This window comes from Mus musculus, chromosome 15 (genome assembly GCF_000001635.26).
Source record: "Mus musculus strain C57BL/6J chromosome 15, GRCm38.p6 C57BL/6J".
NCBI classification, from domain to species: Eukaryota; Metazoa; Chordata; class Mammalia; order Rodentia; family Muridae; genus Mus; species Mus musculus.
In genome coordinates this window covers 32,703,596-33,857,028 of record NC_000081.6, presented here as the reverse complement: position 1 = coordinate 33,857,028, position 1,153,433 = coordinate 32,703,596, and the positions used below count along the sequence as shown (strand labels likewise).

At 39.7% G+C, this 1,153,433-nt stretch overlaps 3 protein-coding genes, 3 long non-coding RNA genes and 2 pseudogenes across 13 annotated transcripts; 5 read left to right on the top strand and 3 right to left on the bottom strand.

Moving 5' to 3' along the window:
- The first annotated feature begins 169,145 nt into the window (after positions 1 to 169,145).
- On the top strand, positions 169,146 to 173,154 carry Tspyl5 (testis-specific protein, Y-encoded-like 5). The gene has a single exon (NM_001085421.1). The coding sequence runs from the start codon at positions 169,232 to 169,234 to the stop codon at positions 170,450 to 170,452; it is 1,221 nt and encodes a 406-aa protein (NP_001078890.1). The 5' UTR covers positions 169,146 to 169,231; the 3' UTR covers positions 170,453 to 173,154.
- A 30,438-nt stretch (positions 173,155 to 203,592) lies between these two features.
- On the top strand, positions 203,593 to 263,148 carry 4930592A05Rik (RIKEN cDNA 4930592A05 gene). Its single transcript, NR_045070.1, has 6 exons — positions 203,593 to 203,736; positions 205,076 to 205,199; positions 212,087 to 212,204; positions 225,538 to 225,672; positions 235,774 to 235,885; positions 262,776 to 263,148. It is a non-coding gene; the product is annotated as an RIKEN cDNA 4930592A05 gene (long non-coding RNA).
- On the bottom strand, positions 262,477 to 773,900 carry Cpq (carboxypeptidase Q). Of its 2 annotated transcripts, NM_018755.2 has the most exons (9): positions 773,707 to 773,900; positions 702,781 to 702,870; positions 643,766 to 644,213; positions 606,896 to 607,103; positions 554,482 to 554,689; positions 475,582 to 475,693; positions 390,312 to 390,403; positions 359,665 to 359,866; positions 262,477 to 262,935 (listed from the first exon to the last, which is right to left on the bottom strand). In NM_018755.2, exons 3-9 carry the CDS (start codon positions 644,190 to 644,192, stop codon positions 262,772 to 262,774), a joined length of 1,413 nt encoding a protein of 470 aa, NP_061225.2. In that variant the 5' UTR covers positions 644,193 to 644,213; positions 702,781 to 702,870; positions 773,707 to 773,900; the 3' UTR covers positions 262,477 to 262,771. The 2 variants fall into 2 exon arrangements, with proteins under 2 accessions (NP_061225.2, NP_788262.1); NM_176073.4 differs by lacking the exon at positions 702,781 to 702,870.
- On the top strand, positions 451,090 to 451,820 carry 1700084J12Rik (RIKEN cDNA 1700084J12 gene; annotated as a pseudogene). Its single transcript, NR_033608.1, has one exon. The product of NR_033608.1 is annotated as an RIKEN cDNA 1700084J12 gene (transcript).
- Positions 773,901 to 786,997: 13,097 nt separating the features above from the next.
- Positions 786,998 to 810,455, top strand: Gm32764. Of its 5 annotated transcripts, none has more exons than XR_875112.2 (6): positions 786,998 to 787,138; positions 790,802 to 790,918; positions 791,229 to 791,347; positions 801,541 to 801,710; positions 808,829 to 808,974; positions 810,331 to 810,455. It is a non-coding gene; the product is annotated as a predicted gene, 32764 (long non-coding RNA). The 5 variants fall into 5 exon arrangements; XR_875111.1 differs by lacking the exon at positions 786,998 to 787,138 and adding an exon at positions 789,501 to 789,813; XR_875109.2 differs by lacking the exon at positions 786,998 to 787,138 and adding an exon at positions 790,009 to 790,119.
- An 11,852-nt stretch (positions 810,456 to 822,307) lies between these two features.
- Positions 822,308 to 936,306, bottom strand: Sdc2 (syndecan 2). Its single transcript, NM_008304.2, has 5 exons — positions 935,724 to 936,306; positions 839,816 to 839,927; positions 833,244 to 833,380; positions 828,847 to 828,982; positions 822,308 to 824,652 (listed from the first exon to the last, which is right to left on the bottom strand). Exons 1-5 carry the CDS (start codon positions 935,781 to 935,783, stop codon positions 824,489 to 824,491), a joined length of 609 nt encoding a protein of 202 aa, NP_032330.1. The 5' UTR covers positions 935,784 to 936,306; the 3' UTR covers positions 822,308 to 824,488.
- Positions 936,307 to 1,061,024: 124,718 nt separating this feature from the next.
- On the bottom strand, positions 1,061,025 to 1,078,082 carry Gm32618 (predicted gene, 32618; annotated as a pseudogene). The gene is made up of 2 exons (NR_166840.1): positions 1,077,599 to 1,078,082; positions 1,061,025 to 1,061,908 (listed from the first exon to the last, which is right to left on the bottom strand). The product of NR_166840.1 is annotated as a predicted gene, 32618 (transcript).
- Positions 1,078,083 to 1,083,876: 5,794 nt separating this feature from the next.
- Positions 1,083,877 to 1,099,606, top strand: Gm41289 (predicted gene, 41289). The gene is made up of 2 exons (NR_155440.1): positions 1,083,877 to 1,083,939; positions 1,099,241 to 1,099,606. It is a non-coding gene; the product is annotated as a predicted gene, 41289 (long non-coding RNA).
- The last annotated feature ends 53,827 nt before the right edge of the window (positions 1,099,607 to 1,153,433 follow it).

Here is a 1,153,433-nt window from a genome sequence, read left to right as displayed (position 1 = left end):
ATTTGTTGATTCTTGATTTCAGAGCATAGACCATTGGTGTTCTGTTCAGGAAAATTTCCCCTGTGCCCATATCTTCGAGGCTCTTTTCCACCTTCTTTTCTACTAGTTTCAGTGTATTTGGTTATATGTGGAGGTCCTTGATCCACTTAGATTTGAGCTTAGGACAAGATGATAAGAATGGGTCGATTTGCATTCTTCTACATGCTAACCGCCAGTTGAACCAGCACCATTTGTTGAAAATGCTGTCTTTTTTCCCACTGGATGATTTTAGCTCCTTTGTCAAATATAAAGTGACCACAGGTGTGGATTCATTTCTGGGTCTTCAACTCTATTCTGTTGATCTACCTTCCTGTCTCTGTACCAATCCCATGCAGTTTTTATCACTATTGCTTTGTAGTACAGCTTGAGGTCAAGAATGGTTATTCCCCCAGAAGTTCTTTCATTGTTGAGAATAGTTTTTGCTATTCTGAGTTTTTTGTTATTCTAAATGAATTTGCAAATTGCTCTTTGTAACTCTATGAAGAATTGATTTGGAATTTTGATGGGGATTGCATTGAATGTATAGAATGCTTTTGGCAAGATGGCTTTTTTTTTTTTTTTTTTTTTTTTTGTATTAATCCTGCCAATTCATGAGCATGGGAGATCTTTCCATCTTCTGATATATTTAATTTTTTTTTCAGAGACTTGAAGTTCTTGTCATATAGATCTTTCATTGGCTTGGTTAGAGTCATACCAAGGTATGTAATATTATTTTTGACTATTGTGAAGGGTGTTGTTTCCTAATTTCTTTCTCAGACTGTTTATCCTTTGAGTGGAGGAAGGCTACTGATTTGTTTGAGTTAATTTTATTTTATTTTACTTTTTATTATTTAGTTATTTACATTTTTGTTTTTCTGTGGAGCTCTGGATGTCCTAGAACTCATTGTGTAGACCAGGCTGGCTTTGAGCTCAGAAATCTGCCAGCCTCTGCCTCCGAAGTCCTGAGATTAAAGACATGCACCACCATTGCCCAGCTTGAGTTAATTTTATATCCAGCCATTTTGTTGAAGTTGTTTATCAACTTTAGGAATTCTCTAGTGGAATTTTTAGGGTGACTTAAGTATATGATCATATCATCTGCAAATAGTGATATTTTGGCTTGCTTCTTCCTTTCCAATTTGTATCCCTTTGACTTCCTTTTGTTGTCTAATTCTTCTGGTTTAAACTTCAAGTACTATATTGAATAGATAGGGAGAGAGTGGGCAGTCTTGATCATCCCTGATTTTAGTGGGTTTGCTTCAAGTTTTTCTCCATTAATTTGATGTTGGTTAGTGGTTTGCTGTATACTGCTTTTACTATGTTTAGTAGGGGCCTTGAATTCCTGATCCTTCCAAGACTTTTAACATGAATGGATACTGAATTTTATCAAATGCTTTCTCAGCATCTAATGAAATGATCATGTGTTTTTTTCTTTGAGTTTGCTTATGTAGTGTTGATGGATTTTCATATAGTGAACTGCATCCCTTGGATGAAGCCTACTGATTATGGTAAAAGATCATTTTGTTGTGTTCTTGGATTGGGTTGGTAAGAATTTTATTGAGTATTTTTGCATCAATGTTCATAAGGGGGATTGGTCTGAAGTTCTCTTTCTTTGATTGGTCTTTTTGAGGTTTTGGTATAAGCATAATTGTGGCTTTTTAGAATGAATTGGGTAGTATTCCCTCTGTTTCTATTTTGTGGAACACTTTGAAGAGTATTGGTATTAGGTATTCATTGATGGCCTGATAGAATTCTGCACTAAACCCTTCTGGTCCTGGGCCTTTTTTGGTGGGAGACTTTTAATGACTGCTTCTATTTCTTTAGGGGTTATGAGACTGTTTAGATGGTTTATTAGATCCTGATTTAATTTTGGTGCCTGGTATCTGTCTAGAAAATTGTCCTTTTCATTCAGATTTTCCAGTAGTGTTGAATATAGGCTTTTGTAGTAGAATCTGATGATTTTTACAGTTTCCTCAGTTTCCATTCTTATGTCTCACTTTTCATTTCTGATTTTATTAATTTGGATACTGTCTCTGTGTCCTCCATTTAGTCTGGCTAAGGGTCTATCTGTCTTGTTGATTGTCTTAAAGAACAAGCTCCTGGTTTTGTTGGTTCTTTTTGTTTCTATTTGGCTGATTCATCCCTGAGTTTGATTATTTCCTGCTGTCTACTCCTCTTAGGTCTATTTGCTTCTTCTTCTTCTTCTTTTTTTTTTTTTCTAGAGCTTTCAGGTATCCTGTCAAGCTGCTTGTGTAAGCTTTCTCCAGTTTCTTTTTGGAGGCACTTAGTTTTGAGTTTTCCTCTTTTCACTGCTTTCATTGTGTCCCATAAGTTTGGGTATGATATGCCTTCAGTTTCATTAAATTATAAAAAGTCTTTAATTTCTTTCTTTCTTTATCCTTGACGAAGTTATCATTGAGTAGGGCATTGTTCAGCTTCCATGTGTATGTGGGTTTTTGTTTTGTTGGTACTTAAGACCAGCCTTAGTCCATGCTGATTTCATAGGATGCATTGTGTTATTTCAATCATCTTATTTCAGTTGAGGCCTGCTTTTTTCTTTTTTTTATACATTGTTTAACATTCAGTTTATTTTAAAAAGATTATCAGTGTGTCTAGGGGAGAAATTATTTTATCAGTCAGTATATTTTAAAAATTTCTAAATAGCAAAAACTCTTTGAAGTTAAACATTAAGAAAATGTAATTTCAAGCAGAATAAGAAAAATTATCAATAATATTTCCATGATGTTTGTAGAATATGATTTTAATATATTCAACTATTAATATTTAACAAACAGAATAATTACTTTAGGATATATTTTGTTGTTATATCTACCTTTTCATTTCTGATTTTATTAATTTGGATCCTGTCTCTGTGCCCTCTAGTTAGTCTGGCTAAGGATTTATGTATCTTGTTGATTTTCTCAAAGATCCAGCTCTTAGTTTTGTTGATTCTTTGTATAGTTCTTTTTGTTTCTATTTGGTTGATAACAGCACTGAGTTTGATTATTTCCTGCTGTCTAATCCTTTTGTGTGTATTTGCTTCTTTTTGTTTTGGAGGTTTCATGTGTCCTGTCAAGCTGTTAGTGTAAGCTCTCTTCAGTTTCTTTCTGGAGGCACTCAGAGCTATGAGTTTTCCTCTTAGCACTGCTTTCATTGTGTCCCATAAGTTTTGGTATGATCTGCCTTCATTTTCATTAAATTCTGAAAAGTCTTTAACTTCTTCCTTCCTTCCTTCCTTCCTTCCTTCCTTCCTTCCTTCCTTCCTTCCTTCCTTCCTTTCTTTCTTTCTTTCTTTCTTTCTTTCTTTCTTTCTCTTTTGTTGGTATTCAGGACCAGCCTTAGTCCATGGTGATCTGATAGCATTATTTCAATTTTCTTGCATCTGTTGAGGCCTGTTTTGTGACCAATTATATGGTCAGTTTTGGAGAAGGTACCATGAGGTACTGAAAAGAAAATATATTCTTTTGCTTTAGGATTAAATGCTCTATAAATATCTGTTAGAGCCATTTGATACATAACTTCTGTTAGTTTCACTGTATCCCTGTTTAGTTTCTGTTTCCATGATCTGTCCATTGACAAGAGTGGGGTGTTGAAGTCTCCCACTATTACTGTGTGGGGTGCAATGTGTGCTGTGAGCTTTAGTAAAGTTTCTTTCTCTCTTCTACCTCTTGTGTTCTGTTTTTGATGATTGCACCTATGACTCCTGATCCTTTTCCTAGGGTTTCTATCTCCAGGGTTGTCTCTCTTTGTGATTTCATTATTGTTTCTATTTCCAATAAATCCTATAGATTTTGGATGGCGCTGTTCATTTTTTCACCTTTTTTATTGTTTTCCTGTAATTCTTTAAGGGATTTTTGCATTTCCTCTTTAAGGGCTTCTCGCTGTTTATCTATGTTCTCCTGTATATATTTTTAAGGGAGTTATTTATGTCCTTCTTAAAGTCTTCTATCAGCATCATCATGAGAAGTGGTTTTAGATCCCAATCTTGCTTATCCAGTGTGATGGTGTATCCAGGATTTGCTATGGTGGGAGAACTGGGTTCTGAGGATGCCAAGTAACCTTGGTTTCTATCGCTTATGTGCTTGCCTCTCACCATCTGGTTATCTCTAGTGCTACCTAACCTCACTGTCTCTGACTGGAATCTCTCACTCCCGTTATCCTAGTTGTGTCAGAACTGCTCAGAGTCTAGCTTTCTCTGTGCTTTTGTGCTTCTGTGATCCTGTGATCCTGAGATCCTGAGTGTTTCAGAGCTCCTGGGAGTCAAGCTGCCTCTGGGATCCTTAAATCCTGGGGTGACCAAGCTCTTAAAATTCTGTGATCCTGGGCATGTTAGAACACCTATGATCCTGGACATGTTACAGTGCCTGGGAGTGGAGCTTCTTCTGAATGCTGTGGCACTGGGTGCAGAGCTAGTGCCCAAGGTCTGCTCATGGCACTGACTCAGACCAGATGAGTTTATCTATCTTGTTGAGTTCTCAAAGAACCAATTCTTTGTTGATTTGTTTGTATTGTTCTCTGTTTCTATTTTATTGATTTCAGTTCTTGGTTTGAGTATTTCCTGCCTTATACTCCCTTTGGGTGTTTTTGCATCTTTTTTTTGTTCTAGAGCTTTGTTGTTATTGTGAGATCTCTCCAATATCTTTATGAAGGTGCTTAGTGCTATGAATTTTCCTCATAGCACTTCTTTCATTGTGTCAAATAAAGCTGGGTATGATGGGCATCCATTTATATTTAATTCTAGGAAGTCTTTAACTTTTGTCTTTCTCTCTGCCTTTAATCAGGAGTCATTTCATTGAGAGCTGTTCAATTTTCATGTTTTCCATGTTTGTATGTTTTCTGTTGTTCCCTATTGTTAAAATTCAGCTTTAATCCACGGTGGTCTGATAAGATATAGGGGGGTATTTAAATTCTCTGTATCTCTTGAAACTTTCTTTGTGAGCAAATATTTGGTCATTTTTTGAGAAGGTTTTGAAAATAAGGTATATACTTTGCATTTGGGTTCTGTAGATATCTTTAAGGTGTATCTGGTTCATAGCATCCGTTAACTCTATTATTTCTTTGTTTAGGCATTGTCTGGATGACCTGTCCATTGGTGAGGTCAGGTATTTACATCTCTCACTTTTAATATGTGGGGTATGATTTACACTTTAGTTATGTTTCTTTTGCAAATTTGGGTACCCTTGTATTTGGGACAAAGATGTTAGATGTTATCTTATGACTTTTTTCCTTTGATGAGTGTCTTTTCCCATCACTTGAGATGGATTTTTATCATCATTTTTTTATTGTTTCTTTGGAAATTTCACATCATGTACCACCATCCCATTCCTTCTATATCAACCCTTCACCCTTGTAACCTTCCTCCCAAAAGGAAATAAAAATTGAAAACCTCTCACTGATTCCTTTGACCATGACCTTCTCCTCCTTTACCAATTGCAGTCTTATATTGTACTGTCTCAGTGCTTGAGTCTCTAGTTCTGCCCTACTTGTACACTTTGTTTCTCCATCTTTCCCTAGTGGTGTTGGGAGCTGCAGTGTGTAATGTGTACCCTTTTGCCCAAACAACTTTACCTGTAAATATTTATTCCAATGAGTCATTGATCTGGTTCAAGGTCTCTGGTATCTACCATTCATCAATACTGGACTCTCACTGATACTCCTCTTAGATGTCCAACTGTTGCCCAGAATCATAGAGATCTTGTGGTCCCAGTTCTGGAGGACCAGCCCGTTAATGAGTTCTAGCAGCTCATGTATGGTGTAGAAGTTGGGGTGGGCCAACTTAAGGCCCTAGCTCTGAGCCTGGGTGGTAGCTGAGTTGGTTAGCCTGGGTTTCCTCCAGGCCTCTTCTCTTCCCAGCTAAGGGCAGGTCAGCTCTCTAATGCCCATGGCATTGCGATCAGCTCTTCTGTGTGGCCTTGGTCCAGGCAAGGGACAAAGGGGGCTGGTGCTTGTGTGCGGTGGGGTATGGGAGTGGGGTGCTATAGTCTCTTTTGAATAATTTTCACTAGAATCTATATTGTTAGATATTAAAACAGCTGTATCAACTTGTTTTTTAGGCTCCATTTGCTTAGAAAATCTTTTCCCAACCTTTTATTCTATGGTAATGCCTATCTTTCATGTTGAGGTGTGTTTATTCTATGCCTCAGAAAGATGGATCCTGTTTTTGTATCTATTCTGTTAGCCTGTGTCTTTTTATTGGGAAATTGAGTTCATTGATATTGAGAGATGATTGTTAATCCTGTTATTTTGTTGGAAGTGTGTGTGTTTGTGTGTGTCTATTCTTTTGGTTTTGCTGGTGTGAGAATATTTATTTTTTGTGTAGTTAACCTTGTTGGGTTGGATTTTTCTTTCTAGTACTTTCTGTAGTGCTGCATTTGTGGATAGATATTGTTTAAATTTGACTGTGTCATAGAAGATCTTGTTTTTCCCATCTATGGCGATTGAAACCATGTTCCAGTAGTCCAGCCTGGTATCCGTGGTCTCCTATAGTCTCTAAGACATCTGTCCAGGACTTTCTGATGTTTAGATTCTACACTAATAAATTAGGTGTTACCAATCAAAGAAATCACATGGTGATACTCCTGTCTCTAGTTGCATATGTAGCAGAAGATGGCCTAGTCGGTTATCAATGGGAGGAGAGGCCCTTGGTCCTGTTTAGATTCTATGCCCCAGTATAGGGAAATTTCAGGGTTAGGAGGGAAGAGTGGGTGAGTTGGGGAGCAGGGGTAGGGGGTAGGAGATTTTTGGAGGGGAAATTAGGAAAGGGGATAGCATTTGAAATGTAAGCAAAGAAAATATCTAATAAAAATAAAATGAAAAAACAAGGAAAAAAGAAATTGTGTGTTATTTTAATAGGTCTGCCTTTATCTGTTACTTGACTCTTTTCTCTTGTAGCTTTTAAATATTTTTTATTTGTTCTGCATGTGTAGTGTCTTGATTATTATATTTTTGGGAACTTTCTTTTCTGATCCAATCTATTTAGTATTCTGCAAACTTTCTCTCTCCTTTTTTTATTGGCATATCCTTCTTTAAAAAAAATCATGTTTGGGTTCCTGGATCCCACCGAGACTAGTCTGCGCAGGTGAGAGTGTGGACTATAGAAGCTAACAGCTTCTGGGACAGGCAAGAGCCACAGAGCTTCTGAGGTAGACCCTATTTCAGGCTCCAGACATATGGGCAACTACCCCGCCAGAGGAGAGGTATACGCCCTGCCTGCCCCTCCCTCGAAAGCTTTATCGGAGCATCTGGGGAAGCCATCTTGGTTCCCGGATCCTGCCAAGACTAGTTTGTGTAGGTGAGAGTGTGGATTACAGAAGCTAACAGCTTCGGGGACAGGCAGGAGCCACAGAGCTTCTGAGGCAGACCCTGTTTCAGGCTCCAGACATCCCCGCACCTTCCCTGCCAGAGAAGAGGTGTCCGCCTGACCTGGGAGGGCTTTGCCGAAGCATCTGGGGGAGCCATCTTGGTTCCCGGATCCTGCCGAGACTAGTCTGCGCAGGTGAGAGTGTGGACTAAAGAAACTAACAGCTTCAGAGACAGGCAGGAGCCACAGAGCTTCTGAGGCAGACCCTGTTTTGGCTCCAGACATTCCTGAATATAACAGCAATGGCTTGTGGTGTAAGATCAAGAATGACAAATGGGACCTCATAAAATTGCAAAGCTTCTGTAAGGCAAAAGACACCATCAATAAGACAAAAAGGCCACCAACAGATTGGGAAAGGATCTTTACCTATTCTAAATCAGATAGGGGACTAATATCCAATACATATAAAGAACTCAAGAAGATGGACTCCAGAAAATCAAATAACCCCATTAAAAATTATTGCTCAGAGCTAAACAAAGAATTCTCATCTGAGGAATACCGAATGGCTGAGAAGCACCTGAAAAAAATGTTCAGTATCCTTAATCATCAGGATAATGCAAATCAAAACAACCCTGAGATTCCACCTCACACCAGTCAGAATGGCTAAGATCAAAACGTCAGGAGACAGCAGATGCTGGCGAGGATGTGGAAAAACGAGGAACACTCCTTCGTTGTTGGGGATTGTAAGTGTCTACAACCACTGTGGAAATCCGTCTGGTGGTTCCTCAGAAAATTGGACATAGTACTACTGGAGGATCCTGCAATGCCTCTCCTGGGCATATATCCAGAAGATGTTCCAACTGGTAAAAAGGACACATGCTCCACTCTGTTCATAGCAGCCTTATTTATAATAGCCAGAAGCTAGAAAGAACCTAGATGCCCCTCAACAGAGGAATGGATACAGAAAATGTGGTACATTTTCACAATGGAGTACTATTCAGCTATTAAAAGGAATGAATTTATGAAATTCCTAGGCAAATGGATGAACCTGGAGGGCATCATCCTGAGTGAGGTAACCCAATCACAAAAGAACTCAAATGATATGTACTCACTGATAAGTGGATATTAGCCCAGAAACTTAGAATACACAAGATATAAGATACAATTTTCAAAACACATGAAACTCAAGAAGAATGAAGACCAAAGTATGGACACTTTGCCCCTTCTTAGAATTGGGAACAAAACATTCATGGAAGGAGTTACAGAGACAAAGTTTGGAGCTGAGACAAAAGGATGTACCATCTAGAGACTGCCATACCTGGGGATCCATCCCATAGTCAGCCACCAAATGCTGACACCATTGCATACACTAGCAAGATTTTGCTGAAAGGACCCTGATATAGCTGTCTCCTGTGAGACTATGCCGGGGCCTAGAAAACACAGAAGTGCATGCTCACAGTCAGCTATTGGATGAAACACAGGGCCCCCAATTGAGGAGCTAGAGAAAGTACCCAAGGAGCTAAAGGGATCTGCAACCCTATAGGTGGAACAATATGAACTAACTAGTACCTCCTGGAGCTCGTGTCTCTAGCTGCATATGTATCAGAAGATGGCTTTGGTTGGCCATCAGTGGAAAGAGAGAACCATTGGTCGTGCAAACTTTACATGCCTCAGTACAGGGGAATGCCAGGGCCAAGAAGTGGGAGTGGGTGGGTGGGGGAGTGGGTGGGTGGGGGAGTGGGTGGGTGGGGGAGTGGGTGGGTGGGGGAGTGGGTGGGGAGGGTGTGGGGGACTTTTGGGATAGCATTGGAAATGTAAATGGAGAAAATACCTAATAAAAAAAAGAAAAAAATCATGTGTACGTTTGATATTCTCTTTTCCATCTTTTGTATTCTGTTGGTGATGATTGCATCTGTAGTTTCTGTTTGCTTACTTAGATTTTTAATATCCAGAATTCCATTTGTTTTCTTTATTGTTTCTATTTTCATTTTTATGCTTTGAACAATTTTATTCATTTTTGTCACTAGTTTGGTTTTTCACCTTGGCTGCCTTTAAGGGATTTATTAATTTTTCTCCATTTTTTTGTTTGCGTTTTTCTGATTTCATTTTCTCTTTAAAAACCTCTGTTGTCCTCGTAGTCTTGTCTTTTCTTCTTCTTCTTCTTCTTCTTCTTCTTCTTCTTCTTCTTCTTCTTCTTCTTCTTCTTCTTCTTCTTCTTCTTCTTCTCCTTCTTCTCCTTCTTCCTTCTTCTTCCTTCGCCTTCTTCCTTTGCCTTCGCCTTCGCCTTCAACTTCCCCTTCCCCTTCCCCTTCCCCTTCCCCATCCCCTTCCCCTCCCCCCTCTTCCTCCTCCTCCTCCTTTTGAGACAGGGTTTCTTTGTGTAGCCCTGGCTGTCCTGGAACTCACTCTGTAGACCAGGGTGGCCTTGAATTCGGAAATCTGCCTGTCTCTGCCTCCCAAGTGCTGGGATTAAAGGCATGCGCCACCACTGCTTGGCCACTGCCATCTTCTTAAAGTTGGTTTTAAGGCAATTTTCTTGTGTTTCTGCTCTGTTGGAATATTATCTGGGCTCTGGTTGTACCATATTGTCCTGTTGTTGCTGATTTTGTTCTTTTTTTCTATTTATATTTACTTTTTCATTCATTCATTTATTAATTTATTCACTTTACATGCTGATTACAGCTTCCCTCTTCCAAGCTCTTCTCTAACACAGCCCCTCTCCTCATAACCTCTCTCCTTCTCCTTTAAGAAGAGGTAGGCTCTTTTTTTGGAGTCCAGTCATCTGGGTTTGGGATAAATAGAGGCCTAGGTGCATATTTCTGAGTTTTGTCTTTGTTGGATGGGTGTTTTGTTCCTCATTTTCTGTTTCCTCTTTGGTTTTCTGGTCTTTGTGGTCTGTATGTCTGGCAGCCCTTTTCCCCAGCAGTAGCTCTCTGTTTATCTGAGTGATGAGGCTTGCACCTGAGCAGCAGGTAACAGCTCCTGTAGGGGAGTTGACATGGTAGCAGGGTGGGTATGGTGGTGGGAAGGGATGTCAGTGGCTTGGGTCTTTTTGGCTCTAAATTGAGAGCATAAAAGCATATGGAGTGCAGATGTAGCTCTTATCTGTTCTGGCTGGCATAGCCTGCACCCAAGTAGTGAATACCTGCCCAAGGTGGGCATGGGGGCATAGCTGTGGGGCAGAAAGTGGTTTCAGTGTGGTAGGTGTTTGGGGGATGAACAAAGGCTGCTTCAAGGCTTTGAGGGCAGGTTGAGCTCTTACCTATTCTGTGTTTTTGGGTTTTATTTGAAAGCAGGTCTTACTAAATTACTCGATTCACTTGAACACACTTGGTAGCTCAGGCAGGTCTTTAACTTGTTTCTTCGTGTCTCAGTCTTCTGTAATTAAAGGCCAGTGGCCCTTATAATCAACCTTTAAATATAGTCAGTGAGCAGGATCATAACAACATATAAGCAATGTCATATAATGGTATATGATTTCAGCAATTTATTGATTAATTTGTTAAGCAATTACTAAGATTTACATGGGATAGGCATGTGGCTTAGGCTGGGAATATAGTGAGCAAATAGGGAAATGTAATAATTATTGAGTTGCATACACACAGCATTCACAATCATGTGATCTCCTTCTGACCCTTTGGAGCTATTGGATTGAAGCTCCAGCCATAATTGTTTATTTTTTCTTTGGCTATGTGATTTCATTATTTACTTTCTCCTTCTAATTTAGTTTGATGTTGCTAGTATGTAAGAAAGGCTTAGGACTCAAGCCCCGGGCTACCTTGCCAGCAGAGTCTTGCCCAACACCCGCAAGGACCCACACAGGACTCCCCACGGGATCCTAAGACCTCTGGTGAGTGGAACACAGCGCCTGCCCCAATCCAATCGCGCGGAACCTGAGACTGTGGTACATAGGGAAGCAGGCTACCCGGGCCTGATCTGGGGCACAAGCCCCTTCCGCTCCACTCGAGCCCCGGGCTTCCTTGCCAGCAGAGTTTCACCCAACACCCGCAAGGGCCCACACAGGATTCCCTATGGGATCCTAAGACCTCTGGTGAGTGGAACACAGCGCCTGCCCCAATCCAATCCCGCGGAACCTGAGACTGCGGTGCATAGGGAAGCAGGCTACCCGGGCTTGATCTGGGGCACAAACCCCTTCCGCTCCACTCGAGCCCCGGGCTACCTTGCCAGCGGAGTTGCCTGACACCCGCAAGGGCCCACACAGGATTCCACACCGGATCCTAAGACCTCTAGTGAGTGGAACACAACTTCTGCCAGGAGTCTGGTTCGAACACCAGATATCTGGGTACCTGCCCTGCAAGAAGAGAGCTTGCCTGCAGAGAATACTCTGCCCACAGAAACTAAGGAGAGTGCTACCCTCCAGGTCTGCTTATAGAGGCTAACAGAGTCACCTGAAGAACAAGCTCTTAACAGTGACAACTAAAACAGCTAGCTTCAGAGATTACCAGATGGCGAAAGGCAAACGTAACAATCCTACTAACAGAAATCAAGACCACTCACCATCATCAGAACGCAGCACTCCCACCCCACCTACTCCTGGGCACCCCAACACAACCGAAAATCTAGACTCAGATTTAAAAACATTTCTCATGATGATGATAGAGGACATCAAGAAGGACTTTCATAAGTCACTTAAAGAATTACAGGAGAGCACTGCTAAAGAGTTACAGGCCCTTAAAGAAAAGCAGGAAAACACAGCCAAACAGGTAGAAATCATTAAAGAAAAACAGGAAAACACATCCAAACAGGTGATGGAAATGAACAAAACCATACTAGAACTAAAAGGGGAAGTAGACACAATAAAGAAAACCCAAAGCGAGGCAACGCTGGAGATAGAAACCCTAGGAAAGAGATCTGGAACCATAGATGCGAGCATCAGCAACAGAATACAAGAAATGGAAGAGAGAATCTCAGGTGCAGAAGATTCCATAGAGAACATCGACACAACAGTCAAAGAAAATACAAAATGCAAAAGGATCCTAACTCAAAACATCCAGGAAATCCAGGACACAATGAGAAGACCAAACCTAAGGATAATAGGAATTGATGAGAATGAAGATTTTCAACTTAGAGGGCCAGCTAATATCTTCAACAAAATAATTGAAGAAAACTTCCCAAACATAAAGAAAGAGATGCCCATGATCATACAAGAAGCCTACAGAACTCCAAATAGACTGGACCAGAAAAGAAATTCCTCCCAACACATAATAATCAGAACAACAAATGCACTAAATAAAGATAGAATATTAAATGCAGTAAGGGAGAAAGGTCAAGTAACATATAAAGGAAGGCCTATCAGAATTACACCAGACTTTTCACCAGAGACTATGAAAGCCAGAAGAGCCTGGACAGATGTTATACAGACACTAAGAGAACACAAATGCCAGCCCAGGCTACTATACCCGGCCAAACTCTCAATTACCATAGATGGAGAAACCAAAGTATTCCACGACAAAACCAAATTCACACAATATCTTTCCACGAATCCAGCCCTTCAAAGGATAATAACAGAAAAGAAGCAATACAAGGACGGAAATCACCCCCTAGAACAAGCAAGAAAGTAATCCCTCAACAAACCAAAAAGAAGACTGCGACAAGAACAGAATGCCAACTCTAACAACAAAAATAAAAGGAAGCAACAATTACTTTTCCTTAATATCTCTTAATATCAATGGACTCAATTCCTCAATAAAAAGACATAGACTAACAGACTGGCTACAAAAACAGGACCCAACATTCTGCTGCTTACAGGAAACCCATCTCAGGGAAAAAGACAGACACTACCTCAGAGTGAAAGGCTGGAAAACAATTTTCCAAGCAAATGGACTGAAGAAACAAGCTGGAGTAGCCATTTTAATATCGGATAAAATCGACTTCCAACCCAAAGTTATCAAAAAAGACAAGGAGGGACACTTCATACTCATCAGAGGTAAAATCCTCCAAGAGGAACTCTCAATTCTGAATATCTATGCTCCAAATGCAAGGGCAGCCACATTCATTAGAGACACTTTAGTAAAGCTCAAAGCATACATTGCACCTCACACAATAATAGTGGGAGACTTCAACACACCACTTTCTTCAAAGGACAGATCGTGGAAACAGAAACTAAACAGGGACACAGTGAAACTAACAGAAGTTATGAAACAAATGGACCTGACAGATATCTACAGAACATTTTATCCTAAAACAAAAGGATATACCTTCTTCTCAGCACCTCACGGGACCTTCTCCAAAATTGACCATATAATTGGTCACAAAACAGGCCTCAATAGATACAAAAATATTGAAATTGTCCCATGTATCCTATCAGACCACCATGGCCTAAGACTGATCTTCAATAACAACATAAATAATGGAAAGCCAACATTCACGTGGAAACTGAATAACACTCTTCTCAATGATACCTTGGTCAAGGAAGGAATAAAGAAAGAAATTAAAGACTTTTTAGAGTTTAATGAAAATGAAGTCATAACGTACCCAAACCTATGGGACACAATGAAAGCATTTCTAAGAGGGAAACTCATAGCTCTGAGTGCCTCCAAGAAGAAACGGGAGAAAGCACATACTAGCAGCTTGACAACACATCTAAAAGCCCTAGAAAAAAAGGAAGCAAATTCACCCAAGAGGAGTAGACGGCAGGAAATAATCAAACTCAAGGGTGAAATCAACCAAGTGGAAACAAGAAGAACTATTCAAAGAATTAACCAAACGAGGAGTTGGTTCTTTGAGAAAATCAACAAGATAGATAAACCCTTAGCTAGACTCACTAAAGGGCACAGGGACAAAATCCTAATTAACAAAATCAGATATGAAAAGGGAGACATAACAACAGATCCTGAAGAAATCCAAAACACCATCAGATCCTTCTACAAAAGGCTATACTCAACAAAACTGGAAAACCTGGACGAAATGGACAAATTTCTGGACAGATACCAGGTACCAAAGTTGAATCAGGATCAAGTTGACCATCTAAACAGTCCCATATCACCTAAAGAAATAGAAGCAGTTATTAATAGTCTCCCAACCAAAAAAAGCCCAGGACCAGATGGGTTTAGTGCAGAGTTCTATCAGACCTTCAAAGAAGATCTAATTCCAGTTCTGCACAAACTATTTCACAAAATAGAAGTAGAAGGTACTCTACCCAACTCATTTTATGAAGCCACTATTACTCTGATACCTAAACCACAGAAAGACCCAACAAAGATAGAGAACTTCAGACCAATTTCTCTTATGAATATCGATGCAAAAATCCTCAATAAAATTCTCGCTAACCGAATCCAAGAACACATTAAAGCAATCATCCATCCTGACCAAGTAGGTTTTATTCCAGGGATGCAGGGATGGTTTAATATACGAAAATCCATCAATGTAATCCATTATATAAACAAACTCAAAGACAAAAACCACATGATCATCTCGTTAGATGCAGAAAAAGCATTTGATAAGATCCAACACGCATTCATGATAAAAGTTTTGGAAAGATCAGGAATTCAAGGCCCATACCTAAACATGATAAAAGCAATCTACAGCAAACCAGTAGCCAACATCAAAGTAAATGGAGAGAAGCTGGAAGCAATCCCACTAAAATCAGGGACTAGACAAGGCTGCCCACTTTCTCCCTACCTTTTCAACATAGTACTTGAAGTATTAGCCAGAGCAATTCGACAACAAAAGGAGATCAAGGGGATACAAATTGGAAAAGAGGAAGTCAAAATATCACTTTTTGCAGATGATATGATAGTATATATAAGTGACCCTAAAAATTCTACGAGAGAACTCCTAAACCTGATAAACAGCTTCGGTGAAGTAGCTGGATATAAAATAAACTCAAACAAGTCAATGGACTTTCTCTATACAAAGAATAAACAGGCTGAGAAAGAAATTAGGGAAACAACACCCTTCTCAATAGTCACAAATAATATAAAATATCTTGGCGTGACTCTAACTAAGGAAGTGAAAGATCTGTATGATAAAAACTTCAAATCTCTGAAGAAAGAAATTAAAGAAGATCTCAGAAGATAGAAAGATCTCCCATGCTCATGGATTGGCAGGATCAACATTGTAAAAATGGCTATCTTGCCAAAAGCAATCTACAGATTCAATGCAATCCCCATCAAAATTCCAACTCAATTCTTCAACGAATTGGAAGGAGCAATTTGCAAATTCATCTGGAATAACAAAAAACCTAGGATAGCAAAAAGTCTTCTCAAGGATAAAAGAACTTCTGGGGAAATCACTATGCCAGACCTAAAGCTTTACTACAGAGCAATTGTGATAAAAACTGCATGGTACTGGTATAGAGACAGACAAGTAGACCAATGGAATAGAATTGAAGACCCAGAAATGAACCCACAAGCCTATGGTCACTTGATCTTCGACAAGGGAGCTAAAACCATCCAGTGGAAGAAAGACAGCATTTTCAACAATTGGTGCTGGCACAACTGGTTGTTATCGTGTAGAAGAATGCGAATGGATCCATACTTATCTCCTTGTACTAAGGTCAAATCTAAGTGGATCAAGGAACTTCACATAAAACCAGAGACACTGAAACTTATAGAGGAGAAAGTGGGGAAAAGCCTTGAAGATATGGGCACAGGGGAAAAATTCCTGCACAGAACAGCAATGGCTTGCGCTGTAAGATCGAGAATTGACAAATGGGACCTAATGAAACTCCAAAGTTTCTGCAAGGCAAAAGACACCGTCAATAAGACAAAAAGACCACCAACAGATTGGGAAAGGATCTTTACCTATCCTAAATCAGATAGGGGACTAATATCCAACATATATAAAGAACTCAAGAAGGTGGACTTCAGAAAATCAAATAACCCCATTAAAAAATTGGGCTCAGAACTGAACAAAGAATTCTCACCTGAGGAATACCGAATGGCAGAGAAGCACCTGAGAAAATGTTCAACATCCTTAATCATCAGGGAAATGCAAATCAAAACAACCCTGAGATTCTACCTCACACTAGTCAGAATGGCTAAGATCAAAAATTCAGGTGACAGCAGATGCTGGCGTGGATGTGGAGAAAGAGGAACACTCCTCCATTGTTGGTGGGATTGCAGGCTTGTACAACCACTCTGGAAATCAGTCTGGCGGTTCCTCAGAAAATTGGACATAGTACTACCGGAGGATTCAGCAATACCTCTCCTGGGCATATATCCAGAAGATGCCCCAACAGGTAAGGAGGACACATGCTCCACTATGTTCATAGCAGCCTTATTTATAACAGCCAGAAGCTGGAAAGAACCCAGATGCCCCTCAACAGAGGAATGGATACAGAAAATGTGGTACATCTACACAATGGAGTACTACTCAGCTATTAAAAAGGATGAATTTATGAAATTCCTAGCCAAATGGATGGACCTGGAGGGCATCATCCTGAGTGAAGTAACACATTCACAAAGAAACTCACACAATATGTACTCACTGATAAGTGGATACTAGCCCCAAACCTAGGATACCCAAGATATAAGATACAATTTGCTAAACACATGAAACTCAAGAAGAATGAAGACTGAAGTGTGGACACTATGCCCCTCCTTAGAAGTGGGAACAAAACACCCATGGAAGGAGTTACAGAGACAAAGTTTGGAGCTGAGATGAAAGGATGGACCATGTAGAGACTGCCATATCCGGGGATCCACCCTATAATCAGCATCCAAACTCTGACACCATTGCATACACTAGCAAGATTTTATTGAAAGGACCCAGATGTAGCTGTCTCTTGTGAGACTATGCCGGGGCGTAGCAAACACAGAAGTGGATGCTCACAGTCAGCTAATGGATGGATCATAGGGCTCCCAATGGGGGAGCTAGAGAAAGTAGCCAAGGAGCTAAAGGGATCTGCAACCCTATAGGTGGAACAACATTATGAACTAACCTGTACCCCGGAGCTCTTGACTCTAGCTGCATATATATCAAAAGATGGCCTTGTCGGCCATCACTGGAAAGAGAGGCCCATTGGACTTGCAAACTTTATATGCCCCAGTACAGGGGAACACCAGGGCCAAAAAGGGGGAGTGGGTGGGCAGGGGAGTGGGGGTGGGTGGATATGGAGGACTTTTGGTATAGCATTGGAAATGTAAATGAGCTAAATACCTAATAAAAAATGGAAAAAAAATAAGAAAGGCTTAGATGTTGGGAGAGAGTTGGAAAGAGAAATGTGTATTCGGTATAAGATATTTGTGTGCACATCTGAGTTATTGATTTAATGAGATGGTATCAAGGTCTGCAAATTGAACAAGAAGGGAGACAGAAGGGATTTACAAACTGGCTGGGTAATTACAGATTTGTTTAATTGTCACTGGGATTCCATTTCATGGCTTTGGTTTTTATAATTAAAATTATTTCACCACCAGGTTAAAATTTCATATCTTAGATGTCACCCAAAACCACTTTGTGTGTGTGTGATTGAGTTGTTCTGAAAAACCATTGAAACACAAGGTTTACCAAGGAAGTAATGAAATATAGGTACAATAAATTCTGAAGGATAAACTCAATGTGATTGATTAATGTGTAAAAATTATTGCACAGTAAAATATGGAGTGATATAGTGGACATGCTTTATTCATAGAAAATTTAAAACAGAAGGTATTTTAAGATAAATAAAACACAGCTTTGATTAGTGTGTGCACTTAAGGCAATAAAATTCATTATCTCAAAAACATATTGGAGCCCATTTGAGGTTCAATGTATTTTAGTAGAGATTTTTCATTCAAAATTAGTGTTTAGTCTCAGCCAGAGAAAACTCCAAGATGTTTATTTCATTAGGCTGTGTATCTAACTAGAAGCTACAATTACAGAGCACTTTGCCATGCACTATGTGCTCTACCCCTATAGCATGAACTCTATCCTACTCAATAACTATCATTTGTTAAGGGGTTCTCTTGTGCCTGACCCCATGTTAACTACTTCACAAGTTCATTTAATCCCCAAGACAAGCCTTTAGGTGTCATTACATCTATCTTATAAATTGCAAGGATGCTACCAAGTAATGTTAATACAAATCTTGCCTGTGATCATGGAGAGGCCGAGCTTCCATCTTGGTCCATTATATCTGACTCCAAAACCTGGGCCTTTGATTACTGCATCCACATTGGGTACTGAGTGGGCCCTATTTGCTTGGATTTGAATGTTAACAAGATGTGGTGTGGGGGGAAAATACCTAGCAGTTCTTGCTTCACTAGCAGCAAGCATCTTTTTTTTTTTTTTTTTTTTTTTTGAAGTTGTATCAAGACCCCAATGTATTGAGAAAGGTCCAAGGTTTAAATGCACAAGCAAAGGGGGAAGTACAGATACTTATCAGTGGGAGGGGTAGGGCAATACAAGCAAAAGGGGAAGTAATTATCAGTGGGAGGGGGGCAATAGAATTGCACATTCTTAGGCAGTTACACGGGGAAGCAGGAACTTGGTGGTATCAGGGTGTGGTCAGGACATCAGTGATGACCTAGGGCTGGAACCTCCCATGGTTCTCGGAATCCATGTGTCGGTGGCCCGCTTTTGACCCTCTTTTCTTCTTGGGGGGAGAGGCCCAATTCAGAGATCAGGACAATAGCGTTGCCTTAATGGCTCCCAACATCTCCCCCGTTTTAATATTTTTATAAAGGCATATTGTATAATAAATTTGTAGCCACGTTTTTAAAGATCACCTAAACGTCTGTTTGCTCACCGGATGATTCTCTAAAACCAGGAAGGACACAAGGACAAGTCATCTATAAGGCTTGAATTAATGGTTCCAGTCTTTTGGATATAACTTGGGCTAGCCAAGGGAATTAGGAATGAAGCAAGCTCCGTGGGTAGAGGTAGAGGTCTGATCCCCAGTGTGTAATGTTAGGGGCCATGTACAGGATTGACTCTCAGGCCCACAGATCTTTACCCAGAGTAACCCTGACCTGCTCCTGTGCCGTTTTTTTCTGGGGAAAGGTCCCTGGGGCACTCAACCTTTATGCAATCAGACATGCCTCTCAGAGACTGTCCAACAGCTTCTAGACTAATCTCTGTGCAGTACTTAGTCTTACAACTCTCACGGGCGACGGCTTTAAGTTTTAATTTTTTGATGTGTCTAGCCTGGGATGACTGTTTAGTTTCCAATGTGGCGAGAACGTATATTACCATGTCGGAAAAGCACAGACTACGGCAATCTATAAATGATTTGTGGCATGAGACTGATGGCCGAATTTAGGGGGAGGTGAATGATCTTACTTAAGCATTTTATGGAAATTGAGTCTCTCTCCCCGAGAAGAGGGTGATGAAGCGGTATCCTCGTCTGCCTCTTCTCCAGTAACCTGCTTGTTATCACCATCTGCCTCTTCTCCAGTAACCTGCTTGTTATCACCAACGTCTAGCCAATGGTAATGAACTGAAACAAATGCGCTTGAAAGAGATGAATCAACTTGAGATTTAACAAATCAGGTCAATTTCTGAAATGCCCAAGGACCGAAGGAGATCAATAATAGGAATTCCAATAGGGGTCCCAAAAGGGAGGGCAACAAGGTCGAAAGCCAGGGGGAGGTTGAAAAACCAGTTTTGGTAGTCTACCTTCCCTCTAGGCCATTGTAAATACTTGTGTATGGGTGTAACTCAGCTATCTACAGTTCTAAGTATCTACTCTGGTTCCTCTTTAGGTCTTAAACTTCCTTTTTCCTAGTTGATGGTAAGTTCCTGTGTAAGGCAATGACCTAGCTTTTATTAAAGTGATAGTGTAATGCCAGAGGCAATTCTGAATGTCACTGAATTGTCAACTTTCTTCCTGAATTCTAAACCCATGGTCTGCTCAAGGACTTTCTAGGACAGTGGAACACCGGTCAAGGCTTGGCTATGTCTAAAATTTCTACCTTTCTAGCCTTAATGTATGTTATATCCTGTCTTCTTACTAAAACTACTACTTTAAGACATCTTTTGCCTCTAAATTTTTATCTATATAATATGTTGCTCTGACAAAGCTATGGAAATATCCCTATGCTTATCATTAACAAAATGGGCAGTATGTAGCTGCTGATCTAAAGCTGTGGTAGATACCTTTTAAAGTTTGCATTTTCAGATTTTTAAAACCAAGGATCATTTTCTAACTCTAATGGGCAGCAAAGCATAAGCAGGTCTCTAACAAAAACATAACAGTAGATTCCTTATCTAAATTAGGATCTACACAATTAGTTAATTGACAAGAATTACAATGAATATAAAAAGACTTGCCAAGATTGGCAATCTTAACTCTTAAAATTATCTAACAATAAGCATATAGGTAAGGTACACAAACTTTCATAGCTATAAGGAGCTGGCCTGAGTGGCCAAAAACAGTGTCTCTCTGACGAAAGCATCTTGTACATTCTCTGTACCAGTCTTTTTGCCTCACGAGTCAGCTTTTTTAGTTGTTTTTATTTTAAGTTGGCACCAGGTTGGTACTCCTTGCTGCAGCGCATGGTGGAGATACGAAGTTTCTTTATCTGTTTGTAAGTGGATGTTCTCCGATTTCTCCTCTTTTGTGCACTCAGCACAGCTTTTTGGTCACCACTGTCAGGCACTCACAGGTCACAGGTCAGCCTGTCACATTGGAAGCTAGCATGCTCTTGTAGCATTCTGTGGAAAAAACAGAAACATTCCCCCTTTTCCCCATATTAAGTATCTGAACAGGATCATGGCAAGTGCCAATAAGTGGATCCTTTTTATCTGCCCTAGACACTATTCTATCCAGTTTTTCCAAAACAAATATGTGATCCAAATAATGTGCACGGGGATATAATTTCTCTCCCCCTTCTTTGTTTTTAAAGAAGGTATAGTTTTTAAAGTTTTACAATACCTTGTCTTTGAGAATTATAAAATATCTCAGTAACATGTGTAACATTAAATTGTTGACAAAACATCTTTTGGAGGTTTTGAAAATAAAAATTTTGAAGCAAATAAATTTCTTTTTTAGATTTTCTGTAACTAAAATCCTAAATATTAAAAATATGTTGCCTCTAAATCTTATGGAGCAACGATTACTTTTTAGAACTTTAAACTTCTCTTTGGAGGCATTAGCTAATAGAATACTTTTTTTTTTTCACTTAGGAAACAATATACACTGAAAGATTTAAACTTTGTTTCTTGTATTGAAGCAGACAATAAAAATTTTATACATATTGTAAAGCTATGTTAGCCATACCTACAGGCAAAATTATCTAGTGATCACCAGTTCACTAAAAGTAAAACTCTTTGAATTTAAGCATTATTTTAAACATCTGAATAGATCTGTAACAAAGCTAAAAAGAACTTTTTTTGAACACAGGGAAAAACTTTCTTAGGCACTGTTTGCAAAATAAAAGAAGGCCACAATCTTCTCTGGGCTACATTAACTTAAACGTAGAATATTTTTTAATCTGAGCATCTTGGCCCTCCTGTAATAAGGACCAGTTTTAGAGGAACAATTTAACTGTCTATGCCTCTAATTTTTGATACTCTTTCTTAAGGATGATTACTCTTATAATTATCTTAATTACAATATACAGGTGAATTAAAGATCTTAAATTTGTAATCAAACTGCAAGCTGCAGTCAATGGAACACTAGCAATTTTAACCATAATTTTTAAGTTTTCGTTGTAATATTAGAATGTATCTATAACTTTTGGAAAGCAAGACCCAATTTTAAACAATTTATTTTCTTTAAAATCAATACTAGAAACATCACTATCACGTTACGAAGTTTGGCTGCTCATTCCTGAATGCATGACAGTGTGAATTTTAATGTTTTATTAAAGAGACATTGTTTTAAAATCTTATCTCTATAAGTCTATTTTTTAGGATAAGAATTACACAAAATTTTATCTCAATTTAGAAGTATCTTTAGAGGACTAGTTTTCTGGGCTGTTTTATGCCAGGTGCTTTTGTTTGAAAATGACTCTAGCCTTAAGTTATTACTTAAGCTAACTTTGTAACCAGTGTTATACCTTTTTAATCATACCCAAATAACTTATAAGCCAGTTCTCTATGACCAAGATATGTAGATCATATTTATACCTTTAAGACCAATCAAAAACCAAATGAAGTGGCTTCACGAATCTTATAAATTTAGATCAATTAAAGACTTTTACTTTTTATAGCTATACTTATAAGATAAAGACACACTTTGTCATTTGCTAAACACAATAATCACAAAATTGCAGAGAATTTTTTTTAGGAAAAAACAACTATCAGCTTATTTGCCTTAGAACTAAGAGGTTGTAGATTCTAAGTTTTTCAGCAGGACCTCTCCTGCTGTGCTTGATTTTGGCTAAAGGGAAGGGCCTCTCAGCCTCAGTTGTGCAAACTGAGAGTGATTCAGCAGGTAAAGTTTTAACCATTTTTTTTTCTTTTCTTTTTAACATGAAACATAAAACAGCCAGTCATTCAGACAACGAAACAGTCATTCAGACAACAAAACAGAAAACATACATGAATTGACACGTGATTGGTGCACCAACCAGACAATAGAAAGAGGGTAGAGAGCTTCTCCTGTAGGGGCCAGAGAGAATAAAACAGGGCGTCCCCCAATTTCTCTCTGTGCCTGGGAGAGTTCTAAAATCCATTTTCTTTTATTCCTTTCTTTCCTTTCCTGCTTGTAAGAAGAGGTAGCTTGTCAAACCAAGATTAAAATCCAAAATTTTCTAACAGTTTCTGGCAAGCATCTAAAACTTTTAATTTATTTAATCTGAGGGCAAATTTTTGAGAAAACACACAATCTCTATACACTAAATGTCTCAAATAGCCTAAAAGTTTACCATGCTAAATCTTTTTTGAAGCCATTATCAGTCCACACTTAGTTAAATATTTTATAGCCATCTGTAAAAACGCTCTCTATTTTCTGCAACCAACAAAAACACCATTGACAAAATGAATTATATGTGTTTTAGGAAATGATTTCTTAACTTCCAATAAAACCTAATCTATGAATTTTTTGACCTTTACGAAGTCTCTTTAAAACCCATTTTTATTTACTATAAATGTGTTATTGCAAATCTCTAGCAAGGGCCTCGAAGCATGCCTGGGCCCAACACACAACTTCTTACCCCAGAGAGTTCTGTCAAGGTAAGCTGAACTGACTCAAGGGGAAGCTGCCTAGCGTCTGAAAGCAGGGTAAAATTTTCAAATAAGGCTATGCCCTCATAAAAGTGCAGGGAAGCAGAAAAGCACATCCAACAATCTTCAGATTCTGACGCATTATCTCTTTGTGTCTTATGCAACAAGGCTAAAGCAGAAGCATTCAATATAGACCACAGTAAATCAGTGGAAGAGGGGGGCCTCCCCGCAGGGAGAGTGGGCTGAAACAGGGTCGTAGCACACCCTGGGGCAGGAACAGGGGGGCGGGTGCCTGGAAGTCCTATGGATCCTTTATGATTGTTAGGGATGGTTTTAAAGGTCAGGCCATTGTCATAGTTATCTTGATACAATCTTAGGCCCCAGGTGAGAGAGCGAGAACTTTCTCAAGCCTCTAAGTTCCTCCTCTTAGCAGTAAATTTTATGATCAGTGGATTACACCATCCCTTAGTGGGCTGTAAGGGCCAGGCTGCAGGCCAATGTGTTGAGGGAATTACTGTCACATCTGCCCTGGTATCTAGGAGCCCTTTGAACTGTTTGTCCTCTAGAAACAAAGTCGGCATGGGCCATGAATCGGTTATTTTCTGTGCCCAGTAGACTTCCGAGGATCCCAGGGAGGAAGGTCCTCGCTCCTCTTTCATAAGGGAAATGGCCGAATAGTGGGAGTGGTAAGGCTTGGGCTATGCGCTCTCTAGCCCTAAGGGTAAGTGGTTCCTGCGTGGCGGTGACTAAGATTTTTATCTCCCCATGGTAGTCGGTGTCAACCCCTGTAGGAGTCACCATTAGGCCTTGTAAAAGTCTGGACACTCGGCCGATGATGAGAAAAAACGTCTTTTGAGGAGGGGGCCCAAATTCACCTGTGTTAACCGCTGTTAATTGAGGCATATAATAATCAGGGGTGCCCCAGGCGGCATCTATACCCAATGTGAGGACACAGATGTCTACTTTTAACTTGGGCCAATGGGGCTTGACACCAATCTTGGAGCTGGAGTTAGAGCAGCCCCAATGGCCAGGTTAATAGACTTAGAAACTTGTTGAGAAAACACATCTACCTCATTACAAAGCTTGATCATACCATTTATATCTAAACTCTTGGTTTTACCTCTCAGAGCAGCCCTACATGCTGAATTGGCGTTTTCAAGAGCAAGTTGTCGGACTAACAGACCCTCAGGTCCCAAAATTTTCTCAGCTGCTTCCTGCAATCTGGCAACGAACTGCGCATAGGACTCTTGGGGCCCTTGTATAATCTTGGTTAGGGGCATAGTTAGTGCCCCTGTAGCAGGGACAGCGCGCCAAGCTCTCAGGGCCGCTTGTGCGGTCTGGGCGAGGACACCAGGGGAGAGCCCTAATTGTTTTATGTCTGCAGCGAAATTGCCTTAACAACAGATTTTGTCAGCAGTCCAGGAGGCTGTCTTCCACAAACTCTGACTTTCAAGTTAAATATTGGCCTCTAGTGAGGACAGACTGAATAACTTTATTTTATTTATTGGGTACCAAGTAGCCTTCTGCTAAACCTTCTAATAGAGATACTGTGCGCAGGCGGCTTAGTCTTGCTTTTGCGAGATGGCGATTGGGAGTTTTCTAAAAAATCTTCAGTAAGGGCAAAGAGGCGAGCACCTTTTCCGCCCTTTTCTGCCTGCTCAAGGAGATCTCTGATGATTCCCCAATAACTAAAAAAGGACTCATGGACATCTTCTCCTTGTTTTATTAAACTATTGATTTCTTTGCCTACTTTATTCTAAGTTTCAGAACCATTTAATACCAGCCATGGACATCTCTTGTCCACAAAACAAAAATATTTTATTAAATTCCCCTTTTTTAAAAAAACTCTTATCCCTCTCTCCTTAAGAGAACCCTTTATCTCTTCACTAAATGCCCCATGGTTAATGGGACAACAATTGAATGCCTAGGCTTACCTCCCGACGTCCGTACTCGACACTCGAGTGAAGTGTCGGTGGACTGTCCCACTGTTTCTCAGTCTGCGCGGTACCTCTTTAATCCTTAATCCGTTGTCCGGAGGGCAGTCGTACCTCGTGCTCCACGTCGGGCGCCACTTGACCCGTCCAGCAGGTCCAGTTATTCGAGGATCTCGAGGGGACCTCCTCCTAATAACCAAATGGGGGGTAGAGAGAGACGAGGGTCTTGTACGAATAACGACACGGAAACCGTTCTGAAGTTGTAACAAGACCCCCGCAGCAAGCATCTTCATCTCCTTTGAAATGGGGATCATGATTCCTACTACAAGGTTATTGCAGGACACAAGCAAGACTATTAGTAAGAAAAATCTTATATGCAGCTAGAGTCCATTCAATATAAACATCAATTATGTTCATTTTATTATGACAATGAAATTAACCAGTCAATTCTCAGAAATTCTGTGGCCATGAGCATTTTTCCCTATTTTCTAAGGAGGGAGAATATTTGGCTGCCTTTGTAAAGCAGGGTATGTTTAGGAGTAAAAATGTTGGGTTCACACTCTTTCTTCTTTTCTGAAGATTAAGTAGGGAGGTCCCATGTCCCTGGAGATAGAGATTTCTGTTTAAGTAAAAAGCAATTAGGTACCTGAAAAACATTCTTTGTTTTTGCCATAAATATGTTAGATCTCTAGTCTTTGGAAGAAGTGCCTACCATCACATATTCACATATAGTTTTTTCCTCTTTATACTTATAATGGCTGCAAGTTTTTAAATTTAAATTTTTGATTTTTTTCATTTTTAAGAGGAATATTTATTTGTTTGGAAACATCAATGCATCACTTATTGTAGTTGGAAGAGAGCATCTTAGGATTGTAGACACCATGCTGTAAAATACATAGTAGGTGGTATATCTAGAGTGAGTTAGTATGTTCAGACTGGTGGAGGGCCTTCCTTTAAAGAGGGTAAGGGGAATTTCATAAATTCATTCTTTTTAATAGCTGAGTAGTACTCCATTGTGTAAATGTACCACATTTTTTGTATCCATTCCTCTGTTGAGGGGCATCTGGGTTCTTTCCAGCTTCTGGCTATTATAAATAAGGCTGCTATGAACATAGTGGAGCATGTGTCCTTCTTACTGGTTGGGACATCTTCTGGATATATGCCCAGGAGAGGTATTGCGGGATCCTCTGGTAGTACTATGTCCAATTTTCTGAGGAACTAGGCAAATGGTTGGACCTGGAGGGCATCATCCTGAGTGAGGTAACACAATCACAAAAGAACTCAAATGATATGTACTCACCGATAAGTGGATATTAGCCCAGAAACTTAGTATAGCGAGATATAAGGTACAATTTGCAAAACACGTGAAACTGAAGAAGAACGAAGACCAAAGTGTGGACACTTTGCCCCTTCTTAGAATTGGAAACAATCACCCATGGAAGGAGTTACAGAGACAAAGTTTGGAGCTGAGACAAAAGGATGGACCATATAGAGACTGCCATATCCAGGGATCCATACCATAATTAGCCTCCAAACGATGACACCATTGCATACACTAGCAAGCGTTTGTTGCAAGGACCGTGATATAGCTGTCTCTTGTGAGACTAGGCCGGGGCCTAGCAAACACAGAAGTGGATGCTCACAGTCAACTATTGGATGGATCACAGGGCCCCCAATAGAGGAGCTAGAGAAAGTATCCAAAGAGCTAAAGAGATCTGCAACCCTGTAGGTGCAACATTATGAACTAACCAGTACCCTGGAGCTCTTGACTCTAGCTGCATATGTATCAAAAGATGGCCTAGTCGGCCATCACTGGAAAGAGGCCCATTGGACAGGCAAACTTTATATGCCCCAGTACAGGGGAACGCCAGGGCCAAAAAATGGGAATGGGTGGATAGGGGAGTGTGAGGGGGAGGGTGTGGGGGACTTTTGGGATAACATTGGAAATGTAATTGAGGAAAACACGTAATAAAAAAAAAAGAGGGTAAGGGGGCTGTGTAATGGTTTGTATATTCTTGCACCAGGGAGTGGCACCATTTGGAGGTGTGGCCTTGTTGGAATTGATGTGACCTGGTTGGAGTAGGTGTGTCACTGCAGGTGTAGGCATAAGATCCTTACCCTAGGTTCCTGGAAGTCAGTCTTCCACTAGCAGCCTTTGGATGAAGATGTAGAAATCTCAGCTCTGTCTGCCCCATGCCTGCCTGTGCCATGCCTGCCTGAATGCTGCCATGTTCCCACCTTGATGATAATGGACTGAACCTCTGAACCTGTAAGCCAGCCCCAATTAAATGTTTTGTTTTGTTTTGTTTTGTTTTTATATATATAAGACTTGCCTTGGTCATGGTATCTGCTCACAGCAGCAAAAACCTAACTAATACAGACTGCTATGACTTTCCTGGCTTTGATGCAAGAGTCAAGGTTAATGTTCTGAGGACAAAGACATTGAATGAGAGAGCGAGATCTATTCTGAGAAGCATCTGGATTTTTATATCAATTAAGCAACTGTTCACTAAGGTGTAATCACACCGGAAACACTGTTTTGGAGACTAGAGAAATGCAAAGATAACTTAGATTTTGTTTGCTTGGAAGATGTTTTTCTATTTTTAGGAAAGGAAAGACTTGAATACATGGAAGTATAGGTAGAATAAAGTAGGAGAGGATTCACATGTAACACCAGTGTATGCTAGATTTAGAGGGTGGGGAGAAGATCACATCATGAAAGAACCTTTAGGAAGTTGGGAAACTGAGAACAAAGAATCATTCAGCCTGCCTAGAGTGCTGGGTTACTGTATGTTTGGGGTGAAAAGGTTAGCAATTCAGGTGACACAGTAGATAATCTGCAACATTAGGCCCATGACAAAGACTGTAATAGAAACAAATCCCCAGGATCACCCCATATTCCACATAGATTCCTATTAGTGTTCTTGGTGTCAGAGCAAAAGTCTTGGCTTCAGGGATTGCCAATTGACTGTGTAGCTATCTGATCAGAAATACCAACCCAAGAGATATGCTGCACTACAGGCAGAGATGGAGCTTTATGGGCAGTGTAATCACAATGAGACTTATCTTCCAAGAGCTTACAGTAACGCATACAGTGTTACACAGGAGAGAGAAACAAAAGCAAGGAGTGGGGTTCCATGGGGGCAGCTCAGGCTGTGTTGGTCTAGCTATGGTCCTGTTGATTATCAACAAAGGGCATTGTCTTAGAATCAGCCATGTAGAGCTTTGTTTGTTTCAAAAGACTTCTTGTTGCTTCAGGAGAGTTTTAATCCTTAAGTTGTTCATCAAGTAGGACTGTCTCTGGGATCCAAAGTGACTATAGAGAAAGACTCAGGAGAATTCAAAAGGAAGGGAGTGAAATAAGATAGAGTTAGCTAGGTCAGTGACTGGGCTCTCTCTTAATAGCTAATAATTTTTAAAATGTATACATATTCAAGAGAGCTATGTAAAATATGAAATTCTAAAAAGACCAAATGGTTGGGGCTTAACCATGTTGTTGTTTTTTGTTTTTGTTTTGTTTTTGTTTTTTGTTTTAAATAAAATAAAGAGGAGTGAGAATGAGAGGCAACTTCATAGGGAAAGTAAATGATTTTTTACAAGAAACAAATGAGTCTAGAGAACAGATAGTAGTTTGTGTATGATTTTCTTTGGAAAGTATGTGTGGGCCTGTGTACTAGAGAGGATAGTGGAGATGGATTCTGGGTGTAGAGGGGTCTCAATACATGTTCAACATCCTTCGGGTGGACAGTTCTGGGTCCCTATAATTTTGTTGTGCCAGGTGTAGGTTTCCCTAGCATAGAATCTCCAGTGGTAGGTGTTAGGAAGGCTCAGAAGAGTCTGGGCAGTAGCAGAGTTAGCATGAAGAATGACAAAAACAGCCAAGAGAATAGAGGAGGGGGGGCAGGGGGGACATGGCCTGGGCAGCAGTCATCAGGTCATGGATGTCCTTCCAAGAGATCTTGTCCTTCTGGATGTGGTGTTTCCTCTGCTACCTTCTCTTCTTCTTCTATCCCTTATCTAAATAGAGTTTTAACTCAGTCTAGGGTTTTAATAATGTGTAAAGCATTCACAGTGTTGGGGGTGGAAAGGGATGGGAAAAAAAACAATCTTTTATGTCTATTGCTAATAGGGGACTATTGGCAGGGATGGCTGAGATATGGGGTCACCCTCTTTGTGGGGAACCCCAGACTCTCATAGTTTTGTTAATTGTCCTCAAATTTTGTAATAATCTCCACCCCTGAGCTTTTTTTTTTTTTTTTTGGCAAATACAGGGGTATTCCATGGACTGTGGGAGAGGCGGAGATGTTGTAGCAACAGCTGTTCTTTTACCATCTGTGTGAGGGCTCTAAGCTTCTCCCTTGATAGAGGCCACTGTAGGACCCAGATGGCTTCATTGGAGAGCCAATCAAGGCAGGGAGTAATAAATCTAACAGTGGCCTCTAGAATTGTGGGTGATTTGGAGGAGAGTTTTTAGGGTCTCCTTAAGTATTATTTTCTTTATAGGTAATGTCCTCTATTGTTATGTGGTCTCTTTCTGGTTGGGTGAAAAGAACCACCTCTAAGGCTTGTAAGATGTCTCTCCCTTGAAGATTGGTGGCTACTTGAGCCACCAGGGGCTGTATGTGGCCTGTAGTTCCATCTGGGTCTTCCTACCTGTTGGCTTTTTGGGTAATGAATGCATGAGTGTTACCCCATATGCCTAGGAGCTGGGGCCCAGAAATCAGCTTCCAGTCACATGGGATCTCTTGCTGTCTTAAAATAGTTCTGTCTGCTTCAGTATCGATAAGGCACTTGAATGGCTTATTATCTATCTTAATGGTTAATTTTGGATGGGCACCTTCTGAAATGTATACCCATAAGGCTTCTATGGGAGTAGTTGTCTCTGTTACTTTTGGAGCTGAGGGCTGGCTGCCCTGTCTGAAGTTTAAAGGCTCCAGTGGCTTACCATCCTTATCATTATACAGTGGTACAGTATTTCCTCCAGTGGAAACCTTTTCTGCAGTATGGGGCAGATTTTCTTACTGTAATTAGACTCTGCTATGGGGAGAGAGTTTTGTGGACATTCATCCCTCCAATGTCCTGCCTCTCCACATTTGAAGCAGATTCCTTCTGTTTTTACTGCTGCTACAAATGCCTGAGCCATGGATGTAATCTGGTTCCTATATCTTTGGTTGCCACAATCCACCTATCATGATGTTGCTCCTGGAGACCCTGACAAGCAAGTCTGGATTCAGAAGTCATGCCTTCCCATACAATGGTTTTGAAGGAGGTCTCTGGCTGTGGAGTTGGGAATTTTTCTTTCTAGGCTCATTTTGGTTCTGAGAATAAAATCAGATAGGGGTTGTCTGGGCTTTTGATGGAGAGAGAAAGCAGGGAGGAGGTGTGGTTTTGTGACCCTGAGGGTGGAGTGAGCCTATCCCAAGCTTGGGTTGCACAGAGGCAGACTTACTCATAGCACCCTGCTGGGTGAGTTGCCTAGTGTGCTCCAGTGGAAAAGTCTGCCTGGCCAAAGAGTTCATTAAAACCCCATGGGGAGTCGCATCTGCCCTGGTTTTGCCTGACTTGTTGACAGAATTCATCTCAAAATAAGGCTTCCCATTCCAAAAACATGGGGCCAGGGAGGGGAGAACAACAAATATCTCTCCAATCTTGCGGGGTATTTAAGTTGGCAATATGGCTCTGTAGGAGAGATTTTGTTCAGGGTGCATGGGTGCCATCTTCCTTCACTGCCTGCCTGAGTTCTTTTAAGTATGAAGCTTGGAGTGGATACCAGTTAAGTGGTCTATTTTGATTGGGGTTAATATTAACTGTGTATGCTTGGGCAGTTAGGTTTTCTAGTTTTGTCTCAGACTCCTGCATAGCATGGGAGACAGGTTTAGTTTTTGCAAGAGTCTGGAAAGTTACAAAGTTGTTGGGTGGTAGAAGGTTGGGGCTAAGGGTCTATGGAGTTAGATGGGGCTTTGTCTATGAGTTTGAAGGTATTTTGCTTTTATGGCTTGGAGAAGGGGGAGGAAAGATACCTCTCTCTGGTTGGGTGTGTGGGGTGGGGGGAGGTGAAGTGAGGGAAGAGGCAGGTGGTAGCTCCTTTGTTTTTTTTAATGGAGCCTTGGCCTAGAGTGGGAGAGGGAGGGACAGAAAGAGCAGACAGTTTATTTAGTGTTTCCTCCCAGGCATAAGGAGGCAGGGGTGGGTAGATGGATTTTATTTCTCTTATTAATTGGGTAAGGGCTGTGAGATCTGAAATAAAATGGTTTTTAGTGGTTTTGATATTTGGGTTTATCTGACTGAGGCGGGGTGGGGAGGGGGAGGTCAGGAGCTGTGTTGCTATCAGTCTATCCTGTTTTATAAGGCCCTATGCATTGCTGAACTGAAGCTAAGATCGGAAAAAAAATCACAGGAGGGTGTTTTTCCTTCTCGGGTATCTCTGTTTTTGATGGGAGAAGCTACTCAGATCCATGAGTCCGGGCTATAAATATTATCATTGGCCATGCATGGCACTATCTGAAGAACTTCCTCCTAAAACAAGGAGGCTTGCTTTTTGGCTATCTTTATCCCTCAGTGTTTTAGTAGGGCATGTATTTCCCTGGCCTGGGGTGATATTTTATGTGACAGTGATATGTGATACAAAAGAGGAGAAGCACTTGTCCAATGGGAACGTTCCCTTGGCCTGTTTGGCTTTGGAAGATTCCACAGAGGTCCAAAATGAGGACACATCAGCTGCTTTGCCAAAGCCATATTTCCAAAGGAAAGAGAAATGAGGACGGCCCTAGAATTGTGGGAGTACTTCCTCCTGGGACAGCATGTTCCACACCATTCCTTATCACATTTGGACACCATTTGTCCTGGTCTGAGTTCCCAACCATGATCTTTCTGGATTTCTGTTGAGAACGGTGGCTCAACAGTATATTTCATAAAGCTCACCTCATTTTCCCCAGAGAGAACAGTTTGGAATATAGTATAGTTATGAAAGAAAGTAATGAAATATCAGAGAGGGCAGGTGAGAAGCAAGTCACCAGCTAGTCCTGTTTTCAACCATGTTTTTGTTAAGTGGGTATACACTTTCTGTCTCAGCTCTTTTTAAAATTTATATGCTTCCCTCAGGGTTATACATCTAGTGAAGGCATTTGGGTCATCTAACCCATTCATACAGGCTCTATCTTTTCTAACAATACTTAGGACAGACTTGATGGATGCTCCAATTTATTCCATTTCCTGTTTCAACTCCAGTACAAACTCGGATATTTCAAGAAAACAAACTTTAAAAAAACATATGAAACAAAGCTACATATGGTATTTAATTCCACACATTTGGCAAAACCACACGAAGTTTTAAAATATTTTAGTATAGAGATGTAAATGTTCTGTGAATGTTGTCTTTCCCAGGATATGTGGTTGACTCGTTGTAAAATGAAGAGCCTTAAGTATAGTTCTGTTACTCATTAGCAGTAGTGCAGAAGAAGTGGGGGAATGCTCATTTTCAGGGTTCTGACCTTGATGTGGGTGTGGGTGGTAGAAACTGGTCCTACAAGGTGATGGAATAATACATTTGCTGATCTATTTGACATTACCACTGAGCCTCAGGGAAACTGAAATGCAGCTTCTCAGAAAGCAAGTGTAGAGGTCAAAGCATCCTTCTTCATGTCTTCTATTATCATCATGCAAAGTGACTTTTAGATCCAAATCTTGCTTTTTCTGGGGTGACGGTGTATCCAGGAGTTGCTACGGTTGGAGAATTGGGTTCTGAGAATGCTAAGTAACCTTTGTTTCTGCTGGTTATGTTCTTATGCTTGTTTCCCACTATCTGATTATCTCTAGTGCTACATGCCCTTGCTATATCTGATTGGAGCCTGTCCTTCCTATGATCTTGGTTGTGTCAGAACTCCTCAGAGTTCAGCTCTCTCTGTGTTCCTGTGATTCTGGGCTCTTGTGATCCTAGTTGTGTTAGAGTGTCTGGGAGTAGAGCTTCTTCTGGATATTGTAGGACCAAGGTCTGCTCAGGGCACCTCTGATCCTATGATCCTGTGCATATTAGAGTTCCTGGGAGTGGAGCTTCCTCTGTATGTTATGGGACTGGCTGCAGAGTTCATGTATATATATATATATATATATATATATATATATATATATATATATATATATATAGTCTGCTCAGGACACTGGCCCAGACTGAAAGAAACCTGTGCCCCCTGTTCGGGTGGAGTTCCTGGGTACCTTGGTCCCGCTGGTTCTTAACATTGTTTTCTTTTAATAGAATTAATTTATAATTGTTCATAGTTTAATATTATTGCAACTTTGAAGTTATATGTAGAAATTATTTGCGTTTTTTTTTGAGATCAGATATTACTGAGTAACCTAAGCATGTCTTAGGAACTCAAACAATCCTACTTAGCCTTCCTAGTATCTGATATACAGTCTTACACTACTATATCTGATGGAGTGTTTGTTATGATGATGAAAATATAAATTCATTTGAAAACACTGCAGGATTTAGAGGAGTATTTTGATCTATTATTTTTTTTTTCAGTGAATGTTGCCCTTTTCATTACTGTCATGTTGGAGTTGGACCACCCTGATTCAGACCTAAGAGGTACAGGAAGCATCACAGCTATGAACATTTCAGACCTTTCTCAAGACTAATTAGAAATCTCAGTAAGAGTGCCTGCAGACAAGTTTTGGCAGTAACCTTCCTCCTCTCTGTTGCTGATGTCCACCGGAATGAAAAGGATTCTTTCAGTACACATGGGGCTCAATATAATTGGGCACCATGGGTACTGAGCTTGACTCTGATTTAGTATAAGACTACATCAAGACCTAAATCTGGAGGTATTCTAAACTGCTTTCAGGTTAATAAATACCTACCCAGATGTTGAGAGTGACAAGGTTTGTGCTAATGTGGTTTGTCATATTTCCTGTGTTTGTGTAAGTGCATTTAATTTTAGCTAGAAAACTTTTATCAATGCTCTTTTCCCTCTGACTCAATTTCTCTTGGTCCTTCTCCTTCTCCTTCTCCTCCTTCTCCTTCTCCTTCTCCTTCTCCTTCTCCTTCTCCTTCTCCTTCTCCTTCTCCTTCTCCTCCTCCTCCTCCTCCTCCTCCTCCTCCTCCTCCTCCTCCTCCTCCTCCTTCTTTCTTTCTCTCTGTCTCTGTCTCTGTCTCTGTCTCTGTCTCTCTCTCTCTCTCTTTTGTTTTTAAAGACAATGTCTCTTTCATCAAACCTGGGGTCACCAATTTGGCCAGAATGTCTGAACAGTGACCTCAAGAGATTCACCTGCCTCTGCCTTCCAGCACTGAGGTTAGAAACTCATGCAAACTTGGTGTTGAGGATTCAAACTCAAGTCCTATAGTTTGACACTATATTACCTGAGCCTCCTAGTTCCCATCCATTTCTTAATCTCTGAAAATGAGAGATTTACATTTCTCCTAATTCTTAGAAACTGTCTGTACAGCTAGATATTATTTTAATTAGTTATTTTAAAAGTGCCAAGATATGTATAAAGCAACTTTCCTGAAACCATCCTTAGTGACAGACTAGAATTCATTCATTTTCACTAGGAAAACTATCTAATTAACAATTGAGTCAAATACTATGGAGCCACATAAAAAAATGCCAAGCTTCCCTAAAATGCCTTCCACACTTCCTTAGAGCCCTGCTTTAGAACTTCTGCAGTGGTCTTTAAAGACAGAGCGTGTTTGGAAAATCCACATTCATCACATGGCTTATGGGGCTAGGGACCACCTAGAAAAAATTAGTCTCTTCCCTAGTGTCTTACTTTGGGTTTCCATTTCTATGAAGAGACATCATGACGAAGGCAATGCTTATAAAGGACAACATTTAATTGGGGCTGGCTTGCTGTTTCAAAGATTCAGTCCATTTTCATCATGGTATGAAGCGTGGCAGTATCCAGGCAAACATGATGCTGGAGAAGGACCTATAGTTGTATATAGTATATATAGTTCTATATCTTGACTATAAGGCAGCTAGGAGGGAACTATCAAAGCCTACCCTGACAGGGACACACTTCTCCAACAAGGCCACACCCATTCCAACATGTCCACACCTTGTAATATTGCCACTCCTAGTGCAAAACATATTCAAACCACTCTACCTAGGGATCAGAAATGGAAGGAGCTGGGGAAAGCATACTTTAATCATGTAGAACATATATTCCTGAATACTTACTTACATGCCAGAACTTTGGAGAAGCAAATATGGAGGAGAAGGAATGTCTTGGCCTTCATTTTGTTTTGAAGGAGTCAGTCAGTTGCACGGATAATGATGACAGAGTAACATTAAAATTCAGGAGATTGCAGCAGGCATGACCAGTTGTTAGATGAGTGTTTATTTCTAGACTCCTTGCCTTCCACTTCATGGAAACCCAAAAAGCTAAATACATGACTTTATGGTTTCCCTTTTAGGAAAGTGTCCATATGAGTAGTATTGCTGGTAGAATATAGGAAAGAGAGGCAATATGGGAGAGATCTACTTTTCCTTTTGATAGTGGGGAAAGAAAGGAGCTGAGAATGTAGCTTGGTGGTGGATTCTGGCATGCAAGAATTGCATTTAATCCCTCACATTCTAAGAAAATGGAAGGAAGGTTATCATTCATGCTAGTTTCCTTTCTTTTTGTCATCACTAGAAAATTGTTATGTCATGGAATCAGCCATTGTTTTGCAAGCATTTAATGAGACATTTACAGAGATTCTAGATTTCACATGATCCATCTACTGAGTCAACATCAATGGTGTATTACCACTGTAAGATTTGAAAGTTAAACTTTGATTTAGAGCCTTATAAATTGCAATTGCCATTACTAAGTAGTTGTGTGCATTTTCAGAAGACATAAAGCGTATAAGAAGTATTTTGGGAAGAATCTCTACCTTTAGAGGCAAGAAGAATTAAGTCCTATTTAAAGGTATAGACTTAAGAGAGTTCTGATGCTTGTGAACTGTGAGAACTTGGATAAATCATATAACTTTTGTAGCTGCACTTTCTGAATTTGAGAAAAGTTAGGGGGAGGGGTGCATCAATTTCAGTGATGCAAAGATTAAATGAGGCTAGAAAGTATTTCCCATAGTGTCTATAATGTGAAAAATTCTTGACTGGCTCTATAATAAACATCCATTTTGAGACCTTAGCAAACTTGTGGAGAACATACACACACACACACACACACACACACACACATTTAACACACACACATATAGCAATTTCTGTGTTATATAACACTAATGTATATGTGTATGTGTGTGCATATGTATATGTATGTGCATATTTATATGTATATCTCACACATATATTTAAAAACATACATTTGTCTACTACATTTCAGATGCCCAGGGAAATTGTTTTGATGAAATAACCTAGCATCTAGTCAACAAGAATTTCTTAGCAGAGGCTAAGGATATATTTGATTCAGAACACAGGTCATGAATACCTCTTTGCAATAGATTCTACCCTCATCTTTTATTCAGGGATGAGATTCTTATTCCCCCGGTGCTGAAAGCTCTCACATGGCCTTTTTTTTTTTTTTTTTTTTTTTTTCAAATTGTTCTCAACCAAAGAAAAGCATCTCACTGGAGGTCAAGAGTCCCTTGCAGAGGGCAGTCTACACTCAGCGCTAGTCAGCACAAGGTTATACATAACAGACACCTACTGTATCTTGAGAGGTCTATAAAGGGCATACCAGTTGTAGAGATCTGGAAGTTTCCACTGAGGACTTTGTTGTGACTACTTCCAATTGCTTTCAGTCAAGTCCTGTTTCTCTTTCCCAGAGATGTTGATTCTGAAAGTACTTTCCAGTATTTTTGTTTTTGTTTGTTTGTTTGTTTTGTTTTTTGTTTTTTGTTTTTGTTTTTGCAGGGACATCACAAAGAAACTCTGAAATTTTTTGGTTCTATCTGTATCCTTGAAGATGAAATCAATATTTTATCTCTGGGCAAATTCCTGGCTTATGTGTACATATGCTTACATGACTGGCTTGTGTGACATCATTTCTTTCTTTTTTTTTTATTACATATTTTCCTCAATTACATTTCCAATGCTATCCCAAAAGCCCCCCATACCCTCCCCCCCCACTTCCCTACCCACCCATTCCCATTTTTTTTTTTGGCCCTGGCATTCCCCTGTACTGGGACATATACAGTTTGCAAGTCCAATGGGCCTCTCTTTCCAGCGATGGCCGACTAGGCCATCTTTTGATACATATGCAGCTAGAGTCAAGAGCTCCAGGGTACTGGTTAGTTCATAATGTTGTTCTACCTATAGGGTTGCAGATCCCTTTAGCTCCTTGGGTACTTTCTCTAGCTCCTCCATTGGGAGCCCTGTGATCCATCCATTAGCTGACTGTGAGCATCCACTTCTGTGTTTGCTAGGCCCCGGCATAGTCTCACAAGAGACAGCTACATCTGGGTCCTTTCGATAAAATCTTGCTAGTGTATGGAATGGTGTGACATCATTTCTAACTAAGATGAATCAGCTTATTCATTCCAGCAAAATATTTATAAGCTGGCCACATGGATCAAGCTCTGTGCCAATCTATGACCCATGAAGCTGTGGGCTTGTTGAGAAGACAGACATTGTTCAAACAAGCATATTTGGCTTTTAAGATACAACCATGACAAGTCTGTAAAGGAGAAATTCATGAGAAATTGAGTCTCAACAGAAGGGGCAGAAAAACATTCTAAGAACTGAGGGATGAGTAGAATGAACTAGCCAAAGAGTGAGGGAAGACCATTCCAGCCACTAGATACAGTCTTTACTAATTATTGGCAGGATGCAGTTAATGAGAACTTAAAGGGGGAGGGATACCCACAATTAAAACCTAGGCAGGGCTGTTTAACGAAGTCCTTCTCACTTATTGTCCTGTGTAGAGAAAACTTGATTAGCTGGGGGATTCAGTGTGGCCTGCTTTTACCAATCATTCCTCTACTTCGGAATGGACTACAAGTGACTGTAGGTGTCAGTAGGTAAAACCCAGAGTCTTCTGTTTCTTGTGGGGATGAAGCTGCCTGCAGTAAACTTGAATCCTTTGGTTTTCTGTGGGAGGCTATCTCTGTCTAGGTCAACAGTTCTTTTCCTGGGGAAAAGCAGTCTGCTAAGTTCTGGACTCAGATATTCACAGTGAAAAGAAATGGTCAAGTTCAGACAGAAAATGCAGTTAGATGACAGAAGTCATATTTTTTTTTTCAACCCACTTTGAGCACAAATCAGATTATGATCTCCATTGTCTGACTCCCTTCTCCTATTTCTCTATTGGCCAAAGCTTGGGTGAGGGAAAAAGATGTTATTTATGGAGCCCTCAAAGATCCCAGTGGGTATATATTGAGACCATATTGATCATCAGGGACCAAGCCATTCAGTGCCTTTTGGTCTTTACCAAGAGGTTTAGATTTCATCCTATAAGCGATGCAAACACTTGAAAAGTTCACAAGCAGGAACCCTGATCTAATGAACATTTTGGGATCCTTCTTGCTCTTGCAGAATGGGAAGGGAGATATTTAATCCTGGGAGGTTCTTTCTGTCTTTGCACTCCAAACAAATCTCAGGTCTTGACTTCTGGAGGTACAAAAGCTGGCAGACCCGCCACAGGACTTGATCTCATAGGGGGAAGCATCAGAAGCATCTCTTTGCCTCCATCTTCAGCCCACAGCAGAGGCCTAGTGTCTTGCTCTGGCAGCCTGGTCAAGTTCTGTGGCATGATGACATTGTACTCAGGGACACAGGACTTTCACCAGTGAGCAGTGACCTGTTGTTTTCAGTTAGTGATGCTGAAAAAAAAGAAAAGGTAAAACTCAAAAAGAGAAATATAGTTTGATTGTTAGAAGATAGACTGGCCACAGTTCTTTCTCTGAGTTATTTGGTGAGATGGGAAAGTTCTGAAGTCGGGTGGGGAGAAAGGAGGGTGGGGGGGGGGAAGCAGCAGCTTGGCTGTCTGGAAGCAGAAGCAGGAAATAGTGATCGGTTTTGGTAAAAGGGCTAGTTGGAAAGCAATGGGAGGGCTTACCCCATATAAGGAGACAGGCCTGTGGTTTGTAGGTAGAAAAAGGAGCTGGCAAATTTAGTGTAGTGAGGAAGTAAAGGACTAGATGTGAGCCTACAAGAGGCTATGGAGAGAGGCAAGACCAAGTCAACTCAAAGGGTCAGAGAGATAAAAAAAAAAAACAAAACAAAGAGCAAAACAAACAAAATCCTGCAAAGTAAAATGGGAACTGTTGGAACAACTGACCCAGCAAGAGAGGAGAGAGGCTGATCTTGTCAGAGCAGACAACATCTGAATTCAAGCTCAAGTAGAGATTCTTTAAGCTAGCACAAGAATGAAGCCATCCCAGAACTCATACTAGGGCCACTTAAGGGACATGGACATGGGAATGGACAGAATCTGGGATGGTCACATTTTTTAGAAAAATAAAAGGTTAAGTAACCTAGTCTTCAGCTTGCATTAAACTTTCTCATTTCATATTTTCTTTCTCCTTTTTTTTTCTTCACCAAAAAAAAAAAAAAAAAAAAAAAAAAGACCAAAGACCAGGTAATTTTATTTACTTCTCGTGCTATGAAAACCTTCAGTGTTAGGTCAGGTTTGGCAGAACATATCCAGAATGATCTCTGTGGGGAGCCGCACTCACATTTGCCATTATAAGATGGCGCTGACAGCTGTGTTCTAAGTGGTAAACATAATCTGCACACGTGCAGGGGCAGTTTTCCCGCCATGTGTTCTGCCTTTCTCGTGATGACAACTGGGCTGATGGGCTGCAGCCAATCAGGGAGTAATACGTCCTAGGCGGAGGATAATTCTCCTTAAAAGGGACGGGGTTTTGCCATTCTTTTTCTCTCTCTTGTTCTTGCTTTTTCTCTCTCTTGTTCTTGCTTTTTCTCTCTCTTGTTCTTGTTTTTTCTTTCTCTTGCTTTCTTGTTCTTGTTCTTTTTCTCTCTCTTGCTCTTGTTGTTCTTCTTGCTCTTGTTCTTATTCTCTCTCTTGCTTTTGCTCTTGCTCTCTGGCTCCTGAAGATGTAAGCAATAAAGCTTTGCCGCAGAAGATTCCGGTTTGTTGTGTTCTTCCTGGCCGGTCGCGTGAACGCGTGTAAGAGTTGGTGCCAAGAACGCGGGTAAGAGTTGGTGCTGAAAATCCGGGAAGAAAGAACCCGGGACGAAAAAACCCGGGACAAGAAAACCCGGGACGGGACGAGAAGACCCGGGACGAGAAGACCTGGGACGAGAAAACCTGGGACGGTTACCATCACTGGCGCAAGGAAGATCCCTCATTCCGGAACCAGAACTGCGGGTCACGGTCATAAAGGTTCCCATAAAACAGACTGTTGAGAAGGATCCGGTGTGGATTCAGAACTCTTCAGCTGGGGAACGGTGGTAATGAAGTGTTCCCGTAAAACAGACTGTTGAGAAGGATTCAACTGCGTGAATTCAGAACTCTTCAGCTGGGGAACGGTGGTAATGAAGTGTTCCCGCAACACAGACTGTTGAGAAGGATTCAACTGCGTGAATTCAGAACTCTTCAGCTGGGGAACAGGGTACCCGTAAGTATAGCTTTACAAGGTAAGTCTGGTTTTGAACTTTCTAACGAAATTCAAGACAGTCTATCAGAAGTAAAGTGGGAAATAGCTTTACAAGGTAAGTCTGGCCTTGAACTTTCTAACGAAATTCAAGACAGTCTATCAGAAGTAAAGTGGGAAATAGCTTTACAAGGTATGTTTGGCCTTGAACTTTCTCTAGTGTTAGGAGCCTTTTTGTTCCTTTTCACATGTTATCAAGTGGTTAAGATAGGGCTGAAAATTCTGGATGAAATTCAGGGCAATCTATCAGAAGTAAAGCGGGGAGAGAGAGTAGGAGCAAAGAGGAAATATGGTGCACAAAATAAGTATACAGGCCTTTCCACGGGTCTTGAACCTGAGGAAAAGTTAAGGTCAGGTAAGAATACCTGGGGAGAGATTAGAAGGAAGGAAAAGAAAAAAAGAAAAGAAAAAAGATCAATTAGCGGAGGTCTCTAGGAGAAGGAGCCTATACTCATCACTAGGTGAGCTCAAGGAGCCAGTTCTTAATAGTTCTGAATCAGATGAAAAGGCTATTAGGGCCTGGAAGGCGCTCTCCCGAGCAGGTGAGGCCACTGGACAACTAACAAAGATCGTCCAGAGACCACAGGAGTCATTCTCAGATTTTGTGGCCAGAATGACAGAGGCAGCAGAGCGTATTTTTGGAGATTCAGAGCAAGCCGCACCTTTGGTAGAATAGCTCATTTATGAGCAAGCCACGCAAGAATGCAGAGCGGCCATAGCCCCAAGAAAGAACAAAGGTTTACAAGACTGGCTCAGGGTTTGTCGGGAGCTTGGGGGACCTCTCATTATGCGTTACTTCTATTCAGTATGAGAAATTTACTAGGGCAGCTAATTTGTCAAAAAGTCTTTCTCAGTATATGTTACAGAATTGGACGGCTGAATTTGAACAGACCCTTCGGGAATTGAGAATTGCCATTATTCAGGTCAACTCCACGCGCTTGGACCTGTCCCTGATCAAAGGATTACCCAATTGGATCTCCTCAGCATTTTCCTTCTTTAAAGAATGGGTGGGATTGATATTATTTGGAGATACACTTTGCTGTGGATTAGTGTTGCTTCTCTGGTTGGTCTGTAAGCTTAAGGCCCAAACTAGGAGAGACAAGGTGGTTATTGCCCAGGCACTTGCAGCTCTAGAACATGGTGCTTCCCCTGATATATGGTTATCTATGCTTAAGCAATAGGTCACTGGCCATTCAGCTCTTGCACCCCACGAGGCTAGTCTCATTGCACGGGATAGAGTGAGTGTGCTTCAGCAGCCCGAGAGAGTTGCATGGCTAAGCACTGCAGTAGAAGGGCTCTGCGGCATATATGAGCCTATTCTAGGGAGACATGTCATCTTTCAAGAAGGTTGAGTGTCCAAGTGTCCTTCTCCCCAGGAAAAACGACACGGGAGCAGGTCAGGGTTGCTCTGGGTAAAAGCCTGTGAGCCTAAGAGCTAATCCTGTGCATGGCTCCTTTACCTGCACACTGGGGATTTGACCTCTATCTCCACTCTCATTAATATGGGTGGCCTATTGCTCTTATTAAAAGAAAAGGGGGATCTGTGGGGAGCCGCCCTCACATTCGCTGTTGCAAGATGGCGCTGACAGCTGTGTTCTAAGTAGTAAACATAATCTGCACACGTGCAGGGGCAGTTTTCCCGCCATGTGTTCTGCCTTTCTCGTGATGACAACTGGGCTGATGGGCTGCAGCCAATCAGGGAGTAATACGTCCTAGGCGGAGGATAATTCTCCTTAAAAGGGACGGGGTTTTGCCATTCTTTTTCTCTCTCTTGTTCTTGCTTTTTCTCTCTCTTGTTCTTGCTTTTTCTCTCTCTTGTTCTTGCTTTTTCTCTCTCTTGTTCTTGTTTTTTCTTTCTCTTGCTTTCTTGTTCTTGTTCTTTTTCTCTCTCTTGCTCTTGTTGTTCTTCTTGCTCTTGTTCTTATTCTCTCTCTTGCTTTTGCTCTTGCTCTCTGGCTCCTGAAGATGTAAGCAATAAAGCTTTGCCGCAGAAGATTCCGGTTTGTTGTGTTCTTCCTGGCCGGTCGCGTGAACGCGTGTAAGAGATCTCCCTAATATTTATTTTGTAGACTGTTTATTTGATGGGTATTTAAAGAGGCACAGAACACTAGTGGAGAGATGAGCTCATGCCTGGACATTGGTCTAGGCAGCAGTATGCTTGGAGAATTGCACTAAATCAACCCAGAATGAAAACTGGGACATAGTTTACACAGAGAATTCTAGAAGGACAAGTTCTAAATGAGTAAGACCAGAAATCAAGCATTTTTGTTTCAATGTGTGATTTTAAAAGGTCCTTGTTTTCTCTCTTTTACACTCTCAGGACAGTTTTTAGAGTTGTAATGATTACAGATAAACATCCATTAAGCCTGCTTTCCCATCATGCTTTCTCCAGTGCTAGTCTCGGTTGCCCTGAACAACTCAACATCCATGCCTGTCTCATGTCACTCACCCTTTCTTTTATAAGTCTCTCTCTGACGCTCTTCAGTCCTCCAAATCTCTCTTTAAACCCTTCCTACTCTGCCTTCCAGTTTCATTGACAGACTTTAGGAAAATCCCTCCAAATTCTGACTTATTTTCTGAACATTTTATTCATCCTCTTGCATTCTACTCAAATGGTGTGGAACTTTTGCCTCTCCTATCTTTTTCCTGTTGTGGGTATGCTGTTCCCCAGTGCCTTCCAGGCCTTTGTTCTTCCCACTTCTCCAGTGTTCTGATATCCATAGGGCTCTCCCACATCCTTTTGCTTCATCTACTTTCCTTCTCTGGATGTCCTCTTTTACTGATGATTTTCATACTTCATCTTACTATTTCTATCCCCATTCTTCTCATCATTTTCTGTATTTTGAATAGCCATGTGGATGATTGATCTAACCCTTGGCATAACCTAGGGCACCCTTTTGCTCCATGAATGAGCAATAGATTAAGTACTACTCATTCTTTCTCAGCTTACCATTACCAGTTTAGTTACACGTTTCCTCACCATCGTCTCCTTCACCTATCCCATTCCCTCTGGCACCTCTTGGACATCTCTCAGAGCTCTAGCCTGTAGTGTTGTGTTCACTTTCTGTTTCCTGCTTATCCAGGTGAGACCCCATGGACTGCTCTGTTTGTTTTGCTTGCTGACAGTGGACCTTCCTTGGTCATTCCTCTTCTGAGGTTGGTAAAACTCCAGCCACAGCTAAGTCTGACATGAAGTGGCTCTTAGTCATGCCTGAGAGCTGCTTTACTCATCCAGACAACTCATATCCTAGCTTCTTCGAGAACCATATCTGTCTTTGCTTTCTCTGCTTTTAGACCACCAGTGTTCTGCCCCTGACATTTACAGCCTTGTTCCTTACTTTATGAAGAAAATCAAAGCAATTTAAAGAGAATTCTAGTGGGCTTATCTAACATGCTACACCCATTCCTGTGACAGCTCTCCCTTTGTTGCTTAAGTAGAAGCTCTTCTACCTGAGACTGACTTTCCATATGGGTCACAGCAACTCTTACCTGCTCAAGGAGTTTCTCCCTGTAATCCATCTTACGCTTTCCTATATTACCCACATTTCTCTTCCATTTTAGGGACACACAAGTGTACTGCAGTGCCTCCTAATTTTTAACCTTACATCTTGCTCAGGCCAATTTTGTTCTTACCTTTATAGGTAGCTCATTGGAGCAGCTATCTCGGCTGGCTCTATCTGTTCCTTACTTTGTGTTCTCTGCTTAATACACTTCCATCATGCTTTGTTGCTCCACCTAAACTCCATGGCTACACTAATCTAATAAGAACTCCCCAGTTCTTCTAAAACCATCCAGTGGAAGAAAGACAGCATTTTCAACAATTGGTGCTGGCAAAACTGGTTGTTATCATGTAGAAGAATGCGAATCGATCCATACTTATCTCCTTGTACTAAGGTCAAATTTAAGTGGATCAAGGAACTTCACATAAAACCAGAGACACTGAAACTTATAGAGGAGAAAGTGGGAAAAAGCCTTGAAGATATGGGCACAGGGGAAAAATTCCTGAACAGAACAGCAATGGCTTGTGCTGTAAGATCGAGAATTGACAAGTGGGACCTAATGAAACTCCAAAGTTTCTGCAAGGCAAAAGACACCGTCAATAAGACAAAAAGACCACCAATATATTGGGAAAGGATCTTTACCTATCCTAAATCAGATAGGGGACTAATATCCAACATATATAAAGAACTCAAGAAGGTGAACTTCAGAAAAACAAATAACCCCATTTAAAAATGGGGCTCAGAACTGAACAAAGAATTCTCACCTGAGGAATACCGAATGGCAGAGAAGCACCTGAAAAAATGTTCAACATCCTTAATCATCAGGGAAATGCAAATCAAAACAACCCTGAGATTCCACCTCACACCAGTCAGAATGGCTAAGATCAAAAATTCAGGTGACAGCAGATGCTGGCGTGGATGTGGAGAAAGAGGAACACTCCTCCATTGTTGGTGGGATTGCAGGCTTGTACAACCACTCTGGAAATCAGTCTGGCGGTTCCTCAGAAAATTAGACATAGTACTACCGGAGGATCCAGCAATATCTCTCCTGGGCATATATCCAGAAGATGCCCCAACTGGTAAGAAGGACACATGCTCTACTATGTTCATAGCAGCCTTATTTATAATAGCCAGAAGCTGGAAAGAACCCAGATGCCCCTCAACAGAGGAATGGATACAGAAAATGTGGTACATCTACACAATGGAGTACTACTCAGCTATTAAAAAGAATGAATTTATGAAATTCCTAGCCAAATGGATGGACCTGGAGGGCATCATCCTGAGTGAGGTAACACATTCACAAAGGAACTCACACAATATGTACTCACTGATAAGTGGATACTAGCCCCAAACCTAGGATACCAAAGATATAAGATACAATTTGCTAAACACATGAAACTCAAGAAGAATGAAGACTGAAGTGTGGACACTATGCCCCTCCTTAGAATTGGGAACAAAACACCCATGGAAGGAGTTACAGAGACAAAGTTTAGAGCTGAGATGAAAGGATGGACCATGTAGAGACTGCCATATCCAGGGATCCACCCCATATTCAGCATCCAAACGCTGACACCATTGCATACACTAGCAAGATTTTATCGAAAGGACCCAGATGTAGCTGTCTCTTGTGAGACTATGCTGGGGCCTAGCAAACACAGAAGTGGATGCTCACAGTAAGCTAATGGATGGATCACAGGGCTCCCAATGGAGGAGCTAGAGAAAGTACCTAAGGAGCTAAAGGGATCTGCAACCCTATAGGCGGAACAACATAATGAACTAACCAGTATCCCGGAGCTCTTGACTCTAGCTGCATATGTATCAGAAGATGGCCTAGTCGGCCATCACTGGAAAGAGAGGCCCATTGGACATGCAGACTTTATATGCCCCAGTACAGGGGAACGCCAGGGCCAAAAAGGGGGAGTGGGTGGGTAGGGGAGTGGGGGTGGGTATGGGGGACTTTTGTAATAGCATTGGAAATGTAAATGAGCTAAATACCTAATAAAAATGGAAAAAAAAGAACTCCCCGGTTCTTATCTCAACTTTTCTGTAGCATTCATCTCCCTAAGAAAGGAGTTTCTTGGGGAACCTTCCCCTTAGTACATGGAAACCAAGTCTTGGCTTGCTTCTGACCTCACTGCCCATTCTTTCCTGGTTTCGCTTATCAACCTCTCTCTTCATACTGGATATCTGACAGTTGGGTCAGACTGGGGCTCCTCTTGAGCCTCTTATTTTCTTTAGTGTATACTCATTTTCTATGTTTATTATTCAACTTATTGCATTTTGGGTGGGATTCTATTGAGATGGATTGTCTCTATGTCACCTTGGCTGTCCTGGGACTCACTCTATAGAACAGATTAGCCACAAACTTAGAGATCTACTCTGGCACTGGCTCTGGGTCTGCCTCCTGAATGCTGGGATTAAAGGCATGAGCCAGCACTATCCACCCAAACAACTCATTGCTTTGAAGACTATCAAGACCTCTAGATTCTGAAAGCTTATGACTTTACATATCACTAAGGCATTATGACTCCCAGAAACCTTCTTTTTTCATTCTTTCTTAAAAATCAATTAACATTTGTCTGACAGTTTCATATGTATATGAAATTAATTTTAGTCATTTTCATCTTTATCACCCTCTTTCATCCCCTATTCACCTTTCACTGAAATATTTCACAAGTCCCTCTACTAATTTCATAATTTTGTATGTGTGTGTGTGTATGCATATTTGTGTGTGTGTGTGTGTGTGTGTGTGTGTGTGTGTGTGTGTGTATACTACTGAGTTTTACCTAGGTTATTTTCCTGACCATGGGTGAGTGGCTACATCACTGAAGAAAATTACCCCATCCCTTACTAACCATTAACTCGGACAGTCCTCCTTCAGGGAAGCACAGGGACTCATGAGCACCTCCTTGATCCATGATAAAACATTACCTGTTCTAATTTTGGGCAGCTCTTCTTTAGAAAACCATAGCTACAGTATTTTCATGAGTGCAAGCCATGTTATGCCAAAAAGACATCTTTTGTAGCCAACTTCTCCAGTCCCTTGTTCTTACATTCTTTTCCTTGATGTTCACTAAGCCTTGGAAGGAGTGGTATAGACATCCTATTTAGGGTCAAGTATGCCACCATTACTTGTTTTTGACATTTTGATAAGTTAAGATATGAGTCTCTCTCTATTACTCAAAATCAATATCAGTTACAGGCTTCTTTGAAGAAGGTTGTAAGAAACATTTTGCACACAGACAAACATTTGGGAGGCATTTTGGCAACATGTTCATTTAGAAAATCAGTATTAAGTAGATTCCCCACTGCATTTATGATTGCTATGAATTTATGTGTGCTATGGCATTATCTTGTCTGGAACATATTGTTTTGTTGAAGATATTTACTCCCTTTTGCTCTAACAATATTTTTGAGCCCTCTTCCAGAATATCCCTTAGGGGAAGAGGGTGGGATTCAGATGTCCCATTTAGAGCTGTAACAGAGTTGGATTCAGTTGTGTGACTTGATAAAAATCATATTACCACTCCCCTAAGAATCATATCATCGGATATACAGATGTAAACAAAAACTATCACTTCCTCCATAACATCAGCGCTCTAGGTTCAATATCCAAGTCTTTATTATCATATGCACTGACACCTATTTTTAGAAGTAGGAAGAATTTTAACTTTGTTTTCTGATTCATCATTAAAAAATCACATACACTATATCCATATGTACAGAAAGAATGCTGTTTTTAGGATATGTGTATCCTACTCGTTTTTTGTTAGCCAGTATTGATGGTCAGCCTTAGTCCATGGTGATCTGATAGGATGCATGAGATTATTTCAATATTTTTGTATCTGTTGAGGCCTGTTTTGTGACCAATTATATGGTCAAGTGCTGAGAAGGTATATCTTTTTGTTTTAGAATAAAATGTTCTATAGATATCTGTTAAATCCATTTGTTCCATAACTTCTGTTAGTTTCTCTGTGTCTCTGTTTAGTTTCTGTTTCTAGGATCTGTCCATTGCTGAGAGTGGGGTGTTGAAGTCTCCCACTATTATTGTATGTGGTGCAATGAGTGCTTTGAGCTTTACTAAAGTTTCTTTAATGAATGTGTATGCCCTTGCATTTGGAGCATAGATGTTCAGAATTGAGAGTTTATTTTGGTAGATTTTACCTTTAACGAGTATGAAGTGCTCCTCCTTGTCTTTTTTGATAACTTTTGGTTGAAAGTCGATTTTATTCGATATTAGAATGGCTACTCCAGCTTGTTTCTTCAGTCCATTTGCTTGGAAAATTGTTTTCCAGACTTTTACTCTGAGGTAGTGTCTGCCTTTGTCCCTGAGGTATGTTTCCTATATGCAGCAAAATGTTGGGTCCTGTTTATGTAGCCAGTCTGTTAGTCTATGTCTTTTTATTGGGGAATTGAGTCCATTGCTATTAAGAGATATTAAGGAAAAATAATTGTTGCTACTCCCCCCTTTTTCTTGTTAGAATTGGGTTCTGATCTTGTGGCTATCTTCTTTTAGGTTTGCTGAAGGATTACTTTTTTGCTTTCTCTAGGGTGTAGTTTCCCTCTGTGTGTTGGGGTTTTCCCTTTATTATCCTTTGGAAGGCTGGGTTCATAAAAAGATCTTGTGTGAATTTGGTTTTGTTATAGAATACTTTGGTTTCTCTATCTAAGGCAATTGAGAAATTTGCTGGGTATAGTAGCCTGGGCTGGCATTTGTGTTCTTTTCGGGTCTGTGTAACATCTGTTCATTATCTTCTGACTTTCATAGTCTCTGGTGAGAAGTCTGGTGCAACTCTAATAGGCCTGCCTTTAGACAGGCATTGACATTTTTCCTTTACTGCTTTTAATATTCTTTTTGTTGTTGTTGTTGTTGTTGTTGTTTAGTGCATTTGGTGCTTTGGTTATTATGTGACTGGAGGAATTTCTTTTCTGGTCTAGTCTATTTGGAGTTCTGTAGGCTTCTTGTATATTCATGGGTATCTCTTTCTTTATAGAAGTTTTCTTCTATAATTTTGTTGAAGATATTTACTGGCCTTTTAAGTTGATAATCTTCATTCTTATCTACACCTATTATCCTTAGGTTTGGTATTTTCATTGTGTCTTGTATTTCCTGGATGTTTTGAGTTAGCATCCTTTTGCATTTTGCATTTTCTTTGATTTTTATGTCCATGTGAATCTTCTGAACCTGAGATTCTCTTTTCCATCTCCTGTTTTTGTTGTTGATACATTTATGGCTCTTGATTTCTTTCCTAGGATTTCTGTCTCCAGTGTTGTCTCCCTTTATGATTTCTTTATTGTTTCTTCTTCCATTTTTAGATACTGGATGGTTTTGTTCAATTCCTTCACCTGTTTGGCTGTGTTTTCCTGTAATACTTTAAGGGATTTTAGTGTTTCTTCTTTAAGGTCTTCTACCTGTTTACCTGTGTTTTCCTCTATTTCCTTAAGGGATTTTTGTGTTTTCTCTTTAAGGAGTTCTGTATTTCTTTAAGGGAGTTATTAATGTCCTTCTTAAAATCATGTACCAGCATAATGAGATATGATTTTAAATCTGAATCTTGAGTGTTTTGGGGTAACCAGGACTCACTCTGGTGGGAGTAATGGGTTCTGATGATGCCAAGTAGTCTTGGTTTCTGTTAGTAAGATTCATATGTTTGCCTTTCACCATCTGGTTATCTTTGATGTTAGATGTTCTAGCTGTCTCTGGCAGGAGCTTGTTCCTCCTGTGAGTCTGTAAGCCTGTGTCAGCACTCCTGGGAGACCAGCTCTCTCCTGGCAAGACCAGTGTACAGAGGGCTATGGAACAGCCCCATATCCTGGCTGAGGATGAAGGCCTGTATTAGGACCATGTTTGAGAAGCTCTGTTGCTTCTGTGGCCTGAGCTCTCTTGCGGGGGACACACTGGAGAGAGACACTGGTGAGAAAATTGAGATCTCACCTGAGTCCCAGGGTCACAGCACTCCCTGGAGGCAAGCTGTCCTCTGGCAGGGAAGTTGCACAGAGGACTGAGGATCAGCTCCACCTCCTGACTGAGGATGAAGGCCCAGAGTAGGACCATATCTGATAAGCTCTGTTGCTTCTGCAGCTTGTGCTCTTCTGTGTTGTCCCACTTTAGAAAGACACAGTAAAGAAATGGCGATCTCACCTGATCCCTGGGGTCACAACACTCCAAAAGTGCTCTTTATTATAAACCTTTCACCTGTACTAGATTTTTCATATTTAAGTTTGTGACAATGTGATGGTTTAAAACACACCCATCCATGTCTCATTGAAGAGACACTTTGTCTTTGAATTTATTGAAAATTAAACATTTATATTAAGCTTTATATATTTATATTTTTACCCCATTAAAATTTTATAAAATTTTCTAATGTTTCATTTTACTTATTTTTGGCATTTTACTTTTACACATTTTTATAATCTTTCTTTCTTTCATTCTGTCTTATTTTCACCAAGAAGACAAGCCTGACTTGTTAGGAAGGTCATTAGTAAATATGACACATAGAGGCCAGAAGTGGACCTTGGCTCTCTGGAACTGGAGTTACAGGTGGCTGCATGTCTGACTTAGTCCCTTAATCTCTCCAGTCCCTTATGTGTTTTAGAATGACTTTATTATTACCTGTTCCAAGGACCTTGCATACAGCAGGCAACTTTTACTCTAAGCTTTGTTTTCACTTTTTATTTTAAGTCAGGGTATCACTTTCAGCCTGGTCTTGAATCATCTGCTGTCTAGTCAGTTCTTCCACTTGTGAGTCTGATATAGCTGTCTGTTGTGAGGCTATGCCGGTGCCTGGCAAACACAGAAGTGGATGCTCACAGTCAGCTATTTGATGGAACATAGGGCCCCCAGTGGAGGAGCTAGAGAAAGTACCCAAGGAGCTAAAGGGGTCTGCAATCCTATAGATGGAACAACAATATGAACTAACCAGTACCTCCAGAGCTTGTGTCTCTAGCTGCACATGTATCTGAAGATGGCCTAGTCGGCCATCATTGGGAAGAGAGGCCCCTTGGTCTTGCAAACTTTATATGCTTCAGTACAGCGGAACACCAGGGCCAAGAATTGGGATTGGTTGGTAGGGGAGTGGGGGGGGGGAGGAGGGTATGGGGGACTTTTGGGATAGCATTTGAAATGTAAATAAAGAAAATACATAATAAAAAATATTAAAAAGAAAATCAATTCTAAACATCTATGCCCTAAATGCAAGAGCACCCAAATTCATAAAAGAAACTTTACTAAAACCCAAAACACACATTGATTCCCATACAATAATTGTGGGAGATTTCAACACTCCACTCTCACAAATGGATAGGCCATTTAAACAGAAAATAAACAGAGACAGAATGTGAAACTAAGAGGTTATGAACCAAATGGATTTAAAAGATATATACAGAACATTTCATCCTAAAACAAAAGAACACACCTTAGCACCTCATGGTACTTTCTCCAAAATCGAACATATGCAAAACTACAGAAAGCCAACATACAAGTGGAAACTGAACAACTCTTTACTCAATGATAACTTGGTCAGGGAAGAAATAAAGAAAGAAATTAAAGACTTTCTGGAACTTAATGAAAATGTTGACACACTGTATCCAAACTTACGGGACACAATGAAAGCAGTGCTAAGAGGAAAGTTAATAGCACTAAGTGCCCTGGTAAAGAAACTGGAGAGATATTACATTAACACCTTAACAGCACACCTGAGAGCTCTAGGACAAAAAGAAGCAAACTCCAAGAGGAATAGAAGACAGGAAATAGCCAAACTCAGGGCCAAAATCAACCAAATGGAAACAAAGAGAACAATACAAAGAATAAACAAAACCAAAATACAATTCTTTAAGAGATAAACCCAACCAAAAGTAAGGAATGGACTACAAGGCAGTATGCAAGTTAATAAATCAGAAATGAAAGGGGAGACATAACAATAGAAATGGAGGAAATTAAAAAAAAATCATCAGATCCTATTATAAAAGCCTAAACTCAACAAAACTGGAAAATCTAGATAAAATGGATGGCTTTCTAGACAGAAGCCACATACCAAAGTTAAATCAAGGCCAGGTAAACTATCTAAACAGGCCAATACCACACAAGGAAATAGAAGATATCATTAAAAACCTCCCAATCCAAAAAAAAAAAAAAATTTCAGGACCAGATGGATTTAGTGTAGAATTCTACCAGACCTTCCAAGAAGACTTTATACCAATTCTCCTCAAACTATTCCATAAAATAGAAAGTGAAGGAACACTACCTAAGTAGTTCTATGAAGGCACAATTACTCTGACACCTAAACCACACAAGGACCCAACCCAAAAACATAACTTCAGACCAATCTCACTTATGAATATTGATGCAAAAATATTTAATAAAATTCTGGCAAACCGAATCCAAAACACATCCAAACCATTCTTCACTACGATCAAGTAGACATCATCCCAGGGATGCAAGGTTGTTTAATATTTGAAAATTCATTAACATAATCCACTATATAAAAAAAAAGCTTAAAGAAAAAAATATCACATGATCATCTTCCTAGATGCAGAAAAAGCATTTGAAAAAATACAACACCCCTTCATGTTAAAAGTATTGGAGAGATCAGCAATTCAAGGCCCATGCATAAACATAATAAAAACAATTTACTGCAAACCAACAGTCAATATCAAATTAAATGGAGACATACTTGAAGCAATCCCACTGAATTTGGAGAGAAGACAACGATGCCCACTCTCCTCATATCTATTTAATTTAGTATTCAAAGTATTAGCTGTAACAGTAAGACAACAAAAAGAGATCAAGGGGACACAAATCGGTAAAGAAGAAATAAAGGTGCCACTATTTGCAGATGATATGATAGTATACATAAGTTACCCCAAAAATTCTACCAGAGAACTTTTCTATCTGATAAACAACTTTCTGCAAAGTGGCTGGATATAAAATTAACTCAAACAAATTAGTAGCTTTTCTCTATACAAAGGATAAACAGGCTGAGAAAGAAATTAGGGAAACAATTACCTTCACAATAGCCACAGATAGTATAAAATATCTAGGGGTAACTCTAACCAAACAAGTGAAAGACCTGTATGACAATAACTTCAATTCTCTCAGGAAAGACATTGAAGTAGATCTCAGAAAATGGAGAGATCTCCCTTGCTCATGCATTGGCAGAATTACCATAGTTAAAATGGGCATCCTACCAAAGGCAATCTATAGATTCAATGCAATCCCCATCAAAATCCCAACACAATTCTTCAAAGACATGGAAAGAGCAATTCTCAAATTCATCTGAAAAGCAAAAAAACCCAGAATAGCAAAAACAATTCTTAACATTAAAAGAACAGCTGGGAGAATCACCATCCCTGACCTAATGCTTTACTACAGAGCAATAGTGATAAAAACTGCATGGTATAGGTACAGAGACAGACACATTTATTCGTGGAATAGAACTGAAGACCCAGAAATAAAAAGATACACTTATGGTCACTTAATCTTTGACAAAGATACCAAAAATATACAATGGAAAAATAAAGCATCTTCAATAAATTGTGTTGGTCTAACTGGCTGTCTGTATGCAGAAGAATGAAAATACACCTATATTTGTCACCTGGTACAAGACTCAAGTCCAAGTAGATCAAGGACCTCAACATAAAACCAGATAAACTTAATCTAATAGAAGATATAGTGGGAAAGAGCCTTGAACTCATTGTCACAGGGGGAAATTTCCTAAACAGAACTCCAATGGCTTATGCTCTAAGATCAAGAATTGATAAATGGAAAAGGCAATAAATTCCTAATCATTTCATCACACACACACACACACACACACACACACACACACACACACACACAAGAATTGATAAATGGGACCCCATGAAACTGGAAAACTTCTGTAGTCATAGAAGGACTACAAAGGACATAGTCAATAAGACAAATTGGCAATGTACAGATTGGGGAAAAAAAACTTCACTAACCCCATATCTGACAGAGGGCTAATATCCAAAATATATAAAAAACTCAAGAAGTTATTCACCACAAAACCAAATAACCCAATCAAAAAATGGGTATATAACTAAACCTGAATTCACAATTGAGGAATGTTGAATAGCTGAGAAGCACTTAAAGAAATGTTCAAAGTCCTTAGTGATGGGAGAAATGCAAATAAAAAGGAGCCTGAGATTCTAACTTACACTAATCAGAGTGGCTAACATCAAAACCTCAGGTGACAACATATTTTAGAGAGGATGTGGAGAAAGGGGAACACTCTTACATTGCTGGTGGGATTGCAAACTGGTACAACCACTCTGGAAATAAATCAGCAAGTAGCAGTATCTTGAAGAGAAACAGTGACAGTGGCTCAACAATAGAGTGATCTAGGGAAGAAGGCTCCACCCTAGATAATCTCCTTAGTGGCAGCTAGGTCAAGTTCTGGCTCAATCTGCTTCAGGCTTGTGGGAGGCTACATTTCTTCCCTGTTATTAATATTAAAAAAAGCTGGACTGAGGCATAAAATTTATTTATGCTTCATAGTCCTGCCTGGGAATTATGGTGGCTGGTGGCCGTGCCTGCCTTAGGATCTCAGATCCTCTCGAACCATCCAATTCTGTCATAGGAAGTTATATGCAGCTAGTTTGTGTTATAATTCACACAAACATGGCTCTGTGGTGTATCAACAGCCACGGCCTTTTGGCATGTATCCCTGTCTTAGATTGGTATGATCCGGGATCTGGTTGCCCGTCATTGACTAACCAGCCTCATAGCACACCTTATTCCCAAATCAGACCAAAGCCACAATATGTACTTAGAATTCTTCTTGATGAAAACTAATAACTGCCACCTGTGTGCTGCTGGGAGCAGGGATGCACACCTGCTGCAGTCAGACTGAAGGGCGTGGACTGACCTGCTTGAAAAACAAAGTTGAGACAGTGAAAGACACAGTACAAAAGCTTCCTTTGGGGAAGTCCAGGTACTCCATTCAATTGCAAATTAGCAATGATCAGGCTAGAATTAGAGCTCCCAGTGTGGGGGAGGTGACTTTGAGAATTACAGAAAGACTATAGGATTTTTAGTCATAATCAACGTTAGAGTCATACTTACTAGAAGATTCAGGATCTGTGTCCAGTTGACGGACTAATCTCTCAGGCAGCCATTGTGCTCCATCTTCTTTTTGTGAAAAAACACAGACCAAGCCCCTTCCCAAGATTAGGACTGGGTCTGGACCCTTTCATTCATTAGTAAATGGGTCCTGCCACTTTACCATGGTATAAGAACTAGAAGTAAAAGGATGCCAGTGGTGATCCACTGCAGACTGACCTTTAACATCAATTTGCAAAAAGTTTAGAACAAATAAAGTGAAAGCAAGGTGTGACTTTGGTGACCTTGGGGGATATAAATGCCCTTGCTTTTTTTTTTTTTTTTTAAATTGGGTATTTATTTCATTTATATTTTCCAATGCTATCCCAAGAGTCCCCCACATGATCCCCCACCTACTCTCCCACCCACCCACTCCCACTTCTTAGCACTGGCGTTACCCTGTACTGAGGCAGATAAAGTTTGCACGACCAATGGGCCTCTCTTTCCACTGATGGCCGACTAGGCCATCTTCTGATTCATATCCAGCTAGAGACATGAGCTCGGGGGGGGGGGGGATTGGCTAGTTTATATTGTTGTTTTACCTATAGGATTGCAGATCCCTTCAGCTCCTTGGGTACTTTCTCTAGCTCCTCCATTGGGGGCCCTGTGATCCATCCAAAAGCTGACTGTGAGCATCCACTTCGGTGTTTGTCAGGCCCCAGCATAGTCTCACAAGAGACAGTGAAATCTGGGTCCTTTCAGCAAAATCTTGCTAGTATATGCAATGGTGTCAGCGTTTGGAAGCTGATTATGGGATGGATCCCCAGATATGGCAGTCTCTAGATGGTCCATCCTTTCGTCTCAGCTCCAAACTTTGTCTCTGTAACTCCTTCCATGAATGTTTTGTTCCCAATTCTAAGAAGGGGCAAAGTGACCACACTTTGGTCTTCGTTCTTCTTGACTTTGATGCATTTAGGAAATTGTATCTAATATCTTGGGTATTCTAAGTTTCTGGGCTAATATCCACTTATCACTGAGTACATATTGTGCGAGTTCTTTTGTGCTTGGGTTACCTCACTCAGGATGATACCCTCCAGGTCCATCCATTTGCCTAGGAATTTCATAAATTCATTCTTTTTAATAGAAAGTAGTACTCCATTGTGTAAATGTACCATATTTTTTGTATCCATTCCTCTGTTGAGGGGCATCTGGGTTCTTTCCAGCTTCTGGCTATTATAAATAAGGCTGCTATGAACATAGTGGAGCATGTGTCCTTCTTATTGGTTGGAACACCTTCTGGATATATGCCCAGGAGAGGCATTGAGGGATCCTCTGGAATTACTATGTCCAATTTTCTGAGGAACCGCCAGACTGATTTCCAGAGTGGTTGTACAAACTTTCAATCCCACCAACAATGGAGGAGTGTTCCTCTTTCTCCACATCCTTGCCAGCATCTGCTGTCACCTGAATTTTTGATCTTAGCCATTCTGACTGGTGTGAGGTGGAATCTCAGGGTTGTTTTGATTTGCATTTCTCTGATGATTAAGGATGTTGAACATTTTTTCAGGTGCTTTTCAGCCATTCGGTATTCCTCAGGTGAGAATTCTTTGTTTAGCTCTGAGCCCCATTTTTAAATGGGGTTATTTGATTTTCTGGAGACCACCTTCCTGAGTTCTTTATATATATTGGATATTAGTCCCCTATCTGATTTAGGATAGGTAAAGATCCTTCCCCAATCTGTTGGTGGCCTTTTTGTCTTATTGACAGTATCTTTTGCCTTGCAGAAGCTTTGCAATTTTTTGAGGTCCCATTTGTCGATTCTCGATCTTCCCTACTTTCTCCGCAATAAGTTTCAGTGTCTCCGGTTTCATGTGGAGTTCCTTAATCCACTTAGATTTGACCTTAGTACATGGAGATAGGAATGGATCAATTTGCATTCTTCTACATGATAACCACCAGTTGTGCCAGCACCATTTGTTGAAAATGCTGTCTTTTTTCCACTGGATGGTTTTAGCTCCCTTGTCAAAGATCAAGTAACCATAGGTGTGTGGGTTTATTTCTGGATCTTCAATTCTATTCCATTGATCTACTTGTCTGTTGCTATACCAATACCATGCAGTTTTTATCACAATTGCTCTGTAGTACAGCTTTAGGTCAGGCATGGTGACTCCACCAGAGGTTCTTTCATCCTTGAGAAGAGTTTTTGCTATTCCCGGATTTTTGTTATTCCAGATGAATTTGCAGATTGCTCTTTCTAATTCGTTGAAGAATTGAGTTGGAATTTTGATGGGGAATGCATTGAATCTGTAGATTGCTTTTGGTAAGATAGCTATTTTTACTATATTGATCCTGCCAATCCATGAGCATGGGAGATTTTTCCATCTTCTGAGATCTTCTTTAATTTCTTTCTTCAGAGACTTGAAGTTCTTATCATACAGGTCTTTCACTTCCTTAGTTAGAGTCACACCAAGGTATTTTATAATATTTGTGACTGTTGAGAAGGTTGGTGCCCCCAGGTGCTCTGGCAAAGCCCTCCTGGGCGGGGCGGACACCTCTCCTCTGGCAGGGAAGGTGCCTGGATGTCTGGAGCCCGAAACGGGGTCTGCCTCAGAAGCTGTCCTCTAGGGACCTTAGGGGTGTCTGCCGACTCCACGCCTAGGTGACCCAGTGATGGCACTGACTGGAAGTGATTTGTGACCCTGGTCAGGCTGGCTTCTCTGCTTCCCTAATCTTGTCTCATGTCCCGTGTATTTGAATTGGAACAGAAGTTGTGTTCCACTCACCGGTGGTCCTATGATCGCATGGAGAGTCCTCTAGGGGACCTTGGGGGTGTCTGCTGACTCCACGCCCAAGGTGATCTGGTGCTGGCACTGACCAGAAGGGATTTGTGACCCTGGTCTGGCCGGCTTTTCAGCTTCCCTAATGCTGTCTCAGGTCCTGCGTGGTTGGATTGGAACAGAAGTTGTGTTCCACTCACTGATGGTCCAAAGATTGTGTGGAGAGTCCTCTAGGGAACCTTGGGGGTGTGCCCTGACTCCATGCCCAAGGTGACCTGGTGCTGGTGCTGACCGGAAGAGATCACCTTTTCAATAGCATCTTTTATGAGTGCCCAGAGGTAAAAGGTGAAATTATCTGCCTGAGTGATTTTCAAGTCTTTTCCAATTTTCTCCCACGTCTTGATATCTAAAGTTTCTTCTTCCTTGAACCCTGGGCAACAAGAATCTATCCTATCTAAAATATTTTCTCACAATTGTTCTTTGAGCCCTACTCCTCTTGCTCGAAGCAACTCTTAAAAATTGAGGACAATCGCCTGATTCATTTCTTTTTTCTTTAACCCGTTTCTTCTCGCCTGAGGCAGCTTTTAAAAGCTGCAGACAACCACCTGCTCAGTTCCTAGTTTCAATAATTCTGCTGTTGACCCAAGCGGATCCAGCGCTGGGTTAGCACTGAATCCAAACTTAGCCCATATCTTTCCACACCTGTAGCAACCCCTTAAAAAATGAAGTTTTAAACTAGCGCTAAAATGTGTACCTGTTGCTTCAGAGTCCGATACGACCTTTTCTTTTTCTTTTTCTTTTTCTTTTTCTTTTTCTTTTTCTTTTTCTTTTTCTTTTTCTTTTTCTTTTTCTTTTTCTTTTTCTTTTTCTTTTTCTTTTTCTTTCTCTCTCTCTCTCTCTCTCTCTCTCTCTCTCTCTCTCTCTCTTTCTCTTTTTCTTTTTCTTTTTCTTCCATGGAGCTCCACACAAAACAGCATTCCCTCAGTGTCCTCCTGAACTTCTTCAGGTCCCTGTTTGGGTGCCAAATTTTTTCTGAGTCGTCCAGCGGCTCACAAGGACAGGTACACCTGAATGGCAGGCCAGTGCTGAAAGAGAGGGAAACTAGGCGACAAGAGAAAGATGGAACCAAGACAGTGTTCTGATCAAGGTTCAAATTTTTAATGGTGGACACGCTTTATAAAGGAGGGGGGAGGCCCATTCCCACCAATTCATCCTTGTAGCCTGGAACCAGCTGCAGGTGATGACGTTTAGGATAGGGTGTAGTTTCCAGAATAGCTCCGGGGCCTCTCAGTATGCAGCAGTATCTTGAAGAGGAACAGCGACAGTGGCTCAACAATAGAGTGATCTAGGGAGGAAGGCTCCACCCTAGATAATTTCCTTAGTGGCAGCAAGGTCAAGTTCTGGCTCAGCCTGCTTCAGGCCTGTGGGAGGCTAGAGTATGTACTCACGAATAAGTGGATAGTAGGGGAAAAATCCAACTGAATATCCAAGATAAAGTCCACAGAACTCAAAAATTTCAACAAGATAAAGTCCCACTTGGGAGCAAGAAGAAAGCAATCACAAGTGGGGAGAGAGTAAGTGACCTGGGAGGGAATGTAGACAGGGCAGGTAGTGGGGGTGGGGAAGAAGAGGGGATCCTGATCTGCTATTGGTGAGGGAAAAGGACTGAATCCCTTAGGGCCAGCAGAAAGAATGGAAATAGGCAACCTTGGGAAATACGAGGTTGGAGGGACCTTACAGAATGCACCAGAGACCTGGGAGGTGAGAGATCTTAGGACACAAATGGAAGGACCTTAGATGAAATGCCTAACAGTAGGGAGAGGGAACTTATAGAGCCCACCTCCATCAGGAAAACAGGACATCAAGTGAGTGATGGGGTTGCCATCCCACAGTCACATCTCTGATCCATAATTCTTCCTGTCTGAAAGTATTACAAGGATGGAAATGTAGAGGATCCTGATAAAAAATGGTCAAGTCACAGACACAAAGTGGAACCCATCTCAAGGGGAGGCCCCAAGGCCTGACACTATTACTGAGGATATGGAGCACTCACAAAAAGGAACCTATCACGACTGCCCTCTGAAAGACCCAACAAGTAGCTGAAAGATTCAGATGCAGGAATTTGCACCCAACTAATGGACAGAAGTTGCTGACCCCTGTTATTGAATTAGGGAAGGCTGAAAGAAGCTGAGTAGGGTGATCCTGTAGGAAGACCAGCAGTCTCAATTAATATGGATCCCCCCAAGATCTCTCAAACACTGGACCACTGAACAGACAGTATAAATCGGCTGATATGAGGTCCCCAACACACATACCGTAGAGGACTTCCAGGTCTGTGTTCATTCAGTATGCATCTAATCCTCAAGAGACTAGAGGCCCCATAGAGTTTAGAGGTCATTTGGGGTGGGGGTGTATGTGAAGACATCCACGTAGAGACAGAGGGGTGACGAGGAAGTATAGGATGTGGAACGGTTGGAGGGTGAATTGGGAGGGGGATAAAATATGGAGTGTAAAAGAATAAATTAAATTAAAAAAAGTCACCCAACAAAAAAGCCCAGGGCCAGATGGTTTTAGTACAGAATTCTACTATACTTTCAAAGAAAAGCTAATGCTAACACTCCTCAAATTACTCCATAAAGTAGAAACAGAAAGAACACTGGCAAATTCCTTTTATAAGGCCACTGTCACTCTGATACACAAACCACAGAAACATTCAACAAAGAAAGAGCATTACACATCAATGTCCCTCATGAACATTAATCCAAAAATACTCAATTAAATACTCACAATCCAAATCCAAGAACACATCAAGAATGTTATCTACCTTGATCAAGTGGGCTTCATCCCAGAGATGCAGGGATTGCTCAACACAGAAAAACATGTCAATGTAATCCATCATATAAGCAAACTGAAAGAAAAAACCTCCCACATGATTATGTAATTAGATATTGAAAAATCCTTTGACAAAATCCAATATGCCTACATGATAAAAGTCAGGGGGACATTCAAGAGACAAAGCTAAACACAATAAAGGCTGTTTATAGTAAGCCTATAGCCCACGTAAAATTAAAATGAATCTCAAAGCAATTTCACTAAACTTAGAAACAAGACAAGGCTGCTGTCATAGTTTATATACTCCTGGCCCAGGGAATGGTGCTATTAGAAGGTGTGGCTCTGTTAGTGTATGTGTGGCCTTGTTGGAGTAGGTGTGTAACTGTGGGTGTGGGCTTTAAGACCCTCATCCTAGCTGCCTGGAAGCCAGTATTCTGCTAGCACTCTTCAGATGTAGATGTAGAACTCTCAGGTTCTCCTGTACCATGCCTGCCTAGATGCTGCCATGTTCCTGACTTGAGTATAATGGACTAAACCTCTGAACCTGTAAGCTAGCCCCAGTTAAATGTTGTCCTTTATAAGGCTTGCCTCAGTCATTGTGTTTGTTCACAGCAGTAAAACCCTAACTAAGATAGCTGCCCAATTGGTGTATATATATTCAATATAGAACTTGAGTTCTAGATAGAGCAATATGACAATTAAAGTTGATCAAGGGCAGACAATTTGAGAAGGAAGAAATCAAATTATAGTTGTGCCTCAGGCCCCGGCGGGAGCCTCCTTGGCTCTGGGTCTCCGCGGAGGGCAGGCTGCACAAGTGACAGTGTGGAATACAGAGGCCAGCCGTTTCTGGGACAGGCGAGAGCCACAGAGCTTCTGAGGCGGCACCATCTTCGGCTCCAGACAACCAGCCACCTTCCTGGCCAAAGCAACACAGCTTCTGGGAAAGATCCTGTTTTGAGCCTTCATCTTCAGCCAGGAGGAGGGCCAAACACCAGATAACTGTGCACCTTCCCTGAAAGAGGAGAGCTTGCCTGCAGAGACTGCTCTGACCACTGAAACTCAGAGGAGAGAGCTAGTCTCCCACGTCTGCTGATAGAGGAAACAAAATCAACAGAGGAACAATCTCTAAACAAAGACAACTATAACAACTAACTCCAGAGAGTGCCAGATGGCGAAAGGTAAACGTAGAAATCCTACTAACAGAAACCAGGACCACTCACCATCATCAGAACCAGAACGCCCACTTCGCCCAGTCCAGGGCACCCTAACACACCTGAAAAGGTAGACCTGAATTTAAAAGCATATCTCATGATGATGGTAGAGGACATAAAGAAGGAATTTAATAACTCACTTAAAGAAATACAGGAGAACACTGCTAAAGAGTTACAAGTCCTTAAAGAAAAACAGGAAAACACAACCAAACAGGTAGAAGTCCTTATAGAAAAACAGGAAAACACATCCAAACAGGTGATGGAAATGAACAAAACCATATTAGACCTAAAAAGGGAAGTAGGCACAATAAAGAAAACCCAAAGTGAGGCAACGCTGGAGATAGAAACCCTAGGAAAGAAATCTGGAACCATATATGCGAGCATCAGCAACAGAATACAAGAGATGGAAGAGAGAATCTCAGGTGCAGAAGATTCCATAGAGAACATCGGCACAACAATCAAAGAAAATGGAAAATGCAAAAAGATCCTAACTCAAAACATCCAGGAAATCCAGGACACAATGAGAAGACCAAACCTACGCATAATAGGAGTGGATGAGAATGAAGATTTTCAACTCAAAGGACCAGCAAACATCTTCAACAAAATTATTGAAGAAAACTTCCCAAATCTAAAGAAAGAAATGCCCATGAACATACAAGAAGCCTACAGAACCCCAAATAGACTGGACCAGAAAAGAAATTCCTCCCGACACATAATAATCAGAACATCAAATGCACTAAATAAAGATAGAATACTAAAAGCAGTAAGGGAAAAAGGTCAAGTAACATATAAAGGCAAGCTTATCAGAATTACACCAGATTTTTCACCAGAGACTATGAAAGCCAGAAGAGCCTGGACAGATGTTATACAGACACTAAGAGAACACAAATTCCAGCCCAGGCTACTATACCCAGCCAAACTCTCAATTACAATAGATGGAGAAACCAAAGTATTCCACGACAAAACCAAATTCACACAATATCTCTCCACAAATCCAGCCCTTCAAAGGATAATAACAGAAAAAAACCAATACAAGAACGGAAACAACACCCTAGAAAAAACAAGAAGATAATCCCTCAACAAAACTAAAAGAAGACAGCCACAAGAACAGAATGCCAACTTTAACAATAAAAATAACAGGAAGCAACAATTACTTTTCCTTAATATCTCTTAATATCAATGGTCTCAACTCCCCAATAAAAAGACATAGACTAACAAACTGGCTACTCAAACAAGACCCAACATTTTGCTGCACACAGGAAACTCATCTTAGAGAAAAAGATAGATACTACCTCAGAGTGAAAGGCTGGAAAACAATTTTCCAAGCAAATGGTCTGAAGAAACAAGCTGGAGTAGCCATCCTAATATCTGATAAGATTGACTTCCAACCCAAAGTCATCAAAAAAGACAAGGAGGGGCACTTCATACTCATCAAAGGTAAAATCCTACAAGAGGAACTCTCAATTCTGAATATCTATGCTCCAAATACAAGGGCAGCCACATTCATTAAAGAAACTTTAGTAAAGCTCAAAGCACATGTTGCACCTCACACAATAATAGTGGGAGACTTCAACACACCACTTTCAACAATGGACAGATCGTGGAAACAGAAACTAAACAGGGACACAGTGAAACTAACAGAAGTGATGAAACAAATGGACTTAACAGATATCTACAGAACATTTTATCCTAAAACAAAAGGATATACCTTCTTCTCAGCACCTCATGGTACCTTCTCTAAAATTGACCACATAAAACAAGCCTCAACATGTACAAAAATATTGAAATTGTTCCATGCATCCTATCAGATCACCATGGACTAAGGCTGATCTTCAATAACAAAATAAATAATAGAAAGCCAACATTCACGTGGAAACTGAACAACAGTCTTCTCAATGATACCTTGGTCAAGGAAGGAATAAAGAAAGAAATTAAGGACTTTTTGGAGTTTAATGAAAATGAAGCCACAACATACCCAAACTTATGGGACACAATGAAAGCATTCCTAAGAGGAAAACTCATAGCTCTGAGTGCCTCCAAAAAGAAACTAGAGAGAGCACACATTAGCAGCTTGACAACACACCTAAAAGGTCTAGAAGAAAAGGAAGCAAATTCACCCAAGAGGAGTAGAAGTCAGGAAATAATCAAACTCAGGGGTGAAATCAGCCAAGTGGAAACAAGAAGAACTATTCAAAGAATTAACCAAAACGAGGAGTTGGTTCTTTGAGAAAATCAACAAGATAGATAAACCCTTAGCTAGACTCACTAGAGGGCACAGGGACAAAATCCTAATTAACAAAATCAGAAATGAAAAGGGAGACATAACAACAGATCCTGAAGAAATCAAAACATCATCAGATCCTTCTACAAAAGGCTATACTCAACAAAACTGGAAAACATGGACGAAATGGACAAATTTCTAGACAGATACCAGGTACCAAATTTGAATCAAGGTGAAGTTGACCATCTAAACAGTCCCATATCCCCTAAAGAAATAGAAGCAGTTATTAATAGTCTCCCAGCCAAAAAAAAGCCCAGGACCAGATGGGTTTAGTGCAGAGTTCTATCAGACCTTCAAAGAAGACCTAATTCCAGTTCTTCACAAACTATTCCACAAAATAGAAACGGAAGGTACTCTACCCAACTCATTCTATGAAGCCACCATTACTTTGATACCTAAACCACGAAAAAGACCCAACAAAGATAGAGAACTTCAGACCAATTTCCCTTATGAATATCGATGCAAAAATCCTCAATAAAGTTCTTGCTAACCAAATCCAAGAACACATCAAAACAATCATCCATCCTGACCAAGTAGGTTTCATCCCAGGGATGCAGGGATGGTTTAATATATGGAAATCCATCAATGTAATCCAGTATATAAACAAACTCAAAGACAAAAACCACATGATCATCTTGTTAGATGCTGAGAAAGCATTTGACAAAATCCAACACCCATTCATGATAAAAGTCTTGGAAAGATCAGGAATTCAAGGCCCATACCTAAACATGATAACAGCAATCTACAGCAAACCAATAGCCAACATCAAAGTAAATGGTGAGAAGCTTGAAGCAATCCCACTAAAATCAAAAACTAGACAAGGCTGTCCACTCTCGCCCTACCTATTCAACATTGTACTTGAAGTCCTAGCCAGAGCAATTAGACAACAAAAGGAGATCAAGGGGATACAAATTGGAAAGGAAGAAGTCAAAATATCACTTTTTGCAGATGATATGATAGTATACATAAGTGACCCTAAAAATTCCACCAGAGAACTCCTAAGCCTGATAAAAGCTTCAATGAAGTAGCTGGATATAAAATTAACTCACACAAGTCAATGGCCTTTCTGTATACAAAGGATAAACAGGCTGAGAAAGAAATTAGGGAAACAACACCCTTCTCAATAGTCACAAATAATATAAAATACCTTGGCGTGACTCTAACTAAGGAAGTGAAAAATCTGTATGATAAGAACTTCAAGTCTCTAAAGAAAGAAATTAAAGAAGATCTCAGAAGATGGAAAGATCTCCCATGCTCATGGATTGGCAGGATCAACATTGTAAAAATGGCTATCTTGCCAAAAGCAATCTACAGATTTAATGCAATCCCCATCAAAATTCCAACTCAATTCTTCAACGAATTAGAAAGGGCAATCGGCAGATTCATCTGGAATAACAAAAAACCGAGGATAGCAAAAACTCTTCTCAAGGATAAAAGAAACTCTGGTGGAATCACCATGCCAGACCTAAAACTGTACTATAGAGCAATTGTGATCAAAACTGCATGGTACTGGTATAGTGACAGACCTGTAGACCAATGGAACAGAATTGAAGACCCAGAGATGAACCCACACACCTATGGTCACTTGATCTTTGACAAGGGAGCTAAAACCATCCAGTGGAAAAAAGACAGCATTTTCAACAAATGGTGCTGGCACAACTGGCGGTTATCATGTAGAAGAATGCGAATCCATCCATTCCTATCTCCTTGTACTAAGGTCAAATCTAAGTGGATTAAGGAACTCCACATATAACCAGAGACACTGAAACTTATAGAGGAGAAAGTAGGGAAAAGCCTTGAAGATGTGGGTACAGGGGAAAAATTCCTGAATAGAACATTAATAGCTTGTGCTGGAAGATCAAGAATCGATAAATGGGACCTCATAAAATTGCAAAGCTTCTGCAAAGCAACAGACACCGTCAATAAGACAAAAAGGCCACCAACAGATTGGGAAAGGATCTTTACCTATCCCAAATCAGATAGGGGACTAATATCCAATATATATAAAGAACTCAAGATGGTGGACTCCAGAAAATCAAATAACCCCATTAAAAAATGGGGCTCAGAACTGAACAAAGAATTCTCACCTGAGGAATACCGAATGGCAGAGAAGCACCTGAAAAAATATTTAACATCCTTAATCATCAGGGAAATGCAAATCAAAACAACACTGAGATTCCACTTCAGTCCAGTCAGAATGGCTAAGATCAAAAACTCAGGTGACAGCAGATGTTGGCGAGGATGTGGAGAAAGGGGAACACTCCTCCATTGTTGGTGGGATTGCAAGCTTGTACTACTACTCTGGAAATCAGTCTGGCGGTTCCTCAGAAAATTGGACATAGTACTACCGGAGGATCCCAAAATACCTCTCCTGGGCATATATCCAGAAGATGTCCCAACCGGTAAGAAGAACACATGCTCTACTATGTTCATAGCAGCCTTGTTTATAATAGCCAGAATCTGGAAAGAACCCAGATGCCCCTCAACAGAGGAATGGATACAGAAAATGTGGTACATCTACACAATGGAATACTACTCAGCTATTAAAAAAATGAATTTATGAAATTTCTAGGCAAATGGATGGACCTGGAGGGTATCATCCTGAGTGAAGTAACCCAATCACAAAGTAACTCGCACAATATGTACTCACTGATAAGTGGATAATAGCCCAGAAACTTAGGATACCCAAGATATAAGATACAACTTGCCAAATGCCCGAAATTCAAGAAGATCGAAGACCAAAGTGTGGACACTTTATCCTTTCTTAGAAATGGGAACAAAACACCCATAGAAGGAGTTACAGAGACAAAATGTGGAGCTGTGACGAAAGGATGGACCATCTAGTGACTGCCATATGCAGGGATCTATCCCATAATCAGCTTCCAAGTGCTGACACCATTGCATACACTAGCAAGATTTCGCTGAAAGGACCCAGTTATAGCTCTCTCTTGTGAGACTATGCCGGGGCCTAGCAAACACAGAAGTGGATGATCACAGTCAGCTATTGGATGGGTCACACGGCCCCTAATGGAGGAGCTAGAGAAATTACCCAAGGAGTTAAAGGGAACTGCAACCCTATAGGTGGAACAACAATATGAACTAACCAGTACCCGGGAGATCTTGTCTTTAGCTGCATATGTATCAAAAGATGGCCTAGTTGGCTATCACTGCAAAGAGAGGCCCATTGGACTTGCAAACTTTATATGCCCCAGTACAGGGGAACGCCAGGGCCAAAAAGGGGGAGTGGGTGGGTAGGGGATGGGGGGGTGGGTATGGGGGACCTTTGGGATAGCATTGAAAATGTAAATGAGGAAAATACCTAATTAAAAAAAACAAAAAAACAAAACAAAACAAACAAAAAAAGAACTCACATGATATGTACTTACTGATAAGTGGATATTAGAAAAAAAAGAAATCAAATTATAATTATTCACAGATGATAATGATAGTATGTATAAGCAACTCCCAAAAATTCTACCAGGGAACTCCTACGACTGAGAAACATATTCATCAAAATTGCTTGATACAAGATTAACTAAAACAAGCAAGCACACAAACAAACAACAAACAAACAAACAAACCTCCAAAACCAAAAACCAAACCAAACCAAACCAAACAAACCCTAAAAGTCAGTAATCCTCCTGTATACAAATCACAAATCAGGGAAACAACATCCTTTACAACTTCAAATAACCATGCAAATAAATGATCTGTATGATAACAACTTCAAATCTCTGAAGAAAGGAACTGAAGATGTCAGAAGATGGAAAGATCTGCCATGCTCCTGGATCATTAGGGTTAACATAGTTAAATGTCCATCTTATCAAAAGCAATTTATAAACTCACCACAACCCTCATCAAAATTCTAATACAACTCTTTACAGAAATCAAAGGAACTATACTGCATTTGGAAAAAAACAACTCAGGATAGTTAAAACAATCCTCTACAATAAAAGAGCTTCTGGAGGTATCACCATATTTGATTTCAAGCTATACTACAGACCTATAATAATAAATGCCTCATAGTATTGGTACATTAATACCATGTTGATCAATGGAATCGAATTGAAGAGACAGACCTAAGTCTATATGCCTATGGGCACCTGAGTTTTGATAAGGAATCCAGAAATAGACAATGTAAAAAAAAAAAAAAACATTTTCAACACATGGTGCTGGTATAACTGGATGGCAGCATGTACGAGAATGAAAATAGATACATATCTATGACCCTGCACAAAATTCCAAGTGGATCAAAGACCTCAATATAAAACCAGATAGAAGAACCTGATAGAAGAAAGAGGGGAATATCCACGAATGCATAGGCATAGGAGATAGCATCTTGAATTGAACACTAGTAGCACAAGCACTAAGATAAGCAATTAATAAACAGGACCTCACGAAACTGGATAGCTTCTGCAAGGCAAAGGATGCCATCTAAAGGACAAAGCAGCAGCCTATAGAATGGAAAAATAGTTTTACCAAGCCCACATCTGATAGAGGCTTAATATCTAAAATATATGAGGAGCTCAATAAAGTAAATATCAACAAGCCAAATAATTCAATTTAAAAATGGAGTATAGATCCACGTAGAGAGTTGTTAACATAGAAATATCAAAATCTGAGAAACATTTAGAGAAATGTTCAACATCATTAGAAATTAGGGAAATGCAAATCAAAATGACTCTGAGATTCTATTTAATACCTGTTAGAAGAGTATGATAGATCCAGGGCTCAAGTCCCTTCCGGCCCACTGCAGCACCGGGGTTCCTGGCCCGGGGAGTCTCCGGACACCTGCAAGGACCCACACAGGATCCACCACGGGAACCTAAGACCTCTGGTGAGTGGAACACAGTGCCTGCTCCAATCCAATCGCATGGGACTTGAGACTACATTAATTAAGGAAGCAGATAACCCGGCCTGATCCGGGGCTCAAGTCCCTTCTGGCCCACTGTAGCACCGGGGTCCCTGGTCTGGGGAGTCTCCGGACACCCGCAAGGACCCACACAGGATCTACCATGGGATCCTAAGACCTCTGGTGAGTGGAACACAACTTCTACCAGGAGGCAGGTTCAAACACCAGATATCTGGGCACCTTCCCTGCAAGAGGAGAGCTTGCCTGCAGAGAGTACTCTGACCACTGAAACTAAGGATAGAGCTAGTCTCCCAGGTCTGCTGATAGAGGCTAACATAATCACCTGAGGAACAAGCTCTAACCAGAGACAACTATAACAACTAGCTCCAGAGAATACCAGATGGCGAAAGGCAAACGTAAGAATCCTACTAACAGAACTCAAGACCGCTCACCATCATCAGAATGCAGCACTCCCACCCCACCTAGTCCTGGGCACCCCAACACAACCAAAAAGCTAGACCCGGATTTAAAAGCATATCTCATGATGATGGTAGAGGACATCAAGAAGGAATTTAATAACTCACTTAAAGAAATACAGGATCTTGCGCACAGGACTGGCCAGCAGTAACGACGCTGCAACAGGATCCTTCTGCACACATTTATTGGGAGAGCTTGATTGTAGAGGTGAAAAGACCCCAAGCCCAGAACTGGTGCTGCTTATATAGGCCTAGGAGAGGTGTGTTTCACACCCGATTGGTTATGCACTACGCCTCATTTGCATGTTCCTCATCTGATTGGCTACTCTCTCTCTGTACCTCACAGAGCCTCATTCTCATACCTCATTTGCATGTCTCACATCTGATTGGTTATACTCTCAAAGCCTCATTATCATGCCCAGGCCAGGCAGTGTCTCTGCAAAAAAACTTTACTGAATATGTACACATTGGTTGTTTGTCCAAACTTATGCGTGGTGGCCAGCAGTAGTCAGTGCCACTCTGCAACGGCACATGTGGCTTCCCACAACAGGAGAACACTGCTAAAGAGTTACAAGTCCTTAAAGAAAAACAGGAAAACACAACCAAACAGGTAGAAGTCATTATAGAAAAACAGGAAAACACATCCAAAAAGGTGATGGAAATGAAGAAAACCATACTAGACCTAAAAAGGGAAGTAGACACAATAAAGAAAACCCAAAGTGAGGCAAAGCTGGAGATAGAAACCCTAGGAAAGAAATCTGGAACCATATATGCGAGCATCAGCAACAGAATACAAGAGATGGAAGAGAGAATCTCAGGTGCAGAAGATTCCATAGAGAACATCGGCACAACAATCAAAGAAAATGGAAAATGCAAAATGCTCCTAACTCAAAACATCCAGGAAATCCAGGACACAATGAGAGGACCAAACCTAAGGATAATAGGAGTTGATGAGAATGAAGATTTTCAACTTAAAGGGCCAGCAAATATCTTCGACAAAATTATAGAAGAAAACTTCCCAAACCTAAAGAATGACATGCCCATGAACATACAAGAAGCCTACAGAACTCCAAATAGACTGGACCAGAAAAGAAATTCCTCCAGACACATAATAATCAGAACAACAAATGCACTAAATAAAGATAGAATACCCAGCCAAACTCTCAATTACCATAGATGGAGAAACCAAAGTATTCCACGACAAAACCAAATTCACACATTATCTTTCCACGAATCCAGCCCTTCAAAGGATAATAACAGAAAAGAAGCAATACAAAGATGGAAATCACATCCTAGAAAAAGCAAGAAAGTAATCCCTCAACAAACCAAAAAGAAGACAGCCACAAGAACAGAATGCCAACTCTAACAACAAAAATAACAGGAAGCAACAATTACTTTTCCTTAGTATCTCTTAATATCAATGGACTCAATTCCCCAATAAAAAGACATAGACTAACAGACTGGCTACACAAACAGGACCCAACATTCTGCTGCTTACAGGAAACCCATCTCACGGAAAAAGACAGATACTACCTCAGAGTGAAAGGCTGGAAAACAATTTTCCAAGCAAATGGTCTGAAGAAACAAGCTGGAGTAGCCATCCTAATATCTGATAAGATTGACTTCCAAACCAAAGTCATCAAAAAAGACAAGGAGGGGCACTTCATACTCATCAAAGGTAAAATCCTACAAGAGGAACTCTCAATTCTGAATATTTATGCTCCAAATGCAAGGGCAGCCACATTCATTAAAGAAACTTTAATAAAGCTCAAAGCACACACTGCACCTCACACGATAATAGTGGGAGGCTTCAACACACCACTTTCATCAATGGACAGATCGTGGAAACAGAAACTAAACAGGGACACAGTGAAACTAACAGAAGTTATGAAAAAAATGGATCTGACATATATCTACAGAACATTTTATCCTAAAACAAAAGGATATACCTTCTTCTCAGCACCTCATAGGATCTTCTCCAAAATTGACCATATAATTGGTCACAAAACAGGCCTCAACAGATACAAAAATATTGAAATTATCCCATGCATCCTATCAGACCACCATGGCCTAAGGCTGATCTTCAATAACAACATAAATAAGGGAAAGCCAACATTCACATGGAAACTGAACAACACTCTTCTCAATGATACCTTGGTCAAGGAAGGAATAAAGAAAGAAATTAAAGACTTTTTAAGTTTCATGAAAATGAAGCCAAAACATATCCAAACCTATGGGACACAATGAAAGCATTTCTAAGAGGGAAACTCATAGCTCTGAGTGCCTCCAAAAGAAACTGGAGAGAGCACACACTAGCAGCTTGACAACACATCTAAAAGCTCTAGAAAAAAAAAGGAAGAAAATTCACCCAAGAGGAATAGACGGCAGGAAATAATCAAACTCAGGGGTGAAATCAACCAAGTGGAAACAAGAAGAACTATTCAAAGAATTAACCAAATGAGGAGTTGGTTCTTTGAGAAAATCAACAAGATAGATAAACCCTTTGCTAGACTCACTAGAGGGCACAGGGACAGCATCCTAATTAACAAAATCAGAGATGAAAAGGGAGACATAACAACAGATCCTGAAGAAATCCAAAACATCATCAGATCCTTCTACAAAAGGCTATACTCAACAAAACTGGAAAACCTGGATGAAATGGACAAATTTCTAGACAGATACCAGGTACCAAAGTTAAATCAGGATCAAGATAACGATCTAAACAGTCTCATATCCCCTAAAGAAATAGAAGCAGTCATTAATAGTCTCCCAGCCAAAAAAAGTCCAGGACTAGATGGGTTTATTGCAGAGTTCTACCAGACCTTCAAAGAAGATCTAATTCCAGTTCTGTACAAACTATTTCACAAAATAGAAGTAGAGGGAACTCTTCCCAACTAATTTTATGAAGCCACAATTACTTTGATACCTAAACCACAGAAAGATCCAACAAAGATAGAGAACTTCAGACCAATTTCCCTTATGAATATCGATGCAAAAATACTCAATAAAATTCTCGCTAACTGAATCCAAGAACACATTAAAGCAATCATCCATCCTGACCAAGTAGGTTTTATTTCAGGGATGCAGGGATGGTTTACCATACGAAAATCCATCAATGTAATCCATTATATAAACAAACTCAAAGACAAAAACCACATGATCATCTCCTTAGATGCGGAGAAAGCATTTGACAAGATCCAACAGCCATTCATGATAAAAGTCCTGGAAAGATCAGGAATTAAAGGCCCATACCTAAACATGATAATGCAAACTACAGCAAACCAGTAGCCAACACAACATCAAAGTAAATGGAGAGAAGCTGGAAGCAATCCCACTAAAATCAGGGACTAGACAAGGCTGCCCACTTTCTCCCTACCTATTCAACATAGTACTTGAAGTCCTAGCCAGAGCAATTCGACAACAAAAGGAGATCAAGGGGATACAAATTGGAAAAGAGGAAGTCAAAATATCACTTTTTGCAGATGATATGATAGTATATATAAGTGACCCTAAAAATTCCACCAGAGAACTCCTAACCCTGATAAACAGCTTCTGTGAAGTAAGTGGATATAAAATTACCTCAAACAAGTCAATGGCCTTTCTCTACACAAAGAATAAACAGGCTGAGAAAGAAATTAGGGAAACAACACCCTTCTCAATAGTCACAAATAACATAAAGTGTCTTGGTGTGACTCTGACTAAGGAAGTGAAAGATCTGTATGATAAAAACTTCAAATCTCTGAAGAAAGAAATTAAAGAAGATCTCAGAAGATGGAATGATCTCCCATGCTCATGGATTGGCAGGATCAACATTGTAAAAATGGCTATCTTACCAAAAGCAATCTACAGATTCAATGTAATCCCCATCAAAATTCCAACTCAATTCTTCAACAAATTAGAAAGAGCAATCTGCAAATTCATCTGGAATAACAAAAAACCTAGGATAGCAAAAGCTCTTCTCAAGGATAAAAGTACCTCTGGTGGATTCACCATGCCTGACCTAAAGCTTTACTACAGAGCAATTGTGATAAAAACTGCATGGTACTGGTATAGTGACAGACAAGTAGACCAATGGAATAGAATTGAAAACCCAGAAATGAACACACACACCTATGGTCACTTGAGCTTCGACAAGGGAGCTAAATTATCCAGTGGAAGAAAGACAGCATTTTCAACAAATGGTGCTGGCAAGACTGTTGTTATCATATAGAATTATGCTAAGCGATCCATTCCTATCTTCTTGTACTAAGGTCAAATCTAAGTGGATCAAGGGACTTCACATAAAACCAGAGACACTGAAACTTATAGAGGAGAAAGTGGGGAAAAGTCTCGAAGCTATGGGCACAGGGGAAAAATTCCTGAACAGAACAGCAATGGGTTATGCTGTAAGATTGAGGATTGACAAATAGGACCTCATGAAACTGCAAAGCTTCTGCAAGGCAAAAGACACCGTCAATAAGACAAAAAGGCCACCAACAGATTGGGGAAGGATCTTTACCTATCTTAAATCAGATATGGGACTAATATCCAATATATATAAAGAACTCAAGAGGGTGGACTCCAGAAAATCAAATAACCCCCTTAAAAGATGGGGCTCAGAACTAAGCAAAGAATTCTCACCTGTGGAATACCGAATGGCTGAGAAACACCTGAAAAAATGTTCAACATCCTTAATCATCAGAGAAATGCAAATCAAAACAACCCTGAGATTCCATCTCACACCAGTCAGAATGGCTAAGATCAAAATTTAAGGTGACAGCAGATGCTGGCAAGGATGTGGAGAAAGAGGAACACTCCTCCATTGTTGTTGGGATTGCAAGCTTGTACAACCACTCTGGAAATCAGTCTGGCATTTCCTCAGAAAATTGGATATAGTACTACCGGAGGATCCTGCAATACCTCTCCTGGGCATATATCCAGAAGATGTCCCAACGGGTAAGAAAGACACATGCTCCACTATGTTCATAGCAGCCTTAATTATAATAGCCGGAACCTGGAAAGAACCCAGATGCCCCTCAACAGAGGAATTGATACAAAAAATGTGGTACATTTACACAATGGAGTACTACTCAGCTATTAAAAAGAATGAATTTATGAAATTCCTAGGCAAATGGTTGGACCTGGAAGGCATCATCCTGAGTGAGGAAACCAATCACAAAGGAACTCGCACAATATGTACTCACTGATAAGTGGATATTAGCCCAGAAACTTAGTATAGCGAGATATAAGGTACAATTTGTAAAACTCATGAAGCTGAAGAAGAATGAAGACCAAAGTGTGGACACTTTGCCCCTTCTTAGAATTGGAAACAATCACCCATGGAAGGAGTTACAGAGACAAAGTTTGGAGCTGAGACAAAAGGATGGATCATCTATAGACTGCCATATCCAGGGATCCATCCCATAATTAGCCTCCAAACGATGACACCATTGCATACACTAGCAAGCGTTTGTTGCAAGGACCGTGTTATAGCTGTCTCCTGTGAGAGTAGGCCGGGGCCTAGCAAACACAGAAGTGGATGCTCACAGTCAGCTATTGGATGGATCACAGGGCCCCCAATGCAGGAGCTAGAGAAAGTACCCAAGGAGCTAAAGAGATCTGCAACCCTATAGGTGGAACAACATTATGAACTAACCAGTATCCTAGAGCTCTTGACTCTAGCTGCATATGTATCAAAAGATGGCCTAGTTGGCCATCACTGGAAAGAGATGCCCATTGGACAGGCAAACTTTATATGCCCCAGTACAGGGGAATGCCAGGGCCAAAAAATGGGAATGGGTCGGTAGGGGAGTGGGGTGGGGGGAGGGTGTGGGGGACTTTTGGGATAGCATTGGAAATGTAATTGAGGAAAATATGTAAAAAAAAAAAAAGAAAAAAGAAAAAAAAAGAGTATAATCAAAACCACAATTGACAGCTAGTGCTGGAGAGGATGTAGAGCAAGAGGAACATTCCTCCATTGCCGAGTGCAAATTTGTACAGCCACGTTGGAAGCCAATTTGTCAGTTTCTCAGAAAATTGTGAATAGATCTACTTATATACCCATATATATCACTCCCTGGCATGCACCCAAGGGATGCTTCACTTTGCCAGAAGGAGACTTGCTCAATTATGTTCATAGAAGTTTTATTCATGGTATCCAGAAACTGGAAACAACCTAGATGTTCCTCAACTGTAGAATTGATAAAGAGAATGTGGTATATTTGTACAACTTTTGAAAAAATTTGAAGTGTTATTTAGCTGTTAAAAAATTAACATTATGAAATTCATTAATGTATGGAACAAGAAAAAAATTATCCTGAGCACAGTATCCTGGAAAAGGAAATAGAACAGATTTTCCAGGTAGAATGGGGATGGGTGAGTTTGGGAACAGGAGGAAGTGGGGGTGAAGGGAGATAGTACTGGGAGAGATGACTCTAATTGAGGGGCATTTCACGGTGAGGTAGAAACCTAGTGCAATGGAAAGTCCCAGGAATCTATGAGTGTGACCCTAACAAAAACTTGTAGTATTGGGGGATATGATGCCTGAAGCAGCCATCTTATGTAACCAGGCAAGACTTCCAGTATATTAAGTGTGACACCAGCCTAGTCCTAAAATCTTTGACCTACAATTTGTCCTGATTTTAAGATGGTCTGAGGTAAATGTGGTTCAGAACTTGTGAGAGTGCCCAACAAATGACTGGTCCAACCTGAGACCCATATCATGGAAGGGAAGCCACTTCTGATACTGCCAGGAGGGGCAGGAACCAGGGGCTAGATAACCCAGAAACCTAGGATAGAACCAAACACTACTGTCATAAAATAAAATAAAATAAAATAAAATAAAATAAAATAAAATAAAATAAAAGTTAATTGAAATGATTCCTAATGATAACTTTGGTATTTGTAGATCATAGACTAGCATAATCATCAACAGAAGTGTTTCACTCAACAACTGAATGGAGAAAATTCATGGCTAAACTTTCAATGAAGGTCAGGGAATCCTGTGGAAGAGGGGGAGAAAGGATTAGAGGAGCCAGAGGGGTCGAGGACACCACAAGAACATGGCCCACAGAATCAATTAACCAGGGCTCACAGGGACTCACAGAGGCTGAAGTGATGGTCAGGGAGACTGAGTCTGTAGAGGGAGGTCCTGAGATTAAAATCCCATTTTCCTATTGGATCTTGATTTGTCAATCAAGAAGGACAGGGGCCAATTGCTGGGAAGAAGATGTAGATGGGACTTCTGGGTCCCAGGAGGAAAAGGCAGATGCAAGGAAGGAGAGGGGGCTTTACTGTTTATATGATCCTGATTTAACCTAGGTACCTGGTATCTGTCTAGAAAATTGTCCATTTCATTCAGATTTTCCATTTTTTGTTGAGTATAGGCTTTTTGTAATAGGATCTGATTTTTTAAAAGGATTTTCTCAGTTTCTGTTGTTATGTCTCACTTTTCATTTCTGATTTTATTGATTTGGATACTGGCTCTGTGCCCTCTGGTTAGTTTGGCTAAGGGTTTATCGATCTTGCTGATTTTCTGGTTTGGTTAATTCTTTGTATAGTTCTTTTTGTTTCTACTTGGTTAATTTCAGCTCTGAGTTTGATTATTTTCTGCCTTCTACTCCTCTTGGGTCTATTTGATTCTCTCTCTCTCTCTCTTTTTTTCTAGAGCTTTCAGTTGTGCTGTCCAACTGCTAGTGTATGCTCTTTCCAGTTTCTTTTTTGAGGTACTCAGAGCTATGAGTCATTCTCTGAGTACTGCTCTCATTGTTTCCCATAAGGTTGGGTATGTTGTGGCTTAATTGCATTAAACTCTAAAAAATCTTTAATTTCTTTCTTTATTTCTTCCTTCCTTGCACTTTCTATTATTTTTGTTATTATTGAAGACCAGCCTTAGTCCATGGTTATCTGACCATATGCATGGGATTATTTCAATCTTCTTGTATCTGTTGAGGCCTGTTTTGTGATCAATTATATGGTCAGTTTTGGAGAAGGTACTGTGAGGTTCTGACAAGAAGGTATATTCTTTGTTTTAGGATAAAATGTTCTATAGATATGTGTTGAATCCATTTGTTCCATAGCTTCTGTTAGCTTCTCTGTGTCTGTCTTAGTCAGAGTTTCTATTCCTGCACAAACATCATGACCAAGAAGCAAGGTGGGGAGGAAAGGGTTTATTCAGCTTATATTTTCCACATTGCTGTTAATCACCAAAGTAAGTCAGGACTGGAACTCAAGCAGGTCAGGAAGCAGGAGCTGATGCAGAGGGCATGGAGGGATGTTCTTTACTGGCTTGCTTCCCCTGGCTTGCTCAGCCTACTCTCTTATAGAACCAAGACTACCAGCCCAGAGATCATACCACCCACAAAGGGACCTCCCCAATTGATCACTAATTGACAAATGCCTTACAGCTGGATCTCATGCTCCTTTCTCTGTGATAACTCTAGCCTGTGTCAAGTTGACACAAAAGTAGCTGGTACAATGTCTCTGTTTAGTTTCTGTTTCAATGATCTGTCCATTGATGAGAGTGGAGTGTTGACGTCTCCCACTATGATTGTGAGTTGTAATGTGTGCTTCAAGTTTTAGCAAAGTTTCTTTAATGAATGTGGGTACCCTTGCATTTGGAGCATAGATGTTCAGAATTGAGAGTTCATCTTTGTAGATTTCACCTTGGAGTATGAAGTGTCCCTCCTTTCTTTTTTGATAATTTTAGGTTGAAATTAGATTTTCTTTGATATTAGCAGGGCTACTCCAGCTTGTTTCTAAGGATCATTTGCTTGGAAAGTTGTTTTCCAGCCTTTTACCCTGAGGTAGTGTCTGCCTTGTCACTGAGGTGGGTTTCCTGTCCTGTTTACATATCCAGTCTGTTAGTCTATTTCTTTTTATTGCAAAATTGTGTCCATTGATATTAAGAGATATTAGGGAAAATGATTGTTGCTTCCTATTATTTTTATTGTTAGAGGTGGAATTATGATTATGTGACTATCTTCTTTTTGGTTTGTTAAAAGAACATTAATTTCTTGCTGTATCTAGGGTGTAGTTTTCTTCTTTGTGTTGGAGTTTTCCACTTATCATCCTTTGAAGGGCTGGATTTAATTGTGTAAATTTGGTTTTGTTATGTAATACCTTGGTTTCTCCATCTATGGAAATTGAAAGTTTTGCTGGGTATAGCGGCCTAGCCTGGCCTTTGTTTTTTGTTTTTGTTTTTTGTTTTGTTTTGTTTTTGTTTTTTAGGGTATGTATGACATCTGCCCAGTATCTTCTGGCTTTTATAGTCTCTTGTAAGAAGTCTGGTGTAATTCTGATAGGTCTACCTTTATATGTTACTTGACTTTTTTCCATTACTGCTTTTAATATTCTTTCTTTGTTTAGTGTATTTGGTGTTTTATTATGTGACAGGAGGAACTTCTGTTCTTGTACAATCTATTTGGGATTTAGTAGGCTTCTTTTATGTTTATGGGCATCTATTTCTTTAGGTTAGGGAGGTTTTCTTCTATAATTTTGTTGAAGATATTTACTAACCCTTTAATTTGGGAATCTTCACTCTCTTCTATTCCTACTATACTTAGGTTATGTCTTCTCATTGTTTCCTGGATTTCCTGGATGTTTTGGGTTAGGAGATTTTTGCATTTTATATTTTTTTTCGACTGTTGTGTCAATGTTTTCTATGGTATCTTCTGCACCTGGGATTCTTCTATCTATTGTTTTCTGTTGGTGATGCTTGCATCTGTGAACCCTGATCTCTTTCCTAGGTTGTCTTTCTTTGTGATTTCTTTATTGTTTCTACTTGCATTTTTAGATCCTATATGGGTTTGTTCAATTCTTTCACCTGCTTGGTTTTTTCCTGTAATTCTATATGGAATTTTTGTTTGTTTGTTTGTTTTCTCCTTAAGGGCTTCTAGCTATTTATCTGTGTTCTCCTCTATTTTTTTAAAGAGAGTTATTTATGTCCTTCTTAAAGTCCTCTATCAGCATCATGAGGTGTGATTTTAAATCCAAATCTTGCTTTTCTGGTGTATTGGGCTATGCAGAACTTGTTGTTTTGGGAGAACTGGGTTCTGATGATGTCATGTAGCCTTGGTTTTTGTTGGTAAGTTTCTTGTGCTTGCATTTTGCCATCTGGTTATCTCTGGTGTTAGTTGGTCTTGCTGTCTCTGGTTTGACTTTGTTCCTTCTATGAGCCTATAAGCCTGTGTCAGCACTCCCTGGAGACAGCTCTTTCCTGGCAGGATCCGTGCACAGAGGACTGCAGAACAATCCCAGTTCCTGGGTACAAATGGAGGCAAATGAAAGGACCCTGTCCCAGCTGTTCTACTGCTCCTTTGCCCTGTGTCCTCTTGGCTGGACCCACCTTAGACTGTCAGTGGAGAGAAAATGGCGATCTCACCCCCAAGCATGGGAGTCAGAGCACTCCCTGTAGACCAGGTCTCTCCTGGCCGGACTCGTGCACACAGGCTATCTTACACCACATAAATGGAGTCTTACAGCATTTGTATTTTCTGTTACTGGCTTATTTCACTTAGTACAGTTTCTTGAGAGTCATCAAAAGACACCATGTTACAGAATACTCATCCTTTAAAGATAAACTGATGTTATTACATGGATATATCACATTTTATCCTAATCGATCTGTCTATTCATTAATGAAGATTGGAATACTTCTTCCTTTTTGGCTATTGTGATTCTTCTATTACTCAAATCTGCTTTCGACTGTGTCTAGTGAAAATTTCATTTTAGCTATTATAATTTTCAGACTGAGAAATTCTCTTAAAACTTTCTATCTTATGGGTATTTTTTTAATTTTTAGACTTTTTAATGCATCCTCAGAATATATCCCCATTGGTAAGTGGTACATGAGATTATGCTGATTTATTGTTATTTTCTTTATCCATATCTTTGTTTAGTTTTGACAGCACCTTCAAAACAGCTAATTTTTGTCTAGGAGAGCTACCTTCATGTCTTCTGTGGGTCCCCTTTCTCTGTTTGGTTTTTTATTTTGTTGTTGTTGTTGTTGAAAATAGGTTAATTTAATTTAATACTTAAGTCTAATAATGGAAATCAGATTCTCCTTCCTAGATGTCTTAATCACTGTTTTGTATTTTTTTTTTCAATGAAGAACCACAAAGCTAAGGTAACTTTAATGTAGGAAAGCATTTCATTGAGTGTTACTTACAGTTTCAGGGACTTAGGCCATCATTATCATGGCAGGGAGCACAGAGACAGGCAAGCATAGTGCTGGAGCAATAGCTAAGGGCTACATCCTGATCCATAGGCTGGAGTGGGGGCTACTAGGAGGGGCATGAGCTTTTGAAACCTCAAAGCCCACACCCAGCGATACACTTTCTCCAAAAAGGCCATACCTACCAAGTAGTGCCACTTTCTGGTGATTAATCATTCAAATATATGAACCTGGGGGATTATTCTTATTCAAATCACCACACATGATACTTTCTCTGTCTCTGATTTTTTTTCTTGTCTCTTATTGTTTATCTTTGTGCTAAGATTTAGTCTGAATTATAAGCACAGTGTCTTCTCAGGTTTTCTCTTAGTCTGTTCCTTATCCATTATCACTTTTAAAACAAGATCTTCTTGTTTCAATATACTAAATTTCATTTCATTAAATGATTTTCACCTTTTATTGAAAACAGATTTTTCATACAGTATATCCTAATTACAGTTTTCCCTCCCTCTACTCCTTCCAGTTCCTCCCCATCTCCCTTCCCATCTTTATCCACTCTCTTTCTGTCACTCATTAGAAAGCTAAATAGACTTCTATGGGATTATAATATAATATAATATAATATAATCACAAAACAAAAACTAAGAAATCAGAATTTGAAAAAACAGAAAGAAAGCAGCTCTAGAGAAGCAACAAGAAACAGAGATCCACTCATTAGCACATAATGAGTGCTTATGAGGAATCCCATAAAAACACCAAATGGATGCTACAATATATAACAGAGGACCAGGTTTAGACCCATGCTAGCCCTTTGCATGCTGCCTCAGGCTCTGAGTTTACCTGAGCTTTGATTGTGTTGATTTTTTTTTCTGAATGCATTAAAGTACTACATATCTGGCTTTTAAATGGAAATTATTATTATTACTATCATTATTATTATTAATATTTTTATTAGATGTTTTCTTCATTTACATTCCAAATGCTATCCCCTTTCCTGGTTTCCTCTCCAAAAATCCCCTATCCTCTCTGCCTTCCCATTGCTCCCCTACCCACCTACTACCACTTCCTGGCCCTGGCATTCCCCTATACTTGGTCATAGAATCTTCTCAAGACCAAGGGCCTCTCCTCCCATTGATGGCTGACTAGGCCATCCCCTGCTACATATGCAGCTAGAGACAAGAGTCCCACCATGTGGTTTTTTGTTTTTTGATTTTTTTTTGATTGGTGGTTTAGTCCCAGGGAACTCTGGGGTACTGGTTAGTTCATATTGTTGTTCCTCCTATAGGGCTGTAGACCCCTTCAGCTCCTTTGGTACTTTTCCTAGCTCTTTCATTGAGGACCCTATGTTCCATCTAATAGATGACTGTGAGCATCCACTTTTGTATTTGCCAGGCACTGGCATAGCCTCACAGGAGACAGCTATATCAGGGTTTGGTGGTTGCTTATGGGATGGATCCTTGGGTAGGCAGTCTCTGGATGGTCCTTCCTTCAGACTCAGCTCTGAACTTTGTCTCTGTAACCCCTTCCATGGGTATTTTGTTACCCCTTCTAAGAAGGAACAAATATCCACACTTTGGTCTTCTTCTTGAGTTTCATGAGTTTTGCAAATTGTATCTTGGGTATTCTAAGTTTCTGGGCTAATATTCCCTTATCAGTGAGTACATATTATGTGTGTTCTTTTGTGAGTGGGTTACCTCACTCAGGATGATATCCTCCAGATCCATTCATTTGTCTAGGAATTTCATGAATTCATTGTTTTTAATAGTTAAGTAGTAGTCCATTGTGTAAATATACCACATTTTCTGTATCTATTCCTACGCTGAGGGGCATCTGGGTTCTTCCCAGCTTCTCGCTATTATAAATAAGGCTGCTTTGAACATAATGGAGCCTGTGTTCTTATTACCAGTTGGAACAACTTCTGGGTATATGCCCAGGAGTGGTATTGCTGGATCTTCCAGTAGTACTATGTCCAATTTTCCAAGGAACCACCAAACTGATTTCCAGAGTGGTTGTACTAGCTTGCAATCCCACCAGCAATGGAGGAGTGTTCCCCCTTTTCTACATACTTGCCAGCATCTGCTATCACTTGAATTTTTGATCTGAGCCATTCTGACTAGTGTGAGGTGGAAACTCAGGGTTGTTTTGATTTGCATTTTCCTGATTATTAAGGATGTTGAACATTTTTTTCAGGTGCTTCTCGGCCATTTAGTATTCCTCAGTTGAGACTTCTTTGTTCTGAACCACATTTTTAAAATAGGGTTATTTGGTTTTCTGGAATCCAATTTCTTGAGTTCTTTATATATTTTGGATATTAGTCCCCTATTGGATTTATGATGGGTAAAGATTTTTTCCCAATCTCTTGGTGGTCTTTTTGTCTTATCGACAGTGTTCTTTGCCTTACATAAGCTTTGCAATTTTATGAGGTCCATTTGTCAATTCTTGATCTTACAGCACATGCCATTGCTGTTCTGGTCAGGAAATTTCCCCCTGTGCCCATATCTTTGAGGCTATTTCCCACTTTCTTCTCTATAAGTTTCAGTGTGTCTGGTTTTATGTGGAGTTCCTTGATCCACTTAGACTTGAACTTTGTACAAGGAGATAAGAATGGATCAATGTGCATTCTTCTACATGATAACCACCAGTTGAGCCAACACTTTTTGTTGAAAATGCTGTCTGTTTTTCCACTGGATGTTTTTAGCTCCTTTGTCATAGATCAAGTGACCATAGGTTTGTGGATTAATTTCTGGGTCTCCAATTCTATTCCATTGATCTACCTGGCTGTCATTGTACCAGTACCATGCAGTTTTTATTACAATTGCTCTCTAGTACAGCTTGAGGTGAGGGATGGTAATTCCACCAGAGGTTCTTTTATTGCTGAGAATAGTTTTTGCTATCCTATGTTTTTTGTTATTCCAGATGAATTTGAAAATTGCCATTTCTAACTCTGTGAAGAATTGATTTGGAATTTTGATGGGGATCATTGAATCTGTAGATTGCTTTTGGCAAGATAGTTATTTTTAGTGTTGTCTTTAAAAGGCTTTGTCTTCTTGGTGTATTCCATCAACTCTTACTCTTATACCATTTTAATCTCCTCTTTTGAGGAGGAGAGACTTGATGGAGACATTCCTTTTAGGGCTGAGTGTTCCAACATCTCATTCTCTTCTCTGTATAATGTCTGGCTATGGGTTTGTATATTTGCTCCCGTCTGTAGTAGAAGGAATCTTCTCTAATGATGGCTGAGCAGGAACAGATCTATGAGTATAGCAGAAGGTCATTAGGAATTATTTTATTGCTATGTTCTTTTAGACCAGTAATATTTGGTTTTCCCTTAAGTTCCTGGGCTATCTAGTCTCTGGTTCTTGGTCACTCAAGTAGTGTCCAGTACAGATTCAAATTTGTGGAGTGGACCTTAAGTCAAACCAAATTGTTTGGTTACTGTAAATGAAATTATAAATTGTAGCCAGCACATATAAAAGACACACAGTCCAAGTATTTTCTTTACAAGCTGTAAGCCTGGACTGGTTAAATTTATGAGCTATTCTTACTTACATCCCAACCATGTATCCCTTTTTACTTGCTATTTCTCCTGGCCATGTGCTTAGGGCCTATCTCCTCTCATTGCAGGTCTTCCTTTTGGTCTTCCTCCCTTGGTCTCCTTTCTTTTTTCCCCATCTCTACCTGCAACCCCCAGCCAGGTAATTGAAACCTGCCTACCTCTGTCTACTGCCCAATCACAGGCTTTTATTGATCAATTAACTTTGGGAGCAAGGTTATGTAACATTACTCAAGGTGTGTGTGTGAAGATCTCCTTGTCAGGAGTCAACTAGATCTCAGGGGTCAGCATTTGAATATGTAGTAGCTCCAGACCAACCCAAACAGGTTACTCCCACAAGATTTTCTATTGATAGATGGTGTGGGGAAGGGTGATGGATCAAGTGGGGAAAGGGAAGGGAAATGGGGATGAGGGAGGGAATATGGGAAACAATAACTAAAATTAAGGGCTATTTGTGGGGTCATATGAAAGCCTAATATAGTAAAAACTTCTTAAAACACACATATATATGAAGTGAATCTAAATGAAATCACCAAATAATTGTGGAGCAGAGTCCCATTTGCCCATCTCTTATCACCAAATGAAGTTTCCAGTCCAGGGATTGGGTTACATCAATTGATTGGTTCCATAGGAACTCCCAAATAACCCACTCTTTTGCTACAATTATAAGTTGCTTTCAACAAAGAGTTGGCAAGGCCCCATTGTTGAAGATAACACTTCCACCACTCATTCTACCATGTTAAATGTGGAGAAATTGAGCTGGTGCCTGCATAGACCCTTCACCTCTATGTTTGAAAGTCATTGGTACACTGCCAACCTAGCCACAAACCCTCTATAATGGTATACTGCCTGCAAGATATCCTAATATTTAATTTCTCTCCCCTAAAGGGTTCTATGGCCTTTTAAATTTCCTGGAAATCACTGCAACAAGAGGAGGATGGGCTTACAACAACAGAAGGTTGGAAAATGGCAACATGTTTGTTTCTATGTTTTTTAAGAGAAAAAGTAATCATTGATCAATGTTTGGCAATATATGAAAGATTACTTTTAGTCTGTCTTGAATCCTGAAAGCTATGAGCAGGTTGTTACAAGAACCAAATAGCACTCCTATCAGGGGGTTAAGCATGGAGACAAATATTGGTTACTATGATAAGAACTTGTCTTGGGGATTCTGTTGATGTGACAAAAGATCATGACTAAAAACAACTTGGAGAGGAAAGAGTTTATTTGTCTGATATATCCTGAATTGTCATCCCTTGAGTCATTCAGGAGCCTGGAGGCAGAAGGTGGTAGTCATGTAGTACTGCTATTGGCATGCTCTCTATGGCTTGATCTTGATGTTTTCTTACAAAACCCAGGTGCAACAGCCTAGTATCTCCAACCAAAATGGACTGTGTCCTCCTGCATCAGTCACTAATTAAGATAGTGCCTAACAGGCTTGCCTGCTTATAGTCTGATCTTATGGAGGCATATATTTTGTTTGTCAATTGAAGTTCCCTTTTCCCAGATAACTTGTATCTAACTGTCAAAAAAAAAAAAAAAAAAAAAAAAAAAAAAAAGAAAGAAAGAAAGAAAGAAAGAAAGAAAGAAAGAGATAGCTAGGACAGATCTTAAATGAATTAAAACAGAGCCACAACATACACAAAGCTTCCTGTGGAAATTTCAAAACTTTGACCAACATTTCATAAAATAGTTATGCACCATGTAACTAGTTGGTTTTTTTTTAAAGATTGTTTGTTTTATGTATATGAGTACACTGTGGCTGTCTTTAGAAACACCAGAAGGGGGCATCAGATCCCATTCATTATAGATGGTTGTGAATCACCGTGTGGTTGCTGGGATTTGAACTCAGGAGCTCTGGAAGAGCAGCCTCTTGGTGATCCCAAAGGATATCAGGATATGGTTTTATAGGGAATGGCAAGCAAGCTAGGGAGTTTAAGCCAACAGGTGGATGCTTTGAAGCAAAACCATGAACAATGTAACCTTGTGAAGCAAAACCATGAACAATCACATATGATGTGAAGGTACATCTAAAACAATCAGACTAATCTTTGATTGACTGTTGCTAGGAAGTAGTTAGGGAGTGCCTCTGGTGTATGGGCCAAGGACAAGCCATGGGATCTTTCTTGGTACTTTGGTGGATCTTTCTAGTGGCTATGTCCAGTTCCCCCATCCCCTACTGCTACACACATCAGTTTAATTTTCTGACCTTCTGTACTTCTTCCAACTCCTCCCACACCTGATCCTGCTCCCCTTTCTCTCACCTCTTCTCTCCTTTCCAGTTCCCTTGCTCATTCTACATCCTGTGAATATTTTCTTCCCCCTTCTGAGTAGGGCTGAAGCATTTCCACACTTTGGTCTTTCTTCTTTTTGGGTTTCATATATATGATCCCTGAGTTGTATTTTGGGTATTCTGAGCCTTTTTTTTTTTTTTTTTTTTTGGCTAATATCTAATAGAAGGAAACCTTGAACACATTGGCACTGGGAAAAGTCCCCTGAACAAAACACCAATGGCTTGTACTCTAAGATCAACAATTGACAAATGGAACCTGTTATAATTAAAAAGCTTCTGTAAGGCAAAGGACCCTGACAATAGAACAACCAACAGATTAGGAAAAAATCTTTACCAATCCTACATCTAATAGAGGACTAATATCCAGAATATACAAAGAATTCAACAAGTTAGAATCCAGAGAACCAAATAACCCTATTAAAAATGGGATATAGAGCTAAACAAAGAATTATCAACTGAGGAATATTCAACATTCTTAGTCATCAAGGGAAATTCAAATCAAAACAACCTTGAAATTCCACCTCACACTAGTCAGAATGGCTAAGTTCAAAAACTCAGGTGACAGTAGATGCTGGCAAGGATATAGAGAAGGGCTCCTTCATTGCTGGTAGGATTGCAAGCTGGTACAACAACCACTCTGAAAATCAGTCTGGCAGTTCCTTAGAAATTTGGACATAGTACAATCTGAGGACCCAGCTATACCACTCTAGGGCATCTACCCAAAAAAAAATGCTCCAACATATAACAAGGACACATGCTCCACTATGTTCATAGCAGCCTTATTTATAATAGCAAGAAGCTAGAGAGAACCCAGATATCCCTCAACAGAGAAATAGATAGAAAAAATGTTGTACGTTTACACAATGGAGTACTACTTAGCTATTAAAAACAATGACTTCATGAAATTCACAGCCAAAGGGATGGAACTATAAAATACCATCCTGAGTGAGGTAACCCAGTCACAAAAGAAAACACATGGTACGTACTCACTGATAAGTGGATATTAGACATCCACAGCTTTGTCTCTATCTCATCTCTATCTCTATCACTCAGTAAACTGACACTGTCATACATTGCCTCACCTTAGCAGGTTTCTGTAACTTTGTGCAGCCTCCATGACCATTTCACTCTTATACTTTTCACACCTATAAAACCAGCACCATGAAGACAATTACAATTGTGCTGCCAGCTCTTTGATCAGAGCTATTTGCTGTTTCCCTACCAAAGCTGGGAAAAATGCCATTTCCAGCAGAGTACCATGAAGGCTCTGTATTTTTGTTTCTATGTGGGTAGAAAGTCTAATTGAATTTTTATTGGAAAAAGAGTTATCACCTCAAAGAGCAACAAATGAAGGATTAATAAGGAAACATTGTGTATTCATAGACAGATATAACTTCCAAAATATGTGTCACAGGAAGAATGTCAATTGTGCCCACTCCCCCACAGCACTAAAATATCAAGTGCTTTCCCATTTAATCTAATACTTCTGTGTTTCCACTAAAAGGAAATACAATAAAAGCACAGAAAAGTTTGTTTTGCAAAAGAAAATCCCAAAAGCCGAATAAGAGAGGAAATATAGAAATTGGTAAGTTATGTAGAACATTTTATATTATAATGGAATACATCTTCTTTTTTATTAGATATTTTCTTTATTTACATTTCAAATGTTATCCCCGTTTCTAGTTTCCCATCAGAAAATCCCCTATCCACTTTCCCCTCTCCCTGCTCCCCAAGGCACCCACTCCCATTCCTGGTCTTGGCATTCCCCTATACTGGGGCATAGAACCTTCAGAGGACTTAGGATCTCTCCTCCCATTGATGACCGACTAGGCCATCCTCTGCTACATATACAGCTAGAGGTACAAGTTCCACCATGTTTTTCTTTGATTGGTGGTTTAGTTACAAGGAGCTCTGAGGGTACTGGTTAGTTCATATTGATGCTCCTCCTATGGGACTTCAAACCCCTTCAACTCCTTGGGTACTTTCTCTAGCTCCTTCATTGGGGACCTTGTGCTCTGTCCAATGGATGATTGTGAGCATCCACTTCTGTATTTTCGAGGCACTGGCAGAGCCCCTCAGGAGACAGCTATATCAGGTTCCTGTCAGCAAGCTCTTGTTGGCATTTGCCATAGTGTCTCTGGTTTTGGTGGTCATTTAGGGGATGGATCCCCAAGTGGGGCAGTCTCTGGCTGGTCGTTCCTTCAGTCTCTTCTCTGAACTTTGTCTCTGTAACTCCTTCCCATGAGTATTTTGTTACCCTTTCAGAAGGATTCCGAGCTTCTTGGCTAATATCCACTTATCAGTGAATACATATCATATGTGTTCTTTTGTGATTGGGTTATCTCTCTTAGGATGTTATCTTACAAAACAGTAACGTCTGGTCTGGTTATAATTACTTAAATATCAAACAGATTTCTAGTTTTTTGTAAAAATGTCTGGAAGTTACTTATATTTAAATGGAATGAAGCTGTTACTACTTTTCTACAGCAGCAACTGCATACAGACTAGGCCACAGCAAGCGCAGTTTAGAATTATAGTTTCCCCCTAGATTCACTATGAAAAGAATGTAAGCAGTTGGTTTCATAAACATGAGTAGGGTTTTCTACTAGAGGAAATACACATAGAATAAAGAATGGAGATAGAAAAGGTTTATTTAAATTTATATTTTATATTTATTTGTTGTTGTGAAGAACATCATGACCAAAGCAACTTATCAAAAGAAACACTGGATTGGAGGCTTGATTACAGTTTTAGAGGATGAGTCCTTGACCACCATAGCCAGAAGGCATGGGACTGGAGAAATGGCTGAGAGAGAAGCAGTAGTGTCTAAGGAATGAAAGTGGACTGGAACAGGGACACTCAGAGATACATGGAGACAGAGAGAGACATAGAGACAAAGAGTTCAGGACAGAGAGACACAGAGAAAGGCAGAGAGGCAGAGACATCCAGAGGAAGACAGAGATAGAGATAAAGGGAAAGAGACTGAGCCTGCTGTTTACTTTTGAAACCTCAAAGTTGAGCCCCAGAGACACTAGTCCTTCAACAAGGCCACACCTCCTAATCCTTCCCCCAAAGAATTCCACCATCTAGGAAACAAGGATTCAAGAATGTGTGCCTATGGGGGCCCTTCTTATTTAAACCATCACATTTACTACGTGTGTGTACGCATACATGCGTGCATGTGCCATAGTATGTGTCTGGAACAACTTGGAGGAATCAGTTCTTTCCTTCTACTATGTGAGTTCTGGGGATTGAACTCAGATAAGTGGGCTTGTTGGGAACTGCCTTTAGCTGCCACACCATCCTTTCTGCCTGTGAAAGTTTTCCTGAAGTAATGAAGGATGGCATACTCAAAGCGTTCAATTTTTGGCATCCTCTACTCTATCAAATTCTTCTCCTGCACTTTCTGATGTCTAATATTTTCCCTAAGCAACTGCATTCATTGTATCAAGTTTTGCGATGAACTCATCAAAAGCTATTTCAGGCAGAATACAGGCAGGTAAGTCATGGGTCGTAAATTAGAAAAAAAAGTTTAGAACCATTCTCAGGTGTTAATATGTGTATATTTTATCTCTTTATAGATTATATCAAATGCCTCTTGATAAAGCTCCTTAGAAATTATCTATCATTTATTTTGATCATCATCACAAGCAACTTGAGTTAGGTACTAAAAACAATCTCCACTTTCATGTAGAAGACCTTACTTTCTGGGTTAGTTACACTGGTTAGTCAGTCTGAATTTCTATTGGCATTATGATCTTTAGTACCCCCACCATAATGGCCCATTAAGCTCTGCTTATGGCATTTCAAAGCTGTTTTGCAACTACAAACTCTTCTGCATTTCTTCCACCAATCAGTTCCAGAGGCCTGTTTTATCTTATTTTACTTTTATTATTATCCCATAGAAATCTGTTTGTTTTCTAATGAGAGACAGAAAGGGGATGGGTCCAGATGGGAGGTGAGATGAAGATGAACTAGGAGAAGTAGAGAGAGGAGAAACTGATCAGTATATAATATATGAGAAAAAATCTATTTTTTAAAGAGAAAAGGGGAAATAGAAAGGCAAGAAAAAGAAAAAAATGTGTGTGTGTGTGTGGGGGGGGGGCACGTGAGAAACACTGGCCATGCCAGGTTAGTATAGCTAAAGCAGAGATAACAATGAAGATAATGATAGCTGATAAGTAAAGGAAGGGGCCAGACAGGAGAAGCTTCCCAGCATGGTAAGGAATGGCACTGTCCTCTGAGAGCAATGGAAAACTCCAAAGGATTTAAAGTAGAGGAGTTTCAAGTTAACATGCTCACCTAGGATGCTGTAGAGAATAGACTTCAGGGTTGGAGACCAGAAACAAGAAGTTCATTCAGGAAGAAGCATGCTTCATGAGTAGATACCAGGAAGATGATCTCAGGAATACTGGGGAGTTATTAGTAACTGTGGTTGAGGAATGAAGAGGAAAAGAGGCCATAGTTATCTTCAAAGGAATGACTGGTACTCCCTTTGAGTGGCAAGAGACTATTTCCACTTCTAACTTGTGGCAAAAATCTGTACTCATTTTGCCAAGAAGTTTTCTTCTTGCTTCACTCTCAGTCTTAACATCATAATATATGCTATATATTTCTCTCTCTCTCTCTCTCTCTCTCTCTCTCTATATATATATATATATATATATATATATGAACGAAGTGACATGATCTCAAGATCCTCTCAAGATCCTCTTTAGAACTTGTGATTTTTGTCCACAGATAGATGATAGTTAAGACCTGTATATGAGGGTTTCTTAGAAGATGGGCTGAAATCAATGAAAGATGTGTCAGTAGCCCTTAGATTCCTGCAACTTGGAGGCAGGGCATCTACATCCAGTTTTCACCTTGTGTGATTTTGGGAGTCATGTGAGCTCCTTCTACAAATATCTTTAAATATCAACACTAAAAATTACAATGGTCCACATATGAATTATTTATACTTCCACAAGTTACAGTTCTTTTATAAAGTAAGGATTACCATCTATTAAAATATACCTTCATTGAATTAGACCACATGTATGCTTCATAAACAATCACATGAAAAACTGAACATGTCGGAACCCTGTGAGGCTGTGCTACTTGGTGAATGGAGTATAAGTGTAGCAAACAAGACAGATGAGTGCTTATGTCTTGATATTCTATAGCTGAGCTGTTGGCAAGTGAGGTGGAATGTCTGCAATGGTTGCCTAAGGTCTCTCTTCCTGATAGTGTCTCTTGTACAAGTGTGGAATAAAGCTTTTGTGTCTATGTGGGAGCAGCACTTAGAGACTACACCGAGTAGAAGATGGCAAACATAATCAGGCAAGCTTGCTCGTGCCCCCATTCTTCCATCTTTCTCACTTACTCATTTGTTTACTCTTATACTATTTGAGCCTGATGAAACAATCTACCATGTTGTGAGCTTCCCCACGTAAGGTTCATTTGGCTAGAAACTAGTAATGGCCTTTAACTGTGGACTTTCAGACCAATAGCCTAGAAAGAACTGAGTCCCAGTAACCATGTTTACTGGCTAGTTTTGTGTCAACTTGACACAGCTGGAGTTATCACAGAGAAAGGAGATTCAGTTGAAGAAATGCCTCCATGAGATACAACTGCAAGGCATTTTCTCAATTAGTGATCAAGGGGGAAAACCCATCTCTGGGCTGGTAGTCTTGGTTCTATAAGAGAGCAGGCTGAGCAAGCCAGGGGAAGCAAGCCAGTAAAGAACATCCCTCCATGGCCTCTGCATCAGCTCCTGCTTTCTGACCTGCTTGAGTTCCAGTCCTGACTTCCTTGGTGATGAACAGCAGTATGGAAGTGTAAGCTGAATAAACCCTTTCCTCCCCAACTTGCTTCTTGGTCATGATGTTTGTGCAGGAATAGAAACCCTGACTAAGACAAATTGGTACCAGCAGAGTGGGATATTCCTGTGACAACCTGACCATGTTTTGGGGAGGACTGTGGAAGGACTTTGGAACTTTGGGCTTGAAGATCCATTCATTGTTAAGAGCTCTGTCAGATGTTGTGTAGGATCTTGGGAGATAATGTTGAGAACAGTGCAGAAGATGGAGGTCTGGCTTATGAAATTTCAGAGGTAAAATTAAAGACTCTTTTCAGGGCCATTGCTGTTTTGATTGGGAAGATTCTGTGGTTCTGGTTAGCTGGGGCTGAAGAATCAGCTGTGATTAACAAGATACAAGAACTACTAAAGTGAAACTTTTGTATTACTGGGACTATAGATGCTGGTTAGCTGGAGCTAAGAAATTAACAGTGATTAAGAAGAGATCAGCATCGTTGAGGTGACATCTTCTGGGAAGTGTTTTCTGAAAGCAAAAAGAGGCTGTGTTCCAAAGATAACCAAGGTTGTACTCCTGCTGCAGCAGGACTTGGTAATGTGTAAGGGTCACCCAGGTGGTACTGGTTTTGAAGGCATGAAGGGTTCATGCAGAGCAGCTGAGGCTCGGCACTGTGAGAGGCCATGGAAGGACATTGGTGAAGGTGCAGCCTCAGTTGCAATTGACAGCCCAGTACTGAAGGGATCATGCAGTATTTTGGAGATGCCAGTACCATGAGATGACCACCAAGAGCAGCAGCAGTGGAGTACAGTCATCTGGAGCCTAGAGGACAACTCGTGTGCTACAAAGGGCATGGCTGGAGAAGTGACCCAAGCCTTTGGAGAAGCCCAGAAGATCGTGAGTTGGATCCCAGACATTGGATGGTTAGAGATTGATTTTTGCTTTTGATTGTGACTGTGCCCTGATATTTTCCCTCTTGAAGGAAGAAACTATTTTAGTGGAGCTCACAGTTAAGAAACTTTTACTTGTAAAAAGACTTTGGATTTTAAAAGAGATGGATATTTTAAAGAGATTGAAATTTTAAGAATTTGTAAAGACTGTGGAGCGTTTAAAGTTATTTAGACCTTGGGGATGAATAAGAATGTAAGAGTTGAGGCTTACTAGTGATGTGTTGGTGTGTCAAGTTGACCAGGGGTCAATTGTACTGGCTAATTTTGTGTCAGCTTGACACAGCTGGAGTTATCACAGAGAAAGGAGCTTCAGCTGAGGAAATGCCTCCATGAGATACAACTGCAAGGCATTTTCTCAATTAGTGATCAAGGGGGAAAGGCCCCTTGTGGGTAGGACCATCTCTGGGCTGGTAATCTTGGTTCTGTAAGAGAGCAGGCTGAGCAAGCCAGGGGAAGCAAGCCAGTAAAGAACATCCCTCCATGGCCTCTGCATCAGCTCCTGCTTTCTGACCTGCTTGAGTTCCAGTCCTGACTTCCTTGGTAATGAGCAGCAGTATGGAAATGTAAGCTGAATAAACCCTTTCCTCCCCAACTTGCTTCTTGGTCATGATGTTTGTGAAGGAATAGAAACCCTGACTAAGACACCATGTGAGTGTGAAAGTAGATTCTCTAAAGTTCTGCCATAAAAGGATGACTTTTTTTCCAACTGATACCTTGATTGAAGTCCTAAGAGTGACCATTGAGATTTCTGATTCACATAAACTGAGATAATGTCATTTTGACTTCTAAGTTTCATGGAAATTTGTTATGTAGTTATATATATATGTGTGTGTATATTGGTTTTTTGAGACAAGGTTTCTCTGTATAGCCCTGGCTATCCTGGAATTCAGTTTGTAGACCAGGCTGGACTCGAACTCAGAAATCTGCCTGTCTCTGCCTCCCAAGTGCTGGGATTAAAGGCATGCACCACCACTGCCCAGCTTTTTCTTTCTTTCTTTCTTTCTTTCTTTCTTTCTTTCTTTCTTTCTTTCTTTCTTTCTTTCTTTCTGTAGTAATATATTACTAATATATAAAGTTATTCAATTTTCTGTGCTGGTCTACAACACAGAATCCTTATATTTATATTGTATGGTTATAGTGAGACTACAGGGAAAGAATGCCAAATTTACAAATGATTGTTACTATCACATAAGAGGGGGCAAAGCCTAGGGATATTGAATCTACCACGTATTGAATGGTATCAACAGTAGACACACTGAGGTTAGGCACGTGACTTCCATAGGTGTCCAGTTATAGCAGAACTACATTATTGTAATGCGTTATATAGTCTTCTCTGTCCCGTCCAGCATAGTTATTCCGTGGGTCGAGGAGGACCAGGGCCTGAAAGAGAAATGAGCGGAGAAAGGGAAGTGAGACAAAGCAAAGCGTTGTCAAGGTCTGTTTAATGAAGGCTAGGAGCCTGATTATAAGCACACAGTGAGAGAAAATAGGGAGAGGTCGAGGAGGCATAATAAAATACAGAGAAAGGAATGGACATCTGGGGCAAATGCTGATTACAGGCTTCTAGTAGCTTATCTTGGAATGTTGGCCCCCTCACAGTCCGGGGCACCCTTCAAACATTCTGCAGTCTATCTTGGAGTGCCATAAACAGTCCCAGGCACCAAACAGAGACATGGAGGATGAGGTGAAGCTGCCTTAATCTAAGCAGTTCTAGGTGCCAAGTGAAGGAGGGAGTGAAGCTGGAAGTCTCAGGCTCCAGGTGGAGGCAATGAAGGAGGGGGTGACATAATTCCCTTCAAAGGGTCAGCTGGATCTTTACAGTGAGAGTAACTGCAGGACTTAGTTTCCCACAGTTTGGTCTCTCACACTTCTCCAGTTGACTATGAATTGAATGACCATGGCAGTGGAGGGATGTGGTGTATATTGCAATACCACTGTCCTAGTCAGTATTCTATTGCTGTGAAGAGACACCATGACCATGGTAATAAAAGAAAAAATTTAGTGTTTGCTTACAGTTTCAGAGGTTTAGTCTATTGTCAGCATGGTACCATACAGACAGACATGGTGCTGGAGTAGGAGCTGAGAGTTCTATATCTGGATTCACAGGTAGCAGAAAGAGAGAGAAAGAGAGATTCTGGGTCTGGCTTGGGCTTCTGAAACCTCCAACCCTAAAGACATACTTCCTCCAATAAGGCCATACTTCCTCCTACAAGGCCATGTATCCTAATTCTTTCAAACAGTGGTACTCCATATAAGCCACAATTTTCATTCAAGCCACAATAACCACTGATATTTTTTCTTTTATTACCATGGTCATGGTGTCTCTTCACAGCAATAGAACACTGCCATGGTCATTCAATTCATAGTCAACTGGAGAAGTGTGAGAGAGTGTCTTCAGTATCTCCCAAAGCAGTAGAGAATAGAAATGATGTTTCATTTGTGTATTTTGAAACCACAAAGAAACCACAAAGAAAAGATCAATCATTTTATTATTTATTTTAAAAAGTAATCAATGAGTTAATTAAATGCATGAATAATCAAATGAATGTGAAGACTGTCAAGAGGCCAACTCTGGTGGTGTGTTCAGTGATCTAAGGAGGAGATGTGGGGCTAGAAATTAATGTAAAGCAGGCATATACATACACCTGTTGAAGGAAGTAAGGCTCCAACACCTTTATTTTTTCTCCCATAGCTTATATTCCTCAACAAAATCTCTCAATCAGTATAAAAATATGTGATTACATTCTATTTTTTCTTTAATAGAATGATTACAATAAGTATACATGAAAAATAGCATGTTCCCCAATACCCTTACATGATTAAACTTTTCACATCTTAGAGTAAAAAAATCCAAATTATCCCTAAGGACTCATATATGTTCATGTTTAAAAAACTTGTTATAGATTAGCAAAGTGTAGGCAAGCAAAGTATTTTTCTCAGCCAGTTATTTTACTGGCAGGCTGAAATTTGTGGTTACAAAAAAAAAATAGGATCAATCGTTTTATTTTTATCTTAAAAAGTAATCTTATAAAAATCTTAAGAAAAATCACCAATGTAAACTTTTATATAAAAATAATCAGTTGTTTCTACTTTAAATCTTCAGGGTGCTTACCTACTCACTAACATTTTTTTTTATTGAATCATATTAGGAAGCTGAGGGTAAAATGGGTACAAAAAATTAATCATCACATTGATCACCAGCCCAGCTTTGGCAATAAAAGCACATCAGCCAGTCTGTCATCATTTTTGTTCCCTGACCTCAAAGAATCCCTTGCTCAACTATCAAGAGTGTGCCTTTCTGGGCTTTAAATTGTTCCCCAAGATTTTCTACATAAAAGCCTCTAACAAAACCATCTTAACTTAACTTTACTAACAATTGGTATCTCTAAGTTCTTCCTGAGGGTTGAATCATTTATCTGTTCCGTAAATAATACTTGCAAAAGGTCAATCACTATTATTGTAAGTGCCAATGGTGCTGCCTCGTGAGGGCCTGAAAGTCCCCTTAGAGCTTTCATACAAGTCATAGATTATGAGAGATGTGATGACCACGAGGACAACAAGCAGAGGGAATCTCCTACAACAGCAGAAAAAAGTCCTCAGGACACTCAGTCCTCTAGGCTCTGCCTTTCCAAGCCACACCCATGCCAGGTGTGCTAACCACTCAACAGCACTGCATGAGTTCTAAAGCTGTTTACCCTCCCCTTGCATGGGCCTGGGAAGAAGACCTTATCTTATTGCGTTATCTGGCACTTTTCCCAGGAGACTCGAGGGAGTAAAAGGAATTCCGGATACAGAGTAAGCAACCATCCCAGATGTTCGTTTGCAGATCCTCATCGCCTGTAACTCAGGCCAAAGGCTCATACTGCTCTGGCCTCAGTATTCTCATGTGCCAAACAGGAGTTATTGTCTTAATTATCTATTGAATTGCTATGAAGATCAATGATATCCTGAATATGAAGTACTTTGTAACTGAGAATGCCAAAATTGTTAGCTGTTAGAAATGTTGGTAGAAACTGGTTTAAAATACTTTCTCTTAATTATTATTAATTATTCATCCAGGAATTTTTTGATGTAACTCCAGTTCATAAAATATGTTTATGACATAAAATTCATGAATAAATTTCACGTAAAATCTATATTTCAACAAATTTTACTTTTAAAATTATCTGTAAAAAACAGTATTTTCACCTGCCCCCAAGAATATAATGCTTTATTTTTCTTGTGTCTCTATCGCCTTGGTAGCATTTTGCAGGTTTACAAATGGAAAACATGTACTTTTTTAGATGTACTTTCAGCAAGTAGGGACATTGTGCTTTTGTTTTTATACTATGTTGTTGCTTAGTTTTGGCTCCGTGAGTTTGTTTTGTAATCATTGAGATGGCAGTAAACATGTTTACTGGCTAAAGGAAACAGAGGCTCTTCAGAGGGATTCTGGTTGTGTATTCAGCTGTGTTAATTCCCAAGGAACCAGGTCTGCATCATGTGAAACACACTAGCAGGCTCTGGCCAGCAGCAATGTTGGCCTCACAAGAAGTAGAAGACAGGAAAGGACAAGATCAGTCTCTTTGGGGCTGCAAATGCTAAGACTCTATCCTACTGTACCTAGACCTTTCAAAACACATCCAAAATACATGATAGACATATGTTTTCTAGCCTTTTTCAAATTGAGTGCAGTGGGAGGGTCATTGGATTACCATGAATGGATTTACCATGTGCCATGACATGAGTTTAGAAAACATAGCTCACGTAGCTCTCAGGATATTGTAATGTCCTTGCTAAATAGCTAGCGTTAGCAGGACTTAGATAAAAATAAGGATCATCTACAGAACTATACCCTGGACCCCACCCCATATCTTTTTCATAACAGTTATATGAAGTAGAAATTTCTGGTTTCTTTGGAGACTCAGTTGTGTCATGTGATCTTTTTCTGGAAACTATCATATGATAGACATGTGGTGTTATTATGGAGGCAGCCTGGAAAAGGGGCATGTGATGTTTTGCTAGAGCAGACACTTGAGAGAACACATGATGTTTGATGAAGATATAAATATAACCCAACAGACAGTGGGTGATGCTGTGTGATATTGGTATGCCTTACCATTCTTTGCTGGTCATTGTCATGGCTTCATAGAGTGAAATGCCACCAAAGAACTTCTTGTGGTGTTTCAGGGGCTTCTTGCTGCTTCCTCTAACTTGGCCAATTGGTAGAGCCTTTGAAGTTCTTCTGGGTTGACCTGCTGTTGCTGATTCATGAATGATGTTTGCAAATGGTTGAGCTGCCTCTTCTAATTTGTGTAAACTCAACTGTTCATATCCTGACAATGCAGATTGGATTTGCTCCAAAGAACTATTTCTAAACAGCTCCACATCCTCCTTTGCTCTAGTAACCTTTCCTTTCTACTACCTCTGGTGGGTGATGGGCTAGAAGGAAGGTTTTGGAGTATTCTGCTAGCAGCCTTCAGATAAAGATGTAGAACCTTCAGCTCCTCCTGAACTATGCCTGCCTGGATGCTGCTATGTTCTCCACTTGGAGATAATGAATGGAACCTCTGAACTTTGAAAGCTTCTAAATGCGGCACACTGAATAATGTGGAGAAACATTACTACAGAAAAATATGAGACATACTTGAAGATTTTTGTTTCAAAGATATCAAATCAGTGGCACTTTATCATTGTCTCGTGGTGCCAAAGAAGCATATTGGAAGTTGCAAGGATCTAAACAAAGATCACATAGAAATGATTGAGAACATAGTAGCTGTTGGAAAAAAACCCATGCTTAAGAGGAATAATTTCACTGACTTCACAGATGTGAGAATGAGTTTCCATGTGGCTCTGTTCTGCTCTATCTCTCATCTGCACCTTCATGTGATAGCACTAGTCAAAGAGTTTGGTTTCTTATCAAAGCTGGTTCACAAGAAGGGTCATACAGTTTCTTAATTGCTCGAAAGCCTAAGAAAATAAAAATGTGAACCATGGATGAGTTTTCTTACCTTACTCAAAAAGCTATTGGTTTGCTCTTTTTGAAGGCTAATTGCAGTCTGAAGGTTTGCTGACTCATACATAACATTACCACTGACTAGCTTTACATTTTTTCTGGATATCTATTTTCTGACATATGTTCCTTCACCCACCAAACCACTTCCTCCTTCCTGCTCTTGATTCTCCTACACTGGGGCATCTATCCAGTCTTCATAGGACCAAGGACCTCTCCTCCCATTGATGCGTGACAAGGCCATCCTCTGCTACATATGCAGCTGGAGCCATGTGTACTCCTTTGTTGATGGCTTAGTCCCTGGGAGCTCCGGGAGGTCTGGTTGGTTGATATTGTTGTTCTTCCTATGGGGTTGAAAATCCCTTCAGCTCCTTCAGTCCTTTCTCTAACTCCTCTACTGGGGACTCTGCACTCAGTTCAGTGGTTGGTTGAGAGCATCTGCTTCTGTATTTGTAAGGCTCTGGCAGGGCGTTTCGGGTGAAAGTCATATCAGGCTCCTTTCAGCATGCACTTCTTGGCATCCACAATAGTGTTTGGGTTTGGTAACTATATATGGGATAAATCCCCAAGTGGAACAGTCTCTGGATGGCTTTCCCTTTAGTCTCTGCTCTTCACTTTATTGTCATATTTGCTCCTATGAGTATTTTGTTCTCCTTTTAAGAAGAACTGAAGCATCCACACTTTGGTCTTCCTTCTTCTTGAGCTTCATGTGGTCTGTGAATTGTATCTTGGTTATTTGGAGCTTTTGGGCTAATATCCACTTATCAGTGAGTGCATACCATGTGTGTTCTTTTGTGATTGGGTTACCTCACTCAGGATAATATTTTCTAGTTCTACCCATTTGCCTAAGAATTTCAAGAACTCATCATTTTTAAGAGCTGAGTAGTATTCCATTGTGTAAATGTATCACATTTCCTGTGTCCATTCCTCTGCTGAAGGACATCTGGATTCTTTCCAGCTCCTGGCTATTATAAATAAGGTAGCTATGCACATAGTGGAACATGTGTCCTTATTACATGTTGAAGCATCTTCTTGGTATACACCCAGAAGTGGTATAGCTGGGTCCTCAGTTAGTACTATGCCCAATTTTCTGAGGAACTGTCAAACTGATTTCCAGAATGGTTGTACCAGCTTGCAATCCCACCAGTAATGGAGGAGTATTCCTCTTTCTCCACATCCTCACCAGCAGCTGCTGTTATCTGAGTTTTTGATCTTAGCCATTCTGATTGGTGTGAGATGGAATCTCAGTGTTATTTTGATTTGCATTTACCTGTTGACTAAGGATGTTGAGCATTTCTTTGGGTGCTTTTCAGCCATTCAGTATTCCTCAGTTGAGATTCATTGTTTAGCTCAATACCCCATTTTTAATAGGGTTATTCATTTCTCTGGAGTCTAACTTCTTGAGTTCTTTGTATATACTGAATATTAGCCCTTTATGGGGTATAGGATTGGTTAAGATCTTTTCACAATCTGTTGGGTGCTGTTTTGTCCTATTGACAGTGTCTTTTGCCTTACAGAAGCTTTGCCCTTTTTTGAGGTTCTATTTGTCAATTCTTGATCTTAAAGCATAAGCCATTGGTGTTCTGTTCAGGAATTTTTCCCCTGTGCCCATGTGTTTGGGGCTCTTCTAAAAATAACCATCTTGCAGAAAGCAGTTTACAGATTCAATGCAATCCCCATCAAAATTCCAAATCAATTCTTCATAGAGTTAGAAAGAGCAATTTTCAAATTCATTTGGAATAACAAAAATCCCAGGAGAGCTAAAACTATTTTCAACAATAAAATTCTGGGGGAATCACCATAACTGACCTCAAGCTGTATTACAGAGCAATAGTGGTGAAAACTGCATGGTATTGTTACAGAGATAGGCAGCAAGATCAATGGAATAGAATTGAAGACCCAGAAATGAACCCACACCCCTGTGGTCATTTGATCTTTGACAAAGGAGCTAAAATTTTTCCAGTGGCAAAAAGACAGCTTTTTTTTTTTTTTTTTTTTTTTTTTTTAACAAATGGTGCTGGTCCAACTTTTAGTCAGAATGTGGAAAAATGCAAATGACCCATTATTATCTCCTTGTCCAAAGCTCAAGTCCAAGTGGAGCAGGACCTCCAAATAAAACCAGATACACTAAAACTAATAGAGGATAAAGTGGGGAATAGCCTCGAACACATGGGAACAGCGGAGAAATTCCTGAATAGTACACCAATGGCTTATATTACAAGTTATAACAGTAACAAAATTACAGTTATGAAGTAGCAACAAAAATACTTTTATGGTTGGCGGTCACCATAACATGAGGACCAAAGGGTTGAAGCATTAGGAAGGTTGAGAACCATTGCTCTACATAATTATTTTTTCCCAATCACTGCACAGTGTCATGTGAGTATGGTTCATTTAAGTGTTCATGCTAGAGCCAACTATTCTTCCACAAACATCATCAAAAAACATTTGTTTTTCTAGTGGCACTGAATTTGTTTACTGGAGGAAAGTAATTTAGAAACTGCTCATCTTAATTTGTAGCTAATGAGACAAAAATACACTGCCAATTTTAAATTGCCAATCGGATGATCACCTTGCAACAACACTGATGGTCTCTGGCTCCTTACCTACTTGTGCTATGCCTTAAATAATTGTGCCCACCCCATTCTCAAGCTGAGGGTGGAAGGTGATCCTTGGAGGCTTTACTGTTCTTCTAGCTTTATTAGATTTCAAGAACAATCACAAAAACATAGAAAGAAGGATTTAAACTCAGAGTGGTCCAAGAGTCAGAGCAACAAATGCTGGTATCTGTGTTAATTCTTCCTTTACTCTCAGAGAATCTCCATCATTTACAGTGCTCAGCTAAATGGATCTGGAATCCTTAAGGTGACATTTCAGAAAAATAATTATTGGCTCCTAGAACACAGCAATTGATGGTTAGAAAGACATGATGCTGGAGGAAGCCTAGGCTTAAGGTTTTCATTCTTTAGTGCTAGGTCTGGTTATATGTGAAAACATCATGTGTGTACCCATTCTTGGGGAGGGATTGGAATTCAGGTTTGCTTCACAAACTAGACAGGACATGGAAAGTTCAGGTTGTATCAGGGTCTGTTTTCTAAGATCCAAGTATCATTTGTTGTTGAAAGAAAACTATCATAGGTTATATGACAATAAGAGCCTTACAACTTGCATGGGGACCTCATCTAGGGGATGATGGTCTTTACAACAAGAGACACCTGTTAAATTGATAGTTACTGACAGGAATTTGTAAGGCATGCCAAAGTTAGAGAATAGGCTTTTCATAATTTTGGTAGTTTCTGACTACAGGATGGTGAGTAGTGCTGCAGCCAGGGAGCAAAATGTAGACCCAGAAACACTAAATGTCATAGAAGAAGTGAGGGATACAGGAGCTAAGGACAAAGTGCATTTTCAGATAAGCCAGACAGTGAATTCCTTAGGCAAACAAGTGAAGCACCAAATGTTTTAATGCTGACCTTATGATTGGAGTCTAAAGAGGCAAGGCAGAAAATCATTAGCACACATCTATCTCTTTCAACACTAAAAATTATATTGACTCACAAACCCAAAAGACCATGGAAGAAGCCAGAGGATTGATGTGGGGCCCAAGAATTTCTGAAAGGAGCTACTGTCCTATAAATAGAGAAGGATGGAGAGCTAATGGTCGGTCTAGATCAATAGACAACCTTCCTAAACCTATAACATTTTAATACAGTTCCTCATGTTGTAGTGACCCTCAACCATAAATTATTTTGTTGCTCCTTCATAACTGTAATTTTTTGCTACTGTTAAGAATCTTTTTATTAGATATTTTCTTTATTTACATTTCAAATGCTATCCCCTTTCCTAGATTCCTCTCTGGAAATCCCCTATCCTCTCTCCCCTCCCCCTGCTACCCAACTCACCTACTACCACTTCCTGGCCCTGGCATTCCCCTATACTGGGGCATAGAATCTTTGCAAGACCAAGGGCCTCTCCTCCCATTGATGGAGAGAGACTAGGCTATCCTCTGCTACATATGCAGCTAGAGACATGAGTCCCAACGTGTGTTTTCTTTGTTTGGTGGTTTAGTCCCAAGTTGCTCTGGGGGTGTACTGGTTAGTTCATATTGTTGTTCCTCCTATAGGGCTGCAGACCCTTTCAGCTCCTTGGGTACCTTCTCTAGCTCCTTCATTGGGGACCAATGGATGACTGTGAGCATCCACCTCTGTATTTGCCAGGCACTGGCATAGCCTCACAGGAGACAGCTATATCAGGGTCCTGTCAGCAAAATCTTATTGGTATCTGCAATAGTGTCTGGGTTTGGTGGTTGTTTATGGGATGGATTCCATGGTGGGGCAGTCTCTGGATGATCATTCCTTCAGTCTATGCTCTACTGTTAAAAATCTTAACTTAAATATCTGTTGGTCTTAGATGACCCCAGTAAAAGGGTCATTTAATTCCCAAAAAAGGGTCACAACCTACAGTTGAGAACTGTTATTCTAGAGGAAGGACTAATATGGGATTCTTCTAGACAAATGGAAAGAGGTCAAAAGTTTTAGGGGCCTTGTACCTACTCTTGAACAAAGTAAACTGTTGATCAGCTGCTGGCAATGCGAACTGTTTGGTTTAATTCCCCCAGGACCCTGTGAGTAGAGGAAAACACTGTGGATGCAGGTTGGGTCAAGGTTGGCAATATAGAGGACACAACCTGGCAACTGGCTAAGAAATGTCCACAATGTCTCTAAGTTTGGAGCCCAAGGAAGCTATAATGCCTGCAGTGGACACATCCTTAGGGGCCAGGAAAGAGAGCTTTCTCCTGGTGTCTAGGCATTATTCTTGTCACAAAGAACTCTGGTGATGATTCCCTTTCTATTCTGGAGGGTTGGGGCTTGGAGTACTGGAGGATGCTTAGGGCATCCTAAGTGAATTCATGGATAGAGTTGTTGTTTGGATCAGCATTAAGGTAAAGTGAGTGAGGTGGTAAGTATACATAAAGTGTAAGCAGGCATCTCTATTCAGGTTGTGTAAGTCGTCAGTTGGCTCTCACATTTATGGCATAGCTGGTGAGGTTACCTAACCAGCTGGATTTTGTTGAGTTTTCCTGTGCTAGCTTTGCATTTAGTAGTAAACCATGGCAATGGGAAGCTTTTTGCCCATTTGATATTTGAAATCCTGAGACCAGCTCTAGAAAACAACAAGGTAAAAACCAGGTTTTCTCTGTGTGTGTGTGTGTATGTGTGTGTGTGTGTGTGTGTGTGTGTGTGTGTGTGTGTGTGTATTTTCAAGTAACTCCACCACATCAAATGCCATTAAGAAAAGGCTATTAGAAGCCTGTTGCCTCATCTGTACAGCTGTTATTTCTTTGGGAAGGGAGAAGTAAGAAATAGAAAGATATTTAATTACTAAAAACGAAAAAGAATCCACAAAGGATCAGCCTTTAAAGGCAACTCAACTGTTCTTTTCTTGATCAGAGAAATAAAAAAGGAAAGTTTATTTTAGATAGAATTAGAAGATAAATGATAACATGCAATTCTGACTCCCCAAGTTACTCTCAATTGTCATGCTGGAAAGATATTCACATTTAATCATGTAGTCTATGTTGTGGCAGTGACAAAGATGATGATGATACTCATCACAATGAACAAGTATTGAACATTTATTTCTCTACATCAGGTGTTATGCTAAATGCTTTACATATGATTTCCAGTTTTGTCTAAGTTATTTCTCAAGATGGTCTCTTGATGACAGCAGTATTAACCATGGTTTCCAGGTATAACATGAAGCTTAGCCATGAGGTGTAATCTGACAAGGATTTACAAGATAAGGGCTGGGTATGCTTGATCCCACAGCCTGAGAGTAAGACAGTAGTGAAGGGTTCCCCCTCCTTTTACTGCTTCCACTCTCTTCCTTCTTTCCCATTCCCAGTCCACAAAGTGGCCCATAGTAAAAACACAACACCCCCTCCTGTTCTCAGGGTTTTTACTCTTCCAAAAGAGTACTGCAAACAGGAAGTGAAACACTAATCAACTTCTGCATGACATTGAACCTGTGCCACATAACTTGCAATTTTGAAAGACAGACTTGTTTTCTATCTTTACTTTGATTTTATAAATGGTTTTGAATACTTCTGATTCCCTGTAAAGTTCAGAGCTATGGAAAAGTCAAGGGCACATCAAAGAGGCTGGGACCCCTTAAGATCTAACATTGGGTCATGTCAATGAAAGCCAGATATGAGATAAAAAAATTCTGAATGAGAGTAAAGGTTGATTAGGTAATATCAGAAGAAAATATTAGTGAATTTGAAGCCACAACCATAGAAAAATGGAAAGGCTAGAGTTTTCTTTCCCATTCTGTCTTTTCAAAACCAGAATTTGTTCCCAAGATCCAAGGCTTTGATTTGGTTCAGTGCTGTTAAGATCTGTTTAGCACAGATGAGTCCTCTATATGACTTATCCTTGTTCAACTAAGTTCTTAACTATTATTTTAAACTCACATTTTTAGTGAAGAATGAAGTGCCAGTTAGCCTTATTTCTTCTTTTGAAAACTTAGCTCTCCATTAGAGAATTTGAGTATAGATTAAAGAGAAATTATTCAAAACTTGAAAGTGCAAATGGTAGCTACATGACCTTTCAGTGCTATCTAAGGTTGTGTTTCTGAATGTCTGACTTGCTAACACTGTCACCCAGGAACTTAGAAGTTCTTGGCACCCAAGACCAGATGAAGTAGAATTTCAGAGGGAAAGGCTCAGGAATCAATATTTTCCAACAGTTTTAGAAGCACTGAACTAGAGATGTTTGCTTAAGGGTCCTCTAACTCTCTAGAGAAATGCAGTGTAGTTTGTGCTGTTAATTTGGGCTCATGTTACAAAACTAATAAGATGGTGATGATTTTAATTTCTGTTCAGGTATGGAGACATTTCTGAATATTTTGGTTTTACACTTTCTTGGATATAAACTGGTTTTGTATCTGAATTTGTAATCTTACTTCATCATTCCTTTCTTCTCACAGAGCTCACCTAAGTTCTGTTTCCTCATTAAACTGGCTTTGTCATTCTTCTGGCTCCCTCAATAGTGAGTTGAATGAAATTTTGACATGCTCTTACATATCTATCTATATGAAAATTAGTTTTTAATATTTCAAGAACTATTCTGTAGCAGAGGGATAACCAAAAGAAGATAAGATTCATCTCCTTTTCAGACTTCTGGTTAAACACTGTCATCACATACACTCTGCCTCAATCAGGGTCTATTTGGTTACAAACAACAGGAGTCAATTCAAATTAGGTCATGCAAAAAAAAAATCACATGGGAAGTGTTAAAGGCATCTTGTATCTCAGGTCTCTCAGAGACTAGTCCATGCAGGAGAGCATGCAGACCACAGAAGCATCAGAGCTTCTTGGACAGTGTCCCTTTGGGCCTTCATTCTCAGCCAGGAGGCAGAGCTGAGACCCAGACCTCTGCAAACCTTCCCTACCAAGGAGAGTCAGTCTTCAGGTAGAACTCTGACCCTGGGACTCAGATGAGAGCACCATCTTGTATCCCAGGCCTCTCAGAGACCAGTCTGCGCAGGAGAGTATGCAGGCCGGAAAAGCAATAGAGCTTCTTGGACAGGGCCTCTTCAAGCCTTCATCTTTATCCAGGAGGCAGAGATGAGCTTCAGACCTCTGTGCTCCTTCTCTGCCAGAGGAGAGCTTGCCTTCAGAGAGTGCTTTGACCACTGGGATGCAGGATAGAGTTGGACTCCCAGGAGTGCTGACAGAGGCTAACAGAATCACAGCATGAAAAAGCTCCAGGCAGAGACTGCTAGAACATCTAACAGTAGAGATTACCAGATGGGGAATGGCAAACATAAGTATCTTACTAACAGAAACCAAGACCACTTGGTATCATTGGAACCAGTACTCCCACCATAGCAAGTCCTGGATGCTCCAACACTCCCGAAAGGCAAGATTCAGATTTAAAATCATATCTCATGATACTGGTAGAGGATTTTAAGAAGGGTATTAATAACTCACTTAAAGAAATACAGGAGAACACTGCTAAACAGGTAGAAGCCATTAAAAAGGAAGCACAAAAACCCCTTACAGAATTATAAGAAAACACTGCTAAACAGGTAGAAGTCCTTAAAGAGGAAACATAGAAATCCCTTAAAGAATTACAGGAAAACACAACCAAACAGGTGGTGGAATTGAACAAAACCATCTAAGATCTAAAAGTGGAAGTAGAAACAATAAAGAAAACCTAAAGGGAGACAACTCTGGAGATAGAAATCCTAGGAAAGAAATCAGGAACCATAGATGCAACAGAATGGAAGAGATGGAAGAGAGAATCTCAGGTGCAGAAGATTCCATAGAAAACATGGACACAACAATCAAAGAGAATACAAAATGCAAAAACATCTGAACTCAAAACATCCAGGAAATCTAGCACACAATGAGAAGACGAAACTTAAGGATAATAGGAGTAGATGAGAATGAAGATTTTCAACTTAAAGGGCCAGCAAATATCTTCAAAAAATTGTAGAAGAAAACTTCACATACTTAAAGAAATAGATGCCCACGAACATACAAGAATCCTAAAGAACTCCAAGTAAACTGGACCAGAAAAGAAATTCCTCCCAACACATAATAATCAGAACAACAAATGCACTAAATAAAGACAGACTATTAAAAGCGGTAAGGGAAAAAGGTAAGTAACATATAAAGGCAGACCTATCAGAATTACACCAGACTTCTGACCTGAGACTGTGAAAGCCAGAAGATCCTGGTCAGATGTTATACAGACCTTAAGAGAACACAAATGCCAGCACAGGCTACTATATCCAAAAAAACTCTCGATTACCATAGATGGAGATACCAAAGTATTCTATGACAAAACCAAATTCACAATATCTTTCCATGAACCCAGCCCTTCAAAGGATAATAAAGGGAAAACCCCAACACAAGGAGGGAAACCACACCCTAGAGAAAGCAAGAAAGTAATCCTTCAACAAACCTAAAAGAACAGAATCCCAAAGCAAACAACAAAAGTAACAGGAAGCAACAATTACTTTTCCTTAATATCTCTTAATATCAGTGGACTCAATTCCCCAATAAAGAGACATAGACTAACAGACTGGCTACATAAACAGGACCCAACATTTTGCTACACACATGAAACCAACCTCAGGGACAAAGGCAGACACTACCTCAGAGTGAAAGACTGGAAAACAATTTTCCAAGCAAATGGTCCTGAGAAACAAGCTGGAGTCACCATTCTAATATCAAATAAAATCGACTTCCAACCCAAAGTTATCAAAAAAGACAAGGAGGGGCACTTCATACTCCTCAAAGTAAAATCTTCCAAGATGACCGCTCAATTCTAGATATCTATGCTCCAAATGCAATGGCATCCACATTCATTAAGAAAACTTTAATAAAGTTCAAAGCACACATTGCACCACACACAATAATAGTAGGAGACTTTTTAACAGCCCACTCTCATCAATGGGCAGATCCTGGAAACAGAAACTAAACAGAGACACATGGAAACTGACAGAAGATATGAAGCAAATGGATTTAACAGATATGTGCAGAACATTTTATCCTAAAACAAAAGGATATACCTTTTTCTCAGCACCTCATGGTACCTTCTCCAAAATTGACCATATAATTGGTCACAAAACAGGCCTCAACAGATACAAAAATACTGAAATTATCCCACATAGCCTATCAGATCACCACAGACTAAGGCTGATCTTCAATAACAACATAAATAATAGAAAGACAATATTTACATGGAAGCTTAACAACACTTTACTCAATGATAAATTGGTCAAGGAAGATATATAGAACAAGAATAAAGACATTTTAGAGTTTAATGAAAACGAAGCCACAATATACCCAAATTTTTGGGAAACAATGAAAGCAGTCCTAAGAGAAAAACTCTGATTGCTGCCAAAAAGGAACTAGAGAGTACATACACTAGCAGCCTGACAGCACACCTAAAAGGTCTAGAACAAAAGGAAGCAAATTCACCCAAGAAGAGTAGGCAGCAGGAAATAATCAAACTCAGGGCTGAAATCAACCAACTGGAAACAAAAAGAACTATTCAAAGAATCTACCAAACTAGAAGCTGGTTCTTTAAGAAAATCAACAAGATAGATAACCCTTAGCCAGATTAACTATAGGGCACAGGGGCAGTATCCTAACTATCAAAATCAGAAATGAAAAAGGAGACATAACAACAGAACCTGAGGAAATCCAAAACATAATCAGATCCTACTACAAAAGGCTATACTCAACAAAACTGGAAAGCCTTGATGAAATGGACAATTTCCTAGACAGATACCAGGTACCAAAGTTAAATCAGGATCAGATTAACAATCTAAACAGTCCCATTTCCCCTAAAGAAATAGAAGCAGTCATTAATAGTCTCCCAACCAAAAAAGCAGAGGACCATATGAGTTTAGTGTAGAGTTCTATGAGACGCTCAAAGAAGACCTAATTCCAATTCTCCTCAAACTATTCCACAAAATAGGAACAGAAGGTACTTTACCCAACTCACTCTATGAAGCCACAATACTCTGATACTTAAATCACATAAAAACCCAACAAAAAAGAGAATTTCAGACTAATTTCTCTTATGGATATTGATGCAAAAATACTCAATAAAATTTTCACAAACTGAATCCAAGAATATATCAAAATGATTATCCATCATGATTAAGTAGGCTTCACCCCAGGGATGCAGGAATGGTTTACTATATGAAAATCCATCAATGTAATCCACTATATAAACAAACTCAAAGACAAAAACCACATGATCATCTTGTTAGATGCTGAGGAAGCATTTCACAAAATACAACACCCATTCATGATACAAGTTTTGGAAATATCAAGATTTCAAGGTCCATACCTAAACATAGTAAAATCAATATACAGCAAAGCAGTAGCCAACATCAAACTAAATGGAGAGAAACTTGAAGCAATCCCACTAAAATCAGGAACTAGACAAGCCTATCCACTTTCTCCCTACCTATTCAATATGGTACCTGAATTCCTACCCACAGCAATTAGACAACAAAAGGAGATCAAGGGGATAAAAATTGGAAAGGAAGAAGTTAAAATATCATTATTTTCAAATGATATGATAGTATATATAAGTGACCCTAAATATTCTACCTGAGAATTACTAAACTCAATAAACAGCTTCAGTGTAGTAGCAGGATATAAAATTACCTCAAATGTATCTGGGTTTTTTTCTACACAAAGGATAACCAGGCTAAGAAAGAAATTAGAGAAACAACACCCTTCACAATATTCACATTTAATATAAAATACCTTGGTGTGACTCGGACTAAGGAAGTGAAAGATCTGTATGATAAGACCTTCAAGTCTCTGAAGAAATAAATCAAAGAAGATCCCAGAAGATGGAAAGATCTTTCAAGCTCATTGATTGGCAGGATTAAAATAGTAAAAATAGCTATCTTGCCAAAAGCAATCTCCAGATTCAATGCAATCCCTTTCAAAATTCCAACTCAATTCTTCACTTAGGTAGAAAGGGCAATTTGCAAATTCATCTAGATTAAAAAAAAACTTAGGAAATCACAAACTATTCTCAACAAAAGAGACTCGAGCCCAGGGCTACCTTGCGAGCGGAGTCGCCCCACACCCGCAAGGGCCCACACAGGATTCCACACGGGATCCTAAGACCTCTAGTGAGGAGGCGGCCTAAGCCACAGCAGCAGCGGTCGCCATCTTGGTCCGGGACCCGCCGAACTTAGGAAATTAGTCTGAACAGGTGAGAGGGTGCGCCAGAGAACCTGACAGCTTCTGGAACAGGCGGAAGCACAGAGGCACTGAGGCAGCACCCTTTGTGGGCCGGGGACAGCCAGCCACCGTCTGGACCGGAGGACAGGTGCCCGCCCGGCTGGGGAGGCGGCCTAAGCCACAGCAGCAGCGGTCGCCATCTTGGTCCGGGACCCGCCGAACTTAGGAAATTAGTCTGAACAGGTGAGAGGGTGCGCCAGAGAACCTGACAGCCTCTGGAACAGGCAGAAGCACAGAGGGGCTGAGGCAGCACCCTGTGTGGGCCGGGGACAGCCGGCCACCTTCCGGACCGGAGGACAGGTGCCCGCCCGGCTGGGGAGGCGACCTAAGCCACAGCAGCAGCGGTCGCCATCTTGGTCCGGGACCCGCCGAACTTAGGAAATTAGTCTGAACAGGTGAGAGGGTGCGCCAGAGAACCTGACAGCTTCTGGAACAGGCGGAAGCACAGAGGCGCTGAGGCAGCACCCTTTGTGGGCCGGGGACAGCCAGCCACCGTCCGGACCGGAGGACAGGTGCCCGCCCGGCTGGGGAGGCGACCTAAGCCACAGCAGCAGCGGTCGCCATCTTGGTCCGGGACCCGCCGAACTTAGGAAATTAGTCTGAACAGGTGAGAGGGTGCGCCAGAGAACCTGACAGCTTCTGGAACAGGCAGAAGCACAGAGGCACTGAGGCAGCACCCTGTGTGGGCCGGGGACAGCCGGCCACCTTCCGGACCAGAGGACAGGTGCCCACCCGGCTGGGGAGGCGGCCTAAGCCACAGCAGCAGCGGTCGCCATCTTGGTCCCGGGACTCCAAGGAACTTAGGAATTTAGTCTGCTTAGGTGAGAGTCTGTACCACCTGGGAACTGCCAAGGCAACACAGTGTCTGAGAAAGGTCCTGTTTTGGGCCTTCTTCTTCGGCCAGGAGGAGGTCCAAATACAAGATATCTGCGCACCTTCCCTGTAAGAGAGCTTGCCAGCAGAGAGTGCTCTGAGCACTGAAACTCAGAGGAGAGAATCTGTCTCCCAGGTCTGCTGATAGACGGTAACAGAATCACCAGAAGAACAATCTCTAAACAGAGTCAACTATAACTACTAACTCCAGAGATTACCAGATGGCGAAAGGTAAACGGAGGAATCTTACTAACAGGAACCAAGACCACTCACCATCACCAGAACCCAGCACACCCACTTCGCCCAGTCCAGGGAACCCCAACACACCTGAGAACCTAGACCTAGATTTAAAAGCATATCTCATGATGATGGTAGAGGACATCAAGAAGGACTTTAATAAATCACTTAAAGAAATACAGGAGAACACTGCTAAAGAATTACAAGTCCTTAAAGAAAAACAGGAAAACACAATCAAACAGGTAGAAGTCCTTACAGAAAAAGAGGAAAAAACATACAAACAGGTGATGGAAATGAACAAAACCATACTAGACCTAAAAAGGGAAGTAGACACAATAAAGAAAACTCAAAGCGAGGCAACACTAGAGATAGAAACCCTAGGAAAGAAATCTGGAACCATAGATTTGAGCATCAGCAACAGAATACAAGAGATGGAAGAGAGAATCTCAGGTGCAGAAGATTCCATAGAGAACATCGGCACAACAATCAAAGAAAATGGAAAATGCAAAAAGATCCTAACTCAAAATATCCAGGAAATCCAGGACACAATAAGAAGACCAAACGTACGGATAATAGGAGTGGATGAGAATGAAGATTTTCAACTCAAAGGTCCAGCAAACATCTTCAACAAAATTATTGAAGAAAACTTCCCAAATCTAAAGAATGAGATGCATATGAACATACAAGAAGCCTACAGAACTCCAAATAGACTGGACCAGAAAAGAAATTCCTCCCGACACATAATAATCAGAACATCAAATGCACTAAATAAAGATAGAATACTAAAAGCAGTAAGGGAAAAAGGTCAAGTAACATATAAAGGCAAGCCTATCAGAATTACACCAGATTTTTCACCAGAGACTATGAAAGCCAGAAGAGCCTGGACAGATGTTATACAGACACTAAGAGAACACAAACTGCAGCCCAGGCTACTATACCCAGCCAAACTCTCAATTATCATAGAGGGAGAAACCAAAGTATTCCACGACAAAACCAAATTCACGCATTATCTCTCCACGAATCCAGCCCTTCAAAGGATAATAACAGAAAAAAACCAATACAAGAACGGGAACAACGCCCTAGAAAAAACAAGAAGGTAATCCCTCAACAAACCTAAAAGAAGACAGCCACAAGAACAGAATGCCACCTTTAACAACTAAAATAACAGGAAGCAACAATTACTTTTCCTTAATATCTCTTAACATCAATGGTCTCAACTCGCCAATAAAAAGACATAGACTAACAAACTGGCTACACAAACAAGACCCAACATTTTGCTGCTTACAGGAAACTCATCTCAGAGAAAAAGATAGACACTACCTCAGAATGAAAGGCTGGAAAACAATTTTCCAAGCAAATGGTATGAAGAAACAAGCAGGAGTAGCCATCCTAATATCTGATAAGATTGACTTCCAACCCAAAGTCATCAAAAAAGACAAGGAGGGACACTTCATTTTCATCAAAGGTAAAATCCTCCAAGAGGAACTCTCAATTCTGAATATCTATGCTCCAAATACAAGAGCAGCCACATTCACTAAAGAAACTTTAGTAAAGCTCAAAGCACACATTGCGCCTCACACAATAATAGTGGGAGACTTCAACACACCACTTTCACCAATGGACAGATCATGGAAACAGAAACTAAACAGGGACACACTGAAACTAACAGAAGTGATGAAACAAATGGATCTGACAGATATCTACAGAACATTTTATCCTAAAACAAAAGGATATACCTTCTTCTCAGCACCTCATGGTACCTTCTCCAAAATTGACCACATAATAGGTCACAAATCAGGCCTCAACAGATTCAAAAATATTGAAATTGTCCCATGTATCCTATCAGATCACCATGCACTAAGGCTGATCTTCAATAACAAAATAAATAACAGAAAGCCAACATTCACATGGAAACTGAACAACACTCTTCTCAATGATACCTTGGTCAAGGAAGGAATAAAGAAAGAAATTAAAGACTTTTTAGAGTTTAATGAAAATGAAGCCACAACGTACCCAAACCTTTGGGACACAATGAAAGCATTTCTAAGAGGGAAACTCATAGCTATGAGTGCCTTCAAGAAAAAACGGGAGAGAGCACATACTAGCAGCTTGACAACACATCTAAAAGCTCTAGAAAAAAAGGAAGCAAATTCACCCAAGAGAAGTAGACGGCAGGAAATAATCAAACTCAGGGGTGAAATCAACCAAGTGGAAACAAGAAAAACTATTCAAAGAATTAACCAAACGAGGAGTTGGTTATTTGAGAAAATCAACAAGATAGATAAACCCTTAGCTAGACTCACTAAAGGGCACAGGGACAAAATCCTAATTAACAAAATCAGAAATGAAAAGGGAGACATAACAACAGATCCTGAAGAAATCCAAAACACCATCAGATCCTTCTACAAAAGGCTATACTCAACAAAACTGGAAAACCTGGACGAAATGGACAAATTTCTGGACAGATACCAGGTACCAAAGTTGAATCAGGATCAAGTTGACCTTCTAAACAGTCCCATATCACCTAAAGAAATAGAAGCAGTTATTAATAGTCTCCCAGCCAAAAAAAGCCCAGGACCAGACGGGTTTAGTGCAGAGTTCTATCAGACCTTCAAAGAAGATCTAACTCCAGTTCTGCACAAACTTTTTCACAAGATAGAAGTAGAAGGTATTCTACCCAACTCATTTTATGAAGCCACTATTACTCTGATACCTAAACCACAGAAAGATCCAACAAAGATAGAGAACTTCAGACCAATTTCTCTTATGAACATCGATGCAAAAATTCTTAATAAAATTCTCGCTAACCGAATCCAAGAACACATTAAAGCAATCATCCATCCTGACCAAGTAGGTTTTATTCCAGGGATGCAGGGATGGTTTAATATACGAAAATCCATCAATGTAATCCATTATATAAACAAACTCAAAGACAAAAACCACATGATCATCTCGTTAGATGCAGAAAAAGCATTTGACAAGATCCAACACCCATTCATGATAAAAGTTCTGGAAAGATCAGGAATTCAAGGCCCATACCTAAACATGATAAAAGCAATCTACAGCAAACCAGTAGCCAACATCAAAGTAAATGGAGAGAAGCTGGAAGCAATCCCACTAAAATCAGGGACTAGACAAGGCTGCCCACTTTCTCCCTACCTTTTCAACATAGTACTTGAAGTATTAGCCAGAGCAATTCGACAACAAAAGGAGATCAAGGGGATACAAATTGGAAAAGAGGAAGTCAAAATATCACTTTTTGCAGATGATATGATAGTATATATAAGTGACCCTAAAAATTCCAACAGAGAACTCCTAAACCTGATAAACAGCTTCGGTGAAGTAGCTGGATATAAAATTAACTCAAACAAGTCAATGGCCTTTCTCTACACAAAGAATAAACAGGCTGAGAAAGAAATTAGGGAAACAACACCCTTCTCAATAGCCACAAATAATATAAAATATCTCGGCGTGACTCTAACGAAGGAAGTGAAAGATCTGTATGATAAAAACTTCAAGTCCCTGAAGAAAGAAATTAAAGAAGATCTCAGAAGATGGAAAGATCTCCCATGCTCATGGATTGGCAGGACCAACATTGTAAAAATGGCTATCTTGCCAAAAGCAATCTACAGATTCAATGCAATCCCCATTAAAATTCCAACTCAATTCTTCAACGAATTAGAAGGAGCAATTTGCAAATTCATCTGGAATAACAAAAAACCGAGGATAGCAAAAACTCTTCTCAAGGATAAAAGAACCTCTGGTGGAATCACCATGCCTGACCTAAAGCTTTACTACAGAGCAATTGTGATAAAAACTGCATGGTACTGGTATAGAGACAGACAAGTGGACCAATGGAATAGAATTGAAGACCCAGAAATGAACCCACACACCTATGGTCACTTGATCTTCGACAAGGGAGCCAAAACCATCCAGTGGAAGAAAGACAGCATTTTCAACAATTGGTGCTGGCACAACTGGTTGTTATCATGTAGAAGAATGCGAATCGATCCATACTTATCTCCTTGTACTAAGGTCAAATCTAAGTGGATCAAGGAACTTCACATAAAACCAGAGACACTGAAACTTATAGAGGAGAAAGTGGGGAAAAGCCTTGAAGATATGGGCACAGGGGAAAAATTCCTGAACAGAACAGCAATGGCTTGTGCTGTAAGATCGAGAATTGACAAATGGGACCTAATGAAACTCCAAAGTTTCTGCAAGGCAAAAGACACTGTCTATAAGACAAAAAGACCACCAACAGACTGGGAAAGGATCTTTACCTATCCTAAATCAGATAGGGGACTAATATCCAACATATATAAAGAACTCAAGAAGGTGGACCTCAGAAAATCAAATAACCCCCTTAAAAAATGGGGCTCAGAACTGAACAAAGAATTCTCACCTAGGGAATACCGAATGGCAGAGAAGCACCTGAAAAAATGTTCAACATCCTTAATCATCAGGGAAATGCAAATCAAAACAACCCTGAGATTCCACCTCACACCAGTGAGAATGGCTAAGATCAAAAATTCAGGTGACAGCAGATGCTGGCGAGGATGTGGAGAAAGAGGAACACTCCTCCATTGTTGGTGGGATTGCAGGCTTGTACAACCACTATGGAAATCAGTCTGGCGGTTCCTCAGAAAATTGGACATAGTACTACCGGAGGATCCAGCAATACCTCTCCTGGGCATATATCCAGAAGAAGCCCCAACTGGTAAGAAGGACACATGCTCCACTATGTTCATAGCAGCCTTATTTATAATAGCCAGAAACTGGAAAGAACCCAGATGCCCCTCAACAGAGGAATGGATACAGAAAATGTGGTACATCTACACAATGGAGTACTACTCAGCTATTAAAAAGAATGAATTTATGAAATTCCTAGCCAAATGGATGGACCTGGAGAGCATCATCCTGAGTGAGGTAACACAATCACAAAGGAACTCACACAATATGTACTCACTGATAAGTGGATACTAGCCCAAAACCTAGGATACCCACGATATAAGATACAATTTCCTAAACACATGAAACTCAAGAAAAATGAAAACTGAAGTGTGGACACTATGCCCCTCCTTAGAAGTGGGAACAAAACACCCTTGGAAGGAGTTACAGAAACAAAGTATGGAGCTGAGATGAAAGGATGGACCATGTAGAGACTGCCATATCCAGGGATCCACCCCATAATCAGCTTCCAAATGCTGACACCATTGCATACACTAGCAAGATTTTACTGAAAGGACCCAGATGTAGCTGTCTCTTGTGAGACTATGCCGGGGCCTAGCAAACACAGAAGTGGATGCTCACAGTCAGCTAATGGATGGATCACAGGGCTCCCAATGGAGGAGCTAGAGAAAGTACCCAAGGAGCTAAAGGGATCTTCAACCCTATAGGTGGAACAACATTATGAACTAACCAGTATCCCTGAGCTCTTGACTCTAGCTGCATATGTATCAAAAGATGGCCTAGTCGGCCATCACTGTAAAGAGAGGCCCATTGGACACGCAGACTTTGTGTGCCCCGGTACAGGGGAACGCCAGGGCCAAAGGGGGGGAGTGGGTGGGTAGGGGAGTGGGGGTGGGTGGGTAAGGGGGACTTTTGGTATAGCATTGGAAATGTAAATGAGCTAAATACCTAATAAAAAATGGAAAAAAAAAAAAAACAATAGATACAGAATCCCATTAAAAAAAAAAAAAAAAAAAAAAAGACCTCTAGTGAGTGTCACACAACTCCTGCCAGGAGTCCGGTTCGAACACCAGATATCTGGGTACCTTCCCTGTAAGAAGAGAGCTTGCCTGCAGAGAATACTCTGCCCACTGAAACTAAGGAGAGTGCTACCCTCCCAGGTCCGCTTATAGAGGCTAACAGGGTCACCTGAAGAACAAGCTCTTAACAGAGACAACTATAACAGCTAGCTTCAGAGATTACCAGATGACGAAAGGCAAACGTAAGAATCCTACAAACAGAAATCAAGACCACTCACCATCATCAGAACGCAGCACTCCCACCCCACCTAGTCCTGGGCACCCCAACACAACCGAAAATCTAGACACAGATTTAAAAACATTTCTCATGATGATGATAGAGGACATCAAGAAGGACTTTCATAAGTCACTTAAAGAATTACAGGAGAACACTGCTAAAGAGTTACAGGCCCTTAAAGAAAAGCAGGAAAACACAGCCAAACAGATAGAAGTCATTAAAGAAAAACAGGAAAACACATCCAAACAGGTAATGGAAATGAACAAAACCATACTAGAACTAAAAAGGGAAGTAGACACAATAAAGAAAACCCAAAGCGAGGCAACGCTGGAGATAGAAACCCTAGGAAAGAGATCTGGAACCATAGATGCGAGCATCAGCAACAGAATACAAGAAATGGAAGAGAGAATCTCAGGTGCAGAAGATTCCATAGAGAACATCGACACAACAGTCAAAGAAAATACAAAATGCAAAAGGATCCTAACTCAAAACATCCAGGAAATCCAGGACACAATGAGAAGACCAAACCTACGGATAATAGGAATTGATGAGAATGAAGATTTTCAACTTAAAGGGCCAGCTAATATCTTCAACAAAATAATAGAAGAAAACTTCCCAAACATAAAGAAAGAGATGCCCATGATCATACAAGAAGCCTACAGAACTCCAAATAGACTGGACCAGAAAAGAAATTCCTCCAGACACATAATAATCAGAACAACAAATGCACTAAATAAAGATAGAATATTAAAAGCAGTAAGGGAGAAAGGTCAAGTAACATATAAAGGAAGGCCTATCAGAATTACACCAGACTTTTCATCAGAGACTATGAAAGCCAGAAGAGCCTGGACAGATGTTATACAGACACTAAGAGAACACAAATACCAGCCCAGGCTACTATACCTGGCCAAACTCTCAATTACCATAGATGGAGAAACCAAAGTATTCCACGACAAAACCAAATTCACACAATATCTTATCACGAATCCAGCCCTTCAAAGGATAATAACAGAAAAGAAGCAATACAAGGACGGATATCACGTGCTAGAACAAGCAAGAAAGTAATCACTCAACAAACCAAAAAGAAGACAGCCACAAGAACAGAATGCCAACTCTAACAACAAAAATAAAAGGAAGCAACAATTACTTTTCCTTAATATCTCTTAATATCAATGGACTCAATTCCCCAATAAAAAGACATAGACTCACAGACTGGCTACACAAACAGGACCCAACATTCTGCTGCTTACAGGAAACCCATCTCAGGGAAAAAGACAGACACTACCTCAGAGTGAAAGGCTGGAAAACAATTTTCCAAGCAAATGGTCTGAAGAAACAAGCTGGAGTAGCCATTTTAATATCGGATAAAATCGACTTCCAACCCAAAGTTATCAAAAAAGACAAGGAGGGACACTTCATACTCATCAAAGGTAAAATCCTCCAAGAGGAACTCTCAATTCTGAATATCTATGCACCAAATGCAAGGGCAGCCACATTCATTAAAGACACTTTAGTAAAGCTCAAAGCACACATTGCACCTCACACAATAATAGTGGGAGACTTCAACACACCACTTTCATCAATGGACAGATCGTGGAAAAAAAACTAAACAGGGACACAGTGAAACTAACCGAAGTTATGAAACAAAAGGACCTGACACATATCTACAGAACATTTTATCCTAAAACAAAAGGATATACCTTCTTCTCAGCACCTCATAGGACCTTCTCCAAAATTGACCATATAATTGGTCACAAAACAGGCCTCAACAGATACAAAAATATTGAAATTGTCCCATGTATCCTATCAGACCACCATGGCCTAAGACTGATCTTCAATAACAACATAAATAATGGAAAGCCAACATTCACTTGGAAACTGAACAACACTCTTCTCAATGATACCTTGGTCAAGGAAGGAATAAAGAAAGAAATTAAAGACTTTTTAGAGTTTAATGAAAATGAAGCCACAACGTACCCAAACCTATGGGACACTATGAAAGCATTTCTAACAGGAAAACTCATAGCTCTGAGTGCCTCCAAGAAGAAACGGGAGACAGCACATACTAGCAGCTTGACAACACATCTAAAAGCTCTAGAAAAAAAGGAAGCAAATTCACCCAAGAGGAGTAGACGACAGGAAATAATCAAACTCAGGGCTGAAATCAACCAAGTGGAAACAAGAAGAACTATTCAATGAATTAACCAAATGAGGAGTTGGTTATTTGAGAAAATCAACAAGATAGATAAACCCTTAGCTAGACTCACTAAAGGGCACAGGGACAAAATCCTAATCAACAAAATCAGAAATGGAAAGGGAGACATAACATCTGATCCTGAAGAAATCCAAAACACCATCAGATCCTTCTACAAAAGGCTATACTCAACAAAACTGGAAAACATGGACGAAATGGACAAATTTCTGGACAGATACCAGGTACCAAAGTTGAATCAGGATCAAGTTGACCATCTAAACAGTCCCATATCACCTAAAGAAATAGAAGCAGTTATTAATAGTCTCCCAGCCAAAAAAAGCCCAGGACCAGACAGGTTTAGTGCAGAGTTCTATCAGACCTTCAAAGATCTAATTCCAGTTCTGCACAAACTATTTCACAAAATAGAAGTAGAAGGTACTCTACCCAACTCATTTTATGAAGCCACTATTACTCTGATACCTAAACCAGAGAAAGACCCAACAAAGATAGAGAACTTCAGACCAATTTCTCTTATGAATATCGATGCAAAAATCCTCAATAAAATTCTCGCTAACTGAATCCAAGAACACATTAAAGCAATCATCCATCCTGACCAAGTAGGTTTTATTCCAGGGATGCAGGGATGGTTTAATATATGAAAATCCATCAATGTAATCCATTATATAAACAAACTCAAAGACAAAAACCACATGATCGTCTCGTTAGATGCAGAAAAAGCATTTGACAAGATCCAACACCCATTCATGATAAAAGTTCTGGAAAGATCAGGAATTCAAGGCCCATACCTAAACATGATAAAAGCAATCTACAGCAAACCAGTAGCCAACATCAAAGTAAATGGAGAGAAGCTGGAAGCATCCCACTAAAATCAGGGACTGGACAAGGATGCCCACTTTCTCCCTACCTTTTCAACATAGTACTTGAAGTATCAGTCAGAGCAATTCGACAACAAAAGAAGATCAAGGGGATACAAATTGGAAAAGAGGAAGTCAAAATATCACTTTTTGCAGATGATATGATAGTATATATAAGTGACCCTAAAAATTCGACCAGAGAACTCCTAAACCTGATAAACAGCTTCGGTGAAGTAGCTGGATATAAAATAAACTCAAACAAGTCAATGGACTTTCTCTATACAAAGAATAAACAGGCTGAGAAAGAAATTAGGGAAACAACACCCTTCTCAATAGTCACAAATAATATAAAATATCTTGGCATGACTGTAACTAAGGAAGTGAAATATCTATATGATAAAAACTTCAAATCTCTGAAGAAAGAAATTAAAGAAGATCTCAGAAGATGGAAAGATCTCTCATGCTCATGGATTGGCAGGATCAACATTGTAAAAATGGCTATCTTGCCAAAAGCAATCTACAGATTCAACGCAATCCCCATCAAAATTCCAACTCAATTCTTCAACGAATTAGAAGGAGCAATTTGCAAATTCATCTGGAATAACAAAAAACCTAGGATAGCAAAAAGTCTTCTCAAGGATAAAAGAACCTCTGGTGGAATCACCATGCCTGATATAAAGCTTTACTACAGAGCAATTGTGATAAAAACTGCATGGTACTGGTATAAAGACAGAGCAGAGACCAATGGAATAGAATTGAAGACCCAGAAATGAACCCACACACCTATGGTCACTTGATCTTCCACAAGAGAGCTAAAACCATCCAGTGGAAGAAAGACAGCATTTTCAACAATTGGTGCTGGCACAACTGGTTTTTATCATGTAGAAGAATGCGAATCGATCCATACTTATCTCCTTGTACTAAGGTCAAATATAAGTGGATCAAGGAACTTCACATAAAACCAGAGACACTGAAACTTATAGAGGAGAAAGTGGGGAAAAGCCTTGAAGATATGGGCACAGGGGAAAAATTCCTGAACAGAACAGCAATGGCTTGTGCTGTAAGATCGAGAATTGACAAATGGGACCTAATGAAACTCCAAAGTTTCTGCAAGGCAAAAGACACCGTCAATAAGACAAAAAGACCACCAACAGATTGGGAAAGGATCTTTACCTATCCTAAATCAGATAGGGGACTAATATCCAACATATATAAAGAACTCAAGAGGTGGACTTCAGAAAATCAAATAACCCCATTAAAAATGGGGCTCAGAACTGAACAAAGAATTCTCACCTGAGGAATACCGAATGGCAGAGAAACACCTGAAAAAATGTTCAACATCCTTAATCATCAGGGAAATGCAAATCAAAACAACACTGAGATTCCACTTCACTCCAGTCAGAATGGCTAAGATCAAAAACTCAGGTGACAGCAGATGCTGGCATGGATGTGGAGAAAGAGGAACACACCTCCATTGTTGGTGGGATTGCAGGCTTGTACAACCACTCTGGAAATCAGTCTGGCGGTTCCTCAGAAAATTGGACATAGTACTACCGGAGGATCCAGCAATACCTCTCCTGGGCATATATCCAGAAGATGCCCCAACTGGTAAGAAGGACACTTGCTCCACTATGTTCATAGCAGCCTTATTTGTAATAGCCAGAAGCTGGAAAGAACCCAGATGCCCCTCAACAGAGGAATGGATACAGAAAATGTGGTACATCTACACAATGGAGTACTACTCAGCTATTAAAAAGAATGAATTTATGAAATTCCTAGAAAAATGGATGGACCTGGAGGGCATCATCCTGAGTGAGGTAACACATTCACAAAGGAACTCCCACAATATGTACTCACTGATAAGTGGATATTAGCCCAAAACCTAGGATACCCAAGATATAAGATACAATTTCCTAAACACATGAAACTCAAGAAAAATGAAGACTGAAGTGTGGACACTATGCCCCTCCTTAGAAGTGGGAACAAAACACCCTTGGAAGGAGTTACAGAGACAAAGCTTGGAGCTGAGATGAAAGGATGGTCTATGTAGAGACTGCCATATCCAGCGATCCACCCCATAACCAGCATCCAAACGCTGACACCATTGCATACACTAGCAAGATTTTATTGAAAGGACCCAGGTGTAGCTGTCTCTTGTGAGACTATGCCGGGGCCTAGCAAACACAGAAGTGGATGCTCACAGTCAGCTAATGGATGGATCACAGGGCTCCCAATGGAGGAGCTAGAGAAAGTACCCAAGGAGCTAAAGGGATCTGCAACCCTATAGGCGGAACAACATAATGAACTAACCAGTATCCCGGAGCTCTTGACTCTAGCTGCATATGTATCAAAAGATGGCCTAGTCGGCCATCACTGGAAAGAGAGGCCCATTGGTCATGCAAACTTTATATGCCCCAGTACAGGGTAACTCCAGGGCCAAAAAGGGGGAGTGGGTTGGTAGGGGAGTGGGGTTGGGTGGGTATGGGGGACTTTTGGTATAGCATTGGAAATGTAAATGAGCTAAATACCTAATTAAAAAAAAATAACGTTTTGCTGGTATTTAAAAAAAAAAAAACTTCAAATCTCTGAAGAAAGAAATTAAAGATGATCTCAGAAGATGGAATGATCTCCCATGCTCATGGATTGGCAGGATCAACATTGTAAAAATGGCTATCTTGCCAAAAGCAATCTACAGATTCAATGCAATCCCCATCAAAATTCCAACTCAATTCTTCAACGAATTAGAAGGAGCAATTTGCAAATTCATCTGGAATAACAAAAAACATAGGATAGCAAAAAGTCTTCTCAAGGATAAAAGTACCTCTGGTAGAATCACCATGCCTGACCTAAAGCTTTACTACAGAGCAATTGTGATAAAAACTGCATGGTATTGGTATAGAGACAGACAAGTAGACCAATGGAATAGAATTGAAGACCCAGAAATGAGCCCACACACCTATGGTCACTTGATCTTCGACAAGGGAGCTAAAACCATCCAGTGGAAGAAAGACAGCTTTTTCAACAATTGGTGCTGGCACAACTGGTTGTTATCGTGTAGAAGAACGCGAATCGATCCATATTTATCTCCTTGTACTAAGGTCAAATCTAAGTGGATCAAGGAACTTCACATAAAACCAGAGACACTGAAACTTATAGAGGAGAAAGTGGGGAAAAGCCTTGAAGATATGGGCACAGGGGAAAAATTCCTGAACAGAACATCAATGGCTTGTGCTGTAAGATCGAGAATTGACAAATGGGACCTAATGAAACTCCAAAGTTTCTGCAAGGCAAAAGACACAGTCAATAAGACAAAAAGACCACCAACAGACTGGGAAAGGATCTTTACCTATCCTAAATCAGATAGGGGACTAATATCCAACATATATAATGAACTCAAGAAGGTGGACTTCAGAAAATCAAATAACCCCATTAAAAAATGGGGCTCAGAGCTGAACAAAGAATTCTCACCTGAGGAATACCGAATGGCAGAGAAGCACCTGAGAAAATGTTCAGCATCCTTAATCATCAGGGAAATGCAAATCAAAACAACCCTGAGATTCCACCTCACACCAGTCAAAATGGCTAAGATCAAAAATTCAGGTGACAGCAGATGCTGGCGAGGATGTGGAGAAAGAGGAACACTCCTCCGTTGTTGGTGGGATTGCAAGCTTGCACAACCACTCTGGAAATCAGTCTGGAGGTTCCTCAGAAAATTGGACATAGTACTACCGGAGGATCCAGCAATACCTCTCCTGGGCTTATACCCAGAAGATGTCCCAAATGGTAATAAGGACACATGTTCCACTATGCTCATAGCAGTCTTATTTATAATAGCCAGAAGCTGGAAAGAACCCAGATGCCCCTCAACAGAGGAATGGATACAGAAAATGTGGTACATCTACACAATGGAGTACTACTCAGCTATTAAAAAGAATGAATTTATGAAATTCCTAGCCAAATAGATGGACCTGGAGGGCATCATCCTGAGTGAGGTAACACATTCACAAAGGAACTCACACAATATGTACTCACTGTTAAGTGGATATTAGCCCCAAACCTAGGATACCCAAGATATAAGATACAATTTGCTAAACACATGAAACTCAAGAAGAATGAAGACTGAAGTGTGGACACTATGCCCCTCCTTAGAATTGAGAACAAAACACCCATGGAAGGAGTTACAGAGACAAAGTTTGGAGCTGAGATGAAAGGATGGACCATGTAGAGACTGCCATATCCAGGGATCCACCCCATAATCAGCATCCAAACACTGACACCATTGCATACACCAGCAAGGTTTTATCGAAAGGACCCAGATGTAGCTGTCTCTTGTGAGACTATGCCGGGGCCTAGCAAACACAGAAGTGGATGCTCACAGTCAGCTAATGGATGGATCACAGGGCTCCCAATGGAGTAGCTAGAGAAAGTACCCAAGGAGCTAAAGGGAACTGCAACCCTATAGGTGGAACAACATTATGAACTAACCAGTTCCCCGGAGTTCTTGACTCTAGCTGCATATGTATCAAAAGATGGCCTAGTCGGCCATCACTGGAAAGAGAGGCCCATTGGACATGCAAACTTTATATGCCCCAGTACAGGGTAACGCCAGGGCCAAAAAGGGGGAGTGGGTGTGTAGGGGAGTGGGGGTGGTTGGGTATGGGGGACTTTTGGTATAGCATTGGAAATGTAAATGAGCTAAATACCTAATAAAAAATGGAAAAAAAACAAACAAACAATAAAAGAACTTCCGGTGGAATCACCATGCCTGACCTCAAGCTGTACTACAGAGAAATTTTGATAAATACTGGTACAGTGACAGGCAGATAGATCAATGGAATAGAATTGAAGACCCAGAAATGAACCCACACACCTATGGTCACTTTATCTTTGACAAAGTAGCTAAAACCATCCAGTGTAAAAAAGACAGCATTTTTCACCAATTGGTGCTGGCTAAACTGGTGGTTATCATGTAGAAGAATGCAAATTAATCCATTCTTATCTCCTGTACAAAGCTCAAGTCTAAGTGGATCAAGGAACTCCACATAAAACCAGAGACACTAAAACTTATAGGAGACACTAAAACTTAGAGGAGAAAGTGGGGAAAAGCCTTGAAGATATGGCCACATGAACAGAAAACAATGGTTTGTGTTGTAAGACCAAGAATTGACAAATGGGACCTCATAAAATTGCAAAGCTTTTGTAATGCAAAAGATACTGTCAATAAGACAAAAAGGCCACCAAGAGATTGGGAAAAGATTTTTACCAATCTTATATTAGATAGGGAACTAATATCCAATATATACAAACAACTCAAGAAGCTGGACTCCAACAAAGTCAAATAACCCCATTAAAAATGTGGTACAGATCTAAACCAGAATTATCAACTGAGGAATACCAAATGGATGAGAAGCACCTAAAAAATGTTCAACATCCTTAGTCATCAGGGCAATGCAAATCAAATGAACACTGAGATTGCACCTCACACAAGTCAGAATGGCTAAGATTAAAAATCCAGGTGACAGCAGATGCTGGCAAGGATGTAGAGAAAGAGGTACACTCCTCCATTGCTGGTGAGATTGCAAGCTGGTACAACCCACTTTGTAAATCAGTCTGGCAGTTCCTCAGAAAGTTGGACATAGCACTACCGGAGGATCCAGCAATACCTTTCCTGGGCATATATCTAGAAGATGTTTCAACTTCTAATAAGGACACATGCTACACGATGGTCATAGCAGCCTTATTTATAATAGCCAGAAGCTGAAAAGAATCCAAATGTCCCTCAACAGAGGAATAGTTACAGAGAATGTGGTACATTTACATAATGGAGTATTACTCAGCTATTAAAAACAGTGAATATATGAAATTCTTAGGCAAATGGATGGATCTGGAGGATATCATCCTGAGTGAGGTAACCCAATAACAAAAGAACTCATATGATATGCACTCACTGATAAGTGGATATTAGCCTATAAACTTAGAATCCTCAAGATACAATTTGCAAAACACATGAAACTCAAGAAGAAGGAAGACCAAAGTGTGGATACTTTGTTCCTCCTTAGAATGGGGAACAAAATACCCATGGAGGGAGTTACAGAGACAAAGTTTGGAGTTGAAGGGTCATCCAGAGACTACCTGCCCCTCGGGATTCATCCCATTAAAAAGCCACCAAACCCAGACACTATTTCCTGTGCCAGCAAGGTTTTTCTGACAGGACCCTGATATAACTGTCTCTTGTGAGGCTATGCCAGTGCCTGGCAAATACAGAAGTGAATGCTCACAGTCATCTATGGGATGGAACATAGGGCCCCCAATGGAGGAGCTAGAGAAAGTACCCAAGGAGCTGAAGGGGTCTGCAACCCTATAGGAGGAACCATAATATGAACTAACCAGTACCCCCAGGGTTTGTGTCTCTAGCTGCATATGTTGCATAAGATGGCCTATTCGGCCATCATTGGGAGGAGAGGCCCTTGATCTTGAGAAGATTGTATGCCACAGTGCAGGGGAATGCCAAGGCCAGGAAATGGGAGTGGTTCGGCTGGGGAGCAGTGCAGGGTGGGGGGGTGGCGGGGGTGCATAGGGGACTTCCGGGATAGCATTAGCATGTGAAATATAAATGAAGAAAATATCTAATAAAAAATAAATAAGACTACTTTGAACATAAAAAAAATGGGGTCCAGTGCTAAACAAAGAATTCTTAACAAAGGAATCTCTAATGTGTGAGAAGCACTTAAAGAAATGTTCAACATTCTTATTCATGGGGAAATGCAAATCAAAATCACCCTGAGATTCCACCTTACCCCAATCAGAGTGGCTAAGATAAAAAACTCAAGTGATAGCAGATGCTGGTGAGTATGTGGAGAAAGAGGAATACTTCCATTGTTGGTGGGATTTCATACTTTTACAACCACTCTGGAAATAAATCTGGCAGTTCCTCAGAAAACTGAAAATATTTGTACCGAAAGACCCACCTATACAGTTTTTGGGAATACACCCAAAAAGTTGCTCCACCATTTCAAAAGGACACATGCTCCATTATAGCCTTATCATTATAGCCAGAAGCTGAAAGCAATGTAGATGTCTATCAACCGAAAAATGGATCCAGAAAATGTTCATTTGCACAGTGGAATACTATTTAGTTGTTAAAAACAAGGGCATCATGGATTTTGCAGGCAAATGGATGGAACTAGAATATATCATCCTGAGTGAGGTAACCCAGACTTAAAAAGACATTCTATGTTCTCACTTATAAGTGGATATTAGCCCCAAAATACAGAATAGCCATGATATACTCCACAGACCCTAAGAAGCTAAGCAAGAAGGAAGGCCCAAGTATGGATGCTTCAATCACACTTAGAAGGGAGAACAGAATAATCATGGGAGGCAGATGTAGGGAGGAACCTAGGTGGGAGAGGGAAGTAGGTGGGAAAAGGGGGCAGGAACAGGTATGGGGGGGGCAGGAGTCAGGCCCAGAGGGCCAGCAGAATGAATGGAAATATGCAGCTGCCAGGGTTTGGAGTAGGGGGAACCTCTAGAAAGTTCCAGAGACCTGGAATGGGAGAGACTCACAGGACTCAATGTGGGTGACCTTAGCTGAAATGCCCAACAGTGGGGTATGGAAGCTAAAGAGACCATGTCCAATAGTCAGACAGGTCCTCCAGTGAAGGGATGGAACATCAATAACTTTTGACCCAAAATTGCTCCTGTCTAAAAGAAATGTAGGGAAAAAAAATAGACAAGAGGCTTATGGAATGGCTGACCAGTGACCCTTGTGATCCATTCCCTGGGCAGGCACCAATCCCTGACACTATTACCAATGCTATGTTGTGCTTGCAGATAGGAGCCTAGCATAGCTGCCCTCTGAGAGGCTGAACCAGCAGTTGGCTGAGATAGCTGGAGATACTCACAGCCAAGAATCGGACAGAGATCAGGAACCCCATGGAATAGTTAGGGGAAGGACTGAAGGAGCTGAAGGGAATTGGAACCACATTGGAAGAACAACAGTGTCAATCAACTATTCCAGACCCCTGGGAGCTCCCAGAGCCTGAGCCACCAACCAAAGAGCTTTTATGGGTTGGTCCAAGGCCCCAGCACATTTGTAGCAGCAGGCTGACTTGTCTGTCTTGTGGGAGAGGATGGGCCCAATCCAGTAGAGATTTAATGCCCCAGAGTGAGGGGTTGGGGGCTCTCAGAGGCAAAGGAGAGGGGGATGAGGGATCTGGTGGGTGGCAACATTTGGAATGTAAATAAAATAATTAACTAATTAAAAATAAAAAAATGTTTTCAAATAAATAATGATGCACTTTAGGGCCTTGCAAAAACAAGAATAAGCAAAGCAATACAAAATATAAAAAAAAAATCTATACACAGTAGATAAAATATAAAGACTAGTGTAGCAATAAATAAAATAGAGAAAACCAACAAAAAGTACATAGAATTGAAGAAACAAACTGTTGATTTGTGCTTTTCCCCCAGCCTTGAGCAGGCTAAACAGAACTTAATTTTTTGCCACAGTAGGTCTTACACCGATCTAGCTGACCTAGGGTGGAGTCTTCTGACCTAGGTGGAGGACTTCTAACTTGCTGCTTCTGTGGTTTCCTACAGGAGCAGACTGCCTGCTGAGCTTGCTTTGCAACATAATCCAGTTCAAACAAAGGATGGGGTGTGTGGGCTCTCCCTATAAATTCAATGCTGAATATTAAAATTTGAGCCTTGATCAAGAAAACTTTGATCTTGGCTTCATCCTTCTCTCACTCACCCTTCTTTTTCATTCCAGCCTCCCTTTCAGGTACCCAGCTCTCTGTGGCTGCTGGACAGCTACACTGATTCTTGAATCTGAGGAAAGAACTTAAGGGAGGGGCTATTGATAAGGGATATGGGTCAATGGAAAAACAGTAACCAGAATGTATTACATATATGTATTAAGTTGTTAAGGAATAAATTTAATAAATGAAAAGGTTCTTTTAAACGTTAAAAAAGATTGAAAAGTCCTTAACCAAACTTATCAAAAGAAAAGGGGAGAAGATGAAAGTTAATAAGACTAGAGACTAAAAAAGGACACATTACAAGATATTGATGCAGTTCAGAAAGCCATTGGGGCATTCCTCAAAATCCTGTATTTTAATAAGTTGTAAAATATAAAAGAAGTGAATTCATTTCTAGACATATCACCTACTGAAGTTTAGCTAAGTATTCAAACAACTTTAAAACTGTATAATAAGCAATAGAATTGAGGCAGTAATAAAAATATATTTGGAAAAATAAGAATCTAGCAGGCCCAGGTGGATTCAGAGCTTGAAAGGTATCAGACCTTTCAAGAATAAGTAATATGGATTGTTTATCAAACTCCTTCATAAACTAGAATTGGATATAATGCTACCATGATCTTTGTGAAACCAGTGTTAGTCTGTTACCTAAACTAGATAAAGGCACAATAAAGGGAACAAAATTGTAGGCTATTGTGATGGTTTGTATATACTTGGACCAGTGAGTGGCACCATTTGGAGGTGTGGCCTTGTTGGAATAGGTATAACCTGGTTGGAGTAGGGGTGTCACTGTGGGTGTAGGCTTAAGACTCTCACCCCAGTTGATTAGAAGTCAGTCTTCCACTAGTAGCCTTTGGTTGAAGATGTAGAACTCTTAGCTCTGCCTGCACCATGACAGCCTGGATGCTGCCATGCTCCCACATTGATGATAATGGACTGAATCTCTGAACCTGTAAGCTAGCCCCAATTAAATGTTTTTTTTTGTTTGTTTGTTTGTTTGTTTTTATAAGACTTGCCTTGGTCATGGTGTCTGTTCACAGCAGTAAAACCTTAACTAAGACAGCTATTAATGCACATAGATATAAAAATTCTCAATAATATCTTGAAAATTGAATTCAAGAATACATGAAAAATCATTCACCATGATTAAGTTGACTTTATTACTGGGATGCAATAACCAGTCAACATATGTAACTCAATAAATAGTACGTATTGTAAGTGAACTTATAGACAAAAATTACATGTCTTTCTAAATAGATACAGAAAAGACTATTGACAAAATTCAACATCCCTTCATGATAAAAGTCATGAATAAAGTAGGAATACAAAGAACATTTCTCAATATAATAAAGGGTATTTGTTATAAAACAGCAACCAAGATTATAATAATATTACTTAGAGGATTTCCACCATATTGAGAGTCCATCTTATCTTAATTAAAAAGACAATTATTATAAAACAAAGAATAACAAATGCTAGTGAGACTGTAGAAAAGGGATTCGTAGGTACTGTTGGTGGGAATGTAAACTGTTTCAGTCATTGTGAGGACCACTTGTGGGGGTTACTGCAAAGGACTAAAACTACATGTACCGTAAGACTTGACTGTGTCCTTCCTGAGCATTTACGTGAAAGACTCTTCAGTTAATTTAGCTGAGAGATTCTGCACATTAACTTATTGCAGTACTGTTCACAATAACTCAGTTATGGATTCAACCCAGGTGCCACTCAACAGTATAATGCATAAAGAAATGGTAGTACATAAGTACAGTGATTTTTTTTCAGTTACAAATAAGAATAAAAGTCATCCGAAGGAAAATGTCTGAACATAAAATTATCACACTAAGTGAATTGAGTTAGAATCAGTCAGGAAGATCAATTGTTTTGTCGTTTTAAGTATTTTTATAGGATATTGGCAAGTATTTTTATTTAGTATTTCAAAGAGGCCATGGATGCCATTGTTTTTATTGAATGGGTACTTAACTGCCAGAATCTCCTCATATTCAGAACTTAGGCATTAAGTATTCATATCCCTCCCACTTTGCCCAGTTCATTTTTTAATTGTTATTATTCCTTAATCTTTTTTTCCATTCCAGTCATTATCCTTCTCCAGGTCTGCCTTCTTACAGTTCCTCATCTCGTTCCTCCTTACCTGTCTCCAGAAGGATGTCCTCCCTCCGTACCCCACCAGACCTTCCCACTCCCTGGGGCCTCAAGTCTGTTGAGTTCGGTGCCTTTTCTCTCACTGAGGCCAAACCAGGCAGTCCTCTGCTGTATATGTGTCAGGAGCCTCATATCTACTAGTGTATGCTGCCTGGTTGGTGGCTCAGTGTCAGAGATTTCAGGAGCCCAGGTTAGTTGAGACTGCTGGTCTTCCTATGGGGTTGCTCTCCTCCTCAGCTAATTCCAGCCTTTTCCTAATTCAACCACAGGCTTCCCCAGCTTCTGTCCATTGGTTGGGGTTAAGTATCTGCATCTGACTCTTTCGGATACTTTTTGGACCTCTCAGAGGGCAGCCATGCTAGGTTCCTGTTGGTAAGTACACCATAACATCAGTAGCATTGTCAGGGCTTGGAACCTCCCATTGAGCTGGATCCCAACTTGGTTCTGTCACTCAGTCTCTTCTCCAGTTTTGTCCCTGAAGTTTGTTTAGAGAGGAACAATTGTAAGTCAGAGTTTTTGACTGTGGGGTGGCAACCCCATTCCTCCACTTTATGCCCTGTCTTTCTATTGGCGGTGGAGTCTACAAGTTCCCTCTCCCTACTGTTGGGCATTTCATTTAAGGTCCCTCCCTCTGAGTCCTGAGTGTGTTTCCCCTCCCAGGTCTCTCTCTCTCTCTCTTTGGTAGATTCTAGAGGGTCCCTCCACCTTACCTCCTGAGGTTGGCTGTTTCCATTCTTTCTGCTGGTTCTCGGAGCTTCAGTCCTGTTCTCCCAACCCCCAGTACCTGATCATGTTCCCTCTTTTTCCTCCCTATCCCCGATCCCACCCAGATAGCTCCCTCCCTCTGCCTTCCCATGATCGCTTTCTTTTCCCTCCCAAATGGGATTGAGGCATCCTCACTTGGGTCCTTTGGCTTGTTAACCTTCAGTTCTGTTGATTGTATCCTGGGTATTTTGTTTTTGGGGGGTTTTTGTTTGGTTGGATTTTGTTTTTGTTTTTGGTATTGCTAATATCCACTTATTAGTGAGTACATACAATGCATGTCCTTTTGGGTCATTCAGGATGATATTTTCTAATTCTATGCATTTGCCTGCAAAACTCATGGAATAGTATTTCATTGTGTAAATGAATCACATTTTCTGTATCCATTCTTCCATTGTGGGACATCTATGTTGTTTCCAGCTTCTGGATATCACAAATAAAGCTGCTATGAACATAGTGGAACACATGCCCCTGTGGTATGGTGGGGCATTTTTTTGGGCATATAACCAAGAGTCTCCAGGCTTGTACAGCAAGCTCCTTTACATACTGAGTCATCTTGCAAAGTTGAAATTGTAGAGATTAAAAACAGAGGCTTTGCCGGGTAGTGGTGGGGCATGCCTTTAATCCCAGCACTTGGGAGGCAGAGGCAGGTATATTTCTGAGTTCAAGGCTAGCCTGGTCTACAGAGTGAGTTCCAGGACAGCCAGGGCTACACAGAGAAACCCTGTCTTGAAAAAAAAAACCAAAAACCAAAACCAAATCCAAAACCAACCAACCAACCAACCAACCAACCAACCAACCAACCAAACAAACAACCAAACAAACAAAGAAACAAAATAAACAGAGGCTTTATCTTCTTCTTTTGGGAGGCTATCACAATGTTAGACCTTTATCACATTCCATGTTTCTTTACTCTGCTGTCTTTCCTTGTTGTACTTCAATTGTGTATCATCTATTGACATCATCCATTTCTAATAATTTGTTTTATTGTTACCAGTCTGCTACAATCTACCATTGTGTTCATATTTTTACTTATTGCATTTTTAAAGTGTAAAATCATTATTCCATATATTTATATGGGGTCCAGTTCTCTGGTGAAATTTTCTACTCTGTCATCTATTTTATTTTAAATCAAAGGTAATTATTTTAAATTCCCTTACATCACTTATTGGTCTGCTTTTACTGACTAATATTCCTCTTAATTTTTATTCATATAGTTCTTTCTTCTGGTCTCTCTTATTAAAGGTCAGAATATGTGCATGTGATTTTGGTTGATGCCTTTTTCCTTTTAAAGTTAGGAATATTTCTACCAGTTGTGAAAAAGGAATGACCTTATTGAACTGGAAATTATGGTTATTCAAAGCTAGAATTTTTTTTAATTAGGTATTTTCCTCGTTTACATTTTCAATGCTATCCCAAAGGTCCCCCATACGCCCCCCAATCCCCTACCCACCCACTGCCCCTTTTTGGCCCTGGTGTTCCCCTGTACTGGGGCATATAAAGTTTGCAAGTCCAATGGGCCTCTCTTTGCAGTGATGACCGACTAGGCCATCTTTTGATACATATGCAGCTAAAGACAAGAGCTCGCGGGTACTGGTTAGTTCATATTGTTGTTCCACCTATAGGGTTGCAGTTCCCTTTAGCTCCTTGGGTAATTTCTCTAGCTCCTCCATAAGAGGCCGTGTGACCCATCCAATAGCTGACTGTGATCATCCACTTCTGTGTTTGCTAGGCCCCGGCATAGTCTCATAAGAGAGAGCTATATCTGGGTCCTTTCAGCAAAATCTTGCTAGTGTATGCAATGGTGTCAGCATTTGGAAGCTGATTATGGGATGGATCCCTGCATATGGCAATCACTAGATGGTCCATCCTTTCGTCACAGCTCCAAATTTTGTCTCTGTAACTCCTTCTATGGGTGTTTTGTTCCCATTTCTAAGGAAGGGTAGAGTGTCCACACTTTGGTCTTCATTCTTCTTGAATTTCATGCGTTTGGCAAGTTGTATCTTATATCTTGGGTATCCTAAGTTTCTGGGCTAATATCCACTTATCAGTGAGTACATATTGTGCGAGTACCTTTGTGATTGGGTTACTTCACTCAGGATGATACCCTCCAGGTCCATCCATTTGCCTAGGAATTTCATAAATTCATTTTTTTAATAGCTGAGTAGTATTCCATTGTGTAAATGTACCACATTTTCTGTATCCATTCCTCTGTTGAGGGGCATCTGGGTTCTTTCCAGCTTCTGGCTATTATAAATAAGGCTGCTATGAACATAGTGGAGCATGTGTTCTTCTTACCAGTTGGGACATCTTCTGGATATATGCCCAGGAGAGGTATTGCGGGATCCTCCAGTAGTACTATGTCCAATTTTCTGAGGAACTGCCAGACTGATTTCCAGAGTGGTTGTACAAGCTTGCAACCCCACCAACAATGGAGGAGTGTTCCCCTTTCTCCACATCCTCACCAGCATCTGCTGTCACCTGAGTTTTTGATCTTAGCCATTCTGACTGGAGTGAAGTGGAATCTCAGTGTTGTTTTGATTTGCATTTCCCTGATGATTAAGGATGTTGAACATTTTTTCAGGTGCTTCTCTGCCATTCGGTATTCCTCAGGTGAGAATTCTTTGTTCAGCTCTGAGCCCCATTTTTTAATGGGGTTATTTGATTTTCTGGAGTCCACCTTCTTGAGTTCTTTATATATATTGGATATTAGTCCCCTATCCGATTTGGGACAGGTAAAGATCCTTTCCCAATCTGTAGGTGGCCTTTTTGTCTTATTGACGGTGTCTTTTGCTTTGCAGAAGCTTTGCAATTTTATGAGGTCCCATTTATCGATTCTTGATCTTACAGCACAAGCCATTGCTGTTCTATTCAGGAATTTTTCCCCTGTACCCATATCTTCAAGGCTTTTCCCTACTTTCTCCTCTATAAGTTTCAGTGTCTCTGGTTTTATGTGGAGTTCCTTAATCCACTTAGATTTGACCTTAGTACAAGGAGATAGAAATGGATCAATTTGCATTCTTCTACATGATAACCGCCAGTTGTGCCAGCACCATTTGTTGAAAATGCTGTCTTTCTTCCACTGGATGGTTTTAGCTCCCTTGTCAAAGATCAAGTGACCATAGGTGTGTGGATTCATCTCTGGGTCTTCAATTCTGTTCCATTGGTCTACTTGTCTGTCACTATACCAGTACCATGCAGTTTTGATCACAATTGCTCTGTAGTACAGTTTTAGGTCCGGCATGGTGATTCCACCAGAGGTTCTTTTATCCTTGAGAAGAGTTTTTGCTATCCTCGGTTTTTTGTTATTCCAGATGAATCTGCCGATTGCCCTTTCTAATTCGTTGAAGAATTGAGTTGGAATTTTGATGGGGATTGCATTGAATCTGTAGATTGCTTTTGGCAAGATAGCCATTTTTACAATGTTGATCCTGCCAATCCATGAGCATGGGAGATCTTTCTATCTTCTGAAATTCCACCAGAGAACTCCTAAGCCTGATAAACAGCTTCAGTGAAGTAGCTGGATATAAAATAAACTCAAACAAATCAATGGCCTTTCTCTACACAAAGAATAAACAGGCTGAGAAAGAAATTAGGGAAACAACACCCTTCTCAATAGTCACAAATAATATAAAATACCTTGGCGTGACTCTAACTAAGGAAGTGAAAGATCTGTATGATAAGAACTTCAAGTCTCTAAAGAAAGAAATCAAAGCTAGAATTTAACTTGGTGATAGATAATGTATTTTTATTCCAGACTTCTTCCCCAAATCAGCCTTTAAGGTTGCATCCATGCTTTCTGTGCATTATCCCAGCAGGTTCTAATGTTTGCTTTAAGTCCCCAGCACTGGTAGCATCCAAAGTGTACTGAATAGCATTTTCCTTCTGATTTGTATATGATACAGACTGAAAACCAGCAAATTCCCCATTAGAAAGGAATTTTAGACAGAAATTTGAGACCAACTTAGCCACTGTTTCTTTTGCAACAAGATCTAAGGAATTTTGGACACCTAAAAGTACAGTCCCCCCACCACTGTAGCCAAATGAAACTCCCAAAACTCTGAGAATTTACTTTCTTGTCAGACTTAACTGTGTACAGACTGGCAAAGAGGAGAGGTTCACAGAAATGCCCATCTTCTCTCACTGAGGTCTTAACCTGGCAACATTTGCATGCCCAGAGTGATTATTGCTATTTTTAATCAGTGGCATCTGCCTTAAGCAGCTGTTTCTCCTATTCAACACTGATCACCAGCTTAGAAGGATAGGTGGTCTGATGAAGGATGTCTCCTCATAGCTGGGGATAAAAGTTCTCTCTGATTTATGTGTAAAAGATGAAAATTTTCATTTATATTTGAAGGCTCAAATTGACAGTGAGTGACATATTTTTGATGTGTGCCTCTAGGCATGCCTACTTCAAATGTAATAACACAATGTGTCCAACAGGGTTCTCTTTGTTTCCTTGGGAATATAAAGACTACACAGAGTTTAATAATACTCAGAAAACAGCAGAGATAACTTTTCATCAGGAGACCATTTCATAAATTGCTTTGGGGAACACAAATGTACTGTACAGTTTGAACAGGTGTTCTGTAGAAAAAGATATTTTTCCTGGTTAAATTACTTTGGGAAATAATAGTTAAACAGAATTTCTTTACAATATCTCTGAGCATTGTGTATATTACATGCTATATAAGACTGCAAACAGAAATTATGTAGAATTTCCTAGAATTATCTAAAAAAAGAACCCTTTTAGGACTGACTCATGGGGCAAGTATTATTTTACATACTGTAGTTTGAAAAACACTGGTTTGAGATGAAAGGAGGCAGGCTGAATTTTACATGGCTGTTGGCCATCAAATTTATTACTCATGTGATGTGTAGTGGGACATCTCATCTCTGATAGTTTTCTCACTCATAAAACAAAGAGGCTGCTTTTGGGAAGTTCTAAAGTCCAAGCTTTTCTGTGATACCATGAAAGCTCTGATTGTATCACACCATGTTCTCCCTACTTGGATAAGCATCTTCTCTTTTAAATATAATGATGTCAACCTGAAGGGATGGTTTCAATCATGGAGAGACATTTTTTATCTCTGAATTTGGAAAAACATTAAATTGAAAAGATCATGTAGAAAAACATCTCCGACTCTCTAAAATATATAATGCTATAACTCTGAATCACAGAGGAATATGGTTTGCTTACTGAAGCCACTGTAGGGCTTAAGCTGTTTTTGCATACCTACTGATTTTGGTGAACTTAATCCTTTCTCATGCTTCATAGGAAGCAGGAGGTAAGAGAATAGAGTACTTAGTGGAGATTTAACAATAGGCTATGTCCAATTTTCTGAAGAACCACCAGACTGATTTCCAGAGGGGTTGTACCAGATTGCAATCCTACCAGCAATGGAGGAGTGTTCCTCTTTCTCCACATCCTGGCCAGCATCTGCTGTCACCTGAGTGACACCTGATCATAGCCATCCTGAATGGTGTGTGAGGTATATTCTCAGGGTTATTTTGATTTCCCTGTAGAATAAGGATGTTGAACATTTCTTTAGGTTCTTCTTGGCCATTCAAGTTTCCTCAGTTGAGAAGTCTCTGTTTAGCTCTATTACCCATTTTAAAAATAGGGTTATTAGTTTCTCTGGAGTCTAAGTCTTGAGTTCTTTGTATATATTGGATTTTAGCCCGCTATTAAATGTGTGATTGGTAAAGATCTTTCCCCAATCTGTTGTTTGCCATTTTGTCCTATTGACAGTGAGTGCCCTGTGCCTTACAGAAACTTTGCAGTTTTAGGAGGTTCCATTTTTCGAATCTTAATCTTAGAGAATAAGCCATTGGTGTCTTCTTCAGGAAGTTTTCCCCTCTGCCCACGTGTTCGAGATATTTTCCTACTTTCTCTTCTATTAGACTCAGTGTATCTGGTTTTATGTGGAGGTCCTTGATCTGCTTGAACTTTAGCAGAGAGATAAGAATGAATCAATTTGCATTCTTCTACATGTTTACTGCCAGTTGAGCCAGCACCATTTGTTGAAAATGCTGTCTTTTTTCCACTGGATGGCTTTAGCTCCTTTGTCAAAGATTAAGTGACCACGGGTATGTAGGTTTATTTCTGGGTCACTGTGCCAATACCGTGCAGTTGTTATCACTATTGCTCTGTGTGGTACAGCTTGAGATCAGGGATGCTGATTCCCACCAAAAGTTCTTTTATTTTTAAGAATAGTTTTTACTATTCAGAGTTTTTCATTATTCCAAATGAATTTGAGAATGGCTCTTTCTAACTCTATGAAGAATTGAGTTGGAATTTTGATGGGGATTGCAGTGAGTCTGTAGTTTGCTTTTAGTAAGATGGACATCTTAACTGTGTTAATCCTGCCAATCCATGAGCATGGGAGATCTTTCCATTTTCAGAGGTCTTCTTCCATTTCTTTCTTCAGAGACTTGACGTTCTTGTCATACAGATCTTTCATTTGTGTGGTTAGAGTAACACCAAGATATTTTATATTATTGTTTGTGACTAATGTGAAGAGTGTCAATTACTTAATTTCATTCTTAGCATGTTTATCCTTTGAGTATAGGAAGGCTACTGATTTGTTTGAGTTAATTTTATATCTGGCCACTTTTTTGAAGTTGTTTATCAGCTGTAGGAATTCTCTGGTGGAGTGTTTAGGGTCACTTAAGTATTCTATCATATCATCTGTAAATAGTGATATTTTGACTTCTTCCTTTCCAATTTGTATCCCTTTGACCTCCTTTTGTTTTCTAAGTGCTCTAGCTAGATCTTCAAGTACTATATTGAAAAGGTAGGGAGACAGTGGGCAGCCTTTTCTAGTCCCTGATTTTATGGGATTGCTTCAAGTTTCTCTCCATTTAGTTTGATGTTGGCTACTGGTTTGCCGTATATTGCTTTTACTAGATTTTGGTATGGGCCGTGAATTCCTGATCTTCCAAGTCTTTCATCATGAAAGGATATAGATATAGAATTTTGTCAAATGCTTTTTCAGCATCTAATAAAATGATCATATGGTTTTTTTTTTTTGAGTTTGTTTATGTAGTGGGTTATATTGATGGATTTCCATATATTGAACCATTCCTGTATCACTGGGATGAATCCTACTTGATCATGGTGAATGATTGTTTTGATGTGTTTTTGGATTCAGTTTGCAATAATTTTATTGAATATTTTTGCATTGATATTCGTAGGGGAAATATGCAGTACTCTTTCCTTGTTGGGTCTTTGTGAAGTTTTGATATCAGTGTAACTGTGGCTTCATAGAACGAATTGGGAAGTGTTTCTTCTGTTTGTATTTTGTGTAATAGTTTGAAGAGTATTGGTATTATGTCTTCTTTGAAGGTCTGATAGAATTCTGCACTAAAACCATATGGTCCTGGGCTTTTCCTCTTAGCACTGCTTTCACTGTGTCCCATAAGTTTGGGTATGCTGTGCCTTCATTTTCATTAAATTCTAAAAAGTCCTTAATTTCTTTTTTTCTTCCTTGACCAAGTTATCATTGAGTAGGGCATTGTTCAGCTTCCATGTGTATATGGGCTTTCTGCTGTTTTTGTAGTTATTGAAGACCATCCTTCGTCTGTGTTGATCTGACAGGATGCATGGGATTATTTCAATCTCTTTGTATCTGTGGAGGCTTGTTTTGTGACTGATTATGTGGTCAATTTTGGAGAAGGTATTATGAGGTACTGCTAAGAAGGTATATTCTTTTGTTTTAGGATGAAATGTTCTATAGATATCTGTTATATGCATTTGATCCATAACTTCTGTCAGTTTCACTGTGTCACTGTTTAGTTTGTGTTTCCATAATCTGCCCATTGATGAGAATGGGGTGTTGAAGTATCCCACTATTATTGTATGAGGTGCAATGTGTGCTTTGAGGTTTAGTAGAGTTTCTTTTATGAATGTGGGTACCCTTGCATTTGGAGCATAGATGTTCAGAATTGACAGTTCTTCTTGGTAGATTCTTGGCTTTTCCTTTGATGAGTATGAAGTGTCCTTCCTTATACTTTTTGATAACTTTTGGTCGAAAGTCGATTTTATTCAATAATAGAATGGCTACTCCAACTTATTTCTTGGGACCATTTACTTGGATAATTGTTTTCTAGCTCTTTACTTGGAGGTAGTATCCTTTTCATGACACTGAGGTGCATTTCTTGTATGCAGCAAAATGTTGGGTCCTGGTTATGTGGCCAGTTTGTTATTCTATATCTCTCTATTGGGAAATTGAGTCCATTGATTTTAAGAGATGTTAAGGAATAGTGATTGTTGCTTCCTGTTATTTTTGATGTTATTTTTATTTTTGTGTGGCTATGTTTTTTTGGGTTTGTTGAAAGATTACTTTTTTGCTTTTTCTAGGGTGTAGTTTCCCTCATTGTGTTGGGGTTTTCCATGTATTATCCTTTGTAGGGCTGTATTTGTAGAAAGATATTGTGTAAATTTGTTTTTGTCATGAAATATCTTGGTTTCTCCATCTATTGTAATTGAGAGTTTTGCTGAAAGTAGTAGCCAGGGCTGGCATTTGTGTTCTCTTAGGGTATGTATAACATTTGCCAAGGATCTTCTAGCTTTCATAGTCTCTGGTGAGAAATCTGGTATAATTCAGATAGGTCTGCCTTTATATGTTTTTTGACCTTTTTCTCTTACTGCTTTTAATATTCTTTCTTTGTTTTGATTATTATGTGATGGTAGGAATTTCTTTTCTGGTCCAATCTTTTTGGAGTTCTGTAGGCCTCTTGTATGTTATGGGCATCTCTTCCTTCAGAGTAGGGAAGTTTTCTTTTACAATTTTGTTGAAGATAATTACTGTTCCTTTAAGTTGAAAATCTTCATTCTCATCTATATCTATTATCCTTAGGTTTGGTCTTCTCATTGTGTCCTAGATTTCCTAGGTTAGGAGCTTTTTGAATTTTTCATTTTCTTTGACTGCTGTGTCAATGTTTTCTATGGTGTCTTCTGTACCTGAGATTCTGTCTTCTATCTCTTGTATTCTGTTTTTAATGCTTGCATCTATGACTCCTGATCTCTTACCTAGGTTATCTATCTCCAGGGTTGTCTCCCTTTGTGTCTTCTTGTTTCCATTTCCACTTTTTTTTAGATCATGGATGGTTTTGTTCAATTCATTCACCTGTTTGATTGTGTTTTCCTGCAATTCTTTAAGAGATTTTTGTGTTTCCTTTTAAGGGCTTCTACCTGTGTTCTCCTGTATTTCTTTAAGGGAGTTACCTATGTCTTTTTTAATGTCTTCTATCACTATCATGAGATGTGATTTTAAATAAGAGTCTTGCTTTTCTGGTGTGTTTCATTATCCAGGGCTTACTGGGGTAAGAGAACTGGGTTATAATGATGCCAAGTAGCCTTGGTTTCTGTTGCTTATGTTATTACCTTTGCCTTTTGCCATCTGGTTATCTCTGATCTTAGTTGTTCTTGCTGTCTGTGACTATGGCTTGTTCCTCCTGCAAGCTTGTGTGTCAGAACTCCTGGGAGTCCAGTTCTTTTTGGGATGAATTTTGGTATGGAGAGCTGTGGCACAGCGTCAGCACCGGGGTGCAGACAGAAACCAGAAGGGTTCTATCCCAGGCTGTTCCTTGTTTTTTGTGTGATAGCTCTGGGCGGGTCTCTCTTGGACCAGGAATTTTAACAGAAGTGTTGGTCTTACATGTGCTCATAGGTGGGTCAGCACTCCTGGGAGACCAGGTCTCTCCTGCAGGTAATTGGGTATGAAGTGCTTTGTACGGGATCAGCTCTGGGCATAGATGGAAAACAGAAGCCTTTTCCAGTGGTTTTCCCAGAGAGTGTCAAATCAGATTCCAGTCATTCAAGACTTTGTCAACTTTTCAAACCAAGCTTTCCCACTCTAAGGCTGTGGTAAAGTCTGTGATCTCAAATACTTTGGAATCAGGCTGACTGTCTTCAGCCATCTTGCGGAGTGGAGCATCAGCAAGTTTTTGATATCTCAACTATGATACATTGTGAAGCGGTTCTTTCTTGTTTCTTGTTAATTTCTGTATGTCTGTTTGTGTTCCTAAATGTTTCTTGTGCCCCTTCTTTTTATTTACTTATTTTTGTTTCTTTCTTTCATTTTGGAAAATTTCCAACCATAATTTTATTGAATAGATACTCTATGAACTTTAAGTTTTCTCTTTTGCTTTGCTTGTGTATTTGATACAGGGTCTTGCTGTATTCCTGGCCACCAATGACTCTCCTCCCTGTGTCTGCTGAGGGCTGGGATTATAGAAAATAGTCACTTCACACAGTGGCCTTTTGTTTTTATCTCATCTCCTTGTTGTATTGGGAGCTGGGATTATCTTTGGTCTCTTGATTTTATTTCTGAACTCCTGGACACTGCAGTCATTATTCAGTTTTGTTTGTGTGTTAATATTTGAATAAAATATTTCCTTAATCCTGTTTTCCATCTGTGATATTCTCTCTGTTGCTTGGTCAAGTGTGTTGGCAATATTTTCTAGTGTCTTTTTAAATTCAACCTGTGCCCCTGCTTGAGTTCCTGCCCTGGCTTCTCTCAATGATGACCCATGACCTGGAAGCGTGATTTGAAACAAATACTATTCTTCTCCAAGTTGCTTGGGTCATGGTGTTTAAGACAGCAACAGCAAAGCAAACTACACCCTCATCATAATAAATGTTGTATAAGGCAAATCATATAAAGGTTATATATGATAAACCAAAATAATATTAAATGGGGAGAAGCTGAAAGAATTTACTCTCATATCAGAGATAAGACAATGGTACCACTCTTACTAGTTCATTCAATATTATTGGAAGTATTAGTACAACAAGACAAGAGAAAGAAATAAGAGGGATACACAAGAGAAAGGAAGTCCTCATTTACAGATAACACGATGTCATACTTGAAAATATCCAAAGACCTCAACACATTTGCTGAACATGTTCATCAGAGTATCAGTATATAAACTCAGCATGTAAGATCAATAATCTTCATTGATGTCTCTTGTGCGCGCTCGACTGGCCAGGAAGAATGACGCTGCAACAGGATCCTTCTGCACACGTTTATTGGGAGAGCTTGATTGTAGAGGCGAAAAGACCCTGAGCCCAGAACTGGTGCTGCTTACATAGGCCTAGGAGAGGCGTGTCTCACATCTGATTGGTTAACTTGTCTTGGCAAAAGAACCTTCACTGCCTATGTATGTGTGGTGGCCAGCAGTAGCCAACTGCCACTCTACAACTGCCACTCTGCAACGGCTTCCCACATCTCCTCCTTTTTGTTTTAATAAAATGAGGCTGGTCTAGGCCTGTGCAATTATGTCCATCCACCGTGGCTCTTGTTTTAGGTCGTTCCTCTAATGTCACAGCCTTTCCCGTCATAGGGTAACCCTATCACCACTGGGCCCTGTGTCTTAGGTTGGTCTGTGCATGAGGAAAGTTGCCCGTCTCTGGATACCGCAGTACTGTGTGACAGTAACTGCTAAATGACCTAGGGCGAACTTATGGCCCACAAAGGTATACTTATCCCGGTCTCAATCATCAGGAGCAGGATCATCTTCGGATTCATCTTGATCTTTCACGGTCCTTGTCAGTCGCGTCGGAACCCAAAGTGGATTTTCTTCACCTGGTACCACCATTCCTCAGCTGAAGAGTTCTGAATCCATGCTGGATCCTTCTCAGCTGTCTGTTTTACGGGAACCTTTATTACCACCTGTTCCCCAGCTGAAGAGTTCTGAATCCATGCTGGATCCTTCTCAGCAGTCTGTTTTGCAGGAACACTTCATTACCACCATTCCCCAGCTGAAGAGTTCTGAATCCATGCTGGATCCTTCTCAGCAGTCTGTTTTACGGGAACCTTTATTAACCGCTCCTTCCCGTGATGCAGTTCTGAATCCTCCCTGTAGCAGGGGGTCTTCGCTCGTGCCTGAAGATGTTTCTTTTCCCAGGTTTTCGGCACCACTTCTTGCGCGCGCTCAACTGGCCAGGAAGAATGACACTGCAACAGGATCCTTCTGTCAATGATGTCAATGATGAATTTATTGAGATGAAAATCAAGATAAGCATCACATTCAAAATAGCTTCAAAAAGAATAAGATACCAAGGAAAAACTTAGCTCAAAAGGTGAAAGACCGCTACAATAAAAACTTTAAGACACTGAAGAGAAAAACCAAAGACATTAGAGGATGGAAATATCTCCCAAACTCATGCATTTGCAGAATTAATGTTATAAAATTATCTCTAGAGTCAATGCAATTTTATCAAAGTTTCACTGACATTTTTCACAGAATGGAATAAACCAGAGACACTGGAACTGACTTAGTTGATAAACTGCTTATAAGCATGAAAAACTGAAACTGATTCTCACCACTTACATATAAAATTGTGATAGAACATGCTTTTTTTTTTTTTTTTTTTTTTTTTTTATTTATTTATTTATTTTTTTTTTCCATTTTTTATTAGGTATTTAGCTCATTTACATTTCCAATGCTATACCAAAAGTCCCCCTTACCCACCCACCCCCACTCCCCTACCCACCCACTCCCCCCCTTTGGCCCTGGTGTTCCCCTGTACCGGGGCACACAAAGTCTGCGTGTCCAATGGGCCTCTCTTTCCAGTGATGGCCGACTAGGCCATCTTTTGATACATATGCAGCTAGAGTCAAGAGCTCAGGGGTACTGGTTAGTTCATAATGTTGTTCCACCTATAGGGTTGAAGATCCCTTTAGCTCCTTGGGTACATTCTCTAGCTCCTCCATTGGGAGCCCTGTGATCCATCCATTAGCTGACTGTGAGCATCCACTTCTGTGTTTGCTAGGCCCCGGCATAGTCTCACAAGAGACAGCTACATCTGGGTCCTTTCGATAAAATCTTGCTAGTATATGCAATGGTGTCAGCGTTTGGATGCTGATTATGGGGTGGATCCCTGGATATGGCAGTCTCTACATGGTCCATCCTTTCATCTCAGCTCCAAACTTTGTTTCTGTAACTCCTTCCATGGGTGTTTTGTTCCCACTTCTAAGGAGGGGCATAGTGTCCACACTTCAGTCTTCATTTTTCTTGAGTTTCATGTGTTTAGGAAATTGTATCTTATATCGTGGGTATCCTAGGTTTTGGGCTAGTATCCACTTATCAGTGAGTACATATTGTGTGAGTTCCTTTGTGATTGTGTTACCTCACTCAGGATGATGCTCTCCAGGTCCATCCATTTGGCTAGGAATTTCATAAATTCATTCTTTTTAATAGCTGAGTAGTACTCCATTGTGTAGATGTACCACATTTTCTGTATCCATTCCTCTGTTGAGGGGCATCTGGGTTCTTTCCAGTTTCTGGCTATTATAAATAAGGCTGCTATGAACATAGTGGAGCATGTGTCCTTCTTACCAGTTGGGGCTTCTTCTGGATATATGCCCAGGAGAGGTATTGCTGGATCCTCCGGTAGTACTATGTCCAATTTTCTGAGGAACCGCCAGACTGATTTCCAGAGTGGTTGTACAAGCCTGCAATTCCACCAACAATGGAGGAGTGTTCCTCTTTCTCCACATCCTCGCCAGCATCTGCTGTCACCTGAATTTTTGATCTTAGCCATTCTCACTGGTGTGAGGTGGAATCTGGAGGTACTGGTTAGTTCATATTATTGTTCCTCCTATAGGTTTACAGACCCCTTCAACTCTTTGGGTACTTTTTCTAGCTCCTTCATTGGGGGCCCTGTGTTCCATCCAATAGAAGACAATGAGCATTCACTTCTGTATTTGCCAGGCACTGGCATAGCCTCACAAGAGACAGCTATATCAGAGTCCTGTCAGCAAAATCTTGCTGGCATATGCACTAGTGTCTGCATTTGGTGGCTGATTATGGGACAGAGCTCCTGGTGGGGCAGTCTCTGGATGGTCCTTCCTTCTGTCTCAGCTCCAAACTTTGTCTCTGTAACTCCTTCCATGAGGATTTTGTTCCCCATTCTAAGGAGAAATAAAGTATCCACACTTTGGTCTTCCTTCTTTTTGAGTTTCATGTGTTTTGCAAATTGTGTCTTGGGTATTCTAAGTTTATGGGCTAATATCCACTTATCAATGACTGCATATCATGTGAGTTCTTTTGTGATTGGGTTTCCCTACTCAGTATGATATCCTCCAGATCCATCCATTTACCTAAGAATTTCATAAATTCATTGTTTTAAATAGCTGAGCAGTACTCCATTGTGCAAATGTATCACATTTTCTGTATCCATCCCTCCGTTGAGGGACATTTGGGTTCTTTCCAGCTTCTGGCTATTATAAATAAAGCTGCTGTGAACATAATGGAGCATGTGTCCTTATTACATGTTGGAGCATCTTCTGGGTATATGCCAAGAAGTGGTATTGCTGGATCTTCTGGTAGAACTATGTCCAATTTTCTGAGGAAACTTCATACTGAATTCCAGAGTGGTTTTCCCAGCTTAAAATTCCACCAGCAATGGTGGAGTGGTCCTCTTTCTCCATATCCTCGCCAGCATCTGCTGTCACCTGAATTTTAGATCTTAGCAATTCTGAATGGTATGAGTTAGAATATCAGGGTTGTTTTGATTTGCATTTCCCTGATGATTAAGGATGCTGAACATTTTTTTCAGGTGCTTCTCAGCCAATCAGTATTTCTCAGTTGAGAATTCTTTGTTTAGCTCTGTACCCCATTGTAAAAATAGGGTTATTTGGTTTTCTAGAATCCAATTTCTTGAGTTCTTCGTATATATTGGATATTAGTACCCTATCAAATTTAGGATTGGTAAAGATCTTTTCCCAACCTGTTGGTGGCATTTTCTTCTTAATGACAGTGTGCTTTGCCTTATAGAAGCTTTGCAATTTTATGAGGTCCCATTTGTCGATTCTTGATCTTACAGCACAAGCCAGGAATTTTTCCCTTGTGCCTATATCTTTGAGGCTCTTACCCACTTTCTCCTCTGTAAGTTTCAGTGACTCTGGTTTTATGTGGATCCTCTTAGACTTGAGATTTGTAGGAGATAAAAATGGATGAAATCGCATTCTTCTACATGATAACCTCCAGTTGAGCCAGCAACATTTGTTGAAAATGCTGTCTTTTTTCCACTGGATGGTTTTAGCTACTTTGTCAAAGATCAAGTAATCATTGGTGGGTGGGTTCATTTCTGAGTCTTCAATTCTATTCCATTGATCTAACTTTCTACCACTGTACCCATACCATGCAGTTTGGTTTGTTTGTTTGTTTGTTTAAATCACAATTACTCTGAAGTACAGCTTGAGGTCAGTGATGGTGATTCCACCAGAAGTTCTTTTATTGTTGAGAATAGGTTTTGCTGCCCTAGGTTTTTGTTATTCCAGAAGAATGTGCAAATTTTCTAACTTGGTGAAGAACTGAGTTAGAATATTGATTGGGATTCCATTGGATCTGTAGGTTGCTTTTGGCAAGATAGCCATTTTTACTATACTAATCCTGCCAATGCATGAGCATCAGAGATCTTTCTGAGATCTTTTTAGATTTCTTTTTTTCAAAGACTTGAACTTCTTATCATAGATCTTTCACTTCCTTGGTTAAAGTCACACCAAAGTATTTTATATTATTTGTGACTATTATGAAGGGTGTTGTTTCCCTAATTTCTTTCTCAGCCTGGTTATCCTTTGCATAGAGAAAGGCCACTGATTTGTTTGAGTTAATTTTATATCCAGCTACTGAACTGAAGCTGTTTATCAGGTTTAGGAGTTCTCTGGTGGAATTTTTAGGGTCACTTATATATACTATAATATCATCTGCAAAAAGTGATATTTTGACTTCTTCCTTTCCAATTTGTATCCCCTTGATCTCCTTATGTTGTCGAATTGCTCTGGCTAGGACTTCAAGTACAATGTTGAATAGGTAGGGAGAAAGTGGACAGCCTTTCCTAGTCCCTGATTTTAGTGGTTTGCTTCCAGCTTCTCACCATTTACTTTGATGTTGGCTACTGGTTTGCTGTATATTGCTTTTATTATGTTTAGGTACGGGCCTTGAAATCCTGATCTTTCTAAGACTTTTATCATGCATGTGTGTTGAATTTTGTCAAATGCTTTCTCAGCATCTAACAAGATGATCATGTAATTTTTGTCTTTGATTGAGTTAATATAGTGGATTACATTGATGGATTTCTGTATATCAAATCATCCTGAATCCCTGAGATGTAGCCTACTTGATCATGATACATAATCATTTTTATGTTTTCTTGGATGCTGTTTGTGAGAATTTTATTGAATAATTTTGCATTGCTATTCATAAGGGAAATTGGTCTGAAGTTCGCTTTCTTTTTTGGGTCATGTGTGGTTTAGGTATCAGAGTAATTGTGGCTTCATTGAGTGAATTGGGTAAAGTACCTTCTGTTTATGTTTTTTGGAATAGTTTGAGGGGAATTGGAATTAGGTTTTCTTTGAAGATCTGACAAAACTCTACACTAAACCCATCTGGTCCTGGGCTTTTTTTTGGTTGGGAGACTATTAATGACTGTTTCTATTTCTTTGGGGGAAATGGGACTGTTTAGATTGTTAATCTGATCCTGATTTAACTTTGGTACCTGGTATCTGTCTAGGAAATTGTCCATTTCATCCTGGCTTTCCAGTTTTGTTGAGTATAGCCTTTTGTAGTAGGATCTGATGATGTTTTGGATTTCCTCACATTCTTTTGTTCTGTCTTCCTTTTCATTTCTTATTTTGTTAATTAGGATACTGTCCCTGTGCCCTTTAATTAGTCTGGCTAAGGGTTTATCTATCTTGTTGATTTTCTCAAAGAACCAGCTCCTGGTTTGGTTGATTCTTTGAATAGTTCTTTTTGTTTCCCCTTGATTGACATCAGCCCTGAGTTTGATTGTTTCCTGCCATCTACTCCTCTTGGGTGAATTTGCTTCTTTTCATTCTAGAGTTTTTAGGTGTGCTGTCAAGCTGATTGTATATGCTCTCCCCAGTTTCTTTTTGGTGGCACTTGGAGTTATGAGTTTTCCTCTTAGGACTGCTTTCATTTTGTCCCATTATTTTGTGTATGTTGTGGCTTCATTTTCATGAAACTTTAGACAGTCTTTCTTTCTTTCTTTCTTTCTTTCTTTCTTTCTTTCTTTCTTTCTTTCTTTCTTTCTTTCTCTCTCTCTTTCTCTCTCCCTCTCTCTCTCTCTCTCTCTCTCTCTCCTTCCTTCTTTCTTTCCTTCTTTCTTTCTTTCTTTCTTTCTTTCTTTCTTTCTTTCTTTCTTTCTTTCTTTCTTTCTTTCTTTCTTTCTTTCTTCCTTGACCAAGATATCATTGAGTAGAGTGTTGTTCAGCTTCCATCTGTATGTTGGCTTTCTATTATTTATGTTTTTATTGAAGCTCAGCCCTAGTCCATGGTAATCTGATAGGATGCATGGGATTATTTCAATATTTTTGTATCTGTTGAGGTTTCTTTTGTGACCAATTATATGGTAAGTTTTGGACAAAGTACCATGAGGTGCTGAGAAGAAGATATATCCTTTTGTTTTAGGATAAATTATTCTATAGATAGCTGTTAAGTCCAATTGGTTTATAATTTCTATTAGTTTCTCTGTGTCCCTGTTTAGTTTCTATTTCCAGAATCTGTCCATTGAGGAAAGTGGGGTATTGAAGTCTCCCACTATTATTGTATGAGGTGCAAAGTGTGTTTTGCGCTTTACTGAAGTTTTGTTTTTTTTTTTTTTTAATGAATGTGGATGCCCTTGCATTTGGAACATAGATGTTCAGAATTGAGGGTTCATCTTGGTAGATTTTATCTTTTATGAGTATGACATACCTTTTTTGATAACTTTGGGTTGGAAGTTGATTTTATTCGATATTAGAATGGCTATTCCAGGTTTTTTCTTCAGACCATTTGTTTGGAAAATTGTTTTCCAGCCTTTTACTCTGAGGTAGTGTCTGTCTTTGTCCCTGAGGTGGGTTTCCTGTATGCAGCAAAATATTGGGTCTTATTTATGTAGCCAGTCTTGAGAAATTGAGTCCATTGATATTAAGAGAAATTAAAGAAAAGTAATGGTTGCTTTCTGTTATTTTTGTTGTTGGACTTGGGATTCTGTTCTTGTGGGTATCTTCTTTTAGGTTTGTTGAAGGATTACTTTGTTGTTTTTCCTAGGATGTGATTTCCTTTGTTGGACTTTTCCTTTTATTATCCTTTGAAGGGCTGGATTTGTGGAAAGATATTGTATGAATTTAGGTTTGTCATGGAATAGTTTCATATCTCCATTTATGGTAATTGAGGGTTTTTCTGGCTATAGTAGCCTGCACTGACATTTGTGTTCTCTTAGGGTCTGTATAGCATCTGTCGAAGATCTTTTGGCTTTCATAGTCTCTGGTGAGAAGTTTGGTGTAATTATAATAGGTCTGCCTTTATATGTTTCTTGACATGTTCCCCTTACTGCTTTTAATATGCTTTTTTAGTGCATTTGTTGTTCTGATTATTATGTGTTGGGAGGAATTTCTTTTCTGGTCCAGTCTATTTGGAGTTCTGTAGGCTTCTTGTATGTTCATGGGCATGTCATTCTTTAGGTTAGGGAAGTTTTCTTCTATAGTTTTGTTGAAGATATTTACTGGCCCTTTAAGTTGAAAATCTTCCTTCTCATCTACACCTATTATCCTTAGGTTTGATCTTGTCCTTGTGTCCTGGATTTCCTGGATGTTTTGAGTTAGGATCTTTTTGCATTTTGCATTTTCTTTGATTGTTGTGTCTATGTTTTCTATGAAATCTTCTGCACCTGAGATTCTTTCTTCCATCTCATCTATTCTGTTGGTGATGCTTGTATCTATGGCTCCTCCTTTCTTTCCCAGGATTTCTGTCTCCAGAGTTGTCTCCCTTATTTCTTTATTGTTTCTACTTCCATTTTAAGATCATGAGTGGTTTTGGTCAATTTCTTCACTTTTTTTTTTTTAATTCTTTAATTTTTGTGTTTCCCCTTTAAGGAGTTCTACCTGTTTAGCTGTGTTCTCCTGTATTTCTTTAAGGGAGCTATCAATGTCCATCTTAAAATCCTCTACCAGCATTATGAGATATGATTTTTAAATCTGAATCTTGCTTTTCCTGTGTGTTGGGGTATACAGGACTTGCTGTGGTGGGAGTACTGGGTTCTGATGATTTCAAGTATTCTTGGTTCCTCTTGCATTTGTCTTTCTCCATCTGGTAATCCCTGGTGTTAGATGTTCTAGCTGTCTCTGCCTGGAGCTTGTTCCTCTTGTGATTCTGTTAGTCTCTGTCAGCACTCCTTGGAGAACAGCTCTCTCCTGATTCTCAGGAGTTAGAGCACTCTCTGTAGGCAAGCTCTTCTCTGGTGGGGAAGGTGCACAGATTTTTGAGGATCAGCTCTGCCTCCTGGCTGAGGATGAATGCCCAAAGGGTCCCTGTCCAAGAAGCTCTGTTGTTTCTGTGACCTGTGTGAGCTCCTGTGTAGACCAGCCTCAGAGAGACCCCGGGGAGAAAATGGCAATCTCACTTGAGTCCTGTGGTCTGATCACTCCCTGTAAGTAAGCTCTCCTCTGGTGTGGAAGGTACACAGAAGTCTGAGGATCAGCTCTGCCTCCTGGCTGAGGATGAAGGCCCAAAGGGACCCTGTCCAAGAAGCTTTGTTGCTTCTGTGACCAGCTCGATCTCCTCAAGATTAGGATTTTAAAAACACAATTTTGTTTTCATTTTGAGGGATGAGACATCTACCGAGCTATGCAGTTTTCTTTTGTTCTAGCATTGACCAGTATTCCAAGATATTAATTGGAACATAACAAACAACTTCTCTAGATGTATTCTACAATATATCCCCAACTTCTAGCATAATGTCTGACTTTTAGATTATTTGATAAATATCTTCCTTTAAAGTGTTGAGATTTGGCCACAGAGCCTCACTCATCCTAAGCAAGAACTCTATCTCCCCAGCCTTAAATATTTCCTGATCAAACAAAAATTCATTTACATTAGGGTCATATCAACTTTAACCACATTGTGCATATTAGTTTTAATAAAAGATGATAGAATTGCAATACATGACATTATGAAGATTGAATGGCTTCTCCTCCAAACTGTAACAATGGTTTTTGTGTGTACCACTGAATAGCCAAGATTAGTACTTGAGCTATGGGTCAGTCATTTTGATGGTTCCTGTAAGTACAGTCCTTGCCAATTAGAAACTTCCCAATAAGACCAAAAGGGAAATAATGTATCCCTTCGATTCCTGACTATACAGAAAACCTAGATTTTTGGCCAAAGTAGGCATAAGAATAGTCATGTAGGTAGCTTCATTTTATGTAGCCATGTAATTTACACACACCTTCATTTTGGCATGCTCTAAGTTGAGCCTCAAGTTGGTTGGAGATTTTATGATTAGTATATTGCCTGCATTGTCTGTCAGAAACCAGGAACTTACACAATATAAAGAGGATAAATTGAACCTCTGCCCCAGATAGTGTGCTTTGGTTGAAAAGCCTAGAGTCCCGCATCTCTTAACAATGACTTAATTTGAAATATTTTTAATCCAGGAGATTAAAGATCAAGCCATCTATTAAGAAGCTAATCTATTTGCTTGATTTTCATTAGGAAGAAGTCTCTGTCTCCCTGTCTGTTTCACTGTGTCTGTCTGTCTGTGCATCTATCTGTCTGTCTCCCTGTCTATCTCCTCCATCTTCTCTTTTTTCCTCTCCCTCCCTCTCCCTTCCTCTTCCTCTTCCTCTCCCTCTCCCTCTCCCTCTTTTCTTCTCCTCCCCTCTCTCCCCCCACTTATGTGTGTGTCCTAATTTCCTCTGGATATAAACATTATCTCCTTTGTCCTCTGTGTAGTGATGTCATCATAGCTTTCAGAGACTGGAGTTGTGGGTACCAGCCATTGCTGATTCATCTCTGTGATTCATCTGCTTGAGTCCTGGGGCTAGGAAAGGAGTGGTGTTGTTGAATATCCTTTTCCTGGATGCCTCTTTAATTCTATGTGTGTTCATCTCAGGCTCGTTCAGGTGAGCTGTGTGCAAGTCTGGGAACTTATATAGCTTCCCAAAAGCTAGGCAATCCCAGTGTTGAAGTTCTTAACCTCATTCCCCATGAAGCCATGTATAGATTCAGGTAACCAGCAGGGGATTCATCTGGTCCATCCAAAGAAATCATAACCTTCTCAGCTATGCCACACCTCTCTGTTTTAAGGTCAGTTATTGTAAATTATTAAATTTGTGAAAATGTTCTTAATTCAACTGTGATATAAACCATGAGTCTGTTTCTTTGTAATTTTAACTCAGAAATATCCAGATAACAGGAGTCACTGTTTTTGATTATTTTTCCTCTCATTCTTCTCTTCTCTTCCAATACTACCTACTTCCAGTCCCTTACTTCTAACTTAACGGTTTCCAGCCGCGTATCATTTGCTTATAATTCCACCCCAGCCTTTCCTGTAATATTCAGTTGGACTCTTTCCAGGTCCCAGATGAGCCATTTATTTATGCCAAAGCATCTGGACTTTGATACAGCCCTGTCACTGCAACAAGGCAAACTTATGAAAAAGCTGACTGGCAACTGGCTGGCAGGCTGTATCATCCTGGAAGCCAGAGACACATTTATTTTAAAGGAGCATGAGGCAGGAAAAGGGATGGATCTGAGGTGCAGTGGGGCCTCACATGAAGCCAGAAGCTCATATTCTGCCAAGCTGTGGTTTTATGGCTGCTTATGAGTGCAATATCATGGGAGTATGAGGGTTGGGATGCTTTTAAAGCAGGGTATTAGTGCTTCAGAATTCAAATAACTCCCTAGTCTCCATTTGTCCATCTGAAACAGATGTATCAGTGAAGGCAAGGGGTGGCCAGTTTTCAACAATGGAGATGTGAACACCTGGGTCAGGAATTCAGGAGTTGTGTGGGACTAGGGACCAAAAATCCCAGTTCTGATCTGTGCTTTCTATCTGCTTTTTTCATGATCTTAGTTAAGCCGAGTTTGTGGGCTTCCAAATACTTTTCATGAAATAGAAAGATTTAATGATTTATGGGTTTCCAAGTCTTTTAACAGTTCAAGTCAAAGCCAAAGTAGAATCCTTAAGTAGAAATGTTGAGTAGGATTGTATGTATGTTCAACACTATTGTGAAAAGTTGTGTTAACTTGCAGAACAACCTTACTGTTGGCCACTCCAATTCATACTCAGACGACGGTACAGATATCAGACATGTGCTTTTCCTCAGTTCAATTATCCTGACTCAAGAGTCAGAGAACAAATCTCACCTTTTGACCTTTGCTCTTGTTCCTTCTGTACCTTTAATTGGCAGTTGGGCTTTCCTCTTCCTTTTGGCTTCTCCTCTCTATTTAGTCTGAATGAGCCATCCAGAATAAGGTTTTCTAGGTTTTAGGCAAGTCCCAGTGACGAAGGCAAAAGTATGTACCAGTGTGTGTTTCCCTTTGACCATTTTGGGAAACTTTTACTGAACACAGAGGGTTTCTTAGAAAATAGTTCAAGAAATATCAGATAAGGCACATTTACCACACCAAATATCTGAGTTCTGTGAATTATTTCAGGAAGCATGTTCTTCATGTAGACCAGAGTCTTAAAGGATTTGGGGGCTGAAGTGAACCTCTGAAGAGCACCACACCCCTCTTCTGTATGGAGCAGCTCCAAATCAATGCAGTTTCACTAGCTAGAAGAAATCTTCCTTGAAGAGCAGCTCAGCTCATAACTCAGGGAATGCACATGTTTTCAGGTGGCATACCTGTGTCTCTGTTGGAGTGTTAAATCACTTTAGGCATGAGGATAAAGGGAATTTTTCTGGATCTGAAAATCTCCACTTAGAAAGGTGACTTCCTATTCATAATCCCAGCTGGCCTGGAGGTGAGAGTTGCACAAGAAACACTCTCATCTCCTTGACTCTCTGTGGTGATTTTAGTGACAAGAGATCACTACTGTCCCATAATGTCAATAAGTACAAGGTTTAGAGCCATGGTAGAGTGTGGGGTTACTTTCAAATACTTGCTCTTCTGCATATTGAGGGACCAATTCCTTCTAGATACGTGGACATCAGGTCTTGTTATTGAGCTGATTGACTAATGAGGGGATGAACAGGTAGCCTCATTTGCTGAGTTGGAAATTATGGAGGCCTGGGTTGGATTGTTTAGGTACTGGCTCACAGTTACCTAAATTAGCCCCACCTATGGTCATTCTTTTCTGATACCCTTTCCATCCCATGTGATTCTACAAACACAGTCTCTTGAGAACAAAAGGAAATTTCTATTTTGAAATGATGTTTTGTTAACTGTATGTATAATTTACAGGGTGACGGTTGTGATTTTTTGCCACTGTTGAATGGTGAAATAAGGCCAAGAGGCTAGGCCCTCAGAGGACTCTGGATCACACTACATGATCCTTAGCATAACCTTTTCTCCCCCAGAAATCTCTTATGGTAAATGAGTTCTTTCACCATCCATAGAATGTCACATAAACTCTCTTGATGCTGAAAATAATTCATTTACTATAATAACACACTGGGCATATGGAGTTATTTATTATAAACATTGTTGGTTTGATTATAAATGGGGACAACGATTGTTGTTGCTTGCTTTTTTAGATAATTTAATTTATTTCTTTTTCTTTTTTTCTTTTTTTTTTACTTTAAAAATTTTTTTTCTTATTTATTTATTTATTTATTTTTTACTTTACAAATATTTATTTATTTTTTTAAGAAACAGGAGGGATGCTGTTATTTCGATTCCCAGGGGCATTTTGCTACATATCTGCTCTTCTCTCTGTGTGTGCTGGGAAGGATGCCTAGGGACTTCAGGAGTCTCTAATGTTCATAAGTCTGTAGAAGGCAGCTGGTGTCCACCATCACTTTTAGGACTGTTCCTGCTGCAATGGGTTCCTCTAGTGGTATGCAGGGACTTGAAGTTAAAAATGTACGTCACTGAGAGAAGCATAAGTGTCCTGTTTTTTCAAACTATAAATTATGTACTTAATCATATAATTGCAAAGTGGTACCAAAACAGTAGTTCTACTGCTTAACTTGCTTATATTCTCCTGAAAGTGTAGGATTAACGTGTGGAAAGAACATTTTCTACATGTTGATCAGATTTGTCCTTTCTTATTTGGGGCTTGTATTTCTAGGCTTTTCCCCACTTTCTCTGCTCCACATATATATTAGACTCAGAGCTAGAAAAGCTCTGCACCTCAGCGGTGTCCTGCCCTGAGTGACAGAAGGCAAGAAACAGGAGGGATGCTGTGCTATTGAGCAGTGGTCCTAGAGAAAGCTGTCCACTTAAGGTTCCAGTTCTTGCATTTTACACCCGTGGTATCTGTAAATCCCAGTCTCAGCACTGGTCACAGTGTTCTTGGGGTAGACTCCTGCAATTCCATATCAATCCAGAATTTGAGCTGGAAGCTCTCACAAATTTACTGCCACACCAATTCATTTGTATTCAATATTTTGTCTAAGCATAGTGTTAGACTCACTTTTCTCTAGACATTATGTGGATTAGTTCTGAATCATGCCCACGACCAGATGGAGCTTGCTTTTCCCAAGGAAGACAAAGCATGAAGTTTGCTTGTCTACATTATGAAAAACGCCGGCCTGAGCAATTACCTAGCTGGTATCCTAATTGTCTTAATCTGTGAATCAGAGGGACCATATGGCCCACCTGATCAATTATACAGGCATTGATTAAGTTGAGGAAGAAAAACATGTATCCAAAGAGGTATCATTAGTCACTCAGGCTGACACTTATGTCAGAAGCCTACTAGTTGCTCTGTAAACATTTGCAGATGTAGTTGCTGAGTACAGTTAAGGGGGCAGATGTTGTTGAGCTATCTTGAAAAGCTGTCATGCTGTATGGTAGAGAAAACATTTGTGGAGTCCACATTATTCATGGTAAGAAACCAGGGGTAGCTTGGAATCTTGTGTGTCGAAAGAAAACCTTTAGAAATAGAGGTTAGCCGGGCAGTGGTGGCGCATGCCTTTAATTCCAGCACCCTGGAGGCAGAGGCAGGCAGATTTCTGAGTTTGAGGCCAGCCTGGTCTACAGAGTGAGTTCCAGTACAGCCAGGGCTACATAGAGAAACCCTGTCTCAAAAAAACAAAAAACAAAACCAAACAAACAAAAAAATAGAGGTCATCTTTGAAATTAAAAATATTAATGGAGAGAAACTTTACTTGGCAATAAATAGGACTACTACTACAAAATAATTTCTTCTACAAATGTTCTCCAGGTACCACCAAGTCCCCATCTACTTTAATACCTAAGGCGGATCCCACCTGTGACTCCAGCATCATATTTGTTTTCAAAGGCATCACTAGAGTCTCTTCTTTCAAGCAATTCAAATAATATGCAGACATTTGTTAATGATTTCATGTGAAATTTCAGAAGAGTTCAGAACAGGGTTGTGAGGGGGCATCTGTAAGCTGAACTGGGTTGTTTGGTTCTCAGTGGATTTTACAAAATGAGAAAGTCCATGGGAAAATGGGGGATTTCTCTGTGGCAACAATCACTTAGGACAGAGTGGTACCTGCCAGTCTGAGCCATGTTATCCCTATACTCACTTTTACTTAAGGTCATGTGATAGGCCTTGTTCTCCCTCTTTGGCCCTGCCCTAGAACCCTAATTCTGATAATCACCTCTGACACAGTAGAGAAACAGAAGCACAGAGGAACTCTGGTAGGCATAAGAAGCTTTAACTTCACCAGGACTCAGTCTTAATTATAGCAGGGGAGGCCTTGGTAGAAAAAACAGTGTTTAAAACAACAGAAATAACTTCTTCAGACATAATTTTGTGAATACAAAAGGGGCAAAGGAAAAGAGGGAAGAAAACACGTGTCCCTCAGCAAAGCTCTGTGCCCCTCTGGCAGCAGGGGGCAGACAGAATGCTCTAGTTTACTCCTTGTGTGATGTCTACTGCAGCTAACACTCAGGCTCCAGGCTCTCGTCAGGGTGAAAAACCATCATAGATAAAGTGCATGCAGAGGTTAACTGTGTGTTCTTTAAAGTCTGTAACTCTTCCCTTTGGTTTGGTGAGTTTGGGTTTGGATCTGATCCACTATGGATTTGCTTTTACTGAATGCTGTCCTGCTCACTAGCCTATAATGCTGGGGCTTATAGGATATGGTCCATGGAGATGGAGATTGTTAGAATCTCACAAGGACTTCTCATCTTAATGCTCTTTGTGCTTAGGATAGCAAGTGGATGTGTTTTCTGTGAGAAGCTAATCTTGTCCTCCATCCCAACCAATAATACTAACATTATGAATGTTACTACCCATTGTGTCTTCTTTCTATGAGTGGATGAAAGGTCCGAATCAAGTTCATGACATATCATTAGGAAGAAGATGAGCACAAATGGAATGGATGTATTTGGGTTCTTCACCATGTTGTTTATTCTGGACTTCCAAGCTCTTGAATTTCATTTGTACTTTTGTTTGCCTATTAACTTTTAAGTGCTTTTTTAAAAAATGTCTTACTAGAGTAGGGTACTATACTGCAGAATGAATTACCAAATGAGCATTCCAAGGAGAATCTTAAGTTAAATTAGACCAAATAAACTAAAATGGAACAATGAACCCAAGCTTTAATGCAACAAAGAATATTTAGCCCCCAAATAATTGCTCATTAAATAAAACTCAGCATAATCTTATTATTATGAATTCTTCTATGTCTTTAATGTAAATCTCTAGTTCATTAGAGTCAAAGTGAAGTCTTCTAATGGACTGTTTCACCCTCATTATTTTCAGGCTGGTGTATAAAATGGGTAGGTTACCAAACAGAGTTCATTCCCAGTCCTTGCCCCATGACCTAACTTCTTTCAGGTTCCAGTCACTCTCTGCAGCATTATGCTTCCTTCTGTACTCTGAAAATCAGGTGTGACTCATGGAAGATGTCTACAGATATAAGGGAGAGGTTATTTCACTCTTTGCCAAAATTTCCTGGAATAGCCCAAGACATCTCAGGTACAGATCCCGATGAAATGTTTTCCTCCTATCATCCTATCAAGCAATGGTTTTACAACCTCACTTTCTTTTTTTCTGTAGCACATTTCTGTACTAATAATTGAGGTGTTGTAGTTGGGAAATGTCTTAGTTTCCATACTATTGCTGTGACAAAACACTATGAATAAAGTGACTTATAAAAGGAGACATTTAACTGGGGGCTTACAGTTTCAGAGGGCTAGTCCATGAACATCATGTTAAAATACATTCAAGTATTTTGCTGAATCAGTAGCTAAGAGCTAATATTCCAATCTTCAGGGGTGGGGACAGATGGAATTGGTCTGGCCTTTTGAAACTTCAAAATGCAGAGATGATTCCATGTGACACATCTTCTTCAACAATGTCACTCCCCCTAATAGCTAGACCAGACAGGAACAAGTATCCTAATATATGGATGCATATAATAATATATACTACTTAAGACTATAATACCAACAATCACTTTTGAGCAACATAAAAGGAGATGGAAAGGAAGGCAGAACCATGTCCTACTGTTTTTTGTCATAGACATCAGACAGTGTTGTTGACTGAGAACAAATTTATTTTAGTTTTGGCAATTGCTGAGAGTTGTTTGCTGCAGAAATAGCAATTCAGGGAAAGGTGTTGAGCTCTTACCCATAAGGAAAGTTTGGCTTTTATAAACTTCTGATCTCCCTGGAGACAATGCTTGCCTAGATAAGTTGAGAAGAATTCAAGAACAGGATAAATTAAAAAAAATTCATTCACAGTCAGCTAATGGATGGAACACAGGGCCCCCAATGGAGGAACTAGAGAAAATATCCAAGGAGCTAAAGGGGTCTGCAACCCTATTGGTGGAACAACAATATGAACTAACCAGTACCCCCAGAGCTCGTGTCTCTAGCTGCATATGTAGCAGAAGATGGCCTAGTCGGCCATCATTGGGAAGAAAGGCCCCTTGGTCTTGCAAACTTTATATGCCTCAGTACAGGGGAACACCAGGGCTAAGAAGCAGGAGTGGGTGGGTAAGAGAGTGGGGGGGGGAGGGTATGGGGGACTTTTGGGATAGCATTTGAAATGTAAAATAAGAAAATACCTAATAAAAAATGAAAAAAAAAAGCATTCATTAAAAGCAATAACCTTGCTAGGTCCAATATTTCAGGCCTTTACTCCCAGTTATTCTGAAAGATGAGGCAAGAGTATCACAAGTTCAGGTCCTGCCTGGACTACAGAGAAAGTTCAAGACTACTCTGGGCAACTTAGTGAGGCCCCTTATCTCAAGGTAAAAAGTAAAAATGAAAGGACAAGGGATACAGATTAGTGATAGAGTGCTTAGTTGGCATGCACAAGGCCTGGGACTTATACCTAATATGTTATTACCCTTATACCCTAATACCAATGAACAAATAAACAAACTATGCTCAGTAAGTAAGGGCTTCATGCCTATTCTTCTAAGCCCAGTCTATACCCAACAAATGTGAGACTTCCTTATAGAACACTTAGTTTTGTTTGAGCAGTAAAATTTACTTGGAATATACTATGTCTCTTCATATTTTCTTCCATCGTCATGTTTTTCTTGTTCGTGTGTGTGTGTGGGGGGGAGGTTAGGTGTATGTGAGTGCAAGTGCCCACTGAGATCCAGCAAACGAAGTTGCATCTCAAGGAGCTAGACTTAAAGCACCCATGAGCCTCTGACGTGAGTGAGAGGAGCTTAGATACTCTCAATTGCTGAACCATCTTCTCAGCCCCTTCCAAGCCTTCTTTGAATAGTTTTTGATAATATAAAAATTATAAATAGATTAGGTAGTAGGTATGGTCTAGGCAATAACATTGTAGTAAGCATGTATTTTCATAATTTCAATATTTACACAATTTGAGTAAACTTAAATTGGCAATTTAAGTGATTCAGATAGATATAAACTATGCAGTCATTTTGAATGGTCTTTATTTATTTTTATGACTCAGGGACTAAGAACTATCCATCATGTCACTAGTGAAAAGATCTGCTGTGTATTTCCTCTCTTTGATGGTCTCTGCTGGGTTCATCTGGACTGACTGGTCTTTGAAATCTCCTACTTCCATGTATATATTAATGAGACATGTCCCCTACAGAGTTCTTTATTGTTCTTTATTCTGGACCATCTGTGGGTACATTGCAAGACCCAATTAGACTATCAGATCATGGCCAAACTTTGTGGTTTTCTTGGTTCAAAGAATTTATGGCTGTTCTTCTCTCCCTTTCAGGGTTCTGAGGCATGTGAATAGGGTCAATAGTGGGCATGTCAGGCCATTTCAGAAGCCCATTTATTGATGTTCCCCCATATGCCCCATCACACTTCTTTGGCTTTCCTTTATTGGTGGGAAGCCCTTGGGTAGAATTTGTTTGAGCTCCATTTGTTGAGAATGATTTTTACTTAATCTCACATCTCTGTCTTATGGAGGAAACGTGGTGGAGCGGGCTTTGTTGACTCTTCAAGGGTTAGGACCCCTGGAGGGTCAGTGTGTGAATTCCTTTTTTGAGATTCTATTCCAGTTTGCCAGTCTCTGGATCTCCTCTAAGCTCTTTAACCTCAGACTGGATAAAGGTCTTTCTCTTTGTGCGATGAAGAAATAGCTCAATATTCACAACATGCTTTATTTTTTCTATTGTAAATGTTACAAATCTATGCACTTGCAGTTCATGAAGACAATTTATGATTTTCCATATATACACATATACATATTGTTCTAGTTATAGGTTACTATTGCTATGATAAAACATCATGACCAAAAGCAAGCTGGGGAGCAAAGAGTTTATTTGGTGTACACTTCTACATTCTAGTCCATCACTAAAGGAAGTCAGGATAGCAATTCAAAATCAGGGCAGGAACCTGAAGGCAGGAACTGATGCAGAGGCCATGGAGAGGTGTTGCTTACTGTCTTGCTTCACATGGCTTGCTCAGTCTGCTTTCTTACAGAACCCAGGAATACTAACTTATGGATGGCACCACCCACAATGGGCTCAGCCCTCCAACATCAATCACTAATTGAAAAAATGTTCTACAGCTGGATCTTATGAAAGCATTTTCTCAGCTGAGGTTCTCCCCTTTTAGATGGCTCTAGCATGTGTCAAGTTGTCATAAAACTAGCCATCACACACCACACACACACACAGAGACAGAGAGAGAGAGAGATTATTTATGTTGTAATAGCATTGAAACATAAACGTACATATATATGTATAATATGTATATATGCATATGCATATTTATATGTTTAAATGCTATTATGCTTTTCCTTCTCATGGTCCATTTTGGAATTCAAACTGATACATTTAGCTTAAAATTCTTTTTTTTCCCCAGATTTTTCTCCTTTTCTAGTTTAAAGAGTTTTTTTTTAAGTGTTGGTGTTACAGAATAAGAGATTCCAAGAAAAAAAAAACACACATGGAAATACTTTAAAATATTCTACAGCTGCTTATGTGAATGAACTGAGATAAGTTTGGTGGTCTACTATGGATTTTAGACTTTGGAGGATCTGAAAAAGCTATGAACATTGTTTAAGATTTTAAGTTCAGATAGTTTGGATATTTACCATAAGAGGTTAAATTTTTCTCTCCTTTTCTTGGCTTTGAAAATATTCTCTTGGCACTGCTTTCTTTTCCATGCCCTTCTAGAATCTGGAGGTTAGCTGGCAAAATTCCCCACAGCATGCAGTACTCACTGCCATCCAATGAGGCTGGAAGTGTCTCTTTAGGGAAGCAGAGAAAAACTCCATTGCTAAAAATGTCAAGTCTGGCATCCTGAAACTCTGCTAGTGAGACTGTGGGAAATGTTGTTCCCTTGCCTGGGGAATAGATTGGGCAGCTGGGATATCCTTTTCCAAATTCATTAATTTCTATGATTTGAGGAAAGTTGACTTTAAAAGGAACAGAAGGAACCAGACTTTCAAACAAAAGCAAAACCTAGTTATAGTATCTTGCCTTATTTTTAAGTTTCTAGTAAATATTTGCCAATAATAAAATACCATAATAATAAGAATTGTGTGCATGTAACTTAGGAAGAAGTTACAACATCTTTGATCCCTTGAGTACATGATAAATTTATATTTATCTAATGATAGTCAAAGAATGCTTACCACAAATAGAAAAGAAACAAAAGGGCTATGTTCCCCTTACTGGCTGTTGAGAATAAACTCATTCATGTTGATTATGGCAATGTCAAGAATATTGCCACAACATTTGATAAATTTATAACATTTGATAAGTACTTGCTGTATATATTATGTATATGTTAACCTATGCATGTAAATAGATATGCATGCATAGATATAATTTTGAAAATACTTGTTAAAGAGGAAAAGAGCAATTAAAGTACTGGAGCAATTAGATTTTCAAGCTGTAATTTGACACCATGGGCCACTAAGGAATAACATGATGTTGGAGTTGAAATGCCTTTGTGTGGGTGGATACTTCATTCCTCCTTAGAATAGGGAAGAAAATACCCATGAAAGGAGTTACAGAGACAAAGTTTGGAGCTAAGACAAAAGGATGGACTATCCAGACACTACTCCACCCAGGGATCCATCCCATAATCAGCCACCAAACCCAGACACTATTGCATATGCTAGCAAGATTTTGATGAAGGGACCCTGGTATAACTGTCTCATATGAGGCTATGCCAATGCCCAGCAAATACAGAAGTGGATACTCACAGTCATCTATAAGATGGAACACAGGGCCCCCAATGGAGCAGCTAGAGAAAATACCCAAGAGCTGAAGGGGTCTGCAACCTTACAGGTGGAACAACAATATGAACTAATCAGTACCCCCAGAGCTCATGTCTCTAGCTGCATATGTAGTAGAAGATGGCCTAGTCGGCCATCATTGGGAAAAGAGACCCCTTGGTATTGCAAACTTTATATGCCCCAGTACAGGGGAATGCCAGGGCCAAGAGTGGGTGGGTAGAAGAAGGGCGGGGGGAGGCTATAGGGAACTTTTGGGGTGGCATTTGAAATTTGAAATGTATATAAAGAAAATATCTAATTAAAAAAAAAGAAACATCAACAGAAAAAAAAAAAAAGAAATACCTTTGTGAAGAGCACTTTCTGGCTGTGTAACATTAGAGAAGCTACTGAACCAGTTTGTGTAGCAGTAACCCCATCTTTAAATGGGAGAAATAATTGTTTCTTCCCCATCAGGTAGCTATGGGGATTACATGAGTTAAGACTTGGCATTGTATAAAGTACAAGTAAACGTGAACTTTCATCACAATTACTAGCATGTGTAAAGCTCCATACTTGGGGCTTCAATAGATGAAAATAAAAAGATACATAGTCCCTTTTACACAGTTACCTATCTGAGTAGGAACCTAAGCTCCAATCACATAAAATTTGTTATTAATACTCATGAAGAAAAATCAGTTCATCACTGTAGACTAGCCTTTTAAATGCAAAAGGTACAGGGACTGGGGGACCCAGGTCAGAGCATTTCTGTACAGTGTGCTAGCTAGTGTCTCATTTGTCTCTACTTACCTGATGCTGATCTATGTGACAGTATGAGACAAGGCTCATGGTAGATTGTACACTAAACTGTGTTTGCACTGGCCTGGCTGCTGCTAATCCTGCAGTGGCTCAGCCTCTAGTGAGTTATACAATGCAGGTACTGATGTTGGATTATGACTCTTCACAACAGAGATGTCTTAAGCCTCAAGTGCTCACAGAAGTGCCCCAATTTGTAGAGGGATACCAGTTACTTCAACTCACTATTTATCTGAGATTTAGAGTCCAAACTATAATTATCCAGTTTAAGAAGCAATTCTGTGGTGTCTAACTGCTGAACAAATAGTACAGCGAGCCAGTACCCTGTGAGATCCAAGTCAGGACTGTTTACTGTAGTCTGAGCTGAGCAGGAAAAGCATGATGAAACATGGTTAGGAAAGGCCTTCAACAAGGATTTAAGGTGATCTTTGAACTAATTAATCCCTATTAGTCAAATAGCAATTCTCTCAACTCAAAATTTTCATCTGTCACTCCAGATTTTCACTTATACATTGCCCCTGAGGAGTCCTCTGCAACAAAAGAGAGTTTTAGTCAAATGTAGAGTTTAATATGTTCCCACAGATTGATTTAAGAAGATAGCTTTTACCAATAGCTTTGCTTCTGTGGAGAAAAGGGAGTATTTTGAATTTAACACCTCAATTATAGACTTTCTTTTAAAACTCTGCTGAAGTTGATCCTTTTGAATCAATGATTAAGTGTCATTTGTATGCAGAAACTGAAGATACGGTGAACATAACAGAGACCATTTGTTCATGGAGGTGACATTCTGGAGAGGAGACAAACAATAAACCATGGGTCCCTAAGATGACTCAGCTGTGCTAGCCTGACCACCTGAGTTCAACCCATGGAACACACATAAACACAAACAAACAAACAAACAAACAAACAATACCAGACACTCTGTGCAGTGTCTTGCACTGCATCTGCAATCTCAGTATGCCTATGGTGAGATGGGAGGCAGAGATAGGAGAAATGTCCAGAAACTCTGGAAAGACACAGAGTACACAGAGCAATAAAAACAATAAGAAAGACTCAAACTCAAGAGAGCCTACTCCCCAAAATTGTCTTCTGACTTCCACACCTGCACTGTTACAATTACACTAACACACACACACACACACACACACACACACACACACACACACACAAACTAAAAAAATGTGTATTCTTTAAAGTTTATATATAAAACCCCCAAACTACTGGCAGAGTGTAGGAAGTTGATAGGTATGATGGGAGACAAAAAAATAAAAAGCATAAATGGAAAAGAGTTGACCATTTCACACGTGTTGGCTTTAATAGTGAGAAATTTAAGTGTATAGGGCCTCAGACCACATGTGGTAGACTGAGCACTTGAAGGAAGCACCAGAATAAAGGTTCTGAGGCAGGAGACCAGAGTATTGGAGAAAGCATAGGACAGAAGGTTAGAGGGGAAACCTGTCAGAGCTGGAGCTTTGCAGGCAACTGCAGGCCTTTTGAGAAAGTTAGAACTCACATGTATTGGTTAGTTACAGTTATTACTTAGTTTCAGAGCAACCTCCCCAACCCCGGCTTCTACACTTAAAATTTAATGTGTATAAAAGCTGCCTAAGGAGCAAAATGCCCATGTAGGGAGATACAGAGATAAAGTATGGAGCAGAGACTGAAGGAAAGACAATCCAGAGACTGCCCCACCTGGGGATGCATCCCATATACAGTTACCAAATCTAGACACTATTGTGGATTCCAACAAGTACTTGCTGGCAGGAGCTCCATATATCTGAGAGGCTCTGCCAGTGCCTGACAAACACAGAGGTGGATGTTCTCAGCCAACTATTGGACTGAGCACAGGATCCACAATGAAGGAGCTAGGGAAAGTACCCAAGGAGCTGAAGGGGTTTGCAGCCCCATAGGAGGAACAACAATATGAACCAACCAGTACCCCCAGAGTTTCCAGGGACTAAACCACCAACCAAAGAGTATACATGGACAGACCCATGGCTCCAGCTGCATATGTAGCCGAGGATGGCCCTGTGGCATATCAATGGGAAGAGAGACCCTTGGTCCTGTGAAAATTCAATGCCCCAGTGTAGGGAAGAATTCAATGCCAGAATAGGGAAGCAGGAGTGGGTGGGCTGGTAAGCAGGTGGGTAGGAGGGATGGGATAGGGGGAAACAAGGAAAGGGTATAACATTTTAAATGTAAATAAAGAAAATATCTAAAATAAATAAAAATAAAAGCTGGCCGAGAGCTTGTTAACATTTAGTTGCTGATCTAGTAGTTCTTGTGCACCTTGAGCAAGCTTCCATATCCTGCCCAACGGCTAGGCTTACTTCTCTGTTTTTCACTGCAAGGGTGTTGTGGTGTTTGAACCTGGAAGATCCACTCAGAAAGTTTCTCTTCACATTTGTCATGCATTCCCTCAGTACTCATGGTGCTGTAGCCCTGCTATAGGATATGAGGTTTCTTTAGGAGTGCCAGACAGGTTTTCTGGCTGATTCTCTGTAGGCTATGAAAAATTTCTAGGGCTCCCTCCCTCACTACTCCTGTAAACCCTCTGTCTCAAAAATCTCACCTGGAAATCCTTCTCTACTCCTAGAATGGTATTTTTATTCTATGTGTGTCCTATCCCAATTACAGGAGCTTGGACTCAGGCCTGTTATTTCTGGCTCTGGACTGGGATTCACAGCGTTACTCTGTGTAGACCTGAGGCAGCTGGAGGATTTGTGCCTAGGCAAGGAGTTTGGAATTTGTTAACATGCTGAACAGCTTAGGAGTCACCATAGCCATTTGCAAAGGGCCAACAGATTATGGTAGCATGGTAACATAATTAGGCCAAGCCTTTTTCTCCTTCGCTGTATAGTCTCCAGAATGTTCCTTAGTATCCCTCTCCTCTCCACCTGCTCTTCCTCCTCCTCACTAAGGACTGAATCCTCCTCCTCACTAAGGACTGAATCCAGGACTTCCCACATGCTGAGTAACTGTTTTATCACTGAGATGTAACTAACACCAGCCCTCAGTTGCCATTTTATCAGGAAACTGGGAACAAGAATACCTCCTTCAAGAACAGAGATAATGTAAAATTAGTATTCAGTAAAATGCCTTGTATGTTACTTTTTTATTCTTTCTAAGTCATTTTACATAAATATTATGGTTCTGGCTTTCACATTCCCTAGAGTTGAATCGTTGGGACAAATCTTACAGTAGAATAATTATGTAATGAGACAGACATGCCGATGACCAATTAATTATGAGAGATGTCACAGAAAATAACAGAAGAGGAAAAATACTTAGAAAATTGATGGAGACGGTAGTGGGTGCCTTTACGATGTCACTGTAGGAGCAATGGCTCTGTCTTATGAACCCCTGGGGACACGCTTGCTATCAATGATAGGAGATGAGTCAGCAACACTACCAAGGCCAAGCACAGGTGGAAACTAACTTTCTAACTGCAAAATAAGACTAAGGGCGTGTAGCATGTGAGGGTGGGCTGGTACGCAGCCGCTGAGCGGAGCCAATCACTGGGTGCAGTGGGTCCTGCCGTGGTGACGTCACGGTTGCCATGGAGAGGCCAGCTTCGTAGAGACCCTGGGCTGGTAGCGGCTTTGAAACCTTGTTCTCTGGCACCATGAGCGGACGGAGTAGGGGTCGAAAGTCTTCCCGCGCCAAAGGCCGGGGCAAAGGCCGGGCCAGAGCCCGGGTCCGGGCCGCTGCGGAAGACGCCTGGCACGACGAAAAGCCACCACAGAGCCCGCGGCTCGGGGAGGACTCCGCGGCCGCGCAGGTGCAGGCCGGCGCAGCTCAAGGAGGCGCCGAACCAGCCGAGCTGCGGGAAGAGGCGGCCTGCCGCCTCCCGCTGGACTGCGGCCTGGCGTTGCGGGCTCGGGCTGCAGACGAGCGCGGGCTGGCGGCCCCTGATCCGGACCTGGAGAGGGCCCGTTCCCTCGCCGAGCGCCTGACCAGCGACACCAGCTTCGTGGGAACCGTGGGAGCCTTGGCGAAGCTGCGACGCGGCTCCCGCATTGGAAATCGGCGAGTCCCCGGGAGGAAGGCCCCAGATACTCGGAGCGCCACGGGGAGGGGACCTCAGGCCACAGTTAGTGGGAAGCCGAAGATGGCCTCTGCGGGGTTGTGCGCCGCTGCTCCAGTGGGGGAGGAAAAAAAGATGACAGAGAAGCATGCTGGGGCAGGGTCTCCCGCGACAGTGGGCAGCATGGATACCCTAGAGACGGTCCAGCTAAAGCTAGAGACCATGAATGCACAGGCTGACAGGGCATATCTCAGGCTTTCACGCAAGTTTGGCCAGTTGCGACTTCACCACTTAGAGCGCCGGAACCTCCTCATCCAGAGCATTCCGGGCTTCTGGGGGCAAGCTTTTCAGAACCATCCCCAGCTGTCAGCTTTTCTGAATACCAAAGATAAGGAGGTATTGAGCTATTTGAACAGACTGGAGGTGGAAGAACTTGGCCTTGCCAGGTTGGGCTACAAAATCAAGTTCTACTTTGGCCGAAACCCCTATTTCCAAAACAAGGTGCTCATTAAGGAATATGGCTGTGGTCCATCCGGTCAAGTGGTGTCTCGTTCAGCTCCAATCCAGTGGCTCCCAGGCCATGATCTACAATCCCTAAGCAAGGAAAACCCAGAAAACAATGGTAGCTTCTTTGGGTGGTTTTCAAATCACAGCTCTATTGAGTCTGACAAGATTGTTGAGATAATTAATGAGGACCTGTGGCCCAATCCTCTACAGTACTACCTGATCAGTGAAGAAGCCCGTGGAGAGAAAGGAAAGGAAGAAAGGCCAGGTCCAGCAAAACTGAGCCCTGCACCTGCAGTGAGGCAGCCCAACTGATCCGACACAGATCTCCCTACCACCTCTTGCTGGACCTGTTAGGCTGACCACGTGGGTTTGGTTGTCTGCCTTCTGTTCATACCATACATGGTAGCCACTTTGGACTTATCTTCAAGAATGTGACATTTGTGATAATATTCTCTGCTTCCCCATGACCTCACCTTGTCACAATAGTGTTGCATGTGTGACATTCTCACTGTTTGTGTATCAATCACTTCTGATATATGACTTTCTCTACACTATCCAGTCCCTGTTCTTGGCTCTGGCTCTTCCCACTTTCCTTTCACCTGGACATTCTGAGTCATTGTCCAGATGGATATTCAAGCTATGCTACTTCATGGCCAGTCAGCTGGGCTTTGTGTCCATTTTAAGCATGCATGTTATCAGTGGCAAGATTTTTCTATTGCTATCACAAAATGAAGCCAGTGCTTTTATTCTGTGGGTATGGAGACATCAACCAAGGTTCTTCCTATTTTGTTTCCCACTTCAGCCTAGGTCCAGCAGACTACTGGTGTGGATGAGGACAAGGGAAAACAAGAATATGTTCTGTTCACATCATACATCTCTTCTTGCCTCATAGACAGCCTGCTAGTGAACCCTCATCATGGTCTGGCTATGCCTGACTGCAGTCAGTCCATTGACTGTTGGCTAGGTGGGTGTTATTGGCTCCATCTTGCTTATCAAAGACCTCAAGAACTGCCTATGGACCCAGGTACCTTCCCAATGCATGAGCTACAAACCCACCTTCCCCAGACTTTAGAAAACCTACTGCTTGTCAGATTGGTGGGCAGCCTGGCATTTGTGAACATATGCTTGTTGCTCTCATGTTGTGAGCCCTGAGAAGGGTAGAGCTTTGGACCACATCTTTATCAACTGGGTATCTGTGCCATTTCTCTTATTCCTTATTCCTTGCTAAGAAGGGACAAGAAGGAATTTTGAGGAAGAGAGATTTTTCATTTCTATGCCCATGTTTACGTCACACCTTCATGCAACTTAGTCTCCTTCCCTATCAACCTACCTTGGGACTTCCTACTCTCCTTATGAACCCTCTCCCAGCCTTTTAAAATAGCATCACAGTGCAGACAAAAAAAAAATCATCAACCAGACTTTTCTACATACAGTTAGGGAGGCAGAAAGAGGCTTCCTTTGCACACTCATGTAGTAGGCTGAGATAGGATAAAGAAAAACCAAAAGGTCTCAAGAGAGTCTATGGTCAGACATAGGTCCTGAATCCTGGCTTTGTTCAGTAGTTCTAAAGTTGTATGCATCTGCTAGAATTAGAAACCCTAAGGCAGCAGTGTTGTGGTCTCTTGTGTCTTCTGTCTGTTTCTTTTTAAGTCCCAGGGGCTTCTTCCTTTTGTCTCATTTGATAGCCTATGCCACTGGGGTCCCCAGCCCCCAGCTTTCCCACTCAGTAGTGCTTTGCTATCTTTGTTTCTTAGCCCAAATGTACTCACTATGGAAGAATCCCAAGGTGTTACTGGGGACAGGACAGGCAGAACCTGTTCTAGATATTTCTGGTAAGTGTGCAGGCTGAGCTGGACCATCTCTACCAAAGTTTGTCTGTGTTCTGACTTATCTTCTTTGGAAAGTAGAACTCTGTAAGCCAGCCCCCATGCTGGTATGGAAGACTTCATTCTTACCTTTGTGAGGGGGTCCTTGAGAAAATAGGCAAGGGAATCAGGGCAAGATAGGTATGAACCTGGTATTGAGTGGGTCAGTAAAACTTGATAGAAATGCATTGTGATGCTGCAGAGATAGTTATCCTATCTCTTAGTGATGAAGGTGACAGAAGAGACCTTACTCAGGGTTGGGATGGGAGAGTTAAAGGTGTATGTAAACAAGATGCCAGGTCAAGGATGGATTCAGAGTTCTGGGCAGTCTTCATCATCGTTAGTTAATTTCTTTTTTTTTTTTTTTTTTTTGTAATTACAGAAACAAACCAAAAGTAATGTTACTATATTGGGTAGAAGTTACATCCTAAAGTGTGTAAGATTATGCTAAATGCTGAGTATTTGTCCTCTAAAATCTTACCACATTTTGTATTTTTGTCTAATGAGGAAAACAGAGCTGTATAAGTTTGCTTTTGCTATTTATTATGTAAATTTCCAAAAAATAAGAGTGAAGAAAGTGGTGCCTGGACCCTGTGTACCTTGTAGCTAGAAGCAATGAGTAACCTAATGTCATCTGTATCTTCTTCCTCCTGCATTTTTCGTGAAAGTCCAAGTGCATATACCAGTGCAGCTGGATCTACTTTGGGAGACTGGGGCATTGAGCTGAAATGTGCACTCTCATGATCACAATAACTCCACTAATGTGAATTTTGTGTGAACTGATGATATTTTTAGAAGTGGGACTCATAAATGAGTCTTCACAATTAGTGGAACTCAAAAGAGCATTGGTGAGGATATTCTGCCACAGATACAAAAGAAGAGACCATTATGTTGTAAATCTGCCTATGACCCTGATGTAAGGCACTTGAGACCCTTTTCTCCTTTGTAACATAGAGACTTGTATGGACTGTTAGGGTTGCTGTGTTCTGTGAAAATAATCAAATACAACATAATCTTTTCATTAGTTTCTGTAGTTGATAATTTGATATCCTGGTAATAATGTGATTATTTCCCTGTTCCTAAGTGGCATAAATACTTGCAAGTGTGCATGTACAATGGAAAAAAAATAAAAAAAATATTCTTGTGTCACCATTGTATTTAATATTACAAAGTAATAATTGGAGGGTTATGAGGCGGGAGCTGAGCAGAAGCAAGGAGTGAGTGGTGTATACTAGCCTAAGTAAGCAGGTCCCAGGCCTCAGGCCTTTGCCTGACCAGTTACACAAGAATACTTAAATCTTGCTCCCTAGACCCTTCCCAGAGCCTGATATTTTGTGTGGCTCTAGAGGAAACAACTAGTATTGCTTATAATGAGTTTTCCAGGCACTTCTCATGGGAATTCAATATTTCTAACATCTTGTAGTGAATTTGAATTACGTGGCGAATCCTGTTAAGTAGATTTTGATTTAGTAGTCAGGCAAGCTTCCAGGTGATTGCTTGCTGGCGACATAAGGACTGAACTTTGAGTTGCAACTGAGGTGACCCTAGAGGCCCTTCAAAGAAATAATAAAAAGAAAATTGAAAAAATATTTAAGTCCATTCAAACTAGAGTAATAGTGTTCAACCATGGTTGCATGTTAGAATTAATGGGGAGACTTAAAACATACCTCTCCTAGCTTCACATAAAGACCATCTAAGTCAGAATGAGGAAAGAGATTGGCCTAGTCACAAGTAACTCCAAAGGCTAACTCAATGTAGTGTCTTCAGAGTCAGGCTTTCTGATGCTGCTCCTTTCACACCCAGAGAAAGGATAATTTCCATCAGAAGCCATCCTCAGTAATGACCAAACACCACAGAAAATGATTAGAAAAAGAGCTTGGTTTTTAACTGACAAGAAAGTGTCATTTGAGGCTGTCATGGTAGCTCCATAGGAAAAGGTTCTTGCTAAGCCTAAGGACCTGAGTTTGATCCAACTCAGTGAAGTGGAGAACCAACTCTTGCAAGTTGTCTCATGCATATCTCGCGTCTCCTACAAGACCTTCACATGCATGCCACTGTGTACCCATCCCCCATACAGTAAATATAAGTGTGATAAGGAGATTAACTTGTATGAAGGTAAAGATGCTGCATACAAGGACAGGCAGTTTTTGGAACATAGTAGGTGCTGCAGTGTTGGATGGACAAATAAATGTTGGTAAGTGTATTAATTATTTTGATTGTTTTATATGTACATCTATATTAGTTTTCTTCCTGCACAAAGTACCACAGGCTAGAGGGTTCAAAGCTAAAGAAAGTAATCCCTCAGTTGATGCTCAAGATTAAGGGTTGCCAGGCTTTCTTCTGAGAGCAGATTTCCTTGGCTACAGATAGATTTCTTTGTGTGTTCACATGACCTTTTTTGGTATGTCTTATGTCATAACTCATCTTCCTAGGACTCAAGCCATATATTACTGTGGTCCACCCTAATGCCTTTAACTTCCATTACCCTTTAAAGAATAGTCTCTTGATAGTCTGAGGTGCTGGAATTAGGTCTTCTGTGTGAATGTGGTAGTGGTAGAAGAACATTATCTAGTGACACCATTGTACAATGTAAATGCTTTACATAGTATCCAAGGCTTCTTATCATGTTCCAGGTACTTTTACAGTAACTTTATGGGGTTTAGCTTAATTCTTTCCATATTTTTATAAGATATAAGGAGTTGGAATAAAAAGAAAACTTAGAAAATCATTTGGGCCAGATCCCAGCATTAAACATAGTCTGGTTGAAAAATCCACACCCATTCTTACAGCTCTTAAATGTAAGTCAGTTACCAGAATATGCTCTCACCCACTTTCAACTATTTATAGACAGATTTGGGAATAAAAATATTTTTCAATATAAGGATGACAAACCCAGACTGAGACCTTAAGAAATGAGGAGCTGGTGCCTGGGCTGGAAGTTAAGCTGGCTGTGTGTAGGTTAGGGGCAACAGCTCTGGGGCTCTAGCTGACTGTTTGCTTAGGAAAATGCAGGCCTCCTGTAGCTGTGTCTCCAAAGAGAAGTGGGGAATGAGAATCTTTTTGTGGATTTCCTGTACTTGAATATTTTCAGGTAATTAGAAAACACATTTGCTTATTTTGTGTGTATTCATGGTGTGAGTGTACCATACCAGGTGTAGTGGTCAGAATTGTCAAATTTGGCAGAATTGGGTCTCTCCTTCCACCACTTGTGTATTGGGGATTGAACTCAGGTTGTCAGGCTTGGTGGCAGGTGTCCTCACCATCTGAACTATCTCATCAGCTGTATAAAACCCAGAGTTTTTCTTTAAGCATTTTTAACATAAGTGTTGTGTTAGATTCTCCTCCAGTCTCACCGTCCCCACCACTGTCTTTCCAATCCTCCTGGTAAGTCCCTCAGAGTTTTCTCCTAATGTCTCATTTACCCTCTTGGTCCCCTTCAGCACCTCTTTTTATCTGATGCTCTCCTACCTAGATATTTTAGGTTTTATTCATATTTCTAGTCATCACTATGCATACCTGTATACAAACTAGGATCCATGGAAAAAAGAACTGGGTATGTTTTGTTCTTATGAGTCTGAATTACTCTGTATAATATATTTTTCATATCCATCTATTTTTTGCAAATTTCAGTTTTTTATGGTTGAATAAAATTCCATTGTGTATATGTACAAAATTTTCATTATCCATTCGTCTATTGAGGTATATCCAGATTAGTTCCTTTTCTGATTGTTGTAAACAGACCAGCAGGCAAATATCTCAGAGTTTTTTCTACTTGCCAATATGTAGAGTGTAGAATGAGGAGGCAGCTGCTTGTTTTTTTGTTTGTTTGTTTGTTTCTTTTCAGGCAGGAGCCTACAATTAGAATTTATGCTGAATCCTCGTGGCATTCCATTTGGGTCCCATCTAATTAGATTTATGTTCCTGCACAGTTGCAAAGCCTATATTTTCCAGCTGGTGCACTTAAAACATTCTGTTGATCAATTTTCTGTTACTATAGTGGAATATTTGAAGCCGGATACTGTTATAAGAGAAAAGGTTTGTTGCTTATAGTTTTGAAGGCTTTGGTTCAGGTCCTCCTGTCTGCTTCTCATTATGGCAGGTGACATCATGGGAGGTGTATGAGAGAGAAATCACATGATAAAATAGAAAGCTAGGGAGTTTCAGGAATCAGACATATCACAACTTTTTTTAATATCATTTTTTTAATTAACAAAGTTTTAAATTTTTATTGTTGGTATTTTTACCATAGTTTATAAAGCAATGTATACCTAATATAATGAGAAGAAAAGACAAAACAATAAATGATAAAAATAAAAAGACCTCAGGAATGTACATCTAATTGACATCTTATTGCATTAATCAATAGGTGTGTGTTTTGTAAACCGTGGCTATGACAGTCCTGAGCAGGAAATATTTTCTGTTTAAGCTGTAGTAACTTTTTTGATTATGGATCATCACTTTTTTTTCCTGTGACAGATTTTTTTATAATTATTTTAAATGTATTTGGAACGACTGTCTCAAAGTAACATGTAGCTTTCCGGAAAACAACTTCCCCCTCTCCCTCCCCCTCCCCCTCCTCTTCTTCCTCTTGTTCTTCTTCTGAGAGGAAAGAGTTTATTTCATCTTATATCTTACAGTACATTATGAATGGTAGGTAGTCAGGACAGGAAAACAAACATGAACTTGGAGGCAGGCACTGAAGAAGAGGTCATGAAGGAACAGAATTACTATCTTGTATAGACTGATTTCTTCTTCCAGTTGTTCAGGGATGGCACTTGCAATAGTAAATCATCAGTTAAGAAAATACTCAATGATCTTTTGCCTACTAGATAATCTGCTGGAGACTTTTTCTCAACTGAAGTTTCCTTTTTCAGTTTGACTCCTGTTAGACTATATTTGATTTAAAAAAAAAAAAACAAAAAACAAAGAACGAAAGGAAGGAAAAGAAGGAAAGAAGGAAGGAAGGAAGGAAGGAAGGAAGGAAGAAAGGAAGGAAGGAAGGAAGAAAAGGAACAAAAAAGACAAAAGAAAGGAAGGACAGAAATAATGGAGAGCAGGAGGGCAGGAAGAAAGGAAGGAAAGATTTTCTCAAAGAACCAGCTCCTGATTTTGTTGATTCTTTGTATAGTTCTTTTTGTTTCTACTTGGTTGATTTCTGCCCTGAGTTTGATTATTTCCTGCTGTCTACTCCACTTGGGTGAATTTGCTTCTTTTTGTTCTAGAGCTTTCAGGTGTGCTGTTAATCTGTGTATGCACACCTGAAGTAGTATATGCTCTCTCCAGTTTCTTTTTTGGAGGCACTCAGAGCTGTTAGTTTTTCTCTTAGCATTGCTCTCATTGTGTCCTATAAGTTTGGATATGTTATGCCTTCATTTTCATTATATTCTAAAAAGTCTTTAATTTCTTTCTTTATTTCTTCCTTGGCCAAATTATCATTGAATAGGGCATGGTTCAGCTTCCATGTATATGTGGGCTTTCTGTTGCTTTTGATGTTATTGAAGAACAGCCTTAGACCATGGTGATCTGATAGGATGCATGGGATTATTTCAATCTTCTTGTATCTACTGAGGCCTGTTTTGTACTGATTTTATGGTAAATTTTGGAGAAGGTACCTTGAGGTTCTGAGAAGAAGGTATATTCTTTTGTTTTAGGATGAAATGTTCTATAGATATCTGGTAAATCCATTTGGTCCATAGCTTCTGCTAGTTTTTCTGTGTCTCTGTTTAGTTTATGTATCCATGATCTGTCCATTGATGAGAATGGGGTGTTGAAGTCTCCCACTATTATTGTTTGAGATACAATGTGTGCTTTGAACTTTAGTGAAGTTTTTTTTAATGAATGACTGTGCACTTGCATTTGGAGCATTGATGTTCAGAACTGAGAGTTCCTCTTGGAAGATTTTAGCTTTGATGAGTATGAAGTGCCCCTCCTTGTCTTTTTTGATAACTTTGGGTTGGAAGTCCATTTTATTCGATATTAGAATGGTTACTCCAGCTTGTTTCTTGGGACCAATTGCTTGGAAACTTGTTTTCCAGCCCTTTACTCTGAGATAGTGTCTGTCTATGACACTGAGGTGCTTTTCCTGTATGCCGCAAAATGCTGGGTCCTGTTTACATATTCAGTCTTTTAGTCTACATCTTTTTATTGGGGAATTAAGTCCATTGGTGTTAAGAGATATTAAAGAATAGTGATTGTTCCTTCCTGTTTTTTTGTTTGTTTGTTTGTTTGTTTTGTTAAAGGTGGAATTATGTTTGTGTGGCTATCTTCTTTTGGGTTTGTTGAAAGAAGATTACTTTCTTACTTTTTCTATGGTGTAGTTTCCCTACTTGTATTGGAATTTTCCGTCTATTATCCTTTGTAGGGATGGATTTGTGGAAAGATATTGTGTAAATTTGGTTTTGTCATGTGTCTTAGTTAGGTTTTTAACTACTGTGAACAGACACCATAACCAAGGAAAGTCTTATAAAAACAACATTTAATTGGGGCTGGCTTACAGGTACAGAGGTTCAGAGGTTCAGTCCATTATCACCAAGGTGGGAGCATGGCAGTATCCAGGCAGGCATGGTGCAGGCAGAGCTGAGAGCTCTACCTCTTCATCCAAAGGCTGCTAGTGGAAGACTGACTTCCAGGCAACTAGGGTGAGGATCATATGCTCACACCCACAATGACACACCTACTCCAACCAGGTCACACATATTCCAAGGCCACACCTCCAAAGGTTGCCACTCCCTGGTCCATGAATATACAAACCATCACATCATGGAATATCTTGGTTTCTCCATCTATGGTAATTGCGAGTTTTGGTGGGTGTAGTAGTCTGGGCTTGCATTTGTGTTCTCCTAGGGTCTGTATGACACCTTTCCCAGGATCTTCTAGTTTTCATTGTCTCTGGTGACAAGTCTTGTGTAATTCTCCTTACTGCTTTTAATATTCTTTCTTTGTTTTGTAGATTTGGTGTTTTGACTATCATGTGATGGGAGGAATTTCTCTTCTGGTCCAATCTATCTGGAGTTATGTAGGCTTCTTGTATGTTCATGTGCTTCTCTTCCTAAGTTTGGGGAAGTTTTCTTCTCTAATTTTGTGGAAGATATTTACTGGCCCTTTCAGTTTGGAATCTTCACTCTCTTCTATACCTATTATCCTTAGGTTTGGTCTTCTCATTGTGTCCTGGATTTCCTGGATGTTTTGAAGTAAGAGGTTTTTGCATTTTGCATTTTCTTTGACGATTGTGTCAATGTTTTCTATGGAATCTTCTGCACCTGACATTCTCTCTTCTATCTCTTATATTCTGTTTTTGATGCTTGCATCTATGACTCCTGATCTTTTGCCTAGGTTTTCTATCTCCAGAGTTGTCTCCCTTTGTGATTTCTTTATTGTGTCTACTTCCAGGTTTAGATCCTGCATGGTCTTGTTCGATTCCTTCACCTGTTTAGTTGTGTTTTCGTGCAATTCTTTAAGGGATTTTTGTGTTTTCTCTTTCAGGGCTTCTACCTGTTTACCTGTTTTCTCCTGTATTTCTCTAAGGGGGTTATTTATGTCTGCCTTAAAGTCCTCTATCTTCATCATTAGATGTGATTTTTACATCAGAGTCTTGCTTTTCTGGTGATTTGAATATCCAGGGCTCACTGGGTTGCAAGAACCTAATGATGCCAAGTAGTGTTGGTTTCCGTTGCTTATGTTCTAGGCCTTGCCTCTCACCATCTGGTTATCTCTGGAGTTATCTGGTCTTGCTGTCTCTGACTGTTACTTGTCCCTCCTGCAAGCCTGTATGTCAATACTCCTGGACCAGATCTCTCCAGGAGGAAATGTGTATGGAGAGCTTTGGCACAGGGTCAGCTCTGGGGTGCAGATAGAAACCAGAAGGATCCTGTCCCAGGCTCTTGCTTGGTTCCTGTGTCCTGATGGCTTTGAGTGTCTCCCTCTTTTGGCCAGGAATTTGAGCAGAAGTGTTGGTCTTATCTGTGGTCCCAGGTTTGTCAGCACTCCTAAGAGACCAGCTCTTTCCTGGAGTTATTTGGTACAGAGAGCTGTCGCACAGGATCTGCTCTCTCTCTCTCTCTGTGTTTTTCTGTTCCAGTCTTTTCTGTCAGTATTTTCAATGTTCCCCAGGCCTAGTTGAATAAGGACTACTGTCTGAAGTTAGCATATAAAGAGAAGGTTCTGATGTACAGCCATCCCCTGTATTTCTCTTTTCTGCCTGTTCTAATAGTTGAGTAAAATGTTGTAGATCAAAGAAAAGAGTGTGGGAATGAAGACTGAAGAACCTGCTCACTATATAGCAGGCTGAGTCTGTGTTAAAATGTACTGACTTATGTGACCCAAACAAACTCAGTTGGAAATAGGAAGGAACAGTGAATATGGAATCTCCATTGCTCACCTGATTGAGTCACAGACCTTGAGAATGGTTGACTGCTAAGTGTTTTCCAATGTGAGGTTTACTACCTTCAGTGTGAGCAATAACAGAAGCTGCAGAGTGTGACAGCTAAGAGTTGCACTCAAACAGGTCCCGGATTGTAGTAATCTAGCATGTAGTGCTTTGGCAAGATATGGTTTCTCTACCTATAACAGGGGAGTAAAACTCAGATAGAAGTTATTCAAAAATAACTCAAAGTTAATTTGAGTTAAGACTCAAATTAGTGTAGTAAAAGGATTAAGTTATTTATGTTGGGAAGTGAAAAGTCCAGGACAATGAATTCAGATTTGCTTGATCCCAGGGTGGGTGCTTTTTCCTCATGGCAGTGTGACTTACTTGGTGCTGTATGTCCACAACTCATACCCTATCAGCAACCTCAATAAAGAAAACAAAAAGCTTATTTTTCTCTGCCAATACATGCATGTGCACTTTTGTGCTCGTGCACACACACACACACACACACACACACACACACACACACACACACACACTGAGAGAGAGAGAGAGAGAGAGAGAGAGAGAGAGAGAGAGAGAGAGAGAGAGCGCTGAGGTTGACTCTTTTGTCTCATCAGGTCATTATAAACACTTGATCTAAGTTAAGGCCTGGATCACTGCCCATCCCCAAAGCCAAGAGTAGGGTCAACCCCACCCAAGCTCCAAGGACTGATAATAAGAAAGGGGTGAAATCTTTTATAAATAAAAATAAACCACCATTCTACTGCTAGAGGGAGCTGGAAGATGCTGCAGTGGCCCAAATAATAGCTTCCCACTGAACAGAAGCTGCCCTTGTTATTAAGGAAGTGGGTAAGGGTAGGACCAAAACCCTGTTATTTATAAAGGGTCTGGATAGGTCTCAAGCATCAGACACTGCCAACTCTTTCCTCTGCCTTTCCCCACAGAGTGACAGTCTTTGTGTTGTAGGAGTTTGGTTGCTACTTTCATAACCCACACAGTCTAATCTTTATTTAATTATTGTTTTTCTCTAAAGATTTTGTACTTTCCCTTATTATTTTATTCTGGTGTTTCCTTTGGGAACAGATAATCCACAAACTAGCTTCTGTGTGGTAATGTGATAATGAAAAACAGAAGAAATGAGGGAGTGGATTCCTCTTACATATGATAAGGACATCTTCAGGAGGCAAAGACACGGGGCCATGTGCCATGTGCTAGTGCCTGAGAACTTGAAAATAGGATCTTCCACATACTGTCACCTATCACCATTCATGGAAAATTGGTTCCTAAACAATAAGGACACCAAAACTGGAGGATGCTGAAGAAGTTCCTTATGTAAAATAAAGAGGAGTTTGCATGTCATCTGCACACACATTCCTGTGTTCTTTTAATCATTCCAAGATTACTTACCACATATACCAGTGTGAATGCTATGTAAACATTTGCCACACAGTGTTGTTTAGAGAATATTGACTAGAAAATGCCCATATACATTCAGTATAGACACTGTCACTGTTGACCTAACCACAATTGGTAGTTTGGATTTCTGGAGCCCTGCTCTGCACATCCCATATTTATGGCAGGCTGCCTGTCAGTACTTCAGAGTTTAGGAGTTTCTCACTACTCATTTCCCAGGCTCTTGTCTTTTACTCCACCCTCCTCATGGTTCCTACTCTTCCTGCATGTTTGTAGTTCCTCCTTCCCTTCTCTGCAGTATTATCCAAATTTGGCAGCTTATGTGTCAATGGGTACTCCTCATAACTGTAGATGTAGAGGGTTTATGTATGGATGATTACCTTCCAACACTGGACAGTGATGGTTAAAAGAGGGATGTAAGCCTGGTCATAGTAACATAAAAGTTTCCAAGGCTCAGAGATATGACTGAGGTCACCTCAGGATGTAGAGCAGGAAGTAATCGCCTTGAATTTATAATATCATGAAATGGGCTGCTGATGTGTATTCCCTCCAAACATGAGAACATGAGTTGCCGGGCAGTGGTGCTGCATGCCTTTAATCCTATCACTTGGGAGGCAGAGGCAGGTGGATTTCTGAGTTTGAGGACAGCCTGGTCTACAGAGTGAGTTCCAGGACAGCCAGGGCTACACAGAGAAACCCTGTCTCGAAAACCAAAAAAAAAAAAAAAAGAAAAAAAAAAAAGAAAAAAAAAGAGAACATGAGTCAGAATGGGGACATCTGTTTCTGTTTCACACTCCTCCTCTGAAAGACTCAGGGGTTATTTTGGAGGGGGAGTGAAAAGATCTTAAGGTGGTGGACATCCTCAGGGAAGCAGCCAGTTTTTGCCAGACATGGCAGGGCTGTTGTGCACATCAACTCATAGTGACATGCATGAGCTCTGCATTAGATCAAGCCAGCAAAAACTGTCAGCATAGATGAGGACAAGCCCATGAAGTCCCACCCCAGTATGGATGATGATGGGCTCGTGAATTCCCACCCCTACATGAGAAACTATTGGCTATTGATGCCTGGTGAGTGTGATTGAGTGTGTAAGGGGGGGGTGTGCAGTCAGTTTTCTTCACTGGTGTGGCCCTCTGAGGCTACCTGTGTTCTTGAAGAAGATGGTCTTACACCCATAGAAACACAGACGATCCTACATGGACTCTGTAAGTTTAAACAAAACAAAAACACATGGAGTTTGGAGGGGAGGTTAGTAAGGAGAATAGGAGAGGAATTGGAGGTAGAGGAGATGAAAAACAAATTTGAGCTAAACGCACAAATGTGTGGAATTCTTAAACAATATCAAAAATTTTAAAATAGAGCATAGGTCTGAGAAAAGAATGTGTTCTTGGTGGGTTGTACCTGCTTCCCTCTGGACCTGGTTGTGATGAAGGAAGACACAAGAGAATTAACAGAATTTTAAAGTGTAGAGATTGATCCATGGAATCTGATGCCATCTCCTGGTATCTGTGGGCACTGGTACTCTCATGTGCACATGCTGCTGTCCACCCCCCCCCAATATACATAATTAAGAATAAAAATCTTAAAAAGAATGAGAATTTTAGACAAATTGTTCTGAAATGTGGTTTGTTTTTACTTTTTGGTTTTTTGTTTTGTTTGTTTGTGTTTTTTTTTTTTTTTAAGTACAAGGCAGGAAGAACAGTGCCAGTAGCAGGACAAAGAAGAGGCAGGGTGACTTGGATTGGGTAGATAAGATTTCAAGAGGTGACCTTGAGCCAAATAAAGAAGACCCAAACATAGGAAGGAGTACTGAGGCCAGAGAGAGAAAATGGAAAAAAGAGGACTTTGATCCTAGGATGAGGATAAGTGTCGAAGGAAATATATAGTATGCTAAAAGGATAGCCTTTCCTATCCCAAGGTGGTGCCCTGGGGCCAGGGCAAGTTGTCGCAGACCTTTGAGCTCATCTATGACTAAGTGAAGCTCTGTACAGAGCCAGCTGCGGGAGGATGGTGCCCCAGGAAGATTGCAGAAGGAGAACGCTGGCTGAGGGGACGCTGGAAGCTTCAACAGACCTTACTTTGCTCTGAGAAGCAGAAGGTAGAGTTTATTGGAGAACCAGCTTCCTGGAAGGCTCCTTCAGGAGAAGGGAAACCAACCTTGCTGGTGGGGGAAACCAACCTTGCTGGTGGGGGAAACCAACCTTGCTGGTGGTTCGGACAGGGCAGAGTTCGTTCTGCTGCCTGCGCGGCATTCCTCCCCTAAGCTACATCCACTCGGAAAAATGATAGTGTCCAGTCTCCAGCCCAATTTACAAGAAGGGGTCAGTTCACTTGAGCTTCATTCTGATTTCCATAACACTGGAAGAAAGTGAAGGAGGGGATATCTCAATCAAAAAGAAAACCATTTAATCTGCCAGGGAACTTGCTTCGGTTATTTGTGAAGGATGTACACTGGGGAGTGGCTAGCCAGTGGAGATGCTCATCCCTGGACAATCAAGGAAAAGTGAACCAAAAGGGCTTCAGATGGAAGATTCTCCACCAAAAATTAACTCCTAATGCTTTGACTCCTTTTTAAGCACATGAATAAGGACTTCCTCATGGACACGTTGGCAACTCCTTACCCTGTGAATGATTAGGGCAGCACTAGTAGGTGCACCTGGGAGAGAGAGGCCTCCATTGCAGTGTGCAGTCTTGGCAGAGCTTGGTTTCTCCCTGTCTTCTGTTTGTGGGCCTCTGCACTTGCATAGTCCTTGCTTTGACTCCACTGTCCCAGGGCTCTTGTGGACCTCAAGCTGTACTACAGAGCAATTGTGATAAAAACTGCATGGTACTGGTACAGTGACAGACAGGTAGATCAATGGAGTAGAATTGAAGACCCAGAAATGAACCCACACATGTATGGTCACCTGATATTTGACAAGGGAGCTAAAACCATTCAGTGGAAAAAAGACAGCATTTTCAATAAAGGGTGTTCGCACAACTGACAGTTATCATGTAGAAGAATGAGAATTGATCCATTCTTATTTCCTTGTACAAAGCTCAAGTCTAAGTGGATCAAAGAACTCCACAGAAAATGAGACACTGAAATTTATAGAGGAGAAAGTGGGGGAAACCCTCAAAGATATGGGCACAGGGGAAAAATTCCTAAACAGAATAGCAATGGCTTGTGCTGTAAGATCAAGAATCAACAAATAGGATCTCATAAAATTGCAAAGCTTCTATAGGGCAAATGATACTGTCAATAAGACAAAAAGGCCACCAACAGATTGGGAAAGAATTTTTACCAATCCTAAATCTGATAGGGGACTAATATCTAATATATACAAAGAGCTCAAGAAGCTAGACTTCAAAAATTCAAATAACCCCATTAAAAATGGGGTACAGAGCTAAACAAAGAATTCTCAACTGAGGAATACTGAAGGGCTGAGAAGCACTTGAAAACATGTTCAACATCCTTAATCATCAGGGAAATGCAAATCAAAACAACCCTGAGATTCCACCTCACATCAGTCAGAATGGCTAGGATCAAAAATTCAGGTGACAGCAGATGCTGGCAAGGATGTGGAGAAAGAGGAACACTCCTTCATTGCTGGTGGGAGAACTGTCAACTCTTAGCTTAGATACTATGGAGGTAAAATCCTTTGGTGATGTGAGCGATGTAAGTACAATCTTATTACAATGAACTCCAATGTCCAAAAATTGTTCTTATTTTGGATTTGTACCACAGTAAGAGCCAAGATTTTAAGCTCTACTAAAAAGAAAACAAACAAGCAAACAAACAATCAGAAAGACTTTATTTATGCTCATTAAAAAACTAATAGTGATATATTATTTTAAAATATCAAACAGTTAATATATTTGGAGCTATTTAAACTTTATATTAAGAAAACATGTACTTTCAGTATTGCTGTAGACAAGCATCTATATAAGGCTGTTCAATTGTTTTATATCAAACAGCATTTATAATACTCATTTTTATTATAATATTTTATAAATTTTAAAAAAGATGATAAAAAATGAAATGTATGGCAGGTATTGAAGGGGGTCTCTGGGAAGAGTTGGGGTAGAAATGGAAGGAAGAATGTGATGTACATCTATTTACTCAAATTATGTTTTTAAATGTTAACAAATTCAGATAAATTCAAATTATGTATCTTTTCTCATCATAATACAATAAAACTTAAATAAAAATAAAGAACTCATCTACTGGATGGAACACAGGGCCCCCAATGGAGGAGCTAGAGAAAGTACCCAAGGAGCTGAAGGGGTCTGCAACCCTATAGGTGGAACAACAAGATGATCTAACCAGTACCCCCAGAGCTCCTATCTCTAGCTGCATATGTAGCAGAAGATGGCCTAGTCCGCCATCATTGGGAAGAGAGGCCCCTTGGTCTTGCAAACTTTATATGCTCCAGTACAGGGGAATGCCAGGGCCAAGAAGTGAGAGTGGGTGGGTAGGGGAGCAGGGCCGGGGAAGGGTATAGGGGACTTTCGGGATAGCATTAGAAATGTAAATGAAGAAAATATTCTAATAAAAATTGAAAAAAAATAAAGAACTCTATTGGTAAATGTTAAGACAGTGGCATAACAAAGGGAGAAAATCTGTAGCATTTAGTCACTGGAACTGAGTTTAGATAAGGAAAGAGTAGTCGGTTACATCTTTGAAAGGTTACATCTGAACTTGTGTATCCTTTATCATGAAGCTTGTGAGCAAGGCAAACCTGTGTGCCTTTGATAAGAGGTCTGGTAGTCTTGTCTAGTTAACGAATTGACTAATAAGCTAATACAGTGGTCAATTACCTTAAGCCAAGGAGCTAAAGTTCTGTTTTCTAGCTGACAAGCTATAGTCAGCTTAGCTGTAAATGTAGTCAGAAATCTGGGAAGAATAAATTATAATCTAGATATCAAATGTTAATTAAAATGGCAGAGATTGGTCAGTGGTCCTCTATCTAAACAGTTCTCCCAGGTTCTGTGATCTCCACTGTTACTTGGGCAGAGTCACTCTGGCCATCAGGCCCAGAAGTCAAGAAGCTTTTCCCTGAGGGGGAGCAACCTGGGAGAAATGACTGACTTTGTGTTAGGCAATATGAGAAATTTAACTGACTGACCTCTGTCCACAGGTTAGGCTGAGCCCTGGCAGTGGGCATGGCAATAGAGCAGTGTTTTTTAGTGGTTATCATACCACAATCCAGGTAGTCTTGACACTGTGCCCATATCTTCTCAGAGAAGTTGGGGAGGGGGGGTCACTGTTAGGCTTTGGGAGTCTTTGTCTGTCATAACAACCTTAAATATTAACATTTTCAGCAGATTTCTGACAAGATTGAGAGATAGTTCCATTAAGTATATATGAGTTAGGCAATCTGTGTTTGTTTAATTATTTGTACTAGAATGTATCTAGTAAATAGAATACATTGCAAATTAATAGCCTTAGCAAAAACAAGGCTAAACATATATTTAAGGCAGTGATCTTTAAAAGAAGTGATCTTTAACCCTTTTTACTGTTGTAAATCTTTACATTAATATTAAAATCATTATTTACCAAGGCAGGATAGAACAAAAACCTTAATTGGAAAGTGCCATTGGAGACCTTAAATCAGGCTGTTCTCCTAAAGACAGTGAAGTGGGAACTGCCCATAACAAAGATGGTGGGTATCGTGGATTGCCTTTAACCAAGATTTCGCTGAAGTGACAGCAAGTCATGTGACCACCCTTAACAAAGATGGAGTTCAAGCACTAGCTCTACCTGTGGAGAAAAGTCAAGTGTTACACCTTAGAATAGAGCAGCAGGAGTATTGTGTATCTTAGAATGAAATGGCAGAAGCATTGCAGATACAAACATAAAGCCAAATCTAAGCAGTGCAGTGTGAGGGGCACATGGTGCTGCTTGGCGAAGGGCTGCAGCTGCTAGAGTGAGAAGGTGTAGACAGATGCCCAGCTTGGTGTCAGGTCATGGAGCACTGGGTAGTCGGACTGCGCAAGACCTGGGGAGGGTGAGGGGTGGCTACAGCTGTGCTCTGTCTGACTCTCTGGTTGCTGCAGCAGCAGAGCAAGCTAAGTCCAAAATAAGATCTGGAGAGTGCAACAAACAGTCAAAGGGGCAGGGCGCCAAGAGCAGAGAGCAAGGGGGAGGGTTGAGAAGTACCAGGGGACCTAGTCACTGCTGTGGAACCAGCAGCAGGGAGCTAGGAGAGTGAGGGAGAGTGGTGGAAAGTAGAGAGTGAATTGGTTGGAATGAAGCCTGTGTATAGGAATCTTTTTGTTTGTTTGTTTCTTTGTTTGGATTGCTGATGATAATTATAAAGATCTTTTAAAATGGTAGGTTCAAAAGTGCTGTTAAGTGGCCATTTGGAGTCATTATCTAACTAACAGGTAATGGGATCAGACCTGATTGCAAAGGTGGATAAGTTTGGAAGACTTTAATTCAGGTTCGAGTTTTAGAGATTTGAGGCAAGTTACCCATTGGGTGAGTAGAAGCTAGCAATTTGCCCAGTTACAGTGTTCAGAGGACAAATGTGATAGCTAGAAACAATAGCTGGGCTAGGTTATCAGGTCATCAAGTGTTGAACTGGGGTCCTGAGCTAGGACCAGTGCCTGAGTGACAATTAGGAAAATGGTTCATCCCAGGCCTGTTTGTAGTAGTGAGAAAGAAACAGAAGAGAAAGACACACACACACACACACACACACACACACACACACACACACACACACACACATACACACACAGAAAGAGAGACAGAGACAGAGAGACAGTGACAGAGAGACAGAGAGGCAGAGACAGAGAGATATCTCATCCAACGGAAGAGTCATCCAGAAGGCCAGTCTATGGTTAACTTGTCCCCCAAAGATCCTAGAGGGTGGCTAGCTCTTTCTTGGTATCAGAGCCTTTTACACTGACACCACTCCCAATGGTGGGAGGGAGCTTAGAAATCTACCAGCGTCTAGATGAATAGGTCTAGATAGATCTGATGGCTAAAAAGTTCATGTGGTGGCAGGTTTGTGAATCTGAGTTGCAGGGAATGTGAACCTGCCAGTTCTTAAATCCAATTCATGAAACCCATGTGTTTTTATAAAAAGGAGTCAGGATATGTTTGATAGATCTTGGTATAGTAAGGTGGGAGGGGGTGCCTTGGCAGCCCCCCTGAGGTACCAACCATATGACAGGTATAGTGTAGAATAGAATTTATATAGGACATGGGGAAGTGGAGTTGAAAAGGGAGTACAGACAGGGAAAGACAGAGGTGGAGGAGAAAGAGAGAGAAGAGGCTGGCCAGGAACACATGGAGAGAGATGGGGAAGAGGGAAGGGAAGAGGGGGAGAAAAGAGTCAGGAGAGAGAAGAGAGTCAGAGAGAGAAGGGGCAGAGAGAACAAGAGGGGCCAAACAGTTCCTTCTACAGCAAACCAAGCTTACCTGGGTATTATCAGGTAACTATTGGGAAGAGCCTAGAATGAATGATAACAGGGATAATAAGGTATTCCTTAAAGAGTTGATAAATGGCACACAGTCTATGCTTGCTAGGACTATACCTAGCTGCTAGAAATGGAGAACAGTCAACAGCAGTGACTTAAATAACATACAGGTTCATTTTTTTTTCATCTAGATTTGGTATCTAGTCAAGACACCTAGGTAAGTACAGAATTTATTTAAAAGCTCCTAGCTTCCATTGTCCAGGGTTAGGGTGCCATGTCCTAAACAGGAAAAGCATGAAGAGGAAGGAATCAAGCCAAAGGGAATCTGAATCCATTTAATTTAGAGAGGCGCCACCAGATCAGCTGGTTTTATTAGTGAACCATAATTTAATGAGTCATGACATTTTAGCTTTGTCCATTGCTGCTCAGAAAATACTGAGTAGGCAGTAGGCATGTCTACCACACAATCTTTCATTGGCAGCCTCTAGGCTGGGTAGAATGATATTGTTTTGGAGCCTGGTATGATGTGCATGTGAGTCCTGGCTCAGTGGTATTTTAGTTGTGTGACAGTGGGAAGTGTATTCTTATTTTTCAGATCAATCTGTAGTTATAAAACTGAAAGGCTTATAATCTTCCTTTAGGGGCTGTTTTATGGCTTAAATGAGAAAAGTCATGCAAGGCTCAGGGCAGAATCTGCTATTTGAATAATAGGTGTTGAATGAAGCTAACCTTTCTTCCCTGTCCAGCAGGATGGATTCTTTCACATGCAGGCTTTCAATACCACTTATTAAATGCAACTCACAATGCAGACCCTCTGGCATAAACTGCTCCAGTAAACTGCTATGCTTTCAACTTTCAGCAGCAGTGAGACCTGAGGCAGATATCAGTCAGCCCAGGCACTCTTGCTCCCTAAACAGCAGGCAAAGAGGCTCTAGGCAGAGGAACGCTCTGAGTCATGGGGAATGTAGATATGGTGAGGGGCCCAAGGGTCTGCGTAGAGGATGCTGGGCTCTGAAATAACATTTGTTCAATGCTGTTTGTGTCAAATACATAGCACAGAGAGTAGTCCCTCCCAGGCTATATCTGGATCTGCAGGACGCAGGAATAGAGAGAGGCACTGGGTCTGAGTTGAACGTTTGAAACTCCAAAAACCCAACCCTAGTAACAATTTTTCCAAGCAAGGCTACTCCTACTCCAACAGAGTCACACCTCCTAATCTCTGTCAATTAGTACCACTCCCTAATGACCAAACATTCAAATATATGAGTCGATGGGGATTATTTCTATTCAAACTACCACAAGGGAATTTGGCTTAAGTGTATGAAATCCTCTTCTCTGTTGGGTGAGTGCTTGTAGGTTATTTGACCTAAGACATCATTAAAGTCCCAAGAGGTAGAACTAGCTGATGCTTGGACAGTGTGGGTCACTTGAGGTCACACAACCATGATGACAGAATTATGATTTGAGCTCGTGGTTGCCTGGCAACACTCAGAGATCCAATCTTGTGCACACATTTGTCAAAAATGACCTGGGGACTTAAGTACTGAGTATTTAATATTAAGACCGTTGAGATGCTTAATTCTTCAGCCCCAGTGATGCACAAGATGAACCCATTGTTCCTATGGGTACTAAAAACAACATCATTGTCTCTTAAAGATTCCATCAAGGGTGCCTGAAACTCCAATTATTTTGATAGACATTTGGTTCTCCTAAGTTTAAGGAGGTAAAAATAGAGGCATTGTTTGGGGCAAAGTTCTGTATTTAACTGGCAAGCCAGAGAGTTTGACTCAACTTGGTAACCAGAGGCCATTTGGAGATCTCTTATGATCTTTGCTACTTCCTTTTCTTGGGCTCTGTACACCCAGACTGTTAAACAGTAATCTATCCTGCCTCACTTCCTTCTTGCTGTACCGTTTCTAAGTCATCTTGGCTTTGATTCTGACATAGTGGCACCCAAACCCTGGCTGCTCATTTCTTTCCCTCTTTTGGGCTTTAGGAGGCTGTCAATGTCATTTCCATGTAAGGACACTAGAAAATAGTGAAAGTAGTAGCACCTATTCTACAGTCACTCATAAGATCCTCATTATTGGCCAGGCAGTGGTGGTGCACACCTTTAATCCCAGAACTTGGGAGGCAGAGACAGGCAAACTTCTGAGTTTGAGGCCAGCATGGTCTACAAAGTGAGTTGCAGGACAGCCAGGGCTACACAGAGAAATCCTGTCTCTAAAAACAAAAAGCAAAAAAATTCTCATTATCTAAAAATGTTTGATAACAGAAAAAAATAGACACTAGAAAGTGAGTATACTTAAAACAGTGACCAAAGCAGATCACAGAAAACAGACAAATAGTTGCCAAATCAAACAACAATAGATAGACCTGTTGAAAATTAATATAAAAGTTATAAAATAAGTTTATGTTATGTTGAACATTATATTGAATATACTAGTTTATACTATCAGCTAATTCTTAAAGAATGAACAGAATAAAATTGTTTACTTGTTTATTTACTGTTGAGACAGGGTGACTCTGTATATGCACCTTGCTGGCCATGAGCTTCTCTCATACTTGAGTGCTGAGACTTCAGATTTATACAACAAAGCTGGTAAATTTAATCTGGATATGAGAAGAAAAACTTCCAACAAAATTATTTGACTGCCCAACATTAAATTATTTATACTTCAATTTTGCAACATGATCCCAAACAAAATACTATTTACAAAATTCTCACATTTAATTCTGTCCTTTCCCACAAAGCTTCATTTAAATTTATGATATCCAAATAATTTTCTTTACTGCATCTTATTATCTTTACTCATTTTCTCTCTTCCTTGGAATCTGGCTATTTCCACTCTAACTCCCTGGTCTGTGGTATCTTGGAGTTAAAAATCCCCAAAGGAAGAGCGATCTCCAGACTCAGTTTAGACTATAATTAACCATATCTATAAAAACTGCTAGTAGGATCATAATCTCAAAGATAAATCAGACATATGTAGCTCAGAGGCAGATTAAGGAAGAGTTTTAAAGGCAAAGACCAGAAGTTCTTGAATGTCTGCATAAGCAGGTTACAAAAGCCAGAAAAGCAGTTATTCATATTATAAAAAGTAGATGGTCATGGCTGAACATTTGAGGATTGGACTCAGTGAGTCAGAGACAAATAGCTATTAGGTAGCAAGATGGATGCCAAGCATAAAATGGAGTTTCTTTAGTCATCACAGTAGTGACCCTGCTTGAATTGAGCAGCCTTCAGCTTCACTTCCATTGATCTCATGAACTGACCAAATCTGCAGTTTTATTTGCCATGTGCTTGCATTATGTTCACCAGATATGGTAGGACAGTATAAATATGAAGCTATGGGGCAGGAGAGTGCACTTCCTTCATGGTAAAATGCTTTGCAGTAAGAGTCAATTTTATAAATTCTGTTAATGTGGTAGGAGAGACCTTTGCTGTCTTGTGCTATCCCATATTTCCATACTTAACCTCATGAAGTTCAAAGGAACTTCCTGTACCACACAGTACCCTGGTATTTGTGAAGCACTTGAACATTTCACTGTTGCCTCACTGCAACCCAGTGAGGAACCATCCCTTTCCTTGTGACTTTTTTTAAAGATTTATTTATTATTATACATAAGTACACTGTATGTAGCTGCCTTCAGACCCACCAGAATAGGGTGTCAGATTTCATTATGGGTGGTTGTGAGCCACCATGTGGTTGCTGGGATTTGAACTCAGGACCTTCGGAAGAGCAATCAGTGCTCTTACCAGCTCTGCCATCTCACCAGCCCTCCTTGTGACTTTTGAAAGCTAAAAAGGTTCAAGTAATGTACTCCAATCCCACAGCTTTTTGGGAAACAGAGCCACATTTGGACCCCAGCTTTGGTAGTTGGAGATCTTCACTTTTCTCTGACTGGTTACAATGGTGGTTTACCCATTAGAAGTCCTAAAATATACATATTAGAGGCAATTTGGCACTTATGCAAGATTCACTGATACCTTCAGAATAGAAATAAAAATGACAATCCCTTGAAATTCCTTGAATTAAGCTTAAGGTTTACTGATGTATTTTAAATTTCATACTGTATCAGCTTGCATTTTTCTGGTACTTTCCTTCTGGAAGTCTCTGAATTTGCTCACTTATGTACCCAGCATACGAATTGCAGATCTGGAGTAAACAGAGCCCTATACCCTTTGCTCCTTCCTCAATTAGGGGATTCCTGCAAAATCTAATCCTTGATGTCTCTTAGGTCTAGCTCTATATTCAGGCCAGACTTCTTCATTAGCAAAGCTCATTCTTTAGCTTTCTCATAATCAAAGTGGCTCCTTAGCTTGTAGTAACATCCATTCAAACAGAAAGCATTCTTTGGTCCAGAAGTCCTGTTTGTTTCACCTTGGCAATATCACTTCATTAGGATCAACAGCCCTCTTAATTATTGACTGTTTCTTAAGCAATAAGATAGTGCTTTATTTATCAGGATTTTATCTCCTAGTTGTATTAACAAAGCCCTCTGGTCTACCCAACTCAAATTACCATGAAGAACAAACAACCTGAGAGCTCCATATTATTGCAGCATTCATTACAGTTTGCTTTATTAGGCTTCCATAGTTTGGAACTATCAGGAAATAGGTAGTAGACTACCAGGAAAGGATGAGACATGACTAATAGCCACAGTGTCCATGGCTATTCTAAGGTAGCTGAGAGAGGGAAGAGTTGGTCCTTGGGGAAGTCCTAAGGGGAATTTGAGAAAAGAGGTTGTTTTTTTCCCTGTGGTGATTTAAATATGCTTGGCCCAGAGAGTGGCTCTATTAGGAGGCATGGCCTTATTGGAGTAGGTATGGCCTTGTTAGAGTAGGTGTGACCTTGCTGGAGGAAGTATGTTACTGTGGGGGTGGGCTTTGAGACCCTCCTCCTAGCCACATGGGAGCCAGTCTTCTTCTAGAGGCCTTCAGATCAAGATGTAGAACTGTCAGCTCCTCCTGCACAATGCCTGCCTGGGCACTGCCATCCTTCCTACCATGATGATAATGGACTGAAACTCAGAACCAGTAAGCCAGCCCCAATGAAATGTCCTTTATAACAGTTGCCTTGGTCATGGTGTCTCTGCATAGCAATGGAAACCCTAAGTAAGATATTCTCCATGTGATTACTTGTGGCTGATGAAGTGTTCTCTGGTTTTTCTTTCCAAAAATGTGACCAGAGAGAGCTAGGACTCCCAAGAATCATCTGATTTTTCTGGCTTCTTCTAAAATGTTGGCTTCAAATATGTGGGCTTTGGGTCAGACAGACAGAGGAGTTATTATAGAATTCCAAAATGCCATAGGTATACTCAGCACTTCAATTTTGAAGTGTTTCCAAAGCCTTCTGAGAAAGACAAAACAAAGTTTCACTTAAGAACAATAGAATTCACAGCAGTTGTATCAAGAGCGTGTTGTGGACACCTACTCAGCCTTTACTGAGTTCCTTTTTGTGGAAACTGACATCAGGTTTTTGTCTTGTGAGCAGATGAGGGACTATAACTCAAAAGAACTTGACCTGCCTTATATAAGCTCAGATAACTGGAGTCTTGTCTTTAGGAGATTGGAATGAACTTTCAAAGACAGGCTTTGGATGCAGATGACTGGCTTTGAGGCAATTACAACTGGACACTGTGGTATCATCATCCCTACCCCAGTTTTCAGCCCAGCAAATAGAGACTGTGGGAAGAAGAGTGTTACAAACAGTGAAGAGAAGCAGAAATGGGGCAGTACACGGCTGGACCTTGACATTTTCTTACTTCAGTTTGCACCTCTTCAAGGCACCCAATAAGCCTTCCAAAACATTAAAAACAAGACAGTGGCACCTGCTGGCTACTATAAACCTAGCCAAAGAAACTGACCAGACAGCTTCTTGATAAAATATATTTTCTCAGAAAACAGATGTCAATGGTAACTGCTATTTGTGAGAAATCTTGGTGTGTTTCATATACTGTAATGATGTCTATTCTTAGTGATAATGTTTCAGTACTTTGGGAATCCCTTCTATGTCTCCTAGGAAAGGGAATGGATTGATTCGAGGAAATAAGGCCTGTAAAGCACTCTGCTCAGCACTGTCCACAGAGTAAGAGCTTGCTTATCTACTTTTTGTTCGTTTCTTTGTTTTTATCACTGTTTTGGTTTGTGGATGATATTTTTCTCCAAAATTGTGAGGAGCCGCCCTCACATTTGCCATTATAAGATGGCGCTGACAGCTGTGTTCTAAGTGGTAAACATAATCTGCACACGTGCAGGGGCAGTTTTCCCGCCATGTGTTCTGCCTTTCCCATGATGACAACTGGGCCAATGGGCTGCAGCCAATCAGGAAGCAACACGTCCTAGGCAGAGGATAATTCTCCTTAAAAGGAACGGGGTTTTGCCATTCTTTTTCTTGCTTTCTTGTTCTTTTTCTCTCTCTTGCTTTCTTGTTCTTGTTCTTTTTCTTGCTCTTGTTCTTCTTCTTGCTCTTGTTCTTCTTCTTGCTCTTGTTCTTGCACTCTTGCACTCTTGCTCCTGAAGATGTAAGCAATAAAGCTTTTGCCGCAGAAGATTCCGGTTTGTTGTGTTCTTCCTGGCCGGTCACGAGAACGCGTGTAAGAGTTGGTGCTGAGACCCGGGATGAGAAGACCTGGGACGAGAAAACCCGGGACGAGAAGACCTGGGACGAGAAAACCTGGGACGGTTACCATCACCGGCGCAAGGAAGATCCCTCATTTCGGAACCAGAACTGCGGGTCATGGTAATGAAGTGTTCCCGTAAAACAGACTGTTGAGAAGGATCCAGCCTGGATTCAGAACTCTTCAGCTGGGGAACGGTGGTAATGAAGTGTTCCCGCAACACAGACTGTTGAGAAGGATTCAACTGCGTGAATTCAGAACTCTTCAGCTGGGGAACAGGGTACCCGTAAGTATAGCTTTACAAGGTAAGTCTGGCCTTGAACTTTCTAACGAAATTCAAGACAGTCTATCAGAAGTAAAGTGGGAAATAGCTTTACAAGGTATGTTTGGCCTTGAACTTTCTCTAGTGTTAGGAGCCTTTTTGTTCCTTTTCACATGTTATCAAGTGGTTAAGGCAGGGCTGAAAATTCTGGATGAAATTCAGGGCAATCTATCAGAAGTAAAGCAGGGAGAGAGAGTAGGAGCAAAGAGGAAATATGGTACACAAAATAAGTATACAGGCCTTTCCACGGGTCTTGAACCTGAGGATAAGTTTAGGTCAGGTAAGAATACCTAGGGAGAGATTGGAAGGAAGGAGAAGGAAAAAGAAAAGAAAAAAGATCAATCAGTGGAGGTTTCTAGGAGAGGGAGCCTATACTCATCACTAGGTGAGCTCAAGGAGCCAGTTCTTAATAGTTCTGAATCAGATGAAAAGGCTATTAGGGCCTGGAAGGCGCTCTCCCAAGCAGGTGAGGCCACTGGACAACTAACAAAGATCGTCCAGAGACCTCAGGAGTCATTCTCAGATTTTGTGGCCAGAATGACAGAGGCAGCAGAGCGTATTTTTGGAGATTCAGAGCAAGCCGCACCTTTGGTAGAATAGCTTATTTATGAGCAAGCCACGCAGGAATGCAGAGCGGCCATAGCCCCAAGAAAGAACAAAGGTTTACAAGACTGGCTCAGGGTTTGTCGGGAGCTTGGGGGAACCTCTCATTATGCGTTACTTCCATTCAGTATGAGAAATTTACTAGGGCAGCTAATTTGTCAAAAAGTCTTTCTCAGTATATGTTACAGAATTGGACGGCTGAATTTGAACAGACCCTTCGGGAATTGAGACTTGCCATCATTCAGGTCAACTCCATGCGCTTGGACCTGTCCCTGATCAAAGGATTACCCAATTGGATCTCCTCAGCATTTTCCTTCTTTAAAGAATGGGTGGGATTGATATTATTTGGAGATACACTTTGCTGTGGATTAGTGTTGCTTCTTTGGTTGGTCTGTAAGCTTAAGGCCCAAACTAGGAGAGACAAGGTGGTTATTGCCCAGGCACTTGCAGCTCTAGAACATGGTGCTTCCCCTGATATATCTATGCTTAAGCAATAGGTCGCTGGCCACTCAGCTCTTGCACCCCACGAGGCTAGTCTCATTGCACGGGATAGAGTGAGTGTGCTTCAGCAGCCCGAGAGAGTTGCACGGCTAAGCACTGCAGTAGAAGGGCTCTGCGGCATATATGAGCCTATTCTAGGGAGACATGTCATCTTTCAAGAAGGTTGAGTGTCCAAGTGTCCTTCTCCCCAGGAAAAACGACACGGGAGCAGGTCAGGGTTGCTCTGGGTAAAAGCCTGTGAGCCTAAGAGCTAATCCTGTACATGGCTCCTTTACCTGCACACTGGGGATTTGACCTCTATCTCCACTCTCATTAATATGGGTGGCCTATTGCTCTTATTAAAAGAAAAGGGGGATCTGTGAGGAGCCGCCCTCACATTTGCCATTATAAGATGGCGCTGACAGCTGTGTTCTAAGTGGTAAACATAATCTGCACACGTGCAGGGGCAGTTTTCCCGCCATGTGTTCTGCCTTTCCCGTGATGACAACTGGGCCAATGGGCTGCAGCCAATCAGGAAGCAACATGTCCTAGGCAGAGGATAATTCTCCTTAAAAGGAACGGGGTTTTGCCATTCTTTTTCTTGCTTTCTTGTTCTTTTTCTCTCTCTTGCTTTCTTGTTCTTGTTCTTTTTCTTGCTCTTGTTCTTCTTCTTGCTCTTGTTCTTGCACTCTTGCACTCTTGCTCCTGAAGATGTAAGCAATAAAGCTTTTGCCGCAGAAGATTCCGGTTTGTTGTGTTCTTCCTGGCCGGTCGCGAGAACGCGTGTAAGACCAAAATGATATTGAAGGTTTGGTTCTCATACAGGGGATGCAATCAATGAAGGTGGTTGGGTAATTAGGGCACTGGCCTCACTCATGGGTTAATACATTGATAAGTTGTTAATGAATGGAATTTTAGGAGCAGGGGCGTATACTTTGCCTTGGTCTCCTCCTGTCTGCTTTTGGAGACTGGTTACAATGAGTTGATTGGCATCCTCTATCAAATGCTTTGGTTACCTTGTCAAAGCAGTAACACAGTGAAGCTTGTGGACATTGGCCTGAAGCCTCTGAACTGTGAACCCAAATTAGCCTTCCTCTTTTAAGTTGTTTCAGGTGTCTTCATAACAACAAATAGCCTGGACTATATTGCCACATCAACTAAACTACTCCTAAAGTCTGTTCTTAATGTAACAGTAATGATTTGGGCATTGTTTCCCTCACTCTGAGAGTTTTTGAGGCCACAATGTATTTGCCCTGCTATTTAAAGTGGTCCCACAAGTACCCCATGTTTAGTGTATTGAATTGAGAATCCCCATGCCATGACTCAGACCAATGGGTGGAAGTTTGAGAGGAATGCTTAGAGAATGTATAGCTAAACCCAGTGCCTAGGTGTCTGATTCAGTGAATCATGGCAAACAGATCTTGAGGATTATAAAATGGTGTCTCTAGCTAGGCAGCTTACATGTTTGACAAAATGTCTTTTCCGTTTATTTATCTTTACATTTTTGAGATGAGATTTCTTTATGCAGCCAGAATGGCTTTGAACTCTTAGCAGTTCTCCTGCTTCCACCTCTATAGTGCTAGGATTACAGGTGTATACCACCTTGCCCTACTGAGGCCATGCTTTATTAATATAATATTATTCAGGAAAGTTTAAGAGTGTTTTGCTCCAAGGATCAAAATATTAGGAGATAATCATGAAGGATAACTTCAAGGCAGTAGATGGATTAATAGTCCTTGGTTGGGATCCTGTCAGTGCTATGATTTTGTCCCATCATTCAGATCTTATTCTGGACCAGATTCTAGATTTCAGTTATGAAATTCATCATCCAGCACTCATAGAGTTACTGGAATGGTGCTTCCCCAAAACTCTCAGGGCTGACATGCCCTGATGTCTGTGCCACTACAGTAAAAGGCTGGTGTTCTCCTTTGCCCTTCACCACATGTGATTGGCTAGGCCTGGATAGTTTTGTTTTCAACTGTGCTGCTTCCATCAACCACAATTCCAAACTCATAAGACAAAAACAGAAAAAACGATTATCTTCTGGTTTGTTTTCTATTTCTGATGCTATTTCAGGGTCCTCAATCTTACTTCTGGAATTTCCAACAGCACTCGAAGCTGTTCATTTATACAAGGACTAACAGTGGGGTTGCCTTTGCCAGGAAAAATGTTATATATATTCATATATAGACATGAGAGAGAGGGTGGAGAGAGAGAGAGAGAGAGAGAGAGAGAGAGAGAGAGAGAGAGAGCTGTTGTGAAACTGGTGTGACAGAAAGTGGGTCACAGCACAGGTTCATTCATTCTGTCTCTATTATGCTAAGTGTAGACTAGTCAGAGTTGAATAAGACCTCGACACACTCACATCCTAGTAACAAAGTCTCATGAGAGTCAAAAGTTATTAGAGTGTGAGAAGTGCATAGCTATGGCAGTGTAGTGGGCTGGCTCCAGGCAGTAGCCCTGTCAATAGAAGCAGAAAAGAACTCTAGTTCATGCTGTGGCCTTTTGGTTCCGACTCTGCAAGCTGTTAAATTTTCTTCTGCCTGTTTTCTCAAGCAATCATTTCGAGCTTAGAATCCACTTACCAGTCAGTACAAGTAGTTTTCAAACTCTAGCTCCTGCGAGGCTAGGTGGGATACCTGTGAGGTACCACCCTCTGTGGAGTAAAATATATTGAGGCAAAAGCTTTGCATGCATGGTAATGACTACATGAAAGAGCCATGCAGCATCTTATAATGTCCAATGGTGAGGAGCAGTCTTCAGGAGCACAGGCCATCACTGGTCTGCTCTTTCACTGTAAGGAGAAAAAAGCTAGGCCATGGTACCAACAGAGCCAGCCATTTCTCAGAACTGGAGTAAAGAAAGTAAAAATTCTAATATTGCCTTCCTTGTCTAGCAAAAAGGTTCAATTTGCTTGCTGTTTTCATACTCCTTGAAAGCTCAGTAATATTTGACAAGCTGTGCTGTGTAACCATGGAGATGTAAACCTACCAGGCGTTTTGCTAGGCAGGACACCAGACACCAGACAGACACCCTGATGCAAGATCCATTTCAGACCCCAGGTCGGCCATGGATTCATCACTCCCTCGCTGTTCTGCAGTCTTGCTTTTCACAGTTGCTTTTCACCTGCTCCACAGTGAATGTCTTAAAGAGACAGGGAGAAACACTTCATCCCCAAATTTCCTACAGGGGCCAAGATGCTGCTGCTCTGTGGAGAACACACTGATGATCACACCTAGATATCATGAGTATCTGTGATACTCTTGAAGAAGGGTGCTGGTAGCCATAGGTAGCTGGTGACAAGACTTCTGAAAATTACCCAGTGTTTGCAATCCAGGTGGGTCAATGGCAGAAGAGGAGATCACTGAAAAGTATCTGGCAAAATCCTGTTCTCTTTACCATGGTCTCCAATGTGGTCTGTCAGTATCGTAGGTAGGTAGGCTGCCGTATGTCTCCTGTTAGAAGACCTGATGGATGAGACTGGTATTTTGATCCATCAAGGAGGAAAAAGAAATGTGAGTTTTGCAAAATATTGAGTTTACTGTTGATCCTCATCTAAATTATAGAATATGCTATTCAGTAGACAGTTGTGAAATCCTTTTGAAAAAAAGCTAAGACAACTGGTTGTGGTAGCCCACAACTTTAATCCGAACACTTGGGAAATAGAGGCAGGTATATTTCTGTGAGTTCACGTGTGAATTTTGTCTAAAAAACAAACCAATAACCAATAACAACAACAACAAAAACAATAACACCCAAAAAGCTAAGGAGTCAGAAATATATGGCTTGCAAGTTTCTTTCTTTCCTGCCAATATTTTACATGAAGGAAGCAGTGAATAAAATTATTTATTAAATAAGCCAAAGTAGATTGGAAGTGAACAGCAATAACACAAATGTATTCTCAAATCTATCAGAGCCAAGAATGAAAAAAAAGTTCCAGGGAAAAGTAAATATTTTAGTATCTGAAGTGACTGAATGACTGCTGATTTAGTAGTTCAGTTCTAAGAGTTCTGGACCAAATGAAAAGAGTAATTGTCAGGTTTTCATATTTTCTCAACATTTGTCCAAAATAAATGAGAGAGAGAGAGAGAGAGAGAGAGAGAGAGAGAAGAGAAGAGAAGAGAAGAGAAGAGAAGAGAAGAGAAGAGAAGAGAAGAGAAGAGAAGAGAAAGAAGAGAAGAGAAGAGAAGAGAAGAGAAGAGAAGAGAAGAGAAGAGAAGAGAAGAGAAGAGAAGAGAAGAGAAGAGAAGAGGTGAGGTGGTATGGAGCCAGAATAGTAGAAAACAAGGCACTGAGAGATGACAGGTATGTCCAAAAATCTGTGTATTTGGTGAAGTCAGATCTCAGGCATATTGAAGCAGTTTTAATATTATCTTATAAAACATAGGAATTTGATAAGAATTCTTACTTCCAAAGTCAATGTGTATAGAAAATAGTGTGCCAAGTTACTGTTGAAGAAGACTGGTTTCAAAACACTGGTCAATAATGACTATGTAAGTTACTTCTTCATACCTTGGGGGTCTATTTGCCAAAGTATGGATAACATGACTTACTTTATTTAAGGTCCAGTGAGAGATAGATGCCATAGTGACTAGTGACTGTTGGTTCACTTACAAGTAGCCGAAAAGGGTTGAAGTAGATGTTTCCTTTTCCTTCATGCTCTAAGCCACTGAAGACAATCCCTCTAATCTTGTTCTCTATCATAATTGACTTCCTTTCCTAATGTCACCCCAGAGCCCCAAATGACTTCTCCCAATACTGGCTTTGCACCAGAATGCTAGATCAATGTCTTGGAAAAAAAAACTGGTGTAAATAAATATGAGGAATATTTGCTAAAATATTTCTCATTATTCATCTGGAACAGAAGTTTAAATGACTCTTCTGTATTTTACACAGACCAGTTAAGAAGCCAAGGGTCCTGTTACTGACTGGGAAGGAAATGGAGGAAACAGGAATACTGGAGACAGATAACCACCTCTGCCATAAAGATACATGAGACTATATCTGATGTAAAGTGGGTGTTCAGAAATGTGGGACTTCTTTCCCCTCTCCCCATATGGTGAAGCAAAACCAGAGGTGGTTACAGGGTAATTGCTGGTAGAGCCCGTATTTGCTTTAGAAGTAAAATTTCACCAGCTAATTTAAACTTGTACTTGATTAAGACAGAGATTAGAGGATGCCTAATGTATAAAAAAGAAAGAATTGGCCTACAATTTAATGAGAATTCTGTTCTTTTTACTCATGCAGTCCTGTCTCAGGGCTGCAGAAAACCACTTCTGAGCTTAGACCCACAGCCTTCAAAACCATGAAAGATAAGTTTCCATTGTTGATAAGTCAACTTTGTCAATGACTCTTTGTTGTAACAACTGGAGCTAAGCCAGAAAGTATTCAGTCTGTTATCTACCACTTGTTCCTCATTGCAAACACTTTCACACTCATAAAGCTGAGCTGGGATTGTTTTTCTGACTGTGATTAGCCCAGAGTTTCAGCTTCTCAAGGTTATTCTGAATTCCTGGCCATCAAGTCTTTCCAGCAGTTAAAAAAAAAAGTTCCAAATACTGTGGCAGAGAAAGCATGAAGTTAATCACAGAACTCAGTCTCTTGAGTTAGAGGTAAAATAAGGTGGGACCAGAACGGAGGAGCCTTTTACAGGATGGAGAAGTAGAAATTGCTTTATCTTACCAGAAGTATTATGGTATAGGCTTTGATGAAGGAATATTTTCTTGTGAGAATGATAAACTTTTCCTAGAGCTACATTTTCAGATTGGGAGAAAGCAGTTGTTCACTGTGGTCCTCTTTGCTTCTGGTGACTCATTATTCTTAGAGAAGTCTAGAGAGACACAGTATTCTCTATCTGCATACCCTATGGATGGCTACTTTATAGAGCCCAGTTGATGTTGGCATTTGCATGTCCTAACACTACTACATAGTTAACAGATAGGTTATGGATATAAACCTGAGGTGAATGGTAGATTTGGACTTTTATATACTCATATTTTTATAAGAGACAGCAAGATGACCTTGAAAGAAGGATCACATTAATGAGTCACCAGGCATATAAAGCTAAGTGTGTGTGTGCGTGTGTCTATATGTGTTTCTGTGTTATTATGAGTTGAGCTACAGATATGAAACTTGACATATGCTAGGCAAATTCTATATTATGATGCTATTGCCTCAGCAAGACTTATAATTTTTAATAAAAGCCCATAGAGACTCTCCTACTATTGAAGATAGGATCTAATTCTTCCCTCAGACTCTAAGCTGGCCATAGTGAATCACTCTTCTAAGAATTTTGGTGGAATAATGTTCCACTGAGGTTATATCATAAAGAATGTTGCATATTGTGCCTAGATCTTCTGGAATGCTCACTTCAGAGTGTTCCCTCTTGGGACTGGTACCATGTTCTAAGAAGTCTAAGTCACATAGAGAAGACATATTCAGACGGTTCACCTGAATTTACAGCCCACAGCCAGGACCAGTTGCCAGCTATTTGATGAGCTGTTTTGACCCAGTCAGTAAAGTTTGAATTTGTGCTATCCCAGGTGACATAGGAGGTCTATGGAAACTCCAAGGAGGAAACACCCATCTGAATTCAGTTAGCCTAGAAAATCAGAAGTCATACATTGCATAAATGGCTTGTTATATAACAAGGAGGGGATTTTCCAAGTCACTAGAGAAGTGTTCCAGAAAAATCTGGCATCATGAGAAATACAACCACTTGAGCTTGAAATTGGGGTTGCTCTGATTTCATGGGTAGCATTTGTCATCACCACATAAGCAGAGTGTGTCTAGTTTATGGAGGAGTAAAGTGACTTGTCCATTTCTTAGAGAAACCTGTCTTCTTCCTTGCCCAGAGAAGAAAGCAGTGGTTCTAAGTTTACTAAAGGCACAAGGACCTTTTTTGTCATAAGAGATGCAACAACCCCAGATGGTGATCCACTTTCATGTATAGGTGTATGAGAGGAAGGGAGTGTTGGAATTTAAGGCAAATGACATAAAACATGATGAGGTTGAACCCTAGTTGAGGATTTAGGGAATATTTCAATGACATTAAGATCTTAGATATTCACCCATTCAATAGTAACTTATTGTGGATATATTTTGCTATGTTTTGGGACCACAATGTATCTGGATATAGCTTCATAGATGCTTCATGATCTAGTAGGGAAGACAGCTGGTAAATGGGATTGGCAAGTGAGTTGAGGTGGAAGCCACTGACAAGGGGCACCAGAGGAGGAGTTGATAAGGACTCCTCTGGGTTATCAGCTGCCCCACACTGAGGCACAGGTCCTGTAATCTGCCAGGTCTTTTCCATGTCTCCTGCTAAGGCCTGCTGATGCACACAGTACCCTCTCCTGCCCTGAATATAAGATAAAGCATCTCATTTATGTCTTGATTTTGGCTCCAAAAATGACTTCTATGTGCGTGAATCCTTTTCACTCTGTGTCCTATTACTTTTTCTTATCCCTACTCTAAAATATTTTTAAAAGGAGAAAATTTTAAATAAATTACCACAGAGTTCAAGATGGCAGACAGTGACTAGAGCCAATTTCCCTCACTTCCAATGTGGGCTTGGCTGACAAGTGATTTTCATACATTCCTGGAGAAGTTTTGCATCCATCTTTCTATTGTATGCCCTTCGCACACACTTGAGATTCTCATGAGCAACAGCTGTGGTTAGAGGAATAGCTGGTAGGGTGAATTTTGCCTCATACTCTCCTTGGGGCTAACTTGTATTTTTACTTGGAAGTTGAATATTTGGTACATGAAACAAGGACCCATGCTGACTTTGATGTCAGTGACAGTACAGCACCTTTCTTCTTTACCACCTACGGTCTAACCTGGGTCAGGTATCCATTTCTCCCTGCGGTTGTCACACAATGAGCTTTAGCCATGATCAAGTACAACTGGAGTGCAGTGGCTATCAGTAGCAGCTGATGAGGAACTTCTTTCTGATCTGAGAGCACCTTAAGGGTGAGTATAAGCCCCCCTCCTCATTTTCCAGTAACCTTTGTGACACTTAGACAGGTAGTATTGTGGAATTTATCTGAATATCATACAAGCATGCAACAGCTGTCAGATTTATCTTATTAGTGAGGGGTCATTTTATATAGCTAAACTGCAGTGTTAAAGTTGCTTCATAAAGTATTGAGTATGAGTATTGAGTTTACTTTTGATAAGGTTGAGGATATGTACTTCAAAACCTTTACTTGGCTTGAGATTTAGAATATGACTGTATAGCTGCTGTTTAAAAAGATCACATTATAGATGAAGATCAGGAATTCCACAGAGGTGATGTACCTTAGAACATCCTCATCAGTTAGTCATTGATCTTCAGAAGGTCAATGCTACATTCAGGGACTCATCCATGGCATTTGCTGTGACTAACTAGTTGGGGTCAGACTATTGCAGTAACCAACCCTGACAGATGTCTCCATGTCCTAGAAAACAATTTGTGCTAGTGGTTTATCTGAGCTTGCATCTTAGTCTAGGCACAGATCCACCCAATTCTTTTTCCCTACTGAGGACCAGGGTCTGAGAAGCATGCTTTTTGAGAGGCTCAGTGTTGGTGCCCATTCAGCACTCTAATTCCCACTTAAGGGTATCCAGGGATTCAGTGGGTTGTTGTTTTCAATCTTTTTGAACTTGTACAAGCAACTCCCAACAAATGCAGAAACTTTTCCCTTGCTTTGCAAACATTTCTATGTAAACAGGCACAGCACACGATGAAAAAAATTAAGATGTACTTTCTAGATCACCTTGCCATATTATTTAAAACAATTACTGTATGATTTTCTTTTCATATATCCATGGAAACCCCACTAGAAAGATTTAATACAATCTACTGTGGGAAGCTTATGAAGAAATCTGCTTCCACAGTACTGGAAAACAAAATGAGCCAGTCCCTTCTGCTTCATAAAAGATGTGATGAATGCAAATTGTTCATCAGTAATCTCACCAGCAGAGACTAAGCTTTCTTTGAAAGCATTTGAGAGATAAGGGGACTGCTTCTTTCAGAGGTATCTGAAACAAAGCCAGTGCCACAGAAATAATAATCTCCTTTGATGTGCTTGGAGATGATTGACAATTTTAGAAAGGGAAGCACAGCTCAAAGCTTTGCAGTCAACACTCAAGTAATTAATGGCCCTGCCAGGTAACCAGCTTCTTGGCCTCTGCATCTTAGGAAGGAGGGTGGCTCTTGACACCAGGCTCTGATAAGAAGGTGGGGTTTGCCTGGGACCTCAGAATTTAAATTTAAGTCTTTAACTACCAGTGTTAAAGCAAATTTTTGTTCAGAAATAACTACAAAGTCATAAGAAGTTTCAGAAACTCTATAGAGTAGCTGAAGAGCCCTTCTCCAGCTCCCCAACCTGAAGTATTCTTTGCTACATACCATCCACTAAATGTCTTTAATTTTTTTTTTTACAGTCCAGTCATTATCCCTTTCCCAGTTTGCCCTCCTACAGTTACTTACATGGAGGGAAGCAGACAGGCATGGAGCCAAAGTAGTAGCTAAGAGCCCTATGTCCTGATCTATAGGCAGCAGGTAGAGAAAGACAGACAATGAGCCTGGTGTGGACTTTTAAAAACCCCTAAGCCCACGCCAGATGGCACACCTTCTTCAGAAAGGCCACAGCTACTCTACTAAAGCTACACATCCTAGGCCTTCCTAAACAGTTCTACTTCCTGGTAATTAATTATTCAAATATATGAGCCTATATAAACCACGGATACTAGAGAGATTTCAGTGTTGTGTACAATTTGCCTCTGTGTTCCCTGCCCCCACCCCTACCCCTGCCAGAAGCTCCCATCCTCCCTCCAGCCCATAGAAAGCACTATGCACAGATAGCTGGTTTCTGTGCTGCGTCCTCCTGCAACATCCTGGTGCTCCCTCCTCCTTCCCTAGTGTTAGAATGGTGTTACCCATAAAACTCCCCCTTAATGAGGACATTCTGAGGAGACATCCTCCTCATCTTTGTGTCTCCAAAAACCAATACTCTTGCTGATAAGCAGCAGAATGCCAGGTGCCTGTCCTTGAGACCTTAGAGAAATAACAAGCTCAAGGGAGACCATGGAAAAAAAGTAAACAGAGGTCAGGTCACAGACAGGTATGACTGGCCATAAAATTAGTCCCTGAATAGACACCCATTAAACCCCCTTCCCCCACTTTAGTACTATTCTACCAAATAATTATAGCCCTCTACTCCACTTTTCTGTGAACATTCACACTATTCCTAACTATACTCTATATAAACCCAGTGTTTTCTGGACTCACGGTCATTTGCCAGAATTCACAAAGTGAGTGTGAGGCAGGTGATTAGAGTTCAAACTTGAAACAATAAAAGACTCTTTTGCCAGTTGCAGTGGACTTTGCAATTCCTGGGCTCATCTGGGTTTCCCGTGGACTCAGAGCACAACAGGTACACACCTGAGATGGTAGCCACAGAGAACCTGGAACATATGCTACACATCCCACATACAGAAAAGTGGCCTATGGTCACATAGGCCCAAAACAGAGTTCTCTGTGCTAATGAGGTACCTAGAGGTCCTGAGGGTTTAACCAATAGCTCCTCTTCCCAGACAATCTTCCCTGCAAAAGGTATTTAATCTCTTGGGTCCATCCTGAGAAGTAGATACACATCCACTTTCCATGATGAACAACCGATAAATAGTTTGGAACCAAGGACTATCTCTTTCATTGAGAACCCTGCCATGGGGAGCATGGAGTAGGCCTTCACCTACAGAGTTGCTGCCTAAATCTCCTGTAGGAAGACCATCTGTCTGTGCCCCTAGAAAACCACTGCTACCTTAGTCAATGAGCTAAGCCAGAGCTCCCAGCCCCAGCCTTGGGCTAGATACTGTCTTCAGCCTGTGGGCCCCCAACAACCCAGGCCTCATTTCAGGTCCATGGACTCCTGACACTTTGATCCTGACTTTTCTGTGTGGTTTTCTAGTGGTGACTAGATGTCCAGGAAGTTAGAGAATACAAGCTTTTGCTTTCCCATATCTCAGACTGAGTGGAGGGGGGGAGGGGTGTTGTTTTTGCTTTTGTTTTTTTCACCCTGGAGTGGTGCCTCAGAGCTTCCCTGAAGCCCAGCACTTCCTGGAAGCATGGGATAAGTGCAGTCAACAACTCCCTGCATTTTGCCTCCCCAGCAGCCATGACCAGCTACAGTGTGGAAAGCAGACCTACAGTGGGGGCCATTTTCATTCAAGTCACAAGACAGATAGATAAGAGTCCATCACAGCAAGTAATTGTGGCAGCAGGGACCAGGCAGGCATGAAATCAGAAACAGCTGAAAAGCTCACATCTCAAACTACAAGGAGGAAGAAGGAGGAGGAGGGAGAGGAGGAGGAGGAGGAGGAGAGGAGGAGGAGGAGGAGAGGAGGAGGAGGAGGAGGGGCAGGAGGAGGAGGAGGAGGAGGGGCAGGAGGAAGAAGAAAGACAGAGAGAGAAAGAGGGGGAGGGGAGGGAGGCAAAGAGAGGGGGGAAGGGAAGGGGAGGGAGGAAAGAAGAGAGAGAGAGAGAGAGAGAGGGAGAGAGAGAGAGAGAGAGAGAGAGAGAGAGAGAGAGAGAGAGAGAGAGAGAATGAGAATAAACCAATAATGACTAGAGTCTTTGAAACATCAAAGGTTTACCCTTCCTCCAGCAAGGTCACACCTCCTAAACCTAAGCAAATTGGACCTCCAGTGAGGGATGAAGTCTAATGGGATACTCTCATTCAAACCATCACACCTGTTGAGTATCTCAGTCAGAGATAGGAATATATGAAACACAAACCTCTGATTTTCTACATTTGGGTCTAGTGATTACATTGTTTCCTCTGGCAATTAAAACTCTTGGAAATAAAGGCCTTATAGAAACTCTTTGTGCCTTCAAGAATGGCATATTGAAGGACTCTAAATCCAAGAAACTTGATTCAATATACCATGTTTACAAACAAAACAAAACAAAACAAAGATAAATGCACCAATCAAAAGACAACCTGCCAAACCCTACACATTTAAGAGGAATTTGGAAGTCTGTTGCTGCCCACAAGCTCCAACTAACAAGCTCAGGGAACAAAGAGTTGCTGTGGCTTTCTCTATATATTGTACCTTGCTAGTTTTATGTTGGGTAGAGCAGGATGAGTCCAATCATGGAAATTAGTCTTAAAACAGAGAACAAGACACCAGATATGATATAATTGTTTTCCACAATCAGAAAGCTTTCTTCTCCTTTCCTCCCTTGTAATACTAGTGTTCTTATCTGAGATGGAATCCCTGAGAATAGTCCCATCAAGGTAGACTTGACCATCCTGTCTCAATACTGGCCATCACAAATCCATCCCCTGTCAACCTGATTCCCAAACATTTTTCCTTAAATCAGAACATTCTGCCCACCACTCCAAATGCCTATGTGAGTCACATAATGCAAATGTAATTCATCTGTTTCCAAGATTTCACAAGGTCATTAGAATTTCTATATTGGTCAAAAGCCCAGTTTGAAGCCTCCTCTGAGATCTAGGACAGACTTGTTGCCATGAGCACTTCCTATAAAAGGGAAGGAAAAAGTTATATCCTTCCAACATATGACACTATAGTGTAATTATGGCTATTCATAAAGAAAGAAATTGAGCCTGGAAATGAGGCCCAAGACCTAAGCAAGACCTAACTCAAGACAGTGCAAACATTAAGTCCTGAACCTCCATATCTGGCATCTAGGGTAACTGTTGGTATGACATGAGCTTCCAAGGACTTAGACAACAGTGCCTTCATGACCTATTTTCAGCCCACTCTTTCTTGATCTGGCTTCTCTGGCTGCCCAGACTTTCCTTGGCAGATATTTCATATTCTTGGCAACCCTAACTTCTTCTGCATCTTCCACTGCACCTACAACCTTACTCCCACAGCTTTACACATTGGCATCTCAAGGGCTCCCTACAATAAATTGGATTTTGCTACATTATGTCTACATTGTGCAGCAACCAAGACAGCAAATATGTCTTGATGTCCTTAGAAATCTGGATGGAGGTTTTCATGTCTACAAAATTATTGTCATGTGGATGATGTCAAAGTATGATACCCACTTGAACAATAGTAGTGGCGTCTGTGTGCATGGGTAGCTGAATTCATGGAAACTTCCTTAAGTGTTGCCTTGTGATCAGGGAACCTCATGGCTCTGTTCCAAGCTGTCTTAAAAGAGTTAAAACTCTTTGAGCCTGTGATAAGTGGAACCCAGCCAATTCCTGAATTGCTTTATAGTTTAATGGCATCCTTTTTATTTTCTAAATGTAAATTTATGGCTTTTAAAAAATTTAAACAACTTTCATCTCTTCAGTGGCTGTCTTTTCTTTGATCTCATTTCACACGAGCCTTTTTTTCCATGAAAACTGTATATTTTTCAAATCTTTCTGTTCTAAGATTTGCTCCTAACTTTTATTATAAACCTTGCTACCAATAACAGTGCCAAAGTCTGAATGCTGAGTTACCTTGAGATTTCTTTCACCAAATCATCACTTACAAATTCAGCCTCACATAAATTTCCTTCTGCTAAAAAAAAATACGGTGAAAATAACCCATCAATGCTTAAGGCAGTGCCTGGCGTGGGATACCTTCACTGTTATTACCGAAGTTGAATACAGTTGGGATGAGGTGAGGACATCCCCTGGTCACAGACACTCGTGCCAGAAGGTGGTAACCCTTATCCTCCCAGCCCAACACCAGAACATATGTGTCAGAGACATAGAGAGAGGTTGGTAGAGAGAATGCAATCCCTGGACCACTCCTGGCCTCAAAGTATTGGAGCGTCCAGTTTTCTCTGGATGGCCTGTGGCAGAGCCTTGAGACAAATAGGAGTTTTCAGATTTTAAATAGGAAACACTGAGTTCTTAACCATGTAATGGCTAGTAATGCCAAGGTCGAGTAGCAGATACTATAAAAGCTGAGTTGTTTGTTCATGCCTAGTGAGTTGAGACTCTTCAAAAATCTTTAACATGAAGAAACTAACATAAAAAGTTGTGTAAGTAGCTACCTCATTCAGGGTCAGGAAAGTCAAACTACACATTATTTCTGGGATACTGAGTGTTCTGTAGATCTTAACTGTAAGTATTTCAGAGGGAGAAACACATGCAAATCACTGGCATGAGGAAACAGATACCCTAAGCTTGCCTTCATTCTGGCATTGTTACATAGTTCTGCAAGTGTGCTTTTGCACATGTGCTTGTCTTATAGAGTATGTGAACTTTGACCATACCAGCAATGACAATGGATGAATGGTGAATAGTTGGAGGTAATTAATTGATTGTTCTCCCTTGTTGAAATTTCAGGAGTTAGGAGATTTGATGGGTAGATTCGGTTAAAAACCATTGAGGCACTGATTAGAGATGATGATAAACTAGATATCTGGAATATTTTCTCTAGTATGCAGACTGTAGCAAACCTATGTCTGTGAGAAAATGAATGAGATAGTTTGGTACGATGGTGACAGATTCGATCAGTAACATGGGATATGGGCAGAAGAGGTACAGTGCAGTGAATGAGTTCTCTCTAGATTCCAGTGAACTAGAGGTAACTTGGGTTTGATGAAAAAGAAACACTGTCCATTGTCTCTTCTCTTTCTTCATGATGTCTTATATCTGGGCATTATATTCAGACTTTAAGAAATCAATGTTATGTGAAAGAAAGTATTCCATGTAAGCCAGTGTTGGGGCAATAATAAAATAGGATGATCAGGAAACTTGCTCAGCAAGTCCAAGTCCTAAGTAAAAAGGCCCCACCAGCTCTATTAGTTCAAATTAATCAAGGTAATGCTTGCTTTAAGTTTTAGGTGGGTATTCTCAGTCACTAAACAACAGCCTTTTCTCCAAAATTATTCCTAGATAGACACACAGCATGATTCTCACCTCTGTAACCTAAATTTCCTGGATTTCATCCATTGGAAGCAAGAGAGGAATGTGGGCATCTAGTTCAATTTCTGCTCATTGCCAGCTCTTCTAGGTATGAACAAGCAGTTCAGTAAATATTTGGGGATGGAAACTGAGTTGAATGTGGAGTCCTAAGGAAGGAAAGGGTGGGTCTCACTGGAGCTACCAACTCCAGTGGCTAAGTTGCTGGCAGAGATGACTGATACACAGAGCTGACAGGATGGTCTGCAGCTCTTATAGTACCTATGCCCCAGATTCCATTGATTTACCATTTGGAGTCACTTTAAAGTTTTGTTTTGATTGTCTGGAAAAGTGGTCAGAGTCTCTAAGAATGTGAAAAGTACCTCCTTTCCACTTGTATTTGTAGTAAGGCCTGACTGTCTGACTTTTGATGGCTCTTTAAAGTTAATTACATACTAAAGGTCAGGGTAAAAATCTGGATGCAGGCCTGAAGGCTGCTCTGTCATACCTCATAACAGGACTCTGCTGTGTGTGACTCTTCACTGTGTGACATGCCTAGTAACCTGGGTCATCAGAGGTCTATTTAAGGTCAATCATGACAAGCTCCTGAACCAAAGATTAATATAATTCTAGAAAATCACATTGGAAATTATTTATTCTGTCAAACTTCTTGAGCAAAAGCTTTTCTGGCTTCAGGCTAAATGATGGCATTCAACATGCATGCTTACTCATCTTGACAGCTAACAAGATAAACACGTCAGGCCTGTGACTTGCCAAATGCTTTCCCATTAATTCCACTTAGAAGTTGCCAATGATGCATACTTTGGAAAAGGGACAGATATCACCTCCAAGATAGTGGTTGGAAAACAATTTGTGTCTAACTGCTCTGCTCAGGTGTTTGCCTGTGAGGGACAGCTCACCAAGCCTGGGTCCAGGAGACAAGCTTGGGGTGGAGCATGGCTGTGTTGAAGGTTACTGGCAGGGAGCTGAACCTGGTTAAAGTGCTCTGTGCGTATAGGGTTAAAGACTGTGTTCATGGCACTTGCTTTATCTGTGGTAGTTAGAGGTGTGCCAAGAGACATGGCACAAGTAGGAGACTGGATTGTCAAGCAGACTGGGAGTGCCAACCTCTGCCCTGGGAAGAATATTATACAGCTTTGAAGAAACCTAAGGAATGTCAGGGTTTGGCATGAAAGCAAATGTTGTCCTAATGAGACCCACCCCATGCATCCTCATGCTGCCTGCCAGATGTTAGCTGAATGAACCAGCTCCACATCTTTGGAGCCTACAATGACCAAAAAGGATACTTTTGAGTCAGTTTGCTTCTTTGGCTAGACCTTCAGCCCCAGTTGACAAGTTTATAAAGGGAGTATGCTTCTGAATACAAGGTGCCCACTGTCAACCTGCATTTGGAGAACATAACTTCACAGAATGCTAGGATTACAGTTATAGAAAATTCTCCGCACCTTCATCTTTCCAATGCTCCCATGCAGGAGGCTTCTCTGTCCAACTAAAGTACTAAGAGTAAAGTATTTTCTCTTGTGTTGCTCCCTAAATATCCAGGCAGTCATTCAGTATGTTCTCTGGTGACCAAATTACTGAAGATAGCTCTCATTTTGTCCAAGTTGGTCCTGTAATGTATAATCAAAGGTCACTGTCTACCGAGGAAATCAACTTCCAGCCTTAACAGTATGATTCTCTGTGCATAGCTCTATCCTCCATGCATATCTTCATTGTGAGTCTGCTTGTTTCAGATTCACTGAAAAGAGAAAATTTGAATCTTGCAAAATCTGCACTGCTTTGTAAAATTGACTAAAACAGTATTGTAAACAGCAAGCCATCAACAAATATTGTTTGGCAGGGTCAGAGAAGTTAACAACCAGGATGAAATATTCACTGAGTTAGGTCCTAGGATGTTTGAAAGAGCCAAATGTTAACGAATAAGAAATGACCTTAGAGAAACTGATGGAGGTGATGCAGATACCTAGGCAATGCTTTGACAGAAGTCCTCATTGGGCCCATTCTGCAAATGAAAGAGGGTGAGCTGATGTGCTGTGGTAGCACTCACAACCTTTGATGGTCTCAGCTCTGCTCATTCCAGGGCTCTGGAACTGTCAATTCAATCAAACTCTAGACTTGTGTGAGTTATCCTACTATTTTTTATTAATTCCTCCATTCCAGTCAGCCTACTTTTCCCCTTCTGCTGTTTCTTAAGAGCCTTAAATTTTGATCTCCTCCAACCCACTCCTTGTTCTGTAGTTCAAATGCTTTTCCCAAGTAAAAACTCTCAATAGATAAACCAGTTTATATATTGTGTGTGTTTTCATGTGTAGATAGGTGTATGTGTGTATGCAGAGACCAGAAGTCAACTTTAGGTGTTTAAGTGCTGTTATTCAGGGCCAGGAGTTCATCAACTAGGCAAGCTGGCTGCCCGGAAAGTTCCAAGGATCCTCTGCTTCCCCCAACCAAGTTCTGGGATTGTAAATGGTAGCCATATGACCAGCTTTTAATGTAGGTATTAGGAATTGAATGCAGTAGCTCATGCTTTTGTGACAACTACTTTACTAACTGAATTTTCCTCTTTTCCCATGAGAGGAAATATTTACTAACATTGTATGAGATGGCATATTTCCCAAACCTTTACTATCTATGGATATTTTAAGTTCATTTTTTTTTGAAAAAAAAAAGTCATCATCAGCTATTATTTTCTTTACAAAGAACTTTAAAGAACACATTCACCCTTTCCACCACTTTTTTTGTAGATGCCTAAAATGTTAAGACATTATGACACAGTAAGTGCTCTCTGTGTTGTGAGTATGGTTTTGAAACTGGACAACACTTGTCCTGGTCACCCTTGGCACTGGGCCTGAACCATATAGAAAATCCTCTTTGATGGTTGCTTCAGTGTGAACAATGCCATGTTCTCATCTGTTTTAATTTATACCAGTTCTTGAGGACTGGAGAACAAGACCCCTTGAAACACATGACAGGCATTTATCCAAAGTGACACATGTCTCATCCCTTGATGGCTTTCCATATATACCCACTTCGGGATGGACATTTTTCACAGAGATGACCCAGCCATTTTGAAGCCTGATGCTTTTGGAGGCTAAATATAATTTCCCTGGAAAAAGAGCCAACTGCATCAGTTTATTTCCATTTGGTCTGTGTCTTGAGGGAAGACTGAATGTGAGAGAAAATGTGGAGCCAGCATGGAGAAACAGCATGGCAGTTCCAAGCACCATCTGCACAAACTTGTGTGAAGAGAGCCACAGTCGATGGCACTGCCACTTGTGAGCCCCACAGGGGATAGCCAACTTAGTCACCATGCAGCAAGTTCTTCTGGTCTAGAGAATTGGGGTCCTTGGATGAGTGCACACTCAAACCTCATACTAGTGGTTCATACACCTGGGAGAAAATGGAGTTCTGAATGATCTAATGTCCTGCCCTTCATCCGGTATTGATCCCTTCAGCCCCATTCCATTGACTGACTTCACCTCTGCAGTTACCCATGGGGGCATCTGCTATTTTTTAATTTATTTTTTATTTTTTATTAGATATTTTCTTCATTTACATTTCAAATGTTATCCTGAAAGTCCCCTATACTCTCCCTGCTGCCCTGCTTCCCTATGCACTCACTCCTACTTCTTGGCCCTGGCCTTCCCCTGTACGTGGGCAAATAAACTTTGCAATACCAAGGGGCCTCTCTTCACAATGATGGCCGACTAGGCCATCTTCTGCAACATATGCAGCTAGAGACATGAGCTCTGAGAGTACTGGTTAGTTCATATTGTTGTTCATCCTATAGGGTGGCAGACCCCTTCAGCTCCTTGGGTGCTTTCTCTAGCTTCTCCATTGGTGGCTCTGTGCTCCATCCTATAGATGACTGTGAGCATCTACTTCTATATTTGCCAGGCACTGGCATAGCCTCACAACAGACAGCTATATCAGGGTCTTTTCAGCATAATTTTGCTGGCACATGTGATAGTGTGGTGGGTGATTATGGGATGGATCCCCAGGTCGGTTAGTCTCTAGATGGTTCATCCTTTTGTCTTAGCTCCAAACTTTGTCTCTGTAACGCCTTCCATGGGTATTTTGTTCCCTATTCTAAGGAGGAATGAAGTATCCACGAGTTGGTCTTCCTTTTTCTTGATTTTCTTGTGTTTTGCAAAGTGTATATTGGGTATTCTAAGTTTCTGGGTTAATATCCACTTATCAGTGAGTGCATATCAAGTGACTTCTTTTGTGATTGGGTTACCTCACTCAGGATGATATCCTCCAGATACATCCATTTGCCTAAGAATTTCATAAATTCATTGTTTTTAATAGCTGAGTAGTACTCCATTGTGTAAATGTATCACATTTTCTGTATCCATTCTTCTGTTGAGAGACATCTGGGTTCTTTTCAGCTTCTGGCTATTATAAATAAGACTGCTATGAACATAATGGAACATGTGTCCTTATTACCAGTTGGAATATCTTCTGGGTATATATATGCCCAGGAGAGGTATTGCTGGATTTTCCAAGTACTATGTCCAATTTTCTGAGGAACTGCCAGACTGATTTCCAGAGTGGTTGTACAAGCTTGCAATCCCACCAGCAATGGAGGAGTGTTCCTTTTTCTCCACAACCTTGACAGCATCTGCTGTCATCTGAATATTTGATTTCAGCCATTCTGACTGGTGTTAGGTGAAATCTCAGGGTTGTTTTGATTTGCATTTCCCTGATGATTAAGGATGTTGACAATTTTTTCAAGTGCTTCTCGGCCTTTTGGTATTCCTCAGGTGAGAATTCTTTGTTTAGCTCTGTACCCCATTTTTAATGGGGTTATTTGATTTTCTGGGGTTCAGCTTCTGGAGCTCTTTATATATATTGGATATTAGTCCCTTATCAGATTTATCAGAGTTAGGATTGGTAAAGATTGTTTCCCAATCTGTTGGTGGCCTTTTTGTCTTATTGACAGTATCTTTTGCCTTACAGAAGCTGTGCAATTTTATGAGGTCCCATTTGTGAGTTCTCAATCTTACAGCACAAGCCATTGCTGTTCTGTTTAGGTATTTTTCCCCTGTGCCCATGTCTTTGAGTCATTTCTCCACTTTCTCCTCTATATATTTCAGTGTCTCTGGTTTTATGTGGAGTTCTTTGATCTACTTAGACTTGAGCTTTGTACAAGTAGATAAGAATGGATCAATTCACATTCTTCTACATGATAACTGCCAGTTGTTCCAGCACCATTTGTTGAAAATGCTGTCTTTTTTTCCACTGGATGATTTTAGCTCCCTTGTCAAAGATCAAGTTCTCAGGAGAACATGGAGGGTGTTAGATCTAAATGGACACCCATTTACCACTGCTCTCTAGATCTTGCATTTCTCCTCCAGCTCAAATAGGCTGGGACTGGTCTTATAAATGAGCTTTCATTCAGTCAGTACTTCCTTTCTGGAGATTGTGTCTCAGGAAAGCTTTCACTGTGGTGGCTTCATCCCTAAGGGGATGTTCTCCCACACTCCAATCTGAAGAGTCACTGAGCCATTCCATTTCAAGTTCTGATTTGCAAATCCCAAGCACACATGAAGGCAACTTCTGAGCATCCAGGGAAATCAAGCTTCATTCAAATAGTTTGCTTGGGTTTGATTGCCCAAGCACACCTGATATTCCACGTTGGTGTCACTGGGTCTTGCTTCCTCCACTAAGAACAAGAGCCAAGCCTTTGTTCAAAAACATTATTGTACACTGATACTCCCTTAGAATGAAATTTAGGTAATAGTGTACAATGGGTAGGGTTAACTCTTGAGTTAGAAAAACCTGTAGTTTAAAAATTAGACTGCACCCCTTAGGTATGAATGACTTTGGACATATTGTATAACCTCTCTTGGGGTTGTATTACTTTTCTGCCTTCAAAATACAATGGTAGCAACCTAAAAAGAAACTAAGGATCTTGTATCCCGGGTCTCTCAGAGACCAGTTCGTGCAGGAGAGCACTTGGGCTGGAAAAGCAACAGAGCTTCTTGGACAGAATCCCTTTGGGCCTTCATCCTCAGCCAGGAGGAAGAGCTGAGCCCCAGACCTCTGTGCACCTTCCCCTCCAGAAGAGAGTCGGCCTCCAGGGAGGGCTCTGACTCTGGGACTCTGGGGAGATTGCCATTTTGTGTCCCAGGTCTCTCAGAGACCAGTCTGCTCAGGAGAGCACGTGAGGCACAGAAGCATCAGAGCTTTTTGGACAGTGTCCCTTTGGGCCTTCATCCTCAGCCAGGATGCAGAGCTAAGTCGCAGAACTCTGTGCACCTTCCCTGCCAGAGGAGAGCTTGCCTGCAGAGAGAGCTCTGACCACTGGGACACAGGAGAGAGCTGGACTCCCAGGAGTGCTGAGAGAGGCTAACAAAATCACAGGAGGAACAAGGTCCAGATAGAGACAGCTAGAACATCGAACACCAGAGATTACGAGATGGCAAAAGGCCAATGTGAGAATCTTACTAACAGAAACCAAGAACACTCAGCATCATCAGAACCCTGTTTCCCCACCACAGAGAGTCCTGGATACCTCAACACACCTGAAAAGCAAGATTAGGATTTAAAATCATATCACATAATTCTGGTAGAGAATTTTAAGAAGGGCATTAATAACTCACTTAAAGAAATACAGGAGAACTTGGATAAACAGGCAGAAGGTCTTAAAGAGGAAGCACAAAATCCCTTAAAGAATTACAGGAAAACATTGCTAAACAGGTAGAAGCCAACATTTTTTATATCTTTAAACTGGTTTATCTTAACAAGACATGAGGGAACACCTACGGAGCCATGTAGGTAAATTACCACCATCGGGTCCCAGGGTTCAGGCCTCTCAACTGGACTGGAAACCAGACTGTCTGTGTATAGCCCAATATCCCACAGAGGCAGGCAACACTAGTTTGAGTACCACCATGGAGAATTAGACTGAGATGGGAAGGCAGCCAGCTGAAACCTTGGCCTAGGGGTTATCATGATGTAGTCTGATCAACATCTGCCTACAGTGACCAACAGTCTTCTATCCACAGCACATGACTGTGAGATCTGATGGGCATATCAGTCAGAGGAATCCTTGGCAGCTATATAGATGGGCAAAGTCTTGCCCACCAGCTGGCAGGTGAGTGATGGGCTGGTGCAAATGCTGAGAGTCTATAGCTATAGGGCAGAAATCTAGTTCCACCAGCAGTTGGTAATACCAGAGTAAGTGGGAAATCAATAAGTCCAAAATTTCCTGTTTTCAACCATTCCCTGTGTAATAATGAAAAACTGCCTATTGTCTACCAGGCTTACTAATTTGTGCACTTGTTTCCATGTTGGGAGTTACACTGGCAGAGGTAAAGGCACAGGAGCTTTCTTTCTGAAGAGGGGAGCTGGGTATGCGAGAAAATTCACAATGTCAAAAAAATTACACTGTTTTTATTGGCACTGAATGTCCCATGGATTATTAGTAAAATGAAACTCTGAGACATTCTTTTAAGTGGTGGAGTAGTCTGACAGTGGTTCAGGTGAATTGCTGGGCCAGTGTAAACATCTCCTGGTTGGCCGTGTGGATTGGTGCCTCCACCCATTTTCCTGAAGATGTGGCCTAGCTAAGGCCTACTTTGCAGCTACTGTGGCTTCAAGAATCTAAAGTGAAAGCAGGACACTTAAAACCAAAGATTAATAACCTTAGAGATATAGCCTCCTTCTTGGACTGGGGACTAGAGGAGAAATGGCAACCAGCAGCACACTGGAGCACAGGGCCAATAGTCATTGGAACCATGCTACTGAGACAGTTGTGGTGTTTCATGCCAGTCCTGTGGATTCTGCTGTGAATACCATCATGTCCACAACCATTGCCATTCCCACTGACACTTCTGCAGGCTAGGAAACATAGCAGATCTTTAGATGTGAGGGCTGCCTTTGAAAAAAGACACCTGGAATTTATGCAGAGATAGATTATGCTAAACAAGTAACTATGGTTACAAATCTCCATGGATATGTGCATATTAAAGAGTGTGGCCTTTCATTACTTATTCCATAGGTTCATTTGGATTTCTTTTCAGTGCTGTCATCATCCACTGCTCTACAACAATTGTATTGATAATTAGTCCATTTATCATTTGTATAATTTCTTATAGTCATCCCTACTTACAGTTCTATTTCTGTGAACATGTCACCCCTCCCCTTTTTCTTTCTTGTGTCGCTTATAGGTACTAAGTGGACTGTATTAACTGAGGTCCAATAAGAGGACCTTACATGTAAGAAGTGGATGAAGTTCTGAGTGGATATATATGACTGGCCTGAGCATGGCTATGTCAAGGATCCCAAAGTATCAGATTTATGGGACTAGCAAAGCCTTTCCCACTCAGCCACCAAGGAATAACCATGCTTTCCCTGCTGAAAGTTGGAATGTTGACAATGTGTATAAAAACTACTAACCTTAGCTTTCTTCTGCAGGACTGAAACCCAAGGCTACTTCCCTATAGAGATCTTCTGCCCAGACTATCTCCCCTCATTCATGTTGCATATAATAGATTCACTGAATTTCCAGGGTACTACTCTTTCCATCAGAGCACATGGTTCATGTGATCCAAGCTTTTTTGTGGGTGTGTCCATCATTTCATAATTCTCTATGGTCCGTTATATCAGTCTTTAAGCTGTAGTACTTTTTATGAATTAATTAATATCAAGCAATATTAATATATATTTTGAGCGGGTAAACCAAACAGCAGACCAGGCCAAGGTAGTTCCATGTGAGAGAGGTTTATTGTGCAGAAGTAGAGGGTTGGCAAAGCAGGTAGAAGGGCAGAGAGAAGAAAATGAGAAAGAGGGGAGAGAGAAGAAAGAGAAGAAAGAGAGAGAGAGAGAGTGAGGAGGAGGCAATCTCCTAATTTATACAGAAAATGACATCACACCAGTGAGGGTGGGAAGTGAACCAAGTGGATTGTGGGACTGAGGGTCATTGGCCTGGCAATGCAGGTCAAGGGTCACATAGTTAGGTCGGGGCTAGGAGTGTCCTGATACTAACAGTATTTATGTCAAGTGTGGAGAGCCACAATAACATTTACCATCATAAGATGGTGCTGGCTCCACAGTGCCTTATGCCACCTAAACAAAGAACAAGCTATGTGCTAGGAGCAAAAGCCCGCCAAAGCCACCAGCCCATTTCCGAGGCACCAGTCCATCTCCCAGGACACTAGTCCAACCCCTGGGGGCTTTAGCCTATCCCTAGGGTGCATGAGATTCGTGGGTGTAGCTACCAGCCCTAGTTTAGACACGTCACACCTAAGTATTTAAGCCACACACGTTTCTGAGCCTTCTTTGTCTACCTCATTATGTTGTGAAATAAAGTAACCACGGAAGGATCTGTGTCTTGTGTGCGTTCTTGCTGGGCGGGGACAAAAGCTCAGGATAGTCAAGTTGTTTCTTTTCTCATAAATGATGGACACAACAGGTAGTAAAAATAGGCCAAATTCAGGGCACTAAAATGCAGAAGGACACTTGCTCCCTTCCACAGGTCTTTCAGGGTAGACACACACACACAGGCTTATCTAATCTTTCTACCGGCAACCTGAGTGAAATGGATAAATAGGGAGGACACTTCCACTTGTGTGCTCGTCACGTCCTGAAGCCCTGTGGGGATGAGCATCCTGAGAGCAGCCATGATCTCTCCAGAGAAGAATATCACTATCCAGAGAATGTGGATGTGAAGGAGCAGCTCATTCTCCTAGCAGAAAGGAGGTAGACTGATTTTTCTTCTAGCTCTATGAAGTTCTAAATGCTGCCTGTCCTCTACCACTGATTTGACCACTGCCATATAATCATGAGATTTCTGATGGCATATAGCTTTCTTGCTTGAAACCCAGATGGTCTTTTACACACAGGAGATAGAAGCACATATTTTTCTTGCATATTCACTCTGATCATTTATTGGAGAGTGCTTAGAGCACTATGTAGAAAAGGATTCTAAAGTGCTGCCATCTCCTGGTTATGGGTCCCAGAAGATTTCTAATATTCCTATATGAGAATTATGTGAACAGCCATAGTCCTATCAACATGCATTTGAAAAGTCTTGTGGGAGGGACTATAGTGCCCTTCTATAACTATAAAGTAGTCATGGTTATTTCCCTCTCTTTCTATGTCAAATAAAGCAAAACTTTCATTTTCATTACAATTGCCTATCAGTAGACATTATGTATCTCATGGTATCACCTAATGTTAGATCTAGGGGAATCTTTAGAGAGCATTTCAAATTAGTATTTTGGTTATAGAAAGTAAAAATAAAGTCTCAGGAAGCTCATTTCCCAAAGGCCAAGTATCTCATTAATCCTGGTCTCTTCATTCCCATTTGTCTTCTTTAAGACCTTTGCTTCTAGAGCAGAGAGAATCTGCCATCATTTTGCCTCCATGCTAGTCAAAGTATAATACAAAAAATAACAAAACAAAACAAAGCAAAAGGTGGGATATATATATATATATATATATATATATATATATATATATATGTGTGTGTGTGTGTGTATACACACACACACACACACACACACACAATCAGAGCAGTGATGGATCTTGAGTAGTAAGTATGCAGGTTCAAGTCTCACAACCTGGCTCTCTCAATTGCTGGTTGAATAAACATGAGTAAGTGGTTTAGCAGGCTGAGCTTTGGGCATGAGAATTGTGAGGGTTCAGTGCAATGATGAACAGGAAAAGTATAGCACTGGACCTGTTCTAACAAATGTCATTAGTGATGATTGAGTTGGACTGAATGATTCTGCTCTGTTCTGAGAGCCTATGATTAGAGGCACTGTTTGACAATAAACGAATTTCTCTGAGCAGTCTATAAGGAGGTCATGTTTTCTTCAAGACTGTTTCATTGAATAAGGAAGTCTGTGGAGTATGAAGCTTTGGCAATCAACAGAACTGGATTCCATACCCATTTCAGATAACACAGTTGTCATCCTTATTCCTTCTACTACTACTAGTAACTGTCAAGGTGTATCTTGTGATATGGTTTTGATTTTAACAAGCTAAAGTTTACAGAGTACTTCCTATAAATCTCAATTCCATGAATTCCCTTGTTGGGGCTAGCCTGAAGCTCTCATGTCCGGGTTCGAGCCTGGAAGGCATCTTGGAACTGGAAGAGAAGAGGGAGCCTAGGCGGGTTGAGAAATAATGGAACCAAGACATGGTAGTCTGCTCAAGGTTCAAATGTTTAATGGCGGACACGCTTTATAAAAGAGGGGGCTAAATCCATGCCAATTCATCCTTGGAGCCTGGAACCAGCTGCAGGTGATGACGTGCAGGATAGGGCTAGGGCGCAGTCTCCAGAATAGCTCCGGGGGGCCTCTCAGCAGGTAGCAGTATCTTGAAGAGGAACAGCAACAGTGGCTCAACAATAGAGTGATCTAAGGAGGAAGGCTCCACCCTAGATAATCTCCTTGGTGGCAGCATGGTCAAGTTCTGGCTCAGCCTGCTTCAGGCTTGTGGGAGGCTATATTCCCTGAGGCATAGTACCATCTTTACCAATGTTTTTTATATCTTTAAACTGGTTTATCTTAACAAGTTGATGTTTTTTAGGTTTTATTTTGTTTTTGTTTTTGTTTGTTTGCTTGCTTGGATTTTTCTCCCTTTGATTCCAGGTGGTTTCTAGCAGTCTGTTTTTAAGGTAGCATGCTCCTAATTTTAACAGCATTAAGATATTTAAGCCAGGCAATGCAATGTGGGGAACAATTCTGAAGTTTCTACTGGTCTTTCCCTCAGCTCCTTCTATTTGTCTCTTGGGGTGTGTGTGTGTGTTTGTGTGTGTGTGTGTGTGTGTGTGTGTGTGTGTGTGTGTGTGTGTGTGTGAACCTTCTATCTAACCAGAAACCTGAGAGTCAGAAATGTGGGCCTTTTATGTAGAGGTGCTCAGTGTGTGTCTGTCTCACAAATAGATGGGAAGTAAGTATAATGGAAGGCAAGCACAGTTCCAGCACAGGACCAGGAGGATGCTGGTTACATTAAGCATACTGTATAGATGAGATACCTGATGGGCTATCACTTCTAGATGAGTAGGCAGCACATCCCCCCTGCCTCCCCCTACTCTATCCCACTTTATTTAGAGAAATTGCTCAATTGGATACATGGGAGTAGAAACGCAGGACTGTAAGACAGAGTAGAAATGCCTCAGAAGTCACTCTGCATGGCTCATTGTATGAAAAAGGAGTTGAAGCCAGTAAGAAGGAGTTGGCTAAACCAAGATCAGTGACAAGGCATTGCAACACTTAGACAGGAGCCAGGGAGATCAAGTCCAGCTGAAATTCAGTCAAAAGCCCTGTTCTTAAAGTCTATTAAGTTATGTAATGAAGATATGGTTGGTACTTCATTATGAATAGATACTCAGGAAGTCATTTATGTGTGTCAGATTTTTGACTTTCTCAGCTGCTCTTTGATGTAAGTCCAGTAAGGAAAGAGCTACATAGGAAGCTATCCTATGGAGGGGAGTATACTAGAGCGGTGGTGGCTCATAGTCTCTGAGGGCTCAGCGTCCTTACTGGTGATGCCTGGCTCTCTTGGGTCATTCCTTAATTTTAATAAGAGCATGCTGAAACAAATTTTAATTTTTAAGTATAGAGACACTAATAAGATAAAAAGATGAAGCATCAATTCATAACACATAATTTCTAATCTAAGAAAGATCTGTAAAGGGACTACCGTGCCTACTTCTAACTTTCTCTCACCCATTTGAGCTACTGTTTCTCTTGTATCTGTCCAGGATTAAGGTTTTTATTTGAATTCATCAAGTCTGGGCAAGTGGTATATCTGTTCCAATATGTAAGAAACCATCATCCCTTTCCTTTAGAATTGTCAGTACTTAGGCATGCAATAAGAAGCAGAATCCAAATGAAATCATCCAGGGAAATCAGGGACAACTGTATAGTTGGGATTTCACTTAAAGCTTTTCTGTTTGGATACCCATAAATATATACATTTTTAAAAATGTACCACTTAATTCAATTGTATTATTTGACCTAATGTATTAGATGAACAAATAGAGGATATTCACAGGTGGTACTCTAGACTAAAGAGACCCAATTAAGATCATACATCAAGTTAGCTCCCTAATTTGCACATGAAAATGCCCAGTTATTGATGTAGCAGACTGGTTGCATGGCAAATTACAAAGAAACATTTTCTCTTTCTGCCGTCCAGACACAGTTTTGGTATTAATTTTGTAGGCTGGAAAGCTCTTGTTGCCATTAATTATATCTAGTCAAAACTGAAACGAGTAGAGATGGATTGGTAGTAAAATAAGATGAAGTAGAAAATCATGCACAATATCTCACCACCTGAAAGAACCGATAAAGGAGAGACTTGGAAACATCTGTGCATAGAATCCAGCTGGCCAGTGCAGGGAGTGTGAAGCTGTCTTTAAGAAGAGAGCACACCTTTCAGATCTATCTTTTCCTCTCACTTTATAGGACTAATGCCTACAGAATCACTTCATGTTGATTCCAAAATGTCTCTTTATGCCTTGATTCACCAACTATTTCCCATCAATGTTTTCTGGGAGTCTGATTGTCTGAGAACACTGAAAGAGGTCCATCATAGTCAAGGTAAGTATTTCAGTTCTTAAATGGTCTACCAATTAAATTTGTATAAAGAGAGTGATAGTACAACCACTCTGGATATCAGTTTGGTGATTCCTCAGAAAATTGGACATAGTTCTACCGGAAGATCCAGCAATACCACTCCTTGGCATATACCCAGAAGATGTTCCAACATGTAATAAGGACACATGCTCCATTATGTTCATAGCAGATTTATTTATAATAGGCAGAAGCTGGAAAGAACCCAGATGTCCCTCAACAGAGGAATGGATACAGAAAATGTGGTACATTTACACAATGGAGTTCTAATCAGCTATTAAAAAGAATGAATTTATGAAACATTTAGGCAAATAGATGGATCTTGAGTATATCATCCTGAGTGAGGTAACCCAATCACAAAAGAACACACATGATATGCACTCACTGATAAGTGGATATTAGCCCAGAAGCTCAGAATCCTTCTTAGAAGGGGGAACAAAATACCCATGGAAGGAGTTACAGAGACAAATTTCGGAACAAAGACTGAAGGAATGACCATCCAGAGACTGCATCACTTGGGGATCCATACCATAAACAACCACCAAACCCAGACACTGTGGCAGATGCCAACAAGAGCTTGTTGACAGGAGCCTGATATAGCTGTCTTCTGAGGGCCTTTGCTAGTGTCTGGCAAATACAGAAGTAGATGTTCACAATCATCCATTGGACGTAGCACAAGGTTCCCAGTGAAGGAGCTAGAGAAAGCCCAAGGAGCTGAAGGGGTTTTCCACCCCATAGGAGGAACATCAATATGAACTAACCAGTACCACCAGAGATCTTTCACTAATCAAAGAAAACACATGGTGGAACTTGTGGCTCTAGCTGTATATGTAGCACAGGATGACCTAGTAGGTCATAAATGGGAGGAGAGAACCTAGGTTCTGTGAAGGTTCTATGCCCCAGTATAGGGGAATGCCAGGACCAGGAATGGGAGTGGGTAGGTTGGGGAGCAGGTGGACAGGGGAGGGTAGAGGGGATTTTAGGAGGGGAAACTAGGAAGAGGGATAACATTTGAAATGTAAATAAAGAAAATATCTAATAAAATAAAATAGAATACCCAAGGAGCTGAAGGCATTTTTAGCCCCATAGGAGGAACAACAATATGAACTAACCAGTATCTCTAGAGCTCCCTGGGACTAAACCACCAACCAAAGAAAACACATGGTGGGACTCAGGGCTCTAGCTGCATATGTAGCAGAGGATGGCTGAGTCGGTCATCAATGGGAGGAGAGGCCCTTGGTCCTGTGAAAGTTTTATGCCCCAGTATAGGGGAATGCCAGGGCTAGGAAGCAGGAGTGGGTGGGTGAGTGAGCAGAGGGAGGGGTGAGGGGCATAGGTGATTTTCAGAGGGGAAACTAGGAAAGGGGAAAACATTTGAAATGTAAATAAAGAAAATTCTAATAAAAATAAAAGAATAAGAGAGAGAAAGTCAGAGCTTAGTCATTAAGAACCTGCTTTCTTTGATCTAAGCAAGCCCAATGCATTTATATTTTATTTTGACTTTGGTCCTTGTTCAGCTCTGAAGGGCTCAGAACTTGTCCCATTTGGGATGAATGCCTGTGGTGGCCTGCTGTGTTGGGTTTATCATTCTCCCTGACCACATACTTGCTTCATTCTTACTGAGTTTAGGGGTAAAGATTGGAAGATTGGCTAAATGGTCATTTCCTCTAGGATTTCTAGATTTCTAGCGGCTACTGCTATGAATCTCAAAGGCTCTTAGTTCCCTTGGTGAATGGAGATACTATTGGGAAACAAGAGGTTGTTTTTGATGTGGGAAAGCCTGGTTAGGTTTGCAAAGAAAATTTGTTTTTCAGACATCAGTCAGCATATTTGTTACTTGGTGAATTATATACTATGTTCATATTTTCTTATATTTTGTCTGAAGTTGGTTGTGCTTGCTGTTATCATTCCTGATTCAAGAGGAGAGGCTCTGAATGTTTGGTCCTACAATTTAAGCAATCTCAGTCTTACATAAGAATCCAGCGGAAGAAGCATTATATAATATATCAGATAACACCACATTGTGAAACCTGCTAGCCCAAATGTTCATGAGCCTTAGAAATTCCTGGGTTGGGAACCATCCCAATCTCCTTTTTTGATGTATACCCCTTATGACCAGCCATATGCAAGCAAAGCTCTGGAATTAACATGAAAGATGCAATTATCTATCTGACCAGGAAACAGGCATTAAGTAAGTGTGGCATATGAGTACTTAGAAAATGTGCTGTATGTTCCACTTGAACACATAGAAAATGGATTAATAAAACTTGGGTCTTTCTTTCTCTCACTTTCTGTTTCTCTCTCAGTGTGTATGTATGTATGTATGTATGTGTGTGTGTGATGTCATATGGTGTGGTGTGTTTATGTGTGCATATGAGAGTGCATGGGTAGATATATATGTGTGTGCGTGTGGAGCCTAGACTCCAACCTTGGGAATTATTTCTTAGCAGCCATCCTAGTCTCTCAGTAGGACCTATGGTCACGGCGTCTGTGAGATCCACTACCTTGTGAGATATAGGGATCTTCCATGTCCACTGCTCAGCGCTGAGATTACTGGTGCATATCACCATATCTGGCTTTTATATGTGGATGCAAGAGATCCAGTTTAGGTCCTTATGCTTATGTGAGCTTGTATGTACTATTTGATCTATCCCTCCAACCTAGATCAATTAATATTAAGGGGAAAAAATGAAGCCAGGCAAATTAGAAAGACACAGATTATAATTCCCCTAAAATGTAGTGTAAGGTGAAAATAAAATAGGACCATGGGGCTACAAAATACTAAGAGCTGGCTGAACATAATCTGTGCAAAAATGAATCCTAGGCACTTATGCATGGTTCTTTTTCCTACCTCGGAATCGGCTGCTGGAATCCTTCATACTGTTCTTTTTCATCACCTTCTCAGTGGGGTATGTGTGCTCTCCTGACAGAGGCTCTATTTGTCCCTGCCAAATCACATTCTGAAAAATCAGCTTTTCAAACTAAAGCTGTAAGGGGACCCAAACAAGGCTGAAAACTAAGGAGTGTCCTAAAAGAATGCCTCTTGCTAAGAAGTTAAAGAGAATCTGAGAAGCCCCATGGAATAAATTCATATTTCCCAAGGATCCTGCTGGCTTGTGCCAGTTGAGGTGTCCAGTCTCTCCAGATGGGACTTACAGCTTTGTGTTCTGGGCTGTAATTGCCTATGACAACTGCTGTCAACTCACTTCACCAAGAAAAAGATGAACCGACAACAGCAGAATTCTCAAACCACAGTTAGAAGTAGATGGAAACTGTCTCCATTAGAGTACATGGGTAGATGTATATGTGTTGGCGTGTGGAGGCTAGAGTCCAACCTTGGAAATTATTTCTTAGCAGCCATCCTAGTGTCTTAATAAGACCCATGGACACTGAGTCTGTGAGACTGGCTACCTTGTGTGAGATAGGGATCCTCCGGTGTCCACTGCCCAGCACTGAGATTACATAACACCATATCTGGCTTTTATATGTAAATTAGGGAAGTTCTTTCCATTCTCTCATTCTTAGGTCCACGTATTTATTTTTCTTTTATTTTCTTCTTTCTTTTTTTGTTTTCTAATTTAAAATTTATTTATAAAGAACATGAAAATAAAAACACATCATACACCAAAATTACCTGGACTCAAAGTCTATATAGATCAGCAAACTTCTATACAGATAGAAGTCATTCGTAAACTGTAAAGCTTCACACCGGAGTTTATACTTTTCCTATCTAATACATTATTATGCAAGATTCCTCCACCAGATCTGCTTCCATTCATGCTTCTGGGTTCCTGAATTGAGCTCCAAAGGTGCCCTCTCCGGATGATGGCCTGGAACCTTTAAGCCAAATAAACTCTTCCCTAAGTTACTGAGGTCAGTCTTTCATTGCAGCAGCATAGAAGCAAACTAATATACTGAGGTCGAGAGTAGTACATAGCATGATTTTGCAGCCAGGCTCTAGGATTCCCAGGCAGAAGTCAGGGAAAGAGGTGGGACTGGGATGTAGCAACCCTTTATGAACCCTAACTTCCCTATGAGATGACACAATGTCATGTCCTGGCAGTAGAAGCCTGTTAAGTAGGGATACAGATAGGTGCCTGTCAGTACATTTAAAAGTATGGAAGAGTGTCAGCTAGACTTCAACACTACATGTGAGTGGCAGTGGAAATACTCAGAGGTACTTCAAGCTTCTACTTACATAGTTAACTACTTTCCCACTGGCTGATTCAAGACACATGGGCAAGGCCAGAATCAGAGTAGGAGAAGTCTGAGAAGTTACAGGTCAACCAGAATGGAAGACATGGCATTAGTTAAGATATTTAAATGATCCATCAACAAAACCTACTGTCTTAGTCAGGGTTTCTATTCCTGCACCAACATCACGACCAAGAAGCAAGTTGGAGAGGAAAGGGTTTATTCAGCTTACACTTCCATACTGCTGTTCATCACCAAGGAAGTCAGGACTGGAATTCAAGCAGGTCAGAAAGTAGGAGCTGATGCAGAGGCCATGGAGAGATGTTCTTTACTGGCTTGCTTTCCCTGGCTTGCTCAGCCTGCTCTCTTATAGAACCCAAGACTACCAGCCCAGAGATGGTCCCACCCACAAGGGGCATTTCCCCCTTGATCATTAACTGAGAAAATGCCTTACAGTTGGATCTCATGGAGGCATTTCCTCAACTGAAGTTCCTTTCTCTGTGATAACTCCAGCTGTGTCATATTGACACAAAACTAGCCAGTACACCTACCTTTCATGGCGGTAGATCCAAATATGTTTTGAACTTTGCCCATTTATCTTTAAGGGTTAAGCCCTGGAAAGTTAATTAAAACTATTGAATGGGGAGAGGCAGGTTTGAAGACTGTTGAAGGTCAAAGTAGAATAATCATTAGAAGACTCCAGTGGTCAGCAGAGTCACTTAAATGAATTCCTCTTGAGATGCCTTTGTTTCCCAGATCAAAACCCTTTGATCTCCTTCCATGGTGACATATAAATTCTGGTATGGTTTCTGATACTTCTGAGCACAATCAGAAGGAATTGGCATAACACTGTTTAATAGACAGATAGTCAAGAAAACTCAAGGTTTTAGCCTCTTATCTGCACTTCTCAGAGGTCAGTGTCCCAGTGTGTAAAGCCTGTCAGATTTCTTTTTTTTTTCACGTATTTATTTTTCAATAGTCTTTTGCCATCACCTCTAAATTTCCTGTTTTTTCTTTTCTTATGAAAGATAAAGTAAGTTTAGCCTTGATTACTTTTTTTGTTTTCATTGTTCATATGCATAAGAAATGTGTTTTCTTATGAATTTGTCATAAAGACCCTTGTCTTGAGTACTGCAGTATTGTATCCTATGGTTTTAGAATATTACAGGTGCATACCACCACATCTAGCTTTTCTATGCAGATGCAAGAGATTCAGTTTCGGTCCTTACGCTTATGGGAGCTTGTGTATACTATTTGAGTAGGTATACCTCCACCCTTGGTCAATAAATATTAAGGGAAAAAACTGCTTCCTCTTCTGTTTACAATAAGCTTATTCTGCTTTAATGAAACAGTCACTTTCATTTCTAACCAAGTGACCAAATGATGCTCCTATCACCAGACCTGGTCACTGCCTTACCTCAGTGGCTGGATCAATTGACTTCAAAAAGTCTGTCTGTGATCTGGAAGTAGAAACCAAATAAACTCCTTTCTCCCATTTAAAAAAAAAGTCTGTCTGGATTTTTGGTATGTGGTTGGAATTCTTAGGAAAGAAAAACTTTCATGAGTATAGGATTGCCAAGCTGTAAGAATGTCAGCTTGAACATTCCAAAGCTATGAGGTAAGAATGGGGACAACCTGGATAGATCTTGGTTGTGGTAATCATTTGTTGTTGTTTGCTGCTGGGATATATCTCAGAAAAATTAAAATTCTCCAATTACAACTTAAAATGCATGGAAAGAATTGAGAAAAGTCAGATGGGATAAGTTAATGAATAAGATAAAGTACAAATAAGGTAGAAGATCAGTTTAGTGAAGGGGTAATTAGTGAAAGGACTGGCTCTTGAATTAGCTTCTGAGAGACATCTCTGGGGTTTGTGGAATAGTTTGCCTGATGTTTGTGTTCTTGTTTACCTGATTTTGCTACCAGTTTGATTGAGACAGTGTCTATTTAGCCATGTGTCATCAGTTTGACCTCTTAGGAACTAGAGTACATGTGGCTAAAATAAACCATAAAGATGTTTCACAAGACTGGTTAACAACAAAAACTATGGACAGCAAAGCTTGGTTGAAATTGCTGGTTGTCATTACTTTGTATGAGGAATCATGTATCATTGTTATATAATTTAGTATTACACAGCTCTCCTAGAAAGGAACAACTGACACTCTACATCAGGCCTTCTTAGATGCTACAAGACAAGCTTTCCCCACTGCTGAATTAGCCTATATTCTCTCTGTTTCATAAATTGTAGCAATGAGTAAAGTTGCTTTGCTGTTTCTGAGAGTCAGTTTAGCAAATAATTGAACCGAGTGGTGGTGGTGACTTATCATACATGGGTCACAGAGGGACTTCCTCAGACTTATGTCACATATGTGTTCTACCAGAGAGTTATAAGGGCAAGTATTTCTCGTTTCAGGTATAACTTGCTAATTAGTCAGATGACTGTGGACGTACGAGACAATGATGTAGAGATTTGAATGAGAAAACCCTCAAAGGATCATTCTCGACTGTTTGGTCCCCGATTATTAGTACTATTTGAGAAGGATTAGGACATATGACTTAGTTAGATTGGACATGATCTTGTTGGAGGAGGTGTGTCTGGGATCAGCTTTGAGGTTTCAAAAGTCCATGCCAGCCCCATCCCCCCAGTGCTACCCTTTCTTTCTCTCTGCCTGCTGACTGCAGATAAAGATGTATAAAACTTTCAGCTACTTCTCCAGGGCAATGTCTATCTGCTTACCACTACAATTATGCATTAAACCTCTAAAACTGTTAGAAAGACCCCTACTAAATATTTTCTTTTATAAAAATTTTCTCGTTTATGTTGTCTCTTTGCAGCAATACTAACCAAGATATAAGTTTATACTGGGGAATGGTATATTGCTGTGATAGGTATGCCTATGCTGTTAGTTGGAAAAATATAAAAGACTTTGGGACTTTAGATTAGGAAAGTCATTGACTGCTTTAAGTGGGGCTTAATGGGTTATCCTAGTAGGAGCATGGAAGACAGTGGTGCTGAGAGCTTTGTGGACTGTGCATGCCTAATTCAAGAAGTTTCAGAGGGAAAGAATGTTAGTAAGTGGCTTAGAGACAGGTTTTGTTTTATTTTGGCAAAAAATGTGGCTGTTTTTTACCTTTGTCCTGAAACTTTGTTTGAAGTTGAATTGAAGACATTTGGATTAAAGGTTTCATTAGGAGATTTCAAGACAGTATTCATGGTGTCATGTAGTTATTAGTAATCAATCATTCATGCAGATCTAAAATGAAAAGGTACAAGCTGAACAAAACCAGAACGTACAATTTGAGGAGAAAAGAAGGACCAGAAAATATACTGCCATAGTCAAGTCCTGTTCAAAGAGATAAAAAGATTAAACAAAGACCTGCTTCAAATTGGAATTAGAAAGGAGTCCCCTTAGGGCAAGATCCCAAACCAGCTAAGCTTCCAACCTGTGAAAAAGGAGTTGAAGCAAAGCTTAAGCAGCAAAGAAAACCCCCAGCAATAGAAATTTATGTAAATGTAACTGAAGGATGGGTCACTTTCTAGCTCTAGAAAGCAGGATGGAAACTTCTGCCATAGGGTTCTGAACTTAGAGTCATGAAGGATACAGGAAAGGAGTTGCATAGTTTTCCTTGGAAGTTAAGAAAAACCACTGAGGCCAGTTAAGGGAGTCCATTCATGAAGGCCGTTGTACAAAGCTGTGACAGTAAAGCCTAGACGGCTTTAGGGATACCAGAGGACACTGGATGTGGAACCAGCTCAAGAGAGAGAAGTGTGCTGCAGTCAATAAAGCTGGGAGGAGTGGGAGACCTTAAGACCATTTTGGCACAGAATGTAGACACAGAATTTGGAGTTTTTCCTTCTGGTTTTTTGGTTTTGCTTTGTTCCAGAATTTCCTCACTATGCACCATTTCCTCTTGTTTGGAATGTAGGCCACTGTATGTTGAAAACATATAATTAGTTTTTTGATCTTATAGGAAGTTTACAGTTAAGAATTTACATTAAATATCAGAAGAGAGTTTGATCTTTGAACTTTCAAATAGTGTTGAGACTATGGGGACTTTTGAAGTTGGACTGACTGTAATTTGCTTTATGATGTGGCTACAGGCTTTATGGAGTTCAGGGAGTGGAATGTAATAGTTTGAGTGAGAATGGCCACTAGAAGCTCATACGTTTGGAGGCTTGGTTCCCAGTTAGTAGAACTGTTTGAAAAGTATTAGAAAGTGTGGCCTTTTTAGAGTGGATATAGCCTTGTAGGAGGAGATATGTTATTGGGGATTGGCTTTGAGGTTTTAAAGGCTCACACCAGGCCCAGCATATCCCTCTATCTGCCTGCTGCCTGCATATAAGGATATAAGGCTCTCAGCTATTGCTCCAATGTAATGCCTGTCTGCTTTCCACCATGATCATCATGGACTAACCCCCTAAACTCTAAGCAAGTTTCCAGTTAAATATTTTTTTTTTGTATGAGTTGCCTTAGTCATGGTGTCTCTTCACAGCAACAGATCAGTGACTAAGACACTTTGTTAACTACAAATAGATTCATAACTAAATATTGGCAAAATACTTTGTAGGTTTTGTGTGTGTGTGTGTGTGTGTGTATGTATGTATGTATGTATGCGTGTGTATGCAAACACATGAATGTGTGGTAAGTCACTGCTGTGCTATTTATTGGTTTTGTTTTTAAGTTTTTATTCCTTTCCAATATTCATGCATTGAAACATAATCAACAATGTGCTATAATTAAGAGTTAGGATTTTGGGGGGGGGAGATTAAAACATGGAGGTGGAGCCATAGTGAATAGGTTTAAGAGCTTTGTGAAGGAGGTTTTACATAGCATTCAGCAGTCTTGTTCTTTCACCTCTGTCATGTTTGAATACAGCAGCAAAATGCGATTCTGGAATTAGAACAACTTCTCATTATATACCAACATCAAATATTTGTCCTTTTTAAATACTCAGTCTGTAGCATTTTACTACTGCAGCACAACTGGACTAAAACAACCATTCAGTGTTTTAATACTTAAAAAAAAACTCAGTACTGGAAGGTCATGGTGGTGTGGTCCAATATATGCAATACAATCTATATTCTTGGTGTCATGTTAGCTGTACATCAACTTCTTTGGGCTGATTCATTGTTCCTGCTCAATAACAGTGGTCTATTATTGGTCTATTAAGCTCCAGGTATTGTTTTAAACATTTTATAAATTAATTCTTTAAAGGAATATGATGAGATAGGGCAATTTTAACTTTTTTTTTTTTTTCACAGCACACAGGGTAAGGCAAGGATTGCTACGCAACTTGCCTGATACCAATACTATAAGTGGTAGAATGCCAGGAGTCACATTCAGGAATCTTATATCCAAAATCCATGTGCTCATAGAGTATTGTTAGTCTATCATTTGTCTAGGCTTTGGCTGAAATAAAGAGGAACTGTATTGCACATACTGTTATACACGAGATATTTCAAAGTCAAAAGTAGTTAAGCTGAATGTGGATAAAAACTAAAGATTGAAGGTAGACATTTTTATTAACCCATGATAATACCATCATTTGGTATCATGTTACAGAAATACCTTACTTGCCACATAGACTTAAAGGGCAGAAATTCAAAAGAATAGAGTTGTATCTACTGCTAGCAGAGCAAAGTAGATGCTCTTAGAGTTGGTTCAGTTAGAATGCATTGTGAGTTACTTACAGATCTTGAAAAGATGTAATACAAGTGAAGAATCAACTCTGACAACCTCTTCAGATTTTCCTTATACTTGTTACGAGTGCACATGCACTAGGAAGTGTTTAAAATATGGGGAAAGTATGGAGGCTAGGTGAGACAGAGCAGTTGTTGCTCAGAAACACACAAGTGGTCTTATCTGTCTCCAGGGTCAGGAACTCTGGGCTGGGAGAGCAAGGAAGAATATTCTGAACCAAGCTGGGATGGAGTATATTCTCAGTTAGTGACGGTGAGATTTGAAGCATATGTGCATTTTCTCAGGTAAGCTTCTGTATTTGTCTATTCTAGATATCTGTTTGCTCTCAAGATGTTGAGCATGAGAAGTTGGGTTAGAAATTGAGTTTCTGGATTAAAACTAAAAGAAAATACATATTTTTCTCAAACAAAACAAATCACAAAACTTTGTTTTCCAGAGCTTTAGAAGATAAACTCACATAGTTTCTTGGAAATCAAGTATTCTTTACCTAGACATATTTTGAGCCACCACTGATCACAGATTAAATGGCTTTGAAGATGATGTTCAATGATTGAAAGATGCTATTCAGTGCTATCCATAAATCTTTACTAACCCAGCAAGCTCAGGGAGAATCTTCATCAAGTTTGTAATTTTATAGAAAAAGAGGTTTTACCGAACACTCTCAGCTCATCTTACCCCTGATCCCTTCTCCTGACACTAGTTAATGAATCTGCAAGGACAATTATCCCCAAAGCTAATGAACTCACACACAACAGCACTCATGGTCCTGCATAAACCCAAATGTTACAAAATGGTTTCAGACTCTCCCATTAAGCCCTGTTCTGGAAGCAAGCCACCCAACATGACCTCTTGATTAGCCCTCTCACTTGGAATTATAGCAACTCCTCAGTGTAGGCTATAGAGTTCTTTTTGTAATTAACACCTCTCTTTATAGTTAATAGTGCTTACAGATTGGCCTCTAATGTGGGGCAGCTTAGTAACTCACCCTGAGAGCTGCTTTCCAACTATGAAATTAAATCATTTCCAAGTCTTTCTGCAGCCCAGCAGTTGTCAGAGAGTTGCTTAGAAAGCTAATGGGAAAGGCCTTCAGGACTGTGAAACATCCTGTGGAATTTGTTTCCCTTCTTCCTCTTTCTATTTATTCATTTATTTCAACGATGCACCTGAGTTCATTCCCATTAAGTGGGTCTTGTGGCTTAAGCCATGTCCTCCCATATGCCTAGGACTATCTGACTATGAGTGGCTAGAGACTCAGATTTCAGAAAAATTGACACGAGAATGATATTGCCTAAAAAGCCTTCCAAAGCAAAGAAGCTTTGCTCTCTGCCTGCAAGTGCAGAGACCAACTGACTAAAGTTCAAAGGGAAAAGCTTACACTGTTAAAAAAATCCCTAACAAATAGTTCCTATTATAGTTCTGCATAAATAAGCGCAAAGAGAAATACACACACACACACACACACACACACACTCACACTCACACAAACAAGAAAACAAAAGTCCCCAAAATCTAGACATGAGAGACCAAGTGTGTCATTTTCCAACTCTGTTGCAGGAGTAGCAAGGCTGGAGACAATCATACTAAGAAGAAGCTGGGTAGCTTTTCTTACTGATTAAGGACATATTAGACACTGCCTAAAACATGTACCTGTACTCTTACATAGTCTTGAGGCTAATGCTGTGAAGTAGATACAGCACTAATGAGAGTGCACACAGCATGGAAAGACTCTTAACTGTGCCTCTAGCTAAGTATAGCAATTGTTTGTGTATAGCTGTCTCCCCAGAGTCAGTCTTGTCTGGCTGCAGATCAGAATGCTCAAAATGCAACTGATTTTACATACTTCTATCTCACAGCATTACAACTTTAGGAAATTTCTCCAGTCTGATTCTATTTGAGCATGTCTTCCATCCAGGTAATTCCTACTCTCAAATCCTGCAGCCAAGTCAAATTAGAGGGTAGGTAGAAGAAAGCCATGTGTGAGGCTCTAGGTACAAGAGAATTTGAATCCTATATCCATAAACTCGTAAATGCTATTCTGATGGCAAAATCAGACTAATAAACAGATAACTCCAGTGTATGAGCAAATGTCATGTCAACTGGTATATAAAGTGTTCAAGTGATCATTGTATTGGTACCAATTTTCCATAGAATCCTCATCAAAACATCATGAGTAGTGTAGTCAAAGACATTTTTAGATAAGGAAGTGAAAACACTGAGTGGTTTTGTGACTTCTGTGACAAAGCCAGATTCTGAGTTCAAACAGTGTGGCCTCAGACACTACGCTTTTCCCCATCATGCTCTGAGAGGCAAACACTCTGAGAAGGCTTGGAAAGAAAAGAGGCTAGAACCTCAATCAGCATGGAGCACCAGGCAAGAATGGACCTTCCCAATAAAGGAACTCCCAAGGTGGGGAGAAACTGCTTCATTCTCAGATGCAGCACTATAGACAATACCATGATCCACATGAAAAAAAAAAAAAACATTCATTCATGACTATATAAACATGGGTTATAAAAAAGGGAAGGTGAAATATATCCAGGTAAGTCATGGAGTCTGCCATGTTCAGAAGCAATAGTCAAGTATTTGTATGACAACATGCATAGTTCTCAAAAACATGAGCTTGTGTGTTGAGGAAATTGCAGAATGGGACCTACAGTCACTTTCATACTTTTAAATAGAAAAATGTATGCAAACAAAACAAAAATTTACCTTATACAAGAACATGTAAAAACAAAATGGTTCATGGGACTGAAGACATAACTCAGTGGTTAAGAGTACACTTGTCTCTTCCAGAATACTGGAGTTGAGTCCGAGGACCATATTGGGTGGCTTAAAATCACTTATAACTGCAGCTCAAGGACATCACACACACACACACATACACACACACACACACACACACACACATACACACACACACACACACAGTAAAACAAAATAATCCTTTTGAAGCAAGCAGAATAATCAGTTGGAATAAGGAAGAAAACAAGAATGGAGAAGAGGTACAAAATAAAATAAAGCGACACAAGGTGCTGACGGTGTGCTGTGAGCTGAAGAGAATAAGTCCAGGGAGAGAAGGTTGAAGACTTTTGAATGACTACACTAGAATTAGTCCTTTCCTCCAATTCCATAGCTGTACCCAATGCTTCCAGTTATTTTCCTCAACAGAGCCTGCCTCCTTTCTCATGGGTACCTGGGGTTATTGTTCTAGGGGTAAACACTGACTTAAGCTCACAGCATCAGTTCACTTCCTATTGTAGAAGGCAGTCAGCTTATGGCAGCTTATATTCTCAGGACAGGAATTCAGGGGAAAGGGACGTAAACTGAATTTTTAGCTTTCAGTGAAAGCTCAGCTCCATCCTGAGCCCTGTGGCCTTGAGCAGAATGCTTAGTCTTTAAGGGGCCGAATTCTCTCATCATTTAAGTTATAAAATATAATATCTGATTTAGAGGATTGTGTGAGGCTTTGAGGAGTGAATGAGTGTAGTGTTAAAACAGTTCCTATGGCTCAATAAATACTGCCCATGATTATCCCTGGGAACTTAGAAACTGAGAGAATGATGAAATGCCTTTGTCTGGGTGGCTAATCATTGTGTCAGGAAATAAGTTACTTTCAACTGCATGGAGAAGCCTCATTATTTTATTCCCATGGGCCATAGAAATATCATTGTTTCTCCTCATTTTCCTGAAGTTTGTTTAAATGTGTTTCTGTCACTTTACCCACAGAAGCCTTATTAAAAGATCACAATGACAGAGAAGACCCATAAGCCTCAGCTTCTATGTTCATTTCCTCATATGGCAATTTTCAGAAGTTCTGTAAGAGTCACCCTCATGTGCTGGTAGCTCAGTAAAAACACAGGCTTGGCTGTAGCTCAGTTGGTAGAGTGATTTCTCAGAGAAATCACTACACTGCCCTGGGTTATTATTGAATGAGTGTAGTGTTAAAAACAGTTCCTATGGCTAAGATAAAACAGGCTAGAGCGTATACACCTGTAGTCCCAGTACTTGGGAGGATAAAGCAGGCAAATCAGCAGTTCAAGGTCAGACTTGGACACACAATGTGTTTGAGGAATACAATATGTGAAATTTTGCTTCAAAAATTATTGAAGGGAATAAGGAAATAGCTCAACTGGTAACATACTTGATGTACAAATATGGGCACCAGAATTTACATCCCTTGCATCTACATACAAATCCAGGCATGGTTTCATGAGCCTATAATCCCAGCACCAGGGAGATAGAAACTGGAGGGTCTTTGGAGCTTGCTGGCTATCCAAGGTCCAATGAAAGATCGTATCTCAATAAATAAGGTGAAGAGTAATGAAGGAAGACACCAATGGACCTCTGGCCTCCTCATGCATGTGCATGCACAATTCTTTATATATGTGCATGTGTGTGAACACACACATGAACATGCATACAAGTATCTAGCATATACATAGAACAAAAATGTTTAAAAAATGTACAAATATTCTCCCTGCATCCCACCTAATTTCCATTGACACAACTGGTAAGGTCATAGCGTCAGCACACACATCATTGCACAGAACGTTCTGGGGTGATGACAGTGAAACATGTGTATCTTACTTCGTGAACTTTAACCAGGTTGGGAAATGAACCAGTCCCTGTTCTTCATCATTTCCTATAGCAATAAGTTCTGTTTACCACTTCCCAACAGAACGCTGATAACAGTTTAGAAAAATTTGCCAACTTACCTTGTATATCAAATGAATAATTATTACAGGGTTACACTTCTGAGAAGGGGATACTTAGAAGTCAATGTGCAAGTGTTTCTGGACAGATGGACAAATGGCTTCTGTTGACCTGTGGAAATCAGAGAATAGTCAACTAACTGGTTTATGCCACCTCTGTGCTTTGAAGGGTTTCAGAGAAAACTGCTACTAGTAGTCCAGCCACCACATAGCAACACGAAGATGAAGGACACCGGAAGCTTATCTGAGCAACTCATTGTGTTTGTGAAGTTAGCAATGTTTCAGGAGGCATTTCTTAGAGGTCTGAGACATTGTGCTTTTGATCATGTCAGTTTGCCATGCGACTTCTGATCACATGTCTGTCCTGCTCTGTGCTAGGTTCCAGGTACCTTCCAATATTATGTGTGAAGGAAGGGGAGACTAGGTACTTTCTGAGGGGAGCCATCAGCTTCTGGAGGGTCATTGATGACATCCTCAAGATGTTTATTGCTTACTACTGTGGCAAAAACTTCTGCCTGAAGCTCAGTGTTCACATCACCCAGCAGTAGCATTGCATCATCAGAGGAATAAAAAAGTGCAGTCACCCCTCCAGAGACCTGTGCAGTGTTTCCTGGGGTGGTCAGTACAGAGCTGGAACTCCAGTGTGCTGATGCTGCCAGCACTACATTCAGGAAGACAGATGGGGAGAAGAGCATCCTTGCTTGCCAATGTCCTTCAAAGAGCTTTGTGCACATTTCTCATGTTATTTCTGGTTACAAGTATTAACTAGAATGTGATCACATTAACTGATGTGTTTATACAAAGATAAAGAGAGAGGGAATATGTTCTACTGAGGGTATGGTGAGGTATGGGAATGGGGTGCCTCGGCAGGCCCATGGCAAGGCATCTCTTACCCCCACTCCCTGGAAAGACTGGCCACACGACAGTATAGTATAGAATAACATTTATTCAGGACATGGGGAGGGAAGTTAAGAGGGTAGTAGAGGCAGAGAAAGGCAGAAAAAGGGAAAGAGTAGAGAAGTAGAGGCCATCCATGAACACATGGAGAGAGGGGGAAGGGAATGGGAAACAGTGGGAGGAAGGGAACAACCCAAGAGGGCAAGATAGAATCAAGAGTGATAGAGGAGGGTGCAAGCAGCCCCTTTTATTGTGGGTCAGGCCTAGGGGTGAAGCATACGTGACTATTGTCAGGTAACTGCAGGGTGGAGTTTAGAAAGAATGCTAACATTAATGTTATTAACAAAGTTGGGTAGAAGAATATACTCTTTTACTCTAGGTAAAAATGTAAGACCTCTATTCCTATAACAAGGGGCAGAAGTGTAAAAGCCCTATATAACTCTTTCTGTCTAATACCCACCATGACTCAGTTCAAATCTCCTTTCAGAGAACACCTCTGTCCAGGTTGTCAATAGTAATCCTTTCCCACGCTCCATCTGTAACATAATCTGTTTAGTCTGATTTTTCTTTCTACAGAACATAGACCCTAGGGTGCTTTTGCCCTTTCTTTTTTGCACTGTTTGCTATACCCTGAGGCTTAACAGTGTCTAACACACAATGGGGACCTACTGACTGTAAATGAGGAAACCAAAATGTCATTGTGACTAAGTATAAGGGCTCTGAGGCATACAGTCTTGCATCCACTCCTAGTTAAAAATATCTTGGTCGTGTGACTTACTCTATTTCTGTTTTGACTTCATTATGTATGTATGTATATATATATACATATATATATAAGGCAGGGTAGTAGAAGGAAGTGGGGAGCACATATGACCAGAATACATTGTATACATTTAAGAAAATCACACACACACACACACACACACACACACACACACACACACACACAGTGGAGAACATTGTAAGGAATAGCATGAATTCAGGAATCACATATACAAAGGGCAGGATGAGACATACTGAAGAATGGAAAACAAACAACAGTGAAACAGTGGAGTCTGAGTGAGGCAGAACTGAGAGTGGATAGGTCTCCCACGTGCTATTGTCTCTCCAGCAAGAACACACGTGTGAGAAACTGGATCCTTCTGCAGCAACTTTGTTACACCAGTTTCAACATGAAGAGGAAGACCCCAAGCACCAAAAAGGCGCTGCTTATATACACCTTAGTGTGGCATGTCCACACCTGATTGACTGCTCTCCCAGAGCCTCATCACCACGCCCCGGGATGGGCCGTGACTTGGCACGAAAACACTCTCGCACATGCGCACATTGCTTGTTTACCAATTAGGCCATGCAGGCACAGTGGAAACCGCTTCCCACAGATAGACTACCAGGGTGGGAACATGCATGGTCTTCTATACTGTGAACACCCGCAATCCGGAATACATTACAGGGCACTAGCCCAGACAGGTTTGCAATGCATACTTACCCTGGCCTCAATGGGAAGATGTAGTAAGCGGAGAACAGCTCATGTGAATGGAAGCTCTGTTGTATGTGCTCTTTTTATTTCATTTTTTTAAACAGTGACTGGACAGAGCAACCTTTCATATGCACACTTTCAAGTTCCACCTTTCTGCTGCTGTCTGGAGGCTCTGGGCAGGGAGAGCTGAGTCCTAGGCCAAGTCTGGCTCCTTCCTTTCTATGAGGGAAACTTTAAAGTATGCTTAAACAATTTTAAGTTATCAAGGAAAAAAACTGTTAAACCATGGATGTTTTAGAACATTGCTTTGCCAAATTTATATTTACAATTATTGAAAGTCAGGACAATATTAAAAATAGTTGATTTTAAGGCTGGGGTTTTAGTTTACTTGGTAGAGTGCCCCCTGAGTATGCATGAGGGCTTTTTCAATTCCCAGCAGTGTATAAAAAATAGTTGATTTTAATAATTGTTTTTCAAGCCTGGATAGAGTATTGATGGGCTGGAAATATTTGATTTAATAGTAAAGACATATACAATTTGGAACTCATTGTTTATATTTTCCATAGGATCTATTTTTCTTATTTTCATTTCAACAGTTATGAATTGTTTTTCATATAATTTATATTCTATTGGCAATAATGCTCTAAAGGATTTATATTTAAATACTCCACATCTGAATATATTTAATGAATCAGGCATTAAAGCAAGTATAAAATATTTTGTGTATGTTTTCTGACAGGTTATCTGTTGAGTATTTTATGTATATTTGGAGAGTGCCTCACATTGTTGTCTAAGAATGGCCTAAAACTTACTATATAGTCTTGGACTTGCAGCAATCCTCCTGCTTCAGCCTTTGAATGCTCCATGGACCACTTTGTCCAGCTTTTCAGAATAGTTATATTACTTTTAAAATATTCAAAATTAATCAATAGATCCAGATTATTCAGTCAAAATACAGAAATTAAAACATCTAAATTGGAAAGGAAGAGTTAAAATAGCTTTCATTTTTGTATAATATATATTAAAATTTCTAAGGACTAATAAATAAATTTAGTACATTTTTCAGAATACAGAATAGCACACAAAATCTTTTGCTTTTCCACACACTAACAATAAAAAATAAAATTGAAGGAAAAATTATAATATAATAGTTTCAAGGAGGAATACATTTAATGAAAGAAGTAAAAGGCTCGAGCCTCAGCAGCAGTGGTCGCCATCTGGGTTCCGGGACTCCGCGGGACCTAGGAAATTAGTCTGAACAGGTTAGAGGGTGCGCCAGAGAACCGGACAGCTTCTGGGACGGGCGGAAGCACAGAGCCGCTGAGGCAGCAGCCTGGGCGGGCCGCAGACAACCTGCCACCATCCGGACCAGAGGACAGGTGTCCGCCTGGCTTGGGAGGCGGCCTCAGCCTCAGCAGCAGCGGTCGCCATCTTGGTTCCGGGACTCAGCAGAACTTAGGAAATTAGTCTGAACAGGTTAGAGGGTGCGCCAGAGAACCGGACAGCTTCTGGGACGGGCAGAAGCACAGAGCCGCTGAGGCAGCAGCCTGGGCGGGCCGCAGACAACCGGCCACCATCCGGACCAGAGGACAGGTGTCCACCTGGCTCGGGAGACGGCCTCAGCCTCAGGAGCAGCGGTCACCATCTTGGTTCCAGGACTCCCTGGAACTTAGGATTTTAGTCTGCACAGGTGAGAGTCTGCACCACAGAAGCTGACAGCTTCTGGGAACTGCCAAAGCAACACAGCTTCTGAGAGAGGCCCTGTTTTGGGCCTTCTTCTTCGACAAGGAGGAGGTCCAAAAACAAGATATCTGCGCACCTTCCCTGTAAGAGAGCTTGCCAGCAGAGAGTGCTCTGAGCACTGAAACTCAGAGGAGAGAATCTGTCTCCCAGGTCTGCTGAGAGACGGTAACAGAATCACCAGAAGAACAATATCTAAACAGAGTCAACTATAACTACTAACTCCAGAGATTACCAGATGGCGAAAGGTAAACGTAGGAATCCTACTAACAGGAACCAAGACCACTCACCATCATCAGAACCCAGCACTCCCACTTCGCCCAGTCCAGGGCACCCCAACACACCCGAAAACCTAGACCTAGATTTAAAAGCATATCTCATGATGATGGTAGAGGACATCAAGAAGGACTTTAATAAATCACTTAAAGAAATACAGGAGAACACTGCTAAAGAGTTACAAGTCCTTAGAGAAAAACAGGAAAACACAATCAAACAGGTAGAAGTCCTTACAGAAAAAGAGGAAAAAACATACAAACAGGTGATGGAAATGAACAAAACCATACTAGACCTAAAAAGGGATGTAGAAACAATAAAGAAAACTCAAAGTGAGGCAACACTGGAGATAGAAACCCTAGGAAAGAAATCTGGAACCATAGATTTGAGCATCAGCAACAGAATACAAGAGATGGAAGAGAGAATCTCAGGTGCAGAAGATTCCATAGAGAACATCGGCACAACAATCAAAGAAAATGGAAAATGCAAAAAGATCCTAACTCAAAATATCCAGGAAATCCAGGACACAATGAGAAGACCAAACCTACGGATAATAGGAGTGGATGAGAATGAAGATTTTCAACTCAAAGGTCCAGCAAACATCTTCAACAAAATTATTGAAGAAAACTTCCCAAATATAAAGAAAGAGATACCTATGAACATACAAGAAGCCTACAGAACTCCAAATAGACTGGACCAGAAAAGAAATTCCTCCCGACACATAATAATCAGAACAACAAATGCACTAAATAAAGATAGAATACTAAAAGCAGTAAGGGAAAAAGGTCAAGTAACATACAAAGGCAAGCCTATCAGAATTACACCAGATTTTTCACCAGAGACTATGAAAGCCAGAAGAGCCTGGACAGATGTTATACAGAAACTAAGAGAACACAAATTCCAGCCCAGGCTACTATACCCAGCCAAACTCTCAATTACCATAGATGGAGAAACCAAAGTATTCCACGACAAAACCAAATTCTCACATTATCTCTCCACGAATCCAGCCCTTCAAAGGTTAATAACAGAAAAAAACCAATACAAGAACGGGAACAATGCCCTAGAAAAAACAAGAAGGTAATCCCTCAACAAACCTAAAAGAAGACAGCCACAAGAACAGAATGCCAACTTTAACAACAAAAATAACAGGAAGCAACAATTACTTTTCCTTAATATCTCTTAACATCAATGGTCTCAACTCCCCAATAAAAAGACATAGACTAACAAACTGGCTACACAAACAAGACCCAACATTTTGCTGTTTACAGGAGACACATCTCAGAGAAAAAGATAGACACTACCTCAGAATAAAAGGCTGGAAAACAATTTTCCAAGCAAATGGTAAGAAGAAACAAGCTGGAGTAGCCATCCTAATATCTGATAAGATTGACTTCCAACCCAAAGTCATCAAAAAAGACAAGGAGGGGCACTTTGTTCTCATCAAAGGTAAAATCCTCCAAGAGGAACTCTCAATTCTGAATATCTATGCGCCAAATACAAGGGCAGCCACATTCATTAAAGAAACTTTAGTAAAGCTCAAAGCACACATTGCACCTCACACAATAATAGTGGGAGACTTCAACACACCACTTTCACCAATGGACAGATCATGGAAACAGAAACTAAACAGGGACACACTGAAACTAACAGAAGTGATGAAACAAATGGATCTGACAGATATCTACAGAACATTTTATCCTAAAACAAAAGGATATACCTTCTTCTCAGCACCTCATGGTACCTTCTCCAAAATTGACCACATAATAGGTCACAAAACAGGCCTCAACATATTCAAAAATATGGAAATTGTCCCATGTATCCTATCAGATCACCATGCACTAAGGCTGATCTTCAATAACAAAAAAAAATAACAGAAAGCCAACACTCACGTGGAAACTGAACAACACTCTTCTCAATGATACCTTGGTCAAGGAAGGAATAAAGAAAGAAATTAAAGACTTTTTAGAGTTTAATGAAAATGAAGTCACAACGTACCCAAACCTTTGGGACACAATGAAAGCATTTCTAAGAGGGAAACTCATAGCTCTGAGTGCCTCCATGAAGAAACGGGAGAGAGCACATACTAGCAGCTTGACAACACATCTAAAAGCCCTAGAAAAAAAGGAAGCAAATTCACCCAAGAGGAGTAGACGGCAGGAAATAATCAAACTCAGGGGTGAAATCAACCAAGTGGAAACAAGAAGAACTATTCAAAGAATTAACCAAACGAGGAGTTGGTTCTTTGAGAAAATCAACAAGATAGATAAACCCTTAGCTAGACTCACTAGAGGGCACAGAGACAAAATCCTAATTAACAAAATCAGAACTGAAAAGGGAGACATAACAACAGATCCTGAAGAAATCCAAAACACCATCAGATCCTTCTACAAAAGGCTATACTCAACAAAACTGGAAAACCTGGACGAAATGGACAAATTTCTGGACAGATACCAGGTACCAAAGTTGAATCAGGATCAAGTTGACCTTCTAAACAGTCCCATATCCCCTAAAGAAATAGAAGCAGTTATAAATAGTCTCCCAGCCAAAAAAAGCCCAGGACCAGACGGGTTTAGTGCAGAGTTCTATCAGACCTTCAAAGAAGATCTAATTCCAGTTCTGCACAAACTTTTTCACAAGATAGAAGTAGAAAGTACTCTACCCAACTCATTTTATGAAGCCACTATTACTCTGATACCTAAACCACAGAAAGATCCAACAAAGATAGAGAACTTCAGACCAATTTCTCTTATGAATATCGATGCAAAAATCCTCAATAAAATTCTCGCTAACCGAATCCAAGAACACATTAAAGCAATCATCCATCCTGACCAAGTAGGTTTTATTCCAGGAATGCAGGGATGGTTTAATATACGAAAATCCATCAATGTAATCCACTATATAAACAAACTCAAAGACAAAAACCACATGATCATCTCGTTGGATGCAGAAAAAGCATTTGACAAGATCCAACACCCATTCATGATAAAAGTTCTGGAAAGATCAGGAATTCAAGGCCCATACCTAAACATGATAAAAGCAATCTACAGCAAACCAGTAGCCAACATCAAAGTAAATGGAGAGAAGCTGGAAGCAATCCCACTAAAATCAGGGACTAGACAAGGCTGCCCACTTTCTCCCTACCTTTTCAACATAGTACTTGAAGTATTAGCCAGAGCAATTCGACAACAAAAGGAGATCAAGGGGATACAAATTGGAAAGGAGGAAGTGAAAATATCACTTTTTGCAGATGATATGATAGTATATATAAGTGACCCTAAAAATTCCACCAGAGAACTCCTAAACCTGATAAACAGCTTCGGTGAAGTAGCTGGATATAAAATTAACTCAAACAAGTCAATGGCCTTTCTCTACACAAAGAATAAACAGGCTGAGAAAGAAATTAGGGAAACAACACCCGTCTCAATAGTCACAAATAATATAAAATATCTCGGCGTGACTCTAACTAAGGAAGTGAAAGATCTGTATGATAAAAACTTCAAGTCTCTGAAGAAAGAAATTAAAGAAGATCTCAGAAGATGGAAAGATCTCCCATGCTCATGGATTGGCAGGATCAATATTGTAAAAATGGCTATCTTGCCAAAAGCAATCTACAGATTCAATGCAATCCCCATCAAAATTCCAACTCAATTCTTCAACGAATTAGAAGGAGCAATTTGCAAATTCATCTGGAATAACAAAAAACCTAGGATAGCAAAAACTCTTCTCAAGGATAAAAGAACCTCTGGTGGAATCACCATGCCTGACCTAAAGCTTTACTACAGAGCAATTGTGGTAAAAACTGCATGGTACTGGTATAGAGACAGACAAGTAGACCAATGGAATAGAATTGAAGACCCAGAAATGAACCCACACACCTATGGTCACTTGATCTTCGACAAAGGAGCTAAAACCATCCAGTGGAAGAAAGACAGCATTTTCAACAAATGGTGCTGGCACAACTGGTTGTTATCATGTAGAAGAATGCGAATCGATCCATACTTATCTCCTTGTACTAAGGTCAAATCTAAATGGATCAAAGAACTTCACATAAAACCAGAGACACTGAAACTTATAGAGGAGAAAGTGGGGAAAAGCCTTGAAGATATGGGCACAGGGGAAAAATTCCTGAACAGAACAGCAATGGCTTGTGCTGTAAGATCGAGAATTGACAAATGGGACCTAATGAAACTCCAAAGTTTCTGCAAGGCAAAAGACACCGTCAATAAGACAAAGAGACCACCAACAGATTGGGAAAGGATCTTTACCTATCCTAAATCAGATAGGGGACTAATATCCAACATATATAAAGAACTCAAGAAGGTGGACTTCAGAAAATCAAACAACCCCATTAAAAAATGGGGCTCAGAACTGAACAAAGAATTCTCACCTGAGGAATACCGAATGGCAGAGAAGCACCTGAAAAAATGTTCAACATCCTTAATCATCAGGGAAATGCAAATCAAAACAACCTTGAGATTCCACCTCACACCAGTCAGAATGTCTAAGATCAAAAATTCAGGTGACAGCAGATGCTGGCGAGGATGTGGAGAAAGAGGAACACTCCTCCATTGTTGGTGGGATTGCAGGCTTGTACAACCACTCTGGAAATCCGTCTGGCGGTTCCTCAGAAAATTGGACATAGTACTACCGGAGGATCCAGCAATACCTCTCCTGGGCATATATCCAGAAGATGCCCCAACTGGTAAGAAGGACACATGCTCCACTATGTTTATAGCAGCCTTATTTATAATAGCCAGAAGCTGGAAAGAACCCAGATGCCCCTCAACAGAGGAATGGATACAGAAAATGTGGTACATCTACACAATGGAGTACTACTCAGCTATTAAAAAGAATGAATTTATGAAATTCCTAGCCAAATGGATGGACCTGGAGGGCATCATCCTGAGTGAGGTAACACATTCACAAAGGAACTCACACAATATGTACTCACTGATCAGTGGATATTAGCCCAAAACCTAGGATACCCAAGATATAAGATACAATTTCCTAAACACATGAAACTCAAGAAAAATGAAGACTGAAGTGTGGACACTATGCCCCTCCTTAGAAGTGGGAACAAAACACCCTTGGAAGGAGTTACAGAGACAAAGTTTGGAGCCGAGATGAAAGGATGGACCATGTAGAGACTGCCTTATCCAGGGATCCACCCCATAATCAGCATCCAAACGCTGACACCATTGCATACACTAGCAAGATTTTATCGAAAGGACCCAGATGTAGCTGTCTCTTGTGAGACTATGCCGGGGCCTAGCAAACACAGAAGTGGATGCCCACAGTCAGCTAATGGATAGATTACAGGGCTCCCAATGGAGGAGCTAGAGAAAGTACCCAAGGAGCTAAAGGGATCTGCAACGCTATAGGTGGATCAACATTATGAACTAACCAGTACCCCGGAGCTCTTGACTCTAGCTGCATATGTATCAAAAGATGGCCTAGTCGGCCATCACTGGAAAGAGAGGCCCATTGGACACACAAACTTTATATGCCCTAGAACAGGGGAACGCCAGGGCCAAAAAGGGGGAGTGGGCGGGTAGGGGAGTGGGGGTGGGTGGGTATGGGGGACTTTTGTTATAGCATTGGAAATGTAAATGAGCTAAATACCTAATAAAAAATGGAAAGAAAAAAAAAAAGAAGTAAAAGGCTCTGAAATCATTGAACATTTCTGAAAAAAATTAAAGAAGAAATAAATAGTGGAAAGTCATCCATGGTTCATGAAAAAATTAGTCCTTTAAAGATGCCAGTGCTGCCTAAAGAGATCTACAGAGTCAGTGCAGTCCTGATTAAAATAACAACAGATCCTTTAAATTTCATATGAAATTTTAGGAAACCAATAATCAAACTATCCTGAAAAAAGAACAAAATTGTGTACTTATTTCAAATCTAATCTATTTAAAAATTTATGTGTTATTTATTTATTTTATTTTTTTATATGTGTATAGTTGTTTGCTTTCATGTATATGTGTGTATAATATGCCTGGTGCCTGAGTAGGTCGGAAATAGAGGTGGGATACCCTGGGATTGGAGTTACAGATGGTTGTGTGATGCCATGTAGGTGCTAGGAAACTGAACCCAGCTGGGTCTGCTATAAGAACAGCCAGTGCTCTTAACTGCAGAACCATCTTCCCATTGCCCAGACCTTATTTTAAACCTACAGTAACAGAAACAATAAATTCTGGGCATTAAAATCAGAAATCCTGACAAATGAGAAGCTCCCAAATAAAGCCATGCATATATGGTCAAACAATTTTTGACAATTGAGGAAAATAAAGTCTTTTAAAATATACAGTGTTGGGAGACCTGGATATCTCCATGAAAAATAATGAAGTCAGACCCTTAAAATGGTTGGAAATACACTTTAACTATGTATAAGAATTACTGAGTTAATATCTAAACAGAACAACTACAACTCTTAGAGGATGAGTCTAAGTCAAGGAATGGATAATGATTTCTTGGTATGATACCAAAGGTACAAGAAACAAAAGACAATGATAAATTGGGCCACATCAGAATAGACATACTTGCTTCAGAAAAACAGCCAACAGATTGAGAAGGCAAACAAAGTGGTAAGTAAAAATTCACAAATCAGATCTTTGGTGTAGGAGTGATATCTAGAGTATGTAATGAAGTACAACCTAACAATCTGAGTTTTAGAAAATGGGCAAAGGACTTTATATGGCATTTTTTCAAAGAAGATACACAAATGTGCAATATGAACATAAAGACATGATCACTTGTTACTAGTAATTGCAATGGTTACTAGCAATTGCAGTGGTTTTCATCCCTTTGGGGGTTGTATCTCAGAATATCCTGCATATCAGATACTTACATGATCTATAACAGTGGCAAAAATTACAGTTATAAAGTAAGAACAAAATAACTTTATGCTTGGGTTCACCACAACATGAGGAACTATATTAAAGCTTTAGGAAGTTTGAGAATAGACCTTCAGGTATCAGGGAAATGAGAATAAAAACCATAGTAAAATATGGTGTCTCACAATCATCTGTTCTCACACCCATTAGAATATCTGCTATGGAAGAGAAATACAACAGGGACAGGATAGATGGCCCTAAGTACCCATAAAGGCACCACTCATAGCATACCAGCATGCATCTGTAACCCAGCAAGTAGGAAGTGGGTATGTGGATGATTGCTGATGGTGGTTGGCCCATCTGCCTTGCTAAATAGATGAGTTCCAGGTTCAGGTAAAGACACTGTCTCAAAAAATGAGATGGAGACCTATTAAAACAGACATCCATTGTTGACCTCTGGCTTCCATCTATGCATATACACTTGTGCTTCCATATGTAATTGCTTATGCACCCAAACAAATATAGTTATATTGAACAGATAATAACAAGTGTTGGTTATGTAGGATTGAAGCATCTACACTTTGGTCTTCCTTCTTCTTAAGTTCCAAATGATTTGTGGGTTGTATTGTGGGCATTCTGAGCTTTTGGGCTAATATTCACTTATCAGTGAGTACATACCATGTGTGTTCTTTTGTGACTGGGTTACCTCACTCAGGATGCTATTTTTGTAGTCCCATCCATTTGCCTCTTTTGATCTTTTTTACCCCTCTCCTATATTGGATTTTTTTCTCCTTTCTTTTCTCTCTTCTCTTCTCTTCTCTTCTCTTCTCTTCTCTTCTCTTCTCTTCTCTTCTCTTCTCTTCTCTTCTCTTCTCTTCTCTTCTCTTCTCTTCTCTCCTCTCCTCTCCTCTCCTCTCCTCTCCTCTCCTCTCCTCTCCTCTCCTCTCCTCTCCTCTCCTCTCCTCTCCTCTCCTCTCCTCTCCTCTCCTCTCCTCTCCTCTCCTCTTCTCTTCTCTTCTCTTCTCTTCTCTTCTCTTCTCCTTTCGTCACAGCTACAAACTTTATCTCTGCAACTCTTTCCATGGGTGTTTTGTTCCCAATTCTAAGAAGGGGCAGAGTGTCCACACTTTGGTCTTCATTCTTCTTGAGTTTCATGCGTTTAACAAATTGTATCTTATATCTTGGGTATCCTAAGTTTTTGGGCTAATATCCACTTATCAGTGAGTACATATTGTGTGAGTTCCTTTGTGATTGTGTTACCTCACTCAGGATGATGCCCTCCAGGTCCATCCAATTGCCTAGGAATTTCATAAATTCATTCCTTTTAATAGCTGAGTAGTACTCCATTGTGTAGATGTACCACATTTTCTGTATCCATTCCTCTGTTGAGAGGCATCTGAGTTCTTTCCAGCTTCTGGCTATTATAAATAAGGCTGCTATGAACAAAGTGGAGCATGTGTCCTTCTTACCGGTTGGAACATATTCTGGATATATGCCCAGGAGAGGTATTGCTGGATCCTCTGGTAGTATTGTGTCCAATTTTCTGAGGAACCGCCAAACTGATTTCCAGAGTGGTTGTACAAGCCTGCAATCCCACCAACAATGGAGGAGTGTTCCTCTTTCTCCACATCCTCGCCAGCATCTGCTGTCACCTGAATTTTTGATCTTAGCCATTCTGACTGGTGTGAGGTAGAATCTCAGGGTTGTTTTGAGTTGCATTTCCCTGATGATTAAGGATGTTGAACAGTTTTTCAGGTGTTTCTCTGCCATTCGGTATTCCTCAGGTGAGAATTCTTTGTCAGTTATGAGTCCCATTTTTTAATGGGGTTATTTGATTTTCTGGGGTCCACCTTCTTGTGTTCTTTATATATATTGGATATTAGTCCCCTATCTGATTTAGGATAGGTAAAGATCCTTTCCCAATCTGTTGGTGGTCTTCTTGTCTTATTGATGGTGTCTTTTGCCTTGCAGAAGCTTTGGAACTTTATGAGGTTCCATTTATCGATTCTCGATCTTACAGCACAAGCCATTGCTGTTCTATTCAGGAATTTTTTCCCCTGTACCCATATCTTCGAGGCTTTTCCCTACTTTCTCCTCTATAAGTTTCAGTGTCTCTGGTTTTATGTGAAGTTCCTTGATCCACTTACATTTGACCTTAGTACAAGGAGATAGGAATGGATCAATTCGCAATAACCGCCAGTTGAGCCAGCACCATTTGTTGAAAATGCTGTCTTTTTTCCACTGGATGGTTTTTGCTCCCTTGTCAAAGATCAAGTGACCATAGGTGTGTGGGTTCATCTCAGGGTCTTCAATTCTGTTCCATTGGTCTACTTGTCTGTCGTTATACCAGTACCATGCAGTTTTTATCACAATTGTTCTGTAGTACAGCTTTAGGTCAGGCATGGTGATTCCACCAGAGGTTCTTTTATCCTTGAGAAGAGTTTTTGCTATCCTAGGTTTTTTGTTGTTCCAGATGAATTTGCAGATTGCCCTTTCTAATTCGTTGAAGAATTGAGTTAGAATTTTGATGGGGATTGCATTGATGCTTTTGGCAAGATAGCCATTTTTACAATGTTGATCCTGCCAATCCATGAGCATGGGAGATCTTTCCATCTTCTGAGATCTTCTTTAATTTCTTTCTTCAGAGACTTGAAGTTCTTGTCATACAGATCTTTCACTTCCTTAGTTAGAGTCATGCCAAGGTATTGTTTGTGACTATTGAGAAGGGTGTTGTTTCCCTAATTTCTTTCTCAGCCTGTTTATCCTTTGTGTACAGAAAGGCCATTGACTTGCTTGAGTTAATTTTATATCCAGCTACTTCATTGAAGCTGTTTCCTTTCTCTGTTTTAAGATAGGGTCTGACTCTTTAGCCTAATCAAGACTAGATTTTAACTCAAGGTGTTCCTCCTGCTAAGCCTTCTGAATTCTGGGATTAGAACTCTTCTAGAATTACTTCTGATTTTTTTTTTGGATATTTTCTTTATTTACATTTCATTTGTTATCACCTTTCCTGGCTCCCCCCAGAAAACCTCCTATCCCATCACATCCCCTGCTTCTATGAGGGCACTCCCCATTTGCCCACTCCTGTCTTCTTGTCCTGGCATTCCCCTACACTGTGACATCAAACACCCTCAGGACCAAGGGCCTCTCCTCCCACTGATGTTTAACAAGGCCATCGTCTGCCATATATGTGGCCAGAGCCATGGGTTCCTGCATGTGTATTCTTTGGTTGGTGATAGAGTCCCCAGGAGCTCTGGCGGTCTGGTCTGTTGACACTGTTGCTCCCTCTGTGGGGCTGCAAACCCCCTCACCTCCTTCAGTTCTTTCTATAACACCTCCATTAGGAATCCCTGTGCTCAGTCCAATGGTTGGCTGCAATCATCAGCATCTGTATTTGTCAGGCTCTGGCAGAGCCTCTCAAGAGACAGCCATATCAGGATTCCATCAGCAAGAACTTCCTGGCATCCACACCTAGTGATCCATCTGCAGACACCAAACTCCCATACTACTACTGATGCCAAGAAGTACTTGCTGTTATGAGCTTGGTATGGTTGTTCCCTAAGAGGTTCTATCAGCACCTAACCAATACAGATGCAGATACTCACCAACCATTGGACTGAGCCCAGGGATTCCAATGGAAGGGCTAGGGGAAGGACCGAAGGAACTGAAGGGGATTGCAACCCTATAAGAAGAACAATATCAACTAACTGGACCACCCAGAGCTCCCAGGGACTAAACCACCAACCATGGAGGGAGTCATGGCATATGTAGCAGAGGATGGCCTTATCTGACATCAATGGGAGGGGAAGCCCTTGGTCCTGTGGAGGCTTGATGCCCCAGTTTAGGGGAATGCTAGAATGGATGAGTGGGTGGAGAAGCATCCTCAAAGAGGTAAAGGGGAGTTGGGGGGGAAAGGTGGGATGGGATGGCAGGTTTGTGGAGGGGTAACCATGAAGAGGGATATCATTTGAAACGTAAATGAATAAAATGATTAAATAAAAAGTAAGTTTGTTTATATACTCTCATGGTTCAATAAAATATTAATAAACATGTTAGACATATTTTTAAAAAGCTCTAAACCCCACAAGTGTTGGTTAGGTTGAATATAGAAATTAAAATACTCATATATAGTGGGGATGTAAAATGGCATAGCCACTATGAAAACCAGGGTGTGGTAGAAAAGGAGATGAAGCTTAGAGGACTGGCTGTGGCATGGAAGAGCTACGGTTATGTCTTGCTCTTACACACACAGTCTGAGATTTTAATTTTGGTAGAATATTATCAATGTATCCAATCTAAATAATGTGCTTTCTTATTAACCAACTTGTAGTTATCCTGAATCTCTGAAATTATAGCACATTTTTAAAATACCTGGGTATAATAAAAATGTTAAAATAGAATCATCATATGATTCATTAATTCTATTTCTGGGTTATATTCATCCCTAGGAGTTGAAATTAGTCTCAAAAGGATAGTTGAACAGTCATGATTACAGTGGCCAGAAGGTACCTATCAACTGAAGAATGGATGAGACATACGTATATGAAATGTACAATTTTGTCTTTAAAAGAAGGAAACTCTTAACACACGCCATCTGTAGATGCGTTAGACTTTTCAATGGTGTGGCAAAATGCCTAATTGAACAGCTTGGGGAGTATAAAAATTATTTTGTTCCAGGGCTTCAGTTTGTGGTTGCCTCATCTCCTGTGTTTGGATGCAACCTCATGGTGGTAGAAGCATGATGGTGTACACTATCTTCCCCTTCATGTATAAATCATAGGAATGAATGAATCTTGAGAATATTATGAAATAAGTCAGGTACTCTGTGATTCCATCTATAACAAGATAATAAAGAGCAGTCAGCTTCACAGGGAACAAAAGTGGAATGATGGTTGGTAGAGGTTGTAGGGAGTGCCATGGAGATCCATTTAGAGAGGAAAGGTATTCAGGAGACAGAGATAGTGATGGCTGAACAATTCATTCCACTAAAACTGTACAGTTAAAAATGGCTAAGATGATAGATTTTATATGTATTTTAAGTTACTTTTATTAAATTCAAAGTGATTTATAACTAACTTAGTCAATTACAATTAATATAGTTAATTGTAATTAATATCAATTTTTAAAATAAAGACTTAAGTAAAGTAAACATTTTCCATTTAAATTTTAAAACATTTGTTAAGAAATTAAGTTTCTAAAATAAAGCTGTTTATATTTCTGCTATGACAGGCGAACTATCTAGTAATATCAATAATGGAAATCACATTTCAAGAATATTATGTTGAGGCTAATACTCAAATTTATAAAGAATACAAGTTATTTAATATTGTAAATATTAAATTATGCAAAATACCACATTGTGCAGTGCTGCAAATATTGTGCTAATTTATTAATATCTCCAGAGGCTGAAGGGAACATGAAGAGCATAAGGAAAATAGAAGATGCTCAGTGTTGCTGGGAAACAATAGTTCTGTTAGACAAGGATCTATGGCTTTCATGCTCTCTGAAAGGAACGCTTTGGTAAGGCCTGTCTTCTCTTGAGTACAGATCTTCCAGCTCTGAAGCACTGTCAGTACCATTCACACAGCATTCCTGCCATCTCATTTTAAAGACATTACCTGAAGTCACCCTTTTCTTTGTTTTCTTCTTTGAGCCTAACTGGTGTTAGCCTAGAAGAGGATACCCAATCAGAATTACACTGTGATAGCTTTTGGTGAAGGATGGAAGCACCCAGGCAATCTCCAGTGTGTGTGTGTGTGTGTGTGTGTGTGTGTGTGTGTGTATGATATATGTCCAAGGGACCACAGTGGGGCATCTCAACACTCAGTGAAGATGTGGTGGTTTTCAAATGCTACTTTCTGTTCTTTGTGGTAGGAAAGAGATTGTAAATTGCATTCTTTTTTTTTTTTTTTTCCGATAAAGACTAGGAAGGCCACCAGCTACAAAATCTATTTGTATAAGAATGCTATTTGAATTTAATTTTATAGGTTTCAATCATATTTTATCAATTCTGTCACTTGAAGTAGTTATTTATGAGGTATATACCTAGGTTTTCCAATTTCTAAAATGGGTATTAATATCGGATCTGCCTCATTGCATTGAGTAAGGATTAACTGAAAGAATGCTAGTTGGTTCTTTGCATGGTTGACTAAGAGTGGGTATTAGAAATGCTTTGTATGGTAAGAGAGAGGCTCAGAGGTAAGTTTAGCTTGGAAATTCTTTGGGATATACTAACTGGTACTTTGAATTAAGGAAAAAAATTAAAGCAAAGTTCGGCTTCATTGTGAAGGTCTAAAACCTAGCTAAGTGTTCTTTAAATATGAAAAATATGACAAGGCTTTCTGAAGGACATCACACTTGCAGGTAATCTTGTAGGTACTGTAATAGATCTGGAATAGCCACCATAATATTAGTAATTAATAATACTGAAGAATATCTGGCTCTCCTCAAGAATTCTAGGACTCTTTGGATGTGTGGCAAGCATATGAGTATTCATTTGTCAAGTTTTAAGAGTCCTGGGAGACTCTAAAATCCAGGGGAATGGTTTTATCTGAGGTAAGTAGTCAATTGATTGGAAGATTTGATTTGATGAGATTTGAGTTCCTCTGTCTCATTTTATGTAGAAACTTCATTAACCTCCTCCTACCCTTGCTTTGGCTAACTATGAAGCATTTCAGAGAGAGGGGAAAATGAAAACAAAATTTAAAAGTAATTTTTTTTTCTGTTCCTAAAACAGTATTGGGATTTTCAGATTAACAGAGACTTGAAAAGAAAGCACATATTAATTTCTATACCACAAATATCCTTCATTTCAAGTGGCAATTAGTGATAACATTTCAGTCTCAAGTTGTGATGAAATTTTCACGCTTATCATCACACAGCTGTAAATTGATTATTGAGCACAGATCAAGAATATGTATATTTCATGAAACAGATATAGATATCAAGATGTGTTTGATATTTACTCACAGTAAATAGGATCTCAAATAGCATCTCAAATTATCATGAAAGGAACACCAGAAGCAAACAGGGCTGTGCAGTAATGTGACATACAATGGAGATACAGTGGAGTTTCAAAACCTTGTTGGTGTCATTAGTTTTGAAAAGGAAGGTGGAGCACTCAAGGGAACTTCACCAATCAGCCAGAACCCTCAAAATCCCTGTCAGTTTTTTTTATTATTTACTGTATTTATATAATTTCTAATCGTCCTGCTCCCCTCCAACTCCTTCTGTTTTCTCTCCACTCCATTAAAATTCATGACCTCTTTTTCAATTACTATTACACACATATACACATAAAACATAACCTACTAAGTCCATTTAGTGGGGCTTGCATGCTATGTGTTTAAGGCTGACTTATTGGGATTAAATAACCTATCAGGAGGTTCATCTTCCCAGAAGACTGACTTTCCCTCTCTTAGCAGCCAATGATTCCGTATAGTTCTCCATCTGGAGATGCGGTCTTGTGAGATTTCTCCCATCTAGGTTGGCAAATGAACTAGTATAGTGAGAATTCTGGAATTTTGTTTCTTTAAAAACATACAGAAATATTATAAGAATATATTTTTGTTTTAATCCCAGGTGTGGGAATACGGAGCTGATTCACAGCAGCTGACTATTGTTTGCCTCGTGCTCTGGCAGGGGCATGATTTTGCCAGCTTCAGATAGTTTCTGCCAGCTGTGATTGTATGTTATTTGGAATTCTGGGAACTTCTCAGAGAGTATATAAACGCTAGGGCTCAAAGAGTGGGGGTTGTTGGTGAGTTGTTGGTTGCTGTTTGGCTGTTGTTGATCATGGTTTGTTAAGTAGTCCTGTGAAAAGAAGAAAGAATCAAAAATAGATATCCTGAGTATGAAGATCAAATTTTCCCCAAGGTACTCAACACCCTTAATCTGGAGGAAGTAGTCTAACAATAACATTGCTCCCTTTCCTTTCTATCAATTTTTCTGTAGCTAACACTGGCTACAAACTGGTATCATTATGAAGGTCTTGTTTAGCCAACTATATTGTTTAGATTTCATAAATGGAGCTTCCCTGTCATGTATAGAAGACATTAGTTCACAGCAAAAATCTATCTTAATAATATCAAGGGCATCAGCAATCAACCTGATTTACCTTGAATCTGTTTTTGTTTGTTTGTTTGTTTGCTTGCTTTGTTTTTTTTTCTACATAGCATTTACCCTTTTCATATTATATAATGTTTAATTGCATTTCTCTTCCCAGTTCACACTCAAGTCTACTCATGCAAATGAATCAAAAAAGCAGCTTGACCCTAAAGTCACATTGAAGAAACTGAATGGCAGGCTGCCACTCAAATGATAGGCCCTCTCCTGAGTACAAGAAGAGCTCTTTTTGATTCAATTTAAGGGGGGAAAAAAGAGAATTTCACTTTAAACTTCCTATTCCTATGGCTACCCAACTGTACATGCTGGGCTCTAAGGCTGTCTCATTGATAGATTTTAGCAGTTAGCATGTATATGCATACCATTCTGAGAAGAATACCATGAAGGTCCTTTTCTTTATTTCCAACTGCCACTCTCCTCCTCACTCTGAGTAGGGATACTGACATAGACATTCTCCAGCTTTCTCGTCAGTCTGTACTCATTCAAACTGTCCAGACCATCTCTTCTAGATACTTTACTCAGGTAGGGAGTGAGTGACAGAAAGAGGAGTCAAAAGGAGAAAAGGCACCAGGAGTGGAGGAGGAATTTTTCTCATGACAAAGAAGGCCCCAGGAGGTACAGGACTGAGAAGGGAGACAAGCAAATAAACACAGCAAGTGCAGAAGGCCTGTAGTCTTGTCTGCAGCTCCATCTGGGAACCTATCAGGCTTACACTGTCTAGGCATGGGCCTTTTGCACTAGATGTCTGCACTCACAGCTTTGGTATTTGATCTCTCAGGCCAGAAAGAGCACAGGGCCACTGGCCTGGAGATTGTCTCCTCACTTCTGGGGCACTGTATAGTGCTCATACTCTAGGCTCTTAGGGAAAGTCTGATAGTGGTAAACTGGCTCAGATTACACTAAGAACATTCTATTTTTGTCTTGTTTTTGAAAAGTATTTTTAGAATGCGCAGGATTTTTAAGTGGAAAATTGTATCTCTGCACATGGCAGATACTGTCCCACTGTTACCTGACTTTGTTGACTTTGGGATGTTAACTGCACATCTGACTGTTGTCCATCTATAATGAGCCATCCTTCTTATTCTTTCATATTTTTATTTACTCTTTCTTAGATTTGTTGGTTTATTGATTCCATGTATTGATATATTGCAATCAATATTTGTTAATATTTTTTTGGTAAATCTTTTTTCACATTTATTTTGGTCTGAGTCCCTGAGCAAACATGCAAGACGGACTCGATAAGCATCTTTTACCTTCTCAACATCTTACTCATGTGTTCTATGGCCTTTCCTTTCTGTGATACATTTTTATGAATGCCTTGCAATTATTTTAATTCAAAAATTCTTTTAGTAGTTTCTTTGTTTTGTTTTGTTTTTGTTTTCAAGGTAGAGTTTCTCTGTTTCCTGGCTATCCTGGAACTCTGTAGACCAAGCTGGCCTCCAACGCAGAAATCCACCTGCCTCTGCCTCCCAAGTGCTGGGATTAAAGGCTTGCACCACCACTGCCCAGCCCTTTTAGTAGTTTCTTAATTTGTCAGCTTTATATTTCAAGAATTTTTCTTTGATTCTTTTAAAAAATGCATTCTAATAATAATTTTTGCTTTTAATTTTTAAACTTTCACATCTTTAAACACAATAGGCTTAAAGGTGTAAAAACTGCAGCTTGAAATAGTCAATGACCAGAGGAAGCTGTTGGTTAATTTTGTCATCTCTTTGGCTTGTTCTTGCTCAGACTAGAGCAAGAACCCAGCACCTGCGAGTTCACAGTTTTATAAGTTTACAATAAGCTTACCCCTCAGCACCTGCACAGTTGTGACAAGCTCCTCTAGATCTCCTAGGGTTGTCGTAAGGTCATCATTGTTTTGAAGTGTTGTTTTTCAGGGTCTTAGTGGCAATGGGATCCCTTAGTATTTCTAATGGAATAGGTTACTGGATTTGTTTATAGTCTGCTGATTACTTAAGGTCTATAAAACATAGTTTTTAAAATGTTTACATTCTTCAGAATTTCTACAGAAATATTCTTGGTATTTCTTTTTGTGCATATCATTATTGTATCATGTTTTAGTCAACTCATTCATGTTTTTAAGAAATTATTATTAAATTCTCAACATATTAGTATACCTATGATTAATATGTTAAACTCTCTTGTTTTATCTCTTGACAATAAGGTACTTTTGTTGTTTTGTGTTTGATGAGTTTTTGTTGTGTTGTTGCTTTGTTTTTCTTTTCCCTTTTTGCTTTTATGAAGCCCAGGCTGGCCTTGAACTCTTGATACTCCTACCACAGACTTTTATTTGTTGGAATTACAGGTATGCACCACATCATACCAGGCTCTTTTGTGTAATTCTTGTGATTACTTGAATATTAGACATTGTATAATGAAGTATTGTATAATGTACCATTGTCTATAGAGTGGGTAAGAATTGATTTTTTTTTAATCTGTGGAATTTTGTGAATATTATTTGATTTATCTAGATTTCAACTCTGAAAAGTAGCTGTAAAAAATGCCTCTGAGAAACTGAAATATATAAAACATACATATTAAATGGCAATATCATTACTTAGTGATAGTTTCCTGCGCCCAGCTTTAAAAGATCTGAATATATATATATATGTATATACATATATACACATATATATGTATATATATAGTGTCGATTTTTTTCTAAATGTAAATTTGGTTTTACCAATTTGAAAATTCCATAAAATGTATAACATAAAATATACAAACTAGATTGTCAAATCTCTTCACATATCCACTTAAAATATTAAGATTATATAATTTTCTCCTCTTTTTCCATAATATAAACCACAAATTGGTCTCATTACATTTAATTTAATGTTTTTAAATGAAAATGAAAAATCAGAAGCATTTCAAATATTTATTGCTTATTTTAAAACTGGAAACAACATTTTCAAGGTGGTGCAGTAGGGATCATGATTTATTCTAGAAACAGATAAGAAAGTATTAAGGAAAGATGATTAACAGAAGGTATAAAGAAAACTATGCCCTGTGGATTAAATGTATAACACTCTTTTGTGACGATGGATGTTGTAAAGATTCAGAGTTGGGATTCCCAACTACAGAGAACAAGGTCCTCTCTTCTTGTTCTCCTTAGGACCTGGGCAGCATTTCATCCATGTCTGCAACAACATAAGCGACAACAGCCCATACAGCAGCAGCAACATTCATCTGCTTTGGATCCATGACAGTCATGGTGTCTCCGTGGGAATGATGGAAAAAGAAATACTTGTACAAGTCATCACGCAGACTGGCTCCTGTGGAGAAGAGGGAGAATTCTGAATGTGCTATTTGACAAGCATGACTGAATAGCTGTTTAGAAACCACTGGCTCAGTTTTTGACCATGTATAGACCTCATCCCAGCTCCTATCTGGCCCATCATCATTCCTCACCTAATCTCTATAGAGCCCCCGTGCTTTAGCCCACCCAAGAGCTGCAAACTAATAACCACGCCTCCTTTATCTACTTTTAATCTGGTCAAATCTGTCCTATCTCTTCATCACTGAGGGAGAGAAAATGCTCTTCAGTTTTCATCATCCAAAACCTTATTCTGCAGTAGGGGAAGATGCTTGTGAGTTATAACAACAAAGTTAGAATGGCATGAATGAATGGCAGGTCTTTATGCTGTGTGCTGTCCTTGCTGTCACCATCCTCATGACCACCATCATTTGTTATAACCGTCTTTGCACATTTTCCACAAAACTGTAAGCTGCCCAGAGTCAGATCCTCTGTTTTGATACCCACTGTGCTGCTAATGTCAATGATATAGCACCAAATACAAGTTGGAAATATATTTACTTAATGAATGAATGGGAGCTAAGTTTATGAGTGAGACATGTAGGGTCATTGTAGGAAAAGATGGGACTTGCAACAAGGCAACTTGAATAATTTACTGAAGAGACGACTTATACAGAATTATTAGTGTTAAATAAACCAATAAAGGATAGATAAAACAAGCCAGGAGCAGGCACAGTGGAAAGTCATTGTCAGCCTTAGGCTTATAAGAGGAGGAGGGATGGGATAGGAAGGAATTAAAAGTGCGTGTTAGGAAAAAATGAGAGGGGCTATGGTTGTTTAGAAGCCTGGGTCTCAGTCTCTAGCTGATGCCTCCCAAAAATTTTCTGGGTCCCCATGAAACAAATTCAACAAGAGATCAGAAGGCAATGGGGTTTATTAGCATAGCCCATAATAGTTCATCCTCAGAGAGTGATTGTAGGTTACAAAAAGATAAGAGAAATGGAGAGGTGGAAAAGGATGTCCAACATGAGTCCTGAAGATGTCAATAGAGATCATTGGTTACAGGTATTTCAGGTACATAGAATATGTGCACATTTTAATTTGAGCGACATGAGATACACTGGGTCAATAATTGACAGATGAAATGAGAAACTGATAATGGTGAGTCCTGAAAATGTCATGGTGTACTCCATAATTGTACAGCCTTAGCAGCTGTTGGCTGGGACATTAGGGCAGCTGTGGCTTCATCTCAGGGAGACCAGGAATGGGTAGGTAACTCCAGAGATGAAAAGGTAAGAATGCAGCTGGAGTAGTCTGGTAGCAGTCTTTCAACATCTGGAATTCTCATGGAAGAATGTTAATGAAAATAACCACCCTTTCCTGTGCAAAGGGCAGGGTGCATTTAAAAAAAAAAAAAAAAAAAAAAAGGAGTTTCCTTACACCACAAGCCCATGGCATACCCAGGAAAGTCAAGTGTGCACGTTTTCTCTAGTGGTACTGTGTCTTCATAAAACTGTGACATTTTAGAATTGTTTGGTAGGGAGCACACACTTCCTAGATTCCAGATAGAACCAAGTGAATGTCGAAGTCACACACAGATACACACACACAGAGGACAGAGTCAAGAAGTTCATAGAATGGAGTGGATGGAGGATGGATGAGGATACAGAGAGGGGTGTTTAATCCCAGCAGAGTATGATCAATTGGGGCTGGTTTGATTACATACAGGCCATCTTAAGAATACTGCAAGTTAGCTGATAGAAGAGGGACTCAAATTCCCTATTGGAAAAACAAAGGCAAGACATATTGTGATGTCCTTTACAGGTTTCCAAAATTACCTCTGTGTCTCGGATTTAAGGAATCTGGCTGCCAAATGAGTGATGTCTGGGTGCCTTCCTTTAGAGCCTGTGACTTAAGGAAGGTCACATTTCCTTCTATATCATCTAGGTTCCCATGACATTATGCAAAATAAAAACAACCAAGAAATTTGCTTATCACCACCAAGGAGCTATTAAAAAGCCCATTGACAGCCCTGGAGCTTTGTCTCTGTAATTCTACTCAGGCACTTTATCATTGACAGCTATTGATCTAAAGGACCAGCACTGAGGGAGCTCCTGCATTTCAATTTCAGAGAAATGTGGGGGAATGCTAGCTATTCCTAGGGAGAATTGCATGGTATCTTTTGACAGGTGTATGAACTCTGAACAGCGAACTATCAAATGGTCTTTAGAAATGGAAAGCTGCTAAGAGGAGTTTGCTCTAAGGAGAAGTAGTCTCCCCTGGAAACAAACTACAGAATTCTGAGAACTTTAACTGTTGGAGAGTATTTTCAAGAGAGATTTAGGATGTAAAGATGTCAGCTAAAAAGAAGGGATATATAGCTGAGGTAACAGAGGGAGGTAGGCCTAGGTTCTAACTTAAACTCTTCTGCTTGACTTTTAAAGTCGACTGCTAGGTCATTTCACTTCAGTTTCAATCATAAAATCAGGATTATGGTAGCCAACATTCAAGATGCTGCTGAGGATTAATAGGCTCTCAATTCAGTCTTTTTTTATGTCTGTTCTATACCCATAGAAGCTCCAACATACCCATAGCATCAATTAAGGGCTCCTTGGAGGATTTAAAATCCTAATTTAATCAATCAAAATTCTGATGATTATTCAAAATGATGGCATAGTTGGACCATGAAATCTGTTTTATGTAACATCGTCTTGACCCTGATTTAAATGTTTTTTTTCTCTTCCTCTTTCCCCTTTCCTGTTTTCCACACCTCTGAGTCTTTCTTGCAAACACTCATATCACAAAAAGTACTTTCCAGCTATGAGCATAGGTAAAACCTCCTCTATGACTATCAAATGAGATACTCATTCTACTAAATTCTGCTCACAGTGTATTGCAATCTTCACAGGGACAGAGTGGTAATGTTCATGGTGTGTGTGCAGAACAAGAACAAATACTTTTTTTTCTAAAGATATAGGTGGGTAAAACCACAGAATTTCCACATAGCACCTGCTTGTCATCCCTCTCACATATGTAATCAATAGGTTTTCATGGAAAAAATTAAGAAATTTATGTTTTGAGAGCTTTTGGAAAGGTAGTCAAGCTCTGAATTTCAAATTCAAGTCTTATTTTATCAAATACATGGCTGTTGTGCTGTGTGAAGGCTGCATACAGGCGACCAGCTGTGGAAAATCCATTTCTTCTTTGTAAGCAGACCTCAAACAGTCTGGAGCCCATGATTTAATTGCAATGGAATGTATTACGGGCTTTCCCCCAATCATAATAATTATGCAGTTAGAGAAGAATGTTGTGTTCTTAATATATTCCCTACAAGGAAAGAGTCCCCTTAGCATCCATAAAGTGCTAAAAATACACTTAAAATTTAATTAAAATTATTTTCTCAGCTACATTAACATGTGAAAAAACTTTATGAAAACAATTAGAAAGTCAATTAATAGAATTTTCAGGCATTTAATATCTCTTTTCAAGGAGGTACTTTAATCCCTATTAAATCTTATGGAAAATTACAATCAGAAGTAGTTAATGAATAGCTTCCTAACTCATAGCTTCTCAGAAGGGAAAACAAATCATAGGGGATGAAAAATAAAAAAATAAAACAAAATATAGGCTCAAGTAAGAAAGAAAAAGACCCCCTAACCTAAACATAATTAAAAGCATAACAGTTTGAGTTTATAAACGTTTCACCTACTCAAGAACCTCTAAGCTTGTACTCAATGTTTCCAGGGTGTGACCAACACAATTCTGAGCACATACTTGAGGTCAGCCCTGAGAGTCCTGGTGACCTCCAGGGTAGCTGAACTGAGGGGCACTGAATCATCTCCCATAAAGTTGAAGAAGTGGACAGTAGCAATAGGACTAGTACTAAGAATCCTAGTAAGACTAAACCATACTACATGATAGTAGTTATGGAGCCATCCTACAGAGAAGTAAGAGAAATGGATTGTCATCACTATTTACCCAGTGCTTCCTGTATGCCTGGAACTCTTTGGAAATTATTTCACTTAATTCTCTAAGTGACACCATGAGCACAAAACAGTGACAGATTGACAATAGTCATGAGGCTTGTTTAACACTACAGGGTAGTAGTCAGTACAGATAGGATTCCAGCTTGGGTTTTTCTGATTTAAAAATCCTTACTGTGTACCTGATCTCACTGAACTGTTTCAGGATATCAGCTTTTACCTCTCTGGGAATTTAGATAGTGTGGCCCCTGCCTGTCCCCCAGACCCACCCTGGTGCCCATTTTGATAAGGGAATGGAAATTTGAATTGGAAGTATATAGGATAATAAAGGAGAATTACATTCATAAACTAGGCTCAGACAGCCTGAGACCATTTGTCAGAAAATGAATGTCCATTGTGGCCATATCACCTTGAAACACCTGATCTTGTTTGATCTCAGACGCAAGAAAGGGTGAATTTGGGTCTCATATTGGACAGGCCTGCCAACTCTTCTGGGATTTCTTGGCTATCTGAAGTCACTGATACCTCTAATCACTCATGATGTCCTTTGTGGTGATTTTTTTCAATACCGTTTTAAAACTAATCTTTTAAAACTGATATACCATCAATAAAATTAATCATACCAATAGAGTGCCATGAGATGTTTCAACATATCTGTTCATAATATTTAAATGAGGTTAATTTAATTGTGTCTATATTCTTAGTCATTTTTTTATTTCTTCATGATGAAACATCCAATATGTTTTTCTGGCTTGTAAGACCTTTGTAATTGCTGCCACACTTATGATACTCATTGATCCATTTATCATTCTTCCCACACCTGTTGAGGTTTGGTCTGTTGCTAGGTTTTGTGATGCTAAATTCTTTACTCTAAGGTCTGGGCCTACCAGTAATTTCTCATGTTTACTAGCTTTTGTTATCCAAACCTTGTTCCTTAATTTAAAACTATTGGTTAAATAAAAATGGCTACAGCCAATAACTGAAGGGATTAGAGGAAGGTGGGTTTTGAGTTACCTGGTTAGGGGTGGAGAAGACAGGGGAGAGAGGAGAATGAGGAGAAAGCATCATGTGGGGAGATGTACCATGAGCACATGGCCAGGAGAAACAGCAAATATTTGGTGAATACCACTGGAGAGGTAGCCAGGCCAACAGTTAGAAAAGTAGATTAGGGATTACTATCCCAGTAATTGTCAAAGTCATAGACTGGAACAGAAAAGAAATTCCTCCCATCACTTAATAATCAAAACATCAAATGCATAAAACAAAGAAAGAATATTGAAAGTAGTAAGGGGAAAAGGTCAAGTAACATATAAAGGCAGACCTATCAGAATTATACCAGACTTCTCAACAGAGATTCTAAAGGCCAGAAGATCTTCGGCAGATGTCACACAGACCCTAAGAGAACACAAATGCCAGCTTAGGCTACAACAAATCTCTCAAATTACCATAGATGGACAAACCAAGGTATTCCAAGACAAAACCAAATTTAAACAATATCCTTACACTAATCCAGCCCTACAGAGGATAAGTGAAGGAAAAGTCTAACACAAGGAAGAAAAATACACCCAAGAAAAATCAAGAAATTAATCCTTTAACAAAAAACCCAAAAGAAAAGAAACACACAAACATAATTCCACCTTTAGCAACAAAAATAACAGGAAGCAAAAATGATTGGTCACTAATATCTTTCAACATCAATGGATTCAATTCTCCCCATAAAAAGACATAGGTTAACAGACTGGATATGTAGCATTTTGCTGCTTAAAGGAAACATACCAGTGACAAAGACAGACACTACCTCAAAGTGAGAGGCTGGAAAAAATTTCCAAGTAAATGGCCCTAAGAAAAAAGCTGGAGTAGCCATTCTAACCAGTGACAAAGACAGACACTACCTCAAAATGAGAGGCTGGAAAAATTTTCCAAGCAAATGGCCCCAAGAAAAAAGCTGGAGTAGCCATTCTAACACTCAATAAAATAAACTTTCAACTGAAAGTTATCAAAAAAAGATGGGGAGGGTCACTACATACTCAGCAAAGGAAAAATCCACCAAGAAAAACCTTTCAATTCAGAATATCTATGCCCCAAATGCAAGAGCATGGACATTTGTAAAAGAAACAGTACTGAAGCTAAAAGCACACATTGAACCTCGCACAATAATAGTAGGAGATTTTAACACCCCACTCTCACCAATGGACAAATCATGGAAATAGAAACTTCAAAGAGACATGGCAAAACTAAAAGAAGTTATGAAACAAATGGATTTAGAAGATATCTATAAAACATTTCACCCTAAAACAAAAGAGTATTACTTCTCCAAAATTGACCTTATACTCAGTCACAAAACAAGCCTCAACCAGTACAAGGACATTGAATTAATCTAATCTATTCTATCAGACCACCACAGACTAAGGCTGGTCTTCAATAACAACAAAAACAACAGAAAGCCCACATACATGTAAGAAGCTGAACAACTATCTACTCAGTGATAACTTGGACAGGGAAGAAGGCACAATATATCCAAACTTATGGAAACAATGAGAAAAATGCTAAGCCCTGAGTAACTCAAAAAAAAAATTGGAGAGAGCATACACTAGTAGCTTAGGAACACATCTGAAAGCTCTAGAACAAAATGAAGCAAATACAATAAAAAGGAGTAGACAAACTCAGGGCTGAAAGCAACCAAGTAGAAACAAAGAGAACTATACAAAGAATCAACAAAAACAGGAGCTGGTTCTTTGAGAAAATCTACAAGATAGATAAATCCTTAGCCAAACTAACTAGAGAATACAGAAACAGTATCCAAATTAACAAAATCAGCAATGAAAAGGGAGACATAACAACAGAAACTGAGGAAATTAAAAAATAATTAGATCATACTACAAAATTCTATATTCAACAAAACTGAAAAATCTAGATGGAATGGATGATTATATACACAGATACCAGATATCCAAGTTAAATCAGGATGAGATAAGCCATCTAAACAGTCCCCTAAACCCTAAGGAAGTAGAAGCACCCATTAAAAGTCTCCCAACCAATAAAAGCCCAGGACCAGATGGTTTTAGAGCACAATTCTATCAGACTGTCAAAAAAGATCTAATCTCAATACTCTTCAAAATTTTCCACAAAATAGAAACAGAGGGAACACTACCCAGTTCTTTGTATGAAGCCACAGTTGCACTGATATCCAAACCACAAAAAGACCCAACAAAGAAAGAGAACTTCAGACCAATTTACCTTATGAATACTGCAAAAATACTCAATAAATTTCTCCAAGAATACATCAAAATGATCATTCACCATGATTGAGTAGCACTGCAGGTTTGGTTCAATATATGGAAATCCATCAATGTAACCCACAAACTCAATGAGAAAACTACATGATCATCTAATTAGATGCTTAAAAAGCTTTTGACAAAATACAACACCCATTAATATTAAAAGTATTGCCGAGATTAGGAATTCAAAGTCCATACCTAAATATAATAAAAGCGATATACAGCAAACCAATAGTCAACATCAAACTAAATGGAGAGAAACTCAAAGCAGTCCTGTTAAAATCAGGGACAAGACAAGGCTGCCCATTCTCTCCCTACCTATTCAGTATAGTACTCAATAATCTAGTCAGAACAATTAGACAACAAAAAGACATCAAAGGAATACAAATTAGGAACGAGGAAGTCAAGATATCCCTATTTGCAGATGATAAAATAGGTTGCATAATCAATCCTCAAAATCTACCAGAGAGCTCCTACAGCTGATAAACAACTTCAGTGAAGTGGCTGGATATAAAATGAACTCTAACAAATCAGTAGCCTTCCTCTACTCAGAGGAAAAATGGGCTGAGAAAGAAATTAGGGAAACAACATCCTTCACAATAGCCAAAGATAATATAAAATATATTGGTGTGACTCTAACATATGACAACATATGGATTTTCATATATTGAACTAATCTTGCATCCCTGGGATGAAGCCTACTTCATTGTGGTGAATGATATTTTTGATGTGTTCTTGGATTTGGTGAGCTAGAATTTTATTGAGTATTTTTGCATCGATATTCATGAGCAAAATTGGTCTGAAGTTCTATTGCTTTTTTGGGTCTTTGTGTGGTTTAGGTGTCAGAGTGACTGTGGCTTCATAGAATGAATTCAGTAGTGTTCCTTCTGTTTTTGTTTTATGAAATAGTTTGAAGAATGTTGGTATCAGGTCTACTTTGCAGGTCTGGTAGAGTTCTACATTGAAGCCATCTGGCTGTGGGCTTTTTTTGCTAGGAAGGTTTTTAATGACTTCTATTTCTTTAGGGTATATGTGCCTGTTTAGATAGTTTGTCTGCTCTTGATTTAATTTTGATATGAGATAACTGTCTAAATAATCATCAATTTCACCTAGATTTTCAAGTTTTGTTGAGTATATATTTTGTAGTAGGTTATGATGATTTTTTTAAAATTTCCTCTGTTTTTTGTTATGTATCCCTTTTTATTTCTTTTTTCATTTTTATTAGATATTTTCTTTATTTACATTTCAAATGTTATCTCCGTTCCTAGTTTCCCCTCTGAAAACAACTTATCTTCCCCTCCCTCCCCCTGCTCAATACCCTACCCACTGCTGCTCCATGGTCCTGGCATTCCACTACACTAGAGCATAGAGCCTTCTCAGGACCAAGGGCCTCTCCTCCCACTGATGTACAGCAATGACATCATCTGCTACTGGAGACAATGTAGTTGGAGCCATGGGTCCCACCATGTGTACTCTTTGGTTGGTGGCTTAGTCCAAAGAGCTGTGTCGGTACTGGTTATTTCATATTGTTGTTCCTCCTATGGGGCTGCAAACCCCTTCAGCACTCTGGGTTCTTTCTCTAGCTCCTCCATTGGGGATCCTGTGCTCAATCCAATGGTTGGTTGCAAGCCTCCACATCTGTAATTGTCAGGCACTGGTAAAGCTTCTCAGGAGACAGCTATAACAGGGTCCTGTCAGCAAGCACTTGTTGGCATCCACATAGTGTCTGGGTTTGGTGACTATATGCAATGCATCTCAAGTTGCAGCAGTCTCTGGATGGTCATTCCCTCAGTCTCTGCTCCAAACTTTGTCTCTGTAACTCCTTCCACGGGTCCTTTCCCCCTTTCTAAGATGGACCGAGGTATCCACACTCTGATCTTCCTTCTTCTTGAGTTCATGTGGTTTGGGAATTGTATCTCGTGTATTCTAAGCTTCCGGGCTAATATCCACAAATCAGTGAGTGCATAACATGTGTGTTCTTTTGTGATTTGGCTACATCACTCATATCCTCCAGATCCATCCACTTGGCTAAGAATTTCATAAATCATCGTTTTTAATAGCTGAGTAGTACTCCATTGTGTAGATATACCACATTTTCAGTATCCATTTCTCTGTTGAGGGATATCTGGATTCTTTCCAGATCCTTACTATTATAAATAAGGCTGCTATGAGCATAGTGGATCATGTGTCCTTATTACATGTTGGAGCATCTTCTGGGTATATGCCCAGGAGTGGTATTAGTGGGTCCTCAGGTAGTACTATGTCCAATTTTCTGAGGAACCACCAGACTGATTTCCAGAGTGGTTGTACCAGCTTGCAATCCCAGTAATGGAGGAGTGTTCCTCTTTCTCCACAACCTCACCAGCATCTGCTGTCACCTGAGTTTTTGTTATTAGCCATACTGATGGGTGTGAGGTGGAATCTCAGTGTTGTTTTGATTTGCATTTCCCTGATGACTATGATTGTTGAACGTTTCTTTAGGTGCCTCTCAGCCATTCGGATTCCTCAGTTTAGAATTCTTTGTTTAGCTCTGTACCCCATTTTAATAGGGTTATTTGTTTCTCTGGAGTCTTGTATATATTGGATATTAGCCCTCTATTGGATGTAGGAGTAGTAAAGAATTTTTCCAAAGCTGCTAATTCATGCTCTCTCTAGTTTCTTTTTTGTTTTTCTTTTTTTTTCTCTTTTTGTTTTCTTGAAACAGGGTTTCTATATGTAGCCCTGGCTGTCCTAGAGCTTACTCTGTAGACCAGGCTTGCCTTGCGCTCAGAAATCTGCCTGACTATGCCTCCAAATTGCTGGGATTAAAGCATGTGCCACCATTGCCCAGCCTTCAGTTTTTTTTTTTTTTTGGAAGCACTCAGAGCTATGAGTTTTCCTCTCAGGACTGCTTTCCTTGTGTTCCATAAGTTTGGGTATATTGTGGTTTCATTTTCATTAAACTCTAAAACGTCTTTAATTTCTTTCTTTATTACTTCCTTGACTAAGTTATCATTGAGTAGAACATTGTTCAGCTTCCCCATGGATGTTGGCTTTCTATCGTTTATGTTCTTATTGAACATAAACCTTAGTCTATGGTGATCTGATAGGATGCATGGAATTATTTCTGTCTTCTTGTATCTGTTGAAGCCTGCTTTGTGACTGATTGTCTGGTCAATTTTGGAGAAGGTACCATGCAGTGCTGAGAAGAAGGTATATCCTTTTGTTTTAGGACAAAATGTCCTATATATATATTTGTTAAATCCATTTGTTTCATAAATTCTGTTTGTTTCACTGTGTCTCTGTTTAGTTATTGTTTCTATGATCTGTCCATCGATGAGAGTGGGGTGTTGAAGTCTCCCACTATTATTGTATGAGGTGCAATGTGTGCTTTGAGTTTTTGTAAGGTTTCTTTTTATAAATATGGGTGCCTTTGCATTAGAAGCAGAGATGTTCAGTATAGAGAGTTCTTCTTGGTAGATTTATTTATTTTTGATGAGTATGAAGTGTCCTTCCTTATCTTTTTTGATAACTTTTGGTTGAAAGTCGACTTTATTCAATAGTAGAATGGCTACTCCAGCTTGTTTCTTGGGGCCATTTTCTTGGGAACATTTTCCAGCCTTTTAGTCTGAGGTAGTATCTGTCTTTGTCACTGAGGTAGGTTTCCTGTATGCAGCAAAATGTTGGGTCCTGTTTATGTATCCAGTCTGGTAGTCTATGTTATTTTATTGGGGAATTGAGTTCATTGATATTAAGAGATATTAAGGATAAAGGTAGTTGTTTCCTGCTATATTTGTTGTTAGAGATGATATTATGTTTTTGGGTTTTTTTTTGTGGGTACTTCTTGGTTTGTAAAAAGAAGATTATTTTCTTGCTTTTTCTATGTCATAGTTTCACTCCTAGTGTTAAAGTTTTCCATTTATTATCCTTAAAAGGCTGGATTTGTGGAGAGATAGTGTGTAAATTTGTTTTTGTCATGGAATATCTTGGTTTCTCCATCTATGGTTATTGAAAGGTTTGCTGGATATAGGAGCCTGGGTTGGCAATTGTGTTCTGCTAGGGTCTGTATGATGTCTGCCCAGGATCTTTGGGCTTTCATAGTATCTGGTGAGAAGTCTGGTGTAATTCAAGTAGGTCTACTTTTATATGTTACTTGAGCTTTTTCCCTTACTGCTTTTAATATTCTTTCTTTGTTTTGTGCATTTTGTGTTTTGATTAACTATGTGATGGGAGGAATTTCTTTTCTGATCCAACCAATTTGGTGTTCTGTAGGGTTCTTGTATACTCATGAGCATTTCTTTCTTTAGGTGAGAGATATTTTTTTCTATAATTTTGTTGAAGATATTTACTGGCCCTTTAAGTTGAAAATCTTTGTTCTCTTATATATCTATCACCTTTAGGTCTTGTCTTCTCATTGTGTCCTGAATTTCCTGGATTTTTGAGTTAGGATCATTTTGTATTTTGCATTTTCTTGGTGTGTTGTGTCCATGTTTCCTACTGCACCTGGGATTCTCTCTTCTATTACTTGTATTCTGTTGGTGATGCTTGCATCTATGGCTCCTGATCTCTTTCCTAGGTGTTCTATGTCCAGAGTTGTCTTCCTTTGTTATTTCTTCATTGCTTATACGTGCATATTTAGAGCCTGGACGGTTTTGTTTAAGTCCTTCACCTGTTTTGTTATGTTTTCCTGTAATTCTTTAAGGAATTTTTTTGTGATTCCCCATTAAGGGCTTCAACCTGTTTACCTGTGTTCTCCTGTATTTCTTCTTTCTTTCTTTCTTTCTTTCTTTCTTTCTTTCTTTCTTTCTTTCTTTCTTTCTTTCTTTCTTTCTTCCTTCCTTCCTTCCTTCCTTCCTTCCTCCCTCCCTCCCTCCCTCCTCCCTCTCTCTCTTTCTTTTTTTCTTCCTTTCTTTCTTTCTTTCTTAGATATTTTCTTCATTTACATTTCAATTGCTATCCTGAATGCACCCTATACCCTCCACCCACCCTGCTCCTCAACCTACCCACTCCTGCTTCCTGGCCCTGGCATTCCCCTGTATTAGAGCATATAATTTTCCCAAGACCAAGCACCTCTCCTGCCATTGATGGCCTACTAGGCCATCCTCTGCTACATGTGCAACTAGAGACACAAGCTCTGTGGGATACTGGTTAGTTCATATTGTTGTTCCTCCTATAGGGTTGCAGACCACTTTAGCTCCTTGGGTACATGCTCTAGCTCCTTCATTGGAGGTCCCATGTTCCATCCAATAGATGACCATGAGCATCTACTTCTGTATTTGCCAGGCACTGGCATAGCCTCACAAGAGACAGCTATATCAGGGTCCTGTCAGCAAAATCTTACTGGTATATGCAATAGTGTCTGTGTTTCATTGTTTATGGGATGGATCCCCATGCGGTACAGTCTCTGGATGGTCCTTCCATCTCAGATCTGAACTTTGTTTCTTTAACTCTTTCCATGGGCATTTTGATCCTCATGCTAAGAAGGAACGAAGTATCCACCCTTTGGTCTTCCTTCTTCTTGAGTTTCATGTTTTTCAAATTGTATCTTAGGTATACTAAATTTCTGGGCTAATATTTACTTATCAGTGAGTGCATAACATGTGTGTTCTTTTGTGCTTGGGTTACCTCACTCAGGATGATATCCTCTACATCCATTCACTTGCTTAAGAATTTCATAAATTAATTGTTTTTAATAGCTGAGTAGTATTCCATTGTGTAAATGTACCACATTTTCTGTATCCATTTCTCTGCTGAGGGACATCTGGGTTCTTTCCAGCTTCTGGGTATTATAAATAAGTTTGCTATAAACATAGTGGAGCATGTGTCCTTATTGCAAGTTAGAACATCTTCTGGGTACATGCCCAGGAGATGTATTGCTGGATCTTCCGGTAGTACTATGTCCAATTTTCTGACGAACAACCAAACTGATTTCCAGAGTGTCTGTAACAGCTTGCAGTCCCACCAGCAATGGAGGAGTGTTCCTCTTTATCCACATCATGGTCAGCATCTACTGTCACCTGAATTTTTTATATTAGCCATACTGACTAGTGTGAGGTGGAATCTTAGGGTTGTTTTGATTTGCATTTCCCTGATGATTAAGGATGCTGTTATATTATTTGTGACTATTGTGAAGGATATTGTTTCCCTAATTTCTTTCTCAGCCTGTTTATCCATTGTGTAGAGAAAGGCCATTGACTTGTTTGAGTTAATTTTATATCCACCTACTGCACTGAAGCTGTTTATCAGGTTTAGGAATTCTCTGGTGGAATTTTTAGGATCACTTATATATACTATCATATCATCCACAAATAGTGATATTATGACTTCTCCCTTTCCAATTGGTATCCCCTTGATCTCCTTTTTTTTTTTTTTTTTTTTTTTTTTTTTTTTTGTCTAATTGCTCTGTCTAGGATTTCAAGTACTATATTGAATAGATAGGGAGAAAGTGAGTAGCCTTGTCTAGTCCCTGATTTTAGTGGGATTGCTTCAAGTTTCTCTCCATTTAGTTTGATGTTGACTACTGTTTTGCAGTATGTTGCTTTTATTATGTTTAGGTATGGGCCTAGAATTCCTGATCTTTCCAAACTTTTACCATGAATGGGTGCTGGATTTTGACAAATGTTTTTTTTTTTTTTTCAGCATCTAACAAGATGATCATGTGTTTTTTGTTTTTGAGTTTGTTTATATAGTGGATTATGTTGATGGATTTCTGTACATTAAACCATCCCTGCATCCCTAGGATGAAGCCAACTTGATCATAATAGATGGTCATTTGGTATGTTCTTGGATTTGTTTTGCAGGAATTTTATTGAGTATTTTTGCATTGACATTCATAAGGGAAATTGGTCTGAAATTATCTTTCATTGTTGGGTCTTTATGTGCTTTAGGTATCAGAGTATTTGTAGCTTCATAGAATGAATTGGGTAGAGAACCTTCTGTTTCTATTTTGTGGAATAGTTTGAGGTGAATTGGAATTAGGTCTTCTTTGAAGGTCTCATAGAACTCTGCACTAAACCCATCTGGCCATGGGCTTTTTTGGTTGAGATACTATTAATGACTGCTTCTATTTCTTTAGGTGATATGGGGCTGTTTAGGTCATTGATCTGATCCTGATTTAACTTTGCTACCTGGTATCTGTCTAGGAAATTGTCCATTTCATCCAGATTTTCCAGTTTTGTTGAGTATAGCCTTTGTAGTTGGATCTGATGATGTTTTGGATTTCCTCAGGTTCTGTTGTTATGTCTTCCTTTTCATTTTGATTTTGTTAATCAAAAGGATATTGTCCCTGTGCTCTTAGTCTGGCTAAAGGTTTATCTATCTTGGTGATTTTCTCAAAAAAAGCAGCTCCTGGTTTGGTTGATTCTTTGTATAGTTCTTTTTGTTTCCACTTGTTTGACTTCAGCTCTGAGTTTGATTATTTCCTGCTGTCTACTTCTCTAGGGTAAATTTGCTTCCTTACATTGTAGAGCTTTTAGATGTGCTGTCAAGTGGCTATTGTATGCTTTCTGTAGTTTTGTTTTTGGGGGCACTCAGAGCTATGAGTTTTCTTCTTAGGAGTGCTTTCATTGTGTCCCTTAAATTTGGGTATGTTGTGGCTTCATTTTCATTAAACTCTAAAAAGTCTTTAATTTCTTTATTTTTTCCTTGACCATATTATCATTGAGTAGAGTGTTGTTCAGCTTCCACGTGAATGGTGGCTTTCTATTGTTTATGCTGTTTTTGAAGATCAGCCTTAGTTAGTGGTGATGTGATAGAATGCATGGGATAATTTCAATATTTTTGTATCTGTTGAGGCCTGTTTTGTGACTGATTATATGGTCAATTTTGGAGAAGGTACCATGAGGTGCTGAGAAGAAGGTATATCCTTTTATTTTAGGATAAAACGTTCTATAGATATCTGTTAAATCCATTTGTTTCATGACTTCTGTTAGTTTCAATGTGTCTCTGTTTAATTTCTGTTTCCAGGATCTGTTCATTGATGAGAGTGGGGTGTTTAAGTCTCCCACTATTATTGTGTGAGGTGCAATGTGTGCTTTGAGCTTTACTAAAGTTTCTTTAATGAATGTGGCTGCCCTTGCATTTGGAGCATAGATATTCAGAATTGAGAGTTCATCTTGGAAGATTTTACCTTTGATGAGTGTGAAGTGCCCCTCCTTATCTTTTTTTGATAACTTAGGGTTGGATGTCGATTTTATCCAATATAGAATGGCTATTCTATCTTGTTTCTTCAGACTGTTTGCTTGGAAAATTGTTTTCCAGCCTTTTACTCTGAGGTAGTTTCTGTCTTTGTCTCTGAGGTGGGTTTCTTGTGTGCAGCAAAATGTTGGGTCCTGTTTATGTAGCCAGTCTGTTAGTCTATGTCTTTTTATTGGGGAACTCAGTCCATTGATATTAAGAGATATTAAGGAAAAGTAATTGTTTCTTCCTATTATTTTTGTTGTTAGAGTTGGGATTCTGATCTTGTGGCTATCTTCTGTTAGTTTTGTTGAAGGATTAATTTCTTGCTTTTTCTAGGGCATCATTTTCCTCCTTGTGTTGGACTTTTCCTTTTATTATCCTTTGAAAGGCTGGATTCATGGAAAGATATTGTGTGAATTTGGTTTTGTCATGGAATACTTTGGTTTCTCCATCTATGGTATTTGACAGTTCTGTTGGGTATAGTAGTCTGAGCTGGCATTTGTGTTCTCTTAGAGTCTGTATAACATCATCTTCTTGCTTTCATAGTCTCTGAGGAGAAGTCTCATATAATTTTAATAGGTCTGCCTTTATATGTTACTTCACCTTTTCCCCTAACTGCTTTTAACATTCTATCTTTATTTAGTGCATTTGTTGTTCTGATTATTATGTGTCAGCAAGAATTTCTTTTCTGGTCCAGTCTATTTGGAGTTCTGTAGACTTCTTTTATGTTCATGGGCATCTCTTTCTTCAGGATAGGGAAGTTTTTTTTTATAATTTTGTTGAAGACATTTACTGGTCTTTTAAGTTGAAAATCTTCATTCTCATCTTCTCCTGTATTTCTTTAAGGGAGTTATTTATGTCCTTCTTAAAATCCTCTATCAGCATCTTGAGAAGTGATTTTAAATCCAAGTCTTGTTTTTTCAGTGTGTTCAGGTATCCAGGACTTGCTGTGGTTGGAGAACTCAGTTCTGATGATGCCAAGCAGTCTTGGTTTCTGTTGGTAAGATTCTTGCCTTTGCCTTGTGCTATCTAGTTATCTCTTTTGTTAGATGTTCTTGCTGTCTCTGGCTGGAGCTTGTTCCTCTTGTGGGTCCATAAGCCAGTGTTGGCACTCCTGGGAGAATAGCTCTCTGCTGGCGGAACTTGTGTACAGAGGGTTCTGGAGCAGCCCCAGCTCTGGGTGCTGATGCTGACCGGAATGATCCTGTTCCAGCTTCTCCACTGTTCTTGTGCCAAGTGTGGTCCTTGCTGTCCTGCTTTTTATTTATTTATTGGAGAGAAAGTGGCTATCTCACCTCAGAGTCCCAGAGTGAAAGCACTCCTCAGTCTCTCCTGGTAGGACCCATGCACAATGGGCTGTGGAACAGCCTCAGCTTGTGCATGCAGATGGCAGACCGTAATTCCTTTTTATTTCTGATTTTTAAAGTTTCGATACTTTTTCGGTACCCCTTAGTTAGTTTGACTAGATGTTTATCTATCTTGTTGATTTTCTTAAAGAACCAGCTTCTGGTTTTATTGACTCTTTGTATCATCCTCTTTGTTTCTGTTTGGTTAAATTTTGCCCCAAGTTAGGAATGTGTGTGTGTCATAGCCTGTGTGTGGAAGTTAGAGGACAATTTTTTGGAGTTATTTCTTCACTTCCAAATTGACCAGGCAGCATCTCTTGTTTTTACCCATAAAGGCACTACAGGCGGAGTGCTCCATTAGTCTCAAGGTGTTTTTCTTTTTTCTATCTCCCACCTTACAAAAAATTGCAGTTAGGATCAACTACTGATTGGATAGTATATAGAATTTTATATGCATACTTTTGGTACCCGGCATTATATATGGGTTCTAGGGATCAAACTTAGGTCTTCAGGTTTTCATAAGAAAAACATTTTATTCACTGAGCTACATCACTGGCCTATTATATAATTTTTGGTTTCCTCGATACTAGAGTCTTGCTACATAGCACATGCTGGCCTGAAAATTGTGATCCTATTGCCCTAGCTCCAAAAATGCTGGGATGACAAGCATATACTATTGCAGCTGTTCCTTCCTCTCTTTTAACTGAAGTTTATTTCTTCCTAAGTTGTGTTTTATCTATTTTGTTTTGTTACTTATAAATTATTTTTAGTAGTTTCTCTAGAATTGATGATATTCACTGTAAATAAATGTTTTTGCCAGGTCTGTGCTTCATATATTTATAAATCTTAGAATAGTGAGTGAATTTGCATCTTTTTCCTTTTTGTTCTTTGCAATATTGTTATCCTACATTTATTTCCTTGTATTTATAAACCTCATATATATTATTCTTTTTACTTTAAAGAGTTATATCCTTTTAAAAGATATTTCACAGGCCAGAATGCCTTTAGACTTAGTGACTTATTTATCTACTTATAAATGCATATATTTGTCCTTCTGCCTTGTCCTTGCAGCTGGGGCAGACCCCTAGTTGATCTGTTCCCCTGAAGACTCCATATCCCGATACATCCCAGAGGACCTGCTGCACTCAGAGCAGTTGGTAAGAACAAATCCCCCATCCCCACTCCCCCTTCCCTGAGTCCCAGAGCTCCTGCTGTAATCCTGGTATATTCAGAACCCTTCACCCACCAAAACACCCACCTTCCCAAATACCACTCCCATTCCTTCCATCTCTCCCACTCCTTCAACCTAGTCCTTGCTGTTGAACAATTGTACTGAGTGCAGCCAACTTCTCTGAGAGCAGTATATTCTCAACTGCTCTGAGCGCAGAGGGTCCTCAACTTCTCAACTGCTCTGATTGCAGACAGTCCTCAACTGCACAGTGGGCCTCTGGAATGTATTGGGATATGGAGTCTTCAGGAGAGTAGACCAACTAGGGGTCTTCTCCAGCAGTCATCTCTCTTTAATACTTCTCAATATTAATGGACTCAACTCACCTATAAAAAGACATAAACTAATAGACTGGATACTCAAACAAGATCCAGCATTTTGCTGAATTCAAGAAACACATCTCCACAACAAAGGCAGACACTATCTCAGAGTAAAAGGATAGAAAAATGTCTTCCAAGCAAGTGGTCCAAGGAAACAAGCAGAAGTTGCCATCCTAATATCCAATAAATAGACTTTCAACCAGAAGTTTTCTAGTGTGATGAAGATGGACACTTCATATCCATCAAGGGGAAAATATACCAAGGGAAAGTCTCAATTCTGAATATATTTTCAGCACCTCATGGTACCTTCTCCAAAATCAACAATATAATTGGTCATAAAATAATTCTCAACAGATACAAGAAGACTGAATTAATACCATGCATCCTATTAGATCACCATGGACTAATGCTGGTCTTCAATAACAGCAAAAACTACAGAAATCCCACATACATGTGGAAAATGAACAACTCTTTACTCAGTGATAACTTGGTCAGGGAAGAAATAAAGAAATTAAAGACTTTCTGGAATTTAATAAAAATGTTGACACATCATACCCAAACTTATGGGACATAATGAAAGCAGTGCTAAGAAGAAAGTTCATAGCACCAAGTGCCCTGGTAATGAAACTAGAGAGATCTTACACTAACAATTTAACGACACATCTGAGAGCTCCAGAACAAAAAGAAGCAAACTCACTCAAGAGCAGTAGAAGGCAAGAAATAGTCAAACTCAGGGCAGAAATTAATCAAATAGAAACAAAGAAAACAATAAAAAGAATCAGCAAAACCAAAAGCTGGTTCTTTGAAAGAATAAACAGGATATATAAACCCCTAACCAAACTAACTAAAGGACCAAAAGGCAGTATATAAATTAATAAAATTAGAAATGAAAGGGAGACATAATAACATAAATGGAAGAAATTAAAAAATCATCAGATCGTACTATAAAAGTCTATACTCAAAATACCTGAAAAATCAAAATGAAATGGATGGTTTTCTAGACAGATGCCTCATACCAAAGTTAAATCCAGAGCACGTAAACTATCTAAACAGGCCCATACCAGACAAGGAAATAGAAGAAGTCATTAAAAACATCCCAACCAAAAAAAAACCCAGGGCCAGATGGATTTAGTGCAGAATTCTACCAGACCTTCAAAGAAGACCTGATACCAGTTTTCCTCAAACTATTTCATAAAATAGAAATGGAAGGAACACTACCTAACTCATTCTTGAAGCCACAATTACTCTGATCCCTAAACTACACAAAGACCCAACCAAAAAGAGAACTTCAGACCAATCTTATTTATGAATATCAATACAAAAATACTCAATAAAATCTTGGAAACTGGATCCAAAAACACATCAAAACCATCATTCACCATGATCATCTCCTTAGATACTGAAAAAGCATTTGACAAAATACAACACCTCTTCATGTTAAAAGTATTGGAGAGATCAGGAATCCAAGCCCATACCTAAACATAATAAAAGCAATTTACTGCAAACCAATAGCCAACATCAAATTAAATGGAGAAATTCTTGAAGCAATTCCACTGAAATCAGGGACAAGATAAGGATGCCCACTCTCTCTATATCTATTCAATATAGTACTTGAAGTGTTAGCTAGACCAATAAGACAGCAAAAAGAGATCAAGGGGATACAAATTGGTAAAGAAGAAATAAAGGTATCACTATTTTCAGATGATATGATAGTATACATAAGCAATCCCAAAAATTCTACCAGAGAACTTCTCCAGCTGATAAACAACTTCAGCAAAGTGGCTGGATATAAAATTAACTCAAACAAATCAGTAGCTTTCCTCTATACAAAGGATAAACAGGCTGAGAAAGAATTTAGGGAAACAATTACCTTCACAATAGCCACAAATAGTATAAAATATCTTGGGATAGCTCTAACCAAACAAGTGAAAGACCTATATGATAATAACCTCAAGTCTCTCAAGAAAGAAATTGAAGTAGATCTCAGAAAATGCAGAGATCTCCCATACTCATGCATTGGCAGAATTACCATAGTTAAAATGGGCATCCTACCAAAGGCAATCTATAGATTCAATGCAATCCCCATCAAAATCCCAACACAATTCTTCAAAGACATGGAAAGAGCAATTCTCAAATTCATCTGGAAAGGCAAAAAACCCAGAATATTGAAAACAATTCTTAACAATAAAAGAACAGCTGGGAGAATCACCAACCCTGACCTCAAGCTTTACTACAGATCAACAGTGATAAAAACTGAATGGTATTGACACAGATACAGATATGTTGACCAGTGGAATAGAATTGAAGACCAAGAAATAAACCACACACTTACAATCACTTAATCTTTGACAAAGGCGCCAAAAATATACAATGGAAAAAATAAAACATCTTCAATAAATGGTGCTGGTTTCACTGGCTGTCTGTATGTAGATGAATGATAATAGATCCATATTTGCCACCTTGTCCAAGTCAAATCAAGTCCAAGTCGATCAAGGACCTCAACATAAATAACCAGACACACTGAATCTAATAGAAGAGAAAAATGGGAAAAAGCTTTGAACTCATTGGCACAGAGGGAAATTTAGTAAACAGAATTCCAGTGGCTCATGCTCTAAGATCAAGAATTAGTAAATGGGACCTCATAAAACTGGAAAGCTTCTGTAAGGCAAAGAAAGGACATAGTCGATAATACAAATCGGCAACCTACTGATTGGGGAAAAAAATCTTCACTAACCCCACATCCAGTAGAGGTGTAATATCCAAAATATATAAAGAACTCAAGAAGTTTATCATCAAGAAACCAAGCAACCCAATAAAAAACATGGGGTATAGAACTAAACCGAGAATTCACAACTGAGGAATCTTGAATGGCTGAGAAACACCTAAAGAAATATTCAAAGTTCTTAGTGATCAGAGAAATGCAAATCAAAAAAATCCTGAGATTCCACTTTACACTAGTCAGAATGGCTAAGATCAAAACCTCAGGTGACAACACATGTTGGAGAGGATGTAGAGAAAGAGGAACGCTCCTCCATTGCTGGTGGGAGTGCAAACTGGTACAAGCCCTCTAGAAATCAATCTGGAGGTTCCTCAGAAAACTGGAAATACATCTACCTGAAGACCCAGCTATATCACTCTCGAGAATATTCCCAAATGATGCTCCATTATGTCACAAGGGCACATGTTCCTCTATGATAATAGCGACCTTATTTGTGATAGCCAGAAGCTGAAAACAACCTAGATGTCCCAGGACAGAAGAATGGATACAGAAAATGTGGTTCATTACACAATCAATACTACTCAGCTATATCTAATAAAAAAATAAAGAAAAAATAGTGATATAGATATAGATAGATTTAGATGATATAGATAGATATAGATGTAGATGTAGATATAGATGTAGATATAGATGTAGATATAGATCCTGATTTTTGCAGGCAAATGGATGGATCTAGAAAATATTATCCTGACTGAGGTAACTCAGACCCAAAAGGACATGCACGATATAAATGGATATTAGCCAAAAAAGGAAGGAAGGAAGAAAGAAAGAGAGAGAGAGAGAAAGAAAGAGAGAGAGAAAGAAAGAGAGAAAGAAAGAAGAAAAAACCCATACAGAATACATAAGATATAGTCCACAGAATTCAAAAGGCTCAACAAATTAAAGTGCCCAAGTGAGTATGCCTCAGCACCACTTGGGAGAGAGAAGAAAGCAATCACAAGTGGGGAGGAAGGGAGGTTAGGACTTGGGACAAAGCGTGGACAGGGTGAGAAGGTAGTGGGGGGTAGAGAGGAACCTGATCTGGTACTTGGTGAGGGAAAAGGACTGACACCCTGAGAGTCAGCACAAAGAATGTAAACAGGCAACTTCAGGAAACTGGAAGTTGGGGGGAAGCCCCAGAATGTACCAGAGACCTGGGAGGTGAGAGACTCCCAGGACTCATAGGGAAGGACTTTTGATGAAATGCCTGACAGTTTTAGCTCCCTTGTCAAAGATCAAGTGACCATAGGTGTGTGGGTTCATCTCTGGGTCTTCAATTCTGTTCTATTGGTCTACATGTCTGTCGCTATACCAGTACCATGCAGTTTTTATCACAATTGCTCTGTAGTACAGCTTTAGGTCGGGCATGGTGATTCCAGCAGAGGTTCTTTTATCCTTGAGAAGAGTTTTTGCTATCCTAGGTTTTTTGTTATTCCAGATGAATCCGCCGATTGCCCTTTCTAATTCGTTGAAGAATTGAGTTGGAATTTTGATGGGGATTGCATTGAATCTGTAGATTGCTTTTGGCAAGATTGCCATTTTTACTAAATTGAACCTGCCGATCCATGAGCATGGGAGATCTTTCCATCTTCTGAGATCTTCTTTAATTTCTTTCTTCAGAGACATGAAGTTCTTGTCATACAGATCTTTCACTTCCTTAGTTAGAGTCACACCTAGGTATTTTATATTATTTGTGGCTATTGAGAAGGGTGTTGTTTCCCTAATTTCTTTCTCAGCCTGTTTGTCCTTTGTGTAGAGAAAGGCCATTGACTTGTTTGAGTTAATTTTATATCCAGCTACTTCACTGAAGCTGTTTATCAGGCTTAGGAGTTCTCTGGGGGAATTTTTAGGGTCACTTATATATATATACTATCATATCATCTGCAAAAAGTGATATTTTGACTTCTTCCTTTCCAATTTGTATCCCCTTGATCTCCTTTTGTTCTCGAATTGCTCTGGATAGGACTTCAAGTACAATGTTGAATAGGTAGGGAGAGAGTGGACAGCCTTGTCTAGTCCCTGATTTTAGTGGGATTGCTTCAAGCTTCTCACCATTTACTTTGATGCTGGCTACTGGTTTGCTGTAGATTGCTTTTATCATGTTTAGGTATGGGCCTTGAATTCCTGATCTTTCCAAGACTTTTATCATGAATGGGTGTTGGATTTTGTCAAATGCTTTCTCAGCATCTAACGAGATGATCATGTGGTTTTTGTCTTTGAGTTTGTTTATATACTGGATTACGTTGATGGATTTCCGTATATTGAACCATCCCTGCATCCCTGGGATGAAACCTACTTGGTCAGGATGGATGATTGTTTTGATGTGTTCTTGGATTCGGTTAGCAAGAACTTTATTGAGGATTTTTGCATCAATATTCATAAGGGATATTGGTCTGAAGTTCTCTATCTTTGTGGGGTCTTTTTGTGCTTTAGGTATCAGAGTAATAGTGGCTTCATAGAATGAGTTGGGTAGAGTACCTTCTGTTTCTGTTTTGTGGAATAGTTTGTGAAGAACTGGGATTAGATCTTCTTTGAAGGTCTGATAGAACTCTGCACTAAACCCATCAGATCCTGGGCTTTTTTTGGTTGGGATACTATTAATGACTGCTTCTATTTCTTTGGGGGATATCGGGCTGTTTAGATCATTAACCTGATCTTGATTCAACTTTGGTACCTGGTACAGCATTTTCAACAAATGGTGCTGGCACAACTGGCGGTTATCATGTAGAAGATTGCGAATTGATCCATTACTATCTCCTTGTACTAAGATCAAATCTAAGTGGATTAAGGAACTCCACATAAAACCAGAGACACTGAAACTTATAGAGGAGAAAGTAGGGGAAAGCCTCAAAGATATGGGTACAGGGGAAAAATTCCTGAACAGAACAGTAATGGCTTGTGCTGTAAGATCGAGAATTGACAAATGGGACCTAATGAAACTCCAAAGTTTCTGCAAGGCAAAAGACACCGTCAATAAGACAAAAAGACCACCAACAGATTGGGAAAGGATCTTTACCTATCCTAAATCAGATAGGGGACTAATATCCAACATATATAAAGAACTCAAGAAGGTGGACTTCAGAAAATCAAATAACCCCATTAAAAAATGGGGCTCAGAACTGAACGAAGAATTCTCACCTGAGGAATACCGAATGGCAGAGAAGCACCTGAAAAAATGTTCAACATCCTTAATCATCAGGGAAATGCAAATCAAAACAACCCTGAGATTCCACCTCACACCAGTCAGAATGGCTAAGATCAAAAATTCAGGTGACAGTAGATGCTGTCGAGGATGTGGAGAAAGAGGAACACTCCTCCATTGTTGGTGGGATTGCAAGCTTGTACAACCACTCTGGAAATCAGTCTGGCAGTTCCTCAGAAAATTGGACATAGTACTACCGGAAGATCCAGCAATACCTCTTCTGGGCATATATCCAGAAGATGCCCCAACCGGTAAGAAGGACACATGCTCCACTATGTTCATAGCAGCCTTATTTATAATAGCCAGAAGCTGGAAAGAACCCAGATGCCCCTCAACAGAGGAATGGATACAGAAAATGTGGTACATTTACACAATGGAGTACTACTCAGCTATTAAAAAGAATGAATTTATGAAATTCCTAGCCAAATGGATGGACCTGGAGGGCATCATCCTGAGTGAGGTAATCCAATCACAAAGGAACTCTCACAATATGTACTCACTGATAAGTGGATATTAGCCCAGAAACTTAGGATACCCAAGATATAAGATATAATTTGCTAAACACATTAAACTCAAGAGAACGAAGACCAAAGTGTGGACACTTTGCCCCTTCTTAGAATAGGAAACAAAACACCCATGGAAGGAGTTACAGAGACAAAATTTGGAAGTGTAACGAAAGGATGGACCATCTAGTGATTGCCATATCCAGAGATCCATCCCATGATCAGCTTCCAAACGCTGACACCATTGCATACACTAGCAAGATTTTGCTGAAAGGACCCAGATATAGCTGTCTCTTGTGAGACTATGCCAGTGCCTAGCAAACACAGAAGTGGATGCTCACAGTCAGCTATTGAATGGACCACAGGGCCCCCAATGGAGGAGCTAGAGAAAGCACCCAAGGAACTGAAGGGAACTGCAACCCTATAGGTGGAACAACAATATGAACTAAGCAGTACCCCGGAGCTCTTGTCTCTAGCTGCATAGGTATCAAAAGATGTCCTAGTCGTCCATCACTGCAAAGAGAGGCCCACTGGACTTGCAAACTTTATATGCCCCAGTACAGGGGAACGCCAGGGCCAAAAAGGGGGAGTGGGTGGGTAGGGAAGTGGCGGGGTGGGTATGGAGGACTTTTAGTATAGCATTGGAAATGTAAATGAGCTAAATACCTAATAAAAAATGGAAAAAAAAAAGAAATGCCTGACAGTAGGGAGAGGAACTTTTAGAGCCCACCTCTAGGAGGAAGACAGGACATCAAGTAAGGGATGGGGTTGTCATCCCACAGTCATATATCTGACCCATAATTGTTTCTGTCTGAAAGAATTACAGGGATAGAAATGGAGAGGAACCTGAGGAAAAGAAGATCCAGTGACAGGCCCAAAGTGGGATCCAGCTCAAGGGGAGGTTCTAAGGCCTGACATTATAAGTGAGGCTATGGAATGCTCACAAAAATGGATCTATCATAGCTGCCCTCTGAAAAGCCTAACAAGCAGCTGAAAGAGACAGGTGCAGTTATTTGCAGCCAACCAATGGACAGAAGCAGGTGACCCCTGTTGTTGAATTAGGGAAGGTTTAAAGAAGCTGAGGAGGAAGGTGACCCCCATAGGAGGACCAACAGTCTCAACTAATCTGGACCCTTGAGATGCTCAAACACTGGACCACCAAACTGGCAGCATACACCAGCTGATATGAGGCCCCAAACACACATACAGTAGAGGACTTCTGGGTCTGTCTGTGTTGTTTTGGGGGGTGGGGACATCCAATGGAGAGGGGGTAGAGTTGGGAGTAGGTGTGGAATGTGGAGCAGTCAGATAGTCGATGGGGAGGGGTGAGGTATGGAATATGGAGTGTAAAAAATGAATTACAAATAAGATAAAATTTTAAAAAATAATATATTTTTTAAACATTTTTTTTACTGGATGGCAGGTATCAGGAAGTTAGTACTGTTTTTGAAGCTCCGTGCCATATCTGGTATAGTTTTATTTTGACTTGATACACTTTCATTTTCTTGCTATATGGGTTTTCTAATAAAGTGTTTGATCATCTAATTTTGTTTTTTTTTTAATTGCATGTTGGAGAATTTTTAATTTTATCACCATTTTAAATATGTACTTTTTTCTAAGTTCGCGGGATTTCATTTGAGTACTTTAAATTTGCCAGCTCTTTGTCAAAACTTCTTGATCATGTCTTTGCAAGAAGAAAGATACCATTTCTATGGAGATAAGAATACCTGCTAGAAATAGACCTCTACAGAACATTTCCTATTGTGCAAAATATGAGTTTCTCCCACACGGAGATCAGGTGGGAAGAAACACTGCTTAAAAACTTATTTATTTCATTTGTATTACCCATGAAACAACTTACAGATCATATGAAGGTCAAGAAGAAGGAAGACCAAAGTGTGGATGCCTAGTCCTACTTAGAAGGGGGAACAAAATAATCACAGGAGGTAGAGGATAGGTGGGACTTGGGAGGAAGAAAGGAGGGAGAGAGGAAAAATGGGGGCAGAATCAGGTGTAAGAGGAGATGGGGGAGATGCACAGAGGGTCAGGAAATTGAACAGAGCTATGTAGCAAATAGGGGATGGGAACTGGGTGTAGCCAACAGAAAGTGCCAGACACCAGGAAAGCAAGACTTTCCCAGGACCCAATGGTGATACATTAGCAGAAATACTCAACAAAGGGGAGCAAGAACCTGTAGAGACCATATCCAAAGGTTAGTCACGGCCCGTGGTTGAGGGATGGGCTAACCCATTCATCTCTAAATTTTTAACCCAGAATTGCTTTTGTCTAAAGGAAATATGGTAAAAGATGTGAAGCAGAGACTGAAGGAAAGGCCATCCAGAGACTGCCTTACCTGGTTATCCATCCCATATGCAGCCACCAAACCCAGTCCCTATTGCTGATGCCAAGAAATGCTTGCTGACAGGAGCCTCATATGGATGTCTCCTGAGAGGCTCAGCCAGAGCCCTACGGATACAGATTAGGATACTAGCAGCCAACCACTAGACTGAGCAGGGGGAACCCAATGGAGGAATTAGGGGAAGGACTGAAGGAGCTGAAGGAGTTTGCAACCCCATTGGAAGAACAACAACATCAACCAACCAGAGCCCCCCTCCACCCCAGCTCCCAGGGACTAAACCACCAACCAAAGAATACACATGGAGAGGCCCATGGCTCCAGGTGCTTATGTAGCAAAGGATGGCCTTGACTGGCATCAAAGGGAGGGGAAGCCCTTGGTCCTGTGAAGGCTTGATGCCCCAGTGTAGGGTGGTGGGGTGGGAGTGGGTATGTGGGTGGGGGAGCACCCTCATGGAGGCAGGGGGAGGAGAGGTGGGATGGGGGGTTGTTGGAGAGAAAACCGGGAAGGGGGAATAACATTTGAAATGTAAATAAACAAAATAACCAATAGAAAACATGTTTAAGAAAACAAAGAAAAGTGTCCCTTATGGCTGCTACAAAGCACTGAATATTCTTTTTTTTTTTTTTTTTTCATTTTTTTTTATTAGGTATTTAGCTCATTTACATTTCCAATGCTATACCAAAAGTCCCCCTTACCCACCCACCCCCACTCCCCTACCCACCCACTCCCCCACTTTGGCCCTGGCGTTCCCCTGTACCGGGGCACACAAAGTCTGCGTGTCCAATGGGCCTCTCTTTCCAGTGATGGCCGACTAGGCCATCTTTTGATACATATGCAGCTAGAGTCAAGAGCTCAGGGGTACTGGTTAGTTCATAATGTTGTTCCACCTATAGGGTTGAAGATCCCTTTAGCTCCTTGGGTACTTTCTCTAGCTCCTCCATTGGGAGCCCTGTGATCCATCCATTAGCTGACTGTGAGCATCCACTTCTGTGTTTGCTAGGCCCCGGCATAGTCTCACAAGAGACAGCTACATCTGGGTCCTTTCAGTAAAATCTTGCTAGTGTATGCAATGGTGTCAGCATTTGGAAGCTGATTATGGGGTGGATCCCTGGATATGGCAGTCTCTACATGGTCCATCCTTTCATCTCAGCTCCATACTTTGTTTCTGTAACTCCTTCCATGGGTGTTTTGTTCCCACTTCTAAGGAGGGGCATAGTGTCCACACTTCAGTCTTCATTTTTACATATTGTGTGAGTTCCTTTGTGATTGTGTTACCTCACTCAGGATGATGCTCTCCAGGTCCATCCATTTGGCTAGGAATTTCATAAATTCATTCTTTTTAATAGCTGAGTAGTACTCCATTGTGTAGATGTACCACATTTTCTGTATCCATTCCTCTGTTGAGGGGCATCTGGGTTCTTTCCAGTTTCTGGCTATTATAAATAAGGCTGCTATGAACATAGTGGAGCATGTGTCCTTCTTACCAGTTGGGGCTTCTTCTGGATATATGCCCAGGAGAGGTATTGCTGGATCCTCCGGTAGTACTATGTCCAATTTTCTGAGGAACCGCCAGACTGATTTCCAGAGTGGTTGTACAAGCCTGCAATCCCACCAACAATGGAGGAGTGTTCCTCTTTCTCCACATCCTCGCCAGCATCTGCTGTCACCTGAATTTTTGATCTTAGCCATTCTCACTGGTGTGAGGTGGAATCTCAGGGTTGTTTTGATTTGCATTTCCCTGATGATTAAGGATGTTGAACATTTTTTCAGGTGCTTCTCTGCCATTCGGTATTCCTCAGGTGAGAATTCTTTGTTCAGTTCTGAGCCCCATTTTTTAAGGGGGTTATTTGATTTTCTGAGGTCCACCTTCTTGAGTTCTTTATATATGTTGGATATTAGTCCCCTATCTGATTTAGGATAGGTAAAGATCCTTTCCCAGTCTGTTGGTGGTCTTTTTGTCTTATAGACAGTGTCTTTTGCCTTGCAGAAACTTTGGAGTTTCATTAGGTCCCATTTGTCAATTCTCGATCTTACAGCACAAGCCATTGCTGTTCTGTTCAGGAATTTTTCCCCTGTGCCCATATCTTCAAGGCTTTTCCCCACTTTCTCCTCTATAAGTTTCAGTGTCTCTGGTTTTATGTGAAGTTCCTTGATCCACTTAGATTTGACCTTAGTACAAGGAGATAAGTATGGATCGATTCGCATTCTTCTACATGATAACAACCAGTTGTGCCAGCACCAATTGTTGAAAATGCTGTCTTTCTTCCACTGGATGGTTTTGGCTCCCTTGTCGAAGATCAAGTGACCATAGGTGTGTGGGTTCATTTCTGGGTCTTCAATTCTATTCCATTGGTCCACTTGTCTGTCTCTATACCAGTACCATGCAGTTTTTATCACAATTGCTCTGTAGTAAAGCTTTAGGTCAGGCATGGTGATTCCACCAGAGGTTCTTTTATCCTTGAGAAGAGTTTTTGCTATCCTCGGTTTTTTGTTATTCCAGATGAATTTGCAAATTGCTCCTTCTAATTCGTTGAAGAATTGAGTTGGAATTTTAATGGGGATTGCATTGAATCTGTAGATTGCTTTTGGCAAGATAGCCATTTTTACAATGTTGGTCCTGCCAATCCATGAGCATGGGAGATCTTTCCATCTTCTGAGATCTTCTTTAATTTCTTTCTTCAGGGACTTGAAGTTTTTATCATACAGATCTTTCACTTCCTTCGTTAGAGTCACGCCGAGATATTTTATATTATTTGTGGCTATTGAGAAGGGTGTTGTTTCCCTAATTTCTTTCTCAGCCTGTTTATTCTTTGTGTAGAGAAAGGCCATTGACTTGTTTGAGTTAATTTTATATCCAGCTACTTCACCGAAGCTGTTTATCAGGTTTAGGAGTTCTCTGTTGGAATTTTTAGGGTCACTTATATATACTATCATATCATCTGCAAAAAGTGATATTTTGACTTCCTCTTTTCCAATTTGTATCCCCTTGATCTCCTTTTGTTGTCGAATTGCTCTGGCTAATACTTCAAGTACTATGTTGAAAAGGTAGGGAGAAAGTGGGCAGCCTTGTCTAGTCCCTGATTTTAGTGGGATTGCTTCCAGCTTCTCTCCATTTACTTTGATGTTGGCTACTGGTTTGCTGTAGATTGCTTTTATCATGTTTAGGTATTGGCCTTGAATTCCTGATCTTTCCAGAACTTTTATCATGAATGGGTGTTGGATCTTGTCAAATGCTTTTTCTGCATCTAACGAGATGATCATGTGGTTTTTGTCTTTGAGTTTGTTTATATAATGGATTACATTGATGGATTTTCGTATATTAAACCATCCCTGCATCCCTGGAATAAAACCTACTTGGTCAGGATGGATGATTGCTTTAATGTGTTCTTGGATTCGGTTAGCGAGAATTTTATTAAGAATTTTTGCATCGATGTTCATAAGAGAAATTGGTCTGAAGTTCTCTATCTTTGTTGGATCTTTCTGTGGTTTAGGTATCAGAGTAATAGTGGCTTCATAAAATGAGTTGGGTAGAATACCTTCTACTTCTATCTTGTGAAAAAGTTTGTGCAGAACTGGAGTTAGATCTTCTTTGAAGGTCTGATAGAACTCTGCACTAAACCCGTCTGGTCCTGGGCTTTTTTTGGCTGGGAGACTATTAATAACTGCTTCTATTTCTTTAGGGGATATGGGACTGTTTAGAAGGTCAACTTGATCCTGATTCAACTTTGGTACCTGGTATCTGTCCAGAAATTTGTCCATTTCGTCCAGGTTTTCCAGTTTTGTTGAGTATAGCCTTTTGTAGAAGGATCTGATTGTGTTTTGGATTTCTTCAGGATCTGTTGTTATGTCTCCCTTTTCATTTCTGATTTTGTTAATTAGGATTTTGTCCCTGTGCCCTTTAGTGAGTCTAGCTAAGGGTTTATCTATCTTGTTGATTTTCTCAAAGAACCAACTCCTCGTTTGGTTAATTCTTTGAATAGTTCTTCTTGTTTCCACTTGGTTGATTTCACCCCTGAGTTTGATTATTTCCTGCCGTCTACTCCTCTTGGGTGAATTTGCTTCCTTTTTTTCTAGAGCTTTTAGATGTGTTGTCAAGCTGCTAGTATGTGCTCTCTCCCGTGTTTTCTTGAAGGCACTCATAGCTATGAGTTTCCCTCTTAGAAATGCTTTCATTGTGTCCCAAAGGTTTGGGTACGTTGTGGCTTCATTTTCATTAAACTCTAAAAAGTCTTTAATTTCTTTCTTTATTCCTTCCTTGACCAAGGTATCATTGAGAAGAGTGTTGTTCAGTTTCCATGTGAATGTTGGCTTTCTGTTATTTATTTTGTTATTGAAGATCAGCCTTAGTGCATGGTGATCTGATAGGATACATGGGACAATTTCAATATTTTTGAATCTGTTGAGGCCTGATTTGTGACCTATTATGTGGTCAATTTTGGAGAAGGTACCATGAGGTGCTGAGAAGAAGGTATATCCTTTTGTTTTAGGGTAAAATGTTCTGTAGATATCTGTCAGATCCATTTGTTTCATCACTTCTGTTAGTTTCAGTGTGTCCCTGTTTAGTTTCTGTTTCCATGATCTGTCCATTGGTGAAAGTGGTGTGTTGAAGTCTCCCACTATTATTGTGTGAGGTGCAATGTGTGCTTTGAGCTTAACTAAAGTTTCTTTAGTGAATGTGGCTGCTCTTGTATTTGGAGCATAGATATTCAGAATTGAGAGTTCCTCTTGGAGGATTTTACCTTTGATGAGAATGAAGTGTCCCTCCTTGTCTTTTTTGATGACTTTGGGTTGGAAGTCAATCTTATCAGATATTAGGATGGCTACTCCTGCTTGTTTCTTCATACCATTTGCTTGGAAAATTGTTTTCCAGCCTTTCATTCTGAGGTAGTGTCTATCTTTTTCTCTGAGATGAGTTTCCTGTAAGCAGCAAAATGTTGGGTCTTGTTTGTGTAGCCAGTTTGTTAGTCTATGTCTTTTTATTGGCGAGTTGAGACCATTGATGTTAAGAGATATTAAGGAAAAGTAATTGTTGCTTCCTGTTATTTTAGTTGTTAAAGGTGGCATTCTGTTCTTGTGGCTGTCTTCTTTTAGGTTTGTTGAGGGATTACCTTCTTGTTTTTTCTAGGGCGTTGTTCCCGTTCTTGTATTGGTTTTTTTCTGTTATTATCCTTTGAAGGGCTGGATTCGTGGAGAGATAATGCGTGAATTTGGTTTTGTCGTGGAATACTTTGGTTTCTCCCTCTATGATAATTGAGAGTTTGGCTGGGTATAGTAGCCTGGGCTGCAGTTTGTGTTCTCTTAGTGTCTGTATAACATCTGTCCAGGCTCTTCTGGCTTTCATAGTCTCTGGTGAAAAATCTGGTGTAATTCTGATAGGCTTGCCTTTATATGTTACTTGACCTTTTTCCCTTACTGCTTTTAGTATTCTATCTTTATTTAGTGCATTTGATGTTCTGATTATTATGTGTCGGGAGGAATTTCTTTTCTGGTCCAGTCTATTTGGAGTTCTGTAGGCTTCTTGTATGTTCATATGCATCTCATTCTTTAGATTTGGGAAGTTTTCTTCAATAATTTTGTTGAAGATGTTTGCTGGACCTTTGAGTTGAAAATCTTCATTCTCATCCACTCCTATTATCCGTACGTTTGGTCTTCTTATTGTGTCCTGGATTTCCTGGATATTTTGAGTTAGGATCTTTTTGCATTTTCCATTTTCTTTGATTGTTGTGCCGATGTTCTCTATGGAATCTTCGGCACCTGAGATTCTCTCTTCCATCTCTTGTATTCTGTTGCTGATGCTCAAATCTATGGTTCCAGATTTCTTTCCTAGGGTTTCTATCTCTAGTGTTGCCTCGCTTTGAGTTTTCTTTATTGTGTCTACTTCCCTTTTTAGGTCTAGTATGGTTTTGTTCATTTCCATCACCTGTTTGTATGTTTTTTCCTCTTTTTCTGTAAGGACTTCTACCTGTTTGATTGTGTTTTCCTGTTTTTCTTTAAGGACTTGTAACTCTTTAGCAGTGTTCTCCTGTATTTCTTTAAGTGATTTATTAAAGTCCTTCTTGATGTCCTCTACCATCATCATGAGATATGCTTTTAAATCTAGGTCTAGGTTCTCAGGTGTGTTGGGGTTCCCTGGACTGGGCGAAGTGGGTGTGCTGGGTTCTGGTGATGGTGAGTGGTCTTGGTTCCTGTTAGTAAGATTCCTCCGTTTACCTTTCGCCATCTGGTAATCTCTGGAGTTAGTAGTTATAGTTGACTCTGTTTAGAGATTGTTCTTCTGGTGATTCTGTTACCGTCTATCAGCAGACCTGGGAGACAGATTCTCTCCTCTGAGTTTCAGTGCTCAGAGCACTCTCTGCTGGCAAGCTCTCTTACAGGGAAGGTGCGCAGATATCTTGTATTTGGACCTCCTCCTGGCCGAAGAAGAAGGCCCAAAACAGGACCTTTCTCAGACACTGTGTTGCTTTGGCAGTTCCCAGGTGGTACAGACTCTCACCTAAGCAGACTAAATTCCTAGGTTCCTTGGAGTCCCGGGACCAAGATGGCGACCGCTGCTGCTGTGGCTTAGGCCGCCTCCCCAGCCGGGTGGGCACCTGTCCTCCGGTCCGGAAGGTGGCCGGCTGTCCCCGGCCCACACAGGGTGCTGCCTCAGCGCCTCTGTGCTTCTGCCTGTTCCAGAAGCTGTCAGGTTCTCTGGCGCACCCTCTCACCTGTTCAGACTAATTTCCTAAGTTCGGCGGGTCTCGGACCAAGATCAGCACTGAATATTCTTATAAAAATAAATGATGACCTTGGTCACTTTTACTCAATGTTTTTCTTATTCATGTTTTAGAGAAATTCTTATCGCTGCTTCCCATCAGGTGGCTGATAGTGACTTGCTTGTTTAGCCTTCTTGGTTGTATTGAGTTTGCTGCGTTTGCGAGTGTATAGATCTCGATGCGTGGGAAAACCTTTGAGTATTTGCAGGGAAACATGAAGTTGACCTGGCCTGGCTGCCGTAAGAAGCATGTGTTATAAGTTTTTCAAATTGGGGGCCTTGGCTCCTGGGGTACTATGTGGCTTTTCCTTCCTGAGAAACCAAGGTGCCCTCTCAAGCTGTGAAGCATTTCTCTGTTCCCTTAGAAGTTAAGGAAGCATAGAGCCTTGACACAACAATTGGTCTTAGACATTAATTTTGTGTACCCTGTATAGCATCATGGCAACTATAACTGTATTGATCCTGGCAAATGCCACTTTATTCTGTTTCTGATAAGAGCATATAAACATCTGATTAAACTGTTACAGCCACAGTTTTGTTGTTGCTCCTCCAACGCAAGCCTGGTTTAATTTCTCACCAGCCATATCAGGTAGCCTCGCCTGGGTAAGCAAGCATGGACATTTTCAGACATGAATAATTAATTTTCTTTTTTTCTTCTTACATCACCCTGACAGTTTTAGGGAGTCCACCCTTACATGTTGTACTATTTGAGCATGTTCCATTGCCACAGAGATTTTCATTTTTATTAATATGGTTCCCTCTGTCTTCAGTTTGAACTTCTGATGCCATGCTTTGAAGTTCACTAGTCATTTACTTGAGTCAATATGCCGATGATGTCATTAAGTGACTTTTAAATCTTCATACACTTAAAATGTGAACATTTGATTCCTCTAGCATAGGGACCACAGCTCTCATCTTCACGCTGTCTACTATATTAAAGTGCTTGGCAGAAGTTGACCAGTTTTCCTGCTTTTATTGCCTTTTATGGCCCAAAGGGTCAGTTTTATTAGCATCTCAAACCTAGTCTATATCTGCCATCCATTGTTCTTGGTCCTACATGTTAGCGCCTGGCAGTTGCACTGTTAGCATGGAACTAACTGTGTGTTTAGTTTCACAAATTATATGGGCAGCCTTGCCAATTCTGAATTTTGCATTGTGTAACAGCTTCTGGGGAATGATAGTTCACATCTCTGAACATTAGTCTCACTATCTGTAATATTGGGATAATAAATAATTGCACTTAACATAATAGCCTGATTTTCAGTGACTAATGAGTTAGAATGTTGCTCAGCACATTAGGTAATGTCCACTGTGATAGTGGCTTTTAGTGCTGTCATTACTACCTATAAAGTCCAGTTGGTTGATCTTTTCTTTTTTGTAAATATCAATATTTAGTAAATAAAACTACACATAATTATGTTATATAACATAATATTATCACATAAGCTTGCTAAGGGATTCTATACTCCATTTATCTGGTATAATCATAAATACAAAGTAATACAAAGTTCCTAGGGTGAGAAGAAATGAACTTTGACAAAAGCTGCCTCTTAAAAGCTAAGAGGATTGTAAAGTAGAGTTTAAAAAGAAAAATCTTACAATCCAGGTTCATGCTGAAAAACCATAGATGTAGAGAGCTTCTAATAAGCAGATTTTATTGACACTGTGCTCAAATGGCAACAGATTGCTGAAGGAACATGGGAGTAAACTTATTTGTAAATCAAAGGATCATTTAATAGAGCAATTGATACCCACCAATCTGCCTATGCCATAAACCTGAAGTTGGGGATGCAGCACCTGTCACTGAACTGCAGCAGAGCCAATAGTATTTATTGTTATGCTTTAAATCCTTGTGTAACTATTTTCAGCCACATAAGAACTGCCCTTAGGAACACCTTTCCTGGAGTTCTGAAGAGGTTCTTGCTAATAGGAGGCCCCAAATTTATACACACTATACAAAGGTTTTTGCTTTTTGTTTTTTTTTTTTGCTATGTGTGTGTGTTCTTAAGCAGTCTGCATGAGTCTCACAGTTATGAACCAAACATACATTCAAGTTTCAACATAAAGAAAAAAATTGATATTTGTTCTGCAAACCACTCATATATTGCCCTTGTTGTTCCACATTGAGAATAGTCTTGCCTCATGTGTGCAGGGCTCTTCTATCTTGGATTAAAATGTCCAGCTGGGTAATCTCAGAAAGATATTGGCAGGATCATGTCTTGTAAATGTTTAATGACAGTCTTCAGAGGATCAAGGGGTAAAGAAGCAATTAAAACTCAAACTCCTGATGGGATAATGTGATTCAGTCAGGTTCTTATGTAGTAGTCTGACCCTTGATGTAGCACCCCAGTGCAGAGGTCTGTGTGCCATTAAAATTTTAAGTAATCCCCCACTGCTGTACAGGAGAGGGTAAGTACCAGAGAATAGCACTTCACTCATTGCTCTGAGTCATCCTTCAGCATCAGCCTGATAAATAATACTTTGACTCTAAGCAGTGTTTCTTTCAGAAAAAGATCAGTGTCTTTGTTTCTTTCTATTGTCACAACAACATTTGGGCAAGGGATGAAGTTTTATTTTCTATTTGCATTCCTGTTAGGTACAATTCAAGAAAGAGCAAGACAGATAAGAAGAAAGGGTTGGGGCAGGGGGAGAGATGAGAGATGTGGGGGCAGGGGACCATTTGCTTTAGATCACATAGTAATACGTTTAGAGATCTTGAGAGAGACTTGAACTTTGGACTATCAATCTTGCAGTCATTCTATTTGATCAGGGTTAGCAGAAAATATATATTGTTAAAGACAGAAACTAGTGTGCTTATACCCTCTGTGTTGTAAGTAACTACTCACCTTTGTTATTAAAGCATGAGAAACAATCATATTTATATGCACATATATGAACAGGTATATGTAATTGATTTTAATGAAATTACATATATATATTATATATGCTATGCATAGAATTATATGTAACAAATTTCCATGCTCATATTTTTTAGTTTAAAAACAAACATTTAGTCCATAGATCACAGTTTACAATTCTGGTGCTAATTCATGACCCATGATAAATGTGCCTTCTTTGAGCTATAAGAACAATCACATGATGCAACATTCATTCGTGTTTCTTCTACTGTCACTAAATGATCAAGAGACTTCCAAGAGTGTTGTTAATAGATTTCTTTTTACTTTCTATATGAGGAAAACAAGAGATAAACTTACTGGTTAAAGACCAGGTGGTAATGAAGCATGAAAACTGTAGTATATGTTTTGTGACTTTTGTTCCTTCTCTGGTAGCTCTTTTCATTAAAAATTTGTACCTTTACTTTATTTTCACACTAGAAATCATAGTATTAGAGAAGCTGAATAACTAGCTGATGCATTCATTCATCTGTGAGGGTTCAAGTTAGAGATGGAACCACCACTTGCTGAGTTCACATGGGTCTTCTGACTCACTACATTATTGTCGGAGTCTTTCAGAAATAACACAGGTGGAACTAGACAGTCCTTTGTAGTCCATTGTAGCTCACTGTTTCAGCATCCTACAGAGATGCTGTGCACAATGATCTTGATATACCAAAATTATCCAGACAAACTGATGAGAAGGACTACTGGATGTTTAGCAGCCTTTAAGATGAATAGTTAGGAACCATGATTTCTAGAATCTCCTCTCTTTCAGAACAGGGTAGGTAATAGGGCCACCAAAGGGCTTGCTTTCCCTGCAACTGAGGGGTTTCTTGGAACACAGTATCTGAACACTAAAATCAAAAACGTCCCAGGCAACTGTGACGGTTCATATTAACTAGTTAGTAAATATTTGCTGGATGATTGGCCATTCCTGATAACTATGCACCACTGGAGGTGATTCCTATCTGGAATGGGCACTAGGAAAATGGGGAAGGGTCTGGGGTAACAAACAAACCAAACAAAGAGTGGTTTCCAGCTTCCTTGAGACACCCAACTCTTGACTGTAGAAAACCAGACCCATCTGTATGAAATATCAGTGTATACATATCATTATAAAGGGAAATATATCAGTTTGGATGATTAGTGGTACTTCTCACACTCACTGGTAAATTGTATTATCTACCATTTAAGAAACACATGACAGCACAGGCATTTAGTTGTAATCATTAGGGAAAGCACTTAAAAGGGCTGCACAGAGGCTGTGCTATAGAGAGCACAGTATAAGCTATAGGTGATTACCAGTTTCAACAGAATAGTGGTGGCCAGCATGGGGTCCATAGCAGGTTAGCATGATAGTGCTGACTTCTACACTCAGGACTTGTGGTCATTGAGAATTCTCTCAGACCTCCAGTCTCACCTGCCTTTGATGAAGACTAAACTTGGGCTGCCTGGTGACCTACTTGGATTTCCATGGTTTGAGTGCATTCGTTTCTGTGGACCCCATTGAAACCCAAGTCCTCTGTAAGTGGATGGATTTGATCTTTCTGTCAAGGGACTTCAGTTATACTACGGGTCAACAATTCTCCTCATCCAGCAGAAAATTATAAATACCACAAGGACCCAATAGCCTCATGATGGAATGACTGCTAAAGCCTCACAATGTTGACAACCACAAATGACCAAATGATGTTTGAGAAAAGCAGTGCATAGAGTTTCAAACTCTCCTTAGAGACATTCTCTACGGAAGGCCTTATTATAATTTTCATTTGCAGCTGGTGACTGTTTACTGAAGACCTTGGTTATAAAGATTCAGTTTAAATATGCATCAGTAAATTCTGCTGCCATTACATGCTGGCCAACCTCAGTAATGAATCTGGCTGGCTCTTCAAAGTCTGAATTAGCATCCACAACAGACATTCCCACTGATTGGCAGGCAGCCTTAAGGAATTCAGACATCTACCTAGGCTCCTCTCCATTTCCTCTCAAACCACAGAAAAACTGTAGTTCTTAAGACCTGTAAGTCACTAGTTTTTGTCCTCTGGAATTCTTACCATGCAGTCTCTATCCCATCCTGATTTCTCTTTGCACTTTACACTTGCTCTTGTGCTCATCTTTCATGAATAATTCCTTCACAAATTTAAAAAGCCAATTGTCATTATGCTGTTTGTTTTGTGTAAACCAGATTTTCGAGGTAGACATTATTTCCTTAGTGTGGATAGCAAAGAGGTATAGACATAAGTTAACTAATGGCCACTGAAATAGCATACAGAAAGCCAGTCCAAAGCACAGTGCCAGTGAGACTAGGAAGCAGGTGGTGTGGGTAGGAATACATACTACTATCCAGCCTAGAAACACTGTCTCCACTGATAGCACAGCCTAATCATGCATGAAGAAAATCAATTTATCTTCTACTGAATGTCAGATGAAGGCTAAGTCAAGTAGTGATCTACTCTTTGGAGAACAATGTGAGCATAGTATAGGAGGTTAGTAAAATTTCCATGGATTCCAATTATAGATCTGTGAATATCTGAATTAGGTGAGGCTTTCATCCTGAGTCACTCATGTCTATGAACTGGATAAAGTGCTCGACATATTCTCTACATCACCAAAAATTCAGCCAAAACAATATTGGGGTAATATGGGCCCACAACCTAGAAGAAAACTTTGAGGTAGATAAAACTTCAATAGATTTCCGGTGTTTTCAACAGACTTAGACTCACACTTGCTACTGTATGTAGCTTTTGATTACAAACACAACAGTTGGGCAGTGCTGGTACCCATAACTATCTTGTTAATTAGCTTATGTCATACAATGTATAGTCAAGGCTGTAACACTACAAGCAGAAGAGGCACACCAGAATAGCTTTTGAGCTAGCTGTCTTTCCTATGAGCAGGATGCTGGGAAGTCCTTCCTTCCAGAAACAATGAGGAGGCATATTGCCTGTCTTTCCATGCTGCTTTCCCCCATCTTTGGTTCAGTATATTTCAGTTGTGAAGCAGAATAGAACAGAGAAAGAGTGCTGCAGAAGAGGGATACACATAGAAACTGCCTAGGAAAAATTCTAATTTCTATCTTGTGCTTTGTGTATTTCAGAATGAAAATTCTATACTCATTAAACTATCCATTGTGCAAATAATACTGGGAAACAAGATGGGGTTTAGGAAGCTTAAAGGGAGGAGAAGAGGCAGGACAGAGCAAAGAAACAAAATTAGGACTTTTTTTTTAAGGGGACTACAAAATGTTCAACCAAAGAGGAGAAAATATTTGTGTAGAACTCAAGGAAGAATGAAGTGATGCATCATTTCAATGTGGAAAACTGGCAGTGACATCACCACTGTAGACACAAAAAAATTAATAAATTAATATGAGGGATGACTAACATTTGGCATTTTCACTTCATGTACAGAAGTGCAATGGATCTACCAGAATAAAATTACTAGCTACTAGACAAAACAGTGACACAGAGGAGAAAAACAAAACAAAACAAAACAAAAAAAAAAAAAAAGAAAGAAAGAAAACACGTCACACTGTGTACCAGGTGCTGCAATGTATTGCCCCATTTAATCCCAAACATGCAGTGCTGTGGAGATCAGGTCTCCTTTAGAGATGAGCAAAAATGCGTAAGGAGACAAACATCCCAAGTTCAAATGACTGCTCAACAACCAGTATAGGTCAATCTTGAGGACAAACTGCTTCTCTACAGTCCTTCTCTACAAACTGGAGTGTCTTATGGGACAAAGTCCTAGCACACTTTAGAATGGAAACCAGCACGTTTTAATGACCAACATGTGACAGCTCCTTGGAACATTCTCTCCTTTGTTCATCACCTGTAACTCTAATTTCATTCATAAACAGACATGTTGACTGACACAAAGTGCTAGGCTTCTTTAAAAGATGATTGTGATCAACACCAAGACAATTATACATTTGTGGTGACTGGGTTGGGAGTAATATGGGACTTTAGTATCCTTCTTTAACAGGGAGATCTTATTTGAAAGCTCTAGGGAAAGAAACTTGGAGATTTCTTGTATATATACCCATCATGCTCATGGTGGGTGTTCTGGTGCTCTTTCTGGGTCTAAAATACATATGTCCCCAGAGATGGAATGGGCATGGCTATTAGGACAGATCTAAATTTCAGTAATTTAGAAAACTGTAGTGCAAATTCATAGTTTTCAGTGTCCTTATATGAGCCTACATTAGAGGTCACCAGATAAATTCTTTTTCTTGATTTGGGACTTCAGGAGAAGAAAAGAGATGAAATGTGAGAGGTAGGTGTGATTATCTCCTATTAGAGTAGACAGATCAGGTGACTTTTTCAAGGCTCCTCTCTGCTAGGAATGTATCACAGGGGCAGGCTATAAATGGAACCTGCCACTCTGCAGCCTCCATCTCATAGAACTGAGCTTTACAAACTTGTCTAAGTTGGTGATTTAACCAACTATATTATAATTCTGTTGTGAAGTCACACCAGTAAATATTGCCCCCATAGTTCCATTACTTGCCTTATATCCTATAGCTACTTCTCAGCAGAATGGATTCATTCTTCCTTTTATTACAGACCTATTTCTGTTGCTCCCATCTGAAGGAAATTCATTCTTCCTATAATAACTGCCCTTTCTCCATTTACCATCAAACCTCTTGTTTCCTTACCTGCTTTCTCCAATTCTTCATTTCTGACTCACTTTCTGTCTCCCTTTTACTGTTTCCTTAAAATACCACTTGCCAAGCTCAGCCTGCTGGTCACTGAAACTAACAAGCAAAGGCGTCTTTCTGAGAACTCTTTCTGCATAGAACATCTTTCTTGAAGGACCCATCTCTGACTGAGCCTCTGCAGGGGATTTCTTCCCCCAAATGCTCCTACTTCCCGAATTTCCTTTTGCAGTCTTCTCTGCAAATTTTCATATCCTCAGCCCCTCCCTTCTCTGATACCCCATAGATTACTGGGGCAGCATTTTATCAAAGTAATGGTGATATGTCTGGACCTAGTCAGAGTCCCAGGACATATGAAACTGCCTGAAGCAGGGCTTTCCTCCTGTTGCAGACTTGAAGGTTCTTCCAATTTCTGTAAACACACTTTGGTTATGTCAGATGGCAGAGGCTGACAACTGATCATTGAAACGTGTCTTTCTCCCTTGACATTACTAGTTTATCCATCTCCTCTGTCTGTACTTTGATCTCTCACTCAGGCCATTGCTATTTCTTGCTGGGCCTTCCCATCTATTCCACTCCAGCTTCACATCCACTGTTACCTTTCTAAACATACAAAGTTTTATTCTTGCATAGTTTGTTATGAGAAGTCTACTACTCCTTACTTTCATGAAAGCCACTATATTAGTACACCTACTTCTCAAATTATGATGAGATTATGCCTTATGAAAGCTTACTTAAGTTGGGAATATTAGATGTGGGGAACACAGGGAAGACAGCTAACATACTGAGAACAATGGATTAACAAATGCAGTGTCCTATAGAACAAGAGGTATTATATTAGTTGATAGAATGGCTTGTTGAGATCTGTGGCTCACTGATGTTACCCAGAGGAGAAAAGGGGAGGTAGGAAGAGAGGGAGAAGGAAAGAGAAAGGGAGAGGGAGAAGGAAGGAGAGAGGGAGAGGGAGAAGGAAAGAGGGAGAGAGGGAGAGAGAGGGAGAGAGGGAGAGAGAGGGAGAGAGGGAACCATGAACCACGTGGGAAAGATCAAAATTCAAAGCATGGTCTACTTGATGTGTGTCATGTTCATTCACTGTAAAGTTGAACATCCATGCAAAAGACTGTTTCGTCACTGTCATTCCAACCTTGTTTTCCTCTTCTCTTAATTTTCAGCGATGTCAAGCTTCTTTCTGTTCCTTACTGTGCCATGCTTTCATAGTTTCTTAACCTTTTCAATGGGTATTCTGTGAAACCCCTCCTCTATGCTGTTCAGTTGACCTCTAGGTAATTATTACTGATGTAGAGGTCACTTCTTCTTAAAGGGCTTCCCAGACCTCAGCTTGGTCCACTGTCTCTCAGGTTTCACCAGAGTCCATGTCCTGTCACTAAAAAGGCAAGTGATTACCACTTGTTTTTGTGTCCACATCTCCTAGTAGACTATGAAGCAGAGGAGAGTATTGATTCTTTTGTGGCTGTCATCAGTTCCTATCACAGTGTCCAGCAAGAATAACCATGTTGGATACTCCTTAATGAATAAACAATCTTAAAAACTGAGACGTGGAGTACTGTAGCAAGGGAGGGTGGCAACCTCTGCTTTTCCAGATGAAAGGTTTTTCTTGAGACCTATACAGATGAATAGCAGCAGAAAGAGAAAACTGTCTTTTTGGAAAACATCTCTTGTATCAACTGGAGTATATGAGGGGACAATTAAGAATCATGTGTGCTTTGAGAGTGAGAGAAACAGAAAATAATATTGGAAATATAGTCCCCTTCTCTGTTCTTGTATAAGATATTTACCAAACTCTAGCCAGATGTTTCTGTCTCTACTGGAACAAGCATAGCTTACAGTGATGACATAACAAAGTGTCCTGCTACTCACTACCTTCCACATTCCTGTGAGGTCACAGGCTTCAACATATGCTCCTGAATGACCCCCAGTCCTCCTCTGACTGGTGGGTGGTAAGACATGTGTTGCTTCAAGATGACATAGAAGGTAGAGAACTACCTAAAAACAGAGTGGCTTATTTTGAACAAGGGACATCAAAAGAGAACCTGTGTAGCAATTGGCTATCTGGGATAAGGCCATAGAAATTTGTGTGACACTTGTAAGCTAGGGAACCTCTCTTGTTCTAGGATTAATGTAGAAGTCCTGGAAGATAAGCTGGACCTATCTTTCATCTTATGAAGCTTCTAATTCATCATTTATAAGAAAGAAGAGTTACTCCATGGTTAACTGCTGAGAAAGTATCTTAAAATATTGCCATCTGTGCTAGGCCTTGATTTCTCTTCTAGAAGAGAAAATATTAGCACAGTCTGAGTAAGAATTGCTTGAGAGAATAGGAAAAGGCATGGGAGAGGATACACACAGAGCCCACAGAGAATAAAGACAAGAGGAGCATAGGTAAATAGGTTGGTTCTGATCATGGACTATTGGAAGGTGAGATAGGATAAGCCTGCCCTGCAGTGTTCTACAGGTAAGATCAATGGCTCATTTACCCAGCTTTAAAAGGCTGCAAATGGCTATTTTTTTTTTACGTTGGGAAATAAATCTAATAATTTGTATGACTTGCTGCTATGAATCTGATAAAACATCTTCCTGAAGTCTGTAACAAATGGCCACAGGAGCCCTGCATTCGTGCTGCAATATTATAATACACTGCCTGTGAGTTGGATCATATCAATTTCTTTGGGACCCCCAGCCATCTTCACAATTCATCATTTCTTGGTTGCTTTACTTGGTTCCATTTTATTTAGTTTGGATTTCCAGCACTAGCTATAAGTTAGACTGGTTGTGTGTAGTGATGGAGGTACAACTACAGACTTTCAGGAGCTCAAATGGAGAGCTATGGGGAATGAAAATGAGTATCACTATTAGTGTCAAAGGAAACATGGCTAGACCTCCAAATATTAGAGGCAAATGTTAGAGAAAGTGAGACCTCCACAGGTGGAGAGGAGAGAAAGCCATTGGAGAAAGCCACTTTGGAAAACAACTTGGCAATTTTTACAAAGTCCTATGACATTTTCCAAGAAGAAAATAAAGCAAATGCCCACAAACTACTTGTATCAGCATATATACAACTTTGTGAGTGCCAAAAACTGAAGAAGAGGTATACATTTATATAGTGGCAAACTGGACAACCAAGTTGTAGTTTGTGGATATTATGCAATATTGTCAAACAATCAAAAAGAATAGATTTCCTGGGGCTGGAGAGATGGCTCTTCTTTTCCAGACGTCCTGAGTTCAATTCCCAGCAATCACATTGTGCCTCACAACCATCTATAATGGAATCTGATACACTCTTCTAGTGTGTGCCTGAAGACAGCTACAATGTACTCATATAAGTAAAATAAATCTTCAAAAAGAAAAGACTTCCAATAAATGCAACAGTATGAGTGAAAAACAAAAGGCCACAGTGCTGAAGAAGCACAACCCAACCGTACACCATGTGTAATCTCCCGGATATCAGGTTCAAATTCAGGTAAAAGTGATCCCTAGCAGCAACATTCAGAACAGTATTGTCTCTGAGAGATTGGGGTTAACTGAAATGTAGTGAGGAAGAAGGCTAGGGTGTTAGAAATGGATCTTTACTTGGATGTTGTTTGGACAGGCTACATGATTGTCAAATGTTATCAAACTTCGCATATTACTATGTGCCAATTATATCACAACAAAATAAACTGAACAGGGGAGTTCCAGAAAAGGTCTGTCATAGGTGCTAAAAGCACTAATTACATACTCTGTAGGAACTGCCCAGAAAAAGAGGGGCTATTGGATGATAAATGGATTTAAAGGGGCCTCTATATGGAATATTTTGTATAAAACATCGTTGGTACACTCATATCAAGTAAAACATCAATTTAAAGTGAGAAAATAGACTGTGTTCAGATTCCTGATAGTGAATATATTGTGATTCTACTTGGAGTGATGATGTTTCATAATGACAATTAAACTATGGAGCTATAAACATATTTATATTTAGTACATAAAAAGTCTGGAGAATTAGAAATGAAAAGAAAGAATTTTGATTGCTTTTACCAGAAATTTGTGATTGATATTTGAGGAGACAGGTGTGTTTGCCTTGATTGGAACATTGCACAGATAGTTTACATTAACAAAACATCACCTAGTGGCTTATTAATATGCAAAATTTGTATGCATAACGATTCAAAAATTTTTTACAAATATATAAAATGAAAACATTTGCTTGTAATATGGTTAAGTCATGGAGGAAGTAGTAGAAATAGAGGACACTGGTGGAAGAAAGGGAAACCTGCTGCATCTTTTTCAGGAAAGGAGGTGAAGAACTGAGTGAAGAGGGATTAAAAAAAATCACAGAACTGTAGTGGACATGTGGGGATCTGGATGCAGTGGTAGGAATCTGATGGTGACAAGGAGATAGATAGGCTGAATCTGCGGGGCACAAAGAGGATGTGGAACACATTTAGAGTTTGGCAGGGTTTTGCCTACAATACATGTGACCTATGACTTTATGGCATAGATAAGTGTGGAGATGTCATCAAGTCTGGGAATTGAAAGGCCCAAGGAGTGAGAGCACACAGTGGTTACTGAGAGCACAGTGAAATGTATCATGGTTGTGACAGTGATAAAACAGGGTAGGGACAATGAGAAAGTCCTGGAAGGCAAGAAGAGAAACAGGAACAGCAGCCATAAGAAAGTGGCTACGTGCAAGATAGTGCTGTTAATCAAAGGGATTTCAGGGTCAAGATGTCTATGGAGACAGTTCTAGACAATGATAAGTTATGAAGTCTGCTGATAGCAGTGATATGCAGCGGGGGGTTGGGGGGTGGGGGGGTGGGGTCATGAAGGATGATGGCAGATTTTAAGAGGGACAGAAAATGACTTAAGTCCTTAAGGTAATAGGGCAGAGTTTCACTACTTAGCATGTCTTTCTCTTATGGTACTGGCTATATGTAACCCTGATATGGTTTGGATATGAATCGCCCCTGACAGACTCATGAGCTGAAGTCTTCTTGGCTCCTAGTTGGTACTGATATTTTGGGAGGTGTTAGAAACAGTGGAATGAGCCCTCTTTGGAGGAAGTAGGTCATTGGTGGCATGGTCACCTCCTATGAGTCATCTCTGTTTCTCTGAGTTCCATGAGGTAATCAACTTTGCTGTGTTACACATTCATTACCATGGTGGTGTTCTATCTTACTGTGGGCTCTGAAATAATGGAGCCAGGTGACAAGTGAATGAAACTTTTGAAACCATGAGGCCATGGTAAGCCTTTCTACCCTTTAAATTGTTTCTTAGCTGTTTATTACAGTGATAAACACACACACACACACACACACACACACACACACACACACACACCTAACAGAAACCCTTCTTTTAAATGCATGTGTATACTTCCACGTTACCTGTGTGTGGTTTTATGCCATATGAGTGCAGTATTGGCGAAGGCCAGAAGAGGGTAATAGATCTCTTGGAGCTGGAGTACAGGTAGCTGTGAGCCATATAATATGGCTGTTGAGAACCAAGGTCAGGTCCTCTGTAAAAAGAGTAGCTGATGCTTTTTTTTTTTTTTTTACATTTTATGTATTTACAGTTCAAATGTTATCCCCTTTCCCGGTTTCTCCCCTAAAAAGCCCCCTATGCCATCCTCCTCCTCCCACTTCTATGAGGGTGCTTCCCCTTCCACCTCACCTCCCTGGCATTCCCTTACACTGGTGAATCGATCCTTCACAGGACCAAGGGCCTCTCCTCCTATTGATGCCAGACAATACCATCCTCTGCTACATATGAAGCTGAAGCCATGGATCCCCCCATGTGTACTCTTTGGTTGGTGGATGAGTCCCTAAGATCTCTGGGGTTCTGGTTGGTTGGTATTGTTCTTCCTATGATGTTGCGAATCCCTTCAGCTCCTTCAGTCCTTTCTCTAACTCTTCCATTGGGGTCCCCATGCTCAGTCTAATGGTTGGCTGTGAGCATCTGACTCTGTCAGGCTATGGCAGAGCCTCTCAGGAGACAGAGACAGCTATAACAAGCAAGTACTTCTTGGCATCTGCAATAGTGCCTGGGTTTGCTGTCTGTGCTGGATGGCTTTTCCTTCAGTCTCTGCTCCACACTTGGTCCCCATAGAAAGGTTTCGCTTAGATAGGAGCCATTCTGGGTTAAAAATTTAGAGATGAGTGGGTAGCCCCATCTCCCAACCTGGGGGAGGTGTCTCTACAGGTTGTCCCTCCCCTATATTGGGCATTTCACCTAATCATATCCCCCTTGGGTACTGAGAGCCTCTTGCTTTCCTGGCATCTGGGACATGCTGGTGGTTAACCCCAGTTCTCCATCCACCATTGCTACATACCTCTGTTCAAATTCCTGACGCTGTGTGCATCATCCTTATCTCCTCCCATATCTGATCCTAGACTCTTTTCCCCCTCTCCCTCTTCTCTTTCTCCCATATCTCTCCTACCCTCTACATCTCAAGAGTATTTTGTTCCCTCATCAAAGAAGGACTGAAGCATCCATATTTTGGACTTTCTTTTTCTTGAGCTTCATATGGTCTGTGAATTGTACCTTAAGTATTCTGAGCTTTTGGGCTAATTGCCACTTATCAGTCAGTGCATACCATGTGTGTTCCTTTGTGACTGGGTTAACTCACTCAGGATATTTTCTAGCTCCATCCATTTACCTAAGAATTTCATGAAGTCATTATTTTTAATAGCTGAGTAGAACTCCATTGTGTAAATGTACAACATTTTCTTTATCCATTCCTCTGTTGAAGGAAATCTGGGTTGTTTCCAGCTTCTGTCTATTATAAATAAGGCTGTTATGAACATAGTGGAGCATGTGTCCTTGTTTTATATGCTGGAGCATTTTGGGGGTATATGCCCAGGAGTGGTATAGCTGGGTCCTCAGGTAGTACTATGTCCAATTTTCTGAGGAACCACCAGACTAATTTCCAGAGGGGTTATACAAGCTTGCATTCCCACCAACAATGGAGGAGTGTTTCTTTTTCTCCACATCCTCATCAGTATCTGCTGTCACTGTATCATGAGTGCTATGTGTGCTCTTTGGTTGGTGGTTTAGTCCCTGGGAGCTCTGGGGTACTGACTAGTTCATGTTGTTGTTCCTCCTATGGGCTGCAAATCCCTTCAGCTCCTTGGGTCCTTTCTCTAGCTCCTTCATTGGGGGTCCTATGCTCATTCTAATGAATAGCTATGAGCACCCACCTCTATACTTGTGAGGCACTGAAAGAGCCTCTCAGGAGACAGCTATATCAGGCTCCTGTCAGGAAGCACTTGTTGGCATCCACAACACTGTCTGGGTTTGGTGATTGTAAGTGGGATGGATCCCCAAGTGAGTCAGTCTCTAGATGGTCATTTCTTCAGTCACTACTCTACACTTAGTCTCTGTAACTCCTTCCATGGATGTTTTGTTCCTCCCTTCTAAGATGGATAGAAGTATCAACACTATGGTCTTTATTCTTCTTGAATTTCATGTGGTTTGTGAATTGTATCTTGGGTATTCTAAGCTTCTGGGCTAATATCCACTTATTAGTGAGTGCATATCATGTGTGTTCTTTTGTGGTTGGGTTACCTCACTCAAGATGATATACTCAAGATCCATCTATTTGCCTAAATGTTTCATAAATTCGTTGTTTTTAATAGCTGAGTAGAACTCCATTGTGTAAATGTACCACATTTTCTGTATCCATTCCTCTGTTGAGGGGCATCTGGGTTCTTTCCAGCTTCTGGCTATTATAAATAAGGCTGTTTGAACATAGTGGAGCTTGTGTCCTTATTACATGTTGGAGCATCATTTGGATATATGCCCAGGAGTGGTATTGCTGGGTCCTCAGGTAGTAATATGTCCAATTTTTTGAGGAACAGCCAAACTTATTTCCAGAGGGGTTGTACAAGCTTGCAATCCCACCAGCAATGGAGGAGTATTCCTTTTCTCCATGTCCTGACCAGCATCTGCTGTCACCTGAGTTTTTGATCTTAGTCATTCTTACTAGTGTGTGGTGGAATCTCAGTGTTGTTTTGTTTTGCATTTCCCTGATGACTAAGGTTGATCTTTCTTTCTTTCTTCCTTTCTTTCTTTCTTTCTTTCTTTCTTTCTTTCTTTCTTTCTTTCTTTCTTTCTTTCTTTGTTTTTTTTTTTTTTTAAGGTGTTTCTCAGCTATTTGGTATTCCTCAGTTGAGAATTCTTTGTTTAGTTCTGTACTCCATTTTTAATAAGGTTATTTGATTTTCTGGAGTCCAACTTCTTGAGTTCTTTCTATATATTGGATATTAGCCCTCTATCAGATGTAGGATTGGTAAAGATCTTTTTCCAATCTGTTGGTTGCTGTTTTGTCCTACTGACAGTGTCCTTTGCCTTCCAGAAGCTTTGCAATTTTATGGGGTCGATTATTGATCTTAGAGCATAAGCCATTGGTGTTTTGTTCAAGAACTTTTCCCCTGTGCCCATGTGTTCCAGGCTCATGCCACTTTCTGTTCAATTAGTTTCTGTGTATCTGGTTTTATGTGGAGGTCCTTGAACCACTTGGCCTTGAGCTTTGTACAAGGAGATAAGAATGGATCAATTTTCATTCTTCTACATGTTGACCTCCAGTTGAAGCAGTACCAGTTGTTGAAAAAGTGGTCTTCTTTCCAGTGGATGGTTTTAGGTGTTTTGTCAAAGATCAAGTGACCAAGGTATATGGGTTCATTTTTGAGTCTTCAATTTTATTAGATTGATCTACTTGCCTGTCTCTGTACCAATTCCGTACAGTTTTTATCACTATTGCTCTATAGTACAGCTTGAGGTTAGGAATGGTGGTTCTCCCAGAAATTCCTTTATTATTGAGAATAGTTTTCACTATTTTGTGTTTTTTGTTATTTCAAATGATATTGTAAATTGTTCTTTCTAACTTTCTGAACTATTGAGTGGAAATTTTGTTGGGGATTGCCCTGAATCTGTAGATGGCTTTTGGTAAGATGGCCTTTTTTAGTAAATTAATCCTGCCACTCCCTGAGCATGGGTGATTTTTCCATCTTCTGAGATATTCTTTGATTTCTTTATTATGGGACTTGAAGTTCTTGTCATACAGATCTTTTACTTGCTTGGTTAGAGACACTCCTAGGTATTTTATATTATTTGTGACTATTGTGAAGGGTGTCGTTTCCGTGATTTCTTTCTCAGCCTGTTTATTCTTTGAGTGGAGGCAGGCTGCTGAGTTGTTAGAGTTCATTTTATATCCAGCCACTTTGCTGAAGTTGTATATCAGGTTTAGGAATTCTCTGGTGGAATTTTTAGGATCACTTATATATACTATCATATCATCTGCAAATATTATGACTTCCTCCTTTCCAATTTGTATCCCTTTGATCTCCTTTTGTTGTCTAATTGCTCTGGCTAGGACTTCAAGCAGTATATTGAATAGATAGGGAGAGAGTGGGCAGCCTTGTATAGTCCCCGATTTTAGTTTAGTTTAGTCCCTGATTTTAGATTTAGCTTCAAGTTTGTCTTCATTTAGTTTGATGTTGGCTATTGGATTGCTATATATTGATTGCTTTTCCTATGTTTAGGTATGGGCCATATATCTCTGTTCCTTTCAAATCTTTTACCATGAAGGGGTATTAAATTTTGTCAAATGCATTTTTCAGCATCTAATGGGATATGAATGTAGTTTTTTTCTTTGAATTTGTTTATATAGTGATTACATTCATGGATTTCCATAGATTGAAACATCCCTGCATCCCAGGAATGAAGCATACTTGATCATGATGGATGATCATTTTGATGTGTTCTTGGATTTGGTCTGTGAGAATTTTATTGAGTATTTTTGTATCAATATTCATAACGGAAATTGGTCTGAAGATCTCTTTCTTTGTTGGTTCTTTGTGTGGTTTAGGTATAAGCATAATTGTGGCTTTGTAGGATGAATTGCATAGTGTTCCTTATGTTTTTATTTTGTGGAAAAGTTTGAAGAGTATTGGTATAAGGTCTTCTTCAAAGGTCTGATAGAATTTTGCACTAAACCCATTTAGTAATGGGCTTATTTTAGAAGGGAGACTATTAATGACTGCTTCTATTTCTTTTGGGGTTGTGGGACTGTTCAGATGTTTTATCTGATCCTGATTTAACTATCTGGTATCTGTCTAGAAAATTGGCCATTTCATCTAGAATTTCCAGTTTTGTTGAATATAGGCTTTTGTAGTAGAATCTGATGATTTTTTTTTAAAATTTCCTCATTTTCTGTTGTTATGTCTCCCTTTTCATTTCTGATTTTGTTAATTTAGATACAATTCTGTGCTGTCTGGTTACTCTGGCTAAAGGTATATTTATCTTGTTGATGTTCTTAAAGAACTGCTCCTGGTTTTGTTGATTCTTAGTAAAATTTTTTGTTCTTTGACTCTACTTGGTTGATTTCAGCTCTGAATTTGATTATTTTCTGCTGTCTACTCCTCTTGGGTATACTTGCTTCTTTATGTTTTATAGCTCTCAGGTGTGCTGCCAAGCTGCTAGTGTATGCTCTCTCCAGTTTCCTTTTAGAGACACTCATAGCTATGAATTTTCATGTTAGCATTGTTTTCATTGTGTCCCATAAGTTTGGGTATGTTGTGGCTTCATTTTCATTACATTCTAAAATGTCTTTAATTTCTTGCATTATTTCTTCTTTGACCAAGATATAGTTGAGTAGAACATTGTTCAGCTCCATGTGTGGGTTTTCTATTGTTTTTGTTGTTATTGAAGACCAGCCTTAGTCCATGGTGATCTGATAGGGTATATGGGATTATATCAATCTTCTTACATCTGTTGAGGCTTATTTTGTAAGTGATCATATGGTCAGTTTTGGAGAAGGTATTATGAGGTGCTGAGAAGAAGGTATATGCTTTTGTTTTAGGATGAAATGCTCTATACATATCTGTTAAACTCATTTTGTTCATAACTTGTGTTAGTTTCACTATTGCTCTGTTTAATTTCTGTTTCAATGATGTGTCCATTGTTGAGAGTTTGTTGTTGGAGTTTCCCACTATTATTATGTGAGGTGCAATGTGTGCTTTGAGTTTTAGTAAAGTTTTTGTTGTTGTTGTTTTGTTTTGTTTTTGTTTTTGTTATTTTATTTATTTATTTTTTATTTTTTTATGAATGTAGGTGCCCTTGCATTTGGAGCATAGATGTTCAGAATTGAGAGTTCATCATGGTAGATTTTTCCTTTATTGAGTATGGAGTGTCCTTCCTTATCTTTTTTGATAACTTCTGGTTGAAAGTCGATGTTATTTGATGTTAGAATGTCTACTTGAGCTTGTTTCTTGGGACCATTTGCTTACAAAGGTTTTTTTTTTTTTTTTTTTTTTTTTCAGCCTTTCACTCTGAGGTAGTGTCTGTCTTTGTCACTGAGGTGGGTTTCCTGTATGCAGCAAAATGCTGTGTCCTGTTTATGTATCCAGTCTGTTAGTCTATGTCACTTCATTAGAGAATTGAGTCCATTGATCTTAAGAGATGTTATGAATGGGGATGTGTTTTAATCCCATCTGTCCCCAATTCTCATCCTTCTATTCAGGGAATAACTTGGCAGTGTATAGGGGCACCCAGGTATAGTGGCTTGTGTTCTTATGCTAATATGTTACCCAAAAACCTGCCCCCAGTTGGCTCTGCCCCAGTTGGGAAATAAAGTTGCCAGCAGCCAATGGCTGGGCTGGTAGACAGAGGCAGGACTTTTAGGATGCCCAGGCAAGAAACACAAGAGAGGAGGAAGAAGGGAGTCCTCCAAGAAAAGGGCATAGGCAGACCATGCTGGGAAGGCACAGGAGGGAGAGACGGATGAAATATAGGTGCAAGGAGGAAAGTGGCCCCAGAAGGGCTGCCCAGAAGGGTCCAAGGGCAACAAAGATAAAATATAGATTTAATAAGCATTAACTCAGGAATATCAGAGGAATAACCATTGAGCACGTTAAGGCATATTAAAAATAAGCGGTGTATATGTGTGTGTGTGTGTTTGTGTGTGTGTGTGTCTTTCATTCATGAATCCAAAACATTTGGGAGGATTTAGAGGAGCCTCCAACAGGAGCATAGAGCAGACTTTAACAATTTACTGCAATACATAGGTATTTATTGAAATCACTTGACTGTTCAGCAAGTATGCTGACAAAAGATACAAGAACCATAGATTTCAGTATCTGGAAAGAAATCACATGGTTGGTGCTTAAAGGGGGGGTGCTGTTTGCTTCTGAGTCATCTCTTCAGTTATTTCAGTCATTTTTACTAAAGATGAAAATAATTCCTTCAAGCCTTCAAAAAATTGCAGTTCTTTTCCGGGTACTCCCAAGCTTCTACATTTGAAAGGCCAGTGGGAGCTGCTTGGTGGAGCCAAAGAGGAGAGGAACCATTTCTCCCACTCAACAGCTGTTTATCTTTGAGTAGTACTGTCTCTCTGTGCCTTAACTTCTTCATAGAGAAATCATCCAAGTGGCTATACAACCATGAGTAAAAGTTACTAACAATGACTTGTGATACATGTAGAAATTAAATTGATAATAAGAATCAACTTAGATTTGAAACAGTAATGGTTATCTTGGTTCACTGGTCTCGGTTCATAATTACATGGCCAATTTGGAGTAACTAAATATTTTTTCCCATTGATCAGGACCCTATCATCTCTACAAACAAAGAAAATTCAAAACATAGTCACTTTCAACTCCTTCAGCTGTTGCTGTGTCCCAGTCCAAGTTCCATAAACCTTCTGTCAAGACTGTTGTCACTCTTCCATGTGAGCCCCTGTTTCTGTTATTACATGGCACTGGTCAGGAAGTAGAGTTTAGACCACAAGGAAAGCTGAGATACATAATCCACGATCTTTTCCTATGATGTACATCTACCAAGTAAGTTCTGTATCCTCAAAGTTCCAAAACATCATATTATAGCACCACCATCATGGAACCACATGTTCAAACAAAAAAGCTTGTAGGGGACATTTCACATTCAAATTATAATACCAAGGTATCTTTAGCCTTTGGCCCACAGTAGAATCTCAACACAATAAGTGTGTTGGTTCCCTTCCCAATTCTAAGAAGGGGTGAAGTATCTGCACTTTGGTCTTCGTTCTTCTTGAGCTTCATGTGTTTTGCAAATTGTATCTTGGGTATTCTAAGTTTCTGGGCTAATATCCCCTTGTCAGTGAGTACATATCATGTGAGTTCTTTTGTGATTGGGTTACCTCACTCAGGATGATACCCTCCAGATCCATCCATTTGCCTAGGAATTTCATAAATTCATTGTTTTTAATAGCTGAGTAGTACTCCATTGTGTAAGTGTACCACATTTTCTGTATCCATTTCTCCGTTAAGGGACAAAATACCCAGGGAAGGAGTTACAGAGACAAAGTTTGGAGCTGAGACAAAAGGAAGGACCATCCAGAGACTGCTGCACCTGGGGATCCATCCCATAATCAGCCACCAAATGCAGACACTATTGCATATGCCAGCAAGATTTTGCTGAAAGGACCCTGATATAGCTGTCTCTTGTGAGGCTATGCCAGTGCCTGGCAAACACAGAAGTGGATGCTCACAGTCAGCTATTGGATGGAACACCGGGCCCACAATGGAGGAGCTAGAGAAAGTACCCAAGGAGCTGAAGGGGTCTGCAACCCTATAGGTGGAACAACAATATGAACTAACCAGCACCCCTAGAGCTCATGTCTCTAGCTGCATATATAGCAGAAGATGGCCTAGTCAGCCATCATTGGGAAGAGAGGCCACTTGGTCTTGCAAACTTTATATGCCCCAGTACAAGAGAACACCAGGGCCAAGAAGTGGGAGTGGATGGGTAGGGGAGCGGTGGCGGGGGGAAGGTATAGGGGACTTTCGGGATAGCATTTGAAATGTAAATGAAGAAAATACCTAATAAAATTGGAAGAAAAAATATAAGTGTGTTGGTGTATGATTGAGAGCCAAGGCTAACTTTTTCAACTTTGTATAGTCCATCCCTGGCAGAGAAATGGGCAGAAGTCAAGAATTAATTGCTTGGGAGTTCTACTTGCTTCCTAGTGTGTCAAGGACAGCATGGAGGTTTTCTGTTCTGTAGGCACCCCCAGTGACCAAAGGGCTTAGCCTTAACTCTCCCAATTTTATAAACATATGTATTCACACATATAAATTAAAGAAACAAACTTGCCACTGTGCACAAATGCAACCCCTCCACTTTCTGCCAGTGTATAACCCATGCATTTTTTTCTGTGACCTTCATTAGCATTCAGGTCAGACACTTCTCATGGGCATGGCCTTGAACAGGGAAATTATTATTAATGAAAGAAATATTCTGTTCTTCTGGTAGTATGGAAGAGGAGAGGGTATTTCAGCATTCAATGATGAAGAAGCTGCAGTCACAGTTTTATGTTTTATGCCACTGCATCATGGCATCTAAGAAGAATCACCAAATGAATTTTGGAACCCATCTGATGTCTATGGGATGAAAATACCATATAAGAAAATTATGAATAAGTAGTTCATAGTAAATTCAGATTTACAATATCAAATCATGGCTTTCAATTGGGTCCTCACTAAAATCTTATTTAAAAGACCCATAAAGCCATTTTCAGCTGTAGTAAGGTACAAAGGAAGCCTCAAGCCTCTTAGTAAGCTGCACTAGCACTAAAGAATCAGGCAGCATCTGCCTGTATTATCTGCCTAGTTCTTTTAGTTCTTTAGTTTCATTTGTTTGTTTTTAAAGAGGAAGGATTACAAGCATATTTGTTCATATAGGATCACAACACACAGGACAGCCTGAAACCCACAAGGCTAGCCTTGAAACCACAGGAACCAAGCTGTTATCTTTCAGGCTTGTGCCACCACTCCTGGCCTCCTAGTTACTTAAGTTTCTAGAAAAAATGCCAAACTGTTATGTCTGTAATCTACTGAGAATATTACAACTTATGTAACTATGCTACTGTTTATGCTAGAACTGTTTATAGTAGCCCAACGGTGGAAACAGTGGAAATGTCTATGAATTGAGGAGCAGATAGCAAAAGGCTGTTATACAACAGGATGTTATTCAGTCTTAAGATGAAATTCTAATACCTGTTACTACACAAGTGAATGTTAAAGTTATTGTTAAGAGAAAACGACAACAATTTGGGTGATTCTACTTTTGCAAGTGGAAAGAACACTCACAGAACATTCACTCAGAATATAGAAAATATGTAGTTTACTGGAGCTAGATGAGCAAGGAAATGCAAGGTTGGATTTTATTGTTTCATGGGTATAGTGTTCAGCATGTCAGCACAGGAAAATAAAAGATGACCTTACATGGCAGTGATGGACAATATGAATGTACTTAATGCCACAACTTCATCTTAATATATCTAAAGCAGTAGACTTCAGATAATGTATATCTTGCCACAACTAGAAAAACTCCAAAATTTTGGAGTTTTTTCAGCTGTAAAATGTGATACTATGTGATCCTTGCTAAGTTCATAAATCTGGTGCTGCTGAGAACCTAGAACAGAGAGAATGCAAAGCTCAGGGGTCTCTGCCAACCTGCCATGGGCTGGTATTGCTGAGACCTAATGCAGAGTGCAGAAGCCAACAGGTCTCTGCCTGCTGTGAGTTGCTGCATTCTCCATCTTAACCTATAAGCAATGCTTTGCCAATTGCACACTGAAAATTCTGATATGCACTTTTGTTCACTGAATTTAGCTCAGGGTGCCCTTTTAGAAAAGGGCTTTTATTAGTGAAATTAAAGGTGTTCATTATATGTCGATTCACAGAAATCCATTAGAGACACCGTGTAACTGCTATACTCCATCACAGAATACCATTAAGTCTACAGGTTTTACTTTCAGCAATGGCTTAACTTAGTTAAAGCCCTCAAGAGTCAAGAACACTGAAGAATCCTTGATTCCTGAAATTAGCCTGATGACTAACAGAACCCTGTTCCTGGAGTCTTCACTTGTCTTGACTGAATATCTTGTACAAAATACTGTTCAGAAGCCTCAAAATATAGATCTGGAGCACATTCAAATTTACCAAACATCATAAAGTCTCTGCAAGTTCCTTCACTAATCAGTATTTGCTAAGTGGATGCTTTACATGTGACGATGCTTGTCTGAAATTTTTGCTCATTAACATTGTACTGGCTAGTTTTGTGTCAACTTGACACAGCTGGAGTTATCACAGAGAAAGGAGCTTCAGTTGAGGAAATGCCTCCATGAGATCCAACTGTAAGGCATTTTCTCAATTAGTGATCAAGGGGGAAAGGCTCCTTGTGGGTGGTGCCATCTCTGGGCTGGTAATCTTGGTTCTATAAGAGAGCAAGCTGAGCAAGCCAGGGGAAGCAAGCCAGTAAGTAACATCCCTCCATGGCCTCTGCATCAGCTCCTGCTTCTGACCTGCTTGAGTTCCAGTCCTGACTTCTTTCAGTGATGAACAGCAATGTGGAAATATAAGCTGAATAAACCCTTTCCTCCCCAACTTGCTTCTTGGTCATGATGTTTGTGCAGGAATAGAAACCCTGACTAAGACAGATATCTAGTCATAAAGTTGTCAGCAGAGTTGCAATTCTAACCTGAAAACTTCCTCAGATGTGGCTAAGTGGTGGCACACGCCTTTAATCCCAGCACTTGGGAGGCAGGCGGATTTCTGAGTTCAAGGCCAGCCTGGTCTACAAAGTGAGTTCCAGGACAGCCAGGCCTATACAGAGAAACCCTGTCTCAAAAAACAAAAACAAACAAACAAACAAACAAAACAAAAAACAAAACAAAACAAAAACAAACAGATGTGGCTAAGATTGAGCTAAGAGTCACACATTACCAGATCGTTCAGCTCATGCTCAGCAGTGTACAGGCCACTGGGAAAGTCTAATGACAAAGAACATATAAGCAATGAAAGCATAAAGTACTGGCTTATGATCAGGTTGAGTCCTAAGAAGTTACACTGAGGTAGTGCAGCTAGTCCTCCTCCTTGACTTCACAAATAAATGAAACAGAAACAAAACAATACAAAACAAAACCTCGGAGTTCTGAAGTTCTCAGTGATCTTCCTAAGAAACTGAAGGAAAATTTTAATACCTCTGTTACTTAGAAGACACAGTGTATTGAGCAACTGTGTTGTGTCAGGCATGTAATAGGTACTTTAACGAATGACTGATATCAAAATATCTCTAAGAAACAGGCACTGTGCACCTGTTTTCAGAGAGATCAACTCCATTTACATACTGCTTCCCTTAACATTCCTTGTAAGATGCTGGCTGCTTGACTGAAACACTTGCTGTGACTTGAAGTCACTTTCAATGACTATCTTGGCCAGGAAAGGTATGTGAAGAATGACTGGAATGTTAAAGACAATGCCCTGCTCTGATGTCTGCCTGAGGAGAACTTGCCCTCTAACTCCCCTCAGGTGGGATGTCTCTGAGGCATGGTCTGCAGTATCTCCTGGATCCTCTCAGTCACCCAGGCCCATGGGAGAGACCTGCGCTCTACCATCAGGTGAGCAGCTTCTTACCATCTCCTCATTCCCTGTTAGTGCTTTCTGGAGTCATCTTTCAGAGAATTACAAGTCATAAGTCCTTATTTTAGGAAATGGTTTTAGGGAGCACAACTAGGAAAATTGTGAGATCGCCCATAATAGATGCATCAGCTGTCTGATTGCAGAGCTAGAACGTAACCTGAGTTTGAGATCATGTACTTCTATCTTGCCTTACTCACTATTTAATCCCTGCCTGTGCAATTTCAGATAGGATAGAGGAGAAGGGCCAGATAAATGGTACAAAAATCCCTTAGAGTGCTCTAAATGCTGTTTTTGATTAGCTTCTCAGGTCCTCCTGCCCTCAGAATTGATACTATCACTCTCCATTATACCAATATGAAGATTATTATAAGTGTTTAAAAAATCTGATTAGTCGTTTCAGTAGGTTCGATAACTATCTGCACAACCTCTAACCCCTGAACTCACGAGTGCTACTTTACCCTTATTTGGCAAAGTGAACTTTGAAGATATTAAGGATTTTGGACAAGGAATTATTCTGATTTTAATATAATCAACAGGGTTCTTTTGAGAGGGACTTAGAAAAAGTCCGAGTCTTTTTCTTGCTGTGTAATAGTAAAAATGTAACAGAAAAGGACCACAGACACAGGGAAATATGTTATATGCTTGCTTACAAATACATAATAGATGTAACTTCAATGAAGTTATGCTATATGGGATGATAATATTCCCAGATAATAATATTGGTAATATTATTATAATATATATTATATTATTATTGATAATATTGCCCAGACTATCTAAAAGCAAGCTAGTGCTAGGCAAGAGAAATATCTTTGAATTGTCGTTCATGTGGATCCAACAGACTTCTCAAACAATAAATGAAATTGCTATTGTTCTTGGTTGCCTCGTAGAGCCTGAAGGTAAGGTCTATTGTTGAAGACACCACACATTTAGATATAGGACTTGGAGGAATTGACCTGTAACTGACCTGGAAGCCTCCTCCTTTGGGTCTAGTTCTCATGATATTGGAAAATGTTTTGCAAGATGCTAAAGAAGAAAAGCAATCAATAATCCTACCCAGCTGCAAAACATACAAACCAGAAAGGATCACTTAGCAAGGTGTCACTAGTGCTGCAATAGTGGCACTTATATCTTGGGTACAACCAACAGCTGTCTAACTGGACATAAAGCCTACTCAATAGCAGGGAATTCATATCTGGAATGGAAAATATAGATAACTACCCAAGACCAGAGGAGAGGTTATATAACTTAGAGGAGAACACACTATTTCAGTTGTCCTAAAGCAATATAATTTCTTACTACATTCTAAATATTTATTCTACTGCCCACAGATAAGTGTAGCTCATATTGTACCTTCACAATAAAATAAGTTTGTTTTTGTAGCATATGGATCTATTACAGAGGCCCCCAACTGTCTAAAATGGAGAGAAGAAGTGTCTGAGGGGTACTCAGGTGCTATAACACAACTCCCACATTTAAGGTTTAGAGAACACTGCAGAAGTGGGAGGATAGAAAGATTGTAAGAACCAGAGGACTGGGAGGTTTGCTGCTAAATGCTATCTTCTAGTCATGACAGGGATGTTGCTCCCATGAAATCTTAGCAACACAATTACCTCAACCTAAATAATGATACCATCAACTGGTATGTCAAAGGGCATTGGGGAAAGTTCATAAGGTCCAAACTCCTGTATAAAGATCTACAGCAAATTAAAGGCTGCTGAAAAAGGAAGAATCCGTTTTCTTCAGGGGCAAGCTCCCCCATACAATCCCAGGAGGTCAGCTCTCAACACCAGACATATATGCAACACTAAATGGATGCAGTTGGTCGGTGGTGTGTGTGTGTGTGTGTGTGTGTGTGTGTGTGTGTGTATGTATGTAAAACAATAATCATAGAAAAAGAAGTCATATATAGTCATGTATTTGAGGAGTGAGGGAGCACGGAAGGAGTTAGGAAAGAGAAAAGAGTACACATGATGTAAACACCGTACTGAATAATGAAAGTCTAAAAAGAATGAAAAGTTTAAATTAAAACAAGGGAATCATAAGCCACATAATATTCTGGTGATAACAAAGCAAAATTCTGGTGGTGGTTTCATAAGGTGTGATATAACTGAAAAACTCTTCTTATGACCACTTTAATGTGATATTGGAATGTCTTATGTGTCTATGACAATGAAAATATAAGGTTGTGCTGCTAGTTGCATAAAAATAAGGAATATAGCCATGTATAATAATACTGTGCATAATAATTACTGTGCTGGCAAGGAAAATGAAGGCAAGGACATGAAATTTCCCTGGGCATTCCAGAAGACACACCTCTTTTTGACTTTTGCCCTCTACAACTGTAAAAGAACAACTTTGTGTTGTTAAAACCATTGGGCTTGTGGTGTTTCATTACAGCAGCATCAGAAATCTAACACAGTCGAGCAGGCACTGCCAGTTATAAGAACACATGATGTCTGTTCAGCTCTAGCAATGTCTCGGTGCTCTTGATGGCCCAGCTGGCTAAGTCTCCCAGCAACTTCTTGGAAAAACTAGTTTTAATCTCTTCATTGTCTAATGAGGAAACTAGGGCTAAGAAATAACAAACTCCTAACAATGAGCTAATACCTGAATTTAAGCCTTTGGTTCCCCCAAGCCACGTTGCCTTTTAAAACCCTGAAATCTGAGTCCTTGGAACTGCCCTGGAAGGGAGGTTCCTTGGAGGACACTTACTACAGTAAAGCTCACTCTCAGTAATGCAGTGAACAGAGACAGAACCATGCACGGCGGCGCCCTGTTAAACACAAGTCTCCCTGGCTTTCACCTTTTTGTCTCACAGAACTTCTTCCCAGTTGCCCATGTTTCTGCTAAAGGAAAGATTATCCCAGGCTGAGACTGTTAATGAAGAAAATTTGGTGATTAGATATTTTGATGTTAAAATCTTAGCGTCTGTCATCTATAGAATTGAGCTCAGACAAACAAAACTCCCCTTGCAGCTTTCTTTGTAATCAGAAATGGGTTTGTAACCCCAGAAAGAAACACACTCCTTTCACCTTTTCTCATTTTAAGTGTATTTTTTAGCAAAAGAGAAAGCTTGAGAGATTGCATAATATTTAAGTGGAATGGGATTTGACTGGTTCGCACAGAACAGGCCTGGCTGTGCTCTACTGCATACTTTACTTTGCTTGATTATTTGCCCCTTTAGCGCACTCCACATAAGAAATATGGGAGGTGTTTTCACCCGTCAAATGAATAAATAATAAGATAATAAGGACCAAATGTCCAAAGAAAAATCTGTGAGAAGTGAGGTTACAACAGGATTTTCACCTAAAGTCTACATTTATTTATTATTGATTTTATTAATCAGCCACTTGTATAATGATGTCATAAGAATAACAGTGTGTGTGTGTGTGTTTTAAATTTGAAACTTTATTAACGCACCCTTTACAATAGGAAGGAGGTTTCACTTTGGCTCTATCAATACTGATCTATTGGTATTCACTCAAAGCATAGATAGAACTTTCTAAACTCATAAAGACTTAATGCCCCAATCAAGATTCAGTTGGAAAGAATTTGATCAATTCGTTATGTTTGTTTTGGATGCTGAATAAGGGAGCTGTAACAGTCCTGCATGCTAAAATTGTCTGCCAAATTTTACCAATTATGTGCATTGTCCAACTTTGTTTTCAGACAATGTCATCATTTGCTGAGCTATCTCTATGAATATGCAAGTTCTACCTCTGCCTCTTTAGTAGTTCCCTTAACATTTCAACCATCAAATTATACTCTGTGCTTTCAGAAATTCAAAGCAACAATGACTTTAATTTGAGAATATAGTTGAAATGAAGTTTAAATCAATGCTTACTGAATTCTCCAAAGATGAGTATTATGTATGCCTAGAATCATTAACAGAAATAATGTTCTTTGTTATATTCCTAAAAACGTGTGGTTGAGTATCATTCTAATCAAATTCCTTTGACTTGATGAATAAATAAATTTTTAGTTCTTATAGTGTAACTTGTGAAATGAATATGTACAATTCATGACATTCAGATTATCCCCATAAATTTAACTGTAAATTACTTCTAATATTTATTCATAATTTTAAAATAATTTTCTCAAATCACTCAGCAGCTTTCCTTTTTTACAAATTTCCTCCTAGGCTTGCAGTTGTTCTCTAAACTATCTTCTCACTCCATGAAAACTACTAGAATCAGAAGGCCAACAAGAACATGGTAGTTATCAATGAAAATAGTAGAAATACCATCTTTAAAAAGACTCTTTAAATATATATATATAATATATAAATCATATACATATACATATTTGTGTGCATGTGTGTGTGTGTGTTCTCATGCTAATTGTTACCTGAAAACTGGTTAGCACTGTCCCACATGCAGGACTGAAAGAAGCCTGTTTCCAGTTGGTTTTTGACTGGTCAATAAAGTTACCTGTGGCCAATGGCTGGGCAGGGAGACAGAGGTGTGACTTTTAGGATTCCTGGGAAGAGAAGGAGGGAAGGAAAGGAGGAAGAAGAGAGGATTCTGTCACAACCAGGGCAAAGGAGACATACCACATTGGAAAGGTACAGGAAGGTTAGACAGCCAACATGTAGGTGCAGGGGGAAGGTAGCTCCAGGAGGGCTGCCAAACAGGGTCCAGGGCAGCAAAGATAAAGTATAGATTTAATAGTAACTCAGGAATATAGGACAGAAGAGTGTGTTATCCATGTGGTGTTAGAGAGTGGTCCAGTCTTTGAGCAGTTTAAAGTATTTAAAATATAAGGCTGTGCATATGTGTCTTTCTTTTGGGAATCTAGAACATTGGGGAAGCCTATGCGAAATTTACCTTCAAAATAATCAGAATAAGTAGACTAATGAAAGGAACAGGGGCTTCAGTAAAGGCAATGCTATGTGCTCACCAAAACTTTTTACTTTCTTTTGGCTAGACAGGAAGATGGACTTTCCTGATTTCCATGGGTAGATCCACGTGATATGCTCTGGCCAACAGAATTTGTACAGAGGTTGTACAGGTTATTTCCAGAGCTGCATCTGACAACCTGGAAAACATCCATCTTTTATAGATGATCAGATGCAGAATGACCAGTGGAGCAAAACTCTGAGGTCCTTAAGGCCAGCTAGGCCAGTGAGATGGAGGAAGCTGAATAACTGCTTGTTCCACCACATCTCCTCCCAGAGCACAAGCACAGACTGATATCCATTGAACTAGATGCTTCACATAAGCCAAAAACATAGGTCTACTTATCCCAGTTTCCAATATTGCTTACATTGAGTAGTTTTGTCATTGGGACTTTGAACTCTCTTAATTTTAATGGTAGTGAAACAGAAAATAAGGGACACTACGGTGTGCATATTTTTGATGAATCAAATATATAGTTATTAAGTGTTTTTAAAACTTTTTATTGATTCTTTGTGAATTTTGCATCATTGCCCCAATACTAGTCATCTCCCCACCTCCCCATATCCACCCTTGCAACCTATCCCCAAAACAAAACAAAAAATAAAAATGAAAACAACAAAAAAGACAAAAATAAAAAATACATCTTATTGTGGAAGCTAGGGTGTGTCGTGGTGTATCACAAAGTGTACCCTTTGGCACACACAGCTTTGCTTGCAAATGTTTATTGCAATGAGTCTTTGTAATGATTTGGGGCCTCTGCCTACAGCTATACTATCAATACTGGATCCTCACTGGGACTCATCTTGTATATCCTGTTGTTATCCTGTGTCATGGAGATTCTTAAGTTTGGTTATGCAGGAATGGCCCCTTCATGTGATCTAGTAGTTCATAGATGGGTACATTTTGGGGTGGGCTAACTAGAAGCCCTGGATCTCTGCCTAAGTGTTGGCAGTTGTCTTAGTCAGGGTTTCTATTCCTGCACAAACATCATGACCAAGAAGCAAGTTGGGCAGAAAAGGGTTTATTTGGCTTATATTTCCATGCTGCTGTTTATCACCAAAGAATGCAGGACTAGAACTCAAGCAGGTCAGAAAGCAGGAGCTGATGCAGAAGCCATGGAGGGATGTTCTTTACTGGCTTGCTCAGCCTGCTCTCTTATAGAACCAAGACTACCAACCCAGAGATGGTCCCACCCACAGGGGCCCTTCCCTCTTGATCACTAATTGAGAAAATGCCTTAAAGTTGGATCTCATGGAGGCATTTCCTCAACTGAAGCTCCTTTCTCTGTGATAATTCCAGTTGTGTCAAGTTGACACAAAACTAGCCAGTACAGCAGTTTTGTTCAGCCTACCAGCTTCCTGCACTCACATCACCAGAGCCAGCTCTCTAGCTCTGCCCTGGCTATGGGCAAGGACAGCTTTCCTACACTCACACCCTTGGGCTGGCTCTACCATGCCTGCACTACCAAGGCAAAGCATAGGTCCTTCTTTTCAGAGGACTGTGGCATGTGATAGAGCTAGCTTTCCTGCACTGGGGCTAGTTCTCCCACACTCATGCCACCAAGGCCAGCTCTCCCACATTGCCCAAGTGAGGAGCAGGGATGCTCTCCTAAATGCAGCAACTAGGGAGCAAGGGGCAGGGCCAGGTCTCCTGCTCTCACACCCTAAGAGGTAATGTTTTCCACACTGCCCAGGTAAGTGGCAGGACCAGCTCTCTTGAATGTCACAGATTGTAAAGAAGAACTCTGTATAGCTCTTGGAGATGGTTCTAGCAGGCAGCCCCAGACAGGGATATTTGCATGGACTTTGGTAGTAATATGTGTCATGAACATTGACACAGACTTCTGCTGATGCAGAGCCACAGACTCTGGCATGGCCCCCAGTGACCGCAGGGCTGGGACATCACCATGGTCTCAGGTGGCAGCACAGGCTACTCACACCAGGCTGAGCCTCACTACCCTCTAGTCTCCAGTTCTGCTTCTCTTTAAGTGTACACACTATTCTCTCTGCTGCCTATCTGGCCACCACACACTCAGGGTATCTTCCTTCTGCCCATGCTACATGGTGGCTAGTGGGCATCTGAGTTTTATTTATTTATTTATTTATTTATTTATTTATTTATTTATTTGCGTGTGCATCCCCTTTCTCTGAGTGTCTTCCACATATGTTCCCACCACAGTATAGTGACTGGTGTATCTCTGGGTGTCTTCAACCCATTAGCCACTGTGTAGAGTTGGGTATGCCTCTCAGTGTTTTCCACATGTTTTTTATTAAATAATTTGTATAAAAAATGCATCAAGATTACTACCAGGTATTTAAAAAATCAGCATATTTCTAAAATGAAAGATTATAAAGTTGCTATGTCTATGAACAAATTATGTTAGAGTTGGCCATTAATAACTTCGGGTTACTTATGGTCATTATTCATTTTCCCTTAGTAAATGTTTATCTACTTTAATCAAAAATAGTAAATAGGTAGACTTAGGAAGTGATTGCTATCATCTGATAAGAAGGGTCAATTTTTCAGAGCTAATTTCTGGTTAGGAATGGCCTAACTTGGTAGTTTGAGAAAATGCTACTATTCATTTTTTGGGCAGCAAGAACCATACTGAGTATAGATATAAAACTCCAGTATATCACAACTTTTTCCCATGCTGGTAAGCCTTTGTTTAAGACTCAACTCATTGCTCACAGGATGGATATGCTGGAGGATATCAATTAGCATGCAATGTGCTAAATTCTGTAAGAGAAGCTTAGGTCAGTGCCTTAGGGTGTTACTGCTGTGAACAGACATCATGACCAAGGCATCTCTCATAAAGGACAACATTTATTTGGAACTGACTTATAGGTTCAGAGGTTAAGCCCATTATCATCAAGGAGCATTGGCAGCATTTAGGCAGGCATGGCTCAGGAGGAGCTGAGAGTTCTACATCTTCATTTGAAGTCTACTAGTAGAATACTGGCTAGGATGAGGGTTTTAAACCCATGCCCACAGTGACACACCTATCAAACAAGGCCACACCTACTACAATAAGGCTACACCTCCAAATAGTGGTACTCCATGATCCACACATATTCAAACCACCACAGTCATCTTGAAGTTTCCTGTGTATTATTTTTTATGTTCCATAGACATTTCTAGGGTAGCAACTGTGAGACAGAATCATGAGGACACAGTAAGATCAGCTGAAGGTTCTTACTCTTATTTTACCCTTTGCCATATGCAAGATGACAAGAGAAGGTTGCTATCTCTGAGATCCTCCACATTTTTACCTACACACACTTAGCTGCTCACTGTTCAGTCACATGTCAAATGCTATCTCTTCCGAACTAATTTTCTTGGCTGTCCCTCCACCAAGTAATACTCTCTCATTTTACTTTCTGTTGTATCTCTGTTTTAGAATTTATATTTGCCTAGCTATTTAAATATTTTTGTATTTTATTTCCCTTTTCAGTATGTTAACTTGGCGGAACAACTGTGTTTTATTCAAAGATGGAATTTCAAGAGAACAAAAGTAAACTTATATGTGTTGGGAATTGTTCTTCTAGGCCATCTCTAATAAAATAACAGAGGTAGAGTTAGTATCAGGACACAAATATTTTCTCTTTTGTTTTTAGTCTCTGGAGTACTATTTCATGTGTTCCTAGCTCTACCACATTCTGGCTCTAGCACTAATAAGCTATTGGCCAACTTCTGTGCCTGTGAGGAGCCGCCCTTGCAATTGCCATTACAAGATGGCGCTGATATCCGGTGTTCTAACTGGTAAAGAAGTAGTCTGCGTATGTGCTGGGGTATTTTTCCATTCCTTGTGCACTGCCTGTCCCGTGGCGTCATCTGGGCTGATAGTGAGCAGCCAGTCAGGGTGAAATACGTCTCCAACCCCTTGTGTGGTCTATTTAAGGACCGAGTTTCCTGTGTTCTGGGCCTCCTCCCCCAGAAGCTAATCATCTTTCTCTCGAGATGGATTAAAGCTATGCTGCAGAAGGATCTGAGGGTGTCCTGTGTGTGTGTGTGTGTGTGTGTGTGTGTGTCCTCGCCGGTGAGACTTATCACCACAGACACACGTGCCTCCCATAGCTTTAGTTTACTCTCCCATCAAATGAGATTAGTAATAAGATCGTAACAAAAAGTATCTAGAAAGACCCTAGCACACATTTCAATGGACAGGGTTATTATTTTCATCACGACTGTCCTCACCCTATCATTCCACTAGGAAGCTACAGAGGATTTTGGTTATTTTAAACAGAAAGTAAAAACTCAAATGTCCTTACAAACTAGAAAAACAATGTGAGAAGACTAGGCTATGATGGGAAGTAGGCAATAACAGCAGTCTGATTAATGTTGTAGGATTACTAAGATAGGATCTGAACTATCAAAGGGAATTTTACCTAAGAGACATGAATGTGTTTAGGTGCTATCAGTTGGGAATACAAAGATAATTAGAAGTTAGCTAAGAGGACCAGAGAGGAAAAATCATAGAAGTAGAAGGGACAGAAGAGAAAATGAATGTAATGTACATTGTATTGGTAAACCTTCATGTGGTATATATATAGTTTCATTGAGAAGCTGACCTATGAAAGAAGGATTGTCTCCTCCCATTTCAGACCCAAATGTGCTTATCTCAAACTGATCTCAAAGGTCCTTGTCTGGCAATGATCTAGCACCACTCCCCAACCTCTGTGACAGGGAGAGAAGAGAACAAACAACAAAGGGGCTTGTGTGTAAAACTTCTGTGCCCCTGAGAATGGATGGCTACAAGGTAAACTGTTTCCTATTGAGGCTGTTATTGTGCATATCATGATACAAGAGTGCCTGAAGAGAAAAAGAGAAGCCAGAAGTTCATCTATGGCAAGTTCTTCCACAGACAGAAAGCTCAAACAGGAAAGCCCAACTGACTGACTCAATTACCCTGGTTGGTTCCTTCTGGATGTCATGATCCCTTAGAGTGATGATGGTCTTTATTCTGTGATTTGTTCTTTTACTTGGCAGCCTCATCTTAGGGAACACTGCTCAGTTCAGGACACTTTCAATCAGGAACTTCAGCTGAAGACTACAACAGGGCAATTCCAGTCAATTTCTATTAGATGGTTTGAACACCTGATTTAATGTTCATTTGTAGTCTGTCTGTTGGACTATCTATATCATCTCTCTCTCTCTCTCTCTCTCTCTCTCTCTCTCTCTCTCTCTTTCTCTCTCTCTCTCTCTCTATCTATCTCATCTACCTGTCTGTTCATCTGTCCATCTGTCCATCCATCCGTCCATCCATCCATGTATCCATACACACGTACAACCCTTCATATTTTTTCTTTTGCTTTGACTCATTCATTCAAAATGAATCTATGGCTACCACAAATCACTTGCAAGCCCATACAGAAAAATGAGCAAATGTGAAATAAGCTGATGCTTTTAAGAAACTTGTATGATGGTTCCATGGATAAGATCACTGGCTGCTTCTTCAGAGAACCTGAGTTTGAGTCCTGGTATCCATATAGTAGGTTACAACCATCTCTAACTCTAATACCAGGGGATCCAATTCTCTGTTCTGGCCTACAAGAGCACCAAGCATACAGATGACACACATATAAAACACCCATAAAATAAAATAAGATAAAATAAAATAAAATAAAATAAAATAAAATAAAATAAAATAAAATGCTATAAAATAAGATGGTGTAGCAAAATGAAATCCAGGTGGAAAACCAGTAGTGATCAGACTGAGGATTTGGTAGTTATCAGGCTGTAAAATATTGCATGTGCCATACTTATGAGTTATGAAAGCAGTGTGAAGTCACATTTTAAGATGATAACCTGAAGCAATGGAGTGAGAATAAGCTCTGAATGGCTTCAGCAAGGCAACAGCAGGATGAATGGAGTACAGTCTACATTTCTGGGACAGAATTGGTCTGGATTTATTGAATGGAGAAGGTAAATCTCTAGAAACTTCAAGAAATAGAGGAATAAGAGTTCAAAGGTGATAAATACTAACCCTTAGTGATATATACCGTCCAGAGACATGAAGTTGAGAATCTCTAGAAATGGCAAGAAATAGAAAATAAAGAGTATAAAGGTGATACCAACTAACCCTTTGGGGTGGAGCATAAAGAAAGGACTCTAAAAAGGAATAAAAAGTGAGTTGAAAAGCTCAGGAAGAGGAATTTCTAAGGACGTAGAGATGGCCCTTCACTTATGATGGAGATTGTGTCTCAATCTAATGTAAGCAGAAAATCAGTTCAGTAGAAATGTCCGGAATGCATCTATCCAACTGAACATTCTATTTTAGGAACATGGAACACTGTAGACAATCATGATCTTAATACTTACTGAGAGCTTCTTGCTTCTGTCCAGCTCTGAGAGAATCAGATTAAACATCAACATCTAGAGAAAAGGTCAAAATTCTAAGCACAGATTCTACTAAATGCCTAAAAGTTGTAAGTCAAATCATTGTAGTCAGTCTGGGACTATCTGTAGAGTTTCAAAATGATGATGATTAAAAACAATCAATTTTAAAAGATTGAAATGAACATTAAAAAAAAATCAAGTAAGGCAAGAGTTATCCTTCTAGTCTGGGCCGGTGCCCTGAGCAAACATTCGGTGTGAACTCCATAGCTAGACTCACACCCACAACATCCAAAGGAAGCTCCACTCCCAGGTGCTCCAACATACCCAGGATCATATATCAGAGGTGAGGAGGACCCAACATCTGCCCCAACACCTTAATATCTCTTAACATCAGTGGACTCAATTCCCCAATAAAAAGACATATACTAACAGACTGCATAAATAAACAGGACCCAGAATTTTGTTCCATACAGGAAATGCACCTCAGTGATAAGGGCAGACACTACCTCAGAGTAAAAGGTTGGAAACAATTTTCCAAGCAGATGATACCAAGTAACAAGTTGAAATAGCCATTTGAATATCAAATAAAATCAACTTGCAACCAAAAGTTATTAAAAAAAGATAAGGAAGGACACTTCATACTGGTCAAAGGAAGAATCTACCAAGATAAACTTTTAATTCTGAACATCTATATTCCAAATGCAAGGGCATCCACATTCATAAAAGAAACTTTTCTAAAGCTCAAAGCACATATCGCATCCCACACAATAATAGTGGGTAATTTTAATATCCCACACTCAGCTATGGACAAATCATGGAAACAGAAACTAAACAAAGACACAGTGAAACAAACAGAAGTTATGAACTAAATGAATCTAACAGATATTTATAGAAGATTTCATCCTGAAACAAAAGAATATACCTTTTCCTCAGCACTTCATGATACCTTCTCCAAAATTGACCATATAATTGGTCAGAAAACAGGCCTCAACAGATACAAGAAGACTGAAGAAAAACAAGAGAAAGCACACATACACATGGATGTTGAACAACGATTTACTCAATGATAACTTAGTCAAGGAAAAAATAAAGAAAAAATTAAAGTCTTTTTAGAATTTAATGAAATGAAAACACACCATACCAAAATTTATGGGACACAATGAAAGCAGTGGTGAGAGGAAAACTCATAGCTCTAAGTGCCTCCAAAAAGAAACTGAGGAGAACTTACACTAACAGCTTGACAGCACACCTGAAAGCTCTAGAACAAAATGAAGCAAATACACCCAAGAGGAAGAGATGGCAGGAAATAATCAAACTCAGGGCTGAAATCAACCAAGTGGAAACAAAAAGAACTATACAAAGAATCAACCAAACCAGGAGCATGTTCTTTGAGAAAATCAACAAGCTGGATAAACCCTTAGCCAGACTAACTAGAGGGCACAGAGGCAGCATCTAAATTAACAAAATAAGAACTGAAAAGGGAGATATAACAACAGAAAACGAGGAAATTTAAAAAAATTATCACATCCTACTACAAAAGCTTATACTCAACAAAATTGGAAATTTCGGATGAAATGGATAATTTTCTAGATAGATATCAGGTGCCAAAGTTAAAACCGGATCACATAAACCAACTAAACAGTCCCCAAGCCCCTAAAGAAATAGAAGCATTCATTAATAGTCTCCCAACCAAAAAAAGCCCAGGACCAGATGGGTTTAGTGGAGAATTCTATCAGACCTTCAAAGAAGACCTAATACCAATACTCTTCAAACTATTCCACAAAATAGAAACAGAAGGAACACTACCAAATTAATTCTATGAAGCCACAGTTACACTGCATATTTTTCCTTGGAGATGGAATGGTTTCTGTTTAATCAGGAACTTGTCTCAATTTCCTTTCATAGAGGACTTCATAATAGATTTTTTTCTACTTCTAACATGTTTAATGTTCCAAATAGATTTTATTTATTTGGGGGGATTTTTTTATTAGATATTTTCTTTATATACATTTCAAATGCTATCCTGAAAGTTCCCTATACCCTCCCCCTGCACTGCTCCCCTACCCACCCACTCCCACTTCTTGGCCCTGGCATTCCCCTGTATTGGAGCATATAAAGTTTGCAAGACCAAGGGGCCTCTCTTCCCAATTATGGCAGACTAGGCCATCTGCTACATATGCAGCTAGAGACACGAGCTCTGGGGGTACTGGTTAGTTGATGTTCCCCCTATGGTGCTGCAAACCCCTTCAGCTCCTTGGGTACTTTCTCTAGCTTCTCCATTGGGGGCCCTGTGTTCCATTTTATAGATGACTGCGAGCATCCACTTCTGTATTTGCCAGTTACTGGCATAGCCTCACATGAGACAGCTATACCAGGGTCCCTTCAGCAAAATCTTGCTGGTATATGCAATAGTGTCTGGGTTTGGTGGCTGATTATGAGATGGATCCCAGGGTGGGGTAGTCTCTGGATAGTCCATCCTTTTGTCTTAGCTCCAAACTTTGTCTCTAACTCCTTTCATGGGTATTTTGTTCCCTATTCTAAGGAGGAATGAAGTATCCACCCATTGGTCTTCCCTCTTCTTGATTTTCTTGTGTTTTTCAAAGTGTATCTTGGGTGTTCTATGTTTCTGGGCTAATATCCACTTATCAGTGAGTGCATATCTAATGACTTCTTTTGTGATCGGGTTATCTCACTAAGGATGATATCCTCCAGATACATCCATTCATCCAAGAATTTCATAAATTCATTCTAATATCCAATATATACAAAGAGCTCAAGAAGCTGAATTCCAGAAATTCAAATAACCCCATTAAAAATGGGATACAGAGCTAAACAAAGAATTTTCAACTGAGGAATATCGAATGGCTGAGAAGCACCTGAAAACAAGTTCAACATCCTTAATCATTAGGGAAATGCAAATCAAAACAACCTTGAGATTCCACCTCACACTAGTCAGAATGGCTAAGATAAAAAATTCAGGTGACAGCAGATGTTGGCGAGGATGTAGAGAAAGAGGAACACTCCTCCATTGCTGGTGGGATTGCAAGGTTGTACAACAATTCTGGAAGTCAGTCTGGAGGTTCCTTAGAAAATTGGACATAATACTACCAGAATATCCAGCAATACCTCTCCTGGGCATATACCCAGAAGAAGTTCCAAGTGGTAATAAGAACACATGCTCCACTATGTTCATAGCAGTCTTATTTATAAGAGCCAGAAGCTGGAAATAACCCAGATGTCCCTCAGCTATTAAAACCAAATAGATTTTAAAAACTTGTTGAGTGCATATTACTTTTAGCTTCAGAAGATAACATGTATATTTAAGGGGCATTTAGCTATCATTAGTTATTTTGATGACTTAAAAAAAAAGAACATTTGAAATGTACACTTAAACATCTTGACCTGCAAAATATATTTGTCCATTATATTCATACTATAAAAGAGATTTCAGAATAAAAACTTATGTTTTCTAAAAAAATTTTAGCTTAAGTAAAACATCTTCTATCAAATAATACATGCATACACACACACATGCATACATACATACATATGTATTTTTACACATATAGATGTACATACAATGTACAGATTTGTAAGACCTCCAGAAAAGCTCTCAAAAATTCAGAGGTGTCAGAATTGAACAATGAATGTTCTGTGTCAAAATGATCTCTTTTGTTCCTACAGGACAAAAATAAACATAAAAAATAGAAAAGTAAGAACAAGGCTACATTCAGCTGCCACTTATATCCAGTACAACCTTTGTCATCTAATTGCTTTCAAAAATATGTTTGTACAATAAAATCAACTCAACAAAATTTTTAAAAAAGAAAAACTTCTATGTTTTAAAGAACAGCAACAACAAAGGAAAGGGCTAGAGTAGGCTCCTCTGAGGTGAGCTTATCTGAAGGGGTTCATCTGAGGTGAGCTTATCTGAAGGGGCTCATCTGAGGTGGGTTCATCTGAGGTAGGCTCATCTGAGTGGGCTCATCTGAGGTGGGCTTATCTGAGTGGGTTCATCTGAGGTGGGTTCATCTGAGTGGGCTCATCTGAGTGGGCTTTTCTGAGGTGGGCTCATCTGAGTGGGTTCTTCTGAGTAGGCTCATCTGAGGTGGGCTCATCTGAGTGGATTCATCTGAGTGGGCTCATCTGAGTGGGCTCATCTGAGGTGGGTTCATCTGAGTGGGCTCATCTGAGTGGGCTCATCTGAGTGATTTCATCTGAGGTGGGTTCATCTGAGTAGGTTCATCTGAGTGGGCTCATCTGAGGTGGGCTCATCTGAGGGGGCTCATCTGAGTAGGTTCATCTGAGGGCGCTCATCTAAGGAGGCTCATCTGAGTAGATTCATCTGAAGGGCCTGATCTGAGGTTGCCCAAACAAAGGCTTTTAGATAAGTCTTTGTTTGGAGGTTGGGTTTGGTGTTTTTTTTTTTTTTGTTTGTTTTTTTGTTTTTTTTTTTTTTTTTTTGTCATAGAGTCTTTAGAAGTTGCTTTAGAATCCAGGCTACTGTGAGAAAAGGAATGAGGGAGGGAGAGGAGGAAAGGTTTAGGTACAAAGAAAATAATGGCCATCCAGTCAAATGAAAGTATGTATCTATTTTTAATATAAAAGTCTTGAAATGTGTTATTTTGAAGGAACACTTTAGTCAAAATAAAATGAATATATAGAATGAAAATAGTTGCAGATTGATGTGTATGGGGCTGTGAGGGAACAGCACCAATAGCACAGCACAGGTAAGAACAAGGATGCACATCCTGTTGTAAGAGTGGGAATAGATGGTAGAAGTTATGGTCCTTTCCTGAGCAAGGGGGGGATGAGAAGAGGAGGAAAATGACATCGACTGGGACATAGGCCAAGACACTGAGTGTACACACAGGTAAGATGTGAGGTGTCATTGAGGGCCACATTTAGGACTAGAGGCCAGGACATCACAGAGGCATCAAGTTAATAATGTGCCTGTGACCTATCCAAGAAGGTCCTGGCTATCTTAAATGTATGGGGCCAAGGCAGAAGATAAGTGAATTGGCTTAAAATATTTGATCTCTGTGGAGAAAGCTCACACTATGATGTATTTAATGTCTTCCTTAGTCTGAAATTTCATTATAGGTCTGGACAATTTGCAAACCTGCAAATCATCTTAAATTTCCCCAACACTGCTGAATGCTAATCCATCTAGCTAGACATTGCAACCTGCAAGGGAATTGGAGCCTTTAAACTCAATTTTCTTTTGACACTTGAGAAATGAGTACAGAACAATGTGTCCAATTCTTAGTCCTTGGAGAGTCAAACATCAAAGTATTTTATAAGAGTGATAAGAGAAGAATTTTGTTCTTATAATTCTTATTCTCAAAGTAGAAAAGGAAAGACGAAGGCACTTGCACTTAACCTTGACAGGAGAGGAGCTTCCCAAGGACGCTCTTGCCTGTTTTGTGATTCCTGTAACTGTGTGGAGCTCTACAGTCAGCACCTAATAGACACTACAGAACAGACTATAGAGTCTCTGCTATGACTCCCAATGGTCCAGAGGCTGAGGTGATTAGCCATGACACATTTTAGATTTAAAGAAAAAGGCAAAGAATAGCTGATAGTGACTCTCCATAAAGGCTTCCACCTTACAAAGAATGATAAAATTAAGGAGTCGGGGCTTATTGTCATTATGACTGGATTTGGAGTCTTCTAAGAGACAGACCTCGGGGCATGTCTGTAAGGGTGCCTCTAGAGAGGTTTAGCTGAGGAAGAAAGACCCACCCTGAAAGGTAGCAACATCATTCCAAGGGCTGTGTTATGAGACTGCATATAAAGTTAAGCAGAACAAGAATATCAGCTTTTAACTCTAGGCTTCCTGGCTGTGGAAACAATGAGTAACCGCCTCACTGTTCTGTTTCCATGTCTTTCAGGACACAATGGACATTGGCCCCTCAATCTGTAATGAGAATAAACCTTCATTTTGAAATGTTGTCAGATATGTAGTTCATAGAAACAGCAAAAGTATTTAATACAGTAATGGACTCAAGTTCAGCCTTCATTCTTACCTGTGACACTGAGAAAGGTTCTCTATATTGTTCTGTAGATGGACACTTGGAAAAGAATGACTGATCTCCTAAAACTCAGGCTCAATTCTATGTTTGTATAAAAGTGAACACTTGAAGCCTTTAAACTTTAGGATTCTGAAGGTAAGCATGGGGACAGCAGATTTTTGACAGATTTTGAGAACATAGTTGTTAAAACTGCTGCACACAGTTTCCTGCTAGAGTTTACATTTCACATATTTTTTTTCCATAGTTGTAAAGTAGGGAAAGCCTTCTGGAACATTAGCTGCTATTTACCATATTTTTAGCTGTCTTTAAATTCAGTAACAAGGGGTAAATAAATACAATTTGTGCATAGCCCCCATGGACATAAACAAATAATTAAATAGCAGAAACCATGTGCTTTGTTGAGGTTTGGTTGTATTGTAGAGATATTCAGGATGACTACAGCTCGTCTAGAGGCACTGTGAGGTTCTCTCTCTCTCTCTCTCTCTCTCTCTCTCTCTCTCTCACACACACACACACACACACACACACACACACACACACACACACACACACACATACACACACACACCTTGGCAGACATCTCATTACTTTTGCTCTACCTTGTAGTTTCCCATTGACTTAGTGTTTCCAGGGAAAAGACTTTTTATTCTTACTATTCCTAAGATCCCAGACAGGCCAGATACATTTCTAAATGCTAGGAGCATACACTTAAGGTAGGGTTGACTGACTGTAAATGAAAAATGCCAATGATAAATTTAAAAATATAACACTTCTAAGAAAAACCTGAAATGTTTTCCATGAAAATATCTATTCCACAATTGATTTTATACGTCATAGACAGGAGGAAAAAGAGAAAGAAGAGAAAGAGAAGGAGGTGAAGAAAAGGAAGGGAGAAGTGGAGAAGGAAGAAGAGGAGAAGAGGGAGGAGGAGGAGGAAGAAGAAGAGAAGCAGTAGGAAAATGAGGTGGCAGGAACAATGGCAGCTCCTGCTGCTTGTGAACTAGCCTGATATTTATAGGGAGGTGAAGTTACTGAGAAAGAAGTCCCGATAGACTGCTAAGTTATCTCATGGAATATCAGAATCAGACTAGCTCACTTTGCTTTTGTGGCAAACTGGATCAAACCATAAACTTTATAATGCCATCTGAGCTCTGAGAAAACAAGACCACTGTGCATACCTCCAAATACCAAACCTTCCCATCCTCAATAATGTGGCTGACCACTGCTTCTTTACCTTGTGAGACTTCACTGGATCTCTTCTCCCTGAAGCTATGAATGATTTAGATGGTGGGATTGTATCCACTCCCTGTGTGCATACAGTCTAAATGATCACCTGCTTCCCTGGAGCCTTGCCAACCAGGAACCTAGTGCAAACCCAACATTCTAGATACTGCTTGGCACCCTTTCACTGGGTGTTCTTGTCCACAGAAACAAGCATAACCCCACTGTGTTCAGCTACAGGTGTGCTTTCCTGGTCTCATCTCTGGGGCATCATTTTGATGTGAGCATGCTCTGGGGTGTTTGGGGAAGGTAAGAGTAGTAAAACCACGAGGGAGAGGTCACAATGATGGTGGGCAAGGATGCTTCCCTATGTAGTTTCAAATCTCAAGGGACGCTGTGAGAGCTCTCTGATGTTCGTCACCTTTCAGTCTTTCCTGTGGTTTTGCGTGCAGTCACTCACACAGACTCAGCTACTGCCAGGAAGGGGTTTACAGTGGAACCTGACTTTTATTCTACACATCTTAGGCTAGCTTGCAGCTAGTTACTACATCCATCCAGCCAAATAGGGTTGACCTCCTAGGCTCTGAGTGTGGGAACTATGAGACTTCCAAGGATATCTATTAGATGACAGTTGAAAAAAAAAACATGACTTTTGATCTGCCATCTCTAGGTCTTTGTAGAAACGAATTGAACAGGGTGAAGATAAAATAGAAAGTTAATGGGGTTTGTCTCCAAGGAAGTGGTTTTACAAAGCATCTAACCCAGAGGGAAGTTCTTATAAAACATGTAGAATGCTGAGCTTTCTATTGGCATTTGTTTTCTGGAAATATGTAATTTATATAACTACACCCCCATAGAGAAACTAGCTTATTTTGCAAATATGGCCCCAAATTGGTCAGAATTTTTGCATGGTATGGTAGGAGGTAGAGATGGTTATCTCACTTGCACACTGGAAACATGCGCTATGGTAATAAATCCCACAGTATGGTCAGAGCATTAGCAACAGTTTCTGGAACACACCCAGCTGTTCCTACTCCAAACCACCCTCAGCGTTCCCCAAGTGGTTATTCTCTTGAAGCAGCCTCATTGTTATTCCTTTGATCTTGGACTTGATAATACTAGCAAACCTAGGCTAACACTATCTAGATCATATGATTCTCAGGTCACTACAATAGGTATTTTCTGCTGGGAGAAATTAATAAGCCCATTCTGTTCATCAAAGGGTGATTTGTAGGTGTTCTCTCTCTCTCTCTCTCTCTCTCTCTCTCTCTCTGTCTTTCTCTCTCTCTGTATATGTGTGTATATGTATGTGTGTATGTGTATATGTGTATGTGTATGCATATGTGTGTGTGCATTATGTACATGCATGCATGCACACGCTCATGCTCCCTTGCGTTTGTATGGAGGAGAGAGGGCAGTGTTAATGGCAGGCATCTTTATAGCTCACTCTTCACCTTCATGTGTTTAGACAAGATCTGTCACTTGAACACATGGCTTGTCAACTCAGCTCTTCTAGCTAGCTCCTCTGTCTCCACATTTATGTACTGACTGGGATCTTACTTTTCTTTTCTTTTTTAGTTTTTGTTGTTGTTTGGTTTTTTTGTTTTTGTTTTTGTTTTTCGAAGACAGGGTTTCTCTGTGTATCCTTGGCTGTCCTGGAACTCATTCTGTAGACAAGGCTGGCCTCAAACTTAGAAATCCTCCTGCCTCTGCCTTCCAAGTGCTGGGATTAAAGGCATGTGCCTCCACTGCCCGGCAACTGGGATTTTAAATAGGATGCTATGTCCTATATAATTTGGCGATCCAAAATCAGACCCTTAAATTTGCATAGAAAACACTTGATCAGCTGAGTATCTCCCAGCCCTAGTGCTCTGCATCTTTACTGTCAGAGGAGTGCAGGAAAGACAGAAGTTGTGAACCCCAGCCCAGACTTCTATGTTAGTATCTGAGAAATGGGCCTCAGGAATCTGCCCTTGTGACAGCTTTGTCTGAGATTTTTACCTAATCTGAGTATTACTGCTCCAAGTGTAGGTAAGTGCTTTCAAAAACTAAGTCATAATTGAAGAAGAGGCCAAAACTCCCCACCCTATTGTTTGTTGAATCCAATACCCTGAGAGGTAGGGTTGCTGATAAGTGTTTAAATATGGAGTAGCTTGTAGGGGGATTTACCCTAATTATTTGATTGGCTAATAAAGACAACAAGAAGCTAATTGCTGAGCAAAGATAAGGAGGTGGGTTTTTCTGGGTCCAAGAGAGGAAGAGGTGACATGGGAAAAAGAGATGGCTTTTTTGTGAGGTTGAGAGTGAGACGACTTGCAGGATATAGGCCACGGAATTGTCAGAAGGTGGGTGGGGTATAGAATTTCCAACATGATAATGAGTTTAGGACAATAGATTCTGTGCCCACCAGTTGTGTTAGTCTGGTTAATTTTAAAATTAAGATTGTCTGGTGTTTCCATTAGCGACTATTCAGGTGGGCAAGTAAGAGGATGCAGCCACATGGTAGCTGTGACATCTGGGCCAGGCCTTGGGGGTGGGGGGTGGGGAGTGGGGTGGGGTGGACAGTTGGTTGGTTGAATGGGGCATTCCCTGGGAGGAACACCTGCTGGGTGGCTTAGCAAAGTCAACCAGAGAAAAGGTGGCAGTCAAGGCTGTTGCACTGGGCTAGGAACCTAGACAGAGCAAGCTTGGGTTCTTTTAAAATTACAAGCTACAGTAGCTAGTCCAGATTTCGGAAGGTGTATTTCTAGTTTTCAAAGATTACAAAATAAACAGACCTTGACACAAAGAGACACAGTTTCTTTTCCACATTCTTTTGTAACAAGGCTGTGGTTTCTGTGCCCACAGGAGTGAAACTGCTGTGTATTGGCTGCAGATCAGAAGGCTTACACTACTAATAGGTGATCTCCAGCCAGGCGTCTATTGGAGGGCAGACTATGGAATGTGCCACAATCATTAGAATTGCTTTTAGGATCTGAGTTCAGGAAAGTTGTTATGACATTGGGGTGAATTGGAGGAAGTAATTTCCTTAATAATAGCCGCTGTTTGGTAACAGTGATATTATCACCTGGAGTGTGTTTAAATAGCAAGGCCACCTATAGAAGTTTTTTCATGTGGGACTTCTCGTTCTATAAGAAAGACACAGTCTCTTTTTCTATATAGTTTTAAAAAGTGATTTCTTCTGTTAAGATACCATGGCTAAAATCTTGTAAACTTGTACAAAAATTTCTTGTAACCTCCCAAAGGCTACACAAGGGAGGAGGGAACCTGTATCAGGACCTCTAAGGCTGGGGTCCTGCTAGCACTTAATCTCAATTATTCTCATTTTCTCTGTTGAAGTGGGTAAATCTGAGTCTTTCAACGATTGTATAACATCTGAAAACTCACAGAGAAAGCATAGACACATTTTTTTTAAAAGTCCTTTTACCTTATGTGGTCTATAATAAGGTAAGTGATTTATGTAGAATTACTTCATAGAAAAGCCTCATTTAGGGACTTGACTATACCACATCCAGTCAAACAGCCTGCATCAAGCAAAGCAGCGACCCTTTTTCTGAGTGGTCACCTGGAGCACAGATGCTTACAGTCTGCTGTAAGGTGCATAAATCAAGGCAGACAGCTATTTATAAAATTGAAATGCCATTGATCCAAGAGAAAATCTCTACATTCTTACTACATTATCAGCTTTGCAATGAGTGTGGTGAAAATTAACTATGCTTGGGTGAAATTTATTACCATTGCTTTCATGGCTAATGCTTCTTTCACCATTAATATTTTAGGGAAAACACAGAAGTATGAAGTATGCCAAGCGGGTACTTTCCTTTTCAAACATGGTGGAGACAAGGTAAAAATGCTAGTCTACCTCATCTTTCTTTGTGTTTCATCTCAGTTTGGATGCATCTTGTTTAATAATGAAGTCAAATATTCTTAGAGAAAAAACAGTTTTCAATATTATCTAATAAACTGTGCTTGTATATTACCAGAACAAAATAACTAGAAATATTTCATTTTGGTCAATGGTTTTAAATTCCTAAATTCCCTTTAAGCAGGATGCTGCACACATACACTTTTAAAATCAGGTACAAACTGAATAGAAGCACATCTCCTGTAGCAATAACCTTTTGTGTTTTCTAGTGAGATCTTTTCAAATTAATCTTTCAGTATTTATATTAAGAAATCAGAGTTCTTGTTAGTCCTCAGATATAATGACAGCCTTTGCATTTGTGATATCAAAGAAGAGAAGAGGAACAGAACAGAGGTTTCATACACAGCTAATTTAACTTTCTTCTGATCCACAAATTTGATACAACTGGATTCCTAATGGAAAAGCTTTCAAAATTAGAAATTCTGTCTTGGCTTTCTTAATCTACTATTCAAAATATACTGCTAACTATCACTAGAACTAAGATCTTTTAAGAAGAGTTCTGTACTCTGGGGTAACAGTGGCCCCCTGAGGAGGAGTACAACGCAGCTTGGTTCTCCTGCAGTTTCTCACAAACAAGGCTGTTGTTCCCTTTATCCTATGCTATTTGCAGCCATTATCATAGACAACAGACTTGGGAAGACACAGAATGTCCCTACTGCATATTTATAAGGCAGTTGTTAGTAGGCACCAGTGGATGCTAGGCTATGAACCTGCTTGGCCATTTATCAAGACCTGTGGATATGTACAAGACCAAAGAGCCTTAATACTAACTAGAAATAGGAAAATAACAACAAAGGAAAGATGTGTTGAAGACATTTGACTGACTGGTAAATGGGAAGGCATATTGAAATCTTCCATAGTACTAGAGTCTTCATACTTTGTGGATCAGTTGGAAAAGTTCTGAAGGACATCTAAATCAAGTTTGTTTTTTGTTTTGTTTTGTTTTGTTTTTAAACTTTTGACCAAGAACATTGCAAGATGGGCTCTTTCCCCACCAGAAATACTTAATGTGTCAGTCTGAAATACTCTTGAATTAATATGAGACTTTACAATACATATTCAACACTAGATTAGTGACACACACACAGAGACACAGAAAGAGAGAGAGAGAGAGATTGAGACATACACAGATACACACACAATACACAGACATATACACCGACACACAAAAACAGGCATACACGGACAGACAGACACACACATACACACATACACAGATTCAGATAATCTGAGCTACAGTTCTGTCACAGATGACTGAAGAAGTCTAAACTAATGACGGAAGTTTTGCTTAAATAAATAAACTAATAACTGTGGTTTATTCGTGGAGATTTTGTGCTAAGCATTCACCTAAGGTGACCTTTATTTAAGAATACATAATTAATCTCATAAAGTATTATTAGCATTATTTTATTTTTTAAGAGTTCAAAAAGGTTTAATGCCTTACTAAGGTCACATAGCTAGAAAGTAGCTGAGTGAAATTCTAAGTCAATTTCCTTAATCTAACCTCTTACTAACTACACCTAACCCAGTGGTTCCTCATTCTGACTGCATTTCTGAATCCCCTGGAAATATACTAAACAAAGTACAGTCAGCATTTAGTTCTCATGTTCCTTGTTAATTATTTGAGATACTTCTGTAAAAACACCACAATCAGTGGTCTGGTTGCAAATGCATACATGAGAGTCTCAGAGAAAGAGCAGTGGAAACAGCAGCAAAACAGCTATGGAAGCCATTTGATTTTTTTTTTTTTTCGTCCTTTGGTTGTTCTACTAGAGATGTTTCTGTTAACTAGTTTTGTTTTGCTTCTTCAGCTCTATTTTGCTCTTGGGCAGCATGCACTTTCTATTTTCAGAGCCTTGAAGTATGCATGAATAATGGGTAAAGGCTCAAACTGTTGTCTTTTCTCCCTCCTGTGTTTAAGCCCTGAATTAACTTTTTTAGGACAGAACTTATATTTTATGTGTGATAATGGCATGCATTGACCTTACATGTTAAATATGACTTCTCTCCTTACTATCCTTCTGATTTTGCACAAAGATGAGCCTCTTGCAGATGAGTCCCAGTGGCCTCATCTGAATATTGGTTAAAGAATAATACTCTATGTTTCCGAAGGTTCTCAAAAGTCATCTCCAAAGTCATTGCAAACTTTTGTTTGACTCGTGTCTTAGTCAGGGTTTCTATTCCTGCACAAACATCATGACCAAGAAGCAAGTTGGGGAGGAAAGGGTTTATTCAGCTTACAATTCCATACTGCTGTTTATCACCAAGGAAGTCAGGACTGGAACTCAAGCAGGTCAGAAAGCAGGAGCCGATGCAGAGGCCATGGAGGGATGTTCTTTACTGGCTTGCCTCCCCTGGCTTGCTCAGCCTGCTCTCTTATAGAACCCAAGACTACCAGCCCAGGGATGGCACCACCCACAAGGGGCCTTTCCCCCTTGAGCACTAATTGAGAAAATGCCTTACAGTTGGAGCTCATGGAGGCATTTCCTCGACTGAAGCTCCTTTCTCTGTGATAACACCAGCTGTGTCAAGTTGACACAAAATTAGCCAGTACAACTCATATTTGAAGTCTTGTCCCTGTGTGTCTTAGTTAGGTTTTTACTACTGTGAACAGACACCATGACCAAGCCAATTCTTATAAGGACAACATTTAAGGCTGGCTTACAGGTTCAGAGGTTTAGTCCATTATCATCAAGGCAAGAGCATGGCAGCATCTAGGCAGCAATGGTGCAGGAGGAACTGAGAGGTCTACATCTTTATCTGAAGGCTGCTAGTGGAAGGCTGACTTCCAGGAAGCTAGGACAAGGTTTTTTAAGGCCCGTGCCCATAGTGACACACCTACTACAATGAGGCCACACCTCCTAATAGCCCTACTCACTTGGCCAAATATATACAAACCATCATATTCCACTCCCTGGCCCCCATAGGCTTCTTCAAACACATGAGTCTGTGGGGGCCATACCTAAAAGTAACATAATAGAAAATACATTTAGTCTAACTTATAAAGTCCCCACAGTGTATAGCAGTCTCAATAATGCTAAAAGTCCAAAGTTCAAAGTCTCTTCTGAGATTCATCCAATCACTTAACTGTAATCCTCAAAGCAAACCAGGAAACCAGCTGGGCAAACTCCAAAGTTTGCATCTCCATGTCTGATTTCAAGGTGGTCTTCAGATCTCCAACTCTTTATTCATCTTTGTTGACTGCAACAAACTGCTTTCTCCTCTGCTGATTATACTTTCTGTTAGCAGCTTTCCTCAGCAGATGACCCATGGTTCTGGCATCTCAAATATCTTGGGGTCTTCAAAGCAACTTCAATTTCACAATTTCTTGTTCAATACCTAGGATCCACACATGATCTTCTGAGCTCCTCCAAAGGCTGGCATCACTTCTCCAGCTCTGCCTTCTGTAGCCCTCTAAGCTCTTACTGCCTGCCCCTGATGTTCTTGGTGGCCATCTCATGATACTGGCATCTCCAATACACTGGGGTGTTCTTTGTAACTAGGCTTCATCAATAGACTCTCCTAGGCCTTCCATTGACTCTCACAGTGCCTCAGCTGTTCTTGACACCTTCAAGCCTTCAAAACCAGTATTACCTGGGTGACTCTTACACATTACCAAGTACAGATGCTGCAGGAGGTACAACCTTGGCTATCTCTGGAACAAGCTTATTTGTGCTCTCAGAAAACACTTCCCAGATTTCACCTCAGTGATGCTTGTCTTTTCTTAATCACTACTAATTCTTTAGCTCCAGCTAGCCAGCATCAGTTGTACCAGTCCCTTCGATTTATCACACTAAAGCCAGAACCACATGGCTGAAGCTGCCAGTTCTGCTGCTTCCAGAAGCTGGAACATGGCCCCCTTGTTCTATTACCTTATCTCTTTGTCATCCCTTTCACTGCCTAAGCGTAGCTTTCCTGGATCGTGCTCTGTAGTTTGACCTTGAACTCAAGAGATCTGCATAGCTATGTCCTGGGATTAAAGGTGTGCACACCATACCTGGATTTAAGCTTTTCTTCATCTAGAACTTGCTCTGTCCCAAGCTGGCCTTGAACTCAGGATCTTCTTTGTCTCATCTCCTGGGATTAAAGGTCTGTACCACCAAATCTGGATCTAAATTTAGATGGATAAGATCTTGCTCCAAAGTTCCACTCCCTTAATTTGTTATCTCCTTGAACACAGGAATCATCTCCATTTCACTTCCTGGTACCCCATTAATACTCCATCCATATATTTTATATTTTCCATTTCTAAACTTGCTACGACAAAAAGTAGCTACATTCTTCACCAAAATACCACAAAAACAGTCTCTAGGCCACATTCTGGAATTATTCTTCATGAAAACCTCTTGGACCAGGTCCGAACAGTTCAAATCGTACCCAGCAACAAATTCTTCCCTATTCCTACCTGGATAGCCCATTAAGCCCAACTTAAAGCATTCTATTGGTTTCCAATGTCTACAAATTCATATTCCTTCAAACAAAAGCATGGTCAGGCCTATCAAAGAAATATGCCAGTCCCTGGTACCAAATTCTGCCTTAGTTAGGGTTTTGCTGCTGTGAACAGACATCATGGCCAAGGCAACAGTTATTAAAAAAAAAAAAAAAAAGGTTTAATTGGGGCTAGCTTACAGATTCAGAGGTTCAGTCTAATATCATCAAGGGAAGAGCATGGTTGCATCTAGGCAGGAATGGTGCAGGAGGAACTGATGGGTCTAATCTTCATCTGAAGGTTGCTAGTGGAAGACTGACTTCCAGGCAGCTAAGAAAAGGATAATAAGGTCTATGCCCACAGTGACACACCTACTCCAATGAGGCCACATCTCCTTTTTTTTTTTAATTAGATATTTTCTTCATTTACATTTCAAATGCTATCCCGAAAGTCTCCTATAACCTCCCTCCACCCTGCTCCCAACCCACCCATTCCTGCTTCCTGGCCCTGGCATTCCCCTGTACTGGGGCATATGAACTTTGCAAGACCAAGGAGGCCACATCTCCTAATAGTGCCACCCGTGCGTGGCCCAAGCATATACAAACCATCACACTGTGTTATAAATGAAAAGGCATTTAACTAAAGAAATCAGAAATTCCAGATATAAAAAGAAAAAATAGCATTCATAATAATAAACATCACAGATTAACAGAAACTTTTACATCTCTAGTAGAAGAACTATACCAAAAGACAAAAGGACCCAGATGACTTCCATAACTGTTATGCTGTGGATTCTGTTGCTCTTTCTCTGAGACTGTTAGGTGTGCTTTTGGGAAAAGCACCGATTATGCTGTTCAATTTAATGTTAGGATTTGGGGCAACAAAGATAATCCAGATGGAACAACAGCAAGGGTTAGTACAATCTTATAGTCTTGAATTTAAATTGAAAGACATATTACTAATAGAATTTCTCTTTTGAGAACAAAACAATTGTCTAGCTACTAAAAGACTTAGAGATACCAGCCATTTTTGTTAGCAACAAATACATAAAGAGCACAGTCTGATGCTCTAAATACCACGAGTTTGTAAAAGTAGTTGAACTCATTGAAGAAATGGCTGATTCTCTATCTTGGGCAAGAAATGTACAAGATGACCTAGAACACTTGTAAAATTATAAACCTGGAATATTCCTAGTAACTGTGAGGCTCATGCTAAAACCAATTGGGAGGAACTCAATGAGGCCTCCACTGGCCAAAGATGGGAGAGTTAAGGCATCATTAAAAATATATTCATAATAGATGAAACATATCAAATGTCTTGAAATTCACCAGTTAATAATGACGCAAAATGAATGAATTTATCATCTTTGGATGACACTAGGAAACAAAATGATGGATTTTAAAACATGTAAACAAAGGAAAGAGTGAATGATCCTTCCTTCTTCCTTCCTTCCTTCCTTCCTTCCTTCCTTCCTTCCTTCCTTCCTTCCTTCCTTGCTTCCTTATAAATACATCTCTGGGTTACCAAAGGAAAAGGTTTTTATTGGTTATTGTATTATTTACATTTCAAATGTTATCCTCTTTCCTGATTCCCCTGCCAGAACTCCCCTATCCCACCCCCCACCCCCCTTTTCCTGCTTCTATGAGGGTGTGCCCCCACCCACTCCCACCTGCCTGCCCTAGCATTCCCCTACACTGGGGCACCAAACCTTCACAGGACTAAGGGCCTCTTCTCCCATTGATGTCTGACAAGGCCATCCTCTGCTACATATACAGCTGAAGCCATGGGTCCCTCCATGTGTTCTCCTTGGTTGGTGGTTTAGACCCTGGGAGCTCTGGTTGGTTGATATTGTTGTTCTTCCTATGGGGTTGCAAACCCCTACAGCTCCTTCAGTCCTTTCTCTAACTCCTCCATTGAGGACTCCGTGATCAGGTCAATGGTTGGCTGCGAGCATCTACCTCTGTATATGTCATGCTCTGGCAAAGCCTCTCAGAAGAAGGCCATTTTTTATAGGAATATTTCAAATCATTAACAAAGAATATGAGAGCTAAAATACATTATTAAGATTATGCTCCAATAAAATGTATGTTATGATATAAATATATATGAGAGAAAAATGTACAAGAGAATTTATACATGTGATATGAATTTATATACATATATATACCACATATCATGTATCTGTCTATATATCTATATATTTATATATAATGTGAATTTATATATATTAGAGATATATAGACAGATAGAGATATATCTGTATTGTGGAAGGGAACAGGAAGGTATCAGGTGTGTTCCTGCTAATGTGAATAAGCAGAAGCATCTGTGCATTAATCTCACCATTCAGAATTAGGCTTGAGTCAGAATAAGCCACCTGAAAGTGCAAAAAAAAAAACAAAACAAAAAAACTATATAACAGAATATGACAGTAAACAAAATAGTCCTAAAGTATTTTAGTGGAAAATGGTATAGTGCTATTGTTGTGTATGCAAGTCTTTATTTATGAGAGATATAAATTATTTACAAATAAATTGATGCTATATTGGGGATTTTCATCTGATATAAAAGGTCTAGTTGTTGCTGAAGTGAAGTAAGACTATCCCTGAGTAAAACTGTCCCTAAGCTGACTTATAGGCACATGGAGGGCACATTGTGTGATTTTTATATTTTTGTATTTGTTTGACATTTTCTGTGGTAACAAATTGACAGTGGTATAGACTGAACCCAGGGCTGTGCATAGATTAAACTGACAGTATGGTACTTAGCTACATCTCTAGTCATATAATAACATTTTCTTATAAAGAGTAGCATTATTTACAATCATAGGATATAACAAAAATTGCATCAAATTGAAGTTACATTTTCTCACTCCTTTAATACGAGGCTAGAAATAAATTCTATTGGGTTTTAGTCATTCCAGACATTTTTTTCTTAGAAACTTAAATGTAGTTTTATTTAGTGTTCCATTATGAAGCCATTTTTCTAGTTTTTTTTCTAGTTTTTATGATTATGTAAACCAAATCAGTTGGTTTTCAGCTGTGAGTCCCTGGAGAGAAAAGGCCATTTCTTATTTTTATATTCTCCGTAATTCATACATAATATGGCTACCTATTGTATGCAGTGATTATATAGAGGCCCAGGCTTATGAGGTATTAACTTAATGCAGTTCCCACCTTACCATGGTGAAAAAGTGACATTTTGGAGAATTCGTGCTTTGAAGTTTGAACTTCTCACAAGAAATATACCATTATATACCATCGTGAGATATTGAATCCAAGCATCAAGAAACCATAGTTCCACTTTGTCACTAGGTCACAAGAGGACATGGTCCATGAAGTAGTATTGTATGCTCTGTTGCTATGTTACTAGGACATGATGTCTGATAGGCAGGTAAGGTGAATTGTACATTTGTGACTCACAATGTTGTCATGTTACATTGAGGATTTTTGGTACATAATCCCACTATAAGTCAAGAAGCACCTGTGCCATCAAGAATAATACACAACAAATTGAGAGTCAAATGTATTAGGAGGGAGATTCCAGAAGAGCCAACCTTGAGACCATTAGAGGGAAAACTAAGGAAGCAAAGCCTTTCCAGGCTATGTTATTAGAAGCCATGGAAGATGGATTCTAATGGAAGATGGAACATGGTGTTCATGAGTCATTCTGATGCGCAATATAGAACAATCCTATAACATGTAAAGCAAGTGTTCTAACCTGTTGCTTCTTCCTCAAGTTCCCATTTCAATGCATATCCTTACACTATGCCTCCTATTGAGTGTGATCTGGGCATCTTTAGCATGAGCTTTCTAAACTTATAAAATTTTTCACTAAGCACTCTCCTGCTGAGGACTTATGGCTTCTTGGCATCATCTGTAAGAGTTTTCAACCTGAAACATATGGCCCTTGTATATCTGCCTGGATACTTCAACTGCTCTCACTGCCTATTGTTGTGGGAAATATTAAAAATAACATTAAGTTCTCGCACTATGACAGGCACCAGCAGGCCACAGGGCTCCATCTGGGTGTTCTCATCTCAGCAGACTCTCTGGTCTAGGGCTCCAGAGACATCTCCACCCGCCTCGGCTAAGTTCCCTTGATGGGTTGCTGCCACTCCAGCCCCATGCAATGACTGCCCTCCTCACAGTTAGATATCACAATACCCAGTAACCCGATAAAATCAAAACTCTTGAAGCTTATAATTAACCAGTCAGATTTATATAATAATAAATTCTCAATTCACAAGATGCCTACACAATAATTTCAGAGCTAAATGATAATGATACAAGCTGCCCACCTAGATTAGACAAGTCACCCCAATTATTCTATCCCTATATGATATTTACCTGTGGCTATTTAAAGCCTTGCTGAATCTGAATCATCCTGTTCATCCTCCATATTGCTTCCTTCTCCTCTGTCTCCATCTCTGCTACTCTTCGGTGCTGCCTCCCTTTTCCCTGTCCAATCACAGGCTTCTTGTTGTATTAATAATTAAATCAACTGGACAGGAAAAATCCTGATGTACCCTATAACTTTCCAGATGAACTGCCCAGAGAAGCCTTTCTCCTGACTGCTGCCTACAGTGACACATGTCAGGTTTCTACTATCTCCTCACTAGGAATGTCCTTTTCTACCTTTGTCTATTGTAATGTCATATAATTTCATCATTAATGCCCAGCCCCATCTTGTAGCATTTTCATGTGCTCTATCATAGGACTCTGGAACACATTTCATATGTGCTACTTATGGGAACGTTGCACAAAATATCTGACTGTTACTGTTACTTAACTTTTTTGTGTCCTGTTAATTTCCAGATCAATACATCTAATCATTAAATGTTTATGTTCCAAGTAATATTGGGCCTTGTGGGACTATAAAGAAGACTCACAGTCTAGGTAATGAGACAGAACACAAAATACATTAACTTCCCAAGTGAAAGTTTGCATTTTAGCTTTTAATAACTATTCTGGGCAACACTAGAAGATATTTCATAAGTCAGGATGTGGCAAACTAAACCACTTCTATACTGTAAACAGTCCCTCTTCACCTAATTTGCAATCAGCCCGGGAGGCTTGGGGACCAGGAGGCTTCTACTGAAGTTGAAGCAAATCTGCTTTAAGGAGAAGAGTATAAAAGCTCATTGATTCTGAGCCTGATGAGTAACTTGAGGTATTGACGTGGGTGTTAAATGGGTACATTTAGAAGATAGAAGCCAAGTAATAGTAATTCAAGAGTTCTTACTCACCCAGGCTGAAAAGGGGAAAGGGAGCCACTAACTAATGTTAATAAACCTACTGATGTCATATATATATATATATATATATATATATATATATATATATATATACACACACATATATGACACACACAAATGGTACATATACATGTATATATACATGAACACACATATATGTATATTATGTATATATACTATTCTCAGTTTATTTTTTGTAACAGTCTGTTTCCTCTCACTGTTACTTCTTTAGTTCAGTCTTCAAGAGAACATACATGGCTGTCTATCATCAGGGTCTACACATTCTCTGGATTATGCTAAACACTTAAGATGTGCTTACAGCATAATTTCCACAGCTCTTTACATAAGGGACTGAGAACTCGTGCCACAAATTAGAGAGCTCCCTTATAATGTTCTTAGAGAGGTGTGAACTCCTCAATGCAGAGCCTTAACCTCTTTGAAAACTCCTGGACAGAATGACTTCACCACAGGAGAAACATCTCCCATTTAGGGACAGTGAGGGGCACAAAAATGTTGAGGTGTTGTATTTATCACACTTTGTGATGAGAAAATATGTATTTTGGATCCAGAGGGGGATCCTTGAACCTACTTTACATGAGCATATCTACCTGTGTCCTTGCTGACTGTTTTCTTAGAGCCTTTTGCTTTCTTAGAGCCTTTCAGAAGAAAGTCATTTGGAAATGTCAAAATAGAAAGTTTTAGGTTAGTTTTGTTGATATGAAACATTGAACAGAAATAAGGAAGACTGAAAAGTGCAAAATCCTGAATAATTTGTATATGTTGTATCTCAGTGGAGTCTGAACAAAAATGAAAGAAGAGAACATATGAATTATTGAAAATAATGCAATAGGTATGGGGAAAGGCCCATGTAATGGGATCATATGATCACTGAGGTGGGCAGCCCACTCTAGCTAATAAGCTTCTCTCATAGTATTTTATTTAGAGATGACCAGATATTATTCCAACAAAGTTTGACCTTATTTATACAGCCTTTGACCTATGAACACTTTATCGAGGGATAGACACTTCTCTTCAGGCATAGAAATTTTGCAGCATTCTCAATGGCTCACATTTGTAAAAACAGAGCAAGCACCACAAGGAGAGGTGAGCTTGGTTTGGTGAACAAGCTCCAGTGATAACTGCTGAAGCTTTAGGAGGTGAGAGAAAGCTTGAAAATGGGGGAAATAACAAACTGAACCATGCAGTTAGCTGTTGACAAGAGAATAGGGAAGATCCATATACACAGAAGTGTGGTAACAGAAGGTTGTTCCAGGAATTCCAGTTTGTTGGACAACTAGGAGACACACAGAAAACAAGAGAAGAGCCACACAAGGCATGGGGTGGAACATGAATGGCTTCACATTCTTGACTAAGTAGATACTTTAGTTATGTATAACAGCTGGAGATTGGAGAAACACTGAAGGATTTCACGTCTGGAGAAGATGATAAGATATCACAACTACTTTCAACTGTTTACTCAATGGACATCCTCACCTTAAATATTTTCCTCATATGTCAGGAAGCAATGCATTTTTCAGTGGATACTGGAAAGGATTTCACTGAGTCTAGGAAGTAATATTTGATCAATATTCACCAATTATGGTATTTCTACTATGCTGTGTTAGTATTATACAATTTAGGCAAAGACAGTAATCACAATTTTTCACCAGTGGGATGGAAGAAAGCCTGTCTTATTAATTCTTGACAGAGTTACTCAGTTTGAGAAAGGGATATAAATCATACACATTCTCTCTTTCATGACCATATAATGTAGAAAATATGCTGCTTTTAACAATCACAGCATGCCCAGGAGGATGGGATGAAACTTGTAAGATGCTTGGTGTGATTGGAAAATTAAACTGAGCAGTGAGTTGGGCTGGGGACTAATTTTAATGATGAAGAAGCATTTATATAGGTTGTATAAGGCCTTATGTTTTATCTCTAGTACTGCAAAGGTGGGGGGAAAATAACCAAAAGCTCTGGATTTCTTTGTAAAAAATGTCCTTACTGCCTTCTGACTTGGATCTTCTGTTTTATTTTCTAGGTAAAAACATCCCATTTGTTAGGTAGATTTCAACGTAGAAAGTTTGCACAATGTAGGTCAATGTGGCTGACAGAGTCCTGGGAATGAGTGAGTCAATGAAAGGGTCAATGGCCATGGGAGGTAGGGTACCACCAAACTCCTGATAACCTGAGACCAAGACTGTACCTAAGTGCTGTGGAAAATCAGAGTACCACAAACTGCCGTGGCCTCTGGACAGATTCATGAAAATGAATGAACACAGACTATGCCAAAAGGGGAGGGAAGAGTAGCCATGTTAGAGGAGACAGGGGGTGGCTTGGGGTTGAGATCTTTAGGGGAGAGCTTTAGTGGAAAGGGCACCCAAGATACTTTATATTAAATTTATTTTGAAAGCCTCTCTTTTTGTTACTTAGTTCATTGTCAGTTGGATTATTATCCATTAAAGATCTCAACCTATAGACTTCCCACTTTCTCAAAGATGACATTTCCATAAACTGACTTACTTTTCTTCAGTAATTAGTGAAAATCATACAGAATTTTAATTCTATTTGTGCCCTCAATAACTATTTGTTTCTATTAATCACACGTGAAACAGTTAAGAAAACCTGAGGCTCAGTCATTAAGAAGTCACTTCAGATTATGGCCCTTTAACAGATTTAGAACATAGTAAGAGGCCAATAAGTGTTTATTCCGAAGAAATGAGAGAAAAAGAACAAAATAGAGCTAGATGTGAAGTAATGCAAAGCATCATTTAAATAGTTTTTTAATAAAATCAGCATAATGTATACTCTATTTTCCTTCAGATCAGTTATGATGATTGCCTTTTTCTGAAGTTCTGGAACTTTTCAATATTTTGAGTGTTCCAGCATGAGCAGTCCCACTGTTTCTTCCAGGAATAACCAAAAGTGGAAACAACAAAAGATAGCTTAGGGGTGGGAAGATGGCTCAGTGGATAAAAGTACCTACTGCCAAGTTTGATAACCCAAGTCTGGTCTCTGGCACTTGTATGGTGGAAGAAGAGAACCAATTCTCAGCAAGTTCTCCTCTGATATTTAGATCAGTGCCTGGGTAAATGTATGTACACACACACACACATACACACACACACACACACACACATACAAAAGCACATGCACACGTATACACAGAGGAACACATACCTACATGCACAGGGAAACATTTATAGTCATCTAAAATGAAACACTGACTCTATAGAAAACGTGCTGACCTAGAGGAGAAAGGAGTAGAACAAAGAAAGTGAAGAGCAATACGTAGTTATTTACAATAACAAACTCCTTCGTCCCAGTGGTAAATGAGTCCAAGGAGCACTGGGCTGGAATCTTTTGCATAAGCAAAAGCTGAATAAGATAAACATTTTAGATGGTCTGGGAAGACCATCAACATTCCAGACTTCTCTGTGTTGCTACATGGTGTGGAGGGAAATACCATCAGCCTTACCACCAAAATGATCTGATCTCAGGGTAATTTTGGATTCTGCAAGTCATCTCTCTGAGTCTATTTCTCCATCTTTAAAATAAGGGTAATTGTACCAGCTTCCAAAGGATGGTTTCAGATTAAAGGCATTATTTTAAAAGAAGCTTGAGTGGGAGTCTCATAAATGGTGGAAGATCAATAAAGTGTAGCTTACTAATTCAGCAGCCAAAGCAGGCTTACATTCCTCATTCCACTCTCTTATGTGAAAAATCAAGCCTGAATCTGCTGAGGCCCAGAGGGATGGTATCTCATTCTGTCCTATGAAGGTAATTAATCTACCTGCTCGTTTCATACAGATCAATGCCTATAGAACATAAAACAAGAAGAAATAAAGCAAGGGGCTTTCATGATCAAACATTCTAACACAAGTGGTGGGTCGGGGGATTGGTGTAAATTTTTTTTTTTTTTGTCTCAGTTCTGCTGTGGATTTTAGTTCCTCCTCTGCTTTGGCCACTCCTGGTTAGTCTCCAGTCTGATTCACCCTGAGCTACTAACATTTTATTCACAGCAGCTGTGTTGGTGGGTCTCAGTTGAAGGCTCACTAAGGAAATGGAAAATATGATAAAATGATCCTGTTCCACTCAGTACAAGCTTCTGTCCTTATACTTGGTATCCAGATCATATTATAATGGTTTGGATATGTCCAGGCATTGTGCACCATTCTTAGTGGAAATATGGATTTCAGAGAATTTCAAGTTTTTGTTTAAGTATCCATAGTACAAATGGAGAGAATTCAAGTCTCCCACTAAAATAGAGGAAAGACCTTTTAACTTTTAGCTATTGATAGTTACTATGGCTTTGAAACCCTCAATATCTCAAGAATGGGCTTTCTTTACAATTAAAATCTAGGCAGCTGTTGGTGAGATCTGTTTTTTGAGCAGGAAACAAAAGTGGCAGAGATGGACCTGGAGAGCCTTTTTTTCAGTTCCTGTACATATGAAAGTTTCAGAAACGGTTAAGTAGCTCAAAGGCTAGGCTTTCCATGCGTATAACTCAAATGCAGAACAATATGCAGCAGAATCTGTAGATAGTCGTTTTGATTATAGATATAATGGCATTGGAGGCACAATGTAGATTCATTAATAATACCAATAACTCTTAAGATGGTAGGTCTTGGGTAAAGTTGTGAAGCAGCATAAACTAGTGGAAAAAAGTTCTTGTGTTCTGTTCCCATAAACTCTTAGGGATACTTGCATTTTGTAATTTGATCGCTGTCCTCAAGGGCTTAGGTCTTCTCTTCAGGGGATTCACACCACAAATCACCAATCAGGGCAAGTCAGTTTATACACATCTTTGTTCTCTAGGGTGTGTGTGTGTGTATGTGCATATGTGTATGTGGTGTGTGTGTGTGGGGAGGGTGTATATGATTGTGTGTGTATATACTTATGTTTATATGTGCATGTGTGTGGTATATGTGTGTGTGGTATATGTGTGTGTGTGTGGTATGTGTATGTGTGTATGAGGTTGTGTGTATGTGTATGTGGGATGTGTATGTGTGTGTGTGGTGTGTATGTGTGTGAGGGGTATATGTATGTGTGTGGAGCATGTATGTATGTGTAGAGCATGTGTTTGTATGTGTGTGTGTGTAGTCTTGCATGTGAACAGTGTTCATGTTGAGGTCAGAGGACAACTTATGAGAGTTGGTTCTCTCCTTCCATGTGGGTCCTGAGGATTAAACTCATGTGTTAAGTCTTGATGGTAGGTGACTTTTTCCACAGAGCTATCTTGTTAGTTTTGTGTCAAATCATTTAACAGAAGCATCAAGGAAAAAAAAAACAATTTTAAGGAAAAATTCCAAATTCAAAGAAAGAATCTCTTATTGTGAAGTTTAGATACAACAATGTCTGGGTATATAGCAATATTAGAGTAAGTGAAGATCCCCAGGGGCATTGGCAGCAGTGACTGCTTTCTACTTCATTCCTCAAAATTTGGTGGTGAAATTACAAAACACATATCTTTAAAAACCAATCAAATTCAAAGAGCAGATGTGTAGGCTGAAGTGTAGAATCATTCACTGCAGATCCCAGAGAGTGAAGCACAGAGGATGAGCACATGTGAAATGAGTACCATATTTCCAACTGAGAAAGTAATTAGAATATACCTTACTGATAAAAGGATAGAATTTCTATGCCAGTGGTTAGTGCCAGTAACCACTGGGACACTGAAATAGATATGTTATTTTAAATTGGTGACATCATACAGGAACATCCCCTTCATTTTTGGTCTTACCAGGTACTCCAGCTTGGATCCAGAAGTTAATATCAGTTCCTTCTCCATTACTAAAGACCTTGGTGACATTGAGGGGTTGCAGAAGATTCATGACTTCCTTCATGATAGCCCTGGCCTTGTCACTGCCAGTGAACTGCAGTCCAGTGGGTAAGAAGGTTCCTGAGTCAGCTTCCATCACCAAGCTGTACTTGGAAATATTTGCCTAAATAAAATTTAAAAAGAGATAAATGTTTGATTCTCAATGGCTGCTTCTATGCTATTAAATAAATCACCTTCTTACAGATTGTTGTCAAAATTATATCACTCTACCCTGATCCATATCTACTCTGTGTATTTCCTGATGGTTCTAAGGTGTATAATTTCCTATCCTGAGATTCACCAAACCTAAGAGTTGACTTGAAAAGTTACAAAAAAAAATATATATATAATGGAGCAAATGTAATAAAATTGCTCAATTACTTTTCCTAGCAATAATAGTCTTTGAAGCACCTTGCTTAAGGCATTTCTGTACTAGAATGTGCTGTGTACACTGCAGGAAGAGGAAAGTAATCACCATTCTTACCCAACTATGTACCCTGTGAGCTAAATGTCCAAATGTCTTGCTGCTCTAGCAAAACAAGGCCCACTTGGGCAATAGTAGTACAATATCATGAGAATAACCAACCACGTTCTGCTTTCAGTTCTGCCCCAGGCGATGGAACTCATACTTCATTATCAGGCCACAAACCCATGGCCAAATACCTTGTACATAGTAGGGGAGAATCTGGTACTATTGTTTTGCTAAATTGACATAGTATTAGACTGACTTCTAATAACTTATTGTTATGTCCATAGATTAATGCACATTTCACTCCTCATCCTTCTATTTGTGTTAGATGGTGAGCGTTACAGAGAGCAACGACAAGTGAGGGAGAGAAAAGACTGCTGATTTCTCAGTTCTAGATCAAATATACCACACCACATGCTTCCAAAACTCAGGAGTAATTGCTGTAGGCAGAAAAACTATAAGAGTCAGAAGTGGTGGGTGATTACTAGGAAACAGTGTCCTCTGGACACAGCAGGGCATATATGAACTCATAGCAGTTGCGACAGCATGTACAAGACCCGTGCAAGCCCAAGTCAGACCAAATCCCAGCATATATAAAAGTGTTGGGCACAAAATTCTATCCTAGCCTTGGAGTGACTGGCAACTGTAAGGTATTGGAAGAAAAATAGTCAGTTTTTAATAATAGGACAGTCTCTGGTAAGTTCATCATGTTCCAGTGAAAGGTGACATATTCAAGGATATAAGGGCAGAACAAATTAGTCTTAGTGGAGAAAAACAAAAGACAAGTTGAGAGTGATGTATCTGAGAAGTGTTGAGGGAGAAGTGACTATGAACAAAACACATTGTACAAAATTCACAAATCAGTAATAATCTTAAAAAATAAGGTTAATAAGCTAGGTTCCTAGTCATAGTTGTGTCTTCATTTAATTTTCAACGAAAGTTCCAAGGTGCTTATAATAAATGCAGCTATCTTTGCTCTCAGATGTATCTACTGCCTTATAGTACCATCATTTGAAATACTAATGTGCAACAGATTTACATTTATGATGTATAGTAAGGGCTCATCTAACTGTATATTGCTGCAAGGTCAGCAGGTGAACATGTAATTTGGCAGTCCTAATCTTTTTCTCTGCTCTACCTCTACCCCAAACACTGCAGGAAGGAGAAAAGTAAAATTATAGTATATCTTGTAAATGAACACAGAATTGGGTAATCTTGTATGTGAGAGTGCCAAATTGTAGGCAGATCCTATGTTTCCAACAAGAAAGGCAGGTGAAGTGCTCTTAACTATGCAAGGCCACACCTGGCACTAAAGAGAAGCTTGCTGAGATAGATATGACTTTGGAATCATTATATTTCATTCCCTGTACAGCAACTGGCACTCCTGACTACCAAGCAGAATGACTACCCACTCTGTCTCTCTTCATGTTAACACAAGTCAAGCCTTGCCTTTTCTGTCAGTACAATGTGACAAGTGCCTTTACTTAAGTTTGAATGTGAACTTATAGCCTGTTTTAAGTGATAGTAAGAATGGTTGCCTGACTCTAACTTACCAGGGCTTCTAACACATCTCTTAAGTCCTTTCTGTTTCTTGAATTGCAAAAGAAGGGAAATCGCAGAGACAAGGACTTTGAAATTTGGAGTGTCACTGTTCAATGATGTGGAATATTGATGGGTACTCAAAACGGTGTCAATAATGGAGCTTCCAGAAGTCCCACTGGCTGGAGCAGTAGAGCCGAAGAGCACAGGCTTTGGAATTATCCAGTCTGATTTGATTCCATGCTGATCCCATGTCTGATTTTATGCTTATCAATCTTTAGCTATGTGCCTTTTGCATTTGAGGATGATAACCATATCCAGCTTACGGAATTTGGAGAACCTGTAGTTCAGGCTCAGACACAAGGAACATTTGATAAGCAGCAGCATCACTGGTTTTACTGTCTTGTCCCATTTTAGTGTCAAGTGTCTCAGGATGGTGCCAGGGTAAAGTATCCTGTTTGCTGATTATGATGGCAGGCAGTGGCTCTGCAGCACTTCCTTCATACCAGGCATGTGTGAAGTGCTTTGCATCTCATCCCATGGCCTGCTAAGATAAGCTAGTACAGTTTTTATACAAGTGCATACAAAGAACTGAAGCTGAATCAAGTTATCAAACTTGCTCAAAGTTATCTAGCCAGGGAAAAAAGTGTGTGGTGTGGATATAGGCCACTTCTGTATTTTATGTCTTTATGTCCTATCTCCAGAAGGACACTTCTAATTTCCCAGTCACAAATATTTATTTCTAACTCAGAAATACAAAGAATGCAGTTTTGAAAATGAATAGATTTTAACTTTTTCATGATCATAATACAAAGTCTACTCAGAATTTATTATCTCTGCTAATAAAGTAATTTAATTAGGCACTGAGAGGAGTGAAAATGCAAATAAAAACATCTTGCTACACAATTTCCTTCCAATTAGGAATCAAAGCCTAAAATAATAAAACTTCCTTTCAAGCCAAATAAAACAGGATGTGTACACATATCAACAAACCAGAATCCTGGCATAGTAGAGAGATGCTTGATTTCCATTCATGTATGGTTCCATTAGCTATTGCTAACTTGATAGCAGTATGCTATTGTTTTCTGCTTCTATATAGACACTGCCATATGTTTTCTATAAAGGAGAAGAAAAAAAGCCATCCACCATACATCACACCACCTTTTCTCCTATTATGAATTCATCTTAGTCTTGGTGGCCAGGGAAGGTGCTGGGGCACCACTGCTAAAATCAACTGGAATGAACTACTGTCACTAAGGAATGTGTTATCACACATGCATTTTCTTTATCATGAGCAGCTTGGTGTAGGTGGGGAAGGCTAATCATTGCCAGTGACAGGAAACAAAGCCATGCTCTACGGACTTGCACCCTTCACAGTGCATGGGGCAAGATATCTGACACTTGTTTACAGAGCATAGTGAAAAGCCTACTTCTTGAGACAAAATGCTTGGTTGCTGAGATGACCAACTCTGATTGAAATAAACTGGGACATCCAGAGGAAAAGTCTAAAGAACTCAAGGATAAGTTAGGATATGATCTGTAACTCACACTGCCCTCTTAATAAGTTGTCTATTAGGCGCCATGAGAGAAATCGCTCATTATACTGTAATGTCCATAACCCAAAGCAGAGGGATGCTTCTGTGACTTCTTAGCTTAAGTTCTCAGATCAGTCACCATATGCTCAGGGTCAGCGTTCACAGCTATCATGTGCTACAATCACATCCTGCAACATGTCTTTCCCCCACTATTCCTTTTCTGTTTTTTTTTTTTTTTTCTTCTCCTTTTTCTTAAGGATTAAGCAATTCAGCCAAGAGCAATTTGGTAACCATTAGCATTCTTTGGTGGCAATGCAAGATTAAAAAGAAGGAAACTGCTGAAAATACATATTGAATGTTTTAAATTGCTTGTTTTATAGCATAATCAAAAGAATGATGTTTGTGAGTCGCCATCTTGGTCCGGGACCCGCCGAACTTAGGAAATTAGTCTGAACAGGTGAGAGGGTGCGCCAGAGAACCTGACAGCCTCTGGAACAGGCAGAAGCACAGAGGGGCTGAGGCAGCACCCTGTGTGGGCCGGGGACAGCCGGCCACCTTCCGGACCGGAGGACAGGTGCCCGCCCGGCTGGGGAGGCGACCTAAGCCACAGCAGCAGCGGTCGCCATCTTGGTCCGGGACCCGCCGAACTTAGGAAATTAGTCTGAACAGGTGAGAGGGTGCGCCAGAGAACCTGACAGCCTCTGGAACAGGCAGAAGCACAGAGGGGCTGAGGCAGCACCCTGTGTGGGCCAGGGACAGCCGGCCACCTTCCGGACCAGAGGACAGGTGCCCGCCCGGCTGGGGAGGCGGCCTAAGCCACAGCAGCAGCGGTCGCCATCTTGGTCCCGGGACTCCAAGGAACTTAGGAATTTAGTCTGCTTAGGTGAGAGTCTGTACCACCTGGGAACTGCCAAAGCAACACACTGTCTGAGAAAGGTCCTGTTTTGGGCCTTCTTCTTCGGCCAGGAGGAGGTCCAAATACAAGATATCTGCGCACCTTCCCTGTAAGAGAGCTTGCCAGCAGAGAGTGCTCTGAGCACTGAAACTCAGAGGAGAGAATCTGTCTCCCAGGTCTGCTGATAGACGGTAACAGAATCACCAGAAGAACAATCTCTAAACAGAGTCAACTATAACTACTAACTCCAGAGATTACCAGATGGCGAAAGGTAAACGGAGGAATCTTACTAACAGGAACCAAGACCACTCACCATCACCAGAACCCAGCACACCCACTTCGCCCAGTCCAGGGAACCCCAACACACCTGAGAACCTAGACCTAGATTTAAAAGCATATCTCATGATGATGGTAGAGGACATCAAGAAGGACTTTAATAAATCACTTAAAGAAATACAGGAGAACACTGCTAAAGAGTTACAAGTCCTTAAAGAAAAACAGGAAAACACAATCAAACAGGTAGAAGTCCTTACAGAAAAAGAGGAAAAAACATACAAACAGGTGATGGAAATGAACAAAACCATACTAGACCTAAAAAGGGAAGTAGACACAATAAAGAAAACTCAAAGCGAGGCAACACTAGAGATAGAAACCCTAGGAAAGAAATCTGGAACCATAGATTTGAGCATCAGCAACAGAATACAAGAGATGGAAGAGAGAATCTCAGGTGCAGAAGATTCCATAGAGAACATCGGCACAACAATCAAAGAAAATGGAAAATGCAAAAAGATCCTAACTCAAAATATCCAGGAAATCCAGGACACAATAAGAAGACCAAACGTACGGATAATAGGAGTGGATGAGAATGAAGATTTTCAACTCAAAGGTCCAGCAAACATCTTCAACAAAATTATTGAAGAAAACTTCCCAAATCTAAAGAATGAGATGCATATGAACATACAAGAAGCCTACAGAACTCCAAATAGACTGGACCAGAAAAGAAATTCCTCCCGACACATAATAATCAGAACATCAAATGCACTAAATAAAGATAGAATACTAAAAGCAGTAAGGGAAAAAGGTCAAGTAACATATAAAGGCAAGCCTATCAGAATTACACCAGATTTTTCACCAGAGACTATGAAAGCCAGAAGAGCCTGGACAGATGTTATACAGACACTAAGAGAACACAAACTGCAGCCCAGGCTACTATACCCAGCCAAACTCTCAATTATCATAGAGGGAGAAACCAAAGTATTCCACGACAAAACCAAATTCACGCATTATCTCTCCACGAATCCAGCCCTTCAAAGGATAATAACAGAAAAAAACCAATACAAGAACGGGAACAACGCCCTAGAAAAAACAAGAAGGTAATCCCTCAACAAACCTAAAAGAAGACAGCCACAAGAACAGAATGCCACCTTTAACAACTAAAATAACAGGAAGCAACAATTACTTTTCCTTAATATCTCTTAACATCAATGGTCTCAACTCGCCAATAAAAAGACATAGACTAACAAACTGGCTACACAAACAAGACCCAACATTTTGCTGCTTACAGGAAACTCATCTCAGAGAAAAAGATAGACACTACCTCAGAATGAAAGGCTGGAAAACAATTTTCCAAGCAAATGGTATGAAGAAACAAGCAGGAGTAGCCATCCTAATATCTGATAAGATTGACTTCCAACCCAAAGTCATCAAAAAAGACAAGGAGGGACACTTCATTCTCATCAAAGGTAAAATCCTCCAAGAGGAACTCTCAATTCTGAATATCTATGCTCCAAATACAAGAGCAGCCACATTCACTAAAGAAACTTTAGTAAAGCTCAAAGCACACATTGTGCCTCACACAATAATAGTGGGAGACTTCAACACACCACTTTCACCAATGGACAGATCATGGAAACAGAAACTAAACAGGGACACACTGAAACTAACAGAAGTGATGAAACAAATGGATCTGACAGATATCTACAGAACATTTTATCCTAAAACAAAAGGATATACCTTCTTCTCAGCACCTCATGGTACCTTCTCCAAAATTGACCACATAATAGGTCACAAATCAGGCCTCAACAGATTCAAAAATATTGAAATTGTCCCATGTATCCTATCAGATCACCATGCACTAAGGCTGATCTTCAATAACAAAATAAATAACAGAAAGCCAACATTCACATGGAAACTGAACAACACTCTTCTCAATGATACCTTGGTCAAGGAAGGAATAAAGAAAGAAATTAAAGACTTTTTAGAGTTTAATGAAAATGAAGCCACAACGTACCCAAACCTTTGGGACACAATGAAAGCATTTCTAAGAGGGAAACTCATAGCTATGAGTGCCTTCAAGAAAAAACGGGAGAGAGCACATACTAGCAGCTTGACAACACATCTAAAAGCTCTAGAAAAAAAGGAAGCAAATTCACCCAAGAGGAGTAGACGGCAGGAAATAATCAAACTCAGGGGTGAAATCAACCAAGTGGAAACAAGAAGAACTATTCAAAGAATTAACCAAACGAGGAGTTGGTTCTTTGAGAAAATCAACAAGATAGATAAACCCTTAGCTAGACTCACTAAAGGGCACAGGGACAAAATCCTAATTAACAAAATCAGAAATGAAAAGGGAGACATAACAACAGATCCTGAAGAAATCCAAAACACAATCAGATCCTTCTACAAAAGGCTATACTCAACAAAACTGGAAAACCTGGACGAAATGAACAAATTTCTGGACAGATACCAGGTACCAAAGTTGAATCAGGATCAAGTTGACCTTCTAAACAGTCCCATATCCCCTAAAGAAATAGAAGCAGTTATTAATAGTCTCCCAGCCAAAAAAAGCCCAGGACCAGACGGGTTTAGTGCAGAGTTCTATCAGACCTTCAAAGAAGATCTAACTCCAGTTCTGCACAAACTTTTTCACAAGATAGAAGTAGAAGGTATTCTACCCAACTCATTTTATGAAGCCACTATTACTCTGATACCTAAACCACAGAAAGATCCAACAAAGATAGAGAACTTCAGACCAATTTCTCTTATGAACATCGATGCAAAAATTCTTAATAAAATTCTCGCTAACCGAATCCAAGAACACATTAAAGCAATCATCCATCCTGACCAAGTAGGTTTTATTCCAGGGATGCAGGGATGGTTTAATATACGAAAATCCATCAATGTAATCCATTATATAAACAAACTCAAAGACAAAAACCACATGATCATCTCGTTAGATGCAGAAAAAGCATTTGACAAGATCCAACACCCATTCATGATAAAAGTTCTGGAAAGATCAGGAATTCAAGGCCAATACCTAAACATGATAAAAGCAATCTACAGCAAACCAGTAGCCAACATCAAAGTAAATGGAGAGAAGCTGGAAGCAATCCCACTAAAATCAGGGACTAGACAAGGCTGCCCACTTTCTCCCTACCTTTTCAACATAGTACTTGAAGTATTAGCCAGAGCAATTCGACAACAAAAGGAGATCAAGGGGATACAAATTGGAAAAGAGGAAGTCAAAATATCACTTTTTGCAGATGATATGATAGTATATATAAGTGACCCTAAAAATTCCAACAGAGAACTCCTAAACCTGATAAACAGCTTCGGTGAAGTAGCTGGATATAAAATTAACTCAAACAAGTCAATGGCCTTTCTCTACACAAAGAATAAACAGGCTGAGAAAGAAATTAGGGAAACAACACCCTTCTCAATAGCCACAAATAATATAAAATATCTCGGCGTGACTCTAACGAAGGAAGTGAAAGATCTGTATGATAAAAACTTCAAGTCCCTGAAGAAAGAAATTAAAGAAGATCTCAGAAGATGGAAAGATCTCCCATGCTCATGGATTGGCAGGACCAACATTGTAAAAATGGCTATCTTGCCAAAAGCAATCTACAGATTCAATGCAATCCCCATTAAAATTCCAACTCAATTCTTCAACGAATTAGAAGGAGCAATCTGCAAATTCATCTGGAATAACAAAAAACCGAGGATAGCAAAAACTCTTCTCAAGGATAAAAGAACCTCTGGTGGAATCACCATGCCTGACCTAAAGCTTTACTACAGAGCAATTGTGATAAAAACTGCATGGTACTGGTATAGAGACAGACAAGTGGACCAATGGAATAGAATTGAAGACCCAGAAATGAACCCACACACCTATGGTCACTTGATCTTCGACAAGGGAGCCAAAACCATCCAGTGGAAGAAAGACAGCATTTTCAACAATTGGTGCTGGCACAACTGGTTGTTATCATGTAGAAGAATGCGAATTGATCCATACTTATCTCCTTGTACTAAGGTCAAATCTAAGTGGATCAAGGAACTTCACATAAAACCAGAGACACTGAAACTTATAGAGGAGAAAGTGGGGAAAAGCCTTGAAGATATGGGCACAGGGGAAAAATTCCTGAACAGAACAGCAATGGCTTGTGCTGTAAGATCGAGAATTGACAAATGGGACCTAATGAAACTCCAAAGTTTCTGCAAGGCAAAAGACACTGTCTATAAGACAAAAAGACCACCAACAGACTGGGAAAGGATCTTTACCTATCCTAAATCAGATAGGGGACTAATATCCAACATATATAAAGAACTCAAGAAGGTGGACCTCAGAAAATCAAATAACCCCCTTAAAAAATGGGGCTCAGAACTGAACAAAGAATTCTCACCTGAGGAATACCGAATGGCAGAGAAGCACCTGAAAAAATGTTCAACATCCTTAATCATCAGGGAAATGCAAATCAAAACAACCCTGAGATTCCACCTCACACCAGTGAGAATGGCTAAGATCAAAAATTCAGGTGACAGCAGATGCTGGCGAGGATGTGGAGAAAGAGGAACACTCCTCCATTGTTGGTGGGATTGCAGGCTTGTACAACCACTCTGGAAATCAGTCTGGCGGTTCCTCAGAAAATTGGACATAGTACTACCGGAGGATCCAGCAATACCTCTCCTGGGCATATATCCAGAAGAAGCCCCAACTGGTAAGAAGGACACATGCTCCACTATGTTCATAGCAGCCTTATTTATAATAGCCAGAAACTGGAAAGAACCCAGATGCCCCTCAACAGAGGAATGGATACAGAAAATGTGGTACATCTACACAATGGAGTACTACTCAGCTATTAAAAAGAATGAATTTATGAAATTCCTAGCCAAATGGATGGACCTGGAGAGCATCATCCTGAGTGAGGTAACACAATCACAAAGGAACTCACACAATATGTACTCACTGATAAGTGGATACTAGCCCAAAACCTAGGATACCCACGATATAAGATACAATTTCCTAAACACATGAAACTCAAGAAAAATGAAGACTGAAGTGTGGACACTATGCCCCTCCTTAGAAGTGGGAACAAAACACCCATGGAAGGAGTTACAGAAACAAAGTATGGAGCTGAGATGAAAGGATGGACCATGTAGAGACTGCCATATCCAGGGATCCACCCCATAATCAGCTTCCAAATGCTGACACCATTGCATACACTAGCAAGATTTTACTGAAAGGACCCAGATGTAGCTGTCTCTTGTGAGACTATGCCGGGGCCTAGCAAACACAGAAGTGGATGCTCACAGTCAGCTAATGGATGGATCACAGGGCTCCCAATGGAGGAGCTAGAGAAAGTACCCAAGGAGCTAAAGGGATCTTCAACCCTATAGGTGGAACAACATTATGAACTAACCAGTACCCCTGAGCTCTTGACTCTAGCTGCATATGTATCAAAAGATGGCCTAGTCGGCCATCACTGGAAAGAGAGGCCCATTGGACACGCAGACTTTGTGTGCCCCGGTACAGGGGAACGCCAGGGCCAAAGGGGGGGAGTGGGTGGGTAGGGGAGTGGGGGTGGGTGGGTAAGGGGGACTTTTGGTATAGCATTGGAAATGTAAATGAGCTAAATACCTAATAAAAAAAAATGAAAAAAAAAAAAAAAAAAAAAAGAAAAAAAAAAAAAAAAAAAAAAAAAAAAAAAAAAAGAATGATGTTTGTATTCTTTGCTTTTATAAAATTCCAGGCAATTCTTAAAAAAAAATAGACCTGTGCTCCATAACTTATCCTTTTCTCCATAAAATTAGCTTCACTTTTGTTTTATAACTTAACTTTCTCATAGCATAGAGAAAATAATTCACAAGAAAATTATAAGAAAATATGCCCATTTTCTCATGTTTCTTAACATATCTTTGGTTTTTACTTAAAGTTACACTAAAATCTCCAAATGAAAAGGAGTCTCTTAATTACTTGAATTAATAGTATAGCCTCCTCACTTTAATCTTCAAAGAATATAGATAACTGTACTGACATGGGGCAGTTGGCCCCAGCACAACTTTCACAGATGTTAGTGGCAACGCTGTTTAGTCAGGTGGTAATCTCAAGGAAATTTTCAAAAGCAGACCATCTCATGTGCGTTGGGGGGCTGCATTCATCTGCAGCTGAACCAGAGACTGTGGTTCCAGAATGTCAGGTGTTGGCTTCTTACAGAGCTCCAATCAACACCCAGTCCTGCTTGCATGGTGGGTAGAGAAACATCTCTTACTGTAGGACATCAAGAACATACTTTGCTTTCTGGTCAGGTCTATTCTGGAGCTTAAATGCTATGTTCTTTTACGGACTCCAGCATTTGGTGTTGAGCAGCTGGAGAGAGGTAGAAAAAGATTAATGAGAAGGCCAAGTGTCACATGTTATTTTCACTTTACAACCAAACTACCTGAAGCCTAAGGAAATGGGCAGCTTTGGGTAAGTTACATTAGTACTAAAATTGCAGGCACCTATTTCAGTTTAGCCCCGACTCCCCCATTATGCTGGAGATAGGAGCAGAATGAACGGCTCCATGAAGCCCATACCTGTCACTTAGTATGTGTGCTCAGAGGCATTCTACTGTGGGACAATCCTTGTCCCATTTTTGAAGTACTTTGGGTTTCAGTGAATTTCTCCCCCTTTGTTAGTCAAAGTCTGCTGATAGCCCCTCTAAATGTATAAAGACATATGATTGCCCCATAAATGTCACTATGGCAACCATAATGAGTCAGCAGGCTAAAAGTAAGTGCATGAGCATCAGCTAAAAGATATATTTTAATTATATAGGAAATAGGATTCTATTAATTCTGGTATTTAAAAAGGAAATATCCTAGGATATTTGATAAATAGGCTTAAAAGGGGTTTATATGTTACATTAATGGTTTCTGCCTCAGCCTATAGTATTATTACTGATGTAGCAACATAGCTGGTGAAAGTCATGGGACTCAAGATCCCACCATGGTATTTTGATTCCCTCTATGACATACATTGGCCCAGTTCTTCATGTCCCTGGCTTCATATTCATTTCTATCTGCAGCTACAGAAATGTTCCATACAGTGGCTAAGGCCAGCTTTCTCATCCTCTATCCCTCTCAATCCCTTCCTATCTCATTACAGTGTTAGTCTCTACTCATCCCTACCAACTTTACTCCTTCTTCAGGTTCAAAGATTACAACTGTTTTCCTTTGAATCACTTCCTTTAACACAAGGACCTTTTAAGAGAAGAAAAAGACATGGTTTTGTGGTTGATGATGAGAGTGTGCCTCGTATCAGAGTGCTTTCTGGTCAACTTCTCTTGCCCCGTTCTTGGTTGGGAAGCCGACTTCAACTTCTTTAAATGTTTCTAAGATTACTTCTGAGTTTATTTTCTTATGACCAGACATGTCATTTAAAAGAAATTGTATTAGTCAAAGTTATCTACAGGAAGAGAACTGATCAGAATGAATGTCTGTCTGTCTGCCTATCTATCTACCTATAGATAGATACCTATGTGTATAAATATGCATACATATGAATATATAAGGGAAATTATATATGATATATTACATATATTATACATAATGGGAATTTTATTAGAGTGGCTTACAGGCCACTAACTCAGCAATGACTGCCTATGAATGGAAAATCTAAAAATCCAGTGTTTAATCCATGAGGCTGGATATCCCAGCTGGTCTTCATTATACACACACACACACACACACACACACACACACACACACACACACTGGAATCCTAAGGAAGTAAGCTCCAATGCCAATGAAGATAGGGTAAGAGAAAACAGACAAAAAGAGCTTCCTTATTCCATGTCCTTTTTATTATAGGCTGCCATCAGAAGGTGTGGTTCAGATTAAAGGTGGATCTTCCCACTTCAAAAGATTTGGATTGAAGTTTTATCATCTTCTACCTCAAAGATCTGTATTAGAAAGGGGCCTTCCAACACCAAATGATTTTATGAAGAAAAAATACCTCACATGTGTTTCTGATCATTTGGGTTTTAGTTAATTCCAGATGTGGTCAAGTTAACAACAAAGAATAGCCATCAATAATAGTCATAATTTTCTTGTCTTGCAAAGAAAATAGACTAATTTGTACTCAAGAATCAGCCTAGTCCAAAGCCACTCCACATCAACTCATGACTTTTCTTTTTCATGGAAAATTGACAGCACTTGTGCACTTCGTGATTTTGACAACATCCTCATATGCTTTATTTGTTCAAATACCTCTACTACTATTAATAAAGATATGAAATTTAGCTTAAAAGTTACTTTCTGAATGGAAGCCTGGCAGGAGAGCATCAGGGCCCTCAGTTCCCTAAGTGATCTCTGAGCCTTTTGCAACAAGCATACCACAGCCCAATCTAATATGCTGGCCTGTTGTACTTCATTACATTTGTGTTTTCTCCTTTTGCTCCTGTAAAAATTCAAGGTCTCCTGTAAGTAAAGTGCCTAAGGCCACATTAAGAGCCAGAAAATGCTCAAGAGCCGAGAGGAGACAAGGGGCAAAGCTGTGTAGTATCTCTGTTGCATCCCCAGCATAACAGCAGCATGTATGAGAAGCTCAATAAATACTGCAGGGGAAAGGTGAAACTGGGGAAGTTTAGACAGGAGGACACTGTGCTATCTGTGGCTGCTGATGTTAAGTGGGAGGCTAGAGTGATGCCCTACTGAGCTTTCATTATCTTGCAAAAGAAAACCAACTTCTAGTTCCTTGAAATAGATGCTGCTCGAGCTTCTTGTGCCCCTTTCTAATCTTAGGAGCCACTTAGGAGATTCAAAGAGGAGGACTGCAAGTTCAAGGTCAGCTTGGGCAACTGAGTGAGTCCTTGCCTCAGTAAGACTTGAGGGTAGGGCATGGAGAGTTAGTTTAGAGGTTAAAAGCATTGGATGCTCCTCCAGAGGATAAGAATTTAGATACCAGAACCGAAGGACATGCCACAGCTACCTGTGCCTCTAGCTCCAGGAATCTAATTCCCTCATCTGGCTTCTGTGAGTACATCTGCAGAATGTGTGTATGTTCCATCAATACAAACGAGAATACATTTTTAAAAGTTAAAAGAGGGCCGAATATCAAGCTCTGTGTAGAGGTCTTGTCCCATTGACCAGGACCCTAAGCTTAATTCTTAGAAGTGGAAAAAGAAAAACTCAGCAGTGATTTTTTTCCAGGATTCATTTTTTATGGGGATTTATTTTGAGGCTATTTATAATGATGGGTACTAGATAAAATAATTAAAGTCTTCAGGGACATTGTTAAAAGGTGCAGAAACCTTGAATTTTAAAATATTTTTTTTTCCTAAACATTGGTCATCAATTAAAGTGAAAGACAAAATATTAAGTTTTATTTTACTAGATATGTTTATTCAAGGAGAAATATGTGTTTATTTAATATATATTAAGAAAAAGCTGAGGAATGGGAGGCCAAGCATCCCTATTAGCCCTGGGCAGACCTAGTTGTCTTGCTTATCTCAGTATGATTATTAATAGGGGCCCCATTTCTCTTGCAGGGATATCTTAGTTTTAACAGTAAATCATACTGGTGGTCTGTGAAGTGTGTCATTTACAAAGACCTGGATAGCATTGCAGGGGGCCAGAGCTCACCAGAAGACCCTGACGGTTACCTCACATGTGATGAATTCTCAGACCATGTTCCAAAAGCAGATGGAAAGCCTGGGTCAAACTTCATGGACAAGGGGATACTTTTCCAAGAAAAAGCCACTATTCTGGAAGTTCTGGAGAGTTGAGAATTATGTTTGTTTGTTTGTTTTTGTTATGTTTGTTTACAGTATATTCCTAGGTCCTAGACAAGAGGAACCTTGAAATACACAACAAAGGAAGAAATGAATGAAGTGACATTGATTTCTGCATCCAAATACTGCTCTTGAAATATGTCAGTTTACAAGAGAGGAGCAAGGTATATAAAGTTTAAAAGCATAAGGCAAATACACTCTACAGGTAGGCTGCCCACAAATATCAAGTGTCCTTCCCAGTGTTTTATAGGCAATTACAAACCATTCCAGGTCTGAGATCAAAAGTGACCATAAAGTAACAAATGCCAATTGAACTACACTTGGCACTTGGCCTCTGCCTGGAAATAGTTCTTTCCCTCAGCTTCTGGGATCTGAAGCTGTCAGCTCTCTTTGTGTCTTACTGGATGCTCTTTCTCCATTTTTCTTTTACCAAGGACAATCTGCCCTTGGGTATTGTATGGTCAGAAACAATATAAAAGCACCTTGACTCCTCTCAGTTCATGCTTACTTTGCTGGGAATTGCAACCTTTTTAAGGGATTCTATTTTGTGACGAAATTTCTCTCCTGAATTTCACATTCAGATTAATATACCTGTACACGTATCAGTTTCCTATGCTGCTTTAATAAATCACTATAGTCACTGATAAGTGGATATTAGCCCAGAAACTTAGGATACCCAAGATGTAAGATACAACTTGCCAAACACATGAAATTCAAGAAGAACGAAGACCAAAGTGTGGACACTTTACCCTTTCTTAGAAATGGGAACAAAACACCCATGGAAGGAGTTACAGAGACAAAATTTGGAGCTGTGACGAAAGGATGGACCATCTAGTGATTGCCATATGCAGGGATCCATCCCATAATCAGCTTCCAAATGCTGACACCATTGCATACACTAGCAAGATTTTGCTGAAAGGACCCAGATATAGCTCTCTCTTGTGAGACTATGCCGGGGCCTAGCAAACACAGAAGTGGATGATCACAGTCAGCTATTGGATGGGTCACACGGCCCCCAATGGAGGAGCTAGAGAAATTACCCAAGGAGCTAATGGGAACTGCAACCCTATAGGTGGAACAACAATATGAACTAACCAGTACCCCGGAGCTCTTGTCTCTAGCTGCATATGTATCAAAAGATGGCCTAGTCGGCCATCACTGCAAAGAGAGGCCCATTGGACTTGCAAACTTTATATGCCCCAGTACAGGGGAATGCCAGGGCCAAAAAGGGGGAGTGGGTGGGTAGGGGATTGGGGGGGTGGGTATGGGGGACCTTTGGGATAGCATTGAAAATGTAAACGAGGAAAATACCTAATTAAAATAAATAAATAAATAAATCACTATAGTCTAACAACCTGCAATAACAACAACAATAACAACAACAAAATGTTCCTTTTATTATGAAGAGAATCTCGAAAAGCTGAAGTCAAGAAGCTGGTACTGCTGATGAGCTCCATCTGGAGGACCTGAGCAATTTTCTTCATTTTCTATCCCCGAGATGCTGTCAGTACTTTCCTTGGCTCCTAGCCCCAACACAAGCCTTTTCTCTTCCCATCTGTCATTATATTGCTTCTTTCTGAGTTGATCTCCTTACCTCTAAGGAGAAATGGCTTAGTAAACAGCAAAAGCACTGAGGTCATTGAGTCTGGAAATGTTAACAACCATTCTTGACACTACCTTCCAATGGAATCTATCACCGATTCTGTTGCTCTACTTTCAATATCCGCCTGACCTTCAGCAACCCTGGATAACATCACTGTCCTATAGGAGTGCTGAGGTAGTGTCCAGATCATTTCATCTTGACCCCTCTGTAGGGATGGTTCTGATGCTAAGGTCCTGTTCCTCAATTCGTTGTTGATCTATCAGTAAAAATGCCATTGGCCTATTGCTGGACAGAGGAATAGACAGGACTGTGGGATTTCTGCAGGCAAGCGAGCAGATGCAAGAAGAGGGGGAGAGAGTTTTCGCCTTGCTTTGGAGGTAGAAAAGCCAACCAGTCATGTGAGATCTTTCACAGAGGAACCACAAGCTGTTTCTACAGATGGGAGGTTGGGGGTGTTGAGCTGGGAAAGGTGGCTGAGCAACTGAAATTGAGTGCAGATTTAGGGTGCTAATTTGGGAGTACTGGGAAGCGAATGCTGCTTGAGGTAGATTGGAGGCATCCAGCAGTTGAGCCAATAAGGCAAGTTGAAATTGAACAACTGTGTGCATCTGTGTTTTTCATCTGCAGATCCAATATTCTCTGGGTGGGGGCTGGTAGCATGGTCTGTTGAGAGCAAAATGTAATTTCTATAGTTTGGGAGGGTTGAGGAGAAAGCACACAATGGGAAGGGTGACTAGTGGGTGCTCACAAGTTAGCTAGAGGCAAGAAGTCCTGGGAACCTACTGTTACAGGCAATTGTGTTATCAGGCATGATCTACGTTTTCCTGAAGAGCATAAGAAAGGAATTTGAAGCTTCTTACACTAAAAAACATGATGTGTTTGAGAAAATAGGACTTTAACCAAATTTAAATATTATGCTTCTCACCCATGTATCAAAGCATTCATGTTACTCCCTTTGTAAGTATGACTACATGTTTTTATGAGTCACACTAAAATAAATTTAAAAATAAAACAAAAAAGAAAAGTTATGGGAGATAAGTCATCTACAAATGCCAACATGAGGATCTCTGTAGCAGATGATGTCCTGAGAAGTCTGAGATGCTATTAACAACATTGTTAGAAAGTTTGAAGATGGTGCTTTGTGGAAAACTAGTCAAAGGCACATGAAGGGCACTTGTTATCACATGGGAAGGAATTAATATTTTGTTAGAATAAAAATTAGTATATTTGAAATGAATTATGTAAAATATTTCATGTACGCTATTTGGCATGAGGTTGCCTTTCAAAATGATTATAAGTTATCAAAACACAAGTAAAATTTGTAAGGTCCTTTCAATAAGGGAATGATAAGGTAATCTTACTTGGAGGCTTAGCAGCAATTAGTTTCTCCTTCTTAGGTGAAGTCTGGATCAAGCATATCCTTGGCAGATCCTGTCTTTATTTCACCACTTCAGATGAAGCCCACCTTGTGTTGGATTTAATGAAATGAAATGGCTTTCACTCACAGGAGGGCATGGCAATAAGTAACAAGAAAAGAACTGCTGTGTGAAGTCTTAAATGCTATTTATACATATTAAAAACACATTTTTAAAACCTTATGTTTGTTATGTTAAAGCTGGTACAAAATGAGGCTACTAACACTCGGTATAATCAGCAAGACTCAATTACAGGAACCAATAACTGCATCCTGGGACCACCGAGAGCTTTAACAATTGCTTTTCATACTTCCTGAGTTTTAAAGTAGTCAGGCAAAATGAAAGAAAATAATAAACAGATGAGGCAATTTGACTTCGAAAAGAGTTAAGTTAACTTAATAGGTATATTTTAGATAAAAGGAGGCTAAGAAATTATAGAGATTATAGGGAGAGATCCAAATAGGTGTTTGCAATGATCTAATTGGGTTGAGGAGAAACAATTTCCCTTCTCTGAGACAAGGGACACCTAACCCCTCAAATTAATGGGCTCTTAGAATTTCTTTAGATTATGGAGGTTAGCAACAAACCACAGAGAACCTGTCACTTTGTCAGCTACAGATACCACAGATATTTTCACGACATCTTAGGTATGCTGCAAAGATAAACTTACATGTTTATCACATTGAATTTATGGCAACAGTTTAATCATAGTTAGAGTTATTTAATAAAGTTTAAGCATCACACATACAATGGCTATAAATCCAGCTTAAAAATTAGGTAACATTTTTAATAATGTTCTTGTCCTTGTAGCATTGTGCTTTTTATTTTATATATTCACTACCAAAGTGGTTCAGGACACATGCAGTGGACAACGTTCTCTGATTGTTGAATGGTAGTTTTATTAATAATAAGGATTAACTGTTGCTATTTTTATTCTTGTTTTATTTAGTAGGGTTATTCTGCACTGAACACTGTGAATTGGGATCTTGTTTCCCTTCTATAATTGATGAAAGACCTTGTGAACTACTTGATCTTTCTTAGGCTCATGCCATCTTTAGCAAAGGAGCAAGTTCTCTGAAGAATCTGAGACTATTTTGCATAAATTCAAAGGTACATCACATGCTTACTTTGCTCTATTGAGACTTATGATCACTATACGGAAGAGTGACTCATAACCAGAATGTTAAGTCATATCCCAGGAAGGGTACTTTGGGAGGGAAAGGAAACAATTATGACAAGATAATGTGTTGAAACTAGACTATCTTCAGGAAACTGGGATAAATAGAGGCTACTTAAATGCTTTTCTTTAAAAAAAAAAAAAAGGAAAGAAAAAGTCTTATTTCTCTGATAATTTGTATCTTTCATTACAAAACTACTACAAAACTCAATAAATATGCCCCACAGTGCTTTGATTATAAGATCCGTATTTTCCACCAATTTTAACATTTTGTAAATGGGAATGTATCTTGTATTCCACAGGATGTTGCCAAATTCCAGATAAGGAAACAAACTGTGCTGTGAGTTGATCCTTACACTGCCTGTTAATGTACAAGATTTCTCACTGGGGGAATTCATTGCATCTTCACTTAAATTCTTTGTACTTCTGTCAACAGCAATCATTGAATTTTAAGCCTGAGTTTTTAATAAGTCATTAAAGTTTTTCATAAAGTCTTCATGTATACCGAAGATTGTTCTTTCTACATGAGGGAGAGCAACTGGAAGCAATTGCTCTTTGGTATAGTCTCCTGATTGTCCAATGGTAATAAAGACTAGTGCCCTCCAATAGGCCTTCAGAGAGGTCTCCTTGTTGTGTTTTATAAAAGACAAGGATGTTTTGTACAGTGTGGTATGGTGAAGTGGGAGGGATGACTTGGTAGGCCCAGACTGAAGCATCCCTTCCCCTGAGATACCAACAACACCATGGGCATAGTGTAGGATAGAGCTAGAAGCAGAGGAAGGGGGGAAGGAAGGGAGAGAAGAAAAGAAAAGTGAAGGTGAGAGGAGGGGAGAGGAGAGGAGAGATAAAAAGAGGCCTGCCAAGAACACATGTAGAGAGGGAAGAAGAGGAAGAGGAGAGAGGGAAAAAGGGGTTAGGAAGAGAAGAGTCAGAGAAGCAGAGAGAGCGAGGAGGGGCCAAACCCTCTCTTTTATATCAAGCCAAGCGTACCTATTTGAATCCAGATAATCTGTCCATAGCTCCCTCACTATTTCAAGATTAAGTATGGTTTTTAAAGATTTATTTTTATTTTTAAATTCATGGCCATGTATGTGTGCCTGTGTGTATATGTCACCTGTATGAATGCCTGTGGAAGCCAGAAAAGGGTGTCAGGCAGTGGGATGCTGCGAACCAAACTCGGGTCCTTTAGGAGAATAGCAAGCTTTGAATATATAATTGAAACATATAAAATATGATTCATTTTAATAGAAGTAAGATGACCATTTATAAAGGAACTCAGAATCATGTGTAAGAAAGAGGTACAGATTTGCTCATTGGAGATGCTGGTGGATACCTCGTGGTATCTCTTGGGTCCCTGTCTGTAATAATTTACACAGGTAAATATCATTATCTTATTTGAATGATAAAATATCTTCTAAAAGGTATGCATAATATATGCATAAATATAAAGGGCATTTTCCACAAATCAGAATAGTCATTAGAAAAATGCAGTTTATTTTATTTGAAAATTTCAACATTAAGGGCCAGAATAGCTGGCTCTCACAAAGACAGTGTCAATTTATTACTTTACAAGTGCCACTTCCATATAATGAAATAATTAGCTAGGAAGTTATATTTGCATTTTCAACACTTTTGTACAATAGGAAAGTCGGTATAATTAGGCATTAAGTATATTCTCATGACATGAAGGTAGCAGCTTTGTATATAAGTGAATATTCGTTCTTCCTCTTCATTCGCTCCATTCTTGGACTGGTGATTCAGAAAAGCATCTTTAAATAGAGGGTTTCACACTGTACTACATTAAGATAATTACCCCAAAGATGAGAAGATAAAAATCACATGGGGAGCCAAAGCCTTCCTCACAGATTCTCTGGCAGCCAATCAGCTTACTGTGTGTGGTTCCAGAGCTTCGTGCTGCTCCTGAGTCATGCTTCTTGCTTCTCATTCTCATTTGCTTTTCCCTGCTGTGGCACTCTGGCAGGCTGAACTAGCCACCAGGGACATCTCTACATCACAACCACCTCCAAAGCAGAGTGAGTACCGGTTCGATTTTGGCAGGTACAGATTTTTCTTTTTCTCTTTTGTGATTCTGAGCTCACTGCCCAGCTTTCAGTTCAGCTGTCTGTCCTTGCAGTTTTACATTGCAACTACTAAGGCAGTAACACAGGTGACAATAACATTTGGAGACACACAGCTCCCTTCTTTTTCAATTATTTCTCTGATCTTCTAAGTCACAGGCATACATCAAATGGGATTGGCCAGAGACATATGCTCTATATCGGATAATGTTAGAAAATGCTGTTGTAGTGAAATGCCTTTGGGATTTTACAAGATAGCTCAGACAGGAGTCTGTCCTGTTATATTTCTGTCACACAAATACAGTAAAAGAAGATGAACTCAGTTTGAGGAGAGGATTATATATTGGGAACCGAAGTTCTATACATACACAAAAGATCTAAACACATATTCACACATGATTGGTATCTTGTCTCATGTAACTTTTACAGAACTAAACACAGCAGAATGTCCTAAGGTGCTATCCTGAGGGAGACCCTATTTAAAGAGACTTTTAAATAGTGCAATGATTTCAACATTTATCATGGCAAGAAAGAATTTTGGGTCATGGCAAGGGTTTGGGATATTTTCAAATTGTATTTTTTGTTAAGCTATAAATTTACTTGCAAGTAGCACCAAACTAAGAGGAAATTACACATAAAGTCCAGGTGTTTCTGTTTTTTTGTTTGTTTGTTTGTTTGTTTGTTTGTTTTCAATCATTGTATCAGGATTTTGAGAGTTAACATCATAAGTAAATGCACACATGTGTTTTTTAAACTTCCCAGAAACTATGCCAGAACAATGCATCAGAAATTAACAGGACAACCTATGCCTAGTGTTCCTGGGTCTTTTATTCTCAAATTGTGCAGAAGAGATTCTGTGTTATTTGTGTCTTAAACACAAATGTATCCTGACACTTCTTCACTAGTACATTTGGCATCACTGAGGCGAGTTGATAGGCATTGTGTTTGAAGATGAGCAGTACACAAGCAAACAGTCAGATAGTCTTTGTGGCTGAAGTTTGGAGACAGGAGAGCTAGGTTCATGCTCAGGCTCTGAACTCAATGGGCTGTACAGCCTGGAGTACCTTCTTTACCTCACTGAGCCTCTGTTTTTTAGGATGTGCAACCAGGACTGCATCACACCATCTGGCAGCTACCTATGTCACTGATACAGTCAGTGAGAGAAAGTGTATGAAGAGTAATTCAGAAGTGATGGCACAGATGGCATTGTGTAAAAGTGATAACCTAATTCACACTTGTGGGGAAACAAAATTTTTCAGATTTTGAATGGATTCTTTTGCACTGTAAGTCTAGCCACCAACCAACTTCTTCTATATTACTTGATTTTTAGATCTAATGAGTGGAGCACATTCTTTTTTTCTTACATGGAAAAAAATGGACTATTTTCACAAAGCATTTTCCCTCAGACTACTATTAAGTTCTAATCCCTTGACCTTTCCTAATTCAAATGACAAAACAGCCCACTTGCTTCCCATTTGACTCTGTGGGTATAATAAAGCTTTGGAGGGGAAACAAGTCATTTAGCTCTGTGAACTGGGGAGCATTCCACATTCTATCAGCCTGCAGTTCATACCTGGAGAGCTGGCCCCACTCTTGTCCTGGGACAGTGCCTTTAACATGGTGGAGAGTTTATTAAATGAAACTCTAGGGATTCATGAGAGCAAATGACACCCCTGTCCTTAACTAGTGACAGAAGTACTGTTTAATTTGGAAATCACTCTGATTGTGAGACCATGGTCAGCCTTTGTTGAAAAGCCTTGCTAAGCTCTCTGAATGTGAATTGCTGTTTATGTATGTTCAGTTTTGCTGGGTACAAAAGCTCTTTAGAAATTTTGAGAAACTCTCCTTAAAAAGAATCCATATTAAAGGCATATGCCACCACACCCAACTATAAACATTTCTTAACAGACTACAAGAAGAAAGTTTTCTTAAAGAAAATGGGAATAAGGTTCTAATCTTGTGGTTAAGTTGTGTGTGTGTGTGTGTGTGTGTGTGTGTGTGTGTGTGTGTGTGTGTGAATGTGTGTATCTGCTTGTTTATGTGTTTATGTATATGTGAATATCTATATGTGTATCTGTGTATGTGTGTATGTGACTGTGTATATGTCTATATCTGTGTGTAGATGTGTGTGAGAGTGCCTCTATTTGTGTGCATGTGTGTATGTGAGTGTGCATGTGTGTATCTATTGAGTATGTGTGTGAGTGTGTGTGTGTATGTGTTATACACATATAGGTGAGTCAGCAGGAATTACAAATGAGGCCTTATTGCTAAGGAGGCTAGAAAATCAGGCCCCAATCACCACTATCAGGAGACAGTGGTAGAGCTGGGCAGCTGTACCACCAGTACTACAGGACTTGGGTGCCCAATCCCATTTAGTGACTGTTAAGCGAGTTTCAGAGAGAAAGATAGGCTCATGGCAGGTCAACAGCTGTGGTCAGAAGTGGGCTCCATGATTCTACTGCTGTTTCCTTGGCCTAGCTGCTGCCTCTATGGTAGTCTGGGTTTAATAATGCTGGTGGCTCTGGACACTGCTAGTAGAGAGTGTGTCTGAGAGCGGACTCCTCAACTTAGTATTGACTTTTAGGCAGGTTTGTGGGGTTCTGTTTTATCCAGAAACTCATGCCATTTTTGTCAGAGCACTCTCTGAAGTTGTATGAGCCATAGAATAGGAGGAAAAATCACTTCTGCTAGATATAGCCAGCCATCTCCAGGAGGGCTACTGACTGATGGAAGGCCTACCATTCTCCCAATCTCTTGGGAAGAGACTTTCTCCTACTTTCCAATGATAATAATTTGAGTTAAAAACAAAACAATATATAGACAAAAACCCTGGCTTAATCTCAGATATGTTAAGGAATTAAGAGCCAGGACACACTGTAGTGTTTGTTTCTTTATAAGCCCCTTCTTTGTGCATAAACTTTTGAAAAAAGATACTTTTAAAATTATGTCTTCCCATATTGTTATTTAATTTAGCTATCTGAAATGAGCATCCTGTTCCTGCTTTAAGAAATATTGAGTACTACATAGTGGCACAGGCCTACAGTCCCAGTACTCAGAGACACAGAGCAGGACAAGTTCTAGACTAGGAAAACATAGGAAACCCTGTTTCAAAAGTAAAAAACAAAACTAACAACAAAAGCTAGCCTGGAGGAAAAGGGGGAGAATAGGAATAGGAGGAGGAGAAACATTTATTGTTGTTTGTTTTGGGGAAAGGGGAAGAAGGATGATCCAGTATTTAGGGTGCATGAGGACCTGAGCCGGATTCTCAGGACCAATGTACAAGCCACGCATGGCAGAGCACACATGTATCCCCAGAGCTGGACGTGTTGTCAGGAAGAACAAGTGAACCATTACAATTGAATCAGTGAGCTTGAGGGTCATTGAATGAGATCCTGATTTTAAAATTTAAGGATATTTAATATTAACCTATAGTCTCCACAGGCACAGGCATAGCTGATAATACCTGGTTTGATGGGGTTTTATAAAACTCAAATAGCAAAATTTAAAACTCAAACATTATAACACAACCTAATCCAAAGACTAATTTGATACATACATATTGAGGAATGATGTAGGAAAACACTGTCTTTGCTTTTCACCATCATGTTCCTATAGGAGCAGAAAACTTTGTACTGCTCTTCCTAACATTACAGTGGCTCCAGTGTGAGCTTCAGTGTCTCAGGCTGCCTTTATGATGTCATTTGGAGTACAAAGACTAAGTAATTTGATACATTCATGTTGAAGAATGATGTAGGAAAACAGTGTGAGCTGAGGTGTCTCTGGCTGCCTTTGTGTTATCATTTAAAGTACAAAGTATGCATAGATTAGATTTGTTGTTCTTGTACTTAGATCTGAAGAAGGGTGCAATGATGTCACACTCTGGTAGTGTCACTATGACCACATTAAAAATATTTGGGGGCTATAAGGTTAAAAAGTAAAAATTTCTACAAAACACACTTGCTTGGATAATGTGAGCATGTCTCCTTGGATTTGTAACATATCCCTTTTAAAGTGAATTGTGAAACTTAATGTGGGTCAGGAAGTTGGCAAAAACTTTACTACTAAAATTAGGTAATTTTTTTTGTATATTTATGTAAGGAGGAAATTTTGTTTCTCAGCACTAGAAACACAGGAAATGCTAAATATAATTGCATATATTCATTTTAGCCTTTTCTGTTCTTAAGGTGGCTGGAGTTAAAATAAGCTGATGTATTTAAAATTATTATCAATCCCATCTCTCATTTGATAAAACCTATTTAAAATATTGCCCTTACTAATGACTACCAGAACACACCAGTGTTTACCCCATTATTCAATTGCCAGAAGTTTGTGCAATAAATCAGGATAAAGTTAAATATTTTCCATGCCAGACTAGAATACATCAATCTATTTTATTGTTCTACTTCATATAATGAAGCCTTCTCAAAGCCAGACTACCTTACTAATTATAATTATGCTAGAACATATTTGGTTTTGCTTAAAATTTAAGAGATTTCAAAATGCCATTAAGTCCAGTTGAAATTAATTTAGATTCCCCCATCCTTTGTATGTTTTAGAACATGAGATCTGACATGCTGGCCTCCTAAGAGAAGGAAGGAGAGTAACTCTGTTCCCACAAAAACCTGATTGGACCAATTGCATCTGGGCAATCATCATTTGATTAATTGATTTGAAAAATTGAGGAAAGGATCCTATTTTCAAAATACAAAGTTAAATTCCACTTCCACAAGTCAACTTTTATTCACAGTAACGTGCTCTTTGTATGGTGACAAGTTCTTCTAGTAAACATGAGCTTGATCCAACCTGTAGAGTAGTTCATGGTTTAAATAATCACTTAATCAAGAAGCAATAATGCAAAGGGCCCTTTAGCAGGCTTTCTCATCCTGTCTAGCTGAGCGTGAAGGGGTCACTCCCCTTTTTAGTATTCCATTGGGTCCTCACAATCCTGCTCTCCCTTAGAAGGAGTCAGTTGTGGCTTCAACCGCCACCATTCAATGACCTGCTATGCCAAAGCATTGATCCACATGGAAACAGTATCACCTCAGTCACCATATGTCAGTTTAAAGAGAAATGTCTTCTATAGGCTCATGCATTTGAACACGTGGTTCCTTTCTAGGTGATGATGGTGTGAGTGGGTTATAAATCCTCCAGGAGCTTTGCTGGAAAAGTATGTTCCTAGGGGTAGGATCTAAGTGTTCAAGACTTTTCCTGCTTCCTGCTTTCTCTCTACTTCCTGTGTGCACATTAAATGTGATCAGCCAGCCTCTTGCTACTGCTGCCTGCTTTTCTGATTTATTTACCATTATGGACCCTCCCTCTGCAACTGTAAAACAGAATATACTGTCCATTCTATAAGTGGATTTCTTCATGATATTTTGTACAGCAACAGACAAAGAACTAGTAAACACCCAAAACTCATGTGAATAAAAAGCCCTTAATTTCTCCATATTATAGAACAGTAGAATCAAGACAATTGGTCTCATTGCAATGATTGAAGAGAGGAGAAAGAGCCATTGGAGTAGAAGCAAAACTTTTTTTCTAGTCCTTCAGAATTACACCGTCAAATATCTATAAAATATAATACCTTCAGGAATCACCTAGCCTGTAAATACTGGGAAGGATAGGAGCGGCTGGGATGCTTATGTTTCTGGTGAGGATGTAAGTAGTTAAGCTCTCATCGCTTAGAAGTTTTTAATGAAATTGAACATAGGCCTATGATCTAGCTATTTTACTCCTAGAAAGTAAAGTCCAACCAAATGTATATTTCCATCCAAACAACTCTACAGAAATGTTGATATCACTTTTATTTGTGATAGCTAACACTGGAAAGAGCACAAATGTCCATCAACAGAACAACTATGTTTTCTTTTTCTGGAGGAAAAAATAGAAATTGAAGTTTATTCACATAAAAAAGAACTATTCAGGAAGGTGCCAATTCCTGTTAATAAAGCAACATTGATGGATTCTAAATCCTTATTGCTTAGTGAAAGAATCTGGATTGGAGATTACACACGATATGCTTATATTTACATGAGGGTCAAGGTCAGGCACAACCAATTTGTGGTAATTAAAAAAAAATCAGTACAGTATTTGTCTTTGGTAGAGTTGAAGGGAAATTTGAAGCAGTATAAAGGAAGTTTGTAGCATAATGCTCACACTCTCATGTTGATCCATGTGATGATTACCAGATGAACTGGCTAGTTGTAAGTTAACTTGACATAAGCTACAGTCATATGAGAGGTAGGACCTCCATTGGCAAAATACCTTCATAAAATCAGACCGTAGACAAGCCTTTAGAACTTTTTTTTTCGAGACAGGGTTTCTCTGTGTAGCCCTGGCTGTCCTGGAACTCACTTTGTAGACTAGGCTGGCCTCGAACTCCGAAATCTGCCTGCCTCTGCCTCCCAAGTGCTGGGATTAAAGGCTTGCGCCACCACTGCCCAGCCATAGAGCATTTTCTTAGTTAGTGATTAATAGGGGAGGGCTCAACTCATTGTGCATAGTTCCCTCCCTTGGCTGGTGGTCTTGGGGTCTGTAAGAAAGCAGGCTGAGCAAACCATGCGAAGCCTCTAATTAAGCCTCAATAAAATGATAGAATAAGTAGCTTAAACCACAAACAATATGCCTCTAAGCAATTATCATATTCTTATGCTGATGTAATGACAGAGACATCAGAGGAAACTTGGAAATTAGGAAATAACATTGTATAACCCATCAGAATAAGAAAATCTCCTTTACAAGACTTTATGCAATGAATTGTTAGGGAGGTGCTAGGTTGATTTTAGGAATGATTTTTGTTATGGTTTGAATCTTAAATGTCTCCTGAGACCCTTGATCCACACTGCAGCAGTACTGATTGGTGGGGTGTTTGTTTGCAAGGTGAGTAGACTATAAAGACCTTATGAATTGGTTAATATACTTATTCATAGCTTAGAGGGTTTGGAAAGGAGAGTCTTATAAAGGGATATGTTCTTGCTTCCTGACCACCATAAAGTGTAAGCAGTTTGCTTGCATGATGTTCTTCTGTCTACCTTGTCATGAAATCAGAAATAACAGAGCCAAATAATCATGGGCCAAAATCTGTGAAAGTGTGAACCAGAATAAACCTTTCCTCCTTATAGAATAATTACTACTGATACTTCTTTACAGGGATGGGCAGATGACTAATATGAGTTTTATTCTGATTGACTAATCTAGTCAAGTCATAGCAAAAACTTCAGTGTCTGTTTTCTATTATTTTACTTATGAGCTGTTGCCAAAAATCCATGTATATACTTTTTTGGCTGGAAAATTTGCTTCCTTGGAGAGAACATTTTAGAAAGTGCAATAAAATTCCAGGTGAATTTAAAAATTCACATACTAAGCACCAGTAGTTTTTATCTATTTCTTAGATATACAATAACTTAATGAATTTTCAGTAGCTTAGTAAATTTCAACAGGTATTAAAATAATTAAGCCAATATTTTACAAGATAGCATAATTATAAAATAAAGGTAGCTATTAATCAGAATATAATTTTAAAAATCAGTCTGGGCAATGAATTTTGTCCTATCACTTAATTTTATTTGTATATATTAATAAAAGCACATTATTAAGGCATATTTACTAAGAAAATATAGTGAATTACTTTCACTCCCATAAAGATTAACTAAACATGTTCATTAAAATATTTCTTAGATTTTATAAATGGAAAATAGAGTTACATTGAGAGAAAAAAAAAACAATAATTTTTTACATGTTTTTCTCCACAGCTGGTCCCATGTAAGCTTAGCCAGCTGTGCTGTGAAAGTTGACCCAACAAGAAGAAGACTGCGGATGCAGCTTTATAATAATACACTACCTCCATGCAAAATACTTGCTGTTGAATATAGTCCACAAAAAAATTACAAAATTTTCTTTTCCTATAAAACAGTACAGAGATTATTGCATGGGAATACTGTGAAACTATAATTTTTATCCTAAGACTGTGGGCCCATAAATATCTTCTGTAGAGAGACTACTAGTACAACTAGTGTAAAAGTTATTGTTGTAAGGTACAAGAGTAACGAATAAGCTTTTGTCACGTAAAGACTGATGTGGAAGGGTTGTTCTGAAAAATCCTGACAAAATGTAAAAGGTCACAGAAGCCCTGAAATTGGCAAGATAGATGTCAGCGTTAGCAGAATTAGCTTCACTGATTTAGAAAAATAGAGGTGCACAATGCTCTGGCTACTCCTCGAACCTGTGTGTCTGCCAATGTTCTGACCAGGTGTGTGCCCATTGCTGCACCTTCATTAGACTCTTTCCTTGTACCCCTCCCATACCCATTTCTTGAGAATAGACATTGTTTAGATCTGGAAATCCCCTACTCTCCCCCTTCTCCTTTCCCCCCTGAGGGCCTATAAACACTGGGACCTCTTTCCCCTCGAGGTCGACTCCTCTATCCCTGCGTGGGATATGAGTTGTCCCCAGAGCTCTGGCTTTCCCCGAATAAAGCCTCATGTGGTTTGCAACAAGCTCGGTTTATCGTGAGTTCCTGGGTGTCTGCTATTGTCCTGAGGCCTGAGCGAGGGGCTCCTCTTTCAGTTCCACTTCTTGTTATTGTTCTATGACAAAGGACCTCACTGTGATGTTACTTGTGAACTGTTTACACTTCTGAAACTGTGAATAACCTGTTTTATCCCCACTCCTGGGACTCATGATTTGCTTGTACATTCATACTTTTATGTATTTTTACATTATTTTATGTGTATGGTGTTTTGTCTGCACACATGTTTGTGATCCTTGTGCTTGTCTGGTACACATAGAAGTCAGGGGAGGGCATCAGATCCTTAGGGCTGGATGTCAGGGAGATTACAAGTTAGTATGTAGGTGCTGAAAATAGAAGTTTGGTCCTAGCCAGGTGGTGGAGGTGGTGGGGCACGCCTTTAATCCTAGCACTTGGGAGGCAGAGGCAGGTGGATTTCTGAGTTCCAGGCCAGCCTGGTCTACAAAGTGAGTTCCAGGACAGCCAGAGCTATACAGAGAAACCCTGTCTCAAAAAACCAAAACCAAAAAAAAAAAAAAAAAAAAAAAAAAGAAGAAGAAGTTTGCTCCTCCTCCTCCTCCTCTTCCTCCTCCACAGCAGGCATATACATACTTTCTTCCCCTGTTTACCTGGGGACAGTTAAATAGCTTCTCTTTGAGCTAATGTTCAACTTGTTCTCAAGGTTTCCTGTCCCTATACACTTTACTCTTTAAAAGTTGCTCTCTGAAGTAACCCCCCATCTACAGTGTTGAAGAAGGTTTGTAGATTAGAAAATTGTGGTCTTCCACAGTAGCCTTCTTGCTTCAGGAAGCACCGACTCCTAAGTTTAATATCCGACCAGGCAGTCCTCTGTGTTCCCAGTTCAGAGATCTGTGAATGACTCCCTCCTAACACCACGAAGCTGATGCTGCTTGTTGACTCCAGGTATCAGGGCCTCAAATCCCAGGACTTCAGAGAGAGAGCTTGGCTCAGTGGGGAGGCAATGGTTCTCTAGCTTCCTGCCATATATGAGCACAGCAGAACTATTAAGACTCTTAAGAAAATGGCAAGACTCAGCTAAGAGTTTTATAGGGCCATGAGTATGATCAGACAATAGAAGGGCCATTAGCCACACATAGCATCTTCATCTCACCAGAACATTCTTGCTGACAGGACTGGGTATTGGCCAGTTAGTTGGCCACAAAGGACTAAAAATTCTTAGACAATTATAGAGAATTTTAAAACCCAAATTCAAACCAATGCTTTTGGTTTATGCTGCTATTACAAATGTTAGTGTTCAGCAGATGTTGGATAGTTTTACCTTATGTAGCTCATAATACTGGGAGGCACCAATTCCTCCTTGTTCTTCTGCAGTCCAGAGCACCAGGCGCAGAGTCCTCTTTGGACGCAGCCCTGGGAAAATAATAAAACGCACGTCAATTTGTTTTGAATGTTTTTAAAGTGGTGGAGACCTCATCAGCACTGTGGCGATAAGAGTGAATTAGAGGCACCCGTCTCTTGCTGGTGTTATCATGCACACCTGCTTCAGGGTACAGATGACAGCACAAGGGTACAGCTTCAGAAATAATCTCCAGGGCAAAGTAAAAGTGAAAGTGGTTATGACCCATGTTATTTTCAGGGCCTAGTGTGTGGTCAAGTTCTGTGAAGTATTTATTATACTAATCTAGAAGGCAATGTCAGGAGGAGCCTAAGATCTTAAAGCCTCCCAGAGCTGTCAGTTGGAACCAAATCCCTTAACAGTACTTCAGGATACAGTGAGCAGGGATCACCTTAGCATGAATCCATGGACAAGGTTCTCACGCTCTCCACAGGAACTTAATAACTAAGAGGCTGATGCAAGGTCTGTGGTTAGTCATGGCCATGTACTGGAAAACAGAGTCATTCTGACAAGGTCAATGAAATGTAATTGAAGGAGCCTGCCATTTTTTCACATTACTTCACTAGCAGCATGGCAACCACCTCATGGATTTGCAATAAATAATGAGTATAGATAGTCCCAGACTCAACTTACTAATTTCTACATTGTAACCAAATATGTAGCTATTTAGTAGAAAACCACGTTTGGATTCTGAGGTTTTGTCTTTTCTTGTGCCAGAGACCAGCAGGATGATGCTTTCTCATATGACTGGACAGCAGTAGGAACAAACCACAGTTCCTAGTGGGTCACATGATTACAAGGAACAACCACCAATGCCCTCCACTGTGTGAAGTTGCTGTCACAGGATGCTTGACAGGTGAAGTGCTTGAACATACTTAGGATAGTGGTTCTCTACCTTCCTAATGCTGCAACCCTTTAATATAGTTCTTCGTGATGTGGCATCCCCCAACCATATGGTTCTTTTTATTGCTACCCATAACTGTAATTTTGGTCCTGTTATAAATTGTAATTTAAATACCTCTGTTTTCCAATGGTCTTGGGCAAACCCTGTGAAAGGGTGGTTTGACCCAGCAAAGGGGTCACAACGGTTGAGAACCACTGACTTAGGATTTTTCCTCACAACTTATAATGGTTTGGCAAGGATGCAGCCACCACTCTAAGCTGAGATCCTTTTACTTCAATTCTCAAGTTTTTAACTAATGGTAAACTTGTCACACCTAGAGTCTTGTTTTTTGGAGGGGGGTTACCAGGACTCTCCAGGAATCATTAACTGCAGATTAACTATTAACTTTTGTCTCAATTTTGAAAGTATGATAAAACAATGTTTTAAGTGAGCCACTTTGCTACCAAGGGCTAAAATTTCTCCTGCTTTTAACCTGATAATTGCTAGTAAGTAGCAAAAGCAGAGAATATAAAAGTGGCCTTCAATCTTATTCTAATGATTCATCCACCTTCCTGCAGGTGAAGTGTTAGAGATGATCGCAGTGGATTTTTCAGTGGCTCTGAGGCAGCCATATTACCAATCTCAGGTATATCCACATACCTGCAGCTTTCCACAAGCTACAGTTTGGGCAGTAAATGCTCCTGAGCCATCAAGCCCATCCTGCCCGCTCCAGGCACTGACACATTCTCCTTGCAGAAGCCTGATGATAAGAATCTTGAGGTAAGGAGCTCTACTTCCCTTGAGGTGAGCATAGCTGTGACATCATTTCACATGGAAACATTAGGTGAAAAAACCCAGGTCCCAGATGCCTGCAGTCTGAGTTCCTGGGAAAGCCTGAGCAAAGTACCTCCTCAGGAAATACTGCTGACACTTCTTTACAGTCTATATAGAGCCCAGGTCATTAGTCTCTGGTCCAAAGTTCCAGCCTCGACTGACTGAACCATTTCGGCCACCTATCTCTCTTGCTGCTGCAGCCCTCTCCTTCCCTCAGATGATTGTGGCTGGAAGGATCTTTGCAAAAGTGAAGCCAGACCACACTATTTTTCTGACCCAAACCTCCAATACTACTAGCTTCTGAAAGGCAAAGATTTAGAGTTTAAGTTATCTTTTCTTTTTTTTAAGCTACAAGTATGGTAGGGCCAACATGTAGAGATCAGAGGACAAATTGTGTTTTTTTTTCCTACCATTTGGGTCCTGGGATCTAACTCAGGTGCCAGGCTTAGCAAAAAATGCCTTTAACCAGTGAGCCATATTTACTGGTCCTAGTTTATACTCAAATTTTTAAAAATATGGTAAGGTTATGGATGTTCTGCTTGTACCTATGTATGCATTAGGTTCCCTAGAACTGAGGAGGCTAAAAGAGGGATCAAGTCCCCTAGAACTGGAATTACAGTTCAAATAAAATTCAAAGCTACTTTTACAGCTACATGTCTTCCTAGAATGTTTCTTCAAGCTCATTTCAAGGTTTTATATGTGAGAAAGGGGGTCATATCTAGTAAATCCCACCTTTGATGGTTCACAGCTGTGTAGCTACTCAGTAGTTGGTGGAACCCAGCCTGCTTGTTTGACAAGTAGAGATCATATTATAGATCTGTGCTATAATTCTTCCTCTCGATGGCCAGAATGATGTATGAGGCATGCAATTGACATTAATAATGAACTGTAAAGCTACATGATAACTGTCTAGGACAAAACATACTTTTCACACACACCCAGAGGAAAAGAATCACTTACATACTCAGAGAGGAAATCCTTCCAAGGTCTTTAAGGAATTGGCAATGAAGAGAGGAAGCACCCAACACTGGCTCCATAGTCAACTATAACAGTCAACTATGGCATAAACTTCACAAAGTTGTCAAGGAAAGTGATGTAATCAGGATTTCTAAAGATCTTTGTCCAATTTTTTTTAAAGTATACTTGATGGTATTGTAGAGATGGCTATGTGGCTAAGAATATTGCTACTTTTGTAGAAGACTTGGGTTTTTTCACAATAGACTGGAACTCCAATTCCAAAGAGATCTGAAGTCCTCTTCTTCCTCCATGGGTACCAGAGAAATATGTAGTGTATGAACATACATGCAAGCATTGACAAATACACATAAGATAATAATAAATAAATCTTAAAGAAAAAGATGTAGACTGGTATGGTGGTGACACCATTAATTTCAGCACGTGGGAGGCAGAGGCAGGTGGATCTCTGTAAGTGTGAAATCATTGTAGTCTACAAAGAGAGTTCCAGGACAGCCAGAGCTACACAGAAAAACCCTATCATGAAAAAAAAAAAAAACAAAACAAAACCCAAAAGCCTAAAACCATACAAAAAAGAAAGAAAGAAAGAGAAAAAGGAAAGGAAAAAACAAAAAACAAGAAAAGAGAAAAAGATGTGCTTGAAGATTATGTAAGTCAAATAAGCTTTGTGTGTGTGTGTGTGTGTGTGTGTGTGTGTGTGTGTGTGCAGCAAAGGAAAGAGTAATATATACTAGTGTTGCATACTTTAAAGAAAATCTAGTTTTCCACACTTGTTAATGCATTTGGATGACTCTCATTTCCACCCACCTTCTCTTATTTCCCTAAGACTCCTGTTACCTTCCACACAATTTCCCTACAAATCTCCTCCCACTTTTATGTCTTTTTGTTGTTTTGTGACCAACTGAATTAAATCAGGACCAAATGTGTGATCACGGCTTTGGAACTATCCACTGGAGCCTGATGGATTCACTGGTGAATAGACAGCTGAGGAAGATGACTGCTTCACTCCCAGACTCTGTCAGTAGCCAATAGCTTAGTAATGAATAACGTAGAGGGCACTGTGGTGCCCTTGCTATCCAACACTAGCTAATTACAGGGCTGATCTTGTGAAGGCCCAATGCAAGTTACTGCAGCTGTTGTAATTTTATGATTCTGAGGGCTGTGCCCCATCTAAAGGATGGTAATTCATAGCTTTTCTCACTATCTTCTGTACCTTACCTTTGTTCTACCTCTCTAATAATGTTACCTGAATCTTTCAGAAACTGAAGAACTACACTTATTTAAACTTCTCTACACCTAACAGCAACATGGCACCCTGAATTATTAAAAGGATGGACTTATTTAAAAGAATAAACAGATAGTACAGGGCACAGAAATTCATTTTTAAAGCCATTGCTCTGAAGATCTCTGCAGATTGAATTCACCATTGAAAGTCATTATCACAAAGAAAAGAGTAGTCTCTCTCGTATTTCAAATTGATCAGAGGGCCAGTGGAGTCATTAATGTAGTACAGAAGCAACCTGTTTGAAGTAAGTGATATTGAGACCTCCAAAAGACATAAGCATAGTTGGCCCTAAAAAACCTACAGAGCCCCTTTGAGTCCATGAGAAGTCCAGCACCCATTCACACCTACTTCACAAAGTGAAGGGCCCATGGGAGAAAAGGAGTCTGGGGGGTTAGCTGATGCCTAAGTGACTCAGAAGTCTCCTTTCACTCTCACAATCTGATTGCTGCTAAACTGAGAGAAATGAATGGGATTTCATCTATTGACTTGGACCTATGTCTAATGTGCCATTTTGATTCCTAGGCCTCCTAGGAATCAACGTGTTGACCCTGGGGTCTGAAGGAGCTATGTTTCATTCCTGCTGTACCATCTCTGAACCCTGTTGGTTTCTTCTACACAGTAAAATAAATAATGACCACTTCATGGAATTACCAAGAAAATAAATGGGATAAGACAAAAACAATCTTACCTAACACATGTGTCAGTCATAGGTAATGTTACATAGCACATGTATTGGTCAGATTCTCTGGAACATATTATGCTTTCAAGGACTACTTCTTACTTCTCTGTGCCTAATTCTAGATGGCTTTACATCTGGTAACAAGTTTCCAGAGTGGTAGAACCAATACAAAGCATCTTGCTTATGTCTCTTCCACAGTCTTAGGACACCACTATTGTATAGACCCTCAGTCATGGAAAATTCATATTTCAGTTAAGCTGTAGAAAACACAGCCTATTTTAGAGTGAGATGCATGCATACCTCAGCAAGAATATGTTCCATTACAAACACAAAGAACTTCCTCACTTTTCAGGTAAGAACAGTCAGAAAACATTTTATGGATAAGATCAAAGCAAAATATATCTGAGCACCAAATGAGAATAATGCATTATTTTAACTTTAATTACATCTTAAATTTTAATTTATACTTTATTTAAATAAAATATCTTAAATCCAATCTAATTCTCATTTTTCATTTTATGTTTTAATTGTGTGTGTGCATGTGCCTGTGCATACACAAACACACACACACACATACACACACACACACACACACACACACACATACACACACACACACATACACACACATACACACACACACACACACACACACACGGGGTGGGGGGAGGGAGGAAGGGAGAGAGAGAGAGAGAGAGAGAAGAAGACAATTTATGGGAATTTGGTTTTATTCTTCCACCATGTTGATTGAGGTCATCAGGCATAAAGATAAAGCCTTTACTCACTGATCCACCTTGGTGTCTCCAAGCCAGTTTTAAAATCCACATATTTTAAGTATGTAAAATAACAGTATCCACAACTACTATTGGACTAAATCAATAGTAGCAGCAAAGATCAAAGCAGGGATTCATTCTACACAAGAAAGGGGGAGCAAAGAGCTCAAGCGTAGTAATGCTGTGTCCCAGTTCTGGGTGGTACTCAGTAGGATGCAGACCTAGTTCAAAGTAAGCACATGAATTGAAGAAGCATGGAGACCACATCTAGCTGTGGCCAGGTAGGCGTTAGGATTTTCTGAAATTTCCCCACAGAATGGGCCATCTACTGGGTTTCTGATGAGTACATCCACCCTGTTTGACAAACAATTGACAGATTTGTGGCTTTTCTCTATAAGAACAATTGTCAAAACTTCATTTTGGTGTACAAATGTGATCTACCTGCATTTTATTTTATTTTATTCTATTCAAAAACATTGGTGCTGGGGGGATAGCACCTACAACAAAGGACGAAGAGATTTGTTTAATAGTGGGTCTTCTTATTTCCAAGTTTATAGGCAAAGAAACGGAGACGTTACTAATAAATTGAAAAGGTCAATTGGCTGACCTTGGAAACTTGGCAACTTGGAAAATGGCAAAACAAAATTAACTTGACTTTCAGCAAAAAACTAAAATTAAATCTTCTTGTAGATCCCTTTCTCAAATCCTGACGTCTAAAGAAACTATGGGTCCTCAGACACACTTGCTTCTGTCTCCCACCTTTTGGAACTTTGACTAAGTTCTGCCTTACGTGACCTGATTTTGAAGAGCAAGCATATGTGGTCCTTACAGAAATATACTCACACTAGTTGAAAAATGCTGTAATTTTCCAGCCCTCTTTAGCAGCAGGTTGGAAGAGAAAGCCTACTCTTGAAAAGATAGAGACCCTGGCATATGCATCACCAATGTGTATTGTGTCTAAGTTACAGAGATAAATAATGGTCTGGGAGCCTATGGATTGAATGAACAGAGTGTGGCTAAATGCATGGGGCTGAGGTTCTATTTTCACACTGAGAAAATTAGACAATTCGTCATATAATAGATGAGAACATTATCATTGATTTGTTAAAATAGGGGGATGGACAAAGATTAATTATTCAGTGAACAAAATTGCACCTACTCTTTACAAGCAGGAGCAAAGAATTATCTTGAAGACCTTTGTTCTTGGGATAGTTACTTTGTCTCTGTCTTAGTTGTATAAATATAAAGCAACCAGGCACTTCATTGGTGCACTGAGTCAAGGCAACAGATTTTTAAAAAAATATTTGTATAGATTTATTTATTTTATTTTATGTATATGAATGTATGTGTACAACGTGCTTGCCTATGGGAGTTAAGGGTGCTTGTGAGCTACCATAGGTGCTGAAAGTTGAACCCACGTTCTCTGCAAGAGAAACAAGCATTCTTAACTGATGAAACATATTTCCATCCCTGAAACAGAGGTTTTTTTTCTGTTTATTTTATTATTTCTTTTAGTTTTTAGATTATGATTATGTGATTTTCCTCTTCCCTTTCTTCTCTCCAAACTTTTCTATGTACTCCTCTTTGCTGTCTGTCTTAGGGTTTTACTGCTGTGAACAGACACCAAGAACAAGGCAACTCTTATAAGGACAATGTTTAGTTGGGGCTGGCTTACAGGGTCAGAGGTTCAGTCCATTTTCATCAAGGTGCAAGCATGCCAGCATCTAGGTAGGCATGGTGAAGGAATAGCAGAGAACTCTACATCTTTATCTGAAGTCTGCTATCAGAATATTGACTTCTAGGCAGCTAGAAGTAGGGTCTTAAAGCCCACACACACAGTGACACACCTAGACCAACAAGGCCACACTTCCAAATAGTTCCAGTCCCTGGGCCAAGCATATACAAACCATCACACTGTCTTTCAAAATCATGGCTTCTTTTTATATTAACTGTTGTCATATGCCTATAAATATATGTGTGTGTACATATTCCTAAATATAACCTGCTTATTCAGTATATGTTGCTACCTTCAAAGCAGTTTGAAGAAATGTGATGATATTTATATTATGCTTGTAGAATAGGTTATAACACTTAATAAAAAGCAACAGTCCTACCTCATAATGATTAGGGTTCTAATATCCAGAAAATTAATCACTATTAATCACTGGTAATACAGAAACCATGTGACTACCAGTATGTGCTGGTCAGTTATAAGATATTCCAATTTTCTACTCATACTTTGCTTATTTCTTTCATCCTAAGCTACCATACATTGCTTATTAGCATGGAACATGCTATGTATCCTATTTTAGATCACTGGTCCTTTGCATATGTTTTTTTGTTTTTTCTATCTCTAAGCCCCATTAGCCTTTTCTATTTGGTCAATTTCTATTCATTCAATAAAGTCCATTTTTTAAGTTATTTTTTTTACACTCCATATTCCATTCCCTTCCCCCCTTATCCACCTTCTGACTGCTCCACATCCCACACCTCCTCCCCACCACACCCCTATTTCCACATGGATTCCCCCATCCCCCACCCCACCTGACTTCTAAAGTCTCTGGGGCCTCCAGTCTCTTGAGGGTTAGGTACATCATCTCTGAATGAACACAGAACCGGAAGTCCTCTTCTGTATGTGTTTTGGCGGCCTCATATCAGCTGGTGTGTGCTGTCTGTTTGGTGGTCCAGTGTTTGAGAGATCTTGGGGATCCAGATTGAGACTGCTGGTCCTCCTATAGGATCGACCTTCTCCTCAGCTTCTTTCAGCCTTTCCTAATTCAACAACAGGAGTTAGCTGCTTCTGTCCATTGGTTGGGTGGAAATATCTGCATCTGACTCTTTCAGCTGCTTGTTGGGTCTTTCAGAGGGCAGTCATTAAAGATCCCGTTTTTTGAGTGTTCCATAGCCTCAGTAATAGTGTTAGGCCTTGGGACATCCCCTTGAGCTAGATCCCACTTTGGGCCTGTCACTGAATTTTTAATATTACTTTCTTGTATACATATACATATACATATACATATACATATACATATACATATACATATACATATACATATACATATACATATACATATACATATACATAAACACTTTCTCAGATATAAGTTCAAGGCAAAGAATGACTTTCTGGATTTTCTCTAGAATGTCACTTATTTATTTATTTATTTATTTATTTTTCAAGACATGGTTTCTCTATGTTGTCCTGGCTGTTCTGGAATTCAATCTGCATGGCAGGCTGTCCTTGAAGTCACAGAGATCTACCTGCCTCTGCCTCCTGAGTGCTGGGATTAAAATACATTCATTTTTTTAAATCACACTTAAAGGTCATCTTCCAAATGTACCACTAGCTTTCTGAAATTTATTAATTTCCCATTTTATATCCTAGACCAATGGCAAGCATTTAGAAAATACTGAATAAATGTTAATTGACAGGCTGAATATATTTTTGAAGGATAAATAAAAGGTGCTATCTTGTCATCTAAAGCCTGTACCTACTCATTTCAGGCTACCAAGCCTTAACATCACAGGTTAAAATACTCTAGCAGCCAAGGTGATTAAATGGGCTTCAGTTTCTACATCTGCTTCAGCTACCATTGCATGGTCTTGTTTATAGCACAGCTGGACCTTGTCAAAGTGCCTAAATAGCTCTTGTTGATCAAGTCATTTAATAAATACATAATGGCCACAGAGATCTTTTTCTAAGCCAATGGACTTAAATTATAGATATTTTCATCTTAAGTATGAATAGAGTCTATGTTTTACTTTGATAATTTTAATACAAATTCAATAAAATCCTCTGTAAACTTAAAGCTAAAGAAAACAAAACAAAAGTCCATAAGCATGTTGTTATTTTTCTTTATAACCTTTGTATACATATATGTACCTAATACTTTATAAATATATAAATGGTGATTTCTCTCTATATAAAACTTTATGCTCATTTCCTACTGAAGTCATGGAATATATGGTCTTATTGTAATCAATAATATTCAAGAAAAGTCTTTTACTAGTTTTTAGCTGATCTATAATTGATGTTTAAGGTTTTTACTCAGTAGTCAAGTTCTTAGAAACAGACATGCTTAGTCTAAATGGTATAAACACTTTTAAGTCTTCTGTTACTTTTGGATTTTATTTTTATTTTGGGAATCAGGGTGTTTCTATGTAGTCCTTTCTTGGCCTGGTACTTGCTTTGCCTAGGCTGGCCTTGAACTTGTGGCAGTCCCCTGAGCAGTGAAATTAGTAGTGTGTATCACCATGCCCAGCTTCTATTCTCCATCCTTCCTTTCTTTGTTTCATTCTTTCTTCTTCCTTTTGTCTTTTCTATTACAGCAACAACAGCAGCTACTCAAGGACTTAAAGACAGGTTTATATTCTTAACAAGTACATATGAGAATATTCAGTTTTACTTAATGCAGACGTTTAAATCCCATCTTTTGTTTTTATGTGTCTTACATCTACTTTTTTTCTATAAAAGAGATTTTCACATATGCATGTATACACAATTTGTAGTCTATTTTCACTTGATTTTAACGAATATTGGTCTTTCACCTGATGCCTGACTAGACGTAAGGTATGTGAATTTACATATCTTATCAAATATTCTTTTGAAATCACATATATTGATATATATCAGGAGAAATTGAGAAGCTGCTTAAGGATGACCTGAACTCTGTATCATACTTTTGCTAAGTATTCTCTTTCCCCAAACACCAACTAGTGAGGAACGTCACATAAAGTCCAGTTTTTAAAAGTACAAGTAGCACAAAAACTCCTTTATGAATGCACATCTAACACTATGACTATACACATTTTATTTTTATTTATTTTTTTTTGTGACTAGGAAACTGTAGCAGGAAGGAGAACAGTCTCAGATCAGGGGTTATTAAAAAGTAGCTCAGCTCCCACAAACATTCAAAAGTAACAACATTCCCGGATCCCTTTCAGCCTCACAGCCTTTGTATTTTGTTGCAGAAGTTGTCACTAAGCTGCTTTTGTTACCTCTTCCACAGCTCCCTTTTTACTGTAAGAGAGAAGATGCTAGATGCACTTTCAAGGAGTTGCCATGTACAGAAAATCAGTGGTAGGATTATTTGGACATTATTGAAACATGAATATTTCAATCCTGTATTGATTTTGACCACAATAAGGACTTTTTTTTCTGTTAGTTTTTCTTATACTTACTTTTCAGCATAGAGCATTTCACAGACCAATTCATTTTTTAATGTGTTTCAACACAAATTTGTATTCCAAGGTAATTTCCACATACTCTCACTATGAAAAGATCAAGATTACCAAAGTGTCCTCAGAATGCTTCCCTTCCATTTCCATGTGGCAGACATAATTAAGCCTCCTGATTTTCTATGTGACCAAGTAACCATTTCTTCCAGTTACCTGTCAAATATTTCAAAATTAATCCTAAAATCCTACTTTAATTATGTCAGTGGCTGCATAAAAGTTCAGTAGTTGATCATGGTGGTACTCACGTTGAATCTCGGAACTTTGGAAACATGCAGGAAGACATGTATTATAGGTGACCCTTGGCTCTTGAAGCAAGATCACTCCCTGTTACTTATAGTTCTATTCCAACATTTTTGGCAACACTTCTCTAGCAGTAAATGAGTTTTGAATACAAACCACCATATATGTAAATATTGCATATAAAGTCAGTAAAAGCAATTGCCTGTAACATTCATTTCTTTTTCTCTATAAAGAGCACATATCTTCCTGTTCCAGTGGATTTTCATACTCATTCTTAGGTTTTGAAGGTCAATGATCTTGGGACATCTCCAGCCCTATGTGGACTTATTTACAGCTACAAGGTAAGGCTCTCTACTTCCTCTGAAGTTCAGAGCTATCAATTCTTAGGTCCACCAATGTAAATTAATCAATGTTAATTCACTTTCTTTTGGAGGATTTTTATATACAGTCACTGATAAATCAAGGAGTTCCATTCACATTTATTAAGTTATAGATCAGAACAACTAGTAAAATTTGTTTTAAGCTGCAAAGAGTTATGGATTAGATAGTTTAAAGCATTAGATTTATTATCAGTTATATTTAAATAAATGACAGAGGATCCTGGGGATTAGATGAGGCAGAAGCAAGTGGAATGGGTAGAATCAGATGGAAATATCCAGTTTACAGTAAAGCTATGATGTTATAACTAATGAATTTGTAAATTCTGACCCTTCTGAAAAGCATTTGGCCTCTCAGGGGAAGTGGTTTTTTGCCCTTATGAAAAGTGTGAGGCACTTTTCAACTTTGAAAATATTTGTCCTGTTTGGCTGTCATCTCTTATAGACCTATTCTTTTCTGAAAAGGAAATGGAAGGGGAAGAGAGGAGGTTGGGGGTAAGCTTGGCACAGTAGAGGGAGGAAAATGGGTGGATGGGACCTATTGTATGAGAAGAGTCTTATTTTCTGAGGGAAGAGGGGAGGTGGAGGTAAGCTAAGAGGAGTAGAGGAAGAAAAATAACTGTGGTTGTGATGTATCATGTATTGTATGAGAGAAGAATATATTTCCAATTTAAAAAATAAAAAGCCAAGGAAAACATGATTGGTGTACTTTTGCATTCTCAAGATGAGAGAAGACTTAGAGCAAATTTAGGGCTATTTATATGAAATTTCAGTGTTCCATATTTGAAGAGCCTTGTTTGGTCAAAGTAATAGATTATTTAAACTTCTGTAATGTTTACTTTCCCATATGTATAAAAGCTGACAGGGTAAGGAAGAAATTCTACATAGCCTGTCAAAACTATTTTCAGGAGCTTGTAGAAATTTACTTAATACGTTGGAGGATTATTGTCTGAGAATGACTCTCCCAGTTAATCTGCTCTCTTTCTAAGGTCAAGTTTATAGGAGTGCATTCAGTCTGTGAACACTCCACTCTTGAAATGAAAGCAAATTAATGCAGAATTATGTGCTTAGTGTGGGAAGGAATGTGATGTTTCCATTCTAAGTACTTTTCCCAGGACCCCTGTCATTAAGTCTTAAAAATAAATCTACTGATACTTTTTTATCTCCATGTAGATGCTAGCATATCAAAAACATTATTACCTGTCCTAACGTATTTAGTTCTTTTTTTTTTTCCATTTTTTATTAGGTATTTAACTCATTTACATTTCCAATGCTATACCAAAAGTCCCCCATATCCACCCACCCCCACTCCCCTGCCCACCCACTCCCCCTTTTTGGCCCTGGTATTCCCCTGTACTGGGGCGTATAAAGTTTGCAAGTCCAATGGGCCTCTCTTTCCAGTGATGGCCGACTAGGCCATCTTTTGATATATATGCAGCTAGAGTCAAGAGCTCCGGGGTACTGGTTAGCTCATAATGTTGTTCCACCTATAGGGTTGCAGATCCCTTTAGCTCCTTGGCTACTTTCTCTAGCTCCTCCATTGGGAGCCCTATGATCCATCCATTAGCTGACTGTGAGCATCCACTTCTGTGTTTGCTGGGCCCCGGCATAGTCTCACAAGAGACAGCTACATCTGCGTCCTTTCAATAAAATCTTGCTAGTGTATGCAATGGTGTCAGCGTTTGGATGCTGATTATGGGGTGGATCCCTGGCTATGGCAGTCTCTACATGGTCCATCCTTTCATCTCAGCTCCAAACTCCGTCTCTGTAACTCCTTCCATGGGTGTTTTGTTCCCAAATCTAAGGAGGGACATAGTGTCCACACTTCAGTCTTCATTCTCCTTGAGTTTCATGTGTTTAGCAAATTATATCTTATATCTTGGGTATCCTAGGTTTGGGGCTAATATCCACTTATCAGTGAATACATATTGTGTGAGTTTCTTTGTGAATGTGTTACCTCACTCAGGATGATGCCCTCCAGGTCCATCCATTTGGCTAGGAATTTCATAAATTCATTCTTTTTAATAGCTGAGTAGTACTCCATTGTGTAGATGTACCACATTTTCTGTATCCATTCCTCTGTTGAGGGGCATCTAGGTTCTTTCCAGCTTCTGGCTATTATAAATAAGGCTGCTATGAACATAGTGGAGCATGTGTCCTTCTTACCTGTTGGGGCATCTTCTGGATATATGCCCAGGAGAGGTATTGCTGGATCCTCCGGTAGTACTATGTCCAGTTTTCTGAGGAACCGCCAGACTGATTTCCAGAGTGGTTGTACAAGCCTGCACTCCCACCAACAATGGAGGAGTGTTCCTCTTTCTCCACATCCTCGCCAGCATCTGCTGTCACCTGAATTTTTGATCTTAGCCATTCTGACTGGTGTGAGGTGGAATCTCAGGGTTGTTTTGATTTGCATTTCCCTGATGATTAAGGATGTTGAACATTTTTTCCTAATGCCCACATTGGATATTTATTCAAAACATCATCAGTGTTAAAGCACAAGCATATATGTAACTACTTTGTAAGAGAAAACTAAAATTCTATGATAAAAGATGTGAAAATACATATAAATAAAATTCACTTGGCCTACATGTGTATAAATAAAAAGATCAACTAGTAAAATCAAGACCAATAAAAATATGAGTTTTGCTCATGCAACAACTATCAAGGAATTGGGAACTGAAGAAGTCATGTGCAATAACTTTATGGAAGTAATATTCTAGAGGACAAAAAGTAAAGTAAGAAATCCCTACATTAGTGCCATAATCACTGTAATCACTATTGTAGGTACTTTAAAAACACCCTAAAAAACTAATTGAAAAAAGAAATGTTTGGAAGCTGATCCTGTGCCACAATGCTCCATACCCAAATTCCACCAGGAGAAAGCTGGTCTCCCAAGAGTGGCTACATGCCTGTGAGCACAGGTAAGACCACCACTTCTGCTCAGAGGAACCTTCCCAGACGCCTTAGGACACAGGATCCCAGAAGCAGCTTCGAACAGGATCATTCCAGTTTCCATCTGTACCCTGGAGCTGACACTGTGCCACAGATCTCCATACCCAAATTCCTTCTGGAGCAATCTGGTCTCACACACTTGCAGGAAAAACAAACCACAGTCAGAGACAGGAAGACCAGCTAACAACAGAGATAACCAGATGTCGAGAGGTAAGGGAAGCAACATATGCAACAGGCTATTTGACATCATCAGAACCCAGTTCTCCCACCACAGTAAGCTCTGGATACCCAAACACACCAGACTCTGATTTAAAAATCACATCTCAAGATGTTGATAGAGGACTTTAAGGAGGAAATAAATACCTACATCAAAGAAATACAGAAGAACACAGGTAAACAGGTAGAAGCACTTAGAGAGGAAACACAAAAATCTCTTAAAGAATTACAGGAAAATACAACAAAACATGTGAAGGAATTGAACAAATCCATCCAGCATCTAAAATTGAAAATAGAAACAATAAAAAAATCAAAAGGGGAGACAGCCCTAGAGATAGAAAATCTAGGAAATAAGTCAGGGGCCACAGGTGCAAGCATCACCAACAGAATACAAGAGACAGAAAAGAGAATTTCGGGAGCAGAAGATACCATAGAAAACATTGACACAACAGTCAAAGATAATGCAAAATATAAAAAGCTTCTAACCCAAAACATCCAGGAAATCCAGGACACAATGATAGGACCAAACCTAAAGATAATAGGTATAGAAGAGAGTGAAAATTCCCAAATTAAAGGGCCAGTAAATATCTTGAACAAAATTATAGAAGAAAACTTCCCTAACCTGAAGAAAGGGATGCCCATGAACATACAAGAAGCCTACAGAACTCCAACAAGACTGGACCAGAAAAGAAATTCCCCCCATCACATAATAGTCAAAGCACCAAATGCACAAAACAAAGAAATAATATTAAAAGCAGTAAGGGACAAAGGTCAAGTAACATATAAGAACAGACCTATCAGAATTACACCAAACTTCTCACCAGAGACTATGAAAGCTAGAAGATCCTGGAAAGATGTCATGCAGACCCTAAGAAAACACAAATGCCAGCCCTGGCTACTGTACCCAACAAAACTTTCAATTACCATAGATAGAGAAACCAAGATAATCCATGACAAAAACAAATTTACACAATATCTTTCCACAAATTCAGCCTTACAAAAGATAATAGATGGAGAACACCAACACAGAAAGGTAAACTACACCCTAGAAAAAGCAAGAAAGTAGTTTTATTTCAAGAAACCCAAAAGATGATAGCCACACAAACATAAAAATAACATCAAAAGTAACAGGAAGCAACAATCCCTATTTCTTAATATCTCTTAACATCAATGGACTCAATACCCACCCCCCCAAAAAAAAGACATAGAATAGCAGACTGGATATGTAAACAGGACTCAACATTTTGCTTCATACAGGAATCACAACCCAGTGTCAAAGACAGACGTTACCTCAGAGTAAAGGGATGGAAAACATTTTCCAAGCAAATGGTCCCAAGAAACAAGCTGGAGTAGCTGTTCTAATATCAAGTAAAATCAACTTTCAAACAAAAGTTATCAAAAAAAGATAAGGAAGGACACTTAATACTCACCGAAGGAAAAATCTACCAAGAACAATTCTCAATTCTAAACATCTATGCTCCAAATGCAAGGGCAGCCACATTCATGAAAGAATATTTACTAAAGCTCAAAGCAGACATTGAACCTCACACAATAACAATGGGAGACTTCAACATCGCACTCTTATCAGTAGACATATCATGGAAACACAAACTAAATTAGAGACACATTGAAACTAACAGAAGTTATGGATCAAATGAATTTAACAGATATCTATAGAACATTTCATCCTAAAATGAAAGAATATTCCTTCTTTTCAGTACCTCAGGGTACCTTCTCCAAAACTGACCATATAATAGGTCGAAAAACAGGCCTCAACAGAAAACTGAAAGAATCCCATGCATCCTATCAGATCACCAAGGACTAAAGGTTAGTCCTCAGTAGCAACAAAAATAACAGAAAGCCCAAATGCACATGGAAGCTGAACAACACACTACTCAATGATAACTTGGTCAAGGAAGGAATAAAGAAATTAAAAATTTTAGAATTTAATTAAATGAAGACACAACATACCCAAACTTATGGAACACAATGAAAGCAGTGCTAACATGGAAATTCATAGTTATAAGTGCCTCTGATAAGAAACTGGAAAGAACATACACTCGCAGCTTAACACACCCGGAAACTCTGAAACAAATAGAAGCAAATACAGAGGAGTAGACAGCAGGAAATAATCAAACTCAGAGCTGAAATCAAGCAAGTAGAAACAAAGAACAAATAACTTTACAAAGAATTAGCAAAACAAGGAGCTGGTTCTTTGAGAAAATCAACAAGATAGATACACTCTTAGCCAGATTAACCAGAGGGCACAGAAACAATATCCAAATTACAAAATCAGAAATGAAAAGGGAGATATAACAACGGAAAATGAGGAAATTAAAAAAATCATCGGATCCTACTACAAAAGCCTATATTCAACAAAACTGGAAAATCTGGATGAAATGGACAATTTTTAAATCAGATAGCAGTTACCAAAATCAAATCAAGATCAGATAAACCACCTAACAGTCCCGTAACTCCTAAATGAAATAGAAGCAATCATTAAAAGCCCCCCCACAAAAGAAGCAGCCCAGGACCAGATGAGTTTAGTGGAGAATTATATAAGACCTTCAATGAAGACCTAATACCAATACTCTTCAAACTATCCCACAAAATAGAAACATTCTATGAAGCCACAGTTACACTGTGTATTCTCCCTTGGAGATGGAATGATTTTTGTCTAATCAGGAACTTATCACGATTTCCTTTCATGGGAATCTCTTCATAGGAGATTTTTTTCTATTTATATCATGTTTAATGTTCCAAATAAATTTTAAAAACAGGATGAGTGAATATTACTTTTAGCTTCAGAAGCATTTAACTATTATAAATTATTTTGATGACTTGAAAATGTCAATATAGAGTTGTATATTTTAAAATAAATTGTATTAGTTTCATAATAATAAAAAAGAAAAAAAAAGAAATGTTCTGATCAGAGAGTGAAGGGGAAGGAGGGAGGAATTGAGGAAGGAGGAGTGGCTATGGGAGGGAAAGAAAGCACACATTGTTTCAAGAGGAGAGTAAAAGGAAAGAAAGTTAATAGGACTTGAAACAAATGAAGGGCATATAGACATAGTAGAGAAAGAGTTTATAGTAGTATCTTTGTGACATTAGACATGGCTAGTGTTGAGAACAGAATGTGGGAAGTAGTGGTCAAGATTTATTGGGCACTGACTCCTGGGCTGTTATGCTGGTTAACTTCCATTGTCAACTTGAATAGATTGAAAACCACTTAGAAAGCATATTTCTGCACACCTGTGAAGACATTTTCAAAGGGACTAACTGAAGAGGACTACACACCTCAAGCACTGGTATCCCCATCCACAGCCTGGGAATCCATACTAAACAAAATGGGAAAAGGAGACAACATGGTGAGCACCAGCAGTCTTTTATGTTTCCTTTCTGTGTCTACAGTATAGCCAACATCTTTACACTCTTGATGCTATACTGGACTATGTGTCCTGAAATCATTAGCCAAAAGAAACCTTTCCTCTCTTACTTTGTTACTTTTCAAGTAAATAGTCACAACATTAAACAACAACAACAACAACAAAATTGTTAGAGAACCAAACGGTTAACTACCAAAAGAACCTGTTAGAGTACCAAAAAAATGGAATTATTCCTATGAGCAACTTGAACAAGTAATCCTTAGGCCTTCTGAAATGGTGTGCAGGAGACATGTGACATCTTTGGATCTGTGGTAGCCTATAGATGTTGTAGAACTTTGTAGTCAGAACTTAAGAGGCCATAGTGATATAGGAGTTTGGATAACTAGAGTGCTGGTGAGTTAAGGCTGTGCTCATGAAGGTTCAGAAGAAAAAAAGGGACTATATAAGGTATTAGGTTAGAGGCCATTCATGGAATATTCTAGCAAAGTATCTGTATGTGGTTTTCTTATGTCCTAAAGGCTTAAGGGAGTTGAATACAATGAATATAGACTAAGTTGCTTGGTGAAGAAAATTTCAAGATATCCAAGCTATGTCCTTGTTACTGGTTACTGCATTTACTCAGAGAGAGAGAGAGAGAGAGAGAGAAAGAGAGGGAGAGAGAGAGAGAGAGAGAGAGAGAGAGAGAGAGGAACAAAGTGGCATGGGAAGGAGTTTGAATCCAAGTATAATTGAAGATAAGATGGGTGTAGGCAAAGTGGATATAGTTGTTGGAGAGCAAAGAAGACTTGCTTTGCACTGGGGCAGCAAGATAACCACTGGGAGGGTAAGCTATCCTATTACTCTTTATAGGCTTCAGGGCATAACAATGCAAATACTTTTGAACGGAGAGTGTTTAAAAACACAGAGCTTTGTTGTACCCTCCTGGAAAGTAATTGCCTAACGAAGGGTTTCTCAAGGCTCAGTTATGAATATAAAGAAAGACTGTAGAAAATGGTCCAAAGAGACAAGACTAAGTATAAGACTAGAAGCAGAATTTGATTTTATCCATGTGATACTGGCATGGAAGATAAAGGTTCTAGGGTCAAGGAAATTTGCACCAGGAATTCAGAAAGCCACCCAGACATGCATGAATCTGTTGAGTGGGTGTTGAAGAAGGAGTCTAAGTAGTGCGTGGAGAATCTAGAACACTGGGAAAGCAACAATGATGGGATGTCTGCCAAGAAAGGGAAGCTCCAGGAACTGCCTTACAAGTGGTCATGCAGGCTGCAGGAGGGACTACACATACCTAATATAGTACAGATGATGCTATTAAAGGACCCAGGTACCAGACATAGCTACAGCGTTCTGAGTTTGCCCTGTTGGGTTTCAGGTCTTAAGTTAGTCTACATTTTCCTTTTTGTGTTCCTGTTCTACCATTTTGGAATGAGAATGTGTATTCCATGGCATTTTACATTGAAAGTACATAACTTGTCTTTTGATTTTACAGTGTGTATAGTTAAGAGATTACCTCAACTCTCAGAGAAATGTTTGAACTTATCCTTCTAAACAACATTGAAACATTCCAAACTTAGGAGACTGTAGAAAATAAACTAAATACATTTTACCTTTTAATTTATCTATGAGCTTCTGAGAACCAGGAATAGAGTAGTATGGTTTAAAAGTGATGTCTTTGAATGTCTAGTTGGCAAGAGATGGACTTAGGATGTTAATCTTCATTACTGACTTCAACGAAGACAAGAATCAGCACCTAGGAGACACACTTGTGGGCATATATGTAAAAGTCCTTTAAGAGAACCTTCACAGGACCAAGGGCCTCTCCTCCTACTCATGACCTATTAGGCCATCCTCTACTACATATGCAGCTAGAGCCATGATTCCCACCATGTGTTTATTTTCGTTGGTTGGTGGTTTAGTCCCAGGGAGCTCTGGAGATATTGGTTATTTCATATTGCTGTTCCTCCTATGGGGCTGCAAACCCTTTCAGCTCCTTGGGTACTTTCTCTTGCTCCTTCATTGGGGGACCTAAAGCACTCATTTCATTCTGTTTCTCAATTGCATGCCTTATCATCCTGCTGCCTGCCCCAATGGTCTATATTCCCTTAAACCATGAATCAAAAGAAATGTTCTCTCCCTGAAATTGTTTCTGTTTAGGGACATGTTCAAAGTAATGAAAGTGAAATATTGTATTATGATGCTTACAGACAGTATTTTATAGTATTGTCATAAATGTTATCTCATTTAGTTCTGAGAAGCAATTATTATTGACTTTCTTTCTTCTCTCTCTCTCTCTCTCAAAAATAATAAAACTGAGAAGAAGAGAAATTAAGCTTCTTGCCCTTAGCATTTGGTAACTAGCAGAGCCAAGATTGAAACCTAAGACAATCTGGTAGGAAGCCATCTTCTCAATTGCTTCGTGCCCCTGCCTTTCCAAATGATAAGCCACACTCAAGGCATGGCCAATACTGAACAGCCCCTGGTTTCTGTTTCTATTCAGGTGAAGTGTTTATATACTCTAGCAAGTTTGCACACATCCTATTACTCAGAGGTCCCTGTTAGTACCTTCAAACACCAGCTGAAACTGTCTATTCCCAAGAGACAGTTTCTATTAGTTTGAGGAAAGTTTTGGTCATTGAGGATGACCAAAGATGATGAGAACCTCCATATTCAGAGCAATGGAAATAACACAATGTTGAATCATTGGGTCTAAAAATTGCTACTGATTTTGGATATGTAGGAAACAGAAAAGAATGATACCTTCCAAATGCATGGTTCCAGATGTGCTTAAGCTACAGGGAACTGAACTCCAGAGAGACTAAAGATGAATCTAGGAAGTGAGTAAGCCTAACATCCAGTTAAAGTCATCAACAAAATGAATGCCCAACATCAAAAAAAAAAAAAAAGCCATAGGCTTCTTAAAAATCAAGATACTATTACAGTCAAGAGTGCTGTGAATGGTACTGGTATAGAGACAGACAAGTAGACCAATGGAATAGAATTGAAGACCCAGAAATGAACCCACACACCTATGGTCACTTGATCTTCGACAAGGGAGCTAAAACCATCCAGTGGAAGAAAGACAGCATTTTCAACAATTGGTGCTGGCACAACTGGTTGTTATCATGTAGAAGAATGCGAATCGATCCATACTTATCTCCTTGTACTAAGGTCAAATCTAAGTGGATCAAGGAGCTTCACATAAAACCAGAGACACTGAAACTTATAGAGGAGAAAATGGGGAAAAGCCTTGAAGATATGGGCACAGGGGAAAAATTCCTGAACAGAACAGCAATGGCTTGTGCTGTAAGATCGAGAATTGACAAATGGGACCTAATGAAACTCCAAAGTTTCTGCAAGGCAAAAGACACCGTCAATAAGACAAAAAGACCACCAACAGATTGGGAAAGGATCTTTACCTATCCTAAATCAGATAGGGGACTAATATCCAACATATATAAAGAACTCAGGAAGGTGGACTTCAGAAAATCAAATAACCCCATTAAAAAATGGGGCTCAGAACTGAACAAAGAATTCTCACCTGAGGAATACCGAATGGCAGAGAAGCACCTGAAAAAATGTTCAACATCCTTAATCATCAGAGAAATGCAAATCAGAACAACCCTGAGATTCCACCTCACACCAGTCAGAATGAATAAGATCAAAAATTCAGGTGACAGCAGATGCTGGCGTGGATGTGGAGAAAGAGGAACACTCCTCCATTGTTGGTGGGATTGCAGGCTTGTACAACCACTCTGGAAATCAGTCTGGCGTTTCCTCAGAAAATTGGACATAGTACTACCGGAGGATCCAGCAATACCTCTCCTGGGCATATATCCAGAAGATGCCCCAACTGGTAAGAAGGACACATGCTCCACTATGTTCATAGCAGCCTTATTTATAATATCCAGAAGCTGGAAAGAACCCAGATGCCCCTCAACAGAGGAATGGATACAGAAAATGTGGTACATCTACACAATGGAGTACTACTCAGCTATTAAAAAGAATGAATTTATGAAATTCCTAGCCAAATGGATGGACCTGGAGGGCATCATCCTGAGTGAGGTAACACATTCACAAAGGAACTCACACAATATGTACTCACTGATAAGTGGATATTAGCCCCAAACCTAGGATACCCAAGATATAAGATACAATTTCCTAAACACATGAAACTCAAGAAGAATGAAGACTGAAGTGTGGACACTATGCCCCTCCTTAGATTTGGGAACAAAACACCCTTGGAAGGAGTTACAGAGACAAAGTTTGGAGCTGAGATGAAAGGATGGACCATGTAGAGACTGCCATATCCAGGGATCCACCCCATAATCAGCATCCAAATGCTGACACCATTGCATACACTAGCAAGATTTTATCGAAAGGACCCAGATGTAGCTGTCTCTTGTGGTACTATGCCGGGGCCTAGCAAACAGAGAAGTGGATGCTCACAGTTAGCTAATGGATGGATCACAGGGCTCCCAATGGAGGAGCTAGAGAAAGTACCCAAGGAGCTAAAGGGATCTGCAACCCTATAGGTGGAACAACATTATGAACTAACCAGTACCCCGGAGCTCTTGACTCTAGCTGCATATGTATCAAAAGATGGCCGAGTCGGCCATCACTGTAAAGAGAGGCCCATTGGACACGCAAACTTTATATGCCCTAGTACAGGGGAACACCAGGGCCAAAAAGGGGGAGTGGGTGGGTAGGGGAGTGGGGATGGGTGGCTATGGGGGACTTTTGGTATAGCATTGGAAATGTAAATGAGCTAAATACCTAATAAAAAATGGAAAAAAAAAAGAACGAATCAAGGACGCAAAAAATAAAATAAAATTAAATTAAATTAAAAAAAAGAGTGCTGTGAAAATAACAATTGTTATCAAAAAAATAAATACTGTTGGAATAGAAAAAATTAGGAGTCAATTTGGGGATAGAGGTAATCAAGGCTTGGATTGCTAGAGATCAACTGTGTAAATGTCAAGGTACTGACAGTTGCATCAGTGCTGAAAGGGATAGCTGGCTAATTGTTAAGGGGGTGGGGCTTGGGGCAGAGAGGAACTGGGGGTACTGTACTGGGCAGTTAACACCATGTCAGACACTGATAATTTCTTCCCAGACATTGTCTCATTTGTTTCTCACAACAATCATACTTCAATTGAGACTATGTCATCTGATTGCAGCATCCCTCAGTAATAGATAAGCAAACCACGATTAAAAGAAGGCAATGACTTAAACAATGCCAGGGGCTAGTCCACATTAGAGCCTGGAGATGAATTCAGACTTTGTGTTAATCGTACTGCCCAGGCCTCTTTGAGATCACCAGGACTCAGAACTCCTTACGTGGAGAAAAATCTCTAATGTAAAAAACCGAATTACTTAGTATAAATGCTGACAACATGGGCAAACAATGGAGGAAAAATGTCAATAAGAATGTGCAAAAACTAAGGCACTTTCTCTGCTTTTGTTTTTGTTTTTATTTACTTTTAATTGTTATTTTTAAAATTTATTTATTTGTTTTAAACTCCAGATTTTATTCCCCTCCCAGTCCATCCTCTGACTGTTCCACATCCCATACTTCCTCCCTGGCCCCCTGTGTCCATGAGGATTTTCCCCCCTTTCCCTGCCACCCCACTAGACGTCTAAACTCCCTGCACCCTCCAGTCTCTTGAGGGTTAGGTGCATCTTCTCTGACAAATCCAAGACCCAGCATCTGATTTCCAGTATGTGAGAGATCTTAGGGGTCCAGATTAATTGAGACTGCTGGTCCTCCTACAGGATCTCTCCCCTCCTCAGCTTGTTCCAGCTTTCCCCTAATTCAACCACAGGGGTCAGCGGCTTCTATCCATTGGTTGGGGACAGATATTTGCATCTGACTCTTTCAGCTGCTTGTTGGGTCTTTTGGAGGGAAGTCATGATAGGTCCCTTTTTGTGAGTCCTCCAGAGCCTCAGTAATAGGTTATGTCTTGGGGACTCCCCTTGAGCTGGATCACACTTTGGGCCTATTGCTGGACCTTCTTTCCTCAGGCTCCTCTCCATTCCATCCCTGCAGTTCTTTCAGACAGGAACAATTATGGGTCACAGTTTTGACTGTGGGATGGCAATTCCATCCTTCACTTGATGCCCTGTCTTCCTGCTGGAGTTGGGCTCTATAAGTTCCCTCTCCCCAATGTAGGCCATTTCATCTAAGGTCCTAGAGAAGCTTTTCCTTTTAAAAATTCTTTGTCTCTCTGACTCTCTCTGTCTCTCTTTCTCTGTGATTGTGTGTCTACACATGTGCTATTTAACTAATGTCAATATGCCTGTATATGTAGGTTATAGGGAATGCTTGAGAGTTACCTCTTAGGCCATATCCACTAATTTTTAAACATTAATTTTCCTGTGCCTGTGTATACAACTATGCTTGTATGTAGGCATGCAGGGGTCACAGTATATTTGTGGAGATCAGAGAACAACATTTTCTAATCACTTCTACCATGTGGGGCCTCAGGATCAAACCCAATTATTATCTTGGTGGCAAGCACTTTTACCCACTGAGTGATCCAGCTAAACCCTATTTTTGTGTTATTATTTTGAGAAAGGTCTTCCACTGGCCTGGAACTTACCAAGTAGGCTATATTAGCTAGCCAGAAGTTTCAGGGATCTCCCTGCCTCTGTTTGGCAGCTTCACAGTTACAATTGATGCCAAGCTCTTCTTTCTCATATGTGTCCCTGGGATCTAACTTATTTCCTTATTCCTGATATGCAAACAGATTAATAAATGAGTTATTTCATTAGTCCCAAGCAGAATATACCTTTCCAATGTACTGGAGTGTCAGTTTCACATCACAGACTTCAAAGGTATCTCGGTGAATCTCATGTTACAGAACACTAAAGAACAAAGATGTTCACTAACAAACTGAAGCTTGATTATTCATTCTCTTTCAGCCCAGTAGGCTGAGCCTTGTTAAGTGATTCATGGTCACGTGCATCTCAAAAGACACAAATAGAATTTGAAGCCAGACCATTCCATATCAAGTACTGGTTAGGGCCTTCATTCTATAGGCATCTGTGCCCTCAGTTGTTTGGGGATAACCTTCTTGGGGACATTCTTATGGTGTGGAGGAAGATATTGACAAATTCATTGGATATATACTCAAGAGGACTATATATAAGAACAGCTGTAGTCTGGGACACTCGCAGCACTAGGAAACAGAAGGGGAAGAACTGTTATTAGCCATGCATTCACCCCAGCTACAAGTTGAGAGCACATTGTTCACATTTTGTAAGAACATACAAAATGTTCAAGCAAATATCGCCACATTATTAGACTAGTGAGTTATTGATTCTCATTCCATGGCTTTCCTGGGCTTGATTCACCACCATGTTGCTTAAATTTATTTCTGTGTGTTGGGAAGTGGGATTGATAGCAGAAAGCATCAAATTGTTCTGAACAAGTTCTTTAAAGAACAATCAACATTGAAGGTACTCTAAAGCATAATGATGGGAGGTCATTTTCTCAAACCATGGGAAGTTAGGCAGTTCTCATCCACGTGTCACAGCATACATGTTCAATTACTTCCACTTGGCAATAGTGTTTGTTTAGTCATTTGTTAGCATTGAGCCAGGAGTACATTCTGTCAATTGGTCTAAACCTAGTCTTAGAGTATTTTATCAACATTAAATAACAGAATCAGAGTGAATCTTTGTGTGTGTGTGCCTTATAGCCCAAGGGCAATGTCAAATAAATAATTTGTGCCAGTGCTTCACAGTCTACTCTTTATAGCATTAAAACATTTACTTTATCCCATTGAATTTCCAAATAAGAAAAATCTTTCTGTGCCTTATTATAAATAATAACAATTTCTTCTTTTATCTAGAAATGCATGCTGTGCCCAGTTAGATTACCTAAAACTTTTAAAGGCAAAGCTGTGTTCTTGCTGCCCAAGTTTTGTAGTCAAATCACAAAACACTCTGAAAACTTATACACATTTTCATTTTCAGAACCAGACTTTGCTCTGGTATTTGAATAAGTAAAAGGTTTTTATGAGGACAGTGTCAAGTTGTCCTGTGATGGTCCCCATCTTGGTCTGCTAAGTCATTGTCTTCCATTACCAAGGTATGGACACTGGCAGGTTTAAGAACAGTCACTTCATGAAAAATAAAATTTGAGTCAAAGGGCAGCAAATTTTCAGAAACATTTGAACATGATGTTCTCTCTAAGGCATAGCTGCAGTATTTCCACAGGGTCAGGCTCCTTTATTGGCTACCAGAGGCATTGTAGGAAGATACTAGTACTAACAGTTTCTTAAGAACAATTTGAAAAGATGACTACATATCCTGGATAACAGTAATTTTAATTGACAAAACAACAGTGCTTTCGAGTGATACAATTCTGGGTAGATGTTCCATACATGTACACACACACCCCAGCAATGAGAAATTTTTAACCCTTGCTTGGTCTGGCACAGTACAATTCAGTGCAAAGCTTCCTCACCTCATTACAAGCAGAAATGTTAGTGCAGGCCCAGACTCACATATATAGTTGTGTTGGTTAGAATTTTATCAACTTGACACAAATCAAGGTCACCTTGAAAGAGGGAGCCTCATGTGACAAAATGCCCCAAACAGATTGGCTGGTAAAAAAGTCTATAAACATTTTTGATTGATAATTAATTTGGAGAGTCCAGCCTGATGTGACCAATGCCATTCCTTGTCAGGTGGCTCTGGGAGATAAAAATAGCAGGTCAAGGGAGCCATAAAGACCAAGCATGTTCCTCCATTGGTTTCTGCTTCTATTCCTGCCTCCACGCTCCTGACCTATTTAAGTTCCTGCCTTGGCTTCCTTTAATGATCAGGATGTGTAAGCTAAATAAATCCTTTCCAAAGATCCAAGGAAAATTTTATATCAGTGTTGTGGAAAGCAATCCACAACAGAAGTTTAGGATAACTTCATAGAGGGTTCTAGTGATGGAGCCTAATATAGGTCAAGGCTAGTTTTATCTCAAGTAAAGGTTAAGCTTTTCAGCCAAGAGAGGTATTAAAAAGTATACACTGTATAGAATTCTGGGAAATAAAGTCAATATCATTGAATTGCACTTTTATTTGCCCAAAGAAAATCTTCACATTAATGCCAACTAAACTTCATTTTATTGATGTGGTACTGAGGTAAAAGGAGTTTCCTTGAGGTCCTAGCGTTCCAACAAATACATTGGAGTATCAATGACTCTCCATTGACTGTAATACCTCATTCGTGGTTCCTAACTTCTCTGATTGATTCTTGAACTATGTTTCCATAGAATAAGATAATTGGAATAATTATCTTTTTTCATAGAAGTGTTTTTTTCTTTATCTTTATGACCTAATGGCTTTCTCCTGACTTGAAAATCATGGAGGAATGTTGTTGGGGGGATCTATAGGCAAGGAAGATAGTCTGAAGGACTTGCCTGAAGATTGGTAAAGTTGGGTGTCTTCTACATGTTTTTTTATGCACACTCCATGCAAAGCTCACTCTGCTGTCCTTACAAAGTTCAAAAGTAGAAGCAGTGTATATACTCTAAAGGCAGACAGGAAAGTAAAGAGGAAATGCCCCTCAGCTATGTCCTCAGCAACTGAGAAGACTGAGTTCTGGCAAAAGAAATTCCATGAGACAAGTCATTTTTGTATCTTGGAATCTGGAGGGTTTCTGGTTTCATAGAAATATAAGATGAGGATAACTGACCTACAAGAGAAAATATTTCTGGTTATAAAAGAGGTAAAATAATCAACTAGTTGTCTATCTAAAAATCTGAATTCCATACATGTGTAGGAGATGACATATGGGAATGTATGTGTGTGTGTGTGTGTGTGTGTGTGTGTGTGTGTGTATGTGAACATAAGTGAGGGGTGTGCATGCATGTGCATGTGGAAGCCAGAGGTTGCTGTTGAGTGTCTTTCTTTATCATGCCCACCTTATTTTTGGAGACAGGATCTGTCAGTGGATATAGATCTTAATGATTTGGCAAGATTAGCTGGCCAGCAAGTTTCAGAGCTTCCTGTCTCCACTTCCTCAGCTATGGGATTACAAGCATTACACCATCATGCTTGGTTTTATATATGAGGGCTATGAATCCAAACTTTGCTCATCATCCTGTATGGCAGTTACTTTATTCACGGAGCCATCTGCAATACCAAACCCCCTCAAGTTTAACATTCTAGAGTAAAACCACAAAGAAAAGAAAAACTGCTGGCATTTCCATACAGTTTTCTTTAAAAAAAATGCTTTAAAATAAAAGTATCATAGAATAGTCACTAAAAGTTTGAACTTCAAATTTTGACTTTCATTAAAATCTAGAGCACCATTTTTCATATTACTTAGAGCTACATGGCTTGCACCCAGAGCCTTCCTTATCTTTAAGCCTTGAGTTACCTATGTGGAAATTATAAATGAGCTAGTACTACCAGCCTTTTGGAAATGCTATGGGGATTAAATGAGAATCATCTTGAAAAGGTGTCCAGTAAACACTCTATAAAGGCTAGTGTTAACACATACCTTCTTTAATTATTTGTTTCTTGGTTCATCCTTATTATGTCTTTTAGTAAAAGTAGGAGTTTTTTTTTTGTTCTTTTTCATTGGCTGGTAGGATAAATGTATAAGCAATAAAAGAAAACAAATTAAAATACAAAAAAATTTTATTACAAGAGAACACAAGAATAGATCCATAAAATCCAAGAAAGCTTCAATGGTATTTCATATCTCCTTACCCAAAGCAGCAAAAAGTTACCATTCATGTTATATAGCTCTCTCTGTAGCATTAATATTGAAAGAGATTTTAACATCTAACCATGTTTAGCATTCTTTACCCAGTGTTGAACATGATCATATATCCTGCTTTAATTCTAGAGAGAATTCATCAATTATCTCCCACAAGGATTATTTGGAATTGTACAATAGAATTTAAGCTTCAAAATCTTTTATATTTTCAGTTCTTTCTCTTTTCTTTAACTTACCTTTGGAAATATTTAATTTCCATGCTGTAATTCATAAAGTCACTTCTTGATATTCTCTTTTTGGAAATAAACCATTATTATTTTTTTTCTTTTTTTTCCATTTTTTATTAGGTATTTAGCTCATTTACATTTCCAATGCTATACCAAAAGTCCCCCATATCTATTATTTTTTTTTCTACTAAGATTTTAAAAAATTAGTCGGTGCCAGCACCGGGCTACCTTGAGGGTAAACTCCGTGGACAGTCCCATGGCCCCCAGAGGACTCTCCATGCACCAGGTGTTCTACCATGCCCAGGATCTTGATCACCATTCACTAGAACACAACATCTGTTCTAGCACCACTGGGAATGACTGGAACCAGCATGAGTCAGGGATTCAGGAACCCCACCCAACCAGCGGCTGAGGTTCCTTCCAGTCAACACTGGTCTACCTTGGTTGTAAGCCCAGCAGACAGACCCACAGCCCCTAGAGGAGGTACTACTCCCAGGCACTCTAACATGCCCAGAATCTTAGGATCCCAGGATCCCAGGATCCCAGGATCTCAGGGTCTCAGAGAGAGCATGAATCCCAGGAACTCTGACACACCCAGAATCACAGGATCACAGAGCAAGCTGGACTCAGAGAAGTTCTGATTCAACAAGGATTACAGGAAGGACAGGATCCAATCAGATATAGTGAGGGCAGGGAGCACTTGAGATCATCAGATGGTGGGAGGCAATCATAAGAACAAAAGCAACAGAAACCAAGGTTACTTGGCATCATCAGAATCCAATTCTCCCACCATATCAACTTCTGGATACATCATCATACCAGAAAAGCAAGATATGGATCTAAAGTCGCTTCTCATTATGATGATGAAGGACATTAAGAGGGACATAAATAAATCCCTTGAAGAAATATAGGAAAACACAGGTAAACAGGAAGAAGCCCTTAAAGAGAAAATATAAAAATTCCTTAAAGAATTACAGGAAAACACATCCAAACAGGTGAAGGAATTGAACAAAATCATCCAGGATCTAAAAATGGAAGTAGAAACAATAAAGAAATCACAAACAGAGACAACACTGGATATAGAAAATGTAGGAAAGAAGTTAGGAGCCACAGATGCAAGCATAACCAACAGAATATAAGAGATAGAAAAGAGAATCTCAGGTGCAGAAGATACCATAGAAAGCATTGACACAACAATCAAGAAAATGTGAAAGGCAAAAAGATCCTAACCAAAAACATCCAGGAAATCCAAGAAACAATGTGAAGACCAAACCTAAGGATAATAGGTATAGAAGAGAGGGAAGATTCCCAACTTAAAGGACCAGTAAATATCTTCAACAAAATTAGAGAAGAAAACTTCCTCAACCTAAAGAAAGAGATGCTCATGAACATTCAAGAAGCCTACCAAACTCCAAATACTTTGGATCAGAAAAGAAATTCTTCCGTCACATAATAATCAAAACACCAAATGCACAAAACAAGGAAAGAATATTAAAAGCAGTAAGAGAAAAATATCAAGTAACATATAAAGGCAGAATTACACCAAACTTCTCATCAGAGATTATGAAAGCCAGAAGACCCTGGGAAGATGACATACAGACCCTAAGAGACAACAAATGCCAGCTCAGGCTACTATATCCAACAAAATTCTCAATTACCACAGATGAAGAAAAAAGGTATTCCATGACAAAACCAAATTCACACAACATTTTCCCATAAATCCAGCCCTTCAAAGGATAATAAAGGGAAAGCTATGGAGGGAAACTATACCCTAGAAAAAGCAAGAAAGTAATCTTTCAGCAAACTTAAGATAGCCACATGAACAGAATTTCAACTCTAACAACAAAAATAACAGGAAGCAAAAATTACTTTTCCTTAATATCAATGGAATCAATTACCCAATAAGATGACATAGACTAACAGACTGGCTATGTAAACATCACCCAACATTTTGCTGTATACAGAAAACCCACCTCAGTGACAAAGACAGATACTATCTCAAAGTAAAAGGCTGGAAACAAATTTCCAAGCTAAAGGTCCCAAGAAACAAGCTGGAATAGCCATTCTAATATCAAATGAAATTGACTTTCAGCCTAAAGTTATCAAAAAAGATAAGTAGCAATACTTCATACCCATCAACGGAAAAATCTATCAAGATGAACTGTCAATTCTAAACATCTATGCTCCAAATACAAGGGCATCCACATCCATAAAATAAACTTTGCTAAAACTCAAAGCACACATTGCACCACACACAATAATAGTAGGAGACTTCAACACCCCACTCTCATCAATGGACAGGTCATGTAAACAGAAACTGAACAGAGACACAGTGAAAGTAACAGAAGTATGAAAGAAATGGATTTAACAGATATCTATAAAACATTTTATCCTTAAACAAAAGGATATACCTTCTTCTCAGCACCTCATGGTACCTTCTCCAAAACTGACCATATAATTGGTCACAAAACAGGCCTCAGCAGATACAAAAATATTGAAATAATCCCATGCATCCTTTTAGATCAGCATGGAATAAGGGTGATCTTCAATAACAACATAAATAATAGAAAGCCCAAGTACACGTGGAAGCTGAACATCTCTCTACTCAATGATAACTTGGTCAAGTAAGAAATAAAGAAAGAAATTAAAGACTTTTTTGAGTTTAATGAAAATGAAGCCACAACATACCCATACTTATGGGACACAATGAAAGCAGTCCTAAGAGGAAAACTCATAGCTCTGAGTGCCTCCAAAAAGAGACTGGATAGAACACATACAGGCAGCTTGACAGCACACTTGAAAGCTCTACAACAAAAAGAAACAAATTAAGCCAAGAGGAATAGATGGCAAGAAATAATCAGACTCAGGGCTGAAATCAACCAAGTGGAAACAAAAAGAACTATTCAAAGAATCAATCAAACCAGTTGCTGTTTCTTGGAGAAAATCAAAAAAATTGATAAGCCCTCAGACAGACTATCTAGAGGGTACAGAGACAGTATCCTAACTAACAAAATCAGAATTGAAAAGGGAGACATAACAACAGAATGTGAAGAAATTAAAAAAAAAATCAGATCCTACTACAAAAGCCTATACTCAACAAAACTGGAAACCCTGGATGAAATGGACAATTTTCTAGACAGATACCATGTACCAAAGTTTAACCAGGATCAGATTAATGATCTAAAAAGGCCCATATCCCCTAAAGAAAAAGGAACAGTTATTAACAGTCTTCCAACCAAAAAAAAAAAAAAAAAAAAAAAAAAAAGACCAGGACCAGATGGTTTTAGTGAAGAGGTCTATCAGACCTTCAATAAAGACCTATTACCAAATACTCCTCAAACTATTCCACAAAATAGAAACAGAAGGTACTCTACCCAATCCATTCTATGAAGCCACAATTACACTTATACCTAAAACACACAAAGACACAAAAAGAAAACTTCACACCGATTTCCTTTATGAATATCAATGCAAAAATACTCAATAAAATTCTTGCTAACTGAATCCAAGAACTCATTAAAACTATCATCTATCATGATCAAGCAGGCTTCATCCCAGGGATACATGGATGGTTCAATATTTGGAAATTCAATGTAATTCACTATTTAAACAAACTCAAAAAATAAACAATATAATCATCTCATTACGTGCTGACAAAGCATTTGACAAATTCAACACCCCTTCATGATAAAATTCTTGGAAAGATCAGGAATTCAAGGCCCATACCTAAACATAGTCAAAGCAATATGTAGCAAAACCAGTAGCCAACATCAATGTAAATGGAAAGAAACTTGAAGCAATCCCACTAAAATCAGGAACTAGACAAGGCTGCCTACTCTCTCTCTCTACCTATTAGATATAGTGGTTGAAGTCCTAGCCAGAGCAATTAGAAAACCAAAGGAGATCAAAGGGATACAAATTCAAAAGGAAGAAGTCAAAATATCACTCTTTGTAGATGATATGATAGTATACTGAAGTGACCCCCAAAATTCCACCAGAGAAGTCCTAAACCTGATAAACTACTTCAGCAAAGTACCTGATATAAAATTAACTCAAACAAATCAATGGCCTTCCTCTACACAAAGGATAATAAGGCTGAGAAAGAAATTGGGGAAACAACACTCTTCACAATACTCACAAATAATATCAAATACCTTGGTTTTACTCTAAGCAAGTGAAAGATCTGTATGATATGAACTTCAAGTCTCAGAAAAAAGAAATCAAAGAAGATCTCAAAGGATGAAAAGATCTCCCATGCTCGTGGATTGGCAGGATTAATATAGTAAAAATGGTCATTTTGCCAAAAGCAATCTACAGATACAATGCTATCCCCATCAAATTTCCAACTCAATTCTTCATAGATTTAGAAAGAGCAATTTCCAAATTCATCTGAAATAACAAAAAACCTAGGAGTGTGAAAACTATTCTCAACAATAAATGAACCTCTGTCAGAATCACCATCTGTGACCTCAAGCTGTACTACAGAGCAATTGTGATAAAACCTGCATGGTATTGGTACAGTGACAGACAGGTAGATCAATGAGATAGAATTGAAGACCCAGAAATGAACCCATACACCTATGGCCACTTGATCTTTGACAAAGGAGCTAAAACTATCCAGCGAAAAAAGACAGCATTTTCAACAAATGGTGCTGGCTCAAGTGGTGATTAGCATGCACAAAACAGTCAAATTGACCCATTCTTCTCTTCTTGTACAAAGCTCAAGTCTAAGTTGATCAAGGAACTCCATATAAAACAAGAGACACTGAAAATTATAGAGGAGAAAATAGGGAAAGAATAGGAGATAGGAAAATAGGGAAGAGCCTCTAACATACGGTCACAGGGGAAAAATTCTTGAACAGAACACCAATGGCTTGTGCTATAATATCAGGAATTGACAAATGGCAATGGGACCTCATAAAATTGCAAAGATTTTATGAGTAAGGCAAAGGACACTGTCAATAAGACAAAAAGGCAACTGTGATGTTTTATATATTCTTGGACCAGGGAGTGGCACTATTTGGAGGTGTGACCTGGTTGGAGCTGGTGTGTCAATGTGGGTGGAGGCTTAAGACCCTCACCCTAGTTGCCTGGAAGTCAGTCTTCAACTAGCAGTCTTTGGATGAAGACACAGAACTCTCAGCTCTGCCTGTGTCATGCCTGCCTGGATACTGCCATGCTCCAGCCTTGATGATAATGGACTGAACCTCTGAACCTGTAAGCCAGCCCCAAATAAATGTTTTTTTGTTTTTTTGTTTTGTTTTTTTGTTTGTTTGTTTTTTGTTTTTTTATAAGACTTGCCTTGGTCATGGTGTCTGTTCACAGCAGTAAAACCCCAACTAATACAGCAACCAACAGATTGGGAAAAGATCTTTACCAACCCTACATCCAGTAGAGGGCTTATATCCAATATATACAAAGAACTCAAGAAGTTAGACTCCTGAGAAACAAATAACCCTATTAAAAAATGAGGTATAGATCTAAACAAAGAATTCTCAATGGAGGAATACTGAATGTCTGAGAAGCACCTAAAAAATGTTTAACATCTCCAGTCATCAGGGGAATGCAAATCAAAACAACCCTGAGATTACCTCACAGCAGTTAGAATGGATAAGATCAAAAACTCAGGTGACAGCAGATGCTGGTGAGGATGTGGAAAAAGATGAACACTCTTCATTGCTGGTGGGATTGCAAACTGGTACATCCAGTCTGGAAATCAGTTTGGCAGTTCCTCAGAAAATTGGACATAGTACTACCTGAGAACCCAGCAATACCTCTCCTGGGCATATACCCAGAAGATGTTCCAACTGGTAATAAGGACACATGCTCCATATGTTCATAGCAGTCTTATTTATAATAGCCAGAAGCTGGAAATAACCCAGATGTCCCTCAACAGAGGAATGGATACAAAAAGTGTGGTACATTTACACAATAGAGTAATACTCAGCTATTAAAAACAATGCATTTATTAAATTCTTAGGGAAATAGATGTACTTAGAGGATATCATCCTGAGTGAGGTAACCCAATCACAAAAGAACACACATGATATGCACTCACTGATAAGTAGATATTAGTCCAGAAGCTCAGAATACCCAAGATATGATTTACAAACCACATGAAACTCAAGAAGAAGGAAGATCAGAGTGTGGATATTTTGACCTTTCTTAGAAGGGGAACCACAACACCCATGGAAGGAGTTACAGAGACAAAGTGTGGAGTAGACACTGAAGAAATGATCCAGAGACTGATCCACCTATGGGAATCCATCCCATAGACAATCACCAAACCCAGATACTGTTGTGGATGCCAACAAGCTATTGCTTACAGAAGATTGATACAGCTCTCTCCTTTGAGGCTCTGCTAGTGCCTGAAAAATACAGAAGTGGATGCTAACAATCATCCATTGTACTGAGCATAGGGTCCCCAACAAAGGAGCTAGAGAAAGTACGCAAGGAGCTGAAGGGGTTTGCAGCCCCATAGGAGGAACAAAAATATGAACTAACCAGTACCCCCAGAGCTCCCAGGGACTAAACCACCAACCAAAGAGTCACATGGTGGGACTCATGGCTCCAGCTGCATATGTAGCAGAGGACGGCCTAGTCAGACATCAATGGGAGGAAAGGCCCGTGGTCCTGTGAAGGCTCTATGCCCCAGTGTGGAGGAATGCCAGGGCCAGGAAGCAGGAGTGAGTGGGTTGATCAGCAGGGGGAGGAGGGAGAGGATAGGGGGAGGGTGTTTTTCAGAGCAAATAACATTTGAAATGTAAATAAAGGAAATATTCTAAAAAAAGAGTTTTAAAAAATTGAAATTACTGTATATTTTAATTCTAATAATTTAAATTGGCTTTCTTTTGTATATGTACATTCTTATGTCACTATATATTGCTACTTTACAAACTCTTGTTATTTATATTTTAAATTGTTATCTACATATAGGATTGGGGACTAACATCCAGGCCAATGCATTATGAGTTATACATTAAACTACTAAACTACACCTTCAGCTTTCTATTCATATTTATGTGCATTTGTATGTACATATGTATGTATGTATTACTTGGGGGTTATGTGTGTGTGTGTGTGTGTGTGTGTGTTGTACACACTTGAGTATGTGTCAGTATTCAAAGGTCAGAGCAGAATATCAGATGTCTTTATCACTCTCCTTTCTATTGCCTTGAAAGAGGATCTCTCACCGAATGAGAAGCTTGACATTTTAATTAAGCTGGTGACCAACAAGGTTTTCTGATTTTTATGTGTATGAAGATTTAAGAATATATTCTTAAGATTTCTCCTCACTAGTAGCACCCCATGGAAATTAGGGCAACATGGCATGCTAATATTCACAGATACACATGGAATGGAAGACTGGGCTGGAAGATAAGAGAAAGAGAAGGTTGTGAAACAGAAGAAGGGAGTTGATGAAGATTTTGTAGGATGCTATCATTCTGTTTCTCAATTTGGAATTTAATTTATTCAGAGATAAATTTTAAAGACTTTTGAAAATATCCCAAGGCCATAATAAATGACTGTTCTTTAAATTCAAATGCAACTGTTTCCAGTTTGTCTTCCTTCCCTTTGCTTAACAAAGCAATATGAGACTTAGTACCACTCTCAATACCTGTGTTAATGAGGAACAGGTGGATGAATACTGGGTAACAAGGCCTACAAATGCAAAGGGGTAGCAGGTGAAATGGCCATTGCTGGAGTTGATCATTAATTCCCCCCAAACAGCATATTTTCAAATGGAATATTTTTGAAATTAGATGATTAGATGATTTTATGATGTATTCACTGAAATGGGGCTTTTGTCTCTATAATCTTTTCTTCTGTCAAAGGTTTGTCTTTCAATTCACTAGTTGGAATTAAATCTAATCTTTTAATATAATTGTGAAAAAATGTAAAAACAAGCATACAAACAAAATTACAATAATCTAGAAACTTCCAATTCAATAGGAACAAAAGAAAGCAATCTCCTAACTGAAATGGGCAAACAATGTTGGGTAACAATCAAGTCAGCAAAAGTCTGAGTGTGGTTAAAGTCAGAAGAAAATGAAATTACAGGATTTGAACTCTTGGAGAAAAGTAATCGTTTTCTAGTTCCCCAGGGCCTGTCTATATGAAAACTTTGACTCTTCTAGCTGAAGTGAGTTTTCTAATAAACCAGTATAACCAACTTTATGAGCTTTAATCTGTCCTGCTAAAGGGGTCTTAATTGGTAGAAAAAAAAAAAAAACAACTAAAAGGGGACTTGTGTTTTTCATCAAAATCAAGGTGTCTCTAGGAGAGATTTTTCCCTTGAAGCTAAGAAAACATTTGAAGAGACTTTCCGAAGAGACAACCCCAGATGAAAGGCTACAAAACAGACTTATGACTCTGTTATAAATTCTGGTCCTCTAATGCCATACCAGGACTCGAGGTAAGTGATGAGAAGCCTGGGACTTTTCATAAACAATGCCAGGTGCTCTTTGTATAGAATATTTCCAGATGGTGGGCTACCTTACTCTGCTAGTAACAAGCTGACTCCATTGTAGTCAGTAAACCTGCCAGGACCCTTGGGAGAAACGATAAAGTCTTTGAAAGCCTTTGTCATTCAGTAAATTCCTTCTAATGTTATGACCTCATCATTTACTTGTTATTTGGGGAGAGAAGCTAGAAACAGGCCTAAAACAAAATTTGTCAAAAATCACAATCTATAGTTAAGAACATACAACTGGATAAACAGGATCAATTACCAAATAAAACTTAAAGGAGAGTAGTACTTGTGAAACTAAAAAGTTGAGGGTTCTATTCATTCCCCATACTCTAAGCAGATGTATATTTGGGGCCTCCAAACTATATTTTACTAAATGGCTTGTATGATAAAATTAAATTTAAGCTTAAATTTGTTAATGTGACTTATTTTGTGCCTTAGTGATACTGTAAGACTCTGGTGAGCCTTAGCTTACTAGAGACTCCCTGAGTGAAAGATGCAGAACTAGGAACCTATGCAAAAAGCAAGAGGAATTTATTGTTCCAACATGTTGGGGTTGCCCTGCACATGGAGAAAGAATGACCACATGCAGCCCATTTGGCAAGCAGTTCTCTAGGCTGCAACCATTAGGCACAGTGTGATTGGCAGAACTGTGTGACTTTTAAAGTGATTGGTCTATAGGGAATGAGGTGGGTACCAATGGTCGTGGAATGTGTCTGAGTTTTGATGGTCCATCTCTCCTCCTCCCTGTGGTCTGAGAAATGTAATCAGCCCCTCCCTTCTGGAGGGGAGGGGTGTCTATGTTCTTTATGACCTTTTGCTTTAAGGAGAGGAGGGGTCTGGTGGAATTTTCTAAAGTTGCTGAGCAGACCTCTTTAATACCTACCTATGAATATAAAAGTTCCACCTGGGTAGTTATTAAATAGAAACCACAGAAAAACAAATACTGTAGTAGGGAAAAGATTTTGAAGGTCATATAATCTAAAACCTGGCCTTCAAATCCTTTATGTGATTCTGGGATCACAAGGCCCTGTAAGTTCCATTTTTAAAGGTCAGTAAATCCTTTTCTTCAAAACAAAATGTCCCAAATGAAAAGATGAATCCCATCTCATTCTCACCTCTACCCATATTGAGCTGATCAGACTGCTACCTTCCTGTGATAGTCTCAATAGAATTTAGAATCATCATGGATACATATATCTAGGCATTTCTATGAAGCACTTATTTAGATAACATTAATTGTGATGGAATCAACTGTCCTAAATGTGGGCAATACCATCCCAGGGACTGTAGTCATGGACTGAATAAAAAGAAGAAAGGGAGTTGAGCAGGGGCATCCATGCCTCTGCCTCCAGACTCCGTAGGCAGTGAGACCAGTTCGCTCACATTTTTGCCACCATGCCATTGCTGCTAGGAAGGACTACAGTCACTGAAACCATGAATCAAAATGAACTCTTCCTTTCTCAATTTGCTCCTTCCTTCCTTCCTTCCTTCCTTCCTTCCTTCCTTCCTTCCTTCCTCCCTCCCTCCCTCCCTCCCTCCCTCCCTCCCTCCCTCCCTCCCTCCCTCCTTTCTTTCTTTCTTTCTTTCTTTCTTTCTTTCTTTCTTTCTTTCCTTCTTTCCCTCTTTCCTTCCTTCCTTGCTCCATCCCACCCCTCTCTCTCCTCCTTCCTCTTCTTTCTTTTTCTTCTTTTGTTTGTTTCTTGTTTCATTTTTGGTATTTCATGACAGCAACAAGACAAGCAACTAATACTGAAAATAGACACTAAAAAATGATGCTAGTGAGGTGATAAACCTGATCATGTACTTTGCAAGCCTTCAAAACTGCTTGGCTGCAGAAAGGTGGAAGCATTTGGAGTTTTGAGCTAGGAAAGCTCTAGAACCCTACAAGTCCAGTTACTTTTAGAAGTTTGAAAAAATGGAGTTTTGAGAAAAGAATGGGCTTTGGAGACCTGGCTCATGAGGTTTCAGATGCGAGTGATGACTAACAGGAAGCAGGTTTGAGGCTATTTATATGATATTTTGTCAAAGAGTATGGCTATATTCTGCCCATGTCTAGGAACTTCAGTTATGCTAATAAACAACAGAATTGGAATATTTGTTTGGTGGAGGACATTCTGGTTATGGTATGGATGTTGCTCATTGTTCTTAAGCCAGATCTATAATGAGAGAGAACAAAAGTAGAGTAGAAGAATACAAAGAATATGCAATTTGGTGAGGAAAACAAGAAACTAGATAATGTTTTAAGCCCCACCCATAGAAGTGTCTATCTTGTGAAATCCAAACGCATTAGAATGGAAAGTACCCAAACTGAGAATGCCTCTGAAAATGTTCTGTTTCACAAATGCAATTCCCTAGGGAAATGTTTCTCCAAGCTTAGCTCACAGAAGCTGATGCAATTGTGGTCCTTGGGGAACAGACTCTATCCTGAGCTTGTAGCAGAACTTAGCAGTACCATTTACGAAGTACTAGTTTTTCAGGCCTGAACTATACAAGATTGAGGGGGTCATGTAGTATTGTTGAGGGGGAATCATAGAGTCTTATATCATGTTTCCAGAAAGCCATTGTGGCCAGACAATTTGTGTATATTTGTAGTCTCTACTAGTAGTACCAAGAGGAGGCCACTGTATGAAACTGTGAATGTTAAGTCTGGCATGGCCTTGGGGAGGGTAGGGGACAGGGGGTACAAAATGACAAGGTTTCTGACCCTGAGGGCTAAGCCAGTAGATGTGAGTCTCCACAAGTGTTGATGACTGCCATAGGCATAATCCTTGTTTGTATACTAATGTACATATTTTACATTCCTCCTTTAAGGAATGTCCTTGCTGTTAAGGTTAGTTACTCCACGATAATTAGACAGGACCAGTCCAGGAAGTGAAGGTGTGGCTAATGTCTCAGCAAAATGGTAAACACTGGGACCTTCAGGACAGCCTTTAAGGCTGTGGTGAAAAGCTCTAAAAACATGAGTTTCAAAATATATAATTTCTCACCTATACAAAAAATAAGGATGCAACATGAATTATGAGGGCCCTTATGAATCTAAAGGAACAGAGGCAGCTGCGTTAACAAGCAGTGTGTCAGAAAGATTTGAAGACAGGCAGATACAAATGCAAGCAGATTTCTGAGTTCAAGGTCAGCCTAGGACACAGTGAGTCCATGCCTAAGTGTGGTACAAATACTAATTTCAGAACTGGGTCCCACCCAGCTAGTTTATCTTCTGTATTTAACAAAGACAGGAAGATTTCTGAATTCTTTTGCAATATTAAAAGAACATTTGTGCTTGCAGTCTCCTAAGAATTAAGGGGCTGGGATAACAGGCTTCTAATTCATAGGATAATCAAAAGGAAATGTGAAGTAACTGACTGGACTGATAGTTAAAATAAAAGACTGGGCTTATGATCTGCAGGACTGCAGGAGATGATCTATCTAGAGAATTTTTAAGAATAGCAAGAGAGATCTGCTTAGAGAACTGTCTCCATCAGGACATAGAGAGCTGTTTGGAGATTTCCAGAGAAAGCAGATCAGAGAAAGAAGGAAAGCATAACAGAGAGAAGGCAGGCTGGAAAGCTGTCTCCAGCAGAACATAGGCTACCAACTTGGATCTAACTTGGATTTGAATTTGAGTACTTTGTTTTTGCTGCTCTCAGACACCTGTACTCTTAGAATCCCCCTCCAACCGAAGGCAATCCCTTCGGATGTAAAGATGAAGCCAAGTTGCAATGCAAACCTCTGTGGCATTGGAGATGGTAGAACCATGGGATTCCTGCTGAAGAAAGCTGAATATAAGAAGAAGAGCCTACACAAGAGAGAGAATCTGTATGCTGCATTAGCAGAGCTGGGAAAAGGGATTACACAATCCCTTTGAGACTAGATCATTTTGTCACAAGCCTCAGACATTGGACACAGCTGAAGGATCTGGCATTTGCCCTGCTGGGTTTTGGTCTTTCTTTGATCTAAGCATGTCAAGCATTCCCTTTGGAATGGAATGTTTATTCTGTGATGTGGCAGACTGGAAATGTATATTTTCCTTTCTATTTTATAGAGGCTTAGAGTTAAGACCTTGCCTGGGTCTCAAAAGAGACTTAGACTTTTGGATTTTAAACAAGTTTGGAATTGTTAAAGACTGGGGGAATTTTAAAATTGATTTGAATACATTTTGTATTATGAGATGGTCAGAACTCTGAGCCCCAAATTCAGATATTGAGCTGTCTATGAGACACTGAGACATTTCAGATTCCACATAATCAAACCAAATTTGTTTTACCCATTTGACTTTTTAAGATTTGTGTTTATTCTTTGTTAAATAGACTCCTTCCCCAATATAGTTTTTTTTTGCACTTACCATTTTACTTAACTGTCCATCAAGACACCCAAGTCAGAAACCTTAGAGTTGCTTCAACACTTCTCTCAGTCAGATATTACAAAGAATTAACACCAATGAGAGTTTTCTTTGCATATATTTGCCAAGTTTTTACTACATGTTACGCACTCATAAGATATATATGTTTGGTGCACTTAATTTTTATGATAATCTTATAAGTATTATTTTAGGAACTCTTAGAAGTATCATTATATTCTCCTCTTAAAATGGAAGTAAATGGAAGCATATATTAATTACTTCTTAGAACAGTCAACAAGCCAGTCACATTGTCATAGTCTAAATCCTGGTAGTATAGGCTCAGCAACAGTGGGTTCTCAAATTAGGGGTTACTACCTCTTTGCCCAACTTCTATCTCCAAAAATATTGACATTACAATTCATACCTAACAGAATTAGTTATGAAGCACCAACAAAATAAATGTATGGCTGGGAGTCACTGCAACATGGGGAACTGTATTAAAGGGTCACAGCTTTGGAAAGGTTAAGAACTATTGTTCTAGAACATGAAGCTCACTTTCAAACCCAAGGGTGTTTAACAGTCTTATCCACTGTGCTAGTTAATTATCGAGACCGATACAATTTGATTCCTGAGCCTTTTCCAAATAAGTCTCCCCTGCAGCATCTCAGTACTTGCTGGCTTCTGTAGGTCTATTTATCCACTAAGAGAAGATTCTAAGTTTCATGAAGATCAGAATAAGTAGAACTTGTGCACTATAGTGCTCGGAACTTAGCACCATGATTAGCACTTAGAATAACCTCAGTGTTTTCTAAAACATGTATGTCATATTTATATCTTGTTAATAAAGGTAGATATCCATATCATTTCTCCTGCAACAGGTAGACAGCCATGTCATTTAGGCTACAAATAGAACATTTTTGAGATGGAACTAGAGAACTGACAGAAATTACTTTTGGTAAACTATTCCAATTATAATTAAAACCTATAAACCCTTTAACAACTGGGCCACCGTTGGGAACAAAATAAAAAGGGGGGGCTGGGGCCCTGGGGAAGAACGGAAGGAAAAAGATGCCCACACCCCGCCAGAGTTTCCCTGTTCTCTGGTCAGTCAGGTGTGGGAGGGCTGCGACCTACCCTATCCACTCATCCCTGGGTGGACATTCCTCTATCCCACTCTTCACGGGGTGGTCAAGGGGAAGCCCTGCCTGCCCCCCCCCAAGCTACTTTGCCAAAGCCACAGGGTTGTGGGAGAGAGGGAAGAGGGAAGAAGTTCCCAACACTGACCAGAGTGCGCAGCGGAACTTGAAGGAGCAGAGCAGAGACTTTATGATTTTAGAGCTTTATTATAGAAATGCAGGAGAAAGAGAGAAGGTAGAAAGGAGGAAGAGAGAGAGAGAGAGAGAGAGAGAGAGAGAGAGAGAGAGAGAGAGAGAGAAGAAGAAGGAGGAGGAGAGAGAAGTGAGAGAAGAGAGAGGTGAGAGGACAAAGGAATAAGAGAGCGAGGTGCAGGCTGAGCACCCCTTTTTATGGTCTTCACTGTTGCTAGGTAACTGGGGAGGAGTTTAGCCTGAAGGTCAGAAGCTTGGGCCATTGCTTATGTGACTATTGACCATGCTTCTCTTGTGGGGGCTGTGGGAAGTGGTACCTTAGGCAGGGGCCAGAGTTCCAGGAGCATGAGGGAATGCCTACCGTGTCATGTAGGTGAATTATGACCATCGGGGTTCACACCTCAGCTCAACTGGAGACCAGCCTGCAATTCCCCACAGGGTACCAAATGTATGAGGTTGTCTTTTCACCATGCTATACTGTCTTCTTCTGGCATTATAGCAATTTAAATCATGTAAACTGCATTTCCTAGACCCGATAACAGTAGTATTTAGAGTATGACAACGTACATCAGTTATGTGAGATTTCAGAGGCAAAAGAAGATAGAAAAAATGTTGACTTCCTTGGGGTGATAAATAATGCCATGGATTTGCAGGCCCCAGGTGGGAACTTCTGCCAACACTGCTTAAGCATCATCTTGCACACCACTTACCACAGTACTATCATGCATCTTCATTCTTGAATGATTATTTCCTGTAGTTCCTATACTTCATGGTTTTTTGAACATAGGGAGTCACATGCATGACCTGCTCTCTGAGGCTTTCTGGCATTTTTATAAAGATTTGTAAGGTAATGTATCATAGCTTCAGTAGTTAGAACTTTCAAATATCTATTTTATTTCAATAAAGTTGACTTTTTCTCATGCAAAACCCAGTATAGGTTGGGCATTGAGTAATTCCCACTATGTTGTCATTCATTCATACTCCAGCCAACCCTCCTTCAATCCTTTATTTTATGTATTAACACACAACTTACAAAGTTGTTTCCAAGGGTTTTGAGCCTTAGAAGAGGTATATAGTCCTAGCTAGTCTGGCCCTAGGAAGTCCTACTTCCCTTACCTGATGGTTTGAGATCACCATGAGCCCTCAAACTAACAGGAAGAGAAAGTGAGAGAAAATTAGAATGTTTACTAACCATTGATAATTTATTTCATGGGCTTTGATTACCTAAACTAAACCCCTATATGCTTGAAATACCTAGGATAGTTTATATTGTCCTTATTGATTCACTTTAATTAATACTTCTGTAACCTAGGCATAATAATTGTAAAAAAGATATACATTATCTATGTTTATATACTTAAGTGAATAGATATTGGTTTTACTGCTGGTTTGAATAGGTATGGCCCCCATAGGCTCATATGTTTCAATGTTTGGAGTGGCACTTAAAGTGGAAACTTAAGGGTCCTTTGGAGAGTCAGTTGTGTTGGATGGTGTTTTGCTGAAGCAAACACATGTAGGAGTGTTTTTCTGAAGTGGACACAGATAGGCAAACTCATGAATGAACGTTTCACTGAAGCATACACAGGAGGGAGGATGTTCTACTAAACAAACACATGAAATGATGAAATGACACGTAATGAAGGATTCTTTGCTGACAATACACATGTATTGGTCTGCCTTACACTGCATAATTGAACTTCATTTGTCGCAGACTCAGGCTGATTAGATGCACGTGCTAAGACAAGACCCATGCTGAGGCAAGGCACATGGAGGATATGTAATGTCTGGAAGGTATAAATAGATGACTGGACAGAATGATTGAGACAGAGTCTGGCTTGCTGGTACAGCTAGCTGTGTAACACTTGTAGCTCTCAAGTCTGAGATGATCTTTGCTTCTGAGAAAGGCACAGTGGAAAACTTCTTCTGCTGTTCCTGCTGGTCCCTCCTGATGACACGAGCTTAGGCTGAAGCCTGGCTGTTTCTGCAAGGTTGTGCCACTACTATTGCTAACCCAATTCTACCGAACTGGATTGCTGGTGTATCCATTAAATGTTTGCAGGTAGATCGAGCTGCTGCTGCCTGCTAACCTGTGAACTAAACTGGAGATTTCCAGGCAGCACAGACAGGGGTTGGTCCAAAAAACCTTTCTATACAGGTCTACTTCCCTCATATCCTTTCTTTTCCCTCACTCCTGATGGGTGGTGAACTATAAGGGAGGTTAAAGCATTTAACAATCATCATTAAAAATAAAGTTTGAAAAATTAAAGTTGCAGGCCCTATTAGGAGATAGGGCCTTGTTGGAGACAGTGTGTCACTGTGGAGGTGGGCTTTGAAGTCTACAATATACTTATACCATGCCCAGTGAGGTAGTCTCTCCCTGCTGCCTTCTAATCAGGATGTGAAACTCTTGGCTCCTCCAGTACCATGTCTTCCTTTATGCTATCATGCTTCCTGTCATGATGGACTCTGAAACTGTAAGCCAGACTCAAATGAAATGTTTTTCTTTATAACAGTGGTTGTAGTCATGATAAATTAACATGAAAAAATATTATTTTTTTTTATTTTCATGCCTGATCAAATAAAATAAAAATTTTAGTCTTTCTAAGTTAGTTTAGAATGAATGACCCACCTGATTGTTAAAAATATCACCTGTCTATATTCAAATCTTTCCTATTCAAAGTAAATCTTTATTCATTTTGCTGGAATCTACAGGTTTTCTTCTCCTGTGGAAACAAAGTCAAATACTGTTCCCTAATGTAACACATATCTGGATTTCATTCTCAGGTCCACATTTCTTTAAAATGTACAGGATAATTTAAACTTCAGTCATTTTCTACTATGCTATGGATCTTTGCAGCTATTGTTTCTTTCTTATGAGCAATAAAAAAAATTTAAAGTTAAAAAAGCAAAAAAAAAAACAACAACAACAACAACAACATCAACAAAAAACAGTGTTTGTAGTCATGGTGTCTCTTCACAACAACAAAACCCAAAATAAAACAAGTTCATATGAACAAATATTATTTTATATAATTTTGACATGTAAGCTTAGTGTTTGGGTTATATACCTACTGACCAATATTACTTGAATTAACAAATGTGAGAGTAAAGTCTAAAGTAGTATTGTTGGTTTTAACAACAAGAGAAAAACAAAATTTTGTTGGTATAGGACCCATTTGTGAAAAAATCATTTTTGTTTTAAATTAAAATCACCTATATTTTTCAGTGAGAGATGATATTTTTGAGATTCCAAAAGTATAATACTCTCACTCATTGGGGCTGTAAAGGACAGGGTCTATATTATTATTTTTGTATTTAACATACTTGATGACCTGTAAAGTCATAATACACTGAGCAAGAATGACCATTGAATTTGGAAATCATTATGTTTAGCTATGAAACTATTAGCGTTTGTTCATCTCTGATTTAAGAAAATATATATATATATACAGACACATTCATGCAATACAGTATCTTAAAGCAAAGTGCAAAGTTAGAATAATACAAACAATGTTATATGATTATAGAAATGGTTTTGCCATAGACACTTTGTGGGACCTTCATGCTTCCCATCTGAAAGTGATTTTAGATAGACAGATACATTTCCATGCTATTGGTAAAGATGGGTTAATTTCTGTGGATGATGTATGGTCAAATCGGGTAGCCTATCCATCCTAAACTAAAAGATTTAATTCATGACTAAATTGAGGCATTTATCACTGCGCTCTGCCTACTCATGTCTCTGTCAACAAATGAAGGTCATGTTACTCCCTCCACTTTGTGTTAACAGGAGATGTGCATACATCAGGCTATTTAGGAGGAACGATGTGCATGAGGTGATGTACTTCAGATGAGTCAGTACGAGGCTGAAATCTATAAGTCTGCTTTTCGTCACACTTTAATTTACACTAACGAAAGCAAAGGAAATGAATGTAAGTAGAAACTCACTTTCACTGAGTATATGTGGCTGAATTTTGTGCTCCTTAATTCTGAATGTATGTTGTTTTTGATTTATCATAGCAGCTTTTGAAGATGACAATATAATTATCTCTATTACACAATAAGTAGATTTGACCATATCTTTCTGTCTCAAAACCTGAACAAAGCTTCTTGTCTTTCTCAAATTCAATTTCACCGTTTGTGAAGTTTGAACAATAGAACTTTTCCCACATCTAGCCATTCTTTACACATGAAATTCTCTGAGTTTTCTTTCCTGGATAGATGAGCAAAATCGGACAAATCTTGTGTCAAGGGCCTGCATTTTATTTTGGCTCTCAGAGTCTGTAGTGATGGGGCTTTACAATAAAAGTCCCTCTGCACAATCCAGACCTTCTCAGATACTGCACATTTGCAGAAAGAAGCTGTACTTCATTCAGTACTATTAGAAATATATTTTTGCCACCAACATTACTCATATCAAAGACCAAAGATTGACCAGTAATAATAATTAGAGTTCAGCTCGTTGTTGATGATTGCTGAAACACACTCATCAAGTGACACAGAATAGACTTATGTAAGGCCAAGCCCATCCACTTTGTGAGCCAGGTGCTGAGACCAAAGAAGCATCTACAAGGATGCAAGCCTGAGCTTTGGAAGTCACTCATTTATGACTGTGGTTAGTGGTTGGTCACTATTCACGCTAGGGAATTTTCTCCCCTCTGTTTCTTCCTAGTGATAAAGAGTGGAAGATAGATAGCAATCTAGGCTATCTCATACTTTAGGGCCAGCAGTTCTCAAGCTGTGGGTATAGGCCTCTCTAGGGGCATCAAATGACCCTTTCCCAGGGTCACCTAAGACATCAGAAAACACAAATGTTTACATTACAGTTCATAACAGTAGCAAATTTACAGTTATGAAGCAGAAACAAAAATAATTTTATGCTGGGGGTCACTGCAACATAAGGAACTGTATAAAAGAGTCACACCATTAGAAAGATTGAGAATCATTGCTCTAAGGAAACAGAACAGCAGTATTAAATACATTAAGAATCAATAACCAGTTGATACTGTCTCTAAACTTCTATAACTTTGTCATCACCAGTAAACATGGTACATGTCATCTTGAAGGCTGAGTTCTGGAGATGTGATGATGAATAAGGCCCCACTGTCACAAATTTGGTAATCCAAATGTTAAATCATTATGTGTAGAGAATAGGCTAGGTATTATTATTAATATTTAACAGATGAGAAGACTGAATCTGGTATTTGTCAAAAGCTTTTCAAAGTCTTTAAGACCATAAATAGCATAGCCAGAACCAGATATCTGGGCATTCGTACATGCAGGACTAGTCTAGGATTCTTTCATACAGCTGCACTGCTCAGTTGAATATGGTTAAATACACTAGGATATAAAAAGATTAAATCCATTATCATTGATTCTATGATTATATTGAGCATTGAGTGGCCTTGGCATCTTCCTTTCTTAATTTTAATTTATGAGTTTTTTGTGTGTAGTGATTACTTTGTCCTGTGAGTCATAGATATTTGTTTGGTTGGAAAAAATCGTGATTCTCGTTAGAACATTTAGTTATCTTTTTAAAAAAAATTATTAGATATTTTCTTTATTTACTTTTCAAATGCTATCCTGAAAGTTCCCTATACACTGCCACTGCTCTGATCCCCTACCCACCCACTCCCACTTCCTGGCCCTGGCATTCCCCTGTACTGGGGCATATAAAGTTTGCAAGACCAATGGGCCTCTCTTCCCAATGATGGCCAACTAGGCCATCTTCTGCTACACACGCAGTTAGAGACACGAGCTCTGGGGGTACTGGGTAGTTCATATTGTTGTTCCACCTACAGGGTTGCAGACCTCTTCAGCTCCTTGAGTACTTTCTCTAGCTCCTCCATTGGGGGCCCTGTGTTTCATCCAATAGATGACTGTGAGCATCCACTTCTGTATTTGCCAGGCACTGGCATAGCCTCACACTTAGTTATCTTAAGGGTCAGCTAACACCAGCCAGTAGATGTCTGAGTTGAATGTTTCCCAAGACCTTCATTCCATGGCTTCTACCCCTTTAAAAGAGGGATTCAGCTAACCTGTGAACTAAACTGGAGATTTCCAGGCAGCACAGACAGGGGTTGGTCCAAAAAACCTTTCTATACAGGTCTACTTCCCTCATATCCTTTCTTTTCCCTCACTCCTGATGGGTGGTGAACTATAAGGGAGGTTAAAGCATTTAACAATCATCATTAAAAATAAAGTTTGAAAAATTAAAGTTGCAGGCCCTATTAGGAGATAGGGCCTTGTTGGAGACAGTGTGTCACTGTGGAGGTGGGCTTTGAAGTCTACAATATACTTATACCATGCCCAGTGAGGTAGTCTCTCCCTGCTGCCTTCTAATCAGGATGTGAAACTCTTGGCTCCTCCAGTACCATGTCTTCCTTTATGCTATCATGCTTCCTGCCATGATGGACTCTGAAACTGTAAGCCAGACTCAAATGAAATGTTTTTCTTTATAACAGTGGTTGTAGTCATGATAAATTAACATGAAAAAATATTATTTTTTTTTATTTTCATGCCTGATCAAATAAAATAAAAATTTTAGTCTTTCTAAGTTAGTTTAGAATGAATGACCCACCTGATTGTTAAAAATATCACCTGTCTATATTCAAATCTTTCCTATTCAAAGTAAATCTTTATTCATTTTGCTGGAATCTACAGGTTTTCTTCTCCTGTGGAAACAAAGTCAAATACTGTTCCCTAATGTAACACATATCTGGATTTCATTCTCAGGTCCACATTTCTTTAAAATGTACAGGATAATTTAAACTTCAGTCATTTTCTACTATGCTATGGATCTTTGCAGCTATTGTTTCTTTCTTATGAGCAATAAAAAAAATTTAAAGTTAAAAAAGCAAAAAAAAAAACAACAACAACAACAACAACATCAACAAAAAACAGTGTTTGTAGTCATGGTGTCTCTTCACAACAACAAAACCCAAAATAAAACAAGTTCATATGAACAAATATTATTTTATATAATTTTGACATGTAAGCTTAGTGTTTGGGTTATATACCTACTGACCAATATTACTTGAATTAACAAATGTGAGAGTAAAGTCTAAAGTAGTATTGTTGGTTTTAACAACAAGAGAAAAACAAAATTTTGTTGGTATAGGACCCATTTGTGAAAAAATCATTTTTGTTTTAAATTAAAATCACCTATATTTTTCAGTGAGAGATGATATTTTTGAGATTCCAAAAGTATAATACTCTCACTCATTGGGGCTGTAAAGGACAGGGTCTATATTATTATTTTTGTATTTAACATACTTGATGACCTGTAAAGTCATAATACACTGAGCAAGAATGACCATTGAATTTGGAAATCATTATGTTTAGCTATGAAACTATTAGCGTTTGTTCATCTCTGATTTAAGAAAATATATATATATATACAGACACATTCATGCAATACAGTATCTTAAAGCAAAGTGCAAAGTTAGAATAATACAAACAATGTTATATGATTATAGAAATGGTTTTGCCATAGACACTTTGTGGGACCTTCATGCTTCCCATCTGAAAGTGATTTTAGATAGACAGATACATTTCCATGCTATTGGTAAAGATGGGTTAATTTCTGTGGATGATGTATGGTCAAATCGGGTAGCCTATCCATCCTAAACTAAAAGATTTAATTCATGACTAAATTGAGGCATTTATCACTGCGCTCTGCCTACTCATGTCTCTGTCAACAAATGAAGGTCATGTTACTCCCTCCACTTTGTGTTAACAGGAGATGTGCATACATCAGGCTATTTAGGAGGAACGATGTGCATGAGGTGATGTACTTCAGATGAGTCAGTACGAGGCTGAAATCTATAAGTCTGCTTTTCGTCACACTTTAATTTACACTAACGAAAGCAAAGGAAATGAATGTAAGTAGAAACTCACTTTCACTGAGTATATGTGGCTGAATTTTGTGCTCCTTAATTCTGAATGTATGTTGTTTTTGATTTATCATAGCAGCTTTTGAAGATGACAATATAATTATCTCTATTACACAATAAGTAGATTTGACCATATCTTTCTGTCTCAAAACCTGAACAAAGCTTCTTGTCTTTCTCAAATTCAATTTCACCGTTTGTGAAGTTTGAACAATAGAACTTTTCCCACATCTAGCCATTCTTTACACATGAAATTCTCTGAGTTTTCTTTCCTGGATAGATGAGCAAAATCGGACAAATCTTGTGTCAAGGGCCTGCATTTTATTTTGGCTCTCAGAGTCTGTAGTGATGGGGCTTTACAATAAAAGTCCCTCTGCACAATCCAGACCTTCTCAGATACTGCACATTTGCAGAAAGAAGCTGTACTTCATTCAGTACTATTAGAAATATATTTTTGCCACCAACATTACTCATATCAAAGACCAAAGATTGACCAGTAATAATAATTAGAGTTCAGCTCGTTGTTGATGATTGCTGAAACACACTCATCAAGTGACACAGAATAGACTTATGTAAGGCCAAGCCCATCCACTTTGTGAGCCAGGTGCTGAGACCAAAGAAGCATCTACAAGGATGCAAGCCTGAGCTTTGGAAGTCACTCATTTATGACTGTGGTTAGTGGTTGGTCACTATTCACGCTAGGGAATTTTCTCCCCTCTGTTTCTTCCTAGTGATAAAGAGTGGAAGATAGATAGCAATCTAGGCTATCTCATACTTTAGGGCCAGCAGTTCTCAAGCTGTGGGTATAGGCCTCTCTAGGGGCATCAAATGACCCTTTCCCAGGGTCACCTAAGACATCAGAAAACACAAATGTTTACATTACAGTTCATAACAGTAGCAAATTTACAGTTATGAAGCAGAAACAAAAATAATTTTATGCTGGGGGTCACTGCAACATAAGGAACTGTATAAAAGAGTCACACCATTAGAAAGATTGAGAATCATTGCTCTAAGGAAACAGAACAGCAGTATTAAATACATTAAGAATCAATAACCAGTTGATACTGTCTCTAAACTTCTATAACTTTGTCATCACCAGTAAACATGGTACATGTCATCTTGAAGGCTGAGTTCTGGAGATGTGATGATGAATAAGGCCCCACTGTCACAAATTTGGTAATCCAAATGTTAAATCATTATGTGTAGAGAATAGGCTAGGTATTATTATTAATATTTAACAGATGAGAAGACTGAATCTGGTATTTGTCAAAAGCTTTTCAAAGTCTTTAAGACCATAAATAGCATAGCCAGAACCAGATATCTGGGCATTCGTACATGCAGGACTAGTCTAGGATTCTTTCATACAGCTGCACTGCTCAGTTGAATATGGTTAAATACACTAGGATATAAAAAGATTAAATCCATTATCATTGATTCTATGATTATATTGAGCATTGAGTGGCCTTGGCATCTTCCTTTCTTAATTTTAATTTATGAGTTTTTTGTGTGTAGTGATTACTTTGTCCTGTGAGTCATAGATATTTGTTTGGTTGGAAAAAATCGTGATTCTCGTTAGAACATTTAGTTATCTTTTTAAAAAAAATTATTAGATATTTTCTTTATTTACTTTTCAAATGCTATCCTGAAAGTTCCCTATACACTGCCACTGCTCTGATCCCCTACCCACCCACTCCCACTTCCTGGCCCTGGCATTCCCCTGTACTGGGGCATATAAAGTTTGCAAGACCAATGGGCCTCTCTTCCCAATGATGGCCAACTAGGCCATCTTCTGCTACACACGCAGTTAGAGACACGAGCTCTGGGGGTACTGGGTAGTTCATATTGTTGTTCCACCTACAGGGTTGCAGACCTCTTCAGCTCCTTGAGTACTTTCTCTAGCTCCTCCATTGGGGGCCCTGTGTTTCATCCAATAGATGACTGTGAGCATCCACTTCTGTATTTGCCAGGCACTGGCATAGCCTCACACTTAGTTATCTTAAGGGTCAGCTAACACCAGCCAGTAGATGTCTGAGTTGAATGTTTCCCAAGACCTTCATTCCATGGCTTCTACCCCTTTAAAAGAGGGATTCAGACAAAATCAGTATCAGTAAGGTCTTTAAAGATTTCTTCCAACATTAAGAGAAAGTATTCCTTGTTCTGTCCCTGCAGAAGAGATATGACAAAACAGATGTTCCTGTAGGTAGCTCCTGGGAGATGCAATGAGAAGACCTATTTGTTGAGGATTAATCAACAGGGATGTAGGACTGAGTTGGCGTGGTGGACTACAGGAGCATCCTGCACTGTAAGCAAAAACATTCTCCTATAGATGAGCTTTAGATTGCCTTTCAACTCTGTCAACTGAAACTTCTTGGTCTTCAGATTTATCAGGGACCAGAGAATACATCTTTCTGGTTAAAGGTTTAAGAGGAAGCAGGAAACAACTCACAGAGCAAATAGAATTCTGTCCTATTCATTTCAGCTTGCTAAAATTCCTGGAAATCCAGAGGGAAAAAGCTGGGTGGATTGCTATTAGATCCAAAGGACACCTGCTATTTTTTTTAACCCTAAGACTTGCCATTGAAGGCTAGTGAATGCAAATAACAGCTTCCCTTCACTAAAACAAAACAATAATTAAATTAGAGATAAAATGAGAATTAATTTATATGGAAGAAAGGTTAGCTTGAACTTGGGATCGTAATTCCATGTGGAGCCATTGTTTTGTGTCTCTGGTGGGGGTGCCAGATATTATTGAAAGTCAGCGTGAACAGGCATAAAAAAAAAAAAAGAAGAAGAAGAGACTTAGGCTCCTGTCCCTCCCTTCCACCATGTCTACAATATCTCCTACTAGATTATTCTTGTTAAATGTTCTGTCTCCTCCTGTAGTATCACCCTGGTTAGCAAGCCCAAGATACATGGCTTCTGGGGGACCTTCAGCCTTGAAATTGTAACAGTGAGGTTTGAGAAAACTCCGTTTTCATGCCCACTTCTCCCCTCTCTAGTGCACATGTTTTTAATAAAAGATATACTTCCATCAACAGCATGCCCAATAAAACTAATTACCCACACTTGATGATCACTGTAGCAATCTTCATTTAGAGACTGCAGAGGGCCTGTCTTCTATGACAGTCACCTGTATGTCCTGGAAGATGAGAGGAATTGGTATGCAGAAACTATGGCATGAGCCTATCATGGATGTAATTCACACAGAACATACTGTCTCATCAAAACCAAAGCATACAGTATTGATTAGTAAATAGGCAGTTACACAAAGCCAATATTTCACAAAGAATTTTGATACAAATGTATAAATTCACCTTTAAAGACTAAAGATATACATATACACTCACAAAATGAAATTTTCTAAGGCATGTTTTTGAGGACCGCTATACTTTGTCTTTGTTGCATATTCATCTGGAAAGTGTCTCTGCTATATCCTCTCATCTAACAAGTGTCTTTTAAGAATGCCAGCTCCTCTTTATAAATAGTTGGGTGAGTCCAGTTTCCTTCTCCTTGTACTCTGAGTGCTTGAACTGTTGACAGGACTAACTCTACACTAAATCACATGAGATAAATCTTCCTAAGTTGTGAGGTCAATGAGCAAGGTATGGTCAAAGCTAGACACTTCTTGAGATTTCAGGCAGAAAAGAAAATGGTAAGGGAGACAGAAGCGCATTTTTCCAAATTAGGTCATCTTCTCACACATAGTGCATTGTTTTCAGTCTAGAAAATATGGAGAGAAAACAAAAGCTCTAGACGTATCAGAAGCCTGAGAAAGAAGGTCTTCATTGAGCTGAGGACATAGGAATCCAATGAAGTTGGTCTCACTGTGGAGACATTAAAGATTATTTTCTTCTGCTTCTATTCTTCAGGAAGTAAAAGGTAAGGAACAAAAAAGGCCTGGTTAAAAAAAATTACATCTGACTTTCAGCATAGAAAAGCACTAATTGCCCAAAGGCTGAAGTGGTTAGACCTAGAACAACAGCAAACCTGGAATTCTCTGGCTATAGATCAACTACTTGCACATGTTTTTAAAATCTAAAGGAATCCCTATACAGTTGCTGATAGATACTGTGGGAAGAAATAACACTTGAAGATGAGCACTGCAATTCTCATGGCTCCTTCTGGGAATTCACTTCATGCCTCTGGATTACTCTTTATAGCTCTCAGAGAATTATGAAAACCCACTGCCACAACCATTGCTCATCTCTATATTTACAAACTATTAAATGAAATATGTGGAAATTAAATGAGATAAGAGGAAATAATTACCACTTTAGCACCTGGTAACTGCCTGAAAGTTTTCAGTTAACATCTGTGTATGACGCTTAGGATGGAGCCAAGGTAGGAAAAATGAAGACTAAATGATCAAATAACTAAAAAAGAGCAAAGTTCAGAGACAGTATAAATATGGAGCTGCCTGACTTCATATATGTGCCTCCCCAAGCCTGGCTCTGATCTCCGTGGCTCTGTTCCATTTTACCTTCTTACTATCTCTTATTTTGACATAGAAACTCTTTGTTACTATTTTTTTTTATAAGTAAGGGATTAAACACCCTTGTTGGCTAGCTCCTGTACTCCCTACAGCAAGACTTTCTCATGGTGTGCCCTTTGCCCCCATCCTAAAGTACCTGTGTAAAGTCAGTTCCAGTATATCTGACAATCTTGAGATTTACATTTTGTTGGACATAGGCATGCAAAAATTAAAAATATGCCTAAAAGTCCACCTATCATGATAGGAGCACATATGAAGTAGTGCATGAAGAGACATGGTGAATAAGCAGTGGGCAACAGTGTGGCCAATTTAGTGGAACACAAAATGTCCTGTCATGCACAAAGCAAAATAGCATCCCCAAGAAGAGGATTCTACAAATTCCGGTGGGTTTATTTCTCATATGACACCACCCTATGCCAACTCTAACCCTTTGAAGGCATGGAATCATATATGTTCACCACCACACCCATACCATGCCAATCTCTTCTTTTAAAAGTGATCCTAAAATCTTCATTCACATAAATTATCTCTCCTTATTAATGCTTCCTTTTAGGTAGCTCATATAAAGACAAGTATAGAAATGTGATTCAAAGAACTATGTAACAAGACCTATATTGTTCATCCCTCTAGCAAAGTCTATTTTAAAACTAAGCTCTAACTATGTAAACAAAGAGAAGACTAAACACTTGATTGTTTCCTAACTATTTCTCCCTCTGTCTCTACAGACGTTCTGGGATTCACATTCTACTCACTGCCTCCATTTTGATGCCAGACTGGCTTTAGAGTAAGACCACATGTGAATGGCATAAGTCAGGAACTAAAGATATGTTTATTTTCTTAATGCTGAGCATTGCACTTGAGAGAAAGAGGGTAGCAAGAATTAATCAGGCATCTTGAGAGATGAGTCACCTGTTAAGAGGGCTAACTGCTATAAAAGAGGACTCAAGTTCAGTTTCCAATACCCATGTCAGACAATTCAAAGCCTGTAACTCAAGCTCTGAAAGATTTGCTGCTCTCTTCTGGCTCCTGTAAACACCTATACTCATGTCTACATAGTTATACACACATACGCACATAACCACATGACTAAAAATAAAATAAAATATTGAAAACAAAAGAATACTGAGTAAATTTTTCTATGGCATGTTTGTGCAAGAATAAGCAAAAGTCCTGCCCCATGAAAGGAAGATGGCCAGGAACCAGAAACTGGATAGCCCAGAGACCTAGAGTAGAATCAAGGAGGACTGGCCAGGAAAAAAAAATCAATAAAACCATTCTTCTTGATATACTATACTATACTCATAGATCAGTGCCATCCATGTCCAGTCATCATCAGAGAGGTATCACCCTGCCACAGAGGGGAGCAGATGCAGAGACCAGCAGCCAAACATTCGGTGGAACTCAGGGAACAGCACAGAAAAGGGGAAGGAAGGATTGTAGATGCCAGAGGAGTTAAGGATATCAAAGAAACATTGCCTATAGAATCAATTAAGTGGGGCTCATAAGGAGCTCACAGAAATTGAAGTGCTGCTTACATGGTTCTGAGCTAGGTCCTCTGCAAATATGTTGTGGTTGTTTAGCTTGGGGCTTTTTGAGACTCCTAACAGTTGGAATAGGGTGTCTCTGATTCTTTTGTGTACTTTTGGAACCCCCTTCTTCCTGCTGAGTGGCCTTATCTAGCCTTGATATGAGGGTTTGTGTTTAGTTTTAGTGCATCTTGTTATGCTATCTTTCGTTGATGTACATAGGAGTACTGCTGTTTTCTGAAGGAAAATGGAGGAGAAATGGATCTGGGGAAAAGGGCAGGTGTGTAGGAAGGAACTGGGAGGAATGGAGTGGGGGCAGTCTTGATATATTATATAAAAAAAGAATAAACAAAAACCATGGTGAAATAAATGAACTGAAAGCTGAATGCTTAAGGTTCATTTACCAACGGGAGGCAGTCACTGATAAGCCATAAAAGAACACACATGCTTTGATGATCTGGGATTTTGTAATATGACCCAAAAATAAAATTAGGATTATTTGTCAAGGGTAGCAACAAAATGATTTTATATGATGCTCCCATGTTGGTTTAAATAGCATCATCTAGATGCTACTCAGTGCCTGAACCTAGACTTCTTTGGAACCACATCTCTTTCCTCTATAGATGCTATTTCCAGGTCAAGAGGCAGAGAATAGAGGCCACCAGCCACCAGTAGCTAAGCCTTACCAGGAAAGAGGATGACAAACTCTCCTCTTTCTAGGGTTTTAATTGGTATCTTTAGGGCAGCACTTGCAAAGCTGGGATCATTAGGGAGAATTAAAGAATCCATTTCAAGTAGTCTAAAATAAAATAAAGAAAAGTCAGTTCTTTATGAGTTATATGATCTCTGTGAAAACTAATAGGCCAATTTAATTTGTTTTTGATTAGAAGAATATCAACTTGCTACTATAATGACTGTCACCATGTGGTATTTGAGATTGTAATTGTTAAAATGTGTATGGTTAGATGTGTAGAAATAAATTATTGCTAGTTAACATATTTGTATTTCTAATTTTCAAATCTCATGTAAAGTATACATGCAAAAGCTAAAGATACAGTGAAAGCAGATGGCAATTAGTTAGGGACTGCTGGTCCTTATAGTGTCAATGTTATTAGCCCTCCTCAACCCTGTTCTTTCAGTCACACACTGGGTAAGCCTGTGACACTGAGAACAGCCTGGCCTAATTTTTCAGATGCATTCACTGGAGTTTTGAAATAGGCTATGTTCATACCAATTAAGCTGATACAGAAACAGGGAGCCCTATGGTGAAAAAAATGCGGAAATACAAATTTAAAAAATTCAAACTCTTATTATTCAATACATTTCAAGAAAAGAAAAAAAAAAGTAGGGTTGAGAATTCCGTATCCACACTTTTGCTGGGCAGGTGTTGGGCCATAGGGCAGCCCTGGGACATTGCTCCAGGGGTGGAGAAGCACAGTCTGAGGTGCGAGGCAGCCTGAGCTGGCTCAGGGTTCTCCAGATCTGCAAGGATGCTGGGGCCATCTGGTTTTCAGGCTCTCAGACACCCAGGCACCACTGGGAGCCACAGAAGAGCTGAGAATGGAGTAGGGCCTTCAGGCTGGATCTAGCCCAGGGACAGGAGGAGAAGGAGGGAGCTCCTGCTGGTTCCATGGGGAGAGTTCTTGGATCAGTGGTGGCTTGGGCTTGGCTTGGTGGTGGCAGTGGCTGGGAGCCAAGGCAGGCCTTCTACGGGAGATTAGGCGGCTCTGCAGGCCAAGGCCTTCTTGAATGCTCCCCACGGTGGATCGTGGATCATAATGAAAAGAGTCAGTCCATTGTTTTAAGGCATTTATTGTCATGGCAGAAAGTGGATTAGAAAAACCATACCCCAATTCTCAGGGTGGGCCTGAGGTTAAATTCTTTTTGCAGAGAGGAGTGTCTGGAAGGAACGATTATTGGCTAAGCCCTCCAGTCCTTTAGGTACCTCATTAAAATGTAGATCTGTCTTGAGCTAGGTCAAGTCCTCTAACTGTGAAGGGGTTTGGGGTTTGCCCTTATGTGACTGATAGCCACAGATCTACTGGAGGCTGTGACTAGTGGCAGGGGCCTGGTACCTGGTAACAGGCAAAATGCCTACCATCCGTTCAGGATCTCCAGACTTTAGAGCCTTAGCTCAACCAGGGACCAAGATACCTTTCACAGTCCCACAAAGAAAAAGGAAGGTGAGAAAAAGGCAAAGAAGAAAAAAAAAATAACAGACAGGGAGAAGAAATTCCAATATTCTAGAGTATGAAGTGGTAGTTGGTGCCACAGTAACCTGTGGGGTAACAAGACCTCTAAACACAGCACAGCTGACTCACACATAAACCCACAGGGACATAGGCAGCATGTACAGGGCCTTCATGGGGCTAATGTAATGGGGTCATATAGTTGAAAGAGGTAGACACATGTCCACATCCTTAAACCTAGAAGCTATCTTCAATTAATAACCACTTGCAAATGAAAAACTAGTTCTCCAGTGTAGTGTCACTGGGGAAACACATCAGTCTTAAGGGTAGGCCCCATACCCAGCAGCAGACAACCAACAGTAAATGAACTCCGAATTTTTAGATGTTCCTTGTCTCATATTGCTGTGTTTGGGCTTATTTTTTTTTAAACACATGCATATATATTATGACTTGCAGTTTTTCCTGGGATTTCTGTGTCTATATCTGTTTCTTATCCTTCTTTGGCTCTTTTTCTTTTGTTTGTTTTATTCTATCTGACTTGTTTTTGTTTTATCTTATTTTACTTTATTACCATTCCTTAGATGCCTGTTTGTTTTCTAAGGATAAACTCCCCCAGCCAAGAGGATCCTGGAAGATATGGTGGCTACATGTGATGTGGTACCTAGTTGGAGTACTAGCAGAGAAAGCTATGATTAGATAGATGTAAACTAAAGGACTCTGAATAGGTCTTACACACTTTTAGTTAATAATATCACAGTCATTTGTTCCCTAATTGAAACCAACACACTGATATTAACAGCAAGACAGAGGACCTCTGAGTAACCTTTGTAACTTTTCTGAGAATCTCAAACCTATCTAAAAATTAATTTAAAAATTTAATGGAAAGGTTAAATAAGATTAGAAAGGCAGCAGAAGAGAAATATCATGAAATAAAACACTGGTTTGGAGGAAATCACTCAGGAAGCTATAAAGATAGATGAAGATCTGCAGGTGAATATAAGAGCTTTGAGACAGGGCACTTGTTTTCTAAGCGGGGAAACTGTTTGAGGAGATTGCTCCTTATATCATGGCTGAGTCCCTCTCCTTCCACCTGCCCCACCACACTGCTCTCAACAGTCAGATGGAAGAACCAAAATAAATCAGAACGGAGGGAAAACAAAAACAAATAAATCCTGGTGAAAGTGCCAACTATCATTTGTGTGATTAGATTTACAAGATGAAGTCTAGGCACCAGAGGTATGGTAGCACCCTAATTCTGGAAAAAGCAACTCTCATCTGTACTGTTAGACCTGATTACACAGCATTAAAATAATTCTTATTAGCACATGAGGAAACGAAGAAAAATGGCAATTAAAAATTGCAAGGAAACAGTTCAAAAATGATAAAGAAACAATCTTTCACCCTACAACTTAACTGAAAAGGGTTGGATCCAGACGGGTGTCAGGCTATAGAAAACTTAGAAGGGATGCAAAGGAAACTGGAGGGTTTTTTTGTTGGAATCCTGACTAGCAAGACCATTTCTCAGATGCTCACGGCCACTAAGGAATCTCAGGCTGCCTGAGTCCTCCAGTGTGAGCGAGAGTTTCGTCTCTATGATCAAAGAGACATAGAGGCGGGCCTCTCTACCCCTCCTGGTGAGGCTGAGCATGAGCAGTAGTTGAAGCACCAGAAAGATGGCGGAGGAAGGGAAAAGGAAAAAGATTCCTTTGGTTCCAGAAAATCTCCTGAAAAAGAGGAAGGCTTATCTAGCCCTCAACGCCACTTAGGCAAAGCAGGCACTTTGGCAAAGAGAGAGAGAAAAGGGAAACAATTCAGGTTTAGACGACTAGAATCTTTTGTACTTGATTCCTGGCAGCAGCAACGTGAAGAGGTGCGTGTCCAGCAACTAGAGGTGATGTCTCGTGCTTTGGAGATGCCTGATAAACATTCCTTGACCTTCGTTATATGCATGGAAAGGATTGAAGGAGTGAGTTTATTGGTAAAGAGCACCATCATGAAACTTGGCCTGAAGAAATTGTTCCGTGGCATCTTTGTCAAGGTCACCCCTCAGAGCGTAAGAATGCTGCTCACGGTGGAGCCTTATGTGACCTGGGGATTTCCAAATCTGAGGTCTGTCCGGGGACTCATCTTGAAACGTGGACAAGCAAAGATTAAGACAGTCCCTCTGACAGACAACACGGTGATCGAGGAGCACCTGGGGAGATTTGGTGTCGTTTTCCTGGAAGACCTCATCCATGAAATTGCCTTCCCTGGCAAGCATTTCTAGGAGGTCTCTTCATTCTTGTGCCCTTTCCACCTCTCTGTGGCCTGCCATGCTACCAAGAACAGAGTGGGCTTCCTCAAAGAGATGGGTTCACCTGGTTACCGGGGAGAATGGATCAATCAGCACATTGGGCAGCTCAACTAGAGCAGGAGCAGGTTTTCCAAAAAACACCCATTGGAAGTGTTTTTGTTGGTTTGTTGTTTAAAATTATCAAGTATCTTCAAAAAGATGATTTTCTGTCTTCAGAAACTAAAGGAGGGGGCCTGGAGAATGACAGTAAGATGTGAGCATCAGAGATGCTTACCACACCCCAATCCATGGAAAGGGACGATTACCCTTATTGGCTGCCCGTGTCTGAAATCAATGCAAGCTGTGCTCATCCTGCCTTCTATCTTGGTGTTTAATGTGGGGTGGGCAAATATCTCCAACATCCCTCTCACCCCGTCCAAGACTCTTAAAGCAGTGGGCCAGACCAATAGGCACACTTGAATCTGGATGAAGAAGGTCCTGACTTTTTTTTTTTTTTTTTTTTTTTTGGTCAGGGTGACCTTGTGTTTGGTTTGTTCAAGGCAGGGTCTCCCTGTTAGCCCTGGCTGGTCTTAAACTCCACAACAGTCCTGCTTCCTCCTCCTAGGTGCTGGGATTATAGGTGTACAAGCCTGGGGACTTGTTCCTCAGACAGAAAAGGCAGTTAGAAAGGTGACAAAGGCCATGCTTGGTCTTGTGGTGTGAGGCCATGTTGCAACTGCACTGTCCGCTTTGGAACCTCTCAGGCTTGCTCTCCCTGGGTCAGTGTAACAGAATTTGCGCCCTGACCCGCAGTGACAGTCTTCCCTGTAGCTCAGGGTTTAGGATGGGGAATCCCTGTGCTAGAAAAACATACATGGCACACATCCATACATTGTGATTAGAACTCCATCACAGTGACACATAACCATCTTAGCACCTGGAAGTGTATGTGAGGACAGCCTGCTTTTTTATGCACATTGGTTTGTTAAACTAGTCAAATTGTGTGCTACAGGAGGGGACTGAAGTTTAACCACTTCTCTTCTATTAAGAACTAGTGTTTGGCTGGGCCTGGTGGTATATACCTTTAGTCACATCACTTGGGAGGCAGAGACAGGCAGATCTCCTGAGTTCAGGGACAGGCAAGCCTGCTCTTCAGAGTTCCAGGATACCCAGGGCTACACATATAGAAAATGTTAAAGACAAACAAAAAGCCAGACAGTGGTGGCACACGCCTTTGTTCTCAGGACTCGGGAAGGACTCGGGAGGCAGAGGCAAGTAGGTTTCTGAGTTCGAGGTCAGCCTGGTGTACAGAGTGAGTTCCCAGACAACCAGGGTTACACAGAGAAATCCTGTCTCAAAAAAAAAAAAAAAAAAGACAAACAAAAACCAATGCCATGATAGACTGTTGTTTCTTAAACCATATGTACCCAGGAGATGCCGACTAAATTTCGCCCTTGGCTTAAGGATTCCCCCTGTCTGCCCTTTCCTTAAAACCCACACCAGGGTTCACATTCTTAAAAAAAAAAAAAACAAAAACAATCCTTCATAACAACCAAGTAACAATGTGTCTGTGGAGGGCTTAGACAGAGGCCTAATAAATCACTATTTTATAGTAGTATATATGGTGAGGTTGTGTATGGTGAGGTGTGTGTGTGTGTCTGTGTCTGTGTTTGCATTTGAAGAGAACATACTAGAACAATTTGTAATTATTGTCTCATTTCATCAAGACCTGTATCAACACAAATATGCACATACTTTGAGAAAAGCACAAGAAGGATAAATAAACTTCTAAATAGCAGAAGAAAAATGAAGGATGGATTAAGTAAACCAGTTAATTTAGTACAAAGTGAAAGGAAGTATGGGGAAAATAAAAATGCAACTTTAATACAAAAATTTTTGGAAAAATTACAAAAATGGTCAGTAAGCACAATGAGGGCAAACCGAACAAAATTTCCTATTATTGATACTGTGAGATTGGAGAGTTTAAAAATCTAACTTGATACTTTTTTTTTGTTGTTGTTTTTTTGTTTTTTGTTTTTTTCAAGCAGGGTTTCTCTGTTTAACCCTGGCTGTCCTGGAACTCACTTTGTAGACCAGGCTGGCCTCAAACTCAGAAATCTGCCTGCCTCTGCCTCCCAAGTGCTGGGATTAAAGGCGTGCACCACCACGCCCAGCTTGATACTCTTTACAATAAAGTCAACTAGAGAACAATGACCTTGGAAATGTGTATCTCTTTTACAGCAAGGATCTGAAACACACAGCAAATTTTAGCACTTATAAAATTGAAGCCAATGTGCTTGTTTATTGTCCTCTGCCATTTTAAATGCTTAAGATATTTCTTAGCAAAAAAAGAAATCAGAAAGAAAAATGTACTTGCAGCCACTTGAATTAAACAAAACAAAACAAAACAAAACACTTTCTATCTTTGCAGTTGATAGAAACATCAGCAAAACACCATCTTAAAAACTAGAAACAGAGGAATGGTGATTCTTACCTTTTACACCAAATTGCCCAAATTGCGTGGAGTATGGTGTATTCAAGAATGCTAACCACTATCATTTTTCCTAGAATTGAGAATAGTCTACTCTTCTCTTTATGTCAATCTAAGATCTGGACAAGAAATTTTTTTAAAAATCTACTTCATTTAACTTTTAAAGCAAGGGCATCATTGACACTGTTAATAGAGTAAAACTACAAAATGTGAAATACTCACAATTATCCAATACTTCATTGTTGAACAATGCTTCAGGGATGGTAGAAAAGATTTCTTTTTAAATATCACCACTATGAAGTTAGTTAACTTAAAATCTCCATCACTGTTTACAAAACACTACATGTGAACTCCAATGTGATTGTTACTATAAGGAAAGAATACCACTGCCATGCTCACCACCATTCTATGTTACCACTGAATTTTCCATTTCTGCAACTCCCATAGACATGTGCTTTCTTCACATCATGTTTAATGTCATCCATTTTTTTAAATAAGGATCTGAGTTCTAGTGATCTTCCAAGAGGCAAGAAAATATATAGTGAGAACATAGGGTATATTCAGTAATTAATTATACACTCCACCATGCTCAATGCATGGTTGATCATAAAAATGAGAACATCAGAAATGAAGTTTTCTTATAGAAATTTTATATTTGATAAACACAAAAAATAATGTTTGAATATTTTTCTACAAAATATTTATACGAACAACAATCATATGTAAATTACTTCATGTAAAAATCATTCATGTATAAAATATGAAACCATACATTATTTTTCTTCACAAAGAGTAATTCTAGTATAAAGAACTTCATAAAATATTTCGTTCTTTTTTATTATTTTTTTAATTAGGTATTTTCTTCATTTATATTTCCAATGCTACCCCAAAAGTCCCCCAGCACCCCCCCACACTCCCACTTCTTGACCCTGGCATTCCCCTGTACTGAGGCATATAAAGTTTGCAAGACCAATGGGCCTTTCTTTCCACTGATGGCCAGCCGACTAGGTCATCTTCTGATACATTTGCAGCTCGAGACACAAGCTCCGGGAGGTACTGGTTAGTTCATATTGTTGTTCCACCTATAAGATTGCAGAACCCTTTAGCTCCTTGGGTACTTTCTCTAGCTCATTCATTGGGGGCCCAGTGATCCATCCAATAGCTGACTGTGAGCATCCACTTATGTGTTTGCTAGGCCTCGGCATAAACTCACAAGAGACAGCTATATCAGGGTCCTTTCAGCAAAATCTTGCTAGTGTGTTCAATGGTGTCAGTGTCTTGGGGGCTGATTATGGGATGGATCCCCCAGTATGGCAGTCTCTAGATGATCCATCCTTTCGTCTCACCTCCAATCTTTGTCTCTGTAACTTCTTCCATGGCTGTTTTTTTCCCAATTCTAAGAAGGAGCAAAGTGTCCACACTATCGTCTTCGTTCTTCTTCACTTTCATGTGTTTTACAAATTGTATCTTGTATCTTGGGTATTCTAAGTTTCTGGACTAATATCCACTTATCAGTGAGTACATATCATGGGAGTTCTTTTGTGGTTGGGTTACCTCACTCAGGATGATGCCCTCCAGGTCCATCCATCCATTTGCCTAGGAATTTCATAAATTAATTCTAATAGCTGAGTAGTACTCCACTTTGTAAATGTACCACATTTTCTGTATTCATTCCTCTGTTGAGGAGCATCTGGGTTCTTTCCAGGTTCTGGCTATTACAAATAAGGCTGCTATGAACATAGGTGAGCATGTGTCCTTCTTACCGGTTGGACATCTTCTGGATATATGCCCAGGAGAGATATTGCAGGATCCTCCGGTAGTACTATGTCCAATTTTCTGAGGAATCTCCAGACTGATTTCCAGAGTGGTTGTACAAGCTTGCACTCCCACCAACCATGGAGGAGTGTTCCTCTTTCTCCACATCCTCGCCAGCATCTGCTGTCACCTAAAATTTTGATCTTAGCCATTCTGGCTGGTGTGAGGTGGAATCTCAGGATTGTTTTGATTAGCATTTCCCTGATGATTAAGGATGCTGAGCACTTTTTCAGCTGCTTCTCAGCCATTCAGTATTCCTCAGGTGAGAATTCTTTATTTAGCTCTGAGCCCCATATTTTAATGGGGTTATTTGATTATTTGGAGTCCACCTTCTTGAGTTCTTTATATATATTGGATATTAGTCCCCTATCTGATTTAAGATAAAGATCTTTTCTCAATCTGTTGGTGGCCTTTTTGTCTTATAGACAGTGTCTTTTGCCTTACAGAAGCTTTGCTATTTTATGAGGTCCCATTTGTCGATTCTTGACCTTACAGCACAAGCCATTGTTGTTCTATTCAGGAATTTTGCCCCTGTGCCCATATCTTCAAGGCTTTTCCCCACTTTCTCCTCTATAAGTTTCACTGTCTCTGGTTTTATGTGAAGTGCCTTGATCCACTTAGATTTGACCTTACTACAAGGAGATAGGAATGGATCAATTTGAATTTTTCTATATGATAACCTCCACTTGTGGCAGCACCATTTGTTGAAAATGCTGTCTTTCTTCCACTGGATGGTTTTTAGCTCCCTTGTCAAAGATCAAGTGACCATAGGTGTGTGGGTTCATTTCTGGGTCTTCAATTCAATTCCATTGTTCTACTTGTCTGTCGCTATACCAGTACCATGCAGTTTTTATCACAATTGCTCTGTAGTAAAGCTTTATGTCAGGCATGGTGATTCCACCAGAAGTTCTTTTATCCTTGAGGAGAGTTTTTGCTATCCTAGGTTTTTTTGTTATTCCAGATGAATTTGCAGATTGCCCTTTCTAAAAAGTTGAAGCATTGAGTTGGAATTTTGATTGGGATTGCATTGAATCTGTAGATTGCTTTTGGCAAGATATCCATTTTTACTATATTGATCCTGCCTATCAATGAGCATGGGAGATCTTTCTATCTTCTGAGATATTCTTTAATTTCTTTCTTCAGAGACTTGAAGTTTTTAATCAAACAGATATTTCACTTCCTTAGTCAGAGTCATGCCAAGGTATTTTATATTATTTGTGACTATTGTTAAGGGTGTTGTTTCCCTAATTTCTTTTTCATCCTGTTTATCCTTTGGGTACAGAAAGGCCATTCACTTGTTTGTGTTAATTTTATATCCAGCTACTTCACTGACGCTGTTTATCAGGTTTAGGAGTTCTCTGGTCGAATTTTTAGCGTCATTTATATATACTATCATATCATCTGCAAAAAGTGATATTTTGACTTCTTCGTTTCCAATTTGTATTCCCTTTATCTACTTTTATTGTTGAATTGCTCTGGCTAGGACTTCAAGTACAATTTTGAATAGGTAGGGAGAAAGTGAACAGACTTGTCTAGTCCCTGATTTTAGTGGGATTGCTTCCAGCTTCTCACCATTTACTTTGATGTTGGCTACTTGCTGTAGATTGCTTTTATCATGTTTATGTATGGGCCTTGAAAATCTGAACTTACCAAGACTTTTATAATGAATAGGAGTTGCATTTTGTCAAATGCTTTATCCTCATCTAAGGAGATGATCATGTGGGTTTTGTCTTTGAGTTTGTTTATGGAATGGATTACATTGATGGATTTCTGTATATTGAACCATCCCTGCATCTCTGGGATGAAACCTACTTGGTCAGGATGGATGATTGTTTTGATGTGTTCTTGGATCCAGATAACGAGAAATTTTTTGAGTATTTTTGCATCGATATTTAAAAGGGAAATTGGTCTGAAGTTCTCTATCTTTGTTGGGTATTTCTGTGGTCTAGGTATCAGAGTAATTGTGGCTTCATAGAATGAATTGGGTAGGTTACCTTCTACTTCTATTTTGTGGAATAGTTTGTGCAGAACTGGAATTAGATCGTCTTTGAAGGTCTGGTAGAACTCTGTACTAAACCCATCTGGTCCTGGGCTTTTTTTTTGGTTGGGAGACTATTAATGATTGCTTCTATTTCTTTAGAGGATATAGGACTGTTTAGATCATTAACCTGATATTCATTTAACTTTGATGTCTGGTATCTGTCTAGAAATTTGTCCATTTCATCAAGGTTTTCCAGTTTGGTCGAGTATAGCCTTTTGTAGAAGGATCTGATGGTGTTTTGAATTTCTTCAGGATCTGTTGTTATGTCTCCCTTTTTATTCCTGATTTTCTTAATTAGGATGCTGCCCCTGTGCTCTCTAGTGAGTCTGGCTAAGGGTTTATCTATCTTGTTGATTTTCTCAAATAACCAGCTCCTCATTTGGTTGATTCTTTGAATAGTTCTTCTTGTTTCCACTTGAACTGATTTCAACCCTGCCTTTGATTATTTCCTGCAGTCTACTCCTCTTGGGTGAATTTGCTTCCTTTTTTTCTAGAGCTTTTAGGTGTGTTGTCAAGCTGCTATTGAGTGCTCTCTCTAGTTTCTTTTTGGAGACACTCAGAGCTATGAGTTTTCCTCTTAGAAATGCTTTCATTGTGTCATATAAGTTTGGGTACTTTGTGGCTCCATTTTCATTAAACTCTAAAAAGTCTTTAATTTCTTTCTTTATTCCTGCCTTGACCAAGGTATTATTGAGAAGTGTTGTTCAGTTTCCACGTGAATGTTGGCTTTCTATTATTTATGTTGTTATTGAAGATCAGCCTTAGTCCATGGTGATCTGATAGGAAGCATGGGACAATTTCAATATTTTTGTATCTGTTGAGACCTCTTTTGTGATCAATTTTTTGTTCAATTTTGGAGAAGGTACCATGATGTGCTGAGAAGGTGGTATAGCCTTTTGTTTTAGGATAAAATGTTCTGTAGATATCTGTCAGATCCATTTGTTTCATAACTTCTGTTAGTTTCACTGTGTCCCTGTTTAGTTTCTGTTTCCACGATCTCTCCATTGATGAGAGTAGTGTGTTGAAGTCTCCCACTATTAGTGTGTGAGGTGCAATCTGTGGTTTGAGCTTTACTAAAGTTTCTTTAAGAATGTGGCTACCCTTGCGTTTGGAGCATAGATATTCAGAATTGAGCGTTCCTCTTGGAAGATTTTACCTTTGATGACTACGAAGTGCACCTCCTTGTCTTTTTTTGATAACTTTGGGTTGGAAGTCGATTTTATTTGATATTAGAATGGCTACTCGAGCTTATTTCTTCAGACCATTTGCTTGGAAAATTGATTTCCTGCCTTTAACTCTGAGGTAGTTTCTGTCTTTTCCCCTAATATGGGTTTCCTGTAAGTAGCAAAATGTTGGGTCTTGTTTGTGTAGCCAGTCTGCCAGTCTATGTCTTTTTATTGGGGTATTGAGTCCATTGATATTAAGAGATATTAAGGAAAAGTAGTGTTGCTTCCTATTAATTTTGTTGTTAGAGTTGGCATTCTGCTCTTGTGGCTGTCTTCTTTTAGGTTTGTTGAAGGATTACTTTCTTGCTTCTTCTACCACGTGGTTTCCGTCCTTGTATTGTTTTTTTTTTGTTGTTGTTGTTGTTTTTTTTGTTTTTTTTTCATGTTACTATCCTTTGAAGGGCTGGATTCATGGAAAGATAATATGTGAATTTGGTTTTGTCCTGGAATACTTTGGTTTTTCCATCTATGGTAATTGAAAGTTTGGCTGGGTATAGTAGCCTGGTCTGGAATTTGTGTTCTCTTAGTGTCTGTATTACATCTGTCCAGGATCTTCTGGCTTTCATAGTCTCTGGTGAAAAGTCTGTTGTAATTCTGATAGGCCTTACTTTATATGTTACTTGACCTTTGTCCCTTCCTGCTTTTAATATTCTATTTTTTAATTTTTTTATTATGTATTTTCCTCAATTACATTTCCAATGCTATCCCAACAGTCCCCCATCCCCTCACCGACTTCCCTACCCACCCATTCCCATTTTTTTGGCCCTGGCATTCCCCTGTACTGGGGCATATAAAGTTTGTGTGTCCAATTGGCCTCTCTTTCCAGTGATGGCCAACTAGGCCATCTTTTGATACATATGCAGCTAGAGTCAAGAGCTCCGGGGTAGTGGATAGTTCATAATGTTGCACCTACAGGGTTGCAGATCTCTTTAGCTCTTTGGATACTTTCTCTAGCTCCTCCATTGGGGGCCCTGTGATCCATCCAATAGCTGACTGTGAGCATCCACTTATGTGTTTGCTAGGTCTGGCCTAGTCTCACAAGAGCTAGCTATATCAGGGTCCTTTCAGCAAACGCTTGCTAGTCTATGCAATGGTGTCATCGTTTGGAGGCTAATTATGGGATGGATCCCTGGATATGGCAATCCCTAGATGGTCCATCCTTTTGTCTCAGCTCCAAACTTTGTCTCTGTAACACCTTCAATGGGTGATTTTTTCCAATTCTAAGAAGGGGCAAAGTGTCCACACTTTGGTCTTCGTTCTTCTTCAGTTTCATGTGTTTTGCAAATTATATCTTATATCTCCCTATAATAAGTTTCTGGGCTAATATCCACATATCAGTGAGTACATATCATGTGAGTTCTTTTGTGATTGTGTTACCTCTCTCAGGATGATGCCCTCCAGATCCAACCATTTGCTTAGGAATTTCATAAATTCATTCTTTTTAATAGCTGAGTAGTACTCCATTGTGTAAATGTACCACATTTTTTGTATCCAATCCTCTGTTGAGGGGCATCTGGGTTCTTTCCAGCTTCTGGCTATTATAAATAAGGCTGCTCTGAACATAGTGGAGCATGTGTCCTTCTTACCGGTTGGAACATCTTCTGGATATATGCCAAGGAGAGGTATTTCTGGATCCTCCGGTAATACTATGTCCAATTTTCTGAGGAACCTCCAGACTGAGTTCCAGAGTGGTTGTACAAGCTTGCACTCCCACCAACAATGGAGGAGTGTTCCTCTTTCTCCACATCCTTGCCAGCATCAGCTGTCACCTGAAATTTTGATCTTAGCCATTCTGACTGGTGTGAGGTGGAATCTCAGGGTTGTTTTGATTTGCATTTCTCTGATGATTAAGGATGTGGAACATTTTTTTTTTCAGATGCTTCTCAGCCATTTGTTATTCCTTAGGTAATAATTCTTTGTTTCCCTATGAGCCCCATTTTTTAATGGGGTTATTTGATTTTGTGGAGTCCACCCTCTTGAGTTCTTTATATATATTGGATATTAGTCCCCTATCTGATTTAAGATAGGTAAAGATCCTTTCCCAATCTCTTGGTGGCCTTTTTGTCTTATTGACGGTGTCTTTTGCCTTGTAGAAGCTTTGCAGTTTCATGAGGTCCCATTTGTCAATCCTAGATCTTACAGCACAAGCCTTTGCTGTTTTATTCAGGAATTTTGCCCCTGTGCCCATATCTTCGAGGTTTTCCCCACTTTCTCCTCTATATGTTTCAGTGTCTCTGGTTTTATGTGAAGTGCCTTGATCCACTTAGTTTTGACCTTAGTACAAGGAGATAGGAATGGATCTATTCACATTCTTCTACATGATAACAACCAGTTGTGCCAGCACCATTTGCTGAAAATGCTGTCTTTCTTCCACTGGATTCTTTTAGCTTCCTTGTGGAAGATCAACTGACCATAGGTGTGTGGGTTCATTTCTGGGTCTTCAATTCTATTGCATTGGTCTATTTGTCTGTCACTATACCAGTACCATGCAGTTTTTAATCACAATTGCTTTGTAGTAAAGCTTTAGGTCAGGCATGGTGATTCCACCAGAGGTACTTTTATCCTTGAGAAGTTATTTTGTTATCCTAGGTTTTTTGTTATTCCAGATGAATTTGGAGATTGCTCTTTCTAATTCTTTGAAGAATTGAGTTGGAATTTTATGGGGATTGCATTGAATTTGTAGATTGCTTTTGGCAAAATAGCCATTTTTACAATGTTGATCCTGCCAATCCATGAGCATGGGAGATCTTTCCATTTTCTGAGATCTTCTTTAATTTCTTTTTTCAGAGACTTGAAGTTTTTATCATATAGATCTTTCACTTCCTTAGTTAGAGTCACGCCAAGATATTTTATATTATTTGTGACTATTGAGAAGGGTGTTGTTTCCCTAATTTCTTTCTCAGCCTGTTTATTCTTTGTGTAGAGAAAGCTCATTGAATTGTTTGAGTTAATTTTATATGCAGCTACTTCACCGAAGCTGTTTATCAAGTTTAGGAGTTCTCTGGTGGAATTTTTAGAGTCATTTATATATATTGTCAGATCATCTGCAAAAAGTGATATTTTGACTTCTTCCTTTACAAATTGTATCACCTTTATCTCCTTTTATTGTCAAATTGCACTGGCTAGGACTTCAAGTACAGTGTAAAATAGGTAGGGAGAAAGTGGGCAGCCTTGTCTAGTCCCTGATTTTAGTGGGATTGCTTCAAGCTTCTCACCATTTACTTTGATGTTGGCTACTGGTTTGCTGTAGATTGCTTTTATCATGTATAGGTATGGGCCTTGAATTCCTGATCTTTCCAAGACTTTTATCATGAATGGGTGTTGGATTTTGTCGAATGCTTTTTCAGCATCTAATGAGATGATCATGTAGTTCTTGTCTTTGAGTTTGTTTATATAAAGGATTATGTTGATGGATTTCCATATATTAAACCATCCCTGCATCCCTGGAATAAAACATACTTGGTCAGGATGGATGATTGCTTTCATGTGTTCTTGGATTCAGTTAGTGAGAATTTTATTGAATATTTTTGCAACTATATTTATAATGGAAATTGGTCTGAAGTTCTCTATCTTTGTTGGATCTTTCTGTGGTTTAGTTATCAGAGTAAATGTGGCTTCAAAGCATGAGTTGTGTAGAGTTCCCTCTACTTCTATTTTGTGGAATAGTTTGTGCAGAACTGGAATAGATCTTCTTTGAAGGTCTGGTAGAACTCTGTACTAAACCCATCTGGTCCTGGCCTTTTTTTTTTTTTGGCTGGGAGACTATTAATGACTGATTCTATTTCTTTAGGGGATATGGGACTGTTTAGATCGTTAACTTGATCCTGGACTAGGTTTAGATCGGTAACTTGATTGGACTAGGTAGGGTGGGAGTGCTGCGTTCTGATGATGGTGAGTGGTCTTGATTTCTGTTAGTAGGATTCTTATGTTTGCCTTATGCCATCTGTTAATCTCTGGAGCTAGTTGTTATAGTTTCCTCTGGTTAGAGCTTGTTCCTCAGGTGATTATGTTAGCCTCTATCAGCAGACCTGGCAGACTAGCTCTATCCTTAGTTTCAGTGGTCAGAGTACTCTCTGCAGGCAAGCTCTCCTCTTGCAGGGAAGGTGCCCAGATATCTGGTGTTCGAACCTGCCTCCTGGCAGAAGTTGTGTTCCACTCATCAGAGGTCTTAAGGTCCCGTGGAGCGTCCTGTGAGGACCTTAGGGGTGTCCAGAAACTCAGCACACGAAAACCCCAGCGCTGGATTGGATGGGAAGGGACTTGTGACCCTGCTCAGCCGGGGTTATCTGTTTCCTTAATTAATGTAGTCTCAGGTCCCACGAGGTCAGATTGGAGCAGGCACTGTGTTCCACTCACCAGAGGTCTTAGGATTCCATGGGGGATCCTGTGTGGGTCCTTGCGGGTGTCTGGAGACTCCCCGGGCCAGGAACCCTGGTGCTGCAGTGGACTGGAAGGGCAATATTCTATTTTTATTTAATGCATTTGTTGTTCTGATTATTATGCGTAGGGAGGAATTTCTTTTCTGGTCCAGTCTATTTGAAGTTCTGTAGGCTTCTTATATGTTCATGGGTATCTCTTTCTTTAGGTTTGGGAAGTTTTCTTATATAATTTTGTTGAAGATATTTGCTGGCCCTTTAAGTTGAACATCTTCATTCTCATTTACTCCTATTATCTGTAGGTTTGGTCTTCTCATTGTTTCCTGGATTTCCTGGATGTTTTGAGTTAGGATCTTTTTGCATTTTGCATTTTCTTTGATTGTTGTGCAGATGTTCTCTATGGAATCTTCTGTACCCGAGATTCTCTCTTTCATCTTGTGTTCTATTGCTGATGCTCGCATCTATGGTTCCAGATTTCTTTCCTAGGGTTACTATCTCCAGTGTTGCCTCACTTAGGGTTTTCTGTATTGTGTCTATTTCCTTTTTTAGGTCTAGTATGGTTTTGTTCATTTCCATCACCTGTTTGGATGTGTTTTCCTGTTTTTCTTTAAGGACTTCCACCTCTTTGGTTGTGTTTTCTTGTTTTTCTTTAAGGACTTGTAACTCTTTAGCAGTGTTCTCCTGTATTTCTTTATGTGAGTTATTAAAGTCCTTCTTGATGTCCTCTACCATCATTATGAGATATGCTTTTAAATTCAGGTCTAGCTTTTTGGGCGTGTTGGGGTACCCTGGTCTGACTGAGGTGGGAGTGCTGGGTTCTTATGATGGTGAGTGGTCTTGGTTGCTGTTAGTAAGATTCTTATGTTTGCCTTTCGCCATTTGGTAATCTCTGGAGTTTGTTGTTATAGTTGTCTCTGGTTATATCTTGTTTCTCAGGTGATTATGTTAGCCTCTATCATCAGACCTGGAAGACTAGCTCTCTCCTGAGTTTCAGTGGTTAGAACACTCTCTGCAGGCAAGCTCTCCTCTTGCAGGGAAGGTGGACAGATATCTGGCGTTAGGACCTGCCTCCTGGCAGAAGATGATAGCCCCAAACAGGGATTTTTCCCAGAATCTGTGTAGCTTCTGTAGTCAACCCTCTCACCTATGCAGAGTAGTCTTGGTAATATCTGGGAACCAAGATGTCTCTCCCAGATGCTGTGGCAAAGCCCTCCCGGGCAGGCTGGACACCTCTCCTCTGGCAGGGAAGGTTCCTGGATGTCTGGATCCTGAAACGTAGTCTGTCCCAGAAGCTCTATGGCTTCTGCCTGTCCCAGAAGCTGTTAGCTTCTGCAATCCACACTCTTCCCTGTGCAGACTAGTTTAGGCGGAATCCCGGAACCAAGATGGCTCCCCCAGATGCTATGGCAAAGCCCTCCTGGGCAGGATGGACACCTCTCCTCTGGCAGGGAAGGTGCCCAGGTGTCTGGAGCCTGAAACACGATTTGCCCCAGAAGCTCTGTGGCTTCTGCCCGTTCCAGAAGCTGTTAGCCTCTGCAGTCCACACTCTCACCTCTGCAGACCAGTTTTGGTGGAATCTATTTCTTTCTTCTAATGTTCACTTGAAATGGGATGACTCTGTGTGTCTATGGTCTATAGAAAATGGAACAGGTTTTGAAACACTAATGCATTATATTTTCCCATATACATTCATTAAAGCATAAGTCAGAATAGTTTAAATTGCACTTCAGATATGTTCCTTTCTATTATCACAGAAAAAGAACAGTAATACAAGGATAATTCCTTGGGATTCTTCGTGTGAAGACATCCTGAGAACCTCCTGAGCCTGTGGATACTTGAAGTTGTTAAAAGCCAAGATTCCTTGAGAATGTGGTCCCCAGATACACTGTAGACAGCACCGAATCTCTGTCTTCTCTGACTTGGTGTTTTTCTCTAACTTTAATAACTGACTTGGCAGTAAGTTACATAGCCCTTCATAGTTTCATCCTGTTCTTTCTTTCACACAAGAATATATAAACCTATATACAGCATTACTTATGTGGAGGCCATTGACAGAGGAAAGTATAAGGAAAGATAATAGTCTCCCCTTCTTCATGCTACAGGATGTCATTTTAATTCCATATCACATTTATAAGACATCTTTTACATGTCGCTTATCACTATAACAACATGAAAACCTGCTCCTATATTAATTTTATGTACAATCATGGAGAACTTTGTCTGTTCTCTTATTTATATAAGCCCTGGTCATGCTGAATGTTCTATGAATGTGAAGACTTGAAATATGAACTGTTCCTGAGATTATATTTTCTGCTGGTCTACCTGCATCTGTTACTACTACTACTACTACTATTAATGGCTTAGAAAAGGCTAGTCACCATCTAAATTATTTCAAACCATCCCATCAACTATTCAAGATAAACTGTTCTCATTATAAACAACAACAACAACAACAACAAACTAGACCCATAGGAAACAGAATTATTTATCTAAGATAATATAGCCACAACCGCCATAGAATTTGAGCCCAAGAGATCCTAAGATTAAATACATGATTATCTGACTATCCATGTTGCCACTTCGGTACCTTTAAATTTTGGGAAGTTGCGCTGAAAGACTGAAAAGTCCAAGATCACTTCATAAGTTCTAGAGATGTTGGTGTTAGGCAAGAAAATGGACTGACCACTAGCTAATCAATGATGTTGATTTAACATGATAACATTAGGAATATTAAAAACAAGCCATCTTATAATAGTCCATGTCTTTCAACACTCTGTTTAGACTATCATGATCACATGCCCACTAGATACTTTCTGGTCATATTGCTTGCATGTGAGAACAATCATAGATTTACAGGGAAAGATGCCACTTGTATGTTTAGACATGATTTTCAAAACTAGGTAACCATGAAGGTTGGACATTTCACAATCTTCCAAAAGGTCTGTGAACTAAACCTAAAGTTCATGTTTAGAAAAGTTTACTGGAAGAGAACTCCCTGGAAGATGGTTAAACCACAGCTTTTGAAAGTGCAGAATTAGCATGATGTGGAAAGTGTGAAGGCACAAAATATGTCACCCCTGAAATACCATCACTTCCTCTTTGATGGATTTAGCTTAGTAAGGTAGAAGCTGACTAACTTAACATATGGCAATAAGCTAAGTACTTATATAAGTATAAGTAATATACTTAGTTACTCGGAAGCTGTGTCTTAAGTTGGGATCTCCATGCTCAGTTCCTCAATATCTTTGCAGTGTTGATCACATCATTTTAGAAGTTTAAAACTAACTGAATTTTCATTTTAGAAAGAAGTCCTATCATGTCAGTCTCATACTTAAAAATCTTGAGTGGCTTCTACTTCCTGTAGCATCTTCACACTTTCCATTATAGCCACCTTCACAAGTTGTCATTTTTCATTTGATCAACTTCCTACCACATCTTATTTATTGCTTCAGATTTATAGAAACATCCTCTGTTCCTTAAACTACAGGCAACCACAAGTTCAATTTTTTTTCTCTGTTCTCCTACCACATACTTTTTTGAGGTTTAGCTTAAATGTCCTTGCCTGTGTGAGACTCTCAGACCATGAGCTCTTGACAGAAGGAGCTATAACCTCTCCATTTGATTTTCCAGTTATGACATAGCTACTTACTGAAATACAATAACCTCTTTGTAAGAGACCACACCATACCACAGTGATGTGGTTCCAGTGAGGAATCTAGTTCTTCCACACAGATTTATCCTGGACTTGCATGTACTCCATTCTTGAGTGATAGGAAATTCATTCAGACACTAACCCTAAACTGTATGATATTGTCCCTCTTCTCCAAAAATCTATTGCTTTATTCACCATTGCCAATTATAGAAAATGAAGATCAATGGAACTGATCCTCTCTTAGCATTAATGTGTCACCTTCCCCATTGGTTATCAGAAAGGGAGTGATTGGAGGCCTCTGCTATGTTTACTTGTAAGCTAAAATGATACATTCTAATCAAATGATAAAATAGTAACCACAACATTCAAATAGCCTATAGCTATAAAATAACTACAGATTGTCCCACACCACATCCAAACTACAAGGCAAATCACAGTATAAGAGTATCATTTTTAACAAATCATATTTTATCTCATAGGCATACTATACAGATCAATTTATACACAAGTTGTCTTTTGTATATGGCAGCAGAAATGCCTATGTTAGCTAAATGAGACATAGGGATGTCAAGTGTGTTACTAAAGCTTGCAAATGAATTTGAATCTCAGAATACATTCTCAGCAATTTGTAGTCTTAAAAAGTGTTTTCCATGAAAGCTAGACACTATATAACTTACCAAAACAAGGAAGACATATTTGAATGAAAAACTGAGAAGATCCCTCTAATGGACATGAGAAAGGGCCACAAATTCCCATGGCTATAGATTCTCTTTCAAAAGTGAACAAAAAGAGGAAACAAGAAAAAGAATGAACGTAGTTTAGACATTTCTAATTTCTCAATTGTTATAGGTATTTGCTTCACTAGGCAGTTAGGAAAAGGCAAGACCAAATTTTCTCAGAAAAAACAAATTCAAACCACCACTTACACATTAAAAATTAAATTAATCATAATTAAACTGAATGGTGAGAGAACATTTAAATACTTTAAAGAAATTGATTTCCTGTACAGGATTACAAGTGACTAAATTACTCTCTGAAAATAGTGAAGACAGTGACTTCCACAGGATTCTTGATAGAGGGTTATTAGTTTCCTATTTGTGTTTGTAAAATAATTGTGAAGAAATGTTCCAAAGTAGAACAGAGTGAACAGAGTTCCAAAATGTTTTAAGACGAAAATTTCCTGTGGAAAAATTCAGATTCATAGAAAAACATAACAGATAGAAGACTTATTATATTTTAAATATTACATTTATTTTAAATAAGACAGACTGAGAAGATGTGGAAAAAGAGTCATCGGGTATAGTTTTCTCTAAGTTAATATAAATGATCCTTAAGTGTGGCCTCTATAGGTCAATTATGGAACCACTACATAGTCCCAAATGTAGCCAGGCAATTTAGAATGAAAACAGATATAAATGCATTGGGGTTAAGCCTAATGATGGCCATTTTGTGATCACTTGTACAGTCTTCTTTAGTTCTGCCACCTCTCAAAGAGCCCCAGGACAGTGCTCAAAAGTCTATTCTTTTAACAAATGTTTTTTTTTTTTGAAAAAGAAATTACTAAGAGGCAATTTGTGAACTAATCTGTTTATTGTATACGTTTCTTTTTCCTTTTATGTATACTATCTCTTGACAGATTTAGCGTTTCTTGAGTCAGGCTGAGAATAATATTTCAGTGAACTTATATTCAAGGGGGCCTATCAGTAGTATTATGGTTCAGTCAATAGGTTTAATTTACATTTTCCACTAGACAGATAGCTATATCGTCTTGAATAGGGCATGTGACTTTCTTCTGTTTTGCTTTCTTCTTCTGTACAGTGGTTGTTACAACAGCTATGTCTGCAACTTGAGGCTATTAACAGGAAGAAATGACTATGTGTACACTGGAGGCCATATCACATCACATCATATGCAAATACAGTTAGTACTTTCAGTACAGCCAGAAGTCTGACACTTTAGGGTGAATTCGATTTAAAATGTGATCTCTTTTTTAGGTGTCAGCCAATCCCCTTATGGGCTCAGGATACCTAGAATCTCTAGTCCTATGGTTTAAATGACTTTCGCCTCATAGGAAGTTGCTGACTGTTTTTGTACATCAGTTATACTGGATTGGATATCCTGGTGATTTTCTAAGGCAGATCTGAGAACCTGGACAAAAACACTTCCTCATCTTTTTCTTCATTTTCAAGTAAGACCCTTTGCATAGGAGCTGGCTGCATAAGGCTATAACAGAATCAACATCTTGACATATATTTGTCTGTCTTCATTAGAATATTCTTGACCAGGTAGGCCTGGTGATTCTTCTATAAGTATCCCCACTTCTTACTTCTGTCTGCTAGTTATGTCAACAAAGTACTCATTCTAATAGTGATATCAGGATCCCCCCCCCTTAGTCTTTCTTCTGTTTCACTTATTTTTTTTAAGAGGAGGGTGTTTGGAACATATTTGTCTTTATAAAAATAAAATGTACTTATTATTACAAGAACTTGACAATTCACTGCCATCTGTGGCTCCTGCCACTCTATAACCTTCAGCTGCCACCCAAGAATATCCCTGACACTAGGTTTCTTCTTGATAATATATGCACTGCTGAGAATTCCTGATTCTGTCTCCTTGTATTTCAGGAACTCCTATTTATCTTTATTAAACAAAGCTCAAGCACTGAAAAATCAGCCTTGCCCAGCCAAACTACATACACCCTTCCCTCCATAGGTATCCAAAGTAAACTGTACATGCCACAGTTATGGAGCATTTGCAGCAATTTTATAGTTATTTTTGAATCAAATATCTCTTCTGTTTCAAAGATGTCAAAGTCCATCTTCTTTGGTCAAGGCATCTAGGATGCAGATATTCTATTACCACATCAAACACTTGAGTGAGTAAGCAAAGAAGCATACAAATAAATATCTTCTAAGGAACTGTAGTGACAATTTTGAGATTTTGATTTCTCGAAAAATACATAAATAGTATAAAAATATGTTTTAATTTTAATCTCAGGTATGGGATATGCAGCTGCTTCAAATGTCCATTGACTATGATTTGCCTCATCCACTAGTAGGGCATGATTTTGCCAGCTGAAGATAGTTGCTGTGATTATGTGACACTTGAAATTCTGGGGAATTTTCAGAGGGTTCGATAGGGAATGATAGGGTTCCAAGAGGTGAGGTGGGTTGCTCTTTGGCTGTTAATGCTGTGGTTTAAGTAGTAATGACGAAGAACAAGAAGAAGAGGAGGAGAAGGAGGAAGAAGGAGAAGAAGAAGATGAAGGAGAAGGAGGAGGAGGAGAAGATGAAGAAGAAGAAGAAGAAGAAGAAGAAGAAGAAGAAGAAGAAGAAGAAGAAGAAGAAGAAGAAGAAGAAGAAGAGAACAAGAAGAAAAAGAAGAGCAAGAACAAGAAGAAAAACAAGAACAAGAAGAATAAGAACTAGAAGAATAACAACCAGAAGAACAAGAACTAGAAGAACAAGAAGAACATGGCACTGGTGAAGGGAAATTTAGATATCCTGACAGTGAAGATCAAACTTGCCCCAAGGAACTCAACACTTCTAATCAGCAGGAAATAGTCAAGCGATAATGTAATCCCCATTTGACCCCTGACTTTATTCAGGGAGATCTTTTCTTTCCTTTCCCCTTCTATCTTTTTTCTCTCCTATCTAGTGTTAGGGGATTGAAATGGTAGAGGAAACGTATGGAAGGAAAAAGAACCCACAAAGTAACCAAAGATAGCTACAAGAAACAGACTCTCATGCTTAATAATAATCACAATCAGGATGCTCACATTTTATGTTTTTAGAAATATCTTTCTTATGTCCCACATTTCAAGATCCAGGCAATGTTCCTCTTTTTTTCTTTCATTTCTCTAGAATCAAAACCCACAAATTCTAACTTCACAAAAAGTGATAAAACTTGATGAATTTTGGAGTAGAAGGTGGTTGTTTTTTTTTTTTTTTTTTTTTTTTGACTAACAAACAAACAATGTGAATTATAGCAGTTTTGGCCCAGGCTTTTTCTACTGACACCAGAACTTTCCAGGAAATGAAATCTCAAATAAACAGTGTCACATCCAGGAAAGAATGTGCACATGCCACACACAGAATTCAATAGCACTCCACAACAAATAGCCTTTTGCTGACAGTTACTTAGGAATGACTGATTATACTTATAAAATGCAAATGTATTATTAGATTAATTGAATATAATTTAAGCTAATAGCTTGAGCAAAAGAGTGAATCTGTAAGAATTGTAAAGTAGGAAGACAAAGGACAGGACAGTAGAAGGCTAAATCTTGGAAAAAGATTCTCAAATATCAGAGAGCCCCATTGAACGAACACTTCAAATTAACAAGCCATCGAGGGACTATGATGTTCAAGCTTCCTGACATCTCACCCAAGGGACAGCATTCAAGAGAAGTGTCATTTTTCTTGGAAAAAGATTTTCACAGAGCTTTCATGAGTCACCAATTAAAAAGTTTAGGCTAACAGGGCAGTCGTGGCACATGTCTTTAATGCCAGCACTTGGGAGGCAGAGGCAAGCGGATTTCTGAGTTCAAGGCCAGCCTGGTCTACAGAGTGAGTTTCAGGACAGCCAGGGCTACACAGAAAAACCCTGTCTCAAAAAACCAACCACCAAAACAAAACAAAAGTTTAGGCTCAATATAATTAAGTAACATAATTATGAACCCTCCTTCTGTTTTCTTTTTTTTTTTTTATTTGTGGATCCAGACCTTCATGTTAAAATACATAGATAATCTAACAGAAATTCAAATTCAATTTTAAAATTTTACGATGGTTGTTAATTCAACAGGTGTCTGCACAGGAAGTGATCACAAGATATCTAAGACTCAATAAGTTTTATATAAAAATAGAAAGTGTGAAGGATTCCTTAGGCTTCCATCATACAGGAGGATGGGGGCTTAAATGAAACAGAGAAAGGATATGTTAGTGAGTCTATAGCCACTGGCTCTAGAGTTGCACTATTGTAACTAAAATACTAAGAAGGCAGAGCAGTCACTAATTGGGCTACATTTTAAAAACATTATCTTCTCCTGTACCAGATTTGTTTTTCAGAGTTATGCTTATTAAGTTATAAAATATAATATTTATTAAGAACTTGGGTTGCATCAGGCACTGTTTTAAATAGATTAGGCTATTACTTCACTTAATTTTCTAAAAAGGCACAAGAGATAGAAATTATTTTCCTTATTACCTAGATGGGAAAATTGAGAAACAAAGAATCAAAGCAAGTTACCAAAGTTTAAGTTTAGGTAACTAGGAAGTTGCTGATCTGAGGTATGAATAAAACAGGTGGTCTAGCTCCAGTGTCCTGAGGCCTTCTTGTTTCTCTGTTTCATTTTGTTTTTGTTTTTGTTTGTTTTTCAAGACAGTTTTTTTTTTTTCCTGTGTACTCTGGCTGTCCTGGGTACACTTGCTGTGTATAGCACGTGTTAGTTAGGGTTTTACTATTAACAGACACCATGACCAAGGAAATTCTTGTAAGGAAGGATACTATTTAATTGGAGCTGGCTTACAGGTTGAGCATTTCTGTCTGTTATCATCATGGCGGAAACATGGAAGTTTCCAGGCAAGCATGGTGCAGGAGGAGCTGAGAGTTCTACATCTTGCTCTGAAGGCTGCTATGAGAAAACTGGCTTCTAGGCAGCTACGACAACAAGAGTATTAAAGCTCCCACAGTGACACACCTACTCTAACAATGCCACACCTTCTAGTGATGCCATGCTGTAGGCCAAGCATATACAAACCATCACACCAGGCTAGTCTCTAGTTTAGAGTTCTGCCTACCTTTCCCCTTCAAGTGCTGGGATTAAAGGTGTGTGCCTCTATGTCCAACTTAGTGTCCTGTGTTTTTGACACTGTGTCAGTGCTGCTGCACAACACACACTTGAAAGAAAATACTACTTTTTATTTTGCAGTTTAAGTTGTATTTTTATATGAATTCTCATAAATCTTTCAGAGGTTAAAGCTGTGAATTTAAAACATGGAACAAAACCAAAACCAAACAAAATATTCAAATAACAACAACAACTTCTAAGTTCAATATTTTCAGAGACAGGATACTGTGTTCACTGTGCCTGCTATTTGACATTTATCCTTGAAATTGAATTGAACTCAGTTAACAGTAATTTAGGGTAACATGTTGAGGACCAGAGCACAGAGATTCAATATGTAGAGATGACCTGATTTTTATTTCAACCTAGAGCAAATAAATATTCTGGAAGATTACCATTGAATACAAATGAGAAACATGAAGTTCAGAGTGTTCAGATGACCTGCCCAAGACCAGGTAAGTAGTCAGAGTGACCTAAAACCAAATTCAGGTGAACTAGTTGCTGTTTCCATTCCACCACTTCATTTCTATCAAATTGGCAAAACATTGAAATAAAATTAATTTCCAGAATAAACATCTGTGCTCCATAAGGACAAATGTTTGATTTTTTTGCATGTTTCCTCAAATAACTCATTTAATTTTGGAATGATTCAAAGAGAAATGGAAAGATCAAAAGGAGACAGAAAGGAGGGAGGATTCCACAAAATCTAGACCTCTGAGTGTGTGCATTTGGGTTTTAGTTGTTGAAAAGTTTCTCTTTTTAACCTTACTCAGTTGTAAAAGTAGGCATGAAACCATTTCTCTGCTTAGAGCAGTGCCTGTGGGCAAATGTGGAGGTCTCTAGTTTTGTGCCAAGGCTCTTAGAAAAGAGAACATGCTCTAAACCAAGCTTCTACAAAAGGCTTTATAGAAAGCATAGCATCTGCTCAATGCATCTTTTCTATCATGTACGGTAACAATGCTGGAATGCTAAGAATGTGCAACTAGAGATTTCTAATTGGTTTGTTTAATTATTTTTTCATAAGAGATTGTGTCAAATATCTATATTTTATTGGTTTATTTATTTGTCTGTCAAATCAGGGCAATTGTCCTTGGACATCCATCCAAGGACATTTGACAATATCTAGAGACATTTCCACTGTTAAATTGTTTTTTCGTGGTGGTGGCAAATGATAGTGGCAATTAGTGGGTAGAGTTTGAAGATATTATAAAATCCCACACTGTAATTTAAAAATGTCAATAGTGCAAGGTTGAGAAATACCTACATAAAAAAATATTACATAAGCAGTTTTTTTATTTTTACATTTTAAAATATAAGTAAAACACAATTTATAAAAATATAAATAAAAATGCCACACCAAATATTTTCTGAAAACAAAACCATGTCAGCAATCTACTGTTAGAATGATCAACAACATTTTCTTTATGAGATGGAGTCTCATGTAGCTCTGGCTGTCTTTGGACTCATTATGAAACTGATTACTAAATGACAGGCATCCACCTCCATACCCATTTTTATGAGTTTGGGGGGATTGAACCCATGGCTTCATGCATGTTAGGCTGCATTCTACCATCTGAGCTGTATCTAAGATGAATAACCTTTAATGGACCTATGAAGAAGACAAAAGACCCTGGGAAAGTGGCAGGGAATCATGAGTTTGGTGACATATATACTTAAACAATGAATGTTTTGACCTCTATATTATCTGAAACACAATTTGTTTTACAGCTACTATCCAGGACATTCTGCAGATGAAGCCCTTCAAAACCACCATTGTATGATTCAGACAATGAACTCTTGATTCAGACTATTCTTTTGTTTCTAACTGCACTCCATACCTACCCCTTTTAACCAGCACATCAAAAGAAAATGTTCATTTATTTGCAAATATAGTCATCAAAAAGAGCTGCTATTAGTTATTAGTTATTATTAGTCTTCCAATGCCTGCTCCTCTTAGCCATATCTAGGTCAAGTTTCTCCTACCATGACTACAGGATCATTTTTTTCCATTAAAGCATTTTCTGATTTCTGTGGAAAGATGATCTCCTTTTCCCACTATTCTCACAAACTTATCCTATCTTAAGAGAAGATAAGGCAGTAAGAAGCAGCTGGTTATTATCTGCATTTGGCCCTGCATAGTCTGGCATCATCTCCAACTGATATGATTACATGAGTTCTGGTTTTATTTGCTTGTATATTTTCCCCAATGGATGACAGTAATATTTGCTTTAAATATCTTGAGTATACTTGAATAAAAATTTCTTCAAGGGATAAGTTATTTCTTATCTTTTAAAGATAAGAATCGTTCTATTCTTGGAGTAAACTGAGAAAAAAATATAACCACAGGAGGATTTTTGAAAATACCACAAAATTGAATCCATTGTGGAGTTTCTATATAGAGTTAACATCTTACTACTGAGACCATCAAATGTTAGTTGAACACTTACCAAGATCTTTAACAAGTGAGAGTGCTTCCCATGATATGAAGGCTCCACCACCATCATCCAGTGCACCCTGCCCAACATCCCAGCTGTCCAAATGTCCACTGACCAGGACAACCTAGAAATAATAATAATAATAATAATAATAATAATAATAATAATAATAATAATAAATGAGAGAATATGACAGCAAAGAAGACACACTCAGGTATTTCAAACACTAAGATCAAAATTCTTATATTTGTCTTAGAATGTGTCTGAGACATATATTGTTTCTAGTGGGAAGCTAGGTACTACAGTATCAGCACAATTCTATGTTCATCTTCAGAATGATAAAAGCCCTCCCTTTGTGTCTTCTGTTAATAATGTTGTAGATGCTTCTTTTATTTCCTCAGAGGAAGGGATGAGATGAGAGCTGTGCCCAAACATTATAAATACACTTGAATTGAGCCCAGAGCATTTCTATTTAACTGTACCTAGGCTGAGTTCTGGAAGCTTCTAGCTTCCAGACAATCTAATCTTCTGCCAAGTACAGATCTTGAAGGCTTCAGCTTCTAGCCTCTGTCTGTTAACCTAGGCCTAGAGTAATTCAGTCTCCTCTGAGACTTACTGCTGAATAGTCTCACTTTCTAGCTCTTTTGGAACTCTGGCTATCTGACTCAAATCAGCTGTTCTGGCTCAAATTCCTCTCTAAGCTGACTAATTCAATTCACTTCTCCTGGATTCTGACTGAATTGTTCTGCATGCAAAAATTACCTCTGAAGTCCACAAACTGAATGAAACTGCATAAACTTAACTGTGAACTCAACTGATTTCGGTTGAACTGCCTTGAACTCAACTGTCTCTTCTCTGCACTGCTCTTAATTAGCCTCTATTTCTATCTGTTCTCATGAGAGTTGGGCATACATACCCTGTCAACTTTTTCTATGATTCATCACTGTGTCTGCCCTACAATTAGATGTCATTGTTTGGGATTAAAGGTGTGTGCTAAAGACATGTCTGTATCCCAGCCTGAAAGATAAAGTTGTCTACTACGGGAGTGTCTATATTCCAGCTGGATCACACAGACCCAGGTCTTTGGATTTAACACTAGCAAGAGTAGCTATGTTTCTGGATTAAAATTCCTCTCTATCTTTTCCTTTCTGTTTAAGCTAAAAATTGTACACATTTCAACTATTACAAAATAACATAATCTTGACTACTAAGGGCACTGGCTTATTGCTAACTGATTTTCCATCACTTCATGGCTTAAAGTAAAAATTACATAAAATGGAGCTCAAGACTTCAACCATATTCTCAACTGGTTATTGATTTTAGAACATACTTAATAAACATATCAAATTTAATCTAAATGGATATGAGAAAAATAATTTTTACATTATGAATTACTTTGATATTTATATTCCCCTTTAAGAGAGTGGAAAGGTATTTTTACCAGGAGAAAAATCCATGTCTATACACAATAAAGGACATACACACCAGAGTGCTATATAGCTACCCTGGAAGTAAGATGTAAAACCTACATAGAGTTGAACAAAACATTTAAGAGAGATCTCTTTTTAGGGCGAAAAGAGAAACATAGAGATTATATTATAAAGCTTAAATCCTTGTAAATTTAAATAGTATTTAAAGGAACGTTGATAATTTTATTTCAGAAAAAAAACGTGATTTCACTAGAACTGAAGTAAACTTTTTCTTTCATTGGTAGGAATGGAATCCAAGGCCTCATGAGTGATAGAAAAGTGCTATACTGCCAAGTCATACACATAGATGTTAGTGAGTTAAAATATATGTGTACATCTCTAACAAGCTGAAAACCAAGACAAATGATGCAATGTCGATAAGTTTTGACATAAAAATATCCTTGTCTCTATGCATCACATAATATGCAAAGATAGATCAGAGAGATTATAGAGTTAGATAATGACTTTAGGAAAAAACAACTCCATCAACATAGAGTAGGCAAGTTTCCGATTAGATGCAAAAAATAATAAACCGTAAAGAAAAGTAGTAACTTAGACTTTGCAAACGGTCGAAAGTATCTCCTCAATCATGGACCCCTTTAAAAGAGTGGAAAGTTATTTTATCAGGAGAAAAATCCATGTCTATACACAATAAAGGACATACACATCAGAGTGCTATACAACTACCCTGGAAAACCATCTTACCTAAGGACTGTGAATATACACAAAGACTATGACTCAGAAATCTTACTCCTAGTTGTACAGTGTACTCAGAAGTGTGTGTGCTTTAACCAAGACACTTTTTACAACAAAATATGAATAGCCCTATCCTCATCTGAAAAGGAAAATATTCAAGTGTCTGTTAAAAGTAGAATGAACAAATTGTATTCATGCGTGGAACACCACACAATAGTAAGAACAAACAAATGCAATGTATAATAAAGAGCATGAAGAATAAAAGAAGCCAGGCACCAAATAATACTCTGTGTATATCTCCAGCTACATAGAGCATAAAACCAAACAAATCAGGGAAATGGTCTCCTGTATAAAGGAGTTTGAGAAAATGGAAGGAGGTACAGGTGAACTTTTGTAGAGCTATCATGCTGCTTCTGATGTGGGCACTGGTTATGAAGGTGTGTTTAATTCATACAGTTAGCACATATGAACTCTTCCTGACAACATTAAACTCAATAACATTTTTGGAAATCAATGTACAGTAAGCTGTCAGAGAACAAAAGCTGAACCAATATTCTTCATGGCTAACATGAAAATTCACCATTACTTTAGGGAGAGAGTTTGTGGCCTATAATAACACTGTGACCTCTGTACCACATATTCACTGAGCAGCTGAAAGACCTCCTGATATCTTACAGGGAACCCAGCCTAGTATGATTTCATTGTAGTCACGAACAAATATAATGACCCATAAATAATAAATGGTCATATAATTAACCCAGATGAATCATTTCTAAGGGGGAATTTAAAACAAAACAAAAAATAAAAAGAGCATGTTGCCATAGCAGAGTCTTCTGACATAGAAAGTGGTGTCATCCAGAGAAGTCAGGGTGAGATCTGTCAACATCCTCACAGCCCAGGACCATTGTCCTATCAAAGCTGCAGCAGACTAAAATGTAAGAATGTGTTTCAATTAAGATTTTCTTAGTTCATTCAGGAGTACCCACATCAAGGCAGTCATCATTTTATATTTCTGACTTCTTTTACAATCACTGAGATCATTTTATATTTCTTTTTGTCTCTTACAAGTTTTCACTTCCCAGATATCAATTGCTACTTACATTAGCAGTTATAACACGAAAGAAATTTTGGAGTAGTAAAAAGTCTAAATTATGAAACATATGATCTGGACATTGGCATAGTGCTATAGAAGAAAAACATGTCATTTAGATTGTGAGAGTTTAAAACATTTTTCAAATCACAAAATGTTGGGGTCCACAATCGGATGATTATAAATGCCGGGGCCTAGCAAACACAGAAGTGGATGCTCACAGTCAGTTAATGGATGGATCACAGGACTCCCAATGGAGGAGCTAGAGAAAGAACCCAAGGAGCTAAAGGGATCTGCAACCCTATAGGTGGAACAACATTATGAACTAACCAGTACCCCGGAGCTCTTGACTCTAGCTGCATATGTATCAAAAGATGGCCTAGTCGGCCATCACTGGAAAGAGAGGCCCATTGGACACGCAAACTTTATATGCCCCGTACAGGGGAACGCCAGGGCCAAAAAGGGGGAGTGGGTGGGTAGGGGAGTGGGGGTGGGTGGGTATGGGGGACTTTTGGTATAGCATTGGAAATGTAAATGAGCTAAATACCTAATAAAAAATGGAAAAATAAAATAAAATAAATAAATAAATAAATAAATTCAGTGTTTATTTTAATAGGGTAACAACAAAATACCTCCAATTTAGTAGTACTTTAAAAGAAAATTTTAAATGTTCTCATTTTTAATGTTTTTACATATATGTGTAGGAAACAGCAGTGAAAATTTCATTCTAAATAGTATCAGATCAGACTCTACTGAAGCCTAGAAGACCGTACAGAAAAATATACAAATTGCAGGGCAGCTGAGAACCTGCCCTAGGTCAGGGTCAGGCACTATAGAACATTAATTTAAATAAAGTTGGATCTGATCTAAGTAAGCAAAACAGAAGTGGCCCAGAGGGGCAATAAACTCAATGGTTCACAAAATGTAGCACCTGGTAAAAGGGAAATATCCCCACATCCTAATTTCCTAGAGCATAAAGAGCACCTACAGCCAAGAAAGCAAAATTAGGATATCCCCTCCCCTTGTGTACTGCCACCTGAGTCAGGAAGAGTTCTGACAAGGTCCTCCTCTCAAGTGGCCTTTCCATTACCTTTTCTTCTAAATGTATTAAACAGTAAGAGAACGGAAAAAGCAACAAAAACAGCAATAGCAGCCTTTACAAGACAGTAGGAAGGAGAATGCAGAGCCTAGTGCTCTGAAATGTGTGTTCTCTGTGAAGCATACATTAGCATACCTCTAGTAGGTACAAGAGGAATAAGGGAAAGTGCTCAGCAGAAGGAAACTGATTGCAAGGCAGTCTAAGGAATGAGGCTGGTACAGTGTAACCCCAGCCAGGCCAGTATGGCTTGAAAGTGGAGAAGGATAGAATTAAGGTAAGCAGAACACATAAATGTGCCCCCTCTATTGGTATGTCCTCAGACTCTAGATTGAAGTGAATTTGCCTGATCAAAAGACAAATAAGGGATTCTACCTGGTTCCCTCTACTGGGCCAGACTCTTAGCTGGTCTGCTCAGGATCCATTGCACTGAGAGCAGTTGGTAAGACTTCCTCCCTCAGAGTCCCAGAACTGTGGCTCAGAGCCCAGTGGACTTGGGACCCATCACCCACCAAAGCCCCCACTCTCCTGAATACCACTTCCTTTCCATCCCTTCTGCCCCTTCTGCCCAGTCCTTTCTGCTAGGACAGACTCCTAGCTGGTCTGCTTCCGTGAAGACACCATATCCTGACCCACCCTAGAGGACCCACTGCACTCAGAGCAGTTGGACAACAGCTTGACTGCTTCACTGAAGACCCAACAGTCTGAAGGCCTCACAGGAGATCTACTGCAGCAGGGCAACAGATCAGCAGCTTCTCTGTCCCTGTGAAGAGCTCCCAGTTGGAAGGTCAAACAGGTGGTCTGCTACAGCCAAGGCTACAGGCCAACCAGGAGACCTGAAGTAACCCAGGGATAAAAGAGGCAGATTCCAGACAATCACCCAGACCAACAAACACCAAGGATATCCAGATGGCGAAAGGCAACCACAAGACCATAAGCAACAGAAGCCAATATATGCAGGCATCATCAGAACCCAGTTCTCCCACCACAGCAAGCCCTGAATACAACAACACAACTGAAAATCACCAAGCTGACCTAAAAATCCTATCTCATGAAGATAATAGAGTCATTTAAGAAGGATAACTCACTGAAAGAAATACAGGAAAACACGGATAATCAGGGGAAGTAATTGAATAAAGCAATCAAAGACCTAAAAGTGGAAATAGAAACAATAAAGAAAACACAAATGTAGACAAACCTGGAAATAGAAAACCTAGGAAGGAGGTTAGGAATTACAGATGTAAGTATCACCAACAGGTTACAAGAGATAGAAGAGAGAACCTCAGGTGTAGAAGATATCATAGAAAAGATTGACACAATTGTCAAAGAACACTCAAAACATAAAATACTGCTAACCCAAAGCATTCAGGAAATTCAGGACACAATGAAAAGACCAAATCTAAGAATAATCAGAATAGAGGAGAACAAAGATTCCCAGCTCAAAGGACATGAAAATGTCTTTAACAAAGTCATAGAAGAAAGCTTCCCCAATGAAAGAGATGGCCATAAAGGCACAAGAAGCCCATAGAACACCAAATAAATAGGACCAGAAAAGAAAGTCTTCTTGTCACATAATTATCAAAACATTAAATGCACAGAGCAAAGAAAGAATATTAGAAGCTGCAAGGGAAAAAGCTCAAGTACCATACCAAGGTAGACCTATCATAATTACACCAGACTTCTCAACAGAGACTATGAAAGAAAGAAAAAAAAAAGAAAGAAAGAAAGCAATAAGAGCCTGGTCAGAGGTCATGCAGACTCTAAGAGAACACAAATGCTAGCCCAGGCTACTATACCCAGCAAAACTCTCAATCAATATAGATGGAGAAACCAAAATATTCCAGGACAAAACCAAATTCAAACTGTCTATCTACCAATCCAGCCTTACAAAGGATCCTAGAAGAAAACTTCCAACACAAGGAAGGCACCTGCACCAAAAAAAGGACAAGGTACTAAGCATCTTGAAACAAAGCCAAAAGGAGAGAACAACAAGCTCATAAAGCCACCTAAAAAAACAAACATATCAGGAATCAACAGTCATCTCTCTTTAATACCCCTCACTATTAATGGACTCAACTCATCTATAGAAAGACATAAGCTAACAGACTAGATACACAAACAAGATTCAGGATTTTGCTGCATACAAGAAACATACCTCAATTACAAAGAGACACTATCTTAGAGTAAAAGGATGGAAAAAGGTCTCCCAAGCATATGGTCCCAGGAAACAAGCAGGAATTGCCATTCTAATATTCAATAAGATAGACTTTCAACTAAAAGTTGTCAAGCATGATGAAGAACACTTCATATTCATCAAAGAGAAAATCCACCAAGAGAAAGTCTCAATTTGAACATCTATGCCCCAAATGCAGGAGCACCCACATTTATAAAAGAATATTTATTAAAACTCAAAATACACATTGCACCCCACACAATAATAGTGGGAGACTTCAAACCCCACTCTCACCAATGGACAGGTTATTGAAACAGAAACTAAACAGAGACAGTGAAACTAAGAGAGGTTATGAACCAAATGGATTTAACAGATATCTATAGACTATTTCACCCTAAAACAAAAGAATACTTCTTCTCAGCACTTCATGGTCCCTTCTCCAAAATCGACCACATAATTGGTCACAAAACAACCCTCCACTGATACAAGAAGACTGAAATAATACCATGCATCCTATCAGACCACCATTGCCTAAGGCTGGCCTTCAATAACAGCAAAACTACAGAAAGCCCACATACATGTGGAAACTGAATAACTATTTACTCAATGATAACTTGGTCAGGGAAGAAATAAAGAAAGAAATTAAAGACTTCTTGGAATTTAATGCAAATGTTGACACATCCCAAACTTATGGGACACAATGAAAGCAGTGCTAAGAGAAAAGTTTATAGCACTAAGGGCCATGGTAAAGAAACTTCAGAGAGCATACACTAGCAGCTTGACAGCACACCTGAGAGCTCTAGAATAAAAAGAAGCAAACTTACCCAAGGGGAGTAGAAGGCAGGATATTGTCAAACTCGGCAAAAAATCAACCAAATAGAAACAAAGAAAACCATACAAAGAATCAGCAAAACCAGAAGCTGGTTCTTTGACAGAATCAACAATATAGATAAACCCTAGGCAAACTAACTAAAGGGCTAAGAGGCAGTATCCAAATTAACAAAATCAGAAAAGAAAAGGGAGATATAACAACAGAAACGGATGAAATTTAAATAAATACCTAATTAAAAAAATCATCAGATCCTTCTATAAAAGCCTATATTCAACAAACTTGGAAAATCTATATGAAATGGATGCTTTTCTAGACAGATGCCACACACCAAAGTTAAATCAAGAACAGGTAAATTACCTAAATAGGCCCATATTGCAAAAGGAAATAGAAGTCATTAAAAACCTCCCAACCAAAGAAAAGCTCAGGGCCAGATAGATTTAATGCAGAAGTCTATGAGACCTTCAAAGAAGACCTGATACCAATTTTCCTCAAATTATTCCATAAAATAGAAAAAGAAGGAATATTAACTTGTTCTATGAAGCCACAATTACTCTGATTCCTAAACTGCACCCAATCAAAAAAGAGAACTTCAGATTAGTCTCAATTATGAATATCGATGCAAAAATACTCAATAAAATTCTTGTAAGCCGAATCCAAGAATACATCAAAACCATCATTCACCACAATCAAGTAGGGTTCATCCCAGGGATACAAGGTCGTTTTAATACACCAAAATCCATTAATGTAATCTACTATATAAACAAATCTAACAAAAAACAAATCCCCCAAACCATTAATATTTTAGTTACTCTTCTATTGCCATGAAGAGACACCATGACTACAGTAACTCCTATAAAGCTTCAGTCCATTATCAGCATCTTTGGAAGCATGATGACACACAGGTAGACTTGGTCCTGGAGAAGGAGCTAAGAGTTCAACATTTGGATCTGCAAGCAGTGAGAAGGGAGAGCCAGGCTTGGGCTTCTGAAACCTCAAAATGCATCCCTAGTGACACACTTCCTCTGAAAAGGCCACACCTCCTATTCCTATCACATAGTACCACTCCTTAAATATTTAAATATATAAACCTATGTAGGACATTCTTACTCAAACCACCAAAACTAGATACCCATTTTCTAGATCTTTCACAGACACACAGACCCCAAGATAGACTAAGGATAGATCAGGGGTAACCTCAAAAATGCCTCAGTGGCAACGGGATCTGCATGTTGCTGGAAGGCAGGCCACAAACACTTCCAAGAATCTTTGTGTGAAGTAGGAAATGGCCTTGCACATCACTTCCTGCACAGGTCAGGGGCTATGGACAGAGTCATTGATACTGTCCTTTTTCCCCTGCAATGACATGAGAGATGACACCCATAGCAAAGTCCTCACATCCAGGGTACCACAGGACAGGTTGCAGCGATCTAGTTTTGTGGTGTAGGAAGGCAGAATATGGGTGACTCAGGAAAGAAATACTAAGAAAGCTCACTCTTGATATCAGATACCAGGGTTTGGCTAGGACCGAGGGAAGAAAAGAACAAGAAACCAGACCAGAATCCTGAGCTGGAGTCACTGGCAGACTGAACAGCATGCAGCTGGGGAAAGGTGTAAGCAGACAGGCACATGGTAAGGTGCAGACACACAAAACTTTTCAGAGCCAAGGGTAAGACTAGGACACTGGTCTGGCAACACAGACACAAAAACGAAAACAGGAGTTTTAGCTTGCAAAGAATATGAACACCAAGGTTAAGAACAGAATTTATATTCAAACCTAGCTGTATGCTGAGCAGACACATCCAGCTCCCTTCCTACTAATGGCTACAGAGAAGGTGCATTGACAATTTTAGTGGCAGACTCTCCTGGTCTCCTACACATGATATCTAGTATCTGGTAGAAATGTTGGACTACAAAGTAGGCAAAAAAAAATATGACCTGTTGTTACAGAATATAATATTCAGCAGGGCCAGACACAGATATTATTAAGACATTTGACAAGAATTGTTTTAAAAATAAACTGTAGATCTAATGAAAAGATGGGGAATTTCATTAGGATTGTTAAGACTATAAGATTGAACTATATACGCTAAAAATAGAGCATAGTTATAGATGACATAATATTTAGATTTGCATGTTAAAAATGTAAACTTTCATTAGCTTTATAGCTTTAGCAGAATGTAGGAGATATTTTAAAATAAGGTACAATGTGGTTAGACTTCAATGTCAACTACTGAATTTGGAATGACTTTGTGGGAATTTTCAGAGATGTTTAACTGGGGAGGGAAGCCCCACCCCAAATGTAGATGGCATCTCAGATGTTACGAAACCAGAAGGAAAAGAGCAGAAAAACCCTGCCTTTCTCTACTTCCTGGTCGGTACTATTGATCAATTTGCCCCTGCCATCCACACCAGGATGAACTCAACCCCTCTAAACTGTGAACCAAATAAAACCCACCTCTTTTAACCCGGTTCTTGTCACGTATATGGTCAGAGAAAAAAAATGGAATTGGTACAGAAAGTTGGTGCCAGAGTTGGGGCGGGCTATTGCTATGCCAACTTGACCAAGTGGATTACAAACATTTGGAACTGGTTTATGGGGAAATCTTAGAGAAGTTCAGATCTGTTGGATACACAATATCTAGAATATTATTGATAAATTTTAATGACTCATTCTGGTGGGAATGTGGAACACTAGAATGAAAAATTACATGTAAAGAGAAGCTATATCTCAGGAAGTTCCATTCATGTGGAATAAACATTGTATCAGGAATGATGGAGAGGCTATTCATGTTATTCTGTGACAAAGAACCTGACTGCTTTCTGCCATGTCCTGAGATCCTGAGTGAGGTTGCCATGAAAAAAAAAAATTACATACTAAGTTATTTGGTGGGAAAAATTCATGACATCATGTATCCAGGCTGTGCTGTGCTACTGTTCACTGCTCCTAGTATGATCCATGGCTAGAGAATATATACAGAAAAGAAAAATATACTGTTTGGTGAGAAAGGAGTAAGATGACCTTAACGTTGCAGACAATCACAGAGAATAGCTGTCACTGTAACTACCAGTGGTAGGCTGCTCCTATGACAGCAATTATCCTTCATTTTACAAACATATTGCCCAAACAGAATTTAGAAGCATATCAGTCTGTTTGCTTTTGGCTTTTGTGGTTTATTTGCAGATTCATCTTCATGCCCCTAGGTTTAGACATGTATTTTACAGTATTTCAGGAGTCTCAGGGTTACAAAATTTCATGGGTGACATATTTCTGGTCTCAGGAAACTGTAAATTTATAGCAACAAAAATAACTGTTCAAAAAATATGATCTATAAAGATGAGGAAGAGAACCCATACTCAAGTGATGCTGCTGCCATGCTCCTCTGGTTGCTTCACAATAGATGGCATGGAATCCACTTTTAATTTTTGTTTTCTTTAATACAGAACCTTTTACTGGACAGCAAATCTGAATCTACCACATTGCGCCTATACATGTAAGTTTAATAAGGGCTCTCAGCATTGACTGACATGGGCAAGTCAGCAGTCTCTAAAAGAGTGTTTTCTTACCCACAGAGTAAGAGTCACAGTACAAACCTATCTGTGAAGTCTATTGTGAGAGTTAAATATGATGACGATTAACCCTATCATCATGCCTGGCACAAATATGAACTCCTTAAATATTTGCCCTTATTGATTTTTCTCTAGTTATATCAATATGGCATTGAAAATTGTACACAGTTCTCTCTTGGAAAGATTTCTTTGGGCTTCTGTAGAATAAGCATAGATTGCTACAGATTGCTTCACCAGGAAGTAGTTCTCTGTAGCATTCTGTGTGCTGCCACTCTGAAGTAGGGAGACCATCAATCACAAGCACATATTATTTAGAAATGTGACAAATATTTTTAAAATGTTTTCTGAGACCAATTTAAAACAGCATGAACTGATTCCATTTCAGAACGGAATCAGTATCTTAAGAGTTCTGGCTTACATTCTTATTTGTATTATGTACAAATAAGAAAGGTTATAGCTCAAGTAATCACAACTTAGCCATATCTCAGGAACCCCGGAGTTACTAAGTAACTAGGAAACACTAGGTTCAAATCAAAGTCTCCACCATGTACCTGGGATTAGTTTCTTCTGGTTTTGATGGCACCTATTTCAAGTAGATTGCAATAACAGAGCTGATGATACTCGTCATGGCACACAACTGTCTCTCTAGCTGGGTTTGACTATAGGAAGAAAGCATCAATAGTCTGACATAGTTGATGGAGAAATGAGACACATGAACTGACAAAAGAGGCATTTTCTGATACCGCATTTGAGCACCTTGTGGATGGAGACATCACAAGGAGTAGAGAATGGAAGAGAAAGGGAAATGTTAATTTTTATTTTTATTGCAGACATTTGTGGTGCATTACTGTTTAAAGACCAGGAAGAAGATGTAGTGGCCATTTTATGTTTTAATCTAAGATCTAATCATTTATGACTCAAGAGTCTTATATGTTCCTTCAGCAAACTGAAATAAAGTAGGACACTGCCTTTGAACTCTTCGTCCCCAAGAGGCAGACAAGTGAGAATATGATCTTTCCTTCTGCCATTGACTGAGGACTCCCAGGCAGCTCTTGGGCTGTTGGAGCACCCATTTCAATGTATCAAAAAGGAAAACTTAATATGAGTCTCTAGTGCTACCACAACACCCATTGCTCAGTGCCTTCTTGGAACAAGAGGTATGCTCCATTTGTCTAGTTTTGTAATCTGCCTGAGATTTTTATTTGTTTTATTATTACGTGAACACTTTCCAAACAGGTATGCTGTATGTTGTTATTGATATGGCTTTGTCTGATAGCAGTTCTGAAGCAGTTGGAGGACAAGGAATAGATGGGTAGAAGGGAGCTAGGACAAGACCATACTAGGAATAGTTTGAAAATGCAAAGTCTGATATCTCCAAGTCTGACAGACATCAATTGGGTAGAAGAGACAAGTGTGCTTTCCCCAACAGAATTCAGCTGAGAAATATCAAGTTCCTTCATATTTCATTCACACACACCCTCATAGGCTTGTAATACAGTGAATTGAACTGTTTAGTGGTAAAGTATGATTCAGAAAAAAACAACATTCACATTTGTGGTCAGTGCACATTTAAAACCCATTCCCCATTCTCCAACCTTTACAATTTTAGTTTCATAAATTTATTAAAGAAGTTTACTTTCAACTACTGTGCAATGAAATTTCCATTAGCTCAGTGGCCAGATTAAACATGAGCATATTTTTAAAAGATTAATCTTTACTATAGTCTGCAAAGGTCAGAATTACTCAGAACTATAAACAAAAAATTAAAACCAGAAATAAAACATTTCTTAAAAGTTAAGAGACTTCTGCTCAACATGTTGTAATAAATTTACACTTAACTCTTCCAAGCATGTGGCAAATAGAATGGAATGATAAAACGTGAAAAACAAAAGTAACCACATATATCCAAGAAGCAGATAAACCTGAAGTAGAGCAGGCGACAAGCTGGGTGAAGGTGAAGAAGGATGCTTTTGTACTGTCTAGGAGCTTCTCTTAGTTTCTATTAAGCCTTTTCTGTGATGCAGGCTTAAAAGTATAGGGGCCAATAAAAGAGTCTATACTTGTCAATTGTATACTCACAAATGCTTGCAATATATAGAACCTTATATATCTAAAGTCTCTCTCTATGTGTTTTTAATTTAAGGCATTTAGAAAATGTTGTGCCAGTGCAGTTCTTGCTATACAAATGGTTTATGATTATTTATCCCTGGACTTCTCAGATGTTTTGTGCAGCATCCAGCAAGCATTTACTGAACTACCATAGGCTGGTAACAGAGAAAGGAATGTGCCATAGACATACTCTGTTCTTCTGAATGTCAGTCTAGCTAAAGCAGAAGTGACCTAGAAGTGGACAAGGATTTCTCAAGACAATGGCAAGTACAGTGAAATCAAATCCTATTTCTATTGCCAGAGAAATAGGACTCAGTGGCTAAGAAGGTAAATTTTGTGTTGAGGTGGAAACAATTATGGCTGGTCACATGAACTATTTGGAAGAACTGCAGCCAAAGAGATCAGCAGATACAGAGGACTGAACACGGGCACGTGGTGAGTGCTAAGGGCTGTTTCACAACAACTTGATCACATTCAGCCAGAGAACTCCATTTAAGAAATAATGAGGTGCCGAAAATATTGGTTGCATCTAAGTTTGGGAATTATGATGAGCATGTTAAGTTAGGGGAAAAAATGTAAAAACAACTAAAAGCTGACAGGCAGATCCATCTAGAAATGCTGATATAAAAGCCTTTATAGTAGTAAACTAATAAATTCAACTTTTAAAAATGCCTGAAAAAAAATCCAACATCAAAAACGAAGATGTGATTTTTAGAACTGTTTTTCTAATCGTATACAATTATTGACTAATTTTGCTTTTGACATGAAAATAATTTGTGCATCTAATTATCATTGAAGCTCTGTGGAAAGAAGCCAGAGGGAAGAACATTTTTGGAGGAGAGAAGCCTATATACCAAGAACAACAGGGAAAAGCCTGAGTATGACTCTGGTACCAAGCAAAAGGAGTGTCTGGGATAGCAGGGAACAGAGCAAAGATGTGACATTTTACAGAGCTGATTGAAGGCTAACAAACAGCATGGGAAACAACACCAAGCTGAGTAACCTGTGTTATTGATGGCATCAGTGGGTCAGTAGAGCCCATGGACTCTACTGTATGTGAAACAAGTAGCTTCCGCTCAGACAAGCCACTTACCTCAGTTGGTTCACGCAATGCCTTCACAGAGAGGAGACTTAGGGAGATATGAGAGTAGATTGACACTACTGACACCTTCCCCAAGAAGAGAAGTTATTTAGGAACAAGTAGGAACTAGTAGATGGAAGATTCACATCAGACAGACAAGATGACTGGGAACAAGCACAGCAGAAGAAGCCCTGTGTTTTAGTCAAAATAAACGTGCTGCATCAGGAGAACAGATTATCTTACACGTGGAAATACTTCCAACCTCAGATCTAACTTGAAAAAGGTACTAAGTTGGATATAAGTACAAAACCTCCATGCTGCTGGGCATTCAGAAACTGCTCAATCAAACCTTTATGAGATGAAATATTCTGATTTAATCAATTTCCTGATTAGCTAGATCAGATTTTTAAGATAAAGTTGCCAATCTTTCTTACAAAGATCAGCTAAGATCAATGAAATAATATGGATGGTTAGCTCAATGTGCATCTCTGCATATGTGTACAAAGTAATTAAATGTATTGCAAATGTTTTATCCCAATGGCAGCATGCCCGGAGCATAACAAAACTTGCATAGCAACCAAAACTGAATTGATATAAATCTAGGTTTTCTCTTTCCACCCAATATGCTCAAGGACATTCCCACTTTTACTTTGTAGACCACCATGCTCTCTACCTATGTTGATCCTTGCTAGACTGGAGCACTTTGCTTCCAGAAGTGTAGGGCCAAGAATGACTTGATCACCATCCAATTTCTACTGCCTTATGGCACAAGGAGTCTCCAGGTATCCTGCCTGTTTTCTGGGAGGGGGGGTGTCACTGAAAAAAGCAGATGTGAAATCTATCCCCATTTGCTTAAAATACTCTCATTCTATATACAAGAATATTGGAAAGAAGCTTTCCATGAGCAACACAATAAAAGGCAACAGAATGCAGAGTGAGTCCATTACCCTGAGAAGGAAGGGGAGTTTATACCCTTAGGCAGTACTTAAAGAATTTGGAGTATTTCCACTACCGAAGCCACTTGAAGAAGTCAGGAAAGAGTAAATATGCTAACACTGTAACCTTTCAAAAGTACAACTATTTAAAAAGAGCACTCTGGCAGAGTGCTGTTCAAATAGTCTAAAACAATGAGCAGCCTGACATTTTTCAAACAAATATTTTAAAATGCATGCCCACATGTTTGCTGGAAATTAATGCCATTTGTTCAACAATAATAGACTTGATTCATATTCAGTCTCATATAGTGGATTATATTTTCTGATTTCATTAAACCTTCGAAAGGTTACAGCTGGTTGACATATGAAAAGCTTTACACCTTGAAAACAGAGAATTACAGCAGGCTCTTGGTTACACAATTAGTCCCCAGAAGAAGCAGAAGAGCAGAGAACTGTATTCCTCTCCTTCACTGATTATATATTCAAGTTTTATTATGCCAAATGACTGAAATGGTGGCCACAAACATATGGCTGAGCATAGGAGGTTTCCCTTGGAGCTGAGCTCTGGAGTGTGCCTGAAAAGGAGTCATTATAGTGAGTTCTGGAGACTTGAATCTGCAAGTCAAAGGTATAAAATGTAAAGGTGACAGGCACCACAGTGAGAACACATGTGCACTCTTGCCTGGTAAGGAGGGAATGTGCTTGCCAAGACACAACTCTCGCTTCAGCTAAACAATATTTGAGGTCATTTTTTAGTTTCCTTTTTCAGATTACTAAAACCAACCAACCACCAACCACCCACCAACCAACCAAGCACACAAACAAACATCCAAACAAACCAAAATCTTTAATAACTAATTTATTGGGAGTGACAGAAGGGCTGTGTGACTCTGGAGAAACTAAAGTCAGACTTTAAATACTCTTATCAGCCTACTTGTATTAGGAAATAACTGTTTGACCATTAGGAGACATACCATGATCAATGCAGGTTTCACTAGAGCTTCCAACATTATGAAAGTGATTCCTCCGAAAGGAGCTTTAACAGACACTAACTCACAAAACCTTCCCTCCTGAGAGGGATAGTTACATAAATGTTCATTGTACTGTCAAGTCTTGAGTGATAACATAAATTCTGAAATTAAGTCCAGTATGCAGTCAAAGTTAAAGTGATTGTGCCTATCTCCCTTTCTGAAAATTCTCCTATCTTTTTGAATTCTCTTCCTCTTATACCTCTTATATATTTATTTCATTTTGCTTTTGAAGTAGAAACTTCTGTGCACCACTAGTGTCCTAAATGACTTTGTTTTCATAATAAGCAGGAGGGCCAGGCTACTACTTACTTGCTGCAAGGCATTAAATATGTTAATTATTCCTGGTGCCTTAATTTTCTATTTATCAAGGATAACAATTATTCTGAAAGTATTAGTTGTCATGGCAGCTGAATACTTATAAAAATGATGACAAGGCCTGAAAAATAGTGGCCAATTATAAATGATTTGCACTCATTTATTATTTCAGTCATGACTATATGTTATATGCTAATAGATCCCACCTTGATAGGTAGAAGGGGAAACCTTTCAAATATTTGATAATTTGCCTCCGGGTTCTTCATTGTTTCTAATTAAAATTCTATCCTGGAAGTATCTCTTATTCAATGCTGAAGTGCTAGAGGGCTTTCTGAATGAAGGACTGTTTATATCTGACAGGCTAGTTGCAGATTCCAGCTATCATTCAAACCACTGGACTAGAGGGAACCCTCCAGAAAGTTAGGTTTGCAGTAAAAGATGTACCTACATTCTCTCAGAGAGAGAGTTCAGTGGGATTATCCAAAAGTACATCAAAGGAATTCTTGATTTCCATTCACATTAAGATTATATTAAAAGTCACTTTATGAAGCAGAGGGAGAGGTATTCAACTAGTATCAAGTGTAGCTTCAAAATCATCTATGCTACATGCACAAATTCAGGTTGTCAGGTTCCATCCAGACCTACTGAATCAGAATGTGATCATGGATCCCAGGAGGCTACATTTCTACCAAGCATCCAGATACCTGCTATATCACTAGGAGTACTTCAGGAGCTACTCCAGGAAGCCCAGATCAGGTAATAGGTATGATCCCCAAACCTATGCTGTTGGTGGTAGGCCTTCCTGATTGGATAGCAGAACTGTAGGTTATTTAATCTTGTTCATCTCTTTTGCACCCCAAGGGTCCACTTCTTCATTTGCTTTGCATACTTGTACTTTGCCTCAGTAAACAAATATAACCCTACAAATCATAGTGGGACCAAAGCAGGCCTCTGGGCAGAGGCAGATACCCCCAAGAACTTGGCTCTAAGAATGATGTCTCTGCTGACTTCTTCCTTAGCGGGTCACCTAGCAAGATTATCCAATTTCCAATTAGGAAATCACCATTTGGCCTTAGGCAAAGCCTGTAAGCATCCCATTAAGCTCAGGATCTAGCTTAAGGATCGAGGATAACTGAACATGGCAGAAAGTCTGCTGAAAGTAGTTAACCTGTAAAATCAACTGTTAACAGTTTCTTACACAGACATGCTATTTCAGTTTCTGCTAATGAGAGAATCCAAACTCTATAAAGTATAAATCAATTTATACCTCCCTCGGTGATTCAGATGTGGTGAACAAGTTAATATTCACTAGAGAAAAGGGTAAACATGCTAGCACGGACATTACCACTGTCACTAGAAGAGAATTCCAGTGTTTCAGCAGCAAAGTGCATGGCTAAATGTCTTCCTCTTTCAACATTTGATGCACATTCCTTCTCCATATTGGGTCCTTTCTTTCGCTTGTATATTTTAGAAAATGAAATGTAGTTATACTTGATTATATTCAGAGCTATGAGGGAGGACCTACCGGTACACAGTGAATACCAGGTTGGACCAGTGGTGCTAACTATATCATCAAGGCCCAAAGTTTGTCCTTCAGTAGCTTTAAAATTGAACTTCTCAGGCATGCTCGTGGCAGATAGGGAAAAGACACATCACTTCTGGAAGGAGTGAAGAGTGGGACTTGGAGTGACTTGGTAAATGCTCTGGTGTCCCACAGCATTAGCTGGGAAACCCTCAGCCCTGAAGTGTCCTATCTATCCATCTACTCAATCTTCTCCTGAAGCTCAATAACAACTCATTACACACAGTCATGCTTTGGACTTGAGCCTACACAAACCAACTCTCTAGAGAGTGCTAACTCGGGCAACAGATGGGCAGCTCAAATTCTGAGGCTGATTTACACGCTATCCAGCCAAGCTAGAAGATGAAAGAAACAAGTCACTTAGGCAAATTCAACTGGGCTGTGGCACGCAAATAAAGTTTAGAAATGAGAAAAATGTCAAGGTTATAATGAGGAGCACAAGGCTAGCACAAGTTCAGCCAATCCCAGCAGCTCATTAAAACCAGTTCTCCCCCTTCCCACTAAGTTTGCTTTCTGATTTGAAAGTTACATAAACCCTGGCAGCAGCAGAACCTCCAACTCCAACCATTACCCACAGTCCATCCCAGTTAACTACCAGTCACCAGAATATTTCCATGGGAGAAGAGTGGGGGTGATTTTATAAGTCTCTAGGTTTTCATTACTGTGAAGTTCTCAGCTTTTGTAGGTCAGAAGCATACTGTGTGATAAGTAGCTCTCGCTTATTGGCAGGGGAAAGGGTAAAGAAGGCCACACTGTAAAGAGCTGATGTCACTGCACAACTCTTGGAGAAAATGGATGGAGAATCTGAAAGAACACAGAAAGTGATTTAAAAAAAAAAAGTAAAATTAATTGCTACTTTATATCTCCTGAAGGGATCAACCAAGAAATAACATACAGTATTTAATTACCAAAGACTAATTCCAGTAATAAAGCATACTTTAGTTGCTGCTACTGAAAATATTTGTTGCATTGGTTCATTCATTCATTCATTTAGCAAATACCCAGTAGTATATTCTATATCAGGATTGATGGGCACTCAGAAAATATGGATGCCTGGATTCCTTCTTGTCCCTGAGAAGCACTGTATTTTCCTCACCATCCCCCTGTAGGAAACACTTACAATTCATATTTGTGTTCTGCACTAAGCACTAAGCACTAAGCACTAGTTACTAGTTACTAAATGAAAATATAAAAGACACAGAGAAGAGTGAAGGCAGGGAACAAGGGAAAGACACAGGAAGAAGTTCCTTCTTACTATAAACACAAGCCACCTTGCCATGCAACTTAAGGTGATCCAGAGTCCAAAGACCGTTGCTTTGCCTCTGCCTTCCATGTAGGCCCAATCTAAACTTTTAGTTTTATGAACCGAACTTTACATTCACCCTACCAGAATCACATTTATTTTCAAACTGAAAGAATTAAAAGATGAATTTGGTAGATTTCAATGTCTCAACTACCTTAAAGTGTATTTAGAATGTTCCACAGTCAGCTTCCAAAAACAATAAGGAAAATAAAATAGGTCAAGAAAAGGAAAAGACTTTTTTATAGAGACTGCTAGCATTATTTTCCTGAGGATTAAAATGTTTATGATTGGAAAGGGGAATCTATTAATCTTTCACTTGGCAATTCTGAAGAAGACTCTTGATGAAAAAGACGAAGATGTCTGAAAATGCAATGCATCGGGAGGGTAAGGGACAGCCAGAGGCCTTACACAGTTCTGTGGGAACTTAAGCTGACACTATGGAAAATGATTCGGTATTACAGAGCAAAGCTCAATAGTCATACATCCCATGACCCAGGAATTTTACCCCAAGATTACACTCTAAGGTCTTCTTTTATGCATGTTCCAAAAGGCAGAGACAGAAATGTTCATAGATAAAATTCTTTGAAACATCTGGAAAGAACCCCAAAGCCCATTACTGGTGGCCTGGGAAGGAACTATTGGCATGTTCATAGGAATAGTCTAAGCTTAGAAAATAAGTAATGTTTATCTGCACACAGCAAAATGGATGCAGTGCTTAAAGCAAGTATAGGAGGTAATAGCCATTACAATAATAACTATAATGCTCCCAAAAAGTAACACCACACAACATATCATTTAAAGATTCACAGAGATATTAAAATATTAGCTTTAAAGCTATAAGAGTGTTCATAATCCCCCAAGATTCAGATTGGTGAATACAGGATAAAAGGCACAAATGATGTGTGTAGAGGAACCCGAGGCATGGTCAACAGGGGTGATCCTAGGGAGAGGACTGGGGATGCTCATGGTTTCTATTTGTATTCATAACTCACAGAAATAATGTATATCATCTATGGAAAACACACACACACACCAAGCATTACATGCACATTTTTAAAAAATATCCTAATATCACATAATGAAATATTTTACAATGAATGAAATAGATCAATGAGTTGAAATGTATGCACTGATTTGAAAAGATCTGAAGGCAAACTATCCAGGTTAAGATGAATAACAAGAACATGGTGCAACCTTCCTTCTGTAACAAACAGAAAGAAAAGCTCAGAAAACCTTCTTTCAGGAGACTGGCTTGCATAGAATGGATTCCTAGCTTTTTTTCCCCTTGGCTTCCCTCATACTCAGTCAATGGGGAGGAAAGTGGAAGGAGTACACTGTTGAGTCACATCTCTGTGAGGCCTTTCTCCAGATTCTCATATCCTAGTCAATGAAAATCCTTCAGATGCTACTTTGTGCTTTCCCTGAGTGCTCTGCATTCCTTGCACACAATTCTCTTCATTAAATCTACCTTAAGTGAGCCTAATTTGAGTGTACTGTTTTCTACTAGGATTACAACTGATACATTAATGTATTGATAAGAAAGTGTAAATAATAGACTCAAAAGATATGCAAATGAACTGGCTGATTACCAAGATCAACATCCACACAGCTCTTTGAATGTGGAGAGGTCCAGCTGGTGCCTGCATGGAGCCTTCATTACTACACTCTAGTCTCTTTAGTGTGGCAAGGTACTTTGCAAACTACCAATAGGGAAGCCAGGACACCAACCCAGCCACAAAACATTTGACTTACAATCTGTTAGGCCTGTAAAGTGTGCTGAGGGGATGGTGGTTGTCTTAGTCAGGGTTTCTATTCCTGCACAAACATCATGACCAAGAAGCAAGTTGGGAAGGAAAGGGTTTATTCAGCTTACACTTCCACATTGCTGTTCATCACCAAGGAAGTCAGGACTGGATCCCAAGCAGGTCAGAAAGCAGGAGCTGATGCAGAGGCCATGGAGGGATGTTCTTTACTGACTTGCCTCCCGCCTGGCTTGCTCAGCCTGCTCTGTTATAGAACCCAAGACTGCCAGCCCAGAGATGGTCCCACCCACAATGGGGCCTTTCTCCCTTGATCACTAATTGAGAAAATACTCCACACCTGATCTCATGGAGGCACTTCCCCAACTGAAGCTCCTTTCCCTGAGATAACCCCAGCCTGTGTCAAGATGACACATAAAACCAGCCAGTAAAACCAGTAAAACCAGTGGTGCAGAACTTTTAGAGTGGCCAACCAATGTTTGATTTAGCTTGAGGCCTACTCCAGGAAAGGAAGCCCTTGCCACTGCTTGGATGTCAGAAACTGGATTGAAATGAGACCTAGAGTAGAAACAAATATGACTGGTTTTAAAAAGAAAAAAAAATCAATGAAATGATTCTTGATAATATTCTGCTATACTTACAAATTAATGCCTTACCTAGTAGTCATCAGAAAGGCTTCATCTATCAGCAGGTGGGAGTGAACCTAGAGATTCAAAGCCAGACATTATGTGGATAGAGACTGGACTGGAGGTCTCCATCTGGTCAATCCCCATGGAGCTCAGGGAATCTTGCAGAACAGAGAAGGAAAGATTGTAGGAGTCAGAGGGAGAACATGGCCCACTGAATCAACTAAACAGGGCCCATGTGGGTTCACAGAGATGGAAGCAGCAAGCATGGGCCCTGCAGGAGTCTTTTGCACTAGATCCACTGAATGTATGCTATGGCCTTTAGCTTGGTGCTTTTGTGGAAATCCTTACTATGGGTGTCACTGAGTCTTTGAGTCATTTGCCAGCTCTTGGGACTCTTTTTCCTCTTGTTGGTTTGCATTGTCCAGCCTTGGTGTGAGGGATTTTGCCTTGTCTTATTGTATTTTTGGTCATGTTTGGTTGTTATTTCTTAGAAACCTGTTCTGTTCTAAAAAGAAAGAGGGGAAGTGAATCTTGAGGAGAGAGGAAGTAGCAGGGAACTGGGAGGAGTAGAAAGATGGGAAACTATGGTCAGGATATATTGTATGAAAGAAGAGTCTTGTCCAATAATAGACATAATAATAACAACAATAAAAACAATAACAACAACACACAAATGTGATGCATGCTGCTAAAAGCAAGAATTAGGGGAAGAAAAATACTGTTTTTGCACTCATATTTCTACATTGCATTACTTATTTCTTTTCTTAGAGAGAGATTTATTTATTTTATGTAAGTACACTATAGCTGTCTTCAGATGCACCAGAAGAGGGCATCAGATCTCATTACCCACAGTTATGAGTCACCATGTGGTTGCTGGGATTTGAACTCAGGACCTCTGGAAGAACATTTAGTGCTGTTAAGCGCTGAGCCATCTCTCCAGCCCTGCTTAACTTATTTTTAAGAGTAGACTTGTCATATATTTGGGTAGAATAAAAATTTAAGGGGTTGGTGTGGTAACACACCTTTAATCCCAGCACTCATGAGGCAGAGGTAGACAAATCATTATGAGCTTGAAGCCAGTCTGGTCTGCAGAGGGAGTTTCAGAAAATCCAGGGCTGCACAGAGAAACCATGTGTCAACAAAAATAAAACAAAAAATAATTAAGGGTTTCAAAATTACTAATTTTTGTTAATGCACAAGTGGAGTAGTTTGGTGAACACACACACACACACACACACACACACACACACACACACACACAAACCAAACTGCTTTTTCTCTTTCTCCAGTGCCTAGCACAGTACTACATGGCACAGCTTAAGAGAGGCTTATAGGAATTCTTTTCTTACAATCGAGCAAACAGCATACCCAAAGCATGTCTGAGAAGTCATGGTACTTGGTGGAACATGGTAATGAGACGAGAGAAATACCTCCCAGGGAAGATCAACAAAAGCTCCAGAAGACATGGCATCATAGTCCCCAATGACCACAGGGGCAGGGAAACTAGCACAGTTACTCTGTCCTTTTGACAGCACGGTGTCAGGCCCCAAATGTTCAGTGCCATTGAGTCTGGACATTAGAATCACATTTGCCTAGAACTCATTGACGATAATGCTAGGCCGACTGGATAGAGCAAGGATAGTGAACAGAACCTCCTTATCCCAGGCCAAGCCTCCTCTCACCTAGCTCACTTTGCCTTAAAAAACAAGGTCTATCTAACCTAGACTGGCTTTCCTCTGAAACTTTTTTTTCTAATTGTGAAAGTGTGAGTTTAACTTTCTCCTCCTTATATGGCTCATATGTACTGCATAACTGCCCCCATCATAATATTTATTATACCATATTGAAGTCCATTTATCTGCATGAAACCCTTCATTAAATCAGAAGGTCTTGGAGGGCAAGGACTAAGCTTTTAACTCACTTTTCATCAGTTAGGATCACTGGAACAGATTAGGGGTTCATTGATTATTGAAAGAAAAAAGGAAGTAGGGCAGTAAAGGGGGGTTCAGAGAGGAGAAAAGAAAGGCAAGGAGAGAGGGAGTGACAATTTCACATCTTACTAGATGTGATGTACTACTGGGTCCATAGATATAACAAAGCAACATTGAACAACCTCTTTTGCCTTCTATGATGTTCTTGAAAACTAGTCTATCAGTGTAGGCTAAGTAATGGAGTCTCCTGTATACACTGAAAACCTCACTACACTCTCCACACTGAGGATAAACCTTAGCGCCTCCCCAACCCCATGCTATCAAGTGGAGTTATTTTGGTATTCAAATTTCAAAGGTTTGGAAATATTTTCTACATATTTGCCCTGTATCCTTGGAATATTCAGTTATTTCTTTATGTTTTCACTGGGTGTCAGGTAGGAGATTTTTGTGAAAGTGAGTTAATTAGCACAAACTTATCTGCCAGGGACCTACACTTCTGTGCTAAATTATTTCAAGAACTCTTTGCCTAACTAATATCTAATACAGCCCCTCTAGCTTGCTGGCTGCTCACAGATCTCCATGGTATTTAAGAGACCGTGGAAAAGGTAAATAAAGGAAGGTTTGGTGTTCCATTTTGAAGAACAAATGAAACCATTAAGCAAGTAAGTCAGAAGTCACATAAGGGAACACCAGGAATGAAAACATACATGAAAATAATTTTTGAAAAACTTTAGGTGAAAATCCTACTTGATTTTATCTAGAAAGATTGTTTGAGCCACATGTGATTGGACTATGCTATTAACTGCCTGTTGGCACCTTCTCCTTCCAGTATTTCCACTTGCTACCCCATTGTTGCAACACAGTGAGAGAGTTTAGTTTTTTCTTTCCTAAAAAGCCACAATTTCCTCCAGTCCATGAGTACCACAAAAAGATGGTGGGAAAGAGAGGAAGTTATAATTTCAGATGGGATGCTCACTGTGATTCTCATGAAGAGGGAGTCTATACATGGTAAGAAAAGGTAGTCTAAAGGAGACAATGTGAAAGAGACTGGTAATGTACCCTGGTTCCAGATGTGGGCATTTGGTATTGTTTGCAATAATCATAGCTCTACAACTTATCGAAACAGAAAAGTAGGCACAAAACTAAGTGAAAGCTAATGGAAACCCTACATAGGACCTTTTCCAGAAATTGTGCCATAATTTCTCTTAGGTCCTTAAGAAGAAAGAAAGTATGATAAACCTGGCACTATTAGACTTTCTGGATTTTATCAGAAAGCAGCTTGCCTAGGAATGGAGCCACAGTAAGAAAAGAGGAGTCTTATGAAAGGCATTCAAGCATCCCTACTTTTTAAAACCTTGAGCTTTAGTCCTACTGAACTATTCAGTTACACAAGTCAAGGTCTTCCCTTAGAGTTCAGGATCTCTATGTTTCTGATACTTAAGACTCTCAAAGCCCTGATTAATATACAGATAAATAATATTCTAACTAAAATAAATTATATATATATATATATATATATACTGGGGAGAGATGAAGGGATTGTATAGGTGAAGTAAGAGAATGTAATAATATGATTTCATTCATTTCACTAACTACATATTTATCTGTGGTCATGTCCCTTCATAAATAAACAGTAGACCTATGATTATGGATGCCTCACTTCTCTTAAGTTTGACACACTGTGATTGTAGGCATGCTTTTGAGGGTGGGAAAAAGATTCACAAGAAAGCTGCCTCAGAGAGCTTGTTTTGTGGAATTGCTAGGTGAGGTGGGCATGAGATCTTGCTGAGATGTGCTGTGCAGAAAGCACAGCAAAAGCAGGATTACTGACAAGATCGATGGATTTGTAGGCTAACTTCAATGACTTAGCAATTTTGCCAGTGTCAGCCCTGACAACCAAAGGAACAAATAAAAATTAAAACTTCTGTATTACCCATTTTACTCTACAAATAAGGTTTCTCCAGAGGAGAGAAGCAAGGAAAGAGGGGTCTGTGGGACATGACTCCTCTGGTTCAGTTGTGCCTTCCCTGGACATCCCTCCTCATTTAACTATCCCTGTCTAAATCCTTTCTGAGCTTCAGCACTCACCTAAGATCTCTTCCACAAAGCCTTCACTGCTCGGTGATACCTTCCTTACCCTTAATATAGGTCTCTCCTATATGCCTCTCATTTAAACATTACTTTAATCCTATATGGCCTCTCTGCACTGATGGAAAATACCAGAGAATGTCAGTAACATGCCCAAGGATGCCAGGCTTCCCACTGGAAAGTCAAGTGAAATTTGGATCCCCAAATTCCACATCAAGAGTTCTTCCTGACCTTGAACTGATGATACACACTCCTACCTTCCCTTCATGCTCCATAATGTTTTCTTGCATGTGTTCAATTTACTGTGGCTGCATTTAGGTTCCTCATGGAGATTCTCTTGAATCACTGTTATTATGTTGTAAGGGAAATCACTAGATTCATTTGTATCTGAAACAGAAGGGCCAAGTGACTTGCTCAAGATCACAGAGCTAAGAACAGGAATAAATACAATTTGGAGCAAGAATGATACAGTTGTGAGCCATTTTCCCTTTCTCCACTATCCTCCATCAAACACATTGTCTACTGTCGTCACTGCTGCTACTGAAGAAGCAAAAGAAAGGTTACATTCATTTCTCTAGATTCTCCCTACTATATATCTGATATTGCTCCCATTCCGTAGATGAGGTCACTTCACCAGGAGGTCTGTGCTAGTTAGTGGGTTCTCTTATGCCGCCAATGCTTATTTGCCAGACTCTGGTGCTTGGGAGTACCACATACTCAGTTGCTTCTATCAGATCAGAAGCAATTTGGTGGGTAGTAGTAGTTAATGCATGCCAAATGTTAGTTCAACCATCACTCAATAAAGTTGACCCAGAAGAAGCATTTGCTGATGTCACTGAACTACTTTCCCTTTAATCCCAGCCCCTCCTCTATCCATTCATTAAGGAAGCCACATCTACTCTAGTCAGAGAAAAATGGCCCTGGGCTTCAGGAAAACAGCAGTGAATGGGGAACCAACTCCTTTAGACTAAGGCTGCATACTTGGCATTATCTCATCAAATCAAGCATTCATGGCTTTGTTAGGACCTAGTCAGAGGCAAATCAAAGCTACTTTTTTAGGACAGATGGCTAAAAAGCAGAACATTTGCCAGGATTTTCAAACCACTGTTCCCTGCTGCTAGAGCTTTTGGTGGATCGCTGCAAACACCCAGTGGTCCTTACCAAGCCATACCTGACTGTACAGTGTAAAACAATTGACAAAAATCATCTTTTCAATCCCTCTTGACAATAATTAAAGAATAAATTTACATGAAAGCAGAGGATGGTGAACTTTAGACACAGCTTTCATATTGTGCTCTTACATGCACTTCCCACCACAGTATTAAACACTTCTTCTTGGCCACTTTCTTCTACTCAGGAATGAATTTATCCAATAAGTATTTGCTATATATCTATTAAAAGCAAGCACTCTCCTGGATACTAGAATATAAAGACAAAAAAATAAATCCTATCTCAATGAACTCTTTTAACTGGAGAGGCTACTTAGGATGCTATTTGTACCCTCTGGGGTCAAAGCACATGCAAGTTAACTTACCAGCTAAACTAACAAGTCTTTTACAAAGCAAGACAATGTGATTCCTGATGACACTTGAGTCGTTTGGGGCTAGGTTTCAAAGGCTAGACAAGAATCAGCTTTGTATAATGAAGTGGCATTTGGAAAAACATGTTTAGTGTAATCTTGTTTCATGAAGAGGCTTTATAAAGTAAAGGAATGGAAGCAATATTACATAAAATTATGTTTTTAAGGTATATATACCTTATGACAATGCCTATATAAAATTGGGCTGGGGAGGTGATTTAGTGGGTGAAGAACTTACCACATAAGCATGAAGAATGATAGTCATATCCTCAGCATTCATAGTAATGCTGGATGGCCATGGTAGCCTACCTGTATTCTCAGCACATGTGAGACAGAGAAGACCAATGGGAGAGACTCTGCCTTAATATATATGGTTAAGTATAATCAAAGACAACACCATATATTCACTACTGGTCTTCAGCCATAACAGTAAACAAGTATACTTGGACCTGCACACAAACTTGTGTCCCCATACAAGCTAAACATGCCTATATAAAGGCACATCACACATACACATACATATACCATACAAAAATCAAGGATATGATATTAGAGTAAGCATATGCAATTAAAAAATTATCAAACATTCATGAGAATGATATATAAAAGCTTCAAGTGAATTCTACAGGGAAAAGAGAACAAGGAAATTTGGCAGAGCTTTAACCATCATATAGGTGGGTTGTTTTGTATGTTTCCATTTCTTTCCTTGGTGCTTTTGTTCTTAGGGTAGAATCTGAAAGAAATACAGTGGAATCTTAGAATCTGCTTAATGTTGGTTGTGACTGTGTACATTCTTCTCTTCCTGATTTCTGAGAGCAATGTTACCAATTGGCTAGAGGAAATAGTTTAGTGAGATATATAACCATTGAAAGCAAAAGGTCAGCTAGTAACAGGATGATCCTGATATGCTCAGACCTTTTGCATGAAGATATGCTTTGGTGTTTCATTTCTAAGGCATATCCAATGAGGCATCTTCTTTTGGAACTATTTTGCTGTAGAACTCTTTTTGGAGTGGGCATATATAGATAGGTATGAGATGGCAAAGAAAGCCAGAATCTCTAGGCTGAAGACAGTCATCTTTAATTTGGCTCTTAAATGCTCCCAAGGTCCTATTAATTAAAATTCTTGTTGAAATGGGACTTTCAGAAGGCAGGACCTAGAGAAGGTCTTAAAGTCATTGATGGTGTACCTTGAACAGGGTAATGAGTCTCTAGTATGTTCTTTTAATTTTTTGCTTCCTGATGAACAATTTTGATTTTGCTATGATATTAGTTCTATAAGTGATATGTTGTTCTGCCACAGGCCCAAAGCAATGGAACCAACCAATCATGGACTAGAACCTCTAAAATTCTAAGCCCAAATACACGTTCTATCTGTATAATTTAATTATCTCAGGAAGTTTATTACAGGGAATGAATGCAGACATTGCAAAGACTAATTGTCTCAGGGCTCAACTACATCATGAGATAAGATAATTGCAAATGCACAGGGAGGGAAGTCCAGATAGAGAAAATGAGGTCATGTTCTAATCAACTAAGATGGCAGCTGTGCACTTATGTCCCTTCTGTTGTGTTTACTCCTCCTCTAAAACTGTAGCCTCCTCCAGCCTTGAGCAGGCTGGCTCAGACCTGTTCTGCCACTGTCAGCTAGCCCATCTAGGATGGAGTCTTCTGACCTAGATAGGTCTATTATTCTGTCACATCTGCAGTTTTCTCCAAGGCACCACTACCAGCTGAGAGGCTGAACCTGTCTTCCTGGGGCGATCCTGAATAAGCAACAGCCAGGTGACAGAGCAAGGAGAGCCTGGCATGGTGGGGGATGGGTCTTCCCCTTTATAAGCTCAGACTCTTAAGTAAAATTTTGGTCTTGATCAGAAAACTTTGTCTTGGCTCATTATTTCTCTCACATTTTCCCCCATACACCCCCAACCTTCCTTTTGGGAACCCAGTTCGTTTAGCTGCAGGTGGGTACATAAAACCCATACTTTCTCAGCTGAGGCAAGCACAGGAGAGAGACATGGAAAAGAAAAGTTATGTTTCAATTTGGTAAATCAAACAGGAACAAGAGAACCAGTGGGGCTACAATAAAAATAATCAAGCAATCAATAACGTAGGGGAAGCAATGGTGAGGCAGTTTCCACCACGGCCACTATAAATCTAAGGAACCAAAACTTCCTTAAGCGAACAGGAGATGCACCTGCCTTCTTGTGTCACAATAGTAAGAATGGAGAGAAACAACTTTTCTTTGTCTTTTAAAGAGTAAGTTAAAAACAAAACCACTTGAAGTATTTTGTGTTGGAACTTTGTGTAACTATAAGGAATCCAGGTCAGCCTTGATCCCTGGGATTCTCCAGAGTGGGAAGACTGGTAGCAACTATCCAATAACACGATCTGCTTCAACAAGGCCTTAATCAGGATGAGTGGCCTGGGCCTGAATGTGTTTGTAATGCCAAGTTGCAATGACCTTTCACACATAAACAGCCACTGCCAGTAGAAAGAAGAGTTTGGATGTTGCCTTTCCTTCTGTACCACCCACCAAAGTAGTTCCAAGAAAGGATGTTTGTAAGATGTAGAGCACTGACCATTATCTTGGCCATGTGAACATCTCTATGTGGTATGCATCACACCCTTTATCTGACAGTATTGAAAGTCCTTAGTTCTCACAGACATAAGTCTAACATTCTAGTTTCCCATCAATTTTTTATATTATTCCAGAGCCCAGACAGATAAAACAATCTCAATCTTTACCCTTTTACAGGCATGCAAATAACATGTATGTTTATGCTGCTGAGAAAGAAGCTAACTATGTCTTCTGAATTTACTAATCTGGAAACTCATTGCTGGTAGAAATGAGAGGCTTCTACATAATTTGTAAAAAGGAATTCTACTCCAAGTTAAAGTTCATTTTAAAAATGGGAAATCTTGTGTACCCATGTAATTCCAGCACTTGGTACGTTGAGACAGGAAATTCATAATCACTGAGTTTTTGATCAGCATGCCCTACATAGTGGGTGTGAGGCAGCCTGGACTAGAAGCTTTTAATATGTGTGCTACAATCTATACAACCACAGAGGTTAGGTACCCAGTAAAGGACTATGGAGAAGTAGAGGATCTCCTAAGAAAGGGGAAGGAGAATGTACTGTTAGGAAGGTTTGGGAGAGACTGGAGTGGGAGGACTAAATGGTGAAAGAGGATAGAAAAAAGGGGCAATGAAGGGACTACTGGAAAGGACAACTAAACACCATGTGCTACTTAAGAAACTTACTAAAGTATATACACATATGAAAGAAATATAAATGGAGTCAGCAAATAGTGAGGAAGACAGTGCTTCAACTTGAAACCTTACATCACCAGGGAAAGTCTCGCTGTATCGCTAATGCCTCACTCAGCCATCATCAGAGAAGTTGTTTCTTGTTGTACATGGGAACTAACACAGAAACCTACAACTGGACAATATGCAAAGAGTAGTACATTTTAGAGCACTAAATTCAATTCAGTTTAGAGCATTCAATTCTAAATGATATGTTTTCTTTTAACTGCCCCTCAGGCCTTGGGGAGACATGCTAAAAATGAAGCAGAAATAAGAGCCAGAGGGGATGGATTAACCCCCCCTCCCAAAAAGCCAGTTTTCTCTAGACATAACTGGGCTGACACACATATGAACTCTCAGAAACTGAGAGCATGTATAGGACCTACACAGATTCAAGGTAGGTAGTCCCATTGCTGACAGAGGAATGTGGACATGGGCTCCTATCCCTACCCAAAAAAACTATCTATAATTTATCATTGGTACCCACTTGAAAAGAAAAAGTGACTCTTCTCCAGTGGAGTCTTATTTGGTATAATTACCACCCTTCTGGGTAGGTCCCATGCCCAGTAGAGATCAATACAAATGAACTCACCACTAATTTTGTAGGTATTTTTCATCTCATATTACTGTTTGGGCAATTTTTTGTATTAATGGTCTTTTGCTTATATATTTTGGTTTCTAATTTTGTGTTTGTGTATTAAAAGAATTTTCTTGTTTTGTTTGTTTTTTAAAGAGAGAGATTAAAAAGGGTGTAGAGTTAGGTGTATAGTGAGGTTGGAAAATTTTGAAAGGAGTTGGGGAGGAAATGGGTAATCAGAATATATTGTATAAAATTATTTTTTATAAAAAAAATCAAAACCAAATCCAAAGAAACAAACTTCCTATGCCCTGATAAGAATGCCATCTTTACTGTAATTGGATAATCTCCTTTCAGAGAGCATGTTCAAAGCATGTGTAGTTCAGAGTACCTAGCCAAAGAACCAAACTTCTGAGACAGCCACTGTGAGTGAGATTCCATAGGAAAACTGAAAATAAGATGAACTAATGAGTAGGATTGACTTTTCTACTCCATACATAAATGAAAAATGATCAAACCACTCAAAATAAAGGAAGACAAACATTTTCTGAACTCCTCCTCCCATGAAGATGTCCTATAATTTCTAATTGGTAGCCTCTTTCTGGACATTTAAAGGAACATGTGTCCCTTTCAGTCCTGTGACTTTTGTGTGTTGATTCCTGGATATGGGATTCAGATGACTATGTGGGATCTTAGGAGAGGGAGGACTCCATTTTCATTTTGATTCCTTTTGCCATAGAAACACCAATAATTTCTGAATATGTCTCAGAAAATCTCTATGTCCTATTTCACCTCCTAACAGCTAACTTCAGAAAGGCTAAGATTCTCCCTTCTTGGTTTCTGACTGGCCGGCCCAGCTGGAGATATTGCTGTATCTCACTTCAAGCTTTTACCCTGATACAGCTCTCCTCTGAGTCCTCAGTTCACATAAAAGATTGCTCTTAGCCAAGGGATTACAGCAAAGAAACCTATTCCGAAGGAAGTACTCCAACACACAGCTATGGAATTATCCATCTTTTTTTTCAGCTTTGTTTGTTTGTTAGTTTGTTTGTTTTTTTTCAGTTGGAATCAGGCCTGGGTAGCTGCATCTCAGAGCATAACTCACCTGAATGGCTGCCTACCTGCTACTGAAACAAGAGACTATTTCTACAAGATAAGGGCATAAATACTGTACAAGTAAGCATGCCTCAGTGAAAGATTCTAAATTGGAGAGTCACTGAGCTATGTTTAAACCTACTTTGAGAATACAGAACTGCATTAGAGAATTAAAACAAAGAGGTGTCAAGAGAAGACACTGCTCACCAGCCTGGCACTGTAGCTAAGACACTGGCATTGAGGGAAACACATGGAAGAGATTTCTATCTTTCTACATGAACATCTTCGCTTAATCTGATGACTCAGCAGGACACAGGAGTTATGCACATAACCGTTTCATGGCACAGCCCTACTAAAGCCACATTTAAGTACTGTGTTGCACCTGTGTTTCATCTTCCTCCTAGCCAATATAGTGGGTCACATTTGCCCACCAAGTTTTTAGTAGGGTTATCCATCCCACTGCCAAGAAAATACAGTGTAAATATACTTTATTCCCTGGTCTCCAAAAGGTCTGATCCTATCCCTATATTAGTTTAAGAAGCAGAAACAAAGTACACTGGCTTTTAAACTATCACTAACATAAGCTAAAGGGATCTTCCATTATTCCTGAGCCTGAGAATGCCCTCAATATAAAGGCTTGTTAATAGTTTCTTAGAAAGGCAAGTGCAAAGTGTGGTTGGAAGGGGGAGAAGAGCCTCTTCCTGGGAATAAGTTACAATTCAATTCAGGTCTATGATAATTTACAAATTCTTAAAGGCTAATTGGGTCAAGGAACTTAGGATTTGCTTGTTTTCAGACTCAGTAGAAATCCTCCAGGCCCTAGATTCCTGAAATTAAAATCAGATCAAATCCAAACAAAACATTTGTCTGAAAAGTCTGGGCTCCTGAAGCCTGTCCTGCAAGGTGCTTTCAGTTGGAGTCCAAAATAATGTGGATGCCTCTTTTCCTTTGGAGACAGTGGTGTAGAGAACCTAGCAACTTGGCAGAGCACAGCTGGAGACAGACCTATACCCTCCAGGTTTTTTGCTCTCAGCTCTGCGATAGCAGAGCTTTGAGGTAAACTGTTTGGCTATGTTTGCCTACTCAGAATACCATGAGCAGGAGACCTGATTGTGAGGCAAAGAGATAAATTTCACCCAAATTATAAGTTAGCCTATTTGCTACTGAATGTGAGATCACCCGTGTTCTCTCAATTGTGTGAGGTTATCATCACTCTCTCTCAGCTTTTGACTGTCTCTTTGTCTCTGTCGCTTCTCCCTTTCTCCAATATCATCATTCATATCAGTGCCAAATTCATTGCTTATTCTTAACTCTAAGTAGGTAGATGCTAGTCAGTTCATAAGAAAGTAATGTTTACTCCTTGATATTGAATTTCCTGACATTTGATTTATGCTACTATGCCAAGGTTACCTTCATTTAATTTAATTGCCTTGGATTACATTCTTTTGAAAAGCACAAGGAGGAAGATTATTAGTGTATAAATACCCCAGGGTTTGAAGCTGAGAGTACTTTTAGAAAATGCTTTCTGAGAGGAAAGGATGGGCACATCAGCCCATGAAATGAACTGAGTCAGTCCTGGGCTGGAAAGCCCTGTGATGAACTTTCGTGTGGGGGACCCACCAGCTGGAGGGATAAACTAGAGGACTCTAACAAGCTACCTTGCTCCTGGAGTATAAAATGCTTCTCAGGTGTATTTCTAAGTAAGGGTTAGTGACCAGGGCAACTGCATTACTCTCTGAAAGTGGGGTAATGCTCAATTTGTGCCTTGAGCTCAGAAAATCAGGTCTTTCCTGGCATTAGAAAACTTCAGTTATCCAGAGTGACCCAGATCTAGCCTTACTATGCTTTCATTGCCAACAAAAACTTCAGCCACAGGAAACTTATACAGTCAAGCACTATTGAGTTAAGATTCTTCCACAGACCTCATACTTGTTTCAGCTTTGTGACAAACAGAAAGGGTAGCCACCATGCATATCTTCCCTGGAAAGCATCACCAGGAAATTAAGCTGGTGTCTGAATCATTCACTCTGCCTTGTCAGGGCATTAGTTAGAGACTTAAAATGATTCAACAGGAACCCTGAGAAGGAGTGCAGGACACTGCCCTCTGCTCTGAAGCAGTATATAAATGGAGTCACATAGAAGTGTGTTGTATTTAATTCCTCAAGATTGCACAAGCATATTCAGAAAACAAATGTTTGTCTTTAGTCTGCTGCCCAGGTTTCTCAAGTTGTAGCTTAATTCCATTTGCTCCCTTACTGAGTTATCCTGGGATAATCTTTCATGTAAAAAACAAAACCAAACAAATATAGTCAATTAAAAACAACAAGAAAAAACAGAATTAGATGTCAAGATCTCCAGGAAACATCTACTTTTGTTTCATAACATATATGAAGTTCACCAACCTAAGTCCTTAACAACACATTATTGTATCTGATCAAATTTACCTCTACCTTTGTTTTTAAAATGAGCTGAATACATATTTCCTTTTCAACTTACTGTTGAAACTATCTGTTTATTGGATACAGTGCATATGTGAGAAAGCAAAATGCATTAGCCACAGTCATGTATGATACACAGATGTCATCTTTAGTAAGAGGTGTGTGTGTGTGGGGGGGAAGGGTAGAGGGAGGATGGGTCATTGCACAACAGTTGCCAAATATGTATTTCAAATGACAGGTAATAGATTAAAAGGGTATGAGGAATGACATGACAATGAAATAGGTAGTGATACTGGGTGACAATGTTTCCGTTGTCTGCATAAATCTTCTGAAAAGAGTCTGTAGAGAAAGGGATGCCATATATATTTAGGAAATGAGTAAGTCCAAATCGAGAGACACAGAGCAGAGCAAACTCTACTGGCTAGCCCCACTTTACTAAAGGGTGGAATACAGTCACTTCTGTAGAAGGTGGGTGAGATAGTCATTAGAGACTAAGCAGAAGCTGTGAATGTTCAACTCCCCAACCTTGGACCTACCTTTGAAAGCACTTGCAGTTTCAGAAAACAGAACTGGTACAAACACATACCCTTTGTCTAGTGGCTGTGTCTGGTAGTAGGGCTGGAACTGCAAATTCTACTGGGAGGTCATCCTAAAAAGGAAAGGGTCTTAGTGCTCCTGGAATAACTTCTACCAGAGAAGCATAAGTCAGTGAATAATCATCTTAGCTGTTCCATTCTTCACTTGAGACAATTCTGAGATATGTTACATAAACTTTCTTTAAAACATTCTCAGATGCTGGTGATGCTGGGGAGAAAGAGGAACACTTCTCCATTGTTGGAGGGATTGCAAGCTGGTACAACCACTCTCGAAATCAGTTTGGTGGTTCCTCAGAATATTGGAAATAGTACTACCGGAAGATCCTGCAATACCACTCCTGGGCATATACCCAGAAGATGTTCCAACTTGTAATAAGGACGCATGCTCCACTATGTTCATGTAGCCTTATTTATAATAGCCAGAAGCTGGAAAGAAGCCAGATGTTCCTCAACAGAGGAGTGGATACAGAAAATGTGGTACATTTACACAAGGGAGTACTACTCAGCTATTAAAAACAATGAATTTATGAAATTTTTAGGCAAATGGATAGATCTGGAGATATCATCCTGATTGAGATAACCCAATCTCAAAAGAACACACATCATATGCACTCACTGATAAGTGGATATTGCTCAGAAACTTAGAATACTCAAGATACAATTTGCAAAATACATGAAAGTCAAGAAGAAGAAAGGCCAAAATGTGGATACTTCATTCCTTCTTAGAAGGGGGAATAAAATATCCATGGAAGGAGTTACAGAGACAATATTTGGAGCTGAGACTGAAGGACAGATCATCAGGAGATTGTCCACCCGGGAATCCATCCCATAAACAACCACCAAACCCAGACACTATTGAATATGCCAACAAGATTTTGCTGACAGGACCCTGATGTAGCTGTCTCCTGTGAGGCTATGCCAGTGCATGGCAAACACAGAAGTGGATGCTCACAGTCATCTACTGGATGGAACACAGGGTCCCCAATGAAGGAGCTAGAGAAAGTAACCAAGGAGCTGAAGGGGTCTGCAGCCCTATAGGAGGAAGAACAATATGAACTAACCAGTACCCTCAGAGTTCATGTCTCTAGCTGCATATGTAGCAGAGGATGTCCTAGTAGGTCATCAATGGGAGGAGAGGCCCTTGGTCTTATGAAGATTCTATACCCCAATATAGGGGAATGCCAGGGCCAGGAAGTGCATGGGTTAGGGAGCATATAGGGGAATTTTGGAGAGAAAACTAGGAAAGGGGATAGCATTTGAAATGTAAATGAGGAAAATATCTAATTAAAAAGAAAGGAAAAAATTCTCCAGCTGTTCCAAGCCCTCCCAGTGGCATAAAACTGCTCTCTCTCTCTCTTTCATAAACACACACACACCCCCCCTACATTTATCTACCTACTATCTTCTATCTATCTATCATCTATCTAACTATTTATTATACATATAATATGTTTGGTTCTAATCCACACCCCATTCTCTTTCCTCCAATTCCTTCCCATCCCATCCCAACAGTTTTCCTTCTCAACTTCATGTGTTCATCTTTTATAATCCACAGTGTCTACTTAGTGCTTTTTTACGCACTGGACTGTAGGACAATCTACTGGAGCATCAGAAGCCTTTCAGAGGGCCACATCCTTGAACAAAACGGACTCTCCTCGATTGGGGTTAGGGCTTTATGAGCTGCTTCCCCACCCTCACTTGTATTTTGGTTGGCTTGATCTTGTGCTGGTAGTCCTGGACATTGTGAGTTCCTAAGTACTTGTCATGTCTGACAAATGGTGTTTCACTTTAAACTTTCACTACCCCTGGCTCTTAAAATTATTGCACTCCTCTTCCACAATGACCCCTGAGCTTTGGGAGCAAAGAGTATGATATAAATATCCCATACTTAGAACTGAGCACTCCACATTTCTTATTCTCTTGACAGGCCAGTTTTGAGGCTCTGTATTAGTTATCAATTACTGATTAAAAAAGCTTCTCTGATAAGGGCTGGACACTTTAGTAATCTTAGTATGAAGATAAGATCTTACATGCCAGTTTATTACTATGTCCACTTAGCAGAGTATTAGAGTATTACTTCTTCTCTAAGAATTATAATAGCTGATGAATACTTGATAATTTTCTCCTTCAATTTTACTTCCCTTTTCTTTTCTGGAACCATCCAGCAAATAAACTAGTCACATTCAATTATTAGTATAAGGTGTGTTTTTGAAGACCTGAACAAACACAGAACAAATAAGTGATCATATTAACTTCCTAAGTTTACCTGAGAGGTAGCTTTGAGAACATGCCATGCATAAACATGGTGATTGTCCAGTAGTTATTGGATGGATGGATGGATGGATGGATGGATGGATGGGTCGGTGGATAAGTGTGTACTAATGGAAACAATAGAAACATAAAAATATTAGTACAGGAACCATGTCAGACAGTAATATTTGAAAGCAAACAAAGAGAAAAAAACTATCAAAGAAGAGGGTAGAATAATTCTTATTGGCTAGGCTTTAGGTCTAGGTGAAGAATCCCTGTGGAAAGACATGTTGGTATAGGAGTGGAAAGAAGGCATTTAATGGACTCTTAAGTGTATATACATTTAAAAAGAAACTCTTTCAATTTCTCAGTGCACATGTTTAACTTTCTAGCAAAAGGAAGATTCAATTTCATATTTTAAAGGGAAGATTCAATTTCATATTTTATATTGCCTCTTTAAACTTCTTTGCATCATAATTTTAACAAGTTTTGCTTAAGGTATTACTTCTAACCTTGAGATACAATTCGGATTTATACAGAGATGATATTTAAAAACTCAAGTAAAGATAGTTTAGAACCAAAGAAAAAGAATATCAAAAAGTCAAGATGGTGGAATGTTTCTCTGTGCCACTAACAAGTTTGCTGTGTCCTTGACTAATGTTTTATCCCTTCAACTAGTCACTGCTATTATGACTTCAAGGTGTAGCATCATGGGCTCGTAGTGACATTGTTGAACTGCCTGTAGATTCTACATCAACTCCTAATTCCTTTACACTGACAGGAAATTAATTCCCAATAAAACCTAGGATTCTGATGTCCAATAGTGTTCAGTATTTCAGAGTTTTTTTAATTGCACAGTCCTGACACCATCTCAGTGTTGAAAATGAGCTAATCTTGGGTTCGATACCCCATTGATAACTAGAGGACTCCTCTGACACTGCCATGGAAAGTCATATCTCAGTGGTGTTAGAAAAACCACACATGTATCTTTTCATCCTAGAGGTACTGGATCTTTAAATATATAATGACCTGTCATACAGTCAGTTGAGTGGTGTCAATAATTAAAATGGCAGTGACTAGATGGAACATGGTTAAAATCTCTATAGATAAGTGATATTGTTACATTCTACAAAAGGTGGATATCATATTTCAAAGGTCTCCAGAATGAAGGAAGCATTGATTTACAAATTATAGTCTTGCTTCTATTTTTTTTTAAGTCCTACTAAATAGAGAGCAAAAACAATTGTCCCTGTTTCATCTGGAGGCCACCAGTCAGTCAAATAGTATCCAATCTCATTTGGCAGTTCAGGCAAAGTATGTGGAATTCACAACAGTCTGTCCCAGTCCAAAAGAAGAAACGAGAAACAAATGTAATCCCTGTTGTCTGATGAACTCCCACTGTCCAGACCCATGCTGCTGAGCAAACAGCTCCACAGGCCTTGCTTGGGAAAACATTTAACAGTCAGCCAGAGGCTTCCCCTCCCCCTCAAGCCTCAATCTGTCAGTTTGCAAAAATAGACAGTTGGGACAGTATTAGGGGCTGAGTATGGCTAAGAAGAGGGGATGTTTGTAGTTACTGTTTATAAACCCAGGCTCTTACCCAGTTCCACGGAGGTCATATTTTCGAAGCATCTTTCTCATAGTTACATATTGTGTTATCACACAAAAGCCACACAGACCTCTAGAATTAATTTTTTAATTTAATTTTAAAAAGACAATTAAAAATTTACTGATATTCTTAGGAAGAAATATGAAGTGGTCTACACTTGAAGTCAATTTTTAAAAGATGGACAGAGAATCTGTGGTTTCTAAATAGGAATTATTTTAGTGTTAAACAACTAATCTAAGATTGTTTTGAAAAAAAATAGCATTAAAAACACACACACACGCGCAAATATAGCCTAAAAATAATGAGAAAATGCCAAACCAAATGCATTGCTCAAATGTCCCCTTCCTATCTACTTTGGTTTTCTCCAAGATGTCTCTAATACCTACACAGGTAAAATTTAAATTGTGAATGACTGTGACAATGAAATTAAGGTTACAGGAGACTATTCATATCGGATGTCTTCCTATGTCATTTGAAGTATGTGTTTTCAAATTTCTGCAAAAGTATTCTAATGAAGGAGAACAGTGTAGAGACAGGAGAAGGTACATCTTTAGCAAAGCTGAGAAGCCAGAGTAAAATCTCATCAACTGACCCTGCTGACTCCAAACTGGGCTCAGTTCAGCATGCTGTCCAGACTATAACAGGTTCTCCCCTCTCCCTCTCCCTCTCCCTCTCCCTCTCCCCTCTCCCTCTCTCTCTTCCTCTCCACGTCTGACATCTGTGTGTATGTCTCTTTTCTCTCTCTCCCTACCCCTCTGTCTGTTTCTCTTGTTCTCTCTCTCTCTCTCTCTCTCTCTCTCTCTCTCTCTGTATGTGTATGCTTTGTAAATAAATATTTAAATGCTGATCTACATGTGAAATGTCAGAAGTACTAGAATAAAATAATAAACATCAATATTTTGCTCTTTACTTTTGGCAAAATAATGACAATTATAAGGCAGTAGAGTTTGAAAGCTGAATGATTAAATAATGCTCTTTTCATATCTGGCAAATATGTGGTTTTCTTCAGCCCTAAATAAGATTACTGTCCATATTTTGAAATGGCAACTTGTCACTTATACAACTGTAGGTACTGTACTTCCAGTAAGGAGAGGAAATAGGGAGAGAAGTGAGGCATACTGGTAACAGAGAGGAGTTTAAATCAAACTATCTTGTGCCTGTCCCTTGAGCCTTTGTGTGTTTACACAGACTTTCTGAGCTCTCCTAGCTTCCTCTGTAGATGGAATTAATAAATAATAATAATAATAACAATAATAATTAATAATAATAATAATAATAAATATGTACTAAGGCAGGATATGGGTCAGTGGATCTATGTAAGTGATTTATAAGCTAACTACAAGGGATAACATGAAATAAGAAATGCCAGTTCAAAATTTGCTCATTAAGACCAACTATATGAGTGTTGCTAAGGCTGCTATGACTAAATATCATGGATTGGGGGAAGAAGACAACAAGCATTTGTTTTCTCACAGCCCTGGGGGTTGGCAGTTGAAGTTCTATGTGCTAGAGATTTTACTTCCCTTAAAGCCTTTCTCTAGCTTCTCTGTGGTTGTGTTCATTGCTTCATTAAGTGGTTATGTCCTGACACACACGTGGTGCCTCTTTATCCCCTTTCCTTTTCTTATAAAGACAACAAATCTTTTTGATTAGTCCTTACTCTAATGGTGCCATTTTTACTTACTTATCTCCTACTGGGCTTTATATATTTAAATATTATCACATTCTGAGTAACTATAGGTTGGACTATGTTTGGAATTATGAATAGATTTTAACCTAGAACTGCATTTAAACTCGAGTTTTGGTATGAAAATGTGTTGGTCAATGCCTGGGACACTGACAGTATGCTGACAGCTGTTATGCTAACTAATTAGCAGAATGCCAGAATTAAATTACAGAATTTGTAGAGAACAATATGTTAAAATTGTTAAGAAAACAAGTCCATTGCCAAATAGCACATTTATTTAAGCCAATGGCCTTACAACATTAAGTGGTGTACACTAAATGGTGCAGCTAATGGACTTTAGATCATAAAGAATGATTTGCACAGCTACTCTTTGCTTTGGCTAATAAAATAGTCTTTCAATTTAATTGGGCTCAATGAAGTAAGGCCACTGCTTCCCCCAATTTCTATGTTCAACTCCCAACCTCCAGTCCCCAATATTTTTCACTAAATGTTTTCAAATTATTTCTGTTAACTATCAAACAAACACCCTTGAACATTATATTAATGGTCATGGTAGGTAACAGCCAATATAGACAACAATGAGAACTTACCACTTGTATATAATATGTATGCCAAATATTTTATATATGTTACCTGTTTAAGCCTCATACAAGCCAATAATGCATGCCTTATTTTAACACAGAAGAACCTGAAGTTCACAGCTAGCTGAGCTGTAAGGCAGCCAAGATTATAGATCAGACATACTTCTAGGAAGTGCATGTCATTGTTAAAAGTGAACAGTACTAAAGATTCAGCCACACCAAAATTCTAGCAAGTCAGCGAAGACATGAAATTTAAGTAAAAAGATACTGCTACTTAGCAAAGGTCAAGTTCTTTGGAGGAACCTCCCAAATTATAAGTCCTTGGTTTTCTCAATTCTTTTTTCTGGCTGATCTGGAAATACCTCCTTGGAGCAGCAAATGTTGCTAAGATTTGGAAATAACAAACCATTCTAAAAAAACCAAATAAACAAGCAAGCAAAAATTTAGCTTTGGATAGAAATAAATTAGATAAACCAAGAAAAATAGGAAAAGGATAAAGAAAGTGAAAATGACCACCACCACCACCACAACAATTAGATTATGTTAAAAGGATCTAGGAGAATCTTGAAGGGCTCCTGCGTTGAGACAATGTATATAAAATTATAAATGAGTTAGTACCAAATACTCACAGAGAATAGAGTATGCAAATAGGGGGAAAAGGAACACATTTTACAGTGGTGCCATCTAATAAAACCAACCTCAAGGTTAATATTAACAAAATCAACCTCCAAGGTTAGCATGAGTAGAGAGTATAAGCTGACAAGAGCATGATCTGAGAAGAGAAATTTACTTCTCTGGTCTTCCTCCAAGGAGACAGTGTCTAGTTCTACCAGGTGTTATTAGAGAAAATATTAGAGAAATCCCAATTAGTATCCTACAAAATATCTCTTCAAAATTAGAAAGACCATTGAAAACAAGAGAAGTCTGAGAAATACATCACTTCAGAGATGTGACTTTCAAATGCATTGTAGATCCTGATGAAGATTCTGGAACAGACAGAGGACATTGGAGAAAAATAGAGGAACCAGAAAATGTACGGTACTTTACCTCAAGATAATGCTTTAGTATTGGTTAATGAACTGTAGCATGTACCATACTGATGTAAGTCATAAGTAGCACAGAGTGTAAAAAATTTTGGAACCCAGTATTGTTTTCAAAGTAATTTTTCAAATTTAAAATGTCTAAAATTTAAAAAGAAATTTGATATAATAGTCATATCATTCTAGTTAATCTCTACTTTCTTCATTTAAATTTATGTATCTAATACTGGTAAGAAATGAAGTGGTGAAATGGAGAACATTAAATTTTATAATTTCTTTGAATACTAAAACTTTGAAATTGTTTTTCAAATTTTCATTTATTGTATTTTTAAAAGAATTTCATGCTATGTATTTGACTATATTTGGCCATAGTTCCTCTTCCTAACTCCCCTAATGTCTCTCCTGAACTCCTTACCCAACTCCTTTATGAATCTAATTTATGCTGCTTATATACTTCTGAGTATGTGGCCAGTCACTACAGTGTGGTCAACCTTCCCGGAACCACACCCTCAAAGAAAAACAATCTTTCTTATTACTGGAAGCCTCCAGCTGTTAAAAGCTGCTCAGTTAGGGATGGGGTCCATAAACAACTTCTCAATCTGTATAAGAATATTGAATAGCTACTGGTTTATTTGAATTAATTTTGTATCCAGTCACTTTGCTGAAGTTGTTTATCAGCTATAGAAGTTCTCTGGTAGAATTTTTGGGGTCACATATATACTATCATATCATGTGCAAATAGCGATACCTCAACTTCTTTGCTAATTTATATCCTCTTGATCTCCTTTTGTTGTCTTATTGCTGTAGCTAGAACTTTGTGTACTCTATTGAATAGATATGAGGAGAGTGGGCATCCTTGTCTTGTGGAATTGCTTCAAGTATCTCTCCATTTAATTTGATATTGGTTGTTGGTTTGCCATAAATTGCTTTTATTATATTTAGGTATGGGCCATGAACTCCTGATCTCTCCAATACTTTTAACATGAGAAAAAGGACAGGCACAAATTGAGATCCAGCTCATGGGGAAGCCCCAAGGCCTGACACTATTACTGATGCTATGGTGTGCTTACAAACAGGGGCCTATAATGACTGCCCTCTGAAAGGTCCAACAAGCAGCTGAAAGAGTCAAGTGCAGATATTCATATGCAACCAATGGAAAGAAGCTGGTGACCCTTGTGGTTGAATTAGGGAAAAGCTGGAAGAAGCTGAGGAGGAGAGTGACCCTATAGGAAGACCAGCAAGCAGTCTTAACTAACCTGAACCCCTGGGACCTCTCAGATACAGAGCCACCAACCAGACAGCACACACCAGCGATATGAGGCCCCCAACACATGTACAGCAGAGGACTGCTGGTTCTGCACTCAGTCAGAAAAGATGTACCTAACCCTCAAAAAACTTGAGGCCCCATGGAGTGAGGAGGTCTGGTAGGGTGGGGTGGGGTGGGGTGGGGTAGGGTGGAGATAATCCTCTTGGAGATGAAGGGGAGAGGAGGTGTGGAATGTGGAACAGTTAGAAGGTGGACCAAGAGGAAGATAAAGTCTGGACTGTAAAAAAAGATAAAAGAATATATATGGACTTCACAATCCTATAGAACAACTTTCTCTGTGCTTTCAAAGTGCTTTAGGCATCATGACATATACATAGGTAATAGAAAATGAAGGCTTGAGCCGGGCGTGGTGGCGCCTGCCTTTAATCCCAGCACTTGGGAGGCAGAGGCAGTCGGATTTCTGAATTTGAGGCCAGCCTGGTCTACGGAGTGAGTTCCAGGACAGCCAGAGCTATACAGAGAAACCCTGTCTCGAAAAACAAACAAACAAACAAACAAACAAACAAACAAAGTAGGCTTTCATAGGACCCACTGTCAGCAAACAACTCATTTTTTTTTTTTTGTCAATAAAACTAAAATAAAGGTAACCCGTGGGCAGTTTATAGAATCCTAGGTTAAACTATGCACCCTGGGAAAATATGGGAGATACTTAGAGGGTTCTGCTCAAAGCTCAAGTTCTCAGAACAGAGGCAGAGAATTTGGGTGATCTATCTTGATTCATTTGACCATCTGTAGGCAGTGGAGAGCTGTGTATCTTTACTGGCATATCACTGAACTTGAGTGCAAAGTGGAAGGCAGAGTTCTAAGACTAATCAAGGTTTTATTTTCAGAAAACTTAGATGTTATGCAGGCTGAAATATCTGCTTTCTAGGTACTTCAATGAACTTAACAATCCAAAGAGAAGATTGAGACAAGCAGAGTATTTGGGACCAAACATCCCTGTGCTGGCTAGTCTTATGCCAACTTAACATAAGAGTTGAGTTATCTGAAAGGAGGTACCCTCAATTGAGAAAATAAGATACATAAGATCTTGCTTTACTGCATTTTCTTAATTACAAATTAAGAGGGGAGAGCCTGGACAATTTTGGGTGGTTTCATCCCTGTGCTGGTGGTCCTGGGTTCTATAAGAAAGCAGATTGAGAAAACCAGGGGAAACAAGACACTAAGTAGCATCCCTTCATGGACTCTACATCAGCTCTTGCCTCAGGGTGCCTGTCCTGCATTTGAGTTCCTGGCCAGACCTCCTTTGATGAAGAACTGTGATATGAAAGTGTATACTGAATAAACTCTTTCCTCTCAAAGTTGTTTTGATTATGGTGTTTCAGCACAGCAATACTAGTCCTATCTAAGACAACCACCTATTAGAGAATGGTGGAGAGAAAGCACAAAGAAGCAAGGTATTACTTCCAAGGGTTTCCAGCAAGGTCTTCTTCCAATAATGGAAGCAGAGTGATGGACAACAGACATAGGCAACTCTGAGGTCTCCAACAAAATACATTACATGAGAGGAGAAGTCAAATTATCTGGAGTTTATCAAGGATCAGTTCACACAGTTGATATGAGTGACTGAGGTATTTCCTTCTCTTTCCTAGACCTTATTTTTACAGTAGATTGAGATTTGTAATGTATGTAAATTAATGAATATTCAATCTTAGGCATGCTTCAGAGATAAGTTAGAGTAATATAGATGTCCAACTTCACAGCTCCTTTTGACAGTGGAACTTGTTTGAAAACTTGGAAGGTCTCCCTCTGATCACTTCATCAGTGATGTTAATGTTAAAGAGCCCTTTGTAGGATGCAGTTTTTCTCCTTTTGGCTGAGCAATGGACCATCATTGGGAGGAATGCATGCCACAACACAACCTCTAACCTACAATTTCAGCTTACATAAACAAATTCTTCCAAACTGTCCATTATTATTCCATCAGAAACTTATTCCTGGCATCCTAGTATACCACGTCCTGTTCTGCAGCCCAGATCTATGGGACCATTTATGGTTAGTTGGAGTCAGCAAACTTAGTTTAAAATTAGCCTGGTGGAATTCTGACCAAAAATCACTTACTATAATTTTAAAATAAACATCTACAAATGACAAAGTGGGGCAGGGCTGTCTTCCCTTCACTGAAAACTAAGATATGTAATATAAGGGAAAATTCCAAAACTGCTAGTACTACAAAATGTATTTCAGATCTTCAAATGCAAGTCAATAGTCATTCTATACACCCTGCTTAGTGTATAGACAAAACATCATGCTTAGGCATTTGTATCTGTTCATTTTCTACCACCAATACCTGCTGAATGAGTCCAAGAGCATCCCTTAACTTGATTTCACTCTTGCCTCCATAAAGTTCTATGTAATGAGGCATTCAGGAAATGAATCAAGATAATTGTCCCCCTTGTATCAAGGCTGTTGGCTTTTTATACTTAGATTTCTATGTATTTCATAGAACTAATCAAAACAGAAAAACAGTAGTAGTCAAAGAAAAGTTGTTTCCTTATTATGTATGAAGGTACTCAATAAAAATTTACAAAGTAAGTTAAAAATGTAAGAATTTTCAGTATTCATATATATGTAATATGTTGTCTTGAAAAAACAATAGGATTTGTCCTTCCTTTGTACCTCAGCAAATCCACCCCCAACCCCAACACATATGTGGCAGTTATAGGCAGAACTTTGAACACAGTAAATTGAATAAGAATTATTTTTCTTAAAGGCCATGTATATTATAAACTGGGTATTTATTATTGTGCAACTTCTTTTTAGTGGTGTTCAAGGTAATCACTTGGGTATGTAAATAGCAAATTCATGGCTAAAAGAAATGACTTCAATGCCTCTTTTTTTCTTTGTAATTTTTTTGCATTCAGCAGGATTTAGACTCTTAGAAATAATAATTTATAAATAGCCAGATCACTCTTTTTATTTCCACCCCGAACACTTCAACTGATGAGGACTTCTGAAAAAGTTAAAAGGTTAAAAATAGGGTTTTTACAAAACACAAGTAATTTCCTCTCATCTGGAAATCCCACCTGTAGTACTGGCCAGATAGGAGATTAGAAAATATATTCCAATAAAGCTGGGAGGCTTGGAGTAGAAGGGACTCAGACCCTGAAGAGAGGAAAACCCAATCTATTTAATTTCTTCTTCCTATACCAAAGTCTTGTCCTTTTGTTTAAAGTCAAAGTCAGGGTGATAGCAAAACTTTCTATACTTCACTGGCACTTAAGAACAAGCATAGCCAGAAGCTGGGAAGAACCCAGATGCCCCTCAACAGAGGAATGGATACAGAAAATGTGGTACATCTACACAATGGAGTACTACTCAGCTATTAAAAAGAATGAATTTATGAAATTCCTAGCCAAATGGATGGACCTGGAGGGCATCATCCTGAGTGAGGTAACACATTCACAAAGAAACTCACACAATACGTACTCACTGATAAGTGGATATTAGCCCCAAACCTAGGATACCCAAGATATAAGATACAATTTGCTAAACACATGAAACTCAAGAAGAATGAAGACTGAAGTGTGGACACTATGCCCCTCCTTAGAATTGGGAACAAAACACCCATGGAAGGAGTTACAGAGACAAAGTTTGGAGCTGAGATGAAAGGATGGACCATGTAGAGACTGCCATATCCAGGGATCCACCCCATAATCAGCATCCAAACGCTGACACCATTGCATACACTAGCAAGATTTTATCGAAAGGACCCAGATGTAGCTGTCTCTTGTGAGACTATGCCAGGGCCTAGCAAACACAGAAGTGGATGCTCACAGTCAGCTAATGGATGGATCACAGGGCTCCCAATGGAGGAGCTAGAGAAAGAACCCAAGGAGCTAAAGGGATCTGCAACCCTATAGGTGGAACAACATTATGAACTAACCAGTACCCCGGAGCTCTTGACTCTAGCTGCATATGTATCAAAAGATGGCCTAGTCGGCCATCACTGGAAAGAGGCCCATTGGACACGCAAACTTTATATGCCCCAGTACAGGGGAACGCCAGGGCCAAAAAGGGGGAGTGGGTGGGTAGGGGAGCGGGGGTGGGTGGGTATGGGGGACTTTTGGTATAGCATTGGAAATGTAAATGAGCTAAATACCTAATAAAAAATGGAAAAAAAAAAAAAAAGAACAAGCATAGCCACCATCTCTTGCTGGGGAAGCATATGGAGTTCCCAACAGATATTTGCTCTTATGAAAATGTCACAATGATAATGTGATTAGATTAGTAAGTTTTAGAAGCCAGCGCTGAAATCAAGGTGTTATATGTATTATTACCATGTTTAAAAGTTCTGCCAGCTCCATTAGCAGCATAGACAATGGTCCATATGTGTGGTTCATCTGGAGCTACGTGTGGCTGCCTGGTTGCTTTGCTCCATGTGCCTGTGTGCTTAGTAGAATTAAGGGATTTAATGGAGATTTCTCTTCACAAAGAGGACTGCTACTCACTACCATTTCCCAGCCCCAAAGTCATTTTTCTATTTTCTAATAAACATCGAACTTCATTTCTACGAAAAGAAGAGAACATTCTGGTACATAGGAATTCATATGTGAAGGGGAAGTAGGGAGGGTGAAGCAGGAGACAGCAGAAGAGCCAACAGCCAGGTGGCCTCCCCTGAGTAAAGATGGAGCCCCTTCACACACTCTCCACAGGAAGGTGCCCACCCTGCCTTGCTCTCTCACATGCAGCTCAGCTCAGCCCACTTCAAGATGTAAGCAATTTCAAGGGAGCACATATGGTCTCATTCTGAGAAGCAAATGGAGGTTTGATCTCTGAGACTATTTAAAGATCCAAAGCCTGCAGCACTATAACCAGGTTGTTTCACTTAATACTCCTTTGAGGTAGGCCAGACTCTACTGTTTCCTTTAAAGAACTGGCAAAGGAATTCACATCCATTTATGCTAGTATTATTCGAATTAAGCTCTAAAGAAACTATATAAAAGCATGTGTTTGGCCAGCTCATGCCTGATTTAATACAATTATGTAAAAGTAATAACCTGTTTATGTGGCCCTGAGTGCTCAAAATAGCTTTATCTTTTAATGTGCTTTTTAATAAGTATTTTTAGCCATCATAATTAGAGTGAAACTTTGAGACGCATTTGACATAAAAAGCCTAGATTAAAACAAACAATATGTTTACAAAGATGTACTCAGCATATACAAGATATCCCTAATGCAGATGCTGAACAGAGAGAATGCCTCTGCCACCTTGCCTACAGTGAAAGAGTAAGGAAGAGAGTAACCTCAAATAAAGTAGTGGGTAAAACTGGAGAAATATCATTTCTTACTTCTTTCAGTAAAATAAATTTATGTCATTTGTTAAAGAACTTCTGCATGACATTCGTCTAGCAAAAGCTTCCTAATGAGGGAAAAAAACATCATAAAGAAATTCTTCATGGCTTTGGGGGTGTGAGGCTAGGCACTTTGCCATTCTGTCATTGAGGACTGTGCAGACAGCAGCTGCATTAATCCTTACAGTGTCCACCAGCACTGAGTACTGTGATGGTCACTTCTTAGATAGGCCAAGTGTGACTTGGAGAATACATTTGATGTCCAGTAGTCACACTGTCAAACCTGGACTTATGCTCTGGGCTAGCTGACTCTTTTGCCCATATTTCTCTCATCAGAACAGGGCTGCTTCTGGGCTGTTTTGTAAGCCTGGGTTCTATAAAGTATCCACAGACTTTGCAAAAAGCAATGGCAAAGGAAATAGTAGCAGGCCACATGAGAAAACCTCTGAATGTTAATGCTTACATTTAACATTTTTACGTGCTTTCCTACATAAGGCTTCCAAGATGGAAATATTTAGTTTTACTGTTGAAAAGGACTGGTTTTCAGGAGCTTGTTTACTATATCATAGTTGAAGGCAGCTCAGTGACAGCCTGACAGCAGGGGAGAGGACCTTACACAGGAGAGGCAAGACGTGAGGGAAGCCACTGTGATGTTGCTATCATGAGGAATAACCAAAGCACACTGGAAATGAATAGAAGCCTAGAGGCCAGCTGAATGCAGAAGAAGCTTCCCATATGGAGAAGGGTAATGGTAGAAAGAGACTCAGGCTTCTCTCTTTTTGCCAAATTTTGAGTTCTTGGATCTTCACTAAGAACATGCACCAGCCTAAGCCTTACTGGCTTGGAACTGAACTTTGGCACCAAAACAGGGAGGTCTCTTCATTCATGAGCTACTCATTCTCATGTGGACAGAAGAGCCGTAGATATTGTCTGATATGTTTTATTCTGTTTTGTTTCTTTAACTCTTCTCATTGCCAACCTGCAGCCTCATGCTCTGTTATTTTACTTACCCAGGGGACTAAATGTATGCAAATTAAAGAAATATTGAAATAAGTTTAAAACAACAACAACAAAAACAGAGACTAAATTCACACAAATTAAAGAAATATTGAAATAAGTTAAAAAAAAATCAAACAAAAAACCAACCAAACAAACAACCAACCAAACAAACAAACAAAAATGCTTTGGTTACCTTATCCTAAAACAGTTTGTGACTTAGCAAGATGGTTCAGCAGGTCATTCAACCAAGTCTGATGACCTGATTTTTGTTGGTAGGGTCCACATGGTCATAGAAGAAAAATGAGTTCAGTAAGCTGTGTCTGACCTCCAAGTGTGCATTGTGGCATGTATGTGCACAAACACATGAACAAAGAGACATACATACATACATACATACATACATACATACATATAGACAGACACATAAAAACACACATGTACACAATCCCACACACATGATGCAGTAAAAACTACAAATGTCTCAACCACAGTTATTAAATGATAGATACTGTTGTTGCTTTATCTTTCAGTCATGTCCTATATGCTACCCTGTTCTGCTGACTTCCAGTGCCATGAGCAACTTGATCAAGCACTGTAAAAGGGAAAGAGAGTGATTGTGTTTTGAAAGAGACAGTTTGAAAGAGTGGTAATTTGATAAATCCTATAACTTAATGAACTTTTCCACTTTAAAAAAGCCTAAGTAATCTAAAGTGACTATGTCTTCCATTTCTACATGATCCCTCTCCACAAATGTTCCTTTATTTTCCATTGACAAGGCAGGATAATGACCAAAGCTCCTAAGATGTCCACTCCCATCCCTTCTCTGGGGGATTGATGTGACTCATTGCATTTGGCTATTACAACAATCTCTCTTTTCACAAAAACACTGGCCAATAACAGCAGGATGATCACATCATTTGCTCCCAGTAGTGTGAGAAAGAACTGCCCACACTCCCTAGCTCTGAAGACAGAAAATAGTCACAATTCTCCATCTCACTAAGAGAAATGTTCATGATCCTTAGATAGTAGTATACTGAGAAAAGGACAAGAAATTCTCCTCTTTAACAAGTGCCTCCAGTGGAAGTAAAGAATCAAAGGAGGGCTGCCTTGTGGCAAGCACAGGCCTCGAGATCCATTTTATTCCCACTGTTGCTGATGTAATTGTGAATTACTGCTGCATTTATAATTAAGAATGGAACAGATGGTAATGCTTAGCATTAGGCAATAAGGAGTGGCCATTAAAACAATCGAGAATGCCAGCAGTTTATATGATATCACAGGGTTAGTTTACCATAACAAAGTTTTATATCCATGGAAAAAGAGGTATTAAGGCCCCCTCGTTCTCATCACAGCTGTCCCTTTGTTGAAGATACATTGTACATCCTGGGAAGATTCCAACCTTTTTAAAATTGCTGGTCATATCTTGACTTTATTATGAGCAGTCATCACAAGTGGCAGAGCATGAAATCCAAGATGTAATATTCACCATCAAGAAGAGCAGTTGGGAAGGCACTGGAGATTCACTGGAATCACACTAGGATGGTACTGGGTGTCGGGCAGAGGTGGGGGGGAGGAAAATTCTAGAATTCTCCAAGAATATGGACAAAAGGCCAGACATCCTGAAGAGCATAAGGGTTACTTAATTGTAATACAAAATGAAGCAAAACTTCTCTTCCATTTCATGGTGGAAGGTTATCAGTGTGTGTAGCCAAAAGGGCAATAGTAATAGAGTTTGTCTACTAGCAATAGAAATATCAACTAGCTTTTAAGAAAATCTGCTTCCTGACTTTAACCTCTTCATGGATATTTTTGTCTCTGATAATGCGAGACTTCTAAACAATTTCTCAGCCTTGAAATTTGCCTACAGATTCTTCATCTCACTTCAGGCAGGCTTCTGTCTTATCAGGACATGATGGGACAGTCACTCTAAAGCAGTGTAAACTCTATGCCTAAGTTCACTTGTTTCAGTCTGCTGCTGTCCTTGATTGTCTCCATCTTTTCACCAGTGTCTGATATGTGCCAATCTCAGGCAATATCACTACTACTGAAAAATGAATTGTAGCAGAAAATTCTTGTTCACATTTAGAACACCCCAAGGCAGAGAATTAACAAAATTCTGTTATCAATAACGTAATATATCAAAGAATGATGATTAAAAATTAAAGAAATAATACAGAATAAAGATAGGCATAATAGGGTAGAGGCTTGAGAACTATCAATAACAATGTTCAAAATCTGTGAACTCATTTTCTGCTTGGCTGATCATTAAGAAAACACTCAATTTCCACATATATGACTATAGCCACACCTGGGATTCATTATGGTATAACTGCTGGAAAAATAAATGAAAGACATTTCATAGCAGCATCTTTCAAACCTTTCTCAATCAATGGTATGTGAGTTAAATGTAGGATAGTCCATATGGCATCTTGTCTTCCAATTCACCAGGATGTATGTACAGAATACTAAAACTAAGAAATGGAAACAGGAGAACAACATTGCGCCCAAGCAATTCTCAGATCTAGACACAAGGCTGGAGTTGATACATCAAGTACAGAACCACAGAGCTTAGTAATAAAACCATGGGCAGTGACAATTCCCACTTTGAAAGGTCTGCATTCCTGTCCTGTAGTGTTGGGAGCAAACTTGTTTGAACATTTACTGCCTTAAGTGCTTACTGGCATAAAGTCTTGGCCTCTGTGGGAAAGTACTAGCCCAGCTGAGTACAAATAGACATAAATCCTGAGAATAAATAGCTACAAATCTTGTGAATATGTGCCTTATAACCCATTCTGTTTTGATCTTCCTGCTGAACTGTTTACCCAGTCAGTATCTTGTTCCTGGGAACAGGTGCATTACAGAGAGACAAAGCAAGCCCCCTCCATCCTCCTTCTTGCTCCTATGAGTATATAACCTGTGTGGGAAAAATAAAAATTTGTCAGCTTGGTCAGGACTCTTGACTTGCTGTCTGTTCTTTGTGTTTCTTGTTCCCCCATTCTCTTCCAGGTGCCCCCAAGTCCCTGTTTGACTGTCCTGTGGGTCAGGGCACTGTAGTATCAACTCCTAACTAGGCACCAGTCCATTTCCTTCTCTGACAGCATCTGAGCAAGAATATAAACATGTGTCTCTGACATTGGTCACCATATACACAGTTTGTATTGTTTTATGCTTGCATTGAAGGAACTTATAATACATAAGAACCTTCTATCTTAGGACAAGGAGCAAAAGTGCTTAAAGCAATGATCAGAGAAGCAAAAATTTAAGCAAAAATTACCTGGATTTGAAACCAGGTTCACTTATTTATTAGTTATTAGATATTTTGATTCTGTAGTACCTCAGTTACCACATATGCCAACAGATTTATAATAACTCCACATGAGTCATAAGCTTTCTATGGGAACTGAATTATTTCAATATATCAAATAAAAATGTATGGCATGGAGTCAGTATCATATAATGAGTACTATTTCAATCATATATCTTGCAGTCTAACCATCATTCCTAGATCTCTGTTTGGGACCCTGTCTTTATTCTTGGTCCTCTAGATAGAGTATTATTTCTGAGATGAGCTTGCTGGACTTAACTCATCCTATCCAAACATGTAGGGTGATAAGTAGGGCATTTAGACACTTTGCTAGAGTGTACAACAATACCAGAAAAATCACACAAAGATCTTGAGAATAAACACACAAATTGTTTGAAGGTCAGCATTGCTTAAGTCTCTTGGAGAGGGCCCACAGCTTGGCTCTTGGCCCATCAAAAATAGGATTATTAGAAAGCCTCCAGTGAAAACGTGGCTACAAAATGGCAGAGATCACTTTGGTCAGTGACTTCAACAGCTAACTCAGAAATAAAAGACAGTAGTTTCTACACAGGATGCATTGCTAGAACACTTCCTCAATCTGTGCAATGACTTTCCTCTGGATTTCAGGACATTATCCAGCTCCCTTCCACTGTGCTTCCCAAGAAATCCTCAGACAAACACAGAATGAGTAATCCACTTTAATGTACCTTACCCTTTTGGAAGAGGTCTGGAAAAGTAATTCTATACCCATAGCTGTCTACTTGTGTCAATTCCCTATGTGCTGGGAATCAGTTCAAAGTATTTTCCCCATTATTGCTGCAGTAAGGGCTTGTGCAGAAAGCTCATGTGATATACCTTGCTCAGCTTCATCTGGCATTTCTCATTTTCTGCCCAGAGCTTTGTGTTCTTTTCGGTTATGAGGCTACCAGGAACCTACAGTTGTTTTGATGCATGGATAGAGCTGAAGGTACAATGGAATTGACAACCATGGGATAATGCTTGGTCAGAAGGGATCAGGAGCTGGAGGATAAACACTATACTCTGGAAAACAATTGTACATGAGGGTCTTAAGTGAACTCTAGTGGAGTATGTATAGGTAGGTAAGATAATAACTTTCAAGAGTTATGTGGGTCCTTAGGATCAATCTTAGGTCATCAGGCTTGATAACAAGTGCCTTTACCTAATAAGTCATTTTGGCCAGCCATTGTCTTCCTTCCTTTGCTGTTGCAAATCTACCTACTTCTGTTCCTTGATATAGTTTCCACCAATAAAGCACATGTCAATTCTTATCTCAGGTTTCTTTCAGAAAGGAACTTAAGCTAAGAAACCACCATAGAAAACTTTCCCCAGTATATGAACTTTATACAGCAATAAGACTTACAATAATCTTCAAATGTGGATGCATTGTGATTCTATTGAAGTTTATACTTAGGGATCATCCACTTCAGAAGCCCTGTGAAAGTGTCTGAGTGCAAAAATAGACTGGGATGATTCACAAGAAACATGAATTACAAATTAATGGCTAGGCCATTAATTTGGCCACAAAACAGGCCTCAACAGATACAAGAAGATTGAAATAATCTCATGCATGGTATCACATCACCATGGCCTAAGGCTGGTCTTCAATAATGACAAAAACAATGGAAAGCATACATACACATGGAAACTGAACAATGCTCTACTCAATGATAACTTGGTCAAAGAAGAAATAAGGAAAGAAATTAAAGACTTTTTAGAATTAAATGAAAATTAAGGCATATCATACCAAAACTTATGGGACACAAGGAAAGCAGTGCTAAGAGGAACACTCATATCTCTAAGTGCCTACAAAAAGAAACTGAAGAGAGCATATGCTAGCAACACCTGAAAATTCTAGAAGCAAAAGAAGCAAATACACACAAGAGGAGTAGATGGCAGGAAATAATCAAATCCATGGCTGAAATCAACCAAGTAGAAACAAATAGAACTACACAAAGAATCAACAAAACCAGGAGCTGCTTCTTAGATAAAATCAATAAGATTGATAAACCCTTAGCCAGACTAACCAGAGGGCACAAAGACTATCTATATTAATAAAATCAGAACTGGACAGAAGCAACATAGCTTCTGGGACAGATCCCATTTCGGGCCTTCATCTTCAGCCAGGAAGCAGATCTGAACTCCAGACATCTGGGAACCTTCCCCACCAGAGGAGAGGTGGCCTCCAGGAAGGGCTCTCACCATTGGAGCAGGTGAGAGAGCCAGCTTGTATCCCGGGTACCTCAGAGACCAGTCTGCACAGGAGAGAACACGGACTACAGAAACAATATAGCTTCTGGGACAGGCCCCATTTCAGGCCTTCATCTTCAGCCAGGAAGCATACCTGAGCTCCAGACATCTGCACACCTTCCCTGACAGAGGAAAGGTGGCCTGCAGAGAATACACTGACCACTGAGACTCAAGAGAAAGTTGGAGTCCCAGGAGTGCTGACAGAGGCTAACAGAATAACAGGAGGAAGAAGCTCCAGCCAGAGACAGCTATAACAACTAATGCCAAAGATTACCAGATGGTGAAGGGCAAATGTAAAAATCTTACTAACAGAAACCAAGACCATTCACCATCATCAGAACCCAGCACTCCCACCTCAGCGAGTCCTGGATTCCCCAACACACCCAAAAAGCAAAATTCAGATTTAAAATTGTATCTCATGATGCTGGTAGAAGATTTTAAGAAGGAAATTAATAACTCACTTAAAGAAATACAGGAGAACACAGCTCAACAGGTAAAAAGCCATAAAGAGGAAGCACAAAAAAAAAAAAAACCCTTAGAGAATTACAGGAAAACACTGTTAAAAAAGTATAAGGCCTTAAAGAAGAAACACAAAAATCCCTTAAAGAATTACCAGAAAACACAACAAAACAGGTGATGGAATTGAACAAAACCATCCAAGAACTAAAAAGGGAAGTAGAAGCAATAAAAAAAAATTTCAAAGAGAGACAGCTCTGGAGATAGAAATCCCAGGAAAGAAATCAGGAACCATAGATGTGAGCATCAGCAACAGAATATAAGAGATGGAAGAGAGAATTTCAGATGCAGAAGATTGCATAGAGAACATAGGCACAACAATCGAAGAAAATTCAAAGTGCAAAAAGATCCTTACTCAAAACATCCAGGAAATCCAGGACACAATGAGAAGACCAAGCCTACGGATAATAGGAGTAGATGAGAATGAAGATTTTCAAATTAAAGGGCCAGCAAATATCTTCAACAAAATTATAGAAGAAAACTTCCCTAACCTAAAGAAAGAGAGGACCATGAACATACAAAAACCTACAAAACTCCAAATAGACTGAACCAGAAAGGAAATTCTTCCCATCACATAATAATCAGAAAAACAATTGCACTAAATAAAGATAGAATATTAAAAGCAGTAAGAGAAAAAGGTCAAGTAACATATAAAGGCAAGCCTATTAGAATTACAGCAGACTTCTCACAAGAAATTATGAAAGCCAGAAGATCCTGGACAGATGTTATACAGACCCTAAGAGAACACAAATTCCAGTCCAGGCTACTATACCAAGCAATACTATCAATTACCATAAATGGAGAAAAAAACTATTCCATGGCAAAACAAATTCACACAATATCTTATCATGAATCGAGCCCTTCAAAGAATAATAAAGGGAAAACACCAACATAAGGATGGAAATTAAACCCTAGAAAAAGCAAGAAAGTAATCATTCAACAAACCTAAAAAAAAGATAGCCTCAAGAACAGAATCCCAAATTTAACAACAAAAATAAAAACAAGGAACAATTACTTTTCCTTAATATCTCTTAGTATCAATGCACTCAATTCCAAAATAAAAAGATACAGACTAACAGTCTGGCTAGATAAACAGGACCCAACATTTTGCTGCTTACAGGACACCCACCTCAGGGAAAAAGACAGACACTACCTCAGAGTAAAAGGTTGGAAAACAATTTTACAAGCAAATAGTACAAAGAAACAAGCTGGAGTAGTCATTCTAATATCGAATAAAATTGTCTCCCAACCCAAAGTTATCAAAAAAGACAAGGAGGGACACTTCATACTCATCAAAGGTAAAATATACCTAGATGAACTCTCAGTTCTAAATATCTATGCTCCAAATGCAAGGGAAGCCACATTCATCAAAGAAACTTTAATAAAGCTCAAAGCACACATTTTACCTCACACAATAATAGTGGGACACTTCAACACCCCACTCTCATCAATGGACAGACCCTGGAAACAGAAACTAAACAGAAATACATGGAAACTAACAGAAGTTATGAAATGGATTTAACAGATATCTAAAAAACATTTTATCATAAAACAAAAGGATATACCTTCTTCTCAGCATCTCATGGTACTTTCTCCAAAACTGACCATATAATCGGTCACAAAATAGGCCTCAACAGATACAAAAATATTGAAATTATGCCATGCATCCTATCAGATCACCATGGACTAAGGCTGCTCTTCAATAACAGCAGAAATAATGGAAAGCCAACATTCATGTCGAAAATGAACAAATCTCTACTCAATGATAACTTGGTCAAGGAAGAAATAAAGAAAGAAATTAAAGACTTTTTTGAGTTTAATGAAAATGAAGCCACAACATAACCAAACTTATGGGGCACAATGAAAGCAGTCTTAAGAGGAAAACTCATGGCCCTGAGTGCCACCAAAAAGAAACTAGAGAGAGCATACATGCGAAGCCTGACAGCACACCTAGAAGCCCTAGGATGAAAGGAAGCAAATTCACCCAAGAGGAGTAGACAGCAGGAATTAATCAAAGGCAGGGCAGAAATCAACCTAGTGAAAACAAAAAGAACTAATCAAAGAATCAACCAAACCAAGAGCTGGTTCTTTGAGAAAATCAACAGGATAGATAAACCCTTAGCCAGACTAACTAGAGGGCACAGGGACAGTATCCTACTTAATAAAATCAGAAATGAAAAAGGAGACATAACAACAGATCCTGAGGAAATAAAAAACATCAGATCCTACTACAAAAGGCTATACTCAACAAAACTGGAAAACCTGGATGAAATGGACAATTTCCTAGACAGATACCAGGTACAAAGTTAAATCAAGATCAGATTAATGATCTAAACAGTCCCACTTCCTCTAAAGAAATAGAATCAGTCATTAATTGTCTCCCAACCAAAAAAAGCCAAGAAACAGAAGGGTTTAGTGCAGAGTTCTAGCAGACGTTCAAAGAAGACCTAAGTCCAACTCTCCTCAAACTATTCTTCAAAATAGAAACAGAATCTTCTCTACCTACTTCATTCTATGAAGCCACAATTACTTTGATACCTAAACCACACAAAGATCCAACAAAGAAAGAGAACGTCAGACCAATTTTCCTTATTTGATACATATATACTCAATAAAATCCTTGCAAACCGAATCCAAGAATACATCAAAACAATCATCTGTCATGGTCAAGTAGGCTTCATCTTAGGGATGCAGGGATGGTTTAATATATGGAAATACATCAAAATAATCTATTATATAAACAAACTCAAAGACAAAAATCACATAATCATCTCATTAGATGCTGAAAGAGTATTTGACAAAATCCAACACCCCTTCATGATAAAAGTCATGGAAAGATCAGGAATTCAAGGCCCATAGCTAAACATAATAAAAGCAATACATAGCAAACTAGTAGCCAACATCAAACTTAATGAAGAGAAACTGGAAGCAATCCCACTAAAAGCAGGGACTAGACAAGGCTGCCCAATTTCTCCCTACTTTTCAATATAGTACTTGAAGTCCTAGGCAGAGCACTTTGACAAGAAAAGGAGATCAAAGAGATACAAAATGGAAAGAAAGAAGTCAAAATATCACTATTTGCAGATGATATGATAGTAAATATAAGTGACCCTAAAATTCCACCAGAGAACTCCTAAACCTGATAAAGAGCTTCATTGAAGTAGCTGGATATAGAATTGACTCAAACAAATCAGTGGCCTTTCTGTACACAAAGGATAAATAGGATGAGAAAGAAATTAGGAAGACAGCACCCTTCACAATAGTCTCAAATAATATAATATACCTTGGTGTGACTGTAACTAAGGAAGTGAAAGATCTGTATGATAAGAACTTCAAGTCTCTGAAGAAAGAAATTAAAGAAGATCTCAGAAGATGGAAAGATTTCCCATGCTCATGGATTGGCAGGATTAATATAGTCAAAATGGCTATCCTGCTGAAAGCAATCATCAGATTCAATGAAATTCCCATCAAAATTCCAACTCAATTCTTCACTGAGTTAGAAAGAGCAATTTGCAAATTCATCTGGAATTACAAAAACCTAGGATAGCAAAAACTATTGTCAACAATAAAACAACTTCTGGTGGAATCACCATGCCTGATCTCAAGCTGTACTACAGAGCAATTGTGATAAAATCTGCATGGTACAGGTACAGCGACAGACAGGTAGATCAATGGAATAGAACTGAAGACCGAGAAATGAATCCACACATCTATGGTCACTTGATCTTTGACAAGGGAACTAAAACCATCCAGTGGAAAAAAGACATCATTTTCAACAAATGGTGCTGGCACAACTGGCGGTTATCATGTAGAAGAGTGTGAATTGATCCATTCTTATCTCCTTGTACAAAGCTCAATTCTAAGTGGATCAAAGAACTCCACATAAAACCAGAGACACTGAAATGTATAGAGAAGAAAGTGGGGAAAATCCTCCAAGATGTGGGCACAAGGGAAAACTTCCTAAACAGAACAGCAATGGCTTGTGCTGTAAGATCAAAAATCAACAAATGGGACCTCATAAAATTGCAAAGCTTCTGTAAGGCAAAAGGTACTGTCAATAAGACAAAAAGGCCACCAACAGATTGTAAAACAATTTTTACCAATCCTAAATCTTATAGGGGACTAATATCCAATATATAAAAAGAGCTCAAGAAGCTGGACTCCAGAAATTCAAATAACCCCATTAAAAAATGGAGTACAGAGCTAAACAAAGAATTCTCAACTGAGAAATTCCAAAGGGCTGAGAATCACTTGAAAAGATGTTCAATATCTTTAATCATCAGGGAAATGCAAATCAAAACAACCCTGAGATTCCACCTCACACCAGTCAAAATGACTTTGATGAAAAATTCAGGTGACAGATGATGCAGTCAAGGATGTGGAGAAACAGGAACACTACTCCATTGCTGGTGGAATTGCAAGCTTGTACAACCAATCTGGAAATCAGTCTGGCGGTTCCTCAGAAAATACGACATAGTACTACTGGAAGATCCAGCAATACCCCTCCTGGGCATATATCCAGAAGATGTCTAAACTGGAAATCAGGAACTATGTTCCACTATGTTCATATCAACCTTATCTATAATAGCCAGTAGCTGGAAAGAACTTAGATGTCCCTAAGAAGAGGAGTGGATACAGAAAATATGGTACATTTATACAATGGAGTACTACTCAGCTATCAAAAACAATCATTTTATGAAATTCCTACGCAAATGGATAGACCTGGAGGTCACCATCCTGAATGAGGTAACCCAATCACAAATGAACTCACATGATATGTACTCACTGATAAGTGGATATTAGCCCAGAAACTTAGAATACCCAAGATACAATTTGCAAAACAGAAGAAAATCAAGAGGAAGGAAGACCAACGTGTGGATACTTCATTCCTCCTTACAATGGGGAACAAAATACCCATGGACGTAGTTACAGAGACAAAGTTTGGAGCTGAGACAAAAGGATGAACCATCCAGAGACTGCCCCAACTGGGGATCCATCTCATAATCAGCCACCAAACACAGACACTATTATATATGTCAGCAAGATTTTGCAGAAAGGACCCTGATATAGCTGTCTGTTGTGAGGCTATGCTAGTGCCTGGCAAATACAGAAGTGGATGCTCATTGTCATCTATTGGATGGAACACAGGTCCCCCAATGGAGGATATAGAGAAAGTACCCAAGGATTTGAAGAGGTCTGCAACCCTATAGGTAGAACAACAATATTAACTAACGAGTATCCCCAGAGCTCGTGTCTCTAGCTGCACATGTCACAGAAGATGATCTAGTCGGCCATCATTTGGAAAAGAGGCCCCTTGGTCTTACAAACTTGATATGCCCCATTACAGGGGAATGCCAGGGTCAAAGGAGAAGGAGATGCCTATAAAGGTACAAGAAGGTTACAGAATACCAGATGGATTGGAACAGAAAAGAAAGTCCCCTAGCTACATAATAATCAAACACTAAATATAGAGAATAAATAAAGAAATAATATTAAAATGGAACATATCAAGTAACATATAAAGGTATGCCTACTAGAATTACACCTGCATTCTCAGTGGAAACCTTAAAACCCAAAAGGGTCTAGATAGATGTTCTGCAAACTCAGATGCCAGCCCAGACTACTATACCTAGCAAAACTTTTAATTACCATTGATGGAGAGAACAAGATATTCCATGATAAAGTTAAATTCAAAGAATGTTTACCTACAGACCCAACTCTACAGAAGATACTCATTAGAAAATTTTAACTCAATGTTAATTACATCCATGAAAACACAGAAAATAATCTCACACCAGAATAAACAAAAGAAGGGAGAATATGCAAACACACACACACACACACACACACACACACACACACACCACTCCCACCCCCACCCACCCCATCCCCATCACCACCACCACCACAACCAACAAACCTGAAAAACAAGAATTTGTCACTGATATCTTTCATTATCAATAGACTCAGTTACCCAATAAAAAGATACAGATTTAGCATGGATGGGGAAAAAAGAATTCATCCTTCTCTTGCATACAAGAAACACACTTTACATTTGTAAAAGAAACACTACTAAAGGTTAAATCACACATTGATGTTCACAGGATAATAGTGGGAGATTTGAATTCTCCACTTTCACCAATGGAAAGGCTATCCAAAGAAAAACTAAACAGAGAAATACTGTAGCTAACAGACTCCAATTTGATCTAACAAATATCTACAGAACATTTCAACCAAATACAGAACATACTTTCTTCTCAGCACCTCACAGAACTTTATCCAAAACTGACCATATACTCAAGTCACAAAGAAAATCTCAGTAGCTACAAGAAAACTGAAATAACTCCCTATATCCTATCAGACTGCCAGAGATCAACAACAACAGAAAACTTACAAACACATGGGAACTGAACATGTACTGAAAGCAGAATGAGTCAAGAAAGAAATAAAGATATAAAATAAATTGAACCCTAGAATTAAGTGAAAATGATTGCACAACATATCCAATCTTATACAACACCATAAAAGCAGTGCTAAGAGGAAAGTTAAATGCACTAAGTGTCTACATGAAAAAAAAAATGAAGATATCTCAAACAAATACCTAAAAGGTCTAGAAAGCTTTTAGGAAACCACATACAAGAGGAGTAGAAGGTAATACATAATAAAATTGAGAGTTGAAATTAATAAACTAGAAACAAAGAGAATAATACAAGGAATCAATGAAACAAAGAGTTGGTTCTTTGAGAAATTCAACAAGATAGACAAATCCTTATCTGAACTAACTAGAAGATGGAGAAAGAATATCCAAATTAACAAAATCTGAAATGAAAAGGTGAACATAAAAACAGACAACAAGGAAATCCAAATAATCATTACATCATACATTAAAAACCTGTCCTCCACAAAAATGGAAAACATAAAAGAAATGGACAATTTCCTTGATACTACTTTCTGAATTTAAATCATGATCAAACAAGCAACTTAGATAGACCTTTAAATACTAAGGAAATAGATGTAGCAATTAAAAGTCTTCCAAACAGCAGCAATAACAAGAACTCCAGGTCCAGGTTGGTTTAGCACAGAATTTTAACAGACTTTCAAAGAAGAGCCAATGCCAATACTTCTCAAATAACTCCATAAAGTAGAAAATAAAGGAACACTCTAGAAACAAAGCGATAGTTTGACATATGAAAATCAGTCAATGTAATCCACCATATAAACAAACTGAAACCAAACCAAAGCAAAATAAACCACATGATCCTCTTATTAGATACTGAAAAGTTATTGACAAAAGAAGGGATGAAGTCAATAATACAAGTCACAGCTCATGCTGGTGAAGATGTAGAGCAAGGAAAACACTCCTTCATTGCTGCTATGAGTGTAAACTCTTACAACCACTATGGAAATCAATATCCCAGTTCCTCAGGAAACTGGGAATAGTTCTACCTCATGACCTAAGCTTTGGGCACATATTCAAAGGACACTCCATCCTACCTTAACTATGTTCATAGCAGCTTTATTTATAATAGCCAAAAACTGGAAACAACACAAGTGTCTTTCAAACAAAGAATGGATATAAAGAATGTGGCACATTACCCAATGAGTATTGCTCAGCTGTTAAAAATAATGACATTATAAAATTTGTAGACAAATGAATGAAACTAGAAAAAAATCATCATGAGTGAGGCAATATAATACCATAAAGACAAAAGCAATATGTACTCACTTATAAGTGTTCATTAACCATTAAATAAAAGATAATCATACTGCAATCCATAGATCCAGAGAGGCTATGTAACAAGGAGGTCTCAGGGTGGCCACATAGATCTCCCTAGTAAGGGCAACTATAATAGATTTTGCAGATATACTGTGGTTGTTGGTGGGGACAGGAACAAGAGGGACAAGGTGGTGGAGGGAGGGATGGCCGGAGAAAGTATGGGAAGAAACAACTAGAATTGCGGCTCTCTGAAGGGCAATGTGGAGAGCCAGTGTAAATGCCTAGAACCTATGAGGGTGCCATAATAAGGACTCCTAGTAATTGAGGACTTGGAGCCTCAACTGGATATCTTCCTTAACTAGGCAAGGCTTCCAGTGTTTGGGACTTAGACACCAACCTAGCCACAAAACCTTTGACCCACAACCTGTCCTGCCTGCAAGGTATTCTGGGACAATGGTGGCTCGGAGCTTTGGGAGTGGCTAACCAATGACTGGTCAACCTTGACACACAAGCCGTGAGAGGTAGCCCATGCCTGACACTGCTTAGATGTCCAGGAACCAGAAAATGGATGACCCTCCCCAGTGGTAATCAGAGAGGCTTCCTCAACCAGCTGATGGTAGCAGATTCAAGGACTGATAGCCAAGTCTGATCGCATCTTGTTATGCAGTGCTCTCCTGATATTACAGGGAGACCTATTCTTTTCTAAAGGGAAATTGAAGATCAGGATCTGAATGAGAGGGAAGGTGGGGAGGCAGGCTGAGGTCAGGATGTATTCTATGAAAGAGAAATAAAATAAAAGATAAAAGAAGGAAAAATAAAAGAAAAATATTTTTGGGCGTAGAATTTTGCCAAGGGGTTATGATCCACAGGTTGAGGACCACTGTACTTAAGTCTCATGCAATAGCCAACATTATTCAGAGCATCAGGCAATTTATAATTCTGAGGGTTGAGAAGAATCACATGAGTAAGGTGCACAATATGCCACATGTGGCAAAACGACGGTTTTCCATAGAGGCAGATAAATACAACCAGCTGAAGTAAACTCACGTCTATCAATTACACCTGGGAGGAGCATGAACACACATTCCAAACACAATTCTGTTTTGAAGAAACTAAGGCCATAAGACTCATCTCTTGTTTTCTTGGAGTTTTCTCACAAGTACTCATAATTTCCTTCTCACAATGCCATTCTTGGGCTGTATTCTGACAGTAAACAATGGAGGGAGGGGAGAAATTGCTTTGTTTAAATCTGGTGAGAATAAATTTGAAATTAAATATTGTAATGTTACAAAAAGTTGAGGCATGACTAAGGAAGAACAGGCATTAACTGTACATCAAGGCTGCTGAAATTTCCTATGACATTAAATTAAGCTTAACATTAAATTAAGAAACAAGAATGTGCAAGAATAAGAATATGCTTCATCTAATCACTTATGCTTAATTTAGTGAACAATATAACAATTATGGCATGTTTGGCACATGACCACAATGCTCATCAAAACTGTACTGAGGCTGCTCTTGTAGCCATGAGGAAACCATGCTAACCTCTCCATAAGGTTTCTAATGATTATCATTTAAAATTGCCAATTATCATAAAACACAGAAACAGTCCAAAAGACAAACACAACCCTATCGTTCCATCTATCTATCTATCTATCTATCCATCTACTATCTATTTCTATATATTTACCTATATGTATACTTACATACATATGTGTGTGTGTATTTCACTTAAAGATCATGTTTTATCATACATCTTGTAACAGGTTAAATGAATTATTAAATATACTAAAACTCCTCTTCAAAAGATATTTTAAAGGATTTACTTTATTATTTATTTGTGTGTGTATGTATGTATGTATGTATGTGGCTGCCCACAAAGGTCAAAAAATGTCAGATCCCTGGGATTAGAGTTACGGAAAGTTGTGAGCCATTAGATATAGATGCTGGAAAGAAACCAAACTTGGATTTCCTGGAGGACCAACATGAGCTCTTGAATGCTGAGACATTTCTTTAGGCTTACACAGCCTTCTTACTTAATATGATTAACAGGAACTGCTCTTACCTCTAGAAAACTGTAAACTTGCAACTGGATGCCTAGAGATTTCTGTACATATCAAGGTTTGGCTTATGGGCTTATCACTGCGTGAAATACATAGATAGCTCTCCATAGTCAATCAATGAACGAGGTATGGCATAGAATAACAAGTAAATCTGGGAATTTCTACTTCTAAAAACTCATCTGGGTAGCAGGATGCCAAGGAACACATTTAATTGGTTACAAAATGTTATATTCTACTTGATTTTTTTATAGCAGAACTGGAGCAGTGAGGGCCAGGGAAAACCCAGCTGTTCTTCATTTATTTTCTTGGCTGCACATTAAGCTAAAGTTTTCAAAACATGTACCCAGACAGGGAAGTAATCAGAGAAATGTTACTGCTCTGAATAGCCCTAACTCCTCATATGACAGCATTCTATGGGTTTTGGCTTTGAAGTAAAGATTTCTAATAATGTTTTAATCAATTTCCTATCTTCCAAACTAATTCATAAGGATCAAAATCACTACATAAACAGTGGTTATTACAATGTAACATGATGAATTCCTCAAAATCCTGTTCATTTTTAGTTGTGTGACTTTTTTATTATCCTATATTGTGCAATTTTTGTAAGTGTGTTAGCTGTGGCACATGCCCATCTATATGTGCACACAGCCAACTTTGACTAAGACATCTTGTAGTAAGTGTTTACCAATTCATTAAACTCTTGCTCATATTTCTCATCTTTACCACTTAGCTTTTGCGACATCTCAGACATAGTTATTCTTTTGTGAGTATCTTGTGCTCCTGATTCATATATGAGACTTCTAGAAGGCTTTAGTTTCTTAGCACTTAGATCTCTTATGTCTGGGCTAAAAGTCATCTCACCATGGAGGTTGGCATCTACCTTAGCAAGTGACCAAACAGAATGTGTATAGAAAAAAAAAATCCACTGCTTGTAAGCTATATTGCTTTTCTGCTCAAGTCTTGGACACCTTGCATGACTTCTGCCTAATCTCATTCATTGTAAGCCAGTCACTAACATCTTTTCACATGTAAGGGAGAGGAACTCAACTCTGCCTCTCAGAAAAAAGAAAAACACACTGTGGGCACATTCAGAGGGTCCAGCATTACTTTAATCACATCACTGTCCTGTTTAAATTTCTTACTTACATGTCTACACTTCAGGTTTACTTCTGGATACTCTTGATGTATTTATTCTATGCCATATAACACTGCAAAGATATGTGCAGTGACTGAATTAAGTTATAGAAAAATCACACTCTGTGTTTTCCTCTTGGGGCTAAGGTCTCTTGTATCTCAGACTGACCTTAAAGTTGTCAAGTAACCAAGAATAAGTTTGAATTCTGATGCCCTTTTTCTCTCTCCTGTGTCCTGGGATTACAAGTATCACCACTCTTAGGTATACAGCATTCTGCCTGCATGTATGCCTACATGCTAGAAAGGGGCATCAGGTCCCAGTATAGATGGTTATGAGCCACCATGTGGTTGCTGGGGATTGAACTCAGGACCTCTGGAAGCACAGCCTCTGAGCCATCTCTCAAGCCCAAGTACTACCACTCTTATTTTTAATGCAATGCTGCAGATCAAACCCAGGCTTTCACACATGATACCCCCAGTTCCACAAAGTGTGTTTTTTATCTCCTACTATGGGGCATGTATCTGACTTAAGTTTTTATTCCCACCTGAACCTTCTTTGGCTTACTTATCTTGAAAGCGAGAACCATAATAATCAACTCTGTTCGGTGACTGAGGAAAATATAGATAAAAGTGTACGTTAAATCACAAAATATGCAGCAGTTAGTACTGAGTTAGCCAGGATATAGTGCTACAAGCCCATAGTGCTACAGAGGAGGTTGAATTCATTCCAGTTCTTGCTGCCTACATTAAGCACCTACTACTAGACAAGGCCCCTTTCTTTTATCTTTTAACTTTTCTGCCTCAGAATGATTCCAATCCTCATGCCCTGCATATGCAAGTATTCAATAAGCATTTTCTACCTCTGATACTGATGGTTGCCTCTATTTTCCTTTATTCAGTGTACAACAGGGGGCATTTTTAGGTATGCGTATTTTACGAACTAGAAAGAAATTAAAAAGTATAAGGTGAGGAATGTCTGAGAATATAGGTTAATGCGTAGGTCAGACATGAACTGAAATCCCAGCTCTGCTGGTCAGCCGGTAAGCCCCGTGATCCCTTGATGCTTTGTTTCCTTTGACATTTATATGGAAATAGTAAGTTTACTTATTAAAGAGATAATATGTGAAAAGAGTTTAGAATGTCACCTTTCAGTGCTAAGTGCCCCTGGGAATGTGTTTCTTCTATAACTCTATTTTTTTCACGTTGTTCTCTCATCAGGGCAAGATGTGCTGCCTGTGGACAAGTAGACCCTACTGCTTGCAAGTCCGATTTGGCACACCAGAATGACTTCAATACAGGAATGAGTAGTCCCCAGTGTTTGTTCTGCCTACCTGGATAGCAATCTACCAAAAACAGCTGGAACTGTTTCCATTTGCTATTTAGCTTAGCCCAGGGGCATGCAGGGCCATAAGCACATTTCAGGGATTTGAAAAATAAACAACGAAATGTTTCATGTTTACCACATGTGTCTTTTTCCTCCCATGATTTAGTTTGGCTTGTTCTCAGCCATAAAAATTTACAAAAAAGAAAAGAATGGATTTGACAGCATAAATCTTTCTAACCCATCCCCCAAAATCTTCCAATCCAAGGTTATGATGGGAACACATGTTCTAACTAATATGTTCATGATATTTTTAATAATTACTTTGCTCATGAACGTTTATTCAGCTGCCTATGTTGGTAAAAATATTCTCACCCAGGCAGAGTAACCTCCTGTACTGTCCGAGATTTTCCAAACCATCAGACCATGAGATACATTCAGACAAAGGGGAAATGTGCATTCAGGGACTGCCTTTCACTATTCAATTATGTATGCAATAAGTTTATCCAGCAGGTCAATTTCTTCGATGAGAATCTTGTTTATTCAGCCAATGAAAATCTTGACATCAGTGTTGGAGCAGTTTCCAAAGAGATTGCTTAGCTATTCAATAATTTATTTAGGAAAACATACAATACAGGCCATGCCTTTTTTCTAGGTTATTTTACAGCATACCTTCATGAAAACAAGCTTCCTTTTTTGATGGATTTGGAAATTACAGGAAATCACATCTCACCCTGAAAGGATCTTTGGTCCTTTCAAATGTATTATTTTCTCTTCTTGGAATATACCCTGTCCACCTCAATCTAATTCCTAGAAACATTAGTATCTTTAAGTTTTACTGTCTCCAGAAAGCCTTTCTTAGCCTTGTTGGCCAGGATGGTGTCTCTGCAATTAGTCTCCATGGCACTGCAAACTGATAAATGATGGCACTCATGGGACACACACAGCTCATGAACACACCTCCCACCCACCAATGCTGTTTAAGTGTCAGGCTCTACTATACCACTCAAAAAGCTGTGAGTCCCATGACTTAACCCAGCACAGAGCTAGGGCTGAAAAAGAACCTGTGGGACTATGGGATGAATGTGCAGATCCTCCTTCTCACATGGCCTCCGCATCTCCTTCTTCTCTTTTGTATCTGAATTTCAATAACTCCTGCCAATTTTAGCTTTAAAATGTTTCCCAGACCATTCTCTTTCCTGACACTGCTTCCATTTTCTTAGCTATAGGCCTGCTTACTAACGCTCAGCTGTACACATGGGCCTGAACGCTGTGAATCACAGATCCACTTTAAATGCCCAGTGACTTCAGGCTGCCTAAAGTACAAATGGGGCTTTTTCTCCTAAGGCATCCCATCAACATTTTGCTCCTTGCCTCAGTCTGTCCTCTCTCTTAGCACAAGATAATATTTATATTCAGAAAGACAAAACAGCCTGCAAACAAAGTACAAGAGCCAGGGTTTGAAGATGATGTTTCCTAGACACTGTGCAAACTTCTTAGGTAAGCCCATTCCTATAATGTACTAGACATGCAATAATTGAGATAAATTAGTGAATAATTGGGGGGAAGGAGTAAGGATAAAAACATAACACACTATTACTTCTTCTGACTTTTTTCTCAGTTTTCTCAAAAAAAATGTTAATGTTAGATGTTAAGGTACATTATGAAAACAATGCTCCATGGGTAAAATGGAGAGCACAGTAGAGCTACTCCTTAGAGATTCCCAATGCATGCTAACATATTAAAATTAAATGAAGACAAAATAAATATTAGCAAAAAGAGAGAATATTTGGAATAGGAGAACTGCTAACTATATTTGAATTACAGCCTAAAGCCACATTAACACCCCTTCACTATGAGACAGTCCACTGTTCCAACACTTCAGAGGGCCCCTCATTATGACTCACTACTATCCACCATCACATGCCATGTACACATGTGTCCACCATAAATTCTTTTGCCCAAATAATTTTCAATGTCTTAAATTTTAATATATTGATATGTGTTGCTTTACAATATTTTGTCACATTTCTTAGTGCATCATGGCAATTTTAACACAAATAAAAATTATTTCATCAAGGATCATTAGCTTATGAGGTGTTTTATTGTTTGTTTTCCAGATCAATGAAGTATTATTTCTAGCATCCTTTTTATGATTTTTATATTTTGAAATTCTCATATATGCATATCATGTGGTTTTTGTGTTTTGTTGTGTGTTGCTTGAGACAGAATTTCTCTGAATAGCTCTGGCTGTTCTGGATCTCACTCTGTAGACAGAGCTGGCCTAAACTCAGAAATATTCATGCTGCCTCTGACTCCTGAGTGCTGGCACATGCTACCGCCACCTAGCTATGATATGGCTTTTAAATAATAAAATTTTAGGGTTGGCAATGTGTCTTAGTCAGGGTTTCTATTCCTGCACAAACATCATGACCAAGAAACAAGTTGGGGAGGAAAGGGTTTATTCGGCTTACACTTCCATACTGCTGTTCATCACCACGGAAGCCAGGACTGGAACTCAAGCAGGTCAGGAAGCAGGAGCTGATGCAGAGGCCATGGAGGGATGTTCTTTACTGGCTTGCCTCACCTGGCTTGCTCAGCCTGCTCTCTTATAGAACCCAAGACTACCAGTCCAGAGATGGTCCCACCCACAAGGGGCCTTTCCCCCTTGATCACTAATTGAGAAAATGCCTTACAGTTGGATCTCATGGAGGCATTTCCTCAACTGAAGCTCCTTTCTCTGTGATAACCCCAGCTGTGTCAAGTTGACACAAAATTAGCCAGTACAATTGACCCCTTGTCAACTTGACACACAAACAAATCACTAGTAAGCCTCAACCCTTACATTCTTATTCATCCCCAAGATTTAAATAACTTTAAAAGTCCCACAGTCTTTACATATTCTTAAAATTTCAATTTCTTTAAAATAGCCATCTCTTTTAAAATCCAAAGTCTTTTTACAATTAAAAGTCTCTTAACTGTGGGCTCCACTAAAACAGTTTCTTCCTTCGAGAGGGAAAATATCAGGGCACAGCCACAATCAAAAGCAAAAGTCAATCTCCAACCGTCCAATGTCTGGGATCCAACTTACAATCTTCTGGGCTCCTCCAAGGGCTTGGGTCACTTCTCCAGCCATGCCCTTTGTAGCACACGCGTCATCCTCTAGGCTCCAGATGCCTGTACTCCACTGCTGCTGCTGCTCTTGGTGGTCATCTCATGGTACTGGCATCTCCAAAACACTGCATGACCCCTTCAGTCCTGGGCCATCAATTGCAACTGAGGCTGGACTTTCACCAATGGCCTTCCATGGCCTCTCACAGTGCCAAGCCTCAGCTGCTCTGCTCAACTCCTTCATGCCTTCAAAACCAGTACCACCTGGGTGACCCTTACACATTACCAAGTCCAGCCACAGCACAAGGTACAACTTTGGCTATATCTGGAACACAGCCACTGTGCTCTCAGAAAACACTTCCCAGAAGATGTCACCTCAATGATGCTGGTCTCTTCTTAATCACTGCTAATTTCTTAACTCCAGCTAACCAGCATCAATAGTCCCAGTAATGCAAAGTTTTTGCTTTAGTAGTTCTGGTATCTTGTTAATCACAGCTGATTCTTCAGCCCCAGCTAACCAGAACTACAGAATCTTCACAATCAAAACAGCAATGGCCCTGAAAAGAGTCTTTAATTTTCCCTCTGAAATTTCACAAACCAGACCTCCATCTTCTGCAGTGTTCTCAACATTATCTTCCAAGCTCCTACACAACATCTGACAGAGCTTTTAACAACGGGTGGATCTTCAAGCCCAAAGTTCCAAAGTCCTTCCACAGTCCTCCCCAAAACATGGTCAGGTTGTCACAGGAATACCCCACTCTGCTGGTACCAATTTGTCTTAGTCAGGGTTTCTATTCCTGCACAAACATCATGACCAAGAAACAAGTTGGGGAGGAAAGGGTTTATTCGGCTTACACTTCCATACTGCTGTTCATCACCACGGAAGCCAGGACTGGAACTCAAGCAGGTCAGGAAGCAGGAGCTGATGCAGAGGCCATGGAGGGATGTTCTTTACTGGCTTGCCTCACCTGGCTTGCTCAGCCTGCTCTCTTATAGAACCCAAGACTACCAGTCCAGAGATGGTCCCACCCACAAGGGGCCTTTCCCCCTTGATCACTAATTGAGAAAATGCCTTACAGTTGGATCTCATGGAGGCATTTCCTCAACTGAAGCTCCTTTCTCTGTGATAACCCCAGCTGTGTCAAGTTGACACAAAATTAGCCAGTACACAATGACCTTTGGATTTTCAAGCAAAGTCCTTCTCTCTTTAGATAAAGCATTAAATGATTGTGTTATTTCAGGTTACTATTGCTGTAATGAAACACCATGACCAAGTAACTTAGGGAGAGAGGGTTTATTTGGCATATATTGTTGTTTATCATCAAAGGAAGCCAGGAAATGAATTCAAATAGTGCAGTAAACTGAAGGCAGGAGCTGATACAGAGGACATGGAGCACCGTTGCTCAGTCTGCTTTCTTATAAAACCAGGACCAGGAGCCTAGGAACTACACTAACCATAATGTGGTAGGCCCTCCCACATCAATCACTAATTAAGAAAATCCCCTATAGGCTCACATACAGCCCAATCTTATGAAGGCATTTTCTTCATTGAGGTTCTCTTCTCTCAGATACTTTAACTTGTGTGAGTTTGACAAAAACTAGCATATAACTCTAGTCATTCAGTTTGCTTGTGACATAAAAAACAATCCAGAAACAAACTAACAAAACCCCAAAGGCTTATACCACCCCTGGTCTTCTTTCCTTCATTCTACATCAAGAATTCTCAATCTCAGATGACTCTTATTCCTCGGGAGATATTTTTCCTTGTCCAGGGGCACGTTTTTTATGGTAAAGAGCTCAGAAAGTATGAAATAAGGCTGAAGACAGGAGCAATACCAGTGGGGAGAGTCCAGGGATGCTCACTATCAAACAATACACAGGGAAACCTAACAAGAAAGAAGCATTTCAGCCAAAAAGTTAACAATGGTGACTATAAGAAACTTGGTACTTACTTTTGGGATAGCATTGGAAATGTAAATGAAGAAAATACCTAATTTTAAAAAATGCTCAAAAAAAAAAAGAAAGAAAGAAAGGAAGGAAGGAAGGAAGGAAGGAAGGAAGAAAGAAAGAAAGAAAGAAAGAAAGAAAGAAAGAAAGAAAGAAAGAAAGAGACTTGGTACTTTTCTAGAGATAATAAAATATTTAGGTTGAATCTCTGGTACTTTCATTTTGAGTTTCCTGATAACCTTTGGAGCACTGCATTATATTTGATTAATACAGGATTACAGAAATTAAATTATTCTTTTAACCCAGGAAGGAAGGAAGGAAGAAAAAGACAAATACAAACAATGTGGGGAGAGATGGCTGTATTTGAGGGATGATATGGAAACCTAGTGAAGGAAAAACTTCCTTAAATATATGGGTGTGCTACTAAGAAATCTCCTAATAATGAGGGATATGGAGCCTCAACTGGCTATTTCTTGTCATCAAACAAGGCTTTCAGTAGAAGGATGGAGTTACATTCAATTGATTTTGGCCAAAGGAGTCCCATAAAAATTCCTAAACATCCCAGGCTGCTAAGATAATTGATTGCGGTCTGAAAACTGGCAGTGGGGCCATTGTCAAGGACAGCAACCACACGATTCATTGAACATGGAGAAGCTGAGCTGATGCCTACATGGATTACTCACCCTATGTTCTATGCCTTTAGTGTGGGAAGATACTGTGCAAGACATCAAGATATAAACATCACTGTAACACGAAAATGCAATACCAACCCAGTCATAAAACCTTTGACCTGCAATCTGTCCTGTCTGAAAGATAGGCTAGGTCAGTGGTGGCTCAGAATTTGTGGGAGTAGCGAACCAATTAAGATCCACTCCAAGAGATGAAACCCATACCCAATACTTTCTTGGTAACCAAGAACCAGAGACCAGAAAGATATCTCAGAGACTTAGGGTAAAATCAAACACTACTGTTCTTAAAACAAACAAGTAAACAACAACAACAACAAAGTTATGTCTCAATAAAATGACTCCTAGTGATATTCTGATATAATCATAGATCAGAGCCTTATCCAGTCATATTCAGAGAGAGGCTATTTTGCTGTGTGATGACTTGGTAAGGGCAGCACAATCTAGATTCTGATTCAACTTCCGTTCTTTAGTTTTGCCTTTTTGCTTTAAGGCATTCCCAGGTGGAATGGAATCACTTAGGGGTAAGATGAAATGGGCAGTCTCGAACCTAGAGATGGATCCCCATCATGTATCTGGGTGTCCCTCTGGATGGATAACTCTGAGGTTTAGCTCTGCTATCAGTCCTCATTTTCTGTTTCTGCCACTATGGTTTCTTTTTATTGCCACAATCCCTTTAGTGTATCTAATCAGATATAAATTCTATTCATAACGACAAAAGATTTTCAGTGAACTTTCAAACACACATTTTTATCAAGTGGGGTTGACGTGACATTTCTACTGTAGTTCAGAAATCATAATGCTCACATTCTCACTCTGATTCTCTATAGTAATGCAAAAGAGAGCTTTCTAGACACCTTGATGTGTGGATCTTGAATGTTCCTCAGTAAATATGAAGGGTTTCTAGGATGGCAGTAATGGGTTGTGGTGGAACCTGTAGGCATAAGATTATGGAAGAAATCCAGTTGGGGAAAAGTAATGGGTCCTGCCCATGAAGGGTACTTTGAGACCCTAGCCACTTTTTCCTTCCTCCTATTATCACTAATCATGAAGTAAGTTTTTGACCTGCCACAAGTTTCCTATTGTTGACATTTAGCATGTCAAGCAAAGGCCAAAGAAACGGGTCTGCACACTTGAAACTTTCGAAACAACCCCTTTTCCTTATGAGTTAATTATCTCAGATATTTTATTACAGTAATGAAAATTGGACCAATGTGCATGATGTTCTGTTGATAATGAAGATATTCGGAGGCTACTCTAATAGCTTCCAAAGGGCTTTTTTCTCAATAAAAATGTACCTCCTTCAAGATTTCTTGAATACAGTAACTTGTATAAACCACAGAGATGCAAGTTTATTATAAAATAAGACTAGAGATAGAATTTTGAGCTTCAGTTGGCTTCAATAGGGCTCAGTTGGTAGGATTTGTATCAGACCTCTATTCTGTTACTTTTACATTTTGAAGTCCAATAAAACCTGTTTATCTTATTGGCATTTGGAAAATTCTGTGGTAATCCCTCTTAGGTTTATGAATTATGCAATAGAGTTCCAAAGTGTCCTAATGTTACATCAATTATACACACACACACAAACAAACACTTTGGCAGAGCTGAAATTCACTACAGTTTACCCATGACTTTTGGGATAAAACATAAAATGTCTTTCTATACAAACTACTTATTTTCACTAAGATTCTGTGCACACATTTCTTGTTCTCTTAATTTTAATGAAAATAAACATGGGTTAAAAAGCTACTGTGTAACCAGTCTCAGGATAGGAATTAGAGAAAAGGAAAAGAAAATAAATAAAATGTAGTGTTAGTTTTAGGTACTTGCAAGCTTCAGTTAAAACTGTCACCATAACAGTGGCACAGCACACTGGGACTAGGGGAGAGTTACCAGAGAAGGCTTTCTGGGAGACATAGATAAAAGGTTCTGGTTTACTGAGGCTCACTGACAAATTTAACCAATCTAATGGGGGATGAAATACTTGACCCTGCCTTCACAGTGGTACTGAGAAAGTTACAAGGAACATTCATCCCTAAATACAGTCATAAAGACTAAAATCTAATAAAGAAATATAAGGAATGTATATTTTTTCTGTTGAAGCTATGCAGTTACCTCTTTGTTGGGGAACTTCTGTTAACCTGTTTTGTACATCTTAATAACAAGATATTTATGACCAACTCTATGGAGTGCTATGTACACATGAACATTTTACCTTTAGTTTCAAGAACACACACACACATCACATCACATCACATCACATCACATCACATCACATCACATCACATCACATCACATCACATGTGTGGAGGTCAGAGGATGACTTCTAGGGAGAAGTCCTTGTCTGCCACCTGTTGAGGCAGGCAGGGTTTCACTTGTCTGGGCTGCTGTGCTTTCTTCTATAGGCTAGCTTCTTGGAAAACTGGATTCCATGTCTCTGCTTCCCATCTCACTTTAGAAGTGTTGAAATTACAAATGCATGCAACTTCATCTGCCTTGCTCCATGTGTTCTGGGGATCTGAACTCAGGTTGTCAGGCACACACTTTAACCCAGTGATCCACCTTCCTAGCAATTTCTGAAAACACTTATCTACCCATCTGGAAAAGATGAATGTAGAGAGTAGAGCATCTTAATAGAGTCCAATGTATTTAACACTCAGACTACTAGGCAATTAAATGAAAACATAAGTCTACAGAAAGGTTAGGTCAAGAATATTTAGATACTTTATTTACAATAGTCTGAACCTAGAAATCAGTACATACCTACCAAGTGCTGAGTAGATAAGCATATTGTAATAAATCCAATAAAGTGCTATCTGGTGACACAAGAGAAGAAACAATTGAAAAACTAGTAAGTTCCAAAAGTTGAATTTAGAGAAGTCTGGCAGATTATATGAATAGATTACATGTGAAATTCTAGAACATATAAAATATAAAAATCACAGTTAGATATCATATTTAGCATGATTCCAAGGATGGATCTGACTGGGGTGGTAAAGAAATGAAGAAAAGACAGACACATAGACATGCAGAAAAGCTGGGGTCAGATAGACTGGGCTTTCTGATGGAGGAAATGGAAGCTCCCCATGACTATTATGTTGACTTGAACAGGGAAGTAGGGTTCTTGTATACAACTGAACAAGGTGGTGGGTTTCTTAGATACATATAAACAAGGAGGAAGTCTTTTTTATGCTGTGCAGCTGGATTAAGGAAACAAGTTTAGATAATCTTAGTAGGAACAATCTCTGTATGAAAGCAGGTCATAAATATCTATCCAAGAGAAGAAAGATATGGTAGACATTTTCTGCACACACTATCAATATCCTCACAAGGATGAAAGAAAGGCTTTGACATTTTCCTTGGGCATCATCAGGTAGGTAAGGGGTTTTCTCACTTCCACAGGTCTGAGGTATGACCATGTCACATTTTCTTAACACTTCACTACTGAGGACTTCTTCACTCCCCATAATTGGAAACAGAGATAATTGCTTGCCAGTGGAAAAGGAGGTAGAGAAAGAAGTAGACTACAAAGAAACCCAAGGGGGACTTTGTATGATGAAAACAGTCTCTTCCATGATTGTAGTAAGGGTTGCTGAATATGTTGTCAAAGCATATTCATTTACACACTTAAATTGATAATTTATTGCTTACATAAACAGACTCCAACTATCCCAGCTAGAAAACGCACATGGCTTCCAGCGAACTGGCAGAACCAGAACTATCTGAGCCTCAGAATCTCAACAACTCTGGCCTCAGCCTCAGACACTGATACACCATGGCTTCTACAAAAAGGATCCCATAATGCACTACCTGCCACCCATGCTGAGGTTCAGATTCTGCTCCCTCATCCTGAAAGATGCTAATATAGCCTCGGTGAAGATTATTCTGTGAGGTCCTGATGACTCTTACTTGGGACTCAGGCTCTTAGCTGTTCTGCTGTGATCAGTTTTCCAAAAGGACAAGAAGATGAACTTTCTTTTTTTCCCCTCAACATTTCAAGTCAGTTTCTCAGTGGTAACTGACTCATTGTGTCTGGTGAGATCTTGCTCTGGTCAGGACCCTATGGGTAACGATGCTCGGTGCAGTCGTCCCACTTCTCCAACACCAGGCACAACTGCTCACCATTTCCTTCACTTCACTGGCATTGTCACAAAAGTATAAGTCTAACATTCTGAATAACTTAGTTGTGTTTTCAGAGTTATAGTTGCTACTAAGATTAATACCAGAATGTCTATAAAACATTGCTGTAAATTTTGTATCATATTTAGTACATGTGATTTCAGTAAGTACCTATGATGTGCCCAATACATGCAAGCTTTCTGGTGGATAATGCCTCATATACTTCTCGTAGTAATTCCATTAGTGATTTATGTACAGACCTAGACAAGTGAGTTTCTATATAGGTTGATCTCTTTGCTTTATAGTGAAGGAACTAGATTCTATACTACTGTAATTTGAAATGATTTTTTAAATATTCATAAAATTAACACAGTGTCAATCATTGGCCTGAATTCTCATTCTAAAGGAAATATATGCAATTTTCTTGGGTGTTCAAATTGAATCTTCACACTATGGGATCTATTCTGATCTTGAATTCTTCTTTCCTTTTTTATTGTGGTGACATTTTAATGGGAAAAATATACGATATTCCAGCTTTAATGAGTCTATGAGGACCATCTCCACAGATTCATTTTCTCTCCTTGTCACTATTCTAAAAATGGCCACCAGACTGGGATGCCCTAGGCCAGAAGGCACAGACTTCTACTTTACTCACTTCCTCTGGATACATGCTCCCAGTGATCTCTGCAACAGTATTGAAGGAATCAGTATCTGGATAGGTCTTTGCTCCCATTTCCAGATGAATGACAATTTTGTTCCCACGAGAAGCCATTCGAGACATCATTTCTGCATCTTCTACTGTGATACAGGCTGTTGGAATCTTGGGCACACCATCTTGATATTTCTGAATACCTGTGTGAGGACTTGAGAAGAGAAACCACCATATTAACTTAAACGTGAAAACTGCTTCAAATTCTTATATATTGACCGTAACTTTCACTGACGTTTATATATTTAGAGTAGGAATATTTGACTTTTATATGAATATATCTTTTAATCTTAATAAAACTGTATAAAATTAAGTTTAATATTTATGTCATTTAAAAATTACATAATATTTTTATAATTTGGATAGTCCTAGTGTGAAAAGTTGACATAATCTCTTACAGAGAGTGACAAAGCTATCATAACTAAGAAGTGAACACATGTACAGAAGACAAGTGAGCCTCTGAAACCCACAGAAGTATATCTTGCTACATGCATAGCAAGAAACTGGTTCAGATTCTCTCAGGTCTGTAGATTTTTTGTTTGTTTGTTTGTTTTTTGTTTTGTTTTGTTTTGTTTTTGAGACAGGGTTTCTCTGTATAGCCCTGGCTGTCCTGGAACTCATTATGTAGACCAGGCTGGCACCGAACTCAGAAATCTGCCTGCCTCTGCCTCCTGAGTGCTGGGATTAAAGGCATGCGCCACCACACCCGGCTAGGTCTGTAGTTTCTTAATGACATTTAGTCTCCTTTTTTCCCTTCCAAACACAAAACACAGAATATACAAACCTTGTAATAAGGTTGAAAGTTACATAGAAAAATGGTAAAACAACTAAGAAATACTTATGTTGCTATGAAGAATGTGGGTTATTTTTCCGTAGGGAAAGGAAATCTATCATATTTATGACACTAAAGGGGATGTATGATGGTTAATCTGTATGTATTTATGTCTGCATGTGTGGGTGCACCCATATGAATGTTTACCTATGGAGGCTACAAGTTGATGGTAGTTATTTTTCTCTAGTGTTTCTTGCTTTATTTACTGAGAGAGATCTGTTGATGAATCCAGAACTTGCTGATTCATCTAATCGTAATAGCTATCATACACCTGGAGATCCTCTGTTTCGGTCTCCTGAAGTTCTGGGATAAAAGGCAGGCAGGCAGGCTGCCCTGTCTACCCAGCTTTTATATGGGGACTGGAAATCTAAGCTCTGGTTCTTATACTCTTATGCAAAACATTTTGATCCCTGAGTCATCTCCCTGGCCTCTATGACAATATATCTTAATTATCAACCTGCTTGAAGAGCTGCCTAAAATGTTAGTAAAGATGACTTCTAAGCTCTTTACTACAAAAATTCTGTGTAATGGCTGTCATGAAGTGAAAACCCTTGTCATGTGCTCCTTTCATCATGATAGTCTGCATTATCTTCACCACATCAAAATGGTTACAATCAACCATGGATGGAAACCATAAAGCCAGGAGCAAAAATAATTCTGTCCTGTTTTAAATTCTTTATCTCAGGTGTTTGTCATAGTGACTGAAATTCTGCATAACCCGGAAAATTAGTTAAGATCTAGATGCTAACATTGAAAGTGTAGAGTGTTAAACACATACAAGATATTCCAACAACTCAATAATGAAAATAAAATCCAATGGAAGACCAGGCAGGATTCAATAGATAATTCTTCAAAGAAGATAGAGCAAAGAGTAATAATAACATGAAAAGTTTCTACACATTCTCTCTACAGGGAAATGTAAATCACAACCATATAACCAGGAGGAGCTGTTTCCTCACATTCACTAAAGGAAAAGGAGGACAGATAGACACAAGTACTGGGGAAGATGTAGGGAAAATGGAATACTCACTCACTGCTGACAGGAATGTAAATGGCAATCTGTTTTGGCAAACAAGTTATAGTTCCTCAAAAATCAAACATGTACTTAGCATCTGTGAAGTAGCTGCCACTGCCTGTGCATTTGAATACTTGGGCCCAAGCATGTGCTGCTATCTCAGGATGTTGTAGAAGCTTCGGGGCTGTCCCTATACAGCAGAGCAGATCACGGTGGCTGGTCCTTGAAGTCGATACTCAAGTAAGGTACAAAGTCAATCTCTCTGTGTCCTGATCTTATAGACAACAGAGGAACTTTCCTAGAAGCTCTTGTCTCCATGAGTTCCATCATGCTTTCCCTGAATTTTCCCTGAAGTTGCTTTTGCCAGCTATTTTGTGCCAAGGAAAACCACTAATATACCATATGACCCAGTACATATACATACATATATGTGTGTATGTGTGTGTGTGTGATGGTGTGCATGATAATATAACAGCAGGATTCTTGTTTAGATTTTAATCATAATCTGGACTTTACTTTTTATTGAAAATAGGTTTTTTTTCAGACAGCATATAGTAGCATTATTCTTAACAGTCAAAAGTGTAAATAAGCCTAATATCCATCAACTAATATCCATGGGTGAGCAAACTATGGTATATCCATACTGTGGAATACTATTCAACCATTTAAAATGATGTTTCACCACATGTTGCAGCAGAGACAAAGTTTGGAAACATTATCCTAAGCGAGAAAATTTTCAAAAAACACATGTTATAAGATGCTACTTATATAACATGTCTAGAGCAGACGTATCTTTGGAAATAGAAAGTAAAATGTAGTTTGCTTATGAGTGGTAGACAAGAAGGCAATGTTAGTGAATGCAAATGAGTATGCAGTTTCTTTGGGGTGATAATGAAAATGTTCTAACATCAGTGACAGTGATTGTACAGACCTGTGTAAATATCAAAATGATTGGACTACACAAATTGAAGGTAGATTTTATAACTTTTGGATTATATTCAAACAAAACATCCATTTATGAAAATCAAGATAAAGTTCCAGATTTTAAATTAGAAAATCTTGGAATTCTTTGTATTAGAAAATTATATATCTGTATACCCTCCTTATAAGACATGTGATAGTACACATAAAAGATAAAATGGGCATATAAAAAGTGAACTTGAGAGCTCCAATTAGCTTCTCAAATCTCATTAAAATTATAGTGCATTTTACAAAAGTGACATAATTTGAACACAACTGAATATGTCCCATTTATCTACATAAAATACAGGCAATGTCTAAGCAAGTAAGTTCGAAATTTACTACGTGATTGCCACACATATCTCTAATGCCTTTAAAGCTAATCACCTCTGACTAGTTCTTTTCTAAAGATATGAGGCTCTAATGTTGCTGAGGATTTTGAAATCTGCAAGACCCATAGCAGTCTGGGACAAGAGGACAATAGGACAGTTATGTGTCTTCAGGAGGAATGTGCTGAGTTTTACAGGTGCAAATAGCATATTGGCTAAATACACTCAGGGTGCTTGGAGCTCAGGACTGTTTCAGAAGAAAGGATGTGGCCATTAGAATGGATTGCATACAGAGCTGTTGAAGTTGCAGCCTCTTGCATCTGAACTTTTAAAAGTTTCTTTATTAGAGATGTTATTAAATATACTTTCTTTAATTAGTAGAAAAAACTTGAAAGGGGATGGAGGACAGAGAGGAGAACATGATTGTGTAGGGGGAAAGGATTGAAAACCCTGAGGGTCAGCAGAAAGAATGGAAACATGCAACTTCGGTGGTAGGAGGTTGAGGAGACCCTCCAGAATGTAAACAGAGATCTGGAAGATGAGAGACTCTCAGGACTCAGAGAGAGCGACCTTAAATGAAATGTCCTACATTGGGGGGATGGAACTTGTAGAGCCCATCTCCAGCAGAAAGACAGGGCATCAAGGGAGGGATGAGATTGCCATTCTACAGTAAAAATTCTGACCCATAATTGTTCCTGTCTGAAAGAACTTCAGGGATGAAAATGGAGCAAAGCCTGAAGAAAAGAAGGTCCCTTGTCAAGTCCAAAGTGGGATCCAGCTCAAGGGGAGGCCCCAAGACCTGACACTATTATGGAGGCTATGGAGCGCTCACAAAAAGAGACCTGTCCTCCGAAAGACACAATGAGCAACTGAAAGAGTCAGATGCAGATATTTGCACCCAACCAATGGTTGAATTAGGGGAAAACTGGAAGAAGCTGAGGAGGAGGGTGATCCTGTAGGAGAACCAGCAGTCTCAATTATCCTGGACCCCTGAAATCTCTCAGATACTGGACCACCAACTAGGCAGCATACATCACCTGCTATGAGGCCTCCAACACATATACAGCATAGTTCTGCGAGGTCCGGATTTAGTCAGAGAAGATGCTCCTAACCCTCAGGAGACTGGAGGCCCCAGAGAGTTTAGAGGTCTGCTGGGGTGGGAGTGGGGGATGGGAACATCCATGTGGAGGCAGGGGGCCTGGAAGGAGGTATGGGATGCGGAACAGTGAGAGGGTGGACTGAGAGGGGAATAAAATCTGGAGTTTAAAGTAAGTAAGTAAGTAAATAAATAAATTAATTTGAAAGTAATTCTCTTGAAATAATTACAATTGACGTCACTGTATTTTATTTAAAATCTAGCACCATAAAAGTATATATTTCAGACTTTTAAATGTCATTACCAATAATAAATGTAATTTCGTTTAAGACTCTTACACTGTCATTAACTATACAAAAGTATAAAAGTTTCTATCATGTAATTTTATGAAGAGAAAAACCAAAACAGTCTACCTCCCATGAGTTAGGAACAAAAGGCTTGCCCAGTAGAGGAGGGAGGGCAACTTTTTACTCCTAACTTCTGCAGTTCAGATGACAGGGTAGAAAAGAGGCAGAAATAAGTCAGATTCCTAAATCTATTCCATAGAGGAGAGGAGCTGTGATAGTTGGGGAGGTTACCAACAAACATGATTCATATCTTAAGTTCTATAGATCCCAGAAAGGAGACAGTTTATAAGCAAAGGCTTGGAGAGGATCAGCTTCCCAAACAGAAAAAAAAAAAAAAAAAAAAAAAAAAAAAAGATAGCCAACATGACCAGAGTGTGAAAAGAGGAAAATGGCCAGGATGCTGAGAAGAAAAAGAAACTCTGAATTTTAATATCCATAGCACATAGGAACAATTTCTGGCTCCTCTCTCTAAAATACAAAAATATAGAGAAGATTCAAGGACAGCATGAAGTAGCTCTCTATAAAACAAATGAAAGCTTTTAAATAGCTAAAATTTTACACCACATTTTAGCACTTAAAAAGTATGACATAAATATTAAATGTTGTTATGTAATTTGTAACTCAGATTCAACATCACAAAGCACATGTTTCCCATTTGATTTTGTTTCTTCTTAGAATGTTTTGCTTATTAATACTCGCTATGTCACATTAACTTGGCCACTTATTTCCTCTTCTAATATAGCATATCTGTAGCAGTACTAAGCAAAATGGAGATTTATAATAATAAAATATCAATGTATATGGTTTATTAAATAGTGGGGATGAGTGTGATATGAGAGAAACCAAAATCATTTGGCAGATACCAACTATAACTTTAGCCAAAGAAATGTCCTGTGTGTCCAACCACCTACTGTTGTCTATGTCAGCTCTAAAAGCCCTGGAACTAATTTGTGTGGTAGTTTGACTATGTTTAGCCCATGGGAAGTGGCACTGTTAGGATGTATGGTCTTGTTGGAGGAAGTGTGTCATTGGATAAGTAGGCTTTGAGGGCTCTTAGTACTCAAGGTATTTCTAGTACAGAAGAGAGCCTCCTTCTGGCTGCCTGTGGAAGAGAATCTCCTGGCTGCCTTGATCTAGCTATATAATCCTTGGCAACTTCTCCAGGACTATGTCTGCCTGCATGCTGCCATGCTTCCTTCCATTATAATGGACTGACCCACTGAAATTGTAAGTCAGCCCCAAGTAAGTATTTTTCTAAGAGTTGCCTTGATCATGGTGTCTCTTCATAGGAATGAAATCCTAACTAAGACACTTTACAATGCATAGCATATGGCACTTCTTAACATTTTGGCTAAGATTGAATGAAGACATTTGAAATTTTTAACACTTATTATTCACTGAACTTCAAAGTAAACATAGAATAGAGCTGGGGCGATAACTCAGAGTAAAGATTTAGCTATCCAAACATAAAGACCTTAGTTCAAATCCCAGGAACTCACACAAAGTCTGACATACCAGCTTGTATCTGTGATCTTAATTCTCCTATAGCAATATGGCAGAGATAGAAGAATCTTTAGAAGCTTATAGGCCATGTAGTCTGGCTTAAATAGTAGTGGGTAACAAAAAAAACATGCCTGAAAGAAGATAGAAAGATAGGCCCAACAAACAACCAAAGTTCTTCTCTGACATGCACATGCAAGGAATGGCATATATGCACCCATACTCACACATGTGAATACACATATATATCTTATATGCATCCCAGAAAGAGATAGGCAGCAGAGACAATGAGAGAGACTTGAGGAAAATATATATGACAGAAAGCATCAATTTAGCACCTAAAAGAGAAAACACAGGAGCTGTGTTTTCTATGCCCAAACCCCTGAGAACAAATCTAAGAATGCTTATAACAGAGAGAAATGCATGGTTAAGCATGGCCCCATTTCCCCCACTTGTGGGATTCACACATATATTTGTCTCTAATAGGTGCTAAGACACAGTTAAGAAGCTTGCTTTACTAAGAATATCCTAAGCCCCATTGACTGTGCAAAGTTTTCCACATATACTTCTTCCATCTCATAAAGAAATAGGTTTTGTGAAATATTCATTAATCCTCTCCTAATAAAGAGTAAGACAAGAATATAGTTTGTAACATACAAGTTTAATCTATTTAGATAATGCTTGTCTTAATATTTCTATACATCTTGCATAGAGATCTTACAGGAAGATACATCTAACTGAACCTAAAACAAAATGCTCAACTACCTGGCCAAATTCTTGGAGTATCCAAACTGGAGAAGGAAAAACACCTTCTGTTATGTAAGAAGTCCATGTGTGTTGGGGAGTACAGTGGGACTTATAGGGTGTGGCATGTTACAAGGAAAGAACAAAACCATGACCATCTTTCAAAATATTTTCTACTTCACAGCTTTGGACTTTCTGGTACAGAGAGTGAGTGGAGATCTCTATGCAGGATGGATAGAAATATTAAGACAAGTATTATCTTAATAGATTAAACTTGTATGCCACAAACTATATTCTTGTCTTACTCTTTATTAGGAGAGGACTAATGAATATTTCACAAAACCTATTTTTCTATGAGATGGAAGAAGTATATGTGGAAAACTTTGCACAGTCAATGGGGCTTAGGAAACACTTAGTAAAGCAAGCTTCTTAACTGTAAGCCCTCTGTAACCACCTGAGTAGCCTTGGAGATGCCCTTTCTCCACAGCCCTCTCTATGTTATACTGTAGCCAAGTGACTTAATGTGTCACACTTTAAGCTTTAGAGATGTTAGAGTATATCTTTGTGTTCAATAAATGTATTCATGCTGAGTGTCTTTAATCATAAAACATCCAAATAATAAGCAATAAAGAATTTTTTAGCCAGTCAGTGATGGCGCACGCCTTTAATTCCAGCACTTGGGAGGCAGAGGCAGGTGGATTTCTGAGTTCGAGGCCAGCCTGGTCTACAGAGTGAGTTCCAGAACACCCAGGGCTACACAGAGAAACCCTGTCTTGAAAAACAAACAAACAAACAAAAACAAACAAACAAACAAAAAGAATTTTTTAGTAAAATGACAATACTATATGAGATTTTTAAATAAAAAGACAATCATCAAAACATATTACTAATAAATATGGATTCCAGATAAAAGTCGCTAAAAACACTTTGGAATGTACAAAAAGGAAAAAATAAACTATACAAGATATATTAATATAACTACAGATCTTTAAAATGTAAAATGTAAGCAAGTATACATACTTGAACTGAAATGAACTTTTCAAAAACTAAATGTTGGGTCTGAAGCAATGGCTTAGTTGGTAAAACACTTGTGCAAGCCTAAGAACCTTGAGTTTGACACCAGAGTCCACATTTAAAAAGCCAGGTAGAAAATTTTCAACTGAAAGGGCCAGTAAATATCTTCAACAAAATTATAGAAGAAAACTTCCCTAACCTAAAGAAAGAGATGCACATGAACATACGAGAAGCTTACAGAACTCCAAAGAGACTGGACCAGAAAAGAAATTCCTCTCGTCACATAATAATCAGAACAACAAAAGCACTAAATGAAGATAGAATATTAAAAGCAGAAAGGGAAAAAGGTCAAGTAACATATAAAGCCAGACCTATTAAAATTACACCGGACTTCTCAATAGAGAGTATGAAAGCCAGAAGATCCTGGACAGATGTTATATAGACCTTAAGAGAACACAAATGTCAGCGGAGGCTACTATACCCAGCAAAACTCTCAATTTCCCTAGATGGAGAAACCAAGGTATTCCATGAAAAAAAACAAATTCACACAATATCTTTCCACAAATCCAACCCTTCAAAGGATAATAAAGGTAAAACTCCAACACAAGAAGGGAAACTACACCCTAGAGAAATCAAGAAAGTAATCCTTCAACAAACGTAAAAGAAGATAACCAGAAGAACAGAATCCCAACTCTAACAACGAAAATATCAGGAAGCAACAATTACTTTTCCTTAATAACTCTTAATATCAATGAATTCAATTCCCCAATAAAAAGACATAGACTAACAGACTGGCTACACAAACAGGATCCAACATTTTGCTCCATACAGGAAACCTACCTCAGAGACAAAGAAAGACACTTCCTTAGAGTAAAATGCTGGAAAACAATTTTCCAAGCAAATGGTCTGAAGAAACAAGCTGTAGTAGACATAATAATATCGAATAAAGTTGACTTCCAACCTAAAGTTATCAAAAAAAGTCAGGGAGGGGCACTTCATACTCATCAAAGGTAAAATCTTCCAAGATGATCTCTCAATTCTGAACATCTATGCTCCAAATGCAAGAGCATACACAATTATTAAAGAAACCATGGTAAAGCTCAAAGCACACATTGCACCTCACACAATAATAGTGGGAGACTTCAACACCCCACTCTCATCAATGGACAGTCCTGGAAACAGAAGCACAGTTAAACTAATGGGAGTTCAGAACCAAATGGATTTAACAGATATCTATAGAACATTTCATCCTAAAACAAAAGGATATACCTTCTTTTCAGTACCTCATGGTAATTTCTTCAAAATTGACCATATAATCAGTCACAAAACAGGCCTCAGTGGATACAAACATTGAAATAATCCCATGCACCCTATCAGATCACCATGGACTAAGGATAATCAATAACAACATAAACAATAGAAAGCCAACATTCACGTGGAAGCTGAACAATACTAAATGAAAACTTGGTCAAGAAAGAAAGAAAGAAAGAAATTAAAGACTTTTTAGAGTTTAATGAAAGTGAAGCCACAAAATACCCAAACTTATGGGATACAATGAAATCGGTCCTTAGAGGAAAACTCACAGATCTGAGTACCACCAAAAAGAAACTAGAGAGAGCATACACTAGTAGCTTGACAGCATACCTAGAAGCTCTAGAACAAAAGGAAGCAAATTCACTCAAAAGGAGTAGATTACTAAGGGGCAAAATCAACCAAGTGGGAACAAAAGGAACTATAAAAAGAATCAAGCAAACCAGGAGCTGCTTTTTTTTTTAATCAATAAGATAGATAAACCCTTGTCCAGACTAACTAGAGGGCAAAGGGAAAGTATGCTAATTAACAATATCAAAAATGAAAAGGAAGACATAACAACAGAAGCTGAGGAAATCCAAAACATCATTAGATCCTACTACAAAAGGCTATAGTCAACAAAACTGAAAAACCTGGATGAAGTGGACAATTTTCTAGACAGACACCAGGTACCAAAGTTAAATCAGGATGAGATTAATGACTTAAACAGTCCCATATCCCCAAAAGAAATAGAAGCAGTCAATAATAGTAGCCCAACCAAAAAAGCCCAGGACCAGATGAGTTTAGTACAGAGTTCTATCAGACATTCAAAAAAGACCTAATTACCATTCTCCTCAAACTATTCCACAAGATAGAAACAAAAGGTACTCTACCCAATTCATTCTATGAAGCCACGATTAAGATGATACCTAAACCACATGAAGACCAAACAAAGAAAGAGAACTTTAGACCAATTTTGCTTATGAATGTCAAAGCAAACATACTCAATAAAATTCTCCCAAATCAAATCAAAGAACACATGACAATGATCATCCATCATGATCAAGTAGTCTTCATTCCTTGGATGCAGAGATGGTTTAATATATGGAAATCCATCAACGTAATCCAGTATATAAACAAACTGAAAGACAAAAACCACATGATCATCTCGTTAGATGCTGAGACATCATTTGACAAAATCCAAAAGTTGTTTATGATAAAAGTCTTGAAAAGATCAGGAATTCAAAGCCCATACCTAAACATAATAAAAGCAATATACAGCAAACCAGTAGCTAACATCAAACTAAATAAAGAGAAACTTGAAGCAATCCCCCTAAAATCAGGGAATAGACAAGGTTGCCAGCTTTCTCCCTACCTATTCAATATAGTGCTTGAAATTCTAGCCAGAGCAATTAGACAACAAAAGGAGATCAAGGGGATTCAAATTGGAAAGGAAAAAGTCAAAATATCACCATTTGCAGATAATATGATAGTGTATTTAGGTGACCCAAAAAATTCCACTAGAGAACTCCTAAACCTGATAAACAGGTTCAATGTAGTAGCTGGATATAAAATTAACTCAAACAAATCAGTAGCCTTTCTCTACACAAAGGATAAACAGGCTGAGAAAGAAGTTAGGGAAACAACACACTTCACAATAGTCACAAATAATATAAAATACTTTGGTGTGACTCTAACTAAGGGAGTGAAAGATCTGTATGATAAGAACTTCAAGTCTCTGAAGAAAGAAATTGAAGATCTTAGAAGATGGAAAGATCTCCCATGCTCATGGATCGGCAAGATTAATATAGTGAAAATGGCTACCTTGCCTAAAGCAATCTACAGATTCAATTTACTAGCCATCAAAATTCCACTCAATTCTTCACAGAGTTAGAAAGGGCAATTTGCAAATTCATCTGGCATAGCAAAAAACCTAGGCTAGCAAAAACTATTCTCATCAATAAAAGGATGTCTGACCTCAAGCTGTACTACAGAGCAATTGTGATAAAAACTGCATAGTACTGGTACAGCAACAGACTTGTAGATAAATGGAATAGAATTGAAGACAATGGAATGGAATAGAATTGAAGACACCCTTGGTCACTTGATCTTTGACAAGGGAGCTAAAACCATCCAGTAAAAAAAAAGAGCATTTTCAACAAAAGGTGCTGGCTCAACTGGTGGTTATCATGTAGAAGAATGCGAATCGATCCATTCTTATCTCCTTGTACAAAGCTCAAGTCTAAGTGGATCAAGGAACTCAATATAAAACCAGAGACACTGAAACTAATAGAGGATAAAGTGGGGAAAAGACTTGAAGATATGGGCACAGGGGAAAATTTCCTGAACAGAACAGGAATGGGTTGTGCTATAATATCAAGAATTGACAAATGAAACCTCATAAAAATGCAAAGCTACTGCAAGGCAAAAGACATTGTCAATAAGACAAAAAGGCCACCAACAGATTGGGAAAGGATCTTTACCTATCCTAAGTCAGATAGAGGACTAATATCCATTATATACAAAAATCTCAAGAAGCTGGACTCCAGAAAATCAAATAACCCTATTAAAAATGGGGTATGTGGCTAAACAAAGAATTCTCAACTGAGGAACACTGAATGGTTGAGAAACACCTGAAAATATGTTCAACATCCTTAATCATCCGTGAAATGAAAATCAAAACCATCCTGAGATTCCACCTCACACCAGTCAGAATCCCTAAGATCAAAAATTCAGGTGACAACAGATGCTGGCGAGGTTGTGGAGAAAGAGGTGCTGGTGGGATTGCAAGTTGGTACTACGGCTCTGGAAACCAGTCTGGCAGTTCCTCAGAATATTGGACATAGTACTAGTGGAAGAAGATGTTCTAACTTATAATAAGTACACCTGTTCCACTATGTTCACAGCAGCCTTATTTATAATAGCCAAAAGCTGGAAAGAACCCAGATGTCCCAAGACAGAGGAATGGATACAGAAAATGTAGTACATTTACACAATGGAGTACTACTCAGCTATTAAAATGAATGAATTTATGAAATCCCTAGGCAAATGGATGGATTTGGAGGATATCATCCTGAGTGAGGTAACCCAATCACAAAAGAACACACATGACATGCACTCACTGATAAGTAGATATTATCCCAGAAACCTAGAATACCCAAGATACAATTTGCAAAACACAAGAAAATCAAGAAGAAGGAAGACCAAAGTGTGGATACTTCATTCCTTCTTAGAATGAGGAACAAAATAACCATAGAAGGAGTTACAGAGACAAATTTCAGAGCTGATATGGAAGGAAGGACCATCCAGTGATTGCCCCACCCGGGGATCCATCCCATTAAAAAAAACATCAAACCCAGACAGTATTGTATATACCAGCAAGATTTTGCTGACAGGACCCTGATATAACTATCTCATGTGAGGCTATGCCAGTGCCTGGCAAATACAGAAGTGGATGCAAACAGTCATCTATTGGATGGAACACAGGGCCCCCAAAGAAGGACCTAGAGAAAGTACCCAAGGAGCTAAAGTGGTCTGCAACCCTATAGGAGGAACAACAATATGAACTAACCAGTACCCTCAGAGCTTGTGTCTCTAGCTGCATTTGTAGCAGAGAATGGCCTACTGACCACCATTGGGAGGAGAGTCCCTTGGTCTTGCGAAGATTATATGTCCCAATACAGGGGAATTCCAGGGCCAGGAAACTGGAGTGGGTGGGTTGGGAAGAAGGGCAGGGGGAGGGTATAGGGGACTTTCTGATAGGAAACTAGGAAAGGGAATAACATTTGAAATGTAAATGAAGAAAATATCAAGTAAAAAATTAACACTAAAAAAGCCAGTTGAAGCAAAGCACACGTGCATCCAGTACTGGGAGGTACTTATAGGAAGATTGTTAAACTTGCTGGCTAGACAATCTAATCTTCAAACTCTCAGATTCACAAAAGACCCTGTCTCACAAAATATGTTTGCAACTGAGGCCCAACCTGACATCAATTTCAGTCATTTATAAACATGTAGACACATATATATGGACACACAAACATAATTATGTACACATATACATACTCCAATAAATAAAAATATCATTAAAATTGTTTTATATATATTTATTTATGTGTATGAGTGTGTGTGTGTGTGTGTGCACCATGTATGTGTTTGATGCCTGTGAAGGCAAGAAAATGGTGTCAGATCTGGAACTAGAATTACAGAAAGTTGTGAACAAGCTGGGAATTTAACCCAGGTCCTTTTCAGGAACTTCCATTGACTACTGGGCCATTTTTCCAGCTCTAAAATGTTATATTCCAAAGAATCAAAAATAAAGGCAAGAAACAGAGTTGAATGGTAGACTGCCTAGAATATGAAAGGCTGAAAATTCAACACCCAGTATTTCAAAATCAAAACAAATTCATAATACTAAAATAGCATATACAATGAGACATACATAGCTAATTAATACTTGCTGCAAATAAAGGTCTTTTTAAATAATTTAAAAAGCAATACCAAGATTCTACTTAGTGAGTGTGAGGAACGTGTGTATCCTCCAACTATTCCCAAGTGCTCTCCTCTACAAAGGCTGAAAAGCCCCAACCATTCTCCAGCTTCCTTACACCTGCCCCTTACAAAAAGTTAGTCCTGTAAGATGATACTCAAAGTAAGATTCTTGCAGAGATGGCTAGAAAGCATATTCCTACCCAAATATCAAAGCAAAGGTTCAGAGAAGGAAATCTGACTTTCTGTGGAACTTTGAGTAAAAAGTCCCCCATAGGTTCATATATTTGAATGGTTAATCACCAGGAAGTGAAACTGTTTGAAAGGATTATAAGGGTTAGGAGGTATGGAGAACGTGTTTTGGAGAAAGTGTGTCACTAAGGGTGGACTTTGAGGCTTCAAGAGTCCATGTCAGGTTCAGTCTCCCTCTCACTGCCTGTGGATCAGGATGCAGTTCTTAAATATTGCTTCAGTGTCTGCTTGCATGCCACCATGCTCCCTGACATGATAGTAATGGACTACAGTTCTGAAACTGTAAGGCCAGCCCCTAATTAAATGTTTTTGTGTATGAGAGTTGACTTGGTCATAGTATCTCTTCACAGCAACAGAACAGTGACTAAGACCCCTTCTATCTGCACCTTGCTGATTCTACTCGTTTAGAGTAGAAATGGATGCCTAAAGGACCAGCAGTTGTCTATGTCCACATATCAGCCAGCAGAAAGATAAAAGCATAGGTGGAAAAATTGATAGAATGAGCCTGGATCTCTCACAACATAACAATTCAGTTGTCTACCATGATTTTCTGTGAAGTATTAAACTCCTATTTTTCTAAGCTGCTGCAATGAATAAATTTATGTTTCAGCTTAACAGGACCACAAAATACTTTGGCATTTGATCAAATATGCAGGCATGCCCATTAAGGTGTTCGTGTCTCTACTGTTGGAGGAGGAACTCTAAATAATGCACATTGTGAGGGTTAATGTAATGAGTTAGCTGAGGACATGGTCAGATCAAAAGCTGAAGGGGAAAGATTCAAATGCCTTCAGATAAAACAAAGCTTGGCTAGCGTGAGTCAGTCTCCTTCACAGTTCTTTTTTTGTTTTTTTGTTTTTTGTTTTGCCTTTTGTTTGTTTGTTTTGTTTTTGGTGGGGTTTTTTTGTTTTTCTTTCTTGAGACAGGGTTTCTCTGTGTAGACCTGGCTGTCCTGGAACCCACTTTGTAGACCAGGCTGGCCTCAAACTCAGAAATCTGCTTGCCTCTGCCTCCCAAGTTCAGGGATTAAAAGCATATGTCACCACCCCCGGCTTCCTTCACAGTTCTTTATGCTTCAATTCTCTTTCTTACTCTTACCTGAACTAATCACCTTGAGCCCTGTAGGTTTTCCTTGGTTAACTTTCCATACACTTTTCTGAATTCATGCTTTCTCTCCCTCTCTCTTTCTTTTTCTGATTTTCACTCTGCCTGTTCTGCATGTCTAGAGAATTCCAACAACTGTTACTAGTGAAACTATATTTTATTTATACCTAAATATATTCTAATGTTAGCAGGGACCAAGGTAGATAGGTTAGTGCATTATATGTTTCATATAACCAATATTAAACATTTCTTTTTACAAACGTGTCATATCCATTCAGTAACTAAATTGAAATTAAAATTGAATGTAAATTGAAATGATAAGATATCAGATGTAAACTAAAATATAATATTATTTAAACTATAGGGAAATTGCACAAATACCCAACACAAGGAAGATTATAACCTGCTCTGTCTGTATAGAGATTCATTACTATGTAGCAAAATCTATAAAAAGTACTTATTGGGTTCTGCTTATTTTGCTTTGAAAATGGATTCCTTGGTATCTCTGAAGAAAAAGAAAGATGTATTAAGATGTTTGCTGTATTTCCATATATAAACATGAAAGTCTAGAATTAAACAGAGGAGCCACATACCAGTGAAATGAAATGAATTCTGTGGACTAAACAGCCCAAAACAAGGCATAGAGCATGCAGATGAAGCAGCATTGGGATGAAAGGGAAAAATACAAAAACTGCACACAGTATGCATGTGATAAAGTATTAACAATGAATTTACAGAGATGGAAATATACTTAATTGTAACTTGGGTCTTTGAAAACCCATAGTTATTCTGTTGAAGTATAACCAAGCAAATGGCAGCATAATCAATAAACAAATTCTTAAAAGTATGTGCCATGTCACAACGGGTAAAGAGCCTAGAAGATAGTAAGTAGCTAGTGAGGCTGGCACAGTAGCAATCAAAGCCCTGATATTCTAACATACTGGCAGCTGAGCCTTGGTGGCAAAGTAATAGAAAACTGTCTGCTGAAATGATCTTGTCTTCTGCCATCACTCATATGATACGCTTGTTCTGATTCCCTCTGCAATGCCATCCCATCAATGTGCCATTTATGAAGTATCAGAGCTAGTGTTGTCTTGGTGTCAATCACACTACAGTACTGGGGCTACCCATACAGAGATGATAGTTATCGTTTTAAATGTTTCTTCGTGCATTTCAGCTTCTGAAACATGTTTAGTCTTCTAATCTTTCAAAAGTCATATATGGCAATCTCTCTGTTCCACACACCTGTACACAAGGTCTTAGACTGATTTCGAAGAGACTACTGAAATAGGCAAAAAAGGTCTGGGATGTTCTTCTTTACTTCAAATAGGAAAACTAATGCATACAAACAAAATCAGGGTGACACATAAGCATACTACACATATACTGAAATGATACATAGCCACAGAACAAAAACGGACTTTTTTTGAAACGATCCTTCCTTTGAGAGGTTTTATTTTCTTTCTATCTATCTATCTATCTATCTATCTATCTATCTATCTATCTATCTATCTATCTATCTATCATCTACCTATCTATCATCTACCTATCTATCTATGTAATTATTTATGAGAACAAGATCTTGCTTAATTACCTAAGCTAGTCAAGTGTCAAGTAAGTCTTGTGCCTCAGCCTGTAAGTAGCTGGGACTAGAGTATGCATTGTGGAATCTAGCTTCCTTCCTTCCTTCCTTCCTTCCTTCCTTCCTTCCTTCCTTCCTTCCTTCCTTCTCCTTCTTTTGTTTTGTGTCACAGTTTTGTATCAGGTCTTTTCTCATTATGAGGAGGCTTTTCACTGAAGCATGCAGTGACTTTTGCAACCCATAGTTTTACGGAAGAGTGATACAGTTCTATGTGTTCTCTAATATACTAGCCCATCAAAATAAAATACACAAAGCAATGTTAGGATTTCTAATGAACAGTCCCAGCCAGTTAAATGACAATAGTCACTCGATTTACTGAGTACTTGTTATATGCCTACCACTGCTCTGTGTTTTCTATGCATTGGTTGATTCGCCAGTATTCCAACCCTATTTGGATTTTTCTGCCTCATTTTAGAAAATTAAAACACAGAGGGACCCATAGTACCACACCTAGAAGTTAACCATTTTAGAATTAAAACCTGGTAACCACTGGAGGCATTTTCCTGCCTTCTACTGGATCACTACTTGATTATAATGAGGTTTTATTCCATTTTTATCTTTTATAGTACTTTGACAGAGACTGAAGAAATACTACAGTGCCTGGAAGGTAGTGTGGTATGTAAATAGTTGTTCTCATCACCACCTATATTGTGTGCACATTTACAACCAAGTGCCAACATTCCATTGCTTTTGATTACATACTTAATACTCATTTATGTGTGTTAGTTTTTCCAAATCATTAGCTCCAAGAGAACATAGACATTATTGGTTTTGTTTTCATGTGTGGAGTTTCTACAACATATTTTTTGCTCCATATTTATGCTTAGGATATATGTATTAAATTTGCCAACATGTGGCCTTTCAAAACACTGGTCATCATTATTTTTATCTATTATCTAGACAAACCTTACTGTTTACCAATCCTGGGTCAAGAATAGCACAGAGGGCTTGCCAAAATAGATTGCCGCCTTCATCCTCCAGAATGTGTGATTCCAAAGATAAAGGTAATCCCTGACTTTTATTTCCAACAAACTCCAGAGCAATGTCAAGGTTACTGGTCCAAAGTGTTGGCGAGTCAGAAGCTTTACCAAAAAATATGTCTGTTTAAAGAAAATCTCTGTCTGTGGAAAAAGAATGCTCTCCCTGGGCATTCACACTTATAAAATCATTCATCAGTATGCACTGGTACACTCGGATGAACCCATCATTAACAGAAGTACCATGAAGTAATAACATCCAGCTCTTAAGAGGTTGATACATACACGATGTCAAGTATGACTATTGTTATAGACTTAACAAATATAACAAAAACCTACTCAAGTGCATATAACAGAAAGAGTGATAGCCCTCTAAGGCCATCACTGTTGTAGACTGTATACTCACGGCAGTTATCATACATTTCTGTAAACATTTTGAGAACTTTTCCCCCAGAAATTGCCTGCAGAGCATCTGGCCGCCTCCCAAGTCATTTAAATGAAGGTAAAATTGGTGCTTAAGAAAAGAATTGATTTCTTGAAATAGTGAAAATATGATGAATAAGTGGCTTGTAGTTTAAACCAAGATATATCATAAAATGAGTCTAGTTTTACATTTTTCAGCCCATTAATAGATTCCAAAGACAATTGCAAAAAGGAAATATCAGACATGCTTACATCAGTGACACCTGTGTTGGAAAGATGTGTTTAGATTTACAGAAGTTATTTATACTGTAATACTGATTAGTTGTATACATTCTAGTGTATTTGTTTTAAAATATGTTAAAAATTATTTACTGCAACACTGTTTTTTTTTTTTAAAGTAGCAGCAAGTTGGAGCTTGAGATATCCTGGGTTCAATTTCCAACACCCACATAATAGCTTCCAACTGTCTGTAACTTTAGCTCCCAAGGATCTACACCCTCTTCTGGCTTCCATGAGCAGCAGGCATAAATGTGATAGAGGCACATACATGCATGCAGGCAAAACCTCCACACACATACAAATAAATACTTGTACATTTTAAGTATCTACAAGCTAAAAAAACTTGGTAGTGAGGAAACAAATAGTGATGTTCAATTTTAATGGAATATTTCACAGCCATCTAGATGTTAATGATGAAATATAGGTAAACACATGAAGTTTTTCTAGTAAATAAGAACATGGTTATGTGCAAGCCATTGTAAATAAATGAGACAGAACAAACTATAATACAGTGAAAAGAGTTTAGGATAGAGGAAATGACAGGTTTATTTTTCTTTTGAACTTAACAGGAAAGACCAAATGGAGGACAGTAAAGGCATTCCAGGTAACTGAAACCACATACAACCATATTTTGAAGAATATTTAATGCTCAAGAAAATGATGAACACATTTCAAAATCTTGTACACATTCATTGTACACATATAAATATGAACATTTCCAGTAAAGTATGTCTAGGAAAACAGATAAACAGGTAAAGGTGGATAGTGGAATCATGAGTTTTCCAAATTTATGGGAAAACTAAATTTTACATTTATAATCAGAAAAATATGAAGTATTTTAAGCTAAAATATGAATCCATAATTGTGATATGTGATTTTTTATAAAGCATTTTTTATTCTGTTTGTGTGTGTGTGTGTGTGTGTGCGTACGCATGTGTGCACATGCCTGTCTCTCAGACTGCTAGCCTGTCACATGTGTGCAGCCTCCCATGGAGACCAGAGGATGGTGTTGAATCTGTTGCAGTTGGAGTTACGGCAAATGCGAGGCACCTGATCAAGGTACTGGGAACCAAACTCAGTCCTCTTGAAGAACAGTCAGCACTCTAACCACTGAGGCATTGTTCCAGCAACTCTCTGATTTTAATTTGAAAAAGACAGTAGTCTGGTGTGGTGTTACAGGGCTGGTAGGCTGCTTGGGAGAACCTTGAGCTTTAGTACTGACCCCACTATCCAGAGAGAGACTTCCTGAAAGCAATGGTGAAAGGAGGAAGAAAAGTGAGATGGGCAGGAAGGAGAAGGGTTGTGGGCCAGGGAGAGGGTGGGAAGGAAGGCGGAGGGAGAGAAGGAGGAAATTTCACTGCTTTTGTATTCTCAGAGTCTGGAGTTTCATTGACAGCTCTAATGCCTTATTCTCCTATTTATCTACTCCTTTCTCCAAACATCCTTTTCTAAATAGCCTTAAACTGACTAATAATGATGAGTTAGGCAGATTTTTGGGGATAGGTCTATTGCAGAGTTCTGAGGAATCAGAGTCTGTTCCTTCATTCGTTTCCCATAGTTTCAATTAATCCCCTAGTATATGAAATGGAATAAAAAGTTTCTTTGAGGAGTAAATACTTTTTCGACAAAATAGAATGAGGAGATGTATAAAAGGTGTGCAGAATTTACTATTCACATGGAATTCCACAAAACAGACTGAATTCTTGCATGTCCCATGAAGAAAGTAGGTGATGAGAGAATGAGTCTCTTTAAGGTGGAGGAGGGGCTGTGAAGAGCTGGAAGGTGGCTCAAAAATGTTTAGTTAATATAAAATACTTTCATCTGGTACTTTGAAGTAAGCAAATGTAGTTTTTAACCACAAAGTCATACTATAAACAGGGCATTAGTAGAAAGGCATTTTATAAACATGTGGATAATGTGTTCCTCAGGCCTAAGCCTGAACTTTTTAGTTCAGGAATGTATAATCAACACCTTAAAATCCTGATTAAAATACATTTCAAGCATAAAAACCTCTAGTCTTTGCTGTGGTCTTAGATAGCACAGAAATATGCTATAAAATGTAAAAAAAAAAAAAAAAAAAAAAAAAAAAACTGTCACAACTGTAGTCAGGTTCAGGCTTCAATTTTAAATTTAAGATAAGCCATCAAAAACATGCAATCTAACTCTTAAATTACTAATCAGAGATCATTATTTCCTTACCTGAGGACACAGTTTAACTTTGGAGGGAAACTAGTACCTATGAATATTTTGAATCACATAAATGCCGTTAGATAGCTGGTCAGTTCCCCCATAATACTCTCAGTGTCCAGGTAAGTTCTGCTTTCAAATAACAAGAGAGATAAAGTATTAGAAGTTAGTTTCCTAGTTGATTTTAAAGAATATCATACAATCCAATAGCCTAAGCTGCCTGGTATAGTGGTTTGAAACTGGCAACAATTCTCAGTGTACTTCATGAGCTTTCTGCTCTTATTGAAGTATAAACTATTCATTAGATCTGTCACTAAACACAATATCCAATTCCAGAATTTAAACATTTGGCTACCATGTCAATCTTGGGAATTAAATAAATGACTAACTCATTAAGAGAAAGAAAAAGAACTTGATGATTAAGCATGTTCATTCTAGCCTCTTCATCATGCATTAGAAATGTTGGAACAACTTTTAAAAATGCATTACTGGGCATTTATGTGAGCTTGTCTCATACTAAGCAATGGGAATAGACTACCACCACATATAAAACAAATGTAAATTCTATTTTCAAACAGTGACTCATTTTTGCAAAAACCTAAGGTTTATATATCCCAAATGGTATGACATTGTCAAAGTTTACATTTATTATTTAGGACCAAGATGTGTTATCAATGTGTCTCAATTTCTAATACTTACTAGAAATACCCTGATATGTACACAATGGATTCTTAAGCACTTGAGAGAGGGAGAGAATGATGGAAAAGAAGTCCATTATTTCCATTATTATTTCACTACTAGATTAAATTTAAGATTCAAAGCTTGAATTTAGGAAATATTTAACACTCTTTTTACACCTATTCTCTTCCTATCGGTTCTCAAGCCCCACGGATCTTCCTAAAAATCTGTATCATTAGATTTTTTTTTAACTAGGCCTTACAGAGAGTTAGTCACACAGCAACTCTAAAGAAAGTTCAGATTAGAGGCCAGTGCGTGCTACAAACCCTATCTAGTCAAATAAATGGAAGTTGAGTATAATAGGAATTCAATAAATGGCCACCTTCTACAGAGAAGCTTATTGACCAAAATCAACAGCAGAAGACTTCTGGGATCCTGACAAGTTCACTTGAACAAAACACAAGGCAGATGGATACAAATAGTCCTGATGTTGCTTGATGCTTAGTCAAAATGGTGCAGAGTTTTCTTCTCTGCTCTTCTAATTACAGCATCTACCTCTCTTCTCCAGATTGACGCATAGGGTCTTACTGAAGAGAAATATAGTCCTTTGAAGTGACCAACCTCGAAAAGTTCTGGTGAAACCTGGAAAACCACAATCCTATTTTGAACTCTAGAGACTTGGGATCACATTATAAATCAGAGACCAAGGTTTAAATCTACCCTCAAAACCAACAGTATGACTGAAGCCAGCCTTCTGAACCAGGTTAAACCTCAGAGTCTTTGTCCATAAAGCAGAGAGGATACTGAGTACAGTGTTGCCCTGTCTTCAGGATACCTTCCATACAGAAGACTTCTCACTTTGTAATTATTGAAATACAAATGACATTTGCCATTATATTTGTGGGGCCCCCTGTCTTAAGCAATCAGAGGCCATCACTCACAGATTATATTCCAGCCCTCCTCTCATGCTTTCTTCTACAGACCCCACTCCTGTTTTAGGTACTTTATTGATTCATTAACACATCTAACATTATAATTATCACTTAGAATTTGCTAAGTGTTTTCATAAAGATTATTTATATTTTATAATGATTTCATAAAATAGGAATTTAGAAAAACAAATTAAGACATACTAGTTAAAATTTAAGTAATTTGCCCAATGTCACATTGAAAAGAATTAGAATTTATAAAACTTTTCCCTTAAGCAGAATAAATAGTTCATTTGGAAACATATTGCCTCTGCTTCCTGTTCCTATGCCATGCCTTATTCCCTACCCTATTCTTCTGATTAGCTTTCACGTTTATTTCCATTTGTTTGTAAATACAGAAACCAGGTAAATTTAGGACAGTTTTAAATTTTTCCATAATAAAGGAATTCATTATTTTATGTTTAATTTAGCTGACATTTACAAAGTCACTCTTTTGTACTTGAAAAATATGGTGGTGGTCATATTTGTTACTGTTCTATATAGTGCTCTGGCCTATTCCTTGTTGGTAATTCCTGTAAACTTTCCAACCTCTTTTGCCAGATGATAGACTAGGATAATTCTTTCCAAAAAGTTTATGCTTTGCAGTTCTCTTCTTTCATGATGAGGAAAAGGAAACACTTTGTGTGAAATTTTGTATACTCTCTAAACTTTCAGGACACTGTGGAGTCTTCGATGGATGTTATCTATCCTCTCTAGCTGAGAGCCTATAGATGGAAATTTTCTTAGACCTAGACATTGGTGATTGGTTCAGGGAAGTTAGACTAGACATCTAGCTCCTCTGAGAGGGACAAAGCATGTTAGCCCTGGTTAGAAATAAGGTTAGAAAGAGAGCAGGAAACATTGTCTCTTCCCAATCCTTCCTCTTGAGATGAGCCATCCTTTAATCCTTCACATTTTTCAATAGCAGTGTAAAGCTATCCATATACCTATATCTCTATTTCTACCTTCCTTTGTGTATACACATATAGTGTGTATCAGGACAAAGGTAATAGTAGTCATTTCCACTTACTACATGGCTTATAACTATGAAGACCAAGAAGAATTATACATATTATTAAAATATGTCAAAATAATTTTATTTGAAGATGCACCAAATCATGAGTTCTAGTCTTCACAGTTTGATATTTATGCAACTTCACCATCTGCTCAAAACTTTAAAAGCCATTAAATGATTCTCCAACCAAGATCATCTATCCTCCATGGAATTTCTTGGCAGTTCTTTACCTGGCACATTTCAGTGTACAGCTGCTTAACTGAGAAGAGCCTAACAAAGCCACAAACACTCGTTAAAAATGGAAAACAAGTCTTGGAGCTAAGAACCAATACTTCTCTGAAACACTAAATAAGATCTCATTATGTACTTTCACAGAGCAGACACAATATCATTCCATTCCTGACTATAAAAAGCATTGGAGACTCCCCTCCCATTTCCAGCCATATGCAAATGAAATGGCTGTCCTCATTAGCTTCAACCTTTCTTCCTGTACTTAGCACGTTCATTCCACTTCCACATAGTTCAACTTCCTTATCTCAGCTGCCTCTTCACCGTCTTCAACCTACAAACTATTCAATTACCAAAATAACTAGCTCATATTGTTGTTCCTCCTATAGGGTTGCAGACCCCTTCAGTTCCTTGGGTACTTTCTCTAGGTCCTGCATTGGGGATCCTGTGTTCCATCCAATAAATGACTGTGAGCATCCACTTCTGTATTTGCCAGGCACTAGCATAGCCTCACAGGAGACAGCTATATCTGGGTCCTGTCAGCAAAATCTTGTTGGCATATGCAATAGTGTCTGGGTTTGGTGGTTGTTTATGGGATGGATCCCCAGGTGGGGCAGTCTCTGGACTAACCAGTATCTCCAGAGCTTGTGTCTCTAGCTGCATATGTAGCAGAGGATGGCCTAGTCGGTCATCAATGGGAGGAGAGGCCCTTGGTCTTGTGAAGAGTATATGTTCCAGTATAGGGGAATGCCAGTGCCAGTAAGCAGGAGTGGGTGGGTTGGGGAGAAGTGGGAGGGGGAAAAGGCATAGGGGATTTTCAGAGGGGAAACTAGTGAAGGGGATAACATTTGAAATGTAAATAAAGAAAATATTTAATAAAAAATACAAATAATCAGGTGTTTTCTACCATGCTCCCTAATTAGTGGTCCCAACACTCTATATTTTACCTCTACAATAAAACATCACCACCAGCAGAATATAATTTCCAATTCTAAATTTAAATCAACTCACTGGTCAAAATTTCAGTGGCTTTTCAGTGCCAGTGAAACTAAATCCATATTCCTTAACTTGCTCCTTGGTACCACCCAACTTTTGATTATACACTCCTTTTCTTATCTAAAACACTATCCAAAATTGATAAAGCCTAAATTCTTCCCAAGAGTACTGTTTCCATTTATTGAGTTGCCAGAGTTTTGCTGCAATTATCCTAGATTATCAATCATCTTTACACATATATACAAATGCAAAAATCAATGTTATATTCTTATTTTTAAAATGAATAATCTTAGACTCGGAGAGATTGAGAAATCAATTAAAAATGAACATCTGGGATTAACACAGTATGTAACCTTAAGGTTCACTACTTCTCTGTGATTTCTAAGCAGATAGCACACACCAATAACCACACACACTATCCTCCTCGTAGCATAACCCATCCTTTTGCCCCACCTATGACACCTACATCCTTTATCCCTAGGAGATTCCATCATTTGCTGATGTTCCAACAATCTTCTTTGACTAGTTCAAATACTAACTCCTTCATAAAAGCCTCTCTGATTTGTTCATTCCCTTTCTTTCCATTTCTCTTTCCCTAAACTCAAAGCCCCTTTCATCTGAAAGCTCATAATATTTTGTTTTTCCTTTAATATATTCATCATATTTAATCTATTGTCTTGTATGACAGTATTCCAGCCTGTCATCCAGAGGCTTTTTCATTTAGAGTCCCAAACTCATGTGTCGGTCATGTGAAGGCTTGCTGTGAGTAGCGTCAACATTCAGATATCCTGAGAAATTATCCAGCTTGCATTTAATGAATAAATGTGAATTTCAACATAGTGAGTTTGCTTCAGAATAGGAACATCTGCTTTTGGGCTCATCTCTATAATCTGCTGGGCTGCTGTTCTTTGCAAACTTCTGGTGCCAGAATTAGCAAAGAGAAGTGGAATATGAAAATCTGTCACTTTCAATGACAGCATTCTCATGTTCTTACATCTTCAGGGCCAGGAGGCATTGATTGAAAAATAGATTTTGAAAGTTAGTAACTTGAACAGCCTTCCTCAACCAGTGTTCCTCTTCTCCTTTCCATACAAATGTTTCCCTCTCTGTTTTGACACTTTCATGAACTTGGTAACTCTTCACAACTGTGGGGGTTTTGTTTTTGTTTTTGTTTTTTTGTTTTGTTTTGTTTTCATAAGACTGTAAACTATGATTAAGAAGCAAAGCACTGGGTATATAATTAATGTTATTTGGCTTAAATTTTCTGCATTCTAAAATGTTCATGCTGACTTAGAATTACAATCTAGTAAATATATACCAAGCAATGTCAACATCCAAGTTTCTTTCTTTTTTCTGTCATGAATGCGAAGCTCTATGTAAAACAACAATATATATTTAGCATTTAACAACAGCTTGATAAAGTGTGACAACCAAATGACTCCAGAAGAAAGACTACTTTGTTTCTGGATCTTCCTTCACTATTTTTCAAAGATTAAAACTTATGGTGCACACAGGCACAAAACACATACACATCAAAAATTTCAATTCAAAATAATCTAACACTTGTTATGAAATTTTCACTTTTAAAATCCATTTATTAGATTTGAAAGTAAATACTACAGTTTCGTATTTCAGTACAAAACAGAGGGTGTCAATGCTGCCTAAAGCTAATCTACTTAAAAGGAAGAAAGAAATAATGAATTTGTACTTTAGAAATTTGTACTTTGTGTTAGTGTTCAAAGACTCAAGATGTCTACTATAACTTATCTATTCACCAAAGAGCTTAATTCTTCCCTAGAGTGAATGGATTCCCAAAACAACCATCCTAGTAGACCCACCCTAAGAACTGGAGGAGCTCCTACAGGCTGACACACTTGCATAACCCATGTGTACTAGCTCCAAGCCTTTTTTTTTTTTCCATTTTTTATTAGGTATTTAACTCATTTACATTTCCAATGCTATACCAAAAGTCCCCCATATCCACCCACCCCCACTCCCCTGCCCACCCACTCCCCCTTTTTGGCCCTGGTATTCCCCTGTACTGGGGCATATAAAGTTTGCAAGTCCAATGGGCCTCTCTTTCCAGTGATGGCCGGCTAGGCCATCTTTTGATATATATGCAGCTAGAGTCAAGAGCTCCGGGGTACTGGTTAGCTCATAATGTTGTTCCACCTATAGGGTTGCAGATCCCTTTAGCTCCTTGGCTACTTTCTCTAGCTCCTCCATTGGGAGCCCTATGATCCATCCATTAGCTGACTGTGAGCATCCACTTCTGTGTTTGCTGGGCCCCGGCATAGTCTCACAAGAGACAGCTACATCTGCGTCCTTTCAATAAAATCTTGCTAGTGTATGCAATGGTGTCAGCGTTTGGATGCTGATTATGGGGTGGATCCCTGGCTATGGCAGTCTCTACATGGTCCATCCTTTCATCTCAGCTCCAAACTCCGTCTCTGTAACTCCTTCCATGGGTGTTTTGTTCCCAAATCTAAGGAGGGGCATAGTGTCCACACTTCAGTCTTCATTCTCTTTGAGTTTCATGTGTTTAGCAAAGTATATCTTATATCTTGGGTATCCTAGGTTTGGGGCTAATATCCACTTATCAGTGAATACATATTGTGTGAGTTTCTTTGTGAATGTGTTACCTCACTCAGGATGATGCCCTCCAGGTCCATCCATTTGGCTAGGAATTTCATAAATTCATTCTTTTTAATAGCTGAGTAGTACTCCATTGTGTAGATGTACCACATTTTCTGTATCCATTCCTCTGTTGAGGGGCATCTAGGTTCTTTCCAGCTTCTGGCTATTATAAATAAGGCTGCTATGAACATAGTGGAGCATGTGTCCTTCTTACCTGTTGGGGCATCTTCTGGATATATGCCCAGGAGAGGTATTGCTGGATCCTCCGGTAGTACTATGTCCAGTTTTCTGAGGAACCGCCAGACTGATTTCCAGAGTGGTTGTACAAGCCTGCACTCCCACCAACAATGGAGGAGTGTTCCTCTTTCTCCACATCCTCGCCAGCATCTGCTGTCACCTGAATTTTTGATCTTAGCCATTCTGACTGGTGTGAGGTGGAATCTCAGGGTTGTTTTGATTTGCATTTCCCTGATGATTAAGGATGTTGAACATTTTTTCAAGTGCTTCTCTGCCATTCGGTATTCCTCAGGTGAGAATTCTTTGTTCAGTTCTGAGCCCCATTTTTTAATGGGGTTATTTGATTTTCTGAAGTCCACCTTCTTGAGTTCTTTATATATGTTGGATATTAGTCCCCTATCTGATTTAGGATAGGTAAAGATCCTTTCCCAATCTGTTGGTGGTCTTTTTGTTTTATTGATGGTGTCTTTTGCCTTGCAGAAACTTTGGAGTTTCATTAGGTCCCATTTGTCGATTCTCGATCTTACAGCACAAGCCATTGCTGTTCTGTTCAGGAATTTTTCCCCTGTGCCCATATCTTCAAGGCTTTTCCCCACTTTCTCCTCTATAAGTTTCAGTGTCTCTGGTTTTATGTGAAGTTCCTTGATCCACTTAGATTTGACCTTAGTACAAGGAGATAAGTATGGATCGATTCGCATTCTTCTACATGATAACAACCAGTTGTGCCAGCACCAATTGTTGAAAATGCTGTCTTTCTTCCACTGGATGGTTTTAGCTCCCTTGTCGAAGATCAAGTGACCATAGGTGTGTGGGTTCATTTCTGGATCTTCAATTCTATTCCATTGGTCTACTTGTCTGTCTCTATACCAGTACCATGCAGTTTTTATCACAATTGCTCTGTAGTAAAGCTTTAGGTCTGGCATGGTGATTCCGCCAGAAGTTCTTTTCTCCTTGAGAAGACTTTTTGCTATCCTAGGTTTTTTGTTATTCCAGACAAATTTGCAAATTGCTCCTTCCAATTCGTTGAAGAATTGAGTTGGAATTTTGATGGGGATTGCATTGAATCTGTAGATTGCTTTTGGCAAGATAGCCATTTTTACAATGTTGATCCTGCCAATCCATGAGCATGGGAGATCTTTCCATCTTCTGAGATCTTCTTTAATTTCTTTCTTCAGAGATTTGAAGTTTTTATCATACAGATCTTTCACCTCCTTAGTTAGAGTCACGCCAAGATATTTTATATTATTTGTGACTATTGAGAAGGGTGTTGTTTCCCTAATTTCTTTCTCAGCCTGTTTATTCTTTGTATAGAGAAAGGCCATTGACTTGTTTGAGTTTATTTTATATCCAGCTACTTCACCGAAGCTGTTTATCAGGTGTAGGAGTTCTCTGGTAGAATTTTTAGGGTCACTTATATATACTATCATATCATCTGCAAAAAGTGATATTTTGACTTCCTCTTTTCCAATTTGTATCCCCTTGATCTCCTTTTGTTGTCGAATTGCTCTGGCTAATACTTCAAGTACTATGTTGAAAAGGTAGGGAGAAAGTGGGCAGCCTTGTCTAGTCCCTGATTTTAGTGGGATTGCTTCCAGCTTCTCTCCATTTACTTTGATGTTGGCTACTGGTTTGCTGTAGATTGCTTTTATCATGTTTAGGTATGGGCCTTGAATTCCTGATCTTTCCAAAACTTTTATCATGAATGGGTGTTGGATCTTGTCAAATGCTTTTTCTGCATCTAACGAGATGATCATGTGGTTTTTGTCTTTGAGTTTGTTTATATAATGGATTACATTGATGGATTTTCGTATATTAAACCATCCCTGCATCCCTGGAATAAAACCTACTTGGTCAGGATGGATGATTGCTTTAATGTGTTCTTGGATTCGGTTAGCGAGAATTTTATTGAGGATTTTTGCATCGATATTCATAAGAGAAATTGGTCTGAAGTTCTCTATCTTTGTTGGATCTTTCTGTGGTTTAGGTATCAGAGTAATAGTGGCTTCATAAAATGAGTTGGGTAGAGTACCTTCTACTTCTATTTTGTGAAATAGTTTGTGCAGAATTGGAATTAGATCTTCTTTGAAGGTCTGATAGAACTCTGCACTAAACCCATCTGGTCCTGGGCTTTTTTTGGTTGGGAGACTATTAATAACTGCTTCTATTTCTTTAGGTGATATGGGACTGTTTAGATGGTCAACTTGATCCTGATTCAACTTTGGTACCTGGTATCTGTCCAGAAATTTGTCCATTTCGTCCAGGTTTTCCAGTTTTGTTGAGTATAGCCTTTTGTAGAAGGATCTGATGGTGTTTTGGATTTCTTCAGGATCTGTTGTTATGTCTCCCTTTTCATTTCTGATTTTGTTAATTAGGATTTTGTCCCTGTGCCCTTTAGTGAGTCTAGCTAAGGGTTTATCTATCTTGTTGATTTTCTCAAAGAACCAACTCCTCGTTTGGTTAATTCTTTGAATAGTTCTTCTTGTTTCCACTTGGTTGATTTCACCCCTGAGTTTGATTATTTCCTGCCGTCTACTCCTCTTGGATGAATTTGCTTCCTTTTTTTCTAGGGCTTTTAGATGTGTTGTCAAGCTGCTAGTATGTGCTGTCTCCCGTTTCTTCTTGGAGGCACTCAGCGCTATGAGTTTCCCTCTTAGAAATGCTTTCATTGTCTCCCGTAGGTTTGGGTACGTTGTGGCTTCATTTTCATTAAACTCTAAAAAGTCTTTAATTTCTTTCTTTATTCCTTCCTTGACCAAGGTATCATTGAGAAGAGTGTTATTCAGTTTCCACGTGAATGTTGGCTTTCCATTATTTATGTTGTTATTGAAGATCAGTCTTAGGCCATGGTGGTCTGATAGGATACATGGGACAATTTCAATATTTTTGTATCTATTGAGGCCTGTTTTGTGACCAATTATATGGTCAATTTTGGAGAAGGTCCCGTGAGGTGCTGAGAAGAAGGTATATCCTTTTGTTTTAGGATAAAATGTTCTGTAGATATCTGTCAGGTCCATTTGTTTCATAACTTCTGTTAGTTTTACTGTGTCCCTGTTTAGTTTCTGTTTCCACGATCTGTCCTTTGAAGAAAGTGGTGTGTTGAAGTCTCCCACTATTATTGTGTGAGGTGCAATGTATGCTTTGAGCTTTACTAAAGTGTCTCTAATGAATGTGGCTGCCCTTGCATTTGGTGCGTAGATATTCAGAATTGAGAGTTCCTCTTGGAGGATTTTACCTTTGATGAGTATGAAGTGTCCCTCCTTGTCTTTTTTGATAACTTTGGGTTGGAAGTCGATTTTATCCGATATTAAAATGGCTACTCCAGCTGGTTTCTTCAGTCCATTTGCTTGGAAAATTGTTTTCCAGCCTTTCACTCTGAGGTAGTGTCTGTCTTTTTCCCTGAGATGGGTTTCCTGTAAGCAGCAGAATGTTGGGTCCTGTTTGTGTAGCCAGTCTGTTAGTCTATGTCTTTTTATTGGGGAATTGAGTCCATTGATATTAAGAGATATTAAGGAAAAGTAATTGTTGCTCCCTTTTATTTTTGTTGTTAGAGTTGGCATTCTGTTCTTGTGGCTGTCTTCTTTTTGGTTTGTTCAATGATTACTTTCTTGGTTGTTCTAGGGCGTGATTTCCGTCCTTGTATTGCTTCTTTTCTGTTATTATCCTTTGAAGGGCTGGATTCGTGGAAAGATATTGTGTGAACTTGGTTTTGTCGTGGAATACTTTGGTTTCTCCATCTATGGTAATTGAGAGTTTGGCCGGGTATAGTAGCCTGGGCTGGCATTTGTGTTCTCTTAGTGTCTGTATAACATCTGTCCAGGCTCTTCTGGCTTTCATAGTCTCTGGTGAAAAGTCTGGTGTAATTCTGATAGGCCTTCCTTTATATGTTACTTGACCTTTCTCCCTTACTGCTTTTAATATTCTATCTTTATTTAGTGCATTTGTTGTTCTGATTATTATGTGTCGGGAGGAATTTCTTTTCTGGTCCAGTCTATTTGGAGTTCTGTATGCTTCTTGTATGATCATGGGCATCTCTTTTTTTATGTTTGGGAAGTTTTCTTCTATTATTTTGTTGAAGATATTAGCTGGCCCTTTAAGTTGAAAATCTTCATTCTCATCAATTCCTATTATCCGTAGGTTTGGTCTTCTCATTGTGTCCTGGATTACCTGGATGTTTTGAGTTAGGATCCTTTTGCATTTTGTATTTTCTTTGACTGTTGTGTCGATGTTCTCTATTGAATCTTCTGCACCTGAGATTCTCTCTTCCATTTCTTGTATTCTGTTGCTGATGCTCGCATCTATGGTTCCAGATCTCTTTCCTAGGGTTTCTATCTCCAGCGTTGCCTAGCTTTGGGTTTTCTTTATTGTGTCTACTTCCCCTTTTAGTTCTAGTATGGTTTTGTTCATTTCCATCACCTGTTTGGCTGTGTTTTCCTGCTTTTCTTTAAGAGCCTGTAACTCTTTAGCAGTGCTCTCCTGTAAATCTTTAAGTGACTTATGAAAGTCCTTCTTGATGTCCTCTATCATCATCATGAGAAATGTTTTTAAATCTGGGTCTAGATTTTCGGTTGTGTTGGGGTGCCCAGGACTAGGTGGGGTGGGAGTGCTGCGTTCTGATGATGGTGAGTGGTCTTGATTTCTGTTAGTGGGATTCTTACGTTTGCCTTTCGCCATCTGGTAATCTCTGAAGCTAGCTGTTTTAGTTGTCACTGTTAAGAGCTTGTTCTTCAGGTGACTCTGTTAGCCTCTATGAGCAGACCTGGAGGGTAGCACTCTCCTTAGTTTCAGTGGGCAAAGTATTCTCTGCAGGCAAGCTCTCTTCTTGCAAGGCAGGTACCCAGATTTCTGGTGTTCGAACCAGACTCCTGGCAGAAGTTGTGTTCCACTCACTAGAGGTCTTAGGATCACGTGTGGAATCCTGTGTGGGCCCTTGCGGGTGTCAGGCGACTCAGCTGGCAAGGTAGCTGGGGCTCGAGTGGAGTGGAAGGGGTTTTTGCCCCAGATCAAGCCCGGGTAGCCTGCTTTCCTATGTACCGCAGTCTCAAGTTCCACGTGATTGGATTGGGGTAGGCGCTGTGTTCCACTCACCAGAGGTCTTAGGGTCCCGTGGGGAGTCCCGTGTGGGCCCTTGCGGGTGTTGGGCAAGACTCTGCTGTCAAGGTAGCCCGGGGCTCGAGTCTCGAGTCGAGCGGAAGGGACTTGTGCCCCAGATCAGGCCCGGGTAGCCTGCTTCCCTATGTACCGCAGTCTCAAGTTCCGCGCGATTGGATTGGGGCAGGCACTGTGATCCACTCACCAGAGGTCTTAGGGTCCCGTGGGGAGTCCCGTGTGGACCCTTGCGGGTGTTGGGCAAGACTCTGCTGGCAAGGTAGCCCGGGGCTCGAGTCTCGAGTCGAGCGGAAGGGCGCTCCAAGCCTTTTGATTACTCAGTAAATGGTTGCCTCAGAAATTCACCTTCCTTTTGCCTAAGCTGCTGAGCCAAAGGGCTTCAGGGAATCAAATTCAGGGAAGCATATTCAAAACCCAAGTAAGCCACCCAAAGGACTGACTTTAAAGGAAGCATTTGGAAACTTCTTCAATACAAATAAATAAAGCTTTGAAGCTCTAGCCAATGTTCTCTCAGTACAATGATAGCTAAGCTTTTCAACTGGGAAATAGCCTATGTTGAAAACACACTATTTTCAGTGATTTTCTTTTCTACTGAACTTTTCCTCTTCACCTATATCATTCTCCTGATATCGCAGAGAACAGGCTGAACTCCTACCATCCATTTATAGTCATTTAGTACACAGCAAAAGTATTTACATGCTCTTGGAAGGAACCAACAAGAGGGGTACGGTAGTATGTGAGATGAGCTACCCTAGTGAGCTCATTCTTCTTCTTAAAAACATTGAGTCCCAGTATGCCCAAATGCCTTTGCAAATTACAGCCTTCTCTTGACACTGTGTTTAAGCTGACTATCGAATATGATAAAAAAATAAAATAAAATAAAGTAAAATAAAATAAAATAAAGCCCTATACTGGTTTACTTGAATCTAGTAGTTAACCTCACTTCAGATATGTACAGACAGACATTGAAACACTCAGTCCTAAATGGGATGTCTTTATCAAACCCCTCCCCTCAGGGTGCAGAGAGCTATGCAGAGGAGATTTTTTAAAAAAGCAGCACAATAATTCTATTTCTTTTAAGTGCTATGCAAAAGAAACTAGCAAGAGTCAGTTACCAGCCCTGCTGGTCAATGCTTCAGAAGCCCAGAGTCAATAATCTGAAGAGAACTATACGTCCCCTGATGCATTGGGATAAAGTTACTATAGTCCTGAACTTAAGCTGCCTAGCAGATAAAGAAACTATGAGTCACTATAACTTTGAAGAGCAATATGTAGAATTCCAACCAAAAAGATCCTTAGACAGAGACAAAAAATATATAAATGATATTGAAAATAAAGCAAAGCCGATTGTGCTGTAAGATCGAGAATTGACAAATGGGACCTAATGAAACTCCAAAGTTTCTGCAAGGCAAAAGACACCATCAATAAGACAAAAAGACCACCAACAGATTGGGAAAGGATCTTTACCTATCCTAAATCAGATAGGGGACTAATATCCAACATATATAAAGAACTCAAGAAGGTGGACTTCAGAAAATCAAATAACCCCATTTAAAAATGGGGCTCAGAACTGAACAAAGAATTCTCACCTGAGGAATACCGAATGGCAGAGAAGCACCTGAAAAAATGTTCAACATCCTTAATCATCAGGGAAATGCAAATCAAAACAACCCTGAGATTCCACCTCACACCAGTCAGAATGGCTAAGATCAAAAATTCAGGTGACAGCAGATGCTGGCGTGGATGTGGAGAAAGAGGAACACTCCTCCATTGTTGGTGGGATTGCAAGCTTGTACAACCACTCTGGAAATCAGTCTGGCGGTTCCTCAGAAAAATGGATATAGTACTACCGGAGGATCCAGCAATACCTCTCCTGGGCATATATCCAGAAGATGCCCCAACTGGTATGAAGGACACATGCTCCACTATGTTCATAGCAGCTTTATTTATAATAGCCAGAAGCTGGAAGGAACCCAGATGCCCCTCAACAGAGGAATGGATACAGAAAATGTGGTACATCTACACAATGGAGTACTACTCAGCTATTAAAAAGAATGAATTCATGAAATTCCTATGCAAATGGATGGACCTGGAGGGCATCATCCTGAGTGAGGTAACACATTCACAAAGGAACTCACACAATATGTACTCACTGATAAGTGGATATTAGCCCAAAACCTAGGATATCCAAGATATAAGATACAATTTCCTAAACACATGAAACTCAAGAAAAATGAAGACTGAAGTGTGGACACTATGCCCCTCCTTAGAAGTGGGAACAAAACACCCTTGAAAGGAGGTACAGAGACAAAGTTTGGAGCTGAGATAAAAAGATGGACCATGTAGAGACTGCCATATCCGGGGATCCATCCCATAATCAGCTTCCAAATGCTGACACCATTGCATACACTAGCAAGATTATGCTGAAAGGACCCTGATATAGCTGTCTCTTGTCAGAGTATGCCTGGGCCTAGCAAACATAGAAGTGGATGCTCACAGTCGGCTATTGGATGGATCACATGGCCCCCAATGAAGGAGCTAGAGAAAGTACCCAAGAAGCTAAAGGGATCTGCAACCCTATAGGTGGAACAACATTATGAACTAACCAGTACCCCGGAGCTCTTGACTCTAGCTGCATATGTATCAAAAGATGGCCTAGGCGGCCATCACGGGAAAGAGAGGCCCATTGGACACGCAAACTTTATATGCCCCAGTACAGGGGAACGCCAGGGCCAAAAAAGGGGAGTGGGTGGGTAGGGGAGTGGGGGTGGGTGGGTATGGGGGACTTTTGGTATAGCATTGGAAATGTAACTGAGCTAAATACCTAATAAAAAATGGAAAAAAAAGAAAATAATGCAAAGCCGAAAAATAGTGAAAAATGACAATGAAGTAGTAGTATATAGAAAAGATTTCTAAACTATGTTCTTAGAAAATATTTATACCAACACAAACACACACACACACACACACACACACACATCAGTGTACAGGGTAGGAAGATCTGGAAGAATATGCATCACATCTACAGTATTGCTTATATCTAAGGATACTGACTAGAGAAGGGTATTGGAGATCATCAAGAGAAACATTCACCTGTATTACCCAAATTATTAATATTTTCAAACTAATTCTTAGGATCAGTCAAATAGTTTGAAGGGCTTGGAAATATGGTTATACACATAGCTCCCTGCATCACAGAAAACACTAAACTCATAGCAACAGCTAGGAGGTTAGTGACCGCAACACCCAATCTTTATGCCTAATAGCGAAGGAGAGAGCTTAAGAGCTGGAAGCATAAGGAAGCATGCAGAATGATACCAAGTAAATCCTGGTGACCCCAAGAATATGACCCCCTTTCATTTCTCCCTACAAACATATATTTTATTAATCACTTTTGCTTCAGGTACTATTTCAGGTATATGTTTTCTCTGCCTCAATACCAGGTTCCCTAGTGACAGACATGAGTACTGGGTATTCCTGCCTTGCACCTAGCAGAGTGTGTTCATATGGAGGATAGTCAAGGCATGATTTTACTCTTCTAAACCAAAATGACAGTACCTCTGTGTCACCATGCATGGAGAAGATTAATTTGAAATAATGAATTGTGCATCTACCCCCTGCTTAGAATTTGCTAAACTCATGTTTTCACATTATAAGACTCTCTATCACTCATTTATCAAGAGTTGGCTTTCTGATCATCTTTGTTCCTTATTTACTAAATAGGTCAACATCAGCACAAGAAAGCAATCCTTGAAGAACAGCTCTTAGTGGAAACAAACAAACAAAAAACCAAAAACAAGAAATAGAACATGTACAAGAAATAGTTATTGACTCCCTGACAAGCAAAATGTCTTTTTTGGTTAACACATATACAAGATCCATCTAGGGGTGACTAGACACAGCTACACAACAAAAGCATTCCACAATAAGTCTAGTTAGGGGATACTTTCATTTCTCATTTTGATAACTGACCAACAACCCTGTGAAATCTCTTCCTGATAGTTCATCTTTGAGGATAAGACTGCTTAGGGGCACACAAATCTCTTCTCAAATTTTTCTGTTCAATACAGATGCCATTGAAGAAATTATTTCATAAGAGAAGGTCTAAATGTGTTCTTTCCGTGCTGTGAAGGAGGTGTGAACTTTTGTTTTGTTATTGTTTTTTGTTTCTTCTTTAAAAGAGCATTTAAATGTGCCTTTGCTTATTTCCTTCTTTCTGCTCACATTAGTATGTGAGGCCCATGAGGGAAGAGTTCTTGTTTATTGTTCATAGTCATTGTGCATTCCTGGTTCCTCTTCTAGAGTAGGCCTTCTATGAGTCTGAATAAATAAACGAGAGCAGCTGAAATGACTAAGGAAGAACCTCTGAAAAGTGGTTTTAGAGTTGAGGCCTCAACGAGAGAAACAAGTGAATGTTTTCATGAGTAAGAGTATAAATGTATGAATGTCATATCCTAGAATCAATTAACCTCCAAGAGCCAAAAATTCTCCTATGGTCTTTGGCCCTAGCACCTTGAATGTATGGCATGGTACCATTTATCTCCTGTTACCTGCTTGTTTGACTGTTGCCTATTATTCTGAGCTGAGAAGATGCCTGTCTATGACTAAAAGCAGATATGATAGTGAACTTCATGTGGCAATTTGATTGGGTCACAGGACAGCTAAATAACAGGATATAGTCATTTTGTTCTTCGAAAATGTCTTTAGGTGGAGTTAATATTTGAGGAGAGCACATTCCTAGTGGAGGTGAACCTCGTCCCAACAATTAAAGACTTGAACAAAACAGAAAAAGCTAAATTTTCTCCCCAGCTAAGGAGGAATTTCTCCCATGTGACTGCCTTCAAGGGAGGATGTCAGTTTTGTCCTGCCTTTATACCTAACCCAAATGTGGCATCTTTCAGATCTATAGCCTGCCAGCCTTCAGGCTGGATCACTCTATCAGATCCTTTGTCTCCTAGAACCGGGACTCTAAAAAGATTCATCCAGTCCATCTCTAGCTTGCTTACTCAGACAGATCTTAGGACTTGTTTGTTTCTTAAAAGACACAGTCCAACCTTTCTAGGTGCCTTTTCCTTTTATAGGAGATGACGATCCATTTTTGTGGCAACATTCTTTTCTTCTTCCTTCTCTGAATATTCTCACAGGAGAGAGAGAGAGAGAGAGAGAGAGAGAGAGAGAGAGAGAGAGAGAGAGAGAGAGATGGTTCTTTTCTTCCATCACATGAATCCAGAGATAGAGCTCAGATGTTTGCTCCATCTCTCCTTCCCTCCCTCCCTCTTCCCCCTCCCCCCTCCTCCCGAGTTCTATTTTAGGCTGTCAATGAGACTTCAACTCCTAGATTAAATGTAAAATTACCATCAATAGTTTGGTTATTGATATGGGATTCCTAATAGTATATACATGTGATATAGTAGAAAATTAAATAACGAGGAGTCTACACTATTGGTGCTTTATTTCTGCACTCACAATAAACCCTTTTCATGAGTCTTCAAAAATATGTAAATAGAGAGAGAAAACACACAGGGTAAAAAAAAAGTTAAGCTTTTAATGTAAACAAAATACTTGCCTCAAATCAAAACCTTGGATGCCCAGCATTATAAACATCTGCTGTGTTTATATACATAAAACATAATCTTGTTTTGCTCTTTTGGAAGTTCTGTAGCAGCCCAGTGCAAGGTTGAAGAGACAAATTTTACTACAAACACACACACAGAGTAAATGTCACATGAATTACCAGTATTCAGAGTCACTCTCATTTTCTTTCATGACAAGTTCTAAGAACTTCATTCTTATCTTTCATATGGGTCAACCATGGGCAAACAAGACAGAGAGGGGTCACCAGAAACATGAGCTGGAAGTCTTAACAGAATTTCTCCAGCTGTGCCATGTTCTGGCACTTGTCATCCAAATTGCTCTTCTACTAAACAAATTTAGTTTCCTCCAGGCAATTCAAGATAAATGAGCTCATACTGTCTATATGATGACTGTCTATATGGAGAGTAAAGACTTTCTAAGAGCTCTGACTTGGAGGACAGGAAACAGAAAGGTGAAAGAAGCAAAGAAGGCAAGCAGATAGGATGTGTTCAGAGGGAGAACTTAAGTGTCAAGGCTCATGGGTTGTGATCAGAGGAAGAACTTTAGTGCAGAGGCTCATGGGATGTGTTCAGAGGGAGAACTTTAGTGCTGAGGTTCATGGGTTGTGCTCAGAGAAAGAACTTTAGTGCAGAGGCTCATGGGGTGTGCTTACAGGGAGAACTTTAGTGCAGAGGCTCAGGGTACTTTCATATCCACTTTCAAATCTAATGTCATAGATACAAAAGGAAGTGCACCACTCTGCATCATGTTCATCTTAGTAAATGACTGAATTTATCAAATGTGAAAGTGCCAGAAATACCTTTCCCTCCTCATTTGAATTTTTATGTGTGATTCTATTTAATGTGTATGATATTCAGTTTGGTTTTAGTTAAGAAGGGAAAAAATACAGCAGAGAAATTCAATGTACTTCTGACAGCATGACCAATGTGCTTTCTCCATCTCACCTGGAATGAGACTCAGTAACAGGGCAAGTGGAAGAGTGATTTCATTAACCATGTCTTGATTCTGGGTCTTACATATCTGCAGATCTGTTTATTCCTCCTTGGATATTGGGGAACTGCCAGCCTGGTCAAAGAGCAGTGAAGACAGCAAACCAAAGATGTGATAGGGCCAATGTTTGGAAGGGGAAATGTCACACACACACACACACACACACACACACACACACACACAAACAAATACCAAGAAGATGCTGCCTGTGCCTCTGTATTGCAGATTGGAAAATAACAGCAAATATTGCTTGTTAGCTGCTATTCACCACAGGAAACTGAATGAAGAAGACAGAAGAGGAGACAGAAGGAGGGGGATGGAACAGATGAACAAGAGAGAAACAAGTCAACATTTTCTTTAAAGTCCACTTTCCAAAGAAAAAGGATTTAGGCACTAGAAGCATCTTCAGACTGATCCTGTGTAGTAATTGGAATTGTTAGAAAGTTTGTTTTTCTCTTTGCTATGACTTGACCCTGTAGCCTCCAAAATGCAGGTATTGAAACTTAATGGTCAATGTTTATTAAAAGATGACCAGATCTCAATGAAGGGAGCTTAGGGGTTTGTAAAAGAGACGCCAGGCACCATCCTACCAGAGACCCATTCGTCTTCCACCATGTGAAGATATAGCATTTCTCCTCTCAGATAGATCTAGCAACGATACTCCATCTCAACAGACACTAAACCTGCTGTCTCCTTGATCTTAAACATCCAGAATTCCAAAACTTTAAAAAAAAAGCCTTTTGATTATAAACTGTCCATTCTATAGTGTTCTAAGACAGTCACACAAATAGCATAAGACATCCCAGCCTGGTCTTCTCAATTGGATCACATTGTGACCTCTATTGTAACCATTACTGAAACAAACTACACAAAGAACCTTCTCTGTATTAAGGTTTGTTTGCTTTTCTTTTCATTTGCAGAAAAGTTGGATAAAAACTTCCTTAAGTTAGAAAATGGGTCATTAAACAACTTTTTCTCCCAATGTCTCCTGACATGATTTTGATCTAGCTGCTCAAACCCAAATGGATGCAAAGTTCTCTGATTCTGATGGATCATGTAAATGTTCAATTGGGATGATATTCACAAAGCATACAATATTTAAAAGCTGGCATAAGTGTTAGTGCTTTTCTCTCTACTTCTTTGAAATATTTCTCAAATTTATAGCAGCAAAATCCAGATCAGTACAGGTTAATATTTAGGCATGTATCCGTAAACTTGAATTTTCTACAGGGAATAATTCTAATTGAAGGTAAAATAGTGTAATGTCATAATACCTCTTGGGGTATTTATGAGCATCGGAATGCCTTTAGAAGAGTTTGTGGATGAGCGGGCTTTTCAATGTGCCATGGTGTTATGAAGACAAGCAGTGCTAAGCAGCTTGAGGAATGTAAACAATGAAGAACCTTCCTCACAGCTTCTTTCCGTTAAAAGGCAGACATGACATTTTGCAAGCCTTGCCTCCTGGGAGATTAAAACGCTAGTGCCCGCGGAAGGCCAGACAGCTAATATATAGGCTCTTTCCCTCCTGGGAAAAAGAAAACACAAAGTCCACAGAAATCAGACCTTTGTATAAGCTGAGATTTCATTTCTGATGATAGTTCAGGCTACAGTCCATTTTGCTAAAGTCCTATCGAAATGACCCAACACAACTGTTACGAAGCATTTTAGAATGCACATTGCATATTCTAATATTCTCTCAGGGGAGGATAGAGAGATTAAATCAATGCATATCCAAATAAATTGACATGGAATTATAGGAAAATAAGTATTATTTGGCAGAGATTTACCCATGAGACTTTCTAGAAAAGAAAAATGTCATCAAGAAGGAAAGCACATATCCTTGGTCTGACCTTCACAAGCTGAGCAACCTTCAGCCCCAAGTTCTGGCTCTGTAAGATAAAATGGTGGTCTGGCTTTTCTCTAAAGCACTCAAAAGGAGTAAAAATGGGAGAAAGGTTCTTCTGAAATGTCATGCAGCAAAGCCTGTGGAGATGGCCTGGAAATAATCTGGAAGTAACAGGGAAGGATAAGAGGGAAGGTGTTACCAGCTCACATTTGTGGTTCCACAAGAGGACAGTAGCAACATCTGATGCACCTCACAGAAACAAACTTTTAAAATCCATTCTGATGTCCTTTCCATCATTCTCTCAATCACATTGGGCAGCAAAGAGTGAAATACAGATATTGATATTTTTTATATTATTTAGTCACTTTGTAAAATGTCTTTAAAAGTTCTTTCTTATTCTAAATAACTGTTGATTTATACCCAAAGTTGTATCTGAAATGCAACATTCTTCTAGTTGGGCTGTCACACTATCTAAAAGCATCTACCTCTATAAAACTTAGGTCCACTCTCAGCCTGAGCTATATAAGACACTTAAAAATGCTTACTGAAACACCGAATGGGTAACTAAAGTTGGAATATATTAAAAATTAAGTTCACCAAGATGTCAAATGTTTACTGAAGAGAAGCACATATGGGCACAGGCATCCATGGAGCTATTGATAGGAGTGTTGAATTGCTGTGAACAAATGCCATGACCAAGGCAGCTCTTGTAAGGACAACATTTAATTTGGGCTGGTAAACAGGTTCAAAGGTTCAGTCAGTTATCATCAAGGCAGGAGCATGACAGTGTCCAAGAAGATGTGGGGGTGGAGTTGCTGCAAGTTCTACCTCTTGTTCCAAAGGCAGCTAGAAGACTGGCTTCTAGGGAGGTAGAATGAAGATTTTGTTTGTTTGTTTTTTGTTTTGGATTTTGTCGAGACAGGGTTTCTCTGTGTAGCCATGACTGTCCTGGAACTCACTCTGTAGACCAGGCTGGCCTCGAACTCAGAAATCCACCTGCCTCTGCCTCCCAAGTGCTGGGATTAAAGGCGTGCGCCACCACTGCCTGGTCTTAGAATGAAGATTTTTTTTATCAGATATTTTCTTCATTTACATTTCAAATGCTATCCCAAAAGTTCCCTATATCCTCCTTCTGCCCTGCTCCCCTACCAACTCACTCCCACTTCTTGGCCCTGGCATTCCCCTGTACTGGGAGATATAAAGTTTGCAATACCAAGGGACCTCTCTTCCCAATGATGGCAGAAGAGGTCATCTTCTGCTACATATGCAGCTAGAAACACGAGACTGGGGGTACTGATTAGTTCATATTGATGTTCCATCTATAGGGTTGCAGACCCCTTCAGCTTCTTGGGTACTTTCTCTAGCTCCTCAATTGGGGGCCCTGTGTTCCATCCTATAGATGACTGTAGATGACTGTGAGCATCCACTTCTGTATTTGCCAGGCACTGGCATAGCCTCACAGGAGACAGCTATATCAGAGTCCTTTCAGCAAAATCATGCTGGCATATACAATAGTGTCTGTGTTTGGTAGCTGATTATGGGATGGACCCCTGGGTGGGGCACTCTCTGTATGGTTCATCCTTTCATCTTAGCTCCAAACTTTGTCTCTGCAACTACTTCCATGGGTAATTTATTCCCTATTCTAAGGAGGAATGAAGTATCCATGCATTGGTCTTCCTTTCCAGAGTGGTTGTACCAGCTTGCAATCCCACCAGCAATGGAGGAGTGTTCCTCTTTTTCCACATCCTTGCCAGCATCTGCTGTCACCTGAATTTTTGATCCTAGCCATTCTGACTGGTGTGAGGTGGAATCTCAGGGTTGTTTTTTGTATTTCCCTGATGATTAGGATGTTGAACATTTTTTCAAGTGCTTCTCAGCCTTTCAGTATTCCTCAGTTGAGAATTCTTTGTTTAGCTCTGTACCCCATTTTTAATGGAGTTATTTGAATTTCTGGAGTTCAGGTAGAATGCAGATCTTAAAGCCCACCCCCACAATGACACACTTCCTCCTACAAGGCCACATCTACTCCAAAAGGCCACCCCTCCTAATAGTGCCACTCACTGGGTCAAGCTTATTCAAACCATCACAGAAAACAAATTGTCAATCTGAAAAGGAAACAGATAAATAAACATATAAGTTGTGAAGATAGAGAATAAATGAAAATATAATGTTACTGTTTGTCTACCAGCAATATAAATGCGATTATAATCCACCAATCATGATGACATTAAATAAGCCAAGGTTTTTCTTCCTTCTTCCTTGTCTTCCTCATTCATTTTATTTTCCTCTCCCTTCTAGAATACATTCATTTTCTTTCTTCTTTCATTCACTAACTACAGGCAATAAATAGTGAATAAAACTATCAGACAATACTATTGTAATATATTTAACATTAACTATGTAGGCAAGGCTCAGTCTATAAAGTATTTGCATGAGGATCTGAGTAAAGTTCCCTGCCCATGATAATCCAAGTACTGGAAGCATAGATGACTAAATACCTTATGTTTGAAGGTCAGCCAACTTAGTTTATATTGAAAATTCTGGACAGGTAAAAGAGCCTATCTCAAAACATGAATTAAACAGCCTCTGAGGACCAGTAGCTGACATTGTGCTCTGGCTACTACACCCCTGCACATACATGGGCGTCCTACCCCAGTACACAAGCAAGAATACACACAAAATAAAATAAAACATACTATGTACCAGGCAATACCATTATCCTATTTAGCCAACACAAAACTCTGTGTCATTTTGTAGATGAAACTGAGGCACATGGAGATTCAGTATTTGGTAAGAGTAAACATCTGGCAAATGACTTAACACACTCCCAGGCACTCTGACACAAAAACTCAGGACCCACAGTGCACTCCCTGACTCTCTAAAATGAAATGGGTAGGATATCTGTCAAACCACATGAAGCAGTAACCTGAGTGCAAAGATTAAAGACAGTTTGTAAATGACAAAGACAAGAATTACTTTCCCAAAGCCACAGAGTAAGAGAAAGAAGAGGGTGAGAAGGAAAAACTGTAGCATTCTGTGTAGGTTTTGTCTGGCTTTCCCCCATGGGAGCACATTGGCCTCTACCTGCATAGGTGATGAGAATTAGCACTGGAATTGATTACTGAGCATCTGTTATGGGTCTCAGAGTGCATTAAACAAAAACAAAGTGAGGGAGGAAAAGTGCCTGTAATCAAGGGTCTCCCAGTTGTATTGTGTTCAGAGTGGCTTTTCCTTGTTTTGCACCAGCAGATACATATGCCCACCCTACTCCATAGCAACCATATTTCTAAACAGTTTAAATCAAGCTTAGTAGATAATTATCCTAAGGTCACAGTGAAAAACCAAACCATCAGGACATCAAAAGATCAAGACTATCTAAATGTGAATTATGCAGCATAATTTTTTTCACAAAAATGGAGTAGTAAGCTTTATTTTTGCTCTCTGAGAATAGTTGGCTTTCAAAATAGATCTCTTAAGATGTTTCACCTCTGCTCAGAGTGTTTTAAGCTGGCTCCTGATTAAAAACATTCATGTGAAATCTCATCAAGATGCTTTCTTAAGAAAAAGAATGTTTTATAAATTGTAATGACTTTAATCAGCACCCTGTTGGAAGCTATTTAACTGTGTGATGTAGCCCAACAAGGGCTTCAGTTTTGTCATTTATCGACTCTGTATTAATTGAGTATCATTCTATAGATGGATTTATATAGCTTTTCACATCTTTCTTGCCAATTGGTATAGCATTCTCCATTTCTCTGACACTTCATAATCATCGCCTGGATTCATTTGGCTCTCTCCATAGCTAAATGTTTTATCAAATCTTAGTCAAGTTACCCTAATTGCTTCTTTTCCTCTTCTGTTTTTCTTCATTCAGGCTATCAATATAGAACAGCAGTGGCTCTCAACTTTTCTAATGCTGCAAAGCTTTAATGCTGTTCTTTATGCTGTGGTGACCCCTCCAAAATAAAATTATTTTGTTGCTACTTCATAATTGAAATTTTGTCAGTTATGAATTGTAATATAAATACCTGATATGCAGTGGTTGAGAATCACTGCAGTGTACAAAGGCCATGTGGCACAAACATTAGCATGTCATATTTATGAAGCCAAGTTTCTCAGTATCTCAGTACCTCAGTGAGTTCTTACCCTGGGTGATCATAAAGTTATCAGAGCAATATAATGGATAGCCTTTTGCATTGTTAGCTGATTAAAACTTATAGTCTGTTCTAACATCTAGTGCAATGGAGAAAAAAACTAGGAAAAACGTGTTTGGTGACAAAAGTATAAGTTTGTCTCAATAGAGTCACATCCTGAATTTAATGTTACTTGGGCTAACATAAAACTTACTTTACATTTTTAAGATCACATGCAAAGAAAGCAGAAGGCAGTAGTCTCAAGGTGCACTGCATGGCAAGGAAGGCAGCTTTGAATGTTAAATTGCTCTGAATGATCCAAAACAGGGACAAGAGAGAATGCTGAGCTGCTGCAATGTTTTCCTTACAGAATGTAAAGACCAGATTAAGGGGGCTCTTTTACAGTTATCTAAATCTCAAAATGTCTAAAAGGTCAAAATGGTTATGTTTCACCCTAAAGTCTAAAGCACTCAACTCTCTAAGACAGGCATCCTTAGAACAAAGACTAAACTCAACTACATAGAGCCACTAGCACGTAAGATCAATGAGGGAAATAGGAGAAAAAGAGAGTACTGACATTAGGCACTGTGGGAACAGACCTTATCAGAAAGGACTTAGGTGGGGGTGAATTTGTTTGGCTAAAGTTTTCCTACAGCGTATGGTAGATATGTCACCAAATCTGGCTTTACTTTAGAATCTACAAACTCCAATTGTTATATAATAAATGACTTTTAAAAAAATTATTAACTGAGTATAGGCTGGTATCATATAATTTTAGTTTGGATTTGAATTGTTCATATCATCTTGCTATCCTACCCCAATCATTTAGGACCTCTTTTATTCTTCACTGTTAGGACACCCTAACTCTCCTTCTCCAAGGAGGCAAAGCACACATGCATGTTAACATTTATAAAGCTGTAGTTTTCTAGAGGGCTTGTGAAATCACTTGCTGGACTTCCACCCTAGGCCTTTCAATTTATTGAATCTCAGGTGGAGTCTAAAGGTTTATATTTCAGCAAGGTTGTAGGGGCTCATACCGTCCCAGGAACTGGAAAGTGGGTGGACGCACAATCATTTCCTCTGCAATAAACTGAAAACTCTCCAATATGACACACTGGATTCTTCAAATCTTTTTGCTCTGCTCACCCCAAAATTGTATTGCTCTGATCCCTGAGTAGACTTGGCTCCAACTAAATTTGTCCACCTGTATATCATCCCAATACATTATGACTCCAATTTTTTGCCTCCATCTTACATAGAATGTCTTTATACCTTTTGTAGATTATACCCCAAGGGCACACTTTCAGTGAAGTGGGGCCAAGATTCCTGTTATCTCCTCTAGGATCCTACAGTATTAACTCCTCAGACTGATGAAATAATGAACAAAGAATTCAGTTCAAGAAGATATAAGTTTGAATCTACTTATTCATAAGCTGTGTAACTTGGTATGCCCTTTATCTATTCTGAATTTCTTAAGTATAAATATTAGTTTTTACTTCTATTATGTTCCATAAAGAATTAATTAAAACAATTTAAACCATAGCTCAGTAGTGTCATAAAATTCAGTTTGTGGTCATTGTCTTCCTCCATACATTTGCCTAACCATGCATTTCACACTACATATAAAATCCATTTGACTGATCATCTGAGTCTATTTGCCTGCCTAGATAGAATATTTCTGAAGGAACAACAGTATAATGATGACTAGGGCTTAGAAGGTAGTGCTTTCACTAAAATGCTTGCTTGTCAGTATGTCAATCTGATCTCCATAGTTTACATTATGACAAAACAAAAAACCCACAACATCATCAACAACAACAACAACAAAAGCAAGCATGAAGGCACATGCTTATGATCCCAAGAGTGGGAGGAAAAGACAAATGGGTTCCTGAAGCTCCATGGCCAGCCAGACCAAACAATTTGAAAAGTCCCAGGTCAATGAAAGACTCTGATCATCAAAAATTGTAGATTCACATTGAAAATGTAAATAAAGAAAATATCTAACAAGAATATATATTTAAAAAGACAAACAACAAACAAACAAGCAAACGAAAAGTGTAGATGCTGCCTACCTGAAGAAAAATAGTGCTAAAGGTACAACACTGGAGGCTATCTTCTAACATCCAGACACACACACACAGAGAAAGAGAGAGACAGACAGACAGACAGACAGACAGACAGAGACAGAGAGACAGAGAGAGAGGAGAGACAGAGATAGAGAGACAAAAAGAGATTTCTAACTCATTCTTTTCACAATTAGGGCCTTTGAAATTTCTATGCTAAATTTCAGAAGTAATCTAAAACAAATAGCTCCACAATGCTGTTTTGTTATATAGAACTTCTTTATTAGTAACTATAGTTATGATTTAAATATTTTTCATTACAAAAATAAGTGCTATTTAACATTCAGAAAAACAAAGAATCTCATGATCACAAGAGTGAATGAAAGGTCAGATCATTACAAAAGCATCAGTAAAATGAGCGGTCTTCTTTTTGCTCTAAGTTTGAAAACAGAAGCTCTAATACACTGAAACTTACAGAAGAGAAAGTGGGGAAGAGCATAAACATATGGGCACAGGGGAAAAAATCCTGAACAGAACACCAATGACTTGTGCTGTAAGAACAAGAATCGACAAATGGGACTTCATAAAAATGCAAAGCTTCTGTAAGGCAAAGGACACTATCAAGAAGACAAAAAGGCCAACAACAGATTGGGAAAAGATATTCACCAATTCTACATCCTATAGAGAGCTAATATTCAATATATACAAAGAACTCAAGAAGTGAGACCCCAGAAGAAAAAAATACCCTATTAAACATGGGGTACAGAGCTAAACAAAGAATTCTCAACTGAGAAATTCTGAATGGCTGAGAAGCACCTAAAAAATGCTCAACATCCTTAGTCATCAGGGAAATGCAAACAAACAAACAAGCAAACAAAAAATCAAAACAACCCTGAGATTCTACCTCACACCAGTCAGAATGGCTAAGATCAAAAACTCAGATGACAGCTGATGTTGACAACGTTGTGGAGAAAGAGGAGGATTCCTCCATTGCTGGTGGGATTGCAAGCTGGTACAACCACTCTGGAAATCAGTTTGGCGGTTTCTCAGAAAATTGGACATAGTACTACTTGAGGACCCAGCAATACTATTCCTGGGCATATACCCAGAAGATGGTCCAACATGCTCCACTATGTTCATAGAAGCTTTATTTATAATAGCCAGAAGCTGGGAAGAACCCAGATATCCCTCAACAGAAGAATGGGTACAGAAAATGTGGTATGTTTACACAATGGAGTACTACTCAGCTATTAAAAACAATGAATTTATGAAATTCTTAGACAAATGAATGGATCTGGAGGATATCATCCCGAGTGAGGTAACCCAATCACAAAAGAACACACATGATATGCACTCATTGATAAGTGGATATTAGCCCAGAAGCCCAGAAGCTTGGAATACCCAAGATACAATTCACAGACCACATGAAACTCAATGGGAAGGAAGAATGGATACTTCTATCCATCTTACAAGGGGAGAACAAAACACCCCTGGAAGGAGTTACAGAGACAAAGTGTGGAGTAGACACTGAAGAAATGACCATCTAGAGACTGACTCACATGGGGATCCATCCCATTTACAACCACCAAACCCAGACACTGTTGTGCTTGCTGACAGGAGACTGATAGACCTCTCTCCTGAGAGGCTCTGCCACTGCCTCACAAATACAGAGGTGGATGTTCACAGCCATCCACTGAATTGAGTGTTGGATCCCCAGTGAAGGAGCTAGAGAAAAGACTTAAGGAGCTAAAGGGGTTTGCAGCCCCATAGGAGAAACAACAATATGAACTAGCCAGTACCCCCAGAGCTCCCAGGGACTAAACCACCAGCCAAAGAGCACACATGGTGAGACTCATTGAAATGTAAATAAATAAAATATCCAATAAAAAAATAACAAAAGAGTCTGGAGGTGATACTGTCAGAAAGCAATGGGCTGTCTGCTGAGGACATCACATAATCATATTTCTCCAAAATTGGGTCTTGGTATGAATGTTTATACAAAATACTGTTCAGAGTTATCCAATGAAACAGTCCTGTGAGGACTCCTTAATAATGAAGGCAAACAGCAATTGGATGCAATGCATATCCTGTTCTCTGGTATTGTTAGCTTCTGTTAACATTACTATGAAGAATTTATGTAGCATGGCCAGTGAACAGTAGGAAATGGGTCAATTGGTTTGTCATCATCACTGTTATGATTTACTCTACAATCTCAATAGGGTTCATTTCTTAAACAGACATTTCCAGAATCCTACTATACATCAAATGTTATGGTGGATATTACAAATAGATTTTCTACATCCCCCCCTCCACCCGGGTATGTGTGTATTCAGACATTGGGCAAACTGAAAAGGTTTTTTTGTTTTGATATGTTTTTGATTCCACCAAATTCATTTTCCTTGGAAATAAAGATAAACTGAATTTATCAGCTTCCATGTATTGGCATACCAGACAAGAGAAATTGAGTGAAGGTGATATGCTATTTCTGGACCTGGATAAGACTAACCCTGGGAAAACCTTCTTGTGGGTTATAAGCATTCTATCAACTTCTTGTTCATCTCCATGCAGAAGACTCAGGACTCAGAGGTACAGACCTATAAGATGGAAAGAAGTAACTGTCTCCTGTTAACAGGTTTGTGAGTAATACAAAAACTTCCATTTCATTAAGTGACTGTTGTGTAAATGTGCTTCTTAGCAGTAGTCTATGCTATCGAAGCACACGCCAAAACTGCCGCGGGCACATTAGATACAGAGGGTACCTGATGTACTGGCTAGTTTTGTGTCAACTTGACACAGCTGGAGTTATCACAGAGAAAGGAGCGTCAATTGAGGAAATGCCTCAATGAGATCCAACTGTAAGGCATTTTCTCAATTAGTGATCAAGGGGGAAAGGCCCCTTGTGGGTGGGACCATCTCTGGGCTGGTAGTCTTGGGTTCTATAAGAGAGCAGGCTGAGCAAGCCAGGGGAAGCAAGCCAGTTAGGAACATCCCTCCATGGCCTCTGCATCAGCTCCTGCTTCCTGACCTGCTTGGGTTCCAGTCCTGCAACCTTTGGTGATGAACAGCAGTAAGTGTAAGCCAAATAAACACTTTCCTCCCCAACTTGCTTCTTGGTCATAATGTTTGTGCAGGAATAGAAACCCTGACTAAGACACCTGACTATGAAGATCACCTGACTATGACTGAGAATAAAAAAATATTCTCAAAAAAAAAAAAAGGCTTAAGACAGACAATGAAGGGCAGAGCATGACAGTGAGACAGCGAATGGAGGGAGCAGAGAAAAGATGCAATGTTAGGAAACTATGCATAGTTCTAAAGAGTTGCTGGGGAATGTGGCTGTTCTACTTGCATTTTCTGGAATGCTTGACATAGGGCAGAAGCCTTGCTGACTACTGGAAATAAGGCCAAGGAAAAAGAAAAGTCTAACTAAGGACTGTGTGATGGGCAGGGCAGACTTCAAGAAGAATCAATAGTTAGGTGGATACGTGCACCTTTAACTTATGGCAGAACATTTATAGAGCTGATAGAAAATGCTTAGGTAGAACATTTTAATCTGTGGCCAAAGAAATAGAGAGAAAAAGTGAGGAAGAGGAAGAAGAAAGGACAAAGGGAGAGAAAGGAGTAGCAGGAGGAGAGATACATAGGAAATGGAGGGACATTAGGGAGATGGGAGACATAGGGGGGGGGAAGGGACAAGAAGAGGAAGGGACATGAGGGAGAAGAGTACATAGGGAGAGGTGTACCTGAAATAATGTTCTAAAATTCTAGAGTATTGGAGAAATTGGTCACTCTTTGTGGCTTTAGTGAGTTTCTTCCTAGTACTCACAAAAGCCACATAAAGTGATATGTGGTGAATGAAGGATGAAGAAATACAGATAGAAATATAAAATATGCTGAACAGAAATTAGGTTTTTGAAACAAACTATGAGGGAACAAAGGAATTTCATTTTATCTTGATTTTTACTTTTGAGGATAAAAGAAGTAAATATGCTAGCTCTCTGAATATTATCTCTAAATATTCAGTTATTTTTCCTATGGAGAAATGATGAAATGATGCCCCATTTGCATGGTCCTTCAGGTTGGTGTCATGGCATGTGCAAAGGTTCTCAAAGACAAAGTATGTCATGGCTAGCAATGTCTTTACATCCATATATATTGCCAAAAGTGTTATAGCATTACAAGGTCAGTGGGATGTTGACTATAAAAGTCCATGAAAACTTATGATTTAGACACATGAAGAAAAGATATTTTTACACAGTAAAAGTTGCTGACCCTGAGCTTTAAAGGCTAATATCCTGAAGGCCCATGCTGAAATATTCTCACTCCAGACTGCAGCCTAAGTCTCCAGATGTCTTTATTATGCTGAGAGAGAAATCAAAACAAAAATCAAACAAATAAAAGACATGCCAATGAGCCCTGGTGTGCATTAAGTCATCTGGGAATATATTAGTCTTATGAGTTTCAGTTTTTTAATAAAGATTCATGACTAGGTTCCAGTTTCATACAGCAACAGACTCATTTCATAATTTATGCCTCATGACAAGTGAAATCATGGTGAATGACCACAGACTGCTGAGTTTGTTATTCCAAGTAGCTGAGGTGTTCTGGGAAGTAAGCTAGCCCCATTTGGATTTCTCTCCTGGGAAGACTGACCATCCAAAGGATATGATTCAATCATTATTTCAAAAGTCTTGTACCCATTAAAGACTTTACAAAGAACAGTATTTTTAGCTTTGTGATACTGGTGTAACTAGAACTTCATTCACAAAACTCCCAGCGGGCAACTTTTTGTTGTACTATCCTGCTCCCCAGGGAGGACATCTTATCTCTGTAAAATAAAAATTCTTCATCCTCCTCTGTGTACTTCTGTATAACTGTTTTCTGATTGTGAACCCCAGGTGATGAGAACTAATTAAGGTCAACCAGCGATGTCCCCACAGCTCCAAATAGCAGTTTTGAAGAATACAGTTGTCCAGTAAGATCTCATTCTATGACAGAAGAGACACTCCCATCATGTCACCCACTATGTTTTTGTTTGACTTCTGTAGCAACATGGAAAACAGCCTGGCCTCCTCTGCAGTCATTAAGAATTTTGGATGAAGCACAGACATTAACTCAGCTCTCCCTCCAACACAGTATGTTAATTATAGAAAGAATGTTATGGGATCATTTTTAGTGTGAAATATCTTTGAGAGGAATTCATAAGTAATGCTTGGAATCCTAAAAAGGCCAAAGAAAATATTACAATGAAAATACCAAATGTGGGATGGGAGGAGATTCCATGAACTATCAGTATTTTCATTTGGATGGTTTGCTTTTATTTCATAATGTCTTCCTGTTCGTGGAAAACTAATTTTTGAAGGTGTTTAAAACAAACATCACAACTCACCTGTAGATGGAAAAGGAAGCTACTGATTGGATGAGGGATGCCACAGCTCCCACCTTGGCAGCTTCCACAGCTCCCTGCACCCGGTACTGCACAGTCTTCTCATAGCCAGTGTAAGGCTGGTTATAAACAATGATCTTCCCTCTTGCTTCTGATGCTCTTCTTTGAAGTTCATCAAAAGAGGCTACCACCAGCACTTCTGCTGTGATGCCTAGAAGTAAAAGTTAAGCAAATTAAATTAGGATTTCCCAACAGTCAGGCGGAATTGGCATACAAAAGGTTACACATATTCTGTTGGCTACATCTGGCATACTGAGTGGAGAAGATTGAAGTTTGAGAGCTAGTTACCATGGCAGCAAGACTGCAAGTTAGACATCTGCCTTAGAAGGAAACAACGCATTCAAAATAATATAACTCAAGGTTTTTCAGCTCATTCCATCAGCTGGCATTAAGTCACAAATTGATTGAAAAGATACTTTTCCTTGGATTTCATCAGAGAACAATTATTATTTTTAAAATTGCATTTCCTAAGTCTTAGCATTAATGACAAACATATTTATCCCTTCCTAAAGTTATTTTGGTATGTCAATAAATACTCTCAACTTCAGCAGAGGGCAGCAGCTTAGGAAGAATGTGTTTAGAAGACAATGTCTTTCATGAACCCAACTTTTAGCCAACAACATGCCTTCTCCTTAGAACAATGAAAGTCAGTTTGTTTTCTTCTTTGGATAAAAACACTCCAAAAGGTTGTGGAAACTTCCTGTGCATCACAACTTAAAATAACTCATCACCGAAAATCACACTAACATCCTTTCAAAAAAAAAAAAAAAACCCAAAAAACAAAAACAAAAAACAAAAAACTTGGAGCATATATAAATGACCTAAAATCTGTTTGTTCTGGTTAGATGTGCTCACTTACTCATACCTCTTTCCCACATTACCATACTTTTCTGATTAAAGGAAAAGAGTTCTGTCTTCAAGAAATCAGGCAAACTGATGTACAAATACATATATGTACATATATATATATATATATATATATATATATGGATATATATGGATATGTACACACATATACACATATGCACACATACATATATGCATGCATACATATACATTCATACGTATACATTCACATACAAATACACAAGTGTGCATATACTCATATGTGCCCTTATATACACAAACACACACACACACACACACACACACATAGACTTACACACATATATAATACACATTCACATACATACTCACACACTAACACACATACATATACATATATTCAGACATAAACACACACATGTACTCATTGAGAGGAAAGATGCAGTACTAAATCTAAGAAAAGACATCTGTTCTGGTTATGCTTTATGTATATGCTGTGAATTGATTTGAAGGCCTTGCCCATGCTAGCCAAGCATTCAAATGCTAAACTATATTCACAGTTCCTAACATCTGCTACCCTATGATTTTAGCCATGCCGTCATTAAATATATCAGTAATTTGAAGTAATGTGTATATATGTTATATTTTCTTAATATCCTAAACTTGAAGAATTAGGGTGTTATTTTTTCTTTTTGGAGGGATTGTTTTATTTTGAAAGTTTAAAAGATGCCTATATAGTGGTAGTTGTTACTTAGAAAATCCTTTAGGACAGCATTTTCAACAATTGGTGCTGGCACAACTGGTTGTTATCGTGTAGAAGAATGCGAATCGATCCATACTTATCTCCTTGTACTAAGGTCAAATCTAAGTGGATCAAGGAACTTCACATAAAACCAGAGACACTGAAACTTATAGAGGAGAAAGTGGGGAAAAGCCTTGAAGATATGGGCACAGGGGAAAAATTCCTGAACAGAACAGCAATGGCTTGTGCTGTAAGATTGAGAATTGACAAATGGGACCTAATGAAACTCCAAAGTTTCTGCAAGGCAAAAGACACCGTCAATAAGACAAAAAGACCACCAACAGATTGGGAAAGGATCTTTACCTATCCTAAATCAGATAGGGGACTAATATCCAACATATATAAAGAACTCAAGAAGGTGGACTTCAGAAAATCAAATAACCCCATTAAAAAATGGGGCTCAGAACTGAACAAAGAATTCTCACCTGAGGAATACCGAATGGCAGAGAAGCACCTGAAAAAATGTTCAACATCCTTAATCATCAGGGAAATGCAAATCAAAACAACCCTGAGATTCCACCTCACACCAGTCAGAATGGCTAAGATCAAAAATTCAGGTGACAGCAGATGCTGGCGTGGATGTGGAGAAAGAGGAACACTCCTCCATTGTTGGTGGGAGTGCAGGCTTGTACAACCACTCTGGAAATCAGTCTGGCAGTTCCTCAGAAAACTGGACATAGTACTACGTGAGGATCCAGCAATACCTCTCCTGGGCATATATCCAGAAGATGCCCCAACTGGTAAGAAGGACACATGCTCCACTATGTTCATAGCAGCCTTATTTATAATAACCAGAAGCTGGAAAGAACCTAGATGCCCCTCAACAGAGGAATGGATACAGAAAATGTGGTACATCTACACAATGGAGTACTACTCAGCTATTAAAAAGAATGAATTTATGAAATTCCTAGCCAAATGGATGGACCTGGAGGGCATCATCCTGAGTGAGATAACACATTCACAAAGGAACTCACACAATATGTACTCACTGATAAGTGGATATTAGCCCCAAACCTAGGATACCCAAGATATAAGATATAATTTGCTAAACACATGAAACTCAAGAGGAATGAAGACTGAAGTGTGGACACTATGCCCCTCCTTAGATTTGGGAACAAAACACCCATGGAAGGAGTTACAGAGACAAAGTTTGGAGCTGAGATGAAAGGATGGACCATGTAGAGACTGCCATATCCAGGGATCCACCCCATAATCAGCATCCAAATGCTGACACCATTGCATACACTAGCAAGATTTTATTGAAAGGACCCAGATGTAGCTGTCTCTTGTGAGACTATGCCGGGGCCTAGCAAACACAGAAGTGGATGCTCACAGTCAGCTAATGGATGGATCATAGGGCTCCCAATGGAGGAGCTAGAGAAAGTAGCCAAGGAGCTAAAGGGATCTGCAACCCTATAGGTGGAACAACATTATGAACTAACCAGTACCCCGGAGCTCTTGACTCTAGCTGCATATATATCAAAAGATGGCCTAGTCGGCCATCACTGGAAAGAGAGGCCCATTGGACTTGCAAACTTTATATGCCCCAGTACAGGGGAACACCAGGGCCAAAAAGGGGGAGTGGGTGGGCAGGGGAGTGGGGGTGGGTGGATATGGGGGACTTTTGGTATAGCATTGGAAATGTAAATGAGTTAAATATCTAATAAAAAATGGAAAAAAGAAAAAGAAAATCCTTTAGGATAGTACTCACATACTAGAAAATTCTTAATTTCAATATCGATTCCAAGAAAAAAATCCCTCTGGGGTTACAAATGTATAAGTATTTCTTCAGTTACAAGTTATAACTTAATTTACAATCTAAAATAAATAATACATAATTATAAAAAGGAAGGGAACCACCTGCTTTCCACATAATGAATAAGTATTGAAAATCTAAATGAAGAATCAGGCAGACAAATTCTGAGATTCTGACTCCAAAGTTACCTTGATATTTGACTGGTGTCAGTGTGAGCATCATACAAACATTTGGCTGATGGCCTTTCCTAATTAAATGTTCAGTGGTGCTTTCAGTTCCCACCTGTGCCAGCCTGGAGCAGAGCCTGGGTGCTGGACCCAATCTCACACAGCCCACACCCAAGTTGGAGCTCCACTCCGCAGGATCACAGGATCACAGGATCACAGGATCACAGGATCACAGGATCACAGGATCACAGGATCACAGGATCACAGGATCATAGGAAGGACAGGCTCCAATCAGATATAGGAAGTCTAGATAACACCAGAGATAACCAGATCTTGAGAGGCAAGCATATGCACATAATCAAAAGAAACCAATTTGACTTGGCAACATCAGAATCCAGTTCTCCCACCACAGCAATCCCTGGATACCCTCAACACACCCTTAAAACAAGATTCAGATCTAACTCTCATTTCATGAAGATGATATAGGACTTTAAGAAGGACATAAATAACTCCCTTAAAGAAATACAAGAGAACACAACCAAACAGGTGAAGGAATTGAATAAAACTGTCTAGGATCTAAAAATGGAAATAGAATCATTAATGAAAACTCAAAGGGAAACAGCTCTGGAGATGGAAAACCTAGGAAAAAGAACAGGAGTCACAGATGCAAGCATCACCAACAGAAAACAAGAGATGGAAGAGAGAATCTCAGTGGCAGAAGATACAGTAGAAGGCATCAACACAGCATTTAAGGAAAACACAAAAAGCAAAAACCTTCTATCTCAAAACATTCAAGTAATGCAGGACACAATGAAAAGACTGAACCTGAGAATAATAGGTATAGAAGAGAGTGAAGACCCCAACTCAAAGAGGAAGAAAACAACAAAATTATAGAAGAAAACTTTCCTAACCTAAAGAAAGAAAATGCCCCCAAACACACAAGAAGCCCTACAGAACACCAAACAAATAGGACCAGAAAAGAAATTCCTCTTGTTATATAATAATTAAAACACCAAATGCACAGAACAAAAAAGAATAGTGAAAGTAGTAAGGGAAAATATCAAGTAACATATAAAAGCAGACCTATCAGAATTATGCCAGACTTCTTAACAGAGTCTATAAAAGCCAGAAGATCCTGGACAGATGTCACACAGACCCTCAGAGAACAAAAATGCCAGCTTGGCCTACTATGCCTGGCAAAACTCACAATTACTATATATGGGGATCTAACTGGTCCCTAATATCTCCCAACATCAATGAACTCAATTCCTCAATAAAACTGCCTAGACTAACAGACTGGATACGTAAACAGGATCCAGCATGTTGCTGCAAACAGGAAACACACCTCAGAGTTAAAACAGAACTCAAACTAAAATGATGGGAAATATTTTTCCAAGCAAATGGTCACAAGAAACAGGCTGAAGTAGCCATCCAAATATCCAACAAAATAGACATTCAACCAAAAGTTTAAAAAATAAAAAATAAAAAGATGGGGAAGGACATTACTTACTTACTCATCAAGGGAAAAAAGTACACCAGGATGAACCCTCAATTTTGAAAATCTATGCCCAAAATAAAAGGAAACCCACATCTGTTAAAGAAATGTTACTTTCTCTAGTTCCTCCTCTAAAGGTATCTGCAACCCTATAGGTGGAACAACAATATGAACTAACCAGCAACCCCCTGGAGCTCATGTCTCTAGCTACATATGTATCAGAAGATGGCATAGTCTGCCATCAGTGGAAAGAGAGGCCCATTGGTCGTGCAAACTTTATATGCCTCAGTACAGGGGAACGTCAGGGCCAAGAAGTGGGAGTGGCTGGGTAGGGGAGGGTGTGGGGGACTTTTGGGATAGCACTGGAAATGTAAATGAAATAAATACCTAATAAAAAAAGAAATGTTACTAAAGCTCAAAACACACATTGAGCCTTACACACTAATAATAGGAGATTTCAATACCCCACTCTTACCAATGGACAGATCATGGAAACAGAAATCTAACAGAGACACAATGAAACTAAGAGAAGTTATGAACCAAATGTACTTAACAGATATCTACAGACCATTTCATCCTATAACAAAAGAATATACATTCTTCTCAGCACCTCATGGTACCTTTTTCAAAATCAACCATACACTTACACACAAAACAGACCTCAACAGATATAAGAATATTTCATTAATTCCATGTATTCTATTAGACAACTACAGACTAAGGCTGGTCTTCAATACCAACAAAACCAACAGAAAGCTCACATAAACATGAAAGATGAACAATGCCCTATGCAACAATAATTAGTCAAGGAAGAAAATAAAAGAAAGAAATTAAAGACATTTTAGAATTCAGTGAAAATGAAGGCATAACATATCCAAGCTTGTGGGACACAAGGAAAGCAGTGCTAAGAGGAAAACTCATAGCTCTGAGTGCCTCCATAAACATATGGAGAGATCATACACTAGCAGCTTAACAGCTCATCTGAAAACTCTAGAACAAAAAGAAGCAAAATATACCCAAAGGGAGTAGATAGCAGGAAGTATTCAAACTCAGGATTGAAGTCAACCAAGTAGAAGCAAAAAGATCTATACAAAGAATGAACAAAATCAGGAGCTGTTTCTATGAGAAAATCAACAAGATAAACAAACCCTTACCAGACTGTCCATACGGCACAGAGACAGTATCCAGATTAACAAAATCAGGGATGAAAATGAAGGTATAACAACAGAAACTGAGGAAATTCAAAATTCAAAAAATAATCAGATCCTACTACAAAAGCCTATACTCAACAAACCTGGAAAACCTGGATGAAATGGATGATTTTCCAGACAGATACCAAGTACCAAAATTAAATCAGGATCAGATAAACCATATAAACAGCCCCCATAACACCCAAAGAAACAGAAGCAGTCATTAAACGTCTTCCAATTAAAAAAAAAAAAAAGCCCAAGGCCAGATGGTTTTTCAGTGCAGAATTCTATCAGACCTTCAAAGAAGATCTGATACCAATACTTCTCAAACTATTGCATAAAATAGAAACAGAAGGAACACTACCCAATTGTTTCTATGAAGCCATAGTTACACTGAAACCTAGACCACAAAAAGACCCAAAAAAGAAAGAGATCTTCAGACCAAATACCCCTTATGAATATCGATACAAAAATACTCAATAAAATTATTGCAAACCAAATAAAAGAACACATCAAAATTATCAGCCACTATGATCACGTAGGCTTCATTCCAGGGATGCAGAAGTGGTTCAATATAGGAAAGTCCATCAATGTAATACACTATAAAAACAAAACCACAGGAAAAAAAAAACAATATGATCATCCCATTAGAAGAGGAAAAAGTCTTTGACAAAATACAACACCCACTCATGTTAAAAGTATTGGAGAGACCAGGAATTCAAGGTGCATACTTAAATATAATAAAAGGAATATACAACAAACCAATAGCCAACATCAAACTAAATGGGGAGAAACTCAAGCAATCCCATTAAAATCAGGGACTAGAAAAGCTGTCTACACTCTCCCTACTTAATCAATATAGTAGTCAGAATTATAGCCAGAGCAATTAGAAAACAAAAAGAGATCAAAGAGATACAAATCAGAAGGAAGTCAAGATAACTATATTTGGAGAAGATATGATGGTATATACAGGTGACCCTAAAATAGTCTACCAGAGAGCTACTACAGCTGATAAAAACTTCAGCAAAGTGGCTAGATTTAAAATTAACTCAAACAAATCAGTAAGTACCCTTCCTTCACTCAAAGGATAAAGGGGCTAAGAAAGAAATTAGGGAACCAACACCTTCAACAATAGTCACAAATAATATAAAATATCTAGGTGTGACTTTAACCAAGCAAGTGAAAGATCTGTATTACAAGAACTTCAAAATCCCTGAAGGAAGACATCAAAGAAGACCTCAGAAGTTGGAAAGATCTCCCATGCTCATGGATTGGCAGGATTGATATACTAAAAATGGCTATCTTACCAAAAGCAATCTACAAATTTAATTCAGTCCCCATCAAAATTCCATTTCAATTCTTCATAGAGTTAGAGCAATTCTCAAATTCATTTGAAATAACAAAAATCTAGAATAGCAAAAAATTTCTCAACAATTAAAAAAAAAAAACTTCTAGGAAAATGACTATCCCTGACCTCAAGCTGTGTTACAGAGTAATAGTGACAAAAACTGAAATAGTATTGATACACAGACAGGCAGATAGATCAATGGAATAGAACTGAAGACCCAGAAATGAACCCACACACCTATGGTCACTTGATCTTTGACAAAGAAGCTAAAACCACCCATTGGAAAAACACAGCATTTTGAACATATGGTGTTGGTTCAACTGGCAGTCAACATGTAGAAGAATGAAAATTGATCCATTGCTATCTCCTTGCACAAAGCTCAAGTCCAAGTGAATCAAGGACATATAAAACCAGAGATGCTGAATCTAATAGAAGAGAAAGTGGGAAAGACTCTCAAACACATTGGAACAGGGGAAGACTTCCTTAACAGAATACCAATGGCTTATGCTTCAAGAGCAACAATCAACAACTGGGACCTTATAAAACTGAAAGTCTTCTTTAAAGCAAAGGTCACTATTAATAGGAGAAAATGTCAACCCACAGATTTGGAAATGATCTTTGCCAACCCTACATCTGATAAATGGTTAATATCCAAAATATACAAGGAACTCAAGAAGGTATACTCCAGAGAACCAAATAACCCTATTAAAAAGTGGAGTTACAGAGCTAAATAGAGAATTCTCAACCTAGGAATCTTGAATGGCTGAGAAACACTTAAAGAAATGTTCAACATTCTTAGTCATCAGGGAAATGCAAAGTAAAACGACTCAGAGCTCTCACCTCATACCAGTTAGAAAGGCTAAGATCAAAAACGCAGGTGACAGGATGTGTTGGCAAAAATGTGGATAAAGAACAACATTCCTCCATTGGTAGTGGGACTGTAAGCTAGTAAAACCACTTTGGAAATCAGTCTGGTGGTTCCTCAGAAAATTGGACATAGTACTACCGGAAGATCCAGCAATACCACACCTGGCCATACACACAAAATATACTCCATCATATAACAAGGACACATGCTCCACTATGTTCATAGCAATCTTATGTATAATAGTCAGAAACTGGAAACAATCCAGATGTTCCTCAACAGAAGAATGGATACAAAAATATGTGGCACATATACACAATGGAGTACTATGCAATGACTTCATGAAATTCACAGGCAAATGGATGGAACTGGAAAATATCATCCTAGGTGAGCTAACCCAGATGCACATGGTATGTACTCACTAATAAATGGATACTAGCCAAAAAGCTCACAATGTCCTTGATACCACCTACAGACCATAGGGAGCAAAGAAGAAGGAAGACCAGAGGACGGATGCTTCAGTCCTACATTGAAGGGGGACCAAGATGATTGGGAGAGGTGGAAGGAGAGGGGGACAAGGAAGGGAGGAAGGAGGGAAAGGAAATAAGGGTGGCAGTATCAGAAACTGGAGGAGAGAGGTACAGAGGGTCAGGAAATCAAATAAAAATAGGTAGCAGGGTGGGGTGGGGTGAGGAACTGGGGATAGCCACTGGAAGGTCTGGGTCCCAGACACCAGAGATACGTGAGGCTTCCAGGATGCAATGGGATTGACTTTAGATGTAATTCGCAGAGAATGGGGAAATTGAACCTATGGAAACTACCTTCAGTGGATAGGCATGGCCCTAGGTCAAGGGATGGGACAACCAACCAATTTAAAGATTTTTAACCCAGAAATGTTTCTGTCCAAAGGAAGAACAGGGACAAAAAATGGAACAGAGACTGAAGGAGGGGTCAACTAGGAATGTCCCAACCTGGGATCCATCCAGTCTGCAGACTCCAAACCCAACACTGTTGCCATTGTGAAGAGGCACTTGCAGGTAGTGTGGTAGTTTCTTGGGAGATCCGGCCATCAACTGACCAATGCAGATGAGGAAGCTTGGAGCCAACCATCAGACTAAACTCAGGGAACCTGGTAGGGGAGCTGGCAGGAGGACAGGAGGAGCAGAGGGGATTGAAACCCCAATGGAGGAACAACATAGGCTGGACTGACTACCCAGTTCTTCCAAAGTCTAGACCACGAATACTGGAGTGTATCTGGCAGGATCCATGGTTCCAGATACATATGTAGCAGAAGAGGGCCTTGCCTGACAACAATGGGAGGGGAGGCCCTTGGTCCAGGGGATGTGTGATAACACAGAGTAGGGTGATATCAGAGTTGTGGGACTGAGAGTATAGGTGGGTGGGGGAAGCATTCTCATACAGACATAGGTGAGGGAGGACAGCAGATGTAGAATGGGGAATTGGTGGAGGGTAACTGGGAAGTGGGATATTATTTGAGATGTAAATGAATAGAATTATTAATTAAAAAAATTAAAAATCACAAAAATAAATAAAAAAGATTCAATGGTTAAATCCAACATGATATACAAACAATGGGACAATTTTGGCACCTGGATTAAAACTACTAGAAATAAAGCTAAATTTCTACAAATTTTTTTTCAATTTTTATTAGATATTTTCTTCAATTACACTTCAAATGCTATCCTGAAAGTCCCCTTTACCCACCCCCAGCCCTGATCTCCTACCCACCCACTCCCACTTCTTGGCCTGAATGGGGGCATATAAAGTTTGCAAGACCAAGGGGCCTCTCTTCCCAAGGATGGCCGACTAGGACATCCTCTGCTACATATGCACCTAGAGACACGAGCTCTGGGGGTACTGGTTAGTTCATATTGTTGCTCCACCTATAGGGTTGCATACCCCTTCAGCTCCTTGGGTACACTCTCTAGCTCCTCCATTGAGGGCCCTGTGTTCGATCTAATAGATTGTGGTGAGCATCCACTTCTGTATTCGTCAGGCAATGTCATAGCCTCACAAGAGACAGGATCCTTTCAGCAAAATCTTGCTGGCATGTTCAATAGTGTCTGTGTTTGGCGGTTGATTATGGGATGGATCACCCGGTGGGGTATTCTCTGGATGATCCATCCATTTTTCTGAGCACCAAACTTTGTCTCGGTAACTTCTTCCATGGGTATTTTGATCCCTATTCTAAGGAGAAATTAACAAATTAGTCTTTCTTCTTGATTTTCTGATATTTTGCAAATTGTATCATGGGTATTCTAAGTTTCTGGGCTAATATCCATTTATAAGTGAGTACATATCAAGTGACTTCTGTTGGAATTGGGTTACCTCACTCAGGATGATATCCTCCAGATACATCCATTTGCCTAAGAATTTCATAAATTCATTGTTTTTAATAGCTGAGTAGTACTCCATTGTGTAAACATACCACATTTTCTGTATTAATTCCTCTGTTGAGGGACATCTGGGTTCTTTCCAGCTTCTGGCTATTATAAATAAGGCTGCTATGAACATAGTGGCACATGGGTCCTTCTTACCAGTTGGAACATCTCTGGGTATATGCCCAGGAGAGGTATTGCTGGATCTTCCAGTAGTACTATGTCCAATTTTCTGAGGAACAGCCAGACTGATTTCCAGAGTGGTTGTACCAGCTTACAATCCCACCAGCAATGGAGGAGTGTTCCTCTTTCTCCACATCCTCGCCAGCACGTGCTGTCACCTGAATTTTTGATCTTAGCCATTCTGTACTGGTGTGAGGTGGAATCTGAGGGTTGTTTTGATTTGCATTTCCCTGATGATTAAGGATGTTGAACATTTTTTCAAGTGCTTCTTGGCCCTTTGGCATTCTTCAGTTGGGAATTCTTTTTTTTAGCTCTGTACTTCATTGTTAATAGGGTTATTTGAATTTCTGAAGTCCAGCTTCTTGAGCTCTTTGTATATATTGGATATTAGTTCCCTATCAGATTTCCAGATTTAGGATTGGTAAAAATCCTTTCTCAATCTGTTTGTGGATTTTGTCTTATTGACAGTATCTTTTGCCTTACAGAAGCTTTGCAATTTTATGAGGTACCATTTGGCAACTCTTGATCTTACAGCACAAGCCATTGGTGTTCTGTTCAGGAATTTTTTCCCCTGTGCCCATATGTTTGAGGCTTTTCCCCACTTTCTCCTCTAAAAATTTCAGTGTCTCTTGTTTTATGTGAAGTTCTTTGATCCACTTAGACTTGAGCTTTGTACAAGGAGATAAGAATGGATCAATTTGCATTCTTCTACATGATAACTGCCAGTTGTGCCAGAACCATTTGTTGAAAATGCCCCCCCCCCACACTGGATGTTTTTAGCTCCCTTGTCAAAGATCAAGTGACCATAGGTATGTGTATTCATTTTTGGGTCATCAATTCTGTTCCATTGATCTACCTGTCTTTTGCTGTACCAGTACCATGCAGTTTTTATCACAATTACTCTGTAGTACAGCTTGAGGTCAGGCATGGTGATTCCACCAGAGGTTCTTTTATTGTTGAGAATACTTTTTAATATCCTAGGTTTTTTGTTATTCCAGATGAATTTGCAAATTGCCCTTTCTAACTCAGTGAAGAATTGAGTTGAAATTTTGATGGGTATTGCATTGAATCTGGAGATTGCTTTCAGCAGGATAGCCATTTACTATTTTAATCCTGCCAATCCATGAGCATGGGAGATCTTTCCATCTTCTAAGATCTTCTTCAATTTCTTTCTCCAGAGACTTAAAGTTCTTGTCATACAGATCTTTCACTTCCTTGGTTAGAGTCACACCAAGGTATTTTATATTTTTTTGTGACTATTTTGAAGGGTGATGTCTCCCTAATTTCTTTCTCGTCCTGTTTATCTTTTGTGTAGAGAGAGGCCACTGGTATTTTTGAGTTAATTTTTTATCCAACTTCTGCACTGAAGCTGTTTATCAGGTTTAGAGGTTCTCTGGTAGAATTTTTAGGGTTCCTTATGTATACTATTATATCATCTGCAAAAATTGATATTTTGACTCCTTCCTTTCCAATTTGTATTCCCTTGATATTCTTTTGTTGTCGAATTGCTCTTGCTAGGTCTTTAAGTGCCATATTGAATAGGTAGGGAGAGAGAGGGGAGCCTTGTTTAGTCCCTGATTTTAGAAAGATTGCTTCCAGCTTTTCTCCATTTAGTTTGATGTTTGCTTCTCGTTTCCTGTATATTGTTTTTATTATGTTTAGCTATGGGCTTTGAATTCCTGATCTTTCATTGACTTTTTTCATGAGAGGGTGTTTGATTTTCAAATGCTTTCTCAGCATCTAACAAGATGATCATGTGATTTTTGCCTTTGCGTTTGTTTATATAGTGGATTACATTGATAGACTTCTGTATATTAAACCATCTCTGAATCCCTGGGATGAAGCCTACTTGGTCATGATGGATTATCCTTTTGATGTGTTCTTGGATTTGGTTTGTGAGGATTTTATTGAGTATTTTTGCCTCGATATTCTTAAGGGAAATTGGTCTGAAGTTCTCCTTCTTTTTTGGATCTTTGTTTGGCTTAGGTATCAGAGTAATTGTAGCTTCGTAGAATGAATTGGGTAGAGTACCTTCTTTTCCTATTTTGTGGAATAGTTTGAGGAAAGTAGGAATTAGGTCTTCTTTGAAGGTCTGACAGAACTCTGCACTAGACCCATCTGGTGCTGGGCTTTTTTTAATTGGGAGACTATTAATGATTGTTTCTATTTCTTTAGTGGAAATGGGATTGTTAAGATCATTAATCTGATCCTGATTTAACTTTGGTACCTGGTATCTGTGTAGGAAGTTGCCCATTTCATCCAAGTAGTCCAGTTTTGTTGAGTATAGCCTTTTGTAGTAGGATCAGATGATGTTTTGGATTTCCTCAGGATCTGTTGTTATGTCTTCTTTTTCATTTCTGATTTTGTTAATTAGGATACTGTTCCTGTGCCCTTTAGTTAGTCTGGTTAAGGGTTTATGTATGTTGTTGATTTTCTCAAAGAACCAGCTCCTGGTTTTGGTTGATTCTTTGAATAGTTTTTATTGTTTCCACTTGGTTGACTTCAGATCTAAATTCCTGCTATCTACTCCTCTTGCATGAATATGCTTCCTTTCATTCTAGAGCTTCTAGGTGTGCTGTCAGGCTGCAAGTTTATGCTTTTCTACATTCTTTTTGGAGGCACTCAGGGCTATGAGTTTTCCTTTTAAGACTGCTTTCATTGTGCCCCATAAGTTTGGGTATGTTGTGGCTTCATTTTCATTAAACTCTAAAAAGTCTTTAATTTATTTCTTTCTTTATCCTTGACCAAGTTATCTTGAGTAAAATGTTGTTCAGTTTCCACGTGAATGTTGGCTTTCTATTATTTATGCTGTTATTGAAGATCAGCCTTAGTCTGTTGTGATCTGATAGGATGCATGGGATAATGTGAATATTTTTGTATCTTTTGAGGCCTGTTTTGTGACCAATTATATCGTCAATTTTGGTGGAGGTACCATGAGGTGCTGAGAAGAAGGTATATCCTTTTGTTTTAGAATAAAATGTTCTGTAGATATCTGTTAAATCCATTTGTTTCATAAGTTCTGTTAGTGTCCATGTGTCTCTGTTTAGTTTCTGTTTCCAGGATCTGTCCATTGGTGAGAGTGGGGTGTTGAAGTCTCCCACTATTATTGTGTGGGGTACAATGTGTGCTTTGAGCTTTACTAAAGTTTCTCTAATGAATGTGGCTGCCCTTGCATTTGGAGCATAGATATTCAGAACTGAGAGTTCCTCTTCGAAGATTTTACCTTTGATGAGTATATAGTGCCCCTCCTTTCTTTTTTGATAACTTTGGGTTGGAAGTCAATTTTATTTGATATTAGAATGGCTACTCCAGCTTCTTACTTCAGACCATTTTCTTGGAAAATTGTTTTTCAGCCTTTTACTCTGAGGTAATGTCTGTCTTTGTCCCTGAGGTGGGTTTCCTGTAAGGAGCAAAATGCTGGGTCCTGTTTGTGTAGCCAGTCTATTACTCTATGTCTTTTCATTGGGGATTGAGTCCATTAATGTTAAGAGAAATGAAAGAAAAGTAATTGTTACCTCCTGTTATTTTTGTTATAAAGTTGGGATTCTGTTCTTGTGGCTGTCTTTTTTTAGGTTTGTTGAAGGATAGCTTTCTTGCATTTTCTAGGGTGTAGTTTCCATCTTTGTGTTGGTGTTTTCCCTTTATTATCCTTTGAAGGGCTGGATTATTGGAAAGATGTATGAATTTTATTTTGTCATGGAATACTTTGGTTTCTCCATCTGTGGTAATTGAGATTTTTGCTGGGTATAGTAGCCTGGGCTGGCATTTGTGCTCTCTTAGTGTCTGTATAACATCTGTCCAGGATCTTCTGGTTTTCATATTCTCTGGAGAGAAGTGTGGAGTAATTCTAATAAGCCTGCCTTCATATGTTACTTTACATTTTTCCCTTATTACTTTTAATATTTTGTCTTTATTTAGTGCTTTTGTTGTTCTAATTATTATGTGTTGGGAGGAATTTCTTTTCTGGTCCAGTGTATTTGGAGTTCTGTAGGCTTCTTGTATGTTTATAGGCATGTCTTTCTTTAGGTTTGGGAAGTTTTCTTCTATAATTTTGTTCAAGATATCTGCTGGCCCTTTAATTTGGAAATCTTCATTCTCATCTACTCCTATTATCCGTAGGTTTGGTTTTCTCATACTGTCCTTGACTTCCTGGATGTTTGAGTTAGGATCTTTTTGCATTTTGCACTTTCTTTGATTGTTCTGTCCATGTTCTCTATGGAAACGTCTGCATCCAAGATTCTGTCTTCCATTTCTTGTATTCTGTTGCTGATGCTCACATCTATGGTTCCTGATTTCTTTTCTAGGGTTTCTATCTCTAGAGTTGTCTCCCTCTGGGTTTTCTTCATTGTTTCTACTTCCATATTTAGATCTTAGATGGTTTTGTTCAATTACATCACCTATTTGGTTGTGTTTTCCTGTAATTCTTTAAGGGATTGTTGTGTTTCTTTAAGGCCTTCTACCTGTTTAGTAGTGTTTGCCTGTAGTTCTTTTAGGGATTTTTGTGTTTCCTCTTTAAGGTCTTCTATCTGTATAGCAGTGTTTTCCTGTAATTCCTTGAGGGATTTTCGTGTTTCCTCCATAAGGGCTTCTACCTGTTTAGCAGTGTTCTCCTATATTTCTTTAAGTGAGTTATCAATGCCCTTCTTAAAATCTTCTACCACGATCATGAGATATGATTTTAAATCTGAGTCTTGCTTTTTTGGTTGTGTTGAGGTATCCAGGACTCGCTATGCTGGGCGTACTGGGTTTTGATGATGCCCAGTGTTTTTGGTTTCTGTTAGTAAGATACTTATGTTTGCCTTTCACCATCTGGTAATCTCTGTAGTTAATGTTCAAGCTGTCTCTGGCTAGAACTTGATCCTCCTGTGATTTTGTTAGCCTCTGTCAGCACTCCTGGGAGTCCAACTCTCACCTTAGTCCCAGTGGTCAGAGCACTCCCTGCAGGCAAGCTCTCTTCTTGCAGGGCAGGTGTCCAGAAGTCTAGAGCTCTAATCCACCTCCTGAGTCTTGGGATCAGAGTCCTTCTTGTTGGTTGACTCTCCTCTGGCAAGGAAGGTGCCCTGGGGTCTGGGTCTCATCTCGGCCTCCTGACTGAGGATGAAGGCCTGAGGGGATCCTGTCCAAGAAGCTCTGGTGCTCTACAGTGATCATGAGGTCCTGGGTGTGCTAGGGGTCCTGCAGAGTAAAGAGTCCTCTTGGGCCCTCTATGCTGTCAGCTGGGTTCACATGAAAGATGGTGTGGCTGGCCCCGACCAGAAAAATCCCAGCCTCTGGTCGGGCAGGGTTTCTTTGTCCCTGTTCCTGCTGGCACAAGACCCTCTGCAATTCTTTAGAGCTGATGTTGCGTTCCACTCATCTGTGATCCAGAGGTGATCTCAAGGTCCTGCAGTGTGGAGAGTCACAAATTTTCAAAATTAAATTAATAGAAAGGTGTTTTTCACTACATTTTATACCTCAAATTCCTTTGATACATATAAGATTGGAGACTTCAAGAGCCTTAAACCAAGCATGACAGCACAGAGGCCAACATAAATATTTGTAACATCTACAGGCCAAATCCTAGCACCATAGACTTGAAAGAAGAGTTTGAATTGGTAAATTTTCCTGAAGGCAGAGTCCTATCTACTTCCTTTGTCTGTTTTATCCCCTCAGCCAAGCACTATTAAAACACTCATAATTTTCCTCTTACAAGTCAACACTGATTGAGACCATGTCTCCTGTCCCATCCTGCTATATGGTCTTATTTCAGGACCTTATCACCTTTATTTCAGACTTGTATGAACCCTGCCTCCTCAGCACTTTCCACATCTACTGGCATCTCTGTCTCAAGCTCAGCTCATTCAAAACTCCACAGAGCTTCCAGTTAGGACTCCTTATACTATTGAGAAGTCAGATCTGTCTATGGCACTGCAGTTGTGCTCCTCTCACCTTGCTCTCAAAGACTTACCTTTCAGTCTGTCATTCCAAGCCTGTCTACCTCTACAGACATACTTTTATTTTTGATGTCACCAGGACTAACTTTAATGTTCCCCTTCTCTTTCTCTGGTATTTCTCAGATATTGCAAGAGCACTGCCCATACTTTGTAAGGGAGACTGGATACTACAAAGGTAGGAGACAACAAAAAGGAGGAAGAACATCCAGTCCATTTTATGGGGAAGACAACAAGTTCAATGATTTGTCTAGTTTGGAAAGCAGGGATATTTGAATTTAAACACAGATCAAGATGATTCCAATAAATACTCATTACTACTCAACTTGTTTCCACAATGCTTTTTAATATTTCTAGGTCAAGTTTTAATACAGAAATGAATAAATACTGCAGAATGCTGGTAATGCCTGAGTTGTAGCTATCACCTACTATCTATTCACATATTTGCAATTGATAGGAAAGATAATTCAGTTGCTTGGTAATGCCAGGATATGTGGCCAGTGGTTGGACTGGGTTCAGGCATTTGCATAACGGGTGATGCCCTTTCTAATGACACCTTCATCTTCAGTGTCTGTGTGGAGCTCAGGTCCTCCCAGAGTCTCCCATTCTTCCAACACTACATAGAGAGAGAATGATCTTTCTGGAAGCTTCCATAGCAAAGCTCGGAGCTTCTTTTGTTGGCTCAACCAACAAATCTATTCAAGACTCAAGTACCTACTTGTAAATTCAGTGCTTTGATCATAGAGATTGGCTGTGCTGAGCACTTTAAGTCAGGAAAGTAACTTCTGCAACTGGGCTTGGGTTAAGAGTCTATTCCACCAAAACCAATGTTTGGTAGTAGGCAAAAGCTGCAATTTCCAGATATAAGAAGAAGAATTATGAGTGAAAACAGCAAAAGCCACAGAAGGGATGTGTCTAAAGTATTAAAAACTTAGAGTTTACCTTGAGGATGTAGAGAAAAGGAACCCATTGACATTTTGAGGGAAGGTAAGATATTAGAGTCATTATGGAAAATGGTATTGAGATTGTTCAACAACAAAAGCGACAACAAAATACAGAACTACTATATAATTCAGGATTTTCAGAAATTCTGCATCTCAGTATATTATGAGGCTGTGCGGTCATGTGCCAAGCAGATATATTTATGCGTATGTGGACTGCAGCTCTGTTCATAGTAGCCAAGACATGGGAACAGGATGAATATCAATCTGATAAATGGATTAAACCATGTGGTATGCCTACACTTGAAAAAGGAGGCTTTCCTGTAATTTGTGTCAATATGAATAAAACTGAAGATCATTAAGTGAGCTAATAACAGACAGTAAAACCACATAATATTTTCATGTATAATCTATAAAGATGGAACTCATAGAGAATAAAATAACCATTACCAGAGACTGAAGAGTGGCGTGTGTTAGTTTCTTTTCCTGTTGCTGTGATAAAAATACCTTGATAAAAGCAACCCCAGACTAAAATTCATCAATACAGGGAAGGCAAGGAAGCAAAGACCTGAAATAGATAGTTATACTTGTTTATAGCCAAGAACAAGGAACAATGAATGAATGCGTGCATGCTTGTGTTGGACAGTCTCTTTCCAAATCTCTACAATCCAGAACTTCCCATACAACAGATGATACCATTCACAATTGGTGAGTCTTCCCACCTGAATTAATGCATTAAGATAATTCCCCATAGGACAATCTAATCCAGGCAATCCCGCACTGAGACTCTCTTCCCATTTGATTCTATAGTATGTCAAGTTGAGAAAACTCCCCATCATAGATAGTATCAGGAAGATGTTGATCCATAGACACAAAATTTCAGTTAGCGTATAGGAAGTTAAAAAATGTACTGTACATCATAGCAACTCTAGTTAAAAATTCATTATAGACCTAAAAATTGTTGAGAGTTAATTTTAAATGTTCTTACTACTAAAAAAATATAAGTAGCCATATGTTAAACAGCCTCATTTAACTGTTCTGTGATGCATATAAATATCAAAATGACACACACACACACACACACACACACACACACACACACACATATATATATATATATATATATATATATATATATATATATATATATGCTTTTATTGTTAATTATAGAAACCTTTTTTATCTGGGAGAGAATTAGATGTGTTCCAAAGTACAAGAAATATATGACAAACAGTATTTTTTAAATACTTACTGAATGAGCTTTTAAGATGTTTCCTTTGTCTCAGTTTCTGATAAGATATCTGTATGCTGGCTTGCCCTTGACTGGCATCCTGCCTCAGTGGTATCTAGTATGCACAAGTCCCTAAGTTTGATTCAGCAAAAATGAACAAAGTAATTAAGGAAAGTAAAAAGTACTAAAACTGTGACTTAGACTATGAGAACTTCTGGGATAAAAGAATTCACTATGTCGGCATGTTTAGCTTGTGAATGCCAGTGACATAGTCCATCCCTGCTTTCCTAGTCATTCACGCAACTGCACTCTTTTGTAATGCCCAAGCTTAAGCACTCATTCTTCATAAGGATTTATCTTTTGATGAGACACATAAATTCACCAAGCTTCATTTCATGTCTTTATAGAACAATAAACTTATATCAACATGGTCAGCATGAAGGGACTACACATGTTAAACTGCCATACAAATTAGACAATCACCAGAGTGAAGCATCTTCCTCCCATCTTCCTGTTTTCTACTTTCTCTGGCTAGCCAAAACTCTGACAGAGCTGCCTTTTTTCCTTTCTCTCCCCATTTTTCATTTTAACACCCTGAAGACAAATAAAAGGAAGTCACTGCTCATTTGTGCTTCAACCCTTGACAACTATTATTCACTTAACCCTCATCCTGATCCTGATATTCCTCTGCATTTTAGCTTTGGAACTTTATTTTTACTGTCAAGGTATATGGATATAATCAATTGTATGAAATATCATTATAAAGAAAATATCTAATAAAAAATCCATTGTTTTCTTTATGCCTTGCATGCAAGGTATCTCTGGAAGGCTCAGATAGGATGACCTGGATGTGTGTGTGTGTTACCCATATACTCATTGGTGCCTGATCAAACTCTCAGTGGCCAGCTCCTTAAAGTTAACTGAGTTCTATTCCTGCTTCCCCTTCCATACCAGAAGCCATCAACTATGAAGAGCTTTACTTCAGCATCTTTATCAGACTTTTTAAGGACTCTCTTCCATAGCTTCCTGTCTGTACTGTTTCTTTGTGTGGATAAGGTGAGGGAAATAAATCTTTAGTGTTTTCCATTCTCGAGTTTGAGTCTGCTGTCATTAACACCACTGTAAAAGAAGCTTCCTTGCTCATAACAGCAGGTGGCCCAGATCACACATTGCTACATGGTTTTTAGTGACAGCACTGTCCACAGACATCCACACAGCTTTTGGTGGCAGTACAAAACATGGACATCAACATGGTCTCTGTGGGTAATGTGAACTACAGACACCAACTTGGCCCCTGGCTGCAGCATGGATCACCACTCCCTTTTGTGCCACCTGTACCCTGACTGGCATATGGCAGGTACTCAATAAAAGTCCAATGAATGAAAAAAAGTAAGCTGGCTCAAAAACCATGTATTGAAATAATGTAAAGGTCTGATTTAGGGAAATGCAAATGTTTTAGTTAGGGTTTTATTTCTGTGAAGAGACACCATGACAATGGCAACTCTTTTTAAAAATGTATTTATTTACATCCCAAACACTGCTTCCCCTTCTGGTCCCTCCTTCACAGATCCCTTCCCAGCCTCCTCCCCTCTCCTTCTGAGAAGGTGTGTCCCCCCACCCCTGGGTATCTCTTCACCTTAGTACATCAAGTCTCAACCTGATTAGGTACATCCTCTCCTACTGAGGCTAGACAAGGCAGCCATGAAGACTAAGCTGCCTGTCTGCTACATATGTTCCTGGGGCCTCAGTTCAGCCCATATATGTCCTTTGGTGGTGGCTCAGACTCTGAGAGCTTGCAGGGGTCCAAGTTAGTTGACTCTGTTGGTCTTCCTGTGGAGTTCCCATCACCTTCAGGGCCTTAAATTCTTCCCTCCAACTTGTCCTTAAGGGTCCCCGACTGCCACCTAATGTTTGGCTATGGGTATCTGCATCTGTTTCAGTCTACTGCTGGGTAGATATTCTCAGAGGACAGCTGTGCTAGGCTCTTGTCCGAATGCATAACAGAGTATCATTAATAAGGTCAGATATTGGTGCTTGTCCATGGAATAGCTTTTAGGTTGGGCTGGTTATTGGTTGGTCTTTCCTTAGGTCTCTGCTCTACTCCTGCTTTTCTTTTAGACAGGATAAGTTTTGGGTTGAAAGTTTTGTGTGTGTGTTGGTGTCCTTATTCTTCCACTGGTGGTCCTGCCTGGCTACAGGAGGTGGCCTCTTCAGCTTCCATGTACCCACTGTTGGGCATCTAGGCTAAGGTCACCTGCATTGACCTGGGAGCCTCTCCATACCAGGTCTCTGGGACTTCCTAGAGATTCTCCCCTTCACCCATCCCAGGTCACTGCAGATTTCCATTCATTCTCCTGGCCCTCTGTGCCTCTTTCCTATCTCTCCCCATACCTGATCCTCCCTCCTATTCCCTTCCCTCTCCCCTCTCCCACTCATTCCACTCCTTCTTACTGCTATGGCAATTCTTATAAAGTAAAACATTTCATTGCAGCTGGCACACAGTTTCAGAGTCCATTATCATCATCATGAGAAGCATGACAGCATGTAGGTAGACTTGGTGCTGGAGAAGGAGCTGAGAGTTCTACATCTTGATCTGCAGGCAACAGAAGGAGAATGCATTCCACACTGGACATAGCTTGAGCAGATAAGACCTCACAGCCCCGCTCCCTACAGTGACATGCTTTCTCTAACAATGCCACAACTACTCCAATAAGCTTACACTTCCTAATAGTGCCACTTTCTACAGGCCAACATTCAAATACATGAGTGGTAGTTATTCCTATTCTAAACTCCAAAGCAAACATCTGGAGTCAGATCAATATATTTCTCTTTGGTACTTGTAACTAATGTCTCCAAGGATTGCTTCCTTCAGCATTTCTCCTCTGACAGCACTCCACTCCTGGAGCCTCCATTTTCTGCCAAATGCCTTTGGCTTCCAAGTTTCTGACCCTTCTAGTGTAAAACATATTGTTTCTAAAATAATCAGAAACAGAGATGTACTTGGTTGGCCTCACAGAATTCATAACCACAGATAATTAGGAGCTTTATAGTCTTTGATTCCACTGAAAGGAGAAAAAGAAAAAAAGAAAAACAAAACAAAACAAAACAAAAAAAAAAAAAACCAACCAAACAAAAAAAACAGGCCTTTAAAAAAAACTAATTGGTTGATTTTTCTATCTATTACAAACTTAAATCCTAAGTTATCTGAAATTGGGTTTTCTAGTATCATCCTTGCCTTAGGTAAATGGAGAGAATAAATTTCAAAATTGTGTTATTCATTTAAGAAGTCTTCAATACTTGGGTAAGTCTTAAGGGGAATTTAAAAAAAAAAAAAGCTTTACTCATTTCTTAGCTTGAAGTAACATAAATTAGATCAGAGACATCAAATAATTAAACCACACATGGTACAAAGGAGTATGTTTTGAAGCTGAAAAATCCAGAGAAGGTAGGCACAATTCCTGAAAGGACTTGTTCTGTTCACACGTGAAAATATAAAGCCAGTCAACTACAGACTTTGTACTGCCTATTACCCTTATAGTATGCCAGAGAGTTTTTGTTGTTGTTGTTGTTTGTTTGTTGCTTTTTTTAGAATGGTATGGTACATATTCTCTTGTATTTGATATGTCAAGGACTATTAGAAGTTTCAATATCAGAGAAATATGCTCCTATCCATTCCCTTTATTCTCTCCTTTAGATGCCAGGATGACTGAATATCATTCATGCCCTGGTTTACCTGGTAATACCTCCAGACTCAGCATTGTACTAAGCACTAGATGATAGTGGCCAGTGCTAATATCTTGATTTCCTATCTGCCTGCCTGTTTTTTCTTTCAGAATTTAATAATGAATACTAAAAGAATATACTCAGATATTTCAATCAAATATAGCATCACATAAAGAAATGTCATACTTTATACAAATAGTCACCTAAACAAGTGTTGCGCTCTCTACCTTTCAATGAGCTCAATCATGATCAGTAAAATATAGAATTTCACAGGTTTCAATTCACCTAGTCTTACTTGATTCCCTCCAGAAATGTTAAGCATGATTCTTGACTATATAAAAAATAAACAAACAAGCAAACAAAACAGTTGAGGTATAACTGAGGCTCAAATTTGAAATTTGAAAATGATAAAGGACATGCTTAGATCGGAAATAGGTTCCTTCAGGTCCCCACCCTTCATGTTATGGTGCTTAGAGACTTTCATATTTTTGCTGGAGTAGTGGGGCAACTGAGTTGGAAATTCACAAAAGGAAATCCCACATTATTTTAGAGCCATATCCTTCTGACTTAACCCTATGGGACCAAAACCAGAGAAAGAAGACCCTCATTCTGTACAAGGCCCAGGTCACTGTTAGACCAGGTACCAAACATCTGCACTTTCTCTTGCAGACTTAACCTATGGTCAGGAATCCGGATGCCAGATAAGCTTGAGGAAAGAGAGTTTCACATGGCTCAGCATTTCCAATACCAACTTTTCATTTTTTCCTTAGCTGTCCAGGTAGCAACAACATCACTATCATATAAGCCTATATCATGAACCAGAAAGATCTTACAAAGTACTGTGATGACTCTGTCCTGCTTTCAAGGACTTACTATCTTAAAAAGGTGTTGGTGCTTCATTCTTCCCCTAATTCTACTGCTTTTATCCAGTTTTGTGTTTACACTTAAGCTATTGAAACCAATCTAAGAGCAAGAATCTACTTCCCAATTTCATTAATATTCATATCCTTCAAGACATACTCACAGGATTGATGTCAAAAGTAAAGATCTTTATTCTGTATGAGGCTACATAAATAGCTCTATAAATTAACAACATTCTATTTACTGAAGATGCTTTTAATCTTTTTAAAAATTCATATAAATTCAAAGGCAATTAAAGATGCATGCTGAATAACATCAGTTTTGTAGTATTACAACCCAGTAACAAACAACTGGGAAGCAGGCAAATCTCTAAGAAGTTCTTAGAGATTTAACCCAATTAAAATTACCCCAGATAAAAAATGAAGTACAAAGCTAAACAGAGAATTCTCAACAAAAGAATCTCAAATGGCCAAGAAGTACCTAAAGAGATGTTCAAAGTCCTGAGTCATCAGGGAAATGCAATTCAAAACCATGCTGAGATTCCACCTTACACCTATCAGAATGACTAATATCAAAGCTCAAGGGACAGCATATGCTGGTGAGTTATGGAACAAGAGGAACATTCCTCCACTCCTAGTGTGAGTGCAAACATGCCCAAATACTCTGAAAATCCATTTGGTGGTTTCTTCAAAAACTGGAAATAGTTCTACCTGAAAACCCAGCTATACCACTCCTGAGCATATACCCAAACATGTTCCACCATCCCACAAAGACACTTGCTCAACTATGTTCATAGCAGCTTTATTCATAATACCCAGAAACTAGAAACAAGTACCTCAACTAAAGAATCAATAAAAATAATGTGATCCATTTATACAATGGAATGTTACTCAACCATTAAAAACAAGGATATTATTAATGTCACAGGCAAATGGTTAGGACTAGAAAATATCATCCTGTGTGAGGTAACTCAGAACCAAAAAGACATGCATGGTATGTACTCATTTCTAAGTGGATATTAGCCATAAGGTACAGGATAACCATGCTATAATCAACAGGTACAAAGAAGCAAATAACAGTGAGTGACCAAGGGAATATGGTTGAATATTACTCAGAATGGAAAACAAAATAGATATCAGAGGTCAATGGAAGGAGGGAACAGGGTGGAAGAGGCAACTCTCGCTAGCCCCCATAGACCCTCTGGTTCTCTTGGAAATACGGATCCTGCAGTGGCTACTCCCTGTAGCCAGGTGGTGGAGGGATAAGGACAACAACTTATCCACAAAACCTTTGACCCAAAGTGTGCCCTGCCTACAAGATGTTCAGGGACAAAGATGGAGACCGAGAAAATGGCCAACTAGTGACTGCTCCAAATTAAGACCCATCCCATGGGCAAAAATCAATCCCTGTCACTATTTATGATACTGTTATGCTTGCAAATGGGAACCTAACATCACTGTCCTCTGAGCAGCTTTGCCCAGCAGCCAATAGGAAGAGATGCAGAGACTCACACACAAACATTAGATGGAGCTTGGAAGTCTTAACTGAAGAGTTGGGAGACAGATTGAAGGACCAGTAGAAGACAGGAACTTGACAGGAAGATCAACAGATTTAACTAACCTGGACCCCTGGGGACTCCCAGAGATTGAATCACCAACCAGAGCTAGCACAGGCTGGATCTAGTCCCCCTGCACATATGTAGTAGATGAGAAGCTTGGTTTTCATGCAGGTCTCCCAATAATTGGACCTGGGGCTGCCCCTGAGCCTGTTGCCTGCCTACCTATGGGTTCCATACCCCTAAGTGCATTACCCTGTCTGGCATCAGTGTACCTAGAGTCAAGGAATGCTTGCTTGCATTTCTAGTTCTCTAATAGATAACATACTCATGGTGGCACTTAGAGCTTCTGCTTCTCCCAGTCATGTTTTAAAGTCTTTTGAAGACTTAAAATTATCTTTATTTTATTAAACTTTCAGGAAATAAATTATTTTGGGAGGGGAATAAGGAACATGGAGTATGAGACCCTAAGGAATCATGGAGATGTTAAAAGAAACAGACATTATTCAACTATTACTGCAGCAAATTTCTTAAATTTATGCTGGTCTCACCATACAATGAACCCCAGTTCTAAACTCTAACTTAGCTCATGTCTTAGGGTTTCTATCACTGTGACAAAACACTATAATCAAATAAACAAGTTGGGAATGAAGAGGTTTATTTGACTTACACTGACATATTGTTGTTTATCATCAAGGAAGTCAGGACAGAATCTCAAATGGCAAGAACATGAAGACAGGAGCTGATAAAGTGGCTGTGGGAGGGTACTGCTTACTGACTTGCTCTCTATGGCTTTCTCAGCCTGCTTTCATACTGAATCCAGTACCACAAGGCCAGTGATGGCACCACCCACAATGGACTGGGCCATTCCCCATTAGTCACTAATTAAGAAAATTAATACTTACCTATGTATAGCCCAAGCATATTCAGGTACCTTTTTTTTTCAATTGAAGTTCCATTCTCTCCAGTGACTCTAGAATGTGTCAAATTGACATAAAACTAACCAGCACAGCTGAGCACCTGTCAACAACTTGATACACAAACATTAAACCACAACCTACCTTCCTTCCTTCCTTCTTTCCTTCCTTCTTTCTTTCTTTCTTTCTTTCTTTTCTTTCTTTCTATTTTTTTTTTTTTTTAGTATGCAAAGACACAGAACTTTTATTCTTCAAATACAGCTGGCATGTAGGGGTCAATCATCCAAGCACAATCAGGGACCATGAGGGAGGCTAGTAGGCCCCTTTTAGAACCAGTTGGAGTTTTCCAGTTGTAGTTGGGTCACCTTCACCAGGATTGGTTGAGCTTTATGGTATAGGATATTCGTAAATTTCTGGTTGGTTTGTACCTCAAGGGAGAGATTGCTACCTTATAGGGACTCTTTCATACCTGTTATAAGCCCTTGGCCAGACATCAGGGCAGTTGCTGATTGGCTGCCCTCTTTCTGGGGTTTCTACAGGAAGCTGGGCTGTCCTTGGAAATTTAAGTTTAAGATCGAACATGGCTGCCAGATCTAATTAATGAGGAGCTGCCAGGGGAGTTAGGTCCTCTTGTTAGGTACTGCTTGTCTCCAGCCCTTTAGGAAATGTCTGCCTCGGCTAAAAGTATCAGGCACTCAGACCACCTTTGGTAATTGCCTGTCCAATCATAACTGAATTGGAAACACTAGACCTAATATCCACAGTAGTTTTAACCCATAAATAAATAGGCGCAGAACTGACCCTTGAAATTCGAATAGCTTTTTTTGCATTCAGCATTAGCATTCTCAAAATTAAAGATTTAATGGAAAGTTCTCTAGCACCTGGACCTGATATGGCTCCATCTACAGCTTAAGTTACTTTGTAAACACTCAAGTTATATAATAGCTGTTCACATGGCATGTGTTCAGCAGCCTACCTCTGCCTCCTGAAATCTCCTTAGATCTAGGATCTCTGTGTCGGCAACCAAATTCATTGTGACATTATGAAATTCTTTCATCTGTGGGTAACTTATAGTGAATGGGAAAGTCATTGTGGGCTTCCTAACAGGCCATCCTGCAATCTTGTCATAGGTTGGCACTGTAGGCTTTGAATGGAGTTCTTCTGACTTGAGTGGAGAACATGTTTTATTCTGATTTAGAAGATCCCCTAATTTTGGTCCGACACCTTGTACCCTTGTGTCCCTCCGCTCCTTACCTAAGTCTGCTTCCTGTGAATTTAAGAGAAGACAAGATTTACTCTTCTTCTTGATCCTGATCTTGGAGAGATTGTTAAACCTATTGTAACCCACGCACCCCATGGTAACTCAAAAGGAACTACACAGGGTCCAGGTGCCTTCTGCTATATCATTTTCCATTTTTGAAACATTTTCTTTTTAAATATTGCTCATTCTTACTTCAGAGGCTTTACTTTATTATATTCAAATATTAATATTTTTATTTTTTTGGTTTTTTCAAGACAGGGTTTCTCTGTGTAGCCCTGGCTGTCCTAGAACTCACTCTGTAGACCAGGCTGGCCTCGAACTCAGAAATCTGCCTGCCTCTGCCTCCCAAGTGCTGGGATTAAAGGCGTGCACCACCACCGCCAGGCAACATTTTTCTATTAACTATTTATACTCAGTTTCTTCCCTTTCTTCAGCATCTATGTACACTTACAAAACACTTCTACTTATATCTCACTGCTTCCAAACTTCCTACATCTGTCCTGAGGACTGGACACTCTTAAGCATACATTACTAATTCTAAGGCCTGGAACTTCAGTTTCTTGCATTCAGTGCGATGCCACTACTCTCTGCTTGTGTAATCTGGAACTTGTACCTTACATTGGTGCACTGCATATTCCAGGGGCTTTCAGGGTATCACTTGTGGTTCAGTAGTAAGGATATGGAGACATCTGCATCATCTGTATAGTGTAAGGCCATTACCTGCTTCGCCAGGTGTCCCTCGGTAGCCCAGTTAGCTCCATCCGGCATCCCTGCCCTGCTCCTGTTCTGTGAGTGCTGGGATCATGAGTGGCAGGTGATTCCTTGTCCGTGGTGGTTGGCCATTTAGGGAGGAATGAAGAACAAATGGAGTCTCCAAATCACAAGACTCCTAAGAAATATCTCCTAATGGCTACCCTCCCAGTTTAAGTTCAGGCAGCCATTTTAAGTACCTGCAACAACTGTGCCAAACCATAGGGCTGCTGTGCAACAGCCATCCTTTTGTTCAGAGGGGACAGGGACAGTCTGCGGGGTCAAAGCAGGTCAGGCTGGCAGGCGATGGTAGATCTGACGAAACCACGAGAAACACCGGGTTTACTCACTGTCAGGTAACTGCACTGGCTTTTCCTGGGGGCGGGGGGGAACCTTCTCTTCTGGAAGTCGGACCAATTCACCTCAAGCACCAGAGCTTGAATTCATGATCATCCTGGACACAGCACTCATCAGGACCGCGCCGCGGCTGAAGACCTTTCTTTCTATTATTAATTATTTTATCCCTTTACATTTCATATGATCCTCTTTCCCAGATTCCTCTTCACAAATGCTCCATCCCATTCCCCTTCTCCTTTGCTTCTATGACGGTGCTCTTCCACCCGCTCATCCACTCACACTTCAGCTCCTTTAGTCCTGCCCATACCCCTTCCTTTGGGGTCTCTGAGGTTGATTCCAAAGGTTGGCTGTGAGTATCTGCATCTGTATTAGTCAGATGCTGGCAGAACCTCTCAGGGAACAGCCATACCAGGCTCCTGTCAACAAGTGCTTCATGGCATCAGCAATCATGTCAGAGTTTGGTATCTACAAATGTGATGCATCCTGATTGAGGTGGTCTCTGGGTGGCCTTTCCTTCAGTCTCTGCTACATTTTTTGTCCCTGTCTTTTCTTTGGTCAAGGACATTTTTGGGTTAACAATTCTGAGCCGGGTGGGTAGCCCCATTCCTCAACTGGGGGCCATGCCTATCTACTGGAGACTGCCTCTACAGATTCTACCTCCCCTTTGTTGGGTATTTCAGCTAATGTCCTGGGAGTGTCTTGCTTCTCTGGCATCTGGAACTTTCTACTGGCTACCCCCCAGTTCCCCATGCCCCATTGATACATACTTCTGACCCTCTGTACTTCTCTCCTGTCCCTTCCTTTACCTGGTCCTGTCCCCACCTATTTTCCCTCCCCCTCCTTTCTCCCTCCTAGATCCCTCTCTTGCTTTAGCTCCTGTGATTATTTTGTTCCCCCTTCTATGTAGGATTGAAGCATCCACACTTTGGTCGTCTTTCTCCTTAAGCTTCATATGGTTTATGGGTTGTGTCATAGATATTCTGAGCTTTTGGGCTAATATCCACTTATCAGTGAGTATATACGATGTGTGTTCTTTTGTGAATGGGTTACTTCTCTTTGGATGATATTTTCTAGTTCCATCCTTCTGCCTGTGAACTTCACAAAGCATTTGATTTTAATAGCTGAGTAAATTGTACAAATGTACCATATTTCTGTATCCATTCTCTGTTGAGGTACATCAGGGCTGCTTCCAGATTCTGGCTATTATACATAAATAAGGCTGCTATAAACATGGTGGAGCATGTGTCCCTGTTATATGTTGGAGCATCTTCTGTGTATATACCCAGTTGTGGAATAGCTAAGTAGATCTATTTCCAATTTTCTGAAGAACTGCCAAATTGTTTTCCAAAGTTGTTTTACCAGCTTGCAATCACCAGCAATGGAAGAGTGCTCCTCAATCTCCATAATTGATGCTCACCAGCATCTGCCATAATAATTTATTATTCTCTCTCTCTCTCTTTCTCTCTCTCTCTCTTTATTTACACTTCAAATGTTACCCCTTTCCCAGTTTCCCGACTGCCTGGAAAAACCCTATCACATCCTCCCTCTGCCTGCTTCTATGAGGGTGTTCCTCCATTTACCCACCCACTCCCACCTCCTGCCATGGATTCCTCTACACTGGGGCATCTATAGAGGTTTCATAGGATTAAGGACCTCTCCTCCCATTGAATTTACTGTTTTTGATTTTAGCCATTCTGACTGGTGCAAAGTGGAATTTCAGGGTCATTTTGATTTGCATTTCCCTGATGACTAAAGGATTTTGAACAGGATTCTAAGCCATTTGAGATTCCTCAGTTCAGAATTTTTATTTAGCTCTGTATCTTATTTTTACTAGGGTTATTTGGTTCTCTGGAGTCTAACTTTTTGAGTTCTTTGTATATCTTGGATATTACCTTTTATCAAATGTAGGGTTGGTAAAGATATTTTCCCAATCTGAATATTGCCATTTGTCCTACTGACAGTGCCCTCTGCCTTAGAGAAGCTTTTCAATTTTATAGGGTGTCACTTGTCAATTGTAGATCTTAGAGCATGAGCCACTGATGTTCCATTCAAGAAAATTTCCCCTGTACCAATGTGTTTGTGGTTCTTTCCCACTTTCTCTTCTGTTAGATTATTGTATCTGGTTTTATGTGAAGGTCCTTGATCCACTTGGACTTGAGCTTTGTACAAGGAGATAAGAATGGATCAATTTGCATTCTTCTACATGCTGAACTCCAGTTGAACCAGCACCATTTGTTTAAAATGATATCTTTTTTCCTCTGGGTGGTTTTGGCTCCTTTGTCAAAAATCAAGTGATCATAGGTGTGTGGGTTTATTTCTGGATCTTCAATTCTATTCCATTAATCTACTTGTCGGTCTCTGTATCAATACTGTGTTTTGTTTACCACTATTGCTCTGTAGTACAGGCTGAGATCAGGGATGGTGATTCCCCAAGAATTTCTTTTATTGTTGAGAAAAGTTTTAGCTCTTCTAGTTTTGTTTTTGTTTGTTTGTTGTCGTTGTTATTGTTGTTGTTATTACAAGGTGAGTTTGAGAGTTGCTCTTTCTACCTCTGTGAAGAATTGACTTGGAATTTTGATGGGGATTACACTGAATCTGTAGATGGATTTTGGAAAGATGGCCATTTTTACTATATTAATCCTGCTGATCCATGAGCATGAAAGATCTTTCCATCTACTACGGACTTCTTCAATTTCTTTCTTCAAAGATTTGAAGTTCTTGTCTTATGGTTTTTTTCACTTCCTTGAATAGAGTCACACCAAGATATATTATATTCTTTGTGATGATTGTGAGGGGAGTCATTTTCCTACTTTCTTTTTTTTTCAATTTTTTATTAGATATTTTCTTCATTTACATTTCAAATGCTATCCCGAAAGTCCCCTATATGCTCCCCCCACCCTGTTCCCCTACCCACTCAATCCTACTTCTTGGCCCTGGAGTTCCCCTGAACTGGGGCATATAAAGTTTACAAGACCAAGGGGCCTCTCTTCCTAGTGATGGCCGACTGGGTCATCTTCTAATACATATGTAGCTGGAGACACAAGCTCTGTGGGTACTGGTTAGTTCATATTGTTGTTCCACCTATAGGGTTGCAGACCCCTTCAGCTCATTAGGTACTTTCTCTAGCTTCTCCATTGGGGACCCAGTATTCTATCCAATAGCTGACTGTGAGTATCCACTTCCATATTTGCCAGGCACCTGCATAGCCTCACAAGAGACAGGTATATCAGGGTCCTTTCAGCAAAATCATTCTGGAATATGCAATAGTGTCTGCGTTTGGTGGCTGATTAAGGGATGGATCCCCAGGTGGGGCAGTCTCTGGATGGTCTATCCTTTCATCTCAGCTCCAAACTTTGTCTCTGTAACTCCTTCAATGGGTATTTTGTTCCATATACTAAGGAGGAATGAAGTATCAACACTTTGGTCTTCCTTCTCCTTGATTTTCTTGTGTTTTGCAGATTGTATTTTGGGTATTCTAACTTTCTGGGCTAATATCCACTTATCGATGAATGAAAATCAGGTGACTTATTTTGTGATTGGGTTACCTCACACAGGATGATATCCTCCAGATACATCCATTTGCCTAAGAATTTCATGAATTCATTGTTTTTAGTAGCTTAGTAGTATTCCATTTTGTAAATGTACAACATTTTCTGTATCTATTCCTCTGTTGAGGGACATCTGAGTTCTTTCCAGCTTCTGGCTATTCTAAATAAGGCTGGTACAAACATAGTGGCACATGGGTCCTTATTACCAGTTGGAACATCTTCTGGGTATATGCCCAGGAGAGGTATTGCAGGATCCTATGGTAGTACTATGTCCAGTTTTCTGAGGAACCACCAGGCTGATTTCCAGAGTGGTTGTACAAGCTTGCAATCCCACCAAAAATAGAGGAGTATTCTTCTTTCTCCACATCCTCTCCAGCATCTGCTGTCACCTGAATTTTTTATCTTAGCCATTCTGACTGGTGTGAGGTGGAATCTCAGTGTTGTTTTGATTTGCATTTCCCTGATGATTAAGGATGTTGAACATTTTTTGAAGTACTCAGACCTTCAGTATTCCTCATTTAGAATTCTTTGTTTAGCTCTGTACCTACCATTTTTAATGGGGGTTATTGGAATTTCCAGAGTCCAGCTTCTTGAGCTCTTTGTATATATAGGATATTAGTTTCTTTTCAGATTTAGGATTGGTAAAAATTCTTTCCCAATCTGGTGGTGATCTTTTTGTCTTATTGACAATATCTTTTGGCTTACAGAAGCTTTGCAATTTTATAAGGTCCCATTTGTCGATTCTTGATCGTATAGCACAAGCCATTGTTGTTTTGTTTAGGAATTTTTTTCCACTGTGCCCATATCTTCGAGGCTTTTCCCCACTTTCTCCTCTATAAATTTCAGTGTTTCTGGTTTTTTGTGGAGTTCTTTGATCCACTTAGACTTGCGCTTTGCACAAGGAGATAAGGATGAATCAATTTGCATTCTTCTACAAGACAGCCAAAATCAAGAACACATTAAAAGGATCATCAAACATGACCAAGTAGGCTTCATTCCAGGGATGCAGGTATGGTTTAATATATGGAAATCTAACTTCGGAATCCACTATATAAACAAACTCAAGACAAAAATCACATGATCATCTCCTTAGATGCTTAGAAAGCATTTGACAAAGTCAAGACAAAAATCACATCATTATCTCATTAGATGCTGAGAAAGCATTTGACAAAATCCAATAACTCTTCATGATACAAGTCATGGAAAGATCAGGAATCCAAGGCCCTTATCTAACATAATAAAAGCAATATACAGCAATCCAGTAGCCAACATCAAAGTAAATGAAGAGAAGCTGGAAGCAATCCCACAAAAATCAGGGACTAGACAAGGCTGCCCACTTTCTCCCTACCTATTCAATATAGTACTTGAAGTCCTAGCCAAAGCAATTTGACAACAAAAGAATATCAAGGGGACAAATTGGACAGGAAGAAGTCAAAATACCACTATTTTCAGATGATATGATAGTATATATAAATGACCCTAAAAATTCAACCAGAGAACTCCTAAACCTGACAAACAGCTTCAGTGCAGTAGGTGGATATAAAATTAACTCAAACAAATCAGTGGCCTTTCTCTACACAAAGGATAAACAGGATGAGAAACAAATTAGAGAAGCAGCACCCTTCACAATAGTCACAAATAATATAAAATACTTGGTGTGACTCTAACTAAGGAAGTGAAAGATCTGTATGACAAGAACCTCAAGTCTCTGATAAAAGAAATTGAAGAGGATCTCAGAAGATAGAAAGATCTCCCATGCTCATGGATTGGCAGGATTAATATAGTCAAAATGGCTATCTTGCCAAAAGCTATCTACATATTCAATGTATTCCCCATCAAAATTCCAACTCAATTCTTCACAGTGTTAGAAAGAGCAATTTACAAATTCATCTGGAATAACAAAAAACCTAGGATAGCAAAAACTATTTTCAACAATAAAAGAACCCCTGGTGGAATCACCATGCCTGACCTCAAGCTGTACTACAGAGCAATTGTGATAAAAACTGCATGGTACTGGTACAGCGAAAGACAGGCAGATCGATGGAATACAATTGAAGACCCAGAAATGAACCCACACACCTATGGTCACTTGATCTTTGACAAGGGAGCTAAAACCATCCAGGGGAAAGAAAACAGAGTTTTCAACAAATGGTTCTCGCACAACTGGCAGCTATCATTTTCCTACTTTCTTTCTCAGCCTTTTTATCCTTTGAGTAGAGGAAGGAAGCTGATTTGTTTGAGGTAATTTTATATCCAGCCACTTTGTTGAAATGGTTTCTGCTGTAAGAATTCTCTGGTGGAATTTTAGTGGTCACTTACGTATAGTATTATATTATCTGCAAATAGTGATATCTTGAATTCTTTCTTTCAATTTGTTTCCCTTTGACCTTCATTCATTGTATAATTGCTCTGGCTAGAACTTCCAGTATCATATTGAATAGGTAGAGAGAGATTAGACAGCCTGTCTTTCCCTGATTTTAGTGGGATTGTATCAAGTTTCTCTCCGTTTAGTTTGATGTTGGCTAACGGTTTGCTGCATACTGATTTTGTTATGTTTATGTATGTGCCCTGAATTTCTGATCTATCCAAGACTTTTAACATGAAGTGGTGTTCTATTTTGTCAAAGACCTTTTCAATGTCTAATGAGATGATCATGTGGTATTGTTCTTTGAGTTTGATTATAGAGTTGATAACGTTAATGGAGTCCTTGTATTGAGCCATCACTGCTTCTCTGGGATAAAACTTACTTGTTCATGGTGAATGATGGTTTTGATATGTTCTTGGATTTGGTTTGCTGGAATTTTATTATTTTTGCATCAATATTCATAAGGGTAATTGGTCTCATATTCTCTTTATTTGTTGGGTCTTTGTGTGGTTTAGAATACATGACCCAATAAAGAACAATTTAAAAATAGATCAATTAAAAATAGAAATATTTACATTGTAAGTGTAAGTGTATTTTATTATAATAAATGTATTACATATGATAGGATATATATGTATGTACATATATACATATGTATGTATGTATACACACACACACACACACACACACATATATATATATATATATATATAGAGAGAGAGAGAGAGAGAGAGAGAGGGAGAGGGAGAGGGAGAGAGAGATAGAGATAGAAAGAGAATGGAAGGAGAAAGAGAGAGGCAGTCAAATCAGATAGCTCAGCACTTATCACTAAGTTTAAAAATCTAAATTTGCTCCTCAAGACCAACATGGTAGAGAAGAAAACTAACTTCAGCACTGTGTCTCCATTTGTACACACATACACACATGCTTACATACACATATATGCACACACAGAAACTTGCATACACATGCATATACAAACATACACACACAAGAAATTAATAAAATAAAAGACAATAATAAAAATCATGGCAGGATGCTAAGTCTCATTTGTCAATAATAAAATGCAAAGCAAGACCACAGTGAGGTACTGTTAGGTAACTATAAGCAACCAGATAAATGTTGTATGTATATGGGGCAATTATACATTTTTAGTGAGAAGATAAAAAGGTGCAATTTTCAGAGAATAGTTTTGAAGTGCTTCAGTAAAGTAAATCTAGAGCTACTAAATGACCCATAAATTCTTCTCCTTGTTATATAAACAATATTAATGACAACATATCCACACAAACTTGTGCATAATTGTATATAATGGTGCTATTTAAGATAGGGAAAAGTGGAAACAGCAAAAAAGATGACACTGATGGATAAAGACAACTAAAATAAAATACCTTTTCTCAATAAAATGTAGCACTTACATGTGCTACAATGCAGATGACATAAAAACATAATGCTGAGTAAAATATATCAGTCGCAAAAGACCAAAGAATGTATGTCTCATCTATTTCCAGAATGGGAAAATACACAAAGACTGAATGCAGGATAGTGGTTTCCTGGGTCTTGGGAATGCTGCTAGAGGGTTAAATGCAACTGCATTATGTGGTCTGAGAGAGACAGCAATGAAATATTGAACATCCAGACTGTGTTCTACAATCCAATTGTTCTAGAATTATTCTGAAAATTTTTGTGAATATACTAAAATAATTACATGTATATTTCTAGTTGGTAGATATTATAGTGCATGAATTTTTTAATAATGATTTTTTAGTAAACTGATACATTTCTAATGGGTCCTGGCATAGGAAAAAGTCAAAAGAATACAAAATATTTTTTTCTACCACAGTAAATTAATCTATGAATACTTTGAAGTTTTATTGTTTGGGAACTGGTAATTGCCTATATATTCCATATCCACTAACTATATTGCTGGATAAAACTGGAGCCAGGGTGCTGATACTATGTTATTGAAAGTCATTATGCATAGCTTCTTTCTGAAATGAAATAGAAGAGATAGAAAAAGAAAAGAAAGAAGAAAGCAGATATCAATTGTATAAAGATTACAGGAGGGCTGGACTCTGGGTACAACGGAAGAGCACTTACTTAGCAAGTTTGAAGCCCCAGCATCACAGAAAACAGTTATTAGGGGCACATACCTGTAACCCCCAGCACTTGGGAGGTAGAATAAGAAGATCACAAGTTCAAAGTCACCCTTTGATACATAGTGAATTCAAAACTAACCCAGGCTACATGAAATCCAAGTGTTTAAAACAACTTAAAGGGAGGGAAGGAGGAACAGAGAGAAGGGATTAAGTTAAAGAGTACAGCCAACTAAAAAACGCAGTACCTCCTGGGGGAGTCCCAATGCTGCTGCCAAGACCTAGAATAGCCATCTTGTGAATTCGAGGCTCAAGCATCACTGCAGATTCTTCTCCCCTCTCCCAGTGGGGTATTCTGACCTGCTCCAGGTGAACATTTTCTAGCCCATCTTGCTGCAGGTTTTGGTACATGATTTGAATAGCTTTCTCTAGGTTCTTAGAGCCACTCAGTCTGGGTCCAACAGTATCAACTAGAAGTCCCAAACGCTCATAGGACCGGTTCTGGTATTTACCATAAACAGCAAGGTTGATAATTGCTTTAGCAACATCTTCATAGTTGGCTATTTCTTCTTTTATTTCTCGAAATGTTCGCTGAGAAACACCATTCTTGAATACAGCTTTACCAGAGCCCAAGGCTAAAAGGTGAACAATGAACAGGAAGAAAAGGGACCTCATTGTTCCTAGTTGCTTTTCTTCCTGAAAGAAATAAATAAGAAACATGTTTTAGAAAAAAAATCTCACAGGCATCCACCCATAACACATGGCCTGCTTTCCTTCTCCTCTTCCCTTTCCAGCAATCATGCAACTCCCCCCATCATATTTAACAATTGAGTTCCTATGAATAGACAGGCCAAAGAATTCTCACCCTTACTAACATGGTGGTATGTATCAAATATGTGGAGTCACTTGTTATCTAGGATATTGTTATTAAAAGACAGAGAGTGGGGCAGAGGGAGATAGACAAGCAGACAGAGAGCTACAAAGAGGACAGGGAGGAGGGGGAAGAACAAGCATTGGTCAAAGTGATGCTTGCTGCATGTCCCCCCTTAACAGAACTCTAGCAAACTAGGTGGTCACCTTCCCTCTGCTCAAATAGGCTCTTTCTTCTTTGCCTGGAAAACTTGACTTTTGAGGCCATCTCAGTTGTAAATTTTTTTCACTAACATCGTTTCCACTAAAGATACCTAATTCTTTTTAAACAATATTTATTGAATACCAGGTATATTCCAGGAACTGTGATATACTTTTAGAAGCAGAGAACTAAAACAAATGCAAAAACAAAGATGAAGATTTGTTATTCTTCAACTCTATGTTATACATTACCTACAGGTTAATAATAAAAACAGTGCAACACATTTATTTCATTATTGTTATGTATCAGATGCTGTTCTATGTACACTGCTCTTGTTATTACATTTAATCCTCACAGTAACTCAGCTTCATGAGGCAGACTCTTATGACCTTTGCTTTAATAAATAAGGAACTGGAGCACTAGCACAGAGAGATTAAGGAACTGGAAATATATAAAGTTTTTCCCAGTTCTAAGCTCTATGTTAAACAGTACTACTCATTTATCCCTACAGAAAGTTAAAGTCCATGATAAATAACACAGGTAAGTATGTGTAGTGCTGCACAGTTTAGGACCCAATAGTCTCATGGGTTCAGTTTAAGTAAATTAACATTAAGCAGAATTTAAAATTCAATTCTTCATTTTTTTCTGACATATTTCAAGTACTCAGTAGGCACATGTGACTAGTGGCTGCCACCCCACACAATTCAAACAGAATGATTGTCATAGCGGAAAGCTTAGATAATATCAAGTCAGACAATTTTTAAATTGTGTAGACATTGTGGCTCAACTACCCCTTCCAATAGAATTGTCATCATGAGAGTTATTGGGAAGTGAGACTTTAAGTCTTAAAGCTTCTACCCTTCTGAATGAACCAAAAGTTGACATCACAGAGTTGACTCATCATAACCTCTTCTAGTTTCTCTTTAACCACTTCTCCTGTCCTTTTGCAATATGATATGCTATGATAATGTTATGAAAGGATAAGAAATCCTCTCTCAGATTTTCCAGTCTCCCAATCAGTAATCCTATACATTTCTGTTTACTATTAATTACACAGTCTGTGATATCCTCTTATGAAAAACAAAATAGACAAAGACAAGATTATCTTCTCTTTTTTTGTATTTTTTAATTAGGTATTTTCTTCATTTACATTTCAAATGCTATCCCAAAAGTCCCCCAGGCCCTGCCCCTGCACCCCCTACACACCCACTCCAACTTCATGGCCCTGGTGTTCACCTGTACTGAGGCATATAAAGTTTGCAAGACCAAAGGGCCTCTCTTCCCAATGATGGCTGACTAGGCCATCTTCTGCTACATATGCAGCTAGAGACAGGAGCTCTGGGGGTACTGGTTAGTTCATATTGTTGTTCCGCTTATAGGGTTACAGACCCCTTTAGCTCATTGGATACTTTCTCTAGCTCCTCCACTGGGAGCCCTGTGTTCCATCCAATAGCTGACTGTGAGCATCCACTTCTGTGTTTGTCACGCACCGGCATAGCCTCACAAGAGACAGCATTATCAGGGTCCTTTCAGCAAAATCATGCTGGAATATGCAATAGTGTCTGCGTTTGGTGAATAATTAAGGGAGGGCTCCCCAGGTGGGGCAGTCTCTGGATGGTGTATAGTATCATCTAAGCTCCAAACTTTGTCTCTGTAACTCCTCCAATGGGTATTTTGTTCCATATACTAAGGAGGAATGAAGTATCAACATGTTGGTCTTCCTTCTCCTTGATTTTCTTGTGTTTTGCAAATTGTATTTGGGTATTCTAATTTTCTGGGCTAATATCCACTTATCAGTGAATGAAAATCAGGTGACTTCTTTTGTGATTGGGTTACCTCACACAGGATGATATCCTCGAGATACAAACATTTGGCCAAGAATTTCATAAGTTCATTGTTTTTAATAGCTGAGTAGTACTCCATTGTGTAAATGTACCACATTTCTGTATCCATTTCTCTGTTGAGGAACATCTGGGTTCTTTCCAGCTTCTGGCTATTCTAAATAAGGCTGCTATGAACATAGTGGAGCATGTGTCCTTATTACCAGTTGGAACATCTTCTGGATATATGCCCAGGAGAGGTATTGCAGGATCCTATGGTAGTACTATGTCCAGTTTTCTGAGGAACCACCAGAATGAATTCCAGAGTGGTTGTACAAGCTTGCAATCCCACCAACAATGGAGGAGTGTTCCTCTTTTTCCAGATCCTCGCCAGCATCTGCTGTCACCTGAATTTTTGATCTTAGCCATTCTGACTGGTGTGAGGTAGAATCTCAGGATTGTTTGATTTGCATTTCCCTGATGATTAAGAATGCTGAACAATTTTCAGGTGCTTCTCATACATTTGGTATTCCTCAGGTGAGAATTCTTTGTTTAGCTCTGAGCCCCATTTTTAATGGGGTTATTTGATTTTCTGGAGTCCACCTTCTTGAGTTCTTTATATATATTGAATATTAGTCCCCTATCTGATTTAGGATTGGTAAAGATCCTTTCCCAATCTGTTGGTGGCCTTTTTGTTTTATTGACAGTATCTTTTGCCTTACAGAAACTTTGCAATTTTATGAGGTCCTATTTGTCAATTCTTGATCTTATAGCAGAAGCCATTGCTGTTCTATTCAGGAATTTTTACCCTGTGCCCATATCTTTGAGGCTTTTCCCCACTTTCTCCTCTATAAGTTTCAGTGTCTCTGGTTTTATGTGGAGTTCCTTGAACCACTTAGATTTGACCTTAGTACAAAGAGATAAGAATGAATCTATTCACATTCTCTAAATGATAACTGAAAATTGTGCCAGTACCATTTGTTGAAAATGCTGTCTTTCTTCCACTGGATGGTTTTAGCTCCCTTGTCAAAGATCAAGTGACCATAGGTGTGTGGGTTCATTTCTGGGTCTTCAATTCTATTCCATTTGTCTACTTGTCTGTCGCTATACCAGTACCATGCAGTTTTTATCACAATTGCTCTGTAGTACAGCTTTAGGTCAGGCATGGTGATTCCACCAGAGGTTCTTTTATCCTTGAGAAGAGTTTTCCATCCTAGGTTTTTTGTTATTTCAGATGAATTTGCAGATTGCCCTTTCTAATTCTTTGAAGAATTGAGTTGGAATTTTGATGGGGATGGCATTGAATCTTAGATTGCTTTTGGCAAGATAGCCATTTTTACTATATTGATCCTGCCAATCCATGAGCATGGGAGATCGTTCCATCTTCTGCGATCTTTGATTTTTTTCTTTAGAGACTTGTAGTTCTTGTCATAGAGATCTTTCACTTCCTTAGTTAGAGCCACACCAAGTTATTTTATATTATTTGTGACTATTGTGAAGGGTGTTGTTTCCCTAATTTCTTTCTCATTCTCTTTTTCCTTTGTGTAGAGAAAGACCATTGACTTGTTTGAGTTAATTTTATATTCAGCTACTTCACTGAAGCTGTTTATCAGGTTTAGGAGATCTCTAGTCAAATTTTTAGGGTTACTTATATATACTATCATATCATCTGCAAATAGTGATATTTTGACTTCTTCCGTTCCAATTTGTATCCCCTTGATCTCCTTTTGTTGTCGAAGTGCTCTGGCTAGGACTTCAAGTACTATATTGAATAGGTAGGGAGAAAGTGGGCAGCCTAAGACAAGATTTTCAAATCTCCCAGAAAAGTGTTCTTATTTCCTTTCATTTATCAAATTCATTGTTACCTTATTTTACAAAAATAGTAGTCTGCAAAACATTAAAGACTATAAATTAATCCTATACTACACATATCTGAAACATAAACTGCTATGCAGATACATTTCAAATGCAACTGACAATATCTTTTTTAAATGGTATCTCTTTAAACTTGCCTTTCCTTACCCCTTCATCTGTCTGTGTGTCTCTCTGTCATGTTCTCCTTCCTTCCCCCCTTCTCACTCTCCTTGTTCCATATATATATTTGTATTCCACACATATATATTTGTGTGCATGTGTATATATGTGTGTGTGTGTATACTCAAAAATGAAATAAAGTAAATAAATCCAAAAGAAGAAGAAGAAGAGGAAGAGAAAGAGGAAGAGGAAGAGGAAGAGGAAGAGGAAGAAGAAGAAGAAGAAGAAGAAGAAGAAGAAGAAGAAGAAGAAGAAGAAGAAGAAGAAGAAGAAGAAGAAGCAGCACTTGCGAGACTAGCCTGGTCTATACAGTGAGTTCCAGGACAACCAGGGCTACACAGAGAAAGCCTGTTTCAAAAATCAAAGGAAGGAAGGAAGGAAGCAAGCAAGCAAGCAAGGGCTTGCCAAGGCAACTCAGTGGGTATTGGAGACTCCTCAGGCACAAGCCTTTTATCCTAGCACATGGGAGGATATATATATATACATGCATACATACATACATACATACATACATAATACATATTTCTAATTTTGTAGACAAACATTATTTGAACTGTAGGTAGTCCAAGCTGAGATACTTTTTATTTTGTAAGTGCAGAATGAACTACTATTTTTATTTAAAGATGTAAATGTGAAGATAAAAGTATTCCAGATATATTGGATTACTTTAAATATGTCATTAACTTTAATCATTTGTTTTTACTATTTCATGTAGCATTTAGAAAAACTAAATCTATTTCTCCTTATTGTTGTCAACAATTCATTTGGTTTTATACTGTTCTTCAAATTTCCAGTTCTTTCAAAACTTAGGGTTGATACTTACTTTCATTCTAATACATTTCAAGTCTCTTCTCCCAACCCTATGCCCACCTACACTCACTCTTTAATGAGAATGTTTTAAAAATAACATCCCATGAAGACCCGCTCAACCAAGCCTCTGAGCTGTTTACCATCTGTGTTTCCATCATATGTAATGTTAACAGCCATGTGTGTATATAAATTTCTCTCCCCAAACTCAAAATGATCAATCACTGTACTTTCTATTGCAGTATCAAGTATAGTCACTCAGGATCTTTCCATTTAAGGCATAAATAAGCCTTTAATCTCTTAAGGTCTTCGCTTTCTTAGAGTATGAAAGTAGTCTTCCCTCCTTCACAAACAATCTACAAGAATAAAAACTTGCTATAATATTTAAACATTGTGGAAAATTATGACAACTCTGCATTGTAGCTGACTTTCTTATAAGTATGATTATCACAAGGTTAAATTTTGTTAAACAATAAAAATAATGAAAATATTTCATTAGACTATATATTTTTAGACAGGGTTCACTAATTTCCTAGCTATGGATCTGGACTACAAAGGAGAAGGAAGCTGAGCAGCAGCATGCATGTATCAGTCTCTCTTCCTGATTGTGACAGTGACCACTGGCTTCAAGCTTCTGGCACTTTCACTTTTCCACCATGACAGACTTTACCCTCAAACTATCAAAAACTATAACTTTCTCTTAAGTTGCTTTTAGGTCCTAACTCCTTCTATCAATTCATTTGACAAAAGTTTACTGAGCCACTATAAACTGGAGACTAACTATAAGAGACAGTACTAAAGAACTGGCGAGCATAAAAAGGAACAGAAGGGAAAGCCCTGTAACTGAAGGAGTTGCAAGGTCCAAACAAACAAAAGAAGTTTGTACAGTGCTTAAGCTGGGACACAAAAGTAAGCAGGGTTTTGCTGATGGGCACATGGAGAAAATGGAACTGATATTCAATAGGAAATGAATCTGCAAAGGGAGGGAGACTTTACAGAACATAGCCAGACACAGCAAAGGACTTGACAAACAATGGATAAAGTAGAAAGGAAAATACAAAAAACACAGAAGCAACAGAAAGAAAGTATTTCCTAGGAAAACATTTATCATATGAAGTACCAAAATGATATAAGCAAGGCCCTGGAGGGCTGTGGCAGTGGGGGCAATGAATGTGACCATGCATTCACCACCATTAGGTCAGGAAAATGATCTCCTTAGATCTCCAGTTCACCTAGCCCTTGAGGACAGACTCCACTCAGGACCATATCGGGGCAAGGGCAGCATGTAAATTACCTCCAAAGTTTCAAAAGAGACATTACTTATTACCTATAGGTTATTCTATAAATTTCTCAGAGGGATGAAATAAAAATGATGTACAAGTAGACAATGTACAAGAATTTATTCACATAAACAATCAACATATTTTTTCATTTAAAATCTCACAGATTCTAATAAACTAATTGAGAAAAAAGTGATCAAGAAGTCTTTCATGCAACTATAGAGCTACATACAATGTCTAAATTCAAGCTGCATATTTCAAAACGCTCTTTATCTCTATACAAAGAAGACTGAATTGTTCTTTTCCTTGAATTGACACTATAGAAATAGCATATCTTTCAAATGTTAAACAGCTATTTTTACAACACATTTTGTATTATCTTTGATTTCAGAAAGTTTAAACATACATACATGCATGCATGTGTATTATACAGACAGAGTCTCAGGCAAATTTGGAGCACTATTTTATATTTTAGAAAAATTTGTTTTGCTTTTTGCATATATTAGCTGCATAAGTCACAGCTACAGTCTCTTTTGTAAAAACAGAAAAAAATCTTATGGATGTCATTTTCTTTACTTTCTAGTTAAATCCAAAAGTAATGTAACATTTCTTGTACTATGAATTATATCCTAATAATAGATGTATACTTTGAGGAAGCAAAGCATAATCTTTTGCTTCTAGTTCTAAATATTTTTTCTTGAAAATTCATTGTTTGAAATTGTCTCAGGTTCTGTTAAAAATTACAAAATGAGTATATTAACAAAATAGAAAAGGCAAGGGAGTGGATTGAATGCAGATAGTAAGATTTAGAAATATACAGGCCACAATGTATGCAAACTCGGCGAACAGTCTCAAAGGCCCCCAGAGGACTCTCCATGGCCCAGGCACCCTGGCATGCCCAGGATCTTAGGATCACTAGTGAGTGGAACAACACATCTGTTCCAAAACAATCATGGGGGGCATGTGACAGCAGGAGCAAGGAAACAAGAAATCCGCCTTGCCAGCAGCTCGGGTTCCTTCTAGTCAGCGAAGCTTTACCTTGGTTTTGAACACAGTGGACAGCCCCACAATCCCCAGAGAAGATACCACTTCCAGGCACTGGAACATGCCCAGGATCTTAGAATTCTAGGACCCCAGGAGCTCAGTCACACTAGGATCTCAGGGTCTCAGAGGAAGCTTAACTGTCAAGAACTCTGACACACCCAGAATCTGAGGTTCAGAGGATCCCAGAATCACAGGATCACAGAGAAAGCTGGACTCTGAGGAGTTCTGAATCAACCTGGATTACAGGAAGGACGGGCTCAAATCAGATATATTGAGGGCAGTGAGCACTTAGGATAATCAGATGGCAGGAGGCAAGCATAAGAAGAGAAACAACAGAAACCAAGGTTATGTGGCATCATCAGAACTGAAATCTCCTACCATAGCACGTCCTGGATATACCATCACACCAGAAGAGCAATATATGGATCTAAAATCATTTCTCATGATGATGATGGACGACTAGAAGAAGGAAATAAATTACTCCCTTAAAGAAATATAGGAGAACATATCCAAATAGGTGAAAGAATTGAACAAAACCATCTAGGATCTAAAGATGGAAGTAGAAACAAAAAAGAAATCACAAAGGGAGACCACTCCAGAAATAGAAAACCTAAGAAAGAAGTCGGAGCTACAAATGCAAGCATAGCCAGTAGACTACAAGAGATAGAAAAAAGAATTTCAGGTGCAGAAAATAACATAGAAAACATTGACACAACAATCAAAGAAAATGTGAAATGCAAAAGGATCCTAACCCAAAACATCCAGGAAATCCAGGACACAAGAGAAGACCAAACTAAGAATAATAGGTATAGAGGAGAAGGAAGATTTCCAACTTAAAGAGTCAGAAATATCTTCAACAAAATAATAGAAGAAAACTTCCCCAACCTAAAGAAAGAGATGACAACGAAAATAAAAGAAGCCTACAGAACTGCAAATAGTTTGGACCAGAAAATAAATTCCTCCCATTAGATAATAATCAAAACACCAAATGTACAAAACAAAGAAAGAATATTAAAAGCAGTAAGGGAAAAAGGTAAAGTAACATATAAAGGCAGACCTATCAGAATTACACCAGATTTCTCACCATAGAGTATGAAAGCCAGAAGAGCCTGGGCAGATGTCATACAGGCTCTAAGAGAACACAAATGCCAGCCCAGGCTACTATACCCAGCAAAACTCTCAATTACCATAGATGGAGAAACCAAGGTATTCCATGACAAAACGAAATTTACACAATATCTTTCCACAAATCCAGCTCTTCAAAGGATAATAAAGGAAAAACTCCAACACAAGGAGGGAAACCATGCCCTAGAAAAAGCAAGGAAGTTGTCCTTCAACAAACCTAAAAGAAGACAACCACAAGAACACAATGCCAACTCTAACAACAAAAATAATAGGAAGCAACAATTACTTTTCCTTAATATCTCTTAATATCAATGGACTCAATTCCCCAATAAAAAGACATAGACTAACAGACTGGCTACACAAACAGGACCCAACATTTTGCTGGTTACAGGAAACCATTCTCAGGGGAAAAGACCGACACTACCTCAGAGTGAAAGGCTGGAAAACAATTTTCTAAGCAAATGGTCTGAAGAAACAAGCTGTAGTAGCCATTCTAATATCGAATAAAGTCGACTTTCAACCCAAACTTATCAAAAAAGACAAGGAGGGACACTTCATACACATCAAAGGTAAAATCCTCCAAGAGGAACTCTCAATTCTGAATATCTATGCTCCAAATGCAAGGGCAGCCATATTCATTAAAGGAACTCTAGTAAAGCTCAAAGCACACATTATACTTCACACAATAATAGTGGGAGAATTCAACACCCCACTCTCATCAATGGACAGATCATGGAGAAAGAAACTAAACAGGGACACAGTGAAACTAACAGAAGACATGAAACAAATGGATTTAACAGATATCTACAGAATATTTTATCCTAAAAAAAAAAAAAAAAAAAAAAAAAAAAACGGATATACCTTCTTCTCAGCACCTCATGGTCCCTTCTCCAAAACTGACCATATAATTTGTCACAAAACAGGCCTCAACAGATACAAAAATATTGAAATTTTCCCATGTATCCTACCAGATCACCATGGACTAAGGCTGGCCTTCAATAACAACATAAATAATAGAAAGCCAACATTCATGTGGAAACTGAACAACACTCTTCTCAATGATACCTTGATCAAGGAAGGAATAAAGAAAAAAATTAAAGACTCTTTAGAGTTTAATGAAAATGAAGCCACAACATACCCAAACTTATGGGACACAATGAAAGCATTTCTAAGAAGAAAACTCATAGCTCTGAGTGCCTCCAAAAGGAAACTAGAGAGAACACACATAAGCAGCTTGACAACATACATAAAAGCTCTAGCAAAAAAGGAAGCAAATTCACCCAAGAGGAGTAGACAGCAGGAAATAATCAAAGGCAGGGGTGAAATCAACTAAGTGAAAACAAGAACTATTCAAAGAATCAACCAAATGAGGAGCTGGTTCTTTAAGAAAATCAACAAGATAAATAAACCCTTAGCCAGACTCACTAGAGGGCACAGGGAAAGCATCCTAATTAACAAAATAAAAAATGAAAAGTAAGACATAACAACAGTTCCTGAAGAAATCCAAAACACCATCAGATCCTTCTACAAAAGGCTATACTCAACAAAACTGGAAAAACTGGATGAAATGGACAAATTTCTAGACAGATACCAGGTACTAAAGTTAAATCAGGATCAGGTTAATGATCTACACAGTCCTATATCCCCTAAAGTAATAGAAGCAGTCATTAATAGTCTCCCAACCAAAAAAAGCCCAGGACCAGATGGGTTTAGTGCAGAGTTCTATCAGACCTTTAAAGAAGGTCTAATTCCAGTTCTTCACAAACTATTCCACAAAATAGAAGCAGAAGGTACTCTACCCAATTCATTCTATGTAGCCACAATTACTCTGATACCTAAACCACAGAAAGATCCAACAAAGATAGAGAACTTCAGAACAATTTCCCTTATGAATATCAATGAAAAATCCTCAATAAAATTCTCGCTAACCAAATCCAAGAACACATCAAAACAATCATCCATCCTGACCAAGTAAGTTTCATTCCAGGGATGCAGGGATGGTTTAATATACAGAAATCCATCAAAGTAATCCACTATATAAACAAACTCAAAGACAAAAACCACATAATCATCTCCATAGATGCAGAGAAATCATTTGACAAAATCCAACACCCATTCATGACAAAGGTCTTGGAAAGATCAGGAATTCAAGGCCCATACCTAAACATGATAAAAGCAATCTACAGCAAACCAGTAGCCAACATCAAAGTAAATGGTGAGAAGCTGGAAGCAATCCCACTAAAATCAGGGACTAGACAAGGCTAACCACTTCCTCCCTACCTATTCAACACTGTACTTGAAGTCCTAGCTGTAGCAATTCGACAACAAAAGGAGATCAAGGGTATACAAATTGGAAAGGAAGAAGTCAAAATATCACTATTTGCAGATAATATGATAGCATATATAAGTGACCCTAAAAATTCCACCAGAGAACTCCTAAACCTCATAAACAGCTTCAGTGAAGTAGCTGGACATAAAATTAACTCAAACAAGTCAATGGCCTTTCTGTACACAAAGGATAAACAGGGTGAGAAAGAAATTAGGGAAACAACACCCTTCTCAATAGTCACAAATAATATAAAATACCTTGGCGTGACTCTAACTAAGGAAGTGAAAGATCTGTATGGTAAGAACTTCAAGTCTATGAAGAAAGAAATTAAAGAAGTTCTCTGAAGATGGGAAGATCTCCCATGCTCATGGATTGGCAGGATTAATATAGTCAAAATGGCTGTCTTGCCAAAAGCAATCTACAGATTCAATGCAATCCCCATTAAATTCCAACTCAATTTTTCAATGAATTAGAAAGGGCAATCTTCAAATTCATCTGGAATAACAATAAACCTAGGATAGCAAAAACTATTCTCAAGGATAAAATAACCTGTGGTGGAATCACCATGCCGGACATAAGCTGTACTTCAGAGCAATTGTGATAAAAACTGTAATGTACTGGTATATCGACAGACAAGTAGAGCAATGGAATGGAATTGAAGACCCAGAAATGAACCCACACACCTATGGCCACTTGATCTTTGACAAAGGAGCAAAAACCATCCATTGGAAAAAAGACAACATTTTCAACAAATGGTGCTGGCACAACTGGTGGTTATCATGTAGAAGAATGCGATTTGGTCCATTTCTATCTCCTTGTACTAAGGTCAAATCTAAGTGGATTAAGAAACTCCACATAATATATCCAGAAGATGCCCCAACAGGTAAGAAGGACACATGCTCCACTATGTTCATAGCAGCCTTATTTATAATAGCCAGAAGCTGGAAAGAACCTAGATGCCCCTCAACAGAGGAATGGATACAGAAAATGTGGTACATCTACACAATGGAGTACTACTCAGCTATTAAAAAGAATGAATTTATGAAATTCCTAGCCAAATGGATGGACCTGGAGGGCATCATCCTGAGTGAGGTAACACATTCACAAAGAAACTCACACAATATGTATTCACTGATAAGTGGATATTAGCCCCAAACCTAGGATACCCAAGATATAAGATATAATTTGCTAAACACATGAAACTCAAGGAGAATGAAGACTGAAGTGTGGACACTATGCCCCTCCTTAGATTTGGGAACAAAACACCCATGGAAGGAGTTACAGAGACGGAGTTTGGAGCTGAGATGAAAGGATGGACCATGTAGAGACTGCCATAGCCAGGGATCCACCCCATAATCAGCATCCAAACGCTGACACCATTGCATACACTAGCAAGATTTTATTGAAAGGACGCAGATGTAGCTGTCTCTTGTGAGACTATGCCGGGGCCCAGCAAACACAGAAGTGGATGCTCACAGTCAGCTAATGGATGGATCATAGGGCTCCCAATGGAGGAGCTAGAGAAAGTAGCCAAGGAGCTAAAGGGATCTGCAACCCTATAGGTGGAACAACATTATGAGCTAACCAGTACCCCGGAGCTCTTGACTCTAGCTGCATATATATCAAAAGATGGCCTAGTCGGCCATCACTGGAAAGAGAGGCCCATTGGACTTGCAAACTTTATATGCCCCAGTACAGGGGAATTCCAGGGCAGGGGAGTGGGGGTGGGTGGATATGGGGGACTTTTGGTATAGCATTGGAAATGTAAATGAGTTAAATACCTAATAAAAAATGGAAAAAAAAAAAAAAAAAGAAACTCCACATAAAGCCAGAGACACTGAAATTTATAGAGGAGAAAGTGGGGAAAAGCCTCGAAGATATGGACACAGGGGGAAAATTCCTGTATAGAACAGCAATGGCTTGTGCTGTAAGATTGAGAATCGACAAGTGGGACCTCATAAAATTGCAAAGCTTCTGCAAGGCAAAAGACATCGTCAATAAGACGAAAAGGTCATCAACAGATTGGAGAAGGATCTTTACCTATCCTAAATCAGATAGGGGACTAATATTCAATATATATAAAGAACTCAAGAAGGTGGACTCCAGAAAATCAATTAACCCCATTATAAATTGGGGCTCAGAGCTAAACAAAGAATTCTCACCTGAGGAATACCAAATGGCTGAGAAGCACCTGAAAAAATGTTCAACATCCTTAATCATCAGGGAAATGCAAATTAAAACAACCCTGAGATTCCACCTCACACCAGTCAGAATGGCTAAGATCAAAAATTCAGGTGACAGATGCTGGCGAGGATGTGGAGAAAAAGGAACACTCCTCCATTTTTGGTGGGATGCAAGCTTGTACAACCACTCTGGAAATCATTCTGGCGGTTCCTCAGAAAATCGGACATAGTACTACCAGAGGATCCTGCAATAACTCTCCTAGCATATATCCAGAAGATGTTCCAACTGGTAAGGAGGACACATGCTCCACTATGTTCATAGCAGCCTTATTTATAATAGCCAGAAGCTGGAAAGAACCCAGATGCCCCTCAACAGAGGAATCGATACAGAAAATGTGGTACATTTACACAATGGAGTACTACTCAGCTATTAAGAAGAATGAATTATGAAATTCCTAGGCAAATGTATGGACCTGGAGGGCATCATCCTGAGTGAGGTAACCCAATCACAAAAGAACTCAAATGATATGTCCTCACTGATAAGTGGATATTAGCCCAGAAACTTAGAATACCCAAGATACAAGATACAATTTGTGAAACTCATGAAACTAAAGAAGAAAGAAGACCAAAGTGTGGACACTTTGCCCCTTCTTAGAATTGGGAACAAAACACCCATGGAAGGAGTTACAGAGACAAATATTGGAGCTGAGACGAAAGAACAGACCATCTAGAGACTGCCATATCTGGGGATCTACCCCATAATCAGCTGCCAAACGCTGACACCATTGCATACACTAGCAAGATCTTGCTGAAAGGACCCTGATATAGCTGCCTCTTGTGAGACTATGCCGGGGCCTAGCAAACACAGAAGTGGATGCTCACAGTTAGCTATTGGATGGATCACAGGGCCCCCAATGGAGGAGCTAGAGAAAGTACCCAATGAGCTAAAGGGATCTGCAACCCTATAGGTGGAACAACAATATGAACTAACCAGTAACCCCTGGTGCTCTGCTCGTGTCTCTAGCTGCATATGTATCAGAAGATGGCCTAGTTGGCCATCCGTAGAAAGAGAGGCCATTGATCATGCAAAATTTATATGCCTCAGTATAGGGGAACGCCAGGGCCAAGAAGTGGGAGTGGGTGGGTGGGGGAGTGGGTGGGGGACTTTTGGGATAGCACTGGAGATGTAAATGAAGAAAATACCTAATTTAAAAAAAAGAGTAATAAAAAGTGCTTTATTTTTCCCAATAAAACCAGTTAAGCATTTGCCTTCAAACTGATATTTAATTTTTTTTTACAAGGTGCAGGACCTCTTCAATAAGCAGAGGAGAAAGTATAGGCTTAAGTCAGACAAAATGCAAAAGCCTTTCAGATATGCAGATGCAGAAGCTAGAAAGCTCTTAGAGATCTCGAGATTAGCATCCACCAGAACAAGGTTACTGTGAGCTGCTGTCTTCATGGATTGCTATGGATAAATAGTATGCTTGCTTCCCCCAAACTGGCAAATAAGTTCTAAGGAACACTAGCAGAGATAGTAGCAATATCCACTGGTGTCTGCCTTTTTGTTTCAATTGATTTATCCATCTCAAAAACACAGAGGCAGAAAACCTCCCAATGAAATTTCCTGAACACCCAGTTCTTATATCAGCCCGAGCCTAGGAGGCCTGCTCAGCAAGTCATTTATTGCGAGATTTGCTATTAAACCTGTCAAACAGACATATGTGAAAATACTACTTCACTAAACAGCTGATAAGTTTCATGAACTTAAAAAGAAAATACCACCTAGCTATATGCTGCTACCAAAAATTCGCCAATCTGTTTTAAAATCTGATGTTCAATTATACTTTTCCCTAAATCCTACCATTTGCTCTCTGCTATGAAGCTGCCACATAGCACCATTGGCAAACACTGGCTTGAGAGCACACAGATTTGTTTCCACAGTGTGCTCCCTCCTTCTTCAGGGAGTGCTGAGCATCTGTGGCTATAGGAGAAAGTACTTCTCAGTGATGTCAGGGGGAATGAATGTGCTTATCCCTCTTTCCCTGTGGTCATACATTAATCAAAGGCTGCAAAAGAAAAGTGTTAAGCTAAATAGATTCACAGTAATAGATCTAAAACAATTATTCAAAATGCTTAGTCAATGTACAATAAAACCATTGTTGCATTACATCAGTGCCCAGGCAGTAAAATTACATGGAGAAGACAGAACATTCATAACACAAGCTTTCTAGGAATGGAGGACACTGGGGATATAGAAGATGTCTGGTAGCAGAAAATTAAAATGGTAGCTGAAAAAAAGTAAAAAAAAAAAAAAATACTGGAGAGACACAGAGACAAATTTGGAGTGCAAGACAAAGACCATGGTGTGAGCAAAAATTCCTCCCAGCCCAGCAGTAGGGGGTGGCAGGTAGGGGTTTGGGGCAGAGAACTGGAAAGCAGCTGAAAGCCCAGCTGAAGGTGATTTTTCTTCACCAGCAATTTATCTGTTCAAAGGGTAAGTTTTACAGAGACAAGCACATATCCGGTGACAAAGCATATATAATTTAAAGGATGATAAAGATGGATCTTCGATCCCAGGTAGAGACTGCAGAAGTAGATGAGGGGAGACTGGCTGCCTTTGGGGAGAGTCGAAAAAAATGGCTTGGCTGGAAGACAGGAAAGAAGCATAGACCCGGTGGAGCACATACTTGTCTGTGATTTATTTCCCTGATATCTTTCACTGTAAAGATGAAAAATCCAGAGTCGGTTATTCAACTCATTGTTATGGGGAATGAGGTGAGGAAACACTAGCTTTAGTATAATCACCCCATAATTGCCTGGAGGTCTATGAAATCTGTGAGGGATCACTCTGTTTCCTAAATGCAATGCGTTTGATTTCCCTCCAGAGAATGCAGGAAATTGTAGCCTCTGAAACAGATGAGATGTTTTGGATAACATCTGATTCTATTGGAAAGCCCCCAGGTAATGAGTCAGCAACTTGCAGCCCACACAACAGTGTCTGATACACTTAGTAGCAGATGAGGAGAAGTTTGTTGTGACAGCTGTGTAAAAAGAAAGGGGGGCGAGGGGGGAGATGTCTGGAGGTTAGGTGGATTTGCAACATGAGAAGGTGATCCAGCCTGGAAAACTGAGTTTTCTCAGGAAGAGAGAACAGCCCAGAATGTGAACAAAAGAAACAGACTGGAAGCAAGAACACCAAGCATGCTATGGAGTTTTCGGCACAGCTTCCTTTGTGGAAAATGTGCACTAGCCAAGAGCAGGAATTCCTTGTAGGGCATGTTCACACAGAGAAAATGCAAATTTTTCTTAAAGAAGACATTTTACATTTTCTGTATCCATTCTTCTGTTGTCGGACATCTAGGTTGTTTCCAACTTCTGGCTATCACAAACAAGGCCACTATGAATACAGTGGAACACTTGTTCCTGTGGCATGGTGGGGCATCTGTGAGGTATATTCCCAAGAGTGGTATAGTTGGGTCTTGAGGTAGATCAATTTCCAATTTTCTGAGTAACCTTCAGATTGATTTTGAGAGTGCTTGTACCAGTTTGCAATCCCACCAGCAATGGAGAAGTGTTCCTTTCTCCACATCCTCTCCAACATGTGTTGTCACCTGAGGTTTTGATCTTAGCCATTCTGACTGGTGTAGGGTGGAATCTCAGGGTCATTTTGATTTGTATTTCTCTGATAACTAAGGACTTTGAACATTTCTTTAAGTGGTTCTCAGCCATTTGAGATTCCTCAATTGTGAACTCTCTGTTTAGTTCTATAACCCATTTTTGATTGGGTTGTTTGGTTTTTTAGTGATTAACTTCTTGAGTTCTTTATATATTTTAGACATTAGCACTCTATCAGGTCTGGAATTAGTGAAGATTTTGTTCCCAATGGAATACGAGGACATCCTGACTTTTTCAGGCAAATGGATGGAACTAGAAAATATCATCCTGAGTGAGGTAACTCAGACCCTAAAAGGACATGCATGGTATGTACTCACTAATAAGTGGATATTAGAGAAAAAAAAAACAGAATACACAAGATACAGTGAAGAAAGCAATCACAATTGGAGAGGGAGGGAGGGACTTGGGAGGAAAAGTGGGCAGGGGGAGAAGGTGGGAGGGGAACCTGATCTGGTATTGGGTGAGGGACAAGGACTGAAGCTCTGAGGGCCAGCAAAAAGAATGTAAACTAGCAATCTCAGGAAATAGGAGGTTGGGGGGACCCCCCAGAATGCACCAGAGACCTAGGATGTTAGAGACTCCCAGAACTCATAGGGAGGGACCTTTGATGAAATGTCCAACAGGAGGGAGAGGGAACGTATAGAGTCCACCTCTAGCAGGAAGACAGGGCATCAAATGAGGGTAGCCATCCCACAGTCACAACACTGACCCATAATTGTTTCTGTCTGAAAGAATTACAGGGATGAAAATGAAGAGGAGCCTGAGGAAAAGAAGGTCCAGCGACAGGCCCAAAGTAGGATCCAGCTCAAGGGGAAGTCCCAAGGCCTGACACTGTTACTGAGGCTATGGAGCACTCGCAAAAAGTGACCTATTATGACTGCCCTCCAAAAGACCCAACAAGCAGCTGAAAGAGTCAGAAGCAGTTATTTGTACCCAACCAATGGACAGAAGCAGCTGACCTCTGTTGTTGAGTTAGAGTAGGCTGAAAGAAGCTGAGGAGAAGGGCGATCCTGTAGGAAGACCAGCAGTCTTAATTAACCTGGATCCCCAAGATCTCTCAAACACTGGACCACCAAACAGACAGCATATACCAGTTGATATGAGGCCCCCAACACACATACAGTAGAGGACATCCAGGTCTGTGTTCATTCAGATATTATGCACCTAACCCTCAAGAGACTGGAGGGCCCATGGATTTTAGGGGTCAGGTTGGGGGAGCACCCACTCGGAGAGGAGATGAAGTGGGGTACGGAGGAGGTGTGGGATGTGGAGCAGTCAGATGATGGACAGGGAGTGTAAAAAATAAATTACAAATAAAATTAAATTTAAAAAAAATAATTTTTACTCTTTATTTGCCCTCACCAGAGGATATATACCCAGTCCTGTATTCTCTCCTCACCAAAATCTTTTTCTTTCATGACTTCCCTCACACAGGTCATGACAACACATGACAGCCACACTCATGTTGTGCCCCATAGCGGCCTACAGATATCCTGCTGGGAAGAAGACTAGTTTAGAAGACCAGCCTTCCCCCTCCCTTAATGAAGTGTTGTGTGCTGCACAGAAAAGACAGGAGCATGGTCCAGGCTAGCTTCAGAGAGAAAAGACTAGAAATTATTAGAAGCAAAAAGATAAACACCAATTGACAGAGATGGCCACCAGCAGCTTTCAGAATGTCACTATTGTGCAATATGCTGTGCAAATCCCATTCCTATCTTCATGGAGGCTAGAGGAAAGGGGAAACGGAAGATAGAAAACCAATACTGATCATTCTCCAGGCAAATAATAGCCTGGGTGCCTTACTGTAGCATTCTCTAACTTGACTTAGCTCTCAGAAGCATGCAATGAGTGAAATCACTACTGCCGAAGCAGAGAGCTAAGAGGCAGAAGGCTGCTGTGAGGTAACTGAACTCAGCTGCTGTAGAGCCTGCCTAATCTCATGGTTTGGGGTCCTGTTCTCTTCTAATCTGTATATTTTCTCCACAGTCCATATTGTTTTAATTGATCAGAGCACTTAGCAAAATGAAGAGCAGTTAAGCAGGTTATCCATGCCCTATTTCCAGAATCCCATTGTAGAGTCTCTGTGGTACTCAAATCACTCTGTGGAATGTGGTTATGGAGTTGTAAAACAGGGTGTTTAAATGCAAGTGATACAGAACCCTGAAGTGCTCTCAGCTCCCCAGTTGAAAATGAATGTTGGGTTAGAATATTTGTGTCTGTCTACAGGTCTTCTGTGTTATTTCTCTTCTATAGTAAAGAGCACTGGATAGTCCCAACTTCTCCATCACAGTTCCCTAGACACCCATCATCCACACACACTCTGTCTCAGCACTTCAAAATTGTTTAAGATCTCTAATATGGAGGACATTTTTTTCCTTTTAGCGCTGTAGATGAAATGATGGCCAAATTATCTGAACTAGGTAATTGGAAATAATTGTGGGATCTATTTCAGAGAACCCCCACATTTCTGTTTCAAAAATCCTGGTTCAAAAAGTGCTTTCACACTAAAATAAACAACCTATCCCATGGGGATGCATGTAATCAATCCATGTCTGGAGCAAAAGGCTGTGCCAGGCTATAACCCCCAACTCTGACCAGTCTAAAAACCTAAAAATATCAAGTCAGCAAAATAATCACATCTGGACCACAATATATCTGTTCCTGGTAACTTTGCCTCTCTTGTTCCAAACTCACTTAGAACTTAGGTACAGATTTCAAAGGACATTGATACAAAGGCTGGTTTTATTGGATTCTGTACCCAAATTAGAGAGCTAACTATGGACTTGAAACGGTAATCTGTGGCAACTGGACACAAAGCTGGATGTGCAAGTGATTCACAGGCCTGATCTCCAGAGGGAAAGTTTAACCCTTCTCAGTTTGTCTTAGCATTCATGTGGTGCATGCTCTATATATACTTCAGGTTCCCAACACCTTGAGGAGTCTCTTAGTATCCCAACTACTTAGACTGAATAATTTCTAAAGTATACTGATCCCAATGCCAGAGGAACTGTGGACTCTTGAGAGATGGCCACTGCAGTCTTACTTTGTTTACTTTATTCTTTGATTCTTTGTATATTGGTTCCAATATTTCAGCCACTTTTTATCACTTTCATTGGAGTAGGTATATTGTCATACAATGCATTATACACATTTAAAGTAAGTAACTTGGTAAGATTTGACATGTCTTTTTATTCATGAATTCATTATTTCAGTTAAGACGAATGTATGTTCATTAAGTAAAGATAATGACATATGATAATGTACACCCTCCAAAGACTTCTTCATGCCGCTGGCAGTTCCTTCCTCTTATTCCTCCTTGTATCCATGGCACAATGGAAACACGAATTTGCTTTTTGTTACTATGCATTAGCTTTTATTTCCTAAGATATTATATAATTGGAATCATGCTATATATGTTTGTATATTTTCTGTGTTGTTTTTCTCATTCTAATTATTTTACAATTCATGCATGTTATAAACTATGTATTCGTAGCTTATTATATTTTAATAGTAAATAGCATTGAATGGAATACATATGGATTTACTGCAGTTCATATATTTATTCACCTATATTTGGGTTAGCTCCTATTTGAAGTTATAACAAAAACATACATAATATTCATAAATATCCACATACTTTTCCTGTGTCCTTATTAGAAAAGAAAGTTAAGGCACAGTAATGTCCAAAGGAAAGAACAAGAAGGAGAAAAAGGAGGACAGCCTCATAAAGGGCAGAGCTCCCAGAGAAACTATAGATGGCAACATAGATACCGGACATCAAGATTTTTTTATTACACACTTTCTTTATTTACACTCCAAATGTTATTCCCTTTCCTGATTTCCCCTCTGAAAACCCCCAATCCTCTCCCCCCTCCCCCCGCTCACCAACAGGACCACTTCTGCTTCCCTGTCCTGACATTCTCCTACATTGGGGCATTGAGCCTTCTCAGGATTAAGGGCCTCTCCTCCCACTGATGTACAGGAAGGCCATCATCTGCTACTAGAGACAATGCAGCTGGAGCCATGGGTCCCTCCAGGTGTACTCTTTAGTTGATGGAGTCTCTGGGAGCTCTGGAGGCATTGGTTGCTTCATATTGTTGTTCCTCCTACGGGGTTGCAAGATCCTTCAGCTTCTTCAGTCCTTTCTCTAGCTTTTCCATTTGGGGACCTTGTGCTCAGTTCAAGGGTTGTCTGAGAGCATCTACTTTTGTATTTGTCAGGCACTAGCAGAGCCTCTCAGGAGACAGCTGTATCAGGTTTCTGTCAGCAAGCACTTGTTGGTATCCACAATAGTGTCTGGGTTTGGTAATTGTATATGGATGGATCCCCAGGTGGGGCAGTCTCTGGATGGACCTTCCTTCAATCTCTGCTCCACACTTTGTATCTCATCCCATGGGTAATTTGTTCCCCCTTCTAAGAAGGATCAAAGTATCCATATTTTGGTCTTCCTTCTTCTTGACCTTAATTTTTTCTGTGAATTGTATCTTGTGTATTCTGAACTTCTGGTCTAATATCCACTTACCAGTGAGTCTATATCATGTGTATTCTTTTATGAATACTTTTGTGAATTCTTTTTGTGAGTTACCTCACTCAGGATGATATTTTCTAGTTCTATCCATTTGAATTCTTCTATCTAAGAATTTCATAGATTCCTTTTTTTAAATACACGAGTAATATTCCATTGTGTAAATGTACCACATTGTCTTTATCCATTCCTCTATTGAGAGATATCTTGGTTCTTTCCAGCTTCTGACTATTATAAATAAGTATGCTATGAACATAGTGGAGCATGAGTCCTTATTACATGTTGGAGCATCTTCTGGGTATATGACCAGGAATTGTATAGCTGGGTACTCAGGAAGTATGATGTCCAGTTTTTTTTTTTTTGAGGAACTGCCAATCAGATTTCCAGAGTGGTTGTACCAGCTTACAATCCTACCAGCAATGGAAGAGTGTTTCTCTTTCTTCACATGCTCGCCAGCATCTGCTGTCACCTGAGTTTTTAATTTGAGCCATTCTGGATGGAGTGAGATGGAATCTCAGGGTTGTTTTCATTTGCATTTCCCTGATGACAAAAGATGTTGAACACTTCTTTAGGTGCTTCTCAGCCATTCAGTATTCCTCAGTTGAGAAGTCTTCATTTAGTTCTGTACCCTGTTTTTTAATAGTGTTATTTGGTTCTCTGGAGTCTAACTTCTTGAGTTTTTGTATATATTGGATATTAGCCCTTTATCAGATGTAGAGTTGCTAAAGATCTTTTCCCAATTTGTTGGTTGATGTTTTGTCCTATTGACAGTGTCCTTTGCCTTACAGAAGCTTTGTGATTTTTATGAGATCCCATTTGTCAATTCCTGTTCTTACAGCATAAGCTACTGGTATTCGTTTCAGGTAAATTTCTCCTGTGCCCATGTACTTGAGGCTCTTCCCCACTTTCTTTTCTATTAGTTTCAGGGTATCTGGTTTTATGTGTGGGTGCTTGACCCACTTTGACTTGAGCTTAGTACAAGTAGATAAGAATGGATCAATTTGCATTCTTCTCCATGCTAACTGCCAGTTGACCCAGCACCATTTGTTGAAAATGCTGTCTTTTTCTACTTGATGGTCTTAGCTCCTTTGTCAAAGTCAAGTGACCATACATGTGTGGGTTAATTTCAGGATCTTCACTTCTATTCCATTGATCTACCTGCCTGTCACTGCACCAATACCATGCAGTTTTTATCACTATTGCTCTGTAGTACAGCTTGAGGTCCAAGATGCTGATTTCCTCAGAAGTTCTTTTATTGTTGAGAACAGTTTTTGCTATCCTGGGGTTTTTGTTGTTGTTGTTGTTGTTTGTTTGTTTGGGTTTGTTGTTGTTGTTGTTATTCCAGATGAATGTGAGAATTGCTCTTTCTAACTCTGTGAAGAATTGAATTGAAATTTGGATTTGGATTTGGATTTCAGAGAGGGGAGCCTTGACTCTGTATATTGCTTCCTACAAGATGGACATTTTTACTATATTAATATTAATATTAATCCTGACAATCCACTAGCATTGGAGATCTTTCAATCTTCTGAGATCTTCAATTTCTTTCTTTAGAGACTTGAAGTTCTTGTCATACATATCTTTCACTTGTTTGGTTAGAGTCACATTAAGATTCTTTATATTGTTTGTGACTATTGTGAAAGGTGTCCTTTCCCTAATTTATTTCTCAGCCTGTTTATCCTTTGAGTAGAGGAAGGCTACTGATTTGTTTGAGTTAATTTTATATCCAGCCACTTTGGTGGAGTTGTTATCAGATGTAGGGGTTCTCTGGTGGAGATTTTGGGATCACTTAAGTATACTGTCATATCATCTGCAAATAGTGATAGTTTGACTACTTCCTTTCCTATTTGTATCCTTTTGACCTCCTTTTGTTTCCTAATTCCTCTAGCTAGAACATCAAGTTCTATATTGAAGTGGTAGAGAGAGAGGGGAGCCTTGTCTAGTCCCTGATTTTAGTGTGATTGCTTCAAGTTTCTCTCCATTTAGTTTGATGTTGGCTACTGACTTGCTGTACATTGCTTTTACTATGTTTAGGAATGGGCCTTGATTTAATTCCTGACCTTTGCAAGACTTTTAACATAAAGGGATTTTGAATTTTGTCAAATGCTTTTTCTACATCTAATAGAAATGATCATGTGTTGTTTTTTTCTTTCAGTTTGTTTATGTAATAGATTACATTCACGGATTTGCAGATATTGAACAATCCTTGCATCCCTAGAATGAAGCCTACTTGATTGTAGGGAATGATCATTTTGGTCTGTTCCTGGATTGGGTTGACAAGAATTTTGTTGAGTGTTTTTGCATGGATATTCATAATGGAAATTGGTCTGAAGTTTTCTTTCATTTTGGGTCTTTGTGTGGTTTTAGTATCAGCCTAATTCCTGCTTCACAGAACAAATTGGGTAGTGGTCCTTTTGTTTCTATTTTGTGGAATAGTTTGAAGAATATTAGTATTAAGTCTTCTTTGAAGATCTTGATAGAATTCAGCACAAAAAACATCTGGTCCTGGACTTTTGTGGTTGGGAGATTTTTAATGACTGCTTCTATTTCTTTAGGGGGTTACAGGACTGTTTAGATATTTTATCTGATCCTGACTTAACTTTGGTATTTGGTATACGTCTAGAAAATTGTCCATTTCATCCAGTTGTGTTGAATATAGGCTTTTGTAGTAGGATCTGATGATTTTTGAAATTTCCTCAGTTTCTGTTGTTATATCTCCCTTTTCAGTTCCGATTTTGTTAATTTAGACACTGTTCCTGTGCCCTCTGATTAGTCTGGCTAAGGATTTGTATATCTTGTTGATTTTTCTTAAATAACGAGCTCCTGGATTTGTTGATTCTTTATATAGTTTGTTTTGTTTTGTTTTGCTTTGCTTTGCTTTGCTTTGCTTTGCTTTGCTTTGCTTTGCTTTGCTTTGCTTTGCTTTGCTTTGCTTTGCTTTGCTTTGCTTTGCTTTGTTTTCCACCTTGTTTGATTTCAGCCCTGAGTTTGATTTCCTACCATCTACTCTGCCTGGGTGTCTTTGCTTCTTTTTGTTCTAGAGCTTTCAGGTGTGCTGTTAAACTGCTAGTGTATGCTCTCTACAGTTTCTTTTTGGAGGCACTCAGACTATGAGTTTTCCTCTGAGCACTGCTTTCATTTTGTCCCATAAGTTTGGATATGTTGTACCTTCATTTTCATTAAATTCTAAAAAGGTCTTTAATTTCTTAAATTCTTCCTTGACCAAATTATCATTGAGTAGAGAGTTGTTCAGTTTCCATGTATATGCTGGCTTTCTGTTGTTTTTGTTGCTATTGAAGGCCAGCCTTAATCCATAGTGATCTGATAGAAGCAACAGAATTATTTCAATCTTCTTGTATCTGTTGAGGTCTATTTTGTGTCTGATTATATGGTCAGTTTTGGAGAAGGTACCATGAAATGCTGAGAAGAACATATATTCTTTTGTTTTAGGATGAACTATTCTATAGATGTCCCTTAAATCCATTTGGTTCATAAGTTCTGTTACTTTTACTCTGTCTCTGTTTAGTTTGTGTTTCCCTGATCTGCCCATTGAAGACAGTGGGGAATTGAAGTCCCCCACAATTATTTTGTGAGTTGCAATGTGTACTATTAGCTTTAGTAAAGTTTCTTTTATGAATGTGGGTGTCCTTGCATTTGGAGCATAGATGTCCAGAATTGAGATTTCATCTTGGAATGTTTTTCCTTTGATGAGTATGACTTTTGGATGAAAGTTGATTTTATTCAATATTAGAATGGCAATTCCATCTTGTTTCTTGGCACCATTTCCTTGGAAAATTGTTTTCCAACCCTTCACTCTGAGGTAGTGTCTGTCTTTGACACTGAGGTGCGTTTCCTGTATGCAGCGAAATGCTGGGACCTGTTTACTTGTCCAGTCTGTTAGTCTATATCTTTTTATTGGGGAAATTGAGTCCATTGATATTAAGAGATAGTAATGAATAATGAATGTTGCTTCCAGTTATTTTTTATGTCATTTTTATGTTTGTGTAATTATCTTCTTTTGGGTTTGTTGAAAGATTACTTTTTTGTTTTTTCTAGGGTGTCATTTCCCTCCTTGTGTTTGTGTTTTCCATTTATTATCCTGTGTAGGGCTGGATTTGTGGAACGATATTGTGTAAATTTGTTTTTGTCATGGAATATCTTGATTTCTTCATCTATCATAATTGAGGGTTTTGCTGGGTATAGTAGTCTGTGCTTGCGCTTGTGTTCTCTAATGTCTGTAGGAGATCTGTCCAGGATCTTATAGCTTTCATAGTTTCTGGTGAGAAGTCTGGTGTAATTCTGATAGGTCTGCCTACTTATGTTACTTGATCTTTTTCCCTTACTGCTTTTAATATTTGTTGTTTAGTGCATTTGGTGTTTTGATTATCATGGCATGGGAGGACTTTCTTTTCTGGTCCAAACTATTTGGAGTTCTGTAGGCTTCTTGTATGTCCATGGGCATCTCTTTCTTTAGGTTAGGGAAGTTTTCTTCTATAATTTTGTTGAAGATATTTACTGGCCCTTAAAGTTGGGAATCCTGACTCTCTTCAATGTCTACTATCCTTAAGATTGGTCTTCTCATTGTGTCCTGGATTTCCTGGATGTTTTGGGGTTAAGAGTTTTTTTTGCATTTTGCATTTTCTTTGATTGTTGTGTCCATGTTTTCTATGGTATCTTCTGCACCTGAGATTCTCTCTTCTATCCCTTGTATTCTATTGGTGATGTTTGCACCTATGACTCCTGATCTCTTTCCTAGGTTTCCTATCTCCATGTTTGTCTCCCTTTGTGATTTCTTTTTCCATTTTTTGATCTTGGATCAGTTCTTTTACCTGTTTGGTTGTGTTTTCCTGCAATTCTTTAAGAGATTTTTGTGTTTCCTCTTTAGGGTCTTCTATGTTTACCTGTGTTCTCTTGTATTTTTTTAAGGGAGATATTTATGTCCTTCCTAAAGTACTCTATCACCATCATGAGATGTGAATTTAAATTAGAGTCTTGTTTTTCTGGTGTGTTGGGGTAACCAAGGTTCACTCTGATGGGAGAACTGGGTTCTGATGATGCCAAGTAGTTTTGGTTTCTGTTCCTTTTGTTCTTATGATTGCCTTTTGCCATCTAGTTATTTCTGGTGTTAGCTGGTCTTATTGTATCTGACTGAAGCTTGTCCATCCTCCAAGTCTGTGTATCAGTACTCCTGGGAGACAAGTTCTTTCTGGGAAGAATTTAGGAATGGAGAGCTGTGGTACATGGTCAGCTCTTGGGTGCAGGCAGAAACCAGAAGGAACCTGTCCCCAGATGATATTTGGTTCCTGTGTTCTGAAGGGTCTTGGAGAGTCCCTCTTAGGCCAGGAATATGAAGAGAAGTCGTGGTCTTATCTGTGCTTGAAGGTATGAAGGCACTTCTGGGAGACCATCTCTCTCCAGTTGGTATTTGTATATTTAGCTCTGTCATACAGCATCAGTTCTGGGCATAGATGGAAACCCTGAAGTCTGCTGTCCCAAGAAGCTCTTTAATTCCTATGTCTTGAGTGTTCCAGGCAGGTTCCTCTGAGCAGCAGTGCTCACAGGCCTGTCTGCACTCCTGGAGGACTTGCTCTCTCCTGGTGCTATTTTCAACATCTAGATTTTTAATGGCAGAAAAATGGCTTTCTATCAAACCCATTTAGTCTATAAAGCTTTTTGATGGCATTCCTAGCAAACTATTATGGCACATCTCTCACCACATATAGCAATCAACTCAGTGTATACCCTACACCAAAATTTAAAACACAAAACTATAGAAACTTTTACATAATATCTTATAACCTTATATAAACTAACAAGTCTTTCTTTGTGCAAATGTTTCTCAGCTGTAACATTAAATGATTGTCTCCTAAAGGAAAAGAAACTCCAAAAGCTTTTGGCCAGGTTTCCTTCCTAGGAAGCCTCACACAGAACACTTATCCATAAAACATGGAAACAGAGCTTCTTCTGGAATAATAGAATCCTGGGTTCTGTTTCTTTCATCTCTGCTTAGATTCTTCTGTAGCCTCTAAGATGACTATGAATGATTTTACAGATTGTATAATCTCAAAGGAAATAAACTCTGGAGAAAACTAATTTTAGTAGTCTGGTGTCAAGATCTTCTCAAACCAATAGAGAGTCTTTTACTGAGATAGTAATGTCACGTGATGTAATAGGTACTCTCTTACACTGCTTCCCTTCAGTCACAGGAGGTAGGCATGTTATCGAGTCATGTGTGAAGAAATTTAGACTTCCACAACTGGTATCTGGGCTTAAGCCCATATTCCTTACTGTTCCAGTTTTAGGGACACATCATAGACAGTGGCCAGAAATTATGCTTATGTTAGTTTAAGAAAATATCTGTGCCATTCTTAAAAGATGAAAGTTTTGGTGCTCCAAGAAAATAAATCCAAGTTTCTGGTGCTTATAAAGCCACCACAGCATGTGATAAAGATGGTGACAGTATTAATGGTTTGGAGGAGCTCCACCCTCAGGTACACACCCCTTCCTGCCATCAAGCAAGTAGCACACAAGGATATATGGCAAGTGAATTTCAGTTGGCTAAATGTCTAAGCAACATTCAGAAGAGGGGCAGAGTGGCAAACAGGGTGAAAATGTATGAAAGACACCCAACTAAAACAAAACTCTGCTTAGATACAAGCCCTACTGCTCTTAGTGAATGTAATGGTTTACTATACAAACTGTATTGTCCTAAAGTCCTAAGAACTTCATTTACATTGTCTGAATTCTTATAACCTTGTGAGTCAAGAATCACTAACATGATATGAGAGATTAAAAAGAACCTGGAAGAGAATAAAAATATTGTCAAAACACACAGAAAATAAGGAAATGAACACCAGTTTACACCTAGATTTGCAACTACAGAGTCCATTCTTTGAAGTAAACACATTGATAGCCTACCTCTCTCAGGCAGAGGAAGTGCAAAGAAAATAAGAAAACTCAGTCTGCCCTTTGTAACCTTCCCAATCTGTTCGCTAGTGCCAAAGCAGGTCCTTTACCACCACCCTAGAAATCTTGTTGTGAGGCTCCCTCCTGGAGAAAACATCACTGAAAGAGGGTACCTGTGGGTCTTCATCACAGGTGTAGAGAGCCTTGGCTGTGAAGACAGGGAAATCACATATGCAAGGCAGCTTCCCTGTCTGGCAAAGTCTGTCACTGAATACAGTTTCAAGATTCTGGCAAGCTTCTGTGTATCTGGAGCTGATATGTGGCTTAATTCTCATAAGCCAAAAACCCAGCCAGCACAGACTTTGAAGCAACAAACCACCTTGGATCAGAATACCTTAGAAGGAAAATGCTTGTCAGCCACACTTAGGCAACTTGGCATCTGCTTGTTGGAGGTTTGGATGAGTTTTTAACCTGGAAATCATTAGCAGTTGCTTATGCCCTATGAAACATCAGGCAAGTGCCTAGCCACACAACAGTTTCATCAACAGACATTCTAACTGAGACTTTTATAGTTTCAGTTTTTCCAGTTGGTAGACTTTGCCTTTCTCTGACATAATTACAAGTTCCATATTTTTGCCCTAAGGCAAAAATGTAAATCATTTCCTGGTATACCACAACTTCCCAGTATGAACTATAAAAGGCAAAGCTTCATAGCATTTCAAATTGAAAACATCAGTTTCCTAAATGTGTGCATCATTATGTTGTTTACCAATGAAAATTTGCTGGTTCAAGTCCAGTTCCTATGTATTTCAGGCAAATGCTTGCTGGCATGGAGCAGAAGCTGGGCAGTATAGCCTGCAACTTGCCAAGTTTTTCTTCTCTTTAGGTCCCCTATGAGTTCCTTCAGAACTTTTTATGGGACTCCAGATACTGTTTCTAATACCTCATAAGCAACAGGAGCTATACTGGTCTTTGTTAGTTGAGTCCTTCTTGGGGCTCTAGGAAAACCAAGCCTCTTCTCATTAGTGTTACAAAATTGCCACTGAACCCTCTCCAGATCAATTGGGGAAACAGGATGTAATAAAGTCAGACAAACCTCTGCTAAAATCTTCACCCCTTCACTGACAGTCCTATACAAACTCCTTCACTACTCTGAACCTGTATTTTCTTCTCCATCAAGTGAGAATCTTTTTACAGACCTGCAGTTCTAGTGACATGGGATTTTAATATTCATTAGCATAGAGTAGATGGGCACTAAATGTTATCTCTATTGACTTTCTCTGTCCTTATCCTTGTGAAACCTAGTTCTATGTCTGACAGTAGGCGTCTTCAGATTTATAGGGTTATAGAAAGGAGAACAATGCTTAAAATCACAGCTCAGGAAATCAAAAGAAATGAAGCCATCTTAAAAACCATGGTGTTGGGCTGCAGAGATAATTTTTTTTTTTTTTTGTGACAAGCACTTGCTGACCTTGCAGAAGACATTGTTTCAGTTCTCAGCACTCACATCATGTGGCTCAGAGCTGCTTATAACTCCAATTCCAGGGGATCTAATGCCCTCTTCTGGCCTCCATGGCCTATAGTATATATATACAGACACTCAGGTGCATATACAAATAAAATATCAGTTTTTAATGATGTGTTGAACATATTCATTGGCCCAATTCAATACACACTGAAGGGATTCATGCAATTAGGACCTGGGGATTTAAATCCAGGGAAAGTTGGTTGCAAATGCAGCTACACCATGATTTGCTGTGTTCCTGACAAAGTTATCCAAACTCTTTAAGGCATAGTTTCCTTGTGTTAAGTTAGGAGGTGATAGTCATGCCTCTTTTGCAGGGTTATTAAGAGTATTATGTAAGATATACCTGGATGGCCAATACAATGGCTAGCACCATGTAAATAATCAGAGATCAAATGACTGTAACACTGATAGGAAGCATGTGCTGGCCAAAGTAGCTAAAGACATGGCTGCACACTCACATTTGCACAACATGTGAATTTCTGATAGCCACTAGCATTTCGTGGTCACTCAAGTACTGTCACTCTCAGATTCCTCCTAGAAGAAAAGAGGATAAACCCTCAACATTCTTCATAGCATTTATTAGGGAATGAAATAAAATTATTGGGTGTAAAAGCCTCCTTTGAAAGATGTAGTTTAAAACTCTTAGAAAGTATTATTAGAATATACAATGCTATAGTAGTGCTAATATTGAATAATCATAGAGTCCTTAAATTCAACCAAAGAGTGAAGTGGTCTGAATGGAGCTCAACTAGACGATCACAGGAGAGAGTGAAAGAGGAAAAGTTGAGCACAGAAGCATGCATTAAGCAGAAAATTATACTTCAAAGAAGGGTTTTAATGTTTCATACATATTTATGTGCTTCTATTTCTTATTTGACAATTCAACATCCCATTATCTTAGTGCCAAAATATCTTTACTCACTGAGGTTTGGGAGAAAAAAAGTGAAGAAAAAAGACAAAAGGATAAGTTGGGCTTCCTGAAAGCATGTGGAAAGTAGGTCAGTGGTGGATAGCAAGCAGGTGAGTGAGTTACCCATCATGAGCAGCACAGTCACTAGTCCAGTTCAAGAAGACAAGACCCTGTAACACTATATTTTCTCCATAAAGCAGCTACAAAGCAAGAGATGGCTGTTGTAGAGGCAGGGGTCTGAATTCTCCTTAGAAAACAATATTTAAATGTTATCCTTTGCTAAGGTTTAGATTCACTGTTCCTTCTGACTTTTGTCATGAAGACAATCAGCAGATATATCCTGAACATCTATATATGTAGGCTATATATAAGATTTGGCTCTATCATTAAAGAAGTGGCTCATAATTTAATAGATTATAATATAGGATCTTCAATAATTAGCAAGATGATTTTTGTTAGAGGTAAAGGCAACAAGAAGTTTCAAGGACTTCTAGATTAAAAAGGTTAAGACTCCAGAGTCCAGGAGCACTATCAGCTGTTCAGATGGAATAAGAGGGTGACATGGAAACATTCTTAAGGATTTTTATTTAATACACACACACACACACACACACACACACACACACACACACACACACAAATAAATAAATAAATAAATAAATAAATAAATAAATAAATAAAGTAGTAGAAATTGGAAAGATTGCTCACCAGATAAAACTAGTTGTTGATCTTGTAGAGGATCCATGTTTGATTCCTAGCACTCACATTTGTGGTGGTTTAAATATGCTTGGCCGAGGGAGTGGCACTATTGGGAGGTGTGGTCTTCTTGGAGGAAATGTGTCACTGTGGGGATAGGTTCTCAGACACTCCTTCTAGCTGCCTAGAAGACAGTAGTCTTTCCTATTTGCCTTCAGACCAAGATATAGAACTCTCAGCTCCTCCTGCACCATGCCTGCCTGAATGCTGCATGCTTCCCACCATGATAATAGACTGAACCTCTGAACCTATAAACCATCCTCAATTAAATGTTGTCCTTTATAAAAGTTTCCTTGGTTATGGTGTCTCTTCACAGCAATAGAAACCCTAATTACAACACACATGCCACCCATAACTTCAGTTATGATCTGATCTGATTTCTACAGACACTAGGCATACACATTGTATACACAGATACATACAGGCAAAACAGTCATACACACACAAAGAAAAATTATTTCATTCAGTGCAGCATTAGTAGACATGGGTTGGAAAGTGTATTTAAGCCAAATGTCATGCAATCTATTTACCCAATAATCATAGAAAAATAACTTTCATAATACAGGACCTGCAGTGTCAGGAATACAGTTAGCAACATCTGATTTGGTTGGAAGTTTTCTCTTATAATTATGAACTTCTATACAAATATTCCTATACTATAAACTCTACTTAATGGGCCCTTCTAATTTAGGAAGGTAATGAGTATAGGAGGCACTAATGTTTGGTGCTGAAATGTTACCACTGACTTGTGTTTTGACTACTTGGTCTCCAGCTAGTACCACAATTTTAGAAACCTTTGATGGGTAGTACATTACTATCAGAAGTGGGACAGAAGGAATGGGTCTTTGAGCTCACTCCCTGGCTCCAATCTGGCTCTCTGCTTCCTCATCTGTAGGATATGAACAGGTCTTCTGCTATACACTCCCACTGCCTCAGTCTGAATTGATTCCCTATTCTTGCTGTGATGGACTAAACTCCCATGAAAGCGTGAATCAAAATAAACCTTTTATCCTAGGTTGATTCTGTTAAGAATATGTTGACAACTACACAAAGGATAGTTCACAAACTATACTAATATATATAGAAACACAGAATTTAGGGAAAGGCCTTAGAAATAGAAACAAAGAGCACCCCTGTCTAAAAGTGCATGTGAACGTGTTCAAGGTTTGATCTTATTAAGATAAGATCACAATAATTACACAAAAGATGCATTAAGAGCTTATTAAGTGTGATACACTTAAATTCATTATTGAAGGATATCATATACAAATCAAAAAGGGAAGAACCAAATTATACTTTACCTAAAATCTGATCACGATATCAATAAGAGGGAAAAGAGAGTATTCATTCACTCTTTTTGGTAATAAAGACAAAGTTTTAATTTATCTAATACAATTCAAGAATAAATATACAGAAAAAGAGTCAAGAATAAGAGTATAGAAGGAAATAATATCATAGCAAATGAGAAAATGAACAATACATTAACACATCTAAGGCGGAGACATTTCTATGAGCAGTTTTCTAAAGCAGGTGAAAATTTAAAATATATGTCTTTATGATGATGTCAAAGACCATCTTTACAAAACAAGTTCAAAACACAGTAAATAGGAAATCATCTAGCAAAATATTTCTTAAGATATGGAAAAACAAGAAACTAGAACTGCATTAATAAATTTTAAAGCATAAAAATAATAAAGAACAAAATGAAATGGCAGAAGCTAGAATTTATAACAAAGAAGAGCATCTTAAACTTCCATGTCTACATTAGTCATTTAGTGAGTTGTAAATTGTAAATTTTGATTCTGTCTGAAGTGAGGCCAAAACACTGCATCTCTAACAAGCTGCTGCAGATACAGAACAGCATATCCACTGGTAGTAGCAATAGAATAAATAAACAATGAGCAAGTTTAACAAGTCTGAAATCATCTCCTAGAATACAGAGTGCAAAATCTAGGACAAGAAAGATGATAACTAGGATGAACAAGTCAAGTAAAATAGGCATGCTTAAAAGCAAAGCTCAAAGAAAACTTTTCAAGGGAAGAAAACCTGATAAATTAGACCATGTTGCATTTGGAGCTAAAAATCACTGAGTCGTAGGTAGTTAAAAATTTAAAATGTACATAAAATATGCACATGGATTATCAGGGAGTAATGTTATTGCTACAAAGGGAAGTATGTAGAAATAAGAGAGGGATGGAATAAAACCCTGTTCTTGGAACTTCCCAAACTAAACATCAAGAACTTGGCTACTCAGTCTAAATGTCTGGCTTTTTCCCAGCTCCTGGTGCTAATGGCCAAGAAATCTCCAGACTTCACCTTTAAACCCCAACTTCTACCTCTGCTTAGATCTTAGACAGGGATCACTTGGCCCACACTTCCACAGTTCCCCTGGCTCCTAGGGCAGAGAGGTAAACAGTCACCAGACCTCAGTCCTAGGCCTACACTCCTACTCAGTCAACCTCAGATGCATAAGTTCCAGCACAGAAACAAAGAATGAAAATCCAAAATGTATCTCTGCTAAAAATAACTAATTCCATAATGATAGGACACAGTGAGAAATGACCTGAAAAAACTTACAAAGACTTGAAAGGAAGAAAGAACAAAGGAAAGTGAGAAAGAAAGAGAAAGGAAAAGAAAAGAGAAGGGAGGGGAGGGGAGGGGAGGGGAGGGGAGGGGAGGGGAGGGGAGGAGAGGAGAGGAGAGGAGAGGAGAGGAGAGGAGAGGAGAGGAGAGGAGAGGAGAGGAGAGGAGAGGAGAGGAGAGGAGAGGAAAGGAAAGGAAAGGAAAGGAAAGGAAAGGAAAGGAAAGGAAAGGAAAGGAAAGGAAAGGAAAGAGGAAAAGTAAAGAAAAATGTTTGGATTAGAAAACAGGATTAGTGTTTTGCTGCCTCAAAGAAATATATTTGAGTATAAATGATGGGTGTAATCTTGGTGTAAAAGGATGGGAAAAGTAATTTCAAGCAAATGTGTCTAATTAATTATTGTTCAGAGTGTTAGAATTATTCTTTTTTTGAGGATGAGGCCACTGGTAGGTTTCCTTTGTTCTGGTACATGGCCCCACATCCACATAAATATGACGGGCACCATTTACTGGATTTAGTGGGTTGTCAAAAACAAAATACTAAATTGGAAGAAGGGTGTACAGCTGTAAATAGAAAGAAGTGGGACCGAGAAGTAAAGTGGAGATATGATCATATTATATTGTGTATAAGTATGAAATTCTCAAAAGTAGAGAATAACTATTTTAAACTAGCAAACTAAATTCAAGAACAAAATTTCTTGAAGGTCTTACTACTTTTATTTTCAGAGAGCAGAAGTCTCATAGAATGTGCTAGAATATTTTCCTGATACATTTTATCTTGGAGTTTTAAGTCCTTGACTGAAAGGTCTCATTCAGAAATTTCCACTATTTTAAAGATTATATTGCTTTTCATAAGATGCTCAAGGATAGATCTTAAAGATGATCTACCATGATCAAGTTAGTTTTACCACAGACAGTCAAAGATATATGAATGATAAATGAAACCCACCACATAAGTAGACTCAAGAACTAATTTCACATGAGACCCAGAAAAGGCATTTGACACAACCCAGCATTCCTTTATAACAGTAAAGACAGGGCTGGGAATTAAGCAAATGTGTCTCAACACATGAAAGATTATTCATAGCAAATACTTAGCCAACACCAGGCTAATATCATTGGGTTCATTTTGTGCTGGCTGTCTACCACTTCACTCTTATTAATACATTGCTTAAATTCTTACCTAAAACAAGTAAGACAAGAGGAGGTAATAAAGAAGATATAAATAGGAAAAAGATGAAAAAGGTATGCTTATTTGGAGATAATGTCTTTATATAAGGGGCTCCAAATATTCTACCAAAACCTTTAGAGTTAATGAAGAATTTCAGCAGTAGATATTTGCCCAGAAACTTAGAATACCCAAGATATAAGATACAATTTGCTAAACAAATGAAACTCAAGAAGAACGAAGACCAAATTATGGACACTTTGCCCCTTCTTAGAACTGGGAACAAAACACCCATGTAAGGAGTAACAGAGACACAGTTTGGAGCTGAGATGAAAGGATGGGCCATCTAGAGACTGCCATATCTGGGGATCTATCCCATAATCATCCTCCAAAGGCTGACACTATTGCATACACTAGCAAGATTTTGCTGAAAGGACCCAGATATAGCTGTCTCTTCTGAGACTATGCCGGGGCCTAGCAAACACAGAAGTGGATGCTCACAGTCAGCTATTGGATGGATCACAGGGCCCCCAATGGAGGAGCTAGAGAAAGTACCCAAGGAGCTAATGGGGTCTGCAACCCTATAGGTGGAACAGCAATATGAACTACCCAGTACCCCCCAGAGCTCGTGTCTCTAGCTGCATATGTATCAGAAGATGGCCTAGTCGGCCATCAGTGGAAAGGAAGGCCCATTGGCCTTGCAAACGTTATCTGCCTCAGTACAGGGGAACTCCAGGCCAAGAAGTGGGAGTGGGTGGGTGGGGGGAGTGGGTGGGGGAGCAGGTGGGGGACTTTTGGGATAGCATTGGAAATGTAAATGAAATAAGTACCTAATTAAAAAAACAAAAACAAAAAAACAAAAAATAAATAAAAAAAATTAGTAGTGTTCCTACATACCAATGGCAAACTTCAACAGACATCTGGGAAACAATACAATTCACAATACACACACACACACACACACACACACACACACACACACACACACACACACAAGATACAAGACAACAAACTAGGAAAACAAAACAAGAACCATTTGCACAGGCCCAGCTCTCTGAGTCCTCTGGGGAACCCCCAGCTGCCTTCAATAGTCTGCTTGCTATCCCCAGTGGATCTCCATTCTCCTGCCGTATCTCAACCCATCATCATTAGATCTAAGAATCCTGACCTGCAAAGGTCTGTGAATCCTAACCCATACAGACCTGCTGATCTGGAACCATACAGCCAAAGGTTTCCCATCAGAGGCTGGCCACACCAGGAGCATCAAGGTTAACCCCCATCCCAATATTTACTACAATGGAAACATCCAGGAACCAAACCCATCCATTTGGCTTAAGGCCCTCTAAAGAATACAATCAACAAAAGCTATGTCAATACAACACCTTCAGAGCACAACACCTTCAGAGCACAGCTACTCTACTACACCAATCCTTGAATATCCTTAGACAAGCACAAGAAAATTACCTTAAATCCAATTTTATGAAGATGATGGAGTTCTTTAAAGAGGAAATGAGACTGCAGAAGCAACATAGCTTCTGGAACAGGCCCCATTTCAGGCCTTCATCTTCAGCCAGGAAGAAGATCTGAGATCCAGACCTCTGCTCTCCTTCCCCGCCAGAGGAGAGAGGTGGCCACCAGGAAAGGATCTAATCACCAGAGCAGGCGAGGACCCACCTTGTATCCCAGGTCCCTCAGAAATCAGTCTGCACAGGAGAGACTACGGATGCAGAAGCAACATGGCTTCTGGGATCACGCCTCATTTTGAGGCTTCATCTTCAGCCAGGAAGCAGATCTGGGCTCCAGAACTCTGAGCTCCTTCCCCATCAGAGAAGAGGTGGCCTGCAGAGAGTACTCTGACAACTGAGACTCAGGAGAGAGTTGGACTCCCAGGAGTACTGACAGAGGCTAACAGAATCGTAGGAGGAACAAGCTCCAGCCAGAGACAGCTAGAGCAACTAACGACAGAGATGACCAGATGGCAAAAGGCAAACATCAGAATCTTACAAACAAAAACCTAGACCACTCACCATCATCAGAACCCAGCACTCCCACCTCAGCAACTCCTGGATACCCCAACACACGAGAAAAGCAAGATTCGGGATTATAATCATATCTCATGTTGCTGGTAGAGGATTTTAAGAAGGAAATTAATAACTCACTTAAAGAAATACAGGAGAATACAGCTAAACAGTAGAAGGCCTTAAAGAGGAAGCACAAAAATCCCTTTAAGAATTACAGGAAAACGCTGATAAACAAGTTGAAGCCCAAAAAGAAGAAAAACAAAAATCATTTAAAGAATTACAGGAAAACACAAACAAACAGGTGATGGAATTGAAAAAAACCATCCAACATCTATAAAGGAAGTAGAAACAATAAAGAAAACCAAATTCTGGAGATAGAAACCCTACGAAAGAAATCAGGAACCATAGATGCCAGCATCAGCAACAGAATACAAGAGATGGAAGAGAGAATTTCAGATGCAGAAGATTCCATAGAGAATATGGACATAACAATCAAAGAAAATGCAAAATGCAAAAAGATCCTTACTCAAAACATCCACGAATTCCAGGACAGAAGGAGAAGACCAAACCTAAGGATAATAGGAGTAGAAGAGAATGAAGATTTTCAACTTAAAAGGACAGTAAATATCTTCAACAAAATTATAGAAGAAAACTTCCCTAACCTAAAGAAAGAGATGCCTATAAACATACAGGAAGCCTACAGAACTCCAAACACACTGGACCAGAAAAGAAATTCCTCCGGACACATAATAATCAGAACAACAAATGCACTAAATAAAGATAGAATATTAAAAGCAGTAAGGGAAAAAGGTCAAGTAACATATAAAGGCAGGCCTATTAGAATTACAACAGACTTCTCACCAGAAACTATGAAAGCCAGAAGATGACTCGAGCCCCGGGCTTCCTAGGCAGCAGAGTTGCCAGACACCCGCAAGGGCCCACACAGGATTCCCCACGGGATCCTAAGACCTCTGGTGAGTGGAACACAGCTCCGGCCCCAATCCAATCGCGCGGAACCTGAGACTGCAGTACATAGGGAAGCAGTCCACCCGGGCCTGACCTGGGGCAAAAGCCCCTTCCGCTCCACTCGAGCCCCGGGCTTCCTTGCCAGCGGGGTTGCCTGACACCAGCAAGGGCCCACATAGGATTCCACAAGGGATCCTAAGACCTCTAGTGAGTGGAACACAACTTCTGCCAGGAGTCCGGTTCGAACACCAGATATCTGGGTACCTTCCCTGCAAGAAGAGAGCTTTCCTGCAGAGAATACTCTACCCACTGAAACCAAGGAGAGTGCTACCCTCCCAGGTCTGCTTATAGAGGCTAACAGAGTCACCTGAAGTACAAGCTCTTAACAGAGACAACTATAACAGTTAGCTTCAGAGATTACCAGATGGCGAAAGGCAAACGTAAGAATCCTACTAACAGAAATCAAGACCACTCACCATCATCAGAACGCAGCACTCCCACCCCACCTAGTCCTGGGCACCCCAACACAACCGAAAATCTAGACCCAGATTTAAAAACATTTTTCATGATGATGATAGAGGACATCAAGAAGGACTTTCATAAGTCACTTAAAGAACTACAGGAGAGCACTGCTAAAGAGTTACAGGCCCTTAAAGAAAAGCAGGAAAACACAGCCAAACAGGTAGAAGTCCTTAAAGAAAAACAGGAAAACACATCCAAACAGGTAATGGAAATGAACAAAACCATACTAGAACTAAAAAGGGAAGTAGACACAGTAAAGAAAACCCAAAGCGAGGCAACGCTGGAGATAGAAACCCTAGGAAAGAGATCTGGAACCATAGATGCGAGCATCAGTAACAGAATACAAGAAATGGAAGAGAGAATCTCAGGTGCAGAAGATTCCATAGAGAACATCGACACAACAGTCAAAGAAAATACAAAATGCAAAAGGATCCTAACTCAAAACATCCAGGAAATCCAGGACACAATGAGAAGACCAAACCTACGGATAATAGGAATTGATGAGAATGAAGATTTTCAACTTAAAGGGCCAGCTAATATCTTCAACAAAATAATTGAAGAAAACTTCCCAAACATAAAGAAAGAGATGCCCATGATCATACAAGAAGCCGACAGAACTCCAAATAGACTGGACCAGAAAATTAATTCCTCCCGACACATAATAATCAGAACAACAAATGCACTAAATAAAGATAGAATATTAAAAGCAGTAAGGGAGAAAGGTCAAGTAACATATAAAGGAAGGCCTATCAGAATTACACCAGACTTTTCACTAGAGACTATGAAAGCCAGAAGAGCCTGGACAGATGTTATACAGACACTAAGAGAACACAAATGCCAGCCCAGGCTACTATACCCGGCCAAACTCTCAATTACCATAGATGGAGAAACCAAAGTATTCCACGAAAAAACCAAATTCACACAATATCTTTCCACGAATCCAGCCCTTCAAAGGATAATAACAGAAAAGAAGCAATACAAGGACGGAAATCACGCCCTAGAACAAACAAGAAAGTAATCCCTCAACAAACCAAAAAGAAGACAGCCACAAGAACAGAATGCCAACTCTAACAACAAAAATAAAAGGAAGCAACAATTACTTTTCCTTAATATCTCTTAATATTAATGGACTCAATTCCCCAATAAAAAGACATAGACTAACAGACTGGCTACACAATAAGGACCCAACATTCTGCAGCTTACAGGAAACCCATCTCAGGGAAAAAGACAGACACTACCTCAGAGTGAAAGGCTGGAAAACAATTTTCCAAGCAAATGGTCTGAAGAAACAAGCTGGAGTAGCCATTCTAATATCGGATAAAATCGACTTCCAACCCAAAGTTATCAAAAAAAGACAAGGAGGGACACTTCATACTCATCAAAGGTAAAATCCTCCAAGAGGAACTCTCAATTCTGAATATCTACGCTCCAAATGCAAGGGCAGCCACATTCATTAAAGACATTTTAGTAAAGCTCAAAGCACACATTGCTCCTCACACAATAATAGTGGGAGACTTCAACACACCACTTTCATCAAGGGACAGATCATGGAAACAGAAACTAAACAGGGACACAGTGAAACTAACAGAAGTTATGAAACAAATGGACCTAACAGATATCTACAGAACATTTTATCCTAAAACAAAAGGATATACCTTCTTCTCAGCACCTCACGGGACCTTCTCCAAAATTGACCATATAATTGGTCACAAAACAGGCCTCAACAGATACAAAAATATTGAAATTGTCCCATGTATCCTATCAGACCACCATGGCCTAAGACTGATCTTCAATAACAACATAAATAATGGAAAGCCAACATTCACGTGGAAACTGAACAACACACTTCTCAATGATACCTTGGTCAAGGAAGGAATAAAGAAAGAAATTAAAGACTTTTTAGAGTTTAATGAAAATGAAGCCACAACGTACCCAAACCTTTGGGACACAATGAAAGCATTTCTAAGAGGGAAACTCATAGCTCTGAGTGCCTCCAAGAAGAAACGGGAGAGAGCACATATTAGCAGCTTGACAACACATCTAAAAGTTCTAGAAAAAAAGGAAGCAAATTCACCCAAGAGGAGTAGACGGCAGGAAATAATCAAACTCAGGGGTGAAATCAACCAAGTGGAAACAAGAAGAACTATTCAAAGAATTAACCAAACGAGGAGTTGGTTCTTTGAAAAAATCAACAAGATAGATAAACCCATAGCTAGACTCACTAAAGGGCACAGGGACAAAATCCTAATTAACAAAATCAGAAATGAAAAGGGAGACATAACAACAGATCCTGAAGAAATCCAAAACACCATCAGATCATTCTACAAAAGGTTATACTCAACAAAACTGGAAAACCTGGACGAAATGGACAAATTTCTGGACAGATACCAGGTACCAAAGTTGAGTCAGGATCAAGTTGACCATCTAAGCAGTCCCATATCACCTAAGAAATAGAAGCAGTTATTAATAGTCTCCCAGCCAAAAAAAGCCCAGGACCAGATGGGTTTAGTGCAGAGTTCTATCAGACCTTCAAAGAAGATCTAATTCCAGAATTCCAGTTCTGCACAAACTATTTCACAAAATAGAAGTAGAAGGTACTCTACCCAACTCATTTTATGAAGCCACTATTACTCTGATACCTAAACCACAGAAAGACTCAACAAAGATAGAGAACTTCAGACCAATTTCTCTTATGAATATCGATGCAAAAATTCTCAATAAAATTCTTGCTAACCGAATCCAAGAACATATTAAAGCAATCATCCATCCTGACCAAGTAGGTTTTATTCCAGGAATGCAGGGATGGTTTAATATACGAAAATCCATCAATGTAATCCATTATATAAACAAACTCAAAGACAAAAAACACATGATCATCTCGTTAAATGCAGAAAAAGCATTTGACAAGATTCAACACCCATTCATGATAAAAGTGTTGGAAAGATCAGGAATTCAAGGCCCATACCTAAACATGATAAAAGCAATCTACAACAAACCAGTAGCCAACATCAAAGTAAATGGAGAGAAGCTGGAAGCAATCCCACTAAAATCAGGGACTAGACAAGGCTGCCCACTTTCTCCCTACCTTTTCAACATAGTACTTGAAGTATTAGCCAGAGCAATTCGACAACAAAAGGAGATCAAGGGGATACAAATTGGAAAAGAGGAAGTCAAAATATCACTATTTGCAGATGATATGATAGTATATATAAGTGACCCTAAAAATTCTACCAGAGAACTCCTAAACCTGATAAACAGCTTCGGTGAAGTAGCTGGATATAAAATAAACTCAAACAAGTCAATGGCCTTTCTCTATACAAAGAATAAACAGGCTGAGAAAGAAATTAGGGAAACAACACCCTTCTCAATAGTCACAAATAGTATACAATATCTTAGCGTAACTCTAACTAAGGAGGTGAAAGATCTGTATGATAAAAACTTCAAATCTCTGAAGAAAGAAATTAAAGAAGATCTCAGAAGATGGAAAGATCTCCCACGCTCATGGATTGGCAGGATCAACATTGTAAAAATGGCTATCTTGCCAAAAGCAATCTACAGATTCAATTCAATCCCGTTCAAAATTCCAACTCAATTCTTCAACGAATTAGAAGGAGCAATTTGCAAATTCATCTGGAATAACAAAAAACCTAGGATAGCAAAAAGTCTTCTCAAGGATAAAAGAACCTCTGGTGGAATCACCATGCCTGACCTAAAGCTTTACTACAGAGCAATTGTGATAAAAACTGCATGGTACTGGTATAGAAACAGACAAGTAGACCAATGGAAAAGAATTGAAGACCCAGAAATGAACCCACACACCTATGGTCACTTACAAGGGAGCTAAAACCATCCAGTGGAAGAAAGACAGCATTTTCAACAATTGGTGCTGGCACAACTGGTTGTTATTATGTAGAAGAATGCGAATCGATCCATACTTATCTCCTTGTACTAAGGTCAAATCTAAATGGATCAAGGAACTTCACATAAAACCAGAGACACTGAAACTTATAGAGGAGAAAGTGGGGAAAAGCCTTGAAGATATGGGCACAGGGGAAAAATTCCTGAACAGAACAGCAATGGCATGTGCTGTAAGATCGAGAATTGACAAATGGGACCTAATGAAACTCCAAAGTTTCTGCAAGGCAAAAGACACTGTCAATAAGACAAAAAGACCACCAACAGATTGGGAAAGGATCTTTACCTATCCTAAATCAGATAGGGGACTAATATCCAACATATATAAAGAACTTAAGAAGGTGGACTTCAGAAAATCGAACAACCCCATTAAAAAATGGGGCTCAGAGCTGAACAAAGAATTCTCACCTGAGGAATACCGAATGGCAGAGAAGCACCTGAAAAAATGTTCAACATCCTTAATCATTAGGGAAATGCAAATCAAAACAACCCTGAGATTCCACCTCACACCAGTCAGAATGGCTAAGATCAAAAATTTGGTGACAGCAGATGCTGGCGTGGATGTGGAGAAAGAGGAACACTCCTCCATTGTTGGTGGGATTGCAGGCTTGTACAACCACTCTGGAAATCAGTCTGGCGGTTCCTCAGAAAATTGGACATAGTACTACCGGAGGATCCAGCAATACCTCTCCTGGGCATATATCCAGAAGATGCCCCAACTGGTAAGAAGGACACATGCTCCACTATGTTCATAGCAGCCTTATTTATAATAGCCAGAAGCTGGAAAGAACCCAGATGCCCCTCAACAGAGGAATGGATACAGAAAATGTGGTACATCTACACAATGGAGTACTACTCAGCTATTAAAAAGAATGAATTCATGAAATTCCTAGGCAAATGGATGGACCTGGAGGGCATCATCCTGAGTGAGGTAACACATTCACAAAGGAACTCACACAATATGTACTCACTGGTAAGTGGATATTAGCCCCAAACCTAGGATTCCCAAGATATAAGGTACAATTTGCTAAACACATGAAACTCAAGAAGAATGAAGACTGAAGTGTGGACACTATGCCCCTCCTTAGAATTGGGAACAAAACACCCATGGAAGGAGTTACAGAGACAAAGTTTGGAGCTGAGATGAAAGGATGGACCATGTAGAGACTGCCATATCCAGGGATCCACCCCATAATCAGCATCCAAACGCTGACACCATTGCATACCCTAGCAAGATTTTATCGAAAGGACCCAGATGTAGCTATGTCTTGTGAGACTGTGCTGGGGCCTAGCAAACACAGAAGTGGATGCACACAGTCAGCTAATGGATGGATCACAGGGCTCCCAATGGAGGAGCTAGAGAAAGAACCCAAGGAGCTAAAGGGATCTGCAACCCTATAGGTGGAACAACATTATGAAATAACCTGTACCCCGGAGCTCTTGACTCTAGCTGCATATGTATCAAAAGATGGCCTAGTCGGCCATCACTGGAAAGAGAGGCCCATTGGACACGCAAACTTTGTATGCCCCAGTACAGGGGAACGCCAGGGCCAAAAAGGGGGAGTGGGTGGGTAGGGGAGTGGGGGTGGGTGGGTATGGGGGACTTTTGGTATAGCATTGGAAATGTAAATGAGCTAAATACCTAATAAAAGGAAAAAAGTATTAATTTTCTGAACCAGCAAGATGATCCGTGGGTGAGAACACTTGCATCCAAGCTGAGTAGCTAAGAAAAAAAAAAAAAAAGAAAGCCAGAAGATCCTGGTCAGATGTTATACAGATCCTAAGAGAACACAAATGCCAGCCCAGGCTACAATACCCAGAAAAACTCTCAATTACCATAGAAGGAGAAACCAAAGTATTCCATGACAAAACCAAATTCAGACATTATCTGAATGTTTAGGAATCCAGCCCTTCAGAGGATAATAAAGGGAAAACACCAACAAAAGGACAGAAACTACACCTTAGAAAAAAGCAAGAAAGTAATCCTTCCAAAAAAACAAAAAGAAGACAGCCACAAGAACAGAATCCCAACTTTAACAACAAAAATAACAGGAAGCAACAATTACATTTCTTTAATATATCTTAATATCAATGGACTCAATTCCCAAATGAAAAGACATAGACTAACAGACTGGCTGCAAAAATAGGACCCAACATTTTGCTGCTTAAAGAAAACCCACCTCAGGGAAAAAGATAGACATTATCTCAGAATGAAAGGCTGGAAAACAATATTCCAAGCAAATGGTCCTAAGAAACAAACTGGAGTAGCCATTCTAATATCAAATAAAATTGACTTCCAACCCAAAGTTATCAAAAAAGACAAGGAGGGGCACTTAATACTCATCAAAGTTAAAATCTACAAAGATGAATTCTCAATCCTTAATATATATGCTCCAAATGCAAGGGCAGCCACATACACTAAAGAAACATTAATAAAGCACAAAAACACATTGCTCCCCACACAATAATAGTGGGAGACTTCAACACCCCACTCTAATCAATGTACAGTCCTGGAAAAAGAAACTAAACAGAGACACATGGAAACTAACAGAAGTTATGAAACTAATCGATTTAACAGATATATACAGAACATTTTATCCTAAAACAAAAGGATATACCTCCTTCTCAGCATCTCATGGTACCTCCTCCAAAATGGACCATATAACCAGTCATAAAACAGGCTGCAACAGATACATAAATATTGAAATTATCCCATGCATCCTAACAGATCACCACGGACTAAGGCTGATCTTCAATAACAGCATAAGTAATAGAAAGCCAACATTCACATGGCAAATGAACAACACTCTACTAAATGACATCTTGGTCAAGGAAAAAATAAAGAAAGAAATTAAAGACATTTTAGAGTTTAATGAAAATGAAGCCACAACATACCCAGTCTTATGGGACACAATGAAGGCAGTCCTAAGAGGAAAACTCATAGCCGTGAATGCCTCCAAAAACAAACAAACAAACAAACAAAACAAAACAAAACAAAACAAAACAAAACTAGATGCAGGGATGGTTAAATATATGGAAATCCATCAACAAATTCCACTATATAAATTCAAGAGAAAAATCACATGATCATCTCCTTAGATGCTGAGAAGGCATTTGGAAAAAATCAAAACCCCTTCATGATAGAAGTCATGGAAAGATCAGGAATTCAAGGCCCATACCTAAACATAATAAAAACAATATACAGAAAACCAGGAGCCAACATCAAACTAAATGGAGAGATGCTGAAAGATCCCACTAAAATCAAGGACTAGACAAGGCTGCCCACTTTTGCCCTACCTATTCAATATAGTACTTGAAGTCCTAGCCAGAGCAATTCGACAACAAAAGGAGATAAAGGGGATACAAATTGGAGAGGAAGAAGTCAAAATATCACTATTTGCAGATGATATGATAGTATATATAAGTGACCCTAAAAATCCCACCAGAGAAATCCTAAACTTGATAAACAGCTTCAGTGCAGTAGCTGGATATAAAATCAACTCAAACAAAATCAGTGGCCTTTTTCTACACAAAGGATAAACAGGATGAGAAAGAAATTAGGGAGAAAACACGCTTCACAATAGTCACAAATAATATAATATACGTTGGTGTGACCCTAACTAAGCAAGTGAAATATCTGTATGACAAGAACTTCAAGTTTCTAAAGAAAGAAATTGAAGATCTCAGCAGATGGAAAGTTCTCCAATGCTCATGTATTGACAGGATTAATATAGTAAAAATGGCTATCCTGCTGAAAGCAATCTACAGATTCAATGCAATCCCTAACAAAATTCCAACTCAATTCTTCACTGAGTTATAAAGGACAATTTGCATATTCATCTGGAATAACAAGAAAAACTAAGATAGCAAAAACTATTCTCAACAATAAAAGAACCTCTGGTGGAATCACCATGCCTGATCTCAAGCTGTACTACAGAGCAATTGTGATTAAATCTGCATGGTACTGGTATAGCCACAGACAGGTAGATCAATCTAATAGAATTGAAGACTCAGGCCCTTCCGGTCGGCGCCAGCACCTACAAATCTTGGGCATGCAGTCTTCGGACACCCCCAAGGTCCCCACAGGACACTCCATGGGATCTTAGGACCTCTGGTGAGTGGAACACAACTGCTGCTCCAATCCAATCATGCGAGACCTGAGATAGCATTAATTAGGAAAGCAGAAAACCCGGCCTGACCAGAGTCACAAGTCCCTTCCAGTCAGCAGCAGCACCAGCACCAGCACCAGCACCAGCACCAGGGCACCTTGGGCACAGAGACTACTGACACCCCAAAGGTCCCCAGAGGATATTAGGAACTCTGGTGAGTAGAACACAACTTCTGCCAGGAGGCAGGTTGGAACACCAGATATCTGGGCACCTTCTCTGCAAGAGTAGAGCTTGCCTTCAGAGAGTACTCTGACCACTGCAACACAGGAGAGAGCTAGTCTCCCAGGTCTGCTGATACAGGCTAACATAATCACCTGAGGAACAAGCTCTAACCAGAGACAACTAAAACAACTAACTCCAAAGATTACCAGGTGGCAAAAAGCAAACGTAAGAATCTTACTAACAGAAACCAAGAACACTCACCATCATCAGAACCGCAGCACTCCCACCCCATCCAGTCCTGGGCACCCCAACACACCCAAAAAGATAGACCCGGATTGAAAAGCATATCTCATGATGATGGTAGAGGACATCAAGAAGGATTTTAATAACTCATTTAACGAAATACAGGAGAACACTGTTAAACAGGTAGAACACCTTAAAGAGGAAGCACAAAAATCCCTAGAAGAATTGCAGGAAAACACGACGAAACAGGTGATGGAATTGAATAAAACCATCTAAGACCTAAAAAGGGAAGTAGACACAATAAAGAAAACCCAAAGTGAGGCAACACTGGAGATAGAAAACCTAGGAAAGAAATCTGGAACCATAGACGCTAGCATCAGCAAGAGAATACAAGAGATGGAAGAGAGAATCTCAGGTGCAGAAGATTCCATAGAGAACATCTGCACAACAATCAAAGAAAATATAAAATGCAAAAAGATCCTAACTCAAAATATCCAGGAAATCCAGGACACAATGAGAAGACCAAACCAACTGATAATAGGAGTAGATGAGAATGAAGATTTTCAACTTAAAGGGCCAGCAAATATCTTCAGCAAAATTATAGAAGAAAACTTCCCAAACTAAAGAAAGACATGCCCATGAACATACAAGAAGCCTACAGAACGCCAAATAGACTGGACCAGAAAAGAAATTCCTCTGGATAAATAATAATCAGAACAACAAATGCACTAAATAAAGATAGAATATTAAAAGCAGTAAAGAAAAAAGGCAAAGTAACATATAAAGGCAGGCCTATCAGAATTACACCAGACTTCTCACCAGAGACTATGAAAGCCAGAAGATCCTGGTCAGATGTTATACAGACACTAAGAGAACACAAATGCCAACCCAGGCTACTATACCCAGCCAAACTCTCAATTACCATAGATGGGGAAACCAAAGTATTCCACAACAAAAACAAATTCAAACATTATCAGAGTGAAAGGCTGGAAAACAATTTTCCAAGCAAATGGTCTGAAGAAACAAGCTGGAGTAGCCATTATAATATCAAATAAAATCGACTTCCAACCCAAAGTTATCAAAAAGGAAAAGGAGGGGCACTTCATACTCATCAAAGGTAAAATCCTCCAAGAAGAACTCTCAATTCTGAATATCAATGCTCCAAATGCAAGGGCAGCCACATTCATCAAAGAAACTTTAGTAAAGCTCAAAGCTAAAAGCACACATTGCTCCTCACACAATAATAGTGGGAGACTTCAACACGCCACATTCATCAATGGACAGATCGTGGAAACAGAAACTAAACAGGGACACAGTGAAACTAAAAGAAGTTATGAAACACAGGGACTTAATAGATATCTATAGAACATTTTGTCCTAAAACAAAAGGATATACCTTCTTCTTAGTACCTCATGGTACCATCTCCAAAATTTATTATATAATTTGTCACAAAACAGGCCTCAACAGATACAAAAATATTGAAATTGTCTGATGCATCCTATCAGACCACCATGGCCTAAGGCTGATCTTCAATAACAACATAAATAATGGAAAGCCAACATTCACGTGGAAACTGAACAACACACTTCTCAATAATACCTTGGTCAAGGAAGGAATAAAGAAAGAAATTAAAGACTTTTTAGAGTTTAATGAAAATGAAGCCACAACATACCCAAACTTATGGGATATAATGAAAGCATTTCTACGAAGAAAACTCATAGCTCTGAGTGCCTCCAAAAAGAAACTAGAGAGAGCACACACTAGCAGCTTGACAACACACCTAAAAGCTCTAGAACAAAAGGAAGCAAATTCACCCAAGAGTAGTAGAGGGCAGGAAATAATTAAACTCAGGGGTGAAATTAACCAAGAGGAAACAAGAAGAACTATTCAAAGAATCAACCAAAAGAGGAGCTGGTTCTTTGAGAAAATCAACAAGATAGATAAACGCTTAGTCAGACTCACTAGAGGGCACAAGGACAACATCCTAATTAACAAAACCAGCAATGAAAAGAGACACACAACAACAGATCCTGAAGAAATCCAAAACACCATCAGATCCTTCTACAAAAGGCTATACTCAACCAAACTGGAGAACCTGGATGAAATGGACAAATTTCTAGTCAGATACCAGGTAACAAAGTTAAATCAGGATCAAGTTAACGATCTAAATAAACAGTCCCATATCCCCTAAAGAAATAGAAGCAGTCAGTAATAGTCTCCCAACCAAAAAAAAGCCCAGGACCAGATGGGTTTAGTACAGAGTTCTATCAGACCTTCAAAGAAGATCTAATTCCAGTTCTTCACAAACTATTCCACAAAATAGAAGTAGAAGGTACTCTACCCAAATCATTCTATGAAGCCACAATTACTCTGATACCTAAACCACAGAAAGATCCAACAAAGATAGAGAACTTCAGACCAATTTCCCTTATGAATATCAATGCAAAAATACTCAATAAAATTCTCGCTAACCAAATCCAAGAACACATTAACACAATCATCCATCCTGACCTAGTAGGTTTCATTCCAGGGATGCAGGGATGGTTTAATATACGGAAATCCATCAACGTAATCCACTATATAAACAAACACAAAGACAACAACCACATAATCATCTCATTAGATGTGGAGAAAGCATTTGACAAAATCCAACATCCATTCATGATAAAAGTTTTGGAAAGATCAGGAATTCAAGGCCCATACCTAAAAATGATAAAAGCAATCTACAGCAAACCAGTAGCCAACATCAAAGTAAACAGTGATAAGCTGGAAGCAATCCCACTAAAATCAGGGACTAGACAAAGTGCCAACTTTTCCCCTACCTATTCAACATTGTACTTGAAGTCCTAGCTAGAGCAATTTGACAACAAAAGAAGATCAAGGGGATCCAAATTGGAAAAGAAGTCAAAATATCACTTTTTGTAGATGATATGATAGTATATATAAGTGACCCTAAAAATTCCACCAGAGAACTCCTAAACCTGATAAACAGGTTCAGTGAAGTAGCTGGATACAAAATTAACTCAAACAAATCAATATCCTGTCTCTACACAAAGATTAAACAGGCTGAGAAACAAATTAGCGAAACAACACCCTTCTCAATAGTCACAAATAATATAAAATATCTTGGCATGACTGTAACTAAGGAATTGAAAGATCTGTATGATAAAAACTTCATGTCACTGAAGAAAGAAATTAAAGAACATCTCAGAAGATGGAAAAATCTCCCATGCTCATGGATTGGCAGGATCAACATTGTAAAAATGGCTATCTTGCCAAAAGCAATCTAAAACCCTCCAGTGGAAAAAAGATAGCATTTTCAACAAAGGGCGCTGACACAACTAGCAGTTATCATATAGAAGAATGTGAATTGATCCATTCTTATCTGCTTGAATAAAGCTAAAATCTACTTGGATCAAACAACTCCACATAAAACCAGAGACACTGAAATTCATAGAGGAGAAAGTGGGGAAAAGCCTTGAAGATATGGGCACAGGGGTCAAAATCCTAAACAGAACAGCAATGGCTTGTGCTGTATGATCAAGAATTGACAATTGGGACCTCATAAAATTTCAAAGCTTCTGTAAGGCAAAAGATACTGTCAATAAGACAAAACGGCCACCAACCAATTGGGAAAGTACTTTTACCAATCCTAAATCGGATAAGGGACTAATATCCAATATACACAAAGAACTCAAGACTGTGGACTACAGAAAATCAAATAACCCCCTTAAAAATGGGATGCAGGGCTAAACAAAGAATTCTCAACTGAGGAATACCAAATGACTGAGAAGCACCTGAAAAAATATTCAACATCCTTAATAATCAGGGAAATGCAAATTAAAACAACCCTGAGATTCTACCTCACACCTGTCAGAATGGGTAAGATCAAAAATTCAGGTGAAAGCAGATGCTGGAGAGGATGTGGAGAAAGAGGAACACTCCTCCATTGCTGGGGGGATTGCAGGCTTGTACAACCACTCTGGAAATCAGTCTTGCGGTTCCTCAGAAAATTGGACATTGTACTACTAGAAGATTCAGCAATACCTCTCCTGGGCATATCCCCAGAAGATGTTCCAACAGGTAATAAGGACACATGCTCTACTATATTCATCGCAGCCTTATTTAGAGTAGCCTGAAGCTGGAAAGAACCCAGATGTCCCTCAACAGAGGAATGGATGCAGAAAATGTGGTACATTTACACAATGGTGTACTACTCAGCTATTAAAAACAATGAATTTATGAAATTCTTAGGCAAATGGATGTAACTGGAAGATATCATCCTGAGTGAACTAACCCAATCACAAAAGAAGTCACTTGATATGCACTCACGGATAAGTGGGTATTAGCCCAGCTAGTTAGAATACCCAAGATACAATTTGCAAAACACAAGAAAATCAAGAATAAGGAATACTAATGTGTTGATACTTCATTCCTCCTTAGAATAGGGAACAAAATATCCATGGAAGGAGTTACAGAGACAAAATTTGGATCTGAGACAAAAGGATGGACCATCCAGAGACTGCCCCACCGGGGGATCTATCCCATAATCAGCCACCAAATGCAGACACAATTGCATATGCCAGCAGAACAAAGAAATAATATTAAAAGCTGCAAAGGAAAAAGCCCAGGTAACATACAAAATCAGACCTATCAGAATTACACCCAACTTCTCAACAGACTCTAAAAGCAAGAAGCTCTTGCAACCTCTAAAAAACCACAGATGCCAATGTAGACTACAATACCCAGCAAAACTCTTAGGATCAGGTGTGAGGAGGGCAGGTGAGATGAACAGAGAGTCATGAAAATGAGTGGAAATCTGCAACTGATGGGACAGGGGATGTGGGGGGCATCTTGAGGATTCAGTAGAGTCCTGGGATAGGGGAGGTCGCTAAGAATCATTGGGAGTGATGGTAGCTGTGACCCACACTACTGGGGATATGGAACCTGAAGAGTCCACCTCCTGCAGCCAGACAGGAACCCCAGTGGAATGATAGGGACACCAATGCACACTTTTGACCCAAAATTCATCCTGTCTACAAGAATGTAGGAATGGGGCACTGAACAGAGACTTGGGGAATGGGAAACCAATAACCGGCTCAACTTGAGACCTATACCATGGGCAAGCATCAATCTCAAACACTATTAATGATCCTCTGTTATGCTTACAGACAGGAGTCTAGCATGTCTGTTCTCAGAGAGGCTCCACCAAGCACCTGACTCACATAGATGCAGAGACCTACAGCCAAACAGTGGATGGTGCTTGGGGACTTTAAAGGAAGAATTTGGGGAACGTGGCCTGAAGCAGATAGGAACGCCACAGGGAGACCAACAGAGTTATCTAACCTGGACTCTAGGGTCTCTCAGAGACTGAACCATCAACCAAGAAACATACACAGGCTGGACCTAGCTTCCCCCCACCCCCACCTGTCCCTGCACATATGTAGCAGATGCTCAGCTTGTTCTTCATGTGGGTCTTGAACAACTGGATCAAGGGCTATCCCAAAAGTTGTTGCCTGTCTGTGGGGTGTTTTTCTAGCTGGACTGCCTTATCTGGCCTCAGTGGGAGAGGATGAACCTAACCCAACAGAGACTTGATGTGCTGGGTGGGGGGTGGGAGGATACCTAAGGGAGCCTCTATCCTCTCAGAGGGGAAGAGGAAAAGAAAGAGGAGAGAAGGATTTTGGGAATGGGTGTCTGGGAAAATCAGTGAGTAGGATATAAAGTTTTATATATATATATAAGATATGGTAATTTTTCTAGAAAATGCATAAGAAACCAAATAATAATAATAATATTGTACTCAACAAACTGGTCAACTTTCAAACATATAATGAATCCTAGACAATATAAACCCGTTAGAAAACACAGAGGACAAAGGCCCAATTCACAGTGCTTACAAGGTAGAAATTGACAGAATATAGACAAATTAAGTGAAAAGACATAGGTTTGCTCCTGATATATAAATAATAGACAAGTCAATTGTTCTCAAATTAATTCCTATAGTAGAATAATAAGCATTGAATTTGGCAAACCCTGTGCAAAGATAGCTAATTTTTAAAAAGTACTATCAGTAAAAGTATACTAAGAATGAAAATAGTCAATGACCAGCAGCAACACTCAACAAAGAAATGGACACCACTCATACCCTTCCTCTAGGAAGGGTTACTCCTTTTAGCATGATATCAGAAAAGTGAAAGCCAGAGAATGAAACCTCAGGAATCACAAAGCAGGTAACCCAGGTCCAGTAGGAGATGAATGGGAAAGTCAGAAAATGAAGAAGTATTACCAAAGACAGTCAAGTGTACAATTAAGAAATCCTTTTTTAAGACCCTGACCCTCAGTCAATGGTACTTACTTGGAGACACCCCCCCCCCCAAATGAGACACCAAAATGCAGATCAAAGCAAGAGGTTTATTTTCTGGAGCATTGGGATCGACCTTCAATTAGTCCCTCAAGGCAAGTGACTAGAAGGGGACCCCAAATGGCTATTACAAGCAGTTTTTATACTTTTTAGGGGCACAGGTTAGATCAGCAAGGTTACAGTTCAAACTTATTGGCTAAGCATCTTGACCTTTAAATCTGTTGGCTAGCAAACATGACATGCATTTGAACTCTACCTGGGACTTTCCAGAGGGTCAGGTAACTATCATTTAGTACATTCTGAGAATTTTTACTCAAGAATGTTCCTGTGGGTTGAGAATGGAACTTGGCCTAGCCTTGACCCCAGGCAGGAGGAAGAAGCTGTAAGGAGAGTGTGAGACTGGAAAAAAGCCTTTAGGGTCCCTCACTCTGATTGATAGGACACATGCTCTGTTCCAGCACTACTAATCTAGATGGTAACAATCTCAAGGAAATATCCTTTCTGTAGGTAGTGATATAGAAAAACATTATTAGTTATTTATAAATTAAGTATATTCTGCGAGAAATCTGTCATATTAAGATACATCAAAAGAAATTATCTGACAACAGAATCTTACAAAACTGTTTGGTGGATATACATTCATCTGTTTTACAAGACTTAATCATAAACATCCTGATTTCAATAGCTAGCTTTAAAAATTCTGACTATATATAAAGTACCTTTTCCCCCTATGGACTACTTATATGCATTGTTACTTCAATGTTTGTGTAATATTCTCTTGTACAGATAGATGATCTGGATGTTCCCTGTCCTAGGATCTTTAGGAGGCTGTAAATAAATATCATAGTACAAACATCTTAAAATAGTTTTCAGGTTACTTACTAAAATATATTAACTAAAGTGGATTTTGTGGGGAACGTTTGTTCCCTTGTTATAAACCTGTAAGTTCTCAATATACCTTATAAAACTATGCTCCAGGAAGATGGCACAGCATATTTGCCTCTACCCTGCATCAAGAGTCAAATGTCTGCTCCTACATCTGAGCCACACCCAATGCTGCAATACTCTCTGGATTTCTGTGCCATGGACTTCTCTTATTCTCAAAGCTTTGCTGCCGAGGCTGGCTTGGGCATGTAAGGGATGACATGACATGGTTCCCACCCCTGAAGCAGAGCCATCAAGGCATAGGCCTCCACAAGTGTTGATGTTGCTGTAGGTGTAAGGCTTGTTTGTATAATAATATAGATAGATAGATAGATAGATAGATAGATAGATAGATAGATAGATAGATAGATAGATAGATAGATTCATGTTGCTCCTTGGAGGAATGTCCTCTTTGCCAAGGTTAATGACTTCATATTAACCAGAGACAGCACAAGTCCTGGAAGTGAGGGTGTATCTAATGTCTCAGTAAAATGGTAGAATGGTGTAACCTTCAGGACAGCCCTTAGTACTGTGGAAAAGAACTCTGAAAACACAATTCAAAAGTATATACTGTCTTAGTCAGGGTTTCTATTACTGCACAAACATCATGACCAAAGAGCAAGTTGGGGAGGAAAGGGTTTATTTGGCTTACACTTCCATACTGCTGTTCATCACCAAGGAAGTCAGGACTGGAACTCAAACAGGTCAGGAAGCAGGAGCTGATGCAGAGGCCATGGAGAGATGTTTCTTACTGGCTTGCTCAGCCTGCTCTCTTATAGAACCTAAGACTACCAGCTCACAGATGGCGTCACCCACAAGGGGCCCTTCCCCCTTGATCACTAATTGAGAAAATGCCTTACAGCTAGATCTCATGGAGGCATTTCCTCAACTGAAGCTCCTTTCTCTGTGATAACTCCAGCTTATGTCAAGTTGACACAAAACTAGCCAGTGCATATACTTTCTCAACTATCAAAATATAAGGATGCAAAATACAAGGGTGCAATATGAAATGTATAAGAAGCTTTGCAGACCTAAAAGAACAGATGGAGCTGCACTGTTAGCCATCTTGTCAGAAAAATACAAAGGCAGGTAGATACAAAGGCAGGCAGATTCCTGAGTACAACATCAGCCTGGAACAGATCTAGGTTGGGCCCAGGCATGGTGGAAATGATAATCTCAAGATAGGATCCCAACCAAATAGATAATTGCCTCTGCTTATGAAGGCAGGCAGATCTCTGAATTCATTTGCAATTTTTTTGTTTGTTTTGTTTTTGGGTTTTTTCTTTTTGTTTTTTGGTTTTTTGGGTTTTTTTTTATGTCTTGCTATCTTTTTCTAAGAATGGGGAACTAAGGAGGGCAGGGGTCATGGAATGCTGATTCTCAGTATAATCAAAGGAGACCCTGGAGAAATGACTGAATCAATATGTAAAACAACAACAACAACAAAACAAACAAACAAACAAAAAACCTAGGCTTTTGGTCCACAAAAAAAAATGAGCTATCCAGAGAGTGTTTTAGAATTGCAAGAGCTGCTGCCAGACATCCTTTCCTGAGAACCCCTCTCCAAGCCAAGGCTGGTCCTTGGCTTTTTGCCAGTCTTGTACTAAGATTTCTTTATAATCTAGAGTGTGCTTTCTAAGCTCTAGGGTTCTCTTACTCAATAGCAGTAGAAGACCTTTTGCCATTTATTGACAAATATTTTAGCAATTTTTATAATATAATGGAACTTTAAATTTGATCTTTACCAACTGGGATATGATAGAGACATCTAGGCAATGGATAGGCAAATATGAGAAAAAACAGTTTTACATACACACACACACATATGGAAACAACATAATGACTCCTATTTTTCTGAATGCTAACTAAGACTATTAAAAGCAAAATAAAGTGAACAAAAATTTAAAACATCATCAGTCCAGATTTGAGACATATATATTACTAATATAAAAGGGACCCCAATCATCTTCTATAGGCAGCACACATGATCATAAACGTTTTTTTCACAGTTTCTTTTAATTTTATTTTCTTTCAAAACCTCCTTTTAATGATAGTTCTTAAATGTATTAACCTCCCTTCTACTCCACCACTCACTAGAAGTAGTGGAAAAGAAAGGATATGAGGGAAGTGGACCTGCTTAGAAATGGTTCTTTGGGACAAATCCCATCTGTATTCTCAGGAAATCAGTAGTGCAGTTCACAGGTCAGAAGTGGCAGCTTGATCCAGTTGTCTGCTTCATGGATACCAGCAGTCCATTTAGTTAGCAGTGGTGGCAAAACCTAACAGGAACAGCCTGGCCTTAGCCAAACCAGCATGAGTCAGCAGGAGGGATTAGGGCCATGAGGGACAACAAGAGTTTTTTGCCATGCCTCTCTTATCGAAGAAGCAAAGAAGTGAGACCAAGAAGTGTTGCAAAGCTAGTGCTACCAGGAAGCCAAACTCCTCTCATGGTCCATTGAGATTCCTTCCAAGCATCACATGTCTTCCATAGGACTTGCTTCACCACATATCTTGCTTCAGCACGTGAGTCTGTCTTAGCAAAACTTCATGAGAGTCTGTATTAGCTGACATCACTCTGCTGCAACATAACACCAGAATTCCAGAGTTTTTTTTGTTTTTGTTTTTTTTGTTTTGTTTTTTTTTTTTTTTTGGTGTGTTTCTCTTTATGGAGTCATTAACCTCCCTTCTACTCCACCACTCACTAGAAGTAGTGGAAAAGAAAGGACATGGGGGAAGTGGACTTGCTTAGAAATGGTTCTTTGGTACAAATCCCATCTGTATTCTCAGGAAATCAGTAGTGCAGTTCACAGGTCAGAAGTGGCAGCTTGATCCAGTTGTCTGCTTCATGGATACCAGCAGTCCATTTAGTCCAGTTTTGGTGTGTTTCTCTTTATGGAGTCACAAAAGGAACTCAACAAAATTTAAGGCAGATCAATACATGGGTATCCTTAGTGAAGAATCCTTCATCATGTGTCCTTTCATGTCCTTGCTCTAGCAGAACATCCTTTCTCCTGTGTCTGCTTCAGGAAAACACTCCGTCACATGTTTGACCAAGTAAAACACCATCTTATACAACAGACTTTCCAAAGAACCCTTGGGTTTCCACTTCAATTCCTAGACAGAGTCAAACTTGTTTCCAAGAACAGAAAGAAGTCAGGCTATAAAGATTAAACTAAGACACATAAGATTCTGTATTCTAGGTTCTACTAAATGACAGGAGAGTAAGATTCTTGAGGAACAAATATCTCAGTCCAAAAAAAAAAAAAAAATCATAAAACAAAGAAGCTCTTATAATCAATTACTGAACACCAACCAAGTTTCCTGATAAGTACATAGAGATGCTGAAAGATATAACCCAACAAACAAAAGAGTAGAAACAGAAGCACCATAGTTACTATATTCAATATAACCAAATTCACCAAATAATGTTGAAAATATGGAGGAGAGAGTAAATGATTATTTCCATGGGAGTCAAGGAAAGTATCAAGGTGGAAAGTACGCTGGATTTCAAACAATGGGGGGGGGGGGGCAGAAAGGCATTCTAGGTAGACAGAACCACAGGGACACTGGACTGCCATCCTACAGTGAGATGCCCAGTGACCATTGTATTTACTGTTTGAATCATATAACAGCAAGCTTTGTGGTCTGATACCAGTTCAATTAAGTAATATGTAGAACATTCTTGATTTCAGTTATCTTTATACAACTATTGTTGGGGACATTTTTCTGCACTTGCCTAACAACAGTATAAAACAACAACAACAAGGTACAGAAATGCTAAATAAAGAAAAACTCAAAGATATAAACTGAATTCAGTGATTTTTTTTAATTATTAAATATTTATAGGCTAATGTTTTATCATATTATGTTTTCAATAATATTATCTCATTACATAGAAAATGGGTTTATATTTTAACAAAACGACGATAGCTAACTAGGCACCTGCATCAATTTCAAGCAGAAGGATTCCCAGTTGGATGAGGACATACTTGGAACAAAACCATAATATGTACAATGGTTGGACTGGAGAGTAGGCTCAGGGTTAAGAGCACTGACTGCTCTTGCAGAGGTCCTGAGTTCAATTCCCAACAAATGCATGGTGTCTCACAACTATCTGTAATTGGATCTGATGCCCTCTTCTGTTATATCTAAGGAGAGCAACAATGTACTCACATAACATAAATAAAGGGAGGAATCTTAGATGAAATGCCCAACAGTAGGGAGAGAGAACTTACAGAGATCACCTCCAGCAGGAAGACAGTGCATCAAGTGAGGGATGGGGTTGCCATCACACAGTCACATCTCTGATTCATAGTTTTTCCTGCCTGAAAGAATTACAGGGATGGAAATGGAGAGGAGCCTGAGGAAAAGAAGGTCCAGTGACAGGCCCAAAGTAGGATCCAGCTCAAGGGGAGGTCCCAAGGCCTGACACTATTACTGAGGCTATGGAGCACTTACAAAAATGCACCTATCAGGACTGCCCTCCAAAAGACACAGCAAGCAGCTGAAAGAGTCAGATGCAGATATTTGCACCCAACCAATGGACAGAAGCAGCTGACCCCTGTTGTTGAATTAAAGAAGGATGAGAAAAGCTGAGGAGAAGGATAATCTTGTAGGAGGACCAGCCATCTCAGTTAATCTGAACCCCCAAGATCTCTCAAGCACTGGACCACCAAACAAACAGCATATACCACCTGACATGAAGCCCCCAACACACATACAGTAGAGGACTTCCAGGTCTATGTTCATTCAGATATAATGCACCTAACCATGGCAAGACTGGAGGCCCCAGGGAATTTAGAAGTCACTTGGGGTGGGGGTGGGGACAGGGTGGTGGGGAGGTGTCGCGCCCGCTCTCAACCAGCAAGAACGACGCGACCACCAGTCCTTCTAACAGCAGTTTATTCAGTCCTGATTCTTCTTGTTTATATCTCCCCCGAACCCTGGGCCTCTCAATCCTTTTTTACTCTCTCTCATCCACGCTCCGCAGGCCACGCTCCCTCGCCAGTCACGAGGCTTCAGCCAATCAGGGCAGCAGGGGCAAATCTCCACCAAATTGGATTCACCTGTACCCTGGTACACCTGCGCAGCACTCAAGATGTTTGTGTCTTATATGAGGAAGTCAGGTGCAAGTCATATGACTTAACTGCAGTCTCTGGTGCCTTTGGGACTGCCGCCATACCTGCTTCCCACAGGGAGGAGGTATGGGATGTGGAAGAGTCAGAGGGTGGAAATAAAATGGGGAGTATAACATAAAAAAAATAAATAAATCTTTTAAAAAGTACAATGCTTTGCTGGAAAGTTTAGTCACCCATGCTAAGTAAGTGGAGAGTTCGTTTCAGTACACACACACACATAATTTGGGGGGATGCTTTCTATGTTTTTGTGTCTCTTTTTCACAGCAAATTGTGAAATCTCTGATGACAGCCTGGAGAGCAGACTTGAACAAGAAAATATAGACTATTCTAGTACAATGCAAGGAGAGACAAAACTACAGCATATCATAAGCAGTGTGAGTCAGCATAAACAATGAGATTGGTAGAATTCATTAGAGCTAATTACTTGATTTGGAGCAAATAAAGAACCATTAGCAGTCTGACACTAAAGAATAGTAAAGACATCTAAAATGAAATCCAAAATGATGACTTATATTTAGAAAGTCATAGGATGTCAGTGGTCGAAGGAACCTTAGCAATTATACTATCCAGATGAAACCAACCTTCAGTACTCATGGTTGGTTCCAAGTCAGGGGGCTTTGGTGGAGTCTCAGAATATGGACTTGGGACCAATGTGATAAAGTCAAAATGTCCAATCTTTAAAGACTTGTAGCTAAATTCTGAAAGCAACATTTCCTAGAGCAGGATTTTTCAATCTTATGGGTCATGGACCCCTTTCGGGGTAGAATGAGCCTTTCACAGGGATCATCTAAGACCACCAGAAAAACACAGATCTTACATTATAACTCATAACAGTAATAAAATTACAGTTATGAGGTAGCAACAAAAATAATTTTATGGGTGGGGTCACCACAACATGAAGAACTGTATCAAAAGGTTGTAGCATTAGAAAGATTAAGAACCACTATTCTAAAGTGTTCCTTTTATTTTTTATTTTTCAGTATGGTAGTCACAGCTCTGGTTATAGCATTCTTACTTCAATTGTAAAAATTTCAATATTTGTTAACATCCCAATATGTTCTTTACATTGATTAGCATGTGCTTAGCCCAGAACACCAAAGTTCACTAAATCCCATGTATTTGCAGTTTCAGAGAACTTAAAAATCAAAGCATAAGAAACTCATAGGAATAGTTTGGAACATAATATCTGATTGGTAAAGTTGTGGAATTGGAGATGCTAGAACTAACTATTTATCAACTTACAACCATTTTATGCATCAGAGTCTTCATGTTCTTTAAGGTTCAACAGTAATTCCCCTCCTTATCTAAAGTTTCAGTTTTCTGCACCAAATTATAGTCTGAAAATACTAAATGGAAGATACCAGAAGCAATTGCATTTTGAATTGAATGCTGTTCTAGCTAGTTGGATAAAAATGACTCATTTCATCCTTGTGACTCTTAGCTTTGTCTAGTGTATTCACATTGTATGTACTACCCACTTGTCAGTCAGTTGGCAGTCTTCTCAGATTTACTATCATAGTATCACAGTACTTGTATCCAAATAACTCCTATTTTTGCTTGATGGCCTTAAAGCACAAGAATAGTGATGTAATTTTGACATGCACAGAAGAGTGAAAGAGCAAAATGTGCTTCCATTGTGAAAAGGTAAACTTATAACAAAATATTTTGAAAGAGAGAGACCACATTCATATAACTTTAATCTCAGGATGAAATTCTTGTGGTAATTTTATTTTGTTGTTAATAAAAATATCAATCTCTCATTTTGCCTAATTCATAAGTTAAATACTATGTAAGTATGCACATATACAAAATATTATGAGGGTCAATATTATGCATAGTTTTAGACAGCCCAGGGAATTTAATGGTAAGGGAAAACTTTGGGATGAGATACATTTGTAAAACTGCCTTTACAAGATTTAAAAGACCTAGTCAAAATGAAACTAAAAATGTGTAAAATCCATCATATATTTCAGCCTCCACTATGCTCAGAGAAACAACACAGACTGAGACATGGGTCAATGGAATAATCTAAATAATATATACTTTTGACTAGATTTTGAAAGAAGAAAGTATAGGTATTGACAGTAGCAATGACATAAAAAACAAATGAAAAAAAAAAAAAGAACATCCACAAACAGCTCACATGATGTAAATGTTGCTGAGAAATTAGCTATTTTTTTATTCTTATGGGTTCTTGGTCATCACAAAGCAGAGTATGCCAGTAAAGTGAAGCGCTAAGTACAGGCATTTTTCTTGCAATGAATTCTATTAAAAGCTGTTTATCTTGGGTGTGAACTCGGCAGAGAGTCCCAAGGTCCCCAGAGGACACTCCATGCTGCAGGAAACCTAGCACACCTAGAACCTTGAGATCACTGGTGACTGGAACACAGCATCTGTTCCAAAATCCCGGAGGGTCTCATGACAGCAGGAACAGGAACAAAGAAAACCTGCCCAAACAGAACCAGGTGTTCATTCCTCTAGACACCAGCCCTGCACCATCTTAGGTACAAACTCAGAAGGGCCTAGCACACCCAGAATCTGGAGATAACTGAGACCAGTTTGTGCAGGTGAGCAGGTGGGCAGAAGAAGCAACAAAATTTCTTGGGAGGGTACTTTCAGGACTTTATCCTCAGCAAGGAGGCAAAGCTGAGACCCAGAACCCTGGGCACCTTCCCCGCCAGAGGAGAGGAGGCCTCCAGGGAGGGCTCTGATCCCAAGATTCAGGTGGTGGATGTGAGCTACAGACTTCTGTGCACCTTCCTTGCAAGAGGAGATCTTGCTTGACCACTGGGACTCAGGAGAGAGTTGGACTCCCAGGAGTGCTGACAGAGACTAAAGAATCACAGGAGGAACAAGCTCCAGCCAGAGACCGCTAGAAAATCTAACTCCAGAGATTACCAGATGGCAAAAGGCAAACTTAAGAATCTTACTAACAGAAACTAAGAACACTTCACATCATCACAACCCAGTATGCCCACCACAGCAAGTCCTAGACACCCTAACACAACTGAAAAGCAACATTCAGATTTAAAATCATATCTCATGATGCGGGTAGAGTATTTTAAGAAGGAAATTAATAACTCACTTAAAGAAATACAGGAGAACACTACTAAACAGGTAGAAGTCCTTAAAGAATTACAGGAAAACACTGCTAAACAGGTAGAAATCCTTAAGGAAGAAACACAAAAATTCCTTAAAGAGTAACAGGAAAACACAACCAAACAGGTGATGGAATTGAACAAAACCATCCAAGATATAAAAATGAAAGTAGAAACAATGGAGAAAACCCAAAGGGAGACAACTCTGGAGATAGAAAACCTAGGGAAAAAAATCAGGAACCATAGATGTGAGCATCAGAAACAGAATACAAGAGATGGAAGAAAGAATCTCAGATGGAGAAGATTCTATAGAGAACATGGACACAACAATCAAAGAAAGTGCAAAATACAAAAAGATCCTAACCCAAGACACCCAGAAAATCCAGGACACAATGAGAAGACCAAACCTAAGGATAATAGGTGTAGAAGAGAATGAAGATTTTCAACTTAAAAGGCCAGTAAATATCTTCAACAAAATTATAGAAGAAAACTTCCCTAACCTAAAGAAAGATAGGCCCATGAACATACAAGAAGCCTACAGAACTCCAAATAGACTGGACTAGAAAAGAAATTCCTCCCGACACATAATAATCAGAACAACAAATGCACTAAATAAAGACAGAATATTAAAAGCAGGAAGGGAAAAGGGTCAAATAAATTATAAAGGCAGACCTATTAGAATTGCACCAGACTTCTCACCAGAGACTATGAAAGCCAGAAGATCCTGGACAGATCTTATACAGACACTAGGAGAACACAAATGCCAGCCCAGGCTACTATACCCAGCAAAACTCTTAATTACCATACATGGAGAAACCAAGGTATTCCATGACAAAACCAAATTCACACAATAGCTTTCCATGAATCCAGCCCTTCAAATGATAATAAAGGGAAAACTCCAACACAGGGAGGGAAATTACACCCTAGAAAAAGTAAGAAACTAATCCTCCAACAAACCTAAAAGAAGACAGCCACAACAACAGAATCCCACTCTAACAACAAAAATAACAGGAAGCAACAATTACTTTTCCTTAATATCTCTTAATATCAATGGACTCAATTCCAAAATAAAAAGACATAGACTAACAGAATGGCTACATAAACAGGACCCAACTTTTTGCTGCTTACAGGAAACTCACCTAGGGGAAAAAAAAAACAGACACTACTTCAGAGTAAAAGGCTGGAAAACAATTTTTCAAGCAAATGGTCTGAAGAAACAAGCTGGAATATCGAATAAAATCGACATCCAACCCAAAATTATCAAAAAAGACAAGAAGGGATACTTCATCCTCATCAAAGGTAAAATCTTCCAAGATGAACTCTCAATTCTGAATATCTATGCTCCAAATGCAAGGGCATCCACAACTATAATAAAACTCAAAGTAAACATTACACCTCACATAATAATAGTGGGGGACTTCAACACCCCACTTTCATCAAAGGACAGATCCTGCAAACAGAAACTAAACATAGACACATTGAAACTAACAGAAGTTATGAAACAAATGGATTGGACAGATATCTACAGAACATTTTATCCTAAAACAAAAGGATATGCCTTCTTCTTAGCATCTTGTGATACCTTCTCCAAAACTGACCATATAATTGGTCACAAAACAGGCCTCAACAGATACAAAAATATTGAAATTATCCCATGCACCCTATCAGATCACCACAGATTCAGGCAGATCTTCAATAACAACATAAATAATAGAAAGCTAACATTCATGTGGAAGCTGAACAACACTCAATGATACCTTGGTCAAGGAAGAAATAAAGAAAGAAATTAAAGACTTTTTATAGTTTAATGAAAATGAAGCCACAACAAACCCAAACTTATGGGACACAATGAAAGCATCCCTAAGAGGAAAACTCATAGCTCTTGAGTGCCTCCAAAATGAAACTAGATAGAGCACACACTAGCAGCTTTAAGCACACTTAAATGTTCTAGAACAATAGGAAGCAAATTCACCCAAATTCACCCCACCCATGCTCCAGTTGTTCAGGACTCACACAAAGACCAAGCCACACAGCTGTTACGTATGTGTGTGGAGGTCTAGGTTCATTCTATGCATGTTCTTTATTTGGTGGTTAAGGAGCGACACTTTCTTAAAAATTGAAAGGAAAAAGAGAAAGAAATTGGGGGGGGATAACAAGGAAAAGAATGCAAGAGTTGAAACAGAAGATGAATATAAAACAGAAAGTCAATTAAGCAGAAAAGAATATAATAGGAGGAAACAACATATCCAAATATTGGCTCAAAAAAAAAAAAACCCAAACAAACAAACAAACAAAAACAGTGAGATGGTGCAACAGCAAACAAAGGCAGAGGAGCCAAAGTTTCAAGTAAAGTTCACAAGTGAATCTTCCATGGGCTAGCACAGCACAGATCTATTCTGTTTGGCCTGGACAGGATTTTTCCAAATACACGATCATTTGTTGAATTGCAAAGGGTAAGAGGCTTTGCATAAACGTCTTTATTTCTAATTTCTTCTAGGAAATTAGAAGATCTTAGGGCCTCTATAAGAGGAGCTACCTAAAGTGCCCCATAGCCTCACCTCTGATGATAATACTATATCAACCCTGGCATCACTCCTGAAACTTCCTGCCATAACCTATACTACTGTTTAAACTAACTCTAGTTTAAGGATCTCTAGGCTACAAAAAGTGAAAGAGGGTTGGAGTTTGGAAGTCAGTGAACAAAGGATTCACCTTTCCTCAGTACTGAATGTTGAAGCCAGCAGCTAGGCAAGATGCCAAGGGCTGTGGAACCTGAGATGGTAACATTGGCAGAATTCAAGAGACTGGATCTGAAGTGAATCAAACAGGAGTCATATACATCATATCAGCAACAATCATTGCAAACATGACAAGCAATGGTATAAGGAGAAAGCACGTGACTGACTTCACCTCTTCCAGTTATGCCACCTCAGTTCAGATCCCAGAACTTGGAAAGAATGCAGAAGTAAAGAATAGATCGCAGTAGTTGCAACTTCATTAGGAAAGAAGAAAAAACATTTTGCCTTCATCAGACATTGACTACAGAGGTACAAAATAGTTCTGAATCGCTTCCTGAATTACAAAAAACCATATATTCTGTAGTCCAGTAGTTTTACCTACTAGGCATATTCCCAGAAGAATAAGTACATATATCAAAAGATAAACACTTAAGAACATAGAAACTAGACATGGTGGCTCAAACCTGTAATCTCAATACTTAAAAGCCTATTGCAAGAGGATTGTTATAATTTTGAAGACTGCTTGGGGTATATAATGAGTCCTGGGCCCACAAAACCAAAATGTAAGATAGAAATTTAAATTCATAGCTATCATCATACTCAGCACCAAGTGCATAAAAGCAATTCAATTTCTAATCAGGAGAGGAGGAGAGAGGACTACTACATGAACACAGTGAATTGCTACACAGAAGACAAAATAAATAAGTTTGTGTAACATTGCATGAAAAATTATAATCAATATAATACTGGATTTGTGTAATTGTCTCAAGGCAGCCTAGAAACAAAAGAATGTCAATGAGAGGAGAAGATGGAAGGATAGAGGGAAGGAGAGAGAAAAAATCATTAATGCAAGAAAACTGTATGAAAAGTTAAGCAAGGAAAAAAATTATAGGGTTCAAGGTGATTAGTTCAGGTAAGAGTAGGCAAGCGAATTGAAGCATAAAAGACTATGCATTATAAACTAGAGAGAGTATACACTAGCAGCCTAGCAGCACATCTAGAAGCTCTAGAATGAAAGGAAGCAAATTAACCCAAGAGGAAATAATCAAACCTAGGGCTGAAATCAACCAAGTGGAAACAAAAAGAACTATTCAAAGAATCAACCCAACAAGGAGCTGGTTCTTTGAGAAAATCAACAAGATAGATAAACACTTAACCAGACAAACTAGAGGACACAGGAACAGTACCCTAATTAACAAAATCTTAAATGAAAAAGAAGACATAACAACAGATCCTGAGGAAATCCAACACATCATCAGATCCTAATACAAAAGGCTATACTCAACAAAACTGGAAAACCTGGATGAAATGGATAACTTCCTAGACAGATACCAGGTACCAAAGTTATATCAGGATCAAATTAATGATCTAAACAGGCCCATGTCCCCTAAAGAAATAAAAGCAGTCATTAATAGTATCCCAACCAAAAAAAGCCCAGGACCAGATGGGTTTAGTTCAGAGTTCTATCAGACCTTCAAAGAAGACCTAATTCCAACTCTCCTCAAACTATTTCACAAAATTTAAATAAAAGGTATTCTACCCAGTTCATCCTATGAAGCCACATTACTCTGATACCTAAACCACACAAAGACCTAACAAAGAAAGAGATCTTTAGACCAATTTCTCTTATGAATATCGATGCAAAAATACTCAATAAAATCCTTGCAAACTGAATCCAAGAACACATCAAAACAATCATCCATCATCAACAAGTAGGCTTCATCCCAGGGATGCAGGGATGGCCTAATATACGGATATCTATCAATGCCATCCACTATATAAACAAACTCGAAGACAAAAATCACATGAACATCTCATTAGATGCTGAGAAAGCATTTGAAAAAAATCCAACATCCCTTCATGATAAAAGTCATGGAAAGATCAGAAATTCAAGGCCAATGCCTAACATAATAAAAGCAACATATAGCACACCAGGAGCCAACATTAAACTAAATGGAGAGAAACTCGAAGGAATCCCACTAAAATCAGGGACTAGACAAGGCTGCCCACTTTCTCCCTACCTATTCAATATAGTACTTGAAGTCCTAGCCAGAGCAATCAGGCAACAAAATGTGATCTAGGGGATACAAATTAGAAAGAAAGAAATCAAAATATCACTTTTTGCAGATGATATGATAGTATATATAAGTGACCCTAAAAATTCCACCAGAGAATCCTAACCCTGATAAACAGCTTCAGTTAAGTAGCTGGACTTAAATTTACTGAAACATTGTCTCTGTAACTCCTTCCATGGTTGTTTTGTTCCCAATTCTAAAATGGGTCAAAGTTTCCAGACATTTGTCTTCGTTCTTCTTGAGTTTCATGTGTTTTGCAAATTGTATCTTGTATCTTGGGTATTCTAAGTTTCTAGGCTAATATCCACTTATCAGTAAATGGTGGGGTAAGGGAGTGGGGGGAGACATATGGGGGACTTTTGGGGTAGCATTGGAAATGTAAATGAAGAAAATACCTAATTAAAATAAAGTTAAAAAAAGAAAAATAATTTACTGAAACAAATCAGTAGCCTTTCTCTACACAAAGGATAAATAGGCTGAGAAAGAAATTAAGGAAACAACACCCTTTACAATAGTCACAAATAATATAAAATACCTTGGCGTGCCTCTAACTAAGCAAGTGAAAGATCTGTATGACAAGAACTTCAAGTCTCTGAAAAATGAAATCGAAGAAGATCTCAGAAGATTGAAAGATCTCCTATGCTCATGTCATGGCAGGATCAATATAGTAAAAATGGCTATCCTGCCAAAAGCAATCTAAAAATTCAATGCAAACCCCATCAAAATTCCCACTCAATTCTTCACTGAGTTAGAAAGGGCAATTTGCAAATTCATCTGGAATAACAAAAAACCTGGGATAGAAAAAACTATTCTCAACCATAACAGAACCTCTGGTGGAATCGCCATGCCTGCCCTCAAGTTGTACTACAGAGCAATTGTGATTAAAACAAAACAAAACAAAACAAAAGTGCATGGTACTGGTACAGCGACAGACAGGTAGAATAATGGAATAGAATTGGAGATCGAGAAATGAACCCGCACAGCTATGGTCACTTGATCTTTGACAAGGGAACTAAAACCATCCAGTGGAAAAAAAGACAGCATTTTCAACAAAGGGTGCTGGCACCACTGGCAGTTATCTTGTAAAAGAATGGGAATTTATCCATTCTTATCTCCTTGTATGAACCTCAAGTCTAAGTATATTAAGGAACTTCTCTTAAAAAGAGAGACACTGAAATTTATAGAGGAGAAAGTGGGGAAAAGCCTTAAAGATATGGGCACAGGGGAAAAATATCTAAATAAAAAAGCAATGACTTGTTCTTTAAGATCAAGAATTGACAAATGGAACTTCATGAAATTGCAAAACTTCTGTAAGGCAAAAGATACTCTCATTAAGACAAAAAGGCCACCAACAGATTGGGAAAGGATTTTTACCAATCCTAAATCTGATAGGGGACTAATATCCAATATATACAAAGAGCTCAAGAAGCTGAACTCCAGAAATTTAAATAACCCCATTAAAATTGGGGTAAAGAGCTAAACAAAGAAGTCTCAACTGAGGAATACTAAAGGGCTGAAAAGCACTTGAAAAAATGTTCAACATCCTTAATCATCAGGGAAATGCAAGTCAAAACAAGTGTCAATTTTCATATACAGTGAAGAAGGTAGTGAAATTTCTGCAGCTTCTGAGAGAATGACAACTTAGAAAGTGGTAGCCACTGCCCAACCACCGGGAAGCGAAGCAGACAAGAAGTAGACCCTAGAAGCACCTTTGAACTAAATAGCAGAGTCTCACATTTGAAAGTTGGCATATGCATGGCCACAGAGAAAAAGCTATCAATTGTGAGAGTCTAAAAGTCCCCATCAGTGTCTCCAGAAAGTCCATTTTTGAGAGCTGTATTGTTCATTTACAAGGCAAATTATCCAAATTACCTATGGAGAGTGGCTGATGTTTGCCTTAAAGAGATCAGAAATAGGTTCTAAGCTTTAGTGGAAGATATTAATGTACTAGCATAATGAGAGAAAAATAAACCTTATAAAAAGATGGAAATGAGGACCAAAACATCCATTTTCAGCAGAGTTGCCATTATTATTCCCAAAGGAGAATACTTCTTAGTAAAACAAAATTACTTCTTTGTAAAACAAAAATTTGTTTCCATTTCATAGTGTCCTTCATTGATCAGAAACTACTTACATAGTATCTCTAGTTCTTGAATGTTGACTTTTAACCCTATAGTAGCCAATCAGACTATATATGACACCCATAAGTAGATCACAATTCCTCTGTTTATCACAGAATTTGTTGTCATTATAGATTGAACATTAAATATCCCTACAGAGATGTGTCTAGCTCTCAACTAGAGAACTATTTTTGGAAGGTTTTGGAAACTTTGGAAGATTGGACCTAGTAGAAGAAAATAGGATGCAAGATCATGTCCTTGGGAACTGTGTTTTTCGGTGCTGCTCTCTCTCTCTCTTTCTCTGAGTGAAGAAGGTTCAGGTCCCCTCCAAACCCTCCTGACATTCTGTTTTACCACATACACAAAAACCAGGAGTCAAGTGACTATGCACAGAACCTACTGAGATCATGTGTAAGTCAACCTTTCTTCTTTAGGAATGGTCTGTATCAGGAATTTAATCACACCGACAAGGACTTAACACAGTCAATAAATGGTTTACACATACAAGACAGATGGACATTAATTTTTCAGACTGTAATAAAGGAAAGAATCTGTAGAGCAAATTATTTTTCATTTAAAAATTTCCAGAGCTACAAATGGCACAAGTATAAGGCAACTCGGAACAAACTACCTGCATTACTGGGTCAGCAGGTTGGCTTATTAGGTCAAGGCATTTACTATACAAGCCTGATGACTCAAGCTCCATCCATGGATCCCAGGTAAAAACAGGAGAGAACTAGCTCTTCAAAAATGTACTTTGATATTCACACACAAGCCATAGAATATGCACATGCACAAAACCACACACTAATAATTATGACATTATTAATGTTTTATGGTTAAGTTGGAAAGAAAACATTGATTCCTAGGTCCATTCATATGTTTCTTAAAAGGAAAAAAAAAAAAAACCTAAAACAAGTTATCTCAAGTCATTCATTCACTTGACAAACATTAACTGAGCACCAACCATTTGCTGTATGTGAAATTTTATTAACTAAAGAAATAAAACCTATGTAGTAGAAATACTTGGCAAAAGACCATATCAATTTGAAAAATAGTGATTTATCTAGTCAAACTTGTGGTGCAACAGATATTTAATACCATCTTTGCCACCAAAACAACATGTGACTGAGCCTTATAGTTCACAGCAGCTCTACAAAGTTGCTATGAATACTGAATTAAGAATTCCTTCCAGAGAAATTCAAGGTTGGGTTTATATGAGTGTCTGGACACACCATTTTTATATCATCTTGTTTTATGAGGGTTTTTTTTAATGCACCACATTTAACACTCATTGACTGCTTAATGCTGCACTTGAAGCTAGCAGCAGCATCACTCAAGCATGGAAGAAGCTTCTGGAACACAAACAGTTCTGTATAAGGAGCAGAGATATCCAATAGCACTACACTTAGGGTCATTTCAAACAGTGTAGTCACACAGAAGAAGAAAAACAGATGGGAGTTGGGGGGATGGTACTAAGTACACCATGAAAAGAAATGTTTGTTTATAGCATGGGAGAAAGAAGAGAAGTTTGGCAGCAAGTATATGAGAGGTAAAATAAGGAAGAAAATAATATTACTTGGTATTAACTTGGTTTTGCCATTACTACTGTATGGTTATAAGGGAATTTACTTAATTACTCTCTCAGTTTATCCTTTTCTAAAAATGAAGATAGTAATATTACTGTATTGTTTTAATTGAAGATTAAAATAATTACATGCATAAAAAAGTGTTTGGTTACGCCCCTTCTAAGCACAACAAAAGTACCATTTTGGTTAGCTAAGAAAAATAAACAGAGGTGTGTTAGGAGCAGGTGTGGCGGCAGTCCTAAAGGCGCCAGGGACTGCAGCTAAGTCATATGACTTGCACCTGACTTCCTCATATAAGACACAAACATCTTGAGTGCTGCGCAGGTGTACCAGGATACAGGTGAATCCAATTTGGTGGAGATTTGCCCCTGCTGCCCTGATTAGCTGAAGCCTCGTGACTGGCAAGGGGGCGTGGCCTGCGGTTCGTGGATGAGAGAGAGTATAAAAGGAGTGAGAGGCCCAGGGTTCAGGGGAGATATAAACAAGAGATATAAAAACAAGGGAGATATAAAAACAAGGGAGATATAAACAAGGGAGAGATATAAACAAGGGAGATATAAACAAGGGAAATATAGAGAAAGAAGAAACAGGACTGAATAAACGTGTGCAGAAGGATCCTGTAGCAGCGTCGTTCTTCCTGGCCAGTTGAGCGCACGCAAGAAGTGGTGCTGAAACCCGGGAAAAGAAACATCTTCAGGCAAGAGCGAAGACCCCCTGCTACAGGGAGGATTCAGAACTGCATAACGGGGAAGAAGGGGTTAATAAAGGTTCCTGTGAAACAGACTGTTGAGAAGGATCTGGCATGGATTCAGAACTCTTCAGCTGGGGAACGGTACTGATGAAGAGAAAGAAGAAAGATGAAGACTGAATAAACTGCTGTTAGAAGGACTGGTGGTCCGGTCGTTCTTGCTGGTCGAGAGCGGATGCGACAATTGGTGGCCCGTACGGGGAACCGACTCCCCCACCGAGTTCAGAACTTTCAGCAGTCAGTGGTTGCAGGCAGGGTAAGTTCATGGTGAGTGAAACTTGCGACCCCAGGAGTTTGGGAAGGACCTGGGATAAAATAGAGGTGAGCATAAAGTTGCCAGGAAGCAGGCACAAAGTAAAGATAAGGTTCCCAGCTTTGGGACAAGTTAAGGTTCCTGGTTTTGGGATAAGTTAAGGTTCCCGGTTTCAGGACAGATTAAGGAACTATGATAACCTCAGTGTAGTGATCAATAGATCCTCGCTGTGTAGTTATGCTTTTTTCTCCCATTGACCCTTTGTGGGTAGGTCTGATAGTTTTGGTCTTGTTTGTTCTGATATATGGACTCTGTTACTGTTTGAATCGAGAGGCAGTCAAGACAGGTCAGAAAATCCTTACAGAGCAACAGGAAAGTATGTCGGAAAAGGAGAAGGGCTTTAAAAGAAAAAGGAAAAAGAAAGAAGACACAGTAAAATCAGGTGAACAGAAAGGACGAAACAAAAGAGCCGAGGCGGAGGAGGAAGGCGAATTAGCTTCTATGCCTCCTCCCTATGCCTCCTCAGCAGCCACCTATAGGTGGACCTTCTGTCCAGAGATTTGGCGTATTGACTCCCCAGATGGACACAAGGTGATTGAGGTTATGGTCTCATCACCACGAGGTATTGTGTCCATCCCCCCTGGGATCGACCAGATCAGGTGTTGATGTGGGCGAGAGGGTCTGTTTGTGTGTTTCTACAGGACCAGACGGAACCTCTTTGGGTGCCGGAGAGATTGGTGAGACGCTGCAAGAATGAGGCTCCTGATCCAGTTGCCCCTGTGGATGTGGTGGATGATCCCACAAGCACAAAGGATGGAGCCGAGATGAGAGATCCTTTCGGTATTCCAGAAGCCGATACCAGCTCGACATGACATTCAAAATTTTCCACGCTTTTTGATCCCTGAATTCCCCTTAAAGAGATAGCCCCTCTGGCTATCTATCCCTTGCTTCAGGGAAGATGAGTGGGGATGAGAGCCCTGGGATGTATGCTTGTTATAGTGTGTGTGTGTTTTGTGTTTGGCACATGTGTTAGGTGCAGAGTGTGCGGCCTGCACTTTCGCCATGGTAGCGTAGGCTTTTGCTGCAGTGGAGGCGGGACAATCTCCTCAGATTCGGTTTGCCGCTCTAAAAGAAATTATGCTGCGTTATGCCGTGGGGTGCGAGGCTAAGCACTGCACAGAGGATAGCTGCTGTTGGCATCCTGTGGAAGGCATGTCTGATTGCATGAAGGTTCAGTGTCCTAGTTCCCTTCCCCCAGGAAAAACGACACGGGAGCTGGCCAAGACCTCTCTGGGTGATGAGCCTAAGGGATGGTTTTGTGTAGGGCCCCTATGCTTGCACACTGGGGATCAGACCTCTACCTTCACCCATGAGGCTTGCTTGCAGCAATTAAGATCTGGCCATAGGTTAAGTAACATCCTGGCCTTTTGATGCACCTGCCACAAGCAAAACACAATCTCCCCAGGTGTGGCTTGGCATAATAGAGAGGTAGTCAGTGATAAGACTCCCTGGGCATGTCACCAACCTAAGACAGGGATCAAACCAATGCTGTTTGTCACCCAAGGACGGGTAAGGGGCATGGCTGCGGGGGGCTATCTACAGACATTCTCTCTGCCAAAAAAGAAAAAAGGGGGAGATGTTAGGAGCAGGTGTGGCGGCAGTCCTAAAGGCGCCAGGGACTGCAGCTAAGTCATATGACTTGCACCTGACTTCCTCATATAAGACACAAACATCTTGAGTGCTGCGCAGGTGTACCAGGATACAGGTGAATCCAATTTGGTGGAGATTTGCCCCTGCTGCCCTGATTAGCTGAAGCCTCGTGACTGGCAAGGGGGCGTGGCCTGCGGTTCGTGGATGAGAGAGAGTATAAAAGGAGTGAGAGGCCCAGGGTTCGGGGGAGATATAAACAAGAGATATAAAAACAAGGGAGATATAAAAACAAGGGAGATATAAACAAGGGAGAGATATAAACAAGGGAGATATAAACAAGGGAAATATAGAGAAAGAAGAAACAGGACTGAATAAACGTGTGCAGAAGGATCCTGTAGCAGCGTCGTTCTTCCTGGCCAGTTGAGCGCACGCAAGAGAGGTGTATCCATTTACCAAAGAATTTCATGAAGTCATTGTTTTTAATAGCTGAGTAGTACTCCATTGTGTAAATAAACCACATTCCTATGTTGAAGGACATCTGGATTGTTTCCAGACTCTGACTATTATAAATAAGCCTTCTATGAACATAGTGGATCATGCGTCCTTTTTATATGTTGGAGCATGTGTTAGGTATATGTTCAGGACTGGAGTAGCTCAGTCCTCAGGTAGTACAATGTCCAATTTTCTGAGGAACCTCCAGAATGATTTCCATGGGGGTTGTAGCAGACTTCAATCCCACCAATAATGGAGGAGGGTTTCTCTTTCTCCACATATTCAGAAGCATCTGCTGTCACCTGAATTTTTGATCTTAGCCATTCTGACTGGTATGAGGTGGAATCTCAGGGTTGTTTTGATTTGCATTTCTCTGATGATTAAGGATTGTGAATATTTTTTCAGGTGCTTCTCAGCCCCTTGGTATTGTTCAGTTGAGAATTCTTTGTTTAGCCCTGTACCCCATTTTTAATAGGGTTTTTGATTTTCTGGAGTCCAGTATCTTGAATTATTTGTATATATTGTCCTCTATCAGATTTAGGATTGATAAAGACCCTTTCCAAATGTGTTGAGAGCTAATACGGAAGGAAGGACCATCCAGAGACGCCCCACCCGGGGATCCATCCCATAAACAACCACCAAACACAGACACTATTGCATATGCCAGAAAGATTTTGCTGACAGGACCCTGATATAGCTATCTCTTGGGAGGCTAGGCCAGGGCCTTGCAAATACAGAAGTGGATGCTCACAGTCAGCTATTGGATGGAACACAGGGCCCACAATGAAGGAGCTAGAGAAAGTATCCAAGGGGCTGAAGGGGTCTGCAACCCTATAGGAGGAACAACAATATGAACTAACCAGTACCCCCAGAGCTCGTGGCTCTAGCTGCATATGTAGCAGAAGATGGCCTAGTCAGCCATCATTGGGAAGAGAGGCCCTTGGTCTTGAGAAGAGTATATGCGCCAGTACAGGGGAATTCCAGAGCCAGGAAGTGGAAGTGGGTGGTTTGGGGAGCAGGGCAGGGGAGGGTATAGGGGACTTTGGAGATAGCATTTGAAATGTAAATGAAGAAAATATGTAATAAAAAAAATCTTAGCTAAGACAGCAACTCTATCTTTAGGTGAGCAAATTCTTGAATTTAAGGGCATCCAGTGTCCTAAACAGGTTTCTGACAATGTCTGTGGCCAAGGCAAGGAGAAAACAGTGGGAACAAGGCATAAAATGGTTAGTGTGAGAAAGTCATAAAAGCAGATAAACAAAAACTGTAGCTATTCAGTGCCCATCATGGATCTCTGACAGGGATATTGATAGAAGATCCAACAATACGACTCCTGCGTATACACCCAGAACATGTTTCAACTTGTAATAAGGACACATGTTCCAGTATGTTCATAGCAGCCTATTTATAATAGCCAGAAGCTGTAAAGAACCCAGATGTCACTCAACAGAGGAATGGGTACTGAAAATGTGGTACATTTACACAATGGAGTACTACTCAGCTATTAAAAACAATGAATTTATGAAATTGTTAGGCAAATGGATGGATCTGGAGGATGTAATCCTGAGTGAGTTAACCCAATCACAAAACAACTCACATGATATGCACTCAATGATAAGTGGATATTAGCCCAGAAACTTCGAATACCAAAGGTACAAATTGGAAAATAGATGAAACTCAAGAAGGAAGATATTCGTTCCTCCTTAGATGGGAACAAAATACCCATGGAAAGAGATACAGAATTTGTTTATATAGTGGGTTACATTGATGGTTTTCATATATTAAACCATCCCTGCAACCCTGGGATGAAGCCTACTTGGTCATGAAGGATGATCATTCTGATGTGTTTTTGGATTTGGTTTATGAGAATTTTATTGAGTATTTTTGCATTGATACTCATAAAGGAAATTGGTCTGAAGTTCTCTTTCTTTGTTGGGTCTTTATGTGGTTTAGATATGAGAGTAATTGTGGCTTCATAGAATGAATTGGGTAGAGTACATTCTGTTTCAATTTTGTGGAATAGTTTGAGGAGAATTGGAATTAGGCCTTCTTTGAAGGTCTGATAGAACTTTGCACTAAACCCAGGTCCTTAGCTTTTTTTTTTTTTTTTTTTTTTTTTTTTTTTTTTAGTATAGCCTTTTCTGATAAGATCTGATGATTTTTTTTTTATTTCCTCAGATTCTGTTGTTATGTCTCCCTTTTCATTTCTGATTTTGTTAATTAGGATACTGTCCCTGTGCCCTCTAGTTAGTCTGGCTAAGGGTTTATCTATCTTGTTGATTTTCTCAAAGAACCAGCTCCTGGTTTGTTTGATTCTTTGAATAGCTGCTAGTGTATGCTCTCTCTAGTTTCTATTTGGAGGCACTCATGAGCTATGAGTTTTCCTCTTAGGAATGCTTTCATTGTGTACCATAAATTTGGGTATGTGTGGCTTCATTTTCATTAAACTCTAAAAAGTCTTTAATTTCTTTTTTTATTTCTTTCTTGACCAAGTTATTATTGAGTAGAGTGTTGTTCAGCTTGCATGTGAATGTTGGCTTTCTATTATTTATTTTTTATCTAAAATAACCGTTAGTCTGTGGTGATGTGATAGGATGCTTGGGATTTTGTGACCAATTATATGGTCAATTTTGGAGAAGGTACCATGAGGTTCTGAGAAGAAGGTATATCCTTTTGTTTTAGGATAAAACATTCTGTAGATATCTCTTAAATCCATTTGTTTCATAACTTCTATTAGTTTCAATGTATCTCTGTTTAGTTTCTGTTTCCGGGATCTGCCCATTGATGACAGTGGGCTGTTAAAAAGTCTCCCACTATTATTGTGTGGGGTGCAATGTGTGCTTTGAGCTTTTCTAAAGTTTCCTTAATGAATGTGGATGCCCTTGCATTTGGAGCATAAATATTCAGAATTGAGAGTTCATCTTGGAAGATATTACCTTTGATGAGTATGAAGTACCCTTCCTTGTGTTTTTTGATAATTATGGGTTAAAAGTCGATTTTATTCGACATTTGAATGGCTACTCCAGCTTGTTTCTACAGACCATTTGCTTGGAAAATTGTTTTCTGGCCTCTTATTCTGAGGTAGTATCTCCTTGTCCCTGAGGTGGGTTTCCAGAAAATTTGGGTCTTGTTTATGTAGCCAGTCTGTTATTCTCTGTGTTTTTATTTGGGAATTCAGTCAATCGATACTAAGAGATATTAAGGAAAAGTATTTGTTGCAAATTGATATTTTTGTTTTGAGTGTTGTGATTCTGTTTTTGCAGCTATCTTCTTTTAGGTCTGTTGAAGGATTACTTTCTTGCTTATTCTAGAGCATAATTTCTCTCCTTAGGTTGGAGTTTTCCCTTTATTATCATTTGTAGGGCTGGATTTGCGGAAAGATATTTTGTAAATTTGTTTTTGTCTTGAAATACTTTTGTTTCTCCATCCTGGGTAATTGAGAGTTTTGCTGGGTATAGTAGCCTGGGCTGGCATTGGTGTTCTCTTAGGGTCTGTATGATCTCTGTCCAGGATCTTCTGGCTTTCATAATCTCTGGTGAGAAGTCCAGTGTAATTCTTATAGGTTTGCCTTTATATTTTCCTTGACCATTTTCTCTTACTGCTTTTAATAATCTATCATTACTCAGTGCATTTGTTGTTCTGATTATTATGTGTCGGGAGGAATTTCTTTTCTGGTCCAAACTATTTGGAGTTCTGTAGGCTCCTTGTATGTTCGTGGGCACATCTTTCTTTAGGTTAGGGAAGTTTTCTTCTATAATTTTGTTGAAGATATTTACTGTCCCTTTAAGTTGAAAATCTTCATTCTCATCTACTCCTATTATCCTTAGGTTTGGTCTTCTCATTGTGTCCTGGATTTTCTGGGTGTCTTGGGTTAGGATCTTTTTGTATTTTGCACTTTCTTTGATTGTTGTGTCCATGTTCTCTATAGAATCTTCTCCATCTGAGATTCTTTCTTCCATCTCTTGTATTCTGTTTCTGATGCTCACATCTATGGTTCCTGACTTTTTTCCCTAGGTTTTCTATCTCCAGAGTTGTCTCCCTTTGCGTTTTCTTTATTGTTTCTACTTTCATTTTTATATCCTGGATGATTTTGTTCAATTCCATCACCTGTTTGGTTTTGTTTTCCTGTAATTCTGTAAGGGATTTTTGTGTTTATTCTTTAAGGTATTCTACTTGTTTAGCAGTGCTTTCCTGAAATTCTTTGAGGGATTTTTGTGCTTCCTCTTTAAGAACTTCAACATGTTTATCATTGTTCTCTTGTATTTCTTTAAGTGAGTTATTAGTGCCCTTCTTATAATCCTCTACAAGCATCATGAGATATGATTTTAAATCTGAATCTTGCTTTTCAGGTGTGTTGGGGTATTCAGGACTTGCTGTGGTGGTCGTGCTGGGTTCTGATGATACTGAGTGGACTTGGTTTCTGTTAGTAAGATTTTTACATTTACCTTTTGCCAACTTTTAATCTCTGGAGTTAGATGTTCTAGCTGTCTCTGGCTGGAGCTTGTTCCTCCTGTGATTATGTTAGCCTCTGTCAGCACTCCTGGGAGTCCCTCTCTCCTGAGTCCCAGTGTTCAGATCATTTTCAATAGGCAAGTCTTCTTGTTGCAGGGAAGGTGCACAGAGGTCTGGAGCTCAGATCATCCTGGCTAAGGATGAAGGCTGAAGTTACCCTATCCAAGAGGCTCTGTTGCTTCTTCAGCCCATGTGCTATGGACTGGTCTCTGAGAGACACAGATACAAGATGATGCTCTCAACTGAGTCACAGGGTCTGAGCCCTCCCTGAAGGCTGACTCCTCTGGCTGGGAAGGTGCCCAGAGGTCTGGGTCTCAGCTCTGCCTCCTGGCTGAGGACAAAGTCCCGAAGGGACCCTATCCAAGAAGCTATGTTGCTTCTTTGGCCCACGTGCTGTCTTGTGGGGACTGTTCTCTGAGAGACCTGGTATATAAGATGGCACTCTCACCTGAGTCTCGGGGTCAGAGCCCTCTCTGGAGGCTGACTCTCCTCAGTGATCCCAAGATCCTGGGTGTACTAGGACTCCTGTGGCTTGGAGAGTCCTCTGGCATGGAGAGTCCTCTGGGGACCATGGGACTGTCCACTGAGTTTGCTGCCAAGGTGGTGAGGGGCTGGCGCCAACCAGAAAGAACCCCAGTCACTGGTTGGGAGGGTTTCCTGTGTCCCTGTTCCTGCTGACACAGACCCCTCCAGGTTGTTTTGGGATAGATGTTGCATTCCACTCACTAGTGATCCCAAGATCTTGGGTGTGTTAGGGCACCTGCAGTGCAGAGAGTCCTCTGGGGATCGTGGGACTGTCTGCCGAGTTCTAGTCCAAGGTGGACTTAGCTAAGAATTTTATTGCTGTGACAGAACACCATGACCAAAAGGCAACCTGTGGAGGAAAGGGTTTATTGGGTTTACATTTCTACACTGTAGTCCATCACTGAAGGAAGTCAGGATATGGACTCAAACAGGACAGGAATTCGGAGTCGGGAGCTAATATAAACACCATTTAGGGTCATCACTTATTGGCTTTATTCCTCATGGCTTTTTCAGCCTATTCCTTTATAGAACCCAGAACCACCAGGCCAAGGGTGGCACCACCCTCAGTTGGCTGGGCCCTCCCATTGTTCAGTAATTTTAAAAAATTTTTTACTTTTATTAGGTATTTTCTTCATTTACATTTCCAGTGCTATCCCAAAAGTCCCCCATGTCCCCCCCCCCCCCCGCAGTCCCCTAGCCACCCACTCCCACTTCCTGGCCCTGGCGTTCCCCTGTACTGAGGCATATAAAGTTTGCAAGCCAATGAGTCTTTCTTTCCACTGATGACCAACTAGGCCATTTTCTGATACATATGCAGCTAGAGAAAGGAGCTCCAGGGGGTACTGGTTAGCTCATATTGTTGTCCTACCTATAGGGTTGCAGATCCCTTTAGCTCCTTGGGTACTTTCTCTAGCTCCTCCATTGTTCAGTAATTTTTAAAATGCCTTATGGCTAGATCTTCGGGAGGCATTTTCTTGATTTGAGATTCCCTCCTTTCAGATAACTTTAACTTGTGTCAAGATGACTAAAACCTAGCTTGAATAATTGTTCTGGTGACATTTTCTTCAAGGTAAGCCTAGCCAATGTTAGATGGCCAATTCTTTCTTCTGCCTGGGTCAAGGTGACTGTCTATAGGGAGAGGAGCCCATCTAATAGCCATGCAGGCCTACCAAGAAGCCACTTTCCAAGTCAGTGATGGAGTTTACAGTATGTGTTACCATCACAGACTTCAGTATTTAATAATCAAGAGAAAGGACAAGTCAGAGAAGAGAAGCTGGAGACAACATGAAAAACTTGAAGGCAGATGAGCTGATGATGACAGTGCTGGGGCATTCTAAGAGTAAGCCTCCTAAGTGCATTTCCAAGCTAGTGCATATGAGAAAAATTAGGTCCAAAGCTAAGGAGGAGAAGGTATGAGAGACAATTGCTACTGTGTAACTATAAAGGTCTTCCTTCTGTAGATTGGGCAAAAGATGAGATCAGCAACATTAATGCCCACCTTGAGTGGCAAAGATTTAGCTGGCAAGATGAAAATCCCATCCTACCAAACACTTCAGGGCCATGGTTTCGAGGAACACACTCACATAGCTAAGAGCAGCTTATTCCCATCATTTTTCATGCTGTATGTGTGGCACATTTGGGGACTGGCAGCAGCCCTGTCTCAGATCTTCTTGGAACTTTCTCATCTTTGGATCAGGACAAGAGGCCCTTTATCATGGATTTTAGAGGATCAACTTCTCACTAACTGCATTTAAACTTCCAATGTGAGTAGAAAATGTTTTGGCAATATACTGACCAATTAAAAAAAATAACATTCAGGATGTAGAAAACACTACTTTTCACATTTGGTACATCTATCTACCAGAAACCACAAAGCTGCATCAACCATTAGGCCTTTTTTAAATATATATATATATATATATATATATTTTTATATATTTATATTTTATATTTTTTAATATTTTCTTTGTTTACATTCCAAATGTTTTCCCCTTTCCAGGCCTCCCATTCAGAAGTCCCCTATCATATCACCCCTCCTCCTGCCTCTATGAGGGTGCGCCCCCATCCACCCATCCACTTTCATCTGCCCTGGCATTCCCCTATATTGGGGCATCAGACACCCTCAGACCCACTAACAAAAGTTATGAAACAAATGAATTTAACATATTTCTACAGAACATTTTATCCTAAAACAAAAGGATATACCTTCTTCTCAACACCTCATGGTAACTTCTCCAAAATTGTCCATATAATAGGTCACAAAACAGGCCTCAACAGATACAAAAATATTGAAATTATCCCATGCATCCTATCAGACCACCATGGACTAAGGCTGATCTTCAATAACAATATAAATAATAGAAAGTCAACATTCACCTGGAAACTGAACAACACTCTTCTCAATGATACCTTGGTCAAGGAAGGAATAAAGAAAGAAATTAAAGAGTTTTGGAGTTTAAAGAAATGAAGACACAACATACCCAAACTTATGGGACACAATGAAAGCATTTATAAGAGGGAAACTCATAACTCTCAGTGCCTCCAAAAAGGAACTAGAGAGAGCACACATTAGCAGCTTGACAACACACCTAAAAGCTCCAGAACAAAAGGAAGCAAATTCACCCAAGAGGAGTAGAGGGCAGGAAATAATCAAATTCAGGGGTGAAATTAACCAAGTGGAAACAAGAAGAACTATTCAAAGAATAAACCAAAGGAGGAGCTGGTTCTTTGAGAAAATCAACAAGATAGATAAACCCTTAGCCAGACTCACTAGAGGGCACAGGGACAGCATCCTAATTAACAAAATCAGAAATGAAAAGGGAGACATAACAACAGATCCTGAAGAAATCCAAAACACCATCAGATCCTTCTACAAAAGGCTATACTCAACCAAACTGGAGAACCTGGATGAAATGGACAAATTTCTAGTCAGATATCAGGTACCAAAGTTAAATCAGGATCAAATTAATGATCTAAACAGGCCCATATCCCCTAAAGAAATAGAAGCAGTCAGTAATAGTCTCCCAACCAAAAAAAGCCCAGGAGCAGATGGGTTTAGTGCAGAGTTCTATCAGCCCTTAAAAGAAGATCTAATTCTAGTTCTGCACAAACTATTCCACAAAATAAAAGCAGAAGGTACTCTACCCAATTCATTCTATGAAGCCACAATTACTCTGATACCTAAACCACAGAAAGACCCAACAAATATAGAGAACTTCAGATCAATTTCCCTTATGGATATTGATGCAAAAATACTCAATAAAATACTCAGTAACCGAATCCAAGAACACATTAAAACAATCATCCATCCTGACCAAGTAAGTTTTATTCCAGGGATGCAGGGATGGTTTAATATACGAAAATCCATCAATGTAATCCACTATATAAACAAACTCAAAGACAAAATACACATGATAATCTCCTTAGATGCAGAGAAAGCATTTGAAAAATCCAACACCCATTCATGATAAAAGTCTTGGAAAGGTCAGGAATTCAAGGCCCATACCTAAACATGATAAAAGCAATCTACAGCAAAACAGTAGCCAACATCAAAGTAAATGGTGAGAAGCTGGAAGCAATCCCACTAAAATCAGGGACTACACAAGGCTGCCCACTTTCTCCCGACCTATTCAACATTGTACTTGAAGTCCTAATCAGAGCAATTTGACAACAAAAGGAGATCAAGGGGATACAAATTGGAAAGGAGGAAGTCAAATATCACTTTTTACAGATGATATGATAGTATATATAAGTGACCCTAAAAATTCCACCAGAGAACTCCTAAACCTGATAAACAGCTTCAGTGAAATGGCTGGATATAAAATTAACTCAAACAAGTCAATGGCCTTTCTCTACACAAAGGATAAACAGGCTGTGAAAGAAATTAGGGATACCACAACCTTCTCAATAGTCATAAATAATATAAAATACCTTGGCGTGACTCTAAGGAAGTGAAAGATCTGTATGAAAAGAACTTCAAGTCTCTGAAGAATGAAATTAAAGAAGATCTCAGAAGATGGAAAGATCTCCCATGCTCATGGATTGGCAGAGTCAATATAGTAAAAATGGCTATCTTGCCAAAAGCAATCTACAGATTCAATGCCATCCCCATCAAAATTCCAACCCAATTCTTCAACAAATTAGAAAGAGCAATCTGCAAATTCATCTGGAATAACAAAAAAAAAACTAGGATAGCTAAAATTCTTCTCAAGGATAAAAGAAACTCTATTGGAATCACCATGCCTGACCTAAAGCTGTACTACAGAGCAATTGTGATAAAAACTGCATGATACTGGTATAGTGACAGACAAGTAGACCAATGGAATAGACTTGAAGACCCAGAAATGAACCCACACACCTATGGTCACTTGATCTTTGACAAGGGAGTAAAAACCATCCAGTGGAAAAAAAGACAGCATTTTCAACAAATGGTGCTGGCACAAGTGGCGGTTAACATGTAGAAGAATACGAATTGATCAATTCCTATCTCCTTGTACTAAGTTCAAATCTAAGTGGATCAAGGAACTCCACATAAAACCAGAGACAGTGAAACTTATAGAGGAGAAAGTGGGGAAAAGCCTCAAAGATTTGGGCACAGGGGATAAATTCCTGAATAGAACAGCAATGGCTTGTGCTGTAAGATCGAGAATTGACAAATGGGACCTCATAAAGTTACAAAGCTTCTGTAAGGCAAAGGACACTGTAAATAAGACAAAAAGGCCACCAACAAACTGGGAAAGGATCTTTACCTATCCTAAATCAGATAGGGGACTAATATCTAACATATATAAAGAACTGAAGAAGGTGAACTCCAGAAAATCAGATAACCCCATTTAAAAAATGGGGCTCAGAGCTAAACAAAGAATTCTCACCTGAGGAATACCGAATGGCTGAGAAGCACCTGAAAAAATGTTCAGCATTCTTAATCATCAGGGAAATGCAAATCAAAACAGCCCTGGGATTCCATCTCACACCAGTCAGAATGGTAAGATTAAAAATTCAGGTGACAGCAGATGCTGGCGAGGATGTGGAGAAAGAAGAACACTCCTACATTACTGTTGGGATTACAAGCTTGTACAACCACTCTGCAAATCAGTCTGGTGGTTCCTCAGAAAATTGGACATAGTACTACTGGAGGATCCTGCAATACCTCTCCTGGGCATATATCCAGAAGATGTTCCAACTGGTAAGAAAGACACATGCTCCACTATGTTCATAGCAGCCTTATTTATAATAGCCAGAAGCTGGAAAGAACCCAGATTCCCCTCAACAGAGGAATGGATACAGAAAATGTGGTACATTTACACAATGGAGTTCTACTCAGCTATTAAAAAGAATGAATTTATGAAATTCCTAGGCAAATGGATTGACCTGGAGGGCACCATCCTGAGTGAGGTAACCCAATCACAAACGAACTCACATGATATGTACTCACTGATAAGTGAATATTAGCCCAGAAAATTAGAATACACAAGATACAAAATACAAAGCACATGAAACTCAAGAAGAATGAAGACCAAAGTGTGGACACTTTGCCCCTTCTTAGAATTGGGAACAAAACACCCATGGAACAAGTTACAGAGACAAAGTTTGTAGCTGAGACAAAAGGATGGACCATCTAGAGACTACCATATCTGGGGATCCATCTCATAATCTGCTGCCAAACGCAGACACCATTGCATACACTAGCAATATTTTGCTGAAAGGATCCAGATATAGCTGTCTCTTTAGAGACTATGCCAGGTCCTAGCAAACACAGAAGTGGATGCTCACAGTCAGCTATTGGATGGATCACAGGGCCCCCAATGGAGGAGCTAGAGAAAGTGCCCAAGGAGCTAAAGGGATCTGCAAACCTATTGGTCGAACAACAATATGAACTAACCAGTACCCCCCAGAGCTCGTGTCTCTAGCTGCATATGTATCAGAAGTTGGCCTAGCCGGCCATCAATGGTAAGAGAGGCCCATTGGTCGTGCAAACTTTATATGCCTCACTACAGGGGAATGCCAGGGCCAAGAAGTGGAAGTGGGTGGGTAGGGGAGTAGGGGAGAGGGTATAGGGGACTTTTGGGATAGCATTGGAAATGTAAATGAGGAAAATATCTAATATAAAATTTAAAAAACAAACAAACAAAAAACCACGACCCCCTTTGAAGCAACTATGTTTCAAGTTTCATACTGGCCTCTTCTAGGAATGTATTTCATGTGATTCTCCTGAAAATTTGGGGACCACCATGTTATTGTCCATCTCCATGCTGCAGTAGAAGAAACTAAGGTAAACAATTTGTCAAGCAATGTGGAGAGCAGTAGCAGACCAAGTATCCAGCCAAGTCCACATATCTTCCACCAAACCCTTTCACTGCAAAGTTTCACTGACCAAAATTTTGTACAGTCTGCTCTCAATGGGATACAATGTAAAGTGGTTTATTTTCCTCAGTCTCTGAACCAGCAGTGGTATGCTGAATCATACCTAGAAGCCACTCCATACAGCTTTGAGTGGGCAGGAAGCCACTAAGAAGAATGGAATTGAACATCATGCTTTTGAACACCCACTCAAAACTGAAACAATGTCTTTTTCCTCTCTGTCTTAAAAAAGAAAAAAAAAAGATTCTTTTCTCATATGATGTATCCTGCTTGTAGTTTCCCCTTCATATTCCTTCTACTTCCTCCGGATCTCCCTGCCCTTCCGGATCCACTCCTTTTCTGTTTCTAACTAGAAAAGAACAGGGTTCTTCAAGATAACATTCAGATGTTACTAATACATGAATTATATATGTGTGTGTGTGTGTGTGTGTGTGTGTGTGTGTGTGTGTGTGTGTATTTTATAAAATAGAGAGACAGAAAGAGACAGACACAGAGAGAGGGGGAGGAGGGAGAGGAAGAGAGGGAGGAGGGAGAGGAAGAGGGGGAGGAGGGAAAGGAAGAGGGGGAGGAGGGAGAGGGAGAGGGAGAGGGAACAGGAGTGAGGAAGTAAAATCTTTCATATTGAAACCCAGCAGGAGAAAAGGGATCCTAAGAACAGGTAAAGGAGTGTGAAACACACTGTTTTCATAGTCAGGAGTCCTATAAAAATACTAAGCTAATCGCTAGTTATACTTAGAGGACCTGGTACGAACCCATATAGGCCCTGTGGTTGTTGTTTCAGTCTGTGAGCTCATATGCTTCCTGCTTAGTTGATTCAGAGGGCCTTGTACTCCTGGTGTTTTCCATCCTCTCTGACTCTCACAATCTTTTGGACTCCTCTTCTGTGGGATTCCCTGAGCTACTAGGGGAGGGATTTGACAGAGATCCCCAGTTTAGACTCTTTCTCCTTCTCTCTCCACAATGTCTGGTTGTGGGTCTCTGCTTCTGTTCCCAAATGTTGCCAAAGTAACTCTCTCTGATGACTGGATGAGGCACTGATCTATGAGTATAGCCGAATAATATTAGTAATCATTTTATTGATTTTTAAAAGGCCAGTCATATTTGGTTATACTCCACATCTCTAAGCTATTTGTACGTAGCTGTTTGCCCCAATGATGTAAGACACTGAGCACCCTTGCCCCCCCCATTGATCATGAATGGTAAAGAAAGATTCTAATTGCCAATAGTTGGGGAGAAGAGAAATGGGTGGGATTGCATTTTGGTGGGTTTAGAAGAAGGAGCAGAGAGAAGGAGAGAGAAGAATTACCATAGGGGAAAAAAGAAGAGAATATAGGAGAGGCAAAAGAAAAGCCACTGTGTACTAGGGGCCAAGAGACTATGACCCAGAGAGCTGCAAGTTGGAGTTGAGAGCATCCCAGATGGAACATAGCAAATAGTGAGTGATAGCTTAGGATTATCAATAGGAAGGTAGATTCTAACAACATGGAGAGTAGGCAGTCCCTCAGCTATTGTGTTGCATAAGACATATTTAAAAATATAAAAGCTGTGTGTGTGTGTTTTATCTGGGAATGTAAACAGTCTAAGGCAAGTAGAAATCCAATGTCAAGATTTTTAAAAAAATTAATAATACAGATTTATTTTGACTGTGAGGGGGTTGTTTTGTTTTGTTGTTCTTTGTTTTTGATTTGCATTTTTTTTGTTTTTGGTTTTGGTTTTAAGCATATTTTTCATGTGATGCATTATGAATTGTTATGTGATGTTTGGTTGATACCCTGACCTCAACAAGTACCACAGAACAATCATGTTTAAAAAAAACTGCATGTTATTGGCAGAGTGATGGCTAAGTAGAGGAATGGAATAAAATTGAAGACCCGAAAATGAACCCACACACCTACTGTCACTTAATATTTGACAAAGGAGCTAAAACCATCCAGTGGAAAAAAAGACAGCATTTTCAACAAATGGTGCTGGTTCAACTGTTAGTTAGCATGTAGAATAATGCAAATCCATTCATTCTATTCTCCTTGTACAAAGTTCAAATCCAAGTGAATCAAGAACCTCCATATAAAACAGGTACAGGGAAACTAATAGAAAATAAAGTGTGTGTGGGGGGGGGAGCCTCAAGCACATGGGCACAAGAGAAATTTTGCTGACCAGAACACCAATGGCTTATGCCCTAAGATTAAGAATTGACAAATGGAACCTCAAAAAATTGCAAAGCTTCTGGAAGGCAAACGACACTGTCAATAGGACAAAATGGCAACCAACAGACTGGGAAAAGATCTTAACCAACCCTACATCCAATAGAGTGCTAATATCCAATATATGCAAATGATTCAAGAAGTTGGACTCCAAAGAAACAAATAACCTTATTAAAAATGGGGTAGAGAGCTAAAAAAGAGTTCTCAAATGTGGAATGTCAAATGGCTGAGAAGCACCTAAAGAAATGTTCAACTTCCTTAGTCATCTGGGAAATGCAAATGAAAACAATCCTGAGATTCCACCTCACACCAGTCAGAATGGCTAAGATGAACAACTCAGGTGACAACAGATGCTGATTTAAAGAGAATAAAGAGGAACACTCCTCCATTGCTGGTGGGATTGCAAGCTTGTACAACCACTCTGGAAATCAGTTTGATGGTTCCTCAGAAAACTGGACATAGTACTACCTGAGGACCCAGCAATATCACTCCTTGGCATATACCCAGAAGATGCTCCAACATGTAATAAAGGCACATGCTCCACTATGTTCATAGCAGCCTGATTTATAATAGCCAGGAGCTGGAAAGAACTCAGATGTCCCTCAATAGAGGAATGGACACAGAAAATGTGGTACACTTACATAATGGAGTACTACTCAGGTATTAAAAGCAATGAATTTATGAAATTCTTAGGCAAATGGATGAAATTAGAAAATATCATCCTGAGTGAGGTAACCCCGTTACAAAAGAACACACATGGTATGTGCTCACTGATAAGTGAATATTAGCTCAGAAGCTGTAAATACCCAAAATACAATTCACAGACTACATGTAACTTAAGAAGGAATACCAAAGTGTGGATTCTTCGGTCCTTCTTAGAAGGGGGAAGAAAGTACCCATGGGAGAAGAAACAGAGACAAAGTGTAGAGCAGAGACTGAAGGAAAGGCTGTCCAGAGACTGCCCAACCTGAGGATCCATCCCATATACAGTCACCAAGCCCAGACACTATTGTAGATACCAATAAGTGCTTGCTGACAGAAGCCTGATACAGCTGTCTCATGAGAGGCTCTGCCAGTGCCTGATAAATACAGAGGTGAATGCTCTCGGCCAACCATTGGATTCAGCACAGGGTCCCCAATGGAGGAGCTAGGGAAAGGACCCAAGGAGTGGAAGGATCTTGCAGCCCCATAGGAAAAACATCAATATGAACCAAGCAGAACCCCCAGAGCTCCCACCGACTAAACCACCAACCAAAGAGTACACATAGAGGGACTCATAGCTTTAGCTGCATATCATAGCACAGGATGGACTTGTTGGTCATCAATGGGAGGAGAGGCCCTTGGTCCTGTGAAGGCTCAATGCCCCAGTGTAGGGGAATGCCAGGACCAGGAAGAGGGAATGGGAGGCTTGTTGATCAGGGGTAGGGAGAGGGGATAAGGACTTTCGGGGGCGGGGGGGGGGGACCAGGAAAAGGATAACATTTGAAATATAAAGAAAATATCTAATAATTATATATATATATATATATATATATATATATATATATATAATATCCAATAAAAGAAAAAGTTTATCTGATCTTGATTTAACTTTCATAAGTGTTATGTATTAAGAAATTTATCACCTTTTCTGCTAGAACACACTCTTGGCTAGTCTATTCTAGTGAAGTCACCATATTCTCATACCATCCTAGAGAACCCACTGCACTCAGAGCAGTTGGTAAGAAACTCCCACTCTGCCAGAGTCACAGAGCTGCTGCTGGGAGCCTGGTGGACTCAGAACCCATCACCCACCAAACCCCCCACTCTCCAGAATACCAGTCCTCTTCTGTTCTTTCCACTCCTTTCCACTCAGTCCTTTCTGCTGGGGCAGATTCTTAGGTGATCTGCTCCAGTAAAGACACAGTATCCTGACCCATCCTAGAAGGCCCACTGCACTCAGAGCAGTAGAGGACTTGCTGCCCTCAGAGCAGTTAGACAACAGTTTGACTGATCCACTGAAGACCCAACAGTCTGAAGGCCTCCCAGGAGATCTACTGCAGCCAGAGCAACAGATCAGCAGCTTTTCTGCCCCTATGAAGAGCCCCCAATTGGAAGGCCCCACAGGTGGTCTGCTACAGCCAAGGCTGTAGGCCAACCAGGAGACCTGAAGCAACGCAGGGAAAAAAGAGGCAGACTCCAAACAGTGACCCAGACCAACAATCAATAGGGATATCCAGATGGTGAAAGGTAAGCACAAGACCATAAGCAATAGAAGCCAAAACACTCTCCCCATATCTATTCAGTATAGTACTCGAAATGTTAGCTAGAACAATAAGACAACAAAAAGAAATCAAGGGGATACAAATTGGTAAAGAAGAAATAAAGGTATCACTATTTGCAGATGATATGATAGTTTACATAAGCAACCCAAAAAATTCTACCAGAGAACTTCTCCAGCTGATAAACAACTTCAGCAAAGTGGCCGAATATAAAATTAACTCATACAAATCCGTAGTCTTCCTCTATACAAAGGATAAATAGGGTGAGAAAGAAAGTAGGGAAACAATTCCCTTCACAATAGCCACAAATAGTATAAAATAACTTGGGGTAACTCTAACCAAACAATTGAAAGACCTGTATAACAATAACTTCCAATCTCTCAGGAAACAAATAAGAGAAGATCTCAGAAAAAAAGAGAGATCTCCCATTCTCATGGATTGACAGAATTAACATACTTAAAATGGCCATCCTACCAAAGGCATCTATAGATTCAATGCAATACCCATCAAAATTCCAACACAATTCTTCAAAGACATGGAAAGATCAATTCTCAAATTCTTCTGCAAAGAAAACCAGAATAGTGAAAGCAATTCTTAGCAATAAAAGAACATCTAGGGGAACCACCATCCCTGACCTCAAGCTTTACTACAGAGCAATTGTGATTAAAAACTGCATAGAAGTGGACCTCAAGCTTTACTACAGAGCAATTGTGATTAAAAACTGCATAGAAGTGGAAAAGAGATTGACATGTTGATCAATGGAATAGAATTGAAGTCCCAGAAATAAAATCACACACTTATGGTCACTTTATCTTTGACAAAGACGCTAAAAATATACAATGGAAAAAAGAAAGCATCTTCAATAATTGGCACTGGTCTAACTGGCTATCTGTATGTAGAAGAATGAAAATAGACCCATATTTGTCACCTTGTACAAAGTTCAAGTCCAAGTGGATCAAGGACGTCAACATAAAACCAAATACACTGAATCTAATAGAAAAGAAAGTGGGAAAGAGCCTTGAACTCATTGGCACAGGGGGAAATTACTTAACAGAACTCTAATGGCTCATGCTCTAAGATCAAGAATTGATAAATGGGACCTCATGACTGGAAAGTTTCTGTAAGGCAAAGGACACAGTCAATAAGACAACCTACAGATTGGGAAAAAATATTCACTAACCCCACATCTGGTAGAGGGCTAATATCCAAAATATTTAAAGAACTCAAGAAGTTAATCACCAAAAAACTAAAAAACCCAATAAAAATGGAGTATAGAACTAAAGAATCCTTAGTGATCAGAGAAATGCATAACAAAATGATGCTGAGATTTCACCTTACACCAATCAGAATGGCTAAGCTCAAAAACCAGAGGTGACAACACATATTGGAGAGGATGTAGAGAAAAAGGAACATCCCTCCCTTGCTTGTGAGATTGTAAACTGGTACAAGCACTGTCCAAATCAATCTGAAGGTTCCTCAGAAAATTGGAAATAGATCTACATGTGTGAGGAGAGGGTGTGGCGGCAGTCCCAAAGGCGCCAGTCCCAAAGGCGCCAGGGACTGCAGCTAAGTCCTATGACTTGCACCTGACTTCCTCATATAAGCCACAAACATCTTGAGAGCTGTGCAGGTGTACCAGGATACCGGTGAATCCATTTTGATGGAGATATGCCCCTGCTGCCCTAATTAGCTGAAGATGCGTGCCTGGTGAGGTGGCGTGGCCTGCTGTGAGTGAATGTGAACTGAGAGTATAAAAGAGTGAGAGGCCCAGGGTTCGGGGAAAATATAAACAAGGGAGATATAGAGAAAGAAGAAACAGGACTGAATAAACATGTGCAGAAGGATCCTGTTGCAACATCGTTCTTCCTGGCCAGTTGGGCGCGTGCAAGAAGTGGTGCCGAAACCCGGGAAAAGAATCATCTTCAGGCATGAGCGAAGACCCCCTGCTACAGGGAGGATTCAGAACTGCATCACGGGGAAGGAGCGGTTAATAAAGGTTCCTGTAAAACAGATTGTTGAGAAGGATCCAGCGTGGATTCAGAACTCTTCAGCTGGGGAACGGTACTGATGAAGAGAAAGAAGAAAGATGAAGACTGAATAAACTGCTGCTAGAAGGACTGGTGGTCGTGTTGTTCTTGCTGGCCGAGAGCGGACGTGACAATTGGTGGCCCGTATGAGGAACCGACTCCCCCACCAAGTTCAGAACTTTCAGCAGTCAGTGGTTGCCGGCAGGGTAAGTTCACATTGAGTGAAACTTACGACCCCAGGAGTTTGGGAAGGACCTCGGATAAAATAGAGGCGAATATAAGTAGCCAAGGAGCTAAAGGGATCTGCAACCCTATAGGAGGAACAACATTATGAACTAACCAGTACCCCGGAGCTCTTGACTCTAGCTGCATATATATCAAAAGATGGCCTAGTCGGCCATCACTGGAAAGAGAGGCCCATTGGACTTGCAAACTTTATATGCCCCAGTACAGGGGAACACCAGGGCCAAAAAGGGGGAGTGGGTGGGCAGGGGAGTGGGGGTGGGTGGATATGGGGGACTTTTGGTATAGCATTGGAAATGTAAATGAGCTAAATACCTAATAAAAAATGGAAAAAAAAATAAATAAAGTTGCCAGGAAGCAGGCACAAGGTAACGAAAGGTTCCTGGCTTTGGGACAAGTTAAGGTTCCTGGCTTTGGGACAAGTTAAGGTTCACGGTTTTGGGACAAGTTAAGGAACTATGATAAGCTCAGTGTAGTGATCAATAGATCCTCGCTGTGTAGTTATGCCTTTTTCTCCCATTGACCCTTTGTGGGGAGGTCTGATAGTTTTGGTCTTGTTTGTTCTGATATTTGGACTCTGTTACTGTTTGAAACTGTGTGTAGAGGCAGTCAAGACAGGTCAGAAAATCCTTACAGAGCAACAAGAAAGTATGTCGGAAAAGGAGAAGGGCTTAAAAAGAAAAAGGAAAAAGAAAGGAGACACAGTGTTATCAGGTGGACAGAAAGGACAAAATAAAAGAGCTGAGGCAGAGGAGGAAGGCAAATTTGCTTCTGCTCCCCCTCCCTATGCCTCCTCGTCAGCTGGTTATGGGCAGACCTTCTGTCCAGAGGTTTGGAGAGAAGATAGATTCTCCTTGCTGGGATGTCCTATTTTCACCAACCAAGCAGGGCAGAGATATCATGAGCCTCTGGATTTCAAGGTAATCAGGAATTTGGCTGAATCTGTGCGGACATACGGCCTAAGTGCTTCCTATACTGTGGCTCAAGTACAGGCCTTGAATAGATACTGCATGACACAGTCAGATTGGGCAGGCTTAGTGAAGGCATGCCTTTCACCTGAGCAGTATTTAGATTGGAAAGCCTTCCTTATTGAATTTGCAAATGAACAGGCAGCTGCTAACGCTGTTGCAGGAAATCCAGCATGGGATAGGGATATACTGCTTGGTCAAGGTCGATTTGCACAACAACAAACAGGAAATCCACTGCAGGTGTTTGAGCAGGTGAATCAGATTGCCATAAGGGCATGGAAATCATTGCCCAACAGAGGAGAAGCTAGTGAAAACTTGACTCTCATATTGACTCCCCAGATGGACACACAGGTGATTGAGGTTATGGTCTCATCACCACGAGGTATTGTGTCCATCCCCCCTCGGGATCGACCAGATCAAGTGTTGACGTGGGCAAGAGGGTCTGTTTGTGTGTTTCCACAAGACCAGATGGAACCTCTTTGGGTGCAGGAGAGGTTGGTGAGACGCTACAAGAATGAGGCTCCTGATCCAGTTGCCCCTGTGGAAGTGGTGGATGGTCCCACAAGCACAAACGATGGAGCCGAGATGGGAAATCCTTTCGGTGTTCCAGAAGCCGATACCAGCTCGACATGGCGTTCCAATTTTTCCATGCCTTTTTGATCCCTGAATTCCCCTTAAAGAGATAGCCCCTCTGGCTATCTATCCCTTGCTTCAGGGAAGATGAGCGGGGATGAGAGCCCTGGGGTGTATGCTTGTTATAGTGTGTGTGTGTTGTGTGTTTGGCACATGTGTTAGGTGCAGAGTGTGCGGGCTCGCAGTTTTGGCATGGTAGCGTAGGCTTTTGCTGCAGTGGAGGCGGGACAATCTCCTCAGACTGGGTTTGCCGCTCTGAAAGAAATTATGCTGCGTTATGTCGTGGGGTGCGAGGCTAAGCACTGCACAGAGGATAGCTTGCTGTTGGCATCCTGTGGAAGGCATGTCTGATTGCATAAAGGTTCAGTGTCCTAGTTCCCTTCCCCCAGGAAAAACGACACGGGAGCTGGCCAAGACCTCTCTGGGTGATGAGCCCAAGGGATGGTTTTGTGTAGGGCCCCTATTTTTGCACACTGGGGATCAGACTTCTACCTTCACCCATGAGGCTTGCTTGCAGCAATTAAGATTTGGCCATAGATTAATCAACATCCTGGCCTTTTGATGCACCTGCCGCAAGCAAAACACAACAGACTCAACTATACCACTCTTGGGTATATACCCAAAAGATGTCCCACCATGCCACAGGGTCATGTGTTCCACTATGTCCATAGCAGCCTTATTTGTGATAGCCAGAAGCTGGAAACAACCCAGATGTCCCACAACAGAAAAATGGATACATGAAATGTGGTTCATTTAAACAATGGAATACTACTCAGTTATTAAGAATGAGGAAATCCTGAGTTTTGCAGACAAATTGATGGAACTAGAAAATATCATCTTGAGTGAGGTAACTGAGACCCAAAAGGACATACATGGTATGTACTCAATAATAAATGGATATTAGCACCCCCCAAAAAATGTACAGAATACTGAAGATACAGTCCAAAGAACTCACAAAGGTCAACAAGCTGAAGTGCCCAATTGAGGACACCTCAGTTCCACTTGGAAGGGAGGGAGGGAGGATGGCAGAGAGAGTGAGGGGGACAGGAACCTGATCTGGTATTGGGTGAGGGAAAAGGACTGAAGCCCTGAGGGCCAGAAGAAAGAATGGAAACTGGCAACCTTGGGCGATAGGGAGTTGGGGGGACCCTTCAGAATGCACCAGAGACCTGGGAGGTGAGAGACTTTCAGGACTCCAAGGGAGGGACCTTACATGAAATGCCCGAGAGTAGGGAGAGGGAACTTATAGAGCCCACCTCCAGCAGGAAGACAGGACATCAAGTGAGGTATGGAGTTGCCATCCCACAGTCACAACTCTGACCCATGATTGTTCCTGTCTGAAAGAATTACAGGGATTGAAATGCAGGGAAGCCTGAGGAAAAGAAGATTCATTGACAAGCCAAAAGTGGGATCCAGCTCAAGGATAAATTCCGAGGCCTGACTCTATTACTGTGGCTACGGAGCACTCACAAAAAGGGCTCTATCATGACTTCAATCCAAGAGACCCAACAAGCAGCTGAAAGAGTCAGATGCAGATTTTTGCACCCAACCAATGGACAGAAACAGCTGACCCCTGATGCTGAAATAGGGAAGGCTAAAAGAAGCTGAGGAGAAGGGTGATCCTGTAGGAGGACCCGCTGTCTTACTTAATCTGGACCCTCGAGACCTCTCAAACACTGTACCACCAAACAAATAGAATAAACCAGCTGCTATGTGGCCTTCAACATACATACAGTAGAGGACTGCCAGGTCTGTGTTCATTCAGAGATGATGCACCTAACCCTCAAGAGACTGGAGGCCCCAGAGTGTTCAGAGATTAGGTGGGGTGCGGGATGGAGGCATCCACATTGAGACAGTGTGGGATGGGTTGGAGGTATGGGATATGAAGCAGTTGGAAGATAGATGGTGGACAATGGAGGGTGGGAATAAAATATAGAGTGTAAAAAAAACAATTAAAAAAAGAAAATTATTCATTTCTTTTAGATCCAATTTTCTGGAGTACAATCTTTAAAAGTATTATTAACTATATCAGTATCTAATGTTATATACACCTTTCACTTCTGATTTTCTCAATATTGGATATCCTCTTTCTATCTCTTAGGGTTTGTCTATCATATTGATTTTCTCATATCATAGATTCATCTCTGTTACATTGATTCTTTATATTATTCTCTTTGTTTTGATTTCATTCCTCAGTTTGGTTATTTATACTCTTCTTGAGTGTGATTATTTTCTTTTCTTTTGTGATAGAGTTTTCAGGTATGCTGTTAAATGGCTACTATGAGTTCACTCCATTTTTCTTTTTTCTTGTCTTTCTTTTTGATCTTGACCATTTTTTTTAATTTGGTATAGAGTTGTTCAGTTTCCATGAGATTGTAAGCTTTTTCTTGTTTCTGTTTTTATTCGTATCTAGCTTTAATTTGTGGTGGTTTGATAGGATGCAAGGAGTCATTTCAATTTTCTTCCATATGTTGAGATTGCTTTTTGGTCAATTTTGGAGAAAGTTCCATGATGTGCTGAGATAAACATATATTATTTTGTGTTTGGGTGAAATTCTCTGTAACCATCTGTTAGGGCCATTTGGTTTAAAATGTCTACTAACTCTAGCATTTCTCTATTTACTTTTTTTGTCTGGTTGACCTGTCTATAGAATGAAAAATCACAAGTGTACTGTATGCCTCTTGTACCTTTATAGGTAACTCCTTCTTTAGGTTAGGAAAATTTTTCTTCTATGACTTGGTTGAAAATATTTTCTCAGCCTTTGAACTGGAATTCTTTTATTTCCTCTATTCCTATTATTTGTAGATTTGGCCTTTTCATGGTGCCCAAATTTCCTGAATGCTTTGTGTCAGGAATTTTTTAAGATTTGATATTTCCTTTAACCAATGTATACATTTCTTCTATTGTGCTGTCTTAGTTAGGGTTTTACTGCTGTGAACAGACACCATGACCAAGGAAATACTCTCTAAAAATGTGTTAAGTGTCTGAGTGAGGTGACACCATAAGTAGACAGATTTCTTCATTGGAATAGGGGTATGTAAAAATACAATGTCCGTATCCTAAGACTCAGTACCTATCAGTATATCCTTATTTGAAAAGACCTTTGAAAAATAAGTAGAGTACAGAGCTTAAGAATAGGACATCCTGGATTACATGCTGGTCTCTAAATTCAGTGACAAGAATGCTCATAAAAGATAGTGGTAGAGGTAATATAGAGGAGAGAGGGAAGCATTGCATTAGTTACTTTTGAAACCTCAAACCCCAACCCTCAGTGACACATGTCTTCTATGCTTCCCAATCCTACCTAAAAACAGTTCCACCAGCTAGGGACCAAGCATGAAATATTTGAATCTCTTAAGGCCATTCTTATGCAAACAACTCCAGCCATGAAAGACTAAGGTAGATTGATAGCAAAACCACAAACCAAGGAATGTCTCGAGCCACCAAAACCTAAATGAGACAAAGAAGTATTCTCCTCTAGAAAGATACTTCTGCCTTCCATATTTGTAAAGGAATGCATATTTGTACTTTTAAGTCACCATTTTAAGTTCAAGGCAGACTGAGGAAACCAGTAGTAGATTTATTTATTTATTCTTCTGTTCAGAAAATATTCTCTGAGCTGTCATTATAAAATAGACACTGTGGTAGACATATAACACATATAACAATGTCTCCTTTATAGATATTGCCTTGTAGAATCTTGTATTCCAGAAGCAATTGTGTCTGCCATCTAGATTTGGAGTGTAAGTTGCTGGCAGGACATCTCATGCCACACTTTACAACAGACTACAGTTATGAGTCATATGCACATATCATAGAAACAGGAACTCATAAGATAGTTCTGGAGCCATCGTGAAAAATAAGTCAAAAGCAGCCTTTTCTAATTCCCACAGTTCAGGTTGACTAAGCAAAAATTACAGCATTGTTGAACCAGGCAGATGTTATTTCATCCTGTACTGGGTATATAGTATACCTTGTCATAACTCAAGAAAAGAAAAAAGGAGGTTAAAAGAGCACCTGGACATTCAGATATGGGATACGGGAAAAAAACAGCTTTCTTCAAAATTACACCCTCATAGGAAAAGCTAACAAATATTTGTTAGGACCAATGATAATGGGTGTATGAACTGGCAAAAAGAGACTGTCTGACTTTAATTTGGCACATAAGAAAGCAAGTAACAGAGGCTGAATAACAAGTCAGATATGCAAGCCATATTTTCAGAAGCTAAGACAATACAGTATAGATGAAAGTAAGTACTAAAGTTGTATGCATATAAAAACCCATAAGCAAAATATGGTTTTTCCCTGGACTTTAAAGTGTGTGTGAGTGTGTGTGTGTATGTGTGTGTGTGTGTGTGTGTGTGTGTGTGTGTATGTGTGTTTCTGTGTGTGTTTTTATGTGTTTGTGTGTGCTTGGAATAGCCTATTACTCACAGACCTGTGATAAATATAAAATAATAAGATAATATGAAATATATTAATAAAACACAGAAATAATCATGATTTTCAATAAAAAAGATATGTGAGGCTGCCTTCAAAATATCATGATGACATACTATTTTACAACAATGTTTCTTTAGAAAGTGGAAGTATACTATACTTTAATGATAAAATTATAGTATAATAAATACATATAGAAGTAATGTAACTACTACTGTGTTATCTTTGTCAGGTGTTACATGCTATACATCATTGCATATAGTATACTTTTATATGACTGGCAGTACAGTAAGCTTGTTCAGAACAACATCACACAGACATGTGATTAATACAGTTTTCTATGATATAATGATTGCGATAAGGTCAGTTAACAAAGGGATTTTCAGCTCCATTATAATAATATGAGACCCTTGTCATATCTCTAGCAAATCACTTACCCAAACATTATTATTAAGTTTACATGACAGTAATTATACAGAATTAAAACAACTAGTACCAAAACAAGTAAAAATTACAACTAACAATATGTAATAAATATATTAGGAACCTTAACATGAAGTTTTCTATAGAGATAACAAAATGAGAGACAGAGTTACAATTAATGCTGCTGAGAGAGAAAGAATTAACCCTAGGGACAGGACCTTGATAGGTTATCCCATACCTCATGATCAGACCCAAAGATATGCTCATATGAGCAGCATTTAAATGACTCATTAAGTTATACATACATAAAACATACATACATACATACATACATAATACATATACATGGAACTAATATAATTAAGAAAAGATAATTAATTTGAAAGGTAGTTGAGGGTCAGAGGAGAAGTTGGAGGAGGGAAGATATGGGTATAAATAATATAAATGTAGTACTCATGTATGACTATTAATGGCATTATGGGATTTTAAACTTATATAGTAGTCACTTATTAGTCTTTAGAAGTTTTGGTGAATCTATATCACTTGATATTGACTAGTTTTGGTATGAACATGTGATCCAATTCTGGCCAATGAGTCACAAGGGATATATTTGTTTCTCTGTTCTTAGGAAGAAACAGAAAAAGAAATCATGAGAGGGGAGGAGGAGGAGAGGGAGGACAGTGTTATCCCTGTCTCTTGCTATAGATACATGGTAAGTTTTGCCTGTAAGCACAACCAGAAAGAAATAACCATGAAGAAAAGGCCACGTGCTAAGGATGGCAAAGCAGGAAAATGAAAATGTAAAAACCCTTATACAATTATTTACCTTCTTAATTTCTCTTACAAATGCACACTGCATGTCTATTCTTCTTAAGATATTCCTTTCATGGGACAGACAGATGAAACTTGGCACTTAAAAATATACATTTTTCAATTTCAGTGTGATTATGATCTATAGAAGAATACAAAACAATGACAAAAATCCACTGGTTCTTTTATAAAAAACCTTTACTTTTGTTCTTAAGCAAATCAATTCCCAAACATCAAAAGGGTTTTCTCTTCCTTTACATCCAAGGATCAACTGTTTTTCAAAGACACTTAATATTTTACCCAAACAAAACAAAAATAAAGCTCTCAAAGTTTTATGAGAAAATAAGAAGGGGATGCCTCCTCCCTCTTCCAAGCAGAATAAAGGGAAATTTTGTTTTTATGTTTTATGTGAATCTCTTTCCTCTTTGGAACAACTACTTTAAGTTGTAACCTGAATGTATGCAGCTAGACAGTGTGCTCTGGTCCTTTATCTAGAGCATAATGCGTTAGATAATGTTCTTAAAGCTGCAAAACATAAATAACAGGTCCTCCCCCATAAAAAGTATTTAATTGCTACTTCATAATTGTAATTTCACTACTATTATGAATTACAATAGAAATATGTGATTTGTAGGATATCTGATATGCAACCCTAAGAGGGTCATGACCCACAGGGTGAGAACCACTTTTATAGAGGCTTGGGGATGTTTTTCTTATGTAGGTGTGCTGACTAGTTCTTCATAGTTTAAACTCCCCAAGAGCATTTCCTAAGGGAGGATGTCCTAACAAACAACATTTACTTTGTGTGATGGTTTGTATATTCTTGGACCAGGGAATGGCACCATCTGGAGGTGTGGCCTTGATGGAATAGGAGTGACCTGGTTGGAATAGGTGTGTCACTGTGGGTGTGGGCTTAAGACTCTCACCCCAGTTGCCTGGAAGTCAGTCTTCCACTAGCAGCCTTTAGATGAAGACGTAGAACTCTCAGCTCTGCCTGCGCCATGACTGCCTGGATACTGCCATGCTCCCACCTTGATGATAATGAACTGAACCTCTGAACCTGTAAGCCAGCCCCAATTAAATGTTGTTTTTTTTATAAGACTTGCCTTGGTCATGGTGTCTGTTCACCCCTGGTTTTATACATTAGAGATATGGTCATACTTCACCATTCTTCTATGTAGATCTTACATTAATGAGATGTAGGTGCATACATTTATTAAACAGTATAAATAAACCACATAGCTATTTTATGCACAACATCATTAAGGAAAGAATGAAAAGTTCAGAAATAGATAAAATTGAGTTCTAATTGAGATATCTCTACAGTTAGTTCGTGCAGTAAAAATAATTTAAGTTATATAGGTATGCTGCAATATTGAACCTTTTAATATACCATGACAATGATTGATATGTTATAATACCTACTGGAACCTATACTCAATAATCACTTTAATTGTATCTACTGACATAATTAATTTTTAGGAAACAGACTAAGTTTTTATTACAAGAAAGCATCTCTCTCCACTCTTTCACATACATATGAACACAGATAGCTTACCTTACACACACTCATATTCACAAACCCCACACATACACATATGCATGCATATACTTGCTTGTCCACATTTTTGTTTATATACATTTCACACACACTTGTTCACATACCACACATACATGTATACACACAAATTTATGCCCTTTCCCCCAGCCTTGCTACATTTACAACTTCTTGCCTGAGTGTTGAGGAACTGACCACTTACTGAGCTTACTTTGCAACTCAATACAGCTGATAATTAAATTTTGAGCCATAATCAGAGAAACTTTGTCTTGGCCCGTTATTTCTCTCATCAGCCCATCCTAATTCCATCCCTAGCTCTTCTTCCAGGTATATCCGGTTCTCCATGGCCAGTGAGTGGTTACAGGTAGTGCCCAAATGAGGGGCTTGGACATGGAGAGACCAACTGAGGGACACTGTCTTCAGTGGAGCTCCACAGAAAATGGTAGAAGTTATAAACCTCACACAGTGGTGAGCAACATACAGCATTAATGTTAGTGCTATAAATTTTATCTTTTGAAGACTGTTGATTGCAAGGGTGCAAAAAGAATACAGGTCAGACAGAGTGAGCATCAGTCCAAAGCTGATATCAGCTAGGGGCGACAGTACATTGGGATGGGGAATTCTATATTGTCAATTGTCCACAGTCAAGAACTGCATCAGGCTAGAGATGTAGGGCTTAGAATAAAATAGAATAAAATAAAATAAAAAGAGTAAAAATAAAAATAAAAAACAGGTGCTAGATATACAAATGATATGAGAGAGAAAGAGAAAAGGAAAATGGATTTCAGAAATCTCCTAGTGACAGAAGGAAATCAGGAGACATATTGCTTCCTCTCTGGCCCCTACAGGAGCCATCCTTAGTTCTGGTTACATCAAGTTCTCTTCCCTCTCTATATTGTCTGTTTTTGGTGCACCAATCTGCCTACATGTCAATTTGTGCTTGTTTTTGTTTGGTTGTCTGAATGACTGTTATTCTATGTTTCATGTTGAAAAGAAAAAATGGTTAAAACTTATCTGCTGGCTATCCATCTCTTGATTAAGTCTCAGTTTACACAGCTGAAACTGACTTACGTTGTCCCTTACCCTTAGCCAGGAGTCAAGCACAGCAGGAGAAGCTCTGCTGAAAACCTGCTTTTAAAGGGGGGCAGTGGCTTTTTAAATTCTAGGGCAAATAAGCTGATAGGAGTTTTTTTCCTAGAAAAATCTCTGCAATTATGATTATTGTGTTCAGCATACGACAAAGTGCTTTTTCTCTTGAAATTGTAGCTAGAAAAAGTAAAAATTTTGTCTGGTCCAAATTTATAAGACTTGTAGCTGCTTCATTTTGTTCCTGACTGGTCTTAAAAGTGTAAATATGTTCTGCATGTCTTGGTCGTAGAGTATTGGCTTATAAGTTATTGGGTATGATTTAAAAAGTGTAACTTTGCTAACAGAAAGTTAGCTTAAACCTGGTAACTCAGGGTTGGAGTCATTTTGAACATTAACACATGGCATGAATCAGCCCAGGAAACCAGGCCTCTAAAGATACTTCTACATTGTGATAATATTTTATATAATTCTTACCCTAGAAACTAGGCTTTTAAGGGATAAGATTTAAAACAATGTATCTTTAATGAGTTATTAAGTTGCACTGTCATGCATTCATATATATATATATATATATGTATATATATATATATATGAACTGGCAGCCAAACTTTATAACGCCAAAGTAATGCTTTTGATATTGTTTTTAAAGAGAATGGATTGTTTAAAATTGAATTTTGCTTTCCAAAGTTATGATTATTCCCTAATATTGCAAAAGAAACTTAAAAATTATGGTTAAATTACCAGTGTTCCATTGGCTGCAGTTTGATCGCAAGCTCAGAATTCTTAACTCACCCATATTTTGTAATTAGGATGATTGCAAGAGTAATAAAAGTTAAAAACGGCTGGGTTCAGTATGGACCCACTGTCCCCCTTTTACACAAGCTTTATTGGATACAGAGATAGAAGCAAAATTCATTCCCCCAAGATTGGACAGGGATCTCAGTGAGAAATTGTTTGGTATCAAAATGGCTCCTGATGAATTGTTTCAAGGAATTTATGGATAGACTACTAAAAAAGCATTGTTTCAGATCTGTGTAGGTGTTGTCCAAAATAAAGTTCAAATTTAATGTAACCTCCCCCACTCAGCCTGAAATCTGGCTGATCAGGTTTGACTGTTATCACCAGGAGATCATCGAGGGTGGAGCCTGCCACCCTATGGTTCTTCCACTCCCACTGCTGCTCCTGCCTCCTCCCTGTTCCAGAGCATTCACGTGGTCACCTGCAGCTGGACTCCGAAGATGATTTGGTGGGAATGGGCCCCTCCCCACTTCTTCATCATCTGGAGTTCCGAATAGTAAAATTGAGCTTTGATCAGAACTTTGTCTTAGCTCTGTTCTTTCTCTCGTCCATCTAGTTCCCTCTCTTTCAGCCAGAGTCTGCTGCTTCAGCCATACCCCGTTCCTCGAGAGCCGCTGGATGGCACACAACAGCTTTGTGCCTGAACAGGGACCTGAAGAATGGCAGAAGGACGCTGAGAGAACGCTGTCCCTGTGGAGCTCCACGGGAAAAGCAAAGGGTCTTTCATATCGGGCACCGGAACAACAAACAGGTACATATGCTAGGGCTAGCATAAAATTTCATTTTTTAAAGTGTTGCTGAGGGTGCGGTAGGATATGAACTAAGCTTGAATTGGTGCTAATCCAATGCTGGTTCTGCTTTGGTTAGCAGCAAATTAATCAGAACTAGAAACTGGAATCAGGCGGTCGTCCCCAGCTTTCAAGAGCTGTCTTAGATGAGAGAAAGTAGGGTTTGAAGTTATGGATCAGGCAGTCGTCCTCAGCTTCCAGGAGCTGTTTCAGGCAAGAGGAGTGGGTCTTGAAGTACAATTGGTAAGAAATTTTTTAGATAGGATAGAGTCTTGTTGCCCATGGTTCAAGGAAGAAGAAATAGTAGATTACAGAACCTGGGAGAAAGTTGGTGAAGTCTTGAAAATCACTCGGGCAGATAATTTCACCTTAGGCCTCTGGGCGCTCATAAAAGATACTATTGAAAAGGTGATCTCTCGGGGGTTGGACTGTACCAGGCAGAGTTTGTAGAATCTCAGGAAGAGCGCCTATCGTAGAGGGCCTTCTCAGAAAAAGATCCTCTTAACTCTAAATTTGATAAATGTGAAAACTTTGATGATGAACTAATTTCAGACAAAGATCACTCAGATAGAGGAGCTGCCAATCATTTTGATGAGAATTGGCCTTCTTGTGAGTCTCCCACTCCACCTATGGTCCACACCTCGGGAGGTGCTACTCATAGGGACACGCGACTAAGCAAATTAGAGTTTGAAATTAGGCTTCAGAAGTTGACTAATGAGCTTCAGGAGCTAAAAAGGATGACAGAAGTGGGGAAGAAGTAACTCTTCTGAAGTTTACTAGGTACTGCTAAAAAGAGCTGTGAGTCAGGCTTGTGGGAGAGGACAGAATACATCTGATATGCTAGCCTTTCCTGTGGTCGAGGTAGTTGATCAGCAAGATCCTAGAGTCAGACATTACCAGACTTTGGATTTCAAGTTGATAAAGGAGTTAAAAACAGCTGTTGTGCAATTTGGCCCTTCAGCCCCTTTCACTCAAGCATTAGGGGATATAGTCGTGGAGTCACACTTAACCTCCCTAGATTGGAAGACTCTTTGTAAGGCTACCCTGTCAGGAGGAGATTTTTTGCTTTGGGATTTTGAATGGCGAGACACCAGTAAGAAAACTGCCACTTTAAATGCTCAGACCCATAATTTAGACTGGGATAGCAACATGCTTTTAGGAGAGGGTCCATATGAGAGACAGACAAATCAGATTGATTTTCCCATTGCAGTATACATGCAGATCGTGGAGGTTACGCGCTGTGCTTGGGGACTGTTACCAGTTAGAAGGGATACTGGTGGGAGTTTAGCTAGCATTCGGCAGAGTTCTGATGAGCCTTACCAAAACTTTGTGGACAGGCTGTTGATAGCGGCTAGTAGAATCTTTGGAAAGTCAGACACGGGAAGTCCTTTTGTTATGCAATTGGCTTATGAGAATACTAATGCAATGTGTTAAGCTGCGATACAACCGCACAAAGGACAGACAGATTTGGCGGGGATATGTCCATCTTTGTGCAGACATCGGGCCATCTTGCGCAACTTCGCAGGGGACCCACATATAAGCAATGTTCTCGTGGAAATGAGGGAATAATGCATGTTTTAAATGTGGAAGTTTGGATCATTTTTAAAGTAATTGTCCTAAGAACAAAGGTGCCGAGAGTGGGCAAGCAGGCCGTGCCCCAGGAATTGTCCCTGGTGCAGAAAGGGCAACCACTGGGCTAGGGTGTGCAAGTCTAAGCCAGGTGTTCTGAGCTGCCGGGTGCCGGGAAATGAGGGAGGGGGTCAGCCCCAGACCCCGACTTACTCGAAGAAAACAACTTATGGGGCTATGAATCTGCTGCCCAGCCAAAAAGATCAGTTTTTGAGCTTGTCAGGCCAAACCCAGGAGATGCAAGACTGGACCTCTGTTCCACCATCCACGAAGTATTAACCCCAGAAATGGGAGTCCAAACTCTGCCTACCAGAGTCTTTGGACCTCTACCTGTAGAAACTTGTGGATTTCTTTTAGGATGAACAGTTCTATTGTAAAAGGCCTGCAGATTTAACCAGGTGTTATAAATAATGATTATGAGGGAGAAATTAAAATCATAGCTGCTTCCCCTCATGGTGTTATAACTGTACCCGCTAAGCAGAGAATTGCTCAACTTGCTTTATCCCTTTACATCAGTCACCGTATAGATTCTTTAAAAGTGAGAGAGGACAAGGTGGCTTTGAATCCTCTGGTATGAATTGGGTTCAATCTATTACTAATCAGAGACCTAACCTTAAATTGACACTTGATGGAAAAAGCTTTGAAGGATTAATAGATACTGGAGCCTATGTAACGATTATAAGAAGGCAGGACTGGCCCTTAAACTGGCCCTTGACTGATTCCTTAACTCACCTTCAAAGAATTAGATACGCTGGTAACTCAAAACGTAGTTCCAAATTGCTAACCTGGAGAGATGGGGATGGAAAATCAGGAAAAATTCAGCCAGCCGTATGTTATGTCAAATTTGCCTGTAACTCTATGGGGAACAGATCTCTTGTCACAGATGGGCATTATAATGTACAGTCCTAATGAGATGGTGACTAAGCAGACGTTCAGGCAGGGACCTCTGCCTGGTCATGGACTAAAATAGAAGGGACAAGGAATTAAGACTTTTGAGTATCTTAAACCTCACTCTAACACAAGAGGTTTAAAGTATTTTCAGTAGTGGCCACTATCTTGCCTGCATCCCATGCCAATAAAATCCAATGGCTTAATGATATTCTGGTGTGGGTGGATCAGTGGTATTTACCTAAAGAAAAAATAGAAGCTGCTTCTTCGCTAGTGCAGGAGCAGTTAGAAGCAGGACATTTAGCAGAATCTCAGTCTCCTTAGAATACACCAATTTTCATTATCAAGAAAAAAATCTGGTAAATGGAGACTGTCACAGGATTTAAGAAAAGTTAATGAGACTATGGTACCTATGGGACCTTTACAACCTGGGCTTCCCTCCCCAGTAGCCATTCCTAAGGGATATTATAAAATTGTGATAGATCTGAAAGATTGTTTCTTTACTATTCCTTTGCATCCAAAGGATAGTGAAAGATTTGCTTTTAGTGTTCCTTCTATAGATTTTAAGGAACCTATGAAGAGATATCAATAGACAGTTCTCCTGCAGGGCATGGCTAATAGTCCTACCTTATGCCAAAGGTTTGTGGCACAGGCCATTCAGCCTGTGAGACAACAATGGCCAATGATTTACATCATTCATTTCACAAATGATGTTTTGATGACGGGAAAAGAACCCCAGGATTTGCTTTTGTGTTATAGAGATTTACAAAAAGCTTTAGCTGAAAAAGACTTGCAAATAGCTTCTGAAAAGATACAAACTCAGGATCCTTACAATTATTTGGGTTTTAGACTCACAGATCAAGCTGTTTTCCCCCCAAAAGATAGTTATTTGCAGAGACAACGTTAGAACTTTGAATGATTTTCAAAAATTGTTAGGTGATATTAGTTGGCTTCACCCCTATTTAAAGCTTACTACAGGGGAGTTGAAACCTTTATTTTATATTCTTAAAGGGAGTTCTGATCCTACCTCCCTTAGATCCTTAACCTCAGAAGGATTGCTGGCCTTATAGCTAGTGGAAAAAGGTATTGAAGAGCAATTTGTCACTTATATAGATTACTCCTTGCTGTTGCATCTGTTAATTTTTAATATGACTCATGTGCCTACAGGACTGCTATGGCAAAAGTTCCCTATAATGTGGATACATTCGAGGATTTCTCCTAAACGTAATATCTTGCCATATCATGAAGCAGTAGCCCAGATGATTATCACTGGAAGGCAGCAGGCACTAACTTATTTTGGAAAAGAGCCAGATATTATTGTTCAGCCTTACAACGTAAGTCAAGACACTTGGCTGAAACAGTATAGTACAGATTGGTTGCTTGCTCAAATAGGGTTTAACGGAACTATAGTCAGCCACTACCCTCAAGATAGGTTGATAAAATTTTTAAATGTACATGAGGTGATATTTCCTAAAATGACTTCCTTACAGCCTTTATATAATGCTCTATTGATTTTTACTGATGGCTCCTCTAAAGGGCGAGCTGGATATCTTATTAATAATCAACAAGTTATCATAGAGACTCCTGGCCTTTCAGCTCAGTTAGCCGAATTAACAGCAGTGATGAAGGTCTTTCAGTTTGTGCATGAGGCTTTTACTATCTTGACTGATAGTTTATATGTTGCACAATCAGTACCCTTATTGAAGACCTGTGGTACGTTTAACTTTAATACGCCGTCAGGATCCTTGTTTTCAAAATTGCAAAACATCATTCTTGCCTGGAAAACTCCGTTTTATATTGGCCACATACGATCTCACTCTAGTCTTCCTGGACCTTTAGCTGAAGGCAATGATTGCATTGACAGAGCTCTAATAGGAGAAGCCTTAATTTCGGGTCCTGTTGCTTTGACCAAACGTGATTATGAAAAGTTTCATCTGTCTAGCCATAGATATAACTCATTATGCGGAATTTGAAAAATTAAAATATATACATGTTTGTGTCGATACTTGTTCAGGATTTCTTTTTGCTTCTCTGCATACAGGAGAGGCTTCTAAAAATGTAATTGATCATTGCCTACAAGCCTTTAATGCCATGGGTTTGCCTAAACTTATTAAGACAGATAATGGGCCATCCTATTTTAGTAAAAATTTTACTTCATTTTGTAAAGAATTTGGCATCAAACACAAAACTGGAATTCCTTATAACCCCATGGGACAAGGAATAGTTGAACGTGCTCATCGCACCTTAAAAGAATTGGCTTTTTAAGACAAAACAGGGGCAGTTATATTCCAAAGTCACCACAGGCACGTTTTGCTTTATTTGTTCTAAATTTTTTGCAAACTGATATTAAAGGTCAGTCTGCAGCGGATCGCCACTGGCATCCAGTTACTTCTAATTCTTATGCCATGGTAAAGTGGAGGGACCCACTAACTACTGATTGGAAGAGTCCAGATCCGGTTCTAATCTGAAGAAGGGGTTCTGTCTGTGTTTTTTCACAAGAAGATGGAGCGAGCACGATGGCTGCCCGAGAGATTAATTCGTCAACTGGACACAGATCCTGAATCTTCTAGTAAGTCTTACTCTGATGAGGGCTAAAAATCCTCTTTTGCCTAGAAGTCAGTTGGGAGCACAGGCTCCCAGAGAAGCTGGGGTTTTCCTGCAATTCTCAGAGCCAGCCAGCCCACTAGGAGGCCGGAGACTGAGCTTGAGCCTTGCTAATTTGCAAATGAATAAAGTACCTGGACTTCCCTAAAAGAAGCTTTGTATTGTCACTTTTCACTGTCTGAATTTTGCCTTTCAAGCAGGTCAGTCAACACCCTTCAGCCTAACTGCTGCGGTGGTACATTCCCGCCCTCAAAAGCATGCAGGTGGCAGCTACTAATTTTCATTCTAAAGGCATTCCAGCACATATTGTGGCTTTTGGTCTGATTTGTGATTAAGGTTTGCTATTAGGGCTAGAAAGGCAGAAATTTCAGATATTAGAAGAATGTTGTTTTTATTCTGATAAGACAGGCTTAGTCTCTTAGCTGGTCTCCAGTTTTCCACCTTTGCTGCTATTGCAAAGTTCCCTTGGTTCCTCAGGCTGTGGAGATATTAGGGATGAGGAGGGTGACTTCTAGCTCCTAATATAACCTAAGATCCACAAATTGTGGTGTTACTAGTGACATAATTCTTGTAGAGGCCTTGCTGAATCTGAGGTTGACAATTCTCCCTTGGGAGCTGCACAGTACTCAGAACTGTGCATGCTGGTACGTGATAATATGAATGGGCACCAGTGTGGGTCCGAGGCTAAGCACTGAAGGGGATGGTCCAACTTGACCATTTCTGAGTTCCCTGAGAAACATCCGGTTTGGATGGAGGTTGGTATCTAGTTCCAGTTGCAACCAAAAGTATCTTTCTAAGACTCTGCCTCCCCTCCCCAAAAGATACCAAGAGCCATGATTGTGGGTCGTGACAGCACCCACGGGATGAATCGGGTCAATGCTCCCCCAGCCATAGTTAATGCCCACTCATCCAAGGATGAGAAGATCATTTGATCACCTCATTTAAGTGTGGCCTTATTAAGTTTAATTCAAAGGTGGGAGAGAGGTTGGAGACCATACCGTCAAAAGGCAAGCTCTTCACAGCCTCCCACCCTAACAAGCCAAATGGCCTTGTGCTAAGAAGCCGGTCATCACCCCCTCCTCTCTGTTCCCTGCCTGTCACCCAAGGCTGTTAAGGAGGATCCATGTACTCTCCTTTAGTGTTATCTTACTATAGTGCCTTTTAAAATTGTATCCTGATACAGTTTAGTCTTCACCAGTGTTCCAATGCCCTAGAAAGACCGTGTAGCTGACTACTTGGAATTCAGCAAGGAAGTTACCTATTCAGTAACTAATTAGCATTATAAAAGACAGAGCCAACAGCTCAGGGCTAGTCTGCAAAATGTTTACTAGGACAGAAAGGACAGTCTTAACCAAATAAGGGTTTACCATGAGAAAAGTTAAGAAATCCCACTGAGACAGGTTTCTTCATTAGGCCTTAAGAATTCAGGCAGAACATAAATTAATTAATTAAATAAATTTTATGCCTCAGCCCAGCTTTTCTTTTTTTATATTAACAACAGGGAAGAGATGTAACCTCCCCCCCTCAGCCTGAAATCGGGCAGATCAGATTTGACTGTTATCACCAGGAGAGCATCAGGGGTGGAGCCTGCCACCCTATCGTTCTGCCACTCTCACTGCTGCTCCTGCCTCCTCCCTGTTCCAGAGCATTCACGTGGTCACCTGCAGCTGGACTCCGAAGATGATTTGGCGGGAATGAGCCCCTCACCTTTCTTCATAACCTGGTGTTCCGAATAGTAAAATTGAGCTTTGATCAGAACTTTGTCTTAGCTCTGTTCTTTTTCTCATCCGCCTAGTTCCCTCTCTTTCAGCCCGAGTCTGCTGCTTCAGCCATATCCCGTTCCTCATGAGCCGCTGGATGGCAAGGAACAATTTAAGATCTATGAAAAGTTAATGAGACTGTGGAACTTGTAGAGACATTACAATCTGGCCTGCCTACTCCATATAGAATTATTATGGATTTGAAGGGTAGTTTTTTCCTTTGCATCCTGATAATTGTAGAGTTTGCTTCTAGTGAGCTTGTAATTATTTGGAAGTTTTGCCTCTAGGAATGGCTAATAGCATTACATTATGTTAAAAAATTTGTCTCTGCTTCAATACAAGAAGGTTGAATCCTTCAGTGTATATTATTCATTATATGGATATTTTATTAGCTGATTCCTCTGATGGAACTTTACTACAAACCTTTGCTCTTACACAACTAGCTCTAAAATTTTGGAGTAGTTGTTACTCCAGAAAAGATACAAAAGCAATATCTTTTTCAATATTTGGGGCATCAGTTATATCCTAGAAAAAATTGTGGCACATAGAGACTGTAGAAACTGACTTAGAACTTGGAGTGTAGTTTCCACTCCTACTGGAGAGCAAGTGCTTTCTATCAGTTCTCAAATCCAACCCCCATCCCATACACCTGGTGGCCAGACTTTGTGTTTGATGTTTGCTAATTTGCAGCTGAATTGAAAACCTTGGACATCTCCACAGACAACCTTCATCCTGTTCTTTTTAACTTTTGACTTTGTATCTTAAGCAAATTGGTTACCTTCACATAGAATCGCCTTCAGCAAAGGTTATGCCATATTCACTATGGCAGTTATTCATCACTATGAAGAAATGCATTGAGAGCATATTCATATGCCCTTTAGGACTTTGGACTGAATGGGATAAAGGTGTGCTAATGAAGGCTGGTGTCAGAGATAGGCAACTGTGGTTCTTGACTTGCTATCAACCTAAGACAGAGGTTGTGCCAAAAGGCCATATTTGCTCATATCAAACACTAAAAGGCCATGTTTGTTCAAATAAACACAAACAAGCTGTGCATGTCTTAAAGACGGGTAAAAAGGAGTATATAGACTCAGACCTAAGCCAGACATGGTTCCAGCCACCTTATTTCTCAGACAGGATCATGGGGCATAAGTAAATTTTGTGCTTCCTGTCCAGTTTATCTTTAAAAAATAAAAAAGGGGAACCATGCTCTTCCTCCAGCCTTGAGTTCTTTAAACAAGTCTCCAATAGCTGGAGCCAGGCACCTGGCCTTGCTACATTTATATCTTCCTGCCTGAGCCTTGAGGAACTGATCACCTACTGAGATTACTTTGCTACTCAATGCAGTTGAAAAAAGCAACAGAACCCAGCTGAAACAAAGGGATGGGTCCTTGGGTTTCCCCATATATATTCAGAACTGAACATTAAAATTGGAGTCATGATTAGAGAAATCTTGTCTTAGCTCGTTATTTCTCTCATCAACCCATCCTAATTCCATCCCCAGCTCTCCTTTCAGGTATACCCAGTTCTTCATGACTGTTGGACAGCTATATATATTAATGCATACATTTATTTCATTTTTTCACAATCTAGGATACAATCTCCAAGAAGGCATGAATGCCAAGTTCTCTTCCTTACTGTATCCTCAATACCAAGCACAGCATCGGACATGTAGTAGGTGGCAGGGCCACTGTACAGTACCCAACAATACAGCCTCCAAGTACACCTTCCCTTTGTGTGACTTTGGTGTAATGACAAAACCTTGTCATGGCACAAAGCATCTGCTTAGCTACTGTTTCGTATTCTGTGATAAAGCCACTTTCACAAATGGAAGATGCTCATGAAGTTTTATTTTTGTCTTTATAGTTTCATTTTTGTACATAGTAAACTGGTGCCGGACATTCCCAAGACAATTAATGGTCCTATTATGCAGAAAATCCTACCATGTTTCTCCTAAATCTGTAAGAATCCTTTAAAGTGTGAGCAGTGATAGGATATGTATTTCTGTAAGCCCCCAGGAAACTGTATTAGTGCATTCAATATAAACATTTCTTAGTTATCCCAAGTTTTCAATTTTTCCTCAAGTTCAAATACATATGAAAATAGACTTTCAAAAAGATCATACAGGCAGACTAAAGGAAATCTAGAAAAAAGAAAAATTGTACTCCATAAGTACAAAGCAAGAGAATACTAACAAGAGTATTCTCTTATTCTATATCTTTTGGAAACCTCACAGATGCTTCATGATTCTTCCCTCATCCCAAACACTAGGATGGCTTGAGGAAATATTCTTTGAAATGCAATGCATTATAACAAACTTCAAACTGAAAAGTTCCTTTTTGCAGCTGCCAAATTGTAGCAAGACCATTTTGTTTTCTTTTGTTTTGTATAATACATGTGGCTTTGAAAATAGAATGGTTGGTATCTCAGTAAAGCTAACACATTTTATCATGCCATATTTTAATTTTTATTCAGTACTACAAATTTTAATTCTTTGAAGACTTTCTCTTTAGTTTGTGAATTAAGTTTGTCGGGTATTGTTTCCCAGGTGTTGGCTTCTGTGACGGTTTGTTTATCCTTGGACCAGGGAGTGGTACCATCTGAAGGTGTGGCCTTATTGGAATAAGTGTGACCTGGTTGGAGTGGGTGTGTCACTGTGGGTGTGGGTATAAGATCCTCACCCTAGTTGCCTGGAAGTCAGTCTTCCACTAGCAGCCTTTGGATGAAGACATAGAACTCTCAGCTCCTCCTGCACCATGCCTGCCTGGATACTGCCATGCTCCCACCTTCATGATAATGGACTGAACCTCTGAACCTGTAAGCCAGCCCCAATTAAATGTTGTTGTTGTTTTTTTTTTTTTTATAAGACTTGCCTTGGTCATGGTGTCTGTTCATAGCAGCAAAACCCTAAGACAGCTTCCTTATCTATCATTACTCAATTCCTCTCTAATCTGTTTGTGTTTTGCTACCTTCTTTGGCATTACTTGAATGCCTTTTAGAACTTTATTTTGTTTTATTTATATTGCTTTGTGTATGTCTAATGGCATACCCTTTGTGATGGATACACTCATATGTATGTATGTATGTATATGTTTATGTATATGTATCTCATTATAATCTACTAGTGTATCATTTTATCTCTTTGGATAAAAGACACCTTAATCTTTCATGTTTACAGCTTGTTGTTCTATACTATTTCCTTTAAAAACATTTTCAATGACATTAGAGTTATAATATTCACCTTATTTATAAAACATAATTAAGAAAAGTCAATAGGCCAGGCATGATGGTGCACACCTTTAATTCCAGCACTGGCCGGGGAAGGGGGGGGAGGGGGGGGGGCGGAGGCAGAGGCAGGCAGATTTTTGAGTTTGAGGCCAGCCTGGTCTACAGAATGAGTTCCAGGACAGCCAGGGCTATACAGAGAAACCCTGTCTAAAAAAAAAAAAAAAAAAAAAAAAAAAAAAAAAAAAAAAAAAAAAGTAGTAAATAGAACCAAAAAGCCATTGAATTAGTCTCCCCTTCTTAAAATCCTAAAATTTCTTTTTTATCATTTATTCATGTTCAAAATACATAATTTCAGACATTCTTTTAAGATAGGTATGTTTAACAGTATTTTTCTTTATATGAGAATGGTTTAATTCTATCCTCATTCTTAAAGAACATGTTTTCCAATAATAAGATTCTGATTTGACAGTTACTTTTTTTTGTTCACATCTAAAAAAAAAAAAAAGTGTGCCACCAAGGTTTGTGGCTTCCAGAATTTTTGATAAGGAATTCACTCACAGCCTGATAGTATTTGCATTTTGGCAAAGTGCTATTATTATTTGGATGGCATCAAGATTTTTTCCTTATTTTATTTTTTTAATAAATGAATTGGGATTTGTATTAGCAAAGTATACCTTTGAGTTTATCTTAGGAAATTGTCACTCAATCTCCCTTACTACATTTATATCTCTTACTACACACCCCAGTCAGAATGGGTGTCATCAAGGAAAAAATAGAGGAAAATTACTCACTACTGCTATGAATGCAACTGGTGCAACCACCATAAAAACCAATGCAGAAGTCTCTCAGAAAGTAGTTCCTAAAAGTGGAATTACATATAATCTATATCTAGCACTCTTGAGTGTTCACCTGAAGGTATAAGCCAGCATATAGCAAATATACCTGCACATCCATATTTATTGTAGTACTTCTTGAAGGGCCTTCTAACAGCCAGAGTATGACAAAAATGGCACCAGCAAGTATTGTTCTTTATCCTGCACTTTGCCTGGCTAAACTATTAGATTACATTGATTACATTTCTAAAGCTAGCCCCCAAGGTCTGTTCTCTCATTTGGCCAGACTCACTCCTGAAACTAAACACTAAGATCCAACTTATTTGGCTAACATGTCTAATCAGGACTTACCAACTCACTCTAGCACATACTCCCATTTTTTCCTTAAAAATCCAATGTCAAAAATACCTGCTGCTCCTTGCTGTCCACCTTTGCCCAAACCAGAGGCAACCTTCCACCTCCCCATTTTCCCCTGCAGAGTTATATACCTTGTGCTGAGAACTTGGTGTCTGGGTGTGTTCTACACTAACTCCCTGGGGCTGCCAAACCTCTTCACTATTCATAATAGCTATCATATGGAAACAGCTGACATGTCCACCATCAGATGATTGCATTAAAAAAAAAAACAGTATATATAATACATTCAATGGAGTTTTATTCAACCACAAAAGAGAATGGCATTTGTCATTGAGCAAAATATTGTGTTTTCTTTTTAAAACAATTTTATATTCTCTTTTAAATATTTATTTATATTTTGTGTGTTTGAGTGCTATGCGTTTGTATGTGTGTGTGTGTGTGTGTGTGTGTGTGTGTGTGTGTGTGTGTGTGTGTGTATGAAAGAGGGGAAGGGGAGTGAAAGGAAGAGAGAGGGAGAGGAGGAAATAGACCAGTATGGAGATACAGGGTAATGGGGAAATAAATATGAGCAAAGTACAATGATATACATATACAAAAATGTCATAATGAAACCCATTATTTTGCATATTTTTTTTAAAAATCAATAGAAGAGAAGCTAAAAGGCAAAGAGAAAAGTGTGGGAGACATTTCAGAAGATACAGAAGATGATGGAGGGGTAGGGAATATAGCCAATTTTGCAAGCATGCAGGAAAATGCTATAATTTACTGAAAGGAACTGGAAGCTTTAGGTTTGTGAACTATATGGGAACACACACACAAGTGTTAGGTCAATTCGTAAAGCACGGTATAAATAAATAGATAGATAGATAGATAGATAGATAGATAGATAGATAGATAGATAGATAGATAGAATCTTCCCAGCCTACCTGAGGTATATAGTGTCGAGGGACAGACCTGGACCAGACTTGGTCGACTCAACTAACATGGCTCCAGGTACCCTGTTAGTAGTAGATTTATAGGTGTAATCTTTGGCCAGCTACCATGTTTTCTCATTTTCAGGTTTGTTTTTCTTTTATTTTGCTTTGCTTTTTATCTTTATGGTATTCCTCCCCTTCTCCTGCTCTGATCTAGAATTGTTACCATTTGACCCATTGTGGAGCAGTAAGAAACCATCTTTTCTATGGTAGGTGTCTCCTCTTCTGTTGGGTTCACCACACCTACGTAAAAGTTAAACACACAATTAAAAGGATGTGGATGTTACAGAATGAAGCTGTTTGCATTAGCATGGCTAGGATGTGAATTTTATCCACTAGATACTGTAAGTTTATATTCAGAGTATAGAGAAGAAAGACTAGCTGAGCCATGCCATGGAAACTACAGTAATACGAGATCAGCCCATATCAGACTGTTTGGATTCTGAACCCAAAATTACACACAGATCATATCAGTGTCCACCTCCCAGAAAATCCTTTGTCTCTCTTGGGCAAATCAAATGCCCTCCTCTCCTCTCTTGCTTCTCCTCTCCCTTCCTACCACTCTTCATGACACATACTTAACCACCACTTTGCTTGGGCAACACCATTTCCAGGATGCTTTTCTTGACCTGTGACTTTCTTTTCACAGGTTATGAACCTCTTTTTCTATGATGGCATTGAACCCTCTGCTTTCCTCCATCAAAGTATCTCAAGACCACAAGTTAAATTACCTGGGTTAAGTCACTGAACTAAAGGTTTTCAAGGAAAAGATGGTTATCATATGGAGAACGTGACAGTCTGTTAACCCTTAAAGTGAACCATATTCATCATCTTTATAATCCATCCATTTTTCAGCACATGTGTGACACAGAGCTACCATATGGAACTTCACCAAGTGAAAAGCCTTAACCTTCAGTCTCTCCACCATCTATGTGTCTAAAAAAATACCTCAGAGTCTGAATAATCCACAATGGCATTTGATCATTAATTACTCCAACAAGGTTTGCATGAGCATCTTTAAAATACTTCTGGCTTTCCTCCTCATCCACTTCACTTTTCTCAGAAAAAAAAAATTCTTTGTGCGTGCTCCACGGTTACAGTGTTACCACCAACAGTCACATCACCATGACAAACTCTGCAATAAACTACGTGTCTGACTCCAGCTCTAATCTCTGTACTGCTGTGCAACCATTATATTTACCTTTAGTTGACACTTATCAGATCCTCCTACAGCAGCTGCTGCAAAATTCTTCCACTCTCCTTAAGCTCCAAACCCTACCCCTTCTATCCCTCAGGCTTAGAAAAATCTCTCCTCTTCTTAACTGAGGTTTGTATCTCTTTATTTTCAAAGATATTCTAACCCCACCTCCATCAACACACTGTTTCTCAGCTCTCACCCAAGGAAGGAAATGCCAATCAGCCATCCCAGTACCAAATTTTTAGTCCACATTGTACCAGATATCTGGAATTTTTCCTCTCCTTTGCTCCTTTCCTTCATCATAAAGAAATGTGTAAACCTTGTCAGTCCAAAGAGTGTTTTGTGACTTACTAGTATGAGTTGAACATTTATAAGATTCTACCAGGAGAACTAAGTTCTATTCAAAGCAGCTTATAAACACTATTTTATTTAATACTGATGACAATCATTGATACGTTTGATGTTATATTACCTATTTTATTGATTAGGAAATTGGGGCTATTGAAATAAAGTTTACACAAGGATATAGAACTTGGTTTGCCTTCTTCCCCTCCTCCCCCACTAATATATTAAAACCTTTCCAAAGATAAACAAAAAGGTTCTTGATTCTTGTCCTAATGTTCTTCTACTGTCTTTGCTGTTTCTATCACACTTATTTACCATTTCTGTCAGCAAGGTTAGGGAAGCACAAATACCACACATAACTGCCACTGATATTTCTGGAAATATTTGTTAAAGCATTGAAAAAACAAATTTTGTTTTTATAATATTTGAAATATGTCAGCACTGCTTTTCTCTCCTTTTTCAGAAGCAATCATTTTCTTTTCTTTCTTTTCTTTTCTTTTCTTCTCTTTTCTTTTCTTTTCTCGTGTGTGTGTGTGTGTGTGTGTGTGTGTGTGTGTGTGTGTGTGTGTGTGTTTTTCAAGACAGGGTTTCTCTGTATAGGCCTGGCTGTCCTGGAACTCACTTTGTAGAACAGGCTGGCCTTGAACTCAGAAATCCACCTGCCTCTGCCTCCCCCGCCCCACCCCCCCACCCCTGCCTGTGCTGGGATTACAGGCGTGTGCCACCACCGCCCAGCTTTTTTCAATTGTGTATTCGATGTTTTCTTCATTTACATTTCAAACGATATCCTGAAAGTCCCCTATACCCCAACCCAACCCTGCACCCTACTCACCCACTACCAAATCTTGGCCCTGGTGTTACCCTGTACTGGGGCATATAAAGTTTGCTAAACCAAGGGGCCTCTATTCCCAATGATGGCTGACTAGGCCATCTTCTGCTACATATGCAACTAGAGACACCAGCTCTGGGGATACTGGCTAGTTTATATTGTTGTTCCACTTTTCAGGTTATAGACTCCTTCAGCTCCATGGGTACTTTTTCTAGCTCTTCCATTGGGGGCCCTGTGTTCCATCCAATAAATGACTGTGAGCATCCACTTCTGTATTTGCCAGGCACTGCATAGCCTCACAAGAGACAGCTATATCAGGGTCCTTTCAGCAAAAATCTTGCTGGCATATACAAAAGTGTCTGCATTTGGTGGCTGATTATGGGATGGACCACCAGGTGGGGCAGTCTCTGGATGGTCCATCCTTTTGTATTAGCTCCAAACATTGTCTCTGTAACTCCTTCCATGGGTTTTTTGTTTACTATTCTAAGGAGGAATGAAGTATCAACACATTGGTCTTCCTTATTCTTGATTTTCTTGTGTTTTGCAAATTGTATCTTGAGTATTTTAAGTTTCTAGGCTAATATCCACTTATCAGTGAGTGCATATCAAGTGACTTCCTTTGTGTTTGGGTTACCTCACTCAGGATGATATCCTCCAGATACATCCATTTGCCTAAGAATTTTCATAAATCCATTGCTTTTAATAGCTGAGTAGTACTCGATTGTGTAAATGTACCACTTTTTCTGTATCTATTCCTCTGTTGAGGAACATCTGGGTTCTTTCCAGCTTCTGGTTATTCTAAATAAGGCTGCTACAAACATAGTGGAACAAGTGTCCTTATTACCAGTTGGAACATCTTCTGCCTATATGCCCAGGAGACATATTGCTTGATCTTCCAGTAATACTATGTCTAGTTTTCTGAGGAACCACCAGACTGATTTCCAGAGTGGTTGTCCAAGTTTGCAGTCCCACCAGCAATGGAGGAGTGTTCCTCTTTCTCCACATCCTCTCCACCATCTGCTGTCACCTGAATTTTTTTATCTTAGTCATTCTGACTGGTGTGAGGTGGAATCTCAGGGATGTTTTGATTTGCATTTCCCTGATAATTAAGGATGTTGAACATTTTTTCAAGTGCTTCTCAGCCCTTCGGAATTCCTCAGTTGAGAATTCTTTGTTTAGCTCTGTACCCCATCTTTAATGGGGTTATTTGAATTTCTGGAGTGCAGGTTCTTGAGCTCTTTGTATATATTGGATATTAGTCCCCTATCAGATTTAGGATTGGTAAAAATACTTTCCCAATCTGTTGTTTGCCTTTTTGTCTTATTGACAGTATCTTTTGTCTTACAGAAGCTTTGCAATTTTTTGAGGTCCCATTTGTCCATTCTTGATCTTACAGAACAAGCCATTGCTGTTCTGTTTAGAAAATTTTCCCCTGTGCCCATATCTTCGAGGCTTTTCCCCACTTTCTCCTCTATGAATTGCAGTGTCTCTGGTTTAACGTGGAGTTCATGATCCACATAGACTTGAGCTTTGTACAAGGAGATAAGAATGGATCAATTCCCATTCTTCTACATGCTAACCACCAGTTGAACCAGCACCATTTGTTAAAAATGCTGTCTTTTATAAAAAAAAAAAAAAAAAAAAAAAAAGATTCTATTGTGACAGGACAGACATTTCACGGTTCCTTTGTTTTACAAATATTCATAATCATAGTATAATAAGATATTATAAATTTGATTATCTTATTACATAATTATTAGTGTTACAAAGAACAAGAATTGTATGGTCAGAGAACATCTTTCACTTCATAATTCCTTTAAAAATAACATCTGCTTTCCATATCCTTGTAAATTACAGAATTGACAGTGACCCTTGCACTATTTTTCTTCTTTTACAAACTGAGTTAATAAATTCATTTAATCAATTAAAAAAAATGCTGTCTTTTTTCCACTGGATGGTTTTAGCTCCTTTGTCAAAGATAAAGTGATCATAGCTGTGTGAGTTCATTTCTGGGTCTTCAATTCTATTCCATTGACCTACCTGTCTGCCAGTGTACTAGTACCATGCAATTTTTTTTTTAATCACAATTGCTCTGTAGTAGAGCTTGAGGTCAGGCATGGTGATTTCACTAGTGGTTCTTTTATTATTGATAAGATTTTTTGCTATCCTAGGTTTTGTTGATATTTCAGATGAATTTGCAAATTGCCCCTTCTAACTCTGTGAAGAATTGAGTTTGAATTATGATGGGGTTAGCATCAAATCTGCAGATTCCTTTCAGCAAGATAGCCATTTTTACTATATTAATTCTGTCAATCCATGAGCATGGGGGATCTTTCCATCTTATGAGATCTTCTATTTCTTTCTTCAGAGACTTATCATACAGATCTTTCACTTCCTTAGTTAGGGTCACACCAAGATATTTTATATTATTTGTGACTATTGTGAAGGGTGTTGTCTCCCTAATTTCTTTCTCATCCTGTTTATCCTTTGTGTAGAGAAAGGCCACTGATTTGTTTGAGTTAATTTTATATCCAATTACCGCACTGAAGCTGTTTATCAGGTTTAGGAGTTCTCTGGTGAACTTTTTAGGGTCACTTATACATACCATCATATCATCTGCAAATAGTGATATTTTGACTTCTTCCTTTCCAATTTGTATCCCCTTGATCTCCTTTTGTTGTTGAAGTGCTCTGGCTAGGACTTCAAGTACTATATTGAATAGGTAGGGAGAAATGGACAATTTCCTAGACAGATAACAGGTACCAAAGTTAAATCAGCATCAGATTAATGATTTAAACAGTCCCATTTCCCCTAAAGAAATAGAAGCAGTCATCAATAGTCTCCCAACCAAGAAAAGCCCAGGACCAGATGGGTTTAGTGCAGAGTTCCATCAGACCTTCAAAGAAAACCTAATTCCAACTCTCCTCAAACTATTCCACAAAATAGAAACAGAAGGTACTCTACCCTATTCATTCTATGAAGCCACAATTACTCTGATACCTAAACCACACAAAGATCCAACAAAGAAAGAGAACTTCAGACCAATTTCTCTTATGACTATTGATGCGAAAATACTCAATAAAATCCTCAAAAACTGAATCCAAGAACACATCAAAACGATCGTGCATCATAACCAAGTAGGCTTCATCCCAGGGATGCAGGGATGGTTTAATATACAGAAATCCATCAATGTCATCCACTATATATAAACAAACTCAAAGATAAAAATCACATAATCATCTCCTTAGATGCTGAAAAAGCATTTGACAAAATACAACACCCCCTCATGATAAAAGTCTTGGAAAAATCAAGAATTCAAGGCCCATACCTAAACATAATAAAAGTAATCTACAGCAAACCAGTAGCCAACACCAAACTAAATGGAGAGAAGCTGGAAACAACCTCACTAAAATCAGAGACTAGACAAGGCAATCGTTTTTTTTTAAACACCCCAAGCATAAATAATTTTAAAAATCCAAAGAAAACTGTAGAATGCTCTGGCTTGAAAGTGCTTGTCACCTGGGTATTTTTCTTTAGTTACCTCACCGGGCTCTATGATGCACAGCTTGACACAGTTTTCATAGCTTTCAAGGGGATCTTTGTTTGAATAATAACAAGATCAATCCAGAGAGGAAGAGCTCACCATAGTTTCAGCTGCAAGTGCTTCAGTAACAGAGGCCAAATCTGTCACCTAAGCCCCCAAGACCCTGAGGAAGCAAACATTTCTTCTATTGACAGAGGTTTAATTGGACATTTTGGGAATCCAGTGTCATATATACTGATACAAATGTTTGAAAAGTTATTCACCGTGTAGTTTGTGCCAGACAGACTCCAATGCCAAGCCAGCAAACAGTCTCCCATTTATTCTGTTGGAACCAACTTCTAAAGATTCGTCAGGGCTCTCTGTGTAAATTTCCACATCCAAAGGTCCATCTGTGCTTTCAAGGCAGCATCCTTCGTCCCACATGGGCACACATTAGTCCTTCCCCTGTCAATCTTGCTACTGCATTCAGAAAAAGAATTAGACAAAAACAAAAAAAAAAACAAAACAAAAAAACTTCCAAGGTATTTGCTCCATCTCTAAAAAGCATAGAGTGTAATGTTCAGCAGCTTCTAGAAACAGACTCCAGTTCCTTTCTCTGAATTAAAATCTTGACTGTTATTCTTGATTCCAGGGAAAGATTGCTTAGAATCTCAGCTAATAGATAAGTCTACTGTAACAGATGATCTATATAAAAGCAGTGCTTTATTGGAAGAATAAAAAGGGGATATTAACAAGTGTGCACTGAGGAATCTCTAAGCATTAGGCCACTAATAGCTGCCCTATAATTTGCAATGTCAAAATTTGCTTTTACTTTGTCTTCCTGTTATCACACATCTTTCTCAAGAGAAATTGTTAAACTTTTGAGATTTTATTTTTTTAAATTAATTTTTACACTTCATATTTTATCTCCCCCCATCCACTCTCCGACTGTTCCACATCCCATACCTCCTCCCCACTACACCCCGTCTTCACATGGATGCCCCACCCCCACCCCACCTGACATCTAAACTCCCTGGGGCCTCTATACTCTTGAGGATTAGGTACATTATCTCTGAATGAACACAGATACTGCAGTCCTCTACTGTATGTATGTTGGGGACCTCATATCAGGTGGTGTAAGCTGTTCGGTGGTCCAGTGTTTGAGAGATCCTGAGGGTCCAGATGAATTGAGACTGCTGGTCCTCCTACAGAATTGCCCTTCTCCTTTTGAGATATTTTTATGTGTGTACATACATACACATAGACACATCTATACATGTATTTAGGTATCTTTGGAATGCAGAGGAAGGCATCAGATTCTTTAGAGTTACTTATGGCTATGAGTCATTCAATGTGGGTGCTGGAAATCAAAACTCAGTCTTCTACAAAAGCAACAAGTACTCTTAACCACTGAGAAATATATCTAGCCCCAGAATAATTTAAATGTTTAAAGCCTCAAGCTGGGTATATGCATTATGAACATCTATCATTTATTAAGAGTAGTTAGTGCATACAACAAGAGAGTCTTTGGGATGAAGGCATTTTTTCTGTAAGGCTAACACAAAATCAGAGAAGAGAAATCAGGAGTCATGTGTAGAGGTAAACATCTTATAACAACAAACAAAAGACTTAAACCCATTGTTACCAAACCCCCACTTTCAGCTACAACATAAAGAGCTTGCAAGTCACTGCTGCTGTCCTTACTACAGCAAATCAAACTAAATGGGCTGAAAACCAACAACTTTCCTTTGCTCATAAGAGGACTGAAGGGTGAACAAACATTCTAAGATTGAAAAGATGGGCAAATCCACAGTCATAGTCAAGATTTACTCACTTGGAGAAGAGCCACTGGAGCTCTTTGCAGGCAAGAACATAGAAATGGCAATTTTGAAAATGTGCTGGAGACTGAATCTAGTATATAGTACAATGAAAGTGTGAAGTTCCTGGAGCCCTGGTCTTGCTGATGGAGGCAGCTGCCATTTTGGGCAATCACAAGGCAAATACAATAAAAATGGCCTGAGATCAGATTCCCAACACCAATGTAAAAAGTCATGATTGATATCACATGCTTATAATCCCATTGGGGGTAGGTAAGACTAGGGGTTCATGGTTGGTTGCTGGTCAGTCTAGCCAAGTCAGTGAGCTCTAGGCTCAGTTCAAAACTCTGTCTCAAAAACAAAGATAGCCACTGATGAAAGCACTCAACTTCAACATATGACATCTACATTTACCTTCACATTCTTAAAAATATCCCCAACACCACTAACACTGCTTTACACACTTTAAAATAAATAATTGGATATCTGCCAATAATGTGTGTATTTTTTATTTTTCTGTGACAGTTTCAAATAAAGGAAGGATTTATTCTGACTTATAGTTCAAGAGTGAAGTCCATCATGGAATGGAAAGTTATAAAACAGCATAGCTTAAGGCAAATGGCCACTTCAGCCCATGCAATAGTGTTGCCCACAGTTAATGTGTGTATTCTCTCTAAGTTAAACTAATCTACATAATTCCTCACAGGAGTGTCTGGACACCTGTCTCCTAGACGATTCTTAAAGGATCACTAATATTCCTTTCTTATAGTTTATATTTGTTAGCACTATGAAATGAGTCTGGGTCTAATGTAATGGCCTTTGCTTTGAAAAAATCCTTGCTGCACACAGGAGGACTAGAGTTTGGATGTCCAGAACCCATTGTCACAAGGTGATGTGAAGAATGTGGGAGTAGTGGCCACTTAATCTCCCAGGCAGTGGGAAAGTGTAGCAGAGAGTAGTGGGTAATAACTAAAAGCGTATTTAGAACACAGGAGAGAAACTAGCTTTCTCTTCCAGATAACTGTTTTTCTAACAGCAACAGAATTACAAACTTTTCTCATCTTTTTCTGTTTGTTAACAAGGGATAAGTAAGAGATTACCAATGTGTAAGTGCTAACAGAGAGGTTACTCTTACTTTGCAGAAAAGGCTTTGCATTGAGTGAAGAATGGGAGGGGGAATAAGATCAAAAGAAAAGAGTTATTATTAGGACAAATTTTCCAGAACACTTGATAAATCTATGACAAACTGTTAGTGAGGGGAAGCAGTATCAGGCTCTTTGTAGAAATGACTACATCAGCATAGTATCTTGCAAACAAAGAACACCTTTGCACTTGACTGCTGCAGGAAAGATCAGAAGCAGATGCAGCTAGATACTTTTATCTTTTTGTATAAATGAAAACTTTAAAACACAGGTGCCTTCTCTTTGTTTCTGCTCTTATGGCTCACAGGAACTCACAACCCTCTGACTTTTAATCCATGGCAAAATCTCAGAGACTTTCTTTGCCTTAGAACTTTTTGCTGTATGTTCTCTCTAACTCTGCCAACCATGTCAAGTGAAAAACTAAAGCAGATAGTATTTGGAGGCCACCAGAGTCAAAAGCTCTAGGGAGAGGGATGGTGGCTGGAGGATTCCTAGTGCCTGCACTGCTGCATGGAATAAGGAAACTCATGAAGAATGGAACTTAGAGACTATGAATGCCAAATGATGCTCTCAGAGCAATGTTTTATCCAATATAAAACACTCTTATGACAAGAATGACCTATTTTATGATACTGATAACCCTTTTATAAAGTGAACAATCATTCAATGGTAGGTAGAGTAAAAAAAAAGAGTCGCACTTATTACTACAGAATTTGCTTAAGGTAAGATACATCTGTGATATTGTGTATCATATGTATAATATGTGAAGACTTGAGTATCAAGAATTAAAGGAATAATCTGTGACTGAATCCCTGAATCATTATACACCTTTTAAAATATATGGAACATGATTTTCATGTTCAAATCATCTACCCACCTTTACTGTTTACCAAACACATAGAAGTAGGTCATTAAACAATATAAAACTAAGCTGGGAAATGGAAAAACAAGTATAGACCTGGCACTGCCCTCAGTCTAACTGTAAAGACCCATAGGAGACAGCCATACATGTAAATTCATCCATACAATGGGCAGACACAGGGAAACTAGAAATTCATGATCTTTGAATCCGTATCAGTACTAAAATGAAATAAAGTACTTTTTTTTACATATATATGTGTGGTAGGTGTTTGGTTTGCATGTGTATGTGTGCATGTGTTCATGCCTATAAAGACCCAAAGATGCCATCCGGAATCTTCTTCCATCTCTCTACCTTATTCATTGTGGAGGTTAAGAAAACTGAACCCAAAGCAGTATCAGTATCAGTACCAGCAAAGGCAGATTTTGAAAACACAGAAGTTATCTATCATGTTGCAGAGATCTTCTATCTCTGCTTTCCAACCCCTGGAATTACAGGCATGCCACTGCATCCACTCTGCATTACACTTGGGTCTAATTAAGCATGTGGTCGTTCACTCTCTTCTCAAACTCAGTATTCCATTCCTTATCTGACATATAGCACATACTCAGTAAACTGTTGGGATATTAATATTTGCTGAATAAAATAATAACTAAGGAGAAGCACACCAATTGGTCCTACTACTATGCAATAGTACAGAAAGGAGCCCAGAGTAAAATGGGGTGGCTGATACCTATAATCCTAGCACTTGGGAGACTCAGGTGCATGGGCTGGTGACAGCAAGTTTGAAGGCAGCCTTGGTTACATAGTGAGTTCCTGAGCAACTGAACTACAGAGTAAAACATTGTTTTAAAACATAAAGGTTGAGAAGAGATAAAAGGATGGAGGAAAGAAGGAGCAAGGAAGGGAAGGAGAAATGATGAAATGAAGAAAGGAAGAACGTGTCCAGAAATAAAGAGAAAAGAATAATAATCTCAAGATGGAAAGTACATGAATGGATAGTTTGTTTTTAAAAGCTAAGTGGTTTAGAGAAAATATGAGTGGGGGCAGAGAAAGTACATTGCAAAGCTCCAGCCCCAGGGCAAGTAATAAAAGTTCCTGCTTTAATTTTTTTCCATAATATTGTGAGCAATAGGAAAGTCTATTCCATCTCACCAGCCTCAGGACAAAAAGCTCCAGCCTCCTGAGATAAATAAAATTGGCAAGGACTCTCGGCTTTCTAGGCACCAACCATTGGTTTCTGCCTTCCCTGAGACTAAACCTGGCAGGCAAAAGAAAACAAAATAATTTCCACTTATTTTATAGGCTACCTTTTTTGCTCTCATCAATTAATTATAAGGGTCCTGGAAGTCCATTTTACATTCCCAGTGTTCCCCATTAGGAGGATGTCAAGCAGCCTCTTACCAAAGACACAAAGTTAGGACACACACATACAAAAAAACAATGCTTAGATCTCATGGTGCAGTGCCCTTAAATGCTGGTCACTGAACCCTCAATGTCACCTACTTTAAATTCCCTAAATAAGTAAAAGGATGAGGATTTGTGAGCATTTAGGTTGAAAGTGTCAAATCATAGTGGAATTAAAACATTCTTATTTAGGTTTTTTGTTGTTTTTGTTGTTTGTTTGAGAGTATCTCACTTGGATGCTCAGACTGTCCTTGAACTTATAACAATTCTCATTACAGTTATAACTGTGAGTCACCATACCTGGCTGACAATTTGTGTGTGTGTTAACTATGTAGAAATCAGAGGACAATTTGCAGTGTGTGTGTCTGGTCCTGGGATTAAACTTAGTTCCCTCGAGTTGGAAGCATGTGCCTTTACCAACTGGCCATTTTGATGATGCTGGCTAATAATTTTTAAAATAATAAAATAACTAAATCCACCTTAGTAATCCTACTCCCTGGCTCCCATTCACAGTTCACTGGATATGGTAACAATATCCAAATTTTGTACATGTTCGAAAACACAAGGAAACCAGTCTTCCATACCACACAGACTTTCACAGCAGACATTGCCTGATCCCATCTGCTTATGTTCTGAGTCTTGGCTTCCTATTTTTCAAGTACTATTTCTGATAGTTAGGACAAAAGGAGTTTCAAGTTTGCCTTGCTCTTAAGTTTACGGTGAGGATTAGTAGGGTAATATAAGTAAGAAGTTTAAATGAACAATAAAAGTGTGTGGTCAGAGCACCATGAATATCAACTTGTACATTTCATAGTTGAATGACACATGAACCCACAACTGGCTATTTGGGAAAACAACCTGAGAAAGTCAGTCTTTTTCACTAAACAAAACATTTACTCTACCAGATAGACTTGAAATAGGTAGGTAAAAATATGCACCGGCACATGTCTGTGACCCCAGCACTAGCAGGGTGGAGACAAGAGGATTCCTGGAGCTCACTGGCCAACTGATCTAGCAGATTCACTGGACCCCCAGGTCCACTGAGATGTGCTGTCTCCAAAATTTAAAGAATAAAACCTTTGAGGAAGATACCTGTGTTAACCACAGGTCCATACACACATGTACATACACACACACATAATGAAGTTAAAATCTAAAGAGATCAAGTGACAATTCAAAGTCATTGATTTTGGTTTTATGGGGGGGGGGGGTTGTGGAACTTGGGGTCTAGGAAGCAAAACTACAGCAGTGATCAACTGTATTAAAGCACTCTTTATGTGTCATGCACACAAATTACTTTCCTCACTGTGACATATTTTGTTTTCTTCATTCACCTGCAACTAAACCAACCCTTGTCTAAGGAAAATAGACATTGTCCAGTCTTAGATTCATGAGAAGTGTCTGGATTTAAATACAAGTCAGCGACATGGTTCTGCTTTGAGATGTACCTTTGTACCTTGTAAATACATTATATATTTTGGTAACAACGCTGGCTCAAACCAAAAGTGGGGAGAATAAAGCACAAGCAAGCAAGAGTTCAGGTTATTTTGTTTTAGGCAAAATATATTTAATCCAACCAATGGAGATAATAAGGTGCAGGAGTCTAGTAACTAACAACTACAAAGAATCAAACTCCTCTTGATTAACCACAGAGATTGCAAAACACTTAACTCTGAGAAAACAGAGGCGAAAGCCTGTGTGTCTGATGTCTCCATTTCATATTCACTGTGCCATTCATATATTTTGCTCATTCTGCTGCATTTCCTACGCATTTGTCCACTTCATTCATTCAGTTCTACTTCACAGTCAATTATTGGATATTGAGTACGACTATGTATGACAAGTCAGACGCTGACAACTCGAAAATGGGGCCTTTCATATCAGAAATGAAAGAACAGAACTAGGTAGAAAGTGAAAGAAACCACCAAAGCTCTCCCACCCCGTCCTGGTAAAGCCTCTTGCAAGTCAGTTGACTAGGGAAAATTCCAGATAGGGCCTTGAAGGAAGCTCCTAGGCAGTCCAGGGACGGTGCAAGAGACCTTGAAGAAGAGACAGGCACCAGCAATTTTGGTCTCTGCCTCTGGGTTTCAGTGTAACTGCAGGCAGTCTCGTCCTATGCAAGGGCACTCCAGCCCGATCAGGAAGCTCTCTGGCAGCCAGGCCGGCTGACCTCAGCCCACCCTCCCGCCTCTGGGGAGCAGCTGGTCACCCACAGCCTGGGGGGCACTCACCTGATCACGAGGCTCTGCGGAGCAGCAGCGGCCACAACACCCGGTGAGGCCTGCAGACCACAGGCACGTTCGGGGGCGGGACCAGGAAGGTCCTCAGAGCGCACTGGAGCCACAGGGCGGGCCTCCAGAGGCCTCAGGAACAGCCCGGAGCCCCAGTAGTCTGCAGGCCTGGCTTCTTTGTGTGCCAGGACAGCTGTGGAGCCCTCCCTGGCCGGTGGGCGGAGACAAAGGTGCAACCGTCAGCCAGGCCCGAGGCCTGGGCTTTAACTGAGACTGTGGCTGGCTGGACCCGACCCTGAAAGGTCTCCTTGAGCCTGACTTAAGGCAAGTAGGGTCCCCAAGGCCTGGCTTCAAGAGACTTTGTTGGAACCGTCAAACTCCTTCCCAACAAAAGCAACTCAACAGTTATTTTGTTCATGTTATCAATCACCCAGTAGCTAGGGAGGATGGATATGCGGGAAGATGGCCCAGGACTTTGAGGCTTAGCAAGGGCTACAGAATAAATGAGACCCTGTCTCAAAAACAAAATGAAGCACCAGGTTATTTTCTCCCTTCCTTAATAGTTGAAAGACTGTAAGAAAGGAGGTGATCATGAAGGCAGGGGTCATGATCTAAAACTAGGAGATCAGAAAGTCATTTTCAGTCTAGGCATTGTATCAGGGAAAGAGCAATGCTATACTACTCTTGTAGTACATGTGCGCATATTTTTGGCCCATTTATCTATCTGTCTATCTATCTATCTATCTATCTATCTATTCATTCATTCACTTTACATCCTGATCACAGTAGCCCCTCTGCTTTCAGCTCCCCCTTCCCACAGCCCCTGTTTTATCCTCTGCCCCCTTCTCCTCTGAGAAAAGGAAGGACCCCCTTGTGAACCAGTATACCCTGACACATCAAGTCACTGCATGACTTCAGTAGTTTGGGGACCTGCATAAAGTCCAAACTGCAACATGTGCACATGTTTTTAATGTTTTATGTTTTGATAAGTCCAAATTTCTTTACTTAGCCAGACTCTTATCAAAGTTATCTTTGTAAAATACTTTCCAGTTCCTGTCTCTCCTCTTAAAACACACACACACACACAGACATACACACACACAAAACCAAGGAAAAACTTAGGCATGCTGATCCATGTATGTGTTATCTCAAAACACAGAAAATAGAGGCAGGGATATTTTGAGTTTCAGGCTAACCTGGGCTACATAGGTAGATGCTAAGAAAAAGAAAACTCACATACTTAAAAAACAGGAAAGAAAAAATTAAGCATATACAAAGAAAATCATTTTGAGTCCTTTCACCTATGTACAATATAACAATCCCTCTAAACTTTGACTAGTCGCGTTGCCTTTCACAAAATATCACTTCTGTGAGGTATTCAAGGGTCTTTTCAACATGGTCCTAGCTGGCCTTTCCACAAATGGTCCCTGGGGAGTCATATCTAGTCCCAATGATTTACATTTCTCTGAAACTATCTTTGATGAAGAATAGGTTGGATTATTTCCAATCTCCTACAACAGGCTAATTTTGTAAAATGAAATTAATAATCTAGCAAAGGTAACTGAAAAGCTATAAAATGACAGACTCTAGTTTTGTGGAAAAACAAACCTACAGGTTTGCAACAAGTGAAATATCACCTTTTTGACGCTTCTAGCTGCTTACACTCGACTTCTGTGTTTAGCTCATCGTGCACCTGTAAAGACGGCCCATAGACTGTCTCTCTAAGTATAGCTTAGATGGCAGTGCCGTGCTCATGCCGTGCCCAATGCTTCCCAGCCTTTTCTTATGCTGTAAAAGTTCTCTGTCATTGACTCACAATGTAATAATGACAAGACTTGAACTTTAATTGAATGCTTTTTACTAACACTTTATGCGGATTATCTGTGGGTGTTTCTCAGCCCTATGAGCTAGGTATTATGACTATTATTTCTACTTCACGGATGAGTAATTTGAAAGCTAGAGAGGTCATGACACACCCTGTGAGGTCAGGTTGACGTTGTAAATTAAAATAGCTTGATTCCAGAGCCCATCTATGCTTACATTGTCCTGGACCATTTTCCCCTCCCTTTAGATGGTTGATTTTAATTACTCTATTCATGTCCATCTACTATATATCTTTCCCCATTGGTGTTCATTCTATTCTTGTTTCTTTTAGAACTGTTACATTTCTGATACAATGGCATTGGTAGATCTCCATAGCTCTTAGCACTGCTCTCTCTGACTCAGATACTCTAGTAACTCAGAACTTGGCTCATGCAAGCTGCTGGAAGGGAAGCTCCTTCTCTGTGCTTTCATTCTTTTCTGGGGTTTACCTCACTGGAATTATATGCTTACATCTACATCCGCTACTAAGCCATGTGCCATGTGATGCACTCATTTTTCTTACAACTATAGTGTGGATCTGCACAGTCACTGCCAAAATCTTTTGTCTTGCATGCTTGGTCCACAACTAGTGGTTCTGGTTGGGGAAGTTTTGGAAATTTCAGCAGTTAGAAAAGCTAAATCACTCTGAAGATGCTTTTGAAAGTTATGCCCATAATTCCTTCCACATTCTTTGCTCCTTTCTGCATTTTCCTCATGCTTCTCATTGCTTCTATGATGTGATCCAAGTGTACATAGCCAAGCAACCCTGAGCTTAATCATTTGAAACCACAACTAAGTAATCTCTTTTTCTCTTAATTTTTTCTCTTAGGTATTTTTGACACAGCCTCATAAAATTAGTACATTTAATAAAATAGTTATATTTATATAGAGACAAATATTCATCAACATTTATATTATATCCATTGCATTTTGAGTACTGGAAACAGAGTCTGATATATTTATTCACTATAGGCACTCAATACCGAATTGTGTTATAAGCTCTATAGATCAAGCTGACAAGACAATCATAAGGGTAATGTACAGGTTATCACATAGGTATGGAAGAATGCATTGGTGAAATAATTTTGGAGAATTGGTTATACTTCCCAAATCCTAGTTGTCATCCATCCTTTTAGTCCCAGAAGTGAACAACTCTTTAGAAGACAACAGATTTGACATAAAGCACTAAGCTCATAGAAAACTCAGGATGGAGGTTGGGGATTTAGCTCAGTGGTAGAGCACTTGCCTAGCAAGTACAAGACCCTGGGTTCAGTCCTCAGCTCTGGGGAAAAAAAAAAGAAATCCAGTATATGTCACCCAAGTCAAGACCAATGTGTGAGCTGGCCGAAACTCCATAGAAATGCTGTTCTTCTTCACAGTGAACATACAAATACGAGAATTGATTGGTCAGACAAAAGTAGCCAAAGCTTGCAACGTTTAATCAAATCACACTACCCAATATCAAATAAATAAAGAATATTCTAAATAGTGGCCTTGTTTTCAAAAGAATTTCTCAGTGCTTCTTTTGAATATACTATTCTGCAATTATTTGATTAACCCTTTAGTTTTCCCAAAACAGAAGTACCAAATCAAGTACTTTTATTTGTTTTATCTGTTATGAGACATTGGTATAAAAAAAAAAAAAAAAAAAAAAACCACTGCCAAAGCAGTGTTCCCATTAGCAACCACAAAACTTAAGCTTGAAGCATCAGGTCCATAGAAGTAATTACATTAAAATTTACAACTTGTCTAACAATTTTCATTTCAAGACTATTTTCTTTTTTCTTTTTTATTGGTTATTTTATTTATTTATATTTCAAATGTTATCCTTATTCCTGGTTTCCCCTCTGCAAACCCCCTATCTCACACCCCTACCCCTGCTTCTATAAGGGTGCTCCCCCACTGACCCACCCACTCCCACTTAACCACACTAGCATTCCCCTATGCTATGACATCAAGCCTTCACAGAGCCAATGGCCTCCCCTCTAACTGATGCCAGACAGGATTAGGTGTGGGAGGAGACAGGAAAGATGTACAAAGGGTCAGGAAGTCAAACAGAGGTGTGTAGCAATGGGGGATAGAAAACAGGGGTGTCCAACACAAAGTCCAGGAAACTAAGAGGCTCCTGGGACCTAACCGGGATGACATTAGCTGAGAATACCTACAATGGGGATAGAGAACTTGTGGAGAGCATATGCAGAGGTTAGACACAACCCCTGATTGAGGGATGGGACCACCCTTCTCCAAGATCCTATGTTACAGGATAGATCCATGGGTCCCTCCATGTATACTCTTTAGTTGATGGTTTGGTCCCTGGGAGTTTTGTGGGGTCTGGTTGGTTTATATTCTTGTTCTTCTTATAAGGTTGCAAACCTCTTCAGCTCCTTCAGTTTTTCCCCTAACTCCTCCATTCGGGTCCTGTGCTCAGTCTGTTGCTTGACTGCAAGCAACCACATCTGTATCCATAAGGCTCTGGCAGAGCCTCACAGAAGACCGTTATATCAAGCTCCTGTCAGCAAGCACTTCTTGGCATCAACAATATTGATGGGGTTTGTTGTCCACATATGGGCTGGATCCCCAGGTTGGGCAGTCTCTGGATGGCCTTTCCTTCAGTCTCTGCTCCACTCTTTGTCTCTGTATTTCTTTTAGACAGGAGCAATTCCGGGTTAAAATCTTTGAGAAGGATGGGTGGTCCTATCCCTCAAACAGGGGTTGTGTCTAACCTCTGCATATGCTCTCCACAAGTTCTCTATCCCCATTGTAGGTATTTCAGCTAATGTCATCCCAGTTGGTTCCCAGGAGCCTCTTAGTTTCCTGGACTTTGTGTTGGACACCCCTGTTTTCCATCCCCCATTGCTACACACCTCTGTTTGATTTCCTGACCCTTTGTACATCTTTCCTGTCTCCTCCCACACCTAATTCCGCCCACCTTTTTTCCTCTCTCCCTCCTTTGTTCCACCCAAGCCACTCCCATCATCTACCTTCTGTGATTATTTTAATCCCCCTTCTAAGGAGGACTGAAGCATCTACTCTTTTCTCTTCCTTCTTCTTGAGATTCATAAGGTCTGTGAGTTTTATCATGGTTATTTCAAGCTTTTTTCCTAATATCCACTTATCAGTGAGTACATAACATGTGTGTCTTTTTGTGACTGGGTTACCTCACTTAGGATGATATTTTCTAGTTCCATCCATTTGCCTGCAAATTTCATGAGGTTATTATTTTTCATAGTTGAATAATAATCCATGTGTAAAACTACCACATTTTCTGTACTGATACCTCTGTTGAGGGACATGTGGGTTGTTTCCAGCTTCTGACTATTTTAAATAAGGCAGCTATGAACAAAGTGGAGCATGTGTCCTTGTTATATTTAGAGCATCTTTGAGTATATGCCCAGGAGTGGGATAGCTGGGTCCTCAGGTAGTATTATGCCCAATTTTCTGAGGAATCCACAGACTGATTTCCACAGTGCTTGTACCGACTTGCAATCCCACCAGCAATGCAGGAATTCCTCTTTCTCCACATCCTCACCAGCATCTGCTGTCAACTGAGTTTTTGATCTTAGCCATTCTGACTGGTGTGAAGAAGAAACTTAGGGTTGTTTTAATTTGCATTTCTCCGATGACTAAGGACTAAACATTTCTTTAGGTGCTTCTTGACCATTCGAGCTTCCTCAGTTGAGAACTCTTTGTTTAGCTCTGTACCCCATTTTTTAAATTTAATTTTTTTCAATTTTTTATTTGATATTTTCTTCATTTACATTTCAAATGCTATCCCGAAAGTCCCTATACCCTCTCCCTACCCTGCTCCCCTACCCACCCACCCCCATTTCTTGGCTTAATTTTAAATTTATTTTTACACTCCATATTCCATTCCCCAACCTCCAACCCCCACCCATCCACACTCCATCTGTTCAAGATCCCACACCTCCTACCGATCCCACTCAGGCTCCACATGGTTGCCCCCTCCACCACACCTGACCTCTAAACTCCCTGGGCCTCCAGTCTCTTGAGGGTTAGGTGCATTGTCTCTGAATGAACACCGACTTGGCAGTCCTCTACTGTGTGTGTGTATGTGTGTGTGTGTGTGTGTGTGTGTGTGTGTGTGTGTGTGTGTGTTTGTGTGTGTGTGTTGGGGGCTGCATACCAGCTAGTGTATGCTATCTGTTTGGTGGTCTAGTGTTTGAGAGATTTCAGGCATCCAGATTTATTGAGACTGCTGGTCCTCCTACAGGATCACCCTTCTCAGCTTCTTTCAGCCTTCCTTAATACAACAACAAGGGTCAGCTGCTTCTGTCCATTGGTCAGGTGCAAATATCTGCATCAGACTCTTTCAGCTGCTTGTTGGGAATTTCAGAGGGCAGTCATAATAGGTCTTCACATGTGATTGCTTTCTTCTCTCTCCCAAGTGGGACTGAAGCATCCTCACTTGGGAAATTCAGCTTGTTGAGTTTTTGAGTTCTGTGGACTGGATCTTAGATATTCTGTACTTTTAAATTTTATTTTAATTTTGTGCCTAATATCTACTTATTAGTGAGTGCATACTATGAATGTCCTTTTGGGTCTGAGTTACCTCACTCAGGATGATATTTTCTAGTTCCATCCATTTGACTGCAAAACTCAGGATGTCCTAGTTCTTAATAGCTGAGTAGTATTCCATTGTGTAAATGAACCACACTTTCTGTATCCATTCTTCTGTCATGAGACATCTAGGTTGTTTCCAGCTTCTGTCTATCACAAATAAGGTTGTTATGAACATAGTGGAACAGGTGCCCCTGTGACATGGTGGGGCATCTTTTTTTTTTTTTTATATTCCCAAGAGTGTTATAGCTGGGTCTTCAGGTAGATCTATTTTCAATTTTCTGAGGAACCTCCAGATTGATTTCCAGAGTGGTTGTACCAGTTTGCAATCCCACCAGCAATGGAGGAGTATTCCTCTTTCTCCACAACCTCTCCAACATGTGTTGTCACCTGAGGTTTCGATCTTAGTGATTCTGAAGGCAGTATCCAAATTAATAAAATCAGAAATGGAAAGGGAGGCATAACAACAGAGACAGAGAAAACTAAAAGAAATGTCAGATCTTATGATAAAAGCCTATACTCAATAAAATTGAAAAATCTAGATGAAGTGGATGGTTTTCTGGACAGATGCCACATACCAAAGTTAAATCAAGAGCATGTAAACTATCTAAACAGCCCCATATTACACAAGGAAATAGAAGTCCAAAAAAAAAAAAACCCCAACAAAACAAACAAACAAACCCACAAAAACCAAAAACCAAAAAACCCAGGGTCATATGGATTTAGTGCAGAATCCTACCAGATCTTCAAAGAAAACCTGATACCAATTTTCCTCAAAATATTCCATAAAATAGAAACAGAAGGAATACTACCTAACTTGTTCTATATCCCCTTTGCCTTACAGAAGCTTTGTAATTTTATGAGGTCCATTTGTCAGTTCTTGATATTGGAGCACAAGCTATTGATTGGTGTTCGGTTCAGGAAAATTTGCCCTGAGCCCATGTGCTCGAGGTTCTTCTCCACTTTCTTTTGTTTTCAGAATATTAGGTTTTATGTGGAGTTCTTTGATCCACTTAGACTTGAGCTTTGTACAAGGAGACGAGAATGAGTCGATTTGCAGTCTTCTACATGTTGACCACCAGTTGAACCAGCACCATTTGTTGAAAATGCTCTTTTTCCAGTGGATGGTTTTAGCTCCGTTGTCTAAGATCATTCAATTCTAATCCATTGATCTACATGCCTGTCTCTGTACCAGTACCATGTGGCTTTTATCATTATTCCTTTGTAGTACAGCCTGAGGTCAAGGGGTGGTGATAACCCCAGAAGTTCTCTTATTGTTGAGAATAGTTTTCACTATCCTGGCTTTTGTTGTTCCAAATAAATTTGAGAATTGCTCTTTCTATCTCTGAGTAGGAATTTTGGTGGAGATCACATTGAATCTATACATTTCTTTTGGCAAGTTGGCCATTTTTACTATATTAATCATGCCAATCCATGAGCATGGGACATCTTTCCATCTTCTGAGGTCTTCTTCAATTTTTTCAAAGACTTGAAATTCTTGTCATACCGATCTTTCACGTGCTTGGTTAAAGTCACACCAAGATATTTTATATTATTTGTGACTATTGTGAAGTGCTGCAGACTGGACAATCTCAGTCCTTTCACCCACAGGAAAACCAGGGTCACGGTACAGCTGGGCAGGAGTCAGAGAAAATTGACAAGCAAATATGGACACAAGGGAGTGTGCTGTATCTGAATGTAATTTGTCAAAATGAGCAACAGTCTTATATATTACAGAAAACAAAGAAGTGATACATTAAGGCCATCCAAGGTACATTGAAGTTATCTGATGCAAAAGTACTTTTACATCAAAATGGAAGAATGCATACTAAAAGCTAAAGGGAACCGACTGGGATAAAATCAATGTTAAGAACTGGGATCAAAAGTAGCCCAACCTAAGGTCAGCTTAATCTTAGAAGTCAGGGGCAAGGGCTTCATGCCCTTGCCATAGTTCCAATTCTAGTCTATTATATAGCCCACCTTCCCCCTAGGCCATTGTAAATTCTTGTGTATGTGAGTGACTCTGCTATTGTTCTAAGTATACTATGTAGACTAGCCCTGAGATTACTAGCTCTATTCTAGTGAATTGCAATGCCTGATTTCTTTCACTATCTCTCACAGTACTTCTGAATGTTACTGAATAGGTAACATTCTTACTGGATTTCAGGCCAGGGTTAGCTCAAGGATGGCCTAGGGCATTTGAACACTGGTGGAGGCTAATCTAACTTAGCTATATGTCAAAATCAATCCTTAGAGGCACTTAGAACAATATTGAGGGAGAGCACACAGATCCATTCACCGACTAAAGCAAGGACAGATTTGGAGCATTCGTTATTACAGGATGTCACAGTTCCAGGAGACTAAGTTTCCATGAACTTTTCGCCTCAGGCATGTCAAGCGAAGTCACTACTGGAGTGGGTGTGGCAGTGAAGGGTGCTGTTTCCCTAATTTCATTCTCAGCCCATTTATTTATCCCTTGAGTAGAGGAAGACTAATGATTTGTTTGAGTTAATTTTATATTCAGACACTTTTTGTTCATCAGCTGAAAGAGTTCTCTGGTGGAATTTTTGAGGTCATTTAAGTATACTATCATATCATCTGCAAATAGTGATATTTTGACTTCTTCCTTTCGAATTTGTATCCCTTTGACCTCCTTTTGTTGTCTAATTGCTCAGCCTAGAGCTTCAAGTACTGTATTGAATGGATTAGGAGAGAGTGGGCAGCCTTGTCTAGTCCCTGATTTTAGTGGGATTGCTTCAAGTTTTTTTCCACATACTTTGGTGTTGGCTACTGATTTGTTGTATATTGTTTTTACTATGTTTAGGTATGTAGATTGAATTCCTGTTTTTTCCAAGACTTTTAACATGAAGGGGTATTGAATTTTGAAAGATGTTTTTTTTAGCATCTAATAGATGATCATGTAATTTTTTTTCCTTTGAGTTTGTTTATATAGTGGATTTTAAAAAGTGAAACAAACAAAAAAAAAATTCTAGACCATTAGGCCCAGGCTTGAGAATGTGACCTTTGTGACTCAATGCTCCAAGGCATGCTAATCATAAAACAGATAGTGACATTCCTCCACCCACCCGCTTTCTGGGTTCAGGGAGTGTTCATTCAAAGAAATTCACCCTGACCCACCCTGATGATTGCTGCAACCCGCTGTGCAAATGTGCTATTGTTAGAGGCTCATAGAAAACTGTCTTGACTTTCTACTTCCTTGTGACTCTTAACTGGTATTTTTGGTATTTTCCAACAATGTCCTCCCCACCTACTTGAGTTGTGGTTTCTTCCTTTAAATACCCCCTTACCCAGCTACTCAGGGTGCTACTGTCCTCTACCCGAGTGGTGTATGACTGTGGGCCCCAGAGTGCTCTTGAAATAAAAGTCCTCTTGCAGTTTGCAGCAAGACCTTTTCTCGTGAGTGCTTTGGAGTGTCGCCTCTCCTGAGTCAGAACGTGGGGGAGTCTTCACGTTGTGGGTCTTTCATTTGGTGCATTGGCCAGGAAATGTGACCACCCTCACACCTGAGAACCCACTTGGAGGTATGGGGATCCCCTCTGGAATGTGTGCGTGCTGGCCGGTGTCTCTGTTCTGAGTGTCTGTTTTCTCTTTTCTGAAATGAACGTGTGCTTGTTGTGTTGGTTTGTTTGTCTGTGTTTTGTCCTTTGTTTCTGAAGCACAGCACCACCTGAGTTTATACTGATCAGCCTGAGTCTAGTTTAAAAATTGCCCTGAGGGACACCCCGTCTATAGGGACCTTCATCCCATCTGTAGGGACCTTCATTCCATCAGTAGGGAACTTTGTCTCATCTGTGGGGACCTTTGTCCCATCTGTTGGGACCTCCATCCCATCTGTAGGGACCTTTGTCCCATCTGTGGGAACCTCTGTCCCATCTGTAGGATTTTTCATCCCATCTGTGGGAACCTTTGCCCCATCTGTAGGTAACTCTGTCTCATATGTAGGGGCCTTTGTCCCATCTGTGGGGACCTCTGTCCCATCTGTAGGGACCTCCGTCCCATCTGTAGGTCGGTAGCGATACTCTTGTCAAGAACAGGCCATCAGATTCAGCGACCGTCTGGGTCATTTCTCTGGTTTTGGTCTTTGTGTTTGTTGACAGTTTGTGTGCTGTTTGTATTCTTTGTGACTAAGACGATGAGACAGACTGTGACGACCCTCCTAGTTTGACTCTTAACCATTGGACTGAAGTTAGGACTAGAGCCCATAACCTTTCTGTGGAGATCAAGAAAGGACCTTGGCAGAATTTTTGTGCCTGTGAGTGGCCAACTTTTGGCGTTGACTGGCCACTGGAGGGAACTTTTGACTTGACTATAATTTTTGAGATCAAAACAATTAGCTTTCAGGAAGGAACAGGATCACACCCTGACCAACAGGTGTACATTACAGTAATGGCAAGACCTGGTCCAGAATTCTCCACCTTGGGTCAAGCCTTGGGTGTGCCAGCAGAAGCCAGGCTCCTGAGTCCTGGCCTTTCGAAAACCCATTGAAGAGAAAAAGAAAAAATTAATGGACAGTATCAATTGGTCTTTGGATCCCTGCACCTGTACTTAGGAGTCTAGTGTGGCTGGAGAAGCACTGCTAGGAGCTGATTGTAAATGCTGCTCTCAAAGGGACCAGCAGCTTCTCAAGTTCTATTGTAAGGGAACTGTTGACTATTTTTCCTACAAAAGTCTCTGTGCTTGTGATTATTGGATTCATCAGGTAACAAGAAGCTCCTCTCTTGAAATTACAGCTAGAAAAATTAAGAATGTTGTATGGTTTAAATAAGCAAATGTATGCAGCCATTTCATTTTTGTTTCTGAATAGTTTTAAAGGTATAAATATGTTTTATATGTCTTGGTCATAAATTATTGGCTCGCAAGTTATTGGTTATGTTTAAAAATTTGTACCATTGGTAACAGAAAGTTGGCTTAAAACTGGTAACTCTGGGTTAGAGTAATTTAGAACTAAAACATGCAGTATGAGACAACCCAAGGAAACAGGTCTCTAAAGATATGCCTAAATTGGGTAATATTCTATGAATTCTTATCCTAGAAACCACACTTATAAAAGGTAGGATTTAGAGTAGTGTCTCTTTGAGGTATTGCAGGCTGCACCTTCTTGTGTTTGTGTGCAGGAACAGGCAGCCAAACTTTGTAGCAAGTAATGTTTTTGGTGTTGATTTTTTAAAGAGAATGGATTGTTTACACTGTTAAAATTGGGTTTTGCTTCTGGCCATTTCCCTCTGCTGATCTTTATAACTGGAAAAATAACCACCCCGTTTTCTCAGAGGATCCCCAATGCCTCACAGGCTTGGTGGAGTCCCTTACGTTCTCTCATCAGCCTACTTGGGATGATTGTCAGCAGCTGCTGCAGACGCTCTTCACAACCAAGGATAGAGAGAGAATGATGTTACAGGCTAGAAAAAAATATCCCAGGAGCCGATGGGCAGCCTACACAGATACAAAATGAGATCGACATGGGATTCCCTTTGACTCATCCTGGTTGGGACTACAACATGGATGTAGGTAGGGAGAGCTTAAAAATTGTATCACCAGGCTCTGTTCTCCAAGGTGCCTCAAGATGGCCCACTACTTTGACTAAAGTAGGTAATGCAGGGGCTGACCTAACCTCCCTTGGTGTTCCTTGAAAGGCTTATAGAAGCCTTCAGGCAGTTCATACCCTTTGATCTTACCTCAGAAGCCCAGAAGGCTTCAGTGGCCCTGGCTTTCATAGGGCAGTCGGCTCCCGATATCAGAAAGAAACTTCAGAGAGTGTAAGGGTTACAGGAGGGATCGTAGACAAGAGAGAAATTTGAATAGAATTTTGGCTGCGGTGGTAGGAGAGAAAAAAAGACAGGACCTAGACAGATAGGGAACCTGGGCAACAGAAGACCAATGTGCTTAACAGAATTAGGTGAGTTGGGTACCAAGCATAAAAAGGATAGAAAGGATCAGCTGTGTCAGACTGAAGTTGCATATTTGGGATACACCCTTTGAGATGGGAAGCAGTGGCTAAAGGAAGCCAGAAAAAATAATGTAACTCCGATCCCCACCCCAACTACACCAAGGCAAGTAAGAGAATTCTTGGGCACCACTGGCTTCTGCAGACTCTGGATACCTGGGTTGGCGAACTTAGCTGCCCCGTTGTAACCCCTAACCAAGGAAGGGGAGGTGTTTGTATGGACCCCAGATCCCAAATGTCCCAAAGTCTGAGTAAGGACTCCCTGTTGACCCCTGCTCTCTCTTTCACATAAAGAGTGAAAGGCTTGGCTAGGTCAGGCAAGACCAAGGCTGGCCGTCAGTAGGGCCTTTTTAATTTCTTCAAAGGCTTTCTGGTGATCTGAGGTCCACATATACACCTCTCCTTCCTTGGTTAGGGGTTACAACGGGGCAGCTGAGGTAAAAAAAAAAAAAAAAAAAAACAGGTATCCAGAGTCTGCAGAAGCCATCGGTGCCCAAGAATTCTCTTACTTGCCTTGGTGTAGTTGGGGTGGGGATCCGAGTTACAGTATTTTTTCTGGCTTCTGTTAGCCACCACTTCCCGTCTTGAAGGGTGTATCCCAAATAAGGCCAGTGGTTTACCTATCCAAGAAGTTAGACCCTGTTATCAGCAGGTGGTTTTCTTGCCTGAAAGCTATTGCTGCCATAGCTCTGCTTGTCAAGGGTGCTGATGAGCTCACTCTGGGACAGCAAATAACTGTAGTGGCACCCCACACTCTTGAAAGCATTATCTGACAGCCCCCTGATCAATGGATGACCAACACTTGTATGGCACATTATCAGAGCCTTTTGTTGACTGAATGAATGACCTTTGCTCGCCCTGCTGTCCTCAATCCCGCTACCTTACTGCCTGAGAATGATGACTCTTCACCTACTCATCACTGCGCTGACATCCTGGCAGAAGAAACTGGTACCTGAAATGATCTGAAGGATCAGCCTTGGTCTGGGAGTCTGAGTTGTTACATGGATGGCAGTAACTTCCTGGTTGAAGGTAAGTGGAAGGGCGGGGGCAACAGTGTTGGACAGAAAGCAAGTGATTTAGGCCAGCAGCCTCCCTGAAGGGATGTCGGACCAGAAACCCGAACTTGTGGCTTTGATACAAGCTCTACGAATGGCAAAGGGGAAGTCTATCAACATTTACACTGACAGCAGGTATGCTTTTGCTATTGCACAGAGCAATATACAGACAAAGAGGGCTGTTGACATCTGCAGAGAAAGATCTAAGATGCTGTGGCTAAAGGGAATCAAATGGTAGACCTAACTGCCAAGCAGGCAGCCCAAGGAGCAATGATCCTGGCAGTCAAGGAGCCTAAAGATTATTATGATGTCACAGAGACCAGCTTTAGATAAACCCCTGAAGACTATCAAGTTATGGACAAATTAGGACTGGTAAAGGAAACCCTGTATAGGGTAGTAGAAACAGAAGAAAGAAAACAAGTTCTCCCACGGGAAGAAGGATACAAGTATGTTACCAACTTCCATTAGTTGACCTGAAAGACCCACAACATGAGGACTCCCCCCACATTCTGACTCAGGAGATGTGACACCCCAAATCACTCATGAGAAACGGTCGTGTGCAAACTGCAAGAGGACTTATTTTTTAAGAGTGCTCTTGGGCCCACAGTCATACACCACTCAGGGGTAGAGGACCTTGGTGCCCCGAGTAGCTGGGTAAGGGAGTATTTAAAGGAAGAAACAACAACTCAAGTAGGTGGGGAGGATGTTGTTGGAAAATACCAAAAACCAGTTAAGAATCACAAGGAAGTGCAAAGTCACAAGAGTCACAAGGAATACCTGGTAATTGTGCAAGTTATTTTTCAAGACAGTTTCTAAGAGTCCCTAACAATAGCACATTTGCACAGAGAGTTTCAGCAATGGTCAGGGTAGGTCAGGGTGACTTTCTTTGAATGAACACTCCCTGAACCCAGAAAGCGGGTGGGTGGAGGAATGTCACTATCTGTTTTATGATTAGCATGCCTCGGAGCATTGAGTCACAAAGGTCACATTCTCAAGCCTGGGCCGAAAGGCCTAGAATTTTGCTTTTACGTTATACTTTTTCATTCCCCACTTCTACTTGTTAGTAGTTTTCATCTTAGAATTAGACACTATCTTCTCACTGACACACTTGACCTTTAGGTCATGGTACTGTTGTCTCAAAACTAAAAGCACTAATTCTTGTTCTAATAAAGGTGACTTGCCTATTTAACACACATGGACCTATAATTAAAAGCAGAAGCAAAATCAAAATAGGTCCCATAAGGGTAGAAAGTAGAATGGTCAAGAGTACAAGTTAAGGGCCTTTCCACCAAGTGTCAAGGTTTTCTGCATGGTGGCATCTACATTAGATAAAGTAGACTGAATCTCTAACTTGGAAGAGATGTGGGGCTTGCAGGTCTCCTTCTCTTGAGTAGGCCTTCTGGAACTGCTTCCACACTAGCCGTCTTACCAATTTGAACGCCTTGAGCCTAGAGAACAAAGGCTGGGAAAGCATGTCAGCACTATGTGCAGAGGCTATTTTTACCAGTGGAGGGGGCCAGTCCAAACTGTCCAGGGGTGTTTCTAATGCTGAAGAGCACAAAAGGTAGAAGAGCTATCCAATCATTAGTGCTAGTCTCCACTGTCAGTTTGGTAAGGGTCTCTTAATGGTTCTATTCATCCTCTCTACCTGTCCTGAGCTTTGGGGCCTATATACACAATGTAACTTCCAATCAATCCCCAATATCTTGGCCAGTCCCTGACTTACCTGGGCAACAAAGGCAGGTCCATTATTGGACCCTATTACCTTAGGTATCCCAAACATTGGGAAGATTTCTTCTAGGATCTTCTTGGCCATCACATGGGCTGTGTCAGTCCTGGTAGGAAAAACTTCTACCCACCTTGAAAAGCTGTCTATAAACACTAAGTACTTGTTGCCATATCTAGCTGGCTTAATTTCTGTAAAATCTACTTCCCAGTAAGCCCCCAGCCAGTTGCCCCTGAGCCTCTTCTCAGGAGTATACACGAAGTGTCCTGTATTAGTCATAGCACAGGCCTTGCAGCTTTTGACTATTTCTTCTGCCAAGTCAGAGAGTCTTATAACATAGTAGTCAGAGGACCTAACCACACCTTTTAATTTCTTGGCCCCCAACTGGGTCAAGTAATGTAAGTTGGTAACATACTTGCGTCCTTCTTCCCATGGGAGGACTAGTTTTCCTTTTTCTGTTTCTACTAACACATACAGGGTTTCCTTTACCAGTCCTAATTTGTCCATAACTTGATAGTCCTCAGAGGTGTATCTAAAGCTGGTCTCTGTGACATCATAATAATCTTTAGGCGCCTTGACTGCCAGGATCATTGCTCCTTAGGCTGCCTGCTTGGCGGTTAGATCTGCCATCTGATTCCCTTTAGCCACAGCATCTTAAGTCTTTCTCTGCAAATGTCAACAGCCCTTTTTTGTCTATATATTGCTCCATGCAGTGGCAAAAGCATACCTGCTGTCAGTGTAAATGTTGATAGACTTCCCGTTTGCCATTCATAGAGCTTGTATCAAAGCCACAAGTTCAGTTTTCTGGGCTGAAGTTTCTTCAGGGAGGCTGCTAGCCCAGATCACTTGCTTCCTGTCCACCACTGCTGCCCCCACCTTCCACTTACCTTCAACCAGGAAGTTAGTGCATCCATGTACAGAATGTAAGTGCAGTGATTGAGGAGGTGAACAGTCATCAGTCTTAGGCAGTAGGGTAGCAGTATTGAGGCCAGCAGGGGGAGCGAAGGTCACTCGTTCAGTCAACAAAAAGCTCTGCTAATCCTATGAGCATTTGTATCCATTGGTCGGGGGGGCTGTCGGATAATGCTTTCAAGAGTGTGGGGTGTCACTACAGTTATTTGCTGTCCCAGAGTGAGCTTATCAGCATCCTTGACAAGTAGAGCTATGGCAGCAACAGCTTTCAGGCAAGAAATCCACCCACTGGCAACAGGATCTAACTTCTTGGATAGGTAAGCCACTGGCCTTTTTCAAGGTCCCAAAATCTGAGTAAGGACTCCTTTGTTGACTCCTGCTCTCTCTTCCACATAAAGAGTGAAAGGCTTGGATAGGTCAGGCAAGGCCAAGGCTAGCCATCAGTAGGGCCTTTTGAATTTCTTCAAAGGCTCTCTGGTGATCTGGGGTCCACACAAACACCTTTCCTTCCTTGGCTAGGGGGTATAACGGGGCAGCTAAAGTAAAAACAAAAAAACAAAACAAAACAAAAAAAAAAAAACAACAACAACAAAAAAAAACAGGTATCCAGAGCCTGCAGAAGCCAGTGGTGTCCAAAAATTCTCTTACTTGCCTTGGTGTAGTTGGGGTGGGAATCCGAGTTACAGTATTTTTTCTGGCTTCCTTTAGCCACCGCTTCCCATCTCAAAGGGTATATCCTAAATATATAACTTCAGTCTGACACAGCTGATCCTTTTTATCTGAGACTCGGTACTCCAACTCACGTAATTCTGTTAAGCACATTGGTCTTCTGTTGCCCAGGTTTCCTGTCTAGGTCCTGTTTTTTCTTTCTTTTCTACCACTGTGGCCAAGATTCTAGTCAAATTTTTCTCTTTTCTATGATCCCTCCTGTCTTCTCTTTCTTCTGCCTCACACCTCTCTCTTTCTCTTGTAATATGCCTTCTCTGCCTCTTTCACTAGATCACGTAGCTGGCTCCCTCTTGTAATACACCTTCCAATCTCTGAAGTTTGTTTCTGATATCCGGAGCCGACTGCCTTATGAAGGCCAGGGCCACTGAGGCCTTCTGAGATTCTGAGGTAAGATCAAAGGGAATGAACCACCTGAAGGCTTCCATAAGACTTTCAAGAAACACTGAGGGTGGTTCGGTTGGCCCCTGGATTACCTCTCTTACCTTAGCCAAATTAGTGGGCCATTTTGAGGTGCATTGGAGTCCAGAGGCTGGTGATAAGATTTTTAAGCTCTCCCTACCTTCAGCCATGTTGTAGTCCCAACCAGGATGAGTCAAAGGGAATCCCATGTCGATCTCATTTTATAGCTGTGTAGGCCACCCATCGGCTCCTGGGATAGTTTTTCTAGCCTGTAACAGAATTCTCTCTCTATCCTCAGTTGTGAAGAGCATCTGCAGCAGCTGCTGACAATCATCCCAAATAGGCTGATGAGTCCATCAGGAATCTGCTCTGCGGCTCCATGTAACCTCAGCGGTCTGCCTCCCGCTGACCGGACAGGTTCGTGGTTCTCCCCCCGGAGGCTGGGGTTGAGGCTGTGGATAAGGGGGAGGTAGTGAACTAGGCTTCATTGATTTTGGAGGAGACCATGGATTTATCTGGTGGCTCCGATTCAGGAGAAACCTTCAATTTCTCTTGTAACACGAGAGTACAACCACAATTTAGGAAAGCAAAATCCAATTTTAACAGTGCAAGTAATCCATTCTCTTTAAAAATCAACACCAAAACATTACTGGCTACAAAGTTTGGCTGCCTGTTACGAGAGTACAACCACAATTTTGGGAAGCAAAACCCAATTTTAACAGTGCAAACAATCCATTCTCTTTAAAAATCAACACCAAAAACATTACTGGCTACAAAGTTTGGCTGCCTGTTTCTGCACAGAAATGCAAGAAGGTGAAGTCCCCAATACTTCAAAGAGACATTGCCCTAAATTCTATCTTTTATAAGTCTGGTTTCTAGGATAAGAATTACATAGAATATTACCCAATTCAGGCGTATCTTTAGAGACCTTTCTCCTTGGGTTGTCTTAATGCCGCATGTTGTATTTTTAAATTACTCCAACCCAGAGTTACAAGTTTTAAGCCAACTTTCTGTTACCAATGGTACAAATTTTTAATCATAACCAATAACTTATGAGCCAATAATATATAACCAAGACATATAAAACATATTTATACCTTTAAAACCATTCAGAAATGAAATGGCTGCATACATTTGCTTATTTAAACCAAACAAAATTCTTAATTTTTTCTGCTATAGTTTCACCTTGTTACCTGATGAATTTAATAATCAAAAGCACAGAGATTTTTTTGTAGGAAAAAACAGCCATCAGTTTCCTTACCATAGAACTTGAGAAGCTGCTGGTCCATTTAAGAGCAGTGTTTACAATCAGCTCCTAGCAAGCCTTCTCCAGCCACACTAAACTCCTAAGTACAGGTGCAGGTTTCCAAAGTCCAATTGTTAATGTCTATTTATTTTTTATTTTTCTCTTTTAAGAAATTATCTCCAGATAGTCGGAGAGTACTGCTTTTCTCAAACCCGTTCTCTTATGTGTAAACTATCTCTAGTCAGGGTATAAAGCACCTATGAGAATTACCTTCACTTCTCTAGATTGACACATAGCTCTAAACACATACACAAAAACACACAAAACAGAAACCAACAGATCCAGACACACACGATCCTTTCTTTTCCTCCACAAGCAGGCAAAAGAATCAGACGATTTCCAAGGGGGAAGCATCCGCTTCAACAACAGAACTCAGTCCCTCTGACCGATCTCCGGAGACTAACAGGCATCCCTCCCTGGCTCTCCACACTTTCCAGGGCATCCCCCAGGGCAGCAGCCCGTGGACCTCCTAGCACATCTGCTGACCACAGTCCTCTGGTCCTTACGGCCCAAAAGGACACCTGCAAATACAAAGCGCTTACATTTCAGAAAATCCCATCTTCTACAAATACTGCCCTCTGCTTCCACCGGAATGACCAAAACTAGAGAAACCAAACTCAGGTGGACCCAAACAAACTCAGATGGATCAGAATCCAAAACTCAAGCTGATCAGTATCTAAACTCAGGCTGATCCAAACTCAGACTGTGCCAAGCTTCAGAAACAAAGGACGAGACACAGACAAACAAACCAATACAAGCATGTGTTCATTTCAGAAAACAGAAATCAGACACACAGAACAGAGACACTGGCCGGCATGCACACATTCCAAAGAGGATCCCCATACCTCTAAGTTGGTTCTCAGGTGTGTGGGGTGGTCGCAATTCCCGGCCAATGCACCAAATAAAAGACCCACAACGTCTTTCCAACAAATCCCTCCCCACCCCCTTGAGTTGTGGTTTCTTCCTTTAAATACCCCCTTATCCAGCTACTCGGGGTGCTACAGTCCTCTACCCCTGCGTGGTATATAACTGTGGGCCCCAGAGCGCTCTTGGAATAAAAATGCCTCTTGCAGTTTGCATCAAGGCTGGTTCTCGTGAGTGATTTGGGGTGTCGCCTCTCCTGAGTCAGAACATGGGGGAGTCCTCACATTGTGGGTCTTTCAGATTTAACTAATCAATTTACTTATGTTGAACCATCCCTCTATCCCTAGGATGAGGCCTACTTGTTCATAGTGGATGATTGTTTTAATGTGTGGCTTCCATTTTCTAGAAAGTTATTGAGTAGTTTTTCATCAATATTCATAAGGGAAATTGATCTGAAGTTCTCTTTCTTTATTGGGTTTTTGTGTGCTTTTGGTAATTGTGGCTTTATAGAAAGAATTGGGAAGTGTTCCTTCTGTTTCTATTTTTACAATAGTTTGAGGAATATTGGTTTTAGGACTTCTTTGAAGGTCTGATAGATTTCTCCACTATCTTGTCCTGTGGATTTTTTTGTTTGTGAGATTTTTAAAGACTGTTCTCTTTCCTTGTGGATTATGGGACTGTTTCGATAGTTTATTTGATCCTGATTTAAATTTGGTAGCTGGTATCTGTCTAGAAAAATCACCCATTTCATCTAGATTTTCCAGTTTTGTTGAATATAGGCTTTTGTAATATGATCTGATGATTTTTTAAAAATTTCTTTAGTTTCTGTTAATATGATTCCCTTTTCATTTCTGATTTTATTAATTTGGATACTGTCTTTGTGTCCTCTGATGAGTCTAGGTAAGGGTTTATCTATTTTTTGATTTTTCTCAAAGAACCAGCTCCTGTTTTTGTTTGTTTGTTTTTTGTTTTGTATATATATATTTTTTTCTTTTACTGTTTTTAATATTTTTTCTTTGTTTTGTGCATTTATTGTTTTGACTATTATGTGATAGGAGGAATTTCCTTTCTAGCCCAATGTATGTGGAGTTCTGTGTGCTTCTTGTATGTTTATAGTCATGTCGTTCTTTAGGTTAGGGAAGTTTTCTTCTATAATTTTGTTGAAGACATTTGCTGGTCCTTTGAGTTGGGAATCTTTGCTCTCTTCTGTGCCTATTATCCTTTGGTTTGGTCTTTTCATTTTGTCCTGGATTTCCTGGATGTTTTTTGCATTTTGCATTTTCTCTGACTGTTGTGTTACTTGTTCTCTGTGGTATCTTCTGCACCTGAGATTCTTCTTTCTCTTTTATTCTCTTGGTGATGATTTCATTTATGACTCCTGATCTCTTTCCTAGGTTTTCTATCTCTATGGTTGTCTCCATTTTTTATTTCATTATTGTTTCTATTTTCACATTCAGGCCCTGGTTTTGTTCAATTCTTTCAACCTATTTAGTTGTGTTTTTCTTTATTTCTTTTAGGAACTTATGTGTTTCCTCTTTAAAACTTGTGTTTACCAGTGTTCGCCTGTATTTCTTTAAGGGAGTTGTTTATATCCTCCTTAAATTCCTCTATCATCATCATGAGATATGATTTTAAATCAGAATCTTGCTTTGCTGGTGTGTTGGGGTATGCAGGGATTGCTATGGTGGATGAACTGGGTTCTGATGATGCTGAGTAGCCTTGGTTTCTGCTGCTTATATTCTTGCCCTTGCTTCTTGCCATCTGACTATATCTGGTGTTAGCTAGTCTTACTGTCTCTGACTGGAGCTTTTCCCTCTTGTTAGCCTATGTTCTTTGGTGTGTCAGCACTCCTAGAACACAGCTCTCTCTAGGTGGTTTTGGGGTGCAGATAGTTGTGGCATAGTGTCAGCTATGCGGCACAGATGGAAACTGGAAGGACTGTGTCCTTGGCTACTCTTTAGTTCCTGGATCCTGTGGGCTCCAGGTGAATCCCACTTGACCTGATATGGGGGCCATAGTGATGGTCTCACCTGTGGTATTAGGTGTTTTATCATTCCTGGGAGGCCAGCTCTCTCCGCGAGGGATTGGGGTGTAGATGTGCTGTACACTATTTTACATAGCTAATTTATGGAAACAAGTTGTATATATGTCAACAAAACTAATAAAAAAGGTGCTATAGATATACACCATGGACTTTCTTAAGCTATAAAGAATAATCAAAATGTATTATTTTTCCAGAAAATTAAGAGTTGGACTTAAGCTTATTAACCTAAATTTCAAAAAAAAAAAACCCTAAATATCTTATATATTTTCTTACCTATTGTTACTAGATTTTACACAAATATATAAGATCATATATATATGTGTGTATATGTATATATACAAATATATATAAAATCATGTATATATGTATATGTATATATATATGCATGTATATATATGTATATATATGCATGTATATATATGTATATATATACACATATATGACATGAAAGTAGAAGTGAAATTTTTTAACAGGACAAAGAAGAGTAAACAGAAGGGAAAAATACCTAAGAAGTTAGAGGACTGTCAGTGTGGGTATACATGATATATTGTATGAAGATGTAACTCAGCGCTGTGAACAATGAAAAAATGCCAATGTATAAAATAAAAACATTTTTAATATAAAAAGTAAAACTTTCCAAGTTGTGTAACCACATATTAAAATAATGAAATGCAGAGGAAAGATGTATTTGAAAATTAAATATTTTAAAAATATTAAAACACTTTTCACATTTGAAAGTTATCATGAAAGGAAAATACGCAATAAGAAGGAAATAATATCTATGTAACAACTAATCAGCTAAAAAAAGCAGGCTTATTGATAAGTATTTTCATGGAAGGTAATAAATACAAAATTTAATAACAACAGTGGTGTAGATTTTCTCAAACACTTAAGCAGTACCTTCCTAGATGATAATTTTCAAACAAAAAGAAATTAAGTAGTTTAAAATGTGTAATTTTTATACATCTGGGTTCCTGACTTATCATGGCTTGAGAATTTTCAAGCTTTTAATAGTGTGAAGCAATACTAATTGTGAAAAGTCTGTACTTTAAATTTCTTTGATTATTATAGCAATATGTGCCCTAATACTCTCTAGTAATGTAGGACATAAACAACAGCTCTGTCATGAGGGTAAAAACAGAAAGTTGGTAAGGGAGACATGATGGGAGTCCTGGTTGAAGAGGAGGGAGATAGATATGATCAAACTGTGTTGGATACATGTATGCAAATTTTAAGGAACAAATAAAACTACTATTTTTAAAAGATACAAAGTGTATACTGCTGTACCAGTGTGAGTTTGTTTTGTTTTTATTGACAAACATCCAATAAATTATACCAAATATTCAGGATTTTATTGTAAGTAGATTTTTTATTTGATAATTCCATCAAGTGAAGAGAATGAGAGTGTTCTGACCAAGTTCAAGGTAGGCAAGGCTAACCTATCATGCTCCATGGGTCAGGTGCATTAAGCACATATTTGTTTCTAATGTATTTAGAGATGTATCCCTAACATAATCCAAGAAGCATCTGCATTCGCATTTAAACGAGTATATGATGAAAGCATTCACTCATTGCAGTGTTGAACACTTTATCTATACAACAAATTAAAATAATGAGAACTGCTTATTTTGTAACATTGAAGTCTAGGGCAAAACTCTTCATATGATTAGAACTAAATAAAAAAGAATAATGAAAAACACAACAAAAATGATGGTGTTTGTGTATGGAGATGAATGTGTTTATTTCTTCTATATCTTTCTATATTTCCACAGTTTCCATTACTTTTATACAAAATCCATCATCCTAAACATCCTAAAAACAGAGCAATAAGTAGAAATGAATCATAACCTCCTACTACCTGAGGTTGTCTGTTCCCATTCTTTCTGCTGGCCCTCAGGGATTTTAGTCCTTTTCCCTCACGCAATACCTGATCATGTTCTCCTCTCTGCCCTCCCTCCCTCCCTTCCCCCTTGCTGAATCCCATTCCCCTTTCAAGGTCTCTTCTTCCCACATTGTGGTTGCTTTCTTCTCCCTCCCAAGTAGGACTGAGGCATCCTCACTTGGGCCCTTTAGCTTGTTGACTTTTTTGAGTTCTGTGGGCTGTACCTTGGGTAATTAACACTTTTTCTTTTTAGCTAATAGTCACTTATTAATAGGTACATACCATGCATGTCCTTTTGGGTCTGAGTTACCTCACTTGGGATATTTTCTACTTCCATCTTTTTGACTGCAAAAGTCAGGATGTCCTAGTTCTTAATAGCTGAGTAGTATTCCATTATGTAAATGAACCACATTTTCTGTATCCATGCTTCTGTCTTGGGATATCTGGGTTGTTTCGAGCTTCTGGCTTTCACAAACAAGGCCACTATGAACATAGTGGAACATGTGCTCCTGTGGCATTGTGGAGCATCTTTTGGGTATATTTCCAAGAGTGATATTGCTGAGTCTTCAGGTAGATCTATTTCCAATTTTCTGAGGAACTTCCAGATTGATTTCCAGAGTGGTTGTACCAGTTTTCAATTCTGCCAGCAATGCAGGAGTGTTCCTCTTTCTCCACATCCTCACCAATAAGTGCTGTCACCTGAGGTTTTGATTTTAGTCATTCTGATTGGTGTAAGGTAGACTCTCAGGGTCGTTTTGATTTGCATTTCTCTGACCACTAAGGACTTTGGAGGACCATCCAAAATGTACCATAGACCTGGGAGGTGAGAGACTCTCAGGACTCAAAGAGAGAGGCCTTGGATAAAATGCCCTACATTGGGATGAAGGAACTTGTAGAGCCCACCTCCAGCAGAAAGATAGTGAGATCAAGTGAGGGATGAGGTTGCCATCCACACTCAATCTCTGACTTATAATTGTTTCTGTATGAAAGAACTGCAGGGATGGAAATGGAGAGAACCCTGAGGAGAAGAAGGTCCAGTGACAGGCCCAAAGTGGGATCCAGCTCAATGTGAGGCCCCAAGACCTGAAACTATTATTGAGGGTATGGAGTACTCATAAAAGGGGATCTCTCATAACTGCCCTCTGAAAGACCCAACAAGCACCTAAAAGAGTCAAATGCAGATATTTACACCCAACTTATGGAAAGATGATGCTGACCACTGTGGTTGACTTAGGGGAGAGCTGGAGAAAGCTGAGGAGGAGGGCAACCCTGTAGTAGAGCCAGCAGTCTTAATTAACTGGGACCCCTGAGATCCCTCAGATACTGGAACATGAACCAGGGAGCATACACCACCTGATTTAAGGCCTCCAACACATATACACCAGAGGGATGCTGGGTCTGTGTTTAGTCAGAGAAGATGCACCTAACCCTCAAGAGACTGGAGGCTGCAGGGAGTTTTGAGATCTGGTAGGATGGGACCTCTTAGTTTCTTTCTAGACTTCGCTTTTTTTGCAAGATTGTCTCATTCATACTTAGTTCAGGACTAATCTTTTGGGGCCATTCTCCTACCTACCAAGAAACATACAGCATACAGAATATTTCATAAATAGATGTGCTAAACATGAGAAACATGTGTACTTTTTAGTTTGAATGTAAGTTTTCATAACAAATGGAAGACTTTTGTTCACCTTATGTTCATTCACTCTTTTATAGTAATTTCCTGCCCATTTGGGGAAACTCTGTTTCCTTCTTCCACGTGTTCCTGGAAGAATAATACATTTGCCCTTTACATCAGACTCAGTATGCCTACTTCATGACCTTAGAAATAAGTTTACAATAAAAATATGACTCAGTCTGGCCCAAGTTCCTGCTTAAAATTTTACACAAGAATTTGAAAAAAAAAGAGTGGATTAATTTGAACCCATGAAAGACAGTAGAAGTTGTTTTACTTAAACATGTTTCTAGTCACAAAGAAAGGACACACATGAAAAAAAAAAAAACAAAAACAAAAACCTCAACCAACACCAGAAGTAGGGGTGACTTGTTCGCCAATGGGAAGGGCTGATACCATCTGAACCATGATATCCAGCTATACCTGAAGCTAGATAAGAACCTTTGCAGCTATACATATAAGCAAATTCCTGCTTTTCTTCAGTATTTGCCTTAATATTTCTGTCATTTCTTTCCATATCACTCATTGTTTATGATGTGCATAAATTAATTTGGTTACACTAACAATTCCTGCAACATGGCTATAGCTGCTAAGAACCTATAAACAGCTCCGATAGTTATTATAACCCAGTGGTTCAGAAAGTTGCCCCACTTTCCACTGTACACTAAGACCTCTCACTCTCTCTTTACCTTCACTTTTGTCCTATGGTCTGGTGACAGAATCTTTTTGGATTGACACTTCAAAGTATGTTAAATCTGATTTCCTATTTCAGCTTTACCCTATCCTAGTTTGTTTTCTGTTGCTGTAAGAAACACAGTAACCTAGAGCAACTTGGGAAGACAAGATGTCATTTTAACTTACACTTGGTAACAGTACAATATTGAGGAAAGTCAAGACAGAAACTCAATGCAGGAAACTAGAGGCAGGTACTGAAACAGAGATCATATAAGAATGTTTTTACTGGTTTAACCCTAAATGTAGCTCCTGAAATAAGTCTAGGCTATATTCTTTTCCTACTATTCCTGACTTCCCTGACAATCCCAAGACATGTAAATAAAAACTTTTTTCAAAACAACAATGACTGGGTTTTGTGGTAAATTAATTAATTAACGTATGCTCATTCTCGTTTGTTGTCATTTTTTTGGGTTTTAATTTTTGAGGTTTTTTAAACTAGTGTTAGTACCTCCTCTAAAGCTCACTAAGTAGTCAGTATTTTTCACAATTAATGAGAACTTTGCTAGAAATAGATAAGAAAGAATAAGATTTTACAGGGAGGTTGGTTGTTTAAATAACAATTTCCATCTGCTTTACATAAAGCACTCACCCATACCAAGAAGACTGCTGCATAATTCCTTCTTTAAGACTATGCACCTTGCAAGTTCTTGTTGGAATTTCAGCAATTGTTACCACAGGATATGGTTGTAGTTCAAGATCATCTTTGAAGAAATAATGAAGTCCAAATCCAATGTGACTGGTGGGCTTTCTAAACAAAATTAAGACATAGAAACATAGAGAAGAGGGACCATGTGAGAGCAGTAAAGATGCTTCTTGAACAGCTGAAATGAGATGCTCCGGAGGAACCAGCCTTTCTAGACCTTTGATTTCAGACATACAGCTTCTCACAGATGTAAGAAAACAAATTTTGTTTTCAAGTCATTCCTTTTCTAGTACTTTGTTATGGCATCTCCAGCTACCTCATACTTTCTCCAACCAATTATTACAAACTGCCATTCTTCATCAATGACTTCTGTGGTAATCAGTATCTTCCTGATTTGCTGTCTTCTTCCCTATTGATAGTCACAGAATTATCACTGCATTCTTTCTCTTTAGACAGAAATTAAAAGAATGAATCTGTGGTCTCAATAATAAGTAGAAAATAAAGCTAGTGGTTATGTGTACTCTTCCTCAATAGCCAATTATGAATACACCTATAATATTAATACCAGGGAGGCTAGGTAAGATGATTACAAATTTGTGTCCAACCTGGGATATATAGGGAGGTGTTGTCTCAAAAAACAAAACAAAACAAAAAACAAAAGGAAACAATAACCAGAGAGCCATCATCAATAACAGCCTTCTTCCTTTTTTTCCTTTTTTATTTCTTGAAAAAGTTTGTGCAAGAGATTGAGCTGGGTGAACAAGGATTGTGTCTATGTGTGTAGGAGTGGGGTGGTGATAATTTATGGTGGCTCAGAGAAAGTTCTGGTATTTGAGTAAACTATTTAGTATTATAACAGATGATGGTATCTGACTCTTGCTGGTCTGGTATAAAATATATTTTGAGGTTCTGAAAGTTCTATAGGAGAATATTTTAAATATAAAAGCATAGAATGAAATATTTCGATAAGAATTCTAAACTCATAAATGGCCAAGTTAATTGAACAAATACTGCTCAAAAGAAGAACACATGGGCAATAAAATATTTAAAAAGTGTCCACATCATTGTTCACCAGGGAAATAAATTAAAACTATACTAAGCTTCTGTTTTGCCCAAGAAAACAAATACCTTTAAGGATGTGGGGGGAAGAATGCAGATACAATGGTACTAAGAATGTAAACTTGTTAAGCCTTTATGGAAAACAGTAGGAATGGTTCTCAAGTAAACCACTAAACACAGAACAAGAATATCAATGTATATAGCAGGGTACATAAGTGAAGAAATCTAAAATTGCATATTGCAAGGACAAAACAACCATTTTTACTGTGGAACTATTATATTTATATTATCTTGATATGGAGCCTTCCAGGTTCCTATCAACATATGACAAGATAAATAAAATCTAGATAAACAAAATGTAGTTATAGCCTTCAGTAAAGAATAATAAAATATTGTCATTTGCAGGAAAATGGATAAAACTAAAGAACATTTCAAGTGAATCATGACATATAAAGATCATCACGTTTCAGGACTTCATCATCAGCCAGGAGGTGTAGCTGAGACCCAGACCTCTGCCCACATTCCCCAACAGAGGAGAGTTGGCCTCCAGTGAGAGCTCTTACCCCAAGATGCAGGTAAAAGCACCACCATATATCCCTGGTCTCTCAGAGACCAGTCTGTGTAGGAGAGCACATGGGCCACAGAAGCACCAGAGCTTCTTGGACAGGGTCCCTTAGGGCCTTCATCTTCAGACAGGAGGCAGAGCTGAGATTGAGATATCTGAGCATCTTCCCTGCAAGAGGAAAGCTTCCTGGCAGAGAGTACTCTGACCATTGGGACTTAAGAGAGAGTTGAACTCCCAGGAGTGCTGACAGAGGCTAACAGAATCACAGGAGGTACAAAGTCCAGCTAGAGACAGCTAGAATATCTAACACCAGAGATTACCAGATGGCAAAAGGGAAATGTAAGAATCTTACTACCAGACACCAAGACCACTCTGCATCATCAAGAACCAGTAATCCAACCACAGTGAGTGCTAGATACCCTAATACACCCAACAAGCAAGGTTCGGTTTTTAAAAAATAACTCATGATGCTGGGAGAAGATTTTAAGAGGTCATTAATAACTTAAAGAAATACAGGGGAACACTGCTAAACATGTAGAAGTCCTTAGGAGGAAGCACAAAAATCCTTTAAAGAATTACATGAAAACACTGCTAAACAGGTAGAAGACCTTAAAGAGGAAACACAAAAATCCCTTAAAAAACTACAGGAAAACACAACCAAACAAGTGATGGAATTGAACAAAACCATCGAAGATCTAAAAATGGAAGTAGAAAAAAAATAAAGAAAATCCAAAGGCATACAACTCTGGAGATAGAAATCCTAGGAAAGAAATCACAAATCGTAGATGTGAGTATCAGCAACAGAATACAAGAGATGGAAGACAGAATATCAGATGCAGAAAAGTCCATAGAAAACATGGACACAACAATCAAAGAAAATGCAAAATGCAAAAAGATCCTAACTCAAAACATCCATGAAATCCAGGACACAATGAGAAGACCAAACCTAAGGATAATAGGTATAGATGAGAATGATTTTCAACTTAAAAGGCCAGTAAATATCTTCAACAAAATTATAGAAGAAAACTTCTCTAACCTAAAGAAAGAGATGACCATGAACATACAAGAAGCCTACAGAACTCCAAATAGACTGAACCAGAAAAGAAATTCCTATTGACATATAATAATCAGGACAACAAATGCACTACATAAAGATAGAATATTAAAAGCAGTAAAGGAAAGAGGTCAGGTAACATATGAAGGCAGAATTACATTAGACTTTTCATCAGAGACTATGAAAGCCAGAATATCCTGGACAGAGGTTTTACAGACCCTAAGAGAACACAAATGGCAGCCCAGGCTACTAAAGCCAGCAAAATTCTCAATAACCATAGATGGAGAAAACAAAGTATTCCATGACAAAACCAAATTCAAACAATATATTTCCACAAATCCAGGCCATCAAAGATAAAAAAGGGAAAATTACAACACAAAGAGAGAAATTCTGCCCTAGAAAAAGTAAGAAAGTAATTCTTCAACAAACCTAAAGGAAGATAGCCCCAAGAACAGAATCCCAACTCTAACAACAAAAATAGCAGGAAGCAACAATTTCTTTTCCTTAATATCTCTTGATATCAATGGATTCAATTCCACAATAAAAAGACAGGACTATATACTGTCTATATAAACAGGACCCAACATTTTGTTGTATACAGAAAACCTACCTCAGGGACAAAGACAGACACTACCACAGAGTAAAAGGCTGGAAAACAATTTCCCAAGCAAATGGTCCGAAAAAAAACAAGCTGGAGTAGCCATTCTAATATCGAATAAAACCGACTTTCAACACACAGTTAGCAAAAAAGACAAGGAGGGGCACTTCACACTCACAAAAGTAATATCTTCTAAGATGAACTCTCAATTCTGAATATCTATGCTCCAAATGCAAGGGCATCCACATTTATTATGTAAGCTCTAGTAAAGCTCAAAGCACATATTATACCTCGCACAATAATAGGGGTAGACTTCAATACCCTACTCTCGTCAATGGACAGATCCTGGAAACAGAAATGAAACAAAGAAACATTGAAACTTAAAGAAGATATGAAACAAATGGATTTAACAGATATTTACAGAACATTTTATCCTAAAACAAAAGGATATATCTTCTTTTCAGCACCTCATGGTACCTTCTCCAAAATTGACCATATAATTGGTCACAAAACAGGCATCAACAGATACAAAAATATTGATGTTATCCCATGCACCTATCAGATCACCATGGACTAAGTCTAATCTTAAATAACAAAAATAATAGAAAACCAACATTCACGTGGTAGCTGAACAACAGTCTACTGAATGACAACTTGGTCAAGGAAGAAATAAATAAAGAAATTAAAGATGTTTTAAGAGTATAATGAACATGAAGCCACAACATAACCAAACTTGTGGTACACAGTGTAAGCAGTGTTAAGAGGAAAACTCATAGCTCTGAGTGCTACTGAAAAGAAACTAGAGAGAGCGTACACTAGCGGCTTGACATCACATCTGTAAACTCTGCAAGAAAAGTAAGCAAATTCACCCAAGAGGAGTAGACAGCAGGAAATAATCAAAGGCAGAGCTGAAATCAACCAAGTGGAAACAAAAAGAACTATACAAAGAATCAACCAAACCAGGAGCTGTTTTCTGAGAAAATCAACTTGATAGAAAAACCCTTAGCCAGAGCACAGGGACAGTATCCTAATTAAAATTAGACATGACAGCAGAACCTGAGGAAATCCAAAACATCATCAGATCCTACTACATCATCAGATCCTACTACAAAAGGCTATACTCAACAAAACTGGAAAACCTGGGTGAAATGAACAATTATCTAGACAGATAACAGGTACCAAAGTTAAAACAGGATCATATTAATGATTAAAACAGTCTCATTTACCCTAAAGAAACAGAAACAGTCACTAATAGTCTCCCAACCAAAAAAAGCCCATAACCAGATGGGCTTAGTGCAGAGTTCCAGACCTTAACTATTCCACAAAATAGAAACAGAAGGTACTCTACGCAATTCATTCTATGAAGCCACAATTATTCTGATACCTAAACGACATAAAGACCCAACAAGGAAAGAGAACTTCAGGACGATTTCCCTTGTGAATATCAATGCAAAAATACTCAATAATATTCTCGCAAAATGGATCAAGGAACACATCAAACGATCATCCTTCATGATCAAGCAGGCTTCATCTCAGGGATGCAGGCATGGTTTAATATATGGAAATCCATCAACGTGATCTACTATATAAACAAACTCAAAGACAAAATCACATGATCATCTCCTTAGATGCTGAGAAAGCATTGGACAAAATTCAACATCTATTTATGATAAAAATCTTGGAAAGATCAGGAATTCAAAGCCCGTACTTAATATAAGTGACATACTGCAAACCAGTAGCCAACATCAAACTAAATGGAGAGAAATTGAAAACAATCCCATAAAAATCAGGGACTAGAAAAGTCTTCCCACTTTCTTCCTTGAAGTCCTAGCCAGAGTAATTAGACAACAAAAGGAGATCAAGGGGATACAAATTGGAAAGGAAGAAGTCAAAATATCACTATTTGCAGATGATATGATAGTATATATAAGTGACCCTAAAAATTCGACCAGAGAACTCCTAAACCTGATAAACAGCTTCAGTGTAGTAGGTGGCTATAAAATTAACGCAAACAAATCAGTGGCCTTTCACTACACAAAGGATAAACAGGCTGAGAAAGAAATTAGGGAAACAATACCCTTCACAATAGTCACAAATAATATAAAATACCTTGGTGTGATTCTAACTAAGGAAGTGAAAGATCTGTATGTTAAGAACTTCAAGTCTCTGAAGAAAGAAATAGAACATTTCAGAAGATGGAGAGCTCTCCCATGCTCATGGATTGGCAGGATTAATATAGTAAAAATGGCTATCTTTCTGAAAGGAATCTACAGATTTGATGCAATCCCCATCAAAATTCAAACTCAATTCTTCACAGAGTTAGAAGGGGCAATTTGCAAATTCATCTGGAATAACAAAAAACCTAGGCTAGCAAAAACTATTTTCAATAATAAAAGAACCACTAGTGAAATCACCATGCCTGACCTAAAGCTGTACTACAGAGCAATTGTGATAAAAAAATGCATGGTACTGGTACAGCAACAGACAGGTAGATCAATGGAATAGAACTGAAGACCCAGAAATGAACTCATACAGCTATGATCACTTTATCTTTGACAAGGGAGCTAAAACCATCCAGTGGAAAAAAGACAGCATTTTCAACAAATGGTGCTGGTAACTGGCCGTTAGCATGTAGTAGAATGGGAATTGATCCATTCTTATCTCCTTGAACAAAGTTCAAGCCTAAGTGGATCAAGGAACTCTACATAAAAACAGAGACACTGAAATTCATAGACGAGAAAGTGGGGGAAAGCCTCAAAGATATGGGCATGGGGAAAAATTTCTAAACAGAACAGTAATGGCTTGTGCTGTAAGGTAGAGAATCAACAAATTCAACCTCATAAAATTGCAAAGCTTCTGTAAGGCAAAAGACACTGTCAATAAGACAAAAAGGCCACTGACAGATTGGGAAAGGATCTTCACCAATCCTAAATCTGATAGGGGACTAATATCCAATATATACAAAGAACTCAAGAAGCTGGACTCCAGAATATCAAATAACCCTATTTAAAAATGGGGAACAGTAGGGCAGTAGTGGCACATGCCTTTAATCCCAGCACTTGGGAGGCAGAGGCTGGTGGATTTCTGAGTTTGAGGCCAGCCTGATCTACAGAGTGAGTTCCAGGAGAGCCAGGGCGATGCAGAGAAACCCTGTCTTGGAAAAACAAAACAAAACAAAACAAAAAAGTGTGTGTGTGGGGGGGGTGGGGGACAGAGCTAAGCAAAGAATTCTCAACTGATGAATACCAAATGGCTGAGAAGTTCCTGAAAACGTGTTCAACATCCTTAATCATCAGGGAAATGCAAATCAAAACAACCCTGAGATCCCACCTTACACCAGTCAGAATGGCTAAGTTTAAAAATTCAGGTGACAGCAGATTACTGGCGAAGATGTGGAAAAAGAAGGACACTCCTCCATTGCTGGTAGGATTGCAAGCTGGTAGAAACACTTCAGGAATCATTCTGGCTGTTCCTCCGAAAATTGGACATAGTACTACTGGAAGATCCAGCATAACCTCTACTGGGCATATACCCAGAAGATGTTCCAACTGGTAATAAGGACACATGTTACACTATGTTCATAGCAGCCTTATTCATAGTAGCTAGAACCTGGAACAAATCCAGATTTCCCTAAACAGAGGAATGGATACAGAAAATGTGGTACATTTACACAATGGAGTACTACTCAGCTATTAAAAACAATGAATTTATGAAAATCTTGGGCAAATGGATGTATCTGGAGGATATCATCCTGAGCAAGGTAACCCAATTACAAAAGAACTCACATCATATGCACTCACTGAAAAGTGGATATTAACCTAGAAACTTAGAATACCCAAGATACAATTTGCAAAACACATGAAACTCAAGAAGAAGGAAGACCAAAATATGGATACTTCCTTCCTTCTTAGAATGGGGAACAAAATACCCATGGAAGGATGTATGGAGACAAAGTTTGGAGCTGATAGTGAAGGAAGCACCATCCAGAGACTGCCTCACCCAGTGATCCATCCCATAAACAACCACCAAACCCAGACACTATTGTATATATCAGCAAGATTTTGCTGACAGGGCCCTGATATAGCCATATCTTGTGAGGCTATGCCAGTGCCTGGCAAATACAGAAGTGGATGCTCACAGTCATCTATTGGATAGGATAGAGGGCCCTCACTCAATGAAGGAGCTAGGGAAAGTACCCAAGGAGCTGACAGGGTCTGCATCCCTATAGGAGGAACAACAATCTGAACTAACCAGTTCCCCCAGTACTTCTCTCTCTAGTTGCTTATGTAGCTTAGGATGGCCCAGTTGGCCATCAATGGGAGGAGAGGCATTTGGTCTTGCTAAGGTCATATGTCCCAGTACAGGGGAATGCCAGGTTCAGGAAGCAGGAGTGGGTTGGTTGGGGAGCAGGGCAGGGAGAGTCTATAGGGGACTTTCAGGGAGGAAAGAGGAAAGGGGATAGCTTCTGAAATGTAAATATAGAAAATAACTTATAAAAAAAAGGTCATCACAAGGTTTCTTATGCAGAATCTGGGTAAAAATAAATACATACACACACACAGAGAGAGAGAGAGAGAGAGAGAGAGAGAGGGAGAGAGAGAGAGAGAGAGAGAGAGAGAGAGAGAGAGAGAGAGAGAGAGAGAGAGAGAGAGAGAGAGAGAAAGAAACCAGAAGGGTTCTATTTATGGGGAGAATGGAGAATAGTAAGAAGTATATTGTCGTTTGTTCACAGGATGGTTTTGTCTCCTTTGTCAAAGATGAAATGACCATATGTGTGTGGGTTCATTTCTGGGTCTTCAATTCATTGATCTACCTGTCTGTCTCTGTACCAATATCACGTGTTTTGTTTCATTTTGTTTTTTATCCTGGGTTTTTTTGTTATTCCATATTACATTGAGAATTGCTCTTCCTATCACTGTGAAGAGTTGAGTTGGAATTTTGACGGGGATTGCATTGAATTTGTAGATTGTTTTGGTAAAATGGCTATTTTTACTACATTAATCCTGCCAATCCCTGAGCATCTTTCTATCTTCTGAGGTCTTCTTCACTTTTTCTCTTCAGATACTTGAAGTTCTTGCCATTCAGATACTTCACTTGTTTGTTTAGAGTCACACCAAGATATTTCATATTAACAACCCCATGGATCCAGCTGGATATGTAGCAGAGGCCTGCCTTATTTTGTATCACTGAGAGGGGAGCTCCTTAGTTCTGTGGACTCTCAATTACCCAGGGTAGGGGAATGCTGGGCACTGAGGCATGAATGGGTGAGCATCCTCATAGGGACGGGGGTTGGGGGGAGGCGATAGGGGGCTTGTGGAGGGGAAACTGGAAAGGGAGTAACATTTGAAATGTAAATAAATAAAATGTCAATAAGAAAATGAAAAAAGGAAAAAGATTAACTTGGTCATGTAGACCATTGTTTCTAGGCAAATGTCTTGTCTACCCAATTTCGGCTAATTATTGTGACTACATTTAGTCCTAGGGGGAGAATTCTGAAGAGAGCACAGAAGAGCACAGGAGGATGGATTAATGAGGCATGCTATAAATGGAGAGGAGGCCAGAAAAAAATGTGTGTTTCCCACTCTTCTTCAGAGTCATATAAGACCAGAAAATGGCTACCAGGTAAGGCTTGTGACTTCATTTGAGTCCTGAGAAATATATAGAGTGAGAGAAGGGACAGTACAAAATCTCTGAGATTAGAAAGTTAGGTTTCAGCGTCAGTGTGACAATGTGGCTGAGCCTGACAAAAATGGTGGCTGGACTAGGGCTTGTGTGATGGCCACAGATGTTAGAAATACAGGTTATTTAAGTCTAGTGTTCCTATATCAGCAAAGGCTGCCACATTATGTTGTCACACACACAAAGATCTTCATATTATCCACTCTGAAATGACTGATCTGATCCATTTTCTGTTGCTATAAGTGAATACCACAAACTAGTGAGTAGCCTATGAAGAATGTCAGTTTATTTAGCTTACAATTCTGGATGCTGGCAAGTTTAAAATCTTGCCATAACCTTTTCATTGTATGACAACACGGCAGACACATCTGGTAACAAAACAGAGCGAGCACATGCTAGCTTTGTTTCTCCATACTTTTAAAGCCATGAACAACAAGCAGTGTTGTTAACCCTTACGAACATACCTACTCCCAATTATTGTCAAAGGTGGTTCTACACTTAAATAATGTTAATATGAATATCATGAACTTTCAGGGCCTCTTTAAACCATAGCAGGAATGTATAGGAAGGTAAGAAATTAAAATGTTTCTGTTCTGCTGGCATTCCAAGGTAATGGGTTGAAAATGATGAAATGACTCATTTCAGGTCACACAGAAAGAGCCAGAGTATCAGTCATAATTTATAAATAAAAGCAATGTCAGAGCAGAAGGAAGTGAGCACATTTAATCCAGCAAGGCAATCTCACAACACAACAGCTTGCATGCTAGACCATTCAGCTGAAAGCTGAGTGGATCTGAACTCATCATGCTGCTGAAGTTTTCAGAAAGGACACAAATAGACTTTGCCTGTGGTTTCTGGAGGACTTGTTTCTCAACATAAACTAGAAAGAAACATTATTTGAAGATGAAAGGGAATACCAAGTCAGGTCACATTTGAGATAATACTGTATGTAGCCCAGTGGGCCCCTTTTGAAGGCAATCACAGTTGTTGAAACAGAGCTAAGCATTTTTAGAAAAATCCCAGTCACTTAGATATAAATGACACTGCCAAGATCAAAATTGAAAGAAAAAGTGGGAGGGGCATAGCCTAGCTTGGGATCTGGGTCTTAACAGCTGCTGAATCCTATTCACACAGCATACCAGAGTAATCCTCAGAGAGATTCCCAGTGAGAACCCATAGGTCTGCAGAGCTAAAGAGTTGCCTGTGATCTAGGCAAGAGTGTTCTAGTTCATTAATGTTTGCGGAGATTATCAGACAATGTTGAGAATGTGGTAGAAAGATTCTGTTTCTCCTTCACAGCATGGACAAGATTGTCTCTGAGGATGAAGGCCACTACTCAGGGGTCGAAGGAGCGTAATAATGAGTAAGAAAAAGGCCATTCCCTAATCTCTTTTTTCCCATGATTGAAATACAGGGATTGAAACAGGACCCTACAGGAGGACAACTCTTCACTTCACTTGTGAGGAAGAAAACACAAAAGCAAAGTGTATTTTCACCCAGGTAGTGTCCTGCCTGCACATCTGCCTTGGGCTTTTATTCTTTTCAGATTGCTGGGAGCAAACAGATGGCTGCAGAAGCCTGAATTTTAAATTTATTAATGGAAATTTGAACAGATGTTAGAAATCAAGATGGCTTGTAAATGCCACATTTATAGCCTTGCCTCCTTCATATCCATGAGAGATGTGTGTCATAAAAGGGTAGCTTTTGATCTTGGAGACAGCCTGGATCCAACATGGTGCTTCTGTGGCAAAATAGCGGAAATATTGGAAGAACAAAGGAAGAAAACACTAATCATCTGCCTGTATAAATGGTAAATGTTTGTTTGCTGAATGCTCAAATGTATCTGTAAAGAAACCATCAACCATCTGAGCAATTTTAAGTAGGTGAAATTGAAGCCTGGGTTTGGAGAAATATATGCAGACACCTAGTTCCTTGAATTTTGTTTAATTTTCATGTAATAAAAAGTGGGAATTTTTGTTTTTTGGTTTTTTGGCTTTGTTTGTTTGTTTGCTTGATTGTTTTTTATTTTTGGCTTGGCTTGGCTTAGCTGAAAGTCCCAGACAAACAAATTTCACAGAAGAAAGAAAGAGCTAATGATTGTTGTGAGGCTAGAGACAGGACCGGGAAAGAAAGGTGTGGTTTGTACTGGGAACCAAACTTCGTGTAGTTTCTTCAAGCAATACCTCCTTTTCCTTCACCAAGAATAGAGTTTAAGATTCATAGTAGATTCTATCTATGTGATGTTTTAATTCACCTGAATGTACTATAAAGCATAGCTAAGAATAATAAATGAGAAACTGTTTTAACAATAACTAATAATGAAGTGGAATAAATATAGTGATATGCTGTAAGCATGTACTTAAATATATATACATATTTCAGAATTATTCATTTAATATTTTCTTTTTCCCCCATTTTCTTTTTCTTTTTTTAAAATACCTTTCCTTTTTATTAGATGTTTTCTTTATTTACATTTCAAATGTTGTCCAATTTTCTCGTTTCCCCTGTTAAAATCCCCAACCATCTACCTACTTCCCAAAACACCTACTCCCATTCCTGGCCCTGGTATACACCTATAAGGGGGCATAGAATCTTCACAGGACCTAAGGCCTCTCCTCCCATTGATGACCAACTAGGCCATCCTCAGCTACATATGCAGCAAGAACCATGACTCCCACCATGTGTTTTCTTTGATTGGTGGTTTAGACCCATGGAGCTCTGGGGGTACTGGTTAGTTCATATTGATATCCTCCTAAGTTGCAAACCCCTTCAGATCCTTGGGTACTTTCTCTTGCATTGGGGACCTGTGCTCCGTCCAATGAATGACTGTGAGCATCCACTTCTATATTTGCCAGGCACTGGCAGAGCCTCTCAGGAGACAGCTATCTCAGGCTCCTGACAGCAAGCTCTTGTTGGCATCTGCCATAGTGTCTGGGTTTGGTGGTTGTTTATGGGATGGATTCCCAAGTGGGGCAGTCTCTGAATGGTCATTCCTTTAGTTTAGTTCCAAAGTTTAGCTCCAAACTTTGTCTCTGTAACTCCTTCCATGGGTATTTTGTTCCCACTTCTAAGAAGGATTCTGAGCTTCTTGGCTAATATCCGCTTGTCAGTGAGTGCATATCATGTGTGTGGTTTTGTAGTTGGGTTACCTCACTTAGGATAATATCCTCCAGATCCATCCATTTGTCTAAGAATTTCATGAATTCCTTGTTTTTAATAACTGAGTAGTACTCCATTATGTAAATGTACTACATTTTCTATATCCATTCCTCTGTTGAGGGACATCTGGGTTCTTTCCAGCTTCTGGCTATTATAAATAAGGCTACTATGAACATAGTGGAGCATATGTTCTTATTTCATGTTGGAGGATCTTTTCGGTATATGGCCAGGAGAGGTATTGCTGGAACTTCCTGTGGAACTATGTCCAATTTTCTGAGGAACAGCCAGAATGATTTCCAGAGTGGTTGTACAAGCTTGCAATCCCACCAGCAATGGAGGAGTGTTCCTCTTTCTCCACATCCTCGAGAGCATTGCAGTCACCTGAGTTTTTGATCTTAGCCATTCTGACTGGTGTGAGGTGGAATCTCAGGGTTGTTTTGATTTGCATTTCGCTGCTGATTAAGGATGTTGAACATTATTTTAGGTGCTTCTCAGCCATTCAGTATTCATCAGTTGAGAATTCTTTATTTAGCTCTGTTCACCATTTTTAATAGGGTTATTTGGTTTTCTTGAGTCCAACTTTTTGAGTATATATAGGATATTAGTCCCCTATGAGATTTAGGATTGGTAAAGATCTTTTCCCAATCTGTTGGTGGCCTTTTTGTCTTATTGACAGTGTCTTTTGCCTTACAGAAACTTTGCAATGTTACGAGGTCCCATTAGTCCATTCTTGATCTTACAGCACAAGTCACTGCTGTTCTGTTCAGGGTTCTTTACCCTGTACCCCACTTCTTCAAGGTTCTTCCCTACTTTCTCTTTTGTAAGTTTCAGGTCTCTGGTTTTATGTGGATTTCCTTGATCCACTTAGACTTGAGCTTTGTACAAGGAGATAAGAATGGATCAACTCCCATTCTTCTACATGCTAATCACCAGTTGACCCAGCACCAATTGTTGAAGATGGTTTTTTACTTTCCACTGGATGGTTTCAGCTCCTTTGTCAAAGATCAAGTGACCATAGGTGTATGGGTTCATTTCTGGGTCTTCAATTCTGTTCCATTGATCTGTCTATCTCTGTATCAGTAACATGCAGGGTTTTTGTTGTTGTTGTTGTTTGTTTGTTTGGTTTTTGTTGATTATTTATTTATTTATTTATTTATTTATTTATTTATTTATTTTTCGAGACAGGGTTTCTCTGTTTAGTCCTTGTTGTCCTGATATTCACTCTAGACCAGGCTGGCCTCGAACTCAGAGATCTGCCTGCCTCTGCCTCCAAATGCTGGGATCAAAGACATGTGCCACCACAGCCTGGCTACCATGCAGTTTTTATCACAAATGCTCTATAGTACAGCTTGAGGCCAGGCATGGTGATTCCACCAGAGGTTCGTTTATAGTTGAGAATAATTTTTACTATCCTAGCTTTTTTGTTATTCCAGATGAATTTGCAAATTGCCCTTTCTAACTCTGTGAAGGATTGAGTTGAAATTTTGATGGAGACTGCTTTGAATCTGTAGATTGATTTCAGCAAGATAACCATTTTTACTATATTAATCCTGCTAAATACATGAGCATGGGAGAGCTCTCCATCTTCTGAGATGTTCTTCTATTTCTTTCTTCAGAGACTTGAAGTTCTTATCATACAGATCTTTCACTTGCTTAGTTAGAGTCACACCAAGGTATTTTATATTATTTGTGACTATTGTGAAGTGTGTTGTTTCCCTAAATTCTTTCTCAGCCTGTATATCCTTTGTGTAGAGAAAGGCCACTTACTTCTTTGAGTTAGTTTTATATCCAGCTACTGCACTGAAGTTGTTTATCAGGTTTAGAAGTTCTCTGGTGGAATTTTGGGGGTCACTTTTATGTGCTTTCATATCATCTGCAAATAGTGATATTTTGACTTCTTCCTTTCCAATTTGTATTCCCTTAATATCCTTTTGTTGTCTAATTTCTCTGGCTAGGACTTCACGTACTATACTGAATAGGTAGGGAGAGAGTGGGCAGCCTTGTATAGTCCCTGATTTTAATGGGATTGCTTCAAGTTTCTCTCCATTTACTTGGATGTTGGCTACTGGTTTGCTGGATATTGCTTTATTATGTTTAGGTATGGGCCTTGAATTTCTGATATTTCCAAGACTTTTATCATGAAGTGGTGTTGGATTTTGTCAAATGCTTTCTCAGAATCTAATGAGATGATCATGGGGTTTTTGTCCGTGAGCTTGTTTATATAGTGGATTACATTGATGGATTTCTGTATATTGAACCATCCTTTCATCCCTGGGATGAAGCTTACTTATCAGAATCAATGATCACTTTGATGTGTTCTTGGATTTGGGGTTTCAAGAATGTTACTGAGTATTTATGCATCAATATTCATAATGGAATTCGGTCTGAAGTTCTCTCTCTCTTTTTTTTTGTAGGGTCTGTGTGTGGTTTAGGTATCAGAGTAATTGTGGCATCATAGAATGAATTGGGTAAAGTACCTTCTGTTTCTATTTTGTGGAAAAGGCTGAGGAGTATTGGGATTAGGTCTTATTTGAAGGTCTGATAGAACTCTGCACTAAACCCATCTGGTCCTGGGCTGCTTTGGTTGAGAGACTATTAATGACTGCTTCTATTTCTTTAGGGGATATGGGACTGTTTAGATCATTAATACGATCCTGATTTAACCTTAGTACCTGGTATCTGTCTAGAAATTTGTCCATTTCATCCAGGTTTTCCAGGTTTGTTGAGTATATGCTTTTGTAGTAGGATATGATGATTTTTTGGATTTTCTCAGGTTCTGTTGTTATATCTCCCTTTTCATTTCTGATTTTGTTAATTAGGATACTGTCCCTGTGCCCTCTACTTAGTCTGGCTAGAGGTTTATCTATCATGTTTATTATCTCAAAGAATTATCTTCTGGTTTGATTGATTCTTTGTATAGTTCTTTTTGTTTCCACTTGGTTGATTTCAGCACAAAGTTTGATTATTTCCTGCTGTCTATTCCTCTTGGGTGAATTTGCTTCCTTTTGCTCTAGAGCTTTTAAGTGTGCTGTCAAGCTGCTCGTGTATGCTTGCTCCAGCTTCTTTTTTTGGAGGCACTCAGAGCTATGAGTTTTCTTCTTAGGAATGCTTTCATTGTGTCCCGTAAGTTTGGGTATGTTGTGGCTTCATTTCCATTATACTCTAAAAAGTCTTTAATTTCTTTATTTTTTCCTTGACGAAGTTATCATTGAGTAGAGTATTGTTCAGCTTCCATATGTATGTGGCTTTTCAATTATTTATGTTGTTATTGAAGAGCAGCCTTAATCCGTAGTTATCTGATACTGTGCATTGGATTATTTCAATATTTTTGTATCTCCTGGGGCCCGTTTGGTGACTGATTATATGGTCAGTTTTGGAGAAGGTACCATGAGGTGCTGAGAAGAAGATATATCCTTTTGTTTTAGGATGAAATGTTGTATAGATATCTGTTAAATCCCTTTGTTTGATAACTTCTGGTAGTTTCAGTGTTTTTCTGTTGAGTTTCTGTTTCCAGTATCTTTCCATTGATAAGAGTGGATTATTGAATTCTCCCACTATTATTGTGTGAAGTGTGATGTGTGCTTTGAGTTTTAGCAAAGTTTCTTCAATGAGTGTGGATGCCCTTGCATTTGGCATAGAGATGTTCAGAATCAAGGGTTCATCTTGGTTAATTTTACCTTTGATGAGTAAGATATTTACTGGCCCTTTAAATTGGAAATCTTCCTTTTCTTCTCTACTTATTATCCTTAGGTTTGGTCTTCTCATTGTGTCCTGGATTTCCTGGATGTTTTGTGTTAGGATCTTTTTGCATTTCACATTTGTTGGGTGTCTTATAGCACCTGGAAGTAGTATTTCCTCTGGGTTGTCCTCTGTGTTAGAAACCAAGTTAGACCAGCACCGACCAGAAGGAACCAGAGCCGCTGGTCAGGCCGGTTTACTGTGTCACTGCTCCTGCTGTCACTGGCCCCTCACGATTGTTTTGGAACAGAGGTTGTGTTCCACTCACCCATGACCTTAAGATCCTGGGCATGCTAGGGTGCCTGCCACATGGAGAATACTCTGGATACCAATGGACTGTCCACTGAGTTCCTGCTCAAGGTGGCATGGAGCTGGCGCTGGCTGGAAGGCCATTTATTATTTTCTAACAAGACTTTCCTATGGGCAGCTGGGAAGGGTTGGGGTGGGGATATTACTATACACCTAAACTGTAAGAAATGGTTGATATTGCATTAAAACACAAGACCAGAGGGTAAATATATGTTGAACTTTACAGAAATGAAAGGGGGTGAGGTCAATCAGAGGTTTGGATGAATGAGATTCATAACCATCTTGAGAAGGAGGGAAGGTTTCAGAACTTGTACTATCCAGAGAAGAGTGTCAACTAGGATCTGTTAGAAAACCTTACTGAGTGAACCTTCAAAAAGTAGAAACTACATGGAGTCTAAAAGTCAGTTTATTAGGCATTGTAATGTACTACCAACAAGTTCATTGCCCACAGGGATGTGCACTTAGAGACTGTCCTGGCTCTGTAGAATCTACCATGATGGGTCTCCTTGTGCGCTACGATATCATCACTAGTTTCCCTGCCCTGTTCTTATTGCATTCAGTGCCCCCATCAGTCTATTATCCATAGCATAATCAAAGCAAATTGTGACATGATTCACAAATGCAAAATATCAGGCCAAATCAGAGCCCTCAAAGATGGACTCCAAATGATCTGTTCACAAATTGACTAATGATTCCCATGCCTGCTGAATTTGTGTGTGTGTGAGTGTGTGTGTGTGTGTGTGTGTGTAGGAGGGTATGTATGTGTATGCAAATGGGTATGATGGGCAGAGGTTGATAATAGGTGCCCTTATCAATTGATTTCTGCTTTACAATTTTAAGTTTTAGATTCCATTTACTTACTTATTTCTATTTGTGTGTCTACAAGTACACACACACACACACACACACACACACACACACACCACAATGAACTTGTGGAAGTCAAGAGCAGCTTGTGAGAGTCATTTGTGGTCAACAGGTACAGTGGCAAGTATTTTTACCCATTAAGCCATTGTCCCTGACTCTTCGACTTAATTTTGACACAGGGTTTCTCACTGAATCTGAAACTTGCCTATTGAGCAGTTTAAAACTCGGCTAGCTCCAAGGAGTCTTCTGTCTCTGCCTCCCCAGAGCTATTATAGACATATATTTATAGTTTTGGCTTTTAATATGTGTCGGGGTCCCAAATGTAGAATCTTATGCAAGCACATTATCAACTGACCCACCTTCCCAGTCTCCATCTGATAAAATGGAGAACCATTATTAAGCCTAAAGACTTCTCCTTGACTCAAAACCTTGAAATGGTGGTCTAAGGTCACCATAATGGGTAAATGGGCATGTGTGTATATATCTTCTGGTCTGTGGATGATCTGTTGACTATTTACCACTCTCCTTTCTTTTCTTAGTAATGGTCTTGGATCTCAGTGTTCCCTCTGCTTTCCCTGTTCCTGAGATACCAGATCCCCACTGTTCCCCTCCCCTATCATCTGCGATGCAAATTTCTTGTCACCCTCAGCCCTGTTGAAGTATCACCTTCTTGCTAAATTACAGCCCAGACAGACTTGATTATTGTCTTTCTCTTCTAAGGGCTTAACACCATGCTTGCAGACAGTACCCAGGCAGCATTTGGTAGAGGAATGACTACAAAAACATCTTGACTTGGTGGTCTACCAGATGCCAGCTTACTTGTTCAGGGTGTCCCCTCTATTGCCTCAGTAATGTCAGCAAGCAAAATTGATTCTTATTCCTATCTATACTTTACAGAAGAAAAGGTAAATTAGCTAAGTGAAAAAAAAGTAAAAGGTACTAAAACTATTAGAGGCTAAAGCATATTGGTATCAGAATAGCACTTTTTCAGGATCCCCAAATTCAGGTCATTGTTTGGTCGACAATGAAATCATATACATTCTTAAACAGTCTTTACTTTTCTTAGAACTTGGTTGCAGAGGAAATTCAAGGATACTCTGGTATTTACCTAAGCAGAATGCAATTAAGGAAGCTGAGCCCTTGTTTTCAAGGACCTCAGGTCAATGCTATATAAGAGGGAGAACCAGGAATCTTTGCTTGCTGAACAGTTCACATTTTATACACAGATAATAGCTATGTCTCCTGGATGTATAAACAGTTCCTATTGCTTTGCCTGGTTACTTTCTTTAAGAACAGTTCATATTTCGCCACTGATGACCAAACAGAAAGAGTTGCTCAAACTTACTTATTCATTAGTTCACCTCTCCACACACTGTGTGCTTTACCTAGCAGCTGCCTAAATGACAAAACAGTGCATTAGAGTAAATCTGGTAATGCCTCACCTAAAAAGATAGACTGATTCTAGACAGGACCAAGCCTATTCTGCTCTGCCATTTACCTCTCCAAGTTATCTCATATATCCCATAGCTTTTAATACCATCTGGAGGCCATTCAGTACTGTGGGAATCAGTGGGAGTCTGGGAATCAAAACAGCCTATGCTGGGAAATGCAAGGGAGGATTGCAAACAAGTGAGCAGAGCTATAAGAGCCAACCAGGGAAAGTGATTATCTAGATAGTAAGTGCTAGAGAAAGTGGGAAGTGGTTTCTGACAGTTAAAGAATCATACTAGCTGGGCCCATGTAAGAGAACTTGCCTAGTCAGAATTCAAAATCACAGGGAAGCTTCTTGGTGCTGGACCAAGACAGAGGGGGAAACAAGGTTCTCCAGCTTTATCCTTTCTAAAATTATTTTTAGATATTGATTCTTATTTCCAGTCTCTCTTTTTCATTTCAAAAATCATTTCTTTGATTTACTCACTGCCTATTCATGCATGTCTAATAATGTTCTCTCTAATTTAATTTGACCTAGAAGAATTCACACCAGCAGTGGGTACACCCCTTCTTCACCAATGGCTCAACTTTCTCTTAGATACTTAGCTTTCCTCATTTCCTGTTCTTCCAAACTTTTAGCAACATCTTGTGGTTTTAACTCTCCAAATAATAAAATACCTCTCCATTTAGACTGCTCCTTTTCTAAAGTCACTATGTTTCTCCTGAGAAGATAATAATGACCTCCTAACTGCAACCATGGAATCTACTTACATGCATGCAGGGAGAAGTTCTGTTAGGTCTTGAAGTCAAGGTAATCAGCAGGGGCTTTATTCTAAGCCTGCAGAGACCATTGGAATTTAATGAGGCCAGTCTATCTTCCCTGAGGAGAGTAATATATAAGAGAGCAAACACTGGAAGGAGAGACCAGCTAGGAAGTAATTCTACTTCTCAGCTTCCTTCTCTCAACTCTTCTCACTAATTCCTACCTCTCAGCAATTTATTTGTAATCCCCGTTCCTCTAACAGGCCAAGACCATACCCTTTCTATGGCTTTCCTATCACCTGGAAGGCCTGCTCGCTCTGGTTTTAGCAAACCTGAATCTGTATCCCCAAGACCTTGCACTCTGGATCTTTTCTGATCATAATATTCATGACAGCTGTACACATCTCTCTTCTTTTAGCCACAAAGTAGGAGTGTATGTCTCTGTTCCTTAAGTACAGTATATGACTTGATTTTGCCAATAAAATTGTGGTGCTTTGGTCCTTTTCCTTCTACTCCATAATTGTCCATGTTGAGATAATGGATACTCTAAAAGGCCATCATCCAGAGCCCTTGAGTGTGGACAGCAATCGTCTAAAGCACAATTTGCCAGCTTATCTGGAGCTAGCCATCTGTTGGGGGCATATCCCCACAGCCTTAGCACTTGAGAGTTGAAGGTAGGAAGAGTGGAAGGTGGAAGGATAAATTAATCCTCACTGCACAGGGAGTTTGAGACCAGCTTTGGCTGCATAAGATTCTACAAACAAACAAACAAACAACAATAATAAAACAAACAAACAAAAAGCAAACGAAAAGGTTTGGTGTTTGAAGTGACTGAGACTTTGAGATCCTTACCACAGCCTACTGAGTCCCTCCCTATTCTTAGTCCTTCAGAGTGCATTATGTCTGTGGGAGACATTAACACCAAGTGAACTGCTCTACTTGTTAACTTCATATACATTTACTGACTTAATCTGACTACATCAGTCATCACTGTGTCCTCCAACTCCTATGCATTCAGTAAGCAAATTTTTGTTGACTGAACTTTCAATTGCTTGCAAAAATAATTTTTACTTCAACTATTTCACCAAAAAAAAAAACCACAAAAAACCAGGATCCAATAAATCCTGTGCTCAGTATTGCTCAAAGTACCAAAGCCCAAATCTTCATTTTGCTAGTATAGAGTTGGAATGGTAGGTTGAGTTACAACTTTGCAGCCAGCTAGAAGGAAACCAAATTGCTTCCAAAGCTACCAGGATTCTTTGGTTAGCAAGGGCCTGCTTCAGAGCATAGGGAACAAGAAATGAGACCTCACAATCCTTAGAGTGGCATTACCTTAGTCAGAAGCGGGTGGGACAAACTTCATTTGAATGTCATTTTTACTAATAATTCTACTTGTTTTAAAGTTTACTGTATAGGCTCATCTAATTTCTCAGAAATGACCAAATCTCAAATTTCACAGTTAGTATAAGATTGTAACACTGGACAGGACTTTAACTAATCACTTTAATATAGAGCAACCACTTTTCATTTGTTTTGACTGAAGTTCATTAGAAACTGCTAAGGATCTCACAGTTGCTTTTTAGAGACTTAGAACAGAGAATCTTACACTGGACATTGTGCTTGTTTGCTTGTTGACTTTCATTTTGGTGGATGGTGAGGATATAACCCAGGCCTTTTGCATGCATACACGACAATAAAGACAAAAGATCTATTAAAATCTGTCAGAGCTATACCCGTAGACCCAACCCCAGCACTTTCACCCTGCTCTAGACTTGATTCTGAGGAATGTGTTGTTGCTACATTGCCCAATCTGGTCCCAAATTCCTGGACCGATCTGATTCCCCTGACTTAGTCTCCAATGTAGCTGATCTTGCAGATACATCATCTAAATATCTTTAAAAATACACTGCCTCTATTCTCTTATTTAACTGTAATGAGCTTAAAAATATCCCACTTACCAAATTTGTTTGCTTGTGTTACTGTGATAAAGCATTGACCAAAGCCAACCCAGAGAGGAAAGGCTTATTTGGCTTATATTTCCCTGACATAGTTCATTATTTCGGGAAATTAAGGCAGGGACTCAAGCAGAAAACTGGAAGCAGGAGCTGGAGCAGAGTCCATGGAGGAGTGGTCTTTACTGGCTTGCTCTTCACTGTTTGCTCATTCCCATGCAATGGTGGTGCCATCCACAGTGGGCTAGGTCCTTCTACATATGACTAATCAAAAAATACCTGCTTGGAATTACCTATAAGCTGACCATATGAAAGTAATTTCTCAGTGAAGGCACCCTCTTCCCAAATGACCCTAATTTGCATCAAGTTGGTAAAAAAATAACCATCACCCCAAACTAACCTAGTGATATTTTTAGGTTTTTGTTCCTCATTTACATTTTTTCTTGCAATTTGAATATGTTTAGATTCTGGAACAAATAAGCACCTAAGAACTATGAAGTTATTCTTAGGACATTTTAGTTTCTTTAGATTATCTGTATAAGACACCTATGCACTGCTTAATTACAATTCTATCTACACCCTGCATCAACTGTACTGACTACAGTATATTCTCAACAAGGGCATTGAATCAAAGTGGTAAATAGTGACATGTGACAGGAAGTTATCAACTATTAACATTGAGGCCAGTTTCTGCATTGTTCCAAGTTCGGGTACTTTTTAACATGTAATGAAAAATTTTATTTATTCTTTAGTGTGTTTTTCCCATTTGCCCACCATGAGCTAAAAACAGGACAGTTTGAAATGCTACAGTCTCTCAAACAAAAAGCAATACTCACACAGGGAGTTTGTTCACATGTGCTTTAAAAAGCAGGAAATACCACACTGGCTTTAATATTTATGTTTTACCAAAATTTTTCTCAACTCAGTAATGACTAATAACAGTTTTATGATATTATTTACCATATCTTTAAAGTTTTTTGTTTTTTGTTTTTTTAAACCACACTAAGCAGAGAGTATACAGAAAATTGGATGTGAGTCTATACAATGAGTTACTTTCGGCATGACAGACTTTATTTTGGCACTTTTAACAAATGTGCTTTACAGCAGTGACAAAATATTTGCCAGGATTTTTTTTTCCCTGGCATAGATATTCCAAGCAAGTTATTCTACAAATTAAATTCCACTGTTTCACACAGTTAGAGGTATACCCACTACATTCTCAGCCTCCGTAATTGAGGGGCATTGTGCAGCTTTGGAAGGGCCCATCATTTCCTTTTAACATGGTGAATTACAGCTGTAATTGGACAGAAAGGTATGAATTAAGGCCATTAAAGATTCAGACACAGCACTGTTTCAAGTGTTACTTTAGTTTTGTTTAAATGTGTTCTGTGACAAGCTCAGGGAAGGTGCTCAAACGAAGTAGCCAAACTTTATCAAAAGTTAATTTTATGCTGGAAAAGCTGCGGATCTTGCTGTCTTCTTTCTACTTCCATGGCTCACAGTTTAAAACTAAAAACTAATGGTAAAATAGAAAACAGAACAAAAAAAGGAAATGCTCTGTTCAGTGAGTACCCAATCGGGGCACCCCCATGCCTCCAACTCCTCCTCTGGCATTACCTTTTCTAGAAACATCCATCTTAAGCAGCCAGGCTGTCATTCAACAGGCAGAGCCCCCTACCTTCCCTCCTACCCCATGGAGTGGCTGTGGTTGTCACTTACAGGGTTCTTCTGTAGGGGAGCTTTGACAGGTAAGCAATTCTATAGGTCTGTTCCCCAGACACCTACTTCTAGAAAGGTCGCTTTGCTTCTTTGGAATTTATACTTTTAAGAGTAAATTGCAAAAGAAGGCATCTCTCTCAATATTGTCAGTAGCTACACTACAAAGGCTGCAAACCTTGAAATCCCCTGGCAGTCATCCTATTCCTGCACCCAAATACATGCAGAATAACAATACTTTTCCTCTGAACAATTTAGAGGTAAATCTCGTAATTAACAGCCTCACTGAGGGGTTCTTTGGTCTTGATTGACAGACACCATGAGATACTCAGAAACCAAACCCATATAGTCACTGAGAGCAGACGGTCAGTCACAGCAAGGGGAGATGTACATTTGGTAAGAAATGTACAAAATTTATAACAGTGACATTTTCAATATTAGGCCATGTGATTTATTCAGCAGGTTTTTTTGTTGTTTCCAAATTACAATTTATGTCTATTCATAAGACTACAAAAGTTACCATTAGAATTGTCTGTGCTTATAAAATACCAACTTTTTAAAAACTGTTATATATACTCATTAACACCAGTCCGCAACAAGTTACATAGAATCATAGGCACTTCAAAGGCTTAAAAAGATGTTTGCAATTTAAATGCATGTTAAGAACAAAAACTGATCTTTTTTTTTTTTCTTTAAACTCTTTCTCGTACCTTCAAATGACAAGAAATTAACAAGTACAGTGGCCAGAGGAATCTGCAGCAACTTCTCAAAATACTGTTAGCATCTTTGGGTTTGCTGAGGCTTGTCCGTTATGTCAAATCCTCCCAAAAGAAGATAGCTAGGACTAAACAGTTTCGTAGTAATAATCCAATTTTACACATTAATTTGCCTTTGCAAATCTGCCTGAAGCTACAAGTAATGAAATTTAAAGCAAGCATAAAATGGATAGTCTGATATTTAAAAACATTATATAAAGTGGAGGTTAAGGTTAACATATTTGAGAAAAATCACATATACACTAAATTACCATTATTGTAATCATTCAAAGACAAATTGCACCATGACAGCTACAAAAGGCATAAGGTTTTGTTTCTAAGAAAGGTGACAAGAAGGGAGGGTAGAGAAGAGGGACAAGAGATAAATAAATGAAGACCAACTCAGTAAGGTTAACTGGAGACTTGCTGACAAGGGGGAGTAGCAGTCATCTTTGAACCAGAGGACAAACACAATCATTTTGTATTTGCACATAGATGTTCAAATCAATTCCATGAATGTCAGGGGTTTTCATAACATAATATTTTGCCACTGCTATTCACAGAACACTGCAGATGTTAGATTTTTACTTTTATGTCATTCTAAAGAAATACACGAAAAAATTTAAATACAATGGAATTCTCATCATTAAAGGGCCAGTATGGCTCTGTAATGAACAAAACAGATAACAAAGATCTTCATTATTCTATGCCAAAGCTTTATTTTGAAAAGTTCAGTGCTCTCCTAAATAGAGACACTAAATGGGAGCTTTATGCATAAAACTCCTTAGTGGGTGCCTTCTGGTAAGCTGCGCTGGATGGTTTGCGTTCTCCAAGGTCGTAGCTTCCTTCATCTTTCTTCCGCATGCGGTACACCAATAGCAGGATGAGGAAAATGGCAAAGAGAAAGCCGATCACACCACCAGCAATGACGGCTGAGATAAGAGAAGAAAAAGAGAAGGTCAAGGCTTTCAGGAATTAGTTTGGCCAGTTCCAACCTATTGATATTTTTATAAATGATTTGAGAACTCAAGTTTTTTTTTTTAATTATTATATATTTTCTTTACTTACATTTCAAATTTTATCCCCTCTCCTCATTTCCCCATTCGACTGCACCCATCCATTCGCCCTCCCCCCTGCTCCCTAACCCACAGACTCCCACTTCCCTGTCTTGGCATTCCCCTACACTGGGGATACACTGGATAGCCTTAACAAAACCAAGGGTTTCTCCTCTCATTGATGTCTCACAAGGCCAACCTCTGCTACATATGCGGCTGGAGCCTTGAGTCCTTCCATGTGTACTCTTTGGTTGGTGGTTTAGTCCCTGGAAGCTATGGGGGTACTGGTTGGTTCATATTGTTGTTCCTCCTATTGGGCTATAAACCCCTTCAGCTCTTTGGGTCCTTTCTCTAGCTCCTCCACTGGGAACCCTGTGCTCAATCCAATGGATGGCTGTGAACATCCACTTCTGCATTTGTCCGACACTGGCAGAACCTCTCATGAGACAGCTATATCAGGTCCTGCCAGCAATTGATTGTTGGCATCCACAATAGTGTCTGGGTTTGGTAACTGTATATGGGATGGATCCCTAGGTGGGACAGTCACTGGACAGACTATCCTTCAGTTTCTGCTCCAAACCTGGTTTCTGTATCTCCTCTCAGGGGTATTTTGATCCCCCTTCTTTTTTTTTTATTTTTTTATTAGATATTTTATTCATTTACATTTCAAACGCTATCCCAAGAGTCCCCTATACGCTCCCCGCACACTGGTCCCCTATCCACCCACTCCCACTTCTTGGCCCTGGCGTGCCCCTGTACTGGGGCATATAAAGTTTGCAAGACCAAGGGGCCTCTCTTCCCAAAGATGGCCGATTAGGCCATCTTCTGCTACATATGCAGCTAAAGACAAGAGCTCTGGGGGTACTGTTTAGTTCATAATATTGTTCCACCTATAGGGTTTCAGCCCCCCTTAGCTCTTTGGGTACTTTCTCTAGCCCCTCCATTGGGGGCCCTATGTTCCATCCTATAGATGATTGTGAGCACCCACTTCTGTATATGCCAGGCACTGGCATAGCCTCACAAGAGACAGCTATATCAGGGTTCTTTCAGCAAAAATCTTGCTGGCATATGCAATAGTGTCTGCATTTGGTGGCTGATTATGGGATGGACCCCCAGGTGGGGCAGTCTCTGGATGGTCCATCCTTTTGTCTTAGCTCCAAACTTTGTTTTTTTTTTTTTGTTGTTGTTGTTTTTTGTTTTTCCCATTTTTTTATTAGGTATTTAGCTCATTTACATTTCCAATGCTATACCAAAAGTCCCCCATACCCACCCACCCCTAATCCCCTACCCACCCACTCCCCCTTTTTGGCCCTGGCGTTCCCCTGTACTGGGGCATATAAAGTTTGCGTGTCCAATGGGCCTCTCTTTCCAGTGATGGCCGACTAGGCCATCTTTTGATACATATGCAGCTAGAGTCAAGAGCTCCGGGGTACTGGTTAGTTCATAATGTTGTTCTGCCTATAGGGTTGCAGATCCCTTTAGCTCCTTGGCTACTTTCTCTAGCTCCTCCATTGGGAGCCCTGTGATCCATCCATTAGCTGACTGTGAGCATCCACTTCTGTGTTTGCTAGGCCCCAGCATAGTCTCACAAGAGACAGCTACATCTGGGTCCTTTCGATAAAATCTTGCTAGTGTAATCAATGGTGTCAGCGTTTGGATGCTGATTATGGGGTGGATCCCTGGATATGGAAGTCTCTACATGGACCATCCTTTCATCTCAGCTCCAAACTTTGTCTCTGTAACTCCTTCCAAGGGTGTTTTGTTCCCACTTCTAAGGAGGGGCATAGTGTCCACACTTCAGTCTTCATTTTTCTTGAGTTTCATGTGTTTAGGAAATTGTATCTTACATCTTGGGTATCCTAGGTTTTCGGCTAATATCCACTTATCAGTGAGTACATATTGTGTGAGTTCCTTTGTGAATGTGTTACCTCACTCAGGATGATGCCCTCCAGGTCCATCCATTTGGCTAGTAATTTCATAAATTCATTCTTTTTAATAGCTGAGTAGTACTCCATTGTGTAGATGTACCACATTTTCTGTATCCATTCCTCTGTTGAGGGGCATCTGGGTTCTTTCCAGCTTCTGGCTATTATAAATAAGGCTGCTATGAACATAGTGGAGCATGTGTCCTTCTTACCAGTTGGGGCATCTTCTGGATATATGCCCAGGAGAGGTATTGCTGGATCCTCCGGTAGTACTATGTCCAATTTCCTGAGGAACCGCCAGACTGATTTCCAGAGTGGTTGTACAAGCCTGCAATCCCACCAACAATGGAGGAGTGTTCCTCTTTCTCCACATCCACACCAGCATCTGCTGTCACCTGAATTTTTGATCTTAGCCATTCTGACCGGTGTGAGATGGAATCTCAGGGTTGTTTTGATTTGCATTTCCCTGATGATTAAGGATGTTGAACATTTTTTTCAGGTGCTTCTCTGCCATTCGGTATTCCTCAGGTGAGAATTCTTTGTTCAGTTCTGAGCCCCATTTTTTAATGGGGTTATTTGATTTTCTGAAGTCCACCTTCTTGATTTCTTTATATATGTTGGATATTAGTCCCCTATCTGATTTAGGATAGGTAAAGATCCTTTCCCAATCCATACTTATCTCCTTGTACTAAGGTCAAATCTAAGTGGATCAAGGAACTTCACATAAAACCAGCTCCAAACTTTGTCTCTGAAACTCCTTCCATGGGTATTTTGTTCCCTATTCTAGGGAGGAATGAAGTATCAACATGTTGGTCTTCCTTCCTCTTGATTTTCTTGTGTTTTGCAAATTGTTTGACCCCCCCCCCTTCTAAAACGGACCTAAGTGTCTACACTTCGATCTTCCTTCTTGAGCTTTATGTGGTCTGTGAATTGTATCTTGGTTATTTCAAACTTCTGGGCTAATATACACTTATCAGTGAGTGCATACCATATATGTTCTTTTGTGATTGGGAAGAACTCAAGTTTTAAACAGAATAATCAGGAGTCATTCTTCAGAAAGGTTCATTGATTGTATCAACACAAAGCCTCCATAAGAAAAATCCAGCTGTAACTTCACCTAACTCTACACTTTCAGATACTTGTGTTTGGTGCTTGCATTTTATAGTGTAATCTTCTAATCACAATAAAAGCACAAAATATGACATAATAGATTTTTTTAAAAAAGAAGATTAAATATAGAAAGCATGCAGATGTCTACTTATTCTTCAATTTGAGGAGAGCATTGTATAAATTAAATGTTGTTAAATCTTGCGCATCTTCCTCTTTAAAACAAATATCAGTACAGACTTCAGTGGCTATTTCTTTTCAGAAATATCTGGAACCAGGAGTGTTTCCATCTCTGGATTTTTTTTAAATATTTACATACATGGATTAAGTTATCAGGGATCAGATACAAGTCTAAACAGGAAATATATTTATATTTCCACGTATATTTTATACACATAGTTCATAGGAAAGCTTACACAAGTTAACAAATAATTCTATTCATGGGACAAAGTTTCTGTAGTGTGCTCCTGTTATAGGCACACATCCTGAGGACATTTGTGGCATCATGTCAGGTCTTAAAAAGTTTTGGAGGTTTAGAATATTGCAGATGCTCAGGTCAGTGAGGCTCAACCTGTACTTTCATCAGGTGAATTTCAATTAGAGGCAAAATTCTTATCATGTCAGCAGCAGCAGCAGCATTTGTACCTTTTCCTTCTCCGAAGTTGGTTTTGAACTTGGAAGATCACCTGAATTATGACTGTCTGACCGACATCTCCCACCCTGCCTCCACACTCAACAGTTCTTTGCCTAGTCAATTTACTACTTCAAGCTCCTGCCATTTTGATGTCCTTGCCATGATGGACTGTAACCTGAAATTGTCTCCCATGTTAGCCTCTTATCAATGGCTGGCTGAGGGACAGACTGGAGGAGTTAACAGAAAATAGACAAAGTAGTCCTAACTTCTCACCTGTCATTCTGAAATAAAAAGCCTGGAGATTGCTTCCTGAAGGCCAGTAATGTGCAGCAAGCTTTCTGAATGTCACCTATCCCAGGAAGGCCTCTTGAAGTTCCTTCCCACTTGACACTCCTAGCAACTCACCTGCTAGAACTTCTGTCCGTTTAAACAGATTGTCTGAATGTTTCTCCGTGTACACATCTGTGCTTTTTATAGCAGGGCCCAGCTTCTCTTCTGCCTCAGAAATGTCAACTTCCTCCTTGTCAGTTTCTTCAGGTGACTGGTGTGGGGAAGAAAGAAAACACAATTATCTCTCTTTTGATACGTGCTGGGAAGAAGAAACGATACTAAGTATATTCCCAGGTTTTTTTCCATAAAAGTAAGTTTAGTAAATATCATGAATAATAATGTGTATGATGTTTATTTTGCCAGTTGGTGAGTCCCAGTTTGGACCCATGTAGCTTGTGGTTCTAGTATCATTGAAGCAAAGATGACAAGAATGATATGAATAATTGTTTTAGTTGACAATTCTAAGAATCTTTACTTTCTGGGTTGGGAAGATCCCTGGCAATAAAGTACTTGCTTGTTTGCAAGCATGAGAACCTGAGTTTGTCCCCTTGAAGTCACATGAAGGCACGGTGTTGGGGGCATGGTAGAATCTTAAGGCTCTGGCCAGCTTGCTAAGTGACTTCTAGGTCCATGAGGCAGCCAATCTCCACTGATACACACACACACACACACACACACACACACACACACACCCTTTGAGTATTCTGTTCAGTTGGTCTGCTGATTTTTATTGTTATTTAAAGTCCCTCAGATGATGGTGTGGTTTGAGAAGGCCTGATTTAGAAAAGTTAAGATTCTAATGAGCTGCTGTTTTCTAACAGGTGAGTTTCTTTCTCATTGGCTAACACTACTGATAGGAAAACATTGTCAACTCTTAAGCTGTGTCTTTATTAGGGTTTCTATTGCTGTGGCCAAACACCATGACCAGAAAGCAAGTTGGGGAGAAAGGGTTTTTTTTTTTTTGTTGTTTTTTTTTTGTTTGTTTTTTGTTTTGTTTTTGGCTCACACTTTCATATTGCTATTCATTATTGAAGGAAGTCAGGACAGGTACTCAAACTTGGCAGGATCCTAGCAGCAGGAGCTGATGGAGAAGTTATGGAGTAGTGCTGCTTACTGACTTGTTTCCTCTGGCTTGCTTAGCTTGCTTTTTTTTATAGAACCCAGGACCACCAGCCCAGGGATAGGAACACCCTCCTTCATTGATCACGAATTGAGAAAATGCCTTATATCTGGATCTTGTAGAGGCAATTCCTTAACTGAGGCTCCTTCCTCTCTGATACCTCTACTGTCAGGTTTACACAATACCAGCTACAAAATCAGTAGACACTGAATCTCCTCCCTAGCCAAACCTATTCCAGTTTTTCCTATGAATTCCCAGCCATCTTAAGCAGAGTCATGTGAATCATTCAGCTGTTTTGTGAAGGCTGGAATACATCCTATTAAAGAAGGCAAAAGGTCTAAGAAAATAGTTCATTTTCTTGGACTGTTTCAAAGTCATCTTTATGTCTAGAAAAGACCGCAGTCTAGACCAGGTGGATTCACTTGAACTCTAGAGATCAATGTGAACCAATTGGTACTACTTTTAGTGATCAGAACACACAAGGTTTCCACCAAACACAGTAATAACATGTGATAGAGGTTTTTCCCAAGATACAAGAAACCCTATACTTCATAAATCTTAAGCTGCCATATTTTCTATAAATAATTATAATTTTTATAACTGTATAAATATAAATTCAAGTTTCACTGTTTTCTGTCTGAGTATAGAAAACATGGTTGGTCCTTTAAGTCTTGCTGTGCCCAAGTAATGCAGATGAGAGAAGCCTGTTGGCAGTATTTTGTAGGTTCTTTCCATTTTCTTCTTATAGGATTGCCATCAGTAACTGGTTATCTGGCAGAAAGGGCAGCAGAATGGCTTATTGAGTCCTCATCAAGGAAGCACATGCTTTCTTGCTCATTAGCATTGCTTTGGTTGCTATGCTTTTAGAAATTAGCAAAGGGAAGAGGAAAAAAATCAAGGAATGGAATGATACCCATTTGCATCCAGGGAAAGATGTGAGTGAAAACTAGCAAGTGAGAAAGATACTGAAGCTTTGACCCCAAGTTTATGTAATGCTTATTATCTTTATTATTAAGATAAGCTACAAGGTTTTACTTGTTAATATTTTAAGTCCCTAAAGTCATTTAAGAGTTGACTTGCTCAGTTCCCTTCGACTCAACTTCTGAATAAGGACACAAAAGAATTAATTCAAGTGATGATCTAGAAGGCTCTCCACAGAAATGGCACTTAGAAGAGTGTTCAGTCAGTACATAAGCCTCAAGGTGCTTTGTGTAATTATGAAAAGGGAGCACACATAATTGAATGAAGCCAATTGAAAGTTTATTGAATCCATGACTGGATTCTAGAGGCTGTGAAAAAAACTAGGCTTCACAAAATGAAGAAAGGTCTCTTTCTATTCTTCAGTCACATAGCTGTACAACACAGTGGATAGACTATCTATACCCATGACAGTAATGCCACTCTGGGACCTATTAAAACACAAAATTTTCTCTAATGGCAAGGTTTAATCTAGCCGTACCACATAAGTATAAAACAGAAAATTACATTGCTGCTAGTGTTATTCATTATCAATATCTTCATCATGGACACCTAGAACAATGTTTGATGCACACTGAATAGAACTCCCATGAATGGATGAATTCTTGTCATCTCATTAAATAGAACTAAAAATAAAATATTTGCATTAAAATGTTCAGAGATCTTTAATTTCTTAACTCATCCACGAAATGTCTGTTAGCAAAGGCCAATTCATTATGTTTTAGGGCCAATTTCTATAAACTTAAATCAATTTTCAATCCATATTTGTCATTAGTCCATAAATTTATACCAAACAACGGTTTGTTTAGAATAAAACTATTGAAGATTGGAAGCCAAAACTTTACCAAGAGAGTTTCTGACTCTGCAATATTGAGTCTTAACGGTCATTGAGTTGAAAACATTGTTATAAAAGATCACATAAAACTGTGGGAGAGACCAAGCTCATCTTTCCACAGGCTTTCCACAAGCTTCATTTAATTCTGGCATACCTGCCTGCTCTGACATATTCAGCGATTCTATCACCAAAAGCACCTGCTGCTTTTTGTCTCTCCTTTCCTCATCTGTTTTATTAATTCAACTTAGAAACCAATGGAACAGCTCCCAGGAAATGCTAGGTATGTCTGCCCCAGTGCTCTCAGAGTATCTCCTTGCCTTTCTGGTTCCTGGCTGTGGAATGGCACTGCTGGCAATAGTGCCAATGCTTTGTAAGCCTAGAGAGAGTGTTAATCCACACAGAGCTGAGCTCTTGGCTACTGCATGTCTGCAGGGAGCTTTGTCAACAGGGAGTTATGTGCTATGACTTGATGGACTCATGAGTCAGGAAAATCAAGAAAGTGGAGGAACAGATATTCTACTAAGAAAAGCCTGCCTATGTTCCTGCTAACACAGGGGTGCTTTTTATCCCACAAAGCCTGCCACAAAACCTGCATGCTGCAAGAGCTTGGCAGCATCTTATTTGTAAATCAACAGATGGGTGAACTGAAAAAACAGGTGCTTGTGTTGTTAAGTTTTCATAAGCAACATGCCATCCCTAATGTGTGTAAAGTCTACCACTAAATTATTACACATGCTCACTTGGTGAACTGGCTTGATCTCATCTGCTCCACCAAATTCAACTAATGCTTACACAGTGAAACAAGGAACAAGAGCTCAGGTGCCTGCTATGTAATATTCACATCCAATCTTTCTAATGATCCAAGAAATTTGACTAGATCCAGGAGTCAATGCTTAGGCCTTCACTGGATTCTAATATCCAATTTCCATATTAAACAGTGTATCTATAAGTGGAAGGCTAGCTAATTGTAATATAATACTAACAAAATCAAAGCATAAATTCAGTGTTTTCATTACTTAGGTGTTTTCCCTGTTTCAAGTCCAAGGTCTCATTCTTATTAAGGTCTCACAACAAATAAATGCAGCTACACCAGGTACACATGTATCTGAGAGTAGGGCAAGTGTATGCAACACTGATGGTGGGTGTGGACACTCATTGAGACCTTAAGGAAAGATTCATATCATCCCTCCTTAACCTGGTCCAATGGATGTCAAGTTTACAATGTTTTTTTAACATGAGGAAAAGAAAATCGGACTCTCAGCTAAGTAGCTTAATAGTTCGTCTTGTAACTGGGCTACAGAAGTTCTGCAAGGAAAAGTGCCATTTTCAAAACAGTATATCCCTAAAGAAGATAGTCCTAGCTGATAAAAACCGCAAGCAGATCAACTGTAAAATGTTGGAAGAAAGAGCAAAGAGCCATTTACAGCAATACAGTGGAAGGGTTATTAGCCCTCATATAATTTTATGTGGGGCTTCTCTCACAGAAAACAGTTCTGTGTAGGCAAAAGACAGCAGTATTCACAATGCCAGACAATGCACCTCAGTCTGAGCAGGTGTAATGCTTTGTGTCTTCAACGTCATGGTTTCCACTTTGGGGGAAGCAGCACTAGTGAGTGGGATTCTTGGAATCAGTTGGGATGTTGTCAGAACTGGACTCTCTATGTCTTCATCAGCTCCTAGGAAGAAAGTGAAGATAAGTTTATCATGTGACTCACGACACAGATCTGTACATTATCAGGCATTATTATTCAGAATCATGCTCTCAAGTTACCAGGCTTAAGTTTCTAGCACAAATAGACCTATGGACTTCAGTAAGTTTGTAGGGCCCCTGGGTATATGGTAATTTTTTTTTTCAGTGAGAAAGAGTGTTAATCTCCACACAGTGCTGAGTTCTTGGCTACTGCATGTCTGCAGGGAGCCACCCTTGACCCTTCCTAATAGCCCTGCTTCTCTTGCATGTTCAATCTCTTCTGTTATATGGTATTTTTGCCATCTCAAAACTCAGAACTAATCAAAACATGAAAAGTGTAAACTCTCTTTTACCTGACTGCTTTTCTCATGGAAAATGTCTTCTCTAACATTTTATAGTCAACATGGTGTGGTGTGGTCCTTCATCAGCTCCTGTCCTCCTCAAGCCCTCTATCTGCCTTGCCCTGCCATCCACTACTGATATTTTTTGTTAAGATCATCAATATCTTCCATGTTGTCATATACAATGGCTTTATATTAAAACATACTTAAAGAGTTTGTCTTGTCTTGTATTGGCTGGATAAATGTTCCCCAAAGCCCATGTGTTAGACTGGCTATCAACTCACAATGCTATTGGAAGATAGTGAGACCTTTCAAACAATGATTCTCATCCTTCTTAGTGCTGTAACTTTTAAATACAGTTCCTCATGTTGTGTTGACCTCCAACCATGAAATTATTTTGATGTTGCTTTATAGCTGTAATTTTGCTATTGTTATGAATTGTAATGTAAATATCTGATATGCAGAATATATGATATGTAACCCTCAAACAGTTTGTAACCCACAGGTGGAGAACTGCTGCTTTAAAAGGCGAGGCTTCAAGGAAGATCAGTCATTGGGATCAGTCCCTTCAACAGTATACTGTGACCATGACCTCTTCCTGTGTCTCTTTTCTTAACTGACCCCCATCAGGCACTCCAAGCATGATGCTTTGCCTAGCTACAGGCTCCAAAGCAACAGGCCATTATACCTTGGGGAAAGCCTTCAAACCTGGGAGCCAAATAACATTTCCTCTTCATTAAGTTGCTAATTTTAGATATTTTGTGATGGTAATGGAAATCTGACTAACACATTCCTTTCACCATTGTACACTGTGAACTACCACCTCCTTGATACACTCTATTTCTTTTGACAGTTTACAACTTCCCTATTTTCTCCTACTTTTGTGCTATTATAAACAGATATATTTATCCTCCTCCACTAAAATGGCAGATAACAAGTATCCTTCATGGCTAAGCTTTAGTCCTCCTCTTTTAAGATTTTTAGTGTGCATTGGTGTCTGCACATGCTTGATCGCCCACCAGGGCCTATGTGTTTAATAACAATGATGTCTCCTTATGTTATGTCCCATCCCAAGTTCATATGTAGAATGTTGTCTCCGCTACAATTTTTAAAAGGGATATTAAGGAGGTGATTAGGGGCTGGACAGTGGTAGTACATGCCTTTAATCCCAGCACCTGGGAGGCAGAGGCAGGCAGATTTCTGAGTTCGAGGCCAGCCTGGTTTAGAGTGAGCTCCAGAACAGCCAGAGATATATAGAGAAACCCTGTCTTGAAAAACAACAACAACAACGAAAAAGAGGTGATTAGGTAATGAGGGTTCTATCTGCCTTGTGCATGAATTAGCACCTTATAAAAGAGGCCAGAGGAAACTAGTTTGCCTATTCTATTAAATAAAAATGCAGCAAGAAGGTATCACCTTGGAAGCAGAAAAAAAAAAAAAAAACACTCATATATACCACATTCACTGATGTAATCTTTGACTTCCCAGCCTGCACAACTGTGACCAATATAATTAGGCTGTTTTTTGTTTTTGTTTTTTAAGTTACCCACTCTAAAATATTTGTTATAGTATCCTAAATGAATCAAGATGATTTAGAACACGTTTTACAAATAAAATATTTGTGAATATTTCCAACATGGAAGACATTGATGATCTTAAAAAGTATCAGTAGTGGATGGCAGGGGAAGGCAGACAGAGGGCATGGGTAAGACAGGAGCTGATGAAGGACCACACCACACCATTTTTGGGAAGGTTGACTATAAAATGTTAGAGTAAACAGAGAATTTCCATGAGAAAGGCAGTCAGAAAGAGAGTTTACACTTTTCATGTTTTGATTAGTTCTGAGTTTTGAGATGGCAAAAATATCATATAGTGGAAGAGATTGAAAATGCAAGAGAATTAGTGCTATTGGGAAGGGTTCAAGGGTGGCTCCCTGCAGACGTGCAGTAGCCAAGAACTCAGCACTAGATGGATTAACACTCTTTCTTACTAGAAAAAAAAAAGAATGAAATTTGGAAAAACAGATAAAGGGATCAAGGGAAGTGATTCCCTATGATAAAAAGCATTGATATTTATTTATTTGTTTGTTTGTTCATTTGCTTGTTTACTGTAGTGTTCCTAGAATGAACGATGTCTGTTCCCACATTAAAGAAGGTGCTTAATAAATATGTGCTCAACAAATAACTATCTTTTGCATGTCTTCATTTTCCAGTAAGTTTCTTATTTCTAACACTGGAGTTTCACTCTCAGGAACATTCCTGTTTTGTTGTGTCCCCTTCTTGTTTTACCATTAAAACATCTCGCCTCTTGGAATTAGTTTTTCTGTACATTTTCTTCTTTTTCCGAGTTTCTGTTCCCTCTTCCTTTTGAGGCTTTCAGGTCTTATCCAGCTCAAATCCTTTGCGTTTCATGTCTGTAATGCATGGTGGTTTCAACAATAGGAACTTGAACTTCTGTGGGACAACCTACATTGTTTTAGGAGTCTTTTGGACTCCCTTGCTCAATACCATACTTTATTTTCAATAATCAATCTGTGGAGGGTTAACTTATGATGGAGGGAAGGGTCTATTTGTTTCTTAGAGAGATTTTCAACTATTGACCCTGAGGCTATTCACTTTCACTCCCCATTTATGCCATCACCTCTGAACCCCTGTGGCCTTCTGCAGCGCGGTCCTGGTGCTTCCCAGTTCTGAACTGCCAGTTCTGTCTTTTCACAGCTGCCAAGACCAGTGCTGCACAACCACTGCATCTTTGGGTTTTGTTTGGGTTACTGCATCACCATTCTGATGAGTTCATGCTCTACTCTTTTAATTTCACTTTATCTTGAATGTGGCAGGCTTTCTACTCAATTTGTCATCTTTAACCAGAAGTCTATTATTTATTTCTGTTGGTCAGTACCTTCTGTTGTCACCAATCACAGCATTATAATGATTTTTTTTTTAAATTTCTAGAGTTGTGTGAATGAATTCTTGCTCTCTTGGGCTTGAAAACCATCTTTTTCTGTGTGTGTTTTAAAAGTTTAGCCCTTGGTGTGAAAGGCTTCACAAATGCTTGTGAAGATTCTCAGTTTGTTGGTTCCCATTCTGAATCTATATTTATGTAATGTAGGTCCCTTCTTCTTGCTGGAATGGACTCTCTGGGCCTTTAGACATCCTGTTCTGGGACATTTGCTTTCCTACTGGATAGCATGAGAGGAGGAAGGTCAGGTGGTACATTGAGCAATACACTGATTTCAGTGGACATTTGTGAGGCAAAGCCTCTTAATGGTAAAATGGGGATTTTCAACATAAGAGGTAAAACCCCAAGGGCTGAAAGGCAAGGCCTTTTCTAAAGCCACACTTCTTGCTTCCTGGTCCCTTACTTTCTGACAGCCTCACATGGATCAATGAGAGCAAGCTCCTTCATCTCTCTGCACTGTGGATTGTATCAATTGAAAGTAGAAATGACAATAGAATCAGGGATATCTTTATAACAGAATTATATGGATAAGGCTTTTCCCAGCACAAAGTGCTTCACAAATTTTACTTACACAGACTAGTAAGTGGAAAAATATCCATAGCAAAGCTCAAGATAGTTTCTAAAGCCAAGAATAATTCTTTTTCTGTTTTGTTTTGTTTTGTTTTGTTTGTTTTTTTCAGCAAAAACTTGCCTACAGTTATATCTGTGGCTAGAAAAATTTGCCCACATTTAAGTCTCATTTCTATCTAGTCCATATGATGAGTACGTTCAGGGCTTCAAATGTGACACTCCAATAACTGGATGAGTCAGGGAGGCATATACCTTATACTAAATGTAAACAAAATCTTGGGCGAAGTCAGCAAAATGAGTTGAGCAACCCATAACGATCTCCCACGACCCTTGAATACTAAGATCTGTGACGAAATGGGGACCACAAAGATGCATATTTATTATTCCCCAAGGCATTTTGAAATGACAGTTATAAGGCACTTTTGAGATGCTAAACAAAAGAGGTATCATGAGTGTAAGATATTAATAGTGTTGTGGGTTTCAGAGAGCAACTCTTTCACACTTGTTCTGCATATGTGAATGCATCACACTCCCTTGAATAACTAGAACTATTTTTACAGCAGGATGTTACTAGGTCAGCTACTGCCTCTATATTTTCAGATCGGTCATTTTCAAACTGAAACACCCTTATAAGTCTAGATCTTCACCAGAAACAATTGACCTTTATTTGTTCTAGGACATTCTGAAACCTAGGTCAACTGCACTGGCACATATTTATATTCAGGATAATAACTATTACCATAGTTAAATCTCATCTGCAATAAACACACTAAGAAAGAAAGGTCTTGCTAAGACTTTTCTATGTGCTACCCACCAAAGATTTCTGGTTTGTCCACTGAGCCATTGCTTGCACAGGTGAAACATTTCCAGGTAAGATATATTGGGGAAAAGTGTCCAAGCACATTTCCTCCTCCATGTACCTACATCCTCTGTAATATGTTGATAGCTGTCTCAATTAAGAGGCGCAACTTGGGGCTGGAAACATTGTTCAGTTGTATGCATGCATGGGGTACTATGATTTGAATATGAAATGTGCCCCCATAGACTCATGTATTCTATCCTTGACTCATATGTAGAGGTGCTATTTTGAAAGGTATTATAAGATTTAGATGGCAGTAGATGTCAACAGCAGGGCATGCATTGGGAAGGTATACCTAATTATCACTGCCTTCTGTATTATCTGGTTCCTGTCAACTATGAGATGAATGGCCTCCTCCAATTCATATTCTAATCATTATGTCCCACATAAGCACACAGGACGAAAGAAATCATCTAAAACTAAGATCCTTCTTCTCTTGTGACACTTCTTTCAGCTTCTTGGAATAAAGCAAACATACTGTCTTTGATCACTGTACTATCAACATACACACATGAACTCACATTCATATGTACATAAGTACACACATGCCTACACATGCACATACATATAGAAATGACGTTGTACCAAACTGTAAGTTTAGGATTAGATTTTTGCTTCACTCTGTGAAAATATGGCTGGTCACCTGGAGACTGAAGGGCCCATGTGGACTAAAGCCAAGTCTGCTCACGACAGAGTTAAGCCAAAATCAGCCAAGCTTCAGCTGTAAGCCATTGTAGAGCCTGCCTCTAACTGGAAAACATGCAGGATAATGAATTAACCAAATGCCCACTGCTTCAAAGTACTTAGTGTTCGGATGGTTTGTTAGGCAACATTGCAGAGACAATAGACAACTAATACACTGAAGAAATCAAAGACATAAATCTATCTTTATATTACATAGCTGCAGTTCTGTTCCTCCTACTTATGAGCAATATACTTTAAAAGCCTGTAAGTTTTTGTTTTTGTGTATAATCTTAACATAGAGCAGGCATTTTATTAAATGGGTATTTGAAAGATTTCTTGAACGGTGGTTTCTATGACCATATTCTAAAATTTTTAACAATAAAACTGAAAGCTATCTCCTCAACTCCATTTATCCATGAAAAACTTTATATGATTGTGGTAGTTTGAGTAGGTACAGCCTTAATAGACTTGTGTGTGTGAATGCTTGGCCATAGGAAGTGGCACTATTAGGAGGTGTGGCCTTGGTGAAGTAGGTGTGGAAGAAGTATGTCACTGTGAGGGTAGGCTTTGAGGTCTCCTATGCTCAAGCTATACCTAGTGTGGCACACAGTCTCCTGCTGTATGTGGATCAAGATGTTGAACTCTGGTTCCTCCAGCACCATGTCTGTGTGCACGTTGCCATGCATGTTGCCATGATGATAATTACTAAACTTCTGAAACTGTAGGCCATCCTCAATTAAATGTTTTCCCTTATGAGTTGCTGTCAGGTGTCTCTTCACAGAGATGAATACCTAACTCAGTGGTAAATATAGTTATTTATTTCCACTTATAAATAATGAAACTGAGACTCAGCAAAGTTAGGTTCCAAAGTTCTCATAGCTTGAACTGGAATTTGTATCCCCAAACCATGCTCATGACTATGACACATGCTGTGCTTGTAACGGAAGAAGGCACAGCGAAATGTGTGCATGCCGGGGTATAGAGAATGGCATCCAGTAGGCAGCCTTACCTGAGCCTGAGGCAGAAGAATAGTCATCATCATCAATAGGATATACTCCTGAAGCTTCCTCAATGGAGCTATTGTCAAGGTACATATCCTTATCGGATGTCAGCTCTGTTCTCTGAGAAAGGAAAGATAAGCAATTCAGGATGGTCAGATTAAGAAAGGCTCTGCTGTCTCTTGTGAGACTATGCCGGGGCCTAGCAAACACAGAAGTGGATGATCACAGTCAGCTATTGGATGGGTCACACGGCCCCCAATGGAGGAGCCAGAGAAATTACCCAAGGAGCTAAAGGGAACTGCAACCCTATAGGTGGAACAACATTATGAACTAACCAGTACCCCGGAGCTCTTGTCTCTAGCTGCATATGTATCAAAAGATGGCCTAGTCGGCCATCACTGCAAAGAGAGGCCCATTGGACTTGCAAACTTTATATGCCCCAGTACAGGGGAACCCCAGGGCCAAAAAGTGGGAGTGGGTGGGTAGGGGATTGGGGGGGTGGGTATGGGGGACTTTTGGGATAGCATTGAAAATGTAAACGAGGAAAATACCTAATTAAAAAAAAAAGAAAAGAAAGGCTCTGCTTTGTCTACTGTTCACATTTTGCATATGCTGTATTGAAGATCTGTCACTTTGCAGCTGTGTTCTGCATTCTCCTGTCCAGCCACCCTTCTCTCTCTCTCTCTCTCACACACACACACACACACACACAAAACCCCAAGGAAGCTCACGTGGCCTAATCTTATATAATAATGACCGCACTGATATCCAAGTCTGGCATAGGCTTAGCTCATTGCACCCCACTTCACTTACCTGAGTATCTGTTGTTCTAAGTTACTAAACTATCTCAGACATTCATTCTATCACAAATGAGATTACTTAGTGATTAATGTTAAGCTACAGAATGCCTAAATTATTTACGATTTTCTTGGAAACATAAAGCAAGGTATTATGACACTAGGCTAAATAATCACTTAGGGACGTATACACACCAGATACTTAACAGGCGTGGCCATGCGTGGCTTTCTCACTACAGATAAGTGCTCTCCAGTTACTAGGGAAAACCAGAGATCTCTGTACAGACCAGACCCACACTGACATCAGGCAAGGTAATCTGTGTGGAACAGGGCCTGTGGAGCTCATATGCCAATGGTGAAAGTCCATGGCAAGCCTACTTCTCAGGCTTGCTGGCTTAGCAAAGTTTAATGACAAACAGATAAACCCACAAGAGTACTTTTTCTTGTATTACTGGCACTTGGTGACAGCAAGTCATAGGCTTGATGTGGAGCAGGATTGAGTCACCAACTATCCCATTTCCAGAGCCTCTCAGCTTTTCAAGAATTGGCCATGATTAAAATTCAGTCTATGTTTGCCCAAGAAGTAACTTGCATGAATTGCAGACAGAGCAGAAGTGGAATTTTTTTTACAAAAGGATTTAGTAAATTGATATTTTACTACAAGTATCTCAGACTAGCAGTTTTTGGAACAAATGACATTCATTTTAGTCCTATTTTTAACGATCAAATTGGAATGTTTGTCCCTCACGGAATTATATATATAAGAAAAAATTCCCCTTACTATGTTGGTTTCCACTAGATTTCTTCTAAAAATAAAACTCGGTTTCAACAGTCAATATGCGTGAACCTCCCTGGGAAAACTAGCAGGCACACTCTGAAAGCAACACTTTGTCCTCTCAAGTTTCAGGGGCTTGCTGGAGAGGCAGGAGGATATTAAATGTTAGCCCACAATCTCCACTGGCCTTGATGCCAAGGAACAAAGAAGGATGGGAATCACTTTGAGATATCACACTGGGCAATTAAGAGGCCACAGCCCTTAGGGATTTGGGTTCCAGCAGGCTGGTTTGCAGGCATGAGTAACACCCCTCTCACAGCAGCCAAGAATGTTCTGGAGCTGTCCAGACATACAGTTAGATTCATCTGTAATCTGAGACAGTTCTACAAAATACCAGTCTCCAAGCCTCTGATCATTCCATATTTTAATTCTCAAAGCTTGCAAACTGAGTAGGGACTTCTGTATACTCTAGCCTCATACATTCTCTGACCCTATTACATTCTCAGCTCTTTTGTGGGAGAAGGCTGTGCACATAGCCCCCTAACATTCCTGGGATATACATTCATACATATATGAATTCAAACTACTGTAGGTTGAAAAACTGTGTGTGTGTAAATATATAATGGTACTAATGAATCTGAGGTAGGACAATCACACGTTTGAGGGCAGCCTGGGCTACTTAATAAGACCCTGTCACAAAATAATGTGAATATAAATTTTAAAAAATTCGGTACTGAGTGTATACCATAATAAACAACAGCTATCAGCACAACCATTATAAGTAGCCAGGAGATGACTTAAAGTACACAGGAAAAATCTGGGTACGTGGAACTGTTATTTTATATAAAAATGACCTGTCGTTTTAATATAATAAAAAAGAAAGCATTTGTCAGTGTTGGTGTACAAGGCATCTTAGACTCAACAGCAGGACCTCCCTGAAAGCCTCCTTACTGCACACTGCTAAATCTTAGTGCCTGGAATAAAGTAGGTGCCCAGAAAACACTCCTTTTGTTGAACTACCTGCCTCGAGCTGCTGTTGGTTTCTGCCTGGATTAAACCTTGTCTTTATAAATTACCTAAGGAACTATCTACCCTGTCAAATCCTGCCTGGTTTTCAAAACACACTGGCTTCTCTAGAGAAGTCCCCTAGTTATGAACTTGCTTTTTCTGACTCTGCAGCACATGTACCAGGGAAGAGAGAGTTTCCTGTTGTTTTTAATTAGCTCCTGTGTACTCTCCCTGCTTCTGGATGGAAACAAAGTTTTCATCCAGGTCTGGAATAACCTGCATGACCTTATTCTTCGTCCAGTTCAAAGTGCAAATAAATATTTGTCAACTGAGATTACTAAATCACACTGGCTTAAGCAACCTTTGATTCGATTCAGGTTTCAGTAACATACATTGTAAGACCTCTAGGATCCTGATAGTTAAAAGCTCTTGAATTCAAGCCTGGGAGGTAACCTGTCCCACAATTCCCACACTTTGCACTGCCTCTGATTAAGTGACCCAGGGTTCTTAAAGTAAGAAGAAGATTTTAGAAGCTAGTTTCTCCTTTCTTAATAACAAATGTGTTTCATTCTCTTCTTTGTTCTTTCTCAAAGAAATCTGATATGGTAGTGTTAATAATGAGATAATTAATTCTTATATACCAATCAGGCTTTTAGTGTTACATGACCCAGTTATCAGGACAATCATTCTGTACCAATGTAGGTGGAATTCTCTCAGAGTATCCCAGCAACATATTTTAGCACTCTGAGTAGCATGAACAGCCACTGGTATAAGAGGTGGCTGCACGGCTTGGATTACTATAGGACTTGAGATAGGGCCAGGTAACGTCTAGAGTCTGGTTGAAGCCACTTTGGTCTTATAGCATCAGGGTAGTTCAAGGCTGTCCAGATGTCTGATGTATTTGGAAGCAGCCAAAAGTATTTGTTCCTCCATCATTCATTGGGATGCAAGTAATTTTGACATCAAATTAAAATCATTCCTCCCTGCTCTAATTTCAGAAACACTGGCAACAAAGTGGAAATCAACAACATTCTTGTATAGAGTCCACATTGAGAGCAAAAAGGACCTTTTTCACCTGTATCAGCTAGTGCTCTATGGACCCATTCCTCTAAAACACTGTCCCAAACAAGACAAACACCATTTCTGAAGTGTTCACACCCTGTGTTGGTAAAAGATTTTGCAGTTAACATGCTGAAAAGGCTAATAAATTATATACCAGCATTTCCTTAAGATGTGATGTGCATCTCTCTAAGGTCATGCTAAGGGGATCTCACAACTAGATAAACATACACTCCCCTTTGACAGCACATGCTCTGCACATGCTTAGTGGCTCAGTGGCACAGAGTGACTGTGTGGAAGTGGCTGGGAGGAGAAGCACAGAGGCCAGCAGTGGAAATGTGGTATTTCATACAGAGGCTGTTTAATTTGGGTCTCACCATGGCTATGAAGAGCTGATGCCCTGGGCTAGTAGGGCTCAGAGAACAAAGCTGGCCCTTCACAACAAATTCAGGAACAGAAGGGAAGCTGTGGAAAGCATGGAAGTAGAGGAAACCAGCTAGAGATTGAGCCAGGAGGAACTGTCTCAACATTTTCTTCTCTACTTAACATCCTACCAATCCAATTCCCCTTATGGAAGATGGTGTTGCCTAGAGCCACAGGTGCTTGTTGTCTTTAATTAATTATGAGAAATATCTCATCTTTAAAATGCAATAGAAAGAAAGAACTCTTTGGACAAAGACACTCCTGTCCTTTACTGTGATGGATCTGACAGAGGAACAAGCCCTTGGGTATTTACAAGCACTCATTGTAAAGGGTTGTTTAAAGAGACTGGTCTACTATCTAACAATTTCCCAAGCTTTTACCATTTCCCCATATATATTCCATTTAACCTAATCATAGAAAAATGTGGAGTCCCAAAAATGGGAAAAATTCTTAAAACTTATTCTTAAGAAACTCATAATTCACAGCTATATGAACTAGCACTTGTAGGTCCTTAGTTATACAGAACGCTCAGTGGTGTATGGTGGTGGTGGTGGTGGTGGTGGTGGTGGTGGTGGTGGTGTGTGTGTGTGTGTGTGTGTGTGCATGTGTGTATGTGTATCTGTTTGCATTTGTGCATGCACATGTGTGTGATTGCACAATAGTGTATAGGGAAGGTGAAGGCTCAAAAGAGAGTGAACATGAGCAGAGTAGAATATATATGTATGAAAACATATTAAGGAAATACTTGATTCTGTATTCTAAACAAAATTTAATTTAAAAATAATGAACATAGCTCAGGTGAGGATATAACTGAGTGGAAGAACCTGCTTCAGTGTCTTCTGCATCATTCCTTGCATACACCTTGCCAACACAAATACCAGTGTGCTCTGGGAGACAGCATGAGAAGAAAGTTCAACAAAGAAAAGTTGAAGTTTCTTATTCTGCTGAGTCTTCAGGCCTTTTAAAGACAACCTAGTTGACAACACATCTGGGAAAAATAGATCTACATTTTCTTGTCTTTACGGAAGAGTGCAGTGAGTTAGCTCCAAATATAAGGAAGGCTTGTGGGAGAAACCCTAACCTGTTAAGAATGTCTCCAATGAGTTAGCACTGAAGATGCTCACAGGTAATCCCAGCACTTAGGAAGCTGGGACAAGAGGATCAAAGTATACAGTCAGTTTGTTTGGCAAACCAAGCTTCAGGCCATCCTGGCTAGATTGTGAGAGTCTGTCTCAAAAAACAACTAAAGAAGGAAGTGCCTAAAGAAGGAAAGAAAGTAAATGCATAGTGTCCTAACTTTCTTATCCACAGAAAACTTAAATGTCTCTAGTAAGCCAACAAATCACCAGTCTTTGGAAAAAAAGCAAATGTCTGAAATTTTTTAATGTGTTATTTATTTTTGATTAGATATTTCCTTCATTTACATTTCAAATGCTATACCTTTACTAGTTTCCGCTACAAAAGTCTCCTATACCCTCCCTCTGCCCTGCTCCCCTACCCACCCACTCCTGCTTCCTGGCCCTGGCATTCCCCTCTACTGGGGCATGTCCAATTTTCTGAGGAACCACCAGAAAGATTTCCAGAGTAGTTGTACCAGATTTCAATCCCACCAGCAATGAAGGAGTGTTCCTCTTTCTCCACAACCTCATCAGCATCTACTGTAGCCTGAATTTTTGATCTTAGTCACTCTGACTGGTGTGAGGTGGAATATCAGGATTGTTTTGATTTGCATTTCCCTTAAATATTAAGGATGTTGAACATTTTTTTCCAGTGCTTCTCAGGCCTTCCGGATTCCTCAATGGGAATTCTTTGTTTAGCTCTATACTCTATTTTTTAAAATAGGGTTATTTGATTTTCTGGAGTCCAGCTTCTTGAATTCTTTGTATATATTGGATATTAGTCCCCTATCAGATTTAGGATTGGTAAAGATCCTTTCCCAATCTCTTGGTGGCCTTTTTGTCTTACTGACCATGTCTTTTGCCTTACAGAAGCTTTGAAATTTTATGAGGTCCCATTTGTTGATTCTTGATTTTACAGTAAAAGCCATTGCTGTTCTGTTAAGGAGTATTTCCCCTGTGTCCATATCATCAAGGCTTTCCCCCACTTTCTCCTCTATAAGTTTTAGTGTCTCTGGTTTTATGTGGAGTTTCTTGATCCACTTGGACTGGAGCTTTGTACAAGGAGATAAAAATGGATCAATTCGCATTCTTCTACATGATAACCAGCAGTTGAGCCAGCACCATTTGTTGAAAATGATGTTATTTTTCCAGTTGATGGTTTTAATTACTTTGTCAAAGATCAAGTGACCATAGGTGTATAGGTTCATTTCTGGTTCTTCACTTTTATTCCATTGATATACCTGTCTACTGCTGTAGCAGTACCACATAGTTTTTTAACACAATTGCTCAGTAGTACAGCATGAGATCAGGCATGGTGATTCCACCAGAGGTTCTTTTATTGTTGAGAATAATTTTTGCTATCCTAGGTGTTTTGTTATTCCAGATGAATTTTGCAAATTCCCCTTTCTAACTCTGTGAAGAATTTAGTTGGAATTTTGATGGGGATTGCATTGAATCTGTAGATTCCTTTCAGCAAGATAGCCATTTTTACTATATTAATCCTGCCAATCCATGAGCATGGGAGATCGTTCCATCTTCTGAGATCTTCTATTTCTTTCTTCAGAGACTTGAAGTTCTTATCATACAGATTTTTCACTTCCTTAGTTAGAGTCACAGCAAGGTATTTCATATTATTTGTGACTATTGTAAAGGGTGTTGTTTCCCTAATTTATTTCTCAGCCTGTTTATCATTCGTGTAGAGAAAGGCTACTGATTTGTTTGCGTTAATTTTATATCCATCTACTGCACTGAAGCTGTTTATTAGGCTTAGGAGTTTTCTGGTGAAACTTTTGGGTTCACTTATATATACTATCATATCATCTGCAAACAGTGATATTTTGACTTTTTCCTTTCTAATTTGTATCCCCTTTATCCCCTTTTGTTATCTAATTGCTCTGGCTTGGATTTCAAATACTATATTGAATAGATAAGGAGAAAGTGGGCAGCATTGTCTAGTCCCTGATTTTAGTGGGATTGTTTCAAGTTTATCTCCCTTTAGTTTGATGCTGGCTACTTGTTTGTTGTATATTGTCTTTATTATGGTTAGGTATGGGCCTTGAAATCCTGATCTTTCCAAGACTTTTATCATGAATGGGTGTTGGATTTTGTCACATGCTTTCTCAGCATCTAATGCGATGATCATGGTTTTTTTTTTTTTTTTTTTTTTGTCTTTGGGATTGCTTATACAGTGGGTTATGTCGATCGATTTCTGTATATTAATCCATCCCTGCATCCCTGGAATGAAGCCTACTTGGCCATGACTGGATGATCATTTTGATGTGTTATTGGATTCAGTTTTTGAGATTTTATTGAATATTTTTACAAGGATTTTCATAAGCGAAATTGTTCTTAAGTTCTCTTTCTTTTTTGGGTCTTTATGTGATTTAGGTATCAGAGTAATTATGGCTTCATAGAATGAATTGGGTATAATACTTTCTGTTTCTATTTTGTGGAATAATTTGAAGGTCTGATAGAACTCTGCACTAAACCCATCTGGTCCTGGGCTTTCTTTTGGTTGGGAGACTATTAATGACTGCTTTTATTTCTTTAGGGGACATGGGACTGTTTAAATCATTAATCTGATCCTGATTTAACTTTGGTACCTGCTGTCTTTCTAGGAAATTGTCCATTTCATCCAGGTTTTCCAGTTTTGTTGAGTATAGCGTTTTGTAGTAGGATCTGTTGATGTTTTGGATTTCCTAGGGTTCTGTTGTTTTGTCTCCCTTTTCAGTTTTGATCTCCTTAATTAGGATACTGTCCCTGTACCCTCTACTTAGTCTGGCTAAGGGTTTATCTATTTTGTTTATTTTCTCAAAAAAAAACCCAAAACAAACAAACAAAAAAAAACAACCAATCAACCAAACAAACAAACAAAAAACCAGCTCCTGCTATGGCTGATTCTTTGTATAGTTCTTATTGTTTTCACTTGGTTGATTTCAGTCCTGATTTTGGTTATATCCTGCCATCTACTCCACTTGGGTGAAATTGCCTCCTTTTGTTCTAGAGCTTTTAGGTGTGCTGTCAAGCTGCTAGTGTATGCTTTCTCTAGGTTTTTTTTTTTTTTTTTTTTTTTTTTTGAGGCACTCAGATGTATAAGTTTTCCTCTTAGGAATGCTTTCATTGTATCCCATAAGTTTGGGTATATTGTGGCTATATTTTCATTAAAATCTTAAAAAGTCTTTAATCTCTTTCTTTATTTCTTCTTTGACCAAGTTATCATTGAGTAGATTGTTGTTTGGCTTCCACGTGAATGTTGGCTTTGAAATATTTATATTGTTATTGAAGATCAACCTTAGTATGTGGTGATCTGATAGGATGCATGGGATAATTTCAATATTTTTGTATCTGTTGAGGCCTGCTTTGTGACCAATTAATTATATGGTCAATGTTGAAGAAGGTCTTGGTTTCTGTGTAGTAAGATTCTTACCTTTGCCTTTAACCGTCTAGTAATCTCTGGTGTTATATGTTCTAGCTGTCTCTGGATGGAACTTATTCCTCCTGTGATTCTGTTAGCCTCTTTCAGCACTCCTGGGATTCCAACTCTCTCCTGAGTCACAGTGGTCAGAGCACTCTCTGGACCAAGGTCTCTCCTTGCAAGTAAGTTGCCCAGAGGTCTGGGTCTCAGCTCTGCCTCCTTGCTGAGGATGAAGGCCTGAAGTGATCCTATCCAAGAAGCTATGTTGCTTCTATGGCCCCTGCCCTCTCCTGCATGGATTGGTCTCTGAGAGACCAGGTATAAAAGTTCGAAAATGGTTTTTAAAAGTACATTGACTGTGGACTGTGGCACTGAATGTGGACATTATTCTCTGCTTCAAAAAGAAGTGCATACAATCAAAAGCAGCCAGAAGCACCCGGTCACCTTGGGCGCAGAGTCAGCAGACACCCCCAAGGTCCCCTAGAGGACTCTTCACATGATCCTAGGACCATCTATGAGTGGAACACAACTTCTGTTCCAATCCAATCGTGAGGGACCCGAGACAGCATCAGGAAAACCCGGCCTGACCAGGGTCCAAATCTTTTCTGGTCAGTGCCAGCACCAGGTCACCTGGGCGCAGAGTCATCAGACACCCCCAATTCCCTAGAGGACAGCTTCTGGGGCAGACACCGTTTCAGGCTCCAGACATCCGGGCACCTCCCCTGCCAGAGGAGAGGTGTCTGCCCTGCCTGGTAGGGCTTTTCCTGAGCACCACGGGGAGACATCTTGATTCCTGGATCCCTCTGAGACTTGTCTGCACTGGTGAGAGTGTGGACTACAGAAACTAACAGCTTCTGTGACAGGCCAAAGCAACACAGCTTCTGAGACAGGGCCTGTTTCAGGCCTTCATCTTCTGCCAGGAGGCAGGCCCAAAAGCCAAATATCTGTGCACCTTCCCTGTAAGAGGAGAGCTTGCTTGCAGAGAGTGCTCTGACCACTGAAAATCAGAGGAGAGATCTAGTCTCCCAGGTCTGCTGATAGAGGCTAAAAGAATCACCAGACGAACAATCTCTAACCAGAGACAACTATAACAACTAACTCAGGAGATTACCAGATGGCGAAAGGCAGACGTAAGAATCTTACTAACAGAAACCAAAACCACTCACCATCATCAGAACCCAGCACTCCCACCTCGGCCAGTCCTGGGCACCCCAACACACCCAAAAACTTAGACCCGGATCTAAAAGCATATCTCATGACAATAGTAGAGGACATCAAGAAGGACTTTAATAACTCACTTAAAGAAATACAGGATAACACGGCTAAAGAGTTACAAGTCCTTAAAGAAAAACAGGAAAACACAACCAAACAGGTAGAAGTCCTTAAAGAAAAACAGAAAAACAAATCCAAACAGGTAGTGGAAATGAACAAAACAATACTAAACCTAAAAAGGAAAGTAGACACAATAAAGAAAACCCAAAGTGAGGCAATCCTGGCGATAGAAAACCTAGAAAAGAAATATGGAACAAGAGATGCGAGCATCAGCAACAGAATACAAGAGATGGAAAAGAGAATCTCAGGTGCAGAAGATTCCATAGAGAACATCAGCACAACAATCAAAGAAAATGGAAAATGCAAAAAGATACTAACTCAAAACATCCAGGAAATCCATGACACAATGAGAAGACCAAACCTATGGATAATAGGAGTAGATGAGAATGAAGATTTTCAACTTAAAGGGCCAGCAAATATCTTCAACAAAATTATAGAAGAAAACTTCCCAAACCTAAAGAAAGAGATGCCTATGAACATACAAGAAGCCTACAGAACTCCAAATAGAATGAACCAGAAGAGAAATTCCCCCCTACACATAATAATCAGAACAAGAAATGCACAAAATAAAGATAAAATATTAAAAGCACTAAGGGAAAAGGGTCAAGTAACATATAAAGGCAGGCCTATCAGAATTACACCAGACTTTTCACCAGAGACTATGAAATCCAAAAGATCCTGGACAGATGTTATACAGACACTAAGAGAACAAAAATGCCAGCCCAGGCTACTATACCCAGCCAAACTTTCAATTACCATAGATGGAGAAACCAAAGTATTCCATGACAAAACCAATTTCACACATTATATTTCCAGGAATCCAGCCCTTCAAAGGATAACAACAGAAAAAAAACCAATACTAGGATAAAAACCACGACCTGGAAAAGCAAGAAAGTAATCCTTCAATAACCTAAAGGAAGACAGCCACAAGAACAGAATGCCAAGTGTAACAACAAAAATAATAGGAAGCAACAATTACTTTTCCTTAATATCTCTTAATATCGATGGACTCAATTCACCAATAAAAAGACATTGACTGACAGACTGGCTACACAAACAGGACCCAACATTTTGCTGCTTACAGGAAACCCATCTCAGGGAAAAAGACAAACACTACCTCAGAGTGAAAGGCTGGAAAACAATTTTCCAAGCAAATGGTCTGAAGAAACAAGCTGGAGTAGCCATTCTAATATCTAAAAAAATCAATCACCTACCCAAAGTCATCAAAAAAGACAAATAGGGACACTTCATACTCATCAAAGGTAAAATCTTCCAAGATGAACTCTCAATTATTAATACCTATGCTCCAAATGCAAGGGCAGCCACATTCATTAAAGAAACTTTACTAAAGCACAAAGCACACATTGCACCTCACACAATAATAGTGGGAGACTTTAGCACACCACTTTCATCAATGGACAGATCGTGGAAACAGAACCTAAACAGAGACACAGTGAAACTTAGAGAAGTTATGAAACAAATGGATTTAACAGATATCTGCAGAACATTTTATCCTAAAACAAAAGGATATACCTTTTTCTCAGCACATCATGGTACCTTCTCCAAAATTGACCATATAATTAGTCACAAAACAGCCCTCAACAGATACAAAAATATTGCAATTGTCCCATGCATTCTATCAGATCACCATGGACTAAGGCTGATCTTCAATAACATCATAAATAATAGAAAGCCAACATTCACGTGGAAACTGAACAACACTCTTCTCAATGATACCTTGGTCAAGGAAGGAATAAAGAAAGAAATTAAAGACTTTTAAGAGTTTAATGAAAATGAAGCCACAACATACCCAAACTTATGGGACACAATGAAAGCATTTCTAAGAGGGAAGCTCATAGTTCTGAGTGCCTCCAAAAAGAAACTAGAGAGAGCACACACTAGCAGCTTGACAACAAACCTAAAAGCTCTAGAACAAAAGGAAGGAAACTCACCCAAGAGAAGTAGATGGCAGGAAATAATCAAATTAGGGGCAAAATCAACCAAGTGGAAACAAGAAGAACTATTCAAAGAATCAACCAAATGAAGAGCTGGTTCTTTGAGAAAATCAACAAGATAAATAGACACTTAGCCAGATTCACGTGAGGGAAAGGGACAACACCCTAATTAACAAAATCAGAAATGAAAAGGGAGACATAACAACAGATCCTGAAGAAATCCAAAACACCATGAGATCCTTCTACAAAAGGCTATACTCAACAATACTGGAAAACTTGGATGAAATGGACAAATTTCTAGACAGATACCAGGTACCAAAGTTAAATCAGGATCAGGTTAATGACCTAAACAGTCCTATATCCCCTAAAGAAATAGAAGCAGTCATTAATTGTCTCCCAGCCAAAAAAAGCCCAGGACTAGATGGGTCTAGTGCAGAGTTCTATCAGACCTTCAAAGACAATCTAATTCCAGTTCTGCACAAACTATTCCACAAAACAGAAGCAGAAGGTACTCTACCTAATTCATTCTATGAAGCCACAATTACTCTGATACCTAAATCACACAAAGACCCAACAAAGATAGAGAACTTCAGACCAATTTCCCTTATGAATATCGATGCAAAAATACTCAATAAAATTCCCGCTAACCGAATCCAAGAACACATCAAAACAATCATCCATTCTGACCAAGTAGTTTTCATTCCTGGGTTGCAGGTATGGTTTAATATACGGAAACCCATCAACACAATCCACTATATAAACAAACTCAATGACAACAACCACATGATCATCTCATTAGATGCAGAGAAAGCATTTGAAAAATCCAACACCCATTCATGATAAAAGTCCTGGAAAGATCAGGAATTCAAGGCCCATACCTAAACATGATAAAAGCAATCTACAGCAAACCAGTAGACAGCATCAAAGTAAATGGTGAGAAGCTGGAAGCAATCCCACTAAAATCAGGGACTAGACAAGGCTGCCCACTTTCTCCAAACCTATTCAACATAGTATTTGAAGTCCTAGCCAGAGCAATTCGACAACAAGAGGAGATCAAGGGGATACAATTTGGAATGGAAGAAGTCAAAATATAACTTTTTGCAGATGATATGATAGTATGTATAAGTGACCCTAAAAATTCCACCAGAGAACCCCTAAACCTGATAAACAGCTTCAGTGAAGTAGCTGGATATAAAATTAACTCAAACAAGTCAATGGCCTTTCTCTACATAAAGGATAAACAGGTTGAGAAACAAATTAGGGAAACAACACCCTTCACAATAGTCACAAATAACATGAAATACCTTAGCGTGACTCTAACTAAGGAAGGGAAAGATCTGTATGATAAGAACTTCAAGTCTCTGAAGAAAGAAATTAAAGAAGATCTCAGAAGATGGAAAGATCTGAAGAAAGAAATTAAAGAAGATCTCAGAAGATGGAAAGATCTCCCATGCTCATGGTTTGGCAGGATCAATATATTAAAAATGGCTTTCTTGCCAAAAGCAATCTACAGATTCAATGCAATCCCCATCAAAATTCCAACTCAATTCTTCAATGAATTAGAAAGGGCAATCTGCAAATTCATCTGGAATAACAAAAAAACTAGGATAGCAAAAACTCTTCTCAATGATAAAAGAACCTCTGGGGGAATCACCATGCCGGACCTAAAGCTGTAGTATAGAGTGATAAAAACTGCATGGTACTGGTATAGCATCAGCATGTAGACCAATGGAATAGAATCGAAGACCCAGAAATGAATCCACACACTTATGGTCACTTGATCTTTGACAAGGGATCTAAAACCATCCAGTGGAAAAAAGACAGCATTTTCAACAATGGTTGAAAATGGTGCTGGCACAACTGGCAGTTATCATGTACACGAATGCGAATTGATCCATTCCTATGTCCTTGTACTAAGGTCAAATCTAAGTAGATCAAGGAACTGCACATAAAACCAGTGACAGTGTAACTTATAGATTAGAAATTGGGAAAAAGCCTGGAGGATATGGGCACAGTGGAAAAATTCCTGAATAGAACAGCAATGGCTTGTGCTGTAAGATCCAGAATCGACAAATGGGACCTCATAAAACTGCAAAGTTTCGGTAAGGTAAAAGACACTGTCAATAAGAAAAAAAAGGCCACCAAGAGATTGGGAAAGGATCTTTATCTATCCTAAATCAGATAGGGGGCTAATATCCAATATATAGAAAAACTCATGAAAGTGGACTCCTGAAAATCAAATAACCCCATTAAAAATGGGGCTCAGAGCTAAACTAGGAATTCTCACCTGAGGAATACTGAATGGCTGAGAAGCACCTGAAAAAAAATGTTTAACATCCTTAATCATCAGGGAAATGCAAATCAAAACAACCCTGAGATTCTACCTCACACCTGTTAGAATGGCTAAGATCCAAAACTCAAGTGATAGCAGATGCTGGCGAGGATGTAGAGAAAGAGGAACACTCCTCCATTTCTGGTGGTATTGCAAGCTTGTAAAACCACTCAGGAAATCAGTCTGGCAGTTCTTCAGAAAATGTGACATAGTACTACCAGAGGATCCAGCAATACCTCTCTTGGACATATATCCAGAAGATGTTCCATCTGGTAAGAAGGACACATGCTCCACTATGTTCATAGCAGCCTTATTTATAATAGCCAGAAGCTGGAAAGAACCCAGATGTCCCTCAACAGAGGAATGGATACAGAAAATGTGGTACATTTACACAATGGAGTACTAATCAGCTATTAAAAAGAATGAATTTATGAAATTCCTAGGCAAATAGATGGACCTGGAGGGCACCATCCTGAGTGAGGTAACCCAATCACAAAATAACCCACATGATATGTACTCACAGATAAGTGGATATTAGCCCAGAAACTTAGAATACCCAACATACAAGATACAATCTGCAAAACACATGAAACTCAAGAAGAACAAAGACCAAAATGTGGACACTTTGCCCCTTCTTAGAATTGGGAACAAAACACCCATGGAAGGAGTTACAGAGACAAAGTTTGTTGCTGAGATGAAAGGATGGACCATCTAGAGACTGCCATAGCCAGGGATCCATCCCATAATCAGCCTCCAAATGCTGACACCATTGCATACACTAGCAAGATTTTGCTGAAAGGACCCACATATATCTGTCTCTTGTGAAGCCATACCTGGGCCTAGCAAACACAGATATGGATGCTCACAGTCAGCTATTGGATGGATCACAGGGCCTCCAATGGAGGAGCTAGAGAAAGTACCCAAAGAGCTAAAGGGGTCTACAACCTTATAGGTGGAACAACAATATGAACTAACCAGTACCCCTCCCAGAGCTCGTGTTTCTAGCTGCCTATGTATAAGAAGATGGCCTAGTCTGCCATCATTGGAAAGAGAGGCCCATTGGTCTTGCAAACTTTATATGCCTCAGTACAGGGAAACAGCAGGGTCAAGAAGTGGTAGTGGGTAGGTAGGGCATTGGTGGGATGGTATGGGGGACTTCTGGGTTAGCATTGGAAATGTAAATAAAGAAAATACCTAATTAAAAAAAATGAATGAAAAAACAAAAACAAAACAACAACAACAACAATAAAGATTTCCCAAACCAAAATTCTCACATAAGATTGGGCTTTAACACACACACACACACACACACACACACACACACACACACACCCTTTACCTAAGCCAAAACACTTTGCCATGGTGTTATTTGGTCCCTGAACACTAACTAGAATGTATGATTCAGTGCTTTCAGAAAAGGTGTCGCAATGCATGGATGCTGGTACATACAACACTACAAAACTATTTGGTTCACCACTGTGTTGTTTATTGATTCTACATAATAGTTCCTGCCTCAATAACTTGCTTGTTAGATAAATTTAAAGTAACAAATCAGATTTGTGTGTCCAGACAATCTTTCATGCTTATTTAACAAATGAAGCCACTTTCCTCTACTACCATGCATTGGAATACACAAACAAGGTATCTGTTTCCCAGTCTCATGTCTCTTGAATATAGAATTTGGTGACAATGAGTAACCCCAATCAAACATACTATTGAGTATGTGTTCATCTGCTGACAACCACATTTCTGGTATATTATTCAACAAAACTAGGACAATAATCCCTTAGTTTTCACAGTCTACATTTCATGGTGAAGAACACAGTAGAAAGCAAGGAAGTATGACACCCAAATCTTTGCACCTAAATTCTTGACACAACTCTTGCTTTGTAATAGTTACAGGGAAAAGCTTACTAAAAGCAAAATATTCTACCTAGAGACAATTTTCACTTGTTGCCCTTCTGAACTTCTAAAATTTAAAACCTCTGCATTGCAAATCTCAATTAATATATCTGCTTTTAAAAAGTACCTTTCTGGGGCCAAGGAAATAGCTCTTCAGAAGACCACTTGCTTAGCATGTGTAAGGTCCTGGATTCCATACCCAACATCACAAACAAACACACAAAGAAATCCTAAGACCAGTTGCTTTATTGCTCATCCTAAACAAAATAAGAGTTTTCTTCCTTGGTAACAACCACAGCAGAAAATCTGACCAAGAGAGGAAAGAAAAACATGAACAGAACACACTTGCAAGCCACACTTCTGTTTGTAGTGGTGGCTTCAGATTCCTAAGTCAGGGAAGAAGGGAAGCGCCCTTTGTGGTGAATTAAATTTGTTGGCAACAAGAACAGGGATCTCCAAAGCAATGCACAGTAAGGCGCCAAGGATGGTGAGTGGGTTATGAGGAATACGTATGACACATTAAAGGAAAATGCCCATTGCTTCCATATGTCCTCTGCTGTGTGCCTGATTCCTTTTTAGGAATAGCAGAGAAAAGCAGGATGTTTGCAGCTATGTTATTATAGGTATTATTGCCTTTCACCCTCCTGAGCTAGCATATTCCAGTGTTTATTTTTATATCCATATGACCATAGCTTTGACTACAGTAAAATAGAAGCATTGTAAGCTAAACCTGAATGATCCAAGTTTGGAGAAGGTCAGTATTAATAAATTCTAACTAAAGTAATGAGATGTTCTTTCTTAGTAGAGTTTGGCAGGAGATGGGGATGGGAAACATATTTGGTGTTTATTTCTCTTTCATCAATATTCTGTGAAAACTATCATTATAGATAAGATTCTAAGCTAAGCACAGGGAGCCAACTAGCTCTGGTTTGAATTTAATAGTTCACTCTAAGGAATTTTTCAATACCTACATTCCTAGGTCCATATGTATTCTCCACTCAAATGAGGGCTGACAGAGCGCCATGGAAAACCTATGAGACAGAAAAATGGGAATGACTTTGACTTTAAAGAGCAGGTAGATGCTGCAGCCAATGCTGGGCATGAACCAGAACTCTCAGGCCTGCAGCAGTGACAGATGGTGTTGTAGGAAGCTGAGCTAGAAGTGAGTCAGAAGTAAGGTAAGTACAGCAATCTATTGCTGCTGTAAAAAGAGTACTGTGCTATCTAACCAATTCTAAGAGAGGCTCTGACCCTTGAGAAATTGCCTTGGCTTTTATGAAGCTTCCAAGCTGGGGATGGGGGTGGGCGAGGGAAACATGTGAAGTTAGGAGAAGTAGTGAGGGATAATGGCAGAAGTTAAAGGGGAGGAAGTGGTTAATCAAGACATACTGTATACATGGACTTCTCAATAATTAAATAAATAAAAATTAGCAGATAAGAGAGAGGGGGGATGTGGGATGGCTGCAATTCTGTTGTGTTATGATTTGTGAATACCTGAAAAGCACATTCATTATCTTGTGAAATTAGAAGAACAATATATTTATGGACAGTAATATTATTTCCACCAACAACGAACACTCATAGTTATGCATATTGACATGCTGGCCAAAGTCTGCAAAACTTAACTCCATGGGAATCTGCCTGCCTCTTTCTGAACTGCCTCCACCAGAACTAGATCTGTCTATAAAGATACCCTGACATTCTCTTTGTAAGATTACATAAGCCTATGCTGTTGGGTTATAGAGGATGAATCAGGTATAAAAGAGGTGACAAATGATAAAATTAGGTTCTTTATTTAAAAAATTAAGAATCACACTAAAGAAAGCATTTTTAAGAAGCAGAATATTTTATTATTTTTTGCCCCAAAGGAGGATAATACATGGTAATTAAAAGTAGTGATTGGAATGCTTATCCCTAAACACCAATTTGTTATAGGTAAAACATTTAATTTATTAAAATATGGGAGATTAACAAAAAGTAAATCTTTGAGTCATATCTGTGTTATGCAAGACCAGTGGGAGCTACCTGATGATTTCTCAGGTTTTGTCACAGGTCATACTGAAGGTTGCCTTTCATGTTGATCCAGCATCCAAGGGTGCTGACTGCACACAATGATGCAAACTTCTGCCACTCTCTACATATCCCACTCTAGTCAGAATCTTCAGTGTGTCCAAAGTAACTAACAGATGGCCCCATTGAGTATGTATTAAAATGTTCACTGGCCAGGCATGGTGTCTGACATCTACAATGATGGCAGTGGGGAGGCCAAGGCAGGAGAGTCACAAGTTAAAAGCCACCTTTGGCTACACAGTGAAAACCTGTCAAAATGTTCTTTTTTCAAAATGAAAACCCCTACTCAGTTTCATCTTAATTATCCAGAAAACACAATTGGTGAAGACATAGAATTGGGGCAGAGCAGAATGCAGCCTTACCAGCTAGGTTACTGTGGCATGTGTGAAATACCAAAGTAAGATGTATTTACTCCCCCACAGCCTTGGCACAACAGAGTGGGGGTATTTAGAGAGTGAAGGCTGAGGAGCAATCCCTCACCACTGTCCCGAGTTCTGGATGGAGATCCCTAGCTCTGCCCACTGTTCTGAAACACACCTGTCTTCTGACTCCTCTTGCAGCTTCTTACCCTTGTGTGCTTTTGCCTTTGTAAGAGCAACTTGACTTTCCTCTCCTGCTTTAGAGGCTGAAGAATGTGGCTGAGAATACAGCTGCCAGGACAACCACTCTGTTATGTATGCCAGTCACTCCTCACCTAAGTCTCTTTCTCCTGCCTAGATGCTACTGTCCCAATGGCAATGACCATAGCTTCTTCCACTGAATTGCCCACATTGTAGGGCAGACCCCATGGAAACCCCTTTTGGAACTGTTCAAGCTCAGACCAAAGAATGTTGTTTTTAATACAGATTGTTCTTTTAGATCCTGTACAAAAGCAGCTGTAATCAATCAAGCTGGGATTGGCGGGGGCTCTGTAAAAAGCTGCTGTTCTTAAAGCTTTAATATTAATTCTTCCGCCCAAGCCACCTTGTGCACAAACTCAGCAGATGATCCCCTGAGGATTTTCCACACCACAGGCGCCCTCACACACCCAGGATCTTACTGTTGAGTGGAACACAACATCTGTTCAAAAACAAACCAGAGGGGCTTGGGCCAGCAGAAACAGGGGCACAGGAAACCTGCCCAAACAGCAGCTGGGGTTCTTTCCCATTGGCATCAGCCACAGGCCATCTTGGGCAAAAACTCAACAGACAGTATTATAGTCCTCAGAGGACTCTCCATGCTGCAGGAGCCCTAGCACAACCAGGATCACTGAGGAGAGTCAGCGCCCAGGGAGGGCTCTGACCCCAGACTCAGGTGAGAGCACCATCTTGTATCCCAGGTCTCTCAGACACCAGAGGGAACAGGAGAGCATGTGGGCCACAGAAGCAATAGAGCTTCTTAGTCAGGGTTCCTTTGGGTCTTCATCTTCAGACAGGAGGCAGATCTGAGCTCCAGACCTCTGTGCACCTTCCCTGCAACAGGAAGGCTTGCCTGCAGAGAATGCTCTGAACACTGGGACTCAGGAGAGAGTTGGACTCCCAGAAGTTCTGAGAGAGGCTAACAGAATCGCAGGAAGAACAAGCTCCAGCCAGAGACAGCTAGAATATCTAACACCAGAGATTACCAGATGGTGAAAGGCAAATATAAGAATCTTACTAACAGAAACCAAGACCACTCAGCATCATCAGAACCCAGTAGGCCCACCATAACAAATCCTGGATACCCCAACACTCCTGAAAAGCAAGATTTGGGTTTAAAATCATATCTCATGATGCTGGTAGAGAATTTTAAGGAGGGCATTAATAACTCACTTAAAGACATACAGGAGAACACTGCTAAACACCTAGAAGACCTTAAAGAGGAAGCACAAAAATCCCTCAAAGAATTATAGTAAACCACTGGTAAACAGGAAGAGGTCCTTAAAGAGGAAACACAAAAGTCCCTTAAAGAATTACAGGAGAACACAACCAAACAGGTGATGGAATTTTTTAAAAATCCAAGATATAAAAATGGAAGTAGAAACAATAAAGAAAACCAAAGGGAGACAAATCTGGAGATAGAAAACCTAGGAAAGAAATCAGGAACCATAGATGTGAGCATTACCAACAGAATACAAGAAATGGAAGACAGAATCTCAGGTGCAGAAGATTCCATAGAAAACATGGACACAACAATTAAAAAATGCAAAATGCAAAATGCAAAAAGATCCTAATTCAAAACCTAGGAAAGAAATCAGGAACCATAGATATGAGCATTACCAACAGAATACAAGAAATGGAAGAGAGAATCTCAGGTGCAGAAGATTCCATAGAGAACATTGACACAACAGTCAAAGAAAATACAAAATGCAAAAGGATCCTAACTCAAAACATCCAGGAAATCCAGTAAACAATGAGAAGACCAAACCTACGGATAATAGGAGTAGATGAGAATGAAGACTTTCAAACTAAAGGGCCAATAAATATCTTCAAAAAAGTTATAGAAGAAAACTTCCCCAACCTAAAGAAAGAGATGCCCATGAACATACAAGAAGCCTACAGAACTCTAAATAGACTGGACCAGAAAAGAAATTCCTCTCAACACATAATAATCAGAACAAAAAATGCACTAAATGAAAATAGAATATTAAAAGCAGTAAGGGAAAAAGTAACATATAAAGGCAGAACTATTAGAATTACACCAGACTTCTCATCAGACTATGAAAGCCAGAAGATTCTGGACAAAGGTTGTACAGACCCTAAGAGACCACAAATGCCAGCCCAGGCTACTGTACCCAGCAAAACTCTCAATTAGCATAGATGAAGAAACCAAAGTATTCCATAACAAAAACAAATTCACACAATATCGTTCCATGAATTCAGCCTTTCAAGGGATAATAAAGGGAAAACTCCAACAGAAGGAGGGCAATTACGCCCTAGAAAAACCAAGAAAGTAATTCTTCAACAAACCTAAAAGAAGATAGCCCCAAGAACAGAATGCCAACTCTAACAACAAAAATAACAGGAAGCAACAATGACTTTTCCTTAATATGTCTTAATATCAATGGACTTAATTCCCCAATAAAAAACATACACTAACAGAATGGCTACAAAAACAGGACCCAACATTTTGCTGCATACAGGAAACCCACCTCAGGGATAAAGACAGACACTACCTGAGAGTAAAAGGCTGCAAAACAATTTTCCAAGCAAATGGTCCCAATAAACAAGCTGCAGTAACCAGCCATTCTAGTATTGAATAAAATCGACTTCCAAAGTTATCAACAAAGACAAGGAGGGGCACTCCATACCCATCAAAGTAAAAATATTCCAAGATGAACTCTCAATTCTGAATATCTATGTTCCAAATGCAAGGGCAGCCACATTCATTAAGGAAACTCTAGTAAAGCTCAAAGCACACATTGCACCTCACACAATAAAAGGGGTAGTAGACTTCAACACCACACTCTCATCAATGGACAGATCCTGGAAACAGAAACTAAACAGAGACACATTGAAACTAACAGAAGATATGAAATAAATGGATTTAACAGATATCTAGAGTACATTTTATCCTAAAACAAAGGATATACCTTCTTCTCAGCAACTCATGCTACCTTCCAAAACTGACCATATAATTGGTCACAAAACAGGCCTCAACAGATATTGTCCTGAGTGAAGTAACCCAATTACAAAAGAACTCACATGATATGTACTCACTAATAAGTGGATATTAGCCCAGAAACTTAGAATACTCAAGATGCAATTTGCAAAACACATGAAGCTCAAGAAGAAAGAAGACCAGAGTGTGGATACTTCATTCCTCCTTAGAATGGGGAACTACTCATGGAGGGAGTTACAGAGGCAAAATTTGGAGCTGATAGTGAATGAAGAACCATCGAGAGACTGTCCCCTCTGGGGATACATCCCATAAACAGTCTCCAAACCCAGACACTATTGCATATGCCAGCAAGATTTTGCTGACAGAACCCTGATATAGCTGTCTCTCGTGAGGCTATGCCTGTGCCTGGCAAATACAGAAGTGGATGCTCACAGTCACCTATTGGGTGGAACACAGGGATGGAGGAGCTAGAGAAAGTACCCAAGAAGCTGAAGGGTTCTGCAACTCTATAGGAGGAACAACAATATGATCTAACCAGTACCCCTAGAGCTTGTGTCTCTAGCTGCATATGTAGCAGAAGATGGCCTAGTTGGCCATCATTGGGAGGAGAGGCCCTTGGTCTTGTGAAGAGCATATGCTCCAGTACAGGGGAATGCCAAGGCAAGGAATTGGGAGTGGGTGGGTTGGGGAGCAGAGCAGGGGTAGGCTATAGGGGACTTTCAGGATAGCATTTGAAATGTAAATGAAGAAAATAGCTAATAAAAGATATTAATTCTCCCCTTTTTCACAGCTTTTAAGAAAACAATTTAAGGCTAAGGAAACCATAATCAATTCTTCTAGACTTGCCTAACATGAAACACTATTTAAATTATACACACACACACACACACACAGACACACACACGCACACACACACACAGACACACACACACACACACACACACACACACACCATATCACATAAGACAAAGTCATCTAATACACTGCCTTTTGTTTAAGGGGGACAGAGTGTTTTCTTTTCTTTGTAAGGTCAGTTGAATATACCCTATAATTCTTAAATACTGATTAAAACAGCCACTCTTATAATAGTTGTTTATTAGTCAAGACTAGCTTAAAGATTGAATGGAAATTCATTTTCATTCAATATCTGGCATAAGATAATATATTATTTTCCCTGTGCCTATTTTTGAAAAAGCTATCAATTCTAGGCCTGTATATCCAGTTACGTTTCAAGTTATTATACCCTGATTGAACTTCCAAATACTAGAATATATTAAGTCTTTTTACAGAAATTATGGTAGGTATATTATTCTGTCAAGTTCACTTTTTGTACTAGGTCTCCTTGAAACTTGAGCTTTTCAAAAGCCAAGAAGTCAATATTTAAAGTTTTAATGTACAGACAGAGCAATTTGGAATTTGCATCAAAAATCAAATTTTTAAAAAATCACTAATGTCAACAGCCAATTTCCAGATTAGACACCAAGGAAAAGCATGATTTAATGCAATGTTTGTTACTGGTGCTTTTGTTTCAAAGGAAAATATGAGACTTTATTAAAATACTATACATAAAATGAACATAGAATTGAAATCTAATTGGAGTCACAACCTACAATACTGTGTGCCAGTCTGACACCCACCATGGGAATGAAATTAGATCTGACCACATCAAAATAGCTGGCAAAAAGAAAAGAAAAACTTAACTATGTGCTTTGCGTTCAAATAACAGTAATTTCAATTTTAAGAAGCTAGCTATAATTGCTATGGCACATGTCCACTATCCATTCAAGCTTCACATTCCTGGCATGTAGCTGTCATCACAGTTTTTGGAAGGGATGGGTACAACCTCTGCTTTTCCATGAGAAAATTGAACTCCCTCTCCACATCTATCCTATCCTCTCAAATTCACCCAACTAAATTAGCAAAAGTTGAGAATTCTATAAGACTCTTTAATACTAGCTGATTAAGAGCCCAGACTGATTTCAAGCCAAGCTTCCTGGGGTTGTCACCTGGGGGCATTTCACAGCTTTACTGGTCCAGAAAGCCTTTTTATCCCCAGTAAGTCATTTTAAGCAAAGTTTCTCCCCTAGAAAACACATCTCTAGGCTTCATCTCTTCTATTGTAAAGTGGTGATGGCACAAAAAAGCTAAAAGCATTAGAGAAACCAGAATCAGCTTGGTCAACTAATTCCAGTCCCACCCTCCAATTGGAATGCTTTTTTGTGAATTAGGGTTAGCCAGTGACAATTTCTTCATTGAAGGAAATTTCTACATCTGTGCTATTCAAAATGATAGCCATTAGCCCTGCCTAAGCAATTGAAATCCTCTGTTTTTTTTTTTTTTTTTTTTTTTTTTACTCTTAATAAATTTATGTTCCAGTAGCCACAGGTGTCTGGAGGCTACTGATATGGAACAATTCATTTCTAGGAGATTTGAGATTTTGGTTAAAAGTCTGGGTCTTCAAAAGCCACCTACTTTGGTAAGCTTTTCCTGCTTGGATAAGCTGCTTAAATGTATATTTGCAGGAGTCAGTGACTAACAATTTAATTGCTCTGTCTATCCCATTTATCTAACTAGATCATTTAATGACTATTGTTTCAACAACTTTCATGTACAGAAGCTTGCTATTATTTCATTAAAAATACAACAGTAAAGGCCAGTGATACAGTTCAGTGCATAAAGGTGACCCCTGCCGTTAGGACTTGAGTTGGATCTCTAGGACCCATGCAATGGAAAAGAGAATAAGGTTATTTGGTTTTCTGGAGTCTACCTTCTTGAATTCTTTGTATATATTGTATATTAGTCCTCTCTCAGATGTAGGGTTGGTAAAGATCTTTTCCCACTTTGTTGGTTGCCGTTTTGTCCTATTGACAGTGTCCTTTGTCTTACAGAAGCTTTGTAATTTTATGAGGTCCATTTGTCAATTCTTGATCTTAGAGCATAAGCTATTAGTGTTCTGTTTACGAAATTTTCCCCTGTGCCCATGTGCTGGATGCTCTTGCCCACTTTTTTTTTTCTTTTAGTTTCAGTGTATTTGGTTTTATGTGGGGGTCCTTGATCCACTTGGACTCGAGCTTTGTACAAGGAGATAAGAATGGATCAATTTGCATTCTTTGCATACTAACCGCCAGGTGAACTAGAACCATTTGTTAAAAATGCTGTCTTATCCTGAGTGAGGTAACCCAGTAACAAAAGAACACACAGGATATACACTCAATGATGAGTGGATATCAGCTCAGAAGCTCAGATTACCCAAGATACAATTCCCAGATCACATGAAGCTCAAGAAGAAGGAAAACCAAAGTATGGATACTTCAGTCCTTCAAAGAAGGGGAAACAAAAGACCCATGGGAGGAGATACAGATACAAAATGTGCAACAGAGACTGAAGGAAAGACCATCCAGAGACTGCCCCACCTGGGAATCCATCCCATATACAGTCACCAAACCCAGACACTATTGTGGATGCCAACAAGTGTGTGCTGACGGGATCCTGATATAGCTGTCTCCTGAGAGGCTTTGCCAGTGCCTGACAAATACAGAGGTGGATGCCCTCAGCCAATCATCGGTCTGAACACAAAGTTCCCAATGGAGGAGCTAGAGAAAGGACTGAAAAAGCTGAACGGACCTTGCAACCCCATAGGAAGTACAACAATATGATCCAATCAGTACCTCCCAGAGCTCCAAGGGACTAAACTACCAACCAAAGAGAACAGATCGAGGGACCCATGGCTCCAGCTGCATATGTAGCAGAAGATGGCCTAGTCAGTCATCAATGGGAGGAGAGGCTCTTGGTCCTATGAAAGTTCTATGCCACAGTATAGGGGAATGCCAGTGTCAGGAAGTGGGAGTGGATGGGCTGGGGAGCAGGGAGAGGAGGGAGAGGATAGGGAATTTTCGGAGGGGAAACTAGGAAAGGGGTTAACATTTGAAATGCAAATAAAGAAAATATCTAATAAAAAAGAATATAAATAAAAATAATTAATTAATTTTTTTTAAAAGGAGGAGACCAAGGAGGATGTTCAGGTCACGGGAAGAGATTCCCTTCAATGGGATTAAAGGAGCTCTTGTTGAAGCCGTTGACTCTTTCTTTAAAACCAAATTGATATAAAAAGCAACTTGAGTCTACCAGCTTCCTGTTTGGTGATGTGACCTGTCCTGACACCTGACACTCCTATGAGGGTCCTCACTAGAGCTGAGCTGCTGACAGCACCATGCTTTTAAATTTCCCAAACACTGAGCTAAATAAGCCTCTCTTCTTTTATAAAGGTAGCCTGTGTTTGTTATTTCTTTATAGAAACAGAAGAAGAACCAATGAGGAGAAATGGTTAAAAGTACAGGAAGTGTCTTCAAAGGAGAGGAAATAGAATCAATCAAGATAGAAATCTTACTTTATCAGAATTGCATGTGCAACCAATTCTTTGGTACTTTTTCACTAGACAAACATGTCAGATCTACAGAACAGACACAATTTCTGTATGTATGCAGCCGTGATGGAATTCATGTATTTATTCAAAGGCTAAAAAAAAATAGAATTGAAGGCTTAAAAAAGAAAAGAAAAAAATAATACAAGTTGTAACTCAGATAATATCATGGGGTGGGAGGAGACCCTTCAATGTCTCTGAAATGTGGAGAAGTTACTACATGGTCATTTCAAGAGAGAATAATTCAGGTGCAACCAAGTGACAGAATGCATGCATAGTATACACAAGACTCCAGGATCAACCACCAGCAAGAAAAAGAGAAACAAGAAAACATAATTCAAAACTTCTGTCTCCAACTCCACCAAACCCCAATTTAATTAGCTAATATAAAAAATATAAAATATAATATAAAGATGATAGTTTCAATATCAAAATTATTCACGAATTACATTTCATTGATACATTTAAACTATAATTTCAATTCAAGATGCAGAGTTCAGATTTGTATACTTTTCTATTATACTTCAGTACAATGTTGACACAAATAATTGTAATATTTTAATTCAAATTTAAAATTAATAAGTAATAAATTTATGTGTGCATGTATCTATCTATGTATGTGAAGCTTATTTTAGCTGTACATGCACATGTGTGTCACTTGTGTTGGAGGCTGAAAGTCAAAAAAGATAAGCATAAAATTTTTTTTTGTTGTTGTTGTTGGATGTGTTTTTTAAATTTAATTCTATTTGTAATTCATTTTTTACACTCCATAATCCATTTCCTGCCCCTCCCCATCCACCCTCCTATTGCTCCACATCCCACACCTCCTCGCCACCCCATCTCTATTAGAATGCTCAGGCCCCCCAATCCAACTGACCTCTAAATGCCCTGGGGCCTCCAGTCTCTTGAGGGTTAGGTGCATCATCTCTGATTTAACACAAACCTGGAAGATCTCTACTGTATGTGTTTTGGGGCCTCATATCAGCTGGTGTATGCTGTCTGTTTGGTGGTCCAGTGTTTGAGAGATTTCCAGGGTCCAGATTAATTAGGACTGCTGGTCCTTCTACAGAATTAGACTTCTCCTCAGCTTCTTTCAGCTTTCCCTAATTCAACAACAGGGGTCAGCTGCTTCTGTCCATTGGTTGCATGCAAATAACTGCATCTGACTCTTTCAGCTGCTTGTTGGGTATTTCAAAGGGCAGTCATGATACATCTCTTTTTGTGAGCACTCCATAGCCTCAGTAATAGCATCAGGCCTTGGGACCTCCCCTTGAGATGGATCCCACTTTGGGCCTGTCACTGGACCTTCTTTTCCTCAGGTTCCATTCCATTTCCATCCTTCTTACAGACAGGAATAATTATGGGTCAGAGTTGAGACTGTGGGATGGCAACCACATCCCTCACTTGATATCCTGTCTTCCTGCTAGAGGTGGGCTCTATAAGTTCATTCTCTCTACTGTCAGACATTTCATCTAAGGTCCCTCCCTTTGAGTTCTAAGTTGCTCACCTCCCAGGTCTCTGATTCATTCTGGGGGATCCCCCCAACCTCCTATTTTCTGAGGTTGCCTGTTTACATCCTTTCTGCTTGCCCTCAGGGTTCTAGTCCTTTTCCCTCACCGAATACCAGATCAGGTTTCCCTCTCCCCCGCAATACACCCCCATGACCCCATCTATTTTCCTTCCTAGGTCCATCTGTCCCTCCTCACTTGTGATTGCTTTCTTCTCTCTCTCAAGTGGGACTAAGGCATCTTCACTTGGGCACTTCAGCTTGTTGAGGCTTTGAATTCTGTGGACTGTATCTTGTGTATCCTGTATTATTTTTATGGCTAATATCCACTTATTAGTGAGTACACACCATGCATGTCCTTTTGGTTCTGAGTTACCTCACTCAGGATGATATTTCCTTCCTTTCTTCCTTTCTTCCTTTCTTCCTTTCTTCCTTTCTTCCTTTCCTTCCTTCCTTCCTTCCTTCCTTCCTTCCTTCCTCCCTCCCTCCCTCCCTCCCTCCCTCCCTCCCTCTCTCTCTCTCTTTCTTTCTTTCTTTCTTTCTTTCTTTCTTTCTCTAGTTCCATCCATTTGCCTGCAAAAGTCAAGATGTCCTTGTTCTTAATAGCCAAATAGTATTCCATTGACAAAAAATCTTCACCAACCCCATATCCGATAGAGGGCTAATATCCAAAATATATTTTTAAAAACTCAAGAAGTTAATCACCAAAAAACCAAACAACCCAACCAAAAAATGGAGTATAGAACTAAACCGAGAATTCACAACTGAGACATCCTGGAAGGCTGAGAAACAACTAAAGAAATGTTCAAAGTCCTGAGTGATCAGAGAAATGCAAATCAAAATGACCCTGAGATTCCACCTTATACCAGTCAGAATGTCTAATCTCAGGTGACAACACATGTTGGAGAGGATGTGGAGAAAGAGAGACATTCTTCCATTGCTGTTGGGATTGCAAACTGGTACAACCACTCTGGAAATCAATCTGGAGGTTCCTCAGAAAATTGGAAATAGATCTACCTGAAGACCCAGCTATTCCACTCTTGGGGATATAGTCAAAAGATGCTCTACAATGCCACAGGGGCATGTGTTCCACTATGTTCATAACGGCCTTATTTGTGATAGCCAGAAGCTGGAAACAACCTAGATGTCCAAGGACAGAAGAATGGATACAGAAAATGTGGTTCACAGATAACACAATCTTAGCTGATTGCCACCTGAGGGACAAACTGAGATACTTTTGTGGGGTATTCTTAGGAGGCAATTACAGTTTAAATGCCTAACAGGCACATCATAGAACTCTAGAAAAATTACTGTAGAGCCAGAGGCTGTTGCAGCCACCTCAAATCTAGAAAACCACAGAAAGCTTTCCTATGGTGAATAAAGAAAGCAGTTTGTGGTGACAGTGCTATTTCCTTTCCACTGCTGCCCTGGGGGCTCTGCTATTAATCAAAGGACCATGTCCAAACTGGAGACTTTAAGGACTCCCTAAGCTAAAGATGCTGGCTACCATTATGGACTTAGGCCAAGAGCTAATTCATGTATTTACTGAGAGCCTAGTATGTGCAGCTGAGGATTGTGGCAGTGGTACAAGCCAACAGGAGTTACTGCAATAAAACTTGGAAATAATACTTGGCAAAGAATTATTTTTTCACCTTAAGTAGTTCGGTTCTTGAAGCCCTCTGGCCACTTCCAAATGCAAATCAACACGGGAGATATGGGGGAAGAGAACCCAATGTGAAGCCAGTAAAAACCTGTACTGGGGACAAAGCTGGAACAAAGACTGGGGGAATGACTAACCAATGAGTGGCTCAACTTGAGAGCCTAATAATCCCTAAAACCATTAATGATTCTCTGTTATGCTTGCAGACAGGAGCCTAGCACAACTGTCTTCTGAGAGTCTCTGCCCAGCAACTAACCAAAACAGATGCAGAGATCCACAGCCAAACATTGGATGAAGCTAGGGGAGTCTTATGGAAGAGTTGGGGGAAGAACTGATGGACCCAGAGGGGATAAGGATGCCAGAAGAAAACCAACAGAGTCAACTAATTTGGACCCTTGGGGGCTCCCAGAGGCTAGGTCACCAACCAAAGAACATAGAAGGACTGTATTTAGTGCCCCACCCCTGCACATATATAGTAGATGTGCAATGTGGTCTTCACACAGGTTCCCCAACAATTGGAGTGGGGACTGTCTCTGAATCTGTTGCCTGTCTGTGGATCCTGTTCCTCTAAATGGATTGTCTTTTTGTCCTCAGTGAGAGAGGATGTACCTAGTTTTGCACTGACTAGAGGTGCCAGGGTGGGTTAGTAGCCAGGTAGGAGTAATCTCTCCCTTCTCACAGGTGAAGGGGAGGTGTGGAAGGCCCATATGAGGGGAGAACTTAGGAGGAGATGGGGGATACTGTGACTGGGAGGAAAAATGAATAAATTAATTAATTAATTGGCGTCGGGGGTGGGGGGAGAAAACGAATAGAAAAAAATCTGACTCCAAATGCAAAAATGATCTTATAATATCTGAACAGAAATATCATTTGAGACATTGTTTTTCATAACCCCACATCCATCTCCTTAGAACAGAAAAATCAAGTGCGACCTTAGGGCAGGATTTTTAAAAACCTATCAGTGAAACACCCAAGTTTGTCTTCTGTGAGCTACAGGACCTCCCTGAAACTCAGGGTCCTCATAGAATAGAAATGAGAGTCATTAGGGGTTACCACCTAGGGCTTTCAAAAACATTAAATCAATTAAAATGTAAAGGCACTTTGGACAATGCCTGGCAGTTTGTAAGTGCCCCAGATATGCTGATTAAGAAATCCCAGTAATATGTTTTACTATTGCTATTCCAGGGGTGACTTGTTCAGGTGATATTTCCTTTTATCCACCTAATGCCAGAACTCCCTCCTTGGAAGGCACTCATGTTTAATCTTTTCTTGACTCCTATGCCCTTCTACTAGCCTAGCTCTATTGCCTCTAAAAACCACCTGAAGAAGCCCATCAGGATAAGCTAGAGGCAAGAAGCAAAAAAGACAACTATTGAGGTGACACTCAATTTCACTTCTCTACTTTCAAAAAATAGAACAATAAAAGTGCATACCTACTGTATGAGTTGTTGGGAAAAAATAAGTGAATTAATACCTACTGGAAGATTTGTGTAGCATTTAACACATAGAAAGCATTCAATAAGTATTATCTACAATTAGGGCAGAGATTTATTACAATTAGGGCACAATTATACTATGATTTTTATGGCCTCATTTTAATTTATTTAACAGGTACTTAATCCTTGGTAAGTGTGAATCACCATGTCTATGTAGCCCTTGCTCTCAGCTTATAGTCACATAGACAGACAGACAAGAGCTATGTAGGATCAGGAGGAAGATATTATATTATACATAAGAATATCAAAGAAGAATTAACTTAGGTGAATGAAAAACAGGCAAGTAATCTCATGAAGGAAAGGATACCTAGACTGAGGACACAGCAAGAAGGAAGGGTGAATGGATGTGAAAGAACACTCTACAACTACAATCCAAGTATCAGCCTGTGAAACTTTTCATTCCCTGATGGCCAATCACTTTCCTTGCTCATCACGCTTTCTTGCATCTGATCTGACATTCTTTTTGATAAGCAAGTGATTGACCCATATAGACCAGGACCTATATAACAATCACAGATGGTCTCTGGCCTTTACCAGGGCAGTTTCTTAGGCTCTATGACAGGTTACATCTGACAGGTAAACTGTGGGGCATTGGGCTATACACTGGAGATAGTCTGGTCTCCAGTCAAGTTGAGGTGTGGAGCCCCAGGACCCTGTGGTGATAATTCACCTACGTGGGATGGAAGGAGTTCCCCCATGTCTCCTGGAACCCTGGATCCTGTCGAAGTTACCGCCCCTTCAGTCCACACAGGAAAGGCATGGCTAGTAGTCATGTAGGCATTGTCCCAAGCTTCTGACCTTCAGGCTAGACTCCTCCCCAGTTACCTAGCAACAGTAAAGATAACAGCATAACATAAGAAGGGCTGCTTGGCCCCACCTCACTCTCTTGCTCTTACTCCTCTTACTCCCCTTACTCTCCTCTCTCCTCTCACTCTCCTCTCCTCTCTTCTCATGTTCTCCTCTCACTCTCTTTTTTAATCTCTACCCTTTCTTCTCTCTCTCTTTTTGCCCCTTCTCTCCTCTTGGCAATGGCTGGTCTCTCTCTCTGTCTTTCCACCTTCTCTCTTTCCCCCTGCCTTTCTATAATAAAGCTCTAAAACCATAGACTGTCTCTGTTCATCAAGGCCCGCTGCACTTGGATGATGAAATAGGCTTTCTCCTAATGGGCTGTTTCTAATCTGCTGATGGAAGGCCTTCTTGTGCTCCAGTCAAGGCCCACTGCACTTACTCTCGCTTGCGTGTGAACCTCTCTTCCTCAGCCCTTTCTCCCATAACCCTGGAGCTACAGGGTGTTGCTCCAGGGTCCCCAGTTGGGGGCTGCCCCTTGTCCATCCCCCTGTCGAGTGGGGTCAGTGGCTTACATGCCCACCCAGGGCTAAGTGGAAAGCGTCTGGCAGCCCTCCCGTGTCCACCTGCCCAGACCATAGGAGGAACTCTAGACGGATGTGGGCTGTCCTCCCTCCCCCATCTTTCCCTATATCCCCCTTTTAGTTCCCACAGTAAAGTAAAAAAGGCATTCATTCAAATATTTTTCTCATTTAAACCTGATCTTCAGGTTGACCAATAGTGTCAACCTGACACTGAATTTATTACAGAACATTTTCACCTCTAGAAGATATATTATAAGGATAATTGCTATAAGAACTTCTGTTGGAGGCCTTGAGTTAATGAGCCTCAGTTTTCATACAACTTTTTAAAGACACAGCGAACAAGATTGAGGCAAACATGGAAGTTCACTGACGCTAAAATTACATTTTACCACTTCACTCCAAGCATGAGGAACACTAGAAACCAGGAATTCTGCCTGAATAGGGAACACACAGGGGAAGACATTCAGCTTCCCTGTGAGCCATACCTGACCAGGAGTTGAGAGCAGCAATATGTAGGGTTTTTTGGTTTTTGTTTTTCTAAAACATAAGGCTATACCACTAACTACCTTCTAGAGTAGTTACAAGAATCACAGGCACACAATACATTGAATAGTGTGGGAGAGTTTTGGACGTTCAGTCCAAGAGCTCCAATTCTCACAAAGTGAGGAATAAGGCTTTAGTAATAAAAATGAGTTTGTGAAAACATACTTGAGGTGAGGAAATTACTCCTGTGAATTTTTTTATCAGCTAAAAGTAGGCAGAAGATGGTAATGTGTAAGACCTAAAAGAAAACAACATTTTCTCTTCACACCATAGATAACTGGTAAATCATCACTGTCTTCTTGCTAACAAAATTCTTCATTTCAGTTCTTGATTACATTTGGATAAAAATATTATAGCCCTGAGAGCTTACTGATAAACTCTCACATGTGAGCTTTGAAAACTATGGATAATATTTGAACACACACACACACACACACACACACAGAGAGAGAGAGAGAGAGAGAGAGAGAATCATATTTTCCCTAAACAGAAATGCTGAAAATGATGAAAAAAAGTTTGTTTTTTTTTTTAATTAAAAGTTAAGTAAAAAAAAATAGACCTGGTGTTTTCAAAAATACCAGCAAAAAAAATAAGTAGTATGCATGTTTGCTATTAATACATTACAAAAATTTAGTAGGCATGAGAGCTATTATGTGCATGTGTATGTATGGTGTGTGTGTGTGTGTGTGTGTGTGTGTGTAAAGCGTATTATATACAATTAATTTCTCCTATGATTCACATTTATTATTTTCCCAAATATGTGAGCAGAGCATGTGAAAACCATTGCACCACACTCCTTATCATCCTAATGAATGAAACACACACACACACACACACACACACACACAGAGTTTTATAATTTTACAGCACTGGGGTTAATTAAATGCTCTTAAATAGTCCAGAAATACCTAAAAGCCAGGAGAGGGTTTATGTGCTGAGTCCAATATTATATGAAAGTCCACCCCAAAATTCTTCATGAACCTGTGCATTTAAATGACCAGTTCCCATTTCATAGGAGACTGTCAAAGAAGCCAGGGTAAATTCTGCAATCAAGAGCAACAATCATGATCAGCTTGTGTCTCCATCTGCAACTTAACCCTGTAACTCTCCCCCATCATACCAGCTAATTCTCTTTAAGCCCAGAGGTGGTAGAGCAGGCACTGGTTATCAACAACAACTGATGAGGCTAAGTGCCTCACGTCCTAGCCATGTTTGTGCACCTAAAACAATTGTGTAAGAGGCAGGACAGAAGTCTACTCAAGACCCGTAAGCCATGAGGCATATCTACTGTCCTATGCACCAAATGTGATTCTAATGCTCTGCTGAGAGATCACTGAATTCAATAAGGACACATGCTCCACTGTGTTCATAGCAGCCTTATTTAGAATAGCCAGAAGCTGGAAAGAACCCAGATGTCCCTCAACAGAGGAATGGATACAGAAAATGTGGTGCATTTACACAATGGAGTACTACTCAGCTATGAAAAGCAATGAATTTATGAAATTCTTAGGCAAATAGATGGATCTGGAAGATATCATCCTGAGTGAGGTAACCCAATCACAAAAGAAGTCACTTGATATGCACTCACTGATAAGTGTATATTAGCCCAGAAACTTAGAATACCCAAGATACAATTTGAAAAACACAAGAAAATCAAGAAAAACGAAGACCAACATGTGGATACTTCATTCCTCCTTAGAACAGGGAACAAAATACCCATGGAAGATATTAAAAACAATGAGTTTGTAAACTTCTTAGGCAAATCGATGGATCTGGAGGATATCAAGTTGAGTGAGATAACCCAATCACAAAAGAACACACATGATATACACTCACTGATAAGTGAATATTAGCCCAGAAGCTCAGAATCCTTCTTAGAAGGGTGAACAAAATACCCATGGAAGGAGTTACAGAGACAAAGTTCAGAGCAGAGTTTGAAGGAATGACCATACAGAGACTGCCCCACTTGGGGATCCATCCCATAAACAACCACCAAACCCAGACATTATGGCAGATGCCAACAAGAGCCTGCAGACAGGAACCTGATATAACTGTCTCCTGAGGGTCTTTGCCAGTGCCTGGCAAATACAGAAGTGGATGCTCACAATCATCCTCTGGATGGAGCATAGGTCCCCAATGAAGGAACTAGAGAAAGTATCCAAGTAGCTTAAGGGGTCTGAAGCCCCATAGGAGGAACATCAATATGATCTAACCAGAACTCCCACAGCTCCTTGGAACTAAACCACCAATCAAAGAAAACACATGGTGGGACATGTGGCTCTAGCTGTATATGTAGCTGAGGATGGCCTAGTTGGTCATCAATGGGAGGAGAGGCCCTAGGTCCTCTGAAGGTTCTATGCCCCAGTATAGGGGAAGGCCAGAACTGGGAATGGGAGTGGATGGGCTGGGAATGGGAGTGGATGGGCTGGGAATCGGGGGGGGGGGGGGGGCAGGGAATAGTGGTTTTTCGGAGGGGAAACAAGAAAGGAGATAACATTTGAAATGTAAATAAAGAAAATATCTAATAAAAAAAAAGAACATTAAAAAACAAAGCAAACAGTTCTCAGTTTCACAAGCTACTCTACTGCCTCTCCCTGTGTCTTAAACTTTCCCTGGCCCCAAGAGAAGTGGAGCTGAATTCTAAATGTTCCATTTATCCATGGCAGTCACTGTTGCAGCCTTTCTAACCTGGTGTTTCTCCTGCTTTGGAAGGTACTCAGTGTTTCTGGGTCTAATGGGTGGCATGACAAAACAACACCCCACCACACTCATCACAGCACTCATTGATGAACCTGTTGCTGGCCTCCCAGAGTTTTGGCTTTCTGCTCCCTCACCTCATAGGTCCTTCTTGGTTTGTACTGTAAAAGACTATATATGCATACCATGTTAGGACTACAGATGCCAAACACTATTTATCAGAAGCCTTACTCTATAAAGCTAAGACTCAACCTAAATTCACTTCTATGATGTAGACAAACAAGAAAATTCTTTTCAGTATGATGATCCTCTGAGGTTCTGAAGTACCTTCTGAATCAAAGAAATCATATCAGGATGGCTTCATCAATGGCTGTGTTTATCAAGATTTAAGTGTATTCACTCATAAAACAAGACATTGAACTTGACCACTGCTAATAAAATTTTCATCTCTAACACTATGGAGACTTTTTTTTTATTAACTGGAAAATACATCCTATCTCTACCACATGAAATCAAAACAGACATCCCATTTCAAAACAAGTTTACATCTGTGTAACTATTGTAATTAGTGAGTGTGTATGTGAAATGTGATAAGGTAAATGCAATGACTAAGTGAACGCCTCAATTTTAGGCTCAATGGCTAAAATGTTACCATGGAACCCAAGCCTGGAATGTGTGAATGAAGGTGATAAGGGCCAGTGTCAGATAAAATAATGCTGAATTTCTGAGCTGAAAGAGACTTAAAAATCCTGATCTGGCAACTGCAACTTTTCCAGATCCTGGGTCCCGACAGAGACTCTTCAAGTTAAGACCAGCTCATCCTTGGGACCAGCCCACTGATTCCAGACACCCCAACTCTGGAACAAAGCTCCATCATAGAGCCAAAGCACAGTATGAAATGTTGCAGTCCTTGCCTGCACAGTCATTGGAGCCTGGCTATGACATATGCCAGATTGGAGGTGAGTGAAGTGAGTGTGTGAATAAATGTGATCCCACTTTCTATTTGTTTTATTGTTGTTTACGAATAAACACTAGTATAACCTGATCCTCCGAGTCACTGCCACTCTCTTTCTCTCACTCTTGGTTCCATCCTTAAACCTTACTCTCAACAAAACTAAAGCATAAAATCTTCCCATCAGTGCTTGTGAGGACATCTGCCTCTATTACTGGGTATAACTTCCAAGCCATGGAGCTACAAGACTGTATTCTCTTGGAAACTGAACGAATTACCAAGGAGCTTATACTGCCTGGCAAAACTATCTCCAGAACACAAGACTACAGATTGGAAACTAGATGATAACTATTATCTGTTGATCTGTAATGACAGAGAGCAGCCACAAGAAGCCCATGACTAAGTAAGCAAATGTCCTCCCCTAACATGTAGAGAGAGACACAGAAATCATCTCTCAAGTCCACAGCACATTTATGGACATAGAGTCTGTGGGGTAGTGAAGAATAGGAGGTAATGCATATTTCAATTTACCACTTCTGGTACAGTTTTGTGCAGGATTCTGAGTAACCAATGGTCAGATTTGTACCACTTCAACAAAGACTGGCATAAATCAGCCCTAAAAAGAGGTTTCTTTTGTTGGTTATGGTGGTGGTGGGTTTTGTTTGTTTGTTTGTTTTCTCCATGAATCCAGCCCTACAAAGGATAATAGATAGAAAACACCAACACAAGGAGAGAAACTACACCCCAGAAAAAGCAAGAAAGCAATCTTTCAAAAAACCTAAAAGAAGATTGCCATACAAACATAATTCCACTCTAATAACAAAAATAACAGGAAGCAATAATCACTTTTCATTAATATCTCTTAACATCAGTGGACTCAGTTCTTCAATAAAAAGTCATAGACTAAGAGACTGGATAGGTAAACAGGAACCAGCATTTTGCTACATACAGGAAACGCACCTCAGGGACAAAGACAGACACTACCTCAGAGTAAAAGGCTGCAAAACAATTTTCCAAGCAAATGGTCTGAAGAAACAAGCTGGAGTAGCCATTCTAATATGAAATAAACTCAATTTCCAACCAAAAGTTATCAAAAAAGGCAAGGAGGGGCACTTCATACTCATCAAAGGAAAAAATCTACCAAGATGAATTCTCAATTCTGAACATCTGGGTTCCAAATGCAAGGGAAACCACATTCATAAAGAAACTTTACTAGAGCCCAAAGCACAAATCACATCCCACATAATAATAGTGGGAGACTTTAACACCCCAATCTCAGCAGTGCACAGATCCTGGAAACAGAACAGAGGTACACTGAAACTAACAGAAGTTATGTACCAAATGGACCTAAAAGATACTTATAGAATACTTCATTCTAAAGCAAAAGAATAAATTTTCTTCTCAGCATCTCATGGTACCTCCTCAGAAATTGACCATATAATAATCCACAAAATAGGCCTCAACAGATACAAGAAGATTGAAATAATCCCATCCACCCTATCAGATCATCACAGACTAAGGCTGATCTACAATAACAACAAAAACAACAGAAAGCTTACATATGCATGGAATCTGAACAACTCTCTGCTCAATGATAATTTGGTCAAGGAAGAAATAAAGAAAAAAATTAAAGACTTTTTAGAATTTAATGAAAATGAAAACACATCATACCAACACTTATGGAACACAATGAAAGCAGTGGTAAGAAGAAAACTCATAGCTCCAAGTGCCTCTGAAAAGAAACTGGTAAGAGCTTACACTAGCAGTTTAACAGCACACCTAAAAGCTCTAGAACAAAAAGAAGTAAACAGACCCAAGAGGAGTAGACAGCAGGAAATAATCGAACTCAGGGCTGAAATAAACCAAATAGAAACAAAAAGAACTATACAAAAAAATGAACAAAACTAGGAGTTGGTTCTTTAAGAAAAATCAACAAGATAGAAAAACCCTTAGCCAGACTAACCAGAAGGCACAGAGACAGTATTCACATAATAAAATCAGAAATGAAATGGGAGACATAAATGACAGAAATCACAGAAATTCAAAAACTCATCAGATCCTACTACAAATGCTTATACAAAACTAAATTGAAAAATCTGGATGAAATGGACAATTTCCTAGACACATACAAGGTGCCAAAGTTAAAACAGGATCATGTAAACCCATCTAAACAGACCCATAACCCTGAAAGGAATAGAAGCAGGACTCAGGAGATATTTCTCTCTGGTGACTCCCTAAGGCGGGTCCACTCAGGAGTGCACAGATCCCAGAAGCTGCCAAGGCTCCTAAGGGCCTACATCTACACCCAGGAGGTGGGGCTATTCCCAAGCCCTCTGTGCACAGGTCTTACTATGAGAGAGTTGATCTCCCAAGAGTGCTGACACAGGCGTACAGACTTACAGGAGGAACAAGCTCCAGCCAAAGACAGCAAGGACATCTAACACCGGAGACTAACAGATGGCAAAAGGCAAACACAAGAATCTTACCAACAGAAACCAAAACTACGTGGCATCATCAGAATCAAGTAATCCCACCACAACAAGTCCTGGATACCCCAACACACCAGATAAGCAAGATTCAGATTTAAAATCATATCTCATGATGCTGGTACAGGATTTTAGGAAGGACATTAATTACTCCCTTAAAGAAATACAGGAGAGAAAAAAATCTTAAAACAAACAAACAAACAAAAAATACAAGAGAACACAAATAAACAGGTAGAAGCCCTTAAAGATGAAACAAACAAACAAACAAAACCCCTTAAAGAATTACAAGGGAATACAGGTAAACAGGCAGAAGCTCTTAAAGAGGAAACACAAAAATCCCTTCAAGAATTAGAGGAAAACACAATCAAACAGGTGAAGGAATTGAACAAATCCATCCAGAATATAAAAATGGAAATAGAAACAATAAAGAAATCACAAATGGAAATAACTCTAGAGATAGGAAACCTAGGAAAGAAATCAGGAGTCATAGATGCAAGCATCAACAACAGAATACAAGAGATAGAAAAGAGAATCTCAGGTGCAGAAGATTCCATAGAAAACATTGGTTCAACAATCCATAAAAATGCAAAGTGCAAAAGATCCTGACTCAAAACATCCAGGAAATCCAGAACATAATGAGAAGACCAAAACTAAGTATAATAGGTAGTGATGAGAATGAAGATGTTAAACTTAAAGGGCCAATAAGTATGTTCAACAAAATTGTAGAAGAAAACTTCCCTACCCTAAAGAAAGAGATGCCTATGAACATACAAGAAGCCTACAGAACTCAAAATAGTTTGGACCAGAAAAGAAATTTCTCTCAACACATAATAATCTAAACACCAAATGCACAAAACAAAGAAAGAATATAAAAACCCGTAAGGGAAAAAGGTCAAGTAACATATAAGGGCAGACCTTTTAGGATTACAGCAGACTTCTCACCAGAGACTATGAAAGCCAGAAGATCCTGGACAGACCATAAGAGAATATAAATGCCAGCCCAGGCTACTGTACCCAGCAAAACTCTCAATTACTATAGATGGAGAAACCAAAGTATTGCATGACAAAACCAAATTCACACAATATCTTTTCATGAATCTAGCCCTTCAAAAGATAATAAAGGGAAAACTCCAATACAAGGAAGGAAACTATGCTCAAGAAAAAGCAAGAAAGTAACCTTTCAACAAACCTAAAAGAAGATAACCACAAAAACAGAATCTCTACTCTTACAACAAAAATAACAGGAAGCAACAGTTAATTTTCCTTTATATCTCTTAATATCAATGGACTCAATTCCCCAATAAAAACACATAACCTGGCTGCATAACAGGACCCAACATGTTGCTGCATACAAGAAACCCACTTCAGTGACAAAGACAGACACTACCTCAGAGTCAAAGGTTGGAATACAATTTTCCAAGCAAATGGTCTGAAGAAACATGCTGGAATAGCTATTCTTATGTTAAGTAAAATCAAATTTCAATGAAAAGTTATCAAAAAAGGTGAGGAAGGATACTTCATACTCATCATAGGAAAAAAATCTCCCAAAATGAACTCTCAGTACTGAACATCTATGTTCCAAATGTGAGGGCACTCATATTCATAAAAGGAACTTTACTAAACCTCAAAGGACACACTGTACCACACATAATAATAGTGGGAGACTTCAACATCCCACTCTCAACAATGAACAGATCATGGAAACAAAAACTAAACAAAGACACGGTAAAACTAATTGAAGTTGTTAACCAAATGGATTTAACAGATATCTATAGAACATTTTATCCTAAAACAAAAGGATATACCTTCTTCTCATCACGTCATGGCACCTTGTCCAAAACTGTCCATGTAATCTGTCACAAAATAGTAATGAACAGATACAAAATTTTTAAAATAATCCCAGGCATCCTATCAGAACACCACAGACTAAGAGTGATCTTCAATAACAACATAAATAATAGAAATCCCACATACACATGGAAGCTAAACAACAGTTTAGTCAATGATAACATGGTCAAGGATAGTAAAGAAAGAAATTAAAGACTATTTAGTGTTTAATGAAAATGAAACCACAACATACTCAAAATTATAGGACACAATGAAAGCTGTCCTAAGAGGAAAACTCATAGCTCTGAGTGCTTCCAAAAAGAAACTAGAGAGAGCATACACTAGCAGCTTGACAACACACCTGAAAGCTCTAGAACAAAAGGAAGCAAATTCACCCAGGAGGAGTAGACAGCAGGAAATAATCAAACTCAAGGCTGAAATCAAACAAGTAGAAACAAAGAAAATATATGACAAATAATCAAAATCAGGAACCAGTTTTTGAGAAAATCAACAAAATACTTAAACCCTGATCCAGGCTAACTAGAAGGCACAGGGACAGCATCCAAACTAACAAAATAAGAAATTAAACAGGAGACATAAGACTAGAATCTGAGGAAATCCAAAAAATCATCAGATCCTACTACAAAAGCCTATACTCAACAAAAATAGAAAACTGGGATTAAATGAACAATTTTCTTGACAGATACCAGGTACCAAAGTTAAATCTGGATCAGATTAATTGAGCTTGGAGTCCCCAATAGAAAACTTAGAGAAAGTACTGAAGGGGTTCTCAACCCCATAGGAAGAACAAAAATATCAACAAGAAGACTCCCCCCCCGCCCCCAGAACTCCCAGGGACTAAGCCATCAACCAATGAGTACAAACGGTTCCAGCCTCATATAAAGCAGAGCATGGTCAATGGGAGGTGAGGTCCTTGGTCCTCTGAAGGTTTAAGAGATGCCCCAGTGTAGGGGAATCGAGGAGTGGTAGGTGGGAGTAGGTGGGTGGGTAGAGGAACACCCTCATAGAATCAGAGGGAGGGAGGATTGATAGGATATTTCCAGGAGGGAGGGAAATCAGGAAAGAGGATGACATTTGAATTGTAAATTTAAAAAAATATCCAATAAAACAAACAAACAAACAAAACAAACAAAAAACAAACAAACAAAAACGATGCTTTTAGACAGCAGGGAATTTCAACATTCAAAATGTCCTGACATGAGGGAAGTATGGCAGGAGGAATGTTACTTCACTTTATATGGAAAGTGGCAATCAACAAGAAACAGAAGAAATAGGAAACAGAACAAAAACAGTTCAAAAAAACAAAACAAAACAAAACAAAACAAAATCAGGACTTCAAAATATAAAAAATGCCACAATCTTCCAGACAGAAACAAATCCCACAAATCCATGTCCCCTTCAGTTTCAAAGTTTGAAACAAAGCAGGTAACTTTACAATTATAATCAGAATAAACCCTTACAAGGGGCACAGAACTAATAAGTGAGAGGCTCACTTCCTCTCTTAGTTTTATTTTGTGCTTTAATTGGTGATCTTTTCCAAGATTTTGAATGCAACTGTTCACATTAAAAAACAAAGTCAGATGGGAGTCCAAAGTTAGATTTTTCAGACTCAAATGTATCATTTGTCTATAGATTTGGATTGTTGGTTTAAGCAACTTGACACATTTAACCTGTCTTAAAGGGCACGTTTTGTTTTGTTTTGTTTTGTTTTGTTTTGTTTTGTTTTGTTTTGCTTTGCTTTGCTTTGTTCTTAAGGTAAAGTGCAAACTGGCTTCATGGTGATAAATCATAGCTGCCTAAAGTCCATTCCCTCAGTGGTTGGGCAGAATGCAGCCAAAAGCATGGTAGCATGATACCACTTGCTGCTCTCTTGATTTTGACACCTTACCTAAGATCAATAACATGAGATATGATTCAAGAACTTTAATATATCAAAACATGGGGATAAACAAAACTCTAGGCCTCTGGACATAACAGTACCAAGATGGAGTTCAGAATAAAAACAAGTTATATTTTGATATTAGATACTAACATCAGTATTTCATACCTATTTTAATTTAAGGTGAGGCATTGGCTTGAATACAATTTGGATAAATCAGGGCTTCTGGCTAAGCCCTTAGAGAACATAGCACCATCATTCCTGTGACCCTAATTCTACTGCAGATCAACGGGGTTTGATGTTTTGCGCAAACCAGGAGGTATTCACACACTCTTGAGAGGAAGCGTAAATTGTGAATCTCTGTCAATCGGGTCCCTGCAGCCCCATACCCCGTGCCCAATAAGAAACTGGCTGATCTTGTTTCAGAAAATAGGAAGGAGGAAGAAAAGATTGGACAGAGGAAATCTGAGAAAACATACTCCATGAAAATGGAAATAAACACAACAGAACATGACTCCTGAACCCAAAGGAGCTGAAGCAGAGCGAGCCTGGAGACTGCCCAGGGTACAGATGGGGTCTGCCCAGCGAAGCCTTTTTGGTGGATCATGTCCTAGTGTTTACAAAATGACCTGCCTACACTTAGAGACAGGCAAGCTCAATCTCTGGAAAAGTCCATCAGAATCTGAACAAACGACCCTGCAACCATCTTGCACTTGGTGACAGAGGTGTGATTGGGTAAGATCAGGAATCTACAGCTGCCTAGATTTTTCCTGGGCCCACCAGTTCCAAAACTTGGTCAAATAACTGAATTGTTGTGTCCCTGCTTTTCTTCCATGTGAATGACTGATTGGTCATATGCCTGACTTAGGAGATGGCTACAAAAGTTCAGTAACTTCAGGCACAGGATGCTGACAGCATGGGTTTTCATAAAGTAAACACCACAGAGAAATGATTATTCCTAGTCACTACCCTCTGAGGAAGAGGCCCATTTCATGATGTGGCATGGGAAAAAGGTTAGCTTTGTAGTTCTTGGGACTAGGGGGTAAAGGTGGGAGAATCCTTGAGGCTTACTGGCCAGCCAGGCTACATGACTAGATAAGCTCCAGGTTCGTAGAAATGCTTGAATAAAACAGCAAGGTAGAGAGCTCCTGAGGAATCATAGCTAAGGTTGCAGCACGTACGCAACTACACACATATGCAGACCAAAACTTGTGTGCTTTGACTAGGAAACTAGTAAGCATGACCAGACTCTCTTCCAGTCATATTTCATAGGGGTTTCCAGAAAGAAAGTGATGTAACCCCTGGCAGCCGTGACATGAACTTTGCATCTAAGCTACCTGTCTACGGAAGGTGTGAGACCAAGAAACCTTCTCCAGAGTCACAGTACTTGAACCAGGCAAGGTTCCCTGGAGAAAATAACCTACTATTTCTGCACATTGCCGTTGCCAATGGGAACTTCTGTTGATCACTAGAGAAGCTGGAGGCAAATTGCTCCTGAAGTAACTCCTGACCTGGAAAAACCTGCAGATCTCACCAGGCATGACCATAGACACTGCAGGAAAAACAAAATAAAAAACAAAACAAAACAAACAAACAAACAACAAACAAGGGCCAACAATCTGAAACCTAGAAAACAGCTTGGAACAGCCATCAGTAGAAGCCACTTGACCTTTGTTATTCATGGGTGAGCCCTGTGTAGGAGGCTGAGGGGGAACACTCACAGAAGGCCTTGGAACCATTAACCTGCTTCACTTGTCTAAGAGCCACTGCAAGTATACTTCAACTAAAACTTATAAAATTTTTCTGACTCAACATGCCTAGATAGCAGAGGTTTGTTATTGGAAACACTTACTACGTTATTTCCTAAGGACTCTGGGTATCCTTGTTTATATAGGAATCAGTTCATGTCAGTGAGCATGTGACGTGTACCTGTTGGGGAATATTGAAGCCACTATTTCTTCAGCATCTTTGAAAACCTGGATAATAAAAAACAGCACTAGCCATTCAATTTGGGAGTGTGATTTGTCTCTCTCTGAGAATAACTAAACACCCTGCACATGCTTTTGGATTATAATTACTCTCAAAGCCTCAAAGAGCTAGGGGCAATTACCTAGTTTCCATCCTGATTTTAATTTTTATATTTAACAGCATAGTTATTTATAAATATGAGATCTCTGACAAGCTTTTTGAGTTTTTATTTTCTGAAAAGCAGAGCCACTCCTAGCCTGGGGAACCTGTGTATTTGGGACTACTATATAAACCAGAGAGAAACTGAAATTCCAAGTGTAAATTTCCAAGCCCAGCTTGCTGATTCAACACTTAAAACTGAAGAGCTAGAAAGGTTGCAGCATTCCAATCTGTCAGTGAAAAAGGCACACACACTAACACATTTCAGCAGAAATAGCATATTTTAAATATGCTCATAAGAAATTTAAAAAAACCTCAATACCTTAATACTTAATACTGACTTGATAAATAAAAAAATTTTTTGAAGAGATGCAACTATACTGTGCCATTGTTCCAGAAACTGGTACAAAGTCAGTTAAAACTGAATTTTCTTTGATGGGAGATCCCATGGTAAAAGTCTGGTGAAGCTACCCTAAATAAATAAAGGAAACAAATGGGCAATTAGCAAGAATTCCTCAAATTATTGGCCTATCAGGTGGAGGATGCTGCTTCTATGCATCTGTCAGCTGCTTTAGAGCCCTTTCTCCCAGAGCTGTGCAGCCACCAATTTTTTCTCAAGCTGTAGCATTTACAACAGTCTATAGAGAGTTCTCAAAGATACGACTTCATTTTCCAGGGCTACCTATATGATAAGAATTTTGGTATTCCATTCTGAGTCTATTTTGTTTGTTTGTTTCCTTTGTGTCTGATTCAACAGTCAGACATGTTAGAAAAAAATAAAAACCATTTATCTTGTTTTCTCTAAGCCAAGGCCCGTGGTAGGCAGAAAATGTGGAGGAGGAAAAATGATAGGGAAAATTTGTAAATAGTCAAAATCGATTTTTAAACAACATGGCTTTTTTAATGTTTTCCTAAGAAGAAGACTCCTCGATTTTAATACAAAGGAGTTCTGTTGAATACTGTATTTAGATTCCTGCACTTAAGACTTCTCAAGAAATATTTCTGACAGATACAATTTGTATAGCAATACAAGACAGATGAGGTTCTCGGGCACATTTCAGTTCAATTTGCTTAGCATGTTAGTGAGGGAATTTTGTACAATGCAATAATATGCTGTGATTTCCATTAAATGCTTGCTCAGATATGCTCAGCTTCCCTGTTCCACATACAGAGTTGGGGCCAAAGCTTTCATATAGACAAATATGTGGGCTCAAAACTTTCAAAGACATATATCTGTGTACTACTTGACATCAAGCCTGTAAAGTCAACAACTTTCAACACTGCAAAAAACACTTCTTTTGAGTGTACTACCAAGTAAGTTTTCTCTCTTATGTTTTAAGCTAGTGTCTTAGTCGGGGTTTCTATTCCTGCACAAACATCATGACCAAGAAACAAGTTGGGGAGGAAAGGGTTTATTCGGCTTACACTTCCATACTGCTGTTCATCACCAAGGAAGCCAGGACTGGAACTCAAGCAGGTCAGGAAGCAGGAGCTGATGCAGAGGCCATGGAGGGATGTTCTTTACTGGCTTGCCTCACCTGGCTTGCTCAGCCTGCTTTCTTATAGAACCAAGACTACCAGCCCTGAGATGGTCCCACCCACAAGGGGCCTTTCCCCCTTGATCACTAATTGAGAAAATGCCTTACAGTTGGATCTCATGGAGGCATTTCCTCAACTGAAGCTCCTTTCTCTGTGATAACTCCAGCTGTGTCAAGTTGACACAAAACTAGCCAGTACAATTGACCCCTTGTCAACTTGACACACAAAAACATCACTAGTAAGCCTCAACCCTTACAATCTTATTCATCCCCATTCTAAATAACTTTAAAAGTCCCACAGTCTTTACATATGCTTAAAATTTCAATCTCTTTAAAATATCCATCTCTTTTAAAATCCAAAGTCTTTTTACAATTAAAAGTCTCTTAACTGTGGGCTCCACTAAAACAGTTTCTTCCTTCAAGAGGGAAAATATCAGGGCACAGTCACAATCAAAAGCAAAAGTCAATCTCCAACTGTCCAATGTCTGGGATCCAACTCACGATCTTCTGGGCTCCTCCAAGGGCTTGGGTCACTTCTCCAGCCAGGCCCTTTGTAGCACACGAGTCATCCTCTAGGCTCCAGATGCCTGTACTCCACTGCTGCTGCTGCTCTTGGTGGTCATCTCATGGTACTGGCATCTCCAAAACACTGCATGACCCCTTCAGTCCTGGGCCATCAATTGCAACTGAGGCTGCACTTTCACCAATGGCCTTCCATGGCCTCTCACAGTGCCAAGCCTCAGCTGCTCTGCTCAACTCCTTCATGCCTTCAAAACCAGTACCACCTGGGTGACCCTTACACATTACCAAGTCCAGCCACAGCACAAGGTACAACTTTGGCTATATCTGGAACACAGCCACTGTGCTTTCAGAAAATACTTCCCAGAAGATGTCACCTCAATGATGCTGGTCTCTTCTTAATCACCGCTAATTTCTTAGCTCCAGCTAACCAGCATCAATAGTCCCAGTAATGCAAAGTTTTTGCTTTAGTAGTTCTGGTATCTTGTTAATCACAGCTGATTCTTCAGCCCCAGCTAACCAGAACTACAGAATCTTCACAATCAAAACAGAAATGGCCCTGAAAAGAGTCTTTAATTTTCCCTCTGAAATTTCACACACCAGAGCTCCAACTTCTGCAGTGTTCTCAACATTATCTTCCAAGCTCCTACACAACATCCGACAGAGGTCTTAACAATGGATGGATCTTCAAGCCCAAAGTTCCAAAGTCCTTCCACAGTCCTCCCCAAAACATGGTCAGGTTGTCACAGGAATACCCCACTCCACTGGTACCAATGTGTCTTAGTCAGGGTTTCTATTCCTGCACAAACATCATGACCAAGAAACAAGTTGGGGAGGAAAGGGTTTATTCGGCTTACACTTCCATACTGCTGTTCATCACCAAGGAAGCCAGGACTGGAACTCAAGCAGGTCAGGAAGCAGGAGCTGATGCAGAGGCCATGGAGGGATGTTCTTTACTGGCTTGCCTCACCTGGCTTGCTCAGCCTGCTTTCTTATAGAACCAAGACTACCAGCCCTGAGATGGTCCCACCCACAAGGGGCCTTTCCCCCTTGATCACTAATTGAGAAAATGCCTTACAGTTGGATCTCATGGAGGCATTTCCTCAACTGAAGCTCCTTTCTCTGTGATAACTCCAGCTGTGTCAAGTTGACACAAAACTAGCCAGTACAGCTAGACTCAGACTTTGTAGTCTCAGTCTCAGACTTAGGCTCAGCTGCAGCCACCTAATGGACCTCTACACCTTGTACTAAAAGGCAAAACCACAGTGATGACATGAAATATAGGTTAAAATGAGTTTTGAAAAATGGGTCAAATACATACTCAAGGCTGAGCACAGAAAAACAACTCCTCTGACAATATGAATCACACCATAATCTACAGCAGAAAGTATTTGTAATTCTGAGAACTGTCTTTTTCCTTGACAGTCCTTGTTTGGGAGGATATCTGTCATGCAGCAGACATTACAACATCATGACTAATTTTATAATTGGAAAGTATAATCCACAACAGAAAAAGGACATTAAGGGTCTAAAAAAATAGAATTTAGATCTCACCAGGAACAATATTAAAACAGGAGGCCACAAGACAGAATTGGTTCCCCTAGAAATAGAGTTACAGGTAGTTGTGAAGTTCCCAACATAGGTACCAAGAACTGAACTCAGGTCCTCTGGAAGAGCAGCAAGTGTTCCACTGAACTGTCTATCAATCCTCTCCCATTTGTAATTCTTATGGAGAACTCATTGAACACTATCCATGTTGGCCTAAGACACAAGCCACATAACAATTTCCACCAATAGCCCAATGCAGAGCATTGGTGGGGACGGGGATCTACAAGTTTATGGGAGAGCTTGAGTCATAACAAGGCCTTCTAGATCCACATTCACAGAGATTCACACTGTAGTGGAACTGTTAAAGTCTTTTCTTGTGTGAAATAATGAATCGGATTTTCACATGTATGACTGAAGCCTGAGACACAAGCAGACTTTCCACAGGTGGCAAGCACCATCACTGAAACATTGTCAGCTCAAAGCTTCAAGCTATAGTAACAAATTGAAACTGGTCAGCATCTCCTCTCAACTCAGATATGAGACTATTCACTCTGACACAAAGGTTTTGCAAATCAATAGACCATTTAGAAGTGGCCTGTTTTCATTCTAACACAGTTGCTTTTTAAAAACTGTCACACCTAATATAGCAGGCTCCAGGGTCTGTGGAAGTGCCAGTTCAGAAAAGCTTTGCTTATTGTGATGGTTACCATTGGCAGAGGAAGTTCACAGCAGGATGCTCACCAGGTCCATAAATCAATATATAGAAATCCAAACCAAAGGCTTGTTTAGCTCCTCTTACTAAAAGCATTTTTAATTCCACAAAGGAATCAGAAGCCAGAGACTGTAACCTGGTTAGAGAGCTAACTGCTCTGATGAATCTTTATTGAAACACTTGAAGAACTCATTCACACAAGATCCTGTTTCATATACCAGCTTTTATCTTTCAGCTGCAAAGCTGATATAATTCAGCTCCTCACTGTTAAAATTGCTATCCCTTTGTACTTCAGCCTAAACCAATGGCACAGCTCCTTACGGAACAGAAAAATTTATTATACACACTACACAACACCGCCCTTTTTGTTCCTTCTATCCCAGTTAATGATTGCGGCAACCCATACAGAGAAGCAAATGGAATGTCTTCTGCAAGACAGCCAGCCTTGCCTTCCCCAGACACATCTCATGACTCCTTTGTCTGCTTTGACAAATCTTAGTAAGGGCATGTTTGTGGATGTAGTCAAGGCTATGGCCCATCTTCTCCACAAAGCAAACATCTGTACCATTCTACTATTTCAGGGAATTGGTTCAGTGGCCTTCAGTACATTTAGGGTTCATGGTCCCAACTAAAATATCCCTCCAAGTTCAATCTCTAGTCCTGGATTATATGGAGTATCTATGAGGCTCTATTACCAGACCTGCAGAGGAACGGATTTAAAAGCTTGCCTTTTGAAAACATCTCAATGAATGACAAATGAAAAACAAAACAAAACAAAACACCAACACCAAACAAACAAACAAACAAAAAACACTTTGGAATTTCTCAACAGTTCTCATCTGCCCATACCATCAGCCCTAGAAAAGTTCTACCTTGAATTTCTGCTTGCTGTTACTCTCTTACATGAACAGCCTCTGAGGGTTCCTTAGCATCCCTGATGGGGTCTCCAGGGTACAGCACTAAACTGCACTTATCTGAATACTACACTGCAAGCTGTAGGCACTGCCATCTGAGGCATGGTTTCATAAAGCGTGGTTCCAACATTCCAAGCTCACTTAGGTGCCTGGTGGCAATGCAGATCGCAGGAGATACACTAATCCCAGAACAGAACAGAGTTTGTCCACACTGAACAGAGTTTCAGGGTAGAAAAAAGCAGGACTATGGATGATTACATAGTTCACTGGATTCTAGGGCATCTGCAGCTCTACAGAGATCAATATTCCACTGAAACATGGTTATGCTTCTGTTACCACAGTCTTTTCAAGTGCCATGGATTCATCCTTGCCTTGGACTTGGTCCTGACTCCCACTGCTGTAAGAGAATCATCTCCCCTCTCTTTGTCTATATCTTACACTTTTCAAATGACCTACATCAAACTCCTTTATTCCTGGATACAGTTTCTAGTCTTGTTTCTCTCTCATTTAAGTTTTGTCTGAATTCTGACATCAGAATGACTTCAGTAGGGAGGGGAAAAGGGAGAAATTGTCAAAATTATCAGTCATGGAATAGGCTAAGAGCTGTAAAATTCAGAGAACTGGCAGTGATTTTGTGTGTGTGAAAAATCAGAATTCAAGAAACAATATACGTAAACAGAACTCTCACAAGACACCAATGACTTGACTATCAAACATTTATTTAAAACAATAACAAAAAACAAAACAAAACAAAACAAAACAAACAACAACAACAACAAAAAAACTAAAATATTCCCAGAACTGTTTCCTAGGCAGAGAAGAGTTGAAATAGTAAAACCTATCTCTTAGCTAATGCAGGAGTCAAAGCAGCCAAGCTAGCCAACTTAGCCCATCAGGATATACTGGTAACAGTCGACAGCTCAGTGAACTTAAAGAAGGCATGCACCTCTGCCCCTCCCCAGATCACTTATGTGACATCATGAAGTGATAGGCCCATAAAATGCAGGGCAGCCTTCAAATAATGCATAATAACAAACTGTAAAAAATATACAATTATGTTCCTTAATTATCTATAAACCAGATGATAATTATACTAAATGAGGTTGTCTATAACATTCATGTGCTTTAAAAATCTACAATTGCTTCATCTATTGTAAGTGGGTATAATTATCTCTAAGCCCATTCATATACTAAGTAAATTTTTTAAAAAGCTACAGAATTTCCTAGGGCTGCTGCTGCTCTGAGCAAAGTACAGCAGGCATATCACGATGAATGAGGAAGCTCTGGCCCTTGGGAAGTTCACACAGCCATGTAGGAGAAATATAAGAAAGACAAATGAGGAATATGGTCACCGTTCTCACTATTATTCTGTGTAGAAAAAAAATGTTCTGCACTGAAGAAGAGAAGAAATTATTTAATAAATAGATTTAGTTAAGCCATGGATTCACCTTGAAATCCCAAGCAGGACCTGTACACCCTTGAGTTCTCAGTGGAGGTCACCTGTCCCACTTCTGATCTCTCTAGAATACTAAGACAGATATGCAGAGAAATAATGTGACAGGATTGTTTAGGACCAGTACAAAACAAAACAAAACAAAACAAAACAAAACAAAACAAAACAAAACAAAAACAAAAATCTTGGGTGTTTATTCATTCTCTGCTATAAAAACCAGGCCACCACTGAAGAGACATTAATAACCTTCTATTGTATAGGCATTAGCCATTTCAGCTTCCAACTTCAGAGCTTTCCCCAACCCAAAACACTCATTACATACGGTCTGCTGTGCTGGATGCTGCTAAAGTCAAATTTCAGAGCCCATATTCTCTTTGAATTTAGATTCTGTGATGGAAAATGATGTGGATTGTAAAATGAAAGATACATGCAGAAGAAATAAGAGAAGTAAAAGAGCGCACCAAGATGGAACGGGAGTGCTGGATTTGGAAAAGAACAGAAGGCATGCCAGTGAATGGAGAAGCTTGTTGACAGGATGCTGCATCCTTCTTAGCAGCTCTGCATGCTATAAGCAGGAGTCAATAAAAAAATGAGTCACAAAGAGAGCTTCACAGTTCTTTTCGCAGCCAGGTTATGTCTGAGAATCAGTGTTTCCTTGAGTATGACCTATCCTGTGTCCTGGTTCCCACAGCACTATAAACTTACCTGTCATTCATTTGTGAGCCCTGTCAATTCTAGGAAACTTTTATGCCAACTACTGGAGAACATCAAACAAAACACAAACGTCCAATGCAGATCATTATACAAATAACTGTGTAACAGTGCAAATAGACTCTACCAACTTTCCTCATCTTGCGACATTGACATTCATAAACCAAACATTAACCTTCTGTTTCTATCTCCTAAGCATTGCAGCACCCATTGTTGTTTCTATTTCTATAAAGGTAACTGTTCTAGTCATTCAGAGTAAGTTTGGGGCTTTCTCTTTCCAGTTTCTTTCAATTATCATAATGTTCTTGAATTTTACCTCAGTAGTAGTGAAAGTCAATTTTTCTTTTCTTTAAAAAAAAATAAAAACATTTTTTGAGTCAAGGCCTCACTGAATATCCATTAACTCAAAATATTCATGCTTCAAACTCCTGAGGTCTGGGGTTAGTGGCACCACCACAACTAGCTCTTCTATTCTAAGATTAGAGGCACACACCATTACACATAGCCTTTCCACTTTTGGATTAGTGGTGCATAGCTTGTCCACTCTGTGTTCAGCACATGTTGTTTACTATGGTAAATGTGTTTGGAATCAATGAAGGAACTATACTTCAAATACAGAAATGGAACACACTCACATTCAATGTGACAGGCACTTCTAGTTTCTTTTTTTGTACTGAATAAAAGATTTGATATTTGCTGTAGAAACAGAGATGTGTTAGAAATCAAAAAACAAAAAGCAGGTAAGAAAATGTTTCCCCAAGGCTGTCCTCAAATTCCTCTATCAAGCAAAATGGAGAACTTAATCCCCTTGGCCTGAGGCGTGAACTGAGACTTTTCTGGAAAAGTGCTTTGCTTTTCCCAGCTTCTGTTTGAATGCATCCACTCCAGTACTGCTGTTAAGACTTCCTTCACTGACAGCTTGTGGGCACAACTCTTCATCTAGAAAGAGAAAAATCCCTGCTGGAAAGATAAAGAGTACTAGCCCTTTTTGAAGTCCTGGTTTTGATAACCCACAGAGGTCTGTTTGGAGGTGGCAGAGTAGCATGGTCTCCACAGAAATGACCCCCCCAATGAGGCAGGTGAATTTAGCTAACCCCTGATTGAAAGTGTCTGAACACTTATGCTTGACTGAAAGACTGGGGTCTAAGAGGTTCTTTTATCCTTTTGGACCATCATAAGATTCTGAATATGGGTCTGTTATCAGTTACCTTTCTATTAATGTGATAAGAATCCCCTTCTAAGGCAACTTATAGATGAAAGAACTTATTTGGGCTCCTAGTTCCAGACAGAAAATGTCCATCACGATCAGAGAAGCATGGCCGTAGGCAGGCAAGGTGACTGGAACAGAAGCTGAGGGACACATCTTGAATCCCAAACTGGGATGGCAAGAGGCTTTGAAACCTCAAAGCCAAACTCTGGTGGTATGCTTCCTCTAGCCATACCACTCCTAAGCCTCTCCAAACAGTGACAGCAACCTATGGGAGAGATTCTCATTAGAACATAACAGGATCTAAAAGCATAATTATAAACAATATCCAACTTCCATAGCAGAATTACATTTTGTTTCCTTTTCTTAGTAGTTATTGGAACTTCTTGGGCACTTGATATAATTATCTCAGTGGTCTTAAGTGTAATGGACCAATTTTAAAAGTATATCTTGTAGCAATATGGTCTATTTTTCCCATCCAAACTCATTGGTCAGAACTACTTTCACTTAGTTATATCATATGATGCTCTGAGAGTAGAATAAGGGTAAACTATACCTTGTTCCAGAAATGACACCTTTAAAAACTGATGCTTAGATTTAAGGAATGACCAGTAAAGGTTATAAAGTTGATAACATTTATAGTATAAATGGTGACAAGGATATTTAACCGAAGTTTGTTTGTTTGTTTGCTTGCTTGGTTTTTTTTGGGGGGGGTATTTTAAGGGAAAATGAAAGGAGACAGGATTTAAGATAAAACATAAAATTGCATTTTATCTTTCTTTAAAAACTTCAATGAAGCATCAGGAAAGAAACCAGACATCTTTAATGGATCAGGATCCTTTCTTACATTTCTTTTGCTTCCTGCAGTACAGTGCTGGACAAGCATCAGCTATCCTTAATATATGGTCATTTATTTAAGTATTAGCAAAAAGCCCAGAATCAATGTTGCTTTTCCAATTCTAATATAAATTTTTAAAGTTTCAAATTCAACAGGGTAATAAGTCACTAGACTGTGAATCCACAAACATATAAGGACTTTACCATGTGTGCAATCTCACAAGCACAAATCTAGTTTAGAAGAAAAGCACTCAAATGTGTTTGAAGAAAGTACTTTAATGTCATCTCTCCCATGCTGAGATGTGTTTCATCTTTGAAAACATGGGAGATAAAAGACCTTCTTTAATGTCATTTCTGCCAAGACTCCAATGATTCATGTTACATTAGACAAAATTCCATGTTTGCCACTAGGTATTGGCAAGATGGTAACAGGTATTGATTTGTCTTCTTACACTCAAAAGGGAAAATCAGAAAATGACTACAGTATGAACTATCTTTTGACCAAAATTAATCATTTGTTTACTTTGGGGAGCACATGGAGTATTTTCAAATAAACAGTTTAAAATGTTTATTTTAACATTTCAAACCAGGATGAAATAAACATAGCTTATATTGTAACTGCCTCCTATAGAATTCGCCATTATCCCTTTAAGGTTACTGTTTACAAATAATGTCTTGGTCAGCACCCTAGCAGGGCTGACCCAGATGAGAAGACATGTGGACTTGTATATGTGTGTGTGGGGGTGGGGGGTGGGGGATGGATTTGGTTTGGGTGTTTGTTTGTTTGTTTGTTTGTTTAAATGATGATTAAGGCAAATGTATCTCTCTAGCAATTGCTCTTTGCATGGCAAAGATTTGATTGAATCCTTAATATTGTATTCATAGCTCAGCAATGCAGATTCTTCTAAAACATAAAGGTATGGGTGACTGAAGAAGTTGCCATGGAAACTGCCCCTTCAACTTTTAGCAATTTCTGAACTCATGTCTATCAATTTTTATACTGTAGACTTCGAGGCAAATAACCCTATATTAAAAAATTAACACATTTTGAAGAATTTTTAAATAACGAAAAAGAAAAACCCTTCATGTGTTTTAGGGAGATTTTTACATTGAAATCATAAGCTTCAGTCAATTTATGCTAATAAGAAAAAAAAATTAAACAGTAAAATTTATAGCAAATATCTTTTTACCTGTAGTATCTTTGGTTTGAAATATTTACTAAATACTTGTTTTAAAACAACTGCACCTGCAGTTTTGGTACATTTCTGTACCTGTTTTGTTATATGGTCTGAAATAGACTTTTGGGAATGAAATGTAGGGGTTAGTCTGTCTCCCAAGATATGGTTCCCCTGGTGAGGAGACCCTTAGGTAAACCAGGTTTTACTGTGTAAACCTTGCCCCACAAGTCTATCGCTGATTGAGTAACAACAATGCCTACAGCCTGAGCATAATATATAACATATAATTTAACTTTCCATATAACACATCCTACAAGAAGTAAGAGTTTTTGTATGATACACAGTACTTCTAAATGTTCAGAAACCAATTAGGCCCGAAGTCAGGGTTCTTTTGTAAAAGAAAGGAAGCTGACGGCTCTAAGTGCATAGTCTCCTAAGGAATGGAAAAAATTATCTATATTTCACTCATTATCCAGTGACACCAACATAATATACAGGGCTCATTACACTAGTGTTTAAACCCAATAAAATAATAACAATCGTCCAAAGTAAGAACCTGTCAAAGAGAAGGTTACTAACTTTGCTCTGACTTGCATGCAGTCTTTCTACTCTTATTATCCCTGGACTGCCATGTTCTCTGATGGAGCCTCCACACCCACAGAATGTTTGTACCATGTTCAGTCGTTTCTCTTTTTTTTTCCAGTTGTTTCTTAAGTATGCTATTTTCAAACTATTTCTGAGAATTAGAAATAGCTCTGGATATGAAGACATAGAATTCTCTGAACTTCAGACTAGGGACCTCAAGCAACTCAAGAAGTGTCATGGTCTACAAATGTAAGATTTCAGATCTCAAGTGGCTTCAGAAGAAGGAAGCTCCCCCAACCATTGTCTTAAAAACATGAAAGTGGACTTGCAAAATCAATAGCTTTCTTTCTTCTTTGCCTTCTATTCCCTCCCATAATATTTATAAATTCTTTTGGTGCAGAGAAAAGCTATAAATCTTGCTAATACAGTATAATCTCCCTATTCTTCTAAAAATTGATTTTAGTCATTAAGATAAATCAAGCCCTACTACTTTTCACAATAGGATCCCACAAAGGTCTGGTAAAGCACCAATAAGGAGACCAGCTGACTCCCTCTCTCCCTTCGTCTTTCTGCAAATTCTTGCTAGTAACCTAGTCCGGGCCTTTACTACTAATTATTAGGCTCATGGGCATGTGTCACCAATTTTATAAGAAGACATTATAGCACGTGCTAGATCATGCCTTCATTATTTCATAAAGAGATAAATTGGTAGATAAATGGTTTTACTAAATTTGGCTGCTGTTGAATTAGACTGAAATACCTAAAGTCTGATGAACTTTTCAAACTGTGTAGATTCCTGCCGGGTACCCAGAACCGAACTCTGGCCAAGAGCAGACTTTCTCTGATAGATACAGAAGTAAAGAGCATAGTAAGGAACCCTAAGGAGGTCCCAGAGGCTGGAACTTCCTTCTCCCTGACTTCTCTAAAAAGTATAGCAGAGCATTAACTCCACAGAGCATAGATCGTGTCTGGCCCATTCACAGCTATATCCCTAGGACCTACAATCCAAAGTCCTCTAAGCTTACAGAAGACATTCAGATATCATGATGACCACATCTGTAAGTTTCTTAAGAAACATGACTGAATGGAGCAGTGACCATACCATGACCAGCCTTCACTTCACTGTTGCTATGCAGAGCCATGGCGAACCTGGTTTTCTTGTTTGTTTGTTTTATTTCTGTTTCGGAGTAGAGAAGACACAAAAAGAAAGTAAAAAGGAAAAACTAAGATAAGTCCCTTTTCAAACTCCTTATATATAAATTAAATCCATCTCAGAGAAAGGAGATCTGAGTAGTGTATCTGCATATATAGGTTAGGAGACCTTAGCTGACAGATAAAATCATCCCTCTTTTGGCTTATTTCTTCAGCATCATGGTTTGAGCTTCACAAAAATACCAATTTTTGTGATTCATAAAATGGCCTGATATAATCCTTAACTCTCATAGCTGTGTTCTCATAGTCTCTTAGGCATACATTCTTCAAGGCAGACTTCCTGCTGTGTTCAGAGAAAGCCACATGATTGGGACTTATGCAAGGAAGGTAAGACTTTTCTATGTTTGGGGTAAGATGTAAAGCATGTGAATAACGATCTCATAGGTTGTCTTAGTCAGGGTTTCTATTCCTGCACAAACATCATGACCAAGAAGCACTTGGGGAGGAAAGGGTTTATTTGGCTTACACTTCCATACTGCTGTTCATCACCACAGGAAGTCAGGACTGGAACTCAAGCAGGTCAGGGAGCAGGAGCTGATGCAGAGGCCATAGAGGGATGTTCTTTACTGGCTTGCCTCCCCTGGCTTGCTCAGCCTGCTCTCTTATAGAACCCAAGACTACCAGCCCAGAGATGGTCCCACCCACAAGGGGCCTTTCCCCCTTGATCACTAATTGAGAAAATGCCTTAGAGTTGGATCTCATGGAGGCATTTCCCCAACTGAAGCTCCTTTCTCTGTGATAACCCCAGCTGTGTCAAGTTGACAGAAAACTAGCCAGTACATAGGTATCCCCTACATCTGGGGATGACACACAGATTCCTTACATTTGTCATGTGATCTCCTAAATTGAGGCTGATGCCCCCATTTCATGCCTTAAAATCTCAGAAACCCCTCTGTGTTGTCAAGGCTCTTGTACTGACTAGCAGGCATTTTCAAGTTAGTCAAAGCAAGGCCTCAGGTAGGAATTAACATCTTCTTTTACTCACCTACTGGTCCTGAAGGTCAAAATATGCTGCTTTGAAAAGAACATTTTTAATAAATAAGCTGGTATTCATAGGATTAATAGACTCATATATACAAATAAAGCATGTCTGGATAAATATGAATTTCTGAAAACAACAAACATTTCTTAGCGTATATCCCAAACAGTACATGGGATATATTTAAACTAAACTAATTAACTAAATAAAATAAAAAGTAGATCCATTTTAATTGAGCATTCTGATTTACCAAGAACCACTATTTATGGTAGGAAACAACAAATGGCCAAGCCATTAGAGAAAGGGCAGAGGTCATGATGGGGCTAGGGGAAGGACAGACTTGGGAGATAAAACTGAGGATGGAAAAAGGTTCAAGTGTTGTCACAGCATGAGGGCTTGAGTTCAGGTCTCCTAGATATTGTTGAAATTCTTTAATTCCCAGCTCGAGGTTTCGAGGTTTCGAGGTTTCGAGGTTTCGAGGTTTCAACCTCACCTTAGTCTATTTAAGTTCCAGAGTGAAAAGCACAAACAGGCTTAATAGTTATGATGAGCCCTAACTCACTATGAGCCCATAGTGACCCCAGCTCACTATGTAGGCAAATACCTATCCTCTATGTTATTAGAATTTACTTTCATATCAATAAACCTGAATTGTTACTTATTATTTACTGTGTCATCTGGGCTGCTCTTAACCTCAATCATCCAGCACACAGGGCTATCTTTTCTTTATTCCTAACCCATGTTGGCGTGTTCTTTCTCTTCTTGCCACTGCCTTTGCCTTCTTCTTCTTCTCCTCCTTCTTCTCCCTTCTTCCTTCTTGTCCTCCCGCTTCTACTCTTCCTCTTCTCCTCCTCCTCCCCCTTCTTCCTCTTCCTCTCCCCTCCTCTTTCTCCTTTATCTTCCTCCAACCCCACCTGTCTTTTCTGCTGAGCTATTGGTTGTTGGCATCTTTATTCACCAATCAAAAATAACGGGGCAGGGTCACAGGGGCTAAGGTTGCTGGGGGCACACTTAGCATTACAATAGACAGTAAAAGACACCTGGACCCAGTAAAACTAGGCATGGTAAGCCCCAATACTGGGGAGAACTAGTGAGAGAGATCCCAGCAAGTACTCTAGCTGAAATGGGGAGATTTACGTTCAATGAAGACCATAATATTTAAAAAGTTTTAAAAAAAGAAGTTGACTTCTGGGCTTCATACACACATGCACAGGACACAAACAAGTCCTCATACCACATGTACATAAAAACACATGTAGGACTAAAGGAGGCAAAATAATTTGAGAGGAACTAAAATGTTTGTAGGGGAGAAGGGTATATACTTAAAGGAACCTGAGAACTATAAACTGAAATTGAATAAAGCATTAGCATGGGATAGCCTCAAATGAGCCATAGTATGAAACTGCCAAAATGCACACTTTTGCCAAGTCTAGTAGCATATCATTTAAGCTAGTACTGCAAAAGATGGTTTGGGAAGATTGTGAGCAGAAACAATGTGGGCTGCAGAAGCAAGAGAGCTTCTTGAACAGGTTCCCTTCTGACATTCATCTTCAGCCAGGAGGTAGAGCTGAGCTCCAGACCTCTGTACACCTTCCCTGCAAGAGGAGAGCTTGCCTGCCAAGAGTGCTCTGACCACTGGGACTCAAGAGAGAGTTGGACTTCCAGGAGAGCTGACAAAGGCAAACAGAATCAGGGGAGTAACAAGCTCCAGCCTGAGGTAGCTAGAACATATAACACCAGAGATTACCAGATATCAAAAGGCAAATGTAGGATACTTACTAACAGAAACAAAGACCACTCGGCATCATCATAACCCAGTACTCCCACCACAGCGAGTTCTGGATACCCCAACACACCCAAAAAGCAAGATTCTGATTTAAAAATCATATCTCATGATGCTGGTAGATGATTTAAAGAAGGGCATTAATAATTCACTTAAAGAAATACAGGAGAACACTACTGAACAGGTAGAAGACCTTAAAGAGGAAGCACAAAAATCCCTCAAAGAATTTCAGGAAAACACTGCTAAACAGGTAGAAGTCCTTAACGAGAAAACACAAAAATCTCTTAAAAAATTAGAGGAAAATACAACCAAACAGGTGGTGGAATTGAACAAAACCATCTAAGAACTAAAAATGGAAGTAGAAACAATAAAGAAAACCCAAAGGGAGACAACTCTGGAGATAGAAACCCTAGGAAAGAAATCAGGAACCATTAGCAACAGAATACAAGAAATGGAAGACAGAATCTCAGGTGCAGAAGATTCCATAGGGAACATGGACACAACAATAAAAGAAAATGCAAAATTCAAAAAGATCCTAACTCAAACCATCCAGGAAATCCAGGACACAACGAGAAGACCAAACCTATGGAAAATAGGTATAGATGAGAATGATTTTCAACTTAAAGGGCCAGCAAATATCTTCAACAAAATTATAGAAGAAAAATTCCCATACTTAAGAGAAAGAGATGCCCGTGAGCATACAAGAAGCCTACAGAACTCCAAACACATTGGGCCAGAAAATAAATTCCTCCCGACACATAATAATCAGAACAAGAAATGAACTGAATAAAGACAGAATATTAAAGGCAGTAAGGGAAAAAGGTCAAGTAACATATAAAGGCAGACCTGTAAGAATTACTACTGACTTCTCACCAGAGACTATGAAAGCCAGAAGATCCTGGACAGATGTCATACAGACCCTAAGAGAACCCAAATGCCAGCTCAGGTATTAGGTGTTATTTACAGGTCAGATAGAATTCTGTACTAAATCCATCTGATCCTGGGTTTTATTTGGGTTGGGAAAATTTTAATGACTGCTGCTACTTCTTTAGGGGTTATGAGATTGTTCAGATGGGTTATCTGATCCAGATTTAACTTTAGCACATGGTGTCTGTCTAGAAAATTGTCCATTTCATCCAGATTTTCCAGTTTTATTGAGAACAGGCATTTGTAGTAGTATCAGATGATTTTTTTAATTTCCTCCATTTCTGTTGTTATGCCTGCCTTTTCAGTTCTGAATTTATTAATTTGGATACTGTCTCTCTGCCTTCTGATTAGTCTGGCAAAGGGTTTCCTATCTTGATTTTCTCAAAGAACCAGCTCCTGGTTTGGTTGATTCTTTGTATAGTTCTTTTTGTTTCTACTTGGTTTATTTCAGTCCTGATTTTGGTTATTTCCTGCCTTCTACTCCTCTTGGGTTAATTTGCTTCTTTTTGTTCTAGAGTTTTCAGGTGTGCTGTCAAGCTGCTAGTGTATGCTCTTTCTAGTTACATTTTGTAGGCATTTAGAGCTATACGTTTTCCACTTAGCACTGCTTTCATTTTGTCCCATACTTTTTGGTATGATGTGCTTATGTTTTCATTAAATTTTAAAAAGTCTTTAATTTCTTTCTTTATTTCTTCCTTGACCAAGTTATCAGTAAGTAGAATGTTCAGTTGCCACGTGTATGAGGGCTTTCCATTGTTTCTGTCATTCTTGACGACCAGCCATATTCCATGATGATCAGATAGCATGTGTGGGATTATTCCAATCTTCTTGTATCCGTTGAGACCTGTTTTGTGATAGATTATATGGCCAATTTCGGAGAAGGTCCATGAGGTGGTGAGAAGAAGGTATATTCTTTTGTTTTAGGATGAAGTGTTCTGTAGATATCTGTTAAATCCACTTGGTTCATAACTTCTGTTAGTTTCAATGTGTCTCTGTTTAGTTTCTGTTTCCATGATCTGTCCATTGCTGAGAGTGGGTTGTTAAAGTCTCTCACTATTGTTGTGTGTAGTGCAATATGTGCTTTGGGCTTTAGTAAAGTATCTTTTATGAATGTGGGTGCTCTTGCATTTGGACCATAGAATTGAGAGTTGACCTTGGTAGATATTTTCTTTGACAAGTAAGAAGTGTCATTCCTCATCTTTTTTGATAACTTTTGGTTAAAAGTAAATTTTATTTGGTATTATAATGGGTACTATAGCTTGTTTCTTGGAACCATTCTCTTGGAAAATTGTTTTCCAGCCTTTTACTCTGAGGTAGTATCTGTATTTGTCACTGAAGTATGTTTCCTATATACTGTGTCCTGTTTACATATCCAGTTCATTAGTCTATGTCTTTTTATTGGGGAATTGAGTACATTGATGTTAAGAGATATTAAGGAAAAGTGATTGTTACTTCCTTTTATGTTTGTTGTTAGAGGTGGAATTATGTTTGTGTGGCTATCTTCTTTTGAGTTTGTTGGAAGAGTACTTTCTTGGTTTTCTTGGGTGTAGTTTTCCCTCCTTGTGTTGGAGTTTTTTCATCTATTATCCTTTGTAGGGCTGAAATTATGGAAAGATATTGTGTAAATTTGTTTTTGTCATGGAATATCTTAGTTTCTCCACCTATGGTAATTGAGAGTTTTGCTGGGTAGTAGCCTGGGCTGGCATTTGTGTTCTCTTAGTGTACTGACTGGTTTTGTTTGTCAACTTGACAAAGGCTGGACATACCACTGAGAAAGGAACTTCCGGTGAAAAAAATGCCTCCATGAGATCCAGCTGTAAGGCATTTTCTCAATTAGTGATCAAGGGGAGAGGGCCCATTTTTCATGGTACCATCCCTGGGCTGGGAGTCTTTGGTTCTATAAGAAAGTAAGCTGAGCAAGCCAGGGGAAGCAAGCCAATAAGAAACATCCCCTCATGGCCTCTGCATCAGCTCCTGATTCCTGACCTGCTTGAGTTCCAGTCATGACTTCCTTAGTGATGAACAGCAGTATAAAAGTATAAGCTGAGTCAACCCTTTCCTCCCCAACTTGCTTCTTGGTAATGATGTTTTGTCCAGGAATAGAAATCCTGACTAAGACATTTAGAGTCTGTATGACATCTGTCGAGGATCTTCTGGTTATTTTTAGTCTCTGGTGAAATATCTGGTTTAATTCTAATAGGTCTCCCTTTATATGTAATTTGACCTTTTTCCCTTGCTGCTTTTAATATTCTTTCACTGTTTTGTGCATTTGGTGTTTTCATTATTATGTGATGGAAAGAATTTCTTTTCTGGTCTAGTCTATTTGGAGTTCTGTAGGCTTCTTGTATGTTCATGGGCATCTCTTTCTTTAAGGAAGCTTACTTCTATAATTTTGTGGAAGATATTTACTGGTCCTTTAAGTTGGTAATTTTCACTCTCTTCTATACCTACCATCCTTTGGTTTGGTCATCTCATTGTGTTCTGGATTTCCTAGGTGTCTTGGGGTTAGGAGCTTTTTGCATTTTGCATTTTCTATGGTATCTTCTATAACCGAGATTCTCTCTTCTATCTCTTGTATTCTGTTGGTGATGCCTTCATCTATGGCTCCTGACTTCTTTCCTAGGTTTTCTATCTCCAGGGTAGTCTCCTTTTGTGATTTCTTCATTGTTTTTACTCCCATTTTTAGTTACTGAATGGTTTTGTTCAATTCCTTCTACTGTTTGGTTGTGTTCTTGTAATACTTTAAGAGATTTTTGTATTTCCTCTTTTAGGGCTTCTACCTGTTTGACTGTATTCTCCTGTATTTTTTTAGGGAGTCATTTAAGTCCTTCTCAAAATCTTTTTTTCAGCATCTTGAGATGTGATTTTAAATCTGAATCTTGCTTTTCCTATGTGATAGCATATCCAGAACTTGCTATGGTGGGAGAACTGGGTTCTAATGATGCCAAGTGACCTTGGTTTCTGTGTCTTATGTTTTGTTACTCTTGCCTCTCACCATCTAGTTATCGCTAGTGCTGCCTGAACTCACAGTTTGACTGGAGCCTGTCCTTCCTGTTATCTCGGTTGTGTCAGAACTCCTCAGAGTCCAGCTGTCTCTATGATCCTGTGATCCTGACATCCTGAGTGTAAGAGCTTCTGGGAGTCAAGCTGCCTATGGAATCCAGAAATCCTGGTGTGGCCAAGTTCCTGAGACCCTGTGATCCTATGATCCTATGATCCTAGGTTTGTTAGAGCTCCTGGGGGTTCTGCTTCCTCTGGGTATGGTTGGATTGAGTGCAGAGCTAGCACTCAAGACCTGCTCATGGCATTGGCTCAGACTGGAAGGATGCACTTTTAAATTTATATATTTAATTGCAATAGTATTTACTAATACTCTATTAGTTAGAAATTTCTATTAATATTTTCTTTTGCCTATTCTCCAAATAAAAATCTTAACATGGTATATATATAAAAGAAAATACTCTATTTAACACAGTTTTAATAGTAACAGAATTGTAGTAAATTGGTATTTATGAGTGTGATATGTTAACCTAGCTATTAACCACTCCAAGCTTGTGCTTAAGAAGCACAGTAGCTCAGCAAATTTCCCTCTCATGTTTTCTACCCAAATAATTGTATGACACATGATCATATGTCATGGAAGTACTGTGAACTAACTTACTGTGATTACAGAACTCCAAAATCACACTTCAAATGATTAAAAGGCCAAAAGTCAATGAAAACTCTTTTCAGAAGATCAAGAGAGTGAGGCGTTTTACTAAAAAGTGGATTGAAAGCATTAAAGATCAAGGGGGGAAAAGGCACCTTTAAAAAAAAAAAGTCTGTTTTAAACTAATCATCTCACTACAAGGAAGCAAGATGTAAATAAGCATGAGAGAGGGAGGGGGAGAAGGCAAACCATAATGAGTCAAGACAAGTTAAAAACAGATTCTCCATCACATAGCTAAGTGGCCACAAGGGACATCTAACTATAAACATACAAGGAATTGAGAATAACAAAGGAAGAAAAACCAATTCAGCAATCCCAAGAAAAAGAGAAAAAATATTTATGAAGGAAAATAGAAAGAAAGCACCTGATATCACCAACCCCAAATGAGAAGCTTCTAAAGCCCACTCACAGGCTGCCTACTAAGCCTTCAACAGCCTTCAAAATAAGCACAGATAAAGTACCCTGAGATGCTAATGCCCTCAGTAATGGTTATGGGTGTGATGGGTCCTCTCCCACTTAAGATTCTTAACCAGAACAAAAACAATGATCCCTTATTCAAAAAATAAGGATATGAGGATGGTTTCAAGTATAAATCTGGTTGGTTTTGTTGTTGTGATTGTTTTGAGGCAGATTGGTACTCTGCGATCCAGCCTAGGTTCCAGCTCATAACAATCTTCTTGCTTCATTCTTTGAAGTTCTGGGTTTGCAAGTGTGAGCCAATACAGCTGGAACTTGGTTACTTTAATAAATTTATTGTATTTTAAATTGAATATGTTCGTAGCATATGAAAATTTAAAGATACAGATTAAATACATGGAAAGAAAAGTTATCTATAGGATATCTAGTGATTGTCCAGTCATCAGGAACAATTATAGATCAAGTTTTAATGTATTTTCTTCCATTCCTTTATTTTTCACATGCTCCTGATATTGCAGGAATGATTCGTGGCCTATTGTATTTAACATTATCTCCTGTCCCGTACAGGTGGCACTTCTTGAATTTTAGACTGAAACCATTGACTAAAGCACATTTAATTTGTGGCAGCATTTTCACAACATATTAGAAACCAACAGCAGCTTTGGCTATGGCTGCAGGTGACCTACCCAGAATCACCCCATTGGCTGAGGGGGTGGGATCATGAACCTACCACACCAATGCACCCCAGGTGGGAAACTGTCAGAAGAGAGTTCAGTGCCCCAGTGTCAGAAACAGGAGATTCTTGCAATCACTGTTCCAGGGCAGAAGCTAAAGACTATGGCGATGGAGAACACATTCCCTGTATAGAATTAAGTGACTTACTTAATTCAATATTATTCGACTGTTGGGGCTGGTAGGGCTTTCAAATAATCCAGAAACTTAAAAACCTGTCCCTGGGTGTGATGTTCTTCCCATGTTAATATACGAAGTCTTTTACACCTCTGGTCTTGATAAAGTATACCAAGTACTTATGAAGATCCACCCCAAAAAAAATTCTCAGGAAAAAAAAATGGCCTTTTCACACATAACCCTCCCCCCATTATGTGCAGCATTCTCTGAAGCTCCATGCTGGCATTCATAGAACACAAAAAAGATAACTTCTCTGCTATTTTGCCATCTTGCCAAAAATAAGAAATCTGCTATATTATCTTAAACCTCACAGGAAACAGAGAAGACATTTATGTAACTATAAGACGTTGGCTGTGCATTTTCTGACAATATACTTCACAACAAGAAACACACAGTTCTATATTAACGAAGAAGTCTGTGTAACTGCTTTAAGGAGATCAGTTCTATGTTGAGAAGCTGTAAGCTTCTAGTTTGTTTCATCCTTCTGAACAAACTTTAGATAAAAAAATATTCTAAAACAATTTTATATAAACTAAACAAGTATACTTTGCTCTTGCCACACCCTAAACAACACTGAATAATAACTATTCATGCAGCATTTAAACTATTATAAATTATTGCTTATACGGCATTATAAGTAATCAAAATATTATCTGGAATATGTGAAGATATGTGCATATAATTACTATTGTTATATACAAATACTATTTCTTGGGTAAGAATTTGAATGTCCGTCCGGTTATCTGTGGGAACCATGGAGCCAGTTTCCCCAACACACACATAAATGATGATTTTGAAATGCTTTATTGTCTACAAAAATTACAAAATTGTATATCCATGTATAAACCCAGTCACAAATAATCGGTTACATACTCACAGAATTCCTACTTTCATAACAAACACAGCCATAAGAGGAGCCTACAGAACCAAAGTATCAGGAAAGTGCTATAAAGCAAAACATGCCTAAGCCATATCCACAAGCCAGGACTATCTATGCCACATGATGTGCAAATACAGCCCAGATGTTCAGCTTGATAAGCTCCATTTGAACCTTTCTGGGACTTACTATCCACATCCATGAAATGAGGTCACTCACATCTAATCCACAAGCTGTGAGATCCAACTCTGGAAGTGTGTGTGCAAAATATTCATACCTTTCTCCTAAAGGATCTTATTTCTTCTCAACACCATACCCTTTGTATAAGGGAAGGGTCTTCCTCTGATTTCATATGTGGAAAAACTGAGGCCTAAGCAATGTATGAAGGATCCCACCAATCAAGGATTTGAAAGTTCTTAGGAACAAAATTGGTTTCACTTTGCTAGTGAAAAGAGGCACTAAGTTCTGTACTACTTCCAAACACCAGCTCTCTTCTTGGTCAGAGATTAGTTAACTTGTCTGGATTGTGAAGAGCTTGAAGAAGGTTTTGTCACCAAATAGCTAGAGAGCAGAGAAAATATGACTAAATGCTGTCCCCCAGAACAAGAACCCTCTTCTGGAGTCCTAAACAGCTATTAAACAGAGCCATCAAGTGATAGAAGAGATGTAAAAGATAGGGAAACAGGTTAGGATTGGCTTTACCCACAAAGAGTAGGCTCTTATAAGAAACATCCAGAAAATTAAGTATACCACTCCACTACTAAGGAGAGGAGGTCCACAACTCTAACTGAATCTGGTGAAGAGAGGTCCTTAGAGCTGCAACACACATGGTGCATTTGTAATAATGGAGCAGTACTTCCATATAGTGGTCAGGACAAAAACAGTGTTCTCTCTGGCCTAATATCATCATGCATTGGCCAAAAGTTCTGCCACCTTTGAATCTAAAGTAGCAAAAGAACAACAGAGAAGAGAATGGGCATCTTCAAATACTGGGAGGTTGAAGTCATCATGAGGATATGCAGGAAGAAGGGTCAGCAGGAGTTCCATTCATCTCTCTACAGTGACCTTAAGTGCAGAATTCATTCCCTTATTACTGTGATTCAAGTTCTCTGGTATCCTCTAAGCTCAAATGGAAATTGAATTTACCTTTTAAATATCTTATTTCACTAGTATTCTATGGTAATCAGAGGATGTCATTGGAGCAGCCTGGCATGGTGGCACATGCCTGAAGTCCCTTCATTGAGAGGTAGAGGTGGGAGATCAGGAGTTCAAGGACAATACAATATTGACTACACCCTGAGTTCAGGGCCTTCCTAGGTTAATTGTGATGTATTAAAAACAAAACAAAATTGAGAGGAGGGAGGAGGAAAGAGGACTGTCATTGAAAATCCTTCAGACATCACATTTTGATCACAGGAAAATAAGAACTGCCCACTGAGCTGCACCAATGGCACTACATTAGGTTTCATTAAACAGCCCAGTGATTCCTGCAGGTATTTATTAGGTGTATCCATGGCAGCACTCTGACTCCTATTAGTGAAGAAGAGGATGGCGGGATGACTTTTAAAAGTCACCAAAGCTTGCCGCTAACAAACTTTGCAGGGTATGCCCATTATTCCCAGACACCTTGCAATCATTAACCACAGGTAAGAGAGGATGGGGCAAGACAACAAACCCCAGTGCTCTGCATTGGAGACTTCCTAATGCAACTTTCAACAAGGCCATTTAAGAATTCCACAACTTCAGTATCTGAAACCAAAAAAGTTGTTATTCTAAACTGGAGCATCTAAAATTAGATTTGAGTGGTTTTCATTGAGTTTTTTTCCCCAAATATCAAGGTGTAGGGTGTGTGTGTATGTGTGTGTGTGTGTGTGTGTGTGTGTGTGTGTGTGTGTAGACTTGCATGCATATCTCACATGCTTAACAGATGTAAGCAGAAATCCAAGCAGTGCTGCACGCAGCCCTGCACAGTGGCTTCCTGAAACAAAGGTCGGCTATTTACAATGACATCACCAGAGTGATATATGTGCACATTAGAAAGTTAAATCTCATGAAAAGAATGCTGAATAAAGCCATCAATTTTATTTGGGGTTCATCTGGATTCAATTTCTGCCTGCAGTCATTTCATTATGGGACAACACAGGCACCTAGATTCACTTCAGGGTCTCTGGTCCATGAACTATGGCATTCCTCACATAGTTTCCCAAAGCTAGGGCTGTAATGTCAGCTCCCTCCTTCTTAGTTCACTGTAGAACTTTCCCTGCCCTTTGATGTGAAAGAAAAACACTCCACTTTACAATATTACAGGGACTGGAATTTTTTTGAAGGAAGACAAAACAACAGTGCTCCTGAGGCCACCCTGATAGTCTTCACTACCATGGGAGACAATATTCAAGTAATAAACATACTGAGAGTTCACCTCTCCCTAAAATCTAATATGCCAAGGAAAAGAAAACATTTGAAAGTTTTCCCACAGTTATCCTGAACAAAAAGTCCACCTCATTTTTAGATAGATAGGTGCACAAATTGTTAAGAATTTCTCTATCCTTTAAGTGCTTGGACAATTTGTTGTTACTAACTGTATGTTAAGCCAACATTTTAGAACATTGCTGTTTTCGGTGATTTTATTTTCCTCCCCTTCCCAGCAGGAATTTGGAGCTATAATAGTAATTCCACAGTCACCTCCTACTGAATAATTATAATTGTAGACCAATTAAACTAATCACCTTTTCACATATTTTTGTCCAGTTTACAGATGTAAATCCCTCCTGGACTGGCAATAATGAAGGCTCCTCTCAGATGGTACCCAGGAATCTCCTAGAGAAGCCAGCATGAGTACAAAATCAACTCCCAGGAAAGTTACTAAGTAATGCTTCCAAAAACGTTATATGAACATGTGCTAGATATCCTAGTGTGAACTATTCATAAAGGCCTCCTGTAAGTCAAAACCCTCAACTTTCTATTAATGTGGTTGAGTTTAAACAGAAATACTACCAAATCATCTAAAAAGGAGATCCCAAAAAGCGTAAGATTTTAGATCCTTAATAATCCACCACATACGTTTTTTGGAAAAAAGGAATAAGGACTAAGATGATGTATATAGCTATCTTAAACCCTAAGGTTTGTTACTGTAACAGGAACCACTAAGGATGGAAGAGCTGAGCTCATAACCCTTAGAGAAATCTTCCTTGAAGAGCCACATAATGCACTATCTTGGAAAAGAACAACACACTTCTAGACAGACATAGAGTGACAATGAGAGGGAAAAATGCCAACCCCAGGCAAGGACAGCTGGTGGGAAACACACTTCCTTGGTTTACAGCTACTCCAGGGAGAGACATGCCAATTCCTAGATAAGTCACCATCTGATGGGAATTACAACCTAGCTGACAGTTTAGAAGCAATTCACACAGGACTTATGCCTTCAGTCTGCTCATTTTGCTCTCTAAAAGTTGAATAGCACAGCATAATAACAACTTCAATTATCCACCACAGATCCATAGGCTACTTCCTCAGCTTCGGCAGTCCAAATAGATTCTCCAAAGGTTACATAGTATATATCACATGAGTTAGAACAACTGCCTACAGAGATTACCACTGAAATTCTCCCTCAGGTTGTATTCACATAATCAGTCAACCAAATACATTGTGATGAGATGGCTGAATAAAACCACTTCTCAAACCACAGCTGTCTGGAAGATGCTTTTCCTATATGTGGTATCAAAATCTTGGGAAAAGAATAAATGCAAAGAAAGATAATCTGTAGCGTCTCAGTAAAGCGTCCTAAATACAGCATCTAATTTTTATTTTTACACAGAATAGAACCACAGAACAACTACACACTGGGATCACACTCAACCTACAAAAGTAGACAGAGTAACTAGAGATCCCATCCTTAAGAAGTATAAAATACAAGGCTATAGAGGCAGATCAGTCAGTATAGTGCTTTCCATACATGCATAAGAATCTGAGCATACGAATGCATGGATAAAAACTGGGTGTGACTGCCAGGTACATATAATCCTGTTGCTGAAGAGACAGAGATAGCAAGATCCCCAGGGTTCAATGGCCAGCTAGTCTAATCCAATAGCTAGTGAACCCTAGGTCTCAGTAAGAGACTCTGTCTCAAAAAATAAGGGAGAGAAACAAGTCAGGAAGACACCTAATGTCAAACTCTGGCCTCTACACCAAGCATATATACAAACAAGCAAACACACAAACACAAGACAGGAATTATAAAAATATGTTCCAAAACCACAAGAAATTTCAGTGAATAAAACCATGCTGGTTTTGTTTTGTTGTTATTGTTTGTTGGTTTGTTCTGTTTTTAGTTAAAACTCTTTAAAGCAACAATGTCGAAAACCCTAACCTAATAGCTCAATCTTTTAATTGGACAAAAATAAGGAAGTATTTACTGATTGGTTTGCATTTAATGTGTTAGTTCCTACATGAAAGCATCAACTCCAACCACCCAAAGGAATAACTCTATAGTTCCTGCTAAAACCATAAAGAAGGGAATCATTCAACACTCAGTGTAGATGCTACACAGCAACACAACTCAAGACAGCCATCTTCTCTGACAAAGCCTTTTCTAACAAAGCCTTTTGTTTACCTGGACAGCTGTAGGCTCAGCAACACACTGTCATTCTCAAACACCTAATTCTCCCAGAGTGCAGCGCTGGGCCTCATACCGCTGGAGTTGAACAAAGGAATCCATTTCATTAAAGAAGGCTCATTCTCCATGAAGCTTTCTTAGCTTCTACTTTCCTTCCCAGTATCTGCTCTGCCTTTAAATATCATACACAGAATTGACTGCAGTGGTCTATCCACTAGTCATTTACACACTGGCAAAATGCTGCTTGAAAGAAATATATCCCAACAAGCTGGACACAGTGATTGCCATATAATTCCCCGATGCACTTTTTAAAAAAGTGTTTTATATATGTGTGTATTTTGTCTGCATATATATCTACGTACTACAGGCATGCCTAGTGTCCACGGAGGACAGCAGAGGGCACTGGATCTTCTGAAACTAGAGATTGAGTGGCCAGTTGTGAGTAGCTATGTGGATGCTGGGAACCTGAATCCTTTGGAAGAATAGCTGATGTTACTATTGAGCCATGTTTCCAGGCCCTGTGCTTTTCTTATGTTCCAAAAATATGTTTTTGTTATTTTAACTATATATGGGAATGCGCACATGTGTGCAGATGCCCTTGGAGGCAGGAGACATTAAATCTCTGGGTGCTAGAGTTACAGGAGATTGTGAGTCCAGAAATGTAGCTGCTGGGAACTGAACTCAGGTCTTCTGCAAGAGCAGTATGTATTCTTAACCATGTCTCCAGCTTCCATAATGCTTTCTCCAGTGTTTCTTCTCTAAGGTCAGTTTTCAAAAGCATGAATGATTATCTCAAGGTAAAGATAACAACTTCAGACATGTGGTACTTCAGCTCTAACTGGGGAATGGGAAAACATGATTTTTCTCTGTGGTAGTTGAATTAAAATGGACTCCATAGGCTCATATATTTGAATGCTTGGTCCCCAGTGAGTGAAACTATTTGGGAAGGACTGGGAATGTGTCCTTGTTGAAGGAGGAGTGCCATGGGGGCTGGGCTTTGAGATTTCAATAGCTTGTGTTATTCCCAATTTGCACACTCTCTTTGCCTCAAGCATGTGGGAAAAAAAATGTTAAGTTCTCAGCTACTATCCTGTGCCATGTGTTCCTGCCTGTTCCTATGCTCCCCACTATGATGGTCACAGACTCATCCTCTGAAACTTTAAGTGCCCATTAAATGCGTTCTTCTCTAAGTTGCCATGGTCATACTATACTGTCTCTCTTCATAGCAGTGGAAAAATGACTAAGCTGGTAACTTAACTTCTCTGAGCCTCTGTCCTCCTCAGCTGCTCAAGCCCTCCTGGTCCAGTCCTTTCCCCCAATGTCCGCCACCAGGTCTGCAAAGACAAATACTATTTGCCAGGTCTTCTTCAGCTTTGGCTCAAGGCTACTTCAAATTCAGTCTCCCAAAGAGCCACCTTCTTTTATCCTCTACATTTTCTGGGCTTTAGTCCTTGGTTGTCCCTGGAAGAGTCTTTTGTTTTAAAAAAAAAAAAAAAAACAAAAAAAAAAAAACAAAAAAAAAAACAGCCCTGAAGTTCCCAGGGGCTGAGGGTTAATGCAGGTCTCTTAGAGCCGGATGTGCATAATCAGACTCAGACAGCAGCTGCTGAGCTGGAGCTAATCCTTAGAGGACTGCTCAGCCCTCCTTGTTCTCTGGAAGTGAGATTGCCTGTCACCAGGCCTGCTCCAGCTGCTGGCCTGTATGTTTTCAGGACACTGCAAACAACATCCTCTGTGAACTCCACTCTCAAAATGCCAACAGATTTCTGTTTTGCTTTATCAAGCTGCCTCTCCAGATTCAAGGACTTCAAACAGAAGTCTGGTTGGGGTCCATACACTAAATATCATATATAAATGATGTGGGGGTGGGAAAGGTACCTAGAGAGCCGTGGATGTGAACGTCTGTTAACAGACCTCTTACTGTGCCTGTGTTCACATGGACAGGCAGTATTCTACACAACATTAAAGGTGAGTGAAGCATCCAAAGTCACCACTAAATATATAGCTCAGACACTACTTCCTAACCCCAATGGAATGTCCCCCTGACACTGTAATGCCTCTCCAATCCAATCCCATGGTACGCAAGAATAAAAATGATTTGGTTTTGTTCTCTTGGAAATATAACTAACAACTTAGCTTTAGCGAAAATGTTTTCTTCTTGTAGGTTTGGGAGAAGGATTTGCAGGATGCATTTTAAAAATAAGGTCATCATTACAAAGTTTTCTTGGCTGGATTCTTAGATCAACTATAATTAGCACAACTCACCGTGTGCCAGGAAGTCTCTCGAGAAAATAAAAGTTTGCTTGAGAACCAGTCAGTTCTAGGTAACAACTATGTACTAAATTTGTCAAATTAGGGGCCAGCATAACTCATGAGAGACTACGTGTTTGTTCGTATAGTTAATATTATATTACTGCTTCTAGCATACAAACAATTCAAACTCCATTATGATTTTAAAATATTTTTCCATGTTAAGCATAAATTTAGACAATTTGGTGACCGAGACTCCTGAAGCAAAAGTGTTATCTTTAATGATTCAATGGAATTAGATTCTTATTTAGTTGTAAATATTTGAAGAGTTCCCAGATCTCTATACAAATTACATTTTAAGTATTTATTTTTATTACGTTTTCTTTATATGCATGCACCTGTGTGAATGTGTGCTACCCGTGCATAGGTTCTAGAGTGGGAATTACAGGTAGCTGTGAGAGCTGTTGTGAGTGTGGAGAGCCAAGCTCAGAGAAGACATGCACACTCTTAATGGCTGAGCCACCTCTTCATCTGAAGCTTCAGCCCTTTTCAATTGCACATTCTTTGTTAGACGTTCACACTAATGAATACATAGAATTTTGAAATCTTTTGAGAAGCGCCTTGAGACTTAAGAATCCATATTAAATAAATTCCAGTCATAAATTATATTTTAGAATTTGAAGACTTCATTAAAGACAGTGAGGAGGGAAAAATAGATTTGCAAATCTACTAGACAGTTATCTGGAGAATGGGAAAAGTTGCTCTTATCACACAGAAATCATAAGCACCAAGCTGCTTCTGTTTCTGCTTCTGCTTCCGCTTCCGCTTCCGCTTCCGCTTCCTCTTCCGCTTCTGCAGCCTGGTTCCCAACAGAGTTCTGCCACTGTGCTTGGCCCCACAGAGCCTGGCAGCTCTCAAAGAAGACAGACACATTGTTGCTTCTGTTCGGTCTCCTCAGAGAGGGCATTTAGGTGGATTTTGTTGGGTATTGCCTGGTTTTGTGTTTTCATGTGGAAAACATTAAAATCAAACAATGAAAATCATTGCAACAAATCAGAACAAGACAGAGTCTGAACACACTCTGACTAAAAACTAGAATGGGTCTCCTCCAAATGGTTCTACTTTAAGACTTTGGGAGACTTCTGTTCAAAAACATTCAGGGAATTAAAGCTAACAACTCAAGAGATGAACCACATTATTTCCAATTATTATTATCATTATATTAATGTACCAGATGCCAACAATTAAAAGCCCATAGTGTTAAATCCTTACAGGCCCAGAATAAAATTCAAACATGTTGTAAGAACATACAGCTATTTTTCCACAACTCTAAGTCAGACAGACTCTTCAACAATGTCCATGAGAGGAATCAGTCAAGAGTCAGAGCAGAGTGCTGGGTTGCTACTACATGTTTTATACTTTGAGAAGAAAGAAGCCAGGACATACTTCAAAGATCACAAATGCAAGCTTTTGTACATCATAAAATAAAATAACCTAGTAAACTGGCACCTTATATAGGTGAGAACATTTTCAGCTGGTCATTTTGTTAAGTCCTTATTTGCTAAGTCCTACTAGTAAAGTAGGTGCAGGTCAAGGACAAGACCCATCATATGAACTACTCCAGAAGACTCCATAATGTCTTCTTTGCCAGAGAGAAAAGAAAAGGAATAAAACTACCAGCAAACCAATCAGTCTCCTACTTACTTTTCAATTTGTTGTTCTTGATTGGTTTAGGTGTTTGTTGTTCTTGCTTGTTTGTTTTTTAAACAGGCCCACTCTGTAGCCCAGGCTGGTCAGGCTGGTATAGAATCCATTGTGTTGCCCAGGCTGGCCTGTAACCACAATCTTCTACTTCACTCTTTTCTTTCTTCTTTGTTTTTACTTTGTCTTTTATTTTTGAGATTCTAATATAATTACATTATTTTTCCCTTTTCTTTTCTCCCTCCAAGCTTACTATAAACCTCTCCTTGCTGTCTTTCAAATTCATGACCTTTTTTTACATTAAGTGTTGTTACATTTATATATGTATATATACATATATCCCTCCCTTACTGTAACCTGCTCTATCTGCATAATGGTGTGTGTGTGTGTGTGTGTGTGTGTGTGTGTCTGTGTGTCTGTGTGTGTCTGTGTGTCTGTGTGTGTGTGTGTGTGTGGCTGTGGCTGTGGCTGACCTGACGCTCTGGCTCTTATGTTCTTGTCACCCCCTCTTCTGTGATGAACTCTGAATGTCAGTTCCTGGAGTTATTTTGTAGATGTATCTGTTCACTGGGACTAGGGTCCAGAACTCATCATTTTAATTAGTTGTGGCTTTCTGTTATTGTTTCTGTTGGTTGCAGTGACAAGAATAGGCACATCTATATACAGGAGGTAACACTGTGGTTTCCTAGAACTTGGCACGGGTGGAAGAAGGAATGATTGATAATGGGGATATGAGGAGAGGTGATAAAATGTTCTAGAATTTGACTGTGGTGACATTTCATACACAACTATAAATATATCAAAACCTACTGAGCATAACATCCTTAAAGGGTGAATATTTATGGTAGGTAAATCATCTTAGCAAATCTGTTATACATTGTGGACAAATATCAACCATGAGCATAAAAATTTTAAGGCATAAACAATTTACAGATAACACGAGGAATTATTTCATTTTTAGCTCTGGATCAAAATTTTGCATTTTGTAGATAATCTTTTTAGTGGAACTGAAATGTTGGCATAGGAGGGAAGTCTGTAGGAAGTCATCCTGAACTTTCTATTTGTCAGCCTACAGCAATGAGTCTAAAATATCAGTGTGTTTACACAATGTAGACTAGAGGATGGGAACCATGGATGTCGATTTCCACAGGGTGAGGAGAATCCGGGGTGAGCAAGCCACCTTCAGTGTTTTCTTTTCTTTGGCAAGAATTCTTACCATCAAGTTGATAGGTATTTGGGACTGTTTTTGTTTTTGTTTTTGATTTTTGGTTTTTCAAGACAGGGTTTCTCTGTATAGCCCTGGCTGTACTGGGACTCTTTTTGTAGACCAGGCTGGCCTCGAACTCAGAAATCCGCCTGCCTCTGCCTCCCAAGTGCTGAGTTTAGCCATGCATCACCATGCCCAGCTTTGGAATCTTTCTAATGCAAAGGTTCAGATACATCGTGTTTCACCAAGCCCCTGAAATACACTTGTTTTTTTGTTGTTGTTTTGGTTTGTTTGGCTTTGGGGGGGGGGGGCATTGAAGTGTACAAGCAGCTTGCTTCTGCACTCTCCCACAGAAGTCCCCCTCCCCCCTAGGCTTTCTCTCACAGCAAGAGCAGTGAGACACTAAGGCAGCTTGCCTCTGTGTTTTCCCTCAGAAGTTCTGCTTTTCCCCAACTCCTGCTCCCCACACCCTACAGCAAACACAGGGACCCCCCTACCCTGCCACTCAGAGAGAACTCAAGGAGCCACAGGTACCAGCTTGAATGAGACAAATGATAAAACTCCCCAACTCCAGAAACTAGCACTCTCCCTGATAACCTGCTGGGCTCTTCCCAGCTGCAGCCGGTGCCTGTCCTTGGAAAAAGGAGAATTACATTTAAATCATAGATGAGAGGTAATCAAAGATCATAGACAGTTATAGCTGGCCATAAAACTAGTTCCCGATAGCCCCATAAAGATAATCCTTAGGTCGGAAGAAACCCCCTCTCAGCCTCTGGATTCCGCCCTACCAAATGGTATCGTGTCTGAATGATGACTTACCTCACCCACCTTCCCTCCTCTCCACCTTAAGCATTCAAAGAATCTCTAACTATGCTGTATATAAGTGCCAAGCCATCCAAGCCCATGGTCGCACTTCTGACCAACACTGTAGGAAGGTTTCCAATCCAGGTTGAGACTCATAAAAAGGACTCTTATGCAAATTGCAATGGACTCTGTAGTTCCTAAGCTCTCCGGGGTTTCCCTCGGAATCAGGGCATAACAGCATGGACATGTGTTCACGTTTGAGAAAACTATTCAGTTCCAAACAAGTCAGACTGTATACTCAGTGGCTAAACTCCAGAGCTTAAAATGTGGAAGGAGCTGAGCTCGGGTTCTCAGCTATAGAACAGGGACAGTTGGCCTTCACAACTCAATTACCTCTGTTCTCTAACACATGGACATTTTCTACCTACATTAAGAACTTTACCTCCTATTCCAACTTCTACTTCCCATATCAAGAGCATTGCCAATCCTATTTGAGAGGAACTATATGAAGAATCACAGCCAAGAGTAAATGGTTAGTCATGAATGATTAGTGTATTCTAACTGACAACTACAACTGATCTTCTTGACTGCCAAGGAGAAGATGGGGCATAAGGCAAAACTGTACTGGAATTTTAAAGAATTTTACTTTAAAATACTTGGTAAATGTGTTGGAGGAATGACTTCCATAAGGAAATGCAGGGACATTTCATGGCCTTTGGGCTGCAGAGAACAACAGGAGAGAAGAAAAGAGGCTGTGCAACTTGACAATGACCTGAGTTGGTGAGTGACTACTGTACATGGTAGATGCCTATCAGAATCCTTGAAAGCTAAGACAATGTCAAATTGCAATGGTTATGATTCCCCCAACTAGACAGTTGGCATTAGTGTGTGTTGATCCTAAAATTTCACAGTACTACTAAAGACAACAAAAGATTCCTAGCCTTTGTCAGACCAAGTCATCAGTAAAGGAAGCAAAATGCATGCTAAGCTACTCAGTTCACAACATCAAACTGTAAGAACTGCAGCACCCTCTAAGGTTACAAGGAACTGAGAAAGGCAAGCTAATTTCCACAGCCAGAGGATGTACAGTATTTCTTGAATATCCAAAACCAGTAGCTAGCCACACAACCCAAGCACAAGCCCTATTAGCCATCACTGTCTGGTTGGCCTATTCTTAATCTGCCTGCTATTTAGAAAGTTCTTCCTTTTATCCAACCCAAATCAGTCTCCTCAGAGCTCCCTGCCACTGCATCACACCAGTGTCCAAAAGAATGGGAGATCCAGGAAGTTAAAATGTCCGGAAAACTCATCACAACTGTCTAGAAACTTTCATTACTGTTTCTTAGGTTTCTAGTAAAATAAAATCCAAACCTCTTGCACAAAAGTGCCAAAAAGAAAATATTGTTTTCATTCAGTAAACAAAAAGTTCTTAATGAATAGTAAGCACATCTGTAAAAAGTTTATGGTATGAAATTTGTTAGAACCCTCTGGGTTCTCTGTCTCTATTTGTACCTCAAAGTACAAAACAGCAAAAGCAGCCTGGTAAAGACTCACAAGAGTAGTCAATGCTCAGAGGAGAGAAACAGCAGATGCCAAGAGGCGTATTGCAAATGTCCCCTCAGTATTTATTAAACCAACAGCAGTGTTTGGAGTAAATCTTATTAACAGGATACGCAGAGTTCTGGCAAATAAAATTTCAGTTCATTTGCATCAGATGTGCCTACAACCCCTATTTTTATTAAATAGACAATAAGCATTCAGTTGAAAGGCTTGGAATTGGTGTGTTATTTGACTATTATGTATTACTTTTTTATCACCCGAGACATCAAAAGTCTTTTTTAAAGCATTACACAGAATATGTTAAAGACTTCGGCTGCTTATAAGTCTAACTTTACTCTTTACAGCATTCCTGCAGAATAATGCCTTTAGCTTTAGAAATCACTTCTAATCTTTTGTGCTCTGAATAAGGTCTAAAAAACATAGGAAAGTACATAAAGAGCTTGAGAAAGCGATGGGAAGTGAGTTCAAATCATTATTTTTATAAAACTCATTGTTTGGCTACAAGCTTCCACACATTTGTCAGAATTAGACATTTAACTCATTTAATTTAGCGTATTTGAGAAAAGCATTTTCCAAGTCTATCTCCACCTTGATTCAAATTTGCCAACCACTAAAGCAAATGGTGCAGTGCTCAAACACATACCAATACAGCCAACAAGTGAACTTGTTCTGACAGAAACTTAATTTCCAAATGCTCCAAACTCAAAAATGCTGAGAGACAGCAACAGCCTTTATCTATTTAGGCCCCACACCAAGTTCTCTACTTCTGTTTCTTGCCAGCTGTTTAAGCATTAGGTACAACTTAGTCTGCACTAAGCCTGTTATTTAATGTGTCAATGAACAGACATAGATATGAAGGGTGATAACACCTGAACCATATTCATGCTGGTGCCTCATAATTTTGAGGCCAAGGCTGATGGCTGTATGTGCCACCCATTTCCTTCATTAAAGTCAGGATCAGGCTTTACATCAAAGGGAAGTTACAATAGGAAGTCAGAATACAGGCAATGGAAGGAGATGATGGGAGATGGGACCCATACCACAATATTCCCTCTTTCTTCTCAGGTAAGAATCTGTCCATCCATCTTTGGAAATCTTTCCTTCTCTACAACAGTCCATGGGGTTCAGGTGATGAGTTCTCCATATTTGGTTCCTGGCTTGGTGCATGTATTCCAGGCCAAGGAAGGGTCAAGAAGAAGCCAATCTGGGGTTCTTCCTAGAGTGGTTGATAGAGAGCTCATAGAGAAAGGGACCTTTTTCCACTGCAAATGCTGAGGGTAGGCTGTTAATCCAGAGATGTCATGCTACATCTTGATGCACCCAGGGGATTAGTCTCTTCTGGCCCATCAATATCTCAAAGTTGCCCTTTCTCTTCAGATGTAAGTAGGCACATTTCCTTGTGTATAGAGACTGCATTCTCCACCATGCATGGACCATTCTGGACATGTGACTTAATTCCAACCAATAGGTTATGAGAAGAATGCTATGTTACACTTCTGGGCTCTGGTCCTTTTGATTCTTTCCTGGCTAGGCAATTAAGTGGGACATAGCCACCTGGACTTAACCAGTGAGAGCTGTATGAGAGCAAGGCAGAGCTTTCTTGGCTGTCTTTGCATTATTATGCAAAGAGGAATAAATCTATTTAAGCTGTTATGATTAAGGACATTTTCATAATAACGTAACTGTTAGCTTAATTCTTTTCCAGCCAGGAAGTGATGCTAACAAAGGGGCACTGAGATGAGAAGCATATCAGACCGGATTCCTTGAGACAATCACAGTATATATTCTTGGTGCAGCCATACCAGAGCTTTTATTTCACCCTTCCATTGTGGGAGCTAAGATGTTCCTTTGCATTCATCTGCTTTAAAAATGGGGTTTTCATTATATGCCTCTGCAAAGGTCTTAACTGCCACCACTCACCTCCCAGTGGCCGACAGACTGTCACCATTACAATATTCCTGGTCCTAAGCAACTGCTATGAAGCTATCCTTTGCTCTCTGTTGGTTGCCTTGCAAGTAACTGTCAGGCAGAAGCCAAACCAACTGTTCTGCCTCCTCACAAAACTTGTAAATTAGAGCCATTCTAGAGGTTGACTTCTATAAAGGAAATTCATTATTTCTATAAAGCAACTTTTCTACAAACTCTAATGTGTTTATGAGTCACAGAAATCTTGTTAAAATGAAAACTGTAATTTAGTAACTCTCAACGGGGTTCCAGAGTCTGGATTTCTAACTAGCTTTCAGATGATGCTCCTACTCCGTAGGGTACCAAACCACTGGTCTCCAACTCTGAGTACTGCAATCTCTCAGGCAGCTGCAAAGATTGAAATAAGCATCTAGGGTCAGGAGTTCTCACTTAACTGCCCGCATTGCTCTCAGCATTGAGATCCAAGGGTCAGCTGCTCTCCAAAGCTAGCTGGCAAAAGAATCCTTGTGAGGAATGTCTGTAGTTCCCAGCACACAGCACCTCTCTGGCCATATAGACTAATGAGAAGTAAGGAAAACGATGTGTGGGTGTGGAATGGGACACAAAATCTGCACTTCACACATGGTCCTCACTGAGGCAGATGTTGATGGCCCACAGACACTGACAGCCACTGGTCCAAAGCTGGATATACCGACTCAGAGGCCTCAATGTCCACTGAGTAAAACATTGCTACATAATAATTACATCAATGCTCTGGGATGCTAACCTGCTTATCAGGGATACAGTGGAGGGAGAGAGAGAGAGAGAAGAAAATCCCATTTCTACTCACTTGACTTCTAAGATTAAGCCACACCGTGCTCAATACTTTTTGAAGGCACAGTTAATCCTATCCTCACCAAAAACTAGGCCATAATATTGAATATCATTCTAGATACTAGACTTACTGGATTTCTAAGCCTCCACTAGCAGCTTTCTCAGAATGCTACTCTTCTCTCAACTCGAGGCAGATTCATGTGGAGTCACAGCTTCTAAAAGGGTGGTGTTTTGTGGGTCTGGGTACCAGAGATTTTCCACGGAGATTCTAGCCAGGCTTGGTGCGAGGGTTCCGGCGAAGGGAAGCAAATGAGGGGAGGGAGGGGAAGTCGCTTCCCTGCTTCTGCTGCTCCAGTCAGCTCCACCTCCTCTGCCATAATTCTGTGCTGCCCCGCACTGGGTCAGGTCGGGCTGGGCTGACCAGAAGCTGATTAGCCATTGAGGAGTGCGGCAGAGCCTCAGGCGGCGCTTTGGAGAGCCGACCTTTCCTCAAGTGTTACAGCTCTTAGGGCAAAGGCTCGGATCATGAAGTCGTTCTCCCACACCTTTTATTCGTTCGATAGGACTTATATACAGTTTGGGGGGGATGAGTCAGGGTTTGGCAGCAGGTACTTCTCATTGGCTTGGACTGAGGGTTTGGGGAAACCTTATTTGCATGTGTGAGGGCTTGGTGCAGCTGAATACCTCTCTGCAGGGGACTGTGGGAGGCTGTACCTACCCACAGCCTTCCACAGCGCCCCTGCAGAGAGCCAGGTGCGAACTCCTATTGTCCCATGCAGGTGGAAATCACCAACACCGGGGATCTGGGGTTCCAGACCTTTGCTCAACTGGGGACCAGGCTGTCTGTGCACAGCCCACCACCCCACAGTGTTCTAATGCTATCCTACAGGGCAACTTTTAAAATATTTGAGAAATCCAGAATGTTTTTGAAAGGTCTTTCTTTCCTCCTGTGTCAATTCAAGATATCCCTCTTTTATTTAACAGATGAGAAATTGTGGTTTTAGGGTTAAATGAGAGCAAACATTCTCCCAAATTATATATATGAAAAAAGTAAACTATGAATAGATTCAATAATGGGCTACTGCTTCTTGCTGAAGTTCAGATGTCTTGTGTCCACCACAGTCTGAAGCCCTCTCTTTCCACTGAATGGCCAAAAAAAAAAAAAAAAAAAAGGAAAAAAGAAAAAGAAAAAAAATGGCACTGTGTGGAAGGCAGCAACTTGATCCAGGTCCATGGAACAGTACTTAAGTCCTGGTACCATAAAAAGACAATCTTGAAACCATATGTATAAGACTTAACACAAGATCAGTGCATTTAGACAAATTCTGAATTCCATTCCAGCCAATCACACAAGTTCTCCATTCAGAGTATTCCTGGGACAAGTCTAATAAGCTGACTAAACATGTTGTCTGCACCAGGACAATCATCCACTGTTCCTCTACAAAAAGTTTTCCTTAATAAATGTAAATGTTTCCAGTTTCTGTGTGTTCACAAAACATGCACATTATGTATATGCTGGTGCATTTGTATATATGGGTGAATCTTCATGTGGACACCTCCCCTGTGTCTATTTTCAAATGACATCTTTTTTTTAAAGACAAATTAATTTCCAAATATATCACTTTTTTATCTGAAGAACTCCCAGATCCACCATAAGATAAGGAAACAATTACCAAAAAGTACAGATAACAGATGTCATTTCAGTGTGGGAAACAGGAGGGTGGAAGAGAACAAGGCACTGCCATTGTGGTCCTGGGGCTTGAAGTCTTGCCTGCCAGAGACTTCCTAGGACAGAGGTCAAAAAGGCATCTCACGCAAAGGTTCTCAAATCTTCTAGAAGATAAGACTTACCTGAGGAGTTTCTAAAACACCAAGAGCTGGGCCCCATCCTAGTTTTATGCATGTGAGGCCTAGATGCACAGGGCAATGTAAGAGACAGAGTGTCACTGACGAGAACTCATGAGTCTTCTCTTCCCTCAGTCTCCTGAACGCTAGAATGATACGCATTAGCAACAAAACTCCAGATGTGATACTGTACATCATGAGTTCATGACACTACTCTATAATAAGACCTCCAAGACTCAGATGACAAGCATATTGAGGTCAAAACACTCTCTCCTTCCACCAAAATAAAACAAAACAAAAACAAAAAAACAAACAAACAAACAAACAACAGAACAGCCATAAAAAGAAGAGGGAGAAGAAAAGGGGAAAATCCATAATTTTCCTCTGACGATCTTACCTAGTTAGTGGCGCCACCATCTCCATCCCTCATCCCTCTCTCTTGTTCATAGTTCTGTCTTGTCTGATGAATATATTTTATGAGTCATCCATTTGAATCAGCAGCAGCACTAAGATTGCAAACTCCATGCAGGATAGTCTTCTAAATGTTTGGCTTACCAGTATTAACTCCTAATCATGCCATTATCTCAGGGAGGTAGCCTATGTGATTAATAACCTTCTTATAGATGTGAACACTAAGGTCCAGATATGACCTTTCCACAGCACAACAGAAATCAACTGACATAGAGTTTAGTTAAATTTCCACTAAGACTTGGGAGTGCAGCTCAGTGGTAAGAACTTAGCCTTGATTCATATGGCCCAAGATGAAATCTCCAATACCCCAAACAAGTTTATTTCTTAGCTTCCACACCACTAAAGGGAAACATGTAGACAGAACCCATCAAAGCAAAATGTGACATGTAGGTAAAGAACTCTGAATTTCAATGGCCAAAAGAATTAAGCTAGTTAAGGAAAATAAAGGACCTGGTGCTTTGACAATCCAGCATGCATACCTATTAGGTGAATTAAAATTAGAAACACTGAAAGTTTCACTACGTTCCTGATCGATTATGGTATCATAACAGGGGCTTGCTGACAGCCAGAAAAACTCAAGCTCTAACTTGGAGTGTAGGCTGCCACCTCTGTAAATCACCCTGCAGGGCAGTCAGGTGACAGTCACAAATAATGAATGGAAAGTAGGGATCACATTCATTATTTGTAGTAGTAGATCAGAGACAGTCGTCTCCAATAAATTCTCTTTAAAAATCATCCCACAAACTTCTTTTCTGAAAATGGCTGAAACACACGCACTTGTATGATGAAGTAATTTAGGAAAGCAGTCTTCAAGAGTAAACTGTTGAGAGATCAATCTACTTTCTATGCTGGCAAGAAGAACACAGCAAAGGATCATTTTCAGCTGGGCCAAAGGCATGCTTGACTCACCTCCTGCACACTGATGAAGTATTTTTTAATGTAAAAATCTGAGGAATGTTCTTTATTCCTCTACCTACAATAACAGCCTTTTCCTTATTAGAAAAACGCAGCTTTAACTCACAAGTGTTTTGCATATTGGTTTTTATTTCCAGGAAGCTTTTATCTCCACAGTAGTCCTAAAATTTGCAAATTGACTTGATTTCAGTCCCTGCTCCATCTGGTTCTTCCAAATCGCTGGAATCCTCCTCCCACAACTAGCTAGAAGGTCCATAAACCAGCAAAGGAATTAGCTAGAGGTTTTGCTAGGAATGGGTAAGTTAGCTAAAAATCACCTTATTCGTGTTTCCCATAGCACATGAGGCACACTGGTGTGTATTGCGTATAACACATGTTCTGTTGGTGTTTCAGTTCTTCATATGTATGTCAGAACAGTACCACCAGGAATCAGGGAGAAGCCAGAAAAGAAATGCTTGACAGCAAAAAAAGGAAAAAAGAAAAAATATACTAGTAGGTCAGACCACTTAGATTAAACTATATACTACAGCACCTTGGTCAAGCTCCTAAACCTCTCTCAGTGTTCATTGTGTCACTTTCTAAATGTCAGATCCAGGACCCTGTGTGATAGCTCAGTTTAAAAAACATGATTGCAGTCAAGTCTGGGGACCTGAGTTTGATCCTCAGAACCTATATGGTGAAAGGAGAGAAATAAGTACTGAAAGTGACCTTCTGACCACCACAAACATCGGTACACACACACACACACACACACACACACACACACACAAATAAATTAAAAATCGATGTTAAAACAAAACATAGCTGGATGTGATGACACATGCTAATAATATTATTGCTAAGGAGGCTGAGTGAGGTAGGAAGATCACAAAATTAAGGCCAACATAGGCTATGTAATAAGACTCTGTCTCAAAAAAACAAAGGTTAGCCAAATCCTTATTTTTTAAAAGTAACTATTCCAGCTCCACCATCCACCATCCAATTGTTACAAGGATTGAAAGGAAAGAGTCCAAAAGAATACAAGAGAATTATCCAACACTAAGTTCTCAATCTAAGCTGGCCCCATACAAGGGACATCTTGACTCTAGGAGCCTACAGTATACATTATATGGTGAATGTGACTAGCTAAAATATAAAGTCTCATTCTTCTCTGATATAAACAGCAAACAACTCCAAGAAACACTAAACAAGTTTCTTTCATTTTGCATCTTCTTTATATTTTATTTTTCTGAAGGCTTTCATTGGTGGTCAAATAGAAAAAAAAAAAAAAAAAAAAAAAGAGAACCAAAAACAACAACAAAAAACAAAAAACAAAAAACAAAAAAACAAAAAAACAAAACAAAAAACAAAAGTCAACAACACAGTTCTGATGTCTCCCTCCATCATGCTGGTGTTTTATGAAGACCCTGCTTTCCTAGAAAAGTAGTGACTTAACTCCTGTCAGTGGTCCTGCTTCTTTCTGGGTTATAGCTTTCTGGCAGTTCAGATTACCAAACATATCCAACTGGACCAAGGCAAAAAGATGCATACTTTACATGCTGTGTCTATTATGCATAGATCCAGTTCATCTTCCCCTCCCCTGAGTAACCAAATGTGGATTAAGAGCAGATTGAAAGTAAGCTCCAAGTCACAATTTGTTTTTAGTTTGAAAAGGCAGCCAAGACTTTCCTTTGGTAGATGTATAGTGATGTACATTAAGTGTTAACAGACCAACTAAACATGATTTAATTCAATAACTAACTAAGATAATTACGAAATCGAACCAAATCTAATATAAGCAAATCAAAATATCTCTCTTAAATAAATGATGTCAAAAGTGGGACATAAATTATTAATACATTAGTGAACTTAGTGTAGTTGGTGTTTACAATTGAACGGGCTGGTATTGGCTTCTTTGAACATTTTACAGTGATATCCTCAATAATTACACCTGGCTTTCCTGTCTTAGTGAAATCTGCTTTGTACATTTCCTGTGTGCTTTAAGTATAACCCAAGAAACAATGATGATGAGAAAAATCAAAAATACAACTCAGCAGCACACCCACTCTAGTCAAATAAATAACTGGCCCTATATTTGTGACAATGTAAGCCACTTGGTGTATGCCACAAGACACAAGTGAGAAATGCAAGACCTACCCATACATATTTGTATGTACACATTTTTAAAAACTTTTATCAGAGACTATTTCAGAACCACAAAGCTTAAAGAAAAATAAAACAAGCATCCTTAAAATGCCAACTGTAGGTCAAGTTTTATGTTTGATATTAAAGTTAATCTTCAAAGCAACAAAATATTAAAGCTGAATATTAAAGTAATCTTCAAAGTCTCAAAAGAACAAATATTATAAGTCTCAGTTTTAAATTAGAGAAACAAGTTTGGAAGTGGTAAGAAACATCCTCAGATCACATGGCTTTTAAATAGCGACACCAGAACCAAATTGTGATTTACAGAACTCCAAAGCCTGAATATGATCTCCTGTAGTCATCTGAATTTGGGGAGTGCACAGTGGGGACTGGAAATGCTGAAACTACAACTCCACATGAGTTAAAACCTCTGTGCTACAGCCCTGCCTTTACTGGACTGTCACATACCTGTCACCCACACAAGACTGTTGCCTAAAATCTTCATAAACATTGGCCTTTGGGTTCCTAAACATGTCACGCGAATTAAGTCATTGGCACAGATGTATCAACCCTAATATATAGAAAACCTCCCACTTAACAAGAATTTCAGTGACAGTGTATAAAACCTTTCCTAGTGTTGTATAAGATGGTTTTCTGCATCTGTTGAGATGGCCATACTCCCCTTGAAGTGTTAATATCAGCATTGCTTTCCTGATGTTAAAACATCCCTTGGATAGATCTTCTGTGATCTCATATTGTTCTTTTAATAAAACTGTGGCTGCATTGAATATGGCAATACCTATTTACAATTATGGCACCAGTGGTGTGAACCTGACTAATAATCTGTTTTCCTGTATGCCTCTGATTCTGACATAGGATAGTACTAACCTCATCCATTGATTGGAAAAGAAGAAACTTTGATCACTTCATTCCCTGTGCTCTAGAACAACAATCACTTGCTCCTTGAAGGGCCTGCAATGCTCACTAGGAAAACCCTCCCAGTCTGGGGCCTTTGCTTTCTGGAGGCAAGTACAGAAATAATCAGCAAGATCTTTTACACCCATTAACTGTTTTTCCTGCTGATAACATTTTACAGAACCTTAGTAATAATATCCACAATCAGCATATTAATATAATGTAACAACTTTTTTCTGATACTCCTAATTTATAGCATAAGTATGTGTTTGGGTTTGTGTGTGTGTGTGTGTGTGTGTGTGTGTGTTTCTCATTCTCTACACAATTCTATCACATATGCAGGATTGCATATAGTATATGTATCTGGATAATATGTAGATATATAAATTCACACATCTATATATAGTCTTAAACACACAAACAGTGACTTACTATGCTTATTTTCAAATCTTACTTTTTAATCTGTTATAAAGTCTCCAAACTTATTTACATTTTACAAATACATTTTTGATGGCTACATGAAATTTAGTGTGCATTAGACCCTTTAATTTAGTCATTATTATATACTCAGGTTTTAATTTGTTTAAAACTATTATAAGCAGAGCTTCAAAATGAGCTCACTTGAAAACACTGTTTATCCAGTTATGATTATTCCCTCTGGATAGGTCTGTAGTGGTAAAATCACTACTAGAAATGGACTGTTATGGGTTTGCCCTGTCTCCGTGAGGACAAATAGAGATAATAAATGATGTATTTTCTCCTATCAGCTGAGTATCGGTATATGCTTCATATCTCAGTACAGAGCTTGTTTTTACCAAGATGGAAGCAAGAAGTAGCTGGCTCTGTTATGGACATTCTGAGCCCTTCTCAGCTAGTGTTTATCACATGAGCTCATGAGTTGTGGGTGCCAAGTTCGTCTTCCTTAGGAAGCAGAAAACTTAGAGCTGTAACAAACACATGGCATAGGGCATAAATATACCAGTTACTAAAAGATCCTATTTATTTTACCTAACAAAATCCTAAGAAATTATTTTAGCATGGTTCACTTACCATGGTGACAATGTTGGGCTCAGAGATTAATAAATACACCAGTGTTACAGGGTAAATGTATTCTAAACCAGGCCAATTCTAGAACCCCAGCTCTGAGCTGCCTACCAAAGAGCCTGCTGCTTCCCACTCTTGCTCCTATTCTCCACAGCACCCACAGTATTACTAAAGAGGGAAGCAGTAGAAGGCACCTGTATGAGGTCTTAGCCTTCCCAAATGTCATCAAGAAGTTATGCTGACTTCTATCTATAGTCAAAGTTAATCCCACCCCATCAACCAGTCATGATGCTACATTAGCTTGTGAGCGTATCAGAAACTACTACTTGCTGGCTCAGGAGGTATTCCAGGCAATGAAACTATTCAGAGTACATGATGAATGCTGTGCTCAAGCTAACACATCATTGCCGACTACCACAAGTGATTTACCATTCTGAAATGGGAGAGCATCCCTTGCTTCAATAATAAACTCAGAACTTTCCTACTTAAAACATATTTGCAAAATAAGCATATATCACTGTGATTTAATTTAAAAATAAAATTTTAAACTCAAAAATCACTTGGCAAGGACTTGATTATGTATTAATTGGATTAATCTAAAATTTCCTCAATAATACCCTAAAAGAAGAAAAAACCCAAAAATCCTAAATATTAATGGCAGAAAGTTTCTCCAATTCAGCTCTGTCACTCTGTAGATGACCCACAGGATGCAGTCCTTAATAATGTATAAAAATTCCCCCTGTGGGCCTGGTCTAAAGATGGCATGCATTTACTTTAGGAGTCTTTCAGTTCTAAGAGGAAATTATACAAAACATAAGCTTTCACTTTTCATAACTCTTAATAATTGTAGTTTTGCTCCATGTGTCATTTTCCCATGAGACCCACTGTATGCACTGCAGGTTAGGTGTCAGTACTATTAGTATTTCTTATATCTGCGCACTGGAGAAAACAACAACAAAGTACTGTGTAAAGGTCACACTGTTTCTGCATCTTTGTAACATTTTTCATAAAATAGATTCAACAGTAGAGGAAAGAAAATCGCAAGCATAGCAGTTTTCTCAGTTAGGAGGACAAGTCATAAATGGGCATTCTTCACTCTCATTCTAAGGAATGTAAATGGGAAATCTCTGTTGACTTTAAGGTTCTCTCCTTCTTCCAGTCATACCAGTTCTTTAAGATACTCCAAGAAAGGAGAAACATTCACAATTCAATTTCAATCCTGTCCCAGTTCAGAGTAGTCCACCCCATCTTGTTGTCCAAACTCAATCTGGTAAAAACCGATCATCAATGTAGTTTATATTTCTCTCCTCCCCTCCCTCCTTCCTTACCAACCCCCTCTATGCATCCCTGCCTGACTGCTTGGCTTAGAATTCACTGTGTAAACCAGGCTACTCACCAACTCATAAAAAATAGCCTGTCTTTGCCTCCAAAGTGCTAGCATTAAAGGTGGTGGTGGTAGTGATGGTGGTGGTGGTGGTGGTGGTGGTGGTGGTGTGTGTGTGTGTATGCATTTAAATAGGAGCTCAGATAGCTGGAGAGCTTCTATTTCTACCCCTGAAAAAAGAAAAATGTTCTCTTTCTGACTCCCAGGTCCCCATATTTCATGATACCTTTCTTCCTAGCAGCACACCACCATGTGACAGAGGCCTAACACCTCTGACTGTTTGGTCTCTAGACCCAGCTGCAGAACACAGGAGCAAGAGTGAATGAGCAGTGCTAGCATGCTAGGTCTTTGCATCTGTGTATTGTCCACGCTTCCTGCTACTCCTGTCATAATAATAAGGCTGAGGCATAAAGGACACCATCCTAAAACCTGGCCCAGGCCGCTTAGAGGTGGTGGATTCAGAGAACCCCAAGCATAATACCTATCATCAGTGAGCCCAGAAAAAACTGATTTGAGGAAAAGTGCCCATTAATTCATGTCTGCCAAGCCCTCCAGCACCCTGGCTAAAAGTCTCAGAATTAATAATGCTTTACCAGGTCTTGGCTCCTACTGAGTTCTGTGCTTTGTAGACCAGAGTTATAGACACCACCCCTTCCCTCACATGGGCTCAGTCTTTATGGAAGAGACACAGGAGGGTAAGAGATCCTAAAGAACACTAATCTGTATTTCATAGTCAAAGGAGGAACACTATGTCATGTCTTCTGCCATTCATAGATGCCTTAACTGCACCCTCAAGATGGTCAAAATTCATGGCATAAAATAATTTTGGGGGCCCAATTCACTTAGAGAATGCATTTTTAAGTGGCTTGGAGCTTTGTATTTTGTGTGAGTTCTGCCATAATGGACAAGGAGCAAGCACTGTCACAGAAACCCAGGCCTGTTGGCTTCCCAAGGGAAACTAGCTTTGCTCTAACCCAGCCACAGCTGAGAGGTCTGGATGGGATTCAGGACAGTCCATAATTAAGGAGTAACCTGTGATTCCCAGGGGAAGCTGACTCATTATAACCATCAGAGATGCTTTGTAAAAGATACAAATTATCCAGCCACACACACTGAGGCTCTGCTTGCAAAAATTGGAGATAAACTTGTAAGATTTGTATTTATATGTACTTCCCATGACCTTGTCAGTCTGTCTGGCTACTTACAGGAGCATAAAAATAGGTTTGGCTGGAACAATAGAGAAAAGCAACTAAACAGAATATTAAAGGAGGTCTAATGAACAGCTTATTAAAGGGGGGATGCTTAAATTCAGCTATGTCTAAGGAAGGAACAGAACAGTGACCAAGAAGGAGTAACCAAGAAGCAGTGTTAGCATGGAACAGCTTACAAATCTGGTCAATGAATGCAGATTCCAAACCACAATTAGTATACAAGGTAGTTTCTGGATGGACCACAGCCAACATCTCAAAGTGATAAACAAAGGGCAAACCATAGAGCAGACCAGCACCAGGCCAAGGATGGTAACTATACAGTCACTAAGAAGATGCAGAAGATTTGCAGGCTTGCTCACTGCTTAATCCCAGCACCTAGCAGGAAACCCACCTGCTGAGTAAAAGGAGGGGTCAACACCCTGGTGAGTTTAAAGGCAGGGTATAGATGGGAACCATGATAAATGAAGGAATCAAGGATTTCTTCAAAATTCCAGTCAATTTTATTCCAGGCTAGAAATAAAACTCTATGGCAACCTAAAAAGTTAAAACATGATGGCCTTGTTTTCAGTCAAAGCTCTTCTTCATGATGTGGGCTTTCTTCTGAGACTTTTCATTGGCTCCTACTCCATGAAAGAAGGAGATGACTTTGAGATACTGGGATGTATTTTTGGCCTGGGTATGAAAGATGGCAAGCCTTCTTTCTGCCTTGGGAAGGAGGGAATGATGAGCAAGATCTTGTAATTTGGTTTTCTGGCAAAGGAAGAAGGACAGCTTCTGCTCACTGGGCCTGTTGGATCACAACCAGCAGGCACACCAATAGCACAATAGCTTGACTAGACTCCTTGTAAACCTTGATGACAGAGTTGACTGGGCTCTGATTAGCCAGGTCAGCCTCAGAATAGATAGTCCCAGGAAGATTCCAAACTACCTATGATCAGGTTTGGGGGTGTTCTGAAGGTTTGAAAATTAGTTTTGCTTTTAGAAAAAAACTAGCTGACCTTTTAAAATTCTTTCCCAACTTATGATTATCCTAGTTGCCCTTCAGTTGACCACATTACACAGTCCACTGTTAGGCTGACAACAGAATAAAGTATACTACTTTGATTTGAATATCATATAATGCATACATGAATCAAAATATCATAAATATGTAAAAGTATTAATTTATTAACCTTTTTATTTTATTTATTTATTTTCATTTATTTATTTATTTGTTTGTTTGTTTTGTTTTGTTTTTTGGGTTTTTGAGACAGGGTTTCTCTATATAGCCCTGGCTGTCCTGGAACTCACTTTGTAGACCAGGCTGGCCTCTAACTCAGAAATCTGCCCGCCTCTGCCTCCCCAGTGCAGGGATTAAAGGCATGCACCACCACCACCCTGCTTGTTAACATTTTTAATGAAACAAAAAAGGCATTCCAGTTCCCACAAGAAAGAGTTGAAAGGCATATTCAAATTCCTTCTTGAACACACATATTCTGAGCTTTCCTTCTTAAATGACAATTCTCCACTGCTAATATTGAACTGAAAGATAAAGAGCCTTTGTTTCTGTCAAAGCACAACTAGTTTGCCCCATTAGAACTGACAAAAATACATTTAAAGAAAGACTGCTAAGGGCTACAGTATTTCAGCTTTAATTTCCTTTCTAGTGCACACTTTCCAGAGCCTGGCTTTCATAGTGCCTTTTGAGGTAATGCATGGCTCCAAGTGACTTAACAGTTTCTTTTAATTTACAGACATCTAAGCATGTTTATAAAATTCCACCAGTTTAAAAGACTTCCTTTCCTTAAACATATTTCCAGTTCAAATTATATGTTTACAGCAGTCTGTACTGTATTATTTCTAACATAAACAGTCATGTAAAAAATTGACAGGAACCTAGAAACACATCACTGCTGTCCCTTTCCCTTCACCATCCTTCCAGAAGTGAAAGTCTTCAGCTGCCAGTGGAAAGCATGAATGGGTCCCTAGGAACAGGCTTTCCTGCTGCCTCCGTGTCCTCAAGAAGACCCCTAGTTCTTTTGCCCAATCAGTTTTGAATCTTAGTGTCTGAGAAGTTTTTCTCACTCTGAGCTAAGTATAAAACTAAAAAATTTACTAGCTGCTGATATTTCTCCATTCTTGCCAAAAGGAGTCACAGCTCAAACAATCACTACTTTTAAATCCCAGGACGCTACAGCAGTTTCCAAATTAAAATACAAAGTGCTGGAAATAATGTTCTGTAATAGCTAACTTAAAAAAAAAAATCATGCCTTTCAAGTCTGGGTATATTTATGCCACTTTAGGTGAAGCAAATAGAGACAGGAAAGCAATGTAAATGGACAATTAGCTGGTTTGGGTTTTGAAACAGCTTTGACTGAGAAAGACTGACTCACTGCCCAACAAAGGCTGTATGTAGGATTCTCAAGTTGACATTTCAAAAATATTTAATCACCCTTTGAATGATAGTGCAAGGCCTCAAAACAGAATCTTTCCAATAAAGCTGCTCTTTTGAAAAACATTCAATTCTGTTTTGAACTGAGAAAATGGTAGAGCCCCAAACATAAGAGATTTCAGGGAAAATAAGGCAGGGAGAGGAGACAAGCACATTTGAGGGAAAACAAACAACAGCAAACCCCACCAGGTCTTAAGAAGCTATCAAAGCCATACAGAAGCTCCCAAGGGCTTTTCTCCTAGCAAATCTCTGAACCAGGTTCTGCAAAGAAAAGGTCCCCAACTCTGCTCAGTTTACAAGATCCTCTCTGGACAATAATTCAGTTGAGCTGTCCCTTTACCCAGTTTTGCACAGCTATGTAATGCAATGGTTCCTGTTGTTTTGAGTTGTTCTGTTTTCTTTGAAATACACACAGAATAGCTCCAATTTAGTTTACAGCACACCAAAGTTCAGAACTAGCCAAGAGAGATTGCTAATTTCAAAGGATTAAACATCTTTTGCTGTGAGAATTCTGGTAAGACTCAGAGTTGTGTTTTTACATCACAATCACTCAAATACCCACCTATCCTATGCAGTTTCCAATTCTAAGTACCCCACCCTCGAACTCTGGACAATGACCTTCTAGCCCACACAGCAGTGCCCCCACCCTATAGCTGATCACAAATGTCCTTATTCTCCTGAATGCCAAAAGGTTTACCAATCGTCCAAGGGTCAAAAAGGGGAGATTATCCAACCCAGCTAAAGGCTTTTTTATTAATTCAAATTGGGCAACTTACTGGATGCCAAAGGAATGGCATAGGAAACAAGAGTAAAGAAAAGAGGAGCACTCCTTAATTGAGCCTGCAGCCCTGGGACTGCATGTCAATAGAAGCTGCTTGGACTTCCACCTGCCAAAACAGACCTGTAGTGACCCAGATAGGGGCTGGCACACTAGTCATGAGCCTAAGAGTGCATACACTGGGCAACGCAGAGAAACAAACTCCAACCCCAGAAACACAATCCTGACCAGAAATCAAATTTCCAGGGCCACAGAGGTGAAAGGATGCTAGTAGTGGAAGAAGACAGTTCATGGGAATATGGATCCAAAGGAGTATGAGGTTGGCAGGACAGAAATCTACATTCCCTCCAGCAGCCAGAGGATCTGAGGGCCAAAGCAATGTCACAAGCACCCTCATCTTTCCATTTTGAAAAATTCCATCTCTCTCCAACAGCTTTGCTCCACAAGGACCGTTCCTGGAAGATCCCAGAAACCAGAGAGCCCAGGCCTGTTCCCAAAAGCTCCATGAAGCCAGGAGCCTCCAAATAGACCACCGACTGCATCTCCACTTAGTGTGGGCCCCTTGCCACAGCCACAGGGAGCATTAAACAAATGCACTTTTAGAAACTTTCACTCCTGATACTCTCGGTTTCCTTAATATGGACCCTATCTCCCTAAACTTGCCTTCAGTCAAGCTCAAAGCCTGGAGTAGGGGGATGTGTGCAGAGGAACAGATCCTCCCCAAAGTTTCCAACTCACCCCTGGGGTTTGTCCAGTACACAGAGCTTACTGGATCCTTTCCTGGCCCGCAGTGGTGCTCTAGTAACCTGCAACTTTTAGCCCTCTGTCCTTCCTAGACTACACCATAAAATCCCCCAAGGCAGAAAGCTGGAAATGACTTTAAGGACCTGTGGGGTCCCTAACCTCCAAGTCTTGTGCTCCCACCCCCTGAAGACATGGCTTGGGTAACTCCCTGTAGCAGCTCAATTGTGCAAGAGGGAAAAGGAAGAGCCCAGGGGCAAGTGGTTGAAAAGCAAGCTCATTTGTTTCAGTAGAACCTAGGCAGCCCCACGTTCAGGGTTGGCAGATCCCCCAGGTAGCATCCCCCAATTACCCTCTGGCTCTTCTATTTGCCCGGGCACTCTTAACAGTGCACTTCCCCGGCTGGGCCCACTCACCGTCTCTGCGGACACACAGGCCATCAAGCCCAAGGTGAGCAGGATCCACGCGCGCTGCATATTCCCCAGGGATGTGGCTCCTACCCGGATAAAAGGAAGCCCAGAGCAAGCCTAAGAGGGCCTAGAAAAAAAAGAAGCTGAGCCGCCTCCAGGAGAGAGGTTTGGGCTCCGATTCCGAGCTCTAGCTGTCTTCTCTGGCGCCTGCTCTAGCGTTCTCCCTGCGCCCCGGAAACGCGGCGCCTTCTCACTTGTTGGCTTCTGTACTCCCAACCCAGAGTTGCTGCTTCGCGAGGCTGTTTTCTTGGTCTGGTCCTACAGGGCAGCGTTGTGCTTTCACTCGGCGGACTCCGGTGTCTGGGTCGCAATGCTGTCTGATTTGAAGCAAGCAGTCGATGGGTTGAAACCGAGCTGCCGCTCAAGTTTAGGATGCCGAAAGGCGAACGGCGGCGGGGACGCGCGGTCTGAGGGGCTGGAGCTCCAGGAGTATCTGGAGTACAGCACTCTACAGCTAGACTGGTGGCTTGGCTGCAGCGCCCCTCCTTCTACGCGCCGCCTCCTCCTGGGTCCTCCCCCTCGATCTCACCCCACACCCCTCCGTGTCCTCTCCCTGGTCCTGGTCTTGGTCCTGCTCAGCCTCCGCTTCAACCGCCCCTACCTTCCCTCCCTTCTTAGCCTGGCCCTCAAGGTTCCTCCCAGCTACTGGGGGAAAGGAGGTTGCCAGGACTCCATGATAAAACCAGGGAGAAATTCTTACGGGATTACACTGGGATTGGCAGCTCCCAGAGCCAGTGGGAGCCAGCAGCTCCACTCTGTGGCTGTCCTGAGAACCTGCCTCTGCAAACCTTAGTGCTCTTTCATTTTCTCTCTCCTTCTTTCCCCTTCTCAACACCCTCTCCTCTCCCCACCACCCTTCTGTCTCCCTTTCCCTTTCCTTCTCCTTTTCTTCGCTGTAATTTTCTAAAGAAAATTCGATGAAGGTTTAATGGGCATATTGAGCCTTTTCTTACTTGTGAAAATTGGGTCAATAGAAAGATGAGAGTCGAGAAAAATGAGAAAGTTTATACATCCCCTTCAAGTATTCACAGTGCCCATAGGTCTCCAGATAATGAAGATTGCAATTCAAAAACGACAAAAATAATTGTAACAAGTTAGTGTTAAGATTCTCCTTGGAACTTTCCCCCATGACCCACCTCCACCCCCATCCCAACTATAACCCACAACCCACAACCCTCAAAAAGGTAGAAAAACAAAACCCAAAACACAACAACTCCAAAGCACAACTCATTAAAGGCTTACAAACCATTTCTGCTGCTCACAGTTTGTACCCTGCCTCCTGACTCACACACACACAAACACACACACACTGCCCCAGGCATCAGCTAAGTTCGATTTCCATATTTTTACTTTTGGAAAATGTAAAATTGCAACAGATAAGGATGAAAAATTAGAGAGTCTAGATATTAGCAGATGAATTTCAGAGAATGAATGGTTAAGTAGTTTCTGGCTTTAAGAAAATGAGTATGTATTTCCTACATAAAGCAAAAGCATGCGTCATGTAGTTCGGTGCTGTATGGTGCTACAGAACCAGGCAGGCACATACTCTTCTAATGCTCACCGATGTTCTCTTGGATTTAGAAACTGAATGAATTATGGACCCATTTTCTTCTGTAATGTCCATTTATAAAGGGACAGGGACATTTCAGTATTAGCCACTATTTTGTTATCATGTAGGATGAATTAAAAATACATAATAACTATTTTGTAGGTAAATACTACTCCAGACCTCAAGCCACACCATAAAAAGCTCTGTGATTTTCTCACACAAACACATACCCATACACACACACACACACACACGCACACATGCACAAACACACATACACAGAGACAGAGAGACAGAGACAGGCAGAGACAGAGACAGACAGAGAGACAGAGAGAGACAGAGAGAGAGACAGAGAGACAGAGAGAGATACAGACATGAGGCCCTAGTCATTTTAGAACTAAACTGTAGTCATATCCTGTCTTAGTTAGGGTTTTACTGCTGTGAACAGACACCATGATCAAGGCAAGTCTTATAAAAAACAGCATTTACTTGGGGCTGGTTTACAGGTTCATAGGTTCAGTCCATTATCACCAAGGTGTGAGAATGGCAGTATCCAGGCAGGCATGGCACAGGCAGAGCTGAGAGTTCTATGTCTTCATCCAAAGGCTGTTAGTGGAAGACTGACTTCCAGGCAACTGGGGGAGAGTCTTAAGCCCACAGCCACAGTCACACACCTACTCCAACCAGGTCACACCTATTCCAACAAGACCACACCTCCAAACAGTGCCACTCCCTAGTCTAAGAATATACAAACCTTCACACATCCTAAGTGTGACTATTAGAATGTTTTAGTGATAAGTTACTGTTATAAATCTCAAAAGAAAAAAATTAGCAGGAGAACCATACCTTAAGACATCAACTCTGGCTCAGAAAGCTAACTCCCAACTTTCTGGTTCTTATAAGCAGCCTAAGGCACTGGCAGCCAAGAGAGGACAGGGAGGGGTACAACTAATGGCCACTAGTGGCCATCAGAAAGGTCTCTAAATCTGGGAATTATGAAGGTGTATTTCTACATCTGCTATGTGAAATATTTATGAAAATTGGTGGAGACTAAAATCCAGTTGAAATTTATTAATTATATCTGATACAGAAAAGATAGACCAGCTATCATTCTCCATATGTTCTGAGGTCCTCCAGCTGATGAGCTGGAGTTAAAGGGGTCTAGCAAAAAAATATTCTTAACTGATATCTTCTAAGATTTCATGGAGTGGTCTCAGAAGAAAATATACAGGATGAGAACCAGTGATATGGTTCAGCACATTTATGTTTAGGTATGGACCTTGAATTCCTGATCTTTCCAAAACTTTTATCATGAAGGGGTGTTGGATTTTGTCAAATGCTTTCTCGGTATCTAACGAGATGATCATGTGTTTTTTGTCTTTGAGTTTGTTTACATAGTGGATTACATTGATGGATTTAGATATATTAAACCATCCCTGCATCCCTGGGATGAAGCCTACTTGAATGATCATTTTGATGTGTTCTTGGATTCGGTTTGCAAAGCTTTTATTGAGTGTTTTGTTATTTTTATTAGATATTTTCTATATATACATTTCAAATGCTATCCCGAAAGTTACCTATACCCTCCCTCCACCCTGCTCGCCTATCCACCCACTCCCGCTTCTTGGCCCTGGCATTCCCCTGTATTGGGGCATATAAAGTTTGCAAGACCAAGGGGCCTCTCTTCCCAGTGATGGCTGACGAGGCTATCTTCTGCTACATATGCAGCTAGAGACAGGAGCTCTGGGGGTACTGATTAGTTCATATTGTTTGTTGTTCCACCTATAGGGTTGCAGACCCCTTCAGCTCCTTGGGTACTTTCTCTAGCTTCTCCATTGGGGCCCTGTGTTCCATCTTATAGATGACTGTGAGCATCTACTTCTGTATTTGCCAGGCACTGGCATAGCCTCATACAAGACAGCTATAACAGGGTCCCTTCAGCAAAATATTTCTGGCATTGTGCAATAGTGTCTGGGTTTGGTGGCTGATTATGGGATGGATCCCTGGGTGGGGTAGTCTCTGGATAGTACATCTTTTCATCTTAGCTCCAAACTTTGTCTCTATAATTCCTTTCATGGGTATTTTGTTCCCAATCTAAGGAGGAATGAATTATCCACCCATTGGTCTTCCCTCTTCTTGATTTTCTTGTGTTTTGCAAAATGTATCTTGGGTGTTCTATGTTTCTGGGTTAATATTCACTTATCAGTAAGTTCATATCTAATGACTTCTTTTGTGATTGTGTTACCTCACTAAGGATGATATCCTCCAGATACATCCATTTGTCCTAGAATTTCATAAATTCATTGTTTTTAATTGCTGAGTAGTACTCCATTGTATAAATGTACCACATTTTCTTAACCATTCCTCTGTTGAGGGACATCTGGGTTCTTTCCAGCTTCTGGCTATTATAAATAAGGCTGCTGTGAACATAGTGGAGCATGTGTCCTTATTTCCAATTGGAACTTCTTCTGGGTATATGCCCAGGAGAGGTATTGCGGGATCCTCCAGTAGTACCATGTCCAATTTTCTGAGGAATCTCCAGACAGATTTCCAGAGTGGTTGTACAAGCTTGCAATCCCACCAACAATTGAGGAATGTTTCTCTTTCTCCACATCCTCGCCAGCATCTGCTGTCACCTGAATTTTTGATCTTAGCCATTCTGACTGGTGTGAGGTGGAATCTCAGGGTTGTTTTGACTTGCATTTCCCTGATGATTAAGCATGTGGAACATTTTTTCTGGTGCTTCTCAGCCATTCGGTATTCCTCAGGTGAGAATTCTTTGTTTAGCTCTGAGCCCCATTTTTTTAATGGGGTTATTTGAATTTCTGGAGTCCAGCTTCATGAGCTCTAGTATATATTGGACATTAGTCCCCTATCAGATTTAGGATTGGAAAAAATTCTTTCCCAATCTGTTGCTGGCCTTTTTGTCATATTCACAGTATCTTTTGCCTTACAGAAGCTTTGCAATTTTATGGGGTCCCATTTGTCAATTCTTGATCTTACAGAGCAAGCCATTGCTGTTCTGTTTAGGAAATTTTCTCCTGTGCCCATATCTTTGAGGCTTTTCCCTACTTTCTCCTCTATTAATTTCAGTGTCTCTGGTCTTATGTGGAGGTCTTTGATCCACTTAGACTTGAGCTTTTTACAAGGAGATAAGAATGGATCAATTTGCATTCTTCTACATGATAACTGCCAGTTGTGCCAGAACCATTTGTTGAAAATGCTGTCTTTTGTCCACTGGTTGTTTTTACATCTCTTGTCAAAGATCAAGTGACTATAGCTGTGTGGATTCATTTCTGGGTGTTCAATTCTATTCCATTGATCTACCTGTCTGTCACTGTACCAGTTCCATGCAGTTTTTATCACAATTGCTCTGTAGTACAGCTTAATGCCAGGCATGGTGATTCCACCAGAGGTTCTTCTATTGTTTAGAATAGTTTTTGCTATCCTAGGTTTTATATTTTTCCAGATGAATTGCAAATTGCCCTTTCTATCTCAGTGAAGAATTGAGTTGGAATTTTGATGGGGATTGCATTGAATCTATAGCTTGCTGTTGGCAGGATAGCTATTTTTACTATATTAATCCTGCCAATCCATGAGCATGGGAGATCTTTCCATCTTCTGAGATTTTCTTCAATTTCTTTCTTCAGAGACTTGGCATTCTTATATACAGATCTTTCACTTCCTTAGTTAGAGTCAGACCAAGGTATTTTATGTTATTTGTGACTATTGTAAATGGTGTTGTTTCCCTAATTTTTTTTCTCAGTTTGTTTATCCTGTGTGTAGAGAAAGGCCATTGATTTATTTGAGTTAATTTTATATCCAGCTACTTCACTGAAGCTCTTTATCAGGTTTAGGAGTTCTCTGGTGGAATTTTTGGGGTCACTTATATATATACTATCATATCATCTGCAAATAGTGATATTTTGACTTCTTCCTTTCCAATTTGTATCCCCTTGATGTCATTTTGTTGTCAAAATGCTCTGGCTAGAACTTCAAGTACTATATTGAATAGGTAGGGAGAAAGTGGGCATCCTTGTCTAGTCCCTGATTTTAGTGGGATTGCTTTGAGTTTCTCTTCATTTAGTTTGATGTTGGCTACAGGTTTGCTGTAGAGTGCTGTCATTATGTTTAGGTATTGGCCTTGAATTCCTGATCTTTCCAAAACTTTTATCATGAAGGGGTGTTGGATTTTGTCAAATGCTTTCTCAGCCTCTAAAGAGTTGATCTTTTGTTTTTTGTCTTTGAGTTTGTTTATATAGTGGATTACGTTGATGGATTTCTGTATATTAAACCATCCCTGCATTCCTGGGATGAAGCCTACTTGGTCATGATGGATGACTGTTTTGATTTGTTCTTGCATTCGGTTTGCGAGGATTTTATTATTTTTGCATTGATATTTATAAAGAAAGTTGTTCTGAAGTTCTCTTTCTTTGTTGGATCTTTGTGTGGTTTAGGTATCAGAATAATTGTGGCTTCATAGAATGAATTTTGTAGGGTACCTTCTGTTTCTATTTTGTGGAATAGTTTGAGAAGAGTTGGAATTACGTCTTCTTGGAAGGTCTGATAGAACTCTGCACTAAACCCATCTGGTCCTGGGCTTTCTGTGGTTGGGAGACTATTGATGACTGCTTCTATTTCTTTAGGGGAAATGGGACTGTTTAGATCATTAATCTGATCCTGATTTAACTTTGGTGCATGGTATCTGTCTAGAAAATTGTCCATTTCATCCAGGTTTTCCAGTTTTGTTGAGTATAGCCTTTTGTAGAAGGATCTGATGATGGTTTGGATTTCGTCAGGTTCTGTTGTTATGTCTCCTTTTTCATTTTTGATTTTGTAAATTAGGATACTGTCCCTGATTAGTCTGGCTTAGGGTTTATCCATCTTGTTGATTTTCTCAAAGACTCAGCTCCTGGTTTGGTTGATTCTTTGAATACTTCCTTTTGGTTAATTTCTGCCCTAAGTTTGATTATTTCCTGCCATCAACTCCTCTAAGGTGAATTTGCTTCCTTTCATTCTAGAGCTTCTGTGTGCTGTCAGGCTGCTAGAGTATGCTCTCCCTAGTTTCTGTTTGGAGGCACACAGGGCTATGAGTTTTCCTCTTAGGACTGCTTTCATTGTGTTCCATACGTTTGCGTATGTTGTGGCTTCATTTTCATTAAACTCTAAAAAGCCTTTAATTTCCTTCTTTATTTCTTCCTTGACCAAGGTATAATTGAGTAGAGTGTTGTTCAGTTTCCAAATGAATGTTTGCTTTCTATTATTTATGCTGTTAGTGAAGAACAGCCTTAGTCCTTGGTGATCTGATAAGATGCATGAGATAATTTCAACATTTTTGTATCTGTTGAGCCCTGTTTTGTGACTGATTATATGGTCACAATTTTGGAGGAGGTACCATGAGGTGCTGAGAAGAAAGTATATCCTTTTGTTATAGGATAAAATGTTCTGTAGATATCTGTTAAATCCATTTGTTTCATAATTTCTGTTAGTGTCCATGTGTCTCTGTTTAGTTTCTGTTTCCAGGATTTGTCCATTGGTGAGAGTAGGATGTTGAAGTCTCCCACTATTATTGTGTAAGGTGCAATGTGTGTTTTGAGCTTTACTAAAGTTTCTTTAATGTGTCTTCCCTTGCATTTGGAGAACAGATATTTAGAATAGAGAGTTTATGTTGCTAGATTTTAGCTTTGATCAGTATGAAGTGCCCATCCTTGTCTTTTTTGATAACTTTGGATTGAAAGTCAATTTTATTCCATACTAGAATGGCTACTCAAGCTTGTTTCTTTGGACCATTTGCTTGGAAAATTGTTTTCCAGCCTTTCACTGTGAGGTAGTGTCTGTCTTTGTCCCCAAGGTGGGTTTCCTGGAAGTAGCAAAATGTTGGGTCCTCTTTGTGTATCAGTCTATTAGTCTATTTGTTTTTATTGGGGAATTGAGTCCATTGATGTTAATAGAATTTAAAAAAAAGAAATAGTTGCTTCCTGTTATTTTTGTTGTTAAAGTTGGGATTCTTTTCTTATGGCTGTCTTCTTTTAGGTTTGTTTAAGGATTATTTTTTTTTTCTTTTTCTAGGGTATAGTTTCCATTTTTGTATTGGTGCTTTTCCTTTATTATCCTTTGAAGGTCTGGATTCATGGAAAGATATTTTGTGAACTTTGTTTTGTCATGAAATACTTTTGTTTCTCCATCTATGGTTATTGAGAGTTTTGCTGGGTATAGTAGCCTGGGCTGCCATTTGTGCTCTCTTAGGGTCCATGTAACATCTGTCCAGGAACTTCTGGCTTTCATAGTCTCTTGTGAAAAGTCTGGAGTAATTCTAATAGGCCTGCCTTTATATGTTACTTGACCTTTTTCCCTCACTGCTTTTAATATTCTGTCTTTATTTAGTGCATTTGTTGTTCTGATTATTATGTGTCGGGAGGAATTTCTTTTCTGGTCCAGTCTATTTGGAGTTCTGTAGGCTTCTTGTATGTTCATTGGCATCTCTTTCTTTTCATATGGGAAGTCTTCTTCTATAATTTTGTTGGGGATATTTGCTGGCCCCTTTAACTTGAAAATCTTCATTCTCATTATACCTGTTTTCCATAGGTTTGGTCTTCTCATTGTGTCCTGGATTTCCTGGATGTTTTGAGTTAGGATCTTTTTGCACTTTGCATTTTCTTTGATAGTTGTGTCCATGTTCTCTATGGAATCTTCTGCATACGAGTTTCTCTCTTCTATCTCTTTCATTCTGTTGCTGATGCTCACATCTATGTTTCCTGATTTCTTTCATAGTGTTTCTATCTCCAAAGTTGTCTCTCTTTGGGTTTTCTTCATTGTTTCTACTTCTTTTTTTTAGATCTTAGATGGTTTTGTTCAGTTCCATCACTTGTTTGGTTGTGTTTTCCTGTAGTTTTTTAAGGGATTTTTGTGTTTCCTCTTTAAGGGTGTCTGCCTGTTTAGCTGTGTTTTCCTGTATTTCTTTAAGTGAGTTATTAATTCCCTTCTTAAAATTTTCTACCACCATCATGAGATATGATTTTAAATCTGAGTCTTGCTTTTCGGGTTTGTTGGGGTATGCAGGACTCACTGTGTTGGGTGTACTGGGTTCTGATGATGCCCAGTGTTCTTGGTTTTTGTTAGTATGATTCTATGCTTGCCTTTTGCCATCTGGTAATCTCTGGTGTTAATGTTCTAGCTGTCTCTGGCTGGAGTTTGATCCTCTTGTGATTCTCTTAGCCTCCTGGGAGTCCAACTCTCACCTGAGTCCCAGTGATCAGAGCACTCTCTGCAGGCAAGCACTTGTCTTGCAGGGCAGGTGTCCAGAAGTCTGGAGCTCTGATCTACCTCCTGACTCTTGGGGTCAATGCCCTCCTGTAAGCTGACTCTCCTCTGGCAAGGAAGGTCGTCTGGGGTCTGGGTCTTAGCTCTGCCTCCTGGCTGAGGATGAAGCCCGGAAGGGACCCTGTCCAAGAAGCTCTGTTGCCCACATGCTCTCCAGTGATCATGAGGTTCTGGGTGTCCTAGGGGTCCTGGGGCGTGGAGAGTCCTCTGGGGCCCTCGAGCCCTCGGCTGGGTTCACGTGGAAGATGGCTGGGCTGGCCCCAACAGGAAAGAATCCCAGCCTCTGGTTGGGCGTGGTTCCTTTGTCCCTGTTTCTGCTGGCACAAGACCCTCTGTGATTCTTTGGAGCTGATGTTGCATTCCACTCGCCTATCATCCTGAGGTGAGCCTGAGGTCCTGTGGCCTGGAGAGTCCTCTGGAGTTCTTGGCAGCCTCTGCTGGGTTCAGGCTGAAGATTGTTATAGTAGATTTCTTAAATTTATTCCTCTTGTATAACTAAAATTTTGAATCATTTGGCTGACAAACACCCAGGCTCTGGTAGCCTTTGTTGTATGAACTGAACTTTTATAGATTCCATATATCAGTGAGGTCATGTGACATTTGGTACCCGTCTTTTTTATTTAACAAAAGGCCCTACAGGTTCAAGTATATTATCACAAATAGATAATGTGTCTTCTTAAGGCTAAATAGCACCCTATTATTTATACACGCTGCATTTTTTTCATTCACCCAGATCTACTTCCTCCATTAGACTCTTCAAGATACTTTGAATTCCTTAAAACAAATTTATCTTCCATTATTGGAAGCTATTAGAAGAGTGTTTCTTCAAAGGAGGAGTTGATCTGGGGAGAATGGAGGGGAGGGACTAGGAGGAGTGGAGAGAGGGGAGACTGCCATTGGGATGTATTGCATGAGAGAACAGTAATCTTTAAAAAGGATGAAAAGTGTTTATTTTGTTATTATCAACAAATAATATCAATAGAGAAATTAAAATGAGGCTGAACTATGGCGACCTTATCTTCATTCCAGGCTGGTATGAAGTTCTTGCCATTTAGTGATCAATGAGGCATGTATAGGTCCAAAACAGTCTTAATAAAGACAGACTCCTGATACATTTAGTACATACACATGAATTCACATCATCAAAAAGTTACTTAGATGTGGGGAGGGCAAATTTTAAAGCAAAAAAGGCTTATAATTATTGACTTTCCTTAAGAGAAATGTTTTCCTGTAGAGTTAGGTATTTCAGATACTCAAAACAAAATGAAAAAAAATAGATAGATAGATAGATAGATAGATAGATAGATAGATAGATAGATATTCGTCAAATGAAATAGTGTTAATACTATGAATGAATACAAACAAACTACTGTTGGCCATTACTTCACTGAATTTCTTCTCTAAGAGATCTAGGATATAAAGTTCCCAAATGTTCACATATGAAAATGCTACTGACCCAATGAAATGAGTGACAGGTCCAGTGGCCATTCCTGAAAAATTATTAGGTAAGCCAATATGTCAAGGAGCTAGATAAAGCAGGTTTGTTTGTCACTTGAAATGAGTTTATGCCCTTGACTTAAGCAACAACAGTTGTTTGAACGCCGTTTTCACAGCTTTATAGATTCATTATTGCTATTTTATTATGATTAACTATCTCTGTATGTGTGTGTTGTATGGTGGTGGTGGTGGTGGTGGTGGTGGTGGTGGTGGTGGTGTGTGTGTGTGGATGCAGGTATGCATGAACTTCTGTGTGTTTTTGCCCCCCTCCAGGATCAAATGTCCTTCTTTCTCCTTTGTCACTCCAATAGATAACGTCTGTTGAGCTGGCGGCTATCTCTAACCCACTAGATCTCTGGTTATAGATATATGTGTGGCCATCCCTAACTTTTTACATGGGTTCTGGGAATCCAAAGTCAGGTCCACATGCTTGTGCTCTACTCATTGAGTCACCATCTTACGTTTCTACTAGTTACTTCATGCATAAAGCCTTGACACCTGAGCAGGTCATTGAACTTAAGCATCCATTTCTTCATCTGCAAATTTACTACACTAGAGTTAATGTAAGGAGTATATGAGGTAATAATACAAAGTACTGAGCAAGTTACTTGGCACATGGTAAATGTCATATAAATGCTAATAGTATGTTATTTCTATGCAGATCCATTGTCATAAATGTCAGTAACGTTATTACTTTCTCTACCTAGAAGAACCTGTTGTCTTGGTCAGGGTTTCTATTCCTGCATAACCATAATGACCAAGAAGCAGTTGGAGAAGAAAGGGTTTATTCAGCTTACATTTCCACATTGCTGTTCATCATTGAAGGAAGTTAGGACTGAAACTCAAGCAGGTCAGGAAGCAGGAGCTGATGCAGAGGCCATGGAGGGATGATCCTTACTAGCTTGCTTCCCTTGGCTTGCTCAGCCTGCTCTCTTATAGAACCAAGACTACCAGCAGAAATGGCACCACCCACAAGGGGACCTCTCTGCTTGATGACTAATTGAGAAAATGCCTTACAGCTGGATCTCATGGAAGCATTTTCCCAACTGAAGCTCCTTTCTCTGTGATAACTCCAGCCTGTGTCAAGTTGACACAAAATTAGCCAGTACAATTGACTCCTTGTCAACTTGACACACGAACACATCACTAGTAAGCCTCAACCCTTAGTTTCTTCCTCATCCCCAAGATCTAAACAACTTTAAAAGTCCCACAATCTTTAAATATTAAAAGTTCAATCCTTTTAAAATATCCAATATCTTTTAAAATTCAAAGATTTTTTTACAATTAAAAGTCTCTTAACTGTGGGATCCTCTAAAATATTTTCTTTCTTCAAGAGGGAAAAATATCAGGGCACAGTCACAATCAAAAGCAAAAATTAAATTCCAACTGTCCAATGTCTGGGATCCAAATCACAATCTTCTGGGCTCTTCCAAGGGCTTGGGTCACTTCTCCAGCCAGGCCCTTTGTAACACACATGTTGTCTTCCAAGTTCCAGCTGCCTGTATTCCACTGCTGTTGCTCTTCTTGGTAGTTATCTCATGGTACTGGCATCTCCAAAATGCTGCTGTCTTCCACTGTAACTTGGCTTTAACAATAGCCTCTCATAGGCTCTCTTCATGGTGCTATGCCTCAACTCCTTTGCATGACCCCTTCAGTCCTGGGCCATCAATTGCAACTGAGGCTGCACCTTCTCCAATGGCCTTCCATGGCCTCTCGCAGTGCCGAGCCTCAGCTGCTCCGCGTGACCCCTTCATGCCTTCAAAACCAGTACCATCTGGTGACTCTTACACATTACCAAGTCCAGCCACAGGACGAGATACAACCTTGACTATCCCTGGAACACAGCCTCTGTGCTTTCAGAAAACACTTTCCAGAAGATGTCACCTCAGTGATGCTGGTCTCTTCTTAATCACCGCTAATTTCTTAGCTCCAGCTAACCAGCATCAATAGTCCCAGTAATACAAAGGTTTCACTTTAGTAGTTCTGGTATCTTGTTAATCACAGCTGATTTTTCAGCTCCAGCTAACCAGAACCACAATCTTCACAATCAAAGTAACAATGGTCCTGAAAAGAGTCTAATTTTCCCTCTGAAATTTCACAAGCCAGGCCTCCATCTTCTGCACTGTTCTCAACATTATCTTCCAAGCTCCTACACAATATCCCACAGAGCTCTTAACACCAATCTTCTAGCCCAAAGTTCCAAAGTCCTTCCACAATCCTCCCGAAAACATGGTCAGGTTGACACAGGAATGCCCCACTATGCTGGTACCAATTTGTCTTAGTCAGGGTTTCTATTCCTGCACAAACATAATGACCAAGAAGCAGTTGTGGAGGAAAGGGTTTATTCAGCTTACATTTCCACATTGCTGTTCATCACTGAAGGAAGTCAGGACTGGAACTCAAGCAGGTCAGGAAGCAGGACCTGATGCAGAGGCCATGGAGGGATGTTCTTTACTGGCTTGCTTCCCCTGGCTTGCTCACCCTGCTCTCTTATAGAACCAAGACTACCAGCCCTGAGATGTCACCACCCACAAGGGGACCTCCCCCCTTGATCACTAATTGAGAAAATGCCTTACAGCTGGATCTCATGGAGGCATTTTCCCACCTGAAGCTCCTTTCTCTGTGATAACTCCAGCTATGTCAAGTTGACACAAAACTAGCCAGTACTCCTGTCTTCTCACCTCTCTTTGAAATCAATTCCTGAGTGCCCCTTAAGCATCTGAAGAAGTATCCCCATTAGCAGATATCTGAATTCCTACTGTGAGTCTCAACACCTTTAAGAAACATTCTTTGACACCCATGGATTAGATAAAAGACTTTTGGACAATTAATAATCACCCATTAAGGACAACTTACAGTCGAATATTGTCATTGTAAAACTTACTCTTAGAAAGGTGTTCTGTTTAGCTAAAAGGATAGACAACTGAATGACATTAAGAATGAATAGGATGCAAACATATCATATCATGTAATAAAAGCACATGACAAGCTGAAAATGAAATAAATTCTCGGAGAAATAGTATAAAATGTCAAAGCTGAAAGCCCTGAAATAGATGTATGAAAAATCAAGTTGATTAAAAATCACCTCCTTGACATAGGAATAATGAAGCTACTTGGGAGTTTGATTCAAAAAAATAACAAGTGCAAGGCCAGCCTGGGCTACTGAGTTGAAGGCCAGCATGGGTTACTTAGTCTTGTAACAAAAAGTAAAAATAAGACTAAGAATGTATAGCAACTCTAGTACAGTTCTTGCTTAGCATGTTTGAGACCCTGGATTCAACACTCAATTCTGCAAAGTGATGATGATGGTGGTAGTGTTGGTGGCAGTGGTGGTGGTGCCAGTAACAGCAGCAGAGGAGGATTTGTAGAAGAAAGAGGAGCAGCAGCAGCTTTAGGAAAGGAAAGACAGGCACTCTTTCACAGTCATAAGTTAAATGTCTCCGTTCTCTTCATTTCATCATAGCACAAATGACAAAACCTGGGGAGTTCTTCACAGTGAAAACACTCCTGCAAGCCCAGTTCCCCAAAGGCACATGCCAGCACCTGGTAGACTATGAGCCATGTAAACAGCAAACTTGAATCATTCTGCCTTTACCTCTCGCTCATCTAACCCTGTATGGACACACACTCACATATATGACATACACACAAAAGGTTTTGCTACGTATTTTTTTTCTTGTTTTACAAAATAGGATTCCAGCAAGTACACTTTCTTGCTTTCTTTATCTTTCTGAACACTAAGTCCCTTGATAGAACTTCCTTTCATGTTCCTCATGCCTTCTTGGTGTGGGTGTTTCCTGTTTGATCCTCCCCTTTCCCCATAGCATGTTTCTGATTCCAATTGCCCCCCTCCCCCACACACACACCAGTACAGCGATGTTAAAGAAATACCTTTCATATATTTCTTTAAATACTGGTGACTCTCTTTCTCTGGACCAGATTCCCAAGAGTAGGATTCTTCAGTTGAATAGTAAAAATATTTTTGAGTTGTTATGTACTCACCAGGAAATCTGAAACTTCCTTCTTTATGTCCCAAATCCCAGGCAGCAGAAGGTGTCTTTCTCTGCCCAGAGGCAAACATGCTGAATATGAATGGTCAGCTCACTACTCAGGTTACCTGGAGATTGGTTCAGAGAATCTTTTTGTTTGTTTGTTTTATAATTTTTATTAGGTTTTTTTCTCATTTACATTTCCAATGCTATACCAAAAGTCCCCCATACCCTCCCACCCACTCCGCTACCCACCCACTCCCACTTTATGGCCCTGGCATTCCCCTGTACTGGGGCATATAAAGTTTGCAAGTCCAATGGGCCTCTCTTTCCAGTGATGGCCGACTAGGCCATCGTTTGATACATATGCAGCTAGAGACAAGAGCTCCGGGTAACTGGTTAGTTCATAATGTTGTTCCACCTATAGGATTGTAGATCCCTTTAGCTCCTTGGGTACTTTCTCTAGCTCCTCCATTGGGGGCCCTGTGATCCAACCAATAGCTGACTGTGAGCATCCACTTCTGTGTTTGCTAGGCCCTGGCATAGCCTCACAAGAGAGCGCTATATTTGAGTCCTTTCAGCAAAATCTTGCTAGTATATGCAATGGTGTCAGCGTTTGGAAGCTGATTATGCGATGGAACCCTGGATATGGCAGGCTCTAGATGGTCCATCCTTCTGACACAGCTCCAAACTTTGTCTCTGTAACTCCTTCCATGTGTGTTTTGTTCCCAATACTAAGAAGGGGTACAGTGTCCATACTTTGGACTTCCTTCTTCTTAAGTTTCATATGTTTAGCAAATTGTATCTTATATCTTGGGTATCCTAAGTTTCAGGGCTAATATCTACTTATCAGTGAGTACATATTGTGTGAGTTCCTTTGTGATTGGTTTACCTCACTCAGGATGATGCCCTACAGGTCCATCCATTTGCCTAGGAATTTCATAAATTCATTCTTTTTAATAGCTGAGTAGTACTCCGTTGTGTAAATGTACCACATTTTCTGTATCGATTCCTCTGTTGAGGGCCATCTGAGTTCTTTCCAGCTTCTGGCTATTATAAATAAGGCTGCTATGAACATAGTGGAGCATGGAACATCTTCTGGATATATGCCCAGGAGAGGTATTGCAGGATCCTCCAGTAGTTCTATATCCAGTTTTCTAAGGAACCACCAGACTGATTTCCAGAGTGGTTGTACTAGCTTGCAATCCCACCAACAATGGAGGAGTGTTCCTCTTTCTCCACATCCTCGCCAGCATCTGCTGTCACCTGAATATTTGATCTTAGCCATTCTGACCGGTGTGAGGTGGAATCTCAGGGTTGTTTTGATTTGCATTTCTCTGATGATTAAGGATGCTGAACATTTTTTCAGGTGCTTCTCAGCCATTCGTTATACCTCAGGTGAGAATTCTTTGTTTAGCTCTGAGCACAATTTTTTAATGGGGTTATTTGATTTTCTGGAGCCCACCTTCTTGAGTTCTTTATATAAATTGGATATTAGTCCCCTATCTGATTTAGGATAGGTAAAGATCCTTTCCCAATCTGTTGGTGGCCTTTTTGTCTTATTGACGGTGTCTTTTGCTTTGAAGAAGCTTTGCAGTTTCATGAGGTCCCATTTGTCAATTCTCGATCTTACAGCACAAGCCATTGCTGTTCTATTCAGGAATTTTTCCCCTGTGCCCATATCTTCGAGGCTTTTCCCTACTTTCTCCTCAATAAGTTTTAGTGTCTCTGGTTTTATGTGGAGTTCCTTAATCCACTTAGATTTGACCTTAGTACAAGGAGATAGGAATGGATCAATTCAAATTCTTCTACATGATAACTGCCATTTGTGCCAGCACCATTTGTTGAAGATGCTGTCTTTTTTCCACTGGATGGTTTTAGCTGCCTTGTCAAAGATCAAGTGACCATAGGTGTGTGGGTTCATCTCTGGGTCTTCAATTCTGTTCCATTGGTCTACTTGTCTGTCACTATACCAGTACCATGCAGTTTTTATCACAATTGCTCTGTAGTAAAGCTTTAGGTCAGGCGTGGTGATTCCACCAGAGGTTCTTTTATCCTTGAGAAGAGTTTTTGCTGTCCTAGGTTTTTTGTTATTCCAGATGAATTTGCCGATTGCCCTTTCTAATTCGTTGAAGAATTGAGTTGGAATTTTGATGGGGATTGCATTGAATCTGTAGTTTGCTTTTGGCAAGATAGCCATTTTTACTATATTGATCCTGCCAATCCATGAGCATGGGAGATCTTTCCATCTTCTGAGATCTTCTATAATTTCTTTCTTCAGAGACTTGAAGTTCTTTCATACAGATCTTTCACTTCCTTAGTTAGAGTCACGCCAAGGTATTTTATATTATTTGTGACTATTGAGAAGGGTGTTGTTTCCCTAATTTCTTTCTCAGCCTGTTTATTCTTTGTGTAGAGAAAGGCCATTGACTTGTTTGAGTTTATTTTATATCCAGCTACTTCACCGAAGCTGTTTATCAGGTTTAGGAGTTCTCTGGTGGAATTTTTAGGGTCACTTATATATACTAACATATCATCTGCAAAAAGTCATATTTTGACTTCCTCTTTTCCAATTTGTGTCCCCTTGATCTCCTTTTGTTGTTGAATTGCTCAGGCTAGGACTTCAAGTACTATGTTGAATAGGTAGGGAGAAAGTGGGCATCCTTGTCTAGTCCCTGTTTTAGTGGGATTGCTTCCAGCTTCTCACCATTTACTTTGATGTTGGTAATGTTTTGCTGTAGATTGCTTTTATCATGTTTAGGTATGGGCCTTGAATTCCTGATCTTTCCAGGACTTTTATCATGAATGGGTGTTGGATTTTGTCAAATGCTGTTTTTGCATCTAAGAGGTGGTCATGTGGTTTTTGTCTTTGAGTTTGTTTATATACTGGATTAAGTTGATGAATTTCCGTATATTGAAACATCCCTGCATCCCTGGGATGAAACCTACTTCGTCAGGATGGATGATTGTTTTGATGTGTTCTTGGATTCGGTTAGCGAGAATTTTATTGAGTATTTTTGTATCGATATTCATAAGGGGAATTGGTCTGAAGTTCTCTATCTTTGTTGGGTCTTTTTGTGGTTTAGGTATCAGAGTAATTGTGGCTTCATAGAATGAATTGGGTAGAGTACCTTCTACTTCTATTTTGTGAAATAGTTTGTGAAGAACCGGGATTAGATCTTCTTTGAAGGTCTGATAGAACTCTGCACTAAACCCATCTGGTCCTGGGCTTTTTTTGGTTGGGAGACTTTTAATGACTGCTTCTATTTCTTTAGGGGATATAGGACTGTTTAGATCATTAACCTGATCTTGATTTAACTTTGGTACCTGGAATCTGTCTAGAAACATGTCCATTTCATCCAGGTTCTCCAGTTTTGTTGAGTATAGCCTTTTGTAGAAGGATCTGATGGTGTTTTGGATTTCTTCAGGATCTGTTGTTATGTCTCCCTTTCCATTTCTGATTTTGTTAATTAGAATGCGTTCCCTGTGCCCTCTAGTGAGTCTGGCTAAGGATTTGTCTATCTTGTTGATTTTCTCAAAGAACCAGCTCCTCGTTTGGTTGATTCTTTGAATAGTTCTTCTTGTTTCCACTTAGTTGATTTCACCCCTGAGTTTGATTATTTCCTGCCTTCTACTCCTCTTGGGTGAATTTGCTTCCTTTTGTTCTAGAGCTTTTAGGTGTGTTGTCAAGCTGCTAGTGTGTGCTCTCTCTAGTTTCTTTTTGGAGGCACTCAGAGCTATGAGTGTTCCACTTAGAAATGCTTTCATTGTATCCCATAAGTTTGTGTATGTTGTGGCTTCATTTTCATTAAACTCCAAATAGTCCTTAATTTCGTTCTTTATTCCTTCCTTGACCAAGGTCTCATTGAGGAGAGTGTTGTCTGATAGGATGCATGGGACAATTTCAATATTTTTGTATCTGTAGAGGCTTGTTTTGTGTCCAATTATGTGGTCAGTTTTGCAGAAGGTACCATGAAGTGCTGAAAAGAAGGTATATCCTTTTGTTTTAGGATAAAATATTCTGTAGATATCTGTCAGATCCATTTGTTTCATAACTTCTGTTAGTTTCACTGTGTCCCTGTTTAGTTTCTGTTTCCATGATCTGTCCATTGGTGAAAGTAGTGTGTTGAAGTCCCCCACTATTATTGTGTGAGGTGCAATGTGTGCTTTAAGCTTTACTAAAGTTTCTTTAATGAATGTGGCTGCCCTTGTATTTGGGGAATAGATATTCAGAATTGAGAGTTCCTCTTGGAGAATTTTACCTTTGATGAGTATGAAGTGTCCCTCCTTGTCTTTTTTGATGACCTTAGGTTGGAAGTCGATTTTATTAGATAATAGAATGGCTACTCCAGCTTGTTTCTTCAAACCATTCACTTGAAAATTGTTTTCCAGCCTTTCATTCTGAGGTAGCGTCTATCTTTCCCTGAGATGGGCTTCCTGTAAGAAGCAAAATGTTGGGTCCTGTTTGTGTAGCCAGTCTATTAGTCTATGTCTTTTTATTGGGGAGTTGAGTCCATTGATATTAAGAGATATTAAGGAAAAGTAATTGTTGCTTCCTAATATTTTTGTTGTTAAAGTTGGTATTCTGTTCTTGTGGCTGTCTTGTTTTAGGTTTGTTGAGCGATTACCTTCTTGCTTTTTCTAGGACGTGGTTTCCATCCTTGTATTTTTTTTTCTGTTGTTATCCTTTGAAGGGCTGGATTCATGGAAAGATAATGTGTGAATTTGGTTCTGTCATGGAATACTTTTATTTCTCCATCTAAGGTTATTGAAAGTTTGGCTGGGTATAGTATCCTGGGTTGACATTTGTGTTCTCTTAGTGTCTGTATAACATCTGTCCAAGCTCTTCTTGCTTTCATAGTCTCTGGTGAAAAGTCTGGTGTAATTCTGATTGGCTTGCCTTTATATATTATTTGACCCTTTTCCCTTACTGCTTTTAATATTCTATCTTTATTTAGTGCATTTGTTGTTCTGATTATTATGTGTCGGGAGGAATTTCTTTTCTGGTCCAGTCTATTTGGGGTTCTGTAGGCTTCTTGTATGTTCATGGGCATGTCTTTCTTTAGGTTTGGGAAGTTTTCTTCTATAATTTTTTTGAAGATATTTGCCAGTCCTTTGAGTTGAAAATCTTCATTCTCATCTACTCCTATTATCAGTAGGTTTGGTCTTCTCATTGTGTCCTGGATTTCCTGGATGTTTTGAGTTAGGATCTTTTTGCATTTTGTGTTTTCTTTGATTGTTGTGCCAATGTTCTTTATGGAATCTTCTGCACCTGAGATTCTCTCTTCCATTTCTTGTATTCTGTTGCTGATGCTCGCATCTATGGTTCCAGATTTCTTTCCTAGGGTTTCTATCTCCAGCGTTGCCTTACTTTGGGTTTTCTTTATTGTGTCTACTTCCCTTTTTAGGTCTTGGATGGTTTTCTTCAATTCCATCACCTGTTTGGTCGTGTTTTCCTGTAATTCTTTAAGGGGTTTTTGTGCTTTCTCTTTAAGATCTTCTACCAGTTTAGCAGTGTTCTCCTGTATTTCTTTGAGTGAGTTATTAAGGTCCTTCTTGATGTCCTCTACCATCATCATGAGACATTCTTCTAGATCCAGGTCTAGCTTTTTGGGTGTGTTGGGGTGCCCTGGACTGGGCGAGGAGCGAGTGCTGGGTCCTGGTGATGGTGAGTGGTCTTGGTTTCTGTTAGTAAGATTCTTACGTTTACCTTTCGCCATCTGATAATCTCTGGAGTTAGTTGATTTAGTTGTCTCTGGTTAGGTGATTCTGTTAGCCTCTATCAGCAGACCTGGGATACTAGATCTCTCCTCTGAGTTTCAGTGGTTAGAGCACTCTGCAGGCAAGCTGTCCTCTTACAGGGGAGGTGCACAGATATCTGGCGTTAGGACCTCCCTCCTGGCCGAAGATGAAGGCCCAAAACAGGACCTGCCCCACGGCTGAGTTGCTTTGGCCTGTCCCAGAAGCTGTTAGCTTCTGTATTCTACACTCTCACCTGTGCAGAATAGTCTCAGTAGGGTCCCGGAACCAAGATGTCCGCTGCTGATGCTCAGGCAATGTGCTCCCGGGCTGGGCGGACCCCTATCCTCTGGCTGGGAAAGTGTCCAGATGTCTGGGGCCTGTGCAGAATCGTTTCAGAGAATCTTTATCTGTGTTTATTCTATGGTCAGCTGAGTTTTTTTTTTAATTTATTTACTGTTTTCTCCTTCTACATGGTAGTATACCTTTTTCCTAAAGCTTTTCCATGACTGCTATTTATATCATCATCATCATCATCATCCCAATTGCAGTTTCTTCTCCCTTCTCTCCTCCCATCCCCTCCACCCACCCTTACCTCCATCAACTTCTCCTTCATTTCTCTTCAGAAAAAGGCAGGCCTCCCCTGGATATCAACCTGGCAAGCCTTGTCAAGTTGAAGTAAGAAGTATCTCCTCTCCTATTAGTTCTAGACAAGGCAACCTATTAGAGGGCAAGGGTTCCAAAGGCAGGCAACTCAGTCAGAGACAGCATCTGCTCCCATTGTTAAGAGTTCCATAAGAAGACCAAGCTTTACAGCTGTAATATATGTGTAAAGATCAGTCCCATGCAGGCTTCCTGGTTTGAGATTTAGTCTTGGTGAGGCCCTCTGTGCCCAGATTAGTCAATGTTGTGGGTTTTGTTCAGGTACTCTTGACTCCTCTGGCTCCTATAATCCTTCCTTCTTCTCTTCCACAGGATTCTCCAAGCTCCACCTAATGTTTGGCTATGAGTCTCTGCATTTGTTTTCATTAGTTGCTGGATAAAGCCTCTCTGATGACCATTGAGCTTGGAACCAATCTATAAGGATCATAGAATATCATTAGGAATCATTTCATTGACTTTTTTTTCTTCCACTTGTGTTTGGTTCTATCCAGGGTCTCTGAGCTATCCAGCCTCTGGTTCCTGACCCCCCACAACCACCACCACCATCTCAAGGAAATGTCAGTGGTTGGCGCCCCCTCATGGCATGGGAGTTCAAGCTGAACTAGTCATTGCTTGACAACTACCACAATTTCTGAACCACTTTTACCAGCATATCTTGTAAGCAGGACATGGTAGGTCGAAGGTATTGTGGCTGGGTAGGTGTCTCAGTTGCTCTAACATAGGAAGTCTTGCCAGGTTACAGGAGATGGCTGGCTCAGGCTTTGTATTCCCAATTGCTAGGAGTCTTTGCTAGGGTCACTCTCATAAATTCCTGGTAGTTTCCATTGCACTGGGTATTTAGCTCATCCCCCAAAGATGTGCCTCCTCCATTCCAGTTGACTGTCCCAGTACTTTCTCCCTCCCTTCTTCCTCCCTCAACCTGATCACTCCTATCCATATTTCCACCCTCCAGTTCAGACTACTCTCCATGTCCACCAACAGTGGCTATTCTTCACCTTCACAGTGAGATTCATGCATCCCCTTTTGAGCCCTCCTCTTAACTTCTCTGAGACTATGGACTGTAGCACGGTTATTCTTTATTTTCTGGCTAGTATCAACTTGTAAGTAAGTATGTTTGTCTTTATGTATCTGGATTACCTTACTGAGGATGAACTTTTGTAATTCCATTAATTTGGCAGCAAATTTCATGGTGTCATGTTTTTAACAGCTGAACAATATTCCATTGTGTACAAGTACCACATTTTATTTATCCATTTTTTTTTGGTTGAGAGACATGTAGGTTGTTTCAAGTTTCTCACTATTATGAATAAAGCTGCTATGGAAAAAATTTGAACAGGTGTCCTTGTGATATGGTGAAGTGTCCTTTCAGTATATACTCGGGAGCTGGGTCTTGAGGTAGATCTATTCCCAATTTTCTGAGAAACCACCATTTGATTTCCATAGTGACTGTACAAATTTGCGTTCCAGCAGCAATGGAGGAGTGTTCCCATTGTTGGGCATCCTCACCAGCATAATAATATGTCACATGTATTTTTTATCTTAACCATATTGATAAGTGTAAGGTGGAATCTCAGAGTCATTTTAATTTTTGTTTCCTTGATTGCTAAGAATGTTGAACATCTCTTTAAGAGCTTCTCAGCCATTTGAGATTGATCCATTGAGAATTCTTTGTTTAGATCTGTATTCCCTTTCTAAATTAAATTATTTGGCTTTTGATGTCTGGTTTGTTGAGTTCCTTATATATTTTGGATACCAGCCCTCTGTCAGATGTGGGTGTTAGTCTGTGTACCACGGAGTTACATGGGGCTCTGGCCCAGCTGGAGTGACCAAAGAGTTGTGCTCTCCAAGGGGTAGAGGTAGTCAAATCATAACAGGCTGTCTAATCTCTTCCATAACGGCAGCTGCTTCAGAATTGGTGGCAGGTAATGGAATGCCAATGGGTGCAGCTGGCAGTTAGGAGCCAAGGTCAGAGCCACTGAGCAGGAAGTGACTGTGGTAGGGTCAAGCAGTTTCAAGAAGTTTTCTGAAAGCTTCAGGAGAGCATTCTCTCCCCAAAGTGTTACAACTCTATAAGACAAACGCTCTCAGATGGTCATTGATGAATTACTCATGAGCTTTATTCCTTGTGGACAGGTTCTTATATGCATTTTGTGGTGGATTGGAATCTAAAAGGAGATTCTTTCTATTGTCTTGGTTTGAGATGTTAGGGATGCCTGATCTGCATGTGGAGGGACTTCAGAGGTTGCCCCTACATGACTGATTGTCACAGAACCCTCCATGGGGTGTAGTGGTCATGTATTCCAGGACAGGAACCTGGTTAGGGGGTAAATGAAGCAACTATCTTTCTCAGATATGAGAGTATGAGGATTTCTGAATCCACTCTACCTTACCAAGTTTTCTGTCTGATGACATAGTCTACTGCCCAATTGGTGAAGATCTATTCTCATTCTGTAGGCTGCTATTTTGTCTTTTCGATAGTATACCTTATAGAAGCTTGTTAATTTCATGAGGTCACATTTATCAATTGTTGATCTTAGTGTCTGTGCTATAGGTATTCTGTTCAGAAAGTTGTAGTGTATCCAGTTTTTGATTCACTTGGATTTGAGTTTTGTACAGAGTGATAGATAAAAATCTAGTTGCACTAGTCTATATGCTGACATCCAGTTCAACCAACACCAGTTGTTGACGATATTTCTTTTGTTTTGTTTTTTTTTTTCCATTGTATAATTTGGATTCTTTGTCAAAAATCAAGAGTCCATAGGTGTGTGGATTTAATTCTGGGTATTCAATTGCATTCCATTGATCAGCCTGTCTGTTTTTATATCAATACCACGCAGTTTTTATTACTATTGCTCTGTAGTACAACTTGAAATCAGGGATGGTGATACCTTCTGTTATTGTATAGACTTGTTTTAGCTATCCTAGGTTCTTTGTTTTTCTGTAAATAGTTGAGTATTTTTCTTTCAAGGTCTGTAAAGAATAGTATTGGAATTCTGATGGGAATTGTGTTGCATTTGTAGATTGCTTTTAATAAGGTGGTCATTTTTTCTATGTTAATCCTGACTATTTATTATCATGGGAGAGCTTTTCATCTTCTATCTTCTCCAAATTCTTTCTTCAAAGACTTCAAGTTCTTGTCATACAAGTCTTTTACTTGCTTGGTTAGGGTTGCATCAAGATATTTTATATTACTTGTGGCTATTGTGAAGGAAGTGTTTCCCTGATTTCTTCCTTAGCCCATTTGTTTTTGTTTGTTTGTTTGTTTGTTTGTCTTCTACATAGAAGAACTACTAATTGTTTTTTAGTTAATTTTATATTTAGCCACTTCACTGAAGGTATTTATCAGCTGTAGGAGTTCCCTGGTAGGATTTTACAAGTCATTTATGTATGTGTATACTATTGTATCACCTGTGCATAGTGATACTTTGAATTCTTCCTCATAAAATGAATTTGACAATGTTCCTTCTGTTTCGATTTTGGGGAATAATTTGAGGAGTATTTGGTATTTGAAAGTTTAGTAGAATTCTGCACTAAAACCACCTGGCATTGGCCCTTTTTGATTGTAAGCCTTTTAATTACTGCTTCTATTTAGGGGAGAGGAGTTACAGTTCTATTTAAATTGTTTATTTGATCTTGCTTTAACTTTGGTAAGTAGTATTTACCAAGAAAATTGACCATTTCTTTTAGATTTTCCAATTTTGTGGAGTACAGGTTGTTGAAGTAAGACCTAATGATTCTTTGGATTTCCTTGGTGACTTTTGTAACATCTCCTTTCTCCTTCTGATTTTGTTAATTTGGATATTCTCTGTCTGTCTTTTAGTTTGGAGTAGGACTTGTCTTTTGTTGATTTTTCTCAAAGAACCATCTTCATTTCATTAATTCTTTGTATTGTTTCTTTGTTTCTATTGTATTGATTACAGCCCTCAGTTTGATTATTTCTGCTATCTACTCCTCTTGAGTGAGCTTGCTTCTTTTTGTTCTACACCATTCAGGTGTGCTATTAAATTGTTAGGATGAGATTGCTCCAATTTTTTATGAAGGCACTTAGTGCAATGAACTTACTGACAGCTTATAATCATTTTCATTTTGTTCCATAAGTTTGAGTGTATTGTGCATTCATTTTCATTGAATTCTAGGAAGTCTTTAATTTCTTCTTTTTTAAAAAAATTTCTTCCTTGACCCTATAGTCATTCAGTAGAGAGTTGTTCAGTTTCTAGGCATTTGTGGGCTTTCTACTGTTTCTGTTGTTGTTCAAATCCAGCTTTAATTTGTGATGGTTTGATAGGATATAGGGGATTATTTCAATTTAATTGTATCTGATGCGACATGCATTGTAACCAAGTAGATGGTGAAATTGGAGAAGATTCCATGAGATACTGTGAATAAGGAATATTCTTTTGTGTTTGCATGAAATGTTTTGTAGATATCTATTAGGTTCATTTGATACTTAAGGTCTGTTAGTTCCATTATTTCTCAGTTTAGTTTCTATCTCAATGACCTGTCCATTGTTAAGAGTAGAGTATTGAAGCCTCCCATTATTAAAGTGTGGGGTTCAACATGGGATTTAAACTTTAGTAATGTTTCTCTTGCAAATGTGGATGCCATTGCATTTGGGCAAAAGATGTTCATAATTGGAACCTCATCTTGGTGGGCTTTTCCTTTGATGAGTATGAAGTGTATTTCCCCATCTCTTTTGATTAATTTTGTTTCGAAGACTATTTTGTTAGATTTTAGAGTGGCTATACTAGATTTCTTTTAGGGTCCATTTGCTAGGAAAACCATTTCCCAGGACTTTGCTCTGAGGTAATGTCTATCTTTGTGGCTCAGGTGTGCTTCTCAGATGCAACAGAATTGTAGATCTTATTTTTGTATCTTGTGTCTTTTTATTGGGGAATTGAGTCCATTCATTTTGAGAGATACTTATGACCAAGTATTGTTAATTCCTGTTATTTTGATGTTGGTCATAGTAGTGTGTCTGTGTGTGTGTCTCTGTGTGTGTGTGTGTGTGTGTATGTGTGTGTGTGTGTGTGTTTCTCTTCTTTAGGTTTTGCTGGTATAAAATTAATAATTTCTTGTGTTTTGTTTTCATTATCCTCTTTGTGTTGGAGTTTTCCTTCTAGTGTCTTCTGTAGGGCTGGATTTGAGGAAAGATGTTGTTTAAATATAGTTTTGTTATTATAATATCTTGTGTTCTCCACATTTGGTGATTGAAAGTTTTTCTGAGTATAGTAATAGTCTGACTGACACCTGTGGTCTCTTAGGTGTCTGTAAGACATTTACCCCAGCTCTTCTGACTTTCACAGTCTCTGTTGAAAAGTTAGATGGAATTCTAATTGGTCTACTTTTATATGTTACTTGGCCTTTTTTTCTTGCTGTTTTCAATATTCTTTCTTTTTTCTTTACATTTAGTGTTTGAATATTATATGGTAGGATTATTTTTCTATTCTTGTCCAATCTATTTGTTGTTCTGTAAGCTTCTTATATATTTATATGAATCTCTTAGTTTAAGGACATTTTCTTCTATTATTTTATTGAAAATATTTTCTGGGATTTTGATCTGAGAATCTTTTTCTATTCCTATTATTATTAAGCTTGGTCTTTTCACAATGTTCCAGATGTCCTGGATGTTTGTGCCTAGAATTTTTTACATTTAACATTTTCTTTGACTGATATATCAATTCCTTCTTTCGTTTCGTCTATACTTGAAATCTCTCTCTTGTATTCTGTTAGTCATGCTTGCATCTGTTGTTCCTTTTCACTTACCTAGATCTTTCTATCTCCAGGATTACCTCTGTTTGTGTGTTCTTTATTGTTCATAATCACCATATAGCTGATTATGACCTTGAAACCCTAGTCCTCTTACTTCCTACTACTAGGATGACAAGTGTGCACTGCCATACTTGGGTTTTATGTGGTGCTTGGAATTGGAATCATGGCCTCATGGATGGAAATTTAAGCTACATCCTCAGCCATATTTCAAAAGATTTAATAGTTTCCTTGTAAATTATGTGAAGTTCTTGTTAGATCCTTATTATTTACTGTCTCACTATTGTACATGGCCTTTTATTTTCATTGAGCAACCTACTAGTAGGATAGAGAAAAACTATATACCCTTAGGTATTTGGTCTACATAATAATGTCTTCCTAAATTCTTTACTGATGTCCTCATTCTTTTCTAATAGTCTCAGAGCTTTCTAAGTATAAAATGATATTATCAGACAAAAATTGGGATTTAAACCTTTGCTGGTATCTGTACAAGTTATATTTTCTCATTTATTAAACATAGATTCTTTTCTTGTAAAATATAATCTGAGTGCATCTTCCCTTATTTCTTTTCCTCCCAGTTTCTCCCACCTGGATCCACTCCCTTTCTGTCTCTCATTAAAAAAGAATAGGCTTCTGGGAGATTACAAAACATAACAAAATAAAATATAATAAGGTAATAACAAGTTATACAAGATGAGCTAATAAAAAATTAAAGTTCTAATAGAAATCACAAGAAACAGAGACCCATGCATTTGCACATCCAGAAGTCCCATAAAAGTAATAAACTGTAAGCTACAGTACATATGCAGAGAATTTGGAGCTCTTGACCAGTTATTTAATAATGGAAGTTTGTATAATAAATTCTTGGTTTTAATGAGTCACAGTTTATAATTTTAGTTTATAGTTTGCAGTTGGTTTGGATATAATCATCTGTTCATCAAAATATTTATCTATGTTGAGTGTTTATTAGAAAAGACTAGAGGGTTTTACTGATGTCCCATCAGGGCTTGTTAACATTATCTCATGAATTTTACCCCTCAGTTTAAGGTAATAGAATCGGTTCGTATTCCTAGAGGATTTTTTGATAACTCACATGTTTCTTGAATAAAAATCTCTTGTTCTCAGAGCACTTTTTTTCAACTTGCTAATGTCTCTTTCCTAACACTTTCTACTAGAACAGGTCATGTCCTTAAGTTACATTGGCTGTGTAAAATTAACGAGAGAGTTCTTCCTCTTCATCCTGGACTAATTTGCGTTGCATCAAAAGGTCATTTCTATACTCCCCAAACCCATTTGGACTGGAATCTGTTCAATGACAGCTCTCTTAGTTCTTTCTTCTGTTATAATTAGTCTATTCAAGTTTAGTATTTCTTTAGGATCAATTTTTGACATTTGTATTTTGCCACAACGTTACTGTTCTCTGTCAGGTTTCAGCATTTGTTCCCATGGCTTTGCTTCTAAAGATAAGCAATCTCTTGCCAATCTCTCTTGCACCTGTCTCCCTTGCATTTGTCTCCCCTGTATCTGATTCTCCTGCATCTGTCTCTCCTATCTCTGTCTTTCATCTCTTTGGCTCTCACTTCTCTTTTACTAACCAGAACCTTGAAGGATATTTAAACCAATATTACTAACATTTTTAAGCTTTGCATTTATTTCTCCTTACTATTTATATTCTTCCTTCTTTCTCTTATGGATCTCTATTTATTGTTTAAATTAATCATAAAATGTATTAAGTAAATTTTAAGTTCTATTATTTCTGTCCTTTTTTGTGAACACACACACACACACACAACATTGGAAAGAATATATTCTCTAGGCAATCTGTCTTTTCTACTTATGATTTTATAGATTTGTCCCAGTCACCCTCAGAATCCAGAGAAGTGGTATGCATGTGGACTGTGTGATGGTCCTTTCAGATTACAATGTAAGTTTTTCTCTGCATCTATCTAGATTAACTTTAAAAATATTCTTCTTTGTTTTGATATGTTTTCTTTCTTGAGCTGTTTTTGTCTGTGAAGTTTCATAAGAGATAGCATTCAGTTTTGTTTGGTATTTGGTTGTAACTTTCCATTTCCCCCACTGTAGCTTGATTGTGTTTGTGGGCCTTAGGAGCAGTGAGCACTCTCTGCTTTGATTTAACTTCTGAATTTCTTATTGGGACATGATGCTTTTATTGCTTTTTGTGTTTTCTCACCAACTTAGTCATTGTCATCATTATTTTGAGGAGACAGTCTATTCAAATGCTTCAACAAATTTTAAAACCTTTTTAATGTCTCATCTGTCTCCTTTAGCACCTCTACTTTCTTAGTCTTTTTTTTCTTCTTCTTCCTGCTCTTTTTTCTGGCTGTTCAAGTGCCAGAAAGCAGAGTTTTGTGGATGGGTGAGTAGAATAATATGTCTGCTTATGTATCCAATTTCTTGCTGAAGGACATTTTTATTGCTCCCTAATGTGGGCTGCTATATGCATCCATTTGCAAATGTTTGTGTGTACACAGGTTTTCAAATCTTTGTGTAATGATTCTTGAAGCATATAAAAGGGGTATATTTAGATATGAAAACATTGCTGTAACTATTTTTTTCACTCACACCAGCCATGTATCATCCACACCAGCATTTGGTGGTATCAGTATTTTAATCTTTATAGTAGGAGTGTAATGATATTGCACCACTGTTTGCATCTCTCTAATAGTACATGATTTAACATGTCTTTACATGCTGTCTATGCTATATTTACATCTTCATTGGTAAGGTTTTGGCCATTTTTAATGTGGTTATTTATTTTCTCATTGTTAAGTAATAAGAGTTCTTTATCATTTGTTTGTTTGATGAGTTGGGTTTGTTTGTTTATTTTTTGAAACAGAATTTCTTTGTGTAACAGCCCTGTATGTCCAGAGACTTGCTCTGTAGACCAGGCTGAACTCAAACTCAGAGAGATCTAACTGGCTTTGCCTTCCAAGTGCAAATATCAAATGCATGTACCACTCCTACTTGGCATGAGTTCTTAATATGCTTAAATAACAATCATTTATTGGGTATGTGTTTAAAAGACATTTATTTCAGTTACAAGAGTAGTGCTAGAGACTGAATAATGCAGGTATCCTGCACCTGACTGATGTATTGAAACGTAATCCCCAATGTGATGACATTTGTTAGTGAAGTCTGAGAAATAATTGGGTCATAAAAGACTCCATCCCTTCTGCTATGTGATAATACAGAACAAAGAAGAGTTTCTATGAGCCAGGAAAGTTCTCCCCATAATAATTGTCTTCATTGCATTCAGAGAAGAAGACTGACAGTAATGCAGTAAGTAAGTGATTACCTTTCTTTTAAGAGTCAAGGGGGACAAGATCATTTTACTCATTGTTGAGAACACAAATGCACAGTCATTGCAAAAGATTGGTCATCAGATCATAGGAGTGGAAGTGGACTTTAGCTATAGAACTCAGCAGCTACTCTCTAGCACAGTTTCACCTGGAACACCCCTGAACGATCACTACTGGGCTCATTTCAAGTATTTCTGCAGAAGGTTTTCCATTCTAAACCCTGACTCTATTTATAAGAATGTATTTCCTAGTCTTAGAATCATGCTCACTCCCTCTAATTTGACTCCCATAAGAAAACCACTTACTGTATTGCAATAACAATTTGTATGTGTATCACAAATCTCCCTAAAGATCTAAGTCTAAAATAGTTTAAATTAGCATTGCAGATATAGGTTTGAACTTGGCTTCATTACAAACTTTTACTGGCTTATAAAACATTTGCCTCTTTTGCCCCGTGTCATATCATGCATATGCAGATGGTAGCAGTCATCAATAGCATACAGAACATTGATGGCTTAATAGTAAAATATCATGTTTATTATAATTTTAGTTAAGCTCAATTCAATTTAATTTACTCTCCTGGGACTACTTGAGGGAATAAATATACTGAGGCAGTGAGAAACTAATTGTTTTCACAAAAACAACAGGAAACAAACAAAAGCAGAGTTGTAAATTATAAATTTTATTATTGAAGTTTTTAAAAACAGGTAAACAAGATGCAAAAATAATCAAATGGACAGTGATATAATTTAGGCAATAGTTCATGAAAACAGAACAACACTGTCTGGTTGAAACTAAAGAACAAAATCACTGAATTGGAGATTGAATATATAACTAAAAGTAATGTGTGCTTTTAGTTATACATTTTTTATTAGAGTAAGTGAAGAAACCTACCCAAGCTGTATAAAAAGTTTACACATATGGATGAGTGTGGTGTATGTATCTGTGTTGAGTGCATGCTCTCATGTCTAGGGGTGCATATTTATGCACAGGTACATATGGAGGCTGAAACTGACACCAGGTGTTTCCCTTGATGGTCTCCACTTTATATTTGAGATAAAGTCTCTCATTTGAGTCCAGGACTTATTGACTTTTAGGTAGTCTAGCTAGCCAGTTTGCCCTGAGGAATCCTATGACTCTGCTTCCTGTTCTCTGGGATTACAGGCAGGTCACCATGTTCATCTGGCATTTACATAGGTACCGGGGATTTTAACCCCAGTCCTAATGCTTGAGTAAAAAGCACTTTACTTGCTGAGTCATTTTTTCAGACATCCAAACCTTTTAAGAAAGACCATAAATTCTGAAATTCTTCCTGGTAAATGTTCTTGGTATCTCTTGGTGTGTTCTTGCTTATAACAATCCCTCAGATCCTTTGGCATAGGCCAGAGGATACATTTTTATAGACTTGGGATTGAGTTATAATTCTGAACTTAAGTGGTATCAAATTAAGTCAAGGGGTAAGTCATCAAAGCATACAGCAGTAGAAGTGGAGACTACTGTTGGTAGTTTCATTATATTTATGAATAAGAAAAATGATAGTGACCAGCAAGGGGGTAGGAACATCAACAATACACATGACTTTACTTCTTGTTGCTTCACAAATCCATAAAATAGCAATATGGCTAACAGGAAGCTACATGAAAGTTTAGTTTTACTTGACCCAAACTCGTACAAATGTTGAAAATTAAACCTGCAGTAAAAGCACATGTGTCAGGGGAATTAAAGAGAAAGAGTGACCCAGTGTCATTCCTGGATGAGGAAGTTTGAAGTTAGTCTGGGTTGTAAGAGATCCTGTCTTTAAAAAAAAATAAACAAAAACACCCACCAAAATGTTAAAATTGACTAAATATCTAAAGTAGAGGCTATATTCTTTAAGAATTAGTTAATAAACTAGACTTTACTTTTTTATTTTATAGTTTTTTTTTTTTCTTCCAGGGAATGGGAAGCTGCCCAAGACCTTTGAGATTCAGATCAAAGAGCTATTGGCTTCTTGTTTTATAGTGTGCTACGTTTTGGACAAATTGTTTTGTTTTTTCTGCTTTTTAATATTTTAAGTAGGGGTTATCCCATATTTTTACAAAACTTTGTTAGAAAAAAAATAGTTTAGTGTGATTAAGCATTGGGTGATATATTTGCTAACATAAGTCCATATTTCTCCTTGAAGTAATTATAGGGCATCTGGGTTCTGCTCTGTCACCACTTTTTGGTTAGATTTAAAAAGGATAAAGCAAATAATATGAGACAAAAACTCAGCAAATTCCATGCTCATGGATTGGCAGGATCAACATAGTGAAAAATGGCTATCTTACCGAAGGCAATCTACAGATTCAATGCAATCGCCATCAAAATTTCAAATCAAATCTTCAATGTATTAGAAAGGGCAATTTGCAAATTCATCTGGAAGAACAAAAAACCTAGGACAGCAAAAACTCTTCTCAATGATAAAAGAAGCTCTGCTGGAATCACCATGGCCCACCTAAAGCTGTACTATAGAGCAATTGTGATAAAAACTGCATGGCACTGGTATAGAGACAGACAGATAGACCAGTGGAATAGAATTGAAGACCCAGAATGAACCCACACACCTATGGTCACTTGATCTTTGACAAGGGAGCTAAAACCATCCAGTGGAAGAAAGACAGCATTTTCAACAAATGGTGCTGGCACAACTGACAGTTATCATGTAGAATAATTTGAAATGATCCATTCTTATCTCCTTGTACTAAGGTCAAATCTAAGTGGATCAAGGAACTCCACAAAAAAAAAACAGAGACACTGAAACTTATAGAGGAGAAAGTGGGGGAAAACCTTGAACATATAGGCACAGGTGGGAAATTCCTGAATAGAACAGCAATGGCTTGTGCTGTAAGATCAAGAATTCACAAATGGGACCTCATAAAATTGCAAAGCTTTTGTAAGGCAAAAGACACTGTCAATAAGACAAAAAGGCCACCAACAGATTGGGAAAGGGTCTTTACCAATCCTAAATCTGATAGATGACTAATATCCAATATATATAAAGAACTCAAGAAGGTGGACTTCAGAAAAACAAATAACCCCATTAAAAAATGGGGCAAAGAGATAAAGAAAAAATTCTCAACTGAGGAATATCGAATGGCTAAAAAGGACCTGGAAAAAATCTTCAACATCCTTAATCATCAGGGAAATGCAAATCAAAGCATCCCTGAGAGTCTACCTCACACGAGTCAGAATAGCTAAGATCAAAAATTCAGGTGACAGCAGATGCTGGAGAGGATGTGGAGAAAGAGGAACAACTCCTCCATTGTTGGTGGGATTGCAAGCTTGTACAACCATTCTGGAAATCAGTCTGGCAGTGGGAATATATCCAGAAGATGTTCCAACCAGTAAGAAGGACACATGCTCAACTATGTTCATAGCAGCCTTATTTGTAATAGCCAGAAGCTGGAAAGAACCCAGATGGCCTTCAACAGAGGAATGAATACAGAAAATGTGGTACATTTACACAATGGAGTACTACTCAGCTATTTAAAAAATGCATTTATGAAATTCCTAGGCAAATGGATGGACCTGGAGGGCATCATCCTGAGTGAGGTAACCCAATCACAAAATAACTCACATGCTATGTACTCACTGATAAGTGTATATTAGCCCAGAAACTTAGAATACCCAAGATACAAGATATAATTTGCAAAACACATGAAACTCAAGAAGAATGAAGACGAACTCAAGAAGAACAAAGACGAAAGTGTGGACACTTTGCTCCTTCTTAGAATTGGGAACAAAGCACCCATGGAAGGAGTTACAGAGACAAAGATTGGAGCTGAGACAAAAGGAAAGGATGGACCATTTAGAGACTGCCATACCCGTGGATCCATCCCATAATCGACCCCCAAACCCTGACACCATTGCACACACTAGCAAGATTTTGCTGAAAGGACCCTGATATAGCTGTCTTGTGTGAGGCTAGGCCAGTGTCTGGCAAACACAGAAGTGGATGCTCAAAGTCAGCTATTGGATGGATCACAGGGCCCCCAATGGAGGAGCTAGAGAAAATACCCAAGGAGCTGAAGGGGTCTGCAGCCCTATAGGTGGAACAACAATATGAACTAACCAGTACCCCCAGAGCTTGTGTCTCTAGCTGCATATGTAGCAGAAGATGGCCTAATTGGCCATCATTGGGAAGAGAGGCCCCTTGGTCTCACCAACTTTATATGCCCCAGTACAGGGGAAACACCAGGGCCAAGAAGTAGGAGTGGGTGGGTAGGGGAGTGGGGGAGGGGGGGCAATATAGGGGTCTTTCAGGATAGCATTTGAAATGTAAATGAAGTAAATACCTAATGAAAAAAATTGGGAAAAAAAAAAGGAAAAAAAAACTCAGCAAATAAAGTTCCACATATATTGAATATATATTGTGTCTGTGTGGGGGTATGTGAACATGGGTGCAGGTGCCCTCAGAGGCCAGCAGAGGGCATTGGACCCACTAGATGACTATGTGTGATTATGGGCCACTAGACATGGGTTCTGGAATCCAAACTTCAATCCTCTGAAAAAACAGTAGCCACTGAAACATCTTTCCAGTCCCATTCGTTTATATTTTAAAGAAAAAGTTAATAGGGAGAGTAAAATTATCTTTTTGCCCTTTCCAAGTTGCATCTTTATCCAACAACAAGAAGACAAATATTTTTAAAATGTATTAAAAATTCTCACTATGAAAGTATGAAAACATTATGCTAGTATATCTGAAGCAGGGAAACTACAGTGGACAGTTTTCTCTCCTTTCTTCTGTATCTCATCTGTTATTTATTCATTACTGTATTTAGCAGTACTGGGCCTTACATAGCCTGGGAGAGCACTCTATGCCTGAGCTCCCTCAAGTTCCATTGTCCCTGTCCCTTTGATGCCTAAGCATCTCTGATCCAGCCAGCCATGGCTGCTACAGCTTCTCCATACCACTAACATCCCTGGTGTTTGGCAGGACTGGACAAGTGTCCCTCCCTGGGAGTCAGAGGCAGTTCCCACCACTTAGCTGGTTTGTATTTGGTTCCTGGCAACTGTTCAAAACTCTCTGGAAAGCAGTGGATGAAAGAAAAGAAGGTAAAGAATCAAATGGGTGTTGGAGAGTCACTGATGACCTGTCCTGTCCTGTTCAGTGGCAAGTAATCAGCCATTACTGAACACTTCTTTTATTTCATTTGTTTGTGACCTGAGAAGTGCTGCTGGTCGGATTTACTATCTGAACTGCAAGGAACATAAATACAGTCAGGGACTGCTTCCACACACCCCCCCCCCCCCGTAGAACCAAAAGTAATATTCTCATAGCTCTGAAAGTTATTTTCCAATGGCCAGACTCTTTTTCTGTTTTGATGTTTTAAACATTTCACAGGGGTAGAGGAGGGGTGCTTCTATTTACAAAACAATGAGATAAACAAGATATTTTATGAGACTGACCTTGTCTTAGATGGTGAGGAAGTCAGGGAGAGACACAAACATGCAAACTATAAAAACAATATTAAAGAAAAATTATAAAGTATTGCAATGCTATGCAGTAAACACATATTTAGCATTTTATACACTGATAAAATACAAAGTAAAAGGCCAATGGTGTAAATTGCTGAGACTTCTCAGAACCTAAGGGTTTATTTAGCTCATTGCTGTGTGTTTGAGCTCTTCAGGAAAAACTACACCTTTACTTGTCTTATTCCATTTCTTTTTACATCAACACACTGAGCTTTTAAGGTTTACTTTAAGGTCTGAAACTCAAGGATGCCTTAAGTGAAAGAAAGAAGTGTCACTTTTTTCCTTCTTCCCTTCCTTACTTCCCCCCCCCTCAGTCCCTCTCTTCCTGTCTTCCTTTATTTCCTTCCTTTTTTCTTCCTTCCAAATGGCCTCGGTGACACCTAAGGTTGGCTTGAAAATCACATTCTGTGTGAACAGAACACAATGACAATCTGAAAGGCAAGCATAGTCAAAACATGTGTTTTCATTTAAGTGCACACAGTCCCCACGTTGACTCCAACTAGGCCTTTCTGTATCTCCAGCCCCAATCTCCTCCATTTCCACATTTGTTTATGGGTTCTTGGCCTCATATTGGGAGCCTTAACCAACCTCACCAGGTGTCTTAAGGCCTTAGATAACATTTACCCCATGTTGCTTAGAAACAGGAACCAGGGAAAAAATTCATCACTCATGGAGGCACATTTGATGGACTACAGTGGGAGAAGAACACAGGCTGGCACAACTTGAGCCCCATAGTTTTAGTGTCTATAGCAGGAGAGCCTTTTGACCTTGTGATGTTGAGAGTGACCTTGTTTGAACATTTACTGCCTTAAGTGCTTGCTGGCATAAAGTCTTAGCCTCTGTGGGAAAGTACTAGCCCAGCTGAGTCCAAATAGACACAGATCCTGAAGTCAGTGGAGAATAAATATCTATAAATCTTGTGGATAGGTGCCTAATAACCCATTCTGTTCCAATCTTCCTGCTGAACTGTTTACCCAGTCAATATCCTGTTCCTGGGATTACCCAGAGACAAAGCGTTCCCTGTCCACCCCACTTCCTGCTCCTATGAGTATATAACCTGTGTGGGAAAAATAAAAATTTGTCAGCTTGAACAGGACCACTTGTTTTGCTGTCCATTATTTGTGAATCTTGTCCCCCATTCTCTTCCAGATGCTCCTCAAGTTCTACTGTCCTGTGGGTCAGGACACTGTGAAGGCATGAGGGACTTCCATTGCCATCTTTAAGGCTTTATGAGTGGATCTAACAGAGTGAGGGCTTCTCCTGGCCAAAATTGACAAGTTTCAACATTCAACACAGCCTCTTCATAAGCCAAAGTAAAAAGGACATCCGTGATAGGTAAATGAGTGGCAAGATATCTAGGGCAAGGGAACCAACTACATCTATGTCAGATTGACATGGGAGTCACCCTCATGCTTCCAGAATAGAAGCATTCTGAGCAGAATGACTGGCCTGCAGCCTTGGAAGCAGAGAAGCCAGGACTTTGAGATAAGGTGACTTAATAGAACTCCACCATTGATGGAAGTGTATGTTAAACTGGGGAACAAAGTTTACCATCATGAACTGCTCCCAGTGTAGGATGAGATTAAGAATAAATAAAAACAAATGCTTACACAGTGTGGTGCTTCTTGCATTCCAGCCACTACTGTGAGCCTTTCTTTTAATTAGATGTTTACTCTTCACAACAATCCATTGAGGTAGGCACTGTTCTCATTCTGAGTTATAAACATAAGGAAATATTGCTTACTTAACTGCATTTATGCACCAGACACCTGACTGAGCAGAGTGTTGAATTCAGGCGGCTTGCTCTGAGTCTCCATATTCATTGTCCCCCTTGCTGCTGCTCCTATTTAGCAACCACTTCAACTAAATTATAGATGGGGTATATAGTATGCTGTGGCCAATGTGCCAAGTACCACAAACTTTGTAGCTTAAAAGCAACACACATTTGTTATGTTACAGTCTGAAAGCAAGTCTTTAGCAGATTCCACTCCATTTCAAGGCACATGCATTTAATCATTTATTCATTCATTCAACAAAAATTTTTTACTATATTTCATAGATATATGAGGGAATAGCTGAGCCATTTGGAAATAAACATTCTAGTGAGAATTAACACACTCCAACTAAATACAACTAAAGGTAAAAATGAAATTTTAAAAATATGTGTGCATATATATAACATGTGCTTATGAATGTGTTCATATGTGTACATACACAAGTGGGTGCATGTATACATGAGTATAGAGGCCAGAGTGTAATGTTGAGTGCCTTCCTCCATCTCTCTGCATCTTGAAACATTTTTTATTTTGCAAATCTGAGACAGGAACCCCATTAAAAGCCAAGGGCTTAGTCTAGTTAAATGGTTTACCAGGTAAAGGTACTTGTTTTCAACTCTGACAACCTGAATTCCATCCCTGAGATCCATGTTGTGGAAGGAGAGAACCAACTTCTACAAGTAGTCTTTTGGCTTCCACACTCATGCTACAATGAGCATATAAGTGTATACAAATGCAAATATACATACACACACAGGAAATAAGTTAAAATAAATAAAAGAAAAGGAAAAATAATAAAACAACTTCTTACCCCCTTCCTTTAGCCACTAAAACCTTACTTTTGTTCTCCATTTTCATTATCTAATGAGGAAACTCAGATAAATGAAAACAAAACATTTTCCCTGTGTCTGTCTGGCTTTTTTACTTACCAGAATATTCCTAAGATTCTTATGGGTTATTTCTCTGCCAATGAAATGAGACAATTCAAGCCAGATTGGAAAGCTGCTCTTTGGTGAGTTCACTGGCCCCAAGGATTGAGGACAGGGGAGTTGCCATGTGGAGGGGGATGTGAAAGAAAGAGAAAGGGAATGCAGAGAAAGAAGAAAGAGAAGGATGAGGAGAAGACAGAGGGGGAGAGGGAGAAGGAGAAGGAGAAGGAGAAGGAGGAGGAGGAGGAGGAGGAGGAGGAGGAGGAGGAGGAGGAGAAGGAGGAGAAGGAGAAGGAGAAGGAGAAGGAGAAGGAGAAGGAGAAGGAGAAGGAGAAGGAGAAGGAGAAGGAGAGGTGAGGGTGAGAAGGGGCGAGGAGACCAAAATGTCTGAATTATACAGATAAGAGTCTCTAGAGGAAGGGCAGCCTAGCCTGTGGGCTGGGAAGTTCAGGGTTGGAGGCAAGGTATGCCATGGAATGAGGGATGCTGAAAGGATCTAGAAGCCAGGTCTTCTTTGCTATAAAAAATAGGCACTTCAGTCCCCTGTCCCTTATATGCAGCTTTTATCTGTTCCTCTGTGGGGGGACTTTTCTTCTGTTTACCTTTATGTCTTTCAGAATTGAGGAACCTTCTCTACACCACCAGAGCCCATTTCAGCCCTTTATTTTTCTGCTTTTTACCCAGACTTCCTGTTACTTGTAATTGAGTTCTGCAATGGAGCTTTTGGCTATTTAGACAGTTGATGAGTCAGTGTGTGGCTAGATGCAGAGTAAAATTCAAACTACTTAAAAAGTCAACTAGTGCATATCTCAATGTTTTGTGCTACTTACAAACTAAATCTGTAATAATAATGACAGTAATCAATTGTAAACATGAGTACTGAAAGCCATTACTGAAAGATAAAAAGCTTTATGCTGACATCAAAACACCACAAGTTATTAAAATTTTTATTTGCTTCATGACAAAGAACAGATTGAAATTTTATAGCTGTGTTATGATTACACATAAAATTTAGGCCTTTATCTCAAAAGAAATTCCATAATTTATAGTTTCTATCTTCTAAAAAGGAATGTCTTTCAACTTCATATTTAAAGAGAAAATTGATGTTTCAAAAGTCAGTTTGGGTCAGAAATTTAGGCTTGTTTTCATCAGCTCAACAACTAAAGCTCAGAGTTCATTTTTTAACTGTTTTATGTACTAATAACTCATCAGTTCTATGAGTAAAGATGTCTGTTGAGTTATTATTTGTGTAAATGAATCAGAAGTTATGAGATTGGTGGCTTAATTCTTAGTACAGCACCACATGCCACTCTGTCCTCACATATAAACAGCTTTAAAAATTTGTTACTAAGAAGCTATTAACCTATTTTGGTTAGTAGCCAATGAATGGCAAAGTGGCAATGAGGATTTAATAGGGTACAGCTCATGTGATGCTTACACAGACACTTCACAACATATCTACTAAGTGCTCCAAATGTTATACATTAACTAGACAGTCTTTTCATAAAGTGATGAAATACATCTGGGACACAATTCTTCCATTCTTCTTAGTAGGGCCAACCACATAAAAACACAAACAATAACACAACAGACAATGAGAAGTAAGTATTCTTCATCTACTTCCTCACTCCTCAGACCTCTTAAGCTGTAGTGCCCACATATCATCATATCCCAGTCCACTGGTTTAGACCCTGGTCCTCATATTAACCTGGGTAGAAGGTAAAATGTCCATCCCAGCTGTATAAATTTCTGTCGAAATTATCAGATAATCTGAAAAGCTGAAAACCAGACTTTCCAGGCTCCAGCCATTCTCATTTTTCACAGAGATATCTTCTGACACCAAGGCACTTTTGGGAAACACTCTTTTCTTATGGAAGTGCTGCAAGACCTCTGCCACACCTTCTAGTTCATAGTCCAGGAAAGACGAGGTGTTATAGCCAAGTTCTACAATCTTTTCACCTGGCCTAGAAGCCAAGTCCACTACCCATTTTTTGTTTTTAATCTGTGATCTCAGAAAATTTATTTATTTTCTCCAATTCCCTCATTTTAAATTGAGAACAGCAGATAGTGTAATTTCTAAGGGCCATTTTAAAAATTAAAATAATTGTTATAAAACATTTAATGTATTGTAGGCACAAAGTTGTGGAGCTTTAACTGTACAGATAAATGACCAGCTGTCAAAACAGTGGGTTTGTGTCAGTCTCAGTGTACGTGCTGATCTGGCCTCCTCTCCTTACAATGGTAAGTTTCTCCTTCTCCCCCTTCCTTTCTTCCTTCTCTTCCTCCTTCTCTTCATTCCCCTCCTCTGCCTTCCTCCTTTAATAATACAAACTAATATTTAATTAACAAATGATATACTTGGCCTGAAGAGATGGCTTACTGGTTAAGAGCACTGACTGCAATTTGAGGGCAATTGAGCCTTATACTTAATGTCCTTGCCCACAGTTAAGGTGACTTGGTGCTTTTCCAGTCTTCTTGGAAAGACTGTGGTCTATGCCAGAAATCTGCATTGCCATATATTCACTGGTGTGTGTGTGTGTGTGTGTGTGTGTGTGTGTGTATAAAGCTGAGGATATGACTTACTGGGTAAAATGCTTGCAGTGCATACAGGAAGATATGAGTTCAGATCCCTAGAATCCATGTAAAAGTCAAGTGTAGTGATACATTCTGTAACTCTAGCAATGGGTTAAAAAAAAAAAAAAAGTAGACCCATATAGGCTCACTAGCCAGCCAATCTACTGAAACAGTAAGCTCTAGATTCAGTGAGAGACCCGAGCACCTACTATGGGCTGGTGCTATGGTGGTGGGAAGAAAGACACTCAAGTTCGGGCTTTGGCCACACTGGCCTGGGAGGCTAGAGGAAAGATAGCCGGCCTCAGGCCCCGGAGGCGGGAGTCTCCTTGGCTCCAGGACTCCGCGGAGGGCAGGCTGCACGGGTGAAGGTGTGGAATACAGAGGCCAGCCGTTTCTGGGCCAGGCGAGAGCCAGAGAGCTTCTGAGGCGACGCCATCTTCGGCTCCAGAAAACCGGCCACCTTCCTGGTGAGGGCACAGGGATCCGCCAGCCCGAGAAGTTTGTGCCTCAGGCCCCGGCGGCGGGAGCCTCCTTGGCTCCAGGGCTCCATGGAGGGCAGGCTGCACGGGTGAAGGTGTGGAATACAGAGGCCAGCCGTTTCTGGGCCAGGCGAGAGCCAGAGAGCTTCTGAGGCGACGCCATCTTCGGCTCCAGAAAACCGGCCACCTTCCTGGTGAGGGCACAGGGATCCGCCAGCCCGAGAAGTTTGTGCCTCAGGCCCCGGCGGCGGGAGCCTCCTTGGCTCCAGGGCTCCATGGAGGGCAGGCTGCACGGGTGAAGGTGTGGAATACAGAGGCCAGCCATTTCTGGGACAGGCGAGAGCCAGAGAGCTTCTGAGGCGACGCCATCTTCGGCTCCAGAAAACCGGCCACCTTCCTGGCCAAAGCAACACAGCTTCTGGGAAAGATCCTGTTTTGGGCCTTCATCTTCAGCCAGGAGGAGGTCCAAACACCAGATAACTGTGCACCTTCCCTGAAAGAGGAGAGCTTGCCTGCAGAGACTGCTCTGACCACTGAAACTCAGAGGAGAGAGCTAGTCTCCCACGTCTGCTGATAGAGGGTAACAAAATCAACAGAGGAACAATCTCTAAACAAAACAACTATAACAACTAACTCCAGAGATTGCGAGATGGCGAAAGGTAAATGTAAGAATCCTACTAACAGGAACCAAGACCACTCACCATCATCAGAACCCAGCACTCCCACTTCGCCCAGTCCAGGACATCCTAACACACCTGAAAAGGTAGACCTGGATTTAAAAGCATTTCTCATGATGATGGTAGAGGACATAAAGAAGGAATTTAATAACTCACTTAAAGAAATACAGGAGAACACTGCTAAAGAGTTACAAGTCCTTAAAGAAAAACAGGAAAACGCAACCAAACAGGTAGAAGTCCTTATAGAAAAACAGGAAAACACATCCAAACAGGTGATAGAAATGAACAAAACCATACTAGACCTAAAAAGGGAAGTAGACACAATAAAGAAAACCCAAAGTGAGACAACCCTGGAGATAGAAATTCTAGGAAAGAAATCTGGAAACATAGATGCCAGCATCAGCAACAGAATACAAGAGATGGAAGAGAGAATCTCAGGTGCAGAAGATTCCATAGAGAACATCGGCACAACAATCAAAGAAAATGGAAAATGCAAAAAGATCCTAACTCAAAACATCCAGGAAATCCAGGACACAATGAGAAGACCAAACCTACGGATAATAGGAGTGGATGAGAATGAAGATTTTCAACTCAAAGGACCAGCAAACATCTTCAACAAAATTATTGAAGAAAACTTCCCAAATCTAAAGAAAGAGATGCCCATGAACATACAAGAAGCCTACAGAACTCCAAATAGACTGGACCAGAAAAGAAATTCCTCCCGACACATAATAATCAGAACATCAAATGCACTAAATAAAGATAGAATACTAAAAGCAGTAAGGGAAAAAGGTCAAGTAACATATAAAGGCAAGCCTATCAGAATTACACCAGATTTTTCACCAGAGACTATGAAAGCCAGAAGAGCCTGGACAGATGTTATACAGACACTAAGAGAACACAAATTCCAGCCCAGGCTACTATACCCAGCCAAACTCTCAATTACCATAGATGGAGAAAACAAAGTATTCCACGACAAAACTAAATTCACCCATTATCTCTCCACGAATCCAGGCCTTCAAAGGATAATAACAGAAAAAAACCAATACAAGGACGGGAACCACACCCTAGAAAAAACAAGAAGATAATCCCTCAATAAAACTAAAAGAAGACAGCCACAAGAACAGAATGCCAACTTTAACAACAAAAATAACAGGAAGAAACTGAAAGACCCCCGAAGGGAGACCCTCACTCAAGCACTCAAGCCCCGGGACAGCCGCGGACCCAAGAAGACACTGAGACCGTACTCAAAATGTAGAAGGCAAGATTTAATAGAACAACAGCAAGAAAGCACATGGAACATAGACCAGAGCTCTGGGGTCGAAACTCATGCACCTAGTGGTGTAGAGGAGAATCGACGACCAGCCAAATTTTTCACAGGCTTATATAGTAAAACTCAAGGGGGGAGAGCTGGGCAGGGAAAGTACAAGTTTACATCACTAGGGGGTTCTGCCAAGGGACAAGGGGTTCTGCCAAGGGAATCTACGTAACTAAGGGGTCATGTCCTATCATTTGGCAATGTACCCGGTTCATTTTGAGGTTGTTCCAGGAGGCCCTTATCTCAAAAATGTTCTTGGAACAGTTTTTAGTTGGGAGGGTTCGAACTCTAGGGTGAGGAGTTCAGGAATGCATTCTGGGGTGAAGAGTTCAGGAGTGTTCCGGGAACAATCTCTAGATGGGAGGGGTCGGGTTCTGGGGTGAAGAAGAGTTTAGTAAAAATTTTTATTCTTCATTCCCCACTTCTTTTAGGAGATAGCTCTAATCTTAGAGCGAGTTTTCAACCTCCTGAAGGACCCGATATTGTTGCCTTAGTACCATAACTTGGACTGCGTTTATCCTTTCTCTAATAAAAGCTACTAACTTATTAAGGATGCATGGGCCAACAGTAAGCAAAAGCATAAGTGTAATTAAAGGTCCTGCTATAGTAGAGAGGAGAGTGGTGAGCCAAGGGGACTTATTAAACCAGCTTTCAAACCATCCTTGTTGGCTTTCTCTTTCTCTTTTACGTATATCTAGGCGTTCTCTAAGTTTAGCCATAGAATCTTTGATTACTCCTGAATGGTCAACATAAAAACAACATTCTTCTTTTAAGGCAGCACAGAGTCCTCCTTCTTTAAGGAATAAGTCTAATCCCCTTCTATTTTGCAGCACCACTTCGGACAGGGAAGTTAAAGATTCTTCTAATTTGGTTATAGACTGTTCTATAGTTCTAAGATCAATATCCATAGCTGCACGTAGTTCTTCATAGTATTGGGGGGGTCTTAATTAAGGCAGCGGTTCCTGTACCTACTCCAGCTGCTACTCCCAATCCTAATAGAACTGCCAAAGTTAAGGTAACGGGTTCTCTTTTCCAGCGGACCCGATGTTCAAATTTATCTAAAAAAGAGCTATCATCATGATACAAGAGTCTGGGAATAAGCTGAACCAAAATGCAGAAATCTTTGGAACTATTAAAAACAGACATAGACACAGAAGGAGTGAGACCGGTATTGCAAGCCCACACTGTGTCTAGGGGAGGCACCAGATACTGACCACTTTTGCTAGACTGGATGTTCTGGGTCTGATTACAGAGGTGCCCTTTATCCTGAGGTACCTGGCCCATGCAAAGCCCTCTTCCTGAAACTGCTGCTAGAGTCAACTTTCTGTTTTCTCCCCAAAGACATTGAGAATGATCTGAAGTGATATTATAAGTCCTGATCTGAGCTATTCCTTCATAATAAGGGGGGCTAGAGGCATAGCATAACCAGCATGATTGAGTCATATTAGGGTTAGTTCTATTTAGAACTAAAAAAGCTCCTTGGACTAGACTGACCAGACGGTCCTCTGTTCCTAGGGGCGGTGGGGAAGCCAAGGTAGGCTTTATGAGGAGAGTATTAGTTCCTAGGGAGGGTACCACTGTGTTGGGCTGTGGAGTTGGTGGAGCTGGTACAGTCGGGACCTTTGGGGGAGCCAGTACGACTGGGGGGCCCTGTTCTATAAGGACCTTGTTGGGCCCTACGAGTGTCACTGCCGGGTCTCTCACTGTCAGTCTGATCGTGAAAATGAACCCAGGATCTCTTAGTGGAATGTATACTCGCCAACCCCACCTATTTCCTTTAAGCCAACTTAGACGGTGTTGTTTTCCGTTCTCGGTGAACCTTATACGTAGGGGGTTGCAGTATTTATCTTTGCATGGTCCTGAGGGTGCTCTGTTTTTAAAAGCGCACCCACTCTCTTGATATTTATAGGGGTTTCTTTCTCCTTCGTTTGACTTATCATAGCCACTACCTCGTTTTACCGTGATTAGGTCCCATTTAAAGGAGGGCTTCCAGTAAGCATCCCCTGTCGTTTCACATGTCCATTTACCACAAAAGTAATCTGATGCCCCCCCGCATTCTTGTTGAAGCCTTTTGCTCTGACCTTGACCAGGGCAAACATAAAAATGTGCAGCTCTAAGATTAGCTTGGTAGAACTGCCCTGAACACCCATATGTGCTCCCTATCCCATTTGGGACACACCGCTCCTCAGGGGGTGGGTTGCTAAGATCAGTATGATCTGGGAGGTCCCAATTGGGGGATCCTGCCGCTAACTTACAGATGTCAGGTGTGAGATCAGGCCACCAAGTCCAGAGGGGATGGACTGCAGTGGTTGCCCATACAGTGTTTCCCTTTTCATTAAGCACCTCCCAGGACTGTTGAATTGGAGCATGAGGGTTAAGGTTCCCTAGGTCTAGAGTGGCGCCTGCGGCGCAGACGAAGCTTAAGAGGATTGTCAGTGGCTGCCACTGTCCAATTGTCATCGTGGTTTTCTTCATCTTGACTGGCGGCCCTCTTGACGTGGGAGGCGTGGATCCAGGAGGCGATTCCGTCAACTTTTACCGCAGTAGGGGTTGTCAGTAACACCAAATAGGGTCCCTTCCACCGTGGCTCAAGGCTGCCGGTTCGATGCCGTCTAACCAAGACTTTGTCTCCAACTCGGAACCCGTGGGGTACTGCGGTGGTCCCTGGGGTATAGGCTGCTTTCAGTTGGTCCCAAATCTGGGTCCTAATCACTTCTAGGGCCTTTAAATGAATAAGCAAAGAGGAGGGTAAGACAGGGTCAGAGTCGGAAACTAATGTTCCACCAGCTTCCATTAAGGGGGGAGGTCCTCCATACAGAACTTCAAAAGGAGTGAGCCCGAAACGACCAGGGGTGTTTCGGGCTCAGAAGAGCGCAAGAGGAAGGAGAGCCACCCAGTCTTTTCCGCCGGTCTCAATGGCTAATTTAGTCAAGGTCTCTTTTAAGGTCCTATTCATCCTCTCTACCTGTCCTGAGCTTTGAGGGCGGTAAGCACAGTGTAATTTCCAATCGATGCCCAACTGAGTGGCCAAGCCCTGACTTACCTGGGCAACAAAGGCTGGTCCATTGTCGGACCCGATTACCTTAGGGATTCCAAATCTTGGCAGGATTTCTTCAAGGATCTTCTTGGCCACAATCTGGGCAGTCTCTGTTTTAGTGGGAAATGCCTCGACCCATCCTGAAAAGGTGTCTACAAATACTAACAGATACTTGTTACCATACATTCCAGGTTTAACTTCAGTAAAATCTACCTCCCAATACACTCCAGGATGGTCTCCCCGTTGTCTCTTTCCAGGTTCTCTGTAGGCTTTAGTTGCATTAGTGGATGCACATGGTTTGCAGGAGTCTATAATCTTTTGAGCCACTGACTTCAGGTTGGGGACTTGGTATCGGGAATTTTTAATTAGTCTCATCATTTTTTCAACTCCCAGGTGGGTGAATTGGTGTAGTCCTTTCACAAATTTTATTCCTTCTTCGGGAGTTAATTCTATTTTTCCTTCAAAAAAGTATGGGAGGGGATCACTGGTCCACCATAGCTCTTTTATGTTATACCTCCCATCCTCAGGGCTTTTGGGCGGATCACCCTTTTCAGTTAAGATCATGGCCCCTTGAGCAACTTGTTTTGCCACTAAGTCTGCCATTCGGTTGCCCTTTGCCACCGAGTCTTCTCCTTTTTGGTGGCCGGGGCAGTGGATGATGGCTACCTTTTTAGGTGCATGTATGGCTTCCAACAGGGCCAGAATTTCTTCTTTGTTTTTAATGTCTTTACCAGCCGAGGTCAATAGTCCTCGCTGCCTGTAGATGGCCCCATGGCTGTGTGCGGTAGCAAAAGCATATCGGCTGTTAGTGTAGATATTAACGATCTTACCTTTAGCCTCTCGGAGGGCTTGTATAAGCGCTATAAGTTCAGCCTTTTGTGCCGATGTTCCTTCAGGCAAAGCGCTTGCCCAAATTACCTTTTCCCGTCTACCACCGCAGCTCCAGCCTTTCGCTTCCCCTCTATCAGGAAACTGCTGCCGTCCGTGTACCAACTGGGAGCTCCAGGCCAGGGTTGGTCAGTTAGGTCACTTCTGGTCCCAGTTTCTTCAGATGTCCATACATTGATGTACTGGGACGGAATCATTTGTTAGAGGGAGAAGGGTAGCTGGGTTGAGGATGGCAGGGGGCGCAAAGGTTACACGCTCATTTAGCAGCAGGCTCTGATAGTGTGTCATTCGGGCATTTGTCATCCATCTGTCAGGTGGCTGCCGCACGATACTTTCTAAGGCATGAGGGGCCACAACAGTCACCTGTTGTCCCATTGTCAATTTGTCAGCATCTTTGATCAGCAGGGCCACTGCTGCAATAGCTTTCAGACATGTGGGCCATCCACTAGCAACAGGATCTAATTTTTTTGACAAATAGGCTACAGGTCTCTTCCGGGGTCCCAGTGCTTGTGTCAACACTCCCCTGGCTACACCCACTCTCTCGCCCACATATAGGACGAAAGGCTTAGTCAAGTCTGGTAATGCTAGCGCGGGGGCAGTCATTAGAGACGACTTGATAGCCTCAAAAGCTCTTTGGTGTTCTTCTTTCCACTCGAAAGGAACCCCTTCCTTAGTCAAAGGATATAGAGGTGCTGCTAGGGTTGCAAAGCCTGGAATCCAGAGTCTACAAAAGCCAGCAGTCCCCAGAAACTCACGTACCTGCCGTGGGGTAGTTGGCGATGGGATCATCATAACAGTCTTCTTCCGGGCCTCTGTGAGCCATCTTTTTCTCCCTCGGAGGGTATACCCCAGGTAGGTTACCTCAGTTTGACAGATTTGTGCCTTTTTAGCCGAAACTCGATACCCCAAGTCACTCAGTTCTGCGAGGAGCCTCTCAGTTCCCTGGTGACACAGCTCCTTCGAGGCCGCCGCGACCAAGAGATCATCCACATACTGTAGTAGGGTAAGCTGAGGGTTTCGAGCGCGAAAAGGCGCGAGATCCCGATGAAGGGCCTCGTCAAACAGGGTGGGGGAATTTTTGAACCCCTGTGGTAGTCTAGTCCAAGTTAGTTGACCAGTCTGTCCGCCCTCTGGGTCCCTCCATTCAAAAGCAAACAGGAGCTGACTCTTAGGGTGCAAACGCAGGCAAAAGAAGGCATCTTTTAAGTCCAGGACTGTATACCATGTTCTCTCAGGTGGGAGAGAGCTTAATAAATTGTACGGGTTCGGGACTGTGGGGTGAATGTCCAGGACCCTTTTGTTAACCTCCCGGAGGTCTTGTACCGGGCGATAGTCATTGGTCCCTGGTTTTCGAACCGGCAGAAGTGGTGTATTCCAGGGGGACTGACAGGCCACTAAAACTCCTTGGCCTAGCAACCTCTGGATATGAGGCCGGATGCCTTCTCTAGCTTCCTTGCTCATGGGGTATTGTTTTACCGAAATGGGGGTGGCATCAGCTTTAAGTTCTACCACAACCGGAGGCACTTGTTTAGCCAACCCCATTCCTGCTTGTTCTGCCCAGACATTGGGGAACACAGTTAGCCAACCTGAAGAGACTGCATTTTTGGGTTGTTCTTCATGCAACCAGAACTCTTCCTCTGTGTTGAGGACAAGGCAGGCAACAGGGGCCTTTCCCCAGCTTACTTGTGGGCCTTCTGAAGTAAATTGGACTTGAGCCTTTAGTTTGGTTAGCAGATCGCGCCCCAAGAGGGGAGCAGGACACTCAGGTATCACCAGAAAGGAGTGGGTCACTATATTCTTGTCTATCGGAAGAGCTCGTTTGGTCGTCCAGGGGTAAAATTTACTACCAGTGGCTCCAATTACCATGGTCTTTTTGGAGCCTAGCTTGCCTAGGGGGTTAGTGAGTACTGAATGCTCTGCTCCGGTGTCTATCAGGAAGTTGACGGGAGTCCCCTCCATGGACAAAGTTACCCTAGGCTCAGGGAGGGGGTCTGAGCCCCGACTTCCCTAATCATCTTCTAGGGTCAGGACCTTGGATCGCTCCCGTTTTTTAGGGCAATCTCTAGCCCAGTGTCCTTTCTCTTTGCAATAGGCGCATTGGTCTTTTTCCAGTGGTATCTTTCTGCCACCTGGCGGTTTCACTGCCCTGTTGCCCAGGAGCCCTATTTTACCTTTTCCTGACTGTCTATCATTCACAACTGCGGCCAAAATTTTACTCAGATTTCTCTCCTGACGGCGATCCCGTCTATTTTCCCTCTCCTCCATTTCTTTCTTCTCTCTCTCCTGCCTCTCTTCTTCTGTTTCCCTCTTATGATAGACTTTCTCTGCTTCTTTTACTAAATCTTGGAGCGTATGATCTTGGAGCCCCTCCAGCCTTTGCAGCTTTTTCTTAATGTCGGGAGCGGACTGACCAATGAAGGCCATGGCTACAGCGGCTCTCTGCCCCTCTGACAAGGGGTCAAAAGGGGTGTATCTCCTATATGCCTCCATCAGACGCTCAAGGAAGACTGAGGGTGGTTCAGTCTGCCCCTGCAAGACCTCTCTTACCTTAGCCAAATTGGTGGGCCGTCTAGCGGCTCCTCTGAGACCTGCCACTAGAGTCCAGCGATAGACAAGGAGGCGTCCCCTACCTTCCGCGGTGTTGTAGTCCCAGTTGGGGCGGTTCAAGGGGAAAGCTTCATCCACGAGGTTAGGGAGGGCAGTGGGTGTGCCGTCCTCTCTCAGAACTTTTTTTCTCGCCTCCATCAGGATTCTTTCTCTTTCTTCTGTGGTGAAAAGAACCTGCAAAAGCTGCTGACAATCATCCCAAGTGGGTTGATGGGAGAACATAAGTGACTCAAGGAGCCCAGTAAGTCCAGAGGGGTTCTCTGAGAAGGGAGGGTGGTTAGTTTTCCAATTATATAAATCAGAAGAGGAAAAAGGCCAGTACTGTAAAGGAATGAGATCATTAGGTCCTGGTGCTGGCCCTCCCACATGTGCTCTGAGTGGCAAGGCAACTGTTGAGTCTGGCCCCCCTTCCTCCCCGGGGCTTCGGCCTCGGCGACTCCGAGTCCCCCCCGCCGGTCCCTGAGCCCCTCTCGCTATTGGTCCCTGTGGTGGGGCAGCTGCAGGTGGCTGTTGGGGCAGGGGGTAAGGGGGAGGTTGGGAGTCCATCCAGAGGAGGTCGTCAATCTCTGGATAGATCTTGGGGGGTGCTGATGGGCCGGATTTTCCGGCTGCATCACACTGGGCAACCGCGACCGTCAGCTTCGAAGAGTTTGGGGTCCAAGGCTTGACCCATGGAGGTGGGAATTGGATGAGATTCTGCCAGGTCACAATGTAGGGGATCTGATCAGGGTGACCCCCTTCCTCCTGAAAAACAATTCGCCTGACGGTGGCGATTAGTGACAAGTCAAAAGCACCCTCAGGTGGCCAGCCCACTCCAAATGTTGGCCACTCGGAGGCGCAAAAGGTCTGCCACGGACCCTTTCTGACCTCCACCGACTGGTTGTGGGCTCTGACCCGCACCTCCTTCCAATGCTCCAGAGTCAGAGAAAGGGGAGTGGACACAGATTGTCCCATTTCTAGAAAAACAGTAGACACAACAAGAGCGGACACGAGACTAAGACAAAAAAGAAACCAGAAACGGCGGCGACTCTGCGTCGACCACAAGCAACTCAAAGAATCAGATGGCCTTTCTAAGGCCGGCCGATTGAGACCCTCTGCACGAGGTGGGACTCAAACCCACGATCTCGCAACCCCAAATGGTCTCTTGGCCTTCAAAGGGGTCCACCAGGCGTCCCTGATCCTCCCCTGTTTCTCCTGGGACGTCTCCCAGGGTGAACGGACGGTGGACACCTGGACACGTCTATCCTTATCCACCCCGCGTTCCCTCTCGGAGCGCGGTCTCACTGAGCGTCCGCAAAACCGAAACTGCGATCGCACCAAACTTAGAAACAGAACACAAACATCAGACCAAAACAGAACAAAGAATCTTACCTCTAAGTGGGTCTAGGACCTCTGGGTGGTCGCGCTAATTCCCGGCCAATGCACCAAATGAAAGACCCCCGAAGGGAGACCCTCACTCAAGCACTCAAGCCCCGGGACAGCCGCGGACCCAAGAAGACACTGAGACCGTACTCAAAATGTAGAAGGCAAGATTTAATAGAACAACAGCAAGAAAGCACATGGAACATAGACCAGAGCTCTGGGGACGAAACTCATGCACCTAGTGGTGTAGAGGAGAATCAACGACCAGCCAAATTTTTCACAGGCTTATATAGTAAAACTCAAGGGGGGAGAGCTGGGCAGGGAAAGTACAAGTTTACATCACTAGGGGGTTCTGCCAAGGGACAAGGGGTTCTGCCAAGGGAATCTACGTAACTAAGGGGTCATGTCCTATCATTTGGCAATGTACCCGGTTCATTTTGAGGTTGTTCCAGGAGGCCCTTATCTCAAAAATGTTCTTGGAACAGTCTTTAGTTGGGAGGGTTCGAACTCTAGGGTGAGGAGTTCAGGAATGCATTCTGGGGTGAAGAGTTCAGGAGTGTTCCGGGAACAATCTCTAAATGGGAGGGGTCGGGTTCTGGGGTGAAGAAGAGTTTAGTAAAAATTTTTATTCTTGAAAACAACTACTTTTCCTTAATATCTCTTAATATCAATGGTCTCAACTCCCCAATAAAAAGACATAGACTAACAGACTGGCTACACAAACAGTACCCAACATGCTGCTGCTTACAGGATCCATCTCAGGGAAAAAGACAGACACTACCTCAGAGTGAAAGGCTGGAAAACTATTTTCCAAGCAAATGGTGTGAAGAAACAAGCTGGAGTAGCCATTTTAATATCGGATAAATTCGACTTCCAACCCAAACTTATCAAAAAAGACAAGGAGGGACACTTCATACTCATCAAAGGTAAAATCCTCCAAGAGGAACTCACAATTCTGAATATCTATGCTCCAAATGCAAGGGCAGCCACATTCATTAAAGACACTTTAGTAAAGCTCAAAGCACACGTTGCACCTCACACAATAATAGTGGGAGACTTCAACACACCACTTTCATTAATGGACAGATCTGGGAAACAGAAACTAAACAGGGACACAGTGAAACTAACAGAAGTTATGAAACAAATGGACCTGACAGATATCTACAGAACATTTTATCGTAAAACAAAAGGATATAACTTCTTCTCAGCACCTCACGGGACCTTCTCCAAAATTGACCATATAATTGGTCACAAAACAGGCCTCAACAGATACAAAAATATTGAAAATGTCCCATGTATCCTATCAGACCACCATAGCCTAAGACTGATCTTCAATAACAACATAAATAATGGAAAGCCAACATTCACGTGGAAACTGAACAACACTCTTCTCAATGATACCTTGGTCAAGGAAGGAATAAAGAAAGAAATTAAAGACTTTTTAGAGTTTAATGAAAATGAAGCCACAATGTACCCAAACCTATAGGACACAATGAAAGCATTTCTAAGAGGGAAACTCATAGCTCTGAGTGCCTCCAAGAGGAAACGGGAGAGAGCACATACTAGCAGCTTGAAAACACATCTAAAAGCTCTAGAAAAAAAGGAAGCAAATTCACCCAAGAGGAGTAGACGGCAGGAAATAATCAAACTCAGGGGTGAAATAAACCAAGTGGAAACAAGAACTATTCAAAGAATCAACCAAACGAGGAGCTGGTTCTTTGAGAAAATCAACAAGATAGATAAACCCTTAGCTAGACTCACTAAAGGGCACAGGGACAAAATCCTAATTAACAAAATCAGAACTGAAAAGGGAGACATAACAACAGATCCTGAAAAAATCCAAAACACCATCAGATCCTTCTACAAAAGGCTATACTCAACAAATCTGGAAAACCTGGACGAAATGGACAAATTTCTGGACAGATACCAGGTACCAAAGTTGAATCAGGATCAAGTTGACCATCTAAACAGTCCCATATCACCTGAAGAAATAGAAGCAGTTATTAATAGTCTCCCAGCCAAAAAAAGCCCAGGACCAGACGGGTTTAGTGCAGAGTTCTATCAGACCTTCAAAGAAGATCTAATTCCAGTTCTGCACAAACTATTTCACAAAATAGAAGTAGAAGGTACTCTACCCAACTCATTTTATGAAGCCACTATTACTCTGATACCTAAACCACAGAAAGACCCAACAAAGATAGAGAACTTCAGACCAATTTCTCTTATGAATATCGATGCAAAAATCCTCAATAAAATTCTCGCTAACCAAATCCAAGAACATATTAAAGCAATCATCCATCCTGACCAAGTAGGTTTTATTCCAGGGATGCAGGGATGGTTTAATATACGAAAATCCATCAATGTAATCCATTATATAAACAAACTCAAAGACAAAAACCACATGATCATCTCGTTAGATGCAGAAAAAGCATTTGACAAGATCCAACAGCATTCATGATAAAAGTTTTGGAAAGATCAGGAATTCAAGGCCCATACCTAAACATGATAAAAGCAATCTAGAGCAAACCAGTAGCCAACATCAAAGTAAATGGAGAGAAGCTGGAAGCAATCCCACTAAAATCAGGGACTAGACAAGGATGCCTACTTTCTCCCTACCTTTTCAACATAGTACTTGAAGTATTAGCCAGAGCAATTCGACAACAAAAGGAGATCAAGGGGATACAAATTGGAAAGGAGGAAGTCAAAATATCACTTTTTGCAGATGATATGATAGTATATATAAGTGACCCTAAAAATTCCACCAGAGAACTCCTAAACCTGATAAACAGCTTTGGTGAAGTAGCTGGATATAAAATAAACTCAAACAATTCAATGGCCTTTCTCTATACAAAGAATAAACAGGCTGAGAAAGAAATTAGGGAAACAACACCCTTCTCAATAGTCACAAATAATATAAAATATCTCGGCGTGACTCTAACTAAGGAAGAGAAAGATCTGTATGATAAAAACTTCAAATCTCTGAAGAAAGAAATTAAAGAAGATCTCAGAATATGGAAAGATCTCCCATGCTCATGGATTGGCAGGATCAACATGGTAAAAATGGCTATCTTGCCAAAAGCAATCTACAGATTCAATGCAATCCCCATAAAAATTCCAACTCAATTCTTCAACGAATTAGAAGGAGGAATTTGCAAATTCATCTGGAATAACAAAAAACCTAGAATAGCAAAAAGTCTTCTCAAGGATAAAAGAACCTCTGGTGGAATCACCATGCCTGACCAAAAGCTTTACTACAGAGCATTTGTGATAAAAACTGCATGGTACTGGTATAGAGACAGACAAGTAGACCAATGGAATAGAATTGAAGACCCAGAAATGAACCCACACACCTATGGTCACTTGATCTTCGACAAGGGAGCTAAAACCATCCAGTGGAAGGTAGACAGCATTTTCAACAATTGGTGCTGGCACAACTGGTTGTTATCGTGTAGAAGAATGCGAATCGATCCATACTTATCTCCTTGTACTAAGGTAAAATCTAAGTGGATCAAGGAACTTCACATAAAACCAGAGACACTGAAACTTATAGAGGAGAAAGTGGGGAAAAGCCTTGAAGATATGGGCACAGGGGAAAAATTCCTGAACAGAACAGCAATGGCTTGTGCTGTAAGATTGAGAATTGACAAATGGGACCTAATGAAACTCCAAAGTTTCTGCAAGGCAAAAAACACCATCAGTAAGACAAAAAGACCACCAACAGATTGGGAAAGGATCTTTACCTATCCTAAATCAGATAGGGGACTAATATCCAACATATATAAAGAACTCAAGAAGGTGGACTTCAGAAAATCAAATAACCCCATTAAAAAATGGGGCTCAGAACTGAACAAAGAATTCTCACCTGAGGAATACCGAATGGCAGAGAAGCACCTGAAAAAATGTTCAACATCCTTAATCATCAGGGAAATGCAAATCAAAACAACCCTGAGATTCCACCTCACACCAGTCAGAATGTCTAAGATCAAAAATTCAGGTGACAGCAGATGCTGGCGTGGATGTGGAGAAAGAGGAACACTCCTCCATTGTTGGTGGGATTGCAGGCTTGTACAACCACTCTGGAAATCAGTCTGGAGGTTTCTCAGAAAATTGGACATAGTACTACCGGAGGATCCAGCAATACCTCTCCTGGGCATATATCCAGAAAATGCCCCAACGGGTAAGAAGGACACACGCTCCACTATGTTCATAGCAGCCTTATTTATAATAGCCAGATGCTGGAAAGAACCCAGATGCCCCTCAACAGAGGAATGGATACAGAAAATGTGGTACATCTACACAATGGAGTACTACTCAGCTATTAAAAAGAATGAATTTATGAAATTCCTAGCCAAATGGATGGACCTGGAGGGCATCATCCTGAGTGAGATAACACATTCACAAAGGAACTCACACAATATGTACTCACTGATAAGTGGATATTAGCCCCAAACCTAGGATACCCAAGATATAAGATACAATTTGCTAAACACATGAAACTCAAGAAGAATGAAGACTGAAGTGTGGACACTATGCCCCTCCTTAGAATTGGGAACAAAACACCCATGGAAGGAGTTACAGAGACAAAGTTTGGAGCTGAGATGAAAGGATGGACCATGTAGAGACTGCCATATCCAGGGATCCACCCCATAATCAGCATCCAAACCCTGACACCATTGCATACACTAGCAAGATTTTATTGAAAGGACCCAGATGTAGCTGTCTCTTGTGAGACTATGCTGGGGCCTAGCAAACACAGAAGTGGATGCTCACAGTCAGGTAATGGATGGATCACAGGGCTCCCAATGGAGGAGTTAGAGAAAGTATCCAAGGAGCTAAAGGGATTTGCAACCCTATAGGTGGAACAACATTATGAACTAACCAGTATCCCGGAGCTCTTGACTCTAGCTGCATATGTATCAAAAGATGGCCTAGTCGGCCATCACTGGAAAGAGAGGCCCATTGGACTTGCAAACTTTATATGCCCTAGTACAGGGGAACGCCAGGGCCAAAAAGGGGGAGTGGGTGGGTAGGGGAGTGGGGGTGGGTGGGTATGGGGGACTTTTGGTATAGCATTGGAAATGTAAATGAGCTAAATACCTAATAAAAAATGGAAAAAAAAAGAATGAATGGAAAACATCTCACACCAACAGATATTCCTTGGAGATTCAAAAAGGATTCCAGGCTCTATGGAGATGCTAGTCAGCAGTTAGTTGAGAGCATGCAGACAGGCCTCATCTATGCTGTAACAGCATTTTATTACAAATGTCACATGGAAACAACAATTAAAGGTATCCTGAATTTGGTGGATTAAGAGGGCAAACAACAACTGGCCTCTGTTAATCAGACAGAATGTTAGAGTGGGTATGAACTTTGATATTGCAATAAATTTGTAAGAAGGGGTAAGAGAGGAAGAAGCATAGAGAACAGCAGTATTAAGGAAAGAAAGAGCAGATAACAAGGAGCCAGGCCAACATGGAGATTCCAAGCCCTGCTCCCTACTTTGTGCAGGAAAATGGCTCTCATAGAAAGAGGGGAAGAAGGGATTGGATAGGGGGCTTTTGGGGGCATGGGAGGACCAGGAAATGGGATAGCATTTGAAGTGTAAATTTAAAAACTGGTATCCAATGAAAAAAATATAAAATGAACATCTTAACCAAAAATATGTTATATAAAAAATTCCAGTCATAAAGCATACAGGAAATCTGGGGCACTATGTGAAAAACAAATCTATGAATAAAACAATAGAAATCCATGTTGATTAAATAAATTATATTTTATACAATATTTTTGTCCTGTTTTCTCCTTTCCTTAGCTGCTCCCATTTCTCTCCAAATATTTACCCATTTAAACTAAAGTTCATCTATGTGTCTGTCTATCAATGTATCTATGTATCTATCTACCTATCTACCTTCCTACCTACCTATCTGTCATGTCTATTTATAAAGATATAAACCCAAAAACATAAAAAATAAAACAAATAATAAAATTGCCAAAATGAAGCAAAAATGTAAACATCCAACAAAAAAACTATTGAGTGTATTTTGTTCTGGCAAAATATTCCTGGACTTTAGGATGGTCTGGAGAGTGACTGATATATTCAGTGCTACTCTTTATGAAAACAGCTTTTCACAAGTAACAACTTTAAATATCTTCATGGTTAGGGATGGAAAATCCTTGACTTCAGTTCTGGGACCCTGCCTACCTTGAACCTGTGGAGGCCTTTTATGAGCTCTCCTGGCCTCTGTGAATTCATATGTACATCAGTTTTGTTGCATCTGAAAGGCACATTTTCCTTTGAGTAATCCACCAGCTCTGACTCTTGCAATCTTTCCACATATTCTTCTACATATATCCCTGAATCTCGACAGAAGTTTGATGAAAGCATTCCATTTAAGTCTGAGTGCTTCAAAGAGTCTCGCTGTTGTTACAAGATACATTAATATATATCTAAGCTGATTCTGATCTACTACAAGAAGCACTTTCTCTGGAGAGGTTTGAGGGAAACAGATTATTGATAATAACAGTGTGTCGTCAAAAGTAATTTGATTGTCATGTTCTTTTAGCAGAATAATAATATTAAACTTTCTAGTAGGTCTGTGACCTATATAGTCCTAGGTCCTTTGACACTTTAGCAGTATAAGGCATGTGTTCCACAAAGTGGTTGGTTATTCTTGTAACATTTGCGCCATCATAGTACCAATATACCTTTCACATAAATTACCTTGGTAGGCTCCAGAATTTATTTCTGGGAGGTATTGAAGGTTACCAATCTTCTCAGGCAATGTGTACAGTAGCTTTTGTCACCAAAAATGCAAGTCAGTAGGGGAAAAGCTTCTAGATAGGCCCAAGCTTGACAACGTTGGAAAGTGGTGTCATAAACAATAGAGACTTTCAGGTTATGAATAGCAATCAATAGACTTTACACTTTTTTGTGATGTTTGTGGATTCAATGAGATTTCGTTAGCAAATGATTTAGTAAAATATTCTGAGAATTTACATTCTTGCAGAGCATGTTTTGCTTGGTAGCATAGGATATCTAGATGGGGTGTTACCTCCTGAATTATAAGATAGCTCTGTTTAGATTTCTTTCACATGTATATATATTTTAAGAAGCTCCTACAGTAGTAGGTTTCTATAAGGCTTTTCAAAAATACTTTAGTGTTGCTTGTTTTCCTCATAAGCCTCCCTTACTCTTTTATCATATCTCCTCTCCAACTGTTTCTTTTTTTTCTTTCTTTCCATTTTTTATTAGGTATTTAGCTCATTTACATTTCCAATGCTATACCAAAAGTCACCCATACCCACCGACACCCACTCCCCTACCCGCCCACTCCCCCTTTTTGGCCCTGGCATTCCCCTGTTCTGGGGCATATAAAGTTTGTGTGTCCAATGGGCCTCTCTTTCCAGTGATGGCCGACTAGGCCATCCTTTGATACATATGCAGCTAGAGTCAAGAGCTCCGGGGTACTGGTTATTTCATAATGTTGATCCACCTACAGGGTTGCAGACCCCTTTAGATCCTTGGCTACTTTCTCTAGCTCCTCCATTGGGAGCCCTGTGATCCATCCATTAGCTGACTGTGGGCATCCACTTCTGTGTTTGCTAGGCCCCGGCATAGTCTCACAAGAGACAGCTACATCTGGGTCCTTTCAATAAAATCTTGCTAGTGTATGCAATGGTGTCAGCGTTTGGATGCTGATTATGGGGTGGATCCCTGGATATGGCAGTCTCTACATGGTCCTTCCTTTCATCTCAGCTCCAAACTTTGTCTCTGTAACTCCTTCCAAGGGTGTTTTGTTCCCACTTTTAAGGAGGGGTATAGTGTCCACACTTCAGTCTTCATTTTTCTTGAGTTTCATGTGTTTAGGAAATTATATCTTATATCTTGGGTATCCTAGGTTTTGGGCTAATATCCACTTATCAGTGAGTACATATTGTGTGAGTTCCTTTGTGAATGTGTTATCTCACTCAGGATGATGCCCTCCAGGTCCATCCATTTGGCTAGGAATTTCATAAATTCATTCTTTTAAATAGCTGAGTAGTACTCCATTGTGTAGATGTACCACATTTTCTGTATCCATTCCACTGTTGAGGGGCATCTGGGTTCTTTCCAGCTTCTGGCTATTATAAATAAGGCTGCTATGAACATAGTGGAGCATGTGTCCTTCTTACCAGTTGGGGCATCTTCTGGATATATGCCCAGGAGAGGTATTGCTGGATCCTCCGGTAGTACTATGTCCAATTTTCTGAGGAACCGCCAAACGGATTTCCAGAGTGGTTGTACAAGCCTGCAATCCCACCAACAATGGAGGAGTGTTCCTCTTTCTCCACATCCACGCCAGCATCTGCTGTCACCTGAATTTTTGATCTTAGACATTCTGACTGGTGTGAGGTGGAATCTCAGGGTTGTTTTGATTTGCATTTCCCTGATGATTAAGGATGTTGAACATTTTTTCAGGTGCTTCTCTGCCATTCGGTATTCCTCAGGTGAGAATTCTTTGTTCAGTTCTGAGCCCCATTTTTTAATGGGGTTATTTGATTTTCTGAAGTCCACCTTCTTGAGTTCTTTATATATGTTGGATATTAGTCCCCTATCTGATTTAGGATAGGTAAAGATCCTTTCCCAATCTGTTGGTGGTCTCTTAGTCTTATTGACGGTGTCTTTTGCCTTGCAGAAACTTTGGAGTTTCATTAGGTCCCATTTGTCAATTCTCGATCTTACAGTACAAGCCATTGCTGTTCTGTTCAGGAATTTTTCCCCTGTGCCCATATCTTCAAGGCTTTTCCCCACTTTCTCCTCTATAAGTTTCAGTGTCTCTGGTTTTATGTGAAGTTCTTTGATCCATTTAGATTTGACATTAGTACAAGGAGATAAGTATGGATCGATTCGCATTCTTCTACATGATAACAACCAGTTGTGCCAGCACCAATTGTTGAAAATGCTGTCTTTCTTCCACTGGATGGTTTTAGCTCCCTTGTCGAAGATCAAGTGACCATAGGTGTGTGGGTTCATTTCTGGGTCTTCAATTCTATTCCATTGGTCTACTTGTCTGTCTCTATACCAGTACCATGCAGTTTTTACCACAATTTCTCTGTAGTAAAGCTTTATGTCAGGCATGGTGATTCCACCAGAGGTTCTTTTATCCTTGAGAAGAGTTTTTGCTATCCTAGGTTTTTTGTTATTCCAGATGAATTTGCAAATTTCTCCTTCTAATTCGTTGAAGAATTGAGTTGGAATTTTGATGGGGATTGCATTGAATCTGTAGATTGCTTTTGGCAAGATAGCCATTTTTACCATGTTGATCCTGCCAATCCATGAGCATGGGAGATCTTTCCATCTTCAGAGATCTTCTTTAATTTCTTTCTTCAGAGACTTGAAGTTTTTATCATACAGATCTTTCACTTCCTTAGTTAGAGTCACACCGAGATATTTTATATTATTTGTGACTATTGAGAAGGGTGTTGTTTCCCTAATTTCTTTCTCAGCCTGTTTATTCTTTGTGTAGAGAAAGGCCATTGACTTGTTTGAGTTAATTTTATATCCAGCTACTTCACCGAAGCTGTTTATCAGGTTTAGGAGTTCTCTGGTGGAATTTTTAGGGTCACTTATATATACTATCATATCATCTGCAAAAAGTGATATTTTGACTTCCTCCTTTCCAATTTGTATCCCCTTGATCTCCTTTTGTTGTCGAATTGCTCTGGCTAATACTTCAAGTACTATGTTGAAAAGGTAGGGAGAAAGTGGGCAGCCTTGTCTAGTCCCTGATTTTAGTGGGATTGCTTCCAGCTTCTCACCATTTACTTTGATGTTGGCTCCTGGTTTGCTGTAGATTGCTTTTATCATGTTTAGGTATGGGCCTTGAATTCCTGATCTTTCCAGAACTTTTATCATGAATGGGTGTTGGATCTTGTCAAATGCTTTTTCTGCATCTAAGGAGATGATCATGTGGTTTTTGTCTTTGAGTTTGTTTATATAATGGATTACATTGATGGATTTTCGTATATCAAACCATCCCTGCATCCCTGGAATAAAACCTACTTGGTCAGGATGGATGATTGCTTTAATGTGTTCTTGGATTCGGTTAGCGAGAATTTTATTGAGGATTTTTTGCATCGATATTCATAAGAGAAATTGGTCTGAAGTTCTCTATCTTTGTTGGATCTTTCTGTGGTTTAGGTATCAGAGTAATAGTGGCTTCATAAAATGAGTTGGGTAGAGTACTTTCTACTTCTATCTTGTGAAAAAGTTTGTGTAGAACTGGAATTAGATCTTCTTTGAAGGTCTGATAGAACTCTGCACTAAACCCATCTGGTCCTGGGCTTTTTTTGGCTGGAAGACTATTTATAACTGCTTCTATTTCTTTAGGTGATATGAAACTGTTTAGAAGGTCAACTTGATCCTGATTCAACTTTGGTACCTGGTATCTGTCCAGAAATTTGTCCATTTCGTCCAGGTTTTCCAGTTTTGTTGAGTATAGCCTTTTGTAGAAGGATCTGATGGTGTTTTGGATTTCTTCAGGATCTGTTGTTATGTCTCCCTTTTCAGTTCTGATTTTGTTAATTAGGATTTTGTCTCTGTGCCCTCTAGTGAGTCTAGCTAAGGGTTTATCTATCTTGTTGATTTTCTCAAAGAACCAACTCCTCGTTTGGTTAATTCTTTGAATAGTTCTTCTTGTTTCCACTTGGTTTATTTCACCCCTGAGTTTGATTATTTCCTGCCGTCTACTCCTCTTGGGTGAATTTGCTTCCTTTTTTTCTAGAGCTTTTAGATGTGTTTTCAAGCTGCTAGTATGTGCTCTCTCACGTTTCTTCTTGGAGGCACTCAGAGCTATGAGTTTCCCTCTTAGAAATGCTTTCATTGTGTCCCAAAGGTTTGGGTACGTTGTGGCTTCATTTTCATTAAACTCTAAAAAGTCTTTAATTTCTTTCTTTATTCCTTCCTTGACCAAGGTATCATTGAGAAGAGTGTCGTTCAGTTTCCACGTGAGTGTTGGCTTTCTGTTATTTTTTTTTGTTATTGAAGATCAGCCTTAATGCATGGTGATCTGATAGGATACATGGGACAATTTCAATATTTTTGAATCTGTTGAGGCCTGTTTTGTGACCTATTATGTGGTCAATTTTGGAGAAGGTACCATGAGGTGCTGAGAAGAAGGTATATCCTTTTGTTTTAGGATAAAATGTTCTGTAGATATCTGTCAGATCCATTTGTTTCATCACTTCTGTTAGTTTCAGTGTGTCCCTGTTTAGTTTCTGTTTCCATGACCTGTCCATTGGTGAAAGTGGTGTGTTGAAGTCTCCCACTATTATTGTGTGAGGTGCAATGTGTGCTTTGAGCTTTTCAAAAGTTTCTTTAATGAATGTGGCTGCCCTTGTATTTGGAGCATAGATATTCAGAATTGAGAGTTCCTCTTGGAGGATTTTACCTTTGATGAGAACGAAGTGCCCCTCCTTGTCTTTTTTGATGACTTTGGGTTGGAAGTCAATCTTATCAGATATTAGGATGGCTACTCCAGCTTGTTTCTTCTTACCATTTGCTTGGAAAATTGTTTTCCAGCCTTTTATTCTGAGGTAGTGTCTATCTTTTTCTCTGAGATGTGTCTCCTGTAAACAGCAAAATGTTGGGTCTTGTTTGTGTAGCCAGTCTGTTAGTCTATGTCTTTTTATTGGAGAGTTGAGACCATTGATGTTAAGAGATATTAAGGAAAAGTAATTGTTGCTTCCTGTTATTTTTGTTGTTAAAGTTGTCATTCTGTTCTTGTGGCTGTCTTCTTTTAGGTTTGTTGAGGGATTACCTTCTTGTTTTTTCTAGTGCATTGTTCCCGTTCTTGTATTGGTTTTTTTCTGTTATTAACCTTTGAAGGGCTGGATTCGTGGAGAGATAATGTGTGAATTTGGTTTTGTCGTGGAATACTTTGGTTTCTCCATCTATGGTAATTGAGAGTTTGGCTGGGTATAGTAGCCTGGGCTGGAATTTGTGTTCTCTTAGTGTCTGTATAACATCTGTCCAGGCTCTTCTGGCTTTCATAGTCTCTGGTGAAAAATCTGGTGTAATTCTGATAGGCTTGCCTTTGTATGTTACTTGACCTTTTTCCCTTACTGCTTTTAGTATTCTATCTTTATTTAGTGCATTTGTTGTTCTGATTATTATGTGTCGGGAGGAATTTCTTTTCTGGTCCAGTCTATTTGGAGTTCTGTAGGCTTCTTGTATGTTCATAGGCATCTCTTTCTTTAGATTTGGGAAGTTTTCTTCAATAATTTTGTTGAAGATGTTTGCTGGTCCTTTGAGTTGGAAATCTTCATTCTCATCCACTCCTATTATCCGTAGGTTTGGTCTTCTCATTGTGTCCTGGATTTCCTGGATATTTTGAGTTAGGATCTTTTTGCATTTTCCATTTTCTTTGATTGTTGTGCAGATGTTCTCTATGGTGTCTTCTGCACCTGAGATTCTCTCTTCCATCTCTTGTATTCTGTTGCTGATGCTCAAATCTATGGTTCCAGATTTCTTTCCTAGGGTTTCTATCTCCAGTGTTGCCTCACTTTGAGTTTTCTTTATTGTTTCTACTTCCCTTTTTAGGTCTAGTATGGTTTTGTTCATTTCCATCACCTGTTTGTATGTTTTTTCCTCTTTTTCTGTAAGGACTTCTACCTGTTTGATTGTGTTTTCCTGTTTTTCTTTAAGGACTTGTAACTCTTTAGCAGTGTTCTCCTGTATTTCTTTAAGTGATTTATTAAAGTCCTTCTTGATGTCCTCTACCATCATTATGAGATATGCTTTTAAATCTAGGTCTAGGTTTTCGGGTGTGTTGGGGTGCCCTGGACTGGGCGAAGTGGGAGTGCTGGGTTCTGATGATGGTGAGTGGTCTTGGTTCCTTTTAGTAGGATTCCTACGTTTACCTTTCGCCATCTGGTAATTTCTGGAGTTAGTAGTTATAGTTGACTCTGTTTAGAGATTGTTCTTCTGGTGATTCTGTTACCGTCTCTCAGCAGACCTGGGAGACAGATTCTCTCCTCTGAGTTTCAGTGCTCAGAGCACTCTCTGCTGGCAAGCTCTCTTACAGGGAGGGTGCGCAGATATCTTGTTTTTGGACCTCCTCCTGGTCGAAGAAGAAGGCCCAAAACAGGGCCTCTCTCAGAAGCTGTGTTGCTTTGGCAGTTCCCAGAAGCTGTCAGCTTCTGTGATGCAGACTCTCACCTGTGCAGACTAAATTCCTAAGTTCCAGGGAGTCCTGGAACCAAGATGGCGACCGCTGCTCCTGAGGCTGAGGCCGCCTCCCGAGCCAGGCGGACACCTGTCCTCTGGTCTGGACGGTGGCCGGCTGTCTGCAGCCTGCAAAGGGTACTGCCTCAGCGGCTCTGTGCTTCTGCCTGTCCCAGAAGCTGTCCGGTTCTCTGGCGCACCCTCTAACCTGTTCAGACTAATTTCCTAAGTTCTGCTGAGTCCTGGAACCAAGATGGCGACCGCTGCTGCTGAGGCTGAGGCCGCCTCCCAAGCCAGGCGGACACCTGTCCTCTCCAACTGTTTCTTTTATTTTAGGTTCCCCCTTTACTCTCCACAACACCATCTATCTTCTATTTTCCCTTCCATGGGAAACATTTTCCTCTTCCCTGATCTTCGGTGGATATTCACTTTATGTACACAGACTAGAAACAAATTAATATCCAAATATAAGATCAAACATAAACTATTTTTTTCCTGAGTTACATAATGGAGGACTACTTTCCTCTAGGTCAATTTCATTACCTGAACATCCCATAGTTCCAATTTTCTTAAGAGCTCGTGAATTCACTGTATGAATATACCATATTTTCTTTAACCACTCATGAGTTGTTGGAAATATAAGTTGTTTTCAATCACTGGCTATTATTAATGGCACAGCATTACACCTGGGAAGTAAGTATCTCTGTATTAGGATGTGTGTATATGCCTAATATTCAGTATACTATATCTCAGAGTCACCACACTGATATCAATAATGGTTGTTTCTGTTTGCACTCCCATTAGAATTGAATATATATTACTCTTTCTCAGAAAAAAAGAAGAATGTAATTATACAATTTAAAAAGAAAATGAATGGAGCTGGATAGATATAACCATTTTAAACAAAATAAGTCACCCTCATAAAGACAAATATGAACAATTTTCTCTGATATAATCTAGATTTAATTGTATGTATGTATGTATGTATGTATGTATATAGGTATGTACACTTATAGACTTTTTTCAATTTTTTTATTAGATAATTTCTTTCATTTTTTAAGATATTTTCTTTATATACATTTCAAATGCTATCCTGAAAGTTGCCTATACCCTACCCCTGCCCTGCTCCCCTACCCACCAACTCCCGCTTCTTGGCCCTGGCATTCCCCTGTACTGGGGCATATAAAGTATGCAATACCAAGGGGTCTGCTTTCCACTGATGGCCAACTAGGCCATCTTCTGCTACATATGCAGCTAGAGACACAAGCTCTGGGGGTACTGGTTAGTTCATAATGTTGTTCCACCTATAGGGTTGCAGACCTCTTCAGCTCCTTGGGTATTTTCAGCTCCTCCATTGGGGGCCCTGTGTTCCATCCAATAGATGACTGTGAGCATCCACTTCTGTATTTGCTAGGCACTGGCATAACCTCACAAGAGAGAGCTATATCAGGGTCCTTTCAGCAAAATCTTGCTGGCATATGCAATAGTATGGGCATTTGGTGGCTGATTATGGCATGGATCCCCGGGTGGGGCAGTCTCTGGATGGTCCATCATTTCATCTCAGCTCCAAACTTTGTCTCTGCAACTCCTTCCATAGGTAATTTGTTCCTTATTCTAAGGAGGAATGAAGTATTCATGTGTTGGTCTTCCTTCTGCTTGATTTTCTTGTGTTTTTCAAGTTGTATATTGAGTATTCTAAGTTTCTGGGCAAATATCCACTTATCAGTGAGTGCATATCAAGTGTGTTCTTTTGTGATTGGGTTACCTCACTCAGGATGATATCCTCCAGATACATCCATTTGCTTAAGAATTTCGTGAATTCATTGTTTTTAATAGCTGAGTAGTACTCCATTGTGTAGATGTACCACATTTTCTGTATCCATACCTCTGTTGAGGGACATATGGATTCTTTCAAGCTTCTGGCTATTATAAATAAGGCTGCTATGAACATAGTGGAGCATGTGTCCTTATTACCAGATGGAACATCTGGATATATGCCCAGGAGAGGTACTGCTGCATCTTCCTGTAGTACTATGTCCAATTTTCTGAGGAACTGCCAGACCGATTTCCAGAATGGTTGTAAAAGCTGGCAATCCCACCAGCAATGGAGGAATGTTCCTCTTTCTCCACATCCTCATCAGTGTCTACTGTTACCGGAATTTTGATCTTAGCCATTCTGACTGATGTGAGGTGGAATCTCAGGGTTGTTTTGATTTGCATTTCCCTGATGATTAAGGATGGTGAACATTTTTTCAGGTGCTTCTCAGCCCTTAGGTATTCCTCAGTTGAGAATTCTTTGTTTAGATCTGTACCCAATATTTTAATGGGGTTATTTGAATTTCTGGAGTCTACCTTCTTGAGCTCTTTGTATCTTTTGGATATTAGTCCCCTATCAGATTTAGGATTGGTAAAAATCCTTCCCCACTCTGTTAGTGGCCTCTTTGTCTTATTGACAGTGTCTTTTGCCTTACAGAAGCTTTGCAATTTTATGAGGTCCCATTTGTCAATTCTTGATCTTACAGCACAAGGCATTGCTGTTCTATTCAGGAATTTTTCACCTGAGCCCATATGTTCAAGGTTTTCCCCCACTTTCTCCTTTATAAGTTTCAGTGTCTCTGGTTTTATGTGGAGGTCTTTGATCCACTTAGACTTGAGCTTTGTACAAGAAGATAAGAATGGTTCATTTTGCGTTATTCTACATGATAACCTCCAGTTGTGCCAGCACCATTTGTTGAAAATGCTGTCTTTTTTCCACTGGATGGTTTTAGCTCCCTTGTCAAAGATCAAGTGATCATAGCTGTGTGAGATCATTTCTGGGTTTTCAATTCTATTCCATTGATCTACCTGTCTGTCACTGTCCCAGTACCATGCAGTTTTGTTTTGTTTTGTTTTGTTTTGTTTTGTTTTGTTTTGAATCACAATTGCTCTGTAGTACAGCTTGAGGCCAGGCATGGTGATTCCACCAGAGGTTCTTTTTTTTTTTGTTGAGAATAGTGTTTGCTAAACTAGGTCTTTTTGTTATTTCAGATGAATTTGCAAATTGCCCTTTCTAACTCAGTGAAGAATTGAGTTGGAATTTTGATAGGCATTGCATTGGATCTGTAGATTGCTTTCAGCAGAAGAGCCATTTTTACCATATTAATCCTGCCAATTTATGGCCATGGGAGATCTTTCCATCTTCTGATATCTTCTTAAATTTCTTTCTTCGGAAACTTGAAGATCTTGTCATACAAATCTTGTTTTCCAGCCTTTTTTTCTGAGGTAGTATCTGTCTTTGTCCCTGAGGTAGGTTTCCTGTAAGCAGAAAATTACTGATTCCTGTTTGTCTAGCCAGTCTATTAGTCTGTCTTTTTATTGTGGAATTGAGTCCATTGATGTTAAGAGAAATTAAAGAAAAGTAATTTTGAGAACTAAAGTGTTCTCAAACACTTTGAACCTCCCTTCTAGTCCACCTTTCAAAGGCAGGGGGAAGAAGATGGTAAATAGGACAAGGGAATGTACACCTGTTTATGAGTAGTCCTTTGGGACAATCTTATTCTCCATTTGTCAGGATACCTGTAGTCCAGTCCAGTAGTGTCAGGATAACAAACATGAATAGGCAGTGATAGCATAATCCAGCAGAAATAGCCAGGCCTCTGCTCAACAAGTCAGCAGGGTTGACCAGAACTAACCAGGACTACAAGAGAAGGTCTCTGCCATGCCTCTCTCAAGGAAGTGAAGATCAATTAAGATGAAGACTCGAAACCTATGAACCATTGCAAGGTTAGCTATGCAAGTGCCCCATCACTGTCCATTGAGTCCTATTTATACTCTCTCCAAACATCACATGTCCTCCAATGGGTCTTGCCTTAGCAAAACTTCGTATGACACAACCATAAATTTCTGCTTCATGGATGGATAGATGGATGAATGGATGGATGGGTTCCATTGGAGGCATAGATATCGTATGGAATGAAAGCAAAAGGTAGACTATTTAGATGAAGAAATTAATATTGGAAAAATAAATTTCTATAAGCAAAACAGAAATTCAACTGGGCCTAACCTTATACTTTATGTAATATTTAAGCAAACATACACAAAGTATACTGATACACATGTATAAAAGTGTTACAATAGAACTTATTAGTTTGTATGCTAACTAAAATATTAAAATGCATTAAGGTAAAAACTCAAAATATTTATACATTAATAAAGTTCTTCTAAAATTTGGCAAAAAGTCTTGAACAAATAATTTTCTAAAATTTGGTGTATCTCAATACTTGCTGAGTGCAGGATGTCCACCTCTAAAAGATGTGATGACATTATGTAGACAACAAAGATACAGTGACAAAGATGATAGTGACTAATGATAAAGACAAGGTTAGAATGACTGTAAATGAGTACCATAGAGGAGCTCCTGGAATCATAGGATCATCATGTGTTCTCATGAATTATGTTACATTAATCCAAACAGATGTTAAAATTTCTGGTGGGTTATGTTAAAACACACCTGCAATCCCTGCAATCAAGAGGCAAAGGCAAGAGGACTATGAGTTCAGTTCAGACCTGGGCTATATATCAACACAATGCTTGAGAAAAACAAAGTAATACAACAATTCAAAGCACTATGAACTCAAAAGAGTTGTCATATAGGATAATTTAAAAATAATGTCTAGAAAAATGAGTCATTGCTATAGTAATCTCATTCCTTTTTACGTAGATCATAGTCATCAATGATTTTTATTTAATGGCTTATGTATTCCCAATGTTCACTTTACCCATAAACCACGCTATGTTTCCCTCATGGAGCTCACACCAATCCTCCTTTACAACAGGCAACTAGAATCTTATTCACTCCTACAGTAACTCTAGTAAGGTTTTGCTCAGAGAATTGGTTCAGCAAAAGGCAGCTTTAAAGGGTTATGAATATTGCAGTTAATTAACTCTGCTGCTGCTGCTGCTGGTGGTGCAGATTATGGTAAGAGTGTTTTGAAACTGAAGCATTTTCTCAATAGCTCATCTATGTAGAATGAGCCTAACAAATATTAACATTAATCCTCTTGTTAGCATGAAAGTCAGAAAATTGTGGTTGAGAATATCATGAGGACTTTCTGGGGACATCTAGAGTGATACATCCATGAGCCTTTGTAGGATGGAGGATACTTTTCATTTCCTGATAACACTTTCTTCCATTGTGCATAAGAGTGCAATTGTTGAAAGAACGAAAACCAGGCTTAGTTCAACTCTTTTCCCTTGCTGTTTTCTAACTACCAAGGGCTCTTCACCAGTGCCTAGTTATATTTCTGTGAACAGAGAGATGATATCTACAAGGTACTCACCAGATGACTGAACCTTATGCTAGTTGAGTGGTAGAAACAAAGAGCTGGTTCAGTTATACCTGGGACACCAGTTCTGTGCTGCAAACACCAAGTTTCTCCCTCAATTTCTTGTGGTATAACTGATTTCTCCCCAAACCTGCTCTTCTCACTTTCTAGCATAGCACAGTTCCAAACTAGGGTTTTCCATATAAGGCTGATGGTCCCTTTGGTAGAGTAAAGAATGTTGCTGATGGCATTCATTCATGAACTCATTATGCATTCACTTCAAGTCCATCCCCAGGTTTAAAATATTTGCTATTAATTCATTTTGTTATTTAACAATTTCATACATGTGTATAATATATTTTCATTACTTTCTTACTCTTCTTTCTATTTTATTTCCTCCCACCCCTATCAAACCACTTCATCCTTATAAGTCCATCCCTAGCAGATTCATGACTTAGCTGTATACACACTGGTGACCCAACCAGGCTCTGGTGGATAGTTCCAATCTAAAGGCCACACATGGGTCAAGGAAGTTCAACAAGGTCAGCAGTATGAGTTTAGGGTATGCAGAAAATATGATCGTTCAACACCATTGCTTATTCAAACGAACAGAAAATCAACAGCTTGATCATATTTTGTTTTGGTAAGGCATAAGAAATTACTTGTTTTGTGAGTTTACTCTGCAAAGTCATGACTTTGCTGAACCCAGGGCCCAAGTCAACCCTGACTTTCTCCCTGCACACATAGACTCGTGTTTTATTAGGTGTTATTTGCTTGCTATGGTTTTGTAACATTTACTGATTTCCTATTACAAAAGGCACACGTGTTCTGCATAAAAATATATTAAGCATGCAAAGAAGCATCTCTATCACCTGCACTCCCCAAAATCTAGATAAACAGGAACGGGTACTTGGCATTTCCCACAGCTTCTTTTTTTTTCACGTATATTTTGGGGTTTGGAGGGTGTACAAACTATGAAGCAACATGTAGAGGTCAGAGAACAACTTTCATGAATCAGCTCTTTTTCCACCATGTGGATTCAGGGAACTGAACTTGGGTCACTAGAAGTGAGAGCTGGGTTTTTAAGCCAGTTTCTCTTAGAGCTTCCTAATTGTAACGGTGTTCATTTGAGCAGTGTAGTACTTTGACAGTACTTGTCCCAAATGATAGGTTTAATATCTTATTATAAACCAGCCATGACATTGTGTCTGCACCACTGCATGGGTAAATTCCTTACTTCATTAAAACTGTCCTTAGACATAAAAAATTCTAAGGAGACACATACATATGCACTCACTGATAAGCGGATATTAGCCCAAAAGTTCAGAGTACCCAAGATACAATTCACAGACCATATAAAGCTCAACAATGAAAACCAAAGTGTGGATACTTCAATGCTTCTTAGAAGGGGGGAACAAAATACTCACAAGAGGAAATATGCAGACAAAATGTGGAGCAGAGACTGAAGGAAAGGCCCTCCAGAGACTGCCCCACCTGGGGATCCAGCCCATAAACAATCACCAAACCCAAATGCTATTGTGGATGCCGGGAAGTGCTTGCTGAGGGGAGCCTGATGTCTCTTAAGAGGCTCTGCCAGAGCCTGACAGAGGCGGATGCTCACAGCCAGCCATTAGACTGAGTGCAGGGTTCCCAACGGAGGAGTTGGAGAAGGTACTGAAGGAACTGATGGGGTTTGCTACCCCATGTGGGGAGCAACAGTGTTAACTGACCAGACACCCCCAAGCTCCCCGCGACTGGAGCACCAACCAAAGAGTGCACATGGAGGGACCCATGGCTCTATCTGCATATGTGGCAGAGGATGGCCTAGTTGGACATCAGTTGGAGGAGTGGCCCTTGAGCCTGAGGGGGTTTGATGCCCCAGTGTAGCAGAATGCCAGGGCGGGAAGGCAGGAGTGGGTGGGTGGGTGGGGGAGCACCGTCATAGAGGCAGAGGGAGGGGGTTTCCATAGGGGAGATCTGGAATGGGGTAACATTTGAAATGTAAATAAAGTAAATATCCAGAAAAGAAAGAGGAAGACCATTGACAATTTAAAATTAAAAAAGAAAAACAAAAATCCTACAGGCTCTTTCAGGTCTTCCTAGTCGTTACATTTGACACTTGTACTTCCCATCTAATGCTTGGCAATCTTGCAGTTCTGAGTTGACTTGGGTTTTAAGGCAACAATAGGGTTCAACAGCAGTGCCATAGTTCTGACACAGACCTGATTGAGAATTTCTATCTTCACTCTTTCTGTTTGGTGTTCAGTGTGCTGTTACTTTTTATCTCCAGGGCAGTAGAGTCCCTGGCCTGAGAAGCCACCCTACCCATCTGCCCAGGCATTCCTGCTTCCTATGCATTGGTATGGAATGGACCATTGAGAACAAACGCTAGATTCAAACCCAGGGTTTTAGATGTATGGCTTTGGGGAGAAAGTGAATCAAAACAGGCTTAGTAAGTGATGAGCCAGGTGTGTGTGTGTGTGTGTGTGTGTGTGTGTGTGTGTGTGTGTGTGTTGTGCATTCTCTGCCAGGTATGCATGTGCAGAGGCTCATCACTAAGCCATCTTCATACCCTCTATATTATTCCACACACACACACCCTTTTATCTTTCTTATCTTTTTCCAAGTCGAACTTCACCTTCTTTGGGTATATGTAGCTCCTACAGATCCTCACTCCTATGCTCTTTTTCAACTTTACCTTGATCACTATTTTTCCCTTTTCTTTGCCCCACTTGGCTCAGCTTATTTATCTCTCTATATATCTTGTTTTTCACTGTATGGCACATATTAGTTGTTCCAGAATGCTTATAAAAATGAATTAAAATTAAATTAAATTTAAAAAATAAGTACTTCTAAACTTCTGCTCTTTATCCATTTCACATCTCAAGTTAAGATGTCCCAGCTTGAGTGATATACACATAAAATCAACTCAGTTCATGAGGCTTTTTTCTACAGTGTCAAGGACAGAGTCAGCAATTCCAACATTCACTCTTCCAACTGGAAACAAATGAGCGGTACAGAGTGGAAAGAACGCCTCCATCATTTCCAGATCATCAGACTGTAAAAGAGATTTTCTAAATCATATATGTGTAATCATTGCTTCCTGTGATGGGTGTCATGGTGACACATTTGGCTAGATCATTCACTGAATCATGGTGGATAGGAGATAATAAGATGTCCATGCTGCTGGCAGGACCATCCTAGTGGGACATGAGGGATGGCACCTCTGTCCAGTTCCTGTTAAGCAACGTGAGTCCTCTCTTAAATCTTTAACCCTCTAAATGAGATTTCAGGAATTTCAGCTTGGCATGGGGTGACCATATAAAGAAAACTACAAACTACTTTCAATACCAGATCTCAGTAGGAAATTTCTTCATATATTGTCTGTTAACTTGGTACTATATTCATCTCCATTATCTCTATCCTCTGGCAGTGGAAAGAGTTGTTTTGACACAAAATACTACAGATTATTCTTTGGGGAATTATTGATTTAGCATGAAAAAGCCCTGCTCATATCATGGTATAACTGGCTTATGTGGCAAAGGCACTTGCCACAGTTGAAACAGAAATAGGAAGCTATTGAAGACTCATAGGAAATACGAAGCACTGATATCAGCTCTATTTTATGGCAATGACTGGTGTAGGCTGAACTCTGATGGTGGAGAAAGTGGGGAGTTTGGAGAACAGGGAGAGTCGTCCCATGTAACACTGAGGTGCAATACTGAAAAGTACACAAAGGAAGTTTAATATTTGTGCCAGATTTTGGAGGGTACCAGTGCTTCCTTAGCTGAAAGATCCGTCTGCCTCTCCATATTTCAAGGTACACAGTGGTGGGGATACAAGGTTAGATCTAGTTTAGGGTGAGTGAAACCAGTTGTAATGCTTCACTTTTATAATCCTAGGACTTGGGAGGTGGAGCCAGGAGGCTCATAAACCGAAACTGCCTGGATTTCACAGAATTTAACTGTGTGGATACTGCTTTTTTTCTTTCATCCGTGACAGAAACATTACTTTTGTATCCAAGATAGACACTGTTGAGTACTACCCATGCTTTATATCACTTCATGATGTAACTATAATCATTCCTTCATGTTGCAGTGGAGGATACTGAGGCATGGGTGATACAAGGACTAACCTAGAGTCATATTAGCTCATGGTGGCAGTGCTGGGACTGTGGACTTTGCAGGTCTTAGTCTGTGTTCTGTACCCCTCATGACAAAGCCACACTACTCAACTGTCAATTTGATCTGCAAAAGCATCTTGGCCAGGATCCCACTATAGCAGTAACTGCTAGAAACCAGCACTACGCACATGTCACTCAGGTTGTGTCTCATCTCAGTGCCTCTGGTGTCTTTGTTATTCACATCTTTGGCTACTCTGAGATGTGTAGCAGCATGAACCTTTTATTTTGTTTACTTGTCAGTTTCCTGGTATCCCATTCGATAAAACACACTAACTGACAAACATGAAATATAAAAGATATTCATGACTCGAGCCCCGGACTACCTTGCCAGCAGAGTCTTGCCCAACACCCGCAAGGGCCCACACGGGACTCCCCACGGGACCCTAAGACCTCTGGTGAGTGGAACACAGCACCTGCCCCAATCCAATCGCGCGGAACCTGAGACTGCGGTACATAGGGAAGCAGGCTACCCGGGCCTGATCTGGGGCACAAGTCCCTTCCGCTCGACTCGAGACTCGAGCCCCGGGCTACCTTGCCAGCAGAGTCTTGCCCAACACCCGCAAGGGCCCACACGGGACTCCCCACGGGACCCTAAGACCTCTGGTGAGTGGAATACAGCGCCTGCCCCAATCCAATCGCGCGGAACCTGAGACTGCAGTACATAGGGAAGCAGGCTACCCGGGCTTGATCTGGGGCACAAACCCCTTCCACTCCACTCGAGCCCCGGGCTACCTTGCCAGCTGAGTCGCCTGACACCCGCAAGGGCCCACACAGGATTCCACAGGAGATCCTAAGACCTCTAGTGAGTGGAACACAACTTCTGCCAGGAGTCTGGTTCAAACACCAGATATCTGGGTACCTCCCTTGCAAGAAGAGAGCTTGCCTGCAGAGAATACTCTGCCCACTGAAACTAAGGAGAGTGCTACCCTCCAGGTCTGCTCATAGAGGCTAACAGAGTCACCTGAAGAACAAGCTCTTAACAGTGACAACTAAAACAGCTAGCTTAAGAGATTACCAGATGGCGAAAGGCAAACGTAAGAATCCTACTAACAGAAATCAAGACCACTCACCATCATCAGAACGCAGCACCCCCACACCACCTAGTCCTGGGCACCCCAACACAACCGAAAATCTAGACCCAGATTTAAAAACATTTCTCATGATGATGATAGAGGACATCAAAAAGGACTTTCATAAGTCACTTAAAGAATTACAGGAGAGCACTGCTAAAGAATTACAGGCCCTTAAAGAAAAGCAGGAAAACACAGCCAAACAGGTAGAAATCATTAAAGAAAAACAGGAAAACACATCCAAACAGGTAATGGAAATGAACAAAACCATACTAGAACTAAAAGGGGAAGTAGACACAATAAAGAAAACCCAAAGCGAGGCAACGCTGGAGATAGAAACCCTAGGAAAGAGATCTGGAACCATAGATGCGAGCATCAGCAACAGAATACAAGAAATGGAAGAGAGAATCTCAGGTGCAGAAGATTCCATAGAGAACATCGACACAACAGTCAAAGAAAATACAAAATGCAAAAGGATCCTAACTCAAAACATCCAGGTAATCCAGGACACAATGAGAAGACCAAACCTACGGATAATAGGAATTGATGAGAATGAAGATTTTCAACTTAAAGGGCCAGCTAATATCTTCAACAAAATAATAGAAGAAAACTTCCCAAACATAAAAAAAGAGATGCCCATGATCATACAAGAAGCCTACAGAACTCCAAATAGACTGGACCAGAAAAGAAATTCCTCCCGACACATAATAATCAGAACAACAAATGCACTAAATAAAGATAGAATATTAAAAGCAGTAAGGGAGAAAGGTCAAGTAACATATAAAGGAAGGCCTATCAGAATTACACCAGACTTTTCACCAGAGACTATGAAAGCCAGAAGAGCCTGGACAGATGTTATACAGACACTAAGAGAACACAAATGCCAGCCCAGGCTACTATACCCGGCCAAACTCTCAATTACCATAGATGGAGAAACCAAAGTATTCCACGACAAAACCAAATTCACACAATATCTTTCCACGAATCCAGCCCTTCAAAGGATAATAACAGAAAAGAAGCAATACAAGGACGGAAATCACGCCCTAGAACAACCAAGAAAGTAATCATTCAACAAACCAAAAAGAAGACAGCCACAAGAACAGAATGCCAACTCTAACAACAAAAATAAAAGGGAGCAACAATTACTTTTCCTTAATATCTCTTAATATCAATGGACTCAATTCCCCAATAAAAAGACATAGACTAACAGACTGGCTACACAAACAGGACCCAACATTCTGCTGCTTACAGGAAACCCATCTCAGGGAAAAAGACAGACACTACCTCAGAGTGAAAGGCTGGAAAACAATTTTCCAAGCAAATGGACTGAAGAAACAAGCTGGAGTAGCCATTTTAATATCGGATAAAATCTACTTCCAACCCAAAGTTATCAAAAAAGACAAGGAGGGACACTTCATACTCATCAAAGGTAAAATCCTCCAAGAGGAACTCTCAATTCTGAATATATACGCACCAAATGCAAGGGCAGCCACATTCATTAGAGACACTTTAGTAAAGCTCAAAGCATACATTGCACCTCACACAATAATAGTGGGAGACTTCAACACACCACTTTCTTCAAAGGACAGATTGTGGAAACAGAAACTAAACAGGGACACAGTGAAACTAACAGAAGTTATGAAACAAATGGACCTGACAGATATCTACAGAACATTTTATCCTAAAACAAAAGGATATACCTTCTTCTCAGCACCTCACGGGACCTTCTCCAAAATTGACCATATAATTGGTCACAAAACAGGCCTCAATAGATACAAAAATATTGAAATTGTCCCATGTATCCTATCAGACCACCATGGCCTAAGACTGATCTTCAATAACAACATAAATAATGGAAAGCCAACATTCACGTGGAAACTGAATAACACTCTTCTCAATGATACCTTGGTCAAGGAAGGAATAAAGAAAGAAATTAAAGACTTTTTAGAGTTTAATGAAAATGAAGCAACAACGTACCCAAACCTATGGGACACAATGAAAGCATTTCTAAGAGGGAAACTCATAGCTATGAGTGCCTCCAAGAAGAAACGGGAGACAGCACATACTAGCACCTTGACAACACATCTAAAAGCCCTAGAAAAAAAAGGAAGCAAATTCACCCAAGAGGAGTAGACGGCAGGAAATAATCAAACTCAGGGGTGAAATAAACCAAGTGGAAACAAGAAGAACTATTCAAAGAATTAACCAAACGAGGAGTTGGTTCTTTGAGAAAATCAACAAGATAGATAAACCCTTAGCTAGACTCACTAAAGGGCACACGGACAAAATCCTAATTAACAAAATCAGAAATGAAAAGGGAGACATAACAACAGATCCTGAAGAAATCCAAAACACCATCAGATCCTTCTACAAAAGGCTATACTCAACAAAACTGGAAAACCTGGACGAAATGGACAAATTTCTGGACAGATACCAGGTACCAAAGTTGAATCAGGATCAAGTTGACCATCTAAACAGTCCCATATCACCTAAAGAAATAGAAGCAGTTATTAATAGTCTCCCAACCAAAAAAAGCCCAGGACCAGATGGGTTTAGTGCAGAGTTCTATCAGACCTTCAAAGAAGATCTAATTCCAATTCTGCACAAACTATTTCACAAAATAGAAGTAGAAGGTACTCTACCCAACTCATTTTATGAAGCCACTATTACTCTGATACCTAAACCACAGAAAGATCCAACAAAGATAGAGAACTTCAGACCAATTTCTCTTATGAATATCGATGCAAAAATCCTCAATAAAATTCTCGCTAACCAAATCCAAGAACACATTAAAGCAATCATCCATCCTGACCAAGTAGGTTTTATTCCAGGGATGCAGGGATGGTTTAATATACGAAAATCCATCAATGTAATCCATTATATAAACAAACTCAAAGACAAAAACCACATGATCATCTCGTTAGATGCAGAAAAAGCATTTGACAAGATCCAACACCCATTCATGATAAAAGTTTTGGAAAGATCAGGAATTCAAGGCCCATACCTAAACATGATAAAAGCAATCTACAGCAAACCAGTAGCCAACATCAAAGTAAATGGAGAGAAGCTGGAAGCAATCCCACTAAAATCAGGGACTAGACAAGGCTGCCCACTTTCTCCCTACCTTTTCAACATAGTACTTGAAGTATTAGCAAGAGCAATTCAACAACAAAAGGAGATCAAGGGGATACAAATTGGAAAAGAGGAAGTCAAAATATCACTTTTTGCAGATGATATGATAGTATATATAAGTGACCCTAAAAACTCTACCAGAGAACTCCTAAACCTGATAAACAGCTTCGGTGAAGTAGCTGGATATAAAATAAACTCAAACAAGTCAATGGTCTTTCTCTACACAAAGAATAAACAGGCTGAGAAAGAAATTAGGGAAACAACACCCTTCTCAATAGTCACAAATAATATAAAATATCTTGGCGTGACTCTAACTAAGGAAGTGAAAGATCTGTATGATAAAAACTTCAAATCTCTGAAGAAAGAAATTAAGGAAGATCTCAGAAGATGGAAAGATCTCCCATGCTCATGGATTGGCAGGATCAACATTGTAAAAATGGCTATCTTGCCAAAAGCAATCTACAGATTCAATGCAATCCCCATCAAAATTCCAACTCAATTCTTCAACGAATTGGAAGGAGCAATTTGCAAATTTGTCTGGAATAACAAAAAACCTAGGATAGCAAAAAGTCTTCTCAAGGATAAAAGAACTTCTGGCGGAATCACCATGCCAGACCTAAAGCTTTACTACAGAGCAATTGTGATAAAAACTGCATGGTACTGGTATAGAGACAGACAAGTAGACCAATGGAATAGAATTGAAGACCCAGAAATGAACCCACACACCTATGGTCACTTGATCTTCGACAAGGGAGCTAAAACCATCCAGTGGAAGAAAGACAGCATTTTCAACAATTGGTGCTGGCACAACTGGTTGTTATCGTGTAGAAGAATGCGAATCGATCCATACTTATCTCCTTGTACTAAGGTCAAATCTAAGTGGATCAAGGAACTTCACATAAAACCAGAGACACTGAAACTTATAGAGGAGAAAGTGGGGAAAAGCCTTGAAGATATGGGCACAGGGGGAAAATTCCTGAACAGAACAGCAATGGCTTGTGCTGTAAGATCGAGAATTGACAAATGGGACCTAATGAAACTCCAAAGTTTCTGCAAGGCAAAAGACACCGTCAATAAGACAAAAAGACCACCAACAGATTGGGAAAGGATCTTTACCTATCCTAAATCAGATAGGGGACTAATATCCAACATATATAAAGAACTCAAGAAGGTGGACTTCAGAAAATCAAATAACCCCATTAAAAAATGGGGCTCAGAACTGAACAAAGAATTCTCACCTGAGGAATACCGAATGGCAGAGAAGCACTTGAAAAAATGTTCAACATCCTTAATCATCAGGGAAATGCAAATCAAAACAACCCTGAGATTCCACCTCACACCAGTCAGAATGTCTAAGATCAAAAATTCAGGTGACAGCAGATGCTGGCGTGGATGTGGAGAAAGAGGAACACTCCTCCATTGTTGGTGGGAGTGCAGGCTTGTACAACCACTCTGGAAATCCGTCTGGCGGTTCCTCAGAAAACTGGACATAGTACTACCGGAGGATCCAGCAATACCTCTCCTGGGCATATATCCAGAAGATGCCCCAACAGGTAAGAAGGACACATGCTCCACTATGTTCATAGCAGCCTTATTTATAATAGCCAGAAGCTGGAAAGAACCTAGATGCCCCTCAACAGAGGAATGGATACAGAAAATGTGGTACATCTACACAATGGAGTACTACTCAGCTATTAAAAAGAATGAATTTTTGAAATTCCTAGCCAAATGGATGGACCTGGAGGGCATCATCCTGAGTGAGGTAACACATTCACAAAGAAACTCACACAATATGTATTCACTGATAAGTGGATATTAGCCCCAAACCTAGGATACCCATGATATAAGATATAATTTGCTAAACACATGAAACTCAATAAGAATGAAGACTGAAGTGTGGACACTCTGCCCCTCCTTAGATTTGGGAACAAAACACCCAGGGAAGGAGTTACAGAGACAAAGTTTGGAGCTGAGATGAAAGGATGGACCATGTAGAGACTGCCATATCCAGGGATCCACCCCATAATCAGCATCCAAATGCTGACACCATTGCATACACTAGCAAGATTTTATTGAAAGGACCCAGATGTAGCTGTCTATTGTGAGACCATTCCGGGGCCTAGCAAACACAGAAGTGGATGCTCACAGTCAGCTAATGGATGGATCAATGGGCTCCCAATGGAGGAGCTAGAGAAAGTAGCCAAGGAGCTAAAGGGATTTGCAACCCTATAGGTGGAACAACATTATGAACTAACCAGTACCCCGGAGCTCTTGACTCTAGCTGCATATATATCAAAAGATGGCCTAGTCGGCCATCACTGGAAAGAGAGGCCCATTGGACTTGCAAACTTTATATGCCCCAGTACAGGGGAACACCAGGGCCAAAAAGGGGGAGTGGGTGGGCAGGGGAGTGGGGGTGGGTGGCTATGGGGGACTTTTGGTATAGCATTGGAAATGTAAATGAGTTAAATACCTAATAAAAAATGGAAAAAAAAGATATTCATGAACTTAGAAACATGGGAGAAAACTGGGGACATATGGGACATGACTGAATGCAGGAAAAGTAGCCATTAATATTTACTGACCTGTTGCTAACTCCAGCGGAGTATAGGGTCTGTTCATGTATTATATATTTATTCCCAAAACCTTCTGAGGTAAGTTTGATCTTATCCCACTTGACTTAGATTAACTTAGGTTTACATAGCTTCTGATCTGCAGATATACAATACCAGCTCTGGTCTAGCTATATTCAAAACCTATGATCTTAATTTGTGCTGTGTTCAGATCCCTGCTCAGATAGTCTGACCTTGCATATTCAACATGGGAGCATGTCTTGTTATTGATGTAATGTGGTTATGACATTGTTAGTACTTCTGGGACATTTGGAAGACCTCCTTGAAATGTGTGGCTTTATGTGCCTTTTCTTTCCATTAGAAAGGTACTTCATTTAAAATCACTTTTCAAGTGAGAAAATAGAAGCCCAGGGAGGCTCATTAAGTTTCTCAAAATCCAGCCATTAGCAAGGGACAAGTCCCTGAAACCAGTTTCAAGTGGTCTGATTCTGATACAGTCAACAACTCTGCTCACCTGACCACCAGCAGTGATGGGCCCTGCCAGTGGCAGCTTAGTCTTTAATTAGCTGGAGATTGTCAAAGCTATGAGCCTGATCTCTGACAGCTGTAGCCTGAACCTTAATCCTGCCAGATGTCCTGCAAATATCCCACAGATCTAAGCCTGTGGTTACCAAGGAGACCAGGTGGGAGACTATGAGTGGCTCAGTGCCAGTCAGTCAGCTCTGTAGTGGAAATCGCCTTGCCAACAAGAGGTCAAAATTTAGTTCTCCATATCATTAAATCCAACTGAAAACATGTGAGTCAATGGATCTGTCTTCTCTGCATCCCCAACTGTGAAACCTGTCCCTAATAATATGCACAAAATATTGTCTTTTGCAACCACTGTTCACTGAAGGGATCAAATGCCAGTTTCATAAAAAGAATAAACACAATATGTCTACATGTCTGATGGAAATAGAACAGGAACATTTTCCAGTGGAAATTTGGGAAGTTAGCAAGCAGAGCCCAGAATCATAGGGAAAGTTGGGACTGCTTGGGGATAGGGAATCAAAGGCTAGCTCCTCTTCATTAAGATCAGGTAGGCCTACAAGCATACATCTAACAATGGCAGACTAAAAACTGCTGTTAAGAGGCTGATGAAAGTTGTGAAATAGATTGCACAGAACTCTTTGGAAATTCATTTTTTTTTTCCATTTTTTATTAGGTATTTAGCTCATTTACATTTCCAATGCTATACCAAAAGTCCCCCTTACCCACCCACCCCCACTCCCCTACCCACCCACTCCCCCCCTTTGGCCCTGGCGTTCCCCTGTACCGGGGCACACAAAGTCTGCGTGTCCAATGGGCCTCTCTTTCCAGTGATGGCCGACTAGGCCATCTTTTGATACATATGCAGCTAGAGTCAAGAGCTCAGGGGTACTGGTTAGTTCATAATGTTGTTCCACCTATAGGGTTGAAGATCCCTTTAGCTCCTTGGGTACTTTCTCTAGCTCCTCCATTGGGAGCCCTGTGATCCATCCATTAGCTGACTGTGAGCATCCACTTCTGTGTTTGCTAGGCCCCGGCATAGTCTCACAAGAGACAGCTACATCTGGGTCCTTTCAGTAAAATCTTGCTAGTGTATGCAATGGTGTCAGCATTTGGAAGCTGATTATGGGGTGGATCCCTGGATATGGCAGTCTCTACATGGTCCATCCTTTCATCTCAGCTCCATACTTTGTTTCTGTAACTCCTTCCATGGGTGTTTTGTTCCCACTTCTAAGGAGGGGCATAGTGTCCACACTTCAGTCTTCATTTTTCTTGAGTTTCATGTGTTTAGGAAATTGTATCTTATATCGTGGGTATCCTAGGTTTTGGGCTAGTATCCACTTATCAGTGAGTACATATTGTGTGAGTTCCTTTGTGATTGTGTTACCTCACTCAGGATGATGCTCTCCAGGTCCATCCATTTGGCTAGGAATTTCATAAATTCATTCTTTTTAATAGCTGAGTAGTACTCCATTGTGTAGATGTACCACATTTTCTGTATCCATTCCTCTGTTGAGGGGCATCTGGGTTCTTTCCAGTTTCTGGCTATTATAAATAAGGCTGCTATGAACATAGTGGAGCATGTGTCCTTCTTACCAGTTGGGGCTTCTTCTGGATATATGCCCAGGAGAGGTATTGCTGGATCCTCCGGTAGTACTATGTCCAATTTTCTGAGGAACCGCCAGACTGATTTCCAGAGTGGTTGTACAAGCCTGCAATCCCACCAACAATGGAGGAGTGTTCCTCTTTCTCCACATCCTCGCCAGCATCTGCTGTCACCTGAATTTTTGATCTTAGCCATTCTGACTGGTGTGAGGTGGAATCTCAGGGTTGTTTTGATTTGCATTTCCCTGATGATTAAGGATGTTGAACATTTTTTCAGGTGCTTCTCTGCCATTCGGTATTCCTCAGGTGAGAATTCTTTGTTCAGTTCTGAGCCCCATTTTTTAATGGGGTTATTTGATTTTCTGAGGTCCACCTTCTTGAGTTCTTTATATATGTTGGATATTAGTCCCCTATCTGATTTAGGATAGGTAAAGATCCTTTCCCAGTCTGTTGGTGGTCTTTTTGTCTTATAGACAGTGTCTTTTGCCTTGCAGAAACTTTGGAGTTTCATTAGGTCCCATTTGTCAATTCTCGATCTTACAGCACAAGCCATTGCTGTTCTGTTCAGGAATTTTTCCCCTGTGCCCATATCTTCAAGGCTTTTCCCCACTTTCTCCTCTATAAGTTTCAGTGTCTCTGGTTTTATGTGAAGTTCCTTGATCCACTTAGATTTGACCTTAGTACAAGGAGATAAGTATGGATCGATTCCCATTCTTCTACATGATAACAACCAGTTGTGCCAGCACCATTTGTTGAAAATGCTGTCTTTCTTCCACTGGATGGTTTTGGCTCCCTTGTCGAAGATCAAGTGACCATAGGTGTGTGGGTTCATTTCTGGGTCTTCAATTCTATTCCATTGGTCCACTTGTCTGTCTCTATACCAGTACCATGCAGTTTTTATCACAATTGCTCTGTAGTAAAGCTTTAGGTCAGGCATGGTGATTCCACCAGAGGTTCTTTTATCCTTGAGAAGAGTTTTTGCTATCCTCGGTTTTTTGTTATTCCAGATGAATTTGCAAATTGCTCCTTCTAATTCGTTGAAGAATTGAGTTGGAATTTTAATGGGGATTGCATTGAATCTGTAGATTGCTTTTGGCAAGATAGCCATTTTTACAATGTTGGTCCTGCCAATCCATGAGCATGGGAGATCTTTCCATCTTCTGAGATCTTCTTTAATTTCTTTCTTCAGGGACTTGAAGTTTTTATCATACAGATCTTTCACTTCCTTCGTTAGAGTCACGCCGAGATATTTTATATTATTTGTGGCTATTGAGAAGGGTGTTGTTTCCCTAATTTCTTTCTCAGCCTGTTTATTCTTTGTGTAGAGAAAGGCCATTGACTTGTTTGAGTTAATTTTATATCCAGCTACTTCACCGAAGCTGTTTATCAGGTTTAGGAGTTCTCTGTTGGAATTTTTAGGGTCACTTATATATACTATCATATCATCTGCAAAAAGTGATATTTTGACTTCCTCTTTTCCAATTTGTATCCCCTTGATCTCCTTTTGTTGTTGAATTGCTCTTGCTAATACTTCAAGTACTATGTTGAAAAGGTAGGGAGAAAGTGGGCAGCCTTGTCTAGTCCCTGATTTTAATGGGATTGCTTCCAGCTTCTCTCCATTTACTTTGATGTTGGCTACTGGTTTGCTGTAGATTGCTTTTATCATGTTTAGGTATGGGCCTTGAATTCCTGATCTTTCCAGAACTTTTATCATGAATGGGTGTTGGATCTTGTCAAATGCTTTTTCTGCATCTAACGAGATGATCATGTGGTTTTTGTCTTTGAGTTTGTTTATATAATGGATTACATTGATGGATTTTCGTATATTAAACCATCCCTGCATCCCTGGAATAAAACCTACTTGGTCAGGATGGATGATTGCTTTAATGTGTTCTTGGATTCGGTTAGCGAGAATTTTATTAAGGATTTTTGCATCGATGTTCATAAGAGAAATTGGTCTGAAGTTCTCTATCTTTGTTGGATCTTTCTGTGGTTTAGGTATCAGAGTAATAGTGGCTTCATAAAATGAGTTGGGTAGAATACCTTCTACTTCTATCTTGTGAAAAAGTTTGTGCAGAACTGGAGTTAGATCTTCTTTGAAGGTCTGATAGAACTCTGCACTAAACCCGTCTGGTCCTGGGCTTTTTTTGGCTGGGAGACTATTAATAACTGCTTCTATTTCTTTAGGGGATATGGGACTGTTTAGAAGGTCAACTTGATCCTGATTCAACTTTGGTACCTGGTATCTGTCCAGAAATTTGTCCATTTCGTCCAGGTTTTCCAGTTTTGTTGAGTATAGCCTTTTGTAGAAGGATCTGATGGTGTTTTGGATTTCTTCAGGATCTGTTGTTATGTCTCCCTTTTCATTTCTGATTTTGTTAATTAGGATTTTGTCCCTGTGCCCTTTAGTGAGTCTAGCTAAGGGTTTATCTATCTTGTTGATTTTCTCAAAGAACCAACTCCTCGTTTGGTTAATTCTTTGAATAGTTCTTCTTGTTTCCACTTGGTTGATTTCACCCCTGAGTTTGATTATTTCCTGCCGTCTACTCCTCTTGGGTGAATTTGCTTCCTTTTTTTCTAGAGCTTTTAGATGTGTTGTCAAGCTGCTAGTATGTGCTCTCTCCCGTTTTTTCTTGAAGGCACTCATAGCTATGAGTTTCCCTCTTAGAAATGCTTTCATTGTGTCCCAAAGGTTTGGGTACATTGTGGCTTCATTTTCATTAAACTCTAAAAAGTCTTTAATTTCTTTCTTTATTCCTTCCTTGACCAAGGTATCATTGAGAAGAGTGTTGTTCAGTTTCCATGTGAATGTTGGCTTTCTGTTATTTATTTTGTTATTGAAGATCAGCCTTAGTGCATGGTGATCTGATAGGATACATGGGACAATTTCAATATTTTTGAATCTGTTGAGGCCTGATTTGTGACCTATTATGTGGTCAATTTTGGAGAAGGTACCATGAGGTGCTGAGAAGAAGGTATATCCTTTTGTTTTAGGATAAAATGTTCTGTAGATATCTGTCAGATCCATTTGTTTCATCACTTCTGTTAGTTTCAGTGTGTCCCTGTTTAGTTTCTGTTTCCATGATCTGTCCATTGGTGAAAGTGGTGTGTTGAAGTCTCCCACTATTATTGTGTGAGGCGCAATGTGTGCTTTGAGCTTTACTAAAGTTTCTTTAGTGAATGTGGGTGCTCTTGTATTTGGAGCATAGATATTCAGAATTGAGAGTTCCTCTTGGAGGATTTTACCTTTGATGAGAATGAAGTGTCCCTCCTTGTCTTTTTTGATGACTTTGGGTTGGAAGTCAATCTTATCAGATATTAGGATGGCTACTCCTGCTTGTTTCTTCATACCATTTGCTTGGAAAATTGTTTTCCAGCCTTTCATTCTGAGGTAGTGTCTATCTTTTTCTCTGAGATGAGTTTCCTGTAAGCAGCAAAATGTTGGGTCTTGTTTGTGTAGCCAGTTTGTTAGTCTATGTCTTTTTATTGGCGAGTTGAGACCATTGATGTTAAGAGATATTAAGGAAAAGTAATTGTTGCTTCCTGTTATTTTAGTTGTTAAAGGTGGCATTCTGTTCTTGTGGCTGTCTTCTTTTAGGTTTGTTGAGGGATTACCTTCTTGTTTTTTCTAGGGCGTTGTTCCCGTTCTTGTATTGGTTTTTTTCTGTTATTATCCTTTGAAGGGCTGGATTCGTGGAGAGATAATGCGTGAATTTGGTTTTGTCGTGGAATACTTTGGTTTCTCCCTCTATGATAATTGAGAGTTTGGCTGGGTATAGTAGCCTGGGCTGCAGTTTGTGTTCTCTTAGTGTCTGTATAACATCTGTCCAGGCTCTTCTGGCTTTCATAGTCTCTGGTGAAAAATCTGGTGTAATTCTGATAGGCTTGCCTTTATATGTTACTTGACCTTTTTCCCTTACTGCTTTTAGTATTCTATCTTTATTTAGTGCATTTGATGTTCTGATTATTATGTGTCGGGAGGAATTTCTTTTCTGGTCCAGTCTATTTGGAGTTCTGTAGGCTTCTTGTATGTTCATATGCATCTCATTCTTTAGATTTGGGAAGTTTTCTTCAATAATTTTGTTGAAGATGTTTGCTGGACCTTTGAGTTGAAATTCTTCATTCTCATCCACTCCTATTATCCGTACGTTTGGTCTTCTTATTGTGTCCTGGATTTCCTGGATATTTTGAGTTAGGATCTTTTTGCATTTTCCATTTTCTTTGATTGTTGTGCCGATGTTCTCTATGGAATCTTCTGCACCTGAGATTCTCTCTTCCATCTCTTGTATTCTGTTGCTGATGCTCAAATCTATGGTTCCAGATTTCTTTCCTAGGGTTTCTATCTCTAGTGTTGCCTCGCTTTGAGTTTTCTTTATTGTGTCTACTTCCCTTTTTAGGTCTAGTATTGTTTTGTTCATTTCCATCACCTGTTTGTATGTTTTTTCCTCTTTTTCTGTAAGGACTTCTACCTGTTTGATTGTGTTTTCCTGTTTTTCTTTAAGGACTTGTAACTCTTTAGCAGTGTTCTCCTGTATTTCTTTAAGTGATTTATTAAAGTCCTTCTTGATGTCCTCTACCATCATCATGAGATATGCTTTTAAATCTAGGTCTAGGTTCTCAGGTGTGTTGGGGTTCCCTGGACTGGGCAAAGTGGGTGTGCTGGGTTCTGGTGATGGTGAGTGGTCTTGGTTCCTGTTAGTAAGATTCCTCCGTTTACCTTTCGCCATCTGGTAATCTCTGGAGTTAGTAGTTATAGTTGACTCTGTTTAGAGATTGTTCTTCTGGTGATTCTGTTACCGTCTATCAGCAGACCTGGGAGACAGATTCTCTCCTCTGAGTTTCAGTGCTCAGAGCACTCTCTGCTGGCAAGCTCTCTTACAGGGAAGGTGCGCAGATATCTTGTATTTGGACCTCCTCCTGGCCGAAGAAGAAGGCCCAAAACAGGACCTTTCTCAGACACTGTGTTGCTTTGGCAGTTCCCAGGTGGTACAGACTCTCACCTAAGCAGCCTAAATTCCTAAGTTCCTTGGAGTCCCGGGACCAAGATGGCGACCGCTGCTGCTGTGGCTTAGGCCGCCTCCCCAGCCGGGCGGGCACCTGTCCTCCGGTCCGGACGGTGGCTGGCTGTCCCCGGCCCACAAAGGGTGCTGCCTCAGCGCCTCTGTGCTTCCGCCTGTTCCAGAAGCTGTCAGGTTCTCTGGCGCACCCTCTCACCTGTTCAGACTAATTTCCTAAGTTCGGCGGGTCTCGGACCAAGATGGCGACCGCTGCTGCTGTGGCTTAGGTCGCCTCCCCAGCCGGGCGGGCACCTGTCCTCCGGTCCGGAAGGTGGCCGGCTGTCCCCGGCCCACACAGGGTGCTGCCTCAGCCCCTCTGTGCTTCCGCCTGTTCCAGAGGCTGTCAGGTTCTCTGGCGCACCCTCTCACCTGTTCAGACTAATTTCCTAAGTTCGGCGAGTCCCGGACCAAGATGGCGACCGCTGCGGCTGTGGCTTAGGCCGCCTCCCCAGCCGGGTGGGCACCTGTCCTCTGGTCCGGAAGGTGGCCGGCTGTCCCCGGCCCACACAGGGTGCTGCCTCAGCGCCTCTGTGCTTCCGCCTGTTCCAGAAGCTGTCAGGTTCTCTGGCGCACCCTCTCACCTGTTCAGACTAATTTCCTAAGTTCGGCGGGTCCCGGACCAAGATCGGAAATTCATTTTTGCTTTATTGGCAGTTTAGCAGTTAGGAATAGGCATATCATTGGAGAAGGAAAAGGATATTGTGCTGATGGGTTAGCATTTCTACAGCCAGAGTGAAGGAGAAAATTGATCTGGTCAGTTTAATCCACCAAGATAGCCAACAAGGAACAATTTTCTCAAATACTTGTATTTGAATCACCTGCTGTATTTAAGTTAATTCTAGGTGATCCCTCACTTGGCTCAAGGTTTAAAATCATATAGAGTGTTTAAACCATGAGTATTAGGGAGATTGTTACACCACAGTACATTGTTCATGTTTCATAACTCTTTGAACAAAACCCACATTTGTTACTCTAAAAATAAAATTGCCGGGCCATGGTGTTATAAAGTATCACACATACATCAAGGGGTACTGAATTGTGGACCATTCTGTCATCATTAGAGCTGCTGGGGAGAATCTGATGCTGTTCTCGTGTGTTTGCTTTTGAGGGTGGCTTTTTTCCACCAGCTTGATTCCAGCTTTTAATGTTGTTTGTTTCTTTGTATTTTGACATATTGCCTATAAAATGCCATGGAGAGACTTTTCTTGAGATTTTTTTTTCTATTTGTTTGTTGCATTAGATTATCCATCTCTTTTTCTAGGTTTGGAGAATTCTCCACTATAGTCTCAGTGAACAAATTCTTTCTTGGTGCCCTCAGTTTTGCTCTTGGCTCTTTCTTGGGTTCTTTGTGCTTTTGCATTTGGTCTTTTAATCCCAGAATTCATGAATGTTGTGGTCATGCTCCTTGTTCAAGTATTTGCTGTTATTGATGATGCTTGACTGCAGTATTTCTAGACTTTGTCCTCTGTCCTTTATACACCCTTTTTCTCCTTGATATGTCTTTTTCCTGTGAGTAAAGCTTTTCCCTGTGGATGAGTTCTGTTTTGTTATTCACCAGGCATTTCATTTATAACATTTTTCTTTCAAAAAACTCAATTTTCTTGCTGTTTTTCTTCCATATTGCTGATCTTCTCATCTGTATCTCCAGTTTTCTTGTTTAATTTAAATTTTTTTGGTTTTTTTTTTAATTTTATTAATCATTCATTTACATCTCAAATGATATATCACTTCCCAGTTACCCCTCCACAAGCCCCTCATCCCACAACCTCCCTCTCTTCCAACCCCTTTGCCTCTGTGAGGGTGCTCCCTCACTCACCCACCCTCTAACGCCTCCTCCCACATGATCCTACACTGGGACATCATACCTCCACAGGATCAAGAGCCTCCTCTCCCCATTGATGTATCTGGAGCTATGGATCTCTCCTGCACACTCCTTGATTGGTGGTCTAGTCCCTGGGAGCACTGGGTCATCTGGCCAACTGATTTTGTTCTTCTATGGGGTTGCAATCCCCCTCAGCTCCTCCAGTTTTTCTTCCAGCTCTCCCACCAGGATCCCTGAGCTCAGTCTAATGGTTGGCTCCTAGCATCCACATCTGCATTGGTCCAGTGATGGTTGAACATTCCAAGGAAACACCACACCTGGTTCCTGTCAGCAAGTGGCTCTTGGCAATAGCAATAGTGTCAGGTTTGGCGTCTACAGACAGGGTGGATCCCTGGTGAGGCAGACCCCAGATAGCCTTTCCTTCAGTCACTGCTCCATTTTTCTTTTTTTTTTTTTTTTTTTTTTTTTTTTTTTTTTTTTTTTTTGTCTCTGTCCTTCCTTTGGACAGGAACATATCTGAGTTAAAATTTTGAGATGAGCTGGTGGCCCCATTCCTCGACCAGGGACCATTCCTCTCAACTGGAGGTGGTCTCTACAAGTTCTATCTCCCTTTTTCTGCTAAAATCATCCCTGTTGGGTACTGGGAATTCCTCATTTCCCTGGGATCTGAGGCCTTCCAAAGGCTATCCCCATCTCCTCATACCCCCCTGCTACTTATTTTTATATGATTTACTGACCCTCTCTACCTCTCTCCTGTCACCTCCAGTACCTGATACTCCCTTACTAATTTCCTCCTCCTCAATCCACCTTGCACAATCAACAAGTTCTTTGGTCAATGCAGTACTGAAGTACCAACTTCCTGGTTGTCATTTCTACTAAGTTCAATATGGACTGAGAGGTGTAACATGGGTATTGTGAGTATTTGGTCTAATATCTATCTCTCAAATACTATAGATGGAGAAACCAAGATATTCCATGACAAAACCCAATTTAAACTATATCTTTCCACAAATCCATCCCTACAAAGGATAATAGATGGAAAACACCAACACAAGGAGGGAAAATACAGCCAAGAAAAACAAAGAAAGTAATCATCCAACAAACCCAAAAGAAGATAGCCACACAAATATAATTCCACCTCTAACAACAAAAGCAACAATCAAATTTGCTTAATATCTCTTAACATCAATGGACTCAATTCCCTACTAAAAAGACCTAGCCTAACAGACTAAATATGGAAAGAGGACCTAGAATTTTGCTGCATACAGGAAATGCACCTCAGAGTAAAGGGCTGGAAAAGAATTTTCCAAGCAAATGGTTCCAAGAAACAATCTGGAGCAGCCGTTCTAATACTGAATAAAAGCAGCTTTCAACCAAAAGTTATCAAAAAAGATGAGGAAGGACACTTCATTCTCATCAAAGGAAAAATCTACTAAGATAAACTCTCAGTTCTGAACATTTATGCTCCAAATGCAAGGGCAACCACATTCAGAAAAGAAACTTTACTAAAGCTCAAAGCACACATCATGCCTCACACAATAGTAATGAGAGACTTCAACACTCTATTCTCATAAATGGACAGATCCGGAAAACAGAAACAAAACAGAGACACAGTGAAACTAAAAGAAGTCATGAACCAAATGGATTTAATAGATATCTAAGAACATTTGATCCTAAAACAAAAGAATATACTTTCTCCTCAGTACCTTATGATACCTTCTCCAAAACTGAAAACAAGACCGGCCTCAACAGATACAAGAAGATTGAAATAGTCCCATGCAATCTCTCAGATCACCATGGACTAAGGCTGGACTTTAATAACAATGAAAAAACAAATACAAAAACAAACAAACAAACAAAAAACCCAGACAGTCCACATATACATGGAAGATGAACAATGGTCTACTCAACTATAATTGGTAAAGAAAGAAATTAAAGACATTTTAGAATTTAATGAAAATGAAGCCACAACATATCCAAATTTATGGGACACAATGAAAGCAGTGCTAAGAGGAAAACTCCTAACTCTGAGAGCCTCCAAAAAGAAACTGGAGAGACCATAAACTCGCTGCTTAACAGAACACCTAACTGTTTAGAACCCAAAGAAGCAAATGCATCCAAGAGGAGTAGACAGTAGGAAGTAATCAAACCCAGGGATGAAATCAACCAAGTAGAAACATAAAGAACTATACAAAGAATAAAGAAAACCGAGACCTGGTTCTTTGAGTAAACAATATAGGTAAACCCTTAACCAGACTAACCAGAGGGCACAGACACAGTTTCCAAATTAAAATAAAAAATCAGAAATGAAAAGGAAGATATATCAACAGAAACTGAAGAAATTTTTTTAAAAAATCAGATCCTACTACAAAAGCCTATACTAAACAAAACAGGAAAATCTGGATAAAATGGACAATTTTGTAGATAGATACCAAATACCAAATTTAAATCAAGATCAATTAAACCATCTAAAAAGCCCAATAAACCATATAAAAATGGAAGCAGTCATTAAAAGTCTCTTAACCAAAAAAAGCCCAGGACCAGATGGGTTTAGTGCAGAATTTTAGCAGACATTCAAAAAGACCTAGTACCAATACTCTTCAAATTATTCCACAAAATAAAAACAGAAGGTACTCTAACCAATTCATTCTATGAAGTCATAGTTACACTGATATCAAAACCTCTCAAGGACCCAAAAAAGAAAGAGAACTTCAGACCAATTTCCCTTATGAATATCAATGCAAAAAATGCTCAATAAAATTCTTGCAAACCAAATCCAAGAACACATCAAAATGATCATTCACCACTATCAAGTAGGCTTCATCCCAGAGATTCAGGGATGGTTCAATTTATGGAAATCAATCAATGTAATCCACTATATAAACAAACTCTAAGAAAAAAATCTACATGATCATTTCATTAGATGCTGAAAAGCATTTGACAAAACTCAACATCCCTTCATGTTAAAAGTATTGAAAAGGTCAGGAATTGAAGACCCATACCTACACATAGTAAAAACAGTATATAGCAAACCAGTAGCCAGCATCAAACTAAATGGAAAGAAACTTGAAGGAATACCACTAAAATCAAGGACTAGACAAAGCTGCTCTCTCTCTCCCTATCTATTCAATATAGTACTTGAATTTCTACACAGAACAAATTAGACAACAAAAGGGAGGTCAAAAGGATACAAATTGGAAAGGAAGAAGTAAATTATCACTGTTTGCAGACAATATAGTAGTGACCCCAAAAACTCCACCAGAAATTCATACAGCTGATAAACAACTGCAGCAAAGTGGCCTAATATAAAATTAACTCAAACAAATCAATAGGCTTCTTCTACTGAAAGGATAAATGGGCTGAGAAAGAAATTAGGGAAACGACATTTAACAATAGTCACAAACAATATAAAATATCTTGGTGTAACTCTACCCAAACAATTGAAAGATCTGTATGACAAGAACTTTGAGTCTTTGAAGAAAGAAATCAAAGAAGGTCTCAGAAGATGGACAGATCTCTGATGCTCATGGATTGGCAAGATTAGTATAGCAAAAATGTTAATCTTGCCAAAAGCAGTTTACAGATTCAATATAATTGCCATCAGAACCCCAACTCAATTCTTTATAGAGTTAGAAAAAACAATATTCTATTTATTTTGAAATAATAATAATAAAAAAAACCCAGGATAGTGAAAACTATTCTCAACAATAAAAGAAGCTCTGGGGGAATCACCATCCCTGGCCTCAAGCAGTATTACAGAATAAATAGTCATACAAGCTGCATGGTATTGGTACGGACAGGCAGGTAGATCAGTGAAATAGAAGTGAAGACCCAGAAATAGAAATAAATTGAGGACTCAATTAAAGTGACACCTATGGTCACTTCATCTTTGACAAAGGAGCTAAAATAATCCAGTGGAAAAAAGACAACATTTTGAACAAATGGTGTTGGTTCAACTGGTGGTCAAAATGTAGAAAAATACAAATCAACCCATTCCTTTTTTTAAGGTTATTTATTTATTTTTTAATTAGGTATTTTCCTCATTTACATTTCCAAAACTATCCCAAAAGTCCCCCATACCCTCCTACCCACCCACCCCCACTTTTTGGTCCTGGCGTTCCCCTGTACTGGGGCATATAAAGTTTGTGTGTCCAATGGGCCTCTCTTTCCAGCGATGGCCTACTAGGCCATTTTTTGATACATATGCAGCTAGAGTCAAGAGCTCCGGGGTACTGGTTAGTTCATAATGTTGTTCCACCTATAGGGTTGCAGTTCCCTTTAGCTCCTTGGGTACTTTCTCTAGCTCCTCCATTGGGGGCCCTGTGATCCATCTAATAGCTGACTGTGAGCATTCACTTCTGTGTTTCCTAGGCCACTGCATACTCACACAAGAGACAGCTATATCTGGTTCCTTTCAGCAAAATTTTGCTAGTGTATGCAATGGTGTCAGCGTTTGGAAGCTGATTATGGGATGGATCCTTGGATATGGCAGTCTCTAGATGGACCATCCTTTCATCACAGCTCCAAACTTTGTCTCTGTAACTCCTTCCATGGGTGTTTTGTTCCCACTTCTAAGGAGGGGCATAGTGTCCACACTTCAGTCTTCATTTTTCTTGAGTTTCATGTGTTTAGGAAATTGTATTTATATCTTGGGTATCCTAAGTTTTTGGGCTAATATCCACTTATCAGTGAGTACATATTGTGTGAGTTCCTTTGTGAATGTGTTACCTCACTCAGGAAGATGCCCTCCAGGTCCATCCATTTGCATAGTAATTTCATAAATTCATTCTTTTTAATAGCTGAGTAGACTCCATTGTGTAAATGTACCACATTTTCTGTATCCATTCCTCTGTTGAGGGGCATCTGGGTTCTTTCCAGCTTCTGGCTATTATAAATAAGGCTGCTTGAACATAGCAGAGTATGTGTCCTTCTTACCGGTTGGGACATCTTCTGGATATATGCCCAGGAGAGGTATTTCTGGATCCTCCGGTAGTACTATGTCCAATTTTCTGAGGAACCGCCAGACTGATTTCCAGAGTAGTTGTACAAGCTTGCAAGCCCACCAAAAATGGAGGAGTGTTCCTCTTTTTCCACATCCTCTCCAGCATCTGCTGTCACCTGAATTTTTGATCTTAGCCATTCTGACTTGTGTGAGGTGGAATCTCAGGGTTGTTTTGATTTGCATTTCCCTGATGATTAAGGATTTTGTACATTTTCTCAGGTGCTTCTCTACCATTCGGTATTCCTCAGGTGAGAATTCTTTGTTCAGTTCTGAGCCCCAATTTATTGGGGTTATTTGAATTTTTGGAGTCTCCCTTTTTGAGATATATATATATATATATATATATATATATATATATATATATATATATATATATATATATATATATATTGGATATTAGTCCCCTACCTGATTTAGGATAGGTAAAGATCCTTTCCCAATCTGTTGGTGGTCTTTTTGTCTTATTGACAGTGTCTCTTGCCTTGCAGAAGCTTTGTAACTTTATGAGGTCCCATTTGTCGATTCTCGATCATACAGCACAAGCCATTGCTGTTCTCTTCAGGAATTTTTCCCCTGTACCCATATCTTCGAAGCTTTTACCTACTTTCTCCTCTATAAGTTTCAGTGTCTCTGGATTTATGTGGAGTTCCTTAATCCACTTAGATTTGACCTTAGTACAAGGAGATAGGAATGGATCAATTCGCATTCTTCTACATGATAACCACCAGTTGTGCCAGCACCAATTGTTGAAAATGCTGTCTTTTTTCCACTGGATGGTTTTAGCTCACTTGTCACAGATCAAGTGACCAAAGGTGTGTGGATTCATCTTAGGGTATTCAATTCTGTACCATTGGTCTACTTGTCTGTCGCTATACCAGTACTATGCAGTTATTATCACAATTGCTCTGTAGTAAAGCTTTAGGTCAGGCATGGTGATTCCACCAGAGGTTCTTTTATCCTTGAGAAGACTTTTTGCTATCCTAGGTTTTTTGTTATTCCAGATGAATTTGCAAATTGCTCTTTCTAATTCGTTGAAGAATTGAGTTGGAATTTTGATGGGGATTGCATTGAATCTGTAGATTGCTTTTGGCAAGATAGCCATTTTTACAATGTTGATCCTGCCAATCCATGAGCATGGGAGATCTTTCCATCTTCTGAGATCTTCTTTAATTTCTTTCTTCAGATACTTGAAGTTTTTATCATACAGATCTTTCACTTCCTTAGTTAGAGTCACTCCGAGATATTTTATATTATTTGTGACTATTGATAATTGTGTTGTTTCCCTAATTTCTTTCTCAGCCTGTTTATTCTTTGTGTAGAGAAAGGCCATTGACTTGTTTGAGTTAATTTTATATCCAGCTACTTCACCAAAGCTGTTTATCAGGTTTAGGAGTTCTCTGGTGGAATTTTTAGGGTCACTTATATATACTATCATGTCACCTACAAAAAGTGATATTTTGACTTTATCTTTTCCAATTTGTATCCCCTTGAACTCCTTTTGTTGTCTAATTGCTCTGGCTAGGACTTCAAGTACTATGTTGAATAGGTAGAAAGAGCATGGACAGCCTTGTCTAGTCTCTAATTTTAGTGGGATTTCTTCTAGCTTCTCCCCATTTACTTTGATGTTGTCCACTGGTTTGCTGTAGATTGCTTTATCATGGTTAGATATGGGCTTTGAATTCCTGATCTTTCCAAGACTTTTATCATGAATGGGTGTTGGATTTTGTCAAATGCCTTCTTCGCATCTAATGAGATGATCATGTGGTTTTTGTCTGTGAGTTTGTTTATATACTGGATTACATTGATGGATTTCCGTATATTGAACCATCCTTGCATCCCTGGGATGAACCCTACTTGGTCAGGATGGATGATTGTTTTGATGTGTTCTTGCATTCGGTTAGCGAGAATTTTATTGAGAATATTTACATCAATATTCATAAGGGAAATTGGTCTGAAGTTCTCTATCTTTGTTGGGTCCTTTTGTGGTTTAGGTATCAGAGTAATTGTAGCTTCTCAGAATGAGTTGGGTAGAGTACCTTCTGTTTCTATTTTGTGGAATAGTTTGTGAAGAAACAGTATTAGATATTCTTTGAAGGTCTGATAGAACTCTGCACTAAACCCATCTGGTCCTGAGCTTTTTTGGTTGGGAGACTATTAATGACTGCTTCTATTTCTTTAGGGGATATAGGACTGTTTAGATCATTAACCTGATCTTGATTTAACTTTGGTACCTGGTATCTGTCTAGAAACTTGTCCATTTCATCCAGGTTCTCCAGTTTTGTTGAGTATAGCCTTTTGTAGAAGGATCTGATGGTGTTTTGGGTTTCTTCAGAATCTGTTGCTATGTCTCCCTTTTTTTTCCCATTTTTATTAGGTATTTAGCTCATTTACATTTCCAATGCTATACCAAAAGTCCCCCATACCCACCCACCCCCACTCCCCTGCCCACCCACTCCCCCTTTTTGGCCCTGGCATTCCCCTGTACTGGGGCATATAAAGTTTGCGTGTCCAATGGGCCTCTCTTTCCAGTGATGGCCAACTAGGCCATCTTTTGATACATATGCAGCTACAGTCAAGAGCTCCGGGGTACTGGTTAGTTCATAATGTTGTTCCACCTATAGGGTTGCAGATCCCTTTAGCTCCTTGGGTACTTTCTCTAGCTCGTCCATTGGGAGCCCTGTGATCCATCCATTAGCTGACTGTGAGCATCCACTTCTGTGTTTGCTAGGCTCCGGAATAGTCTCACAAGAGACAGCTACATCTGGGTCCTTTCGATAAAATCTTGCTAGTGTATGCAATGGTGTCAGCGTTTGGATGCTGATTATGGGGTGGATCCCTGGATATGGCAGTCTCTACGTGGTCCATCCTTTCATCTCATCTCCAAACTTTGTCTCTGTAACTCCTTCCATGGGTGTTTTGTTCCCACTTCTAAGGAGGGGCATTGTGTCCACACTTCAGTCTTCATTTTTCTTGAGTTTCATGTGTTTAGCAAATTGTATTTATATCTTGGGTATCCTAAGTTTTTGGGCTAATATCCACTTATCAGTGAGTACATATTGTGTGAGTTCCTTTGTGAATGTGTTACCTCACTCAGGATGATGCCCTCCAGGTCCATCCATTTGGCTAGGAATTTCATAAATTCATTCTTTTTAATAGCTGAGTAGTACTCCATTGTGTAGATGTACCACATTTTCTGTATCCATTCCTCTGTTGAGGGGCATCTGGGTTCTTTCCAGCTTCTGGCTATTATAAATAAGGCTGCTATGAACATAGTGGAGCATGTGACCTTCTTACCAGTTGGGGCATCTTCTGGATATATGCCCAGGAGAGGTATTGCTGGATCCTCCGGTAGTACAATATCCAGTTTTCTGAGGAACCGCCAGACTGATTTCCATAGTGGTTGTACAAGCCTGCAATCCCACCAACAATGGAGGAGTGTTCCTCTTTCTCCACATCCACGCCAGCATCTGCTGTCACCTGAATTTTTGATCTTAGCCATTCTGACTGGTGTGAGGTGGAATCTCAGGGTTGTTTTGATTTGCATTTCCCTGATGATTAAGGATGTTGAACATTTTCTCAGGTGCTTCTCTGCCATTCTCTATTCCTCAGGTGAGAATTCTTTGTTCAGCTCTGAGCCCCATTTTTTAATGGGGTTATTTGATTTTCTGAAGTCCACCTTCTTGAGTTCTTTATATATGTTGGATATTAGTCCCCTATCTGATTTAGGATAGGTAAAGATCCTTTCCCAATCTGTTGGTGGTCTTTTTGTCTTATTGACGGTGTCTTTTGCCTTGCAGAAACTTTGGAGTTTCATTAGGTCCCATTTAACAATTCTCAATCTTACAGCACAAGCCATTGCTGTTCTGTTCAGGAATTTTCCCCCTGTGCCCATAACTTCAAGGCTTTTCCCCACTTTCTCCTCTATAGAAGAGTCTCTTCTCAGACTCTTTCAGTGTCTCTGGTTTTATGTGAAGTTCCTTGATCCACTTAGATTTGACCTTAGTACAAGGAGATAAGTATGGATCAATTTGCATTCTTCTACATGATAACAACCAGTTGTGCCAGCACCAATTGTTGAAAATGCTGTCTTTCTTCCACTGGATGGTTTTAGCTCCCTTGTCAAAGATCAAGTGACCATAGGTGTGTGGGTTCATTTCTGGGTCTTCAATTCTATTCAATTGGTCTACTTGTCTGTCTCTATACCAGTACCATGCAGTTTTTATCACAATTGCTCTGTAGTAAAACTTAAGGTCAGGCATGGTGATTCCATCAGAGGTTCTTTTATCCTTGAGAAGAGTTTTTGCTATCCTAGGTTTTTTGTTTTTCCAGATGAATTTGCAAATTGCTCCTTCTAATTCGTTGAAGAATTGAGTTGGAATTTTGATAAGGATTGCATTGAATCTGTAGATTGCTTTTGGCAAGATAGCCATTTTTACAATGTTGATCCTGCCAATCCATGAGCATGGGAGATCTTTCCATCTTCTGAGATCTTCTTTAATTTCTTTCTTCAGATACTTGAAGTTTTTATCATACAGATCTTTCACTTCCTTAGTTAGAGTCACTCCGAGATATTTTATATTATTTGTGACTATTGATAATTGTGTTGTTTCCCTAATTTCTTTCTCAGCCTGTTTATTCTTTGTGTAGAGAAAGGCCATTGACTTGTTTGAATTTATTTTATATCCAGCTACTTCACCGAAGCTGTTTATCAGGTTTAGGAGTTATGTCTCCCTTTTCATTTCTGATTTTGTTAATTAGGATGCTTTCCCTGTGCCCTCTAGTGAATCTGGCTAAGGGTTTATCTATCTTGTTGATTTTCTCAAAGAACCAGCTCCTCATTTGGTTGATTCTTTGAATAGTTCTTCTTGTTTCCACTTGGTTGATTATTTCCTGCCATCTACTCATCTTGGGTGAGCTTGCTTCCTTTTGTTCTAGAGCTTTTATGTGTGTTGTCAAGCTGCTAATGTGTGCTCTCTCTCGTTTCATTTTGGAGGCACTCAGAGCTATGAGTTTTCCTCTTAGAAATGCTTCATTGTGTCCCATAAGTTTGGGTATGTTGTGGCTTCATTTTCATTAAACTCCAAAAAGTCCTTAATTTCTTTCTTTATTCCTTCCTTGACCAAGGTATCATTGAGAATAGTGTTGTTCAGTTTCCATGTGAATGTTGACTTTCTATTATTTATTTTGTTATTGAAGATCAGTCTTAGTCCATGGTGATCTGATAGGATGCATGGAATGATTTCAATATTTTTGTGTATGTTGAGGCTTGTTTTGTGACCAATTATGTGGTCAATTATGGAGAAGGTACCATGAGGTGCTGAGAAGAAGGTATATCCTTTTGGTTTAGGATAAAATGTTCTGTAGATATCTGTCAGATCCATTTGTTTCATAACTTCTGTTAGTTTCACTGTGTCCCTGTTTAGTTTCTGTTTCCATGATCTGTCCATTGGTGAAATTGGTGTGTTGAAGTCTCCCACTATTATTGTGTGAGGTGCAATGTGTGCTTTGAGCTTTTCTAAAGTTTCTTTAATGAATGTGGCTGCCCTTGTATTTGGAGCATAGATATTCAGAATTGATAGTTCCTCTTGGAGGATTTTACCTTTGATGAGTATGAAGTGCCCTTCCTTGTCTTTTTTGATGACTTTGGGTTGGAAGTCAATTTTATTAGATATTAGAATGGCTACTAAAGCTTGTTTCTCTCTACTATTTGCTTGGAAATTTGTTTTCCAGCCTTTCATTTTGAGATACTGTCTATCCTTTTCTCTGAGATGAGTTACCTATAAGCAGCAAAATGTTGGGTCCTGTTTGTGTAGCCAGTCTGTTAGTCTATGTCTTTTTATTGGGGAGTTGAGTCTATTGATATTAAGAGATATTAGGGAAAAGTAATTGTTGCTTCCTATAATTTTTTGTTGTTAAAGTTGGCATTTTGTTCTTGTGGCTGTCTTGTTTTAGGTTTGTTGAGGTATTACCTTCTTGCTTTTTCTAGGATGTGGTTTCTGTCCTTGGTGTTCCCTGGTTTCCCTATTGTTTTTTTTTCCATTATTATCCTTTGAAGGGCTGGATTCGTGGAAAGATAATGTGTGAATTTGGTTTTGTCATGGAATACTTTGGTTTCTCCATCTATGTTAATTGAGAGTTTGGCTGGGTATGGTAGCCTGTGCTGGAATATTTGTTCTCTTAGTGTCTGTATAACATCTGTCTAGTCCCTTGTGGCTCTCATAGCCTCTGGTGAAAAATCTGGTGTAATTCTGAAAGGCTTGCCTTTATATGTTACTTGACCTTTTTCCCTTACTGCTTTTAGTATTCTATCTTTATTTAGTGCATTTGTTGTTCTGATTATTATGTGTTGGGAGGAATTTCTTTTCTGGTCCAGTCTATTTGGAGTTCTGTAGGCTTCTTGTATGTTCATGGGCATCTCTTTCTTTAGGTTTGGGAAGTTCTCTTCTATAATTTTGTTGAAGATATTTGCTGGCCCTTTGAGTTGAAAATCTTCATTCTCATCTACTCCTATTATCCGTAGGTTTGGTCTGCTCATTGTGTCCTGGATTTCCTGGATGTTTTGAGTTAGGATCCTTTTGCATTTTGTATTTTCTTTGACTGTTGTGTCGATGTTCTCTATGGAATCTTCTGTACCTGAGATTCTCTCTTCCATCTCTTGTATTCTGTTGCTGATGCTCGCATCTATGGTTCCAGATTTCTTTCCTAGGGTTTCTATCTCCAGTGTTGCCTCACTTTTGATTTTCTTTATTGTGCCTACTTTCCTTTTTAGGTTTTGGTTGGTTTTATTCAATTCCATCACCTGTTTGGTTGTGTTTTCCTGCAATTCTTTAAGGAATTTTTGTGCTTCCTCTTTAATGTCTTCTACCTGTTTAGCAGTGTTCTCCTGTATTTCCTTAAGTGAGTTATTAATGTCCTTCTTGATGTCCTCTACCATCATCATGAGATATGCTTTTAAATCCGGGTCGAGCTTTTTGGCTCTTTTGGGGTGCCCTGGACTGGGCAAAGTGGGAGTGCTGGGGTCTGATGATGGTGAGTGGTCTTGGTTTCTGTTAGTAAGATTCTTATGTTTACCTTTTGCCATCTGGTAATCTCTGGAGTTAGTTGTTATATTTGTCTCTGTTTAGAGATTGTTCCTCCGGTGATTCTGTTACCGTCTATCAGCAGACCTGGGAGACTAGCTCTCTCCTCTGAGTTTTGTGGTGCACTCTCTGCAGGCAAGCTCTCCTCTTACAGGGAAGGTGCACAGATATCTGGCATTTCGACCTCCTCCTGGACGAAGATGAAGGCCCAAAACAGGACCTTTCCCAGAAGCTGTGTTGCTTTGTCCTGTCCCAGAAGCTGTCAGCTTCTGTGGTGCACACTCTCACCTGTGCAGACTAAGTTCGGCGGAGTCCCTGAACCAAGATTGCTCCTGCCGATCCTCTGATAAATCAACCCATTCTTATCTCCTTGCACAAAGCTCAAGTCCAAGTGAATCAAGGACCTTCACATAAATTAAGATACACTAAATTTACTAGAAGGGAAAGAGCCTTGAACACATAGGCACAGGGGAAAACATCCTATATAGAACCCCAATGGCTTATGCTCTAAGATTAAGAATCAACAAATGGAACCTCATAAAATTGCATAGTTTCTGGAAGGCAAAGGACACTGTCAGTAGTACAAAATGGCAACCAATAGATTGGGAATAGATGTTTACTAATCCTACATCTGATAGAGGGATAATATCCAATATACAAAGAACTCAAGAAGTTAGACTTCAGAGAGCCAAATAACCCTATTGAAAAATGGGGAACAGAGCTAAATGAAGTATTTTCAGCTGAGGAATATTGAATGGCTGAAAAGCACCTAAAGAAGTGTTCAACATTCTTAATCATCAGGGAAATACAAATGAAAACAACCCTGAGATTCCACCTCACACCAGTCTGAATGACTAAAATAAAAAACTCAGGTGACATTAGATACTGGTGAGGATATTGAAAAGAGTATCACTCCTCCATTGTTGGTGGGATTGCAAGCTGGTACAATCACTCTGGAAATCAGCCTGGTGGTTCCTCACAAAATTAGCCATAGTAGTAACTGAGGACCCATCTATTCCACTCCTTGGCATATACCCAAAAGATACTCCAACATACAACAAGGACACATGTTTCACTATGTTCATAGCAGCCTTATTTTAGCCAGAAGCTGATATGGACACAGATGCCCTTCAACAGAGGAATGGATAAAAAAAAAGTGACACATTTATACAATGGAGTACTACACAACTATTAAAAACAATGACTTCATGAAATTCTTAGGCAAATGGATTGAACTAGAAAATATCATCCTGAGTGAGGTAGCCCAATCACAAAAGAGCCCATGGTATGTAGTCACTGAACATTGAATATTAGCTCAAAATCTAGAAATACTCAAGATACAATTCACAGATCATATGAAGCTCAAGAAGAAGAAAGATCAAAATGTGGATTCTTCATTCCTTAGAAGGAGAGCAAAATACTCATGGTAGGTAGATTGTGGGAGGGATTTGGGAGGAATAGAGGATGGATGGGGAAAGGGGGGACAGGATCATGTATAGGAGGAGAGAGGTGGTGATATTCAGAGGATCAAGAATTTGAACAGAGGTTTGTAGCAATGATGAAGGAAAAACTGAGGGTAGCCACCAGCAAGTCTCAGATGACAGGAAAGCAAGAAGCTCCCAGAACCGTAGAGGGATGAGATTAGCTGAAATGCCCAACAAAGGGGAAAGAGAACCTGCAGAGACCATATCCAGAGGTTAGATAAGCCCCCAGTTGGAGGAGGGGGCCACCCATTCACCTCCAAATTTTTAACCCAGAGTAGCTCCTGTCTAAAGGAAATATGAGGACAAAGTGTAGAGCAGAGACTGAAGGAAAGGCCCCCCAGAGAGGAACCCACCTGGGGATCCATCCCATATACAGTCACCAAATCCAGACACTATTGAGGATGCCAAGAAATGCTTGCTGACAGGAGCCTGTTATAGCTGTCTCCTGAGAGGCTCTGCCAGAGCCTGACAAATACAGAGGTTGATGCTCACAGCCAACCATTGGATTGAGCACTGGGACCCCAATGGAGGAGTTAGAGAAAGGACTGACAGAACTGAAGGGGTTTGAAACCCCATAGGAAGAAAAACAATATCAAACAACCAGACTCCCCAGAGCTCCCTGGGACTAAACCACTAACCAAATAGTATACATGGAAGGCTGTGAGGAGCAGGTGCTGCCGCCACCCCAAAATGGCTCCCAGGATGGCTGCCAGGTCTTATGACCTGCACCTGACTTCCTCATTACCTCTGACTTAGCCACATCCCAGCCACCTGCACTGTGCAGATGCCATGCCTTGTCAGCTCGCCTGAGATGTAGTCACTTGTTGTGAACCAATGGACTGCCATTACGTGAATGGGGTGATTGGGAGGAGTCAGTAGGGTATTTAAGGTGTGCCCCGGGGTTGTTCAGGGTATTCCCGTTCCTGCATTGCAATGTGAAGTGTTACTGAATAAACCTGCTTGAAGAAGGACAACATGGTATTGTGTCTTTCCTGCTGCTCAGAGTGGATGTGACAAGTGGTGGAACTTGTACAGAGACTTCTGCTTCATGAGAGCGCTGCGGGTCCAGAACTTCAAGAGGTCAGGGTAGCCAGCTGGAAAGCTCCCAAGTAAGTGGGACGATTCAAGTTCTTGGTTAGAGACAATAAGGTTCCCGGATTAGGGACTATTGAGGTAAGTGGGACGATTCAAGTTCTTGGGTAGAGACTATTAAGTTCCTGGATTAGGTACTATTGAGGTTCTCAGAGTGAGACAATTAAAGTTATCCAAAAAATTAAAAGAAAAGCAATTGGTTGTAGCCCCTAAAAAGGTGCAGAAGGGCAAGGTCATCCATTATTTAGGAAGCTAAATAACAGAAAGATATATAACTCCACAGTAGATTCAAATCAGAACTGATCATCTAAGGACTTTAAATGATTTTCAAAAGTTGCTAGGAGACATTCAATGGGCTAGGCCTTATCCGGGTCTAACAAATAAGCAATTGCAACCTCTTTATGACATCTTGCCAGGAGCAACAGCCCTGGATTCAGACAGAGTTCTTACAGAAGAAGGAAGGGAAGCCTTAAAGTTAGTAGAGAAGGCTATTCAAATTGCTGCTTTAAAGAGGAGAGAGGTTGATCTTCCTATATCATTATGTATTTTGCCATCAGAAAATCAACCTACTGGAGCTCTTTGGCAAGGGGCTCCTTTATTATGGATCCATCCAAAAATTTTCCCCGCCAAAGTATTATCCTGTTATCCTGCCTTGGTTGCCCAATTGGCATTGCTGGGTTTACAGCAATGCGTACAGCATTTTGGCACCCCTCCTGATGAAATTATTGTACCATATGATAGTAGACAAGTTGAAGTGTTGTCTGTCACTGTAGATGACTGGGCAGTTTTAAGATGCAGTTTTTTAGGCAAGATAGATAGTCATTTTCCCAAAGATCCTATTTTACAGTTGTGCAAAGCTCACCCTTTAATTTTTCCTGTGATTACCTCTCGAGTACCATTGAAAGGGGCTCCTCTAATTTTTACAGATGAATCAAATTCAGGATGCAGAGCCTATTTAGTTCAAGGCTCTGTGCCTATAGTTTTACAATTCCCCCCTGCCTCACCACAAGTTATAGAATTACAGATTATGATTAAGGTTTTTGAACAACATTCAGGGACCTTTAACTTAATATCAGATAGTCAATATGTGGTTAATGCTCTTGTTATCTTGGAGGTGGTTGCTAGGGTGAATCTTAGGTCCAGCATTGGGGATTTATTAAGTAAATTACAAAATTTGCTATTTCATAGATCCTCACCCTTCTTTGTTCAGCAAATCCGAGCTCATACTGGGTTACCAGGTCCATTGGCTGAGAGTAATGACATAATGGATAAGGCAGCACAAGCTGCTGTATTTCTGGCATGGCCTGCCCTCGACCTTGCTCATGATTTTCATTCTAAATTTCATGTAAATTCTAAAACATTAGCCTCTCGCTTTGGGATCACCCGAGCAGAGGCCAGGGAGATTGTCAAGGCCTGTCAGGCCTGCACTCCTCTATTACCTCAACCCTTCTTTGGAGTTAACCCATGAGGGTTACTCCCCCTACACGTTTGGCAGATGGATGTAACTCATTTTGCCGAATTTGGAAAATTACAGTTTGTTCATGTTTCAATTGATACTGCCTCTGGAATCATTTTTGCTTCTTTGCATACTGGAGAAAATGCCCGTCATGTCAAAGCTCATTGCTTTGAAGCATGAGGCACTTGGGGTCAACCCAAAGAATTGAAAACTGATAATGGTCCTGCTTATACTTCCAATACTTTTGTTAGCTTTCGTAAGATGATGGGCGTTCATCTTGTACATGGTATTCCCTATAACCCTCAGGGGCAGGGAATAATTGAACATGCTCATCGTACCTTAAAAGAATGCTTAATAAAACAAAAAGGGGCAGTTGCCCTAGGGGCAACTCCCCGGGAATGCCTTTCTATAGTCTTATTTACTCTTAATTTTTAAAATAAGGATAGATTTGATTGTACTGCTGCAGAGAGATTCAGTAATCCTGATGCATCTCAGAAGGGAACTGTTATGTGGAAGGACATGTTGGGTGGCCAATGGCATGGGCCAGATCCAGTGTTGGTGTGGGCAAGAGGGTCTGTTAGTGTGTTTCCCCAGGACTGCCGCCAGCTGTTGTGGGTACCTGAACGACTGACTCGAGTGCTGAAGGATGACCAGAGGTGTGATGCTGATTCTCCTGGGAATACTGATGATGATGATGATGGGGTGCAGGAGTGAGGAGCTAAATCAGAGAGTTGATTTAGTGCAGGAACAAGTTGATATATTGATGTGAGTGGATCACACAGGGAACTGGTCACGTCAACTTGATGGTATGCTGAGGGTTCTCTGACAGTCCATTGTTCACATCATCACAGCAATATCGCACCTCAAGGAATGGGCTGGCATAGGAGGGCTGGCAATCATCTGTGTTGCCACAGGAGTAATGGCCCTGTGGTGCAAAAAAGGCATACCCTTGCGCAGGTACTGTTGATTCAGGCTTTTGCAGCCCTAGAGCTGGGACAATCTTCTCAAGTGTGGCTTGGCATGCTAGAGAAGTAGTCAATGACGGGTAAGACTCCCTGGAGGTGTTACCAACCTAAAACAGTGATCAGACCATTGCTGTCTGTCCTCCCAATGACGGGTAAGGAGCATTATCGCAGGGGGCAACCTAAGACAGGTATTCTCTCTGCCAAAATGATAAATAAGGGGGAGATGTGATGAGCGGGTGCGGCCGCCGCTCCAAAATGGCGCCCAGTATGGCTGCCAGGTCTTATGACCTGCGCCTGACTTCCTCATTACCACTGACTTAGCCACATCCCAGCTGCCTGCACTGCACAGACACCATACCTCGTCAGCTTGCCTGAGGTGTCCTCATTTGCTGTGAACCAATGGACTGCCGTTATGTGACTGGGGTGATTGGGAGGAGTCAGTAGGGTATTTAAGGTGTGCCCTGGGGTTGTTCAGGAGATTCCTGTTCCTTCATTGCAATGTGAAGTGTTCCTGAATAAACCTGCTTAAAGAAGGAGAACGTGGTGTTGCGTCTTTCCTGCTGGTCGTGGTGGATGGGACAGAAAGACCAATGGCTCCAGCTGCATATGTAGCAGAGGATGGCATTGTTTGGCATCTATAGGAGGAGAGGCTCTTGGTCCTGTGACAGCTCAATTCCCCAGTGTAGGGGAATGCCAGGACAGTGAGGTGGAAGTGCCCCACAGAAGCAGGGGAAGGTGGTATGGGATAGGAGGGTTCCAGATAGGAAACTGGAAAGCAGATAGCATTTGAAATGTAAATAAATAAAATATCCAAGAAAACAACAACAAAAACAAACAAACAAAACAAAAACAAACAAACAAATAAAACCATTACTTCCATTGGTCTTTCTGCTTCAGGATTTATGGTCATGGTTTGAAAGATGATTAAATCTCCAAAATGGATAAAAACGTACTTTAAAATGTCCATAATTTGGTACATGTGGGAGATAGCAATTAGTTGAGTTTTGAAGTATCTAATGTCGTTTATTATAAAAATGAGAAGGAATCATTTCATTTAGGGAATGTTGATTGCTTATAACTACACTGTTTGAATAAACCTATAATGGTTTAATGAAGTTTTCCTGTGATTAGTATAATTTACTGCAGTTTTATTCAAACCCCAAATTATGGGTACTATACAAATGAAATACAGCCCTGGTTGAGGCAATTAGTGGGAAATGAAGCAGGGACTGCACTGACCAGGGCTTCCCCTTTAGTACATGATATGAGGCCAGCACATGCCTTTTTGGTTCTTAGAGGGCAGGTCTTCATTCTCTTGTGCCAATTACCTTCTGCCTTTTCCTTTTAAAGCTTGTGGTGTTTTGCAAACAGAACCTCCCCTAGGTTATGGCTTAATGACTTCAGTTGATATCCTTAAGATGGTGCCTTCCACACCACTCATTCTGGTAATACTACTGTATAGTCAGTCACATTATTTGTCTTTTGAAAGTCCTTGGGTCAGGAATCAGAGGTTTGATAGCTTTTCTTGGTCATTCTTCCAGATAAAGAAACAAGACCTGTTGAAGTGCTTGCTGAGGGTACAGGAAATACATAATGGGTAGTAGAGGAAGGTAGTTATAAATATCAGTTAAAGCCATGTGACCAGTTATAATTGACTTAAGCATTTCTGTAATATTTTGCTAAGGATGTATTTGTACAGCTATTGTGTTTTCTTTTCTCAATTTCTTTATCATGTAATATAACACTAAGTAAAAGAGTATCATTAGTTGTTATACTTACGTTTTGAGATAACAAAAGAATGTCCCTCAACGGACATTGCTACCTATGATCTGGTTAATATATAATGTGGCTTTTATTATATAAGAAAATATATCATATTAGGCATAATTATGACCTACTAGTTGTTTGTATTTGGAAATTAAGTATGATATAAGGAAATATTATTGTGTATCAAGTTGATAATAGGTAGACATGACTAAATATGGAATTGAGTAAAACTGAAGTGGTTGGTTACTCCTAGTTTCTTTTCTTAATTAGATCAATTGAAGTTGGAAGACTCTCTTTTAATCAGGGTATTTAATCCAGGTCTTTTGAGATGAATAGATGCATCTTCAATCTGGTCCACAAGATGTGGAAGAAAGAAACTTTCGCTCTTTGCTTGCTTGGTCTCATTTTTGCTGGGCCATCCATTTCTTCACTGCCATTAGAGCCTACTTCTTTGGGATCTGGGATATATAGAATACCAACCTCATGGATGAACAACTACTTGATTCTTGGACCTTCCTTTGGTACACAGCCATTGTTGGACTAGCTAGACTACAGCTTGTAAGCCAATCTAACAAAATTTTATATTCTATCTAGCAATCAATTGATCTATCTATCTAACTATATTCATCCCATAAACTTTATTCCTCTAGTGAAACTAATACAAGAGGTGAATTCAAACCCAGTCTCACTGTTCAGTTTGGCTGTTGATATCCAGAAAACATATGTATTCTATTTCATCCACTTCTCTCTCTCTCTCTCTCTCTCTCTCTCTCTCTCTCTCTCTCTCTCTCTCTCTCTCTCTCTCTCTCTCTCTCTCTCTCTCTCTCTCTCTCTCTCTCTCTCTCTCATTTTGTAGCCAATGGTGCCTTCATAGTCAAGATACTACTACCTTAGCCTCCCCAAATGCTAGGCTAACAGAAACGTTCTCGCATACACAGCTTTTCTATCATTTCCAGGCTGGTCTCTCTTCCTCTGGTCTGGCCTTCCTACCACTGATTCTCGTACAGAACAAACTGATGAAGTATGAGTTTGACCACGATGTTTCTGCTTAACTCATCCATGGCTTCACACTCATTTCTCAGGCTTATGCATTTACCTGACTCAACAAAATGAGAGGCAGGACATTTTGTTAAAATGAAGACATTAGCTGTAGTACTTCAGGCAGGCCTTAGATGTTGCTTGTCTAACAACTTGTTATATAACAGTTTCCTATGAGCTCAAAACATTTCATCCTTCCAGGAAGCTCCTTAAGAAGAATAATAAACAACTCAAAATAGTTTCAAGAAGTCCCTGAAACTGACCAGATTCACTAGGGATTCCTTTCGAAGATTAAACAAAGTTTCTGCAAGGCCCTCTCATATAAGCAAAGCTTCAAAGACTCTGAGACCACACAGGTTGAATGGAAGAAACAGAAACCAACCAAGCTACCTGGAGGGGGTTTAAACCACAATTAATTGGAAACAACACTCTTCAACTTATTAAGCCTCCTGCAGGTTGGGCAATATGTTATATACAGATCTCAAGGGAGCCAGAGACTACCAGAGACCACCAGGAATCCAACTCCTATGCAAAAGCAAAGAGTCTTTAGTCAAGCTCAAGCTTAGACCCACAACCTTGATAATGCAGTGGATGAATATGGAAAATACCAAGCTGGTGAAGCCTTGCCTTTTTATTACAGTTACAGCAGGGTACAGGACTTTCCAACTTGGCAGTTACAGGATTAGTTGACATTTGAAAATTGCAGCTTAATACATTTTTATGTATCAAGCTAGTGATGATTTTAGATTGGTATAAAAACTAGTGGCTAGCTTAAGCATTCTATTTTAAGATATAGGTGCTCTCCCCCTAAGAGCTGATTGGCTGTTACTAAGGGTGGAAGGGCTCTTTGTTAGAGGAGTTGTGGTTGTTGCTAAGGGTGTCTTGGTTTTGTGGAACAAGCTGGAGGTTTTTCCAGTAACTGAGTTCAATGTGAGGGCAAGTTAAACATAAAATAGAGTCTAACAGTAAAATGTAATTTGGTTTTTATTGGATATTTTCTTTATTTACATTTCAAATATTATCCCCTTTCCTGGTTTCCCCTCCGAAAAACACACTCTCCCCAGCTCCCCAACCCTGCTCACTAACCCACCCACTCCCACTTCCTGGCCCTGGCATTCCCCCACACTGGGGCATAGAGCCTTCATAGGACAAAGGGCCTCCCCTCCCATTGATGTTTGACTAGGCCATACTCAGCTGCATATGCAGCTGGAGCCATGAGTCCCACCACGTGTGCTCTTTGGTTGGTGGTTTGGTCCCTGGGAGCTCTAGGGTTACTGGCTAGTTCATATTGTTCTTCCTATGGGGCTGCAAACCCCTTCAGCTCCTTGGGACCTTTCTCCAATTCCGTCATTGGGGATCCTATGCTTGGTCAAATGGATGGCTGTGAGCATCCACCACTGTATTTGTGAGGCACTGGCAGAGCCTCTCAGGAGAGAGCTATATCAGGCTCCTGTCAGCAAGCACTTGTTGGAATCCAAAACACTGTCTGAGTTTGGTGATTGTAAATGCGATAAATCCCCAGATGAGTCAGTCTCTAGATGATCATTTCTTCATTCGCTACTCCACACTTTATAACAACTTCTATTGGTGTTTTGTTACCCCTTTTAAGAAGGATAGAAGTATCCATACTATGGTCTTCCTTCTTGAGTTTCATGTGGCTTGTGAATTGTATCTTGGGTATTCCAAGCTTCGGGGTTTTAACATCCACTTATCATTGAGTGCATATCATGTGTGTTCTTTTGTGATTGGGTTACCTCACTCAGGATGATATACTCCAGATCCATTCATTTGCCTACAAATTTCATAAATTCATGATTTTAATGGCTGAGTAGTATTCCATTGTATAAATGTACCATATTTTCTGTATCCATTTCTTTATTGAGGGGCATCTGGGTTCCTTCCAGATTCTGGCTATTATAAATAAGGCTACTATGAACATACTGGAGCATGTGTCCTTATTACATGTTGGAACATCTGGGTATATGTGCAGGAGTGGTACTGTTGGGTTCTCAGGTAGTAGTATGTCCAGCTTTCTGAGAACCCACCAAACTGATTTCAAGATGATTACACCAGCTTGAAATCCCACCAGGAATGGAGGAGTGTTCTCCTTTCTCCACATCCTCACCAGCATCTGCTGTCACCTGAGTTTTTGATCTTAGCCATTCTGATTAGTGTGAGGTGGAATTTCAGGGTTGTTTTGATTTGCACTTACCTGATGACTAAGGATGTTGAACATTTCAAGTGCTTCTCAGACATTCGGTATTCCTCAGTTGAGAATTCTTTGTTTATCTCTGTACCCCATTTTTAAAAGGATAATTTTTTTCCTCTGGAGTATAACTTCTTGAGTTCTTTGTATATATTGAATATTAGCCCTCTATTGGATGTAGGATTGGGGAAGTTCTTTTCCCAATCTGTTGCTGACCTTTTTATCTTCTTGAGAGTATCCTTTGCCTGACAGAAGCTTTACAATTTCGTGAAGTCCCATTTGTTAATTATTAATGTTACATCTCAAGTCACTGGTGTTCTGTTCAGGAATTTTTCCCCAGTGCCCGTATGTTTCAGGCTCTAACCCACCTACTCTTCTATAAGTTTCAGTGTATCTGTTTATATATGAAGGTCCTTGATTCACTTGAACTTGAGCTTTGTACAGAGATAAGAATGGGTCGATTTGCCTTCTTCTACATGCTAACCACCAGTTGAATGAGCAACATTTGTTGAAAATGCTGTCTTTTGTCCACTGGATGGTTTTAGTTCCCTTGTCAAAGATCAAGTGACCATAGGTGTGTGCGTTCCTTTCTGGGTCATCAATTCTATTCCATTGATCTATCTGTCTGTCATTGTACCAGTACCATGCAGTTTTTATCACAATTGCTCTGTAGTACAGTTTTAGGTCAGGCATGGTGATTCCACCAGAGGTTCTTTTATTGTTGAGAATAGTGTTTAGGTTTTTTGTTATTCCAGATGAATTTGCAAATTGGCCTTTCCAACTCTGTGGAAAATGGAGTTGGAATTTTGATGGGGATTGCATTGAATCTGTATATGGCTTTCAGCAGGATAGCCATTTTTACTATATTAATCCTGCCAATCCATGAGCATGGGAGATCTTTCCATCTTCTGAGATCTTCTTCAATTTCTTTCTTCAGAGACTTGGAGTCCTTGTCATACAGATCTTTCACTTTCTTAGTTAAGAGTCACACCAAGGTATTTTATATTATTTGTGACTATTGTGAAGGGTGTTGTTTCCCTAATTTCTTTCTCAACCTGTTTATCCTTTGTGTAGAGAAAGGCACTGATTTGTTTGAGTTAATTTTATATCCAGCTACTGCACTGAAGCTGTTTATCAGGTTTAGGAGTTCTCTGGTGGAATTTTTAGGGTCACTTATATATACTATCATATCATCTGCAAATAGTGATATTTTGACTTCTTCCTTTACAATTTGTATCCCCTTGATCTCCTTTTGTTGTCTAATTGCTCTGGCTAGAACTTCAAGTACTATATTGAATAGGTAGGGACAAAGTGGGCAGCCTTGTCTAGTCCCTGATTTTAGTGGGATTGCTTCCAGCTTCTCTCCATTTACTTTGATGTTGGCTATTGGTTTGCTGTATATTGCCCTTAGTATGTTTAGGTATGGGCCTTGAATTCCTGATCTTTCCATGACTTTTACCATGAAGGGGTGTTGGATTTTGTCAAATGCTCTCTCAGCATTGAATAAGATGATCATGTGGTTTTTCTCTTTGAGTTAGTTTATATAGTGGTTTAGATTGATGGTTTTCTGTATATTAAACCATCTCTGCATCTCTGGGATGAAGTCCACTTGGTCATGATGATGATCATTGTGATGGGTTCTTGGATTCGGTTTGAGAGAATTTTATTGAGCATTTTTGCATCTATATTCATAAGGGAAATTGGTCTGAAGTTCTCTTCCTTTGTTGGGTCTTTGTGTGGTTTAGGTATCAGAGTAACTGTGGCTTCATAGAATGAATTAGGTAGAGTACCTTCTGTTTCTATTTTGTGGAATAAATTGAGGAGAATTGGAATCAGGTCTTCTTAAAGGTCTGTTAGAACTCTGCACTAAACCCATCTAATCCTGGACATTTTTGTTTGGGAGAGACTATTAATGACTGCTTCTATTACTTTAGGGGATATGGGACTGTTTATATTGTTAATATGATCCTGATTTAACTTTGGTACTTCTTATCTGTCTAGAAAATTGTCCATTTCATACAGGTTTTCTAGATTTGTTGAGTACAGCCTTTTGTAGTAGGATCTGATGATGTTTTGGATTTCCTCAGTTTCTGTTGTTATGTCTCCCTTTTCTTTTCTGATTTTGTTAATTAAGATGCTGTCTCTGTGCCTCTAGTTACTCTGAATAAGGGTGTATATATTTTGTTGATTTTCTCAAAGAACCAGCTTCTGGTTTGTTTGATTCTTTGTGTTTTGTTTGTTTGTTTGTTTGTTTCCACTTGCTTGATTTCAGCACTGATTTTGATTATTATCCTGATGTCTATTTCTCTTGAGTGAATTTGCTTCTTTTCCTTCTACAGTTTTCAGGTGTGCTGTCAAGCCAGTGGTGTATCCTCTTTCCAGTTTCTTTTTGGAGACACTCAGAGATATGAGTTTTCCTCATAGGACTGCTTTCACTGTGTCCAATAAGTTTAGGTGTGTTTTGGCTTCATTTTCATTAAACTCTAAAAAGTCTTAAATTTCTTCCTTGACAAGTTACCTTCAAGTCAAGTGTTCAGCTTCCACATGTATGTGGGCTTTCTATTATTTATTTTGTCATTGAAACTTAGTCTGTAGTGATTTGATAGGGTGCATGGGATTATTTCAAATTTCTTTTTTTTCCATTTTTTATTAGGTATTTAGCTCATTTACATTTCCAATGCTATACCAAAAGTCCCCCATACCCACCCACCCAACTCCCCTACACACCCACTCCCCCTTTTTGGCCCTGGCGTTCCCCTGTACTGGGGCATACAAAGTTTACGTGTCCAATGGGCCTCTCTTTCCAGTGATGGCCGATTAGGCCATCTTTTGATACATATGCAGCTAGAGTCAAGAGCTCCGGGATACTGGTAGGTTCATAATGTTGTTCCACCTATAGGGTTGCAGATCCTTTTAGCTCCTTGGGTTCTTTCTCTAGCTCCTCCATTGGGAGCCCTGTGATCCATCCAATAGCTGACTGTGAGCATCCACTTCTGTGTTTGCTAGGCCCCGGCATAGTCTCAGAAGAGATAGCTACATCTGGATCCTTTCAATAAAATATTGCTAGGGTATGCAATGGTGTCAGCGTTTGGATGCTGATTATGGGGTGGATCCCTGGATATGGCAGTCTCTACATGGTCCATCCTTTCATCTCAGCTCCAAACTTTGTCTCTGTAACTCCTTCCATGGGTGTTTTGTTCCCAATTCTAAGGAGGGGCATAGTGTCCATACTTCAGTCTTCATTCTTCTTGAGTTTCATGTGTTTAGCAAATTGTACCTTATATCTTGGAAATCCTAGGTTTGGGGCTAATATCCACTTATCAGTGAGTACATATTGTGTGAGTTCCTTTGTGAATGTGTTACCTCACTCAGGATGATGCCCTCCAGGTCCATCCATTTGGCTAGGAATTTCATAAATTCATTCTTTTTAATAGCTGAGTAGTACTCCATTGTGTAGATGTACCACATTTTCTGTATCCATTCCTCTGTTGAGGGGCATCTGGGTTCTTTCCAGCTTCTGGATATTATAAATAAGGCTGCTATGAACATAGTGGAGCATGTGTCCTTCTTACCAGTTGGGGCATCTTCTGGATAAATGCCGAGGAGAGGTATTGCTGGATCCTCCGGTAGTACTATGTCCAATTTTCTGAGGAACCGCCAGACTGATTTCCAGAGTGGTTGTACAAGCCTGCAATCCCACCAACAATGGAGGAGTGTTCCTCTTTCTCCACATCCATGCCAGCATCTGCTGTCACCTGAATTTTTGATCTTAGCCATTCTGACTGGTGTGAGGTGGAATCTCAGGGTTGTTTTGATTTGCATTTCCCTGATGATTAAGGATGTTGAACATTTTTTCAGGTGCTTCTCTGCCATTCGGTATTCCTCAGGTGAGAATTCTTTGTTCATCTCTGAGCCCCATTTTTTAATGGGGTTATTTGATTTTCTGAAGTCCACCTTCTTGAGTTCTTTATATATGTTGGATATTAGCCCCCTATCTGATTTAGGATAGGTAAAGATCCTTTCCTAATCTGTTGGTGGTCTTTTTGTCTTATTGACGGTGTCTTTTGCCTTGCAGAAACTTTGGAGTTTCAATAGGTCCCATTTGTCAATTCTCGATCTTACAGCACATGCCATTGCTGTTCTGTTCAGGAATTTTTCCCCTGTGCCCATATCTTCAAGGCTTTTCCCCACTTTCTCCTCTATAAGTTTCAGTGTCTCTGGTTTTATGTGAAGTTCTTTGATCCACTTAGATTTGACCTTAGTACAAGGAGATAAGTATGGATCGATTCGCATTCTTCTACATGATACCAACCAGTTGTGCCAGCACCAATTGTTGAAAATGCTGTCTACCTTCCACTGGATGGTTTTAGCTCCCTTGTCGAAGATCAAGTGACCATAGGTGTGTGGGTTCATTTCTGGGTCTTCAATTCTATTCCATTGGTCTACTTGTCTGTTTCTACACCAGTACCATGCAGTTTTTATCACAATTGCTCTGTAGTAAAGCTTTAGGTCAGGCATGGTGATTCCACCAGAGGTTCTTTTATCCTTGAGAAGACTTTTTGCTATCCTAGGTTTTTTGTTATTCCAGATGAATTTGCAAATTGCTCCTTCTAATTTGTTGAAGAATTGAGTTGGAATTTTTATGGGGATTGCATTGAATCTGTAGATTGCTTTTGGCAAGATAGCCATTTTTACCATGTTGATCCTGCCAATCCATGAGCATGGGAGATCTTTCCATCTTCTGAGATCTTCTTTAATTTCTTTCTTCAGAGATTTGAAGTTTTTATCATACAGATCTTTCACCTCCTTAGTTAGCATTACGCCAAGATATTTTATACTATTTGTGACTATTGAGAAGGGTGTTGTTTCCCTAATTTCTTTCTCAGCCTGTTTATTCTTTGTATAGAGAAAGGCCATTGAATTGTTTGAGTTTATTTTATATCCAGCTACTTCACCGAAGCTGTTTATCAGGTTTAGGAGTTCTCTAGTAGAATTTTTAGGGTCACTTATATATACTATCATATCATCTGCAAAAAGTGAAATTTTGACTTCCTCTTTTCCAATTTGTATCCCCTTGATCTCCTTTTGTTGTCGAATTGCTCTGGCTAATACTTCAAGTACTATGTTGAAAAGGTAGGGAGAAAGTGGGCAGCCTTGTCTAGTCCCTGATTTTAGTGGGATTGCTTCCAGCTTCTCTCCATTTACTTTGATGTTGGCTACTGGTTTGCTGTAGATTGCTTTTATCATGTTTAGGTATGGGCCTTGAATTCCTGCTCTTTCCAAAACTTTTATCATGAATGGGTGTTGAATCTTGTCAAATGCTTTTTCTGCATCTAACGAGATGATCATGTGGTTTTTGTCTTTGAGTTTGTTTATAGAATGGATTACATTGATGGATTTTCGTATATTAAACCATCCCTGCATTCCTGGAATAAAACCTACTTGGTCAGGATGGATGATTGCTTTAATATGTTCTTGGATTCGGTTAGCAAGAATTTTATTGAGGGTTTTTGCATTGATATTCATAAGAGAAATTGGTCTGAAGTTCTCTATCTTTGTTGAATCTTTCTGTGGTTTAGGTATCAGAGTAATAGTGGCTTCATAAAATGAGTTTGGTAGAGTACCTTCTACTTCTATTTTGTGAAATAGTTTGTGCAGAATTGGAATTAGATCTTCTTTGAAGGTCTGATAGAACTCTGCACTAAACCCGTCTGGTCCTGGGCTTTTTTTGGCTGGGAGACTATTAATAACTGCTTCTATTTCTTTAGGTGATATGGGACTGTTTATATGGTCAACTTGATCCTGACTCAACTTTGGTACCTGGTATCTGTGCAGAAATTTGTCCATTTCGTCCAGGTTTTCCAGTTTTGTTGAGTATAACCTTTTGTAGAAGGATCTGATGGTGTTTTGGATTTCTTCAGGATCTGTTGTTATGTCTCCCTTTTCATTTCTGATTTTGTTAATTAGGATTTTGTCCCTGTGCCCTTTAGTAAGTCTAGCTAAGGGTTTATCTATCTTGTTGATTTTCTCAAAGAACCAACTCCTCGTTTGGTTAATTCTTTGAATAGTTCTTCTTGTTTCCACTTGGTTGATTTCACCCCTGAGTTTGATTATTTCCTGCCGTCTACTCCTCTTGGGTGAATTTGCTTCCTTTTTTTCTAGAGCTTTTAGATGTGTTGTCAAGCTGCTAGTATGTGCTCTCTCCCGTTTCTTCTTGGAGGCACTCAGAGCTATGAGTTTCCCTCTTAGAAATGCTTTCATTGTGTCCCAAAGGATTGGGTACGTTGTGGCTTCATTTTCATTAAACTCTAAAACGTCTTTAATTTCTTTCTTTATTCCTTCCTTGACCAAGGTATCATTGAGAAGAGTGTTGTTCAGTTTCCACGTGAATGTTGGCTTTCCATTATTTATATTGTTATTGAAGATCAGTCTTAGGCCATGGTGGTCTGATAGGATACATGGGACAATTTCAATATTTTTGTATCTGTTGAGGCCTGTTTTGTGACCAATTATATGGTCAATTTTGGAGAAGGTCCCATGAGGTGCTGAGAAGAAGGTATATCCTTTTGTTTTACGATAAAATGTTCTGTAGATATCTGTTAGGTCCATTTGTTTCATAACTTATGTTAGTTTCACTGTGTCCCTGTTTAGTTTCTGTTTCCACGATCTGTCCATTGAAGAAAGTGGTGTGTTGAAGTCTCCCACTATTATTGTGTGAGGTGCAATGTGTGCTTTGAGCTTTACTAAAGTGTCTTTAATGAATGTGGCTGCCCTTGCATTTGGAGCGTAGATTTTCAGAATTGAGAGTTCCTCTTGAAGAATTTTCCCTTTGATGAGTATGAAGTGTCCCTCCTTGTCCTTTTTGATAACTTTGGGTTGGAAGTCGATTTTATCCGATATTAGAATGGCTACTCCAGCTTGTTTCTTCAGACCATTTGCTTGGAAAATTGTTTTCCAGCCTTTCACTCTGAGGTAGTGTCTGTCTTTTTCCCTGAGATGGGTTTCCTGTAAGCAGCAGAATGTTGGGTCCTGTTTGTGTAGCCAGTCTGTTAGTCTATGTCTTTTTATTGGGGAATTGAGTCCATTAATATTGAGAGATATTAAGGAAAAGTAATTGTTGCTTCCTTTATTTTTGTTGTTAGAGTTGGCATTCTGTTCTTGTGGCTGTCTTCCTTTTGGTTTGTTGAATGATTACTTTCTTGGTTGTTCTAGGGCGTGATTTCCGTCCTTGTATTGCTTCTTTTCTGTTATTATCCTTTGAAGGGCTGGATTCGTGGAAAGATATTGTGTGAATTTGGTTTTGTTGTGGAATACTTTGGTTTCTCCATCTATGGTAATTGAGAGTTTGGCCGGGTATAGTAGCCTGGGCTGGCATTTGTGTTCTCTTAGTGTCTGTATAACATCTGTCCAGGCTCTTCTGGCTTTCATAGTCTCTGGTGAAAAGTCTGGTGTAATTCTGATAGGCCTTCCTTTATATGTTACTTGACCTTTCTCCCTTACTGCTTTTAATATTCTATCTTTATTTAGTGCATTTGTTGTTCTGATTATTATGTGTCGGGAGGAATTAATTTTCTGGTCCAGTCTATTTGGAGTTCTGTAGGCTTCTTGTATGATCATGGGCATCTCTTTCTTTATGTTTGGGAAGTTTTCTTCAATTATTTTGTTGAAGATATTAGCTGGCCCTTTAAGTTGAAAATCTTCATTCTCATCAATTCCTATTATCCGTAGGTTTGGTCTTCTCATTGTGTCCTGGATTTCCTGGATGTTTTGAGTTAGGATCCTTTTGCATTTTGTATTTTCTTTGACTGTTGTGTCGATGTTCTCTATGGAATCTTCTGCACCTGAGATTCTCTCTTCCATTTCTTGTATTCTGTTGCTGATGCTCGCATCTATGGTTCCAGATCTCTTTCCTAGGGTTTCTATCTCCAACGTTGCCTCGCTTTGGGTTTTCTTTACTGTGTCTACTTCCCTTTTTAGTTCTAGTATGGTTTTGTTCATTTCCATTACTTGTTTGGATGTGTTTTCCTGTTTTTCTTTAAGGACTTCTACCTGTTTGGCTGTGTTTTCCTGCTTTTCTTTAAGGGCCTGTAACTCTTTAGCAGTGCTCTCCTGTAATTCTTTAAGTGACTTATGAAAGTCCTTCTTGATGTCCTCTATCATCATCATGAAAAATGTTTTTAAGTCTGGGTCTAGATTTTCGGTTGTGTTGGGGTGCCCAGGACTAGGTGGGGTGGGAGTGCTGTGTTCTGATGATGGTGAGTGGTCTTGATTTCTGTTAGTAGGATTCTTGCGTTTGCCTTTCGCCATCTGGTAATCTCTGAAGCTAGCTGTTATAGTTGTCTTTCTTAAGAGCTTGTACTTCAGGTGACTCTGTTAGCCTCTATAAGCAGACCTGGGAGGGTAGCACTCTCCTTGGTTTCAGTGGGTAGGGTATTCTCTGCAGGAAAGCTCTCTTCTTGCAGGGAAGGTACTCAGATATCTGGTCTTCCAACTGGAAACCTGGCAGAAGTTGTGTTCCACTCACTAGAGGTCTTAGGATCCCGTGGGGAATCCTGTGTGGGCCCTTGCGGGTGTCAGGCGACTCTGCTGGCAGGGAAGCCCGGGGCTCGAGTGGTGCGGAAGGGGCTTTTGCCCCGGGTCAGGCCCGGGTAGTCTGCTTCCCTATGTACTGCAGTCTCAGGTTCCGCGCGATTGGATTGGGGCCGGCGCTGTGTTCCACTCACTAGAGGTCTTAGGATCCCGTGGGGAATCCTGTGTGGGCCCTTGCGGGTGTCAGGCAACTCCGCTGGCCAGGAAGCCCTCTATTTCAAATTTCTTGTATATGTTGAGGCCTGTTTTTTGACCAATTATGTGGTCAGTTTTGAAGAAGGTACCATAAGGTGCTGAGAAGAAGGTATATGCTTTTGTTTTAGGATAAAATGTTCCTATAAATATATGTTAAATCCATTTGTTTCATATCTTTTATTAATTTCACTGTGTTTTTATTTTCAGTTTCTGTTTCCATGATCTGTCCATTGATTAGATTAGGGTCTCCCACTATTATTGTGTGCAGTGCTATGTGTGCTTTGAGCTTTAGTAAAGTTCGGTGGGCTTTTTGTTGTTGTTGTTTTTGTTTTTGTTTTTATGTGGGTGCCCTTGCATTTGTAGCACTGATGTACAGAATTGAGAGTTTATCTTGGAACATTTTTACCTTTGGTGAGTATGGTGTCCCTCCTTATCATTTTTGATAACCCTAGGTTAAAAGTTGATTTTATCCAATGTTAGAATGGCTACTCCAGCTTGTTTCTTGGGACCATTTGCTTGGAAAATTGTTTTCCAGCGCTTTACTCTGAGGTAATGTCTGTCTTTGTACCTGAGGTGGGTTTCCTGTATACAGCAAAATGTTGTATTCTGTTTACATAACCACTCTGTTAGTCTATGTCTTTTTAATGGGGAATTGAATCCATTGATATTAAGAGTTATTAAGGAAAAGTAACTGTTGCTTCCTGTTATTTTTGTTGTTATAGTTGGGATTCTGTTCTTGCGGCTGTCTTCTTTTAGGTTTGTTGAAAGGTTACTTTCTTGCTTTTTCTAGAGCATAATTTCCCTCGTTGTGTTGGAGTTTTCCCTTTATTATCCTTTGAAGGGTTGGATTTGTAGAAAGACATTGTGTAAATTTTGTTTTGTCATGGACTACTTTGGTGTCTCCATCTATGGTAATTGAGAGTTTTTGCTGGATATAGTATCCTGGGCTGGCATTTGTGTTCTCTTAGGGTCTGTATGACATCTGTCCAGGATCTTCTGGCTTTCATGATCTCTGGGGTGAATTTAGGTATAATTCTGATAGGTCTGCCTTTATATGTTACTTGACTTTTCTCCCTTACTGCGTTTAATATTCTTTTTTTTTGTTTGTTTGTTTTGTGCATTTGGTGCTTTGATTTTTGTATGACAGGAGGATTTCTTTTCTGGTCTAAACTATTTGGAGTTCTGTAGACTGGAGCTTGGTCAAACCAGGATCTCAGGGTCTCAGTGGAAGCTTGACTGCCAAGAACTCTGACTCACCCAGAATCTCAGGATCATAGGATCCCAGAATCACAGGATCACAGGATCACAGAGAAAGCTGGACTCTGAGAAGTTCTCACCCAACCAGGGTTACAGGAAGGACAAGCTCCAATCAGATAGATCAAGGGCAGGGAGGACTGGAGAGCTTGTCCTTCCTGGGATCCTGGGAACCTAACACCTGATCGTGTTAGAGCACCTACAAGTGGTACCTTTAGGGTCCATGGGGCTGTCCACTGAGTTTCAAACCAAGGTAGACCAGTGCTGACTGGTCCTGTGTCCCTTCTCCTGCTGGCCCCAGGCACTCCTGGTGTTATTGGAACTCCTGGTGTGTTATATTCATCAGTGATCCTAAGATCCTGGGTGTGCTAGGGAGCCTGGGGAGTGGAGAGTCCTCTGGAGATTGTGGGACTTTCCTCCAAGTTCACACCCAAGGCACTGTCACCCACTAGATGTCAAAGTTGTTATTTCTCTGGCTGCCAGCAAGATTTTGGCCAAGTTCCAAATGTGTTGGGCATTGGAGCAGGCCTGTTTGTCCTCACAGGACTTTCCTTTATTGTATACTTTCTCTGCATCTACCAACATATCCTGTAGGGACTTTTGAGCATCCTATCTACTCTTTGTAACTTATGTTTTATGTTTTATGTTGCTTGAGTGACAAGAACCAACATCACTGCTGACTTGTTCCCTGGTGATTCTGGGTCCAGCAGGGTATTGGTCCAGAATGCTGTCATAATTCTCTCTGGAAAGGCTACAGAAGACTCCCTATCTTCTTGGCTAATATCACCTATTCTAGCCAAATTAGTGGGACAGCAAGTGGCCCCCTGGATGCCCCTCCTTTAAAGTCTAGTAGTAGGCCTGGATCCACTCATTACCTACAGCCATGTTGAAGTCATAGTTGGTCCTGGCCAAAGGAAAAGAGGTATCAGTAATTAATTGGTTAGTAGTAGTGGTCTTTTTCTTGTCCAGACTAATTCTGAAGCCTCATTGGTAATTCTTCCTTTTTATTCTGTGGTCAAGAGACTCTGAAGCAGTTGCTGACAATTATCACAAGTAGGTTGATGGGTAAAGATTACTGAATCCAGGAGATCTATAAGGGCCCTTTGCCTCTCCAAAAAATTGGGATTCTGTATATTCCAGTTATAAAAATCATGAGTAGAGAAAGAGCAGTATTGCATGGATTGGTTCCTCTGGTTATCTGGGAGCCCCATGGCACTAAGGGGGAGGACCACTCTAGTGTCTCTGGTGTCTTGTACCTGGCCTTTTCCCTTTTCCTCTGGCATGTGGAGAGTTAATTAAGGGTGCAACCACTCCCTCTGCATGTGCTGGTGTTGCCACTGCTTCAAGGGCAGGTTGTGGAGCATCAGAGGCCAGCAGCTGGTGCTGGTAGTGGGGAGGAATGAAGAGAAGGAAATCTCCCTCAATATCCTGTAAAATAGAGTAGAGGGGGAGTGTTGGTTTGGGTTTCTCTATCTTGTCTTCTTTCACTGAAAGGATATGTCTCAAAGGGAGTAGCAGCTTCAGCCAGTCTGGTGGGTTGAGATATAAAGGACATGGTCTTGGTGGCCAAGCAAACTGTAGATGATCTTGATTCTCTACAGAACTTCTCAAGGGGCCATACTGTGGAGAGCCATGCCGTGAGCAATCACCATTATAAGATGGCACTGGCTTCCACTGCACCTAACAAGTAAACAAGCCTTATGCGCAAGTGCAAGAGTGAACTCATGCCTAGTCACTGCCCATTTCGGGGCGTAGTAATGGGGTGATGGGCAAGCAACGAATCAGGAGCTGTCATGCCACATCAGGTGCTGAAGCATCACACTGTGGGCTATATAAGCAGTGCCATTTTCTGTGTTCGGGGGTCTTCCTCCTGAGAAGTAAGCAATAAAGCTTTTTGCCACAGAAGATTCCTGTTTTCCTGAGTGTGTTCTTGCCGGCGGGGACAAAAGCTCGGGATACCATACAACATGGAAAGCTGGCCACTCGACCTGCAAAAAGTGGTTAGCCTCTTCTTCATAACTTTTAGCCCTAAGTCTATAGCCCTAGTGCTAAATTCCTTAAATATGTCCAGGAAAAGGAATCAAGGCAATTATCTGGGTCTATCCCACTGTCCTGATTTTAAAAAGAGTTAAACACAGTAAAAGATAAGAAAAACAGAGACACACTAATGCCTGTTCGTGTGGGATACCAAAAGCCAAAGTGAGACAATAGCTGAGTACCAGTGTAGTAGGCATGACCTGGAATGTCTCTCCTAAGAAACCAAGGGGATTTGGTCTCCCTACTAATGAGTCAGGGAGGTTCCCTGGCCATGGCTGCCTTGGGAGGTTCAGCATGTCTGCCGAGATCCTGCATGGCAGTTACTAAATCACCAGTATACAAAGTTACTAAAAAGAAAATGACTGGACATTCAGACAGACATTAGCCAAGGCACATTTGTCGGTTCTTTAACTCTCTGAGTATGGGGACCTGGTTAGAGGGAGGTCTCAGTGATCTCAGACAAACCCCCAAATGTTATGCACATGTTACAAGATCCCTCTTAGCCGACCACAAGAGAGCACCAGGAATCCAACTCCTGTGCAAAAGCAAAGAGTCTTTATTCAAGCTCGAACTCAGCCCCTCCAACTTCTCCAATGCAGTAGAGGGGTATGAAAGGCCCCAAGCTGACGAAGCCTTAACTTTTTATTATAGTTATAGCAGAGTAAGGGGCTTTCTAACTTGGCAGTTACATGATCAGCTTGGCGCATTTCTATTGGCTAGTAATGATATCAGCTTGGTATGAAAAATAGTGGCCAGCCTAAGCAGTCTATTTTAGGACATAGGTGCTTTTCCCCTCAGAGCTGATTGGCTGTTACTAAGGGTTAAGCAGCTACTTGTTAGGGGAATTGGGATTGCTAGGAGTGTCTTGGCTCCTAAAAACAAGTTTGGATTTTTCCAGGAGCCAAGTTAAATCTAAGGGCAAATTAAATATAAAATGGAGTCTAAAAGTAAAATGGGGTTTGTAATGTTAAGCAGAGACTTTCACAGTATGCTCCAGGACACCAGGTTTATAAGCTGTCACCTGTATTTAGATGCAACTCTCTCTGAGTTATTTCTGCTCCTGTAAGTAACACATTACCCATACTTCTACAAGTAACCCCAAGTACACATTGGTTCAACAAGTTGGACTTTAGTAGTATTTGTACTTTGGTTGGTCACAGACTTCCTATCTGGGGAGTGAGTAGATATGTGTTGCATCTCTACAGGAAAAAAATTCATCACAACACTAGCTCCCAATGTGAAAATGAGTATGTACATGTATATGTGTGTATATATGAATATATATGTGTGTACAAACACACACACACACACACACACACACACACACACACACACACACACAGGCTGTTGGGCTACATTGCCTAATAAAATTCTTTATGTTGATAGGAATGATCTGGGTCTGCAGAGTGTACTATGACAGCACCCAGTGCTTGGGGCCACTGATCACATAAATTGTGGGTAATGTGTGGAAAAGTTGATAGTTATATACTAAACAACAGTAATAGATAACTGCCACAGACTGGACTCAGTCAGCCCCTCAACCCACAGTGAACCAGGGTGCTCAGTGAGCAAGGAGTTGGCGAAAAGTGACAAACAGACACTGACACACAGAGAGTACACTATCTGAATGTAATTTCTCAAAGTGAGCATCAGACTTATATTACAGAAGAAAACAAAGAAGTTAGGTGACACATCAGCCAAGGTACATTGATATTATCTTGCAAAAAACAGAGAAATGCATACATAAATACTAGCAGGAACCAGGCAGTGGTTACAACTGAGATAAAAGGCAGCCCTTTCTAAAGTTAGCCATTAGGGAGCCAGGTGAGGATTTCACACTCTAGTCACAATTTATGCTATTCCTCTGAGCCTTTTGAAAGCTTGCACCAGGGGGTTCTGCTCTTGCTCATGAATAATGTAATACTGTAGTTCCTCCTTAAGCCACAACCCTCCTTCTTCTTAGGCCATTGTAAATTCCTGCATATGGGAGTGCCTCGGCTGTAATTCTAAGTTTTCTTTGTAGAACTTGCCCTGAGATTTTTTAGCTCTTATCTAGTAAAATACTCTAAGAAAGCATGAAAGACCCTCCACCCTATCTTAGGGACAAATCTGGTTATGGGGCACCAGAGACTCTCCAGCAGACAAGTTTCTGTGAAACTTTTTGCCTCAGGACTGTGGCCAAGCTTCACACACAGAATTCACTGGAGTGGGTGTGGCAGACAACAGCATGGTCTCCTTAGAACTTTAAGACTTATAAATTGCCCACTTCTTGCTTTTCATTTCCTGCATCTTTCACCATTCCTTGGTACCACAGTGCAAATTCCCTATAAATTTTCCAAATAAGGCAAGTTTCTGTCATGCTTCCAGGTTGTGTGTGTTGTTCCCCATATATGAAATTTCTTTTCTCACAATCATTTTACCCAGTGGTATCAAACCTTCTTTCCACTCATTCCTCTTCTGTGAACATTCTCCTTCTTTGCTAGTAGCAACTGGTGTTCCCTGCAAAATATGAAGAGAGCTCTTTGTGTAATGAAGCTCATTTTTCCTGTACATTAATTTGATAGAAAGAAATTCAATGTAGCTCAGGGTCAAATAACTAGAAAAAAAACATAGTAAATCCTATCTGACTCTGAAACCTATCCTCCCCACCCCACACACACACATACACACGCATGCATAGGCATACACACAACCTAGGGCTCATCTGCTTGCATAAGACTGTTGAATGCACAGTGCAGGTCATGTGGTGGTAGAATTATTTGTCTACAATGTATCTTCTACATGGGCTATAAGCTCTGACAAATCACAGATTGGGTATGATTGATTTCTGTAGGCCTGGGATCTGATTTATCATGAGCTCTTGACTGTCGCACCTGGGTTATTTTACTGATGTGCTCAGTGTTCAATAGGCTTCCTAGTTTAAATTAGAAAGAAAGACTGGAAGGAAGAATGGAGGTAAAAAGAGAAAGGCAGGCCCAATGTTGACCATACAACTATTAGGCTGGATCTCCTGCTTATTCTGTACAAGCTGGGAAACTTTATCTGATCTTCTTTTCCTATCCTATTTCCTACCTGCTTGAAGAAAACTCAAGCTAACATGTCATCACTCCTTGTCTCCAAATTTCTGGCAACCCACAGAAGAATGCCTACCCAGCCATTCAATTTTTGACCATGTATGGACAGAATCTCAGCTCTTAGCTCACATGTCACCACCCCAGTCCATAAAACATCCTTGTTTTAGCCTGGATGTTTGACTTCACTGACCTCTACCTGTGAGATCTACGAACCCACCTGAGAGCTGCTTCCTAGTAAACCTGTCTTTATCTACTTTTAGTCTAGTCTAATCTGGTCTGTCACCAAGGAAATGAAAAAGCCTAGCAATAACATGGGCAACATCAATAAGGAATTTGTTAGAAACCAAAGGATAGAAGGGTTTTTTTTTTCTGTTGTTCTTTTTTTAGATTATTTTATTGTAAAATTTTGTTTTACAAAAAAGAAGATTTCAGAGCCTCTGAAACTGTAGTTTAACCCAGTGTGAGTGCTGGAACTTTAACCCAGTGTGAGTGCTGGAACTTCTGTCATCTATGAGAACAGCTTACATTCATAAACACTGAGCCACCTCTCCAGTTTCAGGCAAGGAATCTTGCCAAGTAACTTTTTGGTTTCTCCTCTTGCTATAATTTGCAGAATAGTGTGTGTGTGTGTGAGTGTGTGTGAGTGTGTGTGTGTGTTTTACCAAGTCACTTTCAATCTCTTGTGTTACCTTGGTTCCAATTAAACACTTGATTTATCTAATTACTTTATCAAATATTTAACTATTCTCCCAGACTCTCACTCTCTTTCTCTCTCTCTCTCCACCTCTCCCTCCCCCACCCCCTCCCCATTCCACTTTCACTCCCCCTTCCTCCCCCCCTCACACACACACACACACTCACACACACACACACAAATCGGTGCTAGTTTTTAGTGGATAAAGAAAAATATAAATTAAATAAAAGACATTTCTTACCTCAACAAATAGCTAAAATTCTGTGCAGAATGGGCACTGAAATAATGCTTAAAAAGAAAACAGAGGGAGAGGAAAAATAGTGTGGGAAAAGGTAAATTATTAACAGAAACTTTTGTCATTCTCCAATGTGCCTGATTAGCATGGCCAGTATTCCCCTGAATTAATATCTTTAAAAGTAGACTATCAAAAGACACCGTCAATAGGACAAAAAGGCCACCAACAGATTGGGAAAAGATCTTTACCTATCCCAAATCGGATGGGGGACTAATATCCAATATATATAAAGAACTCAAGAAGGTGGACTCCAGAAAATCAAATAACCCCATTAAAAAATGGGGCTCAGAGCTGAACAAAGAATTCTCACCTGAGGAATACGGAATGGCTGAGAAGCACCTGAAAAAATGTTCAACATCCTTAATCATCAGGGAAATGCAAATCAAAACAACCCTGAGATTCCACTTCACTCCAGTCAGAATGGCTAAGATCAAAAATTCAGGTGACAGCAGATGCTGGCGAGGATGTGGAGAAAGAGGAACACTCCTCCATTGTTGGTGGGATTGCAGGCTTGTACAACCACTCAGGAAATCAGTCTGGCGGTTCCTCAGAAAATTGGACATAGTACTACCGGAGGATCCCGCAATGCCTCTCCTGGGCATATATCCAGAAGATGTCCCAACCGGTAAGAAGGACACATGCTCCACTATGTTCATAGCACCCTTATTTATAATGGCCAGAAGCTGGAAAGAACCCAGATTTCCCTAAACAGAGGAATGGATACAGAAAATGTGGTACATTTACACAATGGAGTACTACTCAGGCATTAAAAAAATGAATTTATGAAATTCCTAGGCAAATGGATGGACCTGGAGGGCATCATCCTGAGTGAGGTAACCCAATCACAAAGGAACTCGCACAATATATACTCACTGATAAGTGAATATTAGCCCAGAAACTTAGGATACCCAAGATATAAGATACAATTTGCTAAACCCATGAAATTCAAGAAGAACGAAGACCAAAGTGTGGACACTTTGCCCCTTCTTAGAAATGGGAACAAAACACCCATGGAAGGAGTTACAGAGACAAAATTTGGAGCTGTGACGAAAGGATGGACCATCTAGTGATTGCCATATGCAGGGATCCATCCCATAATCAGCTTCCAAATGCTGACACCATTGCATACACTAGCAAGATTTTGCTGAAAGGACCCAGATATAGCTGTCTCTTGTGAGACTATGCCGGGGCCTAGCAAACACAGAAGTGGATGCTCACAGTCAGCTATTGGATGTATCACAGGGCCCCCAATGGAGGAGCTAAAGAAATTACCCAAGGAGCTAAAGGGAACTACAACCCTATAGGTGGAACAACAATATGAACTAACCAGTACCCTGGAGCTCTTGTCTCTAGCTGCATATGTATCAAAAGATGGCCTAGTCGGCCATCACTGCAAAGAGAGGCCCATTGGACACGCAAACTTTATATGCCCCAGTACAGGGGAACCCCAGGGCCAAAAAGGGGGAGTGGGTGGGTAGGGGATTGGGGGGGTGGGTATGGGGGACGTTTGGGATAGCATTGAAAATGTAAACAAGGAAAATACCTTAAAAAAAATAGACTTTATTGGCACACTGGAAAGGCTTCCATGCAGCCAATATAATTGATCCAGCAATATAAATTGACATGACCTTCATAAAGAAAGCTTGAATCCTATTCAAATTCCTTAAAAGCATGCATGCTGTTTGTTCTAGACATTTATCTTAAGATAATCATCATGGTTAGGTATCTGGTCCTATTGGCACATTATTTATAAAGATTTTAAAACGCAAAAAGGCAAATTTCTAACCCATGGGAGTTTAAGTAAATTATTCTGAATCTGCATAATTGGAGGTTATTTAGCGGCTGGATATGAAGTTATAGGTTTTTAACACTCTTTTTTAATGAGGAAGGCTAGTTATAACATGGAATACTTCAGATATATCCTAAGTGGACAAAGGTTGAAGGTACTTGTATATGCATAGATAAAACTACTGAAGGTACTCTCTGGTGATATGATTAGACATTTTTTTTCTTTATACTTTCATGTCTGCGTTCTACCTTGTGACCAAAAAGTAGGGGACTTTTGTTGTTGTTGCTGTTGGCTTTCTTTTTTTAATGAAGATGTAAATATGTCAGCATATTCAGCAGTTCTATTTTAGTCTGCCATCTAGTTACCAAATATCTTCCTGAAGACGAAAGACAACTCAAAGCAAATCTATAGGTGGCCAGCTGCCTAGAAATGTCCCCAAGTTTGGTAAGTCATACTCTTTCCCATCATCAATCAATGTCTTCATTCCTTGATTTCCATTACCTGTTATTTTCCTGACTCTGCTTTCAAACCCATCCTAGGAGAAAGCCATCTTATCTCTGTCCTGCTCTCACTTGATCAATGTTCCCAGGAGTACAAACATGCCATCTGTTTGCCCCAAAGATAGTAGCCCAAATTTGTTCATCTCTGTGTATTTCTTCTGACTGATGGATATTTGACACATGATCCCTTGTACACCAAGTCTCTCAGTCTTTTTGCAGAAGCGTTGCTGTTTTATCAGTCAATGGTTTCCTGGGTGTCAAAATAGGTAAGAAGAAGGTATAATATGCCTGACCCAAGATGAATCACTCTAACTACCAGAAGCTCACACAAAGGAGAAAAGGGCATCTAGAGCCTACTTCAGCATCCAGACAAATTGAACTATGAAATATAAATTTAAAAAAAAAGTCTAGCTCTCTGCTTTGGGAAAATTCGATCAATCATCTAATTTCTTTTCTCCAATTTGGGTCAAGAACCTTTAGCTAGGATGTCAGTGGGTGTGTTTGAGACCAAGTCTCATTATTCAGCACTGACTGACCTCAAACCATGGCAGTCCTCCTACCTGAGTTACCGAAGAAGTGCTGGCATTACAAGTGCACCATCATGTTCTAATTGAGAACTCAATTTTAGCTTGATTCTTAAAGTTTGCACACAGATTTGTAGGTTTTCTTATGGCCTTTGCATACATAGGTGTTATACACTTTTTTCTTATACATCCATTTTGCCCTTCCCCATACTTCCTTCCTACTGATCCCCTTCTTTCTAAATAGTCACACTTTAGGCCTTCATGTCATGTGTTTCATAATTGTCTGTCTCTACCTTAAAATCTCTTCCAACCATCTCATGATCCTCTTTTTATTTTTATAACTTAAACACACACACACACACACACATCTAGATTCAATATGTGAGAGAAAATATGTGATGTTTGGCTTATTTCACTTTTACTTTTGTTTTTATGATATGTGGTCTCTCTGCCTAGTGCAGGCTGGACTAGACTCATAATCCTCCGGCATCAGCCTCCTGGGTGCTGCATATACCACCATTCCCTGACTTGAAGACAGAATGTTTTCATTACAAAATTAAAAGGGGATTCGGGTTTTTAACTGCCAAAGGAATATAGATGAATCTCTCTGTATGATTTTAAGTAATATTTCTATAATAGATCATGACTCCACAGTTATACTGCATTACAGAATATGTGGCTAAGTGATTCTGAGGTAGCACACCCTGAGTGAGAGAACTTGACAGAGAATCTAAAAGACACAAGGACTGGGCCATGAAAATGGCTCCTAAGCCAGAGTAAGACCGCAAAAAACAAGTTGGAGAGGGAGGACAGATGCTAAGGCAGGCAAATATGTGTCTGCTTGAAGAAGAGGCCATCATTATCTGGTGTGGCAGCTACACAAAGAAGGCCCCTTCCTACAAGTCTCAGTCATTTGGCAGCCAATCAGCCACCCAGCTCTATGTTCCATTGCTCTCTAAGTCAACCAGGGTAGGGCCTCCTGCACATAGAACTTCCAGCAAGCTGTGCCCCTCCTCCTTACCTAAGGGACTTCCATGACTTTAAAGCCCAGGATCTATGTTTCTGTATATATGTGTGTCCACAATGGTTTGTAGAGGTAGATTTTTATGAAAATGTATAATTACTATACCTACACACACATATACATAAACACACTCAAACTCACACACTCCTGATCCCAAGCTGTATGTTTTGTATTTTGAGTTTGAAGTAGCCTTCTCAGTGCATGTTTCAGGCCATTCTGAGTCCCTGCCATAGCCCTGTACCATAAAATACCTCTCTATTGCATGCTAACCACAGTACCCTGAAAAGCATACTTTGAAGAAAGAAACTATTGTGTCCCAATCATTTGAAATAGAACTTGGTATGATAGCAAATGTTTGGTAACACTTGATCATGATACACAGAAATGATTTACATCTGTCTTCCAAGCTTGCTAGTATTCTGTAAACAGAGAGCAAGTCTCTATCTCATCCCCAGATGAGTCTTGGAGTATAGGATATTTTGTATCAACAGAACACTGCTGAACTCTGTACCAAATATAAATACAGTGGAGCAAGGGCCATCCCTGGCCTCCCACTGATTGCAGTTTAGTGGGAAGACAATTACAGATTTATTATCCCACATGAACAATGCAATGAAGTACAGGAGCAGGGTGGTAGGGAAACAGACTGAAGGATCATTTTATGTGCAACCTAGTGGGCTCCCAAGTCAAGATGGCAGTTAAACAAAACAAATACAAGCTGGAAGAAATAGTCATTGCCACTCTTGGTGACATGAGCAGCTCCTAGACCTAAGAAAGGAGTTGCTGACCAAGAGGCCAGATACCCCCAGGAGACAGAGCCTTAAACTAAAGAACAGACTTCTGAGCTCAGGACAGAGACACTAAGGCTCATCTTTGATTCCATTTCTTTGGTCGTTGTGATGGTTTGTATCCCAGGGAGTGGGACTATTAAAAGATATGGCCTTGTTGAAGTGGGTGTGTCACTGTGGGCATTGGCTTAAGACCTGTATCCTACCTGCCTGGAAGCCGGTATTCTGATAGCAGCCTTCAGATAAAGATGTTGAACTCTCAGATCCTACTGGATCATGTGTGCCTGGGTGCTGCCATATTCCCACCTTCATGATGATTGTATGAAACTCTGAACCTCTAAGTCAGCCCCAGTTAAATGTTGTCCTGATAGGAATTGCCTAGGTCATGGTGTCTGCTCACAGCAGTAAAACCCTAACTAAGGGATGGCACAGATGTTGCATAATGCTTCCAAAATACAATAACTTCAGTTTACCACATATGGTATTGTTTCATCACACACACACACACACACACACACACACACACACACACACACACACCAAAATAAATAGAAAGAAAAAGCATAAAGAAAGAAAGCCTGCCTAGGTTTCAATATGCAAATAGCTGAACCTGCATTTTTGCATTTTCTGATTTCAGCAAAGACCCTGAGAGTGTTCCCATGACCCTTTTTTTTTAATGTAACACTCAGCTTCAATTATATTTTATTAGGCAGTGGGAGTCTGCTGCAGGGCTCCCATCTGCTGGTGCTCTTTCTCATGTTGAGTCTGTCTGCTGCCTAATAACAAGCAGTAGAGATTTCCTTCCTAATCGGATGAGCACTTGATAGCTTTTCTACCTCTTGAAAGCCAACACAAAGCCCTGGCTGAACACTCTGTGGCTAATTAGATGGTGTTACCCTATACTTTGTGCAACCTTCTCCTTATCCCAGTCCACCACATACCCTGTGTTCTTTCACAGGATATTTGTTATGTGTTTCTCGAACTGCTGGCCTAGGGAAGAGAAATCCATAGTACATGAATTCCTATGGTGAGGAGTGGGCTTACTTTATTCTCCAATAGCTGTAGAGGAAAGAAAAAAAAAACACACAATCCTTGAACATCAATCAACAGGCTTGCAATTTTGTACAGGATATAAAAACATGTGTGTCTAAAGCAATTATTATTTAGTACTAATTATTTTTTTCTTATTTATAAGCTATCTCTCCCCTATTAAGCACAAAGGAAAATTGATAGGTGGAGATAAGAAAATCAAACAGAAGAGTTTGATAATTGGGATGCAGGATGGACGGAGTTCAGGGAAAATTGAGATCAGTGTTATAGTAGTATGTAGTCCTTCTTTATCCAGGCCTGTTATTTGGGATTTGCAGTGGAGTAAATGTGGTGGTGATGGGAGAATATGGATTCTGGAATACTTAGAAAATACAAAGAAGAACAAAATTAACTAGTAGCTCATCACCCTGAGTCAATGACTGACACATTTTGATAAACATTTTTCCAGGCTGCTTTTTCTGTATGTATATTTTCCACAAAGTTCAGATCATATAATTAATTGAGTTTTGCACCTTGCTATTTCCATCTGTCCTTGTCTAAATATATTGAATTATCCCTGATCTTTCTTTGTAAATTTGAATTTTTAGTGGCTGAACAGTTTTACTGTGTGACTTTACAACAATGTATTTCTATTTCTTTCTTTCTTTCTTTCTTTCTTTCTTTCTTTCTTCCTTCCTTCCTTCTTTCCTTCCTTCCGTCCTTTTTTTTTGTTGATTTTTTATTAGATATTTTCTACATTTACATTTTAAATGCTAAGCCCTTTCCTAATTTCCTCTCCGAAAGTCCCCTATGCACTCTTCCCACCCTGCTCCCCAACCCACCTAAGCCCTCTTCCTGGTCCTGGCATTCCCTGGTACTGGCTTTACAAGGACACCATCCTACAACCTGGCCAAGGCCTCTTAGAGGTGGTGGATTCAGAGAACCCCAAGCATACTACCTACCATCAGTGAGCCCAGAAAAACTGAGTTGAGAGAAAGTGCCCATTAATTCATGTCTGCCAAGCCCTCCAGCACCCTGACTAAAAGTCTCAGAATTAATAATGCTTTACCAGGTCCTGGCTCCTACTGAGTTCTGTGCTTTGTAGAGCAGAATTATAGACACCACCCCTTCCCTCACATGGTGTCAGTCTCTATGGAAGAGACACAGGAGGGTTAGAGATCTTAAAGAACACTTATCTGTATTTCATAGTGAAGAACACAAACAAAAGGAAAGGAATGGGTGTTGGGAGCCGCCCTCACATTTGCCATTATAAGATGGCGCTGACAGCTGTGTTCTAAGTGGTAAACATAATCTGCACACGTGCAGGGGCAGTTTTCCCGCCATGTGTTCTGCCTTTCTCGTGATGACAACTGGGCCGATGGGCTGCAGCCAATCAGGGAGTAATACGTCCTAGGCGGAGGATAATTCTCCTTAAAAGGGACGGGGTTTTGCCATTCTTTTTCTCTCTCTTGTTTTCTCATTCTTGCTCTCTTGCTTTCTTGTTCTTGTTCTTTCTCTCTCTCTTGCTCTTGCTCTCTTGCACTCTTGCGCTCTTGCGCTCTGGCTCCTGAAGATGTAAGCAATAAAGCTTTGCCGCAGAAGATTCCGGTTTGTTGTGTTCTTCCTGGCCGGTCGTGAGAACGCGGGTAAGAGTTGGTGCTGAGACCCGGGACGAGAAGACCTGGGACGAGAAGACCTAGGACGAGAAGACCTGGGACGAGAAAACCTGGGACGGTTACCATCACCGGCGCAAGGAAGATCCCTCATTCTGGAACCAGAACTGCGGGTCATGGTAATGAAGTGTTCCCGTAAAACAGACTGTTGAGAAGGATCCAGCCTGGATTCAGAACTCCTCAGCTGGGGAATGGTGGTAATGAAGTGTTCCCGTAAAACAGACTGTTGAGAAGGATTCAACTGTGTGAATTCAGAACTCTTCAGCTGGGGAACGGTGGTAATGAAGTGTTCCCGTAACACAGACTGTTGAGAAGGATTCAACTGCGTGAATTCAGAACTCTTCAGCTGGGGAACAGGGTACCCGTAAGTATAGCTTTACAAGGTAAGTCTGGTCTTGAACTTTCTAACGAAATTCAAGACAGTCTATCAGAAGTAAAGTGGGAAATAGCTTTACAAGGTATGTTTGGCCTTGAACTTTTTCTAGTGTTAGGAGCCCTTTTGTTCCTTTTCACATGTTATCAAGCGGTTAAGGCAGGGCTGAAAATTCTGGATGAAATTCAGGGCAATCTATCAGAAGTAAAGCGGGGAGAGAGAGTAGGAGCAAAGAGGAAATATTGTACACAAAATAAGTATATAGGCCTTTCCACGGGTCTTGAACCTGAGGAAAAGTTTAGGTCAGGTAAGAATACCTGGGGAGAGATTAGAAGGAAGGAAAAGAAAAAAGATCAATTAGCGGAGGTCTCTAGGAGAAGGAGCCTATACTCATCACTAGATGAGCTCAAGGAGCCAGTTCTTAGTAGTTCTGAATCAGATGAAAAGGCTATTAGGGCCTGGAAGGCGCTCTCCCGAGCAGGTGAGGCCACTGGACAACTAACAAAGATCGTCCAGGGACCTCAGGAGTCATTCTCAGATTTTGTGGCCAGAATGACAGAGGCAGCAGAGCGTATTTTTGGAGATTCAGAGCAAGCCGCACCTCTGGTAGAATAGCTTATTTATGAGCAAGCCACGCAGGAATGCAGAGCGGCCATAGCCCCAAGAAAGAACAAAGGTTTACAAGACTGGTTCAGGGTTTGTCGGGAGCTTGGGGGACCTCTCATTATGGGTTACTTCCATTCAGTATGAGAAATTTACTAGGGCAGCTAATTTGTTAAAAAGTCTTTCTCAGTATATGTTACAGAATTGGACGGCTGAATTTGAACAGACCCTTCGGGAATTGAGACTGGCCATTATTCAGGTCAACTCCACGCGCTTGGACCTGTCCCTGATCAAAGGATTACCCAATTGGATCTCCTCAGCATTTTCCTTCTTTAAAGAATGGGTATGGGTGGGATTATTTGGAGATACACTTTGCTGTGGATTAGTGTTTCTTCTCTGGTTGGTCTGTAAGCTTAAGGCCCAAACTAGGAGAGACAAGGTGGTTATTGCCCAGGCACTTGCAGCTCTAGAACATGGTGCTTCCCCTGATATATCTATGCTTAAGCAATAGGTCGCTGGCCATTCAGCTCTTGCACCCCACGAGGCTAGTCTCATTGCACGGGATAGAGTGAGTGTGCTTCAGCAGCCCGAGAGAGTTGCACGGCTAAGCACTGCAGTAGAAAGGCTCTGCGGCATATATGAGCCTATTCTAGGGAGACATGTCATCTTTCATGAAGGTTCAGTGTCCTAGTTCCCTTCCCCCAGGAAAAACGACACGGGAGCAGGTCAGGGTTGCTCTGGGTAAAAGCCTGTGAGCCTAAGAGCTAATCCTGTACATGGCTCCTTTACCTGCACACTGGGGATTTGACCTCTATCTCCACTCTCATTAATATGGGTGGCCTATTGCTCTTATTAAAAGAAAAGGGGGAGATGTTGGGAGCCGCCCTCACATTTGCCATTATAAGATGGCGCTGACAGCTGTGTTCTAAGTGGTAAACATAATCTGCACACGTGCAGGGGCAGTTTTCCCGCCATGTGTTCTGCCTTTCTCGTGATGACAACTGGGCCGATGGGCTGCAGCCAATCAGGGAGTAATACGTCCTAGGCGGAGGATAATTCTCCTTAAAAGGGACGGGGTTTTGCCATTCTTTTTCTCTCTCTTGTTTTCTCATTCTTGCTCTCTTGCTTTCTTGTTCTTGTTCTTTTTCTCTCTCTTGCTTTCTTGTTCTTGTTCTTTTTCTTGCTTTCTTGCTCTCTGGCTCCTGAAGATGTAAGCAATAAAGCTTTGCCGCAGAAGATTACGGTTTGCTGTGTTCTTCCTGGCCGGTCGAGAGAACGCGGGAACACTATGTCGTATGTTCTGCTATTCCTAGATGCACCAACTGCACCCTCCACACAGTCAAAATACATGGCATAAAATTATTTTGGGAGCCCAATTCACTTACAGAAATGCATCTTTAAGTGGCTTGGAGCTTTATACATTGTGTGATTTTGGCCATAATAGATGAGTGGCAAGCACTGTCACAGAAACCCAGGACTATTGGCTTCCCAAGGGAAACTAGCTTTGCTCTAACCCAGTCACAGCTGAGAGGTCTGGATGGGATTCAGGACAGTCCATAATTAAGGAGTAACCTGTGATTCCCAGGGGAAGCTGACTCATTATAACCATCAGAGATGCTTTGTAAAAGATACAAATTATCCAGCCACACACACTGAGGCTCTGCTTGCAAAAATTGGAGATAAACTTGTAAGATTTGTATTTATATGTACTTCCTATGACCTTGTCAGTCTGTCTGGTTACTTACAGGAGCATAAAAGAGGTTTGGCTGGAACAATCATGAAAAGCTATTGAACAGAATAGTAAAGGAGGAATGAACAGAATATTAAAGGAGGTCTAATGAACAGCATACTAAAGGGGGAATGCTTAAATTCAGCTATGTCTGAGGAAGGATCAGAACAGTAACCAAGAAGGAGTAACCAGGAAGCAGTGTTAGCATGGAACAGCTTACAAATCTGGTCAATGAATGCAGATTCCAAACGACGACCAGTACACAAGGTAGTTTCTGGACCACAGCCAACATCTCAAAGTGATAAACAAAGGGCAAACCATAGAGCAGACGAGCACCAGGCCAAGGATGGTAACTATACAGCTACTAAGAAGATGGAGAGGATTTGCAGGCTTGCTCACTGATTAATTCCAGCACATAGCAGGAAACCCACCTGCTGAGTAAAAGGAGGGGTCAATACCCTGGTGAGTTTAAAGGCAGGGTATAGATGGGAACCATGATAAATGAATGAATCAAGGATTTCTTCAAAATTCCAGTCAATTTTATTCCAGGCTAGAAATAAAACTCTATGGCAACCTAAAAAGTTAAAAAATGATGGCCTTGTTTTCAGTCAAAGCTCTTCTTCATGATGTAGGCTTTCTTCTGAGACTTTTCATTGGCTCCTACTCCATGAAAGAAGGAGATGACTTTGAGATACTGGGATGTATTTTTGGCCTGGGTATGAAAGATGGCAAGCCTTCTTTCTGCCTTGGGAAGGAGAGAAAGATGGGCGAGATCTTGTAATTTGGTTTTCTGGCAAAGGAAGGACAGCTTCTGCTCACTGGGCCTGTTGGATTACAACCAACAGGCACACCAATAGCACAATAGCTTGACTAGACTCCTTGTAATCCTTGATGACAGAGTTGACTGGGCTCTGTTTAGCCAGGTCAGCCCCAGAATAGACAGTCCCTAGAAGATTCCAAACTACCTATGATCAGGTCTGGAGGTGTTCTGAAGGCTTGAAAATTAGTTTTTCTTTTGGAAAAAAACTAACTAACCTTTTAAAATTCTTTCCCAACTTATGATTATCCTAGTTGCCCTTCAGTTGACCACATAACACAGTCCACTGTTAGGATGACAACAGAACAAAATATACTACTTTGATTGAAATGTCATACAATGCATACATGAATCAAAATATTATAAATATGCAAAAGTACTACTTATTAATTAACATTTTTAATGAAATGAAAAAGGCATTCCAGTTCCCATAAGAAAGAGTTGAAAGGCATACTCAAATTCCTTCTTTAACACCCATTTTCTGAGTGTTCCTTCTTAAATGACACCTCTCTACTGCTAATATTGAACTGAAACATAAAGAGCCTTTGTTTCTGTCAGAGCATAAGTAATTTGTCCCATTAGAACTGACAAAAATGCATTTAAAGAAAGACTGCTAAGGGCTACAGTATGTCAGCTTTAATTTCCTTTCTAGTGCAAACTTTCCAGAGCCTGGCTTTCACAGTGCCTTTTGAGGTAATGCATGGCTCCAAGTGACTTAACAGTTTCTTTTAATTTACAGACATCTAAGCATGTTTATAAAATTCCACCAGTTTAAAAGGCTTCCTTTCCTTAAACATATTTCCAGTTCAAATTATATGTTTACAGCAGTCTGTACTGTGTTATTTCTAACATAAACAGTCATGTAAAATATTGACAGGAGCCTAGTAACACATCACTGCTGTCCCTTTCCCTTCACCATCCTTCCAGCAGTGAAAGTCTTCAGCTGCCAGTGGAAAGCATGAATGGGTCCCTAGGAACAGGCTTTCCTGCTGTCTCCGTGTCCTCAAGAAGACCCCTAGTTCTTTTGCCCAATCAGTTTTGAATCTTAGTGTCTGAGAAGTTTTTCTCACTCTGAGCTAAGTATAAAACTAAAAAATTTACTAGCTGCTGATATTTCTCCACTCTTGCCAAAAGGAGTCAGAGCTCAGACAATCACTACTTTTAAATCCAGGACGCTACAGCGGTTTCCAAATTAAAATACAAAGTGCTGGAAATAATGTTCTGTAATAGCTAACTTAAAAAATCATGCCTTTCAAGTCTGGGTATATTTATACCACTCTAGGTGAAGCAAATAGAGACAGGAAAGCAATGTAAATGGACAATTAGCTGGTTTGGGTTTGGAAACAGCTTTTACTGAGAAAGACTGACTCACTGCCCAACAAAGGCTGTATGTAGGATTCTCAAGTTGACATTTCAAAAATGTTTAATCACCCTTTGAATGATAGTGCAAGGGCTCAAAACAGAATCTTTCCAATAAAGCTGCTCTTTTGAAAAACATTCAATTCTGTTTTGAACTGAGAAAATGGTAGAGCCCCAAACATAAGAGATTTCAGAGAAAATAAGGCAGGGAGAGGAGAGGAGCACATTTAAGGGTAAACAAACAACAGCAAACCCCACCAGGTCTTAAGAAGCTATCAAAGCCATACAGAAGCTCCCAAGGGCTTTTCTCCTAGCAAATCTCCGAACCAGGTTCTGCAAAGAAAAGGTCCCCAACTCTGCTCAGTTTACAAGATTCTCTCTGGACAATAATTCAGTTGAGCTTTCCCTTTGCCCAGTTTTGCACAGCTATGTAATGCAATGGTTCCTGTTGTTTTGTGTTGTTTTGTTTCCTTTGAAATACACACAGACTAGCTCCAATTTAGTTTACAGCACACCAAAGTTCAGAACTAGCCAAGAGAGATTACTGATTTCATTGGATTAAACATTTTTTGCTGTGAGAAATTCTGGTAAGTCTCAGAGTTGTGTTTTTACATCATAATCGCTCAAATACCCAACTATCCTATGCAGTTTCCAATTCTAAATTCCCCAGCCTCGAACTCTGTACAATGACCTTCTAGCCCACACAGCAGTGCCCCCACTCTATAGCTGATCACAAATGTCCTTATTCTCCTGAATGCCAAAAGGTTTACCAATCGTCCAAGGGTCAAAAAGGGGAGATTATCCAACCCAGCTAAGGGCTTTTTTATTAATTCAAATTGGGCAACTTACTGGATGCCAAACGAATGGCATAGGAAACAAGAGTAAAGAAAAGAGGAGGACTCCCTAATTGAGCCTGCAGCCCTGGGACTGCATGTCAATAGAAGCTGCTTGGACTTCCACCTGCCAAAATAGAGCTGTAGTGGCCTAAATAGGGGCTGGCACACTAGTCATGAGCCTAAGCTAGTAGTGGAAGAAGACAGTTTCATGGGAATATGGGATCCAAAGGAGTATGAGGTTGGCAGGACAAAAATCTACATTCCCCCAGCAGCTGGAGGATCTGAGGGCCAAAGCAATGTCACAAGCACCCTCATCTTTAAATCTTGAGAAATTACATCTCTCTTCTACAGCCAGGGGCTTCGCTCTACTCGGAGGGTTCCTGGAAGATCCCAGAAACCAGAGAGCCCAGGCCTGTTCCCAAAAGCTCGATGAGGCCAGGAGCCTCAGAATAGACCAAGGACTGCATCTCTACTTAATGTAGGCGCCTTGCCACAGCCACAGGGAGCATTAAACAAATGCACTTTTAGAAACTTTCACTCCTGATACTCTCGGTTTCCTTAATATGGACCCTATCTCCCTAAACTTGCCTTCAGTCAAGCTCAAAGCCTGGAGTAGGGGGATGTGTGCAGAGGAACAGATCCTCCCCAAAGTTTCCAACTCATCCCTGGGGTTTGTCCAGTACACAGAGCTTACTGGATCCTTTCCTGGCCCGCAGTGGTGCTCTAGTAACCTGCAACTTTTAGCCCTCTGTCCTTCCTAGACTACACCATAAAATCCCCCAAGGCAGAAAGCTGGAAATGACTTTAAGGACCTGTGGGGTCCCTAACCTCCAAGTCTTGTGCTCCCACCCCCTGAAGACATGGCTTGGGTAACTCCCTGTAGCAGCTCAATTGTGCAAGAGGGAAAAGGAAGAGCCCAGGGGCAAGTGGTTGAAAAGCAAGCTCATTTGTTTCAGTAGATCCTAGGCAGCCCCACGTTCAGGGTTGGCAGATCCCCCAGGTAGCATCCCCCAATTACCCTCTGGCTCTTCTATTTGCCCGGACACTCTTAACAGTGCACTTCCCCGGCTGGGCCCACTCACCGTCTCTGAGGACACACAGGCCATCAAGCCCAAGGTGAGCAGGATCCACGCGCGCTGCATATTCCCCAGGGATGTGGCTCCTACCCGGATAAAAGGAAGCCCAGCGCAACCGAAGAAGGTCTAGAAAAGAAAGAAGCTGAGCCGCCTCCAGGAGAGAGGTTTGGGCTCTGATTCCGACTCTAGCTGTCTTCTCTGGCGCCTGCTCTAGCATTCTAGCTGCGCCCCGGAAACGCGGCGCCTTCTCACTTGTTGGCTTCTGCACTCCCAACCTAGAGTTGCTGCTTCGCGTGGCTGTTTTCTTGGTCTTGTCCTACTCTGCGTTGTGCTTTCACTCGGCGGACTCCGGTGTCTGGGTCGCAATGCTGTCTGATTTGAAGCAAGCAGTCGATCGGTTGAAACCGAGCTGCCGCTCAAGTTTAGGATGCCTAAAGGCGAACGGCGGCAGGGATGCGCGATCTGCGGGGCTGGATCTCCAGGAGTATGTGGAGTACAGCACTCTACAGCTAGGCTGGTGGCTTGGCTGCAGCGCCCCTCCTATGCGCCGCCGCCTCCTGGGTCCTCCCCTCGATCTCACCCCACCCATCTCCGCGTCCTCTCCCTGGTCCTAGTCCTGGTCTTGGTCCTGCTCAGCCTCCGCCTCTACCGCCCCCACCTTCCCTCCCTTCCTAGCCTGGCCCTCAAGGTTCCTCCCAGCTACTGGGGGAAAGGAGGTTGCCAGGACTCCATGATAAAACCAGGGAGAAATTCTTACGGGATTACACTGGGATTGGCAGCTCCCAGAGCCAGTGGGAGCCAGCAGCTCCACTCTGTGGCTGTCCTGAGAACCTGCCTCTGCAAACCTTAGTGCTCTTTCATTTTCTCTCTCCTTCTTTCCCCTTCTCAACACCCTCTCCTCTCCCCACCACCCTTCTGTCTCCCTTTCACTTTCCTTCTCCTTTTCTTCGCTGAATTTTCTAAAGAAAATTCGATGAAGGTTTGATGGGCATATTGAGCCTTTTCTGACTTGTGAAAATTGGGTCGATAGAAAGATGAGAGTCGAGAAAAATGAGAAAGTTTATACATCCCCTTCAAGTATTCACAGTGCCCATAGGTCTCCAGATAATGAAGATTGCAATTCAAAAAAGACAAAAATAACTGTAACAAGTTCGTGTTAAGATTCTCCTTGGAACTTTCCCCCATGACCCACCTCCATCCCCATCCCAACCATAACCCACAACCCCCAAAAAGCAGAAAAAAAGAGATTCCTAAAATCCAAAAATGCAACAACTCCAAAGCACAACTCATTAAAGGCTTACAAACCATTTCTGCTGCTCACAGTTTGTGCCCTGCCTCCTGACTCACACACATACACACACACACACACACACAGAGAGAGGGAGAGAGAGAGAGAGAGAGAGAGAGAGAGAGAGAGAGAGAGAGAGAGAGAGAGAGAGAGAGAGAGACTGCCCCCAGGCATCAGCTAAGGTCGATTTCCATATTTTTCCTTTTGGAAAATGTAAAATTGTTTACATTTGGAAGCAACAAATAGAGATGAAAAATTAGAGAGTCTAGATAATAGCAGATGAAGTTCAGAGAATGGTTAAGTAGTTTCTGGCTTTAAGAAAATGAGTATGTATTTCCTGCATAAAGCAAAAGCATGCGTCATGTAGTTCGGTGCTGTATGGTGCTACAGAACCAGGCAGGCACATACTCTTCTAATGCTCACCGATGTTCTCTTGGACTTAGGAACTGAATGAATTATGGACCCATTTTCTTCTGTAATGCCCATTTATAAAGGACAGGAACTTTTCAGTATTAGTCACTATTTTGTTATCATGTGGGATGAATTAGAAATACATAATAACTATGTTGTAGGTAAATACTACTCCAGACCTCAAGCCACACCATAAAACCTCCGACCTTTACACACACACACACACACAGAGAGAGAGAGAGAGAGAGAGACAGACAGACAGACAGACATGAGGCCATAGTCATCTTAAAACTAAACTGTAGTCACATCCTAAGTGACTATTAAAATGTTTTAGTGATAAGTTACTGTTATAAATCTCAAAAGAAAAAAATTAGCAGGAGAACCATACCTCTTTAAGACATCAACTGTGGCCCAATAACTAACTCCCAACTTTCTGGTTCTTATAAGCAGCCTAAGGCACTGCCAGTCAAGAGAGGACAGGGAGGGGTACAACTAATGGCCACTAGTGGCCATCAGAAAGGTCTCTAAATCTGGGAATTATGAAGGTATATTTCTACATCTGCTAAGTGAAATTTCTATGAAAATTGGTGGAGACTAAAATCCAGTGGAATTTTGTTAAGTATATCTGATACAGAAAAGATAGACCAGCTATCATTCTCCATATGTTCTGAGGTCCTCCAGCAGATAAGCTGGACTTCTAGGGGTATAGCAAGAAAATATTCTTAACTGATATCTTCTAAGAAGCTTTAGTGGTGTTGTCTCAGAAGAAAATATACAGGATGAGGGCCAGTGATATGGTTCAGCAGATTTAGGCAATTGTTGTCAGTCCTGACCACCTAAGTTCTATCCTTGGGCCCCACATGATGGAAAAAAGAAAATCAGCTTCCAAAAGTTATTTTCTGACTACCACATGTGTACCGCAGCATCACACATGTACATGTAAATAAATGTCCTTAAAATTGAGAATTGGAAAGCACATAAAACAAATAAAATACAGAGAACCAAAAAATGTAAAGAGAACTGGACTTATTTTCATATTTTTATTTTACATATGTATGTTTTGTTGTATGTATGTGTGAAATGTACCTGCAAGTGCCCAAAGAAGCCAAAAGAGGCCATCAGAACCGAACCACTGGTACTGGAATTACTCAAGATTGTGAGTCACTAAATGGATTCTGGGGACTGAACTGGGGTCTTCTGCAGGAGCAGCACATGCTCTTAACTGCTAAGCCATCTCCTCAGCCCCAAGAACCAAATAAAATTTAAAAAATAGATATAACTACCATTAAAGACACAGTGTTTCAAGAAGGATGGCACACTAGACACTGTCATTAGTGTATCTAATGACAACTTTGGATAAACAGGTGCTTCATCCTAAGGTTGTTGACAAGTGCATGAAGTTGTAAAAGCAACACGATGTCACTCACAGGTCCTGGTTGTCCCCCAATTTGCTGTTCTATGAAATGTTTCCATGGATATAGTCTAGAAATCAATTTGGAGGACTCAGCATGTAAGTGATAGAATTTGAAAGCAAAGGAAACCTTATTAATCACTTATTGCTAATGATGGCAGGTGAGTTAAGGCTGTGGGGAAAATCTGCAGGCACGCCAAACAAAATCTATTTTTAGCGTCAAATGTTCACTGTTTCTCTGCCTCCATCAGCCCTTCACCAAGGAAATTGGCTGGTTTCAGTTGTACAAAATCAGCATGGTGCTGATGTTGAGCAATATTCATGTTTCCTTTACTAATGAAACAGACAGGAAAGGACAAGAAACTGTAAAACACATAAATTATCCTTGAATAAGATAGGAAATGAAGAGCTGGAGAGATGACTCAGCAGTTAAGAGCCCTGACTGCTCTTCCAGAATTCCTGAGTTCAATTCCCAGCCACCACATGGTGGCTCACAACCATCTGTAATGGGAATCCGATGCCCTCTTTTGGTGTATCTGAGGACAGCTACAGTGTACTCACATATATGAAATAAATAAATCTTTAAAAAAGGGGGGGGGGATAGGAAATGAGAGGACTATGAGCCAGTGATCCCAGGAGAAATGCAAGGTTAGGTTCTTCCCACTCTGATCCCAACATTTGATCAATAAGGAACTTTGCTTCCTGTGTGTCTCTGATTAAAGATGCTTAGATATTGATGATTTGTTTGCCTTGACCAGCAGCCCTGCTACCTTGCTGAAAGTAAGCTAAGGTGCAGCTGTGAGACTCACAGTCTCAGAGGGAGTTACGTTCCTGACACTCAAGGAGCATAGAATCTGGCACAGAGGTGGGGTATGGACAAACATGCCAGAACCAACATAGATAATTCTCCATAGCTGGCCGGTCATCATGTCAGGCAAATGGGAAGGAGTCAGGAGCCATATTGATTCTTCATGGAAGGGAAGACAGGGAATGTGTCTGAGAGAACCAGAGATGCCCTTCTGACAGCAAGCCCTTGTAAAGAAGAAGAGAGGATTCTGGGTTCTAGGGTGACAGAAATTGTGTACGGAAAGGAGGCTTGATAGGATAAAAAGCTCTCTTTTTTTTTCCTTCCTGATTTTGTTTGAAGTTTGTATTCCATGTACTGGTCACAATTTTAGAAAGGTCTTATGTGATTATAAACTGATTAACTTTTCTTGTCATTGTCACAGGGGAAAATTAAAAATAAACAGGGTTTAGCTGGACAAAGACAAAGGGCTTTGTGGAATAATTTAAATTCTTGGATAAAATTTTTAGCATCCTGGTCTGAAGTTAACATGGGGATTCTGATAGATTTTTTGGAAAGGATTAAGTAACTTGCCTTAGCTTTTAGAGTCGTGCAGCTAGAATTATTTCCACTTTGTTATTTTTTTTTAACAGCTAGATTTTATTTTATTTTTTTTAGTAGTTTTAGTTTCTATAAAAACTGAGCAGTTCAGAGCCTCCATGTATTCTTTGCCTTCAGACATTCATAACTTCCCTCTTTTAGTACTTATTCTATTGCTACAAAGAGAGGCCATGACCAAAGGACTTAATTGAAGGCTTGCTTACAATTTAGAGATTTAGTCCACCAACATCATTGTAAGGTGTATGGCTATAAACAGGTAGACATAGTCCTGGCAGAATAGCTGAAACTACATCCCAATCTGCAGGCAACAGAAAGGGAGGCCTATTGAGCCTGGTGGGGGCTTTTGAAACATCAAAGCTTACCTCCAGTGACATATTTCCCCAAACAAGGCCACACCTCCTAACCTGTATAGTCTTTTGAACAGGTCACACACAGTGACTAAACATTCAAATATATGAACTTACTGGGAGGGGGTGGATGTTGGGGAGGGGACATTCTTATTTAAACCACCAGACTCTCCCACCAGCAACATCTGTCAAGGAGAGGTTCATTCACACAGTCAGTAAACCTATATGGTTCAATCAGAGTCACCCAGGGTCCCTAGATTACATTAGAGTTGCCTGATGCTGTTGCACTGTACAGTCTTTAGTCTTGGACACATGTGTCTAGAGGACACGTGTCTGCTGTTATAGTGTCATGCAGAGAACTTTACTATACTATGCTAAAAGAAATCCCCTGTACTCTATGTCTTCACCTCCTTCCACTCCTGGCATCCACTTTTACTTTTAACTACCTCCATCATTTGCTTTTTCATATAATTTAAATTGTACAGTGTGGATCCTTTTCAGATTGCCTTCTTTCACTTGATAATACACATTTAACTCTCATCAGAGTCTTTACATAGCTCAAGAACTTCTTTCCTTTCACTATTGAAAAGTATTTTATAATCCAAGAAAGCAGAATTGATGGATATGCCCATTTACCCTCAGAAGAACATAATATTTTATTCTAAGTTTGGATGATTATGACAAAGCTCTTAACAAACATCATGAGGGGCTTTTGTGAAGAGATGCTTCCACTGCCATAAGGTAGATATCAACCAATATGATTTCTGTGTTATGTGGTGAAAATTTTCAAAGAAACTTCCAATCTGTGCATTCCCCCAGCAGTGAGTGTTGGGAACAAAATAAAGGGGGGGGGGCAGGGGGCCCTGGGGAAGAATGGAAGGAAAAATATGCCTACATCCTGCCAGAGTTTCCCTATTCTCTGGTCAGTCAGGTGTGGGAGGGCTGCTATCTACCCTATTTACTCATCCCTGGGTGGGCATTCCTCTATCCCACTCTTCAGGGGGTGGTCAAGGGGCAGTCCTTCCTGGGAACCCCCACCCAGAGCTACTCTATGGTTTTAGAGCTTTATTATAGAAGTGCAGGGGAAAGAGAGAAGGTAGAAAGGAGGAAAAGAGAGAGAGACAGAGAGAGAAGAGAGGAAAGAAGAAAACAAAGAGAAAGGGAAGAGGAGAGGGAAGTGAGAGAAGAGAGAGGTGAGAGGACAAAGGAATAAGAGAGCAAGGTGCGGCCTGAGCACCCCTTTTTATGGTCTTCACTGTTGCTAGGTAACTGGTGAGAAGTTTAGCCTGAAGGTCAGAAGCTTGGGCCATTGCTTATGTGACTACTGACCATGCTTCTCTTGTGGGGTCTATAGGAAGTGGTACCTTAGGCAGGGGCCAGAGTTCCAGGAGCATGACAGAACACCTACCGTGTCATATAAGTGAATTATGACCATCAGGGTTCAGACCTCAGCTCGATTGGAGACCAGCCTGCAATTCCCCACAAGTGAGAATATCTTTTTTTTATATCCTTGCTTGCTTTTGATATTCTTAGTGTTATTTATTTTTACTACTGTAAATATTTGTCTTAGTCAATGTTCTATTGTTGTGAAGAGATACCCTGACCACAGCAACTTTTATGAAAGAAAGCATTTAACTGGGACTTGCTTACAGATTCAGAGGCTTAGTTTATTATCAGCATGGAAGGAAGCATGCATGGTGGCCATGTAGGCAGACATGGTATTGGAGAGTTAGTTGAGAGTACTAAGTTTGGATCATCAAAAAAGATAAAGACACTTCTTACACATCAAAGGAAAAATCTACCAAGATGAACTCTCAATTCTGAACATCCTCAACAGATACAAGAAAATTGAAATAATCCCATGCATCCTATGAGATCACCACGGACCAAGGCTGGTCTTCAATAACAACAAAAACAACAGAAATTTCACATACACAAGGAAGCAGAACAATACTCTACTCAATGATAACTTAGTCAAGGAATAAAGAAAGAAAGAAATTAAAGACTTTTTTAAAATTTAATTTCACTGCCAGGCGTGGTGGCGCATGCCTTTAATCCCAGCACTCGGGAGACAGAGGCAGGCAGGCGGATTTCTGAGTTCGAAGCCAGCCTGATCTACAAAGTGAATTCCAGGACAGCCAGAGCTACACAGAGAAACCCTGGCTCAAAAAACCAAAAAAAAAAAAAAAAAAAAAAAGTAATTTCATAGCATGCCAAAACTTATGGGACACAATGAAAGCAGTGCTATTCATAGCTCTGGGTGCCTCCAAAAATTAACAGGAGAGAGCATACACTAGGAACTTAACAGCACACCTGAAAGCTCTAGAACAAAAAAAAGCAAATACACCCAAGAGGAGTACATGGCAGGAAATAAACTCAGGGCTGAAATCAACAAAGTATGGGTCTTGAATTACTGATCTTTCCATCATTTTAACATGAAGGGGTGTTGGATTTTGTCAAATGCATTCTCAGCATCTAACGAGAAGATCATGTGACTTTTGTTTTTGAGTTTGTTTATATAGTGGATTATGTTGATGGATTTCCATATATTAAACCATCCTTGAATCCCTGGGACGAAGCCTACTTAATCATGTTGGACAATCCTTTTGATGTGTTTTGGATTTGGTTTGTGAAGGTGTTATTGATTATTTTTGCATAGATATTCATAAGGGAAATTGGTCTGAAGTTCTCTTTCTTTGTTGGATCTTTGTGTGGTTTAGGGGTCAGCGTAATTGTGGCTTCATACAATGAATTGGGTAGAGTACCTTCTGTTTCTATTTTGTGGAGTATTTTGAGGAGAAATGGAATTAGGTCTTCTTTGAAGGTCTGATAGAAAGAACTCTGCACTAAACCCATCTGCTCCTGGGCTTTTTCTGATTGGGAGAATATTATTAATGAATGCTTCTATTTCTTTAGGGGAAATAGGACTGTTTAGATTATTAATCTGATCCTGATTTAACTTTGGTACCTGATATCTATCTAGGAAATTGTCCATTTCCTCCAGGTTTTCCAGTTTTGTTGAGTACAGCCTTTTGTAGTAGGATCTGATGATGTTTTGGATTTCCTCAGGTTCTGTTGTTATGCCTCCCTTTTTGTAATTTCGATTATTAGGATACTGTCCCTGAGCCCTCTAGTTTAGTCTGGCTAAGGGTTTGTCTATCTTGTTGATTTTCTCAAAGAACCAGGTCCTGGTTTGGTTGATTCTTTGAATAGTACTTTTTGGTTCCACTTGGTTGATTTCAGCCCTGCATTTGATTATTTCCTGCTGTCTACTCCTCTTGGGTGAATTTGCTTCCTTTCATTCTAGAGCTTCTAGGTGTGTTGTCAAGCTGCTAAAGTGTGCTCTCTCTAGTTTCTTTTTGGAGGCACTCAGGGCTATGAGTTTCCCTCTTAAGACTGCCTTCATTGTGTCCCATAAGTTTGGGTATGTTGTGGCTTCATTTTCATTAAACTCTAAAAAGTCTTTAATTTCATTCTTTATTCCTTCCTTGACCAAGGTATCATTGAGAAGAGTGTTGTTCAGTTTCCACATGAATGTTGGCTTTCCATTATTTATGTTGTTATTGAAGATCAGCCTTAGTCCATGATGGTCTGATAGGATGCATGGGACCATTTCAATATTTTTGTATCTGTTGAGGTCTGTTTTGTGACCAATTATATGGCCAATTTTGGAGAAGGTACCATGAGGTGCTGAGAAGAAGATATATCTTTTTGTTTTAGGATAAAATGTTCCGTAGATATCTGTTAAGTCCATTTGTTTCATAACTTCTGTTAGTTTCACTGTGTCCCTGTTTAGTTTCTGTTTCCATGATCTGTCCATTGATGAAAGTGGGGTGTTGAAGTCTCCCAATAGAATTGTGTGAGGTGCAATGTGTGCTTTGAGCTTTACTAAAGTTTCTTTAACAAATGTGTCTGCCCTTGCATTTGGAGCATAGATATTCAGAATTGAGAATTCATCTTGGAAGATTTTACCTTTGATGAGTATGAAGTGTCCCTCCTTATCTTTTTTGATAATTTTGGCTTGGATGTTGATTTTATTCTATATTCCAGCTTGTTTGTTCAGACCATTTGCTTGGAAAATTGTTTTCCAGCCTTTTACTCTGAGGTACTGTCTGTCTTTTTCCCTTAGGTGAGTTTCCTGTAAGCAGCAAAAAGTTGGGTCCTGTTTATGTAGCCATTCTGTTAGTATATGTCTTTTTATTTAGGAATTGAGTCCATTGATATTAAGAGTTATTAAGGAAAAGTAATTGTTGTTTCCTGTTATTTTTGTTGTTAGAGTGGGATTCTGTTGTTGTGGCTGTCTTCTTTTAGGTTTGTTGAAGGACTACTTTCTTGCTTTTTCTAGGGTATAATTTCCCTCCTTGTGTTGGAGTTTTCCCTTTATTATCATTTGAAGGGCTGGATTCATGTAAAGATACTGTGTGAATTTTGTTTTGTCATAGAATACTTTGGTTTCTCGATCTATGGTAATTGAGAGTTTTGCTAGGTATAGTAGCCTGGGCTGGCATTTGTGTTCCCTTAGGGTCTGTATAACATCTGTCCAGGATCTTCTGGCTTTCATAGTCTCTGGTGAGAAGTCTGGAGTAATTCTAATAGGTCTGCCTTTATATGTTACTTGACCATTTTCCCTTATTACTTTAATATTCTATCTTTATTTAGTGCATCTCTTGTTCTGATTATTATGTGTCGAGAAGAATTTCTTTTCTGGTCCAGTCTATTTTGGAGTTCTGTAGGCTTCTTTTATGTTCATGGGCATCTCTTTCTTTACGTTAGGGAAGTTTTCTTCTATAATTTTGTTGAAGATATTTACTGGCCCTTTAAATTGAAAACCTTCATTCTCATCTATTTCTATTATCTGTAGGTTTGGTCTTCTCATTGTGTCCTGGATTTCCTGGATGTTTTGAGTTAGTATCTTTTTGCATTTTGCATTTTCTTTGATTGTTGTGTCCATGTTTTCTATGGAATCTTCTGCACCTGAGATTCTGTCTTCCATCTCTTATACTCTGTTGTTGATGCTCACATTTATGGTTCCTGACTTCTTTCCTAGAATTTCTATCTCCTGAGTTGTCTCTGTTTGGGTTTTCTTTATTGTTTCTACTTCCATTTTTAGATCTTGGATGGTTTTGTTCAATTCCATTACCTGTTTGGTTGTGTTTCCCTGTAATACTTTAAGGGATTTTTGTGTTTCCTCTTTAAGGACTTCTACCTGTTTAGCAATGTTTTCCTGTAATTCTTTGAGGGAGTTTTATGCTTCCTCTTTAAGGACTTCTACATGTTTAGCAGTGCTCTCGTGTATTTCTTTAAATGAGTTATTAATGCCCTTCTTAAAATCCTCTACCAGCATCACTAGATATGATTTTAATTCCAAATCTTGCTTTTCAGGTGTGTTGGGGTATCCAGGACTCTTTGTGGTGGGAGTATTGGGTTCTGATGATGCCCAGTGGTCTTGATTTTTGTTAGTAAGATTATTACATTTGCCTTTCACGATCCAGTAATCTCTGGTGTTAGATGTTCTAGCTGTCTCTGGCTAGGGATTGTACCTCCTGTGATTATGTTAGCCTCTGTCAGCACTCCTTGGAGTCCAATTCTCTCCTGAGTTCCAGTGGTCAGAGCACTCTCTGCAGGCAAGCTCTCCTCTTGCAGGGAAGGTGCACAGAGGTCTCTAGCTCAGATCTGCCTCCTAGCTGAAGTTGAAGGCCCGATGGGACCCTGTCCAAGAAGTTCTGTTGTTTCTGTGGCCTGAGTGCTCTCCTGGGATGACTCGTCTCTGAGAGACCCGAGATATAAGATGGTGCTCTCACTTGAGTCCCGGGGTCAGAGCCGTCTCTGGAGGCTGACTCTCCTCAGTGACCCTAAGATCCTCGGCATGCCAGAGCTCATGTTGCATGGAGAGTTCTCTGGGGATTATGGGACCATCTGCCGAGTTTGTGCCCAAGGTGGCCCAGGGCTGGCACTGACCAGAAAGACGCCAGTGCCTTCTTGTCCTGGCTACATGCCTTCCTGACTTGTAGTACAAGCTCTTCCTATTGTTCTTCCTTTCGTGACACATGAGAATGACAGTAATATAATTTTATCACTAAAGTACATATAAAGATGACTGAGTCTAAGTGTGCACATTTCACAGAGCCAGACATGTTATAAATGCATAATAACAGACAAATATTGTTAGCTTTTCATTGTTACAATAGATACTTGTAATAATCAATCTACAAAGACTTGTCTGAGGTCCATTGGTCCTATTGTATTGGGGCATGTAGTAGCTAAACACAGTGGAGACACAACTGGAGAACAAAAATCTTTCACCATACAGCAAGAATGAGAAAAGACAAAATTAAAGAATAATAATAAAAAAAGAGAACATGATCTTGAATCCCTTTCAATGACTTAAAACCTACCCAACATATGAAGTCAGCTATAGCAAAAAGACTACCTTTGAGTTACAGATAATGAAACTTAGCTTTGGAGGGGTTGAAAACTTTCCAGGCAGAGAAGAATTCAAACCCCAGCCTCTCCAATAGTCAAGTCCATACATATTTCCACTCTACCTACCTCAATGTATTGTTCATAATAGCAAAAGATTTGAGAAACAAACTAAAAAGTAAAAAAAAATTAATGGTGAAACCAACTCTGAAACTTGTACATGATGAAATACCAGTTAGTATATACATCCCTTGAAATCCAAGTAAACAGACCCTGAAGCTGCTCTGTGATGCAGAAATATAAAGCACCAGCTCCAGAGACTCCCTGCGGCTCATATACAATGCCAACACTGATCAACCCAGAAACTTCTGTCCTGTGGAGCCCTTCCCACTTCAACTCATGTGTTACTGTGGTTCTGAAAATTGAGGTCTCTCGGGGAGAATGACTTCTCTCTCATACTTGTAAGAGGCCAGGTTGGTTGCCTTGTCTGAAATCTCTATGTTACACCCCTTCTCCAGGAATTCTGTGATATCATCCTAGGTGTATTGTCATGTCACAGCACTTACTAGAGCAAATGTAATTCACTGAGCGGCAAATGTCTTTCTTCTATCTTGTGTGTAATGGAACTTAAGCACATTCTCTGTTTCATCATTTGCCCAGTTCCATAGATTGGTACAGTGTGAGTCAGTATTTTGTAGTAACAACAGCTAACGTTCCCTAAGAGTATGTGATGTACTTAGACCTGGATAAAAAAGCATTTTGTGCAGTCTGAAAGACTGAATGAACAGAAAGGCTAATTCAGAAAGTTACTGTTGCCCTCCACAGCATCATACACTGGTCAGAGGGGCAGCAGAAGAAATACAGCTCAGGGTATAGAGGTGAGTCCTGACCCAATAAGCAGGATGTAAAGGAGGGAAGATGGAGCTTGGTTACATAAGCTCCCTAATCCCTTTTTGGCTTCATATGAAAAATGAGTATTAGCATTACCTCATGAAGTTTAGGGCAGGTTTGTACATATATAAATTCTTATGTGCAGGCTACATGTATATTAGTCTCTTAAATATTTCTGGTGAGATAAAGGAAGTGCTCTGAACTCAACAATAGACAGAGAGATCAAATGTCAAAACTATGTGCCCTGCTTTTCTTTTCTCTCTCCATGGTCTCAATAAGTAGCCTACGCTGGTCTCAAATTCCCATTGTCTTGCCTTACCTTCCTGGAAGCTAATATTATAGGCCTTTGCCTAACTAATACATGCCATTTCTACAATCTTACATCAGCGAGAGGGGGGGAAGGAGAGAAGAGAGGGGGGAGAGGGGGGAGAGGGGGGGGAGGGGGAGAGAGGGGAGAGGGGGAGAGAGGGGAGAGAGGGGAGACGGGGGAGAGAGGGGTCGGGGGGAGAGGGGGGAGAGGGGAAAGAGGGAAGAGAGGAGAGAGAGGAGAGAGAGGAGAGAATATGAATGAATGAATGAATGAATGAATGACTCCTGCTCAGCTAGCTCTCTCTTTTTGTGCAATCCAGGACCTCACTGTTCACACGTGGTCAGGCTAGAATCCGCCTAGATTTTATTACTGAGGAGAATCAAATGAATGAATTCACCCCAACCCTTAGGGCAGTACACAAAGGGCTGAATCATTTATTTGTGCTCCGCATTGTGCAATAACATAGACTTTCCACTAGGGGGCAAGCATGGTTCACTCATTTTAAACACTAATAGGGAACAGTGTAGAGATCTGAGCACTTTCTCTTATAAGTCAGACCCACAGCGGCTGCAGTGGAAAACAGGTTTCCAAAACAGTAGACACCAAACAGACCATTATTATCTTTGTAGTTCATGAGCTGAGTTGTATTTTACTTAGAGGTATAATTGGATCCCACACAATTGTGCCTCTCACATTTCAGGTGTGTCTTCCTACCTGAACTAACATGATTCTAGGAAGTCCTTCTAGGTGTGTTCAGAGACTTTCAGTCTTGCACACAATAAACCCCAAGTGGTGAAGAACCTCTCACTTGCTGTTGGGCTTACAGTGTCCAGTGTTGGGAAATATTTTCTTCTAGAACAAAGTGAAGTGATGGGGAAATGTTCAAATTAGTATTTTGAATCTTGTAGCCCATCCCAGAACAATTGTTTTCATAAACAATGCAGCTGCCTTCACATTGGTAGACACCTGTGCCTGCAGCATTGTGTCCTGGACAACTTACATCAAGCAAGAGAAACACAAAGGCATGGCTTACACACACCCATGAAGAAAACCCAAACTCCTGTGAGTTCACCTCTTCGTGCCTATCCATTTAAAGATATTTTATCTTAAAACTAGAGATGTGATGCTTATGGAAACTGACTCACTTGTGCAATTATCTAAGTTGCACACTCTATCAGCTGAGATTTCCAGTGAGCATTCTTTATGTTTGAAAGATGTCAAACTACGCTATTCAAATGCACATGTTGGGCAAATATCTAAATGAACCAGTGAGGCAATAGCACAGAGAGAAATAGCTTAAAAGTTTTGTTTCCTATGTTTCTATGTTGAAGCCTGGGAGTTTGAATGAAAAAATACAATAAAATTTAGGTGTCATAGTTAATACTGATTTTCAATCTGGAGTCACTGAAAATACATGTCGCTAAGCGCGTCTTGAGGGGGTTTCTAGATCAAGCAAATTAAGGATAGAAAGACCCACCCTAAATATGTCTGGAACTATTCTAGGGTAGAGTTCATTCATAACACAAAACCAGCAAGCTAGCTGGATAGCAGCGTCCATCTCTCTCTGCTCCCTAGCTGTTGGTGCACCATGGCCAGCTGCCTTCTGTTCCTTCTCCCGTGCCTTTCTCACTAAGATGGACCATACCCCTGAGTGTGAGTCCTCTCTCCCCTGCTTGCTTCTTAAAAGGTGATTTATCACTTCCCAACAATTAAGAAACCTTTCTTACCAAACTGGAGGTCATATTGGCAAATACGGTCCTTTTATGTGAGTGGCATTTATAATACTGCATGTATTACAGAATGCAAATTTTTAAACAAAATAATTTCTGAAAAATTAAATATTTTTAGAATATAAAGTAATTCTGAATCAAAAAATTAGTAATCTGGTATAATATTCTGTTTTAATAAACCCCAAAACATAGGTAAATAAATATGTAAGCCCCACTCATATAATAAGAGTAATTTTCACTAGTGGAAACACTTAGCTAAATTTAAGTAAATTAACAGCCAACAGTATTCTTACAAGGAGCTATTTTAACATGGCTAGGAGTAGACTTGTACAATGTAAACTGGAGTTGGCTCAGTCTGTCCTGGAGGACCCACACAGACCAGAGTTATGGGTTCTGGGGCACTTGAAAGCCGTGGATAGGAAATCAAAACATAGAGCCTATATACGTCCTAGCTCTGCTGCGTACCGCATCAAGACTCCGATAAGAAGTGACACTTGCCAGTTTTCTTGTGTGTAATGTTTGGGTCATGATGCAGTGCCCTGACAAGAACACACAGAGAAAGGTGTAGTTTCACAAGTGCTCCTGATGCCACTGAGATGGCAAATTAGCAAACATGACGCTTTCTCTCTGGCAGCACTGGATGTCAAACACATGCGTGTTCAGAACCCTCGGAGACACACTTGAGACCGTTTAGCAGTCGGGCCCTGTCCCTATTCCAGCCTTATCTTCTACAACTGTGTAGAAGGCTGGAATCTTGGTAGGCCTGCTTCCTGTCTGTTACCAATCCTATACTCATGTCCTTTCACTTGATGGAACTAAGTGACGGTTCAGACAAAGTCACACCGTTCAACGGACCTCAGGAGGGAAGTAAAGGAAGAGGTACAGAGGCTGGGGAGTAGGGGTGGGGCGTCTCACCTATTTACTAGGGCCATGGCTCATGCGCAGGAGACAACAGGGCAACAATGGGAATTGCCATTGCCAACTCCTTTAGGGGCTGGTTAGGAAGATGCCTGATTGTCAGTATTGTCGTGGGAGTCCCTTTTGGGCTGTCCACAGAGGTGCCTGACTGCTAACACTACTTTGTTCCACACAGTCCAAGTCCGCGTCCTTTCTCTACCTGACTTGTTTTACTTAATGTTACCTCTTACACACTCATCTACACATTGTCACACATATGGCTTTTCTTTCTTTCTTTCTTTCTTTCTTTCTCTCTCTCTCTCTCTCTCTCTCTCTCTCTCTCTCTTTCTTTCTTTCTTTCTTTCTTTAGAAGATGTATAGATTTAGATTCACAGGAAAGTCTGTCAAATCTTCTGGGCCAGGTGGCTGAAGATGCATGCCCCACCAACCACAGAGAAACACTGGGTGAGAGTCAAGGTTGTTAGTAAGTCTCTGCCATTTTTATAGGCTCAGCAACTGCTTGGTCAGCACTTCCTGCTTACTCAGATGAAATTTATCCTTCTCGAGTCTCCAATGGGGTTGAAGACTAGTTGTAGTTTTATCAGTTTATCAGTCACAACCACTTTACTTATCTTCATAGGTAACATTCAGACCACAGGTTTCATTCTCCTAGAGCTACATGTCTGCCTTACAATTTTCCTTGTTACCAGATTCAGAAAAGAGAAACTCAAAAAAGTGGTGTGAAGCATTCAAAGGTTGGAAGACATAAAAACTTAAATTGTGAAGAATTTAAGAATGTATTTTAGGGTGTAGGAAGATGCTTTAAAGCTGGAAAATGCAAGTTAAGAAAGTTGGAGAATGTGAACTCTTAAGTTATAAGAAGGTATTTTAAGGTTGGTAAATGAAAGTTGTGAAGGTTAGAGGATGGAATGCTTAAGTGGTGATAAGAAAATTATTTAAGGGATATATGCTTCAGATTTCTTTCCCTTGCTAATCTGACCCAAACCCTGTACAGAACTTTGAACACACAAGATAGGAGAGATGGTGGAGTACTTTCTCCAAAGTTGCCAAATACAAATAGACTGGCCATTATGAATATAATTCTTACCCAGATAGTTCTCATAATTGTCCTTATTGTATATAGTGTACTGATGTTAAGAGATAAAGCCATTTCTTAGACTAAAAAGGGGAGATGTTGGGATGACCTATACCCACATATATTGTATCAAATGGCTATGTAGGTATGGCTCTGTATTTTCAGTTGTTAAATGCTTTGCTGGCTGGATCTTTGGTATTGTCCTTTCTGTGCTTTGTTGCCTGCTTTCTATATATATGTAAGTATTTGTCACTCCCTCGCCTGCCCAAAAAGAGGATTCTCTGAGATTATCATGTTCAAAAGCAAGCAGCCGTGGTGAAGATTAAGTAGCCCTCAATGCCAAAAAGCAACAAAGAGGGATGGACCAGGTGCTGTTCTAATGCTGATTGATTCTGACTGGATGGATAAGGAACTGGGCTTTCTGTAAAATAAAGAGCAGGCAGTGAGACTGGGCTAAAACAACCAGGCACACCAAGGAGAAGATGAAAGAAGCAGGCAGTACAAGGTAGAGCAGTGAGAGCCACATGGAACGGCAGAGAAGACAAATTAAGTTAGGAGGCTAGCTGAGAGACTGCCCCAACAAACAGGCTAACGGCTTTAAACTATATAGATGTCTCTATGTCTTCATTATATTAAACTTCAAGTGGGACCCCAAAAGTCCTGCAATACCTGAGTACAGACACCACACATTCTTAATTTTTTCCACCATCAGTGAGTCCTTGGGTTTCTACTTCTTGACTATAATGATTATCACAAACAATATGAGCATGCCAATTGTTTCTTTAATACACAATTAGTTCCACTGGATGTGTCTATAAATAGGATTGTTCTTTGATTTTGTTTGTTTTAGAAAACTAAACTTTTCTGCAGTGGCTCTATCACTGTACAACTACCCATGTCATGTTTGAGTTGTCTTTTCTCCAAGCTCTCGTCAATATTATGATTTCTAGTTTATCCAAAGATAGCTTTTTTTAATAGTACAAGGTCAGTATCATTGTGGTATTGTTAGGTAAAGAGTGGTGATATGGAATTAGATAATAAATAAATTCTGGGGCTCTAATGCACAATACAGGTGTTATGGGTGGGTTAAGTAATTTGATTGGGTAATCATTATGTAATCAATATTTCTATCAATCACCACATTATATAATCAAAATATATTTGATCTTTGTCAATTAAATACTTTACAGAAATGACAAATGAGTGAATGAATGGTAAAATAAACAATGCTATGTTACTAAAATCAAGACACCTCATTCCCAGGCAGAATATATATTCTCTTCTGTTGACCATCATAGCTGTATGGAGCCTATTATGTAATTTTTTACATGTCAACACTCCCAACACAGTACTTGACACATAGATGACATTCTTAGAACTAGTTCTTGACTTGAGATGAGGAAAATCTCCTCATTATAGTGATGTATGATCATGGAATAGGAATAATTATTTCCCTTGATATTTAAAAGTGCCACTCTAAAAATTAGAAATATATTGCAAGATGTAATAAACTATATAATGAATGTATAAAAGTGTTTTAATAAAGGAGTCATGCACTAGTGATGCACACTCAGTACAACGAGAGAACTGACACATCAGTAACAAGTATGCTTCCTCAGTAGAATAATAGTTAGCACTTTATGTAAACTTTCAGGAATGCCCTCAGAATTTTGGTTAAAGTATATGATAATGTCTAAAATTTGCAGATAGGAAGTCAACCACTACCAAAGACCAGCCTAGGCTTGTCTAGAGGGGGGTTCTTGAGAGAAGGAATATTTGAAAGCGGTAAAAAGAAGAAAAGAATACTCAAAGTCAATTGTGAGTACAATTTGACAATCTGTGTCCTGCTTGAGACAGCTTTCTCTGGAGATCTCCAGACAGTTCATCAAGATAGCTCAGATATCTGCCGGGCAGTGGTGGCGCACGCCTTTAATCCCAGCATTTGGGAGGCAGAGGCAGACGGATTTCTGGATTCGAGGCCAGCCTGGTCTACAGAGTGAGTTCCAGGACAGCCAGGGCTACACAGAGAAACCCTGTCTCGAAAAAACAAAAACAAAAAAGATAGCTCAGATATCTCTCACCGACCAAAGCCCGGTCTCTTACTTACTTATCAATTCAGTCATTTACTCCATATTCCCTTTGATTATTCCATGAATCAGCATTCCATGACCTCAGCTCCCCGATTCTTAGAAAAAGATAGCAAACACATTCTTTTTCGTTTTCTTTCTTTTTTCTTAACATTGCAAATTAACTCAGAGATCTGCCTGCCTTTGAAAGCACAGACAATAAGTTTAGTTGGGTAGGATCCTGTCCTAAAATTATCATTTGGTCTATGCCTGGGCCTGAACCTAAACCTGCTCTGTTCCAGACTGACCTTGAACTCAGGATTCTGCCGACCTTTATAAGCACAAACTATAAACTTAGCTGAGTGGAATCTTACCCTGTGTGATCAGCACTGCCTAAATCTCTTTGTCTCCTTCCCTAGTATCTTTTCGACAAGCTGGCTTGTAGTGCAGCTGCCTTTGTTCCTTTAGGCCCATGAAGCTCTTTAGACAATTCATATTGCTTATTATATTTTGCATAGGTGAGAAATATTTTTGAACTAATATTTTCACAGTTTTTCCACAGCCTTATAGATTGTCCTGAAGGTCTCACCACTTACCATTTTGCTGAGACATAAAATACACCCTTGCCTTCTGGACTCGTGCTGTCTCTGATTATCATGGAATCACTAACCTTGGCAGAGAGGACATTCCTCAATAACTTTGGCAGGGAGAATATTTCCTGAACGAGGAACATGAAGTAAAATATCTCTTATACAAACCAGTATAATGCCCAGCAACTGTCAACATTTGTGGAGGCCCAAGAACTGCTGGCTTTGTTCCAGTGGTAGGAAACCATGTCACTCCATCTCTTCCACATGGACAAGCAGGACTTGGCAATCCACGAACCATTTTTATATTGATGGAAGCTAAAAAACTAAGCATAGCTTTGTCTGGCTGTTTGTTACAAAAAACTTTCATGGTAGATTATCTTTTCTTAAAACTAGGTAGTAATAGGAGAGGTTTAGAAGGGAGGACATGATAGAAATATATCTATGAAAATATTTCAATTAAAAGTACTGAGTCAATAAAAATAAATTTAAGAAGTCTCAAATATAGAAAACAATAATCATACTAAATACGAAAGGCAGATAAACAAAGATAAAATATTTAAATTGCTTGAACTGATAAAATACATAGAGTGGATTCATGTGTGCTGCTTGGAGCAGGAGGAGGAAGAATTTTGCCTCTCAGAGAGGATACTTTCTAGAGTTCTCAGTAGTTACTGCAAGCCAGGGGAGAGATCTGGCCCTGTACTGGGTAGAAGGCAATATTCCTCTAAAAATGTTACAAGGAAGCCTTTTTCTATAGATGGCTTTGTGGCTCAAAATACCTTTAAGACTGAGGTTGGGAAACTAACATATAAAATATCCATTGAAAACTAGGGAGAAATCTGAGCACATGACTGTGTTATCCTACTGACAAGTTTGCAAGTAGTCTTAAATTCAATCAAAGTGAACACGGAGAGATACATAAGAATTTCACAGTGACATCATTTATAATGGGAAAATGTGAAACTCGCTAAATGGGCCATCAAAAGTAGATGTCTAAATAAAACATAGGCTATTCCTTTAAATTGTGGGATGCTACTTAACAATTCTCATCAATACACACACAGAAAGACATAACCTAAAGATAACCTCAGCAGCACATAATGGTAAAAGCACCTTGAGAAACATGCTCTATGATTGCCCTCATAAAAGTTTCAAAAATGGCCAAATCAGAGTTAGAGTACATGACATGAAGATATTTCCTGGCTGAGAAAAGGGAAAGAGAGGGAGGAAATCACAAGTGGGAAGCTGTGTTTGAGTGAGCTTTGCAGAGACAGCCTCCTCCTTAACTGGACTCAAGCTATGCTTTCAAGTCACTTTAGTTAGAGTAGATTTAATGGACATTAAGAAAAATGTCTCACAATTAAATTTATAAGTAAGAATGGCGTTGTTCATGTTTATGACACTATTTGTATTATTTACTTATGAACTTAGGTTCTTTTAAAGAATTTCTTCTAATGCATTTTATTTTTATACATTAAAATGTACATATTTATGGGAAAATATAGACTTAATCAAATGTATATAATGTCCACATTGGGCTAAGCTCTTACTGCACTTATCTTTTATTTGTCATAAAAATATTCAAAAGCGTTTGTTATACCCACTTGGGATATTCCGTGCATTCCTCCCCATTGTCATTCTACTATGCAAGGGAGAACCAGAACTCATTTCTCCTAATCATTGTACATCATCCATTGTCCAACCTTTCTATGATCCTTCCTCCCTTCATCTCACCTAAATACTACTGCTCATTTATCTTATCATGTGGCATTTGTCTTTCCAAGCCTGGCTTACTTCACATAACTCATATTCTTTGGTCATGCCTCAGAAAATAAACTGATTTTGAACCTATGACAACAAACATAATAGTCATATTCACAGTATTTCTGGTATGTGCAAGCCAGAACACACCTGTATTCTATCCCACACATGCTGTTGTATCCCTGATGTGAGTGGGTCAGATCTCACCTGTATTCTAACCTTACACCTGCCGAAGTATCCTTGAAGTGAGAAAGTCTTATCACACCTATAGTCTATTCTACACATGCTGTATTCCTGATGTGAATGGGCCAGATCTCACCAGTATTCCATTCCCCATATGGTGCTGTAATCCTGTGAGTGGGTCAGAGTATACTGCATTCTATCACACCCCTGCTGCAGTATACTCTGCAGTATACTCTGCTGCCCCTGATGAGAGCAGGCCAGATTTCACCTATAGTTTTTCCTACACATGCTTGGTATTACAGGTGTGAGTGGGTCAGATCTCACCTGAATCCTATCCCACATAAGCTATCGTAATCCTGATGTGAATGGGTCAGATCTCACCTGTATTCTATTCCACACCTGCTATAGAGATGCTCTTCTACTGGAAGCTTCAACTACCCCCATTGAGCTCACTAGAAAGCCCCTCTCTTCTTCACAAGGAACATAAGCTCAGTTCCCCAGCACATCCTTCCATTCACTTAACTTTAAAATACATTCAATTTATTCTTTACCTAAAATACTCTCCTAGGAATCCTGATAACTCCTGGGACTCACCAGCCGTGTTTCATGTCAACAAGAAAATTACCTGTTTATATGCAGAGCCCACATTTGAAAATACATGAAAGATGAGTTTCATTCTTCAGAAAGTAATTTAGCTGCACAAATTGAAAGCAAGCGGATTTATACACACAGAAATAGACTTATGTGTCTTTTATTCTTTGAATAACTTTCTATATCCCCCTGATTCTGAATTTGACAAAATTATCTCCCACTTTCTGTTTTCTTCATTTTTTTTAAACCAGAGCAAGAAACTTGGAACTGAAATTCTATTGGAAGAAGTTGAAGAAACTCACAGGGCTACAGGGGGAACCTATTGAAGAACCCCCTGCAAGTTTTCCCAGAATCTTATGAGATGCCTGAAGATGACCCAAAGCCACAGGGAGGACCCCATCTGAAAGACATAGCTCCCTCCTGTGTCTCTGTGCCCTTGGTACCCGAGAACAGAACACAGATTCCCTATGTGGTTCTCCAGCTAAGCACATCAACTAGATGATAACAAAGACAACACAAGGTGAAACCAAACCAAACCAATGTTTACCAAGTAAACAAAACTGGAAAAAATGTAATGAATTTTAGGAGATGCTATATGTAGTGATTGTAATTGAAATGGAAACTATAAAATGTAAGTTGTATTGTCCTGTAACTCGGATGGGACACTGTCTCTGAAGGCATTAATCAACTCTTCAAAGTCTAGCATGGTGCTATCTTACTGTCAGTATCCACAATATCTCAAGAACATTAATTTATGCCATTTCATGTAAACCATTTTCAGGGAATCTCAGTAGTGATGTCAGGGTGTCTGATTTAAACAGAAAAAAATCTGAGGCTTCTTCCATTTACCTAGTGTTCAATCCACACACTGAGAGTGACAGAGTCTGTGGTCATGATGGACAGACCTGCCAAGAGACTCTAGCTTCCACTTCTCTCATTCCCCATCGCTGATTACTGGATACTCCAATTTTGAGAAATGTTCAGAAGCCAAAGTTTCTAATCTGCCTCTACTAAAGACTTTTCTTATACAGTTCAGAAGATTTTCCCTCTGGAAGTGTCTGTCCACTAAGAGACATTTAAGTCAACACTTGTAGTAAGGTCACAGGGACATGTCCACACAATCAGACAATGCCACATGTGAATTCCTTGGCTATGAGATGATGTAGCAGTAAGGAACACTGCACACACACACACACACACACACATACACACACACTCAAACACACACACACACAGAGAGAGAGAGAGAAAGAGAGAGAGAGAGAGAGAGTCAGATATTGAAATGAATAGTGCAGTGCAGAGCTGAATAAAATATACATGTCTGACAGTCCATTCAGAACCTGTTGTTGGGATCATGTGATCCTAGTTCTACTATCTACAGTAAAATCAAGAAAATCATGAGCACACTTAAAACTTTGTTTAAACGGGAGGTTTTTTGTTTTTGTTTTAGAGAATATCCTTCTGTATATACATACATTTGAAGATACTGTTTAATTTTAGATAAATGTAAAATTATAAGATTCTTTGAGGTCTTATTGATGTTGATGTTATTTGTCCCTTGATCCTTTGTCTCCTCTGTATTGACCTCTTTCTCCCTCCCAACCTGGAGCCCCTCCCATTTTGATGTCTCTTGCTTCCCATCAACTGTATTCTGATAACATCCCAACACCACCCCCACCTCCATTACGGTCTTATACTTCTTTTGGTTTCTGTGGTTACTCTGTACTGTACACTCACATCGGAAGAGTTTGAGCTAGGAATCACAGACAGAGAGGACATACAGCAGCTGTTTTTCTGGATCTGGGTGACCTGTCTCAACATAGTATTTCCTACATTCACCCTAGACCTGCACATTTTATTGGTTCATTTTCTTTACACTTTACAGTGTTCCACTGTGTATGAGACACTGCCTCATTACTCACTCATCTGATGAGGCACATTTAAGTTGTTTCCACTCACTGCTTTCTGTGAATACTGAATTGTGGCATGGAACATTGCTGAAAAATACTTGTAGAATATGGTATCAGGCTTTTTGGGCATATGCCAAGTAGTGAAATAGCTGGGTCATGTGAAGGATTGAAGGGGTGGTTGTGGCTGTTGTGTTTGTTTGTTTGTTTGTTTTAGGATTCTCCATTCTTTTTTCCAGTGTAGCTGCCCTAGTTTTCATTCCCACCAACAGTGAATGAGCTAGATCTAACATGAATTGTTTTTTTTTCATGACATCTAGTTCCTATGGCATCAGAAAATACTATGTAATTTGCCAAGGAAATGAGGCAGTTAGTAGTCCTACTCTCTTGTAGAAAATATTTAATCTCAATCTGGGGTTTATACCCCACTTTTGACCATTTAGTTCCTGGTTAAAAAACACATGCAACCTTTATATTTATAATAAGCCTTAATCAGCACAAGAGCTGGGCAAATATATCTATCTTTTATGTTATTATGTCTGTTTCCCAGCCAAAACTCATTACATAATTTATCATGTTCCATCTGGGCCGCTCTTAACTCCAGTTAGCCAACCTACATGACCATTATTTTAGGATTCTTACCACAAGGTGGCTTTTTTTCTCTCTTCATTTTCTTCCTCGTTTTATCCCTGAGTCCCAGGCCAGGAACACCAACCATCGACTATCTCAATTCTGCCCAGCTATATACTGTAGACATCTTCATTTACCACTTAAAAATAAACCTGGGGTCAAGTTCACATAGTATCACTTGGGTCTATGTGTGGACTCTCTCATCTCTGGGGCAACCAGGTTTTGGGTGCTTGCACTTAGCATTACAATACATAGCAACAGACCAAACCTTAATACTACCCAATTGCAACACACGTTAACTAAAAAATTGACCAGCATGGTAAGGTAGGCATAAGGGGTACCAGCGGTTTAACTGAACTTAGGCCCACTCATAGAAGAAAAACTAAAACCATCCCTGGTTCTAGAAGCCTAACCAACTTCCTGAGGCTAGTGAGGGCATAGGCCCTAGGAAAGAATCTACTCATTATGCTGGCGCAGCGTAACTCCTTAATACATTCTGAATCCTATCTTTACACCTACAGATAAGTGTAGCCACTACCCCAAATCAAAGAAGCCTCTCTTTAGGAGATCATCACAGAAAAAACACATCTGGACATGATGCTAAGATCAGCCTATTGTGGGAAGTCAGCTCCCATGTCTACGTCTACATCATAGACACTGAATCTGCGGCTCTAGAAAGATTGAAAGAGCCAGAATACAAGGAAGTCTGTGATGAAACAGTCTCTCTGAGAAATGTCTACACAAACAAGACTGGAGCAAAGCCAATATCAGTGGATATATTAAAGGACATATGGAAGGAAGAACGTTTCAAGGGTTCCCACTTCTAGACAAGGAACTAAAGGCCAATAACGACTCCTGGGAGAGGGAGAATTATCTCCTGCCAGGGATGAGCTCCTTAACTGGGTTTCCAATGCCAAATTGTCAGCCCTGAAATAACAAACACACAAGCAACAGAAATTAGATCAGCAGGTTGAACTTATCTACTTCTACATACATATACATACATGCATATGTGAATAGGTACAGATAAATAAAAAGATGCTATTAATTTGAGAGTGAAGGGCAAGGAAGGAGCTGGGGAAGTACATCTGCGAGGAACGGGAGGAAGGAAAGGGGACAGGGTTAAAGATGTAATTCTTTTTTAATTAAAATATATACATTTTTAAAGTAAAAGAAATTAAAAAGGATATCCTTTTGAATAAGTGGGTTGTGCCAGAGAACTATTTTAAATACTTCAATGGAAAGCTGTTGGAATGAAATAACAAAAGTGGATTACAATATTGAGCATTAGTGGAGAAAAATTAACAATGTGAACAGTTCCAGTGAGATGCGTTTTTGAGTGCAATTACTGTTATAGAATTATAAGCTTGCAAAGGTTAAAGCCCTTTGTTCTCATCTGATGTGGACTATCTAAAACTGTCACAAAATTTAAAAAAACAGATTCCAAATTGTATTAATTTATGCTAACTATGTGACTGTTTAGAATCTCCTTTGCAGCGTGTTTACTGAGAAAAATTAAGAGGTTAAGCACTATAGCCAGTCTGTGTATTTGTGAATTGGGGACAAGGAAAGTAATGAAAAGAAATAGACTGTGTTTACTGCTGGGTATAAACTGGTGAAGTAACTGTAGAAATCAAAAAACTAAAAGTAGATCTTCAATATTACCCACCTATAATACTTTCGAGCACATACCAAAGAACTCTTGTTTACTACTCTGGTGGTTTGGATAAGAATAGCCCCCAGAGACTCATAGATTTTAATGCGTAAGCACCAGGGAGTAGCACTATTAGAAGGTATGGCTTTGTTGATGTAGGTGTGGCTTTGTTGGAGGAAATGTAGAGGTGGGCTTTGAGGTTTCAAATGCTCAAGCCAGGTCACTGACTCTTCCAGTACCTGTCAGTCTGGATATAGAACTTTCAACTCCTTCTCCAGCAACATACCTGCCTGTATGTTGCCATACTTTCCACCATGATGATAATGGTCTAAACTTCTGAACTGTTGCCAGCCCCAATTAAACACATGTCTTTATGAGAGTTCCTGTGGTCAATGTGTCTCTTCACATCACTTAAATCCCGACTAAGATACTTTCACATCCACATCTATTACTTTTCTATGTACAAGGGCAAAGGGGTGTAATCAACTTACATGTACCCCAACTGGTGGATACATCGGAAAAATATGCTACATATATGCAATTAAATTCTATTCAACCCTAAAAATATAATATTGTAAAATTGCAGAAAATGCAGGGAACTGGAATAAATCACATCAGGGTGACTAGGGCTCGGGAAGACAAGTACTTCATCTGCTCTCTCATACACAGATCTCAGCTTCTAATGTTTATGGTATGAATGTGTGGAAGTGAACAGGGTTAGAGACCAGGAACTTAGAAAGACTCTGGGACAGTGGAAGAATGAGTTTTAATGAAGGAGAATGGGAAGGGTAATAGAACACATGACATGGAAGCTGAAAAGGGAGTACTGAGGGTGGAGGGTGGAGGGCAGAAGTAGGAACAGGTAGAAAGGAGACTGAGAAGAGGAGCAAATAAAGGCAGAATCAACCAAGTAAAAGTAAGTTTTATAAAAATGCCATAGTAAAACAATACGTGTTGATTCTTGAGCTGGTAAAGAATAAAATAAAATAAAAGAATTATTAGAAGTAGCAAATGTCAAGCAACATATTTTACTTGATTAATACTTATTATATGTAAGTAATAAAGTGAATGGAATGATATGATGTGTCTTTCAGAGTGTTTGGGATAACATATAGTATGGGAATTCATGTAACTTGTAGGAGTCTGCTTGCTTCAGTTTCAGTTCATATAATGCATGTGTGAATGGCTAAATTTCCAAATGACAGTGAGCAGGAATGCAGATAAAGAGAAACTAAACACCACTCAGCTATGCCTGGACCTTGGATAAACATACTTTGTTATTTACTTTACCCCATGATTATAGCTTCTCCTCCATCCTCTCCTCCCAGTCCTACTCTCTGAGTTTCTTTTTTCACATCCTCTTGTCCAAGCTTTCTCCTTAGAAAAGGGGAGACCTTCCATAGATGTCAACCTCTTAGCATATCAAGTTTCAGTAGTACTACACACATCTTCTACTGTGGCAAAACAAGGCAACCCAGTTAGTCTACAGGGATCCAAAGGTGGTCAACAGAGTTAGAGATAGCCCCTGCTCCTGCTAAGGATGGGTACATTTTTTACTGGCTTGAGAAATGGGCACAAGACTCTAGATAAATAATGGCATCAAGAACGTGAGGAGGGAATCCTGACATAATGGAGAGGTGCCAAATTCTGTGCATGAACTTGGCTGCCATCTCTAGCCAGCAATGCAAGTAGCCAAATGCACGGGAGAATAACTACATTAAGGTAGGGTGAAAAGGGAAGAAATCCTAGCTGCTGCCCAATTCTAGTGAGACAATGTGGAAAATTTTTACTACCTGTCAAAAAAGAAAAGAAAGAAATGGGAAAGGAGAAAATTTATTATAATTTCATTTCTGTCGTGGTATAGTCAGAATATTTAAAAATACATTAGGAAAACAAACCATAAATGAATTATGGAAGGCTGTCAACTGAGCCTCTGCTGCCTGCAGATTTTAGCAAGTAGAATGTCATGGGCTCTCCTGCTGGCATGGCCTCCAGACTCCTTCCTCATTTTCACAGGCCCATCCATTCCATGGTCCTTGCTTTATTCCCTCCTGGTTTCACACATTTTCTTTACAGTTAGGGCGAAGGGCAAGGAGAGTCTGTAGAAAAGTACTAGAGAGGGGAAGATGAGCTGTTTTATTTCTTAGTTTGCTTAGTCCCTTTTGTTTTCTCAGTTTGACACCACCTCACTGTCTAAGGGGGGCTGTATGGAGCAGCTTCTGGTCTGTGGGGCTTCTGAAGTTCATTTATTAGACATCTGTAGGGCTGAGGAGAGAACGTATCTGTGCACCTGGTGAAATGCATGCACTGCCCCCGCTCATCCCTAAAGTGTACACTAGTTATCAATTAATTTGACACCCTGAGAACTACAGTGCTCTCAGGAGGTCAACTATTTCATTTCCATTTTTTAAGAATTAGTTCCACAAAGTTTCATACACAGAGAAGCTACACACCACACCACACCACACCACACCACACCATACCACACCACACCACACCATGGTTCACAGTTGTGTGTTTTACACACCTGTGCTTTTCTACTGATTCGTCTATTAACTAATTAAGTTGATTTTATCACATGACTACATGTTCCAGGAATTGTCTCAGAGTGGAAACATGTTAGAGAACATGACAGAAAAGGCCACTGCCTTTCATTTATACTTGTTCTTCCGTCTTAGAAGCTACCTTATCTTTTGACTTGGAATTTTAATCAACTAATATGCCCATTATAATTTTCACTTCTGTTAAGGTGTTCCGTTTGCTGAGTTTCCTAACATGCTATCTCCCTGAAGACAAAGGTCTGCTGATTCTGGTGACAATCAGAGGCACTTCCAAGCATTAATCTCTTTCAGCTATCATGTCCCGTCTGTCATCCACTCGTGTGACAATTGGCTCGTGGGAGCAAGCATGAAGTGATGCGTGCTGCATTCTACAACATAGTTTATACTCCAGACTCACTTAGACATCTTTTACCCTCTGCCTTGTATACAACAGAAAACAAATAATACAGCTGAACAGCTTTGGCTACTACTCTTCTTTCTAATTTTTTGTGAAACCCACCATTATCTAATGTAAATTCACTTCTTATTCTTATAAACAACCTCACATTTGCTTTCATGTCCATTTTTGAGTGGCTCAAAAAGTTAGCTCTTATTGTGCCACAGGTGGTAAAACTTCAGCTAGATTCTAAGTAGGTGGCCAGAACTAAAATAATGTGATCATCCAATCACATTATCCAATAATGTGATTATCAGTGTGAGCTATGTGAATGAGAAAAATTTTATTTACTATATCATTGAAATATAAAAATGTAAGTTTATGGTTAAATGAGCTTATGAGTAAAACTAGCTCTCAGGTACCCCTAAGGAACATCTATTTAATATTCAAGATAAAAAAAATTAAAAATAAGTTGGGCAACACTTCAAATGCCTACCTATTATATCTCCCTTCAATACATTTAGTGGAACAGGTTTGCTAAATGAAGCATTGTTGAATCTCCCAGACCAGTAATCTGCACAATAATAGAAGCAAGCTACTTCTTAGCAGGTTTATTCAAAAGCCAAGGAAAATATTAAGCTTCTTTTTAAAAGCCATTTTTTCTCATGCTTTCACATACCTAACATGAATCATCATTTCTGAAAATATTAGACTTCCAGCCAAAAGAGCAGTGTAAACTCACAGTTCTCGGCCATCTGCTCAAAGACAGAGCTGAACATGAAGATAAACACAGACCAGCTCCAAAAATAATAAAGATACAAATATTCACTAAATAGGGCTAAATATTTGTGCACAAAGAACACTAGAATTGAGACAAAAAATAGAGGGTTAAATTCAACTCGCCTTTCAGCAAAAGTCACAAGGCACATCCATTTTCTCTAGAACACAAACTAACTCCCTGGATTCATTATGGCTTGACTCTGAGGTGAGCACAAATAGGAAAATGGCATCTTTAAAAAGCATTGACCTTGAATATTAAATCACTAAAAAACATTTCTCCTAGAGAACCAGAAGATATATGGAATTAAAGAAATCATAGGCAAGCCAAAAAAACAGATGACACGTATACACAGCAGTGAGGAATTGTGATAGAGGAGAAGAGAGACAGAGAGAGAGACAGAGAGAGAGACAGAGAGACAGAGACAGAGAGAGAGAGAGAGAGAGAGAGAGAGAGAGAGAGAGAGAGAGAGAGTTGAATCCCCTTGGAAAACTGAATACCATTTGAAAGCCCACATATGTTCCTGAGAAGTTTAAAAAAGAAAGGAAATGGGCAGGAAATGGGGGAAAAGTGTTGCAGGAAATAATAAAAAAGAAAAGCGCATCCCGTGCTACCCAAGCCACTCTTCCCCGCCGCCCTGCCGCCTCTGTGCTGGGCTGTCTTCCCAGCTCTCAGCCACCCACCATTGCAAAACTCCAGTAACTCAGTAAATCAAAACTCTAGAAGCTTGTAATTAATCAGTCGGATTTATATATCAATACATTCTCAATTCACGAGATGCCCACACAATAACTTCAGAGCCAATTGATAATGATATAAACTGCCCACCTAGATTAGACAAGTTATCCCAATTATTCTATCCTTATATTTAGCTACCGGTGGCTATTTAAAGTCACTAGGAATCTGAATTGCCCTGTTCACCCTCCATCTTTCTCCTCCTCCTGGGTCATTCCCTGTCTCTGACACTCCTAGCTCTTTTCCCTGTACAATCATAGGCTTCTTGATGTATTAATATTTAAATTAATTGGACAGAGGAAATTCTGCTACAGGAGAGCATGCAATAAAGAATGACTAGAGTTTTTCAAAAGTAGTAAAAAGAAGTTAATTTTTTAAAAGTGAACGAGCAGTCAATATCAAATATATTTCAAAACATATTTATACATAGATAAAATATTAGCTATTTTTACTAAAGCACCAGAAACTAATGCTAATGAGGAACTGTCTCCAGAAACCATGGAAAAGGATAAATAAGTTGAAAGAAAATTGCAATGGCTTGATCACACAATGAAGGTCTTTTAGCTTCCCCACTAGACAGCATAGGTGAGCTTCAGCTACACTGGTGTTTCACATCTTCTGTGTATTCAGGGTAAATAATTCTCTAGCAAAAATATTATAACCAGATGAACCCTCATCCAAAAAAAATCAAGAAAAAAAATGAATTTGAAGTCTGTCAAACACAGCACTCTTTTAGTATAAACACTAAACTATATAAGAGATGTGTGAAATCATGTCAGAAGGAATATATGCAGGGAAAAGGAATCTAAAATATAAAAGCTTAAATTGAAAAACAAATACTCTTAAGTATCTTAAATTCTTATTTGAGGTTTTGACAGCACTTACAAGTGGTGGCATCAGTGAGGAACAGGTGCCCTCTCCACCCTTTCCCCTTGCCAGTCCTGAGCTTGGCATCAGTGAGGGACAGGTGCCCTCTCCACTCTTTCCCCTTGCCAGTCATGAGAGCAGGAGAGCTGGTCCTGCCCCTCACCTACTGCTGCATGCTAGAGAGTGGGCCCTGCACCTGGTCTGGACAGTGTAGGAGAGTTGGCCATGCCTCTTGTCTGCTGTGCAGTGACTTGGATGCAGGAGAGGTGCCCTCCTCCCCTCCCTTTTTAAAAATTAGATATTTTCTTCATTTATATCTCAAATGTTATCCCCTTTCCTAGTTTCCCCTCCGAAAACCCCCTATCCCTTCCCTCCTCCCCCTGCTCACCAACCCACCCACTCCTGCTTCCTGTCCCAGGCATTCCCCTATACTGGGGCATAGAACCTTCACAGGACCAAGGGCCTCTCCTCCCATTGATGACTGACTAGGCCATCCTCTGCTACATATGCAGCTAGAGCCATGAGTCCCACCATATGTTTTCTTTGGTTGGTGGTTTAGTCCCAGGGAACTCTAGAGATACCAGTTAGTTCATATTGTCATTCCTCCTATCGGCTGCAAACCCCTTCAGCTCCTTGGATACTTTCTCTAGCTCCTCCATTGTCTTTCAGTAATAGTGACCTACAGTTAAATACAGAACCATGGGAAAAGAGTTCTAAATCTTAATCAGTGTGTTGCTTTTGTATTATTACGCATCTGTGCTGTTTGTGAATATCATTCTCTTATTTTATAATTCAATAGTAGTTCACATTTTCTTTTTCTTCTTAGTTCTATTAACAAGGGCACTGAAATATCAGGAGCTTCACATCTCAGTTCCTGGGCCTCTTATCCATTACAGACTTCTGATTCAGGAAAGTCTCCTCACTTTACCCCTATTCCCCTTAAGATATTTACCTACGTGGCATTTCTTGGTTAGCAACTCAGACTAATTTCATATTTCTAGGCAAGTAGTATCTATCCTCCTTTAAGCTTTTTTTTTTTCTCTTTTCACGATGTAGCTGACACTCCTTTCAGGAAACATGTGCTGGAACTCATGCTTAGGAACTCAGACGAGAGGCAAATAGAGTACCTGAAAATGGTATTGCATAAAGTGCAAGGCTAGGCCACAGTCTTTCACTTCTCTCCCAGTCCAGTCTGGTCCATGGGTTACTAGGCTTGCTCTTGGAAGCAAGCAACACATTTGAAAAAAACACAATCAAGTCAGCACCGAAAGAAAAGAAAGAAGAAAGAAAGAACGAAAGAGCAAGAGAGCGAGAGAGCAAGAGAGGGAGAGAGCAAGAGAGAGCGAGAGAACAAGAGAGCAAGAGAGAGCGAGAGAGCAAGAGCGAGTGCGAGAGAGAACTAAAAACACTGAAAGGAGAAGTCATTTTTTTTTTCTGGATGCTTTCTGTTCTCAGCTGACAGCTGAAGGGATGATTTTGCAGACAGCTTTCAGTAAGTGGCCTGGATACTGTGCAGTAGAGTTCAGTTGTTCCTGATGGTCCTGGCTTGAATTTCACACTCACATAATCCATGAACACTTGCATCTTTACCTTTGGGGTAGGAGCCATTTGTTCCAAAGTTGTATAACTATTTATGATTCATATCTCTTTATAATGTATATAGCATAGATTGTTTTGGCCTGAAATGTTTAGGACAATAATATGATTTATTGCTATTCTTCCAACATTTTCTTTTCATCAGGGAATAATTTTCCACTGACCTTTAATTTGGCATCTTTCGGCATAATGCATTTGATATTTAACTTTATGTAAATAAATTATAGGTAGTTTTTACACCCATGGTTTGTGGAGACCATTTTTCATTAAGATTTATCATTGCATTTTTTTTATTCAAGTGAATCTGTGTTGTTGCTGCTGTTATTTGAGTGGCCATAGGACTTGTTAGGGTCTGAAAGTTTTTATTTTATTTTATTTTTTAATTAATTTAGTTATTTTCTTCATTTACATTTCCAATGCACTCCGAAGTCCTGCAAACCCTCCCCCCACTCCTCTACCCCCCACTCCCACTTCTTGGCCCTGGCGTTCCCATGTACTGAGGCATATTAAGTTTGCAAGACCAATGGGCCTCTCTTTCCACTGATGGCCGACTAGGTCGTCTTCTGATACATATGCAGCTAGAGAAATGAGTCTCTGGGGGGTACTGGTTAGTTCATATTGTTGTTCTACCTATAGGGTTGCAGACCCCTTTAGCTCCTTGGGTACTTTCTCTAGCTCCTCCATTGGGGGCCCTGTGATCCATCCAATAGCTGACTGTGAGCATCCACTTCCCTGTTTGCTAGGCCCCAGCATAGGCTCATAAGAGACAGCTATATCAGGGTCCTTTCAGCAAAATCTTGCTAGTGTGTGCAATGGTGTCAGCATTTAGAGGCTGATTATGGGATGTATCCCCCGGTATGGCAGTCTCTAGATGATACATCCTTTCGTCTCAGCTCCAATCTTTGTCTCTGTAACTCCTTCCGTGGGTGTTTTGTTCCCAATTCTAAGAAGGAGCAAAGTGTCCACGCTTTTGTCTTCGTTCTTATTGAGATTCATGCGTTTTGCAAATTGTATCTTGTATCTTGAGTATTCTAAGTTTCTGGGCTAATATCCACTTATCAGTGAGTACAAATCATGTGAGTTCTTTTGTGATTGGGTTACCTCACTCAGGATGATGCCCTCCAGGTCCATCCATTTGCCTAGGAATTTCATAAATTCATTCTTTTTAATAGCTGAGTAGTACTCCATTGTGTAAATGTACTACATTTTCTGTATCCATTCTTCTGTTGAGGGTCATCTGGGTTCTTTCCAGCTTCTGGCTATTACAAATAAGGCTTCTATGAACATAGTTGAGCATGTGTCCTTCTTACCATTTGGAACATCTTCTGGATATATGCCCAGGAGAGGTATTGCAGGATCCTCCTGTAGTATTATGTCCAATTTTCTGAGGAACCGCATGACTGATTTACAGAGTGGTTGTACAAGCTTGCAATTCCACCAACAATGGAGGAGTGTTCCTCTTTCTCCACATCCTCACCAGCATCTGCTGTCACCTGAATTTTTGATCTTAGCCATTCTGACTGGTGTGAGGTGGAATCTCAGGGTTGTTTTGATTTGCATTTCCCTGATGATTAAGGATGTTGAACATTTTTTCAGGTGCTTCTCAGCCATTCGGTATTCGTCAGGTGAGAATTCTTTGTTTAGCTCTGAGCCCCATTTTTAATGGGGTTATTTGATTTTCTGGAGCTCACCTTCTTGAGTTCTTTATATATATTGGATATTAGTCCCCTATCTGATTTAGAATAGGGAAAGATTCTTTCCCAATCTTTTGGTGGTCTTTTTGTCTTATTGAAGGTATCTTTTGCCTTACAGAAGCTTTGCAATTTTATGAGGTCCCATTTGGGAATTCTTGATCTTACAACACAAGCCATTGCTGTTCTATTCAGGAATTTTTCCCCTGTGTCCATATCTTCCAGGCTTTTCCCCACTTTCTCCTCTATAAGTTTCACTGTCTCTGGTTTTATGTGGAGTTCCTTGATCCATTTAGATTTGACCTTAGTACAAGGAGATAGGAATGGATCAATTCAAATTCTTCTACATGATAACCACCAGTTGTGCCAACACCATTTGTTGAAAATGCTGTCTTTTTTTCCACTGGATGATTTTAGCTCCTTTGTCAAAAAGATCAAGTGACCATAGGTGTGTGGGTTCATTTCTGGGTCTTCAATTCTATTCCATTGGTCTACTTGTCTGTTGCTATACCAGAAACATGCAGTTTTTACCTCATTGCTCTGTAGTACAGCTTTAGGTCAGGCATGGTGATTCCACCAGAGGTTCTTTTATCCTTGAGAAGAGTTTTTGCTATCCTAGGTTTTTTGTTGGGAGACTGTTAATGACTGCTTCTATTTCTTTAGGGGATATAGGAATGTTTAGATCATTAACCTGATCCTGATTTAACTTTGGTACCTGGTATCTGTCTAGAAATTGTCCATTTCATCCAGGTTTTCCAGTTTTGTTGAGTATAGGCTTTTGTAGAAGTATCTGATGGTGTTCTGGATTCCTTCAGGATCTCTTGTTATGTCTCCCTTTTCATTCCTGATTTTGTTAATTAGGATGCTGTTCCTGTGCCCTCTAGTGAGTATGGCGAATGGTTTATCTATCCTGTTGATTTTCTCAGAGAACCAGCCCCTCCTTTGGTTGATTCTTTGAATAGTTCTTCTTGTTTTCACTTGGTTGATTTTGCCCCTGAGTTTGATTATTTCCCTCCTTCCACTCCTCTTGGGTGAATTTTCTTCCTTTCATTCTAGAGCTTCTAGGTGTGCTGTCAGGCTGCTAGTGTTTACTCTCTCTAGTTTCTTTTTGGAGGCACTCAGGGCTATGAGTTTCCCTCTTAAGACTGCCTTCATTGTGTCCCATAAGTTTGGGTATGTTGTGGCTTCATTTTCATTAAACTCTAAAAAGTCTTTAATTTTGTTCTTTATTCCTTCCTTGACGAAGGTATCATTGAGAAAAGTGTTGTTCAGTTTCCATGTGAATGTTGGCTTTCCATTATTTATGTTGTTATTGAAGATCAGCCTTAGTCCATGATGGTCTGAGAGGATGCATGGGACCATTTCAATATTTTTGTATCTGTTGAGGCCTGTTTTGTGATCAATTGTATGGTCAGTTTTGGAGAAGGTACCATGAGGTGCTGAGAAGAAGTTATATCTTTTTGTTTTAAGATAAAATGTTCTGTAGATATCTGTTAAGTCCATTTGTTTCATAACTTCTGTTAGTTTCACTGTGTCCCTGTTTAGTTTCTGTTTCCATGATCTGTCCATTGGTGAAATTGGTGTGTTGAAGTCTCCCACTATTATTGTGTGAGGTGAAATGTGTGCTTTGAGCTTTACTAAAGTGTCTTTAATGAATGTGTCTGCCCTTGCATTTGGAGCATAGATATTCAGGATTGAGAGTTCCTCTTGGAGGATTTTACCTTTGATGAGTATGAAGTATCCCTCCTTGTCTTTTTTGATAACTTTGGGTTGGAAGTCGATTTTATTCGATATTAGAATGGCTACTCCGGCTTGTTTCTTCAGACCATTTGCTTGGAAAATAGTTTTCCAGCCCTTCACTCTGAGGTAGTGTCTGTCTTTTTCCCTGAGATGGATTTCCTGTAATCAGCAGAATGTTGGGTCCTGTTTTTGTAGCCAGTCTGTTAGTCTATGTCTTTTTATTGGGGAATTGAGTCCATTGATATTAAGATATATTAAGGAAAAGTAATTATTGCTTCCTATTATTTTTGTTGTTAGAGTTGGCATTCTGTTCTTGTGGCTGTCTTCTTTTAGGTTTGTTGAAGGATTACTTTCTTGCTTTTTCTAGGGTGTGGTTCCCGTCCTTGTATTTTTTTTTTTCTGTTATTATCCTTTTAAGGGCTGGATTTGTGGAAAGATAATGTGTGAATTTGGTTTTGTTGTGAAATACTTTGGTTTCTCCATCTATGGTAATTGAAAGTTTGGCTGTTTATAGTAGCCTGGGCTGGCATTTGTGTTCTCATAGTGTCTGTATAACATCGGTCCAGGATCTTCTGGCTTTCATAGTCTCTGGTGAAAAGTCTGGTGTAATTTGATAGGCCTGCCTTTATATGTCATTTGTCCTTTTTCCCTTATTGCTTTTAATATTCTATCTTTATATAATGTATTTGTTGTTCTGATTATTATGTGTCGGGAGGAATTTCTTTTCTGGTACAGTCTATTTGGAGTTCTGTAGGCTTCTTGTATGTTCATGGTCATCTCTTTCTTTAGGTTTAGGAAGTTTTCTTCTATAATTTTGTTGAAGATATTTGCTGGCCCTTTAAGTTGAAACTCTTCATTCTCATTTACTCCTATTATCCGTAGGTTTGGTCCTCTCATTGTATCCTGGATTTTCTGGATGTTTTGAGTTAGGATCTTTTTGCATTTTCCATTTTCTTTGAATGTTGTACTGATGTTCTCTATGGAATCTTCTGCACCTGAGATTCTCTCTTCCATCTCTTGTATTCTGTTGCTGATGCTCGCATCTATGGTTCTAAATTTCTTTCCTAGGGTTTCTATCTCCAGCATTGCCTCACTTTGGGTTTTCTTTATTGTGTCTACTTCCCTTTTTAGGTCTAGTATGGTTTTGTTCATTTCCATCACCTGTTTGGATGTGTTTTCCTGTTTTTTTTTTAAGGACTTGTAGTCTTTAACAGTTTTCTCCTGCATTTCTTTAAGTGAGTTAGTAAAGTCCTTGATGTTCTCTACCATCATCATGAGATATGCTTTTAAATCCAGGTCTAGCTTTTCGGGTGTGTTGGGGTACCCAGATCTGGCTGAGGTGGGAGTGATGGGTTCTGATGATGGTGAGTGGTCTTGGTTTCAGTGGTTAAAGCACTCTCTGCAGGCAAGCTCTCCTCTTGCAGGGAAGGTGGACAGATTTCTGGCATTTGGACTGCCTCCTGGTAGAAGATGAAGGCCTGAAACTGGGCCTGTCCCAGAATCTGTGTAGCTTCTGTAGTCCACACTCTCACCTCTGCAGAGTAGTCTCAGCAGGATCCGGGAACCAAGATGTCTTCCCCAGATGCTGTGGCAAAGCCCTCCCAGTCTGGGTGGACACCTCTCCTCTGGCAGGGAAGGAGCCCGGATATCTGAAGCCCTAAACAAGGTCTGCCCCAGAAGCTGTTAGCCTCTGCAGTCCACACTCTTATCTGTGAAGACCAGTCTTGGCGGAATCCAGGAACCCAGGAACCCAAGATGGCTCCCCCAGATGCTGTGGTAAAGCCCTCCTGGTGGGGGCTGACACCTCTCCTCTGCCAGGGAAGGTGCCCGGATGTCTAAGATTTATCATTTCTACTAGGTATAAGATAGACCAGGGTTTTTTCTCATTTTATACTCAAGTCCAGGGTTAATTTGCATATACTTATTGAAGGCGGTTATGCAAGATGTTTGCAGTACACTGATACTCCAACTAAATTCTTACAAAATAAAATCTAGTCTTTATATAAAGAGCCATAACAAGGCATTTTGGGCTAGTCTTATTTATATAAACATATTACAAGTGAAGTAATATCATCTCTTTCCCTGAAGGTTGTGCTACAGATGCACCATCTAAACACGATGTCCACTGCAGTTCCATGCTGCTACTCATAACAACATCTCACCAGTACTCTCACATGACAGACTTCTCCCTACATCCATCCTTTTACAATCCAGGAACTTCTTACCTCCTCCTCTGACCTGTCAAGAGTACTTTTTCATAGATAGCCTAAGAGCCACAGTCCTTCAGAGGAGGCTTCGGGGGGTAAATCTTAATGCTGTACTTCAATTATGATTCCTACAATTTCTACTGTGGTCAATTTAATTTCTCTGATGTATTTTGCTTGAAACCATAGTACAGAGTAAGATCTGATGGAACACCTGGGGTGCTAATCAGACTGATGAAGAAGAAGCATCAAGATTGGCTTGGTATGAAGGAAGCCTGGATAGTTAATTCTTCAAACTACACAGTGAATCAGTGAATACTTTTCTTAAATGCCTAACATCATTCTTTCTTTAGTGAATAATTGTGCTATTTTCAGCATGGAGAGATGTATGCATTCTTTCCGTAAATTCTCCTCATTTGTAATATGAATCTAGCTTCTTGACAAAAGAGCTAACCATTTCTCCATCCCTGTATATTTTCATATCTGCTGTTTTCTTCTCCTTTGTTGTCTTTAACTAAAACTCTGGAAACAGAGTATTACTGTCTTCCCTAGTTTTAAGTCAAATGGACATAAGCTAGATTTATCTTCAAAAAGGGAATTTCATTTGAGAAAATACCTCCATAAGATCCAGGTGTAAGCCATTTTCTTAGCTAATGATTAACAGGAGTAGGTACAGCCCATTGTGTTTGGGGTCATCCACGAGCTGGTATTCCTGGGTTCTATAAGAAAGCAAGCTGAGCAAGCCATGATGAGCAAACCATTAAGCAGCATCACTCCATAGTCTCTGCATCAACTCCTGTCCCCATGTTCCTGCCCTGTTTGAGTTCTTGTCCTAACTTCCTTTCATGATGACCAGTGATAATGGAAATGTAAGCCAAATAAACCCCTTCCTCCACAACTTGTTTTTTTGGTCATAGTGCTTCATTGAAGCAATAGAAACACTAATGAATTATCACAGGCTATTGTATTTACAAAGGGGCCAGACACTGCTAGTTCTACTCATGTCATAGCATCTGTGGTATGTGATGTAGCCATGATAGCAGAGTATAAGCCTGTGTTTTATGTGCATGATTCATTACATGGCACAAACAACTTTTACATCATTACAGCACAACAAAGGTTCTTTCTACTACTAAATGTTTTAAAAGTCATGTAAATCACCTTATTATGAGCTAGGGAGATAGTTTAGAGGGCAAGAGCCCTTATTGTGCAAGCATGAAGATCCGAGTTAGATTTCCCAGCTCCCATTGGGGGAAAAAGCCAGGAGTAGATACAGGCACCTGTAACTCCAGCACTGTGGGAGACAGAGAGACAGGAGAATTGCCTGGAACTGCTGGCTGCCAATCTCACTCCAGGTTCAGTTAATAGACTTGTCTCTAAGGAATAAGGTGGATAGTGACAATCATAGCATGTCTTTGTTACTGCCCTACCCAGGAGACTGACTAGGATACCTTTATAGGCTTATTTTAACCTTGTTCATATCAGTACAGACATTCTTTCTTGAGCATGCCATCTAATTCCTCTTGGGCCACTGATGGAAATAACAGGTACATACCAATTTTCTGAAATGTATGGCTTACAGATAGCTATAGTTTGCTGACACCCTCATTCAGGCATATCCTTGGACAGCTTCAATTTAAAGGCTAGAAGAACACTCACAGCTTTGCAGAGAATATCATCCATGTGTAGTCTCAATGAAGATAAATCTGAAACAAAAATAAGAATATGTGCTATGCTGTTTCCCTTGGGTTCAGATTTTGTTTTGTCCTCCTCTCCCTGCAGTGATTGTGATAACTAACTCTCTCTATGTAGCTATGCAAACTCTTATATCAAGAGTCTCAAGGAGAGACTATATTAAGTGTATTCTCCAAGGAACCATGCAATTTAAAAGGAACTCATTAGCAAGGGAATGTTAACTTGAATATTAAAGAAACATTTCAAATTATTGAGTGTACTTACTTTCACTTAAATTATGCCAATATAAGAGAAGCAAACTCAATGGTTTTTATATAATATAATCAGTTATGACCCATTTATAGATCTGAAAAAACTAGTGAGTTTTAAAAGTTAAAGTTTAATTTGAGAAATATTTAAGGGCACATTTCTCATTTATAACCACATCATTTTTACTAACAAGGACATGTTTTTCTCCTGTCACTAAGGGAGAAAACAAGCCACTCAATTCTGGACACAATATGCCTTCACCATGCAATTCTGGACACAATATTCTTTCTCTCACATTCGACAGCTTCACATTCTGTGGAAACATTTCTGAGCTTGCAAATTGCAAATGGGTTAGGGTCACAATATATAAACCAAATTATTGGATGCTCCCTGCTTGAACTCTTGCTCCTGTTCTTTTAAAGGGCCAAGCACCTCTGACTTTATTTCTGTAAGAGTTTAATAACTTGTGCACTTGTAATTTGCACTTCTATAGGGCAAAGGGAGAGAGTTTCTCAGGGTTATTTTTGTGTGTGTGTTCTCATGAAACACACAATATACTCCTATATCCGGTGCACTGCAAAACCATGTTCTAAGTTGCCTATTGGAAACTATGTGTTCTTGGGAGACCAGACCATTTTAATAAACTGTCCTGCAATCCTTCTCCTGTGTGAGGTGACTTACAGCTTATGGAATTTCTTGGACTGTAATATATTGCTTTATTCTGAATCACTCTGCTGTCATTGTTGCCTAGATCTGCTCTGTTTTGATCCATTGTGCTACTGAAACTCACTGTTGTGCATACTGCTGTCTTGTCCTTTGGCAGAGAAGACCTTTATACAGTAAATTTTGTGGAAGTTGAGCACTTCAGAAAGCCATGTTCTTCCAAAGGTCTCAAAACAACATTCTGGTTTGTGTCACAAAGAATGTTTTTGGCTTGTCACTACCTGAGTCATTGTAAAGTCCCAAGGTTGTGATTACATTAGTCGTATTTAAAATTCTCTTTGTTGGTGATTATTTTTTCAAACGTAGTCTCACTGTATTATGTAGCCCCGGACAACTTGGAACTCACTTTGTAGATTAGGGTAGCCTCAAATTCACAGAGATTTGCCTGTGTCTCTCTCACCAGTAATTGGATCAAAGCACTGAAGCAATCATACGCTGCTCATTTTAAATATCTTTATATTCATAATGTTTTTATGACTTCAAGGTCCTCCAATGTTGGGAAGAAATGTTCACTTCTTGATAGTAGCTGACTCCTACAGACAACAATTTGCAGTGATTTCACACATAGACCAACTAAATACAAGACCATGGCACCTAGCACCACCAATCTCATTTAGCTGGTCTGCACACACCAAAACAACACCTGCTACATTGCTGGGGTACTTCCTGTGGTAGATTTCCCTTTCTCAGAGGACGAGCCTGTCAGGACATGCTTACTTGGCATAACTTATTTGCTTAAACAAAAAAGTCAAGTGTGTTAATGGGATCTTTCCTGATATTGGCATGTTCTGCAGCCACCATTAGGGATTGGTTTGTATCTAGCTGTGAAAATAGGGTGCAATTGAGTTACTTCAGAGAATTCCACTAAATCTGAGGTACTCAACCTTCCTAATTCTATGACCTTTCAACATAGTTTCTATTTCATTGCTATTTCCTAACTATTATGTTGCTGCTGTTATGAATTGCCATGCAAATATCAAATATTAGATATGCAGGATATCTAATATGTGACTCCCAAAGAGACCATGACTACCAGGTTGAGAAATGCTGCACTAGAGTGTTTTCACATCTGTTCTCTCAGTAGCTTGTGTTTCCTAGCACTAGTGGGTCTCACAGTGAGGATAAAACAGCCCAAGCCAATCTTCAAAAATGCAGCGACAGCAGGAAGCAAGGTTCTGTTAGTATTCCTACTAAGAATTTGTGGGTTAGTTTATTGCTTTCACGTACCCTAGTTCAAGGGTGAATAGAAGACCCAAGGTTACTGCCTCTCTCAGGACTTGGTGATTTGGTATTAGAAGAGGTTTCTTCAGGGAGGGGAATTGATTCTAGAGACTGTTTCTTTCTGAGATGCTCAGCTATACGATGTAATCTGAGTTTTATAGTCTTTCCTGTGTATAAGATGAAAACAGCCTGTGTAAGACAGAAGTCTACATACAGGAAAGTGGAGCCAGAGGGTTAGGGTAGAGGTCTCAATAAACAAGGTAAGAAACAACTGAGGAAGACAGCAGATGCCATCTTCTGGCAAACAACACCCCTCAACACACATACACACACACACACACACACACACACACACACACACTGTTAGAAACAAACCCCGCTTGTCTTCATACCTACCAGTTATTTGAGAGTTTATAATTTTAAGTAACAGAAAGATGTGCCTACATCTAGTAAAAGAGTTAAAGTGCAATATTTCACAGTTGCTCTCAGTTTCCCATAATGGATAACAATAGTTCATCCCATGACTGTGGAGGCACATGGCACAGAATTCCCCAAACTCCTAACTTTTATTTAAAGGTTCACAGACTCTTTAAATCTAAAAAATCACACAAATTTTTATTGTGGAAGTCATGACAGGAAAGCTGTTCTCATACAATGGACAAGCTGGAGTGCCCAGTAGTTATTGACAAGGAAATGAGAATGGAATTCTCAGGCTGTTTTATTTGTTTCTGTGGACAAGGATTTTTTTCTTTAATCTATTTAAATTGTATTAGTCTAGACTAAAACCCAGGAGAAAAATCATAAGGTCACAGAATCGAAAAAAAATGTTATCTATGTATGTTTACCACAGAGTTGTCCCTTGAAGCATAAAAATGTCTTTCATTGATTTCTTCCTAATGTTGTAAATACTGATTTGGAATTACATTTCCTTAAAGGATACAAATATCTGACATGTAAATTAAAGTTGCTATTATGCATAATATATAGCAGGGTGTTATTTTTTCAATATTCTTCTACAATTCCATCACGGCTACAGAGGATTGCAATGAGGCACTTTTGTTTCCACATCCTGCTCTGTGAGGTAATTTAAAGATGCACAACATCTTTGTCTTTCCTACAAGGAGTGATAATCTGACAGAGATGATGCACAGAGCAATAACCACACAGCAGTGCATTGGGAGGGGCGTCCATCAAAGGTGCTTCCCTGTCTCTGTGGTTCACTCTTAGACATTGCCTTTGTGGCTCTTCCCCACAAATCTGTGGGAGAGAAATGGGTGGGTGATATTGCACTGAATTTTCTAGCAAAGAGATCAGATTAGATCACCCAAGGGCACAATGAGGAAGTGAGAAGTCTAAGTTTTCATTTTCTTTCTATAAACCAATGTACACTTATGATCCAGAAGTGTGTGTGGTGATCAGATACATCACAGGATCAATAATTAGGAAGCTTTATTTGTGCCTGAAACACAGGTGAGTCATTTTCATGGAGCTGAGCATGGCACTTCACTAATCTCGGTGTTCACTGATTCTATTAGTCTGACTTGCTGGTGAGCTCCCGTGAATCTGCCTCCCCCAGTCCCCACAGCCATATCTGGGTACAGATACATACTCCCTTACCTGGATTTTTATATGGGTACTGAGAATCCAAACTTGGGTCATCAAATTTGTACAACAAGCAGTTTAGTACTTGAGCCACCTTCCCAGCCTCTGTTTCTGACATTGGAGTGAAGAGAGAGGGGCTGATACAGTTGCCTTTACCTCTCACTGAGGCAAGAATGGTGAAGTGGCTCCCAGAGTCAGGGCTGGGATGTCTGTCCTTTATGTTCAGCCAAATTCCCTTTTGAGTCTTGAAAGCATATGATGACATCTCTCCTCTGTGTAGACAAGACAAGGCCATTTCCCTCCAAGAGTGTCTCTCAGGTCACTTGCATCCCCATCTCAGCACTTGCATCCCCATCTCAGTTTGGCCAACCATTGGGGATGAAGAATGCTGTGTCCTGTCAAGTTACAAATGCCTGTCTCTCACTTTATTTATTTATTTATTTATTTATTCATTTATTTATTCATTTATTTATTTATTATATGTAAGTACACTGTAGCTGTCTTCAGACGCATCAGAATAGGGTATGGGGATGAAGAATGCTGTGTCCTGTCAAGTTACAAATGCCTGTCTCTCACTTTATTTATTTATTTATTTATTTATTTATTTATTATATGTAAGTACACTGTAGCTGTCTTCAGACGCACCAGAAGAGGGTATCAGATCTTATTACGGGTGGTTGTGAGCCACCATGTGGTTGCTGGGATTTGAACTTCGGACCTTTGGAAGAGCAGTCGGGTGCTCTTACCCACTGAGCCATCTCACCAGCCCTGTCTCACACTCTCTTTGCCTGATATTCTCTTTATCTGCACATCTGTTGCTCACATTCAAAACCCATCTTCTTTCAAAACTAAAGAGTAGTATCAACATTTCTGTGTCCTGAAGTCTCAACCAAGTTCATGGTAAGTTGTTACATGATGTTAGTTTGAGGTTAATATCCACATATATGCGTATGTTTATTTCTTTGAATATAATATGTAATTATGTGATACTCATATACATATGGAAACAAGGATAGATAGACAGACAGTCAGGTGATAGACAAACAGACAGAAAAATGATAGATATGGATAGATAAGAGAAAAAGAGGGCAAAGAAAAAAGACAGGAAAATTCTTCAACAGAAGCCGATATTCTGACTAAGCAGGTCTCCAGGGCTTAGCTGTGGATTTTGATAAATAAAATAAGAACACCTTTTCACACCCTGGAAAATTTTGTCTCATTAATACAACAAGGATATGCATGAGCTGTTATTACCATGCTGCTGCTGGAGTTGACAATTAAATGCCTCTGAGATTTCTGCAGTTATTTTTCTTTCCTATCCAGTAGCTGCTACCAGGATTTCCCATGGGCAAAATCCTTCATCTTGGTTAGGAATTATGTCCTCCAGGATTTCATCATTTATTTGCATGTTAATAAAAATTCAAGAAGAGACAGGATAAATTCTAAAAGAGTGGTTGACATGTTATCCTACTTCAGAAGAGAGAAAGCCATCTTCCTCAGGGTTCCAGGAGGAGAAAGACAGATGGTGGCATCTTAATATCTTCTGACTTACCAGTGAGATTCAACTCTATCCTTGTCCTCTCCTGCAGCTCAAACATCTATGAAGGGGACGAGACCTCCCTGTTCACACTGCATCACAAACATGAATCCATCCTGTTCACTACAAGTCATTATTCCATGTGAGTGTGGTCACTCCCCCTTATGTGAAAATCTTATGGGTAAAACTCAGTTCTTAAAATGTTTAACAGATTTACAGAGGTCTTAAATTTTAAGGTTTTATATTTTACACTGAGTTTGAAACAATACACTCGATTTGGCTCACTGAATTGTCAGTCAGGCAATCTGTTCCCATGCTCCTGTGAGACCCTTTATTCTTCCTCCCTCAAGATTCATTCTCATGCTAAACTTGAGAGCCATTGTTACTCTGGAATGGAGAAAACAGAAGGTGCTGAAGAAAGAGGAAAGAACAAGGGAGTTTTGGGGGAATAGATCTTTTAATTTTTTCTTAAGTTTGTGTGTATTTCCCCTCTTAAATTGCTTTCTTTATGAATAAATCCACTTTACCTTATTTTCATACCTGTTGTAGTTAATATACCTGGGCTATACAACAGCGCTTTTTTATTAGAAGCTCAATTCAAGGATGTGAAGAACTGTTTCAACTGGTGCTGGAGTGCTTGGTAGACAATCAAAAGTACCCAAGTTAAAGTCCTAGCACCCACAAAAATAAATAAATAAATAAATAAATAAATAAATAAATAAATAAAACCCGTTCCTCCAGATCTGAGAAAAGCATATCCTTAGAACTTGCTGTCCAGCAAGCAATGAGCTTAAGGTTCAGTGAGAGACACTCTCTTAAAAATAAACTGGCCAGAGACAGAGGAAGATGCCTGGCATCCTTCTTTGGCCTCCACATGGCATTCCCTTGCATCCCACACGCCTATAAACCACACCTCCACCACAATAAACCTCTTATGCCATCTTTGTTTTTCAATTTAGAATCTACCTTCCTCTCCATCTACCCAACACCCACACTGTCCCTCAGGGTGTGTGTGTGTGTGTGTGTGTGTGTGTGTGTGTGTGTGTGTGTGTGGTATATGCAGCATGTGTTTTTCCAACCATAGGCATATGCCAAGTAATGAGACTCCAACCAGACAAGTACAAGGTGCATTCTAAAATAGCAGTATCCTTCAGAGTCAGAGCACAGCCATGGTCAACCCATGCACATTAGGTAGGGGAGCCAAGGAATAAATACTGAAATGCTCCTTTCCTCTTATTACCCAAGCTCTCCCAAGCTTAGACTCAATAGAGCTAAAGGAGGCAGTTTATAAAGGTTGGCTGGTAAAGCATGGCACCGTGGGGCAGGAAGGATCCCTAAGCCCAAGGAGCAGATGGGGCATACATACTGGCTTCAGAACATTTTTCAAAGGGAGTCTACAAAAAGCAGCAACGATATTACCTTCTCACTGGGGCTGCTAACTTCCAGTGATCAACTGCCTCCCTAGCACTTCACAGAAATTACCTCATGTGTTATGTCCTGTATTTGCCTGGTGTGATTGCATCAGGAACAGAGGCACTGTCTCATACCCTGTGTCTTTTCAACACCCAATAGATAGTGACCATCCACAGCACGTACCAGAAGAGCATATTGACTGAATACATATCTTATGTGCTAGCATCAACAAAATGTTTTGTGTTCATGTTGTGAAAGGCTTTTTTATTAAGTGGAGAATAAACATATTCTTGCAGATATGCCCCTGGCATTGTGTTTGTTTCAGGTGACAATCTCATTCTTGTTTTGCGTTTGTAAAATATATATAGATTTTCAGGGTATAGAATCTTGCTATGTTTATGAATGCAAAGATCTCCCTGTTGTGTGCATCTGTAATTTGTTCTCCATTAAAAAATGAGACCCCGTAGAGAAATTAGTTCATGATGAAGAATCCAACCATATCCCAGTTTTTCCTCTGAACTGGCCATAGAGATCTGGCTCATTCTCAAGTATGGAGATGTCTACTTGGCCTTGAAATCTACTTTTAGCCAGTCCCCCTAAATCAAAATAAGATTTGTTATTTGCAAAAGCCAACACTACATTCATTCAACAATTTGTAAAACAAGTCCATTTGCCTCAGTTTTGGTCCTAACAGTTTTCCTGGCTATGTGGAGTCTCAAGCCACTCTCCATCTATGCATGTTGCAGAGAACATCACATCTGGACTCCCTCTGCATCTCTCACCCTACTGTGTCTGCAGAGTCCTCTTCACTACTGTACTAATTGAAATAACTTGTATATCTCCTTCAAAAAAGTCAGTTAGTAAAGAGCAGAGCCCACTGGAACTGTCCACATTTGGCACTCTGCACACAAGATAGACATGATGCTGGAAGAAGGGAGACTATCCTTAGCTATTTGCTTTCTCGCCTCACAAGTAACCAAGGCTGAGTCAGCTTGACCAAGTGGTGACCATGAACTCTCAGTTGCTGTTGGGTGATAATAAAAATCCATCACGTGCTAGATACTGCAGGAACATTGTAAACACATGTGCACACTTGTGAGCATCACAGTCAGTAACGGGAACTGTATGGAATAGGTTCACAAGGATGTAGAGTGCTTATACCACTGCTTACTAACTGTCAAAATTCAGAGTCTTCACAACTTTTTTTCAAAAGGAAGAATAAGAATGGAATCTGCTTTAGTCACTGTGGTATAAAGATTGAAACAGCTCAGTGGAGTTAATATTTATGACCAATTATGCTCTGGAACACGGTACGTGCCAAAAAATATTTCATTTACCAAAGATACAAACTTGAAAATGAAGGGAGTTATCTGTTTGTCAACAAAGAGAACAGAACAAAGCATATTATGCTTAGAACTGTCAAGTTGATGTTGCTTGCACACAGGGTCTTACCTTCTCTTACAAACTAGGAGGCAGTAGTTATTACCACTTACACGGGAAGCATGATGGATTCCTATAGGCTAGTGTTGGCTTGGTGTAATTTCTTGAGCAAAAGGTGAACTTCAATTAGCTGAAGGCAGAGTTAGTCAGTGTGGACTTTGTTCTCCATTTTCCTGTCCTCTCAGTTTACCCCAGGGAGTTGAAAAAGAATAATGCCATATAGAGCCACACACTGGTCCCACACATGCCTACAGATCAGCTAGAGCTAATGACTTGACTGGCCCTTTTACTCTGCAGACATGCCACACTGACAATGCCTCATTCACAAGGTGGCTCCCAAGGAGCATGCGACTGACTACTGTAAAGCCAGCAGATGGCACTGTCTGCAGAGGTCTGCTTTGGTAATCCAACATATCTCACACTTCCTTCCTTGTTCTCTTCTATCGGGCTGAGCATTTCCCTGGTTAGCTTTCCATTTTCTGTTGGTCCTGAGATGCGTGTTACCCTCATCTACCCAAGGCTTGTAACTAACACACTGTTGTTGATGCAAATGAATATAACTTTTATCTGATTAGAGCTCTCAGGGAAGGAGGCTAAGGACAAGGACATCTGTAGTACAAACAAGTTTCCTGTGAAGGGGATCCTGGCGACTGGGCACTCAGAAATTATACTGTCTGCCAATGTCCAAGTTTTCTTTCTATTGCTATAATAAACATCATGACCAAAAGTAACTTGGGCAGTAACCAAATCAGATCTTGGAAGAATGCTTCTTACTGACTTGGTTTATATAGCTTGCTTAGCCTGCTTTCATATACATGCCAGAACTTCCTCTCAGAGATGAGGATACCCAAAGCTGGTTGGTTCCTTTGACATTACTCATTAATCAAGAAAATGCCCTTGCAGATTTGCCTACTACATGTCAGTCTGATGGAGGCATTTTCTCACTTGAGGTTTACTCTTCCCCAGTGACCCTAGCTTGTGATAAGTTGCCAAAAACCTAACTGGCACAACCAGGACAAAGACAGCTCCATGAAAGGCACATCATAGACATCCATTATCAGAGTTGTGCCATTCTGTGCTGGTGGGGATTATCAACTTTTCACTGTTGTGAGAAGGGATCTAAGACCAAGAAGAAATGGGAAAACAAGGACTCTGACAGTTCAACAAGATCAGAAACTTCAAATAGCCAAGATCAAGATAGGAGGCAGGCTATTGTTATTTTACTTCTGTTATCTGTTACAGATTACCAAACCCTTGGTATCTTAAACCACAATAATTCATCATCACATATCTAAAAACCAAGAACCTAAAAAGTACCCCATGAGCCTAAAAAACACCTGCCGATATGGGTTTAGCCAATTTTGAAGTTTTGGGGAAAGAATCCCTTTGCCTGCCTTCTCCACTTTGGAGTGACTGTTCAGATGCTGTGCTTTGTGGCTCCTTGCTTCTTCAAGAGCCTTCCCAGATGGTGAGATCTGTCTCACAACACAGCACTTTGACTCTGGTCCCTGTGTCTCCACTTATCAACTTTAGTGATAAGTGGATATTTAGTGATAAGTGGATAAGTGGTCTCTGGATATTTCAGAACAGTCTTATCTAAGAGTCACATGTTTAATAACCTTAATTCTATTTGCAATGTTAGTTTCTGGTTTTGATAGAATGTAAGTTATCTGAGAGTGTTGGAAATCTGCTGGTATATAATATAATATCAAACGGTGGTGGGATTATTTTATCTACCTCATCCAAATTCAAAATAATGTAAACTATTACATTGTAACGCTATTAATCCAAACCCTTCTTGAAGGTATTTATTTTCTTTCATTTACAACATTACATGTCTTATTTAACATGATGAGATTTATGTTCCTTTGTGTGTGGTGCTAGAAGTAGAATCCAAGATTCTTTGTGTGTTCTGCCACTGGGCTACACCCTGATCCAAGATGGCAATTTTTAATTTCACCCACATAAGTATTTGTTCCAAACAAAAACAAATTCCTGTTCAGATGGTGCCAAGGAAAATCAGTCTCTCGTTTCATTACACTTGGGGATAGAAAAGAATGAGCAGAGCCCATGGTCATTAGGCGCTTTTGAGCCCCTGCTGCACCTCCCTGGACTTCAGCAGAGGTACTTCTGAGTGCAAAGGAAAATTCCAGTCTCCAGACACTGATGTAATACAGTTTAAACAAAAATGGCAAGGTATTAGACTGTGGTAGCCTAGAATCTATTAATGCTTTGTAAGGCATATAGAATATTTTTCTTTTATACTCAGTGGCCTGTATGTGTGGCTATGTGTGTAGGCCAAACATTATCTACATAAATTAGTTCTCTGCCAGATCTTTTGAGACAAGGTCTTTCACTGAGCTTTGAGAAGACTGTTCGGTCACTGAGCCTCTGTGGTTCACCAGGAACATTCTCTCTGGTACTGGGATGACAGGCTTGTTATGTTTACAATAACTCTTGCTTTTCTTCTTGGGTATAAACGCACGATCGATCTCTTGTTTGTGCTGCAAGCACTTTACCGACGCAGCTTTCTCCCTAGGCTCCTATGTGACTTTAAAATTTGAATTTGAGTGGGTTAATATTTAAAATTATAGAACTCAAACTTTTTTCCAGAAAATCATTAGGTGATACCTGCTTGGAAATGCTGTCCACTCTGCTTTCTGACACGCCTACAGGGGGTGTGTAGACAGGAGGATGTATAAACTGGAGGATGTATAGATACGAAGATGTAGAGACAGGTGAATATATAAAATGAAACATGTATAGACAGGGGGATATATCTCCATCAGGATTCTACTGCTTCTTGTACCTGGCAGGACCAGGGTTGGAATCTGTGTTCTGAGCCAGTTTCTTGGGGCACCACTGTACAATGTATTTAGGATACCAGAGACTGGGTGATTGATTGATTGATTGATTGATTGATTGATTTATTTATTTATTTATTTATTTAATCTATCTGTCTATCTATCTATCTATCTATCTGTCTGTCTGTCTGTCTGTCTGTCTGTCTATCTTATGTGTATGGGCATTTGGCCTACATGTATAGAGACTGGATAATTTATAAAGAAGAATTTATGTTTCTCAGGACTTCTAGAAGCACAAATTCAAGGGGGCAGATTTATCGGATGGGATTTCTGTGTCCTCAACTGGGAGAAGATCGAGGGGAATGCTCTCCTGAGCATCCATTTTGCTGTTTTAAACATCCTTCATTTATCCATCTACTCTGTTTTTATCAGACCCCTAAATATGTCACACATTCACTTTGTGGCTAATGCTGGAAACCCCAGCACACTGCATAACATCTACAGAAACACTACACACAGTGGGAGCAGGGAAACAGCTCATTCTTAGAAGCTCTGTAAGGAAAGGTGGGCTATGGGCAGGTGAGTGCTGGATGACATTTAAAAGGAGCCTGGAGTCTGCAGCTGCAGAGAGACCTTGTCATATCCCAGAAGATGAACTACACTCAGGCAAGGCCACTTGTGCTGCTCCAACATTGAAGGGGCAGAGCAGGTTCATTCTCAGATGCTTGCGCATAAAGTCTAAATTCATGTCCCAGGCACAGCCCACAGGAGCCCAGGGTGAGTGTTACTAATTTCCCTCTCAAATCTCTCATGTTCCTGTTTCAGAACTTCCCTCACAGAAGTATCTGCTTTCTCCTGTTCAGAACAAAGCAGCAGATAGGATTGTAAACAAATTCAACCCTTTAGAGGGTCATTCTCACCCCAGCCTGGTGCTGGGAAAACACAAAAACACACACAAAAGAGATGGTTTGGTAGCTTTTCAGAAGCCTAAAAGGTCAGGATGTAATGATTTTTCAAGTAAAAAATCAGTTAAAAATAATAAAAGTATTTGAACATTTTTTTTTTGCCCGTTAAAGCATCGTGTTCCTAACATTAGAAACCATGCATCGTATAATCTTCCCGAGGAGGTTATGACTCAGATCAAATTTTATTCTTGTCTTGTGGATAGGAGGTTATGACTCAGATCAAGTTTTATTCTTGTCTTGTGGATGTTATGTCAATCTGTCAAATTATAGAAATAATAATGTATTAAAAAAAGTAAAACAACATGAAGAGGAACAAGAGGGTAATGGAAACCTGTGACATGAAGGCAGTAGGGGACCTAGGTGGGAGGAAGGCAGAGGAAGAGAGGGACAAATAGGAGCATATTAATGAAAATACAGGAATGAAACCCATTACTTGCTATTTGGAAGGCAAAAGAACCAGGAAGAGGAGGTTTGGGAGGAAGGCTCACCTTCTGCCTATTCTGATTCACTTCCTGTTGGCCTATGACTCCCCCAAGTCCCTGGCCCTTGAACCAAGCACCCAGCAGCTTGAGAGTGAGAGAAGAACCTGTCCCTCCATTCCTCATGTACATTGTTTCACTCTGGATTCTTTGTCCAAACACATTTAAACACCAGGATACTTGCAAAATATTTGCAAGTAATTTATAGAAACATAAAATCAATTCATCCATGGGCTAATAGGCACACAGTGCAGTTCTGACCTCTTGTGATCAATGGCCCTCCAGAGGGATCCATTTGTTATTGACAATCCTATCTGTGCTGCTTTGTTTTGAACAGGAGAAAGCAGAGATTTTAGTGAAGGAAGCTCTTGAGACAGAAGCCTGAGAACTTTGAGAGAGACAGTGGTTCGACTCACCCTGGGCTCCTCTGGGCATGCATGGAAGGTGGGTTTAGACTTTGTGCTCATGCATTTGAGGTGTGAACCTTCTGCCAAGAGTCATACAAAGTGTGGCTCTCTATCTGTTTGGCAGTGTCTTAACACTGATCTCAGTCCTGCCCAGAGTCTTTCAGATTCCGACAGGTTTGGACCAGTGAAAAGATACTCTAGGGGCTTCACACCAGTGCTAAGTGTGAACTTTATCATGGAGAAGCCTGAAGGCTTGTATTTGTGGGAACACATTGGACGTCCTCTCTGAACTTTCAAAGATCACATGGTTGGGTGGTAGGCATTTAGTCAGGAAGATTAAATATATTAAATATAGTCTAGAGCATATTTGCATAGATTTGATAACAGGACTGTCTTGACTGCCCAGGATGCTGAACAGGAAGGACAGTACAGGTAATGCATAGGTGATGACTTTTTTCCTGGGACATACTATTTTTTTCATACTATTTATTTTTCTTCAGAAAGATAGCCTGAACTATGGATCCTGGAGTCTTTCAGATTTTAAACATGGTATGCAAAATTACCTTATACATTATATGTATATACCCTATGCATGTGCTCCCTTGTCCTAAATTATCTCTGGGTTGCTTTAATACCCAAAGGAAATGTAAATGTCATCTCAATAGTATAATGGATAATTTAGGAGAGGAACCCAGAAAAATGCCTGTGCTCACTCAGCATATGTACTAGTCGAGATTCACTAGAGAAATAAAACTGATATGGTGAATCTGTATATGCTAAGGGGGTGGAAGTTTTTAGAAAAAGTAACTGGTTATGACTGTCTTCTGAAGGAAAGGCTGAGAATCTTGAAGTTATTAAGTCCATGATGCAGGACATCTTAGCCAGTCTTTGGCAGCAAGATAAGATGAACTTCCCAGTAAGAGTGAGGACACACAGACAAAAAAAAAAAAAAAAACCCAAAACAAAACAAAAAAAAAAACAAAAACAAAATCTTTCTTCTTTCATGCCCTTTTATGTGGGCTGCCAACAGAAGATTTGACGTGTTTTCCCACCTCAAGTGATCAAGATTTAGTGGAGGTCTTCCCACCTCAAATGAGCCAATCAAGAGAAAACCCTCCTAAGTATGTTCCAGTGTTTGGGTTTTAGTTGATTCCAGATATAACCAAGCTGACAACCAAGATTAGCCACCAATGGGCTGGAGAGATGCCTTAGCGATTAAGAGCACTGGCTGTTCTTCCAGGGTACCTGAGTTCAATCCCAAGCAAAAACATGGTGGCTCACAACTATAATGGGATCTGATGCCCTCTTTGAGTGCAGAGGTATATATACAGATAGAACACTTATATACATAATATAAATAAATCTTTAAAAAAGAAAAGACCATCCCTTGCCAGCTTGGCACAAAGTCGTATCTCTGTGTATCATGCTTAATTTCCAAATTAAAGTAATTTCCAAATGAACTTAATAATCAGTTCATAATTTCATTAGTAAGATATAATCATCCAATGTACAACCGCAAATGAATATGTTGTCCCTTGAGGGTTATCCCTATGAGGTCTCTTGGTGTCTCATAACTTAAATATGATAACTCTTGATATTACCATAATTAATGTTATATTACATGACGAAGACATAGGAACAATACTCACCAATATCTGTTTAATATTTATGTATATCTGCACAAATATCCTCTTAACAAAACATGCCAAAAGCACACATTAGAATCCTAATTTTTGCAACTGGACACAGCCTTAGCTGATATGTATAACTTCCGGTCTTGATTTTGTCCCAGGAGGAGTGACCCATTCCTGCATCTCTGAAAGGTTTGGGCCATTTTCATCCTGCCTGGATGGTTTTGCTCTACTTTCCCTTTGACATTAAGCATCAGTCATGGCAACACCAAGAGATGTGCTAAAGGGTCTCCTGCTCCCCAGATATAAACTTCCCTCCATTGTAGAGAAACAATACAATTTCTCCTTGGAGGTTGAATCAATCATTCTTCCTAACAGTGTTATTCCTGTTTAGCCTATTAGATTAAGGGCATATAAAGCCCAAAGTATCTGAGGGGAAGTCTGAGCTTCCAGTTCAATGGAATGTTTATTGTATTTTAGGCAGGAGTGTTCCTCCATCTGAAACTAAACTTCTAGGCCAGAATAACTTAAGGTTGAAGGAACAGGAAGTATTCCTTAGTGTGTACCTATAGGTCATAGTGAGTGGAATTATTCCCCCTTCTACCTCTTGATGCCTGAACCAATGAATCCTGGCTATGGGAATAACTGTACTATGTATTGAAAACTTATTCAAAGCATAACCTGGTTTCTGGAAACCTCTGCTTCAGCCCATTAGAATACTTCCACCTAATGGGTGCTGGACTTGGGTCTTCAAAAGACCATCCCATCATTCTATCAGGCCAGCTCCTTCAGGATAATAGGAAACATGGTAAGACCTTTCAATTCCATGAGCATAGCTCACTGTCTCACTTCTCTGGCTGAGAACAGAGTTCTTCAGTCAGAAACCATGCTGTGTGAAATTCCACAATGGTAGATAAGATAACTCTGTAGCTCCATAGATGGTAGTTTGTGGCAGAAGCTTTCTGTGAAGGAAAGGAAAATCCATAGTCAGAATAAACGTCTATTCCCAGTGAGGACAAAGTGTTGCCATTTTTACAGGGGACGTGGTCCAATGTAGTCAACCTGCCAGCAGATCACTGGGTGATCCCCCTGGCATATAATGGCATATCAGAGACTCAGTGTTAGTCTCTGCTGCTGCAAGATCTCTCATTGGGAAGCTATAGCCAGGTCAACCTTGGTGAGGAGAAATTCATATTGTTGAGACCATGAATAACCACCATCTCAGACACCATGGCTACTTAGTCTATCAGCTCACTGGGCAGTGGCAGGAATGGACAAGGGAGAAGCTGATTGAATGAAATATCCTATCTACTTCGTTATTGAACTGCCTCTGTGCTGAAATAATCTTTTAATGAACATTTAAATGGGATACAAATATCTAACATCCTTTGCTTCTTTAGAGAGATCTATCTACATACTTCTTCCACAAATGCTTTTCCCACATATTTTCCAATAATGCTCTTTCCAACTCCCCGACAATTCAGCCAACCCACTGTTTACAACTTAGGAATTAACAAGCAATTGCACATATAGATATTTCTCCTTTCAAGCATGATATTGAAGTTCATGACCAAAGGCAGTCAGGACAGGAACTCAAACAGGGTAGCAACCTGGAGGCAGGAGCTGTTGCATAGTTCATGAAGGACTTGTGCTTTGCTGTTTGTATCTTGCTCAGCTTGCTTTCTTATAGAACCCAGAACCATCAGACTAGGAGTGGACCCATCTACAGCGGGCTTCCCTACCACCGCAATCATTAATTAAGAAAATACTCTACTGGCTTGCTTATGGTAATGAAATCCATGGGTGGCTGAAGATCCAGGCATAGAACTCATAGACTTTTAGACAGACTGTACCTTCTTACTCATGCATAGTAGGGCAGGCAATGCAGAAACATTCTTTGTCAAGAACTCACTGTCTCTACTTCTGGAGCAATCCAACACTGGGTTCAGAAAAAAATGATGCCCACTCTGCTGCAGGACCACCCTGGCCTCACTATCTGGAAAAGTTGGGCAGAGAGATCTCTTCATAGTAAAAACAGGGCTGAAGGAGTCCGCCCTGGGCAGCTTGATGAGCCTCTGTGCTGGCTCTGGAAAGGGAGTTTCCAATTTTCTTTTGGGAGACACAGCGTCTCTTATGACTTTAAGCTACCTCTCTTTTGAGGGATCTGGGATTACCTAACCATTCCTAACTGGTACGAGGAACAAAAGCAAATCCACAAGAGAACACATGAACAAGCATATGCCTGTAATAAAATAGTTTAAAGCACATAAGCAGCAAGATGGCATGTCTAGATAATCCCTAGGTGTGGATTGGTGAGAGCTAGCTGGTTCTGCTGGCTGGTTCTGGCCCCTTCGATGCCTGCCTCTGAATCACATCACTCCCCTTTCCAGGAAAACAAGTCATCCAAATCACACATCCATTTCCCTATTAGACCTCACTTTGGTTTGAATTCTTAACTTCTTAGATTTGTCTGTTTCCCCATGCACCCAATTCTTTTGTCAAAATATAACCTGCAGGCCTCCCAGTAGAACACAAGAATGCACCTCCTTCTTACGACCTCTAATATCTCATCTCTGTACATCAACCTGTGTAATAGTACTCTTGATCTGGTCCTTTCCAGTCTCCACCAGAGTCTTGTATCAATATTCTCGAGGTGGCCTGTGCACTGTGCAGGCTGACCTCATCTCTGTTCCTTCTGTTAGAATCAAAGTATCGAGGACCCTGATATAGCTGTCTCTTGTGAGGCTATGCCAGTGCCTGACAAACACAGAAGTGGATGCTCACAGTTATCTACTGGATGGAACACAGGGCCCCCAGTGGAGGAGCTAGAGAAAGTACCCAAGGAGCTGAAGGGGTCTGCAACCCTATAGGTGGAACAACAATATGAACTAACCAGTACCCCCAGAGCTTGTGTCTCTAGCTGCATATGTATCAGAAGATGGCCTTAGTCGGCCATCATTGGGAAGAGAGGCCCCTTGGTCTTGCAAACCTTATATGCCTCAGTACAGGGGAATGCCAGGACCAAGAAGTGGGAATGGGTGGGTAGGGGAGCAGGGGGCGGTTATAGGGGACTTTCAGGATAGCATTTGAAATGTAAATGAAGAAAATACCTAATAAAAATTGAAAAAAAAAGAATTTGAACATAAAAAAAAAGAATCACAGAACACAGAATTCCCTACCCTTGCCAGTCTCACACTCTGTGTTTGTGTCCTGATATTCTAAAGGACTTGTCACAAACAGTGTCCAAATACAGACAACAAAAGTTCTTAAATACCTTTAATAGAACCAAAAATTTGAGATGGATTTTTATTCCCTAAAACCCCTTTACTAAGTTTAACTTTTAAGCATATCATTTTTCCTTGTCAATCTAGTGGGCTGGGAATAAAAGGCAGGCGCTTTGGGAGCTTATTAATCATCCTGGCTATTTCAAGGTGTAATGTTTGGGGGGGGGCGTTAATGTGACTTGAATAGTTTAATTGCCTCTTTCTGAAAATATGAAACTCTTTCAGGAGGTATTGCACAATTATGCTGAACATTTGGGAAACATTTCCACCGGGTTTTGAATAATATGATGAGTCCTGTCATTTCACACATACATCCGAGCCCTGGAGCGACAGGTTTTTAAGATACCTTCTCTGTTCCTAGGAATATTTTGATCAGCTACCTTCCAAAGGCTGAAGTATGGTCACCTCCAGCCACAATGACTTTATTTAAATTTCTTTTTATTTTAATGAGACTGGAGGCCTGGTATGAGTTGACTTTCTTAACATTTATTATTTTAGTACATTTTAAAATGTAAGGCCAGCACCTTCTGAAAACCTGTCACAAACTCATTTTGTCTTGTCACAGGGGAATTGTTCATCAGCAATGGCAACTCCACAGCTGCCTGTGAGTGGCAACTGGAGTGACTAGATAGCCAGCCAAGTGCTGGCACTGTTTCTAGAACTTCAAATCATGGTTTCAGTATTTCATGGGTCCTCTCTGAAACTTATCTCTTTGGAAAACATTGAAACTTTTGTTGATTTTTTTTCTTTGATATATGAACTCCATGAAACCCAAATAGCAGCACTTGCAAGTATTTGACACCACAATTGCAATAAAATTTTCAGGGAACATTAAAATGTTTGAAAGAGAACATGGAAACTATCTTCAAGAAATGATGCATTTTTCTAGTAAGGTTCTTTGATTATTTCAAAAGCAAGCTCTGTGCAGGTTCCGTGTCTTCTTATGAGCAGTCACCATTGGAGTCAACAGTTTTGAAAGATGCAGCAGTTAATTTTAGAAGCACTGAAGGGTTTACATTCTGGAGATTTGGAGAAACATTATAATATATAACATTTAGTAACTGCTGAGGTAAGCTTTAACACATAGATGTCAAATTTTGCAATAGCTCAAACACCTACCACCTGTGTCTGCTGTATTGATACTGCAAACCCACGAATGAATCTGAAGGTAATTATACTGAGCCTTTGGGTTCTCTTTTTGGTGGTGGAGAAGCCTTGTTTACCATATAGCTCCCAAGGATCCATGGGGAACGTTCTGGCCACTGGAAGGCTATCACCAGAGACGCCAACATCATGTCCTATTGCTAATACTTCACCACCCAGTCAGTGACTTGCCTCCCCCAATCTCACCTATAAATGGATCATCAATTTGTGCTAGACATTGAAGTGCCTTTTATAGTTTATATTCAAAGATATATCATTTGTTCTTTCATGGCCCTCACTGTGGTATTAACACATGCCTTGCGTTTTCCCCTAAACATTTTACTCTTCCCCCAAATATATAATCCTTTAAAAAATGAATAGCATTAAATATACTCAAAAGAATCTAAAATGGTGTTCAAGCTTCTCTGAGCATTGCTTCTCACTACTTATATTCACATGTTCACTATTCAATGTATATCTAAACTTCCTGTTCTTTTCCTACCAACTCTAAACTTCTACTTCATCATTTCCATCTGTTCTGCATGAGGTATCTTCTTTCTTCAGTTGTAGACTCTAATCTTTCTCTTTTCATCACTAATTCCTCACTTACCCTTAATGTTCATAAGATTAATGTTCCCGAAATATTTGCCTTTCTTCCCAGATGTCTATAGTTTCTTTTAATTGTCATTTATGACTCTTTCCTTCCTTCCTTCCTTCCTTCCTTCCTTCCTTCCTTCCTTCCTTCCTTCCTTTCTCCCTCCCTCCCTTCCTTCCTTCCTTCCTTCCTCCCTCCCTCCCTCCCTCCCTTCCATTTTGTGCATGTGCGTGCATGCGTGTGTGTGTGTGTGTGTGTGTGGTTTTAGGTATGAACCCAGGGCCTCAGTCATGCTAGCTAATATTCTACCAGCGAGCTACATCCCTAGCGCACGCCATCATTTACTTATTTTCCAGAATGCATCCCATCTCTTCATCCTACTTATTGCTATTGTTTTCCATAACTTGTGTCCTGCCATCAACTTTGTGATTAAATTCTTGTATACCAAGGTGGCATTGATATCAGGCTATGGCACTTTTTGGAGGTGAGACCACCTAGAAGTTTTTGTTTGTTTGTTTGTTTGTCACTGAGGGTCTAAGGTACCTTGTGTGCAGCTCCTTAGGGGAGGACAGATTATAAACTGAGCAATCCTGGCTATGTCATTCCTGGTTCAGATTCCAAACCATTGGAGCTACTCAATGATGAGGCTTTAAACGTTTGCCTTTTCATTAGGTAATTTTTTTAAAAAGTTAAAACCTAATTACATCACTTTACCTGCCTCCCTTTCTTCCCTCCAACATCTTCTATGTCTAGTCCTCACCCCTGCCTCAAATTGATGGCTCCTTTTTTTTTATTACTTTTGTATGTGCATAAATATATAAATACAACCTACTGAATCTGCTTAGTGTTGCTTGTATGTATTTGTTTTCAGGGCTGAGCACTTGGTATTAGATAAGCAATTGGGAGTCTCATTCCTGGTAGAGAGGAATTCCTCCTATCCCATCCTCAGTCATTGGGTAGAGTTCTTTGTCTACAGGTGGGACCCTATGGTATTTCCTCCTTCCAAGTTAGAATGTTTATTGGTATTGACGACACATTACAGGCCTTGCTTAGGCAGCTGTATTGTGGAAGTATCATAGTTTTGGCTTAAAAGTCTAAATTTTTAAACTAAATCTCCTTTTTTGTTTTTGTTTGTTTGTTTGTTTGTTTGTTTGTTTGTTTGTTTGTTTGTTTTTGTTCTTTTGTTAAAACAGACTACTGTTGCTTCTGGGCCATAGATGCAGACATAGCCCACCCTTGACTGTAGCATGGGTCAGTACCTGACCATGGCCTCGAGGTGGCAGCATAGGCTACTTGCATCAGGCTGTTCCTCACCACCCTTGAATTTCTATTTCCTCCTCTCCTCCTAATGCACCAGTTATCCCAATTCTCTTTCTCTCCCAACTCTCTACCACATGCATGCTCACTTTAGTTGTGCTCACCACATGGCGGCTGGCATGTCCCTGGGAGTCTTCAGCCGGTCTGCTGTTATGTGGTGGTGACTCCAAACTTTTTTTTTTGCATGTTTTATGTGCTTACATTTCAAATGTTGTCCCAATTCCAGGTTTCCCCTCCATAAGCCCCCCCCCCATCCCATAATCCACCCCTTGCTTCTATGAGGGTGCTCCCACAGACATTGTGTCTGTTTTTGTATCAGCAGATGGGATGGATCTCTAGGTGGGGCGGTCTCTGCATGGTCTTTCCTTCAGTCTCTACTCCACTTCTGTTTTTCTTTTTTCTTCTTCTTGAGTCAGAACTTTATTTGGTACCTACAGCTGCCTGCACCTCATTGTTTATCCAGCCCTGGCCTCAAACTCAACATCCTATCTCTACCTCTCCAGTGCGGGGGTTGGAAATACATCATCAGCTCTCCTAACTTAAAGCCATATTTTCTCCATCAGTGTCACTGAATTTTACAAATAACACAAACTAAAATTTACAAGTGCATTTTAAAATAACTTATAATTTTACCAATTTGAACTTTACAGCTGCAACAGTAAATTCTGCCACCCAAAACATTTCCATGCAGTTCTTCTGTCAAAAGAACATCCCTCCTCCTTCTCTCAGCATCAGAGAAGCCCACATCTCTTTTCTGTCACCATGATGTCCTTTTTTTCCCAGAATGTCCTATGAGTAGAATCATGAGATATACCTTTTTTCTTTTCTTTTCTTTTCTTTTTTTTAGGGCGGCTAGCTCATTTGCCTTGGTATAATACTCTTGGCTTCATTTCTGTTGTTGCGTGCCAGCATTTCTTTCTTTTTATTGCCAAGGCACATTCCATTTTATGGTATACCACAATCTGCTTACTCATCCACTAACAGCTGGACATTTGGACCCCCTTCCATTCTTTTCCTACTGTTAATTTTACCCTATGCATTTGGCATACAAATCTTTGTATGGACATATGTTCTCATTTCTCTGAGTAAATATTTAAGTGTTGTAGGACTCTGTAATAAACATACAGCTTGATAAGAAACTGTTGAACTGTTTTCTAATGCGGCTATTCCATTTTGATTACCATCAACAATCTGTATTTCTCTGCGCTCCAAATCCTCCCCTACAGTTAGTATTGCCATTGAGTTTAATCACTGTAATAGGAGCATAGCAGTATTTCAAGTTAGCTTCACATTCCCCAGATGACTAATGATGCAACCACTTTCTCCTGTGCTTGCTAAACTAGAATGTCTTGTTTTGGTAGAGGGTTTGCTAAACTCTTGTGTCTTGTTGGTTGTATTAAGGAGATATTCTTTGTATACAGCTCAGACAAGAGTATTTATACTGCAGTTGTTTGTCTAGAACATGGCTGACTTTCCACATTACTAACAATGTCTTTCTGGGGCTGAAGAGATGGCTCAGTGATTTGAAAAGCTTGATTCTTTTAAAAAGACTATAGTTCAGTTCCCAGAACCCTCATTAGGCATCAAACAAATGCCACTAACTCCAGCTATATACATGGACAATATACAACTGTATACACATGAATAATTGGCAAAATACAACTTTATCTTTCATGCAACAAAATGTTCATTTTGGTGCTAATTTTCTTATATGGGTTATGTTTCTTGTGTCCTCTCACAACTTTGTGTATCCCAAGGTCACAAATGTAGTTTTGGAAGCTTTATGGTCTTAATTTCTTGTGATAAAATATCCTGACAAAGGCCACTTAAAGGAGAAAGGATGTGTTGGGCTCAGAATTCCCTATTACAGTCGATCATTGCAGGGAAGGCAAGATGGTAGAAACTTGAAGGAACTGCTCACATCCCACGCACAGCAAGAGCTGTGGTATCCTGCTGGGTATTGAATTAATGCACACATGTTAGCATCCAGCTCCTTTTTCCCTGTTTACTCCGGGATCCCCTACTAAAGGGAGGGTGCCACTGTAGCAGGTGGATCTTTCCATCTCAAGTGTTAAAATCAAGTTAGTCCTCTCAGTCACACCCACAGGCCAACCTGGTCTAGACAATCCCTCACTGAAGCTCCTTTCTAGAATGTATCAGGCTGACAACTAAAATGGATCCCACTTTTGTTATATATTGTTACACTTTTTTCTGTATTGAAACATCTATGTTTTTCACATTTATATCTGAAATATGATCTTTACATCAATAAATCACTTTGTCATCTTTATTCCCTTTATAATATTGAATATATGGATGTGTTTTTTCACCTGCATAAACCATCTCTCTTCTGTTCTTCTACTCATCAATTAATATATTAACTACACACAAGAATTAAATGCATATCATGGTATACACATGAATTAATAACATAGCATGTTAGACAGTCATTCATGTTTCAGACCAACCATGAGATAAGCTTCTCTTATATTTAAACACTTATCTATTTTCATCATTCATCATTCTTTTTTTTCCATGTTTTTTTATTGGGTATTTATTTCAATGACATTTCCATTGCTATCCCAGAAGTGCCCCACCCATTCCCCTACCCACCCACTCCAACTTCTTGGCCCTGGTGTTCCCCTGTACTGAGGCATATAAATTTTGCACAACAAAAGGACCTCTCTTTTCACTGATGGCCAACTTAGACCATCTTCTGATTCATATGCAGCCAGAAACACGAGCTCCAGGGGGATATTGGTGAGTTCATATTGTTGTTCCACCTATAGGATTGCAGATGCCTTTCAGCTCCTTGAGTACTTTCCTCCATTGGGGGCCCTGTGATCCATCCAATAGCTGACTGTGAGCATCCACATCTGTGTTTCCCAGGCCCCAGCATAGTCTCACAACAGACAGCCATATCTGGGACCTTTTAGCAAAATCTTGCTAGTGTATGCAATGGTGTCAGCCTTTGGAAGCTGATTATGGGATGGATCCCCGGATATGGCAGTTTCTAGATGGTCCATCCTTTCATCACAGCTCCAAACTTTGTCTCTGTAACTCCTTCCATGGGTGTTTTGTTCCCAATTCTAAGAAGGAGCAAAGTGTCCACACTTTCCTCTTCCTTCTTCTTGAGTTTCATGCATTTAGCAAATTGTATCTTATATCTTGGGTATTCTAAATTTCTGGGCTAATATCCACTTATCAGTAAGTACATATTGTGCCAGTTCTTTTGTGATTGTGTTACCTCACTCAGGATGATGCCCTCCAGGTCCATCCATTTGCCTAGGAATTTCATAAATTCATTCTTTTTAATAGCTGAGTAGTACTCCATTGTGTAAATGTACCACATTTTCTGTATCCATTCTATTGAGGAGCATCTGGGTTCTTTCCAGCTTCTGGCTCTTATGAATAAGGCTGTTATGAACATAGTGGAGCATGTGTCCTTCTTACCGGTTGGAACATCTTCTAGATATATGCCCAGGAGAGGTATTGCGGGATCCTCCAGTAATACTATGTCCAATTTTCTGAGGAACCTCCACACTGATTTCCAGAGTGGTTGTACAAGCTTGCAATTCCACCAACAATAAAGGAGTGTTCCTCTTTCTCCACATCCTCTCCAGCATCTGCTGTCACCTGAATTTTTGATCTTAGCAATTCTGACTGGTATGAGGTGGAATCTCAGGGTTGTTTTGATTTGCATTTCCCTGATGATTAAGGACGTTGAACATTTTTTTCAGGTGCTTCTCAGCCATTCAGTATTCCTCAGGTGAGAATTCTTTGTTTAGCTCTGAGCAAAATTTTTTAATGGGGTTATTTGATTTTCTGGAGTCCACCTTCTTGGGTTCTTTATATATAATGGATATTAGTCCCCTATCTGATTTAGGATAGATAAAGATCCTTTCCCAATCTGTTGGTGGCCTTTTTGTCTTATTTACGGTGTCTTTTGCTTTGCAGAAGCTTTGCAATTTAATTAGGTCCCATTTGTCGATTCTCAATCTTACAGCACAAGTCATTGCTGTTCTACTCAGGAATTTTTCCCCTGTACCCATATCTTCGAGGGTTTTCCCTACTTTCTCCTCAATAAGTTTCAGTGTCTCTGGTTTTATGTGGAGTTCCTTAATCCACTTAGATTTGACCTTAGTACAAGGAGATAGGAATGGATCAATTCGCATTCTTCTACATGATAACTGCCAGTTGTGCCAGCACCATTTCTTGAAGATGCTGTCCTTTTTCCACTGGATGGTTTTTGCTCCCTTGTAAAAGATCAAGTGACCATAGGTGTGTGGGTTCATTTCTGGGTCTTCAATTCTATTCCATTGGTCTACTTGTCTGTTGCTATACCTGTACCATGCAGTTTTTATCACAATTGCTCTGTAGTACAGCTTTAGGTCAAGCATAGTGATTCCACCAGAGGTTCTTTTATCCTTGAGAAGAGTTTTTGCTATCTTAAGTTTTTTGTTATTCCATATGAATTTGCAGATTGCCCTTTCTAATTCGTTTAAGAATTGAGTTGGAATTTTGATGGGGATTGCATTGAATCTGTAGATTGCTGTTGGCAAGATAGCCATTTTTACTATATTAATCCTGCCCATCCATGAGCATGGGAGATCTTTCCATTTTCTGAGATCTTCTATAATTTCTTTCTTCAGAGACTTGAAGTTCTTATCATACAGATCTTTCACTTCCTTAATTACAGTCATGCCAAGGTATTTTATATTGTTTGTGACTATTGAGAAGGGTGTTGTTTCCCTAATTTCTTCCTCAGCCTGCTTATCCTTTGTGTACAGGAAGGCCATTAACTTGTTTGAGTTAATTTTATATCCAGCTACTTCATTGAAGCTGTTTATCAGGCTTAGGAGTTCTCTGGTGGAATTTTTAGGGTCACTTATATATACTATCATATAATTTGCAAAAAGTGATATTTTGACTTCTTCCTTTCAAATTTATATCCCCTTGATCTCCTTTTGTTGTCGAATTGCTCTGGCTAGGACTTCAAGTACAATGTTGAATAGGTATGGAGAAAGTGGGCAGCCTTGTCTAGTCACTGATTTTAGTGGGATTGCTTTCAGCTTCTCACCATTTACTTTGATGTTGGCTACTAGTTTGCTGTAGATTGCTTTTATCATGTTTAGGTATGGGCCTTGAATTCCTGATCTTTCCAAAACTTTTATCATGAATCGGTGTCAGATTTTGTCAAATGCTTTTTCTGCATCTAACGAGATGATCATGTGGTTTTTGTCTTTGAGTTTGTTTATATACTGGATTACGTTGATCGATTTCCATGTATTTACCCATCCCTTCATCACTGGGATGAAACATACTTGGTCAGGATGGATGATTGTTTTGATGTGTTCTTGGATTCGGTTAGCAAGAACTTTATTGAGTATTTTTGCATCGATATTCATAAGGGAAATTGGTCTGAAGTTCTCTATCTTTGTTGGGTCATTTTGTGGTTTAGGTATCAGAGTAATAGTGGCTTCATAGAATGAATTGGGCAGGGTACCTTCTGGTTCTATTTTGTGGAATAGTTTGTGAAGAACTGGGATTAGATCTTCTTTGAAGGTCTGATAGAGCTCTGCACTAAACCCATCTGGTCTTGGGCTTTTTTTTTGGTTGGGAGACAATTAATGACTGCTTCTATTTCTTTAGGGGATATAGGACTGTTTAGATCATTAACCTGATCTTGATTTAACTTTGGTACTGGTATCTGTCTAGAAACTTGTCCATTTCATCCAGGTTCTCCAGTTTTGTTGAGTATAGTCTTTTGTAGAAGAAACTGATGGTGTTTTGTATTTCTTCAGGATCTGTTGTTATGTCTCCCTTTTCATTTCTGATTTTGTTAATTAGTATGCTTTCCCTGTGCCCTCTAGTGAGTCTGTCTAAGGGTTTATTTATCTTGTTGATTTTCTCAAAGAACCAGCTACTTGATTGGTTGATTCTTTGAATAGTTCTTCTTGTTTCCACTTTGTTGATTTCGCCCCTGAGTTTGATTATTTCCTGCTGTCTACTCCTCTTGGGTGAATTTGCTTCTTTTTGTTCTAGAGCTTTTAGGTTTGTTGTCAAGCTGCTAATGGGTGCTCTCTCTAGTTTCTTTTTGGAGGCACTCAGAGCTATGAGTTTTCCTCTTAGAAATGCTTTCATTGTGTCCCATAAGTTTGGGTATGTTGTGACTTCATTTTTATTAAACTCCAAAGAGTCCTTAATTTCTTTCTTTATTCCTTCCTTGACCACTGTATCATTGAGGAGAGTGTTGTTCAGTTTCCACGTGAATGTTGGCTTTCTATTATTTATTTTGTTATTGAAGATCAGCCTTAGTCCATGGTGATTTGATAGGATGCATGGGCCAATTTCAATATGTTTTATCTGTTGAGGCTTGTTTTGTGTCCAATTATGTGGTCAATTTTGGAGAACGTACCATGAGATGCTGAGAAAAAGGTATAGCCTTTTGTTTTAGGATAAAATGTTCTTTAGATATCTGTTAGATCTGTCTGTTTCATAACTTCTGTCAGTTTCACTGTCTTTCTGTTTAGTTTCTGTTTCCATGATCTGTCCATTGTTGAAAGTGGTGTGTTGAAGTCCCCCACTATTATTGTGTGACGTGCAATGTGTGCTTTGAGCTTTACTAAAGTTTCTTTAATGAATGTGGCTGCCCTTGTATTTGGAGCATAGATATTCAGAATTGAGAGTTCCTCTTGGAGGATTTTACCTTTGATGTGTATGACATGCCCCTCGTCTTTTTTGATGACTTGGGTTGGAAGTCGACTTTATTAGATATCAGAATGGCTACTCCAGCTTGTTTCTTCAGACCATTCGCTTGGAAAATTGTTTTCCAGCCTTTCATTCTGAGGTAGTGTCTATCTTTTTCCCTGAGATGGGTTTCCTGTAAGCAGCAAAATGTTGGGTCCTGTTTGTGTAGCCAGTCTGTTAGTCTATGTCTTTTTATTTGGGAGTTGAGACCATTGATATTAAGAGATATTAAGGAAAAGTAATTGTTGCTTCCTATTATTTTTGTTGTTAAAGTTGGCATTCTGTTCTTGTGGCTGTCTTATTTTAGCTTTGTTGATGGATTACCTTCTTGCTTTTTCTAGGATGTGGTTTCCGTCCTTGTATTGGTTATTTTCTGTTATTATCCTTTGAAGGGCTGGATTTGTGGAAAGATAATGTTTGAATTTGGTTCTGTCATGGAATACTTTGGTTTCTCTATCTAAGGTAATTGAAAGTTTGTCTGGGTATAGTAGCCTGGGTTGGCATTTGTGTTCTCTTAGTGTCTGTATAACATCTGTCCAAGCTCTTCTTACTTTCATAGTCTCTGGTGAAAAATCTGGTGGAATTCTGATAGGCTTGCCTTTATATGTTACTTGACTCTTTTCCCTTACTGCTTTTAATATTCTATCTTTATTTAGTGCATTTCTTGTTCTGATTATTATGTGTCGGGAGGAATTTCTTTTCTGGTCCAGTCTATTTAGAGTTCTGTAGGCTTCTTGTATGTTTATGGGCATCTCTTTCTTTAGGTTTGGGAAGTTTTCTTCTATAATTTTGTTGAAGATATTTCCTGGCCCTTTGAATTGAAAATCTTCATTCTCATCTACTCCTATTATCTGTAGGTTTGGTCTTCTCATTGTGTCCTGGATTTCCTGGATGTTTTGAGTTAGGATCTTTTTGCATTTTGTATTTTCTTTGATTGTTGTGCCAATGTTCTTTATGGAATCTTCTGCACCTGAGATTCTCTCTTCCATTTCCTGTATTCTGTTGCTGATGCTCACATCTATGGTTCCAGATTTCTTTCCTATGGTTTCTATCTCCAGCATTGCCTCACTTTGGGTTTTCTCTATTGTGTCTACTTCGCTTTTGAGGTCTTGGATGGTTTTATTCACTTCCATCACCTGTTTGGTCGTGTTTTCCTATAATTCTTTAAGGGTTTTTTGTGCTTCCTCTTTAAGATCTTCTACCTGTTTAGCAGTGTTCTCCTGTATTTCTTTAAGTGAGTTATTAAAGTCCTTCTTGATGTCCTCTACCATCATCATGAGATATGCTTTTAAATCCGGGTCTGGGTTTTCGGGTGTGTTGGGGTGCCCTGGACTGGGCGAGGTGGGAGTGCTGGGTTCTGGTGATGGTGAGTGGTCTTGGTTTCTGTTAGTAAGATTCTTACGTTTACCTTTTGCCATCTAGTAATCTCTGGAGTTAGTTGATTTAGTTGTCTCTGGTTAGAGCTTATTCCTCAGGTGATTCTGTTAGCCTGTATCAGCAGACCTGGAAGACTAGCTCTCTCCTCTGATTTTCAGTGGTCAGAGCACTCTCTGCAGGCAAGCTCTCCTCTTACAGGGAAGGTGCACAGATATCTGGCATTCAGACCTCCCTCCTGGCCGAAGATGAAGGCCCAAAACAGGACCTGTCCCCGAAGCTGAGGTGCTTCGGCCTGTCACAGAAGCTGTTAGCTTCTGTATTCCACACTCTCACCTGTGCAGAATACACTCAGCAGAGTCCCAGAACCATGATGTTTGCTCCTGATGCTCAGGCAAAGCACTCCCGTGCTGGGCGGACACCTATCCTCTTGGCCAGGAAAGTGGCCGGATGTCTGGGGCCCGAAGAGGGGGCTGCCTTAGAAGCTCTGTGGCTCCTGCCTCTCCCAGAAGCTGTTAGCTTCTGTATTCCACACTCTCACCTGTGCAGAATACTCTCAGCAGAGTCCAGGAAACCCATCATTCTTGATTAAAGAATGTTTTCCCATCTGGTTTCACCTTTCCTCATGTATTCTATAGAACTTTTAAAAAACTCTTTCTCCTCTGTGTGGGAAAATCTTATTGTCAATGAATAGTCTCATCACTTGTTTGGTTAAAAGTGGTGTGTGTGTGTGTGTGTGTGTGTGTGTGTGTGCGTGTGTGTGTGTGTGTGAGAGAGAGAGAGAGAGAGAGAGAGAGAGAGAGAGAGAGAGAGAGAGAAAGAGAGAGAGAGAGAGAGAGAGAGAGAGAGAGAGAATGTGCATGGGGCCTCAGGATGCATGTAAATATTAATATCACATGTCCTTCTTGTTCAGATACTATGAAGCTCCACTTCACCTCTCATCCTTCCATGGAGAATTCTAAATCTCACATCTAATTATCAGTCTCCTGTTTGGATAAGACATCCACTTCAGGGTACATCAAGCACTTTCTTAGATCCTTGTGAATGGTGATCTCTTAGGTAGCTCTTCTCCTGTGAAGGGCTTTTTTAAAAATATTTTTATTAGGTATTTTTCTCATTTACATTTCCAATGCTATCCCAAAAGTCCCCCATACCCTCCCCCCAACTCCCCTACCCACCCACTCCCACTTTTTGGTCCTGGCTTTCTCCTGTACTGGGGCATATAAAGTTTGCGTGTCCAATGGGCCTCTCTTTCCAGTGATGGCAGACTAGGCCATCTTTTGATACATATGCAGCTAGAGTCAAGAGCTCCGGGGTACTGGTTAGTTCATAATGTTTTCCACCTATAGGGTTGCAGATGCCTTTAGCTCCTTCATTGGGGGCCCTGTTATCCATCCACTTCTGTGTTTGCTAGGCCCCAGCCTAGTCTCACAAGAGACAGCTCTATCTGAGTCCTTTCAGCAAAATCTTGCTAGTGTATGCAATGGTGTCAGCGTTTGGAAGCCTATTATAGGATGGATTCCCGGATATGGCAGTCTCTAGCGGATTCTGCTTTTGTACTAGCAGTGCTGATTGTAGGGCCATAGGGGACCAGAATGCAGTGGACCTGCCACTGAAGTAACATTCAAGCACTGATTCTAAGAGGTCACCAAGACAGCTGCTTGTTCAGAGACTAACCCAATGCAATATCCCAGACTTGATAATCACAGCCTAATGAAGAGAGCAATCAGCAGTTTTCTCAAAGAGTTCTATTCCAAGTCACAAAACCTTGATTTTGCTTTACACCATGAAAATTTTGTGAACAGCAGTACCCAAGTTTGGATGTAGGATTAAGACAAGCCACAGAATTTTCCCTAAGTCCCCTTTTCTCTAATGTTTCCAAACATCTAATCTTTTTATATTTCATTAGCATTACTAAGCTTGGCAAGGTAATGAGCTCTCACCCCTTAGGGTGCTAGAAATAGATACGAATGCATGTTTGCTGGGGTAGGGTAAGAGCTTATTGTCTCACAAAGGATAACCCGCACACGCCCCCAGTATGTCATTATACCACTCAATAAAAGGGTTAATTGACATATCAGCCCTTTTTTATTTTTGGTACTGTGGTGATATTTGTGGTTACCTGACTAAATTACAGAATTTAGAGAAACAGACTTAAAAGTACATCAGCTCATTACTAAGAAAAGAGCACCCATACCATATCCTGACCTCTAGGTTAGCTAGCTGACCTTGGTTGACCTCAACACCATACTGTGCAGAGCCAAAGCTCCAGGCTGCTGACCAAGGGACTTTACTCTCTTGGCACACCTCTCTTGCCTTCTTCCTATTACTCTGTAATACTGCATCTCTCTTGCATCTCTCTATAGGCTTTTGGCTATGCCTCTGGGCCTCTGAGTGAATAAACAGCCTTTCCCAGTAGTGTCTTGCCAGGTGTTGATTACTCTGATGAGTGAGAGGGTTGCGCATTCTATTGATGATTTATAATTAGCCTGCGTCACCACCTCACCTCTGTGACATCCTGGCCATGCTACCTATAAAGTTATATCTTGGTTCTCTTTGGTGATTTTTCTTCTTAAATACTCCCTGCCTGGAGTCATGAGACTTACAACATAGTTTGAAAATGGATTGAGAGATAGAAGAGGAAATGTAGGATAAATTACCTCAGGATTATTATCTCTATTACATTTTCATTTCCTAGGACTCAGATTCTCAACTCTCCCCAATTTTAGAGGTGTTTCAATAAATTTCTTTGAACCATCTGCCCCAGGCCATGTCTGTGACCATTGCAGCAAAAGCTCGATGGACCAGCAGCTTTGATGCCCTCAGCCACTGGTGTACGGATCACTAAATGGGTGTTGACATGGCCTTGTCCTCAGGACAAGATGAGATCATTGTTGGTGTGCTTTATGTTAATAAATCCCAACCACAAATTTCTAAATGTTTGAGTCTTTTTTTTGATTCTTCATTGAATTGAATCATCAGAAATAAAGCATGTTTATATTTATTTTAATTCTCTATAATGAAAAATATTTCCTTCTGTTTATTTCCAGCAACAGAACATGGCCCAGTGCCTTTGTAGATGTGTTTGTGTATCAAAGGAATACCTCACCTAATGGTTTTCAACTGATGCTATGAATAGAACCTATAACTTTCCTTTCTAGATGACGTCTCCATTCCTTGTCACCCTTTTTGCAGAACCCCATATGTGCCATTGCACAATACTTTTGGGAGATATAATAATTCTCACAACCTAGATTTTAGTATATGTCACAAATGTTGCTGATTTAAATATTAAAAAACTTTAGAAAAATATGAGGCAGAGAAACAAACTAATAAACTCTTTAAAAGTATAAGTGGGCCTGAGGACATGCTGCCTATGGAGTTCCCACTCACATTCATGAGCATATTATATAGGTCGATAGTGCTTGTGCTCCATTTTCTAAAGAAAGGTTTATGTGATTTTTGTTGCTTTTAGTGTAAAACTTTCCATATTATGAGTTTGGTTAAAAAATAGTTAAGAAGCAATAACAGAGAATAAAGGCAATATTTTATAGCTGCATACCTTTTAATTTTTTTTTTAAGTTTGGTTTCTGCTGGTGTAATAGAAAACCACAGACCGGGAGATTTATATCAAGAGAAGCATATTTGGTTTACTCTTCTAGAGACCGGACAGTTCACATCTAGAATCTAGTGTCTGGAAGGGGACTTTTGTAGTCAATAAATGACAGAAAGACAGTGGAATATACTGCAGAGGTCAAAGACAGGCTAGCTAGCAGCAAAGTTTCTTTTTGTTAGCAAACCTAAATTGCCACTATAAAACAGTTCATTCAAGAGAACAAAGCCCCTAGGACAAAATTACTTTTTTTTAAAATGATTTTTTATTAGACATTTTCTTCATTTATATTTCAAATGCTATCTCAAATGTCCCCTATACCCTACCCTTGCCCTGCTCCCTTACCCACTCCCACTTCTTGGCCCTGGCGTTCCCCTGTACTGGGGCATATAAAATTTGCAAGACCAAGGGGCCTCTCTTCCCAATGATGCCTGACTAGGCCATCTTCTGCTACATATGCAGTTAGAGGCACGAGCTCTGGGGGTACTGGTTAGTTAACATTGTTGTTCCACCTATAGGGTTGCAGAGTCCTTCGGCTCCTTGGGTACTTTCTCTAGCTCCTCCATTGGGGGCCCTGTGTTCCATCCAGTAGATGACTGTGAACATCCACTTCTGTATTTGCCAGACACTGGCAAAGCCTCACAAGAGACAGCTATATCAGGGTCCTTCCAGCAAAATCTTGCTGGCATATGCAATAGTGTCTGGGTTTGGTGGCTGATTATGCGATGATTATTGAGTATTTTTGCATCGATATTTATAAGGGACGTTGGTCTGAAGATCTCTATCTTTGTTGGGTCTATATGTGGTTTAAGAATCAGCGTAATTGTGGCTTTGAAGAATGAATTGGGTAGAGTACCTTCTGTTTCTATTTTGTGGAATAGTTTGAGAAGAACTGTAATTCGGTCTTTTTTGAAGGTCTGATAGAACTCTGCACTAAACCCATCTGGTCCTGGGCTTTTTTGTTGTTGTTGTTTGGGAGACAATTAATGACTGCTTCTATTTCTTTAGGGGATATAGGACTTTTTAGGTCATTCATCTGATCCTAATTTAACTTTGGTACCTGGTATCTTTCTAGAAATTTGTCCATTTCATCCAGGTTTCCAGTTTTGTTGAGTATAGCCTTTTGTAGAAGGATCTGATGGTGTTTTGGATATCCTCAGGATCTGCTGTTATGTCTCACTTTTCATTTTCAATTTTGTTAATCAGGATGCTGTCCCTGTGCCCTCTAGTGAGTCTGGCTAAGGGTTTATCTATCTTGCTGATTTTCTCAAAGAACCAGGTTTGGTTGATTCTTTGAATATTTCTCCTTGTTTTCACTTGGTTAATTTCACCCCTGAGTTTGATTGTTTCCTTCCTTCTACTCCTCTTGGATGAATTTGCTTCCTTTTGTTCTAGAGGTTTTAGGCATGCTTTCAGATTGCTAGTATATGTTCTCTCTAGTTTCTTTTTGGAGGCACTCAGAGCTATGGGATTTCCTTTTAGGAATGCTTTCATTGTGTCCCATAAGTTTGGGTATGTTGTGGCTTCATTTTCATTAAACTCTAAAAAGTCTTTCATTTCTTTCTTTATTTCTTCCTTGACCAAGGTATCATTGAGTGTTGTTCAGCTTCCACATTTATGTTGGATTTCTATTATTTATGTTGTTATTGAAGAACAGCCTTAGTCCATGGTGATCTGATAGGATGCATGGGATAATTTCAATATTTTTTTATATGTTGAGGTCTGTTTTGTGACCAATTATATGGTCAGTTTTGGAGAAGGTACCATGAGGTGCTGAGAAGAAGGTATATTCTTTTCTTTTAGGATAAAACGTTCGGTACATATCTGTTAAATCCATTTGTTTCATAACTTCTGTTAGTTTCCCAGTGTCTCCGTTTCCAGGATCTGTCCATTGGTAAGAGTGGGGTGTTGAAGTCTCCCACTATTATTGTGTGAGTTGGAATGTGTGCTTTGAGCTTTACTAAATTTTCTTTAATTAATGTAGCTGCCCTTGCATTTGGAGCATAGATATTCAGAATTGAGAGTTCCTCTTGGAAGATTTTACCTTTGATGAGTATGAAGTGCCCCTCCTTGTCTTTTTTGATAACTTTGGGTTGGAAGTTGATTTTATTCGATATTAGAATGGCTACTCCAGCTTCTTTCTTCAAAAAGTTTGCTTGGAAAATTGTTTTCCAGCCTTTCACTCTGAGGTAGTGTCTGTCCTTTTCCCTGAGGTAGGTTTTATGTAAGCAACAGAATGTTGGGTCCTGTTTGTGTAGCCAGTCTATTAGTCTATATCTTTTTACTCGGGAATCAAGTCCATTGATATTAAGAGATATTGAGGAAAAGTAATTGTAGATTCCTCCTATTTTTGTTGTTAGAGTTGGGATTCTGTTCTTGTGGCTGTCTTCTTTTAGGTTTGTTGAAGGATTACTTTCTTGCTTTTTCTAGGGTTTAATTTCCATCCTCGTGTTGGTGTTTTCCCTTTATTATCCTTTGAAGGGCTGGATTCATGGAAAGATATTGTGTGAATTTTGTTTTGTCATGGAATACTTTGGTTTCTCCATCTATGGTAATTGAGCATTGTGCTGGGTATAGTAGCCTGGGCTGGCATTTGTGTTCTCTTAGGGTCTGTATAACATCTGTCCAGGATCTTCTGGCTTTCATAATCTCTGGTGAGAAGTCTAATACTAATACTAATAGGCCTGCCTTTATATGTTACTTGACCTTTTCCCCTTACTGCTTTTAATATTCTATCTTTATTTAGTGCATTTGTTGTTCTGATTATTATGTATTGGGAGGAATTTCTTTTCTGGTCCAGTCTATATGGAGTTCTGTAGGCTTCTTGTATGTTTATGGGCATCTGTTTTTTTAGGTTTGGGAAGTTTTCTTCTATAATTTTGTTGAAGATATTTGCTTGCCCTTTAAGTTGAAACTCTTCATTCTCATCTACTCCTATTATCCATAGGTTTGGTCTTCTCATTGTGTCCTGGATTTCCTGGATGTTTTGAGTTAGGATCTTTTTGCATTTTGCAATTTCTGTGATTGTTGTGTCCATGTTGCTGATGGAATCTTCTGCACCTGAGATTCTCTCTTCCATCTCTTGTATTCTGTTGCTAATGCTCCTATCTATGGTTCCTGATTTTTTCCCTAGGGTTTCTATCTCCAGAGTTGTCTCCCTTTGGGTTTTCTTTATTGTTTCTACTTCCATTTTTAGATCTTGGATGGTTTTGTTCAATTTCATCTCCTGTTTGGTAGTGTTTTCCTGTAACTCTCTAAGGGATTTTTGTGTTTCCCCATTAAAGGCTTCTAGCTGTTTACCAGTGTTTTCCTGTATTTCCTTCTTAAAGTCCTCCTCCTCCATCATCATCAGCATCAGCATCAGCATCATAAGAAGTGACTTTATATCCATGTCTTGATATGGTGGGAGAGTTTGGTTCTGATGATGCCAAGTAACCTTTGTTTTTGTTCCTTCTGTTCTTAT

What these genes read in the sequence shown, in the direction of transcription:
- Tspyl5 (NM_001085421.1), top strand. Translation starts at nt 169,232, where the DNA reads ATGAGCGGACGGAGTAGGGGTCGAAAGTCTTCCCGCGCCAAAGGCCGG.
- Cpq (NM_018755.2), bottom strand. Translation starts at nt 644,192, where the DNA reads ATGAGGTCCCTTTTCTTCCTGTTCATTGTTCACCTTTTAGCCTTGGGC. An exon ending in CATTGGGACTCCCCCAGGAG is followed by an intron (nt 607,104 to 643,765) that starts GTACTGCGTTTT and finishes TTTTACTTCTAG; the next exon opens with GCATCACAGCAGAAGTGCTG. An exon ending in GATCCAAGCTGGAGTACCTG is followed by an intron (nt 262,936 to 359,664) that starts GTAAGACCAAAA and finishes TCTTCTCCACAG; the next exon opens with GAGCCAGTCTGCGTGATGAC.
- Sdc2 (NM_008304.2), bottom strand. Translation starts at nt 935,783, where the DNA reads ATGCAGCGCGCGTGGATCCTGCTCACCTTGGGCTTGATGGCCTGTGTG. An exon ending in CCTGTGTGTCCGCAGAGACG is followed by an intron (nt 839,928 to 935,723) that starts GTGAGTGGGCCC and finishes TTCCTTTCTCAG; the next exon opens with AGAACAGAGCTGACATCCGA. An exon ending in TTACACCTGCTCAGACTGAG is followed by an intron (nt 828,983 to 833,243) that starts GTGCATTGTCTG and finishes TCCCCACACCAG; the next exon opens with TCACCTGAAGAAACTGACAA.